A 1153433-nucleotide genomic window follows, 5' to 3' on the forward strand; every position below is an offset into this window, starting at 1 on the left:
AAGAAATGTGCCAAAGAGTTCTCCAAAATGTGCTGATTTTTCACACATCCTGGACCACTGGGGAACTTCCAGAAGACTGCCAAAAAGCTCATAAAGCATCACTATTTACAGAGGGTAAAACAAGCAGCCTAACACTGATCAAGAAATCAAGTAGATTGATGAGAAGGGTTAACAAATCTTTCTCCCCCTCATCTTGTCATGGCTAGTACTACCCAGTGCAGCTCCTAGCCCGGGGATGACACAGCTCAGCAAGTCCCCTCTGCCCCCATGTCTCATTCGCATTGCAGCTTCATCGTGCTCAGACAAGCTCATGTGGGTCAGAGTTGAGAAAGGCTTAAAATATGGCAGCATAATTAATAGTCATCAGCATGGCTTTGTGCAAAAGTCTTGTCAAATAAGCTTGGCGTTGTTTTTTACTGAAATTACAAGTTTAGCTGATAAAGGTAGCTGTGTCATGGGTTTCAACATCTGTGAGGCATTTAACACAGTCCCACATGGCATTCTGATTAAAATAATTAGCACTATCCAGAATTAATGTACCTCATATTAAATCGATTAAAAGCTAGTGAGCCAATAGCACTCAAAAAGGCAATCCTAACTGAATCATCCCCATCTTCAGAAGATGTCTAATGGGATCCCACAGAAACCTCTTCTTAGCCCAGTGCTGCTCATCCTTAGCAATTATCTGGAGAAAATGAAAAAAAAAATTGCTATTGAAAGCTAGATATGATTAAAAAAAATTGCTGGAGGAGTAAGTGCTGGAGACATTAACAGTTATGATGGCAGATCTGCATTACTGGGACAAGTGGATTCACTGGAACCTGAGTTTTAATAAGCCACATGCGTCAATGCCTTAAAATCTGTAACTCCCTTAATACACGGCAGGAGCCCCGCAGCAGGCACAGAAAAATCTAATTGGGTAATTTCCATTTTAGCATTCTGTGGTGGTCCAATTGGACTGGATTTTTCCTAGGTTTATCTACTAAAGTGACCAGGAGAGAAGCAGGCAACAATGCTGAGCACTGAACACAGAGTATTCACACTTGATGGCTCTAATATAGTGAGAAAAACCTCTCCAGGCATCCTCAATGTATTGCTGAGATTGACAGGCTCCTCCAAAAGGTGTTTCAGAACGAGAAGACAACCCTCACCCCCAGCTATCATCATTAGGTTTTGGAATGAAAGCAGAATGCGAAAGGATGGAAACAATCCTTCCTAACATTTGGATTGCAGGAAGACAGCTCTCCTTTGCTTCTCATTTGAGAGAGAGTGGCATGAACATTCAGTCTCCCAGAAGCTCAGCAGTGAACTCTGTTGTGTGAGCCCAATTTCTCCTTCCCCTTGATTTTCCATGTGGTCTGCCTCAGCCTTTGGCCGAGGCACTCCTACTTCCAGGCATACAGTTAGCTTGCACAGCTGAACAGGACACTGTCATGGCCTTATTCATGCTTTTATCCATGCCCTCCCTACACTCAATCAGAGGATGCAACTACTGACAGTATGCATCAGGACTTAGCAAAGAGCATACAAGTCACAGAAACTTCGCGCTGCCCCACACACCTGTATAAGGCTCTATTACATGCTGACTCATAAACCCCATAAAGGTTTAAAGTGATTACTTGTTTCTTTAAAGAAAATAAAAACCCCAGGAAATTCCTTGGCCAAGGCTTTGAGCTCTTCTTCCACTGTTCAAAGCCTTTTTTTTTTTTTTTTTTTTTCCGGCAGGCCAGAGCTCTGGAGTTTGGGGTGCTGATTTCTGTCCCACTGAACACTCATCTCATTTACGGCTGACTGGGGCACTCCCAGGAAGGGAGCTCCCACCCAGGAGAAGTCAGGGCAGAGGGGAAATCCTCACTTAATAGCGCTGAGCTCCAAGGATTTGGTTCCCCCAGAGCAGGTGCTTCCCAAAATGCCTCAGCAGTAAATCTAAAACCTGACCTCACAGCAACAGGAGCAAGGGACACGTCCATTAATACTGACTCACCACAGCTGCCATACCCTGCTGTGGCAACAGGGACACCTCCAAAATGGTGTCACATCTAGCTGACAACCTGTCATTGCTGGTGTCCCTCAGGGCTCAGTGGTAGGGCCAGTGTTGTTAAACATCTTCACTGATGATCCAGATGAGATGATTGAGTGCACCCTCAGTAAATTTGCAGATGACACCAAGTTGGGTGGGAGTGTTGATCTGGTGGAGGGAAGGAAGGCTCCGCAGAGGGATCTGGCCAGGCTGGATCAATGGGCTGCGACGAGTGGTATGAGGTTCAACAACACAAAGCACTGGGTCCTACATTTGGACCACAACAACTCCATGCAATACTACAGGCTTGGGGAAGAGTGGCTGGAAAGCTGCCAGTGGAAAAGGACCTGGGGGTGATGACTGATGGCTGAACATGAGCCAGCTTGTGCTCAGGGAGCGAAGAAGGCCAACAGCATCCTGGCCTGTACCACTACTAGTGTGGCTAGCAAGGCCAGGGCAGTGATCATCCCCCTGTACTGGGCACTGGAGAGGCTGCACCTTGAACACTGTGTTCAGTTCTGGGCCCCTCACTGCAAGAAAGACATTGAGGTGCTGCAGTACGTCCAGAGAAGGGCAACAAAGCTGGTGAAGGGTCTGAAGAATAAGTCTTGTGAGGAAGAGCTGACGTAACTGGGTTTGTTTAGTCTGGAGAAGAGAAGGCTCATGGGGGACCTTATTGCTCACTACAACTCCCTGAAAGGAGGACAGAGCAAGGTGGGGATCAGTCTCTTCTCCCAAGTAACAAGTGATAGGACAAGAGGTCACAGCCTCAAGCTGCTCCAGAGGAGGTTTAGGTTGGATATTAGGAAAAATTTCTTCACAGAGAGGGTGATCAGGCATTGGAACAGGCTGCCCAGGGAAGTGGTGGAATCACTGTCCCTGGAAGTGTTCAGAAACCCTGTGGATGAGGCAATCAGTGATATGGTTTATTGATGGTCTTGGCAGTTCTGGGATAAGGGTTGGACTTTATGACCTTAAAAGTCTTTTCCAACCTAGTTTATTTTATGATTGATTCTGTGACTCTGTGAAACTCAGCTCAGCATGTGAACCACAGTTCAGTGCTGTCAGCTCAGGCTCAGCTTGGAGAACAAGCCATTTTCCAAAAGGCTTAGGCAGCGAAATTATCATAGAATCATAGAATCATAGAATCGTTAGGGTTGGAAAGGACCTTAAGATCATCTAGTTCCAACCCCCCTGCCATGGGCAGGGACACCTTACGCTAAATCATATCTTGTAAAATACCAGCTTCCAGAGCAGGGACTGTGTCTCAGATGCTTTAACATCTCCATGGACAATGCGGCAAAGGAGGGAAGAAGGATATCAAATGCTGGGCTCTACGTGCTGAGGAAATAATTGTTGTTAGGAACAATTTTGTGCTTGTCAAGCCTTAGCCATAACACTGCAACCATGAAAGAATTGAAATAAAATTAATACTGTGTCATGAACAAGAGGTGTATTTCTTAGAGTGACATTCTTTAATTGCCATGACACTACATAAGAAGAAATCCTGTATATAAAACTGCAGAGCAGCCTTTGCAAAGATTACAACCAAGAAATAAAGCAGCACAAGGCTCATAAAGCTCACCATTGCCTGTATGCCTGGCAGAGCTGACTAAAAGACCAGTAGCAGCTGGCAGGAAATGGGTAAGAAAGCTGACCACAGATAAACTGTAGGATGCTAAAGAGTAGCAGAAGATATACTCTGGGAGAGGAAGCCAAGCTGTCAGGTCACACTGCAGTCTAGTGCGTACAGTACATACAGTCCGCTATTGAAGTATGCGGCCACCAGATAATGGTCAGGGCACACAGCTGGCAAGCGACGATGAAGTAACTCCAAGGAGCCTGAAGCAGAGTGTGGTACAGCTGCGGATGTTTCTGTTGAGCAGGATAAAGCCTGCCTGTCTCAAGGGTACCATGGCAAATTCAGTGTCATGTGAGCAGCACTAAATAATTAGGTTCATGGTGCTTATTTAAATTGGCATTGATCGAAACAGGATACCAGCAAAAGCTCCTCAGAACTGGGCCTGATCTGTGCATACACAGAAGCACACAGATACTGCACAGCCTAAGTAAAACATTTGTGTTTCATACTCTTTTTGCAGGTAACAATGCCAGCAGCAAGGGGGAGATTCTCTGTACCACAAAATTGGGAAGTCAGCGGCTGTGGGGGATTTACCACCGCATCAGTGGGAGCAGAACAGGGCCTCATGTATCATTTAACATTGGAAGCCTGTGCCCAGGCTGGGTGCTAGCGTATCCGCTGTGCAGATACTGAGCTTTCCTCATTATATGAAGAAGGTAATTATGGGTCATTAACCTGCTGGGTGGCAAATGGTGTGGCATGCTAAGTGGATCCAGGAGAAATGTGATGACAGAGCAGGGCACGTTTTGCAGAACAGCCAGAAAGCGGCTGGATCATCCAGGGATCAAAGAGCAGCGGTTTAGAACACAGAGTAATGGCTTATAAACACTGGTTCTTAGGCATGCAGCTCTCTGGGTGGGTATTTCAGATGATCCATTGGCTGAAACCTTGTTTCAGGCTCAGGAAGCTCCTTAGGTGGAGGAAAAGAGCTCCATCCAGATCCACAGCCGTGTGTTTAACAACATTTGCTCTATGAGAGAAGGCAGGGACCCTGATGGGTGGGCGGCATTCAGACCACTCCAGGAGACACCTACCCTCGCCTCCAGTGCCTGAAGGAAAAATTCACCACGCTCCAGCTGCGCAAAGACATTTCCACATGAGGGAGAGCCCCTGCCTCAGCAGCACCGCTGAAGCTAACAGCAAGGGAAGAAGGCCTATGAGCCCAGGGCAGGTGCTGACCTTCAGCCCTGAAGCAAAAGCAAGAAGGGTGAGCTCTGTGTGGTGATGATCAGCTTTTCCCTCCTCACTCTGCAGGAGAGGAGTCAGTGCACTAACTAATGCGACATTTGCCTTGATGCCTGGCTTGTGGTTTTTTTTCACATTCCAAGTGTCCTCTAAGTAATGGAAACAACAGGGGCTTTGCACCTGGGAAGGCCGTTGTGCATTTCTCTCTGATAGGCAGGATATCAGGGTTAGCTAAATATGAGTTCAGCTGCGGGACTGACTCACCGCTTGTTCCTGGAACTGTCTGAAGGAGGGGAGGATGCTGTGGGCAGGCTCTAACTGTATCATCTGGGTTAGGGCCGGTAGCAGATGGTCCTAAAAACATACTTCCATGTGGGTTTAAAATAGCGCAGCACCCACAATCAGCTGAATGGGGAAATGTGAAAAAGGCTTGTCACACAAGGAATGCTGCTGTGAAGATCTGCAGTCAGGAGGGGATCCAAAGCTTCACCAGCCCTCGCAGTGTGGCAGTGCCCGAGACCCAACTCTCTCACACCACCTCACACTGCTGCCCTGTCCCACCAGCCCTGGCAGCAGCATTCTGACCTCCCCATCATATTTTGCGCTAGAGAATGATCTATTTTTCCCCCACCACAAACAAAATGAGGGAACTTTCTCTTACAGGTGCTTTTCTAGTTAAGCGGCGCTCCCTGTCCACTGCGGTGCAAACGCTCGAGCCTGAAAAACTACATTTAAAAAAAGAATCCCTTCTCCTTCCTGAGTCAACCTGCTGTACGTGTTGGTCAGCAGCAACGACAGCCCTAAATAGTCAAGTCTATAGTTACACCCTGCTGGCTGCTCTGATGCCACACACAGAGTAAAAGAGCTGCTGACAGGGGAGGAATCCAAGGTGCCGAGAGGCCCGCTCTGCCGAGAAGCCAGCTCTCCTGCCCGGGCGTCGGCAGGGAGCACACCGAGGAGCGCGGAAAGATCCGCTGAGCATGAGCCCTGCGGGGAGGTTTTACAGCGCACAGCAGCCGCAGCAGAGGGTCTCGCCGGCTGTGAGGGAGGCACGGCACCCAGGGAGCACTGCAGGGCTGCCCTCTTCATTGCTCCAGCCCACTCGAGGTTGGCCCGGTGTAAGCGGCAACGGCTAACCTCACCTCAGAGGTGCTCGTTTCCTTCCACTCCCTCTAGGGCAGTGCAGAGACTCCTTCCCAGCGCACATCTGAGGACCCTGCCGGCTGACGTCTTTTGCTTGAAGAGAGCTGGGGTGACTTGCCTCTCGGGACTCCGGTTAACCCCCAAAACTCCCAGTGCCTGCGGGAGCAAGCTGAAGTGAAAACCAGGGAACTGCACTGCTGTTTTGTGTGCCTGGCTTTCTTGGGCTGATAGGTAGAGAGATGTGGGGAAGAAAAGAACACCCTGCCATTCCCCCAGCCTTTCCCCCATCCTCCCTGCTGCAAGGGCTGTTACTGGAAAAAAAAAGAACAGATTCCTCCTCAGGCCCTATATTTGTGTCTCAGTAAATGTGCAAACGCCCCAGCAAAGGTTTCTTGCTCCTTCCCCTCTTCCCCGCCTCCTGCGTTTTTGCTATGCAAGCACCAAGAGCAATCTGGGCTGTAACCTTTAGAGGAAGAGAAATATCACAGGCACATCTGTTTTAACAGCTAATTGGTCACAGTTTTTGAAATGGGCAGAAGTACCTCAGATGAACAAAAAGAGATCCCTGAGAAGCCCTGGCCCCTGGAGGAGCCTGGCTTTAGCTCATAGAGCAGCTTGTGGCAAATGTCCCCCTGACACCAGACAGATGTGTCAAGGTTAGCCTGAGATTGCACTGACTGCTGGTGCAAACAGGTCCAGCCCTATTTGCTCTGCTGGAATCTTGTGCAACTACACAGCCCTCTGTTTAAAGCATGTTTCAAAAGCAAAGATTTTCCTAGGCATTACCCCAGTCTTAAAAAGCAAACACATGGTATCTACATCTTGCACTTTGTTTTCAACATCTCCTGTAAACTGTTTCTAGCACTATAAGAAAGCATTTCAGAACACATTTTAAAAAACTATTTTCTGTGTTCAGCCTGACCAGGTTTTTATCAGTACAAAACTATTAGGATAGCATGGGCTTGCTATGCACTTACTGCCATTACAGTGAAGGCTGTAACAAGAGATGTCTTAGATGAAGATTATTTATTACTGCCAATGGGTAGAAAGTGCTCATTTGGGCAGAGTGGGCTGAGGGAAGGAAGGGCTGTTCTGGTATTCGCTGCAGCCTTCACCTTTTTCAGAAAGCATTAAGCTTCCCACCTGCACTTGCACTACATATTCCACACTTCTATCAGGAGAGAGTCTCCAAAATCTAGACTCAGAGATTTTAAGAGATGGGAAGGCTATCTGAGTTCACACATGGTTGCCATTTCCACCCATGTTTTCACATTATGGTTCCAGCCAGCTGCAGCAAAGGAGCTTCCCTCCACGTTCACCACCTACTAGACCCCACTGAACAGACACATCATCACTATTCTTCTGTTCAAACTGTAGTTGCACAAATTGGGCAGGGCACTTTCTAGATGCAGAGAAATGCACAAATGTATGGTCTTAAAAGATCTGAACAGCACTTCTGTTTCAGGAACCTGCTTAGGAAGGTTCCATGCGATACAGCCCTAGAGGGCAGGGGGCCCCAAGATTCTTGGTTGATATTCAAGGATCACCTGCTGCAAGCTCAGGAGTGTTGCATCCCAACCAGAAGGAAGTGCAGCAGGAGGGCCAGGAGACCTCCAAGGATGGATAAGGAGCTCCTGAGGAAAATTAAATGAAAAAAGGGGCTTATAATAAGTGGAAGCAAGGACAGGTGGCATGGGAAGAGTACAGGGATGTTGTCCAGGAAGCTAGGGACCAGGTTAGGAAAGCTAAGGCTCAGTTAGAATTAAACTTGGCTAGGGATGTTAAGGATAACAGGAAGGGATTCTACAGGTACATAGCAAATAAAAACCAGACTAGGGACAACGTAAGCCCCCTCAGGCAGCTCTCGGGAGAACTGGCTACATAGGATTTGGAGAAGGCTGAGGTTCTGAATGACTTCTTTGCCTCGGTCTTCACTGGCAAAGGCTCTGACCAAACCACCCAAGTCTTGGAAGGCAGATGCAGGGACTGTGAGAATGAAGACCTTGTGCCCACTGTAGGAGAGGAACTGGTTCGAGACCATCTTAAAAATCCGAACGTGCACAAGTCCATGGGTCCTGATGAGATCCATCCGCGGGTCCTGAAGGAGCTGGCAAATGAAGTTGCTAAGCCACAGGCCATCATATTTGAGAAATCATGGCAGTCAGGTGAAGTTCCCAACGACTGGAAAAAGGGAAATATAACCCCCATTTTCAAGAAGGGGAAAATGGATGACCCGGGGAATTACAGACCAGTCAGTCTCACCTCTGTGCCTGGCAAAATCTTGGAGCAGATTCTCCTGGAGGGCATGCTAAGGCACATGAAAATCAACAAGGTGCTTGGTGACAGCCAGCATGGCTTCACTAAGGGGAAATCCTGCCTGACCAATTTGGTGGCCTTCTATGATGGGGCTACAGAACTGACGGACAGGGGTAGAGCAGTTGATGTCATCTACCTGGACCTGTGCAAAGCGTTCGACACTGCCCCACACAACATCCTTGTCTCTAAATTGGAGAGATATCAATTTGATGGATGGACCACTCGGTGGATAAAGAACTGGCTGGATGGCCGCATGCAAAGAGTTGTGGTCAATGGCTCAATGTCCAGCTGGAGAACAGTAACGAGTGGTGTTCCTCAGGGATCGGTGTTGGGACTGGTCTTGTTTAACATCTTTGTCGCTGACATGGACAGTGGGATTGAGTGCGCCCTCAGCAAGTTTGCCGATGACACCAAGCTGTGTGGTTCGGTTGATACCCTGGAGGGAAGGAATGCCTTCGAGAGGGACCTCGACACACTTGTAAGGTGGGCTGATGCCAACCTCATGAGGTTTAACCATGCCCAGTGCAAGGTCCTACACCTGGGTCAGAGCAATCCCAGGCACAGCTACAGGTTGGGCAAAGAAGAGATTCAGAGCAGCCCTGCAGAGAAGGACTTGGGGGTGTTGGTTGATGAGAAAATGAACATGAGCTGGCAGTGTGCGCTTGCAGCCCAGAAAGCCAACCGTATCCTGGGCTGCATCAAAAGGAGCGTGACCAGCAAGTCAAAGGAGGTGATCCTGCCCCTTTACTCTGCTCTTGTGAGACCTCACCTGGAGTATTGTGTGCAGTTCTGGTGTCCTCAACATAAAAAGGTCATGGAACTGTTGGAACAAGTCCAGAGGAGGGCCACAAGGATGATCAGGGGAGTGGAGCACCTCCCATATGAAGACAGGCTGAGGAAGTTGGGGTTGTTCAGCCTGGAGAAGAGAAGGCTGCGTGGAGACCTCATAGCAGCCTTCCAGTATCTGAAGGGGGCCTATAAGGATGCTGGGGAGGGACTCTTCATTAGGGACTGTAGTCACAGGACAAAGGGTAACGGGTTAAAACTTAAACAGGGGAAGTTTAAATTGGATATAAGGAGAAAATTCTTTCCTGTTAGGGTGGTGAGGCACTGGAATAGGTTGCCCAGGGAGGTTGTGAATGCTCCATCCCTGGCAGTGTTCAAGACCAGGCTGGACAAGGCCTTGGGTGATACGATTTAGCGTGAGGTATCCCTGCCCATGGCAGGGGGGTTGGAACTAGATGATCTTAAGGTCAATTCCAACCCTAACTATTCTGTGATTCTATGATTCTGCCCCCAGTAAACACAGAGGAAATTCTCCAAAATCTCTAAAATAATATCTTACCTTGTTGCTTATGCAAACTATATGCCTCTTTAACTGGAAATTGTCACCTCCCCAGGACCCTGATTATTTTTACTACCTCTCTCATCTCCCCTCAAGAATTCAACTTACAATAGTGAAGTAGCAAGCCTAACATATGCCACAGTATGAGTACATAGCATTTTTGCAATAAATGTAAATTATATATATGTAAACAGAAAGAGCATGACTGTGAGAAAGAACGAGCATACCTACTTCCCATTCATGTTATGCAAACACCTTTCACGTGTCTTTGCTCACTGAATGCAAACAGTGAGTATGCATACAGCCATGCCCACAAAGCACACATTCCTCATTAAAATCCATGCAATAAATTTGTATCTGATTGACTTTTAAATCCTTCACCTTCCCACAACTCCATCTTCCCCAGATCTAGTGATCCAAATCCTGTTCACTTCTTCAGGCAGCCTGTCGCAGTCAGGGTCTTCTGTCTCCATTAGTGGAAAGCATCCACCCATCCTTGCACGTTACTGGCTTGAACCCCAGAACTGGTCACATCCAGTCTCACACCATCAGCAACAACATGAAGAGGTGATACACTCAGTTTGGTATCACGTAAAGGGAATAGACTGCACTTTCCAACAGGGTGCTATTTTTTTTTTGAGAATCAAAGCACATGAGGACATTAACATGCTTCATTTTCACACTGGGGAAAGTTTTTCTCAGGTTATTTTTAGAAAGATTTACTGGTTTTAATTTTGGTAGTTGGATCCTAAAAAAGGAAGCATGGCACATGGACTCTTAAAAAGTTGCAAAACTCACTCTCAATAAAATTCAATATGCCCTGCCTTGGCTTTTCTTTAATGTGCACTGTGTGGAGTGCAGTGGTATAACATTTTTAGCATCAGTCATTTCGGCACACTCTTGAGTAATGTGGCTACCTCACACCTCTGCAGATAGGACATTTATTCAACAGTACCACTTATTTATTCTGCGCTATATGCATATGCGTATACCCACAAACACATGTATTGCTGGCAGCTTTTCCTTGCCCTCCAATGCTACTGACAGGAGTCACCAAGTGCACAGACATCAAGAGAACTATGCTGACACAAACTCAAACTAACAGACCAGATTGTCAATGCAGCAAAACAGGAGCTCTGATGAGTACATGCAGGTATGTACTGTGTGTATGCTGCATGTCTGTGTGCATGTCTAGGCAAATTTCCTGTCCACTAACTCCTATCCCAACCCACCCCGATGAAACAAGGGTAGCCAGATCTGCTGCTGCAGTGAACTGATGGAGTCCTGTGTAATTTGACAGAGCTGTAACAGGTTACACCAGCTGAATGGTTGGCTCAGATGCTCTGGAAAGCTGCTTCAGGAAAGAATTTTGCTACCGTATCCATTATATGAAGCACTGCTGCTATAAATTGTATTATTTAATGCATATTTTGTGTCACTTGTGCAGTCAGGAGAGTGCACTATACAATGAAGAGGGGCAGGACCATCTAGCTCACCAAGTCTAGTCCCTCTGAGATCACATTAATGATTGTTCTGCACAGAATGGCCTCTGAATATTTTCTCTATAGCACACACACATACACACACACTCAAGCACAGATCACAAAGCACTCCTAGCAACCTGAGAACAAAATAAAACTGTTAGGATACAGTACTAAAATAGATAAAAACCATAGTGTACTGCAGGAAGCATGAGAGACCAAAGTGTCACCAGTATCCAAGGTCCTAGAAGTAACAGGGAATTTGTTCCCATCCACTAAAAAAGAGTCTATTCAGGTACTACCATATATCCTGGATACCTGGAGCTTCAGCTTTGTGAAGTTAAAATGTGCCCAGCAGCGGAGTGCACCCATCATGGCTGATTTTTTATTCAAATAGATACTGACCACTAACATTCTGGCTAACAATACAGACCTCCTTGAAATGCAAGCCCGTCATTCTACTGGGTGGGTTAAATACCAAGACCATCCAAAAGAGGACTTTGAGAAGAAGCCTTTGTTAGTCAGGACATCCCTGCAGAACTATATAAATAAGAACATATTCCCCCATAGGTTAGGTTATAAAGTGGCAATGTGAAAAGTACTACTGATTTAAAGCAAGCATCCCCACTTTCCTAACGCTAGTTTTCCTCTAGGGAAAGTTTCTCATTAAAAACACAGAGATCCATAACATTTGGGGGTTTAGTAGGGAGTTATGTCAGTACAGCTTTGAACCTCCCACATGAGACATTCGCTGAGCTTTGTAAAGGAACAGGTGGATTTGAAGGCAGAATTAGACACTTCATATTTAATCACCCAGAATTATCACCTAAGACTGATTTTCAAACAATTGGATGTGAAGTGGCCACGGGACATGGTTAAAAGGAAGCTCACAGAAAATAGAGCACGTGAAATCTGGAGCCAAAATACATATGACCTAATTTAAAAACAGGATTAAAGGAAATTCACAAAGTCATTTTGCTGCCAGATTTAATTAGTATCTTTAATATGTGAGATCACCTGAATCTACTTTTACTTGTTTTGTGTCCCATTAGGAGTTTCACAGGAGCAGTAATATGATTGAGTGGCCCTTGTGAGGGATGAAGCTTAGGCTGCTTTGAAATAAATTGAATTAATTTGAAATGATTCTTTCCAGGTATGACATTCTTGGAAACCTAGGTGGGGATAAAGAGGGAGGGCATCAGCAGTACAGATAGATAAACTTGTAACCATACCCACTTTTTTTTGTATATACATTGGCATCTTTTTAAATACTTGCAGAAATGTTGTAATGTTAAAAAGCCTATTCACATAAGATTACAACTGATGGTACTTGCTAGAATTAGGTTAGCATTTGACATACTACAGTGGCACAACTCCTCACACAAGTCTTCCATCTCTACCAGTTCCCTAAGATGTGAACATTTTGAAAACTGGGTCATGGGCCTTCTTTAGGAAAATGTTAGAGAGCAAATTTGGGACCCTGGCAACAGAGGACACAGAAAAGGGACAAACTTGACATCCACAAATCCAGGGGGACTGACAGGATACACTCATGAGTGCTGATGGAGCTGGCAAACATCATTGCTAGGCCACTCTAGATACAATCTTTCAAAGCTCATGGCAATCAAGAGAGGTGCCTGAGGACTGGAAGAAAGCCAGCGACACCCCAGTCTCAAACAGGGCAAGAAGGATGACCCTGGGAACCACAGGCCAGTCAGCCTCACCTCAATCCCTGGAAAGGCGATGGAACAGCTCATCCTGCAGGCCACCTCTAAGCACATAGCAGACAAGAAAGTGATCAGGAGTAGTCAGCATGGATTCACTATGAGAAATCACGCTTAACCAACATGATTGCTTTCTGCAATAGAACTGGCCGGATAGATGTGATGTGCTGTCATCCAGAAGAATCTATAGACGGTCTGGAGGGATGGGCAAAGAGGAACCTTTTGAAATTCAGCAATGGCAAGTGCAAAGTCCTGCACCTGAGGAGAAATAATGCCATGCACCAGTACAGGTTGAGGGTTGACTTACTGGAAAATAGCTCTGTGGAGAAGGACCTGGGGGTCCTGGTGGACAACATGTTGCCCATGAGCCAGTAATGTGTCCTTGTGCCCAAGAAGGCCAATTGTATCCTGGAGTGCGTAACAAGAACATTGCCAGGAGGTCGAGGGAGGTGATCCTCCCTCTCTACTCAGCTCTGGTGAGGCCTCACCTGGAGTACTGTGTCCAGTTCTGGGCTACCCAGTACAAGAAAGGCCTGGAGGTCATGGAGCAAGTCCAGCAAAGGTCTACTAAGCTGATTAAGGGTCTGGAGCATCTGTCTTATGAGGGAAGGCTGAAGGAGCTGTTCCTGTTCAGCTAAGAGAAAAGAAGTCTCGGGGGGATCTGATCAGTGGGTATAAGTATCTGAAGGGAGGGTGCAAGAGGATGAGGCCAGACTCTTCTCGGTGGTGCCAGGTGACAGGACAAGAGGCAATCAGCATAAACTAAAACACAGTTGCACCTGAACAGGAGGAAGAACTTCCTTACTGTGAGGGTGACTGAGCATTGGAATAGGTTGCCCAGAGGCATTGTGGAGTCTACTCACCTGGAGAACTTCAAGACCTGTCTAGACACAATCCTGAGTCTGTACAATGCTGTCGATGATCGTGCTTGAGCAGGGAGGTTGGACTAGATCTCCAGTGGTCCCTTCCAGCCTCAACCATTCTGTGACTCTGTAAAATCTGTAACCAAATGCTTTTGCAGTGAGTGAAATGGGGCAGACTCCAGGTCACTGGCTGAATTGGAGGAGAGGGGGCCTTACTTTGAGTGACACAGACTTTCCACTTGATTTCACTACTCTTGATTGATTTTACATGGAAGTCAGTCAGGGATTTACACTGCTACTGAGCTCTAAGTGGATAGATAGAGCAGATTTTATACTTTTCCCCAAACAAATGTTTTCATAAATTATTCAAATAGTACAGTTTCATAGCTAAAATACAATATAACAGCAGAGACAATGAAGGCAAGGGGGCAAGGGCAATAAGGATAGTACCAGGGGAAAAAAGAGTTCTGAGACTGATTTCTGGAGACTCAGAACATCTAAAACTTGCATCCAACTCTGCAAGCTACAAGTGCTCAGCTCGCGTGAAAACAAGCCTATGCATATGCATCCTCATTTTAACCTACAAAAATATTTCAAAATCCAGGCCCTGATCTGGCAAGATGCTGAATGTTTTTCCCTTTTCATCAGACAAGCCTCTAAAGACATACTGAAGTGTGCGTACTGTAGAAGCCGGAGCGCAGCCACAAATGCTAATTTACCGAGCCAAAAAGCAGTCACTGCTGCAAGTGCCATGCAGACGTACCCACTGCCTTCAGCAGAACTTCAGTGAAGACTGAGGGCACTTGTCACTTCACAGGGGACACTCAGTATCACCCGGGCTCACACGGGGTCTACATATGCATGAACTGAATATTTCTCACTACAAACACTCTTCCCCTTCCAGGCCTCCTTCGCTTTCAGTTCTGAAGGGTGAATTCATTGAAAACATCTGCACTACTAGAAACATTGTGTTTTTTCCAAACCTCATCCCTGTGGAGGCTGTGTAGTAACGGAGAATAGACAGAGCTGCATAACACGAGCCTGCAAGCAATGAACTGCAGTAGAGGAAGGATGCCGAAAGAGGAGATTTGCCTCTTACACCTAGGCACTACCCATAGGCTCCTTCTACCTTCTGGACTGTACTCAGCTCTTCACTGTATAGCCAAAAGTTTTCCACAGCAACTGCCACATCACACTACACCACTCTTCCTTCACAACAGAGAACACCTCTTAAACAAATTTCGCTCAGCAGTTTATCATGTTAACTTCTGCACACCTACAAGTTGCTACATGCTCCCATTGGCATCAAGGCCAGTTCTGAAATTGTTTTCAGGGGATCTTACACAATATGTATTTCTCCTTCTTTTGTCCTTTTTCCCCCTTTTCACATTGCAGACTTGCAGCAGTAAAGGAAGAGCTCTGGAAGCTTGTCAAAACAGCACAGTCAGGGCACAAATGGGACTGATCCTGTGTCATTCACAAGCGGCAGCAATATACCCCAGCAAAGACTGCAATAGCGTGTTTATGGCAGTAAACTTGAATGAGCCACATGAATTTTTCAAACAAGGGAAAAGATTTATTTTTGTTTGGGGAATAAGGGATGTGGACCAGCCTCCAGCAAGCCTACCAGGAAGGAGTGTGTAAGGCCTTGCATGGCCATCTGTTTCTCCTCCTTATCAGCACTCCGGTGCCAGCTGCCTCTGCGGCTGAGCTGTCCCACGTGCGGGCTCCCCTGCCCAGTCCTGCACTGCTGTCTGTCTGCTCCTCACTAATCCCAAGTAACCGTATGCGCCTGCTTCCCACCGACCCCGCTTGGCCACACCCCATATAAATCACAGGAGGGGAAGCTGGCTGTCTCCCTGATGGTACCAGTTAGCTACTCTGCTCCCTTCCCTTGAGCAGCTTCTGAGACATGCAAGCGGATGCTGCACTTGCTTGCTTCCTGCGTCACCTATCCCCGCGGATCCCCAGCAGACAGAACCTCCACTTCCTGCAATGCCATAAAAGCATGGTTCAAGCCTGAACAGCTACAGGATTTATGGCTGCTGATGTACCACCCACATCCCAGTGCTGCCATGCCCAAACTGCTGTTAAAGTTGCAAAAACAGCCCAGAAGTTGATACCCTGGGTAGGCAGGCAAGATACAAACCTAATACCAGATAGACAGGCTGATAGGCGAGTTTTAAGGCTGCAGCCACCTGGGAGACATGCATAGTGATGCAATCCAGCAGTGGCAGTTGCCAGAGTCGTTCTGACAGCGGAGGCCAAAGGCAGGCAGAGTGCCTGCAGGGGCACCACGGAGGGGAGTGGGATCCGCAGCCTCCATCTGCACAGGGGTGTGAAAACAGGCAGAGCCACGGCCAAACTCCCTTTGGGGTGTCTTGCAGTGCTGGCAGCATAGCTCTCCACTAAGCCTTGTGCTCAGAGACCATGAACAACCAGGATTGAAAAAATATGTGTAACCTGGCAAAAGGACAACAAGCTGCTGGGGGAACAGAAAGGGGAGGCAGGAGATTGTGGTAGGCTGAGGATATCTGAAAGATGCTGACCCCAGCAAGGGCATGGGGGCCAAGTAAAAGAGCAAGAAATCATCTAGGATGCTAAGTTTGCATTACTGTTCCCTGAATGAATTACTGGATGAAATTAAGAGAAGGAACAATGAAAGCCAGCCAGGCAAGACAGGCTGGCCGACCCACTGGCACTTCTCCTTCTCATTCCAGCAGCCCTGTAAGTTGGGTAACAGGGAGGAAGGCATGAGGGATTGTTCCCATGGCTCATCCAAGAGCCACGGGAACAGCCAGACTGGGCCTTCTCAGAAAACTTGCAGAGGTAGAGAAAATCCATCTGTATCATTATAATATCTTTGAGCTCAGGAGACAGGGCCACAGACCAAGCACGGACACAATTCAGAACAAAACAATGATGCCACTCCCCAGAGAATTTACCATCGATATAAAGTGTAAGAGAAGTAACAGCAATTGGACGTAGTTTCTCCACTAGGGATTTAGAAGTTTACAGTGAGTTGCCACAGTGCTTTCATTAGCTTTCCAGCCTCCTCTTCAGATTTACTTCTCTCCAGCCAACAAATTAGTCTCTATGAAACCCAATATTAAATACAATTTTCACTTTAACCTACATGTTGAACTTCAGTGCCTTCAGTGAACCCAGGGCTAGAGATGGACTGATGCACTTTTCAGGGTAAGTTTACAAACTGAAACCTGGCCCCTATTATTATGGACTAAAATCCATAATAGTAACAACTTCATCATTTAACAGTTTGTCTGGCAAATCACTACACGAAGTCTATTTCCTACTAGTTTCCTAGTATTGCTACCACCACAGCAGGCTGTGGCTTTGTGACTGACCTCCATAGCAAGACTAAGGACTGAGCTGGACTGACAACTGAATTACAGGACCCTGCTAGAAGCACTTCTTTTACTCCACTGTTGAATGATACAGCAACGTGGCAACATAGCAACGTTGAAGGCACCATGGCAAAGGCCACACCATTATCATCAACACTCACTCCAGAACAGACTGCTTCTCTTTCCTGGGGGGTCAACTGAACTAGCTATTACAAACCTCTGACTACCTCTCGTAGAAGAGCCAGTGGTCTGTCAAACTTATTTCTCATTTTAACTCTTAGGTGGTGACTTGTATTACAGAACAAGCTATGACCTTGACTCCCTTGTAACTAGGCACTGCATGAAGTTTTCTGAGGCGTTTTTTTTGCAAAGAGAACCTGAAAAATTAAAAAAAAGAAAAAAAAATAGGAAGAAGGCAAGGAGAGGGAAGGGAAGGGGAGGAAAGATGTTCTATCACTGCACCAAACCTAAATTCCTATTGAAAAATACATTCTCACCTGAAGAAGTGCTTGAAAAGCCTAGTAGAGTTCATGATTTTAGTGAAGTATGAATTTACTAGAAGTATGAATCATTCAAAACAGGCAGGCTAAAACTTCCTGACCAAACACCCTGAACAATGTACACATGTGGATTTCAATGAGATATTAATTCAGGCTGGATCCAGTCCCATGAGGGTCAATTCCATGTCACACAGTACAAAGCGTAACTTTGAGATTAAAGAGAAGTGAAAATAAATCCTTGTTCTGCTTTGGTAATTTTCATTTACTGAGATGCAGAGCACAAATGTTTATAAACAATATTCTTACAAAGGTATTCTTCCCTTTCAAATAGTTACTACTTGAAGAAATTCTGACCTCCCTTAAAATGAGATGCAGCATGTAAGCATGCAGAGCTTTGTCACAGAAAACAAATACTATTAAAAATAAAATTAGTGTTGGAAAACCTCAGGCAATAATCCCAACTAATCAGCCTGGCAGGCTTGAAGACAGACATGCAAGAAAGGCTCAGATAATGCAGTGATGCAAGATGCAAAAGAATCTGCTTGCTTGGGTAAGATAGAAGATCACTATTTAACACCACCAAGACAACACCTCCAGGCTCTTTTATTTAAGTACTGAGCTAACTTGGCTCTGTTTAGCTCACAAAGTCTGCTGCAACCAGATGATGATCAAGTCAGAGGCAAGGTAACTGGAGATTAACCTTAACAGATATTTCTGTTCCTGAAATTACTTCCCTTTCTATACTCTGCTACTGGCTCTGGCTCACAAGTTTCATATTCCCTCTTAATGTTGATAAAGTTAAAAATAATACACCCAGCTGAGGATTGGGCCCTGAATTTTTGTTGCCCTTGACATTGCTTTGTTAGAAGCAAATAAAATCAGTGGTGCTCACAAAGCCTCCAGAAGGTCAGTGAGAGGTGCACAGAGCACCCTGACTTCGTATTAAAAGAAAAAAAATTCCAGCCCCAGTTCCTGAGCCACCTTAACTTCAGAGGCAAGGGAGACATCATATGTATGCAAAATGCAAATGAGGAAAGGGATGCATGCAATGGGCTGGAGGGGATAGGTCACTACTCAACAGTACAAATAATAAGTGGGAAAAAGGGCAGCAGTGGAAGAGAGGCTTTAGAAGTGCGAGGAGGAAATGCAGCTACAAACTGAGGAAATGCGGCTACAAACCCATTGAAATACCAGCGCTGTCTGCATGGTTCTATGGTGAGTGTTAATACTGAGGAGGTGAGGAATGCAAGGCAGGGGGTCTGTGGTCTATGGCTTGCTTTTCCATCAATACATATGTCTGACTTTGAGTAAAAGATTAACGAGACAGCTAGCAAATGTCCTAGGAGACAAATGGATAAAATGCTGTTTGTACATGTCAGATGAGGGAGGGCTTATTCTCATCTCTCAGTCTCTGAATGAATCTTCTAGGATGCACACCTGCACCAGGAAGATTTCCTTGACAAGGTAACCCTTTCCACTGCAGAACGCACGAGCACGTCAGCATACAGCTTACCTGACACGTACATTCTTTTGGTCAATGTGGTTTGGAAAGAACCTTCCACCTACTTTTTTTCTGCATGTGACGTACATTGCTGCATGTTACAGAAAAGCCCCAGGTAAAATAAATGGAAATTCTAACCAGCAGCTATGCACCTGGTGTTTTTGCATTTCCCAACAGATATTACAGTTGCTGGGATGATGTGTGAATCTTCTACAACACCTCCTATTGACAATTTAGTTTAGGTGTGGCATGAGAGAGATCTGTGTTATTTATACTAATGACCCACAGCCTATTGCTAAAGAGAAGGAAGAAAGGAACTGAGGGACTTTACAGTTTAAAACATCCAAAGCCATAAAACCCCACAAATATTTGCATTCTACTACATTTGACAGCAACTACTCTGTTATAGGCTGAAAAGATTGCAGAAGGCGTGCTGACATTTTCATTTTCCAGGGATGGTCATGGCAGTGGACAGAACAGCTAGACTGTCACTAAAGCTCACCCTTCCTAGGTATTAGGAACTCTGAAAAGTTTTCCTCTTCTGTTGGCAATCTGTGTTATTTGTGATCCCTCAGAGTTGGTGGTGTAATGCCACTGGCCTGAGTCCCGATGCAAGGAATGCAGTGGCACCCAGTCAACCACTAGCACTAACCACAATCTGCCTGCAGATCTTAACTAACTTGGCAGCTCAGCTCTGTGTAGTAACACCATAAAAAATGGGAGCACCTTTTCCTTCCCTCACTGCCTTCCTCTTCTTTTCCTGTTTTATTTTTTAGGCTTTATTTCTTTCTTTTTGGTTTCTTTTTGTTATTTTCTGGAAAAATCCTAGGGAGTTAAGTAGAGTCCCTAGGGAGAAAAGTGATCCATCACTTCTAACACTTCAATGTCTCTCATATTCTGATTTCTGCTTTACCTGAAACCTGTGAAGTATGAGTCATATCCATTTTCCTTGTGCCATGATTGGGAGGAATGCTGATATGTGGGAACTGACAAAGAAGCATGAGGGAACCGATGTTCACCTTTTCATCCTGATGAAATCTGCTGGTGAATCATAGAGTAAGAACTTGACCTCACCCATGAAGCTGCATGAAGATTAAAAGAACTTCCTTGTGTCTCTTTGCTGTTCCTCTGACTACCAGGTTTGTTGGCTAGAGGTGAGCAGTTAAACCACCCCACTAAGCTCAGGGAGAATGAATTAAAGTCTTGTCAAGTGCCACCCTTGACAACCCAGCTCTAAAATACATACGCTATCCCTTTTGATGACTCAAGAGCAACCAGTCTTGCGACTGGACACACCAGACAGATGTGGTTAGCTGAAGAAAGGGACATATTCAATCATCCTGAACCCTTTCATATTAGTGACACTGGATATATTTTGTGAGAAAAGTTTGGAGTCCTGAATGGGAAAGTGATGCTGCAGGAAGTCAACCCTCAAATAATGTTTCTATCTCAGTTAAGCCTGCCAGCATGCAAGAAAGCACAGGGTAAGCTTGTCCAAAAAAGCTGGAAAACAAGTAGGAAATTCTAAGGCCATCTACAGCCACCTCCTAAAGCAGGAAAAGGGAACACCATGAAATGAATGTGATTTGTTATGAACTGAACAGCCTTCTCTACTCAAAGCTATTTTGTCACCTAAAATGGTCCTAATATTTCAGCTTTCTTTCCACTCCTGGGGGCAGCTCTTGAACTCTTGAGCATTTGGCCCATAGTCACTGCCAGGGTACTATGTCCCCCCTCCCCAAGAGGGCTGCCAGAATGCAGGAAATAAGACACATGCTCTCCCATCCTGTACTGTACTTCTACTTCTATTTTTTTTTTCCTTCTTTGCAGCTGCAAAATACAACTGAGCAAGTTAAATTCCACTTCCCTTCCATTTTGTCACATGGTCACATCAGCAGACTGCAGCAACAAGCACAGTCACCTGGTGAAACAATCCACTTGGAGATTTGGAAGGAAAATTTCCTTAGGGCAGGTGACACTGGACATCTGGCAGCCCTCTACTTTTGTCCTGAGAGTAACACCTACATGGTGTAGGGCATGTTGCCAGAAGCTGCACCCACCTGGGATGCAGCCAGCCCAAGATGAAAAGGAAAACACCAAATCCAGAAGGGATGATTAGCTTTTACTGATGCTGTTCAGGACAGAGGTACCTGGGAACATGCTAGTTCCCCTTAGGTGTTCAGTGCTGCTTGGTAAAGTCAGGGAACTAAGAAAAATAATCAGATCAGAACCAGGCATGCATATGCTTTCTCCACAGGGACTACAAACTACTTGCCAAATATTCAGATTGGGTAATTGCTACCTGGATTACCAAGGGTATGCAGCCCAAAAGAAGATAATTGCTCAGAGTTTCTGATAGATTGCATCACTCCCTGCCTAAGTGTACAGCAGAATAAGAATCATCAACACATGATGTAAGGATACACGCCTGCGTGTAGTTTAGACAGTAGAGCTGAACCCATCGTGACTGCCTGGAGCAGAAGACATTAACCCCCACACTCCATTTACAGGAAAGCAGTAATTTGATTTTGAACTCCAGAAGCATTTGTGGAATCCAGAGATTCCCCAAAATAACCTTCCCTTTCTTAGGACGCAGGGGACAAACACTCATCCCTGCTCTACAATGTAAATTTGACCAAAGCTAATTTTACTCCAGTGTCTAGCTATGAGATCATTTTTCTACCAGCATACAAGTTTAGCCTTATGCTGCCGCATATTTTATGACCAAGTGCAACTTGGAGCAAAGCCTGTGGTATCTGTCAGGGGTGCTGCTACCTGATAAAAAAAATCCATCATCTGTTGTATTTAACTATAAAGCTCCAGTGAAAATCAGTTTCCTTCTAATAAAAATGCTTAGGTGCTACTAAGATTCACAGAAAGACGAGACATCCAAAGTATTACAGCATAATTGTATGTGAGAGTATGAGATTCCCGAAGCATTTTACAGGTGCTTTTCTTCTCTGCAACCAAACAGCAATTTGGTTAAGAGAACAGAAATTATTCAAATTTTTACTCTATTCCAGTTAGCCATGCATACAGTGCGCTGACTCAGGAGCAAGCATTAAAAAGCAGGACCCATGCAGAAACTTACAAATCCAATTGTACATCTCCCAAGGGTGGTCATTACAACAGTGTCAAACAGGCCTCAAAAGGAAGGAATGAAGGGGGGGGGGGGAGATCTGACAGCAGGGGAAAACAGTGCTAGTAGAAAAGGCCCCAATAACAACAGGTCCAGTCAACATGCACAGCCTTCAAACTGAACTCTGATCCTGAGGTTTTAAGGAGGAAAGTGATAGCCTGTATCGAAGTTAATAAGGAAGACATGGTGAAAAAATAATAATGAGAGAGCACACATTAAAATATCCAGTCAGGGCCTACTTCTGTGTGCCATTAGAAGACTACACTCCTCCTTGTTTTCTTATGTCCATAATATAGTTAATTTTAGACATGACTGCAAACAAGCAAACAGACTCAAAACTCTATGTCTAAGAAAGCCAAGAGATGGCAACATTATTAGTGCCTATTCAAGGTACTACACCTGGCCATAGATGAAATATTAATTAAAGGCTGCATTCAGTGACTTCAGAAAATGATTATTCAACACAGCAATGACGTTTTGCCTAATTGTGTAATGAAGTTTTATCTTACTAGGCATTAAAGTTTAAACCAAAATGTTAGAGTAGGAAGATCACAGACCTTTAATGATACGCTGGAACTTGTGAAAGGCATGTGTGTATTAATATTTGTCTTCAGAAAGTATGTAAATTACTTCAGTAGCACTGTGCTTGTCTTCTATATGAGATAATGGATAGTCAACAGCCATTATTTCATTGTTGGGTAGATCATCAAATTAGTGTCTAAATTAAGGATCCAATTAATCTGTATTAAATAATTTGTCAATACAAATAAAATATTTGTAATTTAAGATAATCATGTTTGTGGGTTTTTTTCCTCTTATTAGCGTTAAGAACAGGGATTTTTATCAATGCTCAAATTGCAGCTCCCTTAATACTTGGGAGGTATCCAAGATTCAGATCTTGTAGTAGGCCTCCCTCTCCTACGTATGCATTAAAATGCTTCTTTATCTTTTGTGAAAATATCTTTTTTCTTGAGAAGGGAACTACAAATTCCACTCCTCCCATTCACACTGAGGAGAACATTACTCTCGAAACAGCGCCACTTAATCCAAAACAAACAGCAAGATATCTAAAATATCCCTTAGTTTACTAAGGGATGTAAGACTCAGAGTACCTTCTTCCTGGAACAAATAGAGGCAAGAGGGTGGATTCAAAAGGACTGTGTTTGAACTGATCTAGCTCATCTCCAAGTACTACGGTCAAATTTATGTTTCCACAGGAAAAAAAAATAGTGTCAGGAGGGCATCCTGGGTTTGAATGCAACAGAACTGATTCTCACAAGATCAAGAATGTTGCTGATTTTCATGATAGAGCTGTTAATCTTATAATAAAATAACTTTTGAATGTATTTTGCAGTCAGCAATGAGGGACCTCAGTGTAAGCAACCCTCCCTAGTAATAGGGCTGTGGAAATATTGCTGGAGGCATGTCTTGCTCTGCTTTCTTTTGTCTCTCCACATAGTCTCTGCAGAAAGATACTACCAAAAGCAGAGAAAGGCCATAAAACTGAAGACATCATTTTAAATCAAAAGGCTTTTAGTGGTTACATTACAGGAGCTATCTGTGTTCTCAATAGTGACTATGGCACTTACACAGTGAGAAGATCTAGGCAGGTGCATAATTTAAAGAGAAAAAGGACTTCCCCCCTCCACCCCCCTTTTTATGGGAGGTCAGACTTTGTATTTCAGTAGGTCTGTTTGGCTAAAGAAGAAGAAATGAGGGTAGGGTGAAAGGAGCGGGTAGGATAGAAAAAGAGATGAGAGAAAAGAATGGGCAATGGAAAAAAAAACAGGGAAGGAGGATGAAAGAGAAAGATGACATCCGACTTGGACACGGGGTGAACCACAAACCTAGTCATTGCCAGTGTCCAGGAACAAAAATAACTCGTTTGTCCACCCGCAGCAGGGCAGCTGCCAGTGCGGCAGCACAGTGCTGGTGTGTTCCCCGCACTGCTCAGTGCAGCACATCCCAGCCCGCTCCCAGATCTGCCCCTTTTGCTGTGCTTGTGCGGAGCGACAGCGCTCAGGGTGCTCTCACAGTCCCTGTGGTTGTGGTTAGGAAACTGCCGCATGTTGGGTCTCAATAGAAAAAGTATTTTAATACAAGAAAAACAGGAAACTTAAGCACGTTTTGGGTCTAATTCAATTTCAGTTCCCTGATTCCTTTATTTTCTATGGACAAAAGGCATGTAACAAAATTATGAACTGGGACATGAAGAAAGCAGAACTGTGCATATGACTGATAAAGCTGGCTCATTATGTGAAAACTGAAGCCATAAAAAATATAAATTCAGAGCAGATTAAAACAACTCTCATCCAAAAAAACAGTTAGGGCCAGTCAAGCAAATCCCAGCACCTGGGCAGCCTTTGAGCAGAACATATATGAACTGGCACAGGTCATGGTTTCAAAAGGGTACACCAGATTATGAAGAAACACAAGTATTCTTTCTTCATTTTTAACTGAAAGCAACCTCTGGTTTAGGAATCTCCAGAGACTAGGTACAAGGTACTAGTTCAATGTCAGCCCTACACTTTCTTTGCAAGCTTCTCAGGGCATTTTACTGCTAATGTACTAAAGCATGACACTAGCTCAAGATAACCACATTCTATTGAGAAACATAACAATAGAAATAATGGAATAAGCACTTCATGCAATTTGCTAGGAATGTAGTTTGGACACCAACAGCCAAAACAAACTAAAATGGCAAATGCAAGGACTCTATTTTGAAAAGATCTGCAAACAGACTCAGCAGCTTTACAGGGGGTCATATTTTCCACAAGGATAAACTGTCCTTGAACAATATTTTCAGTGTTCTGGGTACTAATGCCCTTTCTTTTCATATGGATTGTTCTCACCTCCGCTCCTTTTCCTTGAACAAATATTTACTGTGACCAATAAAATTCTGCTCTGCATTTATGAGTTAAATAGCATTGCATTCCCACATGCTGGTTTATATACCCATACATAGAGCATACGTACCCACAGAAATGACATCTCTAAGTCTGGTGGAATTATTTTTAAGCAATCATATTCACTGTAGATTTCAGTCCTGATTCATCGATACATTTAATGCACTGTGAGTGAGAGGAATGAAACATTCAGCTCAAGAAAGGAGGTGACATATTTCACCAGAGATAAAGCATTTCTGTATGTGAAATAGTGATGTCTGATGTGGTGCCCATAAGCATGGGAGTAAACACATCATCTTCACAGGGAACTACTGACATGTTTAATTTTAAGAAAGCAACCAAAAATATTTTTAGTGAATTATTCATACACTTCTAAATGCGTTCAAGGATTTTACCAGGTCAGAGCTTGAGAGGGCAAATCACAGCCTGCAAGATGCAAGCAGACTATTAGGGATAAGCATGCTGGACTACTACCTGTTATTAATTCATTATTCACCTGTTGTTATGTGCTGCTCATCATCTTGAAAGTTTCAGTAAAAGACTCATGAATGGAAAGAATCCTTACATGTGAACAGAGAACACCCAGCACAAACTATGTAAGGCAAAAAAGGGTGAAGATTTCACAGGTTAACATATACAAACAGAGTATATGGCTCAATGTCCGGCTGGAGACCAGTAACGAGTGGTGTCCCTCAGGGATCGGTGTTGGGACCGGTCTTGTTCAACATCTTTGTCGCTGACATGGACAGCGGGATTGAGTGCGCCCTCAGCAAGTTTGCCGATGACACCAAGCTGTGTGGTTCGGTTGATACCCTGGAGGGAAGGAATGCCATCCAGAGGGACCTCGACACGCTTGTGAGGTGGGCTGATGCCAACCTCATGAAGTTTAATCATGCCAAGTGCAAGGTCCTACACCTGGATCGGAGCAATCCCAGGCACAGCTACAAGTTGGGCAGAGAAGAGATTCAGAGCAGCCCTGCGGAGAAGGACTTGGGGGTGTTGGTTGATGAGAAAATGAACATGAGCCAGCTTCAGTGTGCGCTCAAAGCCCAGAAAGCCAGCCATAACCTGGGCTGCATCAAAAGGAGCATGACCAGCAGGTCAAAGGAGGTGATCCTGCCCCTCTACTCTGCTCTCATCAGATCTCACTTGGAGTATTGTGTGCAGTTCTGGTGTCCTCAACATAAAAAGGACATGGAACTGTTGGAACAAGTCCAGAGGAGGGCCACGAGGGTGATCAGGGGACTGGAGCACCTCCTGTATGAAGACAGGCTGAGAAAGTTGGGGCTGTTCAGCCTGAAGAAGAGCAGGCTGCGTTGAGACCTTCCAGTATCTGAAGGGAGCCTATAAGGATGCTGGGGAGGGACTTTTCGTTAGGGACTGTATTGATAGAAGAAGGTGTAAGATGTTAAAACTGAAACAGGGGAAGTTTAGATTGGATATAAGGAGGAAGTTCTTTGATGTGAGGGTGGTGAGGCACTGGAGTGGGTTGCCCAGGGTGTTCAAGTCCAGGTTGGACAGAGCCTTGGGTGACATGGTTTAGTGTGAGGTGTCCCTGCCCATGGCAGGGGGGTTGGAACTTGATGATCTTAAGGTCCTTTCCAACCCTAACTACTCTATGATTCTATATCCTCTAAACCTCTTTTATTTTTTACAAGGGGGACACAGCCTTGGTGCACTGCAGCCCCCCAGCATTGCTACTGTATTTATATAGCTTTGGGGAAGCCAGAGACTGTGCTCCACACGCAGCTCCTTTTTGCTGAATTCCCCTCCAGGAGCACAGGGGCGAAGAGGAACACATCTCTTGTGAACACCTGCAACCAGCAGTTCCTTCCTCAGGCACTTAAATAGATTTTCCTCACACTACCGTAAAACAAGACACTGGCTGTTCCCCTTCATACACCCCAAAATATGAACAGTTGTACTAACAAGAAAGAAGGTGAGAACACCAGAGGGTTCCTCTGGGATGCAAAAGCAAAGCTACATAAAGCATTAATGTCTACATTGGACTTGGCTTTAATTTGCAAATCCCAACTGCTCTGCAGTGCCCCCAGAAGAGGCTGAAGCTCAGGCTTTGTAGCATGACTGAGGTCTGTCACATGCACACTTGTACTCAAATACCTTGTTTATAGAGCTGTTCCTAGTCTTACAGATCTCCCTCAAGTCTTCTGCTCTTTACAGGGGAGGCTCAGTGGCCACAGGCCATCTGAAACAACCTTTTGAATGGTGGAGGTGTGTACCCAGACAGACAGTGACACAGGTGGATTGTGTCATTTTGTATGGTCTCCTAACAACTTGATTAGACCTGGACCTAACTTGGTTTAGAGCCTAGCTATGCCTGTGGTTTGAAATGATTAGCATAGGCATGCTTTATTTGCTGTTTTACACTTCTGTTGGTTGTGGACAAGCTTTGGTTTTAGTCAAGATAACCGGGCTTCCAGACAAGGTGATGGCCACAAGGCAACCACCAGGCTGCGTCTGATGGTGAGGGAAGCATGGACTTCCCTGTCGGTGAACCGGGGAGAACGTACCAATGTAGGCCCTTGGTCAAAGCAGAAGAGGGTGGGAATTCCCTCCCAAAAAAGAGACATCTGTCCAGTGTGAGGAAGGACGTGTTAAACAGCCTGTACTACCTGCTCTGTAGTAGGAGATGCGTACTGTACACCAAAGCCCTCAGTGTCAAATGCCAGTGAAGTGTTAAGCAGCAAGAAAATAGCTTTAACCACCAGCACGCTGGAAACAGCAAAACCTATTGGCTTTGGCACACATGCAAAGCATATATGCCTGGGTTGCCTGGAATAGCAAGAGATACAAAATGCAGGACTGCCAGGAGTATTGGTGAGAGGGGCTGGGGACATGCACTGCTGAGGAGGAAAAAAAGGATATAATCCCACGTGCTGAGCTCAAAGGAAATCCAGATGGTTTCCTGACCATCTTGAGAGTGAGAATTTCAGATCCATCAGGCCAAGAAATGAGAACTACATAGAATCATAGAATCATGTAGGTTGGAAAAGACCTTTAAAATCATCAAGTCCAGCCTAACACTGCCAAGTCAGCCACTAAACCATATGCCTAACCCCCACAAGTCTTCTAAATACCTCCAGGAATGATCACTCAACCACTTCCCTGGGCAGCCTGTTCCAATGCTTGACAACCCTTTTGGTAATGAAATTTTTCCTAATATTCAGTTTAAACCTCCCTGGAACACCCTGAGAACATTTCCTCTCAGCATATCACTTGTTACTTTTGTTACCTGGGAAAAGAGACCAACACCCGCTTTGCTACAACCTCCTTTCAGGTAGTTGAAGGGAGCAGTAACATCTCCCTTGAGCCTCCTTTTCTCCAGGCTAAACATCCCCAGTTCCCTCAGCTGCTCCTTATTGGACTTGTGCTCTAGACCCTTCACCAGCTTGAGAGAGCCATATCTCAACATTTAGGAGACTTTCGTGTTCACTTGGTTGCGAGGTTGTAAGGTGTTTTTCGTAGTTAGGAGCAAGCACTTTCCACACTAACACCTGTATGACAATTTGATATTTGAAAGCTGTGTCATCTGAAACCTCATCTGTCTGATTTCAGCAAATTTACCTCCTGTCAGATACCAAAGATCTTTACTTTTACTTTAAGATGACTTTATTTCTAAATTTATAATCCTGCTTTACAGAGAAAACATTTTTCATCTAATATTTGGACATTATCGAGCAATTATCAACAACAGCACAGTACGAGTCAGACTCGTCTACACACAACAATACATACAGAAATGTCTCTCTTTTAAATCAAGCCACAGTGCTGATTTCAGGGACTCTTCCAGCACTTCGGAGAAGAGACAGTAGGCTGAAGTAGACAGCAGTGGCAAGCAGCCAGTGTGCAGGTGAGAAAAACAAGGGACCCCTACCTTCATCTCTGCCCAGCATCCCCATACGCCTGACCCCTTTCAGCCCCTGTATGATTTCATTTATTTTCATAAAAGAGCTGCTATCAAACAACTACTAGGAAGACATTAAGCATTGTAAATAAATAAAATAGGTATATTGTTGTCAAAAGACAACTGAATAATTTCAATTTGTGATGCATGAGCTTTGGTGTGCTGATTATGTTAACTTAGTAAATTGCAAAATTAATTCAGCCACAGAAGGTTTCCCAGTCAATTGTGTAGATTGGCACGGTTCTGTTGCAATGCTTTGTATTTCTAATGCTGCCTTTAATCAGAGAATCTCAAAATGTATCTGTGATCCATAATTAATAAGACGTACTATATTCCCTTAAGCTATGTAAGTATGATTGTAGCATATACTTCCCTATCTCATTGCACTTTTTCACATCTGTAAAACTGTTGTACTCATGCAATAGCAAAAATCTCTTGACCACTTGTTTCTAGTTTACAAATGTGCTAGTCATGTGCGTACATGTCTCCACTGCTACTCTTTCCTTCCTGTGCAGGTACAAAAGACACAAGGTGGGTGGAGGATATAAAACTTGCAACAGTCTTTTCCCAGATGCCTGTTTGTTGAACTTTTCTAGTGTGATCCTCCAAAGGAGGAGCAGTAATAGAACAGAAATGTGGCAGTGTTCAAGGCCAGCTTGGACAGAGTCTGGGGCAACATGGTCTAGTATGAGGCATCCCTGCCCACAACGGGGGCTGGAACTAGATGATCTTTAAGGTCCCTTCCAACCCAAACCATTCTATGATTCTACGATTCTATGTGTTTGCATACACATGTGCATGTGTGAGCTGCAAATCAGTACATCACATGACAGAATCATGTAACATCTGAGAATCTGCAGAATCATGTAACAAACTGAGACAGGTAAGTCTAAAATTTACCTTTTAGAAACAACTGCGTACCTAACTTGTCTTACTAACACAAAGAAGATTATTCATGGTGAAAGGGATTTAAAAATCTAATTCGGTTTTAACCATGTATTCTTATTTAAAGGCTAGAAGGAAAGTATTATTTTACAGATAGTGATCAGAGACACCAAACTTACTTTCCCACAGTTGCATTGTAAGTTTGTGGCCACACTGGCAACTGCATGCACTCAAATTACTATTATTTCTGTTTACAACATCAGTGCCTAAGGACTGCTGAGAATGGAGAGCCTTCAGTCTTGCTAGGTTCTGTACACAGAGAGCTGCAGCCAGGCTCTGCCTAGGGCTCTCACAGCCAAAACAAAGAACTATGGAGGAAAGGCAGTAACAAACCCAGCAAACTCTGTGACAGAAACAACTTTATAGGAGGTCCAATCATGGTTTTTCCTAAACAGGGTTTAGATAAAGTAGGGTGCTGTAGAACTAGAAGAAACAAGGGACTGATGAGGAAGGAGAAACAGGCCAGAAAAGCTGAAGATAAAACAGCACAGACAAGGAGCAAAAATGAAGTGAAAGGACTGCGGGGAGCAGGAACAGGAGAGAGACCAAGCTCCTGTGAAAGAGGATGGGGTGCAGAAAATCCTCCAAGAGAGCAAGCTCTCACAGCACCTAACAGTCCCTATTTCAGCAACTCTGGTAGCTGTTCCTCTCTGTGGTTCAGTGGAGGCACCGCTTGTGTCCTAACATCCTCTGAGCAAGAGCTCCCTGCACAACTCTGCATTGAGGGAAGGGGGAGGGATGGGCACTGGCCAGAGCCCATCTACTTCCCCATCTCCTCACAGCCAGCTCAGCACTGGCTGCCTCTGCAGCTGCTCTGCCAGCTAAAGAGCTCAGCCACAAGGCCAACCACAAGCTCAAACTTCTTTTCTTGCTAGTTGGTTCACCACTTGTATCTCTCACAATAGGCCTGTTGTGAGCACGCCATGAACACATTAAACACTCCTGCTTCTCTTCCATATCCACACTATTTCCCTTTCTGGTTCAGATGAGCAGAAATATATACAACAGATGAGTGAGGAAGACAGACAGGAAAGAGGAGAAAAGATGCATCTTTCTATCTCACCACCTAGATGATGTTTTAGGCAAGTGTGCTGACAAACATAAAATCCCTCTAAAAGCTGCTCCTATTAAACCAAGACTGAATTTGAAGGACAGGTTTCTATCTTTATTACTTTTTCACTAAAACTTTCAAGAAAACCACAATTTCTAAGTCTACTCTACCAGAGAGTTATATCATGCATGCTTTTCCCACAGACAAAAGGACACAGGCATACAGCAGATCATGTCTATGATATCTGGAAACAGAAGATGGAAGCGCTGACACTTACCTCCACATTCCTGTCCCTTGTGGGAGGAAATGGAGTTCAAGGGGATGGATGTTCAACCATTTCTCATGGTATCTTGCCAATCCTCTGCCCCTGGGTCTTTTATGATTAATGCTGATCCACCACCTGGAGTCTGTGTTGGCCGTTCATACTGTTTTTCATGGCGAGTAACCATAGTAAGCATGTGTAATGGATCTCTACCCAGATTTTTTGAGAGTTCTGGGTCTGCTGGAAAGATGAAGCAAAGTTAAACTGGGCCCCAGACCTCACCATGTAACTCAGTCCCTCATTGATCTGCTCTCTGCTGAAGTGCTTATAGCAAAAGTTCCCTCTCCCTTGTGGGTATATTAGGAGTAGCAGCAAGAAAGGTGTTACAGCAGGGTCACTTCACAACACACAGCAGGTAAGAGAAGGTATTTTCTGCTCCTAAGCCATTCTGAACCCTGTTCAGCAGCAAGTTTCCAGAATCCTTCAGACAGTGTGACACAGCTCACTGCCTCTAAAAGGGTGACCTTGTGACAAGAATATCAAAGTTAGGGCAACAGGTTTCTGAAACATTTCAAACATGTTCTTGTGAACCATCATTAAAATGGCCATTTGTGGGTAAGAACAAAACCCTGAGTAAAGGTTAGCCCTCGCATGCTTCTGAAAAGCCATGTGTTCTGTTAAACAAAATCATAACAGCCCAAGCTGCAAACTATTTCCAATATCCAGAGCCAGAGATCATATAAAACTATCAGATCAGATTTGTATTGTAAAGTTTCTACTAAAATAAAGTCACGCCTGATAACATTGATATACTACATACTGTTACATAGGTAAATCAATATTATCATTACCCCCCTGAGTGCAATACTCAAGCTAAGGTTTGGTAATTAAAGCAGACTGCATTTAACAGAATATCAGAAATATTTATGACATCTTTAAACAATTGCCTAAAAGCAAGAGCCCTGGTGATTCAAAGTACAAAAACAGGATTTTGACAGCACTCTGTGGAAAGAGAATTTTCTTTCTCCTTTTGGCACATCACCATCAGATCCCCTGCATGAAATCCGGCCCTACAATAAATATCCAGGCCACATACAACACATGTATGCACCCTCAGGCACCTAAAGCTTCAGTTGTTGCAAACTACCATCGCTTGCTTGACCTCAGCACAACTGTCCACAGCATCTGAGGACCTGGCCCAAGGAACATACTCCATCAGAAACCGAAAAACCAGTTTTAAGGTGGCTTTTGACAGATTAACAAGGTTGGTGTTATTTTTCAAATGAACATCCTTTAGGTCATGACAGGTCTTCAGCACATTTATGTAACAACAACCATTTAAGCTCATCTGCAGACTGTTCAGGTCAATGCCCACACGGGATTGCCAGACACTGGTGGTCAGGGCTTATAAATGATTACATTTCATTCTCCAAACAAAAGGCCTACAAACTCGGTTGAGATTTTAAAATTCATCCCACAGAAGGGCAGATTATGAGCTGGGGCTGAGACTGTGGCTGTGACAGAGAGGGCCTGGCTTCACAACAAGCCCCACCAATTCTCATGCCTCCTTCCTCACCTAGCTTTCCAAGATAGATGCTTTGCTTCCATGAAGACACTGCTGTGAATGGGAAGAACAGGCTCTGGTTTAACAGCCGGGTTTTCTTGTCTTTCTGTCCAGTTGATACAGTGGGCAGGTCAGTAGGATCAGAGGGTTAGTAAATTTTACAAAATAAAATCTGCTATTAATACAGTTTGGGTATTTGGGGTTTTCGGGGTTTTTACTAAACCAGCTCATAAGAAGACTCATCTACTCATCTGTTTGTTCTCAAGAAATGTAAACTCCTTAATTCACTCTGATGTATCCAGAGCTCTACCACCCAGAGAAGCACTGCAATGTGATGACACATTAAACAGTATCACTAGTAGAAGCAACTTCTAGGTATAAACAGAAAATCTTTACAAGCAGTGGTCAATTGTTCACTGTTAGAGGGTCCCCTCTTTGGCTGATTGCTACCATCCATCTGAAAGCGTTAGCTGCCCCCACGGCAGAGCTCTTCTTCATTCCTATTACAAAGGCTAGCAGGTTAATTTAACCCAATTCAACCCAATGAAAGCTCTTTATTTTAAGCTGGCTGACACTGCCTGGAAGCAGATTCTCACTTTCCAAAGGACTCTGCTGAAGCAACAGCAGTACAAAAGAAAAAAAAAGATGTTGGTAACCAGCAACAAAAAGGAAAGAACATCTGAAACCAGTGTGCTGCTCAGCAGTGGATGTCTACCACATCCTAGAACACAAAACATCATTCAAAGATGAAATCTGCAAGCAAAACCAATCTTTGCCTGTGTCCTGGGTTCAGCAGTAGCAGTCCCTGCTGAACCCAGGACAGCCTGCTAGTGCCTTTCCTTTGAAAGGGATTGAAGAAAAAGTAATTTCAGTGAAAAACTACTCCTCCTTTACCTAAACAGAATCTGGGGGAACTCTAAGAATACAGACCTTGGCAGAAAATGAATACTTACTGGAATTCAGGTTCTGAAAATTATTAATAAGTAGTCAAATTTTCTCACGGCAATGTTAGAATTTGAAGCGAAAGAAGAAGACAGTAAATCTCAGCAGACAGGTCTGAATTACACTTCTCTAGTGCTCAGACCCAAATGGTACCTTAATAGCAGTTTGGCCATAGCAAGTTTTTTGCCTTGATTTTTGTTTCTTCTTTGTTTTGTTTTTCTTCCATATAACTGCCCAGAATGGTCACTGCTTTGGTCATATACACAAATCTCAAATTCAGTTTCCAAGGCTTTGTTCTGGAAAATGCCAATTTCCTTTAAAACACTCTTTCAATGGGGAAAATAAAAATTCTATGCTTCTTCTCTTCTATCAGGATGGATCTCATTTCAAACTTGCAGTGATTTGTCACCTTTTATTCCAAGTCTTGAAACAGTAAGTCAAGATGAATTTCCAGTTAGCCAGATTTTGAAATAAAGAGGAATGAATAGAGAGGATGAGACACTTCCATGAAGCTTGGCCTGCAGGTTCCCTCTGTAGCTGTTGATGAAGATCACTTCTTGATAATGGCAGTGTTGGTCTTTGCAGAAAAGGAACATTAAAAGAGTAGGAATAACAAGTAGAGAATAAAAACCTTCTCAAAGAATTTAAAACTTCTATTCCACTATTCCATGTCCTCACTGTCAGCAAATCTCAGAACAAATATAAATTGTGCCATTCGGTATAGTATAACTGACTCCTTCATGTTCCCCTCATCCTTATTCTTTTCGTATCAGTCCTATGGAAGATGAAACCAGGTAACTTCTGTTCAACCTAGGCATGGAAGCCAACACTGCATGACGTGGACAAGCAAAGGTCTCCCTGATTTCAAATGGAGTCTGCAAAACCAAGCAATACCAGTCCAACACCATCAGTCCCAGGATGATGTTCCCCACACCCCTTCACAGACATCCCTTAGCCGTGACCTGCCTCTTCCCTGCTTCTGCAACCCTGGGTCTTTTCACACCAGAAAACAGCATTTACACCAAATTGTGAAGTGGTTTTACAAGGCGGAAAGGCACCAGCTAGGGGCTAAAGAAAGGCCAATAACTCCTCCAACTTGTAACAAAACAACAGATTTAAACCCAGGTCAACTGAGGTGAAGGGCATTAATCGCCTGTATTAACAAGGCTCTGTGTGCCTGCAGCAGCACTCAATTGGAAAAGACAGTACATCTTGCTGTAAAGAAGACAACTAAACAGCAAGCTACAACAATTCTTCCCCCAATTTCTTTTACTTTTCATTACACAAGTAATCCGATTTTTATTAAGTAAGACCTCTTCAAAGTCCGTGTGGGCCACCCTTTGTAACTGCGCCTGTTTACCCCAGCATATGTACTCTCACACATACATTACGCTCTGACAAATGCCTGGAAAGGAACTTCAGCCAGTTTTGTTCTTAAGTGATAATCAAAGAAATCCTCCATCACGTGTTGAGGCAGTGTGAGTTGGCCACACTGGGACGAAGAGTCATGCAGATGTTACCCAAGTGCTTCCATTAACTTAATCTTCCTCAGAAGAGCCCTTCTGCTGCCAAGTACTTAAGAGTGTCACTTGGGATTTAGATGCCATTTTTGTTCACTACTGAAGACTGGTCATGTGTAGGAATCTGCAGCCCTGATAATAGGGTTTACAGAACACCATGAAAATAGATTACTGGCTGCTGAAAACATTTTAAAAAGACAATGTTACCTTTTACTAGTCTTGAAGTGCTTTCAGGCATGGAAGGCTTAATGATTGTTTATTCCCCTATGTTTTCTAGAACACTAGCTTAGAACAACATAAGGATCATCATAATAATTGGCTGAGATGCTGATGAAATGATACAAGAGGCTATACATCATTAAATGTTTGCCTTCACATCATTTTAAAATATAAAACTGTATTTCATGATCAGAAAATGCATCAGACTCTTCCAATTGTCCTGGCATACACTGTTATCTCAGTGATGAAACCAGTTTTACTTTTTTCCTTTTTTAACTCAGTTGTTATGTGGGAAGATGTAGTAGTATAAAATAGCAAGAAATAGTATGAGTAAATTTAACTTGAAAAGTTTAGTGTGTGTTTTAGAGAAAAGATTAACAAGTTCTATTTTTTTCAACTGTCTTTTTATCTCCATTTTTTTCATTTTGCATTTGCTTTAGCCAAGCAATTCCAACAGTTTAGAAGGACAGATGTTCCATCTCATTCTATTCCCAGACAAGTCACTCTGTAAAATTACATTTCCTTTGAAACATTAGTACATCAGTTTAAAGACCATCAGAAGTTTTAAAGGAGAATTGCAGAGGAATAATCAGCAATGTGTTTGGACCTAGTTTCTGTACTGGATTTTTTTAGTTGCAGTACCATTCCTCAGTACCTTTATGGAAGGACAGTTGACTGTAAAAATAACCAGGTGCAACAGTGGGAAAATTCCTGCCGTCTTAATGCCACTAGGAATTTTGCTATTGATTTCAACATGAACTAATGAAATGAGATTTGAGGTAATTTTGGATATCCTTTAGTTATTTTGCACTATTTACAGCAGCATTTTGTCTTCTCTCCTTTCTCTAGCAGCAACTGAAAGAAAAAAAAAGAAAAGATGCTCATGTTTGAGTGCAGAAATAAAAAATTGTTATTGTGTTAGCCTCCCTGAAAAGCAAGACAGCACTCAGTGAAAAGTGCATTAGGTCAAATCCAATTATTTAGTAACTCCAAAGAGGTCAATGGAATTGCAGCACAGAGGAATTTGGTCCACTATTGCAAACTAAGAAAGTTGAGCTAAATTCTGCCCAAGATACACACACTGAAGTAAGACTACACATTTAGCAGATTCAAAAAAATTAGCTTGCACCACAAAGGATCAATTCATGCTTGCTCTGGCAATGTAAATCTCCTGCTAAATGCAGTTCACCCAACTCCTCTAATTTGAAGCAGCAAGATTTGGATTTTTCTTTTTACAGTTACATATAATAATATGATCACATAAGGAAGATTTTCTGTCATTGCTTTTCCTTCAGAAAACAGAGGGTAGGAGATATTATGAAATAACAGTATTGGACTGTATCCCAAACCAAGAATTATATTAAATAAAAAGGGAAATACACATTTGTCTCATGACTGCAGAGCTTCAGTTTTACTTGGGTAATTCTAACAAAAGTAATCACTCATGTCTGATTTACAAATGTGCATGCACCAAATATGAGATGGAAGATCTTATTAGCCTTCCAGGAAAAATGTGTAAAAGACATGCTCCCTAAAAAAAGTAAAACCTGCTTTCATTATTACATGACTAATCTTACTCATCTAATATCGGTACAACAATGGACTAAAACAACCTGTAGCTCCATTGCATATAAATAGACCCTCTTCACTTATTTCAGTGTGTTAAGACTCTCCCCTCCAAAACCTGTTTCTCAGCTAGAAAGCAAACTTCCATCTAATATTATCTTGCAGTCGATACAGCTAATACTTTATGCTTAGAAGTTGCAAAACTACGTCCCTTATCATTAAATGTAACAGAGCTTATGAACTTTCAGAATCCTGCAGGCATTCTTAGGACTTTTAGCATAATTGGAAATGCAAACTGGTATCCTCATAGCTATACAGCTGCCCACTTCTTGAATTTCACCGAACACGGTACTTGCCTACTTTTGAGGATGTAGACCCCAGTCTCTCCCAGAATAATCCATCAGTACTCACAGAAAGAAGATACCAGTGAGTGCTTTTCAGGCTGAGCCCTGAATGAAAAACGTGGGAAAAATGGAAAAAACTTCCTGTGAGATGATAGCAATTTGTCTTCAAGTATCATCTGCTTTTTAAATTTTCAGACACCAGAAGGACTAAAATATCGCATAGATGTTACATTTTAAAAAAGGAAAGTCCTGGAAGTATCAGAAATAAACGGAGTTCTCAGGGGCAAATTCTGCAGCCTTTCAGTGGGAGTCAGCCTGAGGGGGTGGGAGTGGAGTCACACTAATTGGTAACAAAGTCATTCAGTTCACTCCTAGACTGGTACTGATTTCATTATTACACTATAGAGAAAAGTGCAATTATTTACAAATAATTTCACAAATAAATTGTCTGAATTTACACATGAATAATTCAGCCCAAAGTTACATTTTGCTCTGCAAAAGGCGTTTTCCAGTAGCATACAAAGGCCCAGACTCTGAAAGAAGGGAGCGATGCAAACACTGCCTCAGTATGTTCTGTGGATCTTATGTGAGAATTGGTTTAACATTAACAATATATGCCGCACAAAAACTCATATGGGCTGAACATTGCAAGGTTGCCAATTTAATTTGAAATGACTTGACAGAAAATCTCTAGGCCACCAAATGCTATTATAAAGCACTGTATTCTCATTAAAGGTCTGAGCCCTTTTTTTTCTCCCCTAGGGCAAACTCCTCGTGAGGCTATCCCTCTGGCATAACATGTGATAGAGCTAATCTGTCTTCACTTGGACAGCATTGCGGATATGCAAACCCAGGTGGCACTAATAGGTTTACAGTAATAACTATGGAATTGGATACAGTATGTTACACTGTGAGAAATTCCCACAGATCAATTTTTGTGGTGAAGGTTAACCAACAGACACAGAGCCGTAATATTCTTTTTTCATGGGTCTGTTAACAATTTTATGGTTTTAAAAATAAAAGAAAGACTCTGCCATATTTGGACAGAATATAAATATTTAACTTTTCAAACATAGCTACAATATATGTGCATAAAAAATGCTCTCTTGGAAAGACAGCTTCTGTTGTCAGTTATTCCAGCACAAATCTGGAGGAATTCCATTGGCTTCAAAGAAAGATACCAATATAAATGAGAGCAGAATATGCCCCCAAAATGTATTTAACATAATATCATGTCATACCATTTTGTTCGTACATTTTAGTGGCACTTTCGTAACTTTATTATTGGAAATTACAATGAGAATAAAATTAGCTGCATAATTATAATGAACGTACTATACAATTGAAAATACCCTTGTTGTAGTAAAGCATTATAGGCAGAGACATAAAATTGTGATCTGACCATTTGTGGTCATTAGGGATCCCATGGTACTCTTTGTAAGATTAGGGGTTTTAATCTCAGCGTGCTGGCCAAATTCCAGCATGGGTAATTACATTCGCTCTACCTAAATTCTCTGCATTTTACCCAAGGTGGTTGCATTTCCATGGTGCATGAAGTGTTCCTTGCACATGGATTTTAAAACTCTGTAATACCCGTTAGCTTGAAAGGTGTTATACAAGATGTGATATCCTTGTTACAATTAAGTTAGAGTACATTCATTCCAGAAAATAGAAAAAGCCATCTGTCAATCAACTACAACATTTAATGTGCTGATTAAAAACATCATTTCAGCTCAAGAGGCACTCCTGTATTGTGGTATGTTCTAGCCTTTGCAGTCATAAATTCCATACCCACGTTAGCTACCACAGATGGAACATATTGAGAAGTTAAACACACAGCACTGGTGACTGAAGAGGATGTATACAACCACACTGCAAATTCACCCAGCTTGTCAGCCCCCAAACAGCACTATTACTAGCTCAAGCCAAAGCATCTGTCTCACTTGAGAATAACAAAGACATCTTCTCATAATCATCTAGAAGAGGGAGTTCTGAAATTAAAAACAAAGCCAGACAAAAGAAATGCATTTCTCAACACACAGCCACCTGAGCACTTCAAAAGCTGGGTACCTGTCTACCTGCAGGTAGGATGGTTGATTGCCTACCCAAGCAATTTATTACTCGCTCAGATGATTCAGGTAGTGCCTCCTACTTCAACACCTACTCATCCTCACTAGTAAGCAAAGACATATGGAAAGAGGGATGATGTATTACACAGCATTGCAAGATGGCATTCCAGCCCAGAATGCCACCTCATATATGCCTTGTGCCTATGATTTTGTCAGCCATTTTGGTTTATCTTTCACATAAAGAAATGGACTGGAAGAAAATAACACAGAATTACCAGAAAAAGCAGTCATGAAAAATACTTCCAAGCTTTCCTTTCACCAGCATCTCTGTCACATTTTTGTCACAGTTTCCCATAAGAGGCCTGACACTCCTCAAGCACAGAATGAAATCATTAAAGTAGATTTGAGTTTCATACACTTAATTCATCTACTAAAGAGGAAAAAAAACCTTTCAGGATTGTTCTAATCATTGATCCAGTAAGTCATGGGCCAGGTCCAGAGATGCTTACTATAGCAGAATGGCATCTTCATTTGGACTGAGACCAGTCATGTACAATTCAACATAAGTAATGTCTCAGAGTCTAGCCCGGTGAAACCAGACATGAATAAATATATATAAATATATATGTTAAGTGATTAACAATTAACACACAAATCACTTGTGCTGAGCAGCGCCATGTGCAATGATTGACACTAAGTGCAGTTGGGAGCAGGAAATCACTGATTTTCAATTAATATTTAAGCAGGAAATCATTTACTATTGATTGTTATTAGGCAGACAGTGTTGTACTGAATTAGTGCAAAATGATCTGATACATAAAAAACCTACCATTAATCAAGGTAGTATTAAGAGAATTTAACTGCATACTTTAAACAGCTCTTATTTGTTTAAGCCTTCCACAACAATCTACACAGCCCACTTACAAGATACAGTTTACTGCTAAGATTAATGTTGTTTTCTATATTTATGAAAAGTCTCTTATGTGGGCCCTCACATCAGAAAAAGACTTTATACAGTGGTTTCTGCTAAAAGGTTGTTTGACAACTGATACTATGCAACTGCCATAGCCAATCCTTCTTCTCTCTACAGAAAAGTAGAGGTATTTCAGACTCAACATCTGATAAAGATTTCAATAGCCTCTCTTTTTAACTTTGAATCCTCAGATTACCATACTATATCAGTATCATTTTTGTTTGATGTGGGATCATATTCAACCTGCTATGGCTAACCAATGTAATATGCAAGTTCAAGAGAACAGCATCCCCCCTTCAGATCACCGGTAATCCAGAGCTTCCACACCTGACTCCATATGCAGGCAATAAAGAGAAGTTGTGGAACTGAAACACTCCATGACTGTATTCCCATTTATGCTTTGCTTTGCACAGGCATATTAAGATCTGAACTGACCCTATGCAACATGGGCATGTCTGCGAGGTATCCAGTTGGAATACAGTCTCCCTTTGATCCGTGTCTTGGCGGTAAGGATGGAAAGAGACCTCAAGAGCATTACTCCAATTGCTTCAGATCTAAATCAAGTCTGGAGCTGCCAACCTCTTGATGAGGTAAGCTAAAACCAAGACAAAAATCTTTCAGGGCTCATATCCTGAACCCATTAAACAGATGAATGAACAGAATGATGAACAGAAATAAACTATTATGTCCACTGAGTATGAAAAAATGAGACCCAAATAGACACCTAACGATACAGGAATGGCTCTCAGTTCTGTCAAGCTCTGGTTTGGTATCTTACTTTTAAGATGCCTTCTTACCACGTGCCTGCAAAGACACAGACTCCTCAATGTCTTATTGATCAGAGCCTTCAACTTTAGCAACATCTTTGAGCAACAGAGGAAAAAAATATTTTTCATCCAAAAATTTACATACAAAACTTTCAGTGAAAGATTTTTCCTACTTTACTTCTGAGGAAAAGGCCTGGCTGAATCTTCCAGCTTTAGAGAAAGGTCTGACTGAGCCAACTAATAAATTCGTTAATTAATGAACTGGCAGCTTCTGAAATGGTTGCCACATTTTCAGTTACCCACATCCAAACCCAGCCTTTTATCTCAACTCCTCTCCCACTTTCAATGAAATTCCACATCACCTGTTCCTACAGTACCACAGCATTAACCTCTGAACTGATCTCAGAAAGTTCTCTTTTCTCAAAAAAAAGATACCCAATCTCCTGTATTACATAGACATTTGAAACTGCCCCTTATGCAGTTTTATTCTTGACCAGCTCATCCTCACCTCTCCAACTTTTCTCAGTCTCCAGGCATCAGCAGTCATTTTCCCGTTATGCAACCCACATTTCCCAATACAAATCACAATGCTAAAATCACTGCTCTGCTTTGTTCTGTACCCGCTTATCTTCATTTACTACTCCCTTTCCTCTCTCTATCATATCTGTCAAAGTTTCCCAACCTCTCCTCCCTCCTTTCAAGCTATCTCTAAAATGCCCCATGTGAATCCTCCTCATATTCTCAACTTTCTACCCCCCTCATTTAGGCTTTGCTCCCTTTTGTTATTCACCAAGTTACTTTTCTCCTCATTTGCCATTCACTTGCAGTGCATTTCTCCCACAAAGCATCTTAATCATAATGCTATAGAGATATTTTTAAATCTCCATTAATAAGAAATGTGAATATATAACCCATGTATTTCACACAGCTCAATACCTTCTGTCTCTCTCAGCCAAGCCTACTGTAGGCTCCATGGGGTAGCAGCATTTTCTCCTTGTGTATCTGTATAGTACCAAGTACTCTCCTGGAGCTCAGCAAACAATAAAGCAGTTGTGTATCTTAAAGAAATGAGATAACACAGTAATAATGACCATACACATATGCAGTAACTTTTCTCCAGATGGATTCCAAAGCACTCTATACCATTTGCCAATTAACGGTACAAAATAAAGTATTTACATAGGACTCATTTCACCCACGAACAATGGCATAATGCCAGCCATGCCTTAATTGCATAGAGTTACACAATGCAAATTTAAGACAGGAAGTGAAGACTCAACGTCATATTTCAGGGAGAATTAAAGCTGGTGTATTATAATTACCAGAACTGGTTGTAAAATGCAAACAAATTCTCAAATTGATTAAAAAAATGTCAGTTTTTGCTAGAATTCTGGAAATATCCAAACCATTTTTATCTGGTCAATGAAGGGAAGAGTTAAACACACCCCAGACTCTGAACACTTCCAAAGGTTGCTGCAATTTAAAGGGAAAAAAAAAAAAGGCAAAAACTGGTGTACTCCTGAATAGCTTTAATAATACTTTAAACTGGAAACTAGCCAGGACCTGGGCCCTCTTTAACAATTGTTGAAGGATTTTACTCATCATAAACTGGGACTTCAGATGACAGGAAATATCGTATGTTGTGGAAATCTCAAAAAAAAGCAATTTAACTGTGCATTCATACATCCAGATTCAAATTATAACTTAAGTGAATGAGCTTAATAAGAGCTGAAGTAATTCCTGCTCATATTTTTCCACACACCGACAAATTCACAGTCAAGCTTAGCACTAATATTTAAACCAAAGTTCTGTAAGTAAAAGCAACCCTTAGTTCTCAAAAGACTTTCAATTGGGTGAAGCCTTGGCACTGGTCAAATCATTCAGAATGTTTTCACTAAGTTTAACATAGTCAGGGTTTCACCCACAATCCAGGGGATGGAGAAGTGGATAATGAAAAAAATATTTTGAATAAATTATTCTCTGATTGCTCAAAATTTATGAATAATTTATTTGGGGAAGAGTATTCAGCCATACATAAAGCTCATCGAAGAGGGGCAAATGTGTTTCTGAGTCATTTATTCAACAATTAATGGAAAGAAAATTATTTGACATCACAAATGTCATTCAAATAGCTCTAGACTATAGTAACTTGGTTTCCAGTTGACTCAGTATGACTTTTAGAAAAGTGCCAGGTTTTCACACACACTAAGCTTTCTTTCATTATTTGAGATCCTCTTGTTTCTATTTTCCCCTTTACCCTAGCAAAATATCTTCTTTTTCCACTACCACCGCCACTGTTGCAGGCCTGACTTGCTTTGACTGGTAGCCCAGAATGCAACTGTGGTACTGGGCCTGAAATGATCTCTCCCTTTGCCAGGAAGCCTGAAGCAAAGGAAAACAAGGATATATACGTTTGAATTCCTGAATATATACTAGGTGGAAAGCAGAGAGGAAATCCACCTCAAAACAACAGCATGAGTCAGAGGAAAAACAGAAGAGGTGAGACAAGAGTAGTAGCCACATTCCCCCAAAGCCCCTCTTCCACACATGTCCGTGCTTGGACCCATATGCCTGCAGGGACCCGGGAGCATCAATGCACAGCCGGAGTGAATTTCCATTCTCAAGCCACAACATGATTCATCACAACCACTGGCCAACTAGGTTGCTGTTGAAAAGAAACCCTGGCATTTGGTGTAATTATGCTTTCTTAACTATAGCAATGTTAAATGCAGGAAATCGATTTTGTTATCATTGTTTTTCCAACATGCATTTAAAATGTAGCATTGCGAACACTGGCTGGTGTTACTCCCTCCACGGGATTTTCTCAGTGCCTTAAGCACAGCATAATAGAGTGCACTCATCTTTCAACAAGTTGACACTTCCCCCCCCCTCAAATGCAACTTAAACAATAAAGGTTAGATTTAAAGACACAGCAAGACAAACAGCACTGTTTTTTTCTTTAAGTTATTCACTAGCATTTAATGAGGATTTCCAGGGTACTGTAAGCCTTCAAGGTGAAACAGAAATGAATTGCTAAAGAGAATTTACCTGAGAAGGAGAGGTGGAAGAAGGAGTGTCTGGTGTTCTGATAAATATGGAATTGGTTTTCTTCATACACAAGGTACGCAGAAATTGGTGACTTATTTCTTGTGTTCTGAGTAAGAAAAAAGGCAAAGTGAAGAAGAAGAAGCTAAAATGATCAGAGCACAAGGCTGTATAACAGCTATTCTAAAGCAAAAAAAAAAAAAAAGCCAGCACTTTTCAGCCAGATCTGCTTTAAAATAATGGCACACAGAACTAGGTACAATATTTTCTTAATTTAGAATTTTATAATACAATCTGATTTGGCATCTACAATATATAATCATCAGCAGAATGTAAATGCTATAATCCTTGTGACAACATCTGTTCTACCTACTCTTTTTGCTGCTATTTTAGTTTGATTCTAAGAAATCATTCCACAGCAAGTATTACTTCTATTAAGAAAGGTTAAGCATTGCTGAGTTCTGCTTAGCAAAATCTTATTTACCTGAATAAATAGCTCCCTAGAAATGATGAATACACACAGTAATGTGCATGCTTCCATTTACACATAATATACATCCATTAACACTCACTGTGCAACATGAAGTACCAAAGAGCTATGTGCCTCTATCAGTTGAAAGAGATTTATTTAGCAGAGTGTGATTCTAAAGGTAAGTTCTTTTTTAATACTTAGACTCTTTGTTGGCCTGTATCAGAGACAGAATCGAAGAATGGTTTGGGTTGAGATGAACAAGATCTGGAGCTGGAAAGAAGATAAAAAGCAGGTGGTGTGGTTTACAGGGCAAGTCATTCCTTCAGTGGCATTTATCTATGTAGGTCACACCTGAACCCATGCAGTGCCAAGGACATGATACCATTGGAGGTGCTGCCTTTGAGAGGAGATGTACGGCCTGGTGTTAACCTCCATAAAACCAGCAGAAGCATGAGGTCACTGCTGGGAACAAAAGGCAGCAATCAGAGGAACCTGCCGATCACTGAACAGCCCTGGGGCTTACTACAAGCTTGGCGGGATCTCCAGTCCTCTGACCTCACTGATTAGCAAGATGGGAGAAGGGAAGAGATGGAAAGGGTTTGTAAGGAAGATGAAAGAGCAACTGAATCCTGACAAAGCAACCTTCCTAAGAGCCCTGTGTCTAATGTCAGCAGTTAGTCTGTATTTTCACATTTAATTTGGACACAACTGGACCAAAGTCTCCCAGGCACAACCTGTCACCACACTGATTTCAACAGTGTTAAAGTAGGATGCATTTGTCCTGTTGATTACATTTTAAATTGCCCTCATCTCCTCTTTATGCTTGTAGCTTTAGACTGAGATTTCTTCTCTGCATTTATTTCAAGCAGCAGCCTTGTCACATATTATAGCATTCACACTACTGACCATTTAACCACCCAACCCCCTTGAAAGAAAATAAGTGTTTCTTTTTCTCTCCCCTCTCTAGCAGATCAATGTTCAGGTCCTATCCATTCTCTATGGAAATGACCCCTCTGTCAATATCCTGTTACATAATATTTACCACACTGGTGCAGAGTCCAAAAGGTAAATTTGAAAAGAGGTGATTTCAGCCCTCATGAACAACTAACCAAGAAATGCTTGGGGAAGGGCAGGCACGTAGGATTTGTTAGCTGTGGCAGGGCTACAAAAGCCATTCACAACACCCTTGTTGACATTGCTTTACTTCTTCAGGACTCTGCTTGCTAATAAAACTGCAGAAGGATTAACCAAGGAGTTTCACAGAAATCGCCACAAAATGCCTTAGCATTTTTAAGCAGAACCCCCTTGGCACCGATTTTACAGATGACATACTGAAAAGGTTGGGATTTTTCATTGCTTTTTTTTTTTTCCTCTCTCTCTCTCTTAAAGAAAATAGGATTAGAGGTAGAGGCTTTTATATTCCACCACTTCTGAGACATATGTTCTGCTCTCCCACCAGTTATGAAGTGATTACTGGAGTGGCACAAACAGATTTTTTTTAACAAAGTAAAGGTGTGATTTTCTCAGGTTCTGTGAGAACATGCACACTTATTTTTACCAACCCAATCTGTTTTCCAGTAGTTTAATGTCCGCAGGGTTTATAAGGCTATCTTAGGCGTTGGATGCAACGCAGTTTGCAGGGTGCTACCTGACTATGGAACTTTAGAGAAAAAGACACAGAGAAAGCAGAAATAATACGAGACTCAAAGTAATTTGGAGACAGATTTAAATATACAAAAAGACCGACCTTTTTTGCTGCTTGCCCATATATAGTTCTCTAAAGCCTGAGGGCCCCCATATCCTAAATACCTGCTTCAGTTTAGAAACCTCACTGAAGATTTATCCTAAAAATAATTTACATATTCAGCCTGACTTTAAAAAGTATTATTTTTACTCCACAAAAAGGAATTTGATCTTACAAACACTCACTGCCGGGAACAGCAATTCCCATGTGGGAAATGGGACTTGATCTCTTGCACCTTGCCTACTTAAACTGACAGCAAAATGTTACCAAAGGAATAAGTGGAGAGATTTGATTTTATAGCAGTTCACACCATTTTTCAGGTATAGAAAGACTGTGACAAGGAGATTTCTCCACAAGGCAGTATAGGGAAAGGGTTCACACCTGAACTGGACTACTCAACCATTCCAGATTCTCAGCCAAAAATCTATAACCACATTGACAAAAGACATTTCTCCTCCAAAAGACTCTTAAAGCTAAGTTTTGGTTTGTTACACCAAGACAAATTTAGAATAACCATGTCAAAGGCAGTGAAGTTACTCAGGACCAGAAGAAGTAAGAACAGAATTTGGCAAGGTCTGTAAGGGAAGTAGTCAGTTAACATTTAATCCTTGATGAAAATCTTCAGGTCAAGTCTTCACACAAAGAATTTACACTGGTTTAAAAACAGACTATCTGAAAACCCTTTCATGGATGTATTTCAGACAAGCATAATATCAGTATAGCTCATAATTTAGCAACACCAGCTAAGCTGTAGGTTTCCAGCCTGGTTGAAATCTATACACTTGAGCTTCTGCAAAGTTATGAAGTAATTTTAAGTATATAGTATGTCTGATAAAAACTCCTTTTGTTAAATCACTGAAACTTTACAGGTAGACAACAGTCTTTCTTACATAGGACAACACGCCTGAAATATGGTTCTGCTCAATGACTTTATCAGTGCTATTAAGACAAGGGGTTTCAGGGTATTTTGTTGACACAGGATAGTTCAGCCCTCCTAATCAAGATTTTTCCCAAGAACAGTCTTCATCCTTACCTCTACACTGTGGGATTGGACAGTGAGGTCAAAGTTGTTAGTCCCTGACAAAAGCCTTAGCAGGTCCCACTAAGGACGCTCGGTAGGATTTTTGTTGCTTGTTATTTTGGATGAACAGTACCCCCTCCTTGCAAACTGGGATTTTCAGCACAGCCTCATACGAGTTAATCAGGCCATACTCACAGGAGCAGCAAGGTCTTGTTTTCAGCAGCAGAGGTGGCGACCCTTTGGTTACAGGCATACAGGCACTTCGGACCCCTCTGAAATGCAGCTTACATGAAATGGAAAGCTTAACTGTAAAACTGACAGGAGAATAAATACTGGGAAAAATCACATTAAAACTTAGTGAGCAGATAATGCTTTTGTAGGAAGCATCTAGAGATAGCCTTGGTCATTTCATCTATAGACCTCTCACAATTCCAAAGGCACCTCTGATTTCAAAGTTGTTCTTACAGCTTTTTTCTTCCCTGCTTGGCTGTTACAGTACTTCCTACTACCGAAACAGATCCACAGAGATGGAATAGTGATGTTTCACTCTTTTTTTTTCACATAAGCTCCCCATCCCCTCTTATCCCACCCATTTCTTTCCTTGGCTTTACCAAATTTGTATCAGACAAAGCTATGAACAAATAAACATTCACCCTTTTAAAATTTACTATGTATGCTGTGTTATCCCATAACTACGTGATGGTCATCTCAAACATCTTGCATTGGTATAACAAGTTATTTTTATTTATTTTTACTATCTGCTTATTATCATCATTAAAAAGAAACAAAATACAAATTAAAGTGCAATAATCTATGGCAATGCAAAATGTTAAGTATCTGCTTTAGATCCACAGAGGCATGGAAATTAAAAGAGGCTTAAACTCTGAGCTAATGCTTCATCCCTAATTCATTCTCTTGTGCCCATATATTGAAGTCTCAGCACAATGAATCTGTGAAAAGACACACTAATGTGTTGTGGAACTGTGGTACAATAAATTGATAGGGAATTTAATGTAACTCTGATCAGAGGCTGGGCCAGAGATTTCAGTGATGAGTAATAGCAAGCAAAGAATTTACATTTTAATTCAGGCTTTCCTTGAATTTTTGGCTTTAATTCATACTCCAGATACTTTTCAGAAAGAAGGCTTCTGCTGAGGCATCCTATACAATGAATGTCTGACAGCAGTTAGTACTTTGTGATTTAATTGCACTGGTATTTCTTAAAAATAAAGGTCATATGTCACAAAACAACACCAGGGTCTGAACCTCTTCTCTTAAAGACTACTGAAAATTATTAAGTCCCCTTTACAACAGGAGGAGCATACCAGTTCTAATATTGCAGAGTATGTTTGTACTCACAAAGGGTTCACAAGATCTCATAATCCTATATTCTAACAAAGCAAAAATATCTTATATGGTATTAACATCAAATCAAACAGAAACTCTGCTCTGTGATAGATTTTTTCCGAGAAGCTTGCTTTTCAAAGTTCTTTCTGCTTCAAGCTTGCTTTTTAGATTTGCTGTGAAATGAAACACAAATTTAAAGAGTGGAGATTCAGAAAAAATAGAGAAACGGTGTAGTCTTTCCACTTAAATACCCATGCTGAAATGACAAAGGAGGTGTATGCAAAATCACTGCAAATAAATTGCTACATGTGCCGTATCTCGTAGAACTGCTGAACAGTTTTTATTACATTTTTGTTCATTGGAGATTGCTATAGAGATCTCTGCATTGCAAGTAGCCACACCATTTCAGTGCTTTGCTGTTTCAGAAGAGCAGATTTTCTTGATTAATAACAAAAGGTTTTGTTGGGATCAGAGCTGTTTCCCACCATCTCTATGCAAACCCGGCAACACAAACTGTGTACATTAGCATTTCAAGGAGCCTCCTATTAATGATGGCAAGAAAAGCTCCTCTCGGTGGGTAAAATCCATTTTGTCCTCTCTTGTGACATCTGTTCTAACTTTTAAAGCCAGAAAGGAAACTAGATAATGCCAGAGAGTCTTTTGATTTACTGTATTGGCACTTGTGATGATGCTTCAGACTATAAAAGCATGTAACCCTAGTGGACATACATGACTGTGTAAATGTGAACATCTGCATATTCCCACAACATAGGGTGAATTGAAGAAGTAATTCCAAAGTTCTTTGTTAAACTTTTAACTAGCTTTTTTTTTTTTTTTCAGGATTTCATAATTATGCTTTCAATTACTTCTATACCGTACAAAATTCAACATTTTAAATTGTATTTTTATGTAAATGCTTACTGCTACATATGTTTTTTGAATTAATTTCATTTCCCAAAGCTTCACATTTTTTTTTAACATCTTTTTGTGAGTAAAGCCTTTGAAGCAAATGGAGTTGGAGGAACTCAAATATGGTTAAAAAAATAAAACCCAAACAGTGTAGGATAAGAAAAAGTAAACTAAACCCTGCAGATTTCTTACCTCTTTACACCATCTGTGCAGTATTGCTCTTAGGCCTTTTACATTGGTCATCCTGGGAACAAAGCTGAAGGCAGATTCCAGCAGTTTTTCCATTCACTATTCATTCAGAGGTTCATCAGCTCCATATGGATCCAGCCAACTGCTGTGTTAAATCAGAGCCTTTTCCCAGAATTGACATGGTAATGAAGTCATGGTATTGCTCACAGAAAAGGCCTCCATAGGTATTTTCCTCTCTAACAAATCCAGCCTTTTCACCCCATTCACTCCCTAAAATTATCTCATAACGTTACAACATCTGTGAACTGCGTTTTTGCCTTTTAATGTCTAGCATGTTTTATTACACGACTATGCATTACATACTGGTTAACAAGACTCCTACATAACCAAGGAAATAAAATAAACTTGCTCTTTTCTTTTTGCAGCTCAGATTATTTCATCCCCTTTTAATTTATACCTGCTACCTTTATTTTTCTCCATATAGAGCTGTCCAAAGTAGTGATGTACAAGAAACTCCCATTTTTCTGATTTCTATCAGAAAATGGGTTTAGAAATATTCCAGCATGAAAAATTCTTTAACCACAAAACGGTAAACCCATCAATACAAAAAATTGCTAAAGGGAAACTGTTAAGGGCAACTATGTTCTAGCTAACAGTTTCCTTCACTTCATAAGATGTATGGATCTGAACTTTGCTTGAACAGCAATGGTTCAATATTTCATAAAGAATAAATATGAAAAAGATTATTTCTGTAACATGCCATCTGCAATGAATATGTAGATACTGCCTTGATATGACAGCACAAGGTTGCTTTATTGGAATACTACATCTTTCTCATAATAATAATGTACTTCAACAACTATGATCTATGAAACCAGGTATCATTATAGATGCATTATGTCCAAGGTTAGCCATATACTGACTAAAGAGAACAGTTAGTTACTCACAGTTAGTGTAGCTTTTTGAGATGGTTTATCAATATGTATTCAGGTTCTGGTCCACATATAACCCAACACTTTTTTTCTGTGTGAGTCAAGACCCTGTCGTGGTAGACCGCAGCATTTTGTATTAGAAAGCAGAAAGATATGGCACAGATGATCCCCCCTCCTGCACTTTAGCACAACATGCATCCAACTACACCTGAACTTCTGGAACTTGCTGATGCAGAAGGCTGTGGAGGGCGACTGCATCTGGAGGATCACAAAAAAATAAGAGAGAACTTAATGGACCGAAAGTCCAGAAACAGACACTGAAATGGCTAAGCAGGGCTACACTGCCTAACGTACCTAATACAGCTGCTCTGAGTGCTAGAAAAGTCAAGGGGAATGGACTGCAGAAAGTGGCCAGGCTGGTATGGTCTCCCTAAATAATATCTCGTTTCTCCTTCTGGGGACAGAACACTTGGGCAGCTGGTCTAATCCAGTTAGTGCCAACCCCAAATTCTTTTTTACATCCTGTGCATGTCACTGAGCCACCACTCAGATCCTAGAGCTCAGCATTCATTCTACTTAAACAATGACTGCAGGACTGCTCGGCCAAAACTGGCAGCAAACATGGACCTACTATTCACAGTAAAGCTGTCTAAAGGTAGGTGGAGTGTAAGATCAAGTCATAGAGAACCAGGAACAGCTTTGGAGCAGAAACTGAGATTTCTTATCCAAGACAAATACTTCATAGTGTCTCCAGTAACAAAAGACACACTATTAGTGAGCGACAATTAATGGTTGTCTTATGGGAGAGCTCCAACTGGGTATGAGACAACCCCTTGGGAGATGTGGGATATAGTCACTGGTACCTCAACTAGATGCTGCATTATAGCTAGGTGACAACATCTATGCTGAATTAGCTCCTGGGAAAAAGTACTGTTGTCTGTGCATAGTGCAGTAAGGTGCATCAGCATGATTCTCTAGTGTATTTGGTATTCACCTGGAAAAGGAGCACCAAAAAATACTGGTAGATATGTGCTTTTCACGGGTGAATTAACTCAGAAGTATCCATTATTAGTGGGACTAGCCAAACAAACATCTTTAATCCTGACATCTTTAAGTCTGTCATATTTAAGGATACAAAGCTTCAGGTCTGAGGATATTCCTTCTGTACGTTTAATTATGGACAGCTGCAAGGCACAGTGACAGCTCCACCTGCACAGTTACTCAGAAACATCACCCCGGGGGCATCCAAATCTGTCCTGGGATGTACGACAACAGTCCTGTGAAGAATAAAGAAGCACCTGATGAGCGTGTATAACATCCTTAAAATACTTAGGGCAGTTTGGGAAAAAGAATTAATCTGTTTGTATAGAAATAGAAAGAAATGCAAGAAGAAATAACATCTGCAAAGAAACACTGCAAAGAAAAAACATATGGAACTTCTATAGTAGATTATGCAAAAGAATACCCTTCCCACAATGACTATGTTTTACCTATCCATGAAAAACAGCTGCTGTCAGAGCCTACTCCATTTGTCCATACTTTAGCTTTCAAGTTAAAGTTTCTACCACCGAACATGATGTTAACTGTTCAAGCAGGACAGACAGAGCAAACACAAATACAAGCTACCTACGGACTTCTCTGGTCCCTCTGAATTGAGACAGAACCCTGTCCTGTGAAGTGATACTGGGCCTTGACGAAACAACTGCTGCAACAAAAATGTGGAACTGAGAGCAAAGCCCAGTCGAGTTTCAAGCCCTGGTTAGTAAAACCTACTGTGGCAGGCTACTATGGCAGCCTTGTGCACCAACCAAATGGATGGTTTCTACCAAAGTTTTCTGCATGCCCTTTGACACCAGGCAGTTACGAAGCGGAAATGTTATCAGCATCCTGAAAAATTCACATGTGCCATCTCCACAGTGCCGTATGTCTCCTCCTCTCCAGGCAGCAGAGTTCCCAACTTGTCAAAACCAAGCTCTCCTGCACAGCAAAGAGCTGAGATGTTGACAGACACCAGCAGTAGCAGAGGGCAGGGGGCAGTGAAGGTAAATCCTCAGTGCTAGTGAGGAACATGCACTAGCTCCAAGTCTCTGAGGACAGATGCTAAAGAACTTAGGCATTCCCTGCATCTGGGACACCTACTGACAACTGGTCTCAGTCTTTCTTAGAAAGAGCTTTTTAACTAGTCAGTGCACTTTAGACCTCTTTATTCTCGACTCAGGCAGAAGAGCTGTTTAAATGCAGCCTGGGGCGTGGATGTATAGCATTGTGTTGTAACTGCCTCCCCAATATTTGCAAAGGGATTGCTTATCTATTATCCAGATATTATGCATCACCCCTGCTTGCTTCTTTCTATAGGCTACTACTGAAGCACAATACAATTGTGCTTGAAACTCTTTTAACCCAATATACATTCACCTCCATGAACAGCTCACACAATCTGTTTACATCACTACACCTAACATTCTGAGATTGCAATGTAGCATCTGCCTGTCAGCCACCTAGCTATAAACCCTTGGAGATGTATGCCAAAGGTAACTGATGGAGGGAAAGACAACTGTTTTGAAGCGTGATGCTGGCACCTCCTCAACATCGTGTTTATTCCGTGGTCAGAGCTGCTCAGCTGTGCTCACATGTAGCACTGCTCTAATCATGAGAGGCTGAGGAAGAAATGAAGAGGCAAATCTGTCTTCTCAGTCAACCAGACCTATATTTGCAGGTGGAAACCTGTATTCCAGCTCCTTCTTGCACTGCCGTAAGTATGGGCTGCTTGATGTAGGGGCACTACATGAGACAGGAAAAAAATTCCCTTGCCCTTCTCCCAGGAGTTAGAGCCATTTTGCTCCTCTATTACACTTATTAGAGTTGTAATGAATGAGAATAAATGAAAACATAATTTTTATTGGAATCAGACTCATAGGAGTTTGTAAAGGAAGGCAGAAGCCTTGCTCAGTGCATCCCACCCTGTGTCTCCTCATCTACTCAGGGATTTGGTATGGCAAGTTGATCAGTTTTACTGGTGAAATCCAGTTTTACTAATGAGCTGGAAAAAATATCCAACATGAGAACCAGCTTTGCTAGGCCCTCAGAAGAGGACACAAGCTAACAGGCACACAGGCTGGAACATTTCCCCAGCTAGAAGTAGCTGGGATTTGAGGTACAAAAGTACAAAGTCTGGAGGAGACTCTGCTGCTGTTACCAGAATAAGGAAAGACACTGCAGGGTCTTCAGACATGCAATTCTTCCCAAGTATAAACACTCAATTTACGGAATGTAAAACATTATATGAATCACATGTGCAATATTAGGACCACAAGAAGATAAAAACATTGATTTTTTTTTTTCTCCATGGCTCACAGAGTTCAATTCTGCTCTGATGAAACCAGCAGAAATCTTCGCCTTTGTCTTTCAAAGGACAGTCATGTCCTTTTACTCTTGCCTCACAGAGTCCTCCAACTTTTCACCTCCCTTGCTTTTAGTCCAGCTTTCAACAACAGTCACTTAGTGATTCCTGTAAATTAGCAGTAAGCATACAGCATTTCTATTTTTTATGTCACTTCTTTTTATCCTTCCTGCCTACTGCTGGTGGGGTTTAGTTTGTTTGGTTTTTCATTTCTAGCCATGTCTTTCCAGCTTCTCCTCATCTGTTCCACTCTTGAGTTTCTGTCCTTGCCACTTCTTCACATTCCTGCTTTCTACTTGACATCTGGGTTTAGGTACACCTCATGGCATCACTGTTTCCAATCCAACTATTACTTGCAGCTTTTGTTTAACCTGACCAATAGCTCCCTAATAGTTGCTGCCTCTACATTTAATCCATCACGAGCCATAGGAGACCTATTTTTCCCATGATTGCCTAACTCTTGAAATCAAGACTGCAGATAATTTGTAGCATTAAAATCAATAGATATATAACTTAATAAAGAAATGTAGCTCAATTAATCACCACCCATACTTTCCAAACTAAAAAAAAAAACAAAAAACAAAACAAATAAAAATCAAAGTAGTAGAATATAGCACTGGTTACTTCAGCAGTTATCTTCTAGGTATCTTTTTTGGCCCTCCATAAGAGCATCAGTAGTTCAGACAAGCATGAGTGCACAGAACAAGAACACAGCCATAAAATTAAGTACTCATTAACAGTAAATTTCAGCATCCAGATTCCTTTCCAATATGCCAAGAAAACCAAGATGAAGGACTGGCAGGAATTTCAGGCCTGCTGTATATATTCTTTTGTAATTTCTTTAAAGATGAGGTGAAAGAAAATATGCTTAGTTGTTTGTAAGACTCTTTAGAAAGAAGCAAAGTTTGCTTTGAAGTTCAGAAACTTGCAAGTATTTTAGCTGTGGCTGTTACATTGAACTCCTCGTTCTGTGTAGCAGGAACAATCTGTTGCACTATTAATTTAAGAGATCTATATACCTGCACTATTAACGATGCTGTCATTAAGAGAAGATGGGGTGCTTCCTTCATAAGACCTGATCCTGCAGTGATCTTCACATCAGCAAGTTATCCCTCAGTCTGGAACTCACAGATGGACCAGGCACCAAGCCCCTACTTTCTCTTCTTTACAGTTTGTTTACTTCTTTTGCAACTTGCTTAGTTTCATGTCACCTCAGAAACCTCAGTTGGACTCCAACTGATCACACAGCTAACAGTCAGAGGCGTGTCAAGAAGAAGATACTCGAGTTCACTCGCATTTAGCTGATTTAGCCATGTTAACTACAACCACAGCAGAGCCTGGGTACCTGTACCAGGTAGCAGCAACACCAGAAGCAGACATTCCCTGCAGACAACTCTCAAGTGCACCGAGTAGATGTTGATGTCTACTGACTATTGTTTGTGTCACCTGAGGTGCAATTAGGTGCCCAAGAAATCCATGCAGGACTGGCAAGGATGGCACTCCAGGTATGTGACTCCTTTACCAATATGGAGCAGCAGCTGGAGTCCAGATGGGAGAACTGAGCACTTCCAATAGTGCTGGACTCCTACAACTAGATCAAGCCTCTGAACGCTGGTAGTTTAATCTGAGGTGAATCCCACGCTTACTTATTAAAAATGCTCCACAAAAATATGTAAGGAGATTTTAAGACACATTTTTCTTAAGTTTCATGGGACACAGTAGACCCTCAGACAGCAGAAGAGTCACCATAGTTTTGGTGGTTTGAGGGGGATGAATGTCCAATGCACACTCAACCTTTATAATTGTTCTATATTTTCAAGGGTTACTTTAGTAGAAAAATGACCGGAAATCTTTCTAAGAGTCTGGAAAGCCTAAACATTTTCAGAAGCACACAAACACAGGGAGTCAACACATCTGTATGAAGTGTCTCAACTGAACTCCAAAAACATTGCTTTTGAACGAGTAACTCTGGAAGACTTCACTATAGTCATCTGGACTTCGTGAGAGACTGAAATATAACATAATTCCTGCCACTGACAAAGAGTGACACTGTGTGATTGCACTGCAGTGGATGCTGCTGCAGAAGGTCTTCTGGACGCTTACGGAGAATAGAAAGGTGCATTCTGGAAAAACAGAAAAAACTTGTAAACCAGTTTTCTGGGCAGTAAAGCCTACAACCCTGCTGGAGATATTCAGGAGTAAAAGCAGCCTTTGAACTGTATGTTATATGCAGCAGGTTGTTGCTGATAAGCCTCAAATGGGAAAGCAGTGACAGATCAGGCAGCTTCTTGTCTAGCTAGAAAAGTATCTCAACTGCTTTTGGGCAAAAGAGATCCCCAGTTCTGTTTCTCATTGGAACTGATTCCTCGCAATTAAGGCTAATCCTTCATTTGATGTTTACTCAGTTTATTGCCTTTCTGCACTCTACACTGTCCACATCTGGCATTATGCTTTGCATTTATTCTAGCCAATATACATTTATTCATCAGCTGTGTTTGTTCTAGCTATGGTTGAGATGGCAGTTTCATTTTAAGTCTCTACATGAATTGATGAACCCATTACCTTTCAGGTGAACCTTCTCATGCCTGTTACCAGCACAGAACTTCCATTTTTTTTCTGCAAGTTGGTCCCTTTCAAACCTGTCACATTTAGATGTGAGAACACGTCATTTTAACAGAAATGCTTTTTGATATGAAGTGCTTTTTCATTTCTGTTTTTGAGGCTTTCCATTTTAAAGCAACTCTGAAATTCTAGGCAGAAGTATTTCTTCAAATGTTACCATAAACGTGAAAAAGGAAGGCACAAGACTATATTTAGGAAAGGTAAGGTTTGTAAGGAGAAGGAACACCATCACTCCTGTTAATGCATGAACTCCAGTGGGAGGGTAAAAGTGTGTTACTGTGAGAATGTTTGTGTCACGTTTGCATACAAACAGTTACACAGCACTGAAATGAGTCATGAAAATTCACATAGTTTCTAAAATGAGTGGGTAGGTTAATGCAATGGTGAGCTTTCAATTCAAGATATGCAAAAATATTTACTGTTCTGATTTCAAAAGACTTTAACTTCTGTCCATTATTCCTACCTACTACAACAGCACATGTAACTTCACCAAATTCAGATTTTGCCAGTATTTATCTATGCAGAGCTCGATTTATTTATATTTTTTTAAGGAAGGGTAGATTTTTTTGGTGCAATCTATTTCTGGTGAAATGCATCATATCTCTGTTTTGTGGCCACAACATCATCTGCTTTGTTATTCCCCCTCCTAGAAACAATGCTTAAAAACAGCACTATGCAACATCTTGAAGGTTATCTGAAGTAGGGCATAGAGCAGTGCTAGCACACTGACTACAGAAGGCGCTGCAGAAGACAAGGCCCTTCTCATGAAGCTTTACTTCCTGCCTGCAGGAACTACTGAGGTGATAAACCTGTTCATTGCAAGCACACAGGCAGCATAAAACTAGCATTCAGAGTGGGCAACAGAATCAGCTGAAGGAGTAACCGGACAGAATTTCTGGAAGTAAAACAAAATCAGATGAGCAAAAAGAAAGCTGGGGCAGGCTGAGGCCTGGAATGGACAGGATATATATTTATGATAGACATCTGGCAAACGGATAATAGTGATATCTTATCAAGAAGTCAAAAATAAACTTAAATTCTGGTAAAAAAAAAAGGCACTTGGGCTAAGATGCTCAAATGTGCTGTCCAGGAAAGCAAGGAAGGTGTCAGAGAGCTGGGCTTTGTGCAAAGAGAAAGATGAGAAAGAGCTACTATTTTTGGAAGAATGCTTCAGTCCTTACCTGCAGAGTTGTGTCAGGCAGTATGAGGATGACGGAAAACAAGATGAGTACAGTCTTCTGTTGCTTTAATAACAAATATAAAAAAAAACAAACATATAAACTAAAAACCTGAGTGCTGCTCATGTCCAACACCCAAGAGACAAAGCAGCAGGCTTACCACAGCTTGAAGAGCTCACTCTCCACTAAAAAGGTTTATAAAAGCAAAGGTAATGTAACAAACAGCAGAAATAACAATGGATTTTTCTTTCTCCAGTACTAAGTGCAATAGCTAAACAACTCAGAAAGACAACTCGTATTGGTAACTCTGTTCTTATACCAGCTAACCTAAGCACTTATCCATGCCATGGGTAACACTCCTATTGCTCTAGAAGAAGACATCACGTGAGGACTACAGGAACTAAGAACTGCCTGACTTCTGCATCTGTCATCCTCACAAGCTGCCTGATTTTAAAACATTAGCAAAAATGGCAAGGTAACAGCTTGTGTTTGTTCTGTCATCCCCCCACTTCAGGACCCCTGACGCACTGAGAGACAGACTGTGGGTCAGGTTCTGCTCTGCCCCATTCTTTCTGTAGTTATTTACACCTGTACAAACTGAGTGGAAAACATGCAAAATGGTACCATTTTGTTTTGATAGTGTTTTACCCTCACTTCACAGGGGTGAGAATGAATAGACAGGGTGCAAGGCAGTGGAGAATCAGGGATTCTGTGTATTAAAAAACAGTGCAGACAGCCACAGAAAGTGTCAAACCCCATACAAAAGGACTGTTCGTGCGTTCATGCTCAGCATCTGTGATCTGGACAGTATAAACAGAAGTCAGTATCTTTGTGCTATGGGGGGCTTATAGGGTTTTGTTTATATAATTTAAAAATCAGCAGACCTGCAAGGCTGAATGTTGCAGGGTGCTTTGCAAACAGCAATCTTGCCCGTTCACAGCATTTCAGAAGCCTCTGGAGCATAAGCTGAGGAATTCCCTCATTGTTGGTAGATGGTGAAGCCTATTGTCAGATGCCTGACACTGGCTCTCTGCCACATGATGCTGGAGCCTACAGTTTTAATTAAAAACCCTAAAACAATGTGAAGAATTGCTTGTCTGAAGCTCTGATTAGCTAGGATGCCTGCCCTTTCCATATGCAGTTAGGCAAGTAATAGCAACTATAAAGGAAGTCCTCCTACCCTGAAGGGTTAAGATCTGCAGCTCCATATGCAAGAAAGCCACCCCCCAAAAAACAGACCTTTGATGCTTGAAGCCAAGATACGCTAACATATTCTGAAAGGGTGGACTCTGCATCAGTCCCCTAGCGAGGCAACGGAGCTAAATTCACAGATGTGCAAGAGTCATGAAGAATGAAAGAAGCATGGTGGCTAAAAGCAATCTGGTAGAGCTGTGACGGAAGGAGAAGGAAGGTAACAACCAGCAGAGCTGAGAGCTTCTCTTTATCTACGTCAGCTGCCAATGACAGCTGGTGATTACTAAACCGGCATTATGGCCTTGTCCTCCCCAGCAGGAAAGGGCTTGACAGCAAAACCACAGCAGAAATAATGTGAGCATGTTTTCATATAGGCTGCCTAGAAAACAATTTAACTTCCACTCTGCCTAGCTATAATCAGCAATGCCCCACAGGCATCAGGGTCAAAGTGCATCTTAAGGAGTAATTTGAAGGAGAACGGCTGCAGAGAATTTTCCAGACCTTTGTTCCAAGCATGGACGATAGGATGCAGGAAAGCATGAAGATATCTGGGTGGGAAAAGGACGAACACATGGTAAAGGCTGGCACTGCTAGCAGAGTAAAGGTCACGTTCAGCAATGTGCTAAGTTAACAGAACTGGAAATAATGGGTGAAGAAAGTCCAAAAAAAAGAGCAAGGTTCTTTTTTGCTTGAAGCACGGAGAATGTAATGGAGGTTAGGTGCAGGTTTTCCTCTTTAGCTATCTGGTTTGTAAACTGATGGCATTTTTTGCCGTCTGGAAGAAAAACCCATGTATCCTGGGATTTTATTTTGGTCTCCCTCATAGTGTAAGCATGCTTGAGAACTATTAAGTTGAACAACCACTAGTTAAGCAGTTCAAGCTGGTCTCTGACAGGTTTCCCAAGCTGCTTCTAAATGTATTTGGCAAATAAATTCCTCCTCATCTGCTAATTTCAGACTTTTAAAATAATTTAGCTCTCAAGTACATAACATAAAGTGATTATCTTGTTCTTTACAGTCTGAGGGCAGAATCTATTTAGAACCTGAGCAGGCTGGCTACATGCAAGTGGAAAGCTTTAGATAAAATTCACTTGCCAACCCAGAGCAGTGAAACCAAATTCCCTCTCTGCTCTCACAGGCAACTGCTATACTACCCAACTAACAGCTGCATCCCCATGTACATTCAGAAGCACACCTGAAGCTGGATCCAAAAGCTGTGAACCGACAGGGAGAATCTTCCCGGGTTTCACTGAATTTGCATCGGGCCCCATGTGCATAAAGCATTAAGACTACTGAGGCTCCATCAAAGGAGTTTCCACAGCCTGTTTTATGTCTAACCCACAGCCACCCCCATAACAGCTGATCCACGCAGACAGCCTGCTCTATTCTATACAGGAATGTACATTTGCAGCTTATACACATGCACTCAACTCCACAAAACACTACCAAAATAGCAGAAAAGAGAGCAATTGGCACACTGCAGATTGCTCCCTAAAACAATTCTGCAAGGTGTGTTGCTGCTCTCAGTACAGAGCAGAGAGTATCATCTCCCCAAACGGCAACGCCTTTACCAGGTTTAAAAAAGGAACGTCTGCATTACAGCAAAAAACACCCAGACAACAGAAAAATCACCTAAAGCTTTCCCATGACATTTGTTTTTCCTTGATGGAATCTATACAAACGCTATTGAAATCAAAGTAGAAGTTCACATAAAAAAAAAAAAACAAAACCATCGAATCACAGCATGCCTACTCTGCACTAAATAATTTGTGTCTGCAAACAGACCCAAATACCCCAAAATATTCATCTGCACTTTAACATTAGATATGTCTTTAAAGTGATGCTGGATACTACTGAAAACATCCTGTACCCCAAACGATACTAAACAGATACAGGAAGAATGATTTTTCCCATCTTGTGAAACTTTTCACCATTTCAGCAGTCTTACTAGCATGCTTCAGAAGAAAATCTCAAGTATTCTCCTGAATATTTTCTCAGAAAATACTCAGAGAAGTGGTCTGATGTTTAAAAGGCCTGTCAAAAATCAAGATCTCATATTCCATTCTTCCCAGTTCAGACCGTAACTCAGAATTTCCACTGTACCAGGTGAATGTCTCAAATGACCACTTCTGGAGTGCCTCTTATGTGAGGGTTATAAGGCTCTCACCGGCTCAGTCTTGAACCTGTATCTCCCATAAGCTACAAAATTTATCTAGCTGGGGCTAAAATCAGTACAGTTTACTTCACAAGTTGTCCTAACAGGAGGCAGAAACACGGGAAACTTCTTCAGAAGCACTCACTTTCTGGACGGTTTGGCTTATTTTAACTTGTCATTTCAAATGAAAGAAACATAAAGCAATGAACAGAGATCTGAAACTTTAATTCTCCCTCTCCCCTGTTCCCCTTTAGTTCTTAGACTTCCTTGTTCCAGCTCCAAGTCCTCATATAGCTATGACTGGTGGTTTCCATGGTCCTCCAGCCCTAACATGCTCAAACCAACCCATCATGATCTGCCTTCTGTCCCTCTCCATCAGTGCCATCTGGTTCCTGACAGCCACCTTACTGGCTCGGCACTACCCTGGCGCGTTCCCAGCTGGAGAGCAGTACCTGAAAGCAATCTATGGCCTCTGAAAAGCTTTCTGGAAAGGAGACCAGAATGTCCCTTATTACAATGAACTTCTGCCACCGCAGAATCATTTCCCACATTTACTGACATTTCCCCCTGTCTATGCTGCTCTCAAAAGAGATATTTCCTTTTCAAGGAAAAAAATATAAATCATAGGCTGTTAACTTTAAACCAGTGGTCATTTGTGAAACAGCTGATCAGAACATATACTGGTTAATAACTCTAGTTCTGGCTGCCAAGCTTGTGATAAATGGGACCCGTTCCTTCAGAGTGCTTGGCATTTCCATTACATGTTAGACATTTAACAACTCCCATTGACTTCCCATGTGGTAAACAGTCTTCTGACAAAAGTCTGCTTTAAATGACTTGTCCATCATCTCACAAAAAAACTTTGTAGCAGAGGCATGGATTGAATTAAATCCTTCAGCTGGTTTATGGGAGTGCCTTGCCTCTTTCACAACCCTTTGCATACCTTCTACAGTAACTAAGGCAAGGCTTCCACAGAACACAGCCTCTCTATGTAAGTCTCATCTATGCCACAAACAAATAAGCAGTCCTGCAATCAAAGATTACCATAACTAACAACAGGCTGAACTATGTCGCAGAAAGGCACAGAGCTTACAGCTATGACCATCTAGCCTAGAGATTACACTTTGTGGCCTGTAAATCCCCAGCACTCCACAAGACCACAGCCAGAACAACTTCTTGGTGAAACTGTATCAGTCACCACTCATTTTCTTGTTGCTTTCAAGTTTTTTAATTAAAATGTGTGAAGTCACACACACAAAAAAAATAAAACTGGAGAATCGTTGGGGAAGTTTGAGACCACATCAAAACCAGGGTGTCCAGTTAAACCATATGCCAGCTGGGCTAAGGACAGCTGGACTCCAAAGTCAAGAGAGTACTGGGGTAGATCTAGGTTCTTTTAGACTTCTGTATTATTAAGAAGTAAGTCACTACAGAAGCAACGATTTTCCCAATTGCCTGTAAACTATGTCTTGGAAGACAGGCTTAGATGTATAGACATCAACCAGACACATGCCTTAAGTCAAGTGAGGTGAATCCCATCTCCAGCGCCAAGAGACCTGTAGAGCTGTGAAAGAGAGTAAGGAGCACGAAACTATTGCTACTGAAGTGAAAACAAAGCAGAGTGAGAAGACAGGAATTCAAGAAACGGCAAGAAGTCCAAATTCTGACTGTTCAACAGAGAACAACTGAGATCCTCAGCTAGGTATAAACCAGCTGTTTTGTTCTGGCCCAAAACATTCTAAGAAGTCTGCACATCCTTTTAATGTTTTCAGACCTCTTGTCTCTGCTGGAAACAATAGCTTGAGGCCTTAAGTAATTTAATTTTGAGTCCATTCCCAATTACTTTCATGTTGCCAAATTTAAACATCTTGGGTGCACATATAGTTTCAGTATTTTGACAAAAGAAGTAGAAGGATTTCTCAAGCATATGTTTTGTAATAGTTGAAGGCATTCAGCCTTACGGAGCAATTGACATGAACAATGTGGTGGAATTATCTCCAACTGTATTTGTAGCTAAAAACCCATCAGGAGAACATACGACTTTAATTCCAACAAACTGGACTCTCATTGTCCACCACTGCCTCTACAAGCTATATTTTGCAAAATGACTGTACATAACCCTTTGATGACCTTTGACAAATATTAAATCATAAAAACACATAGCTTGTCTTCCTACAATCATCCATTTGCAAAGAATATATGTGCACTGAACTTCAACTATCACAAAAACCCACTTGCACTCCTGCAATTTGATAAGAAGCCTGGGTGACCTTTTGCTGATCTCTGTTGAAACAATGAGGTATGGATTTGGGATTTATCCTGTAGTATACCTCAGCATTACTCCACATCATCAAAACTGAAAAACTATAGCTTTTTGAAACTGAAAATTACATGCTTATCTCTTCAGGGCTAGGATTAAAGGTAACACTTTTAAAGGCATCTAGCCCCCAGTTTTAGAAGTTAGAGACAGATTTTTCCGGGTATGCAAGTGCATAAAATGAAATATAAACTTAGTAATATTTTCCATAGTACTTAACTTTCTTTGATTTAAATAAGCAGCCTTTCAGCTTTCTGAAGTTTCTGGTTGTAGCCTTTTTATGCCTTCCGACACTTTTTATGCAGATTTTTATGCAACTGGTTCCTCTCTTATAAATAGTATGCAGTGCCTCTGTAGTCACTTAGACCATCTGCAAAAGAAGTTTGCATGACGACATGTAATAGTTCCACACTGAACTTTCAGGCATCCAGCACTCATGAGTGTGAACTCATGAGTGTGAACATTCATGAGTGTGAACTAGGGGCACACATGACCTTTAGGCTCTACAGGCCTCAGAGACACATCATCCCAAGGCATTTCACCCAACCTATCCATCTCCAGCCTCCCAATGGGAGGAATGACCATTGTACAGAGACAGAACTCAACTAATCAACTTTGATTACACACCAATTTTTTAAAGGCTAAAACTGGGGTATGATGAATGAGAAAAATTAATCGTCTACAGTGGAATTAATTCACCTCACTTGGCACCTATAAGTCAGGCTTCTGGTCAAAGTCAGTTGTCTAGCTTCTGCTGAGAACACTGGCCCCAGGTGAGGAGATTCATTCCATCCAAGAAAAGGTGTTGAACAGGCGCAGAATGAATCATTCTTTGCAGGTGTCTCTCTCTTCCCACTGACTGCAGAGAGACAACAAACCTCCAAATAGCTGAGATAAACCTCACCCTCAAGAATGGGTGAGTCTTCCAGGCCAGGCCCAGCATTCAACCTTCTTGCCATTCAGGAGATGCCTTTACCCCTGAGCTATAATGTCAGGCTCCCTCTTGTTTATAATCCCTCTGGCCTTTGAAATTTGCATCTGTTTCTTTACCATGGCAAGCTTGAACAGGATGGGTGGGTGTCCTCCACCTTAGCCTTATCTCTACTCTGGTCATGAGGGGTGCTTTGCAAGCAGAAAGGAGTTTATATCACCTCTGATGAGAACACTGAATCTGAGCACTTCCAGGGCAATGCTCTCATGAGAAAAATTGCTTATAAAAGAGCAGCAGTTCTTTTCTTTCTCTCCCCCTGAACTTCCCGACAGCTACAGCTGCTGCTCTTTGTGCTAAGCTCCATGCTGTCAATGTGCATTTAAGCATGATCTGAGCATACCTCCTGGACCAAGTCTCTCAAGAGATTCACACACATACCTGTTTTGTGATTCCCAGGTGGGTTTGTGCAGGCGACAGTCACCAAGTCAGCTTAACCTAGACAACACTCATTCTGGGCCTATAACAAAGCGAAGTTTTAACAGCCTAGGAAACTTCACTGGAACTCACGTGGTTCAGCAGGACTCGAGAGGGTGCACATCTATTTAAGATGTGGTGCATAGTTTGCTAAACTGCACTTCCAGTATCCAAATCCTGAGTGCAATTATGCTCTCCTGACTACAGAAAATTTTGCCTCTATATATTAGTGAAAAAGGATTAAAAATGCTGTGGGTCCTGTCCTAACATAACCAATAACAAAAGCTTTGGTAAAGCAGTAAATCAGCACTGCCTCCTACAAGGCTTTCCAACACAAACAGAGAGGAATCTACCTGAAGTGAAGAGGAAGCCAAGATTACAGATTCACCAACAATCAGAAGACAGTCTCACTACAGACTCCATTTCTTCTCTATGTTCATGAAATATTATTACTGAGCTTGAATACAGAGCACACTATACAAACACATCTATACTAAAAATTATAATAATTTTACAATTTGAAGGGGGGGGGGGGGGTTAAAACCGTACCTGGAACAGATTTTCAAAACCTTCTCCCACCAATCCAATTCCCCATCCCTCCTTTTTCCAGGGAAATTAAGCCAAGCATTTTGTGATCTCATTCCTACAGTCCTGTACCTAAAAATCAAAGATAGGCCAAAGTCAGAGGCTGAGGGGAGCTGGCCCAACCATCCGGATAACCAACAAAAACAAGAAGCAGCCTATTTTTTATTCCTTGGTTTATTCCTTATCGCATGAGAGGTACCACCAGTAACTTCCTGCCTGGTCTCTCTTCCTGTTCTATTCTAAATAGATTTTCCAGAAAAATTGCTGGGGATTGCAAAATTTGCAACATTTCAGACCTATACGAATTAAAAGGTATCACTAGAAAAGCTACGGTAGATGAAAACCATCTGCTCTGTAAGCTATGCACTAAGAAGTGAACATGTTTGATCCCATAACATAAAGTTAGAGAGCCACCTAACTGGTTCACTTCTAGAAGACATGCTACATAACTTAATTAAAACACAGACCTTGCATGAATAAAATAGTTCAAGATCTTTAAAAATAAATGTTTCTGCTTTAGAGTAAAAGTGTACGAGTTAATACATGGATTTAATACACCGCACACCAGGAACACTTACTATGCCAGAGAGATAGATGCTGCTTCCAGAAAGATTTAATGGCAGTTTTCTTCAAGTAGCATCAGGCAAGAAACAGCCCTTTGCAGATGGCAGTTTATGCAGAAATGCCTTCAGGGCACTGATCCTACTTACAGGAACAAGAAATCCTACAAAAGACAAGAAAATATTAGAACTGAAGTGTCTGAACTTGGACTTGATAGAAATGTCCCAGCAAAACCCCACAATTCAGGTAGAAACACCCCTCTTTGCAGGGTGGTGCTAGAAAATGCAGTCTGAGTAAAAGGCGTTCCTGCAGAACAGTAGTTCGGGAGTGTAATCACAAAATGATACACATGTCAAAACTGAATCAGAACAAAGGCCTGCCTATCCTGAAGTCCAGCACTTCTGACAAAAACCAGATGTGGGAAAAAAAGTGAGAAAATACATGTTTTGCCACAATACTTCCCAAGCCTCCAACAACATGCAGCTTTAGAATGTAACAGCAGCAGATGAGCGATGCCTAAATGTGGGGGTGACAGGAATGATACTGTAAAAAAACAACATTATTCCAAAGCATAGTGGGGGGACAGAAAATCTTACAGTTGGCAGATCCGTGGCATTTGCAAACATGGCCCAGAAAAGGACAGGTTTTGGAAATAGGGGTCAGAAAATACATCCATGTGTTCTGTGAAGAACAGAGGGGTTCAGAGTGGGGTAGGTGCACTTGGCTGCATGCTTGCAGCCAAATGAGGTACCTGAGGTGAGGAGCAGTGACACCAGCCCTACTGTCGAGCGGTGCTGCCAGTGGGACGTGTAGAGCCCAGCCACCAGCAGCCAGGGGTGTCAGGAAGCAGGACTCATGCTCCCAGCAGCATGGTTGTTCACAAGCAGCCCCTGCAGCAGGGAGATGTCACCTGCGTCTGCTCTGGGGCTGCTCACACAGCTTCCCGGCCTGTGGTGCACAGCAGTGGTGTCCCACCCGTGGATCCACTCCACCCGGACCAGCACAGGGGCTCTGTGAGCCATGGGCAGAATGCAAAGGCGTACTGCCGAGGGCTTGTGGCCGCAGCTGTATCCCAGCCAGCCAGCACTCCTCCACTGGGGGCATGGGGACAAGGAGGGCCTGCTTCATGGCATGGAGAGGAACACTGGAGCGGGGAAAGTGGAAATAAAATGTAAAACAAGATAAAAAATTGCCCTCCCCCAAGGCAGCTGCGGAGTGTGATGAAACCCCCTTTTAGGCACAATCAGCCCTGAGCATCTGGGCAAGGATGAGGTGGGTGCAAAGTGCACGGAGAGGAAATGTGTCAGCTGCAGCATCTGAGAGCAGCGGAGCAAACTCAGACGGGAAATGAGCTTGCAAAGTGCACCCAACAAGATGATCGCAGGGATAAGTTGATTCTATGGAAACTGCAGCCCGATGAACCAAAAAGCAGTTCGATCGCAAAGTTTTAGCAGGAGCCGGCTCATGCCTGGTTTCAGCTCCGTTCCCCACCCCCTGAAGAAAAAAAAAAAAAAAGAAAAAAAGAAGAGAAAAAGCTGCACAATGTGTTTCTTGTTATTGACCAGGAAAAAAAAAAAAAAAAGAAAAAGAAAAAAAGAAATGGGGACACAGGTTTTTTCCTGTATGGGCTACATCATATTAAGCTGTAAGTTTAGTTCTGGACAAACAATCTCTTGTTGCATCTCTGGGATGGAGGTTAATGAATTCCCACAGATGATGTTGGCCAAACAGTGGTCGGCTTGTGACTTGATTTCCAGCATCATGATGTGAGGGGATCAGTATAGAAAAGCACTTTGAAGGGAAGAGGCTGCCTACAGCAGGATTGTTTCTACAAGCTAATTGTACTGAGTGCAGCTGCACAAAGCTGGATCAACAGTAATAGAAGGCGGCGCAGACTTCCTGACGCCAGCCCCGCAGAGCTCCCACCAACAGCCTGGCAATTCCAGATTGTTTTCCAGACCTTATCTCTCCCCCAAGTTTTTTTTTTTTTTTGGTGTGTGTATTTTTTTTTCTTTCGCTTTTTTTTTTTTTTTTTAATTTTCTGACCGGAACACAAGTAACAGGAAAATCCTTTGTGAAAGTAGAAAATGCTTTTACAGATCGGTGCCTTTCGCATAAATTGTAACTAAGTATTTTGCATGCATTAGTCTCCCGCTCCGAAGGAAGTTAACAGCTCAAACCCCAAACTTTCTAAAACTTGTTTGAATGAGTTGCAAACGTGCAGCAAACAAAAGGAACCGGGTGGTTCGTTAAAAGCAGCCGGGTTCAGGGAGATGTTTTACCTGGTACATTGAAAACTCCTGTATCAAAACGTATTTGGACACCCCCTTCCCCCTATTCCCCCCCCATGGCGCGGGGAAGCTGGATGGTGTCAATGGCTTGGGAACAGGCCAAGTTTTAACAGATTGTTCAGTCCGGCTTCATGGCTTAAATACGCGGCAATTAAACCCATTTACATTAATGTTACATGGTTTAGGTAAGTTTCGTTAGAGCAGGGGCTCAGAGTGCAGAGGGAAGCAGGAGCCCCCCGGAGCCCCTCCGCCCCGCCTCAGGGGCTGCTGTGGGACCCGAGGCTGCTCTGAGGCGGCATTAAGAAGCGAGAGATCGGACAGCCTGCCCAAAACGCGGGATATTTCCTCACAGAAAACGTATTTTCTTTCTTTTTTCGGGGGAGCAGGATCCACAACACTGAGCCGTCCCCGTCCCCGTCCCCCCCCCCCCCGGCACCGCAACCCGGCGTGCTGCTTCCCTCACGGGTCGCGGTCGGCGCCGGGATCCCTCTCTCTCGGACACCCCACCCCCACCCCGCGATATTGCCCGTTTTACTCGGTTCTCTCCCCATTCTGCGGGAGCCCCCGCTCACATTCCCCCCCCCCCCCCCCCCCCCCGGCATGGCGAGGTGTCCGGCGGCGGCCCCCGCTGCAGGTGCGCCCGGGAGCGGGAAGCGGGGCAGGGCCGCCGCCTGCTGCCGCCGCGGGCGCAGCCCCGGTCGCCATGGCAGCCGCCTGAGCGGCGCCGCCGGGCCCGGGCGGCGCGGGCGGGGGGGGCGGCGGCAGGGCTGATGTCACGGGGCTGGCGCCGCGCAGTCCGGGCCGGCCCCGGGCGCGGGGCGGCGGGGCGGGGCGCGTTGCCCGGGGCGTGGGGGGAGCGGCGGAGAGGGGGGGTCGCCCCAGGGGTGGCCGCGCACCCCATCGCCGCCGCGGGCTGGCGCCGGGGGCCCCCCACGGCGGAGCTTGTCCGCATCCCCCCAGCCCCGGGAGGGGAGCCCCGTGTTTGTGCTTTCAAGAGGGGTTAAGGGGGGAGCGGAGAAAAAGCGGCGCTTTGTGCACGACGAGCGGCGAGTTTTCTGGCCAGATGTTTGCAGCAGCGGTGCGGGGTAGGAACCGGCTGTAAAAATCCCCGCCGAGCGTCCAGGCGGACGCAGCTCTCCAGAGTGCCCGCTGCCGCGCGGGGGGCTGCGCGCTGGGGAAGAACCCGCGGGAGCACCACCGCTGGTTTCGGGGAGCCCCCACCGCAGCGGGGCTGCCGCCGCTGCCAGACTTCTCACGTGAGGGAGTGTTCCCTCGGGTCGCGGCCGCAGCTGCCCGAGCTGCCCGCACCGCACTGGGGTGGGGGGTGTCGGGAGAAGCCCCCGCATAGCGGCGTGCCCACAGGTTTGCCTCCTCTCGCCTGACTTCGCGGTGGCTTAATCAGCGTGCGAAGCCTGTAATACGGAAAACCGGGTTTGCGAAGCGCTCCTGTGGGGAGCCGGCCGCGCTGTCCGAGCGACAGACAGTAACCGCAGAAGCAGTAACATACCTGTTTATGTTGGCTATTATTACACCAAAAATAGTGTCAAAATTTCGTCCAGGGGTGCATTCAGCATACGGAAACACAAACACGGCAAAGGGCTAAAATTTGTGGCCGCAGAGCAAGTATCGCATACGATAGACATGGAGATTTCAGTGGTAGAAAGGACCGAAGTCGCTCCAAGTGGTGACTTTAACCGAGTCGTTAACTGGCGGGACTGGTTTTATCATTATTATTTACTCTCTTTAAGCGCACCTGGGCATTGTATTTGCCGTCCCGCACGCTGGATGTCGGGACTTGGCTCCGGCGCTTCAGGACGCGGGAATTCCGACGCTCGCCGCCCGGCCCCGGGGCGAGCACCCCGGTGTGACAGTGGCCACGACGTCCCGCGGGCGATCAGGCAGCCCGGGAACGCAGCGGAAATGGGCAAAGCCACCGACCTATCTGCCCGCAGCTGTGTCCCCAAGTATCGGGAGCGTGTGTCCTACCGCTTCCCCAGCACAGCGTGCATCAGCCCCGCGCCTCTCTCCCCTGAGCAGTTATGATTGACAACACTCTCCCGACGGACAGCGTGGATGTGTGCTGTCACTACATGCTTGCTTACAGTGAAAACCAATGTCCCTTAAACATCCGGGTAGCTACTACAGAACTGCTGCGTTTTGCGTAGAATTTAATTTGTATTAATCATATATGTATGTCCACACTGTGTGGACAGTGTGTGAGAAGGGGAACGGAAGGTGTGTCGTTACGTTACACAGGCATTAGTTAAGTGAATATAAATAATGGGTCTAAACTCAAAAAATAAAAATAATCGAAGTTTTTTCTCCAGCTAAGCACACACACACACATCTCCCTCCTCTCCCCTCCCCGACTTTTTCCTCTGGAATGTTTCTGGAAGATGTTTCATTGGCTGCAACCAAGAGCCGCAAAAAGTACAGCGCGTAGTAAGCGAGTATCTGCATTTCTCACCAGAAACAACCGTCGCATCTCTAGTGACAGCGCCGTGTCACCGCACCTACGGGGTGTGGACGAGTTGCCTCGTAAGGGCGATGCCTGTAAATGCACCCCCAAGTGCACATGTACTTAATGAGCATCAATTAACTGCGCCCACCCTCTCGGGGGGGGGGGGGGGGGGACGGGGACGGACCAGCAGCGGTGACGGCTCTGCCCAGTCTCCCGGTGCCCGCACTCTCCGCGGCCAGGGCTGCACTCGGAGCAGTATGGCTCTACTCGCGATGCTCGCACCTGCAGCCGCTCACTGACGCTGCCGTATTTGTGACAAGTACGCACAAACTCCGCTCCACGGTGTAACCCGCAGCGGGCCCCGCCACCCTCTTGCTCCGGCGGTACCGGGTGTCCCCCACCCTCACCCCAGGCCTGCCCGCTGTGCCCTTAGGAGGCGGAGAGAGCAGCGACGGACTCAGGGACCCGGGTGCTCCGCACCGGGCCGCGCGCCAGCGGACCGCTCACTATTTACTCCCTCAGCTGTGCGGGCCGGCCACGCCTCCTGCCGGGATTGGCTCTCCAGGCGGAAGGCCCGCGCAGCCCCCGCGCTGCCCGCCCCACCAGTGAGGGCGCCCCGGGGTGATGGACGTGCCGCCGGCCGCCAATGGCAGCGAGCGCGGGCTGGGCTCGGCGGCGGCGGCCGTATAAGAGGAGGCCGCGCAGTCCCGCGCCTCAGAGCGAGCTCCGGCAGCGCGCAGGGGCGAACAGCGGTGACAGCTCCCCCGAGGCTGCTCGCAGGGCTGTCTGTCCGATCGATCGACTGTCTCCGTCAGCTGCCCACCGGAGCCGTTTTCTCCGCCCGCCGGAACTGAACTGCTCTGCTCTCTCCCCGCCCGCCTTCCAGCATGAAAGCCTTCAGCCCGGTGCGGTCCGTCAGGAAAAACGGCCTCTCGGAGCACAACCTGGGCATCTCACGGAGCAAGACTCCCGTGGATGACCCCATGAGCCTACTGTATAACATGAATGACTGCTACTCCAAGCTGAAGGAGCTGGTGCCCAGCATCCCGCAGAACAAGAAAGTGAGCAAGATGGAAATCCTGCAGCATGTTATCGACTACATCCTGGACCTGCAGATCGCCCTGGACTCGCACCCCAGCATCGTCAGCCTGCACCACCAGAGACCTGGGCAAAACCCTTCCTCCAGAACTCCTCTGACCACCCTAAACACAGATATCAGCATCCTCTCGCTCCAGGTAAGTGATCTCCACCGAGCCCCCGGCTCCCGCTGCCCGAGGTTGGAGCTGGTTGGCGCTCGCGGCACCAGGTGCGGGTCGCTGCGGGCCAGCGCAGTGACATGGCGGTCCCCTCTGCCCTCCCCTGGGTCCCCAGCCTAGCTTGCCGCGAGTGAAACCCTTCATGCTCCGGGACCCTGCTCTGCCTCTTCCCCTTGTGCGCGGGCACCTCGCCCCCCGTGACTTACCCCTCTGCCGTTTTCTTCTTGTAGGCGTCTGAGTTCCCCTCAGAGCTCATGTCGAGCGACAGCAAAGCACTTTGTGGCTGAATCAAACGGTGAGTGCAGCGCATCTCGTTTCTAAACTTCAGGCAAAAGGTGCCTCCCTGGGGAGCGGGGGGGCGTGATGGTTACTTCCAGAAATCAGTTCTAAAAGTTGATTAGGAGATGCCGTTATAATCGGTAAAAAATAAGCCGAAAAACTGAGCCTCGTATTCCGAAGTGTATTTCGTTGCCAAGGTTGAGGCAGCACGGGCTGCTCGGATACTGCTCACTGCTTAATGCAAATACTCTCGTTATCGTTTCTTGGGAGTCTTGGTTTTCTGGGCCAAAGTGACTGATTAAGTTGGGAATCTTGGCACATTTCCTCAAAATTCTGTGATGTGGGATTGTCTGCGCTATCAGTTAAATGAGTGACTGCTTTTAATCAAATAATTGCTGTAAGAGGCAGACTGGCGCCTCCGAGCATTGCAGTTACAGAGATCTAAATAAAGATTGGGCTGAGAATCCTCTTTCTACCCTTTTCCCCTCGAGTGTATGTTATTTTAATGTTCAACTTGAGCTCTTGAGAGCGAGTGTGTGAGTGTGTATGTGTTGCATCTGGACGCCAGCGTTTGCCCAATCTCTGAGTGTTTGGTTAAATGTTCAAACTGCGGCTTCCTCTCTGGCGCCAGTCTGTCCGGATCTCTGCCCTGTTAGCATGCTCCTAAATATGCCTCTTTTCAATCTCTTGCAGGTGTTCCACTGATGATATTTTTTTTTTTTTGCACAAGAAAATGTCTACAGGATTTTTTTTGAGGTGCTGAATTTTTCAGCTGTATCTGGAGGGGAAAATCCACGTTCAACAAAAAAGGACCTTTTAAAGTTAATGAAGAAGAAAAAAAAATAATCAAGATTGATCTTTATCCCCACCCCATTCTTCAACTTGGACTGAACCTAGTTATTTATGAAGAGACTCTTAAATACCCTTTCCCTAGTTGGAAGGCTTCCTTTATATACTATTCCCAACGTGGGGAGCGAAACAAAAATCTCACAAGGAGTTGCCCATTTTAAAGCAGACTTTGCCTTTTTTTTCCAAAGGTGGAGCGTGAGTACCAGAAGGATCCAGTGTTCAGTTTTTTAGGGAAGTCCGTGGTCAGAAATTACCTTTTTGACACAACCTAGGGCTGAATGCTGTGTATATATTTATATATAAATATATATATATGAGTGAAACCTTGTGAACTCTTTAATTAGAGTTTTCTTGTATAGTGGCAGAAATACACATTTCTGCAAAAAGTGTAATGATGTACTTAATCATGCTAAACTTTTTATAAAAGTTTAGTTGTAAACTTAACCCTTTTTATACAAAATAAATCCAAGTGTGTTTATTGAACTGATTGCTTGCTTTATTCTTTGGGGACCAACTGCTTGCTTGCTTTGATTTGATTTGTGTTGTGGTTTTGATTATTTTTTTTATATACTCATACATTCTGTTACGACTTTACTGAGTAAAAATTCAGATTTGTAGAGAATATAAAGAATAAAATTACTTGAACTGAATAATAATCCTTGTAACTTGGAAAGTCATTTGAGTGTACATTCCAAACTTCTAAGTGAGCTGCCTGTAAACAGGGTGAAAGGAACTAGAAAAGGAATTTATTACACAGGGGATGCTATTGACAAAGTGTTCAGAAACACACAAAAGCAGTTAATCCTGAGACATTTGCCTGGGACTACTGCTTCTCTCCCACCCCTATGGATGATTCAGCTCTCAGTAGTAATGGCCCAGATCTGTTAATTTGTGTTTAGAATAATCACTGGGAATTAAGGGTTGTGGGTGGTTGTTAGTCCCCCAACTATTACATTTCTCTAAAAAGGCTTTGAATGGGAGAGTTGGTGATGCGTTAACATGCAATCTAGAGTGATGAAGTGACTTGCATTTCCAGACTGGAGTGTTCATGCTTCCATGCAATATTTCAATGAAATAGGGTTTCTAATCAGTTGCAGCAGCTTCTCTGTATGACTAAGATACTGAGAATTGAGCTAAATCGCTGTTGTGTTACTGATTAAACTTTGGCTGCTCCTAAAGGGGCAGACTCTCCGTAAGAATTAAGTTTGAAATGGGAGTCTGAAAGCCAGTATTATTTCTTCTTTCTCTTTTGCCCTCTAAAGCTACACATTATCCCTTACTCATTAAAGAGATGATGCTTTACTGTATGTGCTCTCTTGACTCCACTGTAACTAGCAGTGCTCAGCTGTCATAAGACAGTGGATGCGGGAACTGCTTTATCAGATGACATTCTAATTTAAGCTTACTCATAAACTTGCCTGAAATGGGAAGTTAAGGTTTGAGTTCTACATGTGTTCTGAAGAGAATAACTAGTGATGGAAATGAAGGAAACTGCACTGATGCTTCAGGGCAAGGACAGCTCTCTGGCAGGCACCATGCTTTGGGCCTGAGGGAGTGTGTTGTGGGTTTCTGGGGACACGGAGCAAAAGGCAGGAGCCTCACCTGGAGCCAGTAACACTTTCACCAGCAGGCAGCAGTGGCTGCCTTTCCTTGCCCTTGACACCAAATCCATTCACGTAGGCTGGGAGAAAGCCAGCTCTGATCTCTTAATGCAGGAGCTGCCCTGCCCAAGCAGACGCGCGCCCTCAGAGGATCAATGCAACCAGGAGACAAGAAGGGTTAGCACAAGCCGGGACACGGAGCGCGGGGGGTGACGGGACACAGAGGACAGAGCCGATCTCCTGCTTTTCCCCATGCCCTAACCCAGCCGAGACGGAGATACCCCTTGCAGCACACGCTGGCTATGCCTCCGGTGGCCAAACCTCGCTACTGTCCCAACACCCGGAGTGCAGGTTTGTCCTAACTTTGTGCAATGCACGTTTAACCCTGGCAGCGCAGTAGTAAAACATTTCATTGCCGCAAATCAGCATGCCTCAGTCACCAACATGCTCCTTTCTGTGTATACTTGCCCTAACGCTGAACAGCAGCAGATTTGGGGCTTTAATCACAGTATCAAGATCTTCAGCCTTCTGAACCAGTAACCATCTAATGTAATCCCCACCCAGTTTCTTCCTCAAAACTAATTTTTCACCTTGTTCATTTTACGGTGAGATCACAGCAAACACCACTTTAAACCCACAGTTTAGTTTACAAATTAAAGAGCAGATCATTGGAATTGTTTTAAGATCAACCCCTTCAGAAACTAAGGCATTCAAGCTTTGATATTTTTAAGCTACAGGATGATTAACACACTCTTAAAATGAAACCAATTTCCTTATCATGTGTAGCCAAAAGAGAAATTCACAATTTACAAGGCGTGGGGAGAGGAGCAGCAAAACAAACAAACATGTTTTAAAAAATGTAAATTAAGAAAGGAAAAAGGGTTTTTTTTTCCTCTTTCAGAACTAATTCATTGACTCGACAATGCATTCCTACAGTCAGAACTAGGGGCTTGAGCTGGGTGCTTTGCACAGAGGTTCACTCTTCGGTTTTCTTGAGATTTTGTCGTTCAAGGATAAACAGCAAGGCCAAAGCTGAGTGTTCAAAGCCTTGACATTAATTCTGGAAGTTTCCTTGAAGACGTAGGATCTCTATTCTATAGCATTGTCTCTCCAGAGTGCATTAGAAAACTGAGATTTTCACCACCTCCCTGGCTTGTTCACCCTGTCTCTGGACACTTCTCCCAACAGTCCTGTTAACTGACAGTCTGAACACAACAGATCAGAGGACCCATCCTCAACTACGTGACAGCAAAATAGTTTTGGCAATGATCATATTTAAACATGGAATAATCTTTTTGAGCAGGACATGTGTGAAAGTTGCAAATGTACCTGTAGACCCTTCCCCACCAGGAAAAAGATCCAAAAAGAGGGTGAAGATCTCCTCAGGGAAGTGGTGGATGCCCCAGTACTGGATACTTTGAAGTTTCAGCTGCGACATCTAGTCTAGGGCATGCTTTGCCACAAAATGTTGGACCCAGATGATCCTTGGTCCCTTCCAACCTGGTATTTTATGATTCTAAAATATTGTCTAGACCTTCTGGGAGCTTCCAAACTGGGCATTTCTTGTGTATTGCTGTTAACAACGCAGGGACAAGCTCCTAGTCTCAACCCAGCCATGAATGTTCACTGAAGTGTCTCATTTGGATTTTCAGGGAACACCTTTGTGTTATAAAGTATGTAACGCACTGGCGATGAGTATTGCAGCAGCCCGGGGAACCTCACCGTATGTGCGAGCCCGCCTCACGTACCTGGGTGGCAGGAGTCCCTCCACTCCATCACCGGGTAAGGGGAGCGCAGCAAGCAGGCGGCTGCGGTTTGTACTGTCCCCTGGGAAATCCGCATCGCGTCCCTCGCACCGAAGCCGCCCGTCAGCCACTTGCGGGGTCCACGCCGGTGTCTGCGGCAGAACTGCGGGGCCGTGGCCGGGCCGGGCCGGCGGCGCTCGGGCGCGTGGAGAGGCACTGCCCCCTGCCGACCCCGCGCAGAACAGGCGGAGTCGCGTGTTTAAAACGGCGCAGGGCTCCTCCGCTCTTCGCGCTCTAGGAGCCGGCGTCGCCGCGCGGGTCGTCCCCGATGAGCTGGGAATTACGGCTTACAGCCGCGTCTGGGAAGCGCTGTTTTAGCTAATTCAGCTCTGCTAGCTGGGAATGGCACTCCAATGGCACTCCTAAGCAGTATCGTAGGATCACAGAGCGGGTTGTGTTAGAAGGGACATTTAAAGATCATCTGGCTCCCGGCTCCTTCCATGCGCAGGGACGCCTTCCGCTAGACCAGCTTGCTCAAAGCCCCTTCCAACCTGGCCTTGAGCACATCGGGGGTAAAGTGGTTTGTAAAAATATGAAGAAAAAGTTGCATTAAAATAATAAATACTTTGCTTGCACAGTTCGGGGAAAAGCACTAGTTTGTATTTGACTCTGGAAAGTAAAACATGCTCTCTAAACAATCTGGTATGTGTTAAGGATTCTGCTATACAACAGTCTGGATCAATTCATGCCATGAGGAAAAGATATAAAATAATTTACTAATGAGAATTATAATCTTTGTAACCACCTCCTCCTGTTTACTATTTTCCTTGCTTACTTGCAGAACAAGAATCAATTTACACAGCGTTTACAGGAAGCTGTAAAGAAGAGGGATAACAGAATGCAACTGTTGTGTGACAAAAGGTTGAATAACTTACATAAACAGTGAATTTTGTTCAGAAAAAGGTATTCACAAATGTCCTCTTTAAAAGTACTGTTGTGCAAAAGGATCAGTATTTTCTGATTCTACAGATAAAAGAAAATCTTGGATCTTGAAATCCAATTTGGTTTATCCCCCATTACGATTCTCCTCTCTAGAGCAGCAACCTAAGTTTTTGTAATACTAAAGTGTAAGAGCCAACTGTAAATGCTATTTCAATAAAATAAAGGTTGTATTACCCGGCCATAATCACTGAATGTGTGAGCCACTTGCTAAAGGAAATCGAAGAAGAAATCAAGAGAGGAAACAAACAAAAGCAATTGCTTTTGGAGTCAGTCACTGTAACTGAAAGAAACTCATATTTTGACTGGTTGCTTGCCTTGTAAAACATTAAAAATGAGGGGACATGGGGCAAATAAATAGGGTCAAACTGAGAAAAACAATTAGCACAGATAGATAGTGCTGCAGCAGACTTACTGCTGCCTAGAAAATGGCCCTTTACTTGCTGCCTATTCTCACAAAGAATGTGATGACTTGATAGATAATACAGTCTTATACGAAGTTACAGGACCTATCCAGATTTGAAACAATTAAATTACCTAAATTACTTGCCAAAAAGAGTATGTTGTTATAGTTTCCAGTAAATATCAACACAAATTACACCATGTCTGTGGTGAACAGTTTTATGAATAGATCAGGTATTTCTACTTAAAACTAAGAGCTTGAGCCAGCTCTTGTTTTACTGCTGATGGCAGAACTTCAAAGCTCACACAGAGCTCCTTTTTTGTTTGTTTTTTTTTTTTTTAACAGAACTGGACTATAATTTCTCTTTCATTTGGAAGAGAACAAACAAGTCTGATCCTCACCACCTTGTGTTTGAGCAGACACAGGACCAGTGGTACTGCCACACTGAAGCCCACCTCGTGCCGTCCTCTTGCTGACAGCTGCAGTAGCTGATGCCTGGGGAAGAGTATAAGACCAGTGTTAGGTGATAGCTCCTCCATGTGCTCTCTGTATCCTGTGTTCTCCAAGGTATTTTTAGCATGTAGATTCACTTTGTTGTACTGTTTGTCAATACTGAATTTGAATAACCCTACCAGAGTTATACCTGTCATCTTACATTTTTCTCTTCCTGAGAAGAATGGTAATACTTTGAAGGAGGAGAGAGAGCGCAGGAAGAAAAGGGGAAGACAGAAATGACGCAAGAAAGACTAAGTATCTCCCACATATTAGACTGGGCAAAATCAATGCGGCACATGTTACCTTAAAAAAAACAGTGAGGTTGAACTCTTGAGTTGTGTTTTCAGCCTTGGGCAAGTTCCTTTCACCTGGAGCAGAGTCCAAATTGACCATCCCCACTCAAGCAGAAAGTTTCTTATGCCCCACAGAACTGAGCTGATTTAGCTATGTCTGATCCTGGCACCCCAGGGAAATGCAGTGTACTGAGCAACCTCTAAAAGTGTCCTTCAGCCTTATTTTCTGTAAGAGTCATGCTCATCCAACAAGCTCTACAGTCTGCTGTCTACATTGGTTTCCAGTAGAGAATACAGGAGAGTTTGTATGTGCTCTCAGAGGTGCTGGTGCTGAGATTTCTGCCACATTCAGACCAGTAGCTTCATGCCCACCTGTAATGTATTAATGAGCTCTAGAAAAGACACAAACTCATACAGCACCAGAAAGGCACAGAGACTTACCTGGGAATGGGAGAAAATGTTACTCATGGACATCATTATATGCAGGAGGTTAACTACAATAGGTGTGGAAGACAACAGAAGATACCGATCATCCATTTTTTAAGAATAGGAGGGATCTGTTCCCAGAACAAGAGTATGCAAAAAAAGACCAAAAATATGAACGTGTAAATATTTATTTGTAAGTCCAGATTCCGTGCCAACATTAGCTAATATACAGGAATAACGTGACAAAAAGGCTATTTCAGAAAAATATTGTTAAACTACATTTTGCAGCTTCTGGGAAAAGTATCTCACTTGTGCTTCTGTATTTCTGCTCTTACGTACGTGCAAAAATGCCACTGCTAGGGGTTTGCTTTCATAGGTAAAAAGCTGGTGTAAAACACATTAAGTAAACCTTCCATTAGTACTTGTCAAAGGATGTAAAAGTTTGAAGGCTGACTAAATTACATGCCAAATCTATAAATTCAGTCTAGCTCTTGTTAAAAAACTCTTTTTACTGCCCATAGATGTTTCCACCCAACAGATACAAAGTAAGCTGCTACACGTGCAGATACACCTGTTTACTAATCCTTACTGATTCCCTTTTTGCTCAGATTATCCCACCGTTGCTCTTACCACTATTGCAGAAAAAGCTGGAAGTGTTGTTTGGACCTCATCCTTTTTGAGAGAATTGAGTGAGTTCGATTCATGCACTGACTTCAGTAACTTTTTATCCTTCCAGTCAAGTCTAATTTAGAAAAAAAACAATGCTTAGAGGAAAAAAAAAAAATCCTTAATTGTTCACAAGTTTGGACCTTTGTAATAAATATATACGTAAAAACTGTGTATGTTATGCACACAGCACATCCAACATGCAATTAGCAGTTTATTGACAGCATGATGAAAATTCTCATAACCTGAAAATCTGAAACAGATTGTGACTAATATGCAATGGTGCGTCGGGTTTTTTTGGCAGCTTTGAGTATTTACTATTATTACTATTTTAGGGGGCTCTGAGGTCAGCAATATTGCCTGAAAAGATAAAGGTGATAAACAGGACTTGCCAGGGGAAAGGAAACACTTATGGAGAGATATCCAAAGGCATAAACATATACCTGGGCTATGAGAGACCTGGAGGAAAGCAGATTTGTGACTTATGAAACCTAAAAATGACTAAAATTTTTCAAATGAAAGAAGAAACTTGGAAGCCAGGCGTCACAGTGAGAAAATGAAGCAGGTACTTGAGGATTCATCGGGGGTTCCGCTGGAAAACGTGAAGTGGCAACAACCTGTCATAAAGTAATGGAAATGTGACCAAAAGTGGAAGAACAAGACAAGAAGGATACATGGGACAGAAAAAAAAGCATACAAACTTCCCATCCTGAAAGAAAATCACCATAATTCTGCCAGGGAAAGGGAAGAAAAACAGGTTCTATGCAAAAAATCACAGGTAATGCAAAAGTGGAAAATACAATGAATGATGCAAAGAAGTACTGCCCGGGTAAGAAAGAGGCAGAAGAAAGTGGTTTTACAATGTAGAAAGTGAATATAGGCACAAATTCTACATGGAAAAAAAAAAAAATATCAGAGATATTGGAACAAAGGTATGGAAAACTTACTTGCCCTGTGAGCTAAGGAAGAGGATGGACAGATTCATCCCCAGCCTCACTAAAGAGTTTTAATGAAGACTTAAAAAACCCTATTGCAATTCCACTATTTAGAAATATAAACGGTTAGTTCCAGCTGACTTTGAACCTCAATCAGAACGTATTTTCTTTTTCCATTCTGTAAATTCTTCACACTGCATAACCTGTGACAAACTGTGATTTTAGTCCTTGATTCTTGTGCCTGCAGTAATTGACCCAATCTAACATTTTTTTGAAGGAAAAGTAAGTACCGGTAAAAGCATTTCTTAGAAACTTCCTTTTGCCGGTTTATTTGCTAGGAAAATTATGAATGAATCAGCTCCAGTAACTCAATTCCTGCCAAGCATACTGTAACAACAAAATATTATCATAGGAAGCATGTAATTCACTTAAAATCAGGGAGAGGAAAAAAATAGGTCAAATGGCCATATTTGACAACTTGTATTTTAGACTGTATATTCAGGTTCACTGAATGGTGTTATTTCTGATTAAATCCTATGTATTTATAACATAGATGACCTCACATACTATTTCAGGGGTTTACCAATAAATGTGTAAATAAATAAGTACTCAGGAGATTTTTTTAAATAGTTTACAAAAGGAATAAAAAGTGTTGATTTTTTTCCTTCAGATCCATATGCAGCAAAAGATAAAAAGAACCATTATTATAGAAAAATAAAAGACATGATGAGCAGAGTTTAGTAAATGACAGAGAGGAAAAGAGGACTGACACTAAACTCAAGAGCTTTGTAATCTAAATTTCTCTGTCAGATTTGCCAATGAAAGTTGTTCAGTAAGAAACAATAATAGCGGGTTCTTTTGATATACAATTTTCAGGTTCAGAAAGGAAAACCAATTATTCTGGGGGGCATTAATCCATGTACCAATCCAAAGGTTAGAGAGGGAGTGGATGTGAAGATGCAGCGTTTTTCCGAACTGAAAAAGGATACATCTGTGGTACAACTGGGAAGCTTGACTGCAGTATGTGAAGATGAACCTAAGCAAGTTTTTCATCTTCTTAGCTTGGGTGCCAACGCCAGCGAAGATTGGTCAGTACAGACATCAAGTAGCAGCCATGGAAAATATACAAGTCTGTACTGACATCTAAATCTTCACAGCCTGACTGCTCTTGATGCCTCCGACAGCTGGTTCAGTCATACTCACCTGTGTGAGCTGACCTAACACCAGCAGACTACAGTACAGGCATACCCAAAAGCAAATGCCAGAGGGCTTCAGCAGAGATATACTTGGAACTATTACTTCACCTAATCAATTACTGGATATCTGTCCTTATCTTTGATAGATTGTCACATTGAAATGTAGCACCTAAAGGTGAATGTAAGGTAACTGTGTGGCAATTTGATGCAAGTCATAACAGAATAAAGGTCTCAAAAAAGAGCACTTGCAGAGAGGCTTTCTGTTAGAGACACCTCTTTAAATAGCCTGCTCAGTGAAATGCTCAGGTTTATAGACATTCTTCAGTTTCCTGAAGAAAAAAACTGCACCACGTTAGAAATCCAACCAATTTCAAGTTTAAAAGGTACTAGTTCATTCTTAGTCTCTGAACTATTGCTGAAATACATTTTTAAGCTGCTACACATTTCTTAAGCACTTAATTACAAGTCAGGAAAGAAATCCATTTTATTCGATGCCTATGAAGTTGGTGAATGATTTAAGGTGTCCATGAAAAACACTTAAATGCTATAAATGCTTCCTACCTTTCCATTTGAAGCTACAGTGTTTAAACAGCTCACACAAGTAATTTATCAGCTGTTGAAGGTGATGAAACAGGGCTTCACTGATGTGGAGGAAAATAACAATCTCGTGGTTAAACTGGGAGTTATGAGACATAGCTCTCAGCCCCAATTTCCCACAGACATCGTATGTGACCTCTGCAAGTCATTTCACTCTTTCATGTTTCTGTGCATCTGTAAAAATGGGAAATTTAGTTCTCTCTCTCAGGAATTCTTAGGAACCAGCATGTCCAAAATGTGTGGCTACTTTTGTAATGCTGAACAACAGCAGCTACATACTTGGGCATTAAAACTGGTAATTTTTCATGTGAAATTGTACCCGCCACAGGCTCAAACACTTGCCAGTCATGACTTTGGAGTTAAAACAGCCTAGAATCCCTCTCAGAATAGCCACTGCTTTTAATCTTATTTAGTATTTTGTTTTAAAGACAAAGTATCAGTATCACTAGGAGAGATTCCATCACAATAGGCCAAAGAAAGGTCCTTATCCCATTAGAAGTGTTAATGTAGACTCCAGCACTTGTTTTGCTTATGTGACTGAGTAAAAAGCGCCAGGAAGAAAGCATAAGCACTGGGCATCTCTATGTAAGGAAAAATCCATTTCTTTGCGGTCAGGTAACAAGATTTTCTGTAGACTGCATTTTGCTTAAACAAGCATGTTAAATATACATTTTTGGTCCTTTCTTACCATCTTATAATAGAATCTTAGAATCATAGAATAGTTAAGGTTGGAAAGGGCCTTAAGATCATCTAGTTCCAAACCCCTGGCATGGGCAAGGACACCTGCCCATTTATACTATATAATAGTATAGGATGATTTGAATTTAGCAGACCCATGACAAAACGAGCAATGTAACTTAAACAGTGAGGAGACAACCAAAATGAGAGCCTGAATGATACTGCGACAAAGGAGAGACAGGGCACTGAAGTACAAAATTCCTTAAGAAGTTAAAAAGTAAACAGCAAGCCACTTTGCTTGGATTTTTCTAAGATGCATTCATTTAATATGTTAATAGATTTGTAACATGGAAGCAAAAACCCAACATGAAGGCAGACTGGGTGGAAGGTCACTGGGCAAAATACAGGAATCACACTTGTGACTGGAAGCTTGGCCACCAAAGGCATAAACAACAAACTATTAATTTGATATGCAAAATATTCTGGCTTGTTCCTCTGAGCTGGCAGCCACTGTATCCCATACAACTGGAAAAGTCTGGGGTTTCCCCTGTTGTTCTTGCCACTGCCTCTTTGCCTCCAACGAGCACTGTGTCCCCTGGCACTTTCTATTTCACACTATAAAGTATGACCTTTTGCATTTGAACTTCTATTTCTGCTCTCTGAGGGAAGATTTTGCAACTTCTGCTCTTTCACGGGTATTTACACCCAGGTCTACTCCATCAGTGAATTGCCCAGGCAAACACACGGTTTGGCACATGCTGGTTTTCCTTTGGGCATCCCGATGGTGGTAAACGCAGTGACAGCTGCTGCTTGAAACACATTTCTGTGGCTTTTGCCATGTAAAATTAAATAGTACAAACCAGAGCGGTAGGAGGTTATCTTAGGATTCTTCTTCTTCACGTACTTACTCTCAAGCCCTCCCAGCGAATGAAGTTCCACAACTTCCCTACCTAACACTGATACTACTTTATTAGAAACCTTTTATATTCAGAATATTGGCTGGAGTTTTTTCCACCACAAATCAGGAACTGATTAGTTTGTGCTCCACTGACGGACCTTCCTCTAACCTTTCTGTAACAATATTTTACGTATAAAGAAATTATGTGCATTCAGCCTCCTTTTAAACTCAACAAATCCAGCTCTCTCACTATTATGTATCTCTAAGTTACATTTCTAAATGCTTTTGCTGTTCTCCAGTTGCTTATTAAAGATGCTCAGGTTTGGATACAGCACACCTTCAGCAGCAAGGGAATGCCTCTCCTGGATTGTATGATACTCCTATTAATATATCACTCAGAGATTTTCTTTTCTTCCCTCTACTTTCAACTCTTACCACTTACCTTGTTAGCTTAGCACCGCTTCACTTGCCACGCTAAAACCTCATGGTCTTCTGCAGTGGTTGCACTCCATTTTATATTTGTGTATTTGATTTCACTTTTGTAATTGCAATACTTTATACTTGTCTTTACTGAATGACATCACGTTAATTTACAGTTCTCTATACACCAAGTAATTCTGTCCTTTGAGATAAGGCAGGTTCAGACCTGAGTATACTTTCAAATTCCACCAATAAGGTTGCTAATAAAAATACTAAATAAAAATGGACCAAAGGCTCCCATGTGATCCTACTTTGGCATGAGATAACTAATAATCACTTCAAGTCTACTTTTTCAAGTAGCCTGCTTTCACTTCATTGCATGAGTAGCTTAAGCTTCAGTGATAAAAGTCTTACTGAAGTCGTACATAGCCCATCAGCTGTACACACCTTCTGCAGGCCAGTTTCTCAGCCAAAGGAAATTAGAGCAACCTGATAAGGGTCATTCCTGAAAACTCCGTATTGACTTTCATACTTGAAGTTTAAACACCTGATGAATAATAAAACTTCATGAATAAAATTCTTGCAGATATCAAGGTAAAGATGATTTGTAATTCCCCAGACCCTCCCCCTTCCTTTAAGTATGGTTCCTGGTAGTCCTCTATATCTACATCATATGGGTGTCTCTCCTTTTCTCCAAGAAAAATGGTCATAGTTTAGAGATTGTTTTGACTGGATCCTTAGCTTCAACAGGAAGCAGAACTAGACCATACTGACTTGCACCAGTCATTGAAAGAAAAACAAATACACTTAAATTACTATCTGGACAAAAAGCTGTTGGAATGCTGGACAGGTCTAAGTGTTCAGAACCTCCTGTTTCTCATTTCAAAAGTTGGTTGGTTGGGTTTTTTTAAATAATTATTAATTTCTTAGGATTACACAATTCCCTTGCATAGATCTTAAGGTCCCTTCCAACCCTAACTCTGCTATGATTCTATGAATTTAGTTTTATAAGATAATCGGAGAGAAGAAAAATACATTCAGAGGTGACTCCTTGGCACTGTTCTAAAACAAGCCGAACAGTCATGTGGACTTAAAGATCTTGAATTATTTTTCCGTTTCTAGAATTATTCTTGTGTTTCTGCCTGGTTTTCTTCAGAGAGCATTAAACAGAAAACCTTACAATGGCTAAATGTGAATGCACCTTGATAATGTTTTTGATGAGTATTTTCAAATCCAAGTAATTCTAAGATGTCTGAATATATAAATTTCAGTGCTACATAGGATCAATTTGGAAGAATTTAATGACTACCGTCGGTATTCTTTTTTCCTGAAATCTCTTTCCTTTAGCAATGATTTACTTTCTTAGAAGAGTTGTTCATTTACATATTTATATTGTAATTGCATGTATCCCCAGGCAGTTAAGAATTTTCAGCCTTTGCTCTATTGGTAGCATGTGTTTGCACCACATCCTCAGTTCATACTTGAGATATAGGTGCTGTGTCATCTCAGTCCTGGTTCCACTACAGAATTCCAGAGTTCTCAGAAAGAATTAACCTTCAGGGTAACCTATAAATAGTTTTTAATCTCCATTTTTAAATATGTATTTAAACATTATTCTTAGTGACCTGGAAAGGGTGTCCGAGTCCTTATACTAAGACTGATGCCACTATGACTAAGCAGGTTCCACCATAGATGCGCCATATATCATCACAGCTAGACCTCAAAATAGGTGTTGATAGTAGATACAAACAACACCCAAACCCAAAACAAAAAAAGCCCTATATTTTTCCAGGTATTACAGAACGACTAGAAAGGAGCTCAACATATAGGAGGATGAGTGTCCAACTACTTTATTCAACCTTTCTGCCTGAATGAATCCTAAGGAGAAAAAAATTCTCTGATGTTTCTTCCATCCCCCCTCTCCCTTGAACTCCAGGGGCTATTTAAATACAAGTTATGGGTTGGTTGTTTTTTTTTTTGCCTACTGGCCCTTAGACGATGATGATGATAATAATGATGTAAGAATCATAAAGTAGTTTATAAAACCTGAGCAAACTGGTCTGACAATGTTTTTAGAAGCCAGTCATTTAGGCAAAGGAGTCCTGGTCCATCCCAGATGAGCTATCATCACTGTCAGGTCTTTGCTAAAAGACAGCTAATCCAAACAAAAGAAATAGACATTTTTTTCTGGAAGTCCAAATATTTTCAAGGATGAGACTGAAGTAACAGCCCCCTTCCCCCCTTCCTATGCTGGAAAATAACAGAAGTGGGACTACCTTCCTCAAAGTATAAATGCCTTCTCTTGCACATCTAGGCTGCATCACCATTGTACTTTCTGTTTGGAAATGCGTGTACTGTAAAGGCAGAAAAGTGAATTCTATGGGTCTCAGTATTGCAAAGAAGCTACCAGGTGCTTACAGAAATTACTGTACAGAGAAGCCTGAAAGTTGATGTGAAGACTATGGGATGAAAAAAAAAAAAGGATATAATTGAACACGGTAGCCACGGACTACAAAATTAGACTCCGGTTCATATTAGCATATAAAAAGACCTGATAAAGCTGAGCTAGTCTCTGCCATCAGGCACAAGAGAGGCAGAAGGTAGCACAGATGGTGAAAACAGAGGAAATTATTCATGGCTCCTCATCACACCTTGAAAGGAGCTACTGAAAAGATGATGTTGAAAATTAAAGACCAGAAGGCCTCCCGGAACAACAAAACCTCTAAACCCTCCTTTATATTCCAAAGGTGTAAATATGTCCTGAGGTTAAATAGGCTTATGGTTTGAGCATTTGTCTGTTATAGAAAATAAAAAAAAAAGTAAATCAAAATTTCTTTTTATCTTTCAGAGTAAAAATATCTGAACACTAAAGGCTGGCCCTTAAGTCTCTAAACAAATGTAGAACCTCATAAATGCTGGCATACTAGATCAATGCTCCTGAATGTAAGTCTTCAAAATTTGTCTTCAGACTACTTCAAAGCAAGAGCTAAAATGTCCTGTGCATTATCTGCAGTGCCACTCAGACCTGCAGCATCAAGCACAGCTTAAGCGGTTCATAAGGAAAATTAACCCTCCCTGTATGCAGCCCTTAAGTTCTTCTAGAATCTTAAACTAACTACTTACATAGCAGATGAGCTGACAACTGTGCTAATCTTATGAGATAACATTGCCCAATTACTTATCAGGAACAGTTTTAAGAAAACAAAGAAGCAGGTTTTTTTCCCCACTAAAGAAAGTTTGAAGATTCTTTCCATTGGCAGATACAAAGACAGGTTTTTCAATGTGTCTGTTACTGTCCACCACTAAAACATCTGGTAAAATGTATTTTAAAACCAGATTTGTGGACTGTGAATATGTATATCCTGTGAATTTTCTAGGATATGAGGAAGAAGATAGAGGGAACAAAACAAAAATCAGAATCCAAGCAGAACCACCAGTGCAATAGAACAGCATTTTCTGCCATTGCTGAAGTGGGAAAAACTGCAGCGTACAGCAGTTCTGAGGTTATGATGAAAAAGCTGAAATTTGCAGTTACACTGAAGCAGTTCTGAGTATTCTACACGATGAACATGGTGAGTGAGGGTAAGACAGACTAGAAGCTTGCCTGGTGAGAACAAGGGAAAGCAAATATACTTAGTCCCACATGACTGGCATGCCAAAGACAATCAAAGTCAGAATCTCAACTTTCTGCCAAAAGGAGAGGACCACAAACAAGCTGCAAGGTTTACAATCAAACAGAAAGCAGAGAGAGTGGAAAACAAAAATGCTGAGTAATGACAGCTAATAGTAATCCTCTGCATAGATTTCAAGACTTTTCATGCTTTAAATGAATACAAAGGGGGCCTCACCACCCCCCCCCCAACAGTATTTTATTGATATATCAATAAAAGTCCAACTTGTCTGACAGATGAAAGCTCAGAACTCAACTACTTACTCTAGTGCAAAACACGTACAATTCTGTATTCTACCATTGCTGAGGTGGTAAAGGATTTTTCTTCTGTTCAAAAGGAGGCTAGTAAAATTTTTGTGCTTCTCAAAAGTACTACAACAAATTCAGAAAGATCTGAAGGTGCCATGATATGTAAATAAAATCAAGAATATGTACTGCCTTTAGCTAAGTACAAGCCATCACATTATTTCAGAAGAGAGAAATATTACAAAACAAAAAAGTTACATCTCTGCTGATTGCTTTCCTGCAGTTTAATTACTGAGGAAAGTCAGTAAGGCATTACAGAATTTCCATTTCAGTTTTACTGTTCCCCACAGTCAATATTTTATGCCTTTGTTTTTATCCAAGGTCCCAGGGACACATATGAACCATTGAAACTTTGTTCTTTTGTTTTCTATCATGAGAAATCCTGGACACAAATAAAATCTTATAATGTACCACAATTATTCCTTTCCTCTTCTTCTCTTCCATAAACAATAAACATGTACTCAAATATGATATACAGGAACTCTGGTTTACTGACAAATATAGTTCTGCAATCTAGGCTACTTCTGTAAGAAGCAACAAGGATTGTGTTATATCAGTAATTAGAAAGGAGACCTGAAACATGAAAGAACCCTGTACACGGTGCTATGTAGTGTCAACGCAAAGAATTCAGTAACAAAAAGTATGCTGTTGCTAGAATCCCATCTTTAAAAGAAATATACATTCACTCTCAAATACAATTTTTTGTTACGTAAAACTTCACATCCTCTCACCTTGTTTCCCCTCCAAAAGACAACATTCTTCCAAAATATTCCAAAAGGGTTTTTTAATTCTACTTCAGAAGAAGGTGACGTAAGTTATGACAAACCATAGAGAAAGAAATTGGCCAATAGCATTTCTTTGAAGTTTATCCAGTGTTGGTGTCATAACAAAACATGCTTTGAGGGAAAAAAGAACACTTCTTAATGCTTTTTAAGGCCCAAACATTTGTTGTTGTGAGTATCAGTCTTATTAAGGAAATACAATCATTTATGACTGAGGAAATACTGCGAAAAAACCTGTAGCTCCAAGTCTTTCTGGAAGATGGGTCATAAATTTCTAAAACAAAACTCAACTAAAATACTACGTACATCATAGGAGTCAGACCTGCAAATGAAAATATAGATGACAGACTCGAAGCTCAATAAAAACAGAAAACCTCCTCTATTATTAGTCTTATATTTTACCACAAAAAGGACTGAACCATTACAGTGCCAGAAGCTGTGCTAAGCGGCAATAAACACGTCTCTATTAGAGAATTTCATGTGGAGACTTTAATAAAGCAATCACAAGCAACCTAAGCAAAAGAGCAGTGAAATTAAACAAGAAATATGCTTCAGAAAAAAAAAATATTAAAAACGTATGGGCTTTTCATCAGCTTTACATTTCGACTCCTGTAACCTGCTTCCATTTGTTAACCCAAGGGTAGTAGAGCATATTGCATACACGGCTTGCATGATAAACATAATTAATGGAAAAGTTACCTGGATGTTAAATAGCTAAAACAATCTAATCTTTCTAACACTGAGATATCTATGTGCCAATTAGTCTTCAGAAAATCCTAGTTCTGTTGGGTACATGGTTAAATATAATTTATACAATTAAAATTTTTGAGCACCCACTTCCTTTTTCTGCTTGTTGTTGAAATTCAGAAACCTCTGAGAACACATCAAGCTTATGAAACTCTCCTGTATTCCCATGGATAAAGATTCTAAGTAAAATTATCCCCACCCTGCCCATATACTGATGAAATAGACGTTAACAGAGATTTTGATCTAGAAAATATAATGCACAAGGCTAACAGAAAACAGTACTGAAGGTTATAGCACAGTCTTTCCAGTCTTCTCTGCTTAACTGGAATTTGAATTTTCCTCCAAGCTTTCCCCACTGCAGCTGTTATCTGGCACAGAAAAGAAAAAGATCCTCACAGCAGGCTTTATCTTACACTTATTAGCACATTGTATTTCTCTCATATCTGAAATTCATTACTAGGTATTGACACTTCTGTTTACACCTGCAGCTTTCAGTTAAAAGACCTCAAATACCCAGGTATTACTTTCTTTGGCAATTTCTTAGTAATGTATTTAGAAACTTAAATAAATGTGTCACAGATGATAAAGCTGATGAAGATGATCAAGGCCACAGGGTGCAACATGCTGGACTATGGATAACAGATGCTATTGGGATCCTCTACCCGTGTGTCTCATGGCTGTACAAGGAACTTCCCATATGCTTACCGTAAGGTCCAGAAAGCTTCCCATCAGAGGTGCAAAGGTAAAAAACAGACTTTGGACAGAAGTAAACTGCAGAACCACAGAGAACCAGACCACAAGAGAAACCACGTATTTTCAGCATGGTGTATAAACCCATGCTAAGTGTGTCCCAGGGAAGTTTTCCAGAGATTATGCAATGAAAAAAATGAGAGAAGGAACAAACAAACAAACAAAAAAGTCTGTATTTGAAAACTTACAGTAAGGACTGAAAACTTATTAACAGCACATATATATTCTACTGCATGGGCAAAGCATGATCAGAAACCCCAGACTGACCAGGCCAGGGACAAATTAGAAACCTTTTTCCAGAGTCTCCAGGAATTTTACTAGATCATTATTTTGTTGCAAGTTTTACATGTGGGATGTATGAATCTCCCTCCCCTCCTTCTTCATAAACTGCAACCCTGGAAAAGGCTGGCAAACAGCCTCAAGAGTCTCACATAAATTCTGGAATGTTACTTGCATCCAATTTTTCCTTTCAAAACAGATTTGTTTTCACCCTTCCATGCAAACATATCCAAGCATCAGAACAAGAGGACGAGCCAAACTGTGCTCTTCAGACTCAGTCAGGCAACAAAGTCATGGTTTCAAGTTCCTGAAGTGTTCAGTCATCCAAAATTAGAGTGGATACATAAACTATCATTACAAATGTTCTGGAAAGTGGTGAGTACCAGAAATAAGTCTGCAGTTGTCTTATTGTTTTATATTCTTCATCCATTTCCATTCTCCATGGAACTCTTGGGCTCCATGATTCCCACAAGTTACAGAGCTAACGTTTAATATTTCAACACTGGAAATTGTTCATGGTTGCTTAACTCTAAGAATTGTGCAACAAACTAAGCAAGCGAGTAACCATAGTAACTGTGGCAGAGAAAAAGACAAGTTTCAGCTATGAAACTGCAGTGTATTTTTAATTCTTGCAAATATTATTTTCATATTTTACATGTGAAAAATTCATTGAACTTATACAGTAACTAAAGTATATCTCTATTATGTACTAAAAACCTCTTCTTACTACTGTGCTGTATTAAATACTCCATTTCTCTCTCCTCTTTCTTTTCCTCTCTTTGTATCAAAGTACTAAGCTTCCATTTTTTTATGAAAACCTGCATAAAAAAATTAAAAAGATGTTTCAGTGGAGAAGAAAAATGCACTCCGTCTTGTTATTTTTATGCAAGTAGATTCTAAGAGTCAGTTACATTTACTGTGCTATTAACAATCAGCTTTTGTAGCATACTGTCCTTGAACTGGTGATGAAGCACTCATATTTTGCTGATCCTAGGGACTTTGCTAGGAAGGCATTAAATAACATGCCATGAATGCATCTGATTATATAAACTACAGCAAGCATTACTATATAATGCAGTTAAAGAGGGTAAAGTACCACTGCTTGGAATCAAAATTATTTTAGGTACCTACATCCCATACAGGGGAGAGGATCTACAGACCCAAATAGAACATTACATTAAGCCTTGTACAACCTCAGGCACTTTGGTTGTAACTACTGTTTCTTAGTGACGGTAAGCAACTACACTAGTATTAATGAATACAAGATAGAACACGGAAAAGCTTTCCAATCAACTACCTATTTCATTCCAATGCAGGTATTTTATGAAGACTTGTGGGATAAAACTTCAAGGAAAATAACACGACAATTTAAAATTCATCCATTTGGATTATTTGAGGACTTGACCAGACAAAATGATTTGAAATAATTGGTATCTTTCATCAATACTGTGCATTTCTCTATCAGAAGGTTACACTTCTTGTCCTCTCTTCTAAAACAATGTTTGTATCTTTCTGTAAAAAGCTTTTACATCTCAAAAATTCCAGAATGCAGTGTGATGTATTTTTTTTCTTTTTCTTAATAGGAAGAACCTAAACAAAGAAACAAAAACCCCCAAACCCTGTTCCCAAAGATTCAGGAAAATACCATGAAGCCACACACCCACCTATTTTGTTTTGGGTGGTTTTTTGGTTAAATTAACAATCTTTCTAATTTATAAAGATATGTGCACACAAGTTTCTAGTACTTCTGTAATACTCTGATGAGCACATTTTAATTCAATCAAATAACGCACCAATTTAACAGAACCCAAAAACGTATAGCTCACATCTCCAGGCCTGTTAAGTATGAGACATCCACAGAATGAAAAAATAAAGAGCATAGATATAGCCAGATTTTCTCTGTTGATTCTGGCATAGGGAAGTATCCTCTTGATTTGGATAACAAAGGCCACAACCACATGGTCCCGGCTGGAGACATCTGGTTGGAGATGCACTAGGACAGAGACAAAGCTGTGCAGAACCACCAGCACATGTTAACTGCCACAAACAGCAGGAGCACTGCTTTGGACTAGCGGGAGATGGCCACATCTCTGCAGCTCACAGCACTCCCTTTAGAAATGTCTGCTTTGACAATTCCATTTATCAAATGTATTTTTCTACTTGATGCTTATTTGGTACTGTATTAATAACAATATTGGTTTAATGCATACTTTTAAATTAAATCCATGAAGTACTTTAACCAAAACAATATGGATGTAACATTTTTATCAAGTGAAGAAACAAAATACTGCAATAAATACGAATCTGGACACAAACCCAGCATGCCAATTTATTTTTTTATTCTCTTTGTACTACCAGAGCCTAGTTTGAACAGTTCTTCCTCAAAAACATGCAGATTTCACTGGACCGTACAAGTAGCTGCTACAATAACATTCAGGTACATTTCTTAGGTGACATAAAAATCTTCAAACACTGTACTTGAGAAATAAAGAAGCTGGCACAGAGCTCTGATGAGATTCCAAAAGTATACATTATTTTTAAAATGGCAAACTACTTACTTTTATTTCCCTAACCAAATGCTAAAACACTGTACCAAGGAAAGATCATGCATAGCAACAGATAGTCCATAAGCTCAGACATCATTCATACTTTATCCTTACAGTATTCTAATGTAGCTCAGTTGCTTGCACCTATTTAGACCAGTGACTGTAAAATTATGTACCTATAATAAATAACAGATCCACTAAATCAGTGATAAGGCATTACCCTATAAATAACTGCCAATTCCAATGACACATCAAGACAATGCTCCTTACGAACTTCTCACAACTCTACCCAAAGTCCACAAAGTCAACAGTGATTACTGAACATACAGAGTGTAAAAGCATACTTATAGCCAAACAGGTATCTTAGCACTCAAATTTCAACATATATGATATATGTTGCACATATTAATCCACTAATTAATGCAAAGGGTATCACAGCTTGTGGTATTTCATCTTCTGGCATCTCTCATATCAAACAGTAAAGAAGCTTTAACTTTACTTGCAAGTATGCAGACTTAACTGGAATGTTTAGAAAGGATAAGTAACACATATCCCAACAGAAAAGTAAAATCACATAATAATTTTAATAAGCAAACCATACTTCTGTAACATCTCCCCGTGAGCAAACCTTTGCACAGTATCTTAAAGAACTAGTTTTCCATGCTGACAAGTACTGCTTTTATATGTGGGGAAGGCCTGAAGTAATTTGCTGCTTGTAAAAATTCCTTCTTCTCTCCAAGAAAATAACCGAAAATAATCTAGAACTTGTATTACAATATTGAAAGCTTAAACTACAAAGCTTAATGTAACCACACACTGACAAAGAACTCATAGCAAGCTACAACTCATGGGCATACTCTGGTTTAACCTGGCTGCTTTTTACAGGATACTCTCTCTTTCCTCTCCAAAACCAGCCCCTTCTGAGGCTGTAACAGTGTGGAGCTCTGACGAATCTTTTGAAAGCCTGGTATAACTTGAACGCTGGCTCCGCTTGTGAGCAACACTCTTCAGGTTCTCATTGTGAACTGCAGTTGAACTGGAACCTGAGCCAGGGTGCAGGACAATTTGAGGTGAATCTCTGATACCTTGCATTTCTTCAAAATTTTGATTAGCTCGACTGTTTGGAGCACTGTTATTATTTAAGGTTACTGTACTAGGGGTTCTATTTAAATTAAAGGCTTTCTGGCAAGCTGGCCAATTCTCTTCTGGGCTACTTGCAATCAAGCTGCTTTCAGAAGGGCTTTTTTTATCTTCTGAGCAAATAGACATGCGAACCACAGCTGGATCTTGAAGGCCACTAAGGCTGTGTGGAATTCCTCTCTTTCCACTGTGACTGTCATCTTCAAGCTCAATGAGATTTGCCTTTTCAAGCTGTGAATCATCTGCTCCTTCATTATGGAGGGAATGATTTGGAGAACTTTCGTTGGATCTTACACCAGAATCAGACGAATCTTTTTTATCCAAAAGGGCATCTGTTAAATACTCCTTTGCTTTGATGAAGGTTCTAATAGGTTCAGATCCATGTTCTGGAGATTTGGGCTGCTTTTCAATTTTGCCATCTGTCTTCTTATCCTTACCTTCCTTAAGAAGTGGAGTATTATCTGATTCCTCAGTTCCCGACTCATCTTCATCACTTGGAAGTTTCTGATACCGAAGAGTACCTCCTTTGAGCTTTAAATCTGCAGCCTGGAAAATACTTGTTCTTTCTGAAGACTTCTTTCCTGGGAGAAGCTTGGAACCAGACTGGTCAGATTTTTCATCTTCTTCAGTAATAGGATCCAAAGGAGACGCATCATTAGTAGAAACACCTGAAGTACTGTAATCAACATCATTCCTCTTCAGCAAGAAGGACTTTCTTCCATCATCTTGTTTCTGTTCACTGTCTTTTCCTTTATCCTGTTCTGTACTGGAATGCAATGAACCTCCTGATGTACTCTGCCCCATATAGAAGGCACTTGAACTATGAGGGGAGGATCTACCACTTACTGTAGTAGAATTAGCACCTCCTTCTAACTGGGACATTTGAGCAATATACTCTCTATATGCATCTCGATATTCTGCCTGTACCTTGTCAGTAAGCTTTGATATTTCGATACTAGAATCTTGAGAGTTAAGACTTGAAAGACTTGGAGTTCTGCGAGTTTGTGACTGGAAAAAAAAGAAAGAAAGAAGAGAGACAACAGTTAAATGAATTATCTATTTTTACTGATATTTTTAAATTAAATAATTCAATGCATTAAGTATGTGCTTATTTTTTTGTTGCTGTGAATAGATTATGCAAGTGAAATTGTGAATGCTATAGTTAAAATATGCTTACTATAATCATATATATGCAATCACACACACATTCACTAAACTTACAAAGTATTCTTATTGTTGGTCCTTATAAAGGAAGATTACCACAAAACAAGCATTTTATCCAGTGCATTTTAGGCTAACTCTCTTGAGTATATAATTATAACAATTGAATTTGTATGTCAAGATGGGCTTTTCTAACGCATTTTTGTACATTATAAAATTAGCATTTTTTTATTAAAGACAGACTTCATCTAAATGCTGAGCATCTCTCAAACACATTTTTAAAAGATCTCTATCCTACGTACTTCAATATATCCTGGCAATATTCCATTGCATATAGCTGATTTCAGAAAAAATCAGTTCTCAGACAAACATATTTCTCTTTGCACCCAAGTCTGCTCTCTTTTAGTGTGCACATAGAGAACTCCATAGGCATAGGATCTAAGCCATCTATTAAGTACTAGAATTCAGGTCTAGGTGAACAAAGTAAAGGAGTAGAAAGTGGCTGAACATACGGCTTCATGTCACACATATAATGGGGATGCTCACTACTGAAGAAGTGCAGTGCCCCATGCACTGGAGCTGATGCATTGACTTAAGCAGGAAGTGCTTTAGGAAACCTGCTCAACTTTGCAGTGCACAAGAGGGAAAAGTGTGAGGAGTTCTTCACTGAGGAGGGAGGAGCAACAGAGACAACATGTAATGACCTAACCACAACCTTCATTCCCTGTCTCCCTGGGACAGGGGATGAGGTAGAGAACTGTGGAGTAAAGTTAAGCCCAAGAAGAAGGGAAGGGGTTTTAAAATTTGGTTTTATTTCTCATTATACTACTGTGATTTGATTGGTATTAAGCTAATTTTCCCAAGTGCAGTCTGTTTTGCCCGTGACAGTATCTGGTGAGTGATCTCCCCTTGTCCTTATCCTGACTCACAAGCTTTTCATTACATCTTTTCTCCCCTCTCTAGCTGAAGAGGTGAGTGATAGCTTTGGTGGGCACCTGGCATCCAACCGGGGTCAACTCACCACAACAGAGAAGCAGCAGTGTTCTTTTTTATCAGTATCAACTTCAAAAATTCCAGCAGGTGAATTCTCATGTTTTCTTAAGGAGAAACTACCTTTCTAATTCTTCTGATTCAACTTCAGATAATTATATGGACATCAGAAGCACTCTTTATTTAAACTCTCATTTTAAAGAGTGTTTAAAAATATATTTTCTTTGATGTCCTTCTGTGCTTTTGACACAAAATGACATAACAAATGTGAATCATGCCACTTTGGTTTGGAAAAACATACATTGATATGTTGCTGGAAATAGGCAGTAAGGGTAATCACACACACACAAGCATGCATGACATCCACAGGGGTATCTGGGATAGAAATCTACCTCTGAATTCTGGATATTAAAAATATCACCTATAGCTAGCAATTTGGGGTATTTTCCTATTTTGATGCACCTTCATGATTTTCTAATTTAGAGTTCCAGAGATTAAAAAGCTGCCAAATGTTTAGATTTGGCTTTTTGTTTTGTTTGTTAATTCTTTATTCTAATCTCTATTTAGATACCAGCTCATTTGTCTGGATTTCTTAAAAAGGACAAAAGAAAATTACATACTTTGGGTGATTTCATGAGATACAGAAGAAAACTGACCATAACCAATGTCAGAAACTATAATTAGGGAAGGATGACAGCTCTAGAGTCTATGAACAGATACTGCACTGACAGGACAAGACTCTGATGTCATGGTTGTAGTTGTCTGTTTAAAAAAAACCCTAATAAATGTACCTGTAATCCTTTCAATAGCATAACATCTGGCTAGCATGTAGCTAAAATATTTCATACACAAAGTCCGAATACTACGCTAAGCGGAAATCATGCAGAACATCAGCCTGAGATAGATGGGAAAAGTATGAGAGTTTTGATTTTTTTCTCTTGAAGAGTGATTACTGCAACAGATGAACAGTTTTTAGATGGCAAAGGCTAAAGACACTGACTCAGAGTGTGATTAGAGCTTACATGTCTGCAAAAAGGTCTTTGCCAAGACTGGGAACTGAAAGTATCTGAACTGTCACAGCAGACTTACTTCTTGACCTGTTTGCATCCAAGACTGGAAAAAACCCTTTACCACACAGTTTAGCAAGCAAAATACATTTCTCTACTAAATACCTGCCAACTTAAGTTACTGTGTCGTGTAGGAGCTTCATCAAGACCAATTGTATTGAGTTCTTCAAAGCTGAAGTTAAGCGTGTAGGGAGCTTGACCAGAAAGACCCGTAAGGTCAGTGTGAGGCAACTCAGTGTTATGCCCAGGACGACGAGTAAGTTCACTATGAGGAATTGCAGTGCTAATATGCTCAGTTGTTCCACGAGAATCTTCTTGAACAGCCTGGTTTTCTGAATTTCTCATTTCAAGTATCTTAACACAAAAAGAGACAGTAATTTATACAAACAGAAGTTCTCAAAACTTTTAAAGAAGAATTCTATTAAAAACAGGAAAAAGGAATTCACAACTGTAAAAGTGTACTTGCATATGTGGTTGTGACCACGGAAAACTGTGAAGAAAAAAGTCCATTCGCAGCTCTACTGCATTCTTTGTCTCCTGCGAATCACATCTTAATATTTAATAATTTTTTAAATTTACGTATTACTTTTATTACTGCCCAGACCCTTAAAAGGAAACACTTAAATTCTTGTAAAACCAAGTAATTAATTACAAATTTAAAAGCAAACCTAAATACTTCTGGTTTATAGCTTAATCAGCCTGAATCTAACAATAAATCTCATCTGGACATTTTCAGTGTTTTCAAGACTGATTTAGCACTTGAGAGACATACTGTTATTTTCAGACAGAAAACTGACCATATACTAAAAATACTTAAGAGAAAACACAGTTTGCTGTGATGATAACCCTCACTGTACTCTCAGACTGAGGGGAGAGAAATGGGGGGAATTAGGTATCTATATATATGCTTCAATAATAGCACACAATACAGTATTCTCACATTATAAAATATATGTCAATTGAATATTGTACATTTATCTCATTGGCTTGACATTTAGCTTCAGTTTCCCTAAAAATCATGCTTAAGCAATTGTGTGCCATGCACCTCACCTGCCTGGCTGTCCTCTTCCTCACACTGATATACTTTGAACTCCCTGACGAACTTTTAACAGAAGGACAGAGGCTTCAAAGAGAATCAAGTTCTGACACTTCCATTAAAATAACTGAAGGGAAAAGGGAATCGTACAGGAAAAACAGATCTTACAGAAAGAGGAGGCAAAACTGCAGAGTTCACAATCAATTAAGATGCAAATCCATAGGCAACCAGTCCTTCATTAAAGTGCTCAAGAAAAAAGACAAAGTAACAAAATAATAAATGCATGCATGTTTTAAGATAATACTTATCACCTTCAAGATGATAATAAGAAGAAAGAAACAGGTGGGGGCAGGGGAGAGAAACTAAGGTTCATAATGAAAAAGACTAATTGACGATGACCTGATTACTGAAGAGAAAGTCTTACCATGCTCCTGAACAGGTGCCAGTCACCAAAATTCATATTCATTTCTTTTTTCAGTTCATCAATGTTGCACTGAGCCAAGACACGGCCATTTATATTTGCCTAAAACAATAAAACTAAATAATGTAAATTACTGAAACAAGAATTATGGTGTGGCAGTAACAGACTAAAAAGGTAATTAAAATTGGATATATTGATGGGCACTACTAGTGAAACTCCCCAACATCATTCTTTAGTCCAATCCTGTATAATAAATACATGCTTTTATAAGAGAATGTTTACTGATGACTGCCGATGGACAAGAAGAACTTGTATGTCATGAAAACATTAGACCCATCACAAACGTGTACATGAAAAGCAATGCAATTGTGTTCTATAAACAGACATACGGAAATAACATATCAGTGGTAGAAATTTTCACAGACAATAAGCCACATTCATCTGCTTACATTTACCCAGACTCAGAAGACAAATGGACTGCAGACACCCAAGTATCTGAAGGTAATAACACAGTTATGTCCCAGGTACCATCTGACCCCTGGCTTGAGGCATCAAAGATCACTCCCTGCATAAAAGCAGGCTTGCAATCCTCCCATCACCAGGGATACCTGGGGATAGAAGACTAGACTTCTATCATCATTCAGAGATCAACACGGAAGTGCCTAAACACCATTTTATGTCAGGCATGTTTATATAGTGCTTAACTTCCAACAGCACCAGATTCAATACAGAACCCTTTTCACTACGCAAAAATGGTAAGTGTTTCTCTTTATACTATGCATCAGTGGATGGACAGAAGGTAAAAGAGGAACCGTGTGTTAGGACAGTAGCCACAAAACAGAAGACCCAAGCTGAGAGCTCTGCTAAGTCTGATAGGTCTCAGTGGTTTTGCTCCCATATCCCAGCAGACGGTCTTAATCAAACCAGGAACAAGACCAGGATGAACCATTTTCATTCTTCCTTTTCACATGATCTCGTAGTAAGAAATGTAAAAATATAAATAAGGGACATCTCATTAGAGATAACTGATGAGCACACACTCTTTTAGTGCTCTAGAGCCACCAAAGCAACTGGATTTTTTTGCAGCTATACTTAATGAGCTGCAATCTGACATTCTACTTCTTACTTTAAGCAGTATCACTGAAGCTTTTTCCTATGATAAAACTGTCTCTTAATCTTTGAATCAACAGCCTCCCTGTTTTTAAGATATGAGGGATACCAGGATCAAGCAAGCTCAGCAAAAACATTCACTAATGACAACCTCTATTTTTCCCTTCTTTCTTTGTGAAAGAAGCACAAAGAACAGTGAAAAAAGTAATAAACACAAAAATGATTCAGTGTTAATGTCTCTGAAAAAATGCAGCAGCAGAAAAATGTGGTAAGAGATAAATGGAACAACTTCAATACTCATTTACAAGAGATGTGCAAATTTCTCATGGGGAAAAAGATGTTGCTACCTGAATATAGAACATATTTGCAACCCTACTTAACATGGCAATTTTGAAACCATTTTCTTGCTTCTTTTCTTACAATAAAGTCTCATCAGCACTTATATTTCTGGTTTTCTTCCTTGAGACAGAGCATTTGCTCTGAAAAAATATATGCCTGTATTTAATTGTCCTCCAAACTTAGCATGTGTAGAAGTCAGGATGCTGTTTTGACATCTGATGCGTTTAAATAAGTATTTTCAAGAAAAGAGGCAACTAAATATTTCCATGTTTATCTCCATGTTTAGGTACTGAACACATCAACGAAATTCAGCTAATACCTTTTTAATAGTTGCAGAGTACTGAGGTAACATGCTTTGGTCCAGACCATCTATCTGCTTTAGCTTCTCACACACAGCTTCCACACTCATTGTGCTCAGAGGCACGTGCGATACTCCTGCAGTCGACCCTGTGCCTGCTCCCTGTAAGAAGTGAGAAAATGTGCACGTGAGATTTGTTCAGATACTCAGCACACCCAGAATTTCACAATATACACTAACACAAATCAAGCTGTGCTCAACTACATTTTAAAATAAAGGGATGAGAATAAGAATGCACAGGCATTTTTAATTACTATCAAACTACCTATATACTGGCAAACATTTATTTATAGGTATTTATATGAGAAAAAAACCACAGCATTCTGGGTCCTGCCTGAGAAAATAACTCTCTATTATTTAAGAAAAGCAGCATAAAAATCAGAATCAGAAATATTAAGTAAGGGTTAATCAATTTCAAGTGCACTTTTGTTCAGTTTCCCCCGATTTTAGTATTTAGTTTGGGTTTTGGTGGTTTGCTTTTTGGTTTGTTTTAATAATGCAGACACATTTTCAATTTTCCTGTCTTAAAAACTCCTGGTTTAGAATCCAAGATGACCTAAACCATAATTCCTCAGTTACTTGGATTCACTGGGTAATTTTAGCAACCTCCACTTTCCAGAGGTTCCTTCAGCTCCATTTATGCAAGATCAGCCAAGGAGCTGTGTACCACAGTACAGAAACAGACAGCAGCACTGCCACTGCCCTCCAAGATGCTATAAGGATGCTTCATATATCTCAAACTTTGGCAAGATCGAGGTAGAAATTATTCACAACTCAGATCTGTAACACAGAAGTTGTCCTCTTAATGTTGCCAGCTTCTGGGAATTTTGGAGAAAGCAAAACAAATGCATCTGTAGGCAGTCAGTATACTAGGATAGTATGTTCTCAAAACACCCCATTCTTCCTGGATGGGGACCTGTGCATTAAGTAGGATCAAAGTGCAAAGCTCTAAACAGTTATGCTAGTGATTCCAAATTCCTAAAAGCAAAATCAGAACCATTTCTATCAGCTATGAAATATTTGTATGCCCTTCTCCTGGAAGGACAGTGGCACCCCACTTTTTTTCTGAAAGTGAAGTTTGGGTTTCAGCACTGTAGGCCATGCACGAAAGCTCAATTTGTGAGGATGCAAAAATGCTTCTAAAGCTTCAGAACTCATCAGTCACATGCATAAACCCTGGGATGTAAAAGTGCATTTTGACTATCCAGACTTAAGTTATATATACTCCTGAAATCACCAATGAAGACTGGTTTAGTCACGATACTTTTTTCTTTTTTTACATTTATTTAATTACTTCATAGTTATTTAATCTTTCAGAATATAAATTAATAGATCCAAATATATTGCTTATGAAAACCAAGGATTATCACACAGAATGGCATTAACTATATCTGAGTTTCTAAACCATGATATTTAAGAAGAATTTATTCAAGTATTACTTCCAAGACAGCAAATCCAAAACCTCACTATCTACTACCATTTAACCTCAAAGTTATTTCTAACTTACTGTTAACAGAGATACCTGATCTGGGGAGGCAGGCATGCTCCCCACCTTAGCTATTCTGAGTTTCACAGTTGAGATGTTATTATATGTAAGCCTTCATCATTTTTCTGCCAGATGTGCTTGTAATAGACTCAAAACTGGTAAACTACCAACTTCATTCTAGAATGTAACAAGAAGTTGTGGGGACTCCAAGCCTTTGCACACTTGCCTGAAAACAGAACTGGGGAACTCATCTTTGTTCCTTTGACCATTTACATTTTTATTTGATGCCAACTGGATACCAGACAAACATTTTCTGGGTAGGCAGTCCCCCTAAATTATTGCAGAAAAATTAAGCATTATAATGCCACTGCAGTCTTACTGCAAACTTAGGGGCTTGGTACTCCTTCTGAGGACAAGACAGTTTCAGATTCTGCAATGTTTCCCTTAATAGGTGCCTGCAATATCTAACTAGTCATCATATTAAGCATCTAAAGGAGGAAATGTAGGTCTTAATCTGGTCTGATTTTTAGTACAGCTAAAATCTTTATCATGTTAAAGACATAAGCCAACCATCAAACGAAGATGATGGAACGAAGCTTCGTCCTGGAGCTATTTACCATATACTTTTTAAACATACATTTGTATTTTTCCTTAAAAAAAACCTGAGTTTTCCTTCAGAATACTATTTTGTCTATTAATTCCCCATAGACACACTATTTACTATTGGTATGAGTTAGATAATACATCAATAAAGAAAAGTTATTAAGTTAATTCAAATCTTAATTATTTTGTGAAAGGAAGCTTATCAATTGAAATAAAAGAAATCATTATAGCTAAAATTACACTGTGGCACTACTAAAATAAATGATCCCTAAGCAATGTGTGCAAGCAATTGCCTTAGTTCTCTGAATCTATTAAATACATTATCTATCATGTATCTACAAATAAATGAAGAAAAGTTTTAAACATTTTTAATTTAACAGCTTTCCTTCAGATCAAAATATTTTTTACCAGTGAAGAACAAATCATTCTGCATGCATTTAGAGTTAGTTTAGAAACTTTGCTGTGTATTAAAAAATAATACAGAAAAGCACTAAAATATTTAGACTATTTTTGTTAGTGTGAACTGTTTGAAATATATGCACATTAATCCAAATCATTCTTTATAAAAAGCATTCTCTGAAGAATAAGTAATGTAATAGCTTTAGGGATATTGTCATCATGTAAGTGAATTAAAACTGTACTTAAACTGACACATTTTTCAGCCTTAGTGGTTTTGTTAAAGATGCTTAGAGAACATTAGTCTGAAAAGTATTTGCCATGCAAAAGCTAAAAGCAGCTTGTCAAAACAAACCTCAAGGCTAGTAATGAGCATTAGTTTACAGACAGCCCAGCATGAAGCACCGGTATGATAGCTTCCAAAATGACTCTGAAATAAGGGAATGACAATTCACAGAAAGTGGCTGTACCTGTCTGTTTAACCCAGACTTACACAGCTTCGAGAAAAGGACAAAACAGAATGAAAGGAAAACAACAGCTTAAAGTGACAGCAGAAAGGTTGAAAATACAGATGACACACTTTGAAGTAAACAGAGGAAATCAGTGTTAGGGCACAAACGGTATATTTTCATAACATAATGAAACACTTAAGATAGACCTTCAGATGCTACATTGAGTATATGCTATACAAATACTATTTTCCTATGAGCAGACTACTCCATTTTGTACTTGTAAGAAAACAACACAATGTATTTTGCTTGCATAAAAGCTTTACATTATGTTTCTGATGGAAAATCCTGTTTTTAACCAAACATTCTATTTCAAGGTCACATTGTACCACCAACAGACCTCAAATAACTTTGAAAACTTAATCCATGTCAAACCCTGAAAAAAAAAAAAAAAAATCCCCCCACTCCCCCATTTTCTACCCAGAACTGAAAAAGTACTTCTTTCAAGAACAAATATTCAAAGCACAAAAACACTACATAAAAGCACCTGGAAAATCCACACAAGAAAACTCCCATGACACACATTTTCATTCATGCTCCAATTTCTGAGAAGCACTTCCACTTTCTTAAAAGCATACTGTATGTGTGTCTGTGCTACATGATCTGGGCCATGTCAGTTCTCATTCAAAGCACACATACTACATCTTAAGGTATTTTATATTCAGTGCAGTATGAAAAAAAATATTTAAACAAAACAATTATATTGCGACAAGCTGCATCCTAACAAGTCATAATTAACAATGCAAACTAAAGCACACAATTAGTTTTATGACATATACTCACTGCTAATGTTAGTTTAATTTCTAACATAACAGGGAATACTGTGAACATATATCGGTAACGCTACAATCCAATGATAAACTCTTCAGAAGAGCACTGCACAGTTTCTGCAGTTCCTGTCAGAAATAACCATTTTTATAGTAAAGCCAGCAGAAATGAATGTTTGTCTTCATCACAGATGTGCAAAGGCCGACATATTAAGTCAATTCAATTTTTGTCAGCGATTTCAGACAATACCCTAAAATATCTCATCAAGCCTACTCTCAGTTTAAAGCCATTCCCCCTTGTCCTATCACTACATGCCCTTGTAAAAAGCCCTTCTCCAGATTTCTTGTAGGCCCCCTTAAAGTATTGGAAAACTGCTCTAATGCCTTGAGCCTTCTCTTCCCCAAGCTGAAAAAACCCAGCTCTCTCAGCCTGTCTTCATAGGACAGGTACTCCATCCCTCTGATCATCTTTGTGGCCCTCCTCTGGACTTGCTCAAGCAAGTCCATGTCCCTCTTGTGTTAGGGGCTGCAGAGCTGAATATAGCACTACAGGTGTGATCTCATGAGAGAGGAATGGAGAGGGAAAAAATCACCTCTCAACCTGCTGGCCACACTGCTTTCGATTCAGCATACAGTTGGCTTTCTGGGCTGCAAGCACACACTGCTGGCTTACGTTGAGCTACTCATCAATCAACACCCCCACGTCCTTCTCCTCAGGGCTGCTCTGAATCCATTCTCCTCCCAGCCCGCAGTTGTGCTTGGGATTGCCCTGACCCAGGTACAGAACCTTGACATTTATGTTTTGTTCCATTCAGTAAAGAAGAGTAAACTACAGTCTAAGATAGACAAGTCTTAACATCAGCAACAGAATCCAAATATAGAAGGTGGTGTAAGTCAAATTCTTGATAGAGGATGACTGCTCACAAAATATTTCTGATTTCCACTAAGCTAACCTTCACTTATGCTAATTTTACAAGACTAATGAATAAGATCTGAAATTTCAGGACTCGGTCAACTCCAGTGTCAGACTGACAAGAACACAGGGCCTTAACTAGATCGTGTAACATCCTTGACACAGCTCTGTCAGCTCATGCAGTGATCAGCAATGACGAGCTGTATAAAAAAAATTGATACTCCTGACAAAATTGGTGTTCCGCCCTGTAAGGCTTAAATATTCAAAATAATAATTATTCTCTATTTTACACACAACTAAAATTGTAACACTTCTGGCTCCTTGCCAGCTTTGAATGACAGACAGTTTTGATTCTACACGCTCCTCTTGTTTTCAATCACCAAACCAATTACACATCTTGGTGTTCTTTAACTACTTTGTACAGATTTTTCGTTTATTTCATTACTTTGCATGCCCCAATCCATTTAATAAATAAAAGCTGTATCATTTATATAGTAGCAATGACCCATCAATTAAGAGCTACCTAAATAGCTGGATAAAATTATTGTGCCCATCACCTGTGGATAATCGAAGGTCCTAACTGAATATGATACTGCTTCTTGTCACAGAAATTTCAATAAAGTCAACAAAAGAAGTGGTTTTAGACAGATGAAACCCTGATGAGGCATCCTCCCAGGCACACAGAATACCATACCCTTACTAACAAATGTTCTTGACAGCTACCCAAGAGATTTCAAAAAATGCAAAAGCTTAGATTTACACTGCAGGTTAAATATTGCTAAGTCTTGGAAAAGTGTATGATCTGATGTGCTGTGCTATGCAGATTGACCGTAGTATAAATTAAACTAAAAACCAAATCTAATAAAATTCTCCGTTATCATTGTTTCAAACAAAGTTTCTTTTTAATAGTCTAAATCCTGCATTTTCATACCTACAGCCAACAGACTACATAACTTACATGAGCCTTTTAAACTCCTCTTTGAAACCGCAGCCTATGTGTGTGCTGAAGATACACACTCAGAGCAGCAAGCAGAAGAGCAACCAGGTGCAGGTCTGCTGCCGGAGCTCATTCACTAGTTTGCCCTGAAACTAAATCCCACTCTTCCAAGCTTGTGTGCCTTCTCACATTCACTGTTACACACATACTTCAGCCATCATTCTAAGACTTTCTCAGGAAGTAGTTACTTTTTCCTCACTGAAAAGCTGCAAAGGACTGGAAAGAGAATGGGTTACTGAGACAATGAATCAAACACAGGGGAGGCATCAGCATCTCCAAAAATGTACTACAAGAAAAAATGACTCCAAAGTCATTCCTTCACACAAGGCAGCTAATGACTTGGGAGAAAGAACTTCAGGGTACATTTTCCATTGCAGCACCCATATGTGGCTGCTCAATGACAGCTATGTGCAGTTAAACACAGCTTTGGAATTTGGTGGGGGGAAGGTGGGGGGTGGCTTTTTTTTCCCCACAGCACAACAATGGAAAGACTTTCGTGCAATGGTTTACTTGAAAAAAAAAAAAAAAAAAAAAAAAAAAAAGCCAAGATCAAACTATACCTCTTGCCAACATCTACTGGCAGCAACTATTAGAGAAATAAGGGCAATGATATTAACCTCTTTGTTTTGGTAACAGAGAATGATTTTCCACTGATTCCCACAATTAGAGTTCAAACAGATACCCATAAAGATGACATCTTTCTGTAAATCCTTAGGATAAACCAAAAACAAGTTATGGAAAAGGCAGATGCTAGCATTCTGACTCAAGAATGAGCCTGTGACTGGCAGTTTTATTTTTCTTTCTATTGAGAGGTGCTTTATAGTGTGTTAACTGCAATAGCTTTATGTCACCAGAAGTAGGGATCAGTTGACTAAAGCTGAGAAAACAAATCTAAGCGCTAAGTGACCAGCTGTCATTCTTCACTCTAGCTACCACAACACTCTCTTTACTGAAAGCTCAACCACAGCTACTGAGAAAGGTAAGGGGAAATCTACAGGGAAAAATATACATAAGTGAAATATTAGCTCTTAAATTCATTCACAAACTACATTAGTTTTCAACTACTCTATTTGCCCACCAAAGCCACTGATGCAGTGTTAGTGAACTGCAGTTACGATTAATGCAGACTCATTACTGCTGAAAAAGCAATGAGATGCTAAAATTTCCACACCACATGACTACTCATTTACCATTGAGGGGTCTGTGGGTGAAGGAAGCCCCTCATCAGCATCCTCCTTGATAACATCCTAACAACAACAAAATATCATGGTTTGGGTAAAATGATCAAGGGCTCAACAAAAAATATGAAGCAAACAGTAAATGAGAATGATCTTGAAATACATAATTCAACAGAAACATGTTTCTTCAAGAGATTAAACATTTTACCACCTTTTAAATAGCTTTGCTCATTGTATCAATATCCTAGAATTAAAGTGATCGACAAGTGAGGCTTTTACTTTTTTAGCTTTCCTCATCTCTTAATTCCATCTGAACAGCCATCTGTTAGTAGAATAAATACTGTTAAATAGGAATTTTATTATTTTATAGGAAGCTAGAAAAGTCTGCTCATTTTTCCTTTTCAACTGGTAAAGTTGAATTATATGTACTTGCAAAACCAAGCCACAACTGATGCATACTTAAGATAAAATGTATTTTTACTAAAATGTATTTTGTTTTACTTAAATATTTAAAACATTCATTTTAGCTTTCTACTTTGGCCTTCCAATTTCTAGTACTCTTTCCAACATTAAAAGATGCCATTTTATCTTCACTGGATGTTACAGAATTTCTATTATTAAAAAAATTGAAGATAAAATTACAATATTGCACCATATCAATTTATTTACTATAGTACAGTTGGCATTTTCATCAAAACGTTTTCCTGCCAGTATTACAGGTCATACTCCTCTAATGCTGACACTTAGAGGTTAAAATTGGTTTTCCTCTGTGAGGAATTTCTAAAGTTAAAACAAAATACATTTTAGGTTACATGTTAATAACACCTTTGTTTAAAATATTTATAATACAGAGCATGTACTTGTCTAATAGTGAATCACCATTAATAACCTTCATATTCATTACTCACTATATTTATTGTCTAGGTTAGTATTCGAATTATCCTTCAAAATACTTACTAGGCCATTGCTCTGATCTCTGGACAAACTCGTTTTTAGTGGTGGACGTGAGATGAGATGAGAACTGCCAGGGTAATACCTTGGCATGTAAAGATATGGGGCAAAGAATGGCTATGGAAAAAAAAAATGTAACAAAAAAGGGACAAACAATTACACAAATCAAAATGTAGTAATAAAATAAAAATTATTTCAACAAAACACATCCTTTAGTTGAGTTTAATAAAGTGAAAACAGCAATTACTAATAGCTTGCTTTACGTTTTGCATTGAACAGAATTCAGTCATAAGCTCTGCAGCGAGTTCTTCAAAATCCCTCAGCAACCAATCCCCTTGTACTCTCCCCATGGGTTCTCTGGCATTTTTCTCTGGAGAAACAGGGTTGGAGTGGATTTGATAGCTACACTCTAACACCTATTTTGAATACGGGCAAAGGATAATTTAAAGACAATTCTGATAATTCTGCTCATTCTGACATGCTAAACTCAAAATCAGATACTCCGTAAAACTCAGAATGATTCATAATACCCAAAAGAGTTGTTAAAAAAAAAAGTGTGATACATAACAGCACCACCAGAACTTCAGATATTTGTGGTCACCAATCTGAAGGCTTCCACCAACACCAGATTTTATAAATCTATAAATAGATTTTCATAGCAGACAATATATGAGCTTCGTCTGAAATACGTTAATGCATATTGTTCAATACAAATACCATTTTTAAAGGACAACATTAATTGTTATAAAACAAATATATAAAAAAGTAAAACATACATTTTCCTCAACAAACATCAGTAAATTCTTATAATGATTTTTGTAACCAGGTACTTTTTTATCCCTTTTTACTAACAAATTTTGAGAAAACAAACACTACCCGAGTTTCAAATAGTCCCATCAGCACATTATTGTAAAGGGTCCGAATGAGAACTTAAAACTTTCATTAAAGTCACTTCTAGAAGATACAGAGATCTCAGAATTTCAAATACACTTCCATGTGAAGAAATGACTCCATACGCTCCAATCTTTGTGCTAAACCCAAGCGTATAAATACGTTTTCTAAAATTCACATGCTACCCACTGGCATGCAACGAAACGTGTGTGTATGTGTGTGCACAGACGCATGAGCACACATTTCAGAGTTATGAACCTTACAAGTAATGCAGTTAAGAAGTACAAACTGCTTGTCCAATACTGTGAAATTTTGTTTTAACCTGTGAATTTGAGTTTTATTTAAAAATCTAAGATTTTAATGTCCTTATCGATTCCCTTTTAAGGCAATGTACTGAAAGGCAATAAAGTCTTTAGACATTAGAAAAAGCAGAATTATAGCTTTCACTGCTTTCAATTCATTGTGCAGTTATGAAAAAAAAACAAAACAAACCGAAACCCCCCCAAAACCCAACCCGAATGTACAAATCTCAAAACAATGTCTGTATTACAGATTTCTGATGCTTCTATACACAGCATTTTCAAAACTGCATTTTCCAGCTATTTAACAAAACAGAATATATCTGGCTTGTGTTTCTGCACATGACAAGATTCTGATTATCCCACTGCACCACATTCAGTATAAAGAACTTTAAGACTCAAGGGCCAATCTATGAGGGAAGAGTACAATTTGTGGAAATAGTCCACTTTGGATTAGTCAACAAGGACTAAAAAACCCCTGCATTCAGAAGCAGCTAGAAATGAACTGAGAAATTCAAGTTTAACTCCTGCATACAGCAATTACTTAGATGGCAGATGCTACAACTATGAGCAATTTATGGAAAATACAAACGGTTCTATATCCTTAGCTGCTAAAGGGAGTCTCTCTGCACGCTTTCACACAATTACCCACAAAAAAATTCATATGCTTTTACAACATATGAAATTAAATGATATGCATCGTAACCATTAGCCTAAACAGGGAAGTTTTGGTGGTTTTTTTTTTTAAATAGTTAGAAGAACTAATACCTAGCCTTTGCCTTACAGTTATTGGCTAGCATAGGATGGTTCAGAAAATTCACAGATGTAAAATTATTTCACTGCCAAAAGGCACAGATTCTATGGTATATTCTGGAAATTAAAATCTATTCAGAAAAAGTTCTAGAGTATTATTTCTAGAGTCATTTAATACCTCAGTTTTCCACTAACAGCTTAAACTGCGTGGAAACCCCCCAAGCATGAAATACTTAATGATTGTACTGCATTCAAGTGCCTAGCTCTCACTGCAAAGCCTATCCACTGAAACACGTAGTGAGCACCTGTTTGGTGGTTGCGAGTCATCAAACTACAAAGCAATGAAAAAATAATTGGCGAATAGGCAATTATCCCACAATTCTTTCATAATTTCTAATTATGCCTTGAGCCCACTTCAGCTACTCCACTGTTTCCCAACTGTGGGATTAATTCTGTTATAGGCTTAAACTCTACAGACTCGATCTTCATTTGAAGTACAGATATCATGAAAACATGAGATCAACATAAACATATGTTGAGCAAAAACCAGTCTAGAGCTGCTTTCCAAATCTGCAAATAGGCTATAAAATGTAAGTGTGGTGTTCATTATTTTTCCAAGACATCAAAGAATTTGCTCAATTTGGTCCTCTTCTGGAAAAAACATAAGTCTTCAAACACCAGAATTTCGAGTTCCCACCCAGGAAATCCCACTTAGACTTGCCTACTGCTCTGATCTTCCCCATAAGAAATATGATCTCCACAAAGATCCATGATAGTAGTGATTTTGAGAAGCTGAACTTGAATCCAGCTTGTTGCCATGCCATTAGACAGTGGTAAAATGTGCATGTCCAGTATAGTCCTACACTGAGAGCCAAAGTGCCAAGCTGAAGAGCTGGCAAACAGGACTGTTATCTTTCTTTCACAGCTATACAGAGGGAGAATGGGGCTTTAACCCAAAATCAATAGATTATGTCACTGGAAACTAGCATAAGGACATAAAAAGAACAAAGGAGAAACATATACACATAAAAAAAAAAAAAAATTGTATTTCCTAAAAATATACAGTTATTTTCCCCAGCAGCTCAAAGGCTTTTTTCTTAAGCACAAACTAATGCTTAAAGACAGCAGGACAGGAATCACTTACTGGTCAGAATATGGCATCTATCCCCAGAACTTAGAGCATTTTTGCGTAAGACCTCAGGCATTTCCACAGAAGCATTTGAACCTATTATGTTGTGTCATACAGGTATATGACCAACAATACCTGTCCCAGAAACTTCTACTGGGGAGAACCTACTCTTTAGTTGCTGTTCTTTTTATAAACACCACTGAAGGAAACAGCCTTTCAGCCTGTGTTTCCTACTATTATGTAGTTTTCATCACTTATCTCAGTATGTGACATTCATGACCGTACCTTTATGACTCCAAGGTAGTGAATACAGCTCTTTGTCCACATTTGAAAGTGTAAAACACTACAACGAATTATACCTTAGAAGGGCAGCATAAAATTTCAAAGACAAAGGCCAAGCCAGAAGTATTTTAGCCTTCATCAGGGAAAAAAGAAAGCATGCTTGTGTATGCACTTGATACAAACAACCTGATGGGAAGAACAGCTTATGACTCACCAATAACCGCTTCTGTAATGCTTATTAGAGCCAAAAACACATACAAGTTTCAACAACATATTACCCCATACTTGTCATGTACAGTAACACAGGCGCAAAAACAGAGCTGCCACACAGTACCTGCATTCTGTGTAACACCTACTTTAACAAATCTGAGCTAGTATCAGCATAAAGATTTGTGTGGCAAGCGTTTATCCGTGTTGGACTACAAAGTGTATGTCTCAAAGTTATTTTCAACTAAACAGTATACTATCACTATATTGAAGGTACAGAAGAATAATTTTAGAACAGATGACTTAGAAAGCTTTGTGCTATGTGTACTCTTTTCTGCCTTGGTTAACAAACACTGATTTAGGAATAACTCTTTTCTTTCCAGCTTATTAACTTAAACATATACCTATGGTTAAATCTACTTGAAGTTGAGACCACTTCCCGTACACAGAAGTAAGCTATGACTTTTATCAGCTTCCTACTCCACCCCCCCCCCCCGGACAGGACTGCAGAAAAAAAAAAAAGTAAAAAATAAAGTGTAAAAATACTGCATACATCCCACCAAAATAGAAAGTTTAGACTCAATCTGATTACACAGAATTTTCAAGGGAGCCATGTCTAGGACTTTGTTTTCAGAAGCTCAGAAATAGCTCAGAAATGTACTTTTAATGCAATTTTTGTTAATTCCTTTAAACTAGTGCAATACTCGTTTAGGGAAAAGATCCCAGAATAACTTCAAAAAGAGTCAAAAGGGAAGACAGACATACATTCTTGTGATGTAGGCCCCACTTAAGTTTCTGTATGTTTTAACCAAAGTCACCAAGAAAAGGCCAGGATCCCTTCCAATGCCTGCGAGCAACTATGTGAACAATTGAACACAGTTCACCTCTGAAAAATCAAAGGAAAAAACCTCAACCTGCTATATCCTACGAGTGAGCAGAGTGTCTCAAAATGATCTGACCTTTTTTCCCCATGGTAATTTGTTTTTCTGTGTTCACCAGATTCTCCTCCAGACTACAGTACTGTGAAATTTACCAACTTTTGGACTTTTCTCCATGCCTAAATAAAACCTGCATGCGTCTTTTACTACTTTATAGATGACATCTGCAGTATTACCAGATTAAATCAAAAGAATGTTAATTGGTTCTCGATTATTTACCCGATTGTAGAATGGATGCTGAGGTCCTGTCATACCACTATAGTAACTGCTGTGAGGTTGAGGTGATAAAACTCCACTATTGAAAGGTCCATTGAAAGAGGTTGTAGAAGAGCAAGCTGAGGAAGGCTGACTGAACAGAGAGGTTGCTCTAGCAGGTGCCTCGTGTAAAGGCAATGTGGGATAAGGAAGTCCTCCAACATTCATTTGATCTCTTGCAGCACGAACATCTGAAAAATAAAAAAGGTAAAAGAGAAAGAATTTTGCTTGAAGTATTTGAAAAAGTTTTGATTTGTTTGCCAGTTCATTGGAGTACATTTTTGTGTATTTAACTCCAATCAGAACTCATCAAGTAGAACGTCAAATGCCATTTGTTGATTTCTCTTGAGGATCACATCTACACAGAAGGCCTTAGGAGACTTAGGGCAACTTATAGCATGAATTTATGTAGCATATTAAACGCCTCTAAACAGTCTCTCTCAGAGAGAACATGTTACAAATCCCAAACCAAATGGGAGGAAATGCAGAAATACATCATGCTAAGTATGTCTCTGACGTGATAGTCAGACCTGTACTGTTTCTGTAGAGATTAACAAGACAGAGCTTTTGAGCGAAGTCAGGCTACCCCATGGCAGTTATCAAGTGCAGAGAAGGAAGCTGAATAAAATAACAAAACAGATTCCAGCTGAGGACTGAAGAAAAGTGTCATGACAGAAAAGACAGGCAAAAAGAATCATTAATTCCGTAATTCAGTTCCCACCTAGACTATTGACTTGACTCATAAGAATCCTATTTTAAATTCCATCTTTCTTCATAGCTTTAGCATCTCTTAACAGGCAGAAATGTTAGGATGCATTACCCTTACTTTAGAGGCAACTGCAATCCCTAAGATCAGACAACAAGTGCCACAGCACGTGTCACATCAATCCACAATAGCAGTGAGTGCTCAGAATATTTAATGCCGAGCAGTGTTTTTCTGCAGAACAGCATATAGCTGAACCTGACTGCATTTTTTGAAAATACAAGCAAGTACAGAGAACTGTGTAACAATCACTGTGCAATAAAAACCACTCATGCTAGGATGAATCTAAATATAATACTATAGCAGGCGAAAAAGTAATTCACAGGTACCAACTGCATGGGTATCTAGTAGGATATACATCCAAATGGAGATGTTCCACTTTGTTTCACTGGCTTTGGTTCTACAGGATCTTATTGGTGCTATTCAAAATTGCAAAGATCTGGAAGCCAACTTGCATCTGTACTACTAAAATGTGTATTGGTTTCCTCCACCTGCTAAAGCAGTCTTCAAATCAAAAAGAATGAATTCCTGCTCCAAAAGAGAAGCTTCAGCCTAAGTATGATCCGGCCTTTACAGCAAAGCTACTAAGTGAAACTGAATGGCCTGTTACTGAAGTCAAATCAGACAATCCACCGGACTGATTTGATGAACAAATCAGGATTCTGTGTAACATGCAAAGTAGCTCTACTTAAAATGGAAAGAAATAATAATGTCATTTCCCATTTGAGAGGATACTCACCTGCAATAATTTCTCGTAGCTTGGGATCTAAGTTTACAGTACATGGCAAAAATGTTCTTACATCACGTGCCACAAGAACAGGTGTTCGTGAAGATAAAAACACTTCAAAGTTCCGTATATCTCCATCTATTTCAAGCAGAGGTTCAACATCTTTAGTTGTAGGGATATTCTTTGAAATTCTGGGGAAAAAAAGACATACAACAAATGAGATTTATTAGAGTATGACTTCCATTTGCATAGTGATACTGAAGGGTGAAATACTAGCCCACTTGCATCCATTCCCTGCTGTCTAGAAAACGAACAGAACCCATAATGAGCTGCACTGTCTGCAGAAAGAACAACGTAACACTTTTTAACATGCAAAAAATCTCAAACTGCTAAGTAATCTGACCTGATTGCTTCAGACAACTCTCAAAGAAGCCTGAAGACTGAATTCAGAATGAGAATTTATATATCAGCAACATCAAATCTATATAAGGGGAAGTTAACATCTGTCAACATTAACTTCAAACATCCATTCAAATTCTGATACCCCAACCAGAAATTCCATGTTAAAAAATCTCAGTCTTAAACTAACACTTCTTGTAACAGGAACACTCAGGCATCTTAGAGATTCATTAGAACACAACTGTGCATGATTTCATTGTAAAAAGTGGAAAACCAACTGTCTGCTTCCAAGTTATTCACCTTCTGAGACAAGAAGCCACTAACAGAGAACAACAAAAACAAGGGACATGATCAATATAAGGGACTGCTGATACATTATAACTATTGTCAAGCAATGGTGGTTTTTTTTGTAAGCAGTATTATAAAGGAGAGTTTTAGGAAGGAACAAGGAAAAGGATTACATGTTAGCCTTGTGGAAGTTTATGAAAAACTCCTACCAAATGCAACTGATGAAGCCTGACATAGCGGGTCAGATGGACCTACATCATTTGACATGTCACCTCACATCATGATGACTGGTATTTCACCTGATACTAAATGAGAAATTATAATCTAAATCAAAGATTACTAAAATGAAAAAATGTTTCTCACACCCAGTACAATAAAAATGGAAACAGTGAAAGAATGCACTAAGAATGGTTGACATGGCTATAGTAATGACTATAAAGTGACTATGACAGTACTCTAAATGGATACCAGTGAAGTAACCATGTTGTATTTCAAGTCAAAATAAAAAAGTGTTATGAGAAAAGCAAAACAAAACAAAAACTTTATATAAATATAAAATTAATGCTGCATCTCACTAATTAATGGTTTTCCCCAAAGACACATTATGATTGCAGTTCCATGAAAAGTGGAAAGGGGTGACTCAGCATAGACACATTGACTGCTCTTTGAGCTGCTGTAACTTGCTAAGAAGAAGTTAGCATAGCACAAAGAGTCTTCTCCGATTACTGGATAATTAAAGCAGCTGCTAGTGCTGTCATGGGGGAAAGGACTGCACTGATGCATGGATGGAGGGAGGAAGGAGCCCCTCACGGACACTCAGTAATGTATCGAAGTACAACCAAGAATCTCTTACATTAAATAAATACACTCTGATGTGTTCATGGAGAGAAAGAAAAAAAATTCTGGTTGTAAATGAATTGTATTTTTTATACAGCTAATGAACTAAGTCCATCATTAGCTAAACAATCTTACCTTGTTTCACAACTTGTTAGCTTTTTGAAAGCAACCATCTTTTATCTTTATTTTCAGATCCTCCATAAAAAGTAGAATTTTATGTACCATGGGATTACTTCAGAGACAACACTTGAAGATTTACACAGAATATTTAGCATTTAATGTTAAAAGAAAGAAAAGAATTGAGGATCAATAGGATCAAGGCTAGATATTTGAAGTGCAACTCTTCCATATTAAAAATGTATTTTAACTGTGTGTTGATATTTTGATCTGATCTTTTAGGACAGTCTTGCCCTATACTAAAAGTAGAATTAATAAATTCCTATAAATTATACCAGGAAATATCTAAATGGACCATGTACCTAACAGATGGAGGATACTGCCATACAATGTTGTCATTAGCATTATCTATGAGTAACTTTATTCACAATGAGATTTACTTCTACAGCATTAGAAAATGTAACAAATATAAAGCATAAAGGCAAGTGTAGCTTATTATAACAAAGGTTCTGATCTTATAAACCATTATGAGATGTCATCTGGATGGCAGTGGGATTATCCACACTAGGGAAGTTATTAAGGCTTCACAGGCATCAGCCTTAACAGAATAAAAGGTGTTGCTTCTGTAAGAAGACAAACTTGACACCCAGAAGTAGGTTAGGTTCAAAGTCAGTTTGTTTGCCACCATTGCTTAAAGAAATCTAATGGGAGCTAAAAGTGGTCCTCATTTCAAGTAGCGATTGGTAAAAAAAAAAAAACCAAAAAACAACACAAAAAACCCCCGAACATTGGCAGGATCAAAGTAAAACTTGTGTACTCAACAGAATCTGAGAATTCTACATTTCACATTAATATTTAGCTACCTCTTAGGTTTATTTTGTCTTACAGAAAACTGTGACTAAACTGACTGCAAATGTGTATGATTTGATTCAAACATCAGAAACATGAAAAAACCCCAAACCCACGAACGCACACTTTAGTTATATAAATTTACTGTGAGTATTCTAGACAAGTGTTCAATACTGGCATAATTAAAATTAAGTCACTTTTTAAGTCAGGGACTGAAGGGTTAAAGAGTGGCCTACTTCAACACTTAAATCTACAAAATAAAAAGCCAAAAGAGAATGTGACATAGATTTAAATAAAACACACAGCTGATGAATCACATGAAACAAATTAGCTGAATTTTAATGCCAGCTCTACTTAAGTCTGAATGCAAACAGTGTTCTGAATACGATGAACAAAGCTACTGTTCAGAAGCCAATAGCCCACTGCTGGTGTGCAGATTGAAGTCTCTATTCTAACCTCCTGAGCTCAATGTCTTAAACTACGCCTTTGAAAGAAATATTTATGTAAATGATAATCTTTTGGCAAAGAGCCACAAAAATCATATGTGCCTGTACTTCTCAGATAAAAAATTAAAAGGTTAGCATGTAAAGTACTTTAGGAGCTACTTTTCTAAAACATAAGCACGTCGATCTAAAAATAAGCACTGTGAACACCCTATTCTCATTCCGGGGCTAGATTTTCCTGAGGCAGAAGAATTATTCCTTAAATCAGAAACATCAAAAACTGTCAGTGTTACAGAGTGTCTGTTTCCATGAAAAACTACTTGCATTTAAAAGGAACGAGCCCAAAACAGAACATTACATTGACAGAAGAGAACCTTAAAAATTCATTCCACTATTCTGCACATGTCCTTTCCATGAGCAGCTAAAATTAAAACCTGCTTTCTGTGTGGATTAAGTTATATTCCAACAATGATGGATTATTTCTGTGTTCTTTTTCCTCAGATAAAAATAATTTAGTGTAAGTACATACACATCATCTTATCTTGCATTCAAGAGCCCGTAAATCTGCTCTAAATTTTTTCCAGTTTATGTTCATTTTGCACTCTATGACTGACTTGGAAAATAACCACCATGGTCCAAGAGTGGCTCCAGCACTAAATGTTGCCAGCACAGCTTAGAAGATGCTTGTACATGACACAGCTTACCTACTCACCAGCTACTGCAGGAGATGGCTGCCACCACATGATGCAGTCCTTTATCACTCAACCAGGTGACGGTAAAATGGCCGCAGCATCAACTACCTTCATCCACTCACTGTGGGTACAGCCTGACTTGAGCTCCTGGTTTGAGCTAAAATGTGCCTTGTGGCTGCAAACTACTGGGCTGTTTGCTATCCCTGGTTACTGTCCCTAAACCTGCTCTGATTTTCCTGTCTGACTGCTGTAGGAATGCACCCCTTGCTAGCAAGGACAACACCCTGTCGTCCTCAGCTCCCAGCTGGCCTTCCCTCATGGAGCAGCCTGCCCTGCAGTCTTCTCTCCATGTCCTCAAACTCTGAAGGGCCATTCTCCCTGCTCTTCCCAAACCTCTCTCTGTTAATGAAAAAGCAAAGAAATTCTACAAATTACTCTTTGCAAACCTAAATACTTTTTTTCCCCTCATATGTTTTACAGGAGCAAGTAACTACGTGGACAAGAGTCATTTAACTTATGCCCTCCATAAAAAGCAACAGACCTAATTAAGGGTTATTAAATAAGAAAGCAACAGAAGGCATAAGCATAAAGGAATGTTTTATATATCATACACCTTTTTATTTTTTCTTTTCATACAGTTGAAGACAAAAATGTTGCTTAAAATAATAAAATAATGTCTCATTAAAAATTACACAAAACCATACTTTCTAGAAGTTTGATACTGAGAAACAGAAAACTAAAAAATCTGGGCCAAATATTAATAATACAGTGCTCTGAACTTATTTATCTCACTCTTCTCATGTCTGTCAGTATAGTGAAAGTGCATCTTCATGCATAAGGGTGCATTTTTTCTAGACTAAAAGCTCTCACACAAAATGCTCCAGAAAATTTGCAGCACTATCAACATATCAAGAATAGTGCTGCAAATACTGTTTCAAACTGAAATTTGCAACAGATTATTTGAAAAAGAGTATTTTCTTATGTACACACTGCTATAAAGGCAAGAATAAAAAGTCATCACACAATATTAGAACATAAGGGAATCAATGTTTTATCTTAATAAAGACCAAAGAAAAGAAACCTATAGTTTGATATATCTATCTAGACAAAATTAGAAACCCCTCAGTGCACACTGAGCTGTAGAGACTTCACTGAACAGATGCAACAATGATCTAAAAACTCCTATTAGCACAGGTATCCAGGAAAGCTTGCTTTGCAAAACCGACCCTGTGCATTCAAGTTACAGCAGATAAAGCATTTCTTCCTGCTTTTGATCATTTCAGAAAGAAACCCCATTCTGATCCTTAAAAGATTGGTATTTATTAAACTAATCTCCCACACCCAGTATCAGGTACTGTCACTGAGCCATATTAAAAAGGCCTATTTTTAATGCAGTTTTCCAGAATACACCCTACATTGGCATTCTTTATAATTAAAAGAAGTGTTAATACAGTTACAAATGCTTGGATTCCTTCACAGCTCTGCAGTGGTATTTGAATTACAGAAGGCAAAAGAATTAAAAAAAACCAAATACTATTTATTACACAGACGGAAAAAGCAGCAAAACAGAATAGCACAGAAGAATCTAAGACTGCTCAAGGGTGCTTTGTAAACAAAAATGTAATTATGTCCCACTAACTGTCAAGCTCAACAAGATCACTCACACAAGTGAAGTACGAGAATACTGTATTATTCTGTTTTGGTATTTCATCACTGAATGTCAGTTACAAAGCTACTTTATCACTCTATGCAGGAATTCTTTTATTCAGTACTTCCATCTCAGTACTTCCATCTGTAGGACCTCAGAAATTCAGCAAGTATTTGCAGGTCCTCTAGCATCAGAAATGGCCATGGTTCATGCAAGTCTCCAGCACAAGATTCTTTTATGTGGTATTTTATGGCAAACAGGTAAACCTTGGGGCCTTCTCCAAAAGTCCATGGCAAACACTTCCCTAACAGAAGCATGAATTCTACTTGTCAGAGTAAGTCAAAGACTAATCTGTGTTGCAAATGCAAAACAGAAATGGAAGGCAAGAGGTACAACTGCTATACTACATTAGCTTTAACAGGTTAATAACTGAAATTCAAGTCAACCAGTACCAAAGACATATTACTTCCTTTATACAGCATTTGAAATACCTGATCTATTCCTTATCTTGCTTTCTGAAGCAGCTTCTTATGACAAAGTTGACCTAATGAGACAATTTCATGTATGCGCACAGGAGCAAGTTGTTGCAAGAATACTAGAGCATCAGCTTCCAAAAGAATATGATACTGCATGCTACTGCTCAGTGGTAGGCTTTTATGGCAATATGAGACACTGGTGTTTTCTGAATATAAAGCAGGAATTTTATCTCCTTTTTTTTTTCCTGAGAGGTAGATTACGTCGCATTTATCGTGGGGTAAGAGCCAGGATATGGGCCACTAGAAGTACGTAGCCAAGAGATATATTTCCAGCTTATTATCTTACCTGACAATGTTTTCCCTCATTCTCAAGTCTTTAATAAATATTCTACTTCTGACAAAAACATTCAGCAGACACAAAAAGCCACCATCTCTAATTTTATTTCCCAATTTCATCAATTCCCCACAATCACACAAGTCTCATGAATTGACTTACAGACTTTAAAGTCTACTTCCCTGAAACTGTTCATAGTGTTGCTAAAATTAAAGTTTCTATGTTCTACGCTAAACTAGTATCAAGCAGTGGTGCTTGAAGGGATTTGAAATAGGCCCAGGAGCATTTTCGAGAGATGTCATTAATGCACATTAACTATACTGTAAGCATTTAAACCTATCTGGAACATATTGTAGAAATATTACTATAACTCCATATTACAAAGGTAACTAAAAAAACTACAAATATTCCTCTGTCTTGTTATGATTAGCTTTTGTTTCAATCCTTCCCCCTCACAATACCTTTCCATCTGAACTTTCTTCTTACTTGTCATGCCCTCTGGTATTCTTTTCACTTCTCTTTTATGCCTTGCCTCATGTAGGTCTACTTAGTAGACAGTTGGGCAACAACCCCCTACTCCCAAACTGGTATGTTGCCTTTTAACATTGAGAACACACTATTAGCACAGTAAGAAACATAATAATTTTATGTGCCTTGCATTTAAAGTAGGAGGCAATAAAAGGAAACTGGAAAACAAAATGCAGGTAAAATATTTAGAAGCAATGCCTCACTGTGAGGTCTACAAGAATATTAAATTGTCTACTTAGAGGAAGTGATTTATTTAAACCTGGCCTGGGCAAAAGATGATTGCAGAGAACATTATAACCAGACTGATGAATGTGGCACCTTCCATAGCTTTTTCATTTCTATAATCACTAAAGAGCTACACTTCTTAAATTAATACATCAGTAAATTTTATACAACTTGCAAATCCCTCAAAAGTTAATTTCAACCTTTTTATTAAAAGGTATTTAAACAGTGTCAAAACTGGAATTAACATAATAACCTTCCGAAAAGTTACATTTCAAATGATCTTGCTCAATTTTAACATTGCTGGAGATTTGCTGAAAACATGTAACATACTTTTAAAAAAGAATAATTTAATAGATACTCGTCTAAAGCACTGTAGTGAAAAAGTAGACAGATAATGCTTATCTTCAGTTTTTATTTTACTTCTTTTCTTCTTTCTTATGTATATTAACAAAAAAAACCTCAAATGATTTAAACAAAAGCTTTTAGCTCAACACATAATTGCAACAAAATTACAATAATTGTACCAATTAAAATAATCCTGAATGAACAGTTTGTCATCTTAATGTTCCAATGGTTTATAGAAGGATCTACTTAATTAGCTGAAATTGCTTTCCAATGTTAGTATCAAATGTCATTTGTTAAAAGTTGAGCGATTTCGAAAATAATTTAACAAAGCAATTTTACTAAACACCAAGAACCAACATTTTCTTTTCAGCTGAATAAAGCAAGCAGATGTGTCATCAAATTGCTATAAAAATAAATGAGCCTTTATATGGGGAAAAATAAATTTTACTACTAGTGCTAGAGAATCCTATTTTCTGATTTTTATGAAATAATTTTTTTAATAAAATAATTTCCTATCATTTATATCTCAGTGGTATTTTTAGTACACTGTAACTACACCTTCTTAAATTGAAGTAGTAAATAATGAAGCAGAAATATTCAACTGTATGTGAAACAGAAAAATGTTTTAACCTAAGTGATTTCCTAATTTGATTCACTATGGGCGTATAACACAAAAGACACGAACTTATCAGTAAAACAGCCACCAATGAAACCACACTACGGAACTCCAAATCTACAGTTATTAACTGCTGTTCCACTTGGCGCTAAAGTAGTTTTTACCAGTTTAATCTGAAAAAGTAAAAAATAAGAAATGGAGGATGAGTTGTCTGGTAACCCGAAATTAAGTATTTCTCTGGTTACCATTGCTAGAAGTAACTCTTTCTGTGGCTGCTTCCAAGAAAGATTAACTTCATCAAAAAGATCAGGGAAAAAGGCAAGCAAAATTACATACCAGCGCTGAAAATGGAAAGACAACATCTAGAACTGAAGAAATTAAGAAACACCAGCACTTTCCATCACTGATCAATCAGAGCAGGTGTCTTTCACAAATTATTCCTTACACTGGTGTAAGTTGCAAAATCACTAAAAAGAAGAAAATTAAAAAAAAAATAATAACTAAGCTATGGCTATCTGAGATCCCTTAGTTCCATACACAAAAAAGAATCCTGAAGAGAAGAAAGCTATTATGTTATTCTTCTGTTTGGTGTGTTCTGTCTTGGCATGTCATTTTGCCATTCAATTTGCCATCCATCATAGGTAGCCATGCATACATATGTGCACAAATGCTTTACTGCAGAGGTTAAATTAAGCCCAAGTGATGGATAAATTATATGTTGCTATGTTTTAAATAATGGTTACTTACAACCCTGAGGAAAGCACAACCATTTTCTCATCCTGGAAGATATGATCTCCTTTTTAACAAAAAGGAAATAATTGAAGAGTTAAGATTCCTTATTTCCATAGTTTCCTTTGGCTTCCCAAAAAGCATGTTTTCAAGGAGATTAAGTGTAAGGGGGATTCTAATCTTAACAGACGGCTCATGAGAGTTTCTTATATCCCGAGCCAAACTCTCATGTTCTAATATTTTGAATGAATATGTAAAGAATAGTCATGTCACAGAAATTCAGGGACCAGCAACTATTGGCTGATATCCTCACAAAGAATTGATAAGCTCTGTTTTAATGCATCAATTTGAGCAAAGCCTGGGCAAAGAATGACAGGTAGGACTGCTCCTCACGATATCTAGCACAACAAGCAGAGTAACATCAGACCTAGCCTTTCTCACAGCTTTGCCAGGTAATGGCTAGAATTATATTCAGAAATATATGGAATATAGATCCTAATCCCATAAGAGGACAATACTTACTATGGATCTACCTAATTCCTGGGTGAACGTTCTACCCCAACAGTATCCAGATGTGATCATAAGGAAATTCTCATGGATCACTATCAACTTCCTACTGAGATTTTATCCCAAGGTGCCTTGCATAATAGGTAGGTCATCAAATTGTTCTGGTAGCCTGCAGCGTGTTCCCTGTCATTTTCTTTTTAAAGGTCAACTGGAACTTTATTACAGTGGCCTGTCTAGACAACTCATTATGCTTACCAGAAGGTTCTTGCGACCTGCCATATAGCCTGCCCCAGAACTTTGTATAACTAATTGAAACATCTATCTTCAAATTAAAGTAGCCTTTGCTTCTGCGTTTTTTGCTGAACCTAGTCCCTTCCTCCTGCTACAAAAATGCTTAAATTACACTTATTTGTTCAGGCTTTTTAAGGGCTCCAGCTACTTCAGGATCCTGAACAGGCTCTACATGCAAGGTAAGCACCATGAGACTCAGCTGGAGCCTTGCATTAGCAACACAGAGCATTCACACTAGCAGAACTCTAGATGATGCAGGAACTTCAGGGGTAAAAATTCACACCATTCATAGCTTTTTAAGGGTTTAAAATTTGGTCAGTAATTTTCTGAATTGCATTCTTGAACTCAAGGGGCATGTGCATGCCTGAAGTTCCACTTTCAGCTGTATAAACTGTAACACATGGAACAGATTTTAATCAGTGAAGACAGTCCAGCTGCTAACAGCTTTAAGAAGTGACAAACTGGTAAATCTGCCATATCTAGAAGAGAGCTCATAGATGCAGAAACTCATCAAGGCCTACAGGCACGAGGGTTACAAAATTACTTTAGTTACTTCTAGGAACATCTTCCAAAAGACAAAGTACTGCAGATTTTAGTTTCTGCCATGATAAGGACATAAAGAGGTAAAATGTCTTCAGCAGATTATCTTATTTAGTAAGTAAACATAATGAGGAAAGGGAGACAGAAGACATTCCCTCCCACACAATTAGCTTTAACAGCATGATTTTTATCAACAAGGTGGCAATATCAAATCACTGCAATCTACAGCCTTGAGCAGTGGAAAATACCAAGAAACAAAGTAAGATGACTAGAACTCGGAACCTCAAACTGAAATGAAAAACTAAGGCCTTGAGGGAAAAGAAATAAATTAATCAAATGTCTTAGATGCAGAAGACTTGAGAATCTAAAAAAGAAAGGAGAAAGCATTCAAGCAAAACTGGGAGTCCTCACTGCACGGGGAATTGGATAGTGATGATACTCACAGCACACTGATGTGAGACGAGGAATTTCCTCATCCTCTTTACTATCTGTTCTACATTGGTACAACCTTTTTGAAACGTGATGACTAGAATCTCAGAGGATATAATACAGTATATATATATAAAAAATACAGTATATATATAAAATACAGTTATATAAAGTATATATATTTTATATATATTTATATATTATATATCTATATAATATAATATTTATTATATATAATATATATTATATATTATATATTTATATATAATTATATATATTTTTATATAATTATATAAAATATCTAATTTTATATATAATGTATATCTATATATCTAATACAATACCTTCTTTCTTTATATTGCTTTGCTAGTACCTCCTAATGACCTTCTGACCATTGTTGAGCACTGAACGTATTTTTCTAGAGAAATCAAAGATTTGTGAATTTCTTTCCTCAGTGCAGATTTTCAGCCCATTACTATGTTAGCAGGCTTATAGATGAGATTGGTTTTGACAGTACGTTATGAAACCTATATCCACAATAACTTTAATCAGCAATTTACTCAAAGCTACTTCCACAGCCCTCTGTGAAACAGCTGTCCTGGTTATAGCCCCATCACAGTGTATCTTCTGCCCCTGCCAAACAGTTTACATGTATGTCAGAGAGTACAAGTATTATCTTTGGAAACCTTACACACAAGTTTCTCACGAGACACTTGTATCTTTAGCTTCCTTCTTCAGTGCTCCTGAGGCAATCTTCCCTGTTACTACCTTAAATTTTAATACGTTTAGATGTTCTTAGATCAAGACCTTGCTTAGGACTTCCCAAATTTCAAAATACTACATTGCCTTCTTCACATGCTTACTGACTCTGCTGAGAATTCAGTTTCTTGAAACATTTCTCTACAAAATCCCAGTGACTTTCCCCAGTATATCATTTATTTAGATATGGCACTGACATTTACTCTGGTGTCATTTAGTCTTCGCAAGAAACCACATTCCCATAGCTGGCTAATTTACAAGTCTGAGAAGTGTCAGTTGCAAACATTCAACAGAAACTTGCTTTAATCTGACAACTTAATTCTCTTACAAAGTCATTTACAGAAAACCTGCATATTTTATTCCACTTCAAGGCTTTTAAAATTTGCTTGTTGCAACTTCTGCAAACCATTCTGGCATTACACAAAACTGACAAATAGGAAGACTCTTTATAGCAACATGAAAAGGAACACAGCACAACATAAATGTAGAGAAATATTAACTGTATGTCACAGGTATAAATAAAATGGCAAAAATAAGTGAAGTAGACCAGGATGGAGAAGTGGGTAATGACAACTGTGGGCTTGACCACAGAGCAACCTAAATACAAAAGGGGAAGGAGAACACAATAGGCAAGGTATCAGAATTAAGAACTTAACCTGGCGAGGAGAGAGGCTACATGAAAATCCTGATAATGAGATGACTTGAAAAGGCAACACAAACCCAAAGGAGTAAATGCTGGTATCAATACCTGCTGGAAAGCTAAACCAAGCAACGATCCAGACCACCAAAGAGAGAGACTGGAAATGAGAGGACAGAAGTGAGATGACACAGCAAGTGGGTTTAACAAATAAGAAGGGTAAAAACATTCTTCTCCAGAATCCGGACTGAAAGCCAACAATGCAGACTCAGGCACTTTTTTATTTTCAAAATCAGACACAATTACATAGCACAGCTTGTTCTTCTCTATGAAAGAATTACAACACAGCATCTCCACCGGTTACTAAGACAGAAGTCTAAGCAACTCCAGTTCATGAAGACTATTCAGAGAGATGTGCCTCTGCCACAAACTGAACCTTAATTTTGGTTCAGGGTTTTTCGCTTGATTTGTTTGGTTTTTAAGACCCTGGGAAAATATTGCCAGTATAACATACAGTAGGTTCTGCCATCTCTGTACTGCATGATCCAGTAAAGATACACTACTCCTGAAGGTTTCATACTTCCCCCAACAATCTTCCACTAAAAGAACACATTAGTTAGCTTTTTTTTTTTTAAGTAAAAAATTGAGGCATAAGGATATGGGTAATTTATTTAGTAACCAAATTGAGATATCATTTTCTTTTCAGAGTACTCCACCAACTGAAAGCAGAGCTCTCACTAGCTTTAGATACAGCTGAAGAAAGAACATCTACTAGTATCAGCCTACAGAACCGTAAGCTGTATACCACCTCCCAGCAAAGGCACAAATACCAGCCAAGTGAAACGTACAGCAGAGGTGACTAGCACAGCATCCCACAAACTCTGATGAACAGTTCTAGACCAGATTTCAATTATCTTAGTTCTCCTGTTGGATTCTTTTCAACTGCACTGATGTGTCAGAAAAGAACCCTCCCCATTACCACATAGCCTGCCTATATAGTTTGCAAAATTAAATTTCGGACATCACAAGACAGGAATCTCATGGAGGCAAAATGTATATATAGAGGGAATTAACGGCAGGGAATTAAAGAGGCTACTTTTTAATTTCTTGATGCTTGACTACTTGATTCTTTTGATTTTACTATACTTTTTGTATGTTGTGGAGGAATTGCTTATTCTTTAAAATACTAAAAACCAAAGCATCTAGTGAAAGAGATCACTAACATGAAATATTAATAGAGAACATGCTAAGACAAACAAGCGAACACAAGCTGTCAGTTTTGCTGGATAGCCATTCTGCTGGTGCCACCTGCCGGCACACCACTACGATGCACGCAGGTACCACGCTTCACTCGCGCTGAATCACACTGCCTGCAGTATCGGCAGTATTAGTAGCAAAGAGCTGGATATAATCATATAATCTGCCTCCAAAGATACATCAGTGAGACAACATGGGGTTTAACATCACTTCTCGTTTCCTCAGTGCACACACAAATTATCTACTGTAACTCTTCAGCTGAAAGTACCAGTAACAGATCAACCCATTGCGTTAAACCTCTGCCCCGCAGTCAGCGGTTAAGAGCACAACAGTGTTCCCACTGCAAGATTCCTAAATTTTTTAGCACATGGGATTTTACAAATTGGAAAAGTAACTCTAATATCAAAGCATTTCCTTATACAGAGAATGGGATCAGGAGTGAAACTCCTACACTTAACAGATAACCTACAAGATTCCTTTCATCCAAGGGAGATGTCCAAGCAGACCCCTCTCCCCTGACACACTTGAAAGTTCAGAAATGCAGCAAAACCAAAGAAGAATTTGCAGCGGTACAATAAAAAGTAGTTTGACACAAACTATTCAATACTAGGAAATTATATTAAGGCAGTGAAGAAGTAACACAAACTCAATATAGGAACTGAAGCTATAAAGGTATCAAAATCTGTTATCTATTTATGAGACTCCAAAAGGAAAAGCTTTATAAAGTAGAAAACAGAAACTGAAGTTTTAAAAGAGGAATTAAAGTAAATAACTCTAGTTTAAACTGATACAGAAACAGATATTCAAGCCAAATAACTTCAAACTCTTGCAGATAAAAAGAATAATAATGACACAGACAGGATTATTTTTGGTAAAACAGAAATTTTAGAACATTAGATAATACTAGAGAGTTCAGAGACCTTTTCATATTCAGCATACGGTAAAGATCATAACCTGAACCACCACAGATGAGATTTCACCTGTCACTACATCAGCAGTTATATATTTAGCTCCTTACACAACAGGTCAACAGAAGTGGCTGGGAGACGATCAACTCTTCCTGAGCATGAAGCAATGTTATTATGATGAACCTTTTTATTCTTGTAGTTAAGCAGTCAAAGAAACTCAGTCTTATAGCTTTAGCTTTTCTATATCAATTGATTCTGGTGGTATTTTTTGCTAAAGAGAGACTCCTGAATACTGGTCCTCTTTTCCTTGTTTTCCTGGTATTTCAGGCAGAATACAAACAGCTTTACTTAAAAGATCATCACCTTCCTTTCTCCAAGATAAGGTACAAGTTCTTCACTGTTTCTTCACATTACAGATCCTAGTTTTATAACACCAGTATATATATAAATGTATTAATACATTTAATACATATATACATTGTATATCGACTACTTGATTCTTTTGATTTTACTATACTTTTTGTACGTTGTATATAACATATACAACATTGTATATGTTTTGTATATAACATATATACATTGCATATACATATATAAATGTATTAATACATTTATAACTGTCAATTATGAATTGGCACTCAAGTGGCTACATTGCTTCCAAACACAACCTGCATAGCAAGAGGCCCAACAACATAGCATGAGTCATGGATCTCCTCCACACCTGAACCAATAAACCCCGACACACACCAGTTGGCACTGAGTATCAACAGCTCAAGTATCAGTAGTAACAACAAATAATCCAGAACCTAAATAAATAATTCACGTTCAACTGTCCTTTCCTTCTCCCCACATTAGTTTACTAGAATTTTAACATTAGTTTATACTGGAATACATAGTACCAACTTACGAGAACAATTCAGGTCTCTAATACCTCCTTTGGTTTATTAGAAAATATAATTGTTGTTATACCTTGAAGATACAAGCTCTGGACTTTGATCACTCCAAATAAATTTATTACTGTTGATGCTAATAATCAAAATACTGTAATGAGTTTGTTCAATAAATACTGAAAATACAAAATTGTGAAATATGCCATATGGCAAATCTAAATAAAGAGAACTGAGAAATATCTACAGCAAGGGTACTGGAAAGCATGACAGGAGAGGGAATCCCTGATGAATCTGAATTATTGTATTTACCTGATCACGTAAGCATTTATGACACCAGCTGTCTAAACTCACAATGGAGAGGCAGGTTCCCATTGCTTTATATGTAATGCCACAGGTATCTTGCAGAAAAAAACGCAAAGCCCAAAAACTGGATCCATTCTCTAGAGGAAAGTGTTTTCTAATCCTGCACTTATTTATCTTCGAAGAGAAATTTTTCAGAAACAAACCTCCCAGCCTGAAGCCACTTCAGTCTTTGTACGTTGTAGAGGAATTGTTTATTCTTTGAAATACAGAAAAACAAAGCATCTAGTGAAAGAGATCACTAACATGAAATATGAATAGAGAACATGCTAAGACAAACAAGCGAACAGAAGCTATCTTTGCCCTCTTTGTCCATCTTCAACCCTCAGTCTCATCACGCCAAATCCACCCGAGTCCCTCTACCTTCTGAGCTGTTCAGCTCTTAATCTCACTTCAACTTTTGTAACACAAGTCACTTCAGTTGTCTTTCCCAATCAATCCTAATTTCATTTTCAACACTTCAACATTTCAACACTTCAACTTTCCATCCCATCCCAGACCCTCACCAAGTTCATCTTCTCCTATTCCATGACTATTGGTACAGGGCACCTTCCCAGAATTTTCTGTACAAGTTCATTCTCCTCTCCATTCTTTCCCTAGACCCTGTAAAGTCTCAAGATTTTCTAGTAACTTATTCAATCAATTCCAGTCTTTCTTCTTTACCTCAGCTGCTCTTTTCATCAGATCTCAGTTATTCCAAACCCTTCTTCCCTCTCACTGACTTCCATTCTCAGATTTTGCTTTCTTCCTATAAGCCCAACTGCCAGTCACATTCTTTCTCTTGCATCTCTCCCACTGTCATCAAATCACTTGGCATAATCCACAAGTCCTTTCTTACAAGCAGCCTGATTCTGGTGAGGCATGTTCATTGGCAACACGAGAACCATTTGCCCTCAGCTGCAATACTTGAACAGCTCTGTTGGACAGCAACTTGTATCAACAGTGGAGAAAGTCATGCTTCACTTCAACATTCTGTAACTGCAGCAAAAGGCACTACCACAGCCCCAAGAACACTTGCTATGCACCAAACTGTCAGAGGTCTTTACTAGTAAGGGCAGTTCTTGCAGAGCTTAGCTCAGATTTCTAACTAGGGGAAAAAAAAACCAACAACTTCTAGCTTGGCCAAAGTAGAGATGGAAATTATTTCAAGAGACAGAAACACTATCTATGGAAGACTTCAACACCCATTCATACGTGGGGCATTAAACAGCAATGAAAGTAATTTAAAAGTTTCCAAAAGTTAACAGAAGAGATTAAGATCGCGGGAACTTTTGGTTACAACCGGGCAGCTGTTTGAAAGCCATGTTATTCTAATAATCATTAATAATGTCTGCTATTTTAGTCACTGAAAGCGCATACCATTGCCAGAATAACACCTACCTCTCATAGATGGTTTTTAAAGTCAGCTGATCTGGAACACCTTCAGTCTCTTCAAGATGCAGTATAAGCCATGATGTTCTATATGGCCACTGCTCTGTGAGATTGATCCAACTAGCCAGTCTATCCCAATTGAATGTGATCTGATTAGCTCTCAATAAACGACCTAATAGAACAGGGAAGAAGGGAAGAAACACTTTTTTTTTCTCCATTATGAAAGATCCTCCCATCAAGTAACAGCTATGTAAGTGCTTTAACCTGATTTCTGAACTTTCTGGTATTGTATTTTTAGCACAGTAAGTTCAAAATCATCCCAAGTCACATCTGAAAATATCATTTCACAACCTAATAAAAATTTTTGCAAATACTGGTCAGAACACAAACTCTCCAAAACTGTCAACTTCAGCTCCATTTTAAACACATACTACTACCATCCTGTTAAAAGGGAATCTTAAGTTACTTTAACAAAACTCAATAGAGAATTTTACACGGCATTAATTTCTTAATCTAAACACAAAAATCATTCTAATACTGTGAAAGACTTTCTGGCCACTGGCACATTTAATATGGTCAAAGTAAGTTAAGCATACAACTTCAATAGCCAATAAAGTAAAATTCAAAACTATAAAAAAAAAAGTGTTTCAAGTTAATAAGGCAAGATATGGATTAAAAATAAAGTTGATTTTAAAAAACAGAAAAAGTTAATGCTACAGTTAATGCATTCCAAGTTTTAGCAAATTTTCTAAAATTGCATTATTAATACTGGTGATGATGTGCAACCTACAGCCTGAAGGCTCTCCTCACAAAGCTGCTCATGAAATCACCATATATAGCCACAGATTATAGTACACTAAAAGCGCTCTTGCAGGGATTGGTTTGTTTTTTCACAACTAACAATTTGTGATTTTGTTAGTTTCACATATGCATTACAATCAAGCAAAACGAGACATTTCATGCTACAAACTGTAATGACAATACTACGAGGCTGCACATCTAAAAGATTAGCTCAGAATTTACAGCTGTTATTGCATATGAATGATTACTAAAAAAAGGAAAAGGCAGGGGGAAATGGGGAAAATGACATATTAACATTCTTTTCTATTAATTATGCTACCATTAAGTTAATGGAATAGAAAATAACCCATGGGTTATTTTTACTTGACTTAAACAGCCTTTATATTTAATTCTTTATAACATGAGTGAAACTATATTAGGACAATCCAAACTATGCAAGCAGTGGGAACAGAACTGCAGAGGCAGCCAACCCCTCTGTGCTACCCACATTGGTTCAGCAGTGCTGAACCTCAGCTCAGACATACAATTATATTCTGGTATCATACTTCCTACTGAGATGCTCACCTCGGCACTGTACTACACCTGAACCAGTCACACATACTTGTGACATGCTGGAAATAAGTACTTCCAAATGCAAACGCTGGGCAGTGGAGGCAGCATTGATACTGCTGTTGCAGATTTCTGCCACCAGATGGATCAGCAAGTTCAGTTTTGGTGTCTACTATTACTCTGCGAATCTACTGGTAAAGCAAACACCCTACATGCAACCCTGAGTGGCTGCAGCAGGTTTCTTAGCTCCAGCTATGTGTTGTGCAATAAAGACAGGTTGATTTCCGAGCTGCACCCAATGCAGGCAACATGGCTACAATCACCCAATGGAGAACTTAATGCCAAATCTGCTGATCCCACCCTGATACGCCGCCTGCAGGCAACTGTGATACAGAAGTATCTGTGAAAGTTTTCTTCCCTCACAGTGAGAAAGTGTTTCACTACCATGTGGTGAATAACGGCAGTTTTCTGAAAGGTACCCATCCTAATCACAAACATTCAGAATACAATGCCTGGCACAGACAAAAAATTAATCCTTTTGAGTTAAGAATACTGAAACTAAGCTCAAGCCTTTGGCAGGATATTTTTTTTTTCTGGTTAAAGATCATGCCAGTTCTGAGTAAAGGTCCAAGTTGCCCAGAAAACTCATTCTGTACAATAGCAAATGCTTACATAAAAGCTTCAGAACATAAGGAAAAATAATATTCTCTCTTGTTATTCCAGCCCCTGGCAATTCAGTGCCTGCTTTCTGTAAGTACTTGATGAATTTTACTTTTAAGGTATTTGCTTCTGAATCCATGTAAGCTTCCTACATCCATCTGATACTGTTGCAGAGTTACACACTTAGCTATATACCGTGTGAAAAGTAACTGAATTCTTTTGTTCTGAAAGGCTATTTGGTGCCTTTTGTTGTCTGTAATAGAAAAGACAGTAACAATTATTCCCCATTCACTTTCTACACGAAACATGTTTTTATTAAACTTCCATAACTCCTTTACCAATTTTTTCTGGTTTTCAAAACTCAAAGACACCAACATCTTGACTGCGTTTTGTTGAAGGAGAAGAGGTCATAAAATGCTATCATGAGCCCCAGACAAACAATAAGGGGGAAAAGAACCCCAAATATCCATAGCAAACACATAAAGGATGCATACCTGGGTTTGCCTTGCAGTTTACCTCTTAAGATACCAGCACCACGGGCTTTGTTCACATCAGAGTATTACAAACTTGAGAAATGTATTTTATTATCCCACTTCAAAATTAAAAATATAAAGCCTCCCTAAAAATGTAGACTAGAATCATTTGTCTGCCAACTGAAGTCAATGAAACAACAAATATTTTTTAAATTCTACACAGAATAGTCTACAACTTTGCTTACACTCTGGAAGATTTTGCTTCAGAAGGAGTTTGAAAAAACACATGGACTGACTTTAGTTCAATTTAGTTTACACAATAAAAAGTCTGAGTATAATTACAAGCAACCAAAACACAATACTGCTTACTGTACACAAACATGCCACACTTACCTGTCACTGAAACAATATTTAGCAACCGTCTCATGGTCTGAGGACTGATATCACTGAACCAATCCTCTGTAACCAGCAGCTTGGTCAAATCAAAAGACATCTGGCGGGTAATGGTACGTTGTATCTGGCGTCTTCGGTACGTATCCTGACAATGACACAAAAAGGCAAGGAATTCAAATTGGTATCGAAAACTTTAATGTATTTGAAATACTTCAGTTTTACTTGATTATAAAGTTTGAACCTTTGTGAGAATATGTATCTGTGAGGCTGACATTTATACCATGAAAATATTTATTAGAACTCAATTTTGATTTAGCAGCATAAGAGTTGAACCTGATTTCCATATAAGCCAAGAACTGGGAAGAGTTACATGTTATACTTCCATGCCAACTCTGAGAGGGCAAAATAAAGCAACACAGTGAGATGTTTTGTATAAAGGTTACTAATTTCAGCATTGCAATCACTGTTTCCTACTGTCTCTGTAAGAAGTTATTGCCATCCATTTTCTAATTACATCCTAAAATTAAAGTGAACATCAGGTTCCTCTGCTACAGAACTCCCTAAGTCTCCACTTACGGCAGCTCAAAAATCTCAGGACCCTCAGACTCTCCACTGCTTTCTCCTACATCCTAGATAACTTTTATTTAACCACTTTCTGATTTTACATAAAGATGGGAAAACAGAACAGAAAGCAGAAAAGAAAGTGTGGTGGACATGTTCAGTAAAAGTCTAGTACTGTAATATTCTAAATTCCTTGATTTGCTCAATTACTGCCCCTTATTGACACACTCTGTGACAAAATGATACCAGGCTTATATACAAAAATACAAAAAGCCATCAATAGATAGATAGATCATAGCTACTGCCAGTATGCTGTACCATCTCAGCATTTACAGAGAGCTGAAGTCAAGTATATGTGGAAAAGAACACTGGTGAGGAGTGCTTTCTCCTCTTTGACAGAGCACCAGTCTACTGATTTAAGAATGTATGTTTCCTACATGGAAATTTACAATCATTTACAATAATTTCATAAGAATTCTTTGATAAGTCTTCCAAGCTGATAAGAAAAAAGAAAATAACAGAAAAGAAAAAAAAGCATTACCAGTATCTCCATCTAGTCTAAAAAACTTTCTCACCCGCCTATTGAGAGCAGTTTTGCTACCAAGCTTGCTCATTTCTCCAAGACTGTTCTGAGAAACTCTCCTGTCAACCTCTTCATGTAATCCTATGGAAAGGAAAACAAAAGGCAGGCATTTTTCTCCATTCATATACATTTGACTGACTTATAAAAAGAACATTAACGATCTTCCAATTATTTAAATAGTTTATTCCAAACCCAGATATTTGGAACACTGGTTTTGTAACTCCTGCCTAACCTTACCTGCATTGTCTGTATAAGGAATATCTCCATTGGTTGTCGAAGTTACCATCAGTTTTTTTGCATTACTAAGCCCTCTGCTATTCAGAAAAACAGGCAAATGGACTATGTTTCGCATGTAATCATGTCCATTTATGTTTGAATCACGTAGAACACTGTTGAGATTCTGGTTAATAGCCTTTATAATAATGTGTGGGTCACTTGCAAAAATAGCAATAAATGGGCCTTTTGAAAACAAGACTCGCACCTGTAAAGAAGTAAACAGTACACCTCATTAATAATAATTAACAGTAAGTGTGGATCATTTGAACACCTGACTCAGCATTTTGTACTCATTCAGCTCAAGTTATAAACTTGAGAGGACAACTCATGTATAGACATATTGGTTTCTTCAATATGAGATATCTAGAAACTTATCCACAACTAGAAATGAGAATACTTGACAAATTAGCAGTAGTAGCTACAGTGGACATCATTACCAAGAAGGTATCGTGTAGTAATGTCCTAGCTCCCCTCAATATTCAGCTGAATTTCAACTGAAATAATTCAAAAGTAAGTAAAACCTCTACAAACATCCGAAGTTTGTTACAACAGAATATTACTCTGCAATAATTTACATTACTTCAAGACCTGTCACAAGTATCAATAGGTACAGCCCTACTGGGATTTAGTTTTCAACTTTAAAAACCCGCTGCTATTAGTACTAGTTATGCCAATATACACAAACATTAGAAGACTACAACACAGCATCTGTATACATGCCTTCTTTCTACAGAAAATGTACAATAACTGTATATGAACTCATCTATGGAAGAGATCATACTGATGATCCAGAGATCATGTTTATACAATGATCAACTCACAGTATCAAGCATCTGTAAGACTTTATCCTGTTCACAAGCATCCAATCCATCAATAATTACAACAAGCCTTGTTTGGTTCTGAGTGAAGCTGTCAATGGTTTTTGCCATTCTGGCCATCAGTTCAACTTCACATTTCAAAACCTGCAGAAATGAAAAGCAAAGAAGGACAAGACATCTCTGTAATACTTAAAACTCACAAAAATGCACATAGTTCCTTTTGCAGATTGCTACTTACCCCAAAAATACTTCAGTAAGATCACAAAAATAAACACATTTCACCCAAAGTGAAAGTCCTAAAATGTCACTTCCAAAATTTAAATTTGCTGTTTGCACAAAAATGTATGACATATTCCACTTGAACATAACAAAACTATCCTTATCAAGATTCCATTACAATGTTATATAAAGTAACATGCACTGTAAAGCAGTATTTTAAGAGTAAACAAAGGGGTATTTGTAGCTTCAGCTAATCCACTTACATGTAACAACTACCCTTAACACAGAAACAAAGGAGGAATTCACTTGTCCTAATTTCAACATGTAGAAATTAAGATCTCATCTTTTTGCCACTAGATTGATCTTGAATATGTACATTAAGATAAGTCACACGAATAATGCTACAGAAATACCCACATCTCTCCTTTCATTGCAAAGGATAAGCCTAACTCCTAAATGGCTGAAGTTATGCCAGAGAAGTATCACTCAAAAGACAACTGTCAAGAAACACAGCAGCAAGATACAGATACTATCTTCTGTGCTACAAAAATACACGCACAACATACTGTTATACAATGTATTAACTGTAATCTACAAAGATAATCATCATGACAGGCCAAGAGTGTTGGGCTTGCTCAGCCTGAAGAAGACTCAGAGACCTCAGAGCAGCCTTCCAGTACCTAAAGGGGCCTACAAGAAATCTGGAGAGGGACTTTTTACAAGGGTACATAGACACAGGACACAGGGGAATGGCTTAAAGCTGACAGAGGAGAGATTAAGTTTAGACATTAGGAAAAAAAAATCTTCACTGTGAGGGTGGTGAGGCACCGGAACAGGCTGGCCAAAGAAGCTGGGGATGCCCCATCTCTGGAAGTGTTCAAGACCAGATGGGGCCTTGAGCAGCCCAGTCTAGTGGAAGGTGTCCCTGCCAGTAACAGGGATGGGGTGGATGACCTTTAAGAGCCCCTCCAACCCAAACCGTTCTATGATGCTAAAAAGTTTATTTTCAAATAGAAGTACTCCCTTAAGTAAAATGTCACCAAGGCTCATTCTAATGTTGTGAGACTTGGCCTGATCAAATAAATGGTGCCCCATCTTGCGAAGGTGTCCTGGGTTCAGCAGTAGCAGTCATGTTTCTCCTCCTTGGTAGCTGGTGCAGTGCAGTGTTTTGACTTTCGGCTCGGGAACAGAGCTGATAGAGATGTTTTGGTTTGGCCAAGGACTTTGTGAGCCTCATGCTCTGCCAGGGAGGAGGGGAAGCCGGGAGGAAGCAGAGACAGGACACCTGACCCAAACTGACCAAAGAGATATTCCATACCACAGCACGTCATGCCCTGGATGTAACTGGGAGTGAGCCGGAAGGGCTGGGAGACTGCAGGGTTGGAGGAGGTATCGGTCGGAGCTTGGTCGGGCTTGGGGGGGCGAGTTATCGGTCAGCGGGTGGTGAGGTGTTGTATTCTGTTCCCTTGTTATTTCCTTTATCATTATTATCATTGGTGGTAGCAGTAGTGATCTGTGTTATACCTTAGTTACTAAACTGTTCTTATCTCAACCCGTAGGAGTTGCACTCTCTCGATCCTCCTCCCCGTTCCTCCGGGAGCGGGGAAGGGGAGAGCCCCGGTGCGGGGGGGGGAGACGGACACGGACCTTGATTGTTGTCAGCTCGGCACCACTCTATCAGCTCTGTTCCCGAGCCGAAAGTCAAAACACTGCACTGCACCAGCTACCAAGGAGGAGAAACATGACTGCTACTGCTGAACCCAGGACAGAAGGCTATGGGTTTGGAGTTTTGTTTCAATTCCTTTAATGGCCAATGCATATAAATACTTACCTTCATGAACCCCTCACTTTTCAACTTGTGAAGCTTGGAGGCAGCGTTGTGAAGACGTTTTCTTTGAGAATTCAAAACTGAATCCATCACTTGCCACCATGTGCGACAATTCAAGATAAAGGCCAAACCAACAACACAGGTAACCGTTATAAGAATAACGTTCACCGTCATGTTGGCTGGTTCTACATTAAAAATTGCCAGCAGGGCAATTGCAGAAACAACACACGACAAGATAAAGAGGAAAATCACAAAGGATGGGAGACAGCAAGTTTTCTTCCATTTCTTTTTACCTAGGAAACAAGAATTTGCTATTAATATTAATGTAAAATGTAATTACAAGTGATTACAAAAGCTATTAACTTACATTCTTCTCATAAAACACTAACTTGCACAAAAAGTCACTGCAGTATAACCATCCAGTCACAAACATGTGAAAAAAAATCATTTAAAATTTTCCAAAATTCTTGGAAATCCTGAAGCAGAGATACTCCTTAAATCTTCAGTTTATTTCCATCATTTCAAGAAATCCATACCGGATGGAAATGATCTTTATTAAATAGATTTCAATCAGCAGTAGCATCATCTTTTATAGCATCTCTCAGTAAGTGTATTTATTCAAGGTCAGAGAAACTGAACTCAGAAGTAAGTCCCCTAGGAATTGAAAAGTTAACCCCAAGAACTCCCTTTCTTCACAATATCATACAGTGTTCTGCATTTTTTTTCCAGAAACCTACAGACAGGACAGAAGAAAAAAGTTCATTCCACTTGGATCAAGTAGGAATGAATATTTCATCCCATCTGATCAGCACTAATCACAGCAGTTTATGGCTTTGGACCAACATTTGCTACGTATTTATTATTTCCAAGAATAAGCAGTAGTCACTCATAAAAGCATTGAATTAAAATATAATAAAACTAAACACAACTTCTCTTAGCAATACACAAAAGCACTTCCCTTTATCTGACTCAGACGCAATATCTATAGAAAAATACCATGCTGCATCTAAAAGGATGCGATATAAATATGCATGTCCATTGACACTTCTTAAAACTATGCTTCACAGAAGATATTCTTTTATTATATTAAAAAAAAAAAAAATCAAGATGAACAAAGAAAACAGGGCATTTTTCTCTCCAAACAATACAAAGAGCTTCCCCTTCTGTATGAATTTCTGCATGGCTACAACAATTTCTAACAAGAGCTTATAATGTGACACACAGAACCCCTGATAACAGTGCATTGACATGGAATAATTGGAAATGTCATTCAGGTAATAAAAACCTTGTGTATCTTCTGTCTTGAAAACTCGAAATAGCCTTGTTGCTAAGAAACCAAATTCCCTTTCACAGGCATCAGAGAGGGTAGCAATCATCTCAGCCAATGAAGTTTCTCCACCTACACTGGACAGTCTATTGTAGTCTGTGAATAAAAATCTGAAAGAGAGAAAAATGATGTTTTTGTATACTTCAGAAAGATTCAAATATTTTCCCGCAACCAAAACAAAAATATTGCCACATCTCTGCAGCTGGAAGTTTTTTCAGGTGGCAAAAACATGTAAAACACTTAAATACTTTTTTCTTTTTTTAACTCTCCACGGAATTTACGAATTTATTTATTTATTTATTCTTGTTATGAACCTTCTCTTTGCTCCACTTCCTACTGTAAGACTTTATTTCTTAACAAGGTAACAATAATCACATCAGCAACAGCATCTCAAACAGCAGTAAAAATACAAAAATATCTTTATGATGCCAAAACATAATATTGGCAAGTATTTTTAAAAGTCCATCTCAAACTACTTTCAAATATTTATTGAGGATTAAAAAAAAACAAAACAACCAGAATAATAGCACCATGAGGTGAAAATACAAGTCTCTAAACAAGAGAAGTAAACAAAACTACAGAACACATGGTGTAACTTTTCTTGCTTTTAGGTAAGCTAGAAGCTTTGAGCAGTTTGATGCTTTACTTAGGAGAAAGGCAAAAAGGCATCAGCAGAAATTATCAGTAAAATAAGCTTTAAACTTAATACATGGTAAGCTGTACCAGAAAACTGAATTCTTATTTTGTCTGTTACATATATTAGTATGATAGTCAAAACCCCAATACTGAAAAGCAGCAGCTTTCAACAACTTTGCCAGAGTAGTGAAAACACCCCTATTTTCTTCACTCTTAAAAATTTAACTATGTGATCTTCCAGTGCTACTGTTTTTCAAACAGAAATCTCAACAGCTTTTCATAGGAAGATAAACACACAATAATACACACAGTTTAGAAAGGATCAGAGTGAACCTGAATTATTCATTCAAGAGTAAATAAACGAAATAACTAACCTGACAGGTAAAGCTTTAGTGGTTTGCTCTGGTAATTCTGGTGGGTTCACAAACATGAGTTTGAGAAGCAACTCTAAATATCCAATATGTCTTGCCAACCTCGCACTTAACACCCAGGCCCAGTTCCACCTCTCACCTTCTCTCCGGCCACCAAAGTAAATTACAGCTAAAAATAAGAAAGACGTTATGGCTACATTTTAGTCAATGTTCACAACTGAATGAACTATGAAGTCTGAAAGGAAAAGGTATGGAGTTGTGTAAAAAGAGCTGAATTTATTTTTAACAGTTAACACTAAAAGTGAGAACGGTAAGAGTAACATAATGAAGTTAATACGCAAAAATTGGCTATTTTCATGAATGCCCTCTCACAAATTACATACAAATCACAAGTAAAAGGTCTGAAGGGGTCCTATTTTCTACAAAAACTTTTAGCATTTTTTCTGAATCCAAAGCATGTCTACAAAGAAATACAGAATTCCAAAACTAAATGAAAACTTTCACAAACTTCATATAAAGTAAGACTTACTAAAGAAAATGTAGAGAACTGCTAATAAGCTGAGTGACACTGCTATTCCAAGCTTTGCATCCACTGTGAAAGCAAGCAATAAACCCAAACCTCCACACAGCAGAAGCGTGAGGAATACAATAAGCCAGGAGAACTGAAACAAAGGCTCAATCTGCTGTCCTGCAAAAGTCTTCATTTCATCTAAAACGAAAAGACAAAAAACACTTAACATGTAAAAAAAGGGTATTATAATGCTCATCTTTGAAATGAAACACTTTTTCATTAAAGTGTGCAGCTTTTCCCTATTACTGATAAAAAAAAACGATACTTGAATTCTTCTTCAAACATTAGTTCAAAACCCCAAGTTTTCATTCATACAATGAATGAAACCATTTAAATACACAATACACTGCTTGCTGCAGGTTTTCTACTTCTAAAGTATATTAAAAGTCATGTAATTTCTTATCCTCCTTCATAAGTTTAAAACATTTTATGACACCCCCCCCCCCTCAAAATAAATGCATCTGTCAAAAAAAAAAAACCAAACACCAACAACCCTCAAAACCTCCATCACCGAAATCTGGTCCACATTCCTCAAAAAGTCAGATGTAACAGAAGAATGTAAAGGCCTCAGCATTTACGAGCTGACTCGTGTTTACTAAAACAGGAATTCCTGAAGAAACTTATTTAGGATCTATTGAATAAGAAATACACAGTCCAGAACAAAAAGATAAATGAGGAACAGGAAAAAAAATAGTGAAATAGGCGTTTTAAAAATGTAAGAGCTCTTCAACAATAAACATTAAATATGGGGCATGGGGCATGAAGTAAACAAAATAACGAAGAGACCCCATTTTGACTACCACAGAAGCTTTTTAAAAACACAGCTATCACAGAAAGTAAGCAGTATCAAGACTGCTATAAGTATTTTGAATTATACTGTAACATCTCAGAAAAATATCCTTTGTTAGAAAAAGCTAAAGCTGTAAATAAGATGCAGATTTCCACTGTGAAAAATATTGACTCTCCATTTTCTGCATTTGCCTTCCTGTCATTACAGAAGTTCAAAAAGTTCAAGCTAAATAAAGGGAAAGGGGAAGAAAACTGAATGCAGTCAAAATACACTACAGAGAAAAAAATGTTAATAGCCTGGAATTTGTTCTTAAACACTTAAAAAGAAAATATATATGACACAGGAGGCACAATAAGTAAATACTGCAGCAAAACAGATCCGATCCTGATCTGACACACAGACACCCCCAGCAAGGCACATGTTAGCAGCTATGCTTTCAGCAGTACCTAAAGGGTAGATTCATTGCTGCAGGAAGCCCAGAGGTCAACAGACAGCAACACTTAAAGACTGTGTTAAAATACTTAAAATGAACAAAGCATCCTATGGATGAACTGACCACACTACAATTTAAATCCTTTCATTAGAGAAACAGAGGCTAGATACAACATTACATGGACCTAGATCTGGTGCAAAAACTAGTATTTTCCATGTGATGCTTTTCATAGATAAATTCTAACTTACAGAAAATCAACTTTTACCTTCTAGTTTCTTGAGCAGGAAAGATTTTCCACTACCCCACTGTGCATACAAGCCTACACAGATAGGTGGCTGCATGGTTGGTTCACTCAGAATATCAGCCAAAGCACTGCTGTACAGATCGTAACCCAGCATGTCACCGTCAGATTCCGTGGGAGACAAATGTCCTGTAATACATAAAGCAAACTACATTACAGATCCCTGCCTTAAGAAATCTCAATGTGACAATTTTCATACCTAAAATTATTAAAGGTTCACCTGTATTTCTATATTTACTCCTCCATAAAATAGCTATTATTGGCACATTCTTGTTCAAAGAATTTTAAATCATCCACATAAATATCATATAATTAATACGATAACCATTAATATAATAACCATTAAAGCTTACCACAAAAGACTCAAAAAAAAAACCCAAATCACAGCAAGTTAAAGAAAACAAGTCCCACACAAGCAAGAGGCAGGGAAAAATGAAACAATCAGCAGAAGTTACACCATATCCAGTGCCAAAAGTCAAAAATAAGAAGTACATTTGGCCTTTGTTAGGCTTTCAGAATGCCTTTTTTTTTTTTGCCAATTTTTTTTTTTTTTTGCTCTATTAGTTACAATAGTTAAAAACCTAAACAGTTACCACTTTTCCATGCAGAATTGAATAAACTGGATTCTCAATATACAAGTGACAAAAAAAGGATATAAAATTAAATACTTATGCTTACTGGCTCCAAATATCTGTGTTAAAATACTCTTCTGGTGGCTACAGTCAATATTGTAAGGTGTTTCTCCTGCTTTGTTGGGTCTATAAAGTAATCTACCATCTTTTGGATTTCTTAAGAGTAATTCAGCAAGTTTACGGCTTCTTCCACGAATGGCAATATGAAGTGGAGTATCACCTTTCTGCAATTAAGTGAAAAACTAATAATATATAACATGAATTCCTAAGATTACAAACAGACCATATGTTCCACGTTATTTCAGATGTGTTATTTACTTGAAAAACATCTTGAGGTATTCTCAGCAGCATTAATGCCTTACAACAAGCATTTTCTCCCCTTGACAAAGCATTATAAAATTTTCAGAAAAGGTAGCTCTTACAATGCTAAATGTAAGGCGCTATCTTCTTAAACATTTATAAGGGTACCTTACGGCTCATGAAAACTGTAGTATCTATTTAGAAACAAGTGTCTACTAGTAAATTCAGAGACTTGTTGAGAACAAGAAATACTGCTTGTTAGAATTATTTCAGTGTCTGCTCAGATTTATAACATCAAAACAACATTATTACTTATTTGCCCTAAATTTAATACAAAGAGGTCAGAAAGGTATCAAATAAATGTTTTTGTATCTACAATGTTTACAGTCAAAGTAAGTAACGCATAAGAGGACATCAACAAACCATTGTATTTGTCCTTGGCATTGCTTGGTTTAATGTCTACTAATCAAAAAGAAATCAGTGACAAGTAACAACCATTCTCTATGCTCTTTTTTCAAGTGTATTAAGAATTAGGATTCTTATCTGTGAAAATCTTACTCCTGACCTGGTATTTTTTCTTCTCATACTGCTAGAAGCACCCTATTGCAAACCAAAAAAATCAATGTATTAATGGTGGGAATTAATTTATAGTTTTCTGATATATATTAAGTATGTGGGACATTTTAGTATTACGCATTTAAGCATTAAGGTCTGTCTAATTATTAAGCCTATGGGAAACTCTTATTGTATTAGCCTTGACAGATCACTATAAAATTCTGCTGCAAATGCAAAATGATTAAATGCACTAAATAAACATTCTTTACCTTGTCTACAGCAGAGACCTTAGCTCCTTTATCCAGAAGAAGCTCTACTATTTCAATATTTCTCATCTTGGTTGCCTTTATAAGTGGTGTTTCTCCATCCTAAAAAGGAAAAGTAAGCCTAATAAGATCTTCTCTGTATATTCAAAACCAAGCAAAAACTAGTGATAGCATAAGAAATTAAATATCAAACTTTTAAGATATTTTTTTAATATGCTGCTGTGCAAGAACAACACTTCAGAGCAAATTACAGACCTTGTATTCTAGACTGATTAGAATCACAGAATAAAATATATTTCTGTTCGTAACAGTGCCAAACAGAGAAAAAACAGATTCAGATATAACACAAGATACTTGAAAAGAGACTCATGGAAGAGGTAATTCACTGCTGTACATACTACTCCCTCTATTTGTTTTATTCCTGCACATGCAGTAAATGGTGGGTTGAACTTTAAGCGTGTTAATATCAGAAACCTCATTCTTCAGTTTCCAGTAGTGCTCTCTACTCTTTATTGCTGGCCAGGTCAATGATGCTGAGGTGCAGTACCCACTTTCCCTGCTGTTGAGTTTTAGTAGTAGGTAAAGTTTATCAACAAAGGGGACATTACCACTGCCGAAAATAAATTCTGCACCTCAGAAGAGCATTACGATCTTAACATCACATGGGACTTGAAAAAAGAACAGATATTAAACAAAGCAATTCAATTAAAATTTCTAATCATTACCTTGGTACACGTTTCAGTATCAGGGTTGCACTGCAAGATATCCCTCACCATTGTAGCATTTCCTTTCTCAACTGCCCAATATAACGCAGTTTTATTATCCTGAAAAAAAGAGAGTATTAAATGTTAACAGTACTGTCATTCAGCTGGATTAATTTAAAAAACTGTATACAAAGTATAACCACTATATTGAAAGCAGCACGTAACACAGCAAATTTGAGCACAGCTGAAGGAAAAGGTAAACACCACCAAATCTAATTGGCACGCTAGTGGGACTGGGAGGAGAAAATGGAAACCTGGCTAGAAAATACAAATTACTTTATAAAGCCATGCAAAACATATGAAGAGCTTTAAAAATCCAAGCAGATTCAATCTAATTGAAGACTGGGAGGCCTTCTATAATCCTAGAGTGAAATCGGTTTGCTCAGCTCGCTCCCTGGAACGTCTGTACACCAATACGCGCAGCATGGGAAATAAGCAGGAGGAGTTGGAAACCTGTGTTAAGTCAGGAGACTGTGATCTGGTGGCAATTACAGAGACGTGGTGGGACAGCTCACATGACTGGAATATAGTCATGGAAGGCTATGTCCTTTTCAGGAAAGACAGGCCAGCCAGGCAGGGTGGTGGGGTTGCTCTTTATGTGCGGGAGCAACTACAATGCACCGAGTTCTGTCCAGGGACAGATGACGAGCGAGTTGAGAGTCTGTGGGTGAGAATTAAGGGGCAGGCTGGCAGGGGGGATACTGTTGTAGGTGTCTGTTACAGACCACCAGATCAGGGTGAGGAAGTTGACGAGGCCTTCTACAGGCAGCTGAGAGCGACCTCACAGTCACAGGCCGTGGTCATCGTGGGGGATTTTAACTTCCCTGATGTTTGCTGGAAGGACCACCCGGCAACCCAGGCACAGTCCAGGAGGTTCCTCCAGTGTATGGATGATATCTTCCTCCTGCAAATGGTGGATGAGCCGACCAGGAGAGGAGCGCTACTGGATCTCATCCTCACTAACAAGGAGGGTCTGGTCGAAACAGTAAGGGTTGAGGGCCGCCTTGGTTGCAGCGACCATGAGATGGTGGAATTCAGGATCTTGTGTGGTAGGACCAGTAAAATAGCAAGTAGAATTGCAAACCTGGACTTTAGCAGGGCAAACTTTGGCCTTTTCAAGCAATTGCTAGGGGAAATCCCATGGGCAAGGCTGCTTGAAGGTAAAGGGACCCAAGATAGTTGGTTGACATTCAAGGATTGCTTTTTCCGAGCTCAAGATCAGAGCATCCCGACACGTAAGAAGTCAAGGAAGAGGGCCAGGAGACCTGCGTGGCTAAATAGGGAATTGCTGGGTATGCTCAAGTGGAAGAGGAGAGTTTACAGGTCAGGGAAGGAGGGGCTGGCCACTTGGGAGGAATATAAGGCTGCTGCTAGAGGATGTAGGAAAGCAGCTAGGAGGACTAAGGCATCCTTAGAATTAAACCTGGCGAGAAGGGTCAAGGACAGCAAAAAGAGCTTTTTCAAATACATGGCAGATAAAACTAACACCAGAGGCAATGTAGGCCCACTGATGAACGGGATGCGTGCCCTGGTGACAGAAGATACAGAGATGGCAGAGTTACTGAATGCCTTCTTTGTCTCTGTCTACTCTGCTGCAGGCAGTCCTGAAGAGCCCTGTACCCCTGAGACCTTAGATGAAGTCAGGTCGACGGAGCGGTTTGCCTTAGTCGATGAGGAATGGGTTAGAGACCAGTTGAGCAATCTGGACATCCATAAATCCATGGGTCCAGATGGGATGCACCCGCGGGTGCTGAGGGAACTGGCGGAAGTCATTGCTAGACCACGCTCCATCATCTTTACCAAGTCTTGGGAAACGGGAGAGGTGCCTGAGGACTGGAGGAAAGCAAATGTCACTCCGGCCTTCAAAAAGGGCAAGAAGGAGGACCCGGGTAACTATCGACCGGTCAGCCTCACCCCCATCCCTGGGAAAGTGATGGAACACCTTATCCTTGGTACCATCTTAAGGCATATCAAGGATAAGAAGGTTATGAGGGGCAGACAACATGACTTCACCAAGGAGAAATCATGTTTGACCAATCTCTTAGCCTTTTATGAGGAAATAACACGGTGGATGGATGATGGCAGAGCGGTGGATGTGGTCTACCTTGACTTCAGCAAAGTATTTGACACAGCCTCCCACAGCATCCTCACAGCTAAATTGAGGAAGTGTGGACTGGATGATCAGGTAGTGAGGTGGACTGCGAACTGGCTGAAGGAGAGAAGCCAGAGAGTTGTAGTCTATGGGGCTGAGTCTAGTTGGAGGCCTGTAACTAGTGGAGTGCCTCAAGGGTCAGTACTGGGACCGGTATTATTTAATATATTCATCAACGATTTAGATGAGGGAATTGAGTGTACTATCAGCAAGTTTGCTGATGACACTAAGCTGGGAGGAGTGGCTGACACGCCAGAAGGCTGTGCTGCCATCCAGCGAGACCTGGACAGGCTGGAGAGTTGGGCAGGGAATAACTTGATGAAATGTAACAAGGGAAAGTGTAGAGTCCTGCATCTGGGCAGGAACAACCCCAGGTTCCAGTATAGGCTGGGAAACGACCCGTTAGAGAGCAGTGTAGGGGAGAGGGACCTGGGGGTCCTAGTGGACAACAGGATGACCATGAGCCAACACTGTGCCCTTGTGGCCAAGAAGGCCAATGGCATCCTGGGGTGTATTAGAAGGGGGGTGGTTAGTAGGTCGAGAGAGGTCCTCCTTCCCCTCTCCTCTGCCCTGGTGAGACCCCATCTGGAATATTGTGTCCAGTTCTGGGCCCCTCAGTTCAAGAAGGACAGGGAGCTGCTGGAGAGAGTCCAGCGCAGGGCAATGAAGATGATTAAGGGAGTGGAGCATCTCCCTTATGAGGAAAGACTGAGGGAGCTGGGTCTCTATAGTTTGGAGGAGACTGAGGGGTGACCTTATAAGTGTCTATAAATATATAAAGGGGGAGTGTCACGAGGATGGAGCCAGGCTCTACTCGGTGGCAAACAATGATAGGACAAGGGGTAATGGGTACAAACTGGAACACAAGAGGTTCCACTTAAACTTGAGAAGAAACTTCTTCTCAGTGAGGGTGACGGAACACTGGAACAGGCTGCCCAGGGAGGTTGTGGAGTCTCCTTCCCTGGAGACATTCAAAACCCACCTGGACACATTCCTGTGTAACATTATCTAGGTGTTCCTGCTCCAGCAGGGGGATTGGACTAGATGATCTTTCAAGGTCCCTTCCAATCTCTAGTATACTGTGATACTGTGATACTGTAACTGTATATAAAGTATTCATTTGTAACTCAAATATTCAAGTTTTCTAATCAAGTAAACCCACTTTTTCCAGTGTTGTCCTGTTTTATTTTAGTCATGTTTCCTGGGGCTTGCTTTCTTTTAATTTAAAAAAGAAAATTCTCTCCTATTAGAACATGGAAGTGGAAACCACTCTGAAGCCATAAAAAAAAAAATAAATTCCTTTTTGTTCTCAATTTTACAGTATAGCTTAATAAAGCTACTGAACTGGTTGGCTGGCCTAAAACAGGCCATGCAAGCTGAAAAGCTGTAGAAGCAGATGGACATGAAAGTCAAAACAAAGCACCAGAATGCAGATCAGCCATACACTGTACAGCTGAACCAGTTGGGATGGTTGATAGCTACAAATCTTCTTGTGTCACCTTCTTTTCTTTTTTTTTTTCAGTCATGTGTTCTATCCCAGAAAGTCTCCATGCTTCCACTCTTTACGTAGCCCAGTGATTGCACCATGACTTTTTCTGTTTGATGCTCACTGTTATGGAGACACTTTAAGAAAAGGCTCTGAACACACACCCGCTTCTAAGCAGGAATGTCAAAGTCCCCTTTGCTTGCTTCTTTCATTTGCAGCAATTTCTCTCCCACTCGTGGGCTTCACTGACTTTAAAGCCTTTCTTGACAGTTTAACAGTCCTGGTCACCAGGATTTCTTTCTTCCAGTCACCTGAATTTCATGTCCTCCATACTTCCATCAGGTGGCTTCCAACAAGACACAAGCCTGAGGAAGCTGACTCCACACCAGGAACACCAGCTGCACAGCCAGGCACTGGTCTGTCAGATCCTCCCAGCTGCGCTCTTGCCCCTTATCAGAAGGGCTAGAAAGAACACCAAGTGCAAGTCCTCCACAGCCCCAGCACTCACTCCCAGAGCCCTGCAGTCACATTCTATCTGCTCCAGGTCTCCGCAGATGGTGTCCATACGAATGAACATACACAGCAAGGAGCACAGTTGCTGTACAAGACTCTACAATCTTTCTGGAACATCACAGATTTGAGCAGGCAGCAAATCTCCCCAGATTAGCTGGTCCTAATCTAAAGTCCTGAAGCACACAGCCAGAATCTTCCTCTGATGGTACTCACTCCTGCTGTGTCAACAAGTTTTCTCCATATGTTTTCTCACAAATATTTTCTCTGGATTAACCACTGCAAATGGCTATACAGATACCCTTACACTGCCAGAATTCACAGGCTTCCCACCCCTGAGGAGGCTGGGTCCTCTTGCTACTGCTGTATTGCCTTGGTTACTTCAAAAGCTCCCCATTTTCAGACCCATGTCTAAGACATACAATTCCAAGATTAAAGGAAAAGATCCAAATGCTACTTTTTCGCTAAACTAAAAGTTTCTTAGCTTCTTGAAGAGGCTCTGCACCAAGAGCAGGAACTGAATCTTTGCAGCTTAGTGACCAATTAGTTTTGTGTTAAAACTTGGCAGAACATATGTGCCTGCGAGTGGAGTGATTTGAATAGCTTCAAGCAAAAGAAAGTAAGTTGACTGCACAATAAAAACAAATACGAGAGTTTTCAGTAGAAAAATAAAAACCTTAATCAAAGGACAAAAAAAGAAGGAAGGTGGAGACAGAAAGCATGGAAATCAGTGATTTCCATGCAACACTGCTTAACACCAGAAAGGAAGTGAGTGAAGGAGACAAGAACCCACCAAGCACAGTGACAGAACTGCACTGACAACAGATATAATCTAAGGGGTATCATATTTTGATATGCTGATACTAAAATTAAAATATTAAGTATTAAAATAATACTGCTGGGGGGTATTTAATTTTTTTAATGGTTCAGTAGTGCAGCTGAAATAAGCTCCAGTTACATCTTTTACTTTTCAACCATTATACAGATCAACTGAAAAAAATGTTGCTTAACAAGTCACTGCAATTACATATGTCTTAGATCTTAAAAACTGTGGAGCAACATGGTGCATTTTTAATGTTTGATGGGCATCTGAGTTTCCTACACAGTAGACTGAGCAAGTTTTTAAAGCCCTGGTTTTAGAAACACCATATAATTGTTTTGTACTCAACTTCACATCCTACTTAAGAACTACTCTAACATTTAAGCCATTGTACTTACCTGACCTCTGATATCTATATCGGCGTATTTATGGAGCAGGGCCCTCACAATTTCAACATGACCTCCTCTAACTGCCCCAATCAGCACTGTATCGCCACTCTAGAAAAACAGTGAAAGAATATTGAGGATGAATTAATACTATTTAGCAAATAAAATGCAGCACAGAATAAATTATAGCCTCAGAATATACATTATACCTATTTACATTAAGAAATCTGCACCCATTTTAAAAATACAAAAAATAGTTCTACCTCTGCAAAAGAATCAACATATAGAAGACAAAATTCTGGAATCTATTTTTTTTTTTTTTTGCAAAGAGATTAAATATTAAACATATGGTAAAACAAAACACCCAGAAAATAGGTTCAGCTTAAACCACTATCCTAAAAAATAACAGCACAAACTAATAATCAATATGACAAAAATCTAGCTATTCTCTGTGTTCTTAAGAAGACCAATCACACACACTAGTAACTACTTTACAATTAGACAAGAATGTTGGCTGTCTCCTGTAGTTGTTTCACAACTGACAAAAGCATTTTACAGGATTTGTCCCTTTTTTTGTGCAGGTTTGAATGCTATCCTGTTCATACGCACTATGCTGGTATAAAGAAAAAGAAGCAACAGCCTGATTTTATCTCAGATTGATTAAGAAAAAATATTTCGCTACGGTAAATGGAGTTGTAGATATGTAAAACAAAGCTACAATTCTGCTTAGGGCTTCTGATTTTAACACACCTAGGGATATGTCAGAATGTCAGAGAATGAAATCCTGAAATTACCTAATACCTCCTTTATGATAAAACAAGAAAAATAAATAAAAGTAGAGCTAAATCACAGGTATGTAAGGAACTCAGTTAGAAAGCTCAGTAGTAGCAGATCCCCTCTCAGTAACTGTCATTACATACCTGGCCGCAAACCAAGAGATTTTCCTTATCAAAATCTACTCCAGCATCTGAAGCTAAGACTACTCATTGTTTGATGTATTTTTGGAATACAGTCACCTAAACTGAAAGCTGTAATTTATCCTTCCTAAAAGCACACAAATGCAGACAGTTGTAGAATTTTGTGACAAAAGAAGTGGGAAGGGAGACCGCAATGTATTTTCTTAAATATTTAAGTTTTGCTTTGATACGTGCCTGACATAAAATCTGTTGTCACAAACAACACTTTAAACGGTTATGTACCAAGCTGCAGAAATGCACTAAGACGACACTTGAAATATAGGAAAATGCAACCAAAATATTTTTAAAATTATGAGGCAAATATTAGGAAGTCTTCCGCTCTTCTCTGCAACACCAAGCAATAAAATTTAGGGATTGGGCATTCAGTCTCAGAACCGTATTACTGCTCTGAACTGAACCACTTATCTTGACAGAGTCATCTAAGCTTAGGTGTTTAACCACATACAGCCTCAAGGGTGTGGTGGTTGGCCTGCCTCTGACACTTCAGAAAAGCTTATCAAGAGGACACTGCAGACAGTCCAAGCACCTAGAAAGCAAACAAATCCCTGAATGGCTAGCAAGCAGATTCACAATACGGGTACTGCCCATGCCTCTACTGAGAAATGCAACTGCAGCTCAGGAACACAGTGCACCTTTCAACTGTTACATTTACATGTCTTAATCTGGAGCTGAAGTCTTCCTGTAATATATGCAAGTTTCCTCATAAAAAGTTTCATTATAAAATATAAAGGCAGATGCTGAATGAAATGAATTTTTTTTTTTTGATAATACTTGTTGGTTTACTATTTTAACAGCACTACCACGTGTGTTAATACACAAAACCCCCACACCAAATATGCAAGTTACTTCAGTCTTATGTTAGAGGTACAACAAATATACAACAATAAATCATTTCCATTTCCTATGCAAACTCACAATTCAAGACTCTCAAAGAAAAAATATAAAAAGAAAAAAAGAGAAATTTCTGTCGTTTATCTTCACACAGCAACATTTGCCACTAAACACACTTGTAAAACAGCAATACAAAAAAATACCCCTAGGTGGCAGCAAAACTTGAAAGCTAGTAAAACCAAAACCATGTACCACAAATTCACATATGCTGATATCTCAATATACATTACTACTACTTAGATATATATAAAACCACAACTATGAATAATTTGAAATTAAAATTTACTCACTCTATCTGGAATGTTCACATAAGTTCCAGCATCAAGAAGATCCTGCACAATTTCAGTATGTCCCTCCTTTGATGCAATCATCAAAGCCGTATTTCCGTCTTTATCTGTTAAGTTGACATTTGGGTTCCTCTTCAGTATTTCTTTTACTGAGTCAGTGTAGCCACCCTTCACTGCCACAATAAGTGCAGTCATAGAATTCTTTAAACAAAACCAACAGATTTCATTGTAGCGGGGATATACAAATCATCACTGTATCAGCAGTTTAAAATAACAATAGAACACTCAACATTCCTTAACCACTGGAAAACGAAGTTACTTACAGCTCCTTCTTGGTCAACATCAGCTCCCATTTGCAGTAAGTATTTCACACACTCCAAATGACCCTTCCTCGCTGCCCAAACGAGTGGGGTGGTTCCATACTGAAAAAAAAAAATTATGACATTTTATCATAGAGCTCTCTATATTTAGCATCCCCTACAATCTAGTATTTACCCTATACTTTATTGCTTTAGTTTTTACAAATACATAATTTGGTCTCATGAATTAACGCAGGCATTTGAAAAGCCATTTTGACTTTTTCTTTGTAAATGATAGCCATAAGAATTATTTTTCTATGCAACCTTGGACAGCAAGATTTCCAACAGCTTAGAAAACAAGTATGTTCCACTGCAAGAAATGTTCACAACACCTTCAGCATACTATGGAAAAACTTCTTGCAAGTATAGTGACTTACTCTAGCACACTAATACTAATCTCATAGGCAAAATATAACAGCGGATGTTTTTCCAGTCGAAACCTCATAGATTTTTAGGTTTTTAATAAAATGTACTTTTACAAGGAGTATATTAAGCATTAATGAAATCAAATATGATACAAATATAACTTACTTTGTCAGAGCAGTTCACTTTAGCTCCATGTTGCAGTAAGAGATGTACTATTTCTGAGTGGCCCCGTCCTGCTGCCCAAATAATTGGATAAACGCTGTATTGCTTAGAATTAAAAACAAAACCAAAAGACCCCACATGAAATAAAATTAGCCTTAATTATTTTTCATTAATAATATCGACCACAATGCTTCAAGAGACAATAAACTCATAGAAGAAGGAATATACAGAAATAAATTTAACTACATTTCAATAATTGCTGCTGAGTACATTGTTGAGATGATACTTAGGAAAATGTCTCCTCTTTGGAATCAATTTTGGTTTATAACGCCTTAAACAAGGTTTAAGAATTCACATCCACCTGTTAATATAAACAATTGTAACGTAAGAATCAGTAACAGAATGCTATGCAACATTCCAAGCAATCAGGACTGCAGATCCATCATGTGACACATGCAAAAACTGCACATGCAAACCAGATGAAATCAACAATCATAAAAGTAAGTCACTAGCATTCTTTGTTAACTGTTCACTGTAGCCTCAAATACTACAGAGCTGACAGTATAAACAAATTGCTCATTGAAGTTTAAACATGCTCATACTTTACAGAAAATTCTTATAAAATAAATCTCAAAATCATAGGGTTTTAATTCTTTTTCATGTGTATGGTAAATATTTATAAGGCCACTTGATAACTATTATGAATAATTAAAACAAAATATTGTTTCCAAGTTGTGCATATTAGTTACTCTATTAACCTCCATAAATGCAGAAAAATGAAAATTCTGATTCAAGTAGCATTAGATACACTATTTTTCTATTATTTCCTCTCCTGCTAATTTTAATCTTATTATGAGCTCTACAGTCATCTGTTTTAATTAAAAAAAAAAATTAAAATTAAGAAAAAAAAGCGGCTGTCATGCAGGATACTAAAGCAAGCCCTTTATAAATAGTGATTAATGTTCTATTGCAAAAAAATGCAAAATGTTTAAGCAAGATAATAAGATGAATGTGCAATTCAGAACATTAAATAGTTGGATGAGGCTGTATTTAAGACTAAAACTTACCATTCCTGTGATGTTTGGATTTGCTCCTTTCTCAAGCAGCAGTTTAGCTACTTCGGTACGGCCTTTATACGATGCCCACATCAGGGCAGTCCATCCTCCCTGGCAAACACAATTCAAAGAAATGTAAAAACTGAAAAATACTCTTTAGAAACCTAATTGGTGAGTTTTACTTCCTTTTTTTATTTGTCCTAAGATATTTTGCAAGTCCAAAACAAGTAAGGACTAGCTACACAACCTTGTAATCCTACTTATGTAGGATAAATAGTAAGCACACATATGAAAGTACTGATTTCCTGCTGTTGCAAAACTTGGGAGAATATCATGTCCTGAATGCTCCTGAATTTGCTGTAAACACTCAATTCAGACTTAAAGTGCACACAAGTGGATAAACGAACAAAGAAAATAAGCACTACCTTAAAAAAAAAAACAAACAAAAGAAAACTAGAATCCAAAACAATTAACATGGAGGGTTTCCTTTGGATTCATGTAACAGACAGCTGGCCCTCAGAAAGCAGTTATGTAATGATTTGGTTCTTTTTCATGAAGAAAAAAATCATGTGTCCTCTTAAGGGAGTAATAAGAGCAACTAATTTCAAACTGCACTGGTGTATGCATTTAAGTTTGTAAAGTAGCCAACAACAAGGACTCACTACTTAAGGCTTGTGACAGGTCAGGTAACCAAAATAAATTTTAAAATAACATTTTTAAAATATGCTCCTGATAGATGTAAGCACACTTTTTATTTCTTTCTTCGTAATACACTTTTGGAGAGCTAAAAAAATCCCTCTTTGATTGACAGAAGCCTAGAAATCAACCACCAGCCATGTAAACGTGCTTAACGTTACTCTTACGAAATTGTAGATTAGCAGGATATGTCAAGATGCCTCAGCCTTCAGAGTGGAACTTCCATTAAAATAAGCACTTGTACTCTCCCCTTGTAGTTTTCCATACTCTTAAGCCAAATATTAGTCTTTGCAGTGCCTAATTTCCTCTTTGGTCAATGAAGACAAGTCTACGACTTTCGAGAGGCATCTAACTTTCTAATCACATAAGCAATTTCTGTAATTCTTTAGGTAGACCTTACTACCACCTACTTTCCCATACCAAAAATTCAGCAAGATGAATTAAAACAAATTCAAGAATGTTGAGAACACAGACTGCTCTATGGATAATCATGGTTTGTTCAGAAAAAAAAGCAAATATGGACAGGTATCTTCTGGGAAAATGTAACATTTATTTTACCAAAAATATTAAGAAAAGTCACACTACCAAATAAAAACATCAACAAACCAACCCGCCTACCCTCCCCCAAAACAGAGACAAAAATCAAACTCTTGTTCAGATTAGTTTTTTTCCAAAGCAAATTAAGAAGAACAAAGCATCCCTAGAAAACAAGTTGCCTCCATTAACACTAAAGCAACTATTTTAAAGCTGTAGAAACAATATTTAAATATATATTCTTTTCCATTTTAACAGCACTGAGTACACAACTTAAGAATACAAGAGCTTTGATTTAATTTACAGAACTGAAAATTAACAATTCTCAAAATCACTGTTCTTACTAAAAACTTTAATTTTTACACTAGGACAACACATACCAAATCTCGATGCTCCAAGCTGACATTATGATCCAGTAGTTCTGCTACAATAGCTGTATGTCCTTCTTTAGCTGCTGAAATGAGAGCTGTCCAGTTATCCTAGAAAAAGAAAAATACGTTTTTTAGTGATATTCAATTATTTCAATACAATTACTGTTTAACCCACAACAGCAAATCCACAAACCCTTTAAAAAGCTGTCCTTTAGGAGGAAAAAAAAAAAAAGTAATAAACTCATAGGTTACCTGCCAGTTAAATACATGAAAATACAACCTAACAGCTACTCCAAATCTCCCTTCCAATTACCCCCTTTCCCACCCACCACTTCCCAATCTTCAGTTCACTGCAGGTGAACATAATTTTATGGAGGAAGCAACACCTACAGAGAATGAGGTCAAAACACTAAGAACTGCTGGGTCAGGAAGAGATGGCAAACAAGACCACAAAAAATGGTGGTGGTCTGTCTCCACATACAGTGGGTAACATCACCCAAGGGGCTAATATGCAGGGAATTTGGAGCACAGCTTCTTAGCTTTCTGACTTCAGGAGATATGCTTCCTCTTGCATTACATTTACCATCCATTCACTGCTCAAACTATGTTCACCATGTTCACCAGCAGTGAACTACTGCTTTATGTGCTATGTACATATAGATAAATCAAAAGTTCTTCCTGTAAGTATAGGAACCATAACATCTACAGTAAATGCAATAAAATGTCTGAAAAAAAGAGAGACTTTTTTGTCTGACTGCATTTTTGGTTTCTTTTGTCGGTTTGTGTTGGGGGTATTTTCATTTGTTTTGTTTAATTACAGGTTTTCCTGGATGTCCACACTGCTACAATTGAACTAAGTGTAGAAGAAAAAATAAACCAAGCAACATCCTTTTCCTATCTCTCATTCTTCACTGAAACATCCAGACCTTTGACAACTTTTTAACAACAGCTCTGTTCTATTCACCCTTTCTGGGCATCTTTCATCTAGAGTCAATATCTTCTTCAACAACAGGAAGACAATTCATAAATTTGGAATCCTTCTCTGCAACTGTTCTGGCTTTCAGCTGAAATAATCATTTAACCTAAATTCTTCCTTAGTATTTATTGAAAAACAGCAAAACCAAGAGGGGAAAAAAAAAATAAATCCCAACATACTACAACATCACCAAGATGAGAAAATTCACTTGAACCTCAGCTGTGATGCTGTATTTCTCTATTCTGCCTATATTTTTACATCAACTACTGCCAATCTTAACCTTAACCCTATATCTAACTATAGCTCTCTAGTACTAATTTCCCAAAAGAAACAACAACAGAATTCACATTCAGCAGAGACCCTCAGACATTTAAAGTGTCTTAAATATCCTGATTCTTTATGAGGAATCAAACCAGAGAAATATACAGCCAAGCAATTTTGAATAAAATTTCTCTTATACATCATCATTTTCCATCTTTTTTTTTTTTTCCCTCCCCTTAACACTAAACTAAGCTCCTTCTCTTTGTGTGCTTCTTGAAATTTCTTCTTCCTCTGCTGTTAGGCACCATCACATAAAACACTCATACTTACTGCATCTTCCAAGTTGCAATTAGCTCCCTTCTTGAGAAGCTCCTGGACAATTTCTAAATTGCCTTGCTCAGCAGCCAACATGAGTGGGGTCTGGCCATTCTGAAACCAAAATGATAGAAAAAGTGATGCACTGGGAAGAGATGCAAATGATGCATCCTGCCTGACCGATCTGGTGGCCTTCTACGCTGGGCTACGGAACTGATGGACAGGGGTAGAGCAGTTGATGTCATCTACCTGGACTTGTGCAAAGAGTTCGACACTGTCCCACACTACATCCTTGTCTCTACATTGGAGAGACATCAATTTGATAGGTGGACCACTCGGTGGATAAAGAACTGGCTAAACAGCCGCACACAAAGAGTTGTGGTCAATGGCTCAATGTCTGGCTGGGGACCAGTAACAAGTGGTGTCCCTCAGGGATCGGTGTTGGGACCGGTCTTGTTCAACATCTTTGTCGCTGACATGGACAGTGGGATTGAGTGCGCCCTCAGCAAGTTTGCCGATGACACCAAGCTGTGTGGTTCAGTTGATACCCTGGAGGGAAGGAATGCCATCCAGAGGGACCTTGACATGCTTGCAAGGTGGGCTGATGCCAACCTCATGAGGTTTAACCATGACAAGTGCAAGGCCCTACACCTGGGTCGGAGCAATCCCAGGCACAGCTACAGGTTGGGCAGAGAAGAGATTCAGAGCAGCCCTGCAGAGAAGGACTTGGGAGTTCTGGTCAATGAGAAAATGAACATGAGCTGGCTTCAGTGTGTGCTCGCAGCCCAGAAAGCCAACCGTATCCTGGGCAGCATCAAAAGGAGCGTGACCAGCAGATCGAAGGAGGTGATCCTGCCCCTCTACTCTGCTCTTGTGAGACCTCACCTGGAGTATTGTGTGCAGTTCTGGTGTCCTCAACATAAAAGGACATGGAACTGTTGGAACAAGTCCAGAGGAGGGCCAGGAGGATGATCAGGGCCTGGAGCACCTCCCGTATGAAGACAGGCTGAGAAAGTTGGGGCTGTTCAGCCTGGAGAAGAGAAGGCTGCGTGGAGACCTCATAGCAGCCTTCCAGTATCTGAAGGGGGCCTTCAGGGATGCTGGAGAGGGACTCTTCATTAGGGACTATAGGGACAGGACAAGGGGTAACAGGTTAAAACTTAAACAGGGGATGTTTAGATTGGATATAAGGAGGAAATTCTTTTCTGTAAGGGTGGTGAGGCACTGGAATGGGTTGCCCAGGGAGGCTGTGAATGCTTCATCCCTGGCGGCGTTCAAGGCCAGGCTGGACAAAGCCTTGGGTGGCAAGGCTTAGTATGGCGTGTCCCTGCCCATGGCAGGGGGATTGGAACTAGATGATCTTAAGGTCCTTTCCAACCCTAACTACTCTATGATTCTATCCATACACACCACCAACAAAATGCAAAAAACTACAGACCTTTGTTGTTTCTGGTTTTTAACTGCCAGCAAGAACCAGTGAGGAGGGCTGCTTTTCAACCCATGCAGTAAATATGCAGTAAAGAACAGAGACTGTGATATTAAAGGCTGTCACATAAAAGATAAAAAAAAAGCCAAACCAAACACCCACACAAGTTTCAGACATTTAAAATGACTAGCTGGAAAAAAGTTGCACTGTTAAATAACTGTCTTTCCGAATGATTTTCCCACTGAAGACATTTTTACTACAGCCTGTTACACCTTTACATCTTGAAACAGCTCCATCATGTTGTTTAGAAATGAATAAATCAATCAATCTAGCCTAGGAACCGCAATGGCCATTAAAACATACACACTGGTTCAGAGTAACAGTAAGGTTTCTTGCTGAAGTCTTAGAAAAAATAGTCAAATTATACACAACACTTTTATCTGACAGTGTACCAAATACAAACATAATTCCTGTCCTATGTAACACAGATTCTTAACAGCCAGTTTCATCTCAGGGAAGATGAAAGATAGAAAAGCTGTTTTGTTTGCTTTCAATGATGTTTTAAAAGTCCGTTAGAATCTCACATCCTTCCATCAGCCTATTTCTGTGCCAGCAACCTTTGAGATACAACTGCTGTGCATTCAAAATGATACCTTTGCTTTTAGCTCCTAAAGTATAGCAGTACTTAGGTCTGGTCATTTAAAAAAAAAAAAACAAAACAAAAACAGGGAACAGCTCTCTTTGGAAAAGAGATGAGTTGTAACTTTTGCTCTTTAAAACAAGTTCTTTATATGCAAGTTAGTATTCTGGGAAGATACATGTCAAGTGATTTGGAAAATAATGCCTGACCAATCTGGCTGCCTTCTGTGATGACATCATTGGCTTGGTGGACCAAGAGCTGAGACACTGTTTATCCCATCTCCAGCAAAGATTTACAAACTCTCTCCCCCAGCATCCACAAAGACAACTAATGAAGTACAGACTAGATAAATGGACGATGACGTGGACTAAACCTGGCTGAACTGCAAGGCTCAGAAGGCTGTGACCAGTGGCACAATGTCCTGCTGGAGGCCAGTCAGTAGCCCAGTACTACAGGAGTCAATACTGGCGTCCTGTTCAAGCCCTTTAAGGGCCTGGTCAGTGGGACAGAGTGCATCCTCAGCACCTTTGCAGCCAAAACACAGCTGGGAGGAATGGCTGATGCACCATATGCTTGTGCTACCATCAAGAGGGACCCTGACAGGCTGGAGTACAAGAAGGTTCCCCTCTGGCCCAATGTACTGTGTATGTGGCCAGGTTTCAGTACTGGGGTAGCTGCACCAGGTCTCTGTGAAGAGAGGCTAGGACTGCCCTTTGCTGGACCCAGCCAATTCCAGCTGGCTCCAAGCAACTTGCCTCAGAACACAGGACTAGATAATCTCCAGAGGTTCCTTCTGAGCACTGCTTTAGAAATATACACAAAAATCCCTATTTTAGCATGAGCATTCTTCTTACCTCCTTCTGAACAGCTATTATTGTTATCACTGTGACTGTCTTCCACAGGTGGGTAACACAAACCAAACAAAAATATCTCTGGGCAAGAGGAGGTTGTGAATGGGAAAATGATCCCCCCCCCCCCCCCCAGAAGTATCACACAGTTGTAGACTGTCTCTGGTATTCTTAAGACAAAGGTAAAACTTTTCTATAGGGGTACTGAAAACATCCTTTCCTTTTTGCTAGAAGATGCTCAAATACAGATTCAATGTTTTAACCAATCATGAAGATTTCACCAACACAGAAACAAAAGATAATTACTATGCTTGTGACATCCACATTAATTCTCAAAAGCGTCTAGACACTCCACAACTAAATGCTCATATTTCTCACAAGCACATCAAATACTGTGTATCTCTACATCACAGCTAAGCCTGAGCATTGGAATACCAAATTACAAAGGGTCAGACCTGTATCTTTTTAAGGAAGCCATTCAGTGGCGTTATCTTACAGATTAGCTCTCTCTTGCAATCTGTGAGAAAACAGATTCAGAAGGGAAGATGCAGAAGGTACTTCAGTATCAAAAGCAGAAGAGCAGAAAGAAAGGCACATCAAAGGAAACTGGAAGCTGTTAGCATCAAAGTGGATCACACAAGGCAAGCATCTATAATCAGTTGTTTGGTAATCAATGTATCTGGTATAAGAATATGCACAGGGGAAAGAAGACACAGGACAAAGGCAGAAAGACTGAGACATCCTCCACTTAACGGTAATTGTTGGTCTTAATCCAACCAAACCATCCATACACAAACTGACCGGAACATCCCAGTTTTTCTGGCAACTGATCATAGTCAAGATATAAAGAGTTGGTTACAATGTGGGTGATCCTACCATTGGACAAGTCACTGCAGCCTGGGAGGTCCTGGCACTAGCAAACCTTGGCTTGAGTGCCAGCAATCTTTTTAGACCTACTCCACTGGTATTCCTGGTTTGGTATTTTGTTTTTAGCCAAGAAGACATTTTGGCAGGTCTAAACTGGAAACAGAATTGCACTCAATGCCACTGAATTCCAATGAAGAGCTAGTACTTGAACAATACTCCTATCATTAAAATGTACCAACAGTCTGTTCCTAACCCAGGTTTCAAACTGATGCAAACCATACATGTCTCCAATGCAATGTATCAGAAGACTGAAAAAAAAAAAAAGGTATCAGGGAAATGATCTCTGCAAAAAAGGCAGTTACTGAAACCCAGGAGTGCACTCAGTCCCATCAGTAAGAGAAGAAAAATTTAGAAAAGAAGGTGAAGGCAGTGAAACTGTTGATGAAGTCAACACAGTCTATCTGGCTGATTTTGGCCATGTTGTCAATCAAGAGGAATTACCAGCAGAGGGAACAGACTATTCTTCTTTTCAGACAGACTGCTTGCCAGCTGGTGAGGTTCATGTGTCTGCTCCGAAACTGAAAATCCTCCCATTATAAACACCTCAGCATATGCATGTACACAGCATGAAATGAATGTGCTGACAATGAAAGTGACACTAAATCTAATAACTACAGTAAGGCTAAATTATCTACATTGATTTCACATCTGCATAATGCATTCTGGTTTCGAGTAGTACACATCATTCTTTTCTTTGCATCATTCTTTCCAAAATATTTCTTTCAAAAAAATATTCTTTCTATCCTATGCAGGTTTAAAAAAGTAATGCAACAGAACATGCATTTTCCAAGACTTACTTTAAAAAAAAGAGATTAATTGGAAAACCAGTCTTCCACACACTACAAGGTGAGTAAAAACTCTACCTGCACTGTCAGACTCAATGGTTAATGGTCAACTGTTGACAGTAACTGGTGCCCAGTTGGGACAGCTTGATTTGGGGCTAACATTGTAGCAACTTCAAAAACACCCAGAACCATGAGACAGACAGTGCTCTACAGAAGTTTACAGCTCCCCCAAGCTATGGTGAGCAGTTGATAGGCCAGAGAGCAGGGATGCATTCAGATGAAGTTCAATGTGCTGAGGAACTGGGCTGACAACCCTCCTGCAGTTCAACAAAGGCAAATGCAGAGACTGGACCAGACTGATCCCACGCAGCAGTACTGGCTAGGAACTGCCTGTCTGAGGAGTCACACTGCAGAAACAGGCCTGGGGTCCCAGTGGACAACAGGGCCATGAGCTAGAGTGAGCCCCTGCAGCAGCAAAGGCAAATCAAATCTCAGGCTGCCTTAGCAACAGCAGAGCTAACCCTCTACTCAACACTGGTGAGGCTGAATCCACCATTTAGGTGTTCCAATAGACTCCCAACAAGAGAGGTATCTGCAGACTCTAGCAACAGGATCACTCAGATGACATGGTTGAGAGACTGGAGCACAAGATATGCAAGCAGAAACTGAGACCTGGATTTGTTCAGTCTGGAAAGCAAAATAGTAAGGGGCATCAATATCAGTCTCAGATTACTTGGAAAGAAGAAGAATCTTAGAAGACAGATTATTCTCAGAGATATACAGGAAAACAAGAAGCAGCAGTCACAAGATGCAGCAAGGTATTCCAATAAAACATAAGGAACATGTTTTTAAACAAAGAGAAGCTAAGCACTGGAGTACTGCCCAGAGAGGCTGCAGGTTCTCCATCCTTTTGAGAACTTTCAAATTTTGCTTGTTAAATCCCTGAGCAACCTGATGTACCAATGAAGCTAGTCCTGCAATTAGGAGGAGACTGAATCCAGTGACCTCCAGAGGTCTTTTCTATCCTGAGTTCTTCTATAAATCTGATTTTCTGAATACACCACATAAATTGACAAGGGTCCAGTTCTCCAACATTATTTAGGAAAACAGAACTATAGTAAAAATTAATGATACAAGCTCTACATCCAGATGAAAGAAAAGCCCAGACACTTACAAACCAGAAAATCTACTACAGAAGATAAAATGCTGAAATCACCTAAGCTTACTTGTAAATACACAAAGACTTAATAATGCATCAAGATAACCTGAACTTTAAATGTTGTGCAGAACAATGTAAACAGTCACTAGCAACAGACATTTGCATGAATCAAACCTCCTAAGATTCCTCTCAGGAATCTTTAGTGCAGTATAAATGAATCCACAGCTTATCTGCTTAAATTGCTGGTGGTGATATGCCCAAAACATACTAAATCAGATGACAAAGCACAAGCCAACAATTACTCCACTACCTGAGGATTCCGAATAATTCACATTTAAGTTCCCTACTGTCTATCAAGACTTCCTGTGCAATCCTGGTAAAGTCATTTAATCCTTCTGATTACATCCAGACTTACTTTTTGGATAGATATCTTTTCATTCAGATGAGCACCTGCCTGGAATGAATTGCAATATATGCTCCTATTTGGACTGTATAATAACTTATCTTGCCTGGAAACCAGGATGTGGGGAAAGAGCTGTAGTCACTGCAGGTTTCACCCCAAAAAAGGCAGAGCAATAAAGTACATGCAGCTAGATCTGTGAACTAAAAAACAATTTCTAGCTACAGAAATACAGGTGTAATCTCCACTTACAAAGTAAGGATGAAGCCACATTTTCCAGCTCAGAAGACAACTCAGAAAAACAATACAATGAAAGATGCTGAGGTGCTGACAGAGACTGAACAAGGTGTTCAGTCTACGCAAAGGTTAGCAATCATTTGAAGGTAAAACTGGAATTTGTATATTAAGTGACCAGTGTGATCTCACAAATTCATTTTGTAAACGAAAGCTGCAATATGAAACCCCCCTGTTCAAAAAATGGTCTTACCTCATTTCTCTCATCCACATCCCTGCACTTCTCAAGAAGCGCTTTCAGAGCAGGGACATTTCCTTCTTCTACATAGGTCAACAGGCTCTGACTCATCAGACTTGCCATCTTCAAGCAGTATTTAAAACACTCCTGTAACAAAGCTTATCTGTATTTAGGAAAGGAGAAAAAAAAAAATTCGTAAGTAAAGGCTGTGAGTTAACTCTGACATTAGGAAACATGAACTGTACATGCCCATACATTATTGGCTGGGTAGGAACACCTGTCATTCTCCTTAACAGAATACTCTGGAGACATGTGCACTGAAATGTAGTACATTTCAGTGAAAAGTAAATTGTTGAATCCTTCTAGTCCTTACAAAATTACAGAAATTATTCTAACTTTAGATCTTATCTAAATAAGCATTTTGAAGGAATGCACAGCAGTCTTTCATTTGCATATTTTTTCTGCATATATAACTTAGGAATATCTGTGTATGTTACGTACTTTATATATATATGCTGGTTATTTACAATACAACCCTTACCCTTTCTGCACATATGCAGAACATTGACACTATTCAGCATTATGAAATACAGTGAAATACCTACATTGCAGCCATATGGAACTCCGAGAAACACCATTTATTAAATCAGTTATCACCAACTTTGCCCAGACATGCCTACATGTGATGGCACAGTGTTAGCTTGTCAGTCAAAATTAACATAGCTTCTGTTGACTTGTTTTATAATTTTAACCTCTAATATGTAAGACAGGAAAGTTTTTTCTTGCTTAAGGCAGACCACTGAGAACCACTTAAGACTTCTTAAAAAGCTGTGGGCTAGTAAATTCAGAGAATCAGAAGTATTGTTGCACCAAATTTTACACATAGGGCTCCAGCAGCTGAATTATGAACTGCACCTGAATTAGGTTTCACTGGATGAAGACCAAGTTGCGTGGCTAAACACAGGACTACATCTACCCCCTACCACTTTTCTCCTCACCAGTGGATGACATGATTGCTCTGTCTCTGGCTTTTTCTTGTGTGACAGCAATGTAACAGCAGATGAAAATACCCAGTTTAGTGTTAGCTAAAGCCCACTGGATAGGCTAATCTTTACCAGGAAGAAGCCAAAGACCAGTGGCTTTTCCAGGCAAATGCTCTAACCTTTATTCTCACATAAAAGCAGCCAGTGAATTTTTGCGCGCTCCCAACTGAAGTGGTACATTAACCCAAAACAGACAAGAAGTGAGCAGGAAGCTCACTATGCTTAGCACAAAGAAGTTACTTACAGATTTAGGTATTTAAAACAAACAACCTAGCTCCACCACCCTTTCTGCTTTAGCAAATAAGTATATTGACACAAAGACACTATTGTCAGGGTATGTTAGACACCACCTGACCTCACTTGTCAGAGAATCATAAAATGGCTTGGGCTGGAAGAGACCTTAAAGATCATCTACTTCCACCCACCACCACCCCCCCATGAGCAGGGACACCTTCCACTGGACCAGGTTGCTCTAAGCCACGTCCAGCCTGGCCTTGAACACTTCTATAGCATCACAGCCATCAGACTGACCCACATATAAAAATGTCTGGTTCATAGATGTGCCAGCAAAGAAGCCAACACGCCCAGGTCAGTTAAGATGCCAGCAGCTCTGGGTACACATATAACTTCAGGCACACATGAATGTCTAGTGACAAAAGAAACTATAATCTACATACATTTTAGATCTGCAAGCAGAAAAACAAGAGAGGAGAAGAGAAGGAGTAATCATGACTCCTACTGTTAAATTTGGGCTTAAAATCCAGGTTGTAGTTTAAGGGACAAATTCCAAAGAGGACTTAGGCATCTGAACTTTTCATATTCCAAATGTCCACACACCATGTAAAAATACACAAATCAAATCTTATCATTCAGACATTATTTAAAACTCAAACCTAAAACAAAAAAGTGGATCTGCCATACAAAGCCCAGCAACAATTATACTGGGGACTATACTGGGCACTACACAAATAGCCAGTCTCTCCTACAAAAAAGTTATAAATACACTAAACACAAAAGGTCTGTCGCATTCACCATGCAGTTAAAGTACAATCACACAAAGCAGGGTGAGCAATACTACAGTGGTGTCATATAATTGTCTTTATTTTTTCAGTAGGAGAAAGAGCTAATTGAGAGGTTGAAAACTCAAAAAACAACCAACTAAACCATACCAAAAAAGAAAGGCTGAAAGCAAGCAATGATTGTAGTGACTCAAATGCCCACATACAGTATCCTACTGCCATTTCAGATACAAAAATACCAGAAAAGTCAGCATCTTGCCTGGCACCCATCTGCCAGTCCAAAATAGTCTGCCTCTATCATGGCCTGCACCAGTATCTTACAGCCCTATGCAGATGTCTCACATATTCTTGGACCCCTAAAATCATAGAATCATAGAATCGTTAGGGTTGGAAAGGACCTTAAGATCATCTAGTTCCAACCCCCCTACCGTGGGCAGGGACACCTCATGCTAAATCATATCACCCAAGGCCTCGTCCAACCTGGCCTTCAACACTGCCAGGGATGGAGCATTCACAACCTCCCTGGGCAACCCACTCCAGTGCCTCACCACCCTAACAGGAAAGAATTTCCTCCTTATATCCAATCTAAACTTCCCCTGTTTAAGTTTTAACCCATTATCCCTTGTCCTGTCACTACAGTCTCTAATGAAGAGTCCCTCTCCAGCATCCCTATAGGCCCCCTTCTGATACTGGAAGGCTGCTAGGAGGTCTCCATGCAGCCTTCTCCAGGCAGAACAGCCCCAACTTTCTCAGCCTGTCTTCATACAGGAGGTGCTCCAGTCCCCTGATCATCCTTGTGGCACTTCTCTGGACTTGTTCCAACAGTTCCATGTCCTTTTTATGTTGAGGACATCACAACTGCACACAATACTCCAGGTGAGGTCTCACAAGAGCAGAGTAAAGGGGCAGGATCACCTCCTTTGACCTGCTGGTCACGCTCCTTTTGATGCAGCCCAGGATACGGTTGGCTTTCTGGGCTGCAAGGGCACACTGCCAGCTCATGTTCATTTTCTCATTGACCAGCATTCCCAAGTCCTTCTCTGCAGGGCTGCTCTGAATCTCTTCTCTGCCCAACCTGTAGCTGTGCCTGGGATTGCTCCAACCCAGGTGTAGGACCTTGTCATGGTTAAACTTCATAAGGTTGGCATCAGCCCACCTCATAAGTGTGTCAAGGTCCCTCTGGATGGCATTCCTTCCCTCCACACAGCTTGGTGTCATCAGCAAATTTGCTGAGGGCACATTCAATCCTACTGTCCCTGTCAGTGACAAAGATGTTAAACAAGACCAGTCCCAACATCGATCCCTGAGGGACACCACTCGTTACTGGTCTTTATTCACATGTAGGCACCTGCATTCCATCATTTTGTACACAGTTTGATACAAAATAATAAAACTGACTTTGCCACAAGCTCCACTGATACCACAGACATTTTCTGATTTCCCTGTGAAGTGTTCCAGCTTCTCTCCTGTAGCTGTACCTTAAATTCTCTTGATATTTTCCATACCATATACTAAATTTGAAACCATATTAAAAAACATCTGCAAAACATGAAGAGTGTCTCACTGAGTTAATACTCTATGGTTGCTAGCAATTAATTCTTAGCTAGTGTGAATTAATTCTTAGCTAGTGTGAAAAGGAAAAAAGTATTCAGTGTTGTTTCCTCAAAGTACGATTTTTCCCTTGATGTTCCCTACTGTCCTATATTAAAGAGGAAAAGGCAGCCCTGCTGCATTGTAGATAAGTACCCTGCCTCAGAACTTACTGCTTGAACTCCCAGTTAAGACAGCACAAACTTCTGCCTTAATGGAGATCTGAATCCTTAGAGGCAACTTAAACCTTTGACTAAAAGCAAAATACCTGATGCTAAAAAAACACATCTAGAGCTGCATTTACAAGCTCAATAATATTACTTTTTAAAAATTATAAAAGCTTTGTAGGGGTGAACCACCTATAAGCAAATTATTTCTTATCCCTTATGCTTCACTGTCACATAATAGCCCCTTCTTCAAATTAAAGTCTTACTTTACAAATACAAGCAAAACAAAATCAAATATAATAATTTTTAAATTTTATATCCTCATGCTTTCATTTGCCATTTTTCAGGCTAGCTTCTTAAAAACATCAAAAAAATTAACATCACTGGAAGGCTTTAGGAAAAGCTGTTTAGGGAGTCACTAAAATAAATATTCATTTAAAATGCAACCTCAATTCACCAAACTAATCGATGCATTAGTATTCTTCTCATCCTTACATAAACCAGGGCGAGAGAAAAAACAAGGTACCCCCCCTGCCCCATAAACTAAAAAACAAGCCAACCACCCTGTGAAAAAAAATAAAGGTTCATGTTGTTTGGAAGCTTTACTTATTATTCCTCCCCAAGAATCACAGAATGGTTTGGGTAGGAAAGGACCTTAAGATCATTTAGTTCCAACCGCCCTGCCATGGGCAGGGATGCCTCACCCTAGACCAAATAGCCCATGGCTCTGTCCAACCTGGCCTTGAACACTGCCAGGGATGGAGCATTTACCACTTTCCTGGGCAACCCATTCCAGTACCTCGCCACCTTCACAGTAAAGAACTTCTTCCTTTTATCTAACCTGAACCTCCCCTATTCAAGTTTAAACCCATTACTCCTTGTCCTATCATTACAGTCCCTAATGAAGAGTTCTTCTCTGGCATCCTTGTAGGCCCCCTTCACATGCCTAAAATCAGGCTAAAGTTTGTTCATGGTATTCTCACAACAGTAAGCCAATATAAACTGAGCATAGCCACAGTCCTCTTTTTTATTAAATAAGATCCATGTTATGTTATGAAAACTAATCACTGCACTCCAAGTCCATATGGGTGCTGGACACTAAGGTGTGATTTCTTCCAATGCTTAAGATTTCTTTTAAATTATCATAAAGGCTTTTAAAAAAGACTTTGAGCTACGTTCTCTAGCTAGATTAGTAACTATTCTGGCCCGTCCAACAGAAAAAACTCCTGAGAGATATATATTCAAAATAGACACCCTAGAACAACTACCACCAAACAAAAACACACAAAAAAACAACTCCATTGCTTACCCTTTACCAAAATAAAGGATGAGAACCTAACCTCTGCCCAATTTTATGAATCTAGTGCAAAACCAATCCCATTCAAGAGTATCCAATACATAGAGTCCTTAACTTGCTCAATTAACTTTGTGCTTTGACACAGCAGAGGTATTTTCACAACCTGTAACAAAACTTACAATTAAAACCAGGAGCCCATTTGGAAACTGATCCCTTTTCCACTAAGGAATAATGCTGCTGTTTTTTTCTCCAGCCAAAGCAAGCTGATTCCTAGCCCATGAACCAGCTCCATTCACACTCCAAACTTTAAAGCTCAGAAATCTCACAATGCCCTCAGGCAGCAAATTTTGGTATTTTATAAGACTAATACCACACTAAGAACTACAAAAAGACATTTTTAAAGCACAAATGCTCAGGTGAAGGCAATACTTGCACAAGGATTAACCTATTTGTGTAAGGCTCTCACATCCTGAGCTTAAGCACACGTTATCACTGTTTTGGAAAGACTGAAAAATTTGCTGATTTACAAAAACGTAGTTTCTCTCAACTGCACCAATACTGACTTGCAGAGGTCCTGATAACTCAAATCTGCAGATCTGTACTCTCAGAATCTTGTACCAGTTTTTAATTACTGCTCACCGTTTTCGCAATTCACCATCTTTTTCATAGCCCTGTCCAGTATTTTTTTAAATGAGCTGTGATCATTTATAAATAAATATCAAAACTGGTCAAACACTAGCATTATTGAGAAGACTTTCTTTTCTTGTTTCATTTTCTATAGGTATTAGTGACTGACATGAAATCCACACTTTTTATCATCAGATAAGAAAAAACTGCCACCTTCTATTCAACATATTTCTATTTCCAGACATAAAAGCTACTACCTTCCCAACATTCCCAACTTCCCTTCAGTTAACTGTAAAAGGAAATAATTACAGTGCTGCTGAAATCTGAGCATGTACAAATCAGATATGGAAACATGCCCTTAGGAACTGGAAATGTAATCTTTCCAAATCAGAATTAAAAAAAAAACCAACCCCATAGAATGCAGAAGAATTGAACATAAAAACTATATTATAAAACACTAACATGAATCAGTTTCATATTCTTACACTTTTATACTTTAGGATGGCATTTAAAAATGAAAAACATGTTGGAACATCACCTTCACTCACACTGCAAAAAATCTTGCCAATACAAGCATTACCCATCCTTTATGACACTTTACTGTAATCATTTGCTAAGCGGACATACTTTCATAAAGACATCACAAGTTAGGCACCACATGAAGCTGTAAATATTTTTAATTGTTCTTTCTATAGGGACCAAGTCAAGCAGGATTCTGTTCAAAGAATAAATTTTCAAAACAGTTGAGATGAGTCTCTAAAATACTGATTTCTGGCATTGGAACAGGTTGCTCAAAGAAGTAGTAAATGCTCCATCCCTGGCAGTGTTCAAGACCAGGCTGGACAGACCTTGGGCAAGATGGTCTAGGGTGAGATGTCCCTGCCCACGACAGGGGAGTTGGAACTAGATGGTCTTATGGTCCTTTTCAAACCAAACCATTCTACGATTCAGAGGCAGAAAAAAATTAAAACTTCAAGTTTCCACAAGCAGCCTACACCCACATCACTTCTCCAGGGCCTGAATTCCATTATGACTAATGACCTTATGCTGATTTTCAGCTTCTCCTTATTTATTCGGGAACATTGATTCTACTTTTAGCCACATTTGTTATCCAGATGAGAAACATTGTAACAAATTATACTTTTGTAACTTTGCATTGGAAATTACTGGAAATTGGAAAATATAAAAAGACACAAATAAATAATTAAAGACAGAGATGACCATAGCCTCCAGAACTAAAAAATGTTTGCAAAAAAAGGAGGACCTATGGTTGGAACCATTAGTGGAGTACACAGTAGAAAATACAGGAAAATGAAGATACACAAGTCATTCTTTTCCACCTTATGCACTCAAGACAATGGCCACTTCCAAATACTGTAGTTCTGGATTTCTAATTGTTTATTTGGGGAGGGTTTGTTTTTTTTTGTAAATAAAATAATGAAGACTAGGGATTATATCCAAAAGACTGGAAAGACACAAATACATATTTAAATAACAAATCATCGTTGTCATCTGATAGCAACTCTCAGATACAGCTATGTTCTATCCTGGTTTAAAAGATCAGTTAAAAGAAAGGGTTTGTGAAGTATCTGACAATGGGATTTAAACCTCATCAGAGAAACTAGTCTACCTTTAAGACAGAATTTAAATAAAACAATTTAAATTAGCAATACAAAGGGCATTGCTAAGAACAGTTGAATTCTGAGAGAAAATTCAATTCCTGTACAAAATGCTTACTCTTACAAAACACTATTTCAGGTTTTAAACAGTTCAAGAAAATAAACAGACATAGGTACCAATATTAAATTCTTTAAAAAATTATTCCAACCAATATAAATCAATTCTGACAAAACCCATATAAAACCCATACAAACACAAGGAATTCCACATCATCTCATAAAGCCAACAGGTTTTCCATTGTAAAATCATGGATTTGTTAAGTCACGGACATGTTCTATGGAAAAAAATCCAACTGTGAGAGTATTTTCAGCTAAGGAAAAAGTTATGTGATGGAGATATTCCTGTTAAAAAGATTTTCAAATGCATATGGCCACATTTCATAAACTGTGGTTGCACAAAGTTTCACACAGATTTGAGTTTCAAAGCAACCAAGTTATTTTAAATAACCACCACTGCAGAACAAAGAATAAATGCCTACCCAATGCACAAATACGTGGGTTTTTTACACATTCTGATATGATACATAAACTTCCATTTAAACTTTCCATTTCCTTACTTTTTGAAGGGGGGGGGGGGGGGAGAAGGGGAGGTAATTAATCCCATGATTCAAACACAAGACATATTAGTCTATTATTCCCCCCACCATTCCTTTGTAAAAAGTTGAATATGGGAAAACACTTTTTCCCATCCAATTTTTAGGCATATATGAGAAGTGGCAAAGCCCTACCTTTACAGAGATTTTGCCTCTCAACTTTCTCAATGGTACCCAGTTGCAGAACCAAAGACAATGGTAACAAAACAAAATACAGAAGATGTTGTTTGAACTTCAGGAAACACTTTTTCACTGTGAGGGGGATCCAGCACTGGCACAGGCTGCCCAGGGAAATTGTGCAGTCTCCATCCTTGCAGATACACAAAAGCCATCTTGGCAGTCTTGGACGACCTGCTCTTGGTAGCGCTGCTTAAGCAGGCGGGCTGGACCAGATGACCTCGGGAGGTCACTCCCTATCTCAACTATTCCGTGATTCTTTACCTTGGGAATTAAATGCCAAACCTTCCTGATGGGTCTTGCTCGTATTTACCTTTCCGAGTTAACAAAAGGAGAGGAACAAGTTAACAAAAGGAGGTACAAGAGGCTCCCCCACCTCCGGGGACGGTACTGACAGCGATGGCCGGCCGTGCCAGCGGCACCTCACGGGCCGTTTTATCTCAGGTAAACCGTCTAAGGCACCTACAAAAGAGGGCCCCGTTCGCTGTCTCACACCCCGCCACCGGAGCGCCATAAGCTGGCCCGGCCGGAGCGGCCCGGGCACCGCCGCTGCTCCCGTGGCAGGAGGGGGCCAGGCCCGCCAGCGCCCCGCTACCGTTAACCCCCTCCTCAGGGAGCCCCCCGCGCTGAGAGGGGGCGCCGGGTGCGGCCGTGAGGAGGGGCCCGCGGCGGCCTTTGTTTGGCAGCGGGGAGCGCCCCCTCCCCTGTGCCCTTCCCCTGTCCTTCCGCCCCCGGCCCGCGCTGTCCGCGCTCCCCGTCTTCCTCTCGCTACTCACCCCACAGTCGAAGGGACTCGGCCCCTGCGGGCGGCTCCCCGCGATCAGCCGGAGACTGAGCAGGAGGCAGCGGCGCCCACAGCTCCTCACTTCCCCCAGGCGGCGGCAGCCATCTTACCTCCCTCTGCCCTCCTCCCCACTTCGCCGGGTCACGTGTGCTGGGGGGCGGCACCACCCTGAGGGAGGACGGGAGGTGGTGGCAGCTGCCAGAGTCCTGTCAGCGCCGTGGCCGGGGATCAGCCCGGAGGCTGCGGGAGCCTCGCGTTGAGCAGTCCGAGGCCGCAGGGCTGCAGCGCTAATGACCGTGTGTAACCGGCTAATAACGGCACCCAAGAAAACCCTGCCCGGGAGCCCTGCGGCTGTGAGTCACCGGGCTCTGCCGCGTCCCACCGCCCGACAGCGGTGAGGGCGGGAGGAGGCGCTGGCTAAAGAGAGCCTGCACCGCCAGGAGCGTACCTGAAACACGGTGCCTTAGCGGTCACCCCTGGGCTGCTCTCTGAAAGAAAAGCTGGGGAAACGCTAAAGAAAACGTTGGTTGCAAACTGAAGGTGAGGACTGCCCTTGGTAAACATGGAGGGGTGGGAAATACGGCACCTCAGCACCCCACAAACCTTGAGATGCACCAGCTTCTCCCCGACCGCCCCCATGGCCCAAATGCCTGAACAGCTTCGCGGGCATTTTGCAATTCACCTCACAGCCCAGGGGCGGGTGTGGCGGCAGCCTTCTGATGCCATCTCCAGCGTGTTCTGCGATTCTTCACTGCATACTTTGTGATGTTAAAATTCACCCAGTGACTGCAAAAGGTCACGTCCAAATCCATGATAACGGATCCATCTTTAACTCATATAGACAATTGGAAGAGAGATGTCCTCTAACGGCTACAACAATAATATCTCCCGTGGAGATCGCAGAACCTAGCATAAACCTGGGATGGCAGCAAACCATTAAGGGAAGGGAGCACAGCCCCCATACTCCTGCTTATTTCTAAAGTTATCAGTTCCAAGGGTCAAAGCATGGATTTAAAATGTTTACAATACCGCAATCTTCCATCTCTCTAAAAAGCCATAACTGTTAGCTTCTTAAAGAAGCATCTGACAGTGTTTCCCAAAATACTCACAAACAGAAAGTGTGCTGTAAGTCCCTTTGCTGACTTTCTAAACCATGATTTCTCCTATTGCCTTAAGAAATTCTTGCACTCAGATAAACGACTTCCTTACATGCACAGAAGTTGTTAACACAAGGCAAAAGAGCAAGCTATGAAAATCAAAATCTAGATCCACTTTGATCTGGCACCAAAACACCGATTAAGCCAAAAATCTGGGAGAAATCAAGGACAAAAAAGCACATTCCTATTTACACAACAGAAGTGCAACCTGAACAAACAGAAGATGAATGAATCCTTGCAGTTGCTGCACTGAAGTGCTCACTGTGCTGAGAGGTCCCAACATTTCAAGCATCTGTGTAACCTCATGTACATCAGAAACTACAGTCTGATAAGACTGCTTATGCTAGCCTCTTATTATTTTCAAAATATTACTTTTTTTTTTCCCCAGAGTTCATACTAAAATGTATGTTAACCTCTCACTTTAGGAGCTCCTCAATGCCCAAATCCATATGCCAGTACCACAGCATTGCCACCCACCAGGTGTTAGCTGTGTTCTAATCCTACAGCTACAAACTTATCAAGGCAGAGAGACAGTTGCTCCTTCCCTCCACTGTACCAAGGATAAGCGCACACACCAGGAACACGAGGCAGAGGAGGCACAGTCTTCTGTACAGGTCTTCACTTTGTTCCCCTTTTGCTATGGAACATTCCAACTCATGACACCCTTTTGCTCTTCTACTCTTACCCTACACCCACATTAGGAACAACACTTTCCCACTAGTGATTATTTCACACAGAGAATGAAACACGGTCCCACTGAAAGGTCAAAACGAATCTAAGAGTTAGGATTTCACACAAAACAGTCCACTTCTCATCAAATACTTTTTCTGTTTTATGATAAGGCATATAAATAATCACTTATCAGTTGTCCGCAAAAACTTCTGTCATATAATACAATTTATCACATTTAGCTGTGAGTCTATATAGAAATACATTATTTTTATAATGCTTTTTAAAAAGGTAATAACTGTTATTGTTTGTAAAATGCTGCAGTAGAGTATATAAGCTGGCAAAATAAAACATTTTCTTCCAAGCCATTTTTTTTTTTTTTCCTCTTCTCAGCTTTTCCACCTCCTGCAGGATTTCACGGAATCCCGGAATGGTTGAGGTTGGAAGGGACCTCTGGAGGCCCAAAACTCCTGGATAAAATTGAGCAAGATTCAAAAAAAAAACACCCCAAAACAAAACCAAACCCAACCCAAATGCCCTAAACAAAAAACAAACAAAACCCCCACAAAACCCCCATTAAGAACATTTTTTCAAGTAATTCTTAACCTTTTCATTTATTCTCCCTCATAATCGATGCATAATTTTTAATGTTTTAGTTTTTAAACAGCTAAAAAGTTTAGCTGCCACAGTAACAAAGCTCGTCTCAGGCACGTAATTGCCCTGCTATTTCAGATTTCAACATTACCCGATAGAAATTAAAAAATATTGCTGTGCTTGAATTATTAATAATTTTATTATTCTGATTATAATTACTGTAATAATTAAAGCATTTTCTTTCCTTCCTCCAATTTTCTCAGCTTAAATTGATCAAAATCATGGCCATGTAACATTCCTATTTTTACCATCAGATGAAAGCATTAATATGGGAAGAGGCTGTTATGGGGTAGAGTACATGGGCAGCCATGTTACTGTGTGAAAACCGAAATGGTAAAGCAGGAAATGGAGGGCAAACCAGGAAAATTTGACACATAGACAACCAATTTCAAACAAAAGGGAAGCTGGCATGGAATTCTCCCTCATGAAAAGAGTTATTATTCACCAGTCAAGTCATTTAGGTATCCCATCAGGAAATCCCTAGGAAAATACTGCTTTAAGCATGTGTAATACAGGAGTGTGTTGTTTTGGGTTTTTATCTCATGTTTGATTTGTATTTAAATGTTGTTTTTATGACAGCAGAATAACCAGAATGAAAATGTGGAGAGTCCTTCTGCTGTCATAGCTTATTTACTTTGGAAAGTATTTAGGAAAGTATTTACTTTTTTGCTACTCTACATGACCATCCCAGGAATATCTCTAAGATGTACTGGCAGAGCTTTCTGAGGGCACAGATCTCCAACTCTAACTTAGTAAGAAAGCTAAAGACCTATTCCCCTAGAACTATTTTTGTATTCCATAACAGAAATATCCTGCATGTTATCAGGAAGTTACTTGGATGGAATTTAGTTAATTATAGGCACAAGAAAATATCTGCTGGCTCTGGGATATTCTTAATCAGGACTCTTTCTGTTTAATACCTGAAGAGCAGAGATAAAAATTTCCATCATAAGAATAATCACATTCACCAACATTTTATAATCCTGAAGGAGTAGCAGAAAGCTGTGTTTTACCTTAATCTGTTCAAATTATTTTTTCATTAAATGCAGAAAGAAATGTTTAGTTCTTAAAGATGCTTTTCATCCATTCCTCTGTGCTTGCAGAAACAGATCTTCATAAGGATGCCTTCACAAACTTACATTGGCTTTACAAGGTGTGTACTGAAGCTGAATTAATACCAGATCAAAAGAAGAGAAAAAATTATTCAGTATGAGACAGGAAGTGATGGAAACAGCCCTTGTTTAGTAGTGACATATAATATCCCTTCTTTTCTGTAACAATTTAAACACACATTGTAAAGAACCTGTAGGTGAAGCAGTCTCCATCTGCCTTAACATAATGTCACCAGCCAACAGAAACCATCACGGTGGAGTCCTAGTAAAGTTTCCAAAAGCAAGAAAATGCACGTGCATGGCATGCATTTAGTCTTGTTTCTTTGGAACCACCAATTAAGGCACCAGCTTATTCAAAAGGCTGATTTTGACTTGTTAGTTATGCAGTTTCCATCTCTCAAGCTAAAAACACCCAAGTTGTCATATTCAGAAGTAGTGCCCGTGAGGTAATATGCTTGGAGATGGAGGGTTTAAAGTTGAGTAAGTAACTTTCCCAAGTAACAAGAGAACAGCTGTGAAATTCTTTTTACCAGCTCTACTGGAAAATAATTAGATATATATATTTATATATAAGCTCTAAAAAACAAATTAAAAAAGCAATTTTAAAATAGAACACTCCAAATAACGTGCATGTAAATGCATGCATCATAATGTTTAATAACCTAAAAGGGGAAACCACATTAAAAAATACTTATGTTCTTTAGCATTCATTAAAGACAGACACCAAAGAAATCAGAAAAACAAGTTGCTTTTTTTTTAAACTACAGTTTAATCAGATTTAAAGACACAAATTAGAAAAAAAACATAGGCAAGTTAAAAACACCTTTAAAACATAATAGCATGCTGCTTCTGCAGCACTGCTGAGACAAATTAGAAATAAGTAATTATTAAAATATCACAATCACAGTGTAACTAACAGTGGTATTTTAATTTTACCATTCACCAACACTTAGTTTATGGATCTGTTGAAAAATAACACTTTTTAAAAAATATATATTTTGGAATAATAAAAATGAAATTCACTGACAATGCATTATAATCTGAACCAGGAAAGGCAAATTTGGGATTACTGTAGCTATCCACTTTGAGGGGTGTTATCTCACCTTAACGTATGGGTGGTTGGAGGCATAACTACTTCTGCATTGAGGTAAAACTATTCCCTTCAATCTGTAACCAAGGCAGGAAAGAAACAATTTCCATATTTTAAATTCTTGAATTGAATAACTTAGTACAACGTCTTTGAATAATGCTATATTTACCCATCTTACACGATTTTTCTTTCAACACATTTTGAATGTTCTCTAACTGATCTAGAACACATCTGAGGTCTGGGACTTAAGAATCACTACCTAATTACTATTGTATCATTTTGACACCTTTGTCACAGTAAGACATGTCAGAAGAGTCTTCACAGGAATAGTCAACACCACTGGACAAAAGAAGGTACAAAGAAAAAAAATGTAAAGAGAGCTCAAACACATAGAAAGGCAAAATATGCATAGGCAAATACTCCTTAACTTATTGTGACAAAAGATTGTTGCACCTTCAATATGTAGTGTTGCACTATGCTGATTACTGGTCTTTGGGCACCCTGTTTCTCTTTGTTTCAGATTACATTGTCACAGTTTGGAAGCCTAATCCGACTAGAGCATGGATCACAGCTATCTGTTCATATGACAGTGTAGTGAAACCTAAATTAAAATACAGCTTGGGGCATTTCTCCCTTAGAGAACAAAAGGAAGGAGGACTGTACAGATGTCTCTTCTGCCAAGACGTTCACCTGGAATAAGGTGCTGAACCGAGTCACTCTGAATATAAAGTTTCCTCCGAAAGTGGCTCTAACTTGTTTTTCAGTCATATATCTGAAGTCGAGCTTTGTATTCACAGCCTGCAGCAGAATATCCTGTAAGGGTTGGTTTTGCAACAGAGTAAAAGAAGCCCTTTACTTTCCACTTAGAGTGTAACCAACAGATTCTAAACTTCACTTTAGGAAGCAGGAAGGTTAGTACTCTGAGAGCAGAGCCCAATAGCCTTCAGCAGATGCCTGATAGAACCAGAGGGCTCAACACTAGCCTCATGTAGATACTGACATGGCCTACTACTTTAACTGTATTTATGCACACTATATGCAACTTCAGTCTGTTAACTCATAAAGTTTACCCAATGTTTATATGGACATATACATGGATTTAAAAAATTCTAAAAATGTCTAAAACCAAAACCAGGCCTAAGTCACTGGACACACAGCTAATGCACAGATGATGATGATGAAGTGCCAAAATTTGCTTTTGCACATTTGGATACCCAAAATGAGCAAAAATATCTTTTAAATACTTAATGGCATGAAAATTGATACAGCTGATAATTAGACTTTGCAAAAAATATAGACAAAGCTGATCTCAAAACAAGTTAAGATTTTTTATTTTGTTTTGACCATAACAATCAACTGTTGAAGTATTTGCAGTTGTAACGTGGCAGGGTGACTGGATGCCTGGATTTCATGGTGTTTGCCAAATGTCTTGATTGAAACAGCAAACACATCAAAAAACCTAAGGAGGTGTAGAATAGCGTTGCAGCCTGGGTGACAAGCAAGCAGATCCTGTCAAGCTCAACAGATACGGTCAGCTCCCCCCCAAGAAATGCTGTGGCAAATCCTCCCAGCCACTAGCAGAGGCTTCTTCACAGCCAGCTTTTCCACCATGACTATGAATATGATCAAGACTAACAGTGCAAACTAGCTTAGATATTAGATATATATATATATTAGATCTGGTAATCTAATGAAAGCCAGCTCAATTCACTTGGTAATCTAATGAAAGTAGGCTCAGTTCACATGAGCATCTGCTTTGATACTTACTCAGCATAGCATTTAAATACTTGTTCAACTTTAAATACACATATCCAATTGATTTTTTTACCAGGAAATTTAAAAATACTTCCAAGTGCTGTTCAAAGTATTACTGGAGTTAAATACACACATAAAGGCTAGTCATGTAGTGAAACACTGTGATGAATCAGCACAGAACCATTATATATGTTTTATACTTCAGAGTCTGCTTCACATCAAAATCCTTAAGTTTATTTCCACCTGTTTTTCTAACACTGATCACTTTTTCCACACAAATGGCAGTATTTCCAAATTGTCACTGATAATGAAAAAACTCAACCCTGATTTCAGAATTCAATGAGATTTACAAAGTGAAAGACGTAAGGACAGGGGAAAATGAAAGCCAAAATTAATAACTTGTGCTTTTAAATTTCTCATTTGAGGCCACCTTATAAAGTTGAACATGTGAAAGTTTACATGTAAGCAACTGTGACACATTTGCAGGTGAATGTGAGGACACATTTGATCATGTATTTAAACAAATTGTCAACAATTTGTTTGCAAAGGTTCCGAGAGAAAAATTCAGATTCTGTTAAAATTACTTTTGATATGAATTTGACAAGATGTGAAGAGCTCATAAGGGTGTCCTCTGCATCAGAGGACATTTTAACACTGAACAAATCAATGCCATCAAAAGAGGCACAACTACCTACCGTGCATCCTGTCATACAAGTGTAGCAGTTATATTCGTATGACTTATTACCACAGGGGAAAAAACAAGTTATTTCAGTGTAAAATTCTTCTAATAAATAATATACTATACTGGTAAAACTCATACCACAAGTCAGTGTAGAGCAGGGAATGTACAAATATCTCTTTGTAAAGTCTTCTCACTAATATGAATTCTTATCAAGAGCATATTGAAATGCATATCAATATTTTTACATGGTAATATATTTTAAAATGTCACCTATTACTGAAACCTTGTCTACATGTCAACTTAAGGAATGGCCATGTAAGAATAAGTTTCCCGAATAAGGGCATACCTCTAACTGTAAAGCTAACAAAGCCTTCCCAATAACAACAGTAGTAGGCACCACTGACAGTATTATTTAAATATATAACTCTTTCATTAATACAGAATCATAAAGGTTGAAAAAGGTTAAGCAAGCAAATAGTTACTATCAGGGTGACTACATTTACTAACATTAACTCATTAAGTGTCTCAATGAATTGTTCACAATAGGCAAGTATCTGCAAAGCACCATAAAATTATGAATGATATGTTGTATTTACTTCTCATAGTGTGCTGACCTGCAATACAGAAAACACTTTTACTTTTTGGATATATATTAGCTAATAAGCGAAAGAACACTTAAAACCAGGTTTCCTTCATGCCCAAAACTTTTCTAGGAAATTTACTTTTTCCTGTTTTTCTCAGCAAGAGTAATAATAAATCACCACCATCCTTTCAAATTCAGTATTATAAAATTATGTGTGTAAAACATAAAAATTATCTAAAGCATTGGGGCTGGCTGCTTTTGACTTTGACTGAATGGATAAAAAGATCCAGTGTGACAGCAAGGCAGAAAACTAGGAAAGCAGAGGGAGAGCAACAACAAAACCCCAGTTTGACTGAAATCAGAGTGCTGCCATTAGAACAAAAAAACCTCTTTCCATAGTCCCCAAGAGACTTGCACGAAGAGTAGGTTTTGGTTCAAAGTACTTTTATATTCAGGAATGCCATTTAAAAGGTAAAGTCTAGGACACTACAGTTGAAAATAAATTCTGTGCAGAACTAATTCACTGTCATAATTTTCTTGTGTTGCACTTATTTAAGAAGAAAAAAGTCACATCCAATTTTGAAACCCATATATCTTACCACTTTTGCCCGACTAAATAATGTACTTATTTTCTTAGTTGGTTTAAATTCCCCACATACAAAAGTTCTGAATAAAAGTGTTCCTGTGAATGCACTCACACTGAAGTACAAGCCTTCGCTATCATAAACCTGCCTATCTTCTGGGAGCACTTACAACTACGTTTGTATTTCATAATGAAGAATTAGTAAGCCTCCACCACACACATGGGCACACATGCCAAAACAAGAGTATCAGAACATTAATGGGAAATTAATGGCACGTTAGATGATGTACTGGCATTCGAAAGTGCTTGTTTGATACGTAGGCTGCACCAGAAAATGCATTTAAGATCAACAGCAACAAATACTGAAAGAATCAACTCAATTTTATTCACCCCCTCAGAAATGTGCAATTCAGATTTCTCATTTTATGTAAATGTGCCTTCAGGAACAGAAAGGGGGAAAATCTCTTTCCTGATTCTGTATCTAATTAAGGATAATCAAACATAACTTAGTGTGCCCTTACTGATAAGCAACAGGAAAAAAACCCAACCCATAACCCCATGTCAAAGAGGCATGTGAAAACCACGACCCCGTGTAAGGGAAGGTCTACTTGGGTATGGAAAGCAAGGATTTAGGAGTCAGATTATTTCATTTTAGAGATAACACGGCTGTCACTGAAACAACAAACATCCCTACTCATCTGAACAGACTCATCCACTCTCATATTTAGTTCCCCCTTTCTAATTGTGTAGGTTAATTAGTGCTAACCTATACTTACGGAAAAAGTAAGTTATCCTCCTGGAGTTTTAGGCCAAAGGCCAGACAAAGAACTAGCACAACAAAGAACTCTGACCTGACTTCGGATCTGGTTCTTGAGAGAGTAAGCCAGAAGTACTGCGACTCTTTTGCATGGTAATATCCCCAAATTTGAGGACCATCATTGGACTTCTGGTACTAAGAATATTGACCCCACTAGTGCCAGATACTTGATGAAAGCTTTAAGGTTCAAAATATGACAAAATTTTTCTCCTTGTTCATTTGTAGGTTATTAATCAACAAGCTGAATTATCTGGTAGTATTTTGTGTCAGTTTTAAAGCTAAAAGAAAAAACCCATGTAGATAAACAGTTTGTGTTTACTTAAAAAAATTATATGAAAATACAGAATATAAGGAATTAAAATGTAGCCCTTTAACAGTAGTACTCTAGCAGGGACCACCGTCACAATAAATGGTCTGGAATAGATATAACCACTGAATTATTCCCTTGACACACTGTCATAATTCAGTAAATCAGCTATTCTAAAGGATTTCTTTCTTTTATAACATCACTGACAAATGAGATGTGAACTTTGCATCTAAAATTCTAATTTGAAGAAACAGCTTTTCCTCAAATTCATATACTTCTTTGGATAAAGGGCAATCAATTATCAAGCACACAGAAACTGGTTATTATAGCAATTTCATGTTTGACCATGTTTGCACTAGGGCTCAAGGTAATTTCACTGCGTTATACAGAAAGCATCAAATAACTGTTGTATGCCTGAAGACTGAAAATAAGTATTTAAAATCATGTTTTGTAAAACACTTCTATGCTAGAACAAGTATTTCTGGTATTTAAGAGTAAAAACACACTTCCATTGAAATCCTGGTGCTTGCACGTTGGGTTCTGTGTCCTACATCTGCCTTCTCTAGCAGCAAAGCCCATCTGGCAGTGTTTTATTGGGTTTAGGTGCTTCAAAGTAAAAGAAACCTAAATTAGGGCCATGAAGCCCTAGAAAAGGTCAACCTTTAGGTGTTTTATATTTCGTTAATCGATTCAGAAGGGCTATGTGTAATTATACTCTTTATCAAAGAAACCTAACTATAATTTGGCATCAGTAAAGTTTACAGTTCTGTAATGTACTGTAATAGTTTGAGATACTTTAAGAAAACCCTCCAAATACTGAGATGCTTATTGCAATTCCCTTTTGAAGATCAAAAGCCTTCTAATGACTTTGCATTTCCTATTTTTATCTTCTTTATAGCATATAGTATTATATATTTGAAATATGCTTTTTACATAAAACCAAACTTGAAAATACCCACTTAGAAACAATATTTCAGTAAATAGAGGGTTTAAGGCAAGTCATTCATTTGGAAAAAATCCATTTCCATTTGTTAATCCTAGATTGACACAATTTTATTCCACCCCATCAGTGCCTTGGGATACAACGTACATTCAGCAAAGGGCACACATATGACCCTATGGACATACGTTGCAAGTCCTGAGTGCCCATTGAAATAATGGTAATATCTTCATATAAGGCGTGACCCACAGGGACATGGCATGGGAGGGGTTAATTTGTTTTGTTTCCAGTCTTGCTATTGTATGTGATTTTCCTAGGTAGGTAATGCATTCTTTTCTTACTAAACATCTTTGCAAACAAATACAAACCCCTTTAAAAGGTGCTAAAAATGGGTTTCTGAAAACATATAAAATATATTCATCATAGTATTTCCTCAATCACTGTTTCAATGCTTGATATCTGCAGGTTATTTCTTGCTTTTGACTGAAACTATTATTTGTTGTGGAATAACTGTTCTTTTGCAAAAGATTTTCTTCTTCTAGTTTTTTGGACCATATGGGCTGGACGCTTTCATGCCTTTTACTTCCTTTTTGAGTTCTTTTCAGTGGAAATACCAACAACACCAGGATGCTGGCAATATGAAGACAGAAATAGCAGGAGCTAAAACACAAACAAAAATAACAATTCAGTAAAACCTGAACTGCTCTCACAGGATGTTTAAGGAATACACTGTCAAAACCTACTTGCATTATTTGCATGTAAAACAGGAAGACATTAATATTTCCTTTAAAAAAAGTAATAAAGGGGAAATCGGAAATTAAGTCTTCCCTCGTAGTACTTGGTGCTGTAGCAGAGATTTGAAGTGAATACAAGTCTGCTTTCAACTTTTTTTTTTTTACAAGTTACTTTTGGGAAGTCATTATCTCGTATTGCTCTAAAACTATTCCAGCGCACACAATAATCCCAGGGGTACTCTCTGGTTTTCTTCTTGCCTGTTGTTTCCCCTCCCCACTCCCACCCAGCCCCAGGAAACGGAAGTCCATTATAACAGGAAAACGAGAGTGCCTTCTGCTTTCTTAGTACACAAACTATGTTTGACCACTAGAACAGAAATACAGCTTGCTCAGCTAACAGATCAATCATATTTATCACTAAAAAAGCTTCCGAAATCTGATGCCATAGAAAATACAAAGAAAAAGGAAACAGGTAGAATGTGCTTACCTGTAAAAGGTGATAGAAGGTTTTACAGAGAGCAGTACAAACGGCACAACTGTGTAACTTATTGCTACTTGAGTTGCCATCCACGTTACAATATCATAACATAGTTTAACAGCAGGAGAGTCAACAAAATAATGTCTGATATTGTTTCTTATCTGAAAAAGCAGATAATAGTAAATTAGCTTAGTAATAACTTGGAGAGCTATATTACTGTACAGAGTTTGCTGCACTTCTACAAAATTCATAGAATGAATTTAAATGCTACAGCTTGGTCAGTCATCTCTGAACTCCCCAAAATGCCCATCAACTTTAACAGGAGCCAGTTCAGATTCCCTGCCTTTTAGAATACCATGCTGCATCCAGCACAGGAATGTAAGTATTTATGAATTTAAGCAGAATTTAAAGTTAATGCCCCCTAAATCCAATGCTACTTTGGACTGCTTGTCTGAATGTGGCAGACATTGTATCTCATAAAGCCATTCTGTAAATAGTGTTGGAGTAAGTGAAAGCCAGAGTGCTTCTGTTGAAAATTTGTATATGATAAGCCTTTTTCACATACTTGCGAATAAGACATATTTTAGGATGAGTACGGTATAAATCAGAATATACAAAATATCAGGTCTAGTGACATTTCAGGAGTCTTGATAACAACCAGTATCAAGGGCACTATTATAAAATCACTCAGTTTTCTATGCTGAGTCTTTTGCTCATAAAATTCTGTGCAAACAGTGGAATACCAAAAGTATTAAAAAGATCCCAAACCCACACAGGTTTGGGTTCAGTTTTATTTAAGTCTGCAATGAAAAAGACACTAGTAGATACTCATCCCTCCTTCCTTCAACTGAACTGTCATCCTTGCTCACTCCTATTTTCTGACACTCTTATTTGAGCTTCTGTGCTGCTTTCACCTTCCAGTCACCTGCATTCTGATGAGTTGCACACCTAAGTATACAGTTTAGCGTCTCCAGTCTTCAGTTTCTTTAAAACTCCTTGTTCAGAAGAACATATCCAAGGCTAGCTCCTGCTGATTTCATTCTTTACATTAAAAACCTTTTTTATCCTTCTTGTCCTTCTTACCCAAATTCACCTGTAGAAGCAATTCTAGCCACATTCCCTTCATCCTGCCATCTCCCCGCAGTTTTCTCCTATTGTCACATGCAATGACACATTGAAATGTGAAGTACCACTTTCCCCTAGCTATTACAGCAACGAAGAACAGCCTGCTTCATTTCTTATTCTCCTAGTTCTTTTAACAGAAAAGTGGTCTGTTATGCTGCTCTGAGCTGATGTGATTTGTTTATTACTCTTTCCCAATGAGAAACTGATAAACCTGCCTCTGCTCTTAGCAGCTTTCTCAGGCAGAACTGTGAGAGATTTCTTAGAAGTTTTGCTAGTTCCATACAGTTCTGAATAAGGGCTTCAAAAGCTTATTAATATGACTGCACTGCTGGCTGGCCAGTTTTGAATAGTAACTGCATGAGAGATTTTTATCTGCTGGTGGAGGGGAAGCATTCTTTAGTTATCATCTTTACAAGGTACTGGATGCAATTAGGGAGGGAATGGACTTCGTTGACGTACAGCACTGGCTCCCAAATTTTAAATTACTTATCAGTGATTTTTTTTCTCCATAATCAGAATTTTTTTTCAAAATGATCTTTGATAATGTGATTCTTTTCAGCGTGGCATAACAACACATGGTCAGTTAATCCAGAGGAAGAGCTTCCACAAAAGATATGATACAAAGACTTATAGGCTGTATACAGTCTTGCTTGTTTCCACTGATCAATCCCTTCCCATAATTAGTCATCGTCACTGCTCCCATAATTAGTCATCGTCACTGCTCTCATATCAAACAAAAGCAAACTCCACTACCAAACAGAGTGTATATCAACTGTAAAGTGTGTTATTGGACTACAGAACATGATCAATTTCCTTTTACAAAACTTACTATTATTTAAGTAGATACTTGGTTGGTACTTACAGCTCGTGCTGCTAGCGTCATTAGTACTCCTGTTAAGAATGTTAAGTAATATCCTGGGTAAACCCCATGCCAAATGGCAGAAAGGATGAAGGTCTGGATCGTTGGGCTGAAGGCAGCGCGCTCGTAGCACACTCTGGGAAGTCAAAGACAATTCAAGACAAATAACATAAGACAAACCACCAACAGTCTTCCCAGTTATCAATTATACATTTGTACTTTTGGTAATTTCTTCTCCAACACAACATTTACAATGTGACTGCAGTTTACCTTTATATACCAATGTTGCCACTATATTACGACTTAGAGAAAATACTTAAAGCTATTCGTAGCTCCCAATTTAACCCCTCAGTGCTAACCTATTCCCAGTGCCATCACATACAGTACTTATTTATAATGAAGTGATACATAAGCATCCAAAAACAGGTGACAGTGTTAATAAGGGATCTTGGGCCATCCAAGAACATGTTGGAAAAGCTGCGCTGTAAGGCAGAGAGCACTCCACAAATTTCTGTGATGAGTCAGAGGTATATTTTCATAAAATGAAAGAATTTTATAGGAGAAGGGGAAAATAACAACTACCTTAATTTTGTGTAACAGAGAGGCTACAGTGGGTAATGTATCTGTGTATGGCAATTAGGTGAGCACGACGCTGAAACTGTAATTAGTGACTCTAAGGATGTGAGAATATCAAATAAGGAGAATGCTGAACTCTGCTATTTAAAATTTGAGACTCTGTTATTAGGCAAGGTCCTACAGTACGGAATCCTAGAAGGAAAAGCAGAAAAAGGAATCCAACACAGGTAGCTCCTAGAAGACATTAAATGACACAATGACAAACCATCATGATGTGGAAGAATGATAGGAAACATGGTAAGGTCCTGATATGGATGGCTTCATCAAGATTTCTTTAATTTCTTTAATGATCTGAAAACCAAAAAGCAATAGGAAATATGGAAACAGATACACACTAACATGAAGCAAAAATAAACAGCACAAGCATGCATGAACACAAATCTAAAGCTAACGCACAAAAATGAGTTTTAACTGAAATGGCCATAGACACAAATATGTAAAAGGTTTTTATAAGCACACAGCAAGTAACAGAGGAAAAGAATGTATGGCTATTATTCAAAGACGACAAGCTAATAGAAGATGATACATAGGGACAGAACATTCACTGCTAATGTAATTACTTCACTACGACTTCCACATACACAAGAGATTGCCAACCCAAAGGATACAGTTAATGTTAAAGAGGAGAAGATAAAAAGCGAGGATCTGAATAGGGCAATATCAAAAGTGTACTTTGCTGATTTAGTATATTCCAGTCAAGTACTCTGATAAGTTTTATTCTATAAGGTCTTCAGTGCAGGGTACCAGCTCAACCCTCCTCTCCCTGTTAAGGGGCTTCACGAACAATGGCCATTAAGACGAGAGCATGGGGTTAAGCAAGGTGCAGGTGCATACATGTGTAATAGACAAAGCTATCTGAGGACATTTGCCCAAAACAGACCAACTCAGACATGAAAGTAACATGAGCCAGACTAAACAGTAACCAGGGAATTTGAAAGAGACTTTTGACACAAAGAATCCCTCGGCCTAGAAAGTACAAAAGCATTAGGAAAATTTGTAACAAGTCAGGGAGACACCGGGGAGCAAAACACTAGTCATGAAAACTTGGTCTGACACTGATAGCAGTTGCCCCACCACCATCATGACCTCTGTCTTGGTCAATGCAGAGCATCCTCCCTGGTAGATACCAAGTGGACTAGATCCAGCCAGGGGCCCATCACTGCAGTTTGCAGTACACAGAGAGCAATGTCTCATCCCTATCAGCTGTGTACATGTGAATTTGTGGTATGCTTGTCTAATAGGCACATGAATCCAACGTTCAAATGGAGCTGGAGAACTTGCATCTTGCACAGGCAGTGCACACAAGCAGGGGCCCACAATTCCAGAAGGAGGGATGGTTTTGTATCTCGTATGTCCTTGGAATTGGAGGCGCAGTTTGCATATACTTGTGTGTGTACAAATGCACTTTTTAAACTCCTTGGGATTAGTTACAGAGGAGTGTTAAGAAATGTTTATTGAACCAGAACACTGAACACATACATTGTTATGTGTTGTAGTACTGGTATTAACTCTGCATGTATATTTCACTGACTGGTGGCTAATTGTCTCATTAAAAGCATTGATAAATGGCTTCAACCTTTTTTTATTTAACTACTTTATGCAAATTGTCCCCTACAAAGAATTCAGGAGTTTAACTAGCTAAATTCAGATAAGATATACTCTAGGCTTCAATTTCAAAGACTAAAAAGTAAGCCTAAACATCTCCATGAATTAGTAACAAGTAGCACTGAAATGCTTCACTTGACATTCCTAAAAGCAAACCAAGGAAACAATGGTCATCACAACAGGCTGAGAAAATCTATTCAAATACAGGTGACTCAGGTGAACATATCCATAATTTGCTCCAGAAGTGGAAAGAGCATCAACTGTTCAGGAAGGTACTGCCTTTGGTCTGGTTCTATTCTGTTATTACTAGCTTGGGTAGACTGATTAGTATATGTTTCCAGTTCATCTTCCCTTCCTTTTTTGGGGTGGAAGGTAGTTTGGACAAGACTGATATTGTTTTCTTAGCAGACAGAGCACTAGAATCCAAAATTATCTTGATAAAGTCCAAAGTATAGACCATCTAACAAGAAAACTAGAAGATATAAACGAGTACCCATTCCTAAAGAATGTAGCCAAATATGAATCAACAGCATGAAACATTAAGTATCAGCTCAACAGTATGCTGCTGCTGCAAAAAAAAGATATAATACTGTAATGTATTCGAGTATTATCTAAAGACAATACAGGTAATGAATCCACTTAGATCATTCAACTCTGCCAGTAACAAGCCAGGGAAAGACCTCAGAAGTTGTAGCAGAAGTATTACATCCACTGTAAGAAGACAGGAAGTTTGGACAGATGCCAGAAGAGAGCAACAGAAACCACAAAGGTTTTGCAAATATGACCAAAGACAAATGGAATTAGGCATTTTCTTTAGACAAAAAGAATGAACTCCTTCAGCACTGAAGTTTCATTTAGAATCATTTCATTTAGGAGATTCAAAAGTTTTTTGAAACACAACCTTTTCCTATTGAGTTTTAACACTGATAAACTTCTGTTCTCTAGCTAAAATAAAACGCATTTTAAAATACCTAATAGCTTACTTGATTTATTAAATGATCCATTTCAATACCTGAAAGCATGCAGCTCTTCCTTGCTGGCTGTCCCAGCAACAGATTCTATTGCCTATTGAGTCAAATAGAATAATCACATAAAATTCAGCTTCTGTTTTCACTTGGATTAGAAAAATATTTAGGAAAGAAATTACGGAAGAAAACGGAACACGGGATACACTAGAATGTTTCTTCCACCAGATTTCTTTCTGTTGCCAGTCATCCTAGAGAAAACATAAAGTCTTCCGAGTGATCTCAAGACAGAGGTCTTAGTTAAACTTGTGCCTATTGATAAAAGATCAACTGAACAGAGACTTGGAGAAGGGAAACCACACCTGTGTGCTATTCAAGAACACTTTTTTGCTTTTTATTTACCACAAAGTAGTAGTAAAAAGCAGAATGATGTAGTTCACTGGTACTCACTGTATCTGTTTCCCAGACAAGGAAAAAAGTGCCTCTGAGGGATATTAATTTGCAGTTTTTGTTGACAGCACATTGTAGGGTTTAATATTTGCTATGCACTCACTATGGAAGGTTGTCTCACAGAATGTATGGAAGTTCCTATATCACTGTGTGGCTAAAATATTGCCGCTTCCAGAGGCTAAAAATGTACATTTTGCCTGCTGCTTGCAGCGACATGCACTGCTTTCAATGCTAAGAGACAGCAAAACAGGAGTTGTCTCCACAGATTAGTTGTTTCAGATTCCCTTTGGCTAGTGAAGAAAAACAGTTTTATCACAGCCTGATAGAAACTTACTCTAAAAGAGAAGCCCTAAATTCAGAAGCTTTAATTCAAGTATTACAGGAAGAATGTCCCATGCAGTTGCTAAACAACCGATGTTTTGTAAAGTTTAGCTTTAAATGTTATATTATCTTCAAAGAAATATTTATCTAAGAAACTGCAGTGAAGAAAAGCTTTCTTTTAACAAATACCTTTTAAGCCAAAGAGCTGTTTGGATATTCCAGTTATCAAGAAACATCTTGAAACTTGTGGAAAACTGTAAAATAAAAACAAATTATTTCTGTGATTGTAAAGTTACAAATATTCTGATGTATAAATTATAAAAAAATCCCGAATCCGATGAGTTGAATAAAGTACTCACTCAACTACTCAAAACCACAAAGTATTTTGGAAGTCAACTGACAAGCAGCATACATTCAAAACAGACTATTTTTGATCCTTTCCTAAGGGTGTGAACACGTCATTTCTGACTTAGAACATACTCACTTACCCTGAGGAACAAAACGCGTAGGAAAAGTTACTGAAATTACAAGGAACTACCTACACGGGCACATATTTCATGTGAAAGAGCCAGAAACAAACCTCTATTTGCTGGATTCTCAGATTTGATATTAGATCCCAGCGTGTCACTCCATTTTTATCATAGCCTCTAAAACCAAACCCTGCTGCATTATTAATTGCATCTGCTGCAATGAAACAAAAAGAAACAGATTAATTATAAACTGCCTGTGGTACAAATCATGCATCCTACATGTAGTTTCTTCAAAATATGTATCACATTTTAAAGGCTATTTTTTTTAAAAACTGAGACCACTGTATCAGAAAAGAATCCAAGGAACACACTGGCTTTCAATTAAAAAAATTAAGAATGGAAGGTAGCCCTATGCACTTCATAGAGCAGATGTCCCTTCTCTCTCATACCACTTACTTAGACTTACTTGATCAGCTACACAGAAAAAATGACATGCATCAAGACGATGAAACACTGTCTGTTGTAACGATTTGAGACAGCAGATCAACACTCAGATGTGTGTCCTTGGTCATCACTACACAGCCACATTCTGTTAGCTCAGAAATTATGAAAAGCACTGCAATTCGATTGTCACACCTTTTAAATTACAACCAGCAAGGAAAGAGAAATCACTCAGTTTGTATTACCATATTAAAAGAACTTACTTTATACAATAGTGACTTGTAAGAAATCTGGGGGGTTATTTTCCATTTTCCTTTCTTCTCAACAACTCTCCCAAGGTATTAATCCAGTGTATTCGGAAAGTGAAAGAAACAATTGACTCAAACAGTCAGACAGTTCCTTTCCTGAAGTTCCGTTTCTCCAGTTACCTACTAGTCTGGAGGAGGTCTTTGTGACATTTGATATATTAGAGGGTAATTTATAATATTGTTATTTCCTCATCAAAACCAATTTTAAAACCCACCTTTGAAAGCAACAAAACTTGCTGCTATGCATCTGATATCACTGATGTTGACTCAAATACTAAACAATAGGTTTTATGCTCAATTAGAAACAGCTGAACACATGAACTTCACAATCTCTTGCTAGCTAGAGCCAAGACTACAACTAGAGTAAGTACTCATTTCATTAACCAGCATTTTAGTAAGTATTCATTTTAAGTAATTAGTTTCATTAACAGATTTTTTTCTTCAGTGTAAAGAACAGTAATGTGCAACTCCAAAGCATAACATCCAGCAGAACTGTTATGGCCCCTCACATTCTACTCATACCATTAGAAGTTTAGATGAGGTGAAGTGGAAGGAAGAAGGAAAAAAAAAAGCGCTGTTTAGCAAACTAACAGTACAGAGTTGATATAATTTATTTTTTTAAATATTTTACAAAAGGAATGCTAGCTCTACACTGCTAGTAAGTGCATAAGGAGAAATTCATCTGAAGTGTTATAGGGGAAAAAAAACCAAAGATTATTCATTTTTCAGATGACTCCTACACTTTACAGATGATGCTACTGGTGCATAAGAGCCCAATATGCAAAATTATTTCATTCCACAACAAGCCCCAGAACTACTATATCCAGACAAGCTGAAAGCACTTCATTCATTGACCAGGAATGAAACCAGCAGCTGTAAATGAGTCATGCTGCTCTGCTACACTAAAGCTTGCTTTATTGTATTGTTTCCCACAGATTCTCTCTCAAAAGAGTTATGAAACAAATATGTAAAACTGGAGAGGAGGAGGAAGCTGATGAAATCTGGTTTGTGAGCCACTTTCAAGATGTCAGTTTATAAAAATACAGTATTTTGCTGTTGTATGTGTTGAGGTTTTATTTTTCAAGTAACATGATCTGAAAATCAAAACATTCTTTAAACTGTACCATCTATTCAGTCTTAAATCAGTGACTATGGGTGTTATCCTGTCGGTCATTCGATCTTTTAATGAACAATGACTAAAACTGAAATATCAACCATCAAATTCAGAAAATACTACCAGAAATGCCATCTACTATTAACAACACTGTAATACATCTGAATTTCAATATATTCTGTTTTCCTTCATGCCTGAGAAACATCAAGCAAATTACTGATAACCACAGAAAAAGGCTTAGAATAACCTTTCAGATAAGCCAAAATGAAGGTATAAAAACCCAAACCGAAATGAACCAAACCAGGGCCTGTACCTCAGAACAGACTGACAACCTTTTTAAAAATCAAACAAAAAAAATCATTGCTCATTATAAAATTATTAATCTTCAAAAAAAAAAACAACAACAAAAAAACCAAACCAAAAACCACCAAAACCAACCACCCTTATGTTTCACTCTGATTTCTTCAGGAGACCATGATCCCATTTGCAACACTGTCACAACACTGTGCTTAGATTTATGGCAAGTTTTGTTTCTCACAAAGAGACACCATTCAATATACTTTGACAATACTTCATAGTATTTATAGGTTCTCACGTCCTCCTAAGGCCTCAAGAGGGCACTGTCACTTTTTAATACACACTTAGTGTGCAGCATCTCAAATGAAACTCAATACATACACTTTATTTTTTTAATATATACACACTTACCTAAAGTCCATGCAAAATAATACTTGGGTCTGGCAGCCATAAGAGACACGTACAGGTAGAAAAACCTTACAGGCCATGAAGCTGTAGCTCTGAAGTTGTCATCAATGTTGTATTCCACAGGCAAAGTTTCTGTAATTGTCATGTGGAAGAGTAAGGACAGTCCACAGATTAAGAGCTTCTGTGCCACAGCTATCTGAAAAGTTTAAGATGTGAGAGTCTGTAAGCTTCCTTTTTGTTAATCTTCCAGAAACAAAGGCAGATTATAATCCTCCTTCCCTAAACAGATGTATATACATGTTAGTTTTTCAGCAATGTACACTACCAACTTTAAAATAGTTGATAATATTTTATAGAGGCTCAAGGAGTAGTTATCTGGAGTCAGGAGCGCTACTTATGGTAAACAACACAGCAAATCCAACCTCACTGCAGTGAGCCTCTATAAACCCTGTCAATACTAGGAACACTCTTTGCAACTCCAGTTTTTGGGTTTTTTTTTCATTGCCAAATTGCTAAAGCAAGTAAGTTTTTAAGACATCACAACACAAACTACATAATCTAGGACAAGAGGAGTACAATTATTGCAGAGACTCCCAAAACAATGGCAAAGCTACAGTTCATTTTTGGTAGTCTTTGGCATAATGCAGTGTTCAGTTCCTGCCAAACCCAGTGTATCAATCATCTCTATTAGATTATTACAATATATGAATTCTAAACCAACTAAAACACTGAAAGAGTTTATGACTTTTCAGCCAAAACACCTCAGTTCTATACAGACCTGTTTTCCCAACTAGAGTGTTTAAGCTATAAGGAGTCAAATAATATGCTTGCAGACATGTAAAAAATACATTGTTTAGGCAGGACCCAGACTCAGATTTTCTCAAAATACCATTTTACTATAACCACCACACTAAAGAATATAGTCTTTAGGAAAACATTTGTAAGGTTCTATTATAATAACGCTGAGAGCAATAATGCACGGCATTGACTGCTTTTGATCACTAGTCTGATCAACATCCCAAGGGCAGATACCATGTTTCGTGCAAGCCCCTAAAGTAGCACACTAACCGAGCAGCTAGAAAAGAGCAGCTTGAGAGCTAGTTCATTTAAATGTCATTTTCAAGTTTTGACTGTAAGTGGTATCAATATTTAAACATTACAGTTTTCATTTACATTTCAATTTTACACACACTGAACTTGTCAAGAAAACAATCTATTTGTCTTTGAAGCATCAGAACAAAAAGATAAGAATCCTTTTTCTGTCCCTCCTGCTTCCAGTATACTTGCCCGAACTTTAAAAGGTAACATCCTGCTTCAATTAGAGTTCAGCTTCACATGTTTAATTTCACAAAAACGTGATTTCACGATTCCGTGATACAGAATGGAGCATTAAGTGCCCAACTGAAAACACAGGTTTCTGCAAGACCCAGTCATGAGATGTAAGCAGTGATGCAACCTGGTAAAAAATCAGACTTGGAAAAGCTGTAAAACAGTGAGGGATGCAACTGTGGATATTGCATAGATCTCACGTGCCTCATTCTCAGATGGTATTTCAGAGAGGATCAGAAAACCCAGCTAATTAAACAAACCAGCTGGTTAATTCAAGGGATAAGTGCCTATTGAGAGCTAAAACTGGTGTTTGATTATTTTTTTCCTACTTGCTTTCTAATAAACTTGATTTCACTATTTTACTCTGTTACAAGACCTCAAAGTTAAGGGCACTGACTTTCTGCCCTGGTTTTGGCTGGGATAGAGTTAATTTTCTTCCTAGTAGCTGGTACAGGCCTGTGTTTTGGATTTAGTCTGAGAATAATGCCGATAACACAGTGATGTTTTAGTTGCTGTGAATCTTTAACTTTGGTATGCAATATCTGATACATACAAAAGTTAGATATTTATAAATACTGAAAGGCATCTCCCCAAAGCTATGTAGACAGTTGTAAGAATTTAACTTCAAAGTCTAAGCCATAATTAAAAGTCATGTTTAATTTAGCATGAGAAACAGTATTTATAGGCTGCTAACATTAATACATAACTTAAAACATAACCATAGAAAATAGATGTTTTCTATCTGAAGATCTCTACAAAGTCTCAGAATAAGTTTTGTCAAATTATAGGTAAAGTTTTCTCTGTTTAAAGGCCTGCTTTTGCCACTGCCACTATTTATCAGTTTTTCTGCTGGTAAACAGAAATCACTGATCTGCATATTCAACCCAAAATATGCTTAGTAGCTGTTATAAGATTTTTACTAAAACTGTGGAGGTGAAAGCCCTTCTTTTACAGGGAAGCATCAGTTTCAACAAAACTCATATTCATAAAAAATAAACTGATGCAGGGTTCTGCCATAAACTGTACGTTTAACAAAATTATCTCAGCAGCTTTTAGTTTGTACTTACAAGAAAAAATACTGAGAAACGAGGTTTTTTTATTTCATTTGTTTAGTATTTAAATGTTATATTTCTGCAACTTAGCACCAACATTTCAGTGCAGGGACAAGCACTACTTTAATCATAATTATAAATCTCAGCCCCTCAGTCAAGCTGATACCACTTACAGTGATCAGTATCAGGTATATCAGCGTCCTTAGTAAACAGTGATGGAGATCTGCCTCTACAAAGACTGTGAGATGCAGTCCCTGTCTCTCACCTTCAGTACAAGATTTTTTGCCTTTTCCTTCTAGTGAGTCAGATTAGAGAAACAAGTCAGGTGGAAAACCAGAGTTTGAGCTTGGGTTTTAGTTTTTGTTTCATTTCGTGGTTGTTGGTTTTTTTTTTTTTTGTGGCAGGTGTTTTGCTGTCTGGTTTTGTTGTTGTGGGGGTTTTGCTTTTTGTTTTCTTTTGTTGTTGTTTTTTTTAAATGACAACTTTGTTTAAGGCTGGATCAAACTATCTGAATCAGACCGCAGTGCAAAGCATGTTAGCACTGCCAGGATAAGCAAAGGTCCTTACCTTGCATGGACCCTACTTCAAGGACATAGCATATTCAGCAAGAGTTTACACTTTGGTTGGCCTAAATAGTTCATTAAACTGTAGCCTTAGGCTTGTTTGTAGCACTCAAGTTTTTAACACATTTACATACAAATAAAAGCTCCCACCTGACAAAATAATCTATAGTTCAATCACCAATATAAACGCATTAGGTAAAATGTTAATTCACTTAATTAACTAGGGAAGTGATCTAAACTCCTCCGCTGTAAATGGGTAATCACCGGATCACACAAGAGGGTCGGTCAGTTTTTACAAGGATGAAATAACTAATTTAAAAGTTTAAACTTTAAATTTCTTTCAAATTTTCAAGCATTAAAATAACTGTTCCATTAAGGCATTAAAAGACTATCAGCTGTAGGATAACTTTGACCTCAAATGAAGTAGTACATACACCTTATTTTACAACAAGAAAAGTAGAAAGGCCTGGCTTGTTTGGTTTTGATGAACAAAAACTGGGCATAATCTATATTAAAAATACCAACTTATGATCAAGGCTGGGAAAGAAAATTGGTACTTAAGCTACAAGACAGTGCCACGACAAAACCAAATTAGACAGGAATATAATTAGGTTGAAGGCTAGATATCTAGTCAGAGAAAGGAGCTCAGGAACAGCTTTCTAACTGAAGCAATAAATGTGGGAGTCATTGAGCTCAGGGATTTTGTAAATATATTACTGTATAAACATCTATAATTGATTTAAATTATACAGAAAAGTAGAAAAGGATCTTAAAAGATTTTATTTGAATGAACTAGTTCTTGATTGATAAAGAATCAATAAGGAGCTCAATATAATATTGAACTATATTAAAGCATATTATTCTGGGGAGGTTAGCACCTCAGGTAAAAATTATAGGTAACCAAGGAAGAGCTTTATAACCTGTAGGAAGAACCTGCATAATAAGCAAGAAAGCAGATATCTGCTGACAGGAATCTTGTATTTTAAGGGTAGCCATAATAAAAAGAAACTTACAAAGACAGATATTAATTTCTGAGAGTTGACACCACTTTGAGCACCAACAATTGATAGCTTGCAAAAAGGCACAATAGGAGGGATATGAGAAATAAGTTTTAATACGCTGACTTGATTCATTTAACATGCAATGAACACAGCAATAATACTAAACCAAGTTAACATCATGCAGTCAACACACAGTATAGAGGAGGAGGCTGCCATGAACTACTTTGGTTATGTAATTGTATTTAACAAGAAATGAAACTTACTGTAAGTCAGCTGAAGGGCTAATTTTTTTCCATTTACTACTTTAACATTTGCTGATCCCCATTACATTCCGGTTGTTTTTTTTTTGAGTTCCTAACAATTTATTCTTCTTAAAATAACATGAGAATCAAGGAACAAATTTAAAGTATTAATATGAAGTTAATGGTATTTAAATATCCTTCTATAACAACACAAGTAATATTTTAATTGATGCAGCAAATGCAGTAAAATAATATTACCCATATTTCTCCAAAAGCACACAATACTCACTGGTGTTATAAAACACAGACAGATTTCTCTAACACCAGTGGGGAGATGAAATAACTGCACAGACGGCTTCTCTTTACATCAAAGCTAATGCAGCATAAATTGCAAAAAGTTTCAAGCATCTCAAGGGCAATTTATTTTAAGGAAAACCACTTACCTGAAAGAGGAATCCATCATAGGTTTACATTAACTTCTATTGACTTTGTTCAGACTACTAGCAAGATCATGTGGTAAAAAGCTAAGTTGTCCTATCGGGCAACCAGTAGATGCATGTCCAGAAGTACCGATACTGCCAGATTAGTTCCATTTATTTGCAGTAATTTTGCTACATATTTTTCTGCAGAAACAGCATTTTATGTACATAAGATGCGATGCCTCAACTGAGCCAAGCAATGGTTAAAAACAAAAAGATGTGTCTGCAACTTTGCCAAGACAACACGTCAAGGTAGACTGTAGACTATGAGGTGCCAACTTATACAGGGAATTCTTCTGTGTCTTTTGCGCTTCCCACCTACTTGCTCCACAGCATTTCTATGAGTTTAGGTGCTCTGTCACCATATGGAGCAGTTTAAAGGGTTATCATCCTCTAGCCACCAGTTTAGATCCATTTGGTCGAAGTTACTACAACTACAAAAGACAGTGAGAATGGAATGTGCAAAGAGTCCTCATCTACATTCAAAACAGATGACACAATCGATTGGAAGGCGCTCAGTGTTAGTCCAGCTGTGAGGATGGTAACCTCTAGATGGTCAGAATGCTAGTTGGTCATCCGTAAGTTAAGCAGAGAGCAGGAAACTGGTGCTGGAATAATGAAAGCCATTCATCTATCTGAAGATTTCCATGATAATTCTGCTTTTTAAGTGAGGTAATGATTATCTTAGGCAGACACAAATTTAAAAGTCTGATATACTCCTATTTAAGAGAACAGGAAAAGAACAAAAAGGTAGTATTTGGTACCCTAAAATTGAAGGGGTAATAAGGCCATACAACCTCTCCTGTAAGGTACGATCAACTGGACTTTTGTATGTATTTGGCCTCTTTTCCAGCAACAGAACAAAGAGAAAAAAGACATGTACGGATTACTAGCCACAGTGTTCTGGATATTCCATCTTTTACTACACCTTCAGATCAAAATCCATCTTTAACACTTCTCTCTACATGAATGAAAGCAAGAAAAATGAAACTCTTCTATGACTGTTTTTCACTTTGTTACATAGAGTGTTTTCTATTTGCTGCAAGAAGATATTAAAAAGAATTTATGAATGCTCATGGAAATTTACTGGAACTTTTAAGGCTCAGCTTTCAAATGACAAAATGTGCATTTCATCCTTACCAGGACTGTAACGGTACTGTCTGTACTGTTGTTACGGACAGTATATGCTTTGGAAGAAACATGCATGAACTGTTTTAATTTAAAGACAGCTTTTTACCACATAAGCTTGTTAGGAAGCTTCAGTTTAATCTGCTTTCATCCACAAGATCCAGACTGGAAACCATGGAGAAAACCTGCCTTAGAAAAGAGTAAGTATTTATGAGCAGGGAGCTATACTGTTGATGAATGAACTCCAGATACAGCTCAGAAGTTATGCCTGTAAACAAACAATGCAAACCAAGCTTTCCATGCAATGATTACGTAAGCATCAGCACTGCAAGAGTCATACATCTTACATTTGGGGAAGGATCCGTTTGTTCATATTTGGTATCTTCCTTCCCATTTGCTTCAGACTGTTGCAGTTGGTATGATCTGCCTTCAATGAAAGTAATATAGTCTTTGTAAGAGCATAACGGGCCTGCCAGGATACCCATGAAATTACAGTTGTAACTTAAATACTCCAGTAGACTTGGCATGCGTCTGTAATTCAAAGACAAGCAACTCGTGAGATGGAATGTGTAGTTCTACAGAATTTCCACAGCAGGAAAAGTCATACTCCATGTTATTGCTTACTCTGACTGCAGTAAAACCCACATGTAGAAAAGCAGTTTGTGTGTCTCTGGTAATCACAGCTTAAAACATTCTACACATACTATTTCTTTCCAATCTGTACTGAGCATTTTCAGACAGATCTCCTGAACGCTGGTGACTCTCCTCACACAGCAGAGATGTCTGAAGCTGAGCCTGGGGAAGGAGTAGGAAGGGTGTTTCCCTGCGTGTTTGTTCAACTCTAGGCTTCCTTGTTTTCCCTTCAGTAACTGAATTGGTAAACAAAGGTTTGCGTTAACTGGCAATAATTTCAATTAAGGAAAATGCCTCAAGTCAAGCCTGTTTTGCCCAGGACAATATGCTACTCTCAAGTCTCCTGAATGAAGAAAGGGGAAAATGTAAGTTAAATACTAAATACCAGAATTAAACAAGCATGTTCCTTCACCAACTACTTTAAATGTGTACTGAATGTTAACTACTCTCCTGCCTGATACGGCATTAACTTGCATATACTGCATAGAACTTAGTATGTTTTTCTTTACTAAGAATAAAAACTTGGCGATATTTTCCAGAACAGATGTATGAATTAAGCTACAAACGTAAAAAGCATGGATCCATTTTACATGGGTAAACTCTCTATCTTGAATGTAAACTAGCAATTCCACAGAGCATTAAGGCAGCACACAAAACACCAGCTTCTTTCCACCCCAAAACTAGAATCACAGAGATGCCTGAAAGCCTACCTTACAGCCAAGCACCTCTGAGATGGAGTCAAATCTTCATTTTTCCGAAACATTCCTAGGGAAAAGGACAGGGAAAAGGAAAAATAAAGAAAAGCTAAACCCCCACACATGAATTAACAGTTTCTTTACTCACTAGAGCAAGCCGCATGCTGCAATGTAATTTCTTAAGTCCTCAAGCAATTTCAGTGGTACTACATCATGTAAAATTTTTTGCTGGAATTGGAGCAAACAATTCTTACTGTTGACAAAATTATAAACTCTCGTATCCTCAGTTATACCCAACAGCACCTACACCTGAAATCACATGGATTTCAGGAAAGCATTAAGATGGCTTGTAGTAGATGCTGACAAATAATTCCTCTACATTGGTTAAGATTTCAAAGCCTGCAAATTTTAACCCCCCTTATTCCCAGTCATGGAAACTTGACTAGCCCCAAGCCTCTTTCAACACTGCAGTAACCCAGGGACATCTCACTGATGACTGACTCGAGGCACAGTATGAACACAGTCCAAGATAGATTTAAACAATTCAAAAGTTAAGGCAGACCTCAAGAGCACCTTCATGCTGCAGCTAAAGATTGCAAAGAAGGTCCAGTGAGAACATTAAAACATTCTCAAGTCTTTCACCAGCATCAAGGAGAAGCCCTCACCCCTGCTAGCAGAAACAGGCAGGCCAAGTCTAAATTCAGCAGCAAGACTGAATTTACCTTCTTGCCATAGGGACCACTTTCTGAAATGCTGGTGGTTACCCCTGAAAGACGGGCTTCAAAATCTGCACTCCCATTAAAAAAGTGAAAAAATATGACCTTCAGCACTTAAAATTAGTATTAACCACTAACTCAGGGGTAGAGACGAAGCAGAGCTCTTGCCTTCAAACAAGTCCTGGTTTATGCTGCCAGCACTGCTTGCCAAAGTGACTGACTGCTTCAGCTCCTTCTGCAGCCCCTCCACTGGTTCAGACATGAGCACACACGTCCATTCCCTGCCATTCACATTTGCAAGTTTCCTTTGCCATCACAAGCAATAAGAAATTTATTTTTATGAGCACAGTTTTCCCAAAGGAAAGTTATGGAATCCCATGTGAATTATCTTCCTCCCTAGCAGTGCCTAAACTCAACAAACAATTTCTAACCAAGTTTGATGAAAGAGCAGAGGTAATACAGATACAAAATCTCAATGTGTTTTATGAAAATAGGTGATTTGACAGAAGATCCTTCTCTAGTCACAGAAAACTTGCCTTCAGCCCCACCCCTTGATGCGAGTAAATCCAGAGGGGAACCCTTATATTTGAGAGAAAAGGACAATTTTAGGACATTAGGAGAATATTAACTGGAGTTAATTTTTTTTTTTTTATTTTTTAGGTATCAAAATCAGTCAAGCTTAAGACAAAAACAGACGGGGAGGGGGGTAGAGGGGAAGCCAAATCTCATTTATTTCTATGACTCATGGAAATACTTGTTAAATAAAAAAAGATAACACTGTTGTCTTCATATGACTCCATGAACAGTGACTTATACACACTTACAACTTTAAAACTGCACTTCTAATCTTAAAAAGTAGCTGAGAATATGGACAGGTTAGCAACTTGCCATCTCCTCTCCTGTAATATGACCTGGAAAAATACCTTCCTCAGTCCTGATCCTTCAGAGTGCAAAGTGACCCCTATTCACCTGCATTCAAGGCAAGAAATTAAAGGGCAAAGCGTCACCCCAAACTTCATGCAGGCAGCTTCTCTTCCTCATCATTACATTTCACATCATCTCCTTGTAGGAGCATTCTGAAAGGCCCTTTCACCTTCAAGGCTGCAAGGTTACAGTTCTCAGCAGCAGATCTTTGACAAAAAGACACAAAACCTCCTATAGATTAATGCAGATCACATGACATGACTCCTCTAGGGAAGTAGCCTGTACTCAGCCTCCAGTCTCACAGCATATACAATGTAAATTGACCCGAGCAGGAGCATCTTTCACGGTTATACTCCACATGAGTATTCACACCCTTTAGTCAGAAAGTGGATGCAGTCACTAAGTGTGTTCAAGTGAACTTGCACAAAGCCAGACTAACCACTGTATAAAGGTAATTAGACAAATAGAAGAGAGGTGAGGAAGAAAGAAGTGGCATATTTGAACTGGGTTCCAGTTATATACATACGTAATAAGTCACTAAGGGCTAAATAACCTGGTGAGCAATACAATTGTTGTCTCAAACATACCACAAAGAAGTAAGCCTCCACGAATTTTTCATTTCCCTATCTCACTAAGATCTCCCTCCAGCCAGCAATTTCTTTGAGGTCACTTCAGTGACTCCCTGAATTAGTTTGTTGCAGGCTTCTTTCATTTAAATGTCTTCTCAGCGGCTTGAAGGCCCATTTATCACCTCTGCGCAGCATGCAAGCACAAGGAAACGATTGATCTCTGCCTCTGTCATACTCTCAAAAGCTTTCAGGAAGCTACTGTTAAGATTTTTTAACACATAGGAAATACATATGGAAAAGGTGCTCCTATACTGACACTTATCTAATGAGAGATGAATTAATATATATCCATTCAATATTTCCCAGGCAGTGTATCTGCCCATGGGAACAGAGGCCTCATTACTCATAGCTCTTCCTTACCTACTTCACACTGGAGATGAAAAAAACCCACTTTAACAGTACACCACTGCTAGGGAACTCATGAAGTTTTGTAACCTTTCTCTGGGGATTATGACAATTGTTTTCTCCTGTCCTAAAACAGGACTACTACAATAACTGCAGCTTTTAGTTGCTACCAGCTCACAGTGGGGATTACAGAAAATGGCTTTTATCGAACATCTGTTAGAGAGGTGAAGTCATTTGGTCACTCAGGAACCATAACTTAGTTTTCTCATCTTTAAAGTAGGAGATACTCCTATGCTCTTTCTTTGGTAAAAGAACTTTGTAAATCATTGGTAGCAAAATTTATCCCCAGCTGTCTAGATCATGAAGAAGTTGCATCATTTCATTCCTCCTCAAGAGATCGTATCCCAAAGGTACACACCAATATCCTGCCTTGCAGACTTTATTAAGGCATATTATGACTACTATCATGCTCTCACTACAATAACACAACGTTTACAATCACATTACAGCACCACTCCAGCTTTGCTGTAAATCTGCTTGAATATATCCACCTTTGTATTTGCATGCAACCTGGCTAATCAGTTATTAATATTGTTTAGGTATAAGCCTGCATTACAATGATAATCTTAAACATGGAGATCATATCAGAGGCTCTTTTGTAATTCCAGTCAATTTTGAGGTTGTGAAATGGATCACCAGCTGAGCACAAATGCATGCCATTATTAAATAGTTTAAGACCTGAAGACAGGCAGACAATAATAGTTTTAACTGTTACTAGTACATCAGCAGGAATAGAAGCAAACAGATAAAGATGCCAGTTGAGTAAAAATGCAAAGAAACTACAAAAAGCATGAAAAATAAGAAGTCTTGATATCCAGAGAGCCATGCAAGCAAACACCGGTCCAGAACAACACTTGAAGAGCTCGAAGGGGAGAAATACAATACAATTCTCTAAAACACTAATGTACATGGCACTGCAATCAAAGTTATTTGGTAACAGATACTGAAACAATAATGACTATGCTGTCGCTAACACAAGAGGGAGCACCTAAGAAAAAGAAAATAGATCAAGAGACAAGTGGAGAGAGCATTAGAAGGCACTCCCAGACATAAGAAGAAATCAAGTTCCCAAAAATACAGATCCACACATCATGGCAGTTTCACCGACATAATTAACAGACAAATTAGAGAAAAACATTCTTGGTTAAACAGCTGCAACTTTCTTGTTATAATACCAGCATTTATAAAGTGGAGATGGGTCATGGCCACCTATCAAAAATCCATACGAGTATCTAGTCCTACATACATAATTGCCCACCTCTGTCTCAAGAGTTGTTCAGTTTTTCTCTTGCTCATACCTTCCCAAATACACTTTTTAAAAGATATAATAACAATAATAATAAAGCCTATTCAAAATCAGAAACGTGCATTAACAGTTTATGAGACATTTCCATAAAGATAACAATATTCTTAACTGACCACCTCTCACTACAACAAAGAATCCCCACTTAATCACAGAAGCTGACCAAAACACAGTATGTTCCTTTTTACCCCAGGCTCATGTTGTGACAGTCAGCAATTCAGCCTGGTAATCCTGTTTTGGTTTTGTAGGTATTTATTTAAAATAAATTTGGAATATCACATCTCATGTACCAAAATACATAAGCTGATCAGTGCTTCAGTACATCCACATTTCCAGCCTTTGAGCCAGAGCAGACCAATACTAAAGTTGTCTGCAAGCCTTTAGAGCGATGCAGTGTCTTTCTGCTGAATAAGGGAACTATTTGCCTCTGATAAAAATGAAATAATTGAGTTAACTGAAAATAAAGGAGAAACACTTATATCAACTCAATCAAGAAACATTCTTCAGTACTTCTGACACTATTACATTGCTCAGGAACAGCTAACAATACCACTACCATTAATGTAATAGCAGGTACTGCACATTGGTTGGGACTGCTCATTAGCCGCAAACCAGCAAGAAATTTGTTTTCTAATTTACATAATAATAAAAAAGACCTTAAAAACCTCCCAGGTGCATGGTGTAGCATCCCAACTAATACAGTGCTTGCACATGAGTTCTTCTAACATCACCTTTCTTTTTCCTCTTCTCCTTCCCATTTTCCATTTATTTTATCTGTCCATTGAAATCTCTCTCCTCTCAGGGGGCATACTAGACAGAGGCTATGCTTTCATTATTTTGCAGGGAGAAATAGGCCCTAATAGCCTATTTGGAAATCTTACAGCTTTGTAATAGTAGAATAGCAATATGAGGAAAAACAGCATAAAATAATCCAGGCATTGGCCTAATAGCTTGATGTTGGAACAAAGTAAACGAGACCTAAAATACTGGTGAAGGACTTGCCTTTAACCACAGTTCACCAATTATCAATCAAACTAAACTGCAGAGGTAAAAAAAGTCATTTGAGTTGCGTATTCCCTGTACTTTCTCTCCTTTCAGTTCTCACAGTAAACGCAGTGCCTTACTAAATCAGTATCTACTCTGATGCTTATAAAAATGGAGAGCACCAGATACATAGGAGGAAATAATAATTAGGAGGGAAAAAAAAACAGCAAGCAGTACTCCAGGAAAAACACATTTTAAAAATTAGCAACTACAGAGCTGAAACACCGGGGCGCAGGGGATGGGAGAAGGAGACACAGGAACAAAGAGTTTATTTCTTTTTGCGGTCGGAAAGCATATGAGCAGCCGCTGGGAACGAAGAAGCAGCTGACAGAACAGAAGGGTGTTATGGTTCTGGTTTCTTACCTGTATCTAGCCACACATATTTATGGAAAAATGCAATGAAAAAAAGCTTTTGAATAATTAAATTTCATGTTTTGTAGAGCAGTACTGAACTTGCCTTCAAAGTTTTATGTATTATTTAGTTTAATTAAATAAATAAGAAAAAGTTTGGAGGAAGCTGTGAGAAGATTTTTTTCCCTTTTAAATATCAAATATCAAGTCTAACATTCCCTAGTCATGCAGGCTGAATTGCTTGGAGATTCAAAAATAAATACATTGCAAACTCCAGAACTTCAATGGGTTATGAATATAAACATCTGAAGAGACTCTTTAAGATTCATTAAGCACTAGAATTAAAAACAAGCTGCCAAAGCGCATAGAGATTAGAGAGGTTAGATTTGGATATGGGCCTTTTCCTGTAAAGATCCATCATCTCGTGCAGAATTGCAGTAAAATGAGTGAGGCTCTGTGGGGATGACTAGGTTGTAAGCAAAAAGAGAAAATGCTATATGAACTCATTGCAAGATGCAGAGTGGCAGTATCTCTCTTCTCCCCTGCTTAACTGCTAGTACGTTAAAATAGCAAAAGCTTCCTTACTTGCCACCATCTCCTAGCTAGAAATTTCTTGTGCAAGTATAATCCTCCAATTTATAGCCCTTCTAACCTGCACCTGTAGACAAGGCCCTTACTTCTAGAGTAACTGCAACGCAACTTTGATTTTCCAAAATATGCTAGTCTTAAATTTTATGGCAATTCAGAATATAGGATCTGAAGCAAAAAAAAGTTCTTCTCCCTTAATTCTGCCATTAGCCGAAAGTGTTGCATAAATAAATCTAAATGACATAAAGTATGAGTACTGCCACAAGCAGTCTCCAAATAATGCAAAAACCTTTCTGCCTTTGAATATATACACGTGTAACGCTGAAGATAACCAACAAGAAATACAAGGCAAATTTTAATATATTGACTGCTCATTTTTGGCAGCATTCATTAAAGTAACAAGAAACTCTAAGAAGGCAAGAATGATCAAGGGCTTCAGTCCCAAATGTCAGAGTACACCAAAGACGTACTCCAAACTTACTCATGTAAACCTGTGATCCATGCAACCTTCTGAAGTCAGCATTACACAGCAAGCTTAAAATGATCTATGCAACTTGCATAGAATTTTCCTGCTTAAACTCCCTTGTCCACACTAAGTGCACAGGGATGTAACAGTTCTAGCGATAGTTATTTATTTATGGGATTCCGTACTGGTGTTCAACTTGGAATTAGCTAGACAGACTCTTTACTATGCAGCATGAGTGAACAGTCTTCATCATTACATCCAGTTCTCTTCAGGACTTTCAAATCTAACACTAAAACCAGCTGAACACAACAAACAGGCTGCCAGGAAAAGATCGAGTTCAGATGTCTCTTTACCACAAAGCCACCCTAACTACAACCAGAGTTTTGAAGCCTACCAAGATCTTCCAAGATCACAAACACCTTTCTTTCAGCTCTTTACTTTCATTACCTCTCCTTGGACATGCATAAAAAACAAGGCGAGCAGAAAATAAAGTAATTTGTAATTAATATAGCCAAGCTGATATGACTACAGGCTCAGAGTACCATTAATCACTTTTACTGATATTCAACATTTTCTCCTCGCCCATCAGTATATGTCAAAGTATTTTCCAGGGCAAGCATGGACCTTCATACAGTGAACAAAACCCCACTGACAGCAGGCTTGTTTTCAATGATTTCTCATGATGGACCCCTTTTAAGTTGTCTATGGTTAAAAATCATTGCTTCAGTATAATATCCATTTCCCCTTTACATCTTTTCTTTGCATCTCCTGACACCAAACCAGGAGTTGCTCCTGAATTCACATTGGTCACATCAACTTTTGAAAGTCACGTTCACACTGTGCTCCCAGCAATGGCCATCATCCAACCCAAGGACAACTGCAATCAGAGACAGTTTTCCAATATAGTATCAGCTACACCCCACGGGCTGACAAAGACTCAAAAGGATATCTGATACGAGGTCAGCAAGGAACAGAATTCCAAGGTTTATCCTCAGAATTCAATCACATCTACAAGAAATTTAGACAGAAAGTAAATTGGGCTTATGAGGAAAACAGAAATTGTCTGAGTTAATATAAGTAGGGAACAAAAAAATAGACTGGTTTGTGTAGGAAGTTAAGAATACACCTAATTAAATGAAAAATTTGTTTCAAGATTACCAGGAACACTCACATGCTTTTCCCATACCACAACTCCACTACCTGTGTATGATGTCAGCAAATTGAGAACAGCTCTTTCCCCAAGCAAAATAATACGAGAAAGCATTTATCTTTGATACTAGAATTATTACTTCCTCATAATAAGCTGTTCCATCTAGCTTGTGTACTCTGTAGTCTATTTGATTATAGTTTGCAAGACAAATACTTCTGAATAATTTTCTTTGGAAGTTAAACATCAACTAGATATTAAACATCAACCAGCATTATTTATTTTGATTCCTACAAGAATTCTTACAAAAATAGCTTTCCCCACTTTTCATATTCATCTGTGCTGTTTCCTACAGGCTTCTCTAGACAGTGTTGACAAGAATGGAAACAAAATGGAACACCAACAGCACTAAAGCTAGGATGTATACGAGACAAAAACATATTAAACTCCACACATAATGTTACTAAAGACATTTCAGAAGAACAGGTGGCTTGATCCAGGTGGCTGGGGCTACACTCCCAAATCTTCAACCAGCAGCTGGAGCTCCAAGTGATTCAAGCTAATTAGCAAGATTTATTAGATGGTATTATCAAACATTAAAATGAAAATTACCCCTTTGAATTTAAAGGTAACTAAACATTTAGATACCCTACCCAGGAAAACCCACAGTAGGATTCATTTTTGTCATAACTAGAGCCCACTTATCTGACGTATAAATCCGAAGGGAGAAAAGACAGAAACATAGTTAGATAATCTCCCTGTTCACACTGACAAGTTAGTAGCAAGTGTAATTATGATAATAAACAAAATGAAGCACATGATGAAAATCAGCATACATGGCACATATTAGACTTCTAAGAGGTGCTCAATGACTGAAGTGACACGTACTTTTCCTAGCAACCTGTCAGCAACAATGATCTCCAAATTTATTCAGCCGATTCTCAGGATCAATATGCCAGCCCAAAATAATGTCAGTGGTCTTCCGTCACTGGTCCCAGAAGTGCCATTTGTCTTCTGATAAATAGTATCTTCTGCACAATGTAAGCATTTTCAGAGCTTTTGCAGCATCTGTGCAACATTTCCTGGCACTTCATTAGCAAGCATCTAAAGAGTCAACTGAGACACAAAAACATATTTTGTCCTAACACACACACTGGACTAAAGTAACTCACTGACTCATGACTAACTTTCCTAAAATGTATTTGCTATGGATAATTAAACACAGTTCAAAGAAATCTTACCATCATGAATCTCAAATGCCAAACTAGTGATCTTCTGTGTAATTATCATCATTGGACTGTTTTAAGAAAAGAAAGAATAAATTAGAAAAAAGTTCAGCTTTTCTTTCACAGGTAAACATCAGGGAAAGCGTATGTTAATAGTCCAGGTTAGTTACTCTCAACTGGAAGATTTTCAACGCAAGGATAAAGTGATTAGTCTCTGGAGCTCCAACCATTTCAGATTTTTCAATGCAATGAAAATAATTTAATCCTTAGATGCAGTATTTGATAACCTCTGCCTTTTATCGCAGTGTTAGGTTCCACAAACATAGTCAGTGTTTCAGATCTATTTTCCACTAACAGTTTAATTTTTTTTTACAGTGGGAAGAGTAAAGAAAAAAGGGCAATCAGAGCAATTAAGTACATTGTAAATTACTGCAGCACTAAGGAAAGGACAATAAAAATATACCAATGTTGAAAAATATTATACATTATTTAGATATTCAGACCACTTCCACTGTTTCTACTAACACTCAGTCCTATGCTTAATTTTTCCATCTAGAATTATTATTTGCTTCAAGTAAACACATCTGGCAAAACAAAACCCCAGTACAATTTATGTTGGAGCCCACATAAGAGAGTTCAGTTTGTTCTGAGTTTGGTACACTTGAGCAGATCTTAAACTGTCCAAGATACATTCTTCCCTACCTAAACAAGTCAGCTTTATATTGAGAAATTATACAATCTTCACAGTACTTAAGAGCTCTTGACTGATGCAAATCCCAGCACTGAGAACCCCTTAACTGGGGGCAAAGAGAGGATGGGGGAGAGCATGAAGTAAATTATTAGAATTTAAAAATTTAACTTTGGAATCAGATCTCAAAAATGCATCAGGGACTCTGTATTTACCTCATAGCTTCTGAACTGGAGACCAAACAAAACAATGATACTGTAGGATAGGCATATAGTTTTGTTCAAGTCTTTTGACTGCAGTTGGCCTTTTTTAGAACATATTAAAGTTGGCACAGAAAAACAAATCCAACAGCCATCAAGTTCTCCTTCACTGACAGGGAAATGCCAGTGTTCTGCCAGATGGCTCAGTCTGACAAATTCAGTTTTTTTAATGTTATGGCTATTTCAAAACACACAATACTTTCAGTCCTCCAAATGCAATCAAGGAAAAAGGGTTTTCCCTACTGTATTATCAGTGCCCCAAAATCCTGACACTAAGACTACAATGACAGGCAAGGGTCAGCAAGGAAAGAAACACTAAACAAAACCAGACAGTCTGGAAATCCCTCATATCTCTTTCTACCATTTAAGCTGCAGACTTGCCTGGTGCTGGCAGAAATCATCAACTGATTCTGAACATAATGGGTGGTCCTTCTGTAAGTGGACATGTGACAGCATGGATCCTGCCTGGTGGAAGGATGGAGCCCAGGAGGAGTTCTGTCAGACCTCGTATTAATTCTAGCGGCACTGATGCATCTGTCATTGTTATCATAGCAGACCCCAGTGTTCTTTCGCTTCTCAAGTGGCTATTCCAGTATCATCAAGGATTTGGCTGAGGAGCAACAATCTAGACACTAAAAGAGGAAGAGTCCTTCTGGGAACAGGAAGGCTGGGAACCAGAATTTTAATGATCCGTTTTAGGTGCTGGCAGAAAGGCAAGAAGGCACTGGAAGCCTTACTGGCAGCTGGGATCTGTTAGTACTGCAGCCAGGACCACTCAACCCTGCACAAGCAATTGCACCTCCAGCACGAGGTCTTCTCCACTGTTTCCATTGTCAGTGCACTGATACCTTCCTTTAAACATTTTGCAGATTCTCTGGGACACCTCAGGTGGGTATGGCATGCTAGGAGAAATATCTACATAAACAGATATTCAAAGCTCTTCTGGGACCAACTACTAGACAAATCCATGCCAACATCTTTGCAAGAACTTGCTGGTGCTGGGGTTCAGCCGCTGGTTAGGCAACTTTTATAATTTACTTGAGCTAATTTCTCTTCCCCTAGAACTAGAGAAAACTGGCAGAAAATAGCCCTTTCAGTTCATCTTCTTTCTCCCCCTGTTTTGGAAGTAATCTCTGTCTCAGGCCTCAAGGGAGCAGTCCAGTATATGCCAGATGCATACATCAAGGTCCCAAACTAGTGCATGAAAAGATGGTTTAAATTAGGCAGCTCAAACATACAATCAGAGAGATGGATCTAGGCTTCAGAACAGTTCTATCCAGAGCACAGATCTCTTAAATATTTGAATGTGTTCAGACCTAGTAGAAATCTGAGCCAACACCAAACCAAGAGTCACATTTGAGCAATGATGTGCTCAAGCTCTACTGATAGTTTTGGGAGCAGCAACAAACAAGTGCAATTATACTGTTTCTGGAGTAAGCTCAGAGCTTTGATCCCTGCCAAGGTTACACATTTTGGCCCTATAGTGAACTGGAAGGGGCAGCATTTGGCTTACAGTTTCATTTGTAATGGTGAAGGTTTAATATAACCCTAATCAGTGAACCTAACTTTAAAGTGCTTTTATGCATATATCTATGCTGCAAACTCTCATTATAGCCAGTGGAGATGTAGCAATAGTCAGAGGCATTTGGCAAGTGACCCAGTTCACACTAAGGTTGAGCTTAGTGGTAGGGCAGCTGAAATGCCCTTCAGGCTCTACTGTCTACATCAGTCAGATGTCCACTGACTACAATTGGAACTTGGATATGTGGCTTGAAGGTAGACACTTGGATGTAGGAGTAAACATAGAAAGATGTTTCAGAAGGAAAGGTCCAGCTAAACATGACAGAAAAGACAAACTTAACCATAAAGCTTTTGGATTCAGCCTACAAGTTAAGTTTCTGGACTACATACTTGTTATCAATGAAGGCTGAAAAGCAACAAGGCTACCAAGGCTACCAAGCACAGCTCCACTACACAATACAGGTAATACTAAACTACAAAGACCACTGACATTCATAGTATTCCTGAAAGTATTTACTGCACTGTTTTAAGCAGACTAGCAAACACTCTCCCCCAAAAATCCATTCTCTCCTTTAAATCACCAAAAGCACAATCACAGTGGCAAACATTTATAGGAAATGTTGTGCTTCGGTTCCTTGTGACTGAAGTAAGAAAGAATCACCAGTTGTGTTGTTTTACTTTCCCTACTTAATTCTGTTTTGCTCCTAATTACTGCTCAAGTCAAATACAGGTTTAAGCTCATGATATAAAATCAGAGCACATATCGACAAAGCTTTCTGTTTCCAAGGGCTGTGTGACTGTTCCACCACACAGGTGCCTCTTTCCTTAGCTTTCCCCTTCTGGAACATGTAACAAAACCAAAAAAGAAAGAAGCTAAACAGCTAAATTCAATAAAACATTCCAATTTTCCTCACAAAGTGGTATCAGACTGTGCCAGGCACACGAGTACATCAGATACAATTCAAGATTCATCATGTTGTCACAGGTGGTAACAGAGTTTTAGGAGAAAAAAGTAAAAGCAAAAAAATCATGCACCAAATCCTTTACGGCCTTCAGACAGGAACAGCAGGCAACAGACAAGGCACCAATGGTTCTGACAAGACACAACTGCTCCCCATAGTCTCAATTTGCATGATTAAAGCATAGCTACTTATATATTTTTATGTGTACAAAGACATAAGCACACACCCAGCTTTCTCACAAAGGTTAAAAGGTTGACACGCTTAACTTGGAAAAAACCCAGGTACACCAGCAATCAGGAGGACAAGATGGAAAGATTATTTTTGTCCTTACCCAGAAAAATCAGCGGAGTACTGTCCGTAATCAAAGATATAGACTCTAGTAATTTGGCACACAGTGAGGTATCCCAAAGCAAAAACAAAGCAATACCTGGAAATGGAAAAATAAGCTTTTCAGTTAAAAACCATTAACATTTCGCCATTGAACAAACTACCATTTCAGTTTACATCATTGGAGTGTGTAATTACACCTTCATTCTGGTTGGGCTTTTTTGGCAGTATTTATTCTATGCAAGCACAACAACTTATTTTTAATAATACTGTGTACAGTACTCACAAATTCTATTGTCATTAGCCAAAATATTTACTTCCATAATAAACCAGGGTATTTACAATTTCAAGTACCACTGTAAAAACTGGAAGTCCTATAAAGAGAAAATTAATCTGTAAAGTTGGGGGTTTTTTAGTTCAAAGTTAATTTTTCTCTGAGCATAAAAATGTGGCAAATTACACATCAAACAATTTCAATTAAATGTATTTCTATACATTCAAAATTCAGCACCACGAATCCCACTGCTGCTCTTTCCAAAGGAACTGGAAAAGGTAATTTTCAAGTACAACTATTAAAAGACATCCAAGTGAAAAAGGAAGAGGATGCCTTCATGCCTCTTGTGGAAGCTGATCCTCAGCAAATTAAGAACCACCTTACACAAGTATTGTAAATTTAATTTCACATGTAATTTTTTCAGGTCAGGGTTGGGATTCCCCGGCCTTTTTAACATGTACATCTGCACACTAGTGAGAACTGATTTGCCAGTACACCTCACAAAACCTGCCAGACATTCTCCACAGTTAAAAAGAATGGAGAATGCCAGCGGCAACTTAACTAATCCCGTAGGACTTTATGTATGAACTTCACAGTCTTGAAGATTTCCAGATAACTTGGGAAACATTCATGGTAATGTAATCAACCGCTTGTGTCATGTTCACAAGACTAATGTGCAACCCCTACAGCAGACCATACTAGACATTCAGAATTCATACACCAAATGGAAAATCATGACTAGGACTTGTGTGAAACAGTGAGGGACACTACAGGAAGACCTTGGAACATGCTTTTCCTTCCTTTCCTAATAAGTATTTTTGCCAAAAAAAGTCTCAATGTAAATAATTCTAAGTCTTGGAAGTTACTCTTTAATCTGAAAGTTGCTGTACAGAACACTTGCAGTTTAACCTTTAATTAGGAGTTGTGCTAAATATAAATCATGTCACATGTTAAAACATCCAACCTCCAAATTACAGATTACCTTATATATCAGTAGCTTCATTAAACCACACATTCTTTTTTGGGGAAAAAAGCCCCAAAATAAAACAAATCAAACATGTTTAGGGTGCCTGTTTTAGCAACAGATTCTTTTCTGTTTTCATAAATATTAATAATCCACAAACAGTATTATATTGGGTGGCTAATTGGTACGAAAGTATAATCAGAATCCAACAAAATTACAAAATAATTGGCTTATATATTAAATTATTTCAGCAAGAGAAATAATTTAACACAATGAAATGGGTACGTAGAGGACTGCAGGTATCAGGAACGTGGTACAACGTAGAACTCTAAAATTTTGGGAATTAAAATTTTTCTCAGCTATTTTAAGAAAACCTTCCCACCCCACCACCCCCCAAATCCCAACAAACAAAACCCAGGTTTCACACGGATGAGGAGTATGTGGGTTCTATTTGCCCACACTGCAATCAGTCCCAGTTCTTCCATTCACTAAAAATTCAGTATGATTTTCAGCTTTACCAACCTCTTGATTTACATGCTCAACAACCCCAGATTAAAAGTAACTCATTATGTGCAGATAACTACGTGCTCAGCCACAGATACCATACTAAGCAGCCAAGAAAAAAACACACTGTAGTTCTCTTGAAGAGCATCTCATTTTACCCCCACTGACAAGATCATGTATTCATTAACAGTAGTCTATTCACAGTATATTATATAAAATATTATATATCACAGTATCACAGTATCACAGTATGTTAGAGATTGGAAGGGACCTCGAAAGATCATCTAGTCCAATCCCCCTGCCGGAGCAGGAACACCTAGATAATGTTACACAGGAATGCGTCCAGGCGGGTTTTGAATGTCTCCAGGGAAGGAGACTCCACAACCTCCCTGGGCAGCCTGTTCCAGTGTTCTGTCACCCTCACTGAGAAGAAGTTTCTTCTCAAGTTTAAGTGGAACCTCTTGTGTTCCAGTTTGTACCCATTACCCCTTGTCCTATCATTGTTTGCCACTGAGTAGAGCCTGGCTCCGTCCTCGTGACACTCCCCCTTTATATATTTATAGACACTGATAAGGTCACCCCTCAGTCTCCTCTTCTCCAAACTATAGAGACCCAGCTCCCTCAGTCTTTCCTCATAAGGGAGATGCTCCACTCCCCTAATCATCTTCGTTGCCCTGCGCTGGACTCTCTCCAGCAGCTCCCTGTCCTTCTTGAACTGAGGGGCCCAGAACTGGACACAATACTCCAGATGCGGTCTCACCAGGGCAGAGTAGAGGGGAAGGAGGACCTCTCTCGACCTACTAACCACCGCCCTTCTAATACACCCCAGGGTGCCATTGGCCTTCTTAGCCACAAGGGCACAGTGTTGGCTCATGGTCATCCTGTCGTCCACTAGGACCCCCAGGTCCCTCTCCCCTACACTGCTCTCTAACAGGTCATTCCCCAACCTATACTGGAACCTGGGGTTGTTCCTGCCCAGATGCAGGACTCTACACTTTCCCTTGTTATATTTCATCAAGTTACTCCCTGCCCAGCTCTCCAGCCTATCCAGGTCTCGCTGGATGGCAGCACAGCCTTCTGGCGTGTCAGCCACTCCTCCCAGCTTAGTGTCATCAGCAAACTTGCTGATAGTACACTCAATTCCCTCATCTAAATCATTGATGAATATATTAAATAATACCGGTCCCAGTACTGACCCTTGAGGCACTCCACTAGTTACAGGCCTCCAACTAGACTCAGCCCCATAGACTACAACTCTCTGGCTTCTCTCCTTCAGCCAGTTCGCAGTCCACCTCACTATATTTATATATATTATATATTTATATATATTATATATAATATGTATATATATTTATATATATCTATAATAGTATATATAGCGTATATATATACTACATATATATATAAAATAGTCTAAAATAAACAGAATTGCAAAAGAATCTAAATACAGCTTTCATAAAGTGCTATCCATAGCAGGAATACCTACTTTGTTAGGATAAGAAACACCCTGTGTTATTAGGTCCAGACCCTCAGATGGAAGAAAACAGACAGCAGTTTCTACCTCATATAGTTTATGTTTTAAAACATTTATGCTGTAGTTAAACAAGATATCACAAAGACTTCCTTTTGCAAGCAGGAAGGATATGCTGGTAAGTACAACTGAAACAAAACTAATGAATACCCCATTCATTAGTAAAGCACTGAGAAGTCAGAAAACCTTAGGTTCTTTTCTATATAGTTACTATGATACAATCCTATTGAACGTGCAACTCCAAATTCCTATTTTGCTGAAGAAACACATCATTATTCCAGATATCTTTTAAAAGCTTGGCATTCAAGTTTAAGATACATCCGGTCATTTTACTTATTGCATACCTTCCACGTGCTGCACTCGAGAAGCATGTGCATTTCCCCAGTTATTCTCCATGCATCCAAGTGTTTCATAAAACTTACATTCCTCTTTAAAATGAATTTTGTGACACTCAATGTTACCCCAGCTCTACATATATGAGGAAATTGAGAAACAGAGAGATTACATGGGTCTCAATACCAAGCTGGGGAGATGGAAGGTCAATTACTAGGCAAACTTATCTGTTATAAAGCTGACAGAACGGACATAACCAGTACATTTCAGTCACACATACACAAATCTATTCTCAGGCGTTCCATGAAAGGTGAAGGACTGATTATATTTGTAGCTAATAGTAGTAGTTTAAATCACATTGTAGTGCCCTGCATTTAGGAATAGACTGAGGCAGCAATTCTACCCAATTACAGAACAGTGAAATGTACAGGGCAGTTAAAGGTTACTTCTTCATCTGCAGGTTCCTGTGGCTTAAATGCCTTCCAGCTTCTACAGCACGTTAACTTTCTGCAATGAAATGACTGGCTTGGAACATGAGGGAAGAGCAGTGGATATTGTCTACTGACTTCAGAAAAACTTTTGATGCTTGATATTCGCATGGACAAGCTGATGATGTACAGGGCTGGACGGGCAAACAGTCAAGTGGATTGAAAACAGGCTGAACGGCTGGGTCTAGAATGTGGTGACCAGTGGCACAAACTTGAATTGGAGGTCAGTAACCACCTGTGTAGCCCAGAGGTCAATACCGGGTCTGATCCTCTAACATCTTCATTTATGATTTGGATGATGGGGCAGAGTGCAGTCTCAGCAAGTTTGATAGTGACACTGCAGTGTGAAGAGTGGCAAATACACTAGAAGACCTTGCAATCATCCAAAAGAACCTTGGCAGATTGGAGAAATGAACTGACAAGAACCTCATGACAGTCAACAAGGGGAAGTGCAAAGTCCTGCACCTGGGGAAGAACAACACTAGGCACCGATGTATGCTGGTAGCCACCCAGCTGGAAAGCAGCTTGGCAGAAAAGGACCTGTGGGTCCTTGTGGTCACCAAGTTGAACATGAGGCAGCAACACATCCTTGCAGTCAAGAAGGCAAGAGGGAGGGACAGAGCTTTCCCAAAATCTTTCAAAAAAAAAAAAAAAAACACCAAAAAAAAACCAAACCACCACCAAACCACAACATCATTTGCTATGACACTTGAGCAAGAGCCCAGCTGGCACCTTGCCTCAAGGAAGCCAGAAACATCTGTCAGATCTAGCATCTGCTATCCTTCACAATACCCTCTTCCAAATCAAAACCTATGAAAAGCCCAGGTAGTAAAAACAGTGAGAAAATTGACACATCCTTTCTTGCCTTCATGATTATACAGCATTTCTCTGGTTTTGGAGTATGCTGACCAAAATGTCAGCCACATGGGTACTTCCAGATTTCCTGGAAATAAACGTTAGCCATCATGACTGACATGGGGCAATTTTTCACAATTCAGTTAATATCCATGCTGAAGTTGTAGAGCAGAAATGGAGGAAAAATAAAAGGCAGCTTAAGCTCCTCACTGAGATTCCAGATTCCACTGGACAATCTAAACCAAAATCTGTCTCCCCACAGAGCAGTGAAACTTGTGTTTGGTGAATAAAACATAGCAACAACTGTGAATTTTAGCTATCTTCCAACTATGTGAGCCACCAGCTTCAAGTTACACACAGCTTGGAAGACTTCAATTTTGCAACTGACGAGGAAAAGACAGGGTCTTGCAACCCATACAATGCTTTTCACCTTCCAAGTGCATCTCTGCATATTAGCCATGACACATTACATCCCTTGTTGATGTAGATCAGGGAAAGTTCAGCAATACGTTCTCCCTGCACGAGACAAAGTTTACAACAGCTTGCGTCATTCCTGTTGTTTCTCCTGCAGGTTTGTGGTGTAACTTGCTCACCATCTTCACTCTCATACAAATCCAGCTTTACCTGAAAAAACTTAAAACAGATCCCAAAGCGCTTTGAAAACTTTAAGTATTCTTACTGCTTCTTACCCTCTTCAAAGACTCATTCTCCAAAACCACCCCTTAAATCAGAAAATTGAGTGAGGTTTTACAGAGCTCATCAACCTGAAGTTTCACCCAACTACAATACAATTAATTACAAGCTGTATATGAATGCAATGGTTTTACCCAAGGCTAAGTTTTTTCCTCCAGAAAAGCAATTGGTCTTAAAAGTCAAAGTTACTCTACACCTGCTACTTGGTGAATAATGTATTTAGTATGTTCTATCCATAAAATTCTACCATTCCTTTAAAAGAAACATACCAACTAAACTAGTTTAAAAAGTATATTCTAATATGTTATACATCAATTATAACTTATAACATACTACATAGACACAACACATAGAAAACACTAAGTAAGCAACCTCTCCAAGTAGTACTCTACAGAAAGTGCACATCAAGAGAATTCCATTTTAAAAAAGAACCTACTAGCAAAGAAAATACATTACTCTGTATTATTATTTCTTGTCCAGTCATCTTGTCAAATAACATTAATCAACAGAATTAAGGGTTTCTTACCTGCATATATAAAGCCAAAAAGATTCCTTATATCTGTATGTATACATACATACATACACACACACACAGATACACAGGCTTCAGTTTTTTCACATGAACCTTCTTTCAGTTTCCAGCTTAACATATATTTTCTATCATACTTTCTACTGCTAAACAGGAGTAGCTACATTAAATAGATTTCTGAAGTACCCTTCACAAAACCTCAGCCTCATCCTTGTGCTATCCTTCTTTTTTGTCACTCCTACAAGTTTAGCAGTCAACAGAACATCCACACCAGCACTGCTCATCTACTTCAGTGCAAAACAGTCTGATTTTGTTTGAACAGCTGATTATTTTTTCCCTACAGGCAAAGCCTTTTTATCCAGTGTTGCATTATAAATTTATTCCACGTGATACACCTACCATCCTGCCCACCACATCGTCTATGACAGAGAAGGACATAAAGGCCCCACACAACTGGCAGTACTAGGTCAGGGAAGCCTCCATCTAGCCCAGGATCCAGGACTGTGTCCTCCCCAAAGCAGCAGCTAAAACTCAGATGCCCAAGAAAGCAGATGAGCACAGAAACTACTTCCCAACGCTCTCCCAGACTCAAACCATCAACACCTTGGAAGAGCTGAATTCAAACATGGCAACCATGCATGTAATAACCCTCAGCATACTACACCTCTACCAAATGTTTGCTCCAAAGCACACATCTCTGTCACCCTTTCTTGCTCCAAACACACTCGGGAAAGATCTGTTGATTTCTGTATTTTCAGCATAGCTACGTACAAATTTGATAGCACAGAATGAGCCAGGAGAACCTGCTTATATAAAGGTGTCATAGCTTTATATTCTGTGGTTTAACAGCAGAACCTCCAGCTTTTACCCATGTTCCTCAGAAACTTTCGGTTGCAAGCTAAGAAAGAAAAAGAGCAGGTTATTTTTAGAGCTTAGTATCTGCTGATGGGCAAGCCAGGCTGCACACAGGCCCAGGCAAACCATAACAGCCATTAGCAGATTGTATTTACATAAGCACATGAGAGACTTGCATTTTTGTTTAATTTTACCCTTTTGGGGCACTCAGCATAAAAATATTTTGTCAAGCACCTACCATACCTATCTCCATTTGCACAAAATGCATCAAAAATAGAACTGTGACCTTGACAAAGACATGCTTTGGGAGATGTCATAGCAGCTTCTGCTGTTTTAGGCTCTTCCCATGCAGTGGAAGGACAACACCAGAGAATGCCATTTTCTGGAAGAAAGTTAAATAAACCAATCAACACAGGGCACCTTTTCACCAGTTAGTTGGCACACATGGATTTTAGCCTTGAAATGAAGGTTTCATGTCAAGATCTACTCCTCCATTATGTTAGTAAATAACACTTTTTTAAAACATGTAATTATTCAGTTTCAGAAGGCAGCCCTGTCCACCATGTAACATTACACTGCTTTGATTTTTAGGAAAGATGATACAATAGCCTCTAAGTTTTCCCATGTCCTGTGCTGAAATCTGTTGCCTGTATTGGTTTGTTTGGTTTTCCTACTGCTGTGGCAACATTAAAAAACATTAAAAATAAAATTGTCCCTAGTGTCAGAACTGAATTTTTACCACAATGCAGCTACATTGTTTTAATTCTAATGAGCAGAATTAGTTTTCACTATTCACACAGAGAAACTCAACTCTAAGCAGTTAGAACATACAGTAGTTGTTTGCAAAACTTCAGAGGGGAAAACACACATCAAGTAAAAAGGTCCAAAAAGCCAAAGCTAAACATCTATCTAATTCTGTAATTATCACTCATAAGCCAATACAAATATGATTGGAATTAGCCAAGTTTTGATTAAGAATCACAAGGTAAGCTAACCTGCCCCAACCTCCTGTTGATACACCAAGAAGAGACTCCTATTTACACAATTCCTGTTCAAACTATGGATGCACCACTGACATACATTGGTGTTACTCACAAAATTGACCAGTTTTATTAAGTAGTCAGTAACAGACTCGGCGCGTGTGGTCTTAACCAAGTCCCAGCCCTCCCTGTAACTCAAGAAACCACTCTAAAATGTGAGCAGTAGTAATCCTTTAGAGCCAGTTGGATGCCTTCTGATCCACGCAGTCTAGTTTGTCCTTTCTGATTACTTCAAGCAGAGACTCAAAATGCACTGAACAAGCAAACAAACCAAAATATAAAAGCAGACTGCCTGTGAGCCCACTTCCAGAGAAGAAAGCGCTCATATCATCCTGCTTTGGTAACAAGCAATACCAGCTATCCCACCCCTCTGCAACCCTCAGTGGAAGATTTTTGGGTCTCAGAGCCACTTTAAAGCAAATTTAACAAGTGGACAGTTTTCCAACACTTAGATGCAACAAGGGTGTATAGTGATAGAACAAGAGGGAATGGCTTGACACCCAAAGAGGGCAGATTTAGATGAGATATGAAGAAAGAATTCTTCACTATGAGGGTGGCGAGGCACTAGCACGGGTTGCCCAGGGAAGCTATGGATGCCCCTGGAAGCGTTCAAGGCCAGGTTGCATGAGTCTTTGAGCAACCTGGTCTGGCGGAAGGTGTCCCTGCCCATAACATGGGGGTTGGAACTAGATAATCTTTAGGGTCTCTTCCACACCAAACCATTCTATGGCCAACAGTCCTACACAGCATATGGCACAAGGGCTGCATGTGGCCTCCGATGCCACTTGCTTGACCTGCCTATTGCTGTGGCACAGTGGCTTGCTAGGTGGACACCATGTACCGGCCATGCATTAGGCCCACACCTCTGGATCACGTGTCTACACTGGGTTTTGCTCAGCCAGTAGAGAAAAAGCTATCCAGGTCCATCAGTTTCCTGCATAGAATCAGTCACACAAAGCCCTGGGATGTAAGGTTTCATTAGCTCCATTGCTGCTGAAGCATTTGCAATGTTTTTGCTGGTTTTGTTTACTACAGATTTACTGTAGAGGTTATCACTCCCCTAATGTATTTTGATGCTCTGCTACATAATGGCAACATATTGGCTTAGTAAAGTAGATCTTGAATCAAGCTAAATTACACAATCATTCCATTTATAGCTACAGGCCATATTCCAAATGCAACATTAATATATGACAAATACAACACAAACATTCTTGTCAAAAATGAGTACTAGAACTTTATATTTTCCACATGCTCCCTCAGTTTACATTGTCTCACTTTCCAGCCTCTCACCCTACTCCCTCCAAATATGGAACATCTCAAGGACAAGGAGATCAGATTCAGGCTCTTGTACAAGGGAGAAACATCATCTATAACTAAATGGTGGGGGGAGAGAGGAGGAAAGAGGGTGTTTCCCTGGGATGGAATAACATGTTGCGCACTTCATTTTTACTGTAAGTCTCCAAAGGAACATAGATCAGGAAGAGTCAGAATAGAAAAATTGATTTTATCCCTTATCAAATTCAAAACCAAGAGCTGAAGCTGACCCTGTCCAAAACCTTAATGTTAAATGGAGATGAGACACAAGAGGTCACAAGTTCTCTCTCACTTGAAAAACCAGTGTGTCATATCAACCCCTATTTCTGCAATCACTTGAAAGTGTAACAGGAAACAATGCAGATAAGAGCACTAGATCTACCTTTTATAGTTTAAAAAGTTGCCAATAGCACATAGCACTTAAAAATACAAAACAAAGAAGAAAGCCTAACAGCTTCACAGCACAAAATAGGTGAAGGCAGAACTCCCTGATGCTGGAATTTGCCTTACAAACCCCAGATGAAAGGAGGAGACTCCTGACACATTTTCTGACAAAGATGAGTACTCACGGCAGCTATTTTATTTCTAAGTTCCACAAACACTTCTACACTAGTGCTGTGAATTTTCACCTGTTCACTCCTTTTTCTATATAATATTTGCCTAACTACATGATGTTTCAGCATCACAGCATGTAAGTGATTTTATCCTTCCTCTTTCTTCCATGTGATGCTGAAGTAACCTTTTAAACATCAGAATCATGTGCAGTATCTTTACTTCTGTAAACAAGCAGAAATTCAAAGCATGTAGGCAGAAATAGGCAGAGTTAAGTCTCTAGGAGCTAGGAAGCAACTGAACTTGTCGAATATTTTTAAGGAAATAAAGATGTTATTACAGAACATTGACAATAATAGGACTACTGTAAGCTCTAAAGTACAGCCCTACTAGGCATAATAGTTTAGCAAGTGTAAACATAAACTAATACAAAATTTTTTCAACACTAAATCATTTAATTTCAGTGGACCATACAGCTTCATGCAAGAACTCACTGCCAGTAAAACAGAACAAGCTCTCTGCTGGCAAAACCTTAGGGAAGTCAATCATTAAACTCGTTACTGCCGTCAGCTCGGTACTTGGCAAGTATCATCTTGGATAAAGATAAGAGGGAGCTGTTACTGCCATTCACCCACTCACCACCCTGTTTTAGCCACATACCCCCCCTTGTACCCCATGCACACCCCCATGTGCTGCAGCTATTGCTCCTTCTCAGCTGCAAAGCTGATTTCCAGCTGCCTCAGCCCCCCAAAGCTCTGCTGCAACACCACATCCTTGCCTGGAGACACACCACCTGACAAAGAAACAGCGCAACTGCAACAGCACCGGGAGAGAGGGGGAAGCTTTGCTCACTCATGAGGTGATGCCAGCTGGAATTTTGTGTTCAGCCAGCCAGGAGACATTTTCAGCATGTGTTAAGGATGGCAGCAGCTGGGAAACATACGGGATATGATTTGCTGAGAAGGTAGCAGTGCAGCCAGAATCAGTGCGTAGGGCTGCTAGCGGATTAATAAACAACTCAAATCCCTGCAAGGTGGAGTATGCAAAGTGAAAGGCCACAGGAGTCAAATTTAGTTACAGGAACAGAATATGTGAATTATTCCAATACAAAAGAAAAGGCAGGAGTTTGTGTTAACAACCTAACACAGCTGCATTTCCTTTTAAAATTATTCTGAAAACAAAACACCCTCTTTTACAGAGGAACTATATCAGAGGGGGTGATGGCTCTCTGTTTCCCACCCTATTTTCCTGCTTGGCCTTCAGGAAGGAATCAAACAGTTCTTTGATTTCAACGGGCCGCTGAGTCAACTGCAAGCTCCACAGCCAGTCTGACTGCACCAGAGCTGCAGCCCTATTCCTTCCCAAGCTATCTACATCATCTTGCACTCGGACACATATCTCAAGCAGCACAACAGCTGGAATAAAAGCTTTCTGAAAAATCTGATTGTCTTAAAACATAACTTAAATGAAATATCTGCTTTGCTCCAACACTTAACATTCCTTTAACCTGGAAAGATGGAAAGAGCAATCCTTTTGGGTGACTTGGTTCATTTCTGTCTAATTTTCTGCCCCCCCTCCTCTCAGCTAAGTTAAGTACCACAATCACACAACAGTTTTCTATCTTCTACATCCTTTAATCAATGCATGGCCACGCATGTAACAGTCACATGATGCATCAACTTCATCACTGTCACAGTTATTGTCATATGTTCCTGCAGAATCACATGCAGAGATCAAAGTCGGCTGTCTCCTGCTCCCAGCCAGGAGAAAACCTGTGGGTAGGTCCCTTTTCTTTGCTCTATGGTGAAGACTGACACCAGTTACAGGATGGCAACTTCTATTTTCATGCAGATTTCTCTTCTCCCACATGACAGAAACACTATTGACTAATTCCAGGGATGAATTTGAGATACTCCACAAAGAGTGTGATATGCAACAGAAATGACATGGCAAAACACCAATCCAAAGCAGAAGTGAACTCTGTGCATAATGGTTATTTGTAGTCCTACTGTACATGCATAAAGAAATACCTCAGACTGATGGCTAGGAAGAATCAGTACCTGTAGACTGCTGCATGCAAGCACACAGGGAACCCAGTATGAGAAAAGCTTTGCATTTACCTCTGGAACATTTTTCCTTCTTCCAGTTAACAATGGGAAGCCAAAAAAAGAAACTTAATTACTCAATGACAGTCCAAGTCATGGCACGATCTCTCATGGGAGTGTCATGCATTAACCCCAGGCAAACAATAATTATTCACAGTTACATTTATGATCTCTAAGCAACCATATTCTCAGAATATTTATTTATATATTGCACAAGTTTATGATTATATAAACTATGCCTTTTTTTAGTTTTTATTTACTTGGATGCTGTCTTGATCCTATCTCCATACATGTTTGAAGTTCACTGCATTTTCAGCCTACGCTAGCTGCTGAAATGCTTGAACTCTGCTTTGTAATCTCCCTGTTCTTCAGTTACGGTGTACAAAACCACTTGTGTCTGTGATCTTTTAATGGCTTCAAAATCTTCCCTCTAATGCCTAGAGCAATCAAATTATCTCACAATTAACTAAAAATAAAAAAATAAATTTAAAGAAAATCAGAATTGCTCCGTTTGTTCCCGACAGAAGAATCATGAGACCTATCCCTAACAACATACTGTATAAAATCAACTAGCAGAAACTCTGGTGTAGATTTAATCACAATATATACTAATGGAAGAGGCTACATTTCTGTACAAATGCGGTTTTCTTGTCAATGCTAAGATAGATAATGAATGTCAGGTTGTTCAATTACCCTTTGAGGTATGAAATCAAAATCATGAATTATTCACCTGTATGTACACCCATATTAGTGCTATTTGCCTATCAGTCCCCATCAAGGTGTTCCATTACCTTCTGAATTATTTTCTCATTTCCTAGAACTCACTACAGACCTCAACTTTCCAGTCACTGAGAAAAGTCATTTAAAACTCCCCCAGCGAAATAAACAATCAGTCTTACTTCAATATTTTCTTTCTCCCATCATTCAAACACTTCTCATACTCACTGACAACCTGGAAATTTCCTCATACTACTGGTTTCTTCTGTTTTTCAGAAGTAGGATGTGACCAAACACAAGGAGCCATTCTTTATGTGAGCTAAGACCATCTTCTTTTCCTCGTCACAAACAGGGCTTCCAAGGAAATGAACTTCTTGCTCCTGAATCTTTTGTAACACTGACTGATCAATGAATACCATCTGCTGCTGCTAGCAGGACTGCCTGGAGGCTACAAGTTACATACAAGGAAGGTATCCACAATCATTTTGCTAGCTCAAAGCTTCCTTTCTGAAAATTTTCATTATTTAAATTCCTTCATCCACAGGTAATATGAAAATTACAAGAGAATTCTGCAGAGGAATTTATGAATTTTAAACCTGATCTACAAAAAAAAGGCTGAGATTTTGTCTCAGATTTGTATTTTTCATGACTAGTACTAGTCTGAATTGGGAAATACACTCAGATTTCTTTTTAACCATAATTCTAGACCTTATGCAGTGAAAAACTCTGTATGTAGACTATTAACAGCCAAATATTATCACTTAGAAGTTTGTTAAACTTAGAGCAACAGTTAAGAAAGTAATTTACATAATAGTTTATACCTAATTTGTTCACAGCAAGAAATACATTACACACATATAGAAGCAGATTACTACTATTGCAGTGACAAAGGCCGCACCGCACATTAGGTAGTTCACCATAACACTGCTAAGCAGCCAGCACAAACAGGCAAAATAATCAGCAGCCTAGGAGACCCATCATAACTCATAGTACAACTACAAACGGGTGACTTAAACCAAGATTTACACATACAAGTATTCCTATTATATAGGTGGTTTTTAGGCATTCAAATTCCCATTGGATGAATTCTCAGAACCTTGACAATTAGAAGCTACACTTAAAGAGCTATTTCAATCTCTCCAACTGCCCCATCTATGAAACATGAATAGAAGCCCTTACCTAGTTCACAAGAGCATTTAATACTAAGTGCATTAAAGAGTACAGGAACACCCAAATACTAAACTTGTCTACTCTTCAAACCAAGTTTTGTTAGAAAGCACCCAGCATATATATAAATTCTGTTCAAGCTAAGTAAAATCACTACTTTTCAGATAGAAGAATACTTTTAATTCCACCCAAAGCATGTCCACATCAACCCTTAAAGCCTAAAAATAGTGTGATTGCCAGTCAGACAGAAATTTAGCATGCATCCAGAAGCTCCTATGCTGTACTTGCCAGGAATGTCAAGACTTTGAAAAATAACATACATTATAACAATCAAGACAAACTCATCTGTAACACAAGCACACAGTGCACGCTCTCCGATTATTCATTACTGTGATGCCTGGCACTGACACTGCAGTTAAGCTTCCTTTTGTGTTTCCATTAAAACCAAATCTGAAGAAAAATTTTAGCTAAAATGTGCATAGGAAAAACCAGTTTAACCTGTTTGGGGTTTATGACACTTCTTAGTGACTCAAGAATGTCAGGGGAAGTGGACTGTATCTTTTTAAGCAAAGACAATTTCATACTGGTTTGGCCACTGAAATCTGTAGGTATATCTACAGGCACAAAGTAGTGAGACCTCCCCCATGAGAGGTTTGAATCAGCTGTATTCTGTTCATATGGAACAGAACATATTGTCTTTATATGCCTATTTTTTGCCTTAGTTACTCGATTAACAGTTATGTTTTTAAGATGTGAATAAGTCTCACTGCTTGATCATAAGACCACCAGGTATTCGCCAGCCAGGGCTAAATTTGAATTACTATTCAGTACTCACTCCTAGCTCTGCAACCATTTATAATGCTCTTGCTCTACTAGTAATCAGTCTCAGACCTTGCAATGTTGGAATGGTTGAGAAAGCATTCTGTAAAGACAGTATTAGTCTGAAAACAAATTCTGTTTAGGCCTTTTTGTTACTTGGAAAATTTAAATCATATTAGTTTGAAAAAAATGTCAAGCTGGAATGCTTTTCAAACTTCTGCTAGGTGTTAGGGACTACTGTTTGCTGTTACACCATTTCACAGAGTCTTATGTCAGCACACACATTCAAACAAGCAGCAAGAGGAAGAAAAAAGTTGGTGGCAGTCTTGTGAGAAAAGCACATAATTAAACACAAGCAAACAGATTGCAATACTCATGTTTTGCTTCAGTGAGTTTAGCTGAATGCCAGGACCATGTCATACTTCATCTCCGGAGATGCAAAGATAACAAGAAAAGCATAGACTGAAAAAGGACGGGGAAAAAGCATCAACAGAAGTCATCATGAGAATAAGCAATCTACTTCGAGCAGCATCAACTATAAATGACACCTACCAGAGGGAACTTCAGTCTTGTCACAATTCACAGTAAATTAATTACTTAATAGCTAAGGAGAATAGTAGTAAACTTCTCAGGTTGGTTTACTTAAGTATTTTCAGTCTATATTCACTCTATCATGCCTTCATGAAGGATCTATCACACAGATCAGATATTTCTATTACAGCTGAAAGCAGCCTTCAGCTACTAATAAATTCAGATCAGTGACATTGCCAAAAATCAACAGTATTCCTTTTCCAGAGAAGGCATTTGTACATCATAAACGTATTAGCACACCTCTAGCCTAAACTCATTATTGACACTACATACAGACATGCCACACCTCTGCAATGACTCAGTTTAATTCGCAAAATGCTTACATTATTTCAACAGTGAAGCAAGCAATAAAACCTGTGAATGTAACAATATTGAAGAAAATATGTCCATGTGCCTCTTCTGAAATCTATGACTGCAGGATTAAAGGGACAAAGACAGTAACCCAAAAAAGTAGCTGTTCATCACTGCCCAAACCATACTGGACCACTGCAAAAACCATGAGACCAGACTGGCAAGGAAGAGAGGGAAACCTCTGATTATCAGAACTGCTATTAGAAGCCCACAGCTCTGTACTTTGTTAGCCTGAGGTATGTTTTATGAAGCAGTAATAAAATACGTTAACCACTGTCAATTTTAATTCAACGTGGACAATGAGGCATAGGGGAGGTTTTACTCCTCTAGGTCCACCTTCATCTTTTATACATCTACTCCTGTCTGATTATCAGCTTGAAAGACAAACAGCATTGGATGGTGACAGTTATGCAGACCAACAGGTTAAAGTCCTGAGTAACCTCACCTGAACCCATTGCTGACACTGCTTTGAGCATGGGGCTAGATCAGAAACTTCTTTAGGTCCCTGCCACCTAAAACTTCTTATTCTATGAGTTTGTACAGTTTATTTAACTGTTAATTTAACACTGTATGTAACTGTTGATTTTCTAAGATAAAATGTGGTAAGGGAAACAAGCCACTTTCTTCTACTAAAGTTTGACAACAAATAGTACATAGCTGTATTCCAATCATAAAATAATAATGCCTAACAGCTTTTTGCCCCCAAACAAGTTAATTTTCCTCAAGTAATCAAAATCCTTCCTCACACTTGTGAGAGAGGAGAGTTGTGCAAGAGTCCCATAGGGTGCAGGGTGAAACAGACCTTACTGAAGGAAGTTACATCACAGTGATCAATACTGGAGCACAGCTGAGATATTGCCACATGGGATAAATGCAACAGTAGTTTTGCACATAGTTTCACCTATATATATATACATATATATATGTCACCATATAAACTATAAACTAGTTGTATTTATTGAATTTTGCCAGAAGCACCAAGATTTAAAACCCCAGTATTTTAATGTGATAGCAGAAACATGTACCTCTTAAAATGTGAATTTAAATAGAAGATTCTATTGCACTGTAAGCATGACAGTTAAACCTCAGATTTCTCTTACTGGTCCAGATAATTCCTCTCAAATATCCGTTTTAAAATTGCAGAAGTCTGTAACTATGAAAGCAAATGTTTCATCTCAACCTTCAGTATAGGGGACAGATTGTAGAAAAACGCAGTTTTAATAAAGATGACAAATACTTGTAAAAGATACTTTGACAGAGTTAATTTGGGAAATGACAGGGGAGCATCAGGGAAGAAAAGACTCAAAAAGATTGCTTAATTTAATAACCATATAATCCCACCAGACACTACGATCTGCTGTGGGAAAACACCATTAAAGAAGTCTCCACACTTGCATGCCCCAAAACGCTTAGTCAAAGAAGGACAGAGTTATGCAAAGCACTGAGTTAGCCACAGTTTCAAAACTAAGTGTCTGGATTCTGCACCCTCCCCCCATCCCTTACAGAAAGCTTTCCAGAAGTGTTATAAAGGCTTTATTTTTATGGGGTGGAGGGAAGGACAGGGGATGGGACACAGACAGGTGGACACATAACAAAACCACATACACACGCATTACTAGAACAAGAACTAGAAGCTTACATTTAAAACAGAAAAATCTGAGAGCAAGTAGGGCAGGCAGAACAAAAAGCACATCCCTTCCTCTGTTCATTGTGTCCTTGGCAGACAGGCCCACACTTCCAGCCAATTCTACTATTTTCTGAACAGTGACAGGTTCTGCTCAATTACCCCAGTCCCTCGGATGCTCTCCCTCTCCCCTCCGAGACTCAGCCATCCGCTCCTGGCCCCTCACTGAGGCCTGACAGCCTCTAGATAAGCCATGAGCATCAGCAGCTCCCTCTGCAGCTCTCCTTTTGCCACCAGCAATTTCTGTCTCTTGGTCCTCAACCTACTCACAGGAAAAGGCAATTTCCCCCTTCATGCAAGAGATCCACCTATCCTTGTCTTAAAAGGAAGAAGCAACTCATGATGTATTTTGTACACTGCAATTATTTTGGTATTTCTCAGGCATTTTTGTTTTACATAAAAGATCAACCCAATGGTACAGTTAACTCACAGTATCCTTGTCAGGAGCAGATAAATCAGAAGTGAGTATGAGAATCACATAGCACAATAGCTCAGACTAGAAAAACCCTGGTTAGAAGACAAACATTATTTTCATAGTGAAAGTATGGGAGGTCCATTAGGAGAAATATTAAGAAGGCAAAAACCACGCAGGCATACAAGAAATAATACCAGGAATATAGCTCAAAACATTCAGATGTGAATCAATAAAAGCGATTACAGGAGTCAACTTTTAACAGAAAACATTTTATGACTCTCAATCTTCAACAAAATCACCCACTCTTGATTTTGAAATACATTTAATTAAACAAGTTACTGGTTTAACTGTGGGGAATACTATGTCTGTGCTGTATCAGAAGCTAAGTAAGATGAACTTAAAAGTCTCTCTTTAAAAGTTTACCTTATGAAGGCTTTATTTTAATTCCTTACAGCTGGAAACCATTTACAGATTTTGATGCCTAGCATTTATAAAGCTCCCAGAATCCTTTCTCTCTGGTAAGGATATTGAAGCCCTTCTTGGTATTTTCCTATGGTCTTGGCCCCAGGAAAATGCTAGAAAATGAAAATCTAGATTTCAACTATGAACTGAGATAGAAGCAAACACTTGCATCTTTTGGAAGCAGAATTTCAAAAGCGACTTGGTTTCACATTCTTCATGAGAGACGTTAACAAGCTGCCTTCCATATCCTGTCCATATACATCTCTATGCATACCCAAACTAGGTATATCATTAAAACTAGATACTTGTTCAGGGCAACAGATTGCCAGGAACAAAAATACTACTTTTAGGAATGGCTACCCCTATTGGAGAGGTCAGACCTAATTCCTGCTTCTTGTACTTTCCCAGCAACAACAGAACATCAAATCCAGCTTTCCATCTCAGAACCCTACTCAGTCTCCTCCCCACTGCCCTACAACAGAAGTGCAATTTCTCCTATGCAGACAAACAGCTTTAAGCAGGTTTTGGTCTTACATCTCTTCTAATTAACTTCTTTTTCAAGATTACCAACTCAAATGTCTTCAGTTTCTCCTTGGAGTTTTCCAAGCCTCTTGGGTTTTTCTAATGTTCCCCAGATCCTCAGTAATCGTGCAGTACTCCATGTGAAACGAAGTCCTTGACAGCGGGCTCTCTATGACACCACATTCCCTATTAATGTAAGGACACTTATGCCTTCTCTATTCTTCGCCACTTCACACAGGATTGCTTCATGAAGTTCTCCTGGAGTTGCTTTCTCGTGGTTTAAACCCAGTCAGGCAACTTGTTCACTCACTCCCAGTGAGTGGTGCCGGGCTGACAGCAGTGGAGGCTCCCCCACCCCAGGGCTTTCCCCTTCCCCGCTCCCAGAGGAACGGGGAAGAGGATCGAAAGAAGGCAACTCCCACGGGTTGAGACAAGAACAGTCCAGCAACCAATGTACAACACAAATCACCACCGCTACCACCAACGACAACAATGATAAGGGAAAATAACAAGGGAAGAGAATACGATACCACCGGCCAAGAAACGAGTCCCACCCGGAAGCCCGTGTCCTTCCGGGTAACTCCCAGTTACCCCCCACCCCGGCCATGACGTGCTGTGGTATGGAATACCTCTTTGGCTACCCTGGGTCAGGCGCCCCGTCTCTGCTTCCTCCCGGCTTCCCCTCCTCCCTGGGAGGGCATGAGCCTCACAAAGTCCTTGGTCAGGATAAACATCACTTAGCAACAACCGAACACATCGGTATCACCAGCACTGTTCCCAGGCTGGAAGTCAAAACACAGCACTGCACCAGCTACCACGAAGGAGAAACATGACTGCTACTGCTGAACCCAGGACATTATCCAACCCTTATTCCATACCATTCACGTCATGCTCAGATCCCACATTTTCAATACACCATCGCTCTCCCACATATATACATCCATATACATACAGACCAAGAGAAAAAGATCATTTTCTTAGTGCATGGACCAATCCCTATTATTCTGCCGAGTCCATTCGGTCCATGATGTCAGGTTCCATCTCTTGTAACAATCTTTCAGGGCAGGAAAGGCTGTGTGCAGTATTGGATCGTTGCCTGCTGATGCTGGTCGTTCCTTTAGTGCGGAACCCATCCGGTTCTATCAAAGTTCATTCTCTGTTGGGATGATGGTTGGAGGGAAGTCAGGGCTAGTCACTGCTGACCTGGAGACGTCTAGTTGATGGGCTATAAAAGTACTACACAGCAGGCAACAGCATACAATTAAGTTCACTGGCTGTTTTCCCCTAAAATCAAATCCCCTTGAGGTACACATCGGACTTCCCCATCTTCCCGCATTACCCACCAAGTATATCCAGGTCCCTGAGCAAAAGCAATCCCACGAGTGGGTTTGCCTTTACCTGAAGCAGGAATAACCCAGACTGTCTTCCCCAGCAAATTCTTCATATGCACCACGGGAACTTTGTCCCCCTCTACAATATGTAAAAGTTCTGACTGGGCTGGGCCAGCCCTGTTGGCAGATCCTCTGGTGTTGACCAACCAGGTGGCCTTTGGTAAGTGTGTATCCCAATGCTTGAAAGTTCCCCCACCCATTGCTCTCAGTGTAGTTTTTAACAGCCCATTGTACCGTTCGATTTTCCCAGAGGCTGGTGCGTGGTAGGGGATGTGATATACCCACTCAACGCCATGCTCTTTGGCCCAAGTATCTATAAGGTTATTCCGGAAATGAGTCCCATTGTCTGACTCAATTCTCTCTAGGGTGCCATGTTGCCACAAAATCTGTTTCTCAAGGCCCAGGATAGTGTTCCAGGCAGTGGCATGGGGCACAGCATATGTTTCCAGCCACCCGGTGGTTGCTTCCACCATGGTAAGCACATGGCGCTTGCCTTGGCAGGATGTCGGCAGTGTGATATAGTCAATCTGCCAGGCCTCTCCATGTTTATACTTCAACCATCGTCCTCCACACCAAAGAGGCTTTAACCGCTTGGCTTGTTTAACTGCAGCACATGTTTCACACTCACGAATAACCTGGGCCATAGTGTCCATTGTTAAGTCCACCCCTCGATCACGAGCCCATCTATATGTTGCATCTCTGCCCTGATGGCCCAGTGTCATGGGCCCACCGGGCCAAAAATAATTCACCTTTATGTTGCCAATCTAAGTCCATCTGAGCCACTTCAATCTTAGCCGCTTTATCCACTTGTGGTTGTTCTGGTGTTCCTCAGTGGCCCGACTCTTGGGTACATGGGCATCTACATGACGTACCTTCACCACCAGGTTCTGCACCCGGGCAGCAATATCTTGCCACAGTGCAGCAGCCCAGATGGGTTTACCTCTGCGTTGCCAGTTGCTCTGCTTCCATTGCTTCAACCACCCCCACAGGGCATTTGCCACCATCCATGAGTCAGTATAGAGGTAAAGTACTGGCCACTTTTCTCGTTCAGCAATGTCCAGGGCCAGCTGGATGGCTTTCACCTCGGCAAATTGACTCGATTCACCCTCTCCTTCAGCAGTTTCTGCAACTTGTCGTCCAGGACTCCATACAGCTGCCTTCCATCTCCGATGCTTTCCCACAATACGGCAAGAGCCATCAGTAAACAAGGCATACTGCTTTTCACTTTCTGACAGTTTATTATATGGTGGGGCCTCTTCAGCACGCACCACCTCCTCCTCTGGTGACATTCCGAAATCTTTGCCCTCTGGCCAGTCCATGATGACTTCTAGAATGCCTGGACGACTGAGATTTCCTATTCGAGTTCGTTGTGTAATTAGTGCAGCCCATTTACTCCATGTAGCATCAGTTGCATGATGTGTAGAGGAGACCCTGCCTTTGAATGACTCCCCTCAGCACACACGCTAGAAGTCCAATGCGCTATCCACTGCACCACAGAGCCGTCCCGGCCGGGCCCTGCCCTTCCCGCCGGACTGCCTGGCCCCGCTCCGCGCCACCCCACACAATAATGTCATCAATGTATTGCAGGTGTTCTGGAGCTTGCCCCTGTTCCAGTGCAGTCTGGATCAGTCCATGCCAGATGGTAGGGCTGTGTTTCCACCCCTGGGGCAGTCGGTTCCAAGTGAACTGGACACCCCTCCAAGTAAAAGCAAACTGTGGCCTGCACTCTGCTGCCAAAGGAATTGAGAAAAATGCATTGGAAATATCAGTCATGGCATACCACTTGGCTGCCTTTGACTCCAGTTCATACTGAAGGTCCAGCATGTCCGGTACGGCAGCACCCAATGGTGGTGTGACTTCATTCGGGCCACAATAGTCTACTGTTAGTCTCCATTCTCCATTACACTTTCGCACTGGCCATATGGGGCTATTAAAGGGTGAGGGGGTCCTGCTGATCACTCCCTGACTCTCCAGTCTACAGATCAGCTGATGGATGGGAATCAGGGAGTCTCAGTTGGTGTGATATTGCCGCCGGTGCACTGTTGTGGTCGCAATTGGCACTTGTTGTTCTTCGACTTTCAGCAACCCCACAGCAGAGGGATCTTCTGAGAGACCAGGCAAGGTAGACAGCTGCTCAATTTCCTCAGTCTCCAAAGCAGCAATACCAAAAGCCCATCGGTACCCTTTTGGGTCTTTGAAGTACCCCCTCTTGAGGTAGTCTATGCCGAGGATGCATGGAGCCTCCGGACCAGTCACAATAGGGTGCTTTTGCCATTCCCTCCCAGTCAGGCTGATTTCAGCCTCCAGCACAGTCAACTCTTGGGATCCTCCTGTCACTCCAGAAATATAGATGGGTTCCACCCCTTGACAGCTTGATGGCATCAGGGTACACTGTGCACCGCTATCTACTAGAGCCTTATACTTCTGTGGGACTGATGTGCCAGGCCATCTGATCCACACAGTCCAGTGGAGCATGAGCCTCACAAAGTCCTTTGTCAGGGTAAACATCACATAGCAACAACCAAAAACATCGGTTTCACCAACATTGTTCCCAGGCTGGAAGTCAAAACACAGCACTGCACCAGCTACCACAAAGGAGAAACATGACTGCTACTGCTGAACCCAGTACATGCTTCCATTTTATATAGATCCCATTCCTAATTTCAAGCTATGTTGTATGCCCAGTTGAACAACCTCAGCTAAGTATTGTTTGCTTTTTCAGTGCACTAAGTGAATTAAGTTTTCAGTGAACTAAGCCTGTCATTTTTTGTCCATTTGATGCCTTCCATTAGTTCTGAAGCTCCCCAAAGTCTTTCTTTGTCTGAAGAAAATAGTATTACCAGCAACTGTTCAGCAAATTAGGCAAAGTGTTGCCAGCAGGTCAAGAGAAGTGATCCATTCCCTCTACTGGTGAAGTCACAACTGGGTAATGCATCCAGTCTGGGCTCCTCAGCACAAGGCAGATGTGGACATACTTAAGTGAGACCCATGAAGGGCCCCCAAGGAAAATGAGAGAGGTTTAGTGCATGGTGTCCCTGCCCATGGCAGGGGGGTTGGAACTAGATGATTTTAAGGTCCTTTTCAAACCTAACCATTCTATGATTCTATGAATGTTCAGCCTGGAGAAGAGAAAGCCCAGGGGGATCTCATCAATGCATACATATATGTGAAGGGAAGGTGCAAACAAGACGGAGCATGGCTCTTTGCAGAGGCAAAGGGCACAGAAGGCCCTGTCTGAATAACAGGAAGTACTCTGTTATTTTCAGAGTGCCCGAGCACTGGCACATGTTGCCCACAAAGGTTGTAGAGTTTCCGTCCTTGGAAATCCTTGGAAATACACAAAAGCCATTTGGACGTAGATTTGGGCAACATGCTCTGGTCAGTCCTGCTTCAGCACAGGGGGTTACACCAGATTACCTCCAGAGGTCCCTTCTAACATCAACTATTCTGATTCTGTGATTTTTTAATGTTGGGGATTTTTTTCTATATCATTAATACAGCTATTTGAGTCAAAAGATTGCTAAATTTTTACCCAGAAGTCTGTTTCTACTAGCTTCCCCTTATTGATGATACTTAATAGACAACAGTCCTTTGCCTCTAACAAACACTTAATGCTTAAGAGTAAGTCACAAGAAGCTGCTTTCAATTCATCTTTTCTTCTTACAATATATTCAAAACCACGCAAACTGAATAGCCTGTAAATCATAAATGCCATATTGCCAATTTCAGAAAACAAATTCTACGACTCAAACAATGTGAAGAAATAAGACTTGACAAATCAAAATAAAAGTTAAATTTAAAAGATATTAAGCTAATTGCAGCTTAGTCATATCTAATAGTTACCCACTGAGAAAAATTTAGCTGGGGTAGCATTTTCTCAAATCTTGGAAAAAAGGGCTAAGGTTCTTTAGAATGCCATATGAGCCATACCATGCACACCCAAAGCCTCGTAACTGTCATGACCAAAGCTACCCTATTAGCATAGCCAGTGTGAGGTACAGGCAAGCATACAGCATTTGATGGTGTTTCACCAATAAGGATGTATCAGGTATTGTTCTGCTAACTCAAATATATCAAAACAATAAGAAACATTCAAGTATTTTGGTAACAGTAAGTACAATAATTATATCTGCAGGTGGACATTATAAAAACTGCAAATACTTAGTCAATCACAAACCCAAGTTACTTGAGAAAAAAATTAAGAAAGGCTTAAAAGCATCAGACAGGGTTGAATTAAATTGTGTGCAAAAGCACAATTTTCACTGTAAATAATCAACCATACAAATGTGTAATAGAAACCAACTATTAGGTAGCATTAAAGCAGAAAAGAATCTGTGGAAAGTCACAGCATTGCAAAGAAGACAGAAAAAGCTTTTTACCCTACTTAGCATTACAAACACCTCAATGTGTTTTGAAAAGCACATCTCCAAATGACACAGAACAACTGGAAGAAGTCCAAAAGCAGCTACACAGAAATGGAGAGAGACCTTGAAAACACAGACTGAGGAGAGATTCAAATAGATTTGTCCAGGCTTTACTGGACTGAAAGGAGACAATATAAATAGAACATTGCTGCAAACAGCAAGAGAATACATTTTCCTATACAGATGAAGGGGCACAAAGTACAGATGATTTAGGCTAAGCTTAAGCTAATTTCTAGCACAATCTAACCGCAAGCATAGCTAAGCGCCTATGCAGAGTGCCTAACAAGACTGAAAGCTCTTTGTGTTTTTTTTTAATTATTATTTTTGATAATTTAATTAATATGTCTGAAAGCTCTCAGACTGCCTTTGAGTAGATGAACTCTTAAGTACCTTCCAGCCTTGTTTTTTCATAATTCTGCTACCGGGTTTTATTTCCCAAGTAAACATTTTTAGAAATGAGAGAATAGGAATCTGCCTTAAAAGCTGTCCTGTGTGTAGATGAAGAGATGTATGTATTTAAAGTATTCATAATTTAGAGCCTGTTAAGAGCTCAGATGCAATAGTGAGATAAAACAGCTGTGGGAGCCAGTCAAGATGCTGATGATCTGGCAAGACAAACTCAAGAACAGGAATGAAAGAGACACACCCGTGGGAGTTGTTTGTGTGTCCCAACATTTTTGTACTACTCGGCTTTCTTTTAAATGCTTCCAACCTTGTCAAACCAAGGTTATGCTCGCTGCTAATATTTCCTTTTTTTTTCATTATATAATCATGCAGCTGGTTTTGAACACATATACCATACACTAAATACACTTAATTCAGTTCAGCTTTGCTGCGAGGGTGGGTGGGCAGTCTACACCTCTCGGGTCCCTTGATCAGTGCAAACATTTTTGAGCGAGAATGAGGCTTTAGCACCCGTCATTTCTGAAACATTTGTTTGTAAGAGGGAGGTAACCCACAATCTTTTTTCTATGTTCTTATTCACAAATTGTTCAAATACTTCGTGTATCGAGTTTCTTTGCAATAAGCCACTGAACACATCATTAAATGCAAAAATAAAATGCAAGCAGTGTAGAAAACTGAACTGAGCTAAAGTTCTCACACTTCTTTTCCTTCTACATGTTATCTCGATTACTCCACATGCTTTTCTCCTGGAAAAGTCAGACGGAACATCTCTTATTAATACCTTTGGGAAAGCAGGGATCGTAAGAAAGATGACAGAATCTCTGACGAAATTCAGAAATTCAAATTCTATGCTTAGAATACTGGATTCCTTAATTTCCATAAAAAGGAAAGAAAACATTGAGCCAGTTGCAAATCTAGTAATGGAACTATGACATTTGAGTTCTAAATGTATCCTAAATGAGAATGTGAAGTTTGCAGCCAAAGCAACATTGACAATAGTCCTCAGGGAGGCACGTTATTCCCCAAACTTTCATAAAACCCCCAAATACACATATTTACCTGAGGAACAGATGTAAAGACAATATGGATTAAAAACCTGAAAGTTATATTTCATCAAAAGCTTTTCTCCTCCTCCTCGAGCAGTGATCTTGGACTCGGCAGCAGAACTGCACCCACACACTGATTTTCAAAAAGACACGCCCTGATCAGCAGAATAAGAAAGAAGCAGGCAGAGAAGCATGAAGAAAGATGAAGGCTTCTTTCTTCAAAAAAGGCACTTCCAAAGGTGTTGATCTGTTGACACAAGTCTTACTGGTTTTTTTTCCTTTTCTGCAACTGGAAGAAGACAGCATAGGCAGAAATGGAATACTGTTTCCAGTCTACTCCTGCTATCTCTTCATAGTCTATCTAGTCTGCCAAAGGGCATAAGCATTAAAACCAAAGTAATGCACTTAAAAGCAAAGAAAGCTTCTATACTTAAGAAAAAACAGAACAAACCCCAATTCAACAGTACTTGTAACACTCTTCAGCTCAGAATAAGCCTTCAGTTTTCAATCAACATTTTAATAGTGACAAATCATCAAGAATCAATCTCTTTCTAAAAGTCTGAGCTCATCTAAAAGAAATGTTTATACTTGCTTCATTTAAATGGTGACCTCCACACTAGTAGCTAGTCAGTAGACTTTCTGCACCCTGTATTTTAGACAGCTTTGTATGTCAGCAGAATACCTGGGAATAGGACAGGCAGGTGTCTGAAATAACTTCTAGGTTGCTGAGGAAGTCCACAAACGCTCACTTACTATTTAGGAATGTGTCCTATGGATTTGGACCTCTCTTTATGCAGCCTCTGGAAATCACATTTCATTTAATTCTATCTATCTAGTTCAAGTATCAGGAAGATAGTATCTTTCATTACTGCAGCCAAACAATCTCCAAAATAGCCTATGACATTTAAAGGGTAAAGCTGCTATTCTCCTTTTAGAAATTGTCTCCCCCTCCCCAAGGTTCAGATGGAAAGCATGATATAAACATTTTATTTTTTTAATAATATTAATTGTAGTTGTAGAATTAAAATAACAGCTACCAATTAATGGTAAAGCCAGAAGACCTGCTTCATACTCGCCTTTCCCAACGTACTTCCCTCTTCTTAGCTTTCGCTATACTGAACATGTCAGACTACAAAATGACAGCACGCGATGACACAAGGATTTGTGGGGTTTGGGATTTTGTTATTGTTTGTTTTGCGACGTTTTTGGTTATGTTTTGGAGTGGGGGGTGGGAGTGGGGTTGGGAATTTCCAGTTTGGTTTTCAGGGGTTTGAGGTTTGTTTGTTTGCTTGCCTGGGGTTTTTTACAGCTAAGGTACCCAAGCACAGAGGATTATCGCCAAATGGTCTTTTAGAAGAACCCTAGAGGAAATGAGATTCTGTAACAGCATCATGTATTTGGGAGAGTAGTTAATCCCTTCAAAAAGAACAGGAGCGTTACAATAATTTGGAAGTACTTGGCTCTCTAATACCATCCAATACTTATTATCACAAAAGCCTGTAGAAGTCATGCAACAACTTCTTTCCTGCCTGAAGCCAAAAGGGCCTTCCTCTGCCCAAACTTAGGTCAGAGTTTGACCTGCAGAAAGCATTTATAACATGGATATAGGTAAACACAAGAGCACCAAATACATAACAGTCAGATAAATATCACCAGTTCAAATTCAAGAAAAATTAATGTGCCACTCTAACTGAAGAGTATGGAAAGGCACAGCAGTGCACAAACAAAAGGTCAAGGTGCCACAGTATTCTACAGAAAGACAGGAGAGGAAGGCAGTAGGTGGAAGGAAAACAGGAATGCAACCATTAACAGGTTCTCAGAATGGTGCAGCTACTGAAGGGAAACATGTACAAACGGATGGCTAAGTTGGCCAATTTCAAGTGCACAAGCATAGCATTAGCTTCCTTTCACCAAGAAACCGAAGGGAAGGAAAAAAGAAAAAAAACAACACAACCCACACAAAGCCTGCCTTCTTAAGAAAGGGTACCAGAAAGCAACTTAACTGTGAAGAAACAATTAACCCCATTAATACTAAAAGGAGGACCTGATCTTTGGAAATCTGCAAATGTCTTCAGGTACTAAGTGAAAGAATGAAAAAGTGAAAAAGCAAAACTGAACATGCAATAAAATAACCACTATGGCTCAGATACAGCAAACAGGCAAATAATGTGGCTAAAAAGTTGTGCAAAAGCAAGTTGGGATTGTTTTGAAGCTGGTAGACTTGGATATCTCAACAAGTTTTCTTAAGGGAACGGAGCTAGGCTCCTGGAGTGGTGTCCAGTGACAGGATCAGAGGCAGTGGGCACAAACTAAAACACAGAAGGTGCTGTCCCAACAGCAGGAAACACTTTTTTACTGTGAGGGTGACCAAGCATTGGCACACATTCCCCAAGGACATTGTGGAGTCTCTCTCTCCTTAGAGACAGTTAAAAGCCAACTGGACATGGTCTTGGACAACTAGCTTTAGGTGGCCCTGCTTGAGCAGGAGGGTGAAGCCTAGAGGTTCCTTCCAACCTCAACCATCCTCTGATTCTGCAAAGACTTTTCAGCCTAATATAATTAATAAAACAGATTATTTCAGGTAAACATTAGAAAACTAGGACTTGGTCCTGTATGGATCCCAAGCCTAAAACTTTGCCACCAGAAAAAAAGATGGTGGCAGAGCAGACAAAGCAACCAGTTGCTGCAGGGGAAGGCTCTGTTGAGCCTTTAATGAGAACTGTCTGGTTGATGCTAAGGCTACCACCCATTTTCTCCTTCTGCCTCCTCAGAACTCCTGGCATCTAAAGCATCCAGCATCCATCTGGCAGGAGTCCCATTCCGGAATCCTTCAGACTCTCTCTAAGAGAGGAGGTACTTTGAACTTCTCTGGCACAACTAATCAATATTTCCATTTGCAAAAGACTCCCTTTGACAGAGAATTCTTAACTGACCACACTGATAGTTCAAGGATTGTCTGCTGAAGTTACCCAACGACAAAGCCTGATTACACAAAAAGCCCAACAAGTCAGGACAAAAATAAATACACAAAGTCCATCATTCAACTACTTTTTATTTTGTTTGGGTTGTTTGGTTTCTTTTTTCTCCATCTTCACTCAACTGCCAAATGAAACAGAAGTTGCAGGAGTTACCTGTTAATCACTACCTACAATTCTTAATCACAGCTGCACACAGGGACAGGAACACGGCAAGAATTCTCACTGCCAAGGAGAGCAAAGGAAAGTGACCTATATGGGTTGGTCAGTGACTTGACTGAATGCCATTTCAAACATATGTCATCACTGTTAATACCCCGTGACGTGGGAACTTAGGCGTCTATTCAGAACAAACCAGACGTCTGCCACAATGTTCGTGTGTTTGCAGATGGTGAAGAAAAAGAACAATTAAGATACAGAAACTATCTGCTGAATGTTCACGTATTTTCATTCTTACAATGAGAAAGTAAGGAAAGTAAATCCAACATGTGATTATGAAGCACTGAAGAAATATATTATGGATTATCAGATAACAGTTTAATTTCATGAAGACCACAAGTACACAGTAGGTCATTACTATTCTCATAAAAGATACCTCAAACAGCTGGTCCCAGTGCTGATCTGATGATTTTTCCAAGAAATATCTTATGATAATAGGTGTTTCTGTATCAGTTAACACCTATATGAGAAGGTTCAAAAGATAAAGAACTATTTTACTTCTCCATTCTGCTTCTCACATGCCTGCGAGGAATGGATGCATCAAGTCAACACTGACATTACTTCCACCATTTCCCATTTTACCAGGATTAGGAAGCATCAGTTTCCTCATAACCTAATGCATTATTATTAACTGCTAAAATACATGGTGTTTACTACTTTCAGCAGAAGAATCTCCAGCACACTAAGAACTGAACAGGGACTACATCCAATTTTTGTGTGTTTTGGATGGTTTATGTTGTACTTTGTATTTCAAACTTCATTCATAAGAGGACAGTGTTTAGGAGCAGAAATAATTCCATAGGCTTGAGATACATGCACTTCTACACTGCAAAGGGAATACCTTTGCAGAATCTTTAAAAAAGTAGTTATATGAATAGCAAAGCATAGCTGGCACAACAAACCAAACTCAATCTGCTCCTAGGTGCCTTAGGCTCCTTTATTTAGGCCCTTCTACTGTTTATACAGATTGTGTCACATATACTAATTGCTCAAACATGAAGTGTGGAAAAATGCCAGAGAAACTCAACAGCTTCCAAAGCCACATACTTTATACCAAGCAAACATCAGAACAAATCCTTATTTCAACCCACTTTTCAGAAGCCACTAATGAACCAAGTTTTGCTTTCACACCCTTTTGAAATATTTAGAAAGCCTTTGGTGATACCCTACCTGGATATGGATGTTGTTACTTCAAACATTTATACAAGACATGGCAAAATCTGTTATTCTGCTCTCCAGCAGCTAGGAATGATGAAGAAGCTACTGGCTTCTGACTGCAGCTCTCACAGCAGCTTGGTAGCAAGGCCCCCTCGTTCTCCTGAAAAGTTCCCTTCGGCTCAGGAATATAACATTCTGCATCACATTCACACAGACAGATTGCAATTTTGTTACCATATAAAGTGGTAAGAAGTTACCGTAAGGACAATTCTTCAGAAATCAAAATCACACTGTTTACACTAATTTCTAAAGCAAACCTTCTACAGTCAGCTGAAAAACAATGCCCTCAAGGCCACAATTTTACATGACTGCCCTCTGTTTGCGGAAGAATGTGCCTACAGTATTTACTGGTCAGCCTTCCAGAGCACCAGGGTCACACAGAGAAAGAGAGCCAAAGGAGCCTGGACTTTGTTTTACTACAGCTGGAGACAAAAAGTGAGTACTGCTTACCAATGGGCCTTACCTCCATGTTGCAGGAAGAAAAAAAAAACCCACCACAAAACAACCCCAACAAAACCCAACAAAACAAAGAAATGTCTCTACAGGTTTTTTCTTTTGATTTATTAAAATATATTTACCAAGTTTTAGCTGCTACCTGTACACCTTACATGAGCAATTATCAGAATCTTACTAGTTCTCAGTATAGCACACCCCCTCATTCATACCTCACAAGATGTCCTTAAAGCTGCCAATAGATTGTGGGCTGCTTTAAAGATTAAAATCTTTCTACATTAGCAGTAATACCAACCACAAAAAATTAGCACTTGATATCAAAGCTAGAAGTCAGTGATCAGACACATGACATGGATGATGCCACATTTGATGTGGCATTGCAAATGGATACCATGGTGGAGGGAAGCAGAAAAGGAAGCACCCAATGAACTGAAAAACCAGGATTAAGACTGGGATTTAAAACAGACTCCTAGAAAGAGCAGAATACCAAGAAAAAGAAAGCCAGCTATATGACTGTTGTTCAAAATTGTGCATTACTTGTATGTGTTGTGCATTCCCATGTGACATGATCTATTAATAAAACAGATTATTCACTCTAAGAAATCACACACTGAAATACCCAGAGCTTCCTTTTGCAAGCCTACTGACTTCACAGTTCTTGTTGTGCCTGTGATTAGTCATGACTGTGCAAACTGCTTAGCACTTGGCTACACTAAGAATTTTTTATTTAATCTACAGTTTTGAAGATTAACATGCTACATTGTCCAAAGTACTTACACCTTCCTACCAGATGCAGACACAGAGCAACCTCCTTCAGTACCATATTGTTAATATTTCTCAGCAAATAGAACACCAGAAGCTCCTCTAGCACTTAAGTGAGATTTAAAATAGGAATCATGAAGCCATTCACACTCTTAAGTTACTGTCCTGGGTTCAGCGGTAGCAGTCATGTTTCTCCTTCTTGGTAGCTGGTGCAGTGCTGTGTTTTGACTTTCGGCCTGGGAACAGAGCTGATAACAAGGATGTTTTGGTTTGGCCAAGGACTTTGTGAGCCTCATGCTCTGCCAGGGAGGAGGGGAAGCCGGGAGGAAGCAGAGACAGGACACCTGACCCAAACTGACCAAAGAGGTATTCCATACCACAGCACGTCATGCCCAGGATGTAACTGGGAGTTAGCCGGAAGGGCTGGGAGACTGCAGGGTTGGAGGAGGTATCGGTCGGAGCTTGGTCGGGCTTGGGGGCGAGTTATCGGTCAGCTGGTGCTGAGGTGATGTATTCTCTTCCCTTGTTATTTCCTTTATCATTATTATCATTGGTGGTAGCAGTAGTGATCTGTGTTATACCTTACTTACTAAACTGTTCTTATCTCAACCCGTGGGAGTTGCATTCTTTTCGATTCTCCTCTCCGTCCCTCCGGGAGGAGGGGGAGGGAAAGAAGGGGGGGGGGATGAGTTAACGAATTACCTGACTGGGTTTAAACCACGACAGTTACCCACTTCCCTTTCAACATAATCAAGCACAACTTTTAAACAGCAAAGTTTGAAATCTGCTGTCATAAAACAGAAGCTTCCCAGCTAAAAACTATGCCAACTGATATGTAAGGAAATGGGACTTCTTACACATAGTCCTCCTAAAATGTCCAGGCAATTCACCCATACTGAAAAGACTGAGTAAATCCCTGGCATATCTTCTCACAGCACAGAAGAATGTATTCGTTGTTTGAGTACTGGAAACACATTTGTTTTCAAAAGCAACTGAAAAGTGAATTGGAAATAAAACCAAACCTGAGGTATCAAATGCTCCTTTCAACTTATCTTTATTACTCAGGCTGGCTTCCACCTGTTTGTACCGACTTAAAGACACAAGTTATGTACTTTCTCTTGGCATAGTCTTTGGTTTGTGCGTCTCACCCTTATTCCCCTTTTCATTATTGATACTCTCCCTTGTACAAAAGGAAGACAGCCTGCTACTAGTACTACTTGTTGCCTAACATTGTCTCCTCCTACCAAAATAACTGTCTCAATTGTAATTGGTTTATTTTCCTTTAAACTGAAATGAGCCTAATAGATTTCACAAAGATAAATCTGTGCAATTACCCTAAAATTTGACAAGGATGTTTAACTACTGGGTGGGGGAAAACTAAAGAACAAAAAAAACTTTTGTAGGAAGTCCAGATCATATCAGAAAACTAACCTGCATGAAGTCACCTCAAATACATTTTCACCTATAATAGACATTGAAGCAAAACACCAAAAGGAAATGGCTAGCATGCTTATGACAACTGGAACTATCCAGGATCATGTTCATAAGGAAGACTTGGGTTTCACAGAGCAACCTGCTTTAGTTGGTCCTGCTTCGAACAGGTGGATTGGACTCAGATATGCTTCCTTCCTCAGCTATTCTATGACTCTGTGATCTCATCTTTGACTTCCAGTAAAGGCATGTGATCTGCAAAACTTATCAGCTTTAAATGTTATGTGAAACTTACCAATATGTTGAACCGAGACACTGAATTTTAAAGTGAAGAAGTCTGTGTGTTTTAAATATCAATACTTTTTACTTACATCCACCTTCCCTTAATGGAAACACACAGATTTTGTGCATGTCTGTGTTTTGTTCTGAATTCATAACAAGGGTCATCATCATTGATTTATTCAAACATCTTTCAGCTCCAAGCCAGACACTTCGTACACCACCACTTGCAGTTCTGCAGGCAAAACTGACTTGCATAATTCACAGCCAACAGCTCCATTAAGGACAATGAAATTATTACTTGCTGAGCTTATCATAATTACTCAAGTGAAATTTGTCTCAAAGACAAGATATTTCACCAAAGAATAAAAAAAGCCATGCAGAAACATGCATTTAGGGAAGAAAGTTGATTACAATACACAGAACCCTTGCATCTGGTCTATCACAAACACCACCGGTTCAATTCAGTTAATACCAGGCAACCAGAATTCTTAATCAACTCTTATTAGTGGCAGTCTTTGCCAGGAGCTGAAGAAGAACACAGCTTTCACTGAACTATTCTAAGTACAGTTTATTCTGCCACTTCATTTTGTAGGGAGACTGATTTATTTGACATCAATAGTTTGTTGAGGTAATAAACCATGCAGCAATAGTACCATGACTCAGAGCTCATTTGCTAGCAGTCAAGCTGCTTGGCAGCATGACAGGCAGAGTAATGTGCCTTGAAGATGTATCTATATAGATGCTACAGCTTTCAGAGATTACCAAACAAACACAGCCCAGAAAACATTTACTCTATCAATTTTCTTTTGCTTGATTTTGCTCAGCTTCACTTTGAGCACAAAGATCGTTAAAAAAAAAAGAGATCTGTGCAAGCCAAAAAAGCAAACCAAACTCAGTCCTGATAGATTTCTAACACACCCAGCCATTTTACACTACTGCTTCCTTCCAAGAAAAGGTTATCCTCTATATGCTTAGAGAAACCAAGTACACAGTATGGAAAAAAAACAGTATTTATCAATTTAAAGTTTAGGGAAATAAGAGAACCCTCTTTCAGACAAACATCAATACTCAATAACGCATGGCTACTTCTTAGAACAGAAGTTCAGCAATTTTTATCTGAGTTCTCTGAAATGTGATGATAGAGGTTTCATATGCCAACAGCACTGTTAAAACACCTCTTCTGAGATCTCCATTCTTTGAATAACTCCAGTAACAAAGTAAAACCTAAAATTAAAAAAAAAAAAAAGGGGGGGGAGGAAGATTTAAACCTAGACCAATTTAGACTCTTTTCCCTGGAAATACAGCGTATACAATCAGAACTTTTTCTAGTTGCATTAAGGTAGCATATGCCCCTTTTGTACCAAAGTAACCAAAGTGGCTACAATACTTCAGAAATGCCTCAGTTTGCATTGTTGTCAATTATCTTTTATCAGCCTTTTTACTTAAGCATCAACCTTCACAAAGCTGCAGACCCTATGTGATTCCCATCCTTCCTTCTTTCTCTCTATATATACATGGGGGACACATACCAAAGATTAAATAAATGTATTTAATCCTTATTTAAAAATAAGGCAAAAAAAAAAAAAAACCCTAGTTCTCTTTTCACTCCATTTCTGTAATTACAAAATATGATCGACAAAGTCCTTCCCATTCAAACATTCCAGTTCTAAGGAAGATTAATATATGAAATTATTTTTCAACTTATACTTTTATTGTTTCAAGTAATGCATTGAATTTTATCCAAGCACAGCCAGAAGAGTTACAGGAAGTTAAAGCGGATGAACTTGAAATATCTATTTAAAGCAAATACTTTCAAAAGAAATTCATAAGGATTACTAGGAAATTCCTTCACAGGTGTTTACTTCAACAAGCGCTCACTTTTTGAGCCATCTATTTGAATTGCTATTTCTGTCAGATCTTCAGCATACAGTGAATCACTGCCTGGTGCCAGTCAGTGTTGCCATGCACACTCTTCAGAACATGAAAGTGTTCATCTCTAGGTAAGCATCAGAAGAATCAAACATATAACAAATAATGAAGATAAATAAGTCTATAAAGCATACTCAACGAAAAAGAAAACCCAAACAAAACCGAAGAAAATCAGAACCTCTAGCACTATTAGACACAGTTTCCAAGTTACACAAAAATGAACAGGGATATGAGGGGTTTTGTCATTGTGGGCTTTTTTTTTAATTTGATAGGTCAGTTTTAAACTAAGCTGTTTTGATGAGCAATTCCATGCAGAAGTGATGCAAAGAGCATGTGGGCGGCAGCTATTAAATTTCAAAGAACTATAGGATATACCCCATGCAAGTCCCATTCCCACACAATACTAAGGTAGCAGCAGCAGGTTATAAGAATTTGAGTTGTGCAGAGCTCTCATCTGCTCAGTCAACTCAGTGAAGGTATTTTCAAGTAGATCATTCAATTTAACCATGTAAAGAAGAAACTTGGCAGTTAAGGACAAAATTAAGAGCCATGAAAAATTTTAATGAAAACATGGAGCCAATTTCAGACCATGAGCTCTGCTTATTTATGTGTTATAGTTCTATTTTAACTCTGTGTTTACCTTTTTAGCATACACATATGAAATAAGCTGCGTTCTTGAAGAAAAAGTGTTCACCTCTGCAAACAGACAAGAAAAGTCTATTACACAAGCAAAACCTCAAAGGTTTTAACTGACTAGGAAGGCCATCTAGCAGCCAGACCATATGCTTTGCTATTAAGAAAAACTGACCAAATCCTCCTCCCCAAAAAATCCCACAGAAAATCAGAGCAACAACTTAATAACCAATTCAACAAGAGGTGAAACACCCTTCTGCATAGAGCCACAACAGTATTCCTGATAGCAGAAAAGAGTTTCCATCTAAAGGAAAACAGCGTTCTTGCTTTCAGTACTATTAACAGTTTGTAATGCTTTGCCTGCTAAAGTAGAAGTTCTCCACATTTTTATCTCCAGTATAAATAGTTCAGTCTTGCAGTTCCTTGAGAAGAACCCAGTCAGGTTCTTAACAATACTTGGTTTCAGTTGCCCAAATCATTTCTATAGCTCTTCACACAAGACAGAGTATTTCCAAATCATTCCCAAATCCAATCTTGGCTACTGGAACAGTTAGTTGATAACTACTGAAATATGTTCCCAAATACAGCCACTCATTAGCCTTGGTGCTTATTTTTAAAAGGGGAGGATAAGACTTCTATACATATTGTAGAAATTATGCTTAAAATCTATCCAATTTTCATCTATACAAAAACTTTGCAAAATTTTAAAAGGTTGAGGGTTTTTTTTTGCATTTAACATACATCTGATAAGACAATAAAAATTGCTACTAGAACACTACTTGTTTTTCTCAGTCTTTGTGTTAAGGCTACAGAATCAAAGGATCTCATCTTTCTCCATCTTGCATTTATCCTTGGCTGAATAAGAACATCCTTAATAATTTTCATCTCTCAATTGCTTTAACTTCAAATAAGTTTCTTATTTACACTAACTGTAGAGCAAAAACACAGAAAAATTGTGTTTGCATATGCAGAACAGTTTGCAGCTATTAATACCTCAAGTTCTGAATCCAGGTATTTTTAGTGCTGTGCCCACTGTCCTTTGGCAGCTACCTATGTACCAGGCATTTTTATTCAAGTGACATAAATAAATTACAAATTTCTAACTGAGAAGTTATATCAGACAGCTTACAGCTGTCCAGATGCCCTCACGCCTTCAAAGAACCGTAATTAGTGGCAGGCTTCCAATCATTAGAAATTGATAGCATTTCTTAGTGAAACCCTAAGAAGATTGTTAGATATTGTTATTTCAGTCTTGTGATTTGAGGATGACTAATTTTAGATTGTTGCTTCAAATTCTCTTATGCACAGAAAAAAAAAACCTTTATCCACATCAAGTATGCTCTCCATAGACCAAGACATCTGTGATCAACTCACAGGCAGACAGCAATAAAAAAAGAGAAAGAAAAAAGACCAAAACAAAACAAATTTACATTTACCCTGATCGAGGGCCTGCGGAAACAAACAAAAGCTAAAAAAAAACAGCCTAATTCGCATTTTCAAAAATCATTTCGGCTTATGAATGTTCTCATTTCTGAAGAAACAAAGACACTTACAAAACCTTGCCAGTAACTCAGGATGAGAGTAATTTGCCTTTACCATTTTGTATTTCAGTGAAAACATAACTTTTAAACAATATCTAACCTAATTTTTACAACAATCAAAGCTGTAGGCTCAATAGCAGTCAAACCTGTCTATCAACTGTCAGGACATTCAGCATTATTAAACACCTGACTGACAAATTAAGAGCCTCAATTAACATGTTGAATTAATTAGTTCACTCTGATGAACAAGACTAACTTGTCTCTTAATCCGAGATTTCAAAGTTCAAACCATCAAGTTTCCCGTGCTTTGTCAAACGTCCCACTGTTTATCAAAGCCACAGCAAGAAACAAAGGACAAGGGGAGCAAGGCACTGCTGTCCTGACTTTGGCTAAGAGGGGAAGGGAACTTAGTGAGGACTAGAATTCCCAGATCCCAAGGAAAGGGATGGCCAGGCAGCACTTCCACAGGGGGCAGACCAGTTACAACCAAGGTTTGTTCACTCAAATTCAAATCTCTTTACATTACCGTGTTCAAGCAGCAAACTTACATGACCATAGGTACAGTACAAAGAATTGTGACTGCAACAAAATAACATAGAACCATGGAACAGTTGAGCTTAGGAAGGACCTCTGGAGATCATATGGTCCAACACACTGCTCAAGCAGGGCCACTAACAGCCAGCTGCCCAGGACCGTATCCAGCCATTCCTTCAGTAAAAAGTACAGGCATAAAGGGATACCGAGAGGCATTACCCCTTTTGGGATACTGTGGCAATGGAAGGAGCAAACCTTGTACAGTCTTGCCCGTATCACCTACTAGAAATGGCTTCGGGAGCATCACACACAGCATCCAAGTATTGTCCACAAACTGAAGTAACAAATTACTCCATTTGTTAGATAATTTATTTTCCTCCACTAAAAGAGCTTTCTAGTGTTATCCCATGGTATGTTAATTCATACTGTGATAAAGCAACATAAGCCAAGTAGCCAAATCCAGGTTTTACCCTCCCAACTGCACAGTAACTAAGAGTAACAGAGAACATACATACACAGTTGTGCATAGTACAGCAAACATTTATGCAGTCAGGCCATACAGTTAAACCAGCAGGCATGAAATGAGAGGATCAGGAACTACAGAGTTCCCCTGCTCCAACGCAGGAATATTAAAGACACATGCCTACTTGCCTCTCGCTATTAGGGAAGTAAATCACCATTAGATTTCCTTTTAAAAACCTATGTAATTTGTTATGACAAAAAAAACAAAGTATTCCTGCCTGGTACCTCCCTTTTCAGCACTTAACCACATTGGTAATTTCTTTTAAAATGTTAAGCTACATAAGTTGTAACTTACATTGCTACATATCTGAAGAGAAATTGACAAGAAAAAGTTCCTTAAAACAATTAAAAACTAATGAAATTAGAATATAAACCAGCCATACAACCCAATGAAGTTCTCACATCTGCAGTAGTTTGAATACCTCAGGCTCTGTAGAAAAATCCCAAAATAAGAGGCCAATATGGGATACTTCAAAAGACACTAAAATTATATTCAGTAACACAGTATAAACAAGCAGAATGTTCTAATAGGCAGGATCATGAACTAAGGCCACCCTGGCTTTGCACTTCCTGTGTAAAGCAATTTTCCTTTTTGGTACTTTTATCAGCATCTTTCCTGACAGCCTGCAGGAACCCGCTGAAGCAAGGATTTGCTATTTTACTAAACATTTATGCAGGAATTAACACAGCGGGAACCTAATTTGGTTCTGAGCTCTAGACTAGTGGAATAATACAGCATACGCATTCAGTAATAAGATAAATGTCTTTCCTGCTTTTAAGAATGACTGAAGAAGAGAAACAAGTGCAATTCTACATGGATTCAGATACAGCTAATCTAATCATGCATTCAAGCATACCTAAAATAATAGCCTACATATGTAATTTTACAAAGAGTATCTAAAAAAAAAAATAAAAATCTCAAATTCTTTTTCCTTCAGACATCTTCCTTCTACCGGCACTGGCTGTTATCAGATTATATTTGTACAGTCAATTCATCTGTGAGATATACAATTAGGTATGATAAAGTAACGAAAAAACAAATCAGAATGCTGAGAACACAAAAGAAATCTCAGTGGGATATTACCAACTGTAACAAGCTTTGGATAGTCCAAAAAGCTGACAAAAATACCCAAATAAGTCATTTTCTGTCCTGGAAATAAAACCATGGTTAGCAGAATTAAAATACTAGAATACTGTGATACAACCAGAAATACAGCATACGTGCACAGTGACAAAAAGAACCTTAACAGTAGCATTCCTGTAAAATCATATTAAAAACTTTAAGAATAGAAACTTACTTGTGCATATTCTCCACTCCTATTATGATCATGATATAGTAGGAAATGCCACTTTGTATAACAAAATGTAAGGCATACCTAGGAGAAGAAAAAAAAAACCAACAAACCAAATAGTAAACCCTCACAGCACTTTCATTAATGAAAATAAACTGCATGCATTTATTTATTTAATGTGAAATTAAAGAGGTTCAAATTTTAACTCCATCACTGTTTCCAAAAACCCCTTCTGATCTACTTAAGTTTCCTGGAGCCCTCCCTCTCTTGAGGGCTTCTGTCTTCAGCAGAGCACCAACAGCAGTAATGAACAAAAACTACAGATTTAGCTAGATTTATCCAGCTCATAAACAAGAATATAGTAAATGCAGTTAATCCTTAAATTGCAAAGTACATGTCTGATAAAACTTCCACTTAGTATTATTTCATCCATTTTGTGGTTCAATTCCCATACTCATCTTTTTTTTGCAAATACAGGTATCTTGGATAAACATCAGTTTGCAAATACAGGTATCTTGGATAAAGCAAACAGTATCTTCATATCCACAATATAAGCATATGGGAAGACTTCCTAGTCAATAGAAATGGTAACTCTGTCCACCCAGCCTCTTTGCCCCAAGTTCTCAATAATCAATAAAAGGATGGTGGTGATGATGGTCTCAAAAACACAAACAAAAAACCCTACAACACCAACAACCCACAGATGTATTTCACAAAGGTACTCTAACCTCATCTCCTTATTTGTTTTCCATAGCTTAACACCATAGCTACCAACAGGATAAGAAAGTTGGGGCTCCTTAGTCTGGAGAAGAGAAGGCTGCATGGAGACCTCATAGCAGCCTTCCAGTATCTGAAGGGGGCCTACAAGGATACCAGAGAGGGACTCTTCATTAGGGCCTATAGTGATAGGACAAGAGGTAAGGGGCTCAAGCTTAAATAGGGGAAGTTTAGATTAGATATGAGGAAGAAATTCTTTACTGTGAGGGTGGTGAGGCACTGGAATAGATTGCCCAAAGAAGTGGTAAATGCTCCATCCCTGGCAGTGTTCAAGGCCAGGTTGGACAGAGCCTTGGGCAACATGGTCTACAGTGAGGCATCTCTGACTATGGCAGGGGGGGTGGAACTTGATCTTAAGGTCCTTTCCAACCTTAAACATTCTATGATTCTATGATTCAGTAAGCTGGTAGAGCACTGGTGGCAAACCACTACCAGTGATAGAGGAACAGTATCTGATCTTCAGTATGACTCTCTTTCACTTTAGTACTTTAACTGTCTCAGTATCTCTTAGATATGCTCAAGTAACACACTTATCTAGTTTTGGTACTTTTTCCGTAATAACCAGCCTAAAAAGCAACTACTATTTTGCTATACTGATAATGTTTTCTTTCAGCTTATCAACAATTTTCTGATTTTAATCCTCACCTATTCACAAGAAAATGTCTTCAAAGACTTTGAACAAGAAACCCAGCTCTATCCAGCTAAACTCCTACAAAGTCTTTGTACAATGAACTAAGGGAGAACAGTTCACTTGGACATTAACTGACCTTGAGAATCTTGACTTTTTAATGGAAGATCCAATCTGCACATGCAACCATGCTTCACTACTAGCTAGTCTCATCTAAGATATGACTACCTAAAATTCAAATGCATGTTTAATATAAGCAACTGCCAATTAAAAAAATATTTATCTTTTCATATCAGCCATGTATTAGCAACGTTATGTGGCAAAGGCAGGCATTAGTGAAATGGCAAAAATTTATGTTTAAGATGTTTGCTTCTTAAATGGAGGGAGGAACATAATATTTCAAAGCCTGAAAAAGTGTGGGCTGATGTGGAATACCATACCAAGTTTACAGTCTCTGAAAATATTCGTCTTTCAGAGTTGTTAATGGTAGCAATATGATTGATCTCCAATTCAAAAAAAAAGGGATGCATAGAAACAACATGAAATAGTAAATTTTAGCTATACACAAAGGGTATTCTAAGCCTTTTATACTACTTGCTATTATCCCAATGAACTATCCCTTCTTTTTTGGTTACACCATCACAAGCACTACAAAGGTGACTGAAAAGTAACACAACTGAAACTGAAGACAACATAATGACTAATAAAAGGGTGCAGATTTCAAACTACTACCTACATTTGGATGACATGATCTACAAATCTACTTTTACTACAAACTCTTACTATATAAAACAAGCCAGTAACAGTTTCCCTCTTGTACTCACACATTATAACACAGCTGAAGAGTCACTGAAGGTGTACCACAGGACTGTAACCTGTATGTGTAGCTGACTAATTGTATCTCAAATTATGTTGCTCTACATTTTTAAAAAGCTTTTAATACCATGATTCTAAAAAAAATACCCAAACTTTCAGTAATATAGAAATTCATTGCAAAAATAGTTGCTTTAACTATGATCCAAATCAAACTAGAATAATCTGGATTTCTACTATGACATAAAATATCTCTCAGATTTCTTTTCCAGGGCACTCCGCCAGTGACAGGCTTCTACAAATCTTTATTTATATCTGTTGGGGGTGGAGGTTTTTTCTTTCCAAAGTCTCCCATCCCCAAACTTCAGATATGAATATATTGTTAACATTTTCTAATCACAAGTTACAATTAATGACTTCTGTTTCCAAAGCAATGGATACAGAATGTGCTTCTACAGTTTACACAGCTGTCACAAAAACCACACTCACTAGCACCTATCTCCCATATCATCCTCCTCATTTGGTGCTAAAACTGGCAGTCTTTGACATCAAGTTGTTCTCTCAAAGCACAATACCACAGCCAAAAGTTTAAGAAATACATGGGAGCTAATGGAATTATATAAACAAGTAAATTGCACATGTAAATCCACCTGCACAACAGCTTAATTCCCCCTAGCTCAGTAATACTCTGCAATAGTATAAATAAGTCTTCTGTACACTTGAAGCTGAGCAAGCACTTTGTTTACAAAACTGGCAATTAATCTTAAACCATCTTGGGGAGATCAGAGCTATTTAGTAAGGTAATTTTTACGGAAAAAAGAAATTCACCAAACTAAATGCATCCTCTTCCCCACCGACCTTTTACTAGCCCTACCAATACTCTGGCTTGCTACACCGTCAAAAGATCAAGATGTAAAAACAGAAAACCTGTGTTTAAAAAAAAAAACAACCCCAAAACAACAAAACCACCACACCCTCCCTGTAAAACATAAAAGAAAAAACCCACACAGAAACAACTCTCAAATCTAAGCCAGCTCCTTTCCAGGTGTTTTATATTACTAGGAGCATCATAGGTACTGCAGTTCTGGCAACTCGTCCTACACAAATCAGATTATATTCAGTATTCAGAAAAAGACACAGCGAGTGTGTCTCATGCAGTGAGTATTTAAGAGACATTATCTTAGTCATCACACCTGTGCCTCAAGAGAATACTTCTCAAGCAAGTTTACAGAAAAACCGGTACAAATTAAACAAATTGCACCCACTCCATCCTCCCGAAACCACAGGCAGACAGTATGTTAGTTACCGGTTTGCAAAAGGAACACTTTTCAATATTTGTGCACCACATCAGGAAATTGTAGCTGATTTCTGTACATTTGCAGCAGCTAAACCCACAGAATTAAGAAATCATGTTCTTCATAACAAAACTTTGCTTCCCTGCAAACAAGAAACGAAAATTTACAAGTCTCTCAAAATGGAATTGAATTGCAACTTACCATCCAAAACAAAAAAGTGCAAGATAAAGGCCCAAGAGGGTTGCAACAACATGTCTTATAAATGGGCTAGTTTTGCTTGAATGAAGGTATGTTCGAAACCAAACAGCCGCAAGCAAGGCAAACAGTTGGCACACTACAAAGTTGACCTGCATTAAGAGAGAAAAGAAAAATGTTTCTCACACACTTGTGTATAAAATTGAATAAACAGATCTGCACACTATAAGCAATTTGCAGAACCTTTGCCTATGCAATGGCTCTTATCACACAGCACAGCATGTCAGCCTCAAAGAGCTTCTCCTGGGATCCCTTCCCCCCTAAAGCACAGACGTGTGCTCCCCTGAGCAGCAAAGAAGAAATGATACATCAAACGTGTAGAGGCAATCTGTGCATGAATCAACAGAAACAAACAAAAGAAGTATTTTCCTACAAATTTTCTGTATACCAAACCACTCTACCAACCATGGAATCATTTCTACTCTCCCAGTAATGTGAAGATCTGAGTTGGGTTTTTATTTAGTAGTTTGCCATTCTTTGTTTGGTTGGTTTTTTTAAGTCAGCATGACTTTGAAACAGATATCAGCTACACAAATCACTGGCACATCACTTCAGTGGCCTGTGCAGAAGCAGGGCTCATAATCAGATAAACAGCTTGCTTGCACATTCAAGTAGGATAGTTTCAGAAATTCCTCCTCCCTTCAGACCATTTATTCTAGAAGATAGAAAATCTCTTGTATACTAAATATTTAAAGACATTAGGGCACTGGAAGCAAAAGTAGAATTAAAACTAAAAACCAACCTCACCAGTGAGTAAAAGGAATCACTCTGTGGCCTAAAATAAATTTAACAGGAAGGGCATGATAAAGAAATAATTTTCTCAAATACAGCAACCGCTATCTAAACTGGCTTAAGCTACAAAAAGCCAGATGAATTTCTTTATTTAGAAAAGAAAATCTCCCCCCTCCATGGATTTTTATCTTACATAGAAAACTGTCTAACAAATTTCTGTGTCTAATAGCAGCATCACATGTCATCACAAGTAACAGCTTGGGGACCACTGCTTCAGGTCATAAGCACTTCAGTATAAGAAGCTTGCACATGCTTGACTAGCTCTTAGCACAGCGTTTATGCCTGTTTGATGTCACTTAGCTGAAACATATACTTAATCTTAGTACCACAGGGTACAATGGCAATACTGACATGCTCATGACAGCAGACAACATGAATGGTTGCAGCAACATGGTAGACACCTCCAGTACTATAATTCAGCTAGTCCATTCCTTCATCATTTTTCAGCCAAGCTTCAGGCAACATCAGGTAAGGGTTAAGGGTGAGAGTATGCAAACATGGTTATATTTAAAGTAGAAGCTAAATAATACCAACCACCTACAGAAGTCTCATATTTGTAATCATAGCATAGATTCCCCATTTGCAAATCAAAGGATAGTTTCCCTTGTTCTGAACCTTCCATTAGGCCAAGTTACACAAGCATTAGGCGTTACCAGGGAAAGAGGAGGCTCAGAAGGCAGGGCTGTGGTTTTTAACAGGATCAGTTCCCTAAACTAAACCATACACTTTGCTATCCATTCTCTTACTCCCACATTTCCATTATACTTTTAACTGTGTTTGAAAAATCCTAAACAAATGAGGCAATATTCTTCCAGGGCATAACTTGACCTGTTTTCTCTCCTTTATGAGCAATGATGCAAATGAAACAGAGCAAGGTTTGTAACTTGAGTGGATTTAGTGGAAAAGTCTCATATGAAACAGTCTAGTTTAATGAATCACTGAAACGGAAAATAACTAATAATGTTTTTAAGAAAAGAGGTCAAGAAAGAAAAAGTGAAAGCAAAAATAATTAACTGTGCATTCTGCATCGACATTTGTTTTGGATAGTTATTACAGAAATTATGCTATGTATACCCCAGAGCATGTTTCTGACCTAAGGAACCCCTAGACAGACTAGAAGGGGGAGGGAAACCAAGGTTAAAAACTGGGACATATATGCAGTAAAGCTGAGGTTAAGAGATAGAGGGCAGAAATGGGCATGAAGACCTGTCCATAAGCAGACAAGTTAGCATTCACTAAAACCAGCAATGTCCAGACATCACTTCTTTGCCTGCATTACAGACTATTTACCAATTGATGTCTCATGATGCCCTTTTCCATGAGCCCTCAAAGCAAACTGGCAAGACCCAGGAAAGAAGAAAACTCATCACCTCAGTCCTACTGAGGCAAAGGGTAGAAGCGCTTGGCATCTCTGATCTGTATCATCATCTCTACAGGAGCAGACACAAGCAAAACAACAAATCCCGAATTCCAAAATTCAGGATGAGCCTGCAGGCTTAGGAATGTGGAAAATCCTCATATAAAACGTATTATGAGAATACCTTTAGACCAGCCCCACAAGCAAAACTTCCAGAGACATCAATTCATGATGTCACTGTTTTGAACACATGACTAAATGACTGAAGCAGAACAATCTTGTTCTGAAAGCCTTCCTTGTAAGTGACTCCAAAACCACCAGTGGGTATTTTTAAACTGCTCCTCCCAAAAACTGCACAAACATACGTGTAATTGGAAACATAAAGGACATCACCACAATGTTCACACACCACCCTGCATTCCTTCTCTACTCCTACCAATGCAATCCTTATACTTGCCTCACAGCACACTGAAATGTGGCTTACAAAGCACCAATGGTATTGCAGACTTGTATCACATCAAATCCTCACAAAGCTTTAAATACAGCTATGGAAAACCAAGCAATGCAGCACTTCAGATCTGAAAGACATGCAACTTTATTTTAGCCTTTATACATACCTACTTCCGATGATATTCTTTCTGCTGCTTTATTCCATTTTCCCCAGCAGGATTTCTGATTCATTCAGCAAATGGACAATTGCCCAGTTTTTACTTTCACCCTATGACCCATTAAATACTTACCATCTGCATCCTACACTGAATACAAAACCCTTACATTTCCCCATGCAGATCTGCCCATAGCATGGGAAGACTACATACAATAAGTGTAAACTTCGCAAGATCGGTATTCCCATTCCTGTTCTAAAGGTGGGTGTCTGGCATGCAATGATGAAAGTCCAAAGGGTAAAATAAATGCCCACTAACTTTGGATGCCAAATCTCAGACACTTTAGTGCCTTGTTTTTCAGTCAGTACTTTCAATACAACTTTAACTTGGACTGTGCTTTGAAAATGCAATTTCAGCTGCTATTCTAAATAGCCAGCATGGCTATAAATCAGGCCCAAGGTAACTCAAAATGAAAGCAAATTTATCATCACTCGGACATATTTTCATTATATTGTTTCTCTAGGTCACTCCAGATCTGGTTTACTAGTGATTTATATTCTGAATAAGGGAAGGAGCTCATGTGGAAGAGTTTGTGACTACTACTAGGCTATGTTACAGTCACAGAGGTAATCTCTATCTGACGCTTTGATTTTTGAGCATCTGCTATCCCAGGCGATATATTCACTCGGTAAACATTTTGAATATCTGATTTCTTATATTTTAGAAAGAAATGAAAACCACCGCATTTCCACCATGAAGTCAAAACTTCTCAGTGTGCAGTTACCTGTGACTTGCAGTCCAAAGCACAGATTTCTACCACTTCAGCTATTTGAAAAATATACTCACTTCCACACAGAAATAAGTTTAATCCCATGCCAATACTATAGTGGTAGAAAGAGGAACAGGCTCTGTGGGCTCTCAGATTCTGTCCCAGGCACTTCCAACTCCAGCAGCCAGACAACGCATACATCTACATCGTGGTTTAGCTCAGATTAGGAGAGGGTTTCTGAAGCAAACCTGCCATTGTCCTTACTTCAGATCCTTTGGCATGCATTGCACAGTGGTGTCCAAATACACAAACCTGGTTTCTTTCAGGCTAAACTGAACTAGAAGATCCACTCCAAACGTAAGAGGACATTTAGCCTATGGACTCACCTAGGCAAAAGCAGTATTTCCCCAAATTATTATATCATCAACACTGGATCCTCAGTGCCCACCACTTCATTCCACAGAAACACTCCTCCTGTACTGCAGTACTTGATGAATTGAACAAAGCCAGAATTTAAGATTCAGCCTTTTCCTAATTACATCTCCCATCTTTATCCACACAGATCAGTACAGAGCTGACACAGCTCCACACTGAGATGCATGAAGAACTGAAGATACACACTTTGCCTTGAAATAGAGCACAAAAATTACCCAGCTTCCTAGAAAGCAAAGAGCCATTGAAAGAGCAAGTGAGCAGGAACAAGGCCAGAACCGGACATGGCCATCTTGAAAGCTTCCACAAAAACCAAGCACTGAAGCAAGTGGTTATTTTGTTGGCAAACATTATATACAGCAACTTTAACATCTGGGAGTGGTATACTTGCATACCCTTGGAAAACTTATGTCAAGCTCTTAAAACATTGTGAGTATGGGCAAAATACAACTTTTAAACACCTCGTAACTTGGTCAGATGTGAGCAGAACACCCACAAAGAACAAAGACTACACATTCCCCAAAGATGCACGATTCATTCCTCAAAACAAAGTGTAACGTGCCTCCCCAGAGTCATAAAACCTGTTCCAATAAGCAGCTCCAGTTTTATAGTCAAAATTAAAAATAAAAACAAACAACAAGAAAGATCCCAAAAAACCGATCCACTTGGAGCTGAGGATTTCTAGTGGAAAACAAAATCTGAGAGGCATGGAATGACCAGTTTCATCCTGAGTAGTCATAATTTAGCACGTGTAAGAATCTTAAACAGAGTTTTTTACCTGTCCTCAGATACAGGTCATAACAACAGCTTATAAGAGTAACACCTCAAAGTTATATATAGAGAAGGGTGTGTAATGCAAAGTTATGTGCACATAAGAATAAAAGTTTTACAGTGATAATGCAAATGATCATCACTACTTATTCAGCAATGATTAATGCAGGTGTGGGTTAAATACCACTTTGACACATTAAGCTACTACAAAACCTGCTGTATGTATTCTAGCAATGTAAAAGTTCAGTCCACTATTTTAGTGCAAAACCAGTCATACGGCAAGTGCAGTTCACAGGCACACTTTGTGCCAAATGTAACACTAAAACATGAGCACAAATTCACAGTTTCAGTGTTTGGAATAGCGACATAAAATGCAAATCCGTTATGTCATTAACTGCATTAAGCTATCTACATAAGCTTTCCATTTGAATGACCTTTGCAAAAGCCAATAGAAAGTTTATAATAAAACTTTTAAAGACATTTATTCTAGTCTCTTAAAAAATTTAACTGTAATTTATGCCATGCATTTTTAAAAACAAAGTTATTTCTTAGGAAAAAATGCGTTTGAGGCATCAATTCTTTATGTAAAGCAAAAGAAAAGTCAAAAAAGGTCACTGACTGCTACAAGGATTTTCAACATTAGGAAGAAGTTTTGGCAAAACATTTTATTTGAACAGCTAGAAGTCTTCCAACACAGGCAGCATCTTAAAAAAATTCTTTAATGGTTTATTAAAGCCCATGTTCAAAAGAAATATAGAAAAGATTATTTCTCCTATGAAACTAATTTTTAGGATGTAGAATTTTTATGCACTAATTCAGATTTTAGGTTAAGCTTCCTCTTCATATCAGCTATACTTTAATGTCAAAAGCCAATCATTGCAACCAAGCAGTAGAATCCTTCTACTTCACAGCACAGAAGGCATTTGCCTCATTCAGACAAGCAGCCAAAGCAGTGAGGGAATTTTATTGATATAAATAATTCCTAACTAGATGGCACAAATTAATCATACAGGCCCACACAGCCTACAGTCCACTGAGAAGCGGCAACACAACCGCATAAAGTTTTGCTTACTAGCTCTAGCAAGGCATGGAGCAGCACTCGGAGCAACAATATGGTCTATGAAGTACCTCAAAGGAAGAGCAGTGGTCTAGTGGGTGGAGCACAAAATGCAATTCAGGAATATGGCATTTTACTGTCTCTTATGTCAATGGCCCATATGAACCCGTCAGAAGTCACCCTGGCTTTGCATTTCTTTATTTTCTCCTTTTTAAAGAATCTCCTCTGATCGTAAGGAAAACAATATTCAAACTTGTAAACTGCAGTGAATGCCGGTGGCCTCAACACATTGGATGAATTAAAGGTGACACGGAGTTTTTGGCTGGTTAGTTGGCTGGGGTTTGTGAGGTTTTTGGTTTGTTTGTTTTGTGGGACTTTTTTAAAGCCTTTTATTTATTTTTAAGAAAGCAGTTTAGCTCTTACTGCTGCTGAAACAGGCTTCGGAAAAAGATGACCCAAACATAAGCAGAAGCACTGAAGCCTACCTGATTATACACAGAGCCTAAACAAACAGTTTTAAAATGCAAGATGCTTCTTAGGGAACACTCAAGAACCTGTGCAGACAATGATTCTGCAGCCAGAGATTTAGGGTTTTCTGCCCATTTAGCCACACCATACTATGTTTCCTCCACAGAATTCAGTTTTTCTAAGCTGTAAGATGCCAGCATTACTTGTTTCCCACTCTGCAGCCTTTTTTGGTCCCACACTCTACTACAGAAACAAAGTTATTATGCAAGTTTCCTGCTCTTTCTGACAAGGTTAGTAAACAAGGTGCATTGGGTAGTATTCCTATTCATACACCTTTACCCCTACTTTTCAGCAACTATAGTTATTACAGAGAAAACACATTTTAAAACCCTGTTTTAGAACATGAACTGAAAAAAAAAACCAAAACAAAACAAACCCACCCCACTTTGAAAAGAGCTCTTGCAAGAGCTAGGAGATCAAGACAGAATAATGTACATTTTCTTTAACAAGAAGCACTGATCTTCAAGCTGAGAAGCTGAGGCTTTGAATTTTTTCTGAGTTACAGGGCTATTTTAGTAGTAAGATTTTAAACACAAACCCCTCCCAGCATCATATTTGTGGGCACATACTTTTAACAATTGCCAAACCTTATCACAATTAATGAAGCCTCAGTTGTACCTTGTTTCTCAAATGTCAGGATATTCTTGGTTCTTGCTGCCAGTTAGGCCATTTCTCTTTTCCAACAAAACAGTCAGTTGAGGAATTCAAAACAACTACAGATGTTCACAAAAAGCTACTTATAGCACAGGACAGCTGATCTTTCTCCACAGCAACCAGAGAGCAGTGAAGATGGATCTTCTTCTGTCCAATTCCTAATCTTCATCCAGTATAAAAGGATGAAACAGTTTGCACAATTATCCAATAATTGCCTACTGCTAAACCACTAAGAACTGAAGAGTGAGAATAATCATTATTTGAAACCAATTATCAACTTGCCAACACTGTCCTGAAAATTGCTGCACAGATATTTAAAAAAAAAAAAAAAATCCACAGTAAAGCTGAAAAAAGCAATTCCAAGAAACAGAGTATTTAGTAATTTTCTTCAATTTATTGGGCAATGTCAGAAAGAGAAGTCCAGAGACACTGGCACAGGTATAGAATCACAGAATGGTTTGGGCTGGAAAGGGCCTTAAGATCACCTAGTTCCAAGCCCCCCCGCCGTGGGAAGGGACACCTCTCTCTAGACCATGTCGCCCAAGGCTCTGTCCAACCTGGCCTTGAACACTGCCAAGGATGGAGTATTTACCACTTCTTTGGGCAACCCATTCCAGTGCCTCACCACCCTCACAGTAAAGAACTTCCTCCTTATATTTATCCTGAACTTCCCCTGTTGAAGTTTAAACCCATCACCCCTTGTCCTATCACTACAGTCCCTGGTGAAGAGCCCGAGAGTATCTGATAAAGTGGAAGGATACTTCAGCGTAATTCAGAGACTTTCTTCTCTAACTGACAGGAAGAAACAGGTATCCTTCTTTCCACTCAAAGATCATGGATCTTGTGGCAATGCTTTAAATGCATTATTCGGTCAAATAATAACCAGTGTTATACATGATGAAAATATAACTAATTTACACTCCTGCCCTGAAGTCTCAATCTCACTTCACGGATGAAATACTAGGAAATGGAGGATAAGCAGCAGTGGTTTTTTTGGAGTAGAATCAGATGTTTATGTTAAGGCAGTGTGTTCTTTGTAGCAAAGACTGTGTTACTGCATGTTTATACAGCCCCCAATGTGAAGGGACACTCATTTTCAGATGAGATTTTCAAATACAGCTCCTCTAACAACAGCCACTTCCTTCAAGTGCATACTCTAACCATTTGCATTAGTCAACTTTTACAACACTAACAAAAGCTCTTTAATGGTGCACAAATATACTTCATCTTCACATTAATTTACTGGCAGCTGTAAGGACTTTTTCATCAGATTCTGAATGCTTTCTTTCCAAGAAAGCATTTATTGGAAATGCATCTAATTTCATTTCAGTCCAAAACATCAAAAACAGTCATGACATTAATAATAGTATTTCTATTTCCAGCATTAACTTCCAGTTTCTAGCTTGTAAGTGTTAAGTACTCTGGAGAGAGTGAAGGACATCAAGAAGAACATGATGTACATCCTAGTAATCTGGTTTGTGCAATAAATGAGCATCAAATCCAATAAGCTTTCTCAAACAGGGCTTTCTAAATCATTACTCAGAATTATTCTAAGGAAAAACTGTATGATAGGATAGGAAGACCGTCACTGAGGAACGTTCTCTCTGATGGGCTCTTAAGGATTCAGCATTCTAGATACTAAGTTGTCACACACAATAGCTAATTACCCACAGAAATAGCCAAAATCTAGGAAGCAAGATTGGTTCAAAGGTGAAACTGGATTAAGAATATTGGCTTGGGGTTTTTGCTTGTGTTTTTTTTGTTTTGTTTTCAAAACAGAAACAGTAAGGACCTCAAACACTTGCTCTGTTGAGGAAAAACTGGTTTGGCCAGTTAAGGGTTGCAGATCTGAGACTACAAGGGAAAAAAGAGTTTATGATATCAGAACACAACAGCCTGGTATTATGTTGGCAAAACACAGTTCCAAAACAAAGACCAACTCAGAAGCATGACTTTTATCGCATATTCACATAGTGATTAACCTCAAAATCTCTTTGTCACTTGAGTATCAGAGGTATACAGGATGTTCAAACATGTATTTGAATGGCAAGTTTTTATTTTAATGCTCAGAGAACCCCTACAATGCCTGAAATTTAGTAAAAACATTACAATTTCCCAGCCATTTAAAAATAAAGCAAAATAACTATCATCTGAGGAGGTATCCTTCTCAAATGCAACCAGAAACAGACACCGTATCCACTAAGTTATATCTCACTTCTATTATATTCTGCTGATATGTGAGAAACTGAAATCCATCTTAAAATAAGAAAAAAAAAAACAACAAAAACCAGAAAGCAACATACTCTCAGGTCCATACAGCTTGCAGAAACTGAGTAACAGCAGTAGTCACTTTAATTAGCAAGTAAAACAAATATTCACCATCTTTAAAATGGTCAGCTTCTCAGTGTTCTAGGGAATGGGGGAGCGAAGAGAAAGGACTTCACCATGCTCTGCCTTGAATGAACTACTCAGACACTCTCTACTCCTCCGTGTCTATTATCCTCCTGCTCTTCCCAATTCAGGTATCATCAGCATGAAATCAGCCACCTACGAAGACTTCAAGCATCACAAAAGCAGCACCTGTAAACATTTACAATACAAAGCAACCTGCAGAAGTAATGGACACCAGTTTGAGCTGCTACAGCTTTTCATATTAATTCTATTTTATAATATCTTATTGACATTTAGAATTATGCTTCCATATTAAAAGATTGTATCTAACTTCTTACACTCAGATAATAATTTGTTAACATGTTCTAAGGCTAGAGCTTCTACAGATCTGTAGCCATCATTGGGCTTCTAATAAATTCCTGTAGATTCATGGTGGCCTCAACTTCTTTCTAGGTTTTTCTTCCATCACGAAGAATAAAAACCCATTCATTATAGTCTGGATTAACAGTCCACTTTGACTGATATGCTTAGTCTTCACTGAATTATTTTTATATATATGTATAGATATACACACACACATATATATGTGTGTATATACAATTGTCAGGAAGCAATAGAATCAAGAGCATTATCCAGCCAGAAAGCAAATCAGAAAGATTAAATGATCTATACAGATAGCATTACCAGTATAGACTATACCACTGTAGCTAAACAACCAGTGTGCTTATAAGCCAGGTTTCAGAATAAGAGTACCACCTTCTTAGGCCACCTTAACTAGAAATAAAAGGAAGCACCAAAATCCCAACTGCAGCAAATTACACCATTACAGCCAAACCAAAATAGCTCTTCATCTTTGGATATGTTATTCCAGAATAAAAGGTAGAGCTATGTATGTTTTCTTCTGCAAAAGGTGGCTTAGCTGCCAAAAGCATCACTTAAGATGTGCAGGCATAACTAGCATTTATCTAAATTTGCAGACAAATTGAAACTGCCAAACAGCTCTGTTCACTTGAGCAAGGGCTACAAGACTTATAATGATAACTACTGTTGAATTTAAAGTACTTTCCAAAGGAATGAAGGAAAATGGAATACCTATACTGAAGAACCGCATCAACATTCATTGTAAAATAAACACTGTAAAGATGCACACATTAAGCAAACAGGCTTTCACCTGGGTATGTGCTGGTTTTCTCACCTTCCAGGAGAAGGTAAACGCCCACAGTCTAGATAGACTTCCTTGTTCAAAGGCTTGGAAAACAAGGAAAAAAGGCCTGGGCAACTGTTACTCAGGAAAAGCACAGTCAAAACAGTAAATGTGAAGACAACAGGCTGCAAAGGATGTATCACAAGTGCTTCATTAGGTCAACACAGGAACAGGTAATCAGGAGCTAAAGTCAGCAAATACCAGGGCTAATGAACGAAAAGGATAATTAATTCATTTCAGTTTTATCAGTTTTCAGAACTCTTGGTTTAAGTCAGCACATACCCAAGAAAAAGACTACAGAAGTAAAAGATCTACATAGCTGCAGTAGAGTAGATTTACAACAGTAACACTTCAAACAGAAAGCAACACAGTGGTAGCCATGTACTCAGGAAGTGACTCCTTATGCCTTACTATTTTTTCTTTTATTAGTCTGTTCTTTGGGCACTCCAGCATTTCTTTTCAACATCCCAAGACTGCAGTATTTCTGTAGCAATTCCTAAACCACATTTTGAATTCAGAAATGGTTTGTACTATAGAGAACATAGGTCAGTAAGTGTTCACACGTTCGACACCTAAATAAATTGCCTAAGGATGCGAAAAACAATCTGACAAAACAAAGGAGGTGACTATGTTTGGGTAAAGACTGTTTATTTTAGATGCTTACTGTAAAAACACTGGGCTGTAATTATATTTGAGTTTTTCCACTGCTTCACAAAAGCCTGGAGAAAACGTACCCAGTATGAAAGTGTGTGATAACATATCAGACCGAAAATTCACTGCTGCTTCCCTAAAAATTAAATAGAAGTAGCTCTACACTTTACATCCACACAACATTAATGAACATGAATTAGAGTTATTTCTTTCTTGTATTAAATCTTTCTACTACTTAATAAGCAGCTCACTTTTCCAACTCTGCAATCAATATCTATTTTCTTTACCAACTCCGTTCATTAGTTTCCACTCCTTCCTTCAAGATAGTCACTTTCTCTTGCCAATTTTTTTTCTTGTTTCACCCTTATCTACACATTTTTCATTGCAGAGTAATTTCAACAAACAGTACTTGGAGAGTTTAGTCAACATCTAAACACCAATACTAAAATCTGGGAAAGGTGTCACTGCAAAAAGACTAGGACCCTTCTAATGATATATTTCTTCCCTTCCACTAGTTCAAAGGGAAGTTTAAAAACCAATAAAAACTTCACTAGTAAATCCAAACAATTAAAAACTTCTATGATTAAGAACAGCACATACAGAATGGAAAATAGGACTCTTCCCAGCTTCTTTTCACAACTGGAGTCTCCACCTGTTGTCATGGGAAATCATGCTTTGCTATCCATCCTTCATTTTTTGACAGCTGCTAGCAGCGGATGAGGAAAATACACAGCAAAGAAGGGGTACAAGTGTTTTATCCTACCACTCCCTTATCTTCAAAATTTGGATTTTACACACCCATCTATGCTACTTTTACTCACTTCATTACTCCTAAGTTTCCCGGGTCACATCCGAAAAATCAATAATATGCAGCTCCGTATTTCACGGCTACACACAAGGGTATAAGAATCAATAGTGAAAGAGAATAAAACTTAATTCTTTCTTATAGTTTCATAATGCTTAAGACAAGTATTAGGCCATCTAAATTCTGGACAGCTATACTGGACAAGCTTTTTGATTTCACTCCATGTTTAGACAAAAAGGTTTTTATCAGATTAAAACATTTCAGTCCTCAGGAGGCTACATTAGATTGCCTTGGCAGAAAACATACGAGGCAGAGGCATCACTAATGCCCAAAACTTTGAAATAAGAGATCTAACCAGGAGACACATCCAGTGTTCCCTGCAGGCAAATCAGGCACATACTGCTTCTCAGTAACATGATTACCTACAGCACCTCCAAGCCGGGCCTTTTACCCAAACTATAGCTGTGGCTCATCTCAAAAAGCATCAAAATAAAGTAAAAGCACTGCAGGTACATCTTGCTTATCACATGTACATGAACCACAAAGGCTCAGAATACGTCAATGATAAATGCTTGTACGTGGATCTGAGTGCGTTAGGGCATGTTGAAAGCAACCCAGATAACCATCTGCACAAGGAAGCATATACAGAAAATTATGCAGAGATGTAGATGCAGCAGACACACCTGTGATCACTAACTGAAGGAAGTTCACATGGTTTATACAGTTCATGTGTAGGAGGGCTTGGATTTTTATGCCTATTCTGATTAAAGAAGGTTGATGACACTCATGTAGAAAATTATTCTACACCAATGAGCAAATTTATTCAAATAAAAGCTAAAATTAATACTGGGGGAAGAGAAAAGTGCAGAAACAGCACAGACTTTTTATTTATTTTTGTTGAAAAAACACTGCTTATCTTTACATCCTGTATTTTAATTCAAGTGCATAACCATAAGCATGATGTTCTGTTCAGTCTGCATATCTTCACACAGCTATAATACTAGGAGTTGGAGCCATACTCTTCTTATCTGGAAGATAAACACTGAAGTTAGCTTAGTTGATCCAGTTGCTCAGACCATATTTCAGGATCTCAAGATCAGTCTCTTCAACAACCCATGCAAAAAGCTGATGTGCATAAGTCACTGTAATCAGTCTCCTATCTCCCCAGCTCAGCTGTTCCTCTACTACAGTTATCTGTTTCTATGGCAAATGAAGGGCAGTAGTAACCCTTATAATTTTTGCCCATCTTCAGCTTTATAAGTTTTGCTCCCTCTGGTGGAAGCAGTAAATGCAAAGATTATTTTCTGAACTCACCCCACAGAGACCTAAAGCGAAAAAGAAAGCTTTGCTCTCCTAGAAACATTCTCATCTCACAGCAAATTTAAGTAGATCCAATTTAATGACAGGTAAGCCGACATGTCATCAAGAGAAATCATTTGTCAACAATCAGCAAGATAGTGCCAGAACTAGAAACAGACCAATGTCATTTGTCAGGCTTCACCTCAGAGAAAGAGGAAAGCAGCAGACACACAAATATGACATGAGTACAGATAGGATGAAACAGAAGGCTAGGCAAGAGATATAACTATAATAAAATAATTCAAATTACAATCTCAATGAATGCATCACAAGATTCTTTAGCAGACACATTTTTATGATAACCCTTCCCATACTCCCCTTTAGCTGTCGGGGATGGAAAGGACGTAGCTACTTTTATTCCCTCCATCTCCTAAAAAGACAGAAGAAATACTATGGAACATTAGCATTCATTCACTCATTCATTAACTTTAAGGACCTAAGGTGACACAGTTTTTGAAAGCATGCTTCCTTTGCCTAGAAGTTGTTGTAGCAACAGTAGCAACTCAGCCCCACGCAACCACTCACTCACTCTGCCCTGGTGGGATGGAGAAGAGAATTGGAAAAGTGAGAAAACCCAGGGGTTCAGATAAAGGCAGTTTAATAGGTAAAGCAAAGCAAAATAAGAAATTCATCCCCCTACTTCCCACTGGAGGCAGTTGTTCAGCCATCTCCAGGAAAGCAGGGCTCCATCACACGTAACAGTGACTTGGGAAGACAGAACACCATCACTCTGAGCATCCCCCCTTCCTTCCCCTTTCCCCAGCTCTATATGCTGAGCATGACGTCATGTGGTCCAGAATATCCCTTGGGTCAGCCATCCTGGTTGTGTCCCCTCCCAACTCCTTGTGCACCCACAGGCTTCCCACTGGGGGGGGGGGGGGGGGGGGGGGGGGGGAGGAGCAGAAAAGTCCTTGACTTTATGTAAGCACTGCTCAGCAGTAATGAAAACATCCCTGTGTTATCAACACTGTTTCCAGCACAAATCTGAAACAGTCCCATACTAGCTACTACACAGAAAATTAACTCAATCCCAGCTCAAACCAGCACAGTAGCAAACGTCGGCTCTCCAAGAAGTGAAAAGAGAGTTCTTATGAGACTTTTCAGCCCCATGGACTCATTCCACCACCCACCACCCCCCCACCCCCCGTAACAAAACACAAAAGAAAGACGTGCAAGTTTGTTGTAGGTTCTTGTTCACACCAAACAACTTGCCTTGCACCAAACAACTGAAAATAACAACAGAAAAATTGGAACAAGAAGCCTATCCAAGGAGTTTTTCCAAGTAGCCATTTCAGTTAACTTGGTGCCAGACAAAATAAGAGCCAAAAGAAGGGTTAATGTAGTGAAAAATTATCACATACCACCTTGTTGCGGGCCACAGAGAACAGCAGTAGAAAGCAAGTTCTTCTCCATTCCTCTAGTGAACTAGTAGCCTAGTACCAGAGAAAAGTCTAGGAATGGCAATCTGTTAAACTAACAAGGCTTTTCTCTTGTAATGCAGTCAGGCATATAGAGGAGGCTGTTCTTACAGGTGTGTCAAATGGCTCTGCTGGAGCTGTCATCCTTCATCTTTCACACTAACTTCCAACTAGCTCACCACCACCACCACTCTCAAACAAAACTGTGCCTCCAGTTCTACCAAGTCAAAAAGTAATAAATTTCTCACACTCGATCCACATGTTATGGATCTAATTAGCTCAATGGTAAAGACAGCAGCTTCACCTGTAACTGAAATTTCTATTTCCATTCACTGCCAAATAGGCAAGGTTCTGACATCCACTTGTTTGAACAGTTGAGTAACACTGACACATGCTATCTGGATTTATCCTCCTAGAGCTATGTGTCTTTCCCTTTACTAAAACTTTGTAGGAGGATAAATAGACCATAATGACTTAAATATAAATCACAATCTCAACATTTTGCATATAAAGGTTCGTATCTACTTGTGGTCAAAACTGAACATGGAAGTGGAGAAACAAACCCCATCCACCTCCATCTATTTGAGTGCTGGTGTTATTCTGGAGTGCCTATTTTAGGTACCTGCCGTACTGGTCTGGCTCTAGTCACTGTACAGATTAGGATCAAGTAAAAACAAACTACTAATCAGAACCCCTTTTTTTGTTTTGTTTTCAAAGCACTGCTACATTTTCATACAGAGTATGCATGTAATACCACCAAATGCCATGCATAATCTTTGAGCACACAAACCAAAGAGTATCAGCATTTTCCTTCTCTGCCCTCATTCTCTCCTTCACTGCCTTTGATTTGATTCCACTGAACACATTTCATATTCTTTCTGTATTACAAATTTACTATCAAGATAGACTCTTTGAGGTTACAAAAAGCTAACTTTGCCTTCTTTCTTTTAATCAGTTATAGATGCATTCTCCTCAATGCAGCGTAATTTTGTAACTCCAGTTTACACTCCAGTCATAATCGGTGCTCTTCATACACAACTGGACCCATATTATGTACAGTCCACTAATGTCTAAAAACAAAAAGTACATAGGATTTTTAACTGCTTATAACAAATCTTTTAGACCGTGTGTTCAGCCACCCTCCACTGTGATTATCCCCAAAAGCTTCAACAGAGCTCAACTAGTATTTCAGAAAAACATCTTCGTTTTACAGGAGCATCTGCTGTGAAATGTCCAATACAGGGAAGTTTCCCAGGCTTTGATAAAAAATAACTTTATTATCATCAAAACATCACATCCACAACATTTAAAATAGATTTGGTAGAAGCTGCACTACGTCATGAAGCAATTAAATTTATGACCACTACAATGAACACCCATAATTATAAGACACCAGCATCACACCATAAAAGGATGGTCACCTCTTGGTTTACCTTCTACAGGACCCTGCAAAAACTACACACTCTATAGAAAGAAGTGTCCGGCACCTGCCAAGACCAACTCTCAGCCTTCACGCCTGAGGCACCAAGCCATGTGGTGCCACTGATCCCAGATGCAGGTATTGCTGCACATTGTGCACACTATCTGTTCCATCGCAGTGAGCTCAGTTTCAACTTGCCCCACTTTTGTCAGTTTTCCAGATCCTTTTTCATGGACATGTTTAATCTAAGGTTCCGTTCAAACAAATGGTTGAGGAAGATGGAAGGTGAGAAAGAATAATTCAGTCACTTCCAAAATTCATTCACTAGCATGCTCCTCTTCCTCTGTATTTAGCTTCCAGTTACTTTTATCTCACTTATTAAGCATATTTTGTAAACCCAAACCACCAAATACTCTCTACATAAGCACAGGTTGTTTCCCTTGATGTGTTTCATTTATTCATACATTAATGGAAATGTGAATTTTAGTAAGAATTCCTCACATGTAATTTCATGATACTAAAATATTTGTAAGAATATTTAAAGGTTACTTTACTTATGCACTCACAAACACGTGAAGATTCTGTAGATTTAGGAGATTTAGACCACTTTCTCCATAAACAAACATTCTTGTACAACTTCAGTCACTAAACTCTGCAAACCTGAGTTTCCCCATCTTTGTAATCTTCTGATGTTCACTGCAAACGACAGGATTAACAACCTTCAGGAATTTCTATGTCACTCGGACAAAAGACACCACAGAAGCGCTCTGCCTACGAAGTACATACAAAATTCCCCGCAGCATTGCGTGCAACACACAGTATCGTTTAAGGTAGCACGTAAACATCACCGGCAGGCGCACCTAGGCACAGCACACTGCGCTGGCCGTTACTGCCCACCCTTCTCCCTGCCGAGCCAACACCAGCCCCGCGCCCAGCTGCGGAGCCACATCTGGCCGCAGTGGGACCCCAACCAGCCGGCTCGGCGCGGCGCCGCGCAGCCCCGCGGCCTGACCCCGGGAGCGCGCTCCGACGGCGGGAGGCGGCCGCGCTGCCGAACCGGCGGGCGCGGGGCGGGCGTGCGGCGAGAGCGCACCTGCACGCGGAGCGCGGCTCCCCGCCCCGGCGCCCCCCCGCGGGCCGCGGCCGCCCAGATCCCCTCACCCGCGGGTGTGTGAGAGAAACCGCCACCCGCCGCACGGCCCCGCGCCCAGCGGGGGCGGGGGGGGGTGGGGGTGGAGGGGCCCGGGGGGGATGGGGCGGGACGGGACAGCGCAAAGAGGGGGGCGCTCGCACGGTACGGCGAGCAGCGTCGCCCCTCCCCGGCGAGCCCCCGGGAGGCAGCAGCGGAGCAGGCGCCTCCCCATCCTCACCTGGTCCACGGGCAGCCGCACGGCGTTGCTGAGGGGCTGCAGCAGCGTGGAGCCGGTGGTGCTGGTGGCCATGGCGAGGGCGCCTCCTCCCGCGCCGGGAGAACGGGTGATGAGGCCGGGAAATCGCTCCCCGCCGGGGCACCCGCGGCGGCAGCAACAACGGCGGCGGCGGCGGCGCGAAGAGCCCCAGCCCCGCACGGCGCCGTGACAACAAGGGGCCGGCGCGGTCCCGCCGCTGACTGGCAGAGCCAGCAGCCAACCCGCGCGCGGCGCCGCTGCGAAGTGACAGGCGGGTTCGCCCAATGCCCGCCTCCCGGCGGGGGGGGGCGGGACCAGGCTGCTCCTCTCCGGCGGCCGCGGACATGGCCCGTCGTGGGGGGCGGGAGGGGGAAGATGGTGCCTGGGTGGGCGGGGGTCGGTGGGGTAAATCACGGGGAGAGGGGCGGCTCTGCGGCCGCCGCTCCGAGCTGAGGGAGGGCAGAAGATGAGCGATGCGCGCAGGTACCGCGCAGGGCCCAGAGCGGCCTCGCCCTGCGGTAGGCGGGGCTGCGCGGGGCAGGGGCTCGGCCGCACCTCTCCGCGGCGTGCGGAGCGCCGAGCTGCGCCGAAGTGTGAGCGACCGCGTGGGGGGCGCGGCGGGGGAATGGGGCACCTGGGGGGAAATGGCACCTTCCAGGGTAGCCTGACAGCGGAGCTCCTTAAGGAAGCAGGGTGTTGGCCGTACCAGTGGGATCTGTGCCAGGCGGAGGTCGGGCAGCCGGGGTGGCGCCTGTGGAGGTACCTGTCGCTGAGGGCAGTACAAAACCATGTGGGCGCAGGTTTATGCTGAGGTAACAAGAGATCAGGCCCCACTGTGCTCCCTTCACCAGGAAGGGCACAGAGGCAGCTCAGCACTCAATAGCTGCATGCACAGTGGTGGATGAGTGATGGATACACACGAGGTGTGAGGGTGGCATGGCATCCTGAAGAAGTCACACAAATTGGGTGAAACCCCTTTTTCCTACAGCCACCCACTGACTTACAGAAGTGTGTCTATCATGGCTATAAGCCACAAGTTTTTAGCTTATCAACAGCCTTGATTTTTAAATACAGAAGCCTGAAATAGTATAAGCCATACCCAAAGAAGTGGTAAATGCTCCATCACTGGCAGTGTTCAAGGCCAGGTTGGACAGAGCCTTGGGCAACATGGTCTAGTGTGTGGTGCCCATGGGACATAGATGATAATAAGGTCCTTTCCAACCCAAATCATTTTATGATTCTAAGCATGAATACTTTGTCAGCAGATTCAGCCTAGCAGTGCAGGTCCCTCAAAGAAAGCAAGAAGTGATGTGGTGATGTCAATAGTAAGGCAGCACAACTCTTCTGCCAGTTCAGTCAACGCTATCCAATGTGAAACAGAGCAAAGCGTGGAGTGAAGGCTTTAGGTTAGGTAGTGCAGCAAATTCCACCAGATGAACTTTTGCATTAGACCACTCACTAAATCATCCTGGATTAGCATCCTGCCTGCCTCTTTTGCTTTAGAGCTTTCTACAGAATTTTTTCTTAGGAAACAACTGTAGCCTTAAGTGTTCTAAATTTTGTGGTGTAAGAATATGCTGCTCATATCCATAAAACTGCTCAAGAATCCTGGGTCTCAAGAGAAACCTGCAAGTTATTCCTTGCACTTTAGCAAACGTTGTTTTATCATTCTTGCATATTATACCTCCAAACCATGCTGTGATCTGTAAATGTACCCTCAATACAAAAATTCCACTGTTTTTAAGTATGTGAAAGATGAAATGCCATGTCCAATATCATGCAAACAGTCTGAATTGTGTCTGGAGTAGTGGCTAGGTATAGTGATTTACAGTCATTTACGTTCACCATTAATGCTAACTGGCAGTAGCAGGAAAATGGAGGTAAATGTAATTACCTGAAATATCCGTTGTTTCTCTTACTGAATTGCAGACCACGCTCTGTACTTCTGTTTTACCTTGTGGTACAGTCTTTTATCTGCATTTAAAGAGACTGGTTAATAGGTACAAATAAGTGAGTTTAATTAGATTTCTTCACAGCATAACAGGCAATTACAATTGTGGTAGCATCTGCCGTTTCAGAAGCAATAGCATGGTGTTTTTGTAGTAAAGCAAAGAGAGCTGCTTTCAGGAAGGGGGGACAAAACCCAAAACCCAACCTTTTCCCAGTTAATTCTGAATCAGTCTCTTAAATCTAAACCTGCAAATTATATATACACATGAGTAACTTCATAGGAGTGCAGTGCCACTATGTTCAGTACAGTCTGCTTTACGTTATACGTATGTATATATGTATAAAAAGACTAAGCTCATTTTATGTGATTTTCTTGTAGTAAGGGGATGTATACCTACGCACAAATCTGTGGAAATCTTAACCTAAACATTCTCGAATGAAGCCACAAAAGAGCTGCTTTAGAAAAGGCTGATAGCTAATTCTGAATCATAGTCTAGTCACAAGAAATGATTCTGGTACATCTATATAAATCCATGGAGGTGGTGTTACTGAGACTTTCACAAAATAATCACAGCAGATAATCGACCTACTGAATGAACTCCTTACTGTCAATTAACAAAGTGCCCAAGAACAAGATCATGATATCACAGCATCGATGTCAGTTGGTTTTATCACACAACCCTTCATTTTCTAGTCATTTTAATTATTTTTTTAAATGTATGGTTCTTGGAATGCTCAGAAAATACAAAATCATGCTTCCCTGCATGACTCCTAGAATCATGGGAGTTCATACTTAAAAGATACATTTACCTAAACTGTAAATCACAGTATCATAGACTCACAGAAGGGCTTGAGTTGGAAGGGACCTTAAAGTTCCAACCCCACCGCCATGGGCAGGGCCACCTTCAACTAGACCAGGTTGCTCAAAGCCCAAAGCCCCATCCAGCCTGGCCTTGAACATTGCCAGGGATGGGGCAGCCACAACTTCCCTATAAATAGTTTGCACCTATGGCACTAAGTTACATAATTACATCTTTCACAAATTTCCAGGGGAAAAATGCGCTGTGTTGAGAAGATATTCTTGTGCTCTTACTTAGGAAGGTGTGCACTGTCAAAGGCAATGTCAAAGAAATACATCTTGAAAATAGTCACTACAGGAAGTGCTGATGGGGGAGATTGGTTACATGAAAGAACAACAGGGGTTCTGCCCTACAGAGCTTAAAATCTATGTTTGCAATTAAAAGTAAAGCATACAAATGCTGGTTGAGAAGAAAGTAACAGGAAAATAAGCAATTTCTGCCAGAGAAAAAGTAGCTTGTCTTTGATGTCTGCTGTAAAATGTATGGTAAGGGCTTTTGTGGGCACTGCACTAAAACTAGGTCTTCTGCTTTTCTTTTTTCATTGAAAGAAGTGTTCATTATGTATGTTTTCAGAGCACTTCCTGCCTGTGAGAGACTACTACCTTGTGTGTGGGAAGATGAAGCGCTGGTTGGCAATAAGGTAGCATTCTGCATCACATTGATACAGTAACATTGCAACTAGTCCTGAAAGTTAAATGATGCTGTTAGAAGGAAGGCTGGCGAGGGATACAAGAAGCTAATGTGAAGAAGTGGTGAAAGTTTCACCTAAGTGGGACAGTCTTCAATAAACATTACTTACTTTCCTACTGTTTTAAATATTTGCTTGTAAGTGAACAAGAACTGGTACTTCCACAGCAAAGTTCTTTCCACGAAGGGCTGTCAGGCAAAAGCAGGGCATGTTGATTCAAATAATCCTTGGAGAGTGTCTTGGCATATAATGATCTTCTTCTGATGTTCTGCTATTAAGTTTTTATGGTCCCATAAGTGCTCATAGTTCTTAGGTATAAAAATAATCACAAAGACGTCTCTCAGCCCTACAGAGATTACTTAATCTCATTACCAATTAAGAATTACTTAATTCTGGTTACTAAATCAGAATGATGTCATCTCACTAGAGGTTTCCTGTAAACTGTGTTTATTTAACAAATTAAAGTATTCAGGTGTTTACGGTACTATTTTTCCCATATGACATTCGACAGTAAAGAACAAAGAAAGAAGAGCTGCGGCAGCGGACAGGAAGAGATGACAGGACAAAGCTACTAGATGCACCACTGTGTACAGTTCTAGTTCCTCTGTTTGATAAGGTTGCTCTGGGAACACATTCACAGTTGGAAAGTAGGAACAACAATTGAAACTCCTTTTAACAAAGCAGACAAAAAGGAAAATGAGTTTCAGTATTAGCTATAGAGAGATGATCTCTCTTCCATAGTAAAGTCCTATTTTAGCGTTACCTATCTGGCTTTGTTTAGCCTAAAATATTTGAGACTTCATTACAAAAAGAACATTTCTGCAAAAGCTGATGCCAGTCAAACCAAATTGCTGTTTATAAAAAAGATCTATTACTGAAATTTTGGCATTTGTATCTTTGTTTCACCCTTCCTCCAGAGCAGCCTTTTGCCATCACTTCAAATATTCTGTACAGCCTAATAAACCTGTCTGCATCAGTTGTTTTCTGAACTAATATAACAATTAATTAACTAGTTCTGCTATATTAGTAATTTAGTGCCCAGTAGGAATTCTTCATGATGATACCATTGATTGCAGGCTCAACTAACATTTGTTAGGCTCTTACTTAGTAGGAAAAATATAAATACCTTTCTATAGTTTAGCTAAAAGACAACTAAAATCTTCCTGTGGCTCTTTTAGATTTTTGACTTGTTCTTTTAATTTGGTCTTAGAGCTGCTCTGAGAGTGAGCAAGCTTCTCTGGTTTTAATGCAGCAATCCGTTTCTGTCTTAAAACTGATTTGGACCAATTTTCTTTCCTTTAAGTGCTTAAGTTGTATAAATTCTCTGATGGGGAAATACATCGGCGTCTCCCAAAAACATAGACTTACATTCACCTCAGAGCATTTTGGTTTTCAATTATAACATGAAGCCTGGTAACAGAATCAGGCAGAGCTTCTAAAGGAAGATGAGTGAAAACTCATCTTTGCTGTTCAGCTGTAAATATCAACACTCAGGTATAGATCTTAGAAATGATAATTTCCTTGCTAAAGGAACTTCCAGCTTCCATGACAAGGACAAACCAACTGACTTCAACAAGAAGGTACTTTGATAAATGAGCTGCCTTTTTAAAGCAAATTCTACTCTCAAATTCTTTATAGGGACAAACTGACAGCGTACAGTGTTTCAGAGTGTAATAACTGCTGCCACATGCAATTGGGGGATTGTTGTCACTCTGATGAGTGAAAAATTTGGGGAATAGAAGCCCTTTCTGAAGAACTGAAATAAAAGCACTGAACTTCAAAGCTAAGTTTAAGAACTCATGAAACTCAGTTATGAGTTGCTCAGTTGTTTTGAGCTTAATTAGGCATTTACCAGACTATGGGAAATGTGGTGAAGGGGAAACAATGGTGATAACCTTGCAAGGAACCTACTACTGTAAAACAGTAGTAAAGAACTGTCATTATTGATATATACTTTCTGGGCATTATTGATTTAACTATTAAAAGCAAACATTCATATTAAACACATGAATAAATGTACAGTGAATACATCATTTAGTTTAATTTTCTGTCATACTGTAATAGCAGGGCAAGGAAATAACTGCTTTTAACAAGTTTCTCAATTTTCTGGGCTGTCTTTGTATTGTGTCTCCTTGGCTGATAGGGAAGACTTGACTTTCCCTTCTATCTGATGTTACAGGTTCTCAAACACATCCTTGCTTGATCAAAATTAGGCTTACCAAATAAGTTTTCTTTTCAGTTGCTTCAGGTTCACGGCTAACTTCAGGGAGAGAAAGGGAGGACAACGGAACTTTCTTTTTTCTGTCCCCCAGGACTGGCTCACCCTAAATAGCTTTTTTCAGTCCTTACGGTCATTGCTACTTAGTGTGGTGTGGTTCTCCCTGTTCTTATGAATTATCATGTTCAGTCCTGTTTGTGTTTCTGTTCAGTAAGAAGTAGGATTTTTAACTTGAGGGGTTTCTGGGCTTAGCCCTTGTGCATTCATTGGAGCCTAAATTGTCCTGCTATTTTTCGAATATTTTGTAAGTTTTTGTTCTAAGATGTCTTCAGTGTCCATGCATCTTATTAGATTTATTGTTTGGCATTCATTTTAAATTGTTTATGAAAATTGCACACATCAACACTAGAAAGGATAGGGTTGGTTATGCAACGCTGCATTCCCACCCCTCTCATCATTCCCACTATCCTCTCCTCCACTCACAGTTTTGAGGCTCCTGCTCTTAAAATTCCTCCCTTGCTACTTCTGACTCTGGCAGTGCCAGTCAGCACAGCTTGAGGTACCTCCTCTTTGCCAGCCAGTAAATCATGTTGGACTGTTCAGCAGTCAAAACTGGCAGTGTGTGTCAGAATCGGGGTGAGCGTCAGGTAATGAAAGGGAAGCAGGTACTTGGGACATTAGACCTGTCAGCCACAGCCTGGAACAGCCTAGTGCAATTCAACTTGTCACTGGGCAGAGCCTGGGTGTTTCTGCGTTTTTTCCAGGACTCACCTACTTCCCCAGTGCCTTTCTCTTGCTTTGCACAACAAGCAAGAGACTGTTGCTGTCTGTTCTGGTGTTTAAGTCTTCCCTTTGCTTTTCAGAGTAGCAGCATAGGGGAAGCTTTGCTCAGCTTGGAGATCTGCAGACCTGAGAGGAAATGGACCTAGAGCCTCACAACACTCAGCCACTGTAAAAATACCTCACTGAGATTTAAATATAGTTGGTTGCGTCTTAGCTTGATGTTCTGTCTGCCAAGTGTCCCTCTGCGAGCATGTGGGCATTGCCCAAACACAGGTCTGTGAGATAATTTCATAATAACGTAGTCACAACACACCCAAAGCTTCAATGAGTAATATTCCGGGAACAGTAGCCAAAGTTGCGTATTAGCATTCATGTTTCTGATTGTTGTTTCAAGTCATATACAAGCTCAGATATGTGTTCCATTTATGTAAGCATTGTTATTTGCATAAATAAAGCCAGGAGCTGTTCAAGCAGCAGTCTCTTTAAATTTGCACTCTGTGAACCTGATACGCTCTAGGATATGAATTTCTTTTTCAGAAAATGTATTGAGGAAACTGAAGAAACATTTTAATAAATTAAGCATAGTAATTGGTAAACTCTCTTTTCCTTGACAGTTCAGTTAAATGGTTATCACATTAGATACATTTATCCCACTGTATTTTATGCCATGCTTTATTCTTTTGACCCCCTAAACTATATATGAGCAGAATTTTTTATATTTATATTTATGATGATAGTAAATTTAACATGTTTCTAAAACATACTTTAATGGGGGGGATATTTAGGGCCTTGAAAGATTTAACAGCCTGAATGAATAGGCAGTATTTCATCTCTTGCTTTATGTCAGTAGCACCTTCAGCACTTCTGTGAAGATTAGGATATACATCTGCATATAACAAAGCCTATTCATAACATCACCTTGCTGTACTCTGTTATGGAGGTCAGAATAATTCATTTCATAACATTTTGTTCATACGTCTCTGTTGTAGAGCAAATGTTTGATGTTGCTGTTTGGTTTGTTTCATCCTGGTCCTAGTTTTGCCCTTTTTATTGATAAAATATAATCACATTTGCTTTTAATAAGGAATTGTGAGTGTTAAAGGTTTTGTAGGAGCAGTGCCTCTATCACCTTGTCTTGTTTAAATGTGAAGTACAATTATTACAAAATCAAAAGTACATAACTGTTCCTGTTTTTCTTCTAGAAGTATCACATTAAAGTGAAACTCCATGAAAGAACATAGAACAGACAACCAATTTTAAAGTACATAGTTATTCTGTGGAAATCCCTACCAGAAAATAAAATTCATTTGAAAGGTCTTTTTAGAAATACCAGCAATGGTAGGCATAGTTTAAAATCACAAGGGACATAAACATTTGAGCCTTGGACTTAATTAGGTAAGGAATTGTTATCTGTTCTGTGGAAGAAACTTAGGTGTAGAATATTATGTAAGTGACTTCTCAGATGTCCTGTACCTTTTTGAAAGATGCTAGAGAGAAAAAGGATGCCAGACCACTGATCTCATTCCCTATTGCTGTAAAGTTACCCCACCTCTTCTTAACTATGCCCATTCCTATTAGAGAGTTACTGTGTCACAGTGAAGAAATACTAACTTCGGGATCCTGCAGTATATAACACTGCAGGGGACCCTTGAAGCTGAACAGAGCCATGTTCCTGCAATGCTCCAGTCGAGTTAATACCATGAATAGTATGATTGATGTTCTTGGGGCTGCACTCGTGCTGTTTTAAACAGGAAGCTCTTCCACTACTGCTTCAGTTCAGCAAACGAGGCCACTTCCTTAACAATACAATAACAGGAATTTGATCAGAAACTTCAAAATTCAGTTCTTGAAGGCATGAAGATGATTGCTTTCATTCTTGCATTATCTCTAGTATTTCATTATAAAAGCTATGGATTTTGTTTGAAAAAAACGCTTTTTTCATATTCTTTTCACAAGGAGGAACCTACCTTTTCTATGATTTCTAAAATATTGTTCCAGTTTTCTGAGAGATTTGTCATCCTTCTTCCTTCTCTAGGCTAGATTTAGGTTGCAAATATCACAATATGATTCTGCAGGAACGTGCCCTCAGCTGCTTCTAACCGTTTTTCGTCTTCTAATACTCACATGTGGTTCCTTGCAAAGAAAAATGGTAGGTTTAGATTTTGTTCAGGTGCAGGTTGCTTGAGAGGCAACCCTCAGTCACTGTATTCATTTGCTACTTCTAATAAAGATACAATAACTAGTACAGCTAAATAAAACTGAATGATTTATTATCTGCCTTGGGTTTTACTGGTAAGATTTCATGGATCCCAAGACATAGAGAGCAGTGGAAAAGTCTGGAGCTCTGAAGACTTAACCTCAGTAGAGAAGGATCGAGTTAGGAAACAAACAAGCGGAGCATACATAAGCCCGTAAGATTTGGTGGGATTCATCCATGCATGCAGGCTGCTCTCAATTATATCTTTAAGGTCATGGCAATTGGAGGTTCCTGGAGTCTGTAAGAAAGCAAATATCCTACCTGTCTTTCAGAAGGGCAAGAAGGAGAATCCAGGGAACTGCAAGCCCGTCAGCCTCACTTTAACCTCTGGCAGGGGGTTAAATCCTCACAGAAGCTCCTTTCAGATACATTATGGAAAAGATGATCAGGAGTTGTCAACATGATGTAAGTGGGAAAATGAAAATGAGAAATGGGCCAGCTCTTGTTCAAGACCTTCATAAAGTTCAACAGAGGGAAATGGCAAGTCCAAATGCCAGTGCAGCGGGTGAGGATTGACCCTGTGCACTAGTACACGTTGAAGCCTGGAAAGCAGCTTCGCAGAAAAGAGCCCAGGGTGCCTTGTGGGCAAAGAGTTGACCACAAGCCAGCGTCCTGAGCATTGCCAGAAGGTCAGAGGAAGTTTCTTCTTCTCTAGTGAGGCACTGGTGAGAGCACAGCTTGAGTGCTGTGTCCAGTTCTAGGCTCCCCAGCACAAGAGATATGCGCACATAGTAGAGGAGGTTCAGTGAAGGGTCATAAAGATTAAGAGAATGGAGCATGTCTCATACAAGTAGAGGCTGAGAGAGCTGGGACTGTTTAGCCTAGAGGAAAGAAGGCTTGGGAGATCATATCGATGTGTGTAAATACTGAAAGGGAGATAGTAAAAGACAACAGAACCAGCACCTTTTCACTGCTGCTCAGAAAGGACAAGCGGCAAAGGGCACAAATTGAAAGACAGGAAATTCCACTTAAAGAATTAATTTCTTTACAGTGAGAGTGGCGAAACACTGAAACAGATTTCCCAGAAGGGTTGTGAAGTCTTCAGGCTTGGAGATCCTTGAAACTCAGCTGGATAAGGAGCTGAGCAGCCTGCTGTAGTTGACCTATCTTTGAGCAGGCTGGGGCCTGAACTAGACAATCTGGGGAGGTCCCTTCATGCCTGTTACTGTTACTTTTCTGTGATTCTATCAAATTAGAAAGGGTTAAGATAAATGCTATCATTTGCAAATGGAGGTTAAGAGCATAAGGAACCAGTTAAAGCCTCGAGGTACATTGTTAGCTAGGAGCTTCTATTCAAGAAAATAGGATTTGTGCATATTAGGAGTGAAATACATGTAAATGGACAAATGCCTGCAAAGCAGACTTCAACAGTTCCTTTTGGCACTCTATGCTAAGTTGTTAATAGATGTCCTCCAGATTGGAATTCCCAATTGTAGAGAGATCTTTGAATGAAAAAGTAATTTAAAATCCTTTTCAAGTTCTGTCGAAATCTGTTAATTCAAGGAACCTGCTGGGAAACCCTATGATTCAACCATGCACAGATTGGTATTTTTAATGAGTGTTTGAAGAACTCAAATTACCAAGTCTAAGAAATTGCAAAAAATTGTAGCTTTTATGTATATGTGCAATAGTGTCACTAAACAAAGGGGAAATAGCATAAAGATGCTTCTCTCCATTCTTTACTGAGTCTTTGTTTAGTAGCTCAGGTGCACTTTCTGACTCTCTGGCTTTTGGATTTGCCTGGGCTACTAATGCCATGTTTTGGATAGTGCTAGGTGTGGTACTCAGGTAAATCATTCATTTTCCTGCAGTTTATTCCTTGCTGTAGTTAAACCTACTCTGTATTAAGTTCCCTCCCCTTTTTTCTTTGTTTTGTGTCCTTTATTTCCCCTCCCATCTCCTTGGGCATGACACAGCATGTATTGGGAGACACACCACACTCAAGCTTCGGCTTCTCCCTTGAATGAGAGATTCTACAGCCATTCTTCAACAATTCAGACATTTCTCCTGGATCTACAGCTCTGCAGGCCTTAGAAGAGATTCAATAACTTCCCTTTTCTTTCATGATAGGCTCCAATAGTCTCTTTTGGACCCACATGCAATTAGCCTGTCCACAACAACTGCAAAGGCTTTCCCTTTTCTCTTCAGTAACAGATGGGTGCTTGTGTGTTTGGGAACGAAGATAAAGACTGGACCTGTATTTCTTTGCCATCTGCTTCCTTGACAACCTCTCTCTAAACTGTGTTATGGAAGAGGACTAGCAGGGTCTCCAGCATGATGTTTCTACATAAACTAATAAAAAGGCATGGTTCCACGATTCTGAAGTTTTACAGTAAAAGGAGAAAAATGCCATGAAATCAGTTAAATCATCAAAGCTTGACACACTTACGTAAGTTTTACAAGGATAAAGCCGCATCTTTGCAATATATAATTATTTATCTCACGTATACAATTCCACCCATAAATCCAAGGAAAAAAAAAAGCCAAAATGTCATGTATCAAATTCTGCAGCACTATAAAATAAAAGCATATAGCTATGGATGTTATACCTGACATAAAAAAGCCTGTTGACAGATGTGCTTGTGTTGAAGGGATCATGAGGTCTAAACTGCTTAATTGCATCATTCTCCCTCTTGCTCATGTACACTTGGGTTTGTCCTGCAAGTTGAGAAGCTTTTTTAATCCCATGCTGTTTTCTGAAACTTATGCGAGGTCATAATACCCATGTGCATGCTGCGCTGCTTGGCTGAATGGCTGTGTTATCCTCAAGAAGCATTGCCAGTTTCCTACAGGACCCAAAAAACCAGCCTTTTCCTTTGGGAAAGTGATTTGTGTTTCTCTATTATCCCAAAGCTAGGGACTACTTTAATCCTCCAAAGTCTGCACTTTACTGATCTAGACTCAGACTTTCATGCATTCTGCTGTGGAGAATAACAAAAAGAAAAACATGGAACTTTACATCTGCAAGTCATGTTTTCTTTTTGGGGGAACAATGCACAGATGTATTGTAGACAGTCGTTATAGCACTAAGGAGGAGATAAGGCAGGAAGGAAGGAAGCAGTACAGATGTGGAAGATCTAATCCATGGCCACAGAGGGCTTTTCAGAGCAGGATAACTCTTGTTGCCTACACTGTTCATACTTCTCCCATCAGACAGAACAATATCAGTGTTCCCACAACCTCTGCCTGAGGAACTTGACTTAAATCTCTAGTGTCTTAGACAAGAAATGGTATAGATTGTCTACCCTGGGCTGGTGTTGGCAAGTCAACTACTGACTAAAGGCTCAATAGACAAACCATGTTATTAGGAACACACCCAAAATACTAGCTGTTTTTTAGGATGTTACAGAATACAATGTCCACTTGATTGCACAATTTGAGAGATCCAAGTTAACCTCAAAAAGTAGTATTCCTTTGTCCTGCAGGATTAGGGGATTGTTTTGTTGGGAAACATTCATAAACACCCATATGGATGGAGCCTCCACTTCAACATGTTCTGAAACAAGTGAGCACTTGGCTCCTTGAACAGCCAAAACTTTCTGCTACACTTACAATTCAGGGGGAACTGAGCCTGTCATCTCCTGACATGACCTGAAAGCAGCCTCACACAATGGGACATGCAGAACATTTTGCTCGTAGTTGCTTAAGGCAGCAGATTTCCACAGTCATAAAGCAGTCGTCCAGGCAGTGTTGACCTAGGCCAAGAGAGGCTAGTGAAATTAATGTTGAACATGTTTACTTCCCTGATACTTACAGGTACTTTCATAAGTAATTGCCTGCAACCATGTACAGTGTTGAGTTGCAAAATACCTTGCAACACATCCTCATTTCTTGCAGGCCATGTGATCTATATTTGCTTAAGCTTCTAGTGTGTGGTGACTGTTCTGCCTGCTGTGTTTTGTCACAGGTTAATTTTCGTACTTCATTAGTGAAGCATTTAATTACTGTGGGGAGCAATATGACATGTTTGAAAAGAAAACCCTACTAAATTCACAAGGTGTACAGGAAACCATTTAAGAAGCCCCATCAGATTGCTAAGAAAATGTACTTTCTAACTGTGGGAATGCATGCAAACAAACCAGAATTCAACTTCTGAAATGTTAGGACTGGAGCGTGAGTTGTGATTTTTTCTGCGCTTGAAGGTTTTCTTTTCCCCTACACTTTTTCTTTGTTTGGTATGGACTGAAGAGGCTCCCTGACCACTATGTGAGGTCACACAAGCACCTCTTAAATCCTTGTCTTTGCCTTTTTCATTCTCTGAGAAGCCACAGACCAAAGATTCAGAGGAGTTTGGGATGCCTGCCTCTGAACCTGCAGGGGAGCTTGCGAGACAAGAACACGTGTCCTTACGTCTGTAGGAGCTGTTTCTCAGAGCCCCGGCAAAAGTGCTAGTGCTGGGACTTGCAAACGCCCTTCTTGTTCCTGCTTGTTTATGGACCTTCATCACTGAACCAATGCTCAAAGTGGTTTTGGTCTACTTCCACCAAAGTATTTCTCTTTCCAGAACCCTGCCAAGGTTTGCAATTCTCATATGTCTGCAGTAAGTTCCATGACTTTTTTCCTATTAATTTGGGTATAAAGGTGCATTTTCTCCTGGCCTCACACTATGGTGACCCTGTGCTCATTCTCCCATATTTACAGTGTCTGCTATGGCAAAAACCAGTCCCTTCAGTAATGCTTTTTCAGTTATCAAGACAAGAAGTGGACTTTCAGTGTAGGAATGAATTACTTCTACATTACAGGATTGCAGTTTGCAGACTTAATTTTATTTTGTGTCATTTCACCTTTGAGCTCAGCAGTCCTTGGAGGTTTCTGCTAAAATGTGTCAAGGTGACAAGAGACTGTATTGTGAGAAGGTGTTTTTCATTTGTTGCTTTGTTTAAATCACTTTTACAAGCTTCCTGACTTCTAATTGAAAATGGTTTACCTCTCAGCATTAATGTGCCTAAACAGATAATTACAGCCTCAGCCATGGGCCTGTTTGACTTTCTCAGAGCCCAGACAACCCACTGGTGATATAAATACCTTAGAGATCCTGAATGGGGAAAAGATGAAATCTTCAAGGGCAGCATGGCCTAAGCATTTTCTTCAGGCTGGGCAAAGTGTTTTAATAGCCTTAGGAACACATAATGTTAGTAAAATGAGAAATATTCTTAACTACAAGTGCTCAAATACAAACTGCACTATTAGTTGATCAAATCCATTGCCTAAAATGCTTTCTCCCTTAAATATTGTCAATTATTACTTTGTAGCTGGATCTGGAAGAGTCCTGATCTGAAGTAGCTACTTTTTGAATGTACCTGCCAACCAGCCTTCCCAACTGTCCTTTCAAGGACCATTTACCTGCCACAGCAGCAGAAGAAGTGAATGGTATGCAGTTTATCACCAGAACCTCCCATGATACAGCTCTACAACTGTGAATGCTCCAAGAAACCCTTGCCAAAACGCAGTGGCTGCTGCAGTGCCTAGGATGGCTTCCACCTGAACCAAACCAGCAGTACAGACCTCTGGTGACTTTTAACATTAACAAATGTCACCCACTAACACAGCCTCACCATTGAAAAGTTGAATCACAACTTAACTTTGCTAAAACTTTTCCTTAGACTACTTCACAAGCATTGTGCTTATGCAGATGATGATGGTGATGATGATGATTCTTTATTATTAGCGAAGTACAGGTTGCAGAATTTCCCAATACAAATTGTATTTGCTTAGGGAACAACCCTCCATGAAACCAATATCACTAGTATAAATTAACCAAGGAGAAACAAGGCAAAGGAAATGGTTGACTTTAACAGTTCTGCAGCATTGGTGCTGGTACATTACTTTGGGTTGGGTCACCGAGACAGCGTGGGAAAAGCTGCCATTCTCATAGGTTCTGAAACAGCAGATCCATCAAAGATGTCTCACTGTGAAGAAACTGTCCAACAAGTATCCAAGGCAACAAGTATCCCATATCTTTTAGGGAAAAATACGGGGTTAGATTGTTTCCTTTGCAGATTACTGTATCATGCTTGGCTGGAGGCAGCAGTCAAACCAGGTAATACAACATGTTATCAGCTGTTACGTGAGCTGACCATACTTCTCCAATCAGAGAGTGGTCTGGATTAGAAGGAACCTTAGAGATTATCTAGTTCCAACCCTTTGCAACAGGCAGGGACACCCTTCACTGCTCAAAGCAGCATCACTGGCCTTGAACACTGTCAGGGATGGGGCAGCCACCTATTTGTCTGCAAGTGCTGAAATCATGACCTGCCTTTTTTTGCTATTAGAATACTTATGCACATAATTGCATATTTAAAAATATGCAAAAACCTTTGTGTGGAAATTGCTGAGATATGTTTTATTACATAATTTAAAAAACCCAAACCACTATGACAATTCAAAGTGATACAATTCCTCACTTCATGTATATAAACCCCACCTCCTGTTGGCAGTCATCCATGCAAGTATCGGAGATAAACCCATTATGTGGTTTCTTCCATAGTTCAAACCCAGTCAATCTGTGAGGAGGACAGAACCCTTTCTAACAGCAAAGCTCCTTGTAGCCCTCTATCCAGAAATCTCCTCCCCATTGCACAGAAGTTTTCCTCAAACAGTAACAAAATCAGTGTTTGCTGGTTTGGAGGTCTCCTTCAGAGCAGCGGGATTTCTCCCAGTGCACTGGGTCCCCTGATAATTCTCTAGCATCAGCAGGAACCATTTGTTAAGGAGGTTGCTCCACATCTGTTGGGACAACTGGCCATGTTTGTGCTGTGATAACTTCATGGCATGCTCTTCTACTCCTCCTTTTTTACTCCTCTGAAAAAGTGACCTGTGAAAAAAGATAGGATTGCAGAAAGTTCAGTGCTGAAGGCAATGTAAGTACTTTACTGGGCTCTATATAGCCAAGACTTGAAGCCAGGGCACGTCCAGGCATGGTTCAGACTTGTTGCCTTTCAGGAAGTTAGCGTCATATGTCTGATGCTCTCCTCAGATTGCTATGTGCCACCTCCCTCAAGACAGCACTGCTGCAATGTACTTAATATATCAGCTGAGCTCACGAGGCCTTTTGTGTCCCTGCTGGGATCTGACTGGGATTTGACTGCACTCTTCCTACCCATCAGCTGTTATGTCAGGAACGTATGACTTGGGCTGGCAGCCTGGGACAGCCCACAGTAATGAGAGGCTGGAAGCCAAACACAGAGTTCTGCAGTACTGCCTCAGTAAAGCGGCAGAATGGGAAAGTTTGACAAAAGACAGAAGAGCAGGAGATTTGGGGGATGCCGAGTGGAGGGTGGATTAGCTTAAATCCCAGCAGCTTGTAGTTCCTCTGCAGCTATGGTGCAAAACACCAGGATAAAGTGGGAACAGCAGCTGAAGCAGGTGTAGGAGTGAAATGTGAGTCCCTGAATCAGGCTGCCATTATGCCACAAAGCAAATATAGGAGCATGGAGGGCTGCTTCTCAGGTGGTCTGTTTAGAAGCAGGAGCAAGAACCCACACCCAAGCATACATTGGTAACCAGTTACCAGTGTGTGCTAGAGGAGAACCTGTCATGGCAGTGCCTGCAGAGCTGCTGAAGCACTGTCAGGCACATTTGTGACCATGCAGCACTGCAACACAGCTTCACCATGGCCAGTAACAAGCCATCATCTTTGTCCTGAGTCTGCAAGGCCTTAGGCTCTGCCTGCACTGTGCTTCACCTGCCTGCAGCTTTGTTTGCCTTGGATTAGCCATAACAGCAATTTCTGTCATTGACCTGTATTGTGTAGACCAGTAGTTTAATATAGACATCAGTAACAAGCAGTTGCTCTGGGTAGAAAGTAACATTTACAACTCTGACACCATGATGTCCTGTAAAGCAATGCAAGGCTGGTACAGTGGCAGAGGTGTTGAGAAGTGGAGACATGGGATGTGGGACAGAGATGTGCCAGGTGGTGTGGGTGATAAGGGATGGGGCACAGGCTGGCACTGGAGACGCAACAGCCGTAAACAGCTCTGTAACAGTCAGCTAAAAGAACCTGAAGACCTAGAGCTGAATAAAGCTGGGTTGAGGAGTAACAAAGATAACGAAGAAATAGTATCTAATACATTTAAATAGGACCATATATAGTAATTCTGGATGTTACCTGGACCTACAGACCAATTAAGAAAGATGAAGGTGTAAATGTATGATAGGAAACACATATATGACCCTAAGTAGAAGAAAGAAAGGAAGACTACTATTACTGTAGCTTTCCATATATAAATATCCTACCTGCATTATTATTTTTTGGTTTTCTGTAATAATTAGATCTAGACTGTTGATGATTCCAGGGATGGAGCATTTGCCACTCATTTGGGCAATCTGTTCCAGTGCCTCACTACCCTTACAGTAAAGAACTTCTTCCTCGTGTTTTCACTATGTGATTACACCCTTGTTTCCCATGGATTTTAATCTTGAGATTTCTTAATTTATGATCTGATTATGTACTTTTGATACTACCATAAAACCATTGTCCTTGGTATGATTTTTTCTTCTTCTTTTCAGTGTTCTGAAGTAAACCTCTAGATTGAACACAAGATTACACAGGAGTTCAGATTTCAGTGCTAATTTTTGTTTAAAGATAAGCAATAGTAATTACTACTAGTTGCATGTGTACGGTTCTTCTTACCCAGCAAGTGCGCAGCACTTTACAAATATTGATGGACTCGGTCTTGTAGTGCCAAGAAAATGTAAGTAAGCATAAATTTGGGCATTCAGCATGAAACAGATCTGGTAATATTTGTCTGTAATAAAAGTGTGTAATGGTTTATGATGATTTACTAAGCCCATTGACTCACTATGTAACCAAAACCTGGTTAAAAGAACTGGGGAGTGGCTGTGTAGGACAAGGGGCAAGCCAAGAAGGGTTTGCTAGGGCGGGACACTGTAAACATAAGCCAGAAAGTTTGAATTGGTATTTCTTTTCCCACTTTATTTCTTTTTTATGGTTGTCAAATGACAGAAAGGGACAAGTTACTTTGAATGCGTCATTGAGCAGGTTGGCTCAACATCTGTTCATGTTAGAGCTGCATCTGCTTTGAGATGGGAAACTTGAAGAAGAAAGCATATAAGGAATGTTGCAGCAGCAAGTATTGCCTCAGCAAAGCCAGCCTCTGGCTTTATTTGGGAAACATCTTATGTATTTCCTTTTATAAATTAATCAAATCGGTTTCTAAGTACTGTTACATTGTTTGCCCTCACAACTCACATTTTAGAGTTTTTATGAGAAACACACTAGTTTGTTGTTCTGTCAGTAAAAATCAACTTGGGTACGTTGATACCCACTGTGTGCTTTAATTTGAAGAGTACACTTCCTTTCATGTGCTTCTTTAAATCAAAATTTACTTTAAAGTCCCATTCCCAGTGATGGTCCTGCACTGGGAGCTGCCCTTACAAAGTACCTGTAATTTTTTTCTGGTTCTGGCATTTTAAGTCATCTTTGTGTTGTTTTCTTCACTTATTGCCAGTGCCCTAAAGTTATTGGTGTAAGAAGTTTGGTCTAAGTGCAATCATTTTACCACAGTGAATTGCATTTGCTATCACTTTGCTATGTGTGTTGAAGAGGTTTTCCTTGATTCTTCCATTCATACATTTCTACATTGTTTTGAATTAGCCACTCAGCATGCTGGACTGGATGGACAGCTCAGAATTCAGCATTCACTTGTCCTGCCTTGCATTAGGGGATTTTTTCCTTTTTCATTGGCAAGGTTCATAGATTGTTAACAAAAAGGAATGGAGATCAAATTAACAAAGCTGTACACTTCCTCTGTTGGCATTACATAAATGCTGTACATTTCAAGCCACTTCAGCCATTCAATCCATGTTAAGCTGTTTTCAAAGACTGTCGGCCAGCCAGGGGAATCTACTGCTAAACTCTGCTATTCTTAAGGAGAAAACATTGCAATTGCGTTTGGAATCATTTATTGATTTTGCATTCAAAGTAGAGATAAAAATCAAATATAAAATGTGATTTAAAAACAAGCTAAGGATTTCCAGTGCTATCTGACATGAATCACAACTCGTCTCCAGCCAGTGATTGACTCCGCCCCACAAGGCAGGTAAGTATTAAGCTTAACACGCTCCCATGCACACCTCATGCAATTCACATGTTTTAATATTTTACACTGTTAGCATCTTCCAGTATAATTCCAATATTAGAATGACGTTATTCTAGTATATATTAAGCAAGAGTGCATGTTGTGTGGTTGACAGTTTTCACCACACAGCTAGGTGGCCCCTGCTTAGGCTGTTATGAGAAATTGTTGTGAATAGAATGCACTGCAAATCAGTAAATAATCTAGTAAAAAAATGGTTTTAGCTGGAGTCACTCAGCTTTGTTGTGGAAAAATAAGAAAAGCTTATTAGAAAACAAGGTTATGTTTGTGGAATAGGTCCAATGTAATAGCATTAATGAGCATATGAAGTTGGCAGCTTGTAGCATTCATGTTGAGTCAAAAGTCATTCTGAAGATAAATTTGTTTTAAACTTACATACTGCTGGGATATCATCATCGTTGTTTGCGATCAAATGTCTGCTGAGAAGCCCTATTGAGATAGACATTGAATGACATCGTTGCAGCTTCAGTTGACTAATACTGCCTGATAGCTTGGACCAGTTTTAGCACAGACAGCAGGCTTTCCAGAAGCTGGCAGTGTGTTCCCTTCATGTCTGGTTTGGTGCCTTCTACATTTCCCGTGACATCTGCATTGTGCAGAATAAGTGCTGTGAGCCATCCCATTCCCACCGTCCCTTTTTCTTGATTAGCATAATAAGTTCCCTTTCATGTCAGGTAAAAGGACAAACCATGGATTGAACAAGGAAGCCTCCAGCTGTGAGTTAAGACTGTGGCTACTGAGTGATTCTATGTTTGAATGTTACTTCTTTGTATTGCTAATGAACTTGGTTGTCACGAAAATTAGGTTCTTCAGCAGAACTAGTGAGAACCCCCTTTATGATTTCAAATAGTATCACTGTTTTGTAAATTCAGAAAATAATATTTTATTTTATTTTTTACTGTTTGTTTTTTTTTTTTTTACTATTTTATGTCCTAGCATGGCTTATGCAGGTGCTAGGAAATTAATACTGGTTTTGTACAAAGAAAAGTACATTCTCTTTAAAACTTGTTTGACTTGGCAGCTTTCAAAGTCATTAGCCTTTGTTAATGTGGTCAGTTATGGATTAAGAGCCCTCATTGTGTTCCCCGGACGCAAAGATATCTGTCCCTGCAGCTTCTACAAGGAACAGAGGTAGTAATGAAGGAGTAACTTCTGGAAAAAGTAGAGCATCTTTATCTTGTTGATTATCAGTCCTTAATGTTAGCCAGCCTGCAGTGCTTAGTGGGCAAAGGCAATGAATGAGGCAGGAAAGAGACAACTGGGAAGTTTGGATGATATAAGCCATTTTCGAGGAAATAAGTTGAGAAATGCAGAGACAGACCAACACTGTGGAAAGGCACACTGACAGCGCAACCCATGTGCTCACACCCGTCACTGTTGACTGCTCCTGTTAGCACTTAAGTTCAGTCAGGATACATGGACTGCCAGGGTGGTACAGAAGAGGTTTGCAGCACCATTTGCCTGTCACTGAACTGGGAAATCCAGGGCAGGGAGCTCATGATGGGCTCTGTTGGAAGTCAGACCCAGTACTCCAGTGGGAATGCTGTATAAAGATCCCTGGTAGCAAGTTGTGTGGAAAAATGGGCCCATTTGCCCAAATGAGCAAGGAAGAAAATTATCTTCTCCTCAGGCTAATGGGAATGCTAGTAGATTATTCTTATTTTGAGAGACTTTGCTTCCATAGTTCATGAGAGTTATTATCCAATGAGAAAAGAGTTTAGCCATAACCTAAGGGACTTTTGAAAGTCTGTGGGATGTTCTTTTGAAATGCTGAAAGAGAAATCATGTCTTTTACGGCAAGGCTAGAGATAGCCTTTACCTTTGCATCACTAAGTGTTCCAGGGAGAAACACCTGCTATTGTACAACACTGGGGAGATGTCCTGGGTTCAGCAGTAGCAGTCATGTTTCTCCTTCGTGGTAGCTGGTGCAGTGCAGTGTTTTGACTTCCAGCCTGGGAACAGTGCTGGTGATACCGATGTTTTCTGTTGTTGCTAAGTGATGTTTACCCTGACCAAGGACTTTGTGAGGCTCATGCTCTGCCAGAGAGGAGGGGAAGCCGGGAGGAAGCAGAGACAGAGCGCCTGACCCAAACTGTCCAAAGAGGTATTCCATACCACAGCACGTCATGCCCGGGGTGGGGGGTAACTGGGGGTAACTGGGAGTTCCCCGGAAGGACACGGGCTTCCGGGTGGGACTCGTTTCCTGGCTGGTGGTATCGTATTCTCTTCCCTTGTTATTTTCTCTTATCATTGTTGTCGTTGGTGGTAGCGGTGGTGATTTGTGTTGTACATTGGTTGCTGGACTGTTCTTGTCTCAGCCCGTGGGAGTTGCATTCTTTCAATCCTCCTCCCCGTTCCTCTGGGAGCAGGGAAGGGGAGAGCCCCGGGGGGGGGGAGGGGGGTGTGCTCGATTGTGTCAGCCCAGCACCGCTCACTGGGAGTGAGTGAACAAGTTGCCTGACTGGGTTTAAACCACGACAGTTCTTTTTGGCGCCCAATGTGGGGCCCGAGGGGTTGAGATAAGAACAGATCTGACTGGATTGATAGTCACTCGTCACAATGCTGACTTATTGGCTCTCAAGGTTGTTCCTCTTGATCTCACAGTTTCAGTATATCGTATCTTACTTCCATCCGGTATTTGCTGTATTAGTGTTTTTGCTGTATTAGTGTTTTTCAAGTGTGGGACTTGGGCTAAGGTTTTTGTCCCATTGTACTTTATGGTAATGACTTGTAATACAATAGAATCATTGATCATGAAACTGATCTGGCTTATGTTCCCAGTGTGGTCACCACCTTTATACTTTGGTAGGTATATGATGGAGGTGCTTAGCAATTACACATCTTTTTTCTCCTTCTCAGGTGCTCAACCTGTGAAGGAGACATCCTTTTATCCTCCTAGTCCTCCCCCCCAACCATTTACATTTGAGAGTTTTGAAGTTTTTGAATGGCCTTTTAATGCTGTTGAGACTTGTTTGCTGATGGTGATGGGAATCACCATGCTAACACGCATACAGAGTGTGTTTTGCCCATGATTGATTTCAAGAGTTAAGCAGAGTCAGGTTTGGGTCTTGTCTGGGGTCAAACAACGATGTAGGAGGACCAAGAGATTTTCCCTGAGGCTGGACAGCCATGAGTGGCAGGGTGTGTGGGATAGTATGGGCAAGTATCTAGGTCAGTGGGCCCCTCCAGTACTTTGGAATTTCACCACCGCACAACTGCAAAATCCAGAAGAATTAGTAAAACACTTAAATGAGGTGTGTGGTTATTCTGGCCATACCAGAGATGGACAAATCATGGCAACGTGCTGGGGCTTGGCCTATGCTTACAGGGCCTTGTTCAACACTATCCAGAACCTTCAAAAGGAAAAGAATGTCGGTGGATGTGAGGGCAAAGCAACAGTCAGTGCAGCTACTCCAGCTCCAGGCACAGCAGCTTCACCACCCCCAGCGACAAGTACAGTCGCTACTCAAACTTTGGCTGCAATGAACAGCGCAGCTACCCCAGCGGCAAGTACAGCAGCTGCTCAAACTTCGACTGCAACAGACAGCGCGGCTACCCCAGCTCCAAGCACAGCAGCTACACCACCCCCAGCAACAAGTGCAGTCGCTACTCAAACCACAGTGATAATCACTGCAGCCAAACCAGAGGACCAATTCGTACCAGTATCGGTTGCCCCTGTACGCAAGAGAACAAGCAAAAAAAGAGACAAGAAGGGCAAAGCAAGATGAAGAACCAATGAATTCACCACCCGGTCTAGCATCTGATCAGGAGTCATCATCACATGACGAAGAAGAAGAAGAAGAGGTGACTTCTCGACCTCGGACCTCAACCCAGCTACGGAATATGTGAAAAGATTTTACCCGTCAACCAGGGGAGCACATCATCACCTGGTTACTCTGATGCTGGGACAATGGGGCCGATGGTCACGAACTAGAAGGTACAGAAGCCAAGCAGCTGGGATCACTTGCTAGAGAAGGGGGAATTGACAAAGCAATTGCAAGAGAGAAAAAGTCCCTCAGTCTTTGGAGGCGGCTCTTGGCAGCTGTGAAAGAAAGGTTTCCATACAAAGACAATGTTATGAGTCGTTCGGCCAAGTGGACTACTATAGACAAAGGCATCCAGTCTCTGAGGGAATCAGCCATCGTAGAGATGATCTATCACATCAAGCCGAATAACGGGGATACACCCATAGATCCAGATGAAGTTGAATGTACACGACCCATGTGGCGAAAACTTACACGGAATGCACAGTCATCATATGCCCATTCATTGGCAACAGTAACCTGGAATGACATAGTACCACTAACAGTGGATGAAATGGTTCATAAACTCCGAGAGTTCGAAGACAACCTCACCCCTTCCATCATCTCAGCTGTGGAACAACTGTCCCAGGACCTCAAACAATTGAGGGACGATCTATCTGATTTACCCAGCTCCTCACGTGTACCAACACACGTCTCAGCTATTAACAAAAGGCGTCCTATTGTTCAAGAGAGGAGATACAGGAGGTATACGCCACGGGGTACCCTATGGTTTTACCTGCGGGATCACGGAGAAGACATGACAAAGTGGGATGGAAAACCTTCTTCAGCTTTGGAGGAATGGGCGAGTGAACTGAAGAGGGGAGCAAGGGCCAAGACTGATCATCCCATGAGACCTACAGCTTCAGTCTCTGGTGAGGAGTTTACCAGATGGAGTGGAAGAGCTGATTTTACTCCAGCTCCTGTGATAACAAAGAATAATCCCTTTCACCATGACTCAAGTGTCCAACACTGTGATGACCATTAGAGGGGCCCTGCCTCCGGCCAAGTGGAGGTAGGGGACAATCGGATTTACTGGACTGTGTGGATCAGATGGCCTGGCACATCAGTCCCACAGAAGTATAAGGCTCTAGTAGATAGCGGTGCACAGTGTACCCTGATGCCATCAAGCTGTCAAGGGGTGGAACCCATCTATATTTCTGGAGTGACAGGAGGATCCCAAGAGTTGACTGTGCTGGAGGCTGAAATCAGCCTGACTGGGAGGGAATGGCAAAAGCACCCTATTGTGACTGGTCCGGAGGCTCCATGCATCCTCGGCATAGACTACCTCAAGAGAGGGTACTTCAAAGACCCAAAAGGGTACCGATGGGCTTTTGGTATTGCTGCTTTGGAGACTGAGGAAATTGAGCAGCTGTCTACCTTGCCTGGTCTCTCAGAAGATCCCTCTGCTGTGGGGTTGCTGAAAGTTGAAGAACAACAAGTGCCAATTGCGACCACAACAGTGCACCGGCGGCAATATCGCACCAACTGAGACTCCCTGATTCCCATCCATCAGCTGATCCATAGACTGGAGAGTCAGGGAGTGATCAGAAGGACCCGCTTGCCCTTTAATAGCCCCATATGGCCAGTGCGAAAGTGTAATGGAGAATGGAGACTAACAGTAGACTATTGTGGCCTGAATGAAGTCACACCACCATTGGGTGCTGCTGTACAGGACATGCTGGACCTTCAGTATGAACTGGAGTCAAAGGCAGCCAAGTGGTATGCCACAACTGATATTGCCAATGCATTTTTCTCCATTCCTTTGGCAGCAGAGTGCAGGCCACAGTTTGCTTTTACTTGGAGGGGTGTCCAGTTCACTTGGAACCAACTGCCCCAGGGGTGGAAACACAACCCTACCATCTGCCATGGACTGATCCAGACTGCACTGGAACAGGGGCAAGCTCCAGAACACCTGCAATACATTGATGACATTATTATGTGGGGCGATACAGCAGAAGAAGTCTTTGAGAAAGGGAGGAAAATAATCCAAATCCTGCTGAAAGCCGGTTTTGCCATAAAACGGAATAAGGTCAAGGGACCTGCACAGGAGATTCAATTTTTGGGAATAAAATGGCAAGATGGACGTAGACAGATCCCCACAGATGTGATCAACAAGATAACAGCAATGTCTCCACCAACTAATAAGAAAGAAACGCAAGCTTTCTTGGGTGCTCTGGGGTTCTGTAGAATGCACATCCCAAATTACAGTTTGATTGTAAGCCCTCTCTATCATGTGACCCGGAAGAAGAATGATTTTAAATGGGGCCCTGAGCAGCAACAAGCCTTTGAGCAAATTAAACGCGAGATAGTTCATGCAGTAGCCCTTGGACGTGTCTGGACCGGGCCAGGTGTAAAAAATGTACTGTACACTGCAGCTGGGGAGAACGGTCCTACATGGAGCCTCTGGCAGAAAGCTCCAGGGGAGACTCGAGGTCGACCCCTCGGCTTTTGGAGTCGGGGATACAAAGGATCTGAGGCCAGCTATACCCCAACTGAGAAAGAGATACTGGCAGCCTATGAAGGGGTTCGAGCTGCTTCGGAAGTGATTGGCACTGAAGCACAGCTCCTCCTGGCACCCCAGTTTCCCATGCTGGGCTGGATGTTCAAAGGCAGGGTCTCCTCTACACATCATGCAACTGATGCTACATGGAGTAAATGGGCTGCACTAATTACACAACGAACTCGAATAGGAAATCTCAGTTGTCCAGGCATTCTAGAAGTCATCATGGACTGGCCAGAGGGCAAAGATTTCGGAATGTCAACAGAGGAGGAGGCGGTGCGTGCTGAAGAGGCCCCACCATATAATAAACTGTCAGAAAGTGAAAAGCAGTATGCCTTGTTTACTGATGGGTCCTGCCGTATTGTGGCAAAGCAATGGAGATGGAAGGCAGCTGTATGGAGTCCTGGACGACAAGTTGCAGAAACTGCTGAAGGAGAGGGTGAATCGAGTCAGTTTGCTGAGGTGAAAGCCATCCAGCTGGCCCTGGACATTGCTGAACGAGAAAAGTGGCCAGTACTTTACCTCTACACTGACTCATGGATGGTGGCAAATGCCCTGTGGGGGTGGTTGAAGCAAGGGAAGCAGAGCAACTGGCAACGCAGAGGTAAACCCATCTGGGCTGCTGCACTGTGGAAAGATATTGCTGCCCGGGTGCAGAACCTGGTGGTGAAGGTACGTCATGTAGATGCCCATGTACCCAAGAGTCGGGCCACTGAGGAACACCAGAACAACCAACAAGTGGATAAAGCGGCTAAGATTGAAGTGGCTCAGATGGACTTAGATTGGCAACATAAAGGTGAATTATTTCTGGCCCAGTGGGCCCATGACACTTCAGGCCATCAGGGCAGAGATGCAACATATAGATGGGCTCGTGATCGAGGGGTGGACTTAACAATGGACATGATCACCCAGGTTATTCATGAGTGTGAAACATGTGCTGCAATTAATCAAGTCAAGCGGTTAAAGCCTCTTTGGTATGGAGGACGATGGTTGAAGTATAAACATGGAGAGGCCTGGCAGATTGACTATATCACACTGCCAACATCCTGCCAAGGCAAGCGCCATGTGCTTACCATGGTGGAAGCAGCCACTGGGTGGCTGGAAACATACGCTGTGCCCCATGCCACTGCCTGGAACACTATCCTGGGCCTTGAGAAACAGATTTTGTGGCGACACGGCACCCCAGAGAGAATTGAGTCAGACAATGGGACTCATTTCCAGAATAACCTTATAGATATTTGGGCCAAAGAGCATGGCGTTGAGTGGGTATATCACATCCCCTACCACGCACCAGCCTCTGGGAAAATCGAACGGTACAATGGGCTGTTAAAAACTACACTGAGAGCGATGGGTGGGGGAACTTTCAAGCATTGGGATACACACTTACCAAAGGCCACCTGGTTGGTCAACACCAGAGGATCTGCCAACAGGGCTGGCCCAGCCCAGTCAGAGCTTTTACATATTGTAGAGGGGGACAAAGTTCCCGTGGTGCATATGAAGAATTTGCTGGGGAAGACAGTCTGGGTTATTCCTGCTTCAGGTAAAGGCAAACCCACTCGTGGGATTGCTTTTGCTCAGGGACCTGGATATACTTGGTGGGTAATGCGGGAAGATGGGGAAGTCTGATGTGTACCTCAAGGGGATTTGATTTTAGGGGAAAACAGCCAGTGAACTTAATTGTATGCTGTTGCCTGCTGTGTAATACTCTTATAGCCCATCAACTAGATGTCTCCAGGTCAGCAGTGACTAGCCCTGACTTCCCTCCAACCATCATCCCAACAGAGAATGAACTTTGATAGAACCAGATGGGTTCCACACTAAAGGAACGACCAGCATCAGCAGGCAATGATCCAATACTGCACACAGCCTTTCCTGCCCTGAAAGATTGTTACAAGAGATGGAACCTGACATCATGGACCGAATGGACTCGGCAGCATTATAGGGGTTGGTCCATGCACTAAGAAAATGATCTTTTTCTCTTGGTCTGTGTATATGGATGTATATATGTGGGAGAGCGATGGTGTATTGAAAATGTGGGATCTGAGCATGATGTGAATGGTATGGAATAGGGGGTGGATAATGTCCTGGGTTCAGCAGTAGCAGTCATGTTTCTCCTTCGTGGTAGCTGGTGCAGTGCTGTGTTTTGACTTCCAGCCTGGGAACAGTGCTGGTGATACCGATGTTTTTGGTTGTTGCTAAGTGATGCTTACCCTGACCAAGGACTCTGTGAGGCTCATGCTCTACCAGGGAGGAGGGGAAGCCGGGAGGAAGCAGAGATGGGGCGCCTGACCCAGGCTAGCCAAGGAGGTATTCCATACCACAGCACGTCATGCCCGGGGTGGGGGGTAACTGGGAGTTCCCCGGAAGGACACGGGCTTCCGGGTGGGACTCGTTTCTTGGCCGGTGGTATCGTATTCTCTTCCCTTGTTATTTTCTCTTATCATTGTTGTCGTTGGTGGTAGCGGTGGTGGTTTGTGTTGTACATTGGTTGCTGGACTGTTCTTGTCTCAACCCGTAGGAGTTGCACTCTTTCGATCCTCCTCCCTGTTCCTCCAGGAGCGGGGAAGGGGAGAGCCCCAGAGGGGGGCCTCGATTGCTGTCAGCCCGGCACCACTCACTGGGAGTGAGTGAACAAATTGCCTGACTGGGTTTAAACCACGACAGGAGAGCAAAGGATTATTTCTGGGAAGTGAATAAAAGAACAGCTCAAAAGGATGCAGGTAAAGGGTATGAAGCAGCCAGGGAACCAAATCCTCTCATTTGTGGCCAGAAGAAAACAATGGTTAAGGATTACACTGTAAGCAAAGAAACACGTTTGTATCTGACTTCATTAGGGATAATTGTATGGACTCCAGATTCTGATATGTGCAGGTTAAACTGTATTTGAATAACATTTTCCAGAAAAATAGTAGCAACAAATTTATGTAAGGCAATGAATCTGTCACAGAAATAAAGGCATGGAAGATTGTGATAAAAGACCAATAAACATGAGGAATCATCAAAATAAAGTTCTTCAGACCTACTGATCTGTAATTAGGCAGAGGGAAATTGTAGTTCCATGGGGGGTTTATGATTTGTGAGGGTAGAAGATGGAAGGACACCACTTCCACCATCTGGACCACCAGTTCTGTTTGTTTCTTTGGCAGTCTGCTTCCTCACCAGTTCAAGCTGCTCAGAGACCTGAGCACCACCTCTCTGTTTCAGGTATTGCAGGTGAGATGAATTCTGCCTTCACAAAACCTCTCTAGCTTTTAGAAATCTATCAGGTTCTCTGAGAGAAGTAAAGTTCTTTCCCTCGTGATTGTAAGTGCTACAGAAAATCAGAAACTGAGGCTTCAGAAGATAAATAACAGGAATATAAGAATTCTTCAAGATCTCAGTGGTCCAATTAAACCATTTTCTTTATGAAGACTCAGCTCATGAAAAACTGAGTATACTAATAAAACTGTGAGTCATTGTGCCTTTCTTACTGATTCTTGTTATCTTTCTGTATCCGAGGCAATAATAAACATGATTTATGTGCACTGTGTTTAATTTCCCGTGGTGTTCTAATCTCACATTGGTGTGGGGAAAAAGTCAATGAAGATGGATGCTGAGCAGAATGCAAACTGGGAGGCAGGCAGCAAATCTGGCCAGAAATTTCCACATATCTCATTTTGCAGAGATAAGTAATACTTTTACATCCTAAAGCTGATGCCATTTAGACTATATTGAAAGAGTGATGTGACTGGTAAGACAGAAAGATGGTGCCATCTGTACCCACAAAAAATGCCCATTTAAATCCCATTGTGCAGATGAATCATCATATGGTGCTTCATACTGAGGAGCATTGCTTCTCCACAGCACTGCTGACCAGGAACAAGTTTCTGTGTGGATGTCTTCTGTAAAGTTCAGATAATCTAATCCATACTGCTATAGTTCTCCTCACTGAACCAAATGGACAGTGTGACACACATGGCATCACAGGGACCTCCAGTGCCTTCAGTGCATTTCCTATGTCCCATGGGTGTTTGATGGACAGCTGCCTGGAAACAGGCTGTAGGCTCCCTGGTGGCATCATTCACAAGCAATTATTTCAATCTTCTGAAGTATAGGCACACTAGAGGAAAATTATTGCAGGCTATTTTCTGGTTCTTCCTTTTTGGATACACTGTTGGGGCTTTTTTATTTTGAAACAACATTGAAATAGGCCATGAAAACCCCTCCTTTCATTTACCGGCTCTGACAATACCCTCTGTATGGCTGTGTTCCAGTCACTTTAACTATTTAACTAAATGCTATTTATCTTTTCACAGGGGACAGTTAAGCCTACAGCTTCTAGAGAGCTGTGACCCTCTTGCCCCTGTGTGGACCTCTGCATGAAGGCACACGATACAAAAGAGGCACCACTGGCTGCCCCTGAGAATTTGAATGAAGATGTGATGCCAGAGCATTTGACTGAAATGGGAATCAGTCCTGAGGGTGGCTGCCAGGAATGTGCTTTAGAGTGAAAGTGCAAATACATATTGACTTCTGTTCCTCATAAGATTACTTACCATGGCTCAATAAGCCAAGAGCATTGATTTGAAAACATGTCAGTCGTGGACACATAACACTTAGAGGCAAAGAAACTAGACTTCTAGAAATGTTGCATACCTTCACACAGAAAGTCTCAGAGAGGAAAAAAATGCCTTTCTAAGGAGCTGCTATTTGTAGGGCAGTTGCACCCACTAGAGAGAAACATCCTGGGAAACCCAGCTTTGTCTCCAGTTGTTTTTGGAATAAGAAAAAGGTCACATTCTAAGGCAACAATAGTTTAAGCCTTTGTGAGCAGCTCCTTCTTTATGGTTCATTCTGTGGTCTCACCAGTAAATTATATTACTTTTTCTTCCAGGGAAACACAGCCCTACAGTTAAAGAAAAGCCTTTTAGGTTCTGTTCCTCAGCTCCGTTATCCCTTCCTTTTCCAGTGAACACAGAGATCCTTAACCTACTTTTACGTTATTTAGAGGCTCAGAGCCTGTGCCTGCTCTCTTTGAGAACAACTGGAATGCTGCCATTGACTTCAAAAAGAACATGGGCAGGCTTCTCGTTAGTTAACATTTGTAAAGTGCTTGGAGGTACTTAGGCAACAGATGTTACATAAATGCTATTAATATTGTAACTACGCTATCAATACTGCAATGCCAAACTGCAGCTTGGGCAGTGGGCATTCAACACTGCAGCGCCAGGTGTTTGCAGGATTAGGGTTTAGGTAAATGCAAGATAAAGAATCTTTCCAAATCCAATGCAACTATTCATCTATGCAAATAAAGCTTCTACCTTAGTCTCCTAAATAAGGAAAACTTGTTTGTGTGTTTCTGTTTGTGTGAAAAATCTTCTAGAAGTATGTATTAACCAAGCTCTTTATTTCTGGTACAGTTATAAAACATGGGTGTTCAGATGTTGTAGACAAATTTAATTTAACATATAATTGCTTAAATAATCTAAATTCTGTAGCGAAGTGAGGTCATCAAACTGAGTAATAAAGATGGGTATTTTCTCTACCCCACATCTATTCAAATTCAGCCAAGTCAGTATTTTATGCCTGTAAAAGCTTTACACTGATGTTTGGAGAGAAATGTTGCATATAGGTTCCTTGCTCATTTTTTTTATGAAGTGATAAGGTCAGTGATAGGCAGTGCCTGATACATCATGCATTCAACCTGAAGATCTTTCAGACTGGGCTTCCATTTTGCAGGGAGAAGACAGGGAAAGCAGTTCCCTCAGTTTCGGATGTCTAGGGAGTGCTGGCTCCATTCTTTCTGTGCACCCCTACATCTGTCATTTACATTTGTTCATAAGGCTAGAGAGAACCATCTTGTCACTGTAGTATGACTTCCTGCATAAAGTGCCAGAGGGCTACCCAGCATTAGCTTTTGAGTAACCAGAGCACAAATAACCTCTCCTGACGCCAAAATTGATGGAAACAAGCAAGGAACTGCAACCCTTAAATGCTCTCAGTGTTAAAAAATTGTCCCTTATTTATAGTCAGACTGTATCTAGCACCAGTTTCATTTGCATGTAACACAGAGGGGTGTTTCTCCCCTGTGTTGAGCACAGCCATTTATAAAGGTAGACCCAGTCCCTCCTAGAAGGTACCAGTCAGTCATCCCTTGCGCAGCTCCACTGAAACAAACAAGAGTTTGCCTCAGAGACCCTGCTAAAAGTAATCTAATCTTTAAAATACTTTTACAATCACTTTTGGATCATCCATGTAATGCATGTTGTCTTTAGGTTTTGAAGTAAGACTTGTCTCTAAATTGGAGAGACATCAATTTGATAGGTGGACCATTCAGTGGATAAAGAACTGGCTGGATGATCGCATGCAAAGAGTTGTGGGCAATGGCTCAGTGTCCAGCTGGAGACCAGTAACGAGTGGTGTCCCACAGGGATCAGTGTTGGGACCGGTCTTGTTCAACATCTTCGTCACTGACATGGACAGTGGGATTGAGTGCGCCCTCAGCAAGTTTGCCAATGACACCAAGCTGTGTGGTTCGGTTGATACCCTGGAGGGAAGGAATGCCATCCAGAGGGACCTTGACACACTTGTGAGGTGGGCTGATGCCAGCCTCATGAAGTTTAATCATGCCAAGTGCAAGGTCCTACACCTGGTTCGGGGCAATCCCAGGCACAGCTATAGGTCGGGCAGAGAAGAGATTCAGAGCAGCCCTGCGGAGAAGGACTTGGGGGTGTTGGTCAATGAGAAAATGAACATGAGCCAGCTTCAGTGTGTGCTTGCAGCCCAGAAAGCCAACCGTATCCTGGGCTGCATCAAAAGAAGCATGACCAGCAGGTCGAAGGAGGTGATTCTGCTCCTCTACTCTGCTCTTGTGAGACCTCACCTGGAGTATTGTGTGCACTTCTGGTGTCCTCAACATAAAAGGACATGGAACTGTTGGAACAAGTCCAGAGGAGGGCCACGAGGATGATCAGGGGACTGGAGCACCTCCCGTATGAAGACAGGCTGAGAAAGTTGGGGCTGTTCAGCCTGGAGAAGAGAAGGCTGCGTGGAGACCTCATAGCAGCCTTCCCGTATCTGAAGGGGGCCTATAGGGATGCTGGAGAGGGACTCTTCATTAGGGACTGTAGTGACAGGACAAGGGGTAACGGGTTAAAACTTAAACAGGGGATGTTTAGATTGGATATAAGGAGGAAATTCTTTCCTGTTAGGGTGGTGAGGCACTGGAATGGGGTGCCCAGGGAGGCTGTGAATGCTCCATCCCTGGCAGTGTTCAAGGCCAGGTTGGATGAAGCCTTGGATGATATGGTTTAGTGTGAGGTGTCCCTGCCCATGGCAGGGGGGTTGGAACTAGGTGTTCTTAAGGTCCTTTCCAACCCTAACTATTCTATGATTCTATGATTCTATGACATATGTACATGGGCACTGAGAGGAGACTGACTTTGGCCTGTAGAAAGGAGCCAACAGTTTCATTTACATGGTCACTGTACTATTTCTGCCCTCTAGCAGAAAGGTAACATCCAGACTCTATGTACTCCATAAGATACTAACATTTTTTTGCTAATGTTGGCCTGGCTATGGATAATAGATTTAAACTGTTATAGTCCTAATGAGTTCACCACAGTAACTCAATGAATTGATTGAACATGACAGGCAGTGCATTGTAGAGGGATCATTGCATGCCTTTAATAAAACATAAAATAAAAAGCCAGGTATTTCAGCTATCAAGAAGCCTCTGAAAACAAAATTCCTCTCCACCTTGTTGAAACAAAACAAACGAACAGAAAGAAAATAGGTCAGTCTTGCATTCAGTAGTCCAAGGACATTTATCACCACTTGAAAAAATCTGCTCAGATACTGTATTTTTTTCTCATAACACATTCCAGGGTGATTTTTATCCTGGAACAGAAAAATTATTCAAGCTATGGTTTAATGTTAGGACCCCTTTCTGTGTATTCTGACAAAGAATATGAATCATTAGGGAACTGACCTCAAGGTGTCCTTTTGAGGAGTGAGCAGACATGGAGACAATCTCCTTTCATGGAGATTTGGCTGCAGAGGCAGTGAAAAGAAATGGTATTAACAGCTAGGAGCTGGTGGGATGGAGCCCAGTTTGCTCAAGCCAAGCCCTATATCATTGTCAGAACTTTGCTAGACCAAAGTGATGATATGAATAGCAGCAGATAAATTTGTACTGACTAAGGACTTGGGTCTAGATGCAGTTATACAATACAGAAATGCCCAAATTACTTATTTCACTAAAATTATGAGGAGAGCTGAAATTCTGCCATGTTAATAAAAAGAATTTTATTTGCATAAGCCAGGTACTTGCCACTCTACTGACAGGGGCTACTAGCACTGCTGTATTTTAACGCCTTCCAAGACCTTAACTTCAGTGTTTCTCACCTAAATGTGGTACGTTAGAAAAAGAATTTAATGATTAGGCCACTTAGAGCCAAATCAGGAGGCTATGAAGTTACTTTCCTTTTGAGAGTTTTTGAGATGAGTATGCTGCAGACCGCATGGAGAAATAATAAAGACTGATTAACTCTGTTTCAGGGTACAGCAATGAAACATAGAATAACATGGAGGGTATTGTGTTTAAGCATGTGTTTGCAAAAGGGTTTGATTTTCCTTTGATTCCTGCTTTTCTACTAGAGCTCTACTGTGAGGTCTTACTGGGCTGTATTCGGTATCTGAAGAGCACTGTCCCTGTAGGAAACCTGATCAGTGTCAAGTGTAGGAAGCAGCTAGCTATCGAAAGATTCATTTAAAACAGTCTTTATTGATATTGTATTGTATTTTGAAGGCCATTCAAAAAGTGAAAAAAACATGAACTTAATCTTCAGCTTTCTTCACACAGAGTCCTTGGACTTATTCCTGGTATCATATATATCAAATATCCCCTTCACATCTTATAACTGGTGTCAGTCATAAAATGTGTCGTCACAGCAGCATGTACTGTCCAGCACAGAAGATGAAGAAAGAAGATGAAGATGCTCAACCTATCCTGGAGGGGTCAAAATGAAACAGATGCCATTCCTATTGAGTTGACTGACACCTAAACAACCACTGACATAAAAGTCCATGCTGATGAAGGAGAAAGAGAGCTGTGAAGGTGCCTGATGCACTCCTCATCTAAATGGTAATTGGGACCGGTCTTGTTCAACATCTTCGTCTCTGACATGGACAGTGGGATTGAGTGTGCCCTCAGCAAGTTTGCCAATGACACCAAGCTGTGTGGTTCGGTTGATACCCTGGAGGGAAGGAATGCCATCCAGAGGGACCTTGACACACTTGTGAGGTGGGCTGATGCCAACCTCATGAAGTTTAACCATGCCCAGTGCAAGGTCCTGCACCTGGGTCGGAGCAATCCCAGGCACAGCTACAGGTTGGACAGAGAAGAGATTCAGAGCAGCCCTGCGGAGAAGGACTTGGGGGTGTTGGTTGATGAGAAAATGAACATGAGCCAGCTTCAGTGTGGGCTCACAGCCCAGAAAGCCAACCGTATCCTGGGCTGCATCAAAAGGAGCGTGACCAGCAGGTCGAAGGAGGTGATTCTGCTCCTCTACTCTGCTCTTGTGAGACCTCACCTGGAGTATTGTGTGAAGTTCTGGTGTCCTCAACATAAAAAGGACATGGAACTGTTGGAACAAGTCCAGAGAAGGGCCACGAGGATGATCAGGGAACTGGAGCACCTCCCGTATGAAGACAGGCTGAGGAAGTTGGGGCTGTTCAGCCTGGAGAAGAGAAGGCTGCGTGGAGACCTCCTAGCAGCCTTCCAGTATCTGAAGGGGGCCTATAGGGATGCTGGAGAGGGACTCTTCATTAGGGACTGTAGTGATAGGACAAGGGGTAACAGGTTAAAACTTAAACAGGGGAAGTTTAGATTGGATATAAGGAGGAAATTCTTTCCTGTTAGGGTGGTGAGGCACTGGAATGGGTTGCCCAGGGAGGCTGTGAATGCTCCATCCCTGGCAGTGTTCAAGGCCAGGTTGGACGAGGCCTTGGGTGATATGATTTAGCGTGAAGTGTCCCTGCCCACAGGAGGGGGGTTGGAACTAGATGATCTTAAGGTCCTTTCCAACCCTAACTATTCTATGATTCTATGATTCTATGCCATGAGGGCATTTTTGCCACTCTGGCACCAGAGCAAGAGCTGACATTCCCTTTGTTTTCCTTTCCTGTTATCTCTCTGCTATGCTCTCTTCCTTGAGCTGAGGAAAATCACATTAGGAACATACTGTGCTTTCTATGTTTGGATTTCTAATTAGTTTACTCAATAGGGTAAGTATAATTATCCTCATTTTGAACCATCATAAGACAATGAAACAATTTGCTCAACATCTCACCCTAGATGATTTATATATGATTTTATATCTATAAAAAAACCTACTAATGTATTCCTTTCATTAATATCTTCTTGCAGTTAGTTCCACATGGTAACTGTGCCCCACATCTCACTTTCAAGCATTTACTCCCAAGTAAACTCCATGCTAGAGTTCTGCCCATGTCACACCAGATAACTTACTTCAGAGGGAGAGAGACACAGCAACAGCAGCGAAGCAATCTGCCCCCAGGGCACCACATGCTCTGCAAAATAATGAAAACTTTGAATTTGTCCCTGTTTACTCTGATAAACCAGGGAAAAATCCCCAAAGCAACAGATGTGTGCTGACATTGAATTTCTCTCAGTTTTTTGTAAGCACACCACTTCTCAGAGCAAATATAAAGTGATGCACTTAGAGGTTAAATAATTTAAAAAAGACTGCCTGTTGCTGATGAATCCAACCCAGTTTTCTGGGTTACCACTCTTTGTCATAATGAAGGATTGAAAAGTTGCACTCATAAGCCACAGTCATTCAGAAAGTTCAGCTTTCCTTTTTGTATTCTTTTTTTCCAGCTCTAATTTTATGTGACTTTTTAAAGAGTAAGTTTAAAGAAACCTTGAAAAAGGTTTTTGGCAATTATCTCCACAGTGGCACATGTATTCTATTCAGCAGAGTCATTGCACTGGAACACACAAAACCCCAGCTTTCATTTGTCAGGACTGACTTTTAAGAAGCTTTTTCATCAGTGATACAATTTGGTCTGTGTGTCCTCTTTTGTAGCCATTATTAACTCACAGTGTGGGTTATAACCCCAAGCTTCCTCATCTGGTGCCAACTGGCATCTGTCACCACTCTCTCCTTATCTGCTACCTCTGCCAGTTCCCAGTTTTAAATGAGGCCATGCCACGCTATCGTCAGGATTAGACCTAATGCACTGAGTTCTGTCTGCCCTGTTTATTTTTACCAACTTACTTAGATTTCCAGTCTGGGCATCTGAGCTCCAGAAATGCTGTTTTTTAATGAGCAGTAAATCCACACAAATGCAAAGCCTGACTATTTTCTCTCATATTTGTCTCTCTGTTCTTGGAGAGGATGGAGGAGATGCAAAATCCTACCGCACAGGAAGCTCTGCACAAATTACTTCCATACCACTGTCATGTGCATGTCCAGGTGCTAGAAGGACCAGGCAACACAAGGAAGGACAATTTCCCACCTGCGACGAGAGGCATCCAGAGCAGATTGAGCTAATGGTTTCCAGCTATTGACCAGAGAATTGTACTCCTACTGCTTCCCAAACATCCTGGATGGATGAGCAAATAAATGGATTTATAACTTCCTTCTGTAACGTATAATGATGATTAGATAAAAGCATTGTATGAACCATTTATAACCCTGATCTGAAACTGATGGAGCAAAATCCAAACTACGTCAGATCCCAAGGCACAAAGAGCAGTGACACAAATATGAGATATAAATTTTGGTTCCGATCCATGGAAGAATGTAAAGGAGCTCCCTTCAGAGAGAGCAAGAGCATCTAGTGGCTATCTAATGCCAGTGATAAAGTATCCTTACCCCTTTTCCCTAAGGGTTCTGGTCCAGTCCATTTTTAGATATAACCAATATCTTACCAAATATTTCAGGTGGAAATACATTTCACTGTTGGAAAATAGTTTCCTTCACAGTCAAAACAGAGTTCTCCTCAGTTTCCTCCCTTCACGTCTCTTCTTACTACTGAACAAAATTTCAGCATTGTGGGTGGTTTACACCTTTTCTAATTGTTAGTTGCTTGTTAAATCCTTCAGTACCCTCTTTACCCTCCTTAAATTCCACACCCTAACTTTTTGATTTATCAACTCACTAGTCAGAAAGTAGTAACAAAACCATCAGGGTACCATTAAGAAAACAAGGCTAGTAAGGTTAAGAGAAAAAAAAGGAAATTAAGCAAGCCTCCAAAGCAAAAAACTGTGCAACACTTCCAGAGGATGTTATAGACAGTGAAATTTTATGCACATCCAGGAAGCAATTAGATTCATGGAAGAAAAACACTTCAAGTGATGGGGAACAGAAAAAATTTGCCTCTCAGCAAGTCAGTTAGTTGCAGGTCACTGAAGGATAGGTAGTGGACTGGAAAAGAGTGACCACATGCTTTCCTTGTTCATCCACTGCTTCCCAAGCATCTGGTGTCAGCCACTTTCCCAGAAAAACTAATGAACTAGGTGGACCTCTGGCCTGATTCAATACGTCAGTTCTTACTTTTTTTATTATCCATTTGGGATGGGTGGATTGCTTGTTTGATTGATTAAATTAATCTACTGAATCACACAGAAACTGTGCCAAGGAAACAAATTGCTGTCTTCATCATAATGTTGCTGGGAGGGAGGTCAACAGTGCAGAGTAGCATTTCTGGATTCATAGAGATATAGCTTGTCACCCTTGGGAAGGAGCTTGAGAAAGAGCTGCTCAAGGCGTGTGCTTGCACGGGCAAGAGAGAAAGAATGGGCAAGTGCACAAAAGCAGAAGCGTCACTTGGATTTTGCTCTTCATACATCTCACATAAGTGAAACTCTTGTGACAGATGACAGATATACCTCTGTGAAACTTCAGTGAGAAGCTGTGTGAATAAGGAAATCAAGTAGCGTTGCCTTAAAGGGAGCTCAGATGAGGCCAGGTGGCGACATGGCCACTGCCTGCAAGAGCTATGAGGTGATGCTGGCAAGGAGCTGGAAGAAGGAAGCATTATTTGGCTTCATCAGCACCTCTGCTCGCAGGATGCTCTGCTTACAAAAGCCCAAGACAGTGCTCCTTAAGAGCAAAACGTCGGCACCTTGCTGTGCAACACTGCTTTGAGCTATAGAGGAGTCATGTTTTCCCTGCATGAAGTTCATCAGGATGAGCTCCAAGTCACTGGCTAAGGTTTCACCAACTGAAACTTGCACTTTCAGGCCATTACAATCTCAGTATTGTATTTTCTCACGCAGAGGTTCCCCTTTCCTCACTTTCTTCTTTTTCTGTTTCACTTGGTGATGCTTGGTGATCACATAGTGATGCTTGGCTTGTATCATTCTTGGCGCAAGCTAACTGAAGGTAAGTGCCCTGAGTTTAGTGATTGTACTTGGGTCAGAAGAAGGTGAAACAGTTGATAGACTCATGGACACAAACCAGAATGGATTTCATATCTCTGTTTTTTTATGACTTCATAGAAACCTATGTTTATTTAGTCTAAGGAAGTGTAATTCAGTAATGGAATTAATGTTTTTTTCTTTTCCTCAGTAGAGTAACTAAAAAAAATCAGATCACTGAAGTTTCAAAAATAAATACTATTTTACCACACTTGATTGTTGCTCTAAGCTTAAATGCAGTGATTTATTTAGAAATATTAAGCCCAAAGACTTGATATATACAACTTGCTACTGAAAGAAAAATTGTCCAAACCAGCCAACCTCCAGCTTCATTGATTACCACCTGGCAAAATGGATCTCTGTCACAAGCATGGCTTTGCAATTCGCAGTCCTTAACAGCCAGATGCAGCCTCTGACTACATTTCTCCATAAAGTAGATCTAGAAACTGCAGCCCCAACAATTATTAAAGTCTTGAAGGTTATTAGTTTTATTCTTTTAGATCATTTTTATCTGTCTACCAACATAACAAAAGTAGGATTCATAGACCATTTATTTACTGTTTCCTTGATCACTTTACGTATTGTATGTATTTAATCTATTCTATGACTTGGGATAAGATTGTGACAAGCATCTGTTTTTTTCCATTCAGTTCAGGCTATTTTTTTGCATTTGGGGAAGGAAGAAAAATATTGTCTCTGTTCCTATCAGTTTCATTGTTCTGATGCACTTCACTCCTGGTTTTTTGTACTTCATTTCTCTTTCCAATTTATAAAATACCTGGGCCAAGTGCTCCACGTAGTGATTTGTACATGCTGAAGAGAGTTTTCAGGAGGTCATGAATAAAATAACCTTGTTCATCTACCTGTTTTCACCTTATTAAACCAAAGACAGATTGTATTAAATTATGCATTCAGTTGTATTACAATCATCTTAGTACGTGTCTGCAGTAGTCATCAACTTACAAACATATGCTTACATAAATAGCTTTATGCTTGAGATATTTACAGTGGGTTAGGGGGTTATTCAAGTACCAAAATCCTCATGTGTGTTTGTATATGCAGGAACAGGGTCACAGCCTTCTGGAAAGTCATTTCTAGACAGGAACATGATACGCTATGTTTCACACTGCGACAGATCTTGCAGTAATACTCAGTTCTTCAAGAAAGATTCTCACAAGAGCATGACTCAAACCAGCCTTGACTGTCAGCATGAGTAAGGGATCAAATGTTCAGATTAAAAAAAAAGAAGTATTAAAGCAACAAACCAAAGCCGTGTAACTATTCTCTGGTACTGGAAGCTGCTGATGAGCAAAACCGAGCTGTAACCTGGCTGACATAAACATGAGGATTGACGATTGAAAGGAAAAAAAAAACATAATGAAGAAATGTTAGATGAAGGACTATTTAGACTTTACATAACTTAACTTTGCCTTAAACCATATGAACAGAGAGAAACTAATAAACCAGAATAACGCATGAAGAACATATCTGATGTGTTCAACCTTTGCAGAGATCAGAAAAGCCTCATTTTGAGGTTTGGTGTTTTGGTTACAAGAGTGTAGCTGTGATTTCTGGGGTAATATCCATATCAAATATTTTTCATGGTAAAAATTACTGAAAAATAAAGATTTTTCACGACGCAGGACTTGCTTAAAACATTTAAAAGTTTTTAAGCAATACTTTCATTTTTTTCTTTTCAATCCTAACTTTAGAACTATTTACCAAACTTTGCATTCTATTTTTTGTGTGTGTGTGTGTGATTGTAGCAGGTTTTCTACATTATTTTGATTTGAGAACTGAAAATTCCATTTCTCTCTGAAGTGTCATATACTGCTTTCTGTGTTGCTGTAGATAAATAAAAAATATTTTCAATTGAATCAGTGTAGCCATACGAAGTCTCAAGCTCCTTATGACTGAGAAATACATTATCGATGTACTTGAATAGTTACATATATTAGATGTATTTTCTACAGAAATCTCAGACAGAAGTTGGCCTGAGACTGGACAAAAGCTGGTCTGTGTGTGTGCTGTAACCTCTGGGATGCTGGTCTTCCTCTTTAAGCGTTTACAGACGACCATCGCATGAACTGTGTGTGCCTGATGCGCTATGTTGATGTGTGCGTCATGATGTTGTTGTGTACCTACTGCATCACGTCAGTGACCATGGTGGATTTATTTAACATGCACTTTATAGCTGTGGTCCTGTGCTCTGTGGGTATGACTGGGATTTCATGTGATATGAGTTCTGCCTCTTTTTCCCTGAATTTACCCTTTTACCATTGTTCACAAGGTCGCTTCTCAGCCTCCTCTCACCAGGTGAAACAAGTGCAGCTCCCTAAACCCTGTCTTGCTGGCCCTATACTGTAGGCCCCTAACAATACTAGCATGCTCCCCTCCATCTTTGCAGCATCCATCCTTACTGGATAAAAAAGAGAACTCTGAAAGGTGTATTTCTGAGGGAGCCTCACCAACACTGAGCAGAGAGGGACAAGGCAGAGACACCGAGAGTGTGAAGGGATACATATAAACCTGCTAAAGACAAGATGTTTTGATTTAGGAGTAAAATGTCTTTAGAAAGTTCTAAACAAAAATGCAGCAGGCTAAGATCACTTTTGACCTGGTCAGGAACACTGCATCACAGTGTAGTTCCGTGGAGCTTGCACAGCAGGACTTGGCTCCTTCTCCTTCACATTCATTTTCTTCAATGTTTTTAGCTGATAAACTTTCCTACATGCTTCTTTAATAACCTGGCACAAACACTGCACCAGCAGAAGACTGCTGCTATGCTGCAGTTGGGGCAGGCAATTCAGGTAAAACTTAGTTCACTCACAGGCTGATCCTGGCAAGGATGGGAAAGGGATCTTCACTCAGGACCAGTAGCTATTTCAGCTCCAAAGGACAAATACAATGACATACACACCTGACTGGTGACAATAGTGAACAACTACCAGATAGATTAAATTAACTCTGTCTACTACAGCTACTGTCAAGTGTGATTTGATTAGTTCTTTCCCATCTTTTCTGATGTTTTCCACTCACTGTAATTGCTGAGGTGTTATGCAGAACTAGGGTTCTGCCCAGTCAGGGGCTTCATCACACCTGCCATGAGCAGCCAACCCTCCTCAGCATCCCCTCCTGCTTCTGGTCTTCAAACTGCTGCAATTTATGCCATTGCTAAGCCAGTTCATTACAACTGACATTCTAGATAAGATGTAGTTGTTTACCAGCACCCACCCCAGGGGAATGGCATCTCAAGAACACTGTTATAACATATTTTCATTTAATTAGGTGTAACCACACTCTGGTGAATTCAAAACACACCAATTTCTGTCTTTGCTAGGGATTTGCTTCTGCTTTGTACCATCTCTTGGTGACCACAGCTGTTCCTCTATGTCTCTGTATGCTGCTTCGAGCTATGTAAAGAATTGCTAACACACAGTCAGCCTACATATCCAGCCTGGTGAGTCAATATGGCTTTCTTATTTACTGAACCCAGTGAAGGATTCTCCAGATGACTGGGGTTATGAAGTCTGTGAACTCTAGTTACAGATTTTCCCACAACTGAAGGGATTGGGATGTTTTTTCCAGTTCATATTCTATCTTGCCACGGATTACAGGTGAATTTACGCTGCAGCTGGTCTCTCAGCCATGGTATTTATAGCTTCCCTCTCCACGCCCAGGTCGTCAGTTTCATGAAACTTCCAGGAATTCAGGGTGGAATTAAGGAGCTGCATTTAGGCACTCAGGTTTAGATGGGCAGGATCTCCCTCTGGAGGCTTTATAGAGACACTGCTCCTCTCTCTGTTTGCAGAGACCCGCGGAAGAAGAGCTTTGAAATGCTGCTGCAAATCCGGTCTCTCACCACGACTGGCTGTTCTTGCTTTGTTACAACCCCAATCTTTCTGCCAAATGTGACTGCAATTGGCCAGCAGCTTCAAAAGCTCATGGACAGAGAGCTCTCCACCCCTCCATCCACAAATGGAGAAGAGATGAGGCTGCTTCTGAGAGCTGGACATGGAGCCAGGGCTGCCAATTGAGCAGTGCCCAGCAGCACTGGGGGCTCCTCTCTCAGTTTTGCTTAGGAGGGCTACCCAGCTTATCTGGCAAGTGGCACCAACATTAGAGTGGGACTAAAGTAATCTGATGATGGAAAATGAGTCTCAGAAAGAAGATAAGGAACCAGAGAAATACCCAAACCAGGCCATAAAGATGCTTCTAAGACAGATGTTTGAGAAGCATAAAGGAAAGCTGACACTAACTACTTAAGTCTCTAGACATGTTGAATCACTCATTTGTTTGTTTGTTTTTCCAAATACCCTTGGCACACCATAAAGTATTTTTGGGCATAGGAAGAAAGCTACCAGCTTTTCCCAACAAAATACCCTGGATGTTCTAAAAAGGTTTACTGTTGTGAGGTCAAACACAATAAACATGCCCTTTTTCTGTTAACTGGAGTAACCTATATCAAGAACTTAGAAGCAATCTTTATTGTGGAGACTGTGTTGGATTAAATGAGTTTCACTATACTTCTTTTTTCTTTAAAGTTTCATGTGTCTTCTGAACTCATGTTGATCAGGTATCCCACCAGTTACACTTTTAAAGGACGTCATCAGTCTAAAACCCAGTGAGTTGCAAAAGTTAAAGTACCTGTGTATAAATGAAAGGCTTCCATTGAATTTCAGCCAGTTTAGCTAGTATAGAATTCCTGACTAAAAAAGAATTTAGACTGAAATCTCTTTTGACATTCTAATGGTTAGCAAACTGAACATCTCAAAATCAGAAAGCACCTTTAGCACATTTAAGATTTTTTTTTTTAATAACAGATAATAGACATTTTTTCCAATTTTAGAAGTATATTTAAGCTAAAAATATAAAATAAAAATCACCCATGATCTGAAGGGAAGATTGCAGTGCATAACCATAAATGTAACAAGACCTATGGCTTGGGTAGTAAGAGTAATTGGAAATTAAAATGTTTGTCTGCTGTGTTAGTAACTTTGTAATCAAGTAAAAGGAAAGCAAAAATACTGCTCCTATACTACCTAAATGCAGAATTTATTTCTACCACTAAGAGGCGCTGCTGCATAAGAGCCATAGTCTATTCTTGCCACACTGCGAGGTCTAGCCAACGGTAAATACCTGCAACACAGAGATTATTCTTTTTTTATGCAGGAAGGTATATGCATTACCTCTATGTATCTATCTCTGAATTAATATTGTTCTTTCAACAAAAAAAATCAGTCAGCTTAAAAAATACATTTTACTGTCTGGCTGCTGTATCTTCCTCCAGAAATGTCCTTTATTTTCACTCAGTTACAGAAGATTTTGCGCTAGAAATTGTTATGAAAGTTATGATGTTACAGACAGCAAATTCTTCATGTTTGAGGCTGTGTAAGTCCTCAAGCTGGTAATTTATATCAAAAGGAATTTTAGACCTATAGAGTCAAGCCCATTTTCATGAGAGGATCTAATGACAGGCCACAGTGCTTTTAAATGATGACACACAGAGCATACAATATTTTACTCCTTCATTTGCAAAGATGGAATTTCAGGAGGGGGCATAGCTAAGACAGAAAAATAAATATTGTTAAAGTTGTCTACACAGGTAAGGTGATTGTTACCAGATAGTACAAGTTGTTGTCATTTGGCAAGGAGGTTTCTCAGCAGAGTTCACAGCAAGACGGATGTGGACTGAGGTGGAGCAGGGTAGGAATCTTGGGAAGGATTTGCAGGTGAGGAGGGTAAATGCACCCATAAAACTCATTATCAGTACAAGACTAAAATGACCCCAGCTCCAGGACGCAGCCAGCTATGTGCCGTCTAGAAAGTACAGGTTGGGCTTAGTACAATTGATCTGGTTTTGCTCTTTCCATTCTTGCTGTGGACACTCTGGAAATCTGAGATAAAAATATTAGATTATAAGATGGTATGTGGTCCTTATGGCTCTTCCAAGATGATTTTAAGAAGAAAAAGTGAAACACAAACAGTACTTCACTCCTTGAAGAACTGCAGAGAAGAATTTACGGTTGTAAGTACTGATTAAGCAAGAAACTACCCATCTCTAAAAAAAATGTGTATGACATGTAAAAGCTTGTATAACAATCTGAACTCAATCAATTTACAGTTTGTTACAATTGCTCTGTATACCATTCTCCTGTTAAAAGCTAACTTAACAGCCCTATCTTTTGAAACTGTTTCTGTTCCTTTATTCAAAAAAAAAACAACCAAACAAACAAAAAAAAGCAAAAACTGTAAGAAAGAAAAGGGAGATAAACTGCATTTGGAAAGGCTCTTGTAGCTATGGGCTCTTCACATCATTTGCTTCAGGAAGAAATAAAGCAAACTAAAGCAGCAGAAAGCAGTAGTTACAACCACAACAATGTTTACTGCTTCCCACTCCTTGCAGATTGTTTAACAATTAAATTAGAGGAGGGATGTTCTTTTGTGATCACTGATGTTGGAATGATACAGCAAAACACTTTCCAAAGAAGTGAGCTTAAGGTTATGGTTTTAAATGAAGCAAAGCTCTTCCAACAGCAAGCTGTTTCTAAAACGCAGTCCCATTCCCCACTCTTGGTCTTATGCTGATGCTTGCCTGAACGTATAACAAGCCAGTTAAAAAAAATCTAACCTAACAGAAAACATGCTACCAAGTAAAAGAATACAAGTCAGTATGTTTTTGCTAGTTCAACTCCCTCAGCTGCTGCACTAGGTGGTCAGACAAGCACCAGCGCAAGGGAGAGTATGGGAACAGTCAGCTGCAGCATGGGGATGGGATCAGGTAGGGATGTCCATTTAGGCAGCAGTTGTTGCCTCACTTACATGGATCATCAAACTGAAACCTACCCCTTTCTGTCTTTTATTTCCCTTTTGTGACTGATTTTTGTGTAGCCCTTTTGTGGATGAATAGTCTTTTACAATTTGTCTTTCTGATGAAGGTCCTCAGACATTAACTATTAGAATATCCAGCTATACTCTTAGCATTCACATCCCATGTCTGTGGAAACTCCAATTATATCTATGTGAACAGGGTTTTCTTTGCATTTTGAAGTCCTGCTGTTGTTTTGGCCTCGAGTGGCTGAAAGATCGTGATGTTATTTAATGTTGTGCAAAAAAAAGTCTTTGGTTAGTTTCAGAGTGATAGCTCATTTGTGACAATTTCTAAGTAGGAGACAGTGGCAGCATCAAGATGCAAAATTCAGTACAGATAGAGAACAGCTGAGCAAGAAAATGGCTCAGCCTCCCCAAGTAGAGGAGGATTTTACTAAGGGGAAATCCTGCCTGACCAATCTGGTGGCCTTCTATGATGGGGCTACGGAACTGATGGACGGGGGTAGAGCAGTTGATGTCATCTACCTGGACTTGTGCAAAGCATTTGACACTGACCCACACTAAATCCTTGTCTCTAAATTGGAGAGACATCAGTTTGATGGATGGACCACTCGGTGGGTAAAGAACTGGCTGGATGACTGCATGCAAAGAGTTGTGGGCTCAATGTCTAGCTGGAGACCAGTAACGAGTGGCGTCCCTCAGGGATCGGTGTTGGGACCGGTCTTGTTCAACATCTTCGTCGCTGACATGGACAGTGGGATTGAGTGCGCCCTCAGCAAGTTTGCTGATGACACCAAGCTTTGTGGTTCGGTTGATACCCTGGAGGGAAGGAATGCCATCCAGAGGGACCTTGACACGCTTGTGAGGTGGGCTGATGCCAACCTTATGAAGACTAAGCATGACAAGTGCAAGGTCCTACACCTGGGTCGGAGTAATCCCAGGCACAGCTACAGGTTGGGCAGAGAAGAGATTCAGAGCAGCCCTGTGGAGAAGGACTTGGGGGTGTTGGTTGATGAGAAAATGAACATGAGCCAGCTTCAGTGTGCGCTTGCAGCTCAGAAAGCCAACCGTATCCTGGGCTGCATCAAAAGGAGCATGACCAGCAGGTCGAAGGAGGTGATCCTGCCCCTCTACTTTGCTCTTGTGAGACCTCACCTGGAGTATTGTGTGCAGCTCTGGTGTCCTCAACATAAAAAGGACATGGAACTGTTGGAACAAGTCCAGAGGAGGGCCACAAGGATGATCAGGGGACTGGAGCACCTCCTGTATGAAGACAGGCTGAGAAAGTTGGGGCTGTTCAGCCTGGAGAAGAGAAGGCTGCGTGGAGACCTCATAGCAGCCTTCCAGTATCTGAAGGGGGCCTATAGGGATGCTGGGGAGGGACCCCTCATTAGGGACTGTAGTGACAGGACAAGGGGTAACGGGTTAAAACTTAAACAGGGGAAGTTTAGATTGGATATAAGGAGGAAATTCTTTCCTGTTAGGGTGGTGAGGCACTGGAATGGGTGCCCAGGGAGGTTGTGAATGCTCCAACCCTGACAATATTCAAGGCCAGGTTGGACGTAGCCTTGGGTGATATGGTTTAGTGTGAGGTGTCCCTGCCCATGGCAGGGGGGTTGAAACTAGATGATCTTAAGGTCCTTTCCAACCCTAACTATTCTATGATTCCATGATTTATAATTGTCAACATATACAGTAGAAACACAATAAAAATTTTCAGTGGAACTTCACCTTTTTTAATTGCAACTGCATTTTAATCATAAAAATACTAATGGTGTTTGCTGGAAATTCTGCCTAACTCCTAATATATCCTTGTTTAACTATTTGCCACTGTAGTAAATTATCAAGACACCATCAAAGCAGACCAAATGCAAGACTTTTCTGTATCTCTGTCCTTGGCAGCTGTAATAAAGCTGCATATCCCTTCGCAAGGGTAAGGGTATACCAGCAGGAATGGCTTCAGAATTTGTTTTCATGTATCAGCACTGAGCTTGGTGGAAAACATTCTGAATAATAATTAATTGACGATATAATGATTGTATTTGTGCAAGTACTTTGCTTTCCCATGAGCTCTGCCTTTAACCGCATCCCAGCATAGTATTAGCAGTGTCTGTCTTTTGCTTTATTGTTCAAGTTCAGTCATTCTTTCCATTTCTAGAGGCACCACAGAATTCATAATTGAACAACTCCATGTAAAGGAAAAATGCCTTCTACCATAATTAAACACTCTCTTTGCTGCAAACATCATAATAAATCAATCAACATGCTGAAATTTGTTCAAATTACTATAATTCTTGTATCTCAAACTCTGGTAATGGTCCCTTCAATTCAAAGCCCATAAACAATGGTTAAATAAGAAATAATGCAAAGGAATGGTAAAGGGAGGAAAAGGATAATTTCTCTGGAAACATGATAACCATTCTGCATTCCATCCAAAATGCCTAGGAACAGCAACACAGTGACAACCACCGAGCAAACCACATAGCATTTCTTTTTCAACTTCCCCTCGCATAAAATTTGGAATAATAATCTTGCTGCATAATGCAACTAATGCTTAACTTCTCCTGGTGTTTTTAATTGTGTAAGCATCTAAAATACGCAATAAGCTCTTCTGCTAGTCCCCAGCTTTAAGAAAATAAATGAATCAAGTGACGAGCAGCAGAGAGTGTTGTAGAAACTCCAGGTTGATCTTCATTATGTTTATGATTTTTTTCTGTAGCCAGGGCCATCAGAAGCTAAACTTTAACTAAAATTATGTCCAGATTCCTCCTCTATCACTTCTAAAACTGGACTTTAAGAAGATGAACAATGCTCCTAAGATGTGTGATAACATCAGCAGAATTAGCACAGCATGGAAATGTAGCTTATGAGGAATATTATGCAGTGAAGAAGAAAAACTACAGTGGAAGAGTATGGCAGCCACTTCAACATTAAACATTTTTTGGGTCACACGCACTGTTGTCTGTGCTGATTCATCCACACATCACATTGTGTTTGATTCTTTTTTCCCCATTAAAACACGATCTCATTATCTCACTGTTTTTTTGGGAAGGACTCTGAGTTTTCCTCTTGTTCTTCTTAAGAAGAGATGCAGATTCTTAAAAAGCTGGGCATCCAACAGAAATGATCTCATTCTTTGAATCTGTAGCATCAAAACAAGACAGAAATAATCTCTGAGTGCAATGAATATTTTTGACAAGATTAAGGCCCCACACAGGAAATGGGACATAGAATTGGTTTTTAAATCTTTAATACGTGTCTCTCAGAAGAAAGCTGAATTGACTTTCGGAAACAAAGGATGAAGTGGACTCAGAATTTTCTTGTGGCTGTATCATAATTATTGTTGCCAGGCTGATTTATACCCACTAAAAGCTTCTACTTTCTCTTTTGACTGCACGAGCAATCTGACTGCAGGCCAGAGTAAGTTTTTCAGTAGCCTGGGTAATCCTTGCTCTTCCTACCCATCACTAAAACCATTCTTTACATTAGTGTGGTTTTCAGCTGCACTTCAGATTGGAAAGCAGAACTTTTAACGGTTGCTGAAATAAATTCCAAAATATTGTGAATCATGCTATACACAGGGCTATAAATCATCGCGCCAATAAAGAGTAAAGTAAAAATATAAAATCTTTGTAGTCCTAAGATACAGGAACTTTAATAAAAACCTTGAAGTATCAGGGTTTTTCAGTGCTGTTTCTGGCTCCATGAGTGACAGAGTCCTCAGGAGGCAACAGAAGCAGAGATCAGATAGGTATATGTGTGCAGCTCCTGCTTCCTGCACACCACTGCTTAATACCAAAGCATTGGGTGATTTTTGGAAGTGAGATGAATAATTTAGTTTGCTTCCTTCAGGAGTTTTTTTGGGGGTTGGTTTGGTGTTTTGGGGTGGGGGTTTTTTGTTTGTTTGTTTGGGGTTTTTTGTTTGTTTCTTCTTCTGGCTTAGATGTTTGAGTAAATTTTCTGGGTAAGCTGGAACAGGCTGAACCTCCAAGAAGGAGAGGAACAGCTGTGAGTGGAAGAAATGTTCCTGCTCAGAAAGGCTGTCTTTCTCGTATCTACTTGAAAAGTAGTTATATTTTTATACATGTGCCTGTGCACTCTAGAATATAATTTATTGCAATAACAAACTGGATATTATGGTCTCTGACAAGAGCTGCAAGAGGCTTAAGAGCAACGGGGTGGAAAGAGCCTCATCCTGCAGCAGCCAGCAAGGAGAGCAGCCAGCCTACTGTAAAACCGAACCAAAGTCAGTGGTCCTAGTTAATCTCAGTCTAAGTCCCACTGGAATCATTGAAGCAAATAGTATTCAACAAACTCCTGTGATGGTTCTGCCACAAAGGCTACTTATTACCTGACTTTCTGCCTCAAACTCCCTCTTTTCTCAGCATCCTGGCAGTTAGCCAGGCTATCAAATGGGGACCAAGTGTCTTTGCTCTTTTTTCGGGGAAGAGGGAATTGAGGAGGAGGCAGGAATTTCATGACCAGTAGCTGTGTGAAGAAGACCCCTGTTCTGTGGGTCCTGGAGAACCATATCCAGCAAATTGTGTGTTCAGCCTCCCCTGATGTCAAGTGTCAGAATATAGTGCTACAGATGGACAACAAACCAGCTGTCCTGCATAAGGATTTCAGGGCCAGGCTGTCTTGTGTGCTGCAGTCACAGGCCCAAGATGACTTGGAACTGAGCTCTATAAATACCTAGCTTTAGGCCCTCCTAATTAATTTCACAGTTTCCCTGAAGAGCTGACAAAATTGCTTGAAAATAAAGCAGCTTTGCCCATATGTAGATGCCAATAAGTTCATAAATAACTAAGTGCTGGTCAGAAGGAAAAACACTGAGACTTTTAATATTTTGCCCTAAATCAGTTCCAAAAGTAGCTTTTTTTTTTATTATTCTAAAATGAGAAATTCTAAAATATTTGAATTACAAATGTAAAAGTTATAAAAAGTCATTGTAACATAGATGTGAAACATTTCCTTCCTTAACACATTAACCTTTTAAGGAGGCAGAACAAAACAATATTCTCTTTAATATATTTTTAATTTTCCACTGATTTTTTTTCCTTTTTACCTGCATTACTGCATTTTAGAGAGAAGGTACTGAAACAGAGCAACACCATCACCGTGCAGCCACCAAGCTGAGCTTTTATCATGCTCTTTGTATCACTGGGGTCTACACTTGCACAAACAGATATGGCCAAGCTTGAGGTATCATGACAGGAAATCACACCCTTTTTGTCAACTAAGAATGGGTCATACAGATATGAAATGGGCAGAGCTATAACCAGAAGCTGAAAGGGCTTTGCCAGACCAGGCTAACCAGCCTCACACTCTCAATGAAAATGCTCTATGAATACACCAAACCTTTTAAAATTTCAAGCTGCATCCGAACACACCTGAAATGATCCCCCTACCGCTGCCCTGGCTCAGGAGAAGAAGGAAGAAGTAGTTTCTTGTCCAAGCAACTAAGAATAGGGATGTTTTGGCTGTTATTCTCTATTTTGTTTCCAAAGTAAGTTTTGTTGTCTCTTACTGTCTCTTCATATGCACCCTGGTAGGTCTACCTGACTGGCACCATCTGCTGCTCCTGTGCTTGGAGAAAAAAAATTAGTCTCTTCAGCCTCTGTAGGGAACCATATGAAAACAAACACTGAAAACCTAGTTGCTGTCTCTAACATACTGCAAAGGCTTAAACCAGTGATATTTATATCTTGAGTTGCATTAAATTTAGGCTGTGGGCAAATGTCCAAATCCTCTTGCAAGTTGTTGCAACCATGTGTCGACAATAAATATGTGACATGAGTATCCAGGATGTCTATGAGGAAGAGGTGTTAAAATAACATTTCTGCAGACAACTATTTGTAATATATCCTTGGAAATGTGTAGCTGAAGTATGTTTGTTACCTTAACATAATTTGTAGATTTATTAAGGCCTGAACTTTAGAGGGGGGAGAGGTAAGAAAAGTCTTTTTAAAAAGCAAGAAATCCCTCACTATTTAAACAAACAGAATAAGAATTGATCAGAGTGGGAGAGCTACAACTGAAAATTAACCTCCCCTTTTAGGATTCCTTCTCTACACTTTGTCTTTTCATCTGGAATGCATCACTCCTTTATTGTGATGTTTTTTATCAGTTAGATTTTTATCTGAACTGATAAAAAAGGGTATCTCCTTAAGGAAAAAAAAAAAAAAATAATATTAGTTAATTGTACCAAAATTAACTAACTGGGTTTCATGAGGAAACTTGTTGAGAAGCATCAGAGGGTTGGGTGCTGTAGTTCCTGGGAGTTAAAAAAAATTAATGAGTGCTTAGAGCTTCAAATGTTAGATCATATTCATAAAAGGTCTGGAGGGTGGTAACCTACAATAGCAGTTACTAATATTCTTACTTCCTTTGCTTTAAGGAGAACTATCTCCATAGCTGTGAAATCAGCAGCTTAGAAAATTCTGAAATGACATGCTATGTAGCTTTATTGGCTGCTTTATTCAAGCCATAGCAGTGTCAGAAGCTGTTTGCTTCATACATCTCTCTGATTAGACTGTGGGCAGGTATCTTGGTATTAAAGTTATTACACTGTGGTGGATTTTATGGAGTTTAGGAATACATTTTTCTTAAGCATTTTATTTCTTTCAGACAGTAAAATTAGAATGAAACACACACTCATCTTTCTTTAATCAAGGCATACTGTGAAGGACCTCCGACACGGCTCTTACTGTTACTGTGATCATTTTCTGCTTGCAGGGGACAACAAACTGATGCTCCTCCAGTAGACATCCCTTTGAAAGAGACCTTGAACCTTTTTCTGAAAGATCTGTTTCCAACTGATGCTGTCAGATTAAGTTTCTGTATTTCAAGACAGCATTCCCCTGTGGGTAACTGGAGCTTTCCTGCCTTTCCTTTTAGTTTTTTCCTACTATTTCCAACTAGTGGGACAGGATCAGTATTTTTCTGGAAGTTCTCTGGCAGTTTCCAAAAATACTAAGTCACAATTAGACATGCAGTACCACACATGACAGATTTTCTGCCATCCATAGGGAAGACACAGACTTAATATCTTTCTGCCTGAAGGCGTTTTCATCACTACCCTGAATCAGGCACTAAATTATATCTGAGAAAGTGAATATAAAATAGGAAGTATCAGAGTGGCACTCTCTTTACCTTGAATTTATAGCAATGTGTATTACCTAGCAAGGTGCAGGGCAAAGGGAATTCGTGTCCACTATACCTACAGACTATCACTGTGCTAAGTGATTTTCAGGTGTAACATCTAAACGTAACACAGTTTTGAAGGTCGTTATCATGGCTTGCTATAAAGGTGGTAGATATCACACAGTCTTAAAAAAACACAAGAAGCTACCAACAGACACTATGTTATCATTAGTAGGCAGTTTTGGCTGAGAGATTTCTGCAAAGACTAAAAATGGTAAGTACTCTCCAGTCATAATTAACTTCAGTTCTGTGGACAGTAAAGGTCAAAACTGAAATATCTGGCAGATTTAGAGACTGACTGCATGTTGCCGTGACCTAATTCTATCCAACTTACTACAGAGACTTCTTTATCACAACCAGGAAAATGGTTCAATTAGAATGGGAAAAAAAAAAAAATCTTGATTTCTACAATTTCTCTCTTATATAAGAAGAGAGAAAAATAACATATCTGAGCTGACCACTATCACCACAGTGAACTTGTATCACCATTCAAATGCTATCCAGTGACAGAAAATATTTCCTCACTCACCTTAAAGTGATTGTGATAAGCTAATTAAGTATTTTATACTCTGTTAGATGATTGTCTGCCTATGTGTAAAGGAGATTTTGCATCTTCAAGGTTGGCAGCACACATGTTCACACTTCAAATAATACCTTCTCATTCAGCAAACCCAAAGCTGCCTTTAGACACAACCTGTTGCAGCCAGACTGCAAGCATTGGCCTCCAAGCAAAAATGGAGTTGGCAATCAGTTTGTGTATGGAATTGAAAAGTATTGGTCTTAAGCCTTCAATTAAGTTTTCCTCTGACAATTCTGAAAGGAAAGATTGAGTGGCCTTTTTCCACTCTTTAGCTATTATTAATCGACATTATTTCTATAGTTCCACCATCATGCACCTTTTTCCTTGGCTTTCAGTTTACTGCTGAAAGAAATGGCTAAACAGAGAGTACCCATGAGGTGCAGGGGTTGCCTGCCATCTCCTTCACTTTACTGACAATTACATGTAGCAAGTAGGGAACTGTAAAGCAGTGAGATAAAAGAACAAATGTGGTATTTTAAAAAACACCACTGAAGATGCTATATCACAGTATGTAGATATAAAGGCTTACTGTGGGAGCAGCTGGATTTGCTGCCCCAGCTGCTTACTGATGTGTGCAAGGAGGTACTATTGTAAACAATGTGTGAGCTTTACTGCCACTGGGACACCACAAACATGTTCCACAAAGAGCACAAATGGCCTTGCTTGTTGCAAAACTATGGAGAATGGCTGCCACTAATGAGGCTTTTCCTTTTTTTTTTTTTTGCTTTTCTGTAAAAAATGTCAGCAGATGTTTTTCATTCACAGGCATGAAAGAAAGGGTAGGGGAAGATGCTGAATCCCAGACTCTGCAAATTCTAACAGAAAATGTAGTCCAGCAACAGGCAACTTACTGTCATTCTGTTGTGAAATCACTATATTAATTTCCCACCACTGTGGGAGGATTAGATACTATGCATTCAAGTGGTCTTAAGTGTAGAAATAAGCTGCCTTCCAAAGTCAATAAAACTATCCCTCAAAGTGCCCATCATCTTGGTGTACAAGAACCTGTTAGTACAGTGAAAGTGGGATGCAGTTGGGAGGGATAAATTTCAGAGGACATTTAGTTGAAACTAATGAAATGTAGGTACAAAGCCTAATTGGATACCAATATGCTAAGAGTAATTATTAATGGTCCACTGCAAAAATTGAGGGATCAATCAAGCAACATTTTTCTGTTGAGCTCGGGGCTACAGGATTCTGGCCCAGATCCAGTTTCATTCAAAGTTTCATTTGCAACCTGGATGATGAACTAAAGAACATTTCTATTAAATTTGCAGACAATATGAAACTGCAGGGAACCAAAATTATATTGGCTGGCAGGATTAGAATTCAAAGTGATTTTGACATATTAGAAAAATATTCAGAAGAAGATGTGAGAGAGAATTCAGAGGAAGTGATGCAAAGCTGTACACTCAGGCCATGTTGTCACAACTGTGTGAGATCTGTGCATTGCTCAATCACCTAGTATTACCACTCAGCTCAATAGCAGATACAATGTGTAACATCACCATTTGTAGCCTATTACTGCATGAAAAAACACACCATTTTCACCTCTACCTCAAGCAGCAGCAGAAGTGGCAGCAGGCAAGGTATCTACCTGGAAGTGATCAGAGAACCAGGTGAAGGGGCATGGACCCATTCAAAGTGCATTACACACATCAAGGTGAGTGCATGCAGAAAGGGCCAATGCAATTGTATAGTACTAATTCTGGGCTACTGTAGTCCTGACATCTGCAGGACTTCCCAACTACATTCCCATCCTTTTATTTCTGCTAGCACTGCTTCTAATGCAACCACATGCTGAGACAGTTCAGCAGGCTGACAGCTGTGTCCAACATGAAAGTGATTATTTCTCGGCCAGAGCAGCTTCCAGAGCCAGCTCACCATGTAATTATATGAGTTGTGCAACACAAGGGATGGGAACATGCATCTGGGGGTGGGACAGGAGGATCACAACAGCCCAGATGCCACCAGTTTCAGGAGTCATAGCACTGTAAAAAAAAACCAGAGGACTCAACGAAGACTTCTCTGTGAAGATTTCACTCTACCCAGGAAGATAAAAGTACTCCACCTCCAAAGCCATCTTGTCCCATGAGAAAAGAGACTTCTCACAGCTATGAAATGTACTTCAAATATGGGGGGATTGGCTGTAGAAAATGTGCTTGATCGCCTGAAGGCCAGACTCAGATGTCAAACTACCTTATCAGGATTCTGCTTCTCTGCTGTCTTCTGAATAGTATTTGCAGGAGCAAGGAGGAATAGATGGCACAAGGCAGAGAGCAAGATGCCCAAGCACAGCCACGGTCACCAGCTGTGCCTGCCACAGCTTGTCCACTCACCTAGGACAAATGTGAGGGCAAACTGCGCAAAATGCCCTGACCAACTATTTTATGCAAAATCCCTGACTGCTGCTTGCTGTGCTGTGAAATTATGCATATGATGGAGTGAAAGCAATAAACAATTGTTTATTCAAATCTTGCTCCCAGTCTTTTTTTTTTAGTGGTGTTTGCCCTACTTTGCATCCCAGACACTTAGGCTGCGCCAGACCAGGCATAGGGCTGGCTGAGCCTATATCCCAGAGGCTGTTATTTCATTGATTATTCCCAACACGGTCTTCATAGTCCCCAAAATTATTACAGCTACTTTCCTGCTAGGCAAAATAAAAGTGCAAACACAGCACAAATCTGTTAAAGTGTAACAGACCTTGTTAAACTGTAACAAAGAGCTGAGCTACACAAAGACAATTCCGGTTCTGAAAGACAGAGGGCATATGGGCAACAGGCTGAGAGAGTTGGGCTAGCTCAGCCTGGAGAAGAGAAGGCTCCCAGGAGACCTTGATAACAGTCTTCCAGTAGCTAAAAGGTGGCCTACGAAAAATCTGGAGAGGAACCTTATATAAGGGCATATAGGGACAGGTCAAGGAAGAATGGCTTTAAGCTGACAGAGGGGAGATTTAGATTAGATATTAGCAAGAAACTCTTTACTATGAGGGTGGTGAGGCACTGGCACAGGTTGCCCAGAGAAACTGTGGCTGCTCCATCCCTGGCAGTGTTCAAGGCCAGGCTGGACAGGGATTGGAGCAACCTGGTCTAGTGGAAGGTGTCCCTGCCCGTGGCAGGGGGATTGGAACTAGGTGACCTTTAAAATGCCTTCCAACCCAACCTATGATTCTATGAAATACCAGACTTTGTGTGTTGCATCATGTGTTCTGCTGCACTCATCCCATCTAGAGACCCTTGCAATCTGCTGCTCCTCAGTGGAAGGTATTTTTCAGGACTAGAGGGAATCTTGGTCTTCTGGGGAAATGTATCAACTGCCATACTTAGGGCATAAATGCTGAGGGTGGCGTGATGGAGGAAGCTGCACATATGCAGAACGTGGCAGACGATGCTGCATTCTCTTGGCCCTGGCACTAACTGACCATCATCTGCTCTCACTTCAATAAAGGTATAGAAGACACGATCACTTGGACAGCAGTAAGAGCAACTGGAGGTCTAGAAACATAAGGAAAGATTAGAAGAATAAAGGCCATTTTTTCTGTGGAAGAAAGAAAAATAAAGCCTCATAATAGTCTTCAAAACTTTCTAACTGTAAGAAGTACTGGAATAAACTATTTGCAGTGATTACACTCACTCCAAGTCTTTAGGAGCTGCTCAGACAAGGCCCCGTGAGGAACGTAGTGGTACAATTTTGAGATGAATTTGTGGGCTGTGCCACCTCTGCCTAGATTTTTATGATTTTACAATTAACACACATCATTGCATTTGCATCCTACAACAGACAAAAAAAAAAAAAAAAGAGATTCATTAGGTACAGAAGAGGATTAGAGGGATTTAGTTAAGAATATTGCTGTAATCAGAGTCCCCTGTTATTTTACTGACAGAATCTTTGCTAAAAAATCAGAGGCCCAGACAACTCTGCAAGCCATAATACTGATGTTATTCCTCTTCAGTCTTCAAGTTATTATTCAATTCCAGTTATTATTATTCAATTGCTCTTTTAGTTACTTTTGTTACAATTCAATTAATTGTACTCAAATAAAAAAAGAAATACTCATCTTTACCAAACCCAGAAGTATATTATAACTCATATTTGTATAAATAGAATATGTTGCCACCTATTTGAGCACTATTCTGTGGATTTAATACTGTTAGACCACACTAAGAGATCCAGCTTTTCTTAAGTCCTTCAGTGTTTTGCACTAACAAGTACGCTCTGGAGAAATGCTTCCGGAATCAGCTCCCATCTTTTAAGACAGCATTAGAATGGTTCCAGTAATTATTCTGTCAATCAAACCCATTTTACTGAACTACCTGCACGATTGGATTTGACTACGCAAAGTAAGGATAACAACGAAATAGAAGATCTGCAGAGGAACTGTTTCAACAATCCCAGACTTCTCACTTAAATTGCCCTATGGAAATGTTCATTTTGCCAAGCTTCTCCTCTTTTTGCCTGTCCTTTAGGAGATATCTGATCAATTTACTGGTGCACTTGTGTACCCAAATCTCATTGCTTACTTCATTTCAACTGCCTGGGTGCGCTCACATATGCTATAAGGAGGAGGAAGCCTGGAAGCAGTTCTGGTTGCCTTCAGAAAAACAGGCTGAAATGTTGTTTAGTGCTTTGATACTGCTTATACTCCCGTGCTGAATGACAAGGTAGAATACTAGTTATAAGAAACCAATTCCAGATTTTGCAGTGGTAAAATGAGTCCTGGGAAAGGAGACATCTCAGCACACGGCAGGTTTATTCTGGATCCTACTGATATTTTCTACCCCTTGCTTTCAAACACACACACTTACTGCCTTTGAATCCCAAAGGTTAGCAAGGTTTTTTTGTTCTAGGTGGGTCTTTCCAGAGAAGGAGGAGCTGGTGGTGGGGCAATTACTCTATTTCTTTTATTTACAAATACTTTAAGTACAAGAAAAATCAAAATAATAGCACAGAACACTACAGCTCCCATCCCCAAATCTCCCAGCCAAAATCTGATTCAAAATCCTTTTTTTCTTGCTCAATTTTTTCTCACATCACAATACCAGACTTATGTGGGTGTGCCCTATTCTGTGTTTATTTATCCGAGTGATGTTTCTGCCTCCCTTTGTGTAGACAAACAAGAAAGAACAAAGCAATTACCCAACAAATTCCTCCGCTGATATATGCTTTCTTTTGGGTGGAGCCTGCTGTTATTTCAGCTGCTTTTTTCCATTGACGTGTTTAGTAACTTCTTAATCTTAAATGAGTGTCCTGGTTTCATCTGGGATAGAGTTAATTTTCTTCCTAGTAGCTGGTACAGTGCTGGTCTTTTTAATTTAGTCTGGTAACAATGCTGATAACACACTGATGGTTCAGTTGCTGCTCAGTAGTACTTACCCTGATCAAGGACTTTTCAGTCTCATGCTCTGCCAGTGAGGAGGGGCACAAGAAGGCAGAAAGGGAGCACAGCAAGGACACCTGACCCAAACTAGCCAAAGGGGTATTCCATACCACAGCATGTCATGCCCAGTACATAAAATGAAGGAGTTACCCAGAAGGGACCGATCACTGCTCAGGTTGGGCTGGCTATCAGTCAGCGGGTGGTGAGCAATTGTATTGTGCACCACTTGTCTTTCTTAAGATTTGTCTCTTTGTTGTCTTCCATTTTGTAGTAGTCATTGTCATTGTTATTAGTAGTAGCAGTATTAGTAGTATTGTTATCTTTTCTTTCAATTATTGAATACTTCTTATCTCAACCCATGGGTTTTACCTTTTTTTTTTTCCGATTGTCCTCCCCATCCCCTGGGAGTATTTGTGCAACCACGTGGCTGTGTGGTGCTTAGTTGCCAGCTGGAGTTAAACCCAACAACAAGGAATCCCGTAATACTGTATACATAACAATATCCTCATCCTTGCTGAATCCGCTGATAAACCCTAATTTTTTACTGCAGTATAGGACTTCAAGCCAAGTGGAGAAGAATATAATAAGGCAATCCTTTCATTTTTCATCCGAATTTTGCAGAGATTTCAAAGATGCTTAAATTAGCTTTGTGGACTGTACTTCACTTGGTCTTCATCTTATTTCTGTTTATTTAAACTATTTTAGCCCCTCCAGCAACACTCAATAAATAATCATTTCCTTTCTGTTAAAATCTACCACTGTATGTTTATTCCAGTTCATGTTTACTACTGTTTTAGCTGAAAATCATTACCAGCCCAAGGAAGCTTAATTCAAGAAGCTGTTAGTGCAGGCCAGCAATATGAGAATTTAACTCCCAGAAATTAGGGAAATTAAAGCAAACATGGTTACAATTTAGCTATGTAGCATACACAATCCTGAATGAAGTGAAATTCAAAGAAGTTCTATTACACATTGCATACAAAATCAAAATACTCTTAATGTAATAGTATTTTTGCTAAACATATGACAGAAGGAACCAACAGAAGTGTGTTTCCCACTGATATTGAGTTAGTAAGTCTGATTCAGCTTGAGGCTGACTTCCAGTCTGCAGACTCAATAGAATTCCAGTCCCAGTGGAAGAAAGGCTAACTGCATGTTTTTCCAACAGAAAACTCAGAGCAGACAAATTCTCAAGCTTTTTGAGATCTTTCAAAAATTAATGTGTCCTACCAACTCAAAGCCCAGAAGATTTCTTGGTACTCATTGGGAAGAATTGTTCTTTTCTTTTCTCAAATTGATTGGAAATAAAAGTGCATTGAGAGATTTTATGTTAGTGTAACTGTGGCCTGCAATGTCTTGGCTAGCAAATGACAAGGGCAGCTTAGAAAATGAGCTTCCAGCCAGACACTCAGTCTTCCTATAATCCACCTTTAATATGCTACTCATGCAGGCATCCCATCCTACTGCATCCCCACAGTCATAATAGAATCATAGAATAATTAGGGTTGGAAAGGACCTTAAGATCATCTAGTTCCAAACCCCCTGCCATGGGCAGGAACACCTCACGCTAAATCATATCACCCAAGGTCTCATCCAACCTGGTCTTGAACACAGCCAGGGATGGAGCATTCACAACTTCCTTGGGCAACCCATTCCAGTGCCTCACCACCCTAACAGGAAAGAATTTCCTTCTTATATCCAATCTAAACATCCCCTGTTTAAGTTTTAACCCATTACCCCTTGTCCTGTCACTACAGCCCCTAATGAAGAGTCCCTCCCCAGCATCCCTATAGGCCCCCTTCAGATACTGGAAGGCTGCTAGGAGGTCTCCACGCAGCCTTCTCTTCTCCAGGCAGAACAGCCCCAACTTCCTCAGCCTGTCTTCATACGGGAGGTGCTCCAGTCCCCTGATCATCCTCGTGGCCCTCCTCTGGACTTGTTCCAACAGTTCCATGTCCTTTTTATGTTGAGGACACCAGAACTGCACACAATACTCCAGGTGAGGTCTCACAAGAGCAGAATAGAGGGGCAGGATCACCTCCTTCGACCTGCTGGTCATGCTTCTTTTGATGCAGCCCAGGATACGGTTGGCTTTCTGGGCTGCAAGCGCACACTGAAGCTGGCTCATGTTCATTTTCTCATCAACCAACACCCCCAAGTCCTTCTCCACAGGGCTGCTCTGAATCTCTTCTCTGCCCAACCTGTAGCTGTGCCTGGGATTGCTTCGACCCAGGTGTAGGACCTTGCACTTGGTAAACTTGGTAAACTTCTTGAGGTTGGCATCAGCACACCTCACAAGTGTGTCAAGGTCCCTCTGGATGGCATTCCTTCCCTCCAGGGTATCAACCGAACCACACAGCTTGGTGTCATTGGCAAACTTGCTGAGGGCGCACTCAATCCCACTGTCCATGTCACCGACAAAGATGTTGAACAAGACCGGTCCCAACACCAATCCCTGAGGGACACCACTCGTTACTGGTCTCCAGCTGGACATTGAGCCATTGACCACAACTCTGTGTGTGGCCATCCAGCCAGTTCTTTATCCACTGAGTGGTCCATCCATCAAATTGATTTCTCTCCAATTTAGAGACAAGGATGTCGTGTGGGACAGTGTCGAACGCTTTGCACAAGTCCAGGTAGATGACATCAACTGCTCGACCCCTGTCCATCAGTTCTGTAGCCCCATCATAGGAAGCCAGCAAATTGGTTAGGCAGGATTTCCCCTTAGTGAAGCCATGCTGGCTGTCACCAAGCACCTTGCTGATATTCATGTGCCTTAGCATGCCTTCCAGGAGAATCTGCTCCAAGATTTTGCCAGGCACAGAGGTGAGACTGACTGGTCTGTAATTCCCCGGGTCATCCATTTTCCCCTTCTTGAAAATGGGGGTTATATTTCCCTTTTTCCAGTCGTTGGGAACTTCACCTGACTGCCATGATTTCTCAAATATGATGGCCAGTGGCTTAGCAACTTCATTTGCCAGCTCCTTCAGGACCCGTGGATGGATCTCATCAGGACCCATGGACTTGTGAACATTCAGGTTTTTAAGATAGTCTCGAACCAGTTCCTCTCCTACAGTGGGCACAAGGTCTTCATTCTCACAGTCCCTGCATCTGCCTTCCAAGACTTGGGTGGTGCGGTCAGAGCATTTGCCAGTGAAGACCGAGGCAAAGAAGTCATTCAGAACCTCAGCCTTCTCCAAATCCTGTGTAGCTATTTCTCCCGAGAGCTTCTTGAGGGGGCCTACATTCTCTCTAGTCTGTTTTTTATTTGCTATGTACCTGTAGAATCCCTTCCTGTTATCTTTAATACCTCTAGCTAAGTTTAATTCTAACTGGGCCTTAGCTTTCCTAACCTGGTCCCTAGCTTCCTGGACAACATCCCTGTACTCTTCCCAGGCTGCCTGTCCTTGCTTCCACTTATTATAAGCCTCCTTTTTCATTTGAATTTTCCTCAGGAGCTCCTTATCCATCCAAGCAGGTCTCCTGGCCCTCCTGCTGCACTTCCTTCTAGTTGGGATGCAACACTCCTGAGCTTGTAGCAGGTGATCCTTGAATATCAACCAACAGTCTTGGGCCCTCCTCCCCTCTAGGGCTGTATCGCATGGAACCTTACTAAGCAGGTTCCTGATGAGGCCAAAGTCTGCTCTTTTGAAGTCCAGGGCAGTGAGCTTGCTGCACGCTCTTCTCACTGTCCTGAGGATCTCAAATTCGACCATCTCGTGATCGCTGCATCCAAGGCTGCCCTGGAGCGTCACATTTCCAATCAGCCCTTCCCTGTTGGTGAGCACGAGGTCAAGCATGGCACCTCTCCTTGTCAGCTCCTCTATTACTTGCAGAAGGAAGTTGTCTTTTACACAATCGAGGAACCTCCTGGATTGCTTGTGCCGGGCCGTACCGTCCTTCCAACAGATGTCAGGGTGATTGAAGTCACCCATGAGAACAAGGGCCGGTGAGTATGAGGCTTTTCCTATCTGTCTATGGAGTGCTTCATCCACAGAGTCCTCTTGATCAGGCGGTCTCTAACAGATCCCCACAGTAATGTCTCCCATAGCTATATTCCCTTTAACCCTGACCCACAAACTCTCTGTGGACTGCTCACCTGTCCCCAGACACAGTTCCATACTCTCCAGCCTATCCCTAACATAAAGGGCAACTCCCTCTCCCTGCCTGCCAGGCCTGTCTTTTCTAAAGAGCCTGTAACCTTCCATTCCAACACTCCAGTGTTGGAGCCATCCCACCATGTTTCTGCGATGCCTATTATATCATACCCCCGTAGACGTGCACACATCTCTAATTCCTCTTGTTTGTTCCCCATGCTACGGGCATTTGTATAGAGGCATCTGAGCCGAGCTCCAACTGAAGCTGGCTCATTGGCTGGAGAGGCTGGGATATCTCTACATTGCTCCAAGCATTTATTATAGGTTCTGGCAACTGACTAGTTGTGTTGGAATGGAATGATGCCCCCCTCCCCCAACACATCTAGTTTAAAGCCTCCTTGACCAGTCCGGCAAGCCTCCTACCAAAACTGCTCTTTCCCTTATCATCAGACCAGCTCCACCAGCCCCCACTAGACCTGGCCTACAAACCTGGGTCCCGTGTTCAAGACACCCAAACCCCTGACTATGACACCACCCTTTTAACCACTTATTAACCTGGACAATCCTCCTAGCTTTTTTTAGGTCCTCCCCTGCATCCTGGAGAATTGATGAAAAGACTATCTGAGCTCCACAGCCCCTAACCACCTCCCCCAGGGTTCTGTAGTCCTTCTTTATGCTCCCCAGGCTACTACTATCTATATCCCTAGCACCCACATGTGACACCAGAAGTGGCTAATAGTCCATGGGACTTACTAGAGCAGGCAGCCTCTCTGCCACATCCCTGATCCGTGCCCCCGGTAGGCAACACACCTCCCTTGAGACAGGGTCTGGCCGGCAGACAAGTGCTTCTGTCCCTTTCAGTGTAGAGTCCCCTACTACTATGACCCGCTGCTTTTTCCTAGCGGCACCAGTAGAGATCTTCTTTACCAGTGCACCAGCCGGCTGTTTCTGGCTCGAGTGCGCTTCCTCATTAGCCCCCTGCAGGACAGCAAAGTGGTTCTGCGTGGGGACAGGGGATTTAGGGGAAAGTCCCTTGCTTTCGGTTGTCCTTTTCCTTCTTTTTTTTTTTTTTTTTGTTGCTTTTTTTGTCACTAAATCCCAGCTTCCCAGGTTAACGGCCTCCTTCTTTCCGTCATGAGGTAGAGGTGAAGCTCGAGGCTCCTGCACAGTTTGGGCCAGGAGCAAGTATTCCTGCTTCCTCTCAGCTTCCCTGACATCTCGCAGCCTATTGACAGCATCCCGCAGCTCAGCCACCTGCTGCAGGAGGACCTCCACCAGGGAGCACCGAGTGCAGCCCTGCCCATTGTGCACCCTCCCCTCACCAGACCAGTGCAGGCACTCTCTGCACCCCGAGCTCTGCACTGCAGCCTCCCCTCTCATCGGCTCTGTCTGGGTGCCTACGCTGGCCACCGCCGGGGCAGCCAGAGCAGAGCTCCCACACCGGGCCCTGATCATACGACGAGTGCTCACCGTCCCGCTCGCCTGCCCGCACAAACTGCCTCGCCGCGCTCCCTGGGGCAGGTTTTTACCCACTCGGGGCTGGTGCCGCTGCTCCTGGCTCCGCCCCCTGTGAGTCAGCTGCTCGCTCTCGTCAGCTGAGCTGCCGGCTCTGGGCAGGTCCTGTCGAGGACTTGAGGCTCCCTCGGTGGCTCTTGTCGCTCTGCGTTGAGGCTCCTGGACGCTGATCTCTCCCCCCGGTGTTGAAGGCGTCCTCTCTCGAGCTACTCACCTCAGCAATTCAATATCAATAAGTACATTTTCTTCCTTTGAAAAAACACACTTTTCTGTATGTACATCTCATCTGAAAAGCTTTAAAATCATCCTTGAGTTTAAAGCAAGGAGCTTTAAAAACCTCCTTGGCAAGACAGACCCTAACACACAGTCTTTCTTTAAGGCTTTGTTGGCAAGTTCCTCATGAGAGAAACAAGGAGTGAGTAAATTCACTCAGATGAAAAACCAGATCATCCCACTGTACCTTGCCACTGAATCATTGCAATACCTCCCATTCCTGTGTTTCAGATGCAAGTACTGTGTTTTGACACTCCATTACATTTTAGCTATTTTCCTTTAATAAAGTGAGTCCCAAGCCACCTAATCAAAGCTCTCCACTTGTTCTGATGATAGGCATAAGTGAAAGTTTTGTTATAAAATTAGGTCAATAAAGGACTGCTATATTAGGTCACTGAAGAGCTCATACACCCCCTATTACACAATGTCTGCTAGTAAAAGTGAACTACCAGTGACAAACCATGACAGTGTAACAACAGTAATGATAATGACACTTAGCTACCTCACAGTTGTTTGGAGTTCTCCACAAAACCAGCATTTTTCATGCAAATAGGAAGTCAGAACCTGATAAAAATAATTTATGAAAGTGACATACTGTTTTGCAACAAATAAGCATTATGTTAAGGCACAAAGTCTAAACACTCTTTTAGACTAGATAATCATTCCCACTGTACTTCTGGAAAGGCATAATTGTACAAAGAATTGCACTAACTCACACACATGGTCAAATAGTGTGTCACAACTGAAACCTCAGTGCTTGCAGGTACATTTTATTATTGCTGTAATATAATAATTTGTGGTGACATGAGACACCTTCTTCTGCAAACTCCTATAACATTGCTTTCATTCTTACTCACAATTTTCCAAACAGTGGTTGTAGCCAATAGTAGAGCTGAACTAGCCTCATGCAGCAACGGGGAGAACCAGAGGATTACATCAAATAATGCACACAGGCTGTCACATGCATGTCACACAGGCTTAGAATGAGGATAGAGAGAGGTTAAGCACTGGCAAGAGGTCATTTTATGTCAATAGAAGTGGAGAGCAATAAGTTCAGTCAGCTGATTATTTATCTGGTATGAAATTTTGCTTGAACATTTGGCTGTGGGATACAAAAATGCTAATGTGACTCTGTGGATATTCTTGAAAGCATAATAAATTTGAAGAGTAGATAGATAATCTCATAGAAATAAATACTTTGGCCCATGCTGAAAATGGCACTCATGACAATACTACTTAGACATTAGAGATACTGCAATAATTGGTTTCATGTAAAACAGATAGCTAAAGACATTGGATTAGTTCCCAGGAGTGTACTAGAATACATCATTGAAGATGGGTTCTTTAATTGAATGCATATAGGAATAGATATAACAGCTTGAGCCATACACAGTATGTCACAAACTTTAACAACCATGGCCACATTTCATTTTGCACACTATCCTACCCCATAAACCAGCTTGTTTCAAATTTAAAGGTACAGAATGCAGTCTATTTCCTGAAGTGGAGTTTTATATTCTTTGAGGAAGGAAACATCATCCTGATTTTTAGTGAAAAGAACCTAATATAGTCCTGAAGCAATATAAATAATAAATCTCACTGTTACACATTTATAAAGAATCCATCAGTATGATACATATTTAACAAACATGCACTTCAAATTTCATTATATATGTATTTGAAAATTAACTCCACTTCCTTGGTTTCCATAAATTGTCCTGTATAGCTGGTTTATATATATGGACTAAGTATTTTTATTTTCATTTTCCATTTTTTAAGTATATTTATAGAAATTGAAATACTGTTTGAGCTACATTTACTTTTTTCTGACTTGGGGGAAGTGGTATCTCTCCATTTTTTTCTTATAGGGGCCGTCAATATCTAGACTGAGTTTTTGGTTAAGTGCATTGGTAGGGTGTACCTACCCTGTTCTGATTTTGCAGTTGTACATGTGGAAAAGTAAATACAGAACTACTCAAGCCACAAGGACCACAGACCACTCTAATGAAATAATCAGACATCCTGCATTAAAGAATTTCCTCCTTTTTTTACTTTGAAAAAAAAAAAGTTATTATAAACCAAATAATCTCTACCTTTGGCCAAAGACAACTGTGCACTGTAATGGTTCTCGTATGAGAGTTATCATAAGACAATAGCTTTGGAAATAAAGTGCTATGTTGTCCTTTAGTGTAAAGAAAATGAAAATACGCGAATGGAAATCATGTGACTTCCTTGGAATGTTTTATTAAATCTCAATTGACTCTTGTAAATTGCTTTCAAATTACTGCACTAACTCTTTTCCCTTGTTTAGAGATGAAGCAATGTAGTATTTACTCAACAAGTCTTTCAATACTTCAAAAATGCTTCAGAAAAAGTCTTAGCTTTCAAAATGGCATACGTGCTTTGAAGCATATACTTGAATTAATGATAAATTTTTGCAGAATGTATTATTCTTTTACAGGACAAAATAAGATTGTAAATCCATAAACATCAAATTAGGTTGCCTGCAGTTTGCACCATGGTAGCCTTGTTTCAGAAGTGTTCTGAAACCACAGGAGGGAGTGGATTGCATCAGCTCTCAATCCAGTGAAGATACTTTCCATGACACGCCATTCATGCACACAGCAATTATGCTCAGATTACTCTGACCCACATGGACAGTCTTGTTCTGCGGAGCCAATTTTCTTCATGTACCGCTACCTGGGATGCTAATGCAAAAGAATTAAGATCTGCCTTAGGCTCCTTACATGCATCACAGTAAGAAACTGCACTGCACGCAAGCACTGCTGCATTTGAATGCTTAGTGCCAAGTCAGTTGTTAGTATTTCCTTTTTTTTTATTTCCTTCATAGGATACTGTAAATGTTGATGTTAACATATGTTAACATAAAAGAGGGATTTTTTAATTATTATTTTTATCAGATAAATTTACTAGCTACTACAAACCAAGCAACATACTGGCATGTGATTTGTATCTCTTCATTAATAATCTGCTCGTAACCTTTTATGCCAAGACATGAAAACTTCATTACATACGCCACAATGTTTTACATCTCCTTGGATTCTAAGCATTGGTATTTTCTTGATGGACTTTCTAAAGCATTTTTTGAGGCAGCAATCTCTTTTTTAGTTATTTTAAGGCACATCATGATGGTGCCCCTTTTTCTTTTTATCTAGACTTAGATTGTTTTTTCTTTTTCCTGTGGTAATACATTCTTCTACCCACTGAGAACTGTGACTCATTTTTCACTACCTTTTAGTCATTAGATAGTGACACCAAAAGAAAGATTAGCAGATACCTTAAGAGTTAGTGGAACTGCTTAAACACAAATAAGGCTGATATAAAAGGTCTGAACTTTTTGCCATCCACAAGTCTGTTCATTTCTACTGAAGTTCATCACTGTCTGCCACTAATCCTACAAAGCTTGGGAGGGATCAGCTACTCATAACACCAGTGAAAGCAGGTCTTTGTTATAACACTCTCAGGTTTTTTGTACATTATTGAGGCTTGTAAGCCTCATTCAGACTGTCTGTTACTTAGCAAACATTCTAACTACAATATGTGTATATAATTCAGTGCTTCAGAAAAATCTGTGCTTTTCTCCTTTTTTTTTCTGTTAATTTCATTAATCACAGATGTTTTTATTTACAATTCATGCTTACAATTTCATTCTCTATCCACAATAAATGCCTTACAAATAAACACTTTTTTTTTTTTTCCTTCCCCTTAGTGGCAAAATAATGATTGCATTGATAAAGTTCAAAGCTAGAATGTTTTGCCTGTAGTGGATTTATTATTACCGTTATAAATGTTACCTTCAAAGAGTCAAAGTTAGTTATCCCAGTCCTCCCTCTTTAATGAAATTATTTTGTTTCCTTAAACTGTGTTTAATAACTAATAAGGGTGACTGGAAAATTAATATACATCTTGCTGTATTGATTTAGTTTTAGTTCATTCTGTTTTCTCTGTGAAGTCTACAAGCCTTCGGGTCCTATCTAATGTATTAATTTCTGACATGTGCATCTTTCTACTGCCTGAGCTCCTCTGCTGTTCTGAAAAAGCCTCAGAGATTATTTAAATTCTATGCTTTGCTTTTTCAGCTGTTTACCATTTCCCACATAATTTTATTATGTACTTCAAAACATTATAATTGTACTCTAAGAAACTCCATTATCATATCAAGTCTAACTTAACACTGAACAGCGTTAAGTTTAGTCCCTGTATCCATTGTCCTGCAACTGCAGGAACATTGCCAGACCCTGCCTAAAAGTGCCTCGCAGCAATTCCATGCTTAGTGCTGCGTTTCAAAATGTACAGCTACTAGTGTTGGAGGGTAATGACTTAGTAATATGCTGTGCATAAATAGGTAAGATGCAAGCAACATTAAGATTGTAGTACTATGATAAGTACAATGAGAGCAAAGTGCATAATTATTTAGATGATGGCATAGGCAACACAATGGTGTGCTTAAAACCCACAAAATGCTAAATTCGGACCTACAGAGTGCAAGGCCACTGTGACTGCAGCAGCTTGATTTCAGCGAAGTTAGGTGCCAACTGTAGCATTACTTTACATACTTAGAATGAGCCCGACAGTTGGGAGAGATACACATTCAAAAACAGGATCCTAAACCAAGAGGGAAAGGATGAAGAACTGATCTCTGTGTATCAGTCTCAGTCCTTTCTGGGTATTAGACATAAAGAGATGGGTAAGTACATCAGCAGTTAAACTGAACTATTTGAGAACAGGGACTGTAATAACCAAAGTACTTTTTGTTCCATTTTTATCAAAAGAAATTAAAAATGTCTTTTTATATTAATTTTGTGTTTAAACTGGAATCAGAATGCTTCACTTTCAGAAGCTAAATACCAAGAAAGGGAGGTTAGACTCACAGAACTGGTGCAGAAGACATGGCTGTTTCTAAAACCAAAAAAGATTACAATATTCTTACAATCATTCTCAAATTCATCTGTCTTAAGAGATTTTAAAACACAGAGTATATTTAGTAGTGTGTATTAGTGCACTGTCCAAAGTCCTAAAGCGTGCTTACGCATCTTCAGGAAGACTTTGAGAATTCAGAACCTATGCGAGGGACTTTTCTAACAACTTAGCAATATGGCTGATTGCACTCCAGGACCCATGCTATATTTTTGTGCTTCTAACTTACCAGTACAGATGTGAAAAGGTGTCCCTCTCAAAGGAGATGCACCATGCTCTGTGTTACAGGGGGGCTGTTCTCAGTCTTGCCTGCTGATTATGTTCAGTTGCATCAATTACTTAATATATTCTGAAAAAAGGACAATTTCTCTGAGTTCTGGAAGGCAGATGATTGTTGTTGCTCCTTCCAACTGAAATATTCTATTCATACATGGTGCTGTGCTATACAAACTATGTCTTCTCAGTATAATTTGAAGGAATGACCTTATCCACAGAATCCTTCCTGCTTGAGATCTTCCTGAGGCGTGGATGGTATCCCAAGTTTTATAGATTCTGTAATCTCTTTCCCTACTACTCAGAGCTTCTATAAGCACTTCCCCTGGAGGATGCAGGCCCGTTGTAAGTCTGAAATGCCAAACTAGCTGAATACAAGTGTCAGGAGATCCTGCAGAACAAGACCTTGCTCAGGCAGAATTCACGAGCATGACCTCTGAAGGAAGTTCCTTTCTGCACTGCCTAAGGCCTGCCATGTCCCCCATGACCAAACAGCTGTCCTGCAAATTAAACTAACATTTCTTACCACTTCCCATGGATTCCAGATCATCAGCTGCAGGCAAGAAACCAGTGCAGCAAAGGATGGCCCCTGAAAGGCACCTAAGGCAGCTAGTTCATCACTACCAGGTATTCCCATTCAAACTTATGTCAAGTGAGTGGCGTAAGTTTGAATAGGTGAGGACTTTATCATATAAGGATAGCAGACTTTAGGTGAGAAGATTTATTTTTGTTTCTAAATGTATTCTCTACTTTAAAGGTCATCCTATTTTATTTAACAGACATTCATGAAGTACATGGTCCCATCTGTTTCACTCTTGCTTGGAAGCCTGACTCTGGGAGATGAAATAGAATTTTGCTCTTTTCTTAAATTCTACTTTGCTTTGAGCCACGCGTCATTGCAATGGGGAAACTTCAAATTTCTATACTTATTTTCTGTGCTAAACCCAGGTGAACTTCCATCTTAGCTTGCTTCTTTGACAGGCTTTCTCTACCTCACTCAGGCCCTAGCTAGATGAATTTGCATTTAATTTCTTAGGGTTTCATAGCCTTCTATGTTGCTTCTTTGGAGAGAGACCACTTGCAAGTTCCCATGCCCTTTCAACTAAACAGACACTAACTTCTGCTTCTGTTTGATCCATGACATTAACCTCCAACTCTGAACTGTTACATTTGAAGGACACAAGGTCTATCACACCTTCCCATGCTGACCCCCATAATAATTCCCTCTTAAACAGCCCAATCTATCTCAAAATCCTTCTTGAAAACTCTGTTTGAAATGTCTTATGAAACATTTGGGCAATAGCGCACTGAGATCACAGACTCTCATGCAGATCAGTAACGGTCAAGTATTTCCTCATATTCACTCAATTGCACTTCCATTAGCTAATTTTAGATGCTCAGATCTCCAGAGGCTGCCTTGTTGTTCTGTGTATGGTATCTGGTCCTTGGTTTGGGTTCTTAATTAATGGCAGTGATGCAAATAAATATTTTGACATAGAGATAGGATTTCTAAAGGCTCAAAAACAAAAGTGAGAAAAAAATTAATTAAGTCTATGTAAGGATTTGAAGGTCTGACATGTTTTTTATAACACTAACTGACAAAACGATTAATACTGGTTTAAAGTCAATGTAGGAAGAAATGTTTGTACAAATCAAGTATTCTGAGCTTCGTATCTTCTGCAAGGGAAAGATACCTAAACCCTGATATTTCACATCACTTTATAGCATTGTAGTCTATGCTTATCTACAAGATTAGAAGCTTTTCAGTAATGTGCAGAGCTTGGATCTTTAGAAAGTGGTTTTGTTACTTATTTCTCTTTAGTAGAAGACATCTAACTTTGCGACTGGGTCAAAGAAAACAGTGACATTTTATGTAGTATTAATTGCAGATAAGAAAGAAAGAGTGTCCAAAGCCAGAGGAGAAGGAGCAATGGTGAGCAAGCAAGCAGGAAAAACCTAGAAACGAAATAGTAGTACCAGATCCTGCATAAGCAAGCTTCATTCACAGCTGTTTCATTATTGAACCACTCCACTGCAACACTTGTAAATTCAAAGAATAGGCTGGATGCTAAAATTAAGTGTTGCTCCTAAATACCTAGAGACCATAATGGACAAGTAGATGAGCCAGTACAATACTAGGACCAGAAAGTCTAATGATACTCCTGAATGTAACAATGATGGAGTAGAGGACCAAAATAATAATTTATTGAGGTGTTAGAACTGTAAGAATGATGGAAAGGCTAAGAAAATATCCTTTCACTGAGAGACACAGGACTCACACACACTAATGAAAGTGTTACTGCAAAGTAACGAGTTGGCACATGTCAGTTGACCCACAGTCACCATCTGGGTACTCAATCTTGGTTTGTGGCCAATGCAAAGCAATTCAAATTGGCTCTGCCCTCTTCAAAACAGGGAAGTTGATCAGCTTAGTTTATCAAGAAATAAAACTGAGAAATTATTTCATTACAGTGTATAAGAATGCTCACAGGGAGAAAAGTCTGAGTACTGAATAGCTCCTCAACCTACAGAAAAAATTGTAATAACAAGCAACAGCTGGAAGATGCAGTAATCTTGACTTGCCTCTGTCAGAGTACACTGACAGAAGCAATGGCTTCTCCAAACTGTGAGTCTTGAGATCAAGGCTAGATAATTGTCTAGGGTCACCCAAGCACAAGTCTTCAGCTTCAGAAACAAGAGAGCTGAGTCAAATGCACAGTCTGTCAAGCAAAAAGGCCTAGCAGTTTCACTGGGATGGCAAAGTTCTGAATCTATTCAATGAAAGATTAGAAGCTATCGCTGCTTCTGGCCTGACCTGCTATGTAAACACAGTCTACAGAATTTAAAATTTCATTGTGTGAACTGTCTTCACAGTATCACAGTATCACAGTATGTTAGAGATTGGAAGGGACCTCGAAAGATCATCTAGTCCAATCCCCCTGCCGGAGCAGGAACACCTAGATAATGTTACACAGGAATGTGTCCAGGCGGGTTTTGAATGTCTCCAGGGAAGGAGACTCCACAACCTCCCTGGGCAGCCTGTTCCAGTGTTCCGTCACCCTCACTGAGAAGAAGTTTCTTCTCAAGTTTAAGTGGAACCTCTTGTGTTCCAGTTTGTACCCATTACCCCTTGTCCTATCATTGTTTGCCACTGAGTAGAGCCTGGCTCCGTCCTCGTGACACTCCCCCTTTATATATTTATAGACACTTATAAGGTCACCCCTCAGTCTCCTCTTCTCCAAACTATAGAGACCCAGCTCCCTCAGTCTTTCCTCATAAGGGAGATGCTCCACTCCCCTAATCATCTTCGTTGCCCTGCGCTGGACTCTCTCCAGCAGCTCCCTGTCCTTCTTGAACTGAGGGGCCCAGAACTGGACACAATACTCCAGATGCGGTCTCACCAGGGCAGAGTAGAGGGGAAGGAGGACCTCTCTCGACCTACTAACCACCGCCCTTCTAATACACCCCAGGATGCCATTGGCCTTCTTAGCCACAAGGGCACAGTGTTGGCTCATGGTCATCCTGTTGTCCACTAGGACCCCCAGGTCCCTCTCCCCTACACTGCTCTCTAACAGGTCGTTCCCCAACCTATACTGGAACCTGGGGTTGTTCCTGCCCAGATGCAGGACTCTACACTTTCCCTTGTTATATTTCATCAAGTTACTCCCTGCCCAACTCTCCAGCCTGTCCAGGTCTCGTTGGATGGCAGCACAGCCTTCTGGCGTGTCAGCCACTCCTCCCAGCTTAGTGTCATCAGCAAACTTGCTGATAGTACACTCAATTCCCTCATCTAAATCATTGATGAATATATTAAATAATACCGGTCTTAGTTGTATACACTCCAATATCAAACTGAAGATGCAAGCACTAGAGACTGCATTGATTTGCTGCAGATAGAAGAGCTGCTGCAAAATTTAAAATTTAGTGTTATTTGCCTTTCAGACCCCCCAAGGCTTTCACCCCTTTCAAAATTTCTAAATACATATGGAAGATACGAAGTCTAAAAATGCTAGTTTCCTAAGTTTTGGTAATAGTGTAGTAAGTATTGCTCTGAAGGTAATCACCATCACCTGATACAAAAATGGAGATGTAAGATCCACATATTTTTAGCAAGAATGAGTATTTATACTCAATCTGGTCACAAATACACTCACGTACCATGTAACATACAAATACATGTTTAATGCATTAGCACCATAACAATTTATACCTGCATATGCTCCATCAACTGAAACATGCACAAGACTTAACAAAGAGGGTGGTTTATAATACACAGTTATGTGGAAACAGAAGTTGAAAAGCAACATAATGGTGGCAAATTTTATGAGAGAAAATAAGGAAGTTTAGAATGGAAAAACTAGTAAGAGTTAGAAAAAGGGAAAGAACATGCAGATAGTCATTGTTCATCTGTTTTGCTACAACCAGTAGAATGAATATGGTCGATAAGCTTTATTGCTCATGTTAAAGGACAACTTCTCACAACACTAGCAAGGATCACAATGGGCTGTAACATCTGGGTAGGCCTGCAGTTATTTATATGGGCATTTTACAAACTGCAGCAAAATAGTACCTGCTGACTCATCTGAATTCCCTGGAGAGTTTTAAAACCCAGCAATAAAGAATCATTTACAGACAGCTAATAACTCCATCACCAGAGGAGAGTTTCTGGGCCAAAATACAGGCTTCCATTCCTTTCTGCATGAAGAAGCTAGAAGTCCTAAGGGCTTTGAGGCCAAGAGAAACCACTGCTGTGGACCACATTCCCAGTATTCCCAATGCAAGCAAGCACCATGCCCTGCTGGTGACACCTTGCAAATCTCCTTTTCTGCCCATCGGTCACAAATGCCACAGCTGTGGCTGACCTGTGTTCTTTCTGTCTTGAATAATCCTTGTCACTTTATATTAAAGTACAAGGCATCTCCTCCTCTTATAACACTACTTCGAGTACAGAAAAAAGCTTTCTAAGAATTTAGATACAAATGTTGGCCTAAAACTATTTTTGCACAGACCTCTTGGGAATTTGTCAGCATTTCTCAGCTTTATCTCCCTCAAAACTCGGGCACAAACTCGTAAAATAGATTAACTTGTCGAAATACAGATTATGAATTGTGAGGGAAGAGCCTGTCCCTGCCACCTCCGGGCAGCCACGGAGGGGACAGTGCGAAGACCTGTCCTGCGGGCTTCCACCCGTTACATCAGGTAGGCATGGCCCCTCACCTTCCCCTGCCCTTGGTTTTTGTTGTTAAACACGATCTTAATTACAGGGCTGGCTTCGCCTTGCCTGCCCCTCGGATCACCCAGCCACAGGCTTCTCTTCAGCTAGAGCCGCACTGCTCCTGCCACAGCTTCCCGCTCCCTCTCCTCTCCTCAGCGGGGCTATGAGGGAAAGAGGGAGGGGGGCGCCATCTTCTCCGGGCGGGAGTCAGGGGGCGAGTGCGCGGCGGCAGGTCTCCTCCGGGCGTGCGGTGACTGAAAGGGAGATTCACGCGGCCGCGCCTCGGCCCGCCTCCTCCCTCTGCGTGTGAGATCGAGGAGCAAGCGCAAGGGAGGGCGGGGTATGGAGAGAGCTCCCGCCGCCGCCGCCTCCCCTCCCCACCGGTCGCCGCTGGGCGTGTGCCCGGCCCCGGTGCTGCGTGACCGCGCACGGAGGAGGAGTGTGGGTGCGGGGAATTTCCTTGTGTGGTGGCGGAGAGGGAACAGCACCGCTCCAGACGGCGGAGCTGCGAGGAGGGCGCTGCCGCCGGTTGCCGAGCGATGTGAGGGGGGAGTCCCCCCTGGGCCCTCCCCTCCCCCCGGAGCCGCCTGTTCCCCCCCCTCCTCCTCCTCCCCTCACTCATCCCCGCCCCGCCATGCCGGACCAGATCTCCGTGTCGGAATTCGTGTCCGAAACCAATGAGGATTACAAGTCACCTACTGCCTCCAACTTCACCACCCGGATGGCCCAGTGCAGGAACACGGTGGCGGCCATCGAGGAGGTGAGTCCCCGGAGGAGAGGCGCGGCGGGGAGGGGAGCGGGCTGCGCAGCCCCCTCCGGCCTGGTTGTCCGCCGCGGCGGCAGCAGAGAACAAGGCACTACCGGCACTGGCTCCTGCCGCTCCCTCTCCCCGCCTGGCCCTGAGGAGCGCCCTCGACTGCCACTGAGAGGAAAGCGGGCTCGTGGTGGAGCGGGGAAAGAAAAGAAGGGGAGGTGGGGGGAGGCTGAGGCGCTGCTGCCCTCCGGCCCGCGGACTCCCGCTGCGCCCGCCTCCCCCCTCTGAGCTCGCCCCTCAGTGCACAGCGAGGCTGGAGGGCTGGCCGCCGCCTGCATGGCTTCTCTTAGTCTGGGGGTAGGGGAATCCGACCCTTAGCTTCTCTTTCTCCTCCTGATGCCTGCGGAGCCCTAATTCGGTCGGTTTCTCCCGCCCTCTCACCCTCCCTCTTACCTGGGGGGTTATTTGAATTCTCCAGCCTCCCCTCTCTGCCCTTTCCTTTACAGCGACACCTGAAACGCCTCGGCTCCCCGCGCCTTCTTCCCGCCCCACTGTGGGGGGCTTCGGTCCTGCCAGCCCGGCGGTACGAGAGGTTGGAGTGTCCTTTATCAATGTGTGTGTGTGCCTGCCTGCACAGGTGGGATTTAATCTTCTTTCCAGTCCCTGTGCGTAGAAATTTAAACATCTTCTTCCCCTCGGACATATGCTTTAAGGTAGCGTTCCCTCAGGAAACGCTTCTCCAGGGCCGTGAGGCGATGCCTGCCCCTCGCTAGACAGCCCCCCGGAGCGGCGCCGGCTGGGCTTCCCCTCGGTGCGCGGGAGCCCCCTCTTCCCTGCCAGGCTTGGACAGCCTGGGCTGCAAATACTTAGTAGGAGTCGCTTTTGTCAGAGAGCGGTTTGTTTTTCTTTCCAAATATTCGAAACGTGCAATTGAACCTGGCGGTAAGAGCCCTCCCTGCTGCAGAGGGTGGCTGCCAGCGCTGGGGGAAGAGAGAGAGACTGAGAGTCTTCCCTCGTGTTTCAAATAGGAGCGAAATCTGGGACAGGTCTGAACACAGTGAGAGTACATTCCACATCCCAGTTGTATATGCACAATGAAAGAGGAAGCATCTGTGTATCTGATTCCTCTAGCAGCTTCTCTGAAATAACTTGTAGGAGGGGGGGATCTTGCTTGTGATGCAGATTAATTTGCTCCATCTACTTGTTACATCAGTTCTTACATTGAGTGTTTAGTTGATTTGTTTTGCAGTAAGCATGTATTTTAAAAAGAGCCTCTTCAGCAGTCTTGTCAGTAGTTGATGTTCCTTCTTACAAAAGAACTGCCACTAGCAATGGATTATTAATGTGTCTTAAGTGAACAAAACCTGGGTTAGGTGTATAAACACCCTTTTCAAGATTTTCCTGTTTTGCCAGTTCCCAAAGCCGCTAGAGCAGAGAGTTGAATTCAAAATAATCTGCACAGAAGTAGTTAGTTTTGTTCCTGAGATAATTTTCTTCCCTGCAAGCTTGCACTTAAATGCCTAGGTTTAATTATACCTTATTAACCTGATAGTCTTAACATCAGCAATTCTGAATTAAAGGTAACTTTTTCTTAAAGATTATTTTTAATAGTGAATCTGTTGTAAGGGAGAGCTGCTTAATAGTTGATTATCACAGAATTGAAGTTAGCATTTGGGTCAAAAGCAGTTTTGCTGGATTTAGGGATTATTACAAGTCTCATGAAAATTGGTCTTTCTCTAAATCAATTTCTAAAGCTGTATGTTTGCAAAGATGTAACACTTCTCAGAAAAAACCAAAAATGGTTTAAATTTCTGATGATACAAAATTTATGTATGACGGCATAAAATTTGTAACATGTGTCTTAAAGTCTTTTAAAGATTTAACTCAATAAGTTACATTTTGAAAACTTTTTTTACATGAGGAGAATGATATGCATTTACAAATTTGCATATGGTGGATTCCTTATTTAATCTGCTTAGCATTTGTTTTTGTGGAGAAGTGTAGCAGAGAAAGAAAATCAGTACGATAAATCTTTGTATCTCTGCATATTTTGGAAATCAGACTCTGCTATTTTAGGTACAAAAATTATCTCTTATATTAATGATGATAAAGAATGTGCCTACTGTCTTATGGATCTAATTGAAGTTTGCAAGGCAGGATATGAGAGATTGCACTGGCTATAGCTGTTTAATAGTATTCTTCTATCTGGCACTTTTGGCAAAGTATCAGTAGTTGCTGGCTGTTTGTGTGCTGTCCTAAAGCCTGTGTTGAAATGACTATTGATTATTTTTTTTCTTTGTGATTTATCAAGAGGAACAAATTAATTTTCAAAACTGTAAGATTTTTTTTTTTCAAATCCAGACTTCTTTGGTTTGGAAATACTCAGGTCATTTAGGATGATGTGCCTGTTTTTTCAGGTTGTGATCCTTTGATAAAAAGCTGTCCATAAGTTGTGTAATAGAGATATCAGTGCTCAGCACCTTTTTTTCTAAAATACTAGGCAAGAATTAGTTCATCAGCTTGTTATGAACTAAGTCTAAGTAAAGAATGCATCTAAAAATGTACAGGTAAATAAAAGAGCTGTGCATTTTTAATGTCACAGGCACTGTAGAGCATCAGTTTCCAGTGTGTGCTGCTGTGTTGCAGTAGACAGTACAGTTCTGAAAACTAGGAAGTCCGGCTGTGTATAGTTTAGGGAACATGGTATTCAAAACAGTTATTAGGTAAGTTGAAGCCATGCTGACTGCTGCCTTTGTGTAGGCATTGGTTTTAACAAGAGACTGGAAGAGTTATTTAATTGAAGACAGTTAAGTGTTTGTTTTCCAGGATATTGAATACATGCATTAAATAACAAATTAAGTGGTTAATACTGGTGCTCTGAGGATGTCTTTTAACTGCTTTTCCCAGCAAATCCATTTCTGGAATGGACTATGCACTGCCTGCATGAAGCCAGCTTGAGTTTCCCAGGCCTCTCCTTGGAAGCAGAGGCACAGGGGAAGGCAGAGCAAAAGCACAGGAGGTAGGGGCTAATGTGGCTCGTTAGCCTGAGCTCAGCTCTGTGCAAACATGGATACCTGCTTCCAGATTCCACTGGGAAGTCTTTTGCACTTTTAACATTGTGGCTTACCAGTTTTGTGATTCTTAGGTAATTAGCAGGTATCTAATAGTGTCTTAAAAGTTTAGTTAATGAGGCCTTGCTTTCAGTGATGGAGTAGAAAAAACTTGGTAAGTGAGGAAATCAGTAAGATATTGGACAATTATAAGTGTATAATTTACCAGTACATCTCCGTGGGCAGTGGTATTGCCTTACAAGTTCAGAAAACACTGATTTATTAACTGACCTGTGTCAGTTCAAAAATATGATTTTTTTTTACTGGTTTATGTGATTGTAACGCTGCTTACAGACCCTGGATCATGGCCTTTTGTGATCACCAGAAGCTCCTGCACTGCAGTTTGGGAACTGATGCCTATTCAGACAGTTGGAAGAGAATCTGATCCTTTGCAGTCAGTAGTGGAAAAGGGATTAGGAAAGGCGTGCTTATAGAACACAGCATGATTTCAGAGGAAAAGGAATCATGTAATATCTACATTGTTCTCAGATTAGGGTGTTGCTTAGCAAAATATTGGGAATCTTTAGCTTCTGCTAAAACAAAATTAAACGTGAACAGCATGTGTCACAGGCCCTTACAGGTTACTGTTTAATCTTTGCGTGTGTGATAGTGACTAAGATTAAACAAGTTTTAATTGATAGAGTGCAGAGCACAGCCACATGACTGGGGGAGGAGTTGCTTGAAATCAGTAATCTAGTCTGACAAATGCAGTCTTTTTAGTTGACTTGCTGTTAAAGGTCCCAGGATCTAAAAATGTGTGGTGACCATTCTTAAGATACAAAAGCTTAAAAATCTGATTTTGGTACTGCTATTTGGTAATACTACACATCTTTCTTTTTTGTGCTATAAGTTAAATAAAATAGTCCCTAAACTGTAATGGAGCCTGCAAAGTGGTCCTAATACCTGTGAACTTTAAAGATTTTTAGAAATTATTTTTTATAGTATTTTAACAATTAGAATCCAAGTGTGTGACTTTTGAGCATGAGTTAAGTTTTACAATAAACTGGAACTGAAAGCCATAAAAATCCTCCCTGTTTATTTATGTTCTACCTGTTTATCGTGGTCCAGTGCTTGTGGACCAAGAAAGAAGGGTAGGGGGCTGTTGTGCAGGTTACTGTGTGAACAGAGAGTAGCAGGCAGTTCATGCGCCAAAGACATTTCCATCTAATGTCTTGGTGGTGAGGCTGACTTGAGGTGTAAAGTTTACCCCACTTACTTAAACTTTGTTGCATGCATGGATTTCCCTGTGAAGAGAGGAGAATGGAAATATTGACAGTTTAATAAATTACTGGAACACGCTCCCCACGATAGTAGCTCTTGCTGCTGGGATGAATGTCTGTAAGAAGTAGACAGGATGAATCCTGTAAGAAGTAGACAGGATGAATATGTGGTGGAAAGATTGAAAACATAAAATCAAATGAAACAGTACAGTAGTAGTGAGGCTGGTCTTAGTTCTCTGCATAGAAGTAGATTTTAATTGTTTGAGGTCTATTTAAAAGCCACTCTGCAGGAATTTTGTAAAATCCTTGCAATTAATGTTAAAGCCATAACTTGTAGTTTTGGGCCTCTACCTGCCTTTGTTCTATAGGCCACCTGAGGGAATCCCACCATTTTCAGCTGGCTTGGAGAGGCATGAGGGATTGATGATTACTGAGTTTTGTTCCCTCTTGAATGTTAAAATTCTTTAATTCTCTCTGCTCCATTTTGGTTCTACGAAGCTAACAAGGGCAAGAAGGAATAGCAGCTTGATAGGGTGGGTGAATGTGAGACTGGAGACATGCATACATATGTGGGTTTTTTTAAAATTTCTGCTTTCCCCATTATGTATTTTTTGCTTGTCAGGTCTTTAGGACTGGAGTTCTGTTTTCCTATAGTGCATGTTTGTGACTTGTTTTGGGAAACTATGTGAAGAAGGTGTTTTTGTGTACTTAGAGAAGCAGTAGGAAATGTCATATGTTGCAGTGCATTTTGAGAAATTTACTGCTATTACTCATAAATTTCCTTTTATTAAAATATGTCTTTGCCCAATATAATGTGGTGTTTGCTAGAATATATTTTCACACTTTTCTTACCTCGCTGCAGTTCATTAATTATATGCTGTTTAAAATTTTTTTTTTTATGTCAGCTGCTACTTCGTTTCTGGAATTGTGATTATCTGTCATCAGCATCTAGAGAGGTTTCTGTGAAAGCCATTGACACAAATCGTATGCTGATTTCAAAGGGAGTGTGGGAATTTTTTTCTTTCTGAGAGGAATACAGAGCATGGAAGTTACAGAAATACAGAAGCTAAACTGCAGATCTTCAGCTGGAGCTTTGTGCATATTTTAAAATGCAGAATTAAAACCTTAAACCTTTAAAGTGCAGACAATGTGCAGTCAGTTAAAGCAATTTCAAGCCATATTAAGTAGCTTGCTGTGCACCTCACTTTGGTGCATCTAATGATGTTTCCACTTTCTGTTACCAAATGCTCCCATTCCCCACAGGAGGATCAATGGAAAATACGTGCTCTTCTGAAGGATTTCATGAACTGTGGCTTTTATCTTTTGAGTTTTCCGTAGCGCCACTGCATTTCTCAGAATCATCTGGATTTAGTATATTTCTTGCTGATGCTAAAAGAGAGTAGATGTGGGAAGTGGCTAATTCTGATTAGGTTTAATCCACCTTCACTTCCTCTTCTCATCTTCATGTTGTTCTCTTTTAACCATAATATACAGCAATGGTAGGTAGAGGTGGGGCGTTTGTTCTGAAAAGCATTGCAAATTCACAGGATAGATACAAGTCTAATCCCTGCTCCAAAGCACTTATAGTCCATATGTCAAGTGGACATGGCCGCTGAGGTGGAGGAATCCAAGAAAACTTGGTGTACCTGACTAGTGTGCTGTGTTTGTAGCTGAGTTGCTATAAAGTGGTTTATTTGTGTGCATTAGTGATTCTTAAACACTGTAGTTCAGCTCTTAAATTCTTTTATTTTTTTATCATTTGCACCTTCTGTGTATATTTATTAGCTCTGGGAAAGTTGGGCCTAGCCCTGTTTAAGTTAACTCTTCCCTCTGTCTTGGGTATAGCTTCTCATACTTTTTTGATGTTTAGAGTCTCCTTATCTCTCTTCTCAAAGCCCCTTTGCTGCAGAGGTCAGTGGTGCTTTGCCTGACCTCTGCAGAGGTCAGTGGTGCTTTGCCCCTTCGCTGGCAGCCTTGGCCCAGCCCTGTCCATGGTACTAGAGCCATGGCTGGGGCTGACATGACCTTCCCACTAAACTGGGGTGTCTCTTATGGATGGGCTCACAGCAAGTCTTCACTTGCCCTCAGTCCTCACTGGCTCTGAGTAAATGTTATATTCTTAATGAAATTGCTAGAGAGGGAGGAAGAGTCATTCTCCATGTGAAATCTTTCTGTAGCTTCTCCAGCTGTGAGGCTATCTTCCATCCTTGCTCTCCCTCCCATTCTATGTTTAGTGATATATAGTTCAGAAGAGTTTGTGGAAGCTATAAAATGGAAGTGTTGGTAAGATAAGCACCAACTAAGCTTTGGTAGGAAAACATGAAGGTGTGATTTTAAAAAAACTAATGGGTGTTTGTGGCTGGAGTTAGTCTGATCAGAGGGAGGGGGTGTCATGAATAAACAAGAGATGGTTGGTATTGCCTACTGATAAGTATTAGAATCAAAGATCACTCTTTTTACATTTAGTGCAAAGGAGAGTGCTTTTAGAAATATGGAAAGAGATTCAGGGTTTAGTATCATGAGTAGATGTGATTGAGGAAAACTGTATTTGTCAAGGCCAGAATGTTGAAATAATTAAAATTATGAGATTATGGATAAAAACCTTAGCTTAGCGTGAAAGTCTTTATTTTAGCGATAATATGCAGAAAGGATCTGTATGGTTGATGATAGATTTCAGTTTAAGAGAACCTGTTGGTTATGGTCTTGCAAAGCGGGCTGTCTGCTAACACTGCAAGCATGGAGGAAGAGTGCAAGAGGAATAAATAAGATCTGTATTTCAGCCATGTTATGTGATGACAGAGGCAGGAAAAGCTAATGTGAGAATCACTGAATTAGCAGAAATTAAGTGGATGTTGTGGATGACTCTGGAAGTAAGTGGAGTGTTTGAATGACTGGGGTTGCATTCATTGTGTACTAAAAGAAAAAAAAAGCAAAAAAATATATTTAAGGAATGAATCAATAAACTGAGTGCTGGTGAGCTCTGCAGAACTGAAGATGTTATGTACTAAAGCTGGAAGAATGTTCATGAGCTATCCTAAGAAAGGGGAAAACTGTGAGGAAAAGCTACAGACTTGAGGAACACCAAGAAGAATGTCCCAGATGAGCCAGGCCTGTCAAAAATGGGAAGAAAAAGCCATGTAGTCAGAGGAGAGTTTTGGATTAAAGAGTATGAGAGAAAAGACAAATTTGCAGAAGTCAAGCTCCTTTAGGAATGAGAGCAGACAGTAAAGAGCAGAATCACTGTTTAATCACAGAGTTGTGAGGAGAAAAAGAAAGGATAATGCAGTCAAAATGCAGCAGTATTAAAGATAATGTAGGTATTGTAAGATCTAGAAGAGTGTCCTGCTGCAGTTTCTGAGCTCAAAGTATGGGAGAAGGTAGGGTGGATAGCAGGGAGAGGGATGCAAGTAAGCAAAGCAGTAAATAAAACTGTGAGCTTAAAGTACTCAGCTTGTTGGGGCTGGTTAACTTATTTTCCAGGATTCTGAAAGAACTGGGATGGTAACTAGCAGATACTCCTAGCAAATCCTCTGAAGGCTAGGATGATAGCTGATTTAGGCTTAGTGTTCGGAAAGCAAGGGTTCAGAGAAAGGAAGTATTTGCAGCTAGTAAAAATGTTTGCAAAGGATGTAGAAGTGCAGACCATAAAACTATTACATTGAGGAGGAGAGGTGTTCTTGCTCATAGCTTGCACATATCCTGGAGGAGTGGCAGGTTAGCAAAGTAACCAGTTCCCCTTCTTGCTTCCACAAATGCTAGAAAAATACTGTGAACAACTGCCACTGCTATGCAAGTAGACAGTACTTTCAAATCTGCTTTCATGTCTTAAGTTGTAGCATAGTCAGATGCTCAAGAACTTCATGTTAGGAAAATTGTGTAGCTCCTTGTTTACTCTTTCATCTGTGCTGGCAGTTTCTCATGGAAAAATAGAATTACTGAGAGTTACACTTGTAAAGCTGTAGAGGGGGATTACACCTAGAGTAGAGTTAAAAATCTCTGCTTTGGTCCATTTGTATCTGAAGGGGGCCTATAGGGATGCTGGGGAGGGACTCTTCAGTAGGCACTGTAGTGACAGGACAAAGGGGTAACAGGTTAAAACTTAAACAGGGGAAGTTTAGATTGGATATAAGGAGAAAATTCTTTCCTGTTAGGGTGGTGAGGCACTGGAATGGGTTGCCCAGGGAGGCTGTGAATGCTCCATCCCTGGCAGTGTTCAAGGCCAGGTTGGATGAAGCCTTGGGTGAGATGGTTTAGTGTGAGGTGTCCCTGCCCATGGCAGGGGGGTTGGAACTAGATGGTCTTAAGGTCCTTTCCAACCCTAAGTATTATATGATTCTATGATTTTAACAGACAGATGGGGTGTTGGTTTTTGTTTTTGTTTTGTTTTTTTTTGTTTGTTTTTTGGTGGTGGTTAGGTGTACGTAACTACTGATCTTATTGCAAGCTGACGGTGAGATTGTTTCTCCTTTTTTTTCATAGCCTTTTTCCCACACGGTCTTACTGTTAGCATCAGTCTCGGGCTGTTCTGCGTGCAAAGTGTTTACTGTATGTAATTGCTCTCAGTGTGGGGAGTGGAGGGGGGAAGAGACATAAGCTTGAAGAGTTTGGGTATTAGATAAGAAATTTTTTTGCAATTAAGATGACTGTCAGCTTTTATTTGGACTAAATCCAGACTTCTTTAATGAAGTTTACATCAATGTAGGGCTTAGTGGAGGAGTAAATTTGGCTAAGAAGCAACAAAAAGTGGGAACGCAAGAAAAAATAAGACTTGGAAAGTACTAGCTGAAATGTCTGAGAGGTAATATGAGGATCAGACAGAAGTGAAAAGCAAGAAAAGCGAACCTGAATTAAAGACAAACTGGTAATTGAGAGTTATCCAAAAGCTGAAGTATTGTGATGAATCAGGATTCTGAGGGTCAGGACCTGGAATATAGGGAGAAGTATTAAGGAGAAGATAAGGAAATGCATCAGAAATCTGGAGTTCAGGGGAATCGGAATTAACAGGAACTGCAAAGAAAGGGGGAGTGCATCAGTGTTTATGTTGGAAGTAGGATGAAAACACCAGACAGAGAATGTGGAGGGAGGGCTAATGTGAAAAGGATCAGTCTAGTAATGAGTCAGGGAAGGGACAATGATGGAGAAAAGCGGATAACGGTGATATCATAGCTACATCCTACCCTATAGTTAAGGAGAGCAGAAGAGTTCTGTACATTATATATCCAGAAAATGTGATATAGTATGGAGTATTATGCAGACTTCAGCTGTTGTATATATCTCAATTTTAATTGGAAAGAGAAAGTTACCTTGTGGGGGAGAATTTACTGATGGAGGAAATGAGATACAGTGCTGTAACTGAATAGCTTTGTTTCTCCTGAGCAATGCTGCTTTGCAGGAAATAAGCTTGGGTAGTGTGATTCAGTACTTTCATCCATAGTAGTAGACTTTGTTTTCGGTGAGTAGGTGTTGGATAGAATTTGAAAAATTTGCTTGTTTGTATACGTGAACTCTGTTTCACAAAAATATTTACTGTTGAAATGACCTTGTGCAGAACAATGTATTTCTTTGGATTATATTCTTTTGAGGTGGCTGTAAAAGTTAACATGAAAGAAACTACAGTATAAATTCTTGTATCTGATTGTTAAACCAAGAAGAAATAGGGAATTGAGAGGGAAGGCTGAAATTCTGCTCCTCATTATCTTGGAGCAGTGTGGTGTATAGGACCATATGCTGTTTGTGGACCCCTCAGCTATTCCTGATGAAAGATCAGATTATCAATGTAGTTGTAGTCTGAAATCCATAATTCTGTCTAGGCATTATGCTAAGTATGTGTGTAGATACATCAAAATGGCTGAAGTGATTAGAGTTAAACAAATTACTTTGAAGTTCCTGAAAGCTTGGTTCTACATTTAGAAGACATATAGGAAGGGAGAAAAGAGTGAAGCAATGTGAACATTCATATGGATTATTTTCTTTCATTTTATAGTTTCTGTTCTTTGTTAGTGAAAGGATTCTTTCCTAGGAATTTCAAGGGAAATCAGATTGTATTCTAGGGAAGGCAACTCAGAAACAAATGCATTTGCTAATCATTTTAATCCCCTTCAATCAAACAGGATTACTGTTTGGCTTTAGCAATAGGAGTGGATATTTCCTTAGCTATAAAACTATAGAGTCTTGCAAAGCACATGTTTTTAATAATTTGTTTTCCGGAACTGTAGGTGTATGTTATACAACAACAGGAAAAACACCAGCAGAGTCCTCCTACACTTTGAGCTCCATGTAGAGTAGATGCTAGCTGCGCTGAAGAGAGTAGCATTGAAGAAGCAATGAAGTAGTAAATCTTTTGTAAGCTGCTTATTGTTTGGTTTCATTCAGTCTTTTGCTTAGTTCATTCTCTTCTGTTGCTTAACTGCTCTAGTTGTGGATGATGAGCTTTTCATGTAAGTATTTTCAGTCAGTCTTCTCTGCTAGGGATGGAGTGGTAGGGTTTGCCACTACCTTCCTTCTCCCCCAAGCCCTATAGATGTGCTGATGGTGCATGGACAGATGGTGCTTGGTTACATATTTTCAGGCATTTTTCTCTTCATTTTCAGTCAGTTGATTCAGTACCTGTTTCCACTTTTTTTAAGGACTTTTAAGAAATGCTGATAGACCTGGGTGTGCTTCTCTGTTCTAAGATGCTTGAATTTAAAATGTAGAAGTTGCTCAGTGTTTCGGCATAGGTAGCAGCTGTGTGTGAGTTTACCTTCCTAATGATCAGTAGTATAGGAAAGTACTGTGTACTCCATTTTATAGATACCTTCTGTGTACATGAACTTCCTGATTATTTTGGCAAAGGCTTTAGTTTTATGTCAAATATGATGTAAATGGTATCTTACGTCTGCTATTTGGTGCACTAATAACTGTAACTGTATTATTTTGGAAGATGTTCTTAGTGACAGGAGTGCCTGTTAATTTTTGTTGTAGAGATAGCTGTTGAAATTCCAGCAGAATTTAAGATTGTTGTTTTTAAGACTGTAATATTGTCTTGAGATGTCTCTAGTTGGCACCTAAAATGAATGACAATAGATGATACGGTTTGGATGCTTTCTTTCAGTGAAAAACAAATTCTCAGATGGAAATTCACAAAATATTATGTTTATTCATTTATATAATAAAAATGAGCTCTTTACCCACATCTGCAGTATGACAAAGCATCCAAAAAAAAATGAAATTGGTGCAATTTATTTTTCAATTTAATCAAAAGGGGCAGATATTGATGTTATCAAAAGTTTAGCCAACTTACGGCAATCAATCTTACATTTGCATTAGCTGCTGTTAATTATGATATCAGGCAGTTGTTTTTAATGGGGGGAAAACTGTATTAATACTGAGAGACCCTGCAGAGGTTTTTGAAGTTGGTGTGCTGAATTATGGAGAGGTTGGAGTGAAAATTGCAGGCTGAAGTCTGGAAGCGACTGTAAAATGGAAACAATTTTAGTGTTTCAAGAGAAAAGGGTGTATAAATAAAACACCCTTATTATTTAATTGTTGCTTTGGTTGTTAATTTACTTGTTTTAAGAACTTCTATCATTTGACACAGGGCTTTCATATGAGAACTGGTAAATGAAACTGAAAGGTTAACTATAGTATGTATTAAATTGTAAAAGGAACTCTCCAGAAGCAGAGAATTTTTACATGGATTGAGGGATATTAAAGATTAGTTGGCTTTTCAAGACAGTTGTCACTAGAACTTTATCTTGTTATCTATGTTACTTTGTTTTACGTAATGATGTATCTTAGGATGTTGAACCATGTAATACTAATACATGGATGTGGGTATCGGGAATTGGCTAGTACAGCTGGAAAATTAAGCAACAATTAAATAATAAGGGAGTTTGATTTACACAATCTTTGTTTAAAAAATGAGCCATCGTAGAAAGTGCATCAAGTTTATTACATTGCTTATGACCTCTGTATTTAAAGTATAGTCATATTGCCTTTGAAAGCAGATAGCTGCAATGTTGGTGATGAAATAAAAAGGAAAATAGATTTATCAGTATAAAAATGGTTTAATGCGGGAGGTGGATGTGTTCTGGAGAAATAGTTGGCATAAGCGGCCTCTGTTCTTTTCTCTTAGGCAAGAGGTTTTATTATGCAAAAATGCTTGGTGTCTGATCCCTGGTTAAGTATGTGTTGCATTTCCAACTTCTTGTAGTGAGGGAACATATGGAAATGGAGTGATTAATACACAGATGCAGCACCCTTTTTGTTCAGCATGCAACGGTATCATGTAGTGACTTGTATTAATGATGTAATATTTTGTAGGCTCTGAACCTCTCATTTGAGATCTCTCTTCAATGATGGAAGTGGTTTGTTAGAGAACTCTGATTTTGAGGCCTCACATCTTTGTAAAGAAATAAAGCCATTGTACAAAGTCATCATGCTCAAGTGTAGTTTTATATAGAACATAGAGCAGTGTCAGAGTTTCCCATGTTTTACCTTTGCCGCAGAATTACCTTTTACTTAAAAGTATTAATTTCCCAAATTTCCCAAAGCAATTGTAATACCTCTTTCCACTGTGCATACCCTTAGTTGTATGCACAATAGCTTCTAGCCAAAATGTTTACTACATTTTTCTGCCAAATAGACCAGTGCTTGTTCAGACAGATTGCCTTGGCATTGGGCCTGCAAGAACCACAAACCCAGATGCTGGAGAAATAATGCTTTTGTGGAAGGGGAATTTGCAGAGACAATTCTGCCATAAACCCTGTCTTTTTTTATTGCATGTCTGTCTGTGTACCTTCACTGTCTCTTAAGTAGACAGGTCTCACACCCAAGAGTTTATTTATACAAATCGACTGTCATAGCTACTGTAGAATATAATGTTCTGGAGCATTGCTTCACATGCGCACTACAAATAAAGTAATTACCCAGATTAAAGCTTTTATAATTCTTCTGCTAGAACGCGTTAGAGACTAGAATGCCTTGCCCAAGACTATGCCTATGAGGGCTTTTTCTCCACTCTTTGTGTAAGTCCTTCCCTCAGTGTGCAAGGTGATCAGTGGAAGGAAACTGGAGAGAATTTAAAAAAGAAACCTAATACATGGTGGGAGGAAATGACATAACAATAAGAGAATGGAAAGAGAATTTTGGAGGGGGGTAACATAATTTTGGAAGCTTTTTACCACCTTCTGTAGCAGAAAAGTGGATTGAGGCCAGCAGTGTAGGCAGTTCATTTCTAACAGAGGGATAACAGAGATAGAATGTCTGTGGATATCTCTGATCTTTTGAGTCAGAGAGGATTAATTACAGCAAATATCAGATTGCCGGTAAAGATACACTAGAAAAGCTAAATGATTATGCTTGCTGAATATGAGTAGTCAAAACATGCTCTTGTTACTTCTTAAACAAGACCAGCCCAGTAAGGCACAAGAGCAGATTCTTGCTCTGCTGTCTCTACAGTCATTATTTGATCACTTCTCTTTTCCTTACTAACTGACCAAATTTCTTCTTGAGTCCTTTTGGTTTTGGGAAGGACATTGCTATTTGCATTCAGCATCTACAGCAGCCTCTGGCTTTATTACTTACTCTGAAATACTGGAATGGGTGAAGTACAGAAGTATTTATGGCTATTGAGTGGCCCAATATTTTAATGCAGATTGCTGAAACGGAGAGTGAGATTAAATTTTATTTTAAAGATATAATGGTTAAGAAAATTGTTTATATTGGATCTGAAGTCAGTATATTAATATTTTATTTGAATCTTTGTTGATTAGATGTGCAGTATGGGGAAGAACATACAGGTTCCTGTCTCCAGGATTATTTTTCAAATGACTTGATAATTTATTTTCCAAAATATTGTTACTGCTTTGGCTGTACTTGCAAGCATTTAGTTGTTGTTATTGTTCCAGTGGACTCTTTGTTTCTTAAAGAGAGAAAAAATATTGCATACCTTGAGATATTTTACAAATTCAGATCCAGTTTTATAAATGCTTTCAGCAAAAAATCCATCCAAATGATCAAGAATATGAAATAGCTAATTTTAGTCTTTCTAAAATGGAGCTGCTGTGGGTAAGAAGGAATGTATTAGGAGAGACTTTCGACTGTTTTAAATAAAAAATAGAGCGGGCTCCTTTCCCTTCCTCCCTCACAACTTCCCACAGTAGGCTGTACTGCAGTCATGAAGGCACTAGTGCTGAGCTGTGAGAAGTCATAGTTCTTATCTTTCCTTGTCTGGAGTTAAAAACCTTGGGCTTCCTGTTTCTTTTGATAATACCCTGTTGGGTTATGTGGTGTTTCTGGTTGAGAGCCTCTTAGTTTTTTCTTTTTAAACTGATTGTTGGGAATGGGGAGACTACCCTGAGTAAGGATGTGTATGTGTTTTGCTTGCTGCCCTGAACATCTGCTCTTGGCCCATACCGGTAGAGGATATCAGGTTCAAAGGGGTGTTGATCTGACCCAGTATGGCCATTTTTGTGTTCCACTACAGAGAATTGCTTTCTGAATCATGAAAAAATGGGGCATTGGTGTAAGGACACTTGCATAAGATAAAGACCCAGACTTCTACTGTGAGTTTGGCACAAAAGATATTTAATGAACATCTAATGACTAGAGCCTGGGACACTCTGTTTGTGCTGCTACTATGTTGTTTTTCCCCATACCCTTTGCTTCTGTAAAAGGCGCCAAAATCATCTTTGGGATATTCAGTTACTCTTGTGTCCTGGGTTTAGCAGTTACAGTCAGTTTTTCTCCTTCTTGGTAGCTGGTGCAGTGTTGTGTTTTGACTTTCAGCCTGGGAACAGTGCTGATAACACTGATGTTTTCACTTGTTACTAAGTAATGTTTACCCTGACGAAGGACTTTGTGAGGCTCATGCTCTGCCAGGGAGGAGGAAAAGCTGGGGGGAAGCAGAGACAGGACACCTGACCCAACCTAGCCAAAGAGGTATTCCTATACCACAGCGCGTCATGCCTGAGGGTGGGGGGTAACTGGTAGTTACCCAGAAGGACACGGGGTCTTCTGGGTCGGACTCGTTTTTCAGTGGGTGGTATTGTATTCCCTTCCCTTGTTATTTTCTCTTATCATTGTTGTCGTTGGTGGTAGCAGTGGTGATTTCTGTTGTACATTGGTTGCTGGACTGTTCTTGTCTCAGCCCTTGGGAGTTGCATTCTTTTGATTCTCCTCCCCATCTGTCCGAGAGCGGAGAAGGGGAGAGCCCCCAGTGGTTGGGACGCGGGCCTCGACTGCTTCCAGCCTGGCACCACTCACTGGGAGTGAGTGAATGAGCTGTCTGGCTGGAAGCAGTAGTTTAAATGCTGCACAAGCTACCAAGGAGGAGAAAAATTGACTGCTACTGCTAAACCCAGGACATCTTGTTTCTGCCTTCCTGCATTTTTAGCCCCCCAATTAAATATGATGAAAATAGAATGGTTTGTTTTCCTCCCATTTTGTTTTCCACTGAAAAGATCAAATAATACATGCTTTTTTTTTTTTTTTGTGCCAGCCTGGAATGTATTAAATATATTTACTCATACGAGGCAATAACCCTTCCGTAAGAAAGAAGCCTGTATATTGCACAGATCTAGTTAGACAATATAGTTTTTTGGATTGATGCTAGTTTTGAGGTTATTCTTTTAATGGGGATTTTTTTTCCTTTTTTTGGGAGGTGGGAGAAGGGGAAGCACCAATCAAATGTTTGAACATTGTATTTCCCAGTGGGCTTAAATCTTCCTAGGCAATGTGCAATGGACGTGAATAGCTGCATTATAATTTTAAAATGTCTGGGCAGATTGTGGCATACCAAGTAGGAAGTTTCAGTAGTCTCATTTCTTCCTGGTAAGGTGGGTTTGGTTCTAATTAGTTGGCACATTTTATTGTTCGGAGTCGAAAGCTTGTGAAGGTGAAACTGGAAACTAGACCTTGTTTCTACATAAGGAAAAAAAGTTTTGCTGCTGATCAGTTGCTACTTTAGTCCTCTCTCTATTGGTCATTTTAAAAGTGTTTTTTCTTCGTGTTTTTTTTTTTTTTTTTATATGCTTGTTCCACTCTCTAATACACTTATCACAGACATGTTTGTTGCTAAATTCTCTTCAGGCATATAGGACTTTAAAATAGTTTGTGTTATGATTTGAATATTGATGCTTCTGCACTCTGTATGGACCTCAGAAATGCACTTACTTCATTATTGTAATCTTGACATTTTCAACCTGTGGCACCCCAAATACCTAACACTTGTGTTACTGAATACCTTGAGAAGAACACATTAGCAGTGTGTCCAAAGCATTTGTGATAGATGCCAAAATGGTAGCGTTAACTTGCTCTGAAAAAACCCAACGTGAGTTAGAATTGTAAAAAAACTTGCATATTGAATGTAATTTTAGGATTGGGGTTTTTGTGGTGTATATGATCATGTGTAGTAACTGCAGATAGATAAACTAATGGAAGATACAGTAAGAAAAATGAAAAGTTAGATTTTTCAAGCATAGAAAATAAACATGTCTTTAATAGCTTTCACTATTAAAAAAGTGTATACGTAGCTTTATGTTGTAAAACAGTTTTCAAACTAATTTAAGTTTCTGTGACATTTTAAGAGAGATTAGTTATGGATTTTGAAGAAGTGTACTGATACGAGCAACAGGTTTGATTAAATTGCCTAATGTTCTCATATTTAAATTCAATGTCACCATTTATTTAGATGCCTTGAAATTCATGTCAGGAGAACAAGATCAATACCAGGCCGATCACAGCATATTAGTTCTGGACATGTCAAACAAGTGATCCCTGTGATCTCTAGATATGCTGCAGCAACGCCACATAGATTCTGATATTAAAAGTAATTTAGCTTAAAAATGCTTTCACAAGATTAACATTAGAAGTCATGTAAAAGTAAGTGAACAGAAGACATAGATCCTGTGTTCAAAAAACCTTTGCACTGACAAGGGTACACTAAGGAAGGTCACTTCTGAGTTTGTTTCAGTTCATACTGCATAGCACCACTTCTACAATAACGTAGCTTCTTTTCTTATGTACTGTATATAATTTGTTGTGGGTTGTGTCCCTGTCCCCTCTCTCCCCTGCCTCCCCCCCCCCCCCCAATCAAGGCTATATTTACTGTTTTTTTTTTAAAAGAGGGAAGTCTGAGTGCTCATCAGTTGAAACTGAGTGGGACTACGAAAATGATTATGGCCTCTTTGACTACATTGTACTGAAATAAACAGATGCCAAAATAAACAGTCTAGCAAGGGAGTTTTTTGAGTCAAAACTAGAAGTATTACATGAGAGGCCAAAGTGATCCCACCATATGATTTACATGGTCATTTTTCTTCTGGTTCAGAAGTTTACTGGACGTTCTAAGTGGGTAAAAAGAAATGCTGAAGTATGCAGTGTCGGAAGCCATTTTAAATTTCACTGCTTCTGGCAGTACTGAATGTGCACAAAGCAGTTAAGTTAGGGGAAGGTAGCATTTTGACGTGTGTGCACATCTGGGTAGTGTGTGTATATATTTATGAAACATACATTAGAAATTGAAAGTACAATAAAACTACTGCTTTATTTAAATTGATTTCTAAGTGTTAAGATTTGGACAAAGAAAAGGATGGGAAAATATGAAGAACAATACTAAAGTCAAAATTTTATGCCGAAATTACCCATTTAAAACACTAGTTGTGAATAAGAACCAATGTCTTTCGATTAAACATAGGTGAAGTCTCCTTCCACATTTTTTGGCCTATAAGCAAGATTAAAATACAGAACTAAAGATGCAGAGTTTTTCAGTGTTTTGTCCATTAGGCATACAGAGCCACTCTTAAATGCAGCATTCTCAAAAGATTTTGCAAAGGAATGGAGGACTAGAAGAAACCTTCCACAGGACCAAGTCTAGTTTCTTACCACAATAGGAATAAACATATTAACCTTTCATAAAGTTATTCTGGTCCATTTCATCTCCTGTTTGGAAAGCTTTCCAGGATTTTATTTGTTTTTCCCTATTCCTAGTCGCAGTTTGCTCAGGTACAGATTTAACTCAGCTGTTCTTATGCTAACATTATTTTCTAGTTTAGTATTTCTTGGCGTTTGTATCTTTTTCTGCTTTATTACCACCAGTAAGGACTTTAGATGGGACCCTCTCCATTCTGGAGAGAGGAGGCTACTTACAGCCTGTCTGACAGGTTAACTGAACATCACAAGTTGCAGGCAGTTACCCAGACAAAATCGTACTGATCATTAGTTGCCTCTGTAATAGCCCAAACACCTGTGAGTGACTAGGGATCGTTTCATGGCAGCCTGTTCTTTCTACATTTTATGCTTTTCAGTATTTTATTATTATTATTATTATTGTTTATTTATTCTAGCACTTCGTGTCTTTATTTATATTTGCTTAGTGGGCAAACACTGGCACAGGTTGCCAAAAGAGGTGGTAGAATCCTCATCCTTGGAAACATTCAAGTTGAGGCTGGATGGGGCTCTGAGCAACCTGATCTAGTTGAAGATGTCCCTGCTCATTGCAGGGGGGTTGGACTAGGTGATATTTAAAGGACCCTTCCAATCCAAACCACAGATTCTGTGATTCCAATTCCTTCTAGCTATCTGCTTGAGCTAGCGAATTTTGGTTATCTGCACCTTGCTGCCAGTGATATAATTACAAACCGTTGCAGTTCAAGAAAGACTTTTTATTTCATACTTCACATACTGGTGGGTGAAATCAACATCTACTTTGCCTCCCATTTTATGTGTATAATTTTTCTTTAAGCGTTTATCAGAGTCAAAAATCCAGTGCTTCAGAGCCACAGGTAAACTGTCAAGATCAGCATTTTGGACCTAGACCTTTTGGGTGTTCCAAAGAGTCGGTAGTATTTAGTGACTTTTTTGTTGTTGTTTTTGTTGTTGTTTTGTTTTTAATTTGTTCTTTCGGCTTTGGTGGAAGGAGATATCCTGTGTCTTCATGGTTCTGTTTTTCATGGCTACCTCACTTTGGCACCCCGTGGTGGTTCTCCAAGCATCTGATAAGCTAAACCCCTTTATTCTCCTGACTTGTTTTTCTGCCTGAGCTGTGAGTTCGTATATAGATTTTTCCCTTGAATACACAGCTTTGCAGTCTTCACTGTTAAATTTCTTCCTGTTCTCACTAGTTGCATCAATGAATTCAATTAACAATAAACTGCTCTTATTTTAAAAGAATTAAACGTAGGGTATTTTTGTGACAGTTTGTTCATTTTGGTAATGACAATATTCTTTTAGGTTTTATATGCAAATACAAGTGCATGGAGTACTGACTGTCACAAATTACTTCACTTTTTTATGGTTTTGTTTTTTTTCTTTCATGACTGGAAGAGGAAAGAAGTAAGTTGAGTCAATGTTGCTTTTGTATGAAGGTGGGATATTTTGTTCCTGGGATAACTTGTCTCTGATTTTCATGGCTTTGGAGTGGATCATCTACCTCAACAGAAGCTGAGCAAAGTCCTCTGCTAGCAAAGTCAGTGCTAGGTCAGTGTTAGTCAAGGTGGTATTTAGCTTGCTTTAGTCATATTGTTTCCCTGGATGTTTCAGTATTGTACTGCAGACCCAGTGTTTGCTATCACTATAAAAATGTGGTAGTGGTTTCCAGACATACTGAACTTACAAAGCCCATTCTGTTGTGAATGGATATTCATTCAGAATATGAATGTGAAGAAATGTTTGGACTAATGTAATGTTAAGGGTTTAAAAAAAAAATATATAGATGGTAGAAATAGCAGCATAGTAGAAGTGCTCACTGCACGCAGGCAGCTACTGAATTCTTGTTCAGAAATTTTCCCAGAGGATTCTTCCACAGGAGAACCTGTGTATGTTGGTCGTCCTACTCATTCCTGTTTTTCTGATTGTCTTTTCCATTGGGCTCTGTTGTGTGAAGGGGTTGACTGCCTGAGAGCAACTGAAAAATAGTAAGTCGGGGTTTTTTTTTTCCTTACATCGTTTTAAACAAAGATCATGTCTCTCCTGTAGTTTACAAAATCTCCTTAAGCACTTGCACTGGCACAGCTGAAAAGGCAGGCAGGGGAAGAAGGGAAATACCCAAGGAAGCCTGACCTGGCAGTCTGTATGTGTTCATCACATTAGGATTTTAGGTTTTGCTTCTACTGTAGCCCTCAGTACTGTTTGTGTGGGGCTTTTTTCTATCGTCCTTGTTTGGAATTTTGATGTGGACAGCTGGCTGAGATAGCTAGATGTTCAAATTGTTGTGCTGGGGCATTAGCTGTCTGTCATTTCTGTTGGACCTTGGCTATGTTGTGTCTTACGCCTTTGTTCTGCTACTGCCTGATCACAGTGAAAGCATGAACTGGTTGAGAGAAGTTGTAAACCAAATGATGACTTCAGTTGAGGAAGAAGACTTGAAGTTTTCCCTTACTGAGAGTCTGCTTTTTGACTGAGGCAGTCATGGGTCAAAAGATTTTGTGAATCCATAGGTGGATCTGGACCCCTGACCCTAGTAATATAAGTTTATAATTTACCCAGTGCATTTTTTCATTTTTTTCTTCCAACACTTCTCTTTTTCAAGTGTTGGAAGTTTTCAAGAAGTACTGTCCTTTTTTTTTTTTTTTTTCTTCCTCTTCCCTAAACTAAGGTGCAGAGATTCAAGTAGTTTATGAGCTGTACACACAAACCTGAGTCTTAGCTGAGAGCTGAGCCTGTAACTTTTAAGACTCTGTCAGCCGTCTCTTTGGACTGTTGTTTGTAATGCTAGTAGTTTAAGACACTCCTTTCACTTTGTGTCCAAGAGGTTAATTGCCCTTTGATGGAGTCCTTGATGAAATTATCGTTCCTCTGTAGTCAGCTGATCAGATGGTGTTTTTCTGAGGTTATTTTTAGAACTCGCCAAATACAGTGAGGGAGTTTACTTTGTGTACTCCCATCCAGACAGGTGAGTAATCTAACCTTTGAGATCCCACTGTGTACAGGTTTGGTGTAGTGGATGCAATTCAAATTGCTGCAGAGGGTGAACAGAGCTGTGTGTGACTTCTATAGGCTTTCTTAGTTTTTTTTCCACTTCCTGTGTACGTCAGAATTTCAGGTGAAAAGGCCTCTGGTTCTCCTGCTAACATGTTTCAGATGTGAAGTACAAAGATGCTGAAGGTAAAACTTCTGAAGGATATAGCAGTACTATGGCACTATAATGTTAAGGCACCTTCTAAATCTGTTGGTTTCCATGGAATGCTGTGAAGATTTTGCTCAGCTATTTGTGGTCTGAATGCATTCAGTTTAAGAACACTCCCATAAATATGAGGGATAATATTTCTTTTTGCATTCAGTATGTTAAAATGATTGGATAGGGTCCTAGGGACTGACTTTTTCCACGTACATTTCTGTTGTACAAATTATTAGCAATAAAACAATAGTAAGTCAGATGTGTAACAGCTGCAATTCGCTAAAATCTTTTGAATGAAAACTGGAATGAGTTTGGTGCTTTTTGCTTGTTTTTTTTAAGCATGTATCATACTAAACAGCTCTTGGAGTAATATAATTTGTAGTGTTTGGTATCGTTCTTCCATGGGGTCTAAAAACATGACCACATCACCATCTCTGGAACTCATACTTAAATTTTCTTGCAGTTTTAAATAGCTTGTATAATCATAGTTCTGCATCTTTGTTCTGAACAGTGGTACATTTTTGGGTTTGCCTGTATGTCACTTCAGTAAGCAGAATGGCTGCCTGCTTCCACTTCTTTCTTTGAAACAAATTGGTTGTAAGTGCTTCGGTATTCTGGGTAAGATTTAAACTTGAATTTTATATTGTGTTGATGAAAAGTTTGTCTTGGTTTTAAAATGTGTGAAAGATATTTGAGAGTTAGGCAGTTTATTTTGTTCAGCATAACTGAGAAAATTCATGTGGTTGGGAGTGAAATTAATTAATTGTATTATCCAGGAAAACTGAAATTAAGTTCCATTTTTAATATTCTGTCTGGGGCAGTAATATTGCTTGTACCTTCATCAGTGTCAGAATATATGATGGCTTGAAACTGTTTCAAGCTTCTTTAATAATTTAACATTGAGAGAAGATACTGTGTAAAGAGTTTCATTTTAGATGGTGCTGGGTGTGTCTAATGTTAACTAATAGTTACAATTACAGGAGGCTTCCAGGGCACAGATTTACCAGAAGGCAATCCAGTATTTTGCATTTAATTTTTCTATTTTTCTTTAGGCTTTGGATGTTGACCGAACTGTTCTCTATAAGATGAAGAAATCTGTCAAAGCCATAAACATATCTGGTCTGGGTAAGTATATAATAATTCCTGGTAGTTTATATTGGTGAAATTGGAGAATTTAAACAGTCATCTTAGTGAATCAGAGTTATATGAGTAACTCTGAGAAGAGAAAACAGTACATTTTAAATAGCAGTCTTGAACATTGTGTATTTTAAATAGCTGCTTGATCATGAGCTCAGTAAGAATGAAATTTTGTGAGGTGACTGAACCTATCTAGCTGTCATACTGCTACCAGGTGGGGAAGTTGTGCTCTATCCTCTTTCTACTAGGTCTGGACTACCTTCTCCTTCTGCCACCCCCGGTGCTTGGCAGACCCCTAGATGAGCTTTGTTGCTCATGTAAAGCTGCATGTGCAGTGTACATGCTAGTACCCTAGGCCCGCTGTAGGAGAGGATCTGGTTCGAGAACATCCTAAGAACCTGAACGTACACAAGTCCATGGGTCCTGATGAAATCCATCCGCAGGTCCTGAAGGAGCTGGCAACTGAAGTTGCTAAGCCACTGTCCATCATATTTGAAAAATCGTGGCAGTCAGGTGAAGTTCCCGATGACTGGAAAAAGGGAAATATAACCCCCATTTTCAAGAAGGGGAAAATGAATGACGCAGGGAACTACAAACCAGTCAGTCTCACCTCTGTGCTTGGCAAAATCTTGGAGCAGATTCTCCTGGATGGCATGCCAAGGCACATGAAAAACAACAGGGTGGTTGGTGACAGCCACCATGGCTTCACTAAGGGGAAATCCTGCCTGACCAATTTGGTGGCCTTCTATGATGGGGCTACAGAACTGATGGACGGGGGTAGAGCAGTTGATGTCATCTACCTGGACTTGTGTAAAGCGTTCGACGCTGTCCCACACAACATCTCTGTCTCTACATTGGAGAGACATCAATTTGATGGATGGACCACTCGGTGGATAAAGAACTGTCTGGATGGCCACACACAAAGAGTTGTGGTCAATGGCTCAATGTCCGGCTGAAGACCAGTAACGAGTGGCGTCCCTCAGGGATTGGTGTTGGGACCGGTCTTGTTCAACATCTTTGTCGGTGACATGGACAGTGGGATTGAGTGCGCCCTCAGCAAGTTTGCCGATGACACCAAGCTGTGTGGTTCGGTTGATACCCTGGAGGGAAGGAATGCCATCCAGAGGGACCTTGACACACTTGTGAGGTGGGCTGATGCCAACCTCATGAGGTTTAACCATGCCAAGTGCAAGGTCCTACACCTGGGTCGGAGTAATCCCAGGCACAGCTACAGGTTGGGCAGAGAAGAGATTCAGAGCAGCCCTGCAGAGAAGGACTTGGGGGTGTTGGTTGATGAGAAAATGAACATGAGCCGGCTTCAGTGTGTGCTCGCAGCCCAGAAAGCCAACCGTATCCTGGGCTGCATCAAAAGGAGCATGACCAGCAGGTCGAAGGAGGTGATCCTGCCCCTCTACTCTGCTCTTGTGAGACCTCACCTGGAGTATTGTGTGCAGTTCTGGTGTCCTCAACATAAAAAGGACATGGAACTGTTGGAACAAGTCCAGAGGAGGGCCACGAGGATGATCAGGGGACTGGAGCACCTCCCAGATGAAGACAGGCTGAGGAAGTTGGGGCTGTTCTGCCTGGAGAAGAGAAGGCTGCATGGAGACCTCATAGCAGCCTTCCAGTATCGAAAGGGGCCTATAGGGGTGTGGAGAGGGACTCTTCATTAGGGACTGTAGCAATAGGACAAGGGGTAATGGGTTAAAACTTAAACAGGGGATGTTCAGATTGGATATAAGGAAGAAGCTCTTTCCTGTTAGGGTGTTGAGGCACTGGAATGGGTTGCCCAAGGAAGTTGTGAATGTTCCATCCCTGGCAGTGTTCAAGGCCAGGTTGGACAGAGCCTTGGGTGACATGGATTATTGGGAGGTGTCCCCCCCCATGGCGGAGGGGTTGGAACTAGATGATCTTATGGTCCTTTCCAGCCCTAACTATTCTGATTTTGTGATTCTATGAAATGAACTTAACTGGAATTAAATGAGCACCTGGGATGGTAAGGCATATGCATCATCAAGAGCTGAGGGCATGGGAGGGGTGCAATTACTCTCTTTGGCAGCATCAGAGACTACATTGGCTCTGCTGCTTTGTGAAGCATCATCCTACTTGAAGGCTTCCAGTTATGTATGTTGAGAACTTCATGACAAGAGAGAACTGATGAGCTGCAATTTAGTATTTTCATGATGCACAAAGTCAGATATTTCTCAATGCTGATAAAAATACAAAGGACTGTTCTGTGTGCATTTTGATCTGTGTGCCAATCTCATGGAGTTTTGTGTGTTTATCTTTGCAAAAATAACTGAAGCGTTTGTTTTTTGTGAATCAGCAGCTTTCTGTGAATAACAAACAGCATTTGTTGGCTTTTGTTCTCACTGTGCAGTTCATAGCAATTAGAGCTAACAAAACCTGTATTACATGTGAAACAGATAGGCCTGGCAACCTTGGAGAGCCACCAGTATCTGACAGAACTTGTGGGGATGTTGGTGTTGAGATAGAAGGTTGTAACAAGAATTGCTGTTGCGGTGTAATTCTTATCAGCTAATTGAAAAAAGTTCCTTCTTGCCTAACATAATGAAGCTGTTATCTTTGGATTGTGGAGGTTCTGGTTTAAGATTCATCTGGAGCTGTGTCATCTGTTACATATTTATTTGGCACCCTATCTTCTGTTTTTATGGTTGTTTCAGGATTTTTTTTTCTCATTTATTTTTGAGTGCTTGACTATGCCTCATAATCAGTGTACTTGTCAGAGCAGTTTTTGCATAGTTTTTAAATTCATGCTGCCCAGTCTTGAAAGGTTTAGAGGCATTTCTTTTACACCAGTAGAAATATCACTAACTCAACCACTTGGCAGCCCTTAGGGTTTCTTTTAACAGAACAAAAACTGGCCCTGCGCTCATGAGAACTTTTACTGAGGTTTTAATATAGGTTCCCTGAGTATTAAATGCACATGTTTTGGCTTTCTTTTTTAATGTGTGAACTTAGAAACTGTGATAGAGGGTTAGACAGTAACTCTAATTTATATATAATTTAGTTTCTTACTTCTAAAAACGTGTCTACACCCTCAAACAAACCTGACTCAGATGTCTTTCTGGTAGGTTCCAAACCTTTTGTTTGTAGAGAAACTTTTTAAATCCATTGGGAAGAAACAGTAGGGAAGGGAGAGTATTTTGGAGGGTTCCATGAGAAAATACAATTTTGTGTTCTTCAGAAGCACTTACAGAGTACCAGCTCAGCTAATGGTATAGCTGCAATAGGAGCATTCTGGGCTATGTCTCATAACTGCTGTTGATCTGTTGGTTTGTTGGCTTTGCTTAATCTGAACATAGATCCAGAATAATGGTTCCTAAGATGCTAGGGAATTGAAGACTCTTGGGGACGTTGTGTGGAGTAGAAAGCTTTTGTTTCCTGTAGTACAAAGTCAGCATGGTTCATCTGCTGCTTGCACATCTAACTGCAACAATTAATGGTAGCAGCCTTTTCATCTTATTTTCATGCAGTGACAGGCTTCTCTTTTTGTTGTGTCCTGACCTCCACTTTCCTGAGTACGAATATGTTAAGATGCATGCAGGAAGCAGTCAGAATGCAGAAAACAATATGGAAATAATCTCCCTTACTGGGTAGCTGTGTGAACTAGAAGAGTTTGGACTTGCCGCATCCTGCTTTTTTTGCTGTCTGTGCCAGTTTGTACAGGTATGTCACACAGTAGTATTAGCGGACATCCTTACTTCATCCTACAGCTCATGTAGCAAAAGTTTGGTAAGTGCTTAGCTCCTGCTGTTGATGCAGAGGAGAAATAAGTACAGTTCAGTGCTAGGGCTTGAATGGCTGTATGCAAAGTTTTTTTTACAGGCTGCAATTTAAGCACTCAAGGTAGAAACTTGCAGAATTAATTCCACGTCTGTAACTTCAGTTCTGTATGTGCTCTATGACAGTCTTTAATTACACAATATTGTACCACTGCTTCACAGGGTTTTAGTTTCATATATTGGAAAGTAAAGAAAATTTGTAGCTACTTGAGAAATAAAGTTCTTGAAGGGCTGGCCAAATAGGAATGTGAACAGACAGGCTTGTTTTTAAGTTGAAGCATGCCACCTTTACTGAACAGGTTTATTGCATAACTAATTCATAGAAATTTGGAGAAAGTACGTTGCATCAAGAACCCTTTGGATATTAAATGTGTTGGTGAATATAAATGGGCTTGAAACTGGATCATTGCTTATTTGAACAGATTAATCCTCTCTAAATAATCTTCAGGGTTTATGCTGGTCTCGTGTAAAGACCTAGGAAGGGTTTTTGTTCCTTTTAATGCATAACTTGTTTTCTAGGGTGTGGGGTTTTCTCCTGGCTTCCTTTGAAGCATCAGAAGTTGGCCACAGCTAGAATAAGAAATACGCAACATTAACGTTCTCAGGTGCCAGCATGGGGTGCTTTGTCCACCTGCTCAAGTTTGACATGGTTACTAAGCTTGGGCTCAGAAAGACTTTTATTCCACAAATCAAATTGACAAGGACTTTTAGGCCTGTTCACACAAGCAAGTAATTTGGTGTCTTAGGAGTGAATCAGATTTATTTTATATTTGAATCCGGGGAACTTGCTTTAAGCCTAGATTTCATCTCATTATCTGTGCTGAATAATCCCCCAACACGTTCAGCTCAAAGCTGTCTGAAGGACCCAGTTGTTAGGTGTGTGCTGGATGGTGCAGCACAAACAGTGATTCAGAACCTGCTGTATCTGTTAAGCACTGGACCACTTCTGGTTTCATTGTCTCAGAAAAGAATCTAGTTGTTGTGAACCAAAACTGCTTTGAGAATTGAGCTGGCCTGTGGTAAATGCAGACTGCTAGGATTTGCTTCAGATCCCCACTGGTCCTCTGAATCAGGCAGCTAACATAGGTATGGATTTTGTCCTCATCTGTAATGTAGCTTGTAGTTGCATTTCGTTAGATGGCCTGAGAGTCTTATTGGATCTGTTACCTTCTGAGCCATCCCAGACTCTGGTAACACGCTTGATCTCCTCTGTTCTGTTGTTCAGCACACAGTTAAACATAACACCTCCCATTAAAATTAATAGAAGCGTTAATAGAAGACTCTAAAAGTTCATTCAAGGAGTTGAGAATTGTTATGTGGTCTCCAGTATACTGCAGGAATATTGTGGGTCTTTCTAGAGTCACCTTTCAGATGATTGTCTTGTCTTGACGCTTTGTCTTTTGTACAGCATGTGGATAGATACACATAAACCAGAATTAGTGAGATACGTCATACTTCTGGTATATCTGTGTTGAAACATAAATAATAAATGTTCATTGTATCAATTAAATATTTTTAGCAAGCGATCTGAAAAGTTTGGAGTTTTTGTGGGTTTTTTTTAGCTCAGTTATAATTTCAGTAACCTTTTATTTACTGATATTTTTATATTTTGCTCTTTTTGAAGCTCATGTGGAAAATGAAGAACAGTATACGCAAGCACTGGAAAAATTTGGAGGCAACTGTGTTTGCAGGGATGACCCAGATTTGGGAACAGCGTTTTTAAAATTTTCTGTGTTTACAAAGGAATTAACTGCACTCTTCAAAAATTTGGTAAGAATTACTTAAGAAAAACATGTTGAAATTTTAAGGCCATTACAAAGGTTGTATTTCTGAATTATAACAGCATTTCATGTTTAAGACAATTTGTGTTTTAACAACCGCTTTTCTTAAAAAAATGGAAAATGTCTCATGTGCTAGCCTTTCCCATTGCAAAACTCAAGAAAACCCCCACCCCTAAACCAAAAAACCACAGCACCACAAAAAGCAGAAAAAGCCCAACAGAAAACCCTCTTCCAACAATTCTTGTATAAGAGCTTCTCACAATTAAGTAATTATAACCTATATTGTAAAACACTCATATCAGTTTGCTTTAAAATTGTGAAACCAGCAAAACCCAACTTGGTGTACTCTGTGTTCATGTTGCTTTTACTTCATTTTTTCGCACTTTGTTTTTATAAAGCGAGATTCTAGTGCCCCTGGAAGAGAGGGTTTCTTGCTTCTCAGGGAAGAGAGTCAGGAAAACAAAATCGAACATAATGCTATAACGACAATAGAATCCACTGGGGACCAGTCCTGCAATTGAAGCTAGTAAGACTTAAAAGCACTCTTCAGTGAGCCAAACAGAAGAATAGGAGTTTAATTATGAATGGAGAATTTCCAGCCTCAATTTCGCATTAATCAAAGGGCACAAAAAGAGCAGATTCTGATTACATCCTACTAGCTGGAGCTTTCCCATGTCTGATTAAGTCCCAGATTTGTTTGAACCCCCAGAACTCTTAAACCAGGGCTAGGAAGGGGAGATGACCCAGACTTCTACAAGCCTTTAGAAGTCTGTGCATGCTGAAATCAATGGGTTGGAGTTGCATCAAATGCTAGACCAAATGTCTGTAGTTTGCAGCCAGCTGGTCATAATCAGTTCTTTGGGGAATGTTTCCAGCTGATGGGAATTATGGCAGTCCCATTCAATTCCTGATACTGTCCTCTTTTTATGCAGTCATGATATCGATGAGGGAGAGTCTAGCCCCAGCTGTATTTATCAACAGTGAAATGTATTTCATATTGGTCGTATTGATTAGACTAGCTCTGGATGTACAAATACTACCTGATATTATATATCAGAGTAGGAGTCATCCTTACCGAGTGTCAGTCAGTCAGTTATCCTGAATCTCCCATACAGAGGCAGATTGCTCATCTGGAAGGGAAAATAGAATGGGTCTTCTAATTGATACCTTCTGTTGACTAACCCCCCCTTTTCTATCATATATTAATCACAATATGGTGACTTCATTAGGCAAATGGATCTGGGAAATGTGATGTTTAGGCGGTTTTAAAAAGCAATGTACTAAAAGCTGCACCCCCTCCCTAGAAAAACTTTTTAATGTATTATATTTCAAGAAGGCTCTTAAAAGCTCTAAAATGTTGCTGTTCTTACCAAAAATCTTAGCTATTTGTTCTCCTGTTTAATTATTAGAAAAGAATTATAAACAAAATTACAGCTTCATGTAACTTTGCCTATTAGAAGTTAATACCAGTAAAGTGTTGTTAACTGGTCACTTTGAAAATCTGTCCATAAAGTTCACTGATGGAGGTCTAGTTTTCTAAGAGCTTACAAGAGTAGTGTACAGTAATTGGAAATAATTTGGGATGCTGTGTTTTTTTTATGGTCATAGCCATATATGAAATAAGCCCTATGCATTTGTACAGTGTGATAAAGTATCCAACTCTGATTAAGCATGTTGGCAGTAAAAACAGCCCTCTCCTCTCCTGTTTCCATGTAGCACCCCACATATTTTGGTTGTAAGTAGTTTCATCAAAAATGTAGCCAGGGCCATGCAGCCTTCTGCTGTTAAAAAATAAAATAAAATCTGGAAGGTACTCTTTTTAGATAGAACTATCCCTTTAGTTCCCTAGGGTGCTAAACTTCCACTGAGGATTTCAGCTGAAATGAGTTGGGAATGTGTAAGCAAGTGAGAGGACATGTTCAGACTGGAGCAGATGCCAAAGCTATTAACACTGGCAAAGCTTTAGGGCTACTGTCAAGTTTTGCCTTGTCATGTATTTTGCTTTTGTTTCTAGAAGTTGATGTGTTCTGTCAGCTCTTGGCCTGCGTGACATTTAGAGCTGTGGCTCTAATGCCTTTGCAGAAAGATCTTCCTTAAACTTATCTTTAGTAAGGAAAGAAAGGCCATTGTAAAGTTGTTCTACTTTAGTGGGGAGGCTGGGTTCTTATTTTCTCTAATAGTTTTAATGCTTTCCCAGAAGACTTTGTTTTGTGAACTTACCAAGGCATCAGTGCTTTAAAATATTTCATTAATAGCTGAAGGGTTTTTTTTATTAGCTTTTGATTTTTTTTTTATTTTTTTTTTCCTGGAATCCAGTTATTCAACTGTAAACTATTCTAGTTAAAGTTCAGGTCTTGGTTTCCTTGCATGTGCTTTACTATGTTTCTTTTATGTGTGCACTTTTAAATAGTGCATAAAGTAATCTTTGAAGAACTTTGGTTCTTCATATTTGAAATGGTTTATAAAACATCTTTAAGAAGAAATAGACATTTACTGTATATCAGGTCCTTGTAACTATTCAGTTTAGCCTTTCTTACACATTGTTTGGGTAAGTTTATGATATACTGTGCACTTTTGCTTTTCTCTTTAATAGCTCAAATATAAAATTTTTCTTAAACTTCTGGATTAGGAATGTTTGGGGTATTTTTTATCTTTTTTTTCCTTTTCATTTGTTTTTTGTTCTTTTGGGGTTTTTTGTTTGTTTTGGTTTTTTTTGTTGTTGTTTTGTTTGTTTTAAGAAGATTGCTCAGTGAGTGTGTCTTTTTTGGTAGTGAGCTATCAGAAAATACTAGAGGCATTTCCAGAGGTAAAATGGTGCTTTTTGTGGCAAGTACAGTATTGCTTCTTGATGGCAAACTCTGCTGTTTCCTGGCTGAACGGTAGCATCCACAGTTCCCAGGTAGGTTAGGGTTGTATGGCACTTGCATATAGCATTAATTACTCTGTCTTCCTGATAAATTTAGTGCCAAGTGATAAAGATGTGAGTCTTAATACAAAAAAATGCGAGGACACAGAAAGTCTCATTGCAGTATGTTTGCACTTTAAATATTGGTTCCTTAAATCCAGTTTTTAGATTGCTACACTGAAAAAGAAAATTTATGTAGCCTTTCGTCTTTGTCAGCACTACTTGAAAAGGGATTTGACCTGTGAAGATGAAGTGGCAATTTAACAAATTCTGTTTTCTGTATTTGTTGTTCTTCTATATGCTCTTGTCCTTTCTTTTAATTTATTTTAATTTAAAGTTAATGGAACATGCTGGATTGAGAGGACTGGAATCTGATATTTTCTCTCTGTGGAAAGTAGTTGGGAGATTTCCTGTGAAAAGTTTTTCTATTAATAATGCTTGGATTTTTAGCTGGGGGAAGTGGAAGAACAGTGATAATATTTTTCTGACCATATGCTCCTGCTTTGCTTCATTTTTTAAAATGTAAGAAAAAAGGAGATTTGCTTAAAAGGTAACAAATAGCAAGACTGAAGGGAGCCTCTTTTCTGTATCATATGATAAACTTAAGAAATTTATGCCCAGAAGAATTCTGTTTCCAGGGTAATAGTTGAGACCAAGATTTTAAAAAAATGTTTGGGGTCTGAACTTTCACAGGCATATTTTGCTTAGAAGGTTTCATTTTAGCTAAGTGCATTAAAAAAGCTACAGATATACATATTTGAATGTATGTGAATGTCAGTGATGTGAGCTGTGTTTCTGATTTTCACTGGTACGCTTGAGGAAAAATTGGCCTAATGGCAAGAAGAAAAAATTAGTACTGTTTGGTTTACACTTGTAAAGATATAAACCAAAGATGTAATAATTCCCCCTTGGTGGCATGGGTTCAGCTCCACCTGGCAATCTCATCTTTACTTCTTTGCCAAAAAGATATTGCTCCAACTGGAAGAAATTCAGAGGACAGTAGCAAAAAATTTATCAGGGCTTGAGTAGGTTGGTTTATGAAGAAAACTTAGAAGAAATGGAAATACGTAGTTTGCCTCGCAGGTAATGGTGATTTTAGAAGAGCAAAATAATAAATGCATGTAAGTGGGATCGCATTCTGAAAATACTAGATGAAGTCTCCCAGAGAAAGCGATGGAAGTTTACCACTTAGGTGTTTTACCCTAGGTTAGAAAGCATGCAGTTGGGAATTCTCCACTGGCAGGGAAGATGGGCTGGAATAACTTCAAGTATCTTTCTTCCTTTGCTTTAAAAGCATAAAGAGAAGAGTTTTTAAAAATACCTTTAAAAATATCTTATCTATAGAGAACGTTCTGATTTCTACTTGCTCCATGCTGTGTTGCTTGGCCTTGTCTTACTAAAGCTCACATCACTTTGGAAAGTATTAAATACAGTAGTACTTGCCATGAAAAATGAAAGTAACTTAAACAGTGCTTCATCAGCAGGCAGTGCTGCCGTCACTTGTGCACACCTGACCTCATTGGTGGTTGGGGAGCCCATGGCCAAGAACATGTGCTGCATCTAGAATTCAGTTGTGTCAGTTTAGGAGTCCTGTTTTGACTGTCTGGATTTTAGTTTAAATTGGAAATGGTTTAAGGTCTGCTCTGTTTATCTGTGTGTTAAGAAAATTATTTAACTATTAAAGCAGTGAAAATTTCTTGTGGGTTTTTGTGTTATTTTTGGTTAGGTGGTTGTTTTTTTCGTTTGTTTGTTGGGTTTTTTCCCCCTTGTATTTGGAAAATCCCTGAAGTACTGCAGCCTGTTTTGGAAAAAACTCATTGAAATAAGTTGGAGGAATGGCAAATACCAGCTTCAGTGTTTAGCCGTAGGCTCTTCAACTGATTGAAAATCTTCTTTCCCCTTTGCAAATGTTGGCTTGCCTGTTGCCTCTACCATTGCTTCTGCATATTTGTTTATTCTTATGTTCCCCCTCCTGCCATTTCTTCTTCTCATCCTCTGAGCCTTCTCCAGTTTAGGAAGTTTTCATTCATTATCCTGTCTCTGTCATCTTGTTGGAAGCTGTCAAAGGAAAACTGCGAGTCTGCCAAAGAGCAGTGTTGGAGTGGAAACTATTTATTTATTTTTTTAACTACTCTATTTATTTTTTTTTTTACACATGGAACTTGCTGGTGTTCCTCAGAGACAGGACTTGAGTTTCGGTGAAGCTTTCCTCCACTTTTGTTCGTGTTTCTTCTTAAAGAATATTTTAAAACATAAAAAAGTCAAAATGTAGGGGCAGTTGAATACGTTTTACCTCCCTGTATGCACACAGAGTAGGAGCTGCAGCATATTAATGTTTCTCTTTGTGCAGAAAAATGGGTCTATATTTTTAGATGGTTCAGCTTAAGCTTCTGAAAGAGGGGAAAAGCATGCAAGACTTCTCTTATATTTCTTGCTGCTTTATAAATACAAGCAAGTCTGATTCATCTAAGTAGGTTAATAATGACAAAGTCGTGCATTATGGATGTTTACGTTTGTTGCAAATAAAATAGGACATTAGGGAATACGATTGATTGATGGCTTGGCTTTGCGAGTGAAGATTTGGGAAGGACTTTAACTACGCTTACTACAAGCACAATGACCAAGGGCATGTGGGATATGCAAATCTGGTTAGAAAAAAGGCTGCTTAGGCAATCAGGAAGTGTCCAACCAAGACTGTCAACTCCTGAGCTAACTCGAGCTACCCATGTGCTGGTCCGCCCACACGCAGCGTTGGATCTGCAGCTTCCCATGCTGTTTAGATGGGAAGCTGTCACCTGCCATTTAGACCCTTGCCCGCCCATACAGACAAGTGAGAGTGAGCCCTTCCAGCCTGCGCAGTGGATTTTTTGGGTGAGGGCAGCGTGCGCAGAACTGGCCCCACCCTTTACACCTGAGGTTTAACTGCCATGGCCTAGTTAGCTAGGATGGTGACAGCAAAGTCCACAGGTTTTAGGTTTTGTAACTGTGTCCTTCTCTATGATGGAAGACCATACAAGGCTAGACGAGCTCCATCAGACCGGGTTTGAAGATAGGAGTTTTCCTTCTGAGAGGAAGGCCTGTCTTCGCTGATACTAATATAAAGGCGATAGCACAAAGAAGGAATTAATTTGAACAGGCAAACATTCTCTGAACTTTTTTGAAAAAGAATGGTGGAGGGTTTTTTTTCATATTCTCTCTTTAAAGTTGCTTGGACTTCATGGCCCAAGACTTGACATTCTAGGAAACATCCAGGACTCTTTTGGAGGCTAATTGATGTTTATATGAATATGTCTGGGACAGTACTTCAGGCTCTGACATTTTTTCTTTTCTGACTTAAGGAAAAAATAGCTGTCTTTGAGTGTGCTGTTAAAGAGTGCTTTATTCTTGCATTGTGCCTGTTTATCTGGATTTGAAGAATAATTAAAGGGAGGCTATGAAAGTGTTGTGTCTCTAGGTTAGACATTTGGCTGCATCATAAAATAGAATAACTAAGTACAAAACTTTGCATAGGATTGTATCTTATCTAAGACCTCTTCTGCTACTCCATCTGGATAGCCATTCTGGATATGTGTGTCAGTAGGTGTACATGCTCCACCTGTCGTCTTCTAGAAGTTTTTAGGGTTTTTTTATCTATGTTTTGTGCGATTGAAACCTTTTCCACTTGTCTCCTATGTCTACAACATCAAATTTTATTAACTATGACCATGGTTATGTTGATAATGGAGATGATGTAGTACAGCTGAAGAACCTGAGAGGTGGGTGGCTTCCAGCTCTGCCAGCTATGCATGTATTGATGTTGCTCATTCAGTTTTCATAAGAATTATTTAAAAAAAAAAAAGCAAAACACACACAGAGTTGCAATGAACTTGTTGAGTCTAAAGGGATTTCTGTGGTTGAGTTGTGCAGCTTTTTGGGGAGGGGGAAAGTAAGAGGAGGAGAAATGTGATTTGTGGTAGGAGTTTAAAAGACCAGATCTTCTGTATTTCTTCAGCCTTTCATGCAGAGGCAATCTGTTTGACCTTTAAAATCATGTATATTCCCTTTCTCTTTGATTGTTGTCTGAAATTTCAAGGAAATACAGTGAAGTGTATCTTTGAAGAGGAAGAGTGGGGATTTCGGGACTTTCTTTTAATAGCAGCTGTTGAGTACAACTGGGGATGGGACTCCTAAGTCCGTTCTAGTAAGGCCAGCATTTAACTATAGTGTGATAATGCTTTGTATTTTTCCATTCTGGGGAGGCTGAAGGGTCACAGTTGGAAATGCTTTTTTTGAAGCTCCTGTTAGTGTCATTTCTTCTCTGGATGGGCTACACTAAAAGGGAATTTGATGTTCTTGACATTGTTCTTGAAGAAACAGAAGAATTTATTGCTACAATGCAAAGTTCCTTGTCTATTTTGAACGTTTGAAATCCATCTTCATATATGTATTTCAGTGCTCCTTGAAAAAATCACATTTTAATAGGACAGTGAACAATAACAGCAAAAAATATATAAATCCATCCAAAGCAGAAGTTATTCTGATTTTTTTTTTCCTATCAGTTATTTATAAAATATTTTACTCTTCAGTGCAATTCATTTGAATTGTTACAGTTTAAACTCTGCCTAGACATAATGTTCAAGATATGGGTCATTTTCCCTGAATCATAAAGGACTGGAAAGGAAGTCTTTCTTTTTCTGGTGTGTGCTGCTTAATTTCTTATGAATACAGTTTTTCTTCAGTCTTTTTCCCCATCAGAATATTACTATAGATGCTTACCTATACCATGATTATTTTTCTGTTGTCTTCATTTAAAATTACTTTTTTTCTTCTTGAATTACTTGTTTGCTCCTCAATTACTTGCATACTCAAGAGCTCGTAAAATCCTTATTTCATTGTCTGTATGAGATTAATAAGGCTGATGTATTATTTTATTAAAATTACATGGGAAATCTTTGAATAATAGCTTTTTTATAGGCCAGCATTCTTTGTCTTTGTAACTTCTGTCAGAATAAGATGCCATGTGTTGAGAGTAGCAGATGGTTTTTGGAATAGGTCTGAAGAGACTGGGAAAATAAGATTAATTTAAAATATTAAAATATATTTCGTAACTTAAAATATGTAAGTGCTGAAAAACTATGATTGTTTTCATATAATTTAAACAGTGAAATTGGGGGATCTAAAAATCAGTGGTCTTCCTTTGAAATCACTATTGGATGAGATATTTATCAGCAGCAGTAATTTTGCAGGTTTCCTGCTGACTTGGGCTATAGTGTTTCTAGAGTAAGTTTAATTAACTTGTGTTGCTTCCCTCTTTGATTACTGGCTGTACTGATAAACATCTTCATAAAGCAGGGTTAGAAAAATAATACATAAGATTTTCTTGTGAAACTTTGTGTGAATGAAGTCAGTTTATGTTCTTATATTCAATGTTTGATGTAATTTTCTTGTTCAGATTCAGAATATGAACAACATCATCACTTTTCCATTGGACAGTTTGCTGAAGGGAGATTTAAAAGGAGTAAAAGGGGTATGTTTCTCTTATTTATATGTAAAATTTATATATAAAATATATTTATTGATACAGTAAATACATTTAGCTACTGTATTTATGTGCTAGAAGGCATAGGATACTAAAGTAAGGTATTAGCTTAATAAAGAGACTTTTTGTTTGGGGTTTGTTTGGTGAATTGAGTCATCCCTTCTGTTTGTGGTTTCACATAAAAACTCTTGACTATGTATACAAAACAACACTGGAGAAGCTTTAAAAGCACTCATGAGATATATAAGGTAAGCAGAGAAAGAGGTGTAAAAACATAGACATTTACTTAGTTGAGGGGATAGTACTTTGTTAAAGAATTATTATTAATATACTATTTAACATTCTAAATTTATCAGGAACTATACAGATTATTAAGAAAGACACATTAGACTGCATGTGCATAGGATTTTCCTTAACAAAGATAGACTCATAGAATAAAAAGGTGAGATCTGTTTGTGCCCTGAGGATATTTCCTGTTTGAAATAATAGTAACCTGGACTCAAATGATGTTATGTTAATAATAAATTGCAAAGCCTATATACAACAAACTTATTTGGCTTATGCTTTGTTTACTGCTGAGCAAACAGGAAGCGACTGGCAGCTATTGTTTAGGACATTGAAGGAAAAATGTACATAGACTAAAAATGGTCTCTGTATATTGCTGGAGGAGAAATAGATTATTTACTAAGATAGGCATATTATCTTTGTGTTGCTTGCTTACCACATTTCATTCCTTGTTCTTTTTGCGTGTCAGAATAAATACATTTATTACAATAGAGCGTTGCCCCATGTTCCTGACTTGCAAGAATAATCAACTGCTGCTTTAATTATATAATGGTCAAACTAACTAGCTGACAGGTAAAAATTAGTTCCTAGTCTATAGTTGCAAAGCTTTCCCAGTGCCTGACAGTTAACAATACTTTTTTTTTGTAGTTGGCTGGTCTCTTAAACTCCACCAGAATTTCAAATGCTGCATTTTTAGATATAGAGTAGAATCATAGAATAGTTAGGGTTGGAAAGGACCTTAAGATCATCTAGTTCCAGCCCCCCTGCCATGGGCAGGGACACCTCACACTAAACCATATCACCCAAGGCTCTGTCCATCCCAGCGTTGAACACGGCCAGGGATGGAGCATTCACAACTTCCTTGGGCATCCCATTCCAGTGCCTCACCACCCTAACAGGAAAGAACTTCTTCATATATCCAATCTGAACTTCCCCTGTTTAAGTTTTAACCCGTTACCCCTTGTCCTATCGCTAGTCCCTAATGAAGAGTCCCTCCCCACATCCCTATAGGCCCCCTTCAGATACTGGAAGGCTGCTATGAGGTCTCCATGCAGCCTTCTCTTCTCCAGGCTGAACAGCCCCAACTTTCTCAGCCTGTCTTCATCTGGGAGGTGCTCCAGTCCCCTGATCATCCTCGTGGCCCTTCTCTGGACTTGTTCCAACGGTTCCATGTCCTTTTTATGTTGAGGACACCAGAAGTGCACACAATACTCCAAGTGAGGTCTCCCGAGAGCAGAGTAGAGGAGCAGGGTCACCTCCTTCGACCTGCTGGTCACGCTCCTTTTGATGCAGCCCAGGATACGGTTGGCTTTCTGGGCTGCGAGCGCACACTGAAGCCAGCTCATGTTCAGTTTCTTACCGACCAACACCCCATTTCACATCAGTGAAACAATTTTACATCTTGTTAAGATAATTCTATCCAAATTGGCTTTTTCAGTGGGGAAAAATTAAAGGAATTTGGAGCATAAGTAATTAAAAAATTCTCACAGAGTAAGTTATGTCAAAGCATGTGGCCTATACTGTTCCCATTAAGTCAGCTGGAAATTGACTTCTTTAACTTTAGTGGGATGAATCAGGTCCTTAGCCAAGGCTATACTGCAGCCTCAGGACAGGCACTTCTTTCCAGTGGAGCCAGAGATGGAATGATGAGAAAATAGCCTATTTGATGAATTGCGCAGTATGCTCTTGGGATGACGTGTAGGTACATCTTTTAAGGGGTAAAACAGAGCTGTAAAAAGCATCCTAGAGATGCTTTTAAGAACACGAGTGTATTAATTCTGTGTACAAAATTGTTTTTCCTATCTGCAAGACTGCTTTTACACAGTTCTTAGGTGAGCTATTAAAGGAGTGGAGTCCCTTATTTTAGTAGGTCCTGCAAATGGCCAAGGTGTATCTTCAGTGTTAGGAAGGACACAGGATAGATCCACAGAATTTTTCATGTAAATAACTGTTTTTTCTTATTTCTTGACAGGACCTGAAAAAACCCTTTGATAAAGCTTGGAAGGACTATGAAACAAAAGTGTATGTGTCTTAAAACCTGGGGCTGTGTGAAAATAGACATGCATAGGCACAATCATTTCAAATTCTGTAATATACAGCTTATTAAATGAGTGGATTGTCTTGTGTTTGTGTGCCATGACATTTAGTGTCTGTGGTAGACCACTTTGTGTAACAAAGTTCTGAGTAATAATATCCCAGTGCATGTTTTCCACTGCATAGTCTTCCACTTCAGTTGACAACATTTTGTTTTAATTGGGAAAGAATTATTCCTCTTTTTTGATAGTATGCATATTCATAACATGTAGTCTGCTACATGTTAAAGTCCAGTTCCTTTTCTGCCTTCCTCTGCTTTTGGAGGACACTGCTGTATAAAATGAAAAGTTAGCCACTCTGTGTTTTCATCCTTGACTACCAAAAGTGCAGCAACATAATTGCACTTGATGTCCTTTTAAGCATTTGTTGTTGTTTTCTTCTCTTCATCAGTGACTAATTCAGTGTAATTAGCAACTTTCTTTAGTTGAAGAACACAGAAGGAATTATATACTGAGTGTTTAGAAATGTCTTAGCAAAAAATATCAAGAGCATGCAAAACAAGATTTAGTTCTGGATTTGTTAGCCTAAAACCCTTGTAATGACTCTGTGATGTCTCTGCTTCTAGCAAACTTATGAGACTGTGCCCAATGCAGAGTTCTGTAAGACCTTATTTGATGCTGAGCCTTTGGCACTTACCAGTAAGGTGATAAGGCTGGTGGGGGTGTTTGCTGTTACCATTCTAAAACTTTATGATTCTAGATCAATTCAGTACCAGGAGCCTTAGTAAGCTGCATTTAATTAGTTTAAAGATGCAGATGTTTTCTGCATTTAATGCCAGTGTTGGATGGTCTCAGCAGATGTATTGTGTAGTAGAAGCGGATGAATATCTATCTGAGACTTGTCAGCTGTGTCTCTCGTTGTGTCTTAGCCCAGCTTACAATAAGCCACTTACTGGAAGGTACCTGATGCACAGTGTAAACAGCTGTAAAATCAGGTTTAATCACTGAATTTTATATCCAGTGAAATGGATCAAATGAGTCAATAAAGCTCAGTACCTAAGATCAAAGAAATTAATTTTGGTACCTTATAAATTGTCAAGTGGTTTAGTTCCCTACGTCAGGAACAGTTGTTTCCTGGTTGGCCAAGTCAATTGTATGAGCACAGGTTATGGTATCTGAAGTAGAATTTTGTAGGGAGTTTTATTCCTCATTCCAGTATTACTTGGATTGTGACTATTGGTTGAGTTTCATGTCACATATCTAGCATCTTTGATCGTCTGAGACACTGCTGTGTGTGTCAGACCATTTCTGGTGACATAGGTCCAGAAGAGTCACATATGATGACGCTGTTTGACATAAAATCTTCCAGATCCCCAGCCACCTCTGTTGGCTGAGAATCTAGCACGATTGTTTGGGGTTTTTTTTGATTGTACAAAGTTATAAGGAGTCTCTGGTGCCCTCTGAGTTGGCACATCTGGAGTTGTGTGTAGTCCTGAGAAATTATTCCTGTAGGTGATTTATTTACAAAAGCAACAAGTTTAGCAGGTTAGCTAAATTTCATTATTTCTTTTGGGAATAACAATGAGAACGGTCTAATTACTGCTTTTTAGGCTCAGTTTGTGCGGAGGACAAGTGGCTTTTGCTTTCTGAAACTGTCTAGCTGTAGCTGGGTTTTCATAAGAAGGTATTCTGAGCTACTGAGATAAACCTCCAGTCTGACAGTCTGAACTGATGGAAGGTTGTGATAGCTCCAGTGTTTCATGCTCCTAATACCAGTGAATGGTCTCACTTGGTGGTGTGCCAGTTATTCAGACTCTTGAAGTAATTAAGATTTCTGATCTTTACCCATGGCTATAGTTGATCTATAATGGGCAGTCTTGTAATTTAGTCTGCTGTTGTCTGCCAGTGCTTGATTACTGTATCTGAAAGCTTGATTACTTATGTGTAACTTACTCGTAGTAACATCCTGCAAAGTTTATGTGCAGAATTTAAAATACATTTGCACACTGCTGGGACATATACTGAGAATGCTGTTACTACTGGACCAACGTCTCTGATGCTTTAAAAATCTCTGATACAATAGGATGAGTATGTTGCAGTGCTGTAAAGATTTGTACTTCGAACCTCGGTTTGGTCAGAGCAGTTGGTCTGTTTCAGAGTCAGGTACTGCAGAAATATTTTCATTTGTTTTTTTAACTTATTAAAGTATTTGAAAAATAAAAACGCCCATAGAAAATATATTAGAATCTGTGTATTTGAAGGTTCTCGTTTAAGGACAGTAGATACATGGAAATATTGTGCATTGTGCATATTAATTCATTTAGGACCTGAAAATTGGATGTTGACATATTTATTTTCTGTCTGTGGGATGGAATCCAATACTGCTTATATGATACCATGAGATTTTAATTTTTTTTTTCCCTTTTAACCATCAGCCCTTTTAGAAAGCCTGCTTTATTACTTTGCTTTCAATAAGACACTTGGGTCTCGATGCAAAACAGGCTCCTTTTTCCACTGTAAGGAGATACCTTTTTCCAAATTTCCTATGTAGTTTCTGCAGGACTCTAACAAATGAAGCACATCTCCTTGACAGTGCTGATTTCTAAGCCATTTATGTGTTAGGTTATTCAACGTGCAAGAACTGAAGATAGCACATGTTCATCAGGAAGTTCTTTCAGACCCATTACCATCTTCTGTGACGTTTCCAGGTGGTGGGCTGGTACAATTGTAGTGCACTATATTTTTTAAAGTGGTTAGATAAAAGTTATACATTCTAGAGTTTAAAGCTCTTAGTCTAGCCTGTTGGACTCCTTCGCTTTGATCAAGACCAAAGAATCATCTGCTTGAGGCTTGGAATAGGGAGCCTGGGAATTCTGTCTTCATGAAAGTTCTTTAAAATAGGGGGTTTGTTTTTTTCCCCCTTATTTTGTGATTGATTGTTTTATAACAGCAGATACTACTTATTGTGACTTTAGTTTGGCAGTCACGGAATACTGTTTTTTTAGTTCAAGCTGCCTTACCCCTCTGCCAAGGAGCAGACCAATTTTCCTTAGTTCTGGTGAGTTAAATTCAGACTGCAACTTCCCTGAGACACCCACCTCTTGTGTGCAAGATCAGTTCCCAAATGAGATGTTGCAGGCTGTTGTTATTGAGCATTGGTCTTCATAAATCAGAGATGGGATGTTTAATGATGTAATTTTCAAGCAAGGGTGAGAATGAGCTGGAATCTGTTCATGTCAACTTTACCATCTAGTAAATTTTGGATGTAGGAAAACAATGAGGTTTTTCTGAACTGCTATAATACATGCCACTGAGGTTTCTTAAGATAATAACTGTTTTGATTCTGTAGCTGTCTCAAATGGATCTGAACTTATAGCTGCACATTTTGGTCATCTGTGGCAGTGGGTGGATGCAGAGTCATCTCAAGGATTCTTAATCGTGAATTGAATTTCTTTGTTGTAGTATCTTTGCAGTCTCTGCCTTAACAAAAAGGGCAAAGGAACTGGGAAAGCTAGCCTCAGTCTCATCTGCAGCTTATGCTGCCACAGTAAAATGGCGGATGTAGGTGCTAATAGCCAGAGGTTTGCTCAGCCTTCTTCTGTGTGTTACCTGAGACTTCTTGTTTAGACTGTGCCTAAAACCACTGTTAAGTTTGTGCTTAGTTAGCTCTCTTTGCTTAGTTAGCTCTCTTTCCCAGTGATACCTCTTCAAATATGTGAATATCTCTTATTGTTCTTTTCCCTCCTTCTTCTTTTTCTTTTCCCTTTGGGTTAACAAACTGTGCAAGACTGCTTGGCAGCTCTTTGTCTGCATATCCCTCTGTATCGTATGCTTAAAATAATACTGTTCATCTGCGTTTCCAGGTCACAAGTACAGACCTGTGAAGCTAAGTGCCAGATGTCAAAGTGGTGTTTTTGTAGTCTGTGAAGAAGTGACAGTGTCTTCATCCTGATTCTGTCTCTATAGACTGTTTCTATAAGGAAAAATTGGAGCTTATTTGCCTCAATATCTCATTTTTTACTTGCACTTTTGTGCTGACATATCGGGTGCTAATATACACAAGTGTGACCTATTTGAAAAGAAATTCAGTTAATTGAGAAATGACATTTGTTTTGCCTTTTTCCTGTAACAATTTCTAAGCATCAAGCTCTGTATGTGTTTTAAAATTACTGTGTATACAGTCTTGTCTGGGAGAGTGGTTTTAAGATCCACTTTTACGCTCTTGGATCACTGTCCATCAGTGTTGATTATTATGCAGCTTCTTTGCCCTAACTGCCTAACTTCTCCTGAGTATTTTCCTGAAGATCACCTGAAATAATGGAGGAAGGATGGACCAATTTTCTTAAAACACTGGGACTGTTTTCAAGCAAGGGTGCAAGAGGAGCAAGTAACCCGTAGCTTTATGCAAGCCTACCTCAGTCAAAAATTGGGAACATCCTGAGATGACATTCATGACTAATTCCTCTTTTCTCACCTTCAGTCATTAATATGCTTCAGTTGAAGCCATAAATATTTTAAAATGTTTTTAAAGCCTTAAAGTAGTTAAAAGCAGTCCATTTCTCTTAGGACCACAGTTACAGTCTTTGTTTCCTGTACAAGAGCCAGGTGCTGCTGCCTGCTACTGCAACGCCGCAGCAGGACTAGTCTGCGTCCTGCGGGTAGAATTGGTGCAGACTGGGCTTTTTGTTTTGAGGCAGTTGCTTTCCCCCATGTACTTAAAGACTAATGGCAGACGTGCCATGGGAGCATACGGGGAAGGAGTACACATTTCATAAAAACTGCTCATTCTCCCAGCAGGCAGATTATATTCAACAAGGCAGCGAGCCATATTTCACCCACGTTCTTCAGTTTAATCAGTCCTGTTGTGTTAGATTTTGAGGTAAAGGCATTGTAACAATTATGCGCAGGAAATATAAGCATAAACTTACTGAAGCATATTATTTACTAATTTTTTTTTAGCTGAATAGCAGTGTCTGTATTCCAGACATAAACCTGTCTTACCTGAAAAGAAAGAAATGTTAATTTTTTAAAATAAAGATATTTTATTTTTAGGCCTATAAATATATACTATCTTCAGAAGTCCTCTCCTAATCAGTGTTGTGCTAAATGCTATGAAATACAAATGCTTAATGAAAACCAACAAGGTTTTCTTAGGAAGGCTGGCTCCCTCTCCTCCTTTGCCATTTCCTTTTTAAAAGCCAGGCATGGGGGGCGGTTATTCACAGTGAAGAGAACAAGTTGATTGAATGTGCTTGTGGCATTATAAGATCAAGCCAGTAGGCTGAGGTGCATTACGTTACTGTGCAGCAGCACAAACACTCATATCTAGGTATAACTCTATCATTAATGATTTGTTTCTGAACCATTTGAAGTCAATGAAAGAATGAACAAACTCATGCCAGTGTTCTGTAAAAATGTCTGCAAAGCTATTTTGTTACATGATGATGTTTCCAGTTTGGTAAACTCATTTTTTTTAAGCAATAGGACAAAAATTTCTCTGGAAATTTTGCAAGCTTTCTTCAGAGCTCTAACCTGACTGAGTAGATAATTTATATTCATAGATCATAGATAATTCTGCCATATTTCCTTTCAAAGCATGTACCTAAGACAAAGTGGAGGTCACATCTTGAAAATAGGATGAAAGCGTGAAACAAGGTAGCTTTAATATAGATTTCTAGAATAGAATAACAGAATCATTTAGGTTGAAAAAGACCTCGAAGATCATTAACCTAGCACCGCCACATCCATTACTAAACCCTGGCCCTGTGTACCACATCTCCACATCTTTTAAATACCTCTAGGGATGGGGACTCAATCACTTCCCTGGACAGCCTGTTCCAATGCTTGACAACCCTTTCAGTGAAGAATTTTTTTCTAATATCCACTCTAAAACTTCCCTGAGGCAACTTGAAGCTGTTTTCTTTTGCCGTATCACTTGTTATTTGGGAAGAGAGACCAGTATCCTTCACCAGCTTCATTGCCCTTCTCTGGACCCTCTCCAGCACCTCAGTGACTTTCTTGCGTTGAGGGGTCCAGAACTGAACACAGTGCTGGAGGTGCTGCCTCACCAGTGCCCAGTACAGGGGGATGATCACTACCTTGGCCCTGCTTGCCACGCTGTTTCTGATACAGGCCAGGATGCTGTTGGCCTTCTTGGCTGCCTGGGCACAAGCTGGCTCATGTACAGCTGTCAGTCAGCTCCCCCGGTCCTTTTCCACTGAGCAGCTTTCCAGCCACTCTTCCCCAGGCCTGTAGCATTGCATGGGGTTGTTGTGGCCCAAATGCAGTACCTGGTGTTTTGCTTTGTTGAACTTTATACAGCTGCCCACAGCCCGTCAATCCAGCCTGTCCAGATCCCTCTGCAGACCCTTCCTTCCTCCAGCAGATCAACGCTCCCACCCAACTTGCTGTCACTGCAAACTTACTGCGGGAGCACTTGGTTCCCTCTTCCAGATCACTGATACAGATATTAAACAGGACTGGCCCCAGTACTGAGCCCTGGGAAACCTCACTTGTGACCAGCCACCAACTGGATTTAACTCCATTCACCACAACTCTGCCATCCATTCAGTTTTCTACTCAGCAAAGAGTGCCCCCATCTAAGCCATGAGCAGCCAGTTTCTCCAGGAGAATGCTTGGGGAACAGTATCAAAGGCTTTACTAAAATCCACATAAACCATATCCACAATATACTGCTTTGAGACTGAGATTTCATGCTAAGTAGTTTCATTTTGAAAGAGATTACCTGCTAATTAAATTGAAAAAGCTTTGAATAAATCTGCAGATACTATGCTGAAATACTAGAAAGATCTGGATGTGTTTTGCTCATTCTGCCCTCTTTTCCCCATCCTGCAGTGCAGGAGGAGTGAAAGGGAAAGCTTTATAGCATTTCCTAAAAGGAAAAGATGACTTCTTCCTTCAGGACTTGGGTGATAAGATACTCTGCCATCAGCCTTGGCAGACAGTAGATGGAGGCTTTTTCTCTGAAAGGCTAGGGTGTCAGAGCCGAACTTGGAGAGTCAGGCTGAAAAGGAAAACTAGACAAAGAAAGGATATTTGAAATTATAATGTATAATACTATTTTGTCAAATAGAATAGCCATTGGAAGCCTTTCCTTTTCCAGAGGGCTCCCTATTCAAGTTTGTGCCTTCAAGGTGCTATTCCCAGTCTCTGCGCCTTCTGATGTACCCAGAGTCAGCCTGGCCTACTGCTTTATGGGGAGGGGAATTAACGAAAGAGTTGCTGCCCAGGCAGCCAGTTCACTGCTGCTGCATGTGCACAGTGTGTTCTAGTTGTTTACCCTTGTTTACTGGCTGAAGATGAATACCAGTCTTCGGTGCGTGAAACAGGAATATAGGTCTCATCCTCTTTAAAGTTTTAAAAACTAAATATGCCTACTTTGATGTTTATTTATACCATGATCTATATGACAAAATTGACTTCTTTGAAAAAAAATTAAAATTTATATTGAAAAACAGTTGCTTTTCAAATTGGAGCTGTAAAAATAGCCCTGTAGTGGCAACTGAGTGGGCAAGACCATTTATTTTGTATCTGACTTCTCTGTAATTCTTCACCATGTATTTCAGCTTCACTTGTCTGTTACACAGATCTGAGTTCACTGCATATTAGTGCAGCTGCATTGTAAACGGACTGAATGAAGTGTGATCAGTTTTTTATCTTAGCAAAGTCTGCGTATGTGACACATGTACTGCATGAGCTTCAATAGCAGCAGCTTTACAAAACATTTGTTTCCTTCTTATTGCTTTTAGAGGATTTTTTAGTGTTTTCCCAATTTTCTTACCAATTTTGTTCAGTTGATCTGCCTGAAAAACTGAATACTCTGCAATATTTGGCAGCCTCACAGTGATACATCGTAGAACTGCCTTTACCACAGCAGAGTCGTACTTGAAGCTGAGTTGACTCTCACATTTGCATAGGAAACAGAGCTCACCTTTAGCACTCAGAAAATATGAATGCAACACTGTTGTACATGTTTTTTTTCCCTAGAAACAAAGTGCTCTGTAGTATCAGTCAGAGAGGATGTAGCCTAGTATTGTAGCAAAAGAACAGGTTAAATTCAGGGTTACAGAAATTAGTTATAGACTAAAATCATAAATAATAAGGAAATGCAAAAGTGAAATGCACCATCATGTATCTCTGGTGCTTGTCACCGAGAGATAGTTTGGTTTATTCTGTAAAGTGTCTCTGAAGTTTTTGAAGCCATGGAGGCTAAAGCTTCAGCAAATGGCTTCAAGGATGGTTTATTTCTTTGAATCACTTGTTAGATCTCAATATGCTTTAGTCTTGGTTTAACTATTTTTTGCCTGTGTAGTTTGATTTAAGAAATCTGAAGAGAGACTTTTTATAAGGACATGAAGTGGCAGGACAAAAAGTAATGGCTTTGAGCTGAAAGAGAGTAGATTTAGGTTAAATATTAGAAAAAAAAAAAGTTCAGTATGAGGGTGGTGAGGCGCTGGAACAGGTTTCCCAGAGAAGCTGTGGCTGCCCCATCCCTGGCAGTGTGCAAGGCAAGGTTGGATGAGCCTTGGAGCAACCTGGTCTAGTGGCAGGGGGCTGGAACTGGATGATCTTTAAGGTCCCTTCCAACCCAAACCAGTCTGTGATTCTATGATAGAAAGGACTCTTTTCACCAAAATCTGGCTCTTTCTTTAAAAGGAAATAAATTTCTTTAAACTATGTATGCTGTAATATCATGCATAATGTTTGACTCTTTGGCAGTATTAATCATCCTTTGCTTTAATGAGCATTAGAGACACCTCATGACATATTAATAAGCTCTTAAAATTTTGGAGGTGATTATGTCGTCCTGTGTTTGGGTATTGTTCTCTGTAAACGGTGAAAATACAATACAGTGGCAGTTGGTACTTACTAGACTTGACTCACATTTCAGTGAATTCCCTTGTCTCATGAACTGTTAAGTTAATGTGCAAATTGAGAGAACTAAAACCATGGTGAATCTTTGCTCTGAGGTGTGACTTTTTTAGAACTATGATATAAACTCTCCTAGAGTGTGTGCTAGAAAGGAGCTGCATGTTTTGTCATTTTCTGTGAAGCTTTTTGTAATGGTTTATCTTCCTTGTTCACAGTTGATGTTTGATTAAATCTTGTGTTTGGACTCTGTATTCTATGGGTACAAAATCGTGTAATTGGCAGTAAGTGGGTAAGAGTACGGGCTTATTTTTGATGAAAACAGAGCATTCTGGAGTTAGTTGAGATTTTATTCAGGCAAGTGAAGGTTTTCAGAGTATTTTAAGAAGTATTTCCTTCTGAATGTCTGCTTCTGGTGGGATGTGAAGGGCTGAGGAGGAGTGCAGTGATTACTAGATCTGCTGGTACTGGAATCCTGCACGGGGCTGGCATTGTTGTGCCTGCCAGTACCAAAGGCACAGTTGGGCTTTTTGAATTGCTGTTCAAAATATTTCCCTGTGGGAATGTTCTGGGATGAGATTAATGGGATTAGTTCTGGTTTTCCCTAGCTGCTTGAGGTGTTAGAGGAAGCAGTCCCTCCTTCTTAAGAATTATAAGTACAGAATATGCCGTTGATTGGAAGTCCTTAGCCCATCTAGGACATTTTCCCATAGGCTGTTTGGGTACCGTTAATATCAGGTTAAGAGGGCACTTGAGACATGTCATCTTTTCAGAGAGACAGCTGAGAGACACTTGACTGCCCAAGAGGAGGTACAACAGTGCGTGTGTTATTTGTTCCTCTCTTCTGCTTCCTCTATTTCTGTGTAATGTTTCCTCCTGTTCAAAAGCAGTATAGCATTTCCTCAGGAAGCTCTTTCCAGTGTTTTCAGCTTCGAAACAGTACAAGTGGCAAACTAAAATTTTTTTTCCAAAAAGTAAACACCCTCATATATCTTCTTTTATTAGTATCATTTCTTCATATCACGCTTGCCTAACTGGATAGTATGATTATGCTACTGCCTTTAGAAATAATATGGAGAATTAGCTGTAACACACGTAAGAGTGTTTAAGGGAGTTACACTGTGTGACAGCATTGGTTATTCATTTATATTCCGCAGGAGAGCCTGTTTTATTCAGAACTCTTGGAAAATGTTCCTGGAAACTTTCAGGGAATTAGGACAGCTGGTCTAGCAGACTTTGAAGTCTGCAACACAGCCGGCCGGCCGGTATTCCCAGTGCCAACTGGCTCAGCAGCAAGTAGAGATGGCAACTGATTTTGGCTTAGGAAACGCTGTATATATAGAAGATGACTTGATGACAGGCAAGACTCAATAAATCTGGTGACATAATTGAACTCTGTTAACCAGTGTTTGGTCTGTTTGGATTAAAGATCCCCTACATTCTCAATTAAAATTCATTTTTTTCTTTCTGGATTTTTGTTTGGTTGGTTGGTTTTGTGTGTTTGTTTGTTTGAGGGAAATACTTAGAATCTTCCACTCAGAGTCTTCTTTTGGAATATGTATCAGGACATTGTTTTAACAGGTGATTAAATTAGATGTCAGCTACTGTATGTCAGTGCTGATCTTTAGTCACTGTCAAATTTTAAATGAAATGTCATCTGGAAGTAAGTCATATTCAGAGCTGTAAGAGTTTGGCTCTGCATCTGTCAGTAGACTTTGTGAATAATCAGATTTCCTGAGAGGCTTTGTATTTCTCACTTCGTTGACTGATTGTTTGCCTTATAGTACAAAAATAGAGAAGGAGAAAAAAGAGCATGCTAAGCTGCATGGGATGATCCGTACGGAAATAAGTGGTGCTGAAATTGCAGAAGAGATGGAGAAAGAAAGAAGATTCTTCCAGTTACAAATGTGTGAGGTAAGATTCAGTATGAAATTCATATTGTTCTGGTAATATTTTTAGGAAAATTGGAAAGATCCAGTTGTTCAGTGGTGGCTAAGCAATTGTGATTGTAGTGATTTTAAAGGGAAATACCACGGTATTAGTAGACTCCATTTGGTAAAACACTTTTTTTTACCCTGATGTTCTAATTTTGCAGGGAATTTAGGTATTTTCTAATTTAACTTAACAAGGAATTGTAGAATAAATAAATAATGCAAAGTTCAGTTAAACACTAAGGGATTATAATAAATAAGCCTTTACACTACTACTTCACTGTAAGTTATTTTAAGCACTAGCACATTCTCTGAATTGTTCCTTGTGCTGACAGCTGTTGTGTTATTATGAGGAGACACTCCAGTCTAGCACACTGTTCAGCTGGTGCTGAAAAAATATGCTAAGGATGGAATCCAGTTGTCTTTCAAGATGCGTCAGAATGTTTCTACTCTGAAATCTTTGTGATTCTTGCAGTATGTCAAATCTGATGTGAATATTTTTTGTTTGATTCATTTAAGTATATGTCAGATTCTGTGGTTGGGAATTGAAGTTGCCGTGTTTGTTCTTTTTATGCGTTAACTCCAAAATATAGCATGGGTGATTCTTCTGGTTTTACTAGGATGATTAGAGCTAATTTGTCTGATATGACAGCTATGAATGCCATTTTTAGCAACTATATGCACTGATACTTAGTAGAAAAGCTTCACATTCCTTTACAGAGTCAGACTAGAGTATTCAAAACTGATGCAGGTATTTGAGTATCCAGTAAATACATGGATGTTGCCTGTTAATTGCCCATCTGTATCCTTCCTAAGAAACAACCAGGAACAGATGCATCTCTCTCCCTGTGTCACAATAAAAGAGGACTTAAATTTAGTCAGTTGTAGTGATAATAAAATTAATCAAGTTACCTTAAAAAGGTGGAATAGCTGAAGTGTATCCTGCATTTCTTCTGGGGTATTTAGGAAAATAAGTTTGTACCTGGTTACCTCTGAATAGTCACAAATGTTTTGAGAGTAAATCAGAAGTGTAACATATTGAAATTGTATCATAGGTATAAGCTAGTTCTTCATGAATTGTGACAGTGAACTGAATACCAGATGCCTAGAGCTGCATTTTAAATTAATAGAAGCTGGAGAGGTGATTCTTCTAACTAAATACTATACAGCACACATGTCTACATTTATGCTAATTATCTATTCACCTGAACCAGCATAAGAACTGAAACATTGAAAGCTAACCTTTGGTAGTGCTTCATTTTAGTGGGTTAAAACGTTTAGGGTGTATTGCAGGTAGGGATAAAACAGATGTGTTAGAACATTGCGAAGAAGACGTTCACTCCTTTACTTGGAGGTCACTCTCTGAACAGGGGTTAAAAATTGTTTTTATTTAATGGACTGTTAAGGAGTCCTGTAAATATTTGGTCAGTCTTACTTCTGCTTGCATGCTGGCATCATCTGTGCTATAGTGTTGCAGGGAGGAGCTGTCACTTAATACTGACTTTGTGCCTGATGCAGAAGGACGCTAATTACACTGGGTTTTGGTGGGGTTTTTTTGTAGCTTGACATTAGATTTCTAAAATCTCTTGCTAAACTGTAATTTTCTGTAATTCCTATGTACAAGGAATTGATAGAGAAAACAATAAAATCAGGGCAGATGTAAAATATGGTTAAAATAATCCCTAGTTTTTTTTGAGTAAGCTATTATTTTCCTTAATGGCATCTATTTGGCAATGAATTTAACAACTAGTGAGACAAATACCTAGATGGGCTGCTAGTTTTAAGAATGGATTGCTAAATTTACTACACAAATGCTTTTACTGCTCTAACGTAGGCTTTCACTAGGAGCCATGAAGGATGTTTTGAAAATTTCAGCTAATGATAGTGAAGTATCCCCACCAGGCATCAAAATCAGCAGTGGCAACAATTGCTTTTGTGTCCTTAACACTTGAAGACGCTGTTTCATGCGTTCTCTGTTAGGTCTTCTAAATTTGCAGCTGTTAAAGCGTGTTGGAATATAACTGACAATAAAATATTAAAAAATACTGTAGCAGTAAAAATTTCTTTTGTGGATTACTGTTTTAACAGTACCTGCTGAAAGTCAATGAAATCAAGATTAAAAAAGGAGTGGACTTGCTTCAGAACTTGATCAAGTATTTTCATGCTCAATGCAAGTATGTTTTACTGTTCTTTATATCTACACATTAACTAGAGCAGTGTTTTGTTTTAAACTTCCATCATCATCATAACACTTTTCTAGATTTTTAAAAATCTTAAGGTTCAACTGCTCTCGCTGATGTCTTTTGACAAATTGCTTTTGTCATAGGTTAGTCATTGCTTTTGTCATAGGTTAGTCATTGCTTTTGTTTTGAAACATGTAATGAGATTGAGCTAGTCCCTAAGAATTTAATTGTCTGTTCCAAAGGAGCACTGCACAATAGTTTGGCATATTTTATAAACTACTCTTGAAACAGAGCTATTAGTTTGGTCTATTAGTGGTCCATTAGTTCTGTCAGGCTTTTTTGAGTGTATCTAGCAATGATCTAAATTAATTCTGTGCTCAAGAAAAATAAATTGCATAAGTAGTGGGATAAAACTATATTGAAAGCATTACTCTTTTTCTAATTAATTGCAGGACTTGGTAATGAAACACAAAGTTCTCACTAGAACAATTTTTTTATGGTAGTCTTAGGGATCAGTAATATAGCAATACAGTCATAGTTATAAACTTGACAGAGCCACTGTGTTAACCTGTTCAAATCAATAAGTTTGCATCTTAAAAGACCAGTCTGTGTCTATGTAGGTATTCTTCCCTATATAGCTATGTTGCTTTTAAAATCAGTTTCACTTGTAGTATGTCCTTTATCTTCTCTGTCCATCTAATAAAATTTCAACAACATAAATGCTGTGTTGTGTTGTCACTTTTGTGCCTGCTTCCCAGAGTGAAAATATTATACTTGGCATAGATAACATTACTGTGCCAATACAAAAATACATACGATACAATAAGATGTAGCATATTTGGCTTGCATATAGGCCTTAATGCTTGGGAAACAAAGGGGTTTTCCTTTAGTAGGAAGACTATATCAGAGGGAAAATTATTGGACTACAAGAGGTCACAATTATTTTATATCCACTAAAGCTTTTCATGTTCTACAAATGAAACTTGCTTGTTCTGGGCCTTCAGAAAGTGGGATGAGAACCTGTATTTGAGGTGAGAATGAGGCAAACTTCTGTTGCAATGGATTGTGACAGTTCTGAATCTAATTGGGGATTTTGCATGATGGAATAAGCTATGATGGAAATAAAGAGGTGGATCAGTCAAAAATGCATAAAAAATAGATGTTTAATGTTTTGAAGTTTATGGCATGGCATAATAATATGCATGTCTTCCTTCGGCAACTTTTTAAACAGAAAATACAAATTAAATTTTAATAGGAGTTTGCTTTTTGGTTTTCTTTTTAAGTTTCTTTCAGGATGGATTAAAAGCAGTTGAAAGTCTCAAGCCTTCAATTGAGACACTCTCGACAGATCTTTATACAGTGAGTAACAATCTTCACATTTGTGTTGTAAACTTAGGTTTTTTTACAGTAGAACTGTGGTCATTTTGGTTCAGGTTGGCTGTTTTAACAGCAAGCATTTTAAGGTTTTGAGAAGATTTTTGAGTAAAATTTTGTCTCCTATCGTATCTAGAAGCCTTAGTTTGAGTTCAGGACCCTACTGTGTAAACTGTTAGGAAAACAGCTTTTGCTCTAAAATGTTTACTGACTAAGTGGAAAATAATAGATGGTTTCAAATTGAACACAAGGAAGCAAGAACAGTGTGAGGCAATATCAAAGTTTTAGCCCAGCAACATCCTAGCCATTATCAAGTTTTCTGAGGATAAAAAGGAAACCAAACTGATCATGTTATCTGTTCTCTTTGTGTTTTCATTCTTGCTGAACATTTCTCAGAAGAATGAACCAATTAAGTAGCAAGTTTGGAAGAACTATATTGAAAAGAAACAATAATGTTATTTTTTAACCTATATTTTTCTTCATTAAAGATCAAACAAGCACAAGATGAGGAAAGAAGACAATTAACACAGCTTAGAGATATTTTAAAATCAGCACTCCAGGTTGATCAGAAAGAGGTGAGCATATAAGATGGTTTAACTTTGGAATAGCCATTTTAATTACTTCTAATGTAATGCTAGTATTTGGGGTAGAGTTATTTTAACTTTCATTTATTAAAATTATTTAATAATTAATAATTCCTTTGTTTATTCACCTTTCTTTTCATGCTGATATTAAATGTTTCTGACAAAGGCAGGGGTTTTGTGTTTTTTTTTAAAGAAAATGAACTCCCACTAAAAATACATGAGACTTATTACAAAATAGTTTCTTTTTGTTACCAGTATTGCAAAATAGTTCAGGTGGTGCGTTATCCATGAACTAACAGACAATAGTGTCTGTGTTGCTCAAACTGAGAATCAAAAAAATGTCAGTTTTAAGGAGACCCCATTAGTACAGTCTTACCTCACAGTAATATTCTGAACTGTATAAAGGTTAGGTACCACTAAACTTCACATCCAAAACACCTCTTAACATCACCTGCAAAAATGACAATTAAATTTGCTACTCTGCTGCAAGATGCCAGTTTTCTAAATGGGTCCCTTTTGCAACCCAACATATTTTTTCAGTTTTGGTTATGATTGGTGTTTGAGTTAAAGAATTCACTAGTAGTTTTATTTGGCAAAATCTGATCTGTAAGCAAGTATCTTTTATATAATCCCATCCAAAGTATTGGGTGTACTTCTGTTTCAGATTGCTAGTGCTTCCTCTTCATATAAATAAATGCCAGACAGCTTCCATTGTGTGGCTGCTGGGCCATGAGTAAGTAATAAATGCACCCCCTCCCTCTTTTCAGATTCTCTTTCTGAGAGAGATGACAATGAAATAGTTTAGTCTGTAGGGCTCTGACTTCCTTTATATTTTCCAGTCTTGCTTTCATCTTCCCATAAAGGTTATGGTGACTCCTAGCTCTTACTAGTGGCCGGATGATGGTTCTGGAGCCACCTAATGTAGTGAAAGATGTTCCTGCACATGGCAGGGTGGTTGGACTAGATGATCCTTAAAGGTCCCTTCCAATCCAGACTATTCTGTTACCCTTTGCTCTTGCTGATAGGCAAGCATCTTAAACACTCTTCACATTGAAGTGCTGTTTGTTACCATGTGAAGTTTGTAATAATGACCATATACAAAGTCCCATATAGTTTGCAGGTACTTTCTTAGGTTCTGCCTGGCATTTATGACTCCCTGAGGAGTGTACTGGCTAAAAAGTTCCGAATTTGAGTTCTGTGTAATGAAAGAGTAGTGACCCTAGTGGAAATTGTGGCTACTTCGGATTCACCACTGATTGGCTCTTCTCAATAAGGCGTCTTTGCTTATTCAGGATGTGTTAGCAGACTTCCTATTTTATTTGGGTCTTTGTTCAGGAGAGATAATAGAAGCAGTTTGGTTTCATGGTTGCTGGGAATGTTGCTTCTCTTTGTTTACCTTTTTATCAGTGATGCTGGTATTAAATATATATGGAAGATGTGGTGAGCACACATCATTTCACAGACTGAAGAATGTAATAAAGCCCATGGATTTATTACTTTTTTTTTGTTGTATTTAAAAATACAAGTGTAAAGAAAGTGCTTCATGCTATATTCGTTATTTATTAATTCTGCAAATGTAGATATGGATGCTTAACCTGCAGAGCATGAGAAGTACTGTAATTATTTTTATTTTTTTAAAAACATTGGTCAGTGGGATGTCAGACAATCCTGCTATAATTTGCTGTACAACCGTCTTAGTATTATTCTTGTTGCACTGTAATTTCCTTTACTATAACTGATTTCTTTTTCCTTCCTGAAACGCATTTACATTTTGTGACCGAAGTCTAGGAGAGTAAGTGTTACTATATTTTAATGAAAATAGTTGGCATGATTTCCATTCAGATTTCAAGAAACTGGATTTTTCCTCTGAGCTTTTTTCTGTTGGTATGAAAAGACTGGTTCTTTTTTTTTCTCCTCTGCTTGTTGTGTTACCAGAAATACCCTAAACCATTTATCATATTGTTCTTGGGAAAGAAAAATTGCTGTAAGACTAATTGGTGATTTCCTTTGCACTCTCTTTTGGGAATTAAATCCAGTTGCTTGATTCGATGTTCTTGCAAGATTTTAAAGATATATGTATTTATAATTAAAATGGACTTTGTGTATGAAATAACAGAACACTGGCAAATATTGTTTCTGTTGTGTTTAAAAAAAAAAAAGACACAAACATTCAGAGCAAACTTTTTTTTGTTGTTGCCTGTGTACAAAGTTTCTTTCTGCACAGAACTTCCTCAATCCTGGTTCGTATTGAAATGTCTTTTTGAAACATCATTGTGTGTACACCTCTGTAATGTTTAAATTTTAAACTTTTATTTTTCAAACTGAGGCGCTTCTACAAGTTTTGGTGTCAACCTTAGAGTCTTACTGCCTTTATTTCTCTTTTTCTCATGTCCTGTCTGAAGGTACCCTTATTGTAGTGTTTAGAATTGCTTCTGCTTTTTCTGCAGGTTTGCTAGAACCTGTACTCTATTTAGGTCACTGCAAAATAGGATGAATTTTGTGTTCCTTGACAAAAATTATGGTAGCTGTGCTATAGGAGAGGCTTTCTGCAGGGGGTTCTGGCAGATATATGTGTTGGAGGCTCTGTGGGGCTGTAATAGGTACAGGATGGATCTCTGAAATACCCTCTTGGCAGGGGTCCTACAAATGCAAGAGAAGCTCAGGCTCTTGGAGAGCTGTAAGGGCCTTTTGGCAACTTTACACACAGGAGTGATCCAGACAGTCTTAAATCCTGCTCCATGGGAGCTGCAGAATGGCTAGCCAGAATTTGATGTGTATGTTAAAGCAGCTTGTGTGGATAGTTGTGTTGTGTTCAGACAGTGGGGCTGATAAATAGGGCTTTAGAATCTCTTTTATCAGTAGTCACAGACCATCTTTACAGAATACTGTTTGCATATTTCTTTCCTTTTTGACTATGCTATTCAGCTTGATTTAGAAGTTAGTCTTTAGAAGACTTTTCAGTAAATCATTTCAAACCTCTTTATGGCCAGTGCAGTGATTCATGATAAACATGGTGCAATTAAGTGACTTGTCTTTTTGGGTTTTGGGTTGGTTTTTTTATTTTTTTAATGTCTATCTGCATTTCAGAGCTGATAAAGTCAACAAAGTTCAGTTTCTTGTGCCTTGTGTACTTCAGTCTGTTCTGGTCTTGTTATGTTCAGGAGGTATTTAAAATGACAATACTCTGCACTAGGTATGTCCTGTATCCTGCAGGGATCTGTTTCCTCCCATAGGCAATGTACATTGTTCCTGCTCACTCCAGTGAGGCCATTGGGTCTGACCCTGTTATCTGGGATTTGTACTCATGTTATGTGCAAACCAGAAATAAGGGAAGATCCTTTGGGGAGGCTGCATATGGAAAAGGCATGCTGACATTGCTGGGAAAGATGTTAGTTGTGATGGTGATTTGTGGTGCATCATCCCATCTTTTAGAAGCTAGATCAAAGTCATGAACGTGCTTGCCAGAGAGTTGTGGTGGTCATCATCTGACAATCACATTGAACACTACTACAGAATCATAGAATCAACTAGGTTGCAAAAGACCGTTAAGATCAAGTCCAACCATTACCCCAGGACTGCCAATACCACCACCAAACCATGTCACTGAGGGCCTCATCTACACAGTTTTTGAACACTTCCAGGGACAGTGATTCCATCACTTCCCTGGGCAGCCTGTTCCAATGCCTGACCACCCTCTTGGTGAAGAATTTTTTCTTAATATCCGATCTAAACCTCCCCTGGTTCAGTTTGAGGCCATTACCTCTTGTCTTGCTACCTGGGAGAAGATGGATTTGGGCATTGGCTGAACAAAGGATTTATAACTGAAAATCTTCTTGTCTTAAAGTTCTTCTCATGAGAGTATTAAATATTTTAAAGATACTGTTCATAATAATGAATGTGTGGAAATGCACGTCAGATACAGCCACTTCCTCTCTGGTTGAAGTAAGGCAGGAAACTTGTGGTATTGGCTTGCCAGTTTGGCCAAATACAGCAGCTGAGTGTAAACAACAGCTGAAGGGAGGTAGCTGAAACGGAGCAGAAAATAATGCACAAAAAGTAGCAGCACAATCTTAAGTAATGGGAATGGTGCCATGGGTGAGTGTTGGTGGTCATCTGAAATCTTTACATAATTGAGGATGTGGAGAACTGAAATTATTTTCCTGTAAGGCCTCTGATCTTCTTGGGAATAGAGGTCCTTTACTGACTAATGGGAGGCAGAGATCAAGGCATTGGTAGGACACAATAGGCAGTGTTAGATCAGATTTTCTTCAGAATTCAGTAGATGTGTGTGTGCAGTGATTCTTAATGAGTGACAGGAATTCTTCTTAAATGTTGTTCTGTTTTTATGTTGGGCAGCCAGAGTGCAAAAATAATTCTGTGCAAACAGGCTGGAGAGGAATGTTAAACAGGCCATTTAAGTGGTAGTTTTGCGGTGCCTTTAAAAGCCTTAGATATATGTCGTAGCTACCTGATACGCCTTCTTAGACCACTAGCTGAGAGACAGGAAAGTGGGCACAGGTGCTCCTGCTGAAAAGGAGCACCAAGGAGTGCTGCAGCCAGCCTTGAGCTCAACTCGCGGTTCTCAGGACCACCAAACTCTAGCACTATATTCAGGATGAGCCTGAAATCCTGCAGCCTAGGGGTGAGGAGTCCTAAGTGCACTGAACAGGGGAGCAGGTGTCCCTACCATCATATTTCAGACCTGTCATGTTTCCACTACTGTTGAGGAGGATTCTGAACAGCTTTGGCTGCATTAGTAGCTTTGGTAGCAGAATGTGCTGCTGGAACTTGTAAAGAAGCAGCATTCCATCTGAGCTGGCATTCCCTGAGGAAAAGCACAGTCCAAGTGTTTTCTTGGTTTTAGTTGTGTTTTTCCTCCTGCTTGTGTCCAAAGTGTCTTAGACCTAGGCTGATAAAGTGCATGAAGCTAATTGCAATTAGAGACAAACTGTCCTCTTAATTTATAGTTTTTGGATCACTGTATACTTTATTTTATCATGTGTATACTCTGAAAACCCCAGTTATGTATCTTGTGAATGTACTCCTTGTATATCCAAGACACACTATCTCATCTTTTGAGCAAAAGAAATTTTTTTATCAAATTAGTAAGTTGAGCTGTTTCTCAATAGAAAGTAAGTTAAAATTTAGTTAATCCTTGTCAATTCCTGTCCAAGAATTCTACTTTGTTTAAAATATTTTGGTTTAAATTATTCTTGTTATGGAAATAACTTCAATTTTCTGTGTGTCTCATGAACTATGTTTCCAGGAGGTCTCTTCTCTTTTCAGACAGTAACTTGACTCAGTTTGCACAAGGAAAACCACTTCTTCAAATTTATGTATGTAATTGTTTTTTACAATGGAAGGGTGCACTAGGAATGGCAGGTAATAATAATTAGTGTCAAATTAGTGTTAAAAACTTAGTGTTTGTACAGTGCAGTGTTTGCATGAGTTGGAACACCTGCTGCTCATTTAATTTTGGGGGTAAAAAAAAAGCTATATTAAGGCCAACAGTAAAGCTAAACTAAAGCAAGTAAGAAGATTTTGGCAGGTGCTTATAATGGCTACTTCTTAAGTGTTTTTTGTGCCCTCCGAAAGAAGGAATGGATCTTGTTCTCCCTCATTGAGAGGAAAAATGTGTTTCATTTTTCTTACAGGATTAGAGCAGGAAGGAAAGGGCCTGAAACTCATTAACAGGGGGGATGTTTTGGTTCAAAGTGTGGAATACATTGCAAGTTGCTGTTCTGTATGTTTCAGGATTCTCAGCTTCGTCAAAGTACAGCTTACAGTTTACATCAGCCTCAGGGAAACAAGGAGCATGGCACTGAACGAAATGGTAGTCTGTACAAGAAAAGTGATGGGTAAGTACTGCTGGATTCTGCTGAAAAAAATCAGGTCCCAAAAGCTGAAGCGAGGCAATAGTAAATATGTTAAAACCTGAGTCACTTTTTTCTTTTTCTCCCCCTTTAAACCAGAATCAGAAAAGTGTGGCAGAAAAGGAAGTGTTCAGTTAAAAATGGTTTTCTTACAATTTCCCATGGTACAGTAAGTATTTGTTTACAGTATTTTATGTACATGGTTGCTAATACAAAAAGGCAAGCTATGCTGGTCTATATTTATAATTTGGAGTTAGTTAGATTCCTGGTGCAGCATTTTGAATATGATGGGTACTTTTTTTTAAGGCAGTGTTTCAGAAATACATCAAGGCATACACACAGTATCTAAAAATACAACTGATTTAATGCTCATGACTGTTAATGGGGAAGAAATGGCTTTTATTAATGGCTCATTTAGTTCATGTAAACTGTTCAGATTTTACCAGACTATCTAAAAATACAAATTCTAACTTATCTAACTTATCTATCTTTATGAAAAATATGGTTGGGCATTAAGCTATCTTTTAGATACAGGTTAAACAACTTTTTATATTCACAAAATAAACTGAGAGAATGCTGAATCTCTTCTTTCGCTCAGATTTGCTGATACGTATTATGAAGGTAGCTTTCCTGGGTAGTAGCTGTTGGGGAAAATCAGCTCTGAAGGCAACTTTTACCAGAATGACAAGAGAGTCACAAGTCCCTCTTTCTTTGCTGCCAATATTTGAAACACATTAACAAACTTTTAATATTTATACTTAAAGTTTTAAAAGCTTACACTTTCATATTTTGGACTTTTTACACTTGGCTTTGAACTTTGCTGTTTCTGCTTTGCAATAACTTTTCTTTTATATCGCATTCTCAAAAATTCACAGAAAAGTTTGTTAAGGCAAAAATAACTCAGTGACAGTATTTCCCATTCTTGGTCTAATAAACAGTCCTGTTTCTTGATCCTGCTATGAACCATTCTGTTCTTCATCCTGTTATGCCTGTTACCATGACTACAAGTTGACCCTGGCAGCAAAAAATGAATCAGTCTCTCATTTGTACATCTAACCACAAGCTGTTGCCGTCTGAACTGGCAACCAGGAGTTAAGGAGGAGTGCAAAACCAGGCCTGCAAAGTAGAGTCATTACTATGGCTTTGGAATTGTCCAGCAGTTTATCCCTATTCTCATTTGAGTGCATATGAGTGTGTCTTTGTCAGAGAAAAGTCTGTTAGTGTGTTCAATGCTGGTGTCTCCGTGTGCTGTAAATGCAGTTGGCATAGGGCATACTGTGGTGGTACCAGTAGGAGTGGAGCTAAGGCATCTTAGAGCTGGCAGAAGCTACAAAATCCACTTTTGGAGCAGAATTCTAAAACTTTCGCATACAAGTATAGTTACTGAGTCTATCAGGATACTGTTGTTCTCTATTTTTATAAGCTGTCTACCAGATGGTCTAGCATTTTTAGAAGTTGTAAGTTCCCACTGAAGTCAGTGGAGCTGTAGCTGGAAATCAGTTGCTAAGGTAGATACTGAAATGTGAGTTAGACATATGAGTTTCATAGGTTTGGTCTCGATCTTTTTATATTACAAAATTAAAAGAGTACCTTGTTTTAAAATACACACCTAAAAAGTATTTTTTCCTTATTTGCTCACTTTCCCTTTTTGGATTTATGGCAGTTTTTTGTAAAATAAATCAATGCTTGATTCATAGAGGTTGAAATGGGTAGAAGCAATTTCTGTTTAAGAATTTTCTGGGTTACTCTGAATGTTTTCTGAGTGTTCTGAAGCAACAACACTGATTTCCAGGCTTTCCCAGGGTTGATATCTCCTGGTCTCTGTAATACGATGTGTTAGTCACTCTTCCCAGCTGTTCATCAAAATGAACCATCTCTTAGAAATTCAGTTGTCAGGTTTTTTTTGCTTTATCAAATTTGTAAATGCTTTACCTTTAAAGGCTAGATGGTCTTCATGGATTTCTGTTCTTTGGCCCTGTAGTCTCTCTTTACGAGGGATTATTTCTTTTCCCTGGTTAGTTTCTAGAACAGCTGTCTTAAGGCAGTTGCAGATGCTATATTCTGACTTCAATTCACCTGCCAAGTGCTCGTCTCATATGGATGGAGAGAACATGGTTGGTTCTCTGGTCACCCAGCTGTGACATTGAATACATGTGTCTGCAGGGGCATAGGTGCAAAAGTTACACTTTCAGAGAGCTGAAAGATTTAAAGAAATTAGCATTCACAGAGCAATGTGCAAGGTAATGGTTGATGGAAAACCAGATGGTGCTTCTTTGTGTAATTATTAGCAATTGGAAATTATCTGACGTCTACCTGACTGAAATTTAATGCATGTGGATGAAAAAAACAATGATAGAAGCAGATTGAGCCATGTAAATAGGAATTCTGAGTGGTTTCTGGATCAAGAAGTTGTAAGGGAAAAGCATTTCAGGAACCTCAGATTCCTTGGAGTTGATCTGTGTTTAAAGAGTATAAATGAAATTTACTGGTTGTCTGCAGAAAAGAAATAGAAGAGAGACTCATTATCAAAGGGTATTTTTTTGTTCTTCTTTCTTTACTGCTGGAAACTTGAGCCTGTGAAAAAGGTATATATGAGTTGCCCAGTAGCTTGTTTACCAAATACTTGCATCTTGATTTTTGTTTGCTTTCTTGTGTATTTTCATTATAGGCAGCTTCTGGGCACTTCTTAGACAAACAGTTACATTAAAAACGTAAACACAGAAAACTTCAGTGCTATGGGTATTAAGTATATTTAAATATAACTGAGAAAATGGATCCAAGCTGACATTTTCAAGATGTTTTCTTGCATGCTTCTAGTAACAAAGAACTCTTGTTGATAGGCTAAAATAATGAAAACTGTGTGAGCTTTTACTGCTAAAAGGAATGTCTGGAATTTGAAAAGCTATTTACTAGGCAGAGAGTCTGATGTGGTTGTCAGTTAATTGTCATCTTGCTGACTGCAATACCTCTCTTGGGTACAATTTGTTTTACATTGCCCAGCGTGTGACCTGCAGGTTTGTTGTTTCAAAGCATGCATGACTGTCTGCTGCTTGTGTTGGGCAAAGCATCAGGATGCTGTTTTTCAAGGACACTGTGCTGCCTTTTTTTTTTTTTTTCTTTTTTTAACAGGAAAAAGATCCATAATTGTTTCCCTTCTTATGTTTCTCCATGGTTTTGAATTTTTTAGTGGACTTCAGTTATAATTATGATGCTGTTCTTATTTTGGCTGTGCTATGTTGTTTGATCACATTGTTTCAAGGAAACCTGTGCTCTTCAGGCTTGTTCTCCCTTTCTTGAATTAAATGTTTTCGTAAATAGATGTAGAAGAGGTAGAGAAAAATCTATGTTTCTTATGATTCATTGCAAGTTAATTACATTATGTGATATTTCAGCTTTATTTGATAATAGTTCTTGTTCAGATGATCTTGTTTTATTAACTCGATAGATTAAAATCATTAGAATACAACAATAAGCATGGTTTATGTACATTGCTGTCTTTATAGTAGATTGAATGATTGAAATCATTATTTTCAGATGTTACTGTCTAGAGCAAAGTCTCTCTAGTTAAATCTGCTTTCTGATTTACTTTAAAAAAAGAGTGAAACTAATAAAATCCATTGCAGCAAGTGCAAACCATTCCTAATGTCAAGGTTGCAAATGTAATGTCTTTCTAGGTCCTACCCCAGGTCTGTAAAACGGATGGGTTAAGGGAAAGGAGATCAGTGCAGAAATGCTATTTGAAAAGTCTTTGTAGCCTTTATGAGACTTTTCCAAAATGAATTTGCTTGTGAATTTTGCTTTTAGTAAAACATTGCTACTTCTTATTCAATAAGGAACTGAAATAGCCGAAAGAAACTGACTAGAAAACATGTATCATTATAGAATGTATTTTGTTTCACTACTTTTTTTAGTAATGAACTATCTCACAGTTTAGTTTTCCATGTTTGTTTCGAGACTGCTCTGTGCAAACTTACTTTCCTTCAGTGTGTCACTTTACCATTTGAAATTCAAGCGTTTGTTCTAAACTGGTTATCTAGGCTTTCTTTGAGGACATTAACAGGAGTCAAATTATTTGATTGTTGAAAACCTAGACAACTAATTTTTTTAAACTAAATGTTTAAATGTCATCTTAAACTTATGTAACATTAATCTGTCATATCTGATTTCTTCAGATAAGTGTTATTAGTAAGGTGATCAAAGTAGTGATAATTAAAGTGATTTTATCCCTCTACCCTTTCAAAATGCTAGGGTCTATCCAGTTATCAGTAAGCAAAATAGCTTATAGTATAAGATACAGTGTATAGTATAAGAAAATCTAGTTTACAGGCTACAAAGCAGACGAAAACATAAAACTGTGGGTGCCTTAAAAATTAACAGCCATTTGCCAAGTCCTTTTTGGCCAGTGGGATGTTACCGTCTGTTTTTGGACTGCAGGGGTTCAGTCAGTATCGGTATACTAAAATGTGTGTGTTTTATCTTCAAATAGGCTAACCGACCTCCAGCAAAGCTCAATCTGTTAACCTGCCAAGTGAAAACAAACCCAGAAGAGAAAAAATGTTTTGACCTCATATCACGTAGGTTTGTTGTTCAGGTCTTTTTACTTGCAGCTAATATTAAGAGTTGTGCGTTATTTCTGTAGGTGGGTCAATAACCCACTTAAACAGTTTTGCAATTCTAGGATGCTTTCCCTTTCAGTGACATTTCACTTATTCTAGTGTATGGCAGCTGTTTCTTTGGAAAACCACTTGTTTTTAAAGCTGTCTTTACTCCTTTTGATACTGTTTTGTGCTACCTTACAATAGAGTAACGATATTTTTGCTGTGACACCACTCTTTATGCTGAAAATGTCATAGCTGATTATCTTGAGAAGTCATGACTTTTGTACAAGATCAAAAGAAGCTTTTAAACCATGACAGAAACCTCTTAAAATTTAACCATAGTGGTTGCAATTTTCTGGAGAAAATACTGCAAACCTTTTTAGTGTTGTTACCTCATAATAGATATAAAGGTGAGAGTCTACATATTAAAAACATCAAAAATCAATAATGTGGGAAACTGAATGGGATAATACAAACTTGCATTGTAGAATGTTTGTTTTCTCACTGGCACATTTTAGTATTTTGTTTATGGACTTAGTAAATTTGGGAAGAAGACTATAAGTCTGTTTCTCATTTGTTCCTTTATCAGATTGTAAAGTGGTTTTGTATTGGTAAATGTAAAATGTGATACTTTTTAGTAGACTAGTACTCTTGTATACAATACACAGCTTTTCCATTTCTGCACAAGCAAGGTGTCTTCCCTGTTTACTCTTGCACTTTCTGTCCTTGTTGGTAACCCTGGGCGCAATATCAGCATATCACGGCATTACCATTTGTCCCATCATATACGTGACAAGGCGTAACCAGCATTCTCTAAATCACTTTTTCACTTTTTTTTCTATAGAGTTTAAAAACATTCCTTGTTTAAAAAAAAAAACCAACAAACAGAAAATTGCTGTGTATCATGGCAAGATAAAATATCTTATTTATCTAGCACTTCCTTTTCTGTCCTTTCTTGTATCCTCACTTTCTGTAATATTTTTCATGTCTGAAACTATCTTCTAATATCTTTTTGCTGGTAGTTTTGGCCACGTTCTTCTCGTCCACTATTCTAATTTTGACTCCAACTCAATCATTAAACTGTATCATGTCTCACTTGTTTCATAGACTTAAATGTGTTACATGATTTTTCTTCAGTAGTACACTGTTAACAATGCCTAGAATCACAAAAATAGTAGTAAATGAACATTTTTGAGCTTGATTTAAATTAAACATCTTGGGACTTATTGTAGTTGGACTTTGTTTTGCCATATTTTTGTTGCTGTGGTTTTAAGAGATCATTCGGAAACATTAGGTCTTTCTTACATATACAGATAAACTCAAATATGGTCTGTGTATTTTACACATACACACAGCACTACCACCCCCAGGAGAACTTTAGACTTTCAATTACTGAGACTGTATCTAGAACATGGAAAAATTACGATGCTCTGCTGCTGCTTATGCAATAGAAGCGCAGCATGGAAGAAAACAGTTCCAGTTTTAAGAGCAACAAGCGCCTTTTGCAAAGATAGGTTTAAACATAGTTGAACTATGGGTAGTAAGAGTGAAACTTGCTAAAGACACTGCCTGTCAACGCTTCAGTGATGAGACTAGAGACGTCAGAGATCACACATCAATTATTAATTTTAGGTATTTTTTTTCTGAGAGATTTCTGCAAAATCAGTGTTTCAATCATTTTTTTTAATCAGTATGTGAATTATTTATTGTGCAGACGACAGAACGTACCACTTTCAAGCAGAGGATGAACAGGAATGTCAAATGTGAGTTACTTTGTTAATTTTATTTTTGATACTGGTGTTCTACTGAGATGTTACCTTGAACTTCAGAAGTGCTGAAACGTTTAATAGCAAAATATTACTGCCATTTTAGATGGACATCTGTGCTACAAAACAGCAAAGAGGAAGCTTTAAATAATGCATTCAAAGGAGATGATAACACAGGAGAAAATAATATTGTCCAGGAACTGACAAAAGAAATTATATCTGAAGTCCAGAGGATGACTGGAAATGATGTGTGTTGTGACTGTGGAGCACAAGGTGACTCAATTAAGCATGTTTCTAATTGGTAAAAATTCTGTGTCTCGTGAGAGTAATTTAAGCTGATGTTTTATGTTTTCACTTTTACTCCCTATCTCACGAAGATTGTACACATAGTTGAATATGCTAACAATTAAATTGCTCTATTTTAGTAAGATTGATTTGTTTATATGCATATTGTCACTAGAGAGAAAAGTGACTAAGAAGCTTATTCTTCTCCCATATATTTTTCTAATTGTAATTTTTGCATATATAAATCAAGGGAACCTATTCTATGAGCCCGTATTTTACATGACATTTAGGTAAAACTGGACAGCAGTATGAGATTTGAAGTATTTTCCCAGTATACCTTTTCTTAATTTCTTATTTTGGGTTTGTAGTTTGTTTTTTTTCTTTATATGTTTGACTTTGAGAGCAAGCCAGGAAATATGTCTTAAGACTGCTCACTTGGAAAAGAATACACTTGCTGACTATGGTTTGCAGTTTTGGTTTCGTTGATCGATGAACTTCTACTTTAATCCTTTTCAAATTATTTTGTAGATCCTGCTGTTTTCTGTGTTCTTTTATGTTACAGAGGCACTGCAGGTCTTAGGTTTTTTTGATCTGAAACTAGCTAAAAACATCAGATCTGGAGCTGTATGCATTTTATAAATCAATACTAACTTCCAGCAATAGATACTGTATAAAAACTATGGGAAGAGGCAATCCTGCTGTCTTCAAAAGAGAGAATTTTAAATGGCTACTACCAAACCTTTATCAAATAAACAAATTACTAACCTGTCTAAATTTTCAGATATTAATTATTTTACTGGAAGATGCAGGAATGTTATATCAAGACTGCAAAATACTGAGAGAAAAGACAAGCAAGGGTTATGAAAGGAGAGGGATGAGCCTTAGTATCTTTGAAATAGTTGAGTAAGAATCCTTTGTGGTGTGGTGCTGTATGTATACTGCAGAATCACTGCCGCCTTACTTAGTCTAAAGTCTATACGTGAAATACAAAAAAAAAAAACCCTGTAGGCAGTTGCAGTTTGAACTGCACTATACCCCCAGCTGAGAATGTAATACCATTATATTGGTGGTAGTAAAATGCCGTTCCTGAAAGCTGAATGAAAGCAGAATGACAAACTGAGCTGTTTAAGCAGCTCCCTTGAGGAGCAATATCCTTTATGTTCCCCCACCCCCCAAAAATACATTATTCATTTGTTTCTTCAATAGAGTAAATGTAAAGACATAAATTAAAAAACCTGGGAATTCATGTACGGGACTCATATTTTACAGAATTTCATTTCTATATACTACATTTTCTAGAATGAAATAATTGCCTGAAAATTTTTAATTCTGTGGGTGCTTTCTGTTTCAGATCCTACCTGGCTTTCAACAAATTTGGGAATTCTAACTTGCATTGAATGCTCAGGAATCCATAGAGAACTTGGTGTTCACTATTCCAGAATGCAATCGCTTACATTAGATGTGCTGGGAACATCTGAACTTTTGGTAATCAAATTGCTTTTATTAACTTAAAAATAGCACTATATCATACTTCCAGCACAGGTACATTTTTTTCACTTTTAACGATATATTGTTCCAGCCTTTAAAGTTGTCTCTGGGTAAAAGTAATGGAAAAAAGCTGAACTCTTTAAGGGAACCTCCTGGAACATATTGTCTGATTGTAAACTTTGCCTGATTGTAGAATTCAAGTTTGTGGAGGCTTCATATTTTTTGTGTTCCCAAGTCTTTTCGCCCTTGGTTGCTTTTTAAAAGAACACAGCTGTTTGACATGTAAATGTGCCTCTCAGATTAAAAATTGAAGAACTTCAGAAATACTTATACCATTAATTATTTAGCAGTATTTAAGAAGAGAATTTTAATCCTCAAAGAAGAAAATGTATTCAGCTTTGCTACACAAAGAAGTTAACCATGTATCAGCTATTCTGTGACAGTTCATATCTGGACAAAGTATTTGCATTTGTTGTACAAACTGGAGTCTTGATGGATTATTCTGCAGTTACTTGTTTGTGTATTAAATCCCTGACATCCAAAAAGGTACCTAATCTATTCATGGTTGCTGAAGTAGTAACAGAACTAGGAATCAGAAACAAAAATTCCAAGTTCCCTTTTCCCTTGTCCTCCCACTAGCAGGTGCGTGGCCAATAACTGAACGTATTTATTAAGGGAGCTGTGGATTTTTATTTTTATTTTTATTTTAACAGCTCGCAAAGAATATTGGGAATGCGGGGTTTAATGAGATTATGGAATTCTGTCTGCCAGTTGATGAGATGGTCAAACCTAATCCGAGCAGTGATATGTAAGTAAAGAGCCACGACTTCTGAAAAAGGCAGGCATTTAATTTAATATGGCTAATGAGTTGTGCCATTATGATTTGCATCAATAGGCCTGTAGAGAGATATGTAACGTCTTATATATATATTATAGCCAGGGAGTAAACCTTTTTTTCTGAATGCTTTGCATCTCTGTTTTATTGAACTTTATTTGATTGTGCCTTCCCTAATAGAAAGGATTATTTTACCAACTCTCTGAATCATGATTTGTGGGAAAGAAACAAATTAAACATGAGTTGTTGAGGTTTATAAAGACACACAGGGTAAAGATTAAAAATAAAGCTATTAATTTTGTGCTATTAAAACATAAAATAGAAGTTGGAGTAAAGTGCACATTTTACCTGAAACATACTGAATGCCTACTGTTCAGAAACTACACTTAGAATTAAGTCCATAACTATGTGGAATAAAGACAGAACATTTAATTGAATTCCTCAAAAACACTGAATAGTGATGGCAGAGACACAGCAAGGACAGCTGTCTACTTGGCTGGATACTACTCCATCATAAAAGAGCTGGTAAATGATGCAGAAACAAACTCAGAAGAATTGGCTTTGGATGAAGCTGATTTTACATTATCTGGACTTTAACCAAAAAGACTTTCTGACAGAACAGTTGTTAAACCATGCAGTTTAAATGATTTTTTTACTACCACTATCAATAATAATACAAAATATTAATACTCATGATTAAAATTACCAGTAATTTTACTGAATACTAAATCAATAGCATAAGAAGACTTCTAAAATTGATATTTTAAGAAATAATTTATTTCAGTACATCTGCATATAGTCTGTGCAGAGCTATAAGACAGTTTTCTGTATCCCATGCCTTCCCTCTTTTTCTAGCATGTGTAGAGTACAAGTCAGGTGAACATAAACCTGCAAGTTATTGTTAGCAGACCACATTATGAAGTTCTAATGTATCTTCTGTACATAGAGCTGAGTAATTTTGATCTCAACTTCACACCAGAGTTAGAGGGGAAAATTAATGGTCTGTCTTTGTATTGGATATTTGATTCATATTCTGTAGCTGCATTTCATACTGGAAATACAAGACTGAATGTCTTACATGCATATTTAAAAAGAAAAATTATCATAATGACAAAGTCTTTCCCAGATTTTATTTCAAATTACTTGCATGTACTTATGGAAATTCTGATGTTCATCTTCTGCTAAAAGTTATAGAAGTAAATGATATTCAATTTCAGGAATGCAAGAAAAGATTATATTACTGCCAAGTATATTGAGAGAAAATATGCAAGGAAAAAGCATGCTGACAATACAGCTAAATTACATGCTCTTTGTGAAGCAGTCAAATCAAGAGACATTCTTGGATTAGTCCAAGTATATGCTGACGGTGTGGATCTCACAGAAAAAATTCCACTGGCCAATGGCCATGTAAGTGTTGCAAATTTTATTAGACAAATTGTTATAACTGCAATGTGCTTTCATTAATTAAGGACTGTTTTTTCTTATTTGAAAATAAGATTTGAAACACTGTTTTGAACACTTGTCCTTTTAATATCATTTAACAATAATAAAAGATAGTAGTCAAATCTAAAATTGTTTCCAAATAATATCATATTTTAAGTGTATTAAAACATTAAAAATTTAATCATTCAATAATCTATTTGTTTTCAATGCATATGTTTAAAGGAATGAAAGGGAAGCAATAAATGTCTTCACAAGACATGCTTTAATAGTAACATGTCTGAATATTTTGAAATTAAATGTTTTAATTTATCTAATTTATGTCTTAATAAAATTTCTGCTTCTCTGTAGATGAGAAGAAGCAAATATTTTCTTTTGTTTTATTCTTAGGAGCAAGATGAAACAGCACTTCACCTTGCTGTTAGGTCTGTTGATCGAACATCCCTTCATATAGTTGACTTTTTAGTGCAGAACAGGTAAGTATATGGAAAACTGTAAAAATATTATTGATGCTGCTTTTATGGCCAGTAATACAGATACTAAATGAATACAGATACAGTGATTCTGTTACTTGCAGATGTAACTTTACTCTTTGAAAATCTTGTAATGAGAGAGGTTTATAAAAATAGGGTAGGAAACTAAGTTTAATCAGCTTTCTTCTTCTTTCTTGTACTCCAATAGTGGCAATCTAGATAAACAGACATGTAAAGGTAGCACAGCCCTGCATTACTGCTGTCTGACGGACAACGTTGAGTGCCTCAAACTGCTGCTGAGAGGGAAGGCTTCTATTGAAATAGGTAAACGAGCAATGTTTACTTCAGTTTCAGATTTCTCGCTGTTTCAGATATGAAACAGTGCATGTGGAATAAGTGCATTTTTTCCTCAATTGTTTACCATGATGCTATGAATATAATACTCGTTATAAAAAAAATAATATTAACTGTTTATTTCAAGTTTAAAATTGACTTAAACATTGCACTTATTTTTTAAACTGATTTAGATAAGTACCAAGAATTTTAACTGATAGCTTGTTGTCTAGCTATACACTGCCATTTTATGGCTATCATTTCATGTATATGGCATGTTGAGTTGCTACTGCTTGTTGTGTTAAGAGGATTGGTATGGGTCAGACCTATAAATGAAAGAATTTTAGAGCATGTTCTTTTAGTACTTCACTGTATATTTAAAGGTTTGTCTTTAGTAATGGACATGTTAATAGTGACACTTATCATCATAACTTTCTTTTCTTGCTGTAATATAGCTAATGAATCAGGCGAGACCCCGCTGGATATAGCTAAACGTTTAAAACATACTCACTGTGAAGAGTTGGTAAGTGTTGCATCTTTCTGTGTGTTCTTGACTTTATAAGCAGCATCATGTCTGAATATGTAACAGTTTGCAGTTAAATATTCAATGAATATATTCTAGATGCTTAGAAATGGTTATATGCTTATATCATGTTATAAGCTTTTAAGAAGAAAACTGTATTTCTTTTTAGGTGCTTTGGAAATGATAAACTTCTTGTGGCCAAGGGATGATACTGTTTGAGCTATTGTCCCAGATCCACAAGTAGGGATCCCCTCAGTAAGTTTGCAGATGACACCAGGTTGGCTGGGACTGTTGATCTGCTGGAGGGTAGGAAGGCTTTGCAGAGGTATTTGAACAAGCCGTATCAATGGGCCAAGAGCAGTGGTATGAGGTTCAACAAGTCAAAGTGCCAGGTCTTGCATTTGGGTCACAGTAACCCCAAGCAACGTTACAGCCTTGGGGAAGAGTGGCTGGAAAGCTGCCCAGTCAAAAAAGGACCAGGGAATGGTGGTTGACTGTCATACTCATGAACATGAGGCAGCAGTGTGCCCAGGTGGCTAAGAAGGCCAAGAGCATCCTGGCTGTATGCGATATGGTGTGGCCAGCAGGACTAGGGAAGTTAATAATCCCTCTGTACTTGGCTCTGGTGAGGCCACATCCCGAACACTGTGTTCAGCTTTGGGTCCCTTGCTATAAGAAGGACATTGGGGTGCTGGAGTATGTCCAGAGAAGGGCAACAAAGCTGGTGAAGTGTTTAGAGCACAAGTCTTGTGAGGAGTGGCTAAGGGAACTGGCGTTTATACTGGAGAAAAGGAGGCTGAGGAGGGAGACCTTATCGCTCTCTAAAGCTACCTGAACTACCCTTTTCCCAAGTAATAAGCAATAGGATGAGAGAAACTGCCTCAAGTTGTGCCAAGGGAGGTTTAGATTGTGTATTAGGAAAACCTGCTTCACCAAAAGGGTTGTCAAGCATGGGAACAGGCTGCACAGGGAAGTGGTTGAGTCACCATCCCTGGAGGTATTTGAAGGACAGATGCAGATATGGTACTTAGGGAAATGTTTTAGTAGTGGATGTTGCAGTGCTAGGTTAAGGGTTGGACTCCACGATCTTCAAAGTCTTTTATAACCTAAATGATTGTGTGATTCTAAATGTCTGATATGTCATTGAAATCTAATCACTAAAGTACTTTTTATGGATGAAGGCCATTTACTTGTTGCCCAGAATTGGAAGTGCTCAGATTGGACAGGACTTTGAGCAACCTATCTGGTGAAAGATAATTCCTGCCTGTAGGGAGTGGTGGGTGGACTAGATGATCCTTAAACTATTCTGTGATTCTATGAAGAGAAGCTGGCTACCATTACTACTTTTAGTAAGCAAGAAAAATTGATTAATGGGGTCAAGGCTTCTTGATAAGTGAGTCTGATTCAGACCAACCTACCATTGCAGTTACTTTCTTTGACTTAAAATTTCTAAATCAAAGCAATTAGGATGTGATGCTTATTGTCAGAAAATAAAGAATGGACCTGCAGTGAAGAATGGACCTACAATGGTTAATGAAAAGCCTACTTGCTTTTGATTTATTTGTGTTGTATTTGGTCACAGAGCTTAATTCTTTAAGCATACTCCAGTAACTTTCCAGATTACTGAAATCTCTCTTTAAAATGGCAGTAATATTTGTACTTAAAAACCAAGGTTCCTTCTATAAGTGTTTTTAGTTTGGTTTTAAATACCTTGTTTTACAATAAGTGCTACACATAAGTGTCAACAGTCATCTTTTTTTCCTTAGCTTACTCAAGCACTATCTGGAAGATTTAATTCTCATGTTCATGTAGAATATGAGTGGCGGTTACTCCATGAAGATCTGGATGAAAGTGATGATGATGTGGATGAAAAGCTGCAGGTTTGTATCAGTACGTTACTGTTTTCCTGTGCACATGTGTAAGCATGACATATGTAATGATTTCAGTAATACTCCTTTTTACTATACTTACGAAGTCATTGTGAAATAAAGTTTGGTAGTAAAATCTAGGAGCTTAAATTTTAGCTCCCAGAATCATAGTTTGTCGTCTTTTTCCCTCTTTAATACAAGGTAGAAAGCTTATGACTGTGTGGTGATGATCAAATTACAATTAGCCAGATGCCATATCTTCTTTTTAATGGAGCCAATAGTTTGTTTCAGTACATCAGGAATATTTAGATCTGCTGGTGGTGAAGCAGAAGTAATGTGAGCTGGGAAAATTGCCTTTACAAAGGAAACAGGCACCTTGTAATATCTCCTTATGTTTCTGAAATAGCTCCAGTTGATGGCTTTAATTTTGGAACAATTTATGCATTGACTTATCTTCAGGGTGACTAAACTTGTTCATTAAATAAGCTACATCCATTAACATCAGCATAGGGTCTTAATTCTGAATCTTCATGTAAAAACATGGGTTTTTTTTCTCTTTTCATACCTGAAATATCTGGTGGTTTTGTGATGCTGTTGGATCCAGAATCACAGAATGGTTGGGGTTGCAAGGGACTCCTGGAGGTCATGTGGCTCAACATCCCTGCTAAAGCATTGTCTGCTAGAGCCAGTTGCCAGGACCATGTCCAGATGGTTGTTCAGTATCTCCAAGGATGATCATATTAAAGTATTCCAGCAGCATAGGATCATCATTGCATTTTCAATATTTAATTTCTCAATTTAGGGACCAACTTGAGAAAGTATTTAACATATAAATGTACAGGCAGGGAACAAACAACTGTGTTTTGATACCTGAACAAGACTTTAAAATAGCTTGCTTATTTGGGGACCAGGTAATTTGAAATGATGTATAGGCTTCTAAATACTAATGACATTCTGAAACTTTCATAATTTGAAGTATTTCATATAAGTATTGAACAGATGGGTTTGTTCCTTTTGTGCAGTATTTTGTGCAGTAGTGTAATTGCTTATGCCCTTTCTGCTTCCTTTGTAAAGTGCAAGGAATACACAATAGGCTTTATATTAGTTAATCTTCAGATGTTAGCACAACCTTTTTTTCCCCTCTTGAAAGTAGCTAACAAAAAAAAACCTTTCTTCTCTGGATAGTGAAATTTCTCTTTTTTCTTAACAGAATTTTTAACATTTTTATAGTTCTCTTGCAAAGTTTCCTGTCTGAGCTAGGGCATGAATTGCTAAGAGAGTAAAATCAAATCTTGTGTGTTGGGTTTTTCTGTTTTCAGAAATATTAAAGACTGTCAGTCATAGGTTCATTTTCTTTGCCTTCACAGAATGTCTTTAAAAATACTTGATCATCAAACCATGGTTTGGAGACTTAATTTTGATGTCAGTAGGTTTCCTCTGTTGTAAAGTACAATTTTTGCAAGATCCTGCCTACTTAGGATTCTTCTCCCCATGTCCTGTCTCTTTAGTCCAAGGTAGCTATTCCTTCTGGTGCTTGACTGGAACTGGGTAGCAACAAAGCAAAAAACATTTTCACAAGCCATCCTTTTCAAAGCATAATTGCTACCTTCTGAGACATAAGATTTTTCTTGAGAATTTTGGTATCTGTGCAAGAATCTGGAATCTGCGAGCTGCTAAGTCCAGTTCTTCTAGGTGAGCTTCCATAGTATATCCTAATATTTATGTATTCCTATGTATTGTACCACCATTCAGATAATAATAGCAATTATGACCTTTTTGATAAAGCAGCTTTAAACTTTGTTGTAATTTGGAAGTTTAAATTTTTTTTCCAGCTGTGAAGCCTTCTGGGCAATTTACAAGTAAATGTTTAGTAAATCCCTTTCTGGGACACTCTAAATTCACATTTTTTTAAATCTGTTTTCTTTCCTTCACTTCTTTTAGTTGCTTTCTGCAGTTGAGCATTCTCTTCTTGGCTAGTCCCTCAGCTCTGTCTCATACATAGGAAGTTATCTGCTACTCAGCAATGAGGCTAAAGTAATGAAACTGCTATTTCACTGCCCGCTACTAATAGGCTTATACTGTAGGGACTTTTGAAAGGAGATTAAGGACTATTAATCACAGCTAGTGTCTGTGACTGTGTTGAATGCATTGGTGAATACTGCTGTTGCTTAGATCACATCAGAGTTCTGTTTATAGATGTCTAGCTATTGGGCTTGTCTCTGGTAAAGGAATTGAATAGATTTTATAATCTTCGTCATGTCTGAAATTGAAGTTCTTTTAGTGTAGAATTTCTCATATAAAAGAGGTACTAACCTAGCAGAAGGCTGAGACAATGTGTCTGATTTCTGCTGCTGTTCCAGAATGCAGCTGCATGATCCTACCTTTGCCTCTGCTTGTCACACATTTGTCCCTATATGGAGCTGTTTCAGTTTGGTGAACCAGTGAAAAGCTAAGTCAACAAAACAAAACAAAAAGAATTTTCTGCTGCTTTAGAAAGCAGAAGCAACTGAAACAATTAGCAGAATCAGGACAGTGGGGAGGTCAGGGAATGGAGAGTGTCAGCCAGTCAGGAGTGAGGCTGCTAAGCCGAAGTAAAGGTAGGGATTAATGTGTCTGGCTGTCACATACATCATTCTGGTAAGTCTTTGAACTATAATGCTGTGCTGTATGTCTAAAGGCCCTACATGATCAGTCCAAAGTAGGGATTGAATATATTCAGAGGAAAATCATTGCTTATTTATGATGCTGTTGGTGTAAATCTTTGCCTAAATGCTGTTATTATATATTGTTATTTTAGTTTCATAATCAGTGATGTGTTTATCTAACATTATTTCTAAAGGCATATTTATGCTCTCTAAGCTGTGAATCATTACAGCCCATTCCTATACTAGCCACATGAATTTAGATATTATAAAATCTTAATTATCATTTGACAACAGTGATTACTATGCTTGCTATTGAAACAGGGAGAATAATGCTAAACATGCATAGCAAGCAGATGACTTGCTGTAAATCTCAAAGATAACTAATTAGATGTCATTTGATAATGTGCGTGGGTTGAGCAACTTCGATCCCAGCAGGCAGTTGAAGTAATCCTCTGAACTTGTCCAGTGATATTAGTGAGCAGAAAAGAGTTCATGAGTTTTGGCTCCTAATTCGTGGTGGGCTGAACTACAGGTAGAATACTTTGAAACAACTGTGCCTGTGTTTTGGGATCTAATGCTGCTGAACTTCAGATAAGGCTTTGGATCCTTAGCCGTTTGTCTTCTTCTGAAAATACTGTCTGGTATTTTGATGCAGGGAAACTACATGATCCAGTCTGAATGTCTGTGTTGACTATCACTAGGAGTCTAGCCCTGTGTGTATAAGGATGCAGTATATCCTGAAGGAGCACACTACAGAGAAAATGATAATTGTTTTGAAATGCAATTTACATTTAATCAATTTTTTTTTGTTAATGTGCACCATTACTTTGTCTTGAAGGGGGTGGAATATAGTTTTTTAGATTATGTATTAAAAGCAACAGAAAAGCATTTAGAAGCCGTTTCTTCTTTCTAGAAGCGAATAACCTTCTATAAGTAATAAATATTTATCAACTAATAAATAAAATTAGTATAACTGATGTGATATCAGTAATTACTTTTGTTACTGTGTTTAAGCAACCCAGTCCCAACCGGAGAGAGGACAGACCTGTCAGCTTCTATCAGCTTGGATCAAACCAACTTCAGCCTAATGTAGCATCCTTGGCAAGAGATGCAGCAAATATTGCTAAGGATAAGCAAAGAGGATTTATGCCAAATATATTACAGAATGAAACATACGGAGCAATACTCAGTGGCAGTCCACCTCCCATTCAGCCTACAGTACCTGTTACAAGTAGTGCACCTCCTCTACCTCCAAGGAACATTGGCAAAGGTACTAAGATCAGAGTATCACTGTATGTTAGAAGAATGGGATCCTAACTTTTTAAATTATTATTACATTTTTAGGGTTTTTTTTTACAGTTATTTTTGCACAGGTAAGGATTTGAACTTTTTGTTGATGACTTCATTTTTTGTATGTTTGAAGTGAATCTGCACAACCTGTTCTTTGTTTGATTTTCAGTATACATGCAAGAACACACACAGTCAAGTTTGGGGAAAACAATGCCCAGATAATCTCAATAGAGTTAAGCAATTTATTGAAAGGAGGGTTGCAAGCAATTTAGTTCAGCAGCTTTGTTTGGTTTTAATCTTTTCATACTTGAAGATGTCATTGTCAGAGTTCAATTTAAACATACAGTTTCAATAGCATTTGAGTGCTGTGGAAAATCATTTCAGACCTGGGAGAACGGATTGCTCATGCAGACCACAAGGGATTTTAACCTTCTGAAGTCGTCTTTTAATAAATACATGCTTCAAGGTCATTGAAGTGGAAGTGTTATGATGTGGTGGGCTTGGGCTCATCTAATATTTTTGTATGAAGTCTAAGATTAGTATTTAGACACTATTTACTTGATGGAATGTTTTCCCCACCAAACAGGAAGTTTCACCCAAGGAATTTTCAGAGCCTGTTTAACTGTTAGATTTCTATCTCTAAATTAATAATACAATTGGATAGTTAAAAAGACTGGTTTACCCTTTCATATTCTTTTAATCATGGATGACCGTACTATTTTACTTACTGTTTGCCCGTGATTAAATGACACTTTTGAAAGAGTGTCATTTTAATTTCATTCCCAGCCCCAGACTTCTTGGCACCGGTATAGTGCAACTCACGCCAAGAAAGCATGCTGCCTGGTTTAGATTATTGGCTCATATTCTTTTTTCTAGCAATGTGTTAGCCTGCTGTTTTATATTCTTAGTTAAAAGCTGTAATAGTATCATCAATCTTAGCTTCTTGTTGATTGCTGATGTTGTTGTATGTTGTTGTGCTTATGACGTATTATTACTCATAGTGTATTATTACTCCTGTGTCTTCTTAGCTTTAGGCTGTTCTCCAAGTCTTCCGAACCTTTTATGCTTTTCCCTGCAAGCTAATATTCATACCTTACTCCCTTTCATCTTTTCTTAATATGATGCTCATGTACTGAGTAGGGAAAAGTGGCATGATATGTGCAAAATACTGACTTTATGAAGAAACCCTGTAGTTGTTACAAAATGAGAAGACAGCTCTTCAGCCTAAGAATGGAGTCATTTAGGAGGCCCCAAAGAAGTTGCACCTTGTAACTGTTTCATGACTACAGCTTCTTGTTTGGGTGAAATTCAGAATTACAGTTTTTTGCCAATTCCAAGTCAAAACTTATGTTTCATTTTGAGTCATCAATGTCTGCTAATGCTGAGAGTGAGGTCCTTTTTTTGCAGTAACTGAGAAGATTACAGGTATCAGTCAGGGGTTAAAGATGATTACAGCTATCAGAGATTAAAGAAAGTAGCAAGATTTGGCCTTCTGTTGTCTTGTTGAGAAATTTCTGCTTTTTCAAGTGTTGACATATTTTAAAGTAAAGACTGGAGACAAATTTTACTTAGGTAAGATGTTAGTGAGGCTTCACCCAGAAACTTCCATGTAATTTTTTACACCAATCTCTAATTTCTGCTCTGTCACTCCAGCAGAATGGCAATGGTTTCTGCTGCTGAATATGGTGGTCAAGCTGACCATTTCTAAAAGCACAGGTGTGAAATGAACACTTTGTGGTTAGGGTAAGCAATGGTAATAATACGGTATTTTCCTCTCTTTTTAGTTCAGCCTTCAGTTCTTGGCAGTGGTATTCAGACAATTTCTTCATCTAATGCAATGTGGAAGACAAATTCTTTAGGAGTGGAAAGTATAAGCAGGCAGAGGTCTTCATCAGATCCACCAGCTATTCATCCCCCTGTGCCGCCATTGCGTGTAACATCTACAAGTATGTTTCCACTTTCCCCTGTTTTCCCTTCTGCTGTATCTAATCATAGTTGGCTTATTTTTCCATTCCCACAACTCATACTTCCTCTTTTGGTGACTGTAGCTTTGGCCTATCGTTTCCATGCAGTAACTTGGTATGAACTGTCTTCTCTGATGGTCCGGTGAGGACTGTATAGTGTAGTGCAGGGTCAACAGGAAATGCTATCTGTAACTAGAGCTAAAGAGGTCTACACTTGATATACGTAGTTTCAATGCTGTAGTTCTTACTAGTTGTAAAGATGAGTGTCAGCCTGGGGCTATGTCTCCACATTGTGCTTGATTCTTGCAGACCGTAGGAATGCAAAAAGATGTTTTAATGCATTGCCAGTTGCTGTTGCTGTGGTTTCAAGAATTTAATAGAAATTTTAATTAACTGCTAAACCTGATGTGAAGTTGGATTTTAATCGCAACAGGATTTTAAGACATTCCTCTAAGTAAAATTTCTTTGATATTATTCACTCAGTTACTTTCCCATAAAACACAAACTGTAAGCTTTGATTGAGCAAACAACATTAGCACTTTATTAAATACATTCTACATTTTCAAGAATATAACTGACTTCAGTGAGAAATTTCTTTGCTTGTACTTTAATGCTTTGATGAATTAAAGTACTTGTGAGCTCTCTGTCCATGACTGGGTAGAACAAAATTTAACCTCTTCCCAAAGAGGTCTTCCTTCTAATGGAAGGATTTCTATTTAAGGTTTTCTGTTTTAAGTGATTGATTACATGTAGTAAAGCATTTTTCTTGAATGGGGATAAATCCTTTAACAGGGAAAACTGTGAAGAGAACCCAAGAAGCAAAATGGTAAATAGAAATTTAATTCCATTTCACTGTTTAACTTCCTTCTATAGATGTGCTTTCTCCAGCACCACCACCTCCAGTGGCAAAGACAGCCAGCATTATAGAAGCTTTGAACCAGCAGTCTAAACAGCAACCACCTCCTCCACAAACTAAGCCAATCCCACCACCATTGCCCCCACAGCCTCCTAGTAGAATCTCTCAAAGAAAGCCTATTCCTGGGTAACTGATATCATTTTAGTATTTAATATACTTCATAATTAATAGTAACTTTTCAAGTTTATAGTATATAACATGCAAGTCATCTGTAAAGCATGCATACCGTTGCCAATTATGTGTTCTAGCGTATGGTAGTGAACAGAAGCAGATACTAATGGAGAAGATTACAAGGATTCCCACACTAAAAAACAAGACAGCCTAGCGATTTAAGATTGTATGACATGCAGAATATCTGCAGAATGCTTAGCTGTGATGGAAATAAGAAGCCACAAAGAACAATCCATTGTTAATTCTCATCTAATAACAAAGAATAAATAATGGGATCTTATGTCTGATTGTGCCTTTACTGTTCGCATGTTTGCATAGGTTCAGTTCCATTCAATATTTTCATTCATGGCAGGAGAAGAGAGATCTGGAACAGAAAATATCATTTTTAAATTTGCAGGAAACAAAGTTAGGAGAGACAAGTGTACTGGAAAACACAATTATATCCAAAGCAGCCTTGAGAAACTGGAGTAGTAGTCAAGGGAGAAGAGGGGTGTCATTCAGTAAGCAACACTTAGTACTTAAGAACTATCAACTACAAAAATGAAGCATGAAGAACAGCAGAGTATGGTTAAGCAGAAGTCCTTAAGAGCAGGATCTGCAAGGACATAGTGAATCGTAAATAAAAGTAAGTCAGACACTCATGCTGTTGTGGAAGAGTCAAAGAGGAATAGTATTGTTTGATTATAGCCTGCAAACTCTGTGAATTAATCCTTCCAGTTGACTCAGCTTAACTGCTGTGTTCAGTTTTGGGCATTACAGTAAAGTAAAGATACAAAATAGTGAGGCAGAAACCAGGGGATATAAGTAAGATAATAAGAAGTGTAGAAAATATGACCTGTGAGAAAAGTTTGGAAGAAATAAGATTCTCTTGTATTTTTTAAAAAAGAATACATGCCTTCAAATATGTACAAAAAGAAGGCTTTTGTTTAAGTTGCGCAAGAATAATATATTTTTGCTATAAGACACTAGGGAAAGTTTTCCAAAGGTAAGCAAAGGGAAATATCATAGTAACTTATCTGGGAATATTTGGATTCTCTGACACTGAAAATCTGGCAGAGTACAGCCTGTACAAACTTAGATAGTTATAAGATACAGGGACATGTATGTGTATATGTGAGATAAATAATATATGTGGTTGATCCTTTGTGAATGAAAGAGGTAAACAATCTTTGAGCTCCCTTTCTAGTCCTTTGATTGCATATACCACACTTAAATAAAAGGGAGAAGTAACTTGCTGAAGCTTGCTATAATGTGCAGATTAATGTGGGTACATAATTTTAAGAAAGAATTTTGAAATGGGAGTGAAAAGAACTTCAGAACTTAAGGAAAATAAAATCTGCTCTACACAAATTGCAGTAATTGAATCTATATTATTATTCTGCCTTATGTTTCTAAATTAACTGAAACTTACAGTTGGCATAATCAAAAATATGAAGCAAAGTAGCTGTCACCAGAATATACTGCAGATGTGGTATAATTCAGAGAATATTCTTTATTGTTGTGTTTCAAGTTCTTGATTGTTTCTTGAATGAATGGATTTCTAACTTTCTGCACAGGACTGAGAAGTCATCTGGCTTAACTAACAAAGGGCAGTCCAGAGGACTTGGATCACTACAACAAACTGGTAATAATGGCTTACAGTTTTATTTTATAGAGTCATAGAATAGTTAGGGTTGGAAAGGACCTTAAGATCATCTAGTTCCAACTCCCCCACCATGGGCAGGGACACCTCACACTAAACCATCTCACCCAGGGCTCTGTCCAGCGTGGCCTTGAACACCACCAGGGATGGAGCATTCACAACTTCCCTGGGCAGCCCATTCCAGTGCGTCACCACCCTCACAGTAAAGAATTTCCTCCTTACATCCAATCTAAACTTCCCCTGTTTAACCCATTACCCCTTATCCTATCACTACAGTCCCTAATGAAGAGTCCCTCCCCAGCATCCCTATATCCCTTCAGATACTGGAAGGCTGCTAGGAGGTCTCCTAGCCTTCTTTTCTCCAGGCTGAACAGCCCCAACTTTCTCAGCCTATCTTCATACAGGAGGTGCTCCAGTCCCCTGATCATCCTGGTGGCCCTCCTCTGGACTTGTTCTAACAGTTCCATGTTACTTTATTGTAATTAAGATATTATAACAGTCTAAGGGACTGGGGGGATTTTTTTATTTACCTTACACATTTAAATGCAGTCAGTACCAGCATTCTCATTTCCCCTCTTGCTTGTGCAGCCCCTGATGCCTCAGGCTCTTCTGCATGAACAGAGCTATGGGCCAGTTAATGTAAATAATGGGGCCATGTAAAAAGAATCAGAACCACAGAATGGTTGAGATTGACAGGGACCTTCAGATGTTCTCTGGTACATTTCCTCTGCTCAAAGCAGGGCCACCCAGAGCTGGTTACCCAGGACCATGTCCAGATGGCTTTTGTGTATCTCCAAAGGGGGAGAATTATGACAATAATGTCATCTCAAAAATGTGCAAAGTAAAGTTGGTATGGATTCTGTGGTGGGTGTAGTGGAGCTTCTCTTACCCAGTTTCCCATTCCACAGTACATATTTTGTTCATTGGTTCTTACTTTGATTCTTTTTTCCTTCCCTTTGACATACCCAAGGGGAATTTGCTAATCACTGTCTGCCATCTGTGTCAGGAATCTCCTGTGAAGGATACATCATCTTGATAATGATACACTTTACTAGGAAGGAAGGCTTCTAAAAGCACACAGTCTGTAGTGAGCAAGTGAGGAAATGGGATCTTTGGTTCTGCTCTTGTCTGGTTTTTAGGCTTTTTTTGTCTTTTAGCATATGTGTAGTATGGAAGGTCTTAGCTAATTGTCTTTGGGAAGAGAGGCCTTTTTCGATAAGAAAAAGGATAGAAAAGTTCTTCAGTTCTTTAGAAAAAGACATCAAAAAATTAAATACCATTGGGATATAAAATTATTCGTATCCTCTAAGGATCCATGGCGCCATAGATTTGGTTTCAGTTTGTATCATCACGCTTACTTTTTTTTTTTTTAAAACATGCCTAAAATTTACTTGTTCTGCTTACCTTAGCAGCAGGAGACTCATCTTCTGTATGTGAAATTCCAGTAACACAAACCAGTTCTACATCAAATACTTTGGCACAGATTCAACCACCAGCACCAATGCCAAGGAAATCACAAATAGTAAGTAGGCAAAATCTGGGGTTTGATTTTATTACATCTTCTGCATTCTGTCAAACACACTGTTGACATAAGAGTGTATCCTGTTATGGAGAAAGTGTGAGAATCATGAAAAATATGAAGCCTGTATCCTGTGTTAAATGTGTGGGTGACTTATACTAAATATTTGGGGAATCTTTGCTTTTCTTGCATTTCCTGTATGATATTATGTGATCTTAAATAAAAATAACTTTAAAAAAGAACATCAACAAAAAAAACAAAGAGAAAACAAAGAAAAGAAATATGGATTCTTTGGTTATGTCCAGATGTGACCAGCACAATCCACAGAACATATGATTCGACTTATTCAAGGTAGTTAAGCTGCTTAAGCCTCCTGTAGGTGAGCTTGGTGAGTCACTTGTAGATCATATGTAACTTCATTCTTAAACTTCAGTGAAGTAAGTAATAAGGAAGCTTTTGTGCTTACTTTTGTAATGGAAGTAGATATAGTTGTTTGCATAGGTAGATCAAATGGCTTCAGACAAGACTAGGGGTCAAGCTCAAACTGAAACAAATTGGCTCTTTGTGCAGTTGGTTCTCTTTGCATCTCTTTGTGATACATTCACTGGGTGACAGGAGAGAAATGTCTTGGTATGTACACAGAAACCACATCTGACTTGAGACACCCCCAACCAAAAGGTGGTTGAAGGGTGAAGAGGAAGGCTGGAAGTACTGTATATTCTTCTTCTCCGCCTCCCCCAGCCTTATGGTGACTGTTAAAAAAGATATATTGTATTCAGATGGACCCTTGATCTGATTGTGTGGCCTTTTTGTACTCTTATTTATTATTTGTAGACTAGGATCATGGATGGTAACACATACTATTAGTATCAATACCTATATTTTTATATTGGTGTAGGTAAAGGTATGTATTCCCAGATGTCAGTTGAGCTGTATATCGTGTGTGGTTCATCTAGGTCTTTGGTCTCTTTTCCAATTTTATGTTGTTTTCTTGTGTGATAGACATAAAACATCCATGTTCTTGATCATGACAGTATTTCTCTGCAGTAAGCCAATCACAGTATAGAGTCCATACTTTCCAAGATGCTGCATGTGACTGGGTCTGGGCTGTTTCATGCTTTACATTCCATATAGGAGCATGGTTCTGCAGGTAAATAACAAACTGAGAGGTAGATGTGCTGTTCCTGGCTCTGCCATTGTCTTACTAATGGGCTGTAAGGAAAAGAGCTGCCCTCTTCAGTTCTCTGTCTCTCTCCCTTCAGCCATCTTTTCCTCAGCCATGCCTACTGAAATAGTAATTCTCCAGGTGGGACTTCAGTGTTTATGTGCATAGCCTTGCATGTTTGTCTTGAGCTCTAAGAACTCCTATTACATGTTTGTCATCTGATAGTACTAAAAAGCCACAGAGACATTTGGAATTTATCTTGCATTAGTTGGGAGTATGAAATCTGATTTTTTGTCTCCCCCACTCTTGTTCAACCAGGTCACTGTCTTGCGTTGCATCTTAAATAACTTTCATAGTTTAGGTGACAATAAAATTAAGTGGTCTAGGTAGTGTAAATTTTGAGTATGTGTCCCTTTTGCTTACATGCACTGAGGGAATTGTCATACTTTGTGAAGCTGTTGGACCCTGATCACAATTTCTTTTGTGTGTTTTGGGATTCACGTATGAGCACTGACTCTTCTTTCAACACATCTCTGTGGTTCTGAAACAGTTCATTACCTGGCTTTCTGTATACATGAAAGTTGTAGCTTATTTATCTTCTTTCCTTTTTTGTTTTAGAGGATAAATTGTTTTATTTGTAAGTGAATGGGCAATGCTGACTAGTTTCTAGGAACAGTCGGTGTCTCCACTGTTCAATATTAATTGCACATAACAGGAAGAACAAATCTGACCCTCCAGATAGTTCTAGGCCTTCGGTAGCGTGAATTATATGAGACTGAGAAAATCAGCTGGATGATTCTCTTCTGTCATAGGAGAGATAAGTAGGGGAAACCTGGCTCAGTGTGTGTGTGCTAGTTAAGGTGCTTTAGATAAATCAATCTAGTGGAAGCATCTTAGCTGAGATTTAGTGAAGGGCCCCTCAGCTAAAGAGCTTTAGCCAGATCAGTCTAGCTAAAGTACTTCAGCTAAATCATTCCATTTAGCCTTATACTCCAGCCTTTTTTGCTAAGTCTTTACCCTGTTAGGGAATCCAGAGGCCAGCCCAGATTTAGGAAATGAGTGCAGAAATGCTTGAGTAAAGAAAAAGACAACTCTAATTATGCATGCACATCTACTCAGTGGCTTATCTCCTATACAGTGCCTTTGCCCAATAGCTTATTTTTCAGATTGAAATACCTTTTTTTTTTTTTTTTTCATTTCTTTTTCCCCAAAGTGTATTTTAGATTTTTAAAACCACATTGAAGATACATGGGAAACTTTGCTGGAAGATTTTAGTCTTCTGGGAATGAAATCTATTTTAATTTCCTTGCCTTCTGAGGAACAAGAAATACCTGTAATTACTGCACTTTGAAGTTAGTCAGTTTATCACTGTTGTACTGATGTGAAGCTTCTCCCTCTTGACTAAAAGGTGGTGGGTGATTCGAACTGTAACTTGACTGAGATGGAGCATCTGGCAAAACTGCTGTGATGCAGTACAAGCTGCCAGCTCACAGGGGTGTGCCCACAGACAAAGACAAAGGATGTGCCTGGTCTGGGCAGGTCAGGTATTTCATACTAAAATGCAAATGGATGCTTACAGAGGAGCATAACAACCGTGTTACCTCTCTCCTTCCCCATCTTCTCTTGCACCTGTTTGTCTGCATGGTGCAAAGCTCTAGCAAAATGGGACATTAAGTCTGTTGGGCTGTACTGTCCACAGCAGAGTGTTTTGCTGGTGGAAAGAAGTAGACTTCAGTGGAGTTTCTTCTCCCCTTACAAGTGTGTCCTGTTTTATGGCTGACCTAACTAGAAGCTCCAACCAGTCTCTGGGGGACTCCAGGATGGCTTTCATTGCCTTCATTTCCTTATCCCATCTGGAGCCTCTGTCCCAAACACCCACTGTATTAACAGATGTCTCTGGACCTAATAGCACTTATAGCTCTGCTCTGGTATCTTAGGATAGAAAGGAGAGATTGTTGCTGGCTATGGCTGGGCAAATAGGGAAAAGGGTAGACCTGTGGTAGAAAGCTAATTCTCTGCCTCCAGGTCCTGTGCCTCTTTGGTCCTCATGTGGAAACACTGTGTGGGTACCGTTATTGTTGGTCTGAAACAGAGAATGAGAAGGCTGAAAACAAATGCAGCAGCAGTCTGGGTTGCACTGGGAGACGTATGAGATTAGGATGGTGGATGCTGTGATACCAGAGCAAAACAATTTCATCATAGAACATTTCAAACAGAATACAACTAGGATTGGAGTGTCACTGCAGTACTGGAATACTGCAGCTCCTTACTAAACTTTTCTGTTGGAAGAGCTGCTGAACCGCTCCTGTGGCTTGCAGTCTCCTCAAAGCAAAGCATCACAGAGACAGAGGGTTTATACACTGCTGAAATGAGATTAGCAAATTAAGAGGGATCATATCAGCAGATGGCTTAGGCTTCTTTCTGATAATGCAACTGCTGTTACACTTGCTGTGTAGCACTTGAACTTGATCACCCCATCTTCTGAATAAAACTGTACTCACTGCAGTTACTCATTGCAGTGATGTAGAGCTCTGAAGACAGCTTTGGATGAGCAAAAATGGAAGATTGCTGAGGGAAACCTGGACCATGATGGTGGTGCAGTGGTTCCAAAAGGCTTTGGATGCTGCCAAATTCAGCCTGAAACATGAGCACCCAGCATAAAACATGTAGCTGAACTCTAATCTATCAAAAATAATGGTTGGAAGCAGTTCTGAGGCTCTCTTTAGATCAAGTCTGTTCTGTATCTTCTGTGCTGTATTATTTACATCTGCTTATTTTTATGTTTCAGTCAAAAACTAAACCCAAAAGAGTAAAAGCAATTTACAACTGTGTAGCAGATAACCCAGATGAGCTAACTTTTTCAGAGGGAGATATTATTGTGGTTGATGGTGAAGAAGACCAGGAGTGGTGGGTGAGTATTCTTTATATTCTAGTACACACTTTGAAAGAAATAAATGAAACCTAGAGGCTGACACTGACTTCAGAGGATTCCCCACTGTGTTTCCAAGTAACAAGAAAAGTTTCATCCCATGGAAACGTAATTTCAGAAATATCCTCTGTTAAAAAAAAAATCAAACTTCAGACAAGTTTTGTTTGTTTTTTTTTCTTTTTAGCTTTTCTCATTCAGAAAATCTGATCAGTATTAGTAGGGTTCACAATACACAGGGGATTCAGGAAATTTTTTTGGGGTGTCAGCAATTTAAGAATCTGATGCTCCTACAGATGCTGTGCGGTGGGCCTTAGAAGACAGCTTTGTGCTGTCCTAATTCTTCAGCTGAGTGAGACTGAGAAATGGTCTCTTTGAGCTGGAAAACCATCTCAAGTATTTACATTCCAGAGTCTCATCAGCTAAAGTCAAGTCTTGGGTAATTGTTTTGCATGAAAACACTTGCCTTACTCTGGTAGCTAGTGAAGAAGAGATCTTCACATTGCATCTAAATTGACAGTAGTGCTGTGTAAACACAAATAGACTAATGTAAAATACAAAACTATTGAAGCTTGATCCATCCTTTTAACTTTCAGTGATTGCTAAGAGGGGGAAGCAGAAGCAACTTAAGAGAGGCAGACTGTGGGTTGTGAGGCATTACAGAATGTGCTGAAACGATGCAGCAGTGGTACTGCATTAAGAGGTGTTACTTTCAAAGAACTGGATAAAAGATTTGAATTTGGGGGAAGGGAAATGTCTGTAGCTGAGAAACAAATGCACCCTGTAGGACTGAATTTTCCTGTTTGCAAAAGAAACACACCACTACAGCAGAAATAATGCAGGGAGAGGCTTGTCGCGATACAGGCAGGAAGGTCACTGGAATTCACCTTGGTGGTACTGAAATGCCATTTTGAGACTAACTTGAAAAATATCTGGACTCTTTCAGATTGGTCATATTGATGGAGATCCCAGTCGGAAAGGAGCTTTCCCTGTATCATTTGTGCACTTTATTGTTGATTAAATTGCTACTGATAAGTGGAGACATTTCTCATTTCCAGCAGTCACAGGAACAAGTTTTGCTCTATTTCATTTCATCTACCTATCTGCAGACACCTTGCCAGAGCACTGCCCAAGTCCTAGGTACTGTAGCTTACTTTTCTTATTGCCATTGGTCTGGTTTTAGGACTTTTAGTACTTTTTTCTATGTGAAAACCTCTCATGAGCAGTTTACACTTTAAGAAAAACAACTCTTCCTGTATTTTTCAAGGTGAACTGAAAAGCTTTAACAATCAATATCCACGTAAGTGTGTGAGCATCACAACATAATGAATGTTCTCTTCAATGAATTCACTGTAATTTTATTCTCTGTTTTCTAACATGACAATGCCACGGTTCAGTGTTGCTTCCCCAGTCAAAGAAATGGTGCATCTAATAGGGCAGTGAATTTATCCAATTCTTAATACCATTTGAAGTGTTGGAACCAAAACATGCAAGCTGCTGTGTAATTCTAAATGGGACTCACTCAGCATCTTGCCGTACTGGCTGTCATCCAGGATATCAACAGTTACTGAAGAAACTATTTCAATTGGGTGTCTTTGGCTATGGCTAGGTAAAAGTAAAAAAGTATTTCAGTTTACCACAGGAAAAATTTCTTTCTTTCAGAATGGATGTAGATATTTGCTTCAAGTTATCTGAACTCTGTGTTAGTCGCTGAACTTCCTAGTTCTAATTTTGTGAGCTTGAGACTGTTTCATTTTACTATGCTGCACGTGAGTAGAACCTGTTTTCTGAATGTTCTTTATGTACGTTACATCCATTTTGGTCATTTAGTGTGACTACTGCTGGTTAACTAAACTATGGCAATATTAGCGAGTTACTACATTAACTCACGGATAGGAAAACTGCACTTCCTGAAATGTATTTTACGTTGATGATGGATTGCAGAGCTTTTCTTACACTTGTCTCATTATAGTGTTGGGACTTTGTTTTTAAATTCTTGAATTTTCTTAACTCATCCAACAATGTGTTCACAGAGGGAACATAGTTGGTGGAACACTTACCCTTGGTCAAGAAGGTATTGGACACAAGTACACTACATTATCTTCGGGTTTATACAATTTGTGTGCCACTACCTTGCAAACAGTGCTGGTTTGCTAACTCACTCTGTATTTATATAATATACCCACCTATATGGTAGCTACACTGTTGTTAAATATTTTTTTTTACTAATTTGTAAACCAAGGCTAGGCCATGGAGAGTTCCCAGTCAGCTGATGGAATACAAAACACCAGCACACTTCTGATGTCATTTTGATGTTTCTGTCTTGGAAATTGTGCCGGGTTTTGCTTACACTACAGAAGACAACTGGTGGCATAGGACAAGAAAAGTCAGCCTCTGGGTCCATCATGTTCTGTGAATATTTTATCTGTAGATTGATCAAGAGAACTTTGAATTTCTGGCAGATGGTATTGAAATTGGCCATTGCATACTGAACAGTGGAAAATAGGCCACCACCATCCATGCTTGTTTGGGGAACAATCCTGTTGCGTTCGTGCTGGAAGAGCAACACTGATCTTACCTTGTATCGCCTTTCCTGAAGGGTATATTTGGGCAAGAGCCTCACGTGTGTGGGTACAGCCACATACATGCATAACCTCCCTTTCCAAGAGCTGTTGCTGCAGTGTAAATGGGGAACAAACTGGAATGTTTCAGGATATTTTTGTTGCAAGTTGAAGCAAATTAGCCTGTATTTTCGAAGTTCCCAGTAAAATGATAGAGGAATAGTTTAGCACTACACTTTTACCCACTTCCTGCTACATTCAGTTTGCAACACTATTTTGTATGTTTCTATCCCTGATAGAGTCTAGAGAGTAAATGGGCATATTATTTTGCACAGATCTCCTAATGTACAGTATTTTTAACACAGAATCTTATAGTGTATGTAACAACTTGTCAAGTTAAACAATGATGCAAATTTTCCTGGAGTTCCTAGGAAAAGGAATATTCCCAGAAGAGGAATACACTTCAAAATGTCACCACCTGGTTCACTGGTCACTTAGAAACTAGGAAACTTCTAGACTACAACTTAATAGCACTAATAGTGTGGACAGATAAAACCTGGCGGACCAATAAAGAGCAGCTAAGCAAAATTTATCCCTAGATTTTCCATGTTTCTCAAAGTTTGGTCCTCTGGCAGAGGAAAAAGAAATTCTAGAGCCTGTAGATATCTATTTATAATATAAAATTAAGAATTCTAAGTCCAAGATTTTGGCATATTTCATACAACTTTTCAAATCTGATTAAAATAATGATTGAAAAAATCTGTTAATAGACAGACTATTAGGTTGCTGTGTTAACTGTTTAAAAAGGAGCAAGTGACACTTAAAATGCAGCTTAGAGTGCTATGAGATGTATAATATTCAATTCAGTTGTTTTTATTTCGTTTAGTTGCAGAGCAACTGTATATATTGTATAACCTAAAATCAACTCTTATTTTCAACGTCCTGGATGCAGTGATTTATAATTAGAGCATGATTAATAAATTTTACTCTTGTTAACCAGTCAAATGTCTGGAAAAATAAAACTACTTTTAAAATCACTTTGGCTGCTTCCCTTCTGTTACTCCGCTTTGATTAGGAAATAGCTTTTCTCAAAGTATCAAATGGGAAATACAAACAGCACTTGAGCAGCAAAATTACATCTTACGCATTTTAGCTGAATGTAGGAACCGTCCAGGGAGCAGACTTAGGTGAAACTAGAGGTTTGAAGTACCAAATGACCTTGCTCTTGTTTTGCTCTATTATCTGGGTTAAGCAGAACTGAAGTCTACATTAACAAAACGTTTTTCAGACAAAGAGATGTGTCAGTTTTATTTTACATGTCTACAATATTGACATTAATATACAAAACATTATTGAGGGGAAAATACCATGTTAAATACAAAATCCTGTCTTGTTCTGGCAACTGAAGGTGGAATGATTTCTTCAAGTTACGTCTGGAGAATGAGAGTACCATATGCAAGTTTGCATAGCTCTTGTTTGCACAGGGAGTCTTTTCTGGGACTCTGTAGCTGCAGCCAGTCTGTGGTGTCACGAAGGAGCCCCATTTCCTCCCCACACAAAGGCCTCTTGTGCTACACCATCATGTACAGCTGAAGAACATCAGGACTTCTCTGACATTAAAACTGAATCAAAGGCTGTAGATAACACTTTGCAAATAGCTTGTGCTTGTTCCTAAAAAAAAAAACCCAAAAGACCCCACCCAAACACACCCATTAACACTTTCTAAAGAACATCTGAATGTCTCAAAACTCATTTACAGCAGAATGTGGCCTTTATGATTCTTTTGGCAGACATGCAAAATGGAGTAGCACAAGTGAGATTTAATTTGATTTCTGTGGTCTGCAGTGACATGTGGGAAGCTGTTTTGAACGAGCTCTTTTGAAATAAGTCAGAGTAGTGAGCTTTCATCAGAGCACCATGCTAGCATTCAGAAAGTCAATCTGTGTGTTCCCCCAGTGCTGGGGGGGTATGCGTCATAGCATAGCATCTTGACAAGGCATTCTACTCTTAAGAAGGGATCACTTCCCTTGCTTGTAAATAGGAATGCACACTCTATTTCTAGACTTGTTACTTGATCACTCCCTGCTCAGTCCCATCTTAAGAGGTTTTTGTCTTTGAAAATACAAATGGAGAATTGTCCTTAGCAGCTACAGTAGCACTCTTCAGATTGCAGAGAGCTTTCTCAGGTGTGTACATTCACTGGCAATTTTATACATTCACTGGCAATTTTAGGGAGTGTAGGTATTTTCCCTCTAAGCTGATCACATGCAGTCAGCAAATTCTCCCCAACTCAGCCAGGGCATATTGAGAACTTTTTTTTTTTTTTTTTCAATTGAGCAATCCCACTTCTGCCAAAAAGCCTTCATCAAGGGCCTTGGGTTTTAGAATCTCCCTTTTCAATCAGAATACTGATACCTAATTTAAATACTGTAAACATAAAGTCTTACCAAACTATTGCACTGATATACCCAGAGGCTGCATTCTTCAGAGGCTGCATCTGTTGTCTTCAAAGCCAGTAAACTTTTTCCTGCTCCCAGACCATCATCGTAGCACACCATCCGTACAATTAAATAGAGAGCATGCCTATGTAACACATCCTGAAACCACGTGGCAAATAAAAGTTACTCTGGAACAGTGCAACGGCTATTTGAGTTTTCCAGCTATTTTGATACTCTCTCTCACAAAAGAATACTTTGGATTTACTCACAGGAGAAAAACATTCCTTGGTAACTTACAACTTTTTAATTAAGAGTTTAGTTGAGATATAAAAAAATGGGTGTTTAATGCAACTTTAGCTTTAATTTTTGCTTCCATTTTAGAACTGCATTCATATGTGGACACATTCATTTCCCACCTGTCCTCACTCGTTCTGTGTGAGCAGGACAAGCAGGATGCTCTGTACCTCTGGCACAGATGTAACGTAAAACAACTTCTTCCTTTTCTGGTACTTTTCCAGACAAGCCCCTGTGCCAGTTCTGGCAAGGGTACCAGAGACAAGGTTAGTTGCTTTAGGATGGTGGTGTGGCCTGAGCCACAGCATGGGCCCTGGCTCTTGCAGAGATCTTGTCTGGGAGACCTCTGATACAGCTGCAGGGTTTCACACCAGCCCCAACAGTTCCAGTCTTGATCATTCCAAGAAAGGATGGGTTTATGTGCAAGGTCTCTGCAGACCTAGCACACACAAAGCCTTTCTTCTCAAGCCATCTACCCAACTGGTAATACTCATTTGGTTTATTCCAGTCATACCACCTCCAGGGTCTTACAACTTCAAGACAGCTCTTTTTGAAACACCTTGTCCCTATCACTAGCTGAAGGGTCTAAAGAAATATCCACTCTTGATACAAATGCTGTAAAAATGGACAGTGAGCTTGACGCCTGCTATGAAACCCTTGAGAAAAACCCTCTATCAGTGCTTCTAAGATCACCTTGTTGAAAAACATCTCCATTCCTGATGCTCCATCACACCACACTGAGAACAGCTGAAGCCAGTAAGTTCCAACTTACTGGAGCAACCCTCCAGTCTCCCTGTTAAAGATGCCAACCAAGTTTTCCCTCCAAATCAGGTGTAACTTTTTAGTTACTTGTTTGGAACTTACTACAGTGTTAATGTATGTGTGGATTATCACTGACAGAGAAAGAGAGAATTCTTTAAAGGACACAATTCCCCTGTAAATCCATTTTCTCCTCTTGTTCCATTATTTGGCTATGAGGGGATCTGCAGCTGATAGAGAAATGAGATGGTAGATGGACAAACTGTGCCCTACATGTGCATACATACATATAATATACAAATATACACAAACAATGAGAAGAAGGTCAACACCTCAGTGCGACTTCTGTAAATGCTCTGCCTTTGGTTTCTAATGCTTGCATCCCTAAACAATACAAATCAGTGAATTATGTATCTCTACATGTTTCAGTCACTAATGAAATAATTTCTCAAACGGCTGAAATCCATGAGGAAAAATGTTGTATCCTGCAGTTAATTCTCTTTGGCATCTGAAATAAACAGCTGCCTATTTACCTGCAAAGGCATCTATGCATCACAGAACTTCCGCCTTCCCCTGAAGTCATAGAAGACTGAACTCTTTTTATGAAGGCAGAGAAAACGTTTCCACCTTAGAACTCAAGTGGACTAACACACTAAAGAACAACTCAAATGTCAACAGTGACATAGATGCAAGAAAATAGAATTTGGGAAACAGTATGCAATGCAATAAAATGCCAGTGCAAGCTAGCTTAAACACAGATGACTTTATCAGCTTGGGCATGCTTGCAGCTTGAAGATGTAAGAATGATGGATAAAAGTTTTTAAATTACCTATCTGATCTTTATCAGAGTAAAAAGGAATATAAATAATAGCATAACCTATGTTTTTGATGAGAATTAACAATCTGGGAGGGCAGCAAAAACAAAACCCAAAAGAATTCCAGGTTAATTTATTTTTAGCCAAAAAGCTACTTGAAGTGTGCTAAAGGAAAATAAACTACATGTTGGAAATGATGCAAACAAAACATAGGCTTGATCAATAAAGTGGAATCAAGAGGCTTTAATGCTAGAGTGAATTTGCACTCTTGGATTAGGAGTGCAAGGCTGGAACTTTAAAGAGGAAAAAACCTGATATTTTGGGAAAAAAAAACCAAACCAGAAACAAAAGCAAAAAAACACCTTTGTTTTTTACTTCTCCACACTAACACCAACAGGAGTTGCATTCCTAACAGGCTGAGGAACCCATGGTCTGGGACACCACAGCTGTGCTACCTTTCCGTACAAGAGAATGGCAGGACAGTCACAGAGAAAGGAAGATGTGCCCAAAGAGCATAAAGCCTTGTCTGCCTTATGTCTGGTGTTCTATCTCAAAAGGAATGGATTTTTCTCATAAATCCAACCAGGAAAATACAGAGAGTTCTGAGGAGAACTGACATGGTGCAGTGCTGCTGTGACGGCTTGTTTGTTTGCTTAAATAGATCACCCATCACAGAAATAAATCAATGCACTTCCCAGCTCTCACCAAAAAGACAGTTTGTTGCGAATCACTTACATATTGATCAGATGTTGAAACTTTAATGCCGTATTTGGAAACTCCCATAATAAACTCCTCTTCACCTGGAACAAAAGGTAACTTTCCATCTTGCTTTGGAGGGAAACAAACAAAAGCCTTTAGTGCAGACAGAAGAACATGAACAATGAAGATATGTAACAGAAAATGTGTTTATGTGTCCTTCAGTGAAGTCATCAACATCACTAGCCCTGCTCCCATTTCCTGTGTGGAGCCTGCCTGCCACTCTTCATTTGTCCAATCTCTTAAACTTATGTAAAATATAATCAGGAGAGGTTTAGACTTGGCATGAGGAAGCATCTGTTTACTGAGAGTGTGGTCGAGCACTGAAACAGGCTTCCTAGAAAGGTGGTCAAGGCCCCAAGCTGGTCAGTGTTTAAAAGGCATTTGGACAATGCCCTTTAACTTCTAGTCAGCCCTGAGGCGGTCAGGCAGCTGGACGAGATGATCACTGAGTCCCTTCCAACTGAAATTACTCTAGTCTGTTCTAAATAGTCCACGATTCTGGAAAGAAATTTATCATCTCGGGGAAGTTTGGCCCTGTGGTCAAATCTGATGGGGTGAAAAATAATGCATGCTCTATCATGCTGTGCTGGGTGACCTATGTTCCCCACAGGCCGCAATATTGTTATTTGGCTGTAAAAGTAGTTTTGGCATATATTCAGATACTTGAAATGTCAAGGTGCTGCAAGACAAACAAATATTCTGTGATTTTAAAGATACAAATGATCAGCTATCTAGTGAGAACAACCAGTTATGGCTTTGAGTACAAAAATAAGTACAAGCAACCACAGTTTGGCCAGGATGACCTAAATACTAGTTAGATTCTTTGGTCACAGGTTTTTAAGTGGCTGTAAGCAAAAATGACATTTTCCTCTATAGGAAAACTTCTACAGTACTGAGGACATCTGGAGGAGATAATTCTGTCCTGGATACTAGTCCTAATGGTGCTTAAGATAGTATAGCAACTTTCAGTTGGGATACTTGTTCAGTAATGATTCATGGAAGGGCCTTTGCTCTGAGCCTGCTTCTTCAGAACAGCTCCCTGGATGCAATTTCTCCAGTTAATCACTAAGATGGAATTGAGTGTAGCAGCTTTTGAGATTGACAGCTTAATGTTTTCTAAAGTAAGCTGCTTTACTGTAGTAAGTCTAAAATTTACACAGAAAGATGTCACATCACATGATAATATGAAAGAAATACAGCTAAGCTTAAGATGTTCTGACACTATTGGTATTGTCTTTTGTAACCCACTTACCTGTGCAACATCTATGTAATTTATCAAGTCCAGTGGCCCCTCAAGACTTTTGCTCTCATTGTATTTCAGTTTTTCAATGGCACCAACATATTTAACTCTGAATTCTGCACATGTATCAGAATTACTATTGCTTTGTCCTGCAACAAAATAAAGCAAAGCAATTCTGAAGAATTAGAGAACAGCAGTGCTATTCTAATGGGTGTAACAGGGCTAACCTAGTAAATTCTATCATTTTTGCAGACCTACATCAAACACTTAACCCCCCCCCCCCCCCCCCCCAGTATGTTAACTCTCTAATGAACTCTCCTGGCCCATGGTGAAGTCAATAGTTTCATATGGATCCATGATACAGCACTGTTTATACTCATTCAAATTTGAGTTAACAACCTTGAATCAGAAAACACAAAAGTTGGTTCTAATGTTCACTATCATTTGTTTTAAATAAACTGCTCTGTTCAACAGTGATGCACTGTGATCTGATGTGGTACCAGCTACTAGGAAGAAATCAGGACACCTGGTGAGCAAGAACCTGTAAAATCAAATCTTATTTCCATTATTTTAGTCCAAGTGTAAACTTTTAAAAGCAGGAAACACAACTTCCAAAAAGTTATACCAGATTTATCCTGTGTAACAGACTAGTAACTCAACTACTCTTACTCAGACACTTTACCAAAAAAATGACTTAATCCTAGATGAATCATTAATAATACTTTAAAAGTCTAGAGCTATTCACACATTAGTCAACAGGCTAACAGATTCACTCACAATTAGTAAAATGCATATTTTAACCTTTTCCTTTTTCTCTGCTCTTTTATACAAACACACATAAAATTAATCCTGCTCCATACATAGCTGCTCAAACTCTGATTACATACCTGAACTTTTTGTGGAGTCTGTATCTAGACTAGCCACAGTACTAGACCTGGAAAGTCCCCCAAGACTGGAATCTACAGACTAAGAAAAAACATTAATATAATCAGAAAGTTACTAAGAACATATCAACATTTGGTGTTAGATACCTGCCTCAACTCTTTCTTTTAAATAAGCTAGTATTCATGGTCTAGTTACTTAAAGTAGCACCGCAAAATGGGGAGAAAAAAACAACACCTCTTTCTTTCCTGCACTTATCCTTCTGCCTTAACGTAAATCAAGACTGATACAGATTCAGCAGGAACCCTTCAGAAGTCCGCATGTATTTTGAAAAGAGAAGGAAATAAAAGAAAAAGAGAAAATGAACCTTCAGGTTATGTCCAGACTTTTCTGGTACTGCATCTTAACTTGAAGGAATTGACAACTACATGCTTGTCACCAATGCTTGAAATAACATAGCAGTGCAAGGGAAGTGAAACGGCACCTTGGAAAATCCAGAATATTCAACTGATCATTCCAAAACCTATCAGACAAAATGGACACATTATTCAAAAAGAAGAATACTTTTTAGAGATACCGAGTAACCAACTAATACTGTAGAACAAACTCATTCTTGGTACCTAGCACCAGGCACCTTCTTAAAGACAATATCACTACAGAACAAATGAACTACTTTTTCCTCCAAATCTTACTATGTGCTGCTACAAACTCCTGTGTCTGTGGGCATTTGAGCATTCATCTCGGAATGCAAGGGCTTTGTAATGGATAGGAGGTTTTAACTCTTATAACACAATCTGAGGAGTAGTGGAAGTAGCGAGTTCTCCCTGTTCGGAACAACAGAGCACTGAACTGTCAGCAGAAGTGCTTCCATAGCAGAGTATATACCACATTCAGCTTACCTTGCTCTTAGTGCTGATCTCACTGCTCTGGGAGCTGCTGCTGCTGTGCCGTTTTTTTCCTTTTCTGAACATTTTTTCATAATTGGATCAAGGAAGATCTTCTAGGAAGGAAAAATAAAAATTAAAGCTGTCAGAGCATCAAGGGAGAGTTCCTGGCAAGCACCAGAGTGACTGTATCCACAGTGGATAGAAACTGGAAACTTGTAAAGAACTCTAAAGATGGAAGTAGGAATGTTCCTCTGCTGCTCTTCATGTGTGACTGGGAAAGTCCCTCCAGCTCTCTGCTAAAACATCCCTGTCCTTATCCATCAAAAATTGCTGCTCCCTAAGTTATAGACTGTGGCATATGTCAGTTTCTAATGCACAGAAACATGTATGTAGAAATAAGACAAAATTTAAAATTTATATTCCCACTTAAAAGCATGAGATTAGTTTTATTTGTAACTATAATCAAAGTGCCCTACAAAGTGCATCCAGTGCAAACCCTGCTCCAAGGATTATGTTCCCATTAAAAATAAAACCAACACACCAAACAACCCCAATTCTGAAGAACTGACTGTAACACTTCTAAGACCAGCCATTACTACTTAACATGTTCCTGAAAATTAAAGCAAGCAGCATGTTACATTTACTGCCTCAGAACAGAGTTAGAGGGAGTTCTGAGAGTATTCCCAAAGCATTTTTCCTGTGTCTACCCAACTACTTCAATTGCTTCACATAACACTTGGCCAGACAGTGTCAAGAAGCAGGACACTGACTCCCCATCTGGGAGTGCTGAAACCCCATTTCCCAGCTTCTTCAGGGAAGAATATTGTAATTACAAAGCTTTCAGAGATTCTGAGCAGGTAGAAGAAAGAGCACACAGGAGAAACACAGCCTCAGCACTGTTCATAATGGCCGTAAGTATGGACGACACACAAGGTGGAGCTGAGATCTGAGATGCCGTGCTGGATTACAGCCCCCAGCCTGCTGCTGTGTTTGGCCATTAAACAAACACTGGGTCCCTGACAGACCAAAAGCCACACAGCGAGAAGCCTGGGTACCCAGCACAGATGGAGCAGCCCTTTCTGCAGAGCAGCACAGGCACATCTCCCAAGTCTGCCTGCAGCCTCCGAGCATGGCACAACTTAACATAAGCTACCTCAAAAGCTCCTTCAGTACATTAGCTGACTCAGGACCTCTTAGCACACGCATCCGGTGCGGGAAGCATCGAGTCCTGCTCCAGCTCAGCTCTGCAGCGCACCCGCGTTTTGCTGATCTCCTCCCTGTTTCTATCTGCAGCCCCAGATGATAACCTGGTGAATTAAGAAAGGACAAGCCCGCTTCCTACAGACAGGTGAGAGGCAAAGCTCCCGGCGCCGCGGCCGGGGGAAGGCAGGAAGGAGCGCGGCCCCTCCCATAGCGGGCGGCACCGAAAGCCCATTGCCCGCTCGTCCCCCCAGCCTCTTCCCCGGCCCTCCCGCCTTCAGGGAGGCACCGCTCCCGGGACCTCGACGCCCGGAACCTCCTGTACTTCATACCCGACCCGCCGCTGCCCCTCACCTCGCCCCACAGCCCGCGCTCGTCCTCCCACTTCCGGGTCACCCCGCCCCGCATGCGCGCAAGGCTCTGAGGACAGGAAGCGGAAGGCGAGAGGAAGAGGAAACCGAGAGGGAACGGAAGGCGGGCGGGCTTGGGTCGGGGTCAGCGCGGGTGCCTCCGGGGCTTAGGGCGTCATGTCCGCCAAGCGGAAAGCCGAGGCGCTGATCCCGGCGGAGGAGAGTGATCAGCTGCTCATCCGGCCCCTGTGAGCGCCCGGGGCGGGCGCGGCGGCGGGACCCGCGCGTTGGACTTGGGCAGGGGGTGTCGGGGGGGGCGCCGGGGTTGCGGCCAGCCCGGGGTTAGGGGAGGAGCCCGACCTATGAGGTGGGCACGGGCCCCAGCCCAGCGCTTCCCCTGGGCCCTGGTTGTGTCATCGCGACCCGTGAGGCGGGAGCGTGGCCTGCGCGGCCCGGGAGAAACGGTGTTGATCACCGTTCAACTCCTCAAAGGGTGCTGAAATCCCGGGCTATTTTCCTCTTCCCTTCCCTGCGTTTGCCGTCCCTGGGAGAGCTGTCATGCTCAGCTGGAAGGATCGTGGCTTTTCCCTGTGCGCTGCTGAAGTGCTGTCTGAGCAAAACGTTTGTTTTACCTTTGCACTTCGACAGCACTGTGGGTCTTGTAGTACTTTAAGTTGATTTGTTTGTCTCTGGTGAGGATGCCAGTGCAATTTGCAGGTGTTTCTGGTAGCACCACAAGAGTTGTCTTCTGGACAACTTGAAGATGCTACTTAAAGCTTATTCACCCCAACATAATTTGTTCAGTAAGCTTCCCATTCCTTATACATCTCAATACTTTGAGACTCAAGTGTACAGGCATGCAATAAAAGATGGAAGAGACCAAAATAATTTCCCCAACCGTTCTTCGTATTTCTCCTGCATTAGATAGGGCCTCATTTCCATTGAGATAAATATAACTGTTCTGCTACTTTAGTGTTTCAGCTTAAAAGGTTGTTATTTCTACACAGAAAAATAATCCCACTAAACACATCCAGTATATAGTTGCATCCATATGGTGTGAGTTGGTTTAATTATGATGATTTTGATGTCTTTTTGCAGAGGTGCTGGCCAAGAAGTGGGAAGGTCTTGCATTATTCTGGAGTTTAAAGGAAGAAAAATAATGGTAATTATTGTATGAATGTATTTATGTGTTCTCTCATTATGGTGCTTCAGATCACAAAAAGTTGTTAAGGGTTCAATTCAGCTGCCACACTGAAGTCAGTCACTGTGCTAAAAGAGGAAGGTTTTACGGCTTTCTGGAACAATGTAACATATAACAGGCGGTATTAGGGAGGCTGTCCTGTAAAACAGCTCCATATCCTCAAACAGCATGTGTGTGTCTAAAGTGTAGATTCTGAATCACAGAATACCAGGTTGGAAGGGACTTCAGCGATCATCTGGTACAACCTTTTTAAGGCAAAGCATGACCTAGACTAGATGTCCCAGCACCCTGTCCACCTGGGTCTTTAAAGTGTCCAGTGTTGGGGAATCCACCACTTCCCTGGGGAGATTATTCCAATGGCTGATTGCTGTCATTGTGAAAAAAAAAAACACCAAAAATGTACACGTTAGGTTTCAGTGGAACCTCAGGGTAATGTTTACCAACAGTTATGTGTAAACAGTCACATAGAAACACATAGCTCTTCCTCTTTTCCAGCTGTCTTCTCGTATGGTGGCTGGAATAACTTGGACATTGTGACTGTTATTACCTGTATTCAGGTGTTGCTGAAGTGTGAGTGAAGGCTTGCATAGGTGCTAAATTACAATCAAAGACTGGGATCTTTTGAGAAATTTTTGGTGTCCCAGTGGAGATGAGTCATTTAGACAGAAGCCCAAGATGTGAAATCCGGTGCTAAAAGCAGTATTTAAGGAAAAAACACTTTTTGCATGATGCTAAAGTCACTAGGAACTATATTTTAGACCAAACTGGAAGAACGTTTCTTGCATGTTATGTTCGAAGCTTTAACTTCCTTTCATTTTTTAGCTTGATTGTGGAATCCATCCTGGACTGGAAGGAATGGATGCTCTTCCTTACATTGATTTGATAGATCCCGCTGAGATTGATCTCCTCTTAATTAGTCAGTAAGTTGCACCTGAAAGATCAAATAACTGAGGTTGTGGTTGGAGCTGTGTTCACTGAGAGGCTGAAAAGAGGTGTCATATAGATGGTAATGGTGTGGCGAACTTTTAGTTTCCAACTTTTTTAAAATTGAGGATGTTCAGTTCTTGACATTAGAACTCTCCTCTGAGCCCGCTGTGATATCTGACTTACAACCTGGCCTGCTTTAACACTATTGTGACAGCTTCTAGGAGTCTTCCACATGAAGACTGCTGAAAAGTATTGGTTGTGGTTTTTGCTCCATTGGCTTTGAATGAAGAAGGTTCTTGGACACTTAGGCAAGCTTTGAATGTGGTTTAAATTTTGCTTAGTGGCTGAGAGACAAGAAGAGCATTTCTAAATGATTTAACCAGTCATAACCAGGTCTCTATAAAATCCTGAGCTTTCACGCTATGTGCTTGTTTGAATTCCGTTTCAAAAGTACTTCCTTAAAATAGGTCGAACTTAAAGTGTGGCCAAATAATTTTGTTTTAGTAGTTAGCATTTTAGCATAGTGTCCACCATGCAAACTTAAGATTGCATTTGTTAGCTTTCTTATATCTGACATTTATAGTGTTCCTGGTTCCCCTTGGTTTTCTCCCTCTAAATTTATATGTAGATTACAAAAAGGTTAATTCTGAAATTATTTGGGTAAAACGTTTGCCATTAATGGGGAATTTCCTCTATTACTCTTAGGTCTTCCTGTCTGCATATCTAGTCACTAGTGTACAGAATGTAGACCAGCATAGTTAACAACAGCGTTGAGAATTCTGCTTCTGGATTTTCATGATGCCATGTTAACCCAGCGAAGTAGTGAATTATATGATATGTATTAGTGTTGTGTGATGCTAATGTATTAATTGGATTCGTGTGTCTATTTTAAGTTTCCATTTAGATCACTGTGGGGCTTTACCGTGGTTTTTACAGAAAACAAGTTTTAAAGGAAGAACGTTTATGACTCATGCCACAAAAGCTATTTACAGGTGGCTTCTCTCAGACTATGTCAAAGTCAGGTAAGCTGAGCTGTGGGTTGTTTCTTTTAACTCAGGAATTATTTCACATATAGATTCAACAGGAAACTGAAGATGAAGCCACCAGAGGTGGCTGGATGAACCTGGATATTGCCACAGTAGAACATGATACCTAGATTAGAATTAATGAATCATTTTACTGCCTCAGGGATAATGTGACTGTCAGATAATTGCCTATTAATAAAAAAAATAAAATCTTTCCTTCTCTTCTCTCATTCTTTTCATTTGCTGCATTTGGACCTTTAATAGTTTCCTTCCCCCCCCCCCCCCATCTGTCTCTCTGAAGACACTCTTGTTAGCATGCTTTTTCATATCTCTTTTTCCTGAAGCTTCATAGAAGTGGTTGGTTTGGGTTTCTCTTTTTTTCTTCTTTTTTTTTCCCCTTCTGTTAGATGCCTTGACACATCTTTTCTATGTGAATGCAGTGGTCCTGAGCATATCTCAACTCAGCAGATTCTAGCTTGGGTCAGAAGCCTGATAAGCAGTCCTCTTTTAAGTTGTTTGTTTTGGGCCAGTGGGAGAAGTGTGTTTTAGTTTGGCTTTTGAAGATTGTTACAAGCTAACAAGTGGCAGATCTCTGTGGAGAGTTGGGAATCTGTTGTTACTTTCAGGCAAATACAGAGCAGATCCTGAACTGCAAAGACCATTCTAGCATGGCCTTTCAAAAGAAAGATGCTTGAACTACATTTAGAGTACCTGGACTTGATTCCTAACATAGGAGACATAGCATTACTGAATGGAAGTCTTACTATCGGTGGGGAACTACCCAGGAAGTGTTTATCCAACTGTTACATGATCTAAGGTGGTAAGATGAGCTGATATTTAGCCATTTCACTTATATCCAGTAATATATCAGCGGATGACATGCTATATACAGAAACAGACCTTGAAGAAAGCATGGACAAGATTGAGACCATCAACTTCCATGAAGTGAAAGAGGTGGCAGGAATCAAATTCTGGTGTTACCACGCAGGCCACGTCCTGGGAGCAGCCATGTTTATGATTGAAATAGCTGGTGTGAAGGTATTTTGTTTTTATTATAAAGTTGAAACCAAGCCTGAAGTCTAATGTGGTTGTTAATTATTTCTGTCTGTTGAGCCCCACTGCTGTGGCTGGAGATGTCAAATAGACTTGGACTCCAGGCAGGGTGGGAGCCCTTGACTTAGAGCGTTTATTTTCTCATTGATGAGAACTAGCAAGTGACACACGTATGGAACCAAGTAGGATGTTTGGATTTTATAGGGGTGACTTATGACTCAAATTTGGAACCAGTAAACTGACAATTTTTCTTGTTGCTCCACTCAGAGGCAGCTGATAGCTGAGGCATCCTTATGGAGGCTCCATTTTAGTAAAATCTAGGAACAGATGTCTGGTTTTGTAATTATGATTTACCATGTGCCTGCCTTGAGTGCTTAAATGGCATTAGTCAAAGTATGTGAGTTATATTTTTCTCATAACACTCCTATGCTCAAGTACGTAAAGAAACAAGATTATTATTAATTTTTAAGCACGAAGAGATTAAATGAGTCGTTGTGTAATCACAGGCCGCACTGTGTCAAACCCAGATACTGAAACTACTCTCATGAATTGGAGTTCAGTAGGATAATCACTGCCAAAGAAGAGTTTCATACAACCTTGAAGAGGGAAGAGAGATTCTGGTGGTACTGAGGCTTCTGTCTAGAGGGACTTTGTTCATGGTTATAATGATTGAGAATTTTAGAAGTTTAGAAATAGGATTCCATTATTTTCTTTAATTCCCTGGGAAGCAAAAGGAATGATAGTAGGTTACCTGTAGACCAGTTGTCTGCTGTTGCTGACTGTATGTTTTGTTGTTCACATTTTAATCAGTGGAATGATTGTTTAGTTAAAACTGTTTAGTTTTGAAACCAACCCTTGGGCAGAGAGAGTTGCATTCCACCCTGCAGTTAAGAATCAAAAATTGCTTACAGTTACAAATTACTTCTTGGTGTAATGGGGAACATGATCATTCTGTTTAGAAATTCTGCTAATTACAGGTTGTTTTTTTTTTAGTATAAGAAAATCTTAGAAAAATTTTTAATAAGTAATTTGATTATACTATTCACTGTATTTCAATTCTGATATATAAATGCAGTTTTATCTACTTCTTACTTCCACTCAGGACCTGCTGTACTTTGTTACACTGATTTTTACTTCTTAATTATCAGTGCATATATGCAGAAGGCTGGAAATGGCACCTTTATACCTCAAACAATAAATAAAATCTTAGTAATTGTTTACCTAGTTCTTTTGGAATTATTCTACTGCTTAAAATAAGAAATGTTTTACTTACTGTGGCTAAAATATTTGCATTGTACCACTATTGACCTAATATTGTAAGCACTGTCCACATCAGAAAAGTCTTTAATTAAAGTACATCTGACTCTTTTATGATAAATTCCTTAAACCCATCTTTGCTTAAAAAATACCACTCCTATACAACAGCTTTTTAGAGGCTGCTGACCTGGTAGAACCTGTAATCAGAGTAATTGCTTCTCTTTGTCTCCAATAGCTTTTATATACAGGTGATTTCTCAAGACAGGAAGACAGACACCTGATGGCAGCTGAGATTCCTAATATTAAACCCGATATTCTTATAATTGTAAGTTTTACAGAATTATCTCTTACATTTGTAATGAAATATGTATAGGGATATTAATTAAAGCTAAAATGAAATGAGAGGGGAGATTTAGTGGTAAGTCATGGCTTGCATTAAATATCCAAATGCTTGGGTGTTCAGAACACTCCAGCATTTCTTTTCACTGTATTAAAAAGTCTAATTTTCATTTTATAATTTTTCTGATGAAGTTCCTTAAGCCTTTAGACAGACCTTTTCAAGATGGGAGATTTATTAGGTTTCCACTTGTGTTTGCTAGATGTATTGTACAAATGTACAGTGTAGCTAGATGTCTTTAGTAGATCCTAACCCTGATTTTGTTTACTGTGTCCCTTCTAATTGCTTTCTGTAACTGCTAATTTCATTTTAAGTCACATCAAAATCTTGTATTTTATGTAATTCCTATATTTTAGGCTAGGTACTTCTAAACTGTGGCACATATACCACTGGTGAGCCATATTAATGTGATAACCCCTTCATCAAAGCAGTGGCATCACTGCCATCTAGGAAAGTATGTATGTTAAATTTGAAACCTCTTACAAGAAGCATCAAAATTAATAGCTTTAATTGTTTGTTTTCCTAACAGAATCTGTCTTTCCAACCAGCTGGGAGGGGTTTGCAAGAGAGAAAATTTTGGTTATTTAACTTGGTCGAGGTGGTTATGGGAATTTGGAGTGGTTTTGATTTTTCTCTTCACCTCACTGTTCTCCTTCCTCTCCCCACCATGTTAACACCAGTATGCTTTTCTGTATTTTCGTGTTGGATTCCGAGGAGAAGATTGAGAATCAGTCTCTGTGTATCAGCATTTTTAATATTTTATTTCTGTATACACAGGAATCCACTTATGGTACTCACATTCACGAAAAAAGGGAAGAGCGAGAGGCAAGATTCTGTAACACTGTTCACGACATTGTCAATAGAGGAGGTAGAGGTCTTATTCCTGTTTTTGCCCTGGGTCGAGCACAAGAACTACTTTTAATTTTAGGTATGTACCTTCACACCTCCTCTTAATAAGAGGCATGGAGAGTTAAATGAGAATGTTTAAACAACTCTTTAGCCATTTTCCAGTGTGTTAATGCATAATGCATGTTTGTCGAAGTGCCAAAAGTCCAATAAACCAACCAAAGCAGTTCTGCTTTATGAGGCAGGATCGAGGCCTAGAAAGGAAAGGGTAATGGCATACCCTTTTCTTACTGGAAAGGGTAATACGTGCTTGACTCAAATATTGTTGAACCAGGATTTCAGCAAATAGGGCCTAATATTGCAGATTGAAAAGTGAGCAATCACAGCAACTGTCCTATTTAAACTGTACTGCTAAAAAAAAGGTGTACTCTGCTCCAGAGTTTGACCATCTTTGCTCTTTAATTTAAAAGTCTATATGGAGAAGTCTATAGGAAAAGTTGAGAAAATACAGACACTTAAGTCCTAGTGGTAATGCGAAAGCAAATTAGGCTTCGTTAAGAAGAGCAAACTGGAAGGGAAGGGGTAATTGTACATGATCACAAGCCACTTCACATAAAATACATAGGTAGTTGTGACAAGGTACTTCAGGTAAACCAGTTATTAAATAATTATTTCCAGGCTTGTTTGCTTCCTTTTAGTGCATTGAATGTGTACTACATTATGTGCTTTTTCAGTCTCTTTTTACTCCTGCAAATGCTGGCAAGACCAAAAGATAATTATCTCAAAATTAAAACATTTATTTTTAGGGGTATTGAATCTAAAGTGTTACTGAAGAAGTGTGACATTCTTCTCACTTTCCATTTCATTTTAGCTCAATATTAGAAGTAATTTGTTTCAAAATGTGTTACTGGTCTATTCAAATGTTAATAAGCAATTTGGATCTAGGCAGAGGGTAGTATTCAGTGTGGGATTATTTGCTACTTATCACTGTTTGAAGGTTTTTTATTTTACAGAGGAGATAGAACAGGAACATCTTAAATCTTGTGTAGCTATCAATTTGTCGTTTGCCTCTCCTTCCTGTGTGTAGGTATTAAAGTTGAATTTCTAGAGGTAAGCTTGAAAATAACTCCAGTAAAGCTAGACATTCAATTGGATGCTTAATTAGGTAGAGAATGCAATTGCATCTCTTGTGTCTACACAACTGAGCCCACAGGATTACGTATTTGTTTTTCTTTATAAGTGTATGACAAAAAATGAAAAACTGTGTTACAGTATAGAAAATTGTGATGACGTCCAGTCCTTTAACGTCACTCTGAGTCCTGCTGTTGGTTATCTTCTACTGGCTGTGGCCACCTTATGCTTGAGTTTATTAACATAGTGATGTCAGCCTCTCTGACATGTTCTGAAAATCTTTAGCTGCATATCAGAAATGTCAGGTTAAAGACAAATAATTTTAAATACACACAAGAGTGTACCTTTATCTTTGGATGATTGTTCCTCACTTATGCAGTATAAATATGTTTTAGACTAGCAGAACTGTAACCATGTGGGAAAACAATTAAGTTATGTTTGCACAGATGCATTCAGATCTCTTCTTTGTGTTGAGTAAAGGTCATGGCTGCTGTCATCGATGATAAAATAAGTTGTGGTTAGTGGAGGCTTTTTGCTTTTTTTTGTTTCGGTTAAGCTTGTAAAATATAACTGTTGGTGATATATAGGAAGCCATAAATGATAACTGGATGATCCCTTTATGCCTTGAACTCCCTGGGTTTGTTTTACACAACTTTGATACAGTGAATTCTCATTGACATATCTACACACAGATGTCCCTAACTGTTAGATGTATAATTGATATTTGACAGAGACAGTTCTGCTTTATTGCAGTGGTTTGGTAAAGCTTGCACTGTTGTAAATGTAGATTTATTGCTGTGTAATATTGTGTATGCTTTATGCCTTGTAGCTGAAATTGGTAATTGATTGGAATTTGACCTGCCAAAAATACCTGAAATTCATCTTTTTCTTGTTTGTTTGCATGCTTGTTTGTACTAGTTATATACATTTTTAGTTGGTGATTGCTTTTTCTTCTTAAGTAGGGCAGGTAAAAAAAAAAAAAAGCTTATGATTGTGACTTTCTGTAATAAAAATGAAAAACTGCACTGCTAAATCTATTTCACAAGAAGCATTAATGCTTCTGAGAAGCATGTCCTTTGGAGACAATGCTGTGGGCAGGGGTGTGTGGGTTTTTTAGGTGGGTTTTTTTGTTTGTTTTTCTTCAGTGTTTCTGGGTTTTTGTAGATGAATACTGGCAGAATCATCCTGAACTCCATGATATCCCTATATACTATGCCTCCTCCTTGGCAAAGAAGTGTATGGCAGTTTATCAGACATATGTCAATGCCATGAATGACAAGATCCGCAAGCAAATTAACATCAACAATCCATTTGTTTTCAAGCATATTAGTAATCTGAAGGTAAGCTTAAGGTTGTCTTACAAAAGAAGAAGGGTGACAGAAAAATTCATAGAATCATAGAATGGTTTGGGTTGGGAAGGACCTTCAGATCATCTAGTTCCAAACCCCCCTGCCGTGGGAAGGGATGCCTCACACTAGAGCATGTCATTCCAAGGCTCTGTCCAACCTGGCCTTGAACACTGCCAGGGATGGAGCATTCACAGCTTCTTTGGGCAACCTGTTCCAGTGCCTCACCATCTTCATGGTAGTTGCTGAACAGTTTGCATGTTTACTGTCCCAGTAGGTTGATTAGGTACAGGTTTATATCCAAGTTATCTGCTATCCCAGTGTTTAGAGGGCTTGTTCAGGGAAGTTTACGCCCCACCTTTTCTTCCACTGTAGATCCCTGTGCTTATAGTTTGCTCCTTATGGGCACCAATAGGAGGAACTCTCCTGCAAAGGGCACTGTTTATGAGGATGGGGTATAATTAGTGAATGTAGGGCTCTACTTGTACCTTGTTCAGCGGTGTAGCTAGGCTGTCCTTCATGTGACTAAGTTACGGTATCTGCTATTCTTGCTGTTTGTCCATTCAGAGTATGGATCATTTTGATGATATTGGCCCAAGTGTTGTGATGGCATCCCCAGGTATGATGCAGAGTGGCTTATCCAGAGAGTTGTTTGAAAGCTGGTGCACAGATAAGAGAAATGGAGTAATTATAGCAGGGTACTGTGTTGAAGGAACACTTGCTAAGGTGAGTTGCTAATATATCACGACTTAACATGTAGAAGTATTCATGTTATGTTTAAAAAGAATTTGCCAATGGCAATTGTTTTTATTTGAATTTACTGAGAAGATTGTTGTCAGATACGCATAATTATGTTGTTAAAACTAGTTGCTTTTAGCTAATACTAATGAAAAGTACAGAAAATTGGCATATGGCCATTTCTAGTGATGTTAGAGAGAATGATCTTTTCTAGGAGCAGTTACCTTGTCATGAGAAGGAATGACTGATACTTTCCTCCAACTTCAGACCCCTCCACCATTTAACTTTTTGAGAGAGGAGCCCGAATCCTAATTCTGGAGGAACAGATATTAAATCTTAATGCTATTTAGGTGTCGGAGATCAGACCGCTTTGTGCATGTTGTGCTATTGTCCAGTTGTAGAGAATTAAATCCTTCAAATTCCAGCAGCTGAGAGCATCAGAGCATCTAGTTTTGCCTTTAGAAATAGAGGTCACACACTAGCTACAATTTTAATGTAAATTTGAGAAAGATTTATCTGGAAGAAAGAATGACCCCCAAGATTTGCAGGATCTGAGGAGTTCCTACTTGAGTATACAAAAGATGAAACGATGTGCATTGTGCATGTTTTTTTCATTTGTGTTTGTTTTGTGAAATTTGAGAGAAATTCTTCACATTTAACCTGACTGCCAATATTATCTCATATGGTTTGGAAATGTAAAGCATTTGTTACATGGTGTCTTATTTAAAGTGCTCTTTTCTTCTAGCACATCATGTCTGAACCTGAAGAGATCACAACTATGTCAGGGCAAAAACTGCCACTGAAGATGTCTGTGGACTACATTTCTTTCTCTGCTCACACGGATTATCAACAAACCAGTGAATTTATCCGGGCCCTGAAACCTCCACATGTGGTTAGTATACATGCTGCCCATCTCTCCAGAGTGGGATTCATCAAACCACTTCATGGCCTTGTGTCATCAAGGTGTGAAGTGAAGTCATCATCATCATCATCAAGGCATCCTGGTGTCTGGCAGTACCAGTAGCCAGCACCCTATGCCTTTAATAATAAAAGGTGGAGATTTTAGCCGGTTTTCATCATGTTATCTTAACAAAGTAAAGATGAACTTGCTTCTGACTGTGTGCATGGGGATTATCTGGGGATGACTTTCAAGAAATTGGTATGGTCCATAATGTGTTTCAGCAGTGTTTTGCAGAAATAAAATACAGTATAGGACCACATCAAGTTGTGGGCACTGGTATTGGAATAATTAATTGTAATTTGCCCCCAGATAAACAAGAAAGTATTAATTGCAACAGGCAGCAAAAGACAAAGGCAGCAATTGAGGGGAAAAGCATGAGCAAATCACAGGGATCAGGAGGTGTGAAAGACCAGAATATGAAAATGTGGACTAGGATCTGAAACTTACTGAGACTGGAGGAGAATCAGTGTGTAAGCACAGATAAGGAAAACAAATCATGGAAGAAAAGAGGATTTAACTTGGCAAAGAGAATTGTGAACTGTGAAGCATCCTCTGAATTGCATGTTTATTTTGTTTATAGCTACCTACATGCAGACACAAAAATGTAAAGCTGACTAACTTCTGTTGTTGAACTTAAGTTAATGCTTTGCTTTCATGATATAACAGTGTATGAAAAGTTAAATGGAATCTCTGTCATGTACTCTGCTTATTTGCATGTGTTTTTCTACTAATACTCGGGGTTGTGAAATCTAGGCCTTTGGATAACGCAGCAATATCAAAGACATAAAACTATGTAATATAATTGAGCCAATATTTCATATATTGACATTTTTATAAGGATGAGGTACAAGATGGCAATTTTGGGGGGATAATTTGTTTACTAAACATGTCTGGTTGGTCAAATAACTTCTCATGAGAGGAAAACTTCCCTTCCTATAGATTTTAGTTCACGGTGAGCAGAATGAAATGGCCAGATTGAAAGCAGCATTGATCCGGGAATATGAGGATAATGATGAAGTTCACATAGAAGTTCATAATCCTAGGAATACGGAAGCTGTAACCTTAAACTTCAGAGGAGAAAAACTTGCCAAGGTATAAAATCAGTAGTTTGTTATCTGTACAGCGGTATTTTCCTCTGGGATAAAAGCCACACTTATTATTCCAAGTCTCTGTTTTTAATTGGTTTCAGATTGTGTGTGTTTTCCAGGCACTCAAAGTATGTGAGTGTTTTCATTTAGTGGTGTATTTGGGGTTTGGATTTGGTTTTGGGTTTTTTTTGCCTCTTCATTCTTCCAAACTTTTCTTGTGTTAATCCCAGAATGTCTGTTGGGTATGAGGACCTTCCTTTATTTTCAGAGTTAATTTTATGTGATGTTTGACTTTTCTGAAAAAACTGTATTTTGTCTCTGTAGCTACATTTGAGCTGTGAATACTTCAGTTTGCTTTGTTGACTGTTCTGTGTTTTTCACTTCCAGGTGATGGGATCTTTAGCAGATAAGAAACCAGAGCAAGGACAGAGAATTTCTGGAATCCTAGTTAAAAGAAATTTTAACTATCACATCCTTTCTCCATGTGACCTCTCCAGTAAGTAAAGGCAGTGATGTGCTCAGTAGGTAACTGAAACTTAGTGAATACTCTTTTTTTTTTTTTCTTTTAAATGGGTATGATAAAATAACAAGCTCTTACTGCTTTCTTAACCACAGATATATTATTTCTCTTACAATAGACACTCCACCCTCCTCACTACAGATTGTCCTTTTCAACCCTCTGTCTTAAATGTCTTGATGCCACTATTGATCTATAGTGGCAGTTTTATTTTTTTAGGAAATCAGTTCAAAGGGACAGTTTTTAATGGGAACTTTTTAATTCTTTCAGATTACACAGACTTGGCGATGAGCACTGTAACACAGACACAAGCCATTCCATACACGGGGCCTTTTAATCTACTTTATTATCAGCTACAAAAACTTACTGGTGCGTATTTGGAAAGACATGGTTGTGGTTTATATTGGTCAACTTTTAAAACAACTTCCAGTCTTCAGAGGTCTTCTCAGTGGAAATTTCTTTGCCAGTGACTGAAGTGCCACAGTTTATTTTGTATTTTACAACTTTCATTAGATTATGCAGCTTCTGACTGATGCAGTTGATGAGTATGACACATCCTTTTGGAGGGATTCCATTGTAGCTGTATTACAAAATCATGAGCGTGTAGCGGTATAGAGCCTAGGGCAATTTCTGTCTCCTCTCAGTTCACACAGTGAGTTCTGTATACATTCTGATGTAAAATTTATTAATTGATCTTTTATCTGCAGCCCCAAAATAGAATTAATGGAATGCCATTCCATTAATAAAACCAAGATCTCTATCCTTTGTGATAGACAGCCTCTTCTGTCCCTCCACAGGAGGCAAGAATCTGACCTGGTTGGCTTTTTCTGAGTTGGAAGCCATTTAAATCTGCCACTAATGTGATCTCCAGTGCTGCTGTTTAGCTTTCTGAAAGGTTGGGGAAGCTCCTGGACTAGTTCATTAAAGGCACACAGACTTTGCAGGATCCCTTCCCAGATTGGAAGCTCAGGATTTTTTTTTTTCTTCCCTAGCATCCAAATCTAATTCATATCACTGAGGAAGAGAAAAATCTGTGTTCAGCTGATGTTCAGGTCTCATAACCCAAGTGCTACATGGCACACAAATGCTTTTGGTTTAAGCTCTATGCTTATGTAAGCAATGGGTTGTCCTTCAAGGCTTTAAGAGGACCTGGTTAATTCTGCAAATGCAACACTGAATTTCTTGGTTGTTCTGTTTTTCATTGGTGTGCATACATCAGTGTGCTAAGCTGGTCAAATGTGAGAATTCAGAACAAGTAAATTGGCTGGTATTACATACTAAAACACCCCAAACAATCCAGAACAAAGCATATAATTCTGTCAGGTGAGGGAAGACAGTTGCACTTCCATTTTGTGAGCTGCTCTGAGCAGTTGTGATAATAACAACTCCTTATTCTTAAATAACCTGGGGTTTTATGCAGGTAAGGTTAGTCTTGCTTTCAGGATGATTTTATTCTTGCTAACTATTTGTTGTCACTTTTAGGTGATGTAGAAGAAATAGAAATTCAACAAAAACCAGCCCTGAAGGTTTTCAAAAATATTACTGTGATCCAGGAGCCAGGCATGGTAGTCCTTGAGGTGGGCATTGGTGAGGGAGGGAGAAGTATTTTGTTCTCCAGTTTCTCCAAAATAGCAACATCAGATAAATACTATGCAGAATTCAGTGTTTTAAGTAGCTTTCTGTTGGATGCCTAGGAGAATGAAAGGTAGAACAAAATTCCCCTTGAGCGATGGTCCTGTACTGTTGCATGTTGTTTCATTTAGCCACTGCTGGTTTCCTTTTTGCTGTGACTCAGGAGTGTAATGGCAGATTTGGTGCCCATTTTTTATGTGGCAAGTAGGAATTGGAAATAATGTCAAATGGTGTTTTCTCCCCCTTTCCAACAGTTGTTATTAATAACTGTTTCACAAATGTGTTCAGAAGCATTCAACAGTTTGAATTTTTCACAGGAAGTTACTGGAATATACCAAGTTAAAAGTAGTTAATAACTTGGTGTAAAATGTATGGTAGTCATTTGAAGCTAGAATTCAGAGGAAAGCAAATAGGGGAACACGATGGTTTTATGTTGCATTATTCACTCAGCCCAAAGAATGGTCTCACATTATTACTTATTTTTTTTCTCTTCCAGTGGGTGGCAAATCCTGCTAATGATATGTATGCAGACACTGTGACAACAGTGATACTGGAAGTGCAGTCAAATCCCAAAATACAGAAAGGTACTAAGTTTGGTGCATGCATATTTAACTGAGGCATTGCTTCTTAATTTTTTTATATCAAGCTTAGAGGGATATAATGCCTTGCAATAGATTGTGATCCCCCTGTTGTACTTCCCTTCCTTATGAAACTTTTTAGGGAGTAAGATTTGCTACTTAAAACCAGAATTGCCACTTGGTCTTCCTTATTTGTAAAATGTTAATTTGTTGAAACTGACTCTTACGTGGCTACTGGTAGCTGATTGTGGAAAATGTGTGTTTATCAAAAGCCTTATCCATCAGTGAAAAATGCAGTGATTTTCACAATTAGCTCTTCCTCTAGATCTCTGACTCCTTTAATGAATAAATACTTAAAATAATTATGTTCAGATGAAAATGACTTGATTTAAACTACCTCTTAATTTCAAAACCAAGTCTAAATACAGTATCTTTATTTTTATTTCAACCTCTCTATGCTGAAACATATTCCAGGAATGTCTATGTCTATTACTACTACTCACATTTGCTGTCTGGTTTCACTTTATGTATTCTCTGCATGCTCCTAGCCTCTGTGATGTGGTATTTCTTTATCATAAAAGAAAACAGAGAGATTATAACCAAATTATGAAAGTAGATTATTTTTACTTTTTAGTAAAGGAAATGTGAGAAGTAATGAGCATAACAGTAAAAAGGAGAATTAAAAAGTGAGAATTAGACTTGCAAAGTTTTCTGTTTTAAAATGCGATAAGTACAGGGAGCATATATTTTAAACTTAGGTATTTCCTTGACTCTTCCATCCTTAATACATTTTCTTTGTAAATTGTTTAAATATATATCTCTCTTTTTAGATTGTTTCTTCCTGAAAGTCAATTAGGAACCAGGCAGTAAAAGTTAGCCAGTTTTTGCTCCCAGCAGATGTCTGTGAAAGTAAAATGACTTCTTCTTTTCAGCTGCAGTACATAAAATTTCAAAGAAAGTAGACATGGATGTGTATAGGAAGAGAATGGAGATCATGCTTCAGTAAGTTGGCATATTTTTCAAACAGAAAATGATCAGTTAATCTTGTGAATACAGTAATTTTAGCATAATCCAGTTTAAAGATAGTTATTTTAAAATGCTTTTTGCAAATTTACTTCAGTCTAGTTTCTGTGAGGCCAGGAGTTAAGTAAAGAAAGAGGTGCAGTAGAAAAATCTCAGCATCATTAACACTTTGAATACAGGACTTTCTTCCAGAAGCAGACTTTTATGTTGTCTCCCAGAATGCTGTGGTTGTGGAAGTACCGTTTTGGTACCACTCTGATGTATGTTTTGTTATTTACATAGAAATCCTGCCTCTTTTGAAATCAAAGGAATCCTTCCTTTCATTTATGGTAAGATTTATTTTGGTAAAATAGTTACTGTTAGGTGACAGCCACTTTCATGAGAATTTAGATATGGATTTGTTGATTATATTCAAGTGGGCTAAATAACAGTTGCTGAAAGGAGATACCTCTGCTGACAAAACGCCTTTGGAACCCTGAGGTTAACAGAAAATAAATTACAAGTTTACTGTTTGGCCATGTCTTACACGCATAGGTCTTTGTTTTAGGGATATGTTTGGAGAAGACTCTGTGAGTTCAAAAGATGGCTCTGTCCTGTGCGTCACGGTTGATGGCAAGACTGCAAACATTTCGCTGGACACTCGGGTATGTAAAGCAAAGCACTCCCTTTTGTGTCTGGCTATATTTAGCAGAGGGGAGTCTCCCATCTAATATACAGATCTGCCTAGAATATCATGTACCCATTGCTAAGGAAATTATTTTGTATTTGATATCAAAACAGCTTAAGCCTATTCACTTTCCATTATTTCCATTGACATTCCTATCAGTGGATCAGTACCCTGCCTCTCTGAGAGAAGTACTTACCCAGCCTGTGAGCTGAGATCATTGATTTAACAGAAGCATATCCTACAGAGTTTTCTTCATTAAAAAAAAAAAAAAGCTAGAAATGTTTATGTAACAAATGCAGTAAATTTGGAAGAAACATCAGTATCTGTCAGCAGCTCTCTACTTGTATAAAGATGGATAAAGGAAGATTGTAGAGAAGAAATGGATTTAACCCACAATTTCTTTTGTAAATGTTCTTAAAACAGGCTCTGGTCTGAGTAACTGAACAATCAAGAGTAGGAGCAATGGTAATAATTGGGTTTTTGATTGTTTTGTAGATAAACTGAAAGCCTGAAATACTCACAAAAAGAAGTATTTTATTAATTTATTAGCTAGGTTCAGAATTGAATGTCATGCATGTCAGAAGTTTGCTTTAAGAAGCAATCATGCCTAGTTACTAAAAAAATAAGGAATTGTAAAGAATGATTCAAACCATGTCTTTTGTGTTCTTAAGCATTTGAATGTGTTGACTTTGTCATTATTAATAGCACAGTGAAAATATATAATGTATTACCACTACCCATTGTAGTAATCCATTCCAATCTGGAGTAGCTCCCAGATGCTGTCCTGAGGGACCATAACAAATGTTTTAAGTGTTCTACAAACCCAAAAGAAGGTTGATCCCAGCCCAAAATTTCTTACCTATTGAAACAAACTAAATGAATATTAATTATCTCCAGAGGCAGGTGAGTTACAGTCTTGTGGTTAACACACCATGATTGGTATGTCATCTTTTTTCAGTTTTTTAATAAACATATGCTACATTTCAGTGTATACATAGTATAGGAACATAGGACTGATGAAAAAATCTCTTGCAATAGAGAAAAAGGTAACAAGACTGGAAAAAAAACCCATAATGCTTAATCAAGAAGTTAGGCTTCATTTTCATGTAATATTATATTGATGTATATCATTATTGTTAATAATACGTTATTGATGTATGTTATTATTGTGCACTGACAGAAGCCCTAATGGCAGCTCAGCTGCTATCTTGTGTATCTTTGTAATACTTTACATACTGTGTTGGCAGTGGCAAGCTTGTGCCATTGTGAATGAGGTTTCTGTCCTTATGTGCATATATATCTTCTTACAAAACTTTAATGGCCTTAAAATGAAAAACTGTTTAGTATAGATCTGACTATATGGTGGGATTTGTGTATTTACTTTTTCCATGGTAACTGTTAACACAGTGCTCTTAGAGTTCACATGCTTCTAACAGCATTGTCAGATAACATTAAATACATTTGCTGTTTTAAATGTCCCCCCTTTTTTTTCTCTTCACAAACATTTATGGTTGAAAGTTGTTACTTGTTCAGAAGACCAGCAAGTTAATACTGAATTAGAGAAGGTACAGTCTTAGAGCCTGAAAGTCCATAGGATCAAGAATAGTGTTACTATGCAAATGCTGCCCTTTGAGATAGAGCAGTCAGGGGATAATCAGGTTGAATGTTGATCAACTTGTGTGTTTGGGGTGAGCATCTTTCTCTAGGAAGACTTGCTTTACAGATAGATGAATCTCTGCAGGCTTTTATATTGATGCAAATGTTATTTTATGGGTATGGGAATATCAGTGTGGAGGCTCCCTCAGCAGAGAGGGACTGTAGCTCTGTGATGAATGCATGTGTTTTACAGTATTAACCTAATGCAGTGCAGATGAATTCACAGATAAAATGGAAACTCCAAGGACTGAATCTCCTGTGGTTTTATTTGATTTTGAATTAAATGTAATGTACAGAACTTACTGCATTTTACAGAGTAGTTTTGAAACATGTCATTAATCAAACATAACACTTGAGATTAAGTTTCTTGTTCCTTAGCAGGGCTTCCATAAGTCTTCTCTGTACTCTTCTGCATGTTGGCAGACCATTTAAGAACATAAAGTGCTGCTCTTGATAACTCTTTTCCATTTGCATGACTATTTTTTTCGTTTCCCCTGATGAGCACTGCATTGTTCACATGCTGAAAAGGAATATGAAGTGCTGGTTGTTCTAACTTAACGTCTATTTTTTGTTCCCAGACAGTTGACTGTGAGCCAGGAAGTGAAGATGATGAATCCCTCCGTGAAATGGTGGAACTGGCTGCACAGAGGCTTTATGATGCCCTCAGCCCAGTATGCTGACCTCTGTAGATACCTAGGACACACACAAAAAAATCTTTTAAATGTTCAATTTATTTGGACTATTTTTTAAGAGCGAATAAATTTTTTTCTTCAGTAAGTCAGATGTATCAATGCTGTGACTGTGAAACTGCTGAGTTATTTCAAGTAATGGATGAGCAACCTTAGAGCAACTATATTTGTGGATGTATTATAGATTATAATAAAACCAGGCAAAGTGTGCATATATTCTTTCTTATGTGCACATACAAGAAATAAATTCTTAACCTATCTAAATGTAGAATTACAAAAATTAAATTTGAGTTTCATGTTTTTGAAGATTAATGACCAGCTGGAGGATGAATTTGATGTATTTGGTTTTCATATGCTCAGAGTCATAGAATCATAGAATAGTTAGGGTTGGAAAGGACCTTAAGATCATCTAGTTCCAACCCCCCTGCCAAGGGCAGGGACACCCCACACTAAACCATCTCACCCAAGGCTCTGTCCAGCCTGGCCTTGAACACCGCCAGGGATCAAGCATTTACAACTTCCTTGGGCAACCTATTCCAGTGCCTCACCACCCTAACAGGAAAGAATTCCTTCCTTATGTCTAATCTAAACTTCCCCTGTTTAAGTTTTAACCCATTACCCCTTGTCCTGTCACTACAGTCCCTAATGAAGAGTCCATCCCCAGCATCCCTGAAGGCCCCCTTCAGATACTGGAAGGCTGCTATGAGGTCTCCACGCAGCCTTCTCTTCTCCAGGCTGAACAGCCCCAACTTCCTCAGCCTGTCTTCATACGGGAGGTGCTCCAGTCCCCTGATCATCCTCGTGGGCCTCCTCTGGACTTTTTCCAACAGTTCCATGTCCTTTTTATGTTGAGTCAAGCTTGTATAGAATTTTGTTCCTGTCAAGGAAGCATGCATTGCTTCCTTGCAATACAAACTGCATGCTTGCATCTTCTTGAAGTCAAAGAGAGTTTGAACACATATAAAAACCAATCCACGTTTGCATACTGGGGTTAATTAGAGCTTTACAGCTGTGTATACAGGCATTACCATTAACTAGACTAGATGAACAAAACCAGCTTCAAGCAAAGTTTGTGCTTATGACCCGCAACAGCCTCGTACAAATTTCAGCGACAGTTCGCACATGTTTGCCCCTGCCAAGGGCCTTGTCACTCTGCTGGTGGAAGGGTCTTCCTGGGCAGCGTGAAATGTGGTATCTGCATGTGAACTGCAGCATGTGGAGAAGAATGATACTCCCAAGTTAGCCGGGTTGTTGCCAATCAGTAAACTGTGCAGAAAATTGTCCATGGGCAGTGAGTTTTCTTCAAGAGATCTTCCTCTTACACACACAGCTTTTTGTCTCCCCGCTCCCAGCTGTTTTAAATTGGCATCTCATTGATCACAGAAATTGGAACACCAGGTTGGAACGTACCTCAAGGACCATGTGCTCCAACCCTTCTTGGCAAAGTATGGCTAGATGTCCCAGCGCCCTGTCCAGCTGGGCCTTCTAAGTGTCCAACACTGGGGAATCCACCACTTCCCTGGGGAGGTAATTCCAAGGGTTGATTGTTCTCATAGCGCAAATTTCCTCAAGTCCAATTAGAATCATCCCAGGAGTAACTTGTGCCCATTACCCCTCCTCTTTTCCATGTGACTCCTTCTAAAGGGAGTCTCCATCTTCTTTGTAGCCACCCTTTAAACACTGGCAGTATCATCAGTGTACTGTTAGTACTACCACGATTAGTGACAGCTTCCCTCCCCAGCCTGTATGTCATTAGGCATAACAGTATTAAGCCTTTCAAACGCGGTAACTGCATTCTATTTAAAATGAGATACCTCTTTGGAACAGATAAAAAGTCTTATTTTAAAAATTATCCCCGCAAGGCGGGGCTCTCCCACGGGGACCGCCATCTTCTCCAGGCCGCGGCTCCGCAGGAGGACGCGCTTCGCTGTTACGGAGTTGGAAACCAGTTAAACATTGGCGCTGCTGGAACCTCAAGCCACCTCTTAACGTAGAGGAAGCGGCGAGGTTTCCTCCTGCTCCTCCTCTCGCCGTTCCGGCGGACGTCCGGCCGCAGACATGGCGCTGGGGGAGGCGGGTGCTTGCGGGCGGCTCTTGCTGTGGCCCCGCGTCATTCTCTTCGGAGACTCCATCACTGAGGTAGCGGCCCTGCAGCAGCGCCCTGCCGCCGCCCTTGGCTGTGGGGTCGCCGGCTTCACACCGTCGTAATACCGGCGGCCCCGCAGCTCCCGCCGGAGCTCCGGAGCCCCGTGAGCATCCCGGTTCCTTGTACCGGAGTACCGTGGTTTTCCGTGGACGCTGCGCCAGCAGCAGCCCGGAGTTACACTGAGCCTGTGCCAAGCACAGGGCTAGACTTAATTTGTACGGAAAACCGAGCTGGATTCAGCGGGAGGGGGTGCGTGTGCCCTGTCGTGAGGCAGCCTGGCCTCCAGCCTCGCCTGGGGCAGGAGGAGCCTGTCGGGCGGATCGCAGTGACTGAGCCCTGTGAGCCGCTCTCCCCAGGGCTCTGACGGCTGCGGCGGCCTGTGGTCTGGCAGCAGTGTAAAAACCCGCTCTGACCTGGCGGGGCTGGCGGGGCTGGGAGCGGGGAGCAGCCTGGCTCTGTGAGGCGTGAAGGAGGCCGGAGAAGTGGGAGCGCAGCCTAAGGTAGTTGTGTCCCTGTTGGATCTCCCGTGAGAGTGTGCCAGGAGCTTTCACACTGATGGTCATTAATGAGATTTAGAGCCTTGTTGCAGAGAAACTTTAAGTTCCCGTGTTAGCAGTGTGGTCTGGTAAAAGTGTAGTTTCTGGTATTGCAGTGGCAGGGGTGTTTCTCAGACAGGGTTACCTGTAGTGGTCCTCACTCCCGCAGCATTGTAACAGGATGGTGCAGCAGTGGGAATAAAGGGAGGGGATTAATTTTTCCACTGCTAGGAGAGATAGGTGTCAGACTGCATTCTGAAGCAGCATGTGGAGAGAGGATAGTTGAATGGAAGCTCGGTGAAAGGATCTTAGAAAAAGGTGTTAAAACCCCAAATCTCATCAGCTGAGATGAAACTGCAGCCTGGCAGCGGTCCGTTTTGATCACTTGCCTCTGATGCCAGTTGTGCGTCTATGTAAAGACCCAGACTGTTGGACCTCTGCAGGGTAGGCAGGGCAGGCTGGGAGGAAGCGCTGCTGCAGAGAAAAGCCTTTGAGGAGTGAAGGAAGATGCTAGTGGTGGGACTGCCTTGCTGGGGAGTGAGCTTTTCCAGTGACGGTCTAACAGTTTTCCTTCCTCTCAGTTCTCCTTCCGGGAAAATGGCTGGGGGACGTATCTTGCTGAGAGACTGGTCAGGTAAGAGGTTAAATTCCAAAAAGTAATGTCTAGTATGCAAGAACGTGTGCACCTTTTCTAAAAGAAAACCAACACAAGTTAATATTTAATGTATATTTATTTATTAACTATTTATTTACTGGAGTGGAACTGCCTTAGTGGTAGGCTGCCCAGTAGTGGTGGAAGTACTCACTGGGTGTTTCCACTCAAAGCTTGAGTGGAAATTACAAAAATCATAGAACAGTTTGGGTTGGAAGCAACATTAAAGCTCACACAGTTCCAACCCCTGCCATGGGAAGGGACACCTTCCTCTAGACCAGGTTGCTCAAAGCCCCGTCCAACCTGGCCTGGAACACTTAAATCCTTAGGGGTTGTCAAGATTGTTGTTCCTGCACTTTCAAGACACAACGTTATAATCCCATTGAAAACTTCTGTGACACCTCATAATTTCTGAGAGGGACGGGAGCAGGTATCCCGGCAGAGTGGTTCAGAACACCCCAGGTTTTGTTCTGGTGTGCAGAGGAGGACTGTTCTTTACGAGACATGTTTCTATTTCAGAAAATGTGATGTTGTGAACCGTGGGCTCTCAGGATACAACACCAGATGGGCTAAATTGATCCTGCCAAGACTGATCGCTAAAAGTGCTGGTGCTGAGAGTACTGTCGCAGTTACTATTTTCTTCGGAGCTAATGACAGTGCTTTGAAAGGTATTGTACCTTCCCTCCCCACCCCTCACCCCCATGGCTCTTAAGACAGTTTTACAGTTCAGCCAGGAAAGCAGAACATCACACAGACTTTCCTGGTGCTTCTCCAGGAACCAGTTACCCTCTCTTTGTTTTTACAGTGGATCGTTTTCAATCATTTTACTTGTATTTAAACCATGCAGTGCCTTCTATTCCTCTCACGAAGGTTTAATATCAAAAGTAAATGTCAAGGTGCTCAAGAATCAGTCGTATATCCATCACCTAAAATTGGAGTTGGGCATCCTGCTGATTTTTCTGCCTTTAAAGCAGGCTCATGAGTTCTGGCAGATGGGTTGAGGTAATGAGGGAATGAATGCGCAGTTGGATTCTTTTAGAGATAAGCATAGCAGCATGCAGAGCTAGTCTAATCAAAATGATAACATCAGCGCACAAAGGACTGACTGCGCATCTATGGGAATTTCCCAAATTTCCTCTGCACCCGAGAGGGGTAAAAATCTTAGGTTTTGTTTCAGTGAGGTTTGAGGTGATTGTGTGATCTAATACTAAGATACGGGGTTGTAAGAGCATCTAAAAATACATATTTTTCTTTGGTTTTTATTTTTCCCTGTGCCTTATTTGTATTAGTTGAAAGTGCTGTGTTTAAAACCTTGATTTGTCTGCTTTGGATGTTGAGGAGCAGTGTTTTCCTGTCACACCTCCTGGTCCAGTGGTTGAGGTGAACTGCACACAAAATGAGTGCCCACATTCATACGCTGTGTACAAAGCACATTGTACTGTGTAATAAACCTGTGAGCAGTTTAATGTCACTAGTGCTCGTGCTCCATCCCCCAATAGATCTGAACCCAAAGCAACACGTTCCTTTGGAGGAGTACGCTGCGAACTTGAAGAGCATGATACAGTATCTCAAGTCAGTGGACATTACTGAAGACAGGATTATTTTGATAACACCACCACCTCTTCAGGAATCAGCTTGGGAAAAGGAGTGCCTTGCCAAAGGTAAGAGTGATGCGGACAGGCAAAATTTCAGCATTTTCCTGGCGGAGTTTAAGTTCCTGATTGCGGGCTGAGAGGTGATTCGCTTCCTGCTTGTGCCAGGTAGCAGTCATGTTCCTTGAGCTGATGGAAAAAAGGACAAGTAGCTGGCTTGCTAAAGAACTTTTAGGTAAGCTTGTGCAGTAACTACAGACTGATCAGTAACATTCTTTTGAAAGTGTTGTTTGAGCTGTTTGTGCATAGAACTGGCAGAAGTGTCTGCCCTTTGAGAATGCAGGTTGTGCTGTGATGTCCTAGACAGACTACATCATGTCCTCGCAGCTCCCAAAATAACCCGAATTATGGAAGAAATTCTGGCATTGTGTGCCTTAGAAAAATTTATAATAGTCACAATATATTTGCCATCTATTTGGATAAGCAGTAATATCCTAGCCAGGTTTATTTTGAATTTACAGCTCCCTCCCCAAAGATACCATAATCTAAGATGCTAATAAAAGTACCTGGGAAGGAAGCAAAAGGTGATTAAATGATTTTTCATTATGATGTTGTTCAAGGTGTTTCTAAAAATAGAGACAGAAGAGCACTGCTTACTTCGTGTTAGTCAGCTGGTGGAAATTGCCATAATCCCACTGACTCCAGCAGCGACAGTTTATGCCTCTTGAGAGTGAGTCCTCTTTTGGGACAACTTGTCCATTTCTTGCACATTTATAAAAGACTTGAGTTAGATTCAGGTAAATACAGAGCTGTCACCTTAGTATTTGCGGGTTTTCTCTAACTTAGGTGATATTACATGTCCTGAGCTGTGTGCTCAGTCTAGGTGGTAACATTTTGAAGATGATCCCATGTTTAAACTGTACCAAGTTAGGCTGTGTTGTTGCATGACTTTGCATTTGGGGGCTTTGTTGTGTGGTAGTGGTCACTGTACAAAACAGGTTTTGGACTGTATGGACTTTTCAGTCTTATCCAGCCAGGCAGTTTTTATATTTAACGTAGAAAAAGAGAGAAAGTCCCCCAAAGAGTTACACTCACAAATTGTGTAAGACAGCAGCTGTAGCAGGAGAGATCAGACACGGCCAGTACAGTATATGTGGCAATAGTAGATCCTTGGACAGTGACTGAGGGGCAGGTCAGGCATAGATCAGCCTTTCCTGTGTGTGTGCCCAGCTCTCATTATAGCCTTGGTTTCCAACACATGGACCCGTATTGTCCTCTTGAAATGTTAGGTGAGCACACCATGAATGCTGCTTATCTGGCTCCTAGCTATCAAGTAACACCTCTAAAACGTTGTTAATTCATTTTCATCTTAAACCTATCCTTTTCATGGGGTAGAGAGGGAGGAAACTTGCATTTACAGTGTTGAATCTGCCAGCATCTGTCTGAAAGAGTTTGCTCTCTAGGGATGGAACAAAAGACAGGGTGATCTCAGACCGTGGACCACAAATGGAGTATTGTGGGCACAGTAAGCAGCATTTTTGGATCATCTGCCCTCAACTATTATCCAGGGGAAATGTTGTGGTTATTTTTGGTTTTGTCAGAGATCAGAGCAAAGGAGAGAGAGGTGTGAAACATGAGGGTGATGATGTTCACAGGAACATTCATTCAGGTGTGAAAAGAGGTGCGAAAAGAAGCTCAGCTTCTGAATCCGAATGCTGAGGGAGGTGGAGTCAAAGCCCTTACTAAGGTCAGAGCTGCTCTTCATCATCTGCATAGCCATTAATTTATTGCAGAAAGCAATCGAGTGGTCAAGCATTATCTGGCTTTGCTAGATTTGTATTGATAGTTCCTTGTTGTCCTTCATGTGTTTGGAAATGAATCTCAAGAGGAGGTAACCCCACTATCTTTCCCAGCTCTGAGGTGAGGCTGAGTGATAAACAGGTCCCAGGTCCTTTCTTGTGTTTCTTGAGATTGGATGTCATGTGAACCTTCTTCCAGTCACTGTGGGGCTCCTGTTAGCCGTGAATTTCTGTAGGTGGAAGGCACTGACCTCATGAGTGCAACAGGCAGCTCCTTCACGTCAGTCCCACACACCCAAATGTATCTGGTGTCTCCAGGTTTCCCCTAAGCCATTGCTCCCCGCTGCTGGCTGTCATAAGGCAGGGTGGGATGTGCAGGTCAGGATAAATTGCTAGGTTGCCTTCTTGGTCCCTCAGGATATCCCCATGTTCCTTCTGAGCTTCCTTTGGCCGCTGCTCTTCACTTACAGACCCAGCAGCACATGCGTCTGCAGAGTTGCACATTGAGAGCAGGTGTGCGTGTGCTTCCAAAATGGAAGAGGAGATGAAACAGTCAAGAAGTAATCCTAACAAACAGTGAAGGAAAAGGCAAAGGGAGAATAAGAAATCATCAACTCTGCTAGGATATGTCATCAAACTGGAAAGGGGCAGGAGTGCAGGACCTCACCTGGGGAGGTGAGGCTGCAGCCAACACAGGGAACATGGCAACAAAGGGAGCTCTGCATGGTGGCAGTTGAATGAGCTGAAGAGCCACTCAGTCCCATGTGAGTTAAATCAGGAAGAAAGTTGAAGAAAGGCAGAGGTAGGAAATGTACTGTCTTGGGGAAGGACCAGGGAGGCTGCCAAAGGTATTTTGATGATGAAAACCAATGATGGGAGGAAGGAGATGGCAGTGTGAAGAGATGGGAATCATCATGTGCAAGGACGGAGTAGGAGTAGGAGTTGAAGGTCCCATTAAAAAAAAGTAAAATGAGGTAACTTAATGATATCTTGCCCCAAAGTTTCTCTGGGCTCTGTACAGAACTGCTGGCACTGAGCACGGACTGACCGCCCAGCTTCCAGTTAACTGTGCACACAAAGGTACCGTTTGTGGGTGCTGATCAAGCTTTGGGCATACATGTGAGACTGGTGGAAGGAGATGCTAAATGGTGGATGTTACCCAGGGAGTAGAAGACAAACTTCAAAATAGATTTACATTTCCTTCACCCTATTCCACATGTTAGGTGCAGGTGTATGAAGAGTTTTAAATCTATGCATGGATTCCACCTGAAGCTTGCCAGAAGGTGGAAGATGTGAGCAGCACAGAAACAACCTTTACACTGTGTGCCTGTTGCCTCTCTCATCTCTTACACATCTGTTAACAAGAAACAGGTTTTCAGATGCCTCAAAAGCAAAAGGTGCCCTGAGAGAGACTCACCAAGCTTTAGCTTCCAGCTGCTGAAATCTGCATGCTTTGGATTTGGTTTGCAATTGGTTATATGTGGGCTGGTTTAACAGCATCGTGTGTGCTGCAGAGGACTGAAATCAGGGTGGATCAGACACGACTGCTAAATGTTTTCTTTGTTTCTGATGGATAGGTGACAAATTGAATCGCCACAATGCAACCACCGGGGAGTATGCCCAGGCCTGTGTTCAGGTCGCTAGGGACTGTGGAACTGATGTAGTCGACCTCTGGACACTGATGCAGAACAATCAGGTATGATGTCAAAAAGGCTTTGAAACTGTCACGAATTGTGAAGTGCATTATTTATCTTAGAGGAACTGCTAGTGCTGCATGTTCACTGAAATGGTACAAAAAAGGTCCATATTACACTTTGGGGAAGGGAAAAGATAGTCCAGAAAGCTTCATAGTGAGCTTTGGGAAATAAAGCTTAACACCACCTGGCCAGTATGTTTGCTTAGTGAATGTCCCCTGGGAGCATTACACATACATAACCTTTTCATGGAATCACAGGATGGTTTGGGTTGGAAGGGGGCTAGTTCCAACCCCCTGCCAAGGGCCAGGACACCTTATACTAGACCAGGTTGCTCAAAGCCCTGTTCAGCCTGACCTTGAACACTGCCAGGAATGAGGCAGCCACAACTTCTCTGGGCAACCTGCACGGTGTTGGGGTAGTGTCAGCACAAGGTTAGTTCAGGCTGCACCAGTACCCCGCTGATGCAAGTGACCAGATTCCTGAACTGGTCTGTGACAGGGATTGCAGGCTTCTCCTGTAAGCAGATAACTCCAGTTTGGACACTGAATTTTTCCTCTCACCCACACTCCCTGGTGCAGTTGACTGTTCAGTAGTGCAGTAGACTCAATATTTTGATTGTATCATTAATCCCATGATCTTTTCCTGATGAACAGCAGTGACTTTGGCCATCAGAACATTAATAGGAGCATAGAAAAAAAAAACAGTTCAGCTGGCTCTGATGAACTTAACAGTTACTCAGTGCCTTCTATTTGCAACTAGCATATACACTGATACATGTTTTAACCTTGCCTGCAGGATTTCTCTTCCTATTTGTGTGATGGTCTTCACTTATCACCGAAAGGCAACAGCTTTCTAGCAGCACAACTGTGGCCACGCCTGGAAAAAAAACTGTCAGCTCTTCCTTTCCAGCTTCCATACTGGCGTGACGTGGACCACACACACCCTGAGGCCACTCTTCTGCCAGATGCCCTGCAGTGAGGAGCTGAAGCAGCCTTGCTGGACAAAGCCACTCTGCTTGTGAGCAGCCACTGCCAGGAACACGCCGCAGACATTGCGTGCCTGGGCAAGGGGAGGTGGGGGGGATCCCCTGACAGTGCTCTGCCTTGTCCCCTTCTCTTGGGCTGCGGAGAATAAATGATGAGACCACTGTGGGTGTGTCATGGGGTACCGCGGCGGCATGCTGCATCTGGTATTAGTGTGAACATCTATGGGGGTGAGCAGCTCTTTTCCTTGGCACATTTGGAAGAAAATGAGTCTCTCACAGAGGCTGCCCTGAATTTTAGGAACTGCACTTTGGTTAATACCATCTAGCTTTGAACACCTAGGAGCTGGTAAGAGGCAGTAGCGTGGAGAGTCTTAGGAGTTATTAATGTCAGTTAAGTTTGGATGTAATACAGCAGTGAAAGCAGTTATCTGACATTTAGTGAGGCTTTTGATAAGTGATAGATTGTAGTTCAGAGCAGGGGGGTGTTTAACTTATTTGGCCATCCGCTTCTTTACACCTGCCTCTTGCATATAGGCAGATTGCAAAGCAATCTGATGAGAGTTGTTAGCGCCATATGACTGCCTTTGCTCCATTAAATGACCAGGACAAGTTAGTCAGGACCTACCATCCACTATGCAACAGTGCTACAAACTGCAGCACAAGTACTTTATTTTGCCTGTGCCTGAAGCTAGACCAGAAGCAAGTTTGATCACTTATAGTATTTATGACTATTAGACTGGACTGTCCTGGCTGTAACAAATGCATATAGTAAAGAGTGGCTGGACTAGGCTGGGGCTCCCTGCAGATCTTCCTGCCTCCGAGGTTCTGAACACACTATGCCTGTACTCCAGTCACAGCTTCGGGACTACAGCTCACTCTGGGGCATGGATTGCATGCTCCAAACCTCAATTTTCATGCTTCTGAGCGCCTGCCACTGCCTCATTTTCTTTTGGGGAGTAAAGCCCTCAGTGCCAAGAACACATACGTACAGACTTCCTACCTGTAAGGGCATGTGAGCACACTCACACCTCACCTGAATTTCACCAGCAGGGCTGACCATAATCCACAGGGCTTGTGGTGAAACTGGCTCCATTCCCAGCTGGAAGCAGGGAAGCCCTCCGGGTGCAGAAATAACTGGCTCACAGCTGGCTGCATGCCAGACTCCTAACGCAGGAATTCACTGAAGAATTTAGATCTTTTCTAAAAGGACTGAGCAGAAACAGCTCTTAACTATAGATTTTTTTTAATATAAAAAGCTTTTATTGTATTGGGAATTAAATTAACTCCTCACACGTGGACTTTGCACTGACTCAAAATAAGAAAACCCAAACAACAACAAAACCCCCAAACAAAGTTCAAAACCAGTATATAAAACACAATAGCTACTCAGACAGGAATACCGTAAGGCACACAAGGTTCAAGTATTAGTGTAACAAGTGTCCATGGTGGGAAAGAGAGGGGCTCTCATACCATCCCTTCTGCACTGCAACAGTTACTTCCCCTCATATGTAAATCCACCTCCCCTGTCGCTGAGCACTGGCTTGTAACAGTTCAAATGGTTCTACCCTGTCATGTTTTAGGTCAGTTTTACCCACAGATTACTGTGGGAGAGAACAGATGCAGAACTAAGATGCTGCTTTACTATCAGTTGCTCTGTGGCTCCACTGTGTCAGTCCCTCTGCTACTGAGCTAAAACAACGCTCCCGTGCCAGTCCCGCTCACCTTACAGGTCTCTGGGTGTACCAGAGGACACCGTTAAATTACCTGCTTTGAACATCACATTTTACCCCCTGGGTGGGAATTTGAACTCATGATGTCTCCTCCTTACACTGACCCTGTACGTTTAAGGTTCATTTATTTTTTAATCAAATTCACAATTAAACAAATGCCCCCCCCCCCCCCCCCCCACCCGAGTGAATTCCACCATCCTCCATTTACTTTTGCAGTAGGAGCTTCGAAAGGCCCCAGAGGCCCCAGAAATTTGAGGCTCAGCTCTTTGAACATCTCAGCAATAGTGTTATTTCCAAGTAACATCTGGAGAAACACTTCTGCACTGAAACAACTTCTGTAAACAGCTGCCTAGAGCTGCCTATCCACATAAATGATTTCTCCCCTTACACGTCTCCTGCCAGATACCTGCAACACAAGCGCAGAGTGGGAAACTCCCATGGAAAGCCTTTCTCTGCCATGGAGACAAGACAACCTCACTGCTAGAGACACAAGTTTCATGCTGGAGGGGCATTTCCGTGCAGCACATACGGTTTAACAGTCTCCCTATGCTCCTTTTATTTCTTTAGAGGCTGTATGTGGTAAGATTCTCGATTCCAATTATGCATCATCATTCAATGCTATGAGACCATATTTTTATCTGTCTCGCTACTCCCATTCTGCTCTCAAGCATCTTGTTTAGGCTTTGGCTTACGTGTACCTTAAATTGCTAAATGATCTACTCTACATGGAACATACTGCAGTGTTTTCATCTTGTTTTTAAAAGCCCCTTAATTTTGTCTATCAATCAGTGCTGTCAGACTACAAAATATTAAGTTATAAAAAAGGCTGATATACACAATCCAATATCCAGCAGGATTTGGTTTTGCACCACAGGTCGAAGGAAATGTTAAAGGTCAAGGAAGTAGAAAAACAAATCCAAAAAGCTTCAAATACAAGCCAGTCTGAGTTTGGATTTTCCTTTTTAAAAGATATAAAGCTCTAATAAATGTAATTTAAGGAAGGTCATACACATGACCAGCATCTGCAGTAGGTCACTTCCTTATTTCTCCCACTCCCTCACAAAAATATATATACATATATTTATATTTATATAAATGAAATGGTTTTAGATCCTTATTTTGCAGACACAAGTTGTACATTTGGAAGGCAGCAAGACACTAGCACTCCGTTTCTTTGCTGTCCACCCGGTTCTGACGCTGCAGTTTGAAGGATGAAGCTTTCTCGCTCTTAATGACAGGATGGTCTGTCAAGTCCTCAAAAGATTTGGCGGCTGAGCTACTATTTGGGAAAGGGTCCTTCTCAAACCCGTCCTCATCGATGTGAGAGTCAGTGCTTGGGTCCTCCTGAATGGTGTCCATTCTTTGGTGGTCCTGCTTCGGTGCTGCAGCAACAGCAGGCACAGCCGTGATGGGCTGCAGCGGCTGGTGCCGGCTCGTCGACTGCGCCGCAGGGAAGGGCTTGATGATGCGAACAGAGGCAGAGTCCAGGCTGCTGAGCATCTCCACGTTCTGCAAGACACAAGCAGCCACGTCACCGCATCTAGTCTGGGGTTTGGTTTTTGCCCCATTTTCAAAAGGAATGGGCACTTTCTGAGGAGAGCCTGCACCTCTGTTACAGCAGTTTGAAGTCTACTGCATCCCCCCTGGAGTGAGGAGCCTATTAACTATACCTGTGCTCTATTGTTACACCTGCTGATGGGATTTTCTTGCCTGCATTCAGATATAAAGCTCTAGTTTGACTTATTGCACTCACGACCAGGTATGGGGCACTTAAACTAAGATTACCCTCAGTTATGTCAGAGTAGATGACAAAGGCAATCTACCTCAGTGGTCTTTCACTTCAGTAAGCTTCCCTCAGTGGTTGTGCAAGAGTTCTGCAAGGCTTTATTCCCCTTCCATTACAAAACATTTCTTTAACCAAATGTTTCAGTTATTAATAAGAATTGGGCTGTCAGGATACCCAGAAATCTACGTCAGAAGGTGCCTGGTCCTGGACTGTAATTAAAGTTTATATGGACACTGTTTTGCTCTTCTCCCAGCTCGGTATCTACAAGGATGAGAAGTGTCTCTTGATGGGTCCCTGCACCTCAGCATAAAGAACTGGAAGGCTCCAGCACAACTGGTCACTAGAAGCTGACTCCTGCAAACAGCCACTGCAGCACAGACACCACATTTAGCAGAGATTTTCATGCAGCGGTGCCCCGCTGAGCCTTGTGCTTCACTGACACTTGGCTGGGAACAAGCTGCCTGTGGTTGAAGCTGCTGAGTGATGTGTGCTGAGGGGACCCCATACACAGGCGCTCACAGCAGTGCTCTGCAGAGCGGAGTGGCTTCCTGCCCAGGAGGGAACCGCAGCAAGAGAGCTGCTCTGGCAACAAGGTCACAACACAGCTCTTACGGGAAGGAAGAATCAGAGCCCACCAAGCTGCAGTGCTTGATGTACCAAACGCAGGCTTGGTCAAGAACAGAGTTTCTCCTCAAACTGATTCACCATGGGCAGTGTGAGGCATGAGGCTCCAGGGCTCTCTACTGTCACTTCTGTGATTAATACTCTGCACACACCTTAGGTTCACATTTCCTAACATGCACTGGAGAGCTTTCTGCCAGTTTGTATACAGACAACTTACACTGGGACAAAACAGGGACTTTGTGTTCTCCTCGTACTGTTTGTCCAATTTCTTGTCCTATTGGGAAACAAACAAATGAAAGCAAACCAAAACACACACACAAAATAAGAAAGTTAGTTTCCCAGTTGCAAGGTCTCTGTGCCTCTGTCCCTGCAAGACCACAGCAGTGTGTGTGGCTCTTTTCCCATGCTTTGCCACTATCAGCATCATTAATCAGCATCACAACCCTCTACACCACTATCAGCATCATGCCACATGACCACACTCCCAGTTGCCAGGAGCTCACTCTCTTTATCCATCTACCCAAGCTCAACCAAGACCACTTCCCTCTCTGCATCTCCCCACAAAATGTGGTTGTCTTATTTCTTAGTAGGGCTTTAGAAAACTTGGACTTAAATGGAGGTTACCAGAATTATACTTGGGTAGAATTCCGGAAGCAAAGGAAGAAAGACAGCCTAGGAAAGAATGGGAAGGGCTCCAGTCATGGGAGCACTGGGTCTGGGTTTGCCAGAACCCAGCAGAGTTTAGCAGGAATTTTACCTACTGAAGGAGCAGTAAGTCTTACACATGCCAGATTTCCCCCTGAGGTTTGCTATGAGCTTGCCATCACCTTCTCCCACAGCCATCTCTCATTTCATATACAAAAGGTGCTCTCATACAGCTCAATCCAACAAAGCAGTCATCTCAAAGACAGCTTACTCACCACACAGTGCACAAGGATGCTGAGAGGAATCCAAAACAGTAAGGAGAAGACAAGCACAGAGCCCACAATGTTATCTGCTAGGAACTTCCCTGTGAAATCAGTTCAAATCTGTTAGTTACCTCCCAAATAGTGTTTCATGAACATACAGGTCTATGCCCATTCTGTAGCCCCTGCGCATGGAAGCCGAGCCACAGAACTGTCGGGAGAAGCGCAGGCTGCAGGACTAGGCAGGGACAAACTGTCTACGATTTCCTGAAGTTGTATCCAACATGTTAACAAGAAGAGGTTTTCTCCTCTGTTGCTCTCTGGTGAGAAATGCTGACAGGCTGCAAATACGAGTTGACTGGGAGGAAGCTATACTGAGCTAGCCAAGCTGCCCCTCTTGTGTATGCAAGACACACTGCAAGTCTGTCACCAGTTCTGGTTTTACAGTTGTGTGATAACTACCTGTCTCCACAAACAAAATACATGAACATCAAAGATACATGAAGTGCCTCGACCTGCGTGGGCTAAAGAGCTTTAACAGTTACCTAAGAAAGATTTTTGACCCTGGAACTGAAGACTGAAAGCCCCAAGCCCAGATAATTGCACTGTGCAGCACTGCATTACATACAGTGAGTGCATGCAGTTACTTCATTACACAGCACTGGCTTAAGAACAGGTTTTGTATGGTTCCAGTACCGCAGAGCAAGACACTAGGGGCTACACCTGCTGGGACTGCACAGTGCAGATCAAGCCCACGGAGACCGACTTTAAGCTAGTTGGCCTCTAAAAAGATAGCCTATTACTTCCTTTTCTCTACTTGACCTACTCTTAGTATTCAGATAAAAAGCTATCATCATCTTTACAGGCTTGGAAGATGCCTAGAAAATAATGGAGTGGAAAAATGCAAAATAATTCTCCATCCTTTCAGCCTTAAGAGGCACCACCAGCATTGTCAAACTTTAGGCAAAAATGTGTTTATGTACACCAGCAGCACAGCTACTGGCTACCCCTGTGTACAGGTGAATACAACCAGCCAGACAGCTCCCTCTGAGGCTCTAGAGGGTCATGTCATGACCTGAAAACCCCCCAGAGGATATGGTTACATATCTTACCAAAAGTATTGATGCTGAGTTGGTCTATGAAATCCCAGAACCGTTCAATCACATCCTGTACTTGCTTCTCACATTTGCCCTGCAAAAGTAAACACTTACTTACAAACTAATCTTATGTTCTCTAAGCATTAACTGCTGCTGCATTGGAGACAGGGAGAAGATACAAAGACAGTAATGAAATGAAGACTAGAGAGCAGATCTTGACTTGTGTTCTGAATACAGATTCACTCATGCCCAGCAGCAGCAGTTCATTTTTACTGCCTTCATTTTTGGCAAAACAGTTTCAATTGTGTTGCTGTCTAATACAGACATTTGAAACATGGGAAAAACCGACCCATCCTTGCCCCATGTTAAAGGATGTAAAATGAAGTTTCCGGAGAGGTTTAAGTGCTGGAAACCTCAGCTCCCATTGCCCACTGAGAAGTCTGCAGCTCTCAGGAGCCCAGGGTTACAGACAGACTCCCAGATCTGGCTGTACAGGTTTAACACAGTAGCTCATCAGCCTTTCCTGTTCTGCCAGTGGAAGGGCTGTAGCATGCCCCTGCCCTCCCAGACTGACTTCTGCTAACACCCAGTTTAGCTCTGACCATTGGGGTCTGCAGGCAATGTGACTGTGCAGCTGTGCCATGAAACCAGTCACTGAGCACCAGCAACTCAGTGGTCTCCCTGCCACAGGCTCAATGCTCCCTTCAGATACTGCTAGCCAAATCTTCATGGATTGCTCTCTGACCTGGATTATTCTAGTCAAAATGAATTGGGCTAACATGAATAACTCAAGCAGCAAGTGCTGCTAACCCAGCTGAACTTACAGCAGTACCCAGTCACCTCCATCACACAACCTGCTAACTGGCTGAGCCGCACAGAGCAGTGGAAGGGATAATAAGCAATGGCAGAAGGTAACGGCTTCACCTCACACAGGTCTCTGCAGAGCTCACTTCCACCTGCAGCCTCAGACACCCTTTAATATTTACCCTGTGGAGTATCACCCTGCTCAGCAGCTTGTCAAACTTTGGTTTCTTTTTACCAGCACAGTCCTCATCAGAGAGGACTCTAAGCCACCAGCCACAGAAGCACAACATGCAGTGCACCGACATGACGGACAGCTTACGTTGGTGTCACAGAAGCCCACAGTGCAGGGCTTCCCCTTGCGCAGGAACAGGAACTGGTCGTTAGCATCGACGTACGGTACACACCGGTCCTGCTCGTCCCGGCAGCACACCTTGCACGAGTTATCCGTTTCTGCAACAAAGCAGCAAACTCATTCCTTGGATGCACCAAGAGCCACCTGCAACCTGGAATCCCACATGTCCTCTGGCTGACCATGTTCCTGCCCAGCTTCCCCACGGGGAAAGCACAGCTGTGTAAGTTGCGCAATTTCAGGCACTCTGATGACCTGACCAAGCCTGAAACAATCACATGCCTTGTGCAAGATATTAAAGTACACAGTGAGACCAAGCTCTCCACGCTGATAGCCCAACACTGCAGGACTCAACAGACCAGCAGAGGTTCCAAAAATATCCAAAAGGCAGACTGAAGTGTCTCTTGGGCTTTGGGTGCTCTAGGCATTCTTCTCTTTGGCTATGCCTCTATCTCAAACACTGGGGCTCACAGCACTGCTAACGCTTCTACTCCCAGCTGCTTTACCGTATCTAAGAGATGATATAGAGACCAAGTGAGCAGTAAAACTTACTGACAGAAGTATACAACAGGCAGGTTTGCAGTAGCATGGGCCTGGACTTAGGAATCCTGTGCTCTCAGGGCACTGTAACCACTTTGAAATCTTTCTTTAACCACCTGTTGGAGGCCACCACTCCTCTGCCAGATGCCTGGTCCAGAGGTTGTTGGATCTTCTTACAATCCCTCCTGTGCACCTGTGGCAGAGGGGCTGAAAGGTAGGAGAGTCATAGAAATCACAGAACGGTTTGGTTTGGAACGGACCTTATAGATCATCTAGTTCCAGCCTCCCTGCCATGGGTACGGACACCTTCCACTAGACCAGGTTGCTCAAAGCGCCATCCAACCTGGCCTTGAACACTTCCTTTTACTCTCCTTACTTCCTTTAACCCCCTCTCCTTTAACTGAGGTGCCAGACCAGAAGTCTTATCTTCATTACTTCAACCCAGACCACCAGAAGACAGGAAGACACTGACATTCCTTTTCTAAACAGAAAACACTAGCCCTTAAAAAAACAAGCGTTTAAACTTTTTCAGAGACCATAAACTGAGCCCTCCACCAGGCCAGCCCACAGCAAAGCCAGCTCTCTTCAAGGAGCAGAGATGAGAGACACCATTCAGTTCAGTCCCATGTCACCCACCATTGCATGCACATGACCGCAGGTTCTTCTCCCTCTCGCAGAAAGGGACACATTCCCCATCCTTGCACTTCCCCATGTCCACACAGACCGTGTCATCTGGAGCATTCCCTGGAGGGGGGCACTCACTGCTGTTCCCTACAGATGGGGAGGACGGTGTTAGAGTACTTAAGTGTGCAGAATTAAAAAGAAGATAAAGGAAATTCAGACTCATCCCAGTGGGAGGACCCCAATAGCTTGTTCTTGGCTTTCATCTGCTGGCTGCCTGCCAGCTCCTCCGAGAGGCAACAGAAGCTCTGGAGGCTTTGAACAACTTGGGCATTGTGGCAGTCTGGCAACCAAGCAGTAGGTAGCAGGCCCTGGAGGCACCATCAGCAAAGCAGGCACTTGGACTTGACTCCTTGCCTCCAGGAAGGATTATGAGGAGGAAGTAAACAAGAGGGGAAGCACAGCAGAGTTGCAGATCTATAGCAAGATTCAGCTCATTCCTGTCCCGTGCCAGTGGCACACTCTGTTTTGCTTTTTCTTCTTTTAAGGGAAAGAAACAAAAAAGAAAAAAATAAAAATAAGACAGAAAAAAACCCAAGCCAACAATTTTCATGTTCTTCTGGGCATAAATCACCAAGTGCCTCCTGAACTACAATGAAACTCATTATAGGGCAATTGTGTGATGCTTAACTGGTCTCTAAAATTACATGTACCGGATGACTAAAGGGCACCAACTAGTTTGAAAGCAGACTGAACAGGACACTAAGCCTGAAGCATTTGGCTAACTGACATATAGGGGACAGAACCATGTCCTACCAGTGCAAAAAGACTCTCCTTTACAAGTAGCATTTATGGCTTCTTGGCATTTCTTCTGTGCACTTTCAAACTGGCAGCCTTTACAGCAGGGACTGTTCCGATCACTATGGAAAGATCAAAATGAAAGACAGAAGTATTAAGCAGTTATTTAAAGAAGACATACAAGCACAAAGCCAGGGAGAAAGGACAACAGGGGAAAAAAAAGGCTGCTACTTAGAGACTGACTGATTCAAAACCTTTGCCAGTTCTGCCCCTCACACCACCACCTTTCTACACACCCACTCACTCTTCATTTATCAAAGGTAAATAGAAAGTACATCATAATGAGAAACAACATCGGGACCCCTATATTTCTTCAAGGCACTTGGATGCTCTTCTTGTCACTTGCTATGCAGCTTTGGACAAGATCTTCCACTCTTTTTCCCCATGTATATGCCCTCCTTCCATTTGTCCTGAAGGTTCACTCTCGAGATATTCTGCACCTAACGCAAGAAGGCCCTTAGTACAAAAACACTAATTGAAATGGAGGGCATTTCTCGCTCAACAACAGGAGGTGCAGGAGCTCTCTACTGTTACATGGTGCAAAGCTGACCTCTGAAAACAGACTGGACACTGCTTGGTAGCAGGGCTGTGAACACCCTGAAGAGCAAGGAGGAAGACAGAAGGAGGACTCAGTGCCATCAGTGTGCTGTCTGGTCAAGCACATTTTGCAGCAGTCTTGAAAATACCAGAATGTGATCCCAGTTTAAAGCCACCTGGCAATACAAGCAAAAATGGTACTTGCACAGCAAGTTTGCACAGGAAAATTGTGATATTAATTTTTGATGGCCTATGTTTGCTTAATAACAACACCACCACTAATCTTCAAGCCTGCAGCTCTTGACTCTTCTCAGGAAAAGTAACAGAATGCTATAAAACCTCATGTATGGCAACAGTGTGTGCACACAGCAGCCTCTCCCAAAACCCTTTACTGTCTTTAGTTCACATGTTCAGCCTTAAGGCCAGGAAACAGGTCTGTGACACTGCAGGTGGCTTTAGGACCTTCCAGTCCACCCACTGCTCCCTCACATGTTCAGAGAAGATGCAGCGTGTCTCCCCTTACCTGCACTTGGCACCGTCTTTCAGTTTACAGTCTGCAGAGCAGCAGGGATCAGCCTGCTGGTACAAGAGGCCAGGATCGCATTCCTCCCCTTCATCCACCCGGGAGTTCCCGCACACTTTGTTGTTGCGCTCTTTGAAGCACTCCTGGGCCTTGATCTCTATGGTCCTATGGATGGATTTTTTACTGCAGCTTGAGAACATCTAGAGTCATGACGGGAAAGAGCAGCACTGAGGAGGGTACCTTTATGTCAACAAGTAGCATCTAAGACAGCTTCAGCGTCCTTATGCCTCCCAATCCTGGTGTCTCAGAAAGTAGTAATTCCTTCTACACTGCCAATTTGGTACCTTGGAAACATTTTAAGATGGGAAAGAAATGGATGGTTCCATGAAGGACGCTGCTGCATTACAATGCAGAGGCACCCACAGGCTCTGGGTCACAGAACAAACTCCAGCTCTCCCACAGCTTCAGGAGCACAAGCAGCCACCCCAAGACAGGCTGTGAAGGTGTAGCAACGGGGAGAGGCTGCGCTGCCCCTCAGCAGCAGGGCTCGGCGTGAACCACAAGTCAGACTAGGCTGCAGACTAATCATTCCCTTGGTTGGATAATCTTGGTTTCTCTTCTGCAGAACAGGTATGATGCAGAGCAGCCACACTGCCAGTGTGAGCTTCTGCAACTGGTGAGCACCATAGCAGTGGAGTGTGGCAAGGTCTCTCCAACAAGAATAGCTATGGACCACCCAAACACTATTTGGTACTGAAGGTACTGTATTTGACCTGCTGATGACTCGCTTTCAGCAGCATATGGCCACAGCTAATTACAAATAACTAATTAAAAAAGCACCTGGAGGTGCTATGAGCTCCAGTGAAACTCCAGATCCAAAGATGAGTTACCTTGCAGAGAACCCAACAGCATGCAAGTATGCTTTTTTCTGACAGCTAATCTATTACATTCCTAATGGTTTCAAGATACAGGAATTATTAACTAAACAAATTTTCCATGCAAAGGGTCACTGACCATAGCAGAAGCTTTTATGTGGAAGCAAAACTATGCAACTATACCTTGTTATTTTCATGATCTCCACTGACAGCAATTGGATACATAACGTATTTCCCTCCCTGGTCTTCAGTGGGGGCACATTCTGGCAGACTGTCAGGATCATGCTCTGCTCCAAAGTTATGCCCGAGTTCATGCGTCGTTACCAGGTCAGCCTCCTTTGAATGTGAAACAAGCAATGTTGAAAAAAATTAGTCTGAGCAGGACAGGGCAGAAGATTCCACCTACTTCCAAGGCACCAGCAATTCTAAAATGCACTGAGATGGAAAAGGTTTTCTCTATGAATATTGTTGGTTTGGGTTTTTTTTTTAGAAATTGGGAACTGAAGGCAAGCAAACTTATGGTCCATTTCCAAAGGCAAGTTCCAGGACTAGATCTGAGTACTAAACCAATGTTAAAGTCAAAATGCTGTTCTAGAATAACAACTCATCTTGTTTTCAATGCAATGCAGGTAATTAAAATATAAAAATTTGCTTTTAAATAGCTGGAAGGCATAAAAAGTCGGAAAAAAAACCCAACTAATCCAAACAAACACCAGCTACTAGGATTAGTCAATCTCTTGTTTAACATATCTTGCCATTAGAACTACTTCTTCTAAAAGGGTGATGACATTAGGAGTGCTGAATAAGCTCTTCTATTGCATGATTACTCTGAAAAGACACCCACAAATGTGGCCCAGCAGGGATGGATTTCCAACATCATTTATGCAAGACAGGACTTGGTGTGCTGAGGATCCCAAAGCAGCTCTGCCTTGCCGCACACCTCCTGACAGCACCGTGACCAGCAGATGGTGTAAGTTCACAAGGTGGCAACCACCAGCAAGACCAGCACAGAACTAAGAGTTAAGCACAAGGAAACAGAGCAGCGCAGGAGAAAGAAGCAGGTCTGATGAACTAACCCTCATTTCAGCTGTTGAGCAGGCACAGGAAGGACCAAGCACTACAACAAGCAGCACCAGTGTTCCCATACAGGCACAGCTAATGCGAGAGGCAGAGACAGGAGAGCTGCCCGGAGATCACTCCTGTGCTTTGTTGTATTTAATTTGGGGGCAGGTTTTTTCTTCTTTTAAGCCTAAGTGTACACCAAGCAGCATTTCCCCTGTGAAACCAATCCATAACAGTCCTGCTGCCTCATCCCAAGCTTTGTGTCTGCCACTGGGAAGACAGCAAACTCAATTTCTTTTGTAATCCAAAGCAGCCAGCTTGGATATCGAACAACAAATGCAAATAGCATGGCAACAGCTAGAGCTCTTTGTCAACATCCCTCTAACACAAAGCTTCACTGTCTTCTTTTTTCCTAGCTTCTTGACAGCTTCTGTGCCAAGTTTTAGCCCACACATTAATCATGAATTCCCTTTATAATCAGGCTACAGAAGAACACAGCTGAGAAGGCAGCAGAAGTGAGCAAAAGAGAAATGTGCCCAACTGCAAAGATAAGGTAGATGCAAATATGGGCACTGCTCTGGTATCTTTACAAGTGAAACAAAGCTCAAATTCAGGCCATTTTGTATTTACTATCTCATCAACTATGAAAAAATAAAAAATCCAGACAGCACCAATTAGGCTTAGTATATACCCTGTTACACTGTTATCTGCTCTACTTTCACAGAACACACAAAAATCAGGTAGAAGAATTTCATTAAAAGGCTCAAACTAAACCTCCTACTTTGCCTGTACTACTTTCACTGCTTTACCTTGCAAATGGAACAGACCAAGAGTACACAATCATCAGCCTGCATGTTGTAGCTGAAAGTAACAGCAGATATGTGAGCTTGTTCTTATTTAAGTCAGAAGACTAATTTTATGCTTACTGTGAGGCTACTTGTTCTATAATTCTGCTTGTCCTGTATGAGGGGTTGGTTTGGTTTTTGTTGTTTGGGCTTTGTTTCTAGTTTGTTTGGTTTTTATAAAGCAAAATTCATTTAAATTCATCTTTAGATATCAAAATCATGTTTATATCTGGACAACTACAGCTCCTATTAGACACAAGCGAAGTTTCCTCATTCCTGTCCTGCCATGAATTCAATCTTCAGTTCCATTCAGTCCTGACTCCCCTTGTCAGCAAGAATCAAAATTGTGATTTTGGGTTTGTGACTTGCCCCTTGTCCCTGCCTCAATTGGAAAGCCAGCATCTTGGTCCCAAGAGAGCACAGAAACCCTGTCACAATCCTATGGCATACATCAGCACACACATACATACACCAAATAGTCACACTCTGCAGAGAAGGATACTTTCCTACCTTTGTGAGGATGGTCTTGCCATAGTTCTTGGTGCTGGTTAAGCCACTGTTCAGATAGATGTCCTTCTTTGCAATTTGACTGTAATAAGCTATAGACGTGAGAAATAAATGAAAATTGAGAGTTTTCTTGGTTTTGAGGCATGTTTGGTGGAGAGAGGGATCCTTGTTCAGGGACATGAACAACTTCACTGTTCTCACAAGCTCACCTGTGGGACCCTGCGTCTTGCCAGTTTCTGGAGTGGGCACTCTTTCAAGCAGAGCACAAACAGCTCATGTATTGTAGTAAAGGCAAAAACATAAGAAAATTCCAAGGCATCTGCCATTCCAGAACTACTGCAAGACACACCTACACAAAGTAGCCCTTGGTCTAGGGTTTGTTCTAGCCAGCTTGTTCACACCAGACAGTTTAGTGACTTTTACCCTTCCCTCCTTTATTTTTCCAGCTCTAGCCAAGAAAATGGCCATCTATTCTACCCAACAACCAACTACCTTAGAGTTTGGCTTGTTCAGCCCAGAAAAGAGAAGGCTCCAGGGAGACCTTAAAGCAGCCTCCATTACCTAAAAGGGGCCTACAAGGAAGCTGGAGAGGAACTTTTTACATGTGCCTGTAGTGACAGGACAAAGGGGAATGGCTTTAAACTGATACAGGGGAGATTTAGATGAGATATTAGGAAGAAATTATTTCCTGTGAGGGTGGTGAGGCGCTGGCACAGGCTGCCCAGAGAAGCTGTGGCTGCCCCACCCCTGGCAGCGTTCAAGGCCAGGTTGGACGAGGCTTTGAGTAACCTGGTCTAGTGGAAAGTGGTCCTGCCCATGGCACAGGGGGTGGAACCAGATGATCTTTCAGGCCTCTTCCAACCCAAACTGGTTTATGATTCTATGGCTAGAGTCTAGGCAAATAACTCATTGTGATCCTTGAGAGAAGAAGATTAAACACAAATCACAAAAATTAGCTTTCAACCCAAAACTGAGACAGAAGAAAAAGCAGCCTTGCCTTTAGGACAAATGCCACCATGGCTGTTAGGTCTGGGAGAGCCAACATAAGCCAGTCCAAGAGTTCCCATGTCAAAATCTTGATACGTGAAGAGATGAGCAAGACACACATGAGCTGCTTTCTCAGCAATATCAAAGCTAAATTGCTTCAAAGAGAAGAAAAAAAATAATCAGATCTTTGTAAGACGATTTATGGTGCACATTACAAGTCTATAGACAAGAACATTTATCTAATGAGCCAGACAAGCACCTTCTAGATCTGGTTAAGTCAGAAAACAGCAGCTGTGTAGCTGTCCTACAGAGCTGTAGAAAACTAAATGAATACCCAAGTACACTGGCACATTCATTTATGCAACTTGTCTACTCATTTCCCCTTTTCACAGAGAGGGGAAAACCAAGTACAGTAATTTGATGAAGGTCACAAGGCAACCAGTCTCAGAGCCAGACATATCAAGACTGCCTTACTGACTCAGGCCACATGTTAAGAATACTAATTGGTGTGTGCTCCGTAATTATGCAGTGGAGGCCTTTACCACAGGCTACAGGGCACGTCAGCTACTTTGAGTAACATGTACATGTCCTGCAAAAGAAGTAGAGGAGTTTCCTCTGTTACTACAGAGCAGCTGTAGGAATGAGTAATTCTCTGTAAGGGGCACACTTTTTCAAGGGTTACAACCTACCTCTAGCAGCATTTTCACATCCCAGGCATCTTTCTTATCATCTGGGTAACTTTTTGCCATATTGTAATGCTTTTCTCCAGGTTTTACAAGATTGGGCTCATTATGGATGATAATCTACATTTCAAAAAGGGCAATAACAACATCAATGAATTTGGGTCAATTTTATAGCTACAGAAAAGTTTTCAATGTAATCTTAAATGTCTCAATACATCTGCAAGGAGAAAAATTCAGACTCAGCATGCTTCTAATGTTAACTTTTCAGTCTCTGCTAGTTAAGACACACCAGCTACAATCATTAGGGCAATATCAACAGTTTTCACTGTAACATTCTGCTTTAAGATGCATGTCACTCTATGAAAAGAACCAAATGCAACCAGGACTTACATCTAGAGTATAAATAATTCCAAACTCTTCCTAGCTAAGCAAAATGTATTTTAAATAACTGCTACTTTCCCAGTAATACGGAATTAGTGCATTATGTTCTTTCCCCCTCCCCAGCTGACTCTCCTTCCTTGTTCCTGCAGACCCCTTCCCAGCAAACAGGCAGCTATCTTGTACCATTAGTCTCCATGTCTCACATCACAGCTCTTGCAGTGCTCTAGCTGATGGATTCCTCTTGTTTTTAATGCCCTTTCCCAGATTTCAGAAGCAATCACATACATAGAAGTCACTACATCCCCCAAGTCCACCCTATACCAGTCTCCATGCTATCATGGTATCATGATGCCTAAGGGAGTCATTAAAGCTATTCAGGCAGGATTTGTGCTTCTTCATCTGTGTTTTATTCAACTCAGGCTTTGTAAGCTAAGCGCTAGCCATAGACACAAACATCATATACATGCATATAAGTACATCTGACATGACAATGAACAAGAATTGCTCATATTCAGGGAAGAAAAAGAGGCAACTTTGAATTGAGATTAAATATAGAAATACTCTCTCTGCAAACTCCCATCTCAAACGCTGCAAGGAACTGAAAATGAGCATGCTGCGTCATCACTAACACCACCACTGGCAAGATGAGATTTCAGAGTGCTCCTGGCTGGAGTTAAGGGTTTAGGATTTGATCATTTTTGCTCTAATCCAGATAAAATAATCAGAAACTCTGGTATCTAAACCATGTTCTTATTCTCTAAATTGGAAGCCCGTTGCATGAGTCAGTGACTACCTGCTCTATCTGTATGCCGTACCCATTGAAGGCTCCATTGTCCCAGGAAGTGTTTCGGTAGATGTCATCTACTCTGTCTATCAATTCAATCTATGTAGGAAAGAAAAACAAGTTACTTAGTTCTGAGCTTTCATGTAATAAAGTTCAAGACACTCAGAAAAACAGCAACATACTCATCTAGAAACACTCACTTCAAATTAAAATTGAACCTCATAGAACAGAACAGACACACTGACTGATCCAAAACCAACAGCACTTGGATCCAGAGATTATTATCAAATATCCCTGAAAATTTTTCACCCTTAAAAAAAAAAAAAAAAACACAAAAAAGCAGAACAAAGTTCCCCATTTATCACTTTCATCTGTGTAGTGGAAAAGCAATAATATTAAGAACAAGACATCTTAGAAAACGCTTTTTTCAGATACTAGTTTTCCAGGTTTCTCTGAGGGGGAAGGGCAGGAGGGAGTTGTTTTTACTGCTTTGTTTTAGCACAATGCTTAACTAGTTTAACTGACCCTTGAGGCTTGCTTCCCTCTCCCAGCCAAAACCCTATTATTTTCCTCATTATGGTTCAAGCGCAGGTTCCAGAAAGTCTCTCAGCAATGTTCACTATCAATACGTCCCTTTTCAAGCTGTTCTCATCCTCTTAAAAACCACCTCCTCCTACACATAAACCACCAAACTTGCTCAGAATAAGAAGTGACATTCAGAGTCATTTGAAAATAGTTTATGCTTTAGTTTTCCAATCACTGTGTTGTTAGCAGTCCACATGTACCCAGGAACCACAACAGTAGGTTAGCCTCATCCATGTGTCAGATGCTGAGATAACAGCATCTCTGCAAACACACCAATTGTTACCCGGAGAGCGTAAACATTTCTGGGGACAGAAAGGTCAAAAAGCAGCAAAGGTGTAATACAGTGGTTAGCATTTCAAGAAGTCAGGCCCAGAAAGAGACTCTTGACAAACAAAAGTGGCTTCATCTGTTTTTTAATCCAGTCCCTAGACAAATACACTCTACTCCTGCTGAAAGGCTGTGGGCAGGTGTTCTGTTCCACAAAACTTGTCAGGCAGACAACCCCATTGTACTGGTTTTGGCTGGGTTACTTGGTAACCAGCACACATGATGGAGCCCTGCTTTCCTAAGGATGGCTAAACACCTGCCTGGTAATGGGAAGCTGTGAATTACTTCCTTATTTTGCTTTGCTGTATGCACATCTTTTGCTTTACCTATTAAACTGTTTCTCGCAGCCCTCAAATTATCTCACCTTTACCCTTCTGATTCTGTCCCATGGGAAGGAGTGAACTAGTGCCTGGGTGGGGCTGAGCTGCCCACTAGGGTTAAGCCACAACACCCATGTACAACCAAATTGTTTACCACACCTGCTCCCATTTTTATTGTTCTGCATAGAGGATCTTGGAAGAATTTTGAAGGAAAATAATAACAGTAAAAAAATCTATACATGCTGGAACTTAAAGATGCTCAGATTGTTTGTTTCAATTGTTTTGATTTCAAAATCCAGGAGGATCGAAAGTTCTGACCGGAAGAAGAAAATAGCATAGCCACAAGAACTACATGAAGAGGAAGTGCTTGCAAGTGAATGTTGAAGACTAACTGCAGTATCACCATTACAAAACATTTTTAAAGTACGATTCCCAGGTAAAAAGCACACACAGCCATGAAATGCAAATACGTCATGTTGGACAAAAGTAGTACAAGCTGTATGCTAGTATAATGACTGAAGTGCTATGTTTTCCTGCATTTATTCCAGCAAATTGTAACACAGTACACTGACTTACCAAATAGTTGATAGTAGTACTCTCTTCCCCACGGCCCATATACTTGAAAAAACGATGATCCGCCACTACCAGCATCTTGCACGTGTTTTTGGAGGTCTCTGGAATGGCTCTTTTCTCCCGATGGATGCTTGCTAACATAAACATTTTAAATAAAATTAAATAAACATTCTAAAACTGCCACTGCTGTGTTTATACCCTTGCTTAAAACATGAATGCAAGTTTAGGTGTGGTTTTGGGGGGAGAACAGGGATGTTTAGTTTTGGGGTTTATTTTTTGGTTTTGCTTTGTATTTGTTGATTTGTTTTGGAGTTTTAAATATACATATTCTTAATTTTTTTTCTTCATAACAGCCCTCAAACTTATTGTAAAGAAAGAACTATATCATAGCGAGTTACTCAGCAGATTTCTCTATAGAGCAACACAGATTATTGCCCAGGTTTTGATCTTACTTGCTGACACAGCCAGAATTCAAGCACTTGTTTCAAAGATGCTGCTCTCCCAAGGTATGGACTCTCACCTTCATTTTGTTTCCTGTCTTCCAGTCCTTTTGGCAGCAGTTCTTCTTCGTTCAGCTTTAAATAACCACACACTTTGGGAGACTGCAGTCTTGAGAAGTCTTTAATATCTTCAGATCTGTAGACAAGCAGTCTTTCATCTTGCACATTATCTATAAATCTCCACAGTGGCTGACAGCACAAGAACAGAAATGCAACCAATTCAGAACACAATGAATGCATGTAAGTAAAAGTAAGTGCATGTGAGTAAAAAAAATAACATGTAAGCACCGTTGAATCTCCACAGCTTTATGTGTACACACACACAAATGCATTGGACTATGATAATCTCACCCACAGCAATAAGTCTATTAATCATAGAATCATTGGGTAACGGTTGGACTTGATGATCCTAAAGGTCTTTTCTAACATAGTTGATACTGTGATTCTAAGTTGAGGAGGCATCTCAGGCTTCTCCACTCTCTCCATAACAATATGGAGATGGGCACAGCCAGGGAGGAGATGATCATGCTAACAAACACACTGACCAGAAGCACAGGAGCTGGCAGACAATGGACAATATCTAAGGGCACAGAGAATATAGTCTTTACACCAGAAGGCAATCTCTTCAACATTCAAAGCTACACAAGTCACAGCAGTGAAAACTTCTCCAAAACCACAGAACTACAAAATCCCAACACAAGACACTAATTCCCATAGCAGATCATAGAATCATGGATGCATAGAAATAGCATAGCACAGACTGCCCACATCCACACTGCAGAGCACATGGGACTGGGTCTCCTGTGGCCTTTAAGCACTGCTCTTTCAACTTCAGACAACTATGATTTAGCATACTGTGCTTTTGGCTGACACCAAAAAGGTCCTGAAATGTGATGGCTGTGCCAGCTCAGCAGCCATGTGTCTGCAGTACAAAACTGAGGGCATATGTTTCACACTGTGTGAGGGCACCAGCGGTTTATACAAAGGTGCACAGCCTTTCCAAACAGTACAGGAGGACCATGAAAGCAAAGGCAGGCAATGGCAGAGTGGCTTTGTCCTTTGCGCTGCCCTTTGGGAATGGTCTCTGGCACACAGCATCTCTGATATACACAGGCATCACCTCACCCAGGGCTGACAAGAGGCTGAAGCTGACTTGGGGACACTGACAGCTAGGCAGTTGTCCTGGGTTTAGCAGTAGAAGTCAGTTTTTCTCCTTCTTGGTAGCTGGTGCAGCATTGTGTTTTGACTTTCAGCCTGGGAACAGTGCTGATAACACCGATGTTTTTAGTTGTTGCTCAGTAATGTTTACCCTGAGCAAGGACTTTGTGAGTCTCATGCTCTGCCAGGGAGAAGGGGAAGCCGGGAAGAAGCAGAGACAGGACACCTGACCCAAGCTAGCCAAAGAGATATTCCATACCACAGCATGTCATGCCCAGGGGGTAACTGGGAGTTACCCAGAAGGACACGGGGTCTTCTGGTTCGGACTCGTTTTCGGCAGGTGGTATCGTATTCTCTTCCCTTGGTATTTTCTCTTATCATTATTATCACTGGCGGTAGCAGTAGTGATTTGTGTTATACCTTAGTTACTGAACTGTTCTTATCTCAACCCGTGGGAGTTACATTCTTTCGATTCTCCTCCCCATCCCTCTGGGAGCAGGGAAGGGCGGCGGGGAAGGAAAGAAAGAGGGAAGAAAGAGGAAGGAAAGAGGGAGTGAGTGAATGAGCTGTCTGGCTGGGTTTAAACCATGACAGCAGTAAGGGCAAGTTGAAGCTGGGTTTAAACCATGACAGCAGTGAGGGCAAGTTGAAGCTTCCACACATTGCCTGTCTTTAGCTGTACAGACACAGCCAGTGAGGAGCAAAGGGGTTGGCTGCATGGAGAACAGCGATGGTCTGACATGACTCTGCACCACAAACACAAAAAATGTCTTAAATCACAATCAAACAGCTACTGTATGCTCTTAATATAAAACACAAGTACAGTGGTTTGGGTACTCTAAACATATTTTCATATTTTAATATGACTGGATTTCCCAGGTTTACCCATAATTCTGCATATCCTTAGATCTGGAGACAATTATACTACCCATAAAACACTCAGCCATAATTACTGTTATTCAGCTGTTCTAATACAGCTTGTGCCTGGGAATATGCTGCATGAAACAACTCATTAGGATTGTCTCTAATTATGTATTTGTTGAATATGTTGTTTTAAACTAAGAGTTTAAAATAACACAAGCAATGGAGGCGGTGAAAAACAGCAATGAGAAAATACCAGATTTTCCAATAGAGCTCTAAAGAAGGAAAATATTCCAAGACTTAAAAAAGCCAAAAGTTCAGAAAGCTCTCCAGACCCTGACTTTGCTCAGAAGGCTGCAAGTTTGTTATTCCAGAGGATATGATCACCACTAACGCTATCAATTTCTGTTTCTAAATCCCTTTCCTGTTTAAAACATACCTCTTCCCTGATGTATCTAAAGCATGCATTGTCATAGAATCATAGAATAGTTAGGGTTGGAAAGGACCTTAAGATCATCTAGTTCCAACCCCCCTGCCATGGGCAGGGACACCTTACACTAAATCATATCACCCAAGGCCTCGTCCAACCTGGTCTTGAACACTGCCAGGGATGGAGCAACCCTGGGCAACCCATTCCAGTGCCTCACCACCCTAACAGGAAAGAATTTCCTCCTTATATCCAATCTGAACTTCCCCTGTTTAAGTTTTAACCCGTTACCCCTTGTCCTGTCACTACAGTCCCTAAGGAAGAGTCCCTCTCCAGCATCCCTATAGGCCCCCTTCAGATACTGGAAGGCTGCTATGAGGCCTCCCCACAGCCTTTCCTTCTCCAGGCTGAACAGCCCCAACTTCCTCAGCCTGTCTTCTCACTAATACAATCCAACACTTGCAAAAGTCAAATTGATTTCATATTTCTCTCCCTCCTCCCCATCCACCCCAAAACAAACATCACCAAGTCTATTTCAAGCTACAGAGGTGTGTGACTAACTAGAAATACCCACAGGGAAAAGAGATGACTGTCTGGACAGAGCTTTCAACAGTAAAGCATACCTCGATATTATATTCTTCTCCATCAGTACTGATTCTCACTGTAAAATCTTCATCCCCAATATGTGCCACAACTTTGGAATTATGCTCTCCTTTAATGTAAGCAAGGGAAAACCAAATTAATTCAGCTCTATTTGCATGCACTCCTGCACAGATACTGGTTGGGTTTTTGTAACTGTTTCTAAGCTTCACACCAAATTACCTTCCTCAGTCTCTGAAGAACACTGTACTGTCCAGTTTAAAGAAAAAAAGAGATAAACCAGCCCCAGTCTTAACCTCCCAATGGTCACAGTCATCAAGACTCAGATTTAATTTCTAATTCTGCAGAAAGTGTTGAGATGCCTCTGGGCATTAGGAATGGGGCACAGAATATTTCTGCCAACCAATGAATATTACTACTACCAGACAGCAACTTCATGGCATCAGCTGGCATTCCACTGGACGAGACTTTCACCACCTAGCACAGGCAACAAAAATCAAAGCCACTAAACAGAAGCGTTAGTGCTGGACTGAAGTGGAGCAAAGTGATCTGCAAAGAACTGTCTTAAAGTCTTTTAATCTAACACTCTGGGCAACAATACATCACCACTACCTGGCCACTGTGTTCTGGGACAAGAAACATTCAAGTCCTATATTCCAATTTGAAATAAAGTTACCTGCATCCTTTTAAAAGAAAGAAAGAAAAATATATATATATATATAATCACAAGCTGCATCTTGAGTAAATTATACTTCTGTGTTCTGCCAAGTTAAACAGAAGAATGCTACCTTAGAACCTTGGTTCAGTAACTCATAAAACCCTACTCCCCATCAAACTTAAAAAAATCCAAACCCACCACAAGAAAAAACCCAGAAAACCCAAGGGCCACAAGAACCAAGTTTACTTGCTCATCCTAACCATATCTGATGACAATGAGGGCAATACACCATTTACTTTGGCCAAGAGACTCATACAAAGCTGTGCTTTCCCAGCACTAACACACAGTTCAGTCCATACTAACCAACAACATGTCCCGTGAAGAAGTCCTGCCATTGAACATGATACTCCTTTTCCTTGCCTTCACCATCCACAATTAATGCTTGAAATCTTTCTGAAAAGTGTTCAGCAGTTGCAGTTAAGTATAATTTAAAGTGCCTGTAAAAGAATTTACTTCCATTTATTTTTAAGCAAAGTATACACATGCCATACATCCAGTCCTCATTTTACTGAGGGACCAAAAGAAGTTAGAAAGCATCAATTCTTATAAGCAGGCTACAAAAACATATACTGGGTTACTCATAACTGTGAGTATTTTTTAAGGGATAATTATGCTTAATTAAAACCATAGAACATAAACACTCAAATCCAGAACACTCACAGTTTGCTCAGGATGCACCTTCTCCATCTGCAGTCAAGCAAAACCAATTACTGGTAACTATATGAAGAAAAATCAGGCCAAGGAATTTGTTCATCTATTTTAAATTAAATTATCTTGAAGTTCTTATTTTCTAAAGTAACACAGCCAGAAACCCATAAACAGAAGTATCAACTCTGCACATTTTTATTGATATATAGCCTTTAGTTTCTGTGACTATCTCAAGCAGAGAACCTTCTCTGGAAGGAGCTTCGTGGGCTCTTGGTTTATGTAAGCTCTGGGTCAAAATTTTTCTGCAATTATTCTGTAATTATCATTGGCAGTATTGCAACCTCACCATAAAGCTGGGGTGCATGAGGCAGTCCAAAACAGGGACAGTCAGACATTTGATCCCATCAGCCTTGTATGCTTGGTACTTAAAAATTACTCGCACCAAACACTGAGATTCAAAAAAAATATACACAACAACTTGCATGATAGCTGTCGATTGCAGACAGAAGAAGGCACATGAGAACACACTGTTTTACTGAATGGGAAATTTACACTAAGTAGGAAGAGAATTAAACCTCCTTGAAAGACAAAATACAATCCCTTGAACAAGACACCACATGCACTCCCCAAACTGAAGGCAGAGATTTTCAAGAGGACAGTCAAGAGTATGACGTTGCCAGATGAGGTGTAAGTGGGATCCAACTCAACCAGCGGAAGTAATCTACATGAAACTAAAGCTAAGAACAAAGCAAGAGAGATCTTAAATCACTGCTGCTTCAGCAAACACAGTAATACAGTGCAGCCTATTTTTTGTTTCCTCTGAGTCTCTTTGAAGTTATATGACCATACAGAACACTCACTTAGAAGAACTGGTCAGTCACAACAGAAAACAAGATAACCATTTCTGGGTTTGGAACTGAGCATTATTCATCACAAAGTGAAGGAAAAACTATCATCAGTTGTTTCACTGTTGATGATTTCGTTACCTTTGCAGAGCTGAAAAACTTAAGAGCCTCTCTACGTGTGTCTCAGGCTGGAGGTCCCTCTTCTTCAGTGAGTGTTGCTGGATGCTAGACTGAGAAAGGATGTCGTAGTCTGAAAGCATGGACTCAACTGTGTCTGGAACAGCAATGAGGAAAGTTTAAGTTTCAAGAGGCTCTCTTTTTCACAAATGCATACACAGAACAGCAAAAGAGAGCCTCCCATTTCAACAGCAAGATTGGTTTGCTGCAATTTTAGGATAACTGTTGCACATTTCTGTAAAGGTGTATTTTATGTAGACAAGTAAAAAACATAGTGCAAGACAAGAAATTATCTGAGAGGCAAATGCCCTAGCTGGCTGCCCCTGGAAACTAAATGGGGGAGAACATCCCCACTTCTCTGGAGTGAATCACTCTCCTCACCTGCTGGTCCCCATCCTAGGAAGAAAGTAATTTAACTTAGGAAACTTCTACCAAATTGACTGACCATCAGGACTGCATTTATTACCTTCCTGTTCAACAGCAGCCAGAAAATAGGTGTCTGCATAGCACAATCCATCAGAAATAACTAACAAGACACCCCACATGAGGCACCTCCAGGTACTCTGGCTTCCCAACACTTTACCACATGCAAAACTCCTTTGATTTCCACACTCAGAACATGAAAACTTGTTCAGATGACCAAGGGCCTGAATCCCTATGGGAGCAGACCACAAATTACAAATTCAGGTCAATACGCTGCAGATGCTTCCACTGCCAAATGCTCAATGCCAGCTGCCAGCAGTGTTTGACTTCTGCTGATAAAGACTCCTGCTGCTTTTTAAGCATCTCTTCACTGGCAGCACCAACCACCCACTGAGACACTCGACAACCACCTTCACTTCCACTAGTGCTGATTGACTCATTTGCTCTCTTCAGCCTTACAGGCCTTATTCTCACATCACTGTCTTCCTTCTCGATCAGAGGTGTTCACTCTTTCCACTGCACCAAATGAGCGGTGTTTTACAAGAGGCTGAAGTGCTCGCCTAGTCATTATTTAAAGAATTCCTATTTTTCTCCCCTTCAAGTTGTGCTTCTAAACCAGACATGACAGCTACTAAAGTGGGGTTTTATTAATAAAGATGGAGTTCCACTTCTTCAGAGCCCCCACCCATCAGCTCACACCACTCAGCCAAGTAACCTTGCATGTCCTACTGGACTTTTAAGTAAGCGGCACCACTCGTAAGCTAAGTTTTACCGGCTCTTGCGCAACAAGCCAAGATTGCCAACTTGAAATCTAGACTGCAATAGCTCCTGATATATTATACTTTATTATACTTACAGCCCTCATGGCACTGCACCAGGCCTGCTAGCAAAGTGATGGATAGGTGACAGAGCTGCCTCCTCGTGCAGCCGAAGCCACCAGCAGCAGCTCCAGGCTTCTCCCTGCCTGGCTGCCGCTCCCCTGCCATTGAGCAACACAGGAAGGGCAGAGCAGTTGCAATTTCCTGATTTCTGTTTACAACCCACAGGTGGAGAACACCTGCAATCGATTACCATATGTTTCGGGTTATATGCAAAGGCAAGTTTCCACCACTTTTGTGCTGTGTTTTTTTTCCCCTACATGCCCAGCTGCTGCATGCCAGGCAGCACACCTTCATTGTCAGCTTGCTGCATGCTACAGAGCTGGTTCACCAGAGCCATACAGTTAGCAAATACCGAGGAAAAAAAAAAAAAAGAACATCCCTTTTCTTTAAAAAGCCCATTCATTGCTTATGGTCTGGAACTTGCCCTCATCCAGAACCACCTGGGAGGAAGGTAAGGACAGGCAGGAAAAATCAATTCTGAAAACAACTCCAAATCCCTCATTAAACTGTTTAGTCCTAAATTCTTTTAATTAAACCCGAAATTCTTTCACTGCACTCAACTAAGAGCAGACCCCTCAATTAAAGTGAACATTGATATATGGATACCAAATGTTGCATCATGATACAGAGCAACTGTGTGCTACGTGGGCCATGGAGCAAGAGGCACAACACCACTGCTGAGCTGCTTGGGGACTTACTGACAGGGGACTTGAAAGCAAAGGTCTGCCCAAGAGGCACAATCCCAGCGGCTAAACACTAATTTTTCTGCCCCTTTCCACTCCTCCTTGCAAAGGACAGATCACAACCAGGGGAAAGTCATGCCAAAGAGCAAGATGCAGCTGCCACTACAGCCAGAAAAAAAGGCTCAGTTTCAAGGCAGCAAAACTGAGAAATCTGCTAAAGAAATCAGGGGGTTTTATTTGGTAGGCAAGGAGAACTTCAGAAGTCCTGCTCCACCTGACATACACAGACACCCTTTGGAAATGCCTCAGAGAGGCATAAGAAGGGTAGTAAGAACATGACCTACAGAGTTGATGAAGATGAGTAAGATGATTCTGTTAAAGTTACAAATGAAAAACACAGGACACTCCTAGCTCCTGTAACCCTGAAACAAGAATGTACTTGTTCCTATTTCCTTTTACCCTTCCTAAATTTGTTTGCTTTTAATTTGACTTGCAACGTAAGACTTAAGACATGCTGCTGCGAGACATAAATTTGTGAACTAACTCAGGTATCAGACAGATGTGGAAAAAATGTATTGGTAACACACTCAAACCAAATGTTTTCTGTAAACTTCTCATACTGTGGAAATTAATCCATTGTCATGGCTTATTGAAAAATAAAAGATGAAGCATCATTAATTTAAGCAATATACAGAACTGTACAGCAGTCTGTGGATGAGAGCCACAGTAAGCATATACTTGACTACTTTTCATTCAAGTGTAATAATCTTTCTGGCATTCCTTCCTCGTTGTCTTCATTGTGGTCCAAAAGTAATTTCCCATGGGCTTCAACAATGCCAAGCTGACTCAGGTTTTCCCAAACCACTTTCCTACGGTTGCTTCCGTTCCAGCCCCTCCTAGATTTCTGCATTCCTCTCTTTTTGGAGAAGAACACCTTAATTTCATCCTGATATCCCAAATATTTATTTGTGATCACCAGCCTTCACTTCACTGCACCTTGTCTCCTGGAGGGAGACCTTCCCAGAACATACACATATACATGGTTGTAAGAGAAACACGGAAGGAACAGTGGCAACAAAAACAATATCCCAGAGTTCTCAAAAAGAAATCCACAGCAGTGACTTTTCCTCTACCTCCAACTTTGAACTCACCAACCATTTCCTCCTTTTCTTTCACCTTGTTTCAAGGCTAAAACCCCACTGCTACTAGAATTTGGAACCTAACACAGCAAAGTATCTTTTAAATAACTCATGGGCAAGTACACATTGCAGCAGACTACTCCAGCAGAAAACAGCTGAAGAATGTGCTGGGCAACAGCTTAGCTCACCCATCTGGAGGCCACTGCACATAGAATCATAGTATAGCTAAGGTAGAAAGGACCTTAAGATCATCTTGTTCCACCCCCCCTGCCATTGGAAGGGACACCACACACCAGACCATGTCACACAAGGCTCTGTCCAAACTGGCCTGGAATCCTGCCAAGGGATGGAGCATTTACCACCTCCTTGGGCAACCTGTTCCAGTGGCTCACCACCCTCACAGTAAAGAACTTCTTCCTTATATATTTAAAAAGAAGTTTCTCTTCAAGTGCTCAGCTACCAATTCAAATACCAATGGCATTCCTTCTCCAACCAGGTCAGCTTTCATAAGCAGAACAGTAAATTCCCATGATCTCATGCCCATACTATTGCCCAGAAAGCAACATGTAAATGTGGCAAGTCAGCCATTTCATAAGCATTCTTTTGCATGCATTACTTATAGAAAGGTTAAGCTTATTGAGAAGCATGAGGTTTTAACCCAGTGGATATAATCAATATTTTAAAAGCTCCCTTTGCAATTATCCCGTGATAAAAATGTCTCTACTTAAAACATAAGATCCAACAATATTTAAAAAATATTACTTTCAGGATTTAAAATTAACCACAAAAGGACCAGAGGGTTTGCAGGAATGACTGTAATTATTTCTCCAACCCTCCCAAAGGGAATAAAACCAGAAATAAATCTCCTGTCAAAAGACACTGGGATGGCATGACAAGCACAGCAGTCTCTGGAAGAATTTTACAGTTTGATTGTTAAATCTTTGGCATCTCCAAGACTAAAAAAAATGGACCCAGCATGTATTTTATGTGCTGGATAGCAGTCACTGACTACAACCAAAGTACTGATCTTGAGCTGATTTCCAGTGGGTATCAAATACCCATCAAAAGCTTGCGGCAGCTAACTCACAACATTTTTTCCGATTGAGCTGGGGAGCAAGTGACTGAATGGTTGAAGGGTTCCATATTCTTTATCGTTACTATTTATATTTTTATTCTCCAAATGATGTTCTTCTTCATCCAGTAAAATATTTTATTAAAGTAACCAAATATAGTCACTTCAAATGTAATTCACAGCCTCAATCAGAACTTGGACTAGGAAACAAACTACAGTCTTTCCAACGTTAACCACATGAGCTAAAGCAGTTCCCCATCACCCTACAGAAAACAGCTGCCCTCATGTTTGTGGTAACAGCCGGTTACCGGCTGCAGTACAGTGGGATCATTTGAGTGGATCACCATTCCAGAGAGTGCTAATGGAGAAGGAGAGTGAATTCGTATCTCAGCTGGGCACACAGTCTTCACCAGGCAGGAGGTGATGCTGTCACACCTAAATGTTTATGGGTACCTTCTCTTAACAGTTTACACTGCTTTTAGGAGACTGTTGATGAAGAGGATGTGTTGAGAAGATACATCTGTGGGAAAGCTGTTCCCCAACAGTTCATTACTCATGTTGTTACATCTTTCTCCAGTACATCTGGTACAGAGCCATTGCCAAAGACAGAAAAGAAAGGGAATTGAAACACTTACCCATGCAAAACAGCCCATACTTTGTACAGTTTTGATAAATCCTGTTTACTTGTTTCCACCAAGGAGTGGCTGCTGTTTTGCTCATCAAGTACATGTGAAAAGAAGAACTTGGGAGAGAAAGGGGTTCAAAGCAAGAACCAAATGTATGTCAGCCTGCTTATAAACCCTAACAGGATGAAGGTTTACACTCTGTTTAGACGCATTTCTAGACAAACCTGTTAGTGAGAATGGCCAGCCAAATCAGCATTGCTGAATGTTTTAAAAGGCATGTTTTTGACTCGATCCCAACTGCATCAAACTTGCTAAACCACGTGAGAAAACAAGGTGCCCGAATTCAGTTACTCACCAGCACAACACAGACAAAGCCTCAGGGTACGGTTACACAGACCTCACACTAGGAGGTAAGGTAGGCTGCTGATTTACCAGCTACTCCACAGTACACTTTTCCTGCTGTTACATGGGGTAAACTACCCTCTGCTTATCACACGCGCAGAAGCTCCCAGTGGTAGATAGCATGGAAAAGCTAACAGCTTACAAAACACCCTTTAGCTCACCTCAGGAAAAACTTGTTCACAGAGCTGCACTCATATGCTACTCCACAGGTTTTTGCCTACAGAAAACATATCTGTTTCTGGGCAGTGCAAATAGTTCCTTAAGGGTACAAATTCTGCTTAGCAGAAGCTGTACCAACCATTAAACTGCTATTTCTGGTAGTTTTGACTATAGCTGAATACCCCCAGTGATTCCCACCTGTTACCTCACACACTTCCAACCTTGAAAACTTCTTCCTTCACTAAAGACATCTTAACTAGGGAGCACTGAGGAACAAAATTCATTCTGTTGGATCTACTTGATTTAATAATTCAGTCTGTCCTATCAGTAAAAGCACAAAGCACTTTTTTATATATTAAAAAAATATATAAATATATAAGTAAAAAGCACTGCATAACAGAGTGGGGGGGAGAAAGGGGGCTGTGTGTGCAGAAGCAACATCCTGCTCAAATACTGAGCAGGATAAAAAATACGGAAGCCCACTAAACTAACATCCTTACATTCAGAGTGAAACAAGGGCAATACAGCTGTCTCATCTTAAACCATAACAGTATCACATGACTTAATGCTCAAAAAAAGTTTAGAAAAATCAAATGTTTTCATACATCCTGCAGAAAAGAAGAGCCAAATCACAGGATGTAATGTTCTCTGGAAAGAGATAATTTGTCTGGCTCTCCAAAAAGTGTCAGCCTCACTACTGTGCTTTGGTATCACACTACAAAGTAAGTTTGAGTAGAGCTGATTCTAGGTAGAGACTGATTAGTGTCTTATGAGACCAGCAACTTCTCCCCATCCAACTGCATCTCTTCTCGTTGTGGATATGACTTTGGACTCACTCAAACATGACCTTCCAAAATTCAAGGCACACATCACAGGTACTGAGGGACAGAACTTTACCACTTCAGTAACAATCTGAAAAGGTGAGAAAGGAAACCAAGTAATGCAAGACATAACATTTGCATTCAACACTTCAGTAATTACAGATCCATGTTGAGTAGGTGACAGCTGTAGATGCCTCCCTGTGCAACAGAGCCTCCTTCTCTTCCCTTCCTTCCTACACCCAGTCCATGTACCTAAGTTAAAAATGCAAGTACCAAGAGGGAAAAAAAGTACAAGTAATGTATATTAAGAGCAGCACAGGAAGGGAGGGATGGATATTGTAAAGTGCTGCAGGGAACAAGTGACATAAATACAGGCAGCATGGTCACATACATCTGCAAGAATAAAAGAGATCAGAAAGACCATCAGAACCATCGAGAGAGTTGCAGGACATACCCAAAGCGAGTGCAGCATATGAAATCTGTAGAACAGGACAGCAGGATGTACTGCTCTTTGTTAAAGAAACCTGGCTCTTGGTTAACCTTTTATTACACACAGCAAAGGACTTCCCTTGATCCCTCTGGGAAACAGGCAAACTCTAAGTTCTGCAGTTTATTAAAAAGGGGGGGGGGGGGGAAATCAATCTGTTTATAACAGAAGTTAAATATAAACTTCTCTCTCAAAAATAAATCTCTCCTGACTGCTAAGCACATAATTAAATCCTGGTGTAATGCTGAAGCAGTCAGGAGAACTCTGCACTAAGGAGCTGGCTGGCGGAGCTTCCTCACTCAGCCCTTCCAGCCACAGAGCAGAAAGTCACTTCTGCACAAAAACACACACACAAAATTCCAGAGCAGAAGTGTGAAACTGAGGTGAGCCACTGCTGCTATCAGCAGTGAAGAGCAGCAGTGAAGTTGTCAGTCTGTATGGCAGGAGGGGGAAAAATCTTAAATGCAAAGCAGAATTCTACTTTTTGGCTGCTCAGAGGTCAGACTAAAATGGCACTATTGAAAACCAAACTCGTACCAAGCTCTTGATTATGTTCCCATTACAAAACTCTTGCAATTGTTAAGGGCAATTCTTAATGATTAGAATTTAATCTACTGTTGACATCCTTCACTTGTTGAATTTGAGTATATGTACTTTCTCTCAGGAACTACATTTTTATCACAATTTCTCTTTTTTCCAGTTGGAAGTGGAAAAATTGACTGATTCACACGAACAAAAGAAAACAAATCCAAGAAAAAAAGTCCTTTAAAACCTTAAGTACCTCCACAGAAAAGATTGTCAAGCCACAACACAAAAGTCACAACGACAATCTGCATTCAGTAAGACCATGTCTACATGAAGCACTTGCTGTTTACATGGAGACAAAGCATACAGAAGACTATCACTGAGGCTGTAATAACACCTACTGAAACACTGCATCTACACATTCCTGCCAGGATTTTGAAATAACCCCACAGCATTCCATGCAGGTATCATGTGCTGGGACATACTGCTGTTAGGCTGCGTGTTCTTGGATTCTCCTCCCTGTGGTGCACAGTGACATGTACACCCAACCTTCAGCTTGATGGAGTCAAACTGCAAAACCAGATCAATCCAAAACAGTTGTCTTGCTTCAAAGGATATTAAAACGGGATAAGAAACAACACGCAAAAAAGGCAGACTGCAGTAGGGAAAATAGTTATCTGACCCTTACCTAGGTCTTGCCTTAGTCACCAACAGATGCTTCAGTCCAGGAGGACAGAAGGATTTTGTTACTAATTATCTCACTGCAGTCTTCATACTGAGCTAAACTTCTAACCCCTTACTCCTTCAGTAGTTGGTTAGGCTCCTGGCCTTATGGACTTCCTGTGTTTTGTCACGCCAAGCGTGAAGCAGGATTCAAGACTGACTGCAAATGATTTTATGCTGCCCTCTGTATCACTCAGCTCCAACAGTTCATTCATCAACACCACTATCATTTGCTTTTTCACTCCAGAACTTGTTACTTCTAGTCTTTTGATGCGTACTACATAGGTTTTGTACCTATCCATATATAGGATATTTCTTCAGCTCACACAGTTCGACTTCTCTGTGGTATTTCAGAAGCGTGGAGAAAAAACAACCCAAGGCCAGGTTACCTCAGATTCTATTGATGCAATATAGCAGGCATAAAAAGATGAGGGGAGAGTGATCCAAGGAATATCATCTGCCCAGGAACAGCTCTTACTTTTTTTCATTCCCTGAGTAGCTTATGAGAAAAAGAACCTACTCGAAACAGACAGCAGTAGAGTAAGACATTTTGCATACAGACTCAGCTCTGGGCAATCCTGGATACACGCTGCTCAGTGGCAGCGTGCTGCCAATACCTCTGTGCTATAAAACAGATTCAAGCAGTTCTTTAGATATAGCCATCTATATACTGAAGAACAGTGAGGGTGGGGATTTGTACTGTTATTCTTTTCAAGCACATTCAGCCCTGTTATCATTCAGGTATGTCTGAGCTCCAAGAGAAACAACATTAATATTTAATAGCTATAAAAGGTTATCTTAAGAGATAAACAATAGAGAGAAAAAATTTCAACAAGGTGACATTAATTTTTCAAAGGCAAAACTACAGTAACAGTCATTGTATTGACCAGTAGCATCACACTTCTTCCAGAAATTCATCCCCGCTGTCAGTGTTATTAAAAAGAACACCACTTTCAGATCATCTAATGGCAACACACTGATGTTGATACCATCCTCCCTTCATCCTTCACCCTGAGCACAGACACTGCCATCCCCAGAGCATGGGGCAGATACTTGACAGTCACGCTGTGAGCTACTCCAGAGAGCAGACTCCATAAACAGCGAACACCTGAACCCAGGCACCCTACCCCTTACAAGAAAAAAAAACCAACCAAACAATGATCAGCTTCCAGGTGGCCTAGCTCCATGAATGTGCTCATAGGAATGGGGAAGAGATCCGAAAGCTAAGGCCAGGACTGTGGCAGTCCCAATTTAGATCAGTTTAGACTGCTGAGCACCACACCCAAAGATTACTTCAGCTGAAAAATGCTGGGAAATGACCCACGTCTTTTTATCTACTTGTGCTATTCTTTGCCAAACTCTGCTTTTCACTGTATTATTTTTTTTTCCCTTCCTGAAAAGCTGAACTTCTACAGAAACAAGCGAGTTCTTAATAGAAATCACAAAATGGTAATCCTTGAAACTTCCATAAATATACTGCTCAACAGAAATCTGATTTCAGTTCACAAAATTCAAGCTGTGGTTAAACAGAGCTCTCAAAATAGCAAAGCTGAAGTTATTAGCAGGAAAAGATGGTATTCCAGTAAACCAAGCCATGTGTAAGATGAGGATAACAGAACTCCATCAAAAGCTGAACATAAAACCACAGTAAAGTAAGCAAAGAAATTTTGAAGAGCAGCTTGGAAAAGGCATAAAGCTCATAGTTGAAATAGCTTTTATTATGTCCAAAGAAACCAACCAGATAAATAATCAAAGGGGCTTGTAAAAAAGTTGTAAATACAGCTCCAGAAATGGATGCCAAGGGCTGATACCAAAGAGTGTAACTGACCTTAGCATTCACCTCAGAGGAGACTAAAAATATCCCCAAAAGTTTGTCTTGATAGCATGACTCTAAAGACCTTCCTCCAAGACTCAAGAAAAGGCACTTTAAAACAAGCCAAGAAAATGAGTAATAAGGCAATAGGGCATGAATGTATTAACCCAAAATTATAAAGCAGTGAAAAAAAATAAACTGGTCAACTACTAATCGTGGTATGCCACTGGTACACCATTAGTCTTGCTGCAGGTTAGGCCTGAAGGGTGGTAAGTACAGGTCCAATTTCCACTCCAGGTATCATCATGGGGCCTAATCAACAAATATGCTCAATTACCTGACAAACAGGTAACAACAATAACAAAGTGTGAAATACTGGACCTGTGGCTAAATAAGATACTAGGAAAGTAGAGCCTCACAGATATTAGCATTCTGAGAGAATGAAGTGTGTGGATAAATGTAACAGTTAATGGAGCAGACCCGGATTTTTTCAAGCTCCCTCACAAAATGCTTTTATATATTTAGTTTACTGAACAACAGAACAAAATGATGAATTTCAGTGTGTGAAATAACATGAAGAAAATACAGCCTCACTGTATCTATGCAGCAAAGTATTTCAGCATAGGTATTACCACTCAAAAATAAAATATTAAAAAGAGAAAGAAGAGATCTCTTGGAAGGACTATTAAACAAACAAGCAAACAAACAAAAAAAAAGGACCAAAAAAATACTCAGAAAGAAAACAAAATGAAAAGCATTCATCACTACAAATCCATGCTACCTTTGTATCACAAATAATGCCTTACAGTCCTGGTCACACATCTCAAATAAATAAATTAAAATCAAAATCCAATACAAAGTATATAGACAGAGACATGTCTGGATAAAGTCCTGAGCAATGTGCTCTAGGTGACCCTGCTTGAGCAGGGAGGTACGACTCCTGTGATCTCTGGTGGTCCTTTCCAACCTCAACCATTCTGTGATTCTTTGAAAGGTAACAAAGACCAATAAAGGTATAATTTTTTACCCCATACTAAGAATTATTATAGAGACTAAGATTTTTCCACTAAAAATAAAAAAAAAATTACAAAGCAGAAAAATTATATAAGTCTGTAAGTCATTAAAGGTATGAAGAAAACAGATAATCCTTTCATACTGACCATTTCTGGCAACAGAAGAAGGTGATCTTAAGGTCCTTTCCAACCCTAACTATTCTATTATTCCCCCAGCAGTATTTCATAAAACTGAAGAGCTCATAGTCCAGCCATGGTGGTACAGAGGCCTAGAACACAAAAGCTATCAGAGAAAGATTATGCAAATCCATAGCAGATACATCCTTTAGAAGGCATAAAAAAACCCTCAGAGCCCAAGATGTCCTCTGTTTGAGGAGATCCCTGACCTGCCTTGATGTTAAAAGGACATGCAGATACATCCTTTAGAAGGCATAAAAAAACCTCAGAGCCCAAGATGTCCTGTTTGAGGAGATCCCTGACCTGCCTTGATGCTAAAAGGACATACAGTGTTTGTTCTGTTTCTGTTATACTTCCTGGAGCATCCACCACTGAATCCTATCCATCCCAGCTTCTTGCTGTTACCCACTTCTGAGGTCTGCACAGAACCACAAGTCCACCGCAGGTGTGGGAGAGGAGGACAGATACATAGCCTGGATGCCTGTCAGGAAAACTGCTGGGAGATCTAAGCAAGAAAGGAGACTTGAAGCAGTCACCACTGGCCACACCAACTGGAGACAGGATATCTGACTGGACAAGACAGGACTACTGCCTCTCAAGAGCTCATCTGCCACTTCAGTGATAAGCTGGTGCTTATCAAACACGTTTACAACTTCTTTGCTCTGAAGTATAAGTTTAGATGCAAAACTAAGTTTACAGAACTTAAATAAAGCAACGGTTCTCCTCTGTGTTAAGCTTTTCTGGAAGACACATTCCGCTCCAATAGCTTCAGGCTCTCTCTGCAACAGTGACTCTTCAACCAGAACTATGAAGGGAAGCCATTTATATGATTACCCTGCCTTAACATAACGCACACTCCTGTGAGGAAAACTCTTTAGCACACCTTGAGTGTGAAGACAATCAAGCGGTCACTCCACTCCTGCAGAGAGCAATGACTCCCTAACACTGCCCATCAGTGATGCTTCAGTTAAAGGGGACCACACCGGGAGGGCACGGGGCCTACATGGTCTCCAGGAATCCCTGTGCCCTGGACACTCCCAGCCGCGTACCCACCCTCCCGGAGGCAGGCACAGGAGCAGTGCGCGGGCCGCGACCTTGCCCACCGCCACGGGCAGGTCTCCGGGTGGGTGTTCAGTCGGGACACAGGGTGCCAGGCTCCTGCCCTGCATCGTTCCCCTCTCCCCATTCCCCAGACCGCCACCCCCGGCAGAGATGGGTGTTCTCCCCACGTCAAACGTACCCCATCACTACCCCCAGGCAGAGGCAAGCGTGCCCCTGTCCCCCGCCCCGCAGCAGTGGTCTCTCCCTCACACCCCCTTCCACGGCTGCCGTGCTCCCTCCCTACCCCTTACCGTAGCTCTGCCGGCGCGGAGGGCGCCCCAGCGCCTCTACCCCGCCCGACCCCCAGAGCACCACCACCAGGGCAGGGACCAGCCACAGTCGGAGCCTCATGGTCCGGCCGCGGCTCCCTCCTCCACCGCCCGCTCCTTCTGTTCACATCCGGTAGGGGAAATCTCACCCTCCGCCCACCCCGCGGCCCCTCACGCCGTGCCGGGCCGGGCCCGCACCCGGAAGCGCGGCAGCTGCTCGCGGAGCATTGTGGGGGCGGGCGGGGCCGCCATCTTAAACAGTGGGGCGGGCACTGGGGGAAGTGTCGGCTCGGCTCGGCTCGGCTCGGCTCGGCTCGGCTCGGCTCGGCTCGGCTCGGCTCGGCTCGGCTTCGATGGCTCACGGGATGGGGTAGTGAGCAGCCCATCCTCGCGGGTGGTCTCCACGGCTGCTCTACCCAGCTATGGGCTGCGCTGCGAGACCTGAGGTGCCGCGTTCCGCTTCCAAGGGCTCTCGCTTCCTTGGGGCATTCTTACGACGGCGCCCCTACCGATGTGCAGATGGGGAACAGGCCTGCCGTCTGCTACCTGGAAATGGAGGGGGCTCTGAAGGCCACCTTTGGGCTGAGATGGAGATGTAGGCATGCCCATGGGGGGACTGCAGCGTTCCCACAGCCTCTCATATGCACAGCAGTGTCTCATAGAGTTGTGTTTGCAACTTGCAGAAGCTAGTTTCTTCTCAGTCCTTGCAAGTGACTTTGCTACATGACTTCAGTAGGTTTTGCGTATTTTTCTTAGCACAACAGAGGATTTGGGGTGCTTGGTACAAATAATGATGGGTCTGTGAGTCCGCTGTTCCTAAACAGCATGCCTTATTGCTACAAAAATACTTGAAAACATACTGAAGTTACAGCTGCACAGTAGTGTACCCGTTAATGTTTCCAGAATTAGCTTGACTTCTTGACTATAGGTACCTCTAACAAAGACAATTGCAAGTGATGTACTTGGCAAAAATGGAGAAAAACTGTCACCATCGCCAATCCTTTTTACTGCACTGTGCATTAGTTGACCTGAAATATGCAAGTAGCTATAGCATGATTAAAATTATTCCTTACTAAATTTTTCATGAGAACTTAGGGACAGACATAGTGCTTAAACCAGGGGTGTATGTCTGTCTGTTTCTTGTCTCCAAAGATTAGAAGAGGCCAAACCACTGGTAAAGTTTCCAGCAGGATTGTTTTGAATTTCCAGCACTGTGCATCTATTGACTCCCAAAATCAGAGGTCACATCTTCTTCCTTAGCAGCTCTCAATGTATCTTCTCCAGATGTTTGGCCAGTTTATCTGTTACTGCTTATAAACTTCTAGCATCCATAGCATCCTGTGGCAGGGTATTCTGTGGTAGGATTGTATGTATGAAGAAAGTTACAAAGACGAGGCTTCTCTTTGCAAAACCAGTGCTGACAAAAACTACGTTGACCTGTCTGTAGTAAACCCTCTGTCCGGGTATGTACTAATCTGTGCAGAGCAGGTGTCAGTTTTAATGGACAGGAGTTCTCAACATCCCCCTAGAAACACCTTCTAAAAAAAATCCATTCCTTAGATGCAAGATTTGATACAATCCACTCCTTATTTGCCAAGAACGTTTTAAACAAGAATTTATACCACGGAGTTTCAGTTATTGCATCCTCAAGTTTCTTGGATGAACAGAGAGAATCTGTTGAGAACCTGTTTGTTTTGTATGCTCTTAAATCATGATCCATTTTTCAAGTCAATGTCTCAGTTGTTCAAAATACATTGGAGAGAAGGCCAATGATGAAGTGTTTCAGCAGAGAAACACAGACACAGGAAGGTTTTCCACTATGGCCTTATCTCCCAGTGCTGCTTTTATGCCCAGTTCAGTTGGTGGGTTTCAGAACCTCAGAACCCTCAGAAGCTTTTTGATTTATACAAACATATCTTGTTACATCCAATACAAGAGCACTTTGGGAGTGTGTTGATACTCAGTATTCTTAAGGCATTCTTTCCTTCCCCCTTTTAGGAATTTGAGCCATTTTATTAATGTGATTAGGGCTTAAACAAGGATACATAAGCTATAATTAGAAATGAATGGGAAGCAGTGTGTAGTGTGTTTTGGTGAGGAAATAACACAAGTACAGCACAGTGAATAAAAAAGTAAGAAACAAAAGAATTGAATATATACAGCCAGCAAAATGCGTTTCCATGTGTTGATAATAACAGCTAGAGAAGCACACAGGCAGTTAACTGGACAGCTAACCCTGGTCAGAAGCAGAGTTCCTTTAAGAACAAGTATTTCATAAAAGAGGTTAGCCCACTAACCAGAGTGATTCCTAAATTATACAGTTTAATAATTCGCTTAGAAAGAAAGGTAGATACAGTGTCAGGCCCTGGGGGAGGATGGAGGATTACCTTTGTGTTGTGAATGTTTGAATAGTAAATGATGCCCTGAGGAAAAAGGCCCGATCTTTGTTATGAGCTAAAGAGATAAGCAGAGCCCCACCCCACCTATGTAGGCTGCATAAAGCTGAGTATTTTCCCATGGGAATTATTGGAACCCCTATTACCTGTGGCTTTTGAACCTAAATTGGGTGAAGTCCAGGGAAGTGCAGTGTCTTATAAGGAGTGTTCTTCCTTTGGGAGGAGAATGGAATGAATGAATTCGTGTTTCCACTTTTATGATCATCTGCAAAATATTTCCTTTAAAGCACTTTGGGAGTTTCTCAAAGTAGAATAACTTCCAAAACATGGGAAAACCCCCAACAGCAAACCATCATCTGTGTTTGTGTAACACAGGGAGTGCTTCGTGTTTAGCATCATGGAACATGGGCCCTAATAGCAAGAACAGATCTGCAAGAGTTAACAGACAAGAAGACTGGTGTACTTAGGTCTCCTCCATTTAAGTCTTCTTCTTGCTGATCGAGACTGTTCTGATAAATGTGATCTGGCCTCTGATGGCATACCAGTTCTGTACTGTTCAAGGAAAAGCTGTAGAAGTTTCTAAAATTCCCCTCATCCTCACCATTTTAATTTTGTTTTCTCCTCTGTTCTCTTCCATGGCTGTCTTTCACCAAGTCATCTGACTTAAATCTCCTCTCTTTTATCTCCAGAGATGTTTTCTTTCCCATACAGCTTTTCATTACTCGGAAGGCCTCACCCTTATTAGTACTGTTTGTCACTTTCTAGATATGTATAATAACATTCCACATTAATGATCCAGCTGGTTACAGGAGTAATAGTCTTTTCCCGCTATTTTCCCTACCTCCTCAGCAAGACAGAAACTTGGCTACAACTCCTGAAATACACATACTCCATTATTTTCTGAGTACAGGGAACTTCTGTGGTCTTCCAGAACTCCACTAATACACTGCAAATGGACTAACTTAGCTGCTGTGCTGGTTTTGAAACCTGCTGTTACTACAATATAGAGGAAAGCACAGAGGCCAACACAAGAGTTTTTTAAAGGGAGAAGCAGCCTGAATTTGTTCTTCATAATTGTGCGTATGTGTTTTCCACAATTATAATAGGACATAATGCTTTTCTTCCCTGAAGCATATTAAAGCTAATCTTACTAGGGAGGGAATGTACTCTTGTGAAGTTACTTCCTGTTACAGTCTTTAAAATCCACAAAGAAATAATTTGGCTCTAATTTCTGACACAAAGTGGTCCCTGTTTCCTATGTCTGCCAGGAGATGGTGCTGCCAGTCTTCCTCTATTCCTTTCCAGCTCTTATGAAAGGTGGCACATGTAGAAGTAACAAAGATATTTCTGCCATCTGGCTGGTGTACTTTCGTCCTAAGGAGGGGTCTTAAGGGAAACAGAAAAACACCTTTCCACATATAAAGCTTCCTACTGTCTTAGAACTGGACATACATATTTAAGATCCATCAGATGTCAATGGCAAGGCCATTTGGATATTTTCCAGAGTTTTCTAGTGTTTCATGACAGGATGATGAATGTAAACCACTTTATGATTTGTTGAGTAGTTTCACACCCACCATTCTCACCTTTACAGACATATATGGATGCATTCTGACAAGGTGGTTCAGACTTTCACAGGTCTCCCAGCGCTGTTCAGAGAACCAGAGCTTTGACACTGCTTTAAATGCAAGCAGGATGGGGGTTTAAATCTCATCCTACATCACTTTAGGCAGTTTAGGCAGTTCTCTTAACATCAATGCTGATGTGAGCAGGTCCTGCGTTCCCTGGTTCCACTGTGCACATTTCATAAAATTTAGCCTGGAAAGATCTTGTAGTAGATCTTGCAATGGCAGGGGGGGACACACATTCTGTCCTGTTTGATTATTGTGATAGCTTATTTACAATTTTCAATCTACTGTCTGTACAGGAGTTACATTTATAAATATATAGGCCATAGACCTAATTTTGAATTGCTAGGTTTTGTTATATTCTGATTCTAAAATGCATGCTGGTGATTTAACACACATCCTGCTGATTTCCCTTACCCCCAGAACATCTGTCACAGACACTGGTAGAAGCTAACATCATCTCTGGTAGCAGACAGTCTTCTGCTTTTCAGAGACATCAGGTGTTTTTATTGGTTCCCTTTTGTCTCCCAGGGAAAAGCTTCTCTGATTCAAAATATAATAGAGGCAAAGATAATCTAAGTATTTGGTAAGATAAAATGTACTTCTTCTGAGCAGTAGTTTTGATCAGGCTCATGTATCTCCAGGAAGTATTGTTAATGTAAAGGTAGCTAATGTGAAGCTTTTGGAAAGTAATGAAATGTGGGCTAGTCTCCATCTGTACGAGACATGGAGGGAACCGATTGCCTGTGTACTCGTGCAGCCCAAGCAAAACCTGACAGCTGGACAAGTGAACATCTACTGAACTGAAAAAAAACCATCACAAATAGTAGAAATTTTAAATTATTAAATTTGCACGTATTTAGATTTGGAAAGATCAGCTGAGAATCTACCTTATGCTGACTGCTTTGGCCATATATTTGTGTGTATGTAAATGTGTATATGTACATATGTACAGTCCCTGCATAGGCTTAGAACTGGAAGAGATGCTTTAGAAGAGAAAAATAAAACTGTCTTAGGCAAACTCTGAGATCAGTATTCAGTGGCTTTACAAGGGGGGGTTATTCTCATGAGTAAGAGTTGCAAAGTGGAACTTGTGTTTTTTTTCTCTCACAAGCCACGTTGGCAATACGGGATTTAAGTGTAAATGGAGACTTAAAACTTGCTATGAAAAATTAATACATTGAATGCTGGACAATCTGCATTACAAAAAAAAAAAAACTCAAAAAAACCCCAAAAACCCCAAACCCCACTAAAAAAAGAGTGGGCTAGAGAGAGGCTGTGCTGGAATGGATTAATGACTTTTAGGTTTTCTGACAGGATCTCAAATAAAGAGCAATTTATGGAATACATAAATTGTATTCCATGTATTATGTAGCATTAGACTGCTTAATATTTCTCATTAGAGCTATAATAGACTGCACTCGTGAATGTGGCGTCAGTGAGAATTGCTTCAAAAGAGACAAATGCCTCAGCCAAGCAAATAAGACCTTCCTTGGATTCCATGGTGAGAACAGGAGCCCCAAACCTCTCACTGCAGGTATTCTTGAAAAAATACTTGCTGTGATGGGATGTTGCAGTGATTCTCTCCCTGTGCAATGAGAAGTTGCACATCTGTCTTAATGTTCCTCTGGATACCGTCTTAAAGCCGTGATTGAGGGAAGATGTTCTGATCTTCTGTAGTGACCTGGTGGCTTTGCAGCAGAAGGTCAGGGCAGATTTACCCTAACTTGCACCACTGGCTGAATGAACCCATTTGCCCTAGAAATGGAGGAATGCTGATGCAGCCTTAGTGTCAACAAGCTATCAGCCTGTTCAGGGGTCTCATTCTTTTTAGTTACTTTTGACCCTGTCAACTAAGTAAGTTGTGAAGCATTACTACTCCAGGCCAGGATTTGCACTCTGAATACATGTAAGTGACTGCACTGAGCAGGAAATCTGGATTCAACTCCTCAGACAAAATAGTTCTGCTGACTGTGTGAGTGAGACCAAGAGGATATGTTTGGAAGTCATTTATTTGCAAAGAAAAGTTTTCTAAATGCCTTGGGTCTATGAACACTATGCCAAAATGTTCCTGTGACCAGAATCTTCACATGCCACCTATTTCCAAAGGGAAAGGGAAATCTCTGTGAGCAGCCTGCATCAGGGACAGCCGCTCACCACTGCAAAATGGGCCTGCACTTGTCTTTGACTTGCAGCCAACCTACTGATGTCAGGTGTGGGAGCACCAGCTGGCTCACTTCATCCAACATCTGGGTTCAGACTACCCACACTGGCCATCTTCATGGTGGAGCTTTGGTGCAGGAGTCGCGCTTGAACTACTTAAGACCTATGTGCGACTCAAGAGCCACCTGCACATCAGCTAAGATTTCAACCATTATTTTATGTCTTTGATCTCTCATTTTCATAGTGCTTCATTTCTGTCTCCACTGCAGGTATTTCAGTTCTGTATGATGAAAATGTGACTCATACAATTGCCATTCCCCAGCCCTACCTGATTACACTCCTCTGTGATTTGCTCACTAGCTATATCTGATAAACAACACAACAGGAAGACAAAGAGAAGCATAGTTCCAAGGGACACTTCTGCCTCAGGAGAGTGCTGCTAGAAGGCGTGCTCCCTTGCTACACCTGGGCAGGCTCTCATCCTTCTCCTGGCCTACTTGGAGAGGTTTGGTTGAAAGTATGCTACGTGTAGTGACAGTAAAAGATCTAGAGGGATCTGCGTTCTGGGTCAGCAAATACACTACTGAGCTATCTTAGTCATTGAGCTGCAACTTTGATTGCACTGGTAACACAGCTGTGCCATCATAAGACACCTGAGAGCACTTTAGTGATTCTATAATCACCAGTGGCAGGCTAGGTCAGTAGTCTCCAGACAGTTTGGACCACTGGATTGTGGTCAACTCTCAAAACCTGTGGTATCCTGTAATTAAAATTCTACTTGAAAACATGTTTTCATATGGTTCTGCAGAGCCCATACCACTGGCTCATGGGGCACAGTAAGGAAACCACTGGCCAACATACTTTTTCAACTGTAAGTAACTCAGGCACCTTTACAGAAGTGGGGAAACCTTTAGCTAAGCCTGTTCACCTCTCTGTGTGTGAATTAGTTTTCCAATGGTAAACTGTGGATATTAATATACATTAAGTGTGCAAGACAACTGCTAAATATTCATAGAAATTATACAGCTGCTGACCTAAAGCACCAATTTAAAAGGACTTGTAAATAACCTGAAAAGAAGCACAGTGCTAGACCCATCCTTAACCAGTTATCTTAGAGACAAGAAATACTCTTCTTTATGAAAAGTGAGTTTGATACTTACACCTCCTGTTTCTCACATGTGGCTGCATACTGTTAATGGTAAAAACCTGGTAGGCAGGAAGTTTCTGAGGTCCCTAAAGCAGAAAGCACAGGCAAAGAGCTTACTGCAGATCTAGGACAGAAACTCAGTTATCACTCTTTTAATGGTTTTGATCTCAAAAGAGTACTGCTTTATGTTTAACCAGGGATGCTAATATGGCTGTTTGTAAATGAAAGTATTTTTGTACTTAAGGGAAAAGATAGTGAAGGTAGTGTTTGAGTGGATGTCTGTTCTGAGCAAATGCCTGTTAGTTAAGATAGTAGGTAAACAGCACTGTAATCAAAGGACTTAAACTCTTTTGAAGTTGCTGAGGAAATATGTGACAAATATCATCAAGAATGCAGTTCAAAGGGTACCAGTTCCTATCTCTAAGGCACACACACACAAGGCCTGATTCTCATGTTACTTGTATACCTGGCTTTGGCTGAACCAAAGGTACTCCGCTGTCAGAAACCAGCAGTGGGTAACTGTTCCTGCTTTCTCTGGGATGATGAGAAAAGCTGACCCTGTGTGACCAGGGCAAAAAAAGACCCTGAAACAGGACAGAAAGAGGCCATGAAAGATAAGGAAGTCAACAAGGTGACCAATAAAACATTTGAGAGAAGAAACAACACTATTGCTTTTAGAGATTTTGCTCTTGCCTTGTCCCTTTGATATCTTCTTCTCCTTTACTTTTCCTTTTCCCTTTGAGATTCACAAAAACCTGTTCCAATTTGACCAGTTAAATGGCGTTGAATATGGGTTGTCCTTGTATATATTTATAATTAAACTGCACTGAACTTTTAGCTACATTCATAGTTTCTTTCATTGTCTGGTTGGGCTTTTTGACCTACAGAATCACAGAATGGTTTTGGTTGGAAGGGACCATAAAGATCATCTAGATCCACCCTCCCTGCCAAGGATGGATGTCCCTGCCAAGGGCAGGGACACCTTCCAGTAGACCAGATTGCTCAAAGCCCTGTCCAACCTGTCCTTGAACACTGCCAGGGATGGGGCAGCCACAGCTTCTCTGGGCAACCTCAGCAGCCTCACAGTAAAGAACCAAATATTTAATCTAAATCTAATATTGTCTCTAAATCTCCCCTCTCTCAGTTTAAAGCCATTTCCTCTTGTCCTATTACTACATGCCCTTGTAAAAAATCCCTCTCCAGCTGGAGAATGTTTTTAAGAACACTTAGTTGTGTCCTTCACATGTATAGGTAACAGAAAGGAGTGTAAGGTGTAAACAGTTTCACAGAATCAAGGTCTACACTTATTCTGATTCCTGGGTTGTCTGGAAGACTCCTCAAAGGCAGCTGACTGAGAAAAATCAGACAAAGGCAGTAACACTTGGGATGGAATACCGTGGGCCTCCACTTACTTTTACATGGGAGTTATTCTCAATACAGCTTCTTGGGCAGCAGTATCTGCATAACGAGGACCCTAGACTCTTATAACGATGGCCATCCTGGTTGGGTATCTTTGGCAGGATTACAGACTGATCAGATGTATGCACCAGCATCTTCTGGCTGCATTTACAGAGGCCTTGCTGTAGGGGTCATTAGTAAGATCAGCAGACTGTCCCCTTCAAGTTAAACCATCCTTTTGGTCCAAAAGTCAGTTCTGTCTTTTGATGGGAAGCATTGCTGAAGCCAGTCTTAGCAAGGATGTGCTGCTACTTTTTACTGATGCAGTTATACTGAGATTAAAGAAAAGACCAGTTTTCATGACTTTTTACAAACACTGACATGATTAGGACAAAATTAAACCAGTTGAATTTCAGTGTGTTGCTGTTTGACATGCTTTCTCTCTTATGACAGCTGATACAAATCCAGGTCTTTTTCTCTTAAGAATACAGAATATTTGCTTTTATTAGGATTCTTTAGAATGCAATGATAGTTCACCAAAAATAAAACCACCACCACTGACTGTACAAGCATATTTGTACTTAATGGCTTTTTGCAATAAGGGGTCTAAAACAAAAAAGATAGTATAAAAGTAAAACCAGATAAGATCTTGAGAGAAAAACAGCTAAACTGTTTATGTAAGAGGAAATAAGTATGGTGGCTGAGTTTTAACACAGGATAAGTCTAAAGTGTCTGTTAGTGGATTACTGAGAACAACTGATTATGTTAATGTTATTAACTCTATGTAGAGTATTAGGACTATTTAGCATTAAGTGTGTTTCAAAGACAAGGCCCTGAGGAACCTGTAGCTTTGAAGTTGGACCTGCTCTGAGAGGAGAGTTGAACCAGGTGATTTTCTTAATGATTAATGCTCTAAATTTTGATTTAATGATTTTAAATTATTTTATTGCTCTAAAGCATTAGTAAAACTAGGCTGCTTTTATTAAAATATTTGCCCTATTAGTGTCTGACAATATTGTCTAATGATAGAGACAGTGCAGGTGTGATGGTAAGTTACAAAAAGTTATCATCAATAAAGTATAAAAACCAAAACCAATGGCTGTATTTTATAAATGTGTGTGCAATTTGTGAAACATAGAGAAACAGTTTAAGTGTGAGGAGGTGTTTTTGTAAGATCTCTATATGTATGTTACTTGTCTTGCTCCTATTAACGCAAAGATATTGCATATATGATTCTAAGTAAACCTCAACAGGTTTTCATATTGCATGCACTTATTAGATTTTTACATTGTTATTTTTACTATGCAAGCCTCTAGTATTTCCTAGAACTTAAACAATGTTATATTGCAATTTAAAAGTTAAATTTACTTGAAGAATAGGTATTTAACTGGCTATTCTTATGTGAGTCTACAAGAACTTACAGAAAAAGGACCTTTAGATATCTTTAAGTATTCTTTTATTTCTGTTTTTCCAGACAACATGACTAGTAATTACTGTGTCAGATGTAGTTTCTAAATAGTCTGCACTTAAGATGCCATACTCAAAGTAATATATTTGGTGCGAAATTTTAACTTTCACAATATTTTTCTGTCCCTGTTTGAGTCCAGAAATGTGAGCTATGCAAAACTTAGATATTTACAGCTGATAATGTGTAGTTTCTGGCATGGGTTCAGCCTAGGTCCTTAGTAACCAAAAGTTGTTACCATCTGATTATAACAAATTTCCAAAATGAAATGAGTCAGTCTTCTGAAAGCAGACATGGTCTCATAAATAAATAGATATGTATATACAAATACTTATGAAATGTATATGCAATATAGTATTTATAAATAAATATTTCACTATATACACACCAGCACAACTGAAACAAGTCGGCATACTACTTACTATTTTCCTACCCTTTTACTTCCCATGAGTGTAGTGCATCTTTTAGGTTATAATCTTAAAGTGGGTATTCCAAATATTCTTGGCTTCCCAATTGAAATTAATAGGAGTCTTGCCCTAAATTCTTTCATTTTAATCAGTTAAACTTTCTTAGTAAACTAATTTTCTGTGTTTAATTATAAGATCAGATTGTATTAATCCCATATTCTCCTGTTTCCTTGATTACAGGCATCCATCAGTACTAGGACATTTCATTCTGGAACACTACAGAAACAGCCTCCCACACAATAAAGCACGGTAAGACTGAAAACAAGGTTTGTCTTTACCCCTAAACTCAACTGCGAAGGTAGGAAGAAATTGGATCATACAGAATTCACGAAAATTGCAGTAAGACACATGTTTGCTTACTGTGTTTGTGTTCTTCCATGGTGTCATTTGGATTGATGGTTCTGCTAAGGATACCAATGTGCTTTCTTCGGTGAAGATCATAATTTTTATATTTTAGATCAACTCTTTTGTTTGTGCAGTTTACTTTTGATTCTTGGGAGCTTTCAGTACTGGAAAGTATTATTCCTAAAGAGACTTTTTATCTTGCAGCCCTAGTGAGTGTGAATCCAGTATCACTTACTTTAAGGCAATAACAAACATTGCAAGATCAGACCCAGAATCCAGTGTAAACCAGACAAATGAACCTGCCTTGAGTCTGACAAATAGAAGCACTCAAAAAGTCCTTGTACTCAGGTTTTTGTTACATAGCCACATCAGTCCAATGTAATTTGCATAAATAAATATTAGTGGAGGGGTAGTCCTCCTGGTCTCCCATGCAGTTCTCTTGTTGCAGAACCAGGCTGTGTGTGAGTCAGCACATGGTTGGGGAAGTCATAAGTGAAAGGTGCCCATTTTCATATTTGGTTTTGCATTCAGGATGCCTGATGCCAGCCGTTAGAGACAAGCATAAATGAGACAGCAGCAGGTTTTGGGGGCAGTATGGATTTATGTTGGACTAAACTGACCACACAACTATGGCCTCAGAGGGATCCCCCAGAGCATATATCTGGTGCAGGAGCTGGTTATCAGCACATACAGCCAACACTGCCACTGGCTTTGTACAGCAGCAATTCCCACTTAGTGAGACAGTCCTCAGACAGCACTGGCAGCAGGTATTAATCAGCATAGCCTTTGGGATGCTGCAATTTATAAGGCTCAGACTGATACATTTCATCCCACAATGTTGTTCAAAAGCAACATGTAGTGTTTTTAAGCCAAATATCTTTGAAAAGAGAAAACAAGTAAACAAATTACTAAGTGTTTTGGGAGTGGGTGGATGCAAATGAATATGAAAGCTAAGTGACAAGGAAGAAAACCAAATAAAAATACATCAAACTACGTCTACTAGTTACTTTTGTTTCAATGAAGTAGTTCTCTGAGGCAGTTTCCCTGAACAGCAACAATCTTTCTATTCCATTTGGAAAAGGAAAACATGGAAAAACTTCACAAGTCAAGGGAAAAAACAAGCAGCAACAGACAGGAAATATGCTGTTAAATGTACGAGTTTGAATTTTTGGTCATTTCTTCCACAAAGGGCCCTCAGTAGTCACACATTCCTCATTTCTAAATGTTAAACTTTCTTAGAATCATAGAATTGTTCGGGTTGGAAAGGACCTTAAGATCATCTAGTTCCAAGCCCCCTGCCTAAAACCGTATCACCCAAGGTTCTGTCCATCCCAACCTTGAACACAGCCAGGGATGGAGCATTCACAACTTCCTTGGGCAACCCATTCCAGTGCCTCACCACCCTAACAGGAAAGAACTTCTTCATATATCCAATCTGAACTTCCCCTGTTTAAGTTTTAACCCGTTACCCCTTGTCCTATTACTACAGTCCCTAATGAAGAGTCCCTCCCCAGCATCCCTATAGGCCCCCTTCAGATACTGGAAGGCTGCTATGAGGTCTCCACGCAGCCTTCTCTTCTCCAGGCAGAACAGCCCCAACTTTCTCAGCCTGTCCTCATACGGGAGGTGCTCCACTCCCCTGATCATCCTCGTGGCCCTTCTCTGGACTTGTTCCAACAGTTCCATGTCCTTTTTATGTTGAGGACACCAGAAGTGCACACAATACTGCAGGTGAGGTCTCACAAGAGCAGAGTAGAGGGGCAGGATCACCTCCTTCGACCTGCTGGTCACGCTCCTTTTGATGCAGCCCAGGATACGGTTGGCTTTCTGGGCTGCGAGCACACACTGAAGCCAGCTCATGTTCATTTTCTCATCGACCAGCAAGCACCCCCAAGTCCTTCTCTGCAGGGCTGCTCTGAATCTCTTCTCTGCCCAACCTGTAGCTGTGCCTGGGATTGTTCCGACCCAGGTGCAGGACCTTGCACTTCTCATCGTCAAACTTCATGAGGTTGGCATCAGCCCACCTCACAAGCGTGTCAAGGTCCCTATGGATGGCATTCCTAAAATGTTGAAATCTTGAAGGTGGTGTGTTTTTTTTTTTCTCATTGTCTGTCTTGGAAATTGGGATTGCTCTGCACAGGAAAATAGGAAGAGGAATGCAGAGCATGGAAAACAGTTGACATCCCTATATCTTGTCCTTGTCTCTAGCTCCACAGGTGGCAGGGTGAAGAGCTTTTCCTTTGGCCCACACAAGATGAGAGCTGATTACCAGTGCTAAAGGAACACAGGACTGGTCCAACTTTTCACATTCAAGTAAGCATCTAATAGGCATCTACTTCAAAAGGCTCCACAAAACGTTTAATTCATAAAACTGGACTACAAACCAGGTTTTCAGCATCCTGTAACACAAAATGCCTACACAAAAAGACTGAAAGCTACAGCTGTAAAAAAAAAAAAAAAATAAAATAGTCACAAGAATGAGGTCAGGAGAGATTGGGCACTGCAGAGATGCTAGGTTTTTGCAGTAGTGGACAGTACATGACATAAAGTTCCAGCAAGAAACATTCCACTCTCTCTTACAGAGAAGGAAATAAAACTTACATAAACTTAAAGTAGTTCTTCCAAAATGGATCTGAAAGACAAATTCCTCCTGGGCCTCAACTGCCTAGGTGAGCATCCACCTAGCATTTGCAGATCAGAGTTGTGAGGAATCTCAAGGGTAAACATCTACTTTCAGACAATAAGGTAGTTTTGTATAGTTTCCATCAGAACAACAATTGGTCAATGTATCCTGCTTTTTGAAGTTTTTCATCTTATACACTCTCAACTCTCTTCACCTGGATCTTTCTAATTGAATTCCTGTAATCCATTCTCATCTTAATGCTGTGTTCAGGATTCTTTGGCATTTTGGATTTTGTTTGTAGGTGTGACGTGAATCACTTTAATGGAGAATGATCCAGACGGCATGCATGTAGCAGGAATAAAACTTCATGTGCAAACTCTGCAGCATGAGGTTATGTTAACAACATGTATTTCAAGAATTATCCAATGATAATAATCTAAATGCTGATTCCAAAATCCTGAATAACCCAGAGAAGATCTGACACAGGAAGACCACAGGCTACCTGGCTGAGGGAGAGAGGCAGTCTGCAAGAAGCACTAAGTGATGGCAAAGAAAAAATTTGGCAAATAGTCAGGAAAGATCTTACTTGCAAAAAACCCCAGTCCTTTGGATCATGACAGCCAGGTCATGACTGATACACAGGCAGCTGCAAAAAGCCATCTTAACAGCAGTCTAACCAGCTATGCAGACAGTGATTTCACACCTGGGTGTGAGTTGGCACAGCAAGCCCATGTCACTTGTGTACAAAGTATGATAATGTAGAAGTAGTCAGCACAGTGCTGTGCTTCCAAAATCTTGTAGATGAGCTGTATGGGATATTATTGAGACAGCATAGAGTCTATTACCCCTGCAACTGCTTCTTTGAGCTGTTCCTCACAAATCTTGCTTATGTTCACCCATTGGCGGCATCAAGCAGATGTCTCATGCAGCTGAGAAAGCAGTTCTGAGTTCCAGGCAGAGCAGATGGCAAGTCAGTTTTAAAGGTTCCATTTAAAAGACTAACATAATGAAATGAGACTATATGGCATTCAGTTAACCAGCGCCTGCAAGGTGATGGAATCAAGAATAGCAGGATTTATTTGTTATGCTGGGAGATACGTTTTCCATATTTTTTTATCCTTCTTGTCAGTCATGTGCTTGCATGACTAGCTGGGGAATCAGAGACAGCTCTAATGGAAAAGAGAAATTAGGTCATCTGGTCCATCCTCACTGCCAGGGCATGACTGTTCCCTGCAGTGTATCACTTCCCACACAGTTATCTTTCCAACTGTCTTTTGTAGGATGGAAATGCAATTCAGAGTCCCATTTGGCTATGGCTAACAGAGCTTTTGAGGACTTTTTATTTGCACAAAAATGCCTATTGAGAGTCTCAGAGCTAACAATTTTAAATACATTTCAAAGAAAAAAACCCAAATATCAGAATTTGAGTCTCAGTAAAAACTTTTTAATAGAAAAGTTGTGCAGTATTTGGGATAACTGGGGACACTGTTTTCATTCAGACAGGAAATAGTTCCTATGACTCACTTCTACAAATTAAACAATAGGTTTCCTGCTAAAAAAAAAAATAAAATCCAGCAACTAGTTCAGTAAGTAGTTTAGGAAGCAGCCAGTACTCGTGATGCTCTGAGCAAACTCATCAGGAGACTTAGCACTCCTGCTAGCTGACTCTAGGTATTGTACTCCAGGTTGCCTTGATAAATTACTCCAAGTGTTTGGATCCTCATCCTTCAGCAGAGCATCTCTATGTGCAAGCACTCAGACTGTACGGGGCAGGACTGGTTTATTAAGGAAAAAAATGAGTGAATGCAAATGGAAAGGCAGTGATATAACTAATTACACATAAGAAATGACAAACTTCTTCCCTTTCAGCAGTTTTAGCATTACTTCCATGCTGCCTGCAAACAACAATAAGCCCCATCATTTACCCCTTGACTACACTCATCAAGTAAGTCCAATGGTTTGAATTAGTCCAAATATTTCCTTAAGGTTGATCTCGTTTCCCAAAGGACCCGTTTGCTTTGTTTTAACCAGTCAGTGCCACCATGTAGTTTGGTTTAAGGATTCACTTTCTTAAGCTAGGCAGGGATTCTCCAAACTTTGTTCATCTTTGCATTTCCTTTTGCCACCAACTTCTCATCCTTCTCTGGCTTCACATGCTTATCTACATCAGTTCGTCTAGTGATATATTTAGACCATTATCCTTCACTGGAGAATTTTGTTTGCATTGTACCCTGCAACATTTTCCTTGGAGAAGACCGAAGAGCATTTGAGGAACTCAGCAGAAATGCAGGAGTTCAGAAATACGCTCATCATGACAAACTGAGTAATTTCTTCTGTAGAACTCTGGAAAGATCACAACCAGTACAACCTCAAGTACAAGTGCTTTTTAGGTCCCACGAGAGGAACCATAAGATTTTCTTGGTGAAAGATGCCTTTTCCCCATCTCCAACAGAAGAAGTGTTCTCAGATGCTTCCAAATTCAGGAATTACACAAGTTACTCTCCACAGCTGCCTTATTAAATCTACAAATTAATCCACATTGCTTTTCCTTTTGTCTCCAACAAATAAGACTCAAGACTATAAGCAGATGACAAGGTTATTCCACCTCTACTAAAACCCCAGGAGTCATTATCAAGCTTTTATCATGCACATGCATGACAGCACTCTGCATTTCATTATTTTACAAAGTAATTCTTGACCTTGTGTTAAGTTAAATGGGCTTTAGTTAGCATGTCAGGTGTGAGTTCCTAGGGACATGACTTTTCTGCATGCTTGTGTACATAATGCTCTCCACAGCACAGCTGTGAAACTTTACTGTAATAAAATCAATTATTAGATCCTCTCTGACATGACAGTTTTCAATGGTTTTCTTGAAGTTACAGGTTTCTAGATTCCATTTGATGAGGAGAGATGTGATTACTGATGGAAGAACACACTACATTATAGCACTTTTGTGGGTATTCCCCACAAAATGTTCCAGCATTACAAATCCACTGAACAGTTTGTTTTCTTTTTCATTATTTTTCCTATGGCACTCTTGCATTTTAGAGATTTATTACTCAGTAATGAGGCCTACCTAGTTGTCTTGACAACTGAAATTTAGAAAGTAAAGGAATAAAGTGTGAAGTTCCAGAATGCTGATACTGATCTCATTTTTGTATTTGCCTGAAAAAAAATACTGTTACATGTGGAAGGCTTGAGCACCTTTTAAAAACTGAAGCACCTTGAACAAGAACAATCCATCCTTTTCCTTCTGGTTCTAATTGGACAAAAATAGTATTTACAGTTGACCCATCAATCAAGACAGACAAGCAACGTTTCCTGCCAACAACTAATAACTTTTATCTTTTAAGACAGTCAAGTAACAAGTGATCTGCTTTTATAAGCAGCAGCAATTTGGAAAAAGAAAATAAGTCAGTTATTTCTTGCAATGTCAATGCCCATGCTGTTAAAGATCATTCTGTTAAGGAACTAAAATGAGAATTTAGAGATTCCCCCTCTCTCAGCTCTTTTTTCCCTTTGCAACATAGATGTTGTACACACACCAAACCAAAATGCTCCCCTTACCAGCCAAATAATCATTGATAAAATACAAATCTAACTATTGCAGTCCATCTAGAAACAGAATCCCAACTAAAATCAGCAAAACCTTGAGTCAAAGGATGTGCAGCATTAGGACCTGCCTCTGAAAACCAGTTACTGTTACAGATATACCAAAGCTCTGCAATTCCTACCATCCCTGCCTACCACAGAAGGCTCCTGGAGCACACTGATCTATTGATCAACGTTTCTCTCTGTGCAGATCTCCTGACAGCATAATGCTCACTGGATTTTAGCTAGCAGGCAGCACTGACACAAAAACAAGTGGGTATAAAGTGCCTAGGAGTAAGCTATTTGGATTTCTAGCTATCAGCAGGGTGAGGACCTGGAACTGGCTTCCAGTAGCAAAGAAGGAAAAGAATCTAAATATAAGGCTTGACAAAGCTGCTCTGTAGTGCCTGTGATGGGACCGAGTGGGATGTGATGATCTAGGGGGTCTCCTCCAGTCTTATTTTAAGTACATAAACCACAGCACATGTTGTCCCGCTTTGAAGCAAAAGCCTCTGCTTGGTTAGGTTGGCACACTTAAGGCTTCCTTCTCCATTTATATTATTATTTCCATAAATATAGTAATTATTAAAGAAGTTATCAAAGCTGATTTTGAACCACATTCCACAACTCCACCAGAGGTGACCATGCACACTTGATACAGAACAGCACAAGTGTATTGTCTCATTGCTTGTAGAAGAAGGGAGCACCACATACATGGAGCTACAAACCTCTTTTCAGCCTTGACCACAGAAGAGATCCACGATCTGAAGGCTGAACGTGCAAGGTTCCTCTGCACATCCCTGCATCACTGTTTTAAGTGACAATATATTTTAAGCTCTTTCCACTCTGGAGGTAATAGTTAAGAGACAGCAGTGTTTACATTCAATACTGCTTTGACCTATGGGCTCTCTTCCTTTTGTTATTCTCTTGCCTTACAGTGCACTTTCAGTAGTGATCATCTGACTGATCCCACACACTTTGCACCTGAGAGCAGAGGCGATCCCCTGCCTACGAGTACTTTCAAGGTGCAAGAGACAAGAACCATCTGTGCCTTCAAGAACAGCATCTTGTCACCAACATATAGCATGCCCATCCCTTGCTCCAGATCCTCAGAAGGACAGGATGGGAAGGAAGGGCAAGCAACAGAGCATGAGAGTAACTGGAATCTTAGAAACACACTTGTAGGAACACAAGTTTTATAGCAGAGTAGTTTTGAACTCGGTAAGTAATTAAGAGTGGGCCTAGCAAAAGCCATCGTTTTGCTTCCCACTGCTCATTATTTGACCTGTCACAGATGGGATAAAAATTGAGGGAAGGGATAAAAATTGAGGGAAGGGTCAAAATGGAATAGCAAAACTATGGACTAGCAGTTAAATTGCCTCTAGCTGCAACGACTGTACGCAAACTTTCCCAGCAATGCTGCGTTTCTCCTGTTCCACTGATAGAAACGTCAACCATCTCTCAAGCAAAGCTTAACAGCAACAAAGAACCATGAGAGCAACAGGGTTTCTATTTCCACTTGACACACTATTTACTGAGCACTAACATTTATTTAATGCATTTTGGCATAGATACATATTAACAAATATACATACTTTGGACCCACAAAATAAAAACATATTTTGCATTGGTACCTCTAAAACTGATGCCAGTAGTTTGCCTAAAATCATACTGAAGACCTGACCTATGAAAATTGAGTTATATTCTCAAGGTCCTGTAGTTCAACTGGTTAATTCTAACACTAAAAGTGAATTAAGTGATGAGTAAATGCTCACCAAGTACTGGCACCTTCAAAATCAGATAGCAAGATCTTGTTCAGACTATTTATTCCAATCAAATTAGCTGTATAAATGGAATTTAAACCACCTGTGTACTGAAACCATGGCAATTATGCTAATGGGGCAAAACCCAGTTTTTATGGAGGTCTGGATTTTTCAGAAGGGATGAGAGAGCAGCAAATCCTTGTTCCTGTCAGTTTATAAACCAGCCACAAAGCATTCTGCTGCTGCCCAGTTCACACTGGCATAATTTGTTCTGTGTGTAGAAACGCAAGTTGAAATGCAAGTTATTTTGTAATCTAAACTTAATTAGGCTGATTCATATACCCTGTACTACAGAAGCTATAGTATCTCTTACACATGCACAAAATATCTTTGGAAGACTGCGTTATGTGAAGAATGTTATAATGTACAGCTTTGTTACTGCTGTCACTGCTGAGACCAAACTTTATTGCTCCCTTGCCGCAACACATCAGTTTTCTTGATATTTAAGTAATTTAGAGCATAGGAACAAATCTCTCTTCTTCTCTTCCTCCCCCTTACAGGGCCGTAATGAGCCCCTTTTATTGTTTCCAACAGATTTACAACAAATCTGAAATACCCAGCATCTGCTCAGCAATAACAAGATCAGCAGTCAAATGTAATTTGAAGCCAAGGCCTAAGCCCCCACCCCTTCTCCCCCCAAGCAGGTTTTACAAACTTTCCTTTTGTTTCCAAAGTAGAGGGATTTTACAATTATGACGACCACAACAGCAGGAATGAGGATTTAACTAAGTGAAGAGATGGACAACCAAGAACATCATTTGCAATAAAAGAGCTTATGAGCCACTTCTAATGGCATTTACAGAATCTCAGCTTGGGAATTTTTGCACTCATACCAGCTCACAGATCCTATGCTGCAAACAAACTTCCCTTACACAGGCTTGCATATACAGAAATGTAAGTTTTTAAATACTTGATTGCCTAGTTTGAGGCTACACTTTATTAACCAGATATCCTTGGGTCTGTTTATGGATTTAAGGATTTTGGCAGAAGATGGCAAAGGCATTCCTCTAGCAAGATGGAGTCTTCGCAGCGTAGTGGAAAATATCATGGCAGTAATCCAAAGCTGCTACTAACATTTCACCCTTCCCACACTGGCATTTTATTCATCTGAAAGCTGGCCAGGCTATAATTGCTGAAGCTTTCAGCAATCATGTCATCTAGCTACACTCACACGAAGGAGGGCAGCTAGTTCTTGTTACAGAGTCCAGGATGGCAGTCGTAGAAACGGGATCTCAAGTGTGGCATCTGCTAGTAATGCTGGGAATACATTTCAGTTTGTGCTTTTTCTATATATGATGATTTATTGCCCGATCTACTCTCTTGGTCTGACAGGGAAGATAATTTTAAGTGGCAGGAGGCAGACATATTCAGGACATTACTATTACTTTGAAAACCACACTAACACTTAAAACATCAGCGTATTTTGTGTGCTCATGTGAATTCTTATATTCCAAATCAGTATTTCTACTGGCTTTTTTTCTGTTGTGTCTGTGTGTCTAGTCAAAAGCTTTCACCTTCCTCCCACAAAAATCCACCTCCACAACCCCAGACTTACTGCGGTCTCCCTACACTGCTTTGTACTGCACAAAAAAAGTCAGGTGCAAAGTAGCAAGTGTTCTGTTTCACAGAATCATAAAGCAATTTTTCTCCTGGTACAACAAGGAGCCTGCCATCACAAAGAGAATGCTGCAACTAGACTGAGAGGAGGAAAAGAAAACCCTGTGTTTGTTGACATTACTCATTTCAACAAAGACCCTGAAAAATTACAAAACTCCATGTTTGTTGCTCAACTGAGTTATAACACAAACACTTCAAAAGACCGCAACTTAGCATGAAGTGCCATCTCCAATATCATCACCCATCCAGCAGAAGAGTAAGAACTCTCTTTTAATGTTCTGAAAATACTAAGAAGTTGAAATTATTAACGCAGTACTGTGAAGTTTGTTGTAGAGGTTAAGACAGTACCTCTGTCCCACAGGATTTACTGTATAGAACCATGTTCAGCATATGAAAATCTAACCTCTAACATAAGCAGACACCATTGGTTTACAAAGTGTCTTAGATGGCATTGTCAGTTGTGCATCTGGCTTGAAAAGGGTAAGCAGTGCTGGTCTGCCCAGTGTTTCCTCAGCCCCGGCGCAGGTACTCTCACACAAGGTGGAGCAACATTCAACTAGGTGTAAATTATCTCCAGGAGCTGGAAACCGTGTTACTGCATGAGTGTGCCTTATCAGCCTGGGTGTTGTACTTGTAGCGGCATTTACCTGGAAGGGGGACACTAGGCAAAAGCATTTAGAGAATTACAGTCTATTCCTTTTTTGTACCATCATTCTATTCCCCTTTCATTCTCCCTCCCCACCCCTCCAAAACATATAGTTGCCCAAATTCTGGAAGGAATAGCATGAAGAAAGGTGATGCTGCATTCATTATTATTGAAGTTCAAGAGCTGATGTTGCAGTTTCAGGACTTTCTTTTATGCAAAATGTACATGCAATGAACAGGAGACCGCTAGAATTTGCTCAACTTGACAGACATTAGAAAGAGCAGTTAATAAATCAAGCTACACTCTCGATACAAGGACCAGATACTGTTCTGGTACAGAAAACTGGCAGCTCTCTCTTGACAAGCTGCAAAAAGAAGGGAACAAGAGAACAGCGTTAGCTGACAATGTAGCGTGAGCAAAGACAGCATTCCAGAAGACAGCAAAGCAAGCAGCTCCTAAATGAGCAGATACAGCTGACTGCTAACACGTCAGTACCAAAACGTCTTCACTAGAGAGCACTTAGGAGCTGAACACCTTTATGAAACAAATAAAGGATCAGTAACAAATGCATGGGGGAGGGGAAGAAATTATGAAACCAAAACACTGATTAAGAAGCATATGAGTTTATGTAGAATCCTGCCACACAATACTTTGACAGCAATTCAAAGTGACTGCATGAAGAAAATGGATTTGATACAATTATTTTTTAAAGCAATGCATGTCAATTGAAGCACATAACCCAAACAGTTTTATTGTAGGAACACTCACTGTGCACACTCAAAGAATGAACAAAAACATGGAAGGTGGAAGATGTACCATCAGAAGCCTGCAAGGACTAGTCGTATGTCCCTTTTTGTAACACCATATCCTGTCTAGCCAGGACGCTCACAGGAGTTAAATATTTTCAGAAACCCACCAACATGGGACAACAAGAGGTAGAGGTTTAGGAAAAAACTCTGCAGTAATCTAGGGGACAAAGGAGAAACAAGAAATAAAAGAAGTAAAGTATTATTACAAAAAGCTCCAAAACCTGGGGGAAACAGTAATACTAAACACATCCTAGTAACAGAAAGCAGATTATGACATGGCAGTACACAAATTAGCTTTCTAGAGCAGGACAAACTCCCTTACATTACTAAAGGTGTAGCTGGAATACTGTAATAATAATGATGACCATCAATAAAAACAAACAAAAAAAAACAACAACAAAAAAAAAAACCAAAACAACAGGAAGAACGCTCAGAGAACTCCAAGAGATTACAAAAAGTACATAATTTAGACGAGAAGATTTGCAAGCCATGGAAGCATATCAAGGAATTGACTGTGTTTTCTTGGGTCATTAATAAGGTGAAGCCATTAACTCCAGTAGATTTAGTTACCAGGAAGTCCACATGTCAGGTTAACTATTATCCAGGATATTTTCAGAAAATGAGCTCTTTTAAGAGCAGACTTTTTTTAGAAGTATGTATTAAATTTGAGAAAGATACATCTAGCAGAAGATACCTACATTTCAGTTTAGCCCTTGGGTGATTACATGGAATTGTTACAAGTCAACAGTAAATGGTTTATAAAATGTAATTTTATTTAATGTTACTTTGCTGTTACAGAGGGCATAACATTTTCACAAGGCTTTTTTGGGACTACAATCAATGATTAGCAACACACAATAGTGGTCCAAACTCTCTAAGTAACAATCACTGGACAAACTTGACACCTTCTCACATGTGCACAAACCTGCATGGAAAAGTACTAAATTTTAGACTTGGACATGTGAACTTCAATTGGTTTTCCCATTCCAGTGTATTAAGAAATGACATGCACTTTAGTCTGCCAAAAAGCACTGCCTGTACTCCGGCAGTAACATGCTGCTTCTAATACATCATACTAAAGTGAATACCAGAACTACAAAGGCAGGAGTGTAAGTGAAACTTTCACTGGGAAGGGATATCGACTTAAACAGCAGCAACTGAAGATTAAGAGAAGCCCCTGTTTTCGAACACACACGCTTCTGTATTACATGATACAAGAATCAACTCAATTTGTTTTTTCCCAAACTAGAAATGCTCAGCTTGATCTGGCCCAGTACTTCCATATTCCTACTGAAAAGGATACACAGTAGCATGTGAAAGTCAATTATGGAACGGAAACCCTGCAGAATAAGAAGGGAATGTGGAGAATTAAGAGCTATGTGGAACACTCTTTAGTTGCAATTAACTACATTTTCATATCTTACTGTAATACAAAACACAGTCAACTGGCAGGAACTGGTTCAGATTTGTTTTTAAATACCAGGTACACTTTAGTCCGCTACATAAGTGTTTGGAAGTTACTTATGTTTATATGAAATGAAGCTATTAATACTTTTCTACAGCAGTAACCGCACACCAGGAAGGCCAGGACAAACACAAATCAAGGAATGGAGTTTTCCCAAAGCTGCAGTGTGAAAAGACTATAAATTGATTTCCATACACATGGATGGGTTTTCTTTGCTATAGGAAATCCAAGTGGAGCTATAAGGAATGGAGACGTGTAAAAAGGTTTCTTGAGAAGGAAAGGGAGAATGATGCCCCACGTGCAGTTTAGTTTTCTGCACCTTCTGCAGCATCACATTCTTCTCCTGCACTGTCTGATGTCCATAACTAAAAGGAAAAGAAAAACAGTGTCAGCTTTCCAAAGCACAGCTTTAATTCCAAAAAGGGACGACTACTGACTGTCAGAAACAGTAATGTATTGGACTTAAAAGTACAGTCTACAAAGTACCAGTGCACTGTAGCTGTACAACCCTGGCTTACAGTGTGTGCTCAAAGAGGGGCAATTGGAAATAGTTCCTGTGCCCAGAGCACACCTAGCTATGCACCCCAGGTACTGGAGGCAGAATAGTGTTCAGAACAGGTCCAGACTTTGTGCTTAATAGTGAGCTAGGTCATTGATCCCACACCACTCAACAAGTCTGAACACTCATTTCATGAGTAATATCAATTTCAAAAGCAGTGGTCTGAATCCTGAAAGTGAAGATTACCATTTTGGTTACTGAAGCTAAGCATTTTATAGTGCTAATAAAAGACATTCCTACCAAAGGAGTATTGCAAAATAACAGACGTTGCTGGAATTTTAAATGAAGTGGATATCCTGAGGATATTCCCTAAAAAGTTGCCTTAGTTACATATTTTAATAGAATTTAGTGGTTCCAATAGGCACTTTTCTTAAGCGGGTAGTCATTATAAAACATACTGAAGCATCAACTGTTTTTATTCTTAACACATTGAAATTACGTATCTTTTCTTTTAAATGAAAACTGGGAAAACAAATAAAGCAAGTTGCACTGGAGGTACAACAGGGAAGTCCGAGCAAGAATCCCTGACAGACCACAGAATACTATATTTTGACTTCTCATCCATTACCTTGTACGTGCTGAATACACCTTCTCCCCTCCACTGAAAAGGCCAACAAAGAATGAAAAACGTGCTTTCCTATCCAGATTACACAGCATGAAGATGGTGACATCATCTTAAACTACATTCAAACTGAGTTATGAAAAGGGACAGTAAGGTAAATAGCCCAACTCAGTGTTATGTTTTGACCTATAGCTGAATAAGGGCTGTGTTTCATCACAAATTCAGTCTAAAAAAGCAAATACATAGTTACAGAACCAGATAGCACATAAAAAGGCAACTTACTGTTAGGTTGTCTCTAAGCAACTGCATGATGAGAGTACTGTCTTTGTATGAGTCTTCGTTCAGTGTATCAAGCTCTGCAATAGCCTCGTCAAACGCCTAGAATGATTAAACCGTCTTTAGTCTATTAACTGATCATTAAGCAAACAGAAGCTAAACCTATCAGTAAAAAAAAGGAACATGAGAAGTTAATGATCTGCGTTGCTGTTTGAAACAGAAGCATAATAATAAAGCCATAATAAAAGCTTGCTGTGTTGCTGAACATTTAAGTCATATTGTAAATACCTGCTTTTATCCCTTTAATCCCACTAACAAGGTGAGCTTGGAAACCAGATACATTAAATAGGATCATTTCCTGCATAAACTCTAGGAAATAATAATTCATATTATTTTAAGTATAAACTCTCTTCTACTGTCCCTGCAGGCATACAGAAGGAAAAAAAAAAAATCACTTACTGTCTTTGCCAGTGTGCAGGCAAGCTCAGGATTGTTGAGAATCTCATAATAAAATACAGAGAAGTTAAGAGCTAGACCCAAGCGAATTGGATGTGTTGGCTGCATCTCCTTCTTGCTGATATCAAATGCCTCCTGATAAGCTCCCTGTGAGTTTTCTATTGTTTCTGTTAAAAGAATGAGAAACATTAAGGGCTTCATTTATTTGTTTGTTGGGGGGGAATTGGGGGTTTTTAAAGATATTTAAAGTACTCCATTAGTAAGAGACTGAACAATCCTCCATAAGCCTGCTCTTAGTGAAACACTGCACTTACTTACTTTAATCAAGGTAATGATTGCAAATCCATTTTAAGTATAGCTGCCACACTGACAGAACACAGGGAGCAAATTAAGCTACTACAGAGCAAAGGTATTCAAGAGGCAGGTAAACACACAAAAGTTAGTCAATACAGACATCCAAGATGACTGTATCGCCTCAATGGCTTTTGATTCTTTAGGCATCAAAATAAAAGCCAACCCAGAAGTGCATCACTTCTACAGAACATCTGCTTCGTTCTTTGCATAGGATGGATGTGCTTGTGCATATTGAAAGTGGCTACTCTCTGCAGGGCCTTACTTCTTCTTGTAGAAGTTTGGAAGGCATGTACTCCAAGTTCCTGAAAATCTGAAAGTCTGCCTCCAAAACCTGGGTGTAGACAGGTCAAGATAAAAAAATAACAAGGTTGTGCCCCAAATAATTGGGAGAAATACCATAAAAAAAAGGTTACCAGGCTAGAGTAAGTACTTCAAGAGTGCTACTCTTTCAAATTCTCTTCTAATGGACAACCAGAGGTCCCTAACCATGCCTGCAGACTGGAAGGAGACTGCAGGAAAAGAAGCCCATTGTCATAAGTCAGAATACAGCTCTCTGAGGGAGATAATACCATGACTGCTCTAGAAAGTGCTGTAGAAAAGAGTCTGGTAAGTAAAACCTGTTAAATATTCAAAGGAGTCAAAACACAGACTTGGGTTTTTCAGATTCATGCTGCAATGAGTGCTAATGGACTATTAATTTATTGAGAATAGGTGGAAAAAAAGGCAAAAGAATTAACAGACAGAAAGCAAATTGGCTTATAAATACATAAAATATATTTCAAGCTGAGAAAACTGATTGATTGGCTTGGCTTTGTAAATGAAGATTTTTTTAGGTGAGGCACAGCATGCACAGAACTGGCCCCACCCTTTACACCTAAGGCTTCAGGTGAGAAAATAAACAGATGCTTAGAAGCAGAACATCAGAAAAGCTTCAAATGAAACTCCTAGATGCTTGCGAGAAGTCGAGCACAGAATGTATGCACAGTAAGACACATAAGTTCTAACTTCCCAGCAAAACACCAAGATCTGATAATAAGGTTATCAATCAGTGCCTCTTCCACAGTTAAGTACCCCTGTCAGCATGCGTATCACTTTAAACAGTCTTTTTAGCCAAGATAAGCTGGGATTTCTCTGCTCAGACAAGTCCATAGATTTGTAACTGCTGCTAGAGACAAAGCATGAATCAGATTATCTTTGTGAAAGCTAAAGATGGAGTTGTCTCTGCTCCAGCTGGACCTGCTGTGGTCATTCGAATCAGGCAAAGGGTTAAGAATTTCTGAATGCAACTTGTAAATGCAAAGATTTTTCTTCCATTTTGTATATTTTCATCTCTCAACTTAACTGCTCCTAAAATACAAGGAGGCTAACAAAGCCTTTATTGAAACAACAATCAGCCCTGTCCTCCCACTTTGCAATTCAATTGGTTTAAACCAGCTAGCACTGCCAGAGGCCAACCATGCCCAGCCCAAAGGGACAGTCACTTCAGCCTCATCCTGCTCTTAACAGACCATATACTTTGTGTCACGGCATCACTCCAGGGCTAGTTTTAGTTTAGTTATGTAGAAACATATCACTAGCTTGTGCCATACCAAGAGTTTAAAATCACAACAGCATCTGGGCACCTTGCAAGACAGTTCTAATACATCCTCTGAACAGAGTTAAAATCCTTTCCAGAAGAGCTTCCTGAGGTACTCAGAACCACCTAACTTCTAGGAATGTTCTGCATTCTCAGGATGCCCAGAACGAAGTGACAGTACCAGCTGTGAAGTTTTCCAGGCCTTTTCTGCTGGATCCAAAAGAGCAAACTAAAATTACAAGCACAATGTTATCGCTGTGAACATCAACCATTTCAGAATGCAGCTCACACTTCTTTGGGTAGTGTACTGACCTAGTAATTTTGTTGCTTCTTTATAGGCTAAGGTGACTACAATGAAGTCTGCCTCACACTGAAATGATTAAAACTAACAGATTAACAGGACTCCATCAAGGAGTTAAAAATGTTGGAGAGCTCTGTTTACTCTTCCTCACCAACTTTATTTTAGTAAAGAAATACAAACAAAATCAAATATGTTAGCAGACCTTCACCTAAATTATTTTCCAGAAGCTCTGAACAAGCATTATGGAACAACTATCCAGAAATTTAGGGTAGAAGACAGACACACCACCTAAAACTCCCTGACACACTGTGCTCAAAGTCTATTCTGAATTTAACTCTGTCTCTATAAACACTGAAGATTTCCAACTCAAACATAGTTGTTCCCACTCAGCTAACTCAAGTGAATTCACAATACAATATTGGCATATGGACTTCATTTACTGTTCCCTCACCCATGGTCCAAAACTGACATTGATCAGCTTTTAAAGACCCAAAGACCACGAGGTACTTACGTTTTCTGTCATCACCACAGGCAACTTCAGCAAGGTATCGGAAGTAGTCTCCCTTCATCTTCAGGTAGAATACCTTGCTCTCTGGATTAGTTGCATTAGCTATTAAATATTTGTCCAGCAGCTCCTGAAAGAACAACAACAAAAAGACATTGACATATTGCGTACACCCTTGCAACCAAGTTCAATCTATTTTATTTCTCTCCAGAAAGTTTGGCTGGACCCGAATGCTTGGTACAAAGGAAAAATCAGTTTAAAGGGTATTTTACATAGATGCACACTTATTTAAACAAACTGTGTTACGGTACAAAGCTGGAGACTACATTAACATGATCAACCATCCGATCAGACTGCATAAAAAGTAACAAGTAAAGGTTTACTAATGATAGTTTCAGGACCAGGTTTAGTTTCAAAATGTGCACTTCTATTTTCACAAACATTGTTGCAAATGAGTAAGCTCTTACAGGAAAAATGAAACATTATGCAGAAAGTTTCAAAGCTATTTATAAATAACTTATCCCCTCTTCACAGGAAAAAGTAAGAAAAACAACTCAATTGTTTTTCATATAGACTGCGTTCATTAGACTTGTGATAAGGAATCTCCAGCCCACCTACCAGAGACAGACAAGGCTTTGAACCTGTCTAGACAGAAGGAAGCCTCACTAAACTGTACCAGCTCTTTGTAAGGCTGTAAAGCAACGCTGGCTCCAGCATAGCAAGCAAGGAGGCATCCTTCCTGCCTGCCCTGCTGCTCCCAGGAATGGGCAGAACTATACAGTGCCCCCAAGAACACCCTGAGCTGCTGCTAACATCACTCCCCCTGCTCACAGCTCCCCTACCCAATAACAGGACAGGGAAGGTTTACAAGCCTCCATCAAGAGGAGATAAGTCTCTCTGCAAGACCTCCTAGCCCTTCCAAAATAGGGGTGAAGGACAGAAGAGGCACAGGATTTTCTCTCAGCAAAGGGGGTACTTCAGAGAACGGACAAGGAGGAAAGCAGCTTCTGACTGACCTCTATGTCCCTCAGCCACAGTGATTTCACCCAACACATTACCACAACCGACCTATGTTCTCCGGAGTTGACAAAAAGCTCCAAAATAGACTCAAGGAAACCCTGCAATATTGAGAGCAACTTTAAGAATTTAAGTGATAAAGATGTGCATTCAGTTACTTGGAAAATAAACAGGTCATAAAAGCAGCAGAAAGTTTCCACAAAACTTGCAAACTGTGGCTAGTTGAGATTTTTGTTACAGAATATATATCCAAATTCATGAAGCGCCTACAATGAAAACATTTAAGGAACTGTAAACTTCCAGGCCAAAACCCCTCAGCATTTTAATTAGCAACTATAGCACTATAATTAAAATGAGCTAATTTTAGACACCAACCTACTCCGTATGCATACCACTGCACCATTATTGCTTCCTTTAATAATCAACAGTAGCAGAGCAATCCAGCTCAAAGTGTTTACTCATTCCAAGCCCACCAGAGGGGCTGACAGTTATTTTAAACCAACACTTGTATCAGGGTACTTGCAACCAGGTGAAAAAAGGACTTTTGACTCCACAGACAGGGTGCTTACCATGGATGTAATACTGCACAGCTCCATAGACAAGCTCCCTTCAGAGATCCCCCTTACGAAGGCATAAAGAAACAGTAGAGTTACGAGTGCTCTTATTACCACCCCAGAGAAAGCAGCAGGAGGGCAAGATGATACAGAGCCCGACATACCTATCCACTTACCAAATCAGAAACAGACATTTTTAGGACTTTCTGTAAATCTACTAAGCCACTGCCAAAGATTAAACACGGGCTAGTATGGCCCAAGGCTAAGCAGGGAATTTGTGTAACAGTTTAACACAGTGATGTAGGCAGGGGCTTGAGCAAGTGTATGAAATGGTACACCTTCCTGTGTTATGGAAAACACAGCAAAACCGTAGATTTGTTTTGAAACAAGAGTTAAGACATAGTAGGCAGATGGGTAATACAACCCCGTATTAATACGGTTATTTTGCATGAGTCATTCCCATATTAGAATAAGTTATTTCCACCCTACAGGTTTCTGCAATGAGAAAAACTTCAGAGTTTGGATCAATGTTTTTCGGATGCTTTTCTCCTATGACAGATGTCAACAGCAGCCGTAGAAGGACAATACTACCCAACCAGTTTCAAAGTCTCAGAGATAACAATGCAGGAACGTCAATTTTAACAGAGAGACTTGATTTTACAAGAAACTGCCCTGAATGATGAAAGTCAACATGTAGGACACCTACATGAGAAAAGGTTCTTTAAATCAGTCACGACCAAAGAGTAACTGTCAGCTTCTAAAGGCCATCGTAAGACTGCATTAAACAGCAGAGATGTGACTTATGCATGTGCTCACATTCGATGTGAGAAACTATGCCACAAGCTAAGGAGCACTGACCAGAAAACCAAGAAAGATATGTTGTATGGGATTTAAAACCAGGTATTTGACAAAACTGTATCTCTGTTTTTTCTTTTAAATGCCAAAATAGAACTTTTCAAAATGTTACAACTACATCAACAGGGGAACAAACAAGCATTTTTCTTTTATGCCTTCCAAAACCTAAAGATTTATTGTAAACTTAGCACACAAACAGTATTACTGGTCTTATTACAAAATTCAGTCTTTGGAGGTAGCTTTAGCAGTAAAGTCCCATGTGTAACTGATGTGGTTATGATTTCAACATACTAGGACCCTGGAATCTAGCGTATACCCACTTTTTTTCCTTTTTTTTTTTTTTTTTGGTCAGATGGGGTAGGCCACACACTTCTTCCAGAAGCACGAGTGATTTTGCCAAGGCCTCAACCTTACTGCAAGAACATGGTGCTGCGTCCTCTATGTAAGTGAATCTTCAAAGTGCTGCCTCCACTCTGCAGGCTTGAAATCCAGTGGTTCTGTGCAGATTTCTGAGAAACTTTGGGAAACAAGTGGATGCTGGGAGTGAACTGTAGCTTTACAGACAGCAAAGAGTGGGTTGCAAACACTGCTTTGTTTCCTAGGCACTCCTCAGCTGGAGGAGCTGAACTGCCCTGTCAGCAGCTCCCACTCCTATATCTCAGGGGCCTCCTAATCCTTACCAGAGCACATGATAAGGGAGAGATCTGTGTGTGTCAGCTCAGGTGAAACACATTCATGCTGGACTTTATGTATCTGGTTTTGGTTCCATTTAGGACTATTAAAAAAATACCTCATTTATGAATCACATAGAACAGAATACAAACAGACTTCGAGTAAAACTATTCATTTATCCATCTGGATGTTACCTTTCAAATCAATAATGTATTTGGTATACTTAGTAAGCCATTCATGTCAGGGTATCATCATAATTTCCTGGAAGGTACCTTACCCTCCTGCTAATGGACAAAATGTTGGTGAGGCAGCAATAGCAGACAGCACAATAATGATTTACTGAATGATTTACTTTAAACTGTTATGAGTCATTAGTAGTCATGAAAACTCAACATTTCCTACATCTATTCTCTGTCTCTCCCCACTTGGGCTTTTCTGCCTTTCCATTAGACATCCATCAGCCAAGGAACCCTCACTTTAAACATCAACTGAAAGCAGGTAAAATGCATACAGGCAGCCTGAGCAGTGAAGCAGAGCTCAGCCAAACTTAAGATTTATTATGATATATTTTACCTAAAGAGAGACAGGCACTGCCACAGGTACAATATGTGAAGTCAGCCAATACAGCAGACTGCCATTCATGTTCATATACAGCAAACGTGCCCACCCCTTTTCTTTTTTTTTGGGGGGGTAGGGGTGGTAAGAAAAAAGTTATATATCAAAATACAGTTGCCACCATCATCAAGAACTGTGACTGTTCTTATCACTAAACCAGGTTAAACCAAGACCTGTACAACCAGCAATTACTCGCCCTGCAATGTCAAACATGCTTCAGACACTGCCATGAAAAGCCACGCATGATGTTTGAGCTGCTGGTGGGTGACTCTCAAGCAGTAATCAAACACTAGGAATCAAATGCAGATCAAGCCAGACCCTTCCTGCCCTGGTGCAGCTACATTAAGACAGGTTTATACTGTGGCAGTTTGTGACTGGTATCTGCTACTTCCCCCACATAGATATATTATTCTCAAGAGGCTGGTCCTGAGGTAGTTGGATTTCCCACCTCACTGCTCATTTTTTCTTCTCAATTTATTTCTACCTTCACAGTATGCTAACACTCGTGACATCCTTACAGCATCATATTCTCATATATGGTGCTCTTTTCCTCTTCTACAGAAAGCAGGCTTATTTATTTATCTATTAAAGAGGTGGCAGCAACAAAGGGCTACCAGTCCCTGGAAGAGATGCACCAGTGTCTGAAGGAACCATGGGGAGTGGGCTGGGAGCTAGCGGCAATTCACTCCTTTAAAGCTGGAATGACTATTTTTTATTTTTCACTCCATTAGCAGACTTACTGCTTTACATGCTAAGAGAAGTTACATTTCAATTGCCTTTCTGGATCCTTCTCCAGTTCTACTTTTGTTCCTTCCCAACTAAGTAACTGTCCTTTCTTAGTCTCTTTTCCCCTCTGCTTAAGTAGGAACAAGGGCTGAACATGCGGCTGTAGTATCAGTGTACTGCAATTAATCTGAGCCAGAAATACTGTTTAATTCATCTGCTCTCATCCCTTCCCCATCATTTCGGCTTTATGAAAAGCAAGCCCTGAAGGAATATGCCAGACATATCTTCCTTGAAGTGCCTGATACAAAGAAGCTCCCTGAAGACACAGCTCCTTCATAATTGTTTGTTGTGTATGCTTCCAGCCAGCCTCTCCCTACACATCCCCTGCAATTCATGGACCAGTCCCATTCCTTGTAAGCATTCTGTTACCTGTTTTCAAGACAACCCCTTCTTTTAAAAGCTGACATCAAAACAGAAAGTCCCACCAACCTCCCTCATCTCAGCCTATTTTAAAAGGCAAGCCTGATTGAGACGTCAAGTTCAAGCAGGGTACACCAAATACCTTCTGGACAATTTAACTATGTGGTAGGTTCAAGTGGCAGAGAAATACCACCGATATCTGATCTGTGCTGTTCTCTCTTCCCACATGTTCAGCTACAAAGAATCTTCACAGCAAAGATGAAGTACAGAAAACATCTTGCATACCAAGCTGGCCTTTGAGCTACCTTCAGCACTTGTGCCATTTAGAATTGGACTTCAATAAGAAAAGCAAATATACAAGTTTCTGCACATATTGCAATATCATTAGCTAACAGAAATATTCTTCACACTTATCTGCTCTAGATCAAGGAGGAACATGAACCAGGTCAGCTCAGAGATTATCTACTGATCACAAGTAGTTTAAGGTCAATTTTCAAAGCAAGCTAAATATACCATGTGCCTAGGTACAGTCAGAAGTTCCCAATGCGTTAAACTAAAGTAACTCAAAATATTTACAATGCATCCATCAGTCAGGTGTCAACACCTATGACATGTTTAGGTCACATCACCAGCATCAAGTTATTTAATGTTATTCTATTAAAAGACTGATCTACATTGCCATATGCATTTCTCACCAACAGTACAGTGATACTTTTGCTCCACCAGAAGGAAAAAACCTCAGCATAAAAGCACCCACCATTAAGCAGAAACGCCCTCCAAAATACAAAACTGGTTAAGCTGCTGTGTGATCTTTAGCAAGGAGGAGTGTGCTGATGGTAGAACCTGCTGCCACAGTTTTGTGACTAAAGTCAATATAAAGTTTGATTTTCCAAGTCAGCCTGTTTCAAGAATATTGTATCAGCAACATTCTTGAGCTTAATGTCCATATATATATTACTTTAATTTGTTGAAACACCTTGTTCCAACACCATCTTCCATCATTCAGGCATATGATTTTAAATGCCATTCTCCAAAAGCAAACTCCGTAACAGTTTGTGGGAAGTAATTTGTATTTGCAGGTTTTAGTAATTTAAGACAAAGTCCTCTGCTAGGCTTTAACCCATATAGCACAAAAAGCATCCAGATAGAAGAAAACGTAATAGTATTAATCTTTCCTGATACAAGAACTAACCAATATCAATGCATACAGTATAAGAAAAAAAAATAATTTCTCCTCATCCACTGATGGGAAAAGTTCAGTGATATGGGGGAGCTAAAATAAAACCAAATCAGCTAGAACTTCAAATCAGCTGCTCAGAAACTCTCTGCTGTCCAAGCTCTCCTCAGACCTTCCAGCAGAGGAGGTGCTACTACTCTGTAGGGTACCAGTTTTCACAGGTCTTACAGAGACTAGACTGAATTTTATTACCATTTCGTAGGTGGTCCCTCCCTTCCCGAGACGACATTGAATGTTCCCTATTTTAAACTTTTAAGTGCTTTCGGGGTTTTGTTGGGGTTTGTGTGTGTGTGTGCGCGCGCGCATGCTTTTTGCGGTTCTTCTAAGGAAGACTGAAGTTAGCACCAGAACAGACATTACATGGGTGACAGCAAGTAGCTCTGATTACTTAACATTGTACTTGCCTAGAACAGCGTACACTTATTGGCCAAATCCCAGAGAACCAAATGGTCACATGCAAGTGAAGAAACTGTTTCAAAATAAACCTATTTTGTGACAAGGATCCTTAATAATAATGCAGATGCACTGAATATATGTCAACACTTTCTTATTTAGCAGGTTAACTCACACAGATTCAGCATCACAGTCCCATCTAGAAGATAAGCAGCTTGCATCTAACAGGAACACTATGCAGTGTGTGACACCACATACATTCAGCCACAGAAAATACCTGGAAAAATTCTTCAGTCTCAAGTATTTCTGAAGGTCCAGCTCCACCATGAGGAAAATCACCTACAAGTAGCATACAGGGAAATGGTTTCCAACTTAACTGCAGTCAAGAAGTAAAGCTAAGAAGTTGGTGAGGCAGCTCAGAGCAATATATTCCCTTAATATAACTGTTAAATGTGAATTCAAACACATTAAAAGTTCCACAGTGTTTGACAGCACAGATGATCAGTGCAGGCTCAGACCTTTCAATAAGGCTTCTACTCACAAGTGATTGCCTGTTTTAATAGCCTAGTAAATTGTTTCAAAGACTTTTCAACTACTCCAAGTATAATCAGTCATTACAAAGTCCACAGTATGACTCACTGCAACCTAGGTGTGTTTTAACATTCAGCAGTTGTTTTCTTAACAGGAAAGGGAGAGTCCCCTGCTGCAACAGAAAGATCACTTTACTTTCAAAAGTGTAATTCAGCAGAAGTTCTTTCTCCTTCTGGATTCAAACTTTATGTATCATCTCCTTTTGGGAGAGCTTTAAATAGTTTTCATACAGACCTCTTAAGACGGCTAGCAGTTCAGTTTATCTATTGAGGAAAATACATGTATGCCTTTCCAGTAATGGCATGGCCTTAAGATGACCTGACAAGGCACTGCTGAGAGACAAACATACCTGGCATGGAAACGGAGAGGATGACCTAATTCATCTTTTCCATTTGGTTCTGAGTTTTGTCTACATAGTTTTAAAAACTGGCAGTCAATCTTTAGGACTGGCCCTGAATGAAGTATCTGGAATCCCACTTAACAGATGCATTGAAAGCCTGAGCTGCAGCATGTCTGCCTACACCATTTCCACCTGGGGTTGAGATTAATTTCACTTAGAAGTTACGTTCACTGCTAACATTTCCCCTAAACCAAGAAGTTAGAAAGTTCTGTGGTCCTCAAAGAACTATGTAAGCCAGGAACTGTGAGTGTGTGGAATGCAAGTTCTCCTTTCTCTATGGATATTCATCAGACAAAAATCAACCTAGTGAAAGTCAAAGAATTATTCAAGTTTTTATGGCAGAACCTAGAGGTTTTCCAGTTCTCCTGCAAAATGTAGAAATGAGTCTTTTAAAAAAAAAAAAGTCATCCCTTTTTCAATAATTACAATCTTTTCCTGAAGTAACGGCCATACAACACAGCCAAAAGGTTTCGGGAAGATTTTCTTTTTATCACATTTACCTCAATTTGATTGTAACATTCTTCTGTGATGGCATTTTCCGTATTTCTAATTCATAAAAATACTTCAAGTGTTATGCCCCTCTCAGTAAACATGCATTACCAACAGCAAATCCTTCTCTTCAGAATCCTGACTACCTAAAAGTTTCTTTCAGCATCTTCCATTTGTGATCTTTCCTGGTATGATAGAATCAAACAAAAAAGACTGAATTTGCATTTAAAAATATTTATATGCTCTGCAGCTCCAAAAGCCCTGAATGTACAATTAAGTGACTGACCAAGACATATCTAGACTTAACAATACTCAAAATGAACAACAGTGTGTAAGATTCATGCGGGCTTAAGGTATGTTGCCCTTGTGCAAATGTTTATTTTTAGAGCCAGAAAACATCAAAATTCATGACAATAAATACACTCTGGAGGGCCTAGAAGTGTTACTTGTTTCACTTCTGCTCTCCATTTCAAAGCCCCAGAGGCTTGTGAACACTGAAATCCAGAAAGATAACGGCTTTAAATTGAGAGAGTAGATTTAGATTAGACATTAGGAAGAAATTCTTTACTGTGAGGGTGCTGAGGCCCTGACACAGAGAAGCTTGGCTGCCCCATCCCTGGGAGTGTTCAAGGATGGGGCTTGGAGCAAGTTGCTCTAGTGGAAGGTGTCACTACCTGCAGCAGGGGGTTGGAACTGGATGATCTTTAAGGTCCCTTCCAAGCCAAACAATTCTATGATAACAAAACAGATCACTGCTTAGTGCAGCTGCAAGAGCCTTCTGCATTGTCCAACTTCACCTTTAAAGAAACCCAGCAATGTAATATTTCACTCAGTGTATTAGGAGTGTGCCAGTAATTTGTTATTTTCCAAATGAGACAACCTACAACAATGAAGTGTAACCTTTAAGTCACAAAAACTATAAGCCAACATTTCAGATAGCCTCATTATAACCATTTCTCACAGCAAGTGAACCTTGACTTTCTTACTAAGGCCCTGCTACCTACTTCCATTTAAAATGATTTCTGCTTACAAGAATTTTGCAAAATGTGTTCATCTTCAGAACAGAACTTCCTGAAGAAGTTTTATCCAGGAAATAAGAGGCTGTCAATCTGGTAAGCATGTACATAGTGTATTCAGAAAATTTATTACTGGAGATAAGGGAATGCTTTCTGTTTCTGGAGCTTAACATGACTCCTACGTCCAGTTACTTCAGTGGACAGATCGTATACACTAAAGGACAGAATAAAGATTACCAGAGCAAGGAATAAACCCTTATCATTAGGAACTGGTAAATCAAACCCTCGATTCCTTTAACAAACTAAGAGAAAAGCACAAGTAAAATCAACTAATTCAGGACTTTCTAGTTCATAGGTCTTTACATCTGATGGTTTCATGGGTGCACAGAACCACAAAATGTGAAACTCAGCACTTACATTATTTTTACTGCCTCTCATGTCTAAACGGCCATTTCACATTAACTGCTACTGCAGTATGCAGAGAGAATTAGCAAATTACAAGCTTACAAGTCAGCTGTATGCTCAGCTGGTGCATTCTGATGTTGGTTCTGACATCCTGGGAAGCAGAAAGGATGAAGAGGAAGCTGTAAACATCAGGCCAACGAACTTAGTAGAGTTCTATGGAGTAAGTACCAAAAACGCAGTGATCAAGAACAGTCTTACTTACCTTACCTAGTTAGTTTGTGATAAAATTAGCTTCAATTTTATGCAGGTACAAAACCACTCAAACAGACATGGCAAATGACATCTAAAGGCACTAGGCCCATTGTTCTCAAAGACCAAAAGCATAAAACTAAAAGAGGGCAAGATCTACACAAATAAGAGCATGCTGATTAATCAAGAACTCACCTTCACCTATAAAACTTATAAAAAAAAGAATATCCATGCACTTTTACCTTCCTCCCCCCGCCATTTTCCTCACCACCTTCCTCTGAAAATCAGGTATCCCCCATTACTAGAAAAAGAATATCAAGCTTCTGTGCCCATACTGGTAAATCTAATACTTTAAGACTGGCAAAGGTATAGTACAAAGCTTTAACAGCCTTGATAACAATCAGGCTACTTAATCTTCAGTTTGCTGTCATTAAATAATGGGTTTCACTGGAGACAGATGAGGCTTTGGCTGCCCCATTCTCAACAGCTGGTCACCTGTATCAGTATAAATATTTCCTATTTTCAAGGACTCTACATCCTGCCTCTCATAGGATGTAACATTCAGGACAGGCTTTTCAGAGCTGTTAGGAGCTATGGCTGCACAAGTGCAATTCTCTGGTGGCCACTTCTTGAATTTTTAAGGACAGACAAGCCACTGATCTTCAGTTTTTTCTTTTTCTACAGACATAAGTTAACCCTACTCTCACCTTTCCCTCAAGATGGAGATATCCACACAAACCAAATCAATGACCTAAACTCACACTAGTACCTTCTGAAAAAGGAAGTGACACTGCACACACAGGTAACTTAATGGCACAAGTTTTCAGAACCTCAGAGAGATTACCTTGCTGCCATTCATCTTGTATCCTCCACTAGCTTGCTTGTAATATTCTAGAAATTCAGTATCCAGTTGCAGGGGGAGGGGGCAGCAAGCAACGACTGCATGGGATGGAGGCCTCAGCTACCATGAGAATTCCTAGAACTATTTTTAGTTAGGCTTTAACAGTTTTCAGTCGCTTCAAGAACATCAGTGGATTCTAGACTTCGGTTCTCCAAGTGTCAGTCCTTTCTTAGAACAGATTCAGTTTTCCTTGCACAGAAGCGCAGTATTCCAGCAGAAGATTCTAATGAAGGGCAAAAGCTCATGTAAGAGAAGGTACAACTATGAGTAAGTCAAGTTCAGATAATGAATTTAAGGTTTAAGCATATTAAACTACAAGAGATTCATGCATTAAGTTCCACAATTCTTATCATAAATGTGTTGGTGCTTGCTAAAAGCTGTGCTAAGAACACAAAGGAGAATCAACTCTCTCCCCACGTATTACCCTTCTTCTAAATGAAGACTGTTATTCCAAATTAAAACATTCATTTTACATTCACTCCACAATTCTGGATTTGCCAAGAAATAACATTCCCAATCTAAAGTCTGGCTCTGACTCATGAAGTAGCTAGTCCTTTTAGTCAGTTACTGAAAAAGGATGAGCCAATAGCATCTGCTTTAATTTACAAAGGAAAAAAAGTAATACCTGAAACACTGTCCCAACCACTACTGGGACAACTAATTCAAGTAAAAAAGTAATATTAAGTGATTAGTATGCCCAACCCTCAGAGGAAAACTATATCCTACATAGTTCCCAGTGTCAAAGACCGTAATACCCTCTTACTCAGATGCTATTTTCACCTCTGCACTCTTGTCACTGGAGAAGAGAAGGCTGTGTGGAGACCTCATAGCAGCCTTCCAGTATCTGAAGGGGGGCTACAGGGATGCTGGGGATGGACTACTCATCAGGGACTGTAGCGACAGGACAAGGGTAATAGGTTCAAACTTAAACAGGGGAAGTTTAGATTGGATATAAGGAAGAAATTCTTTACTGTTAGGGTGGTGAGAAATGGGCTGCCCAGGGAAGCTGTAAATGCTCCATTCCTGGCAGTGTTCAAGGCCAGGTTGGACAGAGCCTCGGGTGGCATGGTTTAGTGGGAGGTGTCCTTGCCCATGGCAGGGGGGCCGGAACTAGATGATCTTAAGGTCCTTTCCAACCCTAATTATTCTGTGATTCTATTTCCGTATAAAGTCTGGCCATTCACTGAAAAGAGAAAAGCAGAGAGAAAGGATTCGCAAGATAGGAAACTCTAGGAAATTGTTTATATAGCAGCATTAAGCCGATATTTACAGAATCTTCCAAATTTCTGCATGAATAATCATCATCATCAAGATTTCACTTTTCTGCAGGCCAAAGGTAACAGTAGGGAAGAAACAGTGCTATAATCAAAGCTTATTCACCATCTGACATCAGATATTAAGCTGACAGAGGAATCTTATTTGCTGATGCAAGAAAATGCCGACTTCATTTTCAATGAAGCTATGAAGTTGTGCTGCTGAAGATATCCAATTTGAACATCATCCTCCAGTACGGGGATTTCTGTTTTTTTCATTTTTAACCAAGTAACTTTACAACTAGATCTACAAAATGGATAAAAATCAGAAGTGGTCATAGATTTCTACCTTTGTTTTTATTAGGTTTTATTGTTTCTTAATTATGCAAAGCAGAAGTAAGTAACGACACTGCAACCCTGGGGTGGGGGAAGGAAGGAAGGAAATAACAAAGGAAGAGAGAGCTGGCAAGAGCAACACACTAATTCATGCTTTCAGCAATTAACACTGCAATCTCACAGAAGATCAGACATTTACAAGCATCTTCTCAACCTTAAGACAGTAAAAACTGAAGACACTAGATGTCTCTAAAGAATGAATCTTGAATGCAAAATGAGTTATTGCTGTGAAAAGAGACTGAGGCTCTCAGAAATCTCAGCAGTTCTATCTGCGCCTCCAGAGAAGTCTCAATTCAAAAGTTACTTTTTTTGAAAATCTGATGTCACTAAACAGTGGGTGTATATACAATAAAGCATTGGTCTTACATTCCACATTCCACCTTCAAAGTTCCACGCTATTTCACTATGTGGAAGTTACTGCTGCACCCATACCGTCTACATTACCAATCATCCCTGTCTTGAAGTCACTCAGAATATAAAAAAACATGAACTTTGTGCTCAGAGAGTATCTGAAACAACATAGCTCAACTTCACCTTGAAAAAAAAAAGTTAAGTTGCCAACCTGTTTCTTTATTCAGGGACAAAAGTTTCAAGAACAGTTTTGACTAGGCTTCATAAGGGATGACTCAACATTAATTTTCTACATTACAAAGGAATTAATCAATCGAGAGACTTCATAAAACCTCCTAGTGTACCTTTCACATAAAACATTTGTGCAAGTTGTTTGACAAAGTCCTACCACTTCTTCATTAAAAAGCCACTCTCACCTGAAAGACCAGTCATAAAATTAAGAGTTAAAAAGGGTTTAGATCACATCTACTCCTATTTGCAAGATAGGCAGTTAAAGCAATGCCTTCACTGCTTGGCATGAGATGGAACATCTTACTGTGACCACTGATATTGGTTGTAAGTTAATTAAATAATTAGCAAGTTTTATTTTTATTTATCTATGTATATCTATATGTAGATATCTCAACATAATTTTTGATGGTTGTATTCTAGTGGTTATTAAATTTAAGCTCCTTATCAACCAGTGCCCTAGACCAATGCTTTATCTAATTGGCTTGAGACATTCTTTATGGAAAAAGAGCAATTGTAGATCCAGCATTGTTGCTGCCTTTTCCATCAAAAATTAGCAGTATTTTGTAACGTTAGAATATTTCCAAATGAAGCAGATACACTTCCTTTTCAAAAGGTGTGCCATACCAGTAATAAAAGCCTTTTGAAAAAACTGTTAGCAGTATGACTAACAGCAGTCACACTCCACCCCACACATCCACCCTTGCTAAATCCAAATACTCCAGATGACAAGCAACCTTTCCATACTACTTGCCAGCAGTTGTTTCAGATTAGCTTCCTTCCTAGAGTTAAAGGCCCACCTCTGAGATTCAGCTTAAAGAGATCTAATAACGTTACAAGCACTTACTACGGCATTAGTAAAGGAAAAAAAAAAACTGTAATTTGAAGGAGGAGGAGTCATAACTCCCTTGCAGCTCAGCTTTGGGAAACCCATCCTTTGTAGTGCCTGCACATTGTGAGTTCCAACTTCTTGGATGCTGACTCATGGATCATAGAAGCGCTAGATGGAGGAGGAAAGGGAAAGAAGCTGAACAGAATGTAACTTGCACATGTCCCTCAAAGGAAGAATAAAAGTCAGAAGGCTTGCAGTAGACAGGCTGACATCTGCTCCTACCAAAGGAAGGCACATCTTTGCCAGCAGGGCAGAACAGGAAAAGCATGCACAGTTGCAGGTTTTGGTCTTCACTACTTCCTGTAGCCTTCCAGGTGAGAAGAGAAGGAAAGAATTGCCAACCAGGTCATTGCTGAGAACAGAGAAAGACGTGAATGCAGGGGGAAACCCAGCTAGCACAGGAAGAGCTTGCTTTCCCTCCATCAGAGGCTTGTGTTAGCACGGTTACCAGACTGCCTGCTGTCCACCATTTGATGCGCCTGGAATAATTTCAGTATAGACACTGCATGAAATGGCTCACTACCTTTATCATTCAGAGGCACTCAGTCTCCCTATGGAAGCACCAGCTCCTGGTAGCAGAATGCTGGCATCTGGTCACACAGGTTCTAGTGAAACCAGTCACAGGAATCAGTAGTTGGTGCCCTACACAAGTCACATCATTTTCACAAAGATGAAAGTTTTACAACTTAACTATACCTGTAACTGGAGAAACTCTTTGGAAGACACAGAACTCTGAAATGTGTTAAGGAATTAACTCAACTGATTGATTAAGCTAATAAACATCCAAATTATTTTTGAGCAAAGGTAACTCATTTTGACTGTTTTAGAAAAAATCCCCAAAACCTATTCAGCAGCATGCAAGGAAGAATATTTTCAGCACAATGCAAAGAAATTCTCCCTTGTATGTGAGGATCCAGAAGGCTTCATAAAGAAAAAAAAATCAGTTACTTCCAAACCAATCAGCTTTATATTCAGGTCTCCTAAACTAATCTAGGATACGTTCACCTCAAAATTGTTTAATTACTTATAGACCTGCTTCTTCCTGTTCTTAGTTAGCAATAGCAGACACTAGACAAAAGTAATGAGGAAGAGCAAATAAACCACTGAAGATTATCTGCCACACAGTTACTACTGCATTACACGCATGTAGCTTCCCACAGCCACAACTCTCGTCACATGGAATAGGGTCCAGCAGCCTCCACACTGCTGACAAGTCTCTTCAGCTGCCACTACAGCGCAGTAGTTTTGTTACCGATAGCATCTGGAATTCTGCTGCTTGTACAGAAATGTATTCCTGGGCTTTGATGCATGCCTGGGGTGTCATGCCAGTTTTCACACCTCAGTTTTACATTATTCCATAATTACTGCAAATGCATCTTAAAGATTCCCCTGAGGAGTCAGCTTGAATCTGACAAAGCCAACTTCCACATTTCTTTATTTCCTATCTTCAACATGGACGTTTTACTTTATAAAAACACATTTTTGTCAAAAAGATCCTCAAAACATGTCTTAAATACCCCTTGACAGTCTTTTGCTTCACAAGATGTAAACAAAATGCACACCAAGTTTAAATGCTTTTAACAGGTTACTAGCTCTGAAGAAATAAAGTGGTTTTCTCACTTTCTTTTCAGCTTACCTTACAAACAGATCAGCTTAAAAACCACAACACAAATAGGCATGAGGCTAAATTCTTTGTAATTATCTAGTGCAATACTACATATGGATCACTCCAGCCAAAAATGTATTCTAAAAGCACACTCAAAATTGAGTGTATATCTCAGATACCTCTATACATCTAGAGCTACAGTGTTGAGCAGATGATCTTCCTCCTCACAGAAACCCACATAATGACTGCAGAAATTACTGCACAGACTTCCCCTACCCCAGCATACTTCACACAATGTTCCCCAGTCAAGATCCCAGTCTTATTCGCCAGTACAGCAGAACACATGAATACTGTATTTCTTTATCCTAAAAATAAACAGAAGAAAAAAGGAAGTCCCCACTCACCAGCACAGTGGTGCAGATGGACCTGAGCTCAGACTCCACCTTCTCCCGATAGTCTTTGATAAGTTGCATCTTCTTGTCACTGGTGTCTGTCTTCTGCTCAATGCTAGAGATGACCCTCCAGGCAGAGCGTCGACCCCCCACTACGTTCTTGTAGGCCACTGAGAGCAGGTTGCGCTCCTCATTGGACAGCTCAGCACCTTGCTCAGTTACTGCCTTCATGCAGGTTGCCATATCATCATAGCGCTCAGCCTGCTCAGCCAGCTTGGCTTTCTGGATCAACTCGGTCTTATCCATGGTGGCTGGCAGTGGGGCAAGAGCAGTAGAGTAGCAAAAGCAGGAGAAGCTGGGGACGTCACACTACCAACACGAGAATGCACCTCAAAACCTGCAGAAAAGAAGACGGTAACCATGGCGCTAGGATGTCCACTACAGAGCACAATCCTATGCCACGCCTCGCAAACACCAAGGATCACAGTGAGCCTTGCCTCCCCTTCCCCATATCAAGTGCTTCTTGTGGAAAGATGGACTACAGCAACCTGCCCTTCCATGCAGGGCTACGGGGAAAGGCACTAGTCTCAAGGGTCCACCCCTAGGGAAACCACGACCTAGAAACCCAACTGGGGAGGCACACTCAGCGCTAGCCAAGGGACAGCATCCTAAAGACCAAGCACTGGAAATAGCTATTTTTCCATCAGGGCGGACTTTTGTCTTCACCCTGCTTTTCTTCCTTGCCTTCTAACACGAACCTGAAGAAGGAAACCCCGCCACCCTCGCCGCCTCGCCCAAAGCCCCGTGTGCCACAACCCCTGCAGATGAGAGCTGAAGAAAGGCGGATGCTAAAGGCGAGAAAACAGGGAAAGAAATAAATAATGAGCGAGACGGGCTCGTCCCTGGGGAGGCAAGGAAGGGGTTAAAACCCAACGGGCAGGCAGAGCGGGGCCTAGATCCGCCTCCCTCGGGCACCCGCGCTCTGCGGGGCGAGCGCGGCCAGGGGAGCTCGGAGCGGCCGGGGCGGGGCGGCGGGGCCAGGCTGCTTCGCCTCCTGGCGGTGGGGCGCGGCGGGTCCTGGCCTCCCGCATCCCCCCGGTGGGAGCGGGCCTAACTCCAGCCCGGGACGGCGGCTCTCGGCGGCGGGGGCCGGGACGACCCCGCACTGCCGGCGGGGGAGCCCGGCGGAGTGGCAGTGGGTGGGGTCTCGGTCCCGACGAGGGCGGGGGCCAGGGGCGGCCGCGTCCCCATGGACGGCGGGGGGCAGCGGGGACGGAGGGTGGCCGGCGCGGCCTCCCGCTGCGGCAGGGCGGAAAGAGGAAGCCGGCGGCCCCGCTGGGTGCGAAATGGCGGCTCTGGCTGGCTGCGCCTCCCGTTCCCTGAGGCCGCCGAGAGCTCCACGCCGCGATCACAAAATGGAGGACGCGGCGGCAGGCAGCGGCAGAGCGGGGCCCGCACCCGCCGCGAGGCCGCGGCACGGCGCTCACCTGGTTCCGCTTCGCTAGGCCGGGCCGCGGGCGCCACCCGATCGGCTGCCTCGCTCGGGGCTGTGGCGGAGAGAAAGAACCGCTCCCGTCTCCGGCGAGAGCCAGCGCTAAAGGGCGTTGGCACAGGCAAGCCTACCCGCTGTTCAACCCGCGCCCACGCGGCCAATCGCAGCCTTGTCTGCGGGCCTGGCCCTGCCCCCTCGCGCCCTGACAGCCAATCCAAGCAGAGCGCGCCGCCGCGGGGGCGAGCGCAGGCAGGGCACAAGCTCGGTTGGCCCGTGGGCTGCGGCTGGGGCCACGGGGTTTCCTCCAATTAGATCCAGGGTGAGATGACGTCACTGTCGCCATGGTGATGCTGCTACAACCCCCCCCATCCCAGCCTCTCCTCCGCCGTCCCCCTTTCCCCTTCCCTGGCCGCCGGGGCCCGATCGCGGCCCACGGAGCAGCGGGTGCCGGCCGGCACCGGTGCTGCGAGGGGGCGAGGCGGGAAGAGAGGCAGGGAGCTCCCGGCGGGAGGCACCGGGCGAGGCGGTGCCCGCGTCGGCCGCGGGGCGAGGGCTCTGCTGGCGGGCAGAGGAGAGAGACGGGACGAGGCGGCCCCGCTACACACCCAGGCGGTCCTTCGGGGCCCGAGCGGGCAGCTGTCAATACTCCGCCTGCCCCCCCGGCCCGCCTCTCACGTTAGCTCCCGCAGGAGCGGGACAGCTACCCCTGAGGTGGCTTGGGCAGGGCAGGGCCGGGCGGGGCGGGAGGAGCCGGCATGGCCGGCGGCTGCCGGTGGGCTCTTCCGGAGCGGGCAGAGTCCGCCTGCCCGCGGCAGGGAGGAGGGCGCTCGGAGCGGGGAGCCGCCGCCCCGCCCGGGCTGTGCCTCGGCCCGTGCAGCAACCCGGGTGGTGGCTGCGGGAGCTCCCGGGGCGAGTGTTTCCCAATGCCGGGTTCTGAAAAGCCATTTTTGAGTGCGGGCGACTGCTCTGCGCCCTGGGCCGGGTAACGGGAAGGCGGTCCTGAGGAGTGCCTCATCCCCAGGGCCCGCGCAGGGGGAAGGGGGCGCAGGCGTTTCTCATAAGCAGTCATCAACAGATTTCCCCTCTCTTGATGTGATTTTCAGGAGGTCAGAGATGTGATGAACACAGACTGGAATTTTACGTCCATGCTATGACATATTAATAACAATATGTTACCTATCAGTGAATGGATAAACGTGAAGCACTTATTGCCATATATACGTCCAAAATGCTATCCAGGTGGATGCATGATTTTTTCTGCCCAAGTCGCGGAGGACGTGGTAATGACACAGGGTTTGCACGGTTTGTCCCGGCATTCAGCACACAAAATCCAGGGTGGATCAAATGGCTCCGGTTTGTCCGGGCTCAGGTTAATTGGGGTTCACTAATGTCTTTGTGCAGTATGGAGTCTCTGTGTGACATGATGAGATTTCTCACCTTTGGTTTCAGCATCACCAAATATAGTCATGCTGTGGAGCTTCAGCATCCAGATGGGATGATGAATTCTCTGAATCAACACCAGGATGTTACTGTCTCAACTCGTAAAGCTCTTGATCTGTGTTTGGACTAGGACTGGGATTATGTACGTGGAAACTGGATATATGCTGTGAACTAGCCACTCTCTTTGTCATTTGGGTTTGGGAAGCTGTTATCAAAATGGACCTATCAATGACATCCTTTTCAAAGTTAATGAAAGTCTTTCAGAAAGCATTATGGAAATGTTATTTATTTACCGTGGCTTGGCAACTTGCTACAGTTTTAGGTTGTCTTTTTACTCCTCCTTGCTAGTTAGGATACTCTTATTTTCACTGAAGTCCCTAATGATTATCTTCATTTACACATGAAGTAAAGGCCAAAATTGACCAATTGTGCAACAAAACCTTTTTTGATTAACAGCATGTCTCCATCAGAGATAAAACTAACTACTTGCCTATAAGGCATGGATGAATGGGTTTTATTTGAGGAAGGACATCTGACCTAATTGAGGCTACCTCCTTCACTGATTCCAATCAAAGATGGGGAAGATACTAGAATTAGCCTCTTACCATTTAGTTCATGGCTCTCTCCCACCTACTGAGAGATTGGGAGATTAAGAAATGCAGAGCCATCTTAAAAGCTGGGAAGTGCTGGGCACAGCAAGTCTGTGTGCAAAGAGCTGTGTGATAGATCCAGTCTTAATTGCACATGTGAGGTAGAGTCAGATGTGTATGTTCCTCTGTGTCTGGCTTCAGACCTGCTGTATGCCGCTTGCTTTTCACGTTTTGGTCCTGTGGGTTTATGTGTCTTACGACTGCACAGTGGTATAGTTTTTAATCACATAGCCATAAGCTCGTTTCCCCAGAGGAACCCTAATGTTAAGTAGTAATGGTATTCTTTGGGGAAGTTGTACAAGAGGAAGCTTGCAAAATTCATTGTGTTTAGTTTAGCAAAATAAAGATTAAGAGATTTGTTATCTCAAAAAGAGAGTAGATATGGATATAAGATTGTTGTTTAAATGGAAGACCGCTGTGTGTAAAATGGACATTAGTGAATTTAGACTGAATTAGAAGATTTGGAATTTTCAGAGCAGTGAGGCTGTGGAACAACTTCCCTGTGCTGAGGGCAGGAAGGCCATCTGCATTGAAAGTGGAGCCTGATCAATTTATAAAAGTGCTTATGTGAAGTGGTTACCTGAGACAGCAGGAGACTAAACTCCAGAAGCTTTCCAAATGTGTGTTTCTAGTTAATGTTTCTTTTATTGCTTACTCCATATATACTTTAATGTACAGTTTACTGCATACCATTATCCTTCATCAAATAATTAGGAAAATTAATTTCCCTTAGTGCATTTCAGGAGTGCTATCACCCTACTAATCATTAATGACTTTACTCATGTTGCAGCATTAGGGAATAGTTGGCATTATCTTGTCTATTTCCAGGAAATGAAAAATATTAACACTTCTGGATACCTTTGTGGAGAAATATAAGGCCTTAAATTCCCAGTGGTAAATACTAAATCAAAGACCTTCATTTGCAGGATGGTAAATGCTTTATGCTACTCTACATGTACTGAAGTCCACCTCCCACTGACTTCAGATGCACCTACTCACATTCAGCATCTTAGCAGCTCACACCACAAATTACTCAATTGGGGTGTGTGAGAAAAATGAGGAATATATAATGCATATTCCTTAGACTTACATGGGAACTTCTACCAACAGAGTTAAAAAACAGTTTTCTAGAGGCTCAGTTATTTGCCGCAACTGTAAGACTCTCCTTTCTGACCAGAACCAGGCCTCTCCATCACATGCTTTTTGTATCTGTAGCAAATGACGTAGCAGCTTTCTTCCCTACAGTAGGTACAATGGGTACGTGGTAGGTGAAGGTAGCCACTCGCAAACATATAGCACAGTGAATTCAGGTAAATACATAAGTGAAGAACCCTAAAACTCAGGCTTCTGTTGGGGGATTGTCGTGGTTTAAACCCAGTCAGGTAATTCGTTCGCTCACTTCCCCCCCTTTCTTGCCCTCCCCCTGCTCTTGGAGGGACGGAGAGGAGAATCAAAAGAATGCAACTCCCAGGGGTTGAGATAAGAACAGTTTAGTAACTAAGGTATAACACAAATCACTACTGCTACCACCAATGATAATAATGATAAAGGAAATAACAAGGGAACAGAATACAACACCTCACCACCCGCTGACCGATAACTCGCCCCCCAAGCCCGACCAAGCTCCGACCGATACCTCCTCCAACCCTGCAGTCCCCCAGCCCTTCCGGCTAACTCCCAGTTACATCCTGGGCATGACGTGCTGTGGTATGGAATAGCTCTTTGGTCAGTTTGGGTCAGGTGTCCTGTCTCTGCCTCTTTCTGGCTTCCCCTCCTCCCTGGCAGAGCATGAGGCTCACAAAGTCCTTGGCCAAACCAAAACATCATTGTTATCAGCTCTGTTTCCAAGCTGAAAGTCAAAACACTGCACTGCACCAGCTACCAAGAAGGAGAAAAATGACTGCTACTGCTGAACCCAGGACATTATCCACCCCTTATTCCATACCATTCATGTCATGCTCAGATCCCGCATTTTCAATATACCATCACTCTTATCTAAGTGCACTCTTATCTTAGTGCATGGACCAGTCCCTATAAAGCTGCTGAGTCCATCTGGTCCATGATGTCAGGCTCCATCTCTTGTAACAGTCTTCCAGAGCAGGAGAGACTGTGTGCAGTGTTCACACTCGTGAATAACCTGGGCAATAGCTTCCATTACTACGTCCACCCCTCGATCATGAGTCCGTCTCTATGTTGCATCTCTGCCCTGATGGCCTCAATCTCATGGGCCCTTCCAGGCTCAAAATAATTCACTGTCCCCTTCAGCAGTTTCTGCAGCTTGTTGCTGGGGACTCCACACAGCTGCCTTCCATCTCTGATGCTTCCAAAGCACTGGAGGGGCCCAGTGGACTAGATACTTGCCCATACCGTCCCACACACCCTGCCACTCATCACTGTCCAGCCTTGGAGAAAACCTTTTGGTCCCCCTATATCCTCGTCTAACCCCAGACAAGACGCAAACCTGACTCTGCTTAACTTTTGAGGTCGGACAAAATGGTTGTGGGTAGAACACAGTCTGTGTGTGTGCCAACATGCTGATCCCCACCACAATCATCAGGCAGGTCCCAAGGATACCCAAAGGCCATTCAAAACCTTCAGAACTCTCAGTTGATGCTGCTGTACTTGTCACTGGGGCTGGTGTAGCTGCTGTGCTTGCCGGCTCTCCCACCACCAGCTTCTCTTTTCTTGAGTCCAGCTCTTCCTCCTCTGCCTTGCTGGGAAACGCTGCGTGGTCTTCTGCATCCTCCCGGGGCTCGGGGGGCGGCTGCCGGGGAATGCTCTCGGCCGTCGCGGGGCTCGGCTCGGCCGCGGGGCTCGGCTCCTCCGCGGGGCTGGGCTCGGCCCCCGGGCTCGGCTCGGCCGCGGGGCTCGGCTCCTCCGCCGCCTTCTCCCTCTGCTCGGCAGCCGCCTCCTTCCGCTCCTCGACCTCCCCGACCTCCTCCACCGGCAGCCGTCCCCTCGCGGCCTCCGGCCCCGCTCCCGCCGCCGCTTGGTCCCCGGGGCCGCTCTCCCGGGGCCGCTTCAGCAGCCGCCGGCTCCCGGGGCCGCTCCCCCTCGGCTCCCCGCAGCCTCACGAAGATGGAGAGTAGGGCGAGGGCCAGGACGGTGAAGAGCAGCCGGACGGCCAGGTACAAGTCCACGGCCACGTCCGTCCCGCCCTGCTGCTGGAGCCCGCCCGTATTACAAGCCATTGCCATAAAGCACAGTGAGACAAGAACCTTAGCCCAAGCCCCACACTTGATAAACACTATCACAGCAAATACCGGCTCTATGTAAGTTACAACGGTCTGAAGCTGTGAGATCAAGAAGAACAACTCTGATACCCAATAAATCAGCATTGTGATGAATGACTATTAATCCAGTCAAATCTGTCGTTATCTCAACCCTTCGTGCCCCACGTTGGGCGCCAAAAAGAACTGTCGTGGTTTAAACCCAGTCAGGTAATTCGTTCGCTCACTTCCCCCCCTTTCTTGCCCTCCCCCTGCTCTTGGAGGGACGGAGAGGAGAATCAAAACCCACGGGTTGAGATAAGAACAGTTTAGTAACTAAGGTATAACACAAATCACTACTGCTACCACCAATGATAATAATGATAAAGGAAATAACAAGGGAACAGAATACAACACCTCACCACCCGCTGACCGATAACTCGCCCCCCAAGCCCGACCAAGCTCCGACCGATACCTCCTCCAACCCTGCAGTCCCCCAGCCCTTCCGGCTAACTCCCAGTTACATCCTGGGCATGATGTGCTGTGGTATGGAATACCTCTTTGGTCAGTTTGGGTCAGGTGTCCTGTCTCTGCCTCCTCCTGGCTTCCCCTCCTCCCTGGCAGAGCATGAGGCTCACAAAGTCCTTGGCCAAACCAAAACATCATTGTTATCAGCTCTGTTTCCAAGCTGAAAGTCAAAACACTGCACTGCACCAGCTACCAAGAAGGAGAAAAATGACTGCTACTGCTGAACCCAGGACAGGGATTTACTCAGGCTGCCTCTGCACAACAGTGTGGCTGAGCTCTATGGATCTGCGGCATTCTCCTGTACTATCTGAAAATGCTGTAGGTAGCAGTAGAAAAACCTCATTTTGCGTCCTGCATTGAGTGGGATGGAGATTCTTTACTATTAGTCTCAAGTCTGTTCACTTAATGGTAAGAGAATGTATTTCATCTTTATAAAGGCCCTGTGTTCTGGTGGTAAGGACTTTCCTCTTTTGCTCCTGTGCTGCTTCCTGTCATCTTTGCCTTATTTTCTGCCCCCTAATTTACATTGCTATTACATCTCCTCCCTTTCTGATTCCCACCTTCTGCTCAGCTCTGGCCCGTATGCTCCCCATCTTGTTCTCCTTGGTGTCATTCTCTCTGTAGTTGTACTCTCTGTCCTTCTTTTCTTGTTCCAATTTCTAATGCATCTTCTGAGCAGAGAAGAGGACTTGCTTCAGAGCACTAGATGGTTAGCAGTCTTATGTGAGAGCTAGAGTCTTAAGGAAATTCTGCTAGCAAATTTTAAGATGTCAGCTGAACATACGAAAATTGAGTTTTCTCATTAGGCTTTCCATATTTGGAACACTTAACTTCCAACTGGCCAACTTCTTGATGAGTTTAAAGGTGCCACTCTGGTAGTTATAGGCGTTAGAATTCTTCAATAAAATGGTAATAAAGTTTGTTAGCCTGGACAAAACTGGAATTGCCTCTGATTTTCTCTGTTCTAGCTGAAACATGAAAAACATGCCAAGCGTGTTCATGGAGACTGTTCCCTTCTTCGTGCTGTTGGTTTCTCAATCCTGGTCCTAGCAGGTCCAGTGAACCTCTTGTAGCTCCAAAGCCTGGGGCCTCACTGTACTGCAGTTGCTTAGAGACACTCATGGAGGGGTCCCAACCGGTCTAGTTGGACACAGGGCTTTTGCAGATCTCCCTAGGCTTCTCTCTTCTTTTCCCTGGCTGTGTCCCAGCAATTGTGACTTGCAAGGACAGAGGAGGCAAGTGAAGCTCAATGGTATCCCGGAGAGTTAAGCTGTGTCTTTTTTCATGGAAATGTAACAAATAGCCTTAAATGACTTTAATGAAGTTAAATGCAACTTGCTCTGCCAAGACAGGATAAAGGACAACCTTTTGCATGAACAAACAGGAGTGGCAAAAATCATCAGGATTGTCAAGTAAATCTTATCCTCCTATCAGAAGGCAACAGTAGGGCCTCTAGAATTAAGATAAATGCAGCTAATGCCCCTTTAATGGTGATCTGATTATTCTTTCATTAGAAGTAACTAGTTCCCTTTTCTAATTATATGGCTTGCTTTTGTCAAAGAAGAATTACCCAGTTTATGGGAGTGGACCATTAAAATCTCTCATCCGTGAACAGTTTATTGTGGTGCTATGAGGTTGCTGGTTTCAGAAAATGTCTATATTGCAATAGATACATATAGATTTTTGGCTCTGCTGTTTTGCCAATGGTCATGACAAATGAGAAAGCAGGTAGTGGGAATGCATGTGCAAAGCAAAAATGAAATGCACAGGGCAGAGAGTATAAACGCTTGCACACATTTAGCATGAGAAGTATTGGAGGGGAAGAGAACACCAGGTAACAAGACCAAAATGCATAAAGATGTGCTGGTACTTGGAAAGGCTTCATCGTTTGTTTAGGAAATGCTATCCATTGTGCTTTTGATCTCTGCATTTCTTGCTGTTTATTTCTATCTTGCCTTTCCGCTGCTGCTGCCATATGAGCATGTTATCCATACAGGAGAAGGGACGTCAGTCAACCAGATTACACAACAGGGGCTGGAGAGGGGGTTTTGGATGTGTAGTTAGGAACACGGTCAGGTTGTGAGAAAGTCTCAGGTCTTGCAGGCAGGCCACTCTTGTTAGTCTGGATATCTAAACTGGTGTAGCTGTGGTGGGGTATAGATGTCAGCCTGCAAAATCAGTGCAGAGAAGCAATATCTCTTACTACATCAATTAACAGTTGGAAAAGCAGACAAGCATTTGATCTTAAAGCACCCAGTGTAGTTTCTGTATATGATCTAAACACATTTTTTGTTCTATGCCATATAATATTAAGCCTGATAAGGATATTTGAAGGTCAAGTGTTTGTGTGTGGAAAATGATCGGTAAAGGAATTATGAATAATTCTACCTGTACGCTGTAGATAAGCATGGAAATTTACCATGAACAAACCACTTTTTTTCTGAAATACAGTGCCTGATAAGGGAGCAATAACAACAAACAATAATTATCAGATTATTCCCAGTGTAGACAAACCTTAGGAATAAATGAAGGAAAGGGAGAGGACAGAAAAGACAGGCATGGAAAGAGGGTAGTCAAGTGGTTAACCTGAGATACCTGTGGGAAGATGTGATACAACTATCCTTTCTCATTTGGACTTCAGAGGCTAAAAGAAACCCTTTAGTAAGCCTCGGAAGTTTATTTAAAGGTAATATATTTTTTGAAACTCAGTTTTGAAGAGTTCTTGCTCTTCCTTCAGCTCCATGTGGCAGTAGGATATGTATGTATTGATCTTTTGCTTACAATTTGTAATGATGGTTCTTGAAAATGAGTTTAATTAGGACTCAGAAATCTGAGGACTATGAAAAGTGCATGTTAAATCTCTAGCTAGTTATGATTAAGTACCTGGTACACCATTAATAATGATTATTACATAGAATGAAATAATCCTTCAGTGGAAGAAGGAGATGGCATAAACACATATATCTCCATGTATACATATGTACATACTTTAGTCTGAAATGCTCTTTGCCAAGTCCAGAACAGGACCCTATACATGCATCTTTAGTAACTGAATTAATTTTGGCAGTTAACATACAGCGTCTTTACTGAAATATTTTATTACCATTGTACTTATCTGCCATCATTATAAGTAAGCTGCTTAATGATGGCCTGTGCTAATGCAAATTTTATCACTTAATTACTTGCATTATTGTTGTAAGAAGCCTCAGATACACAAGATGAGCATCCATGGAGCTACAAGCAAGAAAAAAGTGCCTCAGTCTAGTGAAAGAGGTCTCTTGGCAATAGGTTGCCTCCTGTATTAGCAACATGAGCTTCCCAACAGGAGGTTGCCTTCTGAAGAAACCTAAAAGGCATCCCCCCCTTTCCCTCTTCTTCTGCTAATGAGAGTAGAGCATTCTGTTAAGGTAAAGAGCTAGACTTACCACATATAGCCCAGGGAAGAATAAAATAATGTACTGCTGTTTGCTGTGTTGGTAGGTAATGCCATTTCTGCAGTGGGAGATACTTCTGAACAGAGAGATTCACATGTGGTCCTGATCCATGGGTGAGCACATAAGGAGTTTAGTCTGCAGGTCATAGGTGTTCACAATGTTAAACAGTGATGCTGGGAAGAGTTTTCAGATCTGATTTGCATGTATTTGAGCACTGGAGACTTTCAGATGGAACACACAGAAAAGATGTTATTAAATCCCAGTATTTATGTCATTCTGCTTCTTTATGGGATTCCTCCCAGGGCAACTAAATGGTTCCTGTTCTTCCCAAATTATTCTTGTTTGTGTAACCTTCAGTAAAGTGTTTTTGGAAGGTTAAATGTTATTGTCATGGAGTTAGCATTGCTCTCCTTCTTAGGAACAGGCAATTCTAAGAACTGATATAATGTATTTAACTACAGTGTTTTTATAAATCTTTGCCTGTATTGAAAGCTGTGCATAGATCATTAAAGTAATGATAACTAAGAGGAAGGCTTCAGTACAAAATGTTACATTAAATGTATCAGATATTTCATTAATCTCATTAATTACCACCTTTATTAGTGATTTTATTCAATTTTTTTTTTTCCTGGAGAGACGGTGTCTTGCCTTCCCTGGGTGAAATACTGGAGAATACTGGTTGGCCAGGTTGCTTTATTGTTCCCATTCCACTGTCATTAGAGCTGGTCAGGAAATGAATGTCCTGCTCTGTCAAATGCTTCAAGAATTGAGACTTCTTACCCTGAAGAAGAAACTTGTAGAACTTTTCTTATTAAAAAAGAAACCCTACCTCACAATACGAATGAAAGCACTCACGTGGTATGTGAGATCTCTTTTCAAGTTCCCATTTTGTGTTTTTTCACTTCATTGTGTTATTTTAAATGTAGAGTGATCTCTCCTGCCTTTTCCTTAACACAAGAAATTTTTCAAAGTGGTAGTTTTATTGATCATTAATTTTCCCACAGCCGCTCCTCACGTTTCAGCAGATAACTCTGGACCAGAACCAGCTGTTGTTCCCTGGCTTCAGTTCAAAATTTCTCCTGAAAATAAATACATAAAAACTCCATCCTTCCCATACTAGGGACTCCATACACATAACAGGGAAGAAACATCTGGCTGTATAATAGGAAATATGCAGAAAGCTAAAGTTTTGATATTAATTGTGTGTTTTCCTTCTTAGCATGCATAGTTAAAAAAAACTTTGTTGTGGCTGTTACTGTGGTTGTTTTACTATCCCACCCTGGAATCTGTATCAAAATCCTAAAAAATGCTACATGAGAAGAGAATCTGGAAAGACACTTTTCTAGAACTTAGGAGAAGCAAACTTTCTATGAAGAAATTAATAAGATTCATCCTTCTTACAGCAACAGTGAATGCCTCCTTCTTAGGAAACATCAGAATCTGTGGCTTTCACACACTGTTTCCACAAAATTGTCCTGTGTGCTAAATGCGTCAGGTCTTGCTCATTGAAGTAAATTTTTGCTTCCCTTCTCCAGATACTCTCTCTCTTTTTGTTTGGTTGGTTGGTTTCGGGTTTTTTAATTCATTGAGCTAGGAAGTGCCCATAAGCTCCTCTCAAACCTGAAAGGCAGTTCTGTTTCAAAAAGTGTTAATGGAACATCACACAAAGCACTGTGCTTCAGAGTTGATATCGTAATGGGTCAACTTTCTGCTTAGACCAGCATGCTGTTACGTTGAGAGTTTTGAATTATAAGATGGTTCTACCATTTCAAATAGCTTGTATTGGTTCCAAATATGTTTGTAGGAAAATGGGCCTTTAGTAAAAGTAATTGGATTTGAGATTCTTTAGAATTGGCAGGTAGCCATCACTGAGGGCAGAAAAACTTCAATTGGCAAAGGTTGTGTCCATAGGAGAGAATTGTAACTGATGTGTTCTTGGATAGGTAACTGCCCAGATAAGATTTAGGCGTGGCGGGGACAAACATGGTTTATATAGTAGTAATGTGAAATAACAAAGACTTTATACAATGAGAAATCATTTGAGAAATAATCAGTTCTCAAGCTTTATAAGTTTACAGGGGAATCAGGAACCCCTTTTGGAGTCCTATGAAACAATTTACTTGAATAATTAAAACTACTTCATTGTATATTTAGTGAATATGTATAGCCATAGAATGGTTTGAGTTGGAAGGGACCTTAAAGATCATCTAGTTCCAAACCCCCTGCCATGGGCAGGGACATCTTCCACTAGACCAGGTTGCTCAAAGCCCCATTCAACCTGGCCTTGAATATTTCCAGGGAAGGGGCATCCACAATTTCTCTGGGCAAGCTCTTCCAGTGTCTCACCACCCTCACAGGAAAGAACTTCTTCCTAATATCTAACCTAAATCTACTATTTTAAGTTTGAAACCATCGTGCTTTGTCCTTTGCCCTGTCACTACAGGACTAGTAAAAAGTCTCTTTCAATTTTTCTTGTAAGCCCCCTTTATATGTTGAAAGGCTGCAATATGGTCTCCCTTGTAGATTAATCAAAGGGCGTATTGTGGGAATGTCAAGTCTGTTTCCCAAGCCATTGTTAGGATACTCCACAGAAAGGTAGACATGGATTTCTCTCTTGTAGGCATAGGTCCAAGTTGCTATATTTTTAAGCATAGCATCCCTAGCATCTCTGTAAACCTGTGAAAAACCTTTCCAGGGGACAGTTCTTCCCATCCCACTGAGCCTCTGGAGGTGTCTCTTTCCATATCATTAAGCAACTAAATAAAATGAAATAGGTTGAGCATAAGCTGAAGTCTACAAATATGAGAGCAATGTGATGATTATTAATAATGGCTGAAGTTTACTCTTAATGGACCAATACGAAGTCTATATACTAGTTGTGTGCAGGTTGTGTTCATTCAGGAGACACATAAGCAGTCATAAGGTCTGTACATAGGCCTAAATTTCGTACAGTTTGAAGTGCTATTTGTTAGGTGTCTGAATTCTCTTTTTCCTCTTTTATATCTCACTTATTCATTTGATGTAATTTTTTTCAGGTGGAGAAGAATAATCTTTATTGCTGATGCAGTTGGTTTTATTGTTATTCTTGGCACACAGCTGTTTAATTGGTTTGAACGAACAGTAGTTGCAGGGCATGGTAAGTAGGATGATTGTCATAAAGAGTCATTTAGTGCTTTGCTTTCACAGAGCACAAACTCACTTTGATTCACATTAAAAGGATAAGGCCTGGATTTTTGTCTGGTGTAAATCAGAGAAAAATGCTGCCTGTTGTGAATGTGTGTCTTTTGTATTTAATTAATTGCTTGAAGATTTTACTTGTAAGCCCATTGTAGGATTTGTTCAATCCCATTTAGTTCACCCTTGTTTCTGAAACTCTTCTGTTATATATGTCTGTGGAAACTTTCTGTTTCTCACATATCTTTGTGATGGGAAACTTGGTACTGAATGCTGCTTGCAAGGTGGGACTATATTGATTTAGACAGTGTTTTAATGCTTTCAGGACTTTTCTCAGTCCAATGCTTCCTCATATTCTGTCAGCTTTTTAAAGTGATGCTGAACACTGTGCAGATGTTCTAATTTTGTTGACCACATCAATACTTGTATGATTTCTTCCAAGGCTGCACATGATAAAATGGATTTTCCTCTGTTTTGTGTTGTCCATTCAACAAGCATTTGTTAAGTTTATGTGCATGTTTTTCATAACCTTATCTCAGGCTTCTGTTTTGACTGTCAAATAACATCCTGTTGCTTGTATACCTGTTCTGCTCACACTCTTTTCCAGATCATAAGTCAAGACATCAGGCAGTAGCTGCATCCTTAGGTACTGTGCAGTTAATCTGGTGAAAAAGTGAATGAAAAGTAAAACCTGTATTTCCACTTTTTTGCCTACATCGGTGACAACGGCAGAACTTGCTTCAGCTGGGAAGGCAGCTGAAAAAATCTTCTTGTCCCTGTAGACTTTACCATTTGTTGAAATTTGCGTGAGTTTGGATAAAAAAATTATGTTGTGAGCAGCTGTGGTGGCATCAGGATCTCAGAGTGGTTCCAAGAAACCTGTAGGAGTTGCAGGACTGGAGGCCATGTATGAGTGTTTCCTATGTTTACAGAGCCATACACTTGTGACCTGGAGTCTGACCGCCCCAGACTGCCACTGGTCGGCAGCTGAGAGCTTGGGTGGAAGGTAAAGGTGGGCTGATATTGACCCTGCTTCATTGCAAAAGAGCTACTTAAGTACAAGAGCCCAATGTGACATTCCCTTCTGTAGTTCATCTTATCCCTCAGATACATGTAGGCAGCTTGCAGAGGGAATGGGTTGGGGTTTCGAGGGAGAGAACGCATGAGCAGATGTGGAAAAATGGGATCAGATATCAAAATCCCAGGATAGGAGTCCCAGCTGATAAATCTGAACAAAAGAAGTGTTCCATTAATTGGAAGGAGAGGGTTATATCTAGTCCAATTTGGAAAAGGAGATCTACTTACTTTTCAGCATGTTGCTGAAGCAGCTTCTGAAGAGGTTGTTTTTGCAGACCTATCTCCCCTCTTAGGGGAAAAATAAGTAAAAATAAGCTGGGGTACCTTTGGAAAGAAGGTATGAGGGAAGCTGGAGTGCTCTGTGCTTGTTCACTGAAGAACGAGAGCAAATTCTGTGCACGTGTCAAGGCAGGAGCATGCCTAGTTGGTTGCATCTGCTTCAAATGCTGCAGTCCTACCTTGCAATTCACTGCATTAAGTGCAGCCTAAACCTCCTATATGCCAGCCCTTTTGTATCTCCCTTCCTCCCTCCACCAAAACAGCCTTCATACCTCTTGAACCTGAATTTGTTCCACACACAATAAATACTGTCTTTGAATATATTTGAGCAAAATCCCAGGAGGACTTTCAGTGCTAGCGCATTCACTTTATTACTGGTAAAAATGACTGCTTATACCTCTTGGCATCACACTTTGGTTTCTCAGCCCTGCATCACATTAGCAAGGAGTTGTCAGATTGTGCTTAGCTACTTGGTGCTCCTATTTTGCTGCTAAATTTTGGGTCTCCAAGTTCGTAGCAGAAATTCTGGCTTTACTCCCTAAATACACAATTTTATGCTCCATGATTCTCAGTTTTATCCTGCCTGTTTTACTCTTATCCCACCTGTATAATGCTCTGATCTTCTTCTGCATTGACACAGCCTTTGAATCTTGTAATATGCTCTTGTTTCATGAACATGTTTTTATTTTCTTGTACCAAGGTCATTCATGAAAGTATTAAATAATATCAGTTCCAAGGTTCCAAGCTCGAACAAGCCTTAGTTGGTTGTGCAGGGTACGTTTTGTGGATAAACAAAGGACACAGCACACATCCTCATGGGAGCAAATCAGCCTAATCCTGGTGACTTCTGTAGACTTATTCTGGTTATTCAGAGGATGCTGCTTTGTTTCAGTCTTCTGTGCTGCACACAAATAGCAAAAGAGTCCCTTGTCCTATGGCCTGAGTAGCTTTATAAGCGCAACAAAATACGGTTTGGAAGAAGCATGGTTGGATGGATAACACTGGTGTTGAGGTGGAGGCAGGACAGAAATACTGGTGTCTTACTACTGAGTGCATTTTGTAGCAACTTTTAAGGAAAAGAAAGTGAGCGTCTTGTGTGGATGTGGGAAGAGGCAGTGGATACATGAGCTGAATGCCCTGAATAGCCAGGTAAGTAGTTTTACAGAAATGCTGTGTGTTCTTGGGGCATAGAGTCAGAAATGCATTGTGCTCCTGGAATGAATCAAACAGCTGCTTGTGAAAAACAGATATGTCTTTGTATAAAGCATTAGTCAAGCTTATTGCATGTCTTCTTGTGTACAGAATGCTATTGTCATATTTCATGTGTAGCTTTTTACCTTATGTGCAGAATTAATTGCAATTTCTGTGGAATGGAAAGATATTTTTGATGATTTTTTTTTGTATAAAGCAAGGAGTACTTAGAGCTAAACACTGGGCAAAATTATTCAGCATCTGGAAAGCAGTTAGGATTATTAAAGCCCACTGTCTCCAGGAGGGTTATCTGCCTCTCCGTGATCCCCAAGAGCTGTTGTGTTGTAACGTATTGACCCTACCTTCTTCAGTTTCTCTTTTTATTATACTGGTGCTCTAGAGAAACACAAAGGAGAAAACCAAGAAGTTACTTTCTAACTTGCAGGCATTAACTCAGTGCAGAAGTCCTTTAGTCTTTTCCTCAGGTTTGGGTCTTCATTCTCACAGACTCTTTCCAGATTTAAACAAATCTGAAGTTACAAGGATTTCATGTTCCCAAATTTTTGCTGGCCCTCTGAGACTGTTGTATAAAAGCAGTGTTTTTCTGGTAACTCGAGGTTTATTAAATGTGGCATAGATTTTTAGATATCCAGGGAAGGAGCAGAAAGGTAGAAGGCTGCTAACTGGAGAGAGGCAGCTTAACTGGAGAGAGGGGGTGTGTGTCTCTGTTAGGAAGGTCTACGGCTGCCTCTGGTATAGGGTAGCAAAGTGTATGAGAGGCAAATCAGTAAGTGGGCACCTTCAGGGCTGTCCTCACTTTGAAAGCTGTCACTGGCAAGCTTATTGCCAGCAGGCAAAATCAGATTTCTTTTTTAATGAAGGTAAGGATGGAAGAGGAAAAGTACTTTCTATTCTTTTAGAACACTGGCCCAGACTAGACACAAGCACACTCCCAGTATGAGCACCACCAAAGAGCTGTGTCGATGCGAAGTCTCCATGCTAACGGAGATCACTACTTTTGGCATAAGTTCATTTAATTCCAGCTGGTCAGCATGAAGCACACTGCAAAATGACAGGAAAGCTGCAGAGAATTCCCTATAGCAACTGTCAAAATTGCTTTCTTTTGGCAAGTGTCTGCATAGCCTAAGCTCAGCAATTTCCCTCATAACAATAATTTATGCTGGCTCAAAGCTGACGGCATCAATTAAACCATAAACCAGCAATATGTCTCTAGAAGATTTTCCCCCTTGTTCAGTTCAGTAAGCACTGTTAGAATAAAAGAACTTTTCCTTCCAACTGATGTGGTTTTCCTTTAGCTGTAGACTTCTTTCACTGATGTAATGCCTTATCATCTGGGCAATCAGCTCAGCAGAGGAGGAGGCAACAAACTTTATCAGTGATCTTGATGAGGGGGTTGAGTGCACCCTCAGTAAGTTTATAGACAACACCAAGTTGGATGGGAGTGTTGATCTGCTGGAGGGTAGGAAGGCTCCGCAGAGGGATGTGGACAGGCTGGATCAATGGGCTGTGGCCAGTGGTATAAGGTTCAACAAGGCTCAGTGCCAGGTCCTCCACTTGGCCCACAGCAGCCCCATGCAATGCTACAGGCTTGTGGAAGAGTGGCTGGAAAGCTGCTGGTAGAAAAGGACCTGAGGGTGTTGGTTGACAGCAGCTGAACATGATCCAGCTTGTGCCCAGACAGCCAAGAAGGCCAACAGCATCCTGGCCTGTATCAGTCCTAGTGTGGCCAGCAGGGCCAGGGCAGTGATCATCTCCATGTACTGGCCACTGGTGAGGCTGCACCTCGAATCCTGTGTTCGGTTCTGGGGCTGTTGTAGTTTAACCCCAGATAGCAACTCAGCCCCCTGTGGTGGCATGGGGAAGAGAATAAGGAGGGTGAAAGTGAGAAAACTTGAGGGTTGAGATAAAGACAGGTTAATAGGTCAAGCAAAAGCTGTGCACACCAGTAGAGCAGAACAAGGAATTCACTTACTATTTCCCCTCAGCAGGCAGGTATTCAGCCACCTCCAGGAAAGCAGAGCTCCATCACATGTAAAGGTTACTTCGGAAGACAAAGCAGCATCACTCTGAACATCACCCCTTTCCTTCTTTCCCCAGGTCTATAGGCTGAGCATGACATTGTGTGGTATGGAATATCCCTTGGGTCAGCTGGAGTCAGCCATCCTGGCTACGTCCCTCCTAACACCTCATGCACCTCCAGCCCACTTGCTGGTGGGGTGAGGAGCAGAAAAGTCCTTGACTCTGTGTAAGCACTGCTCAGCAGTAACTAAAACATCCCTGTGTTATCAACACTGTTTCTAGCATGAATCCAAAACATAGTCCCATACTAGCTACTGTGAAGAAAACAAACACTATCGCAACCAAAACCAGCACATTCTCCACCCCTGATCCCTTTGGACTAGACCATCGGGTTTAACTTTGCAGTGAACTTCTCCCTTTGACCCTGTGCTGGCTTGGGCTTATCCACGGGGGTGTACCTGCTCCAAGAACAGCCTTACCTATAAGCCACAGTCTTTAGGAATATACTTGCTGTGTCTCAGACTTATTCACAGCCACAGTCGCTTTGAGGTGTACCTGCTCTGGCATGGCCTTACCCATAGCCACATGGCCTTACCCATGGCTGCAGTCCTTCCTGAGGTCTACCTTCTATGTCATGTGCGATGAAAACACGCTTCAAGGTGCTCCAGCTTAACCTCATGCACAGCCGCTGATGCTTCACGGTATACCTGCTGTGGCTTGGACTTATCCACAGCCACAGATGCTTTTAGGTGTGCCTTCTCCAGTGCAGACTTCTCCTTGGGCCAAAATCCCTTCAGAAGTATACCTGCCATGGCACAGACAACCATGGTCACAGACGCTCTGGGGTGTCCTGCTCATGGACTCACCCATGGGTCACAGTCTCTGACTTGAGTTTACATGGGAATTCCAGCCTGTCCAGTAACAGGATAGCAACAGCAGCGATGCCCTGGCCATCTGTCAGCTGTACCAAAACATCCCATACACAGCAGAGTATGATGATAAGTGGTACAGCAGTACAGCCAACAGTGAAAGCCAAAAGCAGCCACTAACGAGCACTAGACTAATATACAGCAAGGCAAGCAAGCACCATGGCAAGCATAGCAGCCTGCTAATTAATAGCTAACCAGCAATAACAGGTATAAATTTGATCTAGCACATTCCAAACTAATCTATCATTATCTCAAACCCTTCAAGCTCTACACTGGTTGTGGTTTAACTTCATCCAGCAACTTAGCACCTCACAGCCACTCACTCAATCCCCACCCTCCCCATGGGACTGGGAGGAGAAGTGGTAAAAAAGTAAAGCTCGTGGGTTGAGATAAGAATAGTTTAATAGTTGAACGAAAGTAAAATATAATTATAACTCTGATTATATTTTGTAATGAAAATTATATATAGTAATGAAAAGGAAAAGAGAGAGAGAGAGGAATAAAACCCGAGAAATAAGAGGTGCCCAATACAATTGCTCACCACCTGTGGACCAATGCCCAGCCTATCATGGATCAATGGCTCCTGGCCAGCTCCGCCCAGTTTAAGAAAATTATCCCAGTCAAAATTGTGACAGGGGCCCTCACTACAGGAAAGACATTCAGGCGCTGGATTGTGCCCAAAGAAGAGCAACGAAGCTGGTGAAGGGCCTAACACAAGTCTTACAGGGAATGATTGAGGGAACTGGGGTTGTTTAGTCTGGAGAAGAGAAGGCTCGGGGGACTTTATCACTCTCTGCAACTACCTGAAGAGAGCTTGTAGCAGGGCAGGTGTTGGTCTCTTCTGCCAAGTAACAAGTAATGGGACAAGAGGTAATGGCCTCAAGCTGCTCCAGAGGAGGTTTAGAGTGGACATTTGGAAAAAAATCTTCACTAGAAGGGTTGTCAAGCATTGGAACAGGCTGCGCAGGGAAGTGGTTGAGTCACCATCCCTGGGGGTATTTAAAAGGGAGGTGTAGATGCGCTTAGGGACATGTTTAGTGGTGGACTTGGCAGTGCTGCATTGATGGTTGGGCTCAATGTTCTTAAAGGTTTTTTCAACCTAAATGATTCTGTTATTCTATGACAGATATGGGAGGGTGTTTTGGGGGAATGGAGCAGATTTCTTGTCTGCAATATTATTTGTTTTGAAGAGTGGCATTTCTATCGTCCCTGACTGCATGTGCAGTGTAATGCATCATCCTTTGGAATGGTTACTTCCCCATCTACAAGGCAGAGCAAGGCTCCAGCTGGGATTCAGGGAGAACTGGACCAATCAGGTCCAGTAATAGGTCTTCACTGGTAGGCCTTGTTACCTTTTCTTGATGCTGGTGGTACCATTCTTGCAGCCTATCTCTAGTTCCTTTATTTTTATCACAATGAGGGTGCTAACTAGCATTGTCTGCTTTTTTCTAGTACTAACTGCTTGCTAATGATGTGGCCCAGAGTGTCTTCTCAAAAGGTCATCAGCTCCAGGCTTCAATATGGCATTGTGTGGTAAATCAGCTTGCTGTCAGCTAGAATACTGAAGACCTGCCCTGGGCTGTTTGCCAGAGCACAGGAAGGCAGGTAATGGCTGCAGTAAAAAGTAGGTAGCTGGCAAAATAAATTGGGATGTCAGCAGCAGAATGTGGGGTATATTTAGAGGAAGGATGCATCTACTGTTATTCTGAAACGGTTAGACTCCTCCAGCAGCTTACTGAATCGGCCTCCAAACTTGGTTTAAAACAGTTTGGAATAAGTAACATTACTTGTAGGGGCAAGCCTAGTTAACGATAGTCTGCAAGCTGTCCTGTGAGGACCTTCAGTGAAGACAAGGATGACATTCTTCCTTCAATAGTATTGATATCTCTCTTGGTTCAGAAGGCCAAAAGGGAGGAGGTGGAAAAGCTTGTTCCTCCTTAGTTTGAGCCACACCTGAATGTTCAGTATTGTCCTTTTTCATTCCTGATTAGTGTTTAAGAGCTAGTCCCACTGTTGTACCAGTCCTTAGACTTAAGCAGTTCTCTGAGTGCAGTGGAGAAGGAGTTGCTATTCCCAGCTGGACATGGTTACTATTGTTCATTGTGTATTGAGTGTTATCAATGCTATTGAACTCAGAGCAAGTTTGTGAAATGCACTATACATAACTCCTATCCCTCTGACATCCATCCAGCTGGAGTTCAGTGTGGAAAGGGAAAGACAAGAAGTCCTCTCCTGGCTCATCCCTTACTGCAGGAGTTCACTTTTGTTCCATTTCCCCACATTCTTTGCATTCTTTGTAGTCTGGGTCTGGAGATCCAGCCATACCATCAGCCTTCTGCAACGCTACAGGCCTGAGGCACAGGGATGAACCTTAGGGAATGTTCAACTGCAGGAGAAGGGGGAGTGCATCTTGTGGACCATCTCATACTTTCCACTGAAATATTAGGGATCTGTCTCAGAGGGAGCACTGGGGTCGAATATCCCTTGTTCAAATCAATGTCCTTTCAATGGTGGGGGGAGAAAAAGTTCCCTCTCCATGGTAAAAAAGGCAGGACCAGCAGCAGATTTGGTTCCTGAACTCAGGATGTCATATTATCTACCTTCCCATGTGAATTTTGCCATTTGTGTTCCACCAAATCTATGCAGAAGCTTCCTAGCACACTTCCAGGAGGATGCAACACACATTTTAAGGTACACTGAAGGCAGTATGTTTTGTATGTACAATAATGGGCTCATTCTTATTTCAGTTGCAAGCTTTCACTGCCAGATAGTTTGGGAGTAGCTTAGTTCCTTTGATAATGCAGGTATATAGCTGCCAGGTTGGATCTGCCCTGAATGATGTTTGCTTTCACCAAGCATTTGTCCTTTGAAGCATTTGTTCAAAGGAGACCCTTATTTTGTGATGCCCAGCAAAGGACAGCTTGAGAAGCCACAGCAACCTGCTCTAAGCCAGTTTTTGAGCTGAAAGGAGGAATATGGCCACAGCACTGCTTCCCACCGTTAGGGAAAATAAAGCTGAGTATGTTGCTTTTTCCTGCTCAAAGAAAGCAAAATGAAACAGAAGCCTCTCAGGCTTTTGTATCAAGCTAACTGACTAGAAATCTGGACTTTATAGCTGAAATCTAATCTCTGTCAAAGCATTTCAAAGATGTGCATCATGCCTGTTAAAGGCCTTATAATCCTGGTAACAGAACTTGCATGAACAGTGCATGTTCATTTGCACTGCCCTTGCCACAAAGTACCCTGGTGGTTTTCCTTCTGTCTTTCTTCTGCATCATGAGGGAGGCTGAGCACATGTTAAAACTCGCAGTCTGGTGGTGAAAGTGCCTGCTTTGCCTGGATGTGTTAGTTAGCTCTTAAGAGACTATAAGCAATTTAAAGGCAATAATGTAAGGTGGGGTCGTGTGTTTCAAGTATTGCTGCGCAACAGGCAGTGATGCCCTGCACATAGTATCTTTGGGAAGTTCCTATCACTTTGTCATCTTGACTGTACTCGATGCATCAGAGAGAGTATCCCTGTGGCTATGTGGTTACTGCTGTATTTATTTATGCAGTCCCTGTCCATCTCAGCCCTTTCCAGGTTACAGAAGCTGGAGAGGGCATTAGGATCTTTCTAATGAACCAGTGTTTGGAGCATAATAGAGCACTTCATTTATGCACATAGGAAAGCTTTGCTTACCCTGCGTAGCTGTAGAAACAGGAAGCTGTTGGATACAGCCCCTGTTCTCATCATCTTCCACTGCCTGCATGTCACTTAAGTGCCACTAATAACCTCCAGCCCAAAGAAGTATCATGCTTCTCACAGATTTTTGAAGCTTTGTCTGGTTCATTAACCCCTGCTTCAAGCACTGCTTGAGAGCTTGTTAAAACTGAACAGTAAACATCTAAGTTATATCCCAGCACTTGGTTTAATTTCTTTCCTTTTGCACTTAATGCAACATTTTGCTTTTGTTTAAAGTCCGCCTGTTTTTCTGGTGTATGCCCACACAATGTGAAGTGTTTGAGATTGCTGTGTGACAGATACTTAAAATATTTATATTGCAAGCCAAAAACTGGCTTATAACTCATCCTTTTAGCTGAAATCCTGAAGCACTGGTTGAGCCTTAGGCCTGAAACACTGCTCAGCTCTTTTTCAAGTTTACAAGTTCAGCTTTCACTAATAGATCTAAAGTTCCTAAATGTTACAACTGCCTCAGTTTATTAAAAAATGAGGAGATTGTGTTAACTGATGTTATGCTGTTTAGACTCTTCATTACTTGTTAAATACCTCAAAAGCATCATTAAAGGCTGTGGGAGCTGGGCATTTACTCAGGTGCACTGGCTGATGGACTGACATGAGGAGGGAAAGCCAAGCTAAGCCAAGCCAAGCCACAAGGGAAGAACATTTCACCCTCCAGATCCTTTTATCAGGTCCTTTCCTAGGGCACAACTTGTTTACAACAAAGGAATATAGTTATAACACAGTCCCTGGGGGGCACTTCCCTGTCTCCATTAACAGGAAGAAATAAGACACACCTTCCATGTGACCTGAGAAACTGCTTTCTGACATGCCACGCAGAGCTGAGGTAGGCAGATGCGCCAAAACCATCCCTAAGCTGCTGCCCTATCTTGTAAAAAGCTGCAGCATTTCTTAACACATCTGAGCTCCTGGAGCCTGGGATGTCAAAACGCAATGAGATGCTTTTGAAGATCCTACCAGGCCCCCTGTCTGATCCAAAGGTCACGTATTGCTGTGTGTGTTGAAATCAGAAAAGCAAAATCCTTCTGGATGAGTTGAAAGCAGTGCTGCACACTGATATGGATATGCTGCCTATTTATAATGTGGATTGTTTCCTACCAGTTGCAAGCTAGAGCTCTGCTTCATGGAGATGCTGCACAAGCCCTTGAAGCGCCTTGGCTTAGATGCCAGCTGGGGCTGATACAGTCTTGTGAGGGGTTCTCAGTTTGCAGAAGCAGTTTCCAATGGGACAGAAATTCCTCTGGATTATAAATTGTGTCCTTAGGTTGGTCTCCATATTCAGAGTTGTGTTACTGAAAATATTTCATCAGTATAGCTGCATCTCAAATTTGCTAACAACTAATATGTCAGAAGTGCTGAGCATCCAAGATTCCTGGGCTTCTGGCATCTCAGCTCTGAGTTTCAATCTATGTATTTAACTATGATATTAATTCTGCATTTGTTATGCACACCATGAAATATTTTTTACTAAAGCTCTTTTGTTAACAGTAGGTCAAGTTAAGTTGTAGTGCTTTTTACACCAAGCATTTTGTTCAGAGCTTGCTTTTGATAAATACTAAACAATTTTAAGGAACGAAACATCTTCTATCCCCTCTTTCAAGATCATGGCCATGCTGTCAGGCTTACGAGTGGACTACAGGGGAGTCTACACCTTGATTTCTGGAGGCTGCTGGATCCCACTGCCTGCAGCAAGGCTCTGGTCAGGTCAGGCAACAGCAACAGAACCCTCACCTAAAGAAAACATCAAAAATACACCAGTTAAAATACTCTTGCAGAATGGTGCCCAGCTCTGATAAGCAGAGGTGAGCAAAACAACAGGAAAAATGGGAAAAGCCTGAGAAGAATTCTCTAAAGGTGGTGGCTTGAAATCTGCCCTTATGTAACTTGTTGAAGTCACCAAATATGACCTAGTTCCAGCAAACTCATTCCACTTTTATTCTATAAATAGTTTTCTCTCTCCAGTGGCATGAGTTTAAGGCTTAATAGTGGTTTGGCAGTTTGCAGGGAAAAACCTGAGTGGTCTGCCAGTTTGCTGTGAGGGAGGAGCAGAGAGATGGTAAAACACCCTGTGACTCATTCCCACTGGAGCCTACTGACCTAAGGTTTGAACTTAACCCCTTTGTGGGATTCAGCATGTGCAGTTATTAAGGAAACATAGTAAAGCCCAGACCTCAGGGGAGGCTGCCTTTCCCAGCGTCCTGCCTGCCAGTGTGACTCAGCTCTGGAGCCTCTGCTGCTCTCCCCATGCAACACCTCGGCAGGAGATCCCTGGTTTTATTCACACTGATTCCTGCATAGTTTTTCAAATGGGGGGAAACCACCCAAAATGTTTTGCTTTGTTCCTATGGTTGTCCCTTACAACTTGCCTTCCCAGCTCAGTTCTGTGCTGCTGACTGGAAATGCGGAGTTTAAGGAAGCAGTACCGGAGTTACTAAAGCAGCCAGGCAGGAAAGACAGAACAATAGCTTGGATAAAAAGCATTCCCCTGAACAGAAATGGATAACCAGGCTGAGAGGGATGAAGGGAGATCCCTGAGCTCCAGCCCCTTTCTGGGCGGCTGCTTTGGGAAGGCTGCAGAGAGGGGGGCAAGCTGAACCGCAAGCACAGAAGCCCCAGAGCAGGGGAGGGAGTTGGGGGCTGCCAGGGTGTGTCGGCGGGAAGCTGGAGATGGAGGTGGAGGGAGCTGGCTGCGAGCAATGCCGGCTGCTCCTGCAACCCCCGAGGATGAGCAAACGCGACTTGGCTGGGCTGGGAACAGAGAGGATACGTGTAGGTAAGGGAATATGCTGGGAGGGTCTGTGTGTGCCTTGGGGGTTTTATACCTTGGCATGTGTCACTTTGATTTCTAGTGGGGATGAATAAAAAAGATTAAGTTACAGGTTCATAGCAATTGACTTGTGGAAAACAAACCTTTTTCTGGGAGAGCTGAGGTAGCTGTAGTTGGTCACGGGTTAGTGTGAGCCTTGGCAATCCCACCAGGAGAGAAGGGACATGGGCCACTCTGCTCACTAAGTATCCCTGCTGAGACTCCAAAAGCGAGAACTCTCATGCGCCCAGCAGTCCACGACAGCACCACATTTTCATTGACTGCTTACTGTTGTGCATCTTAAGTTCAAATATTGCATAGACACATCAGTCATCCCTCCTCTGCTGCGGATCCTCTACTTGGGGGACACCCCAGATGGAGCTCCTTGAAGGGCAGTAGACCAGCTCAAGTTGCAGACCTGCTTTGTGTCACTGACACAACTGTTTGTGCAAAGCAAGGACACCGAGGGGTGGCCTGACCCCAAAGTAACTCTGTGCATAGTGTGTGTTCTCTTACACAACAGGGAGAGCCTGCAGGGCTGATGCTCCTTCCCACCATCACAGGCACAGCTAGCCCTTTCTTTTCATGAATGTACCACCCTTAAACAAGAAAAGGAATATCCTCTCCGGGAGACACCTGAGAGGACCAAACGAGGACAAAGAAATCTCTCAAGATTTTCCTGATAAGAGCCTTTCATGGGTGTCCCTGCCATGACAGGAGTGGGATTCACCGCTCAGTAAGTCACAACACCAGTGCTCATCTCCCACGGTTGTGCCTGGGTTTGCCTATGTCCTCATGTACTAACATGGCGCAGGTGATCCACAAAGCATGACAATTGTTCTGGCATGCTTCTTCTTCTTCCTCATTCCAAAAGTGTTTTGGTGTTGCATTTCAGTCCTCCTGTGCTTTTGCCTTAGGATCTCACCTCCCCTTAATAGTGTTTTCTGCTCCAGGACAGGGCATTGTCATGGTCGTCTAGTGGTCCGTCTATGGAATGTCCATGTAGTGGGACACCTGTAGGATGCCTGTGGAAATAGGATTCATTGGCACATCAGCTGGGCCAGGCTTTGCCTGTTGCCTCTTGCCCACCATGGATGCTCTGTGTGACCTATTTGCTTGTAAGGCTGGGCAGGGGGAAAAGGCCATCTCCCAGGACAGTGTCCTGCATTGCCAGGGTGCAGTCTTGGCCAGGCACTTCCACTCATACAGGGATTGGAAGCCCTGTTCTTAAATATCTAAAGAGTGAGGTGATTTCTATTAGTAAAACTTTCTGAGATCCTTCACCATTTGTCTTTCCTCATTTTCATTCACTGTGCAGAGAAGAACATTTTTTTTCTTTTAAGAAGATAAAGAATATGTATGTTGTTAATTAACAAATGTATTAAATATTTCATCAAGGAAAGTGTTTTAACAGGCACTCCTGGTTTCATGCACTATTTACTTACGATAGCTTAGGTGAAAAGAGTTGCTTGAGGGAAAAAATGATATTCTTATGCCAAGACTCTCAGCCCAAGTCATTACATTTACTTGGCCATGACCCTGATCAGAAGAGTAGTGAAATTAGTTCATAAATTGACTTTTATATCAGCAACCTGATGAATGAGTAGAGTCCCTAGACTTTAAAGACAGTGCGTGACACTATTTTGCAGAAATTGGTTGATAATAATAATGATGTTCTGGCCAACTTTTTGTGCAAATAATTAAAAATTGCCATATGGACTGTCCCCTGCATGTGAAATGAAACCTGGTTCTAACAAAGGCAGTGCTGAACTTCAAAAGCGTTTGTGGTTAGATCCTCATTTGGGGTAAATTGCATGTGATACACTGACTTCTTTGTGCCTGTGTTTGGTATGTCTATATGGAAGTTAATGGTGGTTTAGGCGGTGTTTATACATTTAGATATGACTTAACGTTATGCCATTTACATATAGAGTACAGTACATGGGAATACAGGGTGTTCTTTGTAGTCTCATAAATTGGCAGTGAGCTTGTAGGTCTGATGCAATGTACCTGTGATCAGGGACAGCTGAATCAGGGATTGAAAGTGAGCTGTCAGAGAAGATGTTGTGAAACCAGGCTCAGCGTACAGTGCCAGCTCATCTAACCTTTGCCTGCAGGGGGAAAAGGTGGGGAGGTGTTTTCTCTTCTCTGGTGGTTTAGTATCTGAAATGACTGCATTAGTGCCCAAGAAAATGAGAAATAAAAAGCAACCTGCTTCTATCTTGCTTTTCCTCCATAAATCAATTGGTATTTTTTGAGGATTACAGTCCTACAGATTGATTTAACATCAAATAATTCTGTTGGAAGTTGTGAAATGAAAAGGGGAGAAAGGAAATTTTGGTTCTTTCTTCTTTACCAAAAATTGTTGTCCTCCTTCTTGGCCTTACAGACAGGATAATTCAGATGCAATTGGCTTGTTCCCCTCTCACAGGCAGCAGCACAAATCAATAACTCTACCAGGGTCAGGACTCATCTGCATGGGAAGTCAGACCACAGTAATTACAGATATATTGCTGCAGTTATGCCATATAATCTCCCATGTGGATCCTCTTATTACAGGATAAAGAGTGACTTTCTTTCAGCTTGAAGTACCTCTTAAGAAACATCAACTGTGTTGAAAATGGCCACAGTTGATATTGGAAGAGAAATGCTTACATGGGGAATTAGGTTGCCAGCATGATTAATTAAATTCGCACCTTCTTTTATACTGGTGTAATTCCCCTTATCCATGGTTAGTGTCAGGTTCAAGGCAGTGTTAATCCTTCTCACAGCCTTTTCAAACTTCTGTGGAGAGTCTGCTACTAATGGGCTGTCCAGAGAACCTTATTTCTGACATTTTAACACAAAGGTCCTTTCTGCTGCTGCACTGGGGTGGCCTGAGCCAGAAGTGGCTGGTGTAATCACATCCCTGAGACCTCAAAGCAGTGGACAGAGTCCAGCAAACATCACTGTTGCCGGTTTTACATCCTTGTTTTTTTGTGCTTGGTACAAGAAATGAAATCTTGGCCCCGCTGGTGCCAATGGCAGGAATCAGAGCTGGAGGATTTTGCTCAGAGACAGCAGAGAAGTTTTCCAGGGGTTACCTTTGTCTCGGTTCCCATCCCTGGGCTCACTCTTTCAAGCAATAGTTTTCTTCTAAAAGAATTAGTGATTTCAGTAAATCTTCCCCCATGGAACAGGTTAGTTTTATCAGCTCCAATAGGATATAGCCATATGTACAGAAACTTGCTCAACTCTCTGCATGAAGGCTGAGCTTGGGTTGGTAATAAGGGCTGATTTTTAGCCCCAGGGCCATTTCTCCTAGTTGTTTGTCATGACCTGCTACACCTCAGAAACCAGAATGATCCCACTTCCATTTCTCAATCTGACTGGCAAAAAATGATGCCGGATTGTCAAATATTATAGTCATCAGAAGGTGGCTGAAGGGCTGTTCTTCAGCAAATCCCCTTTGGCTGGCAGTGACCTGCCTGGGGGACAGGGCACTGAGGAGAGCCTACTGTTGGAAGTGCTTCCATTTTGTGTGAGTTGATGCCTTTTTATTCTGTTTAAAGGCAAACTGAAATAAAACGTCTATTCTTTATGTGATTATTAAATAGATGTGTTCCTGGGTTTATTCCATCAAAAAATTAAATCCTGTGGTTTTTGCTTAGTGTATGCAAATCTATGAAAACCTGGGTTAGAAAGGAATACAAAATGTCTTCTAAAATCACTGAAAGCACTGTGAGTAAAGAAAAACCAAGAAATAGCTGCTGCCTTCCAACTTGGTTGTATGAATGCTCAACACCTGAAATCTGAGGTCAGAAATCTGCCTCCTGCATTCTAGGGTTCTGATAGGTTTAAATAGGAGATACGATGATGACCATCACTGAATAGGAGACCTGTATTCTATTTTTTTTTTCAGAAGTGTGTGAAATTTACCCTGCCACTGAGCCAGTGCCTTACTCTATGTAAAAATGTTAAAACCTGAATCTCACTTTCTCCGTAAGGAAGTGCACCAAAATCCTCTCTTGATTTCTTTGGTGGAGGACAACACACACTGCGTAGGGATGATCCCTGCTTAGAAACAGTGCCATACACACAGATCGCAGGTCAGTCAGGTGCTGACATATAAAGTCAGGGTGGGATCGGGTTGGGTTTTGACACAGCTTTCTCTCATCTGAATAGTAGAAGGTGAGGCAAGCTGAAGCATATTCCTTGCATCACTCCCAAATCATGTCTCCACATTTTTATGGGGTAGCTACAGAGCAGTTTCCCATACAAGATGACACCATTCCAGCATGCATCCCGACCGGAACAGTTTCTGTGCTCAGAATTCTCTTTCTCAGCATCCAGCAAGCTTAAAACCCCATAACTCTGCAAATAGAGCCCAAAGGTCTTACTGCATGAGACCTGGTCTGTAAACTCAGTGATGAATATGTATGGTGCAATACAGGCTTGCTCTTTGGCTGCTATTTTTTAGAGACTAGCTCAACATCATGCGAACAGCTCCACAAGTCCTTAGGAGTATGCCCCCTTCTGCTCCAAACTCCAATGAAATTCTTTGACCTTGTCTTCACTGATAAAAGCACACAGCAGGGATAGGGAAGCATATATATGCCATACCCTTCCTAGAGAGGGGGAAGAGCATTGCAGCTGATGGGTGTTGAACACCTCTGCATGTTATTACACGGATGGATGATGTACAGGAATGTACAGTAATGTGCCTTTCCCTACAGTTTGTGTCCATTCCTTTTCCCTTGAGGGATTGTTACAAACTAGACTTGCTTCCTTGGTACTTTGAAATAATTTTTATTGACCTGGTATGTTTGGCATGCAGAGGTGATACTGCTGATCTGAGTCACTCCCGTGGATGAGGTAATGCTGCTGATGACTTCCCTACGTGTTGGGGCAGCGGTGGCTGCTCTCCTCTGTAGCGGTGATCCAGAGGCAGCGCAGCTGATCATGAGGGGGCTGCTCCTCCTTCCAGACCTCAGTCCTGCAGGAGGCTACTACACTTTTCTATTCTTCATCAACCCCATTTCTTCAGGCTTTCTTTATGCTTTCTTCTCTATACATCCTGTAGGTAAATGCCACAGCCTGGCTTTGCTGATTAGCAGGGACACAGATTACTAGCAAATCAAGGCTTCCTTCTTACACTGCTTGTAAGCATCTCCCTGCACAACAGGTCCTTTCTACCCTCTCTACAGGGTCAAAGCTCCCACCATGCTCCAGAAGGAAGCTTTGGCCAGTGGCAGCTCCACATGTCACATTGCTCTATGCCAGCAGGGTGTCCTTTTTCCTTTGGGGGTGCCCATGCTACCTCTGCTTCCTGTAAGCACCTGCCTCCTCCTGCCTATGCCTTCATCCCTCTGCATGTCTTGATCTCTGCACGTCTCTGCATCCCTTTGTGTCCCCCTGAACATCTGGGTGGCCAGAGTAAAGTGTTGAGCCAGAGAGCAGCTGCCTGCTCCTCCTGCTTCCCCCTCACTGAGGAACAGCCAAATCTGACAAAACAAGTCTTGCTGGACGCTGTGCCCACTCTGTTTGCTCAGAGGCCATTTATACCGTGTCCTGTACATTTTTTTGTAATTACATTGCCCCTTGCTAAAGTGCCATTCAGCTGGAACAGGCAGGTTTGCCTCCAGTGCAGCAGTGTACGTATAGCCCCGCTAGAGCTGGCACAGAGAGCATGCATCTGAGAGGGGGCATGCCCAGGTGCTCAGGCAGACGTAGTTCTATTTATTTTTTAAAGGTACATTTTACATTACATTATGTATTTTATAAAATGCATTTGTATTTTATATTGCTCCCAGCCCTCTTCACCTCTGGCTAGCAGCAATCCCCTCTGGCAGGATGCAGCCCCAGCAGCAGGATGTGAGAGGGGACTACCGAGCACTCTGAGGACCTCACGGCCAGTCAGTTCTTATCTGCTCTCCCAAAGCTGACAAAAGCAGGCATAAAGCTATAAAGTGAGCATAAACCTGGTATTATCTGATCCAACTAATTCAATATAAATGTAATTACATGTTGGTATCAGATCTAGATTGTATACATACCAGTGATTTATCTCTTATTGCACAAATGTGATGTTGACAATCACATAACTGCAGCCACAAGTTCTCATAAAGAAATGGTCTTTGCCAGGACTGATGGCTACAGGAGATGGTGTGATGCTGTTCTATGGTATGAAGGTCAATCAGAAGAAGGATGTCATTTCTGGCACCTCAGGTGACTGAATGAGTTTTTCAGAATCATAGAATCATATAGGTTGGAAAAGACCTTTAAAATCATCAAGTCTGTCAAGCTGGTACTGCCAAATCCACCACTACACCATGTTCCTGTCACATCTCCACATCTTTTAAACACCTCCAAGGATGGGGACTCAAGCACCTCCCTGGGCAGCTTGTTCCAAGGCTTGACAACCCTTTTGGTGAAGACATTTTTCCTAGTGTCTGATCTAAACCTCCCCTGGCACAAATTGAGGCCACTTTTAATTAAAGATATTTCTCATCACTGCAAAGAGTAATTTGTCTCTGTAAGCACACCACCACTGCATCCCTCACGTTCAGCTGCCATTCGCCATCACTACTTTCAAAAGAGATAGATAGGATACAAATTTGTGAGGATGAGCGTTCCTGTAGACATAAGTCTTCCAGCGCATGAACAAAGCAGGAGGTTTTTGAAGATGCTTCATGTTTGAATGAAGTAGGTAGTGTCATGGGCTCATGGAAGATGCCATCATGGGGTGTGAATGGTCTACAAGAACACCTAAATACCTGCACCCTCCCCAAACTGTTCAGAAATCATCTGCTAGGTTTTATCAGAACACGAAAGAAGCTGAAGCAACAGTCACTAACCTTCAAACCTCTCATTTAAATGGAGAAACGTACTGGAAAGGCTGTGTAATTCCACATCTAGCTTTATAATAGAAACACCCACATTCACTTGAGACCAGTGGTACTTGCTTGTCTGAAGTCTTCAGATTTCTTATGCATGCTGTGACATTTCCCTTCCAGTTAATGGCATTAATCCTACGCTGGGATTGCCTTGGCTTGTTGCGGGGACGCTCTTCTGCCCAACCTTCTGCTACAGTTGAACAAATGAATACTTTGTGGTATGAAAAACTTGCCATTTGGGTATTAATTTTGCTATGTGCCTTTTTCTTAAATTCCGACACCAGTTTTCTGTCTCTTCCTCTCTTTTGTGGGTTACTTTCTGTGTAGCACAAGCCCATCTGCATTTAGTCAGATGAGCAGGAACTGTGGGCATGCAACAGTACATGATCCCTTCTATTACATAATTAAATTGCCATAATGTATATGACTTAGGAGTATGTCTGAACAAGTTGCTATGAATCATACATTTTTCAGCCTGAAACTGCCCTGTTTACCTTTTGTTAATCATTTCACTGTTCCTACATTTTGAAGGAAAGCTTCCCTTTGCTTCAACTCCAAAGGCAAAAAGATGGGAAGGGTGAAGATGTTTCTATCTCAGTTATTCTAGTGAAATATGAACATAAGGAAAATTACATCACGTGCAGTTGAGATCAGAATCTGGCGCAGTGTCTCTGTTGCCCATGATAGGAAGTTTCTTCAGTCCCAACCTACTGAACCATCAACAAGCAAGTAGGTGGCTAATTGTTGTAGTTCAACATCTCCAGTGTTTTTTGGAAACAGATCTGCGGGGTGAGTAGATGTTTTTAAAAATTGGTCCTTAAATCTGTTGTTTTCTTCTTCTACCAGTTACCACTTGATCAAAATAAAATTAAAACAAAACAAACAAAAAAGTCCTGTTCTGAACAAATCCCTCCTTGTCTTCAGCAGGATCTTGCTCTGAGCAAAATCCACTTTGCCTTTATCAGGAGTTCTGTCTGATTGGAGAACGAGGATCCTGCCAAAAACATGGCAGAGATTTGGCTAGAATGAAATGCGAGAAGTCAGTGGTAAAGGTAAAAAAAGGGCCAATGTCTGCATATTTAGTCTGTGTAAAACTTCGTCTTCACTAGAGTTAATTTAGCTTTTACATGCAGCTCAGGGCAGAGCTTGGTGCTCGACTGCCTGAGGTTTTCCAGTCTGGTTCAAGTTTACAGCAAGCAGACTGGGCAGCTGAATTGCTGTGTCTGTGGAGCAAGAGTGCACATGAGTCAGAAGTGACACATACCACTCAATTAAAGAAATCCACCCGGTTAAGATGGCCCCTGCCAGAGCATTTGGGAAAGCTGGGGCTCTGGTGGGTTTGTGTGCTGCTCCTTCCCATCACTAGCACCAGCCTCAGGGAGGGTCTCATGTCTGGATCACCAGCCCGTAGATCGCTTGTTGGAATTTCCTACCCTGTGGGTCACACTGGTTCTCCCCACAAAAGTCAGTATCAAGAGGCAATGCGTGTTTCAGGCTGGACACTCGCTTTTCTGTAGATTTTGGTGATTCACACTCCTTGCTTTGTTTCTGCACCATTTCTGCTATGTCAACAACGGCAGTTGTATCTAAGGGATGTCTTATTACCATACTGAATTTTATACTGAATGACTAATCGAACCTCTGCAACGTGTTTTAGAATCAGGCTTGCAAAATCTCTGGTGTAGTGAAGGGACAGAATGCCATACAAAGGAAACACAGAGTGCAGTCCTGCTCTGCAGAGTGACAAGGTAGTGAATGCACATATTTTGATGAGAATTTAATGTTCTGTGTCTTGCAAGATGTACTCGTGGCACTGCCTGCATGGGTTCAGCCTCTTTTTCCACATTGCAGCATGGAGACTGCATGGAATGAATAGCAAATGCCATGTTATTCCTCCTGGTTTCACAAAGCAGAAAAAAGTAGCAGTTTGGAAGGGGAGGGGAGTCTTTGTCATGCAGATTGAAGTGCTTGCATTCATACAGGCAGAGAATTTGTTGGCACAGTCTGCATCTTTCTGCAGCTTTTCTTCTTCAACTAGAAGATTCACCAATTATTTCTATTCCCTTAGTATAGGTGTCTAGCATGAGCTTACATTTCATTCAGAGACTACATGAACTGCACAATGGTTCTAGATATAAATTATTTACTTGACAGCACAATTAGCAAAATATAGGTGATGTGAAAAGAGAGATCACCCTTTGCTCTCAGTGGTTATGACAATATTTTCCTCTTTCACAGCATACAGTCGTGATCCCAGGGTCGTAAATGTACAAAACCTTGTAAACGTACAAATGTAATGTCCTGACTTTTAGACTGTTTTTATTGGATAACAAAAATAGAAAATATTATTACTTTGCATAGTGTCCTCAAGCTGTACACCTGCATGTAAAATACTAATGGCAATAAAGCAGGCTTGTACCTGTCCTGAGATAGTTAATGAAAGGAAATCCTTGCTGGAAGCTGGTGATGGGAATGGCCTTCTCCAACTACACAGAAGTAAATGTGGCCTGCATCTTGCCTCACAGGGATTTACCATTTTAAAATAGCTGTTTGGACATACCTGCTGCAAGATATCCTGACATTTATTGACTTTAGCTAAAGCTGAGAGCGCTCATCACTTCTGAAACCATCAAGTTCTGAGAAGCAAAATTTCAGATGCAGTCAAGAATCCTAAAAGATTCATACCTCAAGGATGCTAATTACTACAGAAAATCTGGCAGACTATAAACCTGTAGTGGGGTCATAGTGACACAAGCAGGAGGACAACCCTGGAGGTCAGTCTTATTTTCCTGTTCCATACTCAGCCTGTGCACCAGCTCTGTTGCTCCGTCTCCCACTGCAACAGTGATTGCTTAGGCATTTACTCCATACAATGGTGTCCCTTGAGAGCTGTAACACATGCAAAAACAGGGGGATTGTTATTTCTTCTGTACAGCTTTTCAAGTTATTTTAAAAACAAGTCCTTGGTGTAATTCCAATGCATACAAAATCATACAAACTACTATAATAAAATGGGCCCTATGATTCAGCCCCTTTGTTTTGATTCTCACTGTAAGCTTTTCACCCCGATAGCCCAGATACTAGCTTTCTGGATGTTGCCTAATCTACATTTTCTTAGGATATTCATTAATTTCTATCTCATACTAAACACCGTGAGTTACCCCTCAGTTTAGTGGAAGAAGTACTGGGCAAAGAAGTCATGCTTTACTTTGCGAAGATGAAGAACCACTCTATACTGTCACATTTCTTTTTTACAGTGTAAAACTACAAAACTCTTTTTAGAGGAGGATACTTCTTCATTTATCTGGATCTTTACAGCTTGTGAGCAGTTCAGGGAAGGAATAAATGAGAAGGAACTACAGGAACTAAGAGCCATGATTTTCCCTACTGTGCATTTTTTCAGAGCACTGAATTGCTCACTGAAAAGGATTTGAACAAGATGTGCAGGTAGGTGCAGCTGAAAAACTGTGGCACCAGTTTAAGTGCCATATCCTGAAGTCAGGTGTTTACCCTCAAAGTAGAAGCACGTGGCTTCAGTAGTCTGCAACAGGAGAGCAACCAACCAGCCAGCCAAGGAGCCCAGTGCTAGAAAACCAGTCCGGATCAGTGTCAGCTGAAGTCAAAATAATACTCATGCCAAAGGCATTTGTAGGCAACATTTTATTTCAGTCAAATGTTTCTTCAATTACTCCAAAGCATGTCTTTCTATTTTTATCACTGCTGATCAACCAAAACAAATCAGTTTGCGTGTTTAATTAAAGATCTTTCCATTGAATTGGTTTTCAGCAAGATTCCAATTTGCAGATCCCGGAACAGCTAAAACACCTGCTTTGTAGCAGATAATGGTTCCTTTTGCTTAATATGCACAGATGTCCTGGAATGCAACAGGATAAGGATTTGTGGGAACTTATCTTGTAGGTGTAAGTAACAGTTCTTTTACTGGCTGTTTGTGTCTTTTTTGAAAATAATGTAAAGAAAAGTAAGTCGAGAGAACATTATTTCTTATTAAGGGTGGGGAATCTAACCCAATCCTGTGAAATGCAGAGCTTTTCCCTCTGTATTGGGTGAACTTTGGACTAAGTGCCAGACTATTTGCTGCAAAATGCAGCATTTTGTGAAGGCATCCCTGATGCCATTGCTTGATTTGGTCCTGGAACTGCCTTACAGATCGATACTCTGACTATTCTGTCAACAACCTCTCTGTCGATAAGGATCATGATCCTGTTGCCATTTGCATTTCCAGGCTGTAGCTGGGAACGCTGAGTTGAGTCAAGAGACTCAACAGTGGATAACAGTGGAGAGAATGTTATCCACAGCATGATGGTGAGGAGGGCTGGGGCAGCATTGGAGCCCCACTGTTGCTCCAGGGCTGCCACCCTAAGAATGCAGCATCCTCTGCAGGCATTACACAGCAGGTCTGAGAACTAAATAAATGGACAATAATGCAGTTTCATGTAGTTTCAAGGCATATTCTTTCAGGCAAACTTTTAATAACCAAATTTGCTTACTTGCAGCTGGGTTGCTAACAGCCACAAACAGTCTTTAAAAACAATACGAATTCTGTGCTGCTGAAGGCAGCCCTAATGACTGAAGTTATTGCTCCTGCTTCAGGGAATGATCAGCAAAACCTTCCCTGCACACTGCTGGCAGCCTGCCTCATCTCTGGCCAGCAGGATCACTGCTTTTGAAGTATGAGTCTGAGTTACTTGGAAAGAGTATGGGACTCCGCAGAGTCTCATCTCACCCCAGGTTTATTGCACGGGCAGTGGACTGGAAAGATTGTTAACACTGACTGAATGTACTGTGATTGGTGTGGCTCATCTGCTGGCTCTGAGGTCTGTTTGCACCACGCTGGGATTTTCAGGTCCTTGCTATGCAATGTGCTACCCTTTCCGAAGTGAAGCTTGTTACCTAGAAAAGGAAATTTATTAAACTTCAAGAGGATTGTGGATTAGACAGAAGAAAGGCTTTCACTCTGAGATCATGAGCATTCTCCTAAGGCCCACTCAGTCCATAACAGGTTGTTTCCTATGCACTGTATACTTAAAAGCAAGAAATAGATCTACAGCTTTCTCCCTACTCTGAAGAACAGGCCCTAAAAAAGGCTTGCAACTAGTCATGAACTAGCACAGTAATGCCAGGCCCACAGGAGTGAGACCAGCTGGTCCTGGCTCTGCTCTGACACTGGGACTTGTGGTGAAATGTGTCCAAGAGCAAAAATGGATCACCTATAGGCTGCAAATCTGGGAGTTTCTTGACAGTAAATGATGAAGTAAATCCCCAGAGAGACACTTACATGTGGTCTGACCTTCAGACGGGACTCATAAAGCATTAATACATTCTCTGTGCAGCTTTTCTAAAGGGCTATGGTCTTCTCTACAGTGGCACAAAGCCCTTCCCTCTGCAGCTTCCCCCATTGGTTCCTGTGCTCCAGCTGGGGCTGCGGGCTTTGGTGACTCGCTTTTCTAGCATTTCGGTTATTTTATCTGCTCAGTGAGCAAGAGATGTCTGCCTCTCCCTCCTTATCAGAGACCATGAAATGCACACGAGTATGGAGAGCTGGACTTGGGGCGCCAGACAGCTGGTCTGTAAACAGGGAACCCTCCTATACCTCCCCTGGAAGAGACAGCCAAGGAAGGCAGGACACGTGCAAGTCTGCATGATGATGCTCAAGGGGCTGAATTCCCTCGGTGTCTGTGTTTCAGGATGACTAGCAGTGGTATCTAAAGAGATGCAAACTGTGATTATATCTTGTGCCTCAAACTGCAGAATAATGTCCATGTACAAAATGAAAAGCAAAGACAACCTTTCTTGAGACTATCTAGTTGTAATTATCTTTGGAAAAGCAGAAAGGGATGAAAAATCGTGTTGTTTTTTTCTTTAATGGATGTCCTCCACTGAAGGACATTATCACAGCAGTGGTTTGGCAGTAGAAGTGAATTGAAGCCTAAAGACTAGATGCTCAGGTGGTGTAAAATGACTTTAGCTTCATGGAAATCAATGGAGCTTCATTGCTTTACCATTTATGATCTAATTCATAAGCCCCGACACCTTGTCTGGTGCTTCTAACTGCTGCAATCACTTCTTCTCTTAAATAAAACCTTCAGAGTGTTATCAAAGAACTTTCACTAGGTTAAACAGACAGAAAATTAAATCCTTGTGAACTAACAGATTTAATACTCTAACTTACCTTAATTCACTCCTTGAGCAGTTGGCTCACGAAACTGGGAGAGAGGATTTAAAAAAAAAACCCAGCTGGGCCACATAATCAGACCCTTCTTACTTAAAAAAACCCAAAACAACAGAACCCCACCACTTTTGGTTTTAAAAGTCATTATGTGATACAAACTCTTCTCATTTGCTGGTATCTCAGAGCCAGTCCTGAGATAAAGGCTTACCTAATGCATTGGATTTTTTCCCAGACCATGTCTGTCACATCCCATCAGTGCCTGAGGTGCTTCCAGTCCCCTTCCCTGCCTGGTTCAGCTGTAGTTGATGGCTGAGGGGAGCGGAGATAGAAGGTCTCAAAGCCTTGCAGTGTGTACCTTATGTGTCACTGGCCCCTTGCCCAATGGCCATGACATCTTCTCCCATGGTCTCATTATCACAGAATTTGGTGCACCTGTAGGTTATTCCTCTGTCTTGTGTTTGCTTGATGTCACCTGTTTTTTACTCAGTATCTCAGGTGAGGTTAGATTGGCTGTGACAGTCCTCAGCGCTGCCTTTCCCGTGGGTGGGAGACCCCATCACACAAAGCAGTCCGGTCTCATACTCTGTTACTGCTCTAAGCACTGTACTGCTGTCTGGTGCTATAAAGTTGTAGAAATGCAGTCACAACCTTCACAACCTCCAATGCAGTCACAACCTCCACGTAGCAGAGATCTTCATCCTCCGTTGGGGTAAATGAAGCGGCTGTGCTGAGGAGGGGGCACCATCTCTGCAGCAGGTAGACTCCAGCCTGTGCTGCATGGGAAGCCAGCACCTACCCTGCCTTGCACAGGGATTTTGGTTTCCCTTTCCCCCCTCCCTAGTCTGAGATGTGCAGGACTGTTCCCCCCACCCCGCATATGGATGACGTCATTGCAATCACCATGACATCACCTTCCAGAGGAGCCGCTGATGTGGAGGGGCAGGAGGAGCGAGGCTGGCTCGTGCCGTACCTGCCCAAGCAGGTTTACTGCCGGCAGCTCTTGGGAGCGCTGACACGGAGTGAAAACGTCAGCAGCCTCATCACAATTTGATACAGCAGTTTATAAACCTCACCACCCTGAAAGCAAAGATCAGAAGGGAAATGGATCCGCCAGCAGGTGAGACAATAAGGCTGGAACAAGCTGAATTTGAACACTGTCAGACTTATTTCTGACTTAATTGATGACTGAGTAAATAAATAAATAAGAAAGATTTCATGTAATTGCTGGCCAATATTCAAAACGCTCTTGGCTCTGGGCCTGGGAAACCATCTGTCTTATACCTAGCAGGAGTTTGCACCTAAGTAATCTTTTTCTCTTTTTTTTTTGTTGTCTGCTTGTAGTATGAGTTATGCCTTACCCTGGATTTCCTCTCTCTGTGCCTCTTGTGAGGCTGAGCCAGTCGCATATGTTGGGTTTCAGCAGGCAGCAGGCTGCCTGCCCAGGTAGCAGATATAATGAAAATTCTCTCTTTTCCCATCCAAGAAAGCAGTTATCATCCCGTGGGCGTGCAGGAAAGGCTGCAGTGTTCTCCCAGGCCAAGAGCTGTCTCATCAGTGACAGACCCCTGGCCAAGGGCTGCAGGGACAGCGGTTCATCCTCTCCTGCCTGGACCCTGAGGATTGACTGTGCTTGCTGACATCTTTATGAATGTCTGCTTTCTACCTCAATATGCTACCCTTGTAGTCACACAAAAGGTGGCAAGCTATTACAGCTGAACTGTAAACTGCACCTATGTATATATTTGTGTACAACTAGAAACACCACAACCCTCACTTTTTTTTTCTTCCTCTGGAATTTAAGAGGTGAGGCTCAAAATTCATTGCATTGAGTTGATCAGTTTTAGCATGCTGGGTTTGTACATTATTCATCTTCCTTTGGTTTTAAGATAGAAGACCAAGAGCTGCTCTAAAAAGGAGATGTCTGTGGCACCAGGGTAGGCCTTACCACAATGAAGTATTCCTTGCTGGAAGACGAGGAATTACCTCCCTCTTTGTGGGTGCTCTGGGACAAGGAGAAAGCTGGAGCAACTGTGTGGGCTGAAAGTCACAAGTCAGTAATGATTGAAAAGGAAGGTGTGAGGGTTTTGTTCATGTTTAATATCATTAGTTGTGAAAACAAATGGTTAGCAAGAATTGAAGCCTGTGTATGCTCTGTTTGCAGGCACGTGGCAGTAGGAGACTGCTCAGGCATTCCCTGTGGTAGCCTGACGCAAAGTGACTCCAAAGTGAGCATTGTCCAGCTCAGTCCCACTACAGCATTTCTGATTCTTTTAGCTCAATTAAAAACATTGCATACAATCCTGCATAATCCTGTCCAGCCATAGTGAAGCTCAGACAGCTGGCTCATAAAACTGCATTCAGAGGTCAGAAAGACTCATCAGACTAAGTTAAGGGTATGAGAAGGATGAAGTAGAAGAAGAGAAGGAAACTAAGCAATGAAATTCTGAACACTGCAAGAATGCTTTCTACTTTCTACCAGGCCTTTAAGTATGGCAAGGATGCTGTCGTACCAGCAGGAGGAACCTCTAGAGAGCAACGAACCCGAGCCCTGCTCAGGCAGGGTCACCCAGAGCAGATCACATAGGATCCAGCTGGGCTCTGAGTAACTCGAAGGATGGATACTCCACAAGCTCTGTGGGCAATCTGTTCCAGTGTTCAACCACCCTTGCCCTAAAAAAAAAGTGATTTCCTTATGTTTAAGCAGAATTTTCTGTTTTTCTATTTGTGGCCATTGTCTCTGGTTCTGTCACTGGGCACCACTGGGAAGAGCCCAGCTCCATCCTCTTTACTCTTTCTCCATCCATCAGGATTTAAACACATTGGTAAGATTGGTAAGATCATAGAATCACAGAATCATAGAATCATAGAATAGTTAGGGTTGGAAAGGACCTTAAGATCATCTAGTTCCAGTCCCCCTGCCATGGGCAGGGTCACCTCACACTAAACCATCTCACCCAAGGCCTTGTCCAACCTGGTCTTGAACACTGTTGGGGATGGAGCATTCAAAGCCTCCCTGGGCAACCTATTCCAGTGGCTCACCACCCTAACAGGAAAGAATTTCCTCCTTATATCCAATCTAAACTTCCCCTGTTTAAGTTTTAACCCGTTACCCCTTGTCCTGTGAATACAGTCCCTAATAAAGAGTCCCTCCCCAGCATCCCTATAGGCCCCCTTCAGATACTGGAAGGCTGCTATGAGGTCTCCACGCAGCCTTCTCTTCTCCAGGCTGAACAGCCCCAACTTCCTCAGCCTGTCTTCATACGGGAGGTGCTCCAGTCCCCTGATCATCCTTGTGGCCCTCCTCTGGACTTGTTCCAACAGTTCCATGTCCTTTTTATGTTGAGGACACCAGAACTGCACACAATACTGCAGGTGAAGTCTCACAAGAGCAGAGTAGAGGGGCAGGATCACCTCCTTCGACCTGCTGGTCACGCTCCTTTTGATGCAGCCCAGGATACGGTTGGCTTTCTGGGCTGCGAGCGCACACTGAAGCCAGCTCATGTTCATTCTCTCATCAACCAACACCCCCAAGTCCTTCTCCACAGGGCTGCTTGGTGTCATCACCAAACTTGCTGAGGGTGCACTCAATCCCACTGTCCGTGTCAACAACGAAGATGTTGAACAAGACTGGTCCCAACACCGATCCCTGAGGGACACCACTCGTTACTGGTCCCCAGCCGGACATTGAGCCATTGACCACAACTCTTTGTGTGCGGCCATCCAGCCAGTTCTTTATCCACTGAGTGGTCCATCCATCAAATTGATGTCTCTCCACTTTAGAGACAAGGATGTCGTGTGGGACAGTGTCGAACGCTTTGCACAAGTCCAGGTAGATGACATCAACTGCTCTACCCATGTCCATCAGTTCTGAGCCTTCTCTTCTCCAGGCTGAACAGCCCACCTCTCTCAGCCTCTCCTCATGTGACACATGCTCCAGCCCTTCATCACCTTTGTGGCCCTCACTGGGCTTGCTCCAGTATGTTCACATCTTCCTTGCGCTGGGGAGACCCTCAGCTTCCAGGTTCTATTAACAGCAGCCTGTTTTTTGCCTCACAAATCCTCTACATGCTGTCAAATAATAGAATGACTGTTGCTCAGCACAGTAATTTTTGAAGGAAATTATTTCACAGGCAAGGCCATTTTAGGCTTAAATTTAACTTCTGCATACAAGTGGAAAGGTGTCTGGGTAATGGCAGCCCTGGGATACGCAGGTTCACATAGATACTTCATGTTGACTGCACATCTGTACACAAATAATCAAAGAACTAAAAATGTTTGCAAGGGAATGGAAGTCATTTGGAAGCCTGTATAATTTTGGAGCATAGAGCAGAGAACGTTTTTTCTCTGGCCACGTGCTTCATCACACGAGCCCATTTTAGGTATCCTCAAATAGACTTTGATCTTTTACAAATGTACTTGGTATTAAAATTATTTGGCCAGTGGTCAAGTAAATACATTTCCTCCTAGAATTTGCTCATGTTCCTCAAGATAATCCATTGTTCATGCTGCAGGAAAAGTCACCCAGCTCATACAATGTAATTTTTGCTTTCTGAGCATCTGACTGCCAATTCATTCATGCATTTCAGTTTGGCCAAGCAGCAATTTCCTACAAGCCATATGATCAATGTCTGTTTCCAGAAGTATGATGCTTTTCTTACATATGCAGTAGCAAAAAGTTAGTTTGTAGAAACACTAATCAAAAGTGAACAAAGTGTTTTGTGCATCATCTAAGCACCACAATGTGGAAATGAGATAAGATGTAAGCATTATATACTTGTCAAAGCTGTATGTGCTCTCATTTACTGTCAAACAAAGCATGAGTGACAGTGTGGCTCAGCTCTACCAGGACAGTCCCAGAGCTCTTGCATAGGGGAGCCACAGCACGGCTGTGCTGTCTGTTGAACACCACCACAGCTCTTTCATCAGGCTCAACAACCTGATAAAAGACAGTCTTTTCGATGGCCCCTTATAACAACACAGATAGAGTGACTTTATTATTTATTCCAGCCATTTTTTTTCCAGTACAGAAGGTAGACAATGTCTGTACCTAGCAAGACTATTTGGATTTAAAGACTAGCCTCAAGGCACTTGTGAACTTACATGTACAGAGGAGAAGGCTTATTCCTGAAAAATATCAGTTACAATACAGAAGAACAGCACTAAAATGTAGTCATCTCCAGAAGAAAAAGGATAGTGTTTCTCTGTGATCAGGTTAAGGGAGGAGGAAAGCACTCACCCCCACCTCATTCTATTATCTGCAATAAGCAATCCAGTATTTTTGTGGTCAAAAGTGTCCTGACAAGTCTCTTCTGTGAAAATCTGTAACTTTCCATTTCCATCTTTGTGATAGAAAGAAGAATTCAACTGACTTCAGTTTTCCTCTTCTTTAAAATCAAGATATGGTTGTACTATGTCAGTTAAAGACTTACTTAAGGAGTCATAGAATAAAATCATAGAATAGTTTGGGTTGGAAGGGACCTTCAAAGCTCATCTAGTCCAACCCCCTGCAATGAGCAGGGACATCTTCAACTAGATCAGGTTGCCCAGAACCACATCCAACCTGCCCTTGAACGTCTCCAGGGGTGGGGCATCCACCATCTCTCTGGGCAACCTGTGCCAGTGTTTCACCACCCTCATTATAAAAACCTTCTTCTTCACATCCAGCCTGAATCTCTCCTCTTCTAGTTTAGAACCATTATCCCTCCTCCTGTCACAACAGGCTCTGCTGAAAAGTCTGTCCCCATCTTTCTTACAGGCCTCTTTTAGGTACTGAAAGGCCACAATAAGGTCTGCCTGGAGTCTTCTCTTTTCCAGGCTGAACATGACCAACTGCCTCAGCCCTTCCCAACAGGAGAGCTGTTCCATCCCTCTGATCATTTTTGTGACCTCCTCTGGACGCTCTCCACAAGGTCCATGTCTTTCCTGTACTGAGGACCTCAGAGCTGAACACAGTACTCCAGGTGGAGTCTCACCAGAGCAGAGGGGCAGAATCACCTCCCTTGACCTGCTGGACTTGATCTTTTGCAAATGTATTGGGTGTATTAAAAGCCTGGTACAAAGATACTGGAGTAAGATTTGTATATTCTTATGGCATCTAGTGCAGAGTGATGCAGGTGTGTCACTGGGAGCCCGAGGCGTCACACTATACGCATAGTGATAACTTAAAAAAGTACTGCTTATGTTGCTTTGCACAGTTTAAATAAACTATATTGAGAGAACAGCTCCTCAGTACAGCCACTTATTCTAGGGGTTGTAAGTAAATTACTGTAGTTAAAATGGCTGAACACTTAAAAACTTTGGCCAGGCTTCAGAGGTGTTGCAAATTTAAGTGAAGTTTGATAGATATTTTGATAAAGTCCAATGATAAGCAGTTGCTATTATGAAAAAAAACAATTAGATTTGTGTGTATTTGACTTAGTACAGGATCTAAACAGAGCCTTCAGAGTATGTGTTGGGGACCAAATTCTTGGTTCCTTCCTTGGTTTTCACTCTGTCATGCTTCTACTGATCTGGATGAGGATCTTACCAACAGCCTTGTGCCATTTTAAATTTTCAAGCTCTCACTGGCACCACTTTACATAGCTCAAAGCAATTTGTTTCCATTAAAAAGGACATTAAAGTGATGTAGCTGAATTGTTCTGTGCCCTAAATCTATATAATTTGTTGCTCTTGAGCAATTCGGCTCAGCTTCCATTACCAGAGACTGACATCAACAAACCATTTCATCTTCCAGGCTTGTCACATCAAGTATTTTTTACAGCACCCTTACAACTTCATTTCAAAAACTGATTGTGACAAAGAAGGGGCTGCATTATATTCAGTGTCGATAGCAATGTGATTTGCTTCTCAGAAATTTCATTAACCAAAAATAAATTAGAAAGTGACATGTGTACAGCATAAGTAGTTCAAAGCCATTGAGAAATGAAGCCCTTTGACAAAGCAGTGCAGTTTCTTATGCATGCCACAGCAGAAGCACCCTTGACCACTGATGTTTCCCTAGCGGTGGCCACTGCTGGCCTTGTCCTCTCTCTGCTCTTATCAGCTGCCAGGAAAATCCTTGTTTTCAGACCCAGGCTCTCTAGAGTTGCTTGTATTCCTGTCTAGGTGGCTGCTTCTCCAGTGATTGGGCAAACTCTAGTTTTAAATAACAGGAGGTTAAAAACCAATGAAAGTAGCAACATTGAGCAAGAGGGATGAAGGCTTTGGTGGGAGAAGTGTGGGGAAGGGCCTCAGTGCCCAGCACAGTGCAAGGGCTGTTGATGGTTTCTATGGGTTGTAGGCATTGGAAGGGGCTGAGTCGAAGATATTCAGCTTCTCTACCCTTTCCTTAACATAGCACATTACTTCTACTGCCTCTTTGACCACTAGGCAATTCATTTGCCTTTTTTTAACCACACCAAGTACCCACAGCTTATTGCAGTGGTTGCTCCAGGGTTACTTTTAAGATTCAGTTCTGAGGGCTGGTCTACCTTGTCTGGCCAGACCAACTTTGACTGCTTTCAAGTGCCTTGCTGTTGAAAAGCCTCAGTTAGTTATGTGATCCAGATATTTCTGTCCTCCCCAACATTTGCTGCATTTGAATTTTTACTAGCAGTGATTTTGTGTCTTACTGATAATGGATAAAAATTTTGGAGAGGTACCAAGCTCCTGCTGATCTTCCTAAGATCCTATAGATAACAAATCTGCTTGATGAAGAGAAAGCTTTTCGAACTGTTTATTAGTCACTTCTTAATCCACATCATACTTTATTAATATTGTATATTGATAATTACAAATCAGAATGCCAATATGGTGCTCAGAAAAAAACTTGCAAGAATCTATTATGTCTTTGCAGCTATAAATCACACACATAATCTCCTCAAGGAATTAATTATTCTCTTTGGCAGGCCTTATCCTCCATGATCATATTTCTACTCTTGTCCTTCATCAGCTTTTTCCACTTTTTTGTCTCATACCACAACTCACTGTCCTTCAGCTGTTGAGGAATGCTAACATGCTGCTTTTGAGTTTTCTACTAGAACAGCCCTCTCTTAGACTTCACAACCTGCTCAGGAAGATGAAGTTTATCCAACAGTTAGCACCATCAAAGCAGACATCCTGTCTTACTGTCATCTGTCCCGCCAGCTATGACCTTTTCTTCAAGGCACGTAGTTTTCTTTATTAATTTCCTACATTTTATAATACTGAATTTTGATGCCACAGAAAGCATAAAACAGGGCAGGGTAAATATCTAATTGATGTCTTCCTTACACTGTTTACTGACATTTAAAGGGCATTTCAGCTGTTCCCATGTAGTGACACAGCATTAGCAGTAGCACCCATGGAACAGCAGAGACTGCCTGGGGACACTGCACAGCCCCACACCAGCACAGCACTGCTCACACTTGGTTTTACCATCAGTGGGATCCATCCCAGTCAATATTTCTCAGACTTGTACAGCCTTATTTTGGCTCATTCACCGAGGTATGACTCCCCTGATCTCAGCCCCCTCAGCTGAACAATCAAACTCAACATGCTTCTCTTCAGAGCCATTCTTATCTGATCACTTCCATTTAGTGTTAGTAACCTTAGTTAATAACTTAGCTTGTATTCACACACTGCAGACACTCCAGAATCATGCCTAACACTTGCTCACCCATTCTCAGATAAGGCAGCAGCAGTTTGGAATGAATGTCTCTCATTTCTTTATGAAGAGCCTATACTGCCAACTAACTTTAACTGTCATAAGGTGCTCATTATACCCATGGTGAGGATGAAGTGTTTGTACCTGCAGGAAGTAAAGGCTACCTGTCATTTTTCCAGACTCTGAGAGGTCTGAATAACTGCCTGTCCTCTGCAGAGATGTGCTGTGCACCTTACAGATGAAACGTGGCAAGTGGAACGGGCTGAGTCCCGTCCCAAGAACTGTAGCTTGTAGCTCACTTTTGTACCAATCTGGGCATCACAACACAAAGGAAGCCCACAAAAAAGGTCTTCCACAGCAGCCCTCCACTGGGATTTTGCTTGTTATCCTCAAGTGCACAGAGGCTGGCGTGCGGCAATTTGGCTGAAAGAGAACGAATGTACAGGAAAAAACTGCAAAGTTCTCTACAAGTTCAAGTACCAAAAAAGGCCTTGTGTCTTTATTTGTTTGTTTTCCAACATATAACAAACAAATCTTGTTTTGTTATTATTATCTTCACAATTAATGATCTGTACTGGGGGGTTTTGTATGTTTTTGTTCACTTAATCCTCCACTGCATTAAGCACACTACAGACACTACACGCTACCAGCTTTTCTATTAAGATCCTTGCCAGCCAGAAAGCATTAGGACCATCCCTGCACTGCTGAGTCTGCATGGTTAGTTGGTCAGTGGGCTGCCTCTGTCCCTGTCCGGAAGGAAAGTGAAGCATTGTGCAGGCCATAGACTGCTGCAGATCAAGAGATCAAGATAAGCAAGACTGTAACTTTTCCCTGTTGCCATAGAAATACTCTGTTTAAAGAAGTACCTGTTCTTTCTGTGACCTGGGTTAGTACACCCTGGTATCATTTAGTTCCCTGTGAGCTTGACTTACGTTTCTCCTACATTTCATTGCCATACCCTCACACTTCTGACAGGACTACAGAAGGATATTTAGAACTGTGAAAAGCACAGAAAAAAGAAGGTGACTGATAATGCTTAGGGAAGAGCACAACAGTATGAAAGATTTTAGGGGAACTTCCCCAGGAGGCTTTGCCAAGGAACTCCTGAATCAAAAATGTTCAAGGCCAGGCTCATTTCAATCAATTCATATCACCAGCAATACCTGTTCCCCACTTTTCCAGGTTGTTTATGAAGATGCTGTCACATGATCCATATGATTCATATGGTCTAAGCCCTGTGGGACTTTGCTGGTAATTGTCCATGTCCAAGAATACTGCTTGCCTATACCTACCTTGGTTTTTTCTGTCCTTTAATGGTGATTTGCTCATGCAAGGCCCTTCCTGAGAAGGAAGTTCATGAGGAGAGTACCTTGCAGACTTACCCAGGGAGACTGAGGATTGTATAGTCAGCATAAGACAAAATGAACCTTGTCTGCTCTCCACGGGAGAACACAAACAGGTCAGCTAAGTGGGATATTACACATGCCTTACACAGGCCATACTTCCTGTAGCAGATCATCATGGGATGAAACAGCAAAATGTACAAAGTCATAGAACTCAAAGGATTTGGTATTTAACTGTTTGAACACAAGGGGATAACCATGAGATACTTGTGAATGCTTGTTGGGGCTCTTTTGGCCCCATTCTTGAAAGCCTGACCTAATCTAAGGGTACCTGGCAGAAGAAGATTTGAATGTACATTAAACTCTTGCAGGCTGATTCCTGTGTAGGTATTTCGACAATGAAGGGTCAGAGGCCTGGAAAATCGCTGCGATGCTGATGTTCCCCGTGCTGGCAGTGCTGCATAGCACATTGTTTTTGCAATGAGAAGGGGGAAATTTCATCAGGAGGGGGTGAAGGTGGTGCTGGGTTATGGGTCTGCTGTGGGCAGCTTGGAGGTACTTCCAGAAGAGCAAAGGAAACAGGCAGTGCCGCCTGTGCCCATGCCCCTGCTGACATGCGCCAGCAATGATGTGAGGCACCATTAACTCACAGTTGCAGAAGCACTTACCACCATGGCTCCTGTATTTTTCTTAATGGCTTCCTGGGGCTCCATGCATCTACCCAGGACCACTCCCATCCCAGAGCCTGTGAACTGGCACAATCCCCCCTTGGGACCTTGTAGAGGCAGTAGAGAAAAGAGCAAGTTTTCACTGTGTTTCCCTTTGGAGTCAAAATTGGAGAGGCTAAGTCCTTTAATTTTCTCTTCATGTGCCTAATTTTCTTTACATAGGCTGACACACACTGTAGTGCTTTTATGCCCTCTTGAGAGTGCTGAGAAGCTGTCTCATACAAATAGCTCTTGTTAATAAACATAATAGTTCACCTTCAGTGAATACTGAATAGTTCAGAGGCCTTTGAATAGGTAATTCTATTATCTGGTGAGGATAATGAATCATACTTGTTTATGAAATCCTGTTTGCCTATACAATACGTTAAGTTCCAGCCAGTACCACATTCTAAGAAATTTGCTAATGAGCACTAATACAGAAATAAAGCAACCATTCCTAAGAGGTCATTGTGACACTTTTCCTGTAATAAGAATATTAAAGAATATAATAATGCAATGGATAAAAAAATATTTCATTTGGTGATAATCTGTAGGACTTTTGTTCCTGTGGTGAGTATTGGGTTATTGACTGCACTAAGACTGTAATGTAAGAGATGAGCCTCTGCTCTGGCAGGCTGATCTTGCTGGAGTCAATGACTTCCTGCTCCAGAGCTGCTCTGTGAGTGCAGAACCAGAGCCCAAGCACAGTCAAAGCTCAAGGGGGTGCTACAGAAATCAGTATCACCATCACCTTTCTTCTGTAGGTCTGCTCAAATGTGTTTGAGAATATAAACTCCGAATCAATGTGCCTCACAAGAAGTGCACTCTCTTAAGAAAGAGAAGGGTTTCACTTTTAATTGGAATTCATGGTGCAATGAGAACTTGAGGCTATGTGGTTGGGTGGGCTTTGTGATACCCAATCCCGCTTAGGGAAATGCTGTCTGAATCCATGAGGAATAGAGAACTCATTAAAAAATGAAAAAATGGAAAGCATAAATGCTTCCCAGACTGAACAGGATACAAGTGAGCTGTGCTGATCCCCACCCTGTTGTTTACTGGGTCTGGTATTTATAGATGCAAACAGTGGAGGTACTCCCTGAGGTAAAGCTGGTTTCCTGAAGCCTGGAGAGACAATCTAGAGGAGCCCAGCTAGTGGGCAAGTTGGCTTTTAGAGACCACCAGACATCACTACAGGGTCATAGCTCCCTGCACCCATGATATTTCCCCTCAATTTTCCTTCCTTCTTCTCCCCAAGATACCAGGTCCCTCCTTATTCCTTACGTCTGCCAGCTGTAATGCCTTAAGACTTCTACAATGCAACACTTCCCGCATGCCTTAATTGACCTTGACATTTCATCCCTGGAGCCATCCATATCCCCAGCCTTCCATCAGTGCAATAGCCAGACTCCATCGCTCTCCAGCCAAGACAACATGCAGCTTCCCACTTGCCTGCTCCTTGGGCTGGGCAAAACGAAACAGAGACAGCTTGGCTGCTAGCTAGCAGTACATATGTGGCACTTGGCCAGTCAAATGACACATTGTCACTGGCCAAGAGCCTGATTTTGGGTCTCCACAGCCTGATGGGCCACTTGGCTGCTCCTCATGGTGTCTGGAGGGTCTGCCCAGCTCCCACTCCCCATTAGCAGCTGTAGGACTGAGCAAGTCGCCTCATGGATTGTATGTTGCACAGATTTCATCCTACTTTCTGTCTCTGATGCTGACTGTTTGGTAGCCAGGGGAGGGCTGGGCCTGGTCAGGAGTTTGTTCTGGTCACTGGTATTCCTTCTGCCAGGGATAGGGAGAAAAATGAGTTTTTAAGAGTCCCAGTGGATGTATAACCTTGAAGAGGGTTGCTAAGAAATGAAAGTAATTTCATAATCTGCTGCTGACAAGTCTAAAAGCTTTCCAATAGAAAACAGCCCTGCTGAGACAGTATAAACTTACACTTCTCCCCACTCTTGGCTTGTTGCACCAAAGACTTCCAAAAAATGAGGTACTTTTTCTGATCCCATTAACATAGCCTACTAATTCTGCATACGATACTGAGACAACCTAGATTTTAGTGGGGGAATGCATCAAGGAATAGATGATCTTTCATGAACAAAGCATCTTATTTTCAGGTAAATGTGATTAAACAGGAGGAGGGAACTGACCCATGATCAGACCTATCTCTGCTTGGTAAGGTTCAGTAAGACAGTAGTAACTCCTTAGTAAGGGGGATTTTGAAACTGTTTTAGAAGTGCTGCTTGGCTGATACCAAGCTGGTATTTACATACGTGGAACCAGGGGCTTCAGTGCAAGCTCTGACAGAGAGTCAGCACACATGGGCTCTGACTTGGGCTTCAGAAGATACGCTCTGCTGTCAGGCAAGTGCAGTGATCTTTGACCAAGCTAAAAAGCAGGAACATAGGGAAATAAAAGACTCTCATTTGTGTGCTGAAGCATAGTCTGTGAGAAAGCTGAACCTGCAGTTCAAACCCCCCAAAGGATAACATTATATAAATATTTTTTAATTGAACGTGTCTACACCAAAAAGAATTTGGATTTGCTAGCTGAGCTCATTTAAAGCAAACTAAATTGCCTCCTGTAGGGTGGTTTGTGTTCTTTGGTATTCAGTGCACTATTCAAGGAAGGCAACTGTGTCTAATGACACAGTATTGAGGTAGCAAGACGCGAGGCATACATAATGTTTTCAAGCTGCAGAAGGAAGGCTGTGCAGAAATGAGTTCTGCAGACTGAGAGGTGTTTTGTTTCCAAATGGTGGCAAACGTGTAGGATTTATGGCAATGACCTTCACTTCTGGGTGCACCTGGTAACCATGAAGGTTTGTGTCAGGGAGTGGGTGAACTGCTTTTCCTTACAGGGAGAACACCACAGATATTGTGCCAAGGAGCAGCCTCGAGGAAAGCGCCAGGGCTAGCCCTCCCCAGCATGGGGCCATTTTCTCATAACCTGGTCCAAGAAGATGAAACAAATTCCCACCTCAGAAATTTCTCCTGTCTTTACTGAGGTGGCTCTTCTCTCTCTAACCTTCACTAACACAGGCATTCAGTTAATGCAGGCTTTTAAGTGCAGCCTTTAGCTTTTTGTATCCTGTCTTGGAAAGTGCCTTGGGAATTTCTAAAAGGTCCCAGATTTTCATCCCTTTATGACAAGCTGGTTTTTATTTTAAACAGCAAGTAGATCTTTGTGCATGAAAAATTTGCTCAGTGACTACCAACACCAGGCAGTTCTGAGGAAGCTATGTTCAATGTAGAGCTATAGGGAAAGTGGGTGTGAATAATCCTACATGCCTTTATTTTCTAAACTAAATATCAACTCATGGTCAACACTGTGAGATATGCTGTGAAGGAATTTATGACAAGTACTACTTTGTATCTCCCTCTGAGTTTGGCACAACTGACCACTGTTGGACACCAGCTCCTAGATTGCGTGGCTTACTGGTTTATTGTAGGAAAGCAGTTTTGGTGTTCTACAGCTTCTGGTGAATATTCCACACAACTGGATCTCTGGCAATTCCCTGCTTTGAAGAAGTATCAGAGCAATTTGTTGTGCTTCATAAGGTCTTATAGTTCAAAGTGGGGGTCAAAAATGATGCCACAGATTTGATTTTATTCAGAACAAGAACCACAAGAAAACAGAGGTTGAAGGGGTCTTGGGATGCTTTCTGGTCACTCTCCTGCTCCAAGACAGGATCATCTGTGCCTGACAAAATGCTAGCAAGTGTTTCAAGAGGAAAGATCATTTGGGGCCAGCTGTGGCCAACAAAGTAATCAGACCTGTTGTGGATATGCCATCACCTGTGTATATTTTGTGAGTACAGCTTAGGCATACATATTTCAGTGTAGTCTAGCACTGACATGGTCATGAAGTGACCTTTTAAATACTTACTTCAGAAGCACTATGCTAGTCTGAGCTGTCCTGCGTGTGGGTGAGAAGGGCAGAGCCATTCTACAAGGACTCTTTGATGCCCAGTGCAGCCAGCTGCTGGTCCAGTGACTGGTGGGGTACAGCTCTGCCACCCCATCCCTCTTCCTAAATCACAGTGGTGACTTTACTGTTGGATTTAGAGAAGGGTGTCCTATGGCAGTTAAGATTTTCCAGGCAGTATTTCTAAGCTATTTATGCAAATATTATTTCCTGGGCCAGTGATGTTGACATGAGAATATAAATGTCCCACGGGTGACTCTGAATGTTGTCACTGAAATGCTGATGCTCAGACATGGTATGACCCTTGTGCCTAGGAGATGCCAGCATCATCTGCTGTAGTGGCAGCAAAATGACCATGAGTTTATACTATTAGGCAAGGTCTGTGTCAAACAGAGCCTGCTCTGCTGTGTTTACCTCACCTTAGCTCCCATTTACATTCTATCCCTGTCTCTTCCTTTGTAGGATGAGAATAATAATGCATGTCATCCATTAAAGGCTGGTGCCAGGTGTAAGCAACTGGAATACGTAAAGCATCAAATGTAAAGCCACAAGTAAAAAGCTCTCTACAAATGCTGTCAACTCATCATTGCTTTGCTCAGATAACAGTGGTACAAGTATCGCCGTGCTGATGTATCTGGTGTTTGCTTCTCAGAGATAATCTCATGTAAGTGAAAGTAAATCTCCCAAATTGCACATGGATTTATTTTCCATTTAGCTACCTCTCTGGGTAGTGGCCCATCAACGTTCAGCTGAATAGCACAAGAGCACCCTGCAGATAACCTTCCCACACCAGAGATCAGTGTGTTTTCAAAGTGATTGCAGGCTTTACTCTGAGACAAAACAGATGATTGATACTCCATGGTTAAAAGAGTCAAACTAATGCGTTATGATTCATCTATGATTTATAAGTAAGTACTTGCTCTGATACAATGATGGGATCACTTGATGACTCATGTTGTGATTTAATGTGTGTGCAAAGTTCTCTGTGTGTCACTCACCGAAACTTCAGGCTCAATGGATGAGTTCAGTGCCTCGGCCATGTCTCCGGGCGGGCTCCCTGAAATGCCTGCTGAAGAGCAGCAGGGAGGCCAAGGGTGCTCTCTCCTCCCATGCAGCCTCATGCTGTCCTCTCTGAGATCCAAATGAGTATGATGCAAAAGGTAGAGGCACACTGAGATGTTTTCCAGGGTTTTGATGTTGTAATTCTTCTCCAACAAACAATTGCTATGGCAACCTTGCTGCTGCTCAATTCTTCTCACTTCCTATTTATTCTAAAACACAAACACAAACCATGACTGTGATTTAAGCCATTAGAAACTTCAGATGAGGGTAGGCAGAGAAACGTGATAAGCCCAGAGCATAAGATGACCCTGAAAGGCCTCCTCTACACGCAAATTTTATACCTGAATTTTTGACAGGAAATGATAGCTTTCATAGATGTTATGGTTTCTGATCAAATAGGAAAGGCTTTCCTGGCCATGGTAGGCTGATACTTGGGGGTGTCACTTGGGGAGGAAGGCTGCTGAGCACTTGGTCTTCCTCTTGGATGTTGCAGCGTGCTCAGGGCTGGTGAGATGGATCTGCTAAAATGAAACATGTATCGGAAGGCAGTTCACTGTAAACCTTTGCAAGGTACAAGAAGTTCATGCATCACCTGAGAGGATGCTCAACAGGACGGCAAAGAGACAAACACCCCTCTCCCTGCAAAAAATCCAGGATAGGGCACAACCTCATCTCCCAGCCCCAGCAGGGTTTGCCACCACACGCACACCTCTGGGCGCCCACAAGCTCACCAGACTGCTGAGCTCTCCGAGACTCCTTCACCCTCCCTTCATTTTTACAGATTTACAATGATAACTACGATGCTTGCTTTTTTTCAGTTGCCTGTTATTTTGAAGACCAATGAACGTGCGAATTATCACCACATAAATCATCACAAAGGTCTTCTGCAACAAGTCCCTTGAACTTCTGAACAGACTCCTTTTTAGGGATGCCTGGTCCTATCAGGCTGTGCAACATGGTGCCTGCTTACTTCTTGAATCACCAGGTTTCATTTTCTACATGAAAGAACAGGTTTTCATTGGAGAAAGAGTAACTACGGTGTTTCTGAGAGAAAGGTTTGTGCCTCCTCTGTGCTCAGAGGGTGCCAGCCCTGTTTTATCTCCTGGTACAATCTAAGTAATGGCCTTGAGAAGGGACATCTCAGCAGCTTCTGATCTGATGTTGATTGAAGCTCCATCTTTTCCAGCTTGGCTGCCTACAAACCTCTAGATCGAAAATCTGTTCCTGGCCCTGCTACACAGCATGGATTTGGGGAAAATAATTTGAATTGTCTAAGCCTGACATTCCATGTACGCAAAGCGAGGATAAGAGGAATTATTTGTTGGGGTTTACGAGATTCATTATAATCATGCTCTGAGATCTGATCAACAGGACAGAGTTCAAGCATTTAATGTTTTCTTTGGCTCAGGTTTCTCCCTGTAAAAACAGCCACAGTGGTCATGCTCTAAAACTCTTTGTGTGAGAGGTTTGATGCAAACCCCTAGAAGGAAATCAGGAGCCATGAAGGAAAACAGACAACTGGAGTGGGGGGGAAGAGACTTTCCTGAAGAGGTGAGTCAGTTCCAGGGTAGAAAGGCGGCTGAATCCAAAAATAACAGCACCACAACCGGCACACACCACTGCCCCGAGAGCATCGTCCACCTGAGGAAGATGTTGGGGTTCCATCTGCGAGTTTCTTCTCTTTATTCATCAAGCAGGTTTCTTATCTGCACTGAATGCCACCAGACCTGTGTTTGTATTTTGGAGTCCGTGGTAATCTGGCCTTTGAAAAATACCCTGGCCACATTTGTCTCTGGATCCACAGGCAAGTCAAAGTGACCCCAAAGAAGAAATTTATTCCCAAAGGAATAAATTCATTCCGTTTCCTTACATTTTTTGAAAGCAGGTTGATTAACAGGGATTTGTGTTCAGATTCTTTTAGTTCTCACTAATCACTCACTTGTGTTTGGGCTGATTATACCAAACTCAGGATATTCTGGTCTGTGTTAGCCTTTGGATAATGCCAGTAACAAGCATCTGTTCCTAAGTTTTCCTGCAGTGGCATTGCTGCTGAAGGGCTTCTTCATCCTCTGTGTCTGTAAGTGGTGCTGGGAAAAGCAGGAATATTATCCTGAAGACTAACTGCTATCATGTTTAAATCAAAATCTTAAAAATTGGGTGTAGATGTTAAGTAGAGAAACACCCATTTAAAATTCAGACTTTTTCTGTAGAATAGGATGACAAGATCTTCACATGAAAAAGTTGACAGTTTAATTACCCTATATGAAATGAAGTCTAGTAATACCCAGGACTGTCACTTACATGAGAGTTGGGAAGCAGAAGCAAGTCAGAAATGGTCTCCCATGCAGAGAACAGGCTCTGGCATTTTACCTACTTTTCTCTGTCTCAGGAAGAGAGAAAGAAAGGAAGGAGAAGACTTTTACATAGTTAGTAGTAATAAATGGAAAGGCAGTATACCTAGAGGGAAAAAAGAGGTTGTTCACACAACAGCTGTACCAACCTGGGTCCACACTAATGAGCAAGGAGGTGGATCCGAGGAGCTGGATGATGCAGGTCACTGGCATCACAACACAGCCCTTCACTCCAGTGCTACTGGTCTGAGCCCAGCTTGTGCTGCATGTGTGAAGATGCAGTACATCAGTGCAGCCCAGCAGCTGTCAAGTGAGCATTTAAATGCCAAACCAAGAACAGTGTGGACCAGATTTTTGTTAGCAGAGTTGAAGGCTGAAGGTGGTTAGCTACGTGGAAAGGTCTGTGAGCAGCTGGTGGGCAGAGCTGTCTGACAGTAGATGCAAGGGGGATTGTGAGGCACAGGACGGGCTGGAACCTCCTTGCCACTCACCATCTCTCTCCCACACTCTCACAGTCAAATCCAATCCCATCTTCAAACTCACAGGCATTTTACCCTGCTCTGCTCCCTTGGGCAGCCTTTCCAGACTCTCCCTTATCTAACAGGCCAGAATCACCTTTTAATTTTCAGTCTGAAGCCATTCCTGAGCAGAGCAGCCCATCTGATATTCCAGCACAACTGTTGACGCCAGTGCTCTTTGCTTAACCATCATCTTTGTCTCTAATGTTTGCTGTGTTAATGGAGATCACTACCATCCCCACTCTTCCCCCAGATTACTAGGCTAAATGAAGCTTATTTTCCTCATGCTGGCCAGGCCTTCCCCCCTTGATCATCCACAGAACCCTTCCTTGAGGCTTGTCCCCTTTGGACTCCTGTAGGACAGCCTGTCCCTCCACTAGCCTGGCACTGCCTCATCTGTAACATTAGCTCACTCCTGCATTTCATGCCAAGGTAATTGCTTAATACATTATGTAAGTTTGGCTCCAAGACAGTAAAACCAAGTAAGCCCCATTGCTTGAACTGGGAAGTTTTGTGGACCAAGCAAGGATGCAGCCAGTCCTCATGCTGAGAATCCAGATATCCTCGTTGATTTCAGCAGGCTACGCTGGTTTAACCCTGTGAAATTTCATCAAATTTACACATTGCATTTTTAAGAACAAACATGAATTGGGATCTTCATGCAGAAATTATCTCGAAAGCTGTAGATATTAAGGTAACCTCCACCCATAAACTCTCAGCTAGCCTGGGACATTCCCCAGGAAGCTATTATTCTGCTGGCAGCCCTATTGCAAGATCTTCGTAACTGCTCTGGGAAACCATTGGATCCATGCCCTGTGGGACACCACAGTCCATCCAGTAATGAAAGGGGTTTAAAAACCCTGTAAACTGAAAAAAAATAACTGTTCCATAATCAGGAATTCTTGAGGTGCAGGGTGGAAGGGACAAGCAAAGACCCTGCTGTGCTGCTTCTCCAAAAATAAAAGTTGTTAAGCATGCTGCAGAATTACTTCTAGCTTAGGTTCAGTTTTCCATACTTTAGTGATTGACATCCTAATGTGAACAAATATGGGATTTGCCAGGCATGTCGCAGCAGCACAAGTCTTTCTCAGGAATTCCTGGCAAATAAGCCTGAAAGGGGCGAGGCCACATTCCAAGACAAAAATTCTGGGGTAGGATGGTTTGCAGAGGAGATCTGGGTTAGTCTGCCTTAAACCCTCACTCATGCACTGACAGTTGTGATCTGTTGGGTTGCTAGCTCTGATACTTTGAAAGATAAGTGCAGCCAAAAGGGAGTGAATATCTACCATGAAGAAGAGACCACGATGCAAATTTCTCTCATATGAGACATCAGAGAATCACAGCACAGTTGATTTTGGTGGTGAGCACAGGACAACCGTTTAGGACCCAACACTCTCCAAGAGGTGGCTGCACTCCGTGCTTTGCACTCACACCTCATGATGCCACCCCTTGACTGGGGCATGGGGATGTGTGCACACATGTGTGCATGCAGTGGGGTGCTGGGGGTCAGAGCAGACTGTATCATCCCAATAAAGGGGGATGATCACTGCCTTGGCCCTGCTGGCTGCACAATTTCTGATACAGGCCAGGATGCTGTTGGCCTTCTTGGCTGCCTGGGCACAAGCTGGCTCATGTACAGCTGTCAGTCAGCACCCCCAGGTCCTTTTCCACTGAGCAGCTTTCCAGCCACTCTTCCCCAGGCCTGTAGCGTTGCATGGGGTTGTTGTGGCCCCAGTGCAGTACCTGGTGTTTTGCTTTGTTGAACTTTATACAGCTGCCCACAGCCCGTCAATCCAGCCTGTCCAGATCCCTCTGCAGACCCTTCCTTCCCTCCAGCAGATCAACGCTCCCACCCAACTTGCTGTCACTGCAAACTTACTGCGGGAGCACTCGGTTCCCTCATCCAGATCACTGATACAGATATTAAACAGGACTGGCCCCAGTACTGAGCCCTGGGAAACCTCACTTGTGACCAGCCACCAACTGGATTTAACTCCATTCACCACAACTCTTCGGGCTCTGCCATACAGGCATGTTTTTACCCAGTGAAGAGTTCACCCATAGAAGCCATGAGCAGCCAGTTTCTCAAGGAGAATGCTGTGGGAAACAATGGCAAAGGTTTTATTAAATTCTAGGTAGACAACAGCCACAGCCCTTCTGTCACCCATTAAGCTCTCTCTCCAGTTCCTTACAGAGGATTTAGCTTTCTTTTCCTACCAAGATTTTAATTTTCTTCGAGCTGGTTGTCAGGAAAGCACAGGCCGCTAACCAGCTCAGACACACAGAATAATGTTACAGTCATTGCTTCAAATTGCACGTTTGAAGAAGGGTTCTTGGAAACATGTAATCCTGATATTGTGAAACTGTAGAACACATGGGGCTCTGCATACACGGAGGTGGTCACACTGGAAATCTAGCAGATGAGCTATTATGAAAAGTGCCTGCTGTATTATCTGAAGAGAGCAGGAGAAGAACTAAATCCTCTGTCTGATATCTCAAAAGCAGGGCAAGAATAAAAACACCATAGTGGTGTGAACAATTCTGAAATTAGGCTTGGTTGAACTACTGATTGTAAAATGCATCAGCACATTTACTTCTGTTCTGGCCAGTATATAGCCCATGAATCACCTCTGCTTTTCCCTGATTGTATGCACCAATCCTTGTTAAGCAGATTGAATGAATGACAAAATTTCAGCCTCCTGGCTTTCCAAAGGGTTTGACTCAATTACATTTGGTGCAAGGCCATTCCCTAGCACAGCGGCATCCTTACCTGCAGTTTAACGTCTGTCCTTGGTATTTTTACAGCTACAGCAAGAAGATAAACCCTTAATAAGCAGAAAATGTTGTTCTGCTAAAATCAGGGAAACACAAGGACTTGCAAATGTGACATTAATACCTAGCAATTGTTGTGAACTGCTCTAAGCAGTTTTTCTCAAAGTCTCTTAAACCCTCTCCACATTAAAACTATTCTACGTGAGTAGTGTACATGAAATGCATAGAGTATTCATGCTGATTATTTACTTGCAAAGCCTTCACAGCAGCCAGGGAGGGAACCAGAAATGCTCTGCGTCTCTCCAAGCCAAGAATGTGGATTTTCTTGCTGTTCATCCCCAATTCTCCCACTTTATCTCGTGACTCAGCTGCCTGATGCAATTACAGCTTTGCTGATTAGCTACCCAATTTGTGTGCTTTGGTTTCCAGACTTCACATGCAATTTTGATAAATGAATGGATTTTACAAATTCACTTTCAAAAAGCACTTTGCTGTCTTATTTTGTGAGTTTTCCTGCTGTTAAACCCCAACCACCTGAACATGAAAGCCATCTGGAGGCTAAGACACAAGAGCCAGCAACAGGGAAAACCAAGACCCAGATCTCCTCTTAAAAAACATTCAGTTTTTTGCTTAGCACAGGTGGTAACCTCAGTGCATGAAAGATGCTCCAAGCAGGCTGCTTCAGAGTGACAATGAGCCTGAGACACCACTGATCCAGCTCCTCGGTTTCCATCATCTTGACTCAGGAACAGGCTGATAGCAGGCACTGCCTCCTGTCAGGGGGTTAATACTCCATGGACAAAGCCGTAACTAAAAGGCAAAGAAAAGTTCCTACTGTTTCTGCCTGCAACAGAAATAATCTCTCCCGGACCATGCCAGCTCAGCTGGAGGAAAGGCCCCGGGGGCTGACATGGTCTCTGCTTCCTGTTTTTCTCTTTGCAGAGTAAATGAGTTTATAAGGTCTCCAGAGACGTGCCTGAACCTAAACCTCAGGTCTGAGCATCCTTGAACCCTTGGCAAGTTTGGATTCAGTTCTGGATGCACAGATTGCAGATCAGATGTAATTTTAATAACACTTATCCTCAGAAGGCTCTGCCAGTCCTCCCAACATCACACCGCACAGTGACCTCAGGAGTGCTGCTGTACCTGTGAGCTGACATGAAATGTTGAAGAGGGAGGATAGATCTCAGCTTACCAAGCAGCTGTGCATTATCTCTTTGCCATTGTGCATTATATGAATTACAAAAGTGTGTCTGTGTAAGCGACATCTGTCACTGGCAAAACCTGGTTATGCTGTGGGGGTAAGCTGGGGAAGAAACAGCTCCTTCCTGCCTCCCCTTTGTAGCATCTTCCACCAGTGGGTGAAGCATCAATTACACATTTTAGTATTCAAAAAAAGTAATTTCCTCTTATAGTCTTGGTTTTACAAAATTTCTGTTAGCTATCATTTTTATTTTTAGATGTTTCATTTAGGGGATATAGTATTCATAAACGTAGATATTAAAATTAGTGGTCTGGTCTGAGACATAAAATTGAACTAAATCACCAGGTTTTTTGTGTTAATATTTACTGCTCTCCCAAGAAATGGTGCAGAACAGTGGAACCAGATTGTTCAGCCACATACTATAACTTTTCTGCGAAATTCATGATTTTCAGTTAGCCTTTTAATCCCAGTGATCATTAAACATGATCATTAAATGCTGATTATTAAAACATGAATTAAGACTCAAGATTTTTATAATTCTCTTCAGAGCCTCATGAAAAAGAACTGCCTTGATAAACCACCCTCATTTTCCAAGCCCTTTAGCCTGAAAAGTGGCATTTTTCCTCTTAGAAATCAGGGCCCAGATAGTAATTTAAAATTTACTTTTTTTTTTGGTGTTTTCTGTGGGCTGAAATGGTGAGGTTGGTGTCTTGTGTGTGTCCTCACACATGTACCATTGGGTGCCACTGATGTAGGCATAAACACAAACCCTACAGAGAGCTGTGTGGGCAACTGGGTTCCACAGGGGCTTTGTCCATCCCAGCTAGCATGCTGTGGAAAGCTCTGTCCATTCATAATTTTGTCCATGTGTCCCATAGAAATGTTCAGCACTGCTTGTGAGGATGCCAAACCGTGCTTGCAAGTGCTTTGGTAAGGCTACATGTCAAATCCAGCTTTCTAGCCAGCACTGCTGGTGTCAGATGATGCTAGCTTGCAGTTTCTTCAAGTTTTTCTGACAACAGCCCTAAAGTGTGCAGGTGAGGTTTTGGCATCCCCTTGCCCTCCACATGCACAGTGACACTCTGTCTTTCAGCAAGCTACAGCTACAGGGATCCATAGCACAAAAGGATGTACAAGTTTTCAGGTGTAACTTCAGCAGTGTTTGTGTTTTCATGCCACAGTGATGTCTTCCCACTGAGCTCAGGAAGAAACTACTTCTGAGCTGAGGGAAAGCAGGGAGCCTCACCTGTAGCCTCCCTGGGTAAGTGGGGCTTTCTGCCTATTAAAACACCAATATTATTCCATTAAAGTAGAAGAGAGTTCCTCCACCAGCTAATGTGCTGTTACTTATTAATGTAAAACCACCACCATGCTGGTTAGTAAATTATCTATCTTCCTGCAACCAGTTTTTATTTGTCTCACAGGGGTTACTTGCACTTTAGATTTTGTTGCCTGGGATCAAAAGCAGATACTTCTGGGTACTGCCATGTGCAACACAACCTGCGGCTGAGCACCATGCCCTGGGGTAAGAATGGTGCAGGGCCAAGCGTGGACAATCTCACCACTGCAAACACTTCCCCATGGGTGAACTGCAAAGCCTGCAGAGGACAAGTGAATAGCGCCACAGAAAATCACTTGTGCAAATCCCAGAGCAAAACATTTAAGTCTTTTGCAGGAGAGCTGTGTTTCCTCTGACTAACACTGTGCTGGGATTGGTGTGCTGTGACAGTTTCACTCCTGGTGAACTCACTGGGGAAACCAAAGGCTGCAGAGATGGATGCTGTTGAAGGAATACTCATGACTCAAAATCCCCCACCTAACAGCTGCCACAATGCAGGCTGCTATCAAAAAGCTAGTAAAGGTAGTTTCTGCATTAAAATGCACAATGTAATGCAAAGCAGTAAAGTCAAAAACAGAAGAAGAAAAATATTAGTTTACTCATGAAAAGACTTTTAGTTATAACAACTGAATCTGCCCTCGGATCCAAGCTGGCATTTCCTCCTGGGCAAAGAGAAAGCAGGGATGTGTGTGTGGGAGGGGTTATTTTTTCTTATGCTTTGTGTGCTCTCACAGGCTTATTCGAGTATTCTGATTGATTACCCCACATGAAAAAGGTCTCATACTCTCAGTGTTACCTGGAAGCTAATAGCATCGGAAGAAGGGAAACTGCCTACTAAGTAAAGGCATTAGGAGCATAGATAATGGCTTTTAGCTTTCTGTTTCTTAAATACTCGCTGTCCCTATGGGGGTTTCATAAATCACCCATTCCAGAGCTGCTCTCAGGCTGGTCCTTGCGGTCAGATGTGCTTTGAAAGATATTATGTGCATGTCTATCTCTGCGAGAAACGATATTGTGGGCTCTCACTGGTAGTCCATACATGACAGGGTGGGGAGGCTTGTGCCTTCAGCTCAATGCAGCATCCATAGTCTAGGAGATCCCCTCATGAAGCCCACATCAGCCAATGCTTTTCTGAGCTCAGGAACCCTCTCTGAGAACAAAGCCATAGGTGGACATGAAGTCTGCTGTTTGTCTGCTGTCAAAGGCCGTCTTGCCAAGGAAGAGCAGTGGTGTGGCAGGGAGCGTGTTGATGCTTTGGTGCTCCCAGAGAGTTCCAAAGAAGCCATACTGTTAAATAACTTTTCACAATTAGTAAACTGAATCTCTTCTCTTTGGTGCCTACTTTCACCACTCCTCAGCAGAACTGGAGGGAGACCTGGGTCTGCTCCTGTCTCCTACTATGCTAAATGGCTGTATTGTCCCAGTCTGGATCATGCCAAATTATGCACTCTGTCCTCTGTTGAATTGCTTCTCGGTATTTTTGTTACATACTTTCATAGTGATTCAACAAAACACCCTGCTGATGTTCTCCATAGAAAAGTCTTTAGAAAGGCAGCAAAACTTTAGAATTCCCTACTGAAGAGTTCTGTGAGGCAGCTCAAAAAGCTTATATCATTCTGTTGACACTTTCCCATACAGCAATGTTTCTTCACGTATATGATGCTAATATGGCTCTTCTGAAGACTTTTGGAATAAGCTCATTTGAGTAACCCTGCTCTATTTTGAGGAAGATGGGAAAAAGTTGGGCAGGTTTTGATGTTGGTACCGATCTTTGTAGAAAATGGTGTCAGGAGGTGCCCAGAATAACTCTCCCCTGGTGCCAAAGGCTGTGGACATCCTCCAGCCTGTTGCTGGAGGTTTAAAGGGAGGGCAAGGAGGAGACCAGCAGGAAGGACAGAAAGTAATGGCTGATGGTATGGTACACCCATTTGCTGCCATCTCCTTTGGTGAGCACTGTCTTTGCAATACACCACCTATGTGCCAGGAGCTGGCCAGATGGGGAAAATGGACTCACGTGGCCGGTGGCACTGATACAGAGAATAGGAAATGGTAGATAGATACAGGCTGTACTTTGTCCATAACAATTTCATCACATTTTGTAGGTGAAATTGCTTGGGTGACCGTAATGGGTCCAGATCGGAAGCTGGCATTTTGGCAGCCAGGCCGTGTGTTAGAGCAGACACTGTGGCTGAAAACTCCCAAGACCACGCTTGCTCTCGCTCTTGCCTTTGTCATTGAAATTTTTTTTAAGGAAAAATACTTTTGAAATAATATATTCCAGCCACTGTACGTGGAAGGGAAATGACACAGCAGGCTGCACAATAAATAGGAAAGCAGATAAATCCAGGGCCAGATTTATCAAGTGACTGTTTTCATAGCCTAAAAGAAGTTCAAAGCATACACTAATCATAGCATCAATATCTCATTTAATATTGTGCAGACTGCTTTGCAACAGCTGGACAGGCAAAAGTTGGGCTCAGCGTGGCTGAACATTTTGGGTCACCACTGCACTGAGGGGTGGCATGGTCCTCCATGCCATTTGCAATAGCTCTAAGTATTCCTTAGACCACCAGTCCACGGGGCTGTCAGTGTCCTGGTGTAGATGCAGCCTCAAGGATGCGCACGGGCATGTTAAATGTAAATGGCCTGCTGAGGAACAAGCATTTGTGCTTGGGTAGATATATCTATAGTGGAGTTGGGCACCTATATGGGATTATTCTGGGAAGGGCATGGCACTGCTGATGGCACAGGTACCCCCAGCAGTCTTATTTCAACAACCATGATTCCTAATTATAATTTTTTTTGCCTTTATGTGTTCCCTGTTACTCCATGGTGATCACAATTATTTACCTTGCAAAGGTTATGAGAGGGTTCATTAGCCCGAATGTGCAATTTATTTGGAAAATGGGGAATGTTTCTCCATACAGAAGCTAAACAGCATTAGCTCTAGTAATTGGAAGAAGGTACCAATTTCCTTCAACTAACTGAAGGAGATGATTTATTTGACTATTGATTTAGCTGGTGATTTGCCGGGATTTAACTAGAGGTTGCTGAAACTGCCATCTACAAAATAAAGGTTAAATGAAGGTAAAATCCAGACTGGTAGCACGTTTCTGCCAACAGAGCTGTATCACACGTTGGTGTGATCCTGCCACCACCCTGCTGCAGACCAGGGGTCCATGGATTTACAGATGTCTGGAAATAGAGGTGAAAATCAGGACCTGCTCCCCGTTCATCCTAAGGCCCTCAACAGGATGAATTCACATCCCTTATCTAGTTGCTAATAAAATGATCCTGCTGAAATGTTTTTTTTACCTCTCCCCCTCTCCACTACCACTGTAAGTGTGATGGCAGCTCATTCCCATAGGTTTTTTCCCATCTGCTAGCACCCATGTCAGGGGACGCTTGGGGGCTCAGTGCAGCCTATGTGCTCATCCCCTAGCAGTGGCTGCAGGGAGTGAGAGGAATCAAATCCCAAATCCTCCAGAGTGAAGACAGAAATACCCACATCACACTCTTATTTAAACATTAGATCACTGAATGAATCCTTTCCCAGTTCCTTCCTCTCCTTGGGTGATTTTCAGGCAGAGGAGATGCTAAGCTGTAAACAACACTTTTTTCAGCATCAGCTCACTCCATAAATGGTTATTCTGGCTGTGCTGTGGCAGGTTTTATTGTGTGATTAGGCTGACAATGTGCTAATGCTCTGCCCTAGACCTTCCACGTTCCCAAGGCAGAATTGACACATCCAGAAAAAAACAAACCACAGACTGAGGAAGCACTTTCTGTACTGGAAATTTTGATCCATCTCATGCCTCGGTTTGCAAGGTCACTCTCTGAACATTGCAGCCTTGGTCAGGTGTTTCTCCAGCATCTCCTAAGCCATTTACTTGACCCTGAAGGCTTATGACACCTCTGGTCCCAGGTGATGAAAGCAGAGGAGGGCTATCACCAGAGCAGGGTGGATGTGAAACAGAGACTTCCATTCCAAGGATGGGAGCAGGAGAGCAGTCTGAGTGCAGGCACAATGGTTTTATGTCTCCCACCACTGGCAGAGTGGCTCAAAGGCAGGGGCAAGCTAAGGAATGCTGGTGCATGGGGGTCTCACCATGAACCACTTTGTATTCCAAGTTCTTCCAGCTATCACAAAAGCTGAGGGCTCCTCCACGCATCTGATGCATAAAACATAGACGTAATTTATTTCAGTGTAGCTCTTCCCCTTTCTGTATCTTACCATTTTATTTGGGTACCTTTGCACTGGGGGAGGCATGTCCGTGATTGGAGAATAAATGCTTGCCAGTGCACTGGTGTAGTGAAGGCAGCAGAGGTCCTTGTGTAGACAAGCCCAGGCTGGGCAAGGTTAGACCATCCCTGGGTGTCACTGGAAAGCCTCAGCTGTGAAAAAGGTATTTACACCTACCTTGTCTCAGCAAAAGATGGGAGTTTGGAGGGGGAGAGCACCATCACAATATATCTAAAAGTAGAACTTCTTCAAACAGAGAGAAAGAGAATTATTCTCCATCCTTTTGCCAGTGTAGGAAAGAATGAACCAACGCTGGTTAGAAAACACTTCCCTTTGCTCCCTTGCAGCTTCCCTTTTGGGCATACATTCTGAGTGATGTTTTTCCACGTCTTCTTGTGTAGTTATCATCTGCAGGATGGTTTTTGCAGGCCTGGGGAACAAGAGCCTGCAGGACATCCCATGGCCATGGGCTGCAGCAAGTCTCGGGGCAGGGGAGACCCTGCGCCTCAGCCCTCACTAGCTGAGGACAAGCATCATTTGCCACTGAGGAGAATTCAAAGATTGCTCTCCCCAGTAGCCTGCAGCTACTGGTTCAGGAAGCATCTCATTCTCCAGCTGATGACCCTTGTTAGGGTATTATTGTTAGGAATGTTAACTGAATGTTTCTTGCTTCTGCTTCTGCTTCCACAACTTCCAAGAGGAAGGGAAAGTAGGGCAAGCACCAGGGAGACCCTTATAAATGTTCAGATGTGGAAATCTCAGAGATGCACCCACTGGGCTGTGACTGGTGCTGGGTAGGGAGCAAGTGCACGTGTGGGTGTGTTTTGGGCCAGGCAGAAAATAGCTGGAGGGACCTATGGGAGTTTAGGGAAGAGGAAAGCGGGGGGATACCTTTGTCATCATTAAAACGATAAAGCTGCATCTCCTTTCTTAAAGAGAACTTCACAGTCTGGGGTAGGTGCTCAAACCCTGGATACTGCCATGAAATTTCTGGCTTGTTGTGTTGGAAGTCTCTCGTGGTGTTCCCACCCAGCCCTTGTGACAGGAGTTGTCCCCAGTTCTCTCCAAGCTGGGGTGCTGAACATCCTCCTGTGGGCCCAGCCAACGGGATCAGTGTCTGTGCAGGTAAAAAATGAATCCACAGACAAAGCCTGACATTACATCTCATGAGGAGGTGGTTTTGACTTATCCATGATTTAATCATAGCTCTAGGATGGGAGCAGATCTAATAAGAGACAGCTTATTGACTCTCATTGCTGTTTTTGTACATACCTCGAGCAACCATCTTTCCTGGCTATTTTATGCTTTTTCCTGGCTATGTGGGTGTGCAGGATGCTGCCCTGAAACCCAGACCCACCAGCCCCTCACACCAATGTGCCAAGGAGGACACCTCATGTGGCATTGACAGCAGCTGAGCACCTTGTGGTGTTTTTTTAGTCCTATAAGATGAAACTAGTCTCCGAGGTGGAAGGGAGGTGCTGAGCCTTTTCAAGGAAAGGTCAGCACAAAACAACAGCTCAGAACTGGATAAAACTCCCAAGCCTTCCTCAGCTAAAGCCAGATGTGAGTTTCCTTAGGTATGAAGTGTAAAAAAGGTAAATAATGCCGTTGTGAAGAAGCTGGGAAAAGAGAAAGGCGAAACATTTTATCTGGGCAACTATTTCTGCTTCGTTAAAATATTTCTACTTCTGTGAAAATACGCAGAAAACTTTGCTAAACTCAAATAGAAGAAACCATTCCTCAAAATGTTACTGGTTAGTAAACCCATTTAATAAGTGAAAATAAACACTTTGCCTCTGGAGGCATGGCAATTTTATATGTGCATTCCATATTTTCAGGGTTTCTTTCAGAAGATGTGTGAGTGTGTGTGCGCGCAGTTAGAACTCTGCAGGTGTTAATGGTCATGACTGGGAGGGGAAGGGTCCATAAAATTGCAGGTCTTATTAAAGTAACAATCTGTCCAGCCAGCAGAAAGATCAGCCAAATGCCTTTAGGTATTAAAACCAGCTGCAGACAAAGACCCAATGATGGTATAAGGCTACTTGGCCAGAGCAGAGGTAGATCAGGTGAATTAACAAGACCTTTTCTGATTACAAAAGCAGAGCAGGGTCCTGCTTGCCTGGATCTGGAGAGAAGCAGTGCAATGGGGCTCCTTGCAGTGCTCCTTATGCTCAGAGGGAAAAAGGAAGATGCCTGTTTTCTGGTTGGAAGAACAGATCCAATTTACATGGGCTGGTCACCTGTGTGGAAAGTCTCCTTCCAGGCCCAAGTTTTAGCTGAGGGTGACCCATTGTGCATGCACAGTGATTAGGATCAACTGCAGAGGCAGGGGAAGAGTAAATAACCCCAATCACAGCACTGTCCTGCAGCCAGCACCTCACAAGAGCCTGCCAAGCCTCAAATCAGCTCAAAGAGACGCTGGTTTCAAAGACCCTGCCCACTGCTTCCTCCTCCTCTCTGCCATCAGGATTCAGGAGCTGCTGGTCAGGGAAATTTAGCCAACATCAGCTAAATATATACTAAAAAATAGAATCCCAGTGTTTAGGTGGAAAAGGAGCTCCTGTCCATTGGGAATGGGACAATCTGTGGCTTTCCAGTGCCTTTAGGGGCTTCCCAAGAGCCTGTGGTGGAGGACTTGAAAACTGGACAGCTGAAGATGCAGTTTGTTTTGCAGCGCTCTGTGGGCCTTTTACCATTTCTCTCTGAATCCTGCAAAATGCCCTCCAGGTAACTAGGTAACTAATGCACCAGAGTTTATAAACTGCTGTGTTTAAAACATTCCCAAATTAGTTTTTCTGCAGTCCAGATGGTGCATTGTGAATGCTTAATGGCATGGTATTAAGATTTTATTGGCATTCATGAGGGATGATCCGAACAGCTTACTTGCGCCTCTTCCCTCCGTGCGTAATGCATCTCTCAAAGCCCATGCCAGGAAAACTTTGCATCCCACCACCTTGTGTCTCATGCACGCGTGTGTGTACATACAATTAGTAAATGACAGTAGATAATATTGAAGGAAAATCTTGGCAAGCCACACTTTATATTGATGCTATCTTGAATATTCAGTTATCTCTTGGTTTCCGTCCCTCACGCTGACTTCTGCTCATTGTTTTAATCTCCGGCAAGTCCAGGTCTTCTGCTGGGGTAAAGGATTGGTGTAATGGTTGTATTGTGAGTCTGGTCTCTGTTGGGCTTCCCATTTCCCAAGGGATCCCAGGCTGAAGCACCGAGACTGCAAAGCCCTAGGGTGAGCTGCCAGGCTTGGAGCAGAAACTCTGGCTTGGCCGGTGGGTCATGCTTGGGAAGTACAATCGAGCAAGTGCAAAGGTGTGTAACGAGGAGAACACTGAACACTGCTCTTTTTCTGTGGGCAAGGAGCCTGATTTTTGCATCTCTGATGGAAGGAGAAGCTCAGGACCCAGCACATCACTCACAAGTGCTTTAGGGCCAGTCTGATCTTCCTCCCACCCGCTGCAGTAGCAGCATCAGGGGTACGAAGCAAAAGCACATGGTCATGCCTGAAGCAATGTAATGGGAGATGTGATTCACCGCAGCTGATGCCACCATGACGGATAGCACACAGCTCTAAGGCTGGAGATTTATGTCACTGGCAACAGAGGGACTATCACTAGTTATGTGATGCCCACAAATTCTTATCTGTTGTTTTACGTTTATTGTGAGGGATTTTTAATATGCCACATAATTCTGACATTTATAGGTAGATGAAATAAAAATCTGTTTGATCAAACAGCTTGCCAAGGTCATATATAAAATACATACTTGGTCAGATTTAATCTGGAGGGGAAAAAGCTGAGCCCTGCACTGCTCAGCATCTGGCCCTTGTGGTTTCCATGAGGAGATGATGCCATGACGAAGTTTCCAGTCCTCCTCAGCCACAAATGTGGATTTTTTCATGGTGATCTTCTGAGGCTCAACATGCATGGCTGAGGCTGTGGCATGGGATCCTACAGGAGCTGTTTGTCCTTTCCCTGTGCATGAGGACATGGGGAGGCTCAGTGAGCCATATCAGAAAGGGAGGCTTCAGCTTCATTTTCGTTTCCCATTACATGGTATCCATGGAAACGAGGATGATTTTCCCTTCTTTTTCTGGGGAAGGCACAGTATTCACTGCAATACAGTCTCTTCCACTAAGATTCTGCAAAATAGCTCCACAGGGTGACTGTTTTTTATCCAAAAAGCCTGTAGTACAGTTGGTTGGAGGGAGCAAGCCCCTTTTAACCCTCTCATGCAACATGGCATTTCTCAGCAGGGCTGAGGATCCTGCTTTCCAGCTGGATTTCCTGGCAGGAGGACAGGCAGCACCCCACACTGACACATCTCTTCCCAAAGGGATCCCAGGGATGGTGGTGAAGAGGACAGGGGTGCTGTCAAGGCTGTGGAGAAAGGAGATGAGGGGGGAAGGTAACTGGATGAAATACTCCCCTGGCTTCATGAGCAGGGTTAGTTTTGGGCAATTGGTGCTAAGGACATCACGCCTGGCAGATGTCATAAATACATGATTCCAGGGGTCTGACAGGGAAATACTGCCTAGAGATAGGAATTTCTGCATTTTTTGAAGGCTTAAGGGGGGAAAATATTTTTCAAAAAACCCACCAAATTTGGGAAATGCAAATAATTCCAGCAGTTATAGCACTTATCAGAATTATTTCTTTTTCATTCTTTAAGGGTGATTAATGTTTTATGCAGTTAGCACAGCAAAGGACCTGATGGATACATTTACAGAGTACCAATTTTCACTTTCAAATGATGAGAGGGGTCATCACTACGTGCTGAAGTACTTACCCATGTGTTGGTCACTAACGTATTCCTAACTTGAGGAAAAATAAAACGCTGAAAATTCAAAGCAGCCATTTAGCTGTCTTTTAAGATAGAAAGAAGGCTGGATCCTATGGCTCAGTGATGGGACATCAACAGTGCTTTAACAGAATAGAGCAAAGGCTTGAAAAATGAACATTTGTTCTCTCTCTTCACAGTCTCTGCAAGGCTGCTAACACAACACTGCAGTCAAGACCAGCATTAAATGAGGCCCACAGTACTGAAGCCTAGAGTCTGTAAGCATTTTAATTGCTTAATACCATTCATTTTTTAAATAAAAGGCCTTCACTTGAAATATTCCAGTTACAGAAAGCATTTTGAAGAGCTGAGAATAACAGAAGAAATGTCATCTTAAACATCTCTCTAACCTTGCTTCACCCTGAGCTAAATTAATGTACAAGAGTGTTTCTTCTATGTTTCTTCTTCAAGTATCCAGCTTCCCACACCAGAAATAATATAAATTGAACAGGTTTTCTTTCTTTCAAGTCCCACATTTTCCCCCAAGTCTCCTGTCTCTCAGTTTGCTCCTGACTCTCTCACATTTGGGTCCCTGCACTGGATTTTCCTGGCAGTTGAGGGAGTGAGTCTTGTAGCCAGAGGCACGGGAGCCCAGATTTTCAAAGCCATCAGACACTTTGCTCCCATTAATAGGAAAAGGGATTTATACACCCAAACAACTTGGAGAGGCTTGGCCCTATCATCATTGTGTGGCTGTGTACCGTTCCTGAATGAAGGAGAATGACTTGCGTTGGCTTGTTCTCTTTCCTAACAATTTGTCATTCTGGTTTCCTATGGAAATCTGCCACTCTACCTGTAGGTCCTCCTGGTTCAGCCACCAGACCTGACGGTCACTTTCTCTAGCACTTGGCATACGGGAGGTGCTACCGAAGCCACCTGGGATCTGGTGGGCAATGAGAACACAGGGCAGACAGGGGATGTGCCTGAGCATTTGGTGGCTTTAGAGCCTGGGGCTTTACAGCCCCAATCTTACCCCATGGTGGCATAAACCCCACAAGAAGAGATGGGGGATGGAGAGGCCAGCAGGTTCCATGGCCCCAGGCAGGATGCTGCCTGCTGGCTCTGGGTGCCTGAGCCTCCGCCATCCCCTTTTGCAGCAGCCACCACAAATGGTTTATGCTGCAATTCCTCGCTCTGTTTTTCTGTGCAATATCATGTCCATTAGCCATGCAAAATTAAGATGCTTAAAAGGAGATCATGTGCTCGGGCTCCTGTGAAACCACCTCTGAGTGCAAGCTTCTAGGTGGGACATTCCTCTCTGAGGCACTGCTTAATTAAACCTTAACCCCACTGCCCTAAACCTTACTCTCTGAAAACGAAAGACTGGGTGTGAACTCCCCTGACACACACAAGCTTGCTTTGCAAATGCAGCCACACAAATGCCTGTCTCCTGTCTCCAGCAGCATGGCTGGGACTTCCCCAGCACTCACGAGGATCTTGGCTCCTCCTGGCCCCCTAGTCGCAGATGGGGAGGGACACAGGGCAAGAGAGTCACCATTCCTGATGCTCTTTATTGGCAAGGCCATCGTGGTACGTGCCCCACCCTGAAGAAAGATTCTGCGGGTCTTTTAGGTAGACCTGTGGCTCATAACAACAAAGCAAAGCAAAGAATGGGAGATAACGCCAAAACTGCTGAAATCTCTGCTTCTCTCCAAAGCAGGAGCAGGAGCATCTTCTGCACAAAACCCCTTCCATTGCATCTGATGTGGGATTCGGCAGCCAGACGGCAGTACAAAGAGGCTAGACTTGATGTTTGTTTGGTGGCTGCACAGAGCCCATGGAAACGTGCCTGAGGAATATTTTTTTTTCCCTATTCAAAGCTTTACCTGCTGGTGAGTCACGGGAGGGCTGGCTGAGGGAGCGTATCATGCATAATTATTTGGAAAATCAATCCGGCAAGCTAACTCCTGTCGCAAAACGTGTGATTCATAAGATACAGCAGGACAAAATGTAACACAAATGCTTTAGAGGATCCCTTGCTTCATTTAATTCTCCCATTGCAGTCTTAATCAAGAGGCAAGAAAGACATGGGTCCCAACAGGCGCTTCCGAAGCACAGTCCCCAGTGCTTTCCAAGCACAAGAGGAGCCATGGTGCAGTGGCTGGGAGGGAGCAGACACTTCTGTCCTTTCTCCTCCCTGATACCTGGAGCAGGAGCAGCAGGAGGTGTACAGCAACATCCACAGAGCTTTGGCATCAGAGGTGCTCTGTCTCTCTCAATAGCAAAGAATGTAAAGGCAGAAGAGCCTTTGCCTTCAGCTTTCCTCTTTCCTGAGGAGCTGCAGGAAGGCAACATGTGAATGGAAGATGTGCAGGCTCATCCACGTTTCCCTGTGCCGGGGGCATCTCTGCAGCACAAAGCAAATGCTCCCTTGGTTTTCTCCAGCTAGGAAACTTGTACCTGCCACAGCAGCATACCAGGACAGCATCCTTCAGCAAACCCTCCTTGGCCAGATGCTTGCTGCCTGTGGTGGTGCCAGTGCTCCAACGAGTGCTGATTCCATAGGAAATAAATGGCATTTTGATTTTGACTGGCAGCACAGAAATAAAGGCAGGCAACAACACATCAATATAGATATGGAATAAAACATCAGCCTTTCAGATGTCTTTAGCTGGTCACATCAGGCTGCCTCAGCTGTTCTCTGACACCTTTTCTCCCCACATAGTGATCCAGCTATCTTATGGTACAGCATCTTTTGGACTATGAGTCCTTGCACTCATTAACTTCCCCAGCGAGAATGTAGTCGGAGTATTAACAGACCTGGTGTGAATCCATCTATTCCTCTCTCCCATGAGAGAGGCTTCCCCATCTTGAGACCAGAGGTGCCTTTCCCTCACCTCCACCTGGGGAAGGTCTTTGGTTGCCTGAAAATGAAGCACGGGACTGGTGGCTGACTGAAAACCAAGGAGGAATCAGAAAGGAAAGTGGAGGTTGTGGCTTAGGTGCAGCATGGGCTGGGAAGGTGATGGCCCCGGGCACCATGAAGCTTGATGCAGTTTATGATGTTTTTGCATCTCAGGGGCTTTGCTGATGTAGTGAGAGTTAAGATGCAAGTAAAAAGAGTTTCTTCCAGGACAACTCAATTTGCTGACAATAAAGCCCAGTTTTATAAGATGCTGGGTGCCTTACATCTCCCGGGAAGAGATCAGGTTGATAGGACAGTGGGCTCTCTCCCCATCTCTCATGGTTTGTTTGCAGAGTGCTACTCTAAGGGAGGTCAGCTCTCTCCTGGATGTGGAGGTGGGAAAGGCTATTTGCCTTTCAGTGGAGTATCACCAGCTTCATGTTGAAAAAGAAGAAAAGAAAGCAGGAGTTCACTTGTCATAAATGTTGGTTGCTGGTGGGTTGCAGTGGAGGATGGATGTGGAAGGATAGGGATGTGCAGGAGGTTTTGACAGCATTGGAAGTGGAGTGGATGGAGACCCCACACAACACCATCATTTCTCCCAGATCCCATTGCTGAAACAGGAGGAAGGGTTCAGCAGTAGCAGTCATGTTTCTCCTTCTTGGTAGCTGGTGCAGTGCTGTGTTTTGATTTCAGCTCGGGAACAGAGCTGATAACAAGGATGTTTTGGTTTGGCCAAGGACTTTGTGAGCCTCATGCTCTGCCAGGGGGGAGGGGAAGCCAGGAGGAAGCACAGACAGGACAGCTGACCCAAACTGACCAAAGAGGTATTCCATACCACAGCACGTCATGCCCAGGATGTAACTGGGAGTTAGCCGGAAGGGCTGTGGGACTGCAGGGTTGGAGGAGGTATCAGTCGGAGCTTGGTCGGGCTTGGGGGGCGAGTGATCGGTCGGTTGGTGCTGAGGTGTTGTATTCTCTTCCCTTGTTATTTCCTTTATCATTGTTATTATTGGTGGTAGCAGTAGTGATCTGTGTTATACCTTAGTTACTAAACTGTTCTTATCTCAACCTGCGGGAGTTGCATTCTTTTCGATTCTCCTCTCCGTCCCTCCGGGAGTAGGGGGAGGGAAAGAAGGGGGGGGGGGAGTGAACAAATTACCTGACTGGGTTTAAACCACGACACCTAAGCCTCCCAGGGCATTCCAATCACAGCACGCAAGCTCCACATTACCTGCAGCAGTGCAACATGTGGCTGAAATGCTGCTGGGCACTCCATGTGTGCTGCTATGAGGGCAGCTGGATGCACAGCCACAGCACTGGGGGCTGCCAGAGCTGACAGCATGGCTGCTGCCGGCTGGCCAGGCTGGAGTTCTGTAGAGTGACAGCAGTGAATCTTCCTCACAGGAATAGGAAGGGAAGGTGTCATTTAAGGCAGAGCGCTGAGTGGCAATTTCCCTCGGGGTCTCAGGGTGTGAAAAACTACTCCCCATTCACATCACATACATCTTTTCAGCCCTTGGTACTGAAAAGAAAGCTGGAATCATGTTCTCCTCTGATGAAGAGTTCAAGGACAACCTCCAGTTGGGCTCCTGCCAGCGCTTCCCAGCAAGCTATGTCCCATAGTTTGAGGGGCATAGAAGTTTTGATTGATAGAAACACAACAGGTCAGTTGTCCAGGCAGTTCAAGTGGCCATGCTGTAAAATTCAGTGGCAGCAGAAGCTGCGTCAAGTCTGCATCATTAAGGGCAGGCTCAGGATCACACAGAGGAAGAGAGGAGCAGAACGGTCTTTGGATGCTTCCTTCATCAGAATAAATAAACAGGCGAGAGCTGCTAACTGGTGCTGCAACAAAGCCATGAAATAGAAGGTCTGTGAGCCAGAAAGATCATGGAGAAAGAGTTTATTGCAAGTGGCTAAGAAACCCTCATATATAACAGAGGGTTCAAATGCTGCCTCCAACCAGCTAGGTCTGGAGCTATTCCTGTAACATGCATTGGGATTTCTTACCCCACGTATGTTATCAAATCACTGTTGAGCACATCAGGAGTAGAAAGCAAATGGTAATAAATCATTGTGCTGACCCTGTAATCAATGCCTTAGCAAGGTAATTCCTCAGTGGATCCCGTCCTTCGGCACAAGGTCAGCAATGCCTAGATATCAGGTCTGCAAATTCCCTATTAACCCCGGGACTGTGCCTAAGTATTATTTGCTCTCCTTAGTTAATGAGGTTATAATTAGAAGCTGAAAATCCTATCATTGGTTAAACAAGCCAGTGCTGGTCTGCAGCTTCCAGCAAGTGATGGGGCTGCTTTATTTGGAGGGTTATACACTGAGTTGTTCAGGCAGAAGCAATGCACTGAGCTTGTGTCCATCAGAGACAAGCCCAGCACCTCCGTTCAAGGGCAAGGCATCTTTGTTTTGTTGTTTCTTTTACATTTTGGTTTATGTGTCTCTTGCTACAGGGGCAGTGTGCAGGTGCACTTGCTGCCATTTCAACAGCAGGCATCCCATGCACCAGGCTGTCTGAATCCCATCCCTGCATTCCATGCATCACCCTGAGTCCCTCCATCATTTTTGGTACCACAAGGGTTTTATTACCTTTTGTCTGCTCATTCAAAGAATTTTCTCTTTGATTGGACCTTGAAGACAACTAGACTTTTTTTTTTTTGCAAAACCTGAAAAATCAATAGACACCCTTTCCCATCAAAGAAAGCCAGGTGTCAGAGGTGCTCCTGTCATGGAAATCCTAGGCTCAGCCTTCCCATAGTACCCCAGATGGCTGCCTGGGGGCTGCAGACTGACCTGCACTGCTCGGGCTTGTCTGTAACTTACACTGCACAACTTACTTAGCACGGGAGCAGAGTGTGCAGAAGAGGGCAGGGCCCTACTGCTCCCCGAAAGTCTCCAACTGGGCTATGCTGGCTCATGCCCCTGTGAGTCATCTGGGAACCACTGATGTGCAGAGAATGGTGCAACATGCACCTTTCCCAAGCACTAATCCTGGGGTCACTGCTGACTCAGAGGTAGTGTTTAAGGACTGGGAGTCACAGCCTGCCCGCTCCTGTCCTTGAGATCGAGAGGGTGGTGACACGCAAACAGGGGAGTCTTGGAGATAGCACCTGCACTGATGTCAAAGGGTTACATCCTCGGTGATGTTTGAGGGACAGTTATCTGGGTGACGCAAACAAAACCACCCTCCCTGTCAGACAAGGCAGGCCTGAGCTGAGATCACAGAGATGCCACTCTGCTTTATTGAACTGGTCAAACAATTAACTTAATTCTTCATTTTCCAGACCACACACATCCCATGGGAATTTCAATATTGCCAAAGAGCTAATACTGTATGTGAGGATTAAATATGGCTTCCTGTGAGCTGATAAGAAAATAGAGGAAATAAATACATTTAAAAGGCATGCTTAAGTGAAGACATTTTTAGAAGATTTAAAAACAGACCAGACCAAAAATAGTCTGCAAGCAAAAATGGGGAACTCCAGGGTTCTGATCCTGGACAGAGGAGGCTGTGAAGAAAAACAAGTGTTCTGCTCTGTACAAAGGCCAGATCAGAGCAAATCCCAGTCTGCTGCCCTCAGCCTCATGCCTGTGCTGTGAGCACCCCTTTGGTTCACTGACCATCGGCTAAGTATCTCAAGCAGGATCTGGTACTCGGCACTGCCAACATTCTGTGTTTAGTGGGATGCATCCCCATCCTGGTGTTATTTCCTAAATCTCCAGAAGGAGGGTGGTGTGAGGGGAGTCATACCTCAGCGTCCTTGGAGCCGCTACCCCTCAGCTCCCAGGGAAAAGGCCTGCACACCCAGAACACCCCAACCTCAGGTCTCTGCAGGAGCAGTTCCTTATGGCTGGACCCAGTTTCGCACAGTTTTAACCCAGATGCTGTGTTCCCAGATGTCGGAGAGAGTGACTGGAATCAAGAGAATGACTCAATATGATTTATGCTTCTTGTTCATTTTATACAAATCCTTAACCCCTTATATACTATTTCTTACATGCACTTACAGTGATTTGGCATATTATGATTGGGTACATGTCCTGAAGACCCTTAGTGACTAACATATAGTTGGTTAAACACAGGTGTGAGAACTTTACCTCGAAAGCTTGCCAACAGTCCACAGTTCTCATTAACTTGGTGAATTCCAGCCTCTTATCTTGCTTGCTTAAGCTTCTTCGGGCCTCTCATGGCCTTGCTGTATCTTTCAGGATTATTCAGAGTTTATGTACCAATTATGCATTCTCCCGTGAGAACACTGCCTCCACACCCAGAGACAGCTCCTCCGCTTCCCTGGGTGGCAGTGCTGCTCCTAGGTACCCAGCTCCAGTCATGTCAGGTCATGCATGCCTCCCCTGCACATTTCTGGCCAGCCTGGACTTGGGACAACTGCATTACTCTGCAGCAACACTGAGTAGCCGCTTCATGCCAAACGTGCAAACTCCTGCCTGCGCTCCTAACAGTTACCCAACAGTTTAGTTGAGGACAAGGAATACTTTTAATGATGTTGCCCTTGTTCCTTAAAATGCATTTGTTGCTCTGCAGGGTTTTTTGCCACACAGATGTCATCAGCAGGAGTTTGCTGTGTGCTTCCCAACATGCTTTTCTCAGGCAGCTCCTTTCCCCGGTAGCACTTCGGCTGGTGTTGAAGGTGAGGGACACACGGACACACATGAGGAGCATGTGGAAAGTAACCACGGGAGCAGCAGGTATTCATTTTCCCAAACCCCCAAATCGGTGCTGCCCTCTGTGTTTACAGGGAGAAGATGATTGTGGTTCTGGGCAACCTGATCTAGTTGAAGATGTCCCTGCTCACTGCAGAGGGGTTGCACTAGATGAGGTTTGAAGGTTCCTTCCAACCCAAACCATTCCATGATTCTATGGGAATATATGGATTTTCAATGTATTTAGGGAGTACAATTTGGGTTGAAGGCTGAAGCAGTTTGCCAAACGTCTACGCCTAGAGTGCTGTTATGGCTGGATTCTGCTGTGGTTGCTGGAAAGCTTGGGGGGTTTCACAGCATCCCCACCAGATCCAAGTGAAAACTGGAGAAAACATGTCTTGGTAGTAGTTAAGAACCATTGTGGCAAGGCTGGTGCGGACTTGAGTGATGTATCATATGGGCCTTCCCATGGATTTTGGTGTTGGATTTGACATTCTGGTCTGACTCTGAAAGCTTGGTGGGCATGGAGAGCATTTAAGCAAATCAAGAATAGTCTTTCATACTGCACAGTGCAGAGAAGAAAATCTGTCAAGGTGACTTGCCCATCTTAAATCTTTCCAATGGGATCTGCAGAGGCAGGAAACCCAGAAGGTATTCCTAATTCTGCCAGGGGCTTTGACTAGATCAGAGTGCTTTGTTTTCCTTTTGGCAAGGAGGAAGCTCTGAGTCTGATCCAGCTTTGCAGAGATGCTTGAGCTCTAAGAAATGAAAAGTGCTATTTTGCCTCTGTTTTGACTTTCTGTTGTATTCACTTGCGAGACTCCTGTAATTATTTTGCTTTGTTTGTTTTGTCTCAAACAAAGAAATACCACTTCAGCCTAAATTTAGTGCTCTGTGTTTGTGAACAATCTGCAGTTAGCAAACCGTATCTGTGTGCTTGATGGCAGTGGAGAAAAGGGACCATGTTAATATGGTGGGTGATGGATTTTTCCTCCAAATAAGCAACACGTAGGAAAATGCAGTTAAGCCTGTGTATTCCTCCCTGCTCCTTTCCTGATGCAAACATGGATATTGATGGTAGGCCTATTGGCAGAAGTTGTCTCTGAACTGCTTCACAGATTTCAGCAATGTGCTCCCCAGCTTGCTGCTTCCACTTGGCCCCTGTAATGGCCCATGCATATCCCATACCCTGCACCCCTCTCCCAACTGCTCAGGTGTTAGTAGACTTTGCTTGCTGCTACAGTGACATTTAAATCAGAAAATGAGAGCACTGCATATCAACAGCATCCTTTCAAAGTGTGTTCAATCTCCTGTTAATCTAATTGTTGCAACTCCCATGACTCCTGCTTAACCGTGTTTTTAAATCGATTTACATCAGTGCCCAGGTTTTCTCCACTGCCCTTCCCCATACAGAATGGATGCACCTCTGTCTCTGCCTCTTCCCTTCTCTCTGCCCTTTCCTGCAGGTGTGCCTGGCAGCATATCCAAGTTTATTGCAAAAGAGCAGTTACTCTCCAGCACACTAGCTTGGGAAGGGCTGGAATTTGCATTTTAGCGTGGAGGAAGGAGATTTGCTGCCATCTGCACCTGGTGAGAGAAAGAGCTCCACAGCTGGGAGCAGCTGCCAAACTTCTGCCAAGCGCCCTGCCTGTGAAATAAAGCAGGCTGCTCTGTTCTGCACTGGACACAAGTGTTAAGTCTACAAATACATTATCAGGCAAAGTGATTTTAATAACTTAAATAAGAATATATTTGGATTGCGTACAGCTGGATCTAGGCATAACAGAAAATGGCCATACACATGCAGAAAGGGATTTTTTTCATCTCAATAGTTTAAGCAGTGAGATTGCACTGGGTTATTATCCCAGTACTCATGTGAGTGAGAGCTGAACATAATTCAGATCTACACACATGCACTGCAGAGCAGAATGAAACTTCAGTAAATTTTACATCAGATACAATCAATGCGTTATCAACCTGATTACATGGGCTGATAAAGGGAAAAGGGAAAAGAAGCGAAACAAAATTGTGACACTATTTCCTTATTGCATGGGCAAACACCCTGTATTAGGCCCAGAACTTCCTTAGAGCCAAGTCCAGGACTGGGAAGGATATAGTAGATTGGGGTAGGTGCAGTAGATGATGACATTGTTTGTTAATGATGTCATCAGACTGACTCACATCTATCTAGGTGGTTAAATATACATAGGATTGTTTTTTCTAATGACGAATACTTCTGGACCGCAGCCGATGGCTCCTACAGATGAGGGCTGTGCAGGGGCTGCAGGTGAGCACAGGGGTCAGCTGCTGGAGTTACCCATGGGCCTCTGCTGTAACCAAGCCCCAGCAGCCCCATGAGCCCCCCAAGTGGCACCTCATGGGGTACAGCTGCTTTCCCCAGTGAAGGGGAGGTGGGTCCCAGGTTGAATTTAGGCGTGCACATGCTGCTGCATCCTGCCTCACCTCTGCAAAAGCCTCCATTCTTGCTACAGCCCTGCACTGAAGGGGTCTCTGGCTTGGTGGCTGAATTCACATCTCAAGGATAAGGCGAACCCTTCCAAGATGCTTCTAAGGGACATCAGTGTGTGGTCACCTGCCTGCCAGTATGTGGGCTGGGGTCCTGGTCCTAGTTAATGTACCAGCACAGAGACAGCATTCCTTAGGGCTCAGGGCAAAAGCTGATACTGTTATTTTAGGATATCCATCTGCAAAGGCCACTCCGTACAGGAGCTGTGAGCAAACCAGCCTTACGCCACCTGCCTGCAGGGACAGTCCTGCTTTCACTGGAGAGTGACGGAGCTTGGTGCCTGGGTTGCTTGCCCCGTGGGTTACTGAATCAGTAGCACTTAATTCCCTTTCCTCCTTCTTTGTTTTTTTGTGAGTCACTCCATAAATAACTATCCAAGTGAAATCCTCCATTGGGAAGGTTTCAGTGTGGAACCTTTGCTTGTACTAAGTGCCAGAGTACCTCCAAGGAGAAGCCTGGCATCATGAGCTGCAGATCAGTCTGCAGGTAGTCTCTGAATACCTCCAGCAGTATAGTTATTGGTTCCTTGGACAAATACAAATTGAAAAGATAATACTTAATCAGCATTTTAAATAAGCAATATAATAGCATGCGGCTATTGCATGTATAGCAATAATAGCATTGCTCAGACTTGCTTGTTCTAATCCAGCTTTGCCCAACAATAACCGAGATCCTGAGGGCTCTGTTATGCTGTTCCCAGTCACATCTTCACCTCCATGTTTTGTTTTTTGGGAGGTTGCATTGCAGTCACATGGTTCTGCTTCATGAGCTTTAGGTGCTCCTGTTCATCTCAGGCTTCTGTATGTCAGGAGGAACCTCACTAGCATCCTTTGCACCAGCATAAAAGTGATAAGAAAGCCACATCCAGCATAGCAGGGTCATTCATTGCTTTGCTATTTGTAGACTTGCTTAAGCTTGCATATGGGCTTGCATAGCTGTTCCAGATGCAAAGGGAAAGTAACAGCCATGGCTCGCCATTCCTCTTCCCCTCCATGTCTCTAGTGCCATCCTTTTACCTATCTTAATGAGGATGTTTGGTGTGTCAGAGGGAACGAGATGGGCTTACAGAGGGCCATGCTGAATTCCTAGTGTCTTTTCTAGGTGCTCATCCACGAGCACCAGTTGATGAAATCACATAGAATCCACACACATATATTTTGGTAGTGTAGGGACCCTTTCAGTAAAGACTCTGTGGGATGGACCTGGGGAGAGGCGGGATGCAGGGAGTATTGCAGCTGTCCAGGAAAACCACTCCAAGGTTATGGATGGGCTCCAGCACCGTGACTCAGGTCCAGCCCAGTGCACCAGGGCAGCAGGACATGTGAGGCCATGGCAGGAGGACTGGCAACAGCACCGGGCTCCCACCTCTGCCTTCCTCCCTGACCTTTTCCTCTTTGTTTTCTTCCTGTTGCTCTAAGCAAGCTGCTGAGTCAGAGCAGCAGGAGCAGGAAATTCTCTATTTGGAGGGTGAGATCAGAGTGCTGTTCCTGCTAAGCAGAAGCAGTTTATTTTTGCTTTGCTGGCGATTCCTCTGCAGTTGGGGCAGGAGGCTGGGCAGCACGCTCCTCGTCCCACGTGCTTGCAGGCTGCTTGTTTTCCCCACACCATCACGATAGCACGGATTACAAATACAATTACACTGGTCTCATAAATTAAGTATTGCAGGCACTGTAATGAAGTGTGAGTGGGATTAGTAAGAACAAGTCATAAGAGTTTTTCCACACCCATTTTCACAATAAGTAATTATAATTATTCCATCCCATCTTGAGGACTCTAGATTTTAATTATATTGTAAATTGTTGTGAAATGCTTAACCTGACACAAGAGAAAATATAAGAGGAAAAAAAGAAGCAGCCTTTCATCCGCTTTCATCTTTACAATGGTTAACAGGATGCTCCTTCCAAATCTATTTTGTTTTAGGGGTTTTATTAGCAAAGAAAGGGTTTGGGGACTTTATATTCAGGGATGTAAGTTTTTAATTTAATTGGGTTTGGCTCTGAAGGCTTACAAAGAGATACTTTCATTGGGCAACAAATGACAATTCCCTTACAATGTAGAGGATGCTTTGTCTCTAAGTGAAAAGCACAATTCTGTTGCCTTTCTTCATAAATGGTCCTTTCAGTTGGAGAGTTTGCATAGTGAAGCCCACAGAAGAGAGAGAAAAAACAGTTCTTTAAGAGCCTCTCTCAAAGAGCAAAGTCAGGATTTTCTTTCAAAATTTTTAGTGTGACAAGAAAAAAATCATAAAAATTTATGTCAGCACTGCTTTGGCAGTGCTCATTTTGGCCAATAGTACATTGGTTTGAGATGATACAGTTGTTCCAGATGTGCGCCAGCCTCCCTGCTCCACGTGGGTCATGGCAGCAGCAGAACCAAGGCCCTCACAATCCACAGTGCCCACATGTTAATCTATATTTTTAAATTATAGCTAACTTTATCCTGTTTCTACCTCTCCAAAAGTATTTAGATGAGGTACCCACATTTCCAATGGCTGAAATCAGGGGACAGGCATCTTGCCTTATATGAATGTGAAGAGGAAGCTGAAGAGCTTCCAGTTTAACTGGGAATTGATTTAGAGTTAGGTTTCTTTGGTCCCCACGGAGTCTGCCCTGTGGATTGGGTAGCACAAGCCTGTTTGTTTATAATTCCACAGGTTACTAGACTTCCTCTGTCCAAAAAGCATCTCGTGCTTTCCACAGCTCCCGGCTCTGCTCAGAGAGCTGGGCAGGCCCTGGTGGCAAAGGAGTCAGGGAAACAGGGAAAGCTGCTGAGCTCTCCTAGCCCCTCCAGAGCACAGCACATCAAAGGATCTGGCCCAGGTCTCCTGACTCATGCTCTTCCACCCTGTTTGCATTGCGGCCACTCTTGTTGTTTGCCCACAAAAATGTATCCTTGTTATTATTTTAAAGTTACAGGGGGAGGAATGAGCTGCTGCTTTTTCATAAAGCTATTTGCCTATTTGGAAGAAAAGCAAAAGCAACAACAAAAAAGACACTTTTTCCCCCATGTGAAACACTGCAGCGCTCCAGGACAAGTTCTGCTGGTGCCATACAAGCTCAAACCCTCTTGTGTGAAGAGACATCTACTGGTGACCTCCTCAAAAAGGTAAAACTTCTGGGGTCAGTCACTCCACCTGATGTGTGCTCTACTTGAGCCCCAAGGGTCTCGCTCCACCTGTGTGCAGAGGTGAGGCACGAGCTGACATGAGGAGGAAGGAGCTTTGCATTGCTGAGCTTGAGGTTGTTTGGTGGGGTCTACCTCCAGATGTCAGGATGCGTGGCTGGAGGTAGTCAAGCTGATGGACACTTTCACGCTTCCTGGGAGGTGTAGAGCAGGGATTCATTTTGGGTGAAGCCTTTTTGTGCATGGGAAGAAAAGGCTTAACTAATGGACAGTTTAATTAAATAGAGGGTAATTGCCATGTCCATTTCCTGTACCCTGCCATAACAGGTTAGACCATATCAGAATGTTCCTGAATACCTTTAGTGACATGACAACAGAAGCTAACTGCAAAGATTTCTAGAAAATCATGGAGTCAGCAGTATCTCTTGCACCTGACAGTTTGGTCCTCACTCCACTGAGGCAGCTTTTTGGAAGTGCTCATCAGCAGTGGTCTGGTAGCAGATAGTTGCCATGCCATCTTTCCTTCTATTCGCTTCCAGAAAGACTGGGAAACCCTCCTGTCCTCTCCATTAACAATAGTTACATGAATGATCCTACTCACAAAATGTCTCCTTTTGTGAAGAATACCCAGGAAGAGGAGTACAGGGTAAACAACAGGCTTTTCATGGGTAATGCAGAACAGATAAAAATAGGATCATCGTCTCCATCAGCCATCTGGTGATAAAATAGGGCTTTGCATAGCATGACTGGCCAGTGAGCCACCAATTATTTACAGAGTGCTGTAGACAAGCATAATGCTTCTCAAGGGCTAAATCTGCTATGGAAATTGGAATTCATTTCCAAAGAAATCACATCCCAGAGCAATCACATTATAAATACATGTCCAGTAGGTGGAAGGCAGCAGCTCATGGCCATGGTGAACAGAACCAGTGTGGTCACTTCAGCTGTTTGCTTTTCTCCTTCCTCCCATGTCATTTCCTATCAATCACAGATGCTGAGGCTGCTCTACATCACCGTCATGCCTACAGGCCCCACAGCCAGGCACTGCACAGCAAGATAACATAGGACCTCTTCTATGGCTATGGGTTAATAGTTTGGTGTTTAATACTCTGCTGCTTCATCCTTTCACCATATTATCCCAGATCAGCAAGAAACACAAACCCAATTTTTAATTCAGGAGAATGGCTGAGACATTTCCCCTCTTGTGGGAGAAAATAAACACAGATGTTGGCTGTAGGTTCTCACCAACCTACTCACTTTCAGCCATGTGCACTGGGAATTAGAGCACAGTTTAATAATACATAAGGACCCAAATGATGCATTGGAAGTTTAAAGCTGATTTCAGTCCTAATAGCTTTTTTTTACCACAGAATAATGCAGCATTGGGGTGCTGTGTGTTCATGGCTACAGGGAGCATGGGTTATAGCAAAGGACATGCCTGTTTTGGAGTGAGAATTGATTCTCAGTTTTGAATGGGGTGCTCATGACACGCAAGTGCCATACAGCATTGGTATGGGTCACACACCGGTCACAGGTCCCATTCTCAGTGGCCCAATGGTTGCGAATCTCCAAACTGTGATGGGCTTGTGGAGCACTGGCAGCAGTAAAACACACTGACTGCTGGATCCCCACCTCCCTCTTGGTATCTCCCCTTCCCTGTATCCCAGCCTGAGTGGTTCTTTGGGATGGTGAGTGGGACAAAAAGGAGAAGCTATCTGTGAAAAATCTATTAAAATAATATTCTTGATAGTTAATGCATTTGCATGTGCAATGGCCAAGGCGCTTTCCCTGGATTATGGCATCGTAAATTCGAGAATGGCCATAAGGCATGTCTGCTTGAAGCCATAGTAAGCAATACTGGAAAGTACTGGGTGGAGCAGGGAGGGGGACAGCTATTATATGCACATGGTCATTACACATGTAAACATGATATTAAAAATAGAGCTGGCTGAATACTGCCAAGCATTTCTCTGGCTGCCCATTGGAATTAAAGACAGACTTGGGTTTGGCTAGAGTCCTGCCATTTTGTTCATCACTCCTGTGATCGCTTCAGTGTGAGAGAAAAATGCCTGCAGAAAATGGATAATAAACTCGTGTGTGTGAGTATTTACATGAGAAACTTTTGTTCCATATGGGGCGGGACACCGTCCAGTGCAGCAGCGGCAGAACAGGATTCCTGAAACTTCCTGTCAAGGGTTTGCATACCTCCCTTGAGGTGCAGAGGCTGTTGAGATGCAGTTGCAGTAAGTGAATACAAATCAAGGTGGAGAACATTCAATGAAGAGGGTTCCTGGAGGATTGATTCACACCAGGTGAAGAGTGAAGGTCAGCATGGTCATTCCAAAGGAAAGCAGTGTCCTGTAGTTTCACCTGAGAACCTTATCCCTTATCATCCCAAAAATGACATGGAAAAAGTGGGAACCTTTGGACTGAGATTTGGCAAACTAACAGGATGTGAAAGGGAATTTAAAACCAAGGACCCTCTGGCTGAAAGGCTGAAACTGATCTTCCAAATTCAGAACAGGTGAAGAGAAGAGTCAGAAAAGATCATTTTAAGGCTTGGAAAAAAGTTCTTACCCATGAACAGTTCAATCTATTCAGTTTATGATAAAAAGAGAGATTGAGAGGTGATGTGATTTGGGTGTAAAGATTTCCTTTTCTAGGGAGAAAGCAGTGCATACTAAAAAGGCTCCAAAGCAATATTGCCTCCCTGTTTCGTTACATTTTCCCATCTGTCTGTCATATAAACCAAGTAATATAGCAGGAGGAAACTGAACAGAGAGCTGGGATGAAATTCTCATAAATGCATTTGACTTCAGTGTTTGACATGTAATTACAGCCACCACATTTTGCACTTAAGTTGTTGTATACCGAGTAGGTGCACTCAAGAGTGTAAAACCTTGATGAGACTAAAGAGGAGACTTAATTTTCACCTTCTAAAATTTGGAACGAGGTGGATCTTGTAGAGGATCTCACTTGCTTGCATCCTCCCTTACCTTCCATGTGGGGAGGGTCTGGCTCAAACTTGATGGTTTTGCAGTGTTTGAAGGTGAGGAGACAATCCTAGCAGATGTCTTCCAAGTGTCCAGCAGACAAAACGAACCCATGCTGCTTGTCTGGGAATGATGCTGGTGGGAAGCACTCTCTGGAGTAGTTAATGGGGTCATTCTCAGGCACCTGGAAACCTTGAGAGGTTTGGAAAAGTGATATGAACCTCTCCCAGGAACTAACTTGCTTAGAAGAGAATTAGAGAGGGAGAAAGAAAAAGCAATATAAACCTTCAGCTGTCACCTCCATTCCTTGTCTCTACCTGAGGGATTAAGCTGTTAAAAACAAAGGCAAAACCAAATATTTTTCAGGCAAGTGATGGCAAGATACAAACTTTTACTTTTTTTTTGGTGCTAGAATTGATGAAACCAAATCAAACCCAACCCCTCTGCACTCACATGCACATAAAAGAGAAGTAACTTGGTCCTAGCGTGGAATATAATCTACCAGGTGTTTCTATTATTAGAAGCTGGCACCGACACTGGGAATAAACTGTACAGATTGATACAGCAAATACCAGGTCAGCCGGGGTGGGACCACAGAGGGAGGGCGGTTTCTATGGTGATGGAGAACAGCCGTGATGGGAGGTATCGAGAGTAGGCGGCAGCGAAGGAACGGCAGCTTTGCTCCCAACAAAAGTGGTTAGTTGCTTTGGAGACAGGTGCACGCTCTGACAAAAGCACCTCCAAGGGAATAGGATGGAGACGGGGGCATTGCTGGATACCAGCTATGCTGGAGGTGGGCCAGCCAGGAGGTGAACAAAGGGGGTGGTATCAAATGTGATGCATTCTGGTCATTAAAAAGCCTTTTCTGTGCTAGAGCACCACAACTGCAAGCACACAGTTCAGAAATGGCACACGTCTGGAGGCCAGCATCCAGGTGATGGCAGAGGGAGTAGTGAAAACATCTACAGATCAAACAGTAAATAAAAGCACAGCTGGTAGGAGGAATAAGAATGACATTTAAAAATGAATGCACACGCCTTACAGAAGCCACTGCTGCAGTGGATCTTAGCACAAGAGCTGATTGAGCTTGTTGGTCTCCCACGCCACCAGGAGAGGCCCACAGGAAGATATCAGTGAGAAGGTAGTTGATGGGATAGTTTCTCTCCTCTTCCATACAGTCCCAGGCTGGGAAAACACACAAGTGAACATTCAACCCAGAATCTTCCCATCTCCCCAAAGAGGGTAGTTCCACATGGTGGAAAACATTGTTGTGGTTTAAACCCAGTCAGGCAACTTGTTCACTCACTCCCAGTGAGTGGTGCCAAGCTGACAGCAGTCGAGGCCCCCCTCCCCCCCCCCCCCCCCCCCCCCCAAGGCTCTCCCCTTCCCCACTCCCGGAGGAACGGGGAGGAGGATCGAAAGAGTGCAACTCCCACGGGTTGAGACAAGAACAGTCCAGCAACCAATGTACAACACAAATCACCACCGCTACCACCAACGACAACAATGATAAGAGAAAATAACAAGGGAAGAGAATACGATACCACCGGCCAAGAAACGAGTCCCACCCGGAAGCCCGTGTCCTTCCGGGTAACTACCAGTTACCCCCCACCCCGGCCATGACGTGCTGTGGTATGGAATACCTCCTTGGCTAGCCTGGGTCAGGTGCCTCATCCCTGCTTCCTCACGGCTTCCCCTCCTCCCTGGCAGAGCATAAGCCTCACAATGTCCTTGGTCAGGATAAGCATTACTTAGCAACAACCGAAAACATCGGTATCACCAGCACTGTTCCCAGGCTGGAAGTCAAAACGCAGCACTGCACCAGCTACCACGAAGGAGAAACATGACTGCTACTGCTGAACCCAGGACAATCATAAAAGCTGAGTATAATGTCAGCTCATAAGGTGGAGGTGTCTTGCTCGGTGGACAGCCCACATAGAGTTGATGTTTGGGTACATGGGGGGAAAATGCCTCTGCGAGAGGATTCTGTATTTGAAAAATGAAGCTGTAGATGAGTTTTTCCCCAGCCTGTCCAAGCCTGAAGAGATCCTGCCTCAGTTTTGTCCCTAGCTGGGTTGTGGCTGAAGAAACAGAGGATTTTGCTGAGTCCAGACCTATAAGATACAACTATACTGCAATGTGCAGAGATTCATGTTTATATCAACAAAGAATGGTTACGGTTGGAAAGAACCTTTAGATCATCAAGTTCCAAACCCCCTGCCATGGGCAGGGACACCTCACACTAAACCATCTCACCCAAGGCTTCGGCCAACCTGGTCTTGAACACCGCCAGGGATGGAGCACTCACAACTTCTCTGGGCACCCCATTCCAGTGCCTCACCACCCTAACAGGAAAGAATTTCCTCCTTATATCCAATCTAAACTTCCCCTGTTTAAGTTTTAACCCGTTACCCCTTGTCCTATAAATACAGTCCCTAATGAAGAGTCCCTCTACAGCATCCCTATAGGCCCCCTTCAGATACTGGAAGGCTGCTATGAAGTCTCCACACAGCCTTCTCTTCTCCAGGCAGAACAGCCCCAACTTCCTCAGCCTGTCTTCATACGGGAGGTGCTCCAGTCCCCTGATCATCCTTGTGGCACTTCTCTGGACTTGTTCCAACAGTTCCATGTCCTTTTATGTTGAGGACACCAGAACTGCACACAATACTCCAGGTGAGGTCTCATGAGACCAGAGTAAAGGGGCAGGATCACCTCCTTCAACCTGCTGGTCACACTCCTTTTGATGCAGCCCAGGATACAGCTGGCTTTCTGGGCTGCAAGCGCACACTGAAGCCAGCTCATGTTCATTTTCTCATCGACCAGCACCCCCAAGTCCTTCTCTGCAGGGCTGTTCTGAATCTCTTCTCTACCCAACCTGTAGCTGTGCCTGGGATTGCTCCGACCCAGGTGTAGGACCTTGCACTTGGCATGATTAAACTTCATGAGGTTGGCATCAGCCCACCTTACAAGTGTGTCAAGGTCCCTCTGGATGGCATTCCTTCCCTCCAGGGTATCGACTGAACCACACAGCTTGGTGTCATCGGCAAACTTGCTGAGGGCACACTCAATCCCACTGTCCATGTCACCGACAAAGATGTTGAACAAGACCGGTCCCAACACCGATCCCTGAGGGACACCACTTGTTACTGGTCTCCAGCCGGACATTGAGCCATTGACCACAACTCTTTGTGTGTGGCCATCCAGCCAGTTCTTTATCCACCGAGTGGTCCACCTATCAAATTGATGTCTCTCCAATTTAGAGACAAGGATATTGTGTGGGACAGTGTCGAACGCTTTACACAAGTCCAGGTAGATGACATCAACTGCTCGAACCCTGTCCATCAGTTCTGTAGCCCCATCATAGAAGGCCACCAAATTGGTCAGGCAGGATTTCCCCTTAGTGAAGCCATGCTGGCTGTCACCAAGCACCTTGTTGATTTTCATGTGCCTTAGCATGCCTTCCAGGAGAATCTGCTCCATGATTTTGCCAGGCACAGAGATGAGACTGACTGGTCTGTAATTCCCTGGGTCATCCATTTTCCCCTTCTTGAAAATGGGGGTTATATTTCCCTTTTTCCAGTCATCGGGATTTCTCAAATATGATGGCCAGTGGCTTAGCAACTTCATTTGCCAGCTCCTTCAGGACCCGTGGATGGATCTCATCAGGACCCATGGACTTGTGCACGTTCAGATTTTTAAGATGGTCTAGAACCAGTTCCTCTCCTACAGTGGGCACAAGGTCTTCATTCTCACAGTCCCTGCATCTGCCTTCCAAGACTTGGGTGGTGCAGTCAGAGCATTTGCCAGTGAAGACTGAGGCAAAGAAGTCATTCAGAACCTCAGCCTTCTCCAAATCCTGTGTAGCTATTTCTCCTGAGAGCTTCCTGAGGGGGCTTACGTTGTCCCTAGTCTGTTTTTTATTTGCTGTGTACCTGTAGAATCCCTTCCTGTTATCCTTAACATCCCTAGCCAAGTTTAATTCTAACTGAGCCTTAGCTTTCCTAACCTGGTCCCTAGCTTCCTGGACAACATCCCTGTATTCTTCCCAGGCTGCCTGTCCTTTCTTTCACATTTTATAAGCCTCCTTTTTCATTTGAATTTTCCTCAGGAACTCCTTATCCATCCAAGGAGGTCTCCTGGCCCTCCTGCTGCACTTCCGTCTAGTTGGGATGCAACACTCCTGAGCTTGTAGCAGGTGATCCTTGGATATCAACCAAGAGTCTTGGGCCCCCCTGCCCTCTAAGGCTGTATCCCATGGAACCTTCCTAAGCAGGTTCCTGAAGAGGCCAAAGTCTGCTCTTTTGAAGTCCAGGGCAGTGAGCTTGCTGCACGCTCTTCTCACTGTCCTGAGGATCTCAAATTTGACCATCTCGTGATCGCTGCATCCAAGGCTGCCCTGGAGTGTCACATTTCCAACCAGCCCTTCCCTGTTGGTGAGCACGAGGTCAAGCACCTCTCCTTGTCGGCTCCTCTCCTCTGTTACTTGCAAAGCTGTATGGTCCTTGGTACTAATGGCTTTGGACATTACAGAGGTGTAAGTGTTTAAGCATCATGGCACTCACTCTAGGTGCCTCTGCAAACTTCCAATGTTTGCAGAGGCACAGATGTGAATAAGAGTGAGGAGGGAGAGCATCTCTGCTCCGGTGCTACCTGGGCTGGGTGGCTGTCTGTGGGTGCTGGGGCTCACATAGGGTTAGGGTGACCAATGGAGCCAGTGATTGTTCCTTGCCTATGCAAGAAAAGGTGGAGGACAGCATGGAGGCACAAGAAGTGGAGCAGAGACCAGACGCCAAGCTCCCTCCATGCTCCTCAGGCCTGCAAAACTGCAGTGAGGGAGTGTGAGGGATATTGGCTGCCCATTCCCAGGCAACCAAGTACTGGCATCAATCAACAGTGACACTAATCCAAGGCTTCCCTGACTTCATATTAGTATTGTGTTGCACACTACAACCATTAGCACCACTTCATTAGTGATAGATGAGTAACCTTAGATACTGCTCCTGACCCACAGAATTGAACAGCAAGACTGAAGCTAAAGGATTCCTAGTTACCATAATGGGAGCAAAAGGAGAAATTCCTCCTTCATTCATCCTGGAACATGGGATGGTGATCATATACACTAACCCATTAGTAAAAGGGCTTTAACAAGCTGGAAAAGGCTGAAAAGAGAAATTCTATTTTGAGAACTGTATCTACACAGTTTATTGTGCTTGTGGGAATACAATTCATATCCTTTGAAAGTCAGTATAACTTATCCTGCAGAGTTGTTCATTTTTTACTGGAAAAGTGGTCCTTAATAGAAAAGTGAAGATTTAAACAGATTTGCGATTTAACCAATTTAAACATCATAGTAAATTCATGGAATGATGCTTTGTATATGCAAAGTTACACTTGTTTTTTTCTTCATAATCATACCCTTTTCCTGGCCAACACTGTTTTTATTGGGAAGGCTCTGCCAACTGTGCAAAGACAGACTGAAATGGAGAGGTTGCCCCTCTCCCAGAGCAGCTCCTGCCCCACAAGGGACATAGATTTCAATGCACTGGAGCATCCTGCCTGGCAGGTCCCTGTCCCGAGGAGTAACAAGAAATAAACCCCTTACGAATGAAGGTTAATCCCAATTCTGCCTCCTTTCCCATCCTTTCAGCCACATTTGCTGAATTTAGGGCCATTTCTTAGCAAACTTCCTCCAAGATGTGTATTTGAAGACAGATTACCTCTGTAAAGCTGCTAATGCTTGTTTCTCTCCTCCAGTTATACTGGCATGGAAAAGGATTTTCAAAGCAGCTAGGCCCTCTGTTTTGAACATTTTCCTTGAAGTTTTTAAAGCAGCTGTTGGGAATGAGTCCTTTCTGCAGCAAGTTCTTCCAGGGAGCTGAAATGAAATAACACAAGGGTGACACAATCCAGGTGAATTCGTTACAGCGTTTACAAGGCAACTTCTTTCCCATCAAAAAAAGAAGCTTTCTGGGAAAATAAAGTTTGAATAATATTGCTCATGCTCCTAAAAGGTTTTCAAGAGAGGAAATTAAAGATAAATTCAGCTTTAAGAGCAGTCATACCTATTAGTCATTTGTCATTACCGCTGTTTGTGAGAGTGACTATATTTCTGCTTTATTTTGTGCTTTGTTTTCACAGCCTTTTTCTATTGTGCCTTACAGAAAAGCATGGATTTTTTGATCAAGGTCACCTCTTCAATGTTTTTGTATCTCAAGATTGATTTTTTTTTTTAGAATGTAATTTAATGCTATACAACCCTGCCTATCTGCAATTGCTACTGACTCGTGAACTGCAGGACATCATCTGCAGGTGAAATAATGAGAACAGTCCTAGCTATGCACATATGTAATCACCAGAGTCAGCCTTTGCTGGGGGTAGCACAGCTCTAGTAGCACATTCTTATGTCAAGGGAATTTGCAATAAGAAGCAAGCATCCAGTTTTGGGGGTTTTTACCCAAAGGATATGGAGCTGTTGGAGCAAGTCCAGAGAAGGGCCACGAGGATGATCAGGGGACTGGAGCACCTCCCGTATGAAGACAGGCTGAGGAAGTTGGGGCTGTTCAGCCTGGAGAAGAGAAGGCTGCGTGGAGACCTCATAGCAGCCTTCCAGTATCTGAAGGGGGCCTATAGGGATGCTGGGGAGGGACTCTTCATTAGGGACTGTATTTACAGGGCAAGGGGTAATGGGTTAAAATTTAGACAGGGGAAGTTTAGATTGGATATAAGGAGCAAATTCCCTTTATTGTGAGAGTGGTGAGGCACTGGAATGGGTTGCCCAGAGAAGTTGTGGCTGCCCTGTCCCTGGCAGTGATCAAGTCCAGGTTGGAGGGGGCCCTGAGCAACCTGGTCTAGTGTGAAGTATTGCTTCCCATGGCAGGGGGGCTAGAACTAGATGATCTTAAAGTCCTTTCCAAGCCTAATCGTTCTGTGATTCTGCGATTCTATTCTGCCACCATTCTGGAACAGAACAAACTAAAGGCATTTTAAAAACCTAATTTTTTTCAGAGATTTATGGAAATGATTACCCATCAGGGCAAAATGTGCTCCATGAGCACCATAAACACATGCCTGTAGTCAACGGAAGACCATAAGTTATTGGTGGAAGAGTGCAAACACTTGAGACAGCTTCACAGAAGCAAAAGCTTCACTCTGGGAAGCACAGGAGAGATTCTCCTGCTCTGAGGCCCAGATGAACTCTTCGATACCCGGATCCTACTCAGTTCTTGACATTTATCATGGTCACAGAGTGAAGTGATTCATAGAAACTGCCTTGTTCTCAATAAGTGCACATGTGTTTAGAGCATTTTTCTGTGTAGCATGTGAAGGCAGGTCATTCTTGCAAATCCTGTGGCAACTGGCTGCACCACGGACAGTTGGCTAAATTCAAAGGTACAAGGCTTATACAAAGAAATGTTATATTCAAATGGAGATAACTTTCTAGAAATATTAATATTCTGCACCCACTATCAAGAGATCATAGCAATCCAACAAGATCTGACCGCTTTGAATTATTATTCATGTACTATGGAATATGTATTTTTAAAGTCGCATTGTAAATTAATGCTAGCAAAATGTAATTTGTAATTTAAATGTAAATCAGAATTGACTAAGAATATAATTAAGCTTTGAATGCCTACGTAGTATCTGCAAAACAGACTGTTTTGTGGTGTTTTTTTCACTAAGATTTTAAAGTGTATTATTCACCCTGAATACTTCAATGCGTATTATCTGTATATGCATGCTATAAAAATTGAAATAATAATAAAGAATTGGGTTACACACGGTTGCATTCTAGATTGATACATCTCTGTGAAACTCACACCTGCTTTATGCAGAGTTATATGGGATTCTTTACTCGTGCATAGCACCTGACTCAGCCAGGGGGATGTCAGGAAAAAACAAAGTTCCCTCCACCACAAATAATCCTTCTACTGCTTTAATTTAATACTGTAACAGAAGTAAAAGCCATGATGTCTTTTATACTAAACAAACATAACACAGTCATGTAGGTCTAAGCGGTACACGAATTATGTTACTACTTGATTCAACACAAGATAATTGTAAGTATGTATAGAATATATCTATCAGTCTATCTTCAGATTGCAACCACTGTGTGGCTGGACAAATATTTTCATGCAGGCCAAGCTGAGTGTGCAGAGTTCCCACCACTAACTGAGCCCACTGCTACACCCTCAGCACAGGTATTTCCCCACTGATGCAACAACCTGCGGGTTGCGCTGAAATGTGGACCACAGGTAATAGTGAAATGAATTCAGTTTAAAACAAAGACCTAAACCATGTAGCTACACCAATAGAGCAGAGGGAGTGAGGGGATGTCTTCTTCATAAGTTGACCCTCCAAGGGGGAAAAAAAAAAGATGTATTGTTGTTAAAAAATCCCATTACATGCCTCCCAAAATGCAGAGGTGATGACCACGCTAAGAATACAAGCCAGATCAGTTTCATGATCAATGATTCTGTTGTACTAAAAATCACTGCCATAAAGTACAGTGAAATGAACCCAGGCCCCAAAGCCGATAAATGCTAAACCAACAAGTACTAGTTGCAAGAAAGGTACGACATGCTGAAACTGTGAGACCAAGTGCAACAACTCCAAGGGCAAATAAAACTTCTTTGCTGTATTGCCCCACACAATAAGGTCATCAATGTATTGCAGGTGTTCTGGAGCTTGCCCCTGTTCCAGTGCAGTCTGGATCAGTCCATGGCAGATGGTAGTGCTGTTTCCACCCCTGGGGCAGTCAGTTCCAAGTGTACTGGACACCCCTCCAAGTAAAAGCAAACTGTGGCCTGCACTCTGCTGCCAAAGGAATTGAGAAAAATGCATTGGCAATATCAATCGTGGCATACCACTTGGCTGCCTTTGACTCCAGTTCATACTGAAGTTCTAGCATGGCCGGTACGGCAGCACTCAATGGTGGTGTGACTTCATTCAGGCCATGAGAGTTGCAATTGCAGTTGCACAGTAACATTTTTCCCTTCTTAACTGTGTTATCCCAGAGGTGCTACCACCACTGTTGATGGGTTCAGACTCATTCAGCAGCCAGTCCGTTTTGGAGCCAGCTGGCATTGGTTCTATCGCACATGAGGGAAGCTTCTTGCAGCTTCTCAAAGAAGCCAATCCTATAGCCTGACTGCTACCAAACCCTTGCCATGCAAACCTGATACACTGCAGTCTGAAGCTGTAATTAAACCCAGGCAATGAGTGGGAAAAAAAAAATCTGTTTGTAATCAGGAAAGGCTGTTTTAAAGCACCAGAATTGTAAAATGCTGGTTTTGTGCATTGGATGATTTCACATATCCCGGGCCCAAAGCCTGCTGTCAGACACATGGCTCCAACCCTCTTCAACAGGCAGAACTGAAATGCCTACTGACAGCTGAAATTAAGATTCAAATAATTACCCGAGCAATTCTTTGCACAGACCCAGCAGGAGAACATCCTACTAAGTGCAGTGTGTCAGCCACATACCTTGAAGCAGATGAAAGCTGAGGTTCTACAGCACTGGAAAAATGTTGAGCAACTTTCAGCATTGAGATCAAGCATGTTTTCTTAGTATGAATAGTAGATATAAGTTCAGTGGGAAGTTCACCCTTGTATGAGGTGAGGACAGACATACCTTAACAGTACTCAGAGTGTAAATGATGTTAAATGCTGCTTAAGTAGAACAGAGCAAGAAAACAAAAAGGAAACAAAATGTTTTAGGAGAATGTTAAGAGATGAATTAATATGATGGCTCCTCCCTTCCCACACTTAGGAACTGATTTCACAGCCAGAATGCTCCGTTGTATTTGACTGCATGCTCAGGAAGCCTTTCAGCATTGTTTTCATTTGACTGTTAAAGAAAACAACCAACCTTTGCACATGGATGAGACCTTACTTTGGCTCTTGCCTTCTGTAAAGGCACAATCTTCATTGCCCACCCCTTGATGTAAAGAAATCAGGTCCTGTTCCCAGGGAACACTGTCTGCTTCGAAGATTACAAAGCAATGGAGAATATAGCTCGGAAATCCTGATGCTGCAGGGTGACCAGTGTTTGGCTGGAAACATACAGCTGAGGGACCCTGGAGAGGCAGTCTCCTGTGATGGCTATTGTTTCTTCTTCCTCAAGGAAGGGTTATGAGAGAAGCTCTCTGGACAAAGACTCATCCTCCACGTTGTGGCACCTGCTCATCTTATCTCCTTCTCCTGAGCTGGATGTGCTGACTGGAAAGCCAGCTAAGGTAGTCTGCTTTTGTGGTTTGCTCTGGAGATTTGGGGTTATGAGCCTGTAATTGTGTCAAGAAAACCTCGGTTTGAACTGAGCTGGGATTTCCTAAAGTTGTCCCTTAAACTCTGTGTGGTGTTGCAGAGTTACTGTATCATGGAAAGGTGGGTTGGTTGGGAGGGTCTCCACTACAACCTGCTTCTCAAGGCAGTAAAGCAAGGCAGCTACCACCTTCCTTAGTTGCACTGGAAGCCTCCAAGGACAGAGACTCTTCCCTGTTTGGATGCCTGTCCCAGCTGCTTGCTATCTGTCCTGGGTTCAGCAGTAGCAGTCATTTTTCTCCTTCTTGGTAGCTGGTGCAGTGCTGTGTTTTGACTTTCGGCTTGGGAACAGAGCTGATAACAAGGATGTTTTGGTTTGGCCAAGGACTTTGTGAGCCTCATGGTCTGCCAGGGGGGAGGGGAAGCCGGGAGGAAGCAGAGACAGGACACCTGACCTGAACTGACCAAAGAGGTATTCCATACCACAGCACGTCATGCCCAGGAGGTAACTGAGAGTTACCCCTGGGACTGCAGGGTTAGAGGAGGTATCGGTCAGTGCTTGGTCAGGCTGGAGGGGAGGGGGGGGGGGGGGGCGAGTTATCGGTTGGCTGGTGGTGAGGTGATGTATTCTCTTCCCTTGTTATTTCCTTTATCATTGTTATTATTGGTGGTAGCAGTAGTGATTTGTGTTATACCTTAGTTACTAAACTGTTCTTATCTCAACTCGGGGGCAGTTGCGTTCTTTTCGATTCTCCTCTCTGTCCCTCCGGGAGTAGGGGGAGGGCAAGAAGGGGGGGAAGTGAGTGAACAAGATGTCTGGCTGGGTTTAAACCACGACACTATCCACCTGGGAAAAGAGGCTTCCTTCTGTCCAGTCCAAGCCTCCAAAGTGGTGGTCTGTCTAACAAGGGGACAACTACCATGGCTTGAGGAGTGTTTAATGCTGCTGGTCTCCAGGATGAAAGTGTGTCAGTTGGTGTATGAACCACTTCCACCACTGACGAGGAAGAGGAGGCCTTCCTCCAAGATAACTCATCTATGGCCATTCTTCATCTCATCAGGTACAAGTTGCCTTCAACTAATCTGTTGGTTGGTTAATTGCTTTGCCACAGGTTTCAACTTATCTTGCAGTGCATCTTGTAATTTCTAAGGGGCTTGTGACTTTGTGATCTTCACTGCACAGAAAAACTGATAATTAGCTACGATCCCCTTTATAACTTAGAAGTGTCAGTGGATGCTCATCCAAGTAGTGGGAGGTACTGAAGAAAGGTTAACACACCAGAAGTCTGATTTTAGATTTCAGTGAAAATATAAAGGGTTATTGTTTGTGTGAAAAAAATGTTTATATGCAAATTCTAAAGAATTCACGTTAACAATCCCACCAGTTTATCTTAAAACCTTAATCTAGGCCTACACACATTCAAACAGTTTGTTTTCCTGCTGAAACTATCTTCTACCCTCCATTGCTTGTAGTCCTCTACTGTGCCTCATCTTCTCAGAGCTCATGTCCCTGAGGGAGGGGAAAAGCTATTGCTGCTTTTCTGTAGCTTCAAGAAACACAGTAACTAAAAGGCACCAGCCGCATCAATAACTCTGTCACGTAACTCAGTGCACATCCAGCTTAGAGACGGAGATCAGATGAAAAGCTGATGAGCCTTCAGCTAACAGTGCAAGAGCAAGGAGAGGAGACAACGCAGGAGGACTTCAACTGCTTTTACATCTACAACCCTTTCTTCTTTCCCTTAGCTTGTGCCTGGTTATTTTCTCTTTCCCTTTTCAGTGTCATTGACTTGAAGAAGGTGGGGAAGAGGCATAAAAAACAAACTTTTTCACTCCCATTTAATGTGTGATGAGAACTTTCCACCTCCATTCAACACTGTCCCCATTGCACATGTCCTGATGGAGGGAAAAAGTGGAGGGGATATCGCTGTGCTGTGAGTTTCCTTATACACCAGACACTATCAGACCAAAATACACCTTTGGTGTATCTCTTGAGCAACGAACGTAAATCACCAACAGTTCACACAACCTTTGACCCAGACTAGAGATTTCAGAGTGAAATATTTAGGAGTCTTCACACTCTGATTGTACCTTTAAGTTAGGTACAAAATCCTGCTGCATAGCTCTAGCAATGTAGAGGGAGGAGGGGAACACAAGGTTAACTTGTTTTAAGATGGAGCTTTAAAAATATATGAATGAATGGCTGTTTTCAACAAAACTGACTTAAGGAGCCAAAAGACCTTTTTCTAGGCTTGTATCCTATGTTCCAGTGGAAATATTGCAATTAGGTAGATTTTAAAGGTGAGATGGGTTTATTCCATATTCAGGGAATGAGACTGCTTTCATATAATTGTATCTCAGGGGAAAAGGCAGAAATGTTGTCACTCGGGACATTTAAAACTGGATGGGGTAGCACTAAACCAGAATCTAGAGAAGAATCCAGCCCTGGAAAGGAAGAGGGGCAGTGTGCTGCAAGACAGTAATTTCCTCTGTAATTTCTATTTGTGTTTCTTATAGTGGTTTATTTTTTTGTGCACCCTGACTCCTCTGGAGTCATAGAATCACAGAATAGTTTGGACTGGAAGTGACCTTCAAAGCTCATCTAGTCCACCCCCCTGCCTTAAGCAGGGACGTCTTCAACTAGATCAGATTTCCCAGAACCACATCCAGCCTGGCCTTGAACGTCTCCAGGGATGGGGCATCCACCACCTCCCTGGGCAAACTGTGCCAGTATTTTACCACCCTCATTGTAAAGAAATCTTTTCCTCCCATCCAGCCTAAGTCAAACAGAAAGGGCTCATCTTAACAAAACGATTCTCTGAGAGGCTGAAAGATACAAAGAAGAAAAAGGGGAGTAATCAGATTATCTTTGTGCTTTGTAAATGAATTGTAGTTGGGATGAGTAAAATTATACTCAGCAACACTCACATATGTTTTCCTCTCTGGCCCCTAAGGAGTTAAACTGTGAATGCACTGAAGAGATGCAGTAAGAGAAAAATTAATTTGATTTGTGTCTTGAGAACTAACATGCTCTTGTGCACCTCTCCCTTCTCCTAGGACATGGACTATAGGCTGGAAATCACTGGCATCTTCCTGCGTGAGATCTGTGGCTCACAATGCATGAGCAAATTGGAATATTTCAGCTTCGTTAACCTGTTTTACTGTGAATAGTAATTTCCTTGTTGGAAAGGCAGCCTGTCTGAACCATCCAGTCTTCTCAAGTTTGGGCACCACCTGGTGCAGAAATACAAGAAGGAAAAAAGTCTGAATGGATGGGAAAAGCTTATGAGTATGTGGAGTTTTGGCACAGAAAATCATCTTCATTCAAGCAGAACACTTTTCCCTTCTTTAACAGTGTGTGAACTTCCACAGCCTCATTTCTAATGAGGTAGTGGTTTTTGCTTTTTAGCTTGTATAGGGGAGCAGGTCCCCAGAGTGGACATAGATGCCTGGCAAGGCCCAGCCTCTGACCTACTCTTTTGTTGAAATATGCTCCGGTCAGATGTACCAGGAATGGGAAGGTGACACGGGGGAGGGGGACAGCGTTATCTGCAAGCGCTGCCCATTTTGGAGCATCCTTCTGGCAAGGGGAAACTGCCCGGAGGGAAAAGCAGCCACCATCCTGCCAGATCAGTCATCTCAGGCTTAGTTTTTTAAGTGCTAAATATGCTCTTGATGCAGCAGGAGGCACAAACTGAGTTCTTCTTCAAGGCAAGGAGAGGAAATGGAGAAGATATGACCAAATTCCTGCAGGAAGGATTATGACAAATTAAAAAGGGTAATTTATCCAAGTGGTGCACATGAAGACCCTACAGTAGGAATGGTTCTCAGCAAGAGGTGAGCGAAGGTAGAGGTACCTCAAAGCTCACTAAAGAATGTGGGCCATATTGCCCTTCATCTGCAGCAGGACAGGAATAATGTGGAGGATGTTGTTATGATTTCAGTAAGAGCAGCCTGCCATCAGATTGGACACCTTACAACCAAGGTCAAAGATATCACAATGTAGGGGATAGAAAATTTTCATGTTTTGCCTCTGCTACGGTGTCATTAGATACCGGTTTTATAATAGCTTGAGACAATTTGCATTTACTTTGTTTATAACAGTCATAAATAAATTGCTAACAAATATTTATAATACCACACTATTACACTATTTTATTATGCATGATCATAAATAATAATTCATAAATACTACAATTAATATTTCAAAATGATTACCAATGAGTTAACCTTTATTACGGAATGAATGGAAGAAGGTTGAGCTATTACACAGAAAATGGTGCATGTTTTGGGGTGGGAACACTTTTTGGTTTGTTTTGCTTCATCTCTAAAAGCTGTTAGAAAAATGTGAAAGGTGAAATTGTTCAGGGGGAAGGGAATCTCTGCATTCAGAGAGACTGTAGTGCTTAGGCATGGTTTGCATAATAGCCAGAGGGAAGAGAGGGACAGTTATAGGGATTTCCAAATGGTGCTGGTCAGAGAGGAAGGAAATTGGACATCGCCATCACTACTGAAGGAGACAGGTGACTTTCAAACAGGCTGAAGACACCAAACCCAATTTCTACCACTTTATCTGTAGTGGTGGTATTTTGCGAGCAAACCCATTTATTTGATTAATGCTAATGGCACTTTCTTTTATCCCCAGGATGCTGTGAGAATAAGCATATTCCAATTCAAAGCTCTACACTGAGCCCTGAGCCCCATTGGGATATATTCCTATTTCACCTTGGGACTAGCACCTGTGTGGCCACACTGACAGCTGGATTAAGAAACCGATACAGCTGAAAGTGAAAACTAACTGATTTTGACTAGGAGTACTATGGTTTTAGCAGCTGTGGCCAGGAACAAAAAGCCAAGGAATTAATGGAAATTTTAAATTACAAATTATACCTTTTCTTATCAGTTTGCATAGGATTGTCTGATAACTTCACAGTAAATCATTAGGGCCCCGAGAAATGCATTTAAATGGAATATAACATTGAGGTGGGGAGAAAAGTGCGCTTAGAAATACACACTGGTCAGGCTCCCTACGGATATTCTTTGTTTCTTTTTCCTCTCTGATTGTACATTATCAAATACTCCATAGTCCCACTGTTCTTACAGTGCACAACAGTATTCATTCATAACAAGCAGCACTTACAGTTCTTGACATCTTCAAAGGTCTCTACAAACCTTAGCTAATTAATCTGTTTCAACATCCCTGTGGGCTAAGCATAATTATTTTGAAGAAGCTGAAACAGAGGTTAAATGAGTTACTGCAGGCCACAGAAAGCAGGGGACAATGAAGAGTTGAGAGCGCTGCCTGTGGCACTCTCTGACCCCATGCCTTTCCTCTTCATGCCCTTACATGCCATGGATTCTCAAATACATGTAAAACTACAAAAAGTTAAGCAAAAATTCATAGCATCATTAAGGTTTTTATATAGCACTTACTTGAAATGACCTGCTGTTACACATAGTTTTGCCTCCTGGGAGTAAGGTGACCTTAGAGTCACATAAAAAAACCTAAAGTGGCAATAAAACCATCCCACTGCTTGACAGCACCAGCAATATTGCACATGGGAATCAGGATGTTAAGCCTCAGAGTTCAAATCTGTTGTTTTTGATGAAAAGTTGGGGTTTGATGCTTTTTAGCCCAAACTTCTTGATTAATGTAGGTACACAAGTTCAATATCATAGCCTATACCACAGGCATTTTTGTTTTGGTGAATCGCTGGTTTTAGAAGAAAATGATATAAAATTTATTATCCAAATGTTTTGAACAAAATGTTTGGAATTTCCAATCTGAATGACTTTATCCCTTCATACTTATGTTTAAATAAACATGTCAACGGATTGCTCTGCACCAACATTTGTCACAACCATGGATGCATTTTAGAGGGATATTTCTGAGCTGCCAGAAGCAAACCTCCCTTTGCATGAGGCAGGTCTGCCTCGGTGACCTCAGCAATCCAGGTGAGATCAACAGGGCATGGCTCCAGTATATTTTCATGCCCATGCTTACATGTCATCCACTACTCTGATATTCCAGGGTGCTTCATGCCTTGACATCAGCATCAGTCAAGGGTGCTCAGTTTCTGCAGAAATTATTTTTGCACAAACATATACGACTAAAGCATAATTAGCAGATGAGTCATTAATTCTCCTTATTCTGTGGCAGAACCGGAGCTTTTCCATTGGGGGTAGCTCCTACTGGCTGTTAGCAATTTAAAATACATCCATCACAGTCACTTCTCTCCCTCATGGAAGCATGAAGGAAAGCAGGACAAGGATACTGGATGCAGTGGTAAGCACTGGAAGACTTTCATTGCACGGAACACTGAAATACAGACATTTCAGTTATGCTGACTTCAGCAGGCGATGAAAAAAGGCATGGCCCTATATATTCAGCATCATCAAAACACCAATTAATTAAGATAACCAGGCCTAAGGGAAAAAATAAACAAGTTTCTTCAACTTATTACATGTATAATCCCCTGATGCCTTTTAGTTGTAACTGTGGTCTCACACCAGGCTTATAGTGTTGTAATCCTGTGGGTTTTAACGGAGCTGGTCCTCATTCACCACAGGTGAGATCAGGGTTAGAACCATGAACTGAGTTCTGTGCCACCACCAGAGCTTTTGCATAAGGTTTCATAATCAGCTTTTTATTAATTTCTGCTTCAAGGTGCCTAGTTTAACATAAAATTATTGTTCATTTTCCGGCCTGGCATATTGAATGTCAGAAGGACAAGAGGTGGTTTTCTGCTTAATGCCTGGCACCAAGAGCTGGTCCAGGCCACAGACCAGTTCTGGGCATCTTCAAAGGTTTCTGAAATGTTTAGAAAATCTTGTATCAAAACCATTCCTGTTGGTTAGGATACACATTGACTGTGGGAGATTAAATTAATCCCTGGTGTTGCTTGGGCCCTGTCAGTGAATTAATTCCAGGAACTACTTTTATCTACTGCCTTTGCTCTCATTTTCTATTAAATGTTTGTAGAAAAAGATCAATAGGGAAAAAGTGATGCACAGATAAAGCAAACACACATGCAGAGCTAAGAATAACCTGGAGAGCTGCACTCACGGGGCAATATAAATATCCCTTTCAGGTTAAAAATACTTCTTTGAGGATACGGAACCCTTAAAAACCAGAATAGATCTTGGACAATAACACTTCCTCACAACCAAGGGAGTAACGTGTTTTTGCCGGTAAAGGATGTGCTCTGCTTCGCAGAGGAAACTCCTGTTGGCTAACTTCACCATGTAAACTCCAGGTCTGACTATAAAAAGATCAACTGATCTCCTGACAAATATCCTTATGCTGGGAATAACAAAAACTAAGAGCATATGGTGGGAACCCTAATCACGGGGGTAGCTGCCGGCATGGAGCAACCATGGGGGGAGCCTGGTGTGGGCCAGTCTGCACAAAAAACAGCACTGAGCTCCCAGACATCTCAATAATAAAGTCAATAATAAAACTCAGGCTAAAACCAGCCTTAGCATCCCTCTGCCCAAATCCCCCATCCTAAAAGCAACCGATGCACTTTCCTTCCTCTTCTAGGACAAACACAAATTGGCCAGATGTAAGAATAAGGCACAGAGTTCTCAGCTTCAAAGGTATTTCTGACCCAGAGCTTTCTCACATTGCTCCCTTGGTCGATGGGTGCTTTATCTAAGGTGGTGGCAAAGCACTTGTGCAAGAGGACAAGCTGTGCACTGGAGGTGGTTTGATTTCCTTGGACCAGTCAGTAGAGACTGAGTTGCTGTTTGCTCCTGGGAGAGCTGCCTGCTTTGATGCATCTTTAACACAGACCTTTTCAATTCCTCCAAAGGCGCAAATATAGAAATAAATAACATAAAAACAATAACAGCAATATTGATAATATGATGGATTAAGAGGACCAGTGTGGTCACTAAAATGATTATTATGAATCCTTTTACAGGTGTAATGCTTTCCAAGTTTAATTACGAGCTCTACCCTGCTGCCTCTGTCAGACAGAGAAGTATTGAGGCACTGTAGGTGACAGACTGATGGCTACACCCACAGCTAGAAAAGAGCACAGATAAGGGAAAGGCCAGTCCCAATAACCAGAAAGCAGACAAATGTGTGATAAAATAGCCAAAAATACTGTGCTGTCTTTTCTATATAATCCCAACCACCATAGTGATTTAGAGCAAACCAAAGGCAGTTTTACACAGGTTTTATCTTTCTTCTCTAGAGCTAGAAAATTTACATTGGAAATATCCATGATTTTACTTTCCTATTCTGCTAGATGTTGCCACAGCATCTCTGGATGATGTGAAGAGTGACACTGAATAGGCTAGTTGGTCTCCATCATCCCCCAGTGAAAGAACAGGCAGCACTTAGGAAGAGGGAGAACTGTAATCCATGATGTCATGCACTACTAAGCAGTTTGTTTTTATGTTGTAGCTCCTGTTTTTATATTTCATAAAATCCAGAAAACAGGATCTATTTTTTTTCTCTAAATTAAAAAACCCAAACAAACCCAAACCAAATGAAACAACTTGCAAGTGTTTGGGAGTGTTGGAAATTATTTTGGAAAGTCCTTTAGGCTAATTTTGTACACCACAACAGAGCTGTAGTGGGTAGAAACACACTTTCATCTTATTTATTTCTCCCCGTCTTCAAATGCTGAGTTTGTTAGGATAAGTTTCTCTTTCAAATCTGCTCGGCATGACATACACTTTCTTGGTTATGAAGTGTCTGGCCACACAAGTACAGACAAAGACATGCCCTATGCACTTATGATCTTTCTGTCCTGTATTAACATAGGGCCAAATTTGGCTTGGATTTTCAGCCAAGCATTTCCACTTCCAATGGTGCAAAAATCGATGGGGCTAGTTTTCCATACACCTGGGACTGTGCTTTTCTGTGCACATGTAGCAAGATGGGTTAGTTCATGCCAAAACTGGGAGAAACGTGCTGTAATTTGCTGTACCCAGCACAAAGGCTGCTGGGCAGATGGCATGATGTACAGGGCACAGTACCTGCACTCTGCCTGGCCGAAGCACACACAGATTGGTGTTGTCTTCAAAAGATGCTCACTGAGCAAACGGCACAGGTGAAACCCTGCTCCCTGTAGCTCTGGGTCTCTAATCTCTGTAACCCCCAATCACAACCACCTCCCACAACTCCTGCAAGTCCTCCCACGCCAAAGAACTACAAACAGGGACTTGTAGTAGAGACTTGCATACCTTTGAGGTCTCTGCCAGTGTACTATTGTGTGACCAAAACTGGCTGGTGGGTTTAGAAACCCCAGGTTTTCCCCTCCTTTCCTGGTCATTCTCCCTGCTTAGAAGATTTCTGGGAATTTCTGGTGACTTCTACAGGTGGCACAGCATGCATGCTCCACGCTGCCTCTGTGCACGCTGCAGGGACGAACACCTCCAGAGGGAGCATTTGCCCCATCTTAAAACACCATCTAAGCAAGGGGAGGAAACTTTTGCAATTTTAGCTGGTTAAAAACGACTGAAATGCAACCTACCCTGGCTTATAAGTACCGATGTTTCTACTGGTGTTTGCATACCAAAGCATGTACAATTGGGGGTGTGCAATAGCTCTTTCCATATTGTCAGAAGGTAGAGCAGTCTAGGAGGGACTGTAGATACCTGGATGCATTAACAAGCAAGCAACAAGAGAGTAGTTCATGCTTCCCAGTGACAGATTTCTCACTGTATAACAGGAGTTGGGTTTTGAGCAGTAACCGAATCCTGGGCTGAAGGGTGAAACACTTGATATTTGGGTATGTTGTGTAGCTGCTGAGGCACAGATAGGCTTGTGAACATTTGCAGGTTCAAGAGGCAGAGAAGTTCCCCACTGGGGGTGTGGAGCTGCTCTGCACCATTTCTTGGTGTTTTGGGGTGACCTGCAGCTGGGCTGCAGACAGCCAGAGACCTGGGAGGTTACCAGCAGGAGGGGCAGAGCAGCTCTGCAATGTGTAAAACTAGTTCCTCTGTAACTGGAGGAATTATTGTCTACACATGGTGCTCACTTAGTCCCTCATACCAGTCACCCACTGTTAAATTTATGTCTTCCAGTGCTGTAAAACATGACCCCCAGCTTCTTAGTTTAGACTGATTGTGTTCCAGGCATTTTGTACTTTATAGGAAAAAGAGATTTTTTTTACGTATTATTTAAAAGTTTGGTCTCCAGCAAGAAATATTGTTGGGTTTGTTTCTTCAGTTTTTGTATGTTTATTTATGGGGGAAAAAAGGGAAGACAAGGCCCCAGGCTGAGTTCTTCTGCAGTGTGAAGTGTTACTTAGTAAGTAACAGAAACCAAGTGAGCTGGGATTCTGCAATTGTCTCTTCAGCAAATTAGCTTTAACTATTGTGATGGCAGGAGCATTCACTTCCAAAAGAGGAGAAAGTTCAGTGCTACTCAGTAAATCATTCTTTGCTTTTTAATAACGGGGTTCATGTGTCCAGCAGAACAAAAAATAACAAGCTTTTATAGATTTTTTCCAAAGTCATAAGGAAATTGTGCTATGCTGTTAAATGTAATAGGGAAACTTAATTTGAACTGTTTTGCTATAAAAAACAGACGAGACTTAAAAACTTGAAAACCCACAAATTTGATGGTACGTAACTAGTTCTACATCCCTGAACTCATTGATTAAACAAGGAAGACAGAAGTTCCAAAGGAAGTAGCTTCACATCTCTGCTCAACATTCACTTCTTTGGGTATGTCTGTCTGCATAGTGTGAGTCCATTTTAACTGTCAAACAGGTATGAAACAAATGTGTATAACCATCTGGAAATACATAGCCTAAAACTGAGTAATTGTGAGACCTTCTGGTCTTCCCTGATTTCATCTCTTCCTGTCACTTCTTTGGCTCAGAGAAGAAGTTACCTGGTACCCCATAGTACATGGAGTGGCTTCTCTGGCTGCTGTAGAAGCAGCTTGCCCAAATTCAGGCTGGGGACATCAGATCTATGGGCATTTCTTTGCAAAGTAGCTAAAAGCAATGAACAAAGAAGCTCAAATTCTGAAGGAATTCCTTGCAGGAAGAGAGAGACAGGGAGGAGCATGATAGGGGTATAAAGTGAAGAGTAAGCCCAGGTTCCCTGGGTCAGGAGTGGGAGAAGTGAATGACCTAGCCCAGCAATATCTCAGGCTACAGAGCGAGGAGGAATAGCTGTGGCACTGGATTTAGCACGAAGAGCTCTAGTTTCCATAAGAGCAGATGAGGGGTGGGATGGCACAGGGGGTCCCCATCACTTGTAGGTTCTACAGAAAAGGAGAGGAGCAGTGGGGAGAATCTCTCTTTTTTTCAGGGGGACGCTGTGAGCCCCAGCTCTCCTCCTTGAAGAAGGGCAGAGCCACAAGATGCCTCGCTGGGCTCAGGGATGCTGCAGCATGCTCAGGAGGACTCAGCACAGGAATGCTTTCTTTGCCAGACTGCACACTTTACTAGGAGACTTTCATGGAGAGATGGGGACCTGCACAGGGCAGAATCACGTCTCTTGTAAGAGCTTCAGAAAGCTCTTCAGGGAAAATGCATTAAAATATTTGGGGTGCTGCCACAGAAATAATAGCACTCCCTCCCTTCCATTTCCCTTAATCTGCCCATTCACAAACCTTCCTTGATATGATAAAAAAAGATAGGTCTTCCTTATGGTTTCTGATCACGTTATATAATTCAATAGGAAGCAATATCCTTCTCCTAACACAGCTTGTTACAACAGGCTTGTTCAAAAATACCAACCCCAGAAATGTCCTACAGAAATTCTGTGGCTTCTTCAATTAGCTTTTAAAGAAATCCTGAAGTTCCCATGGAGTGGGCACATTCAGAGAATTCTGGAAGAAGAATCATGATCTTGCAATTGAAAGTCAAAATGCTCACAGATGCTCATGAAAGCCTCAGTTCTGCCTCCATAAACAGTGTGATTTCTCTGAGCTTGGGTAGAAGCAGGCATGACAGTTCTTAAAGCAGGGCTGGGCCAGGAAACATGTAACTTCGGAAATGTAGTTAATTAAGTTGTTTTTATAGAAACTGGTTCTGACCATGTTGTCTTTCTTTTTAAATCCCATTCTAATGCATTAGAAAATACTGATTTCCCTGCAGATTTGACCGCTTGTCCACTGCACGGACAACGTGTGAGTAAATTACAACCTACTTTCCCATCAACTTTGTTTCTACCTAGATGACTTCTTTCTCGCCCATGCTGCACGCACCAATTTTCAAAACAAAGTGAATAAACTAGCATAAGCATTTAAGTGTGTTTCCACTGATTCCCATACTCAAATTAAACATGCAAATGAAAACATTAAAAGGAATGACTTATTCATGTTCTTAGGCAAAGCATACATATTAAATTAATGTACGTGTATCAAAGAAGGCACTAAGTGCTGACTCTTGGAAAGCCTTGTGTAGGAAACTGTACTACAAACTGTTCATTTAATATTTTTTATTACTTAATGTGAAACTTAGGAAGGCTGGCTATTGATTCTATCTTAAATATTTGACAATATATACTCATTCAGAGCAACCTTCTCATTTCCAAATGTATATTTAATGAAGCATATGCCATTTTAGGCAGACATTTAAAGTATAAGTTTCACCTCTTTAACATTTTAAAAGAGTACGTCACATTAACAACTGTGCAAGGGAACAACTCCTTTGATGTAGCATGTCAAATGGGAAGTTATCGGTAACATAAAGCAGCTACATTGGATTGCGTGTGTAAAGCTTCAGAAACACAGGAAAAATATTTTAAGAATGACACAGATTTGCTTTAATTTGCACCTTTTCTCTGAATCTTCTATTTATCTGTGTGCTGCTCTGGTGAAAACAACGTGTAGGTACATTTTTAGATCTCGTTATGCTACAAAAGAAGAAATCAGCCGGTGATGTTTTTTTGTGAAGTGACTTCTGTTTGCTTAAGTGATCTGTAGTTCAAGTCTCAGAGTTCCTACCAAGAAAAGGCAAAAGCATGTCAGGCTAACAAAAACCCACAAACAGCTCAAGGATAGAGCTAGAAAGGATAGTTTCAGCACATTCAATTACCGGAAAGCTTCCACAGAAGGAAAATTGTCTTTAGCGGCTGAACTGCATTTGTATACAGAGTATCAAAGTGCTGGGGTTAAGGTTAGAACAGACTCAAATTATCTCACCCTAGGTTAATACGTAGGAAACTTAAAATGGAATAAGTGAGGAAGAGGGAAAAAAACCCAAACCCACATATATCTAAGATAGGAATCTGCAAAGCAAGGAGAAAGCGCAAAGTTATATTCACAAGATGGGTGGCCAGGTAAGCAAAAGGTAGTGGAACAATTTTGCTTGCTAGGAAATTGAGAGGGGTTGAGGCACAAGAGCTGACTGCTTGGACAATGCATAACAAGCCCATGCAGTGAGGTGTAGGAGCCAAATCTTCTGGTGTAGGACCTACAGCCAGGCATTTATTTACAGGGCCGAAAGAAACATGATGAGATGTCCATTCTGGCTGGAGTACAGGCATAGAGAGAAAGGCAGTAATCAGGACATGAAGGTAGGGGTAACAGAAAAGCATCGTACACCTCAGATGTGGTGTGTAAAGAAGGAAAAGCGTGACACAGTCAAATTAATCAAGGTTCACTGTCTTCTTGGAAAGCACTGTAGAACTACATTACTACAACAGTAGCATAGATCCACTATAGATCTCCTAGACAAAATCTGGCTGTGGCTATGGAATAATGGAATAGTATTAGACAGCCAACAGGACCTGCGGGAGACCTCCTGTTGCTAGAGATAGATGAGAGCAGCAGGAGATTGGAAATAAACTGAGGCTACGGGTGATGACAGAGCTCAGATGTTTCTGAAGTTGGACTGCTGACAGACTTATTTTCTACCAGATATTTATTGAGCCTGCAGAGATAGTGGCAATTTAGACATACATAGTGAGGGTGTTACAGAAGAGGTTGCTGTAGAAAATAGCCTTGATCAAGCAGATCATAGAGGATTTTGATTAAACTGAATGGAAAGATAAACAAATCTGTGTTTTTCTGGGTTCTCATGTTTGGCTTTTTTAAATTTCAAAGCAGTGAAGTCAACTGAACTGAGGAACTTGGAGACCTGAATGCAAAGGAGATTCCTGTAGTCAAAGACATATAAATGAGTCTGCATTTTGGGAAGGAGAAAAAACTCACAGAGAAGAACTCCAGACCCAGCTGATGACAATCTACCTTGTAAAGGATATGAGAGGTAGGAAAAGGGCCTGCAAAAATGGAAGAAAAAAGGGCTGACTAACATGGAAAATTGCATCTTGCAGGTCAGAAAGTGTGGGGAGAAAGTGAGATCTGCCAAAAGCTAGTCTGTGTTAGACCTTGCAAAGGAAATTAAAAACATGTTGTAAAATGTTCTTTAGTCATATAAACAGAGAGCAAAAAAGAGGACTTTGAGGCTGCTATGCAGTAAAGATTGGGGGTGGATGTTAAAGAAAACCTAAGCATGGGCCAAAACCAAAATGAAAACTTTGCTTCAGTTTTTAGTAAGCAGGGTGACATGTGGGGCAAAGCCCACATGACTCATGGGAATGGGAGAGCACCCTGATATTTTCAGACAAGGGTGGCAGTTCCTTCTCTATGCAAAACCTGACAGAACCAATGCAGGAACCTGCTTAAACTAGTAAATCCATATGTTAAGTCAGGAATGGGTGCTGGAAGAAGAACAAGAATAGCTTCTACATTTTAGAAAGCATGACAATTTTGATTTAGCTCAACAAAGTTTCAATCAAGTTTGATTTCAGCAGTCAGCAGAGGTAGACAAAAGAGAGTATAGTTTAGCACAGCTTAATTCAAGGTAGGTCATACAACACTACTCTGCCATCTTTCTCTGATAAGCTTAATTGATTCTTAGCAGGGAAAGTTCCCAATTTTTTTCTCATCTTGTTTTCAGTGAAGCATTTCATACAATGTCACTTCAGAAACAACTATATGAGGAACAGATCGAAAGCAGGTGAAAAATTTACTGAAATGGAAATGGTAGCTAAATAAATTAATTGGGGTGGCAGACGACTATTTAGAGAACTACTAAAAACTGATCTTGGAATCAACTTACTATTTTTATCAGTAAGCTTGACCTAAAAAGCATTCCACTGCTAATGACAGTTGTCACTGATAAAGGCAGAAGAATCAGAATACAGTTCAGAAAAACCTGAAGGGTTTTGATGATTACAAGAATAACAAAAGGGTCATGCATTAATTTGTTTGTTTGTTTTGCCATAAGCTTGTAATTAATCTGCTGACAGACAACAGACGGGAGAGGATCAGCTGATCCCTGGTACCTTTAAGCCAGGTAACTATGGTGTAGAAAAAGGTAAATGGGGTGTTTACAACCTTAGGTTTCCTTTATAGTCAGTGGAAAGTTACAGGATGCTGTGACTTCCTATTTTAAAATTAGATGAATGACCTGTGTATGGGACTTACCTTAAACTTAGACAGCAAAGTTTGAATGCCTGAAGCTGGGTTAGATGAACCTGCCTGATAAATATTTTGCATGAAGTCCTTGCTTTACGTTGTATTTCATCCTATATGGTGCTGCTGACTTTCTCTTGAAGCAGTTCGTGTGAGGTAAGCAAGGCTATAGAAGTCAGACACCTAAAGTTTCAATTATTTTTGAAAGGGCTGAGTGTTTCAACTCTGGCTTTGAAATGCTTTTGCAGTCTGCCTTTTGAAACTGCTGGTGGTGGTGAGCTCAGCCCCAGCAAAGTGCTGCTGTGGGTGGAGGCCTTCCTACAGTAACGCTTACTAGGCAAGTATGATTGCACTGATTCATGCCATGAATAGCTGCCGAATGCTCCACAAACACTGAGAGTTACATCACCAGAAGTCCCAAGGTTCGGGGTCATGTTTTTATGCAATCACTGACCCCTATTGATTGCTGGATTGCACAGATGAATGTGCTGGACTCGGCTGGAAGTCCAAGGAGGTGGATCAGACACACAATACAGATGCTCTCAAACACATTTCAGGCAGCTGTCTCTGGAGGGATCATCCTGCCTCTGAGCTGATATGCAGAAATGCAACACAAGACTGTGACTTACCAGTAACTGCTGGACATTACTGATGGCTGGAGTTAAGCCTAATTTTGCTATTTGCTGTTTTGTTGATGTTTGAATTTTCCCCTCAGATGTGTCTATAACACTGACAAGAAATTCCAGCAAAACTCTCTGCTCTCAGTTTCGGTTTATTTTACTACTCTGTGCATTTCTCACCCGAGCCCAAGCTGCTGCTAGGAGACAAGAAGTATTTGGTTGCATCACCCAGCTGCTGGACTGCATGGCTGTAGCTCCCATATTCAGTTAGAAAGCTTACATGAAATATTATTTTCTTGTGCCTGCTGTGATTAGCAGGAGTTATTCATCTGCCTAAGTGGGTGTAAACACACACACATATGCACACTGTTCAGATCATCACACTGTACAGGTCTTCACGGTTCACACTGAGGTATGGAAGCAGTGACTCCTCTTGCCATTAGGGTTGTGTCTTTTGATAGAAAAGGGTGAAAATAACTCCAGAGCATGGAAAGAAGGGAAAAAAAAAAAAGTTCTTTATTTTGCACCCTCTTCTCCTTGATTTATTGCTTTTTCCTAAGAGAACCGGGATGTAAAATGGGGGTACCAGGAGCCTTCCTCATCCCCATGAAACAGGGTCCACTGGGTGCTGGGAGATCAGTTTGGGTTGCATGAAAATGCAGGGTGAGTCACCCCCCTCTGCCACCACCAAAGACTCTGGAGCTAATACCCAGTGGAAAGGTCTGGGCACTACTGCACAAAAAATTTTAGTTTCCAGAAGTAGGCTTATGTATGAGGAACAAACCCCCAGGACCCTCCAATGGAAAGCAGTAATTTGCTGACTGCAAGTCAGCCACAGCTACTAGACTGAGAAGATGGAAACACTATTTGGTATATATTAGAGAGTCTTGGGAAATAAAGTTATCTTGGACCAAAATATGGTGAAAATCCCATGTAAAGAGAGCTTTGAGAAGAGTTTGGATATCCACTGCAGTGATACGGTTTTCTCTCCAAGCACCTGCCTGTCTGATTAGGTGATAAATTCTGCCTTGCCATCATTCATCAGGCCAAGTAAGACCAACAGGGGCAATTAAATGGTGGAGGAAAATATAAGGATCACTAATCAACTTGCAAATCATCTAATCAAACTCTGCTGTTCACATCCCACTGTTCCACTGGATTTATAACTATAATTATCTTATTTACATTTTTTCCCCAATCAATTTTACATGAGTATTTATTTTTGTGCACTAAACATATTGTCCTCTGTAGACTCGAGGAGTTTTTTATAGTCATGCTTCTTAAACAGCCACCTTGCATGGCAACTCTTAACCTTGAGATGCATATACAGATGGAGACAAAAAGCATTCTAGGGTATTGTTCTTGGCTAAAGTGCAGCATTTTATGTATCTGTATGTTTTGATTATATGTATTCTACTTTTCATTAGGGCTTTTGTAAAAATTCTGAATGTTAGTAGATGATTTAGTTGTACTATAAAAGATTACAGATTAAAACATATAAAGGATTGAATAATTTGTTTTAGAATGGTTTGATTTGAAGAACAAGTAAAATCCTCACCTCTTCAGCAGTTTAATTAGACCCTGTGTGGGCCTTCCCTTTTCACATCAGCTAAACCTAATATATTACATACTGCAAGAAGAGTGTTAATGGACGAGTGTATCAGAAATACATTGCAGCAAAAACCAGGCAGCAACAGGGTGTATATATCTGCTAACTGGCTTTAATAGCATCATGCCTTAACAACTTTGATTGATAGGATCTTGCAGATTACATGAGTTGTTGAATCTTGGCATGAGTTTTGCTAGGTAAGCACTGAAGCTCCTGGCAAGAAATTCAGAAGTTTCACAGCCAAAAAAGGGGACAGAAGCCACTGAGTTCATAAATTAGACATGCAGGAAAATGTAGTCCTGTCCATAGTACTAAGCCAAAGTGCTAAAGATAAAATGAAGCAATTATTTCTATACATAAACCTTGTCCAAAATAACATTAATGACAGAACAGATAGCAGGATTACGAAGTGTGTAAAGCCAGGGAAAATTTTAGTAATTCTAAACATACAGCTTTGGAGAGAAGAAAGGAATCTATTTTCCACAGCTATAAATGAAACTTCACCTTTATGCTGCATTATTCAACCTGCTATCACAAATCTCACCATGAAACCCCTTTCATTGACCTATGAATTTCAATCCCCCAGCCACGGCTTTCTCTACTGCAGTAAGAAGCAAAACAGGGCTCATCACAGCAAATATATGACACTCAGGAAATTAGAGAGCTTAAGTAAAAATAAAATAAATCCCACCTTTTAAATCAAGAAGCTTTTGTGACCATTTATGCTTTCCATATGTGGCTATACTTTATGTTGAGCCAAAGAACATCTTTACATCCCCAGTCTTAAAGCTTAGAGGTAGCTGCAACACATCAAGCACAGCTCCGTTATGTTGCTACTGGAATAAAAGACTTTACCAAGCTGCCAAAAATAAAAATAAAAAAGGCCCCTCTCTAAAATGTGTTTCTATATTTCAAATGGTAGTAAGAGATGACAAGTACCTGGCAAAGGCCGCAATTCATTGGATCAGGAGATAAACTACCCAAATTCCAGATGAAACCTTGAGAATGGCATTATTGAAAAATAAAGTACAGACACCGAGGAAGTTCCTGCAGTCAATTATACCACACATTTAATGCAATTCTGCTCCTCCTGGGTTCAGGGAAAGTTGACCAGAAAGAAAAAATGCCTGAAAGGCAGATAAAAGAGCAACCTTTGCAAGCCTTGCTTTAGGGCTTGTTTCAGGGTTAATCCCTATTGGTGTGAGCGGACCAGAGTTTTCTGACTGGTGTCCTCCACTGCAGTTTTACAAATAGTAAATTAAGAAATACGACATGAATGTGGAGGCTGTGTAGCCCATAGCTCCCTATCTGAATCACATCCAGTGCAGTTCTCTGCGGCATGGGATTTATCGTGTCTGGACCCAGCTGTCAGCAGAGGCAGAATATGTAAGGCAGACAGGCGTAGGCTGGGAGAAGAGCATGTTCAGGGCTGTGCTAGGCAAACCTTGCCCAGGGATCCCCAGGGCTGGCTGTTGGGATGCTGGGCACACTTGTTCCAGTGCCGCTGTCAGCTAAATCACACCGAGCTCCCAGACTGACAACAGTATCATTGAATCTGCTCAAACAGTCACAGTTTGTAATTCTGGCTAAATATGAGAGTAATACCTTTTGTTCCTTGCTCTGAGCCCCGCTTGGAAAGAAGTTTTCCAAATCTACCTAGTTTGGCAAAGTTTTTTTCCTTAAAACAGTGACCATGAATTCACCTTGATGATTGTCTCAGTAAAACTATGTGTAAACCAGAAACTGACAAAAATCCTAGCACTTCCACACTTGCAAAGCAAATCAATAAAACTAATAGGAGTGAAAATCCCAGACTCTGGGAAAGAAAATTCAGGGAAGCCAAATACACTCAAGAAGTGTCTGCTTGTAGCTCAGCATTGAGCAGGAGATACAAGCCCACAGAATTTAAAATGTGTAATGAATTTCCGCTGTCAGTCTCTGTGGTACAATCCAGATAAATCAATGATACTTTTAATGGAACACTGGCACGAAAGCAATACTGGGATTCAAATAAAGAAAAAAAAATCAAGATGACAGTAGAGGTTTACATTTCCATTCATACTTCATCCATCAATGACTGGGATAGCTACCTGCACTCCAGTAGGCCCCTGAGCTATTTATACGCCAGAAAGCTGAAATAAGTGAACCCTTAGAAACACCTAATTTGAAATCCTTATTCCTATAGAAAGGTCTTTGTTAAGACAAACAGTGCAGTTTTCCAGAACTGGGATGTAAAGCTGCACATACACCTCTAGAGAATTTTAAAATGTGTTGTTAAGTGCAGGTAATAAATTATCTAAGGATAATGACCTAAACAAGATGTTCTGAAGATGGTGGCATTGCATCAGTTAGGAATTCAGCCCAATTCTAGTATCTGGACACATGGCAAATGACTCATTACTGTAGACATTCACTTAGGGGCTCAATTAAAAAATATTTATGCAGCTGCTTCTAATATACATGGTTTATCAGCAGAACTTCACTGGGTATGAATGTTGTCATTTAAAACCAATATATATTTAATGGTCTATTCAAGGATAAATTAACCTGCATAATGCAATGTATGATATTAATGTGTTTCCATGATTTTGTTTACTGGGAGACATCCAGATACACACATTTACCCTAAGTACAAGAATTTGTTTATTACATGGTTTAACTGCCTCAGATTGAAAAGCAGAATTACTATGCAAAAGTTATGCAGAATGCATTTGGACTTTGTGATCTCTTAGATACACAATTTGAGATGGAAAAATAATTTTTCTAAAAACAATATGCCATGAGCATCTTTATTTGTATTGCTTGGAAGTAGCACAGTGTCTTTTTATATTGAGAAGTGTGTTAGGAGACATCAACCTGCATCTTTCTTGCAGATGCAGCTCCCATCTCCAGGAGAGGTACTCTTTTGAGAATAACCCCCATGTTATAACCCCCAGAGACTCCAGAGTCTCTGAGGCAGTGACTCTCTAGCAGAAAGGACATGGTCTTTTCCATTCCAGTCAGCTAAGATGCTGGAAAGGACTTTGGCAAGAGCTGGAAAGGAACTGCACCCTGTCCCAGGCAGCCTGGTTGGTTTGCCATCCTTATCACCCAAACCACCCAAAGGAAGCTGTGAAGAGAAGAGCTGAAGCTCTCCTCCTGAGGCACATCTTACGCCTCTTCTCCAAATGCTGCTTCTGCCCACCATCCAATAGTATCCAGCTAAAATGCTGGAATCTTGCCTTAACAAGACAGCACAATTGTCTATCTAACCCACTGTCTCACCACAACACAAAGGTGCCTGTCTACAGGCTGTGAGATGACACAGCTCCATGAGCACAGTAACTGTAGGAGCTGTTGCATGCACATGGCTTAGTCACTCCCATCAATATTTCAGCAGGATGTGTGTTTCTACATAGTGGTAAAATGCTGAAGTCACAGGTTCTACCCTTGCTATTAGTCCTGGGGCTGCACCTTTTTTCCAGCATGAAGAGAATGATTTATGCATCTTGTTTTACTCGTAGGAGTGAAACTAGCAGGAGGTGCGCACATATTGACACTTCTTTACTGCTTCCCATTCTCTGAACTACTTATTTTTCTCCTTCTTTTTCTTTTTAAGGCAAGCCCTCTGATCTCTGTTAAGCTTTTGCTTCAAGAATGTCATCACCAAACTTCCCATAGCTGTTATTTATAAAGGACGCAGAAAACACTGGTCGTATTGATGGCTCTGCAGCAGCTGATGGCCAACAGCCAGCCTTGCAGCTCCACTCCAGGGCTGCACACAGCTGCATGACTTGTGCAAACCAGGGCAACATTTAAAAAGTTGAGAACTCCTTTATGTTGTTTGTTTCACTATATTTACTTGTTTCTAGTTTGGCAATCAAGCAAACAAATGTGTAGAAGCATAAAATGTACTGGAAGGCAATCTGTGTTGTACAAGGCAACATAATGACACCAGCCTCAGTGCAATACAGCAGCCAAACCAAACTTCTGTCACAGCAGAGAGAGCTTTCTAGTTGATTTCCCTTGAAAGCATTGAAAAGTGATTTAAAAGTATATAGTGTGTATCCATACTGATGCTTTACAAACTTAATATGCAAAGAAAAACTACTAGTGTAGGGGGTGGGAAGGGAGAAACAGGGTTTCCTCGGGGCAGGTTTAACAGCAGTCACTGCAGCAAGGCAGACGGGGAACTACAACAGCAACACCATGTGCTGTAGGAAATCTCCACAAAAAACAAGTTTCCTTCCTGGCATTAAGGGTGCTTAGAAAAGGAAATGGGAACAGATATGATTTTTTAATGTACTTTCTCAGACAGGCATCTGAGAAATATCTGTTTTTTTAAACCATCATATGCCTTTCTGTATAAGCAGGAAGCTAGGCAATTACAGAAATAAGGGTATACTGTTCCAGCAGTTCCTATTACACTGCCTGCTTTAGGCATCTAACCCAAATATGATCCAAATGATTGAAATTAGGAGCTTGACTTTATTATAGATGTTCCTGATAAGCTAAAATGAGAGTACTGGATGCACTTTCTAAGTGAGGGTGCTGACGGCAACACCAAAAACGTACACTGCAGAAACCCAAATATGAGTGAGTTTGAATAGAGCCGTATCAGTGAGATCCTAAATACACCTGACACCTGAATGCAGGTGGACAGACAGTTTTGGGCCTCAGCAGCCTCCTGCCATCCACACTGAAGCATTCCACCAGGTCTTCCCCAGCACTGAGATGCTGGTGGCTGTCACCACTGCTTCTTAGCCACAGATGGCTTTTCCATGCAGCAATACCCAGGAAAAGAAGGCAAGAGATGGGAGTAAATTGGAAACTTTGCAAGGGGTTGTCAGCTGTTCCCAAAGGGTCGTTATAGTGAAAATCCTGAGAGTTGAGAAATTCCCTCCCTCAGGTGCTCCGCTTTGCCTTTGGGGTTGAAAGGCTACTGATAAGAGTGACCAGGAGAGAAAAAGAGGGAACACCCTTCTCTGAGAACAGGAAAGGTGAACAGTAAAGAGAACCCAGTTTGCATATGCCACAGATGACAGGTTCCTGCCCAATCACTGTGTACTGACCACAGTGACCACATCTCTAATGGAACCTCACGCTCTCCTGATAATAAGCATCCCAGCCAGAAAGAACGTGACAGACCCTGGGGTTCAATGACAGTCAGTTCATGATTCATGAATAGACAGTTGCAAAAATAAGTAGCAAACATGAATTTCTCTGTATCTTTCTGACTCAAAGACTTATAAAAATATTCTGTGTTTTCTGGTTCTAGTGGAAACGTTCTTCTGAGTTAGCCCCAGAGAGTATTTAAACTGTGTTAATCCATCCTCAAGCCCTGCTTCTTAATACAAGGCATTCCCAGAAAGTGATGGTTAAGTAGAGATCTATGAGAACTGCAGCTACATATTAAATATGCATACATATATATATATATATATATATAAAAAAATAGTTAATTTTGCTTCTTAGTCTCCTCACGCATTACTTCAGCTTCCTTAATGCTGAAGTCTTTGGAGCAAGGAGTGCATAACGATATTTGTCTCAGAAGTGCATGGCAAAGCCAGGGAGCAGGTACATTGCAGCTCTGCCAGCTCAGCCCACCCCAGCAGTATCTCCCCAGATGCTGGTGTGTGCTCTGCAGCAGCTGATCAGCATCTGCATGGGACACACAGACTGTCAACATCAGAGGAAGCTGTAAAAACCTGGATCATATTTTCCATCATTTTTATAGCCAGATTGTATGCATGTTCGAGCCATTTTTATTCTTGATGGTTGCACCCTACCCAAAGAGTGATGGAGATGCATCAATGGGGCATTCAGACCTGACTGCAGGTCTCTGATCTGTTTGCCAGGTCGGAAACTCTCTGCTACCACCAGAGTGTCCTTTTTCCTTCACAGGGATAATTCTGGGCTAGACTGTTTTGTTTCCCTGTGTGCTGCTACAGAGCTACTCAGCCATGTATGTTTTCCTGCGTGGGTGGAGATAATCTCTGTACCTTTGCCAACACCTTAACTCTTTTGAAGCTAAGGGTCACATACAAGTACTTTCTGCTGTCAGCCTGTTCTTCAAAGTTATTTCAGACTTGCTTTGAGAATGGATTATTATAACATACTTTATTATATAATCTTGTTGAAAGAACCTTCCTGCAAGTTTATAAATACAAAGTTAGCTAATAAACCATGCACTGTTTTTTCTCATGAGTTTGTGAATGAGTAAGGGTGGAAGGTGGACAGATTTTCAGGTCAGATACTAATTCTGCACCAATTTCATGTATTTCCCTTGTATGCGCAAACCTTTTGTTTGCCAGGTTAAAGAATGCATTGTCTTACAGTAGAGAGGCAAATATAGACAATTTCTCACTACCTTGCCTAAGCTTGAGATATCTCAAGGACCATCACCCCAAAAGTTCAAAGCTCATGCACCAGGTCCTAAGTGTCAGGCAACTAGCCCATATTTCTTTGAAGTTGTGGATTTTGATCTGTCTCTTGATATTTCCAAGACTTTCTTGTCCTTGGACGTAGATAGGGGAGAACTGTGATACCCCACATGTTTCTGGAATGCAGTCCCTGATGCATTCTCATCCTACATGTTTCCCCTTTCCATTTCCAGCCTGTACACCAGCCCTTCTCTGCACACCCATCCAGCCCCAGGTGTGCTCCTCTGCCTACTCAGGGAGTCCATGAAACTTCAGACAGAGGGGAAAACACTGAGGGCTCCTTTATTCCATCTTCCCAGGTCTGGTGTTGCACAGAAAGACAAGAAGGAAGACAGATGATAGCAACCTGGAATGAATGGGCTTTTTCTACTGTATTCCCATACCCAAGAGGTTAACAAAGTTACGACTAAGTAGGGACTGACAGTAAGTGTGGCCTCCAACATCCAGGCCAGCAGCATCACAAGAGATGTGCTATTGCCTAATCATACTGCATGTTTTCACAGGAAAGTGGAAAAGACTGAAATATGTATGAGCTATAGAAAAACACTTTGACAACTGGAAGTGTCTGTAATTTTCAACTTTTTAGCCTAGCAATTATTTCATTGTGGATTTAAAAAACTATTTCACACAGAAGCTTAATTTTTCCCTCAACATTTCAATTTTTCAGCAGCAACAATTTTATAAAAAGGGGAAAAAAATTCCCTGCCACCGTCCCTCAATTTATTTTTTCAAACCCTTTTACTTCTTACTTATGCCTTATCTCTCCTTCCTCATTCCCTGCCTCTTGAGACAGAAATGCTGATCAGATGGGGTTTCCCTTTCAGGCTGAGGAAGCTTTGTAGGGCTTCTCTCGTTTCAGAGATCAGCTCACGTCCCAGCAAAATGCTATGAGCTACAGGAAAAAAAACCCCAACCAATGAACAAATGTTGGCAAGACTGCAAAATAGTGTCTGTAGGAGGAATATAATCTCAGGCTGGGGAAATACTGAATTTTCACAACATTGTAGCAGATAATCTGGAGGAGGATGGAATTTTTTCCCTAGCACTCCCTAGTACAAATAAACACTGCTGAGAAAACAAACTTGTTTAGTTGAGAGCGGGTTGAATTAAACAGCGGTATCCATTTGTGGTCACCTAAAGCTGCTTCTATGCAGATCGCTTATCTTTGTTTACTGCTCTAAATTGCCTAAATGGTGTGAGCAATTCTGGGGATGGGTGTATGCTGTTTATGCCTTTGTTTGGGTTTGCTTGCCCTTGTCATATGGCCAGGGATAGATGAAAATAAGATTCCTGGCCTGACTTTCAGATCTCCTTTTTTGTTCCTTTCCAACAACTGTGAAGGATACTTAGAGTACATTAGAATTTTTAAATCCGTAAATTACCCCTTCCCTATCCTGGATATATTCTTGAATTAGCGCATAGTGTCTTATGTGCATGGCTAAAAAGAAGAAAGAAAAAAAGGATTGTGCAGGCAGCAGTAATATGTGCACGTGGCCTTTTCACCGCACATACTAGTCATGTTAGAAAGCAAACATCTATTTGGCTACCAACAAAAATGGTAATATCAAGCCCCAAATCCCTGCTCCATGAGGCCACACGATTTCACACGCTACCTTCAGAGCACGTTCAGACCACTAAGCAAAGGTGACTTTATTTCACATACATGTGCTGGATTTTCCTTGGGGCAAGGATGGGATTCCCAGAGCATTCCATGTGTCAGGGATTTGCATCCCACCTTCCCAGTTTCAAAGCTTCTTCTGAGGAAAGCTCATTTGACAAGGTGCTCTAGGTAGGCTGCAGGGAGAGGGAAAAAGAATTACTATCTTTTTAAACCTCTATAGCAAATGTAAAACATTTTCCGTGTGCAGACTGACCCAAGAAGTAGGGGCTGCAAGAAAATTACTTGTAAGTTCTTCACATGCCAGGAAGAGAAAAGAAGGTTTAAATAAATAAATAAACCACACCACAGCAGAGAAAGAAATATCTGATGCAATACTAAGCTATCGCTACAGAATTACGTGCTGCAGGATTGTGTGCTGATCTAAGAGAACTTGTTCTGTACAGATCTACAGATCCATCTGCAAGTGGTGACACCGATACTTCTGTTTCCCAAGTGTGAGCTAAGGCTAAATACATTCTTACGTTGTTAATTGCTAGTGTGAATACATACACCGAGCCTGAGTCAATGTCCAAGAGGGCATGATCAAAATCCACTGAAATGAGTGGAAGACTTTCCACTGTCTTAAATGGGCTTTGGATGGGATCTTGAATCTTATAATTTAACAAACATCCAAATAGATTTATATTTAAAATCATGAAAACTATAAGTATTTTTAATGGCACTAAAAGGCCACCAGATGGACAATTTCCAATCATAATCACTGTCCTCAAGTAAAAACGCCATTGTTTAAAAGCTAAAAAGTCTTAAGATGAAACATCTCAATAAGCTGAAGAAAATGCGACCCATCCCTAGCTTTCCTCTTTTCATACTCATTGCACAAAAGTTCTTAAAAATTGGTTTCAGTGTTTTTCTCCAGATTATAATCACTTTATCACCACTATAAATGCATCCTCAAGCCAAAAATTTGGTAAAACTGCACTGATAAAACAGGGATGCAATTCAATTTGCTATACTCAAAAAGGTCCTCACAGAATCTCAGGTGCATCTCAGTCCTGGCCAGATGCACTTTTGGTGTCCCCATCATAAGATCAATACCTGGAATGAACACTTGTGCAGTCCTCAGGATTGCAGAAGAAAAGCTTTCCTCTGTGACCTTTTTTGTGTATCTACAGAAATAAGTTCTTTTAAGGATGTTATGTAGGGCTGAGATAAAAACGAACCATCATGGCTCTGTCCCTTGTTATTACGGTCTGTTTAGTAGCACCACCACCACAAATGCCCCAGTGCACAGGTAAGATCAAAACAGCACTGGACCTTGCTGAGGCACAATATATTGACGCTAGTGTGAAGCTGTCTAGGTCCCATAGCATGCTGTAACTTACAGGCTTAATCAAGTTTTGAATAGGGTTAGTGACCTTTTCTTTCTTCAAAAAGACAAGACAGAAAAAGAGACGGTGAGAAAAGGACGGCAGAAGCCACTGGGGAAACGAGATTGTAAGTCAAAGCAAACCTATGACTCTACTGCACTACATTTTCATTTTTATTATTATAATAACAATCACAACTTTTTATAGCTTTCCCCTTTAAAAACTAGTTCGTAAATTGCAGGGGGTCCTAGAAATTTAATTGTAATTTTTAAAAATGTTGTTGCTAGAAAATGTATGTTTCTAAACTCTCCTTTTAAACTCTACAATCCTGCTTAAGTATTTACAGTAAGACTATCATAAAAGCTGTGTATTGTGGATGGGGAACACAAATTAAGAAAGAGATGTTTTTCTTTATTTTAATAGTGTAATAAATACTATTTGCAGTTTAATTTTCTTTGCAGAACATTCAATTTCCCAGGACCATGTCTACTTTAGAATGGCATTTTTCAACCAAGTTTTTCAACCTTGAACACACATGTCGGTTTTAAAGAGCACAGCACCCTGGCTAGGGTGATCCTACTGGTTCTTCCTGATTCTCCTGAACGTTTCTGTGCTCTTCTGACACAGACAACTTGGAAGTACAGACTTGAGTCCAAAGCTTGGAAACATTCTGAAGATGGATGTTTGCATTCTGTTCATTTCTATTTCTTCTAGATTTAGCTGTCCTTCACCTCTAGGTATTCTAATCTGTCATGGGTTTTTTGGAGCAAACATTGGAAACCCCCTCCCAGTGCTCTATGGATCCAAGTAGCATGGCCTCTTGGAAGCATGATGGAATAAAGTATGATAGAAAAAGATGCAGGGTTTTTCTGAGATTTCCATATTTTTGAAACCAGAGTATGACTCTTTTCTATAGCCTTGATGTGTCCTTTTATGAATTTTCTCCTACTACCACACGTCACCATATATATATAATGGCTTTAAGCTAAAAGATGGTAGATTTATATTAGATATATCTTCACTATGAGGGTGGTGAGACACTGGCACAGGTTGCCCAGAGAAGTTGTGGCTGCCCCATCGCTGGAGGTGTTCAACACCAGGTTGGATGGGGCTTTGAGCAACCTGGTCTAGTGGAAAGTCCCTTCCAACCCAAACCATTCTATGATTCTATGATATGGTTACATTTAAATTACTGGGGAAAAAAATAAACTTGTCTGAAGCAACCATTAAGGATACCAACAGATATATCCTGTTTACCAAAACAATGTTTGAACAAAACTAAACTCTCAAACTCTTAAAACTCTATGAAGCATAAAGGATATGCTAGGCTTATCTGTTAAGACCTGGCCTAAAAAGAATGACTTCTCAGGTGGCTTTCAGATGCTACTTGCATCATAGCATGCTTTGGGATATTAACAGCTGTTTGGCTAACAATAATTTCAAAAGTAGTATCTTTTTTGAAATTTAATTTAACTTAGAGCTCTGCTAGTGTATAATCTATTACAAAAGCTCACTAGAAGATGGGTAAAAGAAGTAAAACTGCTCAGTGTTCAATTCCTTCTCTGGACTTGGTTGTGTCATGACTCAATAGCCAGACTACCAGAAGATTACCAACCATTTACCTCAGAAAAGCCTGTCTAGCACCTGGAGAGTTAGTCCAGAATCACAGTCCCTTCTTTTTTGTGTGAGTTTCTTTAGATATTTAATGTCTACCACTTAAGGACACTTTAAAAAAATGTTTTTATGTAAAATACATTTAAAATACATCATCTAATGAAAGTATATGCTGAAGACAAAGTTGCTGCTGCATATAGGTACTAAACAATCAAACACCTCTTTTTTGTTAAGACCATATGCTGGGATCCACATATTGGTACTGACAAGCAACTCAAGAGTTCATAGCAGGAAATGATGCAAGATAAATGCGAAGGGAACCATTATACAGCCCTTATTGCAACCCCAAAACCCCAGACTACTCTTTACTTCTACACAGGAACAATGACTGGTGAATATTTCCAGTTATGGATTATGTCCATGGTTGATCCCATCTTTGGTATTTCTCTGATTACATGGCATGGGGCTGTATTTGGGCTCTGGCAATCCTAATTCTTGATGTTAATGAATGGCTGCAGAAGAAAATAAATGTGTGGCAGAAATCTACACACAATGATTCCAAAACTTACCAGCACTTTTGAGGACTTAATTAATTATATGGTGAAAAATGCCCCATGAGCACCACCACCTTTCCACCAAGGCTGTGTAGGATGTAATGAGTATTTCTTTGCTTCCCTGATTCTGCTGCTTTCTGCATTTTTCTGACAGCTTTACATTCCTGCCTGCCACTGCCCACAAGTATTTATTTCTTTGCTGCCCAGTTTTAGTCAGCAGAGGAACTATGTGATGTACTGTGCACTTACTGAATATGTGCAGACATGTACATGTTTATGAGATTAACAGCCTCCAGGATCCCACTGGATCTGAATTCCTAGCAGTGAGTAGCTATTCCCATCAGTACTATTTGGAGCCCCTTCTTGAATCCCAGCTCCACAAGGTGGCTCTCAATTCCTTTAAAAATACCACTGCGCTTCTGGATTAAACACATCCAAGAGTGATCTCAAGAACAATCTTCAGGGCTCTACAGACGCACAACACCATAGTGGAACCCAAGATCCCCTTTAGTATGGTCTGTATTTTTCTTTCCATAAAGCTAGAGAAAGTTTGACACTATTAAAGTATAACTTGAAGGAATGTTTCATGTTAGCTGTTCAGTAAAGCAAAAAGGAGAAAAAAAAAAAAAAAGCATTATACATGCCTGGAATATGAAATGGGACATTAAAACACCCACTTCCTGCTCTGTTCCTTTTTGGCTGCTAAGATAGAATCATAGAATCATAGAATAGTTACGGTTGGAAAAGACCTTAAGATCATCTAGTTCCAACTCCCATCCCATGGGCAGGGACACCTCACACTAAACCATGTCACCCAAGGCTCTATCCAACCTGGCCTTGAACACCACCAGGGATGGAGCATTCACAACTTCCCTGGACGACCCATTCCAGTGCCTCACTACCCTTACAGTAAAGAACTTCTTCCTTATATCCAATCTAAACTTTCCCTGTTTAAGTTTGAACCCGTTACCCCTTGTCCTATCACTACAGTCCCTAATGAAGAGTCCCTCTCCAGCATCTTTATAGGCCCCCTTCAGATACTGGAAGGCTGCTATGAGGTCTCCACACAGCCTTCTCTTCTCCAGGCTGAACAGCCCCAACTTTTCCAGCCTAAAGATCACTTTCTTTCCTAGAATTTTTCTTCACCTACTCTGTATCTCTGTATGATCAGATTAACAGAGTCACCAGGTACTGAAGGGTGCAACCTCTGCTAGTATGAACAATGAGATAGTAGCTTGGTGCTCCTCGGGAAAGAGATCCTGCCTTTGAAGGCCAGGACCCACAATGAGGTCTTCACTTGATTCCAGACAGGATTTCAGCATCCTCAGGCAGAACTCTCAAAATCACTTCATTACTGACCACGTTAGCATAGCTTCGGATCAGATAAGGATGTTGAAGCCAAAGAGTTTTACCTCCTGGAGCAGCTGATCTGAATGTGAGGTCCTCCCCTGTGGTCTGTTGTCTCCAAACACCCCTGGATGGGTGATCATCACAATTACCAGCTCTCTGTGGCATGGAGAATCACAGGCGAAACTGGAATGAGACTGCGGCACTGCAATGTGCCTGTGTGAGACAGGCTGGGCTGCAGCCCATGTGCAAAGCAAAAGCTGGTGGCATAAACCCCACCTCAGTGTGTAAGACTGGATGAGCCTGCACTCTGTTCCTGGGTGCGGTATTGCTGCTTTTGGTAGTCAAAATTTCAATTTCATGCTGCTCACATACTAAGAACATCTTAAGAAAACCCAAGTAAACTTTGAGAAAAGAAGTTTGCTGCTTTCTGTTGTTTTGGATATTTGAGGTAATATTTTCAGGTTTTCCACAGGAGGGGTAGATATGGATTTAAAAAGAGAAAACTTGAGAGCTGAATCTGTATAATAAACAGTATCACAAGGCAATGCTGGGTGTGTCGAAGCTGTAACGATAAATTCATTCTTCTTGTCGCTTCCTTCAAAGCTCCACTGAGCTCAGCCGCTCCCTAGTTATCCTCCCCTGCCAATCTCGCTGCAACCCCTGTGCTTCACTGCTGTTCCCATCTCCTCCTGTTCCTTCTCCTGCTGGCTCCTTACACAATTCTCTGCACCTTTGCCTCCACCGCATGTCTGCTTGGCATAGGTTTTCCCCGTGACCCTTTCTTAGTGTGGTCTGTTCTCAAGGTCAGTTAGAGCAAAGCCACCTGCTTCTTGGTTTTCTAATGTGCCCTTTGTTTTCTGTCTTTAAACATGATTTATTCCATGGAGAGATGGTGCAAACATGAAATTGTGGGTGCTAATACCAACTGGAATCTAGTAGATCTGCCCTGTGTTCATCTGCACAATCCCTAGAGGAGCTGAGGTTGGTTTTCTGCTCTCTTTGTAGTAGGTGTCTGACAATGGGCAAGGACTCTGGGGAGAATCTCTGCTATGGAAGTTCATATCCTGGAGCCAGCACAATTTCATGAACAATATCCCAAAGGATAAGCCAAGGGACATGTCTTTCAGTCCAATACGTCGTTTTTACATTTTCACATGTAGAAAGGCTTCAGTCAAGAGCCAGAAATGTGGTATCAGCAATGGAACTCAGTTCATTAAAAATTCAAATCAATGGAAACAACAGGATGTATTATTTATCTAAGCCTCGAATCAATCTGACTACTATGCATAATGATCTTAATTAGAAAAGTGAGCCCAAGCAGGAAGACAGTCTGTCTCCTGGCTTTGAAATTATCATACCCCTATCAGTATGCTTGGGTAACTTGTAATTAGGGACAAAGGTTACCCATAATTTTATATGCTGAAAAACCGGTTTTACACATGTCATTTCAAAAAAATATTTAAGAAATAAATATAAGACTTGCTACCCCTATTATGCTTTGATTTTTTGCTACTAGATTACTACTGTGCACTAATTAGTTGATGGTCTTCAGAAATACTGATAGAAGCTTTGCATTTATATACAGCCTGGATAATAGTAAGTAACTAGTAAATCAGTATTGGTCTTTGTACAACTTCCCTTCCAAAGTTCAGTAACTTTTCCTATCTCTGTTCCACCTGCATGGAAAACAGAACTCAGAGAAGTAGCATGAGTTGTGCAAAACCATAGAGTAAGTTCTTGCCTGTTCTAAAACTTCACTGGCATGTTACACCAGTATGCCCAGAATCACACCAATATAGTTACCTCTGCAGTCACCTGCACTTTTCTTCTTTTCTTGCTTATCTTCAACTGCTGCCATCAAATATGATGTGTTCTGGTTTTGACAAACTGGCAGAATCTTGTGATTACACATTCTTTCATATTTTTTGACCAGCTGTAATTAGAAAACAGAAGACCTAAATCTGAGGTCCATCCTCATCAAAACAGTCTCCTCCATGTTTAATTTAAACAAGTTATTCAATATAGTTAAACCCACTGAGCAGAGCCCTTGCCTGCTCACAACGCTGAGCCACACAATAAACCCTACTCTCAGTAGGAGCAACGCCTTATCTTCTGAACTGGAACTCAACTCTTTCTGTTTCATCACAGATACAGCTACCCTGATTTTCTTCAAAGTAGTATTTAATCTTAGAAATTCATTAGGAGAAGATCAAACTCTTTCTGTCACAAGAAATGGCCTTGCTTTCCCAGAACAATATTTCCACAAAAAAAAAAAAAAATGGAAATTAGAATCACAAGTAGGATCTGTTTCATCAAAGTATTAGCTACATTTCTGTGAGTTTGACAATCACCTTTTTAACGTTAGGTATTATATGCGTAATTCTCTTTAATGGGCGTTACAAATGTTCATCCCACACTGAAAAAAGATCACAGTTGGTATGAGTAATAATTTTTTTCTTGAACATAAACAGTTCCCCTCTAGCTCTGTACATATCCTCCAACATCAATGTAACCACAGCTGTCAAGGCAGCCTCACCTCTTTCTATGTATATTTTAGCTTTAATTTTTTCCCATGATTTCACTTAGTGGATTTTTTTTTTTTTTTTTTTAAAGGGGCCTAAACCTGTTCTCCAATTTTGTGGGCAAATTCACTGCAATAACAGATCTCCGCGTTTAGACATCTTTAAACATTATTATTAGCGTGCAAGAAATTAGAGACCTACATCAAGATCTGGAGGTCTGGGTTTTTTAATTGGAAGTGAATTTCAGATGATAGTTTCTCTCATTTAAGGATCTGGAAGCACTTTTCATAAAGTTCCCCTTCCACCAGCTTCGGCACAGGCTCAACAGTCGCCTGCTGTGTGTACAACCGAGGGTGAGGACGCAGGAGCTCAGTGCAGAGGCATGGCAGGGGTCTGGGGCTGGAGGGGCATGTGTCCCTTCTGGTCCCGAGGATACTGCAGTGGGGAAGGGTCCCATGTCCCCACAGAGGTGAAGCACACGTCTCCTCTGTGATCACTCCACGTCCCTTTGAAGCACCCGTGCCCCCCCCCCCCCCCCCCCCCCAGTGACGTCTGCAATGTCTCCCCTGAGGTGAAAAGCCTATGTCCCCTCACAGATGAGGGGCTTCTGCCCCCTCAGAGGCGAAGCTCTCTAGTGTCCCCTGAGTAAAGCACCCAATGTTCCCTGTGAGGTGAAGCATTCATGTCTCCTCAGTGAAGTACCTCTTACCCCCGTGAAACACCCATGTCCCCTCAATTACATCTGCAATGTCCTTTGAGGTGAAGCACCTATGTCCCCTCAGAAACAAGCACCCATGTGCCCCGGAGCCACTGAGACGGGCGAAGGCACGCAGTTCCCCCCGCCGCACCACCTCAGGCAGAGACCCCTCAGCACACTTCAGCCGCCCCGCCGAGAACTCTGGGGACGGGGAGAGGGGATGGGTTGCGGTCTCCCAGCCGGCAGCAGGCCTGACTAATCGAGAGGCCGGGGATGCCCGGCCCCGCGGCGGGCGCGGAACTCAAGTGCCAGGGCTGCCGTTTCCAGGCCGGGCCGCGGTGTCGGCGCTCGGCGCGGTTGCCACGGTGCGGGCCCCGGGGCGGCTGCCGGCATGGACGAGGAAGCCACGGTGGGGGTCGGGCGGCTCCGCGGCGCAGGGAACGGTGGGGGTGGTTGGTTTCGCTGGGCCGGAGGGGGTTGGCGGAGCGCGGCGGCTGCAGCTGCGTGGGAGGCGCTTCTCTGCCGGGCGCTCAGCGGCTGCGGCCCTGGGGGGAGCAGGTCCGGAGGAGCTTGGCTGCTCCGCGGCAGAGCTGAGCTGCCGCTGGGCGCTGCCTGCCCCAGCCCGGCCCTGCCCCGCCCCGTCCCGTCCCGTCCTGCCGCCGGGCACGGTCGGGGCCTAGAGCGGCGGGCAGGTCCCTAGCCGGACCCCTCGGTACGGCAGCTGCAGCGCTGGTGCTTAACAGCCGGCTGTGGCGGGTGCTTTGCGCGGCTGGGGTTCTGTGGGGGGCCGGAAGAGAGCTGCCCATCTCGTTCATGTGGGTGCTTCTGAAGTCTCTCCCGGCGTATCTTCTCACCCACTTGTGCAGGCTTTCTTCACTGCTTATGTTCCCTCATAGTTCTAGTTATTTTCTCTTTCGTGTCCTGCTCTCTACTTTCTTGTTTCTGCTTCCGTTTCAGATGGGTGGCTTTTATCAACCCATGTCATGCGTTATTCCCCTTGCTCTAATGCTCGCATACACAAGAGCTGATGCTTGCCAGCTGAAGTTATTTGTTCACAGTTATCAATGACTGACAGAAAATGCTATGATTACTTTTTATCAACCAGAGCTAACATAAAGGGCATAAATATTATGTATGAATAATCTCCAAAGCCTAGTAAAAACACTATTTATTTTACTTGAACGCATGTGAAACTGTTTGTGTTTTTCCCTCTTAGAGAGATTTTAATGAACGCTGTGCCCAGTGTTCGGAAGTGAACTGGGGTCTCACTGATGGAGGCAGATTTTACTGCAGATCTTGCCACAATGTTACTGAGGTAAAAAAAAACAAAAACTAAACTACTGGTCTTGGAAAAGGTTCATTTTGATTGCTTCTTGGTTTTATGTTAAAAAATCTTAAGATTTTTCTCCTTGGCATTAGAAGTTGAAGGCAGTGTTGCAGTTCTTCCTTTTCATGCTTTACTTGTCACTGTTTAAAACTAATGTTCCTCAAAATCACAAGATTTAAAATGAGCCATTTTCAAATGCTGTGTTGCTATAGCCATAGTACCAGCATGCTATCTAGATGCCTTGGAAGTATTGCCTGGGTACTGCCGAACTTTCATACAGTACCAGGGTAGGCAAACCCCGATGTATGTCCCTATATGTCCAGGATAATAATTCTCTGTTTTTGCAGTTTTTGAATGAGAAGTTCAGAATGTTCTGTCTCCCTTTACTTTAGGAAATTTGAACAAGTTCCTTGATTGTGTTTTATGAAGGGGCAATCTATGCAAGTTAGGCCTGGGTTTTTTTTCTTGCTAAGGTATATTCCTGTTTTGCAGATAACTAGAGAAGTTGTAAACACTGATTTTATTACTAACACAAGAGTCCAGACAATCTCCAAAGGTTCAAAAAAGCAGGAAAAAAATGGTATGTATGAATTTATCTCTGTATTTTACATAAGAGTCACTGCTCAGTCAGGGTTTACCTAGCCTATTATATCTTTGATGGTGACCAAAAGCAGATAGCTAGGAAAGACTGTAAGAACAGAAACAAAATGCAAACCCCAGATGCTGTCAAAACCTTCAGTAGTCACATTTTGGTGACTTCATGAGCTACAGGTGACCTCTGTGAGCCTGATGGTGGATTTTGGGGTTGTTTTTTTTTTTTGATATAACAGAGCCCTGTGCCTCTTATTGCCACTTTGATGTGTGGAAGTCAATACTCAGCAAAGATAATGGTGGTGTGCATTTAGATGTGGTCATCCCTTTGTTCCTTCCTTGTGATGGCAATCACAAAACCAGAAGAGTTGTCTGTCATCATAAGGGAGATGTGATGGTGGTCCAGCTCAGAGAATGTCTTGTCAGTCTGGCTTGCGGTACAGGTACTTGGCCCTGTAACCCATACACAAACCTACATGGAAGAGATTTCATGCAGTTACAATAGCTAAACCAATTTTACATCTTTTATCCAGAGTAATTTCTATACTTTTAATGATTCAGAAGAATAGTAGTCATTATGTATGATGATATATGCCATAAGGATAAGTTATGGTAAGGCTGCTGCTGGAGCTAGGTATGTGTCCTGTTGTGGCTAGGTAGATGTTTTACTGTTGTGGCCACTTTCAAAAAGCAGAAATGCATTACAATGCTAAATGAAGCACTGGGTTGTCTTTGTCTCTGATATGCTGATCTGTCTTCCCTCTGCTGTGGTGCCAGTGGATTACTACATTCATTCAAAGAGAACAACTGTATGGAAGTGAAGAGTAAAAAGCGGAACAACTGTAACACCTCCACTTGTCTTTATCCTGTATTACTCTTGAAGTCTGAGCTGTGCACTGTTTCATTAGCCATCCCCCAAGCTTCTTAAGAAAGAAATCCTTAGCTTCACACAGTCCTTTCTGTGGGTGCAATTAAATTATGCTGTGGCACCTTATTTTCATGCATTTATAGGAGTCAGCTGTATCTGTGGTTAATAGTTAAAGCCAACATCATTAAAGCAGAGCACAAGATTTGTGTAGTTAACTTCTAAGGTGGTGAGATGCAAGGCATGATTGGAAGAAAAAAATAATGAAAAAGAGCTATGGAAGGAATGAAAAGGAAGTTGGGAAATGGACAGAAATTTCTAAAAACAAAAGCCTGTAGAAAAGGAGTTGTAAATACAGAGAGGTAAGGGTGAAAACTAAATGTAACACCATCCAAGAGAATAGTGTATAGGTTGGAGCAGGCCTGCCCTTTAGGAAATTCATGTTGTGCTAGAAGCTTGGAATATCTGAAGAGGTTTCTTTCATTTAAATGTGTATGATTGGGTGGGAAAGAATGGTGAAGACTGTGGTGATATTGGTTGTATTTTGGCTGACTCACCACCGTAATGTATTCCAGCTTTCTGTGCGAAGGGATGGGAAAGGAGTTGTATTTCACTTTAATGACAGGTTCTCAGTTACTTTAAAACTGGTCACTTAACCACTCTCCACTTGACTACAAATGCCACACTAGAAGTTATAGTGAAATATGTTGTTCTTGGGAAACGTGGAGAACTGTGCTTGTTCAGTAGCTTTTCTTCTTGATTAAGACTGTGAATAAATGGGAGTTAATGGAGTATATTCAGTGTGGCTGGTCTCTGCTCTAGGATCTGAAATAAATTATTAGAGAGACATGTCTCTGTCCTGATACCAAGAGATCAGAATATTAAGTGGAACTAAGTGTACGTAAGGTTAAAAAAAACCCACAGACCAGTACAAACAATAAAAATAAAACACTTTTTTTTTTTTTAATTTAGATGGAGGCTGTGAATGGTATGTTTGTGAAGGCTTTCAGCTCGTACTCAAGAAACAAGCTGAAGCTTTAGAAGCATTAGGAGTATGTCCACAAATGAAGGTATGAAGGTGTTGGTGTGAGTTGTGCACACTGGATGTGCATTACAGGAGGAGTCATTTTAAAAGATTGTAATTTTTAAAGTAAATGGAGCAACTCCCTGTTTAAAAACATTGAGCATATGAAAATAAACTTTGCTTCTCTGGTAATTTTAAAACAGTTTATAAATCACAGTTAATAAAATTAAAGCTGAGTTAGAAATTATGCTCTGTTCTTTCAGCAATCAACGATCTTGTAAACATTGTACTAATCACTGTCCATTTGTATTTATCAGGATGAAGTTCTATGTAATTTTTGGAGGTGTTACCTTCAGAAGAGCAAACAGGCATATTGCATCCAATCAGCTGGGGAAACTGTCAAAGCATTATCAGTAAGTGAAAAGCTCAAATCCCATGAGATATTTGGTATCTTTTCGAAAAGCAACAGCAGAATCCTTGTTTGTTCAAGCTACATATCTGGCTGGCATTCATGTCACTTCAGTATGAAGGATGTCTTCTAAACAGTGTTTCACATGTCCATTTTGTTGTTAGGTTTGGTTTGTTTGGTTTTCTTTCCTATTTTGAGAGACAGATACTTGTCTGAGTATGGAAAACTGCATATTTAAAAATACTGCTTTGCCTTGGCATAGCGAGTCAGTAGGTACAGCAGAAATTATAATACAAAATGTATCATCAGCTACCATCCTTACCTGCCTGCTCTCTTGATATCACTTGTTTCATGAAGCTTTGATTCTATGTACTGCCAACTTTTTGGTCATTATAACAGACAGAAACGTAATGTCATCACCGGAAATCTTTTTATCTTGAGAAATCCTTTAAAAATAAGGGGTTTTGCAGGGTTTCTTTATATATTGCTGATTCACAGAAAAAGGAAAAATGTGAGCTGTTGGAGTTTAAACTTCATTTACTGTTTAACTTTTATCTATCATGTTTTATTTGGTTTCTTCAGATTGAAACAGTCACTGACAATAATACAATGACTTATTTACAAATCCTAGGTATGTGATAGTAGTACTGATGTGGACAGTGACCCAGAAAGATCTAGCATTCTTCACTTGCTGTCCCTCTCTGAAAGTGAAGGGGATCTACAGACTGATAACAGCTTTGCCTCATCAACTAGCAAGGTCTCAGGTAGGAGCAAGGAACTTGACTATCTGGAAATAATTTTGTATAGTTTTTTTAATAGAAATATATATAAAGTATATTCATGTAGAATGCATTGGAGTAACTGGTTGCAAATTGTAGAGTTTTCAGTACTGTTTGCCACTAGGGTACTTTATATTCTACCAGAAATAGAAGACTTTGCCTCCTCCCAAAGCCCACCCAAGGAGATGAAAGTTGAACATGACCTAGAAATACAATGGGAAATGCAGGAGAAAGTTTTATTTTACAACAAGTTTGTGCCATACCTCCTGTTTGCGGTGGGAAAAAAAAATGCTATTGTATTTGCAAAGCTATATGTTCACAAACAGCAGCTTTAAAGAACAGGTGGTTGTTTAACTAATAGCAGAGCTGTCAGTCATGACTTTGATGTTAAAAAAACATGATTTGGTTCTTGGGGGAGAGGGTTGTTGTTTGAGGTTTTTTGTTTATTTGTTGTTTGTTTGGGGTTCTTTTTTTTCTATCCCATAGTTACAGTTAGCTTTCTAATTTTATGCCAGTATATTTTGGTACTTCTGTATCTTATGTCTCTACATTCATAGAATCATAAAATAGTTAGGGTTGGAAAGGACCTTAAGATCATGTAGTTACAACTCCCCTGCCATTGGCAGGGACACCTTCCACTAGACCGTGTCACCCAAGACTCTGTCCAGCCTGGCCTTGAACACTGCCAGGGATGGAGCATTTACACTTCTCTGGGCAACCTGTTCCAGTGCCTCACCACCCTCACAGTAAAGAACTTCATTATATCTAACCTGAACTTCCCCTGGTTTAGTTTGAACCCGTTATCCCTTGTCCTATAGCTACAGCCCTAATGAATAGTCCCTCCCCAGCATCTTTATAGGCCCCCTTCAGATACTGGAAGGCTGCTATGAGGTCTCCACGCAGCTTTCTCTTCTCCAGGCTGAACAGCCCCAATTTTCTCATCCTGTCTTCATCCAGAAGGTGCTCCAGCCCCATGATCATCCTCATGGCCCTCCTCTGGACTTGCTCCAACAGCTCCATATCCTTTGTATGTTGAGGACAAGAGAACTTCAAACAGTACTCCAAGGGGGGTCTTACAAGAGCAGAGGGGCAGGATCACCTCCTTCTTCTGGGCTGTGAGCACACACTGCCGGCTCATGTTAAGTTTCTTATTGACCAACACCCCCAGGTCCTTCTTCACAGGACGGCTGTAGCTGTGCCTGGGATTGCCCTGACCAGGCACAGGACCTTGCACTTGTCATTGTTGAACTTCATGAGGTTGGCATTGGCTCACCTCACAAGTGTGTCAAGGTCTCTGTGGATCAGACCTTCATTTTTTACTACTTTCTTTTTACTGCTTTCCTTATAACCCTATTTCATCAGTTTCTCCTTTCTGTTCACAATCTCAACTTGAAAATATTTATAGAATGCTAAACATTTTAATTTAAAAGTGTTCTAGAATATTGGAGTGATTTGGTACTACTGGGCAAGTGTAATGCCAGACAAAGCTCCAATGTCTGATATTGGAAATACATTTCAAGGCATATTTGAAAGCTTTTGTTTGCTTTTTAAACTTCTGATGGTTTTTCTTTTTTTGCTTTATTCTTTGCTTGCCTTTTCCTTCTTTGTTTCAGTGTTTTTCCCCTGTTATGTACTATCTATCCTCTTTATGTCCCATTTCTGTTCTTCTATGATACTGCCTGTCTACCCTCAGAAGACTACAGTCTTTTTGTTTCATGTTCTCTTCATTTGTAAAGGCCAGAAATGGTAATAGAATAAGAAACTTGATCTGCAGCAAGTAAAATTAAAAAACTTTTAAAAATCCAAACGGGGGGGAAAAGTGGGAAAATGGTGACACAAATTTTTTGAGTATAATGCAAGCACCTCTCAGCCTTATGTGTTAAAACAACACAATTTTCAGATAAGAGTCACTGTTTGTTTGTACCTGTAGCAGATCTTGGGTTTTACAGGAAAATTACATACAGAGGAAAGAATTGAGTGGAAAAATTTCTAGTGAAAATATTCTATGGAGTTTCCTTACCTTTTAGATGCCTGGAGGGACTCCTTTCTTCCTTGGTGCTTGTGCCTTTTATAGTCACACTGTTAGCTTTTCAGAATTGCTGGACAGTGTTAAGAAAGGCCATAATTTAATATGTTCTTGGTCTGTTGTTTCAGAGATTGGATTCAGCTGTTAAGTAGTCATACCAATAAAAGCACTTGAAATGAATTAAGAGTTCAGCACATTCAGTGACACTAAAAGTATATTTTGGTAAATCAAACAAACATAGAAGTTGTTTTGTGTATTCAAATGTAACACAAGTAATGCTAAATGTGTTCTAGTTAATTAGAAATTCTTGTGAAGATTCGTAAGTTTCCATTTCTGTGCTGTTTCTACTGAGCTGTTATTGCTACAGACTGGAAACCTCAACACCCTTTTTATCCTTAAGAGGCTTGTCCAACTAGCAAGCTTTTTGTTATTTTTGTGTAGGGATAATAGCAAACTGTAGCACTGAGATGTTGCTAGAGAAGCCTATTAAACTCTTAAATTATTAGATGTGTGTAACTGTGTGTTGTCATGCCTTGCATAAGCTGGAAGAAATAAAAGGAAATTGTGTTCCATTATTAAGGCCACAAATATAATGAGGATTATTTTAAATTGAGTAGAATGTGAAATTAATAATGAAGGTTCAGCCATGAAGCTGCCTTTAAGCACAAAGTATCCATGTAAAAGGTGAAACTGTTGACTAAAAGGATTAACTGATGTTCTTGCTTTTGTTCTCTGACGCACCTACGTGATAGACCTCATAGGATGCTCTCATCTAGACCTTGTCCTAGTCTGTGCAAGTTGTACGTTTGCACTGGTTCTTTTAACCTGTTGCTGTGTCCGTAGTGCTGCTGGCTGCCGTTTTAGGAGCCGGTAGGTGGCATCAAAGACCAATTCTGGCTCAGGATCACAGTATTTGGCGTGACTTCATGCTTCATGTCGGTGGCCACTGGACCTCTATCACTGACCACTGGCACCTTACGGGCTTGGCTGTCACCTGCCAGCGTGACCACGGAGCTGCCAGCCTCTCCAAAGTCTTAAGCAGTTTTTTGCAGGCTGCTTGCCATGGCCCTGCAGCTCCCAGCTGGGGAGCTGTAGATCCAGCCCTGGGTGTTCCTGTCTGAACAGGTGAACAGTCTGTGGGGAAACACAGTGAGGAAATCTCTACAGAATTAATGGTGATGTTTTGTGCTGGTATGCTTTAAATTCATTTTCCTTCATCCTGGCTGGGTAGTGCTGTAGGAAAGAGAGACTTTTCTTTTTTATACTTCCTCCTTCCCTGAGTTCCCAAGTTTCACTGCTGAAAAGGTTTCCAACTTGTAAATCACTCTATTAAATTAAATTTCTTACTGCTGCTTCTCTTAATTTTTAGTGATCAGTAATAGGGAGGTTTTGTTGGTTGTTGGTTGGTTGGGTTTGTTTTTTTTCCACCCTCTTCACCACTTACTACATTTTTGTTCTGATGGCGTTTCTTTTTCGCTGTATTTAGATATGTGGGGGTTTTTTTTAATAATATCTACATTTCCACAGTTAGAGATTATAAGGCACATGGATACATACCTTAACCGCAGTAAAATTCCTGCAGTGTAAATAATTCTCTTGTTAAAGTCCTGACTGTGCTGAAGTTTAAAACTCTGTGCTTTAATCCCTAACTCTGAGGTATTGATTTAAGTACATAAAATTTTCCCTTGTTTCTCCACTGTTCACTTATCACTCAAATAGAAAATAGTATTTTCAGCTCATAAGTAGTGTTAGTTATATGTTGTGGAGGCGTACTCCACAACAGCGGAAGTACTCCAGCTTCAAGTGTGGGTCCTAACAAAAGGTCTGTTTTGGTGGGTACCAGAGGGAGTTTTGTCCAGTGTCTTCATGAGGTGAATAGCAGTTTATGAAACAGGCTATCATCTCATATCATGATAGGCAAATAAATTAGAGTTAAGCTGTTTAGTAGAAAAGTACACAAACTACCCAAGTACTCAAAGTAATGATTTCAAAATGTTAATAACAGCTGAACAAGGGTACTTTTATGTGCCTTTTATCTTGTTTTCTGTATACCATGAATCACGTTTACATCATATCAATTCCTTTTTTTTTTTCCCCTCTCCTTTTTAACATAAACCCAAGAAAGCACCTCTCTGTGCTCTGGATCGGTAGATGGTAGCTTGTATTTAAAGAAGAACCAAAAGGAGAAACTGAGGATGACAATGCCAATGACCCTTTCATTCTGTTACATGGCATTACTCTGGCTGAGAGAACCAATGACATTATCTGATCTCTTAAGGTATGAAGAGTCTCTAGTGAAATATTTGTTGCTTTTCTAAATATATGTATTTTTTATAAATGTGATTTTTTTTTTTTACGTTAAATCTATCTCCCTTTTACTAATTTGATCAGTAATAGTGAGAAGTTTTCTATGTTTAGGTGTCTTTTCATTGATGTAGTAATTCACACGGCTGCTCTTGGAGAACGTTCTATTGACTGCAGTGAATCTCAAGGACCTGTAAGGGAGAAAGTTTTGGAGCTAAGGAAGTTTTTCTCCTTGAAAATTCCTTAAGATTCATCAGAGATGTATTTGCTGTTGTCAGCATGCCAGAATTAAATGAGTAAACATTCTCCAGGGCTTACATCAGTGGCATCATACAAACAATACCACTAGTATATAGTGATCTGAAAGGTAGCTAAGTAACTTCATGCAGTGGAGTTGGGCACAGAAATTAATACAGGAAGTCCTTTTTTGTCTTCGTATCTTTTAATCTGTAATTATTAGAGTTCAGAATAACACACCTTTTAATGTAATAGAAATAAAATGTTCTAATAATAGGGTTTGATGCTAAATGGAGACTGCTGAACTGTTGCTGACAATGCAGTCCCCTTCTCCCCCCCTACAAGAAGTCTGTGAATGTACTTGGTTCGCATACTTTAAGAAAAACATATTTACTCAAAGAATGAAAAATTATTCATCAACTTTTCTTGTTAGCCATAAATATTTTAAATTAAGCCCAAATAGGTTAAATTCAGGAATTCTTAGATTTTCCTTGCAAGATCTTTTGTATACTGATACTTCTTTTTAAAAAGTGCTGAAATAGTGTGCATTTCTAAAAAGATGGTGAAAAAAATGCTACTTCAGCAAAATTTAAGGAACGGAAAGACTCAAGTGACTATGTTGGCGAATCAAATTGAAAACTCGGACAAAATAAAGGAAAAACTGATTAAAAATTCAGTTGATGGGGTAGATTTCAGTTCTTTTGTTTTTATTTTTGAAATATATAACCTGTGATCTAAAAGGCAAGGTAATGAGTACATCATCCCTCACCTCTGGTGCATATAACTCGTATTGCTGCTGAAAGTGTGATGAATACAAGGAAGGTATACACTGGAGCCTCTCTCTCCTTGGAGTACCAGCTTCTACCAGCACTTTGCTAGCTTTGTACAAGCTTTCCAACAAGGATGGATATTGAAGAATGCTATTCTGCGAGTACATGTAAAAGGGGGAAGTTGTATGTGCTCAAATACATTAGTTAATACTAGCTACTTTATTTCTGTGCAAAACAATGTTTAACCCTTGGACATAACTTTAGGGGCTGGCTGTTGCCTTCATTTATCAGAATTGCACAAAACCATATCTGTGTACCTTGATACGCTGTTGCATAAAAGAGACTTGTTGAATTTTCAGCAAAATGCCACAGTATTTGGAATTCAAACTAGCACCCTGCCATACAGAAGTCTTTATTGAGTAGATTAAAAACTAGTAGAACTCAGAAGTAATTTTCAATAACAAGATGTATTACTGACTACTGTCGTCTTAGGGAAATTCTGTAGGAGTCAGAACAGCCACAGCATACTCTGTATTTTTGTCAGTGATTGAAAAACTAAATATATAAATCCTGTCTGATATAACGTTTGTAATATGGCAGAAAATCTAAGTAGTAAATTACAATTACTGGGATAGATAAAATGGTTCACAGTAAAGAATTATTGCTTAGCTTTTGGGGAGAAAAATGAATAATTATATATTTATTCTTTGGTTATGGTATCTTGCAAACTGTCTCTCTAAAGCATGTGGAGTCATACGAGGCAAATATATCCTCACAAGTTTCTGTCTTAGGATGATAGTCTGGTTTGAGAAAAAAACAACCAAATACAAAAATCAGCTAACAAAGTCAACTATTTAGAGGAAAGGTAGGTTGTATTATTTGTATATTAATGGTATATTGTGGTATTTGGCACTTTAAAAAATTGGCAACTGCAGAAAAGATCTACGGAAGTAATTCAGAACCTGGAGAACATCCTTTGTACTGAGATCCTTAGGAGATGAGCACATTTGCTTGAAAGGATTTAGGGGAAAAATGGAAACAGTAAAAAAAGCTGGAAAAGGAGAGAAAAAATATTCAAGTACCAAAAGTAGCACAGAAAGGCATAATCAGAAGCTAGTAATTGGAAATTGAAATATGATTATTTGAATGAACAGGTATCATTTCATTAGATAAAATTTATGGGTGTAATAGTTTTAAAAGTGGGTAAATCAAAATGATTTGGTGACTTTAAATGCACTGAACATAGGAACGGGATTAAATACAGAAAGTGATGTTTAAAGTAATGTAGTTTGTATTGCAAAGTATTACCATGATACGATAGTTATATAAGACCATAATTACGTTATCATGCTTCCCTCCCTACCCTTAAGGTCTCTGCCTTTCACAAACCTCATGAAGAAGGAAAAAGAATTTTATATTGCATGAACTATGTTAAAATACTTGTTTGCTAACTTAGGAATATTGAAGTTTAAAAAATCAGACAATGTTCCCATTTTTTGATGCATTAAGATACACAGATCAAAATAGTTACAGACCAAAGATGAAAACTGTGCAGAGAAAACATTAAGTATTCAGCATTACCTTTTAAATTTATAAAGGCAAATTTGTTTATTTATTTATTTATTTATTAAACCAGCTGAATTGTAGTTGGGCTTAAAGTTCTGCCTTGTTTTTTCCTCAGTTTGGTTTTCTCCCTACCCTGAAGTCAGCTGACTACTGCTCCTCCCTTGTGATACATGCTTAGGCACTATGGTAGGGCAATCTGCCAGCTTTTAAAGGATTTACAACACCAAAAATATACTCCTCCTTGCTACTTGACACACTTAGCAGAAAAACACTACAATTACCTCCTCTGACAGGGACATTTTGGTTTAAAAATAACATTTTTAACAACCTGCTACTCAAGTCTATGCAACGCATTAAATCCCTTTCCATTGTGATTAGTCTCACAATACTCCATACAGTGTACATTATTTATGTAATTAATAAAATTGTTGGTTTGTGGAAGAAGTTTCAAGATGCTAGACTTTGAGATTCTGAGAACTAATGCTTTTCAAATCAGGTTATACCTAGCTGTGCTGGCAAGACTAAACTTGTAATTGGTTTGTGGCATTATTCTGTGGCTTTAACAGATGCATCATTTCCTTGTAGCACGCAGAGGACCTGGGCTTTTTTTCGTACTTGGCCCTTACTAATGCATACTGCTGCTGTAATTAGAGGAACATGGACTGTGTATTGTATCTGCCAGTCAGGTTTCCAAGCACTTCATTGATAGAGCATAGTCTTGCAAGTGTTTTGATTGTCTGTTAAATGAAAGGTTTGGAAGAAGAGCAGACAGAAGAAAATGTTCTGAAGTGCTATTCCAAATCTGGGCTTTTGGAATATGTGTTAAAAACCTGAATCATCAGCACAGTGTATTCATAACAGGGTATTTACACTGTTTCATGTATTTTTAGAACGTAAAAACAACTCTTAACCTGCAAAAGAAGAGCATTCTTTTGTATGGAGACAGTAATTTCACACTGGGAAAGATGTCATTATTTTTTAAACAGCTGCAATGCTTTGAATTAGTAGAGCCAAGTTAGTGAAAACCTGTTTTTAAAAACCAGAACAACCCATAGCATTTAGATGGACACTGCTTGTTTCTTGCAGTGTAAGGATGTGGTTCCAGGATCAGTTTAGGATGATCAAAGTTTGTGTTGCTGTGGTCCTACATAAACATCCCTACTCTTTCTCTTGCCAGTCATCCTGTTTATGGTATATTAGTTGAAGTAGATCTGCAGAAAATTTATTGTGCAAAATAAAGTTTCACCAGACACTTTCGTGGAGGTTAATTTGCTTCATTGCAGTCCCTTTCTGCTTTGTGCTGGCAGTAATGCTCCTGCAGTCAGCTGAGTCTGGAAATCTATTTGGTTGGAATCAAAACCTGGAAAACAAAAGACTAGTTCTCAGTCTAATCCTCTGTCTGAGAAGTCACACAAGTGCTTTTGTCAGCAGGGAGGAGTGTGAGGCAGAGGACTGGAGGGTGGGATTTCCCATCTCAGAGGCAGCAAGCTGTTAGGGTGGTTTGCTGCAATCACCACTACACCACACCCGAAGGAAGGTCCTAATTGTTTGTCCTCTTCCAGCTGCTACTGTGCTGGCTCAGGAGGTTGCAGCTTGCTGTGTCTTGGTAGCAGCTCTTCAGATCTGACAGCTAATTGTGTGATTGCACCTTAACACGTGTCAGCCAAAGCTTATCATCAACTGAGCCTGTAATGGGTCACTGTTGCTGAAAGAGGAAGGTTTCATTTACCTTTATTCTTTCCTTCTCCTGTGTGATGCATCTCCTTCCCTCTGCCAACTCTTGCACTTGTTGGAGCCATCTGTGAGCCTCCTCAGTTGGTCAGGTGATGTGAAAGAAACTCTTATTTCTGGCAATAGGGTAATGGGTAGTCTTTTGCTGCTCTTGATGCTTTTGCATCATTGATGCTCAGAGGATGATGAGCAACAGGAGCACACGGTCAGATGAGAAGGAGGGAAGTACTACTAGTTATGTTGAGCTGTTAGGATGGCTCAGGGCATTTTGTGAAACCATACCTCAAGTTGAAGTTCTTCAATTTAGTGCAGATCACCTTGACTAAAATGAGTTAAGAAACTGACATGCAAGCTGCGTGGCAGATCGGGTGGGATGGCAAGGACAAGCAACCAGTGCTGGGTTTGCGTGATAACCGCACCGAGTGTGTGGACCAGTGCACATCTCTACTAGGGGTTGGGAAATGCTATTTACCCTGGTTGAGAAAAGCTACTGAAATTTTGTTAAACCACATGATTAGAAAGGATTGTGCAATGACTTTTACCACTTCATTTAAGAAACCAACACGTAGAGCTTCAGAATAAATTTATCAGGCAACATGATTTTTCAGAGTGCTGTTGTTTTTCAGAAATCATTATAAATGATGTGTTAATTCTAACCAAGAGAGTTTTGGTTAAGAAATGCACTTTTCATTTTAATCTGTTTTGAATTCTATTTTCTAATTAAACTGAAAATTCAGTTAATGTTTGAAAAAATAGGATGTAATTGTAAGCTTTTCAGCCTTTTAATACAATTTTAGTCAACTTCAAGTAGACACGCAACATAACATGCAACATAACATGCAACAAGTGATGGTGAGGGCACTACGTTGGAAGAGGGAAGGTGAGCCTGTGAATTGCTGTTGGCTTGGGAGGGAGGTGAATCCTCAAGAGTGGCTGCTCTGTCTGTGAAGATACTGTTCTGCCTTATGTTCTTTGTGGTGCTTTTTTTTTTTTGGGGGGGGGGGGGGGGGGGGGGGTCCCTCCAGATTGATTTTGAATGGAAGTGGCAGATTGCTGTGCTTTATGAAACCTGGAGTTTCAGTGTGTGGGATTGGATCAAGCTAGCAATTGAAGTGGCTAGGTACTGCCCTGCACTGGGAGGAGTTGCAGAACCTAGCCTTACAACTACTGTAGGGACCCAGAAGAGACTTGCAGATTTTATAGACCCAAGAAGTTAATGGTCTCTGTAGCAAGATCAGAGAGATAATGCACAGATAACACAGCTAGCAGGAGAGAAAATAGTTTTCAGATCTCTAATACCATTTAAAGCACAGGATCTTCTCTGTTTGAAATGTTAACTTACTGAAGTTTAATATCCTCTTTTAACAAAATTGACTTGGAGAAGAGACAGGAGGCAGTTCTAGTTTAGTTCTATGGGAGACCATTAGTCTGCCTTAATCTGGAATGAGGGTAGCATTGATTCCCTTGTGAGAATTCATGGATGTTCAGTGCTTGCTTTGCCTGGTGTGAATGTTAGCTAAGAGACTAGATAACGTCGACTAAAATCAGGGGTTTGGTGTGGTGGTGGCTTTTTACTGGTACCTATTGTTAAATCTTCATATATATATATATATATATATATATATATATATATATATATATATATATATATATGAAAAAGTCAAGAAAAATCCCAAATACTACTGTCAACAACTTTACCAAAGCCTGTTTTTAACAGAAAATTGCATTATATAGATGCAAATAAAATATAATTATTTTGTATTTGTTAGTATACAAAATACTTTCTATTCATTGCAAAATACTTTTAAAAAATTAGAATACAGATGTAATTAATGGGGTTTCATTTCTGCATATCTGCTCATCTTTCTGTGACTTTCCTCCCTGCAACATTACCCAACTGGAGCTGCTCCAGCAGAAAGTGTATGTCTGAAAAGTAAAATTTACTTAAAGCTTTAGAATTTTGAAAAAAAAAAATAAAATCTATGCCATTCAGAGAAGGCTTAAGGCAGTTTCAGAAATGCAGTGGCTGAAGAATGTGCAGAAGAAACTCCATGTAAGCATGTTGATTGTAAGCTTTCTGCCATAACATTACCGTTTATCAATCATATCCAAGCTTGAACTTAAAGGCCTGTTAAATGATTGAGCTGGTTTTTGTCTGACAGAACATTTAGGGGTGTGTTGCTTCAGATCGAGTTGCTTAGGCAATATAATACCCATGTTACTTCAAATCAGAAGTTGATTTGTATATTAATTTTAGAATAAATGTGTGCATTTATCATACTAAATATTGAATATGTTTTGTTTTGATTTTTTTTTTTTTAATGCAGGTTTGTTGTTGAAGGTCATATTCCATATTTGAATGTTTTCCAGCATTTTCCAGAGAAGATGAAATTGCGTGGACTTGATCTTAAGATCTTTTGTGTAGAGGTAATTTTTTTTCTTCAAGGGAATGTTTTAAAAAAAAAAAAAAAAAAAAAGACTAAAACTTCGTTATCTTACGGTATTCTGTTTTTTTTTTTTGGTGGCTGTACTAATAAATTGATTAAAACTGTTCTTCTGTGGTACAGTGGATATTTCACATTATTGGAGCCTGTGCAGAAACCAGTGCCCTCTATGACTTAGAATGCTTTAATCTTTAACCAGTCTTATTAAGCTGATTACCCAAGTCAAAATAAAATCAATAAATACTTTTGGAGAAAAAAGTATTCAGAACTTCTCTTGGAACACCCAGAAATGACTTGGCTTTGCATGTAGGGGCAATATATTATCTTTTTTGGTGCTTCTTTAAAGCATCTCTTGAATTTGTTTGTAATTCCTTATTCTTTTCCTAAAATATGGTTTAGATGCTATCTAAATTGTTTTGTTTCTTCCTGTACTGGTTGAAATATCAAACCTAAAATCTATTTAAGGGGTTATGGCCCTTCTAGAAGCTACATAGTGATGGACAGTCTTGAGTAAAATGTAAATTTTCCTTATTTAAGGTTATTATGCATTGTGGTAATGATTGCCCAGTGGTGTTTGTGTTGCAAAGGAGTTTGTTATGGATTTTTGAAGTGTTCAAATAAAATCTTAGCTTTTAAGAGAACAAAGCAGCAAATCTCCTAATAGGAAAAGCTAGGTTTTAGTCTGCTATAAGATGTTTGTAGCCTAAGCCCTCAATGATGATGTTTCAAGTAATGTTACTATTCTCCAATAAGTGGTATTTTTAATACCACTGCTTTCCTGTCTGAATAATTATGACCTCAAGTGTTAAAAATAAGGGCATAATTTTAATATAAAACCTCTTGATTTCTTTTCTGTTTTGTGTTTTTTTCTGTTAAGGAAAGATCTATTGAAATGTAGGCGTAAACTTCAAAAACAAGACATAACTGTTAATTTGCAATATCTCTGTCCTTCTTTATCTCCATCCTGTGGAGGAGTTATTGTCTCTCAAAAATGGCTACATAGAACTTGTATTCTGGATGGATCAAATAAAATACATTTCCCCCCCCCCCCCATCCAGCAAATCTCATAATTCACATGAATTGCAGCTGTAAAAGTTACACCACACCTCAAAGTGAGAGATCTGGTTTGCAGAGAGGAGATGCCAATTGGAGGATCCTTGTGCTTTCTTTTAGGATAGTTTTTTCTGGCATGCAGGATGATCTGATGCCAGTACTGAAGGTGATGTCATAGAATCATCATAGAATCATAGAATGTTTAGAGTTAAAGGACCTTAAGATCATCTAGTTCCAACTCCCCTTCCCATGGGCAGGGACACCACCCAAGGCTCTGTCCAACCTGGCCTTGAACACCGCCATGGATGAAGCATTCCCAACTTCCCTGGGCAACCCATTCCAGTGCCTCACCACCCTTACAGTAAAGAACTTCTTCCTTACCTCTAATGTGAACTTCCCCAGTTTAAGTTTAAACCTATTACATCTTGTCCTATCACTGCAGTCCCTGATGAAGAGTCCCTCTGGCATCCTTCTGTCATCAGTCCTTGTGAGCTTACTTTCTCCCAGAGCTGTTGGTTCAGATTGTCTGAACTGTCCCTCCACGAGTACATTACCACTATGGATTGTAGCATGTCCTGATGTGGGAGCAGGACTTCACAATTTTGAGAGCCAGAAGCTGGTCAATTTAATCTTTTTCCACCTTTATATAAAAAAGGAAGTTTTTCCACTTCATCCTCTGTCTTAAACACTTATATAGCATATATGCACTTTCCTTCTTTCACAAGCTGGTATAAGAACCCAAACATCATATTGCTTATGATGAATCTGTATCAAGTGTGGTCTGTTGCTTAGTTTTCAGGAAATTGCTGATCTAAAAACTGAATGTGTAACTTTTGACCTCCATCTTGTTTGTGATTCTAACACCTGCACCCTTCACTTCCAAAGTATAAAGTAGATACACATACTAATCAAGTCATCATCTCTTAAACTTTGTTTTCATTGAGATTGTGTAGTTTTCCAGCCACTCCAGTATTATTGTGGCTTCTTTCTAGGAATATCTGCTCCCTGCTATACCTTCAGTGTTCCTTTAGTAATGCATCCTTAGGTTTATTTCATTTTAACATTTGTTACTACATCATTGGCCTGAAAATTACAAAAACCTTACTTGCTGCTTCCTACATCTTATATTTCAGGACTGATCTTGCTGCTTGTTGTGGCTCTGAGATAACCAGTAGTTCACTGTATCTAGTTTTGACATCTGAGTTTTGAGAAATTCAAGAGATGAGGTTATTGTCCTGGAGCAGGAAGTCAGATTGTGTAATACTTCATCCTGAAAATGCAGCCTGCATTCTTCTCTCCTTGGTGTTCTGTATATAATATTTATAGACAATTATCTTCAAAACCTTTATGGGATTATGACTGTTAAGAACCAGGCAGGTAAGATACCCTAATGCCATGTTGTGCTTCAAGTCTGGTGAATATGAGCTACAAAAATGTTCAAAAATCTTGATAATTGACAGGACTATTCAACATGTCTCTTATTTTATTTTTATTTTGAACGGATTTTTAGTGAATGTAGCTGTGTCCTGTGCTAATTCCCTGCAGCCCAAATTTGAGTTGAGAACTAGTTATTTCCTAGTAGCTTGAAGGATTTAAAGTCATACTAAGTGTCATTCTAAGTATCCATTAAGTACAGGTGAAGCTTAACTTGGTAAGGCTCAGCTTGTATCAAAAAAATCTCAATGGCTTAAAGTTGATTTTTTTTTTTTAAGTGACAATTTCCTAGATAGCAAAAATATACTGAATTTGTACAAGATTGAGTGTGATAGCTTTAACAAAATAAGTGCAATAATTATTGTGAGTCACATCTACTTTCTTTCTGTGTAGTGACGTGTATGTGTACACGCACAAGGAGTTTTTTAGGCCTCGTCATCTATATGTGACTAGTCTCAGTCTTTCCAACTGATGAACTTCTGTGCTGTGTAATGCAAGAACAGAGTCTGTATCACTGACAATTTTTCCCTGTCCTGTCTACAGTTTGGCAGTTAGAGGTGATTGCAGCATCAGTCATACAAGGAGAGGCTGGGAGAGCTGGGATTTTTAGCACTGAGAAGGCTGGGGTGGATTTCAGTAATGAGTGTAAATATGTGGGCAGAAAAGAGTGGGGATGGAGTCAGGCTCTCTTCTCAGTGGTGCACAATGGAAGGACAGGAGTCAATGGGCAATTCCATTTAAACATAATGCTTTTTTACTGTAAGGGTGATTACATTCCTGTGTAACATTAGGTGTTCCTGCTCTGGCAGGCGGATTGGACTAGATGGTCTTTCGAGGTCCCTTCCAATCTCTAGCATACTGTGATACTGTGAATACTGGAACAGGCAGCCCTGAGCCACTGTGCATCTCCATATCTTTGGAGGTGCACAAAACCTGACTGGACACAATCCTGAGCAACTTGCTGTAGTTGACTCTGCTTTGAGCAGAGGCATTGGACGGTCCAGAGGTCCCTTCCAACCTCAAGTATGCTATGAGTCAGATGGTATAGTATGCCTTGTATTCTATTTCACATTTTCAATGTAGGTGGTGGATTAGCACTTCATATTCTAGTAACTGAACAGCTAACAAGAAGGGCATAATTCTTCACTCTGCCAAACTGAATTCAGAATACTTGCCACAAGTATTATGGTGCCTGGACACACCTCTGTCCAGCAGCCTGGGAGCTCTGGGTGTGACTGCCTCATAAATAAAAAGGAGCCTCCACCTCTCCATATCACCTTTATCATGATGCATAACTGTTAGACATGTTTTAGGTCCTTGTTGGAGGTAAGTTCTACCTCACAAGTATCTTATGACAGATAAAAGTACTTTGCAAAGAAGACCTTTGTGTAAAGTGAATAGTTTGTTTTCCATGTGTGTTTTATCATTTCATTGCTCCAAGTATCTTTTCTAAGCCTTCACTTAATTAGTCATCCTATTTATCCCTTCCTCTATTAAAATCATATGTATGTTAGAAGCTAGCCTTTGGTAAAAAAGTTTTACCTAAATGCACCATCAGATGGTTCACAAGTGCAAATAGCATCAGTAGCAGGATGCTCCTGCTTAGTTCTTAGTTCAGAAGTTCTAAGTTCCCAATACAGAAGAAGAAAAGCAAGTTTTCATCTTGCAACATTTCCTTTTCCTAAAGTAAGTATTCGTATTCCATTTCATTAAAACCCTCTTTTATACCTCAAGAAAGACTAAAATATGTAAGTTTTGGGGTTTGTTCTATGCAGGATATCGAGGTTTGTTTGGTTTTGTGGTGGTGGTTTTTTTGCTATTTGCAATTTGTTTAACTACGGTAAATCCCTGCTGACCTTGAGACTTGTGCCAGTAGCCAGTGGTCTTTGATGAGCCCAGTCTTTTCTCTTTGAGGGGAAGCCATCTTTGTTTCCTTTTTATTGCTTGGGATACTTATTTCTTTAAGAGCCTGCTGGTGTAAGAGTTAAAATGAATTTGTAAATTAGTAGTGGTATACATAAAATTTCATGGCTAATTTGACTTCAGCTTGTTTTATTGATAGTATCTGTCATCCAGTGGAGCTACACACAAATTCCTTCTTCCATTTCTGCTTGAAGTAGGGATACATCCTTAACATACACATCCTCTGGTTTGCTTTTAGGGATTTATCTTTATCCTCATACAAAATTAATGCAAACATCCCTTTTCTCTCAGGCTAGCAACAGCTTGTCCTTGCCATAGATCTGTTTTTCCTTACATTTTTGTCTCAGGACTGTATACCCAGTTATCTTTTATGTAATTACTTTGTTTGTTTAAAGTTGGTTCTGCTTTGCTATCTCAAGTTTACCTTTAGCTTTCATTATTTGTTATAAAACTCATTACTTTTTGGCATATTTTACCCTTGCTGCATTGCAAACTGATTTTTTTTTCATGTCCAAAAATACTTTTTGGTTTTTATTCTTACATTCTGAACATGCACATGTGAACTTGAATTTATATGTGTATATATAGGTAAACAGGTCACTCCCATGGCTGTTGGGCAACATGATTTACTGAAGTATCGAAGATAACAAACACGTCACTTTGGAGTATGTGCTGTGTACAGCAGGATAGGTGTAGTCTCATAAATATCCTTCAGATCCTGTTGTTCTGAAGAGCTTTGGGAATGGTCGTCTTTTTTTGGTGCACAAGTATCTGGACTTGGCAAGGAGCCCCATGTGTGACCTCAGTGATGTTCCCTTCTCTCGATTTCTTCTCCAACTTCAAAATAACTCCTTTTTCATAAAGTTATTAAGAATCTCTTTTTTTTTTTTTTTTTTTTTTAATCCTCAGGAATTGGGGGCTAAGGGAAAGTTAATCTTGGTGGTGTTAGGTCAGTTCTGTTCAGAATTATCCACCAATCTGCCCTCAAGAGACAAAAGAAACATTTACCAAATTGTCATTGCTATGTTGTCTGCTCTGGAGTGTGGTCATGGAAAGGCTTCTCCATATAGTCCTTTCTCTTTTTTCTTGGATTTTTTTAATCTTAGATAGAAGTAACTGCACAGTTCTGTCTGAAACCTTCTGGCTTCTGCAAGGCCACTGAATGCTTCAGTGTTGACAGTGTTGTTGATAGACCTTGCTCTCTAGGAACCTTTATCTTAAAGGTGCTTCCTTTTTTGTTTTACAATTTAATTCCATTCTTCTCTCTCTTCCTCTGTGGGTCTTTCATTTTAGTTTTTGTTTGGTATTTTTAATAATCCATTGAGTATTGCTTCCTATAACAAGAAATGTACTTTAGACAGCATTAACGTTGCAATGTGAGAAAATTAATACACAGGTTACTTTTTGTTTGTGTAAGTATACATTGTGACGTTTTGTTTCCTCTTTACATATCCCGCCTCCAATTTAGCCATGTTCACAGAAGCTCTGTTTAGTTTGAATGCTGCTCTAAATAATTCACCTATTTCCATCCCTAGATGTCTTGATTCTTAAATAACTCCTAGCGTTACTCTAAAGATTTTTCTATGATACAGAAATGCTTTCTAAACTTCCAGCTGAGAGGGATGTTAGCATCCTCCTTACCTTTGCATGTGGAAAATTCTTGAATGCTTTCTGGTAAAGTGAGTAATATGCAGTGCTTGTCAGAAATCAGTGTTGTCATAAAACTAAAAAGCACATGTAAGGATTTTCTCCTACCTCTTCTCCTTTCACCTAACTGAAAGGCTTCTTGTTTCTTTCTTCTCCCAGATATATATAAATACATATATATATATATTCAGGCTTAATAGCCTATTAACCTACATTAAAATTATGTCTATTTTTGTCTGTGTTGGATTAGGGCAGTAGCTCTGGCTAGCTCTGCATTGTTTTCAGTTTAATAAGAATTTTAATTCGTAGTCCAGTATGAATTGATGATGGGAGGAATTTGGAAAAAAATATTTGCTGCCCTAAGAAAAGGTCTACTTCATCCAGAGCCTTCTTTTTCCTTAAAATAAGCTGGGATAGGTGTTGAAGTCAGTATAATGTTTTTATAAAGTAGACTGGAAAACTTTAGCACTTTTGAGAATGTGCTGCTTCAGTGCAGAGTCTTTTATTCTATTTGATGCTTTGGATTTATTTTATTTTATTTTAGCTGGAGGTGTATATACTTTGCAGTCATGCATTCACACACACAAACACCCCTAGCCTGGATTATTAAATTTCTTTCCTCTTTTATTTGGGAATGAAAGGCTTGCTTTAAACATTGAGAGATGATCATCTCTGTGCTGTCTGGAAACTTGCCAATTCTTTGGTTTCTTCTTTTTCAGTATTCCATAGCTTGTATTTTCTTTTGTTCTTTTCTTCCGTTTCTTTCTTTACAATTTTGGCATTTGTGTTTTTTTTTTTTTTTAATTTTGCTTGGTTTTATTCCTGGCAGCACTTTTGTATCCGTATTTCCCTGCCACTAATCCTTCTGCCACCCATCTCTCTATGTCAGCTTCAATCAAATCTCACTTCTGCTGAGGATTTGAGAGATCCAATTTCTGAGGTGAATTTGCCAAGGTACTCCTCTGCTATGAAGGATGCTTCTGTTTTTGCTCCTTTGTTCTGCATGCTTTGCTTTCCAGCAGAGCAGCTCTTAGGTTTTGAGTACAATTATGAGTTACACTCTTCTCTCTCTACTGAGACTTTGTGTTAATTTGATTTGGGTTCCCTTTAGCTATCCCATAAAGAAGGAAAAAGGTTTTTCAGAGCAACTCCTTTTGGGAGCTGGAACTTCAGTCATCTCTCTCCTCTCCTGACCTTTGCTTGACTGACAGGATATTTTTAGCTTCCTTTTTTTCCCATTACCATTGTATTATTTTGTTCAGGATCCATGCCAAGCTAATAATTCTAGAGTTCCTGAATCCCCCATTTTTACATTTTTTAAAATACTGCATATTAATTTGGATTGTCCTTTGATGTTTAGAATTTCTTACGATTATTTAAAAAACAACATTTGTGTTTCTGAGAGCTCCTCAGTTACTTCCTTGAAGCTTCTTGTGTATAAATTATCTGGGCCTCTCCTTTGTAAAGCACTCAGTTTTATCAGATACTGCTTTGGTTTTTTCAGACATCATTTTTCTTTTCCTGGCATATAATTTTAACGAGATGGGTTCCTATGCATTTTCTAATTACAGAACAATCTTGCCTTATCTTCACATTTGTTTCATGACTTACCCATTTACCTGTGACATTGAAATTCAAGGGTTTGGGTGATTTTTGTTTTTCAGTTTCCCTGCTGCTCAGTCTTGTTTCATTTCAAATTATCTGTAGTGTTCTTTCTTGCCTGTTTCTTATCCAGGAGCACTGCGCAGTCAAAACCCCCGTCTGCTTCAAAAGGGGCTTCTTTTATTTGTGGTTTTTCCTTTATTCCATTATCCTACAATATAAAGTGTAGTGAGCTACCAGAACTGTATTTGGAGAGGTCTAAAGTGTGTGCTTTCATATCTACGAGCAACACGTTTTTATATCATTTACTATCCTGCTTGAGAACAAGGTTTAAACTCAGAACTTGTGTCCTTGTGCAGGTTTACTGAATGCAGGACTTAATCTTCCAGGTTCAAAACGTTGATGTAGTGTTAATCATTTATGTTACAATCTGGCTGAATGTGGCTGAGTTAGTACTATGGCAGAAGGGTTAAATATACCAAACCTCAGATTTAGGTGTCTGATTCTCTTCGTTCCAGGCAACATTACAATTGGAATATGGTAATTAATACTTGAGCTGTATAAACATTTTGTGCCTTGTGACCATCCAACAACTCAGTTCCTCTGTAAAAACTGGTTTGAATTAATTGGGGATGTGCCACAAAAATTTACTTGAATCAATTCAGCATTGTTCAAGCATAGTAAAAGCCATTTTGTTTTGTAAATTTAGCTGTCAAGTTTAAGTAGTTTAAGACACCTCCTGATTTGGTTTCCCTGTGAATGTTGGGGGCAGAAGAACTGTCAGGTAGCCTGGAGGAAAACATCAAACTGGAGGGTTTCTCATGGATTAAGAAAAGATGATTGCTCAGTATTTTCATGATTACCTGCTGTAATGCAACCAAAACTAGGATTTGGTTGTAGTCTTCAGCTTTTGAGGCTAATGGCTTTATGTTAGAAGTAATTTGGCATTCAATCCTCATTAATTTCTAATGATTTCTGCCAGTTGGTTATAAAGTGTGAGAGGGTTCATGTAATTTGTGCTGCTAGGATTGGTTGAAGAGTTCGGCTATGTTCTGACCAGAAGTAGCATCAGTATTACAGGTTTCTTGAAAACTAGTTCTTTGAATTTACAGTACTGAATAACACATGGAAACTGTCTGTCACGTCTCTGTCTAGGTGTATTGCTCAGCTTATTCATGTTGGAAACACCTGTTTGCATTTTATTGTTAGATACTTTAAGCTGCTTCTGTTTGGTTTCCTGCAGTCAGGACATATCACAAATTCATTAAAATATTTTACTGTGTTTGAAGTGCCTAAACTTAGACAGATAGGAAGCTTTGAAAAGTAGCTTCCAAGGCTTCCTTGGGAGGCTTTGAAGAGTAGCTCTCTCTCACACTGAGAACATTTTCATTAACTTACATGTAGATAGTAAGAAGGATAGATGGAGATTAGCAGAGGAACTGTTATTAGAGTATTGATGCTTCTCTCTTCTTGCCTACGCTCAGTCCTTTTCCTGTAGGGCTGGGCAAGCTTGTACAGTTTGCATGTTGCTTTCACTCACAGTGGTAATTCTTCCCACCTTGCACCAACAACAAAGCCTAAGTACTTCTTCATCATTCTTTCAAATACAGAAAACATGAGTAGCTTCTCACACAGTAAAATAGATGAGCGGTGAACTTTATTGCAGCACAGGAAACAGTAAGGTCTGTGCTCAAACCAGGGAAGAGCTTTGCAATGGCAATAGAGCACACTGCTCATACCTGCCTTTCTCCAAATGGCAGAGCCAGGGGCTAGATAGTCTGGGTAAACTCTAAGCTTACATAGCATAAGCTTGTATGAAGCTCTAATTTTGATCACTGAAAATCCTTAGAAATCTCATTATGACTGTTTTTAGCATCACTAAAAATGTAGGTATTTGTCCTTCTCTTCAGGCTAATTCCTCCCTTAGGTTTGCTAGTATCATTCTTTGCTTGTACCCTAAATCAGATGCAATGTGACTGAGTGCTTTTATACAGCAAATGGTATTCCATTCTTTGTGATTGTTTTATATCAAATATGCTATTTATGGTACTATAATTTCATCAACTTAAAAGCAGAAGGATTAGCATTTGTTTCATTACAAAGTTTGAGTATGTGAATAGAAGTTTATAAACTTGACAGTATTTCTTAAGTGCTGGTATTTCTTTAGTTGAGGGTGTGGATTTCGTCTCCTAATTATAGTACTCTTCTAGGAGGGGCAGATCAAGTGAATCACTGTTCTAGGGCTTCATATTTTTTGTCCCACTGTCTAAGGAGGAGTGAAATTCCTCTGTACACCTTTGTATTCTGAATATTGCATGAGGGAGGTCACTGTACTGACATTCTTACGGTGGAAATGATTTATTTATACCATTTGGTGACTCTTTGGTATTGCTAGTTTGATAGATGGCAACGATGCATTCCCTAAAGTGACACCATTGTTTTGACTGCTGGTATGTTAAATCATTTTCTAGTCTGAAAATGGGTCTTAAAATAAAATGGTCTGCTGACCATTTTTGGTGAGTAAACCTTGTAAGAAAAGGTTAGATGCATATCACTGATGTAAGCTAAAACTACCTATGCTTGCAGAAGTGCCTTTTAAAGAAGAATGATAAATTAAATAAAATATCCCAGTGCAAACAAAAGTATAACACAAGTTGCTTTGTTGTCTTCATTCTACGTAGTCTTGGTGTTTTTTCACTTTTATTCCTGTCTTTCCTGGTAAAATTGTTAATCCTGTGTTATGAGCAGTGTGGAATAAATCTTGAAAAAATGCTTTATTGGGGAGGAAGAACAAAAGAAAAAAAGGGCACACTTTCCCCATTCTGCATCTACTGAAATACATAATCTATGAGCTTCTCTGAGCTTCACTGCTTTACGAGAATACAGATGGAGCAAATACAGTTTGAAATTAATCAAATTTTCTCCCTGTCCAACAGTTCACGTAAAAGAAAAATATCTTAAGTCTATTTGGAGAAAATAATCGTAATTAAAGAAAATTTGAATGGAAAGAAGACAACCTTAAAAGACAGATACAATGCAAGTTTGGGATTTTTTGTATGGCATTGTTACGGTGGGTAGGCATTACATATTCAATTTTGGTTTTCTTTCTTTAAAGATTATAATTCATTGACCCATGAGCTGCTATTAAAGCACAGAGATAGACTTTTTTTTCCCCACTCATGTCTGTTTTGTGCCCAAGCACACCCATGAAGTGCATGTCAATCATTTGTCCATGGTATTATGTTTGTGAAATAGGAAGTGAATATATTTTTTAAAGAATACCATTTGTATCATTCTCTGAAAGCTGGTATTATCAATGCTATTAAGTTCATGTACCAGCCTTCATTTAAATATCTGTATGATCTTAATTATACAGGTTTCTGCAATCCCTTCATGATGCTGTTTTCAAATATGCAGTTGTTGTAGCCCAGCTACACTGGAATTATTTTCTAATAACTCTTGACTTCTAATAAAGGAATGGAGATAAAACCTACTTGATGTTATATATAAATCTATCATGCATCCATATCTTAAATGCTATATGGAATTCTAGTTGAGTTTTTTGCTTTTCTTACTTTCCCTCTTCTCAAAGTTGCAGACGAATTAAGAGGCTCCTCAGAGTCACAAGAAGGATCTTCAGATGTAGGGACAATTTTCCTACAAGGAACAATTAATACTATCTACTTACCTTTCAACCTCTGAAGATGTGACTAAGAGGAAGATGTGGCGATAGTTTGTAGAATGTGTATAGGTGGCAACTGTTCAATGTCTCTTCCAATAGAATGACTGGGAGGTGTCAGAAAAGGTCAGAACTGGTCTGCAGGTTCAGAGTCAAGCAGCAGGAAATGTGGCTTTGTATGTTTTGTGGGTGACTGGTGAAACTCCTTGCGTTAGCATGTTCTGGACGTTAAAAGGGCCAGATAATGACTGCACAAATGACATAAAAGAAAAGGGAAATGGAACTGAAAAATGCAGAGATCCCACTGCTGACTCGGCCATAAATGGAGTGAAGCTGGACAGATGTTTGATAGTGTCATTGTGGCTTACCTGGTTCATAATAAATTCCTCCCTACGCATCTCTCCTGCTCGCTGCTGGATGCAAGGCTAAAGAGATCTTTTAGGATTGATGTGGTACAACCAAATTTTTTTTTTTGCCCTGGGATTTCAGTTAGGGTTTCAGTTTGTGGTTTTGTGTTCTGGGGATACTTTTTTTTTAAGGTCGTAAAACTTCATTTTTCATTAACTCGTTAAAGTCCTTCTTCAAGCTTTTAAGTTAGGTGAACCAAATTACATCCTTTAAAGTTTCAGAGATGTGGGGATGTTTCTCATTGAACTTGAAAAATGCTGAGGAATGATTAAATGGTAAAAGTATACAGAATTGCTGATTAAAAACGGTGTCTGTAGCCTATGGCGAAGAATCCTAAGCAATGAAACCTACACAGTTTTCTTAAGCAAAAACTGTGCTTTTGAAAAGAGATTTTTCCCAACTGTAATTTTTCTAGTGATCCTTAAGTTTTTTTGATGGAGGAACTAAACTAATTCCTTGTTTAAAAACTCACAATGCAAAATTTCTTACTGTTGGATAGTAGTGATGATCCCAACACCAGGAGGAAGAAGGAGCATTTGCAAGAAGTCTGGCCTAGAAATGTGGCAAGAGGACAAATGTGAAAAGCCATGTAAGAGTAAATAACTTCTAGGTCATGGGGGAGCCATCCCGGAATGGCAGAGATGGCAGCTTAAGGGGTTTTGCACTTTACCCATTATATTTCTTGACAGCCTTCAGTTCTGTGCAATTCTCTTTTGGCCTAAAAGCAAGGTCTTGGATTTGTGAACAGCTTAAGCTAATGCTATCTTCTTTTCATGTCTTTGAATAGCGATTAAGGTTTTAAAGTTAAGCATGTGGAATTTCTGAATTATGGGAATAAATTTGCTTTTAGCTGAGACTGGGGTATAAGGTGCTAGGGTGTAATCATTAATTATTTCATCTCATGTTGTTTCTAAACCAAGAGAGCTTTTAGGTTAGCATGCTGAAAGTAGTGAGCTGCTCCGTGTATCTTTTCCTTCTCTTCATTTCATGTGGGAGTTTAAGCCTGCATTAGTGCACCCCACATGAAGCCAGTACAGTTGCAAGATATTGGTTCTTTCTTTTGATGCTGGCCATTTCCCATCATCATGCAACTGGAAGGTACCTGGTGGCTGCTCCTCCAGGGCTGGGCTTTTGGAGGTGGTGGTGTGCTGCTCTATCACAAGGTGGAAAACTGGGACAAAGAGACCTGCCTGAGGCAAGGGGTGGGTTTGTGGCACCGTTGTGAGGAAACCTGAAGATTTCCTAAATCCTGATCCAAAGAAAGTAATTCCTGACTAAATCTATTCATAAACTCATGAATGCAGGTCAGTATGTTTGCTTTGTTTTCTCCCAGAGTGTTCAGACTGAAAGAAACAACAATGGCTTTCTGCTTCCCTGGAAAGTGTATCCACCAGACTGGCTTTTACATGTGTTCCTCTGTTTGCGGAGATCCTTTTCTCAAAACATTCAAGGTCTCATGTGTAAGAGCCTCGTTTCCTGATGGAAATTTGAATGAGCTTAATTGCCATGTGATTTACTTGGTTTTGAGTGGTAACTATTTAAAGAATTCAAATTAAGACAGAAGCTGGTCATTCTTGTTTCATTTGAGAAAGAGAAGTCTCCTAAAAGGTGTAAAATTCTAGCCATACAAATTCTACTAATCAGCTATGCTGCTTTTACTTTCTAAAACAAGCAGTTATCCTTGCTCTGGGTGCTGGTGTTTTGAGATACCTTGTAATCTTAGTTTTGTGGAGTGGCTGGCTTTCTATCTGTGGGACCTTTTTTCTTGTCTAACTCGGTAATTTTTAGTGCATTTTAACAGGTGCACACAATACTTGTTGAGGATAGAAAGTAGCACAGAATGAAAAGAAGCATGGGTGAGGCTTTTATTTGAAGGAAAAAAAAAAATAGCTGAGGAGGAAGTTCACTGCTGAAAGGGTTATTGTAATCAAGTTTATCATGGGAGCTTGCTGTTGTGTAACAGAAACTCTAGCTTGTCCATACCTGCCTTTAAGCATTACTTAATGAAGAAAGAAAACAAACCTACCAAAATATTTATGAAATTCAATAAAATTTGTTCCCAAACTCTTAAATCATGGTACATCCTGACAGTTCAGCAACCTGCTGGTTTTGGAAAGACTACATTTTTCAGAAAAGTGATATTTCTCAGAGACCATGAGCAGTGTTAATGCTCAAGCACATGTCTCTTGGTTTAATAATATTGAAATTCATTTATTCAGAAACCACTTTAGCCAGGAATCATGTAATGAAAAAGATGTCTTCCTCTGAAAGTAGCCTCCTAAAGGTCTGCTGAAAATGTCGTACCTTTTGTTTCTTTTGTCTTTTCCTTCCTAGTAAATAGGTACTTCTGGACTGGATGTTCAGTTAGATTTTTCTCTTGTGTTTAGGTTGCTGGCTCATCTACATGCCATCTTGAATTCTTCAGTAGGACCTGCCTGTGACAATTTAAGGCAATCTAATATCCCAGCGCAGCTGGATTTTTTTTCTCTCAAAAATGCATATACATTGTTTATTGAGTCATCTTCTAAAATTAATCTCTTTTTCTATACAAAGGTGCTTTTTACTCCCTTGCAACAATGATCAGGAGTAATTTGGGGATTGAAGATGTAGTAGCTGTTTCAACTGAAACAGTTATCAAAGGAGAGAGGAAGAGAGGCTGCTGGTGTAAATTCTTCTGATTTTCTAATTGTATCTTGACTTTTTTTTTTCCTCATTTTCCTCTGCCCATTTGCTGCAAGCAGATAACTTGGACAACCTCTTTGCCTGTTTTCAAAGTGAACAAATTGATTTCACTCTTGTGTCTTAACCTTTCAGTTACCGTTTCTGCTCGATGGCAGGCCTGTAAAGCAGCAACTTTAATTGTGTGCTTGGCCTCTTTGTCTTTTCTAGTGGAAGAAGTCTCACAAGCTGCGTATTTCTTAGCAGTTATCTACATGGAATTGAAGCAGTTTCACCCGTCTTTGTTCTTTTTGTCATTTGGTTACATTTAATAATTCCAGGCACACCCTCTCACAGTTACATCAGCATCTGTATGTGATTCATGGATATCAGGGTTTGAAGAAATGTATCCACTTGTTTAGTCAACATAAAAATGGCTGCACCGAGTCAGACTTGAGGCTCGTTCAATCTGGTCTCCTACTTCTGATAGTGACCTAGGATAGGATGAGGAGCAGGGTGCCGTGGCTCTCCCCAGTGTACTTTCACTCATTAGCAATCCACAGGTCTAGTAACAGTGGTAGCAGTGCTTATGATATCATAGAATCATAGAATGGTTTGGGTTTGGGTTGGAAGTGACTTCTAAAGATTCTGAAGATTCCCTTTAAACATTTGTATGTCTTTTCTGTGTAACCTATGCTCTGGCAAAGGCGGCATTCATGAAGAGACTACACAGAATCAAACTGTGGAACAGAGTTGCCTACATTGTTTTTTTTTCCCAGCTAGGTTTAGTGAGTGTTGCTTATCTTTTAAAGTTTGTATTCATAGTAATATACAGTGTTAAAGCACATTTAATTTGTGTGTGATGACTGTTGCTTTAATTTGCTGCTATTCCAGCAGGTGATGGTCCCTGAGAGGTAGATGGTAGTTAAGCAAGGGAAGGGAAAAAATGTTTAAAAAATACCCATCAGCAAGGTTTATTGGTGTGTTTATTTGTGTGGGAGGTAACAAGATTGGGAGTACCATGAGACTACACAGAAAGCATGAAAAAGAATCTTTAGTAATGTAGCTGCTTAGGCTTGCTGACCACATTAAGGATCTAGTTCATAACAATCAATTCACGAGGTCATTTCATTAAGGTTTAAATACTAATTTGGGTGTAAATTTCACAGCTGATACAGTTATTGTCTTTATTGTCAATTCTTTTGTGTAACCTGCATGCACTGTGGCTGGCATCATCCTAGCCACTGTTATGCTGCAAACAGCCTGATATGTCTGAACCAGTTGAGCAGCAAAAGCAAAGTGAGGTGAACCAGGCTCAACAGAGCACTTGACTGCTGTGCTCATTGTTGGTACTTAATTTTACCTTCAGTGAATTTAAAGCTAGCTTGGGTTCCTGGGAATGTGTGTTCCAATGCAAGCTGCATTCACAGATGTTTACACACATCAGGGCAGCTGTTGGTTCATTATTTTTACAATAAAAATCTTTTGGTTTATGGATATCCCTTGCTTTACAGAAGGATTGAACCAGAATTCTGGATTATGATGCAAAAAAACCCTCTCCAACCCTCATAACTTGATGTTTTCCAAACCTCCAAGTTAAATTGCTTTTTCAGTCCATTTCCTGAGAAGTTTGCTCGACTCTTTTTCAAACTTAGCCTAGGTTGATTTTGTTATCTTAAAAATGGTGAAACCTTACTTCGGTTTTGGATAATTGCAAGCATATACAAACTCTAAATGTCAAAGATTCCCAGAGACCTATGAAAAGCCAAAAATGAAAAAAAAATAAGTTGGACCTTATTAGATTCCAGTATTAAATGGCCATTAGAAGAATCTCTTGGGAAAGATGTCTGTACACTGCTGAACATGAGCAGCACAGGTGAAAGCAGAGCCTTAGAGAATGTGCAGACATGGGAAGAAAGGGTTCCTAGGGTCAAAATTCACAGGAAGAAGGATTAAGAGGAAGGGAACTGTGCTGCAAAGAGTACTGAAAGGAGAGGAGGATGGAGGTAGGGGAAATATGAAAGGGAGAATTTAAAATGACTCTGTAATTAATTATTTTCAGAAAGGATAGAACAGTATCATCATAAAATCAACTGAACTGTGAATATTTAAGTAATGCTTGCTGAGATATTATCCTGATACAGGAAAAGGAAATGGCCTATGCAGTCATCTAAGAAGAGAGTCAGACCACATGTAAAACAAGAAGCTATGAAGCCTCCAAATTAATTTAGACAGCCAGCCAATGCATAGTGTTTTCTACTTGTTGACCAGCAACATTCTGATATTGTCCAAACAAGTTGGAGAGGCTGCAGTCGTGGCTTACCTAGAACAATTACCTGTTACTGTGATCTGATTATCATGCTAATAGTCTGGCTCATCTGCTTCTGAAAACCAGCTTGTTCTTTTCTCATACAGGTGAAAAATGCCGTGTAACTTTGAAAGATAAAGGCAACCAATTTAAATAGTCTAATGAATATTTATCATAATAAAAATCTTGTTCTAGACACTTCTTCACCAACTCAACAGTGTGTATTTCATTCTGTGTTCAGCTGAAGTTGGCAGGGATGAGGAAGGGAGGAAAAGGAAAATGTATTCTCAAGTAGTACAGATCTTCTGTACAGCTTTCTGGAGAAGACCTGCAGCGACCTTATTTGTCACGTGGGAATAAGATACAAAGATTTTAAAGACAAAGCTGCTAAATTCTCTAGATTGAGTACAGAGGTTACTGAGGAGTTATAGACTCTGTCAGCGCTGTTGATCAGGCTTGAAGAAATCCCAGCTTGCGAAACATCTGAAAAGACTAGCAGGTGGCAGAACTTTAAAAGGATTTTCTGTCAGTCTTCCTGAAATTATTAAGTGCCCTCAAGGGTTTGTAACTGAATTTTATATGCGGAGTGTTTCCCAGGTTCTCAAAACAAGGTGAGAGCTCAGTAACACTATGTGCTGATGGACAGGGGAGTTGTCCTAATATTTAGTACAGAAAGGCAACTTGAATTTTTTAATTTATGATTGGATAAGTGAAAGTTATACTTGGAGAGCAAGTGGTGTATGATCTAACACTCTCCTCTCTTGTCCAAGTACTCCTCCCCTGGGGTTTAATCATGGGGTGCTGGAGGCAGAGTTTTTCACCTGAAGGAGGGAGGCCGCAGCTGTGGATCTTGCTTTCCTAGTTGATTTGCTGTTTGACTTTCAATGCAACTTGTTTTATAAGGTTCTTTTCTTTTGGCAGAGATCCAGAGCTGGGTGGAAGGTGATAATTTTTATTAATTTTGAGATTGCTTGTTTGCCTGTGTCTTGCTTTTTCTTAATATTGTGCTAACATGTGCTATGCTGGTTGTGGGGAATTTGAGTGTTCTTCTGTTTTAACCCTCCCAGCATCTGTGACACTGTAGAATTAAGAGATCTGCTCTGTGAACTCACAGTTCTCACAGAATTAAAGAAGTATGAGCAGGCTATGTAGTGACTAGGGAAAATTACCAGTGCTTGATTACTGAAGTAAGTCTCCTCAGTCCTCATCCTTTCTGTCTTCAGCCCTTTGCTATGGTGTGTCTGACCAAGATGTGATCTTGTGCTGGATCCAGCTGATGCTTGCAGTTTACAGTTCAAGAGATTACTGCATACTCCTGGAAGTGTGGTGTTCGGTTCAATTTGCATTGTCATGACTCAGCGCTGTGTTGTAGAAACATGAGTACTATAGAGAGTGTTTTTGAGCTTAGGGAGGTAAGTCCTGGAAAGTAGCAATTGATTTGGTGGATCGTTATAGTGGATTAGTATCCCCTGCCTAGATCTGCTCATCCCAGTTGTGTTTACATCTTTGTGTAAACACGCATCAATGAAGAACAGATTTTGTCTGTTAACGCTTTTTTTAAAATAAGCCAAGTGATAGCTTTTGGTATTTTATTTGTAGTTTTTAGACCATGTGTGTTTGCTCTTCAAAAAGAGGTTGTGGCTGCCCCATCCCTGGCAGTGTTCAAGGCCAGGTTGGACAGGGCTTTGAGCATCCTGGTCTAGTAGAGGGTATCCCTGCCTATGGCAGGGGGTTTGCAACTGGCTTTAGGGCTCCTTCCAGCCCAAACCATTCTATGATTCTATATTAAAAAAAAAAATAAAAAAAATACATCAGTTGTCATTTTAAAGCAGAAGCATTTTCTAGCCAGTTTGAAAAAGAACTGTATTTGCCTTATCTAAATTCCAAACCAAAGCTTTGAAACAACAGTCAGGGCTGGGCATGAGGAGGAAAGGATGATTCACTAGTGCCTATGATGGGCAAGCTGTCTACTTACCCTGACACAGTGAGAGAAGCTCAGGTGGAAGTTGGTGTAGGTGTCTACCTTGAGTTCCCAATTAAGTGCTATATTCCTTAAAGTAACTTTGTGCTAAATTAGACTGTTCAGATAACTTCACTGGTGATAGTTTAACATTTGAGAATGGGAATGCTTCAAATGACTGAATTCCCAGTGTCTTAATTTATTTTCATCTGTGATATATTATTGAGAAGCTACTAATACAACTGCTTTTCATTAAAGGGAAAAACATATTTCCTTTATATCTAATTAGGAATAGTATTTATGTAATGCTTTTGTTTTAATCATCTGGGACTTTAATTTTTCTCCAAATATGCTCAAGAGAAGTTACATATGATTCAGGTTTTGTTCCAGGATTGTTTTGTTATTCAATTCAGCACTGCTTTTTAAGAGGAATGGAAAGTACTGTGAGCCTCGTCTTCTGTAGAAGTCTGGTAATGCATGTTTTTCTTGTTTCTCAAGATAGTCCTGGAGCAGTCTGAGCCAATTTTAAACACTGTTTAGAACAACATATAATGAACATGATACAACTTCCTAACTGTTACAAGCAGTTGCATGTGTAATAGTAAGTGACAGAAGAATTATTCATTTGCTTAAGCATGTGTTCACACAGTTAAGCAAGTCTGAACTGCAGTCTGAGGGGAGATCATTTAGAAAAAGAAAAGGAAATGCTGGGAATCATTCAAACCAATAAAACTTGAGCACTGGCTACACAGCTCATATTAAAATAGATGAAACCAAATGCATGAATAAAACCACATTATTTCAGTCCTCTTGTTGTTGTGAACATGATTGTTCTGGTTTTAATCAGGTCTAGAAAAAAAAAGCCAACTGAACAGAAGCCTGAATTCACTCTTGTTCAGGAAAGTATTGAACTTGTGTACGAAGTGTAAACCCCTGCTAAAATTCTATGAAAGCAAAATGCCTTATGCACAAACTGACTTGATAAAACATAAATACATGATAATATGCTCTGCTGAATTAGAACCACCAACTACTGCAGAAAAAGTATTACTTTTTATACATTGAAAATGGTGAAGTAGCCTGAACAACTGAAAGTTACTGCTATAAGGGGAAAATTAAGTAATAATTTAAAATATCAAGAATTAAGAATGTTTAATAAAACAATTTAGGTATTAAGAAATGAGGGTCAAATCTTACAGCCCATACTTATGCAAACTGCAGGTCCAGCTGAGTTCATTATGAATAAGCATGTCAAAATCTGTCTGCAAATGATATTCTCCTCTAGCAGGAAAATCTCAGTAGAAATTGGGAGAACTTTCTTCATGCAGTCAATAGTTTTGAAAAGAAAATCACAGATTTATTGTCATGAATAAATGTTCAACCATGAAAGGTTCTAGAGAATGTGAGCCTGCTGCTGAATGGGAATGGGGATATGGTCACAATGACCAAGGAGAAGGCTAAGGTGATGAATGGGTTTTTGTCTTAGTCTTTGATAAGAGCAGCCTTCAACAATCCCAGGTCCTTAAAACTGATGGGAAAGTCTAGGGGAAGGCAGAGTTACCCTTTGTGGAGAAGGAGCAGGTTAGGGAATATATAAACTAACTAGACATTTGGAGGTTCATGGGCCATGGTGGGATGCTGCCACAAGTGCTGAGGGAGCTGGCTGGTGTCATCACAAGGCTGCTGTCAATAATTTTTGAAAAGTCATGAGTGGGGGAGTGTCTTGAGGACTGGAAGAAAGCAAACATCACCCCTGTCTTCAAGAAGGGCAAGAAGGAGGATCTGAGGCGCTACAGGCCCATCAGCCTCATATTGATCACATTCTTGTTGATAAATATGATAATATATAAAGATGCACTGCAGAATAATCACAGACACCAGCAGATGCTGAGGGTCTGACTGGCTGAAAAGCAGCTTTTCAGAGAAGGCCCTGGGAGTTCTGGTGAGCAAGATGCTGTGAAGATGAACTGTGGGCCAGCAGTGTGCTCTTGTGACAAAGACCACCAGCATCATCCTGGGCTGCATTATGCAGGTGATTAGTGGCCCAAGGGAGCTGATCCTCTCTCTACGCAGTTCTGGTGAGGCATATCTGGAATGCTGGGCCCCTTTCTGGGCTCCCCAGCACAATGGCAATATGGACATAGTGGAGTGAGTCCAGTAAAAGGCCATAAAGATGATTAAGGGAGTAGAGCATCTGACAAATGAGGGGAAGCTGAGAGAGCTGGGACTGTTTAGCCTGAAGATGGAGAAGATTCACATGGGGTACTATGTGATATGTACAGGAGAATGCAAAGGAGGAAAACCAGATCCCCCTTAGTGGTATCCAGTGACAAGATGATAGGAAGTGGGCACAAACTGAAATACAAGAATCCATTTAAACATAAAGACAAAACCTTTTTCTTTTGTACAGTGAGGGTGGTGAAACACTGGAGCAGATTTTCTACAGACCTTGTGGAGCTGCCATCCACAGAGATACACGGAATCCAACTGGACATGGTCCTGGGCAGCCTGCTCTGGCTGACCCAAGCAGGGGCTTGGATTCGATGACCTCAAGCAGTCCCTGCCAACTTCCACCCTTTTGTGGTTCTGTGATCACTGAGCTCTTTAGAGAGTTTACCCCCAATTACACTTGGGTGTTGTCTTTGTTTTTTGTTTTTCCAATGTTTTTCAATTTTGGAGCATCTGGAGACATACCGATCACAAAAAAAAACAGGGGATTGGTTGCTGGTCTGAGGCAGCTTCCTGTTTGTTCCTTATTACTTCCTGGGCTTTAATGCTAGCACACGTTTTGCTTTTGCAGAACTGCAGTCTTGCTCTGTTCCTGCATGAGTGCTTAGTCATAGAGAGTGCTAAAAGAGTCTGTATAAATAATTTTGTGTTAAATAATACAGAATTTATCATCAATAACTTAATTTAAAACCATTAACAAATATGGTAATATAGCAAATATATAACACCCTCTAACCCTTTCTTTCAGTCATGGCCTGTGTATGAAGAAGTATACAACAAAATGCTTGAGCTTGCAGTGTTTTTAGAGCTGCCTCGTTTTCCAGATATAACAGACAGCTGCTTTCTTCATCCAGACATGTTGTGCATGAAGTACTTGATGGAAGCTAATTTACCTGGTAAATATTTTCCCAAACCTGAACTGATAAAATTTTTCTTTGGTTTATTAAACTCCAGCAAAAAGACTTGAATTGCTACTTTAAAAGTGCCTGCTCTTTTCCTTCTAATTTATACCCATATAAGCTTGAACTGAAAGATAATTTCTATAGTAAACACCTTCATCAAACATTGAGAGTATGTATTATAGACCCAGATATGTAGGGGCACTCTGGTCCTGGCTCTCCAAGGCTGTGGATTGAATACTTCATTTCATATCTTTTAGTATCCATTTGAACTAAGAGGCACTAGTTGAATTCATGTGATTTATTAACTGTAGCAAATGATTCATGAAGTTGGGACCTGATTGCTTAGTACTGGAATTGTCTGATATATATTGACTGTATATTCTATAATAATGCATATTACCATTCATTTAAACATCAACAAGCGATGCTATGTGACAGATCAACTGAGCTCTCACTTGATTTCTGATTTAGTTTTGAAATCATATACTGAATAAATATTGAATGATTTTGTTTATCCTGAAACTGTCCTGAATGTTGAATTGCCAAAGGAAGACCAGTAAGTCCTAGTACGTGAACTGTCTGTTGAGCTACCATACTTCAAATACCACTGTCACTGAAGATGAGTTATACAGCGAAATAGCTTGTAAATTGACATTACTTTTTTCCCCCCTCAAAGAATTTCAAAAATTAATAGTCAGGGAGGGAGGTATTGTCTTATTTTGCAGTTAGTTATGTTGAGTAAAGCTACCTGGCTTTTCTGTTTATTTACAGTTGAATGAAGAGAAGATAACCAACAGATTTAGGGCTAAAATTCCATAGTAGAAATTCTGATTTTGAAGTTTTACACCAGTGGTCTGATCACATAAGAAGATCACATTATTTTTCAGATTTTGAAGTATCAGTTGATCAGAAGAAGAAGCTAGGAAATTTGCATTTTCAGATTTATTACAGAAAAATCCAAACCTAGTGCTATTGCAAAATTACTGTAGAAGAATATATTGTCCTTTACTTTTTCCTTGCACCTAAGCTTTTTATCATATAGAAGCATTTTTTTTACAAATTGAAAAAGGTCTATTGTTGGTGTCTACCAACCCCTAAAAAAATAAAGCAAGCCATAAATTGTCAGTATTTCTTAGGACAATAAATATTAATGAAAAGGCCATTTTAAGTGTCTGAAATGAAAGAAAACATACTGACAGTGTTTATAAGAAAAATTGGTTTCCAGATTTTGTTTAACTTTTACTGTTATGTACAAAAGGATTAAAAATGAGTGCCTACTGAACTCTCTGTAAGCAGCAAGAGAGTATAAAGTATAGCTGGATTAAGGTTGTACTTAGTCATACATTGCTAACCTTTGTGGAATCTGATGGTGATGTAATCAACTCCTGTATTTCTTGCTGAACAGGAATGGTGAGAAATTTGGGGGATTTGTATCTGTGAAAAATAAGCATAGAGTAATAAGAGACTGTATAGACACCTTACTGCTGCTTTTGGAGCTGTATTTGTATCTTCTTAGCATAACCCACACTAGTGGGTGTGATTAGGCTCTACAGTGTAAAGCCAGCTTTAACCTAGGTTTGGGACTGTTTGTAACTCAGACAGGTTTTGTTGGGGTAACAGCAAGTACTACCCTGCCATGATGAGGCTGCTGCATACTCAACTGGCTTCCTTCCAACTAGCCCCTCTTCCTCTTTGCAGTACTGAATCCGTCCTTATCTGAGTGTTTAGTCAACATGCAGGAAAAAGTTTTTTGCTTTTGTGGTGTTCTGAAACTATATCTATGCAGACTTAAGATACGCTTCCCCCCAAGACCGTTCATGATGGTCTAACAACATCTTTTGAGTAACATCAAAACACTATCAAATATTTGATATTCCCCCCCCCGTGACTGTATAATAAATTGCAACTGGTTTCCATGTAAACACATGAAGGTTGACCAGTATTTTTAAAAATACCCTAAATGCTTCTCAGCCTAAAAAAGTGTTGTCTGATGGCCCTAAAAGACCATTAAAAAAGACATTCCTTCCTCACATGACCAAAATATTTGGACTGTAAAAGTATTTCTATCTTATCTCAACTTACTAATTTTATGATTTTATTTACTTGAATCAGATGAATTGCATAATTGGACTTGTCGAGTGGTGAAAAAGATTGGTATTGGAGATACGGATTTCCTAACTCTTGCGCCTGGAAATAAGTCAACAAGAAAAGTGAAATACGATGTTCTTGCTGCAGCAATTATTGTAGTTGTGCTGAAATTATTGTTTTTATTAAATGATAAGTATGAATGGTAAGTGTGCAGGCAAATCCATAGCAAAGTCCAGATTTCAAGTAGTGCAGATGATTGTCTCGGATCATTCTTTGGTAATATTACTTAGTAATATTAATTTATTTAGTAATATTAAGTTTATAATATTTAAATTTCCATTAAGTTCAGTAGCATAAAACATACACCTGAAGGCATTTTAGCATTAAATATTCCTTATTTTTAAAAATCATCAGTTTGAATCTGAAGCTTGGAATAAAATTAGGATGTGATTTTTGTTAGTTGTATTTGAACTTCATGTGAAAAGTGCAGTATTTGGATCTGATTTTTTTTTTTTTCCAGGATACTTTCAGACTTTGCTGGAGAGAGAAATAAAAATAGCAAAGAAGGTACATAAATATTCTAGTAGAATCAGTCTTATGATTTTGTAACTGAAATAAATTTGTAATCAGACTTAGAAAGACTTGTCTTATTGATCATTAAAATGGGGATTTGTCATTTATTCTTTTAGGGCAAATCTTTATTCAAAGAAAACAGTAGATCCTATTCATGTAAAATCCCCCCAGTTTACCTGCATAATTCTTGTTGTACTGATAGGGGCATTTGGTACACACTTTGCCCGGTACCTTTCTGCTTCTCCTTGTGCATGTTTGCCTCTTGTTTTAGAATTTTATGCATGCTAGGTGAAGATGAATGGATATGCAGTAAAGAGGGAGCACACTTTGATCGTAAATAGCAGATACTTATTAGGGGCATCAAACCATGTTTATGATAAAATCCAAACTTGTTTAGTCTTGTTAAATAAAATGTCTTAGTGTGTAACATATTTCAGATGTAATCTATTTTCTTAGTCCAAATAATCCTGAGAGAGTGTGGAAAAGCTAGCAGCAATTAAGATAGAGAAGATAATGGTGCGAACATAGTTCTTGGAGGGCAGAAAGACCAAATCAAAGATTAGGAATCCTCGGGAAGATGTTCCGTGGCCTGATCCAGATCACAGTTGAAGATAAGGTCAAAGATGTGTTACTGTGGTTTATCTTTTAAGCCTTTTATCTAGGTTTGGGTCCGCTTTGACCCTTCTGTCACTTTTAAAAATTTAAGTCGGTAATAAAAGTTGTGTTAGCCATGCATGAGCACAGTTACTGCTGTATCTGGAGGTAGCCATCACTGTTAACTAAAACTGGTAATTCTCATTTTTTAGTAGATACACAACTTATTTTGGTTTTGTTCCCTCCCCCCCCCTTTCATTTCCCTTGAAAACTTGAAGCACGTAACAGTGACACGAGTAAAAGTTGTGCAACTGCTTACAAGCTGAGGCTCAGAGCCATTAATGTCTTAATGGGGTTTCTCCTTTAATAACAAGTCTCGTTGCCCTTGGGAATTAACAGCTCATTCTTTGCCCACTTTTTTACTTTAAAGTCTGCTGGTGCAGAATGATCCATATGCTGTGTTATGTGTCCCTATCCTTAAAAAGTTGGGGTGATAGTGAGCACCTGCGCAGAGGAGCTGAGGTGAGAATTTCTGTTGGAGTCGTGGTTAGTGCCAGAGCTCAAAACTGCCTCTGGCATTTTCCTAAAGTTAGCGTGCTGAAACGAATAATGGTTAATACTGAGTTTTAAAGATCCGATTTGTGTTGGCTCCATTCTCAATTTAACTGTCCCTTCTTTAGTCTTTTGGTTTGGTTTGTTTTTTTTTTTAATTAAAAAAAATAGTATTTCAGCTCCTACAGTTTTTCAAGACAGGCTGGAATCTGTGCAGTAGATAGTTGTAGTTCCCTAGTGTGTTTGTGTATGTCCTATGAACTCCACGCATACACAGTACAGTTTATGTTCAAATAAAACATGTGATTGAGATCTATATAAGTATGTGTGTATCCCAGAGCTGTTCAATTTCCACTCAGCTCAGCTCTATGAACATCAGACTAGCAGTACTGGCCAGGCAAACAGTTGTTATAGTGCAGCATCATGCCTGATAATAGTTTTGTTTGAGACAGATGCTTACTAATTCATATGAAGTTTGATAAAAACTGCACTTGCAGCACTTGAAGAGTACTTACTGTAACTTCTGGTTTTAAGGAGTTCATAAAAAAAAGTTGTATCCACACCTTTGAATTTTAACAACTACTGAAGGGTCTTTCTTCCCTTCATTTGTCTGTTATTTTTTTAGTCCATCTATACTTCTAGCATTTTAGACATCCTTTGGCAGGATAACCCAAATAGCAAAAATGCAGATAATACAAAACATCTATAAGCTTGATTATAAGACGAGTATATTCACCTTTAAAACAGTTTCAACAGCTTGCTGGCAAAGCTAAGCATGATGCAAGCATCACATGCAGTGCAGCTGGGGTGATGGGGAAATGCAAAACCCGGTTAATTCACAATGCAGATAATCCACCCACAGTTAATAAGAGTTGAATATATTTTAAATATATAAATCTGCACCATAGTTCTATTTGGAATTCTTTTACTGTACCCAGTTGGTCTACTTCAGCTCTGTGTCTCTTTGGAGCATCGATGATGAATGTGCTGCTAGAATGCCATATGCCTTAATGGTTTTGCATGTACTGGTGACTGTTCACCTATCAATGGGTGACTTTCCTGTACTCAAAAACATGAGAGGCTGACACAAAATGAATACAGTTGTCCAGTTTACCTTTCCAGCCCTGTACAGTGTCATCGATAGTAGAAGAGACAGTGGAGAGATGATTTTGGAAATTTTACATCTGAGCTTGTTTAGATGTTATTTCTTTAAACCTAAGCTTGATGTATAGTTTCATTAATCTCTTGAAGTCAGCCTTCAAACAGGTGAAGGCAACTTCACACTCTGGAGGTTTAGTTCATTTGGTAGAAATGTTCATTTGGTAGAAATGAGTTTCTAGGCTTAATTTTCAGAAAGGAGGGAAAAGGCTTGAATTATACTAAATCTATGATATCTATTCTAAGCTAAGGTGCTTCTTTGCTCTTCTTATGATAGGTTGTTCTTTCACTGCATTTCTGCTTCTTACAGAATTGTTAGATCAAGAATGTTTTCTTTAAGCACATCGAATTCAGGGTAGGTTTGGGAAAACCCACAGTCTAACTGCTTGGAGACCTTCATCTGCGAACTACACATTTCTTTCACTCCTTCCCAACATAAAATGTGTATGTTTTATTCAGGTGGCTTGTATTTTGACTTCAAAAAGTGGTACAAGGTGATAAAATGTGCCTTGGATGAGAAGCAAAAGAAATTAGATGAAGAGAGAGCCAAGTAAGAGGTTTTTAAGTACTTTTTTTAAGATAGAGTTCTACATTAAATCCTGACCCCCACAGAAATTAAAAAGGTTAGGAATTTGCTCCACATTCCCATCCACCAAGCTTGGGTGAATAGCATGATTAAATCCCTATCTTAAATTTCTATTTACACTCATAGTGTTTATCCAGCATATTAATTAAATGCTTACTTTCTGTGACAAGTAGCTTATGCAGCTGAGCAATCAACATACCTCAGTTTGTCTACTCTGAAGAAAAGACTTTCTAGATGTGCTGGGGGGGGGGGGCAGCTTTTAATGGCACTAACCATTAGATTATTTTGATTTAAATTTAATAGCTCTAGCAGTATTTGTTAAGAAATTGCTATTTTTTTACTTATTTACTCCACTTGCTTTCTTAACAGTTCTTATGTCTCTTACTGGTAGGTGTTTGTGGAGATGTGAAAAGCCACTGTTTTATTCAGCTGAGATGAAATCTAAAGTTCTGAAGAGAAGACGTGAGTAAATTTTGCTTCTTCCCAGCAGTGCAGAAATCTGCTCTAACTTTTCCCACCATAGAGAACCTGCAGCCCTGACTGATAACATTTACATCTTAAAATACTTTCTCTTCTCTTTCACCTCTGGGTACAATTACTGTACTTCTGTTTTACAACCTGCGGCTGGAATTCTTAAAGCAGACTTTTTCCTCATGCTTAACTGAAACTGCCTTTGCCAGTCTTCCTAATGACCTACTGAACCACATCTCAAAATGAGTAGCCTGTTGCCATTTTCACTGGTTTGTCAGCTGCCCTTTTATAGCTGTGAGCTTTGTGAATTGTTATTGCTATCCTGTAACTTTCCCGTCCCTTTTCTTTACTTTCTCATATCCTTTAGTATGGATATCCCACGATGTCCTTTGGTAGATCTTGCATGTTCCTCTTTTCTCCCTCTCCTTCTTGCAGTCTTCTATAGGAAGTGAGGAAGACTTGTCTGAACAAGGCTTTACTTTAATAGCTAGCGATATGTGGTGAGGATGCAAGTACGTCTACTTTATTTTAGTAGCTCTAGAAGTACTTATAAGAAATTACTGGGGTTTACACTGGCATAAAAGCAAGCAGAAAAAAATGACAAAACCCCCACTTACCTGTGGAAATATGGAAGACCAGAATTTTACTCAACCAAATCAGTTCCGAAATTCTTCATTCTATATTTAACAGTATCTAGTAAGCAGCAGGTATCTAGGGAGAGATATGTTAAGTGTGGCAAATGGTATTTTTCCCTTTATCCCTCTATATGCTTCCATTTTCTGGAAGTGACTTGTTAAGGGACTTCAAAATAAGTTGTGTAATCCTGTTTGGTTTGAATAACTCATGTTGGATTTTTCTTTTAAGAATGCAGTTGGGGTTTTTTTGAATGTTCTTGCTCTTCAAAATTCAGTGAGCGTCAACTTCAAGTCATGTTCCATGGAAAAACATGTTTAGATTTGTTTATTTCAAACTGATCATTTGCCCAGATGCCCTTTAATTCCTGCATTTAGAAGAAAAACTGAATGATTCATTGTTCATAATTTCTGTGGCCCTCTGGATTCCTCTTCTGGCTCTGCTTTTCTTCAAGCTAAAAGAGGACCACTTAGATTATGAAGTTTTACCACTGGCTGTTGCGAGCAGGACTATCATGTAATGCCATTGTAAATGGGCAAGATTCATCTTAAAACAAATTTCATATAATAGAAACAAAGAGCGCTCTAGAAAGAACACTTATGTGCCAGATACAGGATTTCAGAAACATTCCTTAGACTTTGTTTTTGGTGGTAGATTTTAGTATCCTCTTGAAAGGTAAGCTTACCAGTCTTGGATTACTTTAGGATGTCTTTTCTGCCATTTTATTTTTCCAGTTTATCAATGAGTTTATTCAGATACAGGTCATAAAAAGAAGTTGAAGTTCCAGTAACAGTGGTTTTTAACCTGCTTTTTATCCTAGCGAAACAAGGCTTAGGCAGACATACTGTGTGTGCTGATCTGTCATCATAACTTAGAATCATAGAATCATAGAATAGTTAGGGTTGGAAAAGACCTTAAGATCATCTAGTTCCAACCCCCCTGCCATGGGCAGGGACACCTCCCACTAAACCAGGTCACCCAAGTCTCTGTCCAACCTGGCCTTGAACACTGCCAGGGATGGAGCATTCACAACCTCCCTGGGCAACCCATTCCAGTGCCTTACCGCCACAGTAACTTCTTTCCCTTCTTAGCCTCAGTGATTTAGGAAAATTTGTCACTCTTTCACAAGCAGCAGGGAAAGGTGGGGTGGGGTGTGTTGGTTTTTTGGTTGATTGGGGTTTCTTTTGTTTTTTGTTTGGTTTGTTTTTTTGCATTTGTTTGTTTGGTTGGTTTTTTTTTCGCAGTTAAAAATTGCACTATGAAAAGCTTAACCTTAAATCTGTATGTATATGAAACTAGGCTTCCTTAATTCTGATACACAGAAAACTACTTAAACAACCTTAGCCAGTCTGAGAGATAGCATACAACCAACTAAATATAGCAAAAGGCATCCTGGTGCCTATCAGCATAAAAATACCAACAATATCAGTTAGATTTTATAGGTTTTAATTGGGGGAATGCTTTTGGAGTGCCCCAGTCTTAATATTATTATGTGTGAAAGACATGGCATTTTGAATCATCTTTCAAAATCTTTAGTGAAAACGTGACAGAGTTGAATTTTAAATGGAATGGGGAGAGAACATACAGGTTTTTCAAGGTTTAAAGAAAAAAAGAAATCAAAAGAAGAAAAGGAAGCACAAATACCCTATTTTCTACATGTATTAATCACCCCTAAACAGTATTCTAATATTTAATACTTTTGCCTTGGTGGTTTTTTTTTTTTCTGTTTGTTTGTATTTGTACAGAAATGGCTGTGAACTTACAAAATCAGTTTGGCAAGCTGTCTGGTTCCGTGCAACCTCCTGAAAAGCCAAATCCTTCAAGTTTTCAGTTAAGTTGGTCAGAAGAAAACACAGATGGGAGTTGTTTTCACGGGCATAGCCTGAAGGGAATTTTGCAAGAAAAATGTGGTTTACTTAAACCCATGAACCCTGGCTATTGGCTGTGTACAGTTAAACTATGCACTGAGAAGTAAGTATTCAGATTTTTGTTACATACACTTTGGAAGGTTCTCCTGAAAATAAAGTGGCATGTATGCAGTTTTTACAAATGACAAATACGCGGTGTGTACACAGCTATTTATGTATTCACATCTAGTTAAAATCACTTGTAAAAGGGTTGTGTGTGGAATGGTTAGTCTTGGATTGGGAGTAGACAAATTGTAATATGAAGAGTGATCAAAGTAAACTTTTGATAAGAGAGATGAAACAAAACCAGCAACAAGAGTCACATGGCAAGACTGGCAGCTAGATACAAATACTCACTTTGCTTCTTTCTTCATAGTATTTTAGACAAAACTTGTGCCACAACCCTCTAGAGAATGGGAAAATGGCTCCATTCCTCTCCTCCCTGGTCCCCAAAAAGGCATAGGAAATTAACTTTCTAAATCACTATGCTGCTGTTGTGATGGCCTTAATAAAAAAAATGAAAGTTCAAATAAGCAATTAATGCTTTCAGAATATACTTTTAAAAAGTAACTGTGAGTGAAAAGGATTTTGCCACTATTTCATCTAAGCATAGCGGCAATCAAGAGTTGTATTTTTTGGAAGCACAAAATAAAAGATGAAATTTCTTTCACTGGAAAAGTAAAAGAAGAAACATGGGAAAATAAACCATTTTGTGCTATTAAGGAAGTTTAGTGTTGTCTCCAGTAGAGAACTGTTCCCAAATCCTTCCTTCTCAAGTGAAAGGGATCATTTGTTTTCCATTAGGTTATATAAAACAGTCATTCTATTTGTTACTAAAATTGTTGTCTTCAAAGGAGAATAATATCTCCGCTAATCCAGCCTTGTATGGATATTTAAGTATCTGTCTGGATTGCGTTGAACTTCTCTTCCTTTAATACCTTCTCATTCTGCGAAAACTGGTGAGTTTTCTATTTAGGGGGTGCTGGCAAAGAACCATCCCTGGCAGTGTTCAAGGCCCAGGTGGATGAGGCTTTGAGCAGCCTCGTCTAGTGGCATGGCAGAGGTGTTGGAACTGGATGATCTTTAAGGTCCCTTCCAACCCAGACCATTCTGTGATTCTATGACCATGGCCAGAGACAGAGGGCAAAAGCCCTGCTGAGTGAGTGTAGGAGTTCAGCAGCATTTATTCCAGGGAAGAGGAACTATCTGAACTCCCTGGGTAATGGAGGTATGGCTTCTGGATCATGCACCAGATTTCAGTTTGCTATTTGTTGTATCATGAACCTTTAATCCAGACGAGGAATGTACCGGTGAGTATCGGTGAGAGATGAACTTGGCTTGGATTCTCCTGAATTTCTCATGTATGCAGTTGGAAGGTGTTTTCTGGAAAGGAGGTCAAATTTCATTAATGTGAAATGAGATTTCATTAATGCATTGAATAACATCTTAAATCTTTATCTGTTTATACTTCTAAATGACATGCTCAGGAGAGCAATAGCCCCTACAGTCTTAGCAGTGCGTTCCTGATTTTTAAAACATTAAATATTCCCCTTGAAAATAACTGGGTTTACATTTATGCAGTCTTTTCTGTCTGTCAGTGGATTTATTTGCGTATCTTTATTTTCCTTTTCATATTACCTTTCACATATCCACCGTGACAGAAATGGGTTGGAATAATGTAAGCACAGTGTTATATTACAAGAGCTTTAGTTGTATGGATTCATTCTTTTGTATGAATAAGAACTTTTTTTTTTTTTTAAGGGAGGAGAGGTAATAATCCTTTTACCACAAATTTGCGTAAATCTTATGCACACAGTGAATGAGTGGATATTTCAGTGTATGTTTGTGTGAATAATCTTTCATGCAAAGTCTGTTTTTAAGCCTACATTTTCATATGTAATATATTAAAATGTTAATGGCAAACTGTCATAGCCTTCATGAAACAAGATTTGAATTAAAATTCTTACCGGTTAAATTTCCCATTATATCATTTGCAATGCAAGTAGTTAATTATACATCTGACACTTACTTAACTTTGGAAAACAACATCTACTCCCTTAAATATGAGGGTTGCAAGTGTGTGTATGTATAATAGAACTAAAAACAAACTTACAAATTCTCTTTCTTTAAAAATCAGCATGGTCTAACTGGGACTACTGAAATGCTTTAATCCTAGGGCTAAAGCATGATTTGAGTGTGGGCAAACCTGAGATCAGTCAAATGGTTGGTGAAATGCTTTTACATTTGCTTGTATTTTAAAACTTTCAGCTTTAAACTGGATTCTAAATTGATTTCATATAGAAGCCTTTAGGTGATACCAGGCTTTATGGTTGGACTCAATCTTAAAGGTCTCTTCCAACCTAAATAATTCAGTGAGCCTACATATGATTAGGTATTACAATGTGTGAAAATGTTGAGAAAAATGGATTTCCCTTATTACATCTAAATTTAAAATCACCTGGTGGTTTGGGGTTTTTTTAGCTCTTCAGAGATGCTCTTAGTGTAAATAGCACAAAAATAGCACAAAATGGGACAGAAATGTTTAGGTACTCTTGTGAAAAGTATAACTCCAGTTTGTAAGTGCTTTACAATATCAGTGTAATTATGCATTTGCCTCAGAATACACGGTATCACTAATCTGCCCCCCAATGAAAACTGAGATTTGACACCTACATTGCCATAAGAGCTGTAATTTCTGAATCTCAGGGGTGTAGCAAAATGTCTTAATTCATATTAGCCAAAAAAGGCAGATTTGGTTCAACCCAACATTTCTCAATGAAGTTTGAATTTAAACAACGCATTGAGTTGTGGGGACAGCTGGTTTGTTCTGATGCTGCTGAAATGTCTCATCTAATTTAGTTTCTGTAAGAAGTCGCTGGCAGCTTTCAGGAATTGTGAGGTAGGGCAGAGGATGGGATGTACAGCGTGAGAGACCTAGTTTCACATTTCCAATCTGCCAGACTTCAGGAGGCTTCAAACAAAGACTCCGTTCCCAAAGTGCAGCTTGCATGGCACTGCGGGATGGGTCCGTCTGTTCCTCCAGTTTGAGGTAAAATGTAAATGCGTGTTGGGCCAGAGGGAGCGAGCAAATGACTCTATAGTCTGGTAATTAGCACACTTGCTTGTAAATTGGGACAGACAGATTCCAGTCCTTGTTCTGGTGAATATTTAAGACCGCTGCTCTGAATCAGACAGAGGGGAAATTTTAAACCCTGCTTCTCCACATCCCAGGGCAATACAGTACCTAGTAAGCTAGAAGATGCATAGACTTATGGGGAATATCAACTGAATCCCCATATCAATGTAAAAGACTGTTTAAAAAATGGAAACAACTGAATTTTATACTGTTTTAAACTTACCACTTTTACTAAAAACATATTTGAGGCTAACCCAGCACAGGATATTTTTCCAGCCTAAGTTGCTGAACTTAACGCAGAACTCTCCCTGCAGTCTGTCTTCTGTGTCATCATCTATTCAGTCTGACACTTCTTACCAGCAAGTTCAGTCTGCTATCACCATTATATGCTTCATCAATAAAATCACCTCACCATTTTCATTAACATTTTCACCATGAAAGCTACAATATAATTAAGCAGAAGGCTGCTATAGCACTTACCACTTTCTGTTGACCTGGTCAATGTTTGCCCCAGTATTTCCGATGTTACTCCATTGACTTGAACATAGTTTCTTGTTCTAGACAGGTAACTTACATTTAGGACACAAAGGAAATGGACAAGAAATGATGGGTTATAAACCCATGGCGTAGTGTCAGCAAGAGGAGAGAGGACCCTACAGAGGGTGTGGGCAAGGACTAGAGAACAGAGCCCGGGGTGTCTGCATTGGATAGTCTTACAGGTTTTAAAAATAGGGTAATGTAATCATTTTTCACGCTTTGCTACATTTGCTAAAAGCTAGTAGGATGAACAGTGGTTCAATTTAGTCCTGGAAGACAAAGAATGTATTGGTTATGATAGTGATTCACAGTGCAAGAAGCTATACAGGCTTTTCCGTCTTACTGTGTTTGTACCATCTCTGAACATGTCTTGGTCTGGTCCTGTCCTTCAGGGTTTTGCAGGAGTGGGTCCCACCACAGAACTGATGTTGAAAACTGAATTGTGATTTATGCTGATGGTAAAATGTAGAGTTTTCCTCTAATTAAAATGGAATATATAAATGCTAGCTAAATGCTAACGAAATATACTTGTAATTTAAGGAGCTTTATTTTTTTTTTCCCTTTCTTTTCAGATCATGTGGTCATCTGGCTCATTACTCCAGAGAAGAGGACTTTCCCCAGAGTTACCATTTTGTACTAAGCTTATTCTCCTTTCTTCTGAGGATACAGCCCTCCTATATCCATGATGAGGTCTGTGTGATAGAACATAAACTTTTTAATAAAAAACTCTATAAAAAGCCAAAATACAGCAGAGGCCTAAGGAAGTAAAAAGGCCTAAATATAACATTATTAAAACCATGTAAATTAGTTGGTTCGATCCCAAAATATGATATTACAACTAAGGTGGAACTGATCCTTTTGCTTGCCTTCAGATTTTTTTGTTAAGATTGTACTGCTGAGACCTATTACTGTACTTTAGTTGTAGTGTCATTTTATCTGTAACTGAAGTCACTGGTTTCCAGCTGGGAAAGTTACCAAGGAAACTGTTTATTGCTATTTATTTCCTCACTTTGCATCAAAGCCAACAGGAAGCTATGAAATTACCATGTTTTTTGGCATAGTTATACATGCTTCAAGTGTACTGGACAGCACGTTGGCATCTAATTACATTGTGAGACTTTGCAATTAAGATATCTATTTTTTTACCTACTGTTATATGACAGCAAATATATTTCTAGAAAGTAATGTTTACTTTGTTTTGAAATAGTGTGTTAACAAATAAAAGGAGCAGTTGGTTGATGTTTTCACTGCAGTGATTTTTTTACTCATTGTTTCTAAACATGCTGTTCTGGAGCAACTCTGGCACTGCTTTCTACATTTCCTTGCACCCTGTATGTCTCCCAGTCTCTTGATGTGCCTGAGCCTCTCATTCAGGTTCATGTTTCCCTCCGGGCTTCACAGATTTTGCAGCTGCTTTCATATCTTTTATACTTTTTGTACCCCTACATAGTGTCCATCCTGTTTCTTGTGCAGCGATATCTGCCAGGTCCTCCTGTCATTCTTCTTTTGCAAAGCTATTGTCATTTAAATTTCTTCTGACCACTTTGTAATTCAGCATCTTCAGCGGCTTGCACCTCAGACATTCTACCAGTTTCTCATGCTCAGTATTATTTATGCACTGTGGTTTTAAATTGTCCCAGACAATGTGTAAATGAAGTTGGGTGCTGCCACTAAATTAAAGACACCAAAACATATGTATATGTTGAACAGAGATGTTGAGTAGATACTCAGATGAATAATCCTGCTTTCAGTTGAATGAAATAAAATTCAGCAACTCCAGCCATCAGTAAGGGCAGAGTACAGACATTGCCAAATCCATTTGATCAAAACCAAAATCAATAGCTAAGTATTATTATAGACAAGAAAAATGGTGCCTGCAGACTTTACAAAGAGTAATGTCTTCCTTCCTGAGCAAGGGGTTCAGTAAGATGCAGTGTGGGAAGATAAACAGTTCAGTGAGTAGACTCTGAGTATAATGAAAGTGTTTAAAATCTATTGCAGTTCAATCCATGAAGCCATTGTCTAAAAAACTGGAACAGGTGAATGATAGGAGAGATGTGCTGCTCTACCTGTCTGGAGCTAAGTAATAAAGTAGTATGCCAAGCACAGGCAAAGCAGACAAGACTATTAAAGGTAAGCTGTCCCGGTTACTTCAAAATGTTGGCAAACCAGGAGGCTTTGCCTGCTCAGTGGAGGCAGGAGGTAAGTAAGTGGGGTGTCCTGATTTAAAGTGACAGAAAAGACAGTTTGGGTGAAAGTGTTTACTTTTTTGATATTTTCTATAGTTATTGTAGAATAGGGATTTAGAGCAACAGTCCTAAAAAATGATTGTAACATGCAGATGAGAAGTTATAGTTTTAACCATACAGAGCTAAACTGTACTTGATGGTGGAAAAAGAGCAGACTTGGTTTGCTGCTTGTTGTATGTGTTAGGGATTTCATAAGTGGGTACAGTTTAGTAAAATCTATTGCCATGTTGTGCAGTTGTGCATACGCACCTCAGACTTCTGATGAGATGTGTCTTGAACTGATGTTTACATTAATGGACTCAGAATATACCAGTTTGAAGCTCATGTTGTGTCTGGTGTTTGTTTTAAAATTAGCCATTATCTATTATGTTTGACCTCACCTGAGCGAATTGCTAAACTTTGTAAATATCTGGCAAAATTACTCACTGTTCTTGTTCTAGATGGGTGTTTGACTTAAAAATACACAGAAGGGTAATACACGTTGTCACAGTGCTTGCTCAAGCGACTGAAAGTGTCTCATTCTTTTTACTGTAATATCTGTTAAAGGTTTGAATTAACTATCTAAAAGACACCTTGTTATACTTAAAGGATTCATTTAATTCAAAAGTCTTTATTTGAAAGACTTATGCACTTAATTATAAGTATACCTTTCTTTTAAAACTACTGTAGTAGTAAAATCTGAGCTTCATAAATTAAAAATACTGTGCTCATTGTTACATTGTTACAAAAGTAAAAAAAAAAGCTGCCTTAGATGTTAGAATAAATTAAGGCTGTACTTTAATAAACTGGAATAAAGCTTGCAGTTAATCATCAAGAGCCGTGTGCCTTCTGGACACATAGGTTAAGAGTCAGATTTAAAAGTAAAGGGTGTGCCCCTAAAATACTTAATGTTAGTTCTATCCAGTTTAATCAATCAACACTTATGTTGGACTAATGATGTTGAAGAAGCTGATGAGCCATAAGAGTGCCTTATCTTCAGTGAAGTGTAGTTGAGCGTTCTTGGGACAACTGCTTTGAGTCCAGTTAATATGACCCTGAGGTGGAGCTGTGCTGGTTGAACAGACAGCTACCGGTGGATAGCTGAAGGGTAGGGTGTCTGCCACAGCCCAGCCCTTCTAACCACCTCCTCTATCTACTTCTAATTTACACCTCCTTTCTGTAACTATTTGCTGAAAATGTTCAGGTAAAGCCAAGCTTTCTCATAGCTACTTTTTTGTACTTCTTCCCATGGAAATTTTAAGTAAAGAGGCTCAGTTTGTTTTGTTTCCTACTCTAAAAGTTGAATGAGTTCTTAAGTATATAGATAAAGGCAAGTGGGTTATTTTAGATTAAACTTTTAAAGCAGTGTATGTTGAGAAGACTTAGAATAGTTAAATAATTATTAACTTGGACAATAGCAAATCAGTTACTCTGAGACCTAGATGTGCCTTCTGAAGGGAATTCAGGCTTTTTTCTAGTTTGTGTGTTACATTTTAACACACTGATTTTTTTCTATCTTTAAGAGTGCAAAAGTAGCCTTGCTTTATGAAGTCTCCCAAATAATGCAACCTTTCTGTTTTTTCAGTGGAGATGCAGAATCACAGAAATAGTTTGGGTTGGAATGGACCTTAAAGCTCATCTAGTTCCAACCCCCTGCCATGGGCAAGGAACCTTCCACTAAACTAGGTTGCTCAAAGCCACATTCAACCTGGCTATGAATATATATTTATGAATATATATATACATATATCTGAAAATGACAGATAATCTCCTTTTCTTTTGAAACGTACAGCCTTCAGCAGAACAGATATTTTACCTTACTAGCTTTTCGCTACCTCAGTGTGTCTGCATTCTCAATAGCAACTTAATAACATGTATTTTTCTTTTTAAAGCTTTTATGATTTTCCAGACATGAAAGAGGGGTATTTGACTTTCTCCTTAACTTCTTACACAGAGTGAAGGTCCTGAACCTGATTTAACCAGAGAATGAGAATCAGCAAAGCCCAATGCCTGCAAGCAATGCTAGTTTAATTTATTGGGCATACTGTGTTGCATGGGCTTCACTGCAATTACATATTCCCTAACCCATTTTTAGCATGACCCCTGAAACAACCGTGTTTGGAAGATTTGAGAAGGCTCTGTGCAATCTTACCGGCAACGCAATGAGTAACTCACTCTCTGATGACTTCTTGGAAGGGTCAAAAACCCTTCCTCAAAATTACTTTCCTCCCTTTATGGACAAACAAGACTTTTGCTGATGGTCCTGAAAAATTATTTTGGGGTATTTATGGTAATTTTTCAAGAGGATGCTTTTGCAGGGCCGGGAGCGAAAGAACTACAACCCACGGGGCTTCTGGGAGAGGTGAGGTCTGAAAATGTTAAGTCCTTGAGGAAGATGTGTGCTCCCTGGTTCATTTGCCCTTTCCCCATGTCCTTTCCCCACATCACTGCATTTGTCCTTGTACTCAATGCAGAATGCTTGCTTTCCGGTATGTCCTCTGCAGTTACTGGTCTTGTTGCTCCTCTACCTGTGAAGCTTCTTTGTTCCTGGGTCAATTAGATGAGGGAGAGAGAACATAAAGGGGATGCCAAGATGTTGAAACAGGTGCATAAAAGATTTTTCCTCAGTGCTGCTTGTGCTAGAAACAGTGAACAAGAGGGTGAGTAAGGATTGGCAGAACAGGAGATGATGAATGCTTGTGTCCTCATGTGAGGTTATAGCTGCCCTTGTACAACTGCTAATGGCAGCATTTCCAGAGCCAGAACACTCATTGCCAATCCTCAGCACCTACACTCTGCCTCTGGCAGTACATCAGGGAGTTCTAAAAGAAAATATAAGCACATTCCTCTTGATAATCTCACATGGCTGCTCTGTATTGTATTCTGTGCTCATAGACCACCCTATTGTCCTAGTAGTGGCTTTGCTCATTGGTTTTAGACCCCACCATTGCCTCCTGAGAATGCCACCATGTGTGTGGTTAGTGTCTGTGTTGTGATCTGATATCTTGCACTGGATCCTGGGATGCTTCTGTGCCACCTTTCTGTGGAGGACACTTGCAATAGCTGGCTGATGGAGCATTGCATACCTCTGACAGGGCTGCTCTGGTGGTGTGGCGTAGAGTGCAAGGGTGAAGATGCTGCCACTTGACAGGCCCAGGGAAGAAAAGAGCATCCTAATATCCAGGTGCCCCAGCTCTCAAGGTGAAGACATTGGACTGCAGAGCTAGGGATTTCCTGGTGAGCCATCAGCTCCTCACCAGCTAGGCAGGCCTCAGTTCCGCAGGCAGGCTGGTTCCTCTGCTGCTGCGCAGGACCTCGACTGTGGCCTTGTGACCACCACTTTCAGTTTGCTCTGATGCTAGGATGTGAAGCCATCCACCTGGATCTCATCTGCACAGTAAGTCACGCTACATCGATAGAGATTGTGGCAGAAAGTTTTTGTGTACTTGAACTGAGCTCCATGGTGCTGCTAACTCCTAACTGGGCAGTGGGGTGATTTCTGTGCTGCAGACCAGAGCGGATTAGGCAGAGAACATCACACAGTGAAAAAGCTGCACACGCTGTCCTCTTACTATACCGCCGTCAGCTTGCGTGGCAGGACCTGCGTGCACGCAAGTCAAACCAGGGGAAACATAATATTAAGTAGAGACAATAAATGTTCAGTGAGACTGGATAACCTGCTGAAGATCTTGTTGATAAAATTCTAGGCTTCAGGATAACTTTGCTTTAATATATAGGTTGCTGCAAAATTGATTAATTTACATTGTAGTGATTTTGGAGGGTACTCAGGCTGATGGAGCTGCATCTCCTGCCCTGAATAGTCTGTATGCTCTCAGCAGTGTCTACATTACCTTTAGGGTTCAATACAGAACCAAAAGGGAATTTTTAAGAATGCCTGCAAGATTACATATGACTGAAGCAAAAAGCAAACTGTTTCTTTAACTTTTCTGTTCCATATTTCACACATTGTGCTTTCGTTTCTTTACCCTTATCCTCACCCCACCCCCCAGCTTTTTCCAGCTTCTCTTTCCAGCTTCCTTTCCTACTGTCACTTGTCTGTCTTTCAACTGTACCTGCTTTCACCTCGCTTCCTCTAGTGAGTTCATGAACGTCTTCATGGGTTTTTCTCTGGTTTTCTACCCCTTTGATGCCTTTGGGCTTATTCCCGGAGAGTCAGTGATCAGCTTCACGCTTGCTCTTCTAGCTCTGTCGTTAGTAACCACAGGCCTGTTGGAGAAAAGCAAAGCTTTCCTGGTGTTCTGTGGAGAGTACAGAAGATTCACTGCTCCTTACATCAAGCTCTGCAGCAGGGCCCTCACATCTTAGGGGTTCAGGTTAGGTAGTCTTGTTTTGACTCCCTTCTGCATTTTGTGAAATCAGAAGTGCTGCTACAAACTTGATGCAACTTGTTTATTGCACAGGTGTGAATGGCCAGTGAGTGTAGATGTTAACAAGGATGAGATTTTAAAGCCTTATTTGTTAGGTAAGTCATCACAGTAGCTAATCCTTGTCCAGAATAAATCTCAGTTTCTCTAGATAGCGATGACACAAGATAAGACTAGGAAGAGGTGCAAGCAAGTTGAGACAGCACTTGGCCACATGGTTGCAAGCGGCATGTAACTTCTGTGCAGTTCCTAATGTGTTTTGAGAGGGAGACAAGTGAAGAAGGTAAGAACGCTGACAGCAGGACCAAGGCAGAGGCAAAAGTAAATGGAAGGGCATGAGAGAGAGGTGGAGGAGAGCAACGAGATTGAGGTGAAAGGGTCGAGCGAGGGAAGAAGTTGGAGGGAACAGTGCAGGGCAAGGGGAATCCTGCCAGGGTGCTGCCGCACTAGGCTGGCACGGCTTTATACTCAAGCCAAAGCTCTGCTAAATCCTTTTGTGCTTCTTCCCTGATTTTATTCAGCAATGATGCAACCCAGTTGGTGACATCACAGAAATACACCTATCAGTGGTGTTACAGAGTCTAGATGGTGACCGGCAGGTTAGTCAGTGGTGTCACAATCCAGTGTTTATATCGTCTCCTGAATGTGGAAGCGATTCCTATGTCGATAATTAAGTTTTCATCAGCAGATCAGGCTGTTAGGAAAGCCATTCCTTTTGCAGAGACAACAGCCTTGATTTACTTGGAATAAAATCATGGCAAATTCTAGTTAAGTGCAAGTACCAAGTGTGGCACATCATTAAGATTGTAGCAGTTTGGGTGCAATGTAAACATGTGACTGAGCTGCTGCATCTGGGTCACTTACAGGGGAGTATTATATGTTATTGTTAGTGAAAAGTATGCACGTATGCCAAAAAGCAGCAATTGTGTCTGTGCATCCCAGGGTTCTACAAACAGCAGCAGGGAGTATGAAGCACAGTGAATAACACCCAAGAATGTTACCAGTCCTTCCCAGTACTTGGGATTTTTAGCTGGTTTTGTAATTTGTATTGGAAACAAAGCAAGTTTGGAAAAATGACATCTTAATCAGATGACAGTATTTTTTCATATGTGAAAGCAGATAAGAAATCATCTATGTAGTATCAAATTAGATTTTTAAAAAGGATTAAAAATATAGAATACCTTTTATTGCATGTCATAAAGAACAGTTTACATCAGTTCGTTTCACATCAGAAGAGCAGGATCCTACTTCAGTAATGATATTTATCTTTTGCCATCCTAGGGGCAATGTCTGCAGATCGCAACAAACATTTTGTTTCTAGAATGCTAGTTGTAATCCAGTCAGAGCATATTAAGCAACTTTCAGGATTAGACCCTTAGTGAAAGTTTGTTCCATTCAGTTTCGTATTTCCTTCAGTTGGCTGCTTGAATTGTCCTTCTATAATTTTGCATTGGAGTATATCCTGTACAAATAGGGAAGAGATTTTGACCTAGAAGAAGAGACCTCTTATTAGTGTGCATACTTCTAAATTACAGTAGCTATCTGCAGCATCTTGACATATGATAGATAGCATTGTTGCTATATGGGTTGGATTCAACTTGTTACTTAAACAACCAACCTCCCACCCTTATTTCTCAAGGAGAAACTTCAGAGCTTTCTGATTCAAATTCACCAATGCCACTTTGGATCTATCTGATGTATTTGTGATGTTGCTGCTGTTTAAACAGAGGATTTAGATGCATTTCCAGCAGTAGCTCCATTGTAAACCTTTCTTTCTCTGCAAACCCGGGTTCACCTGTGATGCACGTAACGATGCTAGTATCTACTGTACTATAGCAGTCAATGCAGTGTAAATTCACGTGCCTTGTTTCGTTTTCCTAAGAACAGGGTTAGCGCAGGAGCGATAATGGTGTTCGGGATGGGAGAGGGAGAAGGGAAACCCTTTTTTACTGCGAAAAAGCTGCCCAGGTGCTTCCCTCGTAGCCCGCCTCTGGCGTTAGCCTTACCCCCGTGAACGCGTGCTGGGGGAAGGTGAAACCGGACAGAAAAAGTGTTTTGTGTTGGTTTTTATGTTGTTTTTTACCTCAGGAAAGCGGCCTTTGACAGTGGAGCGCACTGCCGCCCCAGAGAGCCCCCAGCAGCGGAGGAGCACCTTCCCCGCCAAGTTTTACTCGTTCCTAACTTGCGCCGCGGCCAGCACCCCGCAGCACTGCCCGGGCCAGCCTTGCCTCGGCTCTGTTCGGCCCGGTCCCTGCGGGGCGCCTCACCTGGCCCCCGTCCCTCACGGAGCGCCGGCCCCGCCCCTCCCGGCTGCCCAATGGGGAGCGGCGGACCCGCCCCGCGGTCCGCGGCAGCCAATGGGAGGCGTAGCGTGGCGCCCGTCCACCTGCGGCTGCGGGAGCCACCTGAGCGGGCGAGAAAAGCCGACAAAACCCGTCGGTGCGGCGGGCTGCGCGCTGCTCTCTCGGCTCCCCCCGCCTTGCCCTCCCGACCAGCTGGGCCAGTTCTGCCGCCCGCTGCCTCCGACAGACATGACACAAGACTACGACAAGTGAGTGAGCCGGGCGGGGAAGGGGACAGCCGGGTCCGGTCCGACCGGTACTGTCGCCTTTCAGGGGGGCTGCTGCGAGAGGGGCTCGCCGCCCGGGGGCCTGGGCGGGGAGAGCCTCTCTCCCTGGGGGCCCGCCCCCCTCCATCTTCTCAGGGGAGTGACCGGAGGCTGCGGCGGAGCGGTGCGAAATGGCGCGGGGAGAGCAGGAGGGGGAGTTGAGGGGGGGTGACGGGGGATGAGCCCCGAGGGGGTCCCGGCGGCGCAGCGGAACGACCCCGGCGGCCTCCCCACCCAACCCTGCGCAGCGCCGAGCGGTGAGGTAGGGCCGGCTTTGAAACCCGACACCGGCAACGAGGCGTGGGTCAGCGCCGCCGCCGTCCGCCCCCCGCCGCGCCTTAAAAGCGGGCGGCAGCGGGGAGCGGGCCGCGCCGTCGGGAGAAGCGGGAGGCGCCGAAGCGCGGGGCTGCCCCTCTCCCGGGGCTGAGGGAGGCGGGCGGAGCCGCAGCGGCGGGCTGTGTCCCTGGCCCCGCCAGAGCGCCGCGCCGCTGCCCCCATGGACTTCTACGAGGCGCACCCCTCCGGCAAGGTGGATTTCGGCAGGTAAGGGGTCGGCCGCCGGCCCGCAGCCGAGCCCCGAGAGGGGCTCTCGGTGAGGTCGGTTGCAGCCGTCTCGTACTGCGCGAAACTAGGGGTTAGAAGAATTAAAGCTGAGCTTAGGGTTTGTTTTCTGTAACTTCACGGTGTTGCATGCCCAGGCGTCTTCTGTCTTCTTCAAACGGATCCTTTGCCGTTTTAAACGACTAGGGTTTGTTGCTGCACTTGTCACCGTGTCCCTCTGGCGACTGTGGCCGTGGACGCTGTAAGTGAATGGAAAATAGGAGAGTTCTGAAATGACTTGAAGAACTGATTCCAAAATTAATGTGTTTTGAATGATCGGCGATTCAAATGAACTTTTTTTTTTTTTTTTTTTAGGGAAAGTGTATTTTTCACTAAAGGTTTCTGTTTTTAATACATTGCTGTCTGGAAGGAGGACTCTTAACGCAGCAGCTCAGTAACTGCACCCTGCGATTAGGAATTTTCATATGTACTTCTACCTCTGATGACACTTAATAGATGAGGCCATAGCAATTTAGGTGCGTGCGCTTCACTTTTCTGGCACGTAGAAGCCGGCGGAAGAAATCTTGTCTGCTGCCTCAGCATTAAAGGTGTGCTCTGTGCAAGACCAGGTATAAAAGCACTGTGCGGCTGATGATCTCTTGCTGACGAGTTAAACTGCACGGCGAGGGAGAGAAACAGTGGGGTTTGGGTCGGTGAAGTAAGTAGGAGTAGTTTCTGTGATCTGAACACGGAACACTTGTGGGATGTGGGATCCTCGCAGGCAAGGAGAGAGTCTGCTTTATGTAATACTGTTCTGCTTCCACTTTGGTCACGTAGAAAATAAAATTCAGAAGTTACTAAAGCTGCAGTAGGAAATGTATTTCCAGCCTTTGCTGGACTTGTCTGTTTGCGAGCAGATCCATGTACCAGTAATCTCGAAACATAAAACTTAGGATGCTTGTTTGCCTCTTATTAATAATGTTCTAATTTTCCTGAAAGAAGCTGTGGTTCTGTTAAGGAATTGAGTTGCTGCCAAACCCTACGCTTCTGATAATTCTGCAGATAATTCTTTCTGCACTGCTTTTAAGGGGGTAAGGTTACCTGTAGGGCGATACGTGTTATATTTAGGTGTTGCAATGGCAAAGAAATCACACAAAAAATAAATAGGTTTTGCATTTTGTACATCTGTGGTTAGCGGCTGCTTTATTTCTTGGTGGTTTTGGTGTCTCTTTCCTTGGGAGCCTTGCACTGGCTGGAAGGAATCAGTTTAGTGCTCTTGGGAGTTCCAGCAAGGCAGACTTAGCCCTTCAGCTTGGGAGGGATGGATCAAGTGAATTGCACCCACGTTACTTTGCCGTTTTCTTTATGAGTGACTTTAATTGGATGATTTACCCGTTTGCTAGATGCTTGGTTTCTTTTATCACATTGTGTAAGAACAGGAGCTTTTTCCATGTCCCTAAAGAAAATTTGTCTTCTGCTTCGACAGAGGTGGATGTCCTTGATGCCACAGTTGTCTGTAATTTGGTACGCTTCATTTTGGTATCTGTGTCAATGTGTACATGTGAAGACCTAACCAGAGGGCTTGGTGCAAGAGCTTGTCGTCTTTTTGTTGTCCTTGCTTGATTTTTTTTCCAACTATATAATACTGATTGATAGCCACAAAGTACTCTTACAAGTTCTGGAAACTCCCATGTTTTAAGCGTCTTCAACTCAGCCAAGCTGTCCTATTGAAGCTACTTGTGTAACTAATAAAGGATCGAATGCGTGATTTGCAAAGTACTTTGCAATCATTTTGGTAGAAGGTGGTGATAAATGTAGGATACGGTTAAGCTGATTATAGTGGTTAGAGTATTTCATAACTTCTGTATTTCATAACTTTTTGTATTTGTAGTATATTTCAGTCTGAATGCATGTGGATAAAGAAATTTAAAAAGTACTTATGTACTGGGGAAGCGGTGTGATGGTGGGGAACTGCTTTTTGTGGGTCTTTTCTTAAAAATATAATTATTTATTTATTTAAAATTATTACCAATTCATTACAAAATGAGTCTGGAATTGCTTAAGAAAGCAAAAGCCTTCCTTCTCTCTCCACCAGTCTGCAGTAAAGGAGTGTTGGGCTCTCACTGGGAAGAAAACTGTTTGAGCTACTTTTACAAAGCAGATTTAAGCAACATTAGCTTGAACTGACTTGAAAGATGAAGCGTGTATTTTACCAGTACAACCGAAACATATTGTCTAAGATGGGAGGACAGCATTTTCTACAGGTGTCCCACTTTTGCCTGTGGGCAGAAGTCCAGGTCATCTTGGAGCTTTCTTGTTCCCAGAAATCTCAAAATGCTCAGAGTAAATATTAACACTTTTTGTACCCTACAACATAAAGGGAAAACTGATTTCGCCCCATCCCTCCTTTTTTTTTTCCTCCCCAGTCCTCTGCTGAGTGTGTTTCAAATTAGTGTCACAGGTTATTTCAGCAGTAATCAGGCTTTGGGCTTCCCTTCTCAAAAAGAAATTCACTGCCAAACTGATTGGAGGACCCTTTGACCATTTTCCTTGTGTAGTCTATAACGAACTAGCAGCTTTTAGGTGATGTTTTCAGGTATACCCTGAGAACAAAGGCACCTTCTGAAGGCTCTGGGGGAAAGAGGTGTTTCCTTAATTCACATTTTGTAGTTCCACGTGGGGACTGGAACTAGAAACAACTACAACCAAGCAGATTGCGGCTTGGTAGTATTACATAGGATGTGCTAGAGGTTTTGTAGGTGGCAGCCTAGCAAGTGCACTCTTTCTGGGTTGGATTCAGAGCATGAGCAGGTCAGTTGTGCTCTTAAACGGCTTTGCCTTTTCATATAGGCTGGTGTAATCCATCTGAGTTTGGTCAAATTAATCCTGATATACACTGAGCATGAATGAGATCAGAATTAGGTTTCTGGGCTTTTTGTGTTGGCTAATCCTTGCAGTGCACTGAATCAGAATATGAACGCTGTGAAACTGGAGCAGCTAATTTTGAAGAACTTTAGGAATGTTTTTTGTGTGTTCTAACAGGTGGCTTTTTTTTTCCTTTTTTTTTTTTTTTTCCTTATGATCCAAGTAAAAGACCCGTGTTGGTTCTTCAGAATGACTCTCTCTACTCTCAGAGACGTCCTTACACCAGTGAAGATGAGGCCTGGAAAACCTTTCTTGAAAATCCCCTTACAGCAGCTACCAAAGCTATGATGAGCATCAATGGTGATGAAGACAGCGCAGCTGCCCTGGGACTGCTCTATGATTATTACAAGGTAGATTGGCGTGGGTACACTCTGGCAGGCAGAGGAGCTCTTGTTCTGCCTCTCATTTGCTAGAGGATTTTATGGAAGCTATGAATAGATCATGAGGACTTTAAATTATGTGGGCTTTAAAAGGGAAAAAAAATCCACATCCCTTTTTCTGAAAATTAGTTTATTTTTAGCTCAGGAAAATAAGATCTTCTGGATCTTAATGTAGTGTATCAAAAGCTTCGGTAGAGCTTTGCCTGTCAAATCCAGGTTCTGCAGATGGCAGTATATTAATAGAAATAGTGATGAAGAATGAGACATGGGGAGCATGTCTGTCTGAATAAAATACACATTGAGAAGGAAACTTTTCTCCTTTTTCTCGTGTGATCCCTGTTCTGGTGGGACTGTTTGCTTTTGCTGGAGCTTTGATGTGCTAGCTTAGTCTCAGCTAATACTAAGCTATAACTACAGAGCTTTGGTGGAGTGTGGGGCAGAAGTGTCTGCTTGAAGGAGTTGCTGTCTGCATTCTTTTAACCTTCAGCTGCTGTAATTTGTTAATCCTTTGACAGTTGTGGTTGTCTTCCCCAGCATTCAGTCTTCTCACAGATGTGTGCCTTAGATGCTCAGCGGTGAATTGAACAGAGTCAAACAGATAACCTTTGTGTTTGCATGGAATACATTTTGCTGAGCTTTCTTCCCAAAATGTCAGGAGTCTAAGCCAGGGTAGTTACCTCCAGTCCACGTCCAAGTCAGTGGAGACAAGCGGCCATTTCTAGGCAGGCAAGTGTCCTGCTCATGTTAGATACCCGTGTTAACGGTGGCCTGGCTCACTGGGTGGAGATACCTGTTTTTCCTTTGCTGAGTGAGCAGGGAGGCCACGAGGCTGACTTAGCCTGTGTGCCTGACCTTTTAGTTGGTGTCTTCTAACAGTAGTGAGTGCAGTTGCCAACCGCAGTATGTTCTTTATGCGCTAGGAGAGGTTTCCTTGTGCATCTAAAATCCGTGTCTTGCCCTTTTAGGAGATGGATGTGTCTTAAGTATTGAAATGTTCTTGTAATGCTTAATACGGAGATTAGCACTCCGTACACACGGCAGAATGCCGCAGACTCACTGACTTGGATGTTATTCAGCTACTTTTGTGGGAAAACTGGCTTTCTGCTTTGTGCCTGTGCTTGCTACGATTTGGGGGGGAGGAATGGGGGAACCAACAACAAACCCTAAACACTTTCACCGGAATGATTTTAATCCACAAAATCACTTCTGATTTCTAAGCATGTAGATTACAAAGAGAGTGTTTATGTTGATCCTTCATGCTCGGCAAAGTGGAAGGGATTTGCTGTACATTATTGTCTAATTTGGGGTTTCCTCTTCTGTTTGGGTGTCAGTGGGTGTACAGAAAAATTGGTGTAAGAACAGGTATGCTGCATGCTTTGGTGAAGCAAAATGGTTTGAGCTTGAAAGATTTATTTGGGCTGTTATGAAGTAATGCTATAGGGATGATGTGTAAGCATTTCTAATACGCCCCCTCTGCAATACTAAAGGCACCTGATGAGATCACCTTTGCATTAAATAAAACAGTCAACAAAAAACACCAAACAAACTACCCAAAACCAAACAACTCGAGTTTTTTTTCTCTGTATGTCTAATGGGCTGCTCAGCTCATCATCAGTCACAGCTCAGCTGTGATTAACCAGGCCTTGCAGAAACCCTTTTTTGATCAAATTCTGGATTTTAGCAGTGTTGGCCAAATGCAGTTGGGAAGACCTTTATTTTTCAGTGACTGGTTAGTGTTGGCCTCCTAACAGTCTCGAGCTATTTTGCTGCTTACCATGGAAAACCCAACAATTCCCATGTTATTGGAGATTCCACGTTATGTGGAAGAGCCAGGACTTGGGTTTTATTCGGGGACTGTTTAGAGAAATATGCTGTTCATGCAGGTATGCCATCAGCATTTGAGTTAGCAGTAAAGTAAGTGGTGGCTCCCTGCATTGCACCCAGGTTACCTAACACAGGCAATATCTAAGCAGGCTTCAGCAAAGGAAGGTGGTTGGAGTTTACTCCTCCTTACACTAGAAGGTCTTTGCTTTGCTCATTCAGGAGGTGTGTTAAGGGTGACAAAAGTTTTGGGCAGTATGTGTGGGTTTGCAGAGGAGCTTGCATGGACTTGCTGTAGAGTCAAGGTGGACATGAGCACTGTGGGCTTGTGCCAGTGGTGGCAAGAGCTGTTTGGGTTGCTGGAGTGCTGGCTGAGTGCTCCAGTGAAGCAAGCTGCCACAGGTCAAAGAGCTCACCATCTTCTGTATGGCTTCTGAATGCAGTGTGCAGTGCCTGTGTGTGTATGAGGTGGCTTGTGTTATTGGTGTTGTGGTATGTGGTGGTTTCAGGGCAAATCCTATTCATGGTGTAAAATTCAAGGAGCAGTACTGAGCTATCTGAAATCCAAAGTACTGGTAGTTATTTTTTGTTCATAAAAGTTCTAATACAGTTTGGGCCAGTGTATTGTATGTAACCATGCACAGAAATGAGCTGTAGCATCTCAATATGCTTAACCTGGTCTCCAAGGAGAAAGAAGAGTCTTGAGTGGTCTTTGAGGAAGTGGCCTAGAGAGCACATGTTCCTGGGGAATGGGCCATAGAGCAGCCTTGAGCTACACAGGAATTCACAGAGTATTGCGTGGCATCCCAAAGCTGTGTGAGCATCTGTAATGCAAATAATGATGGGTATCAGGCAGCAATGCTTAATTTGACCAAATGGCTCTGTTTTGAGGAGGTAGTTTTGTTGTTTGTTTGGGGTTTTTTGTATGGGAGGAGGAATGTAATTATAGTATGTCGCGTATTTCCCAGGTCCCAAGGGAGAGGAGATCTTCAACAGCTAAACCAGAGGTAGACCATCCTGACCAAGACCATAGCAAAAGGTATCAGTTTTCATTATTGTGTGTCTGCTTATCTCCCTTCCCTCATAAACCACCGAAGCTGCTGAAAGAAAGTAACTTGCTGCACTGCCTTCTGGAAGAGTGAAATTGTGCCCTTTGCTTTTACTCTTGCGCTGGCCCAGGATGGGGATTGGACCATAATGTGGAGAGCTGAGGACAAAACTGCTTCTCATTGCCATCTGCCTGCTTTCTGTGTAAAGGTGTTATACAGTCAGTGTAGCGAAATCTGCTCTCTTTAACACCAGGCTCGGCCTGGTAGCACAGGCATCCCTTCTGAAGGTTGGAGAGGTGACTGGCAACCCTTGTGCCTGTGGTTGCCTCAGCTGCTCACTGCTGCTTTTGTTCTTGGGTACCAGCAGCATTGCTTCTTCATGCATGGACTGATAAGGAAGGAGTTCAAAGTGCTTATGGTTTAGTTTCGGTTTTGTATTGTTTGGAGACTTCTTTCCTATCCTCTAGAACTCCTTTCTTCCTCTTCCTGCCTTCCCTCTTTTTGGGCCTCCTCAGCAGAAGATGATACTGCTTAGGTAAATATTACAAACATGAGGTTCATTCAAGCCAGGCTTCCAATCCTACCATCCTCTTCCTTTGGATAGACTAGAATGCTTTAAGGACTCAAAGTGAGGTTTTGTGGTCTGGCTGAGCCAACTAAACAGCTTGTTTTGAAGAGCAGTCTGGTTCTCAGTCATGTGTTCCCACTGCTTCCCTTGTACCAGCTGTGGTGTTGCACTGACCCATCACCTAGCAGGTAAAAAAAAAGTGGCTAGTTTTCTGCCAGTGGAACAAGCCAAACTGGCTCACCAAGGAGACTGGGGGAGCGTCAGAATTGGTGCAGAGGAGAGGGCAGGACCACACTGTGGGGAGAGAGAAAGGGAGGGCGGGCTTAGTGGCTGCTGGCTGTGAGGTCAGCTTAGCCACAGATCTCAGTGTTGTCCTGGCAGAAATGAGTTAATGGGCTGGCGAATGGCAAGTTATGCAAAGCACTCCCAGGAGTCTCGGTGTGGATTTTCTTGGGGGCTTGTGCATGAAAGAGGGGTGTAATTTCTCTATTAGTGGTTCCTGGGTGGCACGCAGTCCCAGGGCAGAGCAGCAGCAGCAGCCTTGCTCTCAGTCCTTCTCCATCCACCAAGGAGCAGTTTCATGGACCTGGTGTGTGTCAGTACATGGTAGGAAGGACCTTGAAGCGCTTAGCTGTGGACCACTGTTTTCCAGGCAGTGAGGATCTGGGCTATGAGCCCTCACCCTTTGCTCTAGGGTAATTCATCTCCAAGGTGGTGTTAGCAGTGGGTGAGGTGAGTGGTTTTTTTAATGAGTTTCTCAGCTTTTCAGGTTAGGATTGAGCTGCTCTGCAAAAGCAGGAGAGGTGGTGTTGGCTGTCCTTGTCCAGGAAGCTGAGAAGTATTTCTAGGTCTTGCTTAATGAGAAACCGAGCTGTATAATTTATGCACTGTTGTTTTTTCTTTGCTCTTTAAAGGAACAGCATCCCCAATGTGACAGAACAGTCTCTCATTTCTGCTGGAGAAAACAGAGTCCAGGTTCTGAAAAATGTGCCTTTCAATATTGTCCTTCCGCACACGCCCCAGATGGGCATGGATAAGAGAGGCCACCTTACAACACCGGACACGACAGTCACCGTTTCAATTGCCACCATGCCCACCCATTCCATCAAGACGGAAACACAGCCCCATGGCTTTGCAGTGGGCATCCCACCAAGTGTCTACCATCCTGAGCCCCCTGAGCGGGTGGTGGTCTTTGACAGGAACCTCAACCCCGACCAGTTCAGTTCCAACACCCAGCCTCAAAGCTCCCAGAGGCGAACGCCAGATTCCACCTTCTCAGAGACCTTCAAGGACGGCGTGCAGGAGGTACCAAGAGAGGCAGTCACTATGTGTGTGTGCTTCTTGATCTGGATGGAGAGACCCAGTTCCATCTTTAATTGTTCTTGCTGTGTGAGCCAGAAATGTGTCCAGTGATTGAGGAATAGAGGACTTTCTCAAAAAGATGCATGACTGAGTAAATAAAACCTTCACAATATGAAATAGTTATCAAAAGCAAATGACTAATCTCACTAGTGACACAGCCTTTGGTCTGCAGAGTGTGGAAATAGTTATCTTGATCCACAGTGCTGTGCTAGGTTTTGCAAGAGTTCAGCACTCCATGGTGCCTTTGCAGGTACTGAAATGAAGTGACTATGTCTGTAAGCTTCCTTACTGCCAGTTTCTAGGTGTGGTGTGTGTCAGTGAGAAAGAGTTGGTTTATTTAGGGGCCTTGAGTGAGAATTAAACCTGGATGAAAATCTATAGGTTTTGTGTTATGGTACCAACTGGAAACAACAACGTAAGAATGTTTTGATTTTTAAAAAGCCAGACCTGGAGGAGCTGTGTTGCTACATATTTTCTTTGAGATTTGGGAGAGCTTTAAAATGTTACCCCAAGCTGACTCGGAAGGTTTTTGAGATGTTGTGCTTAGTTGACACCCAGAAGTTTTGGAATAAAACCCTGCTCAAGAGTCCTGTTTGTACAGACCAAAATATCAGTTGTTATTGGATGATCAGTTTGACTGCCAGAAGTTCTGTGGTAGCGAATATCTGTTTAATCTTAATTTCTCTTGTTGCTGCTGTGTTAATTGATGCACTGCTTTGTTTTGTGTCTGCCCCAGGTGTTCTTTCCTACTGAGCTGAATCTCCGGATGGCCAACATGAATTCAGAAGATTATGTTTTCGACAGCATTTCTGGGTAATGCTTTAAAGCCCCTATTCACCCATAGCCTCCTGTTTTACAGTTGTCCATGAGCAAGCAGTACAGATCGTAGCTTTCTGTGCTAAGTCTGTATCAGGCACTGGAGAGGCTGTGGATCTCAAAACCACAACAGTGTTTGCTTATTTGAATTTTACAGTTGAAAATCCTACCTGTATCTCTAAGGAAAACTGCTTTCAGGAAATCTACCTGCAGCTTTGGAAATGCCACCCAGTTTCAGTTGTGGTGCTGTACCAACTCCCTGTCCCAGTAGAAGACACAGTGAAGCGTCTTGGAGCTGGCTTCCAGCTGTGTCCCTCTCCCTGGCCTGCTTGTCTTGCTTTCTCCCTGCTAGAAATCCACAGCAGAAACAGGAAGCATGAAACTCATCTGAACCCCTAAGAGAGGGGAATAAACTAGTTGTTTGGTTAGTTGCAACTGACCAAGAGGGAAGAAAAGACCTTGGTTACTGAATGGCTTATTAGCTTGTGAATTTCATTTAATTTAATTGCTAATAGATACTTTTCCATGAGAGCAGCTTGCTGCTCTAAGCCTGAATAGGGAGCTTACAGTCTTGCCTCCTGATACATCTCAGGATTTAGCTTGCCAGGAACTTATCTTAAATGTTCATTCATGAAGGAAATGGTTGAAAAAGGGGCTCATCCTGTTTTCCAACTTCCTTGCCTGTTAATGGCTTAGTGAGTCAACTAACGACTTTGGAATTTCTCCAAATTAAATGTGGAACATTTAATCAGCTTTCCAGGAAAATGCCTTAGAAATCGTTGCCCTCTTTGCTTTGTAGGAATAACTTTGAATACACTCTGGAAGCCTCCAAGTCCCTCCGACAGAAGCCTGGGGACAGCACGATGACTTACCTGAATAAAGGTCAATTTTACCCCATCACACTGAAAGAAGTCAGCAGCAGTGAAGGAATCCATCACCCAATCAGTAAAGTCCGAGTGAGTGGCAGCTCTTGTGGTTTCTTAGGAAAGAGGGTGTGTACAAGGGTAGCCTTAAACTCTCCCAAAGTGCAGTAATCTAAACCAGAGCATCAGCACTAAGGCCAGCTTACCCACTCTCTGACGTCAGTGTTCATTCCTTTGCTGTCCACCTACTTCCAGACCAACCCATCCTGGCTCAGTCTGTTAAGAAGTGGTGTCAGCACTTGTGTAAAGGTGATGCAACACCTGGAATGAGATCCTTGAACTGCAGTTAGGAGAGCAGTTCTGCTCATCTCTGTTTATGACCCAGAAAGCTCTGCTGTCTGCCTTCCTGTTTGGCAGCAGTGTGCCAGGTATACTGTGGTGCATCAAGTTAAATCTGCCTAAAGTGGAAAATGACACCAACAAGAACTTCCAACACAAATGTACTCTCTGGCCTTTTGTTTCACATGTTTGCATGTTTGGTTTGAGTTTCTTGTTTGATTGGTGTTTTTAGTGTGGTTGGTTGCTTTTTTTATCTTCCCCCTTTCCTTTCAGAGTGTCATCATGGTTGTGTTTGCTGAAGACAAAACAAGGGAAGATCAGCTCCGGCACTGGAAGTACTGGCACTCAAGACAGCACACAGCCAAACAAAGATGCATTGACATAGGTAAGGAACACTGTCATTGCTGATGTCAAACTTCAAACCTAATTCTTTGGCAAGGTTTGTTTTTTGGCTAATTCTTTGTTATTTTAAGGAATCTCTGGATCACCCTCTCTGCTGTCCATAGCTTTGATGAAAGCCCGGAGAGAGCTTTTGATTGTGTAGAACTAATGCTGTAGTTTTCACAACTCCTTAGAGAGGCCGACTTTGGGCGGATTTGGGTTGGCGAGCACTCTGAGTTTAGGGTTTTGCACTGGGAGATCTAACACTCCTCTCCAGACCACATTGCTTTGGCATATCCTGGCGCTTGTAGCGAAATCACAGCTTATAGACTCTGTGGCTGTCGTGAATACTGCATTTATTCAAAGGACAAGATCCTTGTAGAAGTACCTGGATACTACTGATCCTCCTCAACACAGCTTCACTCACAACTGGCGTTTGGTACACGTAGAAAACAAAACACTGCAAATCTCCACTTGCCTCCAGACAAGGCTGGGGCTGGCTGGCTTCCAGCCTTCTGGGGCTGAAGGCTGGGTTGTACTCCTTGTCCCTTCCTTCTGTGAATAAGAGCAGGAATTAATCACTCGGCACTTAAAGCAGACGTGCATGCAAATCTTTGTTATTGAAGGAGTTTTATTGAGAGATTATGCCTCTGCCATACAGGTAGAGTTTCCCCAACATAGCTGGGTTATGGCACAGGACATGCGATATTTGGTACAGCTGCTTTTCTCACTGGAGTTTCTAGTTTGGAATTACTGCCGAGTCCCATTTTTGTCCTTCCTCCTGTTTGTTGGTGTGGGTTTTTTTGTTTTGTACAAGAATAATTTCCAGCCTTTTTAATGATCCTTTTTTAAGTATAGTTCAGCTTCCTTCTCCCCCAAGGGGTTGCTGAGGAGTTGCAGTTTCTGGTTGCCTTGTGTGATTTAAGGATTCCAGATGCTATCGTCTCTCCCTCATATATATCTCTTTCTATCAGCTGACTACAAGGAGAGTTTCAACACCATCAGTAACATTGAGGAGATCGCGTACAATGCCATATCCTTCACTTGGGACATCAATGAGGAAGCCAAGGTATGTGACCATGATTCTATTTCCTGTCCTTTCAGCAGATTCGGGGGCTGGGGGAGGGGAAGGGTGTATGGCCTACCTGGTGATTAGCATGTAACAAGTTTGTTTATGCTCTGACATTAGGCAAAACCTTCTGGCTATTTCTTAAGAGGGTTTGCATGTGCAACTGCGGAGAGCTCAGCAACTGCTGTAAGGTTCTTGGCAGAGCTGCCTACCTGACAGACAAGTACTGACAAAAGGAAGCGCGGAGTGTTTCCAGAGCAGGTGAAGTGGTGCGGGAGGTGTGATGGAGCGGAGCTGGGCTTGGCAGTGAGCACAGTCTGCTGGAGGATCCCTGTGGGAGACTGGGGGCAGCTTCTGAGGGAGTTACAGCTGTGGCAATGAGCTCACCTTTAGCAGAAGAGGGAGTAGCTGCTGCTGTTGAGCTTCCAAAGCATGTGTTGCTGAAACTGCGGATCTCAACACCCAGTGACCTATTTCAAGCTGGCACAGCCTCCTGGTGAACTCTGATGTGTTTTTCAGAACTGTGGGCACTGTGGTAGGTGTGTAAGCATGGACAGCTTCCCTAACTAGCAGCTAACTGCAGCTGTTTAAAGCCACTCCAGCTTTTGAAAAAGGCCCATGCATCTTCTGGGTACAAGGACAGCAGGTCAGAGTGCAGTCACCTCGGTTCCAAAGCATTCCCCACCAGTTTGTTGCTGGAGTCAAACTGCAGGAATTTTCTTCAGAGAGTTTCATTACTGCCTGGATTTTTCTTAAAAGTTGGGAATGGTTTCCTTCAAGTTTGGGAGACTGGCCTTACTAGTTGCCAGCATCATGGGCGAAAACTACCAATGGCTGCCTGCCTTGGGGGACTTTGGAGCTCTGAGCAGAAAACAGATGTCCTTCTCTGGAGCTGTGTGTGCTGCTGTATGCTGCAGGAGGCACAAGGGATCATCTCACTGCACAGAGCTCACTGTCACCATGAGCTTTGCCTTGTGCTGCACTGGGGGCTATGGAGAAAAGAGACAGGGAGAGAGGTTGTGTGGGGACTCAGTCTTTGTATGTGAGATACATATACTTCAAGTACTGGTTTGTATGAACCTGCAGAATGGACTGTTGATGCCAAGAATGCAAGCCTTGGCTCTTGGGATCAGAATCATGTTAAGACAAAAATACTGTAGACTTCAGTGTTCAAATAATTGGCATTTTTAGCAAGTGCTCTGTGTGTTTAAGTGTCTGTTTAACTTCTTTTTTTTCACCCTGAGTGGATGTGTTTTGTCAATGGTTGGATTTCTCACCAGTATAGCTGCAGTTCTTTTTCAACTCCTGTGATCTTATCAGGAAATGCCTGAGCCAATTTCAACAATTTTTATTGCATGGTTCATTTACCTTGCATGCTCTCTCTCTTTTATTTTCCTTTTCTTTTTTTTCCTTTGTGATGTTTCCCTCTCCTCCAACCAAAAAAAACCAGACCCAATAGTCTTGAAGTATATGAGGAGAGCAGGGAATGAGGAGAGCAGGGAATAAAGAAAGCTGAGTTTCTGATGCGCAGAAAGTCCTTCACAGTAATAAATAGTGTGTTACATTTAATAACAGCAGCGGTGCTGCATACATGGTGTATTTAGCCAGCTAACAACCCTCGATTATTAGTAGTTTGCCTCCTGAGCCTTGGAGTTACCTGGTCCAGAGCCAGGTGATTCTTCTGGGGTTGCTGCTTCTCCCATTTCCCTCTTGCTTCCAGTTTGCTGCAGGAATGATTTGATCGGGTGCAGCAGTGTCACATGGAAGGTCATTGAGGCTCTGTGTCTGGGGGTTTTGATGTAATTATTCATTTAGGCACCCAGGGCTCTGTGAGTGTGTTGTATTTGATGTAGAAATAGCATCTTCGCAGAAGCTGCTCCTAGCAGCTCTGGGACCAGGTACTTGCCCTCTTTGTGCTGGTCCTCATTGTGGGGATGTGCAGGAATATCATACATCTGCTGCTTTGTCTGTGCAGGAGGGTGTCACCTGCCTGAAAGAGTGCTTTGCCAGTCCCCTTGAGGCATTTGGGGATTTTGTAAAATACATGTCTTGGGTGAAGAAACACGGTTTTCAGGCAGTACAAGTCATGTGCTCCCTCTGTATGTAGTAAGGCAAATGTGCAAGGGAATTTTGTAGCTGCAGAGTTGGGGGATGGAAAGGATGTTCAGGTGCCCTCAGCAACTGGTGTGTCCCAGTTGTGTTGTGCTGGGAGAGCTGAAGGCAGTACTGGAGCTTTGGGCTCTGGAGGCACCAGGCAGGCCTGGCTCTGCATCGTGGATTGGCTTTGATGCTGTGCTGTTTGTGAGCATGTGCGTGAAGAAACCAGAGTATTTCGTGCGTCGTGTGTGACAGACACTTCCCACTCCCGGATCAGGCAGTGTCCGTGGGTTTCAGAGCAAATGCCGTGTGCTTCTTTGTGGCAGCTCCTCTCTGCCCTCTTCTGTTGCTTTGGAGCATCACAGGAGCTTCTAGAAGCCGCTGCTTTATACAGGAGTGGTGGGTTAAGTATTCTGTGACCTTTGCGAGAGTGTGTTCAAGCTAGAAAAGAGCCTAGGATTCAAAGCGTCTCTGCTCTGAGACAGTCAGAGGAGCTGAGGATGGGGAGGGAGGCCAGGATTCGAGAGGGAAGGATGGAGTCCTTTGAAGTGGTTCTGAGATTGGAAGGAGAGGTCAGGGTTGGAAAGATTGACAGGAGACACTGCACAGTGAGGAAGCAGTGATTCAGGTGGGCTTCCAGGTGCCTGTGTTAGAGGTGAGGTCTGACCCTATCACCTGACAGACCAGGGGGGTGGAGTAGGTGGATGAGGAGACCACCATACTTTGGAGAAGAAAAGGGGAGATGGTGAACTGGGAAATAAGTTGATGAACTGGTGAGTTGTGAATGGGATATTTAGGAAAGCCAACACAGCTCAGGAGCCATTGTAGTTGGGTGGAAGCATGATCTGATGAGTGTGACAAAGATGTGTAACTGATACTCACTTGCATGCAACAGGTAGTGCTGGAGTTACCCTGAGGCTTGTGGAGACTTCAAACACTTTCCCACCCCGTCCTGAGTGTCTGCTGTGTTTGGCAGACAGTTGAGGTGGGGTTCCTCTGCAAAGAAGCTTTTAGATGTCTGAACACAAGCTCGTCATCTTTTGCTTCTATGACTTCATTAGGGATGGGGTGTCTAGAGCTGGGATGGAGCTTTCTCTGGAGGTGCCTGCTCCTCCTTGTTGACTGAGCAGGCTTGGCCATCTTTAAAATCGGGTTTTTAAAGCTAGGGAAGAGGAGTCCTGTCCTTGCAGCCCTTCTTGTGTCTTGGACTTCCATATGTCAATCAGGAGAAGCGTTTGTAGGTTCGGGTCATGAGTTTTTGAGGCTGGGAACTGTATCTTCCCAGGTTTGTACAGCATGCCCAGTTTTCCTTCTCTTGGCTGGTATCCATTAAAGGTCTTCTAACGAAAGTTGCCCGTATATGCATGGTTGAATGTACATTTCTTCTGAGTGTTTTCTGCTGCTCTTCATGGTGTTGGCTGTTGTCCTGTTACCTCCGTTGCATTACCCGTTAGGCTGTGAAGCAAATTCTCTATCCCTTAACTCTGGCCCGAGGACATGGCCTGTTCTCAGGTCAGTGGCAGTTGAACAATCTGGACAGATTGGTTTCCCCAGGGTTAACTGGCTTTGCTGGATCTTGCTTTGCTCAAATCCTGTTTTGAGCTCCTGCCCTGTGGAGCAGGAGGGTTGGGGCCTTACGTCTAAACAGAGGAAGTTGTCTGCACGGTGATTGCAGGAGTCTCCTTGCCCTGTTTTTGTAGTCTTTACAGTTGCAGGACCCTGCTGTTGTGCTGGGGCATCCCACGTTTGCCAGCGTGTCCCTTCTGAAACATAGTGTTGCTTCCAGCAGCAGCCAGAGAGGGGCCCCCGTGGAGGTCTTCTGCCTGACTTGCTTTAGGCTGCATGGTGGGACTGCGGCCAAAAGTGATGTCACTGCACATTAAGGGCTCTATTGTCCTCCCACTCCTTCCCTCCAAAAAACCCCATTGTAAGCCAGATGCTCTGTGTGAAAAACCCTTTCTGCTAAAAAAGGATGCGTGATGAGGGTGTAAGGGGTGCTTCAAGCTGGAGAATGTCATGGTAGAGTTTTTGCTGCCTTGACCAAAGGGAAGGTGCTGTGGAATGTCTTTAAGTGACAACCTGAATGACAGAGCAATTAGAGTGCCTCTTTTTTTTCCTTCCTTTTGTTTTGTTCTTTTGTCTTGGTCTTTTTTGTCCAAGAAAGGTGCAACAATCCTGTGTTAAGATAATTTGCAGCTGATTTGGGTTGCCTTTTGAAATAGCAGATGGGGCAACAAAGGTGGTCTTTTGGCAGATCCTTGTGTGTTGACTGAACTTCTGGGGCAGGATTTTTTTTGTGCATATTTTGCTCAGATGAGCTCAATTTTTGGAGAGGGTGGATCCCTTGCTACAACTTGGAAGTAAGGCTGGGTGTACACCACTGATTATTCTACCATAATCCTCACTTGGTGTACACTGTAGAAAGAATTTCATCTTTTTTTGATTGATGAATATTGCATGCATTTATATGGATGCCATTGTAATGAAGCAGCAGTCATATGCCTCATTAAAGAAGGTGTTGCCACCTTCAGCAGCATTGACTAGGTACAGGTTTGGCTAGTTGGAAATGAAACTATGAAATGTGATGAGTCAGACATACTTAAAGGAAAGAGATTGGTTTGAAGCCAAAGCTGCAGACCACAAGAACTTTGAGGCACAAGTACACACAGCCTTTGGAGCAGTGACATAGGAAAGTCATAGCAAGTATTGCTTACCTGCCTCTTAATGTAGACCTCTCCCTACTCTGTCCTGGGTTTTCTTAAAAACAAGCATGTGTGGCCCTTGATATTAAACATTGCAAATTAGAAGCAAGTTTTCAACTCGGTTCTTCTTCAGAACTTGGTGTCCTAAATGCCACATTCCCATCTGGTCCCCCAACCAACTATGGTGATCACAGTCTAGTTCTTAAAGAAGCTAAAAGTCTTCCTAATGTTAATTCTTCTATAGAGAAAACTGAGAGATGATTCTGCCCCCCTTTTCTCCATTGCCTTCAAACCCAATGGCAGTGTTTCCTTTTCAGCTACTTTTATGCTTTTGTAGACACAATTCTTTCAGGTTTGTGTGGGGGTTTTGGTTTGTTTGAGGGGTTTGGTTTATGGGGGGGGGGGGGGGGGGGGTGATGTTGGGTTTTTAGGTGGGTGTTTTGTTTGTTTGTTTTTATATGTTGCCACTTTTTGCCAAACTGCTGCTTTTACTTTCTCTCCAGCCAGCCTAACAAAAGCTGACACCTGGCTCTGCACATTTATCTTATCAGTGTGGGGGGTTGGAGGAAGGAAGCATCAGTAGGACTGGGAACCTCTATCTCCAGGTTTCCCACGTGTTGTAAGTGGAGACATTCCTGTATTTCCTTGCCTCAGAACAGGTTGGAATAACAAGGAGTGTTGCTCTTTGAGCAAGAATATGCATTTTCATTACCATTCATTTTTGTTTTGTTGATGGAGTAAACTTGCTAGGAGGATGTTCTCTTATCCGGGGCTGGGTCCAGTTTCCCACCCAGCATTCCTTGGTGTGGCTTGGGGCCCACTATGTGCTTTGCTTCAGTCATCCAAATTTGGTTTGGTTTGAATGCAAATTGGCTCCCCTGGGCTGGAGCAGGACGACGCTGGGGCTGGAACGGATGCAGCCCTATCACACATCTGCCAGACGAGCCTTATTTGGAGCGTCCGATCCCGAAGGCAGGAGGAGGCTTGGGAGCCCACAGGTGTATGAGTTGCCCAATTTTTATCATCTCTGTTTTCTGGCTTGACTCCTGCTGATGCAAAACCTGTGGTGCATGTGGGAGGTGAAGAAACAAATGTGAGAGCAGTAAGATCAGCCACCTCTCAGGTGATCTGTACTGAAGTGTGGGGTTTTTCTTCCTCCTCCTTTTCAAGACAGCTGTCTTCCCAGCACTGCTTTCTTAGGACGTGCCTTTGCGGATGTGTGCAGGCAGACCTGTGCTTGCCCTCCCTGCACTCCAAGCTGCCTGGCCCTGACCCAGGGCTGATCCTGGAAGCCATGTAGCTGCATTAGCACAGCACAGTGCCCAGGCTGACAGCTCTGCCTCTCAGATGGGCTTGGAGCTGTGCTGGTGTGATTTACAAGGTTTTTGAGCTGGAGGTGGTTTGCATCCAGGCAGCTCACAGCATGGATGAAGCACATGTGGACACATCTTTAGAATAAAGACCTTTAGTTTTTCCCTTTATGACTGTATTTGCTTAAGTCTTTAGAGAAACTGTATGCTTTCAGCCATCGACATTGAAATAACAACCTTTGAGCTTCTGGGTATTTTTTCTTTAGCGGAGGGCTAATAGATGAATTGTTTGTGGAATCTGGGCCTAGGGCTGTTCCTTCAGCTACCCAGTAAGGAGTACTATGACCACATGGCTACATACCCCTGAACTGCACAGATGCCTGCAGGAGACCAAGCAACCTGGTGGCTGCTGGGCTTTGCATTGACATTCACAGAATTCCTGCTGGTAGCCAGGTTGGGCTGCTCCCTAGTGTTGGTGCATGCCTTAGTTCTCTGAGGAACACTATGCAGGCAGAGGAGGAGGGAGCTGGTATGTGTCTTTAGGTCTATACCCAAGTTCTTTTGTTTAGGTCTGATGGGTCCTTTACTCATTCCTCTGGCTTTTAATCTGCTCTTGTAGCCTCAGAGGCTCCTCTTCACATCAGATTGGTTGATGGTTTCTATGATCCCTTGTCCTGCAAAAAGTGAAAATAACTTGTAGATCAGGGCAGCTGTGCAGTGTCTTCTGCAGAGACCACAGGAATTTTTCCTTGCTGCTCCAAAGAAAAGCAAAATATAAGAGGCAGCTTAAGTCCAGTGGGTCCAATTGCGCAAGGGCTGCCCATACCCTCAGGCTGATCATTGAGTAGGATGTCTGATGATCCATCTTTTGCGTGGGGAAAATGGTCCCAGGACCCACTGGAATCCCTTTGCCTACTGTGTCCTGGGTAGAATATTGAAATTATTTGGCCAAGGTCAAGAAAAAAACATATTCAACTGTATTCACTGGGAAAAACTGCATTCAACTGCATTCCGTTTTTCCTGGTTGTTGTAGGCTCCAAACTCTGTATTCTATACAAACACAGTAATCCAAAATCAAAAGCATCCTATATTGAGCTTAAAAGACGGTTTTAAGTTGAATGTAACATTAAAATGAGAGGCTTTTGCCTACTAGTGCTAGAAAAGAGCTAAAGTTCTTTATCTGAATTCTCAATAGAGAAAGAAATACCCAGTAGACTTGGATTATTGAGTGGTGTCTTCATCCTCTGGCTACAAAAACATAATGTAGCATAAATAGGAGGTGAATTCAATTTGTCTTCCGTTGAGATTAAAACCATGTGGAGCAAGGTGATCAGACTGGAATAGTTCCAAGTCCATCCATACAGGGTCTTATCCAGGAGGATGTACAAGACTGCATGATGGGGAGATCTGTTACATGGCCATTGTGGTCTTATCTATACCTGTATTTGCTGGGGACTGGCCAGAGTTTATGGTGTGCTAATAGCCACCTGAGTTGTTTGCCATTAGCTATGGCCACCCCAGACATTGCTGATGTGTACCTACCTATCATTCCTCTTCAGCTTCGCTTTGCAGTGAGTCAGAAGAGGCTGTACAAGGTGACATTTCCTATGCTGCTGCATATGTAGCCTTTGGCCTAATCAAAATTGCTGGTGCTTTTTTGTGTGACAGAGCACAGCGTCCAAGATAAACTGAGGAGAAGAGATCTGGGTATGCAAGCCTTCATTTAGAAAAGGCATCTTTCATCTCGCTGACAGCGAGGTTCCTGCAGCACTTTGATTGCCCTTTAATTATGTCTGTTTTTCCTGGTTTGTTTGAAAGGCAGATCTTGTTAGAAAAAGGTGCTGTGTGGAAAGAACTTGGCTGTCTCTGCTGCCCTTCCTTGAGGGCATGCAGGAGAGCTGCTGGATTAATTCTTTTTTCTTGCATTATTAAAATGGAAGGTTGTTTCTCATAGATGCGGACATAGCACAACGTGTTCCTCCCCAGTTAAGCAAGGAGAGGCCCAAGTGGTCGGGTGCTTAAAGCAGACCAATAAGTCATGAGGTCTGGCTTCTTCCCACACTGACTTCCAGTGTGATCCCAAAGGAGGTGCTTTAATCCTTCTGCCTTTGGTCTTTTGTTGTGTGCTGCTGGGCTGCTGCTTGTCTGCACCAAAGGCTGCAGGAAACCCAACCTGTTGTGGAGGAGGCTCTGTAGCCTGTTGGGGTGAATGTCGGGGGCAGGGGCAGTTAGCAGCTCGTACCAGCTCACAGGTTTCATGCTGTTTGGTGGTGAAACCCTGCCACTGTGGAGCCACTTGTCTCAATGAGAATCTGAGCTTTCAATAATAATAACAATTAAAAAGGCATGAAAAAAATCAACAAAAAAGAAAAGGAAAATAGAGCTTGGCTTTGGTTGGAGAGAAAAGCCTGGAATAGGATTCAAATGCAGACTAAAGGCTTAACTGCCAAACAAGCAAAGTAACTCAAGAACGGGTTTCTAATCCTTTTAGAGATCTAAGTTTTAAAGAAAATCTATGTAACTTGTGAGAGTTTGGCTCAAGGTTTGTTGGTGCTCAGGCTCTATTTTAAGTGCTGTCTTCGTGTTGAATCTTGGGAGGCGAGATGAAGTTTTTTTTTAAAAGTAACAACAAATCTTAATATAGCTGAGAATGCGGAACTGCCCTCAGAAAAATAGGTTGGACACATGAAAAGGAATCTTGCTCAGCAGGCTGGAGACGCAGAGCAACTTCTGCGGTTACGTTTTTCTTTCTTCTGGCAATTTTGGGGTGGGGATGGAGCTGGCGCAGTCACTGGGCCTTACGCTTCTTTTCGAGCACAAGTCAAATCTTCCTGAACAAAAACCACACTTGGCTGAAACTGCTGTAGCTCCAGCTGAAGAAGCTGTTCACTAAAACTCTGGTTTTGTGGCACTTGAGGCAGCCTGAAGCTGCTCAAAAGTAGGAGTTACAGGACGGGTAGGGAGAAGTAGGTGATCCTTTTGAACTGAAATGGCTTTGTACGGACAGGAGAAGACAAGCTGGCTCTCTGTTGCTTCAGAGAGGTGATTAGGTTTTAGTTGTCATCTCCTGCCTGGAGTCCTAAAGACTTAAATGGTATCATGAAAATGAAGTGAGCTGTGTAAAGTCAAAGCTAATCAAATGAGGAGACTCTAAAGTAGGAGGATAATCTTTGTTATCTGACAGGCAATCCCAGATTCCCATGGGATGCCTGCACAGCTCCGCTGTAGTAGCATGTGTCTTGTCATGCTGAGACCAGCCCTTCTACCTTCAGCCCAATGTGCTGCATGGGCTTTACAGGGAGCACACATAAGCCATGAAAACTGAAAACCTGCACTCCCAGAAGAGAAGTGGCACTGCTTGTGAGGGAACTGCGAGGTGGTTGATGCTGCACACTGAGTCCACTGGTGTCCAGTGGTGTGAAACCCCATGATGGGGGATTTCACAGAAGTTGGGAGGCTATGGTGGACCTGCTGGCATGGCTGCGCGGGCAGGTTTTCTCAAAGAACAAGGTCATTTCTTCATGCAGAAGTGAGGGCTGGGTGTGAATATTCAGGATGGGGAAATAAATTTAAAATGTAATATGTAAAAATATGCAAACACCAGAGTTGATGCTCTTTTAAGAAACGACCCCCCTGCTCAGGGAACACAATTATTCAGGCTGTGCATACATCTGATTACCTAGCTCCTAAGTGTCTGGAAGCAGCTCCTCAAACTCCGTGAAGCTTTCTCCCTGGCATGTAACAGTGCTGCAAGCAAAATGCCCTTGTAAAGCTGAAGGCAGCAAAAAGTGAAGGTGGATAAAAGCTAGCAAAGCCATCACTGGGGTTAGTCTGGGCAAGGTTCAGAAGAGCTTATTTGAAAATCATTTTCCTGGCTGTGATTTGTGAGGTACTTAATGTTTTCAAAAATGTCATCTTGGCACAGCATGGGTTTGGGATGCTGGGATACAAGCATGGAGTGAGGGCTCGCCTTTGGCACTGATGTCATAGAATCATAGAATAGTTAGGGTTGGAAAGGACCTTAAGATCATCTAGTTCCAACCCCTTGCCATGGGCAGGGACACCCCACACTAAACCATGCCACCCAAGTCTCTGTCCAGCCTGGCCTTGGGCACCACCAGCAATGGAATATTCATAACTTCCCTGGGCAACCCATTCCAGTGCCTCACCACCCTCACAGTGAAAAACTTCATCCTTATATCCAACCTAAACTTCCCCTGTTCAAGTTTTAACCCATTAGCCCTTGTCCTATCACTACAGTCCCTAATGAAGAGTCCCTCCCCAGCATCCCTATAGGCCCCCTTCAGATACTGGAAGGCTGCTATGAGGTCTCCACGCAGCCTTCTCTTGTCCAGGCTGAACAGCCCCAACTTCCTCAGCCTGTCCTCATACAGGAGGTGCTCCAGTCCCCTGATCATCCTCGTGGCCCTCCTCTGGACTTGTTCCAACAGTTCCATGTCCTTTTTATGTTGAGGACATCAGAACTGCACACAATACTCCAGGTGAGGTCTCACGAGAGCGGAGTAAAGGGGCAGGATCACCTCCTTCGACCTGCTGGTCATGTTCCTTTTGATGCAGCCCAGGATACGGTTGGATTTGTGGGCTGCGAGCACACACTGAAGCCAGCTCATGTTCATTTTCTCATCAACCAGCACCCCCAAGTCCTTCTCTGCAGGGCTGTTCTGAATCTCTTCTCTGCCCAACCTGTAGCTGTGCCTGGGATTGCTCTGACCCAGCAAGGTGTCCCTGCAAGGTGTCCCTGCAAGGTGTCCTGGCTTGGGCCACCACAGGATGAGCAACACAGGTCAGGATGGCTGGGGATGCGGCTCTGACCAAATGCCATACAGCCATGAGTTAACTGTTTCTTCACACATCTCCATGTCCCTTTGCACAAGCAGGATTTGGCAGGGGTATTACCAGGGCTGTGAGACTGTTTGCTCAGCTGGTGTGAGGGGAGCCGGTGCTCACAGGGGCTGCCAGAATATGTGAATCTCGGACATTCAGACAAGTTATTACAAGAGAAGGCACCTATACTGTTCTTCACCATCCCACCAAGCGTTTCATACTACTGTGTATGGGGGAAGTTATTACGCTTCCATTTCCCCTCTTGTTAAAACTAATACAGGATGTTGCCTAACCTGTGTGAAGAAGCCCATGGTAAGCGCTTTGCAAAACCCCAAACCCGTAAGCTTTTCAAAACCTACCTTGAGTCTTTGCAACACCGAGATGGCGCCGGGAGGTGGCACTAAGTCACTATGGAGACTGTCAAATGGGTGCTTCGTGGTAGCAGCACAGTAAGTGATGAGGTAGTGAGCCTGCGAAATCTCTGGCAAGGTGCTTCTGGCTCCCAAGGCTTTTCATTATTCTTTGAAGGCTGGGTTCCCAGCCTTTATTCATGAGGCGGAGAGGAGAGGAGCCGTTGCAGGTCTTGGTAGGTCATAAATTCCTGGTAATTAATCACTGTAGCTGCCCCTGCGATGTGCCAGTAATGAGGACTGTGTCTGGGGAAAAAAGCCTGGCACTCAGCAAGCTCATGTGGATGCAAAGTACACTGGTCTGTCTGTTCATATCCGCACAGGGATATTGCCTCCTTCTTTTAAGCAGCATTGGCCTTGTTCTCTGGTTGTGTTTGGGTATTTTTTTTTAAGCAGTTATGAAAATGAAAACAGCTATGTTCTAAATCCCTCAATTTTCCCCACAATTCAGTTTTTATAAGAATAATGAAATTTTTTCTCTTTCCCTTTTGATATGAACGTTAACAGGATATTGTAAGTCATACTGGGGACTATTTGAAATAGTGTTCATCTTCGTAGGCATAAAGCTCAGAAACTCTTTCACTGAAATAATGGTGTTATTCTTGTGTTTAAAGTTAACATGTTGCCTAAGACATTTTTAAAAGGATTTAATATTACTTACAAGCAACACCCAACAAAAACCACCCAAGTAGTTTCACGCATAAGCTGTGCTCACAGCAGCTTATGCAAAATTTGTGGAAAGCTTTGCTATAACTTGCCCAAAGTAACATAATTCTTTTGAAGCATGGTTGTGTTCTTACGGTAAGACACTGGGCAGTGGGAATTGGGTGTAAGAGGATTCTTGTTGCTAAAAGTTTGATTGGAGATCTCATGGGCAGAATATTCTGGGAAAGATGCGTGGACTCTGCGTGAAGTTTGAAGAGTTCATTAAAATTTCTTCTGGAAAAAGTGGCTTTGTCCCCTGCAGTGGCTTTATATAAAGAATTTAGGGTATTGTACTGCTGCTCAGGGATTTTACCCTGAAAGATGCTCCATCCCTGGCGGTGTTCAAGGCCAGGTTGGACAGAGACTTGGGTGAGCTGGTTTAGTGGGAGGTGTCCCTGCCTATGGCAGGGGGGTTGGAACTAGATGATCTTAAGGTCCTTTCCAACCCTAACAATTCTATGATTCTAAAGAAAGTCCTGCTTGCAGTGCAAGGACGAACAGTTAGATCTTGGCACTCACTGAGTAGTCTCTTGCTCAGCAGTCAGCCAGGACTCTGTGTGTCACTACTGATGGGTGCTGCTCTCCTCTTCTGCAGGTTTTCATTTCTGTGAACTGCCTCAGCACGGATTTCTCCTCTCAGAAAGGAGTTAAAGGCCTGCCTCTGAATCTTCAGATTGACACCTATAGCTACAATAACAGGAGTAACAAACCTGTCCATAGAGCCTACTGCCAGATTAAAGTCTTCTGTGACAAGGTAAGATAGGGTCAGTGTGCCAGTGACCCTTTGGGAGAGGTTGGTCAACAGCTTAGCAGCATTTTTTCCTTAATTTTACTTTCTTCCCCTAATTCTACCACTTGCTGTTTTGGCTTCCTGAAAACTCTCATCTGTGTACAGCCTTGGCAAGGAAAAAAGTTCAGCCTCTTCTACTTAATTCAGATTAAGTTATGGTGTTTGGTGACCTCAGATAAATTTGCTATTTTCAAAACGCTGGAGTGCTGAGAAGTGTCCTTGAGCATTGACTTTGGAGAAAGGTCAGTCAGTGGCAGAAGGCTGTGTGTCAGTTGTCCTGGGAAGTCCTGCAGAGTGTTCTCAGTAGGAGAAATAATTGCAGTTGATTAGAGCAAGTGGAGGCTTGTCTTTTTGCTGAAGCTGTGTAGTGTTGGTCCTTTTACATGTCTTTGTGCATTCTTAGTGCACTTGTTATAAGAAAAGCCCACTAACTTGCACATATCTCTCTGGGATACAGCAGTATAATGAAGCCCATTTATAAGTTGGGTGGGTGCTGTAGTTTGATTGCTCTGTCAAATGGATTTAGCATGCAGAGAATTAATAACCTTTCCCAAAGCCACTGTTCACTAGAAGCTGTGAAAGAGACGTAGCAGGAGCTGAGCTGAAAGCAGCTGTAAAAGCTTAAGTGAGTTTTCAAAAGAAGGGATATTTCCCAGTCTTTGTAACCTCTTCCTACCTGAAGAGTCTTTTGAAGGATCAGAGCAAGTAATGTGACTAAAATCTTTCTAGGCTGGGATAAATCCTGACTGGACTTCCCTAGTCCTTCTGATCACTGTGAATCACACCAACTTCCTATTTTGCTGGCATCCTACTTGATATGGGCCTCTGGTTCTTTACATCCAAACTGTCTTCACATCACAGACTCCTTGTGAGTGACATCTCAGGTCTGTTTCTGTGCAGCTGCAGGTCTGAGACGGGCTTGTAACCCCCACTCTTGAGTCTTGTGCTAGCTGCGCTCAGGTCCCATACTGTGCGATCTCGTCTTGTCATTCCCCAGGACACTGCCACAAAGACTCGTCTCACATGCTGTTACCACTTCCCTCCCAAAATAGATGGGACTCTCTACAATCTACCTCTACTGTAGCATCCTGTTGACTCATCCTCCCATGTTTTATTGTCCATCTATATGCTTTTAAATAGACCTGTCCTGGGCTCAGCAGTAGCAGTCATTTTTCTCCTTCTTAGTAGCTGGTGCAGTGCTGTGTTTTTGACTTTCAGCCTGGGAACAGCATTGATAACACCGATGATTTTAGTTGCTCTCAGTAATGCTTACCCTGACCAAGGACTTTGTGAGTCTCATGCTCTGCCAAGGAGGAGGGGAAGCTGGGAGGAAGCAGAGACAGGACACCTGACCCAAACTAGCCAAAGAGGTATTCCATACCACAGCACGTCATGCCCACTATGTAAACTGGGGGCAGTTATCTGGAAGGGCTAGATCACTGCTTGGATCAGGCTGGGTATCGGTTGACAGGTGGTGAGTGGCTGTATTTTCTTCCCTTGTTATTTCCCTTACCATTATTATTATTGATGTTAGCAGTAGTTGTTTGTGTTATACCTTAGTTACTGGACTGCTCTTATCTCAACCTGTGGGAGTTGCGTTCTTTCCATTCTCCTCCCCATCCCCCAGGAGCAGGGGGAGGAAGGAGGGGAGTGAGCGAGTGGCTGTGTGGTTCTGGGTGCCCGGCTGAGCTCAAACCACGACAAGGTCCCTCTGCTTTTCTGCATGGTTGGGAGAAGCTGCCTGTAGCCACCTGAACTGAATCAAACTCTGCTACTTGCACATCTTCCTTCAAGTGCCTCCTGAGATAGCTTCTGTCGTGATAATCTCTGCAAAGAATTTACTAGGGAGTTAATGGATGCTCTCCAGAGCTATCTGAAAGACTTGGCAGTAAGCCTGGTCAGCTTGGGTCTTACAGGTTTTTTCAGGCCTTTCCATTTGCCCCTTCTATTTTTCTTCTCTTTTTCCTCCTCTAAAATGAAACTGAGGCAAGAGTGTCATCTAAAGCTCTTTCGTTATCTGGGAGTCTGGTGTGTTATCAGCCTGGGTTCTGTACAATGCCAGCAAGTATATGCTTGCTGCAGGGAAGGGGAGGATCTTTTAACCGTAAGTTGTCTGATCAATTACTGGCGCTGTACTAAAATTGCTGACAAGCTTGTGCCACTGCTAGTAAGAGAAATTGGTTAATAAAAGAGCAGATGTGTAGTCAGTACATAGCTTAAAGGAAACCATTTCAGTCTACCATAAATTTCAGCAAATCTAGTAGTACAGAAATACTGTGTACAGTAATACTGTGATACAGTATTATTACTACAGTAATGCCAGTGTATCTTTGATTTTTATCTGGGATTTTGACCTTTTCTCTTGCTTTATTCCTCCAGATACTTTGCAAGTTGAATTAAAAGAGGGAGGCAAGGAGAAAAGATTATTTTTCTATAATTAATCTGACCATTGTTTGTTCTGTGAGCATGCAGCCAGTGTGAGGTTGGTGCCTGAAGATTCTGCAATTTGCATTTGTAGAAATGGTCTTGAAGTTTGCTGCCTTTCAGATCCTCTTCAGGTCTGGCAGTGGGAGCGGGGGACAGAGGCCAACAAGCAGAGTACTATTTATCATCACACTGAATCAAGCTCTGTACTCAGATGCTTGTTTGAGGCACAGGGCGAGTGCTTCTCTGAGCAGACCTGGGTCCTTACAGCTGCAGGTACTGACTTGTGGTGCTGAATTGACCCTGGCTGGACACCAGGTGCCCACCAGAGTTAGTGTTGTCCTCTGGGACCTGCTGTTTCTGTTGTAGTGATGGGCAGTGCTGTGGGAAGTTTTATATGGGATGGTAGTTACAAGTGGGATGCTGTTGGAAGGACAGAGGGTGCAAGGCAGCTGGAGGCAGCATGGGTGTGGATGGACAGCAACACTAAGAGTGTTCCTTCTGTTGCATGATCATAAACTGGTTTGGGTTAGAAGGGACCTGAAAAATCATCCACTTCCAACCCCCTGCCATGGGCAGGGACACCTTGCAATAAACCAGGTTGCTCAAAGCCCCATCCAGCCTGGCCTTATGTCTGCCCCATCCCTGGCAGTGTCCAGCTTCTCTGGGCAACCTGTGCCAGTATCTCCCTACTCTCATAGTCAAAGGAAAGGGGTGTTGCATCTTCCCTCTGCACCTCTCTTGTGTATCAGATAGATCATGTCCCTCCATGGGAGGAAAGAAGGGAGGAATGGCAGGTCTCTCCAAAATGCCGATTCCCTTTCTCAGACCAGGAGTCCATTACACAACTGGAGTCTTTGAGGAGAAGAAAACCACAAAAAAAAACCCTCAAAGCCCTGCAGCCTTTAACACCTAGACCAGAGTATGAAATCTGGTTTTTAGACTGTAGGCTGTTGTCTAGGTGAAGTTGGGAAAACCTCTTCCTTACTAGTTCATTTATTCCATAATTGCGGAATGCAGGATTGCCCCTGCCTTTTCCTCAGACATATCTGATCCTGGCTGTTGCTGAGCTCCCTGGCAAGGCAGAAAAGCCTGTTATCAAGACGTGACTTTCTTTTTTGATGTGGATTTGAGACGTGTTTACCTGGGCCCCTGTAGCCTGGATCAAGTTGACTTTCAAGCAGAACTCTGGCTGTAGGTATGGGAGGGCAGAAGTTTTCCCACAGCGTGTGGTCGTGATGGATTAGCACGTTCTCTACGAGGAAGCAGGTGCTGTTCTGGAGCACAGTGTTTGAGCAGCAGAACTTTTATTATTTCCTCATGAAAGATAAAAACCAGATCTGGAGCCAAATCTGGTCTTTCTGCTGTCAAGCTGAGATCTTGTGACCCTTCTGGTAGGGAAAGTTGCAGAGGGGTGTGGGTCCAGCTGTGCTGAGGTTCAAGTGGGATGTCGTCACTGTAGTGGGTTGTATCAGCTTTATGGGGTAAATCAAAGCTAGTGATGCCTGTGTCTTCATTACTAATTTTTTCTCGTTTTTCACAGCAGCTGCCTGAAGCTGCTTGTGTCCCTTCTGTGAGGGAGAAAAGGTGATACATGCTAATGCACATCAAATATCTAGGCTAATTTTCCTTTTTGATGCTGATGCAGATGTGCCTTCTGCTACCTACTAGGCATAGACATTCTGTCACCTACAGGGTGTTGATTTACTGGGAGTTTAGGAGGGCTATTGCCCTTCTCCAGTGCTGCACAGCATTAGGCCACTGTCTCCCACCCCATGGCCACATGCTTCTTTAACATCTTGTTTGCCATAGCTAACCTAGTCTTCCCCTGGCACCACACAAGGATGTGGGTGTGTTTTGGCAGGAATGAGAAATAATGGCTTCCTGTGGCCAGATAACTGTTACCTTTTACCCTGCTTTGCAGGAGGGTGTTGGGAGACAGGTAGAACTTGTGTACACCAGTTTGGGCAGTGATCTGATGGTGGCACCAGGATTGAATGCCAGGGATCTACTTGGGCTTATTGCCTCGTGCAACCGACAACATGACATACCTGACTTGACCCACAGTCATGTGTGAGGTCTGGGCAGAGCTGGAGGAATGAACACACTTCCAATACAAACCATCTTCCTTCTCTGTCACAGCTGTCTGTACCTTGCAGAAAATACGTGTCTCTCCCCAGTGCTGCTTCGTTTGGAGAGCTGGGAGCCATGCAGGCATGAACACGGGTATCTGTGGGTTCCACCATAGTCTGGCTCCGATACAAAGAGAAGAAATAATGCCTGCTTCTTAAAATGATGCATGCCTGCAGCTTGGCAGCAGTGAAGGGTGGTACAACTGCTACCAGCTCCATGTGCGGCATGCAGGAAGGTATCTTGCACTTGGTGATCCAGGTGTGGCGTGACTTTTATGGAACTCTTAAACTGAGGGAACTTGTAATTTTTGGTTTTAAATACTTCAAATATATATATTTATGTAACATGTTATAAAGTTGTTATAGCCGTAGGTATCTTTTGTCATCCTTATCTGACATGAAAGAAAAGTGTTTGCGTCTTGGATGTGGTATGGGATTTCATTCAATGACAGGACTCAAAAGTATAAAGAACCCCAAAGTTGGCATTCTCTGGCAAACCTGCAGCTTGGGTACCATGGAGCTGACATCCACAAACACAGCTCTGAAGACTCTGTGTTCCTGCCTCTGCAGCTGAAAAAGACTAAAAAGCCTAAAGAGACCGTCTCTCTCTCTCTCCTTCCCTTAATCTCATTTGGCAGGGAGCAGAGAGGAAGATCAGGGATGAAGAGCGAAAGCAAAGCAAAAGAAAAGGCAAGTGCACTGACCCCAGCTCTCAGTTGAATGCCTGTAAGTAGAAATTATTCCATCGGTGTTTTGAATATTAGATGTCATTTTGGCTACAAATAAATTCGGTGGTAGAGCTCATCTTAAGTGAATTTATATCGAGTATGGAATAGGGCTTGTTTTAAGCAGTGTCTTATGGAGTCATTAATTGTGTTTCGCAACATACTGAGTCGGTTAGGACTTCACTTCTACATAGCCTTCCTGTTCAAGGCAGGGTCTTTCTGCATATTCAATCAGGTATGGGTTTTAGCAGTTGAAGTGAGGGTGAGAGTGGGATTTTTGGGCACTTGTGGACCCCCTGCAGCTCCAAGTGGCAGAGAGAACTGGAGCTGTTACAAATGTTTCCAGCTTGATCCTAAACTTAGGTTTAACTGAAGTTGAAGATGTGTTTACAACTCTCTACCCAGGCAGTGGCAGCCTTGGGACTGAGCTTTCAGCCTCCCGGCCCTGCACACACACTTGTAGAAGGCAAAGTGGTCCTTAGTAAATGATTCCAGCAGAAGTTGTTTCTGCACATGTGAAAGCCTCGGCACCGTAGTGTGTAAAGGCTGTGGAGCCTCTTCCTGCTGAGCATCCTTCCTTTAAATGCTGAAGGTGACTGCAACAGATCCTGTGTTTGGATCACTTAGTTATTCACCAGCAGAGCTGTGTAGAGGATAATGTATCTCCCTTTTCCTGCTGTGCACGGGGCAGGTGAGTGCTCTCACTTGCTCTGCTCAGTGTTCTTGTCAGAGCTGTGCTATTAACAGTCCAGCTGGTTCAACAAGCATGCACCTCACAGCTTGCTGGGCAGGATTTTCCTGACGCAGCAGGTACAGGCTGCTGGAGCAGCTTCAGAAGAAGATAAATGCTGTAAGGGAACCCATTTGCTTAAGGGCAGTTGCAGCAAGGGCTGGGTTTTGGGTTTGTTTTTCCCCAAAGAAAGGTAGGTTTAGCACACTGTTAGCATTTCACACATGGAGCAGCCAGCCCCAGTGGCTCTCAGCAGATTACAGCATGCAGTTCTTGCGTCATGGCAGGAAAAGTGCAAACAGCTTCAATGCAGACTTCCAGGACTGTCTGACTTTACAAAAGCTGCTTTCCAAACTGAATTCCCTGGGCTTGGGCTTAGCCTGATACGACCTTTATTTTCCTGGAAAGTACAGTCTGTTGCTGTTCAGTTCTTGTGTGGGAAGTTTTTGGTTGCTTTAAGCCATAAGCTGTTATATCCAGCTCCAGGATCACAAATGCCACGAAGTTATTTTTACAGGGATTGAGTTAGAGTTAAGTTTTTCAGGGGAAAAAAAAAAGTGTATTTTGCACTGGGGACATAAGAAGTGGAGTGTTAGCAGGTGACTTGACCCAAAATTGAAATGTTTCCACTTGGTAAAACCAAGTCTTCACTTCGGGGTCAGTTTGACATGAATGCATCTGAAATGCAGTTTAAGGTACCTCCTGCCTCACTCTCATCCAACTTTTGTGGGTGAAGCCTGTCCACTTGGTGGCTTGTTCACATCAGTTGGTGCATCGTGAGAGCCCAAGTGCTCTGTGAGAGACAGAACTAGAGTCTGGGGGAGGATGAACCAGGGTCTGGCAGCTTGTGAGGACGAACAAAGAGATGAACAACAATGTAAAATTGGAAATGTGGAATCAAAATGTAACTCGAAATGTATCATCTTGCAAGAAACAATACTCAATACTTGTACTAACTCTGTGGTATGACAGTGCTTCTGTGATGCTGTTGTTTTGAGAGGCTCCCCACTGGAACCACATGTGTTGCAAGTTGTCTGTTGTCTTTCTGCCTTCCTGATAGAGGAAATCCAGCAACCTTTTGAGGGAATTGATAGGAGGGAGAAGCAGGGGCTTGGACTAGCTTTTGCCCTCTGTTTGGGTGTTTTACTTAGTACCTGGAAACCCTAGGTTCCTCTCTTGGGGTGAGTAGTCAGACCATTCTCCAGCCCGATTTAATATCAGAATGAAGTAAACCAGCTCACTGGAGAAAACTTGTCCCACTCTGTGAAACAAGCTCTTTCTGCAGGATCCAGGCCCTCATCTGAGAGGTAGACAACCGAGATTCAGACTCCTCTACCACAGGAGCTTTTCCCTTTGACCCTGACTACAGAGTACCCTTGTCCAAGAGTGTATGTGCCTTTTAAATGATGTAGGAAAGCCACAGCCCTGTCAGTGCCTTCACTATCCTCTGTTTCAATCTTTGGTCTCTGCAGTTTCTGATGTCAAAGTGCCCATGCTTCCCTCACACAAACGCACGGACATCACCATCTTCAAGCCCTTCATGGATCTAGACACTCAGCCTGTCCTTTTCATTCCTGATGTTCACTTTGCAAATCTTCAGCGTGGGGCTCATGTAAGTAAAGCTCATGAGTGCGGGGATGAGGAAGGTATGGGATATATTTGGAAAAAGCCTGTGTACATACACACATGTGAAATGCCAGACTGTTTGCATCAATGCTGTAAACACAGGGTGAGTCTCATGTGAGTGAGAGATGTTGCTCTTTGACATGTTGGCTGGGGTTAACTGGGGAAGTTTCCCGATTAAATCATCTTTCTATGAACTCCTGTTTCTGTGAACCTGAAAGGGTTTTATCACAGCATCTCCAACTGAGAGTTCATTGAATGAGCTGCAGGCTGGTTTCCTCTTGTGGAGGCCATTCGGTTCCTGGTGCGCTGCTGCAGACTGTGGGCTCCTCCAGCCTGGTGCTGCAGGGTGAAAATCCCTTCTGTGAAGCTGGCAAGGGTGTGTGTGGCTCTGTGGTCCACTGCCAGAGCACCCTGCCTCAGCGTTCCTGGAAAGTCCCAGCTAACAGGAAACTGGAAAGGAAAAAATGAGACTGCAACCAAGTTTCAAAATCTTGGACTTTGCTGTGCCGGGAGTTCTGGCACCCTCTAACATAATCCAGCCCTCACCTTTTAAGAGTATTGCTTAAAGTCTTAGCAGGAATGGAGAATAAACTTGTGCCCATGAGACTGACTTTCCTGCATGTACTCCTACAAAGGCTCTAGCGCTGAGGTCTGTCAGAAGACTGCGCCAGTCCAGATGGAAAGCTGGTTCGCTAGCTCTTGTATGTTCCTGTGTCTCTCGTTTGAGGTCTTTTAATGTGCCTTTATTAAAAAAAACTAGAGAAGATGCTTACTGGCTTTGGAAGGTTGAGCCAAAGTGTCATTTTTTACAGGGTTGAAAGATAATAAGAAGAAATGAAATCTAGTTCTGGATAAAATTTTTACTACCCTAACTGCAAGTATTATTTATGTATTAAAATGAAGGCCAATGTTTAGTGCTTGGACCAGAGTATCTTACTTATACTAGTGTGGTTGTGACTGGTACCCTACTTGACAGCCTTGGTTTCCCTTATGTCCTGTACTGATGTGCTTACAAGGGGGTTGGGTGGCTGAGCCATCTACCTGTCCCTGCTGTGGTATCAGGGGTTCCCTGTCCTTTAACTCAGTGCTGCTAAACCTCTGCTCAGGCTGGATGCAGCAGCATGGTTTTATGCCAATGACTTTTCAGTGCAAACAAAGCTAATGCTATGTTGCTATATTAACAGGTAGCACTTACAGGGATGGGGAGAGCGTTGCTGACAAGACCATGTTACACCAGCTAATGGGTCTGTCCTTAGGCAACTTTGTTTCGTAGCATTCAGAGCCTGTTGTGTTTTCTGAGGACTGGGTACCACATCAGGTACTCACTAGCTATTTCACCATGTGTTTCTCTGCATATGTCAATAAACATTTCCCCTTTGTTTTAAAAGGTCCTACCTGTTGCTTCAGAAGAACTGGAGGGTGAAAGGTAAGAGCTGTGCTACTTCAGCCTACTGATGTCTTGCCCTCAGACAGTGGGGTAAGTCCCTGTAATTGTACCACTAAATTTTTATCCCTGTCTATGACAGCTCCAACCTGAAGAGAGGAGCCTATATTGGTGAAGAGGACTTTATCACTACTCCAAATAAGATGGCCAGAATAGAAGAACCAAAAAGAGGTATTATTTTCTTTTTTCAGAGACTGAATTATTGGAGTATTTGTCCATCATGATAGGGATGCATCTGAGGTTAAAAAATTTTTTTAGTTTATTTTGGAGTCTACTTCAGCCTGATTATTCTGGCTTTGACTGGGAATAGGGTTTGTACATCAGGATGTAGCTCAGCTCCACAAATCTTCTACAGTGTCAGAATTTCTGGGGTTTTCTGCCAATTCAGACACTAATTGGCTCTGAACCTGTAACAAGGAGGCTTGGAGGAGAGTGAGCAGTTTACCAATCTCCTTGGTGGATTGGGTGAGAGAATTCATCACATAATCCACTACAATACTTTGGAAAACTTTTCTAGGACTTTAAGCAATGAATGCCAAGAATTGTTCTGGGTATAAAACCTGCAAAACCGGTACTGGGAAATGGGATGCTCGCTGCTGAGAGCCAAACTGAGAGAACATTCTGCTTATTTTTAACTGTTGTTGATCTTTGCAATGTGTTGTGTGATTGGATGTTGCTGTGGTGGTGTGGAAGGAGGTGAGAGGTCCCTTTGGAGATGGTGTAGAGGATTACCTGCCTGATGATGATTATGTGTAGAAGAACCAGTACAAAGCTTGAAGAACTAGCAGGATTAAAGTTGTGATGTGGAAAAGGTTAAATCTTGTGAGTGACCTTAATGGGGCTGCAATTCTGTAGTCTGGATAAAGTAGTAAGGAAGGATCGATTTTTATAAAAGGAAATTCTGTTTTATAAAAGGAAATTACTTCCTCAGTTTTCTTGTTGCTGTATGCCATAAAATGAGACCCGTGGGATTCTCTCCCCTTTGGCTGGTGTGTCGTCTGACCTGTGCTGTAACTGAGAGTGTGTGTACTGCCTTCATTTTTTACACCTACAGCCTTTTTTTTTTAAACCTGCCTGTAGCAGAGGAAATCCATTGAGGTGCTGTGCTGCCCTGAGTTCACTTTGGTCAATTAGAAATGCCAGCAATTGTTCCATGTTGCAGGTGTGTCAAAGCTGTGGCTGATGAACCTTGTAAATAATCCAGGCTGTAATACCTAGTCATTAGAAGATGGATTAAAGATGGCAAAGCTGTTTAAGTCGAAGCTTTCTTGCTCTCATGGCTTATTCCTCAGCCTTAATACAGTTTTTAATGAGGCAGATGTTACATACAATGACTCTCTGCTAGCTTGAGAATGCTAGGGATGCTTACCTCATTGGGCTCTTAACTCTGTCATTCACCTCCTAGCAGAAGGCTAAGTCTGCACTGCATTTCAGCAGTGGCGGTATGAGTATTGCCGAAACATGGCAAGGGGGAGGAAGGGAGATGAGACAGCACAGGAGCAGGAGAGGATTGTACAAATAAGTTATTTAAAAATGAGGAGGTGGCCAAGATGGCTTTGCCTGCTGTGGCAGCATCTGTCAAATCATTTTATTGTGCAAAGCCTTGTGGCAAGTGACCTGTAAGATACGGAGTGACAGGAGACTCTCAAAGCCATGTTTTGTATTTCTCCTTTCTGTATTTCAAATATGACTTTTCTTCCCAAATAATAGAGAGAATATCAAATAGAGATTTAGTTATTTTGACAAGAAAGATGCTTGAGCGTGCCGTATTTCTGTGTGCAAAAGCATGTTTTGAGCTAACCTAGCTATGCGTGTTTGTGATATGATCTTCAATGTATGCTGAATGTACGTATGTGTATCTCTTCATAAGATCCTCAGTGTATGTTACTGTGTGCTTAGCCACTATCATATACAGATCTTTTCTGAGGAGCAGTTATGCCGTTAACTCCTCTCTCCAATTTGCTTTTCAGTGTTGCTCTATGTCCGAAAAGAGTCAGAGGAAGTCTTTGATGCACTAATGTTAAAGACACCATCTCTGAAAGGTCTAATGGAAGCAGTAAGTAACAAAGCTGGTTTTACAGTCTTTGCCTTCAGTTTGAGAAAAAGCAAGTATAGTCCCTTGCTATCTAGTCCTCATATACTGGGCAGTCATAGGAGGTAGACTTTCAGTTGCAGCTTGTGTCCGTGTATTCCTCCTTTTCTGGTTAAGAAGCATAAGGCTGATTTCCTTTCAGTAACATGGACATTAATGTAAATAATGCTTTAATTCATTATTAAAGGATTTGAGGAAGCTTCCCTTCTAAGTACTTTATCCTACTTCTGTGGTGTCTGGGTGTAAGAAGGTGTTTCTCAGCCTTTCTGAAAATCCAGGTGTGTCAAGTTTGTTGACTTGGTACATGAGATAGTCCCAAAATGACAGGAGCTGCTGGAGAGTCTTCCAGGCTTGCTTCTTATGCAGGCTCTGCTTTGGCCAAGCTGCAGAATCAGCTGTGTAGGTCTTCTCCTATGTGCATCTAAAAACTGTCAACTGTGGATGTCCCTCATGTCAGAGGGTATTTTCATTGGAAGATAGAGCGATATCCAGAATGTGTTCAGTGGCTTGGGTTGTCTGGGGGGGGGGGTTCCCCTCCCCTTTCATAACCTGCTTATAAGAAGTTGCTGTCCCAGCTTCTGAGAGTGCCTGAAGACTTTTATATATCTGTGCACATGTGTGAAATTGCTGTTACTTGGCTTCCAAAATAGCCTTACACTGTCCCTGCTGCTGCAGTGCTGCAGAGGAAACAGAGAGCTTAATGCCGAGAAATGCTGTCATGTTTGGCACGAGCTCAAGGCTGACGTGTCTGGCTGTCTCTTTCTGTGACTAATGTATTGTTGATGCTCAGAGGATGGAGGCTTTGGGGCTGTATGGCCAGGTTTTGCCAGTAGCTTTGGGACCCAGAGATGTGTCTGTAACCTGAGGCTGTCTCTTCCTGGCTATGGGAGCTTTGCCAGCACAGGCAGGCTGGAGGCAGGGGCTAATGGGTGGGGGGATTAAAGGCTATGAAGTCCTCATTTACCATATGGTCCTGAAGGGTAAATTGTTTCACTTGGGACTTCTTAAAGGAGGGAACCAAGAGCTCACAATTGTAGCTTGGAGGAACCCGCCTGTGCTTTTGCATCCTGAAACAGTGTTTTGGTTTGGTTCTTGCTGTGTTGGTTTGACAGAGCCATTTGGCAAAGTAATACTGACCTCCTGAGTTCTGGAGGTTTGTACGGTGAAGCACCATGGTGAGTGGCTGTGGTTTCTCATTCAAAGATTATCCTGTTGGGTAAGGAGGATGTTTCTGACCAGCTTGTGTTTTTAGCTGCACAGGTCTTCATTCTGGTGCTGTTCTCTTTCTGCACCAGCTGCTGTGATGACTAGTTTTCATTTGATCCCTCTGGCACTGAATTACAAATGGGTTTTGGTGTGCTAAGAGAACAGAACCAAGAGAGGAGGAGAACCAGCATGTGGGATGTTTAGTATGTGGGCTTCTTGGCATGCAGACAGGTTGCTGTATGAGGGGTCAGTGGCCAGGTTTAGAACATGGCTCACTTTTTTGCACAGAAGTTGGCAAATTGCAGAGGAGGGGTTCTCATCTATAAGCTTATTCTATAATTCAGCATTTAGTATTGCCTTTATAGGGCAGAGCAGTTGCTTTCATCTGCAGGCCTGCGGGGTTTTTTTGTTCCTTTCTGTAAAATAGGAAGTGGAAGACAATGCCAGCAGCCGCCTTGCTTCACCAGTGCTCGCTTTCTTTTGTTCCAGATCTCTGACAAGTATGATGTGCCTTTTGATAAAATAGGGAAGATCTTCAAAAAATGTAAAAAAGGGTGAGTATGTTCCTACACAGCAGCTGTCTGAGAACATGAACTCCTCTCTTTCAAACTGGTAGACAAAGCTGCTTCAGAACTCCTCCATGCACTTGCACGTATGCAAATGCTGTTTGTGATATGTGTGTGTGCGTGCCATGTACCCGCATTCCAGCCTCATTCATAGAGCTGAACACCGGAAGGCTCCCATAGGAACAAGCAGTTTGACTTCCTGGGTAAATACAAGTCACAGAATCTCTCTGAGTTTATTGCTATTTGAACCACAGTGATCATGTCAGAGGAAGAAGAGTTCCATTTATTTAAAGACTCCCAGTAGTGAAGAACCTACTTCAACCCATGTTAATGTGTTCCAGGGGTTAACTGGACTTGCTATGTCTGCATTTGACTACAATTGCTAAGCCTGGTTGTCTTTTTGTGGGCTAAATTGACAAGAACTTTATTGTGAAGTGCCCATTCCCCACAGAGGCCATACTCCACCGTCTTTATTTTTTAGTGTAAATAGTTGATTTCCTGAACATTGTCCACTTTTGGTTTTCCTTTTAGTCTCCCAGTAAGTTTCTTGGTTTTGTTTTTCTCTAAAGTCACTTGGGTGTTTCAGCCGCTTCCCCAGTGCCCCTCTTGCCAGAAAATTACGGCCTTTAATCACCCTAGGAATGTAGTTTCAAGGGTTGTGTTTTCATAGCAGAATAACTGCAAACGTTTTGAATTGATGGTGGCTAAACCACTGCTAAGGACAGCTTTGTGTGTGCGTGCACACTCACGTGTGTGCGTGCACACAAACACAAGGTATTTGCACTTCTGGCGCATGAGTAAGGTTGTCAAACATCAGAGGTTTCTTCCCAGCAAGCTCTGTAGTGTTTTTGCCCAAGTCTGCAGTTCAGAAGGGTTTCTGCCAGCTCCGCTGGTCCGGGAGCCAGACTTAACCCTTTTGTTTGGATCCTAGAAGAGGGGCTGTAAGCATTGATGGCAGGTTTGGGAAAGGACAGCTAGATCTACTGTAGGAAGCAATGAGGCAGAGAGAGGTGAGCAGGGATCTTGTGTTACCCCAGGACAGTCTGGGCTCTCTGAGGTTTCAGGGCACCTTTGCTGTCTTTCACATTTAGATCTGTAATATATCCCTGATCTATTTTGTTTTTCCAGGATCCTGGTCAACATGGATGATAACATCGTGAAACACTATTCTAATGAAGATACCTTCCAGTTGCAGATTGAAGAAGTTGGAGGATCTTACAAGCTCACTCTGACCGAGATCTAAGATCACAGGTCCTCTGTGGATTTTAAACAAAGGTCTCAAGTGAACATTTTCCCGTAATTCAGTATGTTGGGCAAAACACTAATCACCTTCTCCAGAAGAAAGCCAGGTATTGACTTGTTCTGGGGAGCAGAGCAGTGGTTTTGCTTAATATAGTATGTTTCAGTTCTTTCCAAAGAACATTGTAGTGCTCATGACCTTATTTGCACTTGAGTGAGCAAAGATCAGCAATTAAATAAGAGAACATGTATAAAACACTAGTAAATACAGGAGGGGAAAACTCCTGGAAGGTGGCCTTTTAGAGTGGTGATATCTTATTTATCTATTTGGTAGCCATGTTTGAGCCTGTTATCAGCTAATACCATTTTATGGGACTGTTTTTTCTGCTAGGTAGAACTGCAAAACTACTCAGTAGTAGGAGTTGTGTGCAGGTTGGAGAAAAGTCTTTCCAATGTTTACTCTTGAACAGGGCAGACTGTTGAAATCATTTGTGTCACTGGGGGGGGGGGGGGGAATGTAAAACTGCCTTGCTTATGAAGAACTCGCCTTAGTAACTGTGTGAACTCTCATCAGATGAAGCTATATTGTATATAAGTGCAATATATTTTTGAAGGTCTGTAAATGTGTACATACAACTGATAATATAATATATATAAAATATGGTGTTCTGTATATACCATGAATATATGCAATGAAGCCCATCTAAAAGGATGCCATATACAGAGAAAACAGATATTTAACGTCGCTATTTAAAAATGGACAAACCTTTAACATGCACCAAAGGTGAGCACGTTTGTATGTTCATAGAAGGCACAAGAGACCTGCTTATTCAACATGGATCTCCCTGTGTGGAAGGAAAAGGTACTGGTTCTCTCCCAAGCCTTCCTGCACAGCCAGGCGATGGCAGTCCTGGCTTCTCTTGGGACCTTTAGCCCTGGAACTGCTGCATGCTGCTGCCCTGGGAGGTCATTTGGGCTGAGTTCGAGAGCTGGGTTCCAAGAAGAGCTGAGCAGATGCAGTTTCCTGGAAATCTCCAATCTTGGGGTCAGGAAGAAGGTCTCCTGGAGGGTGGATGGCTTTTTCAGCAGCAGTGTACTGCCCGCAGCGGCTTGGGCTGGATGAACCCATGGGTTGAAGCCAGCTTGCAAGGCCTAGGATGTCAACAGCTGGAAATTCTCAGGCAATGCTTTTGAGAGAGGAGGGTGGTATCCCAGCTCAGCAGGTCAAGCTTTAGCAGGGAATAGGGGCTTGTGACTGCTTCCTGATGTACCTACATTGCACTGACCCACTGCTGAGGCGGAGAGATCAAAAAGGCAGCTAGTAGGAGGCAGTCTGAGCATAGTCCCAGATACTGCTTCAGCATTAGAGTATACAGTATTTACTCATCATGTGCTTACGAAGAAAGGCACCCTCTGGTTAGCAGCAACTTAAGGTTAGCTCAACTTATACAGAAGCACTTGGCTGTAAGGAAAAACCTGCATTACAGGGCAAGCAGACAAGCCTGAGTACCAGGTTCAGTGTCGGTGCTTTTGAAGAGATCTGGATAGTAAAAGAAGGGTTTATAACCTCTTCAGGCAGCACAAAGCTGCATGTGCCTCACCTGAAGGTCAGCCTGGATAGGCTGGAGAAATAGTCCTGAAAAGTGGAATATGATTCTACTTAATGGTTAACGATTCTACTTAATGTATATTGTAACTGAATGTTGTTCAGCTGCGTTGTGTTGCTGTTTGGAAGAGGGAGGCAAATGCTAGGTTGAGTTGATAAACGGGAGCACCGCCTGCAGGAAATTGGATACCCGCCTTTTGCTCTACTTGGCATTGTCAAGGCCTCCACTGGAGTGCTGTTCCTTTCCAGCTGAGCAGCCTCCTGTCAGGTGTCCTAGTGAGGCCAGAGCAGGTGGTTCCAAGGAGGATGGGCTGGGTGAGTCGCCTGGAGAGGGGTCATCTCCATAAGCAAGGATGCAGGTGAGAGGAGTGGCCTCCCAACACTTGGAAGCATTCTCCTGGTTCCATCACAAGCACAATGAGAAGTATTGGGTGTAAACTGCAGAGGTTCAGGGTAGGTGTCGAGACAGTTTTCTCTGGTGAGCAGTGCAGGGTACCCTGGGAAGCATCAGAGGTCTTCACAGCCAGGCTGAGCAAAGCCCTCTGCACTGTCACAGTATATTTGATCCTCCCTTGGTGCTGAGACCAGGTGACCACTGAAGTCCCTCCCCACCATGTTTTTTTAACGCTTTTTATGAAATACAGTATTTTGGGATTTGTGTTCAGACCACTCCATTCCCCCTCCTCCTCTGCTGACGGGCCCCATGGAGGCTTGCCAACACTCTGGGCACTGTGTGCTCCCTTTGCTCTGTGGCTGGAGTTGAGCAGGCTTCACATGGATGCATCCATGACTGTGGGCTTGAAACTGAAGCAGAGAAGCTGGCACTGAAGAGACTGACTGGCCAACAGATGCCACCCCATACAAGAATCCACCACCAGCCAAGCAGAGCAGGCACGGGACTCGCACCCAGCCAACACCAACTCACCGCCTGGGCTCCCCTTCGTCAGCCATGGGAACACTGTTACTATGGCAAGGGAATTTTTTTAAACCTGATATATAGAATACATATATATATTTACACATTTTTATTGAAAATGGAAGTTTTATTACAGAAACTCAGTCTAGGGTCAGGGAAGTAGATTTAGAGTCTATAGAGGTAAGATTGATATGAATGTTATTTCTTTTTACTGCTTAATGAAGTATGTGAACTAAATCTGACGATTGTTTTCCACTCTAAGATACTCTGGGACACGGGTCTTGTAACAGTAGCAGCAATGTTATGTATGTGTTATGAAACTGATTTTTTTTTTTTGTTTTGCCTGCTGTTTTTTAATTGAAAATGTATTTTAAACCAAGCTATTAAATTTTATATGTTCATTTCTAATGAGAAGTCTCTTATGTATCAAACCCATCTGCTCTTACCCCTTTGTTTTTCCCTTTAACTTGGGATCTATAAAACAAAACCCCAGTCAGTGAACATTTTCTAGTTGCTCTTTTCTTTACAGAAGAAAATAATCCTAATGCCAGACCTGCTGTAATTCCCACGTAAAGAACGGTTAGTCCCATTCTCATGCCCTGCTTGTTTTCAACTGACCTCATCCACTTCTAAGTGCAGGGAAGCTCTGAAGCATTTTGTTTCTGTAGGACCCTTTGGCAATAAAACAGAAGAGAACAGCCGTGCATGAGCTCAAATGTATAGTGGGCTGATGGTGATGCCTGATGCTCTCTGCTGGAGGGTCACCAGTATAAAGGCATTGCTGCCTCCACTGCCCGTGCAGCAGGGATGGGGTCCTCATCAGTGTGGGTGAGGAGGGGGAGTTGTGGGGTTGTGGTGGTGCCAGCGGCTGTCCTGGGTGCCAGGTCTGAGGTGCTTCATGTAATTTTCAGCCCACAGTGGCTGCAGGGAGCATTGGGTCTTCTTCATCACTGCTGGTAACTGGCACATGCCAGGCAGCTTGGAGGATCACTGGTAAAGCTGCAGGCATTGATGCCCTGAGGTGAAAATACTCAGTTAAACCCCATGCTAATCCCATGAGAATCTTTGTGGCTGAGTTGTTACCAAGACCAGGTTGGACAGAGCTTTGAGCAACCTGGTCTAGGGGTAGAACCACCTCCCTCCATGCAGATGAAACTGGATGAGCTTTAAGGTCCCTTCCAACCAAAACTGGTTTGATTCTCCAGAGTAATCCTAATGCTGCTTTTGCTGTAGTGTCTGGAGCACTATTACTTGTCTATTAATTGCATGAGCTTTTTCTTGAGGCTTTGCAGAGCATGGAGCTTACCTGCTACTCTCTTTGGTTTGTTTGATACTTAGATCGTTTGATTTCATAGAATCACAGAATCAACTAGGTTGGAAGAGACCTTTAAGATCATGAAGTCCAACCATTACCCCAGGACTACCAAAGCCACCACTAAATCATGTCACTGAGGGCCTGATGAGGTCTTTGAACAGTTCCATCCAGGGATGGTGATTCCACCCCTGCCCTGGGCAGCCTGTTCCAATGGCTGAGCACCTTCTCTGTGAAGAAATTGTTCCTAATGTTCAATCTAAACCTCCCCTGCTGCAGCTTGAGGCTATCTCTTGTCCCTTCACTTGTTACTTGGGAGGAGAGACCAGCACCCTCCTTTCAGGTAGCTGCAGAGAGCAATAGGGTCGCCCCTGAGCCTTCTCTTCTGCAGACTAAACAAACCCAGTTCCCTCATTTATTATTAAATTATTAGATAATACTGAGATGACACCTCAACTAGATGATGAATTGGTCTAATGAAAAAAATAGGAGCTCTTACAACTTGTTTTGCTGTTTGTCCTTGGACTGTAATACTGCACTGCTCTTTGGTGGATACCTCTGCATAGCTCCCAATACCATAGAAGGGATATTTTGGCTTTTCTCCTCTTGTTGGCTGCTTTCAGTAACTGCTATAGCTGGGGTGATTGTGGAGTTTTCGGTGCATCTTGCAGTTTCGTGTTTGCACAGGGCAATGCTCCATTACCCATCACTGTGTTTGCCTGCACACACAGCCTGTGGATGGGGATGCCCGCTGCCTGAAGCACTGTTTATTTGCCATCTCTCCCGCATGGCCACTCTGCAGGCTGTAGATGTATGAGCAAATACCAGCTGGTGACCAGTGTCAACACTGTTGAACTGAGGTGCTCCCATTGCAGTGCTGGCTGTCTTGGACCGCATCCCAGGCCTGGTGCTGGACTGCAGGTCAGTCACCTCCACTGCAGTGTGATGGGTGGGAAGCACACCCAGGAAGAGGAAAGGTGCATTCTTTACTTACAACGTTTGTCTTCTGGAGCAACCTCTATGCATAGTGAAGCCCTGCTTCTTGGGAAGTGGCTGGGCATCTCCTGTTGATGGGAAGTAGAGAATGAAATCTTTTGTTTTCCTCTGCTTCTGTCAGTGACCTTTGCTTTTGCTTTATTGAACTGTCTTTATCTTGATCCATGAAGATTTTTCCATTTTATTTTTTGCCCTGATCCTGCTGAGAACTGTGATGGAGCAGCTTGGTGGGCACATGGCATCCAGCCAGGGTCAGCCCACCACAGGTGGGTGAAGTAACGATGGAAAAGGCAGGCGAACCAAGTCTTGCGTTTCCCTGGCACCATGGAAATCAAATCCCATGGTTCCTCACTGCCCATCAGGCATGGGCAGCTGGATGGAGCTCCGGCCAGGCAGCATTTGCACTGTCAGTTTCTGGGCTCAATGGCTTGGGCACAGTACTGCTGCCACTGCCTGGCAGTGTGGCTTGAACCAGTGCCGCTCCCAGCCATCAGCACATGCTTGGGCAGAGCCTGGCCCCTGCCAGGAGAGGCACATTGGCTGGAGCGGCTGCATCCACAGGGGTTCTCAGTCCTGCTCAGAGGGGTGATGTGTGCATGAAGACAAGGGCTCTGGAGCACAGGAATCACCACCACCTCTGCTGGCAGCTGTACCAGTGGCACCGGGGCTGTTGCCAGCAGTCGGCTTGATACTGCTTTTAACTCTGGCATGGTAAGGTTTGCTTGGGTTTGTTTGGGTGTTTTTAAAGTAAATAACTACCTGAGGTTTGCAAACATCAATAAGTCAATAAGTGAAAAGGATAGCTCAGTGGTCAGCTCTGCAGGTCGTCTCTCCACAGTCTGCTCTGTGACTTCTCTCTTGAAATACTTGTCTTTGAGCCTGTCAGCACTGGCCAAGGGCTCTCAGAGGCAGCAGTCCCAGGTCACCCATCCTGTGGGTGTCAGGCCCTAAACCAGCCCTTGCTCCCCTGCTTGCTTCTGCTCTATGTGCTTAAGAAACAGCCCAGGCTGCAGGTCAAGACCTGCTGCGTGCAAAGCCCAAGGTCAGGATAATGGGTGGGACACAAGGAGACAGTTATAAAGTCAGCAACGGCAAAAAGCATCTGTTGCTGCTTAAATCACCCCTGGCTGTCCCCAGATGAGCTGGCACCTCATGGCTTCACCTGTGAGTGACGCCCTGCCTGGCCTGGGAAGGGGGCTGAGCCATGCCCGAGGGGATGCTGCATGCCTCTGGGCTTCCCAAGCTCAGCAGGGGTGATGGTTTCAGTGGTGGAGGCCCACATCTGCTGGGTCTCTGCAGTGGGACAGCTTGTCCCAGATCATCTGTACATGGTGTGGGGCCTCAGGACCTCATGCTTTCATTAATTTCTCAAAGGAAAATTCTGAGCCCTCCTCTAGGACTGTAGAGGGTGTTTGGAAGATGCCTCAAGAGGAAAATAAATGAAGATGATTGTGACCATACTTTTCTTTTTACTTCATGTCCATCTTCCAGTTCCTAAGTGCTTGGGGTGAATGATGCTCTTCAACAGCATCGAATTTTGCAATATTTACTTCCTTGGCAGAATTCCAGCCTGTTGCACTGCTTTGAAAACCCTCTCTGCTCCCCAAGGTTTTTTCACACTGCATTACATCTATCCATTACCCTGCTGTTATTTAGCTCCAAAGGTACATCTCAAGGCTTCTACGAAGCATATTCTAGCTCCCTGACGACAGTACTCAGACGGATATAATTCAGTGTGACAGCCTCTGTGAATGCCACAAAGCGCAGAGATAGCAGGTGGAGATCTGCCCAGTAAGGGAGGACGTGGCTGGTTGCAGTGGCACAGAGATTTCATACCCAGGTGAAGGGGAAAAAAAGGACCTGGCCTGAGACTGACAGAGCTGGGGAAAATATAATGTGGGCAAGTCTGTCTGCACTGCAATGGAAGCACAAACCTTCAGGTGAAGTTGTTCAGACGAGGTATTCACAGCCCAGCTTTTGGTCACTTTGCATGGGAGAAAAGGAGGGGTAGTGTTTGTGGAAGAGGAAGAGTTGTGGCCAGGGCTCAGTTTGACCATGAGGTTGGGAATTACACCCCAGGTTGATGGGAAAGGTTTCTCCCCAGCCTGTAGCCTTCCGTATCGAGGAGAGCTGTGAATGCTCATCCTCAGGCAGCTCTTCACAGGGTCACTGTGGTTGAAAGGGACCTGTCACTGATGAGGCTGGAAGGGACCTCTAGACATCATCTGGTCCAACCCCTCTGCTCAAGCAGGGCCACCAAGAGCAGGTTGCCCAGGACTATGTCCACATGGCTTTTGTGTATGTCCAAGGTGGAGACCACAGCTTCCCTGGGCAGCCTGTGCCAGTGCTGGGTCACCCTCACAGTGAAAAAGTGTTAAAGTGTTTCCTGATGTTCAGAAACTCCCCCTGTGTTTTGGTTTGTGAAAGTATGTGGTGGGTGTCCTGGAGGAAACAGTACCAAGAGATCAGAGAGATGAAGTGGTTATTGTGTTGTAAATATGAAAATAAAATGGTACCTAGTGGTACTGGGTGCCTCAGCGAGGACAGTGGAGACTCAGAGAATGGGATGGTGAGAGCAGCTAAGACTGAGGCTTGAGCCATAGCAGGTGAGATGATGAAGGGGAGCACCATTCCTCATGGGTTATAGGGGAGGCTTGAATGTGGGATGCAAGGAGAGGATGAGCAGCCTGATGGTGATGCTAGCTATTGATGTCCTTAAGTCCTGTGCAGCCCATCTGTACATCTTTACCAAGGTGTAGCTGAGTGCCAGGCATTCCCTTGCTGACAGCCTGGAGCTTAACTAGAGATGGGATCCATGTCACAGGCATCACAGAGATCACAAGGTCAAGCTCTCCTGGAGGTGAGAAGATCCTGAATCTTGAGGCTTTGCTGTGGGCATGTCTTCTATGCTACTTTCCTCTCCTCTTTCCAGCTTTCTGTTTCCTAGGCTAAAACACTGTGTGGGGAAGAGAGCTATCCTGTAGTTGAAACAGCCAAAGCAAGTGTTCTGAATGTTCAACATCAGATGTTAAACAGCTTGTTTCATTACAAGGAACTCAATCAAAGCCAGTGTGGTTCCCTCCGGGCAGCGCCCCATCAGCACGGGATGCCCCTGAGCAGAGAGGAGCTCTTGATGTGCCCAGGAGCAGTAGGTTATTCTACTGGAAAGTGCAATCAGGTTTTACAGGGAAGGACAGCTACTATGTGAAAATTTGTCATGAGAAGAAGGTGGCTGAGCTCCTCAAGCTTGAAAGCCCTGGGAAAACGCTGACTGCCAAAACCGTGCAATAGTCCATCAGAGTGCAAAAGCATCAAGTATTTCACCTGCTCATCAAGGAAGAAGCCTGATACCTGCAGCACATGCCTGGCTGCTGCCCTTCGCTCCCCACAGCAGCCCAATCAGGGCATGCAGAGGAGGCATCCCTGGACAACACCCACAGGCTGGCAAAGCTCTGCAATGTGCGGCACTGGCTCATTGCTCTGCTCTTCTGGCACCATGGGAGGAGGCCCAAGGGGAAAGAAATCCAGTATAAACAGTGTGGTCTGTACTCAGGAAGGGGAAATAGCACAGCCTCGAACCAGAAGAGCCACAGCCTAGAATTAGAGCCCAGGTTTATTTCACGTTAGTCGTTTTGTTGCATCTTCTTAACATCCTGAAGCACTGGAGTAGTGGAGGGAAGTGCACGCCCAAGGCTGACATAAGGATTTACCCATGCTGTGACAAAAATGGGGATTCTTTCTCCTTTTTATGTAAACAGCATAAAACTAAGTGGGAAGGGAGGCAGTAGGATCTCTGCTGTGCAGTGAATTAGCAGCAAAGAGATCCAAGCAAGCACCAGTTACGAGAAAAAGCATCAGGTCATACTTAGCAGCCCAGCAGGTGGGATACTTCAACCAAGCAGCAAGCAAGGCATGTTCTGCTTCTTAGCAAGCGAGTAGAGGAGGCTGAGTCATCTGTGACCAGCAAAACTGGTGGGAAAATAGCACAAGGGCAGGAATTTCAGTTTTCCAGCTCCTTGGCCAGGGAAGGGATGGGATGCGGACATTGCTGGGGGGGGGGGACGGACAGACACGGACACCCCCTTAGATGTTAGAACAGGGATTTAAAGAGGCTCAGCTGCTACTGTCTTTCCCTCCAAAACCCCAGAGTCTCAGAAGAGCATAGGTGGCTTTTATTTATTCAGTTCTTACTGGAAAATATATGTCAGTAGTAAAATTCCTATACTTAGAATCATAGAATCACAGAATGGTTTGGATTAGAGGGGACCTTATAGATCATCCAGTTCCAACCCCCCGTGAGGGGCAGGGGCACCTTCCAGTAGACCGACCAGGTTCCTCAAGGCCCTGTCCAGCCTGGCCTTGAATATACTTGATTGTACCCATTTAATATATACAGCTAATTGTAAAGCACAGTGTTATTTCAGCATTATATGAGGGCACTCAGGGCATATAACCATTAGTTGTACAAGTGCAAGTGTTGGGGGGGATATTACCCTTACAAGCAAGCTCATCCTCAGCTTCTGCCTTCTTTTGCTTTGGCTGCTGTTAGATAGGGATGCATCCTTGTCCCTGTACTTGCTACCCATCCTGCTGCATGCATCTGTGCTCAGCTCCCCAGCAGGAGAGTGGCACTGGAGAGGGACACAGAAACCCCCTCATCATGAGGGAGCATGGGCTGACTCAGCTGAAGACAACAGGGGTCAAATGCATCAAGCGGCACTTGGCTTGTCTGCCAGATAGCCTTTGGGGAGGTGAAAGAAGGTGTCAGGCAAGTTCAGGTGGAGACACTGTGACAAGGAGCAAAGACAGGAGTGAGCACAGCACAGTCCAAGGAAACTGGGAGAAGATGATGTGTAGCTGTCAGAGTCCACCTGGAGAAAACCCCAGTGTTGGACCCATTTCATTCATGATCCCAAGAGTGAAATTAAGACACAAATGAGGTCAAGTACAATAATTGATTGGTTTATGTTACAAAAAGACAATTATTATTATTGTCTCAATGTCCAGCTGGAGACCAGTAACGAGTGATGTCCCTCAGGGATCAGTGTTGGGACCGGTCTTGTTCAACATCTTTGTTGGTGACATGGACAGTGGGATTGAGTGCACCCTCAGCAAGTTTGCCCATGACACCAAGCTGTGTGGTTTGGTTGATACCCTGGAGGGAAGGAACGCCATCCAGAGGGACCTCAACACGCTTGTGAGGTGGGCTGATGCCAACCTCATGAAGTTTAATCATGACAAGTGCAAGGTCCTACACCTGGGTCGGAGCAATCCCAGGCGCAGCTACAGATTGGGCAGAGAAGAAATCCAGAGCAGCCCTGCAGAGAAGGACTTGGGGTGTTGGTTGATGAGAAATTTAACATGAGCCAGCTCCAGTCTGTGCTCGCAGCCCAGAAAGCCAACCGTATCCTGGGCTGCATCAACAGGAGCGTGACCAGCAGGTCGAAGGAGGTGATCCTGCCCCTCTACTCTGCTCTCATGAGACCTCACCTAGAGTATTGTGTGCAGTTCTGGTGTCCTCAACATAAAAAGGACATGGAACTGTTGGAACAATTCCAGAGGAGGGCCACGAGGATGATCAGGGAACTGGAGCACCTCCCGTATGAAGACAGGCTGAGGAAGTTGGGGCTGTTCAGCCTGGAGAAGAGAAGGCTGTGTGGAGACCTCATAGCAGCCTTTCAGTATCTGAAGGGGGCCTATAGGGATGCTGGGGAGGGACTCTTCATTAGGGACTGTAGTGATAGGACAAGGGGTAATGGGTTAAAACTTAAACAGGGGAAGTTTAGATTGGATATGAGGAAGAAGTTCTTTCCTGTTAGGGTGGTGAGGCACTGGAATGGGTTGCCCAAGGAAGTTGTGAATGCTCCATCACTGGTGGTGTCCAAGGCCAGGCTGGACAGAGCCTTGGGTGACCTGGTTTAGTGTGAGGTGTCCCTGCCCATGGCAGGGGGGTTGGAACTAGATGATCTTAAGGTCCTTTCCAACCCTAACTATTCTATGATTTTATGATTATAAAAAAGGGAATTGCTGTAAAAAAAGAGCAATAGGACAGATTGGAAAAAGGATAGAAATGAAGCAAGGATTCGGAGTGCAGAGACATAGTCACCACCGTGGATCCAGCAGTCCCAGGTGTTCATACTCATCGTTGTTGGTAGTGGGAGTCCTCCAGGGTCCATAGTCGGCATTGGAGCAGAGTGTCCCCAGGAGTCCGTAGCAGTTGTCAGAGGTGGGTGTCCTCGTGGAGGATGTCTCGTGGAGGTGTCCTAATGGAGGTATCCTGTGGAAGTGTCCCTGTGAAGGGCGTCCTCACTGGAAATTACCTTTTCCCCCTTTTACCACGAGTTGGGGGATAACCTCTGTTACTACATGTTCCTGGTGGACCAGTTTCACTATTCTTGCAGACAGCTCTTCAACTGCACATTTCTGCAGCAATTCTTGGGATAATGGGCAGCAATTCATCACACCAATCCTTGAGATAATGGATGGAAGAGTCCTATCTCAGCTTCTCCTACCCATCTCTCAGACAATAGACCATGACACTCATTTCAATTCCTCACACCCTTTTCTCAGGCATTGGAGTTGGGGTCTTAACTCCTCCAACCCATCTCTGAGACAATGGTCAGTGGAATCCCATCTCAGCTTCTCATGACAGTCTTCAAGATGATGGACAGTGGAGTCTGATGTCAGTTCAGTCTCTCACAGTAGCTGCACTGGTTGGTGAGGAGTTTATAAATACAATGGGTTAGTGATTGCATTTCAGTGTGGATGTCAGTGCAGTGTTATAGCTAGCTGTCATGGGGAGGATTTTATCCAGCAAAAAGTCCAGGGTGGCACTCACTCAGACATTATTTCAGGTGTTTTTGTTGTTATAGCAAGCAGCAAGCAAAGTTGAACGTACAGAGCAGGGTAACTCGGCTTTTGTCTGTTGCTCATCTGCTCCTGCAGATCCCGTCCATCCATGAGCAGTGAGGTGGGGAGGACCATGCTCCTGCCATGCTGGTGGCCCCACAAGCACATTCTTAGCCCCTCCTCCTGCCCTTCCTCAGTGCCCTCATCTGTCTTATTTTCAGTGATGGTCATTAACAGCAACCCAAGATATTTTTTTTTTTACGTGGATATTCCTTATTCTTGGTATTTCTCCAGGAGATGGCCAAGAAGGTAGAGGGAGAGGTCAAAACAGATGACTCTTAGTGAGCTGCCACAGTAGCCACATAGGAAGACTGCATCAATCATCTCTTCTGACCACACATGGCCAGGAATCAGTGAAGAGGTAACTAAACATATATGACAAGACAGCTGGACACCCAAACCAGGCAAATCCTCCCACCCGCAGACTTCCCTTGGGCTTGACACTGCACAGTGCTGGGTGCTGCTCAAGTACTTGGGTGTGTATGGACAACAACCTAGAGAACATGTCAGTGCTGGTACTGAAGGGCCTTCTCTCCAACTGTGAGGACACCATTGCTAACTCTGTGTGCAAGACCACCCCTGCCTGATGGAGGTCTTTGGTACCAGTCACACATAGCTCTGAGTGTGGATGATGCTGCTGGTCTGGCAGCTAGTGTCTGGTCACACAGGACATTTTCCCAGCATCCAAATGCTGCATGAAAACACTTTGGCATTAATAAAATGTCAAGGATGATTCAGGATGAAACACAAGTTTGCACATAGGCTTGATACCTGCCCAAGCAAGTTGTGAAATGACCAAAAGGGGGAACATCTGTCAGCATTGCTAATGCTTTAATATACTGTGTGTCAGAAAGCACGCGTGGGTTTAGCTAACAGTAATATTGAGGTCAAGAGAATGGTGGAAACGATGAAGACATCCAGTTAAGCAGAACAATAAATAAATAACATGCCATTTTTATTTTTGCTGGCATTTGAATCCATCTGCTTCTGCCACTAAAATAAGATCAGGGCACGAATAGCAGCAGTAGAAAAAACAGATGGTGCACTCAAGTGAGCAGATGGTGCACTAGTGTGTCATGCTTATTACTGTCACTTACTTTATTATTTCTATTATGGTGGGTCTCTGGTTGGTCCTCACCTGTAATCAATATTTGTGGATTGGATTTTCTTAATTCAGCAAACATGTTTCACATACTCAGAAGAAATCTGGTTGAGCACTGATTTCTCCTCATAGCACTTCCAAGTCTCAGCAAGTGATTGATGCAGTTGGTATTTTTTCAGGTAGAAACATGCATTTAGGAACGGAGAAAAAAAATAATAGCGGGTAGAGTGTGTTTATTCTATAAGCACCCCAGGTCTAAAATAAAGTGGGAAACAATCTCTATGGCTCTTCCCTTAAACCCACGCCTTTTGCTGTAACCTGCCTATGTTTCCTTCTGCTGTGCTGGCTGCTTACCTGCTCCTTGGATGCTTACCCACATACTGAAAGCTCAATCTATTTCAGAAAGTGAATACAAAAGATGCAGGCGAGGCAGAAGTTGCCTTTTGACTCACCCCACTTGAGGAGGGTATGCCAGGACTGTGTTTTGACATCCTCCCTTTGGGCAAAGGCTGCTGTGTCACAGCTTGTCCCTGCAGGCAGACACGTAGGCAGTTTGCTGGGGAGGGCTAGGGCTCCTTGCCCAGCGGCAGGGGGATTTGCTGTGCTATTTGATAGCCCACAGCGATAAACGAGATCTCCCCTTCAGCAGCTGGCCCACATGCGGCATGACAGCATGGAGGGACAGCACGTTTGCTCTCCCTTCCCTAGCAGTGCACTCACCTCTGTTGTCACACTGGAAGCATGTCCTTTCTGCTGGCCACAGCAACAGGCATGCGAGCGGGGACAGCCAGAGGCAGAATGGTCTGTGTGGTGGCAGCCACTACCTAGGACAGAAATGAAAAGGAATTAGGAAAATTAGGAGTTTTACTAGGAAAGAGGCAATCCATTCAAACATCAGTCACACAGACCCACACTATCAGCCAAAGTCTGTGTAAAAGCCTCCGGATTTATCATGGCTTTTGCATTTAGAAATTATTCCAGCAAGAAATATTCCTTGCTGTTCTGTCTGCTTTTTTTCCTTTTCTTTTTCTTCCTTTCCCCCCCTATATTCTTCATGGCTACCCCTTTCCCCCTGTTTTTCACAGATATCCTGTACATAACTCTCTGATTATAAATCCTTTGTACAACTCTGCTATTCCCACTGAGGATGGTGAGTTCACCCCATGGGTGAATTTCCCCAGTCCTGGTCCTGCTGTTGGCCAGGGCTGCTGCAGCTATTTCCATCTGAACTGCTGCATTTGCTGCATGGTGGGGAGTTTCTCCTCTGGCTGCTGCTGTTAGCCTAGCAAGCCTGTTTTGGGGCAACATGTGGCTGTGGCAGCTCCAACTGCCCCATCCTTCAAATGCATGACAGAGAGGGGAAAAAGGAACAGAGAGACGCATCCTACACGAGCATCAGTCTCTCATTTTTTTCGGAAGTATCTTCTCATGTCTCCTGTATGGGAGCTCTGAATTCTCTATTCTGTAATTCTCTATATTTATTTAATCCCATCCCGTTTGCTAGGCTCTATGTTTGCTACAGTAGCCTGCTGCTGTATTCAGCCAGACCAGATGCCGCTGCCAAATTGCACTAACTCTAAAGCTGCACCCCAGACAACTGCTTTGGTCTATTTTTAACTGCTGGTAAACATTAGGAAAACTGTCTGAGCCCATAATATTCTTTCTATGGTCTTTTTTTAATCATTTATTGTATAATTATCTGGAAAAAAGGAATGGGGGAGAGCTGCCTGTGTGCCCTTTTGTTGTTTTCAGTCTACAGTATTAAATATTTTCCCTCCTGCTCACACGCAATGTTTGATTCTTTTCTTCTCTTCCCAGCCAAAAGGATAAGATATCCCTAGCAGAGTCTTTCCAACCCTCTGCTGAAGCAACTTACATCTGCTCCTTCCTACATTGGAACAAAGACACTGTCTATCTTTGACAAAGAAAGCTTTTCTCTGAAGTGTTTGCCAACAGTCTGAGTCAAATAGGCCTCTATAAAACCAAATGGTGCTCGGAAAGGCAGATCCAGAGGGTACCAGATCTGGAGGATAGTGAAGCAGCAGCAGCACTGCAGGGGCAGGGTGGTGGAAGATAACTCTGCCGAGTACCGCCATGGCCAGGCATCCTGTAGCTGCCGACATGGGCAGGCTCCTCCAAGCTCTTTGGAAAGGAGTATTGAGGATACTTAGGCCCTCTTCCAGGTTGGTAGCTTCTGGAGGGAACCACAGCCAGCATGGGTTGTCCTGATGAGCATGCTCATCGGGAAGCTGTGCTGCTGGTTGAAACCCACAGGGAAGTTGGTGGGTGTAGGCAGAAGTACAAAGAAGCAAGATAATATTAACTACATTAATATTCCATTTTGTGCAGCCTTGGGAAAAGGAAAGGGGGAAAGCAAGAGGGGGGAGAGGAGGTGAAGCACTAAGCTGCTGGGGCTCTGGGCTCAAGCTCCAGGGCGTCCAGACATGTGCTCTGCCACTGACATCTGATGAGAGGAGGAAGACGCTCTTCCTCATCTAATGCTGTCTCAGCTGGCAGCAGCAGAACAAGGCAGACCAGGTGATGTTGGTAAGAGCTCTGAGGATTTATATTAAAAAGCTTAGTTGCCATTTTTAGCTCAGCAAAGGGAGCACAATCACATTTCCCCTATGGTGCAAGGTGGAGTACAGACATGTAACATCACTTCTTCTACTTGGTCTTGCATCCATGCACAGCTGCAAGGACCCCTGGACCAGTAACTTCCACCTGGGGACTCAGAACATGTAGGCAAAGTCTGTGGTACGTGACATGGGGAAACACCCCACTGGAGTCGGGAGAAGTGATCCACTCTACTTCCCTGTGACTGCTTCTTCACTGTCAAGGCTGTGCTGCCTTCAGATGCTATTATTCAATTAAAAATGTGTGCTGTAAATGACTAAGGCTGTGTGTGTAAGCGCTTTCAGCAGAAACTGCATGTGTTCCAACAAGCAGCAAAGAGACAAATACAATCGTTTCTCAACTGCGAGAACTGGAGAAAATGCAAAATAGAACAGCGTGGTGTCTTCCTAGTTTTACAATTCCCCAAAGATTTCCCTCAAAACAAAACTCTGCGAGTGGTTCTGGTCTTACAGGGGACAGCCAGTGATCAATAGAAGAGGCACATACCCTGTGCCCACCCCCACCCCCCCATCATGCTTTTTAGTCACTGTTTCATTCTCTGTCACACACCTGGTTTCCTGCCCCCAACATAAGAAGGATGTGGACCTGCCTGAGTGAGTTCAGATGAAGCCATGAAGATGATCAGGGCTGAAGCACCTCTCCTGTGAAGACAGGATGAGAGAGCTGGCGTTGGTCAGCCTGGAGAGAAGGCTCTGGGGAGATTTTAGAGCAGCTTCCAGTGCTTAAAGGGGGCCTACAAGAAATCTGGAGAGGGGCTTTTTACAATAGCCTGTAGTGACAGGACATGGGAAATGGCTTTAAACTGATACAGGGGTGATTTAGATGAGACATTAGGAATAAATTCTTTATTGTGAGGGTGGTGAAGTGCTGGCACATGGTGCCCAGAGAAGCTGTGGCTGCCCCATCCCTGGCAGTGTTCAAGGCCAGGTTAGATGGGGCTTGGCGCAACCTGGTCTAGTGGAAGGTGGCCCTGCCCATGGCAGGGGGGTTGGAACTGTGTGAGCTTTAAGGTCCCTTCCAACCTAAGCCATCCTGTGATTCTACAATTCTATGAATTTGGTGTTTGATGGGCTGCAAGTAGCACTGGGAAAGCTGGGGCACGAAATGTGTGGTAATGGAGACCAGAGGTGAGCATAGTGCAGTGAAGCTTTAGAAACTACACGGACAGCAGGGAAGGACCAGGGTTAGGAAGAGCTGTTAACGTAAAACATGAGCCCCAGTGCAGCAAAAGGAGATGAAACATTGAAGCTGATCCCTCCCCTGCCCTCCGCGTGGACAGGGAGGATGTTACGTCTTGAGAAACGGAGTAATGAACAAACAGAGAGAATCCTTATTACTGTCCGCGTTTTGTGCCAGCGGCAGGAAGGCCGCCAGAGAAGCCGGGCTGGGAAAGCGCTGGCGCGGTCAGGGGCCGTCTGAGGCGCGGGGGGACAGGGGCTGCCCCTTCCCAGGCTCCGGGGGCAGCAGACACCGCCACCGCCACCACGGGGACTCGGCGTTGTCCGGCAAATCCACCACGACAAGGGACGTTCCCACAGCTTCCCGCCGCTGCCCTGAGGAGGCACGAGGAGCGGGGCCGGGGGGCGGGGCAGGGCAGTGCCTGCTGCGTGCCGCGCCGCACGCACAGCGCGGGGGGGAGGGGGGGGGGGCAGAGCGGGGTGAGCCGCGCCCCCGCGCCGCGCCCCGCCACACCCCCGCGCGCACGGGCGTTCCCGCCCGACCTTTCCCCTAGTTTCCAGCGCGCGCTCCCCCGCCCGCTCCCTGCCTTCCCTTCCCGCCCAGCGTGCCCACGCGCCGCCCTTCCCGCCGGCACGCTGCGATCACGTAGGCCGCAGCCCCTCATTGGCTGGGAATGGGGCCGCGGCGGGCGGTGATTGGCGGAGGAGCCGGCCTCCCCTCTTTGCCTCCCCCCTCCCCTCCTCCCCCCGCCCGCCGTGTCTGGTGCGGGGAGCGCTCTGCAGCGCTTCCCCCGGCGCGCGGGCTCTCAGTGGGCGGGTGAGGGTGGGGGGGAGGCGGTGCTGGCTGCTGCTGCGTGCGTTGTTCCTCCTCCTTCTCTCGTTGCTGCTGCTGTTCCTGCTGCTGCCCGGTCACACCGCCGTCGCCGCGCCATGCACGGCTCGCCCTGCTCGGAGATGGGAGATGCGTCCGCGGTAGGCAGCGGGCGGAGGGAGGAAGGGGCGGTGGTGGTGGACGACTCTGAGCTGGGGGCAGTCGGTGCCGGTTCGGCTCGGGCACGTGGTGGCGGACAGGAACCGTTACCGGCTGCCTCAGTGGCGGACCCTCGGGACCGTTGCTCACGCTGGGAGCGGTCGGTTGGGACCGTTGCTCGCCCCTGGGGGGGATGCTGGTCGGTTGGGACTGTTACCCGCCGCGGGGGGGGGGCTAGTCGGCTGGTGCCTTTGCCACCGGTTGTGCCGGGCAGAGCCCTCGGGGCGGGTGTTGCTCAGTCACCTGGGGGGGACTGCCTGTCCTCAGCGGCCATGTGGGGGCGGCGGCGGCAGGGCGGGAGTTGCTTCCCTTCTTTCCCCTTCCCGCCATCCGCCCTCCGGCGGCGCCGCCCGGCCCGGGGCACCCGCCGTGATGCAGGGAGCGGGCGGCGTGGACGCGGCCCCTACGGGCAGAAGGAGGCGCTGCTCGGGGCGAGGGCCCGCGCTGCAGCCCGCGCACCTCTGGCCCCAGCAGCCGGCGGGGTGAGGTGAGGACAGGCGGGCAGGCGCGGTTAGCCATTTCCCTGGCAGCCGCAGAGCCTGGGCTGCAGTGCTCGCCTTCAGAAAGGGCTTTTTTAGGATTGTTGTTTTTTGAAGCGGGGTGTGTTTTTTCATGTTTCTTTAGGGAATGTTGCTCTTCTGAAACGTAGGGTTGGGAAAAAAATCAGTCTGCTGCTTGGTTGCCTGCAGTCACACTTTGAGGAGGACTTGCAAGTTTCCTGGCTTCTTAGTGCAGAGCCTTACCTGGTGTGGCTCCTGTGGGACAGGCAGTCTAGGTCCAGGCTTGCAGCCACATGGGGTTTTGAGCTCCTTCCCATGCTCATTGCTCTCAGTGGAAATTCTTAGAAGTCTCTTGCAGAGCAGTTAATCTCTTGAGTGCTTTTAACCCCTTCCTGCCGCACAGTCTTGATATCTCCATGTCTGGTATCTTATGTTTTAGGCAAAAGTCCTCTGAGTGCAGTACTGACATTCGGGATTCATTATGTTTTAACATGATTGCCGTGTGTATCCCTGTGTTTTCACTACAGGGCTTTGCATCTTTGTGATAGCACTGAGCCAGGATCATTCTACGTTACTTAACTCAGTAACAAAACTCCTAGACGTAGGTGTGCAAATGATGTCACCACAGCCTAGTTCCCTCTAGGGCTTTAGACTGTGCTGACGGTGTGGTGGTGCCTTTCTATTTAAAGCGTTTTTGCTGCAGTATATAAAAAGCAAATAGGCTCAAGAATCCTGGTGTATGCTGTTGAATCCCAGCCTTCACAGTAAGTTTCTGAGGCTAAAGGCTGGAAGAGTTTGGATGCCTAGTTGAGACTGAGTGGGCATGTGAGCAGTAAACCAGCAGCGCAGCGTAGCTTTTGGAGTCACTACCAAGCACCACTGTGAGAGCTTTGTGAAGTTTGGGTATCCTTGCACTGAAAGTCAAGTGTTTTGCATGCATGTACACGCGCACACACACACATACACACATTTTCTGTGATACTTGCAATTGGAAACAAATCAATACAGTGTCATTTGTCTTCATGTTACTTGTAGTGTGTTTTGAAATACCTAGCATCCATGTAGTGTCATACCTTTTAAAAGACAATGCAGCCAATTCCCACTGCACTTTGAAGGCTGTGCCTATATAGGATCAGCTAGGTTGAAAAAGACCTTTAAGATCATGAAGTCCAACTGTTTACCCCAGAGCTGCCAAGTCCACCACTAAATCCTGTCACTAAGGGTGTCTCTACATGGTTTTTGAACGCTTTCTCGCATCCTGGCTTCCCTACTGGTAATAAGAATAAAATGCTTTTTGCAAGGTGTGATACTGTAAATCTGTGATCATACCTTCTGTATCAGCAGAAATGTATTGTCTAAATGTTACCAAAAGGAGATCAGTCCTGAATAGCAGTTGTAGTGTGGGTCCAGGATTCAAATAGCCTTGTCTAAACAAGGTTGGAAGCCAGTTTTTTTTCCCCCTCTTTTTTTTTTGCTTGTTTACAAACATGTGATGTGTTTATTCAGAGCAGTGTAATCCAGGAAAGTAACTCTAGAAATGCGAGCTACACACATATCTGTTCCTTTGCTGCAAATCACACTTTTAATTATTTTTTTAGAGTATAAGGCATAGGGAGATGAGCTGGTTGGTAGAAGTCTTGCTGTAGGCATGGGATCTGTTTCAGATGACCTTCATCCTGAGCAGACAGAATGTGGGTGGTGTCAGCTTTATATTCTGACTTGGCCTAACAGCCACTAATCTGATTACATTTAGGCTGACATCGTGGACATCTATGAGTCTATCCGTGAGAGGCAGCGTCATGACAGTGAAAGGTCTACCTGCAGCACCTTGGAGCAGAATGACATTGAAGCCGTTGAAGCGCTTGTTTGCATGAGCTCCTGGGGTCAAAGATCGCAGAAAGGTGACATATTAAAGATAAGGCCACTTACGCCCTTCTCGGATTCTGGTGATTTCACAATGCACACTGAGGCGACATCTGAATTGCCAAAGGACTATTTATCTACGCTGGTAAGAAAAACATGGATGTGAAATAACTATGTCTGACATCTGGGTGTTAACATCTCTGCAATGTCTTAGCTTGGCTGGCCCATGTGTCCTTGTGTAGAATAGCTACAGAGCAGCCAGGGCTCTGTGTGTGCCAGAATGGTGAGGTGGCCATGCTGAGGTAGGACTTTTCTGCTGTCTCTGGAATGGCAAACGTAGGGTTTGATCCCTTGTTAAAGCTGGATGTGAAAACCCTTGCTGACCGGTAATTTAATTTGTCAGGCATGCTGAGGATGCTGCATGCTGGTTGTTGAAGGTTTCTTGGAGCATTTTGAGTAAGAGTGGCAGAGTGAGCCTCAGTGGTTCAGCACCAGCTTATCTGCAAGCACTGTATGAAAAAGGCTCTTGACGACATTTGGCTTCACTCTGGTAGTTACAAAGGAAAGTACAGATTACCATTATGAAATAGACAATTTAATTAGTTTCCATGCTATGTGTTTGTACATGTAGTCTGTTATTTCTCCAGAACATTGGTCTGCTCCAGCTGACTAATGTTGGTTGAATCACAATTTTTTTTTTTTTGTTGCCATTTATGTTGCAGCAAAAGTATGTATTAAAAAAGGGCTTAGGTGGTGTTCAAGTTCCAGATGGTTAAGGCTCATTTCAGCCAGTAGGCTTCTAGTATGCAGTTACATCAGGAAAAAGGGGGAATAACAGTGGAAAGAGATTGAGAGAGTATAGCAGTCTGCTTGGCATACTTATACTACTATGCAGTTCAGTGTTGGCACTGTCTGTTGAGCAGCGCTTGGAGATAGGCATGAGTTTTTTCAGTGGTAAAAGGAGAGGAGGTGGCAGCAAGAGAGAAATGGGTGAATAAGAAGGCTAAGAGCAGTTCCATTTGTCTTTATCTCAGAAGTAGCCACCAGCTAATGGTGCAGTCATTGATAAAAGATCAAAGGCTTGCTGGAAGCTTGAAATTGTAAAGGTATGGTATTGTTCTCTATTGCTAGTCTGTTTTCTGTGAACAGCAGAGTGCTCATAGGCTCTTACAGCTGCACCCAATGGCTGAGGAGAAAAGAATGAGAGGGTTTTTTGTAGTACAGTGTGTTTCCTTCCTACTGGCTGGTGTAGTGCTGTGTTTTGGAATTAGTCTGGGAATAATGTTGATAACACCAATGTTTCAGTTGTCACTCAGTAGCATTTACCCTAAGTCAAGGAGTTTTCAGTCTCTCATTTCAGTCTGCAAGTGAGGAGAGGCACAGGAAGTTGGAGGAGAGCAGAGACAGAACAGCTGACCCAAACTAGCCAAAGGAGTATTCCATACCACAGCACATCATGCCCAGTATATAAACTTGGCTGGGAGCAGTTGATCGCTGCTTAGGGGTGGGCTGAGCATCAGTCAGCAGGTGATGAACAATTGTACTGTGCATCACTTGCCTGTCTTGGGGGTTATTTCTCTTTGTTTCCTCTCCTTTCTTTACAAATATTATAATTCATTTTAATTAAACTGTTATCTTAACCCATGGGCTTTACCTTTTTAAGATTCTTCTCCCCATCCCATTGTGGGTTATATAAGTTTGATACAAGCATTCATTGTTTTGGTTTAATAGTCGCTGGTCACAATTTGCTCTCATTTTTTGGTATTTGCTCTCAGGGTTGTTGCGCTTGTTCTCAGCATTGCATCATGTAGCTCCTCACCTGCTGTATGTGTTCCCTGGGGTGATGTTCGTCTCCTTTGGGGGCTGGGCTGAGGTTATCATTCTGATGTACTTTGTAACTCTCACTTATGATATGATAGCTTTGCTGGCCATGAAACTAATCTGGTATTTGTGCTCAGCACTGCCATCACCTCTGTACTTTGGGAACCATCTCTTGGAAGCTATTAATAATTACACCTTTTACCTCTTTTCCTTGGAGAGCCAACCTATGAAGGAGTCACCTTCCCACATCTTTCCCTTCTCTTCCAGGCTAATTAGCATTTGAGAACTTTGACAGTTTGAATATTCTTGGGATGCTGAAACCATGGTCCTATTGCTGGGAAACATGAACGTGGTTCGGGTGTTGTTTAGGGTTAAGCAACTATTTGCAGCTACTCAGGCTCCAGTGGCAGGCGCTGCAGCTTACCAGGCATCAGTGAGGGGTAGTACAACTGAAGCAGAGGACCAGCCCATGCTGGTATCAGTTACCCTAACCCTGTACACAAGAAGAAATGGATATGAAAGTCAGCTTGTTTGGTAAAGAAGGACAAAACAGGGACATCACAAGAACAGGAGGAAGAGGCAGAACCAGAGGTATCCACTTGTTTGCCATCCCTGAGTGAGCTGTGGGGTATACAAAAGATTTCAGCCATCACCCAGGTGAGCACATTGTCACCTGGCTGCTGTGAGGCTGGGATAATGGGGCCAGTAGCCTCAAATTAGAGGGTAGGGAAGCCAAACAGCTGGGATCACTCTAGGGAAGGAAGTGTTAACAAAGTGATTGGGAAGGGGGCACAAGCCATCAGCCTCTGGAGGTGACTTCTGTCAGCACTGCAGGAAAGGTGTCCTTTCAAGGAAGATGTTATATGTCACCCAAGCAAGTGAGCCACTGTGAAGAGAGAGATGTCCAGTATCTGAGGGAATTAGCTGTACTGGAGGTGATTTATTATGACCTGAACAATGCACAGTCACCCACAGATCCAGGCAAAGTCCAGTACACACGATTTGTGTGGTGGAAATTTGTATGGAGTGCACCCTCATTGTATGCTAACTCATTGGCAGTAATGACCTGGAGAGGTGAAGAGGATGGTGGATGAAGTAGTTTGTCAGTACAGTGCCCTATTGTGGGGGATGGAAGGCGGTTGTATGGAGTTTCCTACAACAAGTTGCAGGAACTGCTCATGGATAAGGTGAATCGAGTCAATTTGCAGAGGTGAAAGCCACCCAGCTGGCCTTGGACATTGCTGAAGGAGAAAAGTGGCCAATACTTTATACTTCCTCATAGATGGTGTCAAATGCCTGTGCGGGTGGTTGCAGCAACAGAAGCAGAGCAACTGGCAGCGTAGAGGTAAACCCATCTGGGCTGCTGCACTGTGGCAAGATATTGCTGCCTGGGTGCAGAATCTGGCGGTGAAGGTACACCATGTAGATGCCCATGTACCCAAGAGGAGAGCCACTAAAGAACACCAGAACAACCAACAAGTGGATTAGGCTGCTACAATTGAAGTGGCTCAGATGGATTTAGATTGGCAACATAAGGGTGAGTTATTTTTAGCTCAATGGGCCCATGACACCTCAGGCCATCAAGGCAGAGATGCAACATACAGATAGGCTTATGATTGAGGGGTCAACATAACAATGGACATGATCACCCAGGTTATTCACATATGTGAAACCTGTGCTGCAGTCAAGCATGCCAAGCAGTTAAAGCCTCTCTGGTATGGAGGACCATGGCTGAAGTACAAACATGAGAGGGCCTGGCAGAATGACTGTATCACACCCCCACCAACCTGCCAAGGCAAGTGCCATGTGCTTACCATGGTGGAAGCAACCACCGCCTGGCTGGAAACATACGCTGTGCCCTATGCCACTGCCCGGAACACTATCCTGGGCCTTGAGAAACAGATTTTGTGGTGACGCGGCACCCCAGAGAGAATTGAGTCAAGACAATGGGACTCATTTCCGGAAAAACCTCATAGACACTTGGCCAACGAGCGCAGCATTGAGTGGGTATATCGTATCCCCTACCATGCACCAGCCTCTGGGAAAATCCAACAGTACTGTCCTGGGTTCAGCAGTACAGTCATTTTTCTCCTTCTTAGTAGCTGGTGCAGTGCTGTGTTTTTGACTTTCAGCCTGAGAACAACACTGATAACACCGATGTTTTTAGTTGTTGCTAAGTCATGCTTAGTCTGACCAAGGACTTTCTGAGTCTCATGTTCTTCCAGGGAGGAGGGGAAGCTGGGAGGAAGCAGAGACAGGACACCTGACCCAAACTAGCCAAAGAGGTATTCCATACCACATCACATCATGCCCAGTATATAAACTGGGGGCAGTTATCCGGAAGGGCTAGATCACTGCTCGGGTCAGACTGGGTATTGGTCGGCGGGTGGTGAGTGGTTGTATTCTCTTCCCTTGTTATTTCCCTTACCATTATTAATATTGGTGTTAGCAGTAGTGGTTTGTGTTATACCTTAGTTACTGGACTGCTCTTATCTCAACCCATGGGAGTTACATTCTTTCGATTCTTCTCCCCATCCATCCAGGAGCAGGGGGGAGGAAGGAGGGAGGAGTGAGCATCTTGTGGGGTGATTCAGCAAAAGAAGTTTTTGAGAAAGGGAGGAAAATAATCCAAATCCTGCTGAAAGCCGGTTTTGCCATAAAATGGAGTAAGGTCAAGGGACCTGCACAGGAGATTCAATTTTTGGGAATAAATTGGTAAGATGGACATGGCCAGATCCCCACAGATGTGATCAACAAGGTAACAGCAATGTCTCCACCAACTAATAAGAAAGAAACGCAAGCTTTCTTGGGTGCAGTGGGGTTCTGGAGAATGCACATCCCAAATTACAGTTGGATTGTAAGCCCTCTCTATCATGTGACCCGGAAGAAGAATGATTTTAAATGGGGCCCTGAGCAACAACAAGCCTTTGAGCAAATTAAACGCGAGATAGTTCATGCAGTAGCCCTTGGACCTGTCCGGACCCGGCCAGGTGTAAAAAATGTGCTGTACACTGCAGCTGGGGAGAACGGTCCTACCTGGAGCCTCTGGCAGAAAGCTGCAGGGGGGACTTGAGGTCGACCCCTCGGCTTTTGGAGTCGGGGATACAGAGGATCTGAGGCCAGCTATACCTCAACTGAGAAAGAGATACTGGCAGCTTATGGAGGGGTTTGAGCTGCTTCGGAAGTGATTGGCACTGAAGGATTGGCACAGCTCTCCTGGCACCCTGGTTGCCCGTGCTGGGAAAGTACAATGGCCTGTTAAAAACTGCACTGAGAGCAGTGGATGGTGGGACTTTCAAACATAGGGATACACATTTAACAAAAGCCACCTGGTTCGTCAGCATGAGGGTATCTGCCACCAGGACTGGCCCAGCCCAGCCCAGTTAGAACTTTTACATACTGTAGAGGGGGATAAAGTACATGTGGTGCACATAACAAGACAGTCTGGGTTATTCCCACTTCAGGCAAAGGCAAACCCCTTTATGGACCTGGGTGTACTTGGTGGGTAATGCAGAAGGATGGGGAATTCTGGCATGTATCTCGAGGGGATTTGATCTGGTGAAAATGAACTAAACTGTATGATGCTAATTGCTATATAATACTGTATATTATCATTTCTGTGGTGGCTGTGTGCCATATCAAGGCTACTGCAGTAAAAATCGCCTAGATTAATGAATGATTTGATGAAACTGGACAAGTGCAGTGGTGGTGGAATCAGAACTGGCTTCAGCATGCAGCAGTCCAACACCACACAGCATCTGTTCTGCCCTGAAGGGCTGTTGTGACAGATGGAGCCCAAAGTCATGGGCTAAATGAACTCAGCAGATATTTTAGAGGGATGGTCCAAAGACTAAGGGAATGATGTTCGTGTGTCTATATCGAAAGATAAGATGCATTGAAGTGTGGGATCTGGCGTGACTTAAATGGGATGGAATAAGGGGTGGATACTATCCTGGCTTTGGCCGGGATAGAGTTAATTTTCTTCCTAGTAGCTGGTGCAGTACTGTGTTTTGGATTTAGTCTGAGAGCAGTGTTGATAACACATGGATGGTTTAGTTGTTGCTCAGTAGTGTTTACCCTAATTCAAGGACTTTTCAGTTTCCCATGCTCTGCCAGTGAGGAGAAGAAGCCAGGAGGCAGCACAGCAAGGACACCTTACCCAAACTAGCCAAAGGGGTATTCCATACCACAGTATGTCATGCCTGTGCAGTGTGTAAACTGAGGGAGTTACCCGGAAGAGGCTGATCACTGCTCAGGTTGGGCTGGGCATCAGTCAGTGGTGAGCAATTGTATTGTGCATCACTTGTTGTTTGTGGGGTTTTATTACTTTATTTCTTTTTGTTATTTCAATTATATTATTATTATTTGTTTTTTTAAATTCAATTATTAAACTGTTCTTATTTCAACCCATGGGTTTTACCTTCTTCCAGCTCTACTCCCCATCCCCTGGGGAGGTAAGGGGAAGCCATAGTGAGAAAGTGGTACTCAGTTGCCAACTAGGTTAAACCATGACAGTATGCTTTAAGCAGTTTGTCCTGGAGATGGGATGTAATTTAATGTATAATGGTGTTTTCTTTCTTGCAGTGCATGACCCCTCCACACAGCCCTGACTTTGTTGAGATATCGGCTGCTACACTCCTCTCCTCACAAGTCACTTACTCCAAACCAAGGACTGTCATGGCAAATACAGCTGCCTGCTCAGTAACATCAGTGACTGGTGCCTCTCCCATAACCAAGCCATCTGTTACCAACATGTCTCCATGCAGCCAGAAGCCAGTGATACCTGAATCCTTTGCACCTCAGCCCTGCAGGGCCATGGCAACAAGTGTCATACGTCACACAGGAGATAGCTCTGCTTACCATCACATTCCTGCTGTGCAAGAAAAAACAAAGGTAACTTCAGGCTACAGTACTTCCAGAGACTGGTGTGGAGTGGATGACCAAAAACATTCCAGACTGCCACAGGACCCGTGTGCTGCCGATAATTTAGTTAACAAAACCTCTCCGGTACATCAGCCTTATGCACAGGACTCCAGTGATATTGTGACCAATAAAGGACAGCTACCAGTCCGGCCTCTTTCGCCACAGACCCACTTGCCGCAGAATTGTGAGAATGACTTGCAAAAAAGAGTTACCCCAGTGACATCTGCCCCTGTTTCAAGCCCCCAAGTTCTCTGTCAAATGATCCCTTTAAATGGACAAAGCAGTATGATCAATGCCTATGTCAAACCTTCAACTCCAACAGTCTCAACTCCCATGAAACCTATTTTACCGCAGACAGCCCCTCTCTCTCAGCCTGTACTCATGGGACCTTCTGTGCCTCAGGGGACCGTCATGTTGGTTCTCCCGCAGACTGCTGTCACACCGACACCGCAGTGCCCACAAACAGTAATGACTGTTGGGAACACCAAGTTACTGCCCCTTGCACCTGCTCCCGTATTCATTGCTTCTGGTCAAAGCTGCGCTCCCCAGGTGGACTTTTCTAGGCGGAGGAATTATGTTTGCAACTTCCCTGGGTGCAAGAAAACCTATTTCAAAAGTTCCCACCTCAAAGCCCACCTTCGCACCCACACTGGTGCGTACAACAGGGCGAGGCCTTTGTCACTCTGGCACTGGCTTGCATTGGGGTGCTGAAATGCATGGGGTTTTAGGGGATGGGTGGGAAAGGGGTGAGGCAGGTGATGGTGAAACTTCTCTCAGAGAAGGGAGGAATGTTCATTCTTCATGGGCAAGCAAAACAAGACAGACTTTGTTCTGAGACCTCAGCTGACCCCATACTTCTAGTTGAATTTCACATGCTTCAGTTGGAGCAAAGCTTTGCCGTCTGCGTGTGTGTTTAGAGTGGAATCCTGTCATCTGGACTAGATGGAAATCAATTGTGCAGTCCTTTTTTGGGGGGGTGGGGGGGGTTGGGCATGGAGAGGTCTGCTGTAAGCAAACCATAGTATGGATGCTTGGTCTTAATTCTTGGCATGAGGAGAATAAGAGAAATTTGGAAACTACTCATTTTTCCAGAGCTTTGTTTAGGCTAAATGGGAAAACACTGAGATTTTGGGCTGCTGTGTTAGGAAGTAGAGCTGGTACAGGAATGTAGCAGTTTATTCAGTTACAGAAAGGGAATTTTAAAGATAAATGAAAATTAGTTGTAATTAATACGAGCTGATTTGCTCCATGAAATCTGATCAGTGTGGAGACAGTATACATGTGGTTTACTTATCATTTTTCTGGGTTCAAGATCCTGTTAAAACTAACTTTGAGTTCTCGGGGACTATTTTTGATGTTGAGGGATAGGCATAGTTAAGAAATTGGTACAGAATAGCTCATTCAAAAGTCTGTTTAATTTTGGTTTTCCTTGTTGTTCCCCCCCTTACCCTTCCTTGCCCCACAGACACTGTGGTTTATAGGGTGTCAGCTTCTGTGGCAGGATTTTCATTAGGTTGGCAGCTTGTCTTTACAGTTCCTTTGGGGAAAGTGCTTAAGCCTTATATGAAGCTGATAATCCTTGTAAACCAGAGCTCAGAGGTGGAATGATGTTTCTGCTTCTAGCTTGAAAGTAAGTGCTGCAGGCTGCTGAATTAACCTGGCACTACAGGGTAAACATAGACTAGCAAAAGTGTCTCACGTACTGCTGATGATCCATGGGAAAGGTGTGTGTATCCTTGTATTGTTATTAAGACTAGGACATTGGTGGGAAGTGAAGCATTCTGAGCCCTTGCTAGCTAGTCCATATTACAGAAACAGGAGGCAGAGTAGTTCATCTTTCTTTTCCTTGAGCACTGAGAAGCTAGGTGATACCAAATACAAAAAACACAGAACTTACTCTCAATATCTGAAATAAGAGCAGCACTTCTGTGGGGTTTCCTTTCTGCTGGACACTTGTGTCCTGCTCCAAAGTGTTATCATAAATATGCGTCATGTGGTAGATGCTTATCTTGAGCCTTATGTGAGGGTTGTAGTCAGTAGATTGTGTTGTTTAGGGTAGGTCAGTTGCCCAGGATGAGCAGAAGCTGATGTGAACAGCCTTTCTGCTTGCTGTCATTCCTGGGTGTGCAGAATTCCCCTAGCTGTCTGTTGGGAATTGCAGGACAGGCTTTTCCTCAGTAGTACTTGCTGGGGTAGTATATTTGTGTGTAGGACTGGATCACTGGAGCAGCGGGACTTGGGAGGCTTGACTCCAGGCTTACCATTTGCCTTCAGTTTTTGGTGGTGACATGCACCAGCTGTACAGCTGTGGTGACATAGGAATTGGGTAGAGAGTTGCTTCTATTTCAGTCATTGGGTAAGGTACCTTTATGAAGAATCCTCTTCTTTAAACTGGGATAACTGAAAAGAAGAAAAAAAAAAAAAGGCTTGATTAAAGAACATTTAAAGTGACATGAGGGAGTACATAGAAGTGATACCTACAATTTTTGTCCAAAACACAACTTGAGCTTAAGCTAATATTGACTACACACATGAACAGCTCTGTGGAATTCATTGGGTTTTGCAAGGCAGGCTTTAAGTTAGTTCTTTGATAAAACTGTAACACAGCTTTTCAAAAGTAAATTATGTTTCTTTTATGCCCTGCAGGAGAAAAGCCTTTCAACTGCAGCTGGGAAGGCTGTGACAAGAAGTTTGCCCGCTCAGATGAACTGTCACGCCACCGCAGAACTCACACAGGAGAGAAGAAGTTTGCTTGTCCCGTGTGTGAGCGTCGCTTCATGCGCAGCGATCACTTGACAAAGCATACCCGCCGCCATGTGACCACAAAGAAGATCCCCAGCTGGCAGACAGAGGTTGGCAAACTCAGCAGGATTGCCACAGCAGAGAAACCAAAAAGCAGCAGTGCTCTGAGTATGCTTGTCCCCATGCCATCATCTGTCTGTCAGGGCTAGTGTGAAGGGAGCACCTTCTCCACAAATTGCCTGAAGATCAGGAAGAGCTCTGGTGGATAGAGCAGAACTGACAATAGCTTTTTTCTGCTGTGTTTGTGCATACTTTAGTTTCCGTCAGTTTAGGTCCTCTGTTAATAATGCTATGTGAGAAATCTATCATATATTTTGTCCTTCCTTCCCTATTTTTTTGTTGTTTGTTGGGGGTTTTTTTCCAGTACTTGGGCAAATGCAATCACCAGCGCTTCAGGAAAGCAGAACTCTTTGGAAATGATTTTGGCAATAGGTTAACGAAGTCACTTGTAGTGCTTGCTGTTAATATTTTGATGGACAGTAAAACAGGGTGATTTTTAATTTTTATACTAGTATTTTCTATACCAAATATATTTTGTATTTATTCATTTTTGGTCTTGATATACAGGCAGATTTCTTGACCTGCATTAGTAGGGGTGTGCAGGATGAGACCTAGAGTTTTGGAAACTTTTTTTTTTCAGTAAATCAAAAGAATTGCATTCAGAACATTTTGTAAACAGAATATTTGATAACTCACAGTGATTGGGATTTTCACACTTGCAGATCCTTATCCTGTGATGGGCTGGTGCTGTTACACCCTCCTGTCACAGGTGATATTGGAGGTTTGAGATTGAAGTGCGACAGCATTTTAAAACAAGACAAACCAGAATGACTTCCAGAGGACAAGTGGTGAAATCCTCAACATTTTATAAATTCCTACCTTTTGCAAGTGGATGCTGTTGTGATGTTTGGTAGAAGCTTGACATACTGGGCATTCCTGAGTCCACACTCCAGCGGAGCGAAGTTTGGAGGAGCTGTGCTGCTCTGATGAGCTAGAAGCACAAACACTGTTTAGAAACTTTGACACTAAGAATTATGCTTTACTTTCAGTCCTACTAAACCAGCATGTCAAAGTCTACTGGAAGGTGCGAAAATGGCAAGATAACACGGGGATAATTGGCTGGGTCTCTGTTTATATATTTTTTTTTTGCATACAAGAGAAATAGAAAATTAAGAATTTTTATGTATTGTGGATGCTTGTGCACCTTATAGGAAATTGTTCAAGGCTTTCACGTACTTGCATCAAAGCACCAGAGAAAGTACTAACCGTGTCTTAAGAAACAGCCACCATGTCAACTTGACACTTTGCATGTGGCTTTCTACTTCTCCACAGTACTTTGTATGAAGTCACCCTTTTCTATTAAATGAGATATTTTCCCTGTTGAATGCATTTTCTTTACACCCAGTGTAAATATGGCTAAGATGTGGAATTGCTGGCTGCAGGAATGCTGTGTTTTAGTGGCATGGTATGAGTAATAAAACAAAATCCTATAGCACAACTGGACTGCTGGCTTTCCATGGTGTGGAAGAACGTGCAAGTGTAGTGTTGTAGCAGAGCTGATGGTAGAGCTCTTGTGCTCTGAAGCACCAGGTGCTGTTTTACTGGGAGACAGCTCACCCACTGAATGAAGTATTTCTGTAGTGCCTTCTGGACTCTTCTCCCTCCAGCCACTCCTGCACTGAAGCTTAGTTGAGTGCTGAGGACTTTTTTCCTGGTTGTGTAAAATGTGGATGACTAGGAGTGTGCTATCTCTTGCTTTGCTTTGTTGTTCTGAAATACCACTCTTATTTCCCAGTGTGGGCAAAGCACAGTTCTCATCTGTGTAAGTGCAGACTTCCTGATCTCAGCTAGCACTCCCCTGAAATGGGTGGAGACCTGTTTCAGTTGAAAGCAGAATATATTATTATTTTTTGTGGTTATATCTGTAGTTTATAGGATCATAGGCTGGTTTGGGTTGGAAGCAACATTAAAGCTCATACAGTTCCAACCCTCTGCCACTGGACCAGGTTGCTCCAAGCCCCATCAAGCCTGGCCTTGAACACTGCCAGGGATGGGGCAGCCACAACTTCTCTGGGCAACCTGTGCCAGTGCCTCACCACCCTCATAGTGAAGAATGATAATTTAACACTAGTGTTTGCACTGCACCATATTGGAGTATTGTGCTAAACATGCTGAAAGATTTTGTCTGACCTTTAAAATGCCCACACCTGTTCACTCAACATGTGCTGTACTCCCACTCACCGCAGCGTTGCGTGCTGGTGAGTGTGAGCACACTGTGGCTGAAACTTCTCTGCTGGTAACCTGGGTGCTTGTGTAGTGTTGCTGCTCTCTGTCGATTCCCAGTTTTCCAAGTTCACGTGGTGAAGAAAGAGACATTGCTGCTCTTTTTCCTTCAGAAGACCCTTAGAACAAGAAGTTTGACTTTTGGATGCCATTATTTTAGCATGCTCATAACCAAGGGAAGAGTGTCCTGTCTCAATCCAGTGGCCAACGTACTTAATTTCATTTTACAGACTAACCACTTAAGGTGTTCCCCTGAGCAAAACAGTTTGGAAGCCTTGTGTCACAATTCAGTAATGTTAGCTTGTAGCATCCAGATGATGGGCTGGAGAATATGGAATATAAACCAGTGTGTCATGGATGTGTGTCACGATGTAGAAGAGCAACGGTTCCCTCTTTGTTAGTCTTTTGCATGCTCCTGTAATGTGTTTGTGCCTGGGACATCTCATGGATGTGCATGAATAGCTGAGCTGTGGTGTGGCTGTGTCTGTGCTGCTTGCCCTTCTTGTTCCTTCCTGCTACATAAGGGTTGTTTATGGATAAAGCATGGCTGGGATAGCTGCTCTTTTGCACTTTACTGCCTGAACTCTATTGTTCAGACTTATTTTAAAGAAATGGAATTATGGTTTTGTACTTATTTTTCACTTTTATTAAATAAAAAGTATGTATGTAATGAGACTGGGTTTAAATCATCAAAAAATTGCAGATTTTTAGGTTTCATACACATTCATTCCAGAACTATGTAAATCCTTCTGGATTAGGTTATATATCTAAACCAGTGGAAGACTTTGGGGCTTGCCAGTTCACTTACCTGTAAATGCAGGATGTTTTGGATTTTGTTGTAAATTGATCAGTGCTTATCCGTTTATAATTTTATACAATGCTTCTTGTGTATTTGGTGGATATATCTGCACCACTGCCAGGGCTGGGGGCTTTTGCATGCTGTCTGAGAACAAGACTCTTGGGGTCTGTAGCTCTGTTCTAGTACGGCCTCCAGAAGCTATCAGCAAAAGGTGCTGCTCTGTTGGTGTTGCAGGCTGTGCATGGCGTGACGCTGGAAATGAAGAAGAGATGAGAATTTGATTCAAGAGATGGCTGCATCAGCCCTGGTTCTTCTCTGGTGGGGAAGAGGCTCTGGCAGGCTGGGTATCACCTCCAGGTCTTGTCTGGCAAAGAGGTGTCCAGCTGTGGTGGCAGCAGCAGCTACTACTTTACATTTTTTAGGCATCTCTGCTGTTTTTTTCCCTCAGACCAGTTCCCAGGCTTCAGCAATGTTTATTTCCGGCGAGGTCATGTTTTAATGGAAGAGAAGGGAAGGGAAGGAGACGGTGTAATGAATGACACCAGCTTTCTGTCACAGCCTTTCACTGCAAGGTGATGGTCTCTGTAGTCAGAGCCCTCAGAGTGCAAACTGGGAGAGGTGGCTCAAGGCTTTGTCCGCAGAAGACATCATTCTTCAAGGGTATGGAAGATGAAAAGAGAAAATCCCATGGATGGTCCTGCTTGCCCCTCAGGAGAAAGGAGGTCTTTCCTGTGGGATTGATACTCTGCAGAGCAGCACAAACTCTTCAGCCCATGGGCTCTGTGGGTTTCCATAATGCTTTTGTGTCCCAGGGGAAGTTGTCCTACTTGTCTGTTCTGACTGTTTTCCCAGGAAGATTTTTCTGAGCCCCAAGTCATATCCTGAACAATATCTGTATTTTTTTTTGCCAAATTTTATATTATCTGCCTTGCTTTGCTTATGCAAGACATGACAATGGATTTCACAGTTCTGTGCTCATCTTTCTGCTTTTCCTTAGAACCATACTGTGGTCTGAGCTGTTACACACAGCTGCACTCAGGACACATCCTGATGAGGCTGGAGACTGGAACAGCTTCATCCTGTGAGAGAAAAGAGTTCACATGCAAGGAAGCCTTCCTATGTGCTGACACAAGTATTGTGTGGGCAAAAGTCCTGTCTTGAAGGACTGTCCATGAAAACTAGTAATTTTCTATGGAAAAATGGATGTGTACTCAAATGTGTCCATTGGGTTTAGTGCTATGGTTTGCAGTTAGGCCAGCATTGCTTTCCTGTGTGTGGTTAGGCAGCCAAACCTTCAGCTAGGTGGCAGCTTGCCTTGTTTTGCTCACAAACTGATGAGCACTGATCCACTTGCAGTTTGGGTACTGGAAGCATGAAACCATCCTGAGACTTTAGCGCTCGCTGGGCAGAGGTGACCCATGCTGCTGGGTGGCTGCACAACCTGTGTACTCCTATGGCTTAGGCTGCAGCTCTGGCTAACTCCCCATTTCCAGGTGTGAAAGCTGTGCTCAGTATCCTGTGAATGATGAAGGCAGCACTTCCTCCGTCATCTCTTGTGAGCTGAATCCTGCCCTAGGGTTGCATCTGACTTGAGTTCATCTTCAATCCTCTAACCAGTTTTGAAGTTTTAATCTGTGAGCCCATCCGCCTGTTTATCTTCCATTCGTGTCTGACAAGGCAGCTTGAGGCAGGCATTTTATGGCCATGAGAAGGCAGACTTCCTCCATGCATGCAGGAAGAGTAAATCATGACTCAAAACCTGGCATCCTACAGGCTAAGGAAAAAAGCAAGACAGTTCAGGAGGAAGCTGCAAAGCCTCAGCCACGTCTGCTCCCAGTCCATGCAGTCTGTGGAATTGCCTTCCCTGCAGCAAGTATGTTGGCACTGAGGCATTTTCTTTCCAGATTGTTTTCATCATGTAAAATGCAACCTTCCTTGTTTTCTGCTTCAGTTCTTCAGTGCAGGAGCAACAGTGGCTTTTACATCCTAATGTGTGCAAAAGGTCATGGGCACATCTTACACATGCAAAAAACCTAAGGAAGCTGTAGTATATCCTTTCCTGGGAGAGTTTCCTAGATAGAAAGAATACCTTAGGTTTAGTTTTCTCACTTGTAGTGTGTCTTGAGTTCAGAGTGATTTCTGTTATCATTGTCCAGAGGAACCCACTTCACCCTGTGCAAATAATTGCCATGTTCCTTGTTCAGAGTGGGGCAAAAAAAAAGCTTGTAGTGGCTGTGGTCTGTGCCAGGCAGCTGGTGTTCCACCTCCCCTGCCAAGTGCAGTGGGAGCTCCCCCACGCTGCTCGTGTGGCACAGCTCCAGGACTGCACCTCATCCAGGGTGCTGGCTCCATTTCAGCTTCTGTGTGTATAAGTAGTCTGGCTGAAAGCTTGCTGGGGTTTGATCCTTCAGGAAGAGCATCCCTGGGATGGTGGGGCTGCCACCCTCCTTTCCACTCTGTTGTGAAGACAAGTTCTTTGTTCTCCTCTATCCTCCTAATATCGTGGAGGCAAGCAAATGACAGCAGTGCTGGACATGATGCATCAGGGAACTGGTTGCTCAGCACTTGGAGGTTTGGGCAATGGGATGCTGGTAGATACACGCTTAATGGGGGCATCTTCACTTCCACTGGGCAAAAGGACTGGCGTTCAGGGTCCCAGAAACAGAGATGGGCTACAAAGACCACCTGTCCTGAGGATCTGTGGTTATCTGACCGGCTGCTCTTCATCTTACTCTCCAGTCATCTCACCCAAGCACAGGTCGAGTCACAGCTTTGTTTTCTCCACTTCAGTCTACCTACAGCTCCAGGTAAAAGACAACTCACTCCCTAAAACAGCTCTATCACTGATCTGTTTCCTTAGCTGCTCTTTGGGAAAGAGTTCTGCCCATTTATCGGGCTACTGAAAAGGCAGAGCTCTGCAAAAAGCAGCAGTGCTGTCAGAAAGGCATCTACAAACAAATGGAAAAAAAGGATTCAAAGCACTTGTTAGCACCTGAAACCCCAGAACTGAGTGGAATCAAGAGTCTGAGTAAGTGTGTAAACTGGTTCTGTAGCTCAGGTTCATTGGTTTTGTTTTAAGGTCGCCTAATTTAAGAGATTTCTTCAGTGCTTTCACCACCAGAACATTTCAGCTGGCATCTTGTTGCATGGCCAGGTAAGAAACCTCTTGAGCTAGTTGGAAGTCACTAAGCGCAAGTGGCAGTGTCTCTTATCCACGAAAGAGTCATTTCTCATGATTAGCTGAAAAAATTACTCTCTTCAGTCTTCTCAGCAACTGCAGTTTTGTCTCACTTAAAAAATAACAGTGTGTAGCATTTGTCTTTGTTAGATGAATAATGTAGTGATCTGCTTAATATGCATTGCCTTTTGCTGCTTTATTAATGGGGATTAATAGCACTAGCTCAAAACCCGTGGTCAGCTACCCCGTCTTACGATGCATGTACTGGACAGGAGAGTAAAAACATACAGTTTCTAAAACGATGAATGGGAAACTCCAGAACCTTACTTAATTCCAGCAAAACTTTTAGAAGCAGGAAGTACTGGCAAGCCAAGTAAGTCTTTTGTCTTGCAAGTGGCTGTGAACTGATGATGGTTATAGAGGAATACAATTAAAAGAAAACAAACTTTCCAATAATACGCTGCTTGAGACGTGGCAAAGTGATCTCCATAGTGCAAATGTCCTTCAGTTCATGAAGTTCCTGTTGAAATGAGTTGTGGGCTCAAGTACTGCTTTGATATGATTATTTACCTGTAAATGCTCATCTTACTTTCCCTGAGCAAAGGATGGATCAGAAGTAGGGTTACACTGACATCAGGTAGTTAAACGGTGTGATGGTGCCTTCCTAGGCGTCATTTCATGTCACAGAGAAAGCCTGAAAGGTCATGGCACAGTTTGAGGCCCCTCCTTCCATCCCAAAACTTCCTTCTCCCACCTTTTCCCTGGTGCAGTGACTGTTCCAGCTGCATCGCTCCCTTGTGGACCTTCCTATGCTCCTGCAGCTCTTCCTGTTTTCTTGGTGATACTGAAGAAGTTACCTGTGAAACCCACTGCACCTTTATTCCAGGTGCAGAAATGTACTCATCCCTTGGCTATTTGATAAGCTAATTTTGTGAAGAAGCTTAGTGGTTTGCTGTGTTCCCTCCAGAAAGATTTCTTGCAACCTAATGATAATATGTTCAGTTTAGATAGATATTTTCCTTTTTCTTTTACTCGTCACTGCCAAAAGCTAATGTGCTACCATTCAAAACTGGATTTTCTTCAGGAGGGTTGGAGAAACCTTGCTCCAGAGGACCCACCCGACTTACCCAAGCTATTCAAGGACATTTGCTCTCTACTCTGGCTACCTGAAAATCATAGAATGGTTTGGGTTGGAAGAGACCTTAAGGATTATCTGGTTCTAATCCCCCTGCCATGGGCAGTGACACCTTCCACTAGACTAGGTTGCTCCAAGCCCCGTCCAACCTGGCCTTGAACACTGCCAGGGATGGGGCAGCCACAGCTTCTCTGGGCAACCTGTGCCAGTGTCTCACTACCTGCACAGCAAAGAACTTTTCCTTATGTCCAACCTAAGCCTATCATCTTTCAGTTTAAAACCATTACCCCTTGTCCTACCTTGACTGGCATGCTGGGAGCTCTTGTCTCCAAGCCTGCATAGTTTTGCGGGAGGTTGGCTCCCTGTCTGCTGCCCACCTCCACTGGCTGCCTGGCAGTTCCTGACCTCTCAGGCAGAGTGCAGTGGCCAGACACACTGAAGGCTGCTGCAGGAAAGACACCAGGGGCATAAATACGTGTGTCAGGGGTGTGAGCTAGCGTCTGCCTCACATCGTCCCTCCTGCCAACCTCCAAGAGTGTGTTTTGCTCGGCCTCTGCAGGTACCGTAAGATGAGTCACCACATAATAAAGCCTTTTTCAAAACAACATTTGATGCCTTCATTGAGGACTACATGAGCACAGATGCATTTTTTTCTGTTTCACAGATACCAGAAATTACAAAGAAATTAAAATACATCATCTTAAGATGTGTCCAGCTGTTTCCTCTTGCATTTACGTGGGCTATGTGAAGATTTCATCTGATGTCTTTTATACTTCAGCTAAAGACAGAAATAAAGTATTTTTCTACTTCTGATAATAGGCAGCTACTCATAATATGTTAGATGCGGGTAAAATAAGAACAGAAGCCCTCAAATGCCAGGTTTCCCTGTCTGGGAGCACTGAAAATATGTTTTCCTTTGTAGAGCTGACTTTTGGTTTACTTTGCAGTCAGCTAATGGTAAAATGTAGTGATTATAATTCTAGGCTACCTACCAAGGACAGGAAATACACAGAACGGCTGGGAGTGGTAATTCTGAGAACTGATCACAAACAGCTTCTCTGCTATAGCATGCAAGTCCCTCTCGAAATGGATGATCACTCGCTACAGCAGGGCAGCACTGGTGATGTACCTCCTGCTTTGTCTGGAGAATCCACACCAAGGAGCCCAAGGTAGGACACTGATCCTGAGATCTCACCCCAAAGGGATTGTATAGATCCTATGCTACCAGATAGCTCCTAGGAGCCTCATTTCCCCACACAGTGGGATTTGAACTCTGGGATTACATTGCCTATGTACTCGATGGTGGGCTCACTCCCCTTTTCATCTTGCATCCCATACCAGGGACCACATTCAAAGAGACAGCGGCAGATTCAGACCTGGACTTGAAGCTTGCACGGTACAAGGAGTAAATTTGGCCCTTTGTAAGTGGTAGGAACATGAATTTCATGCAACACCCCCTTGAGACCTGAATCATATTGCTGCATTTATTATGCAGGAATCCTATTGCTACATTTCATTTCTGCTAAGACAAAACAAGATTTTCCTTCAAAGCACGATGTCTCAACACTTCTAGTATGACACTTCAGTTCTAGCACATCTTCATTTGGAAATACAGTTTAGAAATGAGCGTCTAAATACTGATTCGCAGATGAACTGGTTCCTCTTCCAGAAGCACTGCTCAGCAGCTGGTGAGGAACTTGATGCTCTCAGGCAGGGTTGGTCAGGAGGACTTTCTCCCCCCATGCTTCCCAAGCAGTAACACTGCCTCTCACGCTCCATCTCTCCTCGCCACCCTCCTCCTCTCCTGGGCCATCCCGCTGTGCGAGGAGCTGTTTTGTCAGTAGCAGTTTTGCTCCAGCTGGGCTTCCGGGAACAAGCTTGAAGTTCTCATGGCAAGGGGCTGGGTTCAGCGGCAGTACTCTCGCTCGATGCTTGCCATGAGCTCCTCCTCCGAGTAATCATAGGATATTGTGGACTGTCCTGCCGTCTTCTTGCTGTTCTCTTGTGGGCACCTGCCAGGGAAGGGAATGAGTTATTGGTGTTACGAGAGAGGAGCAAGTTCTGAAGATACAAGATGACCCTTACTTCATTTTTTATTTGTGAATGGAAAGATCAAGCTGCACGTGGCTTGCTGAGACATGGATACTCTGTCACGTCTAGTTCCCATACCCCTCATAGGCATGCCGCTCGCTGACATTTGCTATTGCTTGGCATCTATTTCAGTCTGAGTTCATTGCAGTACAGTGCTTACAAGGCTCCAGATCAAACTCCCAGAACCTTTTGGTGGGTTAGATCAGAGACCCAGCTAAAGGACTGTATAACCTTTGGGGTAGTTACTAATTTAAGGTTTTGTGCAGAAAGGGTTGGGGTTTTCTTTGTATCTGTAAGGGACTTGAGTTCCAACCAAAATATGAATGCAGCCACCTCAAAGTGCTCATATGGCTTTTATTTTCACATTAGCACAACTCTCCCATGGTTGGGAAATGACGTACAATTCAAAGGGAATTGGTATGGGTTTTACTGGTGTCATCAGAGGTGGGCTATATTGGGTACAAGGGAAATGTGTCCCCACCTGCATGAGGGAGAACACTGAAAAGTCCTCTGCAAACTCTGACCACTGTATCTCATGCTGCCAAGTCTGCTTGATCTTGCCCTCCAGGATTCAAGAGGAGACAGAGCTGACAGGTGAGTGGTCCTCCTTGACCTTATAGGGAACTGGGACGTGAGCAAGCCGTGCTGTCAGGCCAGGCATCTCTGGAAGCTGGAGCACGTGGCTCCATGAAATGGGGGTCATGCCGAGGTGCAGAGCTAAATGGAGACTTGAATTGGTAAACCCAAACAGTAAAATACCCTGCCATGCCACATCAACCGAGAATCATGGGCTTACTTTGTGACCATCCACTGGTGGAGGACAAGTAAGCAAGAAAGGAGTGGTTTTGCATGGAAGTTGTTTGCCAAAGAGGAGAGATTTCCATATCTCTGCTGCCCCAAGCAGGCAAGTGAATGTAGAATCAGAACTGAAGAAAAGAACCCTGGGATGCTTTTCAAAGGAAACTCTGTCATTTACAGGAGGAGCTCTCAGAAACTGCTCTCCTTGGGTGAGGACCATCCACAGTGTTCCTCGAAGAGACAGCAGCCTGTCTCCTACAGCTATCACTGTGGAGCAAGCGGCAGCAATGCAACCCTTCCTCTGCTCTTATCTGTCGGGGTCAGAAAGGCTTCTGCCCAGCCCTGCTGCTCTGACCTAGCTGTGTTAATGCTATACCCTGGCATGACAGAAATAGTTAGATGTTTTCCTGGAGCCACCTGATGACCAGCTGGCATGGGAGCTGGGTCATGTGGGTGTCCTACTCCTCTGCACTGTGCCCCTGATAGCAAGTTCAACTGGCAGCGAGTAGGGTTTTGCAAGTGGGCTCTTCTGCTTATTGCTTTTATCCATTTTCCTTCTTCTCATGGCTGCAGGCAATCTGGTTTCCACTGCAGTAAAAAAGAACTGGGAAGAAAGCCACAGGTCCAAGAGCCTGAACCGAACACCAGCAGATACAAAGCAAGAATTAGGGAAAGGAAATGCAGAACTCTGACTTCAACATGTGATTTATTGATTTAAACTCCACACTCTGACAGTCCCTGAACTACTTTTATATTATGTGATGAATTAGAGACAGAGTTCTTGGCAGCTTGCTTGTAGGCCCACAGAAGGGTCATTGTTTCTCTTAGCAGTTACATATTTTCCCACTGTTAATTATTCTTGATGCTGTGGCTTGCATGGTGACCTCCAAGCATGGGAGAAAATCTCCAGGTAAAACTGGAACTCATTGAAACATAGATGCGTTTTTAAAAAGACAAAAGCAAAGTCCACCTACCACGCACATTCCAGAACTGAAAGTAATAGAGAAGGCTGTGAGCAAAGCAAAAACAAGTTGTTGTTCATGTTCTTTCTATTTTTATGGCAAAGTTCTGTATCATCTAATATGGAAAAACTGATAAAAATTAAAGAATGGGAGGTTCAGTCTGGATAAAAGGAGAAACTTCTGTACCCTGAGGACAGCCAGCAGAGGAACAGGCTGTGGTTGCACAGGCTGCATCCTTGGAGTCTTTCAAGACCTGATGGACAAAGCCTGGAGCGCTCTGCTTTGACCTCACAGCTAATCCAGCCTAGAGCAGGAGACTGGACCGGAGACCTCCTGATGCCCTCATGACCTGAACCCTGATCTCAAAGGTACGTTGGTGCAGCTGGTTCTGGGATTAAGTGAGAGGCTGTCGCAGGGAAATCCTGAGCACAGGATGTGGTCAGGACAGGAGCAGATGCACCACAACCTTGCTCCTGCCTTGCTGCGGCAGGAGGGGAGGCTCCTTGCTGCTCCCATCAACACACAGCCAGGGCTGCAGGTCAGGGCTGAGGATGGGAAGGTCCAGGGTTAATCATTAAAATGCCTTGTGCAATACCTTGCAGCTGGAAAACGGGTCAAAACAATGCACTGGTAACACTGCCAGTGACATGAGCCTTGGCAGCAATTATAGGGTCATTACAGTGTTCCCGGGCTCTGCCATCCCACCCATGGACTACCAGATGATAGAGAATTCTCAAAATTACTGTGGGGGGAAGGAGAGGTAACACGGCACAATCAGAATACACCAGTGTGCTCCCATGCACATCAAAGGTATTTGCTAGCCTGGTTTAGGTGCTTACATGGTGTCATGCTGGCATGTTTACAGTACAGGAGGTGCACACCTACAGCATCTGCCTCATGTGACTGCTCCCTTGGCAGACAGCATTAGGTCTCCATGTCTAGTTTTAATTCTCCTTGACTGACATTTATTTCTTCTTTAACTGGCTTCACAGGAATGTCTTCAGTCAGCAGCTCCACTAAGACGAGGTTGATTTTTGCTGCTTGTAACGTGAGTGCTTACCTAGAATAATTCCAGCCACAGAAATGTGAAGGGTGAGACTCCTACACCCATTAACTGCTGTTTCTGGGCTTGACTTGATCTGATTTCTTCAAAATATGGTTTTGGACAATTTCCAAAAAAGTGTTTGTGTGCAGTTCTTGCGAGCAGAAATTGCAGCCCTGGTTATCACGGGCAGTACAGGCACTTCACACATGGGGCTTCGCAGTGGGTATAAAGTGAATGATATCTAAATGAAAATCAGCTCCTGCTCTGTCATCCCAGGTTAGAAACCTGCTTCTGCTGTCTCAAGTCCTCCCTTTTGCGTGTTAGAGAGGGAGGGAGAAGGAAAGCCTTGTCAGGGGTGAGGGGCCAGCAGGAGCCTGGGACTGGGAAGCATGATGGGGACTGTGGCAGGGCTGGCTGTGCACCCCCAGAGGGGGCTGCTCAGTTGCCATCGCGGTCCAAAGCCCATTGAGGATGCTGGAGAGCCCAAGAGAGTCCCCACGAGAGTGTCCGTATGAGCCCCTCCGTTGAGAAAGCCGAGGGGAGAGGTGTTTTCCAAGTGCTCCTGAATCAAGCAGCCTTGCCAATGAACTCCCTGCTAGCTGGGAGGGAGACGACAGGGGAACATGGTGCCCGGGCTCTTGAGTCACATCCACCAGCACTGCTCAGCATTAGTAGGTCACACAGCCCGGCAGCCAGGATCTGCAGATCAGTCTGCTCCCGAGTGCTGAGGGAGCAGAGGGCTGGGTCACAGTCAGAGCTTAACCTCGCGAGAGTCGCTCTTCACCATGAGGAGATGGTATTTTTAGATATTTTTTCAAGCCTTTTGTTTCATTTAGGTTTCTTCAACATGTGTGGCAAACTGATCCCATTGCTCTTGGTGCAGGCAGACTCAGAGGCACAGCTTTCACTTGTGAAAGAGTTCAGGTTTCTTTTGTCACCTAGTGCAGTAGATCCCCACCATTACCCTGTCCCTGAGCGATACTCATGTCTCTAACTGTAACATGTGTTACAGGAGTGCCCCAGGAGTTTTCTTTATGATTCCTGGGTAGCAAAGAGATGTTACTCTCCTTTTCTACATGCTGCAGAGCCCACACATGGCCTGTGAATGAACCAGGGCCTGATCTACTCCTTGAAGCAATTCTCCCTAGCTTCCTTCCCTAGTTTTTCCAAGTTCCATCAAGGTGCCTCTCTGGCATGCAGACATCCTAAATTCTGCATTGCTCATGACAAGAAATGAATCTCTACACTATACTTGAGCTGGACCCTGGATCTTTTCAGGCAGCATAGCTCCTGGATTTTCTTTTTAATTAGTAAATAGGTAGAGGACAGGATATTTAGGCCTATAACCCATTCCCACCTCCCTCTTGCACAGTAGAAGGCATGCAGGAATAGCTTTCCCCTTTATGCTCCCTTTGCTCCAGCTGCTTTCCTCCCCAAAGTTATAATGAAAGCACAGGGTACTCACTGATGGTCAGCATTGTTGTTCTCTGGGCTCATAGGGCTTCTGGTTGACAAAGCCTGCAAAGGAAGCAAAGTCATGTATTTCAGTTACAACACTGTGAAGTTGAGGGAGGTGATCCTGCCCCTTTACTCTGCTCCGGTGAGACCCCACCTGCAGTACTGCATCCAGTTCTGGGACCCTCAGTACAGGAAAGACATGGACCTGTAGGAGAGGGTCCAGAGGAAGCTACAAAAATGATCAGAGGGATAGAGCACCTCTCTTTGAGGAAAGGCTGAGAGGGTTGGGGCTATTGACAGGGGGGTTCAACTGAATGATCTTCAAAGGTCCCTTCCAACCCACACTATTATTTACTTCTATGAAACCTATCTCTGCCTATACTGGGCTATATCTGCCCTGGTTTAAACCCCCAAACAGCCTCTGTGATGAAAATACAGGTGCAAGAGAGTGTCCTCTACTAACTACCACTCTGCTAGCTCTCATTCACCATTTAGGGCAGCTGGGTGGTCGCAGGCTACAGAATCAAATCACTGAACATTAACTCATTAAACCTCCCAGTTATCACTGTTTCCCCCCCCCAGCTGACAGGGAGCACTATGGAAATACCTGCTAAGGAAGGTAGTTAAAGCAGTAAGGACCCAGTTCTTCTCACCTGACAAAGCCATTTCCCTGAAATGATCCATCTGGAGTGAAACATCCACCTTCCCTATGCTGCCCACAGGTTTCCAGTAGGACAGCAGAGGGGCAACCAAAGCCAAACCTAACAGCATGTAAAATGGGACATTGTGTCTGCCTGAGCCCCCACCTGGACCAGTAATAAAATGACCCCTGCAGCCAGATGCTACTGAGAAGAACATGACTTTCATTGTTTCCAACTTCCTCTCTGTACTATGGGAGACTTGTAATGTCTTTTGGTACCTGTCAAAAGGCATTCTACTTCCTTTCAGAAGGGGCCCTGCTCTTTGGCAATGCTTTGTTTTCTCTAGAAGAGCCTGAAGTGCTCAAGAAACAGCTCCTGGGTCCAAGAAGAGATGAGGCTATGTGAGAAAGCTGATGACGAGGGAACAGAGCTCCTGCCTGGTTATTTAGCATCATTTACTGGCTATCTCCCACAGGCAACAAGAGCAGGCAGTGGTGCCAGGAGGACACCACACTGTGTTCCAAGGGCTGACTTCTCCTGGGTGTGTGCTCCGCAATGCAGTCCCTCATCCTCATCATCACCATCACCCACTGAGCTCCTCCTGCCACCCCGGTTTCTTTCCACCAGGTGAAGAACATTATTAATCCTCAGCACCAAGGGGCACACAGTTCTCCAGGAGTGCTTTGATGATGCTCTTCCCGCAGCGAGAACCCAGCTTCCAACACTTCTGGCAAAGGATGGGTTTGGATCATTTTAGGGAGGGGTTTGAACTGTACAATAGGCTGCCTTTGCTTTCTTCCCTTGTGGCTGACTCCTCCATATTATGAGCTGTACGTGTGGTGTGGGTGGAAGACAGAATTAATTAGTCATCAGTACAGAGCAGCTCTGGGTAGCAGAATATGCTTCTCTGTGCAAAATCAGATCTCACCTTCTCCAAGGGATCTGTCAGCAGCAACACTTATTTCCCAAGAGAACCTGGCACTGGCAGAGGTGAATCTCTATTGACACAGAACCCGGTGCATGACATAAAACTGGTGATAAGTGAAACCAAAAGGCACCTCCAGCCTCTGCCCCTCCTTCACTGTCAGAGCCTCCACACTTTGGGAGCTGCTCCCAGCTCATCCAGGCACACGACGTGTGGCTCCGTGGTACTGCATGGTGCCGGGGAGCAGGCAGGATGTGGAGCTGTCACGGGCACTGAGGCACAATAAAGCTGACCCCACCCAGCCCGGGACTGCTGTGATGTGCGTGGTGCAAGGTCAGCATGTAATTAGTACCAGCCCTTCATGTGTGTTAATATGATGCACACGTCACGACACTTTAATATTATGGGTTCCTGTCCTACAGCTAAATAAGTAATTGCAGGCCTGCTTGGCCTGTGCCCTGCTAAGAGATAAATGAAGTCAGCTTCTCCTTTCTGCAGCTTGCAGTCATCTTTTTATTACTCATTCAGACCACAGCGTGTCTCCTTGTTTTCCACCCTGTTCCCAGTGTAGGCATCTTGTCCTGGGGTCTGTTGTGCTACAATGCCCCACACTGCCACCTCCTCCAAGTTGGAAGGCTTGGATATTAAGCTCACCCAGCACATACTTGGGTTTAATTTGATGTAATGAGATGTGAGGGGGAAAGGTTTGTCAGCCATTGCACACAGAGTTCAGCCATTCTTTATGTTAGGGCAGAGGCTCCTGGGAGCAAGGCAGAGCAGAGAGCTGGAACCAGGGGCTATTTCTCTCTATTGCATGCATGAACCAGCACTCCCAGGGTGCACATTTGCGTTCCCTGCAACCCAGGGCAAGCTGTGGCTGGTGTTCCTTATAGTCCAGCCCTTCCCCATCACCTCCTTCCCCTGTCAGCTCTAGCATCTGCAGGTGAGCTGGGTGAGAAGACCTGGCCCTGGGACCCACAGGGCAATGTGCAGCAAATGCACCATCACAGGCCCTGAGCTGCCCCCCCAGCTGTGTTGAAACCAGTCAACCATAATCTCAACTGTTAAAATCACATTGTCTCCAAAACTAGGTGGCCAAATTCAAATGCCTTTTGGGGATGGTCCCTGAGCCATGCCCAAGTGTTGTTTAGGAGCCTGCATGTTAATCTTGGCCAAAACCATGCCAGCTTAGTGGGGCAGACCATTGTGATCCAATGCCAGGCAGCTGCTATGGTACAGTTTACCAGTACAGATATAGCCCTGAGACACAGACATAGACCCTGAGACCCAGGAGAGCCTAGAGAGTGACAGAGCCACCTATAACATCCTCATGGGAGCAGTGTGGTCCCCAGAAGTGCTGGTCCCCTGGGCTGTGATTTCATAGCACAGATGTAAGCCAGTGCCTCCTTCCTGCCTCCACATTCCCTTCACAAACACCCCGTGAACTGGAGCAGGGGACTGGTCTGAGCTGAAATAAAGGCGATGTCAGGCAGAGCATGTGGCAGAAGCAGTCTGCACGGAGCTGCAGAAGGCTGAGCTGATACAGCAGAAGGGCAGCACCCTCCAGCGACGCCAACAAACGATGTGGCTGGCTAAGACAGTCATCGCTGCCCAAAACAGCCTCTCACGGACCCGCAGCCGCGGGTACCAATGGCAAAACAATCCAGCTTATCTAACGTGTCAGTAGGTAGCAAACGGGATGTATAGCTCCAGCCTTGCTCTGGTCTGCAGCAACATCCTCTGGCCAGTGAAGGAATTAGGAACATAGGATGGACGGGAAGTGGGCAGGGACATGGGGAGTTCCCACGCTTCTTCTCTCCTGCCAACTAGACCACCAGCTCCCAGCTATGCTGCGCATGCCCTGTGCTTAGTTTCTGGACCAGGAATGGTTTCAGGGCGAAAGAGACCCGTGCTCTGCCAAGCGATGGGGAAAAAATACCTAGTCAGCAAGTTTCTGGATCCAGCTGCAGCACAGCTGTGCTGGGAGGGTGACGGTGGCTGAGGGGACAGCACAGCTCACTGCTTGCTGGGTGCTGAAGTTCCAGGTGCTTTTAAAAAGGCAAGGATCATAATATGAGAGAGAGGGAGAGCTTCTGCTCAGCAACCACCCAGGCATTAACTGCAGAACCAGAAATAATCTGACTTTGGGCTTTTGGTGTAGCTGCTTCCCTAGTCTGGATTTCAAGGAGTCCTGGATGTTCAGCTGGGAAAGACCTGAAGCACCCTGGCCAGTGGAAGTTGTGTTCCCTACACAACTGTAGGAGAACTACTTGACTTGGGGGCATTTTTGACCACTAATGCAAACGGGAAGAAAATGTTGAAATAATTTGCTAACAGCACTGAATCAGAAATATCAAATTTCTGCTTGAGAGAAGCACATTTTAATAGGAGTAGAAAAATAAACTTCGGTGAGTTCCTGTAAGAAACTATGGGCACAACATGAAATGTCCCCACAGGACCCTGCTATGTGTTCACAGCCACGAGATGATGCTGCACCAGATCAATCTGCAAAAGGAACAGTCATCTGGCTGAAAATATCACGCAAAGCTTTAAAGTCCTGGGTGTTTTGAAAGGATACAATAGTCCATCTAGAAATCAGTTAATACACCCGCTACCTGTGTTATTCTTGTGCTGCAGCGGGGGTGATAGGCTTACTGTAATCACACCCCATCTCCAGCCAAGAGGATTGGCGGTGCCATGGAAAAAGCTTTTCAAGCAAGGCCCTAGCATGTCTGCGTGACTCTTCCATTCCAGGAAACCAGTGGGGAAATACCTGAGGTTGCAGCCTTTCCCCTGCTTCCCACCAGGAGCTGCCATCCCACTCTGTGCTGCAGCAGCACCTGCAAAACCACAAATATTTTTTCTGTCTTGAACAAAGAAACAAGGAAGGAGCACATACAGCTGTCTGGAATTGAGGGCAATCCTGAAAACAGACGTTTGAAGCTGACAAGGAGGTACTGGGGTCTGCTCTGAGCTGGGTTTGGGTTCCCTATGAGGATTTGGTTCCCAGCCCACTGCTGCAACGTACTTTCACCCTTCTCACTTCCAGGCACTATTTAAATGCAAAAGAGGTAGCTCAAACCTTTAGATTCAGCCACATCCCTCTCCTCCAGCCCCTGCCACCTGGCCTGACTGCCCGTGGGTGCTGCCAGCTTGCTGCTGGATGACGCATTGCATCAGGGTTTCAGGTGTGAAGCATAGCGCTGATGCACATCACATGCAGGAGAAACCCAACCATGACAGCAGAGAGCTGAGTCCTGCCTGCAGGCACCCACTCTCTTCTGGCCAGTGCCAAACCTCTCCTCTCCTTCAATTGGCCACAGTCTGCTCCTCCATGGGCTATTTCTCACTGGACTTCTCTACTGCAGTATCCCTTGTTGCCTTTCCTCCTCCTCCCTCGTCTTTCCCCCATTAGCTTTGTTAAATCAACTCATCCCTTCTCTGAAATTTCTTTGCTCATGCTCCAGTCTGCACAGTTGAGCAGGGCAAAGCAACCCAGCTCTCACCACAAGACAGAAGTTACAAATGACTGCTCGAGAAGCTGGCAAGACTGAGAGAACCTGCCCTCAAAACTTCTAGCAAGGAACTAGTAATGCAGCAAAGCTGGTATCCCTTTCCAGAAACCGCCTCCGCCAGCCTCATGGGAAGGGTGGGACTGCAGTTTGCACAACAACCTGAACGACTAAACTGCATTCAGTAAACAACCAAAACTTGGTGCTGCAAACAGTTCCCTCCCTCCTCCTCTCAGGCTAGTGACTTTTTAGGCCTCGAGGAGTCAGAATGGTAAGCCCATGTCTGCTGTCTGTACCAAGGCCACGCCATGCTCAGGTAAAGAAAGTGCTACCAAGGAGAGCTTTAAGTTTTCCCCGCAAATATCTCAGATTTTCTTGTATGTCTGTTGTATCTCTGAAAAACATTGGCTTTGAAAAGCACTGGTAATTCTTTGCTGTCTTTCAGGCACCCTGTCTTGGTGAAACCAGAGATGTGAACTTCCTTCCCAGAGGTAGCAGCAGCAGCTGGATGAGCAGACACACAGGATGCTTGGTGTCACAGGCAGCATCACTGTCTGCTGCACCCAGCTGGCCACACTGAGTGACTGAGCCTCCACATGTCGGCTTCAGGCTGGATTTTGAACGCCCTCACAGTCGTCTCTGTGCTGCAGTGCTTGACAGCATTCCCATCCCAGGTTTGCATCCTGTGTGACCACAGCACGGGGTGGCTGAGGTGACGCTTTGGGTTCCTCACCATCATTTCTTCTGGAGGAGGAGGTCTGCGTAAGGGGCATAGTGATGCCCTCTACCCCATCCCAGGTGCCACATCTTTAATTCTTCAGCCTTTCTGGTTTGCTCCTTGTCATTAGCTCTCTAGAATTCACTGCCATGGGAATACTGCCTCTCTGACTGAGATGGGGGACAGCTCCATTGCCTTTTTGATATGTAATTACCCAGAATATACATCACTTCAGGTAGAGCTAAAATACTACTTTATGCACAGAAAAAAATCACCTCTGATGTAATAATTATTTTTAAAGACGCAGCCATGATATTCACATGTGGAAACATGGGGAAATGGACACCACCAACCTCTATTTCCATAAGCAAAGGTAAAAGGGAGAAGTCAGGAGGACTGTTCATAAATGAGAGGCCCGCAGACAGAAGGTGGTGCTGGACTGAGCTCCTGTTCACACTGCAGGAGGGTTTGGAGTTAAAACAGCAAGGAAAAACACGACAATACAAGATGTCTGGTTTTGTTTTCCATTTCCAGATCTGACTTTCTTCGAGGCTTTTCTTTAAAACTCCTCAAAAAAAGCCTCCAAAAGGTTCTCATACTGAACCCTGCCAAGTTTCCTAATGGTAAAATTACTTTGTGTTAAAGTTACCCCATGGACACACAGTTCGGCAACGGAAATGATACAGTTCTGTAGAGCAAAACTGAGGCAGGCAAGGCAGAAAGTCCCTGGGTCCTAAATATTCATTCTATTTTTAAATCTATTACTTCAGTCTGACGACTGTTGTGCATTTGTGGAGAGCAGCATTTATCTAACAAACAACACACAACTTCCATAGCTAAGGAAAGATGACAGAAGCTGGTGATCTTTGGCCTTGTCACCAGATGATATAGATGCTGCTGTTATTTTTGGATAGGAAAAAAAAAAAAGAAAAGATAAATCTCGACCTCCTCAGGGGCAAATCCATTATTTGTTGAACCGAAAGAGATTGAAATGCTTTCTTAGGAAGAGCCAGACTGCAGCTGTAGCGGATTGGCAAACATTAAACGGCAGCTTTATGTTCATGTTTTTAAACTCCTGTTCACAAGCCCGACCCAGGGAGAAGCAGGAGCCGGCCTCCATAAAGCCGAGCTCTTTCCACAAGGGAGGAAAAGAAACTTTCAGTAGCACAGGGCAACCGGAGACCGAACGGAATCGCCTTTTTCGGGACCATGTTTCCCTCGCACCATGGGAATGATGCAGAGGAGAGAGAGTATGAGAAAAGAGCAGCCAGTGTGACCGGGAATACTTCGCTAGTGAAGGTAGAAAGAGTTCAGTGCCACTTCTGCCCGGAGGAAGCCGTGGCTGCAGTAGTTACCCTCGGCTGCGCCAGGGCTCCCCTATCCAGCGGGAACCCCCAAGGGATGGGGGGTCCCGGCGTCCGGCCGGTCGCAGGGTCCCGGGCGCGGGCACTTACCGCCTGCGGCAGCAGGGCCCCCCCGCCGCCTCCCGCCGCCGCGTCCCCGCAGCTGCCGCCGTCCCGGAGCGGGGGGGTGCCGGCGGCGGCCGGGGCTCGGCGGCCGGGGGTGGGCAGCGCCGCCGCCTCCTCGCCCTCGGCCAGCGCCGTCTGCAGCGGCTCCCGGCGCTCCGGCGCCTTGCCCACGGGCACCGCCGCCCGCGCCGCCGCCGCCGCGCCCCGCCGCCGGCTGCTCCCGCTGCCCATGGCCGCCGCCGGTGCCGCAGCCCAGGGGCTGTGCCGGCGGGAAGCGCTGCCGGGCCCCGCCGCCTCCCCCGGCCGGGGAGGGCGCGGTTCTTGGCCGCTCCTCGGTTCCCAAAACCTTTGGGGGAGGGGGCAGAATCCCACCCAGAAGTGGCCCGGCGGCGGGGAGGGAGCCGGGACGCAGGGAGGGGTGCCCGAGTGTCTCTAACCACGCGCTCTGAGCACAGGGCGCCCGCGGGCTGCCTCCCTCCTCTTACCCTGCCAAAACCTCCGAAACCAGCCCATTATCTCAGGCATCCCGAGACTCCCGTTCCTTACGTACACCTCCCGGCGGTGTCAGCTCCAGGGACCATGCAGCAGGAGCAGCAATCCTGAGCTGAATTCCAGGACACCTCACGCAGACAGGTCTTGCAGACCTTTGGAGAATAATGAACGCAGCCCAGAGGAGCTTGAACATGGGAGATTTAGGTTAGATATAAGGAAGGAATTCTTCACTGTGAGTGTGGAACAGGTTGTCCAGTGAAGCTGTGGATGCCCCATCCCTGTCAGTGTTCAAGGCCAGGTTGGATGGGGCTTTGAGCAACCTGCTCTAGTGGAAGGTGTCACTGCCCATGGCAGGGGGATTAGAACCAGATAATCCTTAAGGTCCCTTCCAACCCAAACCATTCAGTGATTCTATGATATTCCATTTGGGGCAGGTCTGGGGTACGAAGTGGCAGTTCTGGTAGTGCTCTTGGGCTGGGGAGGGTTTCTGCCCTTGAACTGATCAGTTAAAGGACTGAAGTTTCAGGAAAGCCTCATGCAAAGGATGAGACATGTGGGCACCTCCTCAGCTTGACCCACGGATGGAGTCACTCTCTGCTTCCTGGCAGCTTGTTGAGCCTGTGGAGCAGATCCCCTAACCATCATCCACTGCTTTCTTCTGTCTTTGCTTCTGACAACAGTGTTTGTGTTGGACACTCTGGAAGGTGTCACTCTGTTACAAAGTCCCTGTTAGAGGCCAGGCTGTTGTTTTTCCCCTGGGGAGTAGAGCAGTAGGGGTAAGGTGGTGATTTGGGTTCCAGTCCCGATCTGCAGCCCAGGGTTGCGTGGGAAGGAGAGAGCACATCTCATGTACATGGGTGCAATGGGCTGTTCCAGCTGCAGGAGAGGGGAGTTGAGGAGAGGACTTTTGACCTGGACCATTCTAACTGCACTGAGGGAGTTCAGTCCCAACCTTGGACTCAAGCTGCTTCCTTGAATCAACCCATCCTACATTATTTCATCCTGGGAAAGCACATTCCTGTAGTCATATTGCTTTTTGGACATGACATCAGCATCTCTGAAAGAGGAGGCAGTGGGGCCTTTGGGCTGGGTGGGAGCAGCGGTGTCGTCAGCCCTCATGGGCTCTTCAGGACACGGCTCTGCCACCTTTTCCTGTCCTGTTTTCTGAGCTTTCCCCATCATGACTGGTGTTTGTGCTCTTGGGGGACTGTGGGCTGAGGTTCACCATGTGTGGCACATCCTTCCCCAAGGGGAAAGGCTCTGCAGGCATCAGGGACAAACAGCATTACCAATAAGAAGTGAGCAAATTCTTCCTCCTCCTCCATCCCCGCAGGCTGTCTCTGAAGGACTGGAGCCTCCTGGAAAGTTTCCTGGCTGCCCCCATGGAAACAGTTCATTCCAGGGCAGTCCCTCAGATGGGCTTGGAAGTGATGCTGGCTCCATAAACCGGCTGTCAAAGCGAGCCAAACGCCTTGTGTTTTGAACTGGTTCGCTGCTGGAGCCAGGGAAGTGTTTGAGCAGTGGTGACCCCAGATGCTGCTGCTGTGGTTTGGCAGTGACACTGAAGGACTCTGAGGCCATTCAGTGATATTTTCCTGCTGTGAAGACTTTAGGACTGCTGAAAATTAGCAGATTTCCCCCAAACTAAACGCCTGATAAGCACATGACTTCTCAGGAAAATCAGTGGTGACTGGCTGTCAAATTCCTCTTTATGATGGACTGGTGGCTTTTAACACTGTTTCCCAGCAGGACCAGTGGATAATATCTTGGCTGATCTTCAAGGGTTGGAAGTGTGTAGTGCAAATGCCAAGTATGGCATGTGGATCAATTTTGGATGGCACCAAGCCAGGCCGGCAAGGAGCCAGGAGCTTTTACATCCAAAGCACAGCGTTGAGAGCCAGCGGCGCCGGCTCCCGGCTTCTCCCGAGCCCTGTGGGAGCTCAGGAGCTGTTTGGGAGGATGGTGATGCAGTTACATGGTAGGTGGCCTCTTCTGACTCCTGCTGTGCTGGCACCCTCAACCTCTGCTCTGGGAAAGAAAAGGATGTGTGCTGTGCATGAAAGGTTGCCTACCTCTGTTAGACAGCACTCTTCAAACTCTTCTAATAAAGGGATTAATTATTTATGTGTGTGTATATATATATATATACATGCATGCATACACAGCCCCACATCTATAAGTATGCATAGTAACACCCAAGTCTTGCCAAAACCATCACATTTATTTGAGCAACATGGGAGTATTTTAAGATTGCTATTATCCATTGAAGCCACCAGCACTGATTTGTCCTGCTGTAGTATTTGACTGGGCTTCTAACAGCAAAGTTAGTGATGTCAAGACAGTCAATTACCTGGGCAAAATACTACTTTCAGATTGCTCATTCCCTGAGTATGAGAATACACCAGACAGACTCTGCCTTACCCCATGTCTCATCCCCAGACTACACGTACAATGGGAACTGTCCTCTCTCCTGTCTTTCATCTGTGAGGGCACGTGAAAAATCAGCCAGCTCTAGCCAAGTTGCTTGTCCCCAGCCCCTGGTTGCTATGGGATGGTCTCACAGACCTTATCCCACACCTCATCTCAATCTCAAAGTGAGAACCTATAGCGCCAGGCTTCCTTTCTACTGAAGCCAAGGGCTTGTGGTTCCTCTGCGACACAGAGCCTGAGCTTTTTGCTTCTTCAGGTCTTTGCTCTATGCCTCCAACTCCTGAAGCACCCCCCTTGCTACAGGACAGATCTTCATGACTTTAGTCAGTGCAAGGACCAGCACAGCCCATCCCTTGCACTCATGACATTAGTGCAAGGAGGGGACGGGGCGGATGGAAGACAGATACCAACACACCCTCTGCCCCACAGACAGGTTCCTCTGGCAGGAGCAGCACCCCAAGAGGGTCCCAGCACCAGCATTTGGAAGTACGGGGCGGGGAGGCTGTAGCTAGGCTGTATTGCTGTTCATCCCAGAGAGGCATGATGGGCAGCTGCAGCACTACTAGTAGTTACTATGGGAGCAGCAGAGAGCAAGCATATGAGTAGCTTCCTTGCTGGGTAAAATAACAGGCTCCCTCTGATACAATAATCAAAACAGAACCTGGGGAGCTCTGTTTTGTCAGGTTTTTGTTCCCACTTGAAATTTTCTAAGCTATTTGCAGTTAGTTCATTGAAGGAGCTGATCCTGTAACAATAAACATCACACCATGTGTTTAGGTTTTGTCTTCTTTCTTAATGCTTACAGTATTTTCAGCAAGTCTTCTGTAAAGATAGATACAGCCCCTTGGTGTGAGAGCTCTGGAAAACTATGGGATTTTTTGTGGTCATCTATATTAACCACAAAAAGGATTAAAAGTTACAGGTGAAACACATCATGTCAGAAAGAATCTCACCCTTTTGCTCACGGACTAAAAGGGTGGTTCCTCCTGTGCTGTCCAGGCATCCTAAGGCCTCTGTGGGGTACCCACTTCCCTGGGGTGCAGCATGGAGAGGTGCTGCATCTTCCCAGCTGTCCCCCACTGTGGCACAGGCACTGCTTGATGGTCATGGGGAAGGACATACTGGCAAGTTTGGAGAAAGCCTGGAGATCTTGGTACAGATTTCTACTGTGGGTTTGTTAGAAGCAGCCCAGTGAAAGCTCATTAGGAGTTTGTGCAGATTTCAAACTATCTTAGGCAGCTTTTGCCATGCTCTAAGAAGAAAATAATAAGATTTGGTCTCTATGGAGCATGTGGGAGAACCTTTATCTTTCCCTCTGCAAACTGCTGGACTGGCGCTACCCTTCAGTGAACAAGTTTATTTATTAATCTGCCTTTCTATCATTAACTTGTGTGTAGCAAAGGCACATTGCTCAAAGCAGAGCCAGCCTCTATCGCCTGGCTTTCAAATCTTTTTCCAGATGCCATCTTCACTTGGGGTTTTCTGCAATTCTAACCCAACTGCAAAATTTATTTCTAATTCTGACAGTTCTCCAGGCCTTTGCTTTGATGCTGAGACTTTATGTCCTGACCTGATGAGCTGTGAAGTGCAGCACACAGAAAAAGCTGGCCTTGAGAACAGAGCACATCTTGGGTACCCAAATGGGGAGCAGAGGAGGGAATTGGCTTTGCTGCCACAAGAAAAATAGTTGCAGGAGAGGCCAGTGAGACACAGAGAGGAAAGGTCCAAGAGGCTGAGTTGGAATGTGATGGTTAGGAGCTCCCAAGCCTCCTTCATCTCTATTGTTGCTCAAGGTGCTGCATCGTGCTGAGCATCCCTTTGTCTGAGATGAGCTGGAAAGGTGAGTTCTTCACAGCAGAGGAGACCAGTTCCCTTGCTGAAGAGCCATCCTACAGCAGAATGGGACCAGGACACAATGAGGAAACCACAGCTAGAGGAGGGATGGAGGTTGCCCCTACGTAATTAGCAGAGCTGGGCTTTGGCCCAGGGCTGGAGTTTGACTCATCTAATTTGCAAACCTGCTGAGAACAGATGTTTAAATATAAAAGCATCTTTTTTAGGAGTGTCCTTTCAACACGTCTTGGATTTTACTGCACCCTAAGCATTGTCAGTAAAAACTTATTTTCTCCCTGCTTCCCACATGTTAAGGGAAGGGCTCTGCTCTGTTCAAAAACATGAGAACAAAGGCCCAGACGAGTGAAGAGTTACATTTTGTGTGTCTCACCGTGCTGTCTTCCTATGGTCTTTCCTTTGGGACCTCAGAGGACTCATGCCATGGGAGCACTTCCACCAGCAGCAGCTGCAGCTGGCTCAGGCTGAGCGTCTCTATGTACTGGAGAGGCAGCTGTGGCTCAGCTGGAGGATGACGGCATGTCCCGTGTGAGCAGCTTGCGTGCTGACAAGACAAGCCCTTTCTGTTGAGTCCCTGTGCGAGGCTCAAACTGCGGCCATATGAGGAGGAAGGCCAAAAAGCCAGTCAGCTGCGACAGAGGAGGGATGCTCTTGGGCATCCTGCAGGTGAGGCACAGAACCATGCAGATGAGCTGGTATCTGCCTGGTAGTACATATCTCCCAGCAGCAGTATACGACTCAAACTTCAGGCTCTATTGGTGTTCACACCTCATCGGTAGTATGAATACCAACCCTGGCCCCACTTGGATCCTTTAGTTTGGTCCAGCTTCCTTGTTTCAAGCCTGGTTTCTCCTGGCTCATCCCACTGTGACTTCCGACCCTGCTGTCTCTCCAAGCAGGGATGCCCTGTGGACCTCACACCCCTGCCCCATCCCAGGTGAGTTGCCCTTCTGGAGAGCCCTGCTGGACTTCCTGCTGTGGCTCCCCAGCCATGTCCTTCTCCTCTCTTTGTCCTCATACTGGAGGTAGAACTTTGTGGATTGCCTTTAGAGATGGCTGCTTCTAACTCTGTTGGGTAAACACAAGGGTGCAGGGAAGCAGAAGGGTTCTGCAGAGATCGTCTGCGTCTATGAAGCTAATCAGCAAGAGATGAACCTCCCCTTCCAAGCTTTGTGCTTGTTCCAGTTTTGTGATACTGGTTCTCATCCTCTTTGTGGACAAGGTTGAAGTTTGTGAAGACTGGCTGACCCCAGAAAGCCTAGCATCCCCATGGAACTACAGGGTATGGGATTTCAGCTAAGCAAGGCACTGTGTCCCAGACTTCAGCAGAGTCAAATGTGCAGTAGGGTTGCTGGGCTGGGCTTCAGCAGATTGCCTATGCCTGGGGTGACACCAGGCAGAGTGTAGGTGAGCAGGCAGGTGACACCATGCCCGGCTTCCTATGCCAGAAGCTGATTTGCTGCCTGGCATCACCCAGTTTTCCTGCTGCTTTTGCCCTGTCCCAGCCTGGGAGAAGGCAACAGGTTGTGGGAGCATATCCTGGCTGCCCACTCAGTGCAGACGTGATGCTTTGTCCAGAGAGCAAAAGGCAGCAGTGACTTGAGGGATTGTTGGTCCTCTTTGCCAAGCTAAGCTATTACATCTGACCAGGCATGTCTCTCCTCTCATACCTTCAGCCTGAAAGCCTGGAGCCCTGCAGATGAGGTGATGAGGGTCCAAAGACAAAGGCAAACTGCTGTGGGTTGAGACAGTTAGGTTTGTTGGCCTCCAGCCTTGGGCCTTTATCACCACCAAACTTGGACTCCTGATACTCAGCTTTATGGAGCTAGGGCCAAGCCCTGTTTATTCAGAGAAGCCTAACAGAGAGAGACCACCACATATAGATGCAGTTGAACTGGAGGAGGAAGAAAATCGCTGAGGTTAATGCCTTACCAGCAGGCAATAAAAGTGACCTGGTATTCAGACACACATCTGAGTTATGGGTGCTGACAGGCTGTGCTTAACTCTCCCTCTGTGCTGACTTCAGGCTTGAGTTGAGGCCATGTCTCTCAGATGACGTTGGTTAAGAGCACACACTTGGGTAATGTGAAGTTTAATGGCTCAGGCCATGAAATAACTCACTGGGTGGCTGTAATGGGATCCTGCCTGGTCCCTTCATAGTATGTGTGACCTATCTTGGTGCTAGCAAACCTGTGTCTCCTAGAAAGCCACAGGGATGTGGCAGGTTTGGAACAAAATCTCTGAAGCTGGCCTGTGATAGAGCATCTCTCAGGTGGGGTGGAGGGGGGACCACAGCCAGGTGGCCCTGGGGGAGAGGCAGGGCAAGATATTCCAGGGCTTTATCTACAAAGGGCAGAGTGAACAGGATCAGATTGCTTGTGCTGGGAGTAGGGGCTGTGAAGAGGCCTTCCTTTCATCTACCCTGGCTTTAATGTGCAGAATCATGTGCTTTTACCTCGAGGGGAAGCCTTTGCATTATTCTAGTTGAAAGAACTTGTACAATTGTTGGTATTTCACAATTCTAGAGGCTAATGGCGGGGAAGTTTTTAAAAGCATTTCTTGTATAAAAAAGTCGACCTGTATAGCATGTAGCTAATGTACAATATACCTTTCAGTGTGCAGTTAACAACGTTGAGCTGTGCTATTTCAGAAGGCAGGCCTAAGGCTTCGGATCACAGGGATTGGCATTGCCTTCACCTCTGTGCTGCTGGGCGGTTACAAAAGGGAAGGAGAGCTCCCTTGATCTCCCCAAAAGTATGGGTCACAGATCCAAGAACTGGCTCTTCTAAACTCAGTGACTGCATTTTCTCTGAAAGGTAGATCTGGAGACACAGAGGTGCTTGGCTGGGAACAGAGACAGGCAAATCGGTACTGCTGGCAAGGAAGGTTTTCACTTTTCCAGCTCATGGAGGAACAGAGACTATGGCAACCTACTGAATTTCCAGTTCAACTGAATCTCCACATGGGAACGTAGAACTATTTTAGATGCCATAGCGATGTCACACCTGGAAGGATTTCTAGTCCAACCCTCTGCTCAGTGCAGGGTCAGATAGATCAGGCTGCTCAGGGTCTTGTCCAGTTTTGAGTATCTCCAGGGGTGAAGACTCTACATCCTCTCTGGGAAACTCGCTCGTTTCTGTTGTTCCAGTGTGTGGCTGTTGCCTCTTGTCCTGCTGCTGGGCAGCTCTGAGAAGAGTCATGGGTGTTGTGACTGAGCACTGACACCAGCCTGTGTTTGGGCAATCAAATTTCACCTCAGGGGAAATGCATAATTTTGCTAGTGTGCCTGCAGCCTGTCTGCACAGGGGAGGAAGCTGACACATGTCCCAGCTTCTGACCCACAGAAACCACTGAACTAAATGGTAATGCTTGCTTTTTAACCTCTCCCCCAAGTGGGCTACTGAAACCCCCAGGTTCTTTGCTCAGGGTCATTCCCAGTAGTCATTCACATGACCACCAGTTATTAGCTCTCTCACAGCATCCATGTGATGTGTTCACGAGCACACTGAAGCCATGACCTAGTGGTGTTGCTGAGGAAGGGCAAGGGGCAGGTTGTGACCCCCAGTCCTGAAGCTGGACAGACCAGCGTGTGCATGAGGAGCACAGGATCCTCTTCCCAGGCTGCCTGCCGGCATGTCTGAGCTGCATCAAAGGCTGGGCAAGTCAGGGTGGCAAATAAATGGCTGGAGTGGGAGTGAGAGGCAATAGGAGGAGACCACAAAAGTGTGGTTTCCTGCACAGTGGTAGCCGTGGGCCTGGAGCAGACAACTGCCACAAAGCTTTTTCCACCTAAGGGAGATGGGGGTACTGTGCTCTGCAAAGAAAAGTGATTTCAAATAAAACTAAGGGATCTGTCACGTTATGTACTCATTACCTTTAATCTCATGTATGATTTTCTTTGACCATTACTCAGCTTTTCTGTAGGCCTGAGCTGTTTATTAACATGATGCCAGGCATGGCCTTAAATGACCCTTGATGTCCTTGAGTTTAAAAATCTGTGTACAGTACTACCTGGGCATAATCCCTGCAAAAAGCCTTCCTTTTATGCCTCTGGGGCACTTGTCAATGTTTGGCCAGCTCCAGGATGGTCTGAAATCTCAGCAACACTTCAGCTGTGCTTGCAGTCAAGTCTGTGTTTCTGAAACAGAGGAAGATTCCCAGAAGGATGTCAAGTGCCTCAGGTGTTTCTAGGGATTAGTACTCATATAACATCTGACAGTGATCCAGAGGAAACATGGATTTGTCCAGGAGATATCAAAAGATGTATCTCCTGAAGGCCTTTATTGACCTTCATTAGCAGACCATATGGAAGCTTGTTGTCACATCTGCTCTTTTGATCAGATTGAGACCAATCTCTTGACCTGGGGTCAGGGAAGCACTGCAGTGAGAGGGGATTGCAGTTAGCACTCAGGTCTCACAATGAACAGCAGAGCTTTGGATTTATCTGTTGACCAGACCTGAAAAATGTATTGGTTTTAGGCCAGAAGGCACCAAATCATTTGTCTTTCTTCCACTCCTGTGTTCAGATAGCCACCTGAACCGGGATTGTTTTCAGTGAAGATAAAATAGATTTTCCTTTTTCTTTTTTTTTCCTTTTTTAATTGTGGGGTGAGTAGTGCTCACTGCATCGGAGACAGTTAGTGGAAGCAAATTGATTTAATGTCACTGAGTCATGAGCAAGCCAAACTTCTGCCTACTACCTGCTTCTTCTGAAACGTGTCAGGGCATCTATAACCGCAGACTTACTTATGTGGGACTAACAGGTTGCTTAATAACAAGGGTATTTTTTTGCTGAGCTTTATGAAATGCCCCTCGCACAGTTTGAATATTAAAGTCTTGGAGACATTGCTGTAGTTTGTGACACTGATTATTACAAAATGAAACTGTAAACACGTGGTTTCCCTGCAGAAGCATTGTGTAACTGTCAGTTAATTACAAGTCCCTGCCCTTGCTGGGGTGGATGTGGTTACCTCTTCTTTGTAAAGGGCAAAACAGAGCGCAGAGGTGGTTTGCGGGCTGGTATAAGTGCTTCCCACATCCCAAAAGAGCTTAATGCTACATCTCCTGATAGTGTGGGTAGGTTTGGGTTTTGAAGTTAGCAAAGACTTCATTAAAAGTTTGGTGTTACTTTTTCCTTTAAAATTGCAGTTGCAAAGGCCATGCCTTCACTTCCCTTAGCTTGCAATGACTACATTAATGTACACCTTAATGACTACATAGCAATCTGACTTTAAGGAGCTCTGGAGTGGCGGTGGTTTATGAAGCAGCATTTCTGCAGTATCTCTCAGGTGTAGTTACAGGCAGAGTAGTTGTGTCTCCTCCAAATGCACACGGTTAACGGATTTAACTGAAAAGCTTTCAAAGCTTGTGTATAAGACAACAGTGTCAATGTATGGGGTTTTTGTGCTATCATGGTATGGCTTCCCATAGAGCAAGGCAAGGATTTATTAACCGCTGGGCCTCACAAACCAAGTGGTCTCAGTCTGCTGGAAGAGTGAAAATGTGAGGAAAGTGGGCAGCCAGGGCAGGGCTGCACTGTTTCTAGTAACACAGTGCTCCGAGCAAGAGATGGAAAGGTGAGGATTTAATTGCAAGGTGCTAACGCCAAGGCAGGCTGCTTTCTTTCCAAGTCTGAGTGTTTTGTATGCTGTGGAGTAAGAGTGCAGGGCTGAAAATGAGTGTAGCTATTAGCATACTAACTGTTGCTGTTTCATCTTCAGGATCTCGTTTGACACCTTGGTGTAATAAGGATGGAAATAATAAATTGTGTGCTATAAAAACCTGTGCGTGGACTCACTTTGTGCTGACAGTGGTGCATTTCCCAGTCTAATGCCATTCTGCTTTTAGCTGAGTCAGTCCATGGCACTGGTAAAAGCCTTTGCTCAACAGTTGGCAGCGATTTGGTTGAATGTAGCAGATCTTCATGCATGCTTTAGATCTGAGGGGTCCCAATGGATGTTTGTCTTAGAGGTGGGAGCCTCAGCCTGTTGTTGTAGGTTTATTTGATTTTTGAATTGGAGTAGTACAGAGGCTCTTGGAGTCTATGCAGTGGAAACCACTAGTGGTGGGTCTCTGGCCTTGGGGTGAGAAGATTGGGTTTTATTCTTTATTCTGCTGTTGACCTGCTCTGTGACTGAATTTATCTTTCTTTCTTTTAGGTATGTGCTCTGTTTACAGTATGCGGCAGAGTGGGTCCTGCTGTGTCCACTGAAGACACTTGAGTTGTGCAGCTCTTGGACATGCAGTGCTCTAGGGAACATCCACATCCTGATGTTGATGCCTGGGGGATACACGTGTGCCAGACCACATTGCCTGAAGTGCAGGCAGAATATCCCAAGCACCAGGCCCTGCTGTGCTTGTGTGTCCATCCTTATGTGTCTGAATGGTGATACCTCCTCTACCAGTCTGAGAGTAGCTTTCTCATCCCTGGGTTACTCTGTGGTGTGGCATGGTGCCTGGATGCTTGAGCTAAGAGATACACTTACAGTCTCAGCCACTGTCTCTGCCTGCTTTTTGCAGTGTTTTTAGCTCTCCATTGCAAGAGCAAACCAAATAAGGCCCTAATCTGAATGATCTGTCACCTCCTGAGGAGTCCTAGACTGAGACTCCAGGTCCATGCTGGGGAACACCACTGCATTCCTGCAGTGCTTTGGATGCCTCTGCAGCAGGATTGCTTACAAATCCTGTAATCCATTAACACTGATTGCTTTAATATTGTACCAAAGTTACCTTCATTTTGTTAGCTACAAGAATCATGCAATGACTTCTAGAGTGTGCTGCTGTTACAGGTGTATCCTTAAACTGTCATTTTAAGACATCAGGGGAACAAAGCCCTTTTTCAAGTCGGATTTGGTATATCATCTGGAGAGACATGAGAACTTCACAGCACTTCGACATGTTACTTAACTGCATTGCTTTCTTTAGCTTCTTTTAGAGCATGCAGATTTCTATAGAAATTTCAGACATGGCTGTTTTATAGCCTCTATTTTAAACACTTGATCGCCATGAAACAACGTCATAGAAATCTACATTGTGCTACCAACACAAGCTGGTATCCACAAGCATCTAATTGGAGATTTCTATTGCTTTTTTATCCATCTTTATTTAAAAAATGGGAAAACAAAAGGAAAAGTCTGGGCTTTTAAAACAGTTGTATGGTGGCTTATTCCTGTTAGTTTTGTATATTGGGTACAGGCATCTATAAGAAAGCTGTTGCTCTCTTGGAGTCTCATTGTACTTAATTTTTGTCTTATCATAAATGATAAGTTTCTTAACCCTTAAATGATTTGTTTTTACGCTATTTCCAGCTGAACTTCCCTTGAAGAGGTTATTTAAGTTTGAAATTAAGCTTCTGTTAGCTCACCAAAGCTTTCCCCCAGCTCTTTTTTAATGTGGATTAGACTCAAAACCAGACTTCTGAAGACATTTTAAGTAATAATAATAATAATCTTGAAAGGATGAGTGGAAGACCCTCTGCCCTCCCCCTGGTGAATAAAACACAGCCATTTACTGCTTAATAGAGACCAGAGAGCTTTTCTGGATTAGAAACTTGTTTTTCCTAGCTCACTGCCTAGAGGCTAATTTGGCTTTAGGTCAAAACAACCTAAGAAAAACCCACCAACTTCACCACGTATTTTCTGCCTCTCAGCCCAGTGTCAGGAGTATTTTTATGTTTTACAGTGTTAAATGTAAATCAACCATGACTAGTTGTACGACACTATAACAGATTGAACTGGCTGGAGCAAGCAGTGAGAAGAAGCTATCTAAATATGAGCTTGTAGAATGTTGCTTCTGGGTGCCTGTGGAAAGGAGATAACAGAACAGGGAAATGTTTGTCCAGTTTGGTGACAGAAGACACTGTTTTCTGTATATGGTGATTTTTATAAGCACCTCTCAAAGAGTGAACATCTAAAGACCTTTCAGAGTAAGGAGCAGACCGCAGGGGTGAGCCATCAGTGATTTCATCTCCAGCACTACACAGTTCAAAACACAGATGTATGTGGAAACTGGGTTCTGCTTCAGACAGTGTCAGCCACTGAGGGAGGATGAAAACCTGACTGTAACAGTGGCACATGTCTGGGAAACCCTGTATTCACCACCAGAACATGTCACCGATGGTACCCAGGGTAGGCTATGGCCAGCACTATCCCTGACACGGAGCCGGATCAGACCCAGGAGCTCAAAAGAAGGGATGGAGAGGGATGCCTAGCTCAGCAGCACCTCCTTGTCCTGGGTTCAGCAGTAGCAGTCATTTTTCTCCTTCTTGGTAGCTGATGCAGTGCAGTGTTTTGACTTTCGGCTTGGGAACAGAGCTGATAACAAGGATGTTTTGGTTTGGCCAAGGACTTTGTGAGCCTCATGCTCTGCCAGGGAGGAGGGGAAGCCGGGAGGAAGCAGAGACAGGACACCTGACCCAAACTGACCAAAGAGCTATTCCATACCACAGCACGTCATGCCCAGGATGTAACTGGGAGTTAGCCAGAAGGGCTGGGGGACTGCAGGGTTGGAGGAGGTATCGGCCAGAGCTTGGTCGGGCGAGTTATCAGTTGGCTGGTGGTGAGATGATGTATTCTCTTCCCTTGTTATTTCCTTTATCATTATTATCATTGGTGGTAGCAGTAGTGATCTGTGTTATACCTTAGTTACTAAACTGTTCTTATCTCAACCCGTGGGAGTTGCATTCTTTTCGATTCTCCTCTCCGTCCCTCCGGGAGTAGGGGGAGGGAAAGAAGGGGGAGAGTGAGTGAACGAGTTACCTGACTGGGTTTAAACCACGACACTCCTTTTGCATGACTCTGCGCTCCCCACCAGGTCCTGGTCCCCTGGGAGCTAACACCACTGCTGACTGACTTTGGGTGGGTGGTTTGGCTGTGGCCACCTATTTTTGAAGGCTGTCCCCCTTGGTAACCCCTCAAGGATATTGTGGCTGCAGCCTGGGAGGTGGCAGGAGATGGACGATCAGGCTTTCCACTTGCAAGATTGTTTGCCAGCCCTGGCAAGCAACTTGAGGTCTGTGCCAGAGCTCCCCAGCGGTGCTGGGTACAGGATTACCTGCTCATGAGGCATTCACCTGAGACTTCAGAAGTAGCTCAGAGGTTTGCATGCCCAACATGGGTTTTGTGGTGTGCACACACACACTGCTTGCAAGCAGAGCATCACTCATGCAGTGGAGAAGTGCATCCCTCCTCCTGCCACATCAGCAGGATCCAGGGCTGCTTTTAGCCCCTGCCCTAAATTTAGCTGGCTTAATTAATAGTGAGGGGGGTGATGTGCCTATATCTCATGACAGCTGTGACAGTTTTCCAGGGGTTGTGAGCAGGTCTTAGCTGAGTCTTGTGGTCCTTGTTCAAACAAAGCCATCTCCATGAAAACAGAGGCAGGAGGCCAGTGTTTGGCCAAGCACTTGCACCATAGCTGCCTGGCTTTTGCAGGGACACGATATCCCTCACAACTCTGCAAGCAGATAAGGGAACCTGCAGGACGCCGAATGAGGAGTAAGGGACTAAGATACCTGCTAGGAGATACTGGTTCTCCAGACTCCCGCTGGGCTGCGTATAACACCCTCATGTAGCAGCAATGGTGGCATCTAAGTCCATAGTGGATTTATGGCAGTCCTGCACTTCACAGAGGGAAAAGGGGACAGAGAGTAACAACCATGTCAGGAGTACCTGATGGGGGAGGTTTCTTTGCTCTCCTACCCGTGGACGTTGTGCTGTACCAAGTTTCGGGCTGTATTTCCTCATTGGTTTGGGGTTCTGCTGTTGTGGGAGGCTTTTCAAAGAGCCCTGAAAATGCTTTGTAGCATTTTCTAGAGATGACCACATTCACCTCATTGTCTCTGGAAGATAGTGATGCCTTGTTTCCAGCTCCCACCTCCACCCCTGAGATGTAGCTTGCAGGGGGACTGTTGGTCACCTGCTGAAATCTGGGCTCACCCCATGAAATTAGGATCAAAAGCCCCAGCTGCCTGTGGAGGCTGAGTAAGAGCAATGGCTGTGCTGTGCTCCTTAAGGGCTGGACCATGATCAAGGCAGGCAGCCAAATGCTTGTTTTGGTGGGATAGCAGGGTGGTAGTTACTCCTTACATCGTCAGGTAATTGTGTAACTGACCAGCTGTTAAATATGTCTGGGTTTGCTATATTTCTGTTCTGCCTCATCAGAGCAGATGATAGCTGTTCACATCCCTCTGCAGTAAATGGGAGCAGGGCCAGCTTAGCACCACAGAGAGGTAATAAACTTCTCCTGAGCCATGGCTGCTCCTCCTGTGCTTGCCCGGCAAGCTCAGTAAAGCTTTCCTCCCGGTTTAACAAAACTTTGCAAGATTTGTGGCTGCAGTCAGTTGAGCTGACTTGGAAAATGAAGCAGTTGTGGGTCCTGTGAGGTTATGGACTATGTTCCTCATGATCCCTGGAGGTAACACACTGGAGAAGATGCTGGCTTGATGCATTTTGGGGTGATGCAAATTGAAGATGTCTTTTTTAATGCTGAGCCAATTGACAAGGAGAGGCTGAGAACAGACTCAGCAGCAGACTCCTGCCCACTGACGTGAGCCACCTCCAAAGCCCCCAGCATATGCTGCAGTGCAGATGTGCATTGACAGAGCTGTGCTACCGGCACAACCCAAGCTCTGCTTCCAGGAGCAGAGCATACACATCTGAATTGACAAATAGCTGGACGAGAAAAGCTGATTCCCTTCTAGCAACGCAAGAGAGGACACACTGACCGACATCATGTTTTCATTACAGCTTCCATATGCAAGCAGTGTCAGCACATTAGGAAAAGGCACATTTTCCTCCTGGGAACAGTGGGAGCAGGAAGTGCTTTGCCAGAAGCTAATGTGTATTTCCCTAATCACTAGCACTACTGTGGGAGACAAGGGCCTGCTCTTTTCTCTCATCTGGTGAAGACCATTCCTCTTGTTGTTTAAATGCCTGTGTGAATATGCTTTTGTTTAGTGGTTAACTAATTCCTCGTGATGGAAGAGACCTGGGAAACTGGTGATGGAATGAATTCCTTCTGCTTTCTTCCCAGGGCGCATCTTTCTCTGGGCTTTGAGGTTATTGCTATAGATGACGTGCAGGGTATCGACAGATGTTTTGTAGAAGCAGTATGATGGGGCACATGGGGCATGACCAGTGCCTTTTTCTCCACATGTGCCAGGTGGATGGCTTTGAACATACAAGATATAACCAGGCTGAGGGTGAGTGGCGATTGATTGTGCTGGGGTACAGCATCATGGCAGCGGTGGGATAGAGGGACCCTCACTCTCAGCAGTCCCATGCCCTGTGTCAGAGCTCCATGAGCTATGTGTGTCTCCATGCTTGGTCTCACTGAGGCAGGCACCCTCTTCCAGCAGGTTCAGCCCCACAGGAAACTGGCTGAGCTCTGGCTCCCAGGATATTTTATCTCTATGGGCGTTTTTTTGCTTTCCTTCACTGTCTTCTTATCTCCCACGCAGTAATGAGTGTGATAACAGGGATTTGCTTGGGAAGGAAGCTACTGATCCCCTGCCCTGCCCCCACATGTCACCTGTAGAACAGGACCGGTGTCCCAGAACCTCCTGTCATATGCCTTCCTATGTACCCTAGCGAACACCTGTCTGCAGTATTGCAGTATTGCATGTTTTGGGTGAGGAAAATAAGGGTTAGGACTGCAGGGATGGACTCAAAACATGATCAGAAGAGCAAAGGCCTAGCAGTAGTGCTCTGTGAAGACACGAGACAGGCTGATCTTGCAGGAGGTAGAAAAGGCAGAGATGTCAGCAAAGACTTCTGCTTGGTGTGCTACTGTGATCCGAGATATTTCCTTCTCCCGCAATTACCTGTGAAGGGACAAGCTGAGAAACCCCAGGCCACCATGTTTTAATATATACGAGCATCCCGATGTTCCAGAGGGGAGAGAAAGGCTGCAGCAGGAGTGCCTGTTTGCAGCTGGTGCAGCTGAAGTCAGCTCAGCTTGGCTAGCAAGGCCTTTGGCCCACCAGCTGGGGAAAGGGGAGGAGGTGAACGGAAACCTGAGTGTAGGAGTATAACACAGTGTAGGTAACGAACAGTCATATAACGCCTTGCTGTATCCATCTGTGATTGATGTAGAATGCTTACACAGTGGAAACTTTCCCAGCTCCTGCTAGGAAGGAAACACCTGTAATAATTCAGTTCCAGAAACGTACCTGTTAACTGAATACAATAATCCCTCTTCTTCCCCAAGGGCTGGTGTGGGAAAGGAGGGGAGAGTGGATCTGTTCATGGGTTTTAGAGGAAAGGAGTATGGGAAATGCTGTCCCCTGTAAAGGAATTATTTATGTCTCAGCTTCACTAAAAACGCTAGAGGTCACTGAACCCCCAAATGGAACATGCAGCAAGATGTGGTGGAGTAGGTACAGCGGGTCTCTGCTGGCTAATAAGCACTGTTTCCTGGCCTGCCTATCTATCTATCTATCTATCTATCTATCTATCTATCTATCTATCATCTATCTATCTATCTATCTATCTATCTATCTATCTATCTATCTATCTATCTACCATCTTTTCTGCTGAAGTTATGTGAGACACGCTTGTTCTACTGCAACAAAATATCAGTGATTGGTTTATTGATGTTTTCACTGTTAAACTCTTATCTTGACGATTTCCCACACACACACTTTCTTCAGTTGGGTATGCCAACAGGCACAGCTGGGGGGAAATAAGCTCCTGGTGTGCCCTTGAGCATGCCATGAAATGAAAGAGCATCTTAATTGATGCCAGACTAAAGGACTAATAAAATAATCTATCCTAATCCTTTTACCCTCATCAAAACTTGCCAGTAACTGCTGAGGAAATTGTAATGTGACTGAATAAAACTGTCACATGAAGCCTTGAAATCATGACCGGGTATTGAGGAATCTGTGGTGTCCCCAGGAAAGCTGGTTCAGTGCACTAAAGAGGACAGCTTTTTCCAAGATGGGTTTCTTAGAAAAAACAGTCTCCATTCTACCGTGGGGCTGTTTTCTGAAGTGCTCCATGTAGTCAACACCCTTTCAACCCTTTTTTGCTGGCACTGGGCACAGTGAGTGGGTTTGGTTTGAGAGAACGAGAAGGCATTTAGATATTGCAGTTGCCTAAACGTGGACATTGGTGCCATCTGAAAGGCTCCAGGGGGCTGAGACCTGTGGCTGGCAGGGGTGACATGGCAGGGGTGAAGGATCTTTAGTGAACAGTGAGGGCAGGTGGGATGCTTTAGGATGTCCCAGGTACCTTCAGTGCCTACACATCCCACCCATGGGCAAACACCTCCCTTTGGTTGGCTGAATCTTGAACAGAGCACCCTGGGGCTGCCCCACAGATGCTCTCCCACATGATACAGGTGGAAAGCAGCTGCAATCCCTCTGCCTGCAGAGCAGAGGACCTGGTTTGCCCCATGACCATGGGTTAGCCTGGGAGGCTGCTGATGGAGCCGTATCATTCCCCAGGAGTCCCTCTCTGCAGGGGCAGTCCAGCATTACATAAGCATGGTTGTCAGTTTTCTTCCCTGGTGCATGATTTTGCATATAGGCTCATTAATACCAAGGACAGAGTGAGACAGGCCACTTTTACACTCTTTATTCACCACCCACCACATCTACCATGTGGAAACTTTGCAGACAATCTCAGGACACTGAGCTGGTAATGATATGCCCCTACAATGGCTTTCTACAGTCTATAAGTTAACCAGTTTTAATCCTCTCAATGTCACGAAGCAGTAAATCAAATGCGCCCTTATAAAGCAAGGGATTTTGATCAGCGTGACTGTACTGCCAATCTTTGTTTGTCTCTTATATCCCCATACAGGCCTCTATGTCATTTAATATCAGACCTGCATCAATTCACCCACATCTGGTTATCTCTTTGAATGCAAGTGCAATGTAAATCCACTTTTCTGTGTCTTCATGGTCCCCTGAGTGCTGCAGACACTCATCACTATCTTTCTAATTTCCATTTTACCTCTTTCTATTCCTGATTACAATTCCTAGGGTCAATTTCTGCCTTCATACATAGGTGTATGCATCTCTCATCTTTCACTTATCTGAATGTTTTTTGGGATCTTTCCTACTGCTGTTTGTGCACAGTGACTCAGCAGGTAAACAGTCCCTTGCACCTTGTCCTATCACAATGGGGCCACTGCTAGACCCCACACTGAAATTTGCCTTGGCAGAGCAACAGGACTTGCCATAGAAGGAGCCTGCTTTTCTCCAGTCCCATTTTGGACATAATTGCAATTGAACCCTGACAAATACTGAATCTTCTCATGCTCTTCAGGGAAGTGTCCAGCAGATGCCACCAGAAAAATGTGCAATGGTCAATGTCCCTGTTTTCTCTGTCCTGCTGGAAAGGTGCAGATGTCATGGGCACCAGGAGCAGAACAGGGCCAAAATGCTGTACTATCCCAAAGACAAGAGGTAGGATTCTTTCAAGACAATCTTGTCTAGGTGATGTCTTAGGGTAGGGGTGGCAGCTTACAGCAGAAAGCCTTCACTTTGTTGAAGATAATCTGCATCTTCCAGGGGAAAAAAAGTCTCTGCTGGGGAAGAAAAGGTCATTGGGAGCAGACACAGCAGGGATGAGGGTACCTATGGTCTGTAAGCCCTGGACTTCCCTGCAGATGAGTAAGGTTTGGCTGATAACCAAGCTGCCCGCTACTGACCCAGTTAAGAAAAATCATTTGCCATCCTGCCTTTGTCTCCTCAGTTATTGACTTTCATGGTTTGAGGCTGGTTTTCTTGGAAACCATTCAGAAGTACATCCTAGCTGCTTTGCTAACATGGCAAGCTTGTTTTCTGGAGCAAGAGGGAAAATATGGCTCAGACTGCTTCCTGTGCAGGGTAGCAGTGAGTGAGATGCATCAGAAACACTGCTGTGCAAGAGCCCTGCTCCACATAAACAACATGAGCCTGCCCAGAAATGAGGGACCTGGGTCTGCCTTCCTTCAGGTGAGTAAGTGCTGAGGCATGTAACCCTGAGGGAAGTTCACTATTCCTCCATGGTGATTGACAGGCTGCTAGAGCAGGAGTGACCTGTAAATTTCCATGTCTGGCAAGAGATCAGCCACAGTCTCCATGATCAAAGCACAGGAGCTGAGACCAAAACCTGCTTCAGCAAGTCAGTGGTGAGCCGAAAGTCTCCTGCTGGTGTCATTGCCACCTTCTACTGCAGGAAATAAGAAGGTGATGCTACCAGAAAGGGTGACAATCCTTGAGCACACATATGAATGCAGTGCTGGGTCTGTGTCTGCAACACTCTGCCCAGCTTCACAAGCAGCAAGGGAGCAACATGTGCAGTTGCACCATTATAACCCCATATGTGGTCATATACTACCTGCAGACTTTGTCCTGAGAGTTGTAAATGGTGGATGAGGGCCTTGAATAGGCAAGAAACATGGTTTTAAACAAGTGAAGACAGTGGGGATGCTAAGCATATGAGTGCTTTGGTTTTCAACAGCCATTCATTACCTCCATAAAGGGCAGTCATCAGGGAATCAGGCTACTAATGAGGGTGCTCTCAGACCTACACATTAGTGGGCTGCATGAGCACATGTGATATTCAGCTACAATCAAACTAAGACTTATTTTGTTCTGCTCTAGATTTCTCAGTGAAACAGTCAAAGTGCCATGGCTCAAGAGGCAGAGCCCTGCCGCTCAGTTTCTGCAGTCTCCCTGCAGTGGGTGGAGGGCAACCATCTCTAAACAGGGAGGCAAGCTATTTGAGCAATACTCTCATTCAAACCACTGAAGTTTTCATCTAAGACCTTACAGCTCAAATTGGTTGCGGGGAGATGTGGAACATCCTTCTCATCAGCACAGCTGGGTGAGCGCACGAGGAAATGCTGAGGGCCACCTACAAACCTGTTGGTGGGCATTGAGACCACCGCTTGTCATCTTGGCAGTATTGGCTGATGGCCTCCTCCTGCTCACCTACCCTGCCTCAGCTTACATGTAGAGTATTTAGATTTCTATTTGTCGTGCTGGAACTCCAGCTCTGTCATTTGCAGGCCTAAGCAGGGATCCTTCAGCATGATGCTCTGTACAAATATCAGCCCTGACAGATTGAGCAGTCAGTGAGGATTTCAGGATTTGGCACAGCCATGAAAACAAATCACCCTCCTCAAATCAGGGGAAAACCATCAGTAAACGCTGTGTCCTCAGCTGGTGATGAGTCAGCCCATGTCTGCTATGGAGTTTTCTTCACCAGCTTTCATCAGTTAGACCAGCAGTGAGAGGCAGTCAGCAACTTGGCAGTCAGCAAAACTGTCTGTCCTGTAGGCAATCTGCATTGAAATGGAAGAAAACCAATCATCTGAGCAAGAAAGACCCAGCCCTGAGTGTTACCTAATGACATCATGTAGGTCAACTGAAAGCTAAGGCAGTACGCATCATGATGAAGCAGATATGTGATGGGGATGTGAGGTCTGGGGGCTATAAGCTGTGCCTGTGGGAAAGGGCTTTGCCATGCTGGATCCCACAACAGCAGTGGCTGCTGCTGAGCTTCATATGAGGCTAATGAGATGTGCCAGGCCTGAACAAATGTGGGTGCTAAGGCCACTCAGGGGGAGCAGTGTTGTGGGGGACCTGTGTGAACTGCACAGTTATACAACATCCCATACCGCCTGGCCCCACTGCCCCAGGGTGCTTTTACTTCTGCCTTTCTGAGTGCCTAAATTCCTGCAAAGAAGAAGGCATGAAGCTAATTAAAATTTTTGGGTGTTGTGTGTTTTAAACACACAGTACTGCACTCTGGGCCAGAAGTCAGAAGAGCAGAGCATACTTTACAAAACCAAAGAGAGGGCACGAGCCAGCTAACATCCCCCACTGTGATGCTGAGCACTGGCACTTTGAAACAAGGATCCAGCACTGGCCACAGAGCTGGTTTGAAAATGATGGTCCCAAAATGCAGCTGCATAATGGAGGAGGATGTATGTGAAGGGGAGATGACTCCTTATGCTTGCTTTCCTCCACGACACCACCAGTGGGTACACAGCTAAGTAATGTGCACAGCATGTAAACCTTGGGGATGTGCCTTGAGGAACAAATATACTGGGGTTAAACTGCTGTAACAGGAAAATATTGTGTAGACACTCATTCCTAAATACCATTTTGCTGCAGCTACAGTAGCACAGAGATGCAATGTGCTTCCTCTCAGGCCCTTTCTGTGTTCTCTTGTGTTTCCTCTCTCTGCAGAGCCACTGTCCTCAGGGCAGGGCTTTGATCCTTTGCCATAGGCTTCTGAGAAGAGTGGCTGAGCTGCAGTGATAGCACAGCCGTTGCACCACAGCTTGGGGGCTGATGGCTTTGGGGTCCTTTATTGGGGCAGGAGGGCAGATGAGTTTGGCTGAGGTGGGGAGGGTGCTGCCGTAGCTCTCTTTCACACACCCCCCCCCCCCAGCCACTGTAGAGGTAGCAAGAGATAGTAGGGTGCTATGTGGGTGCTGGTGAGCTGCACCACATGCCTGCCCTTGGGACCTGCTTTCCTGGAACACAGCAAGAGTGTCCATGCCTGTCCAGGCTGCCTGCTAGGACAGGGTTTTGCAGTGCTCACTCTGCTGGGATGGAGATGTATATTAGATTTGTATAGTGGGCTGCTACAGAATGCTCCACAGAATGTCTCCTGGGTGGGTGCCTGCATCAGCCTGATGTACTAAATATGACCAATAAGTACCACAAGCCTGATCTCCCTGCTCGCCATTTCTGATACATCCCAGCTGAGGAGAGCTCAGACCCAAATTTCTGACTGTTATACTGCCCTGCTGAAATTAATGAATTCAGATTGTCAGAGGCCATGTAGCTACTAGTACCAGTTCCTTGGAGCTTGAGCTCAGATGACAGTGACCAATTAGCATCATTCAAGAACATTGTGCATTCGTCCTACATAGAAGTCCCTCTGAGTCTCACTGAGCTCCTGGTTTCATTAAAATTGCTTCAGGGTAGACACTTTCGGTTGACAGAAGCAGATCCTTTGCAGAGCTGGATGAGGGAAACGCTGTTGTTCAAATATAGGGAATTTAATGAATAGAAAATAACACTGATTTTTTAAAGATGAGTATTCACCTCTTCTTCATACCTGTGTTCTTTCTTGTGCTGTTTATCTAGAACATGGGACCAGGTGGTACAAGGAGTCAGTTTCTCCAGGAAGCCGATTTCTGCCACCAAATGCAGGAATCAGTGTTGAAAGTGAAAATGCATCGGTATGTAGGAGGGACCACAAAAGGGACGGGGAGAACAAGACGGGTGGAGGCACCGTGGCATTTCCAGATCTTTACCTTAAACGCAGATTATGGCCATCCCGTATCCGGAAACAAGTTTTCCGGTTTCCTATAGGACCCCGAACCTCTCAGAGCCAGGTGTAACACACAGGACCCTCAGCTAACGCCCTGACTACGAGACACCGCGCACGCAGCCAGTGCTCAGAGCAGCACCCCCCTTTCCCCGGGGCTAATGCCCACCGCCGAAGTCCGCGCCAAGCCGGGGAGCGTGGGAGGGGGCGTGGCCTTTTCGCTCTCCCGCCTTTCCCACTCCCCCTCCTCTGGCGCCAAAGCGGAGGGCGGGTCCTACCCTCTCGCCGCCGCCTCCACAATGGAAGGCCGGGCCACGGCCGTGGCGCCAGCCAATGGGAGCGGGGGGGCGGGCGGTGGCGGGCGCGGCGCAGGCAGCGAGTGGCCGGCGGCGCGTTCTGGCGCCAAGTTCGAAGCGGTTATAAGGGGGCGGCGCGGGGCTCTGAGCTCTCACCGCTTGATCTGCCGCTGCCGCCGCTATGCTGTCCTCCCGCGCACCGCTCGCTGCCCGCAGCGACCAGCCCCGCCGCTCGCCCATGAAGGGCCTGTCACCCATGAAGAACCTATCGCTGAGAGACAAAGAGAACACGGTGAGCGTCAGCCCTTCTTCCCGCTCCCTGCCCGGGGCCGCAGCAGCGCTCTCACCATGCCGCTCTCTCCCCGCAGCCCCCCGTGTTCAGCAGCACCCGCATCCTGGCCAGCAAGGCGGCCCGCAAGATCTTCCACGAGGGCGATGGGAAGCCGGTGAGTGCGGAAAGCCCGGGCCTTTCTCCCGTCTCCCCTTTCCCGGCGGCTCATGTCACCCCCGCTTTGCTGTACTGTCTCCCATGGGTGATCTCGCCATCTCCCCCTACCCCCGTGCCCCATCGTCCCCGCCGCGTGTTGCGGTGCGCCCGTCTCCCCCATGGGTATCTCCCGTCGCTCCCCCCGTTACCGCCAGCTGCCATCCCTCAGTTTCCCGCCAAATCCTGGCGCCCCCTCAGCCGCTGTCTGCTGCTCCAGGTGCCGCGGGGCGCGGAGGAGCAGGAGGAGCCGCTGCTGCGGGACAACCCCCGCCGCTTCGTCATCTTCCCCATCCAGTACCACGACATCTGGCAGATGTACAAGAAGGCCGAGGCCTCCTTCTGGACGGCGGAGGAGGTGAGGTACCCCTAGACTGGGCTTCCCGACAGGGTGCTCCTGCCTGCAAGCCCAGGGCTCTGCCGTGGGCTTCACCCCAGTCATAGAATCGTTTAGGTTGGAAAAGACGTGTAAGATCAGCAAGCCCAAGGCTGCCAAGTTCACTGGTAAACCTTATCACTAAGGGCCTCATTTGCATGGCTTTCAAATATCTCCAGGGGTGGTGACTCAACCACTTGATTCCCCAGGCAGCCTGTTCTAGTGCCTGACCACCCTTCTGGTGAAGGATTTTTTTTCTAATATCCAACGTAAACCTCTCCTGGTGCAGCTTGAGGCTGTTACCTCTTGCCCTATCAGTCCTTAATTAGGAGAAGAGACACTTTACTACAACCTCCTTTTAAGTAGTTGTAGAGAGTCGTAAGTTCCCCTCGAGCTGCATTTTCTCCAGATGAAGCAACCCCAGTCCGCTCAGCAGCTCCAGACCCTTCAGCTTTGTTTCCTTTTTTCTGACCTTGTTCCAGCACCTCAATGTCTCTCTTGTAGTGAGGGGCACAGAACTGAGCACAGGATTTGAGGTGCAGCCTCCTGGAGCCCCATCTCCGTGTATTTAATGTCTGCTCCTGGTAATGTTTTAGGTGGACCTTTCCAAAGACATCCAGCACTGGGAGTCCCTGAAGCCTGAGGAGAAGTACTTCATCTCTCATGTTCTCGCTTTCTTTGCTGCCAGTGATGGCATCGTCAATGAAAACTTGGTAAGTATGTAGAAACAGGCCTGAGAGAAACTTCGCTTTGTGAAGATAAGCACATAGCTATGTTTGACATGCTTGCTGGAGTCATCTAGCTTGTTTGCTAGATTATGTAGCATTACAACATGTAGTATTTTATGCTAATTAACAAATTGGGATTGCTTTTGTAATCCACAAGTTCGCCCACTGCCCAGTGTTCTCACTGATGGGCAATAATTAAAGCTAAGAAATTCACTCATTTCACTCACAGCTCCAAGTCGTGAAGAATAACTCGTGACTTGGAGCTGTGAGTGGCTACTGCTCTTCATATTGCTGTTAATAACTCACATCTGGAATGAATCTGAAGAGGCTTCTCTGGGCTGAGAAAAGCTGTTAGATGGCCTTGATGTCTATCTAACCTGCAACGTTGTAAATGCTTTCACACTCATTTCCTCTAGGTGGAGCGGTTCAGTCAAGAAGTGCAAGTCACAGAAGCTCGCTGTTTCTATGGCTTCCAGATTGCCATGGAAAACATACATTCGGAAATGTACAGTCTTCTTATTGACACCTACATTAAAGACTCTAAAGAGAGGTTCGTATTGCTCAAGAAAGGTTCAAAACTTTTTATGTGCTGAGATTTAAATGACACATATCAGTCACTCTGAATTTAAGGCTAATTTTAGGATTTAAACCAGATTTATATAAAATACCACTGCTGCTTAAAAGCAGTGACATTTTCCTCTTTATTTTTATATTCTTATTTTCCTTCTCTGAAGTGAGCAAGAACTTGCTTAGACTGAGTGAAACTGAAGCAATTTAATCTTGAAATAAAGGAATGAATCTAGGTAAAAGATGGAGCAGCTGAATAAGGGGAGTATATTAAATTACAGTAAGCACTTACATGGAGGAGCTATGTACCTAGTAGAAAGCTGTGTTGGAAAAATTCTGAGAATGCCACTTTTATTACAATGTCATCTCTTAAACTCACTGCATTCAGTTACCAGCTACGCTTTTATATTGTGTGCTGCCCTTACTCACTTGACTATTTTGCTGACAAGTGGGGTCTGGTCTTGATTAAGAATAAAACCAAAAGGGTACAATCATCATAAGAAGATGAATCAATTCAAGAACAGTATCTTAAAAGTAAATGCAGGGCTTTGAGCACTCCAGACTGAATTCTGCTGTTGTCTTGTCAGACTAATGCCCTGTTGAGTGAAATGTCATGTGGTATTGAAATGTTATTTGCTGTCTTAGATGTATTTAATTGCTGCTGCTTTGTAGGAAGCTGACCATGTCATTTCTACTCTGAGGTGCTTAATTCCAGTAAATGTATAAAGAGCTGCTCGCATGGGAGCTCTGGTGCTTGCTACTGGAGAGTGGAGGCTAGCTCATCTGTAGTTTAGAAAGCCTTGTTTAAGTACAACATCTGATATGGTCCATGTGGACTGGTATTGATATCATGACTAGGTGATGAAAAGATAGTTTCATTGAGCTACATTGGTGCAAAATAAGATTGGAGATATAAATTATCAGGGTGAAGGTGCAGAGCACTTGTAAGTGAACAAGGCCATTTATGGTAGTGGGTGCTTATTGTACTAGTTGTGCTGATGTCCCATCCTAATGAATTTTATCTTTCTCAGGGAATTTCTTTTTAATGCCATTGAAACATTACCATGTGTTAAAAAGAAGGCTGACTGGGCCTTGCGCTGGATTGGGGACAAGAAAGCAACATACGGTGAGTACATCTATTGAGAGCTAAGTGAAATTTCCTTGTGAAAAAAGGCAAAACCCACTATTTGTCCAGATTTCACAGGGATCATTGCTCTTACAGGAAAGTATGTACTTTCCAGTATAAGACACTGGTATAATTCTGGAGTTGAAGAAAATACTTTTGCAATTGAGCTGCTGCCATGAATCTTCATAAAATTGCTGGCATTTTGAATAATGGTAGCTCATGTGGCAGTCTTTTTATGCCTGGCTATATGATCATTATAAATTGCTGTTGTGTCCAGAACTATACTGGCCATGTAGTTCCAGTGGACATGTACAGTTGGAGGCTGTAGCCCTCTCTGTATTGCTGACTCCTGATACCTTGCTTCAAAGGCTATATGAGATGGTATGGATCGTCATTTCACTAGTATTAAAGCATCTTTCATAGCCAAACTTCCTTAATCAAAGATCAGCAGACACTGACTTGCATCAGCTGTTAAAATGACTGCTGTGTTTCATTGTGCAACCTTTGAAAAAAGGATGGTATTGCTGGCTAACCTGGGGGAAAGAGCGTTGGCTTCAGCTACTTAACCCTGCCAGTTACTTTTTACGCCCTCTTGTGTTGAAGTTTTGCTGAATGACCAGAAGCCTTTACTGAAATAGCTTTTAAGGACAGGGCATTATACACTTGAGCAGAAACTTCATCCTCCTTGGAGGATGCAGTTCACTGGTCTATTTGCAGCTTCTGGGTATTAATCCTATGAAGTTTTCTGTGTGATAGTAATATCTGTCTTTTCTTGACAGGAGAACGTGTAGTAGCTTTTGCAGCAGTGGAAGGCATCTTCTTCTCTGGCTCTTTTGCATCAATTTTTTGGCTGAAAAAAAGAGGATTAATGCCTGGACTCACTTTTTCTAATGAACTCATCAGTAGAGATGAGGTATGAATCAAATTCTAGCAGTTAAGATGGTAATGTGCTACAGTATCTCAAAGTAATGATATTCAGTAGGAGCCTATGTTTTAAGACTGTATGTTTAGAAACAGTCTATAAAGCTCACTAAACTGTGTAAATGTGTCATCTTGGGTCTTGCAGCAGAGAATGAATGAACTGAGCATTTTACTTCCAAGGTAGTTTAAGGCTTCTCACCAACTCTTGCACTCAAGTGTGGGGTTGGAACTAGATGATCTTAAGGTCCTTTCCAACCCTAACGATTCTATGATTCTTGCCACTCAGAGCAAGTGCAGCTGGTAGTGGCTGAACTTATGCCTTCTTCTGGTTAGGCAGAAAGTTGCACTAACACAGCAAGTGCAAAGATGGTGCCATTTATTCTGTGCTACTGATTTGAGTGGCTCTTTTAAATCTCTGTTCCTGAAATAATTTTCTGAAACTTCATTCCAGGGCTTGCACTGTGACTTTGCCTGCCTCATGTTCAAGCACTTGATACACAAACCATTAGAAGAGAGGGTAAAGGAAATCATCGTGGATGCTGTTCTCATAGAACAGGTAATTGTCTGCTCCTTGTTGAGGAACTTGATAGCAATTACGCAGAAAGCTGGGGAGCTGTTGGGTACAAAATTAACCTGCATGGTACAGAGTGAATACCAGTTTCTGTACGTGAAGTACTTCTATTATCTGCAGGAATTCTTGACGGAGGCACTGCCTGTAAAGCTGATTGGCATGAACTGCACTTTAATGAAACAGTACATAGAGTTTGTAGCAGACCGGCTAATGTTGGAACTGGGATTTAACAAGGTAAGATTAATACACTGAATCTTTCATGGAAAAAAAAATATTAAGTTTCATTTCTTCCAGAAAGCCAAGTCCTAAAATTACTGCAGCAATACGTGTCTAACTTGCAAAACTATTTAGCAGTCTTGCTCTTACATCCTGTTTGGAGACACGCAGAAGGATGCTATGGAAAAATAACTATGTAAGAGTTGCTGTAATTCTGTCTACTGCAGGTAAAAGACAGGAGCAAATAAATGCAGTAGAAGGCTTGGGGCAGAGATTTTGGTTCACTACATAGTAAGCCTGTTGAGGTCATTAGCCTCCTTCCAGCTGCTTGCTAATGCTCTCATACATTCAAGATGTGAGTACCTGTAGTGACTATAGAATTGCCTTTGTGTTTCAGATATACAAAGCAGAGAATCCTTTTGACTTCATGGAAAACATCTCTCTGGAGGGCAAGACCAATTTCTTTGAGAAGCGAGTAGGTGAATATCAGAGGATGGGAGTCATGTCGAAGCCCACAGACAACTCTTTCACCCTAGATGCAGAATTTTAAATGAACTGAAACCACATGAGTTAGTGTGTGTGTTCCTGTTTACAGGAAAACATTAGATGTATTGAGTCAGTGTGACTTGATTCCTGTACCAAAGTCCCACTCTGAAAGTGTGGTAGTATTGGTACTTTTCAGGAAGCTAGTGTAGCTCCAGCAGTAAAATCGCTTTTTATTAGGCTTTGCCAATGGTGTTAATTCATAGAATGTTTAGATGTATCTCTTGGAACATATGCTACTCCATTTTGTGATAAATATGGGCATGCTCCTTCTGCAAGACGGGAGGTTATGGGCAGTGACCACTAGCTTCTGCTGTTCTCCCCATAAACAAAGGAGCCATTGGGAAATTCTGGTCTTAGATTTACTGAATACCCTGCTGAAAACTCTGGAGTCAGCTACATGGCCTCACTGCTTTCTTAGCAGGTTTTAAGTTTACCTTTTTTACTATTGTTTTAATAGTCTGTACATAAACCTGGCACTTTAACGTTTATTTTAATAAAGAACTCTCTCTTGTAATATTCAACAATAGTGAAATGCAACTCTAAGGATTTAGACTTTTGCAACCTAACCTTTCATGACTTGTGCTTCTTCTGGGTATATAGCTTAAAATGGTGCTGTGAATCAAACTCAATTTTGAAATCTATTGAACAGGAAGAAACTTGCGATGGAAAGTGAAGAGCTTAATAAATTGGATATTCTGGGTACTGAAAATGTGCAGCTGGCTTCTGGACTTAATTACTTTTTGTTTAATATCTGGGAACAGTGTTTCATATAATAGTAATAAAGAGCTGGTTGGATTTAGTGCTCTTCTGGCTTCAGTGCTCCAATGGGCAAAGCTATGTGTTAATTTCCTTCTGGATTGCAGGCTTTCAGAGGAAATGCAAGTTCTGCAGGAAATAGCTGCTTAGTCATGTGGGTGGTAAATGTCAAGTGAAATTGTGATGCTTACTCTTACTTTGCCTGCACTAAATGGACAATGTTTCAGGGTAAATCCAGCTAATTCAGTCTGGAAAAGTGTTCTTGGCTTCTGCAGCATGCAGTTGAATTCTGGTTTTAATACGCAACAGTAGTGAAAACCAAGTATGTACTTACTGCATTGTTTTTCCACACTAAACATGGAGCAACATGAATGAGTATGCTTAATATAACTTCAATAAGGGCATGTGATCTTTGAAGGAGTACCCTGTGGTCTGAAGTTTCTGCAAATGATCTGCATTAGGACTGAATAACAGTGGGAGAGACTAGACTGATATTAGCTACTGCCTTGATGTCAAAGGAGTTTGTTCCGTGATTTAATCTAACAAGGACTGTCCTGGAAGTGTGCATTTCTTCCTCAAGTGCAGTTGGTATGAAAAAAAAACTACAGAACTTAAAGCCTTTCTTGAAAGGAATTCTGGATTTTGTTTCTTTCTGCCAAAGTGCTCCTTCTTGAAGTATTTTGTGTGCATATATACATACATATATCTATATATAGTGCTGCTTTGAGAGCTGCTGCCTTGGCATAAAATTAACCGACTTGATGCTCTTTCCATCTTTGCTCTTGATTGCACTGAGGGTGATGGTGTGTGGCTGGGAAGCTAGCAGGCTGTGCATGTTTCAAAGGCTGTCTTTGGGACAAAACTCATAAATAATTAAAAAATCCCAAGCTCCAAAGTCTGGAATTCAGAGTAGAAGATACAAGACTGTTAACAGATGGTACTCTGGTGCCCCTGAAGCAGTGGTGTTGGTAATGGGTCTGATTGCAGTGGTCTGAGGAGGATCTCTATTAGGGAAGTGGAATAGGGAAATGATGAGTTGGATAGCTAGATGCATCATTTTAAAGCACTGAAAGTTAATGCTTATTTTTAGTTAAGCAGGTTTCTGGCTGAATATCAACATTTTGTTCATAGCAAATTGAGCTTTGTGTTGGTTTTTTTTTTTGGCTTCTCTTAACAGTCAAAGCCTTGATTAAATTAAGTCTGATATAAAGCATCAGAACTCATGATGTAAGGCAACATCATTTAGAGCATAAATGAGACTAATGTACTGAGATCAGCCTGGACCAGGGTAAGATTTAGCAGCATTCAATTTGTATTTAAATTGATAATTTATGTACTTACATAGAAAAAAGATAAGCCTATGAGTAGAGTCCAGCTGTATTACAGTTGTTTCTACCTGCTTCATTCTTGGTATGTGCCAAGGATCAATACACAGACATGATTAGGGCTGAGAGTTTTAGCTTGTTGCCATTAATTCTGGGAGACAGGAACTGGAGCTGTATTTTAAACATGATCCAGGACTGCTTGGAATGGATGTGTGATGGCCAAGTAGCAATTTGTAATGGCAGGTAGTAAGAATAACCTTTTTAGACAAGTATTCCTATTATAGAATAATGGATACCGTAGATGTGGACGCATTAGAGACATTAGGTAAGAATTAGAAGTGATTACACAAGAGTAAGGCTTGCTGTAGCTGGTATCAATCATATCCTGGTGTCAATGATGTCTAAATTGCTACTTTGTTTTGGTTTATATACTTGCTATAATGCAAATCAGTTCTTAATGTATAGTCTAGAGAAAAGCTATGCGTCTGGACCCACTTGTCTTAGTTAATACAAAGATTTTAATGTCTTGCTGCTTAGTTTGCATAGATCATGTCCAAGTCTTGATAAAATACTTGTTTACTGAAAATGGAATACTTAGCAATTAGACTGAGATGCCAGTTGTTTTGACACTTGATCCTCTCAAGCACTGAGGAGGTAAGTCATCCCAGAAAACAAACTAACACTCAAAAGCATCAGTGAAAATTTGACTGACCCTTTGGAATATGATTTGGAATGGAGTTTGAAGAACCAGGAGACACATAAAGCAGTATGGAAGTCCTGATTTATAATCCATGTATGAATTGGAACAGCTGTCTAGTAGGGGGTCTGGCACAGCTATTGCTGCAAATGTAAAGCGATTAGGCTGGTAGATGTAAAAAAAAAAATACTGAGAGATAAGTAAAACTAGATCTATTTGGTGGTGCAATACTCTGATGTCTGGCATTAATTTATGCAGAAAGATTCCTAGCTATCCCCATGTTTTTTTGCTGTTAAAATTAATGGCTTTTAATAGCAGATAAAATGCAAGAACAGTCACCTCAAGCATAGTTTCTCTTGTTAAGTATATTTCCTACTGTAATTGCATGGGCTCAGGTAAGAAAGGTTCCATAACTCTAATTGACACATTTTCACTTCAGGTTATGTGTCAGATGTTGAAAACCTTAGGCAGTATGGAGCAGTAAGAGCAGCAACCTGATGTCAGCCTTGACCTTGGGAAGCAATTGCAATGTTAGAGTTTAATGACAGAAAGAAAATCCCCAGATTTGTCAAATTTCCTGCAGTGATTACAGCAATTGGTGCCCTGGAGAGGTCAGAACAGTTGCAGCTGCTCATGCCTGCAGCTGGGCACAGCCACCCTGAAAATCTGAAGGCATATTAAGTCTGCTGTGATCCCTGAAGGTTAGCTGCTTCCTTGGCACCAGTCAATAATCAGAAGCTTTGCCTGGCAGAAAGCAGTAAATGAACAGAGCTGTGCTCGTTCAAAGCCTCCTTTTCACAGTTGGCCATGGTTTATTTTACGCTGTTATTTGCCTCTTGGTGCTTTGGCCTCTCTTTTTGCGCATAATGAACTATGAGAGGTAAATGTTTTCATCAGGAAGGATTTGAGAGTTACAGAGAGCTAAGTCTCATGTCCTGTTTGCTGAGGGACAGCTATTTTGCTTTCTTAGGAATTCATCCCTTGGGAGTGTTTCTGCTATTTCTCTTACAGCCTCTCATATTGTCAATTGCTGCTGGTATAATCTGGGAAGGCTTGGTCAGTCTTTGCTCCCCACTGGATCAGGCCTAGTGTGGGAGTTTTGCTAGATTCTCATTTTAATGAGGATCTAGAAAATGGATCTTCAAGTAAGTAAGCCAGTTGATGGGATCCAAATGAATTGTGTGGTAATTGAAAGAGTGGAGATCTGGGTTAGATATTAAGAAGTGCCTCACTATGAGGGTGGTGAGGCACTGGAACAGGGTGCCCAGAGAAGCTGTGGAACAAGGTGTTCTTTAAGGTCCCTTCCAATCCAAACCATTCTATGGACTAAGACAGTAATTTAAAGACTGAGGTGTTTGGCCCCAGAAGAAGGTGCTTGTGGGTATTTTTTGCAGATGGACTAGTATTTAGGCAAACCAGCTCTTGCTGTGCAAGTACGTCCCAGTGATATTCCTGGAGAAAGTGTACCTCCAGATCCCTGTCTCCAAAGGTATTTGGCCTACAGCACCAGGGGAGGACAGTGGGGTGACTTCCATTCATTTCCAAGACCCATTTGATAGCTGCATCCTTGACCACTCACAGAGCATTTTATGTAATATTTTCCTGGCCTTCTCTGACACCTTAGTCATATTGCCAGGTGTTTTTCTTATCCTTCTATGTAGGGAACTGCCTACCTTGCTTGTCCTTTAAGTCAGCTGTCAGAATCCAGCTCCAGATGCTCTACACATTGTTACTCCAAAGATCAAGGTCGGAGGCAGTTGCAAGCTCATGTAGATGTGAGCCAAGCAACAACAAGTACCAGACCTTGCTTTGCCTGTGTCATCTGCATCCTTCTGCATCCTTGTGTGCTGTTCTACTGCAGGGACTGCAGTGTGCCTTGCCTGCCTTGTGACCACGGCTGGCCAAAGCTTTCCTCCTTCCCTTCAGAAGATGCTACCTCATTAAAATGATAGTATTTTGGCAAAATTTATATCTGAAATACTCAACTGGCAAAATCCTGATGTGATTTAAAAATCAAGATGCCACGTTTGGCTTCAGCAGTGTTTCTTGTGGTGAATTTATCACTTCCTTTGCCCTCATGTAATGATTTTGTTTTGATATGATCCAGGAACTTTCAGTAAGTGTTTGTGTCATTGCTTCAGAATGGATCTCCATTCTCCTAGCCCTGTATCTCTGCTGTGGGAGACACTGAAATGTGTTTTCCAATGGAGGACACAAATAGCTGTCTAGAGTTGCCACCTGCTTTAGTTTAATCTCAGTTCTGTAAGTAGCAGAGAATTTGCTGACAGCTGGATTTCCATACACCTCTGCCTTTCCTTAGTACTTGAATGGTTTATCTCTCTGAATTTATTTTCAGTGTGATGCTAACATGATCTCTTCCCCCCCCCCCCAAAAAAAAAAAAAGGAAAACTAAACTCCCTACATTTCCCTGCTTTGAAAGTTAACATTCAGCAGACAGCAGTGACTTGGCAGGGATGCTGTAGAGCAATAAGCAGTTATGAGCTGAACGCAAGACCATGGGTTTTGAGGCAGGGAGTATGTTTGAAATGAGCATTTAACAGCAGAGAAATGTTAGCCGGGCCAAGTGTTTGGTGTCTGTTCTGGCTGTAAATTTCTGTGATGCCACTTAAATGCAGTCTCAGCTATAAGGAAGATTAAAATGTAATTCACTCCTAAAAGGAATAGAAATATTAATTGTAGATTGGATTCTGTAATAACTTTAAGCAGAAAGCACTGCAGGTTTATTGAAGGCTTAGCAATAACTGCTGTTTCAATTACTGCTTCTGGAAATTGTACCTTATCCTAGTGATATAACTATTACAGCTGCTCTTGATAACAATGCAAATACATACAGATATACAGACTTTGGAAAAGTTACTCTGATCTGGGTTTATTGCTGGGTGTGAACTAAGACTGGAAACACTGGGCAGCCTAGCAGAATTATTTTTTAATACACATTTCCATAAAATTAAACCTTGTCAAAATGAAAACCTATTTGCTATGCTAAGTAGGTTAATTTAGTAAATTTTTAATCTTGCCACCTTTCTGTTATTCAGATGTGATACTGCATTTCCCACTACTAAATCCCTGGGATTACCTATGAAATAGAAGGATGGCTGGCTTGCATTTAAATTAATTAAAGCAAAGATGCTTCAAATAAAATGTTCAAGAAGCAGCTGTGATTTTACCACTTATACCCTCAAATAACACACAAAACCAGATTGAGACACATTTAAATATTCTTATATACTTGGGCATAGCTCTTTACACTCCGCAGGGAGGAGTGAATTTTGTGTGGCTGAGGGAAAGTTGTTCACCATCATGGAGTAATTTTGCTTGAAGGAGCCGTTTAGGAATGAGCTTTCCAAAAACATCACAGAACTGGTGTTGGGAGTCGTGTCAAGGAGAGCGGAGGCTGCTGTCCCTCTTGGGGTAGCACATCCGGTTCTGGAGAAGTTTTCCAGGCAGATGGGTGCTCCCATGACTGACCATCCCTTCCTCTTGCCTGTACACATACTGGTTCTCTATGAGCTCAAACATTATTTCTCTTTTGAGCTAGGCCCCTGCCACAGCAGTTAGGCTAAAAGCTTATTTTGGAGTAATTTGTGCCAGACTGCTTGTTACCTATTGTAAGCACTACATCTGGCTGTCAGCAGGGGTGCTCCTTGGTAAAGAAAGCAAAAACTGCTCCAGCAGTTCAGACGACCCTGCTGAGCACCGTCTGTGAGTGAAGTGCCAGGTGACTATCACAGCTGGGGGAATGCTGGGTGGTGGGGCTTTCCCTCCCTAAGTGAATGTAAGGATGATCCGTATTGGTTTGCTTACCGAGTGCATGGCAAGAGATTATATGAGTAAATCCTGCTCTGAGCAAGATTTCATAGCAGACTTTCTCAGCAGGGAGAGATCCTAATGTCTTGACTTCTAATCTTCTAATCAAGATCCTAATCTTGATTTCTTCCCTCAGGAATCAGGGTAGTGCCTCTCCTTCCAGGCTTCAACAGATAATAAACCCAATCCAAGCAGAATCATAGAATCAATTAGGTTGGAAAAGATGTTTAAGATCATCAAGTCCAACCGTTACCCCAGGACTGCCAAGATCGCCACAGCCTCTGAATGTGATTTGTACCTATACCCATGCAGGAAAGGCCCTCCAGCAGACAGCAAGCATGGTTTGGAGCTGCCCCAAATGCCTGGCTGTGAAAACTCAGTTTCCCCTGCTTTAAGGGAGCCCTTTAAACCATTTTATTTGGAGTCAGTGTGCCCTGCTCATCACATATTAAAACCATAAAAGGTGTATCTTGTGTCCTACACATGCAAAATATAACTGCAAGTGCTGTGGTAACAGGCTGAAGCAGTACAGTCTGCAGTGCTGCACCTAGGTAATCGCTGTGCCTCGTTGACAAAGCATGGGGCTGTGAGTCTCGCTCTAAATACTTGTCAGGAAGTTTGCTCAGGAATAGTGAATATTATGACACGGGATAGCTAAAAATAGAGCTCTCACTGGTAATTTGTCGGTCTTTGGTTTCACAGTGTGAGATGTGGTTTGTGGTTTTTTTTTCAGAAGAGCTTTACATCTGTGTTCCACGCCCCGCACTCAATTCAATCACAGCATCTTAGCAAATCAGGCCTTTTGTGCTTCCCAAAATCAAGTTCTTAAAGAGAAGACGAAGTGATTGAAAACACAGTTCTTGAAGTCATGCTAGCAAGGGTACTATTATGAGGGTTGTTATGCCCCATGCCTTGTCTTGGAGCTCACTGAAGGGAGACTGGAAAGGATGTCTCACCTTTATGGAGGACTCAGGAACTAGGTTTATGGGCTTTTTTAAGTTGTGCCAAAGAGAGACAGGAGACTCATCAAGGGGAACAAGTGTGTTGCTGTGAACCACAAATGACTTAATCCTGACCTTGCTGAAGTGAATGGCATGATTTGGTATTGTCCATAATGAGGGTGAGAGCAGGCTGTAAGGCTCTTGAATACCCTACCCTAATTAACTAGCTGCTGCCCTAATGCTCCTCAGGAGCTGGGGGTGATGCTCTGTTGTGAGCTGTGGGAGCCCACTTGGTCCTGAGGCTTTGGAAATCCTGCTTGAGGCCTCCTGAGAGGTGAGTTAAAAACATGACTTTTTAAAAAACAACTCCAAAAGCTCACACCTTTTTTGCTTTAGGGGCCCTGAGAGCCTTGTGGTGAGGACACCGGTTTTGCTTTGTGCTGGATGCTCTGCTGAGGCAGAGGATAGGCTCGGCATTGTTTTGCTATGGGTTGGCATGGGCCTGTCTCTCCTGTCCATCTGTTTGCCATGAATATGTTTTCTCCCTGGGCCTAGGGACAAGGGCCCTGTTTTCATGTGGAAGAGTCGGGCTTTGAACTGGAAATGGGTGTAGCATCCCTTACATTTTTCTGCTGGGGGTGAATACTTCAGATCCTCAGAGCCCATGGGTGGTGGGTGAACTTTGAATAGTTAAGGCTCGAGAGCATCTGCTTGGACAGGCATGGGATGCAGGTTTGGGAGATGCAGGAGTGTGCAGCAGCAGGTCCCATGGGCTGAACATGTGTAGAGCTGCTCCACGTTCACAGTTGTGTCCTGCCTGGCCATGTATGTTACATGGGCTGCTTTGCACATGCAGGTCACCTGTGTGGGGCTGGAGATCATCCCTCCCATCTGCAGGATGCTCTTCTGGCATGGCTGGGGGAACAGGGTCAGCAGTAGTCTGGGACATGGGATTCACTGTGCAAGATGGCAAGCAGTATGTTTCGTGGGATGTTTTTCAACCTTAGCACTGGTTCCGGGAGCTCCTTTGCACCTGAAGCCATTTTTGTGCTTTGAGGTAGTACTAACTTGCAGGAAAATTCGAGCCTAATGCGTCAATTGAAAAAGACTTTCTGAAACACTGACCCTGTGAGAGTGGCCTGGAGGGCATGGACTTCTGATTCATACCTGACTAAGATGACCTACCCAACCATGGAGGATAACCTTGCTGGAAGCATGTACGGGTGGGGAGTTAATCTACCTCTTTTACATGAGGGATGGATAGATGTTTTATCACTGTCTTTCCAGGGTGTGGAGACTGTACTAAAAGGCCATCCTAAAGCAGAATGCCATATTTCTCTCTGCATGTCATTATGGTGTTTCAGTAAATATGAAATGCCAGGTACCCTTTCAAAATGATGGTTTCTTTAATTATTTATACCTTAAGGATCAAAGAAGGTTTTGTTTTGCCTAGTTACAGCAACAGCTGGATGACTCAGAAGATCAATTGCCAGTGCTATCATAGGAAACTTGATATTTCTAACAGGAAGTTTATAATTAAACTGAATCACGTCATTTGTGTTACCCAGACCCATGTGTCCAAAAGATATTATTAGCCTTGTCTCACATTACAGGCCTGTAGCTGCCTCCACAGCTCTGAAGGTTGCTAATGCTTGTTTTTGTTATTAGCACTGCTCGTGGTGCTGGTGCCTTGGAATAGGACTTGGGGTGTGGAAGCAGTGGGTCAGCACTGAAGCATGATGATAAGTGTCATGAGCTGGGGTTTCAGCTGGGGTACAGCCTCTCTGCAAGATACTTTGGGTTCAGATTCCTGAAAGTTGGAAAGTTCATTCTTGGAAGCCTGATTATTGCTCAGTCTTCACTTTTCAAGAGGCTTCCTGTACCGTCTGTAAGAGTGAATTCCCACAAGGCAACCACATTTCCTTGGCATTGATCTTCATTAGGACAAGTATATGATAAATAACTTTGCCCTTAACTCAATGTTTGTTCCCCAAACAGTTGTTAATTATCACAGAAAGCCACTGCCCTCAGTCTTCATTGACGTGGTACAGAAAACGTGTATTTTCAAACATCAGACTGTCAAAGGAGTATTTGGTCAGTTGGGAAAAGAGCAGCTGGCATGGAGCAGGCATGTGGTAACATGACAAGCATGTGCCACCTGTGAGTTGTCCTGGGATTAGTTTCATCTAAGTTTTCATGACTATGGCAGATAAATTTGCATCTGGGCTGGTAACCGCTGGCTCCCACTAGAGTTGATGAAGGGGCAGCTTGTGTGACCAGTGTCACATACCAGCTTCCAGAAGGACAGAAGGTGCCTGACAAGGGCTCATTTCTTTCCGTGGATAGCACAGGCGCTCTTGGTTATTAACTCCTCTTTTGGCATTTACAGCTTTACAGAGATGGAATCACATCATCTCCCCGACGCATCTGAAGCTTGTGGGCTTTGTAAATGGGATTCTCAGTGCTGAATGGCTGCAGGTCCCTTGCATCACGCTGGGGTCCAACCTGTCCTCCTCCACTTCCCTCTTGTGCCTCTCAACTTTTTCCAGACCTTTCCTGAGAAGGCCTTCTGTTTGCTGCTTAATGCCTAAAATGATGTGATTGCCAAAGAGTGGTGAACGCAAGGAGGGTGTCTTACACTGATACAATTGACTGTAAGCAGCAGACAGGAATGGTGCAATCCCCTACACCCAAACCCAGCCCTGCCCATCTGTAAGAGCTGCTCTCCATGGGTTTGCAGGCTGTCCGTGTGTTCTGAAAGGTTGCCTTTTGAACTGGGCTGGGAGCTGCTGCAGCCTGGTTTCAGTGAAGGTAATAGAGAGGCATAGAGAGGGCACTCATGTGACAGCCATTTGGATAGGAATGAGAGCATCATGATACCTGAAACTCAGTCATACACAGGCTCCTCACATCACTTCACCTGTCAAGTTCATAAGTGCCTGTCTCCTGGATCTGCCTTTCTTGTTGCTGATCTCTTCTTTATGCTTTTTGTTTTCTGTTTTTATTTCCTCTTTGTGTGACCTGTTTTCCTTCTGTCTCTCCCGTGCTCCCTCCCACCTTGCCCTGATGTTCTGCCTGACTTGGTGTCAAGGCAGCTGAAATGAAGAGTGTGGTGTTCATGGAAATTTTTTTTCTTCTTCATTTGATGCCTGTGTCTGCAAAATGTGACTGAAAGAGAAGAGAGGGGTGTGGGAGCATCTCTGCGCAGGTTGATGCAGGCAGCCCTGAGCTTGCACAGTGCAGACCCTCAGGCTGTGTCTACACTGAATCAGTGCAGGCTGGTACGTGAGCTGTGCAGCAGCCCTGTGGGCACAGAGACCACCTATAGCTCTCTGAACAAAACCTGTCTTGCATGTGGGAGGACTAACCAAAATTTAGGTCATGCTTAATCTGTATCAAAGGTTAACTTCTTGAATGGACCTTTGCAGGTGTGTCATGGATGTATGAAGTGACATAAACAGCTTGTTTGCATGTTAGCTGATGTATTTGCTAACATATGTGAACATTGGTGTTTTGTTTATCATAATTAACCCTTTATATGAAGACTCTGAATATAACATTTACATAAATGTTCCTACAGTCTATGGCCTGCTGCTTACAGAAAAGTGTGCTTTCTGTGCTTTCCTGCGGTAATGTCATACTGTCCATAATTCTCTTTTTAGTTTTTTAATTTTTTTTTTAATTCTTCGCTTATTTCTATGCCACCTCAGAGAATTCCCTCTGTTCCTTGGCTGCTGATGTATTTGACAGATCCTTGGAGGGGAGGATCTCTGAGACTTTTTTACTTCCACCTATAGGACCAGTGACAAGGACAACTGCCCCTCTGATGACATCTACTGCTCAGAGGTGCACCCTCTTCTAGAATTTGGCTTCTTTTGTGCTGTACTTCACTCCAGAGTTAGACCGTGAGGCAACTGGGAACCATTCCTCAGCAACCTCTGCCTTTGCATAGGTGCCCAGGCTTGCCTGGGGCTGTGGGACAGCATCTTTCAAGGAGTGGGAAATGTTGTTCTGGGCAGCCTGATGTGTGGAGAGAGCAGCAGTCCGCTAGCAATGTTGAGGGTCTAAAATGCAAGATACAGCAAATTTATTACCTGGCTGTTCCTTGCAACAATTTTTGCAGGGTGAAGAGATGTAGAAGATGATTAGATCTGTGAAGAAATAGAATGTTGGTGCACCTTAGGGAGGGGGGTAGAAAACCAAACACATCTCTTCTGTCTTGCAAAATTAACATGATTTCTTCGTAGATTAAAGCACCAAGCTGGCCTGGCTGTACTCTGCTATAGCTGCTTGGCAGCACCAGTGTGCGCTGGTATAAGGGGAAACCCCTTCTGCTTAGTTCAGTCTGCTGAAAAAGCTGTATGCAATCAGCAAAAGGCACTAGAAATGTCTCCCCACCACTCATGTTTTATTGACATACTACAGAGCAGCCAGAGGCTAACCCTCTGTGGAGCTGGCCCTCCACCTGAGCCTAAAATCCAAGGGTATCCATCTGGCATACTAGCCAGATTTCCTCTAGGCTTGCAGGGCTGACTGCAGCAGTAGTGAGCTGCTGGTACCTGGCTCTGCTGGTCCCCAGGGTGTCCCCATCTTGCTTCCCCTGCCAGCTTTCACCATGGGATGCAAGTGATGTGCTTCCCAGGGGTTTTGTCCTCTGCCTGTCAAACTTATTCCCTCTTAGTTTCGATAGCCAGTTGTTTGCTGGGCCAGGGAAGAGCCTCTGAATGTACACCCATGCTTTAGTGTGAGGGTGGCTGGCTTGCAGCTTGAGTGTGTGTGGGGAGAGCAGGGGATGCTGATGCTGGAACTGCTTGCTCTTTGGCTTTTTAAGACATACAGTGTGTATTTTGTGGCTTGGCTATCTAGAAGCAGTTTTTTTTAGGGTGAGTGAAGCCAGCTGCTCCTAAGAGTCTGGTAGGGGTCACTCATTCCCACCTGGGAAATGGGTGACCAGGGCAGGGAAGTGACAGAGTGAGCCCAGTCCTGAGGCACCCTGGGGTTAACTTAAGAAACCAAATTCAGATGCCAGCTTAAGTCTCTGAGGCAGCTGAAGGGAGGAAGGAAGAGGCTCTTCTTCCCTCACCTCTGGCTGGGAAAGGTGGGAATATTCAAGATATGTGTCCTCTCATGCAGTGCCCGTCTGAAATATTTTCAGTCAGTGCTTCATTATACCATTAGTGGGGTAAAATCATGTGAAATCATACTCAGGAAGGACATGCAACATAATTTACATTACAGCATCTCTTTCCAGCTGTCTCACCTCTCGTCCTGCCTCTTCCTCACCCCAGCAGGTGACTCCCTTGCAAAGCCCATCTGATACTGCAGTGGGAGAGGAAACAAGCTGAATTATAGGACTGTGCCAATTCTGTTGTTGAACAGAAATAGTTGAAATTATGTACAGTAATTGATAAAGTCAGACAAAATTGAAGAAATAAAAACACTGCATTGTTTGGGAATGCTTTAGTAATGAGATTCACTGTGAAATTAATTAAAAGAGGTGAAAGGTAAGTCAGCCTGGAAGACAAATATCTCATGATCTTCCTCAATATTTTACTGAGTTTGCCTTTGAGACTTGCATGGAAGAGAGCTACAGTGAGTGAAATATGCAGAATATAAACAGACACAGGTCATGTTTTATTCAGTTTAAGGAGAGGCATGATTTAAATTACATGGGCTTGGATTCTGAATCTGAACCTGGGAGCCACAGGTTCAACGATGGTTTAATTTAATGCTATATCATTATTTAATGATATTTAAGTACTTGCAGTCCACAGGCAGTGGTTTTTAATTGTCTTGCAGGACTAATTTAATTAAGATTAACCAAGTCATTTTCATCAAGATAAGGTCAAATCCCAAGGTGGGGAAACCTTAATATTTTGGTCATTATGGAAAGCTGTAGTTAAAAATAATCTGGTTTGCAATGTGTCAGGTTTAGCAGTTATATAGGTGTGAGTGGTCTGATAAAGACTTAATGGGAAGAAATGTTTTTTGTTTAAGTACATAGATATGATGATTATGTTGAAGTATGGTTCCTAGAAATGCATTTTCAACTTTAGCAGTTACCTCTTAATGATAGCTTTCCATTCCAGTAGGAAGAATGTTGGGCACTTTCCCTTTGGATGCCCACTTGCTTCCATGTGTAATGCTCCAGGGCCTGTAAAATTCATTGAGGCTTTGTGATGATCCAGGGAGTTCCACAGATTGCACTTGATCAAGGGTCACAGTAGAATGGTTCTTGTCCACACGTTGCTCCTAGCGTTACACTCATCTCTTCACATGGAGGAGGCATGCCAGAGGAAGCTATTGCCTTCCAGCTGAAACTGGTGGTCAAACTCCTGCTAGCCTTTCAAACACGAGTTTCCATGTGTAATGCTGTGTTGCAGCTAGAATGTCTCCCAATTCTTAGCATGGGTATATTTACTTATGACTTTGATGGAGAAACATCCACTACCCATCTAGAGCAATGCTTTGACTCATTCCTTGGACTCTGGAACACTGTATGCCTGTTTTTCTCCTCCTGTATTCCTCCTAGCAGGCAAGGGTAGTATTAATCACAGTTAACCGTTCAGTCCTCTTGTTTCTCAGGTTGTGCTGCTCTTGCTAGCAAGGTTTCCACCTGTGTTTTTGATGGCTTCTATTACTCCTTTTCACAATTGCCCTTAAAACCCTGTTGCCTGTGTGTACTAGTGAGCAGATGTGTTTCTTCTGGAGGTCTGTGTGATGCTTAGGATTCGTCAGCACACAGGGGATTTACTTTTGTAGTAACAGCTCTATATGAAGTGGGAGGTCACAGATACATCCCAAACATCCAGCTGTTGTTTCATAGCTTTAGTTTTGCATGCTCTAGGCTGCTTTCAATACCACCAGTGCTGAGTGTGCACAGCACAGTTCTCTGAGTCCACTGGGATGTGTGCACCAGAGGGCTGTGATCCCCATAGCCTGGTGGCTGGGTGTCTGGAGAGCAAATTTCTAAAGATCCCCTGACCTTTTCCCTGTTCCTTCCATGGTGGATGACAACTGAATTTAAAAGTCCTACCAGATCTGGGGAGACCAGGTGCATCTCCTTGTTGCAGCTCAGATCAGGCACATACCAGGTAGTTGGGTATTTACCTGTAAGCTGTCTAACTCCAGTGCTGTGGTTTCTGCAGCAGCAGGAGATATGAGCAAAACTTCCTCTTCTTTAGACCCATCAAGCTTCATCTGCTGAGGGAGAGAGCACCTTCCACACAATTTCTCTGAGAGTTTTTTGCTGCTCACACGCTGTGCATTGGTGCCATCCTCATTTCCCCATCATTCTGGGACCTCACTTGCTGGACATGGCTCTGGCCAGCAGTGAATGGTGGATGTAGTTGCGGAGCAGGCTGCAGGCTCATGCTGCTGCTGAGGGATGTTGGGTCCATACCAGCCACAGCTTTTCATGCAGACGAGGTCTCTGACATGGCTGGACTAGAGGGTGCATAATTCTTGTCTTCCTGGCTTTGTAAACTTTCTTCTCTTTCAAAAGAAACTCAGATCCTGATTATGTATGCTGGAATTCAGACAGGTACACTCACACTTGTCAGTGCTAGCTGCAGGGAAGACACTGTACCCTTATCCAATAAAAAGAAGGGAAAAAAGAGTGAAAAGAAAACACACATGACTCCAGTAGCTTGGATTAAAACCCAGACGAAGGACTTCTGCTCTTTGTCTGAATGACTTGAATGACTGAGGGAGGCAGGTGAATAAGTTTCTCTAATGCCGTTCTGAAATGTCACTTCTTGCTGTTCAAATACCACACTGCAGTGAGGCTGGTAAATCACACGCCATTTCCTAATTAAAAAATGACTAGCGTAATTGGGTCTGCCGCTGCTGTGGCAAACCCTGCACCGACAGGCGCACTCCCAGGGTTTCACATCACTGGGGTGGAACTCACCATGTCTTCTTCCTGCTTTCCTTTTATAGGAGCTAGACTCATCAAGGAAAGAGGTTAAGCACACGGCCAATTCTCATTACTGTCAAGGGGATGCCAAATGACTCATTGTAAAGAAAAAGCCCAGGAAAGCACATTTCCTGTATTAAACTGTAATTCTGAATAGAAGTCCAGGCATAAGCTATCGTATAGTGCTGAACAAACTGGTGGTCTTTCTGGTTCCTGGTCTCTTTGGTTACATTGCACTTGTATCATTTGCTTTAGTATAGCCTTGGGTTTCATAGTACCCAATAAAATGACTTTCTGGATGTATTTGCCCTGAAAAAATTCAGAAATCTGCTTTCTGCTTTGGTGCAGCTTTCTTCAGCAGGGAAGAAATGGTCTTGTGTAGACAGCATATGCAGAAGAGTGCTTGCAAATTTCATGGGCAGAGTTTAGGCATTTTTGGTTTAGGCCCATGGTAGGCATTTCAAATAAAATAAGTAACTGTTTTGCAAGCTCTGATTGTATTTTTTTGGTCTTCACTAATTAATGAGTATTGCTTTAGTTATGCTGCTGTGAATAGCAAGCCACTTGTGGGAGAGTTAAGGTTGATAGAAGCTGTTAGGTATTTGAGGTTTTCAGGGGGTGGTGTCCAACAAGGTAAAAGGGTTTGTGGATCAAGTATAGTACAAGTAGCTGGGGCCTTACGTGGAGACTGCCTGCCGACCATCTTCTGGGATGGTAGCTCAGAGCTTTGCATGCTGCCATGATGGCACTGGGACAAGCTGAGCTTCCCCTCCAGTGCTGTTGGCTTCTTTCTGCTCATACTCCTTTTTCAGATTGTTTGAGTTTTTTCCCGATGAATAAGTGAGTGTTCCAGCAAGGTCAGGTTTGTTCGGTCTCTGCTGGTGTTGAGAATCTGGCCAGTGGCTCTTCTTACCAACCTGCAGCCCAATAGGCAAAAGAAGCATCTCTTCCATGTTCCTTGGATGTCCTTCCCAAGTATGCCTCCGTTCCAGTCAGTGGGGCAAAGCTCATCCTCATGTGGTCCTGGTTGCATTTCAGAGCATGATGAGAGCTGCTCAGTCTTTGGATATCTTAATGGAGTAAGCGATTCAAAGCAGGCATGGGTTTGTTTTCTTCCAGGTCTGGATATCAGGGCCCTGTTCCACACTTGGGTGCAGCCATATAGGCTGGGCCTCCAAAGGGACCTGCAGAAGTCAGAGACCATCCCTTGTTCTCAGACAGGGACTTTGCTTGAATTACCTTACCTTTACATACATTCACCAAACAAACCTTACCCCCACATCTTCACTATCCTTACTGTTAAAAAATCCTTCCTCTTGTCTAGCATGAGTATCCTGGTTTAAACCTTTGGGTTTTGCTGCCAGAGAGGACAGCTAGTCTTTTCTGTTTGGTGGCTACTTTTTACATCTTAAAAGGAATTATCAAGTCTCTCCTCAGACTTCTCCCTCCTCCCCTACCTAACCATTGCTTAATCCACCTTTCCTCTAAGGCCATATTTTCATGGTTACTAATCATGCCTGTTGGTCTCCTGGGCAGCTCTGCAGTTGGTACACATCTGAAATACAAGCCCAATGCTACAGCTGGTTTTCCTGATGAGATCTTAGAGCTTTTGATTCCTGGGTGGCACCATCTCCAGCCCTCCCCGGTGCTGTAGGGTGTTTGTTCTTTCTGCACGGTGTGGGTGCACACAATGTTTGCAGGGCACTGACTTGTGGTGATGCCCTGACCATTTTCTGTTAATGTGTTGCTTTACCATCTCTGTCTTATCCTGTATTTTCCCACTGTCCTTTTGAATTGCATCCAATTTGTTTTCAGCTTGACGGTTTTTTTTCTTGCTTTGCTTTCTTTTCTCTAAAAATATAAGCTATATAGCCTGAAAATACATGGTTATACTTGATGTAAGGAAAGAATGACACTTTGCATGTCACTCTTACCTTTTAACGGATCTAGATAACTGCCTGTCTTCTCTGAGGCTGCATGAAATTGTTGTTAACCACGTGGAATATTCCATCAGAACAGTGCCAATTTCCTTCTGCAGCCTCTCAGAATAGCTGTGTTACAATAATGGGTAATTAAGTTGTACTTCTATTGCCCTTTTAACCAAGGGTATCATAACCTTGCTTTAAACTGAAAATTCACAAGGAAAGCTTATACCTGTGTCCTGGCCTGGCAGGATCCCAGGAGACTTGATACTGTGACTACTGATACTGGGGCCATTGCTGTCCCATGGGCTGTATGCCATAAATACTGCTCTGGTGGGGGAGGTAAGTAAAGGGATGCTCAGCGTAGATGGATCAAACCTTGGGCTGTGTATCACATCAGAGGGAGAAGTGCTGGCTCTGAGGACTCCTGGGTTTGCCCGAATTTCTCTGGTAATAAATACCTGTTTGACTATGGAGATGAGCTCAGTGCCAGAGGTGTCTTCCCAGTGAAGGTTTAGAGCACATACCCTACTTTCCTGCTTTTCTCCCTTGATAGATGCTCTTCAGGTTTTTTTGAATGATTTACATGTGTTCATGCGATGATTTGGGCTACCACAGCCCATAATGAGCTCTTTGGCACATAAACATGAAGGGGCAGACCAGGGGGCTGCGCAGCCCGTACACCAGTGCCCACCTTGTGCAGTGTTTGGGCTTGCCTAGAGGCTGTGGTACTGTTGCTGGCAAGGTGGGGGGTAGTGAGCAAGCTCCTCTGGAGATTTTGGAGGTGAAACCAAACTGGGGCCAGGAAGGATGCTAAGGCGGTTAAGGATGTTGTTTGCCAGAGAGGACAGCAGCAGAAGCACATGAAGAGATAGGCACAGAGCAAGAAGCTGGGTATCCTTGGTGGCTTCTTTATTGCTAAGCATTTAGTGGAGGGGACCAAATCCCTGCCTCAGTTTCTCAAGCACTTGCATTTCCCAGGGGTCTGGAGAGACTCAGCTGTTACGAAGATTAAAACCAATACAGAAACAGCAAGGGTTAGAGTTATGTGTCTGTTCAGCACAATGTGAGATCTGGCAGAAGGCACAGAAACGGCAGTTTTAATTATAAATGAATTTATAATGCAATTTGCACTTAATATGTCTGGCACAATATTTTTCTGTGAGAACTTCCAGGATGCTGGGCTGAACAAATTGAGTGCAGCTTTCACAAAGTTGTAATAAGTTGCTCCAAACAATTGCATTTGTAATTCAGCAAATTCCTGACCTTTGCTCAGTGAATAAATTTGGACAGAAGATGAATATACAGACAAAGATGCTTTTTGCTTGACATTTAGATAGCATTAATGAGCATGAACAAAGAATGAAATTCTAATACTCAATAATTGGAACAGTAACGATTCACATTTAATTGTAAATTTACCAGTTAATCATTCATGTGAAGCTGTCTAAAGAAAGCTGCAGATCCAGACACCAAATTAGAAGCAGTAGGTTGGCTTTTTTGCCAAGGTTGACACTGCCTGGAAATAACGGGAAAGGAGAATTTTGTAGTCAGCCTGTAATTTCAGGTTTCTGGCCTCCCCACTGAGTCATTGAATTCCAGATAAGAAGATCAATAAAGTCTAGTTCCTTGTCTCTGAGTTCAAATGCAATTCTGATTGCGGTTGCTGGTGATGGCTGCTTTTTGGGGGTGGGCGTGCTTGGGACTGTGTGCCTGGTCAAATGGCAGATCCGAGGATCATGCATCATTTCAGAGGTTGTTCAGCTGAGGTCAGGGACTCTCTGCAGATTGTTTTACCAGCTATTGACCTGCAGAGAAGTACTCTGTGTTTGCTGATTGTGTTCTTTCTTTTCCTGTTTTTGTTTGGAAGGCGAAAAAGGTGCTGTATATTTTCATCTTTTATCTCCTATCCCAGAAAGTTAAGTTGTAACATAGGATATTAGAGTTTTATCCAGATTGTCTCTCAAGGGAGGGTGTAATTCCAGCATGATATGGTGATTTTTTTTTTTTTTTGTTTAATATACTGATAATTTCAGTGGGGAATGAGGTGTTTCTTATGCTCCTGGAAAAAGCTGGTGTGTTTAATTATAAGAAGGAAATGAACAGAAAATTGAGGAAGCAACCTCACCTGTTCATTGTACCGGGTAAAACAGTGAAGCAGATGGAGAGAAACAAGTGCTCAGATATTGTTCATGGAGCACTTTAGTCAGTGAATAACTCCATTATCTGTAGACAATTGCGAGCAGATGATGTTTACTTGGGTTTGTGAGGCAGGTTGGAAACCAGGGGAGGATAAACTTTCTCTTGTGGATGTGCAGTTGGGACTTGTCTGTGTGTCATTGCTTGTCCAGGCCCTCTGAGACATGGAATCATTCCTCAGTTCCCCTTGCAGAATATGCAAGCAGTGATGACTGCTTAACTGTTCAGAAACTGCAAGACTCTGTAAACATGTAAATCCTTTAATTTTCTAAGGAAACTAGATGTGCGGCATCAGTCCAAAGTGTAGCTGTAACGTATTAGTTGCAGTGGCTGCACAGTGCCTGTTAGGTTTGATTAGTTCCCCTGCTATGATTGTCCCTTGCAAGGACCAAGGAAAATTTCTATTTTCTGGCTAAAATGTAGGACTCCAAAGTGGTCAGCATTGAGGATGTTGTATTCTGAGGCCTCCCCTGGACGTTTTGGTGTAGATGGTTTGTATCATGAACTCTTAGATGTAATCACAGAAGTCAGATCCTGATCTGCAGAGCCTATAGCTGCGAGAGCTGCCGAAATTGATGTTTGTTTATTGTTAGAAGCAGGCAAACAAAATGCCATGTATGAAAGATTTCTCGTAAGGGTAATCTGAAGTTCTGCTGGCAGACTTGGAACCTTGTAATCATCTTGTGGATCAGGCCCCTTCTGGCTGATCTTATTTGGAAACCTCCCTCATTCCTGAACTGTACAGCTCTTTGGACATTTCCCTGGATGGATGCAGCACTTGTCTTTTGATTACTCAGTCCATAGGCAGCCAAAACATAGCTGCTGTGCCAGTTGCTAACAAGCACAGAGGTTGATCTGGCAAGCTCTCCTAATTGAATTTTGCTTACAACACAACAACCAGTCATCTGGTAGGACTAGACCTACAAATTGTCCCTGCGTCTTTTTATGTAACCGTCCACAGACTGTCACGCAGATATGAAAGTGTGTGCTACGGAGTGATGCCCTTTGCAAATGACTTTGCAGTATGAACGAAAGGCTTGCAGGTAAAGGAATGCTGGCTGAACAAATGAACTCCAGGGTTTTATATCCTTCATGAAAAAGTCTGGCTGTATTCAATAGGGATGAAAGCGATGGTGAAACAAAAAGGCATTAGTTAAATTCTGCAGCGATTTTGTCCTTTGTATGTGGTTTCTAAATCATCCTAAAGAAGAATTGGATCTCAATTAAAATGCAAAAGATGCAAAATTATCCAAGAGATCAAAGTTTTGACTTCCTTTCCCTTTCAAATACTTATTTCATGTGAGCTGTAGTGACTCTGCTAATGCACAAAGCTGAACACCTGAAAGGCCTTCAGAACATGTTATCAGTTGGGTTTTAGGTTTCCTTAAGGGAGAAATTGTCTTTTTCTTGTCTCAGATGGTGCCTGTTTTGTTCTTGGCACAAAATGGATAGTGACTAGTATAAGAATGCAGACTGGGAGTTTCTGTCCATAGAATGACCTGATTTCAATGAAGTTTTCAACTTGCAGGTTCCAGGGTTTGACTTCTTAAAAATTGTTTTCACCCCCAAAATACCATATGTGGAAAACTCAGCACGTGCCAGGTTCTGTCAGAACCACCTACATGAAAATTGTTAGGTTTTCCTGATGTAGGATGATCTAGCTAGGTTGAAACATATGAGCATTTACTTAAAAGCTGATAATCCGGCATATTTAAAAACAAAGATTCCTGATCTTCTAATTTTCCCACATGGAGCTACTGCCCAGGAGCTCACAGTAGGTAATGTCATTTCCTTGCAGTCTCTAGGTCACAGCACTGGGTTTTCATAATTGGTACCAAGCTGGGCTTCTAGAAGCATCCAAATATTTGGTCTGAAAGTCCCCACAAAAGCTCTTTCTCATAACACAGCTGTTTTTCATTAAATATTCCTACTCAAAGTAGCACTGATGAGAAAGCAGATAGGGGAAAAGAGCTTCTTTGGTGTTGCTTGTGATCAAACACAGGGACATGGATGGCACAGCTCTTGCGAAATGTCTGCTTTAATCCACTCTAGCTTTAAAACTGTTTTAGCATAAATCAGCGGAAGCCAAATTAAACTGTGTTTAATGAACAGCTTCTAACACAACTGCTTTGGTGCGCTGCATCCAAGACCCTACCCTATGGCCCTGAGACTTGCTTGGGGGGGGGGGGGGGGGGGGGCTGACATGCTTTCAGCTGTCATTTGGCTTCTTCTGCATCCCTGGTCTCCTCCTAGAATTTCCCAGCTGTTCCAGACCTGCCCATCTTGTTATATATATGACTTTCCAGCAACTTTGAGCGTTAAAAAGAATAGGGTTAAGGGGAAAAAAATCCAGACCACTAAACCAAGCCAGAACTTTTTTTTTTAAGGTCATCAAGATCACTTGACTGTACCAGGTTTAGGGTATGATTACATCAGCTTTTATGCTGGTGTTTTGGAGTGAGCAGTAATCTTCAGAGGGGGTAAGGACAGGATTGAGTGGAGGGTGATGTTCACTGGAGGTGGTTGTGGTTGGACTGAGAGGTTGAGTGCAGCACTGGGGACTTGGTGAGATGCAATCCCTGGGTCAGGCATGATGGTAGTGGATCTATGACCCACCTCTCTTTGAGGTGTGCACCCACTGGTGCTGCTGCAGCAGTCCATGGCTGTGGGTGGATGTGCCCTCTCCCTTTTTATGTATTTTTTTTCGTTTGCTTTCTAAGCTTTCTTTCCTCACCTCAACAACTTTCCTATGTCTTTCCTTGAGCAAAATGCCTTTTTGTTTATAGATGGCAATTCTGTTCTGGGGTTCAAGAGAAAGTGCAGGAGCATGCTGGGCGAGCATCACCCCTTGAGTCAAGTATTTTCCTGGTGAATGAAAGTCTTGAGCTTATTCTACTGTGATTACCAGAGTCTTTATTCTACTTGAGATATTCAGAGCATGTGCAAACCTGAGTGCCTTTCTTAATAAGACCCTCACATACCTACTGTGAGACTGCTTTCTGTTACTTTTGAGTGTCTCAGGAGGAACCCAGATGTTGCTTTGCCATTTTTTGGAGGTAAACTGCAGTCTTTTCCACTTTGAATAAATATAGACATGCCTTAGGTGAATCTGCTTTGGAAAGTAGCTATGATCTTTGCGTTGATTTCCCAGGAAGGATGGAAACTTGGGACAACGCAGGATGTTTCTGGCAATAATGTTAAATGGCGGAATGGCAGCAGGTCTGCCAGGGCATGGTGGAGGTATTTTTTTCCTCATGAAAGGAAGAAGAGCTGCAGGGTTATCTGAGCAAAGCAGCCATCTCATTACTGCTTTTTCTAGGAATGAGATTTAAAACCAGGATTTGGGTAATAAATACTGGCTTCATGCTAGTTATTAAGGCAAACACAGAGTAGCAGAGATAAGCCTGCTGCATTTATTCATGGATAAGAAGGTAATATAGAGGAACACAGAAATCCTTTGTTGGAGGAAATCTGCTCCTCCTGAGAGTACTGTTTAATTGCATTTGCCTTGAGGGAGCTGCATCTCATTTGTGAGGTGCTACATAAATATGGGAAGAACTTGTGACCTCTTGTCCACGATCAAGGGCTCAGATTTAAGTGACTCCTACGTAACAAGTTCCTGCTCCTTATCACCTCATGCCTATCCATGTATTTGCTTAGAGCCATGGCAAACATGGACAGTTCAGGGCATGTATGAAGTCTAATTGTCCCACATGTCCCAGAGGCTTAGAGTGCACACCCCATTGCTAGGGCCTGGAGGAGGCTTGTTAAGTCCAGCAATGGATTGTGACCCTAATGCTCACTAGAAGATCAGATATGGCAGGTTGGTGCAATGAAAGAAGGGTGCAAGGCAAGAGTGATGCTGTTTAGTGAACACCAGCTGGTAGATCCCTGCCAGGCCAATGCCTCTGCCCGGGAAACTTTTGAGGAGAGGGTAAGGTAGGATCTTTAAACTTTCAGTGGGAACTGTTCATGTCTGAGAGCCAGTATGGGAGAAGAAGAGCAGGCAAGGAAGAGCTTAGAAAAGGAAATCAGGTAATTTGTGCTTTTGGTATACCATGTTGGAAGAAAGGATCCATCAGGTAGATGCCAGATGGAGAATGAAGCTGCCACAGTAAGGTGTTCAGAAAATTTCTGGAGAGAATGAGGTCAAGATCGTATTGCTGAAGTCAGCAATAGTAGCTGCCAGGTCTTGATGAAATTATTTCTTCCCTTAGGAGTTGCTTCAGGTGGTGTCTGAGCATCTCAGCTTGGGTGGTGGTAAATTTCACAGTGGGCGAAGGAAAAGCACTGTAACTAGAAAGGAAGGCAGGCACTGATAGATTATCTGGGAAGGCTGTAAACAATCATCACCAGTGTTTTAAAGAACAAGCTACATGAATGTGTGCCAGGGACAGGCTAACATCCTTTATTTCTCTGTCTTAGTGGCATCACTTAGATGGCTTTTTAGAGGATCTTTTCAGTGACTGATTCAGCCACTAACAGAGTAAGCTGTAATGAATATCTTCTTTCCTCCTGTAATCAGGAAACTAAATCACTAGTCATGAGAGATCCAGGAAGACAAAAAAAATGGCAACCCTTTTTGTTGCCTTGAGCTCATATCTGCTTCTTAGGATGTTGAGAAGGAGAACCAGAAATTGTGATGGTCCCTATCCACAGGGCATTGTGGGGTTAAGGAGGAAGCCTTGAGCTGAGGTTTAGGCAATCTTTTGACTACTGATGCAGTAAAATCAGTGTCTGTCTTGGTAAAGCTTTCTCTGAGCCACTGCTTCAGGAAGTGGGGGCAGAGAGGTGAAAGAATACAGTGTCTTTAGGCTCTCTTCATTTCCTTGAATTTGTAGCCCAGGGCCATGGGAAGGGGTTTCTGGTGGGGGGGATCCTACATGTACACCCTCTAAGTGGGCTGAGACTGGGCACACGATGGAAAACAAATCCAGATTGTCCTTGGGAGCTATTTAGTCGAGAGCTTCTTCCTCTCAGGTCCTGGCTCCTCCTTCATCCTTGATTCCTAGGCTGAATGGTGGGTCTGATATTTGAGTGTTATAACCTCTGTGAAGTAGGAAGGACTTGAGTTCAAGTATGGCTATTAGAGTGTTGTTTTCTCTTCGTGGTGGGGCCTTGGAGTTCTGTCATAAGCTAGAGCATCATTGTGCTAGGTCCTGTGTAAAAAAACTATAAAAAGAAGGCCTTGTAACAAGTTATCTATGTAAAGATAGGTGTGCTTTGGAGAGGCACAGAGGCCATGAGATACACCCATGTCAATCTTCTATATTTCATGTAGATGCTGAAGTAAACAGTGCTTCACTGCGTGGTAGGATAGAAGCAGCAAGCTGTCAATCTTTATTTGATTTAATATATCTTTCAAGCAATTTAACACTAGTACATATGTAGATCTTTCTGAAGTGGGATGTTAAATTGATATTCTTAAGGTCAATAGTCTTAGGGTAATAGGATAGAGGAGTATAAATGAAAAATGCTCACTTGAAATGGTCTTTGTTTGCTTGTCATGTCATATGTCCCAATCAATCAGGTTTGTTCAGTTTCATCCCACCAAAAAAACATAATAAAAGGCAGTGGGGAAGAGAACTGTTTCTCTTGGAGACTGGAAAAGGTTGTGTGGGAAAGTAAATCTGTGAAATTCTCTCATGGATTGAAACTACCTCCAGGGTCAAAACCCCCTCAGGTGTAGTGTTTCACCTCATTAGAGATGTGATCCCATTTCTGGTCCCAACCCTTCCTAGTGAACCTCTAGTAAAGTGAAGATCAGTAAATTAGGATGCCTGTAACAGCATCAGTGAGATGGTTTACTTAAAGGATACAGACACAGTCCTGCTAGATTTTGAAAGCAGCTGCCCCAGTTTCAGCAAATATACTGTGCTGGTTTTAGTGGGGATGGAGTTATCTTCTTCACAGTAGCTAGTATGTGGCTATATTTTCGATTAGTGCTGCAAACTGTTGATAACACAGGGATGATTCAGCTATTGCTGAGGAGGGCTTACAAAGAGTCAAAGCCTTTTCTACTCCTCACACCACCCCACCAGTGAGTTGGCTGGAGGTGCACAAGGAATTGGAAAGGGATGCAGTGGGACAGCTGATCCCAACTGACCCAAGGGATATCCCATACCATATGGCATCATGTTCAGCATATAGAGCTGCAGGAAGAAGGAGGAAGCAGGGGGGATGTTTGGAGTGATGGTGTTTTGTCTTTTGAAGTTAGTGTTACACATGATGAAGCCCTGGAGATGGCTGAACACCTGCGTGCCAGTGGGAAGTGGTGGATAAATTCCTTGGTTTACTTTGCTTGTGCATGTGGCTTTTACCTATTAAAGTGTCTTTATCTCATAAGTTTTCTCACTTTTACCCTTCTGATTCTCTCCCCTATCCCACTGGGGAGCAGGGGAGTAAGCAAGCTGCTGTGTGGGGCTTCGTTGCTGACTGCAGTTAAACCATGACATATAAAATACTTGAGGGACTCAGACAGAAACAGCTGCGAGGACGCATAGAAATAACATCAAGGATGACTGGGATAGATGCTTATAAAATGCCTCCTCCAAGGGTGGAGACAGCAGTGATGAGATGAAGTCTTTCATCTGCTGCCACCACCATCTGCTGCTTTGTCTACTTCAGAGTCCCACCTAGACATGTCCCCACAGACCCGTCAAAGCCAAGAATAATACCTTGGGCTCCTCCACACTCTTCCTGTTTTACAGCCATTTCATTCTCCATTTCTATGTCATTTAATAAACTTTTTAATCAATTCTGTCTGAAGGCTAAAGATGATTTTGGAGTGAAAGATGACCCTCATGGTCAGAGGATCAGAGGGACCGATCACAGAGTACTGCTTCAGTTGCATTCTCCTGTCCTCTGAGATGGAGGGACATGAGCCAAAAAGCTTGTTTTGAATTCTCCTGAACTCTGAAGGTGTGAAGATTTCTAGGTACTGAAGTACATCAAAGTGAAAAGTTTACATAATTAATACCATGTTTTCCGTTGCCTTCATCTAGTCATCTTGTTACCACCAGTTGATGCTGAAGATCAGATGCAAACAAGATGAAACCCTAGCTGTACTTCAGGATTTATTTTTATAGGTAGATCAATTTTAATGAAGCTGGTGCATTGCATTGACCCGTTGCTGGTTATCACTTGTCTTTCCTGCATTTCAATGTGTTGCTGCTTAGGGATAAGGCTGTTTAATTGATCTCCAGTTGCTCTTCAGTGTTTCTGTAACATTCTGCAATGTCTATGGCAAATATTTCTCACCACTAAAGCAGTGGCAGCTGCAGCAGGTTAGAGAGCTGGGTTGGTATGAGCAGAGTCAAGGGTGGAGAGGAGGCATGCTTGGCACTTGTGGTTTCTTACAAGACTTTTTTGGATGGAAAGCTGATTTCTCTCCTTTTTAGTGCTGCTTTTCAAGTTGAAATGGAGACTGGAAATGGAGAAATAAATGACTACATTGGAGAAATGCTTTCACCCATTTGTGATTTGACCTTGTGCCAGTGCTGCTAAGCCATTAACCAGTGGATTGACTAAAATAGCTCCTTTGAATCACTACAATCACACTTAAGATGGCAGCGTGATTGTCTTCTTTGTCCCTTGCCTGTTGCCACCTTTCCTTGCACTTGGGGTTTAAGCTGTAGCACTGTAGCTGTCTGCATGTGGATGACAGCCTTGATGTGAGCCCCAGCTGTGTCCCAGTAAGACTCTGCTGAGCGGCAGTGAATAACAGGTAGAAAAAAGTGGCTTTAGAGAGGCAGGAAGGCAGCTCCTTAAACCACCAAGCATGAGCGCTTTGTCCCATATGGGGACCTCATGTTGTTGTTGTTCCTTTGGTTGGAGCCTCCCATCTCCTCTTGCTGCCCTGGATGGATGCTTAGGCATGCTTAGGCAGTGTCACACTGTGTGCTGTGGGGAGCTTGATCATGGGCTCAGCTCATACACCAGAGCTGGAGGTGCAAAGGCTGTCTCTGTGGGGTGGGATTACAAGCATGAGGCTGCCCATCTACTCAAGGTCAGGTTCTTAATGCAGGTATTGGGTAGGTGCCTGGAATCAGCTGGGCCATATGCCAGGACCCCGCTACTAAAGCACGTGACAGACGTAGGGTGGGATAAGCCCCTGTGGCTGAAAGCACAGGAGGGTTTATGTGAAGGGAAGCTGGGGCTGCCTGGTTTGCAAAGGACCTGAGCAAAACAGGCTGGGAGAATAGTGTAGAGATACTGCATGGTGGTACCAAAGGTCTGCAAGGTGTCTTTTACCCTTCCTCCAAACCCAAGAACAGGGGAAACACAGTGAAATTGGAAGCTAATGAATCCAACAGGAGTAGAAGGAGGTGTTTGTTAGCTCTGTTTACTGTGGGCCTCCACTTAGGCCAAGAGGCTAGTGGTGTTCAAAAAACCAGGCTCCTACACGGGTGATGTGCCCCTGTTTTGTGGCAGACAAAGATGGCGCAAGTTTGTGGGTATCCTATTTCACAGAAAATGCCAGTGAGGCCATATGCTTCCCTCTGCAGAGGGTTAGCATAAGGGCTTTCCATACAGCCTCTCAACCCAACCAACCACATTGCTCAAAGCCCCATCTGGCTTAACCTTGAACACTTTCAGGGATGGGACATCCACAGCTTCTTTGGGCAACCCGTGCCAGTGCCTCACCAGCTCATAGTGAATCCAACTCTTTGATACCTCAGGGTCCTTTTAAGCCCTTAAAAAGCAAGGTGGTTATTCGAACGCTTATTTTGGACAGTCCCTGTGATTCCTGGGGGGGCATGGAGTGAGCCAGCGACCTTCTCACCTGTGGTAGCTATTAGTGGCATAGGAGGATACATGACTGCTTTTGATGGATGAAATCTTATTTTTCAAGAACGTAAGAAACCTCAGGCTGTTCAGTTTCGAGCAGAGTCTTTTTCTCCTACTCCAATTTTCTTTCCTTTCCTTTATCCTTTCTGCCTTTTCAGTCTCTGAGCGCGCAGAAGACTGGAAGCCATGAAAAGGTTTAAGTCAGTGTTCAGGCTGTGTTAGATGCCATGGGAAAGGAAACCTTGCTGCAGCCTGTCCCTCTGCTGGGCCACTTCCGGCATCTGTCCCCAGTGGGCATCTCTAACAGATGGGTGTTGCCAGAACAGCAACTTTCTGTTAACTGGGTTAAAAATCAGCACAAGTCTGTGGAAAAAAGCCCCAGACAAACTGGATTTCTTAGCTCTGGAACTACTTTCTATTTTTCTTGTCCTCTCTTCATATTTTTTAGTTTTCTGTTGGAAAAGAGAGGAAAATAAAACTTTTTTTTTTTTTTAAGGAAAAATATTTCCTTTTGAAGTAAAAAGAAAAGCAAATGTTTGCGCCAACCACTATGAATGGTCTGATTTAGTCAGGTCCAGAAAACTTTGTGTTCTTTTGAACTGTCTTAATTTTTACTTAGTTAAGCCAGGAAGGAGTAACCTTGGTTCTACCCCTTGATGAATCTGCTGGTGTGGCTACCACTATTTTCTCCCTTTGACAGAGGCAACTGGCATGTTACTTTCTGCTCTGGGAAGCCTGAACTGCCACAGAGGGCCACAATCTGATGGGATGTCAACCACATAGTGCTTGTTAAGTTCCCTGACAGCATCTGTGCATTTGCAATGACATCTCTAAATCCATCCGGGATACAAAAGTACTCTAAAATTGTAGCCTTTGTGTGTGTATGCGCTGTATGTTTTATTTATAAAGCTTTTAGAGATAGCAGCTTGTTCTCTAATTTATTTTGGGTTGGTGAGGAGGAGGAAATCTCATTGGCAAGATAGGGAATTTGCAATCAGAATTTAAAAGGAATGTGAGGGGAAAAAAAAAAAAGAGGAATTAAAAAAAAATGTCCAAGGTTCTGGGACATGTTTGCATGAATAATAATGCTCCTAAAGTGATAATGGATTGTGTGTCATCCATTTGTAGAACTGTAGAAGCTGCTATGATAAATAAAATGATACGTCAAATTTTAAACAGCGTGGGGCCTGTGTGTCACTCATCAGATACAATTAAACAAGGAGAATAATTGCCTGCCTGCTAAGTGAAGAGTTGCAATGTCACAGTGCCAGGCTCAGCCTTCATTTGCACAGGGGAAACTTGCTCTGGACACCCAGTTAAGAGCCTGCCCATGTTTGACGAGGAGCTGTGAAGCTGCAGTTGGGTGGATATTTGGCAAGCTCTCAGAGGAGCCAAAGCTGTGTTATTATGACTCAGTGTTTAAGACCTCCCTTACGTATTTGCAGACACTAGGCCATGGCTCACGCTACTGGGTGCTTGTTCCCTGCTGGGTGCATGATGTCCTTGTAGCACTAAGCCTGCAGTTGGGTTTGAGGAACAAAACCACTGTCTCTTCAGAGAAGTCATGTACTGTGACTTCTGTGGTTTTGCATCTTCCAAGCCTGCCAGTGCAGTCTTTTACTCTCGGAGGATATCCTTGTCTAGCAGAGGAAGATATACGTGAAGACATGGCCCCAGATCTCTACCAGCAACATTACTTTTGCACAGCATAGAGATGGATTGGAATACGCTAAAGCAGACCTGAGCCTGCCTTGAGGAGGGAGAGAGATGCAGACTAGCTGATCCCGGGGGGCTTCTGCTGTGCCTATGCTTTTGTACCACACCCCAGTATGACTGCTGCTGCCTGTTTCTCTTTGCTACTTTGTGTTTCCAGTTGTTGGCAGGTGTTGGTGCTAAAATAAGAGCTCCTAATTGCTGTCTACACAAGTGGGGGAAAAGACCTTTTTATTTCTTCCTCCCCTCGCCTTTGAACAGGTATTTATTGCTTTTAAGTCTTCCTGTGCAGATTTAATGAGCTTTCTGTTCCATACTAGTCTCTAATGTAGGTTTATGTTATATGAAGACTTCCATCTGCATGAAGGCCTGCTGAAAAATACATAGTTGTAAAGCCAACATTCTGCTTTTGTCATTTCAGGACTTTAAAATAAACATTTCTGCCTCAGAAACATTAGTCTCCTTTCCATCAGGTAATGAAAGTTCCTATTTACCTTCAGCTATGTAGTCACCTAATTCCCTAAGTTGTGTTGGTCTAGCAGGGGGTATTAGCACTCATATATCTTCCTAGCAAGATCATTAAAGTGTGAAGAAATCTAATACATTGGCTTTTGTAAGACTGTGTTATTCTGCAAGGTGCATGAACAGAAAATAACTCCTCATCATGACTCGATGCTGAGCACTGTGCTCAGAATGCCAGGCTGAGGATGGACAGGGCAGTATTTTGATGTTATTTTTCTCTCGTATGTGTTTTTTCTAGGCTGAAAGTTCCCTGGAACACCAGTTTCTTGAGTTTTTCAGTTCTCACAGTGCTGGACTCTACTGGGACACAAAACCACAACGGGTAAGAGTGCATGATGAATGAGATTAGCCTGATAGCGGCAATGATGGTAACCTCAGTGTTATGGTCCCTTATCCCAAGGAGGCTTTGAGCCACTGAAATCTATTCCTGCCAAGAAAGCATCAAGTGGGCAGCTTAGCTGTTCACTTCAGCATCTTGCCCTGGTGTTATGAGGAAGGAAATGAAACTGGCTGTGAGCACTGAGCCAGTAAGGATTCATAAGCTCTTTTGCATTCCAGGCATTGCCACTGTAGCTGGAAAGATGATGCTGCTGCCCAAACAGTAGCAGCAGCATCTACCGAAGTGCGAGAAGCATGGTGATCCCAGGGCAGGATAGCTCCCTTGGATTTCTCCCCGTGGCAGACCTACCGCACTTATATGAGTGCTCTGGTTGGAGCTCTGGTTGGCCTGACAGGCATGCCAGCAGTTTTGCTCACAGTGCTTATCAGCCCCAGATCTGGCTTTAAGTGTACAAGTGCAAACATCTCAAATGCAGACAGAGCCATTAGCTGTAAATGTCAACACTGAAGCCTTCTCTACACACAGTACAGAAGCTGGCATTATGCATTGGAGTAAATGGATTTGCTGGACTGTGCCCAGTAAAGCTGAGACTTGTGTCTGAGCAATGCCAAGCTATCCTAGGGCACAGCACTGTGTGCTGTCAGGCTGTTCTTCATCTGCAACTCCCATGTGTCCTTCCTCCTCATCTGCAGCATGGTGGGGCCTTGCTTGAGTCCTCATGGATTCTGAGCTGCACAGGATCCTCGTGGTTGTTCATGTCCTTCTTCTGACTCAGCCGTGGCAATTGCTCTGACTTTACAGGATGCCCTTTTTAGTCTTGCTCATGATTCTTGGGGACTGCTGAGCATGGATGCAGCTGTGATTCGGCCAAGGGTTCTGAAGCATCCAGACTTTCCTGGGTAAACTTTATGGGAAGAGGAGCAGCGGCTCCTTCAGCTGATTCTGGCTGCCCAGCCATCCACTGCACTAACTGTAGCTGTGTACCTCCTTCTTGTGCATGGTTGGACTGTTGTACAGAATATTTTAGGCTGGATTCCTATGGAAAAAAAGCTTACCATTGCAGTCTGTGTGGGGTCATCTCTCTTCCTACTCCAAGAGAAGCACTGCATGCACACGGAAGTCCCAGCAACATTTTAGAGGGGCAGTGGTCTCAAAGATGTAATGTTCTGCCATGGGTAGGTATGGAAGAGTGACTCTGATATGCACCCATGAGTGTAAGGCTGCATTGAGAGCTCAGGCCTGTAAGATGATCATGAGTCCATTCATAGTGTGGCTATGAATTTTCCAGCCTTGCAGAGAGTTTCAATTTGAACTTGTTTAAAGCCATGAGGGAATCCTGCCATAGCATAGAGACAAAACTCCACTGGTTTGGTGGCATTGCTTTTGTTTCTTTTTTCTCTCTTCCCTATGTAATATAAATTAGAATGCCAGTGGCAGTGTGTGCTGAATGCTGGCTGAGCTCAGGCTGCCTGTGCTGGGGGCAGCCTGCAGGTAGAAGCTGGTCCTGACTTGGAGGGGTGGTGGGGCTGGAGCTCTGGGCACTCACAGCAACAGGGGTAACGAAGGGTGTGCACCCAATGGAGGTGCCAGGAGTCTTAGAGGGGAGCCTAGGTCCTCCTGATCTTAGTAAGCTCAGGTTGGATTGCCATGTATATCCCCTTCCCAAGAGACTGCTGTCACTTGATTCTCTCTCCTTGCTCCTTTTGTCATTTGTAGGGCTATGCTATCAACTAATGATCCAGAATAAATATCCTGTGTTCTTCTTGGAGAACCTCACCTTTTCTGTTTTACAAAGTTCTGTTCATTTCCATAATCCTGAATCCATCATAGCCCTGTGAAGACTTGGATCTGCACCATCCATCAAACAGCAAATATGAGAAGATTGGGATGGCAGAGGGGAGAGAGTACTGGGCATTGAGGGTCACCCAGCAGGGCACACCAGGAATGAATCACACTCCCAACTAACCAGAGCACACAACACAGAGGCTATACCAGCTTCATGCTTTTATGCTGGCTTCAGGAAAGACTGCCCTTGGTCTCAACATAGGGTGGTTTGAGAGGTGGTACTCAACTCCAGCCTACCAACTGGAGGTATAAAGGTCTCAATTTATTTTGAGGAACTTAAAAGTTGTGGAGTGAATTTGTGCCACATTCAAAGGTTATTTTGCTCTGGGATTTATAGAGTCATAGAATCATAGAATAGTTAGGGTTGGAAAGGACCTTAAGATCATCTAGTTCCAACCCCCCTGCCATGGGCAGGGACACCTAACGCTAAATCATATCACCCAAGGCCTCGTCCAACCTGGTCTTGAACACCGCCAGGGATGGAGCATTCACAACCTCCCTGGGCAACCCATTCCAGTGCCTCACCACCGTAACAGGAAAGAATTTCCTCCTTCTATCCAATCTAAACTTCCCCTAAGTTTTAACCCGTTACCCCTTGTCCTGTGACTACAGTCCCTAATGAAGAGTCCCTCCCCAGCATCCCTATAGGCCCCCTGCAGATACTGAAAGGCTGCTATGAGGTCTCCACGCAGCCTTCTCTTCTCCAGGCTGAACAGCCCCAACTTCCTCAGCCTGTCTTCATACGGGAGGTGCTCCAGTCCCCTGATCATCCTCATGGCCCTCCTCTGGACTTGTTCCAACAGTTCCATGTCCTTTTTATGTTGAGGACACCAGAACTGCACACAATACTCCAGGTGAGGTCTCACAAGAGCAGAGTAGAGGGGCAGGATCACCTCCTTCGACCTGCTGGTCACGCTCCTGTTGATGCAGCCCAGGATACGGTTGGCTTTCTGGGCTGCAAGCGCACACTGAAGCCAGCTCATGTTCATTTTCTCATCAGCCGACACCCCCAAGTCCTTCTCTGCAGGGCTGCTCTGAATCTCTTCTCTGCCCAACCTGTAGCTGTGCCTGGGATTGCTCCCACCCAGGTGCAGGACCTTGCACTTGGCATGGTTAAACTTCATAAGGTTGGCATCAGCCCACCTCACAAGCGTGTCAAGGTCCCTCTGGATGGCATTCCTTCCCTCCAGGGTATCAACCGAACCACACAGCTTGGTGTCATCGGCAAACTTGCTGAGGGCGCACTCAATCCCACTGTCCATGTCACCGACGAAGATGTTGAACAAGACCGGTCCCAACACCGATCCCTGAGGGACACCACTCGTTACTGGTCTCCAGCCAGACATTGAGCCATTGACCACAACTCTTTGTGTGCGGCCATCCAGACAGTTCTTTATCCACCGAGTGGTCCATCCATCAAATTGATTTCTCTCCAATTTAGAGACAAGGATGTTGTGTGGGACAGTGTCGAACGCTTTGCACAAGTCCAGGTAGATGACATCAACTGCTCGAACCCTGTCCATCAGTTCTGTAGCCCCATCATAGAAGGCCACCAAATTGGTCAGGCAGGATTTCCCCTTAGTGAAGCCATGCTGGCTGTCGCCAAGCACCTTGTTGATTTTCATGTGCCTTAGCATGCCATCCAGGAGAATCTGCTCCAAGATTTTGCCAGGCACAGAGGTGAGACTGACTGGTCTGTAATTCCCCAGGTCATCCATTTTCCCCTTCTTGAAAATGGGGGTTATATTTCCCTTTTCCCAGTCGTTGGGAACTTCACCTGACTGCCATGATTTCTCAAATATGATGGCCAGCAGCTTTGCAACTTCATTCACCAGCTCCTTCAGGACCCGCGGATGGATCTCATCAGGACCCATGGACTTGTGCACGTTCAGATTTTTAAGATGGTCTCGAGCCAGATCCTCTCCTACAGTGGGCGCAAGGTCTTCATTCTCACAGTCCCTGCGTCTGCCTTCCAAGACTTGGGTGGTGTGGTGAGAGCCTTTGCCAGTGAAGACCGAGGCAAAGAAGTCATTCAGAACCTCAGCCTTCTCCAAATCCTGTGTAGCCAGTTCTCCCAAGAGCTTCTTGAGGGGGTCTACATTCTCTCTAGTCTTTTATTTGCTATGTACCTGTAGAATCCCTTCCTGTTATCTTTAATACCTCTAGCTAAGTTGAATTCTAACTGGGCCTTAGAATTCTAACTGGGCCTTGACTGTGTTTGCATAGGAGCCCTAAAGCCAGATTCACTGAATTGATGGAGCAGGGTCTTCATCATTATTACAGAAGAGGATTTAAGTACCTAAATCACACTGATACTTTCAAAATCTTATTCCTTGCTGCTGTGTGATTTAGATAAACTCCCTCATCAGAGAACTGAACTTCTAATGAAAAACTGTGTCTGCACTGTAAGAAAGGCCCTTTTTTTTTTCTGCAGAAAAAAGCTGGAGGTGAGAGAAAGTCATAAAATATTGACAAGCTCTATTTTTAATGCTGATGCAGTTGCCCCTACACAGCTCTATAAATCATATTTTCACAGAACTGTGTATGTTTTGACTTTTCAAAGTGTTATGGCACAGAGGAACCCATATAGGCACGTTTCTCCTCTTAATGTTGCCAATGATCCTATGGAATGGATGTTAGTTTGGAGGGGCATCCAAAGACTGGGTGATGGAGGAAGCAGGGACTGGAGATATGGGTTGAAGAGCGGAGAGCCTGCTCCAGGCAGCAAGCGTTCCCCAGCATCCAGTCCTGTGTGGGAGCCTATAGGGGGGACAGGGTCCCTCATAACAGAAAGAGTGAACTTTGCTTTGCTGAAAGCAAAGAGGATGGTAAGAGAAAAGCTAAGAGATGCAACCCTCATCATGCCTCTCAACTGTCATAAGTGTTTTCTTCTGCTTTGGGTGAAAGAAGGTTTGGAGCAGCTTTTACTCATGAGGCTCTGCCAATCCCTGTGCAGTTTCCTCTGTGTACATTCTGTCAGGGAACACAGCATGTGGGGATTTCTTAATTTCACGGAGATCAAACAAAGCCACATTTGAAACACTGTGTGGAGATGAAGGGTTTTCAGAATTAAAGAGCCAGAGTAGGTGTGGGTCTTTGTGTCTCATCATCCCTCTGAATGTTTTTATGTCAGCAGAAAAAACAAGAGTGAGGCTTTTTGACCTTGAAAGAAATGCCTGAGGGAAAGACTCCTTCATGCAATTTTTAATACTCTTCCTAGTGACTTTTCTCTTTCAAACTGCACGATATAGATTTGAACTAATGAATGTCATGCTCATATGGGGCAGCTCCAAAAATGAAAGACCTTGAGTGACTGAAAGCTATTATTGCACTGTACAAAGATGTTACCAACATCACCTACATTTCTGACTTTCAAGTGTCTTAGTATCTTATAGTTCGTCTGATGCATGAGAGACACACTCTAGATTTAGTTTCAAACCCATCACATAAAACTTTACTCAATAATAAAAGAAAGTATGTAAAAGGGAGCATTGTATGCTGATTATTTTTTTCATTACAATTTTCATTTGCCCTATCTCTTTATTTAAAGTCGTATCAATAAAAGTTGTTCTCAGCAGCAATGTTTCTCCCTAATACTGGGGGAAGAGAGGATAATTTTCAGATCCCTTCAAAATTCATTTAATTTGCAGGTGTTTAGAAAACATAGATGAGACTATCATTGTGGTACAACCTTGGGTGCATTTTGTACCTTTAGCAAGGCACTTTAGTCACACCACTTCTTTTGTGGAGAGGAAAGACCTTCCTGTGAAGCATCCCCCATAGCAGATGTGTTACCTACTTGAAGGAGGCAGCAGACACCAGCTCTTGCACCACATGGATTTTGAAGGCCCTCCTCTGATGACATGTTCAACTTAAGCATAACAATTTAGTATGATCATGTGGGGACATATTATCATCAAGGCAGGTTTTAGGGCTGGAGATAGGTCCCTACTGAAGTTAGCGGTTATTCCCTGATTTCGATTAAGGCAATTTTAACCCTCTCTGCTTTGGGCAGGAGTGTGAGGAGGTAGGGTTCAGCTCTCAAATGTAGCAGGCTCACTCTAAAAGGCACTGGACTGGGACTAGGGAGGGTTAGCCCTGATTCTGTGTCTGGCTTTCTGGGGCACTGAAATTAAGTTACAGTACTTATTCCTGTCTCAGTTTCTCCAGTGTCTCTCAGTGTTGAGATTCAGCTACAGCTGCTAATTCCCAGACTTAAAACTTCCCCAACCCATGCTAAGTTTTTGTCTCCATTTCTGCTTTTCTCTCAAGACTGTTGCATTGGTTGTGTTTCTTTTTCAGTCTTATGTATTTCCCTGGTCTTGAAGTCATGCAGAACTTCTCTGCACTAAAACTCATTTCCCTTCTCCATATCCCTTTCCCTGCTGTTTCTCAGGTTAGCAAAACTGTTCATGATTTTCAGTTGGGACTTAAAAAGCTGGAAGAATGCATGTCTTGCCTGAAAGCTGCTGAAGTAAATGGTGTGGGGTATAACAGAAATGGAGAGTAAGGTGTTCTCGGGTTAACAGTGATCTTTGGTTCAGCAATGCAGAGGCACACACCAGCAGGGGGGAGGTGGGTAGGTATTTTGGTGAGCTGCAGTGTGATCCCTACATGGTTGTGGCAGAAGAGGCGTGAGCTTGGAGAGTGCATTGAGGTGCCTCATCAGGTGCAGATGTTCCTGCAGCACAGTTGCAGAGTTTGAGTTTTCTCTGGTTGTTTAGCCTGCAGTTTTACACTGATGTGTATAAATTACAAACCCAGACCTCTGCACTACAGAAGATCTGAGGAGTTTTGCCTATTTCACACACATGCATATGACAATGTACAGTAACAACAGCAACACCACAGATTTCATAGTCATGAATCCTCTCTTGCCTTGGGAGAAGAGATGCTTAACTTACTTCAGCAAGTGAAAGCAGGCAGTGTATCAGCTTTATTTAGCTTTATTTATTTTGGCTTGTGCTGTCTGTGATCCTCTCATGCCAGGGCAAATTCATCTGACAATCAATAATACATTCAGAGCAGCCCTGCGGAGAAGGACTTGGGGTGTTGGTTGATGAGGAAATGAACATGAGCTGGCTTCAGTGTGCGCTTGCAGCCCGGAAAGCCAACCGTATCCTGGGCTGCATCAAAAGAAGCATGACCAGCAGGTCGAAGGAGGTGATCCTGCCCCTCTACTCTGCTCTCGTGAGACCTCACCTGGAGTATTGTGTGCAGTTCTGGTGTCCTCAACATAAAAAGGACATGGAACTGTTGGAACAAGTCCAGAGAAGGGCCACGAGGATGATCAGGGGACTGGAGCACCTCCTGTATGAAGACAGGCTGAGGAAGTTGGGGCTGTTCAGCCTGGAGAAGAGAAAGCTGTGTGGAGACCTCATAGCAGCCTTCCAGTATCTGAAGGGGGCCTATAGGGATGCTGGGGAGGGACTCTTCATTAGGGACTGTATTTACAGGACAAGGGGTAACGGGTTAAAACTTAAACAGGGGAAGTTTAGATTGGATATAAGGAGGAAATTCTTTCCTGTTAGGGTGGTGAGGCACTGGAATGGGTTGCCTGGGGAAGTTGTGAATGCTCCATCCCTGGCAGTGTTCAAGGCCAGGTTGGACAGAGCCTTGGGTGGCATGATTTAGTGTGAGGTGTCCCTGCCCATGGCAGGAGGGTTGGAACTAGATGATCTTAAGGTCCCTTCCAGCTATTCTATGGTTCTATGATATTGGATATGCTTTGATTGACAGAGGGATAGTCCAAGGAGATGGAACTTAGCAAAAAGCCATACTTATGGCTACACTCTTCTTGGACATGCTAGTGGAGCCTAGTCTGGGATCCATGGTCTGAGGTCCACAGCCCATGGCTGCTCAGGTGGTCCCGCCAGCCAGCTGCTGCAGCAGGAGCCAGGGAAGCTGCTCTCTGGTTGAGCTACTGGGAGATACGTTACTCCTTCCCCTTCTTAGTGTTGTTAGTCATCCAAAAAGGCTGTTTCAGTAAAATCCCTGTGCTGCAGGACTAGTGAACTCAGCTTATAGTGCAGGGCTGTTATACTGGGGCCCTGAGCATGTGCTTCCCAGATGGGATTCTGCTGACCAGCTCTATGATGGAGAAATGGAAGTGCCTTGGGTTTTTCTTGGCAGCACCTCATGTAGCAGCCAATCAGTGGTGTATTGTCAAACTTCAGCTACAGCCCAATTTTCTTTGTGTGGCTGCCCAGCACAATGTCTCAGGGAGGTCTGGCAGGGTTGAAAAGTTTTCCACCAACTGTGCCCTGAAGTTATTTACAGTTGGAGCTAGAAAAATGAATTAAAACAATCAATCAAGCCAACTTTGTAAACCAGAGCTTTTTAGTGGCTGTCAAGGTCGTTTTGTGATGTGAGTCCTGGTCTCTCAGCACCCTTTTGTTTTCCATTGCTGGAGCCTTCCTACATCCTCTTACCACAGTCCCACATCAATATCAAACCACCTTGGAACAGACTATAATTATTTAAGCGGAACTGGTACAAAAAATAGAGGTTGGGACTAATTGGGAAGTGTTGGAAGAGGTGCTTGTTTCCCCTAGACAACACCACCAAGGAGTCCCTCTCTCTGATGGAAAACTTGCAGTTATATTCTCAATCCTCATTGCATTAGGGCTTGTGTTTTCACTTCAGTGCTCCCAGTGAGCAGCAGTTTGGAGGGGTCTACCTACAGCTATAAAGTTTCTTTTGTTTTGTTTTCTTCCAACAACAAAGTTCTCTAAAAATAAGATAGAAATTACTGGAAAAAAACCAAAAAAGTGCAAAATCTCTTCGGTTATATCTTTCTTCCTTTTTCTACAGTTTTCCCCTGAAATAGCTCTAGCAAAACTTCAATCTTAGCCTGTGCAAGCTACTGTTTTGAGTAGAAAGTATTACCCAACAGAGAGGAAAAAATATCCAATAATCCAGTTTTAAAATAGACACACAGAGTGGTTGTGCCTGGCTTATTTTAGACTGTATTTTTCAACACATTTTGCAATGGAAGAAGAAAATACAATCTATAATTCTATGAAGATTGTCTCCATCGGAACATTTCTCATTTATTTTAAATTTGCCAGGAAGAAATACAGCCTTTGTTTCCTTCATGAAATTGAAAGTCTGGGCTAGAAATAAATAATATTGTCAGAAGTGAAGAAAATTTCAGCTGTTAAAAGACTTTTCTGTCAGGAAGAATGTTTTCCAGCATACATAATAATACCTACCTTTTGTATTTTAATAAGAAAAGAAAACATTAGATACTCCCACATTAAAAGTTCCTATATTTGCAAATGTATTTTTGCAAATGTATTTTCACAAATGTATTTTCTTCATCAAATTGGCTATGCTAAGAATTTATCTCAGCTGTACTTTCTCATACCTCACCATTCCAGTCAAGATGCTCAAGAACTCGTGCTGCCAGTGATAAAACAGCCTTAGCAGTCCTGAAAATTATGATATGTCATAAAATTTTAGTTTTATAACTTAAAAATACTCCTTCCGCAGAGGAAGGCCAGCCTTTTCTTTGCTCTGTGGAGAAGGTTGCTAGCAGAGTTGGTTTAAGGGTAGAGAAAATCACCACTGAACATATACTGATTTTTTTCCTGGGTGCAAGTGATCATGCCCCAGTTAGATGTATTTTGTGCAAGTGGAAGGAAAGTCCAACATGTGGTTGTATAATCTGGGTACTTGATAAGTACCAAAGAAGCAAAACTAATAATGTAAAAAAATTGTTTGGATGGTTAAAGAAAAACAGTATTTTTTTCATTGGTAAAACCAAGTTTAGTAACAAAGTAGTTCTGACTAAGAGGTGATGCGAAAACTTCTGTGAACAGATCAGTATTTAATTAGGGTGAAAGGGAAGCTGATGGAATTAATTAGCTGGACATTAGGAAATGCAGACAGTTGTTGAGGGAAGACAAAACCAGCAATTAAAAAAACTCTGTAACTAATGAGGTTAGGGAGCTGGCTGCCCTACCTAAGTAGCATTTATTTCTTAAAACCTGACACATGCAAAGATATCTATTATCAGCTGCAGCAGTGATCAGCAAAGATATGATTTGTTCTTGGCCCAGAGTTATTCAAGTTTTATATCTCTGATGTTTTATATCCAGACCTGTCTGAGTCTCCCTATGAAGGTGCCTGCTTCTCTTCACTGCCAGTGGAAGGAGCTCTCAGTGACAAGCCAGACAAATGACAGATAAAGCTGTGATTAATTCTCCCCCTATGGCATTGCCAGGAGCAAGAGTTCTTGGTCCACTACGAGTCTGGGTTAAAAGCTGTCAGATTTTAGGGGAAAATAATAATGATGCTCACCTTGGGTTAATTGTTTTCTTTTGCTTTCACATGGTCCAGGTTTCTTCCATAGGTAAAAAGGATACAAACATTCTTTATAATAACAAGAAATAAAAGCAACGTTTCTCCATTCCATACTTGGAGCTGCAACTTGAGGCTTTATGCAAAAATCTCTGCCATCACATGGCCCCTGATTAATTTGCAATGCAACCATAACACCTCTCTATTCATCCTCAGTGAGTGTGTCCTAAAGGTGCCTGAGGTACAGATAAAGTTTGCCTCTATTAGCAATAAAGTCTACCCTGGTATGACAAGGGAGAGCCCAGTGCTTGACATATTGAAGATGGAGCAGCTCAGGAGTAGGATGAAGTATTCTATAGAAAAGGGTGACACTGTGGGCTGGTGTCCTGCTGCCAGTGATGGCATTTAGGGCACTGGGACACTGCCTGCATCACCTGCTGAGCTGAGCAACAGTGCTAGCTGAGCCCTGCTCCAGTGCTCAGAGGTGTAGCAAGGAAGTCTGTGCAGTCATGAACAAGGGCCTGCTCCTTTCCCTTCTCTAAAACTGGATAGAACATCAAAGACAGGTATATAGGGAGACAAGCTGCTTTCCTCATGGCCATTGTTAGGAAGCTGAGTGATGAGGTCTACGGAGCCTGGAGAATGACATCACTCCCCCTAAAGTGGGGTAAGCTGGCTGCTCAGCTGAATCACTCCTTAGACCACATAGACTACATTGGCTAGGGGTGAGATGCAGTGTCCTAAACAACAGGCATCTTTCATCACTTCAGAGGTACTAGTTGGTCCCAGGCAGTCTCTAGAAGAACACAGGTCTTTGCAGACCTCGTGGCTTACCCACCAGTCCTCTGCAGACTTGCCGAGGTCCCTCAAATGACACTCAGCAACTGTGATAGAGAACCACAATGATGTCTAAAATTCCACTGACTGTGATGGGAGTTTATACATTCAGCATAAATGTAGACATCTAAAATTTAGGCTTCTTAATCTGAAATTGAATCATAACTGAACTCTCACCAGCATCATTCAGTGATGGGAGCAGTGTGTCTGCTGTGTTTAAATGAAAAATGAAATGTGCTGTATTTGTCAGGCTAGCTAAGTGACTTTACAGACAAATCTTTCTCCACTTTGAGCAGGCAATCCTTTCAACCAGCCTACTTCCAGTCCCAGCTGCTGGGTGCTTTTCAGATGTAAGGAAATTTTTCTACCATGCTCTGAGCAGGCAGGTGTCCTGGGTTCAGCAGTAGCAGTCATTTTTCTCCTTCTTGGTAGCTGGTGCAGTGCAGTGTTTTGACTTTCAGCTCGGGAACAGAGCTGATAGAGATGTTTTGGTTTGGCCAAGGACTTTGTGAGCCTCATGCTCTGCCAGGGAGGAGGGGAAGCCGGGAGGAAGCAGAGACAGGACACCTGACCCAAACTGACCAAAGAGGTATTCCATACCACAGCACGTCATGCCCAGGATGTAACTGGGAGTTAGCCGGAAGGGCTGGGAGACTGCAGGGTTGGAGGAGGTATCGGTCGGAGCTTGGTCGGGCTTGGGGGGCGAGTTATCGGTCAGTGGGTGGTGAGGTGTTGTATTCTGTTCCCTTGTTATTTCCTTTATCATTATTATCATTGGTGGTAGCAGTAGTGATTTGTGTTATACCTTAGTTACTAAACTGTTCTTATCTCAACCCGTGGGAGTTGCATTCTTTTGATTCTCCTCTCCGTCCCTCCGAGAGCAGGGGGAGGGCAAGAAAGGGGGGGAAGTGAGCGAACGAATTACCTGACTGGGTTTAAACCACGACAGTTCTTTTTGGCGCCCAACGTGGGGCACGAAGGGTTGAGATAACAACAGATTTGACTGGATTAATAGTCATTCGTCACAATGCTGATTTATTGGCTCTCAGAGTTGTTCTTCTTGATCTCACAGCTTCAGACCATTGTAACTTACGTAGAGCCGGTATTTGCTGTGATAGTGTTTATCAAGTGTGGGGCCTGGGCTAAGGTTCTTGTCTCACTGTGCTTTATGGCAATGGCTTGTAATACGGGCGGGCTCCAGCAGCAGGGCGGGACGGACGTGGCCGTGGACTTGCACCTGGCCGTCCGGCTGCTCTTCACCGTCCTGGCCCTCACCCTACTCTCCATCTTCGTGAGGCTGCGGGGAGCCGAGGGGGAGCGGCCCCGGGAGCCGGCGGCTGCTGAAGCGGCCCGGGAGAGCGGCCCCGGGGAGCAAGCGGCGGCGGGAGCGGGGCCGGAGGCCGCCAGGGGACGGCTGCCGGTGGAGGAGGCCGGGGCGGTCGAGGAGCAGAAGGAAGCGGCTGCCGAGCAGCGGGATAAGGCGGCGGAGGAGCCGAGCCCCGCGGAGGAGCCCAGCTCCGCGACGGCAGAGAGCATCCCCCGGAAGCCGCCTGCCGAGCCCCAGGAGGATGCAGGAGACCACGCAGCATTTCCCAGCAAGGCAGAGGAGGAAGAGCTGGACTCAGGAAAAGAGAAGCCGGTGGTGGGAGAGCCGGCAAGCACAGCAGCTACACCAGCCCCAGTGACAAGCACAGCAGCATCAACTGAGAGTTCTGAAGGTTTTGAATGGCCTTTGGGTATCCTTGGGACCTGCCTGCTGATTGTGATGGGGATCAGCATGTTGGCACACACACACACTGTGTTCTACCCACAACCATTTTGTCTGATCTCAAAAGTTAAGCAGAGTCAGGTTTGGGTCTTGTCTGGGGTTAGACAACAATATAGGGGGACCAAGAGATTTTCCCCAAGGCTGGAGAGTCATGAGTGGCAGGGTGTGTGGGACAGTATGGGCAAGTATCCAGTCCACTGGGCCCCTCCAGTGCTTTGGAAGCATTGGAGATGGAAGGCAGCTGTATGGAGTCCCCAGCAACAAGCTGCAGAAACTGCTTAAGGGGACAGTGAATTATTTTGAGCCTGGTGGGCCCATGGCACTTCAGGCCATCAGAGCAGAGATGCAACATGGAGATGAACTCATGATCGAGGGGTGGACTTAGCAATGGACACTATTGCCCAGGTTATTCATGAGTGTGAACACTGCACACAGTCTCTCCTGCTCTGGAAGACTGTTACAAGAGGTGGAGCCTGACATCATGGACCAGATGGACTCAGCAGCTTTATAGCTACTGGTCCATGCACTAAGATAAGAGTGCACTGAGATAAGAGTGATGGTATATTGAAAATGTGGGATCTGAGCATGACATGAATGGTATGGAATAAGGGGTGGATAATGTCCTGGGTTCAGCAGTAGCAGTCATTTTTCTCCTTCTTGGTAGCTGGTGTAGTGCAGTGTTTTGACTTTCAGCTCGGGAACAGAGCTGATAGAGATGTTTTGGTTTGGCCAAGGACTTTGTGAGCCTCATGCTCTGCCAGGGAGGAGGGGAAGCCGGGAGGAAGCAGAGACAGGACACCTGACCCAAACTGACCAAAGAGGTATTCCATACCACAGCACGTCATGCCCAGGATGTAACTGGGAGTTAGCCGGAAGGGCTGGGAGACTGCAGGGTTGGAGGAGGTATCGGTCGGAGCTTGGTCGGGCTTGGGGGGCGAGTTATCGGTCAGCGGGTGGTGAGGTGTTGTATTCTGTTCCCTTGTTATTTCCTTTATCATTATTATCATTGGTGGTAGCAGTAGTGATTTGTGTTATACCTTAGTTACTAAACTGTTCTTATCTCAACCCGTGGGAGTTGCATTCTTTTGATTCTCCTCTCCGTCCCTCCGAGAGCAGGGGGAGGGCAAGAAAGGGGGGGAAGTGAGCGAACGAATTACCTGACTGGGTTTAAACCACGACAGCAGGGAAGCATGAACTCTGGCCACCTTGCTTACCCCAGCAGATGTTAGGGGACTTGCAGGTGCAGTAGCTCTGTTCTGCTATTCCTTCACCTCCCCCTTGCCTTGGCGAACACCTCACACCTTGACACAAGGGATGAATGGATACAATATGTGGGGCAGCAAAGAATTTGCTTTGTGTAGGAGCCATCATCCAAAATTCCATATTTCCTCAGTCACCTTGAGGCAACAAATCTTGTTTGTTCCCACAAACTGGCTGTAGCTCTATTAGATGCTTTATTAGACTTTAGAAATAGTCTTAGCCTCCTAGACAATGACTTTGTGAGGTCAGTGCTGCCATATTCGTTCTCCTGATGAGGCTGTCATTAAAGCAACAGTGAGCAGACCCCTCACCTCTGGTGCCTTTTTGGGTTCTCCCTGCTGTCCCAACCTTTCTCAGTGTTTTTTTTTTTTCCGGTCCCTTGCTGTACGCTGGTCTTTGACTCACTCAGATGCTGCAAAGTGGCTGGTGTCTCTTTTCACTTAGTTGCTGTGGGCAAGCGTGTATGTGTGGATGTACACGCAAGAGGGAGAAATGACATTTAAAATTCACCAGCCTTCAACTTCATATTACTGCATGTCAAGCAACCCCCCCAAACCATTTATTCCTAGGTTTCTGCCTTGATTCCCAAGGTTTTGATTTAATCTTAAAATATTTAATCATTTCCTTGGCAAATGATACTGAAATTGGACAGATGGTTTAAACTTAGCTCTCTTCTCCGGAGAAAAGCTGATCAGTTAAAACAACTGTAGCTCTCACACATTCAATTCATCCTTATCAGCCCATCCCAATTAATCCTCTGAATGCAATGTTACGTAACTCAGGATCCTCTCTCCTTCATTTACTTTTCCATCTTGTCATTATTTCCTCTGTGTTTGCTTACCTGCGCAGTGTTGTTGGCAGTCGGGAGGAAGCCCCTGCATGGGGAGAGCTGTGTGAAATTTCCAAGTCACATCTGTTAGAGCAAAACGGAGGGATGTGCCTAAGCTATTGCACTCAGTTGCCCATGCTTTTACTCTCTGATGTTATTTCTCTCCATGGACAGATGATCTTTGCAAAGCTTTAAGCCTGCAGAATTAAATTTCTATTATGCTGTTTTCTGTATTGCTACATAATTCCTTTCTGCTGCTAGTGCTGGAATTACTTGGCTCACATGGTGCTCATTGCTTGTGAAAATGTGTTTCTGTGTGTGCTGGTGTGTGCAATTTGTTTAGCTGCAAAAAGGAGAGAATTAAAGCCGGACTTAAAGAGACAAGAGTAAATGGCTGTAATAAATCCAGCTGGAGACCGGGAGATCTAATGCTGTTAGTCTCACCTCTGTAATACTGCCTGCATTGTTTCAATACACCACAGCGTTAAGAACAATAATTTGGATTTAATATGCCTGGATGTAATTCAGGCAGTGAGTGAGGGAGAAGGTATTCCTGGAGGAGCACTGGCCCATGTTCCATGGCTGTTGTGCCATAGAGGGATAAAGTTCAGGTCTGGGAACAGGCACATGTATGCTGGGTCCCCTGTCCCACTGCTGCCTGTTGTCTTGGCTGTTATGACAGCTAACTGGCAGTGGCTTGGGCTGTTATGGGCCTTATTTGGCCTTCATGAACCCCATGGCCATCCAACAGGGTCAAGGTGGGTCTTCAGAGCTTGTGAGCAGGCTCAGACTTTACCCACTAAGAGCATAGCCTGGGTGTCCTACTGGAGGAGGATAGGGGTCCAGTGAAGAGCAAAATTCATGGTTAAGATGGATTTATTCAATCTACCTTCAGATTGTAATGGAGGAGATTGACCCAAAGTGGCATCTTTGGCCACTCTGGTTCTGCTCAAAACATTGTAGGCTAAGCACCAGTTATCTGTTACTGTCCAGAGCTGATATATAAGGCAATAAAACCTTAAATATGAAGAACTTTGAAGCTGGTCCTGTTTTGAGGGGGGAGTTGGACTGGGAACGTCTAGGAGTCCCTTCCAGCTTGAATTTTTCCATGATTCTGCAGACAAAGACTATTAAGCGCAATTGTCCCTTTAAAATTTGTATTAACATGAACAACCATTAGGAAATGCCAAACAAATTCCACTGGATTTTTCCTCTACGTAAGTGAATAGAATAAAGCAATCTTCTTTACATATTTATTTAAACACCTTCCTAGAGTACTGTTGTTTTGTTTTGTTTGTTTGGTTTGTTTTCTTTGTTTTGTTTTGTTTTTCCTGAATAATTCCTTTGGCTGCTGACTGTACTGAATGTTTGCTCTATGGAGATGGGAAAACCGCACATCTTTAAAAGATCTGGAATCTTCTTTGGATTCCACAGTAATTAGAGTAAGGGCTTGTTAGTTTTCTGAAACAGATCTTTTTTCTTTCTTTCTTTCTTTTTTCTTCAGTGCTATTTCATTTAATGTCAGTTGAGAATATATTTGAATGGTGATCCATGAAAGCAGAATATTCTGTTTGAAATTGAAGATACTTGTGGAGAGCCACTGAAAAGTAGCAATGTGTAGAGCTCTTTTGCTCAGTCTCTATATCAAAAAGAAAAACTTATCTAATAATCCTGCAAGTTAGAAATAGAAGCAATTTATTGTGAGGGCAGGGTTCTTTCACTACTCTTTGTTTTTCCAGGGCTACATCCAAGGCAGTAATTAAATTTGGAATGTAATGGGAAACTGCTTACCTGGGGAATTATTCCACTGCTTCATTCTTCAGGAATTCTTTTGGGTATTTAGGGACATTTCAGGACCTCTTAATTCCTTCCTGTTATTTCCAGATCTATTTCTATGTATCGCATACTAAATCATTAGTATCCCTAAATTGCATATACTTCAAGAAAAACCAAAACAAAAGCAAATCTTCATGACCTTTTGGGGTAACCCTTCTTCTGTAAGCTTTTCCAGGATTTCTGTTGTTTGGGAAGACCTAATCACTGATCCACCATAAATCCAAATAGTTTCAACTGTGCATACTGCATACAATACTTCTTTGTGGTAAAATGCTATTATATTTAGGTAGTATTAGCTTGAAAATTATCTTTACCATTTAAAAAGGGGAATTCTGAAAACATGAATTGAAGTATTGATCTTATTTTTATCATTCTTGTAGATTCTTCTCCTCTTTTGGCAAAAAACATTTAGACTTAAATCTTCTCTACTGCAGTTCCTGTTACAAGGCTGATTCAAAACGCTTTAGTGTCTCAGTCCCCAGCTGTTGAAAAATTATATTCTGACCATGAAACAATGTTAGGAAACTAATTTTGTTTAGATTCACTGAGGGCCCTGGGGTGCCAGAGACAATGGGTTTTGAAGGAGTAAAGCCTTCTTGTGGGCATTGGAACAACCAACTTACCAATATTTGTAAATAAATGAATGCAAATGCAAACTCACATAAGACCATGATTGTTTTATTCTAAGCAGCCATCTCTGAACACCCCTAATTTGTGGAAATTAATTATGAAACACAACCATATGTCCCTGCAATTGCAAGAAAATAGATAGAAGCTGAGGAAACTGACAGCATCTTGTGCGTGAATAAATCTCCTCATCAAAGATGCCAGCCGTGATCTCTCCTTAGGGGAATTCAATCCAGCCACATACCTATGGGCTCCCTCTATGGCATACCACCATACTGCTATGCATTAGGGTGCCATGAAACTAAATTTTCTGGAGAAATATTTGCAATATTACGCTGCTGAGACTTTAGCTCAGAAGTGGAGGAGCAAGGGCTGTGTTTTTGGTGGTGGCTGAAGCACTTACCCTTCACTGCCTTTTAACAATAAGAAATAACCCTCATGCCCAAGTCGCCTCTAAAACCTGGGAAGCTGCTGGGGTTACCCCCAAGCTCTTTTTCCCTGTCTCCACTCTCAGACAGCAGGAGAGACTAGGAGAAAGCCATGTAGGTAGTGGTGAAGCTTCTAATCAGTCTGGAGGTGCTCAGGCTGAGCAGGAACTGTTCAGTGCCGGCTCAGCATGGAGATGGCCTCATGGAGAGCAGGGACTGGCAGCTGCTTGGGCCATTGCTGCCAGGGGATCCTGGAATTTATTACTCATCTTTAGGTTTTCTGCAGTCAAAATCAATGAAGAAATGTACACATATGACTCAGATACTGTAGTCCAGAATTAATTGATTGGCTTGTGTGGAGTTACTACTCTTGTTCCCCACTGATGGGGATGGAACAGAGCTCCATAAGGGTCTTGGTGAAGATCACATAGAGGGGTACCACACCTGGAGCAACCTAAAAGTTTGCCACAGTGTGGAAGCTATTTTCTTCTGACTGACTGTGCTGGGAGAGCAGGAAGAATATGATCTTCAAAGTCCAAGACAACAAGAAAACCTAATGACTAATCTTGACCTGACAAGTGGTGTGTGTGAAACTCTTTCAGGCTTTCATTTGATCTCTGGGAGACAGTCCCTGGTTATTGAACTTATGTCATCATCCTGCTCTCCCAAGGACGCTGCTGCCACTCTTCATTGTTTGGTGCTTTCAGTCAAGTGGCTGGCAGGACAAAAGGATAGGAAAAAACTTGAAACTGCATCACTCATGACAAACTCAGTATTACAATATCCTCTTCAGGACTGTCATCATCCTGCAAGGAACCTTTGTTATTAGAGATGATTCTCTGTGACACCATGTGATTGAAGAATTATTACACAGACTTTGACATTGCTTTGCGCATCTTCTGTGTGGCCATGTGTCCATCAAAGAGGCAGCTCAATAAATGGATGTGCAGAGGAAAACAAAAACATATACAAGACTTACAGCCAGTAATTTTATTTAAAAAGCTGTGCATAAAGCTCAGCTCCCTTCTTACAGCTTTTTCCTGCTGGAGGGTCTGGTGGTTTTTAAATGTATCATGTCACTATAATGTGTGCTTTACTTGTTAGAATAACCGTTAAATATTTATTCTCTGGTTTTAAGACTTTGACTATAATTGACTGCTGTCAGCCATCTTACGTCTTCAACAAATAGGCCAAACAGATGCAAAACTAAGTATGTCTAAAGAGCAGAGACTCGAGGCCCAGAATGAAGTCTGACAAGTGTAATCAAAAATGCAGTGGGCCAGAGAAAACCTTCAGCCCTAACGTGCTTGAGTAATAAAGCTTCAGCCAAAGAAACACCTGGTGTGACTATAAAAAAGCAGCAGCCGACAGTTTTCTTTTTGTCAGGACTGCCTGCAAACTTCGTGACAACCAGTTTTTCCCTTTTTTATCCCGCAGGTCTCCAGGTGAACCCTGTGGTGACCTTTGGCATTTTGCATCCTGGGAGCAGGGCGTTTCCTGTGATGCGTCAATAGCAATTTGGTTTTCTCTGACACCAAATAGATAAATTCAGCTGACAAGTCTGATACCTGTGACTTGAATGCGTGACAAATGTGAGCTGACTTTAACAGCTATTTCAAGTAACCTGTCAAGATATTGAAGTTCTTGGGTCAATTTGAAAATGAGAGATAAAGCCATTAATATCTATTTATGTAAATCTAGCACTGACAAAGTAGTATGTCTTGAAATGGGGTAGAGAGAGGCATGTGTCTGATGTGTTTGGAAATAGCTGGTGATGACTAGAGCAAGGTGAATATAGAACGCATGGCCCATGTTTTGTTGATTTGTTTTTTTGTTTGTTTTTTTTTTTATAAATTTTATATACAATGTCTCTTATTTTCTATAAGCATCACGTGAAATTCACGAGCCCAGAGAAAGCACTGCCCAGATTTGCCAGCAGCTGGTTTTGACTTTTGTATTCAAACCCATGTTGAAATTCTCCAATTATAAGAATGATGGAGTTAGAGGTTGAGCGTAGTGTTACACACCCCCATCAGCTTAACTGCAGCCCACTGAAATGGCAAGTACTGTGTGACATTCTGGCATCGTGAAATTTGTCTCTGTCCTTAATTGGGGTGAAAGGTCGAAATTATGTGAAATGGAAAAGCTGAAATGTTTCTGGTGGAAAAAATCAGATTTCTTGAAATGTAGCATTTCAGTGGTGTCAAGCTGTGTCAGGCAATTTCATCTAAGAAAGGTGAGAAATATATTCCACCCTGTCCTGTCCTACTCTGTTCTATTGTCAGTGCAATGCAAACAGAAAAGAACAGCTGGAGATGAAACAAGACAACGAATTTTGATTTGAAATTATTCAGAAACTTTTTCCATGGAAAATATCAAATGGGAGCTCTTCCTGGGAAGGAGCACACCTTTATATAGTGCTATCCTCCGTGCGGTTTATTATCGGCAGATAAAATATGTCACATCTTCCCTGACTGATCATCCATGCCAGCACTTTTCTCATCCTTGTCTCTCCTCCTACCTCATGATGTTGGCTCATTCTGAGGCCAAGGTCCACAGCTGCCCTTGGCATCATTGGCCACTGGAGTTGTGCTGGGGCTCAGCTCGAATGGCCCCACCAGGACATGGCGCTGCTGAGCTGGGCAGGAAGATCCAGTTTTAAACCAAAGGGGGATTTTTCTACCCAGTGTTGACAGCCTAAATAGAGCTCAGGACTCTGTGTTAACCCACCTGTGAACCTCGTTAAATATGGCTGGGTAATATGTCTTTGAAACAGGAGAGCCATGTGAGCCGGGGTTGTTGCTTTCTGCCGCATGGCTGCTTTGAGGGGGAGCTGTTTTGGGGAGCTTCTTTTGGGTCTCTCTTTCTCACAGAAGTGGTAGCTGTGTCTTTGTTCTCTTTGGCTTGTGGTTGGGCAGTCTGCAGGTGTCACATCTCTTCTGGAGATGTTTACAGCTTTGGATAGGCTGTCAGAGCAGCTTGTGGGGTTGTCCCACAGCCTGTGGCCACCAAAATAAGACAGTCACTTGAGCAGCAGGTCTAGCAAGGGAAAGGGCATCTTCTTGCCGTAGTTTTGTCAGCCAACACAGTTACAGTGGGGAAGGTGGTCAGTTTTCACTGAGAACTAGATTTTAGGGTTATACAGAGAGCAAACAGGACCTGTTGGCGTTCTAGTATTCAGTGCCTGACTTGGATGCTAAAGGGAGCTAGCCTCAATGTGATATTGGAAAATCCAACCAGCTCTCACCCTACACCTTTGGGAGCCAAATGTGAAAAATGTGAAAACAGAGTTAATGCAATTGACATAGACTCCCACTGGCAAAACACTCCCAGGTGGTTCCTGGCTTTGGAGGTGGGTCCTTCATTTGTTCTCCCACTTTGGTTCTTCTCATCTAAATATCTGAGAGACCTTAAGTGGATTTCTCTCCAGCTGTTTTCTTTGAGTATGTAGGCATAGATGAGCACTGGGCTGTGGAATTTACAGTGAGACTTCTGCAAATGTTTTAATTGTAACGTTTGCTGGGTGGAATTTGGAATGCTGTCTTTATAATGAATTGCATTCAAAAGGAATAATTAGTATTCCGATGGGGTGATGGTTTTGTGTGTGCTTATCTGCCATGCAACATACTGCTAGTACTGCTAACAAAGCACAACATTCACATCTGTCCAAGATATTAATCATTCTTCAGTGAGGGAAAATACCTCATTTTAATCACTTTGGCATTCTGCACATCCCATTAATTAGCTTTCATTAATCACCAAGAGCATGCTTGTGGCTGTGCAGTACAGAGCTTGTAAACTGGGCATGGATATCAACTGAGGCAAAGGCCGTGGCAGAAGTGGTGGCCACCCAAAAGCAGTCAGGGTATGGAGGCTAAGGAGGGGAATTAAAGCTTCACTCCATAGACAAGACAAGGACAAAGAGGGGCTTTTGTAGACTGGGTCAATTCTAGTTAGCTGAACACTTAAATGTGATTGAGTTAGAGATCCTCTTAATGGGATAGTAGAGCACCTGGGATTTCTGATGTGTTTTTTTTTGGGGGGGGGGGGGGAGGGGAACGAGCAGAAATAATCCTGTTCTCACTCATAATGTGATATTTATCAAGTATCTGTGTCTCATGCAGTCTCAGCATGCCCTAAGCCCACATACTTTGGGAGGGGTGTTGTGGTTTAAGCCCAGCCGTCCACCAAGCACCATGCAGCCACTTGCTCACTGCTTCCTCTCCCCAGTGGATGGGGAGAATTGGAAAGGAAGGTAAAACCTGTGGGTTGAGATAAGAACAGTTCAATAATTGAAATCTCTTAAAAGGAAAAAGATAGGAATAAACCCCAAGACAGATAAGTGGCGCATAATACATTTGCTCATCACCCACTGAGAGATACCCAGCCCGACCTGAGCAGCGATCGGTCCCTTCTGGATATCTCCCCCCAGTTTATATACTGGGCATGACATGCTGTGGTATGGAATACCCCTTTGGCTAGTTTGGGTCAGGTGTCCTGGCTCTGCTCCCTTCCGGCTTCTTGTGTCCAGGTGTCCTTGCCCTTCTGCCTTCTTGTGCCCCTCCTCACCGGCAGAGCATGAGACTGAAAAGTCCTTGATCAGGGTAAGTGCTACTGAGCAGCAACTGAACCATCAGTGTGTTATCAGCATTGTTACCAGACTAAATTAAAAAGACCAGCACTGTACCAGCTACTAGGAAGAAAATTAACTCTATCCCAGATGAAACCAGGACGCAAGTGAAAAGCATAGGAGCTGGGTGGCTGTAGTCCTTGCTCTTGTTGAGTCCAGTACAGCTTTCTTCTTCCTGAGGGGTTTACAGTGCTGCAGCAGGGTGGAACACTTATTAGTAACAGGCACTGGGGGAATAATTGGATTTAATTGACTTGAACTGTATATAACCACTGTTTATCAATCTTCCTGAAAGCCCAGATGTTGGTGATAATAAGGGAAAAATATTTTGGCTATAAATGGGATTAGCTGAGGAAATTTGATAATTTAAAAAGTAAGGGAAAAACTGATCAGAAGGAGAGATTGCAGTGTCTTGCAGCTTGCTTGGCTGTTATGCTATCACTATGTTTTAATCTCAAATTCAGAAGTAATAAGAGGGATAACTTTTCTGAACTGAGGGTGAAGGTCTATTTTTTATTCTTTCAAGAGCTGTTTGCTTGGTGGGGGATGGACTCCATCAACAGGAGATTTAAAAACTGACCAAAAGCATGGCGAATCCTCCCACCTTCCCTGGCTTTTTGACAACCCTCCAGCTGAGCGAGATGGCAGGATCATAGGGTGGAGTTGGAGAGGTGCTGGTCACACTGCTGCGATGCTGCCCAACTGCCAACCTGGACACAGATGGGCTTGTCTAGGTCATATGCAGGTATTGGATGTGTGCCTCCCACCCGAGGGATGGGCTCAGAGCATTGCTGGAATAGGGTCATCTCTGGAGGGATTAGCCAGCAAGCAATGCACAGAGCAGTGTAGCCTTTAGTTTTCAACCTGAGCTCCCATATTAACAAGCTGGTGGGTTGATATGCTCCCTGCACTTAGCACCGTGTGCCTTTGCTGCATGGGCTGGCTCGAGAAGGAGGATATTAATATTAATATTAATGCAGCATTTATTTCTCTTGTGTTCTTGACATTCAAAGAAGTGAATGCATAATATACAGAGGTCAAGGTAGGCCAGCCTGCCATTTCAAAGAGAACAGGAGATGAAGACAGAATCTCTCTCTTCTGTGAGTTCAGCATTTCCATAACAGTAGTTCTGACTTAATCTTTTTATCGCTCTGGATGATTTCTAGCCTTTGCTCTATGTATCTATACACACACACACACACACATATATATAAATAGGTATATTGGTCAGGACAGTATCTTGTTTGTCTTGCAGTTCTACATTCACACACAGAGGAATACATCATTCTTTCAGTTACTTGATCAAGAAGCAATCAGTAGCAAACCCCTAAACCTGGCTGAAAGATCCTAAACTGATGAATCTCTTTTCTCCAGAGAGATGAGGTTTAATTCTGGCTGAACAATTCCCCGCACATTTGGGCTCCCAATGATCCATTTATAGCTTATCAATTAATTTTTATATTTCCGCTCTGTGGAGATGTGGAATTCATTTCCTGCTGCAGAGGTTACTGGAATGATAATGAGCAGGTGGATTGAGATATAGCATAAATATATTATGCTTTGGTATGTCTCATTTATTATGTAAATACACATATGTTCTGTGCAGATGAAACAGCCTGATACTGCAGCAGGGCTGTGCATTGGCTGGCAGTCATTTGTGAGGTTGTTCAATAATGTAAGTCAAGCAGTGACCATAGAAGCTTCAAAGAGGGTACCCTCCTCACAGAACTGGGAGGGTAGGAGGCCGTTCTCATCATTTTGTTTTGATGGCATTTACCGGTGCTTGCAAGCAGTGAATGAAATACAAGACCTTCATCATTGCGAGGGCTGTAATGGCATTGTATGCCTGCCGTCCTTGGAAAGGATTTCCTGATTTTTCTGTAGCAGCCCTCATCTGCTAACCTCAGAGGAGTAAGGGAGCATTCGGGCACCACAGTTCAGTGCCCATATTATCGTGGGAGCATTTGAATAGCTATATGCTATTTCTGTTGGCTGTATTTTGGGAGAGAGATTCTCACTGTTCTGAGAATTTAACCCGAAGAAACCCTAGCTCCAGCCAGAAGGCTCTGGAGAACAAGTCTGTGTTATTTGTCCTGAGATCATTGATTCAGAGCTCCTATGTCTGCTGGTCTCTGTATTCTGCAGCAGTAGTATTATGAAAGAATCACTCTTACTTCGAGGGGAGGGCAGCGGAATTGGTCATGATTTTACAAGCAGGAGGCATCAAAAAATGCAGTAAGGAGAAAAAGGGAAGCAGGAAAACATTTTCATGCTGTGCTGCATGCACTTCGTAATATTTTTGTCTGGGAGGGATGAGGGGAAGTGGCCTGTCTCCCTGTTCTGGGGTGATGGTTGCTTGCCACGCAGGCTGCATGGTGTTACTTGGTCCTGAGTGATGCTTAGGTCCCACAGGAGCCCTGGCTTTTTGTTCCTGCTCTGGATGCTGATACCAGACCATCAGTGGGTTTGATCTGTAATGACCACTATGACAGATGGCTTCCCATAACCAGGCACTTCTGTGAGAATTACTCTTTGCACAGGGTTCGGCAGCCCTGCAAAGGGACTTCACAGCTTGAAACATCCCTCCAGTTTTGTTTTTTCTTTCCAAAAGCCCTCTGTTTTGCATTCAGCTATGCTCAACAGAAACAGCTGAGACAAATCTGCCACTGCTGCTCACTTTACAACGATTTGCAAAACAGATCTGAGCCTGAACAGTTGTTACACAAATTGGGACTCAATGCACAAATGAAAACTAGAAAATAAACAAACAAAACGCAGCACATTGTTGCAGTACTTGCCTCTTCTGGAGACAGCTCGAGGAGGGATGTTTGCTGTTTCTCTCCTCAGAAAGGCATGCAAGTTGTCAGCTGCTTTTCGTTTTGACAGGGCGGCAAAGCCTGGGAGAGACTTGTTCTGCCATTAGACGAGCGAGAGCACTTCCAATTGCCATCATGAGTGGCAGAGTGCGCCGTATGAGGGCAGAGTTTGGCATCATTATAACAAACTCCTTTTCCTCTGCTTGCATTGGATAAGATGGTAAGAGATTAAGCTGTGTACATGCCTAAAGCTTTGAATGGTCCCATAAATAAATAAATATTCCTCTGCAAAGAAAATGCCTCCCAGACATCAAGACTTGGCAATACAGCAGGTAATGCTTTGAAGGGGAGAAAGGGGCCACGTGATGAGCAGATGGGGGATTGTTATTACAATGTCCTTATCTCCCTTATACTTAAAACAAAAAGTTTCCAATGAGCTTTGCCTCTCTTGCGTGCCATGGAAACAGTAGTGTCTGCCAGAACAAACACTAGTCAACCTAATGACCATTCTCTTGAAATACCACTATAAAAAATTCAGCACCTGTGAGTGGTTTATGAAATCCTGGTGCAGCCTGACTAGATCAGACTAGATTTTGCCTATTCATTTTGATTGAAAGGCTGATGCACAGCTGTTGGTTTGGGAACAAGGTGATTTTCAGCTATTTTAGTTAATGACCAAACTGCAAAATAGTCAAATGACTGAGCCAAGTGACTCAAGCCATGAGCTCCCTTGGACAGCCTTGATCTTGGTAAGGAAAAAATCTTAGCTCTTCTACAGCCTGATTCAGCCAGAATTTCTCTGTGGATACTCCCAAGAAGTGTCAATCACAGCTTAAATGCAGCTTTCATCCTGCAGCACCCTGCAGCTTGTTTCCACCATTTAACTGCTGTGGTTAGATGGTGGAAACAAGAATTACATGGTGCTGGAGGGAGAGGGAACATACTGGTTTCTGGTGAATCACACCCAAACCCAGTAACACGCCTGCATGTTACAGCAGCCTTTGTGGTTCCTTATCTACAGACAGAAACAACGTGAGATGCAGAGCAAAGAAAAGGGCTGAAAGCTGTAATGCCAGGTGAGTCTGTACTGAAAAAGCCTGGCCTGGAAGAGGTGGCATTAACTGGTATGTCAGTGTGTGAACCTGAAGCAGGAGTTATTCCCAGCTTTGTGTAGGGCAGGTGTCAGCCCCTCTGTGCCTCAGCTTCCCAGCATGGGCAGTGCTTGCTGAGATGGCTGATCAGCTCATGTAGCTCTTCACTTTCTGCTGTAATACCTGCATTGTTCAGCTTCTCCTCTGTCAAGCACACTACTTACTTAACTAAAACTGCTATTTCACTTGAGCACTCATATTGGGATCTGGGAGTTTGCTGGTTTAGTATAAAAACTGTTCTTCAAGTCCCTGTGGATTAAACTGTGCTGAAGTAACAAGTGGAAATAATAAAAAAAGAAATCCTCTTACTGTTTTAGTTCATCTCTGACCTGCTCTTCTTGGGCCCTTCAGAAAGCACTAAAATTCAGGAGAGAAACTTTCTTGTGATACTGTTGTGCAGGTTTGTAGAGGCAGAAGGTTTAGGTGGGCTGGTATATAGAAAAGCTACCATGTCCACTTTGGTTTTAGAATCATAGAATCAGGAAAAGACCCTTAAGATCATCTGTAAACCTAACACTGCCAATTCCACCAATAAACCATGTCTGTAAGTGCCACATCTATGTGTATTATATAAAAGCAATGGGAAGAGCATCTGAACATGCATTCTCAGTGAGTCTGTGCATTTTGAAAATGCCTGTGTTAGGAAAGGAGTGTGTACAAGTGCAATTTTCAATTGAAAACTAGAATTATTCATGAGTTTATAATAATCACTCATGCTTCTCCTCTACAGCTAGTGCTTCTCTGGTGGCCTTCTTTCATCCATCTAGACAGCAGTTGTAGCAGAAAATGCTATTACTCTGTGCTAGCTTTCTATTAATAATGCATATATTAAAAGTGTATTTTCTAAGGTCTGCATTCTTTTTCCATAAAGTAGAAAAGTTCTATGGCAGAGAACTGTCCATGCTTTCTATGCCTCTGCCTCCCACAGAGCCTGATGGATGCTTCTTGGACCTTCTTGGCTGCTACTGGTCTCAAAGGGTCACTTAATCTTTGTGTGGGACAGGGGGGAGTGACAGAGGGAATGAATGGAATTTCAGTATTTTGACTGTATACAGTGCAGAAGAAGAAATATTAAGGAGCCAAAAGACTAGGCCCTGCTGTACCAGGAGGTTGTTGGTGTTGATGAAGTCAGTAGTAAAACAATGAATACCCTTTAGTCATTGCTGGTTGTCACACTGGTGTCGATGTATTTTTCTGCTGATTTCAGAGCATCCCTGCGGCGCAGAATCTCTCTGTTAACAGATCAGATTTTATGATACAGTTGGTTTGAAAAGAGATTTTGTTGCTACAGAAAATCACAACTTTTGGGAGAAATAGCAAACTCTGAAAGATTGCAAATCAAAATGGTACGTTTCCACAACTAACAAGCCAGGGTGTTAAACTTCAGTCCTTATGTAAGGAATGGGATAGACAACATTTTCTGAAAAGGCAGCCCTTTCTCTTTCTTTCCTGGGGAAATGTGCAGGGTATGAGGATTGCAACAGGACCATATTTTAACTTCCATGTGGCACAATAGTGCCACCACGGTGATTAGGAGAGGTTCCTGAAGACTGGAAGAGAACAAACGTCACTCACACACGCATTCAAGAGGGCAAGAAGAAAGGTTCAGGGAACTACAGTCAGCTTCATCTCAGTCCTTGCAAAAGTGAAGGAGAAAACGGTCCTGGAAACCATTTCTGAACACATGAAAAGAAAGATGGTAACAAGGAGTAGTCAGCATGAGCTTACAAAGGGGAAATCATGCATGACCATCCCGACAGCCTTCTGTGATGAGATGACTAGCCTGGTGGATGAGGAGAAAGCAGTAGATACTGTTTAACTTGACCTTGGTAAGGCTTTTGACAGTATCTCCCATAGCATCCTCATACACAAAATGACAAAGTGCAGATTAGGTAAGTGGGCAGTGAGGCAGATGATAGAAATCTGGCTGAAAGGCTGTGCCCAGAGAGTAGTGAACATTCAGTTGGAGGCCAGTTACTAGTGGTGGACCCAGGGCTCAATACTGGGGCAAGTACTACTTAGCATCTTTATTAATGACCTGGCAGACAGGATGGAGTCCATTCTCAGCAGCTTTGCAGATGACACAAAACTAGGGGGTTACACCAGGTTGTTGTGGTGCCATCCAGAGGGACCTCAACAAGCTGAAGAACTGTGTTGAGAGGAACCTTGTGAAGTTCAACAAGGGAAATGTCAAGTCTTGCACCAGGGGAGGAACAACCCCATGCAGCAGTCCATGCTGGGGGCTGACCAACTGAAAAACAGTTCTGCAGAGAAGGACCAGGACATCGTGGTTGACAAGAAGATAACCATGACCCATCAGTGTACCACTGTGGCAAAAGCCAACAGCCTCCTGGGGTGCACTGGGAGAAGTGTTGCCAGCAGGCTCAGAGACGGGACCCTTCCTCTCTGTTCAGCACTGGTAAGGACACATCAGGAGTTCTGGGTCCAGTTCTGGGCTTTCCAGTACAAAAGCAACATGGACCATGGGCCATGAAGATGATGAAGAGACTGAGCACCTCATTTATGAGGAAAGGCAGAGGCAGCCAGGGCTGTTCAGGCTGGAGAAAGCTTGAGGGGGGCATAAATACCTGACGGGAAAGAGTGAAGAAGGAAGAGCCAGACTCTTCTTAGTAGTCCCTGCTGACAAGACAAGAGGCACTGGGCACAAATTAAAACAAAGAAAAATTTAATCTGAACATATGAAAACACTTCTTTCCCATGAACATGGTCAAATATGGGTACAAGGCTGCCCAGAGATCTCCATCCATGGAGATATCCAAACCTGAACTGGACACGATATTGGGAAATCTGCTCTAGCTGCCCCTGTGTGAGCTGGGGAGTTTGACTAGATGGTATCAAGGGGTCCCTGCCAACCTCAGCTGTTCAGTGGTTCTGTAATATTTTAGTTGTGAACATTTGCTTGCATCTGATAAATAAAAAATGCTTCCACGGAAATGGTTATTTGAAATGCAAAACTTGAAATACAAAGAAGGAAGAAATCCTTAAAGTAGCCTCAGTGTATTGGTCCAATATTCACCGGTGATGAGACCTGCCAGTTTTTAATGCTTTTTAAATTGTTACCTGGCAGAGGGCAAAGATCTTCATCCGAAAGCAGGGGCTTTCAAATGGGTTTTCTGTGTTGTTTACGCTATGATAAATGGAAGCCTGACATACCTCCACATGGCTGAAAATGTGTTATTCCTCAGATAAAATGTCCATCTTGGTTATTTTCTGAAGGCAGCACAGGACAGACATGTATATGCAAAGCTTAAGAGACAAAGGACTTTTTCTGATTATTTGTCAAGTACCACCTTGTTTCTAACATATTCTAAATGAATAAACCTGTCATTGAGCTGAGATAAAGTACTTGAAGTTCCTGGGAACTTATTGTCAACCCTTGCTTCACAGATCTGAGCTGCCCTTACTGAAGTTCCTGTTCATTTGTGGCATGCAGTGCTCAAGTCCCTCCTGGATGACTCCTCCGTGTACTGCAGCATTAAGATCTGCCAGAGGCCACATTTTTTCTCTCACTCTAGCTTGCCAGTGAGAGATGTATAGCTATATAAACACTGTTGTGAATTTACAGATTGACTTGCAATTTCCACCTATACCAGAGGTGGTTTTTTCATTCTGCCCCTCCCCCTTATTACAGTCTATGTTTATAATATGCCTTGGCTCATCATCTGTCACATCTTTTATTTCTCAGCATCAGTTGTTCCATCACCCAGGCAGGGAGGTACTGAAGCAGTTGTTCTTTGTTTGCTTGTTTTTTTTTCCCCTGCAGCTATTTACATAGCCATGCAAAAGGTAAAAGGATTATGCACCAATGACAGTGACAACCAAGGCACTAATTCTTAAGCCCTGCTCTTCCTAGAGAAATTATGGGAGGAACATTGGCACCCTCCCATTGTTTCCATTGAAATCTAGGGTGTGATGTGTAGGCATGACAACCCGTGTGTTTACTAGCTTGCAGAAGAGAAGTCTCACATTTTCAGTTCTGTGGGACTGACTCATGTGTCTACAAAAGCCTTGTACTGCCCAGAGTGGAGCAGCAGGAACAATGCAAGTCAATGGAGATTAAGAGCAGGATATTTGGAAGTGCCCAAGTCCTGCTTGGAAGATGAAACAGTTCAGCATCCAACTTCCATTATCACTCAGCCTCAGATGTTTAGATCACCATTAGGCTCTGAAGAAATGGATGTGTTGTTGAAAACACATGCTTTGGTGCTTAAAGGAGAGGTCCTCTATGTTTACCTGCAAAGTGTGCAAGTCAGCTAAGTCAGTGCACATGTGAATGCATTTAGAGGAAAATGTATTCAGTACTGTTGTGCTTACTGCTCCAGTGCTAGTGAATTTTCCTAATTTTCCTGATAAAGATGTTCTGAAAATGAAACTCAGGCATCTCTGGTTTTGAAGATTTGTCCAGACTCATCCTAGCATGAGAACTCTCTCAATATGTGTCTCCTTTTAAAAAAATAAACCATATTTAAGATGTTGCTTCAAAATCCATCCCACTATTTCATGCCTGCTTTCACCTTTAAACATCACATTTCTGCTTATGAACTGTTTCAGACATAACCTTTATGAAGACTGCAATATACCTTGCATCTGAGGGGCAGCAGAGCCAGCTGGTGCATCTCGCAAATAGCATCTATACACCTACATCTGTCTGATGATATTTTGTACTGCATATACATAAAAATATGCGCAACTTGTTTCTCTGTTATTGTTAAGGTGGCATTATCAACTCTGAAGAGCTCAGCAAAGCTAAATGAGGGTTATTTTTTAAGTAGAAAAGGGAGACCTTCAGACAGCATGAAGAACATTCACATGTCTGAATCAGGTTGAAAGTCAATGGGAATTGAGGGCTGACTTTCTCTGCAGATCCTCTGGTCATGGTTCCCTGTGTCAAAAGCTGTCCTGGCTCCGTTGAACCCTGCTCATGTGAGTATCTTCAGAAGCTATTTGGTGAGACAGGATGAGACCTTCATCCCTGACTTCTCAGGTGTTGCTGTCTGGGCAGTTGAGTGCCTCCATGTGGTCCTTTGGGCATTAGGTCTGTTTGCCTCCTTCACAGCAAACAGATTGCACCAGTAAATATCTGATGAGTAAAACCACTTGTGCCTTCATCCAAACAGGCATGTAGGGTTTGAGTCTGCCTGCCTGTTCCATGCTGTGGAGAGTCTCTCTCTAGGAGAAGCCCTTGGTCTACATGGACAGAATTTACTGCTTTGCCCTTGTGGTGCAGAACAGGATGTGAATGTGAGACAGGGAGAGAGCTCTGACCTGGAGTAGCTGATGACATCAATAGTTTTCGCATGTGCTTTTGTGGGCTTGTGGGACACCAGGGAGCAGCAGGTTGTACAGTGAGGTGGTACTCTTCCTGGGGCAGCTAGCCCCTGCGCTCCAAAAAAAAAGTAGACAACAAATACCTGGCATCTTTCTAACATCAAGTCACCTGAAAGGACTGACCCAACCACTGAATTTCCTGCGATGAATCCCACCGTTTCCATAGAGACCTTCAACTTTACCTCTTAGTGATGCTGAAGGAATCAGAAATAGCTGTGTCGTACTGTTGTGTATTTCAGGCCTTTCATCACTTAATAAAAAAATAAATGTTAGAATGGAATGGAATGGAACCAGAAAGTGCTGCCATTTATTAATTTGGAAAACTGGCTCCCTAGCAATCACTCAGAGCGCCTGACAGGTCCAAACTGCTGACCCCTGTACATACAGCGCTTCACGATGGGGTTTCACATGACAGCGCTGCCTGACTCTTTCCACCAAGCTGTATGGATACACTGGTGCTCTGCTTTGGGTGGCATCTTCTGGGGAAGAATGGTTACGAAGCACCCTTTTGTCCTGCAGCTGGCAGATGGGTACCTTTGCTGGTCCTGCCAGCTGCCCAGAGCATGGATGGGGTTATCTGATGAAGCCACTGACTAGTGCTAATATCTTCACTGACAAAGGCAAGGTCTCAGGCAGGAAATCTTGTGTGGTTGCTCAGAAATGTTGGGAAGGAGCTAATTTGGCTGCCGAGTGAATGTAGCTTCTGCAGCTGGAACTGCTACCAACCAGCTGGCCCGGTCCCTGGGAAAAATCAAATAAGATAACAAACTTGTCCTTTAGTAACAAATGCCAGGTGACAGCTAGATAGTGAGACAGAAGCTTGCTTAATTTGTTGCTCATGTTTCCTCTTTAAAGTGACAGCAGCTTCTTTCTCTGGCATAAACCAACCATGAACCGAAGGTTAAAACATCCGATCAAATTTCTCTGTTTGTTTTCCCTGGTGTGGGGCCAACACTAACCTTGAAGCACTCAGATTTAACTAATCAGAGGTGCTGTGCAGGGAGTGAGGGAATGGGAACTGGAGCAGCAGGAGCCCAAGGCAGCTGCCGGCCGGCTCCTCACCTCTGCCAGGCTCCCACAGCTGAGCATGAGTTGGACTGGCCTCCTTCTCCAATCTCTCTTCTTCCTCACCAGCTCCAGAGGAGGCGATGTCTCTACATGCCCAGAGCTGCAGGGCTGGCTCTCGCCAGAGGCAGCTCAGCTTCTCCTCCCAAGGTAGCTCCCAGGGCCATGCAGGTGGAAGCAGGGTTCTGCAGGCAAGGGCTTCAGACCAAGCGTAAGCCCAGGAGTCCTCACAGCTACTGCAAATGCTGAAAAGAGAAAAATAAAAAGGCAAAATCCCCTACATTTTCTAAAACCTGTGAGCCGTTGTTCTGGCTCCTTCCATCCTCTGCCTTTACTCCAGCTGGCACTGGGCTGCATTTGGGTGGTAGAGAGAAAAAATTGGAACTTTATTAAAGAAAATAGGCATTTCTGTCTTTGCTTTACTTTGGCATGGAAAAATCTGAAATCCTGACAGAAACTTCTATGTGATTTTTCTCTCTATAAATTAGCAGAGAAAGGATTTAACACTTTTTCCATGTTGTTAGTATTTTAGAATTTCTTGTATTGTTTAATTATAGTCTCTGTAAGCATAACCTTCCTTTTGCTTACATGTCATTTACTTCCAGAATTTGAATTTGCTCTCCAATTATTAGAGATACATCAGCAGGCAAAAAATGCATTTATTCTTTACGCAGTGCATCTTTATCTCTGCCAAATAGCTGTTTAGGACATTTAGTGACATTATTTGAAACAAAATAAAGCATTTTTATTTATTTACTAATTTTTTAGCAGTATTTTCTTCCTATCATGTATTTTATATGTTTCCTATTAGAACATGTATCTAAGACCACAGAAATCAGCTTAGCCTGTGTCGGACCTGAAAAAGTTGCTGCAACATCAGTATGGCTCATGAAAGCAAAAGATGCTGCAGAAATATGTGGTATTGTTTGGAGCATGAGATAACCAGTGCTTGGTGATCTTCCTGTAATTTGACAGTTCTTCTCCTCTGCCTAAACTCTTGTGGTTTTCCCAGTCCTTGCTATCAGATTTCAAGATCTTGGTGCACACTGCAGTTTGGGCACTGATTTATGGGGGGTATTACCAAGCTGAAACAGAATCTGTCAGAAAATGTTTGTGCTGTGGTATTTATGAAACATGGATAATCTCAAAGGCTCAGGAGCTGTCACGCCAGTCTCAGTGTTTTAATCAAAACCATCTGCAAGTTAATTGATCTGCTGCTGTATTTTCCATATGCTCTTCCTGTAAACTACTCTGCCATCACTATAAAGTCACATAATTGCATGAAACAGTGATAGCACCTTTCTGAGAATTCCTGGCAATAACTAAGTTTTATAGGGAAGCAAATCTTTGCATTCACAAAGGCCACTGCCTCTGCCATTTGTGTGCCTTGAAGTCTCGGAGCTAAAAAATGGAGCAGTGCATGATGATATTATTTACAATGCCTCAGGGAGAAATTTTAAATGATGGTTCTGCCTGTGACGTAGCAAACATTAGAGCTGGTTGGGAAAGGATTTTTTTTTCCCTGTCACAAAATTTCTGGCTGAGATTTTCCTTTAGAGGAAGTTTAAATGTGGTCAACAAAGTAGTTTTCACTGGAAAACATTATGAGAAAATTTTCAATGACACGCGTCATCAAATAGGCAACCCTGGATGTACACAGTGTACTCAGTTCAGCCGAATGACGCAGGAGTCTGGTGCAAACACGTCTGGTGCATGCTCAAATGAGGGCGTTTAAATTTTTGGACATGTTGGAGGGAATATTTTCTACTATTTTTATTTTTTTTAATAAACTGAAATTACTCTGTGATGTATAGTCCTGTAATGCAACAGTCTACAAAGAAGACATAGTGCATTGGTAAAATCAAAGAAGGGAGCAATAACTGTGTTTCTGATTTCTTCATGTTAATGAACTCTGTTGTTTCTGCCCACGGATCACCTACATGAGGCAACAGTGATGTGTGCTGGGTTCACATCACCCCAGAAAGGCACCTAAGACTCTCTCTCAGGGTGGTGATTGGGAGTGATTCCCAAGCTAACTGTTACCCCTGCATCCCTCTGTAAAGGCCCATCTTTTCCCAGTGACCACCGAGAGGAATTTAGGAAAACCATCCATCCAACTGAGCTGGTGAGCAGCTTGATTGGGATTAATACCTCTTTTTCTTTTCCCTCACTTGTGCAGCTCTCCCTGAAGAGCTGGTGGAGAGGTCAGTGTCTCTGAAGAGCAGTTGTGAACATCAGTCCCAGGGAAGGAAGTTGTATGCAGGGAAGGAAGGGTCTCACCACTTGGCTTTGACCGCCCTCCAGATGGTATCACAGTGTGAATTCTTGCACTGCTGCAGCATTCAGCATCTTAAAAGAAAGAATCAGGTACTGGTAATGGAAGATTTCATTATCAGGCACATCATTTGCACACTGGATGAACAGAGGGCTTGCGATGTGAGGCAACTTGCCTTCTGGTTACAAGGGATCTTTTAGGACAGCTAGGTGGGTGGCGAGTCAGCAGTTGTGGTCTGTATTGGTACCAGTCACATGTGGAAGTGTGGGACCTATGCTCTAGAGACTAAATTCAAGTGGTGGACAGAAGGCGGAAGTCCCAGACCTCCATGTAGTGTTTGATGAGAAACAGGCCGAGGTTCAGTGTCTCACTGTGTGAATGACACCATGAAACTTCCCTTTCAGAAAGGAAACAGGGGACTGAAAACCAGAAGAGGGGCATTTGTTCTGGAAGCTGTCGGAGAGCTAGTTGGCACAGAAAAACCTGTACTGGCATGAGCTTGAAGGCAGGGATAGATGTCTTGCCTTGAATGCATGCCTGAGGAGACCAGGAGGGATATAAACAGCACAACTGTTGTCAATAAGGAAGGCAGATTATCACATGTGTGCAAGATGAAGTGACAGAGTGAGGACACAATTTGCAAGTGTTTCTACATCAGTGCTAGAAGCCTCAGAAAATAAGGTGAAGGAGCTGGTAGCCCTGACACAGCAGGATCTTAGAAACATGTTGGAAGGGAAATAAACAGTGAGACAGAGTTTTCCAAGGCTTAAGATTCATAGAAATGTTAGTGTTAGATGCACAGATGAGGGAGTGACATGCTCTGTGAAGGATTACATGAAGTGAAGCAGCATAGAATTATTACTGGAAAAGAGAAACACAGTTGGATTGTTGTTGTTGGAAATCCCATACTCCAACAATAAAGACACAGTCCTGCCATTGAACAGCCATGGGCAGGATAATGACAGTGATCAGCCAGTAGTAGGGGAGATTAGGTAGGCTGCAAAGTTGGGATTGGTAGTGAAAGCAGGAGAATTCAGTTATTCATGTGGTCAAGATCAGTGCCTCACAAGAGCAAAGTGCAGAGATAAAAAATCTGAGTGTAAAACAGCAGCTTCCTGCAACAGCTAGTCCTAGGCTGAACAAAGAAAGCCTGGCAAGTCATTAGTGAGAGACATAATTATAGCAGCAACCACAATGCAAATAGTTTTAACACTGTGGCAGGAGAGAGCAAGATAAATTAATCCAGCATGAGGATGTTCAATTCAGAAACAGGGAGCAACATTAAAAGGCAGTAATTAGTCAAAAAAACCCTGCAGAACAAGCTAAAAACCAAATCAAACAAAAACAGTCTGAAAAGCTAGAAACCCTGAACAGCACATCCTTCCTATTGGGGTCATTTGTCCTACCCATTGTGGCCCCTCTTTTGTTGCTGTGCACTGCCTAGAGACAGATACACTAAGAACATGGCCTTAGAGCATCCCTGGGTCTATTTGGGCTTTTGAACATCTTTTCAACTACTGAGGTGGGCACCTTCAGTTAGGGAGAGATTATGGTGGAGAACATAATCTGCTCCTAAGAGATGTTGCTGTGTTTGAGAGCTGGTGGTCTTGCTCACTTGCTGAGCTTCAGCCCCGGGGCATTGCATCTTCTAGAGGAGTAGGATGCTAGGAGCTTTATGCACTATAGGCAGAGAAACAGGACTGAAGTTAACTCAGAAATATTGAAGTGCAACATGGAGGACTGTGGGGTGGGGAGAATGCAGGCATATTAACAGGGCTCCTTGGTGCCACAGATAGACAATAAATTATAGATCCTCACAGCTTCCGCTGGATATGGAAAGCAGGAGTGCGAGGTGTCTGAAGTTCTTGTATTTGTATGACACTGTGTATACCTGACAGACTTGTTAAAGAAATGCCACTTGCTTGCAAGCTGTATGCCATCGACAGTCTCGTCTGCTCATTTACTGCTCAGGCAGGCAGGCAGGCAGGGGTGGGTGAGGAACTCACACAGCTCGCCTTTAACTATGGCTAATGACAAATTTATAAGCCTGCAATGCTCGGTTTTCTCATCTGAGGAGGGAAACAGTAAGAATGAACTTCTTCCTGACATTTAATCTATTACTGTGTTTGCTGCAGTTCAGAAGCTGGAGAAGTAAATCTGAGCATGATGATAAGGGATTTTTAGCTGATATGATTTGTTTGGTATGTATGCTGACATCTCTGCAGAAAGGGTTGCAGGCTTTAATGGAAGTGTCCAGAGAAATCATATAGATTTATTTTCCTGGTAATGCACTGGATTCCTCCAGCTGGAAATAAATTGTCTATTTTTCTTGATTTAAGGCAGAGTGGGGAAAGAGAGGTGTGAGATACTGCTTAGAAGAGTGCAGAAATGTATAAATTAAAGTGCTTTACAAACTAATGATGACTCCATTTTGAAACGTTTGGAAAACGTTCATTTCATGGATCAGGAAGACATGTAAATGGTCAAGGATCATGCTAAAAATGATCCTTTTGTTAGCAGAGAAGGGGCAAATGTTTCTTAAAAGTACTTAAAAATAGATGTACTGCTTGACATTCAGCTATTGAAATGGATTCCTGCTGTTTGTATCATATGAATACAGTGTCTAGCAGTAGCTTTTTCAATATTGTTCATTTAGTCATTGATTCTATTTGAAACGCATTTCTTTTGCTATGCATTGTAAATGCACCCATTGGGCTCCTAATTGGAGGAAAGCTGAGCACCTTGTTTGAGGTCGGATGCCTCTTGTCCCTTGGCAACAGCTGCATCGTGTTCTTCATTGAGCTCCTTTCTTAATGGTATCACAACAAGCTGCATACAGCTCTACCATAAAAGGAATTATTGCATTAGTGGAAAGCATTGGGCTATGCATTTGGTATCAGAAAAAGGGTCAGCCTAAGGTAGGAAAAGGTTGCACCTTTTTGTTCCTGAGTAATGGTAATGATTTATTATAAAGAAAAACAAGTGAGTGTTGTGTGTATTCATGCACCAATTATCAGAGAAAAAGGCCCAAACTAGCACTAATCTTAGACATTCCAGTAAATTAGCTTCCTTGACAATAATGAAGTATTTTTTGTTTGTATTTGTTCAAGAATTGTTCTTAAATACATTTTTAAAGGAAGAAAAGAAGGAACATCACAAGTAAACAGTGTAGTTAGTGGCCTTAAACCTCACATTTGGTATAATTGAAGCTCACTGAAGCCCAGACCAGAGTCCCAGCAGGACCACTTTAGCTTTTCAAGACCGTTCATGAGAATAAAATCCAAACAGGAGCTGATTTTGTCTTTTGACTTCTATCTGTCATACATAGGCATTAGACATCCACTTGGGCTTTCAGCTCATCTCCATTATCTACTCCACCACCTTCCTTCTCCCTCTAGAGCAAGCGCACTGAAGCCCCACGGACGAACATTAGCGCTGGTCCTGCCATGCAGTGTTGCCTTCAAAGTTTGTGGAAAGCAACAACCATGTGCAGAATATAAATCAGCCCAGGTCATGGCAGGCCCTGAGGTCCTGATCTCTTGATCATTTATATCAGTAGGCTGGCTGAAACACAACCGTCCAATCTGATTTTCCTCTCATTGAAGCCTGCTCATGGGAGGGTGATTCACAACCCGTCCGTATTTCATCCCGACACTGGATCCAGATTAGAGGGGCTCCTGGGTCCTGCCCTTCATACCATGCAAAGCTGCCCAATGGCTCTGATGGTGTTTGAGTCAGGAATCTTACTTTAAAAGCATTCTGGGATGAAAGACACTTTACAGTGATCAGAAAGGTGGTGTCAGAGGGAGAACTGTCTGCTGTGGTTGTAGATCAGTCTCCCTCTTGGAGAAAGGAGATGGTGGTAATAGCCCTGCTGTGTACATTATCAGCACCTAAAAATTATGTACGAAGTAATCTGTATAGTGCTAAATGCTATCAGGGAAGAAATTGAAGAGAGAGAAAACAGTAGGAAATACTTACCAGTGCAAAGATTAAAGCAATGCATAAATGTTAAGATGATTTAAGGGACTTCATATAGCTGGGAAATGCATCTCAAAATGCCAAGCTTTGCCGGGTGTTTGAAAGATGAGCTGGCTAAGTAGCTGTGTTGGACACAGGGGTCACGCCATTTTAGTGGTGGTCTGAATAGCATTATTAGTATAGAATAGCCTTAAGTGGGAGAGTCCAGGTCTCTGAGAAGCCCTCTTCCCAAAACGAGGGAGTTCATCTCCTGTTCCTGTAGTAGTAGTTTTGTAAATTTCTGCTTGTCAAGAGATGGTTTAGCTAAACCTATGAATAGCGCTTTGGAGTTTTAGAACACTTCTCATTTCCAAGGCAAAGGGGAGATGGGCATTACACAACCATGCTTTTTTTTTTGCTAGTTGATTTTATAATTCTCCTGTCACAAAGATGAAGATAAACATTTTGTTGCAGCTGTAAGACAAATGTGTGCTGTGAATTTTCAAGTAAGTCAGATTAAGAACAGCCCTCAGCTTGTCCCTCACAACCATTTAAATCAGTGGAATTAGAAGCTGCTTAGTCTATTCTGAGGGCACATTACAAGAAAATTTCTAGCATGTAGCCTTCTTTATTGGTTTTCCCTTTAGTTATACTCTGGATAGCACCACTCTGCTCCACTATACATGGTTTTAGATAACGTTTTTGTGACTCCTATGACGGCATTTACATGGAGGAAGGACCCTGTTCCTAGAAGGGGTCTTTTTCCCAAAAGGCTTGCAGATGTACCATGTCCGTATAACCAGGGTTATTTCAGATGGACATTTCGGTAGCATCTAGCAGCTCCAGTGACAGGCCAAGACCCTCTTATGCAAGAGGCTATTAGTTATGTTGGCTATAACAAATAGACGACCCCAGCCACAAATGCCCAATTCAAGGGCCCATCTTCTACACCACAGCTGGTTCAGGCATATCCTAATACACTGTCACGTAACGAGCTCAGCTGTGTGTAGTGTCAGGGTAGGATGAGCTGTGTGGAGCACACCCAGGTATTTCTCCCTGGACTCTCTGGGGAGACACAGGGGAAATCAGGGATGGTGATGCTCATACAGCTTGTCCAAACTCAGGACATGATCGGAGAGTTCCTGGCCTCTCAGTTTACAAGCCTTATCTCTTCATTTAGCTTACCCTAGGAGGATGCTCTCAGTACCCATGTAGGTCACCAGTCATCCTGCTCACAAGAGCCTGAAATACCCGGAAGGACAAGAACTAGAGCCATCCATCCCTGTTGAAGCCTTCTTGTAGTCCTCTGTTAAACTTAGAATCATAAAATCACAGAATGGTTTGAGTTTAAACGGACCTTGAAGCTCATCCAGTTCCAAACCCCCTGTCGTGGGCAGGGGCATCTTCCACTAGACCGGGTTGCTCCAAGCCCCATCCAACCTGGCCTTGGACATTGACAGGGATGGGGCAGCCACAACTTCTCTGGGCAACCGGTCCTAGTGCCTCACCACCCTCACAGTGAAGAATATTTTCCTAATGTCTAATCTAAACCTACGCTCTTTCAGTTTAAAGCCATTCCCCGTGTCCTGTCACTACAGGCCCTTGTAAAAAGCCTCTCTCCAGATTTCTTGTAGGCCCCCTTTTGGAACTGGAAGCTGTTCTAAGGTCTCCCTAGAGCCTTCTCTTCTGGCTGAACAAGCTCAGCAATCTCAGCCTATCTCCATAGAAGACTTAGCATAAACAGCTTGCCTGAGACTCTTAAGTCTGTGAGAGAGGAGTAACAACACTCAAGCACTCAGGCAGTCTTCTCTTCCCCAAACCACAAGTATCGGTTGGTGAACAACTTTCTCTTCTCTCCCTGTGTAGGTAAAGGTAGCTCTCCTGCCCATAAAATACAAATACCTCCTTTGAAATCACGATAGCGCCAATGTGTGCCTGACACTAGAGTATCCTGCAAGCTGCTGGGAGTGCTGTGAGATTGCTCTCCCCATTTTACTCCAGCGTTGATGAGTGCCATGATTGCCAGAGCAGGGAAATGTCAGCAACTGACATTTGTGTGGTTGACACCACATTTTGGTGGCTTTTGCCAGTGATGGCCCTTTGAACAGATGATGCCCAGAAACAGGATACGTGAGATGACCGTCTGGGTCTGGGGATATGAATGGCTTTTCTATCACACAGTGTTTTGGAAATGTCAGCTGTAATTGAAATTTAATCTTCCAACAAGTTTCAGCTGGCTGCTATTTACAGACAATGTGAATGTTGCATTTTAGTTAAATGGCATCTGGACTAAGAGGTTCTGTTGACTTACCCCTTTTTTTCTTCCCCCCCCCCCCCCCCGCCCCCCCGCCCCCCAAGGACACTGACAGCCAGGGTGTGGGTCCCAAGTTAATTTGACTTTCACAAACCAGATACTTCCTGTTTTCCAAGTATGATTTTTTAGAAATAGCCTGGGTGGAAAAAAAAAAAACCCAAACATCCCAAAACTCTCACCTGCTGTAGCAGGACCTGCAGCACTGTTGCTGTTCGGGAAGTGGTGGAGCTGAAGAGTACCAGCCAAAAGATGACTCTAAACCTATGTCTGCAGCTAGCTGGGGGGTACTGGACAAAAGCAAGGAGCAAGCAAATTTAGGCCAATGAAGTCACGTTTCTGCAACACTGGACTATGAGAGGAATAAGTGGTGTTTCCAATGGGAGGCTTACCGCCAGAAAAGACTGCTGTGATACTCAGTTCTGAAGGGGTTTCAGGTCTTTGATCATGTGTGCTTATTGATAAGGACAGGGATTCCTTCCCTCCATCTGTCAGCCCTGCAAACTGAACCTCACTTATTTAGGGAGCTGGGACAGCCTCTGTGCAGGGCATAACAGAGCCCTGCTGGTGTGAATGCAGCCCACCTGCAGTGGCAGGTCTCCACAAGCATGATGGCTTGGGCTTGCTCCCAGTTGTGCAAGCACTAATTATTCAAGTGCAGAAGAGACTTTCTGTTAAGTTGAACAAGATTTATGTGGAGTTTCCACTCACTGTGGTCAGACTGGTAGATGAAGTAGGGGTCTACTGCCTGGTTTGAACTTAATGAGCTCCATATCCCATCTGCTTTCTTCCCAGTGCTGTGAGCGCACATGAAGGATGCACGTGGCTGGGGTGCACAGTGCCCACACTGGACTAAAAAAGGGAAAGTTCACCAAAGCCATTGTGGGTTTTGCTTCTGTGGCCCCAGCTGTCCTCTCCACAGAGCTCAGGACTCTGTGCAAGGTCTGCCAGTTAGCTTGGACACTAGGTACTAGCTCGACCTCAGGCTGGGCTGGAACCCACAGCAGAGGTGAACGCCATATGTCTTGGACCTGCAGGAGTACCCAGCCAAACAGCCAACACTTACTTTGCCTTTGAAGTCAGCAGCTGAAGCTGGAACGTGTCCAGGAAGGAGATCCATGAAACAAGGCATTTATTTTTACAGAGGAAATCCTAGTGTTAAACAAACTAATCTTCCCCAAAATGATATGGCTCCTTTTTGGGTAAATTACGTGCAGAAATTCCTGATACAGGGTCCTTCTCAAAAATCCATCTTAAACATGTGTTTTATTCATCATACCAATGGTTTTGAATCAAAATTTCAAAGCAGGACTCTAAATTATGCCTGTGGAAAAATGTACCCACACACAATGGCCTCCAGTTAATGCTCAGAGCATGAGCCCCATTTCTAACGCAGCTGTATTCGGATGTTCTTTAATACACTGGGTTTTATAGTTTACATAATAAGAAAGAAAAAGACAACAGTCAAATCCATCATTCCACATTATAAATCCATGGGATTGACATCCCATGCTGAAGTCAGTTCTAGTTCCATCATCACTGCGCTTGTCTAGTTCTAGCATCGTTGCACTTTGCCCAGTTTCATCAAAATTCGTCCTTCATTAATCTGGGTGATTTTTACTGTAATACCATTGATACGGCATATAGCAACCATAGTAGTGATGACATACAGTATTATATAGCAATTGACCTCATTGGCTGTTCTCACCCAGAATCAAATCCTTGAGGTACATGCTGGACATCCCCACCTTTCCAAGTGCACCCAGGCATTAGAGCAAAAGCGATCCCATGAGTGGGTTTGCTTTTACCTAAAGCAGGAATAACCCAGGCTGTCCTCCCCAGTATATTCTTTATATGCACCACAGGAACTATATCCCCCTCTACAGTGCGTAAAAGTTCTGATTGGGCTGGGCCAGCCCTCCTGGCAGATCCCCCAGTGCTGACTAAAACCAGGTGGCTTTTGCCAAATATACGTCCCAATGCTTGCAGGTCCCACTCTCCTGGTTGTGGTACCCTGGGCTCCGTCCATCCTCCCAGCTGTGGCATGTCCTAGGCGGTCCCTCAACCTGCTGGGCTGTGGCCTGGCAGAACTGCATTCCCTGTCCTGTGCAGCTGAGAAAGGTGCTGATGTACGGCTGCCTGCATCCCCATATCTTTAGCAGCACTCCCCCTTCTCCACTGGCTCCAGAAGAAGACTCCGGAGGGGTGTGTCAGGCTGCTTGAACTGTCTTTTTCTCCCCCTCCCCTCCTGGGTCAGATGCCTAAAATTGCAGTAGAGCTTTGCCTAAATTACTCACCTAAATGAGACTGACTGGAGCCTGTCCAATTTGTCTGTTCTAATGTGTGGTTTTATTGCCTCAGCTACAATTGCTTTGGAATGTGCTTTGTTTATAGCAATAATTGATCATGCTTTGTTACAAGTGAATTAGTGGCAGCTGGAAGATCTAAGCTCTAATTTTCCTTCAGATAGGGAGAAATTTCATAACTTCCATTACTCATGTATAAGAAAACCTCTCTTCTTCCTTTTCGCCTTTTTTTGGAAATGTATTTCCAGTGCGCAAGCCACAGTGGGAGCCCATTGAATGTACTACTCATCAATGAACTGGTGAGTTTGGTGCTCAGGAGAAGTCTGCCATTGGTCTTTCTGATTTAAAAAGATTGTTTGATAGTGTGCTTCGTTAGACAGACAAAATGCTGTACAAATATTACTCCAACATAATTCAGCTTTCATAAGGAAACTAAAGAGAAGTATTCCCAGATGCCACAAGAAGAAGAGATACTTCTGCACTCATTACCACTAGCAAGGGCAATTTTGTATGCACAAAGAACAGGTCAGTGATGGGACCAGGAGGCATGATCTGCACCAGGTGTACCCGCTTGGGCTCATCAAAATCTGAAGGATAGTTAGAGTTTCTATGAGGTCAATGAAAACCTCCAAATAGCAACTCCCTGGCATTTGAAATAGAATATTTTCATACTGGATTCCAATTTAATGGTCACAGAAAGCAAAGTGAGCAGCCAAACTACATAATGCGGCATTTTAAAAGCCACTTCAGGCTGTGTTCAGATCTGCCACAATTCTCCAGTGATCCCAGTTTCAGGCATTTGGCCCTTGGTTAGACACCTCTCACACTTCTGGCTACCTGTATGTTGATAGAAAGAGACAAGCACCTCCCAAAGTGGTCTGTGCCCTGGGAGAGCTGAATAGTGCTGTGGAGCTCTTGGTTTCCTTCCACTCTTCAGAGAAGGCAACTAGTCCCCCGATGTAGGTTAAGTCTGTGCCCAGACACCCCTTTGGGCTTGGGGAAGATGTTTTGCTTTCCTGCCTCCATTCACTGCCTTAAAAAATCAGCTTAACAAAGATATTGGCTGTACAATTCTGCTGTGAGAATTAAAGTATATGCAGAGGGCTTAGATAAAGACAACACGGTTTATGTGACAGATGGGTTTTAAAGCATTGGCTGATGTTCCCAGTAATGAGGGATATTCACTTTAATTCAGGGAGAGTCAGCTGCAGATCTGCTTTTAGGTCTGAAACATGTGAACTGATTCCTCTTCCTAAGCAGTCACAAAAACCTTGTTTTCTGGGCTGGAGCAGGAAATGAGCAGAAGCCAATGACAACACAAATTAACCCCCAGTTTCCATCAGCTATAGGAAATGAGCAGGTGTCATGTATTTCCTGCTCTTTGATCCCTTTGCTTTGAATGCTTCACAGCAAAAAGAAAGTGCTTAAAAACTGTTGAAGACTTTTGCTGTGTTACATGATATGCCACGACAAGAATGCTGCTATGCTGTTCTCTGCTTGAAGTAAGATATTAGACAAAGCAACTGTTCTGGTGGCTGTTATTGTGACTTTAAAATCATTGTGCTGGCTCGTTTGACATCTTGCACTCTCACTCTCTTATTTTTGTTTGCAGCAACAGGGATTAATCAGTCTGGTGGGAAAACTGGGTTCCTTTGGGTTTGTTGTTTTTTCTTTAAGTGGTAAGTACAAGTTCATCCCCCAGCTGTTACTGACAATGGTCTTTTCAACTTTAGAGACATTGAGGTTTCCTGGCAGAGTCCCCTAAGCTGTCTGTTTGCCTGTGCTCTTTGGACACCTTCCCCAGAAACCCAAGCTGTCATTTCAGGCACCTACACAAGTGCCTCAAAGCTTCAAGAAAGCCCGAGGTTTTGTGCTGCTCCTGGATGGCTTCCCAAGCCAGATGTCATTGCCTGTCCCATTGACTTGAGGAGATCACTGACAGTTTGCAACAGTCTGTAAACAACTCCGTGCACTGAGCTATTTAAAACATAGGGCTTTGCTCTTTTGTAACCTTTTAAAATGAGCCTAAGTGACTTAGCAGCCTGAGAGACATGGGCCACCTTGAAGATGGGTGTTCAGTTTTGAAACCAAACCTAACCCAGAATTTCCATCTTCTGTGGTAGGAAGGTATCTGATTGCTCTGGCCCCAATCCCTGAAAATCTCACCAAATGCTCTTTTGAAAGTTGATCACAGCTGGGAAAAAATTCAGTGCATATGAGGGGGTATTTGTACAGCTGATTGAAAGATTTAACCTCAGACACCCAATGTCAGTCAGGGAGGGAAAGGCCCCTTCTAGAAGGTGCGCTGGAGCACAGGACTTTGGCTCTTGTTCCGAATAGCTCGGCTGAGATGTCTTCCTCCTGCCGCTAACCATGGAAAGCCCAGCTTGGCTAATTGGGCAGGTGGCTCTGTCGGGCTGTTCTGCTTGGTCCCAAGGCATTTACTTAGTTCTTAGTTACCCTGCAGCAGGGTTTCTTCCTTTCTTTTGCAACTGCAATTTAACCAAAATAAAGAAATGGTGCTTCAACCTTGAAAAATTGAAGGCTAGGGTTGATTTTGAAAAATGAGTCCTTTGCATTTTTTAATAGAACCTTTTTTATTCAAGTTTAATGAAAGTAAAAGGAAGAGCTCTGAAAAAGGCAGCCAACCATGACAAAATGGCTGCAGCCCCAGAGAAGCCGTGTCTGCATGTTGGAATCCCATTGTGTTGCAGTGTATAGAAAATTCAGGAGGAAAGGAGGCAATTTTGTCACTATTGAGAAGTCAGAGAGACACGGAGAGCAGGTTTAACACCTTCAGAGCAGATGACGAGGTTTTGAAGCCACATATTTAAATTTTCTTGCTATTAACTCTCTCCCCACTTCTACCATTCAGCATGGTTGTGTTGCTAGAGTTTGGGCACATGTGGCTGCCTCCGTAGCACTGCTTGTGCTCTCTGATGCTGAGTGCATCCTGCTGTGCTGGACAAGTGGAGAAGGTATTTGCAATACTTGGCTCTCTGTGTAAAGGTGTTGGTAGCTGGGGTTCCCTCTCCTTCCTACCTCTGTCATGCTGATTGCTGCTTGCCAATCACTGGGCAGGCTTTTCTTGTCCTGAATTGTATCTGGTCAGAAAAAACTGGCATGGTAGTACCCGTCTCTGCACCTTGTAACTCTCTCCAAGGTGGAAGAAAGGCATGTTGGGCATGTGGGTGTACCTGCATGGAGGTGTCTGCATCTCAATCCCACTCTGTTTTGTTGAAATTTGTAATATCAAACCCAAGGTTGCATGAGATGATGAGCTTGGTCTCACCTAACTTAAAATGCTCAGTTCACATGCCTTGTGTCCTACTGCACCAGACATCTGCGTGAAGGCAGTTGAATGAAGACCTGGATTTCTCTACTCGTGCTGATCCTGATTTCACATATGGATTCATTCAAAAGCTCTCTAGTGTGTGCATAGGATGAGATCAGTTTCTTTCCATTTACTATAAAGGGAGTTTGTGGTGCCTACTGCAGAAGACAATGTTTGCATTGGCCAGTTAAATCCCATGCATGTACAATCCCTGATTGTGGGATCTTTCTGGAATGAAGAAAGTCCTTGAGAGCAACCTACATCAGACGTGCCTTTCATTCCCTGTTGTGCTTTTGTCTTTCAGCAGTTTGGGACGTTGTGCCTCTTACCAGGAATGGATAAGAGTAATAATAACAAGTAAAGAACCAGGGAAATGGCAGGACATGTGAAAAGTCCCTGGAGTATGTCCCTTAAGAGCAGTTTGGATCCTATGTGTAGAGAGCAACAGGCATCTTTCCAGACAGTTTGACCCCTTGGCCACATGGGGTTGGGTGCTGACACATCCTGCTTTCCTGCATATACCCTCTTTCCCCATGTGTAAATCTTGCCCATGGGGTGCCTTCCGAGGTGGCATTATGTTTGTATAGGTGTCTGGCTTTGCAGCCCATGCCATCCTTGCAACAAATCCCCTGGTGCAGTGCACACACTGTGCATTGCTTGAGGGACACAAGCAGCAGTATCACCCTGTTGCTGGAGGCTGCAGAGGTCCCTCCTGCACATGTGGGCTCTGTTGAGCAATCTGGGGGGGATTTCCCCCTGCCAGAAACATGATGCTGCAGCAAAGCAGCCTGAGGTTCCTGGGCAGCCTGCACAAGCATGTCACAGTTGTCCTTTAATGCTCATCAGCGTTAAGTCCTTTGCACCTGAGGCCTAGATGTGGATTTATGCTTTGGCATTTGTTGAACACCTTTTAAATAGAGGCTTAAATGCCCTTTTACAACACACATAAACTTAGGGGCTCATGTCAGGCTAGGGCCTGTGTGTTTTCTTAAAGTCTTATTTGAAAAGTTATCTTCATAAGGAAATGTAGGGTTTCCTCTATTCCTGTGCGCATTTCTCACTAAGTAACACCATTGTTTATCCATCTTATGCTTCATTTCCCAACGTGATCTTATCGGGTTTCAAGTGGGAGGGAAAGGAAGCATTCAGACAGAGCAACGCAGCAATACAACCCCAATACAGCCCCCCAGCAATAAAACCTTGTTTTGAAAAATATCCTGACTCCAGTAGGATTTTGAGTTTTGATAACATTGTATAAAGAGCTGCAAGAAATGAGCGCAACTTTGCTTCCAGAGGATTGGGACCCTTTTTGTTCACGTGCCCTGAATGCTCCCGTCTGCACAGTGCTGCCTGTACAGCATTTGTGCACTTGTACAGCCATTTTTTGCCTCTACCAGAGTTTTGTTTCAGCACAAAAGAAGAGCTGGAAGTGGTGAACAATAATCATAGCTGGAATGGGTTGTTCAGTCTGCAGAATGGGTTACTGAATCACAGCTCTGGGGCGCTTTTGGACTGTTCTGGCAGTGATTCTTGAACTGGTGTTTGGAGGCTTTCTGGGGTAAAAGTTAGGAAGAGAGAGACTTCCCAGATATTTCTTGTCCAAATCATAGAATCATAAGAACATAGAATAATGGGGGAATGAAATTAGAAATAAGGGGAAATAAGCAAACAGAAAATGAAAGCTGATTTACAAACTTAAAAAGCAACAAAGTTTTGCTTCACAATGTGTTTAAAAAGACTTAAAACCCAGACACTTCCAGCTGAGCCTTTTTTGTTGAAGTTAATGGTTTCCATAGAAGCCCCTTAAGACTTTATTGCAGAAGGCATAGTTTTGTCAATGATATTTTTGGTAGGAGACATCATGCTAATCATAGACACTGCCTTTACTACCAAACAACAGTGTATTCCTCTCTGAATGTAGTTTTGATACTATTACTGAGCTAATGATATGTATGTATTTATTTTGTGTTCCCATTCATTCTAAAGATATAATTCTTCTGTCTTATAATTTATCGACTTATTTGTTATATTACAATGATATTCAGGTGCCTCTTTTGCTATTAACAGCTATCTTTACAGCGTAGACATTAGGAAAATGTTTTTTATTAATATAACACTTTATTTTGGCTTTCCTAGCAACTTTAAGAGCAACTAATGAGAATCTGTTTTGCTGGACATATTAGCTGCTGGTAGGCTCTGGTCTCAAGAGATGAATTTCAATTTACGCTTAGCTATCTGGAAAACATAACGTATGTCCTAGAAGCAAAACCATCTACTTTTCTGTTAAGTTAAGGAGGTTTTTGGAGGCAGGACTGGTTTTGGATACTCTCTATGGATATGTCCCTACTACTAAATAAAAGAGAGCCAAGGACTAATCTTTGGATGGGAGGCCAAGGAGCACAGACTGGTTTGTGTCCATCCTGCTCCCTCTGGAGCAGACTGGCTGCATCTACACTAAACAGCACTTGGCCCTGCATCTCCACTGGGCCCCATGAGGGAGACATCGGCCATAAAATGATGATTATTGTTTTTACTGTGTTTTTCCAGTTATGCTTGTCTGAAGAAAAGCAAGTAAAATGCGGCAGCCCGCCACAGCACTGCTTTTCCCACATGATCCTGGTGGTGTGTTTTGCTGATATTTATCATGAGGGCATTTGAGGTTGCAAAGCCACCCAGGATAGCACTGAAGAACATGTGGGGTGGAGGGAGCCAAAAGCTGTGATGTCTACTTGAATTATAGTCACATTAGGGAAAAGTCCTGCAATGAACCATCTCAGCATGCATGTCCAAACTCTGTTTTGTAGACAGCTGGTGGGGAAGGTCCAGGATGGAGCCAGAAACAATCTGAATGAAGCAGTGCTTCTGGATGAAGTCCCTGCCCCAGGTCAGGGGCTTAGTGCTGTACTTTCTCCCCTTTCCTCTTTACTTAGGATGTAGGTATATTCGGTATGACAAGCATTTTGTCAGGGAGCTTTTTGTGGGAGTGGATGGCTGGGGAGGGTTGGAAGGCTGTAACTTCCCCTTCCCAGCACCATTTGCTGCAGTCTGCACCTCTTGCCCATGCTATGTGATCTGACTAGAGACCATTGCTTTGGGGATTGCTGCTCAGGGATGCCAACTCACTGGGAAAGAAAAGAGTCACCCTAAAGCCATGTCAGAGCCTGGCAAGACCATCACAATGGCTTTTTCTGTCCAGCCTTTAGGACTCACAAGATGCACCTTTTCACCAGCCTCGTCCTCACTGCCTGATGGGCTCAAGGTGAACCTAATCTGGACACAGGCTGTTGCTCTCTGACCTGTCTCACCTGCAGCAGGTAGCTGGCAGTGGAAGGCAGTGGGTACATCTGAAACAGCCCAGGCAGGAGAACAATGTGTCAGCAGCAGGATGCATCTGCAAAACTCTGGGTTGCTGTGGGAGCTGGGCTAAAATCTTGCAGATACCCATTCCCACTGCTGGTCAAATGGATGCTGATAGAGTGAGTGGCAAGGGCTGGGATGCAGCATAGTTGAATGCTGCTGTAGGAATGACTGAGCTGCATGCAGAGATTGATTGTTTTTGCAGATACTGCGGCTTCTGCTTTGTTTCCATCATCTGAGAAGGCAACTCCTGGCATTCTAATAAAACTATGGAGTTAATTTTAATTACTGACAACTGCAGCTTGGGTTGCTATGGAAACACAAAGACCTGCCACTTCTACAAGTTTCGTGTGTAGCTTGCTGTCTGGAAATGTCACATGAGGTCTGATTCCTCTCTCCTGTCTAGCAGTAGCAACCCAGGCATGGCCCCTGCATGAGACCAGTTTAAGCAATGCACAGTCAGTTTAGGTAAGAGAAAAACTTTCATCTTTTTTTCTTATCTGAGCCATTTCTCTGTGATACTGAAATTAAATTGGTGTGTTCCTAATTTCCTAATGACTTGAAAAACAGTTTCCAGTCAGTTGATGAAAGAAACTAGAGCACAAAATCACTGATATTAGAATTGAAAAGCAGCTATTAGGGCAGGCAGTCCCCATACCAAATTGTTCCTATGCTATTTTTTCCTACTACTTCTCACTGTCTAATTATAAATGCAGCTGCATTTGTAATAAAATCTCCTTCAGCTTTAGTTTCAGGGCCAGAATATTATACGTAGAGCACAAGTTGTTGGAAAAAGAAGGTTGTCCAAATGTTTCCATTCTGAACTCCTTTTTCAGTTTGCTGCGGTTTTCTTAGACTGAAATGTCTTGTTTTTACTCCCTGCCTTTTATCTGCGAATAATAAGCTTTGGAAAGCAGGAACATGAGTACTTCATCTTCCTAAAAGCTACATAAAGACTTGTTCATTTTCTGCATCTAGTTCAGTAAAAAATACCACATGTTGAATTGAGACATGAAGTTAGCACTATGATTTACTGAAATTAGTGGAGTCACACCTAGTAATACCTGGTATTCTTTTCCCTCTTTACTTATGCATTACTGTTAAAAGTTATCAGGAGTGTCTAAGTTGTTGAAGGTCCTTGAATAGCTGCACCCTCCTCACATGACTCAAAGATCTCTTCCGTACTCTTTGTATAACAAGTTTTGTAAAAAGAAAATACTAATGCGCTTTTATAAGAAAGAATTGTGAGTAGGACTGGAGTCATGCCTTCAGCTTCCTCATGGTAAATACATTACAGATTTCTACCATGCCTATAATTTTTCATCCTTGTACTGTGGCACTTGAGCACAATTCCCACTGATTTCAGCTGATTGTCCCATTTTGTTGGCCAAGATTAAGCTTTCTCTCATACTGGCCTAAATAACCATGTGCAATTTTCACTTTAGTTACATATTTCTGTACTGGAGTATAGACCTGGTCTTATGTCATCAGGAAAGCTTTTAACATGGTCGTGTGAACCATTTTGAAATGCAGTTAGTTCCACTCCCACTGAGGTCTGAAACCACTCTGTCTCTTTCCTAGCAAAGCCATGTTTGATGCAACTGCGTAAGATGACAGCAAAGCATGAGGGAAGCAGAACAGCCCATTAGCTGTCCATGGCATGGTGATTTCAGGTCTGCATGTGTTTTACAGTCTTCAATCCCTGGTTGGGAACAAGGAGCAGGTAGTTGAAGAATGAACTAGAGAACACATCTTGATTTTCACAAGCCTGTAATTATTGTACTCTTTATCACTGGCATCTGATTATCTTGTAAGATTTACAGTGACTCTGGGCTCACAGAGCCTTGCCTGGCAAATCTGGATACTGAATTCAGCAGAGCTCCACAGAGCGAGTCTGGATAGTGCGGGAGGAGATGTGGAAGACCATGTGCCTACCCCCACCATTGCGCCAGCACCTAATACCCTTGGTTCCATGTCTGGACACCTGTGATTGTATTCAGACTCATGAAAGTATTGATAACTAAGATACTCTGGGATCTCCTGCTTGGCCTCCAGCTACTCGTCTTAAGAGCCTTCTTCATTTCCTGATTATGTTCCAGCTAATTGTTTTGATTTAAAATTGGAAGATTTATAACTGATGCTCTGGACAGAAGCTTCAAAGGTCTCTGCTGCTTCAGAGACCAGGGAAGTGGCCTGAGCTTCAGTTCAGGGAAAGACAGAAACAGGGTCTCAGTAGGTATCTTAAACAAGAGAGAATCATTCTCCTTTTGTGTTTTACAATACGTACTACTTTGAAGGTTTAGGAGAATGTAAGAAGATTATTTGATGTTCAGTTATATCTAGAGCTTTCCTCCATTTTGTCAAATTAGGCAGAAAGTTTTAATAAATGAAAATAGTGGATCTGACACATCTCTACTGCTGTAGTTGGAAAACTGATAAAGAGCACAAACTCTGTGTGGTAGTTTTTGTCAAAAACCTTCAAATGGCTGACAACTTGCATCTGAGCTGATGAATGACTCAACAAAGAGCTTAGCTCTTGATCTTACCATCGTCACCTACAAGGAATCTGATTCCAGACATGCATCTTTTGTGATCAGGAAATCCATAGCTTTCCCCTGGGCTCAGCTGTTGGGAGATCACAGTCAGGGTTAACACACCCCCCTCCTGAGCCATGTCTGGCTTTTGAGGGAACCTGCCAAGGACATGGGGGAGCTGGATATGGTCTACCTCTCTGTGCTTCTTCAAGCAGTTTCTGTGACTAAGCTGGCTGTTCCCCTCCTCTGACAAGGCAAAAGGTCTCTTATGTTAGTGTTTTTGGACTCTTGAATATCTCTATAGGTAAATTTTAGACAACCCCCCATTACTGGCTACCCTTTGGTTTTCTTTTATAAATGTATATGGTCCTTCCACGCTGGGGGATCAAAAGCTACCATGATCACAGATAGTATGTTACTTATAATGTTTGGGGGTTTTGTTCATAGAATCATAGAACATTTTGGGTTGGAAGGCACCTTCAAAGCTCATCTAGTCCAACCCCCTCCAATGAGCAGGGACATCTTCAACTAGATCAGGTTGCCCAGAACCACATCCAGCCTGGTCTTGAATGTCTCCAGGGATGGTCCATCTATGACCTCTTTTGCCTGGATGCTTTTCATATGGATGCTGCTTTCACACAGCCTGGGTTGTCCCTGGGGATGGTTTACAATCAAATTTCACACATGCTCTTCACTGTGTCATCAAGAAGTGGGCCAATTTTTTGGAATGACCAAAAAGATGGTAACAGGCAGGCTAAGTTTTTTAATGCTTCCAGAGGAAAGATCAGCACAGGAAATTCATAATGAAATAGTAATTAGCACACGTTCTTTACCTAATCGAGGATTTTCATTTCAAAGCCCTTAAAGTGAAGAAGTTAAAAACGTTCCCTTAAGTGAAGAGGTTGACTTCAAGATTATTCAGCTGCTTTGTTTGCAAGCAAAACACGATCCTGAGTTCTAAAAGCGGAGGGGAAAAAAAAAATCCCCAGTAATTTCCCAGTCTGATTATGGGGAAAAAAATAAGAAAAGAGGGAGTTAAAGAAAATCACAGCTTTTGAAATTGTGGAGGATTTTTCTGAGGAAGAATCAAGACAGTCTTAGAATAGCTAACAGCTGTCTGCAACAAAGGGCATGCAATGCACAGTGATGGGAATGCATTGTGAATTGCACTGAATTGTGCCACGTAACTATACAGCAGTGGGTGTAGGTGCATTAGCAATGGAAGATTGTGTGGGACAAGCTGTGTGGACTTGGTGCTATAGGAAATCTTTGGCCTGTTCTAGAGTTCAGCACTTGGCGGCTCTGGGGTATGAGGGGTTAAGGGCATTAACTGGGGCATACCAGGCTAAAGGTGCCCCTGGGAAGGAGCATCAGCTGTCATTTGGGGCCAGTATGTGCAGTTTTGGGTGTGCTGCTTCTGGGAGGTTCAGAAACAAGTGCTTCAGGTGGAGTAGTTTCACATTCCCGTCTTGGCAATGAGTGACTGAGGATAGAAGATCCTTATGTGCAGCGGATGGCATGCCTGGAGGATTGGGAGTTCCATTTTCCAGGTGGAAAACATAACACACAGATTTACACCCGCCTGAGCAGAGGGAGAATTTACATCCAGCAGGACAGCTAGACTGGGAACACCTCCATGAAGAAACCGTGATACTGGTGTGAGCTGCCTTTCATCTCTCCAGGTCCTAATGTGCACAGCAGCAATTTTATCCAGCCAGTCAACCTGCCTTTGCTTTGATGCTGAGGGCTTGGTATTCCCTCACCTTCTGCAGACAATTACAGCTTTGAGGGGGAGCTAAAATAGATACATGAGGGTCCCTCTCTGCCATGGCTTGGTGGGCACTAGAAAGAGCAGAGTGGCCCTGTAAAAATCCGTTGTTTTATATAAGCTGAGCTAAGGGCCCAGTTGTTGCAGCAATTAGTTTTATTGGGTGCATTAGTCCAAGGGGTACTAAAACATGCCACAGAGCAGCTAAGAAGACATTCCCATGTCTCCTCCTTCTCACCTGGAGTGAGTATCTTCCAGGGAGGTGTCCACTTTCACCTTCGCACTGTGGCTTGTCCCATGTACCAAGTTAAAGGCACTATCACAGTTGATACTAGCCAACATCTTGCTGTTGTCACACATCGGAAACTCTCCCTCTCAATTTGGGTCCTGTATCTGTGGCTTCTCAGCATGCTTCATGGTACATTCTGTGCCCATTCCTTGCAGAGGTGACTCATGTGATGGAATGTCATGTTTCTCAATGAGTGATGGAAGTAGCTGAATAATTTTATTATCTCTAAATGCCAATTTTTCAAACGCTTTTCTGTTTTGTGTGTAGCTTCCAAGTAGACTGTGATCTCAGTATGTTTTCTTAATTCATGTTTAAAGTTCTTAAAACCAGACTCAATGAAAAGGCTGAAGCTGTCATGTGCTTCAAAAATTCATTATTGATTAGTTATTGATGTTTTTCCTTGATTTTTCTTTTCTGATTTCCTCCTGGAGTTTATAACATTGCAGATATGCTTGAGTGATTGTTCATTTGGTAATAGCTCTACCTTGTATTTAAAATATAATGTGTACATTTTACGAGGCTTTCTAAAACCGAAGGTTTTCTAAAATTGGTTTTTTCTGGGTAAAATGTCTTTTTCTCTTTTTTTTTTTCTTCAGTGTTTTTAATTTGGACACCGTTCAATCCAGTATTTTTATTCTTTCCACAGTCTACATGGTGCTCAAGGAATGCACATAAGAAATTTTCCCTCTTTATACGACTTTAACATTTAATTATATAGCAGTATATGCTACTCAAAACCAGGTGTCAGGTAGCATGGGAGATCAACTGAAGTCAGAGTAAGGCATAAGTAACGTATATTTCTCCCAGTTGTACTCAACAGTTTTGAAACCTTCAGTCCAGCATTTCATGTCTCTGAACTAATGAGAAACTTCTAAATTGAATTTGTACAAAGCAAATCCACTGAGTGACTTTAATGTATCTTGACTGGCCTGTTGGGAGAGCAGCAGAGCAGGCAAGTGACAGTCTGAGAAGTATTGCACCATTTACTTTAAACATCTAACTACTGATGCTGGGCAAGGCATATGATTTTACCTCAGCATCCTAGCACATGGAAAGAAACAACATCCTCCAGGAGGTGACAAAAAAGAGAGGCTGAGCTTCTGCCCTGCCATGTGCCCTCCTTGCAGCACAGAAAATGCCAGGGAGAGGAGAGGAGAGAGAGCAGAGCTTTCAGGGGGCAGGGAGCTCCCTGAAACACCCAGGGTTGGTCTGTGGCTTAGATGCAGGTGCCCATGTCCTTGGGGAACAGGCAGAGGTATGGGTGGCCTCAGGCCTCTGGTGCAAGGCTTGGGCAGCCATGGAGGCTGCTTCCTTTGCTGACACCATTGCTTAGAATGTTTTTCTGCTTTTTGGCTCTTCATGACCATTGTTATCTTATGCAGGGAGCTTTTCCTAGGTGCGCTCTTGGGGTGCTCTTCATAGCCTCACAGCTGGGAGGAGATGGATATCCCCCAGCCTGAGGTGGGGTTCACCTTGCTTTGACATCTGCTTGGTGGGGCAGTCCCTTTCATGGGCATTTGGCACTGCCATGCCTGACCCTATATCTACTTTACAGCCAGCTCTGCTTTCTTCTCCATCAGCAGTTTGTCCTTTTTCTTTAGGGGCTCTGCCTTGTTCAGCTCTGCAGGTGGAGGGGAATCTGTATGCTCAGGCTTATGCTTATTTACTTTTATTTCTATATCCTTTTTGACCCCATATTAAGGTGAATCCATTACTCCCATTCTGAACCCAAATCACACCTGTATTTGACTAAGACACACCATTTTAGAAAGGACATCACAAAATGGAAAATTTATAGTAATGCGCTCTCAGGTTTGCTCTCTCTCAGTATGAAATACATGTGCCTTCTGACTTATTTTAAGGCATTTTCTTTTAGCTTCCCATCACTGGTGCTTACTATGTTTTTCTCCGCTTGCTGCATCTTTCTCTTCTTTCTTTCCTCTCTTTTGTATTCCTTAATTTCTTCTAAAATTGTTCATCCATTTTTACCCTTGCTTTTTGTCTGGTAAGAGCAATCGCAAATTAGCACCAAACAGCTGCAGGAGTTCTAGTTCTAGTAACTGTTTTTACCTCTGGAGATTTTAAACTTTGTCAGAATATCCTGATAATATGCTGATTGAAATTCCCCTCTGAAGACTCAATTTTACACATACTGTTGTTTCCTCTGTACCTCTTTGCAGACAGATACTTAGTGATTTTTTTGTTTAACCTCTGGAGAAGACACAGAATGGGAAACAAGCAAGCAACAAGCATTTCCAAATCCCAGTGCTATGAATCTGTTTTGTTTTCCTTCTGCTTACAAAAGTGGCAAATTATTTATTATCTGTTATCAACCCAATAACAAGAGAAGTCTGTTCCATGCAGTCCAATTATGAAAAATTGCCTGAGATAAAATGACTCACAGTGGACCTGTTTTTCATGGCCCTGTTGCAAAGAAATTTTTACCTGCCTGAAGTGAGGAGAATTTGGCTGCTGGCAGCCAAAAACATCTGATCAGAAAAAAACTTGTCAGATGATAGAATGCTGGTCACTTCTACTTGTTTGGACCATGCTGTCAGTGCACAAACCCCAGTTTGACCCCAGCTGTCGAGTTCTTCTGACTTTGGCTAGTGGTAGAGATTAGGGCATTGTGATGGGTTGGAGGGTCCCTAAATTCCTTTCCAACCTGGTTTTCTGAAAGGATGAGAACACATTTGTCCATGTTAGTGAAATGATTTCTGTCCAGATATGGGATTGAATTGGTTTGAGTGGCTTTGATTCTTCTGGTTGTGGTATTCTTATTAGTTAGTGGTAAATCAGCTAAGAGTCTGCACAATTTCCTGGATGTGTGTGAGCTGTTGGTGGGAGGGAAATGTTGGCAATGGGTATCAGTTATAAAATTAGTGCCTCAGTTGTTTTATTTGGTTATATCCACTTCAAAATGGCTGGATCCCCTTTTGTGCAGCATGACAAAATGGAAGTATCTGTAAGAAGCAGAGATCAAACTTCTTTGCCAGAAAGCCATGTAACGGAGGATTAAATATTTTTCCATTTTACTGCAAAAAAGAATCACTAATGTCTTGACCTCCATTAGAAGCTCACAGCCTGCTAAGCCTTCGGGCTTTAGGAGTGGGTGATGAAATGCATGGATCCCATTCAGCAGTGGAAATACTCAGAGTTTGTGTGGGTACATGGGTGCATAGACAAGTGTACAGAGTGAGTGTACAGAGTGTACAGAGTCAGTCTGCAGCTACTTCAAAACCCTCTGGTTCCGTCCTGACCTCACTCCTGTAACTCCCACAGACTGTGGAGGTTTGATTTTGTGCATTGTCCTGGCAGCCAGCATGGGCTGTGCTGGCTGGGCAGTCTGTGTAGAGAGGGAAGGTGGTTTGCAAGGGCACAAAAGCAGGAGCCTGCATCATCAATTAGGGCCTGATCCACAGCTGGAAATGAAGCTTTTCTCTTGTTTTGGCAGGATGTTGGTTAAAATTTAATGCTCAGTCACTGAGGAAACACTATATTTATTTCCTTAATCATCTTTATGAGACATGGGGGATAAGGCTGTCATTTTAGATGCAGGACAAGTGTATGGGTTTTCTGTTCACCTGAATGGTGGCACATGCAATTAGCCCTGAGGGTGCTGTACATAATTTTCCACTCCCCATCCCTGCCCAGCAGCCTGACAATCACTCTGCAGCCGTTCCAGGTAGTGAGCACAAAAGGGAGCTTGCCCATTGCATTACCAGGGCTTTTACTAATAGGCAAAGCAAATGTTGCTGGGCTTTTTTCTCTCCCCTTTGTTAGTAGTTCTTGGGAGACAAAGTGCTTTACTTTCCTCTCTAGTGGTTAATGATTAATAGCAGAGGAACATGAAACTGGCTTACCAGGACAGGCTTTTGTGGTGATTAATGATGGGGCTGGCTCTGTCAAAACTATGGTTGTGGGAATCACGTATACATGTTTATGTATTTATATGTAGTATATTTGTGTGTGTTTGTGTGCATATGTTGCTGCAATTTTATACTAAAAATATCTTCTTTGAAGTCAGATAATTGCTTTTTTTGTCTCCTTTGTGTCTTAGGGAACAGCAGTAGACACATTCCATCCTCCTGAAAAATTCATGTTTGTTCTGGGAATTTCATTGGCCTCGAGGCAGCACATTTAGAAATGTACTTTTAAAAGTGTAAGAAAGATTTGCTGAGCCACCACCCAGCTTTGCAGAGACTCCTGTCCTGAGATGGTCCTTTTCTCCCTGGCTTACCTCCACAAGCCTGAGCTTCCTGCTTCACTCAGGCCAGCCTTTGCCTTGCAGTGGCACAGAGTACTTGGGTAAAACCTTGATGTGCAATGCAACCCAGTTGGGATGGTTTGCCACATGCTGTGGTTTGCTATGTGCTGTGGCCAAAACAAAAGAGTAAACCAATTCCCACTTTTCAAATAATAAACCTGTTTTGAGGCAGGCAGAGAGACTGCCTCAAAGAAGGTCTCACAACCTGTGAGGATGCAGAGAAGGCTGGCTAATGAAAGCAAGAGCATGCAGCTAACATAGAATCATTATTGCCTGGAGCAATTATAAATCAATAGAGAGATTAAAAAAACCCAACTTTGCTTCAGCAGTGATGGAGTGCCTCCAAGTGCCTCTGGGTCTAGAGAATGGCCTGAAGCCCAGGAGGGTGACTACCTTGGAGGAACAGCTTCAGGGAGCTTCATATTCAGGAGTCCCACTGGGATGAAGCAGCAGGGATGACTGAGATACTGTGAGTTGCGTTGCTATTATTAGGCTCAGCAGAGACTGAAATTACAGCTGTGCTGTATGGGCACAACACCACTGCTGTCCTCTTTTCATCTGTAGTCACTGTCTTTCTTGGCTCTTTATTTCCCCATGTGTCGTCTGCATTAAATACTCAGTATTCCTGGCTGTAGATAGTGTCTAGACAGATGGTCAGAAAGTGATTGTTCCTAATTCAGAAAAATATAAATATAAAGACTATATAAGATTTGGATAAATATAAAGATCAAACCCAGATATAAATGGAACAGTTAGAACCCTCTTGGGCTGGGGTCCTTCAAGTGAGAGAAACACAGTTTTAAATAATTACAAAAAGTGACATTTCTTGACACTTGTTGGATTTGACCAAGAGTTTGTCCGAAGCAGCATTCCTATGAGAAGCAATGCACTGACCTGTCTGAAGCTTTGCAGAAGGTGATACTACAATTATCTCCAATATTCCCATAAGTAGTTGTACATGTTTTCAGTGCCAGTTGCGATCAGTGCAGTCTGATTCCTGTCTGGCTGATTTCCTCCTCTGTGTAAACTTTGCTTTCCACGAATCCTCATGAGTTTCCAAAGTTTGCTTTCCATGAGAATCTGTGCAACCAGAACTGAATTATTTGCCTATTTAAGAGAAGCAAACACAGCTGGAACAAATTCATTTTTTTAACCAGCATGAGTATTTGTGAAAACATTTTTGGTTGTGTTCCTTCTGCCCTGCCTTTTCTGACCAACACTTGCACAGAAATGTGGAAAAAAAGTCCCTTCTATTTTTTTGATAAGGTCACTACCTGGCTCAGCTTCTAATTGTGATAAAAAATCTCCCTTGGCAGGCCTGCCAATTTAAAAGTCAATCTTGGTTTATTGAAATGAAAGAAAGGAATTGAACTTCAGGTCTCCCAGAGAATCATTCTTCTCATATCCTGAGCCCACATTAGTTCTGGATCTCTGTGGAATACAATAGGAGAGAGGTTATTGAATTGAAGTTTCTAGCACAGAAACAGAGCTCTAGCCAATTATATTTTGCCAGGGCTGAAATTGGTCTAGTAAAAAAAAAACCAAAACCAACCTCAAACCAAGGTGATACAGAATCAAATCTCTTCTGAGATGAAATGCTTCTCTGTCAGGAAAGGTGATGGAAGTGATGCTGTGTTTTTGTCTTTAATATCTGTCTGCTCTTCATGCCTTGCTTTCTGATTTTCCCTCCTTTTTCTATCATAATCTCTTTTGTGTGGCTTTGAATTCAGCGATAGTACTGAGTATTCCATGTCAGACTGCTTTTGCCTTATAATTACTGAGCTTGTTGAAGGTGTGGTGGACGGTAGATGTGCAAGCTCAACCATGTGCTCATTCAGCATCTCATGAGGTCAGCTCCCAAGCAGCTACCAATGCAGGAGAGGAGAGGAGAGACTGCCCATCAAACATCCTGTTTGCTGCAGTGAGATGAGGTTTCATGATCAGCTGTTAACAAAGTCAGTGCTGACTTTCCATTATATTACCGTTCCTGTTGGAAGAGCACTTATGCCCTGTGCTTTGTATGAAGTGTTGGGCTACAATTTTCTTCAATTACTTAATTTTAGGACAAGTTTTACTACATTTGCTTCCCTTCACATTGTACTTTCCTCCAGGCATTCTGTGTACCTCTATATAGGATTCAGATGCACCATCTGGGAAATGGTCTGTAGGTGGTCGTGGAACCCACACGTATAACTATTAGCTTCAAAATGCTAATGCCAGAATTAATCACCAGATTGACTCCCTTGTGTTGCATTTTAAAAGAAAGTCTAAATTGCTTAATTTGTCTAATTATTTACAGTCCCATTTATATCAAATTTTCTTACACAAATTATTTCTTCTGATGCAAAGTAAATGACTCAGTTTTCACAGACCTTTTGGTATGGTGCCATCTGCATTTCTGTTATTTCAGGAAATTTTCCTTTTGTGATTCTATTCACATCCACACCACAAATGTGAATTACATGATGCAAGAAGTCATCAGTGGGTCAAAACTAACAAGATACAGGAAACCTCAACATACTGAGATAAAAATGTTCTGAAAGAAATGATTCAATGACTTGCAAAATGACTGTAGTTTCAAAGAGTATCTTTGCTCTTTGTATCAGGCAAGTGAGAATTCAGATAATGCAAGTTCTTTACAAGTAGTATTTGCTTATCCGAATGAGATACAAAACATGTCTGGGTAGTTTATGCATTGTTTAAAACGTTATTTCAATGTTCCATTAACTGAGTGATTTTATATGGACTCAATGCTGAGGGCCCAATGTTCACTTTCCAAGGAGACGTTTCAAGGAGGTTCACTTCAGGCTAACTCTAGTCTGTCCTCATGCATTGGAAAGCCACTAGCAGTTGAAGCCCACCTTCTACTTTAGCTTCATCCAGAAGGAGACCAGTTTGCACGGTCCACTCAGTGATGGAAATGAAAGCCTGGTTAAGTAGAGGTCATCAGGAGATTTTGCTTCAAAAGTAGGTTCTTGATTTGAACCAAAATGCTACTTGTAAATGCACCTAGATATTGCTTGTAATGACAACTGGAATAAAATATTCTGTCAAAACCATCTCTTCATGGAATTCAGGAACTGAGATCAAATTAAAAGGTTGAGTCAAAGTGTCTTCTTTCTACAAAAATTATCATTCTCCTTTTCTGTCAAAGGTTTTCAACTAATGCCAACAGATTTCAACCTTTTCTGGCAGCCCCAGCCCTGGGCATCAGGCGTCTCCATGGAGATGGGGATGGGCTGAGGCTGGGCAGGACATCAGCCACTGCGTGAGGGGACAGGATCCAACATGTGCACGGCCACAGCAAACATATGTATAGCTAAGGCAGAGATTGAGGGCAGGAGCTCAGCTCAAGGGCAGCTCCAGAGAAGAGGGGTGACCCCGGCTCAGCTTCAACAGCTCTTTTACAAAGGCCACCAGCTCAGCTGGCCCTGAGCCCAGGCTAGCAAACCTGCAGTAGGAGGGGGAAGTGCCCTGAAGATTCTGACATAGGTATTATAATTCCAGGTATACATCTTAAAAATCAAATGCTTTGCTTACACTGATAAGTGAAGTAGAGCTTTTCTAGATTATAACAGGGTATGGATCGCCCACTTGGCAGCTTTCTGCATTATTGCCTTAATCTGGAAGGATTTTAACTGCGGTGGAACAGATGCCACATGTTGCTCTGGAAGAGGCTGCATATTGCATCAAGGAATACTACGTGGGGGAGCTGGTTTCTCAAGGAAAACTTCCACTTTGAGAGTCCATGTCTTAGGAAATACTGGAGACTTCATCCCCGAGAGCTGGAGGTTCTTTGTGGGTGATGGACACCAGGCAGCGATAAGGTGGGGTTGTGAGAGAGTCACTTTTGTATCTGGTTTTGCACTGAAACAGTAAAAAAGGTGAGTTGATAGGCTCCAAACAAGGTGGCCAGGGTGAGGTTTGGACTTACTGTTTTCTGTGAACTGAGTTACTATTTTACACAGAAAATTTCTTGCCTGCAGCATGCAGGGAGCCTTAAAAGTCAGGGAGTGATGGGAAAAGGTTCTCAGACATTTGATTAATTGAGATGCTTCCCGTGATTGTTAGAAAATGAAATAAAACTGATCTTCTGTACACTCAAGTCAGGTGGGAAGGTAGTTGGTTGACATTGCTTACCAAACAGCTAGGGTTTTTTGGGGAAAAAAAAGGAAATAAAAAATATGGGTTGTCTGGTATTAAACTTTAGGTTGTTTTGGTTTTGGATCTTTTGTGTTTGGGTTTTGTTGGTTCTTTTTTTCTAAGATAAGAGCGAAAATTTGGTTTTAAGGGGGCATAAAAGAGAAAATAATGACAAAACCACAATCTCATGACTGTAGAAACTGAAGTTTTTTAAACCAATTACTGTAAGCTTTACAATGAAGCTGTGAAGAACAGCCCTGATGGACAAGGAGCAGGATATGGTGTTCTCCTAAATTAGCTCAGCTCCCCTGCATGAGAGCACAAGCCTTTACCATCAACTATTAGCAGGAATTTATAACCAGGATTAATGGAGTGTGCTTATTTCTTTCAGCATCTTAATTAGTTATGATGCCCCCTTCCCAAAGACATTACAGTATCTGAAACAGTCTCTGAACTAGGAAATGTGTTATCTCATATCCTGAATCCCCGGGGCAGGATGCTGAGCAGATTCAGTCAGTGCAATGTCAAATGTGGCATATCCTTGCTTACATCATTGGCTTTTTATGCTGTTGGTGGGCACATGCATGGAAGTTTTTTCTAATATTGAGGTAGGATTGATGAAGAACCTCCAGCCTGGAGTCTTGGAAAAAGTGTTAAATGGTGAATAAAACTTTGGGCACCTTTCAGACATGGGGTAGCATTTCCTCATACAGGTGAGGAGCAAGGGCTGTGCTAGGTAGGTAGAAAACATTCAACACAGGGGCAGGCAGGTACCTGTGTATGGCTTGGCTAAGAGGGGAACACATTTGGGCTACAAAGCTGGTGTGGCCAGGAGGAGAGTCACCATGGAGGAGCACCATGGCAGTGCTCCATGCAGTAGGTTCACAACTGCTACAGCCATAAGCAGTCAGAAACTGGAGCAAAACCTACTCAACCCATAATCTGGGTGCATCCATACCACTATAAAAGGGTTTGTATGCTTTTTAAGAACCTTAAATGGTTAGCTTACAGACCAGGAGAACAAAATGTGTATCAAAGGTTGGAGTAGGCATCCCACAGGAAGGAACGTCCCTGGCTCTGTCAGAAAGGCAAAGCTGTGCACCAGCCCGTGCAGTCAATATGTTTAGCAGCTCAAGAGGATTAAAACGAACTCATTGGATTTGTCACTTGCAGAGCTTTATCCAGCAGTCACATTTAATTTCCCAGCTCTTGATGTCTGTAACCTAATTTCTACATCTGTATGGGGTGTGTGGAAAGCAGGGAAGTGTGGGGGGAAGCATCAGACTTGGGAAGAGCCGCTGTCAATTTAAACATCATTTGAACTCCTGGGGCTGAAACAACAGCAGAGTGGTGTGGTGAATAGCACCAGCTCCGTGCTAATACCAGAACCAGTGCTTGCTGGTTACGGTACTCCCCTTCCCTGCCTTACTGCTTTTTCTGAGACGTGACCTGCTATTTTGTTCCATCTGCTTTACAGATGAGGGGAAAGCTGCTGTCTCATCCATTTTTCCCTGCCCAGGATAGTCCCACCTCCAGTTCATTTTCTCTGCTGTGAGAGTTCAGGTTTCCCATCCTTGGTTGGGATTTACATCTTGTTTCCTCACGCCCCTGAATCTTCCTGTGTTCTGGCTCTACATCTGCACGTGCCCTCAACCCCAGGTAGGGATTTTAAGCCTTGTGAGTTTATGGTAGTGCATCCCTTCTCTGAATTATCTCTTATCCATGTTACCCAGATTTAATTGATTTAATCATTCCTCAACTCCTTCCAGACACCCAGGTCATTATTGTTGGATTTTTTGTTTTAATTGCTTCCAATTTGTCAATCTTGCAGCTTTCTTTTGTGTTGCAGGCACGTCCAGAGACACTGGAGCTGGTGAAGGCATTCCTCGTCTTGCAAATGGACTTCTTGTTTAGCCCAGGCAGAGGGTGCACCAAATGACTTCTCCTCAAGCCCAGCTGCTCTAGCTGGCACAGAGCAAGGACTGATGTGCTGCCAGTTTTGTGAACGGGTGAAAGCTAAATAAGAGTTTGGACTGGTCATGCAGGGGAGACTGCCCCAAAAAAGGATGTTCCTTGAGATCTCCTGGGTGTCCCCAGCTCCCGGTGATGTTATGATCAAATCTAAGACTGTTGGTTTTCTGTGTGCAAGTGCTAAGAAATGTCCGGAATGAATGTTTTGCATCGTTTTATGGCATGTTGCATCATATCTTCATGGTTTCTTCAAGTTTTAATTCCCAAAGCCATAGTATTTGTTCTAAGTTTACCTTTTATTTCTTGTTTCTAACTCCTGGGGTTGCAGAAACTTCCTGAAAGCACAGTCCGATGGCTCTGAGTGTTCAGTGTCAGAGCTTCTCCTCAGTTTGAAGCCAATCTCGCAGGCTTCCTGGGGCAAGAGGACAATGAGGTGTGACTCTGGAGCTTCATACTTCTTACTGTCAGTGCTCCCCAAATGGTAAATCAAAGTGCAACCCTGGCCTGCACAGAAAGAATGGGGTTGCTTATTGCGTAGTGAGAAGCATGTCTGTGCAGAACAGGAAAGACATGGAGTGAGCACTTCTTTTTTTAATATTTCTTTCCTTGCATCTTTTAATTTATTAAATATTAATAATTTATTGCATCTGGAAATTGACATTAGGCAGAAGAAATAGAATCAATTTTTAATAAATATGAGCAATAAATAAAACATTTAATAAATTATGCATGATAAAAGATTACTGAAAGATTAAATAATGATCTTGTATACATACTCAAAATATTATTTATTAATAGCTTTTTGCAGTGCAGCATTCATGACACTCGGGGAAAGTACAGTTTCACCTGAAAAGTAAGCCAGGATTGAGGAGAGCTGTAAGTTTCCAGCTTTGTACCTCAGTGGCTTTCAGATCAAACGTCTCACATTGATGAGGGAAAGAAAATGTTTCCCTCGTCCCACCCCTGGAAACTCTGCGAGGCCCCATCCCCAGTTTTCCCTTCCCTCCTGCTGCCTGGCTGAGACTTTCTGCAGGCTAACCCTTGAGATCCTGTTGCTCAATCCTAAATCATGTAACATAACCCCCACCCAAACCCCTGAAAATACCCCCAGAATGGTGAAAAAGCCAGTGGCAGTCAATTTAGTACCTGGGACTTGGTTTTTAGCTCTCTAAATACATTGCTTTTTGTGATGCCACCTTTTCATGCTCAGGGATGCAGGTGGCTGTGCAAACACCTGATCTATCAGACCTGGTCCCCAGGGGCTAAACTCTGTTATGAGGCAACAGATTAACTAGAGGTGACCAATGTATTTGTAACTAAATTTGTTTCCTGTTGCAAAGATTTTGCTTTCAGCAAAGAGGATGAAAATACGGTTCAGTGGGTTTTCTCCCCTCCCCCCAGAAATGCTTTCTTCTGTACAGGAAAAAAGCTTTTGGTTTCTGAGCCTGAAATCATGAGTTTAAAAGCAGATTTATAAATCTGTAAGTGAATATATGATAAAAAATATGGGCAAACATAATTTAGTTTTGGATTTAGTTTTAACATATGTAGGCTGAGATTTTCAACAGAGCCCAAATGAGTGGGAGTAAAAAATCCCATTGATTATTTTTTCGGGAGCAATTGCTTGTCACAAAGTTGTGTACCCTTTTAACAAATCTTTCATATTCCAATTGCTTCACTGTGTGTCTCTTTCAGTATCTCACTGTAATGCTCAGTCTGAAGCAGCAGATTGGGATCTGCTTTGGGCCTCCCAGAAAGCGGCCATGTCTGCCTGTAGTCTGGCACCTCATTTCCTTCAACTCAGCATTAGCCTGGTGATAAATATAACTACTAATTATATTTTAACCTACATGGGCTTTTTTCCTCATGTATTCCTTCTTGGAGCATTTAATTGCCAGTGGAAGACTTAAAGGAGGTGTTTTATGCGGTCTGCGTTTACATGCCCACCAACCAGTAATATCATTTAGATATCTTAGTGGAAAAAACAGGCTGCACAATGCAAAGGGCAATTGGTGGCCAAACCTGACCAGCCCATTTCTAAATGACACCAAGCCATGGGTTGCTTTCACATGCTGCCAGGGGGAAGGGAGGATCTTTGCCACCAGCTGTGTCCTCCTGCTCCACCCTGATGAAGGCTCAGCTGGAGCAGCATCACAAAGACCAGGGTCTGATCCTCCCACTTTGCCAAGTCTCATGCACACTCTGATGCAAAGGCAATTTAAAGGCTGCCTCACTGCCATCAGAGTGGTGGACAGGATTACATGTATAAAATCAGATTATGAGCCTGGATGTAATAATATGTTAAAGAGGGGCCTGGGGAATTGGACCCTGCATCAGAAGCTTGCCTTGTTGATGATTCTGGGATTGCTCACTGGCTGAAAAAAATCTTCTAGCGGTCTTTTTTAGTTTCCAGCTCATTATTATGATCCTCAAGGAAACCAAACTAACATCAAAGCATAGTTTTTGAGAAGCAGAGGTTATTTCCCAGCCTGTTCAGGTTCCACTTTGCCACTGACAATGTTACTGAGTACACAGCTTGCTCACATCAAAATTAAGCAGATGACTGTGCTGAACTTGCAAATGGAAGTGGCTAAGACCGTGCATTGCTGGCCATGTCAACTACAGCTTTCTGTTGAAATACAATGTCAGGGTCTCTTAAGTAAGTGGCTGGAAGTGATTGCCTTGTGGTGCATGCCAGACAATTTCAGTAATGCTGCTTCTGGGAAGAAAGGGGAAGAATAAGTATATGCACCAATAGTAATTTTGCCTTTTTTGCTCAGTGCCAGTAACCTGTAATACTCATCCATCTCTAGCAGGTACCTGGCACTACAGAACAACAGAGCTTTACTCAGTTCTGCCTGTGATTTTCTTTATGTCAGAATATTTGGTTTCTGCTCTGTGAGCAAGCACACTGAAATACAAAGCCTGAGGACCAGCTTCCTGATCTTGAGACATTCTTTGTCCAAACTTAAATATGAATTGTGTCAATAAGGTTTATTTTTGTTATGGATTAGTCCCAGCTCCTATGAGCAGCTGGAAGGACGAAGCAGCCTCCCAGTGCTCCTCTGGGCTCAGTTTTGTGTGCTTTACACCATACATCGGGAGGTATGCATACCTGAGGGCAGCTCAATGGCTTGAGACAACTCCTAACATTTGTGTCGAAATAGTATCACATGCTCTGGAGAACCCAGAAGCTGCACTCACTGGGAAGACTGCTGGCAGTGCCCTCTCCTTCCCCTTCCTACAGCTGTCAGCTAATGAACAGATCTGAGAGGGCAGCAATACGTGTGCTGTGAAACCTGAAAGGGGTTTACATCAACATCTGGAGTTTTCCACCGGGAACAGTGACACTATTCAGTTGTAAACATATGTTGCATATGGCATTTAGACTAGAGACGGCTGTTGGGAAAAGGAAGCATTTAAAACCCTTCTTTCAATTTCTCTTTTTTTTCGTCTACACTTGAAAGAATGATAGGTGCAAAGTGAGATGAGGGGGAAATGATAAACATGGTATCTCCAGGATGACCATTTAGATTAACTGCTATGTTTTTAAACTCTTGGCAGCATAAAACATCTTCTGACATTATATATAATATAATAATTAATTCCCCGAGGTATAGGAACTTTTGATAGGAAGTACTACAGCACAAGAGCTGAAATAACAACATTTGCTAAGATTTCCCCTCTTACACTAAAAAAAAAAGTGAAAAGGGTGTCGCAGGAGATCATAAACAAACGTGTTTATTTGTGCATCTGCAGATTCAGAGGGAGAAATACTAGCTGTGTGTGAGAGAGCATTCAACAGTTTAAAAGCTGTTTGGAAAATGTGGGGTGAAATCTTACCCTCACTTAAGGCAATAGAATCTTTGACTTGAATGGCAGGACTTTGCTGCTAGTGCGATTTAGATCCCCAGTGAGAAGGGCAGTTGTGTTTAGCTTTACTTGATACCTTTCAGCTATGAGAACAGTTGCAAAAGCAACTTGGTTTTTCATTTTTTTAAATAGAGGGAGACTGGATTATGTGGCTGTTGCAACAGGAAAGCAAATTTCCTCTAAGACAGGTACTCAGGGACCAATGGCAGCAATGTCTCCTAGTGCTCAAAAGATTTATTTTGAGATTACCAGCTATGATAACTTTTTAAGGCAGTTCAGTTCTTGATGATGATCTTAGTTTAAAGTGAAGGTGGTAAATAAAAAATGCAAACGAGTATAGCTGAAGTTAAAGCCTCAGCAAGCATACTGTATATAGAGAGCTCAAGAAGGATTCAAACTTACAAATTTTGCATAAAAGGATTCAATTATTCATGCACTGAGTCAGTAAATGAGGTTACGATGCCACAGGTGCATTTGCCCTCACATGAGAATTATAATCAATGGTTATTATAAATTTTCCTGTATTAGTTCAAGGGTAAGGCAGCTCAGCAGCTTTTAAAGCTTCAGCTTTCGTGATGAGATGCTAAAGTTTGCTCTGCTGGAAGCTATCAAATAGTCACAGGAATGATCAGGAAGATTCTACTGGTTGTGACACGTGGGTGTTGAAATCTTCTCAAGGACAAAGAGTATTTGGAGGGGCATCAGACTGGATGGTCCTTGGATCCTGGGAACATCCTATGACTCGGTTTGCAGTCGCAGCCTGCTCACGGTCAAGTTGCCTGAAGTGGCGAGTTTCTGGTCAGAAATGTCCATGTCCCAGCACAATATTAGTTTTCTCGCAGGAGTTCAGCTTGGCTCACGTCAGGGTTTTCCCCTCATGATCAGCAGGCTCATGAGAAATGAAGAGCCAGAAGGCAGAGGAAAAGAAGGGAAATAAGTAGGGCTGGTACTTTTAGATAGGCTTTAGGGGTGGAGGTGGGTCCCTGAGCTGTTGTCACAGACGCATGATTTTTTTTCACAAGGAACCCAGATCTTGAGGTTAAAGAAAGGCAATGAGGTAAAAGTGAGGAAAAAACCAACACCAAAAAAATTATTTGTGTATTCCATTCTGAAATGCAAAGTTACACTGAGCTCTGTCGCCTACACTGGCCACATCCTCATCTCTGGATCTTCTTCTAAGCAGTCTCTGGCCACATAGCTGTATTCAAGCACTGATGCCAAGGGCTTGCCTACAGGACAACACATGCGTGTAAGTACACATTACTGTCCCCATTTGACATTTGTCCATTAGATAACGCTGTCTTTGCAGTAAACCCATCTCAGTCAGCTGTGATTTAAGGGGCTTAACTCTCCTTTTACTGTGACTCCTGTTTTGAGCGTGAACACCTCCATTCCCTGGAAACATGGGTGGGAATGGCTGGATTTTGGCACTTGGTCCAGCAATGCATATGTCTGCAGCTGGATTCCAAACTAATGGTGTTTGTGTGACTGTTTTGCTTTGGGCTTTGCCTAGATCGTGGGTGTGATTTCTTCTGTCACCTTTTCTAAGGTGAAACATTAGCTAAAATGTTTCTGTGTGGGGACTGTCAGCTTGTGTTTTTGTTCTGCTTCTATTTGCAAGCACTGATGTGGACACCATTAAGTTACAGAAGAGGCTAGGTTAAAAATGGAAGGATTTTAATGTGTTAAGAGAAAGGCACTTTACTGCTAATAGTTTTGAAGAGCCAGCACTTGTGTGAGTTGCATAGAGAAAAAATAAATTGCTACCATAAAATGCAGAAGGCTAAAAGGTGCTTTTAGTCCAGAAATCAGATTCACGTAACAGAATATTACCTTTTAGTTGTCTGTGCCAAGTCTTTGTCCCCATATTCATTTTAGTGAAGGATGAGGCATTAGCTGGTGAACCTGAGCCTGGAGCCTTTGCCAGTCTCATCCATCAACAGCAGCAGATACGTGATAAGATGAGACCAGCCCAGGAAAGTCATTTGCAAGCTGAGTACAGGCATGCTGACATCTGGGCTGTGTTTCAGCCTGGAACTGACAGCAGTGTAGAGGCCTATGACTGCAGGGTCACCTGAGTCCTGGTACAGTCCATAGGAGTCCAGCTGATGTGCATTGTATTTCCTGGGAAGCGATCCAGCTGGGCAGCTGGAAAGTGTTCATTTTGGGTTATATTGTCTGCAGGGGCTGGCTCTCCACAGGCTATGGCAAGACCTTAAATACCTAGTGTGCCTGTAGGACCCCGTTTGTGTGTCCTTAATCTCCATGAATGCCACATCTGGCATGTTTACATGCAATTTGCTACCCCTGCTTCCCATCTGTGCTGGAGCCGTGTCCTGCAGCCTTTTTCACTGTGTGGAGGAGAAGGCTGGAGCCTGACTGCTGTGTGCAGTCAGTTTGGTATGTGATAATAGCCTTGAGGAACACTGCCGGCAAGGTCTCTGCTCCTGGGCATCATGATGTACACCGTCTCTTCATATTTTAAACAGCTCTAGTTGTGACCCAGGCAAACAGCTTTTCCTCCTTTTTCATTGGGAGCAGAGGATCTAGAGATGCACACTTCCCAAACCTGCATCCTGAGAAAGCAAAGTCCCGAGCTGTCTGGTCTCACGCGATGACATGAACAGGAGACAGGAGCACTGCCTGGACTTTGTGGGCAGGCTTTTCTCCTTTTTGTCTTCAGAGCTGGAGGTCCAAGCGCTCTGTGTTTATACAGCTTGAAGCAGAAACTCAGTATGGACAAATGTGTGGGGGTCTCTGCTCTCGTCTCACAACAAACTAATTGGTGTAGTCCAGAGACTGAACTGATGCAAGCAGCAGCTTTATTCTCTGTCATACCACACCTGAGATGCTGTGTGGTCTGTTGGGAAGCCAGTATGAATTTTGTCAGTGGCCTTTGGTAAGTTTTGGACTATACCTTTCTTCTAATGCTCACTATGTTTGTAAGAGAGTTGCTCTGCAAGTGAAAGAATTTCACTTTCCATTTTTGCCTCTGTTCATGTCTTGGCTTTGACTCACATTGGTTTTCATTGATCTGGAGGCGAGGGGTGTAGTTGCTTCTTTTTCCTTTACTTCCTCTTACCTTTAAGGAAAGAAAAAAAAAAAAAAGCTGAAATACAAACATCATAAAAAAGGTTTTAAATGAAGATGGAATTTGTAGCTGAATAGGTCAATAGATAATTGCATGTACCAATTCCCACACGGTTTTCCTTGTGAATTGACTAACATTACCTGTAGGAGAGAGAGGGCCAAGCAAAAGCAAAACAGATGCACAATCAAGTAGGAATTTGGACAATGGATGAAACAGTTCAGGTGAGATCAAGTGATATCAGTCAAAATACTTCTGAAACCTACAGTGGAGTTGGTGTGATTCATAGCTGATGAAGACAAATTGAGAACGAGTTGGCAACCCACCCTTTTTGCTGATGCACAGATTTGGTTGAAAGCAATACATGTCTCACACCTTTCTGTCTATTGCTGTTAAGCACCAGGAGTAGCTTCAGGAGGAGCTTTTCCTGATTTTCCAGCAGTGGGTGTACAGGCAGGAAGGACAAAAAGGAAGAGGAGATATGGAACACATTATTATAAAAAACTACTCAAAACCTTAGGATGTCTGCAGCGTTCGTGTAAGTCCTCGTGGTCTTTGTTCTGTTGGAACTGATAAATGTTGACCCAACATGGCTACACTTCTAACTCCAAAGCTGTCCTCAGTAGTAGTTGAGTACACACTTATCATATGTTCCAGAGGAAGCCTGAGAAATAGCTGTGTGTACAAGACCTCCACCACACAGTGATCGTAAGTGGTAAGTAAAACAGGAGACTACCAAGAGCCCTGATGCAAGGACTGAAACACATAGCTGCTCAGGGCTCTTCAAAATGCTTCCAAGCTTTTCAGAAGTGCTTCAGAAGACTGGCAGCTTCAACCAGCACAGTATGGTTTTGGGGATTCAGAAATCAAGCATTGGAAAAGTACAAAAGATGCCCTGTCTTTAACTTTATTCATAGTCAGACTAGCAAGGCTAAAGAGCTAGGTAAAAAGCAAATTTGTGTGCTAGCTTTTGCATCAGTGTAAGCCTGAAACATCTTTCTTCTTCTTTTGAGCCCTCATCATCAAGATGTCTGTCCTGTGTTCAGCTGTCTCTTGGAAGCACTAGTGAATATACCCTCAAAGAAGCACTCTAACCATCTGTTGCAGATAGGGAACTGAGGCAAAAAGACTCAATGATCTAATGAAGGTCAGGAGGCTGATGTAAATCCTGGAACTAAAGCTTAGATTGACTAAGGATCATTAATAAATCTATATCAGCATGTTAGTTCAGCTCAGAAGTACACTTCTGAGTTAACCTGTTGCTCATCCCCACGTCCAGGGACTTGGCTGCCATTAAGGATTGTGTTGAATTGCACAGAACACACTCCTTTCACATGGATGGAACCAGGAGTGTGTGTTCCTGCCACTAGTGGGTGTCCAGTCAACAGAATCAGAGTAAAGCTGGGCTGAAGGAAACACCCCAGACGAGAACCTGCTTCTCCTGTGTTTGCACTCTCTGCTAATGGAGACAGCCTCAGTGTCCCCTAGTGCCAATTCTGTCAGTGCAAGCCCAGGCTTTAAGGATGAAAGGCAAGACACACATTAACAAAATCACTGTGAAATACAACAGTTTTCCTGTTGGGGAACTAATGACTGGTTATTAGAAGCACAGTCTGTTCCATGCCTTTGATTGTGCCGAAAGATCACCAGCAAACAAGTCTGCACCCAGAGATTGCCAGTGTTGTTCCTGCGCAGAGCACAGGTTCCATGCTAGCAGCTCGGCAGAGCCAGCTGATCTAGTGAATTTGCTTGAACGTAGCTTAAGCCTCAAAATGCACAAATGAAATTAGATTGTATTTCCTGGGCAAATGTTGTTTATCAATATGGAAACCAAAGCTCTGATGAGTTAATAGGATACAGAAAGCTGATTTGGTTTGGGTAGCTTGGAGCTGAAGTCAAGAAATTTGGGGTTCAGCTGTGTTTCTGACAGTGAGTATTCAGTCAAACCAAAACAAATTCTATTGATACATTTTTGAGTTATTTTAGCATGTTGTACCCAGATATGATATGCTAGGTACTTGTATATAATATGATTGATCCCTGAGGAAACAAAAATATAATGTTTCACCCATCTCCTTGGTATTGCTTACCTTGTTGAATTCTTAAGTCCTGTTGAATGAATGGTGAATGAAAAAAACCTACTTACAAAAGCAAAGTGCTTAAGAGAAGAGCTGCTCTGTTTTGGGTAGACTGGTAGCATATAGTGTCATCTCTTCTTCATACAGAGCATGAGCAGTGGTGGGGTGGGGGAAGAAGAACTAGCTGTCATTGGACTGGAGCTGAAACCTCCTGGGAGCAGCAGCTTTTCTTGTCCTGCTCATTAGTTTTCCTCCATTTATAATGGGACTGCATGTTCAGGAAAATGGCTGATGCACATTTGCTAAGCAGCAGCTGCAAAGAATAGAAATTGGCTGCCTAGAGCCAAACTGACTTTTCCACAGCCAAAATGCCAGAGGTAACAAAGGGAATAAGATTTACAAACCAGACTGTGAAATTAAGGCTTCACTGACAACCTTGGCAAAGTTCCTGCTAACTTCAGGAAAACTGAATTTCACCCAAATCTTCTAATACGAATGGAAACTTCTTGAGCAGAGAGCATTTAATACTGGCTGTGCCTTTGCTTAGTGAACTTTCAGATCATGAGATTATGTTCTTTATTTGTCTATCACCAACTTCTGTAATTTGTGTCCACACCTTCAATTTTATTGTGATTTAAGCCTGTCCATTCAATAGTGTTAATAACATTGCTTGAAGAAAAGCCATGGTAAGTCTGCCTGAAAGGCTCTTCACAATGCACTGAAAAAGCTGTTCTCTGTGATGCAAAGTGCTGATCCAGTATGAACATGATGTGCTGGTTCAAAGTTATTCAAGAAAACAGACAAGCTGATGTTTATACAAGCAGAACACATGTTGGATTGGACATCCTCTGCCCTTTTGCCTTTAGCGTGAAGTCAGACATCATAGAATCATAATATCATAGAACCATAGAACCATAGAACAGTTTGGGTTTGAAGGAACCTTCAAAGGTCATCTAGTCCACCCCTCCTGCAATGATCAGGGACATCTTGAACTAAATTAATTGAACTTTTCCAACTTAGTTGATTGTATGGACCCTGCACTTGGCCCTGTTGAACCTCACGAGCTTCTCATGGGCCCACCTCTCGAGCCTGTCCAAGTGCCTCTGGATGGCTTCCCATCCCTCAGGCATGTCAACTGCACCACTCAACTTCATGTCATCTGCAAACTTGCTGACAGTGCACTCAACCCCACTGTCTATGTTGTTGATGAAGATATTAAATAGTACACGGCCCAGTACAGACTGGAGGTTCCACTGACAGCTTAAGCTTGATGTCCACATGAACCCCATCCCGTATGCTGACTGAATTGGTGGAGATGTCTTTCTGAGTCCAGTTCTGATCAGGGTAAAAACTGAATTAGCAGGGTGGACCATCAGTGTCCAGAACTGGTATGCAGGGATCATGGCCCCGTGGTAATAGCTGACATAAGCAGGACACTGCTGGTGGCCTCTCTTACCTTTCTCCTTTTTTTCAGTGTTTTCATTCTTTTATCCTGCTTTGCTACCACTAACAGTTGCCAACTTAGTCCCCTTAGTATATTCTCAACTAATTGTCCTGAAGTAATTGTACTCTTGAATTTATGCAAGTGTTTAAAAAGAAGACTTTAGCATCCTACCAGCTCTTTCACAGATTACCTATAAGTGCACAGAAGGCGTTATTGCTGTCAATCCTAGTGCACAAATAGTCGCATTACCCCTGAATAAACATGCAAACTGTCTAACTAGAGGAGAGCACAGATGCAGTACCCATTTCTTTTTGCTTTAATTTTTGCTGCCATTCAAAGCTAATCTAGTTTACAGAAGCCTGCCAAGTGCAGAGGTGCGCATGTAGGGTCGTACATTTTTACGGGGACTCCAGCATCTCCAGCAGTACCCCTGGAATCATCTTTTATTACGAACTGTCTTTTATATGTGATAAGTAACACATTCCACTGCACCTTTACAAGCGAGAGAGCCTGTCTTTAAATTTGACAAATGGGTAGGAGGGAAGTACAAAAATATTGACTAGAATGACTCTAAGTCCTCCTTTGTTGCAAGCTGTGTAATAAGGAGACAAGAAAACACAAAGTATTTAATCACCTCAGTGGTCATGTCCAAGTACCGCAGCACATCAAAACACTTGGGATCAGCCAGTGAGGAGTGGTTAAGCCAAAACCCCACTCTCATTATGGAGTTTGCTTTGTATTTTCATTAAATGCATAGCAAATGTCTTCTGCGCATCTTTCAGCATAGGATCAGATTTCTGGCTGGGTACCAAACTGCAATCATATCACTGTCTCCAGGTCTCTTACCGGTCTGTTGCTGCTTTCAAGGAGGAAGTGCTGTATCAGTGCATCACCTTATTCTCTTGCTCTACTCTCTTGACTGAATTTCAAATGAAACCACAAAGCAGAAAGCATTATTCCTGAAGGTACCATTTAGGTCTTTATCTTCTGTCTTCTCCATGTTTGCCTCTCATGGCTGCTGTGGCACTGCAACACCCAACTGTGTGAGCGAGCATGCGTGAGTACGGCCACTGGCCTACCAGGAGCTGCTGTCATAAGCCATATTTTGATTGCTTATTGCCATTTAGCTCATGAAGTTTCTCTGCTGTCAGCTATCATCTGGAGCAATGACACCAGATGAGGGTGAGTAGGGAAGCGCAGTGTGTTGAAGGCTGTCTTGTGGCACTACAAACCAGAAAAGCCATGCTGATTTGCCCCTTCCACCTGTGTTCATGTTGATCCACCACTCCAGGGTTTCAGGGGTGAAGTCATCGCTCTTGATAGTCCAGTACTGTTGAGCAGCACCTCGTGTTGATAGTTTCTGAATGCTTCCATCAGTCATTAAGTCATACAGAAGGACAAATCTGTATCCATTTCATCTGTTAGTGACTGCCTGACTCCATCTCTATGTCACACCAGATTTAAAAAGAGAGCTGGGCTGTTAAGGTTAGCCTGTGCATGTTACAGTATATTTCTAACAGAACCAAATCTTACTTTTCTGAGGTCAGCAAGGTTGCTTTTGAAGATTTCAAGCATAACAGATTAAGAGTTTTATCCTCTCTACTACGTCTTACAATGCCAGCACAGCTCAGATAAACTGAAAGGAGAATGATAAAGGTGCCGCATCGGTAAAGACACTAGCAACAGCCTGAATTTAAATCTTCTTCTTGTTAGATTCAAATTAAGTATTTTGAGATATCCAGATCATTAATTAGTCTTGAAAGTTCTGTGTAAAATAAAAGCTTAGAAAATTATATTACATGCCTACAATGGCATTGATATTCCCTTTAAGCATCTTGAAAATTAGTCTGTATTTTGAGGGGAGATTGTGAAATTGTGCTTATTTTCACTTGAAAAATAGGATCCTTTAAAAACATTGATTGCCTCATTTTCATTCAAAAATGTCTCTCTGTGAATGAAAGCCAGTTTTAAATGGAGTGTTCTGAAACATTAGCGTAATTATTGACATGAGAAAATAAATATTCACATATTGAAATGTAAACAAGAAAGAGGAGCATTCATTCTTTCCTGTGAAATACTTTACCACGGTCTTGAATGGCAATTGGCCACACAAAGCCAGCAGTGAGACTGCACGCACTGGGATTTATCTCTGTAGAATGATTTTTGAAACCATTAGCTCTGTAGCAAACTCTGAAGTGCAGAGTGTGGAGGGAGGGAGTGGCGAGTTCATAAACACAGTGTATACACAGGATGTATTTTTGCCTCCGTGCAGGAACTCTGGAGCATGTGTTCAGTGGGCTGCAAAATCACTCTACAAAAACATAAAGTTTTTTTCTTACATATTGGGAAGCAACACCGGTCCCTTTAGTCTGAATGCAGAAGCTGTGCTTATCCTACTGAAATTCTACTCTAGACCTTTCAAATGTATGAATCATATCCACATATGGGGCTTCTGCCTTGGCTTGGTGTTTCACTTCATTAAAAGCTTCATTATCTTGCTAGCACAAGGACTTCTTTCAATGTTAAAGTAAGCTAGGAGTCATAGTTTTTTTGTCAACCTGTCTGAGGTCTCTGCTTAATTTGAGTCATTCACCTGCCTCAGGCTCCTAAGGCAGCACAGACCCAGGACAGAGGGGATCAGGAACCCTCCACCAGTGGGACAAGGTTAACTGTAGACCTGCCAGAGCCGTCCCATTCTCAGCTGGAGGTAGCACAGAGGCCATCCTGTAAGGAGCTCCTCCTGAAGGTGCACCCCAGGTGGAGAGGGCTTTACCATTACAAGAAAAGCTTGCAACTTTCCAAGCACCTAAGACTGGTACATGGAGGAGTGGCTGGGGATCTTTGCTCAAAATAGATTTTTATGTGTGTTTGTTTTTAAAGAGGTCCAGGGGTTCAATGGGAATTTTCCCATCTGGTCAGAAAAACAGCCATTTTGCAGAAGTGTTCAAACCTTGATGTAAATTTGCAGAGTCTAGAACAGGATTTCTGTTTAAGACAAGGTGCAACCCAGTGTTTAGGGATCTCCATTTCTTTGCCTTCTTCACCTTGCTGATTTCATTCTAGGTCTTCCAGGCTGATCACCTGAATTGAGTGGCTACCTAGGGGTCAGAGGTTGTCTGTCCTTCTCTGTGTCTTGTACAGCTGTACTTAATGAAAGAAGAAAAGCAAAAACTCTTGGGCTTGTCCCAGTGTGGAAGAGACCTGAATGCTGGTCATTTTCTTCAGAAACTGCACCTTCATTTTCTGGATGCCTACTGCCTTTAAGCTCGTCAGTATGGAATTTCATAAAGTCGTAGTTCAGCAAAGCAAATGATCCCATTGAAGTTAATCTTGGCTAAATCTGTGAGCTAAAATACACTTGGGCATGGTGCATTTAAAATGGATTTTAAAAACAACTTTAATACAAAGGTAACTTGGTATCACTAAACAATTAGATGTCAGGATATTCCACAACTGAGCATACAAAGACACTTGTCTCCTAGGAAGGAGGTCTCCTGCTATATACTCACTGCTTTGACAGGACCTCATGGCAAATCTGCTTGTCTGCTTTGCAGCCTGATAACCACACTTGCAGTTGCAGCTGAATCAGGCATAGCTGGTGTGTGTCACCCACCAGCATTAGACTTAAGGGCATACCTAACAAAAGACATCAGAATCCACCCCTTCCATAAAGCTTTTGCTTCTCATAAAGCTGTGAAAACAAAACAGAACTTACATACAGATTTGGTTTTAGTTTTGCTACCCCTGGCCACAGCTTTTGCATCAAAAAAGATAGACACTCCTTGCCCTTGACTTTCATGAGAGTGTTGTACCAAAGGGGTGTGCTCATCGATGCTAGCAGTGGTGGCCTGTCTGCTCTAGCTAGCTCATGTAATCCTCGGTCTCTCAAAAGTGTTAAGATACTCAACAGGTGGATGCCACGTGATTACTTAGACACAGACACAGCTTCTTGGATGCACTGCACAGTGATGGGAGGATGAGGGTCTAGCAGAAAGCAGTGCTGCCAGCCTGCACTTTCTTAAGCACTTATTTAACAACAACTGAAGTTGTTTTCTCACTTTCAGAGTAAGAATGGGTATGGGTTTGGATAGGTGTGGTTTGGGTAGACTTGAAAGGAAACTTTTCACATGTTTGAAACACTGTCTGGGACAAATTGAAACCACTTAAAGTGCCCAGACGTGGGAGAGTTGGCAGGGACCTTACTTTGTTGACACATCAGATTATGTAAGTGCTCAGCAGCTTTTCTCTGTATGCATGGGTGTCTTGTGTATGTGTAGGAGAAGAATAGCGGTGGTCCAGACCAGAGACCATGATGCATAGGCATCCCATAATAATTTCCATACTCTGAACTGTCATGTTAAACTGCATGAGACGGAGGGGGCGGAAGTGGGAGGCACAGCTTGATTTTTACCTCCAGCGAAATTCCACTTTGGTGTGTGTGGGTAGACCTGCCATTTAGTTGAATGCAACAAGGTTGAACTTGGTTCCCTTGGTTCCTGGGTGGTATCTCACCAGCTAGCTGGTCCTGGTGATAATGCCTAATGGGAGCAGGATTGACACAAGCAGAGCAAAGAAAGAAGCTTCAGAGATTGTGTCCACATCAGTGGTATTTTAGATAAGCAAGGGAAGCAATTCCTGTCTGGATACCCAAATACAAGGGTGAGCCTGCTCAGCTGGCCATGTGCATGGCTTGCATCTCCAGGTCCATAGGGAGGCTGAGGCATGAGGTATCAGGCATGGCACCTGATCTTGAACTTCTTAGGTTCAGTTTCTTTGCAACTAAACTGGTATTTCTACTCATCTATCTCCCAGGCTTGTTGTCATTAAGTGGCTTTGAAGGTGTTTAAAGGATTAAAGCAATTTCAAGGTGGAAATTGTCATGCTGGGTTAACTTTCTGACAGAATATTTGAGGATCAAGTGTATGAATGACTTGGGAAGTTGCTGTAATGCTCTCGGAAGCAAAAAGTGACAAAACAGAAGCCTGGAAATTCAGAATCAACATAGCTCTTGGAAAACACCTTTTGGTGAAACCTCTTAGCTCCTTGGTGACAATTTCAGCAAAACCTAAGGGGTAGCCTTGCCCTGACAGGCAAGATTGCATGGGTCAGTGTGGAGGAGGCTAAAGGTATGCATCTATCCAGGGTACAGACCTCTCACTCAATGGCATTTCTAGATTCCTGAAAAACAGATTTTAAACCTCCTAACCTCCTCTCCTGCTTTACCCTCGCACACAAGTCAGAGAAACATCAAAGTACTTTGGCATCCCTATTTCTGGTCTGTGGAGCAGTTCATATGCTTTCTATGACTTTGCTTTTTATGGAGGATGCTGGTTACAAAGAAGTTTTATAACTCTCAGTGGTTCCAGCCAGCAGTAAACCCCTATCAGCCTAACGGCGACTCTGCTTTGAGTTGATTCGAGAAGATGTAGCTAATGACATGGCCCCTACAGTCTTTTTCAGCTTCCTCTCTCCAGCCTTGTAAAATTGACATTGTGAAAACCTCAGAGTGCAGGAAAACCCCCATAACTGTTCTACATTCAAGAGGTTTGCAGCAGATCTTCACTGGCTTACCTACCACACATCATATATAAAGTTGCTGCTATCCCTCTGCAATCAGTGTCATCTTAGATTGTGGTTGGTATTGAATATATTTCACATTATGTTCTACTTTAATAATCCTCTTTCTTCAGGATCTTGTGATTGTACAGTAGCAGGGTTTATCCAGTCCTTTTTTTTTTAGCACAGAACAAGGATTTTTTTTGTCATATTGCACTGTGCTCAAGAGAGCTGAGCAAAGGGATCTAATCTCCATAATATTAATTTGTCTGTGCATTGAGGAAACAAAAGCAGCAATAAATCTGCACGTTTGAGTTTTTGTTTGGTTTTGGGTTTTTTTGTTTGGTAATCCCAGTGATTTATGTAAGGAGTTCCTGGGCGGGGGGGGAGAGAGGCAGCCAGTGGTCTCAAGTTAACACTGACTCATAATATATTTAGCAAGGGATAATGCAAATGCTGGAAAAATAAAGGAGGAGGCAAGACAGGCAAAAGTGTTTTCCTTGATAGGAAAGCTATTAAATATTTATCTCAAGAGAGAAGAGAGTATGTGTGCAGCTTCCCTGGCCTTTCCTTTAAAAGGAGAAGCTCTGAAGATCAAGGGTAAGAAAAAAAAGGGGTGTAAGGAGCTAAGGGCTTGGAATGGGAGCACACCTGGCTGAGGTCTGGAAAGAGAACTGAATGCAGAGGTGTGCCCTTGAAAGTGAGACCACTCCCTACCCGATACAAAGCCCTTTGTTTTCCAGACCTTTTCTGTCAAGGAAAATCACAACTCCTGATTCCTCTTACAAACCTCTCCTAACTCACTGGAGAGGAAGGTAGGTGACAGCTGCTGCCTGGGTGGATGCCAGCAATTGAATCAGGGGCTGCTGAAGCTGAAAGCGTCTGTGCTTAGAGCCTGTGCTAATTGTGTGTTTCTGTTTCATCCCCTCCGGTACAGACAAGGCTAGACACACAGCCCAACCTGAGCACTGGTTTACTGGTACTTGGTGCATGTCCTCCTTCCCAGAGTCATTGTGCTGTGCTCAAGGGTATCAAGGAGGGCTGCTGCAGGGGTTTGCAGCTGTGTTGTCCCTCCTACGGGATCTCTGCACAAGCAGGCATTCATGGGCCCCACAGGGTGCCCTGGAGTCCTTCTTCCATCTGCAGGCATGTTACCTGCTCTGCTGTGCATCCTGTGAACAGGGCAGCCCTTCCATGGTGAGGAGAGCAGTGTTTTGTGTGATGAGAAAAGGTCTTATTTAAATTTTATGTAAATAGTTATATGTGTCGGTTTGTGTTTTTTTTTTGGGGGGGGGGGGTGTGTTTTCTTTTAAGGGAGGTATATTTTCACATATATGACCTTTGTCATATCAAAAAAGAAGAAAAAAACAAACCAAAACCAAAACCAAACCAACCCTGCTGTACAGGCAAAGGATGATAGATCCTTCAGGTCCTGAGAACAAGAACAGCCCAGGACAGATGACGTCCTCTTAGCTAGGACACCTGGGAGTAATGCAGGAGTAACCCAGCACATTCAGAGTATGGCATGTCTCTACTTTCCGGCATCAGTGCTGTGCACAAGAGCTCTCCTGAGCATGCAAGTGACCTGATTCTGCATCCCTTAGCTTGTCTGTCGGGTGGTCACAGAACCCATTGGTGGATGTGCATGAGGAAAGACAGCAGAAAAGCTCAGACCTTGGTGTCTCAGAGGAGTTATTACTTCTTGGAGCATCTCCTGGATATCAGGGACACACAAGTGCACATCCCATGCTTTTCTGGGGTAGAAAACCACATGTGCCTGAAGGAAATGCCACTGTCTCTGGGTAACTGCTGTCTCTCACTAGCAGTGAGAGAATTAACAGGCTAGGGACTCATTTCCAAGGGAGAGGGGTTGAGAATAAGCTATTGAAAGGAGCTGAAAATGAGGCTTAATGTGGTTGTGGATGCTGTTATTAATAATGCAAGAGAGAGATGGATCTGAGACATCTGAAAGAAATCTACCAAGACAGGCTCATGGCTTTGTGAATAGAGGTTATTCACCAGACATCGCTGCTGCAAGTCTGTGTGCTAACACCACTGCCCCATCTTTCCACTTGAGGAAGGCCACAAATAGCTCTACAAGAACTGGTTCCAAATCCTGGGAAGTGGTGATTGGAAAAAAGAAGGAAAGCCAGCTCTCCTTCCCATGCAGACTTGTTTTAGAGTGCCCTGGTGTCACCTGTGAGTCCAGACATGTCTGCAGAAATGATAAGGCTCTCTGGGAATGCCTGCAAGCAGGTAGGATCAATGGCCTGCATGCAAGATGTATCCAGGAACCTCTTGGGATGCCTGTCCTGCAGAACAGTGCAGCCATAGTTTGGGGTCCCACATCACTCCTTCTTATGCCAGAGGTACTGAAATGATATATTGCTGGCCTGATCCTCCTGCCTCCATCAAGAACCAGGACAAAAAGCTGGAGCAAGGTATAGGAGGTATCTCTAGTGTGAGAGGGCTGGCTGCCTACCCTTTTTGAGACATCTCTGAGTTGCTCAGTCTGGAGCATCTGTGCTCCTAACTCAGGCACTGCACGAAGCTTTAACCTGTGTGCTACCAGCAAGATGTTCTTCTCTCAGCTGCCTCTTTCAGCATGGCAGATCATCCTGCTTTTACTGCTCTGCAGGCGTTTCTCAGTCCACTGCTGATGCATCAAGCATGGTGCTCTGTATAGAGGGGGTCTCTAACATGGCTGTATAGGGAGAGGATGGCACTGATATAACCTTAGAGTTTAGGCCAAGCAGAGGGGAGTTGCAGAGGAAGTTTTATTGCTGCCATTTGACTCCACAAAGTCCTGTCACATTGCCCACCCATCCCCATTGCTTTTGTTCAAACTTTTTTCTGCCTTGATGCTCTTTGGGTGCATTCTTCTCATCAAACATCTGTGTTTGTGTTTGCTTTTCTGTCTTCCACATGGTCCTAACTCGTGTCTCCCCGAAGCTGCCCTGTTTGAGGTCTCCTTGGCCCCAGTATTGTCACAGCTATAAGTGCAGCCTATCCGCAAAGCAGCAAATACCCCACAAAATGCAAATGATCCAAAGCCTTCTTATTTTAACCTTGATGATCTTCTGTGGCTCTCATGCAAGGTTCTTCATTTCCTCACTTGCTGCATTTCTTTACTTATTTATTTCTTACTGAAAGTATTGTGGGTTCTTTAAAGTTCCAAAGGTCTCAGCTGCTATGAGTGACTGGCTACTTCATATTCACCCCAATTATTACTGGTTTTCTATATCTACTCTCTCCCTTGTTGTACCTAAAAACTCTGCTCCCTTGTTATATCTAAAAACTTCTTCATGTCCTCTTGAAATGCTTTGTTGCTGTGTAATGTTGATACCTATCAGACTGGTGTAAATAGACTAAAACTGAATTTAAAGCAACAGATTAATTTGAGATTACAGTAAAAGCAGAATTTGTCCTTCTGCTCAGCTGATGATGACGTTGAAGAGACAATTTGGATAAAAGCTGAGGAGACTTAGCTATATCAGGCACACTTAATATTCCTACACAGCTGAACAGATCAGCATTGACACGGATCAGAAGGCAGACGAGTGGCAGCTTTGAGGAGCCATTTTAATTACTCAGGGATTACACAGCTGTGCTAAGATAATGGGGCAAACATGTCCACAGAAATGAGACTGAATTGCTCTCAGTATTGCTTGTTCAGAAGTCAAATACTCAGTGGCTTTTTCCCTGGCTTTAGAATGGGAAAAGTGCTACTTGAAGGAGATGTAACCACAGCAAAGCCAAGCCTGATTGATTAGCCAAGAAAGGGCCATCTGACATTTGTTTTTATATCACTCAGAGTAAGCCCCTGATGTCTTTGTGGGGACCTGACCTGTGGAAGTGGATGCTCCTCTCACTGTCTCCTACAGTCTCTCCTCGATCATGCCTCATGGCAGGGAGCTAGATGATCTTAAGGGGGGTTGGAGCTAGATGATCTTAAGGTCCTTTCCAACCCTAACTATTCTATGATCCTATAATTCTCTGTTATTACATCCAGCACCAATTTCATCAGGCATCAAGCTGGACCCTAACCAACCCTCTCCTCCTGTTTGTGTGGGCCCTGAGCTCTGGATAGTGCACAGCAGGACATGGACCCGCTCTCCAGGGACTAACAGAGGTCTCCTGTTCAGGGCATGGCAATGCCCAGGGACCAGCCCAGTGCTGGCTGGGGTTTGCATCACTGGCACTTTGTGGGGGACAACCCATTGCTACTCCCTTGGTGGAGTGGCAGGACTCTTCTGAGCAGGTGGAGCTGGGAAAGCATTGACAAGTTGGTTAAATACAGCCACAAGAGAAGGGCAAGGTGACTTGCAGGGACAGCCTGTGGTGAGTGAAGGGCAGCACATCTGCTGGGGTCAGTGAAGTATTGCCAGTTGTATCAGCCGAGGACTTGGCCTGGAGGATGAATAGTGGTGTATCAGGAAGGAGCAAGACAGCAGCCCACATCAGCTCTAAATAACTGGGTTTGGGCAGCCTTCAGTACCGCAGCAGGTTTGTCAGGGCTTGCCAATACCTCCACACAGCACTGCAGTTTCCAGACTGTTTGGCCTGCTGTCAAGAGTCGAGGAGCTATCAGCTCCAAAGGCCAGATATCTCTTCTGAAAATGAGAATAGATGGAGATGGACATGCAAGGTGGATGCTCAAGGAGAAGCATTTGCAAAGCTAGCTGGACAGGGGATTAGCTAAACTGGTTGGGGTGTTTCTTTATTGAACAGATTAAGTTCTGGCTGTCTTTGGAGATCAGTGCCATACATCAAAGCACGTGAGTAGCTTCAGGGGTATTAACAGATCATGGGTTTACTTAAAATTCTTTCTAAGAGTGTCCCACCTCTCCATAGCAAGGGTTAAGATGATTGACAACTGCTGTTTCACCTGTGTATTAAACCTCAGTAAGAACAGGAATTCAACCACAAGGTTCAGCCCAGTGAGATTTCTTAAGTTTGGATGACAATTTTCCATCTGCAAACAAAAATGTTTTTGTTTTGACAAGAACTCATGAAAATCTCAGATCTTCATATTTCCATAAACTCTTATCGTCATTACCCTTCACTGTTGCTTTCTGTAACATGCAGTCCTGTCTCTGCTGCTTTCCAACACCTTATGCTGATACTGGATGAGAACATGCGGTGGTGCATGCCCACATCTCTGTACAGAATCACTGTTTGCAATTAGTGTAGTGCTTTTTATGTCCAAGCTGTTGCATCAGGCACAGTGGCACTGTTGGCTCATATGTCAGCAGATTAAATTAGGACGCGTGGGTACTGGTTGTGCCCTGGAGGTCATCACAAGGAGACTTGGATGGGGTGCTCAGCAGCTCCTGAATGACTGCAGCTGATGGCAAGTTGAATTAACTCCACACTCACGTCAGTTTATTTTCATGGGCTGTTTTGACCCTGTTGTGGGACTTGGGAAGGGAGTGGTGGAAGAAAATGCTCCTGCCTTCCCTGTTTAATCTGCAGCCATGTGTAGGTCAACATCTGTAATAAGTTACTTTGATCTTGGCCAGGACCTTTCTGTACATTGCTCTGCCTTCCTTTCCAAAGACAGTCATATCCTCATTATATTATTTCTTGCTGTGAAGTGGTTTGACATTCTTCAGGGGACAGGCAGTGTGTGAAAATGCTGCCTTGTGTGGGACTGCCAGCTCACCTGAGGACATCAACTTTATCACCATGGTAAATTTGAGCTGACAGCCTGAAATGGGCTTCACTGCCGTCCTGAGGAGGGGACTTCAGGAAGACAAGTTCAGTCCGAACTTAAAATATAACTGCGGAGGTTTTGGGTAGTTTATTTTCATGAGAATCATGAACATTTCCTTACTGATTTCAGTGGTGTGATCTTTCAGGACAGGATGATTAATCTCATTTCTGGGACCAGAAAATAAGAGCTAGATGTTATTCTCAGTGGACATGGATGAAATATCAAGACCTGTCAACAGCTGAACAGAGTTATCTCGAAGAAATGATGGAAGACCTGTGGTCAGATATGAGCTTTTAATGATGGGCAGCCAAGGCAAACAGAGTGATATGAACTCAGCTACGTGACACTGAGATGACTGCAGTTCTGCCAGAGATCTAAAAAGCATAGGGGACACTGCAGGCATGAGTTTCTGTGCGTATTTCACTTTGCTATTCTAACACAAGACTCTAAAAAATATTCCACTTGAAAGCTGCATTGTTTCAGAAGTTTGCTCGGTGTCATTGCAAGCATCTTTTGGTTGTGTGTGAATACAGTCTCTAGCAAGAAAGCCAGTGTTAAGTGAGAACTAATTAAGACAATCTGCTTTTGTGGAGCAGAATTAGATGGCTCTTCCTTCAAAAAAGGGGACCTAGTAGTAACAGGAGACTGTAGAAGTTAGGTTGGGAGTTTAAGGCAATACTAAATACCATGCCCTGCATGAGTTATTTTTTAGACAGGAGACCAGTAGCTCTGATCACCATTAAGAGCCTGTTATCCTACAGCAGATACAGAACAAAGATAGCCTGGAGCCAACCCTCAGAAATGACTGTTTATTCTGATACAATGAGAGGTTTATACACAGTTAATCAAATCCCACAAATTATACACACATGTACACACACACACATGCAGCCATGCCTATGTGTTTCAGAAAATAAGATTGTGTTTGAAGAAAAGAGTTAGTGTAAGGATTTGTAGGTTGTGGAGGACACAAATGCCTGATCTGGTGCAGGGCAGGATCGTTCAACCTTCTCAATTGTCCTGCTAGCACAAGCCAGTCTCCAGAGTGGAGAATCTGAATGAGAGCCCAGAACAGCTTTTGACATAGTCATGCTTTATGTTCTGCCATATCTTTCCTGGCGAAGTGCCCTGTGTCTTGGCGAGGGTTGCTGGAAAGCCTGCCTTGCTTTGCTTGTCAGCCTCAGTCTGCTGAGCAGGATATTGATCAGCAGTGAGTCTGATTTCTGTGCTGCAGAGCCAGAGCTGTCACTGAGGTTGATGTATTTGGGTTTCCTTTGCTGGTGACAGGCAGGTGCATGGCAGCATGCTGTGCCTGCTCCAGTGTTCCAAGCATTGCTGGCCTTGGCTCTCAGGTGTGCTACCAGACCAGCAGGAACCCAGCTCCTGCATGGAGTTACCAGTGAAAAGGAGGAACCTCCCATTCCCAGGCAGTCAGAGGTAGACAAAAGCATTCACTGGGACAAAGGCATCTGCAGGTCCAACACTAGTCCAAGGCTCTAATCTTTTGGCGACCTGAAAATCTTGATAATGCTGAAGTTAGAAATCCCTAGCTCAGCTGCTAAACACCAGTTTTCAGGATCCCATCTAGCTGAATCAGAGCACAGTGCCCACTATTCTGATGCTCTCTCACAGGCACTAAATAGCTCAGTGATGCTCTGCACTTCCACTCTTGACAGTTAGATGCAGGATGAAAATTTCAGAAGCATCTATTATAGACTTCCACTAGGAAATTAAACATGTATTAAACTGTGTTCAGGCATTGAGATCAACTGTTGCACACACACTGTTAAAACTCAGCCTTCAAAACAGGAAGGCTGTATCCAGAGTGCCTACTGTGAGTAGCCTCTGCTCTGTGCTAGCAACTGCTCTGTGCTTGGGAAGGGTTTTGTTGAGTGCTATAGCATTTGCACAGGATGCAACCACACCAGGGCTCTTCTAGCAGTTTAAGAGTGCAGACTATGGATTTCCAGTGTTTGCCTATTTTGTCTGAGTTTCTGGTATGGAAGTGTCTGTGTGAATTTAGAACGTGAATCCGGCTTAAAAACCTGAATTATGGCAACCCTTCTTAAAGCATTGCCCTTTATGAGTGCCCCAGTTGTGAGAACCTAACTTGGAAATTGGTGCTGGGAGAGAGCTTGTATAGACACTTCTCATAGACAAGTAACATAAGGAAATATGTCTTGTGCTGAATGTACCTATTTGCTGCCAGGCATGTGTATGGCTGTGAAATGTCCTAGGAGATGCTGGTAAATCTGTTGTAGTTCAGAAGCTAGCGATATGTGTTTCTTTCAGATATTTATTTCCTCATTGCAGTCACTACTGAGCAGATGAAAGCAGAGTTTCTGTGTTCACCAAACAAATGCTCCTTTGAAAAATTACCCCAGTGTAATGTACATACATAAGTATGAAAATATGCTTTATCTTATTATCCTTAATTCAGGAATACTCCAGGTTGAGGGTGGGGATTTGGTCCATACACTCAGTGGCACCAGAGCTGGAAGAATATGTTCAGAAAAGCAAGCTGCAGAGTTCAGTCTTCTGAAGTTGTTCAGTAATGGCTAACTTGCGTGAAAGATCTTCAGCTAATGCTTCTATTTGTCAGCCAGCCCCACACTTAAAGGACTTGGTTCTTTAAGAACCCCAAATGATTAGTTACCCATCTAAAGAGGATTTAAATTCCACATGGGCTTTTTACCCAAATGACACAAGGCCATTGTGTTGTCAATGTTATTACATCCCTGGATAGTGAGGCCTCCAGGTGAAGCAATGGAATAGCAATCACATTTCTAAGAAAATGTGTTCCTACAAACTCTTGCTGATTTAAAACCACCTGCAATAGTCAGGGATCCAGACTGGCTAAGTTAAACGGCTACACCTAACTGAGAACATGCAAACTTCCAGCAGATGGTTATGTTTATATTTTGCATATAGTATTTTCCCTTCTATTTAGCTTAACCTTTCTCTGTCGCTGCAGGTTAATTACCATAGGATACATATCTGTGATGGGCCTGAGTTCAGAGGACTGAAGTGAACCCAGAGTGTTGTAGGACATAGCAATGTTTTCTCAAGAGATAAATCTCCCAGCATGGGCATTGTGCTGTGGAATGTTTTGCTGCAGACCGTGCATTTCTAGTGAGCTAGAGAAATGAATTGTCACTAAATGTGTTTATAAATGATCCCATGGCATTTTTATGAATGCCCTCTGTTAATGCAGCTTTCTCCTCAAGTTCCAGCCCATGAATCCTATTCTGCCAACTTCAGCATGCGCAATTGCAGGTGTAGAGATTATTCAGTCACTGCTTTCACTTGCTGTGTATGGCTATCAGTCATGCTAAATCGCCATTTAAAGTTTCTAAGTGCATGGTCAAGCCAACTACAGCTGCATAGTCTCTGCATAAGCTTCAGCACTCATTTTTACTAATACCCTGGCTTATACAAGATGAATTTTTGCTTTTCTAGTGATTGCTAGAAGTGAGTTGAGCACCTGTGGCCTGGGCATGTGGACAACACCCTAAAATTCATTTTCCTGTGCGACCTTTTGGACTGGAACACAACTTGCTGGAATGAAAAATTAATGCTTGGCTGAACCTTCAACAAATATTCTGTGACAACAAAGTATATTATTGGGTTGGTTTTCTTGACCTCTTTTCAAAGGTAAGTTTCAGAAAAGCGTGACACTGAGACAGTGTAATTTTCTTTTTGCCACATCGAGGCTTTGAGTGAATTGCTTTTATCTGTTGCTCTTGTTTTCCCTGATATTTCACTCCTGGGCTGTTTGGGGAAACAGGGCTAGGAACAGAGGCTGCACTTTGAAAAAGCTTGAGAGGCAAAGCCTGAGAACGTAGCTGAACTTTTGACTCAGTATTGCATCCTGAGTCTTACAGATTTATTGGTTATATCTGCTAAGGCCAATCTGACCTCCGAGGCCAATACATTACTGTGCTGCTGTCACCACTTTTTTACTCAATTCTAAAAACACCCCATTGCCAGGATTGACTTTTAACCAATTTTCCCTTCTTTCTGAATCTCCAAACTGTTATGGTCTTATTTATCCCTTTCTGATAGGTAGAGTGGGAGAGAGATGCAAAAAATATATTCCAGAATAGTGTACAGTAGGTGTCCCATGATGAATCATCCTTCCTGCCTATCTACCTCTCCTAAAGTGAGTCATTAGAAGAACACGAGCCCTTTTAAGGGTTAGGCTTTTCTTAGTAAGACAATCATTCGCTGTATTCTCACATATAAGAATCATAGTATCACAGAACCAGATAGGTTGGAAAAGACCTTTAAGATCAAGTCCAACCATTACACCTGAACAGCCAAGACCACCCCTAAACCATGTCACTGAGGGCCTCATCCACACGGTTTCTGAACACTTCTAGGGATGGTGATTCCACCCCTGCCCTGAGCAGCCTGTTCCAATGCCTGATCACCCTCTCTGTGAAGAAATTTTTTCTAATATCTGAACCTCCTCTGGAGCAGCTTGAGGCTGTGACCTCTTATCCTATCACTTGTTACTTGGGAGAAGAGACCAACCCCCACCTCACCACAACCTCCTTCCGCTAGCTGAAGCAAGCAATAAGGCCCCCCCTGAGCCTTCTCTTCTCCAGACTACACAAACCCAGTTACGTCAGCTCTTCCTCACAAGACTTATTCTTCAGACCCTTCACCAGATTTGCTGCCCTTCTCTGGACCCACTGCAGCACCTCAATGTCTTTCTTGCAGTGAGGGGCCCAGAACTGAACACAGTGTTCAAGGTGCAGCCTCACCAGTGCCCAGTACAGGGGGTTGATCACTGCCCTGGCCCTGCTGGCCACACTAGTATACTGATACAGGCCAGGATGCTCTTGGCCTTCTTGGCTCCCTGGGCACAAGCTGGATCATGTTCAGCCGTCAGTCAGCACCCCCAGGTCCTTTCCAGCCACTCTTCCCCAAGCCTGTAGCGTTGCGTGGGGTTGTTGTGGTCCAAATGTAGGACTTGGCACTTGGCCTTGCTGAACCTCATACCATTGGCCACAGCCCATTGATCCGGGCTGTCCAGATCCCTCTGCAGAGCCTTTCTACTCTCCAGCAGATCAACACTCCCAGCCAGCTTGGTGTCATCTGCAGATTTACTGAGGGTGCACTCAATCCCCTCATCCAGACATTAAACAGCACTGGCTCTAACACCGAGCCCTGAGGGACACCACTAGTGACACTAGTGACTAGTCACCAACTAGATGTGATACCATTTACCACCATATTTTGGGCTTGACCATCCAGCCAGTTTCCAGCCCAGTAAAGAATACACCTATGCAGGCAGTGAGCATCCAATTTCTCCAGGAGAACGCTGCGGGAGACAGTGTCAAATGCTTTACTGAAGTCCAAATAGACAATGTCTACAGCCATTCCCCAATCAACCACGTGGGCCACCTTCAGGTAGAAGGTGATCAGGTTGGTCAAGCAGGTCCAGTGCTTCATGAACCCGTGCTGACTGGGCCTAATCCCTCTGTTTTCCTCCACATGCTTTATGATGTCACTTAGGATCATCTGCTCCACGATCTTCCCCAGCGCTGAGCTCAGGCTAACAGGCCTGTAGTTTCCGGGGTCTTCCTTCCTGCCCTTTTTGTAGAGAGGCATCACATTGGCCAACCTTCAACCGTCTGGGACCTGCACACTAGACCAGGACTGTTGATAGATGATGGAGAGTTGCTTAGCAAGCTCCTCTGCCAGCTCCTTCAGCACTCCTGGGTGTAACCCATCCAACCCCATAGACCTGTATATGTCTAAGCAGAGCAGGAGGTCACTAGCCATTTCTTCCTGAATTATGGGGAATTCAATCAGCTTCCTATCCAACTCAGGGAACTGAGTACCCCGATGTGACTATTAAAGACTGCGGCAAAGGCAGCATTAAGTACCTCAGCCTTTTCCTCACCCTCAGTCACTAGGTTTCCCCTCATATCAGGAGAGGATAGAGGTTCTCCTTAGCCCTCTTTTTATTGCTAATATATTTGAAAAAGTACTTTTTACTATCTTTTATGGCAGTGGCCAAATTTAGTTCCATCTGTGCCTTCTCCTTTCTAACTTTCTCTCTACATAGCCTAACAACATCCTTGTAGAAGAAGATCTTTTCTAGTCAAGCTATTATGTGCCAACATGAAATAATTGCTGGGATATTTTAAGTATTTATCTAGTGCAAATATAAGGAGGATCCATAATGCTGCTGCTCTGAGAAAAAGGAAGCTTATGGTTTAGTAAAATACTATCCATTAATTCAATAGACCAAGCTTCATCTGGTTGGTTGTTTATTTGTTAAGAATCTGAACTGTTCTGCCTTTTCCTTAGTTGCACATAGAATAATGGGAAGTAGTAGGTGGCCAGCTCTCCCTTGAGTGCCCACAGAGACTTCAAGTGAGAACTGTCTTCTGGCCACACTGAGAGTTTCCTAGTATCATTTGTGTCCAAATAGAAAGGCAGAGGGTATTACTCCTGTATTTGAGAGCCAGCATCATGTGTACTTTTGTATCTTTTCCCTTGCTACTCAGAAAAATCAAGGGCCTCATTCAAGTCTTCCAAGATCCTGGCTGAGCCACCACAGTTGATAGCGGAGTGAAATTGTGAATCCAATGAGCCACTCAGACTGTTTTAGGTGCAGGACTACCAGACATTGCCATTACATGGTCAATGGAAAGAAGGTATCATGGTGCTTACACTGGGCATCCTCAGCTGAAGGCCTGAATGTGGACCACATATAATTGTTCCCACCTTCTTTCCTTCCTTCTTTTAGTGTCTCATGTAGAAGTCAATGATCTCCCTGTTTTCCTTATGTCTCCTTTGTAATGTGATCATTAATAAAGCTTACTTTGAAAACTATTTGAGCAGGGGAATCCTTGCATTGAAAAGAGCATCAACTGTGAGTAAACAAACTGTGGTGAAATAGCTGAGAGGAAAGCAAGAACTGGCCTTTGCAGAAGTTGTAGAACTGCATGATGGCACCTTTAAAAGTCTCTGCCTTCCCCGTCTTCTTTTCCCTAGCTGCTGCAGCAATCAGAAGATAAATCCATATTCATAGAAACACCATGGTATCATGTGGAATGAATTCATTAAAGTGAAATGACAGTCTTGAAGGAGCTCAGACAACAAATGAGAATTCCTAACAAGCTGAACCCTTTCAATCTGCTAGCCTCAGCCATGGTGGCTCTGAGCATCATGCCATGGCTGCTGAAGACCATGGCTGCACTAATGAGATAAGAAGACTGGAGACCTGGGTTAAATTCATCTTCAAGTCTTAAACTTATAATTCCCTCAGCAACCTCCTGTTTAACTTTGTTCTCCTACAAGGTAAAGCTGAAATACCCATTGTGGTGAAATTCAACTGCAACAAATACATGATGATGGCATTCTCTAGCAAATAAGTCAAGTGGGAAGCTTTCGGTATTGTGTTTGTTGAGCTCTTAGGATAAAGGTATTTGATGCATTCTAGCTTGTCAGACTTCTTTAAGATAAAGTAACTGAACATTGAAGAAAACTGTGTGACATTTATTATTTCATCAAGTTGTGTAGTAATACTGCATGCTACTGCATCATTAAAAACATTAAAATGTTTTGCCATGCTTTTCCCAAATATTTCTAAATCCCAGAAGCAGCGTCAGCTTTTGCCACAGGGAAGGTAGGCACCAAAAGCCATGGATTTTCCATGTACTATGGAAAAGAAGGCTGAAGGTTGGGGACAATACATGGGGAGCAGCAGATATTGGCCAAAGTTGTCCTCCCTGTGGTTGATCCCCAGCTGTACTGTTCCTGTTTGCAGCACAAGCAAGATCTCAACTCTTCAGGACACTTCTACTCCACATCCACCTCTGCTGTCCCCTCTGTGTTCCCCTTCCTACAGAGGGAATGGTGCATTCTCATGCTTACTGTCTCTTCCCTAGGGCAGGAGTTTGGCTTTGCCTGCTCTTGCAAGGAGCTGTGAACTTGCTCTGGCTAAGAGCCCAGTTTGCATTTACTCTGCAGCCCTGCTACATTTTCTTGGCTTTCACACTCCTATGACCTATCTGCAATAGCAAAGCAGGACCAGTGAGACTCCTGGTAGTAAGAACCATCTTTTAGAACTATGTTCACATTTTCCAATGTTTTCTCACTTGCAGAATTCTTCCAAAGAGACATGAAAATACCTATGATCAGACCGTGCATCTGCAGCTCAGGCCCTATTCAAAGAGTCAGTTCTTTAGTATATGATTATTCTGTATATAGGATAGGTTATAAAATATTCTCTTGACATTATTTCAAAGACAAATCAATTTGAAATAAAGCAAGGCTTTAATGAAAGTACACAAAGGCCTCTTGAAAATGTTCATGGCTTTTTTCTTGTCCTAAGTCCCTCATCTTTTCCTGTGTGGTAAAGAATGTTTCTATTTGCAGATGTTGGAAACCAAAATCTTATTGATTTCTTTTTATAACCAAAATAATTGTGTGTCTGATATGCTAATAACATACAAAATTCCAGGCAGCCCTCTGTATTTATGTCACCATAGCACCAGTGGTCCTGGCAGAGGCTAGGAATTTTTATAGTATGTGCTGTACAAGCAGAGCCTTCAAAAAGGATCTGCTTTGGGGCTTTATTCTCTGCCCAGAGAAACCCAGATTTCTGCCATATTTCCTCCACAATGAGAAAAGATGAGATACTCAGACAGGTATCATCATACAATTGGTGAAGGCCAGTTTGAAATCACCAGCTGAAGGCTTATCTTGTCTATTTACAGTAAAGTAAAACCAACAGGATCTTGTTTCTGCTAGGATTATATGTAGAGATAAGCTGGTATATTGAAGACAGCTAGCACAACATCTTTGTCTGAGAATTTGCATTGCCAGGCTCCTTGCATGGTATTACTAAACTCTTTTCATTTGGATTAATTTGGTCTCTGTTTTAAATTTGCCTTATATGCTTAGTAACAAGCTGAGCAGAACATACCCTGAGCAACCCAAAACTGACCACTGGTAATTTGTTTTTATTCTTTAGCATTTTGTTCCTAAACAAAGCTGAACAAACAATTAGCAGTAGATAATGAATCCATTTAATTTAGTTCTGGTTTTTCTGTTTTCAGATTCCTTTTTTACAGGCTTGGATCTGATTCTCAGTTGACCTGCATTTCTGTTACACTGCTGCTGTAGCTACGCAGATTTATCTTGCTTAGATTAGACATTCCATCTTTCACTGACGTGCAAATTACCTAGAAAAGTTCACTATCCACAAAAGCAAACATTTGCACCTATTAACTGGTTAGCTAAGAACTGAACTCTTCCCAGGAATGACTTTGAGCTGTGACTGCTTATTTGTTTGTGATCCTGTGGATGGTCACCTAAATCACACAGCACTGTTTCTGCTCCTGACTGTCTGTGGCTATGTGAATTCAGGACTGACAAGTCTGGTGTAAGTTGTGATACCTGAACATTTTTTGCATGTACAGGTATGCATATTTGAGTCTGAGTGTTGATAACCACTGCATAACTTTCATGCTAACATTATTCCACATGCAATAATTTATATGGAAAAACAGATAAATATTGCAGAAAAATCAGTCAGGATGCCTGCATTCACATCCAGTCACTACAACCAAAAGCCTCATCACATTTATTTGCGTGTAGAAAGTAGGGAAGCACTGTGACATGGACCATGCCAGGGTATATCCAAGTCACTCCAATTATCTGATGTCCTCAAGAGCCCACTGCTAGTTTCATTGTGTAACCTACTGAGGTCACTTTTGTGAAGGGGAAAGTGGCTGGGCTCTGGCCCTATTTCTTCTGCAGAGAAGCTGTGGCATCAGGCAAATTTAATGTTCATCTTCCCCTAATAGGATGAGAAGTGCAATTTTCCATCTCACAAAAATATGCTGCTCAGTTCATGTCTAACAAACATTTTCAGAGCTTTTACGTGATGATGTTCAGCAGTGAGACGTGTAGCTGCTGTTGTGACTAAGCTAGAGAGACAAGTCTATTCCTAGAGACCTGGAGCAGCTATCTTTAGAAGACTTTTCTGAAATTATCCAATATTTCTCCTAATGATTACCAGCTATTTATTTCTCCCTTTGTCTCTGGACCAGATAAGCCTGGACATTTTATTTGACATTCCCTCTTTCCTTGCACACAGCAGCCATTAGGATATACTTGCCTAACAAAACAGAAGTGAAGCAGGGGAGAAAATGTAAGCTGCAGTTCAAATGTTCAACCAGCCCCTATTCAATTGAAAAAAAAAAAAAAAAAGCGTATTTACTTAAAAGGTCCACATCTATATCAGAATTGTCAGTCACTAACTATTTACATGGGAGTTAATAACACTATTTACTAATCAATAGTGATAACCATGGTAACCCTGGCACAGCAGGGCCTGGTATCATGTGGGAACACTGTTAAAGAAACAAACTTTAACACTTGGTTCTTTTGTGCCAATTTTCAGAGGAAGGTAAATTTTCCGTTTTTCATCTTAATCCTTTCATTTAATGAATAAATTTGCTCTTGGCCACTGTACCTTTCCTTTCTCTTTTAACAGCTGCAGTGCGGTACAAGGGAAATGCTACAGAGGGACCAGAAGAGGAATAATCAAGATGCAGTGCCTATGAGGTCATCAGCCTGCCTCTGTATCCCTGTATCTGCATCTGTATCTCTAGAACTTTATGGCCTAGGGATTGAACCCTGCAGCGTGTAGAAGCACTACTTGGATACCATTTATTTTTGCGGGAGCATATCATGGCCTGTAACATATTTTTACCTACCTTCTCCTGGTTTTCTCCTGTTGCACAAGAGTGTTCAACTCCTTAATCCTGCTATTAAAATTTCTGTTGCTATTTTAATTACCCGTTATTCTAGTTGTGAAATCATTACAGTTTTTGTCAAATGGTTTTTGGATTTCCAGTCAAATGACATCATCTAGTTCTGCTTCAACCCTGACTTTATTAATATGCTGATGTAATTTTGGAGAGATTACTAACCCATGATTTTCTTTGCAAAGGCCTTTCTGCTTAGTCTTTCTGGCATTCATACTTGAACATTTTATTATTCTATTTTTAGTTAGCATTTCAGTCAGTTTCCTGGTATTAAAATGATAGTCTGGCACAAACTCTCAGGGAGATCCTTACAGACCTGCTGGTAGGTATGATTAACACTGGTTGAAAATCTTCCATCAAAACTCTCAGTTAATGAAAAGTGGTCCATGACTCAGAGACAGTAAGATAAGTGGGTTTTTTCCACAGAAGTGTTCATTGAAAGAAAAGCAAATGCCTGTAGAAACATTTCCATTGGTGTGTAGCAACCCCAAACACTTTTCCTTGCAGGGGCTTTCCAGGGGATGGAGATCGGGGCAGGTTTACAGCCTCCCTTCTATTGTAATAGCAGAACAGGAACAGGCAGCTCTGCCAAAGGAGGAGGCACCCCTGTTCCTGGCTGGGAAAGACAAGAGGATCAGTAGCCGAGAGTCCCATACCATGTTTTAGGGGAAGATCTTTTTGTTTGGAGCTGAATGGCCTGGAATCTGATGTTTTGTTTTGTTTTGTCAGGGAAAATTTAGCAAGTTGGGAGGATACACATGAAATTGCTGTAACTGAAAACATCAAATAATATTTGTCTTAAGATAAGTAGAAAAAATCGTAAAATGGGCCAGTGGAACTTGGATCTCCCTTCACATCTAATGCTAATTTAAGCTGTTCCCTAGTACATCTAGCATCTTCTGTAATCTTTTTCTTCAGCTTTTAGCTCTCCCCATACATTGCTCAGAGGAGTCCCAGTTCCTGACATGGTGGAAAAGTGTCAAGCACTGATATTCAGCTCTGTAGGTTTAACTCAAATGAACTTTTTCTCTGGTCTGGTGACTGAAGAGTTACCTACATGCTTCCCAGTTAGCTAGCCAATTAACACTGGTAAAATGCTCTGGAATTCATTCTAAATGTTGGTTTGTTTATTCATGTTGTAGCTCATTTAGCTGCCAAATACTGCTAGAGGTATTTGGCAATGGTCTGAATATCTAGAAAAACTTGAATTTTTCATTAAAGAAAATAAACACAATATTTTCAAGTTCGGGTTTCTGGGGCTAATGTTTCTAATGAAAACTCAAATGTAACACATACAAGGAGTAGGTTTTGCAACCAGTTGTATTACAATGGAAATAATTTTTTTTTGTTTGTTTTGGGTTTTTTTTTCCCTTCAACCAGTCCTAATTAGTCTACCAAACAAGGATGAGCTAATTACCACAAGTGACCTCATCCTACAAAAGTAGGATAAGAAATTAAATTCAAAATGCCACTGAAACTAAAGTAGCAAGGGAATTTGATGGACTGAAAGTCTGAAAAGCAGGGAACATTTTATTATGTTGGTAAACCAAGAGCCTTGATATTATTAATCTTATTATTTTTTTTTTACCTTTTGGATATTTAACAACATCATGATTTTTTGTTACTGTTAATATGCTGCAATTAGAATTTTGACAAATAATGAATCTGATCTCTCTACTCAGATGTTGCTTATCTTTCACTGCCCATGATTTACCAGTATCTTACCTTAACTATGAATAAAAACAGAACTGCAATGGGAACTACATTCATAAATGGGCACACCCAGACTGGATATGACACCTCTGTATATTTAGTACTTACATCTATGATCTGAAAATGTAAACTTTTCAGAATTAGATATAATTATTTTCTTTCTACTTAATATTTGCTGTTTCCAATGTTCTGCTACCTATGGGAAAGTAACGAACTAATAGAGGACAACTCAGCATCAGCTTAAATTAATAATGGAATATAGAGCAAAAATATGTTTGGACATATGCTCAAACTGTATTTGATAAGTGTCCTGGGTTCAGCAGTAGCAGTCATGTTTCTCCTCCTTGGTAGCTGGTGCAGTGCAGTGTTTTGACTTTCGGCTCGGGAACAGAGCTGATAACAAGGATGTTTTGGTTTGGCCAAGGACTTTGTGAGCCTCACGCTCTGCCAGGGGGGAGGGGAAGCCAGGAGGAAGCAGAGACAGGACACCTGACCAAAACTGACCAAAGAGCTATTCCATACCATAGCACGTCATGCCCAGGATGTAACTGGGAGTTAGCCGGAAGGGCTGGGAGACTGCAGGGTTGGAGGAGGTATCGGTCGGAGCTTGGTTGGGCTTGGGGGGCGAGTTATCGGTCAGTGGGTGGTGAGGTGTTGTATTCTGTTCCCTTGTTATTTCCTTTATCATTATTATCATTGGTGGTAGCAGTAGTGATTTGTGTTATACCTTAGTTACTAAACTGTTCTTATCTCAACCTGTGGGAGTTGCATTCTTTTGATTCTCCTCTCCGTCCCTCCGAGAGCAGGGGGAGGGCAAGAAAGGGGGGGAAGTGAGCGAACGAATTACCTGACCGGGTTTAAACCACGACAGTTCTTTTTGGCGCCCAACGTGGGGCACGAAGGGTTGAGATAACAACAGATTTGACTGGATTAATAGTCATTCGTCACAATGCTGATTTATTGGGTATCAGAGTTGTTCTTCTTGATCTCACAGCTTCAGACCGTTGTAACTTACGTAGAGCCGGTATTTGCTGTGATAGTGTTTATCAAGTGTGGGGCTTGGGCTAAGGTTCTTGTCTCACTGTGCTTTATGGCAATGGCTTGTAATACGGGCGGGCTCCAGCAGCAGGGCGGGACGGACGTGGCCGTGGACTTGTACCTGGCCGTCCGGCTGCTCTTCACCGTCCAGGCCCTCACCCTACTCTCCATCTTCGTGAGGCTGCGGGGAGCCGAGGGGGAGCGGCCCCGGGAGCCGGCGGCTGCTGAAGCGGCCCGGGAGAGCGGCCCCGGGGACCAAGCGGCGGCGGGAGCGGGGCCGGAGGCCGCCAGGGGACGGCTGCCGGTGGAGGAGGCCGGGGCGGTCGAGGAGCAGAAGGAAGCGGCTGCCGAGCAGCGGGAGAAGGCGGCGGAGGAGCCGAGCCCCGCGGAGGAGCCGAGCCCCGCGACGGCCGACAGCATTCCCCGGAAGCCGCCCGCCGAGCCCCAGGAGGATGCAGGAGACCACGCAGCATTTCCCAGCAAGGCAGAGGAGGAAGAGCTGGACTCAGGAAAAGAGAAGCCGGTGGTGGGAGAGCCGGCAAGCACAGCAGCTACACCAGCCCCAGTGACAAGTACAGCAGCATCGTTTGAGAGTTCTGAAGGTTTTGAATGGCCTTTGGGTACCCTTGGGACCTGCCTGCTGATTGTGATGGGGATCAGCATGTTGGCACACACACAGACTGTGTTCTACCCACAACCATTTTGTCTGATCTCAAAAGTTAAGCAGAGTCAGGTTTGGGTCTTGTCTGGGGTTAGACGACGATATAGGGTGACCAAGAGATTTTCCCAAAAGCTGGACAGTCATGAGTGGCAGGGTGTGTGGGACAGTATGGGCAAGTATCTAGTCCACTGGGCCCCTCCAGTGCTTTGGAAGCATCGGAGATGGAAGGCAGCTGTATGGAGTCCCCAGCAACAAGCTGCAGAAACTGCTGAAGGGGACAGTAAATTATTTTAAGCCTGGTGGGCCCATGGCACTTCAGGCCATCAGAGCAGAGATGCAACATAGAGATGGACTCATGATCGAGGGGTGGACTTAACAATGGATACTATTGCCCAGGTTATTCACGAGTGTGAACACTGCACACAGTCTCTCCTGCTCTGAAAGACTGTTACAAGAGATGGAGCCTGACATGGACCAGATGGACGCAGCAGCTTTATAGGGACTGGTCCATGCACTAAGATAAGAGTGCACCGAGATAAGAGTGATGGTATATTGAAAATGTGGGATCTGAGCATGACATGAATGGTATGGAATAAGGGGTGGATAATGTCCTGGGTTCAGCAGTAGCAGTCATGTTTCTCCTCCTTGGTAGCTGGTGCAGTGCAGTGTTTTGACTTTCGGCTCGGGAACAGAGCTGATAGAGATGTTTTGGTTTGGCCAAGGACTTTGTGAGCCTCACGCTCTGCCAGGGGGGAGGGGAAGCCAGGAGGAAGCAGAGACAGGACACCTGACCAAAACTGACCAAAGAGCTATTCCATACCATAGCACGTCATGCCCAGGATGTAACTGGGAGTTAGCCGGAAGGGCTGGGAGACTGCAGGGTTGGAGGAGGTATCGGTCGGAGCTTGGTCGGGCTTGGGGGGCGAGTTATCGGTCAGTGGGTGGTGAGGTGTTGTATTCTGTTCCCTTGTTATTTCCTTTATCATTATTATTATTGGTGGTAGCAGTAGTGATTTGTGTTATACCTTAGTTACTAAACGGTTCTTATCTCAACCTGTGGGAGTTGCATTCTTTTGATTCTCCTCTCCGTCCCTCCGAGAGCAGGGGGAGGGCAAGAAAGGGGGGGAAGTGAGCGAACGAATTACCTGACTGGGTTTAAACCACAACAATAAGAATAAAACAACATATGCTGATCAGAGAATTGATTGAAATGGTATGTCATTAATTTGGATTTCAAAAGATAGCGGCATACGTAAATGCAAGATTTTATGCTGTGAGGATCTAGTTGTAACATGATGGAAGAGGAATACTGAAGCTCTTCTCTCCAGGAGCTTGAGCAACCACTGGAACTCGTAAGCCTGTAGAAGAAGAGTTTCCAAAACCACAAAACTCCGATTCTCCATCTGAGAGTTTGGACAGCTACCTGCCTTCAGGTGTCTGCTGTGACTTTTAAGAAATGCCTAGTTCCCATTTCAACATTGACTTCAGAGGTGTCTAGATTCCTAGATCCTTTGAAAATCTGCTAGGTACCTTTGAATATATACATATATTCAAACTTTGTCCTTTACTGTTGATATATCTCAGTGTTTGGTGAAGCCAAAGGCACATTTCCTATTTGCTTTTATAAAATTAGGCTATTGCTTTAGGCATTCTGGAAAGATCAGAGTTTTGGTTTGGTTCCAATACACCTCTAAGGATGAATAAGGATCCTATGATGCAGTGACACGTAGCAACACCTGAATTCAGCTGTTACTTGAGAATGCAAATACATTCAGCAAGATATAGCTGTGTGGTTCTATCTACTTGTCCAAGAAGACACAGATTTATTTCATTTCTTTCATTTTTAGAAAAGCTAGAAAGTTTAACTTTTTGAATTGCAGCCCCCTCACATAGCAATGATCTACCAGATGAGCAGAGATTAAATGGCTGATCAGTATACTCTTGCTATAAAAATTCAAAAATGTGGGATAAACAAATGTTAGTAAAAACAATGAAATGTTAAAGAAAGAGCAAAAAGCAGCATAAAGCTCAACTGATAAAAAAATAATGCTCTTTTTTAAAAAGAATAAAAGATGAAGTGGTTTCATGTTTGCTATATGAGGAGGGAATAGCAAATTGTCTTGAGGTATCCGTAATCATGGGCCAAGTTCCTACGTTACATTGTTCGTCCTTCATCTAAGTACCAGGTGTCTGAGAAATTGGTAGCTGTTGGCTCTTTTGACTGTGAAAGAGAATCTCCAAGGTGATATTTAATTAATACAGTAGCTATCGACATGATGTCCATATGCTAGGTGAGCCTCTCCTAGTTTCATCTACAGATGAAACATGTTGGGGTGGAACTTTCATTTGCTTTCTTCTTTGCTCTAGAGCTTTCCCTTGCTGGATGTGTTGTGTTTGAAAACACAAGTAATTTCCCATTCTCTATACAAGAAATGATGTGTTGAATGCATAGGCAGTGGCAAAATACCCATTGACTTTAATGGGGCCAGGATTTCACCCAAGAAGTTCTGGCCTCCATCCATTTTAGATGAATGGTTTCTTTCCAGTAAACAAATGCAAACTGGAAATCATCTTCCTCTTAAACAAGCCTTTATTACCTCCTGGTTCTGAATGAGGTTTCAGTATTAGAAAAACATCCTCCCTTGGTACAATCCTTCAAGCAATGAGATCTCCCAGCATCTGGGTGCTTACAGAAGTTCTGTCTTACCAGAAGTTGAATTAGTGCAGACCCATATGAGGTCTAATAGAACACACAGGTGACCCCACCTTGCTTAGGGACTTCCATGTGAGAAGGCCAGACTGGACAGGTCTGCTTGCCTGTAGATGTGAAATGGAGAAATGACCTCAAGCTTTGGAGGCATCAATGGTAGGAAAGACCCTGCAGGGCCCTGCATCATGTGATCTTCTGCGGTCAGTGCCAGATTCCAGATACATGACCCAACAGCACTGCTATCCAAATCCTACCATCAGGGAAATGGCCAAAGAGAGTCCCTTCAAGTGAAGGAGTCACCTGAGAGGTAAAGTACCACTGCGCATGCTGCCTCTTCCATCAGCATGCCTAAGGTGTAAACAAAGCATCTGAAGATATGAAACCCTAAACAAATATAAACAAGGTTTGTGTTTTAATCCTAAGAGTGCTGTTTTGGTTTGTTTTTAATTTTTAACATTTTCTTTGCACCTTAAAATATTTGTCCTTATTCTCTCCTATAATTTTCCCCCTTTTAGGAAGGAGGAAATATGTTCTTCCAGTCATTGAAGAGACAGTGTTGGAGCTTATGAAGACAAGCAGACAGGTGCTGGCTTTTGGAAGGGAGCAGATGGCAGAGAGACATCCAGAAGATCTAATTAAACCATGAGGCATCACAATAACTATGAGAGGAATATACTGAAGTCCATCCTTGTCACACTTGGAAGAAGTTCTGTCAGGTCTGCTTGGAGGTTTGGGAAAAAAAATGTATATTTTTTTTTTTTTTTAATCAGTTCTGGGTCTTCTCAGGTGTGCTGACAAAGGGGTTGACGGCTCCAATCCATGCTCATCTGTGCCATCTCCTTTTCAGAATGGTAAGATTTTGTTGCCAGTAACAGCTAGTAGGACTTGAGAAGGAACCAATGTGAAGAGTACAGGAGGCAGGAGAAGCAAGATGATAAACTGTGGCATAATGGACAAGAGGATCCCTTCTGCAATAATCCATGGTTTAGACTTCATCCTTTGCTGATTTTCTTTCCTTTTTGTGTCCTTTTGCTGCAACCAGATATGGTCAAGAGGATACTGTCTCTGTTCTTCTTTCTCTGCAATACGAACATAAGTGATTCTGGTTGCCTAAAAGATTCATTTTTCAGCTGCCACACTGTGAATGCCTGGAAAATGCTAATTATTGCATAACAAAAAGGGTTTGTATAAATCGCATGATTTTTTTTTTCCTCCCAGAAAAAAATCTAGCTTTTGTTGAAATCACCTTCCTTTTCTTTGAAGCTGCAAACCATTAGGCACTGTATGTGGATAGTGCATAGCCAGATATTATGCTTATTACCAAAATATAATCATAAAAACCACTTACTTAAACAAAGCTTGAAGCCTTTTGTGTAAAAACTGTTAGGATCACACACATGCACAAGTAACTGTTCACAATGTGGAAGGATAATGAGCAATCTAAGGCACACACTAAAGTGCAGATAATGAGACTCCTACTTATTCACATTTCATTAGCAGCATAAAGGATCTAAATCAGCTCTGTTGCTACTCATTCCATAAAGCATTGTCATCACTTTCATTTAAAATACTGATCTTAGCTCACTATAATTACTGTATAAAAGCCCTAGATATTGTTTCCAACAGATCAGGTTTACTTTCCTGAAAGAAAATGGGTATGGACATCATAATGAGCTACGTATCAACTAGTCAGGTTTATTCACCCCTACAATGGCTCATCTTACTCTGAAAATAAAGGGACCACTGGCTGACCCTCTGTTTCAGAGTTCATGGGCAGGGAGCCTCTTTTAAAACATGTTTGACCTCAACCTGGGAGTGACAACAGCTGTTAGCTTCAGACAAAACACAGCCCTTGAGATAAAATTCGCCATGTGCAAATGCCTCAGCAACTGCTGGTGACAGGGAGGTCCCATGAAGTGCTGAGGGTGTGAAGAAGTGAAGGTCTTCACCTCCCTGGGACCTTGCTGCAGGACCATGAGCTGTCCCTGTGTTGCAACACCTGCACCCTGCACTGCTCATTGCTACAGCTGCAGTGAGCTAATAATACCTGTGCTGTGATGCTCTGCGAGGCCTGATCTGGCAGCTTTGTTGTTGCCTTAAATCTTTACCAGGCAGCTCAGTTAGTGAGAAAGACTAACTGTGAGAAAGAGGTAGATGGAGGATCTCTTGGTAGCACTCAAAATTCAGGAAAGGTTTAGTTTAGGCCTTTGGCTGCTATTCCAGAAACCCTTAATCCTGTTGTGCTTCCTGGATGTGCAGATGATGGTACACTTCTTCCCTCTGGGGTGCCCCCAGACTGGATAGCCTTTGGCCATGCTCTGCCAGGATCTTCCCCAGGTCCCTCGGCTTAGGCACAGCAAGGTCTGCACATGGCCCATGCACCAGTAAGAGAAAGCGGGGAGCCATATGTATGGGAGTGATTATCATCTCACAGGCACTTTAAATTTATGGAGCACTGAAGAGTGAAACACACAGCCATGAGCAGCATTGTGTGTTCAGTTCATGCTGTCTATATTTAAGCATGTATCCTGGGACAATTTTGATCAGTATGTCCTGCCTATGCAGTACAGAAAGTGTCTTCTGTCAACTTGTATTCAGTCCTGTATGGATTATGGGCGTATGCTGCTCCTTGGAACAATTAGCTATTGCGTAGCCCTTCTTGCCAGACTCTGTACAACTACCTCAGGTGCCTAGATTAAAAAATCCAAATAAATTAGACATCTCAGTGTTGGGTCTGCAGAGGTAAAATCTCTGACAGGCATTGCCTGGGCAAGTCACGTACCCATCCTCATTTTATCACCTCAAAGTGAAAATGTGAGATAATCTGTAAAGAAATTCATTCCTCGGTGTTGTGAGGGTGAAATAGCTACTGTGTGAGATGTTCTAAGGTTCAGCACTTCGTTGAAGAAAAGCATGGCCTTTTGCTGAAGGCACCAAGTTAGAAACAAGGATCTCCATGTCCTGCATAGTCTCTCTTATGATGCCAAATGGCTCATGTAAGGTTCAAGTGGTTATTACACTAAGTTTTATAATATCTAATGCAACCAATATCTGTCCCCTATTACTGGATGATTACACTGGCCCTGTCCTGTTTTCTACCATGACTGTTGTTGGTTTGCCCCAATAACACATTTCTACTAGCTTGACTGCCTATCTCCACTTTAAGACACTGTAATGCTTACATAAAAGTAACCTTATTGTTTTCATCCTTAGTCAAATTCATAGTTCTCAAATCTTTTGAGAATAAAAATCTAGAGCAGACTCTCCTGAACACTGCCAGCCTGACATTTAATAACTTTCATACAATTTCCTGCCTAAATGTGTTCTATTTAAAAGCAGTATAGGCCTTGTGTATTTTCATACAATAGTTGATTAATGTTTGGTTCACTGCTACCCTTAATCCCGAACCTGCAACTTATCATAGATAGGAATTATTAAACTTCACCATATTTATGTGAGAGACATACCTGAAGTGTAGTAACTTTACTTTTTCATGAAAGTTGCTCCAAGTAGTGAGAGAAGGATTGAAGTGCCCACAGTCTTCCAGCAGGACTGTGGCAAAGATGGACAGTAGACACTGTTCTGGGCTTTTTTGAAGCTCTGTCTGACTTATTGCTCTAAAAATGTAACACATGCATTTTATTTAAAATTCACTGAACTGATCAATAGAACATTACTGCAGAAAGATTAATTTTGGGTCACAGCCTTTCTTGGAAAATATTCATCAAGACTGAATAATTGCAGTACAGAATAAAATGGAAAATTTGGTTATTTAAACCTATTCTTAATTGTATAACAACCACTTTATTTAGTAATAGAGTATTATTTTTGAAATCCCATTAGTAAGAAATAGAGCTATTTGGGTTTTAGTAGCAAAGTTTGAAAGCAGGAGATTTTTGTCTTTACAGTACTACAAGCCCACTTCTTGACTAGGTTGATTATATTCTGCTTGGGTTTAAGGTCCTATTTATTTACTTGTTTATTTTGTTTGCATAGGATCAAGGAAGTTACACATTGGTAATATGATTTAATTCAAAATTAACCCACACGTCACTGCATTGAGTAGAGCATGGAAATACTTGGGTCACAGTCCTCAAGTGGTACAGACAGAAGTACGTACATAGGTTTCACTGGCACTACCATGCCTTGTACAGTTTGATAATCTGGTGCTTTCTGTCAAATAAGCTTTCTTAGAAATCTTGTTGATTCATCAAAATAACAGCTGCTGTGCATGAAACTGATAGACTCCTGCTTATTAAAGAAAACATTCAAAAGATCCTGTATGATGTTTGTCTCCTGGAGCAACCACTATGTATACTGAAGCCCTGATTCTTGTGACGTGACTCAACATTACCTGCTGATGGGAAGTAGAGAATAAAATTGTTTGTTTTCCTTTGTTTCCATGCATGACCTTTGCTTTTACTTTATTGAACTGCCTTTATCTCAAGCCATGAGCCTTTTGCTGTATCTTCTCTCTCTTGCCCAGCTGAGGATGGGGAATGGTAGAGTGCCCTTGGTCCTGGCATCCAGTCAAGGTCAACTCACCACAGGCCCAAACATAAGAAAGATGTGGACCTGCTCAAGTGAGTCCAGAGGAGGCCACAAAGATCAACAGAGGGCTGGAGCAACTTTTCTGTGGAGACAGGCTGAGAGAAATGGGCTTGCTCAGCCTGGAGAAGAGGAGGCTGTATGGAGACCTTAGATCAGCTTCCAGCATCTAAACGGAGCCTACAGAAAAGCTGCAGAGGGGCTTTTTACAATGGCGTGCAGGAATAAGACAAGGGTGAATGGTTTTAACTGGAAGAGGGTAGATTTAGGTTAGATATTAGGAAGAAATCCTTTACTGTGAGCACAGGCTGCTCAGAGAAGCTGTGGCTGCCCCATCCCTGGCAGTGTTTCAAGAGCTTGGTTTAGTGGAAGGTGTCTCTGCCCATGGCAGCAGGGGTTGGAAACAGATGACCTCTAAGGTCCCTTCCAAACCAAAATATTTTTTGATTCTATTATTAAAATATTTTATAAGCCCACTTTTTGTATCTTTACGAGCTAGATCTAAATATTTCTAATATTTCACAGAGAAAAGGACAAGAACTCTTCCTCCTGTGTTTTGCAATAGAACCCTTTAAACCTGTGTTGATCCAGGTACAAAATGCTGATGGATCTACATGGGAGGGCTTTTTTTCCCTCATGCAGACTATTTGGAAAGTTATCTTTTCTGATACTCCTGTGATGATGAAACCCCTAGATTTTGTTTCTAAATGCAAACTGCTTTTAGACAATGGATTTTATTAATACCATCTTTGTATGAACTATAGTAATGACTAATGTTTTGCATTATTTGCATGCTTCTTAGTCCCTTAGGATTCTCAGTGAGATACACTGAGAATTGTCTTCTGAATTGTCTGCCCCCTTTCCTTCATTCTTAAGCAAAAATGACCTCCCTCCCCTCGTTTCCAAGCGGCCTACCAGGCAAGAAAACATAGGAAATCATTGTCATCTGTCGAAGGAATGCGCAATGAAAGCTACCCAGAGATGTATCTCTAGGGCAGCAACACAGTGACCATGAAATTCTGAATGAACCAAATCTACAGACTAAAAGGACTACATCAAAGAAAAGGAAAAAAAGGAACAGGCATTTAAGCAAATGTGCATTAAAGCACCTGAGCCCTTATGGTCTGTTAAGAAACTTTTGCCAAATGTAACATTTAATCTCCATACCAGTGTTAGCCTTAGATAGTATCTCTTCTACTTGATGCCAAGAGTAACTATTAATTGCCATCTGAATGCTCATCTTTATGCAGCATTGTGGAGACAGACTAAGTAACATTCAGAGACTTTCAGTCAATCTCCATAAATGTGAGCCAATTACTGTTGTGGGGAACTTCTATAGCAGGCATGGGAGTGGATTTAAAGTTTATTTGCTGGGAAGATACTAGGCAATCATCCCTTCTTTGTGCAAGATAGCATTTGGGTCACAATCTGAACTAAGATTACATGATTGTTGTTACTCTGACTGCTTCCATAGTTTGGTAGAGAATGAATTAAAAATGTAATTTCCATTTTTACAATCTAAAGATAGTGTCAATATTTCTCCCCTATTTAGCTTATTCTAGTTACTGCCTACTAATCTCTGCTTTTCATAGTAAGTTATAATTGCTCTTTGCAAATCCTTTCCTTCTTATCTGCTAATTTTTAAGGGTGAATTATACTGGCAAACAGATACCAGCAAATTCTTTAAGCTGTTTTCTGTTCTGCTCATGTTTTCTGTGATAGATTGTTATGCTTACATAAGTAGTGAAATCTTCAGAGCCTGCTGCTTTCTTTTTCTGAAAAAGAAAACCCCAAACCAAAACCAAACCCCCCCCCAAAAACACCTAAAAAGAAATACTCCAAATGATAAGGAAAATAATTCCTTCCTATCCTGCATCTCTGACTTTACTTGCTCCTTCTTGCTTATGCTAAATAAAGCTTTTTCTAATAAGGAGTAGGAGGCTATGGATTTTATTTTTCTCCAGGTCTGAATGTATTCTTTTCTATTCACCTGATGACTCCACTGCTTTGCAAATCTTTAAATACATCTTAATCGGAAAAGGTACACTGATTAGAGTGCTCCTTCTCTTGTTTGCAATCAGCCTGTGTTCTGTTCCCTGAACTTCAAAGAGTTGATTATATTGTGTCCTGGCTTCTTCTGGGTCTGGATTTTGATCTTGCTGATAACATAAATAGGTAAAACTTGCTTGAAATCGCTGTGTCCTGTCAACAAAAATAAGATCTGACTTGGATCTTATTAAGAGAGAACTATATTTGCTCCAGGCCTCACACTCCGATTCTCCATCAGTTTTCTGTCTGCCTCTAAATCCTCATTGCATGTGTACAAACTCCTCATGAGCTCTGCGCCTTCCCTCTAAGTCAAATATTTTTCACATTTCCAATTCCTGCCTTGGGCTTGTTCTGTCACCTTTCCATGCCTGTACAGGTCTTTCACCATCCCTTCTTCTCACTCATCCTCTCATCAGAGCTCTCTGTCCTGAGCTATTTAGCTACTTCAGGTGTTTGATGCACTAGAAATTACTTCGGATCTCATCCATCTTTCTTCTGCTCACTGAGACTTCTTGCTGTGACTAATGAGGACATTATCTGCTGTATGAAAAGATGGCTTGTAATATTTGCTTCCCTGTGGGTCACAACAGTGGTCAAATAATCCAGAAACAGCATCAGGCTTTCCTCTTGTTTGCTCCAGTTTCATTTTTTGACACCCTGTGGGGAGAATTGGCGTGAGTGTTCTGTGAAGACAAGATGATCCTTGCTGTGGTTCATAGGCAACAGCAGGTGAAATAATATAGACTTCAAAGTCTTTACCTCGATATGATTTTGTGCTTGTTTTGTGCCCATGAACACCATGTGAGCAGATTGTATCATAGGGCTTGGGTGTTTAAAGCAAATTCATTTTCCTGACCTGCTTCATGGGCGATTCCAACCTGCAATGCAGGTCTCTGATGTGATTTGATGTCCTTTTTAGCTTTGGTCATTTACTGAGGTAAGATTTGCTTTTTTAATCCTCTGGAGAAAAATGCTCCTTCTGTGAATCTCCAGTGGTCATGACAGTAACCAAATGATCCTTTCCTAAGCAAAGCTACATGACACTACTCTACCTCTCTTTCTCAAGAACACAGGTCTTACAGTTCTCCTCATTAAGTAGGTAGTAGATACCATCACCTCATCACACAGCCCACCTGCTCACCACCTTCTAACACAGGTGACTTTCTTCTGACCAGTCACTGCAATTGTTGGTATGGAAAGGCTGCACCAAGAGGCATTCATTCAAGCACCATGATGTTAACAAGCAAGAAGAAAGGGATGGAGAACCCTCAGAGAATTTCAGCACAGAGCAGTGTGGCCCAAAAGGTCTGTATTTCCCAGAGATGCTTCTCAAAAAGAAAAGCATTATGAAAAAGATCCATTCTCTATCAAGAATCAGAAATCATTCAGAGAAAATGGAGTAATGCAATTTACCTATGCTTAAAAGAAGCTCACCAAAGAGAAGTGAGCAGTGGAAATATTTTCTTAGAGATTCAAATGCATTCATGTATGTTGCTGGGTTCATGGCTTTTCATGGGTCCCTGAGGGTAAGTTGGCCTTATCCTGTGTGGAGCACTCCAAGCAGTGGAGGCTTTCAATTATCTAAGCACAAGGAAAAGGTTTGCTTAAATAATGAGTAGCACAAGGCCAATTCTGCAGAGTTTTTTAGAATGTTACCTTGCAAGATCATTTACTTATTAACAACATTCAGCTTCAGTGTTCACAGGTCAACTTTGTCAGACAGCAAACACGTTTGGGATCTGCATTCACCTGGAGCTGTTGGAGAGAAGAGAGAGCTCTGGACAAACTACGGGGGAAACTGAGAGCTGTGAGCTTTGAAGGTAAGTACTCTGAATATTGCCATGTACAGCTTGAATGTTCAAAGCAAAGCAAAAATGTCATCATTTCTGATCAATGAGACTGTTTTTACAAGGTTTTTGTTCTCCCATTTTTCTGGAAGAAGCGCAGTTAAGTAGTACTTGGAAAACTCCATGTGAAGTTCTAGACTCGATGGATGGAGTACCCTCAATGGCTTCATCTTTATGGTGAGATGGCAACTTCCCTAACATCAGTGGTCCAAAAGCATAGTGCCTTGTCCAGGGGTCGTCCCTCAGGGCTTGCCTTTGCAGACATCTCCTGTGGCCGGGACCAAATGCCCTCTGGAGGTGCATGTCCTCCCGGTGTCTGTAGAGGGCCAAGTTGGACTTGACACCTAATGAATGGTAGATGGGTAAGAGGAGTCCTGCTCTCACCAGCTGGGCCAGGTCTTCAAAACAAATCTAATCCCTAAAGACCATGCGTGGGGGATCTGCACAGCTGCCAAAGCAGCTTAAAAGCCTATGATCCTTTGAAATCAAATAACCTATATAGCTGCTTTCAAAAATTCCCTAATTTCCAGTCAGCACTGTATGGATCTACAAGTTTTGTGTTTGGGGATTTTTGGGGGGTTTGTTTGTTGGGGTTTTGGATTGTTTTTGTTTGTTTGTTTGCTTTTATCTGGTTTTAAATAATTATTTCAGCCACAAAGCAGAGGACAATATTTCCTCTCAAGAAATTCATCCCCAATTCCATTGATATGAAGAAGTTCTCCACATGGTCATTTGCCTTACTGGGAGCTTTTCTCTTGCTATACTGATTGCTCTTTGTCTATCTATGTTTGCTGGGGTAGAAGTGGGAAGAATTCTCTGTTCTTACCCATGTCAATAGATTAGCTTGACGCCGAGGACCCTTTCCACAAAAAAAAAAAACCCAAACCCACATCAAAAAACTCAAAACTCCAAAAAACCTAGAATCTGAAACTGTAAAATAAATGGTGGCCACCTGGCTCAACTCTGAGCATCTTACAGGTTCAGATTTTAGGTTTTTGGAGTTTTGTGATCCCGCTCCTCACTTCCCTTCTAGTGAGAAGAGGGGCCATGACCTGCTGGCCTGTCCCACAGCCCTGGAGGAAGAATCCGTATTAACATCTTTGACAGCAAGGACAGCCCATCCTCATCTGCTCAGGCATACACGAAACAGGCAGTCTGTGAGCTGAGCCAAATCTTCTCGGACGGTTTCTCCCAGTAGTTTTCTGTGAATAGACATTGAATGGTCTGTAACAAACAACTGGAAAGGAGCCACAAAAATGCAGTGTTAGTGACCTAATGGAATGATTCTGCTCAGATTACATGTGTACATTTCCAAGTGGGGGACCTTGGCTTACCTGATAGCTGACAGATGGAGGTTTGGTCAGGAGATATGATGGGCTCTCAGCTACCAGCCCAGGCAGTGATCTATGGCCTGGCATGCAAGCAGCCAGCATAGCCAAGTAGATGGCTCTGCATATCGCTGCTCAGCCTGTCCCCTGGCCACTCCTGCACACCGGGCATTGCTGTCCTGTTCAGAAACCACTGTAAACCTGGCTGCTACCTTTGCTCATTCCTTAGCAGACACTCTCCTCATGAACAGGTTGTGCTGCCTCTGGTTTCTTGGACAAATTACAACCCAAACAATTCCCTTGGTGCATTTCAAATAAGTTTTCCTCCTTCCTGTCTCAAAATTTGCCACAGAGTCTTTTTCCTTCTGGTAGCTCTCTCTTCTGAATTGGCTAAGTTTCAGTGTTGAATGAACAAAATACTCCTGCAAGAGGTGATAGCTGGAATCGGCTAAAGCAGCTCTGTTCATTATAATTGGGATTTTCTTGCACCAGCAGATGATGATTTTAGGGAACCACCAGGTTCCTTCTAAAGCACCTGGGATGCAGGTGATGAGAACACAGTATTAGCTCAATGCTCACTGGCACTTGGAAAGATCCCCACCAGAGCCATCAGGACAGTTTTCACAAGCAACAGGCCCCTTGCAAGGCTTTTCCCCATGGGACAAATTGGTCATGGCAGTCTCCAGCTGCAACTCTGGTATCAATCTTTGGCTGGCTGCTGCAGTACGATAGAGCTGCCTGTGCAGGTTTGCTTGGATTGAAAGATAATTATTGCCGCTGCTCCTAACTGTCTCTGAGCATACAGCCCTGATGGTTATTTGTATTGTAATAGTGCCTTCATGTTCACAAACCCATTAAGGGCCTCACTCTCCTATGCTCTGTTCATACAGCTATTAGGGGACCATCATGCCCTAAGAGCTGCCATGATAAAGACAAACAGGTCTTTCTGTCATTCAAGCTGTACAGTTAATGAAGCCTAGATTCACACAAATTTGAAGCCTATATCTCTATCATTTTCCAAAATGCTCCCTCCCCTTCCCAAATCCTTACTACCCTTCCTGCTCTTGCTATAGAAACACTAGTTCCCCTCTACAATGGCTTTCTTTTCCTTCCTCTACCCCAGCCACAGGTTGAGCCAGAGGCAGACCCTACCCTTGCTGTGTCAGGGGTGGTGGCAGCATGTACCCTGCCTGTTTCAGAGTTGCATGGGTGGTTTGGTCAAGAAGCATGCACGTGCTGAATGCTTAGCCAAAGGCCATACTGAAGAGTAAGCCTCAAAACTTGCTTCTGGTGGGGCTGCTAGGCTGCCTTTATTTCCTTAAGCTCACATAAATATGATGCAAGCAGCTTTTCTGCCATTTTTTGATGGCATTAAAAATTATCAGGTTTAATATGGCTTGATACTAAACCATCTCAGGGCATCCACCCAGCTTTTGTAGCAAAAAATCCCTCTGTGCCTCTGACTTTCTGATTTACAAGTACACCAGGATTGTAATGGGAGCTCTTTACTGGGGAAATGGAACACTCCAAAGCTGTGGAAAACACAATAGCAAAGTATGTGCAATTAATACATGTAACAATGTCCCTTCCAAGTACCTTTATTGCTGTGTATCTAATCACCTTCTCTGTTGTAGATGTAGTCTCTTAAAAATGTAAATGAAATAATCCACTGATGAATCTGTTGCACAGATCTAGCATACTGATGAAAACGATTTCAGGTGCATGACTGAAACATTTGTCTTACATCATGTATCTGGTCTATTACAAAGTCTTGGCAAGGAAAGTCTCTATGGTGGGATCTCTTTGGTCATCAAGAGCACAAGCTCCACCTCAATGGCTTTGCCTAGATTCAACGGAGCTGTAGTCAAAGGATCAAACACTGAGTCAAGCCCCAAGAGGGACATCTGAGGTCTATGCACATGTGTATTAGAACAAAGCCTCAGTGTCTCTGCATGTCTGAGGCAGCACAGTCTAATGCAGAAAGATGAGTTTAAGAGCTGTTTGATCTTTGGTTCCTATTGGATATTCTCTGATCTGTAGGTGCTGTTTAGTAAGAAGTGGATTTCCAAATCTCCCTACATAGCTACTTGAATAAGAAAAGACTCTACTCTCCTTCTGAAATTGTTTGTCTCTCCATTTTCTCTGTTGTGAGCCTACAGCAACTGCAATTCTAGCTTAGAAACTAAACATTACATTGAATGCATTGAGACTTGACTTTCATTCTCTCTTTGGTTACACCATTTCACCTCTAAGGAACAAAGGATTTTGCTGTGCTACAGTGCTAATTCTGCAGCACGTCCTTTAGGAGAAGATGAAAGGCGGAGAACAACAGTGAGCAGAGAATGAAAAGGGAAAGCATGGATGCTAACAGCAGAAAAATAACTTCTCCCCACCCTGGGTTGTCAGCATGCCACCAGGCCTTCCTGCCCACTCACTCCTGCCACCCTGGCTGGGCTGGGCAGAAGTTCCTCCCTTTTCTTTTCAGTAGGGTTACAGAAATCAATCCTAGTAAGAAAGGCAGAGAGCTAACAAAGCAATGAATAGACATTGGCGACAGTTAGAGGGTGGAAGAGAAAGTGTGGGTGTGAATGCTAGAATGAGAAAAAGGGAAAGATTGCATTTAAAAACAGGAAAGAGCTGATAAATAACCCTGAGTAAGGCCATGAGTACAGGAAAAAAGCAGCGTAGAGATGGACAGCACAGATTAAATGCAAAAGAAAATAAATGCAAATGAAGAATGAATAAGAAGAATTAGAAAAGAAAGCTGAGCTTGGATGAGTTAATTTTATTTATACTCTCTTAAATACAAAGAAGTCTTTCCCTGGAAACATCCTACATCACGGTTAAAAAACCCAAACAAACAAAACAACAAACAAACCCAAAAAGTGATGTCAGTCAGATAGCAATGACAACTCGAGCTGCCTGCCTTCAGTCCTCAGGACAAACATATGCAAACAGTTCTAAGCCTGGAAATCCTGCTGCGGAAATCCACTTCTGCCAGAAGTCCTGCAGGTGCAGTAAGGAGATTGCAGCACAAGTAAACAGCTCTATCCAGGGACACCAGGAACATATCTTGCTTAATCTTGTGCGGCTTGCATAATTTTTCAGGTAGACCTATAAAAATTATTCAGAAGAAGATGGGGGAAAATAATCACTCTAATAGAAAACAGTGGCTTGTGTTAATCTCAGCTCCCTGGGCTCCCTCCTCCCCCTCCTCCAACTCTTTCTTGCTGCTGCTTTTCCCTTGAATGAGTGTTAAGCTGCTGCTGCAGATTTTTGCAAACATTGATATGAAACATCCTGCCTCTGTCACTGCTGCCTAGTTTATGTTTTTCCTAGGACCCTTTGAATTAAACGGAGCAGGGCCAGCTGGGGCTTAGTGGCAATTATTCTGAAAGAAGGATTGATTGCTTCCCCAGTCTGCCATCACAACCAAATCAAGCTGGGCAGGGAGAAGAGAAGCTATTTTCTCATCAGGTAACAGTGTTTGACTGAAGATAAGCAGAAACAATCAAAACTAAGCTATAGGATTTTCTGTTTCATGAAAAGAAAGCAGCCTTTCCTACCAACTTTTGCTAACTGCAAGAGTTCTGCTCCACACAATTACCTCCTTAATTACCTGCTCCAGAGAGACCGGGAGCATCTGCAGGAAATAATGGCAGGGAAGAGGGAAGGAATCTGTACCTTTCCTCTGGAGAAATTAAGAGGGTGGGTGGAGTTTTGCAGCTCTTGGTAAGATGGTGTGGGAAAGATGAAAACTAAATACCACCCATAGCAAATAAGTAAGATAATCATAGAAGCACAAGTTAATAACTGAATGACTGATCTTGCCAAGGACTTTTCATCTAGTGGTGTTTACCTTTAGAACAACTGTAGGGAGTCTAGAGTATGAGGATAAGTCAATCTACACAGCATACAGCATCTCTCCTGATATCAGCAGCTCTGCTCTGGGGCATGTCTGAGGTTTTACCTTTGATGATGAGCTGATGGTCATAGCAATCCAGGTTTTGTCTGTTTTGGTGGTGATGTGTTAAAACCCCTGACAATGGAAGTCTGCTGTTCTCCTGGTCAGCAAGCTGCTGGTCTTCTCTGAGGTAAGGAGCATGCACTTCAGCGTGTGGTCAAGCTTACAATGTATTAAACAGTATGTCTCCCAGAAATTAAAAAGCAAGCTGAAAATAAGCTCATGTTTACTTATTAGACCCTTTCCCTTCTTGAATCTCACTAGTTCAGTTTAAAAGATTGCCCCTATATCTTCTGGATTAGCCTGGTAAACTGATACAGGGAACAGTGTGACTCTGAAGTATAATTGCTTTGGTTGGTGTCACTGATCAATGCCTTTCAAAAAGATGGAAAGCTCAGATTAGTTGTGTGTGTGATATGAATGGGAGCATATTGACAAGTTCCTCATACTTGGCTTCAGTCCTGGCTTTTTCCAGTAAAGATGCATGATAGTCAAGTTACTATTAAGACTCTCCCTATAGAGAGGCTTGGGGTCCCGGTTTCAGGCAGATGTGCTCAGCATAAATGAGTTGTTTGGAGAGGATGGTCCGTAGGTCGTTGTGAAATAAAGTGTGAACTAAAGCAAATGCCAGCACTAGGGCTGGTGGGAGTCTGCTATTTTGGAATTCCCAGACGCTCACTTTGCGGGCCAGCGTCCTCTGAAAATATCCTCACAGATCCTTGTTGGTGCTATATTGCATCCTAGCTCAACTTATCAGATAGTGTCACATGCTACACAGTCCAGGGAGACAGCCATGGTTTTATTTTGTTCCCTCTCTTTCCCACCCCCAAGGCCCACTCTTAAAAGAGTATTCTTTGCCTGACTCTGCTGCTGTCAGCCCCTTTGCTTTTCATGATGTATTATGCCTCTCAGGGTAAGAAACCATGAGGACATGCAGCTAATGTTGGCTTTTATTTTCATGAGCTGTAAGACATTTTTGTATTACATTACTTAGGATTGTGCTGTGGAAATTTTGTACTTACAGCACATTTCTTTTTTTTCCTTATGATTCCTCTAGTCTTTATTTTTGTCCTCTTTAGTGAGAATGAGCAGCGAGACTTTCTGTCAATGTGCATCTGGTTCTGTGCAGCACCAAACTTCTTTGTGAGGGTCCCTATTTCCATATCATTATGGACATATATTATCTAGTTGACTTCTCTCCAATTTGCAAGCTGTGCTGCATTCTTCCACATTTTTTTGGGGGGGTTGTATGTGCAGATAAAGAGCTCTACACAGTTTTTCTATGTACTTATGTATTTCTAGTTGGTTTTCTGTCTGTAGATGGCTGACTGGGAGATTTCCTTAGGGGTTGCCTCAGCAAACTTTGAATGTGGTCTGTGGTGACACTATGTGAGATGCAGACAGCATACCAAGCTCTAACAGAGCTGCTTCAGTCTCCACAGCTGCAATTACTGAGCAGTTTTGGTGTGTTAGTCACTGTAAGCAGGATAAGCTTGGTGGGGATGAGACCAAAGACAGTCTAACTGCTAATCAGCACACTAACGTGCACCCGGGATTCTATCACACTGCTGTAATTGCCAGCTAGGAGGAATCAAAACTGTTGACAGTGAACTGAATTGGCTAAATACTGATAACTGTGGACAAGCATATAGCTATGTACTATAAATATTGGCGTCGAAGCTGATAATCAAGTTGTGCTGCAACTCAACTTCTGAAAATACCAAGCTTTTGCAAATATTGCCTGTGATATGAGACTGGCAAAAAGGCAGTAAATTCAGAGATCCTGAAGATGGATGACAATTAGTACCTGATGCCAATCTCCTAAATTGCAGCCTAAAGAAATGCTGTAGCAGAACCACCTATGCAAGGCCTGGCTGGGCTGGTACATAGAAATACTCTCTGTCTGGCTGTTGTGATGGCAGTCACAGCCTGCTTCTTCTGGTTGACCCTGCATGCCTCTACATGTGCTTGGAACTTTAGCCACCCTTTCTCCTGAAGTCCATAAAATCTGTACAAACTCAGCTTTTCATGACGAGCTATATCCTCATGATCCCATGTACTCTTCAGCTAGTTGCTTTGCCCGCTGAAATCCCAACTGTATCACTGGGATGTGTCCATGGAGAGATGGTACTACCACTCCATGGATGCCTGCACTTTGCTCTGCCACTGCTGCCACTCTGAAAACAGGACATGTGCATGCAAAGAGGAGCATCCCTGCCCTGGTATGGGACTGCCCTCATGGGAGGTCTGGCAAAGCCAGGAGAATGGCAAACTCATGACATTTTCCTTGCAGGGAGCAAGAAAAGTAATTCTGGAAAAACTGATGAAAGAGTAATAATACTACTACTAATAAGAACAAGCAAGTAAAATAGATGCTTATGAAGCAATAACACTTTATCTTATGCCAACAGAAGAACCAAACCTCTTCCATGTCATAAAGCAGTGTCTCTAGACATATCAAGGATGAGGGGGTCATTAAGAGCAGCCAACATGGCTTTACCAAGGGGAAGTCATGTTTGACCAACCTTATAGCCTTCTATGAGCAAATAACTAGGTGGATGGATGATGGTAGAGCAGTAGATATGTTTTTTCTTGATTTCAGTAAGGCATTTGATACTGTCTCCCACAGCATCCTCATAGATAAGCTAAGGAAATGTGGGCTTGATGATCAGGCAGTGAGGTGGATCAAGAACTGGTTGGAAGGAAGAAGGCAGAGAGTTGTGGTCAATGGGGCAGAATCTAGCTGGAGGTCTGTGACTAGTGGAGTCCCTCAGGGGTCGGTGCTGGGACCAGTGCTGTTTAATATTTTCATCAACGGCCTGGATGAGGGAACTGAGTGTACCCTCAGCAAGTTTGCTGATGATACTGAACTAGGAGGGGTGGCTGACACACCAGAGGGCTGTGTTGCCATTCAGCGAGACCCGGACAGGCTGGAGAGTTGGGCGGAGAGGAACTTGATGGAATTCAACAAGGACAAGTGTAGAGTCTTGCATCTGGGGAAGAACAACCCCATGTACCAGTACAGGTTGGGGGCTGACCTGCTGGACAGTAGTGAAGGGGAAAGGGACCTGGGGGTCCTGGTGGATAGGAGGATGACCATGAGCCAGCAATGTGCCCTTGTGGCCAAGAAGGCCAATGGCATCCTAGGGTGCATTAGAAAGGGTGTGGTTAGTAGGTCAAGAGAGGTTCTCCTTCCCCTCTACTCTGCCCTGGTGAGACCACATCTGGAATATTGTGTCCAGTTCTGGGCCCCTCAGTTCAAGAAGGACAGGGACCTGCTGGAGAGAGTCCAGCACAGAGCTACAAAGATAATTAAGGGAATGGAACATCTCTCTTATGAGGAGAGACTGAGGGAGCTGGGACTCTTTAGCTTGGAGAAGAGGAGACTGAGGGGTGACCTCATCAATGTTTACAAATATGTAAAGGGTGAGTGTCAGGGTGATGGAGCTAGGTTTCTTTCAGTGATGTCCAGTGATAGGACAAGGGGCAATGGGTGTAAACTGGAGCATAGGAGGTTCCATGTGAACATCAGGAAAAATTTCTTTACTGTGAGAGTGAGAGAGCACTGGAACAGGTTGCCCAGGGCGGCTGTGGAGTCTCCTACGTTGGAGATATTCAAGGCCCGCCTGGACAAGTTCCTGTGTGATGTATTCTAGGTTACCCTGCTCTTGCAGGAGGGTTGGACTAGATGATCTTTTGAGGTCCCTTCCAACCCTTAGGATTCTGTGATTCTGTGACAAACTGACCCTTGTAGGAAGTGAGGTTGTGTCCCCTTACCTGTTACTTGTTATTTAGAAGGAGAGAGAGATGTGCAGAGCAAGCTGAAAAGGGCAAGAGCTAAGCTGTGGTCTGCTTTTGGCTGGAGGGAAGGTCTCAACCCCATGAAGCCCAACCATCTTCATCGCATGGCTACTAAAACTGTGACAGTCTCAGACTACCACGGTATCACCATCTACCTCCACATGGCATTTGAGTTCTCATGGATTGAGAGCTGAAGTCAAAGTATTAAAAAGGACTGCCTAAAAATATCAAGCTACTGCGCTGGCTTAGCCCAGGTACTTAAAACAGTACAGGTGTTTCTGCTGCTGTGGGATTGCTGGGTAGGGATCAGCCCAGTGCAATACAAGGTGTCAAAAAAAACAGGAATGTGTGTTCCTGGTGTAGGAACCAAATCTCAGACTGGCTTTTTCTAGGACAGGAGTGAGTAGTGTAAATTTATCATGTGATGTCAAAGACCACCAGAGCTGACAGGCTTGAAAAATAAGGGAAAAGAGAGGAAATGTTTGGTTGCTGCAGGAGTAATCATTGTAGAATTGCTAATGTCATAAGAAAGTAAACTTGCTGCTATTCTGATGTAGATGTTTTAACCGAAGCGGAGTTGCATGTTCTCAGCACTGGGGTGAGATGTGCTCTCTGACTGATGGAGTTTGAGGAGGATAATTCTCTAGCAGCTTCCCAGTAAGCAGAGATGAAATTGAAGTGTATGTTGGGAGATCCAATTCTATTAAGCAATAAGATCTTTGGCTTGCACCTCTGAATGCTTGCTCTCTGCAGTCATTAGCACTGGCTCAGCGATCAGTGAGTTACAGTATGGGTGAGTGTGCTCTGGGGCTGTATGGGTGCCTATACTGTGCATTATTTGTTTCTGTCACAATTCATCTATTTTTCCAAGTGCTAAAGCTAACAGCAGATTAACAGAGTGACAAAAGAATCTATCTGCATGTCTCCAAACCCCTCCCACTCATTGTGGCTTTATTTGGGGACAAGGTTTCCTTCTTGTTGAAAAATTGCCTTACCATTCCCTTTACTTCTTTCACCTATAACTTAAAAAGCAGAAGCCCTGGTTTATTGCTAGTTTGTATGAGCACTGGCGTATGATGAAGAGCTCTCCAAACAAAACTCTGTGCTATGTAGACACAAAATGCAAGTCTAATTAAATCCTCTTCTGCTGCCCCTCATTTTTTTTTAATTGAGCTTTATTTAAGATGTAGTATTTATTGATTTCTTTTCATATTAATTAGATTAAAATGCAGCGGTATTTTCATTTTTTTTCTCTTTCATTTTTTTTTTCTGTAGGTATTACGCAGACTTCATGTAGATAATATTCTTGTCTGCTCAGTTCTGCTTCATATATTGGCTAGAATTCTCCACCATTCTGTGCCAAAGATTGCTGCACTCTCCAGTGGCTCTTGCATTTTACTCTGAGTGGTTTCAACGAGTGTCTGAAAGCATATGCAAAGAAATATTTGTGCTTCAGTGAACTTGATTGCTGTTCAAACATCAACCAACCGCGCTGTTTGTTTTAGGACACTATTGTTAGCATGACCCCATTAACTACAAATTTGCTTGTTATATTCTCAGAAATCTGAACAATCAACAAACAATGACCATGAACTCTGGAAAAGTGCACCTTCTTCACGTGGAATAGGGAGGGAAAACTGAAAACAGAATACTAGAGATGATGTCAGGAATGAAGAAGGTCCCTCTCAGCCAAAATCTTTCTGAAAATATAGTTAGTGAAATGTCTAAATTTTTATTTTTATTTTTTATTCCAGGAAATTGAGAAAAGAAAAAAAATAGCTTTCATAACAAAACATGACTTAATCTCTATAATGTATTAGAGAGAGAAGAGGAAAATGGGAGAAAGCACTAAAGGGGATTGATGAATCCCATTTTAAGACAGTGCAGGAAAATGCACTTTAAAAGATGAAAAGAAAGATGTAGGCATGGGGTCAAAGGTTTCCAAGCTTGTCAAAATTTGGCTGTAAATGGCTAAAGGGAGGAAGGAGCAATCTGTCTGTGTTTCTGGAAAACAGTCACAGTAAGAGTTAGTGAACCTGACTGAAAAATGCAGCAGCACTTTCCATGGAAATTGGTTTTATTACAATTTAGTTTTCTGGAAATTCTGTTGATCTGACCTGTATAATTGGTGGGTGGTGGAAAACCAGACAGGCTCCTCTCAAAAGTCTATTAAGACCCCCAAAATTTCAGAAGCAATAGTGGTGGTAGTGTCAATGTGGTAACTCACACCATCCAGATGGGGGTCTCTAAATACATTTATACTGAACACACCCCTGTATCCATTGCACGTGTTCTTGCTCTGCTCTAGATGTGTTCTTATGGTGCAGCTTCTTATAATAACCGTGTGCTATTTGGAAATGTGTTAAGTGATGTGAATTATGTGTATCGCATCAGTGTTTCTTCTGTTATTTTCCACAGCAAGAGACAGAGACAGTAGGCTGCATATATGTGTTACATACATAGCATGAGGCTGTTGGAAAGCCTCTCACAGACAGTGCAGACTCTGGGACTGATTGTTTGACAAAGCCTTCATTTTGTCCTAAACTAGCCCCATATATCCCCCCTCTCCTGGCTAGAAGTTCTCTGGACTGGAGGAACAAGGCTATTACTGTTCTTCAGCAGGAGGCTGCTCAGGTGTCCTGAAGTGATTAGGGGGTTTTGTTGTTGTTCTTCATCCAGCAAATATTGAGGAATGACATTATGTCCCAGTTGTTGCTACAGCAAAAATGAACCATGCTGTAGATACTGTTGAAAGCCATCCTTAGCCTGACTTCTACAAACCACCTGGATAAGTCTATTCAGTTTATCTACTGAGATACTGATCAGCCTCAGTATTTGTTATGATTCTTCAGCACCATTCCTCTTTATTTGGGTTATCTTTATTCTTTGTGATCTTGCAGTTTTCCCATGCTGTTGCATATATCAGTATAAACTGTTACACCATGGAACGCCTGGAATGATAGTGCCATGAATAAATTAACAACATTCTCATGAAAATACACAAGGAAAGGTGTTTGTGGGGAACTTGCCTTGCAACAACCAAAAATATCATGGAGCATAGTGCTGGAAAGAGATAGCAAGATGTTAGTAGTATTGTTAGAGCAAGCCTCGTCTAATCTGATTTTTTCTTGGGTAGTGAACACCAGGCATGTGGATGGTTTGCCCTGGCAAGAAGCATGGCCATAATGTAGGTCCATGCTAGAATTATAGCTGTTCTAGATAGAGGAACTTCTTCTCACCACTGAAGCTTTGTCAAATATTTCAAATTTAGAGTTGCAGACACTGATCTCATAATCACAAAATACATGTAAAATAAGGTAAAGTTCAAGCTGGAAGTATGCAATATGTCTGTCTTAAATCCTGCTCTCCCTCCTCCAGCTGAAAGAGACAGTGTTCTCCCTTTTAGTCAAATATCCAAACTACTTATCCAAACTTTCACCTCTGTAAAGCACTTGTATCTTATGATATCGACTTTGTCTGCATTACTCTGAGGCTACTGCACTGAATAATGTTATACAGAAATTTCTAACTTCTTTGCTTGAAGACTTCTGTCTTGTAGTCTCTCTGGCTAGTAGGTGATTGACAAGTAGTATTAGTATGGGATATTTGGAAAGAGTCTGCAGATATATCTATCATTTTCTTAGATCACTTCAGTGATTAAAACTACCTTTTTGTTCTGTGGCATTTAAGGGATTTTCACAGTTCACTTCTCCTAAGCATGCCCAGTCCCTTTGCTTATCTTTCTACATCAGTAGTTATAAACTGTACAAGTCAGATCAATAAAAAGGGGTTTTGAAGAAGGGTGAAAATAAATGTCATGCTTCATCATTTCTTTCAAGATACTGCTATCTTTATTATTGTCTCGCCCACACCTTCCTAAAAATAAGCACAGGTTAGAAGACAGAGTCAAATTCATTTTCAGAAATGTCCTTTTTAAGTGTACCCAAAGAAATATTTGAGACTGATACTGTTCACCACCACTATGTCAAGCCACACACCTTCAGAAACTCGGAGAAGGCAAATCTTCTCTAGGCTTCCAGACCAAAGGGTTTATGAAAATGTCATTGTGAAAGCCTCTGTGAGCTTTCATGCACTGAAGCGATCACACTGGAGGAAACAATTGCCTGATCCTTAATTTGGGGAGTAAAATTCTTACTGTTTCCACTGGATTTCCATGTGTAAAAATCCCTCCTGGGGAGGAAGGCGGCATGGGGAGTAAGGAAGAGGGAGGGAGAAAGACCTTTCTCCAGAGTGCCCACTGATGGTGCAAGAGGCACTGGGCACAAGTTAAAGCACATGAAATTCCATGTGAACACAGGAAACACTTGTGAGGGTGGTCAAATGCTGGCACAGGTTGCCCAGAGAGGCTGTGGAGTCTCCAACAGTGGAGATACTCAAAACCTGACTGGGCAGCAACCTGCTCTGAAAGGTGAAGTTGGATGAGATGGTGTCTGGAGGAGACCCAGCTGCAAGGAGTTGAGGGCCCTTCCAACCTCATCAATTTTGTGAGTCTCCAATCACATACTGGACTCCAGGAGCTGCACGTATCTTGAGGATGCCGGGACAGCACATTTCAGCACTCCTAAAACCATGTTATTGCTGTATCGGAAGCAAATTTTCCATCTACTTGGGAGTCTCCTTTCACATATCTATGGAAGCATTTTTCCTTTGGAATACATGGTATATAGAACTTAACACTTGCAGGGCTCATGTCTGAATGCACACATATAACAGGTGGGAGGAAAGCGAAAAGTCTTACTGGGTTGCAAGCTTTACTGTAAGCTATAGTCTCCTGCAGTGATCAGTGAATGTAGAGGAAAGCCTCTTTCTGTTACGAATTATCAGGTCGAACTCTTCATCTGTGAAGACTAAAGCTGTTGAAAGAACTGCAGAGGTTATATTAGAGTTATGGATTGAAATCCCTTGTGTGACAGCTTGATACCTTTAGGTTTCTGGAGGCAGCTAATTTATTACATCAGGATTGCATTCCTTTGAATTTTATTTGTGATCCAACTGTTGACATAGTGCAAATACATACTTTAAAATCTTATATGAAAGATCTCAGCACAGTTAAGTGCTCTTTTGATAGTTGCTCTATTTTTAGAATCATAGAATAGAATATTTAGGGTCGGAAAGGACCTTAAGATCATCAAGTTCCAAGCCCCCTGCCATGCAGGGGCACCCCACACTAAACCATCTCACCCAAGGCCTCGTCCAACCTGGCCTTGAACACCGCCAGGGATGGAGCATTCACAACCTCCCTGGGCAACCCATTCCAGTGCCTCACCACCCTAACAGGAAAGAATTTCCTCCTTATATCCAATCTAAACTTCCCCTGTTTAAGTTTTAACCCATTACCCCCTGTCCTATCACTACAGTCCCTAATGAAGAGTCCTTCCCCAGCACCCCTATAGGCCCCCTTCAGATACTGGAAGGCTCCTAGGAGGTCTCCATGCAGCCTTCTCTTCTCCAGGCTGAACAGCCCCAACTTTCTCAGCCTGTCTTCATATGGGAGGTACTCCAGTCCCTGATCATCCTCGTGGCCCTCCTCTGGACTTGTTCCAACAGTTCCATGTCCTTTTTATGTTGAGGACACCAGAACTGCACACAATACTCCAGGTGAGGTCTCACGAGAGCAGAGTAGAGGGGCAGGATCACCTCCTTCGACCTGCTGGTCACGCTCCTTTTGATGCAGCCCAGGATACGGTTGGCTTTCTGGGCTGCAAGCGCACACTGAAGCCAGCTCATGTTCATTTTCTCATCAACCAACATCCCCAAGTCCTTCTCTGCAGGGCTGCTCTGAATCTCTTCTTTGCCCAACCTGTAGCTGTACCTGGGATTGCTCCGACCCAGGTGCAGGACCTTGCACTTGGCATGGTTAAACTTCATGAGGTTGGCATCAGCCCACTTCACAAGCGTGTCGAGGTCCCTCTGGGTGGCATTCCTTCCCTCTGGTGTATCAACCAAACCACACAGTTTTAGGGAAGATAGTTTGCTGTATGTATGTGAAGACTTGTTTTTGAAGTGCTCTTGTTATACCATTGTTACAGGCTTTATTATGGCTTTACATGTGATGGTATAAAATGTTCCGTCTGAAAGAAAAATGAAACAGCATTTACTGGTGCCTTTTCCATGAGTTCATGCCTGCAGCTCTGGTCTGGGGCACTGCTGTATTCATCAGCCTCAAGAGACTGTTCATAGCCTAGATGCTGCTTGTACAACACCACAGCTATGGGGATGTGGAAAGCAGCACCTGTGATTTGGAAATACTTGGGGAACTGTCTGTTCTTCAGCTTTAGCATTCTTCTTTCTCTGTCCCTGCTAAGCCACTCTCTCTGGTGCATTTCATTTAGCTCTGGAAGTACTCCTCCTTGGAGCACAGTGCAAGGGGCTTTACCCGCCTCTCTGTTGTGGTTGGGCCCCTTACACATCATTGCTGAACCAGCAGTAGCACTAATCCCTTACAGCCCATTGCAGTGGTAGTTTGTGTGTTTTCACACATGCAGCTCTCACATCAGGTCATCTGAACCCTGATACATATGACAGGCCTTCAAAACTCAAGTCACATCATCAGACAACTTGTGTGAAACTTCTTTTTATTTTCCTTTTGAGAAAAACTAATTCACAAGGACTATTAATAAGGAGGAATGAAGGTAGAAATGGGGAAGCGAGGGAGACATCAGAGGCAGACTGGGAGAGGAGGATGGCTCCAAAGGAAACTTATGCCACCCAGGCTGCCAAACTGTTTGTTTTAATGAGACACTGGAGTATAGTGTTCATCAAAGCACAATACTCATGTCCACCTGAATAAAGAACAGTTATCTCAAGTAGACAGTTGGAGGGACTTCAGCTTGCAGCAGGACCACAAAATTGTCTGAAAACTAAACCTGTATGGAAGAGCCAAGAAAGCCAGAATTCATCAGAGCAGACTGAGCTTAAATAAGTGCCTGAGTGGAGATGTGATGGCTACAGGTACACAACAGGAAATAGTAAAGAGGTCAGGGATGGAGTATCACTGTTAATGAGTGAGGACAGAGCGAGGAATAATGGGCTCAGCATGTGGCTGGACTCAAAAGGAGACGATGAAAATGGCACCGTATCCAGTCTCTTTTTGTTTGTGATGTCTGAAAGAGTTTCACAGTCAAACCACTGCAGCACAGGCTTTAACAGTGAGCTCCTGCAGTCCTGCTTTCTCATCTGGGAAGATGCATTTGCAGCAGATACTGCCTTTGCAGGGGACCATTTCTGTTTTTGCTGGTAGACTGCAGCTGCAAGAAGGCCCAGTGTGGGGAGGGAGCATGCACCTGAGAAGCCTCAGGGTAGAGGGGTGTCCTGTCCCCTGAGTCAGCATGTCACAGGGGGATAGACAGAGGAAAACCACAGAGGCTGGGACAGGGATATCTGAGAGAGGTAAAAGAGGAGGCAATGGTTAAGAAGGGTGGCCACAGGAGGTGAATGGAGGGAGTGGGACAACATCCAGCTCGCAGCAGCCCTGGAAAGGGATGATTTAGAATCATCGAATCATAGAATAGTTAGGGTTGGAAAGGACCTTAAGATCATCTAGTTCCAACCCCCTGCCGTGGGCAGGGACACCTTACGCTAAACCATGCCACGCAAGGCCTCGTCCAACCTGGCCTTGAACACTGCCAGGGATGGAGCATTCACAACTTCCCTGGGCAACCCATTCCAGTGCCTCACCACCCTAACAGGAAAGAATTTCCTCCTTATATCCAATCTAAACTTCCCCTGTTTAAGTTTTAACCCATTACCCCTTGTCCTGTAAATACAGTCCCTAATGAAGAGTCGCTCCCCAGCATCCCTATAGGCCCCCTTCAGATACTGGAAGGCTGCTATGAGGCCTCCACGCAGCCTTCTCTTCTCCACGATGAACAGCCCCAACTTCCTCAGCCTGTCTTCATATGGGAGGTGCTCCAGTCCCCTGATCATCCTCGTGGCCCTCCTCTGGACTTGTTCCAGCAGTTCCATGTCCTTTTTATGTTGAGGACACCAGAACTGCACACAATACTCCAGGCGAGGTCTGCCGGCCCATGTTCATTTTCTCATCAACCAACACCCCCAAGTCCTTCTCCGCAGGGCTGCTCTGAATCTCTTCTCTGCCCAACCTGTAGCTGTGCCTGGGATTGCTCCAACCCAGGTGTAGGACCTTGCACTGGGCATGGTTAAACCTCATGAGGTTGGCATCAGCCCACCTCACAAGTGTGTCAAGGTCCCTCTGGATGGCATTCCTTCCCTCCAGGGTATCAACCGAACCACACAGCTTGGTGTCATCGGCAAACTTGCTGAGGGTGCACTCAATCCCACTGTCCATGTCAGTGACGAAGATGTTAAACAAGACCGGTCCCAACACCGATCCCTGAGGGACACCACTCATTACTAGTCTCCAGCCGGACATTGAGCCATTGACCACAACTCTTTGTGTGCGGCCATCCAGCCAGTTCTTTATCCACCGAGTGGTCGATCCATCAAATTGATTTCTCTCCAATTTAGAGACAAGGATGTTGTGTGGGACAGTGTCGAACGCTTTGCACAAGTCCAGGTAGATGACATCAACTGCTCGAACCCTGTCCATCAGTTCTGTAGCCCCATCATAGAAGGCCACCAAATTGGTCAGGCAGGATTTCCCCTTAGTGAAGCCATGCTGGCTGTCACCAAGCACCTTGTTGATTTTCATGTGCCTTAGCATGCCTTCCAGGAGAATCTGCTCCAAGATTTTGCCAGGCACAGAGGTGACACTGACTGGTCTGTAATTCCCTGCGTCATCCATTTTCCCCTTCCTGAAAATGGGGGTTATATTTCCCTTTTTCCAGTCATCGGGAACTTCACCTGACTGCCATGGTTTCTCAAATATGATGGCCAGTGGCTTAGCAACTTCATTCACCAGCTCCTTCAGGACCCGCGGATGGATCTCATCAGGACCCATGGACTTGTGCAGGTTCAGATTTTTTAAGATGGTCTCGAACCAGTTCCTCTCCCACAGTGGGCACAAGGTCTTCATTCTCACAGTCCCTGTGTCTGCTTTCCAAGACTTGGGTGGTTTGGTCAAAGCCTCTGCCAGTGAAGACCAAGGCAAAGAAGTCATTCAGAACCTCAGGCTTCTTCAAATCCTGTGGGGCCCTGGGCAGGCAGAAAAGCCCATTTCCACAGGCAGCCCCCCGGCTGGACCAAGATCTCTGTCACCCAACTGTCACCAGCAAATGGCTGCATGGTACCTGTGAGGTAAGCAACTGCTTATCCTCAGGGAGATGGAAGCCTCTGGAATGAAAACCACTGCTTCTGTTAGGCTTACCCATTCATGCATTTCAGCATTACTTTCACAAATGTGTTACTTGGGTCTCTGGTTGTAACAATTCATTTTTCCTGTCTTTAAAAGTATTGTTCCTCTTGGGAGGGTAATGTTGCTTGCTAATATTTCCCAGTAATGTGGTATCTGGTCCTTATCTTAAGTAAGTCTTTCTCAGGAACGCAGCATCAATCGAATTGCCTTCTGCAAAGTATGACTAAGCTATGCAGCTTGAAGAAATTTGATTTGCACTCTAAAGTCATCCTGGGCAAACCTAGACCTTAAATAAAGGACAGGTGAGCTTGAAAAAGAGGGTATAAGAAAAGAAATTCTTGTTTTCACCTTATCTTGTATTGTCCTGTACTGCACATCCACCAAAAATTCAGGGTACGGTTTAAGGTGGGGAAACATGACTAGAGGGAGGAACTCTTTTCTGGCATGTGCATGTCGTTTGCTTACCTGAGTTAGAAGGAAGGACACTACTGAAGAAGTCCATTAATGGCTGTAGAAACAGGAAACACTTGCTACCAGTAGATGCTTGTGTTTGCATTGTAAAGATTTAGCGGGTGCTGTGCTGGACAGGACCTTAAGTAAAGGTAGGCAGCCAGGTCCTCCTGGTAGGACCAAGCCTTTTGGCAAAGGCACCAATGGAGCTGCATAAACTTTCATCCTGGCTGAGTAGCCCATGGACATGGAGATGGATGAGCCACTGGTGCCTCCATCGCAGCCAAGGGGATTGCAGCAGGATGGTGGCACAGTCTTCTGATAGAGCTCTCCATGAACCTGGGATGAGGACTGGGGGAGAAGGGAGACGAATGCCTCAGGCATTTAATGAAAACCAAGACACAGTACTGAAGAGATTCTGGCAAAACTCCATCAAGGCTGCCGCTAGAAGGATAAGAAACATGATCATACTCAGGTAAAGATCAAGGAATGACTGATATGCCCCTGGGAGAGGAAATGCTCATTTCTGAATGACTCAGTCTGTAATATCATTGCCCATGGCTGCTTCGTTTCCTCAAACAATAGTTTGCTTTTATGCAGTGCATTTAAAATCAGCTTTATGCAGAATTGATTTTAACAGCTGCCAAAAGGATACACCTAAAATGATTTTACTGTGTGAGTCATCTGCCTGTAAGACTATTGCAGGGTGTCCATGTCAACATGACCATTTGGTACCTGAAAGTGTTACTGATTCATAAGCTTGTATCACATCCTAGATGTTGGCTGTACAGGTGACAGCCTCCAGGATTTCCTGGCCTAGAATGAAGGAGATGCAGAACAGAGGCAGCAATCATGGTCTAGGTTGAATCTCAGTGTTATTTATATATTCCTAGTTGTTGAAATTACAGCTCCGTCTAAATTATGACCATGACACTGGTCTCAGCATTTGAATATACGCCTCCTGAAAGGAGATTTACACTTCTCAGGGAGTTGAGAAATAGTAGAGACCTGTAAAAAAAGGAATAATGTAGTTTATGCAAATTTTACATAATAATTTACTCATTAAGGACTGTCAACTGTGGGAGTATGCAAAAGGGACAGATGCTAATTCTGTTATCGTCTAAGAACTAAACTCTTAAATCTTTTTGCCAAGAAATGTGAATGCACAAAAACTAATGACTTGCAGAAACAGTAAAATTATGCCATGAATTTTTCCACTGTTTTTTATATAGATCATTTGATTCTGACAGCAAATTTAAAATTCATCTTCCTATATTCACTACAGTTCAATTCACACATCTCAGCAGGACAAGACTTCAGAATTACAGAAGGGAATTCATTTTGTCAGTACTTGAACATGGGGGAATGTTAAGGCACATCCAGCTGTTAAATGTTTTCTATCAGACATAGTTTTAGGTGAAGCTTACTGCAACAGAAAGTTCTTCAAAGATATTCTTCCTTCCCTAAGCATGTCCACAACAACAGGGATAATGGGCAGATACTTCATTACTGAGTACTATTAGCTTTTTCACAATATCCTGAGTACGTTCCTGTTATTATGTTAAATTTAGAAAAAAAACTTTTTTGTATGTGCTGGAATTTGACATGAAAATTGAGTTGAACTAAAAAATACTGGAAAAATATTAATTTAATGAGGCATATATTAGCTCTCAAATACTGACTTCACATTTCAATTGAAGTGTTCATATATTTCAGTAATCTCTGGGTTAGAAGTGATACGGTACTTTTATCTTCAGCTTCTGACTGTCTCCACTGGAAATTGCTGCTTTCATTTCTGCTTGAAATTCAACAATGGAGAGACCTTTTGTGTGTGTGTATGTAACAGACGTGGACAGATTATAGAAACCTGCTAAATATTGATTCTGCAAATGCCAAGTGTCAAATTAATTTGAATTATCCCTTTAAAGAGTTTAGGCAGTGATTAAATATACTAAATGCCTTTTTAAATAATAAATTGATGCTTTGGAGGATCGTATATATTAAAATAACGGCATATTTTATGAGGGTAGAGAAGCATACATAGCACTAAAAATGCACACTCTATTAAAGGTCAGTGTTTCAGAGGTGTTCCTCATTTCCACCCTAAAAACATAAAGATCCTACTAGTGAATGATCCATTTAATATTTTGGGCAGAAGACAGTTAGGAAGCCAAGCCCTCTTTCAGCTCTCACTTTCAGGGCTGTAGCTCTCCCAGCCTCTGCACACTGCAGCAGTGGGTTGCCCAGCTGGACTTCTTTAAAGAACAGGGGTCCTTTCTATAAAACAGTAATAAATACTTCCATATCTGCCACAATTACATTTTCCTGATGAAAAAAAATAATGTGTATTTTACTGAACAGCTGCCTAAAAATGCCTTGAGTAGCTGGGTTGGGGTATATCTAGACATCCCTGGATGTGAGCTGCTAGAGCTGGCTGCTCCAGCCTGTGGTGCAGCAGGGATGCTGAGGTGCACCTTGCAGGAGAGATCAGCTGGAAAGCATAGCCGGCACTTTTGGGGATGGGGTCAGGCTTTTCTTTTCAGTGCAGGGGCAGGTGTACTACGCTTTAAAGTGCACTGTTTACACATGTGAGCACTTGTCTGTGTTGGTAGGCAAAATTGACTGGAACTGCCCAGGGATCGATATTTCCCCAGTTGGCACAGCTGGTGTAGTGCTGGTGTGATGGGAACTGCGTCAGCTTGCAGTTCTCAGTGGGTCCTGGCTGTGGCTGGTCCTATACTAGCTGTGCATGATAGGGACCTCTAACAGACCCTGAAACCCCTCTTGTGCTTTGTGCAAAGGGCCTGATACTTCTTAGTAAGCCATCTTGTAGGAGGGAAACCTGCAAGAAACAGAAGGAGTCTGAATTAATCTTCTTGGTAGCTCTGTAATAAAGCACAGGGAAAGGGGTAAGCCTGCATGCTCTGTGATGGACATTTATTCAAGCCAGTAAACCTATGTCCTCTTACTGACATTGTCCCTCTGAATAGAAGAGCTCTAAAGAGCTATTCTTCTCTTATTATCATAATGTGCATTTGTACAATGGTTCCTGTTTGATGCTGAGGTCTTTGTGCTTTTTAAAGTTCTTAAGTGGGTCTTTTATAAGTGCAAACAAATGCCAGGAGTTCCAGGAGTTCCTCTGCTTAGCTTGTCAGCTGTGTGGTGAGTCAAGGGAAGGGCTGAGATATGTTTCTGCCACTGGAGTTTAGCCACTGATTTTTCTGCCTCATGCAGAGCTGCTGGGACATCAGCGTACTAGCTGGTCTGGCAAACAGCAGTGATGTTGTAGTCTGAACCAATGTGCTGGTACAGAATGTTCTGTCAAAATGGAGTGGAGGGGGTGGATTTAAGTTACATGGAAATCGTCACAAAAATACATCTCCTTTTACTCTTAAGCTTTTTACTCTTAAATTTTCTGGCTTTCATATCTGTTTTATCAGAATGGATTCTCCCATTTCTAGCCCTCATCTCCACTCAATGCCTGTTCTTCTATCTATCTACTATCACACTGTTCCTTAAGTAAATACAAAAATTAATGATGCAATATCTCAGAGCAGTCCCTTTCCCTTTGACATCCCACTGGAGTTTTTTACACAAGCCATATTATCAGGACAAATAGTATTCTGACTTCTTCACGTATATGTTGAAACAATACCAAGTTCCTGGTATGTAAGATTCCCTTTGAGTCAGTACTGAAGTCAAGTGAAAAAGAAAATATAATTCAGATTTGCTCATACAAGTCAGCTTAGAGACTTAGACTCTTCATCCAAGGCTCTGAAGTGTAGTAACAATAAGAGGTTCTGCTTCCAGCCTTGCTCTCGTAAAATCATCTTCTTCCTCCCTGTATTCAGTGTTGCATATAAGGTGCACTGGCCAGCAACAGAATGCTGCATGCAAGGCTGGAAGTAGAGCACTGTGTGCACTGAAGTGCTTATTGAGCACTTTAAGGAGCATTTGGGTTCTTGCCTCTTGGAGATGGTCTGTGTGAACTGTGTTCAATTCCCATGTGACCTCAACAGAGAGGGAGAAGGGGCCTTGAAAAGATGCTCATTCTTGCTAAAGCTGTCTTAGTTTCTTTTCCAAGCAATAAATTTTGGAAGCACAAAAAACCTAGGTCTGCTGCTCTCATCAGAGATGGGGACACCTGCAGTGAGGGGACATCACTTTCCTGGAGTCCAGGCTTGAAAGAAATGCAAGAGAATGAAATAAGTCTCCAATAGTATAGCCAGGTATCTAGGGGAGACAAAGTCAGAATGGTGCATAGGAGGCTGGCAAGGAATTAGCAATTAACCAGTCCCCAGTTAGAGCCTGGGGTAGGACTAAAACTATGTTCTCACACATGGACTCCAAGGAAGCTGTTTTAGAAACCCTACAGGGTGTGAGCATTGGAACAGGATTTCAAAGTCAAAGAACAGATTCAGTAGGAAGTAGTTTAACTTTTACTGTATTATAGTACGCTATCTTTGCCTACTCTTGCTAAAGAGTGAAGAGGCATCCTCTTAATTGATCAGAAGAGACAGCCATTTCCAGGAGCACTGCGATGAAGTCCTCTGAGATCAGTGGCCTGACATGTCTGGAGCTTGGTGACTGGTGAAGGCGACAGCAGCTTCGATGAGGAAGAAAGGGACTCGAACACAGTAAAGCAATCATGCCATCATGAATTCTCAAATCTCAGACTTTCAGGCTTTACAGTGACTTTAACTACTGATCAGTGGCAGTTGAGTAGCTACATCTTTTCTGAAGATAGTGCCAAAGTTTTTATTACTTTTCTACCATCTCTTATGGGTGAAATTCTGGTTTAATTCCAGTCTTATTCTAATTTATGAGACAGAGAATCACAGCCCTAAGTGCTGACATTTACTCTTCTCCACAGAGAAGCCAAGCAAAAGGACCCAATTCATCATAGTAAGTAAGTCCAAAGTTTGTCTTCCACTGAAGTTCGCCAAGCCAAGTTACAAATAAGCGTGCATTTAAGTTTGTGTTTAATCACAAACCAGCATAGGATGAACACCTGACTTCCCAGCTCAGGTGGGCTGGTCTGAGGCATGCTAGCTAGTGATGCTGAGAAACACATGGCAGCTAGATCCCCTCTGTAGAAAAGAAGGCATCTTCAGTCTCCAGGAGTGGTGCTTTAATACTTTTTGCAATGTTTAAATAATTTTAAGAGATCTTTAAGAATTTACAGTAAGCCCTTGAGTTCTTCCACAGGCCACAAATTAATCCCCTTGCTCCTTAAATTCCAGCAAGCTAAGTGAAAATGCTTCAGAGGTTCCTTCCCTGGAAAATGTAAAACATCCTTTGATTAACTCCCCACTTCATGATAATGAAGGCCTGGATTTTTAAGAGCTTGATGTGACTTAAATTTGTGTAAGTGTCAGAGCAGGTTTCCAGGCAGAGTGTTAGAGATTAAACAGGTACTTTACTCAAAGAATTTAGCTGGCCACCAGCAAGGAGAGACCCTTCTGCCATGAAAGGAGTGTCCAGCTCTGCCTGCTGGATGAGGCCGTCTGGGAAACAACAAAACCAAAGCAGTGTATTGCAGATGGAGATGAACCAAAGGCTGTGGCTGCAGGCCCTGGGGGGGTATATTGACTTCACATGTTAGCTGTCAGTTCTCATGCCTGTCTGAGTTTGTCATGAGTCTGGAGAATGGACTCATAGCTCATCAGACCTGTAACGAGACTTGTGGACTCTTCCCCTGGGCCAGGCTGTATGTGTGTTCTACCAAAGCATGGCCTGCATTGCCCTGCTAACCAGTCAGCCCTCTTTCTTCCAGTAATCTCTGGAGATCTGGGGACCATGCTTCCTCCTCCTTGTGTTGTTCTTCCTTTAGTGCATGAAGTCCATCCTTTTCAATTGTTCTCAAAGATAGCACTGGTTTTCCTCTCTTTAGTGCTTGTTTTTTGGTACTTTCTGGATCCTCTGGCTGACAGATTTGAAGTGAGATCTTCTTATTGATGACAGTAAAGGAAAAATAAACCTATTGCTTAGGCAGCTGTTAAATGCAAAGGTCAGACAAAATCTCACAGGATTTGAGAGGCCACAACAAGAGAACATGCTCCTCAGAGCTGCTGAAAACCGTGAGCTGGCCAGACCCAGTGCAAAGAAATCATACTGTCATTTACCTGGAGATAAAATAGCCTGAGGGGAGCTGGGATTTCTTACAGAACATCTAGTTCCAATCAACCAGCTGAGTGAGGTCTGTTTGTTGGCAGCTTCTGGTATCAGGTCCTGTGGTGGCTGGAGCATGGAACTGCAGATATGGAGGTCAGATATTACTCAAATCCTGATGCTGAAGCCTTCTCAGACAAGGCCTTGGAAAAGCTCTGTGAGGGTGCACTGCAGAAGTAAATTGCCATCAGGTGCAGATATGGCATATCTGTGCCAAAATACACAGCTTCACTGTGAAACATTGCTGAGAGCCATATCTGGTCCTCAAGCCAGGGAGTGGCTTCATGCAAGATCTGGAAGAGGTGGCACAGTTTAAAAATCAACTTTTACCCATTAAAGCCCTGTTCTCAGATCTTCTCTGCAGTGAAAGACAGGGCTGGGGAGACATCTCTATGGCCTTCTATGTCCATGATCACTTAAACACTGATATACCAAGTCCTGGAGTTCCTGATTCACTTTCACTAAATTCTGGATAAGAAAACATTTTCACTGAGTTAGCTGAAATTTTTGCTTTCTAAATCATGACACCCTTCATGACCAAGAAACATTACACCTCCAATATGATGGTATTTAGTTTGTGCCAGTGCTGGTTAAGCCCTGACTGTAGGAGACGATGCCACAGATCTAGGTGCTGTACCATTATGACCAGCTAGTTGAAAGTGTGAAATAGCAGACTATCCTACAGTTCTGAAATGCTTAACATTTCTGCTGCCCCACGGGATCCAAATGCACAAGTGCCTCTAAGACATGAGAGGTCTTCTTCCTGCTCTCTGAATGGGATCTGTCTTATTGCCTCCCAGCCATCACACTGCTCACCTCTCAGTAGTATCCTGGGTGAGATGGCCCATCACCTCCCTGCCCTTTTCTGCACAACCTTCAACCCAGTTCTTATTTTTTATCTGCCCACAGCTGCAGGGATGGCTCAAACCCACATTTGTGACAACCCCTCTGATGCTGTATTTGCCTGAGGTTCCCAGTTGTGGCAAAACCTTTCAAACAATAGGTGGACCTCAACAGTAAATTTTCGCTGCCCATCAGCCTTGGTTTAGCTACCCAGTTCAATCTGGGCAAGGCAAATCTTAGCTTTGTGTGTTGTTTAGGAATGCTTGTACCATGTGTACAGTGCTTGTACCATGTGTACAGTGCAAAAACTTCTATAAACTCTCCTGCTGGTTTTATCCCAGCTAATACACAAATTGCTAAAGTATAGAATCATAGGATCATTGAACAGTTAGGGTTAGAAATCACCTTAAGATCATCTAGTTCCAACCCCCCTGCCATGGATAGGGACACCTACCACTAAACCATGTCATCCAAGGCTCTGTCCAACCTGGCCTTGAACACCGCCAGGGATGGAGCATTCACAACTTCCCTGGGCAACCCATTCCAGTGCCTCACCACCCCCACAGTAAAGAACTTCCTCCTTATATCCAATCTAAACTTTCCCTGTTTAAGTTTTAACCCATTACCCCTTGTCTGATCACTACAGTCCTACTGCCCATAATGTCCCACATGCCTTGCCACTCATGACTGCCCAGACTTGGAGAAAACCTCTTGGTCCCCCTATATTGTCTAACCCCAGACAAGACCCAAACCTGACTCTGCTTAACTTTTGAGATCAGACAAAATGGTTGTGGGTAGAACACAGTCTGTGTGTGTGCCAACATGCTGATCCCCATCACAATCAGCAGGCAGGTCCCAAGGGTACCCAAAGGCCATTCAAAACCTTCAGAGTTCTCAAACGATGCTGCTGTACTTGTCACTGGGGCTGGTGTAGCTGCTGTGCTTGTCACTGGGGCTGGTGTAGCTGCTGTGCTTGCCGGCTCTCCCACCGCCAGCTTCTCTTTTCCTGAGTCCAGCTCTTCCTCCTCTGCCTTGCTGGGAAATGCTGCGTGGTCTCCTGCATCCTCCTGGGGCTCGGCGGGCGGCTGCCGGGGCACGCTCTCGGCCGTAGCGGGGCTCGGCTCGGCCGCGGGGCTCGGCTCCTCCGCCGCCTTCTCCCGCTGCTCAGCAGCCGCCTCCTTCCTCTCCTCGACCGCCCCGACCTCCTCCACCGGCAGCCGTCCCCTCGCGGCCTCCGGCCCCGCTCCCGCCGCCGCCTGGTCCCCGGGGCCGCTCTCCCGGGGCCGCTCCCCCTCAGCTCCCCGTGGCCTCACGAAGACGTAGGCGAGGGCGAGGGCCAGGACGGTGAAGAGCAGCCGGACGGCCAGGTACAAGTCCACGGCCACGTCCGTCCCGCCCTGCTGCTGGAGCCCGCCCGTGTTACAAGTCATGGCCATAAAGCACAGTGAGACAAGAACCTTAGCCCAGGCCCCACACTTGATAAACACTAACACAGCAAATACCGGCTCTACGTAAGTTACAACATTCTGAAGCGGAGATCAAGAGGAACAACTCTGAGAGCCAATAAATCAGCATTGTGACGAGTGACTATTAATCCGGTCAGATCTGTCATTATCTCAACCCCTCATGCGCCACGTTGGGCACCAAAAAGAACTGTCGTGGTTTAAACCAAACCAGTCAACTCGTTCACTCACTCCCCACCTTCTTTCCCTCCCCCTACTCCCGGAGGGACGGAGAGGAGAGTCAAAAAGAATGTAACTCCCATAGGTTGAGATAAGAACAGTTTAGTACCTAAGGTATAACACAGATCACTACTGCTACCACCAATAATAACAATGATAAAGGAAATAACAAGGGAAGAGAATACATCATCTCACCACCAGCCGACCGATAACTCGCCCAACCAAGCTCTGACCGATACCTCCTCCAACCCCGCGGTCCACCAGCCCTTCTGGCTAACTCCCCGTTACTTCCTGTGCATGACGTGCTGTGGTATGGAATACCTCTTTGGTTAGTTTGGGTCAGGTGTCCTGTCTCTGCTTCCTCCCGGCTTCCCCTCCTCCCTGGCAGAGCATGAGGCTCACAAAGTCCTTGGCCAAACCAAAACATCATTGTTATCAGCTCTGTTCCCGAGCCGAAAGTCAAAACACTGCACTGCATCAGCTACCAAGAAGGAGAAAAATGACTGCTACTGCTGAACCCAGGACAAGTCCCTAATGAAGAGTCCCTCCCCAGCATCCCTATAGGCCCCCTTCAGATACTGGAAGGCTGCTACGAGGTCTCCATGCAGCCTTCTCTTCTCCAGGCTGAACAGCCCCAACTTTCTCAGCCTGTCTTCATATGGGAGGTGCTCCAGTCCCCTGATCATCCTCGTGGCCCTTCTCTGGACTTGTTCCAACAGTTCCATGTCCTTTTTATGTTGAGGACACCAGAACTGCACACAATACTCCAGTGAGGTCTCACAAGAGCAGAGGGGCAGGATCACCTCCTTTGACCTGCTGGTCACGCTCCTTTTGATGCAGCCCAGGATACGGTTGGCTTTCTGGGCTGCAAGTGCACACTGAAGCCAGCTCATGTTCATTTTCTCATCGACCAGCACCCCCAAGTCTTTCTCCGCATGGCTGCTCTGAATCTCTTCTTTGCCCAACCTGTAGCTGTGCCTGGGATTGCTCCAACCCAGGTGTAGGACCTTGCACTTGTCATGGTTAAACTTCATGAGGTTGGCATCAGCCCACTTCACAAGCATGTCAAGGTTCCTCTGGATGGCATTCCTTCTCTCCAGGGTATCAATCGAACCACACAGCTTGGTGTCATCAGCAAACTTGCTGAGGGCGCACTCAATCCCACTGTCCGTGTCAGCGACGAAGATGTTGAACAAGACCGGTCCCAACACCTATCCCTGAGGGACACCACTTGTTACTGGTCTCCAGCTGGACATTGAGCCATTGACCACAACTCTTTGCGTGCGGCCATCCAGCCAGTTCTTTATCCACCGAGTGGTCCATCCATCAAATTGATGTCTCTCCAGTTTAGAGACAGGGATATCATGCAGGAGAGTTTCTAAGGCTACGTTTTTTGTGTTTCATTGGCTTCTCAACATGAAGTCTTATTCCTGTACTGGGGTGACTCGGTCGAGTAAAGCAGCTAACAGTGAAACTATAACTAAAGAGTCTTTCTATTTAATTCACACGCCACAGAACTAACAATTTGCTGATGATTTTGGTCATTAGGGATGAGACTTGCAGGAGGGGAAACCTTTTCTACCTAATCCTTCTTGATAGCTATGTAACACTTGACTGTATTTTCTAGAGAAAGCAAAGTGTACAGCTGCCAATGGTAGATCTGAGCAAAAGATAGCTGAGGAGAAAGATGGGAGTGTAATAAACTGAAGCCTAATGAAAAGGCATTCTTAAAGGGTAGACAGACCAAGTACTTGGGCAATAGTTTATGAAAGTCTGGGGAAGATGTCCAGCCCGGCAAAACACTTCATTGCTACAGGATGGTTGTTTCTGTATTACAGCTATTTAAATGTTTTCATCCATCTTCCAAGTAATAGTAGTGTAAAAACTTTCATACTCACAAGTCAAAATGTGCTGCTTTATTTTTCCTTCAATGAAGACATTGTGGAAGGTTATTATCTGTATCAGCCTACTGCTCCTCTTACTTAGGTTGTATCATAAGGGAGGATACAGATTGTGTATTTCAATGAATGTAGTAGTATTTAAGGAGATAACAAAAGCCAAAGTAGCTGAAAGCAAACTACTCAACCTTACTATAAAGGGAAAGCTTGCAAAGCAAGTGTGCTACAAGGAAGGGAAGTTGTATAGACTCAGAAAGTAGGTTAGGGTTCCCAGGAGATAATTTAAATGAGCTAGTAAGGAAAAACAGATCTGGGCTTATTGTGAGACATTCCTCTCTGTTAATATTGCAGAAATTAGTAAATCCAAGGAGCGGGGAAATCACATTTCATATGTACTATTTCATGTCGTGCTGATTTCTTAAGACCTCTATGAATCATCTGCATCTAAACTGCAGGAGACAAAGATGCCAGAAGGAGACTAACATGTGTGATCAAGTATAATTTATGGCAAAAATTGTGAGGGAAGCCTAAGTTTGGTTTTCCATGACTAAATGTAGGGGAACATTTGGGGATCTTTGGTTTTGTTGTGCACAGTTGTGTATCCGTCCTAAACTGTTATTGTTATCAGTGAGCAAGAATAAAAGCCTGCCCTGAGTGGGATGCTGTGATTTAGCAAGATACAGAACAGGAGTTAACACAGTTTCTTGGGAGGATGAAGGAGAGGAGTGCATCATGGTACCGCTGAGATGAGGAACATGAATGCTGGCATGCAGACTGGAAAAGGCTCTTGCTAAGGCTTCTCTGAGCACCATACTTGCAGCTTTGGCAGCAGTGGCTTAATGTAGGAGCTCACCCCGTGCAAACAGCAGTCAACAGTCACAAATCGAACCACTACAAAATGTAAGCCATTGGTTTTGGCTCTCGTTAACCAAAGGCAAGTCTTTATGCCTGAGGTGGCTGCAGCCAGCCCATGTTGCAGTTTTCATGGCTCTGAGCACCTCTGGGGATCTGGCACCCTGGATACTCCCATTCTGCCACCCCAAGAGAAGTTCATGATAGAGTAAAGCCTCAAATCTTTTCACATTGCAAGCTGGTAACCTTCTTTCCTAATGTAGAAAGGATCCTCCATTTTAAACAGGCTGAATTACTGACAGGTAGAATATTCGGTGGTCATAGAGCAGCTTTTATGCTTTTGTTCAGTTACGCTCCAGTTGTTCCTTCAGCTGAGAACTTGCCACAGGGGAAAACACCACTTATGCCCTGTTCTTATACTTTCATAGCAGTCCCAGGTGCACAACACAATTTAAAGACATCTCTGAGTATTACCTTCTATCGTCTTTGTGACATGGGTCACTCACCTGATAAAAAGATATTATCTGTTGGAAAATTAGAAACCTTTGTGTGAAGTCAAACTTCTTTCTATAGCTGTTTGTAACTGCACTCATTTCATCTGGGATTAAATTCTGCAATTTCCAAAGCAGTAACTGTGAATGCTAGTGAACCTTATGCAGCAGAACTGCAGTGCTGAGCCCATTACAGTACTCAGCTGGAGCCAAGATTACAACAAGGGAACAGGAACAACATACAGATTTTTGTCCAGACGTTCCTGGTTTTAACTGTCTGGTAATATCACTAGAGCAAAAGAAAGGGCTTGCTTGTAAATAGAATTCCAAAATTCAAATGAAAATCTAGATGAAAATACGGGTTAAAAACAGAGGACACACTTTGTCCAACAGCACCAAATGAAGACAATCGGCCTTATCTTTTAGCCCTCAGGAGTTCCAGAATCAAGTGCTAGTTATATTTCTACCTATTGGAAGAAAGAACAAGCTATTTTGTGTGCACAGGTACTGATGAAGCCTGTTTTCCAGTGAATTTGTCTGCCAGTTGACCACTGGCACAATGGATGTCTTCTTCCTAGGGAACAGAGGGATCTCATAAAATGGCTCACATAGCTGGCACTAAGGTATGAGCTTGGGCTACAACTTTTCCATTTGTCAATGCACTTGCAGTATGCTTTCTCTCTGCTACTCAGTCAGCCCCTGTGCCCACGAAGCTTGATTAGAAACTAGATTATCTCTGAGTTTTGCTCTTCTTGTGTTGACTTCTGGCTGGGATGAGCAAAAAGGGTTCAGAAGTTACGAGGAGGAGACAAGATGACAGTGTGGCTGCATTAAGCCTTGTTCCCATAGAAACATATCTAAAAAGTGTATTTGTTGCCAAATGGCAGGAAGGGAGCGCTGCAGGGGACAGCTCGCTGGTCCCAAGAGCTTGGCCACAGGCAGAGGGACATGCAGTAGCTGTCTTGTTTGCATGTTTGTGTGCTCAGTCCTGTGTGCAGTCAGGAGGGCATAGCCAGGCACGAGGGAGGGAGAATGCCCCTGGCTACCTTGTTCTGCTTGTGGGTCCTGCGTAAGGTGGGGACCCTATTTTGGAAAAGGGGCGGCATGCTTGCACCCAGGGAAGGCATGTTTTCAACACAGCCTCCCATAAAGCCAGGCAGCAGCCAGAGAGACTGGGAAACTTCAGAGGAAAGCGTGCTCTCCGCTGGATTCAGAGAAGAAGGAAAGACAGACTTTTCCCTAGGGCTCAGAGGGACTGCACGGGGTTCCCTGAAATCTAGGAGCTTCATATAGCTAGGTGACTGAAGGTAGCCTCAGAGGCTGGGATCTGTCCGGCAAAGCCATGGATGGCAAGGAAAGAGCCTGCTTACATCTTAGCTGGCATAGTTGAGTTTCTCTGCATAAAAAGCTTATTTTTCAAGTAAAACACAGCCTTAGAGAGTAGAGACTGTCATGGTGGTTTTGAGTGCTCATGTTAGATCTACCGCTTGGTTTGCACTGTTTTTTTGTGAACCAGCTGTCACAGGCACCGTGCTTTGCCATTGTGAGGTTTCACTACATCGTAGAATCATAGAATTGTTACGGTTGGAGAGGACCTGAACATCAATAGTAAAAAGATGCATAGCAGCAGAGCATGGCTGCTTTGAGCTTAGAGAGGGAATGACTTCACTGTGCCTCAGTGACAAAGACTTTATTCCTTGTGCACATACTCTGCACAGGTGTCCTGTGGTCCTTATGTCCTGTCACTGAGAATATGGGGACTTTTCTCACAGTCTCTTGAGGAACATCGGGTGGAAGTTGGCCAGAATGAACAGGGTTTCTGGAAATTCGGGCTGAACTTGCATATTTCTTCAATGCAACTTTGTAGAAAACTATATTCCCGTATCCGAGCTATCATATTGTACCAGGCATGCTGCAGCATTACAGAGCAACTTTTGCACCCAAGGTCCTCCTACATTATTTCTCTCTGCAAGCACAATACATCCTAAAGCATTTTGACTTGTTCTGTGCAATAAGCATGTCCTTTGAACTCCTGACCAGCTGCATGTGCTGGGTCAATGAACAGAGCAACAACATGATGATGAGCTGTTGAAGATGCAGGTTTTTAGTTCAGTAGATAAGACGCTACTGGGTCTGCATGAAAAGTATTTTCCAAAAAGCCTGTGCAGGGTCTTCTCTAAGCCATTTAATAATGGGGGAAGAAAGGGAAACAAAAACTAGACTAAATCCCCATAAGAAACACCACACTTTTGTTTACTGTTTTTCAGAGAATCATTTTCTGAGTAGTTACTAAAACCTTCTGGAACCGCATCCTGTGCAGTAGAGCTCCTCTTTTTGACATCTTCAGCAGGATTTCAGGCCTTAAATAGAGTACACTTAATATAGGTTGGCATTCCTGTATAAATCTAAGCTGACATTCCTGTATATGAGTTCTTACTATGGTCATCTGGGCTCCTTCTAAACCAATCATTGTTCTTACAGAATTGAGCATCTGAAGCCTTGGAAATATGCAAAAGAGATGTAGAAGAATAATTAAAATGGTGATAGGAAATCGTACCAATGCAGTTCATGGCTCGAGGTGACTCCTGTTCTGATTTTGACAGTATGATTCTGTTAGAATTGTTCCTTTTTTCCCCATTGGGATGATATTGCAGCCTGGCGATGATCCAAGCTGTCAGAGTTGAAATGCCACCCATTTCTACCTTCCTTAGTTGCAGTATTGCATGAAAGAAATGAAAAGTCTTCTGCATATAGATGTGGAGATGTGGCACAGGAGTGAGCAGTTAGCATTCTGGTAAAGGTCTGATAATGCCGAGCCAATTAAAGATAATTCAGGATTATCTGCAGGCTGAAAACATTATTTTTTTTTTCCCCAGAAGATGAATACATTTTCTTCCTCAGCTGTTTGGAGTTGTTGAAGAATTTTGTTCTATTTTTAAAGCGACTTTTTTAAGCATTGATCTTTTCTTCCCTCCACATCACTTGAATCTGATAAGTGCATATTTATTTGATTAAGAAAAGCTTTTTGCTTCTTTACACTGAAGTTCTTGTAACTTATTTTCTGTTGGTCTCTTTGAAATCCTGAGGTTTTCTATAACCAGCCTGAACTTGAGGAACTGATGCAGGCAATTAATTTAAATAAGCCAGCAGTGTGCACTTGCAGCCCAGAAAGCCAACTGTATCCTGGGCTGCATCAAAAGGAGTGTGACCAGCAGGTCAAAGGAGGTGATCCTGCCCCTCCACACTGCTCTCGTGAGACCTCACCTGGAGTATTGTGTGCAGTTCTGGTGTCCTCAACATAAAAAGGACATGGAACTGTTGGAACAAGTCCAGAGGAGGGCCACGAGGATGATCAGGGGACTGGAGCACCTCCCGTATGAAGACAGGCTGAGGAAGTTGGGGCTCTTCAGCCTGGAGAAGAGCTAGTTGAGTGGAGACCTCATAGCAGCCTTCCAGTATCTGAAGGGGGCCTATAGGGATGCTGGGGAGGGACTCTTCATTAGGGACTGTAGTGATCAGACAAGGGGTAATGGGTTAAAACTTAAACAGGGGAAGTTTAGATTGGATATAAGGAGGAAATTCTTTCCTGTTAGGGTGGTGAGGCACTGGAATGGGTTGCCCAGGGAAGTTGTGAATGCTCCATCCCTGGCAGGCTTCAAGGGCAGGTTGCACAGGACCCTGTGCAACCTGGTCTAGTGGGAGGTGTCCCTGCCTATGGCAGGGGGGTTGGAACTAGATGATCTTTAAGGTCCTTTCCAACACAAACCATTCTGTGATTCTAAATGTGCTTTGAGGAGAACTGGGTCAAAAGTTTTGGCTTAAAATATGCCGTGGCTTTTTTTGGCTTATTTTCCCTCTGTTAAATCCTCTAAAACATTGGAATGGAAATCTTCAGGCTTTCAGAATGGCATTTCATATGCACAATGATTTTTTAATGTCAACAGTTGTTTGTGGGTGTAGCTCACAGGTTTTGGAAAACTCTCTCTCTCTCTTCCATCAGAAAAATGTCTTTAATATTACATATGTTGAATTCAGCAAATTGCACCTTCAATGATAATGTAGGCTGATGTGAGATCTTTCCCAGACTCTACCCAGCTACCTTTCTGCGCAAGGTTTGTTTATTTCTCAGTTGTCAAATATACTTTCTCTCCCATGTTTCTGGTATTATGTGTATAGACATTTAACCATTTTACAGAGTTCACACTTCTCTTGTTTTCTTCTTTTTATTCCATATCAGCATTCTGGGTTCACCATAAAGCTCTTCACCTAATGTGTGCTCTTAGGAATAGAAGTCCCACTGATAGGCTGAGTCTAATCATTAATTTTATGGCCCAGCTCACTGTGGTTGCCAGAGCTGAAGCTAATAGGCCCAACAATCCCTTCTACCCTGTGTTCCTACCAGTGAGTTGCAAAAGGTAGGAAGTTATGTCCTTGTCCTCCTCCTTGTAAAGTAACAGCAAGAGTTAGACTTAAGAGTAGACTTAACATGGAGGTCCTATGAAGAAACAGGAGTTGCAAGTTTTTGGTCATGCTATTGAAGTGAAGACAGGTAGTGTGCGTATAATAGTTGTGTAGCTGTTGTAATTTTAGAGTATTGCCATTATTTGTTATCCAGTATTACCTGGGAAAACTGCTGACAGAATTCAGGTGTAGCTTGTGCCCAGCACTTTGTGGTCACTACTCAAAAGATGATTTGCTGGTTTCAGTTTCCTCATGTATTGAAATGTGAGGCAAATACTGGAGAGGAAACTCTTGCACAAGAAGATGAAGTGAGTCCACTTGTGGTTGTGCTATCAGTCAGCTGCAGAGCTGGGACCAGTGCTTGGCTCTGGAGAGTCCCACCAAGGCAGCTCAGTCCTGTTCCTAGCTTGAATTGACTGATTTTAACTACATCTTCCAGATGCAAAAAGTGGTTGGTGGTATCCTGTTGTGCTTCTTGGGATGGTAGTAATTTGGTAGGGCTGAGAGGAATGCCTTTCTAATGCAAAGTCTAGGGTGTCATCTTTGGTGGCTTAAAATGGTTTTGCTGTTAAGAGGTGAGCTGTGCAATCCATGCATTTCTGACTGAATGTAGCCAGAGAAACCCATCTCATTAGCATTTCTACCCACAAACATCCTTAGTCTACTCAGAAATGGGAACTATTTAAAAAACAGGCTGTGAATAGAGATTCAATAAGGTTGTTATAATTACTGTACCAGACAAGATGGCTCATTTTAGGAAGGGGAAAGTAGTTACAAATACAGCATCTCATAAAAGAGACTTTAATTAAGTTGAGAGGCAAAATATAATAACAGTCTTTTTAATGTAGACATGCTGTATCAAAGATCCCCAGACTGACAGGAAGATTAAGCTGGTTATGGTTTCTATGTCAGCTTAACTGTTGAATTCAGCACTTGCCAAAATAAAGCCCGGATCATAAAACAGGCAAGTTCTCAAATAGAAACTATGGAAAGTTTTCAGGATTTTTAATGTTTTTAATGTGGATGAAAGAGTTTTATTCACAGTGAATGGCTTAATACTGTGCGCATTTGTATAATGAGGGACAGAAGATCCTTAAATTAATGAAAATTGCCCAGATTCTACTTCAGATCTTCCCAATACAACTAAATGTTGGGCACATCTATTCATACGTACAATGCTAGTCATATGTGCAGTGCTCCCACTAAAGCCCTGCTGGTCATGACAGCTTCATGGCTTTTCCCATGCCCTTCAGTGGTGGTCCTGTGATTGTACCCACTAAACCTTTCCCAAATCTCCACAGCCCTTGGAGCCTTGTGCCTCTCTGGAGGTGACTCTACTTACTATCCCAACTTGTCTGTGCTTGCTGTCTTTCCCTGCTCTGTGTTGTTACCTACTCTCTATCCCAGCAAGGTGGCCTGGCTTCTCTCTAGGTTGGGTTTGGGATGCTGCAACAATCTTAGTTGGAAGCAAGTCGATCTTTTTCCATACGCTTGTTCTCTGAATAAGTAACAGCTTCCTTGTGTGGTTCAGAAAGCCAGCCTGTGTTGGCTTGATCACTAGCACTGCCTTTTCAGTAGATGGTCCACGTGGGCTGGTTCCTGGACATCCCCCCTTCTTGCATGCCATGGTTAAAGCCCCTAGGTTTGGCTGCTCTAGCAGCAGATGGGACCATCAGGAACTAATGCTGGAGCTTGTACCCTAGGAAGGGTGAACTTCTCTGACCAAATAAGCATTAAGTACCTATTGCACTGTGTGCTTGTGCTGCCAAGTCCTTAAGGTTTTGGACTGAAATCAGAGGCACCAGTTCCTACCATTGGCACAGACTTTTTTTCCCAATTCAGGTAGGTCAATGTCAATAAAGATAACTTTAGAAGCCTCATTGCACTTGGAATGTTATTTATTTATGGTTAACTTCAGTGTGATTTAAGCACTTGAATCTGGATCTTCTCTATTTATGAGATGTGGTTCCTTTGCCTCTTATTTGCCAAATCTGGTAAGTCTGTTCCCCAAAGAGCTACTTCTGTGAATATGAAATAATTTGTATAATAGGACACTGCTACAGCAATATTATTAATCGTTAGTGAAATTCTGGCAGAAGCAGTAGATGAGAGCTGAGAATCACTATCTGCTTATACAACTTTGTTAGGACTTCAAAGTAGGGAGGAAAGCAAGAATAGAGTGCTATAGGCTGGACTGTAACTTCCTGATAATATTTATAATGGTCCTTTTGGATGAAAGATATTTTGTGAATGTTATTTGTAACCACTCAATACTTCAGAGCTACCCTGCTATTGCTGACTGTCATTATGGGCAAAACCCAAGCCATTTAGAATTCAAATGAGATGCAGAGAGCATCATTCACAGGGCTGACTCCACTTTTGTTGGCAATCTATCAAACACACTACCAGTGGGAGTCCGATGAAGAGCAGTCAAATCCGCTGGCCCTGCTGCACCCCACGCTGGTTTTCAGACATGTTTGAAGACAGGTTACTAAACACCCATTCTCAGCCATGGCTGGTGGCGGGTTTGATCATGGCTGCTTGAAATTCTGTCAAAGGTGAGAATGTTCCTGGCAATACGAAATATGCTGAAGGCTCCTGGACCAGGGCCTCTGCAACAGCATAAGCATTTTCATCCAAAAGATCTTCAGAAAAGCACTGCCTCTACCTGTAATATTTCTGCTGCTTGGGTTTTTTCACTCCTCAGGCTTGCTGGCAGTTTTTAATAATGATGTAAAGGGTATCTGTTTTCTCCAGGAGTATATGCAGAGCATTCTCAGGAGACAAGTAACCCTTGTGTCCTGGTTAAGGGTTTGGTTTGATAGTTTGTCCCACCCAACTTATCTTTCACTTAACTAGGAAATTACAGGGAGGTATTGGGGTAGTTTGGAGCCAGGAAGCAGTTCCCCAGGGCCAGGGTTATCTGCCTGTATGTTTGGGTGAGCTCCCCAGGCACGGTCCCACAGGCAGAGCTTCTCCAGTGACATGTGGGGAAAGCTGCTATAGCTATTGCAGTTCTGCTGGCTGTGCAAAGGCTCGTGCTGGTTGTTCAGAGCTCTGTCCTGGGCTGCCTGGGAGACCCTTCATTTGGGCTGCACTGCAGCTTTCAGCTGCTTGGCTTCTGCTCTGTCATCAGGCATGCTGCAAGCATCCATCTCTTGCCCTCTTTGGGGGGCCATAGGCTCCAGTTAACGTATAAACCCATGCTGTCCCAGGGCTCCCCTCCTTTCTGTGTGCACTTCATCACAAACATAATTCCTATCAACAACTGAAGGTTTCAACCCAGAATAGGAAAAGAACAGGTTAGAAGGTAGCTCCTGAAGTTAAGAGTTCATTCTTGCTTTTATCTTTGAAGACAAAGTGATATGAGGACCATGATGAATAGATTAGGTTTTTTGAAGTCAAGGAGCATGCAAGGTATACTGAAGAGAAAGTGAAAGAAAAGACAGAGATGAGTCAGCTGAAGGTACAACCCTCCTACCCAAAAGCACATGGAAGAATAGACTGTTGGAAAGCAGCTGGAAGGACCAGGTAAGACATGTAGCAGCAAATACCTTAAATTCCCAGGTATTTTCTCTGTATACTTAAATAAAAGCAAATGTGCTAAAGGGAGAAGCAGGTATTGGAAATACTGACCTCAGATTTTGGATATTATGTGTAAATGCGTTTTCTGACCAGGAAAAGAAACATGGCCTGCCTGAATCTACCATGACATACGAGTGAGGTTGGTTGATAACAGTGTGGTAATGGTTCACTTCAAAATGAGACGAGGGTACCATTAAGAATTGCTGCGTCCACCCTGGACGTGGTTTTGCTGTGTTCTTCAATGATTACCTGGAAGAGGGACCAAGGCAGACTGAGCTTGTTAATCTGCAGACAGCATGCAGCCAGGAGTATCTGCAAGAGCATCAGTGGGCAGGGTGAGAATTCAAAATAACCTTAAAAAATGGACTAAAAGTGTAGGAGGCGAGTCAGTGACGGCAAGCGTAAGGTGGTGATGGGTGGGGGAAGATAGACAACGTGAGGGTGGGTGGCAGCCCACCCTCTGGGGGAGGGATGACAGAGGTGGCAGGCTTGCAGTGACCTGCTGGGAGAGGCAGAGAAGAAAGAAGTCACTTCTTTGTGCCTTTGGTGGGTAGGCAGAAAAATGGGAAGCTTAAATTTGCAGAAAGAAAGATTCAGGTTTTACATTATCAAGAAGCTCATGAACTGCCAGGAAAGCAAGGCAGTGGCAGAGCTGGGGGAGGAACTTTTCTTATGTCTCCCTCCTGTCAACCACCACATTATTAACAGCTGAACTGTTTGCAGTGGTGGACACTGTAGTTCATCTGAATTGGTTTCAGGCAAGTGCTCCTTGTTTTTCAGACCAAAGTGCAGAGATCAGTGCTCAGTCGTCTGTCTCCATGACAGCAAAACACTAATTTTGTGGGGAGGGAACACTTTGGGAGGTTGAAATCGGGAACCTTTTGGCTGTGGAAGCCTGATGGGTAAACACTGGTTTTGCTCCTGGCAGATGTTCTTAGCACGACTCTTCAAGAAAGGAAGATGTGAAATTGGGCCGTGACTGAATGCACAGGCGGTGCGGGGCGATGAGCTGGCACGGAACAGAGGAGAGAAAGGTGGCTCTGCCTCTCTTCACACAGTGCTTGGGAGCTGGTGAAACAAAGGGCTAAATATAAGCCTGGCGTTATTGTTAATGTTATAAATGAGATGTTAAGCCACAAAAAATGGAGAGACCAAGACATTCCTTTTTGTCCCTTACCCTCTCTACTTGCCACCTTCAGCTTGCCTCTGCTCATCGTGCCCTTTTCTCCTGTCCAGCAACCAGCCACAGGCTTTGGCAGGTTTCCCAGCCCTCCTCCATGGTCTGACCACCACCACTGCTGGAGGCAGTAAGCTCTGTCGCTGGCCACACTGTCCAGAGAGGGTGGACGAAGACACTTTTCTCAGTCCATGACTACATGATAAAATTCTTTATAAATAACATATATTCCTTATAAAAAAATCCTAGATTTTGCAAAGATCTTGACATGCCTCCAGCTGCACTTACTCCCCTATGAATCCTTATGCAGTGAAGGGACCCAGTGCTTGCTGTGGTAGGGTGTAGAAATAGCTCACTTATTTAAAGATGCAAACCCATGATATCTTTGTTGGGTTATATTCCTGTGTCTGAATTCTCTTCTTATGCACTGTTGCCCATTCACTTACTATGAACACTGGATAGGTGAAAAGCAGTGTTGGGTTTCTGTTGGTTTATGTTCCTTCTAAGTTGCTTTCAAATTGGAAATTCAAATAACTGTGGGTAGAGTTCCAGTCAAGCTGTAGAGGTCCTATTTGGATGCCGTCACAGTTATATTCTGATCCTTAGAGATGCTGAAATGTGTTTTCTGAGATGGAGGCAGGCAGTGGTCAAGGATACTTGAATTTTTTTATGACTGATTTGATAAAGGAATCTTTTATTGCTATTGTAGCAATCAGGCTAGTAGATTGAGTTCTGTGATTGCTTTCTGGTCATTTAACAATTCCAAATGCTTAAGCACCTCTATAGGTTTTGATATCTGCAACACCAGAATTAAATAGAAATGAAAGTAAACTTTGTTTCTCCGTGACAAGTATTTCCTATTTTATTTCTGAGATGTTACCAGTATCTGCATGATATCATGCTCTTACCTTGTAAAACATGACAACTATTAGCACATTACAGGTTACAGTTTTAGGCACAAGGAGTTGCACAAGTGCATAATCCTGCCTAGATGATCCAGCCCTTCTCAGAAACATGGTGATTTTCAGAGTGAAGAAAGAGTGAAGGAACAGAGTGAGTGTGTGGCAACCTGTTCAAAACTTCATTCCATCTGCATCTCCTACCTGTTGGGAGTCACACATGATGTTTCTCCAAGTTGATACTCTTAGGAGGCTCCCATCCTACTCCATATTTAACTCCATTTTTGTGCACCACATCTAGAGATGTTTCATCATCTGATATTTTCTGCATGTTCACCATTTTGTCCATTTGGAGAATATTAAACAACACTGGTAGGAACCAGGTTCAGAAACGATCACCCTGTTTGCCCTACCTGTCCCACTTGGACTTTGTGGCTCCTCCCTGTGGTGCCTCTGATCCATTGTCTCTCCTGGCCTGAAGATAGCCAGTGTGTTGAGTCTTCATTGCCCTTCCCTGTGTCCCTCCCAGCTCCAGTCAATGCTGCTGGAGGTGATGGGCACCTGACCCCACATGATGTGACAGATGGCAATGTTTCCTGCATGGTCATAGCTCCATGAGGACAATTTTTTTATGTTCTTTACTTCTCTCCTTATTTTTATGTTCCCTGTATCCAACAGCTGCTGTGTCAATTTGTCCAAAGCTATCCTATCCATTAATTGTATGCAAAAAGATAATTTAAAATCCATTGTTGTGCAGGATTACACATGCATTTTCTATGGCAAGTGAATTGAACTGGCCATTTTTTTTCACGTGTGTCACTTTGTATTTCTCATAAATTACCTACCGGCTTCCTGAGAGTTGCTGCCAGTGAGGTCCTGAATCTCCTCTGTCATCTTCAGATTTTCTTTCTCCATCCCTGGCAGTGTTCAAGGCCAGGCTGGGCAGCACCTTGGGCAATGCGGTCTAGCATGAGGTGTCCCTGCCCATGGCAGGGGGGGTGGAACTAGATGTTCTTAAGGCCCTTTCTCTCCCAAACCATTGTATGAGTCTATGATTCTGTAACTCTGTAACATCAGCAATATTTTTTGTGTCATTATTCAAGCTCTTTACAGCTCATTACATCTATTATAACTTCAGGATCTTCTTCCTGAGCGTTAATGTTTTGTTCAGAAACCTCTATCTTGGAAGTAAAGCAAGAACTGTTCTCATGTTTATTTATCCACAGTAAATTTAATTTGTCATTATAGAAAGTTACATTGCTTCAAAAAATACAAGATATTTATTTAAAACAGATTTCGGTAAGAAGCAAAGTTAAAATTAAACTATAATAACAAAACAGACGATCTGTTTTAAGACATGAAATTATGACAAGTGTAGTAACGCCAGAACTTGCTGTAATATCTGAGAACTTAAGCTGATGTAAATAAAATATATTTAAGAATGACATTGCTTATTTCCAAAGTTTGAAAAAGTAATAGCATAAAGCTCATAAAAGTCACCAGACAAGCATCTAAACCAAGTGTTTTGTCAAAATAATAAGACAGTTTTACAGCTATTTCATCTCAGCAGGAAGTCAGTGGGGTTTTTGTTTCAGCATGTTCATCTAGTTCAGCTCAAAGACAAGTTAATTGAAAGATGAAAAACTGTTTCAAAATGGGAAAAGCAAAGTGCGTTTTTTCTGCACTAACATAGGAGAAAGTGGGATGTGAGGAGACCAGCTTGTTTTAAAGGACCTTGTGGCTAGTAATAGCCAATTCAATTCACTTGTCATAGGAAATGCTTATGCTAATAAATTAGATACTTTTTCAATGGCAATTGTATTTCATTCGGGACTTAAAGATATAAACCCAAAATAATAGTTGTTGTTTGTTTGTTTTTCTAAGTTGCTATTGTGCTTTGTGTCTGTATTTTTAACCAAATACAGCTTGACCCCAGGTGCCTAGGAAAAGAGTCACAAGCAAATAGCAAATCTTTAACTTATATTTTAAAATAGGAAATGATAATCTACAATAAAGATTTACAATTTGGATGTATAAATACAGCTTATCGCCCAGTCCTCAGTACCATTTGTACTTCCATCTTTTATTAAGCTGTAAAATATCATACCCTGATAGATGCCAAGCAATAAGAATTTTGTGTTTGTTTGTTTTCAAGTAAAATATACAAAGTATGATTAAAATTAATTCGTTTCTATCTGCAGTTGGCAGAACTTGTAGAAACTGGTGAAAATTGCAAGTGGTCAGAGACAGCTCTTCAGGAGAGAGCTACTCCTGTATGTGTACTTCAGCATCTTCTGCTCAGCCAGCAGCTTGGTGCACAATTCTGCCAGGCTGATGAAATCAAACTAATCTTACAGTTCCAAGCCTGTAAGCAAGATTATCACAGCTAGAGGATCACGTACAGTATCAGTCTACGGCAATAGGTTAAAAGCAAGGGCACAGCAGGATGACTTGAACAATATCTTCTAGCTAAAAGTCTTAATGCAATTTTGCAGCTATTCAAGGTAAACCTCAGCACTGATAATCATAGAATGATTTGGGTTGAAAGGGACCTGAAAGATCATCCAACCCCCCCTTGCATGGACAGGGACACCTTTCACTAGAACAGGTTGCTCAAAGCAGGCAGGTGGGAACTACATTATAATAATGGTATAAACTGGATGGGAATGGGTTCATTCCTGACTGGGAATGAACCAAGGATTCCATTCTTGACAATGCCTCTGATACCATGAACTTGTGTGAGTTTCCATTTTCAGGGACTCGGTAGTGACATGCGAATGGCCACCAACACCGCAGCTTCCTCCAGGTGGGATGTGACACTGAGAACTTCCCTAATGTTAACAGACTAATCCTGGACTCTTTCGGCACCAATCCAAGTCTTGGTCAGCACAAATCCACGTAGCCCCATCGACTGCAAAGGAGACCAATTAGCAGCAACTACAGACTGAGCCTTGGTTATGCATACATGAGTTTTACCTCTAATATAAAAGAAATGTGGTAATCTTTCATGTCAGTAACAGCCTCCCTTCTGAATCTGCCCCCTCTGAGGTATGAATCAGCTTTCTTTCTTCTCTGGTGAGCTAAGCAGGGTGGCCATCTCAGGATTCAATTAACATGCAAATATTAGATTGTTTGGAGAAGAGCTGACACCTCTGTCTCGACCTTCGTGAACTTGATTCATAAAGCATTGTAAGCAAAATAATTGCTTCTTTTCTGAGGCTGTAATTGCCTAGTGCATTATATTTGGTGTTCAGGAAGAAATTATCGCTGAGCTATCAGACAAAAAATCAAGAACTAATAGGAAACACACAATTTTATGTCAGGGCAATACAAAACAAGGTCATGCATTTTCTGCAAGTAATTGTGATAATGTAAGGCCTAATGCTGCAAGACCATGAAATTCACCCAGTGAACAAGAGTTCTGATCATTAGCGTAATTCAGGAGTGGGTTCCTATTGGAATAACAATATTACCAGATTTAAGTTAGGATAACAAAGCAGTGCAGAAAGCATTTGGATAAGACACATGTTGGATTCGATCATAAGATGCATATATAGATATTGACATTTTAAGGTGTGAAGGAGGATAAAAGCAAGCTGACTTGTTTTTCTGTCATGTAGATTTTCAAAGAAAACTATAACAGTCTGATTAGGGAGATAATATCTCAGTTGCTGATATGAGGCAGAACTTGAGAGTAGATGCTGTTACTCCAAATCAGTAATCAAGTTTCATCAGACAGATTGCTTTTGACTGCAGTATTTTTGTGGAAAGACTAGATCAAAGAGATGGAGCTAGTCTTAAAAAGCAGCTTAAAAATGTAAAAAGAAAGGGAGGGAAAAATGCCATCCAAACAAAATAACCCTCAAACCCCAGCTTTTAAACAAAGAAAATATGAACAGAACTGCATTGGAAAGGGAGAATGCTAGATGATAAAATCTCATGTACTAAACTTGGCTAAGCAAAACACCTGTAACAGTGTTACCAGCTTCAAAACAAGACTCATGTTGATAGTGTTGGCTTCTGAGCTGTTGCAGTGGTCCTGGGGTCCCTCAAGTAGCCAGAGCACTGGCAAAGCTGGTCCTTTAAAGTATGAAATGAGAAGAAATGTCTCACAATGTAAAGCAGGAGCAAGTAATGGCAGGGACTGAAAGAGGGTAGATTTAGATGAGGTATTGGGAAGAAATTCTTCACTATGAGGGTGGTGAGGCACTGGAACAGGTTGCTCCAGAGAGTTGTGAATACCCCATCCCTGGCAGTGTTCAAGGCCAGGTTGGACAGGGCCTTGGGCAACAAGGTCTAGAGGAAGGTGTCCCTGCCCATGGCAAGTGGGTTGGAATTGGATGACCTTTAAGGCCCCTTACAACCCAAACCATTCTGTGATCCTGTGACTAGACTCCTGCCCAGGCTCTGCCCGCTGGGTGGCTTGGAGCAGTTCAGAAAGCGCCATATCCTTCCTTCCCTTGGGAGCTGCCCTTGCCAGGCACTGGAGGGGGATCATTCCAGATGCGCCAGGGTGTGTAAATGCACACAGGGAATGGATGGGATCCCCGCTGCTAGCTGTGGCAGAAGGACTGCTAGGAACACCTCCCTGTGCACAGCTCTGCCAGCCCTGTGCAGCCTGTGGCTGGGCAGATCACACCTGTCCTCCCTCTTGGTGTTGACAAGGTGAAGTGCTTTGCAAGAGCGCATAAAGGCTTCAGATGTCCCTGTCCGCACCACACGAAGAAGACAATCTGCAACAGCAGCTGAGAGCCACTAACACAATTTGGTACCTAGTCCTGAGCTCACTTGTCCTATTGCAGAAACACGCTTTGTCTTTCCACGTGTGAAGCCCTGATGTGTCATACTCACATTAATTTTGAAAAGAGGTAGTAAAGCCTCTTTAACTATGCTTTTTAATGCAGACCAGTACTGCTGATGTAAGTGTGCATGGGCTTGCCTTGGACTAGGTGAGGGAGTAATCAAGCTTTGACACAATTGCTGTATAATGAGAGGTAAGATTGTCCCTTGGAGAGAGATTTTCATTGCTACTAGATTAATCTTGTTAGGCTTACTTGTGCCAGGCATTTATGAGCATGTTTAAATGAAGATAAGACGTGCTTCTTTTTCAGGATTCACTTACTGCCTAGGTACTGCTTGCCTTTCCCTGCCGTTCACCCATATATCAGTGTCCAGTGGGAGTAGCCACAGCCTTTGTCAACTGAAACTGCAGCTTCTCACACAATGGGACCCCAAGTCAGGGCATCCTGATACTACTCTGGGGTATAAAGCAGCATAGGGGTGGTAGTGTGTTACATAAATTAGGAGAGAAAGGGATGTTAATATTATTATGAGATATTCATTGTTGCACTCCTGATTTTCAGAAGCTAATATCTGCTGTGTATGCACACCACTCTGTACCTGGGATTATTGACAGAATTTGAATTTATATGTTAAATACAATGCACTTATAGTATTGGTGTGATATTGCAGGAATCTTCTTATCTTTCATTACCAGCTCCAGAAACAAAGACTATTTTATGCTGGCATCTGCATTATTTGTAAGATGTTCTCCCTATTCATCACAATAATTTTGTTTCTTCTCTCCTTCTATATGCATATGCAACATATCAGCCTGGTTTCACTATTTTCTTTCTCTTATTGTTCAAGATTAAATTCCTCAGAATTGTATTTTCTCTTCCAACTAAGACTGACCATGCAGTCTGATATTGCTTCTTTTCTGAGTATTAGATTTCTCAACAGATGAAATATGGACACTATTAGATGGCATTGATTTTTTTAAAGCTGTAAGTAGTAACTGATAAAATCAGTTACAGACCATTTTAAGTGACCTTTCATCCTAATAATTCTTTGGCTTAGTCTGATATGGAAATTCATTTTACATAATGGGAGAAGATACATTTACGGAGTTTTCAAAGAGCAGATCTTACGAGCAGCTCTATTCACTTTTTAGGTTTGTGTCATTCTTTGTGGTAAATGACTAAAGATGCTATCCAGCTCCGTGTTTTAAAATTATGTGCAGTGGAAGATCTGGGTAATCTGCCATAGAATCATAGAATCATATTTGAAGGGGGCCTATAGGAATGCTGGAGAAGGACTCCTCATTAGGGACTGTAGTGATAGGACAAAGGGTAACGGGTTAAAACTTAAATAGGGGAAGTTTAGATTGGATATAAGGAGAAAATTCTTTCCTGTTAGGGTGGTGAGGCACTGGAATGGGTTGCCCAGGGAGGCTGTGAATGCTCCTTCCCTGGCGGTGTTCAAGACCAGGTTGGACGAGGCCTTGGGTGAGATGGTTTAGTGTGAGGTGTCCCTGCCCATGGCAGGGGGGTTGGAACTTGATAATCTTAAGGTCCTTTCCAACCCTAACTATTCTGTGATTCTATGATTCTATACAGTTATTACAGTCACGCTGGGCGAGTCTTTAACTCTGTGAGGGTCTGCAAGAGGCAAGCTGTAGCTGGTGCTGCTTAGAGCAACACGGTCTAGTGGAAGGTGTCCCTGCCCATGGTGGGGTGGCAAAGGAGCTTCTGCAGTGCTAGAGTCCTCTGCTAAAGCTGTGAAAGCAACTGGAGAAAGTGTATGTGGCTGAGGATGATGGTGGTGGGATGAAGCCACCTTGCCCAGGGCTGTATTGTTTAGATGGGGTCAGAGCCAACTTGGTTGCATGTGTTTGGGGATGGTCCAGCAGCTTGCATGCCGAGCTGAAACAATGTCTAGCAGATCCTGAAGCCAGAGGCACTGGGGTCTGCTCGTTTACCATAGATGTGTGGGTAGAATAGATCCGCAAATCCAGGAAAACTAATGTCATCCAAAACCGAGCAGCACATACTCATTAGAACGGAGCTCCCACAGTTGTCACAGCAAACATCTGGGTCCCCATGTGTGAAAGAGGACTGGGGTGGGCCAGGCAGCCTGCAGTGTTAGGGTTAGGAAGGGACAGGAGCCAGAGACTGAAGCTATTGCTGCTACTGAAGTGTGAGCAATGGCACCGGCTTCTGTGAAGGATGGAGAAGGAAACAAAGAGCTGTGAAAAAGCTGTGCTGGTAACAGAGAAGTAATACTGTTGATTCACGTTGTTGTAACAAACACTTCAAGGGCAAAGCTTGGGGGTCTGCTGTATTGACTGACAGGTAAATACATAATTGCCATCAGCAGATGAAAGCAAATTTTAACCTTCCTTTGAGGTGAGAACCCCTTTCTAATTAAGGGTAAACTAAAGCACATGACAGGCCCAAATTACTTGGAAATATCATGCTCTGCAGCGTAGTACAAGGTAGCAGAGACCAAGGTAAATGAGTGAGGAATTCCTGAGCTATGAAAGGTCTTCCATCACCCTGTAACTCAATCTTGCATTTTTATCTTGCAGAAGCTTGAACTGGGTATTTAGCAGGGGCTCAAGATGACTGCTGAAAATGAATTTGACATTTTTCCAGTACTTCATGGGATAAAGCTTGTTTAGTCTCTAATTATTTTTTTTTTTTGTTACTAAAGATGATGACTTTTACAGGTAACTTCTATTTCATCAAGGGTTACCTTTTCTCCGTGCCTCCAGACTCTTGGAAAAGATCATTTAAAGTTGCACAGCTGTGTAGACTTGGAATTACTAAGCAATTTCCTTTCTGAAGTCTGGTTTATAGTTGCTTCTGCCTTGTCAAATAAGATTGAATCCCAGTGGATTACGTATTATACTGCCTATCCCAGAGCATGGTGGCTTTGCAAGCTTCAGCAAACTTGATCCAGCAAATTTGGAAAAAGTCTGACACAAACCATCTTAATTTCCTTAATTCAGAATTCTTGCAGCTCTTTAGCCCAAACTGCAGCATCTCTTTTTTGAGCAGGAATTACAGCTCAGTAAGAGGGATTGATTCACAACAGGATCAGTTTTCAGTTTTCCCTCTTACCCAAATCTGACCAAGATACAAACCTCTGAAAAAAATAAATAAAGACCACTATTTCATGTACACTTTAGGTATGTGGTGGTGCAAGGAAGTTCTTGGATTATTTAATCTCCAAACAGAAGGTTCCACCCCAGCATAATCTCTGGAGCTTTTCCTTTGTAATTGGACACTAGAACAAACAGCAAAGAAATGCTGTGCTTGCAGTTGAAGCATACAGATGCATAAGGCAGAGTTTTGAGAGCAGGTGAAGAAGAGGCAGATTAGTGAGTGGGGATCAGATGTAAAGACAGACAGGGCAATCTGGGTGGCACGAATAAGGGCAGAGTAAAAAGCACAATAAGGAGCTGGGATATGAAGCAAGAGAAGATAATGGGGAGGCAGTTGGGTCTGTAACCAGTGGGACATCTGACCTAAGATCAAACTCAGGATGAGTGGGTTTCCTTAGTATCTTCCCCAACAAGTGGACCAGAAATAATGTCAAGTAAAATGTGAATGTTTTCCTACACAGAAGGCAAGAGTTTGTGGTCTCTGCTGCACTAGCTTAGTTTGAAGGGATTCACAGATCGAAGCAGCCCAATTTGGGTAAGGGCTGCTTTGGAGTGGAGCATAGAAACACCTTAGGTGCCCCATACACACAAGAGACAACAGACCAGTGCATCAAAGGGAAGTAGAAAGGCATTGAGACATTTCAGTAGAAAGCCACTGGTGTGGGACAAGGCCACCTCTGAGGAACACGACCACAGTATTAAGCAGACTAGTTTCTAGTGATAGTGTTTGAATAACATGATGGAAAAGCTGGCAGATGTGTTTCCGAACACCCTAATATCTTGTATAACATCATCCAAGGACTGAATATCTTTGCCAAGCTTCATCAAGACAACTAGGACAGATTGGCAGAGCACATCATGCCGCAGGATGCATGATACTTCAAGAGAGAGAAGTACAGGGATACTGAACTTAAAATCTTTTGTATTAATACCAGCTGCAAAATACAGAGAGCTCTATGTTTTCCTATGCCAAACCTGAAGCAATCTATTCACCTTTGTACAGCAAACCCTAGCATTCATTTGACATACGGTTTAAGGATCTGCTTATCTGAGACAGGAGACACAACTTGAGTGATAATGAAAGGACTGTGAAGGGTTGACAGCATTTGAGCAGGGTTGATGCAGAGATGCAATGAATGGACCAGGCAGGTATTAAACTTAGCAGGTGGCCAAGGGGCATTAATTACAGGAAAGTGGCAGTCCTGCAGCTTGAGCACAGGCTGAGTGTGATACTTCGGCTGGGAGCAGAAGTGAAAGGCTGGGGAAAAGAAAGGGATGCAGCTAAGTTGTGAAGGCTGGGGGCATGTGAGGGGGTGTTTTGTGCTTCCGTTCAGAGCCAGGGAGATGTGAACAGGAGTATTTCAGTTGTGAATGGCTGATGCTGGCTTGTTTTGGAGCAGCAGCCTTGAGTCTCTGCAAAATATTTGTTGGAGGTAACATTTGCAAGAGCAATACATTTCCAAGACAAGATTGGTGCTCTTGAATTCAACTGAGGAGGTGCATGACATTAGTGCAGGGAAGGGACCTTATCCTGTGCTCCCTGTTACATCCTGAGTTTGAGCACCTTGGTGGGGTGTAATATGAATGATCCCATGGTTGCTGAATGATTGTTTGTAGAACTGCTAGAAAATAATAATGAATTTGTAAGAGTAAACTCAAATAATTGAATTTACTCATTCGGAAATTTTCCCTGGAGCTTTGCTTGAGTTCTGAATGCCTTTAGTATCTGCATACCCTGTAAGTGCCAGGAGAAATTCTATATGCAAGTCACGAAAGGACCTTTGGGTGGCCTCCCTGGGAAACGCAGCGATATTTAAAATAAGACTGAAAAATTCCCTTCTAGGGCAATGCTTCTCTGGCAGAGATGGCCTACATTGCCCTTTTTGATAGTCGTGTCAACATGAAAAAGTGTGTCAGAGTCTTACTTTTAAAACTGGGTAGGATTCAAAACTCTCAACTATTGTATTCAGCAGAAAGATATAACTTAACAATTTAATTTTATCAATATATTAACATAAATTTCAGATTGAGTGCTGCTTTATCTGCACTTAACTGAGTCTAAAATGAGACATGGATCTTTGTCCCTGTCCCCTGCAGCTTCTGTCCCCAGGATGGGACTACACTCAGGGCTTCCTTCCTGCAGAGTGGAGGGAGAAGTTGGCATGTGTCCGTGTCCTAACACAGACTTAGGGAATGTTTGTATCCGTCTACATCTAACAGAGCCTAACAGATATAGGGTGTATCACAACAGGCTTTTCCTTGCCTTGCAAAGGTTTGCTTAAAAGAAACTAGCCTTGAGACACACTTTCAGTGAAGAAATAGTGTGCTTAACATACACAGAGAACATAGGACTCATGCATAAATAACACTTTCCTGGAAAGTTTTCATGGGACAGCCTTTTCTGTCAGTATTAATGATTTACATTGGAAATATGAACCTATAACTCAGGTTATTCATATAAATAAAAGAAGATAAATTATGAGCTTCAGAGTGTGAATCAGAGGGTCTGCAAACTGGTTTTGGTGGTGGCTGCATCATATTTCTGTAAGTGCTGGTTTCAGTGCTGATACCATCAACATCGGCCTATTGCAGTGGCATTGTGTGCGCAGAAGAAAAAAGAAAAAACAAGAAAGCATCAGTTTGGAGATGAAATTTACTTTCCCCTCTTCTTTCAGGCTCACCATTTTTGTATTACTCAATTCTGTGGTCACTTTTCAGGAGCTCCTGGAGGGGATTTTGCCTCTTTTTCCGTTGGAGGAAGGTAACACAGGGAGTTTCCAGCTGTGTTCAAGTACTGTGCAAGTATGAACTGGTTTTAAAAAGTCTGTCTTTGTAAAATGTGAGAGTCAGACATCTGCACAAAGCTGCAGGAAATGATGAATGAAGTTTGGAAGCTCATTACAAACATGAGTGGTTCTGCTGCTTGATCTATTTGATTTGTACTTATTTGTGGCTTAGCTTTAGCTGAAGCTAAATGCCAGAGGTGTCGATATAGCACAGAAATGGTACAAAATCTGTGAATCTGGCTGCAAAACTCATGTTGCTCAAGGCAACCTGCATTCATAGTCAGAGATAAAAGTAGCCCATCTTGCTTTTCCTACAACACAGTCAGCCATTCAGGTGATGTATTTGCTGCTGTCTACTGTAAGTGTTGATGATACTTTCCATGTAGAGAATGCCATCAGTGTGACAGATATTCACTGCCAACACATTGAAATGGAAAGCCTGCTGCAATTCGAATAGAAATATCCTGGGAGATTCTCAGCTATGTTGAATTAAGGAAGAAGAATAGATCAAATGCTTTTTTCTAAGCTCAGTTAACTCCATGAGAACAGGACACAGCTGTGAATCCCTTCCAGGCAGTACACATTCTCTGCCAAGTTAGAAGGCAATTATTCTTCATAAATCTGTCTTTTTAAATTCAAGCAGATCGATTGCCTCGTCCATCCTATGCCTATGCAAGCACCCGGAAAAGCTCTTTTAGCACCTCCTATGACTATGTACCCCGCTTATCAGGAGAGCCACACCATGGAGGCAATGAAAGCCCTGTCAATCCTGCACATCTCTCTATAATGGTGGATGCAAAGGTAGGTTCAGATTTTTAATGTTTTAACCAAGAAGTTTCTGTGCTGTTTTTAAACATTATCTTGGCTTTAAATATCTGATTCCTATGCAAAGAAATAGGATACTCCTTAAAATGTATTGTCTAGGCAATAGGCAGAAGAGTGTTGCAAGAAGACAGGATAGTTTCCTTACAGGTACTATCATGGTTGTAAGAGCATAGGGCTTGTAGAGCTGTGCTAAACTGGCTTGGTTACAAGACAGTCATCTCCTAATGGCTCTGTGCTGGCAGATCAGCCTGGCTCTGAAAGTCAAAATGGCTTCTACCCTTTCTGGTGACCTGCAGTCACGGCAAAATATTCAGCACGTAAAGCAAAGGCAAATATTGTTTGGTGGAGTTGTGAGCAAAGCCATGTAAAAACATGTGAGACTGGGGAGGATCAGGCACCTTAACAATAAAGTCTTGATGTTTTTTCACCTTTTTTCTTCTTTTCAGTCTTTGTAAAGTGCATTTTGAGATTACAGCCATTACTGTCATGATGTGTCTTCTCTGGCTGACATTTGCTGGATTTACTACAGCCCTAAAAACCAACTGAGAAAAGGAAAGGAGTGGGCATATATTGTCCCCCATGCTGCAGTAGCACAGCACTGAAAGAATGAGTTTTCATTAATTTTTCACTTTTTTTTTGAGACCACATTGGTATACGTACCTCGTTTGCAGTCTGTTATAATAAAACAAAGCAGGTAAATGAGATGTTTGTCCTTATCAACCAGCCTCCAGAGCCCAGCAACAGAAGTGAGCCAAGGAGAGCTGAGGGGTGGGATAAGGTGTGAAACAGACCCAGCAGCAAGTCCTTGGTCAGCTGCTTGGTGGCACTGGGTAGGACTGGGGCAGTCTGGGAGGACATGCTTATTGTTGCAACTTAAATCCAGGAGAAAAGCGTGTTCGAGGTATGAAGAAGTATGGGAAATTCTGCTGTGACTTGGGAAATTTATGCTGGCATCATAGAGGAGTCCCCTGGGGTCTTAGTCCCACCTCTGACCACGGTATGGCCAACTTCAGAATCAGGTGAGACTGTCCAAGGGCTTGTCCCATTCAGTTTGAAACTCCAGGATGGAGATACCACTGCTTCCCTGGGCAACTTCTTGCTGTGCTTCACCACCCACTCTCATGTTGAAAACTTCTTCCTCACTTCTAACCAGAGTTTCCCTTGCTGCATCTGTGACAGCTGTCCCTTGTCCTCTTGTGGTGTGTATCTGCAAAGAGTCTGGCTTTGTCCTTCTCTGTCACACACCATGCTATTAGGTAGCGGGAGGCATTACTGCTCCCCCAGGAATAGCAAATGAAGGAACTAGAATAGAGCCAACAAATCCATAATAGCTTCTGGGGGACTGAAAGCCCATGTGAATCTCAATTTGTGAATCATTTCTGCTACAAAAGCAGAAGGAATTCAGAAAACTCAACAGCTTGGCATTGGCACTTCCAGGACAGGAATCCGAGTTCTCTTTTTATTTCACCTTGACTTTGAAGAGACCACACAGTTGTTAAGGGATGATGGGAGAGAACAGGGTTAAACAACCTGGAAGCTGAACTGAAATACTGCTCTTATTTTGTCTCATCTGTAACTTGTTGTTGATATTTTAGTGCCACAAAAACTAGAGAGAAAAGCTTTGAGTGTTACCTTCTCAGATCCTGAGGCGACCACAGCACAGCTTGCTGGTGACTTCACAGGGGTTTTGCTCCAAAAGTGGTGGGTGTCACTGGGCTTAGACAAGAGGGCTTTCTCTTTCTCCCAACATCTCCACTGTGGTGTTGGCCAGTAAAGCTGCATTTTTAAACCATGAAAACATGGAAAACTACATCTGTGAATCCTCTGATAAATCACAGAAAAACAGGGCCAGAAAGATTCGCAAGGGCTCATTTAATCTTTCCTCCAGCCTCAAGGCAGGTTGTACCGCTTTATCATCTCTAACCACCACTTGTCTGACCTGTTTGTGGTGTGATGGAAAATTCAATTGCCCCCAGCCATCCAGTCCAGTGCTTTGCTGCCCTTACCTGCAGAAATTCTTATTCCTATGCATGCTCTGACTCTTACCTGTTTTAATTTAATCTCATTGCTCCTGTTCACTGCAGACATCCTCCTCCATTTAAGACAACATTTTACGTAGCTAGAGGATTATGTTTTCCTTCAGGCTTCACATATTTAGACTAAAGCCCAATTCAGTCAACGTGTGCTTTCGGGGTGTTTTCCACCCCCCTGCTTGGCAACTGTGCTCTGTGCAAGTGCCACTCCTCAAGCCACAGTGCATCACTCTAGCTGGTGTGGAAGGGGGCATAACATTTCCCATTGTATGGCCTCTGCTCTTCCTTTAGCCACCCTAGAACATCTGTCTTCTCCATAACAACACGATGCTGTTGACTCATGTTCACTCTGCAATTCACAACCACCCTCTCAGACCTTTTCTTGGCAGAGCTGCTGCATCTGAACCCAGGCCGTGTTTGCACAGCTGATTGTTCGTGCCTACCTCACACGCGTCTCTACTGAACCGCATCCTTTCTTCCAGGCCTTTTCCCCAACTTGTCAGCATTGCTTTGAATTGTCATCCTGCCTTTCTCTGTGCCTGCAGCTCCCACTTGCTTTAACTTGTCTGTAAGCTTATAAGGATACTCTCCATTTCTTCATTATCTCTACCCTTACCAGCTACTCTTCAATTGACCCTAATGCTTTTGGACACAAGGGAAATATGTGATGCTTTACCTGCCACCCACTTAAGAACTTAAGAGTTCTAAAGAGCTGTGTCTCATGGAGCTGGCCTTTTGTTCCCCTTTCATCAAGAACCACACAGCAGGGTTGGATGCATTTTTGACTGATACAGTAAATGCTTGCTTCCTCTCTCCAGTTGCTTTGTCTTGTGTCAAACAGCTCCTACACTTCAAAAGGAAGGAGAAGATATCTGCTTATAGTACATGACTCCTCTTACGCACATTTTAAATTCAAGGAATGGCACTGGCTTAGAGGGACGCCTTTCACTTTGAAGGATGCCAATGCTCTTAAGTCTATAAAAAATCATAGCTCATCGTTATGAAAAGAGTACTTGTTTGATAGCATGCTATGACTGTACCAAATAACTTTGTTCTGGGAATGAATAATGCCATAACAGGGAGCTCAAGCATAAGCTGACACGGGACAGACCCCTTTTGCCATTCTGTCCTTGTCTTTGGCCAGGAGATGCAACTGGAAGTGCCTGCTCCTGTGGCACCAAAGTCACACTGAAACAGGGTGCTGGACATTAAACAGCCCTTCTGAAGTAGTGGTAATCTCCCTGTTTGTTAGCCTGTGAGCAGCCTGCCAATTCTGGCTTGCATAAAACCGAATTCTCAGGTGTTACGTTTCTATTGCTAAAAAAAGGCAATAAACTTCTTCCTCTCTGTGGGTATGCTATTTTACCTGGGAGCAACACCTGAAGGCCAGAGTCTGTCCTGGAGAGCCCTGTGCAGAGCCTTGGGGAACCCACTGAGATGCTGAGGGCACTGGGGTTGTGTGGTGCCAGCCATAATCCAGTCACCCAGCACTGGCTCCTCAAGTATTCAATTAAAATGTGCCCAGTATACAGCTTGAATCCATGTGTTAGTATGTAGATGAAAAAATCCCACATTCCCATACCTGAAACTGGTGAGTGAAATACGCAGTCCTAAGGATTCAACATCTTAAACTGGACACTGTAATGACTGGCTTAAAAACTGGGAAAAGGGAGAAATCATCTTTGCTTGGTTGCTCGTGACTCAGGGCCTAGGGTTAATGTTTTCGAACTCGCCATGAAAAATACAGACTAGAAATACAACTGTTTAGAATCCTGAAGATCTGTGTTCACAAGCAACACGTGAATTCCAGCATCTGGAGCTTTGAAAAAAGCCCAAATGTGATAAGGTCTGCAAACAAACTGGGATGTTAGAGAACCAGCTGTAACACAGTAGACATGCAAGTGGAGGCAGGGTGGGGGGAAGCAGGCTAAACTAGCATTAAACCAAAATATTTCAGAAAGCATCACTCCCCATTTACCCCTGGGACTTGAATGCTAACCTGAAACCATTTCACTCCTTTCTTTTATGCTTTCTATATTAGGAGGTGCTATTTCAGATTTCTACTCACTTCATCACGCTGCAGAGTCTCTCTTCTCTCCCTGGGCTGAATCAATCCCAGGAGGAGCCCTGCAGAAGACTGTGCGGCTCTGCCGAGTGTGAATTTGACCCACTGCGCTCAGTTGTCCTACTAATGCATCTGTCTTGGGTCCAAGTGCTCTCCTGATTTGTACTATAATTATCCTAAAACTAGATTTTTCTAAATTTCATTCCCTCACAGCTTTTTATAGTTCTGGGGATTAATTATGCAGAGCTGTGGACGTTCTCAGCAGTGCTTTCCCTCAGCTTCTATGGACATGAATGCGTCTGGCTCATGTAGAGTGGAGTGCACAGTGGTGCTTCAGATGGGGACAAGGAAACGACCTTTGGCCAAATGTTAAACACATGGTGTTCATGTTTCCTCCTCTGACACCACCTTCTGCCTTCTGCTCTGGTGAGACCCCACCTGCAGTACTGCATCCAGGTCTGGAGTCCTCAGTACAGGAAAGACATGGACCTTGTGGAGGGATGCACTAATTGAATTGTGATTGGAAGTTCCACAATCAAAGCGTCAAGGACCAGCACAGGAGGTTAAATTCCTGGGAGTCTGGTGGATTAAAGGAGCTGCTCCTGTCCTCTCCCCACCTTTCTCATGACCTGTTGGAGAGGGTCCAGAGAAGGGCCACAAAAGTGATCAGAGGGATGGAGCATACCTCCTGTAAGGAAAGGCTGAGAGAGGTGGGGCTGTTCAGCCTGGGGAAGACTTCAGGGAGACCTTATTGCTGCCTTTCAGTACTTAAAAGGGGCCTATAGGAAAGATGCGGACAGACCTTTCAGCAGAGCCTGTTGTGACAGGAGGAGGGATAATGGTTCTAAATTAGAAGAGGAGAGATTCAGGCTGGATGTGAGGAAGAAGGTTTTTATGAGGGTGGTGAAACACTGGCACAGGTTGCCCAGAGAGATGGTGGATGCCCCACCCCTGGAGACGTTCAAGGGCAGGTTGGATGTGGTTCTGGGCAACCTGATCTAGTTGAAGATGTCCCTGCTCATTGCAGGGGGTTGGACTAGATGAGCTTTGAAGGGCCCTTCCAACCCAAACCATTCCATGATTCTTGACTCTTTTGAGGCATAGATAATCACTGCATTCCCTCACTGGTGTTCACAGGCTTTAGAGTCTCTCTTTACCTGTTATAGGTGGATGTCACCTGTAGCATTGTGGGTCAAGAGGGACTGCAATGAGGGTGGAGACCAGTATGCCTGCAGAATGGGGCAGTGCCAAAAGCCCCCCACATTCTGGCTGAACTGAAGTTGAGCTGGGGTGCAGTGGGTGGCTGAAGGGGACAGACTTCTAGCCTGGAGCCAGAAGTTGGGAAGAAGTCAGCAAACTCATTTTGCTGGCTGCGAGTGAGTGGACATGCAGTCAGGTGGCCAGGCTCTGGGGGACACATCCAAAGGGTGTCTCTGTGGGCTGTAGGCTGCGGAAGATGTGTCCTTACAGCCTTACAGGCTTTGTTGGAATCCCACTTGAGCTGGAAGTTAGGAGGTGTGTCTGGAGGATGTGGAGGCACCAAAGCACAGACCTATGAGGCTGCTGCCAGCACAGCTCCTCTGGCTTACTCAGCTGGGGACAGAGTGGTCTGCAGTGCAGGCGTGTGGAGCAGTGCCTGCGATGCGGTGTCCTTCCCTCCCTTGCCAGGCTCATCCTGTCTGCCCAGGGAGTCACCGCCACTGAGTCCTTTCCCTTGGAAGCTGCCACTCCCACATGGTGGGGGGTTCCATCGCACAGAGCGGTGGTGAAGGGAAGGGTCCATGCTGCAGCTGCCAGGCTCTGAGCAGGACCCCGGCTCCCCTGCGATTGTCTCTGCAGAGGCAATACAGCAGTGGAAAATGAGATGGAGCCTCTTCTGCCTCCCACATCCTTGTCTGGGTAAGTGCAGTGTGTGTACTTTAATTAGCGATGATACATGAGGGAGACAGGAGATGAAGCAACTCTCAAATTAAATATCTGCAGAGCTGGTGAGAAGGTAAATATGAGCTCCCAGACTTGGGGGATTTTTTTCAGTCCCTTCTTCTGCAGCCACTGTTTGAGTTTTAATTTAAAAAGCAAAGAAATCATTGTTGCACCGTATTTTTTTTCCCTAAATCCACCGCCTTTGTGGTCCACCTTCACAGGCCCTGGGGCTTTATGGCATGGCAAAAGCCAGGGAGGGATAGCCGGGCTCCCACTGCAGGGGAGGAGGCCAGATCCCTCCCAGACACAGCTTTGCTTCAGGCAAAAGGCTGCTGCTCCCATGCCGCAAACCCATGGGCAGGGTGATGGACTGATGCCTACATCACACCACCAACCCTCCTGCAGCAAATCATGCTTTAACAGAAGCAAAGCACAAAAGGTTTGGGTCTTTCCTCAGGGATGGAAGCTTCAGTGATCTGCTAACCAGCCCGACTCCTCTCTCCCATCACTTTGCACTGCTGGGGGGGCTGTGGGTGCACCTCTGCTCCCACAGTCACAAAGTGCCACTCACAGCCATGTGCTTTGTAGCCCTGCCCATCCCCAGGACATCTGAACACCTCCAACTTTTATGCTGAGCATTCTGTTCCCTGCTGGCATGGGTTGGGGCTTCAAATTGAAAGTGGATGGGATGCTGAACACAAATATTACACGTGTCAGGAGGATAAATGAAGGTTAATTGAAGAATAAATTAACCTTACATTTCAAAATTGTTGTTTCTTAAGTGCCTGATTTCCTCTGTGCCCTATATGACAGATTTTTGTTTGTTTTTGTAAATAACATGGTATTTCATTATTGGACAAAGCATGCTCCAAAGCAAAATATGGTTTCTAATGCATTTTAAATGCAAAGTATTCACACCCCCTTTGTTACAATTTCACTTCAATAATGACTTCGGTGTTTCAGTATGAGTCAGGTAACAACACAGGAATTGCTGAAGAATTTTGCTGAAAACCTCTCTGAAAAACCAGTTATGAGTCAGAGGAAGCACAGACGAATTTTACTGGTTCAGGCCTAGTTTGGTTGGGTATGTAATTTCAGAATCCGGATTCCACATCTGGAATTGTCTACAGTTCAGTTATTAATAGGATGTCTGTATTTTCATTTCAACACCACCACTGAGAGACAGGACCTGCCTTGGGGAGGGGAGTGGCCACTAGTGCTGGCCTCTGCCTGGAGGAGGGGACCCTACTAGAAAGGGAGATTTCCTGCAGAGAAGACTCAGGAGAAAAAAAGTTTTTTCCAATGGAAAAACACATTGCCAATGTGAAAGAAAGACACTGGAAGGCTCCAAAGGCTCCAGAGTCCCTACTTTTTGCTTTCTGCCCCTGCTTGTTTACCTACCTTTTTATTACCAAACATGAAATTTTATATGCCATTAAATGTTGGCTGTTCCCAAAAGGAGCCTAAAGCAAAGCAGCAGTTGCGTTGCTCTTGGAGTTCACGTGTGCAAGGGCAGAAACGTGCTCTTTGCATGGCTGAAGCCAAACTGTACATTAATTAATCAGTGCTGAAACTCTTATGTGAAAGGTGACCCATTCCAGCATTTTTTAGGAATTCATCTGGTTTAGGAACTAGATTATTTCTTAATCTCTGTCAGCATGAAGAGATGTCTCCAAAATCTCTGTCAGACAGAATTACTGTCGTTCAGATACCCCCAGCACGGAGTAAGTAACTGAATCGCTCTTCCTTGCGTGGGTATCATTTTATATAAAACAGGACACCTGTATTATAATATGAAAAATCTGGTGGTATTTGCACGGCAATCTGAGCACAGAGGAGCTGCTGTGGCTTTAATAAGCTGTGCCACTGTTTGCCTTTGAATGCTGCTGGGTGGATCAGCTGAGAGCAGCCAAACCAGCGGGTGCCTTGAGCACCAGGTACCTTGCCAGATCTCTGTGGGATGCTGATGAAAACACGGTGTCATGCATTGTCCAGGATCCTGCTAGCAGGCTCTCTTATAGGATTATTATCTGTTTGTTTGGACGGGGAAGAAAATATCCTTTGCTTGAAGCAAATTGCCTCATGGTTTGTGTTGTGATACAAGGTGATTATATATCCCTGAAGGCTGCAACTGATTTTAGTTGCAAAGTTGCTGCTCCTCTCTGTTGGTCTTACAGAAAAATGCATGTTTTGATGGTGCTGTGGTAAAGGTAGGGCAGGATGCTTGGCAAGGCTAGAAAATAGCCTGCCCCTGGGAAAAGTCCTCCCATTTCAGCAGGAGTCCTCTATATTTTGCTGTGATATCACCATTGGGTGAGAAGCACCAGCAGGGGGGATGCTGCTCCCCTTTGTCCCTGCCCGAGGCCCAACATGTCAATGGGTCTTTCTGCTTCCCCCTCCTCCTGCACCCGCCAGGTCGGGCACCAGCTATGCATCACTGCCTGTCCCAGCTAAACCCATCCCAATTAATCCCAGCACCCAGCAGGTTGGAGGCCCTGCAAAGCCAGGAGGCTGCTGCTCAGCCCACAGGCTGCTGTAGCTTTGCAGGATCACGTGTTGGGCTCTCCAGCCGATGGGAAATGCATGTAGACTTTGCAGGTGAAGGCCAGTCAGTGAAACATGGTTGTCTTATGATTGAAATTAAGTACATTTTTCACTTGAAATCAAAGCTCGTGGCAGCAGAACTGGGACGTTCCTGCAACAGCATGGAGGATCTGGTGATTATCTAAATGCGGAATCAATACAGCCATTTAATTATTAGTACACATCTGTCAAATGCCCAACAACGTGATTACCCTATTTAAGTATTTTCTCCAGGCATAAACCAACCTTTTCAAAATTACTAACTTTTTTCTTGTTGAAAGTGTTGTTAATTAATATTTTTATTGTCCTCCCCTGTGATTTGCTTTCTCTTAATTACCAACAGGAGCAATACAGGAGTCCTCCATTGCCCGTACCAAAACTGATCTGACTTCCTCCAAATTGCACTGAATGATCCACATGGCTTTGCCTTCAGGTACTGAGTAGGAAATCTTGATCCCATGGAAAATGCTGCTTTATGAGGCCCTCTGTTTTCACAGAATCACAAAATGTCTTGGGTTGGAAGGAACCTTCAAAAGTTCTCTAGTCCACCCCGTCTGCAATGAGCAGGGATATCTTTAGCTAGATCTGGTTTCTCAGAGCCCCATCCAGCCTGACCTTGAATGCTTCCAGGGATGGGGAACCTGTTCCAGTGTTTCACCACCCTCACCATAAAAATTTTCTTCCTTATGTCTAGTTTGAATCAACACTCTTTCAGCTTAAAGCCATTACTCTTGTCCTATCCCAACAGGCGAAAGAGTTTGTCCACATCTCTCTTATAAGCCCCCTTCAAGTACGAAAAGGAATTTAGTATTAAGTATTTCAGGGTGGATTTATGCAGATGGGAATGGTGTGAGCACATGGATGTCCCGGCAGGAACCTGGATGAGGGGTGCAAACGTGATGCAAAAGCCCCATAACTCCAGAGTGGGGGGGGCAGCAGCATCCTGATGCTGGTGTGTGGGGTCCCCTGGCTCTCACAGGGCTCTGGAAGGTATCCCAGAGCATGCAGGCTGGCAGAGCACTAAATTAGCATCTTGTTGGCTCCAACATCCCAGAAAGCGCTGTCGGGTTTCTTTCTTTCCCTCTTTTGTTCAGCCATATGAAAAAAAGCGGTCTGAGCAAAACTGAAAGTCCCTGTGGGGAAATACCAGGTTTACTATATCATTCAGTATTGCCCTGATTGAACAAAAATACTTCGTTTTGTTTTGCCTTTTAAAGCTTTTGTAATGCCAGGCTAAACCACTGATTTTCATTTAGACACACTGGTATTTCTCATACTTAATTTCTAACTTTTGCATTTTCCTGTTGTGATTCAGAATGGAAAATGTAACAGCATTGATGCATAGAAACACTTGAATCTTCTTACTCTATCCCACCTCTCTCAGCATAAATCTGCCATGTGGGATCACAAAACCAGAGTTTATTCTGTTACATCTCACAGTCACAACAGTCTGAGGGCTACTTTGCTCTGTGGAAGCTCATCCGTTTCGAAGGCTCACTATTATTTTCTGCTTGGACAAATCAGACACGTCATTTTGTGTTTTGAAATTACTGCTGCTGCCAGTGTGAGGAAATAGCCCGTGCGGGGATGCCAAGTCCAGACAGGAATGCTGCGGGATCATGGGCAGACACTCAAGGCCCTGCTGCTCTACCCTGATAGCAGGTATCCTTGTGTACAGAGCCCGCAGGATATCTGGGTTGTTGGTAGATGCAACTTGAAATAAGCATGTGCAGGCTATGGAACACAGGAAATTCCCCTGGCCCCACACTTTGTTTGATGATAAATCCTAGCAAACATTGTGGCAAACCCCTCAGTGCAAAACTGCACCACAGGGAGAAATGAGGCTTTTTATTTTTCCCTATTTAGCAAGGCTTTTCCCTTTTTGTGTAAGAAGCTTTAATATTAAAATCTTACCTAAACCACCTAACTTTAGTGTCTTGCATAGCAACTGCAGCCTGGGAGGTACAATCAGGTCCTTTTTAGATTCCCATGTAATAAGCTACTAAACAACAGCAAATAAAATGAAAATGTGCCGTTTAATTCATAAGTTCTTCATCTCTGTCAGGGCTGATGTTTTTTAATATTGCCATCCCCAGTCATTCTATTATCAGAGGTAAAACCAGGAAGCCAAATTTCTTTTCATCATTACTCTCTCTGACTTTGAAAAGGACACCAAGTGTTCTTATACATGTAAATGTGCCTGATGGCTTTGGCTGTTCATGAGCTAAGTCCCCTGTAGTCGCTAGGATATCCCTGGGGTAACCTTAATACAAATGTAGGTAGCAGAGTGAGTTTTTGTCTTTGTCCAGCTGTGCAGGCACATATCTGCTGTTCTCAGGCTTACTGCCAATCATCACAGCTCTTACAGTTCATTTCTCCTTGTAGGAGAAGAAAGCACCCAAGACAATCTCCTGCTAAGAGAAAGCAGAGCAATCATGCAAAGATGGAGTACTGCCACTATTTCTGTTACTTATTTTTTAATCTATCTGACGTTACTGGCACAGTGGCAGGCATAGCAAGTAGGTTGGAGATGAAAAAGCATGCAAAAATTACATTAAACATTGTGTTGTAGCTAAATTTGCTGAACGCCCATTTGCCCTTGCTCCACATTATATCATTCAAACTAGACAAAAAGACTCTAGAGGGTACTGCCAGATTCGCCCCTCCTGCCTCTCCCCATCCTCCAAGGTCGTTTTAAACAGGCCAGGAAAGTGCGCTAGAAGATACTGCAGGGAACAATCCTGCTTTGGCAGGAAAATGCACTGTAAAAATCTACCTGCTCATTTCCACCTCCAGTTTCTGTGATCCAGATGACTGGCAAAACCCCTTGGCATATTTGTTTTGGTAGCGTGTAAATACTGGGTCTGCATGCTCAGGCAATGCCGCCTGTCCATACTGAGGGTGAGAGCAATATGTGCAGCTGGCATTTCCCAAGTTATGTTTGTTTGCCTGTTAAGTCCAACTTGGAAATGCAAAGAAGCATAAAGAAGGGTTAAACTGATAAAGCCCATCATCTGGTAGCACAAATATGAGCACCCAGGGGTTTATTACTGGAAGACATAACTTATCAAAGAAAATACTTCTAATGAACAGTTTTGTCCTTATTTCCCCAAGCACCTGTCATCCAGCTTGGCTTTATCACAATGAAATAACAATTGGCTGCACCACTCCTTTACTATTTTCATTCAAGTTTCTCTGAAGTGATTCTTCAGTGAGGGATTTCCAAAAGCAAGATTCTAACAGGATGAAAAAAATAATTACAGCATCTTTTGAAAGGTTGCCTTCTTGCATCAAATGTAGGTTGTGAGGCAGCTCAGTGATGGGGGGGTGCTCCTGGGGGTGCTCCTCCAACTGCTTGTGTGAGGTTGTCCTGCAAATGCCCCAGCCAGTCAGGAGCTCCTTCCCAAGCAAAACTCCTGGCCAGTGGCTCCCCCCAGAGAAGTGCCATCTGCCTCCAGGACAGTGTGGATATGACCAGGGTGACCGTGTCCACAGCCCACAGCCAGAAGACATGCTTTTACTGTCACTGTCTGCAGTGGAGGCACATCCTGGCTCTTATGACAGAGGCAGATCGAGGCCTCTCAGACCCACACAAGCTTTTCACCAGGCAGATGTCCTGAAAGCGGCTGGAGCAATTGTCTGCCTTCAAGGATACTGCCAGCTCTTTCCATCCCAACAACCATGACAGGTATCAGGAGACCAACAGGGAAAGAGTGGGATGAAGCCTTAATCCTTGCCAGCAGTTTCTTTCTTTGTTCTTTTTGGTGCTGGGCTGCCCACATCAAGCTGATGAACTGCTCAAAAAAGGTAAATATCACTTTAATCTCTTCCTTGAGTTAATCATGCCAAACCACAGGAAGGCAGGTAATAATTCAAGATTAGCAATAGCCTCATAAAGCTCACATTATTATGGCAGATATTAAAGAACAGCAGCATGCCACACAACTCAAACACTTTAGCTTCCACCTAATCCCTCGGTGCTTAAACCCCAGAATTTGTAATGCCAGGCAGAAGGAATTTGTAATTCCCCAGCAGAAGGAATTTCACGTAGGATCTTCAAATCCAGCATAGCTGGAATGATGCAGATGAATCTGATTCAATCCATCTTTGTTTCTTACTCCTCAGTGTGGAAATAGAATGAAAAGCAGAAAGAAAAATCAAACAAAAGATGAGATGCCAGAGCAACTATGGATTTAAGTTTGCGAAGGTCCATGCAAGGTCATCATGTATTACAGATAGGATTAACAACATACACTATCAAAAGAAGAACTTTAAATAAACCGGAAACACCCAGTGGGCCCAATTTTACAAATGCTTTCATAGAACCACAGAATCAGTTAGGTTGGAAAATACTCTTAAGATCATCAAGACCAACCCTTAACCCAGCACTGTCAAGTCTACCACTAAACCATCTCTGATGCTTTTAAATACCCCCAGGGATGGTGACTCCATCACTTCCCTGTGCAGCCTGTTCCAACGCTTGGCAACCTTTTGGTGAAGACATTTTTCCTAATATCCAATCTAAATCTCCCCGGCACAGCTGAGGCCATGTCTTCTTATCACTTGTTACTTGGGAGAAGAGACCGACCCCCACCTCTCCATCCTTCTTTCAGGTAGGATGAATACAGTATTTCACAGGACATTAAGTTCTCACAGCAGTATACTCAAGTATGCATTTAAGCACTTAACATGAAAAAGTAACTACCTACATTCTCTGCTACATTCTTTGAAGAGGAGAGCAGCACTGGGATGCTGCAGTGGGAAGAGCAGCCTCCCCAAACTCATTGCAGGAATGAATATGTGGCTTCTTTTAATTTCAGATTGTTTGTGAGCAGCTGACAACTTTCTACAGGCCATCCTTCCTTGCTTCCCAGGGGATCTCTATAACCTAGGAACTGCATGTTATCAAGCAGTAGGACTCAAAATCATCTGAAATCTTGGCAGTGTTTCTTTGGTTGGGTATCTATTGGGGTTGCACCATCCTGTATCCAGTTACAACTGGAAGCATGCAATTCTTGAAGAAAGAAGTTTGGTATAAATGTCTCATTTGGTCCTTGTTGTGTGTTCCCCAATAACTGTTGAATTGAGAATGATTTTCAGTATTTATGCAATTTATCATAGGATAATATAAAAAATGCTAGAGGGCTGAAAGAGAGACGCAGCTGTGGGTACTTCTCATAAGTACTCACTGACCATACAATGTCCATGAGTTTCCAAGCACAGGCAGCTCCTGACAGAAACATTTGAGAGCTGTGCTGAGCAGGGTGCAGTGAGGACACCCACCCAAGAGTCACCCCAAACTGAGGCAGGGTGCTTGCATCCACCAAGCCCCATTGAACCAAGACATCCCTGCAAGGAATCAGTGGCTGCAGGTCTCATCTCACAACCTATCCGCTGCAGGATGCAGGGTGGTGCTGTGCTGAGGAAAATGTGCTGCTGTTGGAGCAACCATGTTAAAAATGAAAGTGGAATTGAGTGCCATAAACTGCCTCCTCTTGCCAGATGTCAGCCCGAAGGGTTGTAAATCACGGAGGAGGCTTCAAGTAGGTATTTGCGCAGTTGCCACCTATTCCTGGGCTGCGGGTGGTGGTGTCACCCATGCCACCTCCTCCCTGGCAGAGCGGCTGGTAAGGCACAGTGACAGCCACAGCAGGGAAGGGATTACAGGGAAATCATGGGGATTACTCACATGTAATCATCTGCAAGGAGAACCCAGTTTCAAGTATGTGAAGTTGGCAACAACGATGGTGGTTGCATACAGTTTTCCATTATATGTTCCTGGTCAAGCTGCTTCTAGTTTTAACTTCAGATTCTTTAGTTTCCACACTTGTTCTTTGCCTTGGGCTGGCATTTATTTTTTAAGCTGGCAAAATGGTTGAACTATTTCTGAAAGACCTTGGAGAAAATGGTATTACTGGGTAACATTTTAATCTATTTGCATCTATGTATTCAGTTTCAATGGATTCAAGCTTTTGAGTACATGTGAAAGGGTTTGGTGCTTTTTTTCTTCTCTTTTTTTTCTGTCCTTATAAGAATCTGTTGGCCCCAGTGCAAATAAGCTTTGAAAAACTGCTGCTTTGGCAGTGGTGGGCTTTTTCTGTTTGCTCCTATCCCTCCTTGTGTCCAAAGGTTTGTCGCTAAGATCTTAAAGTATCTTTTTCCTGGTGTGGCCTTGGTTTCAGGTCGGAATAGTTCTTACCTAGTGCCTGCGCTCAGTGTGCTCACTTAGTCTCCTGTAAGTGGAGGCAGACTGAAAGCTACCGATAAGGCACAGTGGCAACTATATTAAATTCGCCATACGTTTTTGATTTGAAAACGTGCTGGGCAGGATCTGGGGAGGGAGATGGGAGAGAGATATCCTAACAGCAAGATTCACTTCTTTGTGCTGCAGGCCATATTTCTGAGCAACGCTTCCAATTATCTCCCTCGGGAGGCAGATTAGCATCAAGCCCTAAACCCGCTCCATTTTGTGGTGGGGTGCGCGGACAGGCTGGGCAAGCTCGTGTCTCGCACAGAGCCGCGACCGCCTGGCTGCAGCCGGACGGGACTACACCGACCGCGCACTCAGCCGTGGGTACCGAATTCACCTGCATCGCTGACAGACCTGGTGGGGACACCGGTGGGGTGGGAGGGGGCACCGCGAGTGGCAGGGGGCTCAGCGGGGCTGCCGTGCTCGTGTCCACCGTCCGGAGCGTCCTCCCCGCTCACCGAACGCTCGCCACCTTCAGCCGCGCTGAGGATGCGCGCAGGGCCTGGCGTGAGCCGCTGCCGCGGGAGTTCTGCGGCTCCGTCGTTTCCTTGTTTGCTTTGGGGTTAGAATTAAAAAACAAACATATATAAAGAAAAGAAAAATCCAAACTTTTTCCACCCGCCCCCCATGCCGGCAGGGACGGCAGCGAGCGCCGCCGGGGCGGGCGCACCCCCCGCAAGCGCGGAGTCCCGCGGAGCCACCTCTCCGCGCTGCCCCGCGGTCCCCGCACTTCCTGCCCGCCGGCGGCAGCGGCGGCAGCCCGGAGAGGCGGGCAGGGCGATACCAAGTAGCCCGGCTGGGCGGGAGCGGCCGCGGGCGGGGCGCCCCTGCGCGGGGCTCGGCGCTACGCACGCCGCGGGGCGGCCGCGGACCAGCGGCGCGGTGCGGTGCGCTCCGCCCTCCCCCCCCCCCCCTCGCGGCTCGCCCGCTGCCCCGCCGGGGAAGTTGAGCTCCGTCCCTCGCTCTCCCCGGTCCCTCGGCGACGGCTCCTTCCTCCCCCTCCCTCCAATGCGCCTCCCGCTCATTTCCTCTTTTCCTCCCCGCTCGCCGCCGCTCCGCAGGCGCGCGGCTCGCCCGGGCGCCGCCGCGGAGTTGTAGCTCCCAGGAAGCCGCCGCGCAGCCGCCGCGTTCGGGCCGCCGCGGGACCCTGCTCTGACAGCCGGGTAAGGGGCTGAGGCTGCCCCGCCGCCGCCCGCGGAGCGGCGCGGAAACTTTGGCGGGGAGGCGGGAGACCGCGCTGCCCTCCCTGCCGCGGGGAACTGTAGAAGAGCAGCGGTGGGGAGTGGGGTGAGGGGGCTTTAACCGGCATTTGCAGGGGTATGTTTGCGGAGCGAGGGTGGGAAGGATCCCGGCTGGATTGCGGGTGCGGAGCGCTCCGCGCATCTCTTACTGCCCCGCGGCGCGCGGAGCGGGGCGGGGCGCCCCGGGAGCCCCCTTAGAAGCCCGGGGACGCGGAGCGGGACCCCCAGGCCCCGCCGCCCTGAGCCTGCGGTGACAGCGCCCGCCGCGCCCTGAGCCGTGGGAGCGCCGCCGCTTTCCCCTTCCCTCGGAAAAAACGCGTATGTGCGTATCTGTGCGTTTTTGTCTATATGTTTGCGTGTGTATGTCTGTCTGTACGCATATATACACGTGTGTGTTTATGCACATGCAGCCCGCGTGTGTATCTGGGGTGTGTGTGCGAGTTTCGCTGATGATGAAGGGGGTTACGCAGCTAAGCTATATGGTGGTTAATGGTTTACCCGGTGAAGTTCCCGCCGCGTGAATGTTGCAGAGCGTTTTGAGTCAACTCCGTGAGAGCCGGACTTCTACTTGCCACCCTCCCAAACAACCTCTAAAAATGCTGGCGTTTGCCTCTGGTGAGTAGGATTTTTTGGCTGCCATCCCCTGGGAGATGTCTGGGGTGCATTGGAAGCCAGATGACTGCAGCTGAGGTCACCCCGGTTCCCTGAACCTGTGTCTACCAGCCATGGTTTGCATCTGGCTGCCGGGGGACCTGCAATAGCTGCTGGGGTACCGAGAATCACAAGTAATAGGGGATAAAACAAGGCAAGTGTATTTACAAGTAAGTTTCCATGCAATAAGTTCCTGCTCAGTTTGAGAAAAGGTCACGTAATGCATCATCTGGAGCAAAGGACTGACTGGGAACAGCAGCTGGGTGTTCAGTAGGCCTGTGTCTTCTGCTTGCAGCTGGGTAATTTATACCTTTATGACAAAATCCTGCTTTTTTTCACAGGAATACTTAGTGACAAGCACTGGAACTTGAGTGTTACCCTGTAATCCCATTCACAAGTGAAAATCTGGAGGGGAGATCATATTTTCTCTGTGGGGAAAAGAAAGAAAGGATCAACTACTCCCTTCCCAAAATACTCCCCAGTTTTCCCAGTAGGAGCAGTTTGTTGCAGCTTCAGGTTCAAAAGCTCTTCTTGCCTGAGGTGAAACTGCAGCAAAGACCAAAGGGTTATTTCAGCAGCCCACTGGCATGAGAGTGCTGGCCTGCATGGGGTCCCACCAGCATCATCCGGTGCTTCCCGTGGCAGCCAGAGAGCAGAGCTGTAGAGGAGCCCTCTCTGGGGCCAAACACCCATCTCGGTCCTGGTCCCTCAACTCTTCTCAGGTGCTTGGATCAGGAGCCCTTCTATTCGGGTGAAAGATCTTACAACTGCGTGTGTTTCATTTCAGATAGTGTGGTGAGGCTTGGGGGACAGGGCACATCATCTCCCCCTCATCTTCCCTTTGGTCAGGTGAGGAGCTGCTGGCTAGCTAGCCAGACGCATTGTTTTTTCCTGATACCTGTTTTTTGTTTGTCTTTGTTTCTTGCCTTGAATTTGGATTTCTGTGTGTAGAGGAGAAAGTGTAGGAAACAGGGAAGGAAAAAAAGCGTGTGCTGGTATAAAGTAGCTGTCGCAATGCTGGCAGCAGCTCAGCTGAAGAGTCAGCTATGCTGGCAAAAAAAGTGTGTTGTGTTGGCACAGCTTAGTGCATTCAGGGAATTGCAAGGGTGAGGAGAGTTCTGTGAGCTGCAGGAGTGGGGTTTGCTTTTGCAGCTGGATGCTTGCACGAGCAGGAACTTGTGTAAGGGTAGACAAGCCTCTTGCGTTCTCAACTCAGGCTGTCTCTGTGCAGGCACAGGCAATGCTTTGCTTGCATCTGGCACTGCGGTGCCTCCTCTGCCACCCGAGCGCATGGGCATGGCAATAACATGAGCCAGTTGTTGGGAGACTATGGTAGAGATTACTTGGTAGCCTAAGCAACATTAAACTTGGATTATGGCTCTGCAAAAGAACAAAAAAGCAAAAGAGGAAAAAAAAAAAAAGAGAAAGCATGTGATTTGTGATTAGAAACGGTTGCAATTAAAAATACTCATGAAATGTGATTTATTTTTCTGTCCAAGCACGACAATATTCTTCTGAGTGTCAGTTACTTTGACGTGAGACAAGAATGCTGGTGGATGAAGGGGGCAGTTGTGAATTAAATGTTGGGTATATTTTTGGGTATTTTTCTTGCTTTTCATGATGTGAATCTGTAGGGAATGAGGTTGTGCTGTCTGCATGTGCAAGATGCGCTGGTATGGGAAGAGGATCTCACACTTTTCCAGAGAACTGCTGGTCTTTCTTTCAAGCATGACTTTTGGGGCAGATCCAGTAACAAATGCAATATGTTTTCCAGTGAGTGGAAGAAAAACAGGCTTTTTTTAAAAAAAGTAAATGTGTTTTTCCTCATGTTCCTAGGATGCTTCCCATAATGTCTGTATGTGGGATCAGTTTCTTTGCTGTCTGTATTAGAAAATAGTGTGTGTCCAACTTCAGTATCTTCAGTATCTTAACTCAGACTGAAGTTAAATTTCTTTCATCAAGAAGTGATTTATCTTAGCTCATATTTACTGTATTACTGTGTTGTGTGGGATACTACCCATGGATTGAGGAAGGATTTGCTCTTGCAAAATTGTTGGGGCTTAGCCGTAATGAGCAGGAAATGTCTTAAATCAATACTTGAAATTTCTGTTCCAATAATCCTTCACCATCCTGAGAGGATAACAAATGCAAACAGTTATCTTCAGTTCGTCAGCCTTTAGCTGTATAAAAGCTGTATAAAACCTGCTGATTAACCCATTGATTTCTGCATTTCTGGACTTCCCCAGATAAGTATCTTCTGCCTATTGTCATGCTCCAATAGCAAAGTAATTGTGAAACCTTCAACAGTGAGGGCATATACTTACTTCATGAAGGAGCTCCTTACCTTACCTCCAGAGTCTTTTCAGTGGATAGGAGAGAACATTCTTCAGCTGAACCTCCTGGAAATGTGACCTTTCAGGAATTTCAGTGTTATATTGCTTAATGACTGGGAGACAGACTGCGGGATGAATTATTCATTCTCCTCCACTGATTGCCCTGGAATTTGAAGGCAGGAGTGGATCCATCTTATAATCTTAAGAAATATTACAGTTCTTCTGGATTGCACTGCATGAAATACTCCTTTGTTGAGAAATACTGCTTATAATTCACAGAGTAGATATGTGAATACCACAGTGGAAGAGATGGCAGTGGTACTGTGACTGTTTCAGTGTTTCTTGTCTTCTAGGTGTGTATCTTTTAAAAGTCAAAGAAAGCAGCAAGTAGTTTAAGGAAGTCTCCCTGGTGAACTATGCTAGTTGAGATACCGTGGAAACCCTCACCGGCAGCATTCCATGCAAAAGATGCTGGCTACAACCTGATCAGTTTTCCTCTTCTCTTGCATGCCACGTGTTTCCTGATGATCAAACTGCCTGTAGCAGGCAACACAATCTACTTGAAATCTGGCTGGGGAAAAAAGCGCAAGTAACAAAACTTAGACATAGCTATAGTACATATGGTTCATGGTCCAGCCTTTGAGACCTTCTGCCAGGTTTTTTTGTGACATTTACAAAAATGTTTTATCCTTATTTTCTTTTTCTGCACTCTATTTTCAAGGGAGATCAGGCTGCCTAAATGGGAAAGGGTGCAGCTGTGTAAATGCGTATTTAACAGCTGGGGGTGGGAAGAGAAGGATGCTTGCTAGTGTTGCAGTTCCTGAAATCCTGATGTAGTCAGATGGGTGTTCTGAGCTGATGGTATCCCTTTAAATATTCACTTGGGTTGGAAAATACTGGATTAGGGTAACAGGGGCACCTGAAGACTTCAAGGGTGGAAGGCACAGCTTGCACCTACGGAGATGCTTGCTGTAACGAGGCATACTGAGATCCTGACACGCTTGCCAAGAGCAACAGCTAAACTTGGGCATCTGGTTTAGCAATTAAAGTATGTTTTTGTTTTGGACAATGGGTTTATCGTAATGAATTAACCGGACTGGTCAGAGTGGCAGAGGTGTTTGTTTTTGATTTCCCAACCATGCAGCATGGTAGCATCAGGAACGTACTTCCCACCCATGGAAGTGCAAGAAGCATTTCATCCTGAGTTCCCCCGAGGAGAAGGGAGCACTCAAGTGTACCTTGTGGTGTGCAAACCTCAAATTCTTGTAATGTCTTGAAAATACAAGCATATGATGGATGGTATAGCTTGGCCATGGGATAAGGAAATACATTATGCTGAGGCTTGAAAGTTGGCACGTCTCATGCAAAGTCATTTTAGAATAGGCAGGGGTGGCGGCAAGTGGGAGGAGAAGGAAAAGAGATGCCTTCAGGGAGGCAGGAGCCAGCACACAGGCGTGCTGCAAGGCTTCCTCACTGCTTCTTGTTCGGCTCTGCTCCACAAAGGCTGGTGTGTCTGTGCAGAAGGGATGCTTTGCCTTGCTTGCAGGTAGCAGGGTTTTTTCCTTTCCCCGTTTCTTTTTTTCCTTCCTTTCTAAAGGGCACTTTGCACATGATGCTCTGTTCTTGGCATCTCACCCATGGTGTGAGGGGGGAAAGCTCACTGCTTTTGGCCATCTTGCAGATAGCCACTGTCAACACCAGTTAGCATTTGCAGGGCATCCTTTTCTTTTTCTCTTTAGCGAAGCTTTTATTTTAGCAGGTAAATGGTGTTTCTCCAAAGACTGCTCATTGTCTTTCTTAAAACTTACCTGAGGAGAAGCAGACTTCCCTTTGGAGGAGAGTTTGGGGCTAGTTGATGCTAGCTGCTTGTGCGTGAGAGGGGAGTGGGATTTACAGAGGAGGACCTGTGGATACATCACCATCAGCACTGACTTTAATCATGAAATGTGTGTTCAAAAGAAAGCAGGTGTACTTTGCAGTGCTTTGGAAAGGGTCTAGAAGTAACATCTGTTACGTATGTTAGAAGATGCTTGAAAACCATGTACCCCTTCACCAGAGCTGAAGGGAAGGCAGCAGCTCGAAACGTAGGCCTGAAAGCACAGGCCTGTCAGGAGCTGCCTGGCCGGTGGGTATCGCAGGCAGCTGCCTTTCCTAGTCCTGCAGTGGTCAGAGCACCATCCTGGAATGAGCTGGGGCTTCTGCTGTTCCTTCCAGTTTCCAGTTCGGGTTTCTTCTTTGATGGTCAATACCCCTGTGTCTTGTGTGGCCTCTTTCCTCTCCCTGGTGTCTGTCTTGTAAAGCTCTTGTGCCAAGAGAGCTGGAGTTACTGTGCAGGGGAGATGGGAGAAGAAAGCAGACTCAACGTAGAAGGCCCTCTGTGATTAGACACTACTTTGAATTTTGCTAGGCTGAGTTCTGCTGCTCCTGAGCTCATGTATGTCAGCTTTGCTTCAGAGGGATTCTGGGGGACTTTCTAGGAAATGGATGCTTGTCTGTGTAAGAGTTTAGTAAAGGAGGCACTTACACAAAATAAACAGGGGCTGGAATGCAGGTGTTTGTCAGTCGCCTTTTCATGACCAGTCTCTGGAAGCCAGAACCATTTAAATGGGAATAAGCATGTGCCTCTCTCCTGGCTTTGCACAGTGAAACCTGCTGATGGCTACATCCAGTGGAGGGTGGCAGGCCAGGCCTGTCCCTGCTTAAACAGCCTGATTAACCTAAATCCCATGGAAAATGATTCCCCTTGGCTCAGTTAGGTTTGGTGTGAAGCAAACCCACTGAAATCAGTTGTGGGAAACCGTTTCATTCGGCTCCCTTGCCATTGGTAATGCATCAGCTGGGTTTTTTTCTGGGTGCTGTTCCCTCAGTGATGGCTGTGCTCACTTCTCAGGTTGTCAGGACAGGAGTCTGGTCTTTGCATGTGTGCCTGTCTCCCCAGGGAGCACCATGTGAGCCTGGGGGTGCTGTGCTCCTCCACACTGGCCTCACCCCAGCAGCAGCAGCTCTTCCTCAGCCATTCTGGGGCTCTTCTGAGGTTTTTAGGAGATGTACCAAAGGATCTATATTTTTTAATGGAAATTGGATTTCATTCCAGCTCTGGGTAATTTGAGCTGTGGTAGCAGTCTGAAAGCAGATGAGAATGAGCTCTGTAGACTGCAGCCACAACTTTCTGTTCTGCCTGCGTTATACTTCTTAAATTGACATTCATTCCTAAATCTGTCCCTGAAGTCCTGTTACTAAGAGCTGTATTTTTCCTGAGAGATACGCAAAGTGAGGGAAGACTACCCTTCATTTTTAATTCATCCTCTAGCTCTCCTCTCCCATCTCCTTAAGGATGCCCTGAGCCTGCACACTTACTTGCTCAGCCAGGCTTGTCTGGTGGGAAACCACCTGATGCTGGTGGCCCTTTGCAAAGAAACAAAAAGTGTCTTGTCCTGTTCAGATCACAGGAGCCCCCCAAAGCACTTGCATAGGAGGAACCTGTGACTCCAGTAATGTCTCCCTGCTAGCCAGGAGGAGGAGAGGGGTCTTTGCAGGAGAAAATCCTGTCGCTGACACCTGCCAAGGTACTGGTGATCAGCTGGAATGGAGAACCAAAGCAGTTGCTGTGCCTGTCACAGGAGGGGTCTCTGTTCTGACAGAATGGCTTACTGCACATGGGTTTTGCCAGATCTGAGCTTCTCAGCCACACTGACTGTGATTTCTCCTCTCTCAGATCTGCTGCTTGCCCGTGTCTTTCATCACCCCCGATGGTGACTGTTGGCAGGCTTTTTGCAAGGTGTGTGCCGCAGCTTTCCAGAAGTCCTGTCCCTTAAGAAAGGCAAGCTGTTACGAACTGACAGCACCAGAAACAAGTCAATGTACTGAGTGCTTGGTTTTATGAGTGTAATTCAGAAAGCATAGGTTGTAAGTGAATGTGCCCTTGCTGGCCATTTCCACAGCTCTGGCTTGTTGCAAGACACAATCAAGGATATTCTTCTTAGCTTAGCTGTGATTTTCTGGGGACTGAGAGCTTTACAGCCAGCCCTTGGCTATTCCTTGTGTTGGGACATTTAGAGCTAGGTGCAATCTACATCTTGGTTCCAAGCTTTGTTTTCAGATGCTTGGTGCCCATGGCAGGTGCTGGGGTTTTGTATTCCTCATTAATGGCCTTGATAGCTTTTTATGCTTAGTGGGGAGGTATGTCTCTAACAGAAGTGCTCTGCCACACTTGCTCCGTCTCACACAAGCACTGCAGGAATGTTTTTGGGGAAATTTTAATATTCTTGACTTGTATGCATGCAAAAGGCTGGGCTGAGTATGGAATATTAGTGACTGCTCAGGGGCTTGTAAGGAGCATGCCTCCTGGTGTAGCTGTCATTAGACAGGAAGGTGAACTGTCTGCGGCTTTTAAGTACCATGAGGGGTTGGGTCAGTGTTGTGCCTCCTGATATCCATGCAAGCACACTTGCTGTCTTGTGCCCAGTGTTTGGGTGGACTCCAGTGTGAGGAGGATGGGTAGGCACTGGGGAGAGTGGTGCTGCAGGCTGAGCTCCTCAGCCTGGCCACCACTGCTGCCTCTGTCTGTGGCAGTGTTTGTGACATCATTGTGCCAGGTTCTGCGGCTCTGGCTGGAGCCCGTGGCTCAGTGTGCTGCGAGGTTTGCAGGGTGCTCACTTGCCATTGCTTGTCTCCTCTCCTCCACCATCTCACCCTGCTGTCCATGTCAAGCCGTGGAGATGCCAGCCTCCATTTAAACCCATTTCTAAATGTCAGTCAGCAGTAGGAGAGGGAAAAATCCCTAACCAAAGTAGCAGTGGTGACAGATCCTGAAGCATAGACTTCAAGGTGGTCACCCATCAGTCTTCTCCAGGTGCCTGGTTTTACGCAGATCGTGTGGCTCCCACCAAGTAAAAAGAGGAGGGGACTTCAGTGGGACAGCCTGTGCCAAGGTAAGCTGTGGGCTGCGGGAGGCTGTTCTGACAGACCCAGGAAGACCCATCGGCCTGGAAAAATCTTTTATCACACGAGGTTGATACTTTAGAGCCTCTAAAGCCATGATGGATGTGTGCAGGAAGTTTTGCTCTTGATGTTGCTTTTCCAGCTCTGTGGAGGTTAACAAGACACTGATGTGTCTGGTTTTTGCTTTGCTTTCAAGGTGGTTTTCCCCTTGTAATTATAAAGATGAGAATGTGTAATTATTTTTAAATGAATAAATGATCTGCCCAGGGGCACTAGTTTGTGATAAGCTCAGTTTAAATGCGGCTGCATATTCTGTGGCTGGAATGCATTTGTTATGTAGCGTAAAAGAGCCTCAATATGCAGAGAGGGTTAAGGTTATATGAGGCACCTTGTCTGTGCCATAACAATGTTTATCAGTGTAATTTCGTTTTTGAGTAAATTCAGGCTTCATTCAGTCCTTGGAAAGTTTTTGAACTCTTTCAACTACTCAGTTATGTGCTTCCACTGGGTATCTTAGCTGGTACAAATTGAGAATCTCCTTTGGTAGTTAACACTACGTCCTGCATAGTTGTGCAGAAGATCTTATTTTAGCAGATACCTCCCTTCCCATATCCTTCCTTATTCACTCTGTCCCTCCCAAATCATTATTGTGTAACTTGAATGTAATGTTTAGTTTAGAGCATCCTGTGAAGTAGAGAAATGCAACTGAAAAGGAGGCTAAAAAGGGAAAGAGGGAAACTTCCTGGACAATGAATGTGTAATGACATAATTTAGTTAATTGTACTGAAAAAAAAGTTTAAAGGAGGAAATAGAGTAAATAAGTGGCACTGTTCTGTCCCCAACTGCATGTATCCTTTTAACCTGAAGGCTGACTGTTTACAGCTCAGACCAGGCAGTATGTGGCATTTGTAAATAGTGGGTTTGGAAGAAAACCTGACCAAAAACAACCCTGCAATTCAATAATGGGAAAATTTTTAGGTGAAAATAATTCATCTTGTTCTCTCACCTGAAATTATATTAAAGAAAATGTAATTCTTTTAGTCAGCAGAGTGTTTGAATTTCCATGCCTTCCCTTCTTTCACGCAACTTCTAGGGAAATTTAGTGCAGTATGTGAGCTTACTTTAGCAATCAATTCTGTGGTAACATCAACTTCCCCAGCTTGGCTTCTAGTCTTAGCCCTAGTGCTGTCTTGAAAAAGCCTTTGCTTACCCTTGGATTTGTAAAGCTTCTTTACACTGTTGTGGTTTCCTTTTCGTTGTTTCTGTGGAACCCAAGTTTGGGGTGTGTTTAATAAGCCAGAGAGCTTTGCTTGTGTAAATCTGTGCTAAGGTCTGCAGATATTAATTACTCATTGAATTGGGTGGAGGAGATGTTTAGACACCTTCCTCATCTCTCTGAAGAGAGCACGGTATGGGCATCCTCAGTGGCCAAATGTTATCATCCAGCTTGTGAGAGGGTCTATTAGGAGGGACTGGAGCCAAACCTAGGTGTAGTACAAAAATGCAGTCTTCAGCTTTGCATTGAAATGAGCAAAACTCCTCCAAAGACAGGGGAATTGTATCTGCCTTCACTGAGATGAATCTGTGGTGGCGTTGCCCATGGTATATTTCATGATATGCCTCGTTGGCATGCGGGTTTCTACTTTGCATGGGCTTCTTTCTGTTTCTGCTGGTTTCCTGGTTGTTTCCCTGAATCTGGCAGGGATAAATAATTGTTTGTGTTATGATAACACCCAGCCAAAGACAAGATTCTTGTACCACACACTTCAGGCTGTTATTCAGTCAGTGATTTAACCACTACCTTGCAGCTGTGTCCAATAAATAAAGCTTTAGGGTTGCTCAGAGTGGGGTTTTTAGAGATGTGAAACAACCGCTAATTTGCGTTCAAGGTTTTTTGATTGTACTCCAAGAGTGTCTGTGCTGTAAAGACAACTCCAGCACAGCAGACATGGAGTGAAGATGTGCAGGCCAGCATGGAATGTTCCCTGAAATCCCACAAAATTTGAGGGGATAGATGAAAGGGTTTTGATTTAGATTAGATAGTTGGAAGAAATTCTTTACTGTGAGAGTGGTGAAGCACTGGAACAGGGTTCCCAGAGAAGCTGTGGCTGCCCCATCCCTGGCAGTGTTCAAGGCCAGGCTGGATGGCACTTTGAGTAATCTGCTCTAGTGCAGGTGTTCCTGCCCATGGCATGGGTTGGAACTGGATGAGCTTTAAGGTCTTTTCCAACCCAAACAATTCTAGGATTTCTGTGACTTCTGTGAGCCCAACTCTGATGTCTCACAGCTAAGGTGCGTTGTTCCTGCTTGGGTGGGAGCGCAAGTCACAGTCTTCCAAGGGCTCTTAATTTACTTGGAGAGTTGACATTTAAGCACACAGGCAAACATCCTGTCATGCTCTCAGGATAGTAGACTTACCTGATAGACTTGAGTGGCAAGGGAAACCAAAGAAAAACCTTCTGCTAGGGCAGAGATTACACCATAATCCCTGCAACACCCAGAAGCCCCACTCTTCCTGGGTTTTCTGTTTTTTTTTATCCAATGGTACAATATCCACCAATGTTTGTTCTGTCTTCTCTGCTGAGAGTTGGACCTGGCTTTGCATTTCAACCTCACTGTTACAGGTTAAATTCTCCAAGCAGTGTCAGGGTGGTTTTGTCAGCAGGGTAGGTATTAATGATGCTGCATCAGTTGTCCAGGTAGATTGCAGAAGGAGAAAGTCTGAAGGCAGAGAGGTGACAGGAGCTGAGCACCTCTGAACATGAAGGCTGCTTTACAGCGTGAGAAATCAAAGTAGCCTGGGAACCTGCCCAGTCTGTTCAGTCAATAGGTGCAGGAGGTGCTCCAAATAAGCAAACACAGCCTCCAAGGAATGTTTTGAACACCTCCCGGGTGCTGTTTCCTGAAACTGTCATTACTTGGTGTTTCCTTCATGCTCTGACAGCTGCTTGGTTGCAGTCTTCCCCATAAGAAGCAGTGCTTCACTATGGTGACTGCCAGGAATCTAAAGAGTTTTGGGGCTGTGCGACCATCTCACTGCATATGTCCAGTTTGATGCATTAGGATTGAGATTCACTGTTGTTACTGTCATGGTGACGGCTGGAAGCAGGCATAGGGTGTGCTCCTGTCTGTTACCAAAGATGATGCACTTGTGGCTTGGCTGAAGGCCTGGGGCTCAAAGGAGTGACATTCAGTCTATGACTTAACCCTGTGCCTCCTGAGATGTTCCTGGGACATCAGATTCACATTGCAGTGGTTGGATTGTAATACATTTCTGGGGGTGTTGCAAGCATGTGGCTTGCAACACCCCCAGCACGAGTGCTGGCACAGCTGAACGTGCAGTCTAGATGCATCCACAAACGTAGATGTGCAACAGCCAATGGTGAGGGTGAGTGATGAGCTGGCTGGCTCGGGGGAGCTGGAGGAAAATTAGAATACAATAGTTCACCTGGAAGGGACCTACAGCGATCACGTAGCCCAACTTCATAGCAAGTGACAGGACAATTCATTTCTTGTCTGTCCATGCACTAGTGTAAAGGGGACTGCAAAATTCTGTCTCACAAGCCCTCACCAGTTTGCATTTGCAAGATAAGAAAAACAAAGAAACATATTTTTATAAAATAGCAGAGTCCAGATGAAAAAGAAATTGCAAAAGGGAGAGCAAAGGCTTCATATAGTGATGGGGGTTACCTTCTATGCCGCATGCCTGGTTTGCAGGCAGATCACACCATCCCCAAATGTAGCAGCGTTAACAGCAGTATTGATTTGTCTTAATGCAGTTATGAAAGCTGAACCTTGGAGGTGTGGGAGGGCCTTATTGGGAATCAGCATCAAGACTGATGATGGATGGAACAAATGGAGGCTAGAGCAGGGCAGGGTAAAGTAGTGGCCATTAAAGGGAGAAAAGTGTCCACAACACTTGAGGCTTCTCTATCATGTAGAAAGGAATCTACTTAATGTATAATCTCTATGACTTGAATCAAAGGAATGGGGTTAAAATCACTTTGAAAAACAAGAAGAAAGAAAAATAAAGGTGTCTGCAATGGTTTTGGTGCAAGCTAAGGCAGGTCCGAGGATGCTGCAGAATGTGGCAGAGCTGCAGTGCCTGCAGGGGAGATGGGTGGGTGATGTGTGACCGCTGGAGGGGAGTTTTACCCCTGCCATATGGGTCAGAGCGTGGTCTGGAAAAAACTGTTTGTCAGTTGGTTTCTCCAGGACATCAGCGAAGCACTTTTTGTAAGGAGGATCTTTGGAAATGGCTCTTTGGAGCAGTCTCCTCTTCAAAGAGTTTTGCTAGCAGCTCTGAAAATAGTAGACAGACGCACTCGCTTCCTCCTGCCCATCTCCAAAGTTACTGACATCTCTTCCTTTAATTCTGCTTTGTAATTGAATTTCTGTTTTAGTTGCTTCTTCTAATTCAAATATGCCTTACTTTTAAATACTTCACGTGCTGTTCACATAGAAATTAATGTGTGATGTCTGGTTACCCTTTACTCCATTGGGTTAGAGCAAAGGTTTTGTATGATTATAAGAATTTAAATAGCCATTTTTTTTTTTTTTTCTGAAAGACTTCTGGGATGCCAGAATCTAGCTGAGGACTGGGAAATGCCATCTATTTTGAACATATACATATGGCCAAATAATCTTGCACTATTCAGTAAGGTTTGTTGAAAGGGTAAGGTGTGACAATTTTGTATTAGAACACAGAAGAGAAATCAGAAGAGCTTCTGGGTTGTGTTTCCTATTTTTTCGGTGACTGGCTTAAATCCTTTCTTTGCCTTTCCATTGGGTTTCCATTGGCAACTTGGAGAGATAACATCCATCCCTGCATAAAATGGGGATGCTAGGCTTTCTTCCTAAAAAGATGTTGAAGCTGAAGTTACTTGTTTAAATGCTTATATTGCTGTCAGGTTGCAACATTTGTGAGTGCCCGGCTAGGAATCTCAAGAGTAATAGAAGATTTCATGGTGTCTTGGATCTTCCTTCCTGTGAGCAGAAGATAAATGTAGTTAAAATCTGCACTGACAAGAGAGGATACCAGGATAAAATAGAGACTCACAAAATGATTTAGGGAGCAGTCTTAAGAGTTTTTATCTTTTTGTTTATTTTCAGTTCCAGGTTCTCTGGGCCTTAGGGAAGAGTTTGTTTAAAACAACTCCCCAGATGTTGGGAGGACGCATGTGGAAAGACGCATGGTCTTCAGTAAAAGCTGGTCAACCAGCACCAGCAGCGATTAGGGGAGACTGCACCTGCAGGGGGGTGGCCGGTGACCCTGGGGCAGGGTGGGATGCCTTGAGCTCGCCTCCATAACACTTGTCTTGTTCTCATCATTTGTAGAAGGAGCTGGATTTCGACTTCAGTCTGCTTCACTTTTGTTCTTTTCAGTTTCCTCTGGGTGATTATTTCTGAAAACCTGTGGAGAATTTATGAGGTTTCGATAACAATGAAAAAGAAAGAAATATCATGCTAGATTTTTAATAAGGAGGAGATGGAATTGCGGTACGGTCACTCTGACCTTATTATGGTATTTTCCTGGGAGTTAATACATTTTTTTCCCACCTAGGTATTTTCTGGGTGCTTGTGAGTAACAGCGTGGATTAGTCTGAAACGAATCATGTCAGACATCCTTATTTCCTTCTACAGCAGGGCAATGGGTCTTGTGGATAGAAGAAGAGCAGATGATAGGATGTACTTTAATCCTAGCTAGGTTTTTGGCACTGTTTTGGTATTCTTGGAAGGGAAAAGAAATTTTGGTTAAACTTTTTCCTTATGGATGGTACAGTGCAGGTGTGCTAACTCTGCTCCAGGCTTAGCTCTGATATGTCACCAAGCTCAAAGGAAGTACTGTTTGGGATTTCTAGAGGTGGACCGTGTGGCTTGGGTCATTTTAATTGATCCATTTCATAAAAAACTGCTTCAGACTCAGCAGGTAGTGCCAAACTCTAGGAGAGGTTACAAGCACTTGGAGGAGGGGTTAGATTTTCAAATGCCTGTAGACAAAACCAAAAAATTAACTCGGAGGGTCCATCATTCACACCAAAGACATTATGTGGGCTTGCAGTTACCCTGGTAAATGAGTTGTCTGTACAGACTAATCAGGGGTGGTTGGAGGGGCTTTGCTGAAAAACGTCTTTGGATCATGGTCTCAAATGACTTTGCCAACATTGTCCTGCCCAACAGCAGCAGACACAGTCTTCCATAAACAGGAGGGTGGTCTTGCTGTGTCCTGTGTTGCATCTCCTTCAGCAGCACTGGAGCACTGGAGCCAGTGTGGGGGACTGCATCTGAGGGGAGGACATGGAGAAAATGAGAAAGGCTGGTGGGGATCTGAAGAACAGGACCCAAGAGGAAAGATGAGAAGGAGTAGAGTGTTGGGCCTAGAGAGAAGGCAAAGGATTGGCACAATGGGTTTGCAGTGTCTGGAAGACTGCTGTGAGGGGAGAAATAGGAAACCTCTGCTTCATGTCTGTGGTAATGAGTTTGAATGGTATCACAAAAGGAAGAAACTCTAGGAATGGTGAAGTGTTGTAGAAGACTGTTGGGAGGCTATGGTAATGTCTAGGATCTCTGTGGCTGGGGTTTTGTGTCAGGCAGACCAAATGTATGTGTTAGGGGTGGGCTTGAGGCACCTGGGAGTAGGGTCCCAAACCTGGTGGGATTTTGTTTGTCCCAGTTAACAGGGTTACTGGGTCAGACAAGGTCTGGCAGGAAAGTTGATGTGGTGAGACTGGAGATGTTGGACTGAACGAGATGAATGCTTCCCAACTGTGCCTGACCTTGGTGGTAGGAGAAGTTATGGTCAGTGCTGTGGGAGGGTAGGAGTCACAGTGAGTCACTTGTTTTCAGTGCACGGTCTTTGAGAGATTAGGAGTCACAGGAGCAGGTGATCTCACTCCTGGTACTCTCATCTCTGAGTCCTTAAGTGCTGATGACCCCTCAGGATTCACAACTGGTAGATGCTGAAGGGATGCTGATTATTATACTGTGCTTCCTCAAGAAGCATGCTCAGTGGAAAAAGAAGTGATTTCCAGCCTTTCAGAGCAATGCTTAATGCCTCCACAGAAATTGAAACTGGTACTCTCATATTTTGTTTCTTCTTCTCCTGGGTTAGATCTTGGCATAGTAATATTTTGAGGTACATGCCAAATAAACCTTCTGGTTCTGAACTCCATACTTGCTTAGTTTGAAAGATTAATTTTTCAGAAGGATTTAGTAGGAAGGGTGGTTTTGACAGATTTTTGATTTCCAGAGGAATTTGCTGTCTGAATTCAAGACAAATCTATGTATTTTTTAACATGGGAGCTGTTTGCTGTTTCAGGGTAAATTATAAAACGTATATGCAGGGAACAAAGTTGTTTCTTAGTGTAGGGTAAGACATGGAGGAAGGGGGTTTCCATGTTTAGACTAATTCTGATTTTCAGATGGGAAAATTGGTTTTTACAGGGGAGGCCAAAAAGTGGGAAGGTTGTCACTTAAAGAAAGCTGTAACATAAAGCATGTTTGGTTTACGTCTTCTCCTTCAGGCAGTCAAGCCCCGTGGACTTTCTCTGAAGACGTTCCAAGATAGGTGGTGAGTACTTTCCAGAGCCTGCTCCTTTCAAAGCTTTTCTTAAATTAATAATAGAGAAATTAAATTAGTAATAGAAAATACAAGTGTTGGCTTTTGTTCTGCACTTGGGTGCAGAAGTTTTGCGTTTGCTGAGCTTGTGGCATGCTTTCATTTTAAAGCTGGCAGGACTAATCTTCAAGTAGGGGTTTGGCATCAAGCTGTTAATCTTTACCTTTGCACCAAAATTAATTTCATGAGACTTGATTAGTGAAATAAATGAGATATTTTAAAAAATATTTCAATTCAAGGAAAATCTGTACAATTTATGCTGTACAGATAAAAAAAGCCTGCACTTTCTGTTGGGGCAAAGTGTTTTCTGTGTCAGAGAGCAACCTTAGCTGTTTTTTTTTCCCTTCTGTCCAACTGTGTTGATCTAAAGGAATGTAACTTACAGAGGGTTAAATGAGCTGCATAGCTCACACTAATCTTTGACGTGTGTGATTGATTTTGTACTGCCTGTACCCAAGACTTCCATGTCTTTCGTTTGTCTGCACTTCAGTAGATCCTTAGTTGTAAGCAAGCAAAAACCCTGACTCTGTAAAGAGCTGCAGGAGAATGAGATTGCTAAGAAATGCTGATACTGTGGTGTTGCAGCCAGGGAGACACCTTTTATGCTGATGTAATTCAGTGTGATTTCTTTTCCTCTAGTGGAGCTGATCTCTTCCGGTGAGTGCCGGCCAGGACTCTGCTCTGTATCGCCCTTTGCTGTTTGTTTTCATTGTTTCTAGAGAAATACGTGCTCTGTTTCCCCTTTCAGTTCTAGATTTCTTCCCAATGAGATTAACCAAATTATATCATTACCCATTAATTGCTCAGGAAGTTCATTCTTTAGTTGCATTTCTTTAGGGCACAGGATACAAGCTATTAGAGCTCCTGTGTGTTCAGACTGACTAACGAACTATAGCTGCATATCCCAAGCATCTAACGGATTTCTCCGTTTTCGAAATCAATGTATTTTACATGGATAAGGGGCCTTTTGGTGCCTATGGGCCCAGGTTTATTTGAAGTGTCTGTACAACTGAAATGTAGCCATCTGCACTTGTATTTTGTTGGGGCCAGGGAGGCTGTTGGGGTTTTGTGTGCTGTACTGTGCTTGTGTCCACCTTAAATATGTGCTCATTTTTGCCAGAAAATGCTTATTTCGCATTTTTAAAGGGCTTCTTTAATGCCCCTTAAGTATATTTGTTATCAATTACATCTTTCATCAATGAAAACATCCCCTACTTACTAAAATGTTATCCACATTTTCTGGGAGGAGCTAATTTAACTTCAGACGGTTCTTCTGACTAAGGCTTATGGCCATAAAACATGAGCAATGCAAGGCCAAATCGTGAATCCTCTGTACCTTTTGCCAAAGTGTTCTTCTGAGTAATAGCTTATGAACCCTTCCTCTCCCCGAGCCTCGCAGCTACCGTTGGATCTGTATTATAAACCTGCATGCTGGTTGTACTGGTAGTTGCTATATTGGGCCCTGAATCATCGGTTGATCTTTCTGAGATGTTGAAAGATGAATCAAGCTGTCATTTCCTGAGGGCAGAGGGGAGTATGGGATCGGTGACTGTAATGCCATATGTGCAAAGGCCAGGTAATTTTAAACTGTCAGTTTAAATTGTAATTAGGAGGTTTTTGTTGTTGTTTCAGGTAACACCTGCATAGGTTAAAGTAAAAAAAAATCTTGTTAATACTTGCTTGCCATAGTTAATGTTTCTTTTACCTGTGTATTCCGTTTGGGCAGTGCTTTCAAAAGCATGAAGGTCTTGTGTTATCTTTTGGGGAAACTTGGGCTCCGGGTGCACTTTTGCAAAGAGAATTTAGAGGTGTCTTGTGTTCATACATCACATTTTTGCTGCTGTAACAGGTATAAATTCAGGTATGTCATTTATTCCAGTCTGGGAATTGAGATGGTCCATACCAGTATGAAGGTCCATACCAGTATGAAGGTCCATCTCCAGAGTGTAGCAGTTTCTGTATGGAGCCTTATGGTGATCTGGCTGTGTCAGTTCATGTTTAACATGCATTGATGATAACTCTCTGACACAGGCGGTGAAGGAGCCAATGAGGAGAAGTGTGCTCCTGAACCTTGTACTAACAAACAAAGGACTGGTTGGGGGTGTGAAGGTTGGGGCAGCCTTGATTGCAGTGGTCATGAGATAGTGGACTTCAGGATCCTTTGTGGAAGAAGCAGGGCAATAAGTAGGATTACAGTCCTGGGCTTCAGGAGAGCAAAGTCTGTCCTCTTCAAAGACCTACATGGAGGAATCCCATGGGTTTGGGCTGTAGAAGGTAGGGGGTTCAAAGAGAGCTGGTTAATGTTCAAGCATCACTTCCTCCAAGCTCAAGATCAGTGCATTCCTATGAGTAAGAAATCAAGCAAAGGGGACAGAATGCCTGCATGGATGATCAAGGAGATTCTGGCAAAGCTCAAACAGAAGAAGGAATTCTGTGGCATGTGGAAAAAGGGACAGGCTGCTTGGGAGGAATATAGGAATGTCAGAGTATGCGGGGATGTGATGGGGAAGGCTAAGGTCCATTTAGAATTAAGTCTAGCAAAAGATGTCAAGGACAAAACGAAGGGCTTCTTCAAGTACATCCAGTAGGAAAAGGGAAAATGTGGGCCTGCTGTGAATGAGGTGGGTGCCCCCGTGAAAAATGATACAAAGAAGGTGAAGTAACTGAGTGCCTTCTTTGCTTCAGTCTTTACTGCTAAGGCCAGCCCTTGGGAATCCCAGATGCTGGAGGCAAGAGAGAAAGTCCTGAGAAAGGAGAACTTCCGCTTCATGAAGGATCAGATAAGAGATCACACAGGCAAACTTGACACCCATGGGCTCCAATGAGGTGCACCCACAAAGTGCTGAGGGGCCTGTCAGATGTTATTGCTGAACCACTCTCCATTGTCTTTGAAACATCATGGAGAACAGGAGAGGTGCCTGAGGTCTGGAGGAAAACCAGTGTCACTCCAGTCTTAAGGAAAACCTTCTAAAATTCAAACTTTTTTCATTCTTCACTGTAATGGGCAGTGAAGCAGGCTTTCTTTTAAAAATGGAAGTTACTAGCCAAGATTTCCAAGATAGAAGATAGTGGGGTACCAGGTCTGAATTATTCTGTAACAGCACTATTTTCCCATCATGTACTGTGCCTCCTACAAACACCACCTGCCTTCCACGTTTTGTATAGATGTTGCTATATAGCATGCAAAAGGAGTGTCTCCTATTGCAAGTATGTCGTGTTGATTCACTGCTATACAACTGTTCATTCTCTAGCAGTGTGGGATTACAAAGCATTATCATGCTCAGATTGACTCAGGTAGTGCTATTTTTATTTAAGCTGTATTAAGGTATCATTGTGAATCTTGCAGCATTGTGGTCTTGCAGCAGGGGGGTAATACGATTTACTATTTTTATAAAAAATCAAGATGGCTGTACAAATCCTGTTCATAGCAAGAGCTGCAAAGATTAGTCATGAGCTCAACACTTTCTTTTTTCTCCCTTTCCTTTATAGTGCATCGTTACATTTCTATAATTTTCATGTGACCTCCATCATATTGGCCAGGCTTGGAATAAAATGAAAGGGTGCATTGGCTTATGGTCAGGGACTTAGTACTTGGTGAGAGAAGCTTTGGTGTAGGAGGGTAGCAGGTTTGGGGATGCTTGGTGGAGTTACCAGGGCAGCCGCCAAGGGAGCGCCGTGCGTTTTATAAATCTGAGCACTTGAAGGGTCATCTCATTCAAGCAAATGAGACCTCCTGTGGGCATCATACCAGCACTCATGTCCATCCATCTTGCTGGCTTTTGTTTCAGGCCCTCTTAATTAAAATAAATGTGGTAATTTGATGTGGTTCGTTTTCTCACTCCTCTCCTTATCACCCTGTAGTAGTGTGATAAAGCAAAGATAAATGAATGCCCTAGGGTTGAGGTTGGCTGAGTAGTGCAGTCAGAGGTCTGAGCATTTTGCTGAATTCCTGCTGCAGCCAATGACTTGGGTCTCATTGCTTTGTTAACAGTTCTGTTTGAGAAGCTTGGTTTGGGGCTTTATGTTTTTTAGGGGGGAAGGCATTGTTTTGTTTTTCCCCTGACCACCACCATGTGTTGCATCTACCTCTGTTGTCACATCCAGGTATTGCCCTCCTCCTGCACAGTGTTCTGGTGAAGTTCGAGCAGAGCATCAGTGAGGTTGGTGGGGTGCAAACTGTTTTTTGTCAGAGCAAAGAGGGTCTGAGCTAAGCCAGACAGTTTTGTTTCGTTCTCCCCAAGCATTTCATACTTATGAATACTGCCCTTGGATTACTAGAAAATCTTGTCTCTTAGCAATCAAAATCACAGTTGCTTCCTTCCAGAGAGCTGCCCTGCATTGCTTGGGAAGCAGATCTGACCATCAGATTTTGTTGTTGTCATCTGGGATGAAGCTTCAGTCCAACAGAAGCATGCAGTTGTACTAAATGTTCATCGTAGGTCCCTTCTAACTGCACTATTCTGTTCTCTTCAAGTGCAGACTGGGTTGGAGAGCTGGAAGAAGACTGGGCTGTAGATCCCAGCTGGTATCTCTGTTCCTACTTTGGTGCAGGCACTGTGGGAGAGATTTTAGTTGCTAGGTGCTTGCTGTCTGTCTGTCTTACACCCTGGTGCCTGAGAATTAATTGTCGCAATTTTGATTTCATCAGCAAATGGAGTGTAGTCACAAAATACGATGAATCTGCTGCAGTAAAAATGAAATGGATTCAACTACAGAATTCAAGGAATTTTTAATTCTACAAAAAAAAAGAAGGAAATGTGGTCTTCATTGAATTTCAAGGGGAATATAATTTGACATTTTGTTCAATGAAATGCAAGGAAAAATAGTTTAAGAAAAATATTAGCTTTTGTAATTAGAGGAGGAAATTTCATTTCAGGGATTTACCATCAAAAACTTCTTTCATGGCATGTCAATATTAAAGCATGTATCCTTCAGGGTGTATATCAAGTGTCCTTGTTTGTGATGTACCGTTGCTACCTATCTGTCAGAATAGTTACTTAGCTAGTTCTGATCATTTATATTGGAATCACGAAGGCACTTTGCTTTTCATGTCTTTTTTTTCTAGGTTAAAATATCTTCTTTCTGAATTATGATGAAATATTTTAATGCTGTAACAAGGAACACAATAGATATGTTAATGTAAAAGTATGAAAATAGAAACTTCAGTATTCAAAACCTTGAGCAGGTTGAGTTTAGAATATCCTAGGAGCACCTTCCCTGAGTTTGCAAATGCCTTTCTAAGTGTTCTGAATCTGAGGAAAAAGCTTTTTCCTTTTGTTTTGCTTGAGTTTTCATTGGGATTTTTGTTTTAAGTTTGACCAAATATATTTGACAGACTCTGCTCCTTGTATAGTCAGGTAAAAGGACTGAATGGTCCCTGTACACCACTGTAAAGATAGCAGATGAATTTATCTGCAAAATGGCAACTGAATGGAGAATTGATGAAAGATAGCAGCTGCAAAAGACATTTCAAAGTGGGAAGGTACTAAATGTTAACTTTCGTAGAGTACCCGGGAAATTACTTCAGGTTGTCTTTTTGAATCAGTGTGCTTTTAAAGATAGTGGTCATAGTCTCTAGGGAAGGGGTTTGGTTTTGCAGGCTGGTTTTTTGCTTGTTTCAGACTCCCAGCTCTGTGGTTGAGTTCCCCTCTAGCACATTGTCTCTCCACCCGGGATAAAGTGTGACTTAGTTGGAGAGTGAGCCTTACCATGCCCTCCATCCCTCCCAAAACCTTCCCATGATGGCAAGGGGGTTGTTCTATTGCTAGTTAAACAACTGTAAAGGGTTTTTCTTTCTCATTGCATCTCAAGAATCCTTCTCGCTTCAGCCTCCCGTGCTCTACAAGATGCCCAGCCAAGGGTGATGATGGGTCTGCCTGGTATCCCAGATACCCTGTGGGAATGGAGCAGCATCCTGCCTGAGAGCACCTAGCCAGAACCTAGGGGTTTTATGCAAGTCAAAACTTGTAGGAGGTGGTTTAATAATGGGGATATCAGCAGACCCCTGAGTACAATGATGCTGCTGGATGCTTTCATAAATCTAAGGTTTAGGGATGACAGTTATCATGCATGGCATTGGGAAAATGTGAAACTGCAGTCATTAAACAAAAATGGGCTTTTAAACTAATGACAGCTGCCTAAACAGTTTTGCAGTGAAACAGATTCCCTGAGGCTACCATTCTTCAAGTAATACCAGTCCTATTGACTTTAAAAAAAAACAGGAAAATATTTTGTTTTGGTGTTGTAGCACTGCTTTTACATTCATCCCAAAGGTCAGGCTGCTAAACGTTTGCTAGGTTTTGTGCTGAAGGTGTTAGAAAATAACAAGTGGCAATGTTTCCAGGTAATTCATTCAGTTATTCCCTTGAATTAAGCCACCTCCAATACCAAGAATTCACACCTGTTCCCAGATTGGTTTCCAAGCAAATATGGGGGCACTTCTCTCCATCTGAACTTGGCTGTGTTTAATGCAGTGGGTAGTTCACCACAGTGTCTCAGTTGTGCAGCATTTTATCCAAATACGTCCATCAAAACCTGTTCCAACTCCAGCTGGTTTAAAATGTTACACGATAAAGCAGCATGTTGCCTTGTCTCCTCTGAAGCCATCATTCCTAGCCTAAAGCTGGAGGCATAAAGATGCATGTATTGCCTTTTCCTTCATGCCAGAGAGGTCCTGATGGACAGGGGCTACTTGGGATCTGAGTGGCCAATTTCCTTGAAGAGGCATTTCAGGAGGGTTTGGTGGTTTCGGTGGTTTCAGAAGACCTACTCATTCTCAGCCACTGACTTTCACATCTTTTTAACTTTTAATTTCCCAGCTTGGGAAATTAAACCAGCCCAGGCTTGGTTTCTTCCTGCAAATTGCTTAATTTTGCTTTGTCTCCCATTCCCCCTAATTCCTCATCTTGATCAGAACTCATGATGTTCTTTCTTTCCTTTTCCTGCTCCTCTTTTTATTACAAGGAACAGAAAACAGAATAACGCAGACTGTGAAAGAATGCTGAACTGCAGAATTTGGTGGTTTTGTGTCATCTCACTTCATACCATACACGGCTCAGAACCCACTTCTCTCCCTATAAGCCTGGGCTGGCCTTGCTTGCTGAGTAATTACAGAGTGATTTTTAATCTTTTTCTTAAGTTATTATTTTTTTGAAGCTAGTTTCATTAGAAATATATATGAAATCCGTCGAGAGCAGTCATACTTCACTTTGAAGCCCTCCATATCCTGAGATGAGGTTGGAAAAGGTGGGCTGGAGGTCTCTTGCTGTGTCAGAGACATTGAGCACAGCTTTCGAAATGATGAGTTCTCCTCTGAATATCACCTGCAGTCCTGGCTTTCTGCAGATTTTAGCTGTCCTGTGAGACCTAGATAACATCCTGCTTCTTATCACCACTTTTCTTTTCTCCTTTGCTTCCATAGTCTGTCCTAACCATAAACATGTTTTCTGTGGGCAGTTCTTTGTGGAAGAGGAGAGCTGTCTAACTGCAATGACTTTAGCCATGTTTCTTGTTCCTGGGGAGCTTGAGTTAGGAGAAGAGAGTGGAAGAAGAAAGGTTAAATTAGCTATAACATGAGCATTTGAACAGATGGCCAACGTTTGTAACACCAAAAGCCATTTAATTTTAGAAATTTGCAGGCTGTTTTAAGCTTGTCATGGTCTTCACAGCCATCTGAGCCATAGATACACAATTCATTAGCTTACAGCAAAGCTTCGTTGCTTTATTTCCCTTCTGTTTGAAACACTGAACTTTAGGTGGAATGAGCAGGATCCTGGAGCACCTCTGGGATCAGCTCCTTTTGTTACAACTTTCTTTAAACCCCTGGAAGCTTAGGGTTGAGGGGTTCTCCTGGCCATGCTAGAAGCTCAGCTCCTCTCATTCACTTGCTTTCCCAGCAGTACTCAGCCCTAGCAAGACAAGGGCTATGGAATAGTTAATTGTGGGCAGGGAGGAGACAGATGATCATCCTGCCTCAAATTACTTAACCGACTTAAGGGTCTACCCTTGCCTGCCTGAACGAGCCAACTAATCCTTCAGTGAGCCGTACAAGTGAGTGCTGAGCTATATATGTGCACCGTAGGCCTGCTTAATGGTGGAAGAACATCACTGTTCAGCACAAATTGTTTCAGGCTCTAGTGGGTTTCTCCATCCTCTGGAGGCTTTTAGGTCAGAGTTGCGTATCATCTGAAAACAGATGGTGTAGGCCAAACGGGTGGTGGCTGAATGGAGAAATTCTTTAAATAAAGAGGTACTGGGCCGTATCAGTGGTTCTCAATACATTTTGTAGGATCACAGTGAATTCCCAGGGGCTGTGCTTCAGACACGAGTGGCCGTTTGGAAGAGCAGTATTTGCACATAAAGTCCTTGGTGCTGCCCTTGAGGCCTGCTGGGATGAGTGATGCCAAGGGTCCCATTTGGGATTCGATGAGTCAAGAGTGAAGCAGCAACTGTCAAGCACTTGGGAATTGTCTTTATAAGGAGCGTACCATGTTAGTCCACCAGAAAGTGAAAGGAAAAAGAAATCTGTATCAGTGCAGCGTGTATTTCTTTTACAAAGGTCTGGCTCATCACCACAGTTGGCTTTTCTTAATTACTGCTAATGCTTCTGCAGGCTGTGCAGTTGGAGCTGGAATGTGGCTGGCCCAGGGTCAGCTTGCAGAGGCTTTTATCAGGGCCACTCCGAGACAGGCCATCTGCAAGATGTATTTATTTTTTTTCTTGTTTGTCCTCTCTAAATAAAAACGTGATGCTGTGAGAATGTCCGTTCCATCCTATTGCTTCACTCCACCAAAGTTGCCATTTTCTGACAAACTGTTTTAGGAAGTTATATTTGACAAATGGCTGTTTACTTAATTCTTGTACTGTTGCTGCTTGTCCATGAAACCCAAATCTGTTTGTGTGCAAGCTCAGCTGTAGCTCAGTTCAGAGCATTCTTTAAACCATAGCTGCCTTCTGCTCTTCTTTGTTTTTTTTAGCTCCTTTTCTCTCACAATAGAGGAACTGCAGGTACTTCATATCTGGTGAAGGCACATCCAGTACCTGCAGAACCAAGGGCTGTTAGAAGCTGTGACAACCCTGTGGTTGGGTTTTCTTGTATAGCCCAAGTGTTAGAGCTTCAACACTCTTGGCATCCCGCAGCTGTAACACAGAGTGTAATGAGGATTAGCTTTGCAGGAGTGTGTTTCTTCTGTCTGCAGAAAACCATGTGAAACTCCATGATGGAGCACTGGCCCATCGAACGAACTTGGTTCGTTCCCCAAGTCCTTCTGGCTCAGGCCCTCGGCCAATGGGGAGACTTCTCCGTGGTTACCTTCAGTAAGATTGGTTTGTCAGGAGGAGACTTGCAAGAAGCAGCTTTTTCATTTTTGGATGGGGGTGGGAGTGTTGTGTGTTTGTTTCTATTTGGGTTTTGGTTTTTTTTCTTAGGAAGAGTGATTTCTTCGGGCTCGGTGCTGTCTCTGAAGTTAATTTACCTGCTTGGGATACTGGGACTTGTTTTAGAAATAAAATACTCCTTCATCATGGAGCTCTGTGCAAAACTGCTGTTCAAATCACCAGTGAAAAAAGGGACAGTCCCCTGATGACACCAGTTGTTCCAGGGTTTTTCTTAAACTGATGAATTTAAGGCTCTCCTTGGCAAAATGCAAGTTTAAGCAAGGCTTAATATGCTTTGTGCATAGTTACTGTGATATAATCCATCTCTGGCCACCCTAGCCTAGCAGTGGGTGTTTCTGAAGGAAGGTAAAGCATAGGGACTGTAGTAATAAAGGGAAATGCAATTATAAAACCAAAAGAGCAAACCATTGTTTATAATCGATGAAAATTGACGCTTGTTGCTCTCTGGTTCACCTTCCTTACCTTAAGGTTTTCTCATTAGAAGCCGTTTCTGTAAATGCCATCTCTTTCTTTCCCCTTGGAGAGATCTCAAATTGCTGGGCTGGAACTGTTGTCTGGGTAATCAATAACCTTTAATCTACATGACAGTTTTTTTCCTTGAAGTTAGTTCTTTCTGTACTGGAGATAACACGTCTAAAGCAAATGTAATATGAAGAAAGGTTAAATTCAGCTTTACTGCATCTTGCTATATGTTCTTACAACTTTGCAATATGAATGTCTTCCAAAACCATTATGGTTATTGCTAGGTGGACACTAAATGATTAATCTACTAGCAGACAGCCAGCGCAGTAGTGTCTTTGAAACAATTTGTGAGCCTCTTCCCTGCTGCTCCTTCCCTGTAGGAATGTTTTAAAGATAAGATCCTGACAATAAAATAAATTGTGATTTGTAGCCTGTTTCTCTTTTGATCTACTCCTTTGCTTCATCGTTGTACTTCTGTCTCATGCTGAAAAGTGTGTAATGAAAGGGATTTAAAGTCTGCCCTAAGCCAGAAGACCATTCAGTCTTGTATTTCATTTGAGACATACGCTTAAATTATCATGGGGTTGACAGGATTTATCCATGCATTTAGATGCATGCTTAATCTGGGTAAATAATGATACTTAAGAGCTTTTCTTTTTTATGGGAGGTCACAGCGCTCTTTTTCTTGAGTTAGCAGCATCATGTGCAGAGCATGTGAAAATATTCACTGATTATTTTACCATCTGGAGTAGGCCTTGTAATGGGAATACCTGTTTACGTCCTGGTTTTATTCTCAGAAGGTCTCCTTTTGGCTATGTGGTGTGGAGAGAGAACATCCCAGCACTTAGTTAAGGAGCTGAATTTAGGGACATGAGTAAACATTTCAAAAGGCAGTGGTTTGTGAAAGAAAAGGCAGGGCTGCAGAGGAGACTTCAGTTTGGGTCCTCATGCATTCTGTGAACTTGTACATTTTTAACATTTTTACAGCTACAAGTCATAACACTATGTACCATGTTGCATCGAGACACTGACTCACAAAAATCCTCTAGTGTCTGTTGATGCCATGGACTTGCCTATGTGCTCATGCTGGTTTTAATTGTCTTTTGGTTTGAGGAAATGTCCTCAAATCTGACCTCAGGTTAGAGGTTAAGCTGTTTCTCATTGCTGTGGATAGCGATGATACATTTGGTTGTATACCCAGTTGAGACAGCTTGGAGCTACTGAGCAGCAGCGGAGCGGGCATAAGTCATGGAGTTACTCATAATAGCTTCTTACTATTTCCTTAAGTTGTTCTGGTTAATAATATAATAATATTTTTGGACAATAATAGGTTTGCGTCTCTGGCTTGTCTGATGGCAGTTCTGTTGTTGCAAGATTTTGATTTTAACTCTCAATTAACTTCAGGCACAAAGCCAGTTACTGCATGTAATGTTGAATACTGGCTTGATGGAGCTACAAAATATTTTCTCATCTCCTAAAGGCAACCCTGTGCTTTGATAGTGACACTTTCATTCACTGGAGAATGTTGAAAAACTGGCTCATACTGCACACTTTTTAATCCTAGATTTCTCAAGTAAATTAATCCCCTTTTGTTAACTCCATGTGGTGGAAGAAGCAGTCATGATAGTGCTTATAAATGATGCAGTTTGGTTTTGCTCAGAATGCCAAAGTTTGGGAGTGAACTCCAGGCAGACATCTGTGCTATGGTAAGGTTGTTCAGGGCAAAGCTTAGTTTTAGTCTTAAAGTATTTGCTACCAAATTTTAGAAGGTAAACTTGAGACAAACTGCTCCCACCCAGCATCAGATACCATTGTTTTGGTGGTATAGCTTTGTGCCTGTTTCAAAATGACTCAGATGACCAGTGCTTAAAAATGAGCACCCTCCCCTCCTCCAAACCTCTGGGTGTGGGAGCCTGAGCTGCAACTAGTGCTGAAAGAGATCAGAGAGGGGTGATGGTGTGCTGAGGTCGCAAAGGAATCCAGAGATGCTGAAGGAGAGCACTGAGAGTGGTCTTGCCTTTGGATGCTGTGGGATGAGGCTGCAGGTGACAATCCCATTTGATCTTATTTTTAAGATAGTTTTCGCATCATAAGACTCTCATCATCCTGTTGCTTAGTTTTCTCTGAGAGGTCCCCTCTCGTGTGCTTGGCCTGCTGAGAAACTGTTCACCTCCCTCCCTGACTCAAAACTGCCCCACTTCTGGTTTTAACTTACTCATGGGCTGTTTAATAGTTTGGGGTTATTTTTTTGTCAGCACTATGGGTTTATTTTTTCCATATGGTGTTCACAATCCTGATGTGGTTACAGCAAAAGAGTCTCTCCCTTCTGTGCTTTCTTTTTAAGAGGCATCAGCCAAGTGCTGCTAGTCTCCCACTTTTCTTACTGTTGTTTTCAGTTTCTTGTTTAATTTGCATCACTGAAGAACATTTTGATGTTTGCTCTTTATTTGCATGATCTAATTCAGCTTGACTTTGGCAATTTCTCTTTACCCGTTTGCTTCCTGACCTCTGTGACACAGCTGTCTTTGCCAGGCAGCCCTTCTTTTCCAGTCCTTGCAGTCACTGCTTAGTCCTGAAATCCCTTTTTTAGTGATTGTTTGTCCAGTTAGATTGGGAATCATTCCCTAGATGTCTCCCCTGCTTTGCTTGGAGCTACAAGTACCAGCTCTTTTTTTTTTTACCATATTCTTACCATAAAGCCTCTTACAAGTGTGTCCTTGAGCACTTCAGGCTGGTTGACTTCCATGCCAAGGTCCTTTTAGTCCTCAAAGCTCATGGGAAATTGAAAATAAGGATTTCCATGTTTCACCTCAGAGTATTCTTCCACCCAAACCACCTCTCTATGTTTAACATCGCCTCCAGAGTTACTTTCTTTGAGCACTTATGGCTATTTGGAGTGTCTGAATTAGTATCACCCTGTTCAGGTTCAGAAGCTGGAGGGTTACAATTGCTGTCGTGTCTGCTGTGGTCGGCTCTTAATGTTAATAGTAGCTTCTTCAGTTGAATGTTTTAGGAAGTTACAGTTCCACAGTACGATAAACCCTGTTAGCACTTTTGTTTTGCTGTGGACCTTGCAATCTACACTGCATTTCCATCCAAACTCCGTAGAGTGTAGGACAACCCATGCCGTTGTCTGGCCTCCCAAGCAGCACTGACCCCTTAGCACTTATGGGACATCATCATAGGCTGGCCATGATGACGTCCTTCTGAGTTTCTTCTTCCGCTTCCTGACTTCCCTGCTGTGTTGTCTTGGCTCCCAGTATCAAGTGTGTTAATCCTTGATCTTACTTCTTACTCCTTATGTGTGCATTTCTGGCTAATTATCTGCTGTCCTATCTGACTGCTGCTATTAATGTTAACATGCTCTTTGTTCGCCTAAGTTTGGATGACATTATGTGCTTTTTTTTGTCCATGTTTACCAATCTCCCTGTCTGTTTATTGAAACCAGATGTGGAAGTTAACTGATTTTCCTGGTTTTCGTGTCACTAGAAAGCTTTTTTTTTTTCCTTTGGTTTAAAATTCTCAGCTGTGCCTGCTGTGATCACAGAAAGCCATCTCTCATCCACAGAGAAATGTCCTTTTTCCATGAATGCCTTCTGGTGGTGGAACACCATAAAACTTCCCTTGCAGTGTCAGTTCTTGAACCATATGGATGACATTAACTTGTAATGGCTTTTCCTTCCTGTTGTAGCATTGAAAGAAAGTCCCCAGGCACAGAGGCTAATCCTGGTCTCCCCAGGCTCTCTCTTTAGCCTAGAAGGAGGTAAGCACCACCAGGGAGCATCTAAAACAGGCTCCTGCTCCAAACTGCCTTCCTAATTTACTTCGTCCACTGGCAGAGACACTAGCCCCTTCTTCTGGGCTAAGTTTAGTCCTGAGCCTTGTTCATGCCTGTGGCTGAGTTCTCTGTCTGCAAACTGAGAGCAAGAGCACTTAATCTCTTACTGAAGGCCAAAGATGAGCCTCTCTGGGAAAAAGGAACTAGAATGCTCTTAATGATAAGGACCAAGTAAAGTGCTGTAAACAGAGAATTGAGGACAGTACAGTAGAGCAGCCAGGGGCATGAGTTGGAAAAGGAGATGGAGAAGTCAGGCTCCCATTCTGGGAGCTGTGGCCTTGCAGTCAGAAGCAGCTGAAAGACTTTAATGATGCAAAGACATCTTGCAGCATCTCTCCAAACAGGAAGAATGAGTCCAGATTGCTGTGTCTACAGAGAGCGATTGTTTTATTTCCTATTAAGAGGGTAGACATAAAATCAGATTTCTCTGAGTTGTCTTATATTTTTAGCCTGTGATTGGATTGCAAATGTGCACTGGATATTTGCATTTCTGGAAGCAGGCTCTGGTGCTGTTTTCTTAACCAGGATCCAAGTTAATTTGCCGAACTTCCAGATGGGAGCCATTCATTTGTCTATTACAGATTTGCAGGAATGCTTAAATTAATCTAGATTTTCTAGCTCAGTAGTTTGCTTGTTCTAACATTCAAGTATTTTCCTTACCTCCCCTCTGCCCTTTATTTTTTTTCCCCCTTGAGCTGAATTACCCACTTGTGCATAATAAAGAAAACTGGTTTTGCAGAAGGAGGAACCTGTCTGTCATCCATCCTGTGTAGAAGCTCTTGGGGAGTAGATTGTCCTTCCATCTCCTACAGGTTTCCTAGGAGGGAACTAAGTGCAAGGCGTAGCTGGTAGAGCCTTTTAGCCCTGTTTCACTTGGCTTATTGAGGTTTACTGTATTTTGCTAGCTTCTTTGTTTTGAATTATTGTGATCAACTTATTGTGGTCGAGTACATGTGTTGAATAAAGATGATGTTAAGCTACTGGCTCTTTCTCTGTTGTGGGTAGATAAGGGTATTTACAGGGAAGGCTCATAATTTTCCTTAGCAACATTCAGCCTCCAGTGCATTGAGTGACTTGTGATTGTGTTACAGCCATTTCTTTAATGAAATTTTAAAATACATGTCTCTTTACAATCACTTGTCCCTGGGTTTCATAGATAGCCATGCAAACAGTATGTATATCATTGCCATGGTGGTGCATGGTACATCCTGAAAAAGCAGATGGGGTGTAGACAGGTGAGGTTAGCTCAGAGCCAACCCTTTTCATCATTATTGCATTTGCCATAACATTAAAGACTGGTAGGAAAAAATGATGCATCACATTTTTTGCTACTTTAGTTTCAGAATGAATGTATTGAACCAGTTTGAGTTCAACTTTAATTTCTTCTTCTTATGTTACAAATTCCCAGTGCTCTCAATAGCCAAACAGCATCCCAGAAAAACACAGAAGTCCTGCACAAAGACTGCATCCCTAAGCCCTGGAGCCACAGTGTGCCCAGGATGGCAGACACGACTGAGAGCTTGTCCTGAGTCAGTAGGGTCAGTAAGCTGCAATACTTAGCACATGGATAAGCATTTACAATTGTGCTGTGTGGTTCCTGTGTTGCTTATGGTGATGCATAAGCTTCACTTGAAGGATAAACTTGAAGGAAGCTGGGGTTGGTAGGGAATATGCAATATGAAACAGTACTACTTCATTCTTGCTGAAGATTGTTGCCTGTGAGGTACTGATGATGGGGATGACGTAATAAGGTAGCAGAAGACATCTTACTGTTCTGCATCCGAGCAACATAAAGTCTTGCTGCTTCCTGGTCTTTTGGTCTCTGGCTGAGGCCCCAAGGTGCTGGGGTGATGTTTCAGCCTGGTGATTTCTCAACCCTTGCAATGGTAGGGAAAAGTGAGGAAGTTGGCTATGCAGTCAGGAGTCTAGCTGCTCACTTCTGGTTTAAATAGTCCTTGGCACTTTGACATTTTGGGGATGGAAGTGTCAGTTTTTCCCACAGCGGATGAGTGAACAGGTTTTGGAATATTTTATCAGGTGATGGAAGCAATAGGGGCTCAGTTTTGGGAGGCAGATGGTGGAGCGGGAGGCAGGCATGGGCCTGGCAGCACAGCCCAGCCTCAGGACCCAGGGCAGGGAGTACATCTTGCATATGAAGTGTCAAGGCACAACCTGGACCTGATTCTCAACACCACCAGCAGGCCCTGAAACACCACAAAGGCAAAGGGGGAATGATACAGTAAAGGATTATAACAGTACTTGGGTCAGCATCTCAGAATTGCAGGCAGTAACCCAAACAGGATGGAATTTACTTAGGAGGAATAAAGTGAGATAAGGGGTGTTTAAATTCTTATTTTATACATCTGTTTGAATACAGTTTTGACTCAGTGAGAGAACTTGTTTAGTTTACTTACAGGAGGTGAGATGATGTGATAAACTTGAATGGGAAAACAATCTAATATTTAACATTATTGGACATTATATAAATGGTATTGTAATATATATTTTATTAGAGCATTGTTTTTTGTCTTACTCTACCACTATAAAAACGGATGACTGTAAAGGGAAAAGAAACAGCATTTGTAGTAAAACAGAAGCTTCTGAAATGTCGCTGTGAGATGAGCTTGTTACATTGAAACAGTCAGCCTGGAATTTTTCTCCTCATCATTTTGTGCATGCAAATTCATTACAAACCTTTAGGAATTTTTCAGTCCCCTCATGCCTTAGTGTGACCAGGACACCAAACACATGCGATTATCTCTCTGCTCCCCCCCCAGTTGCAGCACCACATGGTATGCATGTGTTGTGAAAATTGCTCAGCAAGGCTGCGCTGCAGTAGCTAGAGGTAGTTTGGGCTACCAGGCAAATCCTATTAAGTCAGGGGTGTCCAATACAGTGTGTATAACTTTGGTTCAGAGAGGACTATTTATAGCTGCAGTAAGAGTATTGTGTGCACAGGGCTTTTCTTTCACACCTGATCAGGGACCTTGGCAAATTCACCATCCCTTTCATATGCTCAGCAGCTTGGGAGCCAGACCTCTGAGAGCACCAGTGTTTTAACTGGAAATCCTGGTCATCTTCTCAGGCCATCTGAGGGCATCATGGAGGAGGAGGTCATGATTTTCTGTCTGCTTCTCTGTACAGCATCTCTTCTCCTTCTCACTCACTGGGTTCAGTGGTTTAACTCTCGGGTGTGCAGCATCCCACCATCACCATGAGTGCTGCAGTGGGAGGGAGAAAGGGTACTATATGTGTGTCAGTGGTGTCATTAAACTTTTCAAGCTCTTCTTGGTGATGAGTGAGTTTGGGATAAAGTGGAGCTGGAGTTTGGAGGGACCGAATGCGGCAGAGCTGCAGGGGCAGGATAACAAGGAGATGTGCTTGATCTTTGTGGGAAGGAGGATTTACCTGCCCCACTGGTGATGTCAGTTCATGGATTTAGGGTCTGGCTGGGGAGGTACAAAGGACTTGCCTATTAGAAGCGTCCAGTCTGGGGTAATCAAGTGGTGGAGTGCGGGCTTTGTGAGTGCGCGTTCACAGTCTGGTTTTAGGCTTTGGCGTTTGGTGAGCACACTAATGCTATGTCGAGGAATCACCACAAATTTAATTTTACAATAACACACCGTTAGTGGAGCACAAACAGCAAAGACCAGCAGGAACATGCTGCTTCCTGCAGCTGGTCTAGGCTGGGGTCCCTCCACTACCCCCAGCCCCCAGGATGCTGCTGTGCAGTGCAGTCAGATGTGTTAATAAGGCCTATGAGTTTTCTGCACACTTACTGCATTACATCGAGAAAGTTGATTATAGGGACTGTTTATTTTATGGGGTTTTTATATTCTCATTGGGAGCCATTTGTCAGTCTGCATGGAAATCTGATTAGCTGAGAATTGCTAGCTCTCTGGTATATGTTGACCTATAAAGTGAAGGATGCAGCAATAAACACAGTCCATTAGGCTGCAAGAGAAGTGTGTAGGCTTCTTTGGAGTTTGGAAATGAGAGGTTTGACACGTAAATGCCTTTCCCTTGGGAGCTCATTTGTGTTTGGTGCCGGGCTTCTGTGCCCTCAGGGGGTACTGGCAGCCCCTTTCAGCCCACTGGTGCTGCTTTCCACCGTCTCCTTCAGGGCATGGGTATACAAGCATAAGGCTTCCCCTTTGGCCAGCAAATGCACTTCCCCATCAACTCTGTAAAATAACTTTCAGTTCTTAAGCAAAGAGATACTTAATCTAGGCATCAGGCACCTTGATGTGTTACCGGAGAGTGTTGAATGGGCTTTGTACGTCATCACATAAGGCACAGACAAGGTAACTAATGATACCTGCAGCCTTGCAGCTGTATCATTGTTATGTGTCTCCAGTGTAGCAAAAGCCTGAAGCTCTTCTCACCAATAGCCTCTTCTTTTTCTTTATCACAACAGAAGATTTAATTTTTTGTTAACAGTTCAGGAGAAACTTTTCGCCGTAAGGTGAGCAGAGGCTGTGGACAGCTTTGCCCTTTGTGGTGATGCATTCAGGATGCTGCTACCTGCATCACACAGTGGGGTGGTTTGGGCAGCAGGGTGGTGCTGCTCGCATCCCCATCCTGGCATCCCTAAAAGAGGCCTGTGAAACTAAAGTTTGGGGTGGCTCTTAAGATTGCGTATGCTGTTTAACTGAAACACTCAAAGATACAAATAAGTTTTTTACTGTGAGGGTGGTGAGACCCTGGAAGAGGTTGCCCAGAGAAGTGGTAAATGGCAGTGTTCAGGGTTAGGGTTAGGGTGTCCAAGGCCAGGCTGGACAAAGCCTTGGGCGACATGGTCTAGTGTGAGGTGTCCTTGCCCATGACAGCAGGATTGGAACTAGATGGTCTTAAGGTCCTTTCCAACCCTAACGATTCTATGATTCTATGATTCTGAGGAGCTGGAGAAGAGAAGCAGCAGCCAAGTCCTGGTTAGCAGGGATTCAAAACTGTGTTTGAACTCATGGGAAGGGACAAATAATCTTATGCTAGCTCTCTTTCTCTGAAATGTCTGCAGCAAAACTTTGGAGGTGTGAGCTGCCGGTGCTCCTGGATGTCTGGATTCTTAGTGTTTTTTGGGAAGGGGGGAAAAGAGACAAGCTGATAGCAGAGCCACCCCACCTGCAATGCAACATAGCAGTGCTAAGAGTGTGTTCCTGCTCTGAGCAAACTTCAGGCTTTGACTGCTTCATGGAGAGACTTAATTCATTGTTTGATAGACTCTAATTATGCCCATGTAGGTATGGGGATGCTGAAGGTGCTAATGGAAACATATGGGGTGATACGGTGATGTCTCTTCTCCACTATTGCCAGGGAATTTCTGAGTTTTGGTGGGCTGTAAAACATAAAGCCCATCACTGGGCGGAGTGAGAGCAAACGTGTGGTTTGTGCATGTGTTTTTGTGTCGTATTTAAGGGAAAAAAAAAGCATCTAAAAATAAACGCCGGCTCGCCTCCGCTTCCTGATTTGTGTGGGGCTGTGGTGGAGCAGCCGGAGCAATGGGGTGGCCGGCCTGGCCTGGCCTCCGGAACTTCCCTCCTGAGCCTGGGGCAGCCAGAGGGACGAGGTGAGGGAGCTGGTGGGAAGCAGGGATGGTGGTGGGATCAGTCTTTCTCCAGGTGCAGGGGGACATGCTGCTGTCAATTGGTATGTAGGCACCTTTGGGTGCCGGTCATGGGTGGGGTGGTGGCTGCATGAAGTCCTCTGCGCCTGTAAGTAGATGTCATGGTGTGATCATGTAGGTCCTCTATCAGGCCCAAGCATTTGTTTTGGTGATGAGGGAGGTGATTGCTTTAAACCCTGAATCCCAGAGAGTAGTTTAGAGGTCCAGCTGCTGCTCTGGGGGAAACAGCTGAGCAAGAAGAGCATCAGTGAAGCCATCAGAAATGTATAAGGTATCCTCTCATGCCAGTGCAGCAGCATGGCGTTATGGTGGCATAATCTGTGCTGAAACTTGGCTCGAGAGTCATCAGGACACTGAGCAATGGCAGCTGTACTGGCTCTTGGAGGGCTTTGCTCTCCAGGTAGGGAGGAGTAGTGCGGTGCTGGGGTGGTTGCTGAGCTGGTGCCAGGAGAGCTGCAGCTGGGAAGTGAGAAACCGCAGGGAAGTTGTGTTCACCGAGAGCTGTGTTGGTAGCTTTGTTTTTCATTAGGGATGTTGGATACTAGGACATTGCCTACTATATTGTTTTTTTTCTGGTTTTGATATGGGGTTTTGTTTATTTGTTTGTTTTTAAGAAAGCCTAATGATACTGTACAGGGGATGCACAGATGATTAAAATGTTTGTAATACTAAAATGTTTATGAATAAGCTGACAAAGGTTTTAGGAAGTTGTGTCATTTTCTCTGCTCTTTAAGGCAGGATTGAAACTCCCCTCACGGTCAGTAAGATATTGCAGAGCCTTTTTCTGGCCTGAGTTGACAGCAGGGAGCTTTACTTTCTTCTCTGTATGAGCTAAATTCATTTTATTCCATGAGCCTTGATGAACCTTATTTTTACCTCCATGGACCTGATTTCTACCTCCACGAACCTACCTCACTAGTCTTAATCCAGAAGTTTATGGTGTGGAAAGCTTTCTCTGGAAGTCCTCCTAGGTCTTACCAGTGATTTCTTGTCATTAGTCCTACCAACCTGCGTATCGTCTATATATTTACATTGTATACATCATAGCTTGTTAGCTCACATAGCAGCCTCATGGGAGAATTGGTGCCTTCAGCCCTTCATGGTCTTGATTTTCTGACCTGTATTAAAGTATTTTTCTGCCAGCCCAGAGGAGGTGGTGCTTGTGGTCACCAGGGAGTTACGGGTTTGCCAAGTGGTGGGTTGCCCACCTGGTGCAGCCGATGAGAAGCATCTGGCCTTTTAAAAACATTAGTGGATGATGAATATTGCATCTGTATGTGAAAGGTACTTTAAAAAGGGTGTGGAGGCATTGCAGATCCAACTGGCAAAGCATCTAGAATAGCAGAGCTGCCAGGGGGAGCGTTTTGCCATACTTGGGGCTTTTCTGAGGAGGGGTAAAGTTGGTAGATGCCATTTAGTTTCCAGAAGACTGTAGGCAGTTGCACACAAGTAATTGTGAAGGGAATAATTGTGGGTGGAAGGAAAAATGTGGCTGATGTGGTGAAGCAGGGCTCTGATGAGCGTCACAGTGTGGTTTCTTTCTGCCTTTTTTCCCCCAAATAAAGTCCAAGCACTGGTGACTCTGTCTCTGCTACATTGCCCTGTGGGGATGCTCTGGGCTGTGACCCCTGGGTACCAAAGTGCCTGAGGAAGAGGGGAAGGGATGCTCCTGCACTGACTTGAGTGGAGGCACGAGGCTGTTGGCCTTGTTCTTGCTTATGTCCCAGCCCAGGGATGGCTAGCTGCTTTTTATTAACTGTGGGTTATTCACCTGGTTGGTTTTCCTCTGTGGGGGAAGATCGGGCTGTAGTGCAGGGATGCTCTTTGGTGTATCTGGCAGTTTCAACTTGCTGTGAATTTTGTGACTAATTGCTGCAGCAATTAAATTCAGTGTCTGAAGGCAGCACCACAGTCATGTGTGATGGAAAGGGACAAAAGCAATTTTTATATTTAGCTCCTCTGAAGACTTCTTTTGATCTGTCCAGTTTAGCCAGTTTTATTGTTGGTTGGTTGGCGTTTTTGGTATTTTGAGGTGTGTGTGGGTTTTTTTGTTATTAAAGACAAAATAATAGCTCCTTGCCTCTTTAATGTGATATAATTAGATGGAGGAGCAAGCTGTTGAATGGTTCTGGCTAAAGCCATGAAAAAAGAATAATTTTAACTGCTGTTATGAGAATTTTCCCTTTTCTGCTTTTATGATGATGAATGCCCATTTGTATTTTAGCATCTGTTCCTGTAAGAATGTGGAAGGAAATGAGCTGGCTCAGCAGAAACTGAAACCCAAACTAATCTCACACTGTAGTAAATGCTCAATAGCCTCATTGTTTGTGGGCACTTCAGCAGCAAATTGAGAAAAACCCACCCCAACAAACCAAACAGCATTAAAACCCGGGATAGATGGCAGAGAAAGCATCAAAGCCCTTTTGTTGTTTTCCCCAGCATCCCGCAGGCTCCATGCACGTGCCGAGCAAGCACAGAGCTTCGCAGCAAACCACCAGGAGCTTTGCCCTGCTGCTTGGGGTGCCAGATGTGGGGTCCCACAGCCAGTGGTTCTGGAGCCTGGCTTCACCATCACTGGGGTGGCCAGTTCCTGCCAAAGCTCTTTATGAGCTTTTCGAGGCTGACTGCTGTGCAGTCCACAGAGTCCTTCCGTCCTTTCACCCTGCGCTTCCCCACTTGCATAACTGACTTAGGCATTACCTTCCCTGCTCTCCTTGCCGTGTCTTTGGAACTCCTGCATCACTTGGCCTCTTTGTTTCGATAAATAACTTTCCAGCCGAGTCGCTCCTTAGGTGAGGCTGGGAGTATTTCAAAGCAGAGACTCTTAAGTTTACATTCTTGCCTATTTAATTTTGCAGATCTGTTTCATACCTAAGCACACTGGGATTATTTACTGAAAGTATATGGAGAATAATACTTCTCATTTAAAAAATCCCAGTAGCCCGTGTGCTCATTATGCTTTCTCTGGTCAGAAACAGAAAGTGAAATGGATGTTTTTTTCTGTAATTATCAGACACAGAGAAGTGGAGAGATTAGTAGAGCATAAACAGAAGGAAGTAAAGCAGCTATCAAGTGTTTTAATGAACTGAGTAGCTAATTTGTTTAGTATGGGTTGTCACTGAGCCTTCAGGTTGGCACTTAGAGTTTTAGTTTGTTAAATACAAATAAATAAAGCATGGAAATGAAGTTTCTAGAAAGAGTGGTCCATCTTAGCTGTGCATATATTCTTTAGTCCCGCACGTGGGATTGCTTGGTCTGCTCTGGTCTGAGCTTTTTCTTGTGAGGTTTTGTTGTGTATTTTAACCTATTAATGCCGGAGAGAGTGGGATTGGGTGCTCCCTCAGCCACTTTGCAGATGACACTGAGCTGAGTGGTGCAGTTGATAACATTTGAAAGAAGAAAGGATCTCATACACAGGGAGCTTGACAGGCTCCACAGGAGGAGTGGGTCCATGTGAACCTTGTGAAGTTCAACACGGCCAAGTGAAAGGTTCTGCACCTGGGGGCCCCAGTATCAATATAGGCTGGGGAATGAAGGAACAGAGGACTTGGGAGTATGGGTGGACAAAATACTGGACATGAAGCAGCAACATGCACTTGCAGCCCAGAAAGCGTGGCCAGCAGCTCGGTTCTCCCGCTCTTCTCCACTCTTGTGAGACCCCACCTGCAGCACTGCATTCGACTCGGGGGTCTCCAGTACAGGAAAGACCTGGACCTGTCAGAGCAATTCCAGGGGAGGTCACTAAGATGGTCAGAGGGCTGGAGCACCTCTCCTGTGGAGATAGGCTGAGAGAGTTGGGCCTGTTCAAGCTGGAGAAGAGAAGGCTTCAGGGAGACCTTACAGCAGCTTCCAGTGCCTAAAGGGGGGCTACAAGAAATCTGGAGAGCGGCTTTTTACAAGGGCCTGTAGTGACAAGACACAGAGAATGGCTTTAAACTGAAAGAGGGTAGGTTTAGATTAGGAAGGAGCTCTTTACTGTAAGGGTGGTGAGACGCTGGCACAAGTTGCCCAGAGAAGTTGTGGCTGCCCCATCCCTGGCAGTGTTCAAGGCCAGGTTGGATGGGGCCTACTGGAAGTTGTCCCTGCCCATGGCAGGAGGGCTGGAACTAGGTGATCTGTAAGGTCCCTTCCAACCCAAACCATTCTGTGATTATTCCTGTGAGATCTGGTGCCAAAAACCTGCATTTGTTTGCTGGCAAAGGCTGATATTCATACTGTACTTGAACAACTGTTGGCCCTGCTGCTTGATGAAGGCAAGCAAAATTCCTGTGTCTGAGTGGAAAAAAATGTTCTTCAAGTTCAAGACATGAGGCATCTAGTATTTCAGTCAGGGTGAGTTTTAATGATGTTTATGGACTGGGAGGCAACGGTAGAAAGAGGTGCATAACCTTTTAAAGGAGAGGAAGCAGATTGTTATCTTAGGCTTTCAAAGTGTTGCCACTTATCAAGCAGCTTTTCTTTATTCCCAGCCTCTGTCCTTAGACCTGCCCAGTACTGATTTGAGGGGACTCTCCACCTTGTCGATGTAGGGGGATGTTTGCTGCTGCAAGATGTGTTTCTCCAGCCGGCTGCTTGTCAAAGCAGGGAATTCCAATCACCTGTCTTTCTACTTAGTCTACCCACTTTTTTGGCACAGAGAAAGGCTTTTTTTAGCCCTGTGTATGGTGCCTGGCACAGCAGAGGCCACTTTCTCTGCATTGCAGCAGGAGAGCTCCAGCTTCCTGCTTTTGGGCTGGGGCAGCTGCTGGCAGATGCGATCCCGTATCGGAGCTGGAGCAGTAGCTTTGCCACTAGTCAACTTTAACGCATACCACCTAAGATGATGTGCTTTTAGCAAAGCAGCTCCCACTGCTTGTATGAATAAGTGAAACCAGGCTGCTCCTGTTAAACGTAGCACAGGCTAGAGCGTGTGCATGACGTGGTTTTCTGTGGAAGAGCTGCAAGCACCACTATTTCCATGCCTGCAATAGCAGCATCAAGAAATTGGGTGTGTTTTAGTGGAGTTATTTGTGTGTAGAGAGTGGTGCTGTTTTGTTGCAGAGCTCCCTAAGCTCTGCCTGCAGTGCTCCTGGCAGCCCCATGGTTTGCTGGCGCAGCCTGGAGAAATGTGCGGCCGCAGCTCCCCTCCCTGCTGGAAAGAGCAGTTTCAGTCAAGAAACAGTCACTTTCTATAGGAAAAGTCATTCTGGGGGATGAAGCAGATTTTTTCAGTGGCGTGCTGAGACATGCAGGGGTTTGAGGCTTTTTCACAACTGATGTGTTGGCAGCGGTGGGCCGTCGGAGCAAGTGCCTGGCTGAGCAGGCTTGTGCTTGGCCAAAGCTACCTGCATGCCTCAGCGTACAGCCAAACACCCTTATGGCATAGCCTGAAGTTTTGGCAAACTTGTGGTATTTTTGCATGGTTTTTCCCCATCCATTTGCTTGCACAATGACCCAATCCAGGGCGCCTTCCTGGTTTGCAGAGAGTCATGCTGTGTTGCTCCAGTGAGAGCACTGCTTGGAGCTAGGGGAGGAGTTGTGCCAGGTGACCATGGTCCCACCCATGGTCTGCTAAAGCAGCAAAGGGCACACTTCTTCAGATGTCACCAAAAAATAGTATTCTTCTCAGTGGCAAATCTCTCATTGACTGTAAGCCCCATGTGTCTGTAAGCATGTGTGAACATGTGCTTGCTGATCTGCTTCACCTGCTCCTGTGGCAGATACTGAGACTCATGCTCCAGGGGGGCTGCAACCTGTTCATGGCACTCAGGTATTTTCAGTTCTTTTTTCACTGCTCTAGTTAAGGTGGGTGTTATTTTATTTTCAGAGCAAACTGCCTAATGGACTTCTGTGTTTGTTACAGCTGTTTCTCTGATGTGTGAGATTTTAAACTACCCCTTTCGGAGTAAAAAGACCTTAATTTTAGGTAAAATAGAAATATATGTGTGTGAGAAGCTGCACTTGCTGAAATGTTTTCTAATACACAGATCCTGTTGAATAGCAAATAGAGAGTGATTGTTGTCTCTTCTAGTTAAGGCTGTGGTTAGATTGGTTTGGTTTTGTACAAGCCTGCTGTTTTGTTTATGAAACAAATACACCATTATTCCCTGTTCTCACACTGGATGAACAGTAGAAGTGATCTTTCTCCGTCTCCTCTCACAGCTGGAGAAGAAACTGGAAGGTCATTGTGTGACTTGCACCGCTAGGTTTTACATGTGGAGATGTTCCAGAAACGTGTCAGATCACTTACTTCTTAACACTGTTTTTCCACTGAACTTTTACATCGCTTTCATTAGACCTTTTCAGTGGATGGGTTTTGAAGCTCCTCATTTGGGAAGGCACAGATCACAGAAGCCTAATACCACAACACTGCCATTTGTGATTAATGTGGAGGAATATCAGAACATGGTTCTGAGAGAGCTGGGTAACCCCGGGGGTAGTGACAGAAAAGGCATGAAATGCACAGGCAGTACATCTCTGAATGGGGTAGAAGCTGCTCATCTCAAAATGTGGAGAAGAGCCCAGACAGAGCTGAACACAGATTGACCCAACGCACTAAGGTGAAAAGACAAATCCCCTTCTTGGATGAGTTCCCAGTGCAGATAAGGAAACTTGGTGTTAAGGTGAGACTTGTTCAGGATGGCACATGCAGTCCTGGTGGTCAGGAGTCAGAAGGCTGCCACTGCACTAAGAGCAGAGGAGGATTTCTATGGCATAGGGAAAGGAAAACGTGTGTCTCAAAGGGGGCAAGAAGAGTCTGGTCAGTTAAGCCAGGAAAGCCAAGGCTGATGTGGGAATGATGGGAAGATTGAGAGAAGATGGTATTGGTAGCAGAGCAGATATGATCACCAGCACTGAATACAATTGGGCTGGAAGTTAAGATGATTTTGAGCTGGTAGAGCTCATAGAGCCCGGGACTGGGATGGTAGGAACAAAGCCTGGCTGGCTTTTTGGATGAAACTCAGGAAGAAAGTCAGTGAGTGATGCTGCATCTGCCATATCAAGAGCCCAAACATGGTGTTTCCAAGAGGAGCAGTTCATCTTCAGGAATATTGAAAACAGTGAGTACATCAAAGTGCAAGTATATTGAGATACATCCATTCTGGCATAGCTCTGTATGGAAACCATTAGGACAAAACTGAGTAATGGAAGCTTATAGGATATCGAGATGGCTTGGAAGCAACAAGAAAAAGAGAAATAACCTATAATAGACAAACCTAATTTGCAGGAACAGAGGCACTAAGTGTTTGCTTTGTTGCATGCCCATGGTGAGTAAGCCACCTCTCCGGGGCTGGCACTCAAGCAGGTCTGCCCCTCTCACTTCTGACTGCAAATTTGGTGTTGCCACAGGCTGTTTTTTATTGCACTTTGGCTAATTTCAGCCAAACAAAGCTGCCTTCTCAGCTGGGTGCTCACTGTACTGCCATAATATGAATTAGTGGAGAAAACCCAGGAGTTTTATAATGACAGTACATTTACTGAGCGCATTTTGTTGTCCAGTGAACCCTATCTGGCAGAACCTGGCAGATAATTGCTATGAGAAGTAGTTCTGACTTTTGCTCCCTGAAAAATGGGGGAGGAGTTGATAACTTTATCTCTCCCAGTTTTGGACAAAGCACAGTTTCGATGGCTATCTCACCAGGTCAAAACCAGACGTCTGTTCCAAACCAGTGGGTAATTGCTTTGTGCAAAGCCATTCATGAGCTAATTTTTTCCTCCAGGAAGGTTAAGTTTGTTTATTCAATCCCATTTCAAAGCAATGCCTTTTCTTAACAGAGACCGTAGCAGAAATGTGTGCTCAACTTGGTTATTTCTGACCTGACTATATCTTCATTTTTGTTTTGAGAATATAATTTGAAGTATATTTTTTCCACGTGGCTTCTTTATCTGTCTAGCCTTCCTTCTCTCCCTTATTTTCCCCTATTAAATCTTCCACCTCATTGAAAATACCTGATACATAGATTTAAGCAACTTTGGCACAGCACAAGATCCTACGATTGAGTTAATAGGCAGTGATTGCTCCAGCACACTAAGGATAGGTTGAAAGACAACAAACAGCTTTCTGCCATGGTCTGATGCTCAGGATGAAGAAGAGGACAGGTGATAGGCGTGAAAACAGAATATGTACGTTAAAATGGACAGATAACTGGTGTAGAACTGTACAGAGGAAAGCTCTGGATGATCTGCAATTACGTATTACTGTATTTAGGGTCTGATTCTGTTAAATTCAAGCAAAGTAATTTCCCATCAGTATTCATTAGGAGTGGGTATGTTTTGGTCAATGCCAGTATTTGCTTATCAGTACTGTTGTCCAACATACAGGTTGTCCTGGCTCCAGTGTTCATGATCTATATATGGGACAATGCAAGAGGCAGGAGGGAGGCAATGGAGGAAGGTCTGGTGTGGCCACTGAGGTGGGCAGGGAGGCAAAGAGCCAGGATGGATGAACGGAACAGGCTGAGTGTCTCCATCCATTAGAATAAAGGGTCTACTGAAGCCCTGTAGGCCACATGAGAAAGGGCTAAAAGGTAAATGGGGCTGAGAAATAGTGTGATGAGGTGGCATTGCAAGTGTAAATGTAGCTTCCAGATTTTCCTTTTTCAGCAGAGGATGTTCTCAGCAGACAATCCTAGCTCTGCACTTTTGGTGGGGGAGCTGAAAGCTCTGTCCCAGGCTTTCCACAGGCCTTTTTTATCTGGATGGTGCTGGTCACAATGGGACTGTGGGCAGCTCAGCCTTCCCCTTCCCACCAATGCATTGAGAACTGCTGCGGCAGAGCAGCTGCATCCCATGGGAGACCCCCAGCAGCCTTCATCTGGGTCTCGGCCAGATAGGACTTTCTTCTAGCAGCAACCCTTTTGGTTTTCAGCAGAGCTTGGAGGAGGGTTATTTAAAGCCTTCATCCTTTCTGTGGAGTATAGGAAGTAGGAAGCGCTTCCTCCCCGTAGATCTCTATCCAAAGCTTTTGTCTGCTTCCTTACAGTCCCACCCTGCTTGGAGTTGCTCCAAAATCCAGCATAATGGGGCAATGTGTCGTTGTTCAGTGGGGTCATCTTCAGCCAAAACAGAAGCTTTTGGCACCAGAATGCCAAAAGAGGGCTGTCTTCAGCTGGACTGCAGGATATATAAACGCCCATCTGTCCACCCTGCCCCACCACCCCTCCTGCAGTTAGAAATGGTGTTGCAGAGAGGGAATATGGGGATTGACCTCTCTTTGGAAGCCTGATTGATGCTTGCTATGTTTTAGTTGTGAAACTTAAGGGAGGTTTCAAAATAAGTCTGACAAGTCATGATCTCTGTGATAGAGGGTCAAGCAGCTAAAAAAAAAAATTATGTTAACCACATGAATGGTTTTAAGGTATAGCCTACTCTTTTCAGAGCATGGGAGGAAATGTGGGACTATTTCTGTTGTGCTTGGCATATCTCAAAGTCCAGCAGCAGCATTGTGCCTGTGTTTGCAGAGGGGAGAGACAAGAGATTGAATGGGAGGCTCAGCCTGGGCAGAGCATCAGCTGGAGGACCTACCTGGTACCTCCGTGGTCCAGATTGCCTTCAGTTGAGCAGATAAAGCTTCACGTTCCTCTGCCAGGAACGTCTTCCCTGATGCCAGTGTGACACCAAACATGTACATCAGTTTCAGAGCAGACTCCCCTTGGCTCTGAGGGTGGTACATAAGTTGGCCATCCCTTTTCAACATTCATACTGCCAACAAAATGCTGTTCACAAGCTTCAAGGCAAAAGGAAGTGGCCTCGCTGTTGTGTGCTGAAAGATGATGTCTGCACACCCCAGGAGAAGGCATCACTTCAGAAACTTTCAGTTAGTGCACATTCCTCCACCATCATAGCCCTCCTTTTAACCACTGCCGCGTCCTTTAAACACTTTTTTCCTGTTCCTTCCAGGAGGAAAAAATAAATGGTAAATTATTGTGTTGATGTTAAGCAAATGTTGCACTTACGGAAGGGTCTTGTTGACATGGTTTCTCACGCAGGATACCTTCTCCTGGGGCAGGAAAGTTGCTGGAAATTTCCAAGAAAATAGGTATGTCCTTGGGGAAGGAAGATTAAAAAGAAATGGTGGCTATTGTGGATCTTTGTTTGTGAAAGGCACAGAAGTTACTGAAAGTGTAGGGTTTTCTGTAGTCCTGTTAGAAGTGGAGCTGGCTAGTACTTCGTATCAGCTGTAGCTTAGGTTCTTTTCAGAGGTCAGAGTAATGAATGAAAAGATCACAAAGTGGCTGAGGTCAGTATTCTGGTGTGCCTGGACCCAGAAGAGCTTTATCTGTCCATGGCCTGATATGTCAAAATCTTACTGATTAGGTTCCTTTGCCTTTGCCTTTGCTAAAAAAATGTTAAGATAGTGCCATCTGAGAGAGAGACCTTAAGGTGGTATCAGGAGTAGGTTTTCTCCCTTGCCCCCTTCTCCCCCCATGCATGTCCACCTTCAACATTGCTTTTGAAAGAAGACACTCATTTCCTGTTTTTACAGTCAAGACCATCACCAATGTGGCACCAAGGCGGTGGGACAGGATATGCCTCAGGTGGAGGTCAGCTCTTCTCATTCCTCCCCCGTTGGAGTGCTTCCTGCTTCACAACCATCACATCTCCTTCCTGTTACCATACCCAGTTGGGAGGAAAGTACACCCATTTGGCCACTACTGGCATCACTTAGAGATATAAAATTCAGCATGATTTGATTTTCCATTTGCTGTCTTACCCAGCCTGCTGACAGAGGCTCAGCTCCAGGCAGCCCTTACCCACAGCTCTCAGAAAAGCACATTTGGTGTGGATACTGCTGGGGATGGAGCCCCATGGTGGAGGTTAATGAAAAAAGTAATGTCTTGAGTGCTGATTGTGTGGTTTACTTCTGAGGTTATATGCATTTGAGTGTTGAATGCCACACAGAAATGCCAGAAGAAGGAAAGGATTTTCTTAGGGCTGTTATTGGTGCCCCTGAAAATGTCAGTGTGTGTCTGGGTCAAGGGGTCTTCAGCTGTCTCCTCTGGTATGGGGCACTGCCTTTGTCTGAAACAGACAGTCATACTGCTTTTCTGCATAGTTTATAGTGAATGCACTTAAAAGCAAATCATACTGTTGAATGTTCAGGATTAATGAAAATTGCAGCTACTTAGCGCATGTGCTGGGACTGGAGGCATCCTGCCGTGCTGCTGCATTAGCCTCTGCTTGCCTTGGACTCAGCTGCTGGGAGAGTCAAAGAATCATAGAATCAACTAGGTTGGAAAAGACTTCTGAGATCAAGTCCAACCATTACCCCGGGACTACCAAGTCCACCACTAATTCCACCCCTGCTCTGGGCAGCCTGTTCCAATGCCTGAGCACCCTCTCAGTGAAGAACTTGTTCCCAATATCCACTCTAAACCTCCTCTGGAGCAGCTTGAGGCTGTTACCTCTTATCCTATCGCTTGTTACTTGGGAGAAGAGACCAACCCCCACCTCACTACAACCTCCTTTCAGGTAGTTGTAGAGAGTGATAAGGTCCCCCCTGAACCTTCTCTTCCCCAGACCAAACAACCCCAGTTCTCTCAGCTGTTCCTCATCAGACTTATTCTCCACATCCCTCGCCAGCTTTCTTGCCCTTTTCTGGAGTCTTCTGGAGTCAAAAGGAGTCTTCTGGAGTCCAGTAAGTGCGGTCCCTGACAGCTCAGTGAGGGGGTGTTGCCCGTGTTTCTACTGCTTTTGTAGGAACGGGTCACGAAATAATGTGGTATCTTCTGTTTTCTGGAGATCTCCTATTTTTAAAGATGGGAACTGAAGTAAGAGATGAGAGGGGGTATTACTTGTAACACTGAGTGTTATGCATGGCCAGAGAGATGGTCTGTCATATCACCACTGATTAAGCAAGGATGTCCTTCTTAACTCTGCAGTGGGTATAGAAAATGGCGCTTTGTGGTCAGGATCCACCTAAGAGGAGAATCAGAGTCCTGCTCATCCCTTCGGCCATTGTGTCTGGCGTTCACACTTCTGAGGCTCTACCTTGGGCAAACACCCGCATGTGCCCTCACCTGTGGGGAGCCTGTGGGAAGCCACCAGCCAAGCATCCCTTGGCATGAGCAGACCTTGCCACCCTGAGAAGACAGCAGGACATTGTCCCAGATGGGTTCCCAAATCCCAGCTTAGCATTATATTCCTATAATTTAGTACAGAGTGTTTGGTGTTGTGATCTCAAGGCACAAAGGCTCGTGGGTGTACTGCATACTAACTTGAGCATGAACCTCATGTGGTGCTCTTGTCCAAGATGCATGCTGGGGATGTGGCTTTCCTGCATGTGACAGTAGTCTCTGCACTTTTGGCTCTGTGATTTTAAAAATAAACAAATAAATGAATAAGATCCCTGTGAGGCTGGTACAGTCACCCCTCAGCTAGCATAGTGATTGGGCTGATTCCTACCAGCAGAAGATATGGCCTTCAAATGCCTGAATTGCTGCATCCAGCAGAACCAGGTTTCTTCTTTATGGATGGAATGTTGTTCTCATGTAGTTACTTTACAGAGTTTTTCTTTGACAGGGTTTCTGCACCTCTGCAAAGAAAAAAATAAAGTAAAATTAAGCTCTAGGTTTGCTTTTAGATTTTTAACTTCAGTTTTGCTTTTGTCATTCAGCAAACAGGAATATAACAGTGTGAAACAATTAGATTACTATCACTGGTTGTTGCCATTGAACAGAACAGTGTTTTGAGAAGAACTTTGGTTTAGTGGAGTATATTTTTACAAGGAGGTTAACCAGTGGCTTTTGTGCTGTTTTGAAGTGATGATCAGTTAAAGAAAAGCTTGATTAAAAAGCGAGATTAATAAAATAATGCAATAATGCGCTTATTAATTTGACATTTTTGGAACAAAAAGTTGGGAAGTAGTAGAAATTGTTAGCAATATTTGTGTATTTGGTAGGTGAAAATATTAGTGACAGTTGTTCTTTTTGGGTTGACTCCCCCCACCAGTGTTTCAGTATTTTAAATCAAGCATTGAAATAAATGTTGGTTGAAGTTTTATTAAAGGCAGCTAGTTGGCATATCTCCAAAACCACATTTCTGAGCATCTTTTTACTGAGCATACTAAATAAGGCTTCTTAAAAACAATAAAATAAGAATTCATTCCACTCTTTGAAGAAAAACACAACTCTCTTCCCTGTTTCAAATTAGCTATCCTGAAATCCCCTTGAGTCCTCCAACCTCTGTATCCCAGCACAGTAGCTGCAATGGGGGGAGGATATCAGATCTCTTCTGATTTTGGGCTTGTTTGGGTTTGTTTTTTTTTTCATTTAGGCATCATTAGCAGCAAGGATGGTCTTGCAGCCCAGCCTCTGAGGGCTGATTGTCATCCATCACTGTCTCTTTAGCAAGTGTCATTGTCCCCAAACTGTCCGTTTTCTCCACATGAATGGCTCTGATGCCATAGGGCTTGCTCAGGTGCCATTGGCTGGCTCTTATACTGCCGCATTTTGGCTAATTCTTCTAAAATTCAATCCAGCTTCCTTTCTCCCAGAGCTGTGGGTATTCTGCAGAGAATTATTCTGTGATTTACCTTCATCGCTTAAATAAATGCATCATATGAAAGCCTAGTGACAACCATGCTAATTCTGTGGATTTACTTACATAAAAATGTAATGTCCTGTGCTGATTTTGACATTTCTGTTCACTTTTTCTAAAAGGGACCCATGTTCTCTCTGATTTCCCAGTTCACAACAGGCCCCTTCCCCTATCCTGCAGGCCTGCACTCACAGAGCTTTATTTAGATTTACATATCACAATAGTATATTCAGAGAATGTGACATGGGGTTTTCCTCATGCAGCCCAACCTCAAAAAAAGACCTTGTGCGCTAAGACATTGCGCTGACATGTTTTCCTTGCTCTGTAATATTGTGTAAACAGGCTGTAATTTATTTTTTTTTAAGCCTTGCCAACTTTGCAGAGAGTCTGAAGACAAAATAGGGTTGGTTGCTTCTCGCTTGGCTTCGTTAAAAAAAGAGGAAAGGGCAAAGGGAGGAGACGAGGAAGATCCACTCATGATTTTCTTTTCCTGTCTGCAATCACAAGCTACATTGCTGCCCAATCTGCTCCCACCCAAATTAACCCAATTTCCTAATTTACTCGAAATATTTCTGTGCTACTCTTATTGCATTGGGAATATTTGTCCTTTACAGTAATAAGCTCTCCAGCCTGAGCTGGAGAACATTATGGAGAGCTCCTGGAGGAACTACCACTTTTATTGTCCCAACAAAGGTCTCAGTTTTTCCTCATTAGCAATGAATTGTGAATGTTTGGGGGTGTTTTGTGATTCTGTTTCTTCTTTGCAGGAAATTTCTAACCTTGCCCTCACCTCCTGGTGATGCGGATCGGTGTTGCTGGGCACAGTGGGTACCAGAGTGCCCTGCCTCATTGCAGTGACTGCAGTGGCTGGGAAGGTGTTGCCACTGTCATCTGCAAATGCCTTTTCTCCCCATACCAATAATGCAAATGTAAAATTGTTCACAGGTTAATGCACTGATGCTGGATGTCAGAGTCTAATTGATTTTTCCATATAAATCAGGACTATAGTCCCACGTAAAGTGACTTCAATAGATAGGAGCAACCCAGAGACCTGTAACTGAATTTCTTAGGTTTCAGCCTGTGCAGCTGACTCCATGAAATTAATGGGCCAGCCTGGAAATATTCCTCTCACAGCTATTTGCAGGATTGGAGCCTTGTAATTATATCTTTGTTTGGCGAGCTAGGGGTAGGTGGTTATCTATAATGGGTTTTCATCCCAGATGTGCAATCAGGTTTTCAAGACCACACAGTTCCTGAGTACGTGTTTATGGATAAACTCACAAAGTGAGGTGGCTCGAGGTCTGTTAGCAGTTCACTATGCCTCTCGGAGGAACATTCAGTGTACATACCTGAATTGTTACAGAGTGTTCTGGAACTGAAAATGAGGGTGATCCTTCCCCTTCACCCGCCTTTTTTAATAAGCTTCTGGAAAGGGTTTAACTTGAAAATAAGTTGCAAGTAAGCAGTGGTACTTACTTAAATAAAAGCATGATTTAGTCACTGAGAGTGAAAAATGTAAAAAGCCCATTCATTTACTTTGTGTGGTCTGTTCTTCGCTTGTCAGGTTTCGTTTCTCTTTGTTTCCCCGAAGGCAGCGGAGGAAGGAGCTTCAGCTCTTTCTCATCTCAAACTCCACAGCGTTTCTGCAGGGTTTGAATTTTTTGCAGCATTATTGATTGAGGTTTCTCCTTTGTCTTGCTGCTTCTATTATTAAGTTTTCAAGAGGTGAAGATTTTCCTTGCTGTGCTTTGAACTTTATCAGAAAGGTATTACTTTTGACCCCATGTCTACAGCTTGGGAAGACGAAGCAGGTGCTACAGTAGCTGGTGTATGAATGTCAGCATTGCTTTTGCCACAGAGCAGGAAAGAAGTTCACATGACTTTTACCAGGCAGGACCTGATATCTATAGCAACGTATCTGTGTATCCTGCGCCTTCGCTATTGCAGCACTTGTTGCTTAGGATACTGGCATTAAAACATGTAACAAAATCTGCTCTTTACTCTGGAGTTCACTATCTGTCCCAGGCCCATGTAATTGCACATTTCCCCTCCCAGTTCAGATCAGACCCATTGACCATGGTCCAGAGGATGTCGTTATAATCCCACTTTGCAGCCTTTTTGCTACGTGATCTTTTATTACCACCAGGAATTTGTTGGTAGCTGAAGTGCTCAAGAACCCATCTCCCTCTTGCAGCTTGGCCCACGGGAGCTGGAGTATTCTTAAATACATCTGTGCATTGACTGAGTTGGTGAGCAGTGGTGCGCTAACAAGGCCCAAAACGTTTTTCTGTAAGGGTGTGTTCCCGAAGTGTGGCCCCACAGATCTTCAGTGATTGAGGCTTTTCTTTGGGCTACCTGTGGGTTTTTTGGTGGGTTTTGTGGGGACTTTTTCCTTTTAAATACAAGGATCAAACTTTTTAAAATACAGCCTCAGAGCAAGGCAGCATGGTGGCTGAATTATCCTCTTCATAGCTCTTGTCTTCACCTGGCCATGGGAAAAAGATACTGAAGTTATTGCACAGAATGGTTGACATTGGCAGGGACCTCTTGAAATTATCCAGTCCACCCCAATGCTCAGGCAGGCTCAGGCTGCCCAGGACCATGTCCAGTTGGGTTTTCAGTATGTCCAAGGATGAAGGCTTCACAGTTTCTCTGGGCAACCTGTGCCAGTGTTTGGACGCAGTCACTGTGAAATAGTGTTTTCAAGCAAAGCCTTTCTTAACATGGTGCTCACAGGGTCCCTGTGGGCTAAATCCTTTTGTCTCTTCTTCTGCACCCCAAGGCAGAAGTCATCAGTGACAGATCTGACAGTTCAGGTGTTTCAGTAAAAAAAAAACTTTCACCCCTCTAGGAATGGTTCTTGCATTTCAGACCAACTTAGAGCAGTATTTGCTGCCTGGCTTGTGCTGTTCATTTGCTTTGGGCTCCTGCAGTCCCCGAGGCACTGTGCTACAGCTTCAGGACCACAACAGATCTCTGACATGCTTGTTCTGTTTTATAAATGAGCACTGCAAGAGAAATAATGCTAGATTTCCCACTGTAAAGGAGATAGCTCAGATAATACAAGGAATATTTGTTCTGTGCCTCTGTGCACTGCCTTTCTCTGCTGGAAAGCACCTATGTCCTACAGACAAGCATTTCATTAATTTTCTTCTTTTTATTAACACTAAATCAGTATACAAGGGGGGTTGCACAAGGAAGTGCATCTCTGGAATCATTTTTCCTTTTGCAGCCATGACTAATTCACTAAGAGGATCCCATCAGGAGTTAGTTCAAGGGGCTTTTGCCTCAGGAGGTTTGCAGTGAAAAAGGCGGGTTGGTCTCTGGCTGTCTGGGTTATGTGCTCGGACAATGCTGCTACCTGCAGTAACTGGTGATTGACGGAGAGTTCACACGGAAGTAGGATGCACTGAGCTTTGTTAGAAGTATTTCAAATAACTTCAGTGTGTGGATGCTGACAACCAGTCCACCTATCGGTAAAAACAGAAAATTGCTACTTCAGTTGCTTCAGAGCTAGCTAGTTACTCACCCTAGTGCTTGCTGCATAGCTGGTTGTCATGGTATAACCCCACTCAGCAACTAAGAACCATGAAGCCAGTCACTCACTCACTCATTCACCTCCTGCCCCAGTGGGACGGGGAGGAGAATCAGAGAAGGCAAAACCTGTATGTTAAGACTAGTGTAAGAATTATGGGAAGTGAGGGGAGGAATACAAAGGGAGACAACAAAAAGAAGTAAGTCCCAAGACAGACAAGTGATGTGCACTACAATTGCTCACCACCTGCTGTCTGATGCCCACCCTGACCTGAACAGGGATCTGGACCTTCCGTGTAGCTCCCCCCAGTTTATATACTGGGCATGATGTGCTGTGGTATGGAATACCCCTTTGGCTAGTTTGGGTCAGGTGTCCTGTCTCTGCCCTCCTCTGGCTCCCTCTGTCTCTCCTCGCTGGTAGAGTGTGAGAGACTGAAAAGTCTTTGATGAGTGTTAAGTGCTACTGAGCAACAACTGAATCATCACTGTGTTACCAGCACTATTCTCAGACTAAAGCAAAAAAACCTCAGCACTGTACCACCCACTAGGAAGAAAATTAGCTCTATCCCACCTGAAACCAGGACATGGGTGTGCGTCTCGACTTCACTGAAAGACCTTTTTTCTCATTACTAGGCTTTTGCTATGAGATTATTGCTTGTATTTATTTAGTGATCCTGGAAGGACAGAGGATATATTCAGGTAGGATTTCTCTGGCACCTCTGATGGAAACTGAGCTTATTGCGGGCAGGCAGCAGCCCTGTATGATTTTAACAAAAATTTTGGTGTGAAACAGGATCAATAATGCATCTACATTTCTCCCTGTTCCCCATCATGACTGAGTATCATTTTCATGAGCAGTGGTACACTTGTGACGTCTACTGGTTTGCAGTTACAGTTCCAACCTTTCCTTTTCTGATCACCTCAAGGGTATTCCTGTGGTTATTTTTGTTGCTGCCATGATAGTGCTTGGTGCTCTGAGGGTTTTTGCTCACCACACTAAGCAGGCATGGACCTCATTGCTATGTATGTGGCATTGCTTCCCTGGATTTCTCCCTGGCTTGATCACAATTGAAGGACAAGCAGACCTGGGGCCACACTGGGTATAAGGATATCCCTCCTCCCTTGCCTTCTACAACCACTGCAGTGAATGATGTGGCTGGTACAGGCTCCTTAAAAAAACACCCCACAGTCCTAATCACAGGACTGACCTGAGCATCCCAAACCTGCTCCCTGCGATTTTCATTAGCAGCAATCCTCCAAGTGGTCTTGTGGCTAAAGCAGCCACTGAGCCTCTGGAAAGTGATTTGATGAAAGCGTTTTATAGCAATCGAATGAAATGTCAGTTGGATGCCAGCAGCAGGGGTTGATGTCATGATTAATGAGATATTTAGGCATTTCATTTTGGAGGAGCTACCAGCAACACGATTCACATCGAAGCTGGTTTTTTTTAGATGGGCTTTAATAAATTAATGTTAATGTTGGTTATTTAATTATTTGTAACAAATTGGTTGCAACCACTGCAGGGTTACATTTGGGCTGAACGCATTATGAAGCCTTTCAGAAAGTTCATATGCAAAAAAGGATTATGTTCAGAGCATTGCACATTACTTTTCTGATAGAAAACAATGTAAAAGGGGGGAAAGGGTTGAAATAACCTGTAATTTGTTGACTGCAAAGACTACTTGAAAATAAAGCTTTTGAAGCTGATATTAAATGAGCATCCATCCAAATAACAGGATACGTCTTACCACTAGTAGAAGTAGTGAAATCTAATAAATGAAAATAACATTTTACCTCTCTCTTATTTGGGGGCCTCTATTTTAAAGGGAAAAGGAATAATAAAGGCATTATAGGAACACAGAGAACTGGCATTAAACCTTTTCAAACCATTTGAAAGTTTTACAGTCCCTTAACCCTGTGCATGATTAAAGCTGAGGTTATTTCTGCTTTAGTCTGGCTCCTGCTTTAAGCAGGCTTTGCCGTTTGTCCTCCTGCTCCTCTCCCAGGAGTCGGAGACACTGGCTGTCAAGGCAGGGACTGCTTTTGGCAGTATTTGGACAGTAGTTCTTACAAAGCACCCGAGCATCGTGAAGTGAAGGGGTTCACCAAGGGCACCTTGTTGCTCAAGAACAGAAACACAGTGCTACAATTTCTGCTCTTAAAAAGAGGTCCAAGGTCTATTCATTATTTGCTCCAAGCCACTGTTTTCTGCAAATTGACTGCAGCAGAGCAGAAGATTGTGTTTTCTGCCCCTTGCACTGCAAAGATGAATATTTGGAGCAGGCGAGATTCGAAGAGGCAGTAGGAGCAGCTTGGAGTTAGTGGTTTAACTGGAAGGCAGCCCAGTGATTTCCTAGGGCTGATGCTGGCAGGGACTGGGAGCTGTGGGAGCTGTAGCATCTCTGTATGTTGGGAGCATGCAGAGGTGTGTCAGGGGCCCTGAGAAAACTGCAGTGTAATGGACAAAAATAAAGCTTGTAGCTGACATACTGGAAGCTTTTCTAGAAAACACAAGTGCTAATGATAGCACAGTTTTCTATTAAGCCTGATGCATTGAACTAATGAGCAGCTGGCTGGTTTTTGTTGTGAGCATTAAGCCACAGAGCAGGATGTGGATTTTTTACATTGCTGAGGTGATGCAGAGACTAAGTGGAATACAAATAAAACAAACTTAAATTCAGCTGTTGAAAACCTCTTTGCTGTAGAGCAACTTATTTTTTGCTGACCTTTTTTTTTTCCCTTAGGTTCTTATGCATGCCTGGGATTTTTAATCTCTGGGAAGTGCTTACCCTCTGTTACATTTTTCCTGGTCTTTTCTCAGCTCTTGCAGTTTCCAAATAGCCGTGTGATGTTGGCCTGTTACTAACCTGCCTTTTGCACTGGCTGCAAGCAAGCCTAACAGGCAGATGGGGCTGTGCAGAAGAGTGTCATTTATGCTGGACCAGTCACAGGGGTTTGGGTGTGACTTTGTGCAAAGCTTGTGAATAAGCTTCTCAAGTCTGGGGAAGGAGATGCAGCTCAACCCCATACTTTGCAGCTCAGTTTGGCATTGCTGGGAAGCTGTGAAAGGCTGAAAAGGATAAAAGCCAAAACTATATTATGGTTTTGTTGGGGTGTTTTTCTGTTGTTTCCTAAGTGCAGACTGACCATCCTTCATTTTGCTGAAGGAGCTTTCCTGTTGCTGGGCAGCCTCACCAGTGTGTGGTCACCCACTCATCACAGCCATTGTCAAGGGAGGGGACAAACCCAGCCTCCTCCTGACATCCTGATAAAACCTGAGGTTAAAATGCCCTTTTGCTCACACTGGGGAATATTGAACTTTCTGAAGAAGCTTATATAAAAGTATAAACCACAGTAAGGCTGAAAGGAGTTGTTTTGCTGAACATCTTGCTTTAAAAAGCCTTCTTCTCTGCTTGTCCGTGAGGGCAGAGGGTTGCAATCTGCTGGAAAGGATGAAGTGCCTTGTGCCAGTGTTTTTGTCACAGCGACTCATTTACTCACACAGCTTCCACAGCTGAGAAGAAGAGGGAGAAATCTTTCAGGATGATGCTGTTGAGCATGGGCTGTGCTGAGCTTACCCTTGCTGCACCTTTCTGTGACCTCCGGGTTGCCACAAGCAGCACCAGCTGCTGTGGGGCTGCTGGGGGTGGAGAGATGCAGGGAAGAGATGCTCCATAAGCCAAGGGAGGAGATGCTCCAGAAGCCAACGGTTTTCAAAGAGCATCTGGACAACGCAGACACATTTGGCACAGAGCCATCTGCCCTTCCTGCTTCTTGTTCACCCCCACTTCCTTTCACTTTTGAATAGATGGATTTACTTTTCATTGCCACTGCCATCATCACAGCAGATCAGTCTGTTGGAGTGGGTCAAGAGTTGGAATCCAGACCTGGGCGTCACAAGCTGTATGATAGAGGGGAGTGGTTGTAGCAGAGAAACAAAATAATGACAATTATTATTTCCCAAATAATAATTAATATTTCCCAAATAGTCCCTCACAAACTAGCTTCCCTTGTCCTTCCACAGCACCCTAGTAACTCAGAGAGCCTAGAGGGGAGGAAAAGAGGCCAAATGAAATGAGATATTTTCCTAGCGATTTATAATATCCTTTTTCTCCTCTTTTGTCCCAAGCATGCTCTGTCTGCCCCAGCCCCTCTCCTCTGGGGCTCCAGTGGCTGGAGCTCAGGCAGATGCTCTTTTGCTTTGCAGCCAGTGAACCCAGATTCAGAAGAGGATGGGGAAGCAGAACAGCAAGCTGCGTCCTGAGGTGCTGCAGGACTTGCGCGAGAACACCGAGTTCACGGACCATGAGCTGCAGGAGTGGTACAAGGGCTTCCTAAAAGATTGCCCCACAGGCCATTTGACTGTAGAAGAGTTCAAAAAGATATATGCGAATTTTTTCCCCTACGGCGACGCGTCAAAGTTTGCAGAACACGTCTTCCGCACCTTCGACACCAACGGTGATGGGACGATTGACTTTAGGGAATTCATCATCGCCCTGAGTGTCACCTCTCGGGGCAAACTGGAACAGAAGCTGAAGTGGGCATTCAGTATGTACGACCTGGATGGCAACGGGTACATCAGCCGTGGGGAAATGCTAGAAATAGTGCAGGTGAGGCATTGTCTCTGCTTTTTTGTGTTTTACTTGTGTTGCTATAACCTTTTTCCCCTGGGACAACCGGAGCTGGAGATGAAAGGTGTGCTGAGCTGGTTTGCTCCTGCCCCAGGGAGGCTCCTGAGCCCTTGATCCCCAAATGGACACCGGGGTCCATGGTGGGATCTGTGAGATGCAGGTGAGGAAAAGGCCTGAGCCATGAACAGGGTGCTTGTGCAACTGGCCCGCAGGCAAAGTCTTGCATGTCTCCCTGGTGATTTCTTAGTGGGACATTGATGGGATCAGAAAACCCTAAATACAAATTTTACTGACCTGATTAATCTCAAAATTAATACTTTGAAACTTCAAATCTGAGTCAACGTGAGCTCTGAATGAAAGGCTGTAGCATGTCTTTGTCTCTGGGAGGCTGAGGACTCGTAACCCATGGGTTGTACTGGGGGGCAGGCAGAGCAGAGCCCCTGTATCCCTGCCCCATGTGCCAGCCAGGGCTTGGCCTCAGCAGTGGGCTGGTTGCCATCTGCTCTGCAGCTGAGATGTGTCTCTAGTGCACTGCAAGGGACACTGAGAAGCACGTAGTGCACCCAGCCAGTGCCCTTGCAGTTGGTCCTCATGGTTGGGATGGGGTAATTTAGGAGGAGGGCTTGGACTTTGGGCAGCCTAAAGAGATCTCCTCTTTATTCATGTTCTTGTAAGTCTGAAAATGTGTTTCCTTACCCTTCCACAAAGAAAAACAACCCATATTCCTATATATTCATATTCACCTCATATGCATACGCATAACTGAGTGTATGCTGAGAGCTAGCCAAAGAGGCAGTGGCTTTGCTCAGTTGCAGAAAAGAGAATTACACACCATTGCCTCCTGTATTTTAGCTTGGTCCTGGTTGAATATTAATCTAGACCCTGACATTCAGTTAAACTGGCCCAGCAGCGTGGGACCTTCTTTTGAAGTGCAAATGGATATAGGAAAGAAAAATAAAAAAAGCTGCAGTCAGAAATTCCTGTTTGTTTTGGTTTATGAAGTCCTGCAGCTGCTTGCCAGGGTCAGCTGCCTGGTTTTATTGCTACAGGCTTAAAGTCTTTTTCTCAGTCCTGATGCTTTTTCATTTGGGTCATGTTTTTCCTAGATCTTTTTTTTTTCCTTTTTGTGTTTTTCATGCTCAGGCAATCTACAAAATGGTGTCATCAGTAATGAAAATGCCGGAAGATGAATCCACTCCTGAGAAGCGAACAGACAAGATCTTCAGACAGATGGACACAAACAATGATGGTAGGATCTCCACTGGCACCCCCTTCTAGGCCCTAGGAATAGAAGTTTCTAGACTGGCATTGGTAGAACCAGATGATGGTATTTGAGGAGAGGGGTAGAGGGCAGGGCTGTCCCCACCAGTGCCTCTGGTCTCTGACTGGCTTTGGTGGGCATCTGCAGTCCATAAAAAATAGGGTGTGTAAGTGGCAGTGGATGAGATATTTTTGCTGGGGACTGGGAGGGGAGTATTCCCTCCCAGACATCTCATGGGTAAATCCCCTTCTGCAGAGGCTCCTTTGAAACTCCCCTGACTCCAACATCTTTGGGTTATTTCTCTGGGTGTAGGATGAACTAGGCATGAGATTTTGCTCCAGTTGCCCTTGACAGGTTGCACTCCTGGGTTTGTCATCAGTAATGTGGGTCGAGGATCTGGCTGGGTACTTGAAAGTAAAAATTCTGCTGGGTCCATAATACTTACTTTCTGTGCATGTTTGTGGCATGTGTACATGTGCACATGGTCACATGCTGACCTGCAGTTGTTTGCTCTGTTGCAGCATTGTGTGTCGGGGATGTAACAGATCCCAAACCAGTTACGGACACTCGATAAATTATCTGACAGCGTACCACTCTCACAACCGCTCCACCTGAGCTAGCTCATTTCCTTAGGCTTGAAAACACAGGCAAAACTGAGCAATTTCCTCTGCCCATCAACCTGCTGACATGTTTCCTCTTGTCCCAGTTGAGGTGGAGCTTTCCCTGGGAATTACCCCAGCAGCACCCGACATGGCAGCTGCCCACTTCAGAATTAGGAGCTGTATCTTACTGATGTGCTCAGCAGGGGCAAAAATGTGGTTTAGCACTGAGATATGAAGACCTGGAAAAATACGATCTTATCTATAGAAAGGTCTTTAAGAGAATTTTAAGGCTGCGTTTTGGCATCTGCTGCTGCAGTCCCTGGGGCAAATTCCTGGCGTTTCTGAAGTCCTCGAGTATTTTTACTGTTGACTTCATAAAAACTGGCGCTTCATCCCCTGACTTCACATGTGGAGGGCCCTAAAATAACATGATTAAAATATTTTTGTTCTGCAGAAAGAAGTGGCTCATGCAGATGTGCAACATAGTGGTCACAAAACCTGCTATATATACATCCGTTGCACTTTGTTGCTCAACTAAAGTCATCCTATTCCGAGGGAAATCCCCTGCAGGCCATGCAGTGGCTGTGCACGGAGAAGCCTATGTGCCCTTGGTGGATGGAAATGTTTCCCCTTCCCCATTTGGCTGTCAGACATCACAAGTAGATTTTGATTTGTGCTTTGCTTTTTTTGAGTATTGCAAGGAGAGGAGGAATCTAATAAATCACAGAATCATAGACTCATGGACTGGTTTGGGTTGGAAGAGACCTTAAAGAACATCTGGTTCCAGCCCCACTGCCATGGGCAGAGACACCTTCCACTAGACCAGGTTGTTCAAAGCCCTGTCCAACCTGACCTGCTAGTCCTGATAAATGTCCTGATAGTTACTAGTACTCCTGTGGGCTGATAAAAACTAAAACACCACTTGGTTTTTTATTAGGTTAAAAGTAGGAAATTAGGACAGAAGTGTGCTACTGGTTTTTAAGCTTCTGTGATTTGTACAAGAGGAAGGTTTGCTCATTCTTCCCTGTTTGACCTGATTTGGGTGCTGGCCACTGAGCTCAGTCCTCTCCCCGTCCTCCTGCAGGCTGGGAGCATCTGGGGGCTGGTGAAAACCGCCACAATGAGCTTTGTGCTTCCCTCTCTTCAGGGACACATGGCGAAAAGTGGCAGCAGACAGCTACCAAGTGCCAGATGTTTGTCCATGGGTCCTGCCTGCCTCAAGCAGAGCAGTTCGGGTTGGGTAAGGGTGGCCCTGCGGTGTTGTGTGAGAGTGTGGGTAGGTCATGCTGGGAGCACAAGGTAGATGGGAGATCACTGGATATGGTGTCAGGGATGCCAAAAATGCTTGTCTCCTCTGGTTCATAGGGAAAACTGTTTCATTTCTCATTAATGTTGCTATGGTTCATTTCTGCCATGGCTCAGAGTGCAGGAGCAGGAGAGTGTTAGTGATAGCAGGGAAAGCAGAAACTGCTCCCGGGTTTCTGATGGCATTTGTGCAGGGGACTGCTTCTGAACTCGGGAAGAACCTGCCAGAAGGCTGGATCACCCCTGGATGAGGTCTGGAAGACCAGATGGGAACTTTCCTCTTTGCCATGCTGTGCCATGCTGTGCCATGGGACTGTTGGATGCCAGACTGGCAGTTGCTCCTCATGGTCTCTTCTCCAGAGATCACCTTTTCAGACTTGCAGACTGTTACAGGGTCCAAGTCAGTACATCTGCCCTAAACTGAAGATGTGTAAACCCAAAACCGCTCAGGAACAGTACATGGCAATAGGTAGCTCCACCAAGGGTGGCTTTTCCTGCTGCCTTTTGAAACCAGTCCTGTTCCTATATACACAGCAGGACACAGCAAGTGGCTTGTAGAATCATAGAATGGTTTGGGTGGGAAGGGACCTTTAGAGGTCATCTAGTCCAACCCCCTGCAGTGAGCAGGGACAGCAACTAGATTAAGTTGCTCAGAGCCCTGTCCAGCCTGACTTTGGAGATGCAGGAGAAGCCATTGCTGCTCAGCCCTACATGTCACAACAAAGAAGGGGGCAAAGTGGAGAGATTTGGGATATCTAGGTTTAAAATTTCATACTAGTATAAGCATCATTTTCAAAGCTTGCATGTGTTCAGGTACCATACTTTGTGTTCATGTGTCATGCAATTTGTGTAGTTTGGTTCTGGGCAAAAAGCTGCCAAGTGATATTAGAACAGTTGGTTTTATATTTGGTACTGTCTTTTTAAATAAAAAAACAATTATTATGCTAGGTTATTTTGCAGAAGAAAAAATCATCTGGGCTTAAGGGCTTGAGTTGGATTTGGCTGCTGTGCATTGCACTAAATTCCCCTCGATGTCTTTGTGATAGATTAAATATACATATGTTGCTTCAGTGCGGAGGGCTTTTTTTAAGCTGCAGCAATGGTGGCAGCAACAACTGAGTTTCCAGGAATGATTTTCATTCTGTTTTTTCCTCCCTTTCAGGTAAACTGTCACTGGAAGAGTTCATCAAAGGTGCCAAGAGTGATCCCTCCATTGTGCGGTTGTTACAGTGCGACCCCAGTAGCGCGAGTCAATTCTAATGAAAGGGGACAGTGTGTACAGAGAATCTCGGCTTGTGTCCTTCAAGCTTTGCTTGCAAATGGATGCCTTCTCAAACACCCCTCCACACCTCGCGGATAAAACCCCATTGCCAGATGTGTGTGTGTGCGTGTGTGTGTGTGTCCGAGCGAACCAGCGCTCGCTCCCCTCACTAACACCAGTGCAGCTCTCCTTCGGCAGCTCTGTTCCTGCTTCCCTGTAACGTTACGATTCACTCCTCACAGTTTAAACATTAATCTAAAGGTATGTTTACATGCAGCTGCAAAAGAGTTCAAACCGCTGGTGAGATACCACTTCACTTAGGCCGTAAGAAGTAGTTCCTAAGAAGATGCTAGGTAGGACTTTAACGCGACAAAGCAGATGGTAGATAATTTATTTTGCTTGAGAAATTACTAAGTTAAAAAAAACAACGGACTGAATGGAGTAGAAAGTTATAAAAAAAAACAAAAAAAAACAACAACAAAACAAAACAAAAAAAAAAAAACAGCTTTCCTGGGCATGGTTCCAGTTTTCTTTTTGAGGAAAATTGCTTGCACTTATCTAATGGTCTTTACTTTCTTTTAATATATATATAAATTATATATATATGGTGAAGTAAAATTTTAACTATTTAGGTCATCTATTTAAGGCGTAAAATAGAATTCAAGCCTTGTTTCTTCTAGATGTCTGTGATTTATTCAAATCTTGGAGATTGTTTTTTTTGTGATATTTATGCATTAGCAAATTGCTGTTCCAAAAGAAATGCATGACTAGCAGTTCGTGGATATTTTACTCTGTTTAATTCCTGAATGCAAATATTTGTTCATTTTTACTGTCAATCATTCCAATGTTACTGTATTAACAAAAGACCTGAAAGGAGTTCATCCTCATTTTGTATTTCTCAGTGGAGTCCTACTTTCTGGTGGTCGCTGCATTAAATGGCTTTTGAGTGCCCCAAGGTGACGTGACTCGCACTGCTGTTCTCGACTTGGCTACACCTCCTCCCTTTTGCTGTCAATATGTTAATAGTCTTGTGCATTCCAGTGTTATTTAATATCTGCCTAATGCCAAGAAATATTAATTGAAATAAAAGACTACTTTTCTTGTCTCTCCCTGTCTTGGTCTAACCCGTGCAGTAAGTTCCTAGCATCACACATTTAGGGGAAGGACAAGGCCAGCTCCTTGCCCAACATGTCCCTGTTTTGTCTGAGACACATTACCTTGTAAGTACATAGGATTTTTTGGGGAGCTCGCTGTTGCAGTGGTGTTAGTGCCTGTGGGACCCTGCTCAATCCCAGCTGGGTCCTGGTTGGAGGCAGCTCCTTGGAGAAGACTGCAGGAAGGTGACAGCTCAGTTTCTGATGGATGTGGAGGAGCTTAAGGCGATAAAGGAAAAGCTGCCAGCCCCATTAGCCAGGCTCTTGTGACCATGAATTTGCAAACTAAAAGTATCTCCATCCTGTCAGGTACTGGGTTTGTGCTGTTGGAATAACATTTGACATTAGTAGCATGAAAAGCAGTTTTCCCCACATTCATCAGGTTGGCAGGTAGCTGCTTTAAGCCTGTCCTCTCTGCAAATTAAACTATCAACAAATGATTTGGCCTGAGGTTAATGTTAAGGATGTAATTAAGGGATTTTTGCTGTGCAGGATTTGCTAGTTAGTGGTTAGGTGTTAAAACTTCTTTGATATTAAAAAATTGAGGTATTTTTTGCTGTATACAATGACCTAATAGTGGTTGGGTGTTAAACTTTAATGTTAAAAAAAGTTGGTTGCAATATCCAAATGGGAATGTGTTGTTAGGTCAGACTTAGTCTACAATACATGTCAGTGCTGCCAAGCAGAAAAGCATGTTCACCCTTATCTCCTAGAAATTCAAATGTGAGCTATTAAACCAACAGTCCTTTCAACCACGACACCCTGCTGATGAGTGCAGCCCTGAAGGGGAGGTTGATCAGGAGCCTGCCTGCTTTCCCTGGCTGAGCCCAGCTTAAAAGCAAACTGTTGGAAAAAAAATATGAAATTTCCATGGCTGCTTATAGTCTGTCTGTAGCTTACTTGTGCTCACACCCACTGGCTGTCTGCCGAAAGACGCTGTGGTGTTTAAGATGCTGCAGATGTTCTTACTCTAATTGCTTTTCTTGCATAGGCTGGGTAGCGGTTGTTTAGATGTGAATCGGCCACCATGGGCTTTATCATCTCTCTGCACTTGGGAGAATGTGAAAGAATGTCTATAATCTTGCTGTGGGATGGTGCCTTTGAGAGGGACCACAGCTTTTGAATCTTGTTTGTGTGATCTTGCACTGAGGCAGGCATATTTTTAGTCAAGCAGTGCACAAGGTCTTTTTCTTAAGTACCAAGGATGTGAACGCTGTTTTGCTGTAGCATTCATAAATGCAGCAGTTCTGTCATTCATCTGCTCTTGCAGGTAGTACTGGTTTTTACCTTTTCCACCTTTTCCTGACATCTCTTCAGATTTCCACTTCTGTCTGCATTAAGTGGCAAGTTTTCAGTAGCTGTTTAACAAAGCCTAGACTTTTCTTATTTGAAAAGAAAAAAATACCTCCTTACCAAAGCTCATTTTGACCTTGTTTTTGCAGAAACAAAATGAAAGAATCTGAATTTCAGTGGTCAAAACCATTCCCTTTTCTTTGACATTGTAATTTTTGCTCTGAAACATGCCAAAGTTTCCATGGTGGAGACACTGGGATTACATCCTGCTTCATCTGGCCTGATTTCTTCTGCCTTTCTCTTTACCACTTTAAATTTTCCAGTCACAGGTTTTATTTTTGGGGGGAGGGGGGGTTGCCCCCCACTGCTTTCCCAGCTTTTACGGAGTTTCTTCTTTTCAGAGCAGAGTGGATCAGCTCCATTTCAGAGAGGGGCTGGCACAGGATATGTGAGCAAGGCACTCCCATCTTGCCTTTTGGAAAGCAAGCAAGAAAGATTCCTAGTCAGTCATCATGCATGGCATCCTGGGGAGACAGGGTGGATGCTCTGAAGCCCAACCATGCTGAGCTTGTCAAAGGTGGCCACTGATAACAGGGAACCTTTTGATTACAGGCCAGCTAAGTACTGGAAAGGGCTTTATCTGCTGCTGCCAAGCAGCTCTCCTGAGAAAATCAGACTTGATTCAGAGGCTGAAGTTTGTGCATCTACAGTCACCGGGTAACTTTGAACATCTTGGCTGTGCTTTGAAGAGCTCCTCTGAGAACACATCTGCTTCCCTGTCTGGTAATGAGGATAAGGAGGGAGAGCAATTTTTAGGCTCATCCTCCAGGATGTGTTGTTTGAGAGTTGATCCTGGTAGAGTTCAAAAGCGATGGAGAAATCAGTGACAAGCTTGCAGAGCTTTACTGCTCATCAGGCTCCATGGGTGTCTTTTGGGGAGGGACTGGTGCATAGAGGGGTTAATAACTTGCAAAATGATGTCAAGTGATTAAGAGGAAACTTCAGCTTCTTAAGTGACTTTGGTGTTTTGGTGAATTGTGTGCTTAATCAAAAGCAGAGTCTAGCAAAAGTGGAGTTTTGCACAAAAAAAACCCAAGCCCACCAGCAGGTCCATTTTTACCTCACTTCAATAAGCTATGTAATTATCTTCTTGCCACAGAGATACGTAGCACTCTGAAAGCTCTGGCTAATTACTACATAAACTCAGGCTTTTCTGTATGAATTGCAGGTCCTATTAAGCTAATTTGAAATTATGTCATTGCCTTTTAAATTAAGTTAGTGCCTGTCTGTTTGCAGCTTAACTCCAGCCTGGGTGGCAGAGGTGCTTGTGTTCAGCTTTGTGTTTCTCTGTCACTGGGTTTACATTGGCTCCTTGTTTTTAAATAAGGCCCTTTGCAATGTATTTTTAGCATTAGTCTCTGAGTAATAAACTCCCCTGGGAGGAGAGGTGTTTCATTGAAAAGAAGGAAAAGGGCAGAAGAAGGAGATCAGAGCATCCTCCTGTGTAGGAGGCTTTGGAGATGTGCCTGCATCGTTGGGAGCAGTGTGCCTGCAAGCAGACCTTCAGAGCCATGGGGGTAAGCCCACAGACACAAGTTGTGTGGGTTAATTTAATAGAGTAACAGCAGGCTGGCCCTTCCTAATGGAGGAAGTTTATCCCAGACAACACCTTTACTGCTTGCGCTGTCACTAGAGGGAATCGTCTCACCCCTGAAGGTGAGGAGCACCCCTCTGCACACATTGCCACACCTCAGTGTTTGGTGCTGTCAGGGCTCAGGTGAGTTCGGGCTGGTACCCTGGGTCATTCTCAGCTCCCCCAACCCCCCCTGCCTGTAGGGCTACAGCTCTGAGCACATTATTGATGGGTTTTCTACCTGGTGCCTGTTGCTGGGAGCCATATCACTGAACCCCTGGGTGCTGCCAGCTCACAGCTGTGCTCCTGCGTCCCTGCCCCAGCGTTTTTTACATTTCCTGCACTGTTTTTTTCTGGGATCTTGGAAGTTTCCTTTACTTAACTGCATCTGACATGCAGCAGTGTGGAACTCGGTGCAGAAGGCAGGTCACGCTGTAAGTCCAAGTTGGTCACATATATTATTACAAATACAACCAGTTACATCCTGGATGAAGTTTGTCTCTGTGTGCCTGCTCCTGACAGCCAAACTGTTCTGCACATAGTATGGTGTAAGTGAGGGAGCCTGTTTCTCTCCACTGGTGCTGGCTGTGCCTGCTTTTCTACAGCACTGGGGATGGGGTTGCACTGCAGAAGAGAGCAGGAGGAGGGACAGGTCCTGCCTAAGGGTCCCATCCTGTCAAAGTCACCCACAGTGAAAACTTCCATTGTCTTTTCCATGTCAGAACACAGGTATCTTTCCAGATACTGTCCCACCCCCTCTTATGGAGAAATATAGAACTGGTTCTGAGAATCCTATGCCTGCAGCTGGGATTTGTCTTCCATTTGGGCTGTTTCTACAGGGGCAAGATGTCTTTGTTAGTGTTTTTAGAAGTGTTTGAGAGCAGACAGGGGAAGGGCCATGAGCTGAGCAGCATGGAGCTGGGGAGCATCATCCTCTTGGGAACACCAGGAACAGCAGGTGTCCCCTGGTCTTCAGCAAGCCCAGGAATGCCATGCTGTACTGCTGCTCTCCCCCCTCCTTGCTGCAAAGCCTTAATGGCAAAAGGTGGTGGGAGAAGAAACCCTTCCTCCTCCTGCCAGACCCAGCTGATGAGAGCAAACATCCCCCTCCTGAGGCTCCAGTGATGACTGAAATTCTCAGCTGAAGCAGGCTGCTGCTGAACCTGTATGGTTTTCCTCTTTATTTGGTTTTCAGTGCTTTCTTGGACCCTTTTCAGGGCAACTCATTGATTCCACTGCTGAGCGGATGCTGTGGGCAGCAGGCACAATGCTGGCGGCTGGTTCCTCGGAGAAAAGGTGAGTGCAACGAATGTGCTTTACATCCCATTAAGAACCAGGAACAAAGCACAAGGGCTGCACATGGTTTCTTTGGAGAAAATAAAATGAACTCAGCTAATTTAGATGTTAGTGTTGCACAGACGTGGCTATTCCTGCCCTGGCTTCCTTATGAATTACTAATAACTGCAAGGCTCAGGACAAGCAGGTTTGATGCCTGCTGAAGGACACAGGTAGCAGCACCACATGTATACAGTGACACCAAGGAGCAAGGCTGCTTGGGGGTTGCAGGTGCCAGGGTTCACGCAAACACTTTGGCATCCTCCACCTTGCCAGTGTTACACACGGTGGTGCTCCAGTGAGCTGCTGCTGCTGTTTCACCATGGGGAAACGTGGTCTCTGAGGGAACTGGCTTTGGTAGGCCCCCCTTGCTCCAAATGGGGAGTCCTATGGGCTAAACATAACTCTATATAAGCAAAGAACTTCATTTTTAAGCAGGAGTGGCTTAAGCCAGTTTAAAAACAGCCGTTGAACTCTCTGAGCTACTTGTCAGGTTTCACAGCCACTTCTTGCTAAACTGCCAGTGTTTTCAGCTACCCTTCAGGCATGCCACCACCAGCCCACTGCCCCCCATGGGACCCAGTGACAGCTGTGTGGTACAGCAAGGCTCCCCAAGCCTCCCTAAAGCCCTCCTGGGCTCCAGCTCTTCTGCCAGGATCCCAAAGTCTTCTGTGACTGAGGCATCATGGACCACACTGGTGAAACCTGCAGGACTGCTCAACTGATGCAGCTCACCAACTCCAAGTCCGCTCAGCCCTTTGATAACTGCCAGTGCTGCTGCTGAAAACTAGCCATAAACAGGGAGAAAAGTTTGGGCTCTTCTTTTCCCTCGAGTGCAATACTTTCCCATGATGCCTATGAAGGGAGATGCTGGACCTGGCTGCATCTCTTGCACCCACCACACTGTACCCAAGTGATGCTCTCCAGGCAGCAGAAGCCAGGGCCACCTCAGTTGCTATGGCAACACCCAGAAAGGAGCCAGGAGTTTGTTTTTTCCCTCTCAAAGCAAAGGAAAGCATCTTTCTTGAAGAAAGGTCTCTCTTAAAAACAACAGGAGACCAAAGCCCTCGATTCCTTTGCTCCACCATAGCATTCGTCTGACCAAGTTACTCTCAGGGCAATTGTGCTTTGCATTCCCCTGCATTCGGGGGGGGGGGGGGTGGACGGGGGACGACACTCTCTAGAATACGGGGGGATTGTGAAGAATAATTAGAATGAGTTTCCACAGTCTGGAAACTGATTCTCAAAGTTGATGTTAGACCATCCCTCCACCAGCCAGCAAGGTTTGTGCTGTTCCTTGCATTTCCACCATCACTTTTCTAGTTTTAGCTCATCCTTTACATGCTGCTTCCACCCAGCTACAAGTTTCCAGGCTCTTATTTAGCTTCTGTTGTCAAACTTCCTTTTCACGCTTGAGCCAGCACCAATTGATGGTAATTCCCACACCAGCCCATGCTTGCTGGGCTTGGGTGTGCCACTAATCTCAGCAAGCCTCCGCACAGCTGAACCTGCCTGCGATCAGGAGGCACAGGTGGCAGCGATGGGTCTTGCCAGTAAGAATATCTCCTGCTCCCGGTTTCCTGTAGGACGGGACAATTTCAGACATACCTGGTTGTCAGCAGTTGTCATTGTGAGTGACATGAGCTGCCATGTCTCCTGAAAACCTTTTCTGTACAGGATCAGCTCTTTCAGTCTACATGCACTTGCTTAGCAGTGAAGCTTGGAGAGGTGCTGTCACCAGGGGTGGAAGCAGGAGCATGGACACTGACTTGGCACAGGCAATGTTGTTCCTTGCTGCATCACTTTATATTGCTTACAAGCACTTTCCTAAAGATCAAGCTAAATGTTCTGCCTCTGGGTTTGTCTTGTTCTCCCCTGGAATGAGCAACTCGCACCTCTGTCCTAGAGCAGGCTCCTAAGTCTTCCTCCATCAGCTGCACAGCTCTGCCTTATGGGCTTTTTCCAAAGCAAGATTGCAGGTTGGTTCCCTCCTCAGTAATCACCCTTCAGTCACCAGTCATTTCCACACCTTGTGGCAATAAGGACAAATTAGCACCTTAGATGAGAGCAAGGTGCTTCTAGAAAATGGGTTTAATTTCTAATGGGTTTTTGAGAAGGAGCTGTCAACTTTGGACCAATTGGTTTCTCTGCTGCAGGTGTAAGAAGGAAAAAGGCATAAACAGGAAAAAATGGCACATCCCTGTTCTGTGCACAGCATTGATACAGAAAAACACTTTCTAAGTACAGTGGGAGGCACCTGGGGGGCTTTGTGGTGGTCCCTGCCTGCATCCTGCCTTTACTTATGCCAGGAGCTAGCAGCCACAGAGGGTATGCTTTTCTGGATTGCCCAGCACCCTCTAAAGCTCACCAGCTCTACCAGGGGATTGAGAGGAGTTTTGGTACTTCACAGACACTGAAAGCACATCTTGGACAACTAAATAGTGATTGTCAACGTACTGGAGACCACAGGAATCCCCTGATGCAGTCTAGAAGTGAGGATGGAGTCAGACAGCGAGAACCTGAGTAAACCGGGGCTGGATGAAACCAGGGCCCAAAGACATCTGCTCTGACTTTATGTTTCATACAGGTAAGAAGAGCTGAACTGAATGGATTTGACCCAGGCAAGTTTTTATCTTCATCCATATATGTTAGAGTAGCAAGAATCTTTTTCTGTCCCATAATAGCGGCATTTTGCTATTTATGCCACCAGCACGGCAGTGAGAATACAAGCTTCAACAGTTCATTTCCTTAAGCTAAAGGTGAAACTGTGGTCCCCCGCAGGCACGGGTGACAGTGAACCAGGCTATGGAGCCTGAAACACCACAGGGGAGGTTTTCCAACAGCCCACTAAAAGGAATAGCACAAATTATTCTCATCAGGTGGTGCCCGCTGAGTGCACCCAAAGGATGGGAGCATAACCTCTCATTTAACCAGCCTCTGGCAGACATAGTACCAGATTATTAGTAGTATTTCTTTTAATGACTCCAGGGCACAGTCTGAAAAGCTCTGGAGCGGTGAGCCTGATGTCTGAACCAGAAAAAAAGGGGAGAAACTACAGCAAAGTACAGGCGTTGGAGAACTTAGGATAAATGTGATGTGTTAGGGAAGAGACAAAATAGGAAGTCTTTAGAAATTGAAGTCTTGCCTGATCAATCTGTTCATGGTCTCTGCAGGAATGAAGATGGAACACATTCCTAAATGGTCTGAAAAAGGGACGGATGAATGGATGAATACACTGAGATAAGGAAGTTTGCTGATGATACAAGATTGTCTAAGATGATCAGAGATGGGGCAAAACAGTCCAGAAGTGTTTCTCCAAGCTGATGACCAAGCAATACAAATGTTAGTTATGGTACCTACTATTAACTGCAAAAAAAAAAAAAGGGACTCATAAAAAATATAGTTCTAACTATTCATACACTTTGGGGTCAAGATTAACACAATATTAAGATCACTTTGGGTAAAGGTCAGAAAATATGAGGTCAGTGCTCAACTTACACCACTAATAAGCTTTGGGGGAGCCTTCAGGTTTAAGATGCTACTGAGCTGGGCGAAAGGGTTCCTGGGCCTTCAAAACCTCCCTCTCGGGCAGAGCTGTCCCTCCCTATGCAGCCACGTGCCCATGTTTCTGTGCCCTTAGCCCCTCATAACAGTTTAAACTTCCAGGCTCTTTACCTGGCAGCTGGTACCTGGCTGAATGACGTACGCTGTGATCACACTGTCCTCATGCAGACCCCTGGCAAGCAGCTTCACAGCCAGCTAGTGCTGGCAGGGAGCGTTCTGATCAGCCCATCGTGACCCTGCAGCTAACACAGGCCAGCCACTCTGCCTTGGTAATTTGTTCACCTCTGGCCTGAGGCTGGAGACAGCACTAAACATCTGCCACAGACTGCTGAGGGTGACGTCAATGCTCTCTTGTCTTAGGTCTGGTACTGGCTCAGCTGCATCCGTCTTTCCCAGAGATAAATCGTACTTTATTGCATGGTATTGCTCAGGACAAAAGAATCTCCTTCGGCACCAGGAGTTCAGCACTTAATACTCAGAGTAATGAATAGGTCGACCAGGGCAGCTTTTTGTCCCTTCCCACTTTGTCTTTCCTTTTCTGCTTTCTGCCTGTATACATGCACTCCAGCTCTTGGGAAGCAGGGTGGTGAAGGATCATTGCACAGTGCCCCTGGGCATTACAGGGAACAGCATTGAGAAGCCAGGTGAGCAGAGATGTGATCTGCCCCACTGGCATCATCAGCCCATGCAGAGTGGTTTTCCTCTCCAGGCAGTGACAGGAGAGGGAGAAACTCAGGACACATCTTGGGGTGCATCCAAGCCTCAGCTTACACCCAGGCTAATCAGTCCATTCCTGGGCTTGGGGTGACCTCCGCTTTCCATATGCAATAAGCACCGTGAGACTTCTGGCTCCAGCCCTCCTTGAGCCATGGGCACTTGCCTGGCCCTGGGAAGGGGACATGGGTAGGAGCGCAGGGAGCTGGGCACATCTGACGCAGAGGTTTTAGGGAGCCCTCACTCCAGCAGCCTGCCCTCACCTCTCAGCAGTTACGGATACTCCAGGGAATCTCTGCTGTGTCTTGCAACCCCCTGGACTTGGTGGCATCAGGCAGAAGGATGCCTGCGCTGCTGGCAACCCATCTGCAGGGATGCATCCTGGGCAGGGTAAACTGGTGCTGTCTGCTCCCCACTTCCTATCCCCCCACCTCAACTCAAATTCAAAGGTTTAAGAGGTTACATTGTCCCAGCAGGCACAGTTTCCCTCAGCACAGGTCTATTTATTTGCTGGTAATAAAGACATTTCCTCTCTCCCCAGCAGTGAAGTGTGCGGGCAGTATCCATGGTCTTGGGAAGGTCCCAGACCTGAAGGCCTTCGACTGCTGAGGAGCAGGTGGCAGCAAACACCGGTTCCTCCTTCTGGGATTAAGGATGGAGCGTCTGAAGCGAGGTCCTAACGCGGGCTGTTGCTGCCACCTAGCCATGCCTGCTGCTCGGACGCAGCACAGCCCTCCCCACACGCCGCTTTCAGTCTGTTTTCCATGCGGGTTACTGGGGTTTTCCTTTCCTTTTAAGGTCTCTGCGTTCAGCCCACCCTTTCTAAGTTTGCTGCCATAGGTGCTGCAGTACCTGGGGCCAGGACACGCAGCTGCTTGGTGACCAAACCAGCGTGGGACACACCAGCTCTCCATGGCCA

General features: G+C 42.3%; 15 protein-coding genes and 7 long non-coding RNA genes across 55 annotated transcripts; 11 read left to right on the forward strand and 11 right to left on the reverse strand.

The window, feature by feature from the left end:
* Window positions 1-44118: 44118 nt before the first annotated feature.
* Window positions 44119-69032, reverse strand: LOC133272963 (uncharacterized). Of its 2 annotated transcripts, XR_009744618.1 has the most exons (5): window positions 66371-69032; window positions 56899-56975; window positions 55356-56459; window positions 50952-51194; window positions 44119-44431 (listed from the first exon to the last, which is right to left on the reverse strand). It is a non-coding gene; the product is annotated as an uncharacterized LOC133272963 (long non-coding RNA). The 2 variants fall into 2 exon arrangements; XR_009744619.1 differs by lacking the exon at window positions 44119-44431 and having other exon boundaries at window positions 50926-51194.
* On the forward strand, window positions 55833-61237 carry LOC133272964 (uncharacterized). 2 transcript variants are annotated; one of them, XR_009744621.1, is made up of 4 exons: window positions 55833-55965; window positions 57058-57158; window positions 57609-57758; window positions 58393-61237. It is a non-coding gene; the product is annotated as an uncharacterized LOC133272964 (long non-coding RNA). The 2 variants fall into 2 exon arrangements; XR_009744620.1 differs by having other exon boundaries at window positions 57609-61237.
* A 2862-nt stretch (window positions 69033-71894) lies between the features above and the next one.
* Window positions 71895-73972, forward strand: ID2 (inhibitor of DNA binding 2). The gene is made up of 3 exons (XM_061460767.1): window positions 71895-72340; window positions 72592-72656; window positions 73334-73972. Exons 1-2 carry the CDS (start codon window positions 71993-71995, stop codon window positions 72646-72648), a joined length of 405 nt encoding a protein of 134 aa, XP_061316751.1. The 5' UTR covers window positions 71895-71992; the 3' UTR covers window positions 72649-72656; window positions 73334-73972.
* A 19720-nt stretch (window positions 73973-93692) lies between these two features.
* Window positions 93693-174560, reverse strand: KIDINS220 (kinase D interacting substrate 220). 5 transcript variants are annotated; one of them, XM_061460770.1, is made up of 31 exons: window positions 174399-174560; window positions 165446-165593; window positions 158789-158887; window positions 157231-157329; window positions 155633-155731; window positions 154569-154670; window positions 154002-154100; window positions 153682-153879; window positions 151536-151634; window positions 146131-146229; window positions 145409-145507; window positions 144331-144508; window positions 143617-143781; window positions 142087-142266; window positions 141561-141726; window positions 140509-140660; window positions 139227-139516; window positions 137180-137320; window positions 136320-136563; window positions 136075-136163; window positions 134939-135083; window positions 132072-132234; window positions 115600-115778; window positions 114062-114288; window positions 109350-109460; window positions 108405-108461; window positions 104499-104525; window positions 101505-101645; window positions 99740-99838; window positions 98385-98633; window positions 93693-96069 (listed from the first exon to the last, which is right to left on the reverse strand). In XM_061460770.1, exons 2-31 carry the CDS (start codon window positions 165551-165553, stop codon window positions 94801-94803), a joined length of 5373 nt encoding a protein of 1790 aa, XP_061316754.1. In that variant the 5' UTR covers window positions 165554-165593; window positions 174399-174560; the 3' UTR covers window positions 93693-94800. The 5 variants fall into 5 exon arrangements, with proteins under 5 accessions (XP_061316754.1, XP_061316755.1, XP_061316757.1 ...); XM_061460771.1 differs by lacking the exon at window positions 104499-104525; XM_061460773.1 differs by lacking the exons at window positions 108405-108461; window positions 109350-109460.
* A 9931-nt stretch (window positions 174561-184491) lies between these two features.
* Window positions 184492-351596, reverse strand: MBOAT2 (membrane bound O-acyltransferase domain containing 2). Of its 3 annotated transcripts, XM_061460780.1 has the most exons (14): window positions 351453-351596; window positions 345495-345614; window positions 258185-258330; window positions 254477-254554; window positions 214650-214745; window positions 210903-210958; window positions 202104-202158; window positions 201108-201291; window positions 194970-195162; window positions 192509-192612; window positions 192118-192182; window positions 187955-188087; window positions 185977-186128; window positions 184492-185415 (listed from the first exon to the last, which is right to left on the reverse strand). In XM_061460780.1, the coding sequence occupies exons 4-14, from the start codon at window positions 254506-254508 to the stop codon at window positions 185193-185195; spliced, it is 1293 nt and encodes a 430-aa protein (XP_061316764.1). In that variant the 5' UTR covers window positions 254509-254554; window positions 258185-258330; window positions 345495-345614; window positions 351453-351596; the 3' UTR covers window positions 184492-185192. The 3 variants fall into 3 exon arrangements, with proteins under 3 accessions (XP_061316764.1, XP_061316763.1, XP_061316765.1); XM_061460779.1 differs by lacking the exons at window positions 345495-345614; window positions 351453-351596 and adding an exon at window positions 275822-276064; XM_061460781.1 differs by lacking the exons at window positions 345495-345614; window positions 351453-351596 and adding an exon at window positions 272975-273215.
* On the forward strand, window positions 351330-442679 carry ASAP2 (ArfGAP with SH3 domain, ankyrin repeat and PH domain 2). Of its 5 annotated transcripts, none has more exons than XM_061460776.1 (28): window positions 351333-351513; window positions 373988-374060; window positions 379503-379648; window positions 387996-388070; window positions 390340-390389; window positions 401074-401203; window positions 403309-403394; window positions 404687-404762; window positions 405266-405352; window positions 411116-411219; window positions 411334-411403; window positions 415721-415808; window positions 417547-417595; window positions 417705-417871; window positions 419235-419368; window positions 420085-420179; window positions 421424-421613; window positions 422037-422122; window positions 422328-422443; window positions 422908-422975; window positions 424742-424855; window positions 428503-428758; window positions 430563-430724; window positions 431616-431784; window positions 433386-433453; window positions 434884-434993; window positions 438944-439066; window positions 440028-442679. In XM_061460776.1, exons 1-28 carry the CDS (start codon window positions 351388-351390, stop codon window positions 440100-440102), a joined length of 3093 nt encoding a protein of 1030 aa, XP_061316760.1. In that variant the 5' UTR covers window positions 351333-351387; the 3' UTR covers window positions 440103-442679. The 5 variants fall into 5 exon arrangements, 4 of the variants coding, with proteins under 4 accessions (XP_061316762.1, XP_061316760.1, XP_061316759.1 ...); XM_061460775.1 differs by having other exon boundaries at window positions 351334-351513; window positions 434881-434993; XM_061460777.1 differs by lacking the exon at window positions 351333-351513 and adding an exon at window positions 352104-352220 and having other exon boundaries at window positions 434881-434993.
* A 258-nt stretch (window positions 442680-442937) lies between these two features.
* Window positions 442938-449873, reverse strand: ITGB1BP1 (integrin subunit beta 1 binding protein 1). Of its 9 annotated transcripts, none has more exons than XM_061460783.1 (6): window positions 449729-449873; window positions 448835-448913; window positions 447960-448096; window positions 446684-446776; window positions 444090-444239; window positions 442938-443313 (listed from the first exon to the last, which is right to left on the reverse strand). In XM_061460783.1, exons 1-6 carry the CDS (start codon window positions 449798-449800, stop codon window positions 443242-443244), a joined length of 603 nt encoding a protein of 200 aa, XP_061316767.1. In that variant the 5' UTR covers window positions 449801-449873; the 3' UTR covers window positions 442938-443241. The 9 variants fall into 9 exon arrangements, with proteins under 9 accessions (XP_061316767.1, XP_061316766.1, XP_061316774.1 ...); XM_061460782.1 differs by having other exon boundaries at window positions 446684-446800; XM_061460790.1 differs by lacking the exon at window positions 447960-448096 and adding an exon at window positions 449197-449352 and having other exon boundaries at window positions 446684-446748; window positions 449729-449828.
* A 1511-nt stretch (window positions 449874-451384) lies between these two features.
* Window positions 451385-470086, forward strand: CPSF3 (cleavage and polyadenylation specific factor 3). 3 transcript variants are annotated; one of them, XM_061460792.1, is made up of 18 exons: window positions 451385-451514; window positions 452365-452428; window positions 453290-453387; window positions 454288-454416; window positions 455280-455457; window positions 456965-457054; window positions 457904-458054; window positions 460268-460443; window positions 461017-461175; window positions 461933-462079; window positions 463088-463240; window positions 463624-463732; window positions 464024-464122; window positions 465236-465330; window positions 465882-465969; window positions 466896-466965; window positions 467534-467630; window positions 469888-470086. In XM_061460792.1, the coding sequence occupies exons 1-18, from the start codon at window positions 451444-451446 to the stop codon at window positions 469987-469989; spliced, it is 2076 nt and encodes a 691-aa protein (XP_061316776.1). In that variant the 5' UTR covers window positions 451385-451443; the 3' UTR covers window positions 469990-470086. The 3 variants fall into 3 exon arrangements, with proteins under 3 accessions (XP_061316776.1, XP_061316777.1, XP_061316778.1); XM_061460793.1 differs by lacking the exon at window positions 464024-464122; XM_061460794.1 differs by lacking the exons at window positions 451385-451514; window positions 452365-452428 and having other exon boundaries at window positions 455318-455457.
* Window positions 469537-471741, reverse strand: LOC133272978 (uncharacterized). The gene is made up of 2 exons (XR_009744627.1): window positions 471409-471741; window positions 469537-470002 (listed from the first exon to the last, which is right to left on the reverse strand). It is a non-coding gene; the product is annotated as an uncharacterized LOC133272978 (long non-coding RNA).
* A 195-nt stretch (window positions 471742-471936) lies between these two features.
* Window positions 471937-479585, forward strand: IAH1 (isoamyl acetate hydrolyzing esterase 1 (putative)). The gene is made up of 6 exons (XM_061460795.1): window positions 471937-472137; window positions 473262-473314; window positions 473852-474000; window positions 474832-474993; window positions 478301-478419; window positions 479216-479585. The coding sequence occupies exons 1-6, from the start codon at window positions 472057-472059 to the stop codon at window positions 479396-479398; spliced, it is 747 nt and encodes a 248-aa protein (XP_061316779.1). The 5' UTR covers window positions 471937-472056; the 3' UTR covers window positions 479399-479585.
* Window positions 479586-480642: 1057 nt separating this feature from the next.
* ADAM17 (ADAM metallopeptidase domain 17) lies at window positions 480643-516138 on the reverse strand. The gene is made up of 19 exons (XM_061460791.1): window positions 515939-516138; window positions 503607-503739; window positions 502276-502409; window positions 501278-501366; window positions 498229-498397; window positions 497712-497842; window positions 495913-496002; window positions 494745-494858; window positions 494066-494210; window positions 493072-493160; window positions 490838-490990; window positions 489780-489979; window positions 488678-488781; window positions 487877-488011; window positions 486671-486801; window positions 485563-485641; window positions 484466-484554; window positions 483763-483819; window positions 480643-482644 (listed from the first exon to the last, which is right to left on the reverse strand). Exons 1-19 carry the CDS (start codon window positions 516036-516038, stop codon window positions 482294-482296), a joined length of 2493 nt encoding a protein of 830 aa, XP_061316775.1. The 5' UTR covers window positions 516039-516138; the 3' UTR covers window positions 480643-482293.
* A 9230-nt stretch (window positions 516139-525368) lies between these two features.
* Window positions 525369-531399, forward strand: LOC133272972 (uncharacterized). Of its 2 annotated transcripts, XR_009744626.1 has the most exons (4): window positions 525369-526869; window positions 529174-529278; window positions 529890-529978; window positions 531274-531399. It is a non-coding gene; the product is annotated as an uncharacterized LOC133272972 (long non-coding RNA). The 2 variants fall into 2 exon arrangements; XR_009744624.1 differs by lacking the exon at window positions 531274-531399 and having other exon boundaries at window positions 529890-530287.
* Window positions 531400-538826: 7427 nt separating this feature from the next.
* YWHAQ (tyrosine 3-monooxygenase/tryptophan 5-monooxygenase activation protein theta) lies at window positions 538827-561432 on the reverse strand. Its single transcript, XM_061460796.1, has 6 exons — window positions 561274-561432; window positions 559799-560183; window positions 544135-544258; window positions 541396-541559; window positions 540943-541038; window positions 538827-539904 (listed from the first exon to the last, which is right to left on the reverse strand). The coding sequence occupies exons 2-6, from the start codon at window positions 560090-560092 to the stop codon at window positions 539845-539847; spliced, it is 738 nt and encodes a 245-aa protein (XP_061316780.1). The 5' UTR covers window positions 560093-560183; window positions 561274-561432; the 3' UTR covers window positions 538827-539844.
* Window positions 561433-597382: 35950 nt separating this feature from the next.
* LOC133273452 (uncharacterized) lies at window positions 597383-599153 on the reverse strand. The gene is made up of 2 exons (XR_009744812.1): window positions 599048-599153; window positions 597383-597560 (listed from the first exon to the last, which is right to left on the reverse strand). It is a non-coding gene; the product is annotated as an uncharacterized LOC133273452 (long non-coding RNA).
* A 20663-nt stretch (window positions 599154-619816) lies between these two features.
* KLF11 (KLF transcription factor 11) lies at window positions 619817-821451 on the forward strand. The gene is made up of 5 exons (XM_061460815.1): window positions 619817-619822; window positions 808028-808099; window positions 810411-810665; window positions 816926-817916; window positions 819911-821451. Exons 2-5 carry the CDS (start codon window positions 808058-808060, stop codon window positions 820213-820215), a joined length of 1593 nt encoding a protein of 530 aa, XP_061316799.1. The 5' UTR covers window positions 619817-619822; window positions 808028-808057; the 3' UTR covers window positions 820216-821451.
* TAF1B (TATA-box binding protein associated factor, RNA polymerase I subunit B) lies at window positions 692217-743333 on the forward strand. Of its 2 annotated transcripts, XM_061460813.1 has the most exons (15): window positions 692217-692392; window positions 693200-693298; window positions 693803-693890; window positions 695739-695836; window positions 696108-696203; window positions 696831-696963; window positions 701126-701282; window positions 707940-708039; window positions 729706-729853; window positions 731972-732149; window positions 732468-732514; window positions 735284-735374; window positions 735802-735872; window positions 738260-738485; window positions 742667-743333. In XM_061460813.1, exons 1-15 carry the CDS (start codon window positions 692375-692377, stop codon window positions 742860-742862), a joined length of 1746 nt encoding a protein of 581 aa, XP_061316797.1. In that variant the 5' UTR covers window positions 692217-692374; the 3' UTR covers window positions 742863-743333. The 2 variants fall into 2 exon arrangements, with proteins under 2 accessions (XP_061316797.1, XP_061316798.1); XM_061460814.1 differs by lacking the exons at window positions 692217-692392; window positions 693200-693298; window positions 693803-693890 and adding an exon at window positions 694850-695128.
* LOC133272997 (uncharacterized) lies at window positions 705117-705729 on the reverse strand. The gene is made up of 2 exons (XR_009744630.1): window positions 705611-705729; window positions 705117-705241 (listed from the first exon to the last, which is right to left on the reverse strand). It is a non-coding gene; the product is annotated as an uncharacterized LOC133272997 (long non-coding RNA).
* LOC133273453 (uncharacterized) lies at window positions 746294-750902 on the reverse strand. 2 transcript variants are annotated; one of them, XR_009744814.1, is made up of 4 exons: window positions 750791-750902; window positions 749889-750196; window positions 748396-748549; window positions 746294-746961 (listed from the first exon to the last, which is right to left on the reverse strand). It is a non-coding gene; the product is annotated as an uncharacterized LOC133273453 (long non-coding RNA). The 2 variants fall into 2 exon arrangements; XR_009744813.1 differs by lacking the exon at window positions 749889-750196 and having other exon boundaries at window positions 750791-750897.
* On the forward strand, window positions 751108-792350 carry GRHL1 (grainyhead like transcription factor 1). 3 transcript variants are annotated; one of them, XR_009744628.1, is made up of 17 exons: window positions 751696-751858; window positions 754944-755130; window positions 757950-758020; window positions 759513-759903; window positions 760697-760773; window positions 761576-761732; window positions 762252-762363; window positions 763334-763428; window positions 776093-776251; window positions 781482-781569; window positions 783771-783910; window positions 785313-785350; window positions 785451-785539; window positions 787339-787424; window positions 789156-789220; window positions 790361-790581; window positions 791280-792350. XR_009744628.1 is itself a non-coding variant. In XM_061460799.1 (16 exons), exons 1-16 carry the CDS (start codon window positions 751239-751241, stop codon window positions 790473-790475), a joined length of 1890 nt encoding a protein of 629 aa, XP_061316783.1. In that variant the 5' UTR covers window positions 751108-751238; the 3' UTR covers window positions 790476-792350. The 3 variants fall into 3 exon arrangements, 2 of the variants coding, with proteins under 2 accessions (XP_061316783.1, XP_061316782.1); XM_061460799.1 differs by lacking the exon at window positions 751696-751858 and adding an exon at window positions 751108-751258 and having other exon boundaries at window positions 790361-792350; XM_061460798.1 differs by having other exon boundaries at window positions 790361-792350.
* A 6638-nt stretch (window positions 821452-828089) lies between the features above and the next one.
* CYS1 (cystin 1) lies at window positions 828090-841570 on the reverse strand. Of its 2 annotated transcripts, none has more exons than XM_061460800.1 (3): window positions 841066-841544; window positions 833823-833875; window positions 828090-829473 (listed from the first exon to the last, which is right to left on the reverse strand). In XM_061460800.1, exons 1-3 carry the CDS (start codon window positions 841309-841311, stop codon window positions 829368-829370), a joined length of 405 nt encoding a protein of 134 aa, XP_061316784.1. In that variant the 5' UTR covers window positions 841312-841544; the 3' UTR covers window positions 828090-829367. The 2 variants fall into 2 exon arrangements, with proteins under 2 accessions (XP_061316784.1, XP_061316785.1); XM_061460801.1 differs by lacking the exon at window positions 828090-829473 and adding an exon at window positions 833365-833456 and having other exon boundaries at window positions 841066-841570.
* A 22914-nt stretch (window positions 841571-864484) lies between these two features.
* Window positions 864485-870764, forward strand: RRM2 (ribonucleotide reductase regulatory subunit M2). Its single transcript, XM_061460802.1, has 10 exons — window positions 864485-864722; window positions 864799-864876; window positions 865135-865272; window positions 865887-866003; window positions 866435-866568; window positions 867617-867711; window positions 868491-868624; window positions 869084-869188; window positions 869324-869437; window positions 869817-870764. The coding sequence occupies exons 1-10, from the start codon at window positions 864612-864614 to the stop codon at window positions 869967-869969; spliced, it is 1179 nt and encodes a 392-aa protein (XP_061316786.1). The 5' UTR covers window positions 864485-864611; the 3' UTR covers window positions 869970-870764.
* A 194876-nt stretch (window positions 870765-1065640) lies between these two features.
* On the forward strand, window positions 1065641-1143926 carry HPCAL1 (hippocalcin like 1). 6 transcript variants are annotated; one of them, XM_061460823.1, is made up of 5 exons: window positions 1065641-1065728; window positions 1097296-1097342; window positions 1137969-1138371; window positions 1139536-1139641; window positions 1142723-1143926. In XM_061460823.1, exons 3-5 carry the CDS (start codon window positions 1137994-1137996, stop codon window positions 1142818-1142820), a joined length of 582 nt encoding a protein of 193 aa, XP_061316807.1. In that variant the 5' UTR covers window positions 1065641-1065728; window positions 1097296-1097342; window positions 1137969-1137993; the 3' UTR covers window positions 1142821-1143926. The 6 variants fall into 6 exon arrangements, with proteins under 6 accessions (XP_061316807.1, XP_061316808.1, XP_061316804.1 ...); XM_061460824.1 differs by lacking the exon at window positions 1065641-1065728 and adding an exon at window positions 1071590-1071749; XM_061460820.1 differs by lacking the exon at window positions 1065641-1065728 and adding an exon at window positions 1081471-1081769.
* Window positions 1143927-1153433: the final 9507 nt, after the last annotated feature.

Source organism: Pezoporus flaviventris, unplaced genomic scaffold (genome assembly GCF_033815535.1).
Source record: "Pezoporus flaviventris isolate CSIRO_AGI_PZ_B2104156 unplaced genomic scaffold, CSIRO_AGI_Pfla_v1 ptg000031l, whole genome shotgun sequence".
NCBI classification, from domain to species: Eukaryota; Metazoa; Chordata; class Aves; order Psittaciformes; family Psittacidae; genus Pezoporus; species Pezoporus flaviventris.

What these genes read in the sequence shown, in the direction of transcription:
- ID2 (XM_061460767.1), top strand. Translation starts at nt 71,993, where the DNA reads ATGAAAGCCTTCAGCCCGGTGCGGTCCGTCAGGAAAAACGGCCTCTCG. An exon ending in TCAGCATCCTCTCGCTCCAG is followed by an intron (nt 72,341 to 72,591) that starts GTAAGTGATCTC and finishes TTCTTCTTGTAG; the next exon opens with GCGTCTGAGTTCCCCTCAGA.
- KIDINS220 (XM_061460770.1), bottom strand. Translation starts at nt 165,553, where the DNA reads ATGGCAAGTCTGATGAGTCAGAGCCTGTTGACCTATGTAGAAGAAGGA. An exon ending in ACTAAAGCTTTACCTGTCAG is followed by an intron (nt 140,661 to 141,560) that starts GTTAGTTATTTC and finishes TCTCTCTTTCAG; the next exon opens with ATTTTTATTCACAGACTACA. An exon ending in GCTACGAGAAATTATTGCAG is followed by an intron (nt 114,289 to 115,599) that starts GTGAGTATCCTC and finishes TTTATTTTTCAG; the next exon opens with ATGTTCGTGCTGCAAGAGAT.
- MBOAT2 (XM_061460779.1), bottom strand. Translation starts at nt 275,893, where the DNA reads ATGGCCACCAGCACCACCGGCTCCACGCTGCTGCAGCCCCTCAGCAAC. An exon ending in ACAGCTCTTTGGCTTAAAAG is followed by an intron (nt 188,088 to 192,117) that starts GTATTTGTTAAA and finishes TTGACTTCCCAG; the next exon opens with AGTGTGCTACGAGCGCGCTG. An exon ending in TGACGCTAGCAGCACGAGCT is followed by an intron (nt 186,129 to 187,954) that starts GTAAGTACCAAC and finishes CTGCTTTTTCAG; the next exon opens with ATAAGAAACAATATCAGACA.
- ASAP2 (XM_061460775.1), top strand. Translation starts at nt 351,388, where the DNA reads ATGCCGGACCAGATCTCCGTGTCGGAATTCGTGTCCGAAACCAATGAG. An exon ending in AAGGACTATGAAACAAAAGT is followed by an intron (nt 390,390 to 401,073) that starts GTATGTGTCTTA and finishes TTTGCCTTATAG; the next exon opens with TACAAAAATAGAGAAGGAGA. An exon ending in TGGGAACATCTGAACTTTTG is followed by an intron (nt 419,369 to 420,084) that starts GTAATCAAATTG and finishes TTATTTTAACAG; the next exon opens with CTCGCAAAGAATATTGGGAA.
- ITGB1BP1 (XM_061460782.1), bottom strand. Translation starts at nt 449,800, where the DNA reads ATGTTCAGAAAAGGAAAAAAACGGCACAGCAGCAGCAGCTCCCAGAGC. An exon ending in AGATCAGCACTAAGAGCAAG is followed by an intron (nt 448,914 to 449,728) that starts GTAAGCTGAATG and finishes GTTTTTTCTTAG; the next exon opens with TCTGTAGATTCCAGTCTTGG. An exon ending in TATATCAGTGCAATAGTTTG is followed by an intron (nt 443,314 to 444,089) that starts GTAAGACTTTAT and finishes TTTTTTTTTTAG; the next exon opens with GAACAAGCACAAGCTATTTG.
- CPSF3 (XM_061460792.1), top strand. Translation starts at nt 451,444, where the DNA reads ATGTCCGCCAAGCGGAAAGCCGAGGCGCTGATCCCGGCGGAGGAGAGT. An exon ending in TCAGCTACAAAAACTTACTG is followed by an intron (nt 464,123 to 465,235) that starts GTGCGTATTTGG and finishes TGTCACTTTTAG; the next exon opens with GTGATGTAGAAGAAATAGAA. An exon ending in AGAATGGAGATCATGCTTCA is followed by an intron (nt 466,966 to 467,533) that starts GTAAGTTGGCAT and finishes TCTTTGTTTTAG; the next exon opens with GGATATGTTTGGAGAAGACT.
- IAH1 (XM_061460795.1), top strand. Translation starts at nt 472,057, where the DNA reads ATGGCGCTGGGGGAGGCGGGTGCTTGCGGGCGGCTCTTGCTGTGGCCC. An exon ending in TCGGAGACTCCATCACTGAG is followed by an intron (nt 472,138 to 473,261) that starts GTAGCGGCCCTG and finishes CCTTCCTCTCAG; the next exon opens with TTCTCCTTCCGGGAAAATGG. An exon ending in TAATGACAGTGCTTTGAAAG is followed by an intron (nt 474,001 to 474,831) that starts GTATTGTACCTT and finishes ATCCCCCAATAG; the next exon opens with ATCTGAACCCAAAGCAACAC.
- ADAM17 (XM_061460791.1), bottom strand. Translation starts at nt 516,038, where the DNA reads ATGAGGCTCCGACTGTGGCTGGTCCCTGCCCTGGTGGTGGTGCTCTGG. An exon ending in TCCGCGCCGGCAGAGCTACG is followed by an intron (nt 503,740 to 515,938) that starts GTAAGGGGTAGG and finishes TTGCTGTTCCAG; the next exon opens with ACACAGTTGAGTCCATGCTT. An exon ending in ATGTGAAAATGCTGCTAGAG is followed by an intron (nt 494,211 to 494,744) that starts GTAGGTTGTAAC and finishes TTCTCTTTGAAG; the next exon opens with CAATTTAGCTTTGATATTGC.
- YWHAQ (XM_061460796.1), bottom strand. Translation starts at nt 560,092, where the DNA reads ATGGATAAGACCGAGTTGATCCAGAAAGCCAAGCTGGCTGAGCAGGCT. An exon ending in CCTGCACACTGGCAAAGACA is followed by an intron (nt 541,039 to 541,395) that starts GTAAGTGATTTT and finishes TAATCATTCTAG; the next exon opens with GCGTTTGACGAGGCTATTGC. An exon ending in TGCTTAGAGACAACCTAACA is followed by an intron (nt 539,905 to 540,942) that starts GTAAGTTGCCTT and finishes TTTTCCTTTTAG; the next exon opens with TTATGGACATCAGACAGTGC.
- TAF1B (XM_061460813.1), top strand. An exon ending in ATCAACTAGCAAGGTCTCAG is followed by an intron (nt 696,964 to 701,125) that starts GTAGGAGCAAGG and finishes CATAAACCCAAG; the next exon opens with AAAGCACCTCTCTGTGCTCT. An exon ending in AAATAAAAATAGCAAAGAAG is followed by an intron (nt 732,515 to 735,283) that starts GTACATAAATAT and finishes TGTTTTATTCAG; the next exon opens with GTGGCTTGTATTTTGACTTC.
- GRHL1 (XM_061460798.1), top strand. Translation starts at nt 751,812, where the DNA reads ATGGACTTCTACGAGGCGCACCCCTCCGGCAAGGTGGATTTCGGCAG. An exon ending in TCAAGGACGGCGTGCAGGAG is followed by an intron (nt 759,904 to 760,696) that starts GTACCAAGAGAG and finishes TGTCTGCCCCAG; the next exon opens with GTGTTCTTTCCTACTGAGCT. An exon ending in ACAAAGATGCATTGACATAG is followed by an intron (nt 762,364 to 763,333) that starts GTAAGGAACACT and finishes TCTTTCTATCAG; the next exon opens with CTGACTACAAGGAGAGTTTC.
- KLF11 (XM_061460815.1), top strand. Translation starts at nt 808,058, where the DNA reads ATGCACGGCTCGCCCTGCTCGGAGATGGGAGATGCGTCCGCG. An exon ending in AGATGGGAGATGCGTCCGCG is followed by an intron (nt 808,100 to 810,410) that starts GTAGGCAGCGGG and finishes GATTACATTTAG; the next exon opens with GCTGACATCGTGGACATCTA. An exon ending in AGGACTATTTATCTACGCTG is followed by an intron (nt 810,666 to 816,925) that starts GTAAGAAAAACA and finishes TCTTTCTTGCAG; the next exon opens with TGCATGACCCCTCCACACAG.
- CYS1 (XM_061460800.1), bottom strand. Translation starts at nt 841,311, where the DNA reads ATGGGCAGCGGGAGCAGCCGGCGGCGGGGCGCGGCGGCGGCGGCGCGG. An exon ending in GGGCCCTGCTGCCGCAGGCG is followed by an intron (nt 833,876 to 841,065) that starts GTAAGTGCCCGC and finishes CTTCCTTTGCAG; the next exon opens with GCTTTGTCAACCAGAAGCCC. An exon ending in AACAACAATGCTGACCATCA is followed by an intron (nt 829,474 to 833,822) that starts GTGAGTACCCTG and finishes CTTCCCTGGCAG; the next exon opens with GTGCCCACAAGAGAACAGCA.
- RRM2 (XM_061460802.1), top strand. Translation starts at nt 864,612, where the DNA reads ATGCTGTCCTCCCGCGCACCGCTCGCTGCCCGCAGCGACCAGCCCCGC. An exon ending in ACGAGGGCGATGGGAAGCCG is followed by an intron (nt 864,877 to 865,134) that starts GTGAGTGCGGAA and finishes CTGCTGCTCCAG; the next exon opens with GTGCCGCGGGGCGCGGAGGA. An exon ending in ATTAAAGACTCTAAAGAGAG is followed by an intron (nt 866,569 to 867,616) that starts GTTCGTATTGCT and finishes TATCTTTCTCAG; the next exon opens with GGAATTTCTTTTTAATGCCA.
- HPCAL1 (XM_061460823.1), top strand. Translation starts at nt 1,137,994, where the DNA reads ATGGGGAAGCAGAACAGCAAGCTGCGTCCTGAGGTGCTGCAGGACTTG. An exon ending in AAATGCTAGAAATAGTGCAG is followed by an intron (nt 1,138,372 to 1,139,535) that starts GTGAGGCATTGT and finishes TTTCATGCTCAG; the next exon opens with GCAATCTACAAAATGGTGTC. An exon ending in GATGGACACAAACAATGATG is followed by an intron (nt 1,139,642 to 1,142,722) that starts GTAGGATCTCCA and finishes CCTCCCTTTCAG; the next exon opens with GTAAACTGTCACTGGAAGAG.